Here is a 1153433-nt window from a genome sequence, read left to right on the forward strand (position 1 = left end):
ACATTGTAATGGTCTCTAATGAGACACATTTTGTACGTGTTGAGTTCCACGTGGGCAAGGAGAAAAGTCAGCCACCTCGTACAAATGCAGCAGTACTGCTGTACAAGGTGGCTGATATACATAGAAACACCTGTGGGTGGGGGGCAGGCTCCCCTTCAATTTCAGTTCATGTGCCTGCGTGGCGTTTGCAGGTCACGTTGCAAGCTACACAGCAGGGGAACAGCTGGCGTTGCTGAACCCCACTAACACATTGGCTGGTGTTTTTCTCTGTGCAGCTAGCATGTCCGGGCAGAAACTGGCGTTGTTTGAGCCCAGGGTCAGCAGGAGGAGGAGAGGAGCAAAGTGTAGGCCGAAGCCTGCACTGGTGGCAGCTTTGGTCGGTTGTGCCAGCGTGGCTTGTGCTGGACACGTTGCCGACTACACAGCAGGGGAACAGCTGGCGGTGCTGAACCCCACTAACACATTGGCTGGTGTTTTTCTCTGTGCAGCTAGCATTTCCGGCAAAAACTAGCGGTGTTTGAGCCAGGGTCAGCAGGAGGAGTAGAGGAGCAGAGTGTAGGCCGAAGCCTAGTTGAACCAATTTCAAAGGTTACCTTTAACCCCCCCCTCAGGTGTTGCAAGGTACAAGAGCCACACCTTGTGCAGCATTAATGCTGCACAAGTAAAAGGTTGCTCTATTTGTTTTGCTCCTTGCACACGCTGACTAAAACACGTACACTATTTAGCCCATTATACTGTCAAACAGTTGTGGAGGCGTGACTTGTCTTTTTAACGAGACGCAGCACAGGTGTCAAAATTTGCACCTAGGTACTGGGCGCAGATTCCTGAGCGTTCTTATTTGCTGTACAGGAGTCTGCGCTATTGTGATCCCTTGGCCATGCGCTGTGAGCGCTTCCTGTCTTCTGACCTCATTTCATGTCGGCCGTTGCGGTTAGCGATGGACATTGAATCCCAGACCCACAGTGTGTTTTTAAAAAATCACACTGCGGTGCTGGATTCGTGCCCTGGTGCACTAAATATGTTTGCCGCTCACACATGTCCTTACACCTGCTTCAGACTGGGCGGCCTCATCTGATCCCTTATCGCCTGCCGCGGCCATGAGGACACCCAGTCTGAAGAAGGCGGAAGGAGATGAGTGAACACAGGCAAACATATGCACTGCACATGCCCATCAATCACACCCTCGCTGTCCAAAAAAATAAGACACCGAGGGCCGTTGTTTCGAGCAGGGGAGATGCACAGGCGCAGCCAGCTAACCAATGATGTCAAAAGACGGGCAGCGCTAACAAGGGTGGTGCTGCGTGTCATTACAAAGGAAAGTCACACCTCAGGGACATTGTAATGGTCTCTAATGAGACACATTTTGTACGTGTTGAGTTCCACGTGGGCAAGGAGAAACAGTCAGCCACCTCGTACAAATGCAGCAGTACTGCTGTACAAGGTGGCTGATATACATAGAAACACCTGTGGTGGGGGGGCAGGCTCCCTTCAATTTCAGTTCATGTGCCTGCGTGGCGTTTGCAGGTCACGTTGCAAGCTACACAGCAGGGGAACAGCTGGCGTTGCTGAACCCCACTGACACATTGACTGGTGTTTTTCTCTGTGCAGATTGCATGTCCGGGCAAAAACTAGCGGTGTTAGAGCCCAGGGGTCAGCAGGAGGAGGAGGAGAGGAGCAAAGTGTAGGCCGAAGCCTGCACTGGTGGCAGCTTTTGGTCGGTTGTGCCAGCGTGGCTTGTGCTGGACACGATGCCGGCTACACAGCGGGGAACAGCAGGCGGTGCTGAACCCCACTAACACATTGGCTGGTGTTTTTCTCTGTGCAGCTAGCATGTCCGGGCAGAAACTGGCGTTGTTTGAGCCCAGGGTCAGCAGGAGGAGGAGAGGAGCAAAGTGTAGGCCGAAGCCTGCACTGGTGGCAGCTTTTGGTCGGTTGTGCCAGCGTGGCTTGTGCTGGACACGTTGCCGACTACACAGCAGGGGAACAGCTGGCGGTGCTGAACCCCACTAACACATTGGCTGGTGTTTTTCTCTGTGCAGCTAGCATTTCCGGGCAAAAACTAGCGGTGTTTGAGCCCAGGGTCAGCAGGAGGAGTAGAGGAGCAGAGTGTAGGCCGAAAGCCTAGTTGAACCAATTTCAAAGGTTACCTTTAACCCCCCCCTCAGGTGTTGCAAGGTACAAGAGCCACACCTTGTGCAGCATTAATGCTGCACAAGTAAAAGGTTGCTCTATTTGTTTTGCTCCTTGCACACGCTGACTAAAACACGTACACTATTTAGCCCATTATACTGTCAAACAGTTGTGGAGGCGTGACTTGTCTTTTTAACGAGACGGAGCACAGGTGTCAAAATTTGCACCTAGGTACTGGGCGCAGATTCCTGAGCGTTCTTATTTGCTGTACAGGAGTCTGGCGCTATTGTGATCCCTTGGCCATGCGCTGTGAGCGCTTCCTGTCTTCTGACCTCATTTCATGTCGGCCGTTGCGGTTAGCGATGGACATGAATCCCAGACCCACAGTGTGTTTTTAAAAAATCACACTGCGGTGCTGGGATTCGTGCCCTGGTGCACTAAATATGTTTGCCGCTCACACATGTCCTTACACCTGCTTCAGACTGGGCGGCCTCATCTGATCCCTTATCGCCTGCCGCGGCCATGAGGACACCCAGTCTGAAGAAGGCGGAAGGAGATGAGTGAACACAGGCAAACATATGCACTGCACATGCCCATCAATCACACCCTCGCTGTCCAAAAAAATAAGACACCGAGGGCCGTTGTTTCGAGCAGGGGAGATGCACAGGCGCAGCCAGCTAACCAATGATGTCAAAAGACGGGCAGCGCTAACAAGGGTGGTGCTGCGTGTCATTACAAAGGAAAGTCACACCTCAGGGACATTGTAATGGTCTCTAATGAGACACATTTTGTACGTGTTGAGTTCCACGTGGGCAAGGAGAAACAGTCAGCCACCTCGTACAAATGCAGCAGTACTGCTGTACAAGGTGGCTGATATACATAGAAACACCTGTGGGTGGGGGGCAGGCTCCCTTCAATTTCAGTTCATGTGCCTGCGTGGCGTTTGCAGGTCACGTTGCAAGCTACACAGCAGGGGAACAGCTGGCGTTGCTGAACCCCACTGACACATTGACTGGTGTTTTTCTCTGTGCAGATTGCATGTCCGGGCAAAAACTAGCGGTGTTAGAGCCCAGGGTCAGCAGGAGGAGGAGGAGAGGAGCAAAGTGTAGGCCGAAGCCTGCACTGGTGGCAGCTTTTGGTCGGTTTGTGCCAGCGTGGCTTGTGCTGGACACGATGCCGGCTACACAGCGGGGAACAGCAGGCGGTGCTGAACCCCACTAACACATTGGCTGGTGTTTTTCTCTGTGCAGCTAGCATGTCCGGGCAGAAACTGGCGTTGTTTGAGCCCAGGGTCAGCAGGAGGAGGAGAGGAGCAAAGTGTAGGCCGAAGCCTGCACTGGTGGCAGCTTTTGGTCGGTATGTGCCAGCGTGGCTTGTGCTGGACACGTTGCCGACTACACAGCAGGGGAACAGCTGGCGGTGCTGAACCCCACTAACACATTGGCTGGTGTTTTTCTCTGTGCAGCTAGCATTTCCGGGCAAAAACTAGCGGTGTTTGAGCCAGGGTCAGCAGGAGGAGTAGAGGAGCAGAGTGTAGGCCGAAGCCTAGTTGAACCAATTTCAAAGGTTACCTTTAACCCCCCCCTCAGGTGTTGCAAGGTACAAGAGCCACACCTTGTGCAGCATTAATGCTGCACAAGTAAAAGGTTGCTCTATTTGTTTTGCTCCTTGCACACGCTGACTAAAACACGTACACTATTTAGCCCATTATACTGTCAAACAGTTGTGGAGGCGTGACTTGTCTTTTTAACGAGACGCAGCACAGGTGTCAAAATTTGCACCTAGGTACTGGGCGCAGATTCCTGAGCGTTCTTATTTGCTGTACAGGAGTCTGCGCTATTGTGATCCCTTGGCCATGCGCTGTGAGCGCTTCCTGTCTTCTGACCTCATTTCATGTCGGCCGTTGCGGTTAGCGATGGACATGAATCCCAGACCCCACAGTGTGTTTTTAAAAAATCACACTGCGGTGCTGGGATTCGTGCCCTGGTGCACTAAATATGTTTGCCGCTCACACATGTCCTTACACCTGCTTCAGACTGGGCGGCCCTCATCTGATCCCTTATCGCCTGCCGCGGCCATGAGGACACCCAGTCTGAAGAAGGCGGAAGGAGATGAGTGAACACAGGCAAACATATGCACTGCACATGCCCATCAATCACACCCTCGCTGTCCAAAAAATAAGACACCGAGGGCCGTTGTTTCGAGCAGGGGAGATGCACAGGCGCAGCAGCTAACCAATGATGTCAAAAGACGGGCAGCGCTAACAAGGGTGGTGCTGCGTGTCATTACAAAGGAAAGTCACACCTCAGGGACATTGTAATGGTCTCTAATGAGACACATTTTGTACGTGTTGAGTTCCACGTGGGCAAGGAGAAACAGTCAGCCACCTCGTACAAATGCAGCAGTACTGCTGTACAAGGTGGCTGATATACATAGAAACACTGTGGGTGGGGGGCAGGCTCCCTTCAATTTCAGTTCATGTGCCTGCGTGGCGTTTGCAGTCACGTTGCAAGCTACACAGCAGGGGAACAGCTGGCGTTGCTGAACCCCACTGACACATTGACTGGTGTTTTTCTCTGTGCAGATTGCATGTCCGGGCAAAAACTAGCGGTGTTAGAGCCCAGGGTCAGCAGGAGGAGGAGGAGAGGAGCAAAGTGTAGGCCGAAGCCTGCACTGGGCACTGGTGGCAGCTTTTGGTCGGTTGTGCCAGCGTGGCTTGTGCTGGACACGATGCCGGCTACACAGCGGGGGAACAGCAGGCGGTGCTGAACCCCACTAACACATTGGCTGGTGTTTTTCTCTGTGCAGCTAGCATGTCCGGGCAGAAACTGGCGTTGTTTGAGCCCAGGGTCAGCAGGAGGAGGAGAGGAGCAAAGTGTAGGCCGAAGCCTGCACTGGTGGCAGCTTTTGGTCGGTTGTGCCAGCGTGGCTTGTGCTGGACACGTTGCCGACTACACAGCAGGGGAACAGCTGGCGGTGCTGAACCCCACTAACACATTGGCTGGTGTTTTTCTCTGTGCAGCTAGCATTTCCGGGCAAAAACTAGCGGTGTTTGAGCCCAGGGTCAGCAGGAGGAGTAGAGGAGCAGAGTGTAGGCCGAAGCCTAGTTGAACCAATTTCAAAGGTTACCTTTAACCCCCCCCTCAGGTGTTGCAAGGTACAAGAGCCACACCTTGTGCAGCATTAATGCTGCACAAGTAAAAGGTTGCTCTATTTGTTTTGCTCCTTGCACACGCTGACTAAAACACGTACACTATTTAGCCCATTATACTGTCAAACAGTTGTGGAGGCGTGACTTGTCTTTTTAACGAGACGCAGCACAGGTGTCAAAATTTGCACCTAGGTACTGGGCGCAGATTCCTGAGCGTTCTTATTTGCTGTACAGGAGTCTGCGCTATTGTGATCCCTTGGCCATGCGCTGTGAGCGCTTCCTGTCTTCTGACCTCATTTCATGTCGGCCGTTGCGGTTAGCGATGGACATGAATCCCAGACCCACAGTGTGTTTTTAAAAAATCACACTGCGGTGCTGGGATTCGTGCCCTGGTGCACTAAATATGTTTGCCGCTCACACATGTCCTTACACCTGCTTCAGACTGGGCGGCCTCATCTGATCCCTTATCGCCTGCCGCGGCCATGAGGACACCCAGTCTGAAGAAGGCGGAAGGAGATGAGTGAACACAGGCAAACATATGCACTGCACATGCCCATCAATCACACCCTCGCTGTCCAAAAAAATAAGACACCGAGGGCCGTTGTTTCGAGCAGGGGAGATGCACAGGCGCAGCCAGCTAACCAATGATGTCAAAAGACGGGCAGCGCTAACAAGGGTGGTGCTGCGTGTCATTACAAAGGAAAGTCACACCTCAGGGACATTGTAATGGTCTCTAATGAGACACATTTTGTACGTGTTGAGTTCCACGTGGGCAAGGAGAAACAGTCAGCCACCTCGTACAAATGCAGCAGTACTGCTGTACAAGGTGGCTGATATACATAGAAACACCTGTGGGTGGGGGGCAGGCTCCCTTCAATTTCAGTTCATGTGCCTGCGTGGCGTTTGCAGGTCACGTTGCAAGCTACACAGCAGGGGAACAGCTGGCGTTGCTGAACCCCACTGACACATTGACTGGTGTTTTTCTCTGTGCAGATTGCATGTCCGGGCAAAAACTAGCGGTGTTAGAGCCCAGGGTCAGCAGGAGGAGGAGGAGAGGAGCAAAGTGTAGGCCGAAGCCTGCACTGGTGGCAGCTTTTGGTCGGTTGTGCCAGCGTGGCTTGTGCTGGACACGATGCCGGCTACACAGCGGGGGAACAGCAGGCGGTGCTGAACCCCACTAACACATTGGCTGGTGTTTTTCTCTGTGCAGCTAGCATGTCCGGGCAGAAACTGGCGTTGTTTGAGCCCAGGGTCAGCAGGAGGAGGAGAGGAGCAAAGTGTAGGCCGAAGCCTGCACTGGTGGCAGCTTTTGGTCGGTTGTGCCAGCGTGGCTTGTGCTGGACACGTTGCCGACTACACAGCAGGGGAACAGCTGGCGGTGCTGAACCCCACTAACACATTGGCTGGTGTTTTTCTCTGTGCAGCTAGCATTTCCGGGCAAAAACTAGCGGTGTTTGAGCCCAGGGTCAGCAGGAGGAGTAGAGGAGCAGAGTGTAGGCCGAAGCCTAGTTGAACCAATTTCAAAGGTTACCTTTAACCCCCCCTCAGGTGTTGCAAGGTACAAGAGCCACACCTTGTGCAGCATTAATGCTGCACAAGTAAAAGGTTGCTCTATTTGTTTTGCTCCTTGCACACGCTGACTAAAACACGTACACTATTTAGCCCATTATACTGTCAAACAGTTGTGGAGGCGTGACTTGTCTTTTTAACGAGACGCAGCACAGGTGTCAAAATTTGCACCTAGGTACTGGGCGCAGATTCCTGAGCGTTCTTATTTGCTGTACAGGAGTCTGCGCTATTGTGATCCCTTGGCCATGCGCTGTGAGCGCTTCCTGTCTTCTGACCTCATTTCATGTCGGCCGTTGCGGTTAGCGATGGACATGAATCCCAGACCCACAGTGTGTTTTCAAAAAATCACACTGCGTGGCTGGGATTCGTGGCCTTGTGCAGTAAATAGGTTGGCCGCTTACACATGTCCTTACACCTGCTCCAGACTGGGCGGCCTCAGCTGATCCCTTATCGCCTACCACGGCCAGGAGGCCGCACAGTCTGAAGAAGGCGGAAGGAGATGAGTTAAGACAGGCGAACATATGCACTGCTCGTGCCCATAAACCACACCCTCGCTGACAAAATAAATATGACAACGAGGGGCGTTGTTTCTAGCAGGGCGGATGCACAGGCGCAGCCAGCTAACCATGATGACAAAAGACGGGAAACGCTACCAAGGGGGGTGCTGCGTATCATTACAAAGGAAAGTCACACCTCAGGGACAGTGGAATGGTCTCAATGAGACACATTTTGTACGTGTTGAGTTCCACGTGGGCAAGGAGAAAAAGTCAGCCACCTTGTACAAATGCAGCAGTACTGCTGTACTAGGTGGCTGTTATACATAGAAACACCTGGGGGGGTGGGGCCAGGTTCCCTTTTAATTTCAGTTCCTGTGCCTGCATGGCGTTTGCAGGTCACATTGCCGGCTACACAGCAGGGGAACAGCTGGCGTTGCTGAACCCCACTAACACATTGGCTGGTGTTTTTCTCTGTGCAGCTAGCACTTCCGGGCAAAAACTAGCGGTGTTTGAGCCCAGGGTCAGCAGGAGGAGGAGAGGAGCAGAGTGTAGGCCGAAGCCTGCACTGGTGGCAGCTTTTGTTCTGTTGTGCCAGCGTGGCTTGTGCTGGACACGTTGCCGACTACACAGCAGGGGAACAGCTGGCGGTGCTGAACCCCACTGACACATCACCTAGTGTTTTTTTCTGTGTAGACAACACTTCCAGGTGGCAACTGACAGTGTTGAAACCCAGGGAATCAAAGAGGAGCAGAGTGTAGGCCGAAGCCTGCAGTGGAGCAAGTTGAAAGGGAACCTTTAACCCCCCCCCCCAGGCATTTGTTGCTGAAAGAGCCATCTTGTACAGCAGTAATACTGCACATGGAAAATGGTGGCTCCGAAAATTATGCTCCTTGCAAACGCTGAAGTACACACTCATATAATGTGTCCCCTCACACCGTCAAACCATCCCGGAAGTGGGACTTTCCTTTGTAATGTGACACAGCACAGCCGTCATTCCAACCCCCTTGGTGCCGGGCACCACCTCCTCAACGTTGTTTGGTTCTGTCACGGAGCCCGCACTGTAATGTTATCCCTTGGCCATGCACAGTTAGCGGTGCCCGTCTTCTGACATCATGTAGGTGTCAGGCTGGCAGTGCCTGTGCGTCCAAGCTGCCCGAGATCCAACCTTGCAGTGTCATCTAATGTAGTCCCACTGCAGGCCAGGGATCCATGGGCATGCGCAGTGCATATCATCGCCTCTCACTCACCTCCTTCCTGCTTCTTCAGACTGTGCGGCGTCACGGCCGTGGCATGCTATTAGGGATCAGCTGACGCCGCCTAGTCTGAAGAAGCGTGAAGAAGGGGAGTGAGAGGCTAGTATATGCACTGCGCATGGCCATGGATACCAGGCCCACTGTGGGATCACATTAGACGACACTGCGAGGTGTGATTTCGGGCAGCGTGGACGCACAGGCGCAGCCAGGACGACAACAAATGATGTCAGAGGACGGGCAGCGCAAACTGTGCATGGCCAAGGGATAACATAACAGCGCAGGGTCCATGACGGAATCAAACAACGCTAAGGAGGCAGCGCACGGTGCCAAGGGGGTAGCAATGACGGCTGTGCTGTGTCACATTACAAAGGAAAGTCCCACCTCCGGGACGGTTGGACGGTGTGAGGGGACACATTACATGAGTGTGTAGTTCAGCGTTTGCAAGGAGCATAATTTCAAGAGCGACCTTTCCCTTGTGCAGTATTAGTGCTGCACATGGTGGCTCTTTCAGTAACAAACGCCTAGGGGGGGGGGGGGGACAGGTCCCCTTACATTTTAGTTGTGCCAGCGTGGCGGTCGCATGACACGTTGCCGGATACACAGCTGGGGATCAGCTGACGTTACTGAACCCCAATAACAGAGGAGCGACTGTTGACTGTGCACACAGCACTTCCAGGCACCAACTGGCGGTGTTAGAGCCCAGGGACAGCAGGAGGAGCAGATTGGAGGTATTGCCGCACACACAGCTGGGGATCAGCTGACGTTACTGAACCCCAATAACAGAGGAGCGACTGTTGACTGTGCACACAGCACTTCCAGGCACCAACTGGCGGTGTTAGAGCCCAGGGACAGCAGGAGGAGCAGAGGAACAGAGTGTAGGCCGAAGCCTGATTGGAGCAAGTTGAAAGGAAACCTTTAACCCCCCCCCCCAAGACGTTTGTAGCTGAAAGAGCCATGTTGTGCAGCACTAAGGATGCAAAAGGAAAAGGTTGCTCTTTTAATTATGCTCCTTGCAAACACCGAAGTAAACACTAAAAATGTGTCCCTTTATACCGTTAAACCGTTCCGGAGGTGCGAATTTCCTTCGTAATGGGACACAGCACAGCTGTCATTCCTATCCCCTTGATGCCGTGCGCTGCCTCCTCAGCGTTGTTTTAAGCTGCCACGGAGCCTGCGCTGTTCTGTTAGCCCTTGGCCATGCCCAATTAGCGCTGCCTGTCTTCTGACATAATTTGGTGTCAGGCTGTCAGTGCCTGTGCGTCCACGCTGCTCCAGATCCCACCTCGCAGTCTCATCTAACGTAATCCCACTGCGGGCCTTGGAACCATGGGCATGCACAGTGCATAACCTCGACTCTCACTCCCCTCCTTCCCTCTTCTTCAGACTGTGCGGTGTCACGGCCGTGGCATGCTAGGGATCAGCTGACGGCGCACAGTCTAAAGAAGGCGGAGGGAAATGAGCGAGAGCCCGAGGGGAAGATATGCACTGCGCATGCCCATGGATCCCAGGCCCGCAGTGTGACTCAATCAGAAGACACTGCGAGGCGGGATCTCGGGCAGCGCGGCCGCACAGGCGCAGCCAGCCTGACACCAAATTATGTCAGAAGACAGGCAGCGCAAATAGGGCATGCCCAAGGGATAACAGAACAGCGCAGGCTCCGTGACAGCTTAAAACAACGCTGAGGAGGCAGCGCATGGCACCAAGGGGGTAGGAATGACGGCTGTGCTGCGTCACATTACGAAGGAAAGTCCCAGCTCCGGGACGGTATAACGGTATCAGTGAACACATTTTATAAGTGTTAAGTTCTGCGTGTGCAAAGAGCTAAAAAAAAAGAGCTACCTTTTCCTTGTGCAGCATTACTGCTGCACAAGATGGCTCTTTCAGTAACAAACGACGGGGGGGGGGGGACAGGTTCCCTTACATTTAGGTTGTTGTGCCAGCGTGGCGGTCGCAGGACACATTGCCGGCTACACAGCTGGGGATCAGCTGACGTTACTGAAACCCAATAACACTGGGTCGTATGTTTTTACTGTGCAGCCTGCACTTCTGAGCCGCAACTGGCGGTGTTGGAGCCCAGGAATAGCAGTTCAGGTGGTAGAAAGATGAACACAGCAGGAGACCTGGATGACACCCAATTACTTAATCAGGCAGAGGAGTGGCAAATTCCTGCGAGATCCAGGCCTGGTTCATTTTCAGGAAAGTAAGCCGGTCAACGTTATCGGAGGATAGTCGCATGCGACGGTCTGTTAGTACACCACCTGCGGCACTAAAGACACGTTCCGATAAGACACTAGCCGCAGGGCAAGCCAGCACCTCCAATGCATACTGGCTTAGCTCTGGCCATGTATCCAGCTTAGAGACCCAAAACTTGAACGGGGAAGAGCCGTCTGGGAGTACAGTAAGAGGGCAAGCCATGTAGTCTGTCACCATCTGACGGAACCGTTGCCTCCTGCTGACTGGAGCCGCCGGTGATGGTGTAGACATTTGGGGCGGGCACACAAAAGTGTGCCAGAGTTGTGCCATACTGGGCTTGCCTTGGGCAGAGGCACTGCTTCTGCTCCCTCTTTGGGCAGAGCCTCCCCCACTGCCTCGACGCACTGAGCTGCTTTGTAAAGCACTAGCAGCACTCCTCTCAGTTGGACAGGAGAAGATGATGGAATTCACCAGTGTGTCGTGGTACTCCCGCAATTTACGCTCCCGGGTCAACGCAGGGATGAGGTTTTGGACGTTGTCCCGGTAGCGAGGATCGAGGAGGGTGAACACCCAATAATCAGGCATGTTGAGAATGTGGTCGATGCGGCGGTCGTTTCTCAGGCACTGCAGCATGAAATCCACCATGTGCTGCAGAGTGCCAACCGGCCCAGAAACGCTGTCCCCTGCTTGAGACATGATCTCTGCCCGCTCGTCATCACCCCACCCTCGCTGTACACACTGACCACTGGACAATTGTGTCGCTCCCTCCTCTGGACGGAGCTCTTCCTCCTCCATTGACTCCTCCTCATCCTCCTCACAAATTGGCCCCTGCGTACCCCTTTGTGAGGAACCACGTGGCGCTGACTCTCCAGAAGCTGATGGAAAAGGTGACTCCTCATCCTCCACCTCTTCCACCACATCATCCCTTAACCCTTGCAAAGTTTGCTGAAGCAGGCAGATAAGGGGGACAGTCATGCTGACTAGTGCATCATCTGCACTTGCCATCCGCGTGGAATAATCAAAAGGACGCAAAACCTGGCAGACGTCCTTCATAGTGGCCCACTCTGTGGTTGTGAAGTCTGATCGGCGCTGACTGCGACTTCTTTGCGCCTGATGCAGCTGGTACTCCATAACTGCTTGCTGCTGCTCACACAACCGCTCCAACATATGTAACGTGGAATTCCACCGGGTAGGTAGGTCACATATGATGCGGTGTTCCGGAAGGCGGAATCGGCGCTGCAGAGCAGCAATGCGGGATCTGGCCAAGCTGGAACGCCGCAAGTGAGCACACTCTAGGCGGACCTTGTGCAGCAGGGCATCAAGATCCGGATAGTCCCTCAGAAAACTCTGCACAACCAAATTGAGCACATGTGCCAGACATGGGATGTGAGTGAGGTTGCCAAGGGCCAAAGCTGCCACCAGATTTCGGCCATTGTCACACACTACCATGCCTGGCTGGAGATTCGCTGGCAGTAACCACACATCGCTCTCCTGCTTTATGGCATTCCAGAGCTCCTGCGCTGTGTGGCTTCGATGCCCCAATGAAACTAGTTTCAAGACGGCCTGCTGACGTTTGGCCACGGCTGTGCTCATGTCGGTCATAGGTAAACGTTCACGGGTCCATGTGGGGGTGGACTGTGACGGATCCTGCAGAGAGGAATCAGAGGAACTGGTGTAAGAGGAGGAGTCGATGCGTACAGACTGGATTCCTGCAATCCTTGGAGTGGGCAGGACACGTCCTGCGCCACTCGCACGATCTGTACCTGGCTCAACAACATTAACCCAATGGGCAGTGAGGGAAACATATCGCCCCTGTCCATGCTGACTGGTCCACGCATCGGTGGTGAGGTGGACCTTGCTACTGACGGCGTTCAGTAGCGCATGTTTTATGTTTGCCTCAACATGCCTGTGCAGGGCAGGGACAGCCTGCCTGCTGAAGTAAAAGCGGCTGGGCACCTTGTACTGTGGGACTGCCAATGCCATCAAGTCACGGAAGCTGTCAGTCTCCACCAGCCTGAACGAGAGCATTTCCAGGGACAACAGTTTGGCAATGCCTGCATTCAGAGCCTGTGCTCGGGGGTGGTTGGCCGAGAATGCCCGCCTTTTCTCCCATGCCTGTACTACCGATGGCTGTAGAGTAGACTGGGAGTGTGAGGATGACTGGGAAGGTGGTGCTGTGGGTGGAATTACACAAGGTCTCTGGGAGGAAGCCAAACCAGCTGTGCGTGAGCTGGAGGAAGAGGCAACACGAGCTGAAGAGGTGGTAGCTGCCGCTGTTGGTTGGCCTACATCTTCAGTGTGTTTCTGTAACTCCACCGCGTGCCTGGTCCGCACATGTTTCCACATATTTGTGGTATTGAGGTTGCTGACATTTTTCCCTCTTTTTACTTTATGATGACACAGCTTGCATTTGACAAAACAAATGTCATCTGCAACTGTGTCAAAAAAGGACCAGGCACTGCAAGTCTTGGGAGCGCCCTTTTTGGCTTTGGAAAGAGACAGGCTCCTAACGGGTGCCAAAGTGGAGGCTACAGGCTCCGCAGTCTTCCCCCTCCCTCTCCCTCTTTGGCCCGTAAGAGGAAGCTCTTCCTCTGAGCTGCTCCCACCACCTTCCTGTTCCTCACGCCACGATGGGTCAAGGACCTCATCATCTCCACTACCCTCTGCCACCAACTGCTCCTCCTGGGTAGTCTCAGCAGCACAGTACGCACGAGAAAGCGGCACCTGAGTTTCATCATCAGATGCGTACTGCGCTGTGGTCACCGGAGGCACTGGCCCACCTGCCTCTTCAGAGTCAGAGAGATAAAGCTTTTGGGCATCACTGCACACTGCCTCTTCTTCCATTTCTCCAATGCTGCTTGGCTGGCCCCCTGTTTCCAAGCCAAGAGATTCAGAGAACAGAAGTAGAGACGGCTCCTGTCCTGGGCTCTCTGACTGCCTGGCCAATTTGGCAGGTGGTGAAGAGACAGATGGCTGCTCTCCAGTGCTCTGTGCCTGAGAGGATGTGGCACTAACTGAAGTCGATGCCGAGGCGTTAGCTGCCATCCACCCGACAACGGCTTCAATTTGGTCTTCACGCAGCAGCGGTGCACGGCGCTCTCCGACAAAGCTGCGCATGAAGGACTGTTCCCTGCTGAAACTGAGTGACGACGAGTCACCGGCGCCCGCAGCAGGCACAGAATCACCACGTCCTCTCCCTGCTCCTCTCCCTGCTCCGCGCCCACGCCCACGTGCCTTACTCCCTGCCCTCTTCATCTTGGTTGACAGATAAAGATAAGCAGAAAAGTACTAAGGCCTTAGTGTGCTTATTCCTGTAATGCTCCTCCTAACAGGTGTAAGAAACACTAATGTTGTAAATTGTGGACTAAACTTTATTATTTTTCAAATGTGGCCTACACAAGTGTAAGTTGTGTTTGGTGAACTTAACCTTTTTTTTGGTGCAGATCGGGCTACAGAGCTAGTTTAAATCACACGGAGACCGTGCAGACAGCCGTAAACGGCGCTGCAAGGCCAAGAAACCCTCCTCTAGGTTATCCTATATAGTGTTTTTCCACTATTTAGCTGGATACAAGTGGAAAGACACTAATAGGAATTTTTTTTTTCAAATTTTAAACTGGCTGCACTATTTGAAAAAAAGGAAATTGTTTTTCAAGGTATGAGGCAGTAACGCACCCTGAGCTGAATCCAACCGGCTATGGCTGCACACAGACTACAGGGCGAGCTGGGCTCACACGGAGACCGTGCAGACAGCCGTAAACGGCGCTGCAAGGCCAAAAAACCCTCCTCTAGGTTATCCTATATAGTGTTTTTCCACTATTTAGCTGGATACGAGTGGAAAGACACTAATAGGAATTTTTTTTTTCAAATTTTAAACAGGCTGCACTATTTGAAAAAAAGGAAAATTTTTCTCAAGGTATGAGCCAGTAACGAACCCTGAGCTGAATCCAACCGGCTATGGCTGCACACAGACTACAGGGCGAGCTGGGCTCACACGGAGACCGTGCAGACAGCCGTAAACGGCGCTGCAAGGCCAAAAAACCCTCCTCTAGGTTATCCTATATAGTGTTTTTCCACTATTTAGCTGGATACGAGTGGAAAGACACTAATAGGAATTTTTTTTTTCAAATTTTAAACAGGCTGCACTATTTGAAAAAAAGGAAAATTTTTCTCAAGGTATGAGCCAGTAACGAACCCTGAGCTGAATCCAACCGGCTATGGCTGCACACAGACTACAGGGCGAGCTGGGCTCACACGGAGACCGTGCAGACAGCCGTAAACGGCGCTGCAAGGCCAAAAAACCCTCCTCTAGGTTATCCTATATAGTGTTTTTCCACTATTTAGCTGGATACGAGTGGAAAGACACTAATAGGAATTTTTTTTTTCAAATTTTAAACAGGCTGCACTATTTGAAAAAAAGGAAAATTTTTCTCAAGGTATGAGCCAGTAACGAACCCTGAGCTGAATCCAACCGGCTATGGCTGCACACAGACTACAGGGCGAGCTGGGCTCACACGGAGACCGTGCAGACAGCCGTAAACGGCGCTGCAAGGCCCAAAAACCCCCCTCTAGGTTATCCTATGTAGTGTTTTTCCACAATAGAGCTGGAGACTGGTGGAAAAACACTAATAGGAAATTTGAGAAAAAATGTGCAGCAGGCTGCACTAAGAGCAAAAAAGAACAACTGTGTGAGGCAGTGTGAACCCCCCCTGAGCTGAATACAACCGGGTATATGGCTGCACACAGACTACAGAGTGAGCTGCACACACACACACACACAGAGACCTTGCAGAACGCTGTTAAAACAGCGCTGCAAGGCAAGAGCAAGGTGAACAGTGAAGAACACACAGCGTTTTGCTAAATTAGCCTTTGGAAAGGAAAATAAAGCAATTAGCTAGCTCAACTGGCCCTCAGTTAGAACACAGCGTCCTGTCCCTAACTGAAATCACAGCAGAGTGAGCGCAAAATGGCGGCAGCGCTTTTTTATAGTGCAGAGTGACATCATTTCAGCAGCCAATCCAAGCCTTGCCAGTACTTACATGCCCACCATGCTAAACAGGATGTGCCCACACTTTCATTCATTCCTCATTGGCTGCTGCGTTCAATTTGAATTCTGGGAACTTCCGATTCCGGTATCCGATACGCGGGAAGTATCGGAATTCGGTATCGGAATTCCGATACCGCAAATATCGGCCGATACCCGATACTTGCGGTATCGGAATGCTCAACACTACTTACTACATTATTTATTACGTAAAGACTTTAGTGATGTCCATCAAATTTCCTATAGTGAAGTGTATTATTGCATCGGAAGAGAGGAGATACCTGCAGCAATCCAAGCTACAGGAGGAGGTGCTTTGTTCTATTGTGTCTAATCTGTCATCAGATTCCTGTGACAACACATTTAGCTACTGTACATGATGGCCAAACAGAACCCTATATGTGCAATATGACTGCATATTGTCTACAAGCTGCAGATACAAAAAATAAAAAAGTGTCTGTTGATAAAAACTATCTTAAAAAATTGTAAATGCTGCAAATATCAAGGAAATTGAAAAATGAAACTGCACTCTAATGTTTTACATAAATATGATTATGGTGTCATCACATTTTAATATAGGGTAATTAATTTTATCATTCATAAAACAGAACAAAAGGTGAACTGAAAATGTATCTACTAAGTTAGATAAAAGAAGTATCTCATTATGCTAGACACCGCACCACTCTTACAGGGAAACTGTCAGCCGGTTTTTGCTATCTCATCAGAGAACAGCATAATATAGGAAAAGGGACCCTGATTCCAACGATATATGACTAATTTACAGGGTGCAGCAGTTATGACACAGACTAGGGTTGAGCGACTTTTACTTTTTTCGGATCGAGTCGGGTTCCGCGAAACCCGACTTTGTCAAAAGTCGGGTCAGGTGAAATCGGCCGATTATTGCGAAAAGTTGGGGGCCGACTGAAACACGAAACCCAATGCAAGTCAATGGGGAATCAAAGTCGGCAGTGAGTGGAGGACAGGAAAACACCTACAGTGCCTATTTTCATGCCAAAAACATCAATTCTTATTACTTAAAGGGACACTGTCACCTGAATTTGGAGGGAACAATCTTCAGCCATGGAGGCGGGGTTTCTAGGTGTTTGATTCACCCTTTCCTTACCCGCTGGCTGCATGCTGGCTGCAATATTGGATTGGAGTTCATTCTCTGTCCTCCATAGTACACGCCTGCGCAAGGCAAGATTGCCTGGTGCAGGCGTGTACTACGGAGGACAGAGAATGAACTTCAATCCTATATTGCAGCCAGCATGCAGCCAGCGGGTAAGGAAAGGGTGAATCAAACACCCAAAAACCCCGCCTCCATGGCTGAAGATTGTTCCCTCCAAATTCAGGTGACAGTGTCCCTTTAAGCTTGTCAATCTTAATTTACACTATAATAATAGTTAAGCACTGAAAACAGGGGGTCATTTGGCTAAAGTTGTGGGGAGGTAGGGCTGGCTAAAGTTCTGTGATCCTGAGCAAGCAGGGGGGGCCTACTCGTTGGCACTGGCACAGGGCTCCTCATAATATGGCGGTGTGTTTTACGGCGGGTGGCGTCTCCCACTCTTTTGCGTACTATGAGGGGCCCTGTGCCAGTGACGTCGCCAACGAGTATACCCCCCACCTGATGAAGGAACCTGCTCTTTCATCTGCAGCTTCCTCTTTGTCCCCATGTAAGGTGGTATAGTATGCGGGAAGGGTAGGTTAGTAGGTCCAAATAATAAACTGGGCTAAATGCAGTTCAAAATTGGTAACAGGACTAAACAGGCGGCATTGCTTTGCTCAGTGGAGGACAATTGTAATGAGTGGCAGACACAGTTAGTAGGCCCAAATAATAAAGTAGGCTAAATGCAGTTCAAAATTGGTAACAGGACTAAACAGGCAGCATTGCTTTGTTCAGTGGAGGACAACTGTAATGACACAGTTAGTAGGCCCAAATAATAAAGCAGGCTAAATGCAGTTCAAAATTGGTAACAGGACTAAACAGGTGGCATTGCTAGGTACAGGGGTGGGCTCCTCTGCTGGGTAGCAGACACTGGTTGTAGGCGCAAAGTATTAACTGGTCTAAATGGAGGCCAGGGCCCCTGTATATTTTAACTATCATCTACCATTTCAACAAATTTGTATTGGCAGTGCCATTGAAGGATTTAACAGCACATACTACACAGTAGTGAAGCAGGGAGAGGTAAGTATTGCAAGTGGTAGAGCACTGTTCGAGCTGGGGGTAACACTCTCTCGTGGGCGGCGGTACTGGCACCGGGCCCCTCATATTACGACGGTGTGTCTGACGTTAGTTGTGCACCACCATCATCAGAGACACTTCATTGTACTATGAGGGACCCTGTGCCAGTGCCGTCGCCCAAGAGTGGGCCCACCCACCTGTCCAGGCAAACGGCACTCGCACGGGTGCTTGCTCCAGGTGGTGACCACGGCCCTGTGGGGGGAGTCAGCCCATTTAGGGAGGTATAAAAATGGCCTATGGTGGACATTCAGCAGCTGCAAATGGAGGAATTGGAGAAGTCAGTAAGAGGAGGCCAAAAGCAAGACATTTTTCAGGCAAGCTACGTGTCAGCAGGAGAAGGTGGGGCAAAATAATTTGAAATCCATTTTAATGAAGGTTAGATCATCCGGCTTTAAAAGCTGTTTTCCTACTCCCAGAAAAGGGAGCCTTCTAGGCCTTGTGTAGCCAGACGATGACGCTGGCTCAACACCTCCAGCCTTAGGAGCTATTGTGCTTTTGCCACTACCCCCAGATGTACCACCACCACCACCATCAGTACCAGCTGGCAACCACCGCCCACGGGCTCTTCCACCAGACTTCCTAATTTTTTGGAAAATCTAGCCAAAATAACAACCGTTATATGGTACTGTAAAACAAAGTAGAAGGTGTATATAAACTTGTTGAGAATTTAAATCTCCCTTTTTTTTGGGAGACTGAACCAAAACTCAGGCCCAGTGTATATAACAATGCAATCTAAGTGGCAGAAAGTGGCTGGCTGATATACGACAAACTAACAGGACTGAAGTATATCCACTTTGTGAGAATTTGAATCTCACTTTTTTTGGGTGAGACTGAACCAAAACTCAGGCCCAGTGTATAAAACAACACAAAGTAAGTGGCAGAAAGTGGCTGGAAGATATATGAAAAAATACAAGGGCTGTAGTACAATTTCAATCTCCCTACAATGATCTCAGGAAAAGTATGGCAGCAATAAAAAGGACTGCTGCACACAAAAGTGTGGACAAATAAACAAGATAACTGTGCAGAAAGGATCAACAGGATTTTTGCTTTTAAAAAAGCAGTTGGTTTGCACAGCAGCGTGCAAACAGCAATGCAGCTATCAGGGAGCCTTATAAGGCAGCCTAATAAGCTACAGAGCTGATGCACAAAAATATAAACTCCACTGTCCCTGCAAAGAAAAGGTGGTGTTGGACAGTGGAAATCGCTACGTCAGGACATCAGGTTACATGAGAACATCAGGGTACATCATGTCATCAGGACATCAGGGTACATCAGGTCATCAGGACATCAGGGTACCCGAGGTCATCAGGACATCAGGGAACACGAGGTCTTCAGGATGCAGGCAGGACACCAGTGTACAGACAGGACATCAGGACACAGGGTCACCAGCAGACATCAGACAGGAGTCTTTCGTTTCTGGACATCTGACACGATCTACAGGCACCACCACAGACATCAGGCTCCAAGCTCCAGGCAGCGGTCATCAGGTTCCTAACTATGGCCATCAGGCTCCGGGCATCGGACCTAGGAAGGAATGGGATGGTGCTAGAACCACAGGATTGCTGGGCCCGCCAGGAGCTAGCACCGCTTGGTAGCCAGAGCACAGAGCAGTAGATGCTCAGCAAAAACACCGGTTACAAGAGACACAAAGTCACTGGGTGCGAGGCTCCAGACGCAGAGGGATTCCAGGAACATAAGGCAGCAGACACAGTTCAGACAGGGTCCAGTACAGGACAGGTACATGATCAAGAATTCAGGCCTGGATATACCACCTCCAGGACAGGTGCCAGAACAGGACATAACAGGAATCAAGGTAAGGATTTTGGTATCAAAACAAAGACAGGAGAGGTGAAGGAACACAAAACACACATAGCAAAGCTCAGGAGCTTTGTGAGTAGCTCAGGCCCTGCCCATAGGGCAGGCGAACTTTATATCGGAGCTGCCCGTGAGCCATTGGGGACAGCATTTCAAGTACACACACTAACTCTGATAAAAAAGGGGAGGTGTGGCCGCACACGCCCTTTGCACAAACAGAAACCATTACAGCACAATTAGTGCAGGAACTGAGGCTCAGGGCACATGGCCGTAACTGCATGCCCAGACACACGTGGAAAGTCATGCACCAGCTGCAAATGACCTCACAACCCACGGACAGCTTCCACAGCGGCAACCAGGGACCGCATATGCGGAAGGTAATGCAGCAGAGCAAGACCTAACCACCCATGTACGGCTACGCAGCAGAGCAGGGAACTAAGCAGGCTCCATACAGGTAACAGCCAACAGTATCCCAGCTCATTTAGGGGGAAAGGAGCAAAGGGTTAAAGCAAAGACATGCATTGTCATGCCAAAAACCAGATACAGACAGAACGGCAAGACACTCACCTCCTGGGGTATCCTTGATCATGAGAAAGGTGAGAGATCAGCCTAAAATTACATGGGGGGAAATTTTAATGATCTCAAGGCAGCTGGGACCACAGTCACCAAGAAAACCATTGGTAAGACATTACACCGTAAAGGTTTAAAATCCTGCAGTGCCACAAGGTTCCCTGCTCAAGAAGGCACATGTGCAGGCCCGTCTGAAGTTTGCCAATGAACACCTGGATAATTCTGTGAGTGACTGGGAGAAGGTGCTGTGGTCAGATGGGACAAAAATTTAGGTATTCGGCATTAACTCAACTCGCTGTGTTTGGAGGAAGAGAAATACTGCTTACGACCCAAAAAACACTGTACCCACTGTCAAGCATGGAGGTGGAAACATTATGTTTTCGGGAAGTTTCTCTGCTAAGGGCACAGAACTACTTCACGACATCAATGGGAGAATGGATGAAGCAATGTACCGTAAAATACTGTGTGACAACCTCCATCCCTCCGCTAGGACATTAAAAATGGGTCATGGCTGGATTTTCCAGCAAGACAATGACTGAAAACATACAGCCAAGGCAACAAAGGAGTGGCTCAAAAAGAAGCACATTAAGGTCATTGAGTGACCTAGCCAGTCTCCACACCTTAATCCCATAGAAAACTTATGGAGGGAGTTGAAGCTCTGAGTTGCCAAGAGACAGCCTCAAAATCTTAATTATTTCGAGATGATCTGCAAAGAGGAGTGGACTAAAATACCTCCTGACATGTGTGCAAACCTCATCATCAACTACAAAAAATGTCTGACTGCTGTGCTTGCCAACAAGGTTTTGCCACCAAGTACTAAGTCTTGTTTGCCAGAGGGATCAAATACTTATTTCTCACTGCAAAATGCAAATAAATTCATATAATTTATGCAATGAGATTTCTGGATTTTATTTTTGATATTTTATCTCTCAATGACAAAATTAACCTACCCTTTAAATCATAGACTGTTTTTTTTTTTTTAGTTTTTTTAAGTTGTTCCAATACAACAAAAAGGAAATAAACGTTGTATAACAAAATATGTGTAAATGAAATGATTTTCTGGGAGACATGTTCATGTTCTGGAACAATTTCAAGGGTGCCAACACTTTCGGCCATGACTGTATATACTGGATTTACATTTAGGAAAGAGAGGGAGGCATGTCCCAGGAATGGAAAGGTGCAGTATAAAAAGAAAAACATGGCCATATTCAGGAGAATAATGGCATTTATGACAGGTAACCAAACTATATATTTAAGGCAAGTGACAGGTTCTATTTAAAAATATCTGTAGGCAGCAGAGTCTGTTTTCGACTTCTGCTGGATGCATGGTGAACTAGTCCAATCTCCCCTTCAGACCATGAATTTGCTGGAATAACTAAACTGCAGTGTTTGATCAGGATATTCTTCACTGGCATTTGATAGCGCTGGTTAGGATGCTCAGCGCAGGATTTATATAAATATGAGCCGCTGATTATGTAGATTATGCAGTCATAATATGATTATTTAGACCAGATTACTACAGCTGGAAATAAGAAGGTATAATTAGAGGCAAAAACTAAGCAGAGAATTAAATGATAGCTGTGTGGATGATTGTGTTAGTGAGGGAGAGAGGGATAGACACAATATGTATTATCACACATCAGTAATCGTGTATTCAGAAAGCATCCAATGCATACAGCAAATATGATCATAGGGTTGTGTCTTCTACATTCATCAGTCTGGTAAACAATGTATATTATTTATCTGTGTGTAATAAGCAGAAGTATCCCACATAATGCAGACAGCATGATATAGAGTACTTTTTTTTTTTACATAGGAACATATTGGAATATGCCACTGTATGCCTATGCACAGTATGTGTCATTCTAAAAAAAAGGCTTGAAAAAGTAAATCTGGTACTTTAACACTGATGGTCTTTCCTTAGGATAAGTCATCGATGTCTGATCAGTAAGGGAAAAAATGAAGAAAAAAAAAAAAAGGCATCAAAAACGCGCAAAAAAACGCAAAAAAAAAACTGCGAAAAAAAACGCATGCGGATTTCTGGCAGAAATGTCCGGTTTTTGTCAGGAAAATTTCTACCAGAAATCCTGACGTGTGCACATACCCTAAGGGTGCGACACCCCCCACAAGCATCTTTTCTCGTTCGACAACAAGAACTGGTCAGAGCTTTTCAGTTACAGCACAGCTCTGTCAATGGAAATATGGCCACGGCCAGAAGCTGCATATCTGACCCTTATTCAGTAGGGGCTAGTATGCAGTACCCAGCTGGTGCTCTGCAGCACCACAACTTAGCAGTTTCAGCTGACACCAACACTGTGAAAAGTTGATCGGTGGTATTGCAGCCCCTGGCAATCAGACATTGATGGCCTATCCTAAGGATAGGCCATCAATGTTAAAATCCTGGACAACCCCTTTAAATGGAATTTGTTATGAGATTCATGCTGCTCAAATCACAAACAGCCTGATTCAGAGAATAGCTGCACGATAGCACACAGGTTTATTTTTCTATATACTGATCTGGCATTTCAGAAAAAATATAGCTAGGAGACCTAACATTATAGGAACAGACTATAGAGGTAGATAAGACTTGTCTGGCGCAACCTCCTGGCTGGCTTTTCCCAGCAATGCTCCAGGTGATTGACAGATCTCTCACTATCGTAGAGACTAGTGATGAGCGATTATCTTCAGCGTTCTCTAATACTAATTTCGAGTTGGCATGGCTATTCGCCAGCCGCAACACATCCAGGGATTTCCTTTTTGCTAAGCAATCCCTGCATGTGTTGAGGCTGTCAAGCAGCCACGAGACATGCAGCCACAGCGCCTCTAACATAGTATTAGAGTACACTGAAGATGCTCTATTAGCACTCAAGCATGCTACAAGAGACCTGTCATTTGCTTGGAGTGGTGCATACCATATTTTCTCTGTAACCTCAGAATATTTTAGACAAAAACATAACTGTCTGCAATCGTCCAGCCAGGCTCATTTTACAGATCTAAAAGAATTATGGGTTATATAGGGCTGTAATACAGTACACTTAATAATTTTTTTGGTGATACATACTGTGCCTCTATATGCCTCTGGTTAATGTATACAAAGAGTCCTACAAATAAATATGCATATAAAATCCAATGAAAGAAAAATACTCCATGTTTTATTTGATACAGGGTTTTATAGATGCGGGACATGGAGTACTCATGACTCTAGGACGGAGCTTGTGATTATCAGCCTTGAGGTTGGGGTTACATGCACACTTATCGTAGCCTGACTGGTGCAGAAGCAAAATATCATTAGGAAAGACAGACAATGACTGAAGAAACTGTCTTATGATAAATAATGAATATCGATAGCTGTTCTGACTAATGTTTCTGTTTAAAAAATTCAGAAGTAAATGTAATTTGACAGAACATCCCTGTACCACATAAAATTAATGGCCACTGTGCCTACTGACAAAATATACCTGTCCTGCTATCCAGCTGCATAGAATAGACTGGTTTCCTGCAAGATAAGGCAGACACAGTGTTATGCTGTAAAGGTCTTAGGTAGGGGAGGGGGGCCTCAAATGTCCCTGGAACTGGCACTGTAACTATCCCTGTCCCAGGGATACTCTTGATGGTAGAGAGGCCTGAGTCTCGGACCTCACTAAGCTCCTGTTAACCCCTGGTCTGTCCCCTCACTCACCCCATGGAGCCTGGGACAGAAATGTAATATAAACCAGACACACAAGACAAAACAGGGATACCAGAAACCCTCTAGTATACAAAAGCACTAACCAACAATAAGGAGGATAGGGACAGAGAGGAATAAACTAAATGGGAAACAGGGACCAGGAGATAAACACACACATACTACAGAACACGTCCACAACAACTTCTCTCCAAAACACTTAGCTCAAGCACATCGCACAGGAAGACAAATTTCCAAAAGCAACAACAAACTCCTATTCAGCACAGCGTCGCCTAAGAGCAAGGAAGCAAAGCTTTCACTGGCAAGACAGAGAGGGTCTGGCCAGGCTTTTAAGAAGAGTTAAGGACCAGATCAGAAGAAGCTGAAATGGAGCTGCATGTTTCTGACCAGCATAGAAAGGGTTGTTAACCTCTTCAGCACCTAAGGAAACCAAATTCCTTTAATATGGGATCTAAACACACAGGCTAAACGGAAGATTTGCGATTCACAATATGCAGTGATCTTCTGCTCCCAGATCGCTCGGGTTGGCGTGACATACTGGTGACACACAGATAGGACACTTACACTATTGAGCTACCATGCATCACAGTGAAAGTACTGAATGACTGTAAGGTCAGGGAGCAGTTCATAAAAACCAAGAAGACCCAAAGTAAACCCATCCCAAGGTAGTCCGAAGTGGTAGAAATATCCAGCTACAAATTTTGCTGTTATTTTGAGACAATTTTGAATGCTCTGCTCTGCTTCCTGTCATTGAAAAACAACAATATTGTTTTCATTTAGAGGTTAAAAAATTTTTTCTGTCTATCACGTGCTAATTTAAATCATGAAGATGATCTCTTGAATGAGAAGAAATCGCTTACACACAGATGTAGCAGCAGCCAACATGATGGTAAAACAGAAATGGCTAATAATGTAGAGCACCACAACACTACATTTCGCATTGAGGTGTCATGCTCTCACATCTGTATTCCATAAACTGTATCATTATTTGTGATTTTTTTGCATTTTTTATAGAGTGGGGGAATAAGTATTTGATCCCTTGCTGATTTTGTAAGTTTGCCCACTGACAAAGACATACACAGTCTATAATTTTAAGGGTAGGTTCGTTTTAACATTGAGAAATAGAATATCAAAAATAAAATACAGAAAATCACATTGCATAAATTATATAACTTTATTTTCATTTTGCAGTGAGAAATAAGTATTTGATCCCTCTGGCAAACAAGACTTAATACTTGGTGGCAAAACCTTGATGGCAAGTACAGCAGTCAGACCTTTTTTGTAATTGATGATAAGGTTTGCGCACGTGTCAGGAGAACTTTAGGTCCACTCCTCTTTGCAGGTCATCTCAAAATCATTAAGATTTTGAGGCTGTCGCTAGGCAACTCGGAGCTTCTATTCCCTCCAAGTTTTCTATGGGATTAAGGTATGGATATTTGATCAAAAAGATTCTACCAATCCCAATTATTTTAAATACAGCAGGGTAGAAATGGTACTAAATTAAATAAAATATAACTTTTAATATTAGTAATTAAAAACCAATACAGACAAAAACAGCAAAACAAACAAAAATACCTCACACCACCAAAGGTAGCGAAAAACACCCGAAATTCCAAAATCACCTTTTATGGGTGTAACACAAATATTTACTCAGATAAATTAACAAGTCTCCATCTCTCCGCCAATAGACCCTTACAATCCGAGCAGTAGTAAAGATGCAGTGTCCTTGGGCTTCATATGATTAGTATCAGCAACCTCAGAAACAGAGAGTCTAGCTGTACCATATCAATAATGTATACCATAAAGCTACCATAATGAAAAGAAAAACATCTGCTTAAAATAATGGAACGGTCTCACCCAGGTAGATCGTGCATCTGTTCCTCCTGGTTTGACAGACGGCTCCAGAGAGGTGCTTTGAGTTAATCCCAGAACATGGGGAAGCGGGTATATTTCAGTCCCCATAACATTGGAAACCCACCATTAGGATACCCAAGCCTCAAAGATTAACCCCGTGGCCTCCCGACGCGTTATTCCAAATCATCAGGGGAGGAATAGGTGAATAAATACATTGCCAGTTTGGGGAAGGAAGGGGTTTTCCACGCAAAGAATAAACCACCTTCTTGTTTAAAATCGTCCTGCGGTCTGCCGCCACTCTTATCTCTGCCATTTATAATGACTCACTTGTTAGGTATTCAGAGAATCCACCTCTACTGCTTCCGGAAAGCTTGCATGTGTATCTCCTCCATGTGCACACAAAGAACGCCGGAGGTTACAGGGGGGAGGGGGTCCGCCTCTGTGCTATGACGTCATAGCTCCGCCTATCCAGTCCGTCATCCAAACAACGCTATCAGACCCACTGGAGGGCGGGCTCCATAACTCTGCCCTCCAATCCACCTCTGTACTGTGATGTCGTAGCTAATGTGTCACTCAGAGGACACAATACGATCTCATAGAGGGAGGGCATTATACCTCTGCCTTCCAGACCGCCTCTATACTGCGGCGTCATCGCCCAACCTCCTTGATGCTTCATTCGCAGGACGCTATAGGTTCATATAGCGGATGGGCTGCCTCTACTGCGGCATCATACCCCCCCCTACCTAATGCGTCACCCAAAGGACGCTGTGGGATCTATTGGAAGGCGGGCTCCATACCTCTGCGTTCTAGAATACTAAAAGTCCCTCACTTCCGGTGTGCATCCAACATATCAAATTAGAAATATGTCATATCGCCATTTATATAAATAACAGAACACGCCCACTCCATAGTTTTTGACCTAATCGCGGATCTATTATACTGATGTTAAATAAACATTATGAACACCGTGTCCCCAGTCTAAACCGGTCCGTCACTTCCGGTATATCAAAGATCACTCAAGGAGATTCACTACACCTACTAACAAGAATTTATCCAAAACAAGTCCCAATACAATGAACCTAGATTAAGCTATGGAGACTGGCTAGGCCACTCCATGAACTTAATGTGCTTCTTTTTGAGCCAGTCCTTTGCTGGAAGACCCAGCCACGACCCATTTTTAATGTCCTGTTGGAGGGAAGGAGCTTTTCACTCATGATTTTAGGGAACATTGTTCCACCCATTCTCCCACTGATGCAGTGAAGTAGTCCTGTGCCCTTAGCAGAGAAACACCCCAAAATATGTTTCCACCTCCATGCTTGACAGTGGGGACGGTGTTCTTTGGGTCATAGGCAGCATTTCTCTTCCTCCATACATGGCGAGTTGAGTTAATGCCAAAGACCTCAATTTTTGTCTCATCTAACCACAGCACCTTCTCCCAATCATCCACAGAATCATCCAGGTGTTCATTGGTAAACTTCAGACGAACCTGCACATGTGCCTTCTTGAGCAGGGGGACTTTGCGGGCACTGCAGGATTTTAAACCTTTACGGCGTAATGTGTTACCAATGGTTTTCTTGGTTACTGTGGTCCCATCTGCCTTGAGATCATTAACAAGTTCCGCCTGTGTAATTTTAGGCTGGTCTCTCACCTTCCTCATGATCAAGGATATCACACGAGGTGAGATTTTGCATGGTGCCCCAGATCAATGTCGATTGACAGTAATTTTTTATTTCTTTCATTTTCTTACTATTGTACTAACAGTTGTCTCCTTCTCACCCAGCGTCTTACTTATGGTTTTGTAGCCCAGCTTTAAGCAGGTCTATGATCTTGTCTCTTTTTTTTGGAAAAAATATGTATGTGGTCAATTTTAGGAGCACTATGGCCATAGAGCACACTGCAATGGATTAGTGGTAAACATACCTTTTATTAAACCACTATGCATTTCGGCAGCGGATGGCTACCTTCCTCAGGTAGATTTACAGACAGTGTAGGGAGTGAAACAATAAATACGGGTAGTTACCAATAAGATGGAAGCATTCAATGATGTCGATAAACCCTTTGTATACAAGCAGTCAGCTGTCAGTAATGCAGCAATTAAAACAAAAAAAGCCAAAAAATAATCAAAAAGTAAAGTGATATAAAATATAAAATGTACAACATATAGATGTAAAAATAAGTAAAATATAGCAATATCATGCTAAAATAAAATATATTTGACCTAAAGAAAATATATTTCAAAGTGATTCAAGCACCTAATCACCTACAAGACGTTTTTTTTACCACAATTAACCACATACATATTTTTTTTCCAAAAAACATTGATATTTCCCTTGAGGGATTGTGGATGGAGCAGCTTGGAGCCATACAGATCATCTCCAGTCAACAGGACCTGAAGTGAAGTCACATCCTGTGAAGAGGCATCACGAGACTGGATCTTGGGCCCAAGTGACCAGACCAGGAAGCACAGCATAGGAGCGGTCCCGGAGCAACAGAGCAGGAGTGCACAGAGACGTCCGCTACCGGAGTTGTGCAAGGGTGCACAACCCTTCCAGGTGAGAGGCTAACCCCCCCACCTTTCATTGAAACATCCCAATTAAACCACCTGGTGCTTCTCATGCTGCGCTCTTCCATATTTATGATCTTGTCCCTGACATCTTTATAAAGCTCTTTGGTCTTGCCCATGTTGCAGAGGCACGTCTGACTGTTGTGCTTGCCAACATAGATTTTTGCCATTAAGTATTAAGTCTTGATTGCCAGAGGGATCAAATACTTATTTCTCACTGCAAAATGCAAATAAATTTATATAATTTATACAATGTGATTTTCTGGATTTTATTTTTGATATTCTATCTCTCAATGTTGAAATTAACCTACCCTTAAAATTAGACTGTTCATGTCTTTGCCAGTGGGCAAACTTAGAAAATCAGCAAGGGATCAAAAACTTATTTCCCCCACTGTATATCTTTTTGTAAGTGTTTTCTTTTAGATTTTAATGTAAAGTTCTTAAGTATTTCCTTGTACTAATTTACACAAAAAAGTATTAGAATGGGCTAGGTGATTGGGGTGGCTATGATGACTGTTTAGGTATATGTATTTTTCTTATTTATTTTTATTTATTAAATTATGCTCGAATATTTTTTCACACATTATAAAAGGCTTAAGAGCATTTACAGTTTTTTAAATTTAGTAACTCTACTGACACAGTAGACGCCCCCAACCCACGGTGACATAAGAGTCAATCTGCAGAGACCTGGTAGATCTTCTGCACCTCTTCTTACCACTACAGCATGCTAAAACTCCAGGTATCTTCATGCTAGGCCGGAACTTTCAGCCTTGACTAGTCTCTGTCTAACATGAAGATGCCCTGGGGCTTCAGAGCGTGGCAGCAGTAAGAAGAGGTGCAGAGGCCTAACAGGGGACAGTGAGCAACGGAGGTGTGTGGTGAGCTGAATATTTGTTGTTTTTTCCTACAACTTCAATTACTTTCATTATTATGCCTTATATGCCTCCAGACTACAGAGCATAATATGAGATATTCAATTTGCGGAGAATTAATTAGCTGCGAATTCATATCTCAATATTCGCTCATCTATACTTGCAGTATAGATAAATGTTTGTCTCATCTATACTTGCAGTAATTTACTGTTTGTCCTGTGCAGGTGACAGCAACAAACAAAAGTTAAAACTTAGACATGGACTTATGTCAATCAACTGCTCAGAACTTGCAAGATGATCAAAGTAGTCCCAAAATATTCCCGCCATCTGTGGGCAACAAGCTGCTGTAGAGGTTAATCTCCTGTGTTATGAGAAAGCCGCTGTCAACGTTTCTAGCGGCAGCTTATCTGTGGAATCCTTAACTCCCTCAACATCATCTGTACGGGGTCCCCATACACACTACACTTTCAGCCAAAACTGTCCATCTCGGTGGGTCCAGCTAACTAAGTTTAATGTGTATGGAGGCCTTTAGTCTATGGCCCCTTGCTCAATAAATCATTTGTAAGCCATATGTCATTTCACCCTTTGAATAATATTGATGAAAATGTTTAGTTTGTTGCAGACATGCCTTTACCCTATATATATTTTGCTATAACTATGTTTTATACAAATCTGAATGTATAGTATCATGTGAGCAAAAATATTTAAGTAGCAGTACAAATAGTCTCCTAATAGATGGGTGACAAGTCACCTTGGATGATCAGGTTCTTTAATAGAGAGGGACATAAAGTTACACAAAGACTAGTGTCGCACATCATATATACATTATACAGTATGCGTGTCCATGTAAGGGGTACAAATCGGATTTTGGTGTGCTTGAGAACACTATTTGTTTGAGTTATTGATTGTCTCAGAGTTCCTTCAGGGCTGCCCACAACCTGCAGCCTAACCTGCTCCTCCTCCTAGTATGTCATTATACACCCTCAAGGGCCTCAGCTATTGCTTCTATATATGGCAGCATGATAGATCCATACTATATTCAGTATTTATATGTTTAAGCCACTACACTATTACATATGTGAATAGCACACATAAACCATTACAAAGTATTTTTTACAAAATGTACTGAACTATTTAATTAGATGAGTTTGTTTTGGTAGAAGGTCAATGAGATGAAACATCAATAGACTGAGTGGAGCGTCTTTGCCAAAAGCCAAGTTACAATTATGCTCTTCAAGTTCAAATATATTGTAGAACTTTTAGTAAATAGCCACTTAATATCTGCAATGTAATTACATTTCCACAACCTAAAGTGCATCCATGGGTCCATTAAGATAGTACTACTCTAAGGACACCTTGGAGAACTCTCATTGAAACAATATAAGTAGTAACATTGATTGGACGAACATAGTGACATGAATCATTATCCTCAGGCATTTACCTTATCCAGCTATTCGTACAACAGCAGAAAGTATAATACATGTAAGATAAAATTTATGATAAAAAAGAAAAAGAAAAATAGAATTGTGTGCAAGAAATTACAGTAATATTATCAGAGCAAATTAAAAGAAACGCTTACAGATCCAAACAAGCCCAGTTGTGCACCCATAGAAGTGTACGTGGGATCTATCGTGCACGGTCTTTGATTTCATAATGATGAACATATAGGATGTGTCTGTCAGATTCATGGCCAAGGATTTTATCAAATGCCACATTGCTTCCCGCAAATTCCTTCTCTCTTTATGGCGCACTCCAGAAGCAGGCACAGCACATAAGACTCTGCCAGGGGTCTTAGTAGACATTTATGGTTGTGCATATTTTTATTATGTTTCTATATGGTGATGACCACTCTTTCACAAAAGACTCAGAATGTGTCCCATATTTTCTCTGCTGCTGAGGTCATGTTTTTAGGTTTCAAGTTTTTTTTTTATTTAAAGGAAATCTGTCAGCAGGTTTTCCAACCCCAAACTATTTATATGCACTTATATCTCTTTCACAGACAAGTCCAGCAATACCTTTGCATGACCCATCTGTCCCTCCATTACTGAGAAATCAGTATTTCAATTGATATACAAATGGGGTTGAAGCACTGTAGTAGATCTTAAGCCTTTGTCACTCCAGCTCTATTTCCCACCCAGCTCCGACTGCTCCTGCTTGACTGATCGCTCGTTTGCATCAAGTCGTACAGCACAGAAGATGTAAGTCAAGAAGGAGGCGGTATCTCAGGGTGGGGAAAATAGTTGGAATGACAAAGGCTCATAGTCCTTAAAGGGACACTGTCACCTGAATTTGGAGGGAACAATCTTCAGCCATGGAGGCGGGGTTTTCAGGTGTTTGATTCACCCTTTCCTTACCCGCTGGCTGCATGCTGGCTGCAATATTGGATTGAAGTTCATTCTCTGTCCTCCATAGTACACGCCTGCGCATGGCAAGATTGCCTTGTGCAGGCATGTACTACGGAGGAGAGAGAATGAACTTCAACGCAATATTGCAGCCAGCATGCAGTCAGCGGGTAAGGAAAGGGTGAATCAAAAACCCCAAAACCCCGCCTCCATGGCTGAAGATTGTTCCCTCCAAATTCAGGTGACAGTGTCCCTTTAAGCCTAATTTGAATATCTCTTCAAATGCTGATTTCTCAGTAATGGAGGAACTGAGACTGGCCATATAAATACATTGCTGGCCTTGTTTTTGAAAGAGCTAGTTACACATATACATAGTTTGGGGAGTGAAGTCCTGCTGACAGATTCACTTTAATAGGGTTGTGTGGTGCAGAATAAGAGAGGGACAGCAGAGAGTGAGAGATGCGCTTTGTAACCCCAACCTGTTCTTGCCAACAAACAATGATCCCGAACAGAGAACCTTCTCTAATAACTCAGAATGCAATACAATGTATGGTGTATTATGAAATGTATGCAAAACTGTCTAAGATCAGGAAAGAGTATGATGTTATTATTATGAGTATTATGTTAGCTGTTCCAGGCCAGGGAAAGCTACTGACTCACAGTTGTAACATAGCTAAAGCAGATCAATCCCAGTGAACAATAAAGAATAAAATAACATATCATCATGACAAAACCCCAATATTTAATTCTCCTGATTTTTAAGCTCCTGACTGGTAACTATATACAATATAATTAAGGAAAATCTTAATCCAAAACACTTTTTTCTAACCCTTTTCAAGGTTCTATGACAATGAATACCATAGGACGGAGGCTTTGGAAAACGATGATGACCCTTAACGCTAACCTCTATTGGGTATAAAGTATTTCAAAGTAGACCTTAAGGGCATATTCATTTATTTTAATATTTAATTCCTGGTTCCCATAACAAGAAATAAAGTTAAAACACTTTATGTATTTTATGACAAATCAAAGTCAATCACATCAATGTTGCCAGTCTAACGGGTAGCTATACTTTTATGTTACCTGTATCCTGCATGTTAGCCAGTTTTCCATTGTATTGGCTCTATTTCTAACTTACAGTTGAGCTAGTGAGTGTAGACTAGCTTGTACGATGTCTCTCACACAGAGAGGGATTCGTGTTCTATTCCTTATGTCTTAATTTGGACAAATTTCATCAGTTTTTTCAAAGAGGGTGATGAGTTCAAGAAATAGGGGAGAGGTGGCCAATAAGTGGAGAAGGAAACATATTTTTCTGATAAGATTTATTACTAAGTTTGTTATTTTCATTTCTACTATAGATTTATGCAAAGTTTGTTGAAAGTGTTGTGCCCAGTTAAGCATAAAGACTCTTTACTTAAATGAAAAAAGTAATATAACCAAATGCTACGCTATATTGCCAATATGAATTTGAAACTAGGGCATAAAGGTAAACTTACGCAGCTGCTATGAAGCTCCTGCAGAGATGTGACCCATTCGAGTTTGGTCGTGTCAACGTTTTAGTTGAGATGATAAATTAGAATGTGTCGAATCATGATTTTGGCACAAGGACATCCAAACTTTCTGTTGTGAGTAGTTAAGTGTCTGATGGTATCATAAAGAACATGAAAGTGATCCTACTATCCCCTTGCCCTGGCTCATGCATTCATGTAGTTATATCACATGCCTGTTTTAATTCATTATATTACATATATGTCTTTATTGATGCACTGAAATAGTAGAGGCTTTCATAGGTTATGTTTGACACCCAGGATTGTCCCCAGTGTGGTAGACCAAGATTCAGAAAAGATAACCAGGACTGCATAACACTGACATTTTTATTAGAATTCATCTGTAACAAATGGAACTTGTGTCAGCAAAGGACTGATTTTCAGACAGACTTCTTTCGCCACCGATGTAACGAAGTAAGAAAATAAAAAGCACGCCTTTCATCTTGTAAAACATTTACGCGTACTACTAAGTAGAGGTAATTGTATTTTTAACAAGCCATTTTTACAAGTTTACTTTTAATAACTTTTTCCAGTCTGTGCATCCAGAAATGAGAGCAAAGAACACAGTTTGCTTTATTCTTGTAAAGACACTCCAAATCTTTAATGGCAAAGCCACAGAACATATGTAAAAGGTGGAGTCATCAACATTTTTCAGATTTCGTTTTGGAGCATCAGGGGAAAAAAATGTTTAATAGACGCGTTAGCAAGATCTGCCATCACAGCGGGAGCGAAGGGAGAAAAATATATCTGCATGTGCACTTTTCTCAAGGCAAATATATCCTTCCAATGTATTGTGTTATTTACACAAATGTGAATTTCATCCCAGAATTGATTGTGTTTTTTTTTTTTATTTAAAGATGGGTTCAAGTAATAACATTGGGTGTAGAATCAATAGGGCAGTGCATAGTACAAAGGTTTTCCAAAGTGCATTTCTCCCCAAAAGGGCCATCTTTAAGTCATACTTATGTAATACTCTGTCATGCATAAAAAAAAAAGATTTTAAGACAAAAAGAAAAAAAAAGAAAAAATAAGACAAAAATACAGTGCTAATATGAAGTTCTATACAAATCATGTTTATGGTTTTTTTTCAATGTAACTAATTACAAAATGATACATAACTATACTGATATAGGTAAATAATAGCACCGTACCAATAATGCTTAAGAAATGCATTTTCTGCCTTTGATGAGATTTTTTTTGCAGATAAAGATGCTTCTTTAATAAAGTACCATGTACAATTAATAACAGAAAGTGGAATGCACATCATTGATTGGAACTGGAACTACATTATCTACGAGTGGATAGAAGCAAACAAATACTTGTAACACAACGCTTGAAAACATTTGATGAAGTCTGCGCGCCTATAAAAATATGATATGTCCGATAACACAACTTCTGTTCATAAATGCAAATACTTAACAGACAGATTTAGAACAATTCATGTATAAAGAATACGGTCTACATGAGAAAAATAGTAAAGATACCCCAAGAAAAGCACATTCTTTTTATGTTGTTTTGAGATTTTTTAATCAGAGGTAGCCTTCCATTATTATTATTATTTTTATTATTATTATTATTATTGATACAAAAGTGCTATGACGCAACCGTTCAGAGTCTGAATTTCATAATGGCTGCCAAACAAAAGACACATGTTAAAAAAAAAAAAAAAAACTCACCACAATGCAGATAAGAGTCCAGATTTCTAGACTTTTCTATCTCTGTTGAATAATTTACAATTGTTGATATTACTGGGCAAATGGAGATAAAAGATATCTTTTACAAAAAAAAAAATGGGCAAGTAAGGTAACATGATTATGCATCAATAAAGTGCCCTAGTGTGCTGTATTAATGTCATATATTGGTGTAGATGACCATTTATGACTATCTGTTGGTGTTGTGCAGAGCGGCAGCCATTTAGAGGGCCAGATAAAAGCCTACGTGTATTCTGATTCATTAGCAACACACTGTATACCAATATACTTGTATGTGCAGTCTAAAAATTATTCACCAGCTTGTCTCTCAGTCATTGTGCACATTGTGTTTTTAGCAACACCACTAGGTTTTAGTAATTTCGCACACTGCTCCATAAAAAGCCTGCCTGTGCCTTGCAGTGACGTGTAGATCTGCAATAGATATAAAATATGTATAGACCATTTACTTAAAATAATATGCTTCTTTTAATATTGAAGGGCTTGGAAGAATGCTCCTGCATAATGATATTGGTTAAAAAAATAGCTGTGTATATATATCGCATAAAAGCAGTTTTTCTATTTTTCCGAACATATAGAAATAATATTATCATGGGGAAATAGACTGGCAACGGTGAAACAGAAGGTTGCTTAAAAGCATCAAATATAAGGCACTCTAAATGCAAAAGCAAGGAAAAGAAAAAAAGAAAGTAAGCAGCATTTACAAACTGCTGTGACTCTACATTATTTTCATTAAGCAGGACAGGGGAACATTTTTTTGGCTTTGCCCTTGATTTGATTTTTTTTTTCTTCTATTTATGTTTTTTTTTTTTTACATATTTTACAAATGACATACGTAATCATATACCACGTATAATAAATGATTAAATACAATTTGCTTGAAAACCTGTTCATACATCGTATAATACAATAGTTTCTCTCTGATAAACACTGACATTTCTTGCATGCACATATCCTGTAGAATATACAAGATGGTTCATTATTGCACTAAAGTGTTAAAAATATTGAGCGGCGGAACGAAGTACATAAGTACGTGAGCACATGGAAATGTGAGTGGATAGAGTTGGAGGTGAACCTAGAATATCACTGATGTGCATTCCTCATTTCTTTATGATTAAAAGCAAAAATAAAAATAAAAAATTAACATATACAGGAAATGCTAACCTTCCGATTGATGAAATGGGTCTTAAATATCTTCCCACTGATCAATATCATGAAAATAACGGAAGAACAGATAGATATGTGGGTGTATATCTATATATACTTCTATATACTGTATGTTTGCAGCGGCTTTATACTTTGCAACTCCCTGTTGATTCCAAACAAGATGACAAAATAGCTTGTCTTGATGTAAAAAAAAAAAAAAAGTATATATATATATATATATATATACATATATATATATATATATATATATATATATATATATATGTATATAAGAATGGCAAAAAAAAGTGTAAATGAAATACATGAAAAAAATTATAGTATGGTTAAATGTCAGCGCTGCACAAATTTGTGCAAAATTGTTCAATGTTTGACTATTTCTAATGAGAATTATTACATATAACAGTTCTACCGCATTAAAAAAAATACAATTCTTGATCGAAAAAAAATTAACAGTTATGCAATGTTTTATTCACTTCCTTATAAACTTTTTGTTAAAAAAAAAAAGGAAAAAAGAAAATAAAGTTTACACAGTTAGTAATGAAGCACAGGTCAGCAGTATCTTTACAATACTAAAAAACTAAATAAATGACTTTGATTTTCTTTAGACACTTCCCACTCATTCGTCTCACTAACATGTTTTCGTGATCATTGATGGAGAAAGGTCGATATCGCTGCAAAGATTGCATTTGTCTTAGGAAGCCGAAGCCGACGTAGAAAACATCCTGCTGTGTATTCCTAAGATTCATCGTAGAACACTCATGCAGTCTCAGACAAGATAAAGGTTCTCTGTGGATTTCACATTGTTCCTGCATTGCCAGCTTATTCCGTGAGACAAGTTGGTTGGTGAAATGAATCCTTCAGATGTCTCACCAGTCAGGATTGATATAACTTGCCTACGTTAGATTATTTATCTGTGTATTCTTGGTCCATCCAGAAAAAAAAATTGTTTTTATTAATTTTTGTTTGTATGTTTTTTTTTTTTTATAATTATCCAATTGCTGCGATTGGTCTTTAGCTAGGAGTTAAGAAATACTTCCCAAGCACACCGTATGGCTCAGAAGAGGCTCTCTGGATCTTGAAGGGCCTGCAGGAATTTTCCAGGATGGGCCAAAACTTCTACGTTGCATAGTGATCAAAGCTGCCCAAATATTCAAGCCCTGCTCGGTAACAGAACTGATACTGGTCCTGAAATAGAAATGGAAAATAACTAGAAGTGATCAAATAACCTTTACGCGAAAAGTACAAAGTAAAACCCAAAACCCATGTATTTTTCAGTTACACTCTAAAAAAAACAAAACGATTAATCTAGCTAAATCTTTAAATGGGTTGTCGCTCTATGTGATTGCTGCAGACCCCTGAATTCTGACAGCGTGTGCACCGAACACTGTCAAGAGTGGCAGATATTGCTCGTGAGAACGGGTGGTCATTTGACAACAAGTATGTGATTTGCTCCGGTAATTTGCTGACTATACATACTAGGCTTTTCTCAATTTGCATGTATTGAGAGAAGACAGGCACATTTAATTGGAGTATGACCACAAGGCTGCAAATAATGTAAAAACCTGACAGGGTACAGTGCGCATGCTTCCAGGATTTAGAAATCTGAGGTCACATAGTGGCCTGCATTAAAAAATCAAGTTATTTCTTATCCATAGCAAAGGGGATAACTTGCCAATTGTTGGAGGTCTAGCTGTTGGGACCTCCAGCGATTCCAAGACTGATGATATGAGCCACAACCTATGAATATCTATGGGACTGCCGGAAAAAGCTAAGCGCTGTACTCAGCAGTTTTGTTGGGTACCGATCATGTGCACCTGAGGTCCACTCAGGTCGGATGCTTTCCAATCAGAATGGTATCCCCTATCTTGTAAGTAGGGAATAACTTCATTTAATAGGGATATAATTGAAATTGTGATCCAGCTATATAGTATATGTGTTATCTATATCTTTACGTAAAACATGTGTGGCAACATAATTTCTGGCTAGAAAATATACAAAAAGATAAGCTGTTGGCTATCAAGTTGCCAACACGCAAATATCTATTTTTTTCTAATTAGTGGTTTAATAATGTTCACAAATATATTTAAAGTGAACCTGTCAGGTCCCTCGTGCCCTCCAAACCAGCAGCATTTAAATATGTATTACCAAATTCTCCGCCTAACCAACTGTTTATAATGATATTCACTTACATCCATGCTTAGAAAAAGTATTTATAAACTCAGTTTTTCTGATGCTAATTAGGCCCTCCACTAGTCAATGGAGCTTTAGGTTCCTCAGACTAATCAGCCCTCCTCACATGCTATCATGCCACTAATTTGCAAGAGCCGGTGTCATTGCCAGCTCCCTGTAAATCTTGCAAAAGTGCAGATGACGGCTCACATACATCTTCTGGGCTTTCAGTCATGCGCAATGTGCTTCTGAAGTTTGGAGGCATATACCCAGCTTCAGAAGCTCAATGACGCTGCCAAACAGAGCCGCGCGCATGCATGAGATTTGCAGGGAGCTGGTGATGGCTTGCTCATGGCTTGCTTTCCTAATTTGAGGAAATAAAAGCCCCATCGACTAGTCAAAGGTCTAATTAGCATAAGAGAAGCGGAACTTATACTTTTTTAAACAAGGATTTAAGTGAAAAACATTATACAGGGCTGGTTAGGCGGGGAATTTAGTGGGTTGGAGGGTATGGAACCTGACAGGTTCCATATAAATGCAAACATTTGCCTAAAATAAATATTAGTCAGTCTATATGATTTAGAAGTTATATGCCATTGGAATATAATAGTAGCTCTCAATGCACAAGTCTATACTACAGCTCTGTGCATGAGCCATGTATTAAATGTCAGCGCCAGCAATGGATCCCATCCTATGAGGCAAAGTGAGGTAGGAATTAAATTAGTATATTAAATTACGGTACCTTTGAATGTCCACAATAATAAAGAATAAGCTATGGAATTCCTTGATATACTTTGCAATTATACTTTTCTATTTTACATTCTGTTAACACCACTACTATAACAATTTTAAGAATTAGACACGTACACAAAAATGGCTCCATAAGGACTATTATTATTGAGTACTGGACATCTTGTTAATAATTCTACTCACCTCTGTCTGTACCATAGCAGGTCGTTGTGTTCTCAACATTTTGACAGTCTGGAAGATATCTACAACACCCTCATATCTCATTCTTTCCAATACAATACTTAACGTAATGAATACTCCGGTTCTTCCAACTCCAGCACTATTATAAAATAGAAGATTGATAAGTGGGTTTGATGATGAATGCAAATAAAAGTTAGTTTAATTTTTTTTTATAGGTTTGATAATGTCAAGAATTGTGATTATCATCATATGAGTTGGATAGGCTAACACTGTTCTCGGCAGGTCATGACGATGTACTGATGAGAAAGATGATCTTTTGTGCAAATCTTAGTATACACAGTACAGAAAAAGTGAAAACTTATTAGTTCTGTATCACGGAATATTATTAATTTATATTAGGTTCCATTTCATCATTAGTTTAGAGCTTAGGTAACTATTTCAAAACATCTTCAAATGGGGAAGAAAACTGTGTGAAGCTGGGTACCCCCAATGTGCAAACCGCATGCAATGACTTTAATTTGCGCATATTAATGATGCACCTGTTACTTAGGAGAATATCCAGCATGTTACTGTGCTAATGGATTTAAAATAAAAGCTTTGAAAAAATATCAAGCATGAATATTTATTCTTTTTCTTTTTCTAAACTAAATACCTTCAACTGTAAAATTTTTGCATAATGTGCAAGGCCAATTTGTACAGAGAGGCCAGTGATGAAATACTGGTTGATTAGCAAGCAATGAGCTTACAATTACACATCATAGATGGATTCAAGACTGCCATGATGGGTTAATCTGAAACCAGGATTGCATTCCCGAGTTTCCAAAATTACACAGAGTAAAGCAGAAATGTCGAACTTGTTATCATGGCGAAACATGGAAAGGGACGTACAAAAATCTATGACTGCTCCTGTAAGTTAACGGAGTTCTTTAAGTTGACTGATAGACCATAATCAAGTGCTGCAACTTCAATGGCCCATTCGATTCCTCGTAAGTATATCATTGAAGTGATGGACCACTAAATTGTATATTCTGACCAAACGGACAAAAAGTTGTTGATCTTTTCAATAAATAGAATGACGGTGATCACAATCGTATAAAATTTATGACTTATTGTACTTATAAAACTATGAAACAAACAGATAAATACATAATATGTCATTTCACAAGTATAAAAAAGTCCTTATATCAAAGTAGTATATTCCAGGCTCATATCTGGCCAAATGATTACTACTGAACAAACGGCCTTTTCATCCAAAAAAACAATCTACTCCAATGATTAGCTCTTGACCTTCACTTGATTTTTGACCTCTATGTCACAATGAAAAGATAACATCCTTGAATAGAATGAAGAGGCCTTGATGGATTGCATAGAACCTTTGCAGAAATGTTTTTTTTTTTTAAATGAAAAAATGAAACTAACGTAAAAAATATTAAGTGAAACTGGGAGAATTACCTGCAATGAACAGATATTGGGCCATCCTGTCCAAATTGTTCTTTTGTTTTATGTACTTGTCCTATGAAGTCAATAAATCCTTCTCCAGACTTTGGCACCCCTTGTTCTGGCCAGTCAGTAAACTGAAACTGTCTGACAGTCCGTGATTGGCCATCCTATCAAAAGATACAGTAATGTATTTTATTTTAGATGCAATTCTAAATCTGAACAATTAAAAGTAAAAATTAAAATTAAACCGTACTATACATTGTTCCATATGTATATAGATATAAATATCTATCTATACACAGTTCTGGCAAAAATTAAGAGAACACTGCACAATGTTCACTTTGTCTGATTTTTCTATTTATAGGTATATTTTTGAGTAAAATGTAAATTGTTCTTTTAGTCTATAAATTTCTGACAACATGTCTCCGAAGTTCCAAGCAATAAATTTGGTATTTTTTTCCTGACAAAGAAAAATGGTCAAAATAAAAAAAACCCCCAGTGCTTTAAGACCTCAAATAATGCAAAGAAAACAAGTTCATAATCATTTAGAAACAACAATACCAATGTTTTAACTCAGGAAGAGTTCAGAAATCAATATTTTGTGGAATAACCATGATTTTTAATCACAGCTTTCATGCATCTTGGCATGCTTTCCACCAGTCTTTCACGCTGCTCCTGGCGCAAAAATGTAAGCACTTCTTTGTTTGATGGCTTGTGACTATCCATTATCCTCTTGATTACATTCCAGAGGTTTTCAATGGGATTCAGGTCTGCAGATTGGGCTTCCCATGACAGGGTTTTGATGTGGTGGTCTCTTAATTTTTGCTAGAGTTGTATGTATATATATATATACATGAGTATACCCCATTTGAAACATAGGATTTTAATCATTGAATACAAGAACAATTTCCAAAATCTTGACAAAATGGAGTTTCATAGAATATTTTTAAACTCATAACATGAAAGTAAGGCTGTTTTTAGAGACTGATGTTGGCTAGGCAATATGCCAACATGTATGAATCAATCCACACTTGCGGAATGCAGTACAGTTATGTCATCTTGTGAAAAGGGGTAAAAGAAAATGTGTAATTAGAAAATTACCTATTTAATTAGTTTTTAATGTAAAATATAAAACTGGGCAAGCTCTAATCTTGGCAAAGATCATTGTGAATGGAGAGGGAGGAGGGGATTTGCGACTTCACCTATTGTGAATGGTGTATCCCATTTAATCTAATGTATATAGATTTGATACATTTCATTGCAATCATGTCTGCGATGATAATGAGACTGCTGAAAGGTCATCTGTACAGAACAAGAAGTAGGAGTCTAATATTAGGCATAGTGGAAAGTATGAAAATGTAAAGATTTCTGAACATTTAAAAAAATAAATCAAAGTAATTGACTTGGAAAATTAAAAATAAAAAACATGATCAAAAACGTAAAAAAAATATATAAATAACATAGAAACCTAATTTAAACAATAGGTAATTTTCTGATCAGACATCACACTTAATTTAATAAGAATCTGAACACAGCGGAAATAGGCAAAATCTAATATTTGATCGAGCAAGAGCAAAAGCAATGCCAGAAATTAATATTTTCCTTGAAGAGCAGTATGTTGTGGATGTTTGGAATGGTAAATTAGTCTGAAAATAAAAGAACTAGTACAACGTTGTTGCTCCAATATTTTTCCTGAAGAGCAGATCTTTGATCACTTTGCAGGGTGGTCTGATCTGAACTGATCATGACTCGCTCTTTAGCTGGACTCATAAATAAACCATTCTATCCCAACCATACCAGCCCCATCAGGTATAAGAGGATATATTCATTTATGAATGCGGGGTTGTAAAATCAACACCCAATCTGCCTAATATTAACTGAGATCAGATGAGCGCAAGAAAAATCATCCAGAAAACTGCTTTTTGCTCAAATGTCTTGAAAAAAAAAACATCCTAAAAATGCAGAGTTCTAAACGGGAGGGTTCACATATTTACATAGTATTTTTCACCGTTTAAAGGGAACCTGTCACCTGAATTTGGCGGGACCGGTTTTCGGTAATATGGGCGGAGTTTTCGGTGTTTGATTCACCCTTTCCTTACCCACTGGCTGCATGCTGGCTGCAATATTGGATTGAAGTTCATTCTCTGTCCTTCGTAGTACACGCCTGCGCAAGGCAATCTTGCTAGCGCTAAACGGGTTGCACTAACGCAATGTGACCCTAGCCTTACCTACAGACGTGAATGGATGAGTCTCATCCAATTTTAGAGTTAAATCGCAGCATGCAGTGAGTTATTTCAGATTCTGTCAGTGAAAAAAATCGTTCATCAGCACTGTCTCAATATATAACATGGGTCCAAGTGCTGCTCGATCAAAAAAACTGGATAGCATTTGTCCAATGTATACATTAAGCTCTTAGGGTAGGTTCATACCAGCATGTATAAAATCATTGAGAGTTAGGCTAGTTTCACATTTGCGTTTAAAAATGCAGCGTTTAAAACGCAAACGCAGGTGGTGAAAAAAACGCATGTAAACACGTACAAACTATGCATTTTTTAGACGCATGCGTTTTCGCATGCGGTTAAAAAAACGCTGCGTTTTTACGCATTTACATGCGTTTTTCCTGTGTTTGCGTTTTTGGTACGCATGATGAGAAATTTCACAAGAGAAAAATCAAGATCCAGACACCACCAATGGGACTACAGAGGGCGTGTGACATGACTCTGTGGACCAAAATATGGAAAAATTGTAGCTCTCAAAATGTGGTAACGCAAAAAATATTTTTTGGAATAAAAAGCGTCTTTAGTGTGTGACAGCTGCCAATCATAAAAATCAACTAGAAAACCCACTATAAATAGAATTGGCTAGGGTTAGGGTTTGGATCCCTAGGGTTAGGGTTAGGGTTTGGATCCCTAGGGTTAGGGTTAGGGTTTGAATCCCTAGGGTTAGGGTTTGGATCCCTAGGGTTAGGGTTTGGATCCCTTTATCACCTTGATGGTGGGAGGTGGCTTATCAGTGTGTAGACTTGTTTTTCTATATGGAAACGCATGCGTTAAAAAACGCAACCAAACGCATGTGCTTAAAAACGCATGCGTTTACATAGACTGGAATACGTTTTTTTGCCGCAAAAAAACGCCTCTAGAAATTACTACATGTTGCATTTCCGCAACAAAACGCAAGCATAGAAACGACGCATGCGTCGTCAAATGCGGCAAAACGCATACAAAAAAAATGCATGCGTTTTTAATGTTAAATATAGGGAAAAAAAACGCATGCGTTTATATGCGTTAAAACGCAGCGGCAAAAAACGCAAATGTGAAACCAGCCTTACATTGAGAAAATCTGGACAATTTTTTTCTCTTACTTGCCAACCATGTGACGTCTTTTTTTTTTTTTACAGCAGCAGCTATTAACCATCAGTTTCCTATGTTACAGAATAAAAATGTATCGGTAACACTCCAATGCTTTACTCTGGCTCCGGATGGCATCTGTTGTTTTTTTTGTACACCCATAGACTTGAATGGGTGAGTCTCCTCTAAATCACGGAAGATACTTGTGCAGGCTGCAATTTTTTTTCACACGTAGATTCGGTCCCCGAAAATTTTAACTAATTCACACTGCCCCACTGAATAACATTTGAATGAGTGCATTTTTCCACTGACAGCACTCAGCCTGAAAATACAGTCATGTGAACACAGATAAGAGGCTTGGATGGAAAGAATTACTTTACTTGAATGGGGTAAGCCACAAAATAAGACACAGCCCCATGTACTAGAGAGGGGTTGTGTCTAGAAAATAGGACCCCCTTTTACTACTGTCATACAATTCCATTTATCAGAGGTGCTTTAACACAAAATATATTAGAACGTTATAAAACTTCATTACACAAACAGAAAGATTTATCCACAAAAATGCCATAAATGTAAGAAAAAGCTAAAATAAATAATGGCAACGTTAATCTTCACCACAATGCAGGGAACAGACGATTCAACTTAATAAGGTCATAGGGTATAAAATGTGAAATTTCAGACAAGGAATATTCTTTCCAACTTATGAATGTAATAAATATAACAATTATACGAGTATATATTATTCCCAGTGACTATTAATTAATAGAGATGATTAGCAGCACTTATCTCCATAAAGCAGTATAAAGGGTATCTCACCCGAGCATCTGTTACTTTAAATTCCCGTAGGATATATTGTGGCATGTTATATTCAGCCATTGGATCCACTACAAAATACTGATATCTGGCAGAACGTTCAGCCGGCCAGTATTGATGACATTTTTCCTAATAAAAAAGGGAAAAAATAATTAAACTAGAAAAGCCAAACAAACAATTGGTCACATTTTTCTTTAACCCCAGTCACCATGCCAAACATGTGTATTGTAGTAGTAGAAGCAGACGCCTGTTTCCCATAGAGTCACAATGGTTAGGCTATACTTCTGCTATTCCTACTCAATATTTATGAATAAATCGAAAACTAGGTTTTAGGCTGTGTTCACACTGCATTTCTGGAGTGTGTTCTGTGGTTCCGCCTGAATCTCCCTTAAAAAAGATTCAGATGAACCCCCAAAGTGGTAATCTGCTACATTCCTGTACCCGTCTAAAATAATGGAAACTTTCAGAAAAAAACACATTCACACTCCATTTGTGTCAATAAATTCTATGGCCTCATTGAGGGTTCGTCTGATTTGCAATTTTCTCAAAATTCAAGCAGGAACCCCTGAACGCACTTCAGAAAAAGAATAGCATTTGCCTTGACAAAAGGGTTGTGTCCATACACAGTCTGGCCACTGATTGGACCAAAGCAGATTAAACACTGACACACCCCTAAGTGGTAACACCCAATTGTCAATTTAAGTACACATTTCTGAGGGAGAGGAACAGTACATGCAGAGTCATAAGAGAAGATGCTTTAGAATGTGATAGTGTAGTCAAAATTAATCAGAATCTTTCACGTGTCCATTAATAGCGTACTATGACTAAGTCACTGGTAAAATACTGGAGGGGAGATATGTATTACTGAGGATGTCAGCTTCAGTGATGTGAACCTAGGAAGATGCCCCAGAACACTAAGTGCTGAGAAGTGTTAATCGGCCACATTAAGGGCTGGGCTTTTGTGTGAAGAGTGGGTGGGAGGCTGCTCACCATACCTCCACCCCAGGGTGTGATCCAGCAGGTAAATATGCAGCCTTCTGACTCACTCAATGTGCAGTGTCTCTGGAGATGAGACCTTCAGTGCCATGCTTGTGGTAAAGTGAGATGAACCTTGCTTCCCGAAGACACACAGTGCTACATTATTCCTTTTGTTTTCTAGTTATGCCAAAAAGGCTGTGTTTCTGTTGCTTAACTCTGCACTGGTTGATGCAGTACTTTTCTAACAAACCAGTGGGAGAGCCAAATGGAAAACGTTTCTGTGTCTACCACTCTGAGCAGCCGAGTGAGCCGCTCTACCACATAATGTACAGGTATCCTTTATCAAAAAGACTATTTGTAGAACAGTTATAAGATTATAATTACTATTATACAGTGGGTAGTATAACATACATCATAGAGCTACATATCCTGCATACATGTTCAGTTTTTAAAATTAAAGGGGTTGTCAAGTTCTTAAAGGGGTAAAATTGTTAAGTGCTTATAACACAAGAATAGAAAGATTTTTAATTTTACACAGCACAGCAGCTTGCCAAGCTTACGGGCCACCTTGAGGTCCCAGAGTGGCTGGTTTCCCAAACAAGGAGCGTATCAGAGTGGCTGGTTTCCCAAACAAGGAGCGTATGGTGGAAGCAGGCTCAATACTTCACAGTCTGCTCATGCCACTCTGGAGCTGTCCGGATAACTGGATCTCGCCAGCTTCTCTGATCCTGCAGAGGCAAAACTGCCTTAGCCAGAAACATGAGAGAGTGCTCAATTCGGACTAGTGGCGACGAGGCCATTCTGCTCGTACAAACTGTGAATCTTCATCAGCGCACCAACCACTCCCCCTGGCAATCAGTAATTTCTGAAGTGGGTGAGGTTTGGGCCCTTGAAAAGTACACTCCTTTAAGCAAAGTCCTGTTGAAACAATAGTCAGGGCAGAGTTCCTCAATTTGTCATCTACTTACATCAGTAAGTTTAGACCACTAACAAGCACCCTTTATAGTAACCTATACAACTTTTACTCAAGAAACTATGAATACGTGACACAGTAGCGTAGCTACCGGGGGAGGGGGGGCAGAGGGTGCAGGGCCCAGTGCTCAGAGGGGACCCACCCGGAGCTACGCTACTGTAACCGTATCGGTGTGCGCAGCGTACCGATACAGCTGACCACAATGATGAGGGAAGGAGTGCTGTGATGCGCTCCTTCCCCCATCATCCCCCTGTCAGCGTCTGACGTCGGCGACGCTGACAGGGGATGCGATGAGTCACTGCCCGGTGCCGAGGCGAGCGGAAGCTCAGAGCAGCACAGGAACCAGGAAGAAGAGGTGAGTATTTATTTTTTTAAGGGGTGCTGCCTTATAGTACACAATCTGCCTATGGGGGGGTCTGCCTAATACTATATGGTCTGCCAATGGGGGGGTCTGCCTATGGGGGTCTGCCTAATACTACAGGGTCTGCCTAATACTACAGGGTCTGCCTATGGGGTGGTCTGCCTTATACTACAGGGTCTGCCTATGGGGGGGTCTGCCTAATACTACAGGGTCTGTCTATGGGGGGTCTGCCTAATGCTACAGGGTCTGCCTATAAGGGGGTCTGCCTTATACTACAGGGTCTGTCTATGGGGGTCTGCCTAATACTACAGGGTCTGCCTAAGGGAGGGTCTGCCTATGGGGCGTTTGCCTTATACTACAGGGTCTGCCTATGGGGGTGCTGCCTTATACTACACGGTCTGCCTATAGTGTTGCTGCCTTTATAGTACAGGGTCTGCCTATGGGGGTGCTGTCTTATACTACAGGGTCTGCCTATAGGGGTGCTGCCTTATAGTACAGGATCTGCCTATAGGGGTGCTGTCTTATACTACAGGGTCTGCCTATAGGGGTGCTGCTTTACACTACAGGGTCTGCCTGCGGGTGCTACCTTATACTACAGGGTCTGCCTATTGGGGGTGCATTATACAATATTGAGGACTATCTGGTACATTATAGGGTTGAGCGACCTTTACTTTTATAGGATCGGGTCGGGTTTCACGAAACCCGACTTTTTCAAAAGTTGGGTCGAGTGAAATCGGCCGATCCTATAAAAAAGTTGGGGTCGGGGTCGGCCGAAACTCGAAACCCAATGCAGTGCATTGGGTTTCCAATGGTTCCCAGGGTCTGAAGGAGAGGAAACTCTCCTTCAGGCCCTGCGATCCATATTTAAGTGTAAAATAAAGAATAAAAATAAAAAATATCGCAATACTTACCCTCTGACGTGCCCTGGTACTAACCGGGAACCTTCCTTCCTTCGAATCAGCGCTTTCAGGACCTTGCGGTGACGTCGCGGTGACGTCGCGGCTTGTGATTGGTCGCGCGACCGCCCATGTGACCGCCGCGCGACCAATCAGAAGCCGTGATGTCACCGCGACGTCACCGAAGGTCCTGGAAGCGCTGATTCTTAGGAAGGAAGGCTGCCGGAAAGAAGCAGGGCGCGTCCAAGGGTGAGTATATTCCTATCAGGTATATACTCACCCTCGGACGCGCCCTGCTTCTTTCCGGCAGCCTTCCTTCCTAAGAATCAGCGCTTCCAGGACCTTCGGTGACATCGCGGTGACATCACGGCTTCTGATTGGTCGCGCGGCGGTCACATGAGCGGTCGCACGACCTATCACAAGCCGCGACGTCACCGCAAGGTCCTGGAAGCGCTGATTCGAAGGAAGGAAGGTTCCCGGTTAGTACCAGGGCGCGTCAGAGGGTAAGTATAGCGATATTTTTTATTTTTATTCTTAATTTTACACTTAAATCTGAATTCCGATACCAATTCCCGATATCTTAAACATATCGGGAATCGGTATCGGAATTCCGATTCCAGATTCAGAAGATCGCCGACTTCATGGCTGACCCCACACAGGGGTCGGGTCGGGTTTCATGAAACCCGACTTTGCCAAAAGTCGGCGACTTCTGAAAGTGGCCGACCCGTTTCGCTCAACCCTAGTACATTATACCATATTGAGGACTATCTGATACATTATACTATATTGAGGACTATCTGGTACATTATACTATATTGAGGACTATCTGGTACATTATACTATACTGAGGACTATCTGGTACATTATACTATATTGAGGACTATCTGGTACATTATGCTATATTGAGGACTATCTGGTGCATTATACTATATTGAGGACGATCTGGTGCATTATACTATATGGAGGCTATCTAGAGGGGCATCATACAGTGTGGGGATTACAGTGTTGGAGCCATCAGTTTGGAGGCTACTAAGGGGTCAGTATACTGTGTATAAGAGAGCATCATACTGTGTATAGGGGAGCTGTACAGGGGGAAACTCGGAACATTATTAAATGTAAAGTGGGCACTTATTGTTATAGGGAACTCAAGTTACTGTGACTATCAAAGGGGCATACAGGACAATATTACTTTCTAGGGGGCAAAATATGGGCTGTTTTCTAAGGCACTTGCACCTGGCATTGCTATATTATAGAGCGGTGCCTTAGAATTTAGAGGGCACAGAGAACCACACAGCAGGGGCAATAATAGGGACACATACGGCAGCAGCGGTTCAGTATTGGGGTATCAGGTGCAGTAATAGGGTTACATGCAGCAGCAGCTCAGTACTGGGGTATCAGGTGCAGTAATAGGGACACATATGACAGCAGCGGCTGAGTATTGGGGGTATCAGGGGCAGAAATAAGGTCACATACGGCAGCAGTGGCTCAGTATTGGGGTATCAGGTACAGTAATATGGACACGTATGGCAGCAGCGGCTCAGTATTGGGATATCAGGTGCAGTAATAGGGTCACATACGGCAACAGCGGCTCAGTATTGGGGTATCAGGTGCAGTAACAGGGTCACATACGGCAGCAGCGGCTCAGTATTGAGGTATCAGGTGCAGTAATAGGGACACATACGGCAGCAGCGGCTCAGTATTGAGGTATCAGGTGCAGTAATAGGGACACATACGGCAGCAGCGGCTCAGTATTGAGGTATCAGGTGCAGTAATAAGGACACATACGGCAGCAGCGACTTAGTATTGTGGGGTATCAGGTGCAGTAATAGGGACACATACGGCAGCAGCGGCTCAGTATTGGGGCATCAGGTGCAGTAATAGGGACACATACGGCAGCAGCGGCTCAGTATTGGGACATCAGGTGCAGTAATAGGGACACATACGGCAGCAGCAGCTCAGTATTGGGGCATCAGGTGCAGTAATAGGGACACATATGGGAGCAGCGGCTCAGTATTGGGGTATCAGGTGCAGTAATAGGGACACATACAGCAGTAGCGGCTCAGTATTGAGGTATCAGGTGCAGTAATAGGGACACATACAGCAGTAGCGGCTCAGTATTGGGGTATCAGGTGCAGTAATAGGGACACATACAGCAGTAGCGGCTCAGTATTGAGGTATCAGGTGCAGTAATAGGGACAAATACAGCAGTAGCGGCTCAGTATTGAGGTATCAGGTGCAGTAATAGGGACACATACAGCAGCAGCGGCTCAGTATTGGGGTATCAGGTGCAGTAATAGGGACACATACAGCAGTAGCGGCTCAGTATTGAGGTATCAGGTGCAGTAATAGGGACACATACGGCAGCAGCGGCTCAGTATTGGGGTATCAGGTGCAGTAATAGGGACACATACGGCAGCAGCGGCTCAGTATTGGGGTATCAGGTGCAGCAATAGGGACACATACAGCAGTAGCGGCTCAGTATTGGGGTATCAGGTGCAGTAATAGGGACACATACGGCAGCAGCGGCTCAGTATTGGGGCATCAGGTGCAGTAATAGGGAGACATATGGCAGCAGCGGCTCAGTATTGGGGCATCAGGTGCAGTAATAGGGACACATATGGGAGCAGCGGCTCAGTATTGGGGTATCAGGTGCAGTAATAGGGACACATACGGCAGCAGCGGCTCAGTATTGGGGCATCAGGTGCAGTAATAGGGACACATACGGCAGCAGCGGCTCATTATTGGGGTAACAGGTGCAGTAATAGGGACACATACGGCAGCAGAGGTTCAGTATTGGGGTATCAGGTGCAGTAATAGGGTCACATACGGCAGCAGCGGCTCAGTATTGAGGTATCAGGTGCAGTAATAGGGACACATACGGCAGCAGCGGCTCAGTATTGAGGTATCAGGTGCAGTAATAAGGACACATACGGCAGCAGCGACTTAGTATTGCGGGGTATCAGGTGCAGTAATAGGGACACATACGGCAGCAGCGGCTCAGTATTGGGGCATCAGGTGCAGTAATAGGGACACATACGGCAGCAGCGGCTCAGTATTGGGACATCAGGTGCAGTAATAGGGACACATACGGCAGCAGCGGCTCAGTATTGGGGCATCAGGTGCAGTAATAGGGACACATATGGGAGCAGCGGCTCAGTATTGGGGTGTCAGGTGCAGTAATAGGGACACGTATGGCAGCAGCGGCTGAGTATTGGGGGTATCAGGGGCAGAAATAAGGTCACATACGGCAGCAGTGGCTCAGTATTGGGGTATCAGGTACAGTAATAGGGACACATACAGCAGTAGCGGCTCAGTATTGAGGTATCAGGTGCAGTAATATGGACACACAGCAGTAGCGGCTCAGTATTGAGGTATCAGGTGCAGTAATAGGGACACATACAGCAGCAGCGGCTCAGTATTGGGGTATCAGGTGCAGTAATAGGGACACATACAGCAGTAGCGGCTCAGTATTGAGGTATCAGGTGCAGTAATAGGGACACATACGGCAGCAGCGGCTCAGTATTGGGGTATCAGGTGCAGTAATAGGGACACATACGGCAGCAGCGGCTCAGTATTGGGGTATCAGGTGCAGTAATAGGGACACATACAGCAGTAGCGGCTCAGTATTGGGGTATCAGGTGCAGTAATAGGGACACATACGGCAGCAGCGGCTCAGTATTGGGGCATCAGGTGCAGTAATAGGGAGACATATGGCAGCAGCGGCTCAGTATTGGGGCATCAGGTGCAGTAATAGGGACACATATGGGAGCAGCGGCTCAGTATTGGGGTATCAGGTGCAGTAATAGGGACACATACGGCAGCAGCGGCTCAGTATTGGGGCATCAGGTGCAGTAATAGGGACACATACGGCAGCAGCGGCTCATTATTGGGGTAACAGGTGCAGTAATAGGGACACATACGGCAGCAGGGGCTCAGTTTTGGGATATCAGCAGGATGAAGAGTTTGTGCAGGTTGGGAATAGATGGTGGTGGGGCTGGAATGTGAGAAGTGAAACGTGTCTTTGTTGTATTCTCTGCAGCCGAGTCGTTGCTGGAAGAAGTTGTCATGTCGGTCTGGGCCAGATGGAAAAGACGGGAAAAGTGATGACTCCATCATAAAGATCGTCAGCGGTAAGACATTATCTGTAACTGTGCAGTGATCTATTATATGTTCTGTAGGACTGGTATCTACCACTGACCATATGGCGGTAATATCCATGTTGGTCGTTATATAGAGATTATCTTCAGTAACAGCGCTGTCATCTGCTGAGGTTCTCCTCCAGTATTAGGGCGCGTCACCAAGTTGTAATCAAGGTTACCTAGTTAGGGGCCCACTCAGAAGCTTCGCCCCCCCTGAACCAAAACCCTAGCTACGCCTCTGACGTGACAATAAAACTAGATACTTACTCTGCCCATCTCTCTAAGTTTTGTGAGCATGACCACAATTGTAGAGTTATGTTCCCATAGCATCCTCCAGAAGTCTTCTGTTGTCTCTGCCAAGGGACCTTGAGTTGCAATATAGGCTTTTTGCTGTCTGTTTAATAGAAAAAAAGAGAACATAATGCTGTTACACCTAAGACATATAGCTACACTGTATATTAAATGCTTGCTAATCTGCAGAATGTATGCTACATAGGCCAGGACAAACAGCTAAACATACAGTGGAGGCAAGTGAACCAATTTCACATGGTAGTAAAATGATTGCATGTCAGGATCTCTATGAATGGAGAAACACCCAATAGCCCATCCACAGATCTATGAAATCAATCATAAATCACTATCAGGCTCTATAGCGACTTTAGTTGGAGTAATGCCCAATAGCTCATCCATGGATCTATGATATCAATCATAAATCAGTTTTATAGTGACCTTAGTTGGATTAACACCCAATACCCACCAATGGATCTATGAAATCAATCATAGGCTTTTATAGTGAGTTTACTTGGAATAACTCCCAATACCGATACACGGATCTATGACATCAAACATAGAGTTCTATAGTGACTTTGGTTTTGTAAGACAAAGATAAAATCAGAATTTGTAAATCTTAGTAACAGGACTAAAAGAAGGACATATGGGGGACACATGCAGGAAACATTAATACATAAAAAAAATTATTATTAAAATAACTTAATGCCGTCTTAAACAGAAAATTCTTGATCATAACAATATGTTTCTATTGTAATATTTCTACTTTTCTACATTTAATTTTACATTAAAGTAATATATTCCAGTGTATTTTAACATTAATGAGACTAGACATTCTTTCTTTGAATGCACTCATCCCTTGTGTTTATTCTGGTAACTTTCTTAGCTTTCTGTTACAAATTTGTTAGGCTATTTGCACACACCAGGATTTCTTGCAGAAATTCCCTGAACAAAACCAGACATTTTCTGCAAGAAACCCGCATGCGTTTTTTTTGCGTTTTTTGAGCTTTTTTTTTTGCGGATTTTTCGCGTTTTTTTCCAGAGGTTCCCAAAGCAATAATATAGTGGGAAATCCGCAAAAAATCCACAAAATTAATGAACATGCTGCGTTTTTTACCGTGATGCGTTTTTTTGTGGAAAAAAAAGCAACATATGCACAAAAATTGCGGAATGCATTATAAATGATGGGATGCATATGTATGTGTTTTTAAAGCGTTTTTATAGTGAAAAAACATGAAAAATCCTGAACGTGTGCACACAGCCTTAAACAGGAATCCTATATTGACTTTTCTGGTATTATCACTTAAAGCTTAAATCTTGGGCAAGATTATGAGTGCAATTGTTCGCTAGTCCAGAAAATGAAACTAAGCATTTTATTTACACTATTTGATTAATAAAATCTTTCTGTTTTTTGTATATTATATACAATAAACTGCTTTCCTTCAAGGTAAGCCAGTCATTACTGTGGACATATATAATATGATGTCATGGTGATGGGTGTAAAACAAGAGATGTGTCTGAGTGATAACCACTGGAGCCAGGCTGTGGCTCACTACCCCCTGTGACTGTTTACTTTGATTCTGTTTATTTAAAGGGAATCTGTCACCCCTGGGACGTATATGACATATTCATATGGGCATACAGGCAGCAGAAATCTTACACTAGTCCTACCTTTATGCCTCATATTAATGGTCTTGTTGCTGACAAATGTTATATTCAGTCTTTACGCTAATGATTTCTTCCAGGCTCCGTGGTATGCGGTGCGTGGAAGAAATCCCTGCCTCCTGTCCTCATTGTAATCCTTACCCCCCTCCCATCAGCGTCAGTTACAGCCCCAGCATTCTGTGCCTAAACCCTGCACTCCCTCAGGCACAGGATTCCAGGGCCGTGACTGACGCTGATGGGAGGGGGGTAAGTATTACAATGAGGAGAGGAGGGCAGGGATTCATTAACATAAATAAAGAATATAACATCAGCATCAAGACAATTAATTTGAGGCATACAGGTAGGACTAGTGTACCATTTCTATTACCTGTATGCCCATATTAATAGGTCATATACGTCCCGGGGGTGACAGATTTCCTTTAACTAATCTGCCATGGTCAAAAGTGACATTATCTAAGTCATTACGTAGCAGTAGATGTCTACCTCTGTCATCCTATGAGCTTTCCTGGAACCTAATCTCAAAAGGAGAGAGGGGGCCTAATATGTCAAGGTAGCCAACAGTAGCCATCCCTGCCCCCCTCCCTGTTGCCATTATAGTATACTTTGTTCTCATACAGCTATGGCAAAGGAAAAGTGAAAACCCTATGTAGTTTGAAACAGAAAATGCAAAAAATAAAAATTTCAGTCTCCTGAAGACCAAAAAATTTCAAAATGGTTACCAAACTTGATGAGAAATGAGAGGCCATTATAGAACTTGCAATTGCATATCACATAGTTTTATGCAACATTACGGATTAAAGGTGGAATCTCATGATTGCAAACCAGGAGCACTCCTTTCTAGAATTGTGTCCTCTCCTATGCTGCAAAAAGAAGCACTTTTGCCTCTCCAGAAACAGAGGAGTGCAGAAATCTGGCCAACTTTAGAGCGGTGCTTGCAAGCTCCATAGCAAAGAGCTTGTAAGCGCTGTACTCTTTGCCTAGGAGACCAACCATCATATACACTGGTCACTGATAACCTAGGCAATGTGCAGCAAACAATACATTTAAAAGTCTATTAAAAAAGAGGTCAATCAAAAAGTTTTTTAAAGTGTCCACAAAGTTGACCTAGGACATATCTTTATAGATTGCATTATGATAAAACAAGCACAATGTGATACCAACTGTGGGAGAGGATCTAACTAAAGAGTGCTTGAGATTAAAAAAAAATAGTGTTTAGTACTTGGAGTCAAAACGGTAGTAGACGCTATTATGTCTTATCTAAATATATGCTGTATATTACATAGGGAGCAGTAACACTCCAGTACAAGTCTCACATATACAATGAAGGGCAAGGCCAAAAGCATGTATATGTACAGTAACAAAAAAAACACTAGATATTAGATTCAATATGGCCAAACTTGACGATTTTGGTGGGATTGTTTGACCATCTAATGTATATGTAGGACTTTCAACTTTCCCCCAGACAGATAGTAACATAGTAACATAGTAACATAGTAACATAGTTAGTAAGGCCGAAAAAAGACATTTGTCCATCCAGTTCAGCCTATATTCCATCATAATAAATCCCCAGATCTACGTCCTTCAACAGAACCTAATAATTGTATGATACAATATTGTTCTGCTCCAGGAAGACATCCAGGCCTCTCTTGAACCCCTCGACTGAGTTCGCCATCGCCACCTCCTCAGGCAAGCAATTCCAGATTCTCACTGCCCTAACAGTAAAGAATCCTCTTCTATGTTGGTGGAAAAACCTTCTCTCCTCCAGACGCAAAGAATGCCCCCTTGTGCCCGTCACCTTCCTTGGTATAAACAGATCCTCAGCGAGATATTTGTATTGTCCCCTTATATACTTATACATGGTTATTAGATCGCCCCTCAGTCGTCTTTTTTCTAGACTAAATAATCCTAATTTCGCTAATCTATCTGGGTATTGTAGTTCTCCCATCCCCTTTATTAATTTTGTTGCCCTCCTTTGTACTCTCTCTAGTTCCATTATATCCTTCCTGAGCACCGGTGACCAAAACTGGACACAGTACTCCATGTGCGGTCTAACTAGGGATTTGTACAGAGGCAGTATAATGATTGGAGAAGATAAGGACCGGGTGGTTTGAATATAAATAACCAGTCCTTTTGCTCTCCAGGTTGGTAGTCATCTGCTAAATGACCTTGTCTGCTTGCTTATTCTGTTCTACCCATAGAGAACACATTCATGCTTAGCTGAGCCAGATAGGAGGGCCAGATAGAAGAGAGAGCAGTTATCTCTGGTGCGTGGCATCTTTAGACTTTGACTTGATGGGTCTTCCTTGGTGGTATATATTAAATCATTGGTATAATTCCTAATTATAGTGAGACATTGCAATAATTATGAATTAGGGCAAAATAATCTATTAGTTTTCTATAGGCGAGAATCAGGCTTTCAATCTTTAGGAGATTTTGTTAAAATTCAGACAGAAAAAAGAAGCAAATCAGAAAAAGCTGCTTTGAGTTCAAATACCAAGTGAATGTAGACATTTAAAAAAAAATATTAACACAAAATCTAAGGAAAATATCAAGCAAGATTTATAGACAACTGCACATATAAAATTATTTCCATTTATTACATTGTTAAAACAATGATTTATATGAATGTGCTCATTATCCGTTACTACCTGGAATGGGAGTTCTCTCCAGATTTACTTCATGTGAAATAAAACACTTAATAAACTACTTATTTGAGAAATGTCAGAGGATTAATGGCTGTCACCACAGCAATCATATTAACCAAGTCCGGATCTAAAAAACTATGTTAAGCATCTGTAAATTGTGAGAGGGAATTTTTTTATTCAAGTTATTATTAAAGCCTTATCTTTCAGAAACTCTTAATTACAATTATAGGATGTTTTTTATTCCAAAGGCCAGCAGTGTGAGAAATATCATTAGAAAACTCAGAAAAAAAAGAATTTCACAAATAAATAAAAGGTCACAAAAACGGTAACTCCCCCATATAAAATTCACCATCTAATATACATACAGTGGGGGAAATAAGTATTTGATACCTTGCTGATTTTGTAAGTTTGCCCACTGTCAAAGACATGAACAGTCTATAATTTTAACCCCTTTCTGACATGTGACGTACTATTCTGTCAAGGTGATATGGGCCCATATGACCACCGACGGGATAGTATGTCATCACCGATCAGCTGTGCTCACGGGGGGAGCGCGGCCGATCGGGGCCAGGTATCAGGAGCGGATACGGGCCGCTCCTGGCACACTAACCCCCAGAGCACTGCAATCAAACATGATCACAGTGTTCCGGCGGCACAGGGAAGCATCGCACAGGGAGGAGGTCCCCTGCGTGCTTCCTTGAGACACTCGTAGCAACGCCTCCTCCTCCCTGCAGGCCCAGATCCAAAATGGCCACGGGGGGCCTTCCGGGTCCTGCAGGAAGGTGGCTTGCAAGCGCCTGCTCAGAGCAGGCACCAGCAAGCCTCCTTCAGTGCCTGTGTGATCGATCACTGATTTGACACAGTGCACTGCAAAGTGTGAGATCAGCGATCTGACACTATAGTACGATGTCCCCCAATGGGGCAATGTTACAAAGTAAAAAAAAAAATATTTACACGTGTAAAAAAAAATAAAAATCCTAAATAAAGAAAAAAAAATACATATTGTTCCAATAAATATATTTCTTTGTCTAAATAAAAAAAAAACAATAAAAGCACACATAGTGATCACCATAAAAAAAACAAAAGAGGCAAAAAACAACGCTTTATTATCATACCGCCAAACAAATAGTGGAAAACACGCGATCAAAAAGAGGGATATAAAAAAACATGGTTCCGCTGAAAACGTCTTCTTGTCCCGCAAAAAACGAGCTGCCATACAGCGTCATCAGCAAAAAAATAAAAAAGTTATAGTCCTCAGAATAAAGCGATGCTATTATGTGGTGAGCACTTTAGCAAGCAATTTTTTATTTTCACAAGGGTAACAGGAGAAATTGGACCCCAATAGTTGTTGCCCAGTTTGTCCTGAGTACACTGATACCCCATATGTGGGGGCAAACCACTGTTTGGGCACACGTCGGGGCTCAGAAGGGAAGTAGTGACTTTTGAAATGCAGACTTTGATGGAATGGTCTTCGGGCGTCACGTTGCGTTTGCAGAGTCCCTGATGTGCCTAAACAGTAGAAACCCCCCAAAAGTGACCCCATTTTGGAAACTAGACCCCCCAGGGAACTTATCTAGATATGTGGTGAGCACTTTGAACCCCCAAGTGCAACGCAGAGCCATGAAAATAAAAAATCATTTTTCTTTTCTCAAAAATGATGTTTTAGCAAGAAGCTTTTTATTTTCACAAGGGTAGCAGGAGAAATTGGACACCAATAGTTGTTGCCCAGTTTGTCCTGAGTACACTGATATCCAATATGTGGGGGTAAACCACTGTTTGGGCGCACATCAGGGCTCGGAAGGGAGGGAGCACCATTTGACTTTTTGAATGCAAGATTGGCTGGAATCAATGGTGGCGCCATGTTGCGTTTGGAGACCCCTGATGTACCTAAACAGTGGAAACCCCTCAATTCTAACTCCAACACTAACCCCAACACACCCCTAACCCTAATCCCAACTGTAGCCATAACCCTAATCACAACCCTAACCCCAACACACCCCTAACCCTAATCCCAACCCTAACCACAACCCTAACCCCAACACACCCCTAACCATAACCCTAACCACAAGCCTAACCCCAACACACCCCTAACCATAACCCTTACCACAGTCTAATCTTAACCCTATTTCCAACCCTAGCCCTAATTCCAACCCTAACCCTAAGGCTATGTGCCCACGTTGCGGATTCGTGTGAGATTTTTCCGCACCATTTTTGAAAAATCCGCAGGTAAAAGGCACTGCGTTTTACCTGCGGATTTACCGCGGATTTCCAGTATTTTTTGTGCGGATTTCACTTGTGGATTCCTGTTGAGGAACAGGTGTAAAACGCTGCGGAATCCGCACAAATAATTGACATGCTGTGGAAAATACAGCACACCTTTTTTTTCTGCGTGGTATTTTCCGCACCATGGGTACAGCGGATTTGGTTTTCCATAGGTTTACGTGGTACTGTAAACCTGATGGAAAACTGCTACGAATCTGCAGCGGCTATGTGCACATAGCCTAGGGCTAGGTTCAGATTGCATTAGTTCAATCCGTTTAGCGGATCTGTTACATTGCATTAGTGGCGCTATGTAACGGATTCCGTTAGCAGACTGCCACTAACGCAATGTGAACCCAGCCTAATTCTAACCCTAACCCTAGTTCTATCCCTAATTCTAGCCCTAACCCTAGCCCTAACCCTAGTGGGGAAAAAAAAATATATTTTTTATCCCTACGTATGGGGGTGATAAAGGATGGGGGGTATTTATTATTTTTTTATTTTGATCGCTGTGATAGGTTCTATCACAGCGATCAAAATGTACTTGTAACGAATCTGCCGTCCGGCAGATTCGGCAGGTGCACTGCGCATGTGCCCGCTATTTTGCAAGATGGCGGCGCCCATGGAGCAGACGGACGGACATTGGGAGGGACACGGGAGGTATAGGGGTGGATCGGACAGTGGGGTGTGGATCGGACTGCGGGGGGAGCAGACAGGAGGAAAGAGGGGTGCGGAGGACAGCTAATGACCGGACGGAAGATGGAGGGGGGGAGATCGGTGGCGGTGGGGCAGATCGCAATCTACAGCCATGGCTGATGCTATTGCAGCATCGGCCATGGCTGGATTGTAATATTTCACCAATATTCATTGGTGAAATACTACAATCGCTCTGATTGAAAGTGAAATGTCACTTTCAACAGCCAATCAGAGCGATCGTAGCCACGGGGGTGCAAAGCCACCCCCCCGGGTTAAAGTAACACTCCCCCTATTATTGCAGATGGGGTGAAATTGGAGTTAACCCTTTCACCCAATCTGCAGGGACGCGATCATTCTGTGACACAGCATATGCGTCACAGGTCGGATTGGCACCGACTTTCATGACACATACGCTGTGTCACAGGTCGGGAAGGGGTTAATGGACTAACCCCCGAGACACAGGAATGGCTTCGGGACAGGCAGCCGACGACTCTTGAGGAAGCCGCTCGTCTGGCCGATGAACATCATGATGCCAGGAGGCCTCAGTTGTCCAGATCAAAGATGGTCCCTAGGGGTCCGCCCATGGACCTGGAGGGCCCCAAACCACTGAAGATTGTAGGGGGACCAGCTAGAAACCCGGCCTACCACAATCCCCCTGGGGCGCGATGCCACACCTGCAGTCAGCTGGGCCACCTGCAAAGACAATGTCCCAACCGGACTCAGCATACCCAGTGGCCAAAGGCGGGAAAAGCTACCTTCAGCCAGGCTGCTGTACACTGCTACCAAGGCAAAGCTGACCCTGCATTGGGGGCTACAACTAACCAAGGGGTGGAAGAGATGGAGGAAGTGCTGCATGAAGTAGACCCCATGCAGGCAGCCCGGGCAGATAATCGACAACAGCATCGACAGGTCGTGTGGGTTAATGGGAAACGTATGCAGGGACTAAGAGATTCCGGGGCAACTTTGACCTTTGTGAAGCCTCATCTCGTCCGGGACCAAGAGAAGACGGGCCGGACAGTGGCAGTCCGTGTAGCAGGGGGAGCTATACATCGACTGCCCACTGCCAGGATTCACCTGAACTGGGGAGTCGGGGATGGCCTTGTTGAGGTCGGCTTGATCGAGGATTTGCCTGCAGACGTCTTGCTGGGAAATGACTTGGGGCCCATGTTGTCTGCCTTCTCGGTTGCCCCTCTGGCTCAGACATATCCTGTGACCACCCCGAGACAAGCTCGAGCTGCGGAGGCGGAATCACACTCAGAGGAGGCCCAGGTAAGACATCCCAGCCCTACACGTATTCCCATAGCCAGACACATTTCTTGGGCCACCCCAGATGAATTTAAGAGGGAGTTACTTGAGGATCCTTCATTGGAGGGATATCGTGGGAAGGCACTGGAAAGGGAACAGTTTGCATGGAAGCAGGGACTCCTCTACCGGATCACAGAGCAGCACCACATAGGGACAAGCCCCACTATAAAACAACCGCTGGTAGTTCCCAAGAAGTGTAGGCAGGAGTTACTGCGAATCTCTCATGACATACCCTTGGCCGGGCACTTCAGCATCAGTCGCACCAGGCATCGCCTGACACAAAACTTCTTTTGGTCGGGGGTAACCTATGATGTTCGTCAGTACTGCCAGACCTGTGACAGTTGCCAGCGCATTGGCAAGAGGGGAGATCGATGCAAGGCCAAATTACGCCCCTTCCCCATAGTGGAGGAACCATTTAGTCGAGTAGCGGTCGATCTGATAGGGCCGTTAGCCAAACCCCGTCCGTCAGGGAAAAGGTATATATTGACAGTGGTAGATTATGCCACACAGTATCCAGAGGCTGTTGCGTTACCTAAAATACTGGCAGAGACGGTGTCGGCCGCCCTGCTCAAGGTTTTTCACGGGTTGGATTTCCCCAGGAGATTATCTCGATCTAGGTTACCCAGTTTACAGCAGAGGTGACCAACCAACTGTGGAAGCTGTGTGGCGTAAAGTCCATTAGAAGCGCCCCGTTCCACCCGCAAACCAATGGGTTGTGTGAACACTTTAACGGGACGTTAAAACAACTCATTGAGACTTACCAGGACCTACAGGGACTGGGAGAAATTCTTGCCACACCTCCTGTTTGCCTATCGGGAGGTGCCCCAAGAATCCACGGGGTTCTTCCCGTTCGAGCTGGTATACGGGAAACGGGCAAGGGGACCCCTAGACATAGTGCTAGAACACTGGGAAGGGCCTCATAGAAGGGGTACCTATTGTACCCTATGTGCTGGAATTCCGGGACCGCCTACAGGAGCTGACCCAGGCTGTACGTGAAAACATGCAGGTGACCCAGCGGCGCCAGCACGCATGGTACGATCAGCGGGCCAGAGAGCGCACCTTGGAAATAGGACAGAAGGTCTTAGTGGTAGAGCCCACTAGGCAGAACAAGTTCCAAGCTGCATGGCAGGGGCCCTACCAGGCAGTGGGGAAAATAGCGCTAACATATTCCGCAGTGCTTTACAGTTTTGCACATATTATCATCACTGTCCCCGATGGGGCTCACAATCTGGAATCCCTATCAGTATGCTTTTGGAATGTGGGAGGAAACCGGAGTGCCCGGAGGAAGCCCACACAAACACGGAGAACATACAAACTGTTTGCAGATGTTGTCCTGGGTGGGATTAGAACCCAGGACCCCAGCGCTGCAAGGCTGCAGTGCTAACCACTGCACCACCACTAGTGGCCATCTGTGCAACTGAAGCAGAGGATTTAGCCGGACTTCCCTTGCCGGATGTCTTAGGGGAAAGGACTCAGTCTTAAACATGGGACCAGGTACACTTGGATGAAGACCTAGGCCCCCGGGAGAGACAGCAGGCGGAGGAGTTGTTGAGGCAGCGACAGAGGATGTTTTCGGGGAGACCAGGGTACACTCGCCTGGCACAACACAAGGTTGAGACCCAGAATCAGACCCCCCTGCGACAAAACCCCTTCCGCGTCCCTGAGTCTGTACGAGAGGGGATGCGACAAGAGATACAAGAGATGTTGCGTTTAGGGGTCATTGAAGAGTCAGATAGTCCCTGGGCAACCCCCCGTAGTGTTAGTGCCCAAGAAGGATGGGACTACACGGTTTTGTGTAGACTATCGTACGCTCAATGAGAAAACAGTGACGGATGCATATCCCATGCCGCGTGTGGATGAGTTGTTAGACCGGCTGGCGGGGGCAAAGTATTTGACCACCATTGATCTATTGAAAGGCTACTGGCAGATTCCCCTTAGTCCCGACGCTATTCCCAAGTCGGCATTTGTCACCCCATTCGTCTTATTCCAGTTTCTAGATATGCCATTCGGGATGAAGAATGTCCCGCCGACCTTCCAGAGGCTGGCTGACCGGCTTCTGGATGGTCTCCAGGACTATGCTTGTGCCTACCTGGATGACATCGCCATCTACAGTGCGACATGGGAATAGCATCTAAATCACCTAGAGACAGTATTGGACAGGATCCACAAGGCCGGAATCACCCTGAACCCAAACAAGTGTCACGTGGGCAAAGCAGAGGTTCAGTATTTAGGGCATTGGGTGGGAAGTGGGAAACAGCGAACAGAACCAGCCAAGATTGAGGCCATAGCCAAATGGCCCACCCCACGCACTAAAACCCAGGTCATGGCTTTTCTAGGGACAGCGGGGTATTACAGGAAATTTGTTCCCAATTACAGCAGCATAGCCAAGCGCCTCACTGATCTGACCTGTAAGAACAAACCCCGCCAGGTAACCTGGACTCCAGAGTGTGAGGAAGCCTTCCGCCAACTAAAGGACGCCCTCACCAATACCTCTGTTTTGGCCGCACCCGATCCAACTAAACGTTTCCTTGTTCACACAGACGCTTCTATGTTTGGATTGGGGGCAGTACTGAGCCAAGTCAGGTCGGACGGCCAAGAACACCCGGTAGCTTACCTGAGTCGGAAACTACTGCCCCATGAAGTAAGCTATGCGGCCATCGAGAAGGAGTGCCTGGCGGTAGTATGGGCACTCAAAAAGTTGCAACCATATTTGTATGGATGACAGTTTTCCCTCCTAACGGACCATAATCCCCTAGTCTGGCTTAATCGGGTCTCCGGAGACAACGCCAAATTGCTGCGGTGGAGTTTAGCCCTACAACCTTTGGATTTCACCATCCACTACAGACCCGGCAAACAAAACGGTAACGCCGATGGACTAAGTCGACAAACGGAACTCGTACCAACCCCATAAACTTCGGTCATCCCCAAACCGATCCGTTAAGGATCAGACTGTGTATGCCGATTGCGTCGCTGAAAAGGGGAGCCGTGTTACGTGTTACAGAACCACTCAGCACCCAGAATATGTTGTGCAGTTATATGTATTTATAATAGGTTCCATGTGAGATGCCTGTCCCTAATGCATCAGCCCACAGGCTGTGCCCCTGGGAGAGGGGACACGATATTCCCCTTTTGTCCTCCCCCGACCCTTGTAATTCCCACAGTAAATATCGTCAGGTTCCGGCCACCTGCGGCTATTGTAATGTATGTCTGGCCTGCCGCTTTTCTATTGGCCTGCCCTCTGTATCTGTGTGATATATTCTGTGTTCTGTGAGTAAACTTTTATCAGACTGGAAATACATGGAGAAGCAGTGATCTTTTATATGCGCCCATGTAAACAAGCAATTCCAGCCAGCGTCCTTCATTCAGACTCCAACCAAAGCAGAGTGGACCTCCTGAAACGAGGGGTGGTACTGAGAGAGGTACCCCAGCTTGGTAGACCCCGTTACACCATCTATGTGTCTTAGTGTGCAAATCCATAGCAACTCCTAACTAACATTTGGTATGTATTATGAAAAAGACTACATTTAGAGCCTAGGGTTATATGAGATATCACATCTCAATTCATTATCATCTTTTCATCTTTGCACCTTATTTAATTGCCAATCAGATCAATGGTAGCATGAATGATCAAAAGTTTTGTCGTAGAGTAATAAAGGGACTTTGAAACAACCTGTCCAAAGGATGATAAGTGACAGGTAAAAAAGGGTCTGAATGTCACAGAATATGATGTTGATAATTAAAATCTATCAGGTAGTCATATGCTAAAAGACAGTATAATGAGAACTGTACCAACATATACATATTTAAAAGTAATGCCAATTAAATTTTGATAGTGCCCCGAATATGAGCTAGATCACCTACGCGACTCCTGAAAACTTCTGTTTAATTAACTTAAAGCATTTATCCAGGAATAATTATTTTTTTGTTACTATGGGCCTACATACTAACAGACAGGTAGTTTATACTTGCTTACCTGTTGCCAGTTGGATAAACCCTTTAATAGTGATGTTTAAGGGTTTGACATTAGAGACCTAGTTTTCAGATTATGTTATAGGTTGCAAAAAATGTAAAGATATCTGACACTGTAAAACACATTCACTAAAGGACTGGAAAGAGGGTCTATGCTCATTTTCCGGTCTAATGTTTGGGCTTTACTCCAGTTTTAAAATCAATTTACATAATGTATATCCAGTGAATATTAATAGCTTCTCTGTGACATTTATTAACATTTTTCCCTAGTCAAAATTTAAAGAATTTATTTAAAAAAAATAACACTAACAATAGTATATATTATGCAAGATAAATATACAGCAATTTAATTTTCAATAAGACCTTTCACCAGTTTGAGCATGATAAACTGACCACAACATGGAATAGTGGCTTTAGAGCTGAATAAAACTTTTTTATTCTTTAATTTCTCATTGTCCTTTTTCTTCATGGGTGTGTACTTCTTCCAGTATATTACAGTGGGGCAAAAAAGTATTTAGTCAGTCAGCAATAGTGCAAGTTCCACCACTTAAAAAGATGAGAGGCGTCTGTAATTTACATCATAGGTAGACCTCAACTATGGGAGACAAACTGAGAAAAAAAAATCCAGAAAATCACATTGTCTGTTTTTTTAGCATTTTTTTTTGCATATTATGGTGGAAAATAAGTATTTGGTCAGAAACAAACAATCAAGATTTCTGGCTCTCAAAGACCTGTAACTTCTTCTTTAAGAGTCTCCTCTTTCCTCCACTCATTACCTGTAGTAATGGCACCTGTTTAAACTTGTTATCAGTATAAAAAGACACCTGTGCACACCCTCAAACAGTCTGACTCCAAACTCCACTATGGTGAAGACCAAAGAGCTGTCAAAGGACACCAGAAACAAAATTGTAGCCCTGCACCAGGCTGGGAAGACTGAATCTGCAATAGCCAACCAGCTTTGAGTGAAGAAATCAACAGTGGGAGCAATAATTAGAAAATGGAAGACATACAAGACCACTGATAATCTCCCTCGATCTGGGGCTCCACGCAAAATCCCACCCCGTGGGGTCAGAATGATCACAAGAACGGTGAGCAAAAATCCCAGAACCATGCTGGGGGACGTAGTGAATGAACTGCAGAGAGCTGGGACCAATGTAACAAGGCCTACCATAAGTAACACACTACGCCACCATGGACTCAGATTCTGCAGTGCCAGACGTGTCCCACTGCTTAAGCCAGTACATGTCCGGGCCCGTCTGAAGTTTGCTAGAGAGCATTTGGATGATCCAGAGGAGTTTTGGGAGAATGTCCTATGGTCTGATGAAACCAAACTGGAACTGTTCGGTAGAAACAAAACTTGTCGTGTTTGGAGGAAAAAGAATACTGAGTTGCATCCATCAAACACCATACCTACTGTAAAGCATGGTGGTGGAAACATCATGCTTTGGGGCTGTTTCTCTGCAAAGGGGCCAGGACGACTGATCCGGGTACATGAAAGAATGAATGGGGCCATGTATCGTGAGATTTTGAGTGCAAACCTCCTTCCATCAGCAAGGGCATTGAAGATGAAATGTGGCTGGGTCTTTCAACATGACAATGAGCCAAAGCACACCGCCAGGGCAACAAAGAATTGGCTTCGTAAGAAGCATTTCAAGGTCCTGGAGTGGCCTAGCCAGTATCCAGATCTCAACCCTATAGAAAACCTTTGGAGGGAGTTGAAAGTCCGTGTTGCCAAGGGAAAAGCCCAAAACATCACTGCTCTAGAGGAGATCTGCATGGAGGAATGGGCCAACATGCCAACAACAGTGTGTGGCAACCTTGTGAAGACTTACAGAAAAAGTTTGACCTCTGTCATTGCCAACAAAGGATATATTACAAAGTATTGAGATGAAATTTTGTTTCTGACCAAATAATTATTTTCCACCATAATATGCAAATAAATTGTTAAAAAAAACAGACAATGTGATTTTCTGGATTTTTTTTCTCAGTTTGTCTCCCAAAGTGGAGGTCTACCTATGATGTAAATTACAGACGCCTCTCATCTTTTTGTCTGGCACTGCAGGATCTGAGTCCATGGTGGCGTAGTGTGTTACTTATGGTAGGCCTTGTTACATTGGTCCCAGCTCTCAGCAGTTCATTCACTAGGTCCCCCCGCGTGGTTCTGGGATTTTTGCTCACCGTTCTTGTGATCATTCTGACCCCACGGGGTGGGATTTTGCGTGGAGCCCCAGATCGAGGGAGATTATCAGTGGTCTTGTATGTCTTCCATTTTCTAATTATTGCTCCCACTGTTGATTTCTTCACTCCAAGCTGGTTGGCTATTGCAGATTCAGTCTTCCCAGCCTGGTGCAGGGCTACAATTTTGTTTCTGGTGTCCTTTGACAGCTCTTTGGTCTTCATCATAGTGGAGTTTGGAGTCAGACTGTTTGAGGGTGTGCACAGGTGTCTTTTTATACTGATAACAAGTTTAAACAGGTGCCATTACTACAGGTAATGAGTGGAGGAAAGAGGAGACTCTTAAAGAAGACAGGTCTGTGAGAGCCAGAAATCTTGATTGTTTGTTTCTGACCAAATACTTATTTTCCACAATATGCAAAAAAATTGTTAAAAAAACAGACAATGTGATTTTCTGGATTTTTATTTCTCAGTTTGTCTCCCATAGTTGAGGTCTACCTATGATGTAAATTATAGACGCCTCTCATCTTGTTAAGTGGTTGAACTTGCACTATTGCTGACTGACTAAATACTTTTTTGCCCCACTGTATATATTATATACAGGAGGAGATGACACACTGGTATATACTATATACAGGGGAGATGACATACAGGTACATACTATATACAGGGGAGATGACACACAGGCATATACTATATACAGGAGGAGATGACTTACAGGTATATACTATATACAGGAGATGACACACGTATATACTATATACAGGAGGAGATGACATACAGGTATATACTTTATAAAAGAGGAGAGGACACATAGGTATATGAAGGAGGAGATGACATACAGCAGGTATATACTATATACAGGGGAGATGACATACAGGTATATACTATATACAGGAGATGACATACAGGTATATACTATATATAGGAGGAGATGACACAAAGGTATATACAATATACAGGAGGAGATGATATACAGCAGGTATATACTATTTACAGGGGAGATGACATACAGGTATATACTATATACAGGAGATGACATACAGGTGCATACTATATATAAGGGAGATGACAAACATGTATATACTGAGGGGAAAATGGGTAGTGTGAGGTGAAAATGAGGGGTGTGAGGTGAAAATGAAAAGTTGTGAGTGCAAAATGAGAGGAGTGAGTGAAAATAGTGGAGTGACAGATGTGAGGTCGAAATGTCAAGTGTTAGGGGGGAATGAGAGGAGTGAGGGGGAAAATGAGAGGTGTAAGGGAGAAAATGAGAGATGTGAGGGGGAAAATGAGAGGCGTGATGGGAAAATTAGAGAAGTGAGGTGCTATAACTACAGATATTTATTATGTCCAGGCAACGCCGGGCTCTTCAGCTAGTATAATTTAAGATTTTTCTGTATTTTCATGATTATGAAAATTGTAAATTCACACTGAAGGCATCAAAACTATGAATTAACACATGTGAAATGATATACTTAACAAAAAAAGTGTGAAACAACTGAAAATATGTCTTATATTTTAGGCTCTTCAAAGTAGCCACCTTTTGCTTTGCTGACTGCTTTGCACACTCTTGGCATTTTCTTGATGAGGTTCAAGAGGTAGTCACCAAAATGGTTTTCACTTCACAGGTGTGTCCTGTCAGATTTAATAAGTGGGATTTCTTGCCTTATAAATGGGGTTGGGACCATCAGTTGTGTTGAGCAGAAGTCTGGTGGATACACACCTGATAATCCTACTGAATAGACTGTTAGAATTTGTATTATGGCAAGAAAAAGCAGCTAATTTAAGAAAAACGAGTGGCCATCATTACTTTAAGAAATGAAGGTCAGTCAGTCTGAAAAATTGGGAAAACTTTGAAAGTGTCCCCAAGTGCAGTTGCAAATACCATCAAGCGCTACAAAGAAACTGCCTCACATGAGGACCGTCCCAGGAAAGGAAGACGAAGAGTCACCTCTGCTTCTGAGGATAAGTTTATCCGAGTCACCAGCCTCAGAAATCGCAGGTTAACAGCAGCTCAGATTAGAGACCAGGTCAATGCCACACAGAGTTCTAGCAGCAGACACATCTCTACAACAACTGTTAAATGGAGACTTTGTGCAGCAGGCCTTCATGGTAAAATAGCTGCTAGAAAACCACTGCTAAGGACAGGCAACAAGCAGGAGAGACTTGTTTCGGCTAAAGAACACAAGGAATGGACATTAGACCAGTGGAAATCTGTGCTTTGGTCTGATGAGTCCAAATTTGAGATCTTTGGTTCCAACCACCGTGTCTTTGTGCGATGCAGAAAAGGTGAACGGATGAACTATACATGTCTGGTTCTCACCGTGAAGCATGGAGGAGGAGGAGGAGGTGTGATGGTGTAGTGGTGCTTTGCTGGTGACACTGTTGGGGATTTATTCAACATTGAAGGCATACTGAACCAGCATGGATACCACAGCATCTTGCAGCGGCATGCTATTCCATTCGGTTTGCGTTTAGTTGGACCATCATTGATTTTTCAACAGGACAATGACCCCAAACACACCTTCAGGCTGTGTAAGGGCTATTTGACCAAGAAGGGGAGTGATGATACGTCAGATGACCTGGCCTCCACAGTCACCAGACCTGAACCCAATCGAGATGGTTTGGGGTGAGCTGGACCGCAGAGTTAAGGCAAAAGGGCCAACAAGTGCTAAGCATCTCTGGGAACTCCTTCAAGACTGTTGGAAGACCATTTCTGGTGATTACCTCTTGAAGCTTATCAAGAGAATGCCAAGCGTGTGCAAAGCAGTCATCAAAGCAAAGGGTGGCTACTTTGAAGAACCTAGAATATAAGACATATTTTCAGTTGTTTCACACTTTAAGTATATAATTCTACATGTGTTAATTCATAGCTTTGTTGCCTTCAGTGTGAATTTACAATTTTCAGAGTCATGAAAACACAGAAAAATCTGTAAATGAGGTGTGCCCAAACTTCTGGTCTGTACTGAGATATATATATATATATATATATATATATATATATATATATATATATATATATATATGTTCAATTAACTGAGTACACAGTTTTAAACAAATAGACATAGGAAGAGATTAGTGAAATTCATAGGAGACATCTACAAATATTTCAATTGTATTGGAGCTAATGGATTGTAAAACCAAAATCTTAAAATATGCTTTTGCACAACAAATCAAACAATTTCTATCAGGCCTACAACTGCAAAGCTTAGTTGACTAGTAACACACTTACCTGTATCCATCAATAAAACTGGCGTTGATATAGTCAGAGCCCTCTACGCCACGGATCGGCTGTAGACATACCCTTGTGGACTCATATGGCATAATATTAACAAGGCGGTTTTTGAATTTATTACATGGAAGATTGGCACTGATAAACCGTGACGTGTGAACTTTCGAGCTTGCGAGGCGCTGTAAAAGAGAAGTTGAGTAGAAACTGAGAAAAAAAAAACACTTTAAGCAACTTTTAGAAGACATATAAAGAAAACATTTTTATCACAATTATTTTCATAAGTAATTCAGCTACACACCGTCTACCTGATGATCTAGCTGATTCTCGAACCTAACAGCACCGTATATGCTCATGACGCTGTTAGTTCAGGTAGGGAGCCTCGAAATAGCACGCGGCATTGTGACCGAAACCGGGATGATAAAGTACAGATGCTATATGTTTGTGTGAAGCTAGCCTATAAACTTAATGTATAAATCAATCTGTTCCTCTCTTCAATCTTACGCTTTAACATGTTTCCCATAAATTGCACAGCATTCCCAAGCTTGCAGTTTCCCTTCAACAATTTTCCCTTGAGTGGGGCTGAAGTGCAATACTAGACCTAATGTTTGGACAGAGTGGTGCTATGAAAGGAGAAAAAGAAGCAGACTCTCTCACGTCAGGCAATGCCTCTATTGTTTCATTTCGAGGATAATAGAAACATTTGAATTCAAGCCACATAATAAATAGTACCTTAAATTCTAATTCCATCCCTGTGACATTCTCGCCAGACTCTATCTGTGTCAGCTTTTGAATATAAGCATACAGGTTTCTAGCTGGCACTTCGGTATTTCCACATGTCACTGCCTCCAGCAGGGCATCATGGATAAAGATATACTGGTCCTCTGTTTGAACCATGTAATTCCTCTGAGCTCTCATTAAAGTCACATGACCATAAATATCTACAGTCTTTTCATGCCGTATCCTCTCCAGCATGGCATCTATTACAATAAAGCAGCCTGTTCTGCCCACTCCAGCACTAGAAGAGAAAAGAAGACAAATTGAAAAATTGACAATGGAGTTAATCGAAGCACAATCAATTCAATATTTATATTGCAGTCAAAAATTAGAAAAAAACCCATCAATGAAACAACGGTTTATGGGAACCAGAGACAAGGTGGCTACAATGGTTGCAGTTGTAAACTGGCCCTGGAGTCTAAGGAGGCCCAAAAGGTCTATTAGACCCATATGAAAAGACTACTACTATTAATTACGAAAGTAGGGGGTTCTGTTGGAGATTTTTGCATTGGCTCCCAAAATGTACACCTGTAAGAATCTTTTTAGCACAGCTATCAACTTATTGTCCAAAGTCTGGCTAATTAAAATCTCAGCTTTCAGCTGTCAAGGAAAGTTGTAGCGGTCACACAATTCATCTGCACCTCGGTTACGCCACTGAGTCTACCTTTACAATGCAGTAAGCTCTAAAAGAATATACATAAAGAAGTTGTAGTTACAGGACAAGTACGTTGTGGACTTATGAGGTGTCGATAAAGCATGAATATTAAAAATGACACAAGCAAACAAAGTACTGCAAGGAGGCAACACCAAGAACCGTGATGCACTCCCAAAAGCGCGGTCATAGTGCATGAAAACTATCATATATAGGTAGATCTATTTCTATATATACAGTGTCTAAGTTCTTCAACAGATATTTTTTTGATGCTATGAGCTAGGTATTATTTTCTTTTGTACTGGAAATTAGCTATTGTAAGGACAAACATAGGTAGACATCTATTATAAGAATAGAAAGGATTAGTTATTGGAAAAGCATTTCTTTCTTCACACTATAACTAATACTTATTCAATAGAATGGTGAAGGGGTTGGATGGGTGGGTAATGGGTTGGTAAAATTGGACATTATGCACACAACTGCAGCAACAGAGGCTTCATATCATGGAATATTATATGGCTTCATACTTGGGAGTCAATCTGCTCTGTATACATAGCTCTGCAAACTGAGAAAAATTGTGTAGAAAATTAGTCTAAGCCTGAAGACCGACCCATTGCCGGTACCAGTGACGAGGATTGCAAAGAACCCAGAATGAGGGAGATTCTGGTTGCTGGATTAACACTCCTAAAACTGAATATTTTTATTCCAAAAGTTGATAAAGCCAGAAAGGTGACATTTTATGGTTTGGGCAATATAACCGTTATGACACAAACGAAACATAAAGATGGAAGATTGGGAAAATATCACAAGGTCAGAACATGATTTTTAGGCACATTATATCCTAAAGTAGAATTGCTGAAATATTGGACATGAATACAGTCCTAGCTTCTAGTAATATTAATAATTTGAGCCTGGGCCAAACGTCTTTACAAATAATCCTATGGAGAATGAATGAATGAATGAAAAATGCATCATATTTTAATAAACATTCTCCATTTCCACCTCCAAAGATGCATTGTTATTTCAATGGTAAGTTGACAAAGCTGTGTAGGTAATAGGCCATTATAACACTCCCAGATTTTCTTTGCCATTAATTATGTATTAGATCTCATAAAACATATGGCCAGGAATTTGCTAATCAGAAAAAAAAAACCTCCATAACTAAATGATTTTTACTCTTACTCGAAATTTCAAAGCTGAATACTACTTTGTGTTACGTGGCCAATAAAGAGACTCATCAACCGCTAACAGGAGCTGAAAAGAATAGCATCTTAATTAAGTGCAGATCCTCCGAGTGCTCTAATATGAATTCACGCAAGTCAGTGTCATAATTAAGACTGCTTGGTGCAGCCATGAAAATGCTAACTGATACCTTTGCTAATGGCTTCAAAGAATTCTCATATAATATGATGTGACATACCAGGATGACATTTACACTTTTGCCGCAGTAACCCAGAAATGGCATTAGTCAATGTTATCTGATCATTAAGAGAGAAAACCACAGGGATTGAGGTCTCGAATTACTGTTGTTTCACATAGTAATAATTTTTAACAAGTCGTCTCACCAAAGTCTGGTATGCATAGTAATGATTCATTCTCTAGGAGGAATATCGTATTGTTCACGTGCAGCCCGGGCTTTGTCAAATGTCCAGTGCAGCCGACAGCAACATAAATATCAAAGTTACTCTTACAAATCAATACATAGAGGATTAGTAGTATAGAGATTTCGGCTGTAAATGTTTTTCAATACTGTAGATAAGCACACATGTCTAACAAGATTGTATATAAAGTGCACGTGACGTTATAGCGAATCATCAGCAACAATGCTCATACTTTTCTAATGTACTGAACTCTCACTATCTGTATACAGCTGATGGAACGTAGACATATTGTTCACAACAATGCTCTCAGCTCCGTAAGTTGTGATTCACGGTCTTCAAATAGTTTGCTGGCGTTTAACAATAATCTGTCAGCAAGGAAAAAGTAGCCAATGGTTGCTCTTATTTTATTTCTGAGGCTCCCCGGAATATTCTGTGTTTTGTTTGCTTTTTATCCGTCAAACAGTTATCCATAATTATGAGCCCTTTTATTTAGTGCTAATTTTTATGCTTCTCCACGGGTGCATGGCTCAAAGGATTTTCTAGGGGAGTGTTTTTAGGCGACTCAACATTATTACCCTATGAGCAATGCCCCCTTGGTAAAGACAATTTAGCACTAAAAAAAGGTCCATATCTGTGGAACCGTATGATGGATTTTAAATCTAAAATAAAAAAACAACAAAAACAGACACACACAAAAAAAGAATAATTAAAAGAGCAACAGGAATAAAATCTAAGCAAAAACTGGACACTTTAACCTGGTGACAGGTTCGAGTTGAAATCCCAGTTAGGCCAGTGTCATTTTCAAGCATCTGTTCCCACTGGATACAGTCAATATTTTTTTACATTATTTTTGTGGAAGCCATATAGTTTTTTTAATTTCTAAGGCATGCTAAAAAAGAGGAAGCTCTTACAGCTGCAATGGGGACCACAAAGAAGTGGTTCCAGTAGCACTTGTTCATTTCTCTATCAGGCAGAGGCAAAGCTTGAGCTGGCCCAAATTATCACCTTTACAACCCCATTTGATATTCCACTGCTTGTTTGAAACTAGTAAAGAGTAGCCCTCTTAATAGGCTCCAAAAATGGAGCAGAATACTGGCCCAAGGCTGAAGTAATTTTTTATTACAGGCATGAAAAAAGCACGTAAGTAAGCAAATTCTGTACACTGACAAGCAAAAAGGGTAACAATGTTTTGAGCTTTTCACTTTCAGGCTCCATATCTCACCATCCACTACTGCTTTGAACGTGAGACTACAATCATTTTATAAACAATCATCTTGGCTATCTCATACATAAATATCACTTGAAACTGTTTAGAATATAATTAGTTATGCAGATTGTTGTCATGTCACTGCACTGTTACTGTTTTGCTCTTAAAAATCTATATTTTAATTATTATTATTCTGTTAGTATTTTGTAAATCCACCTTTGGCTTTCAACACTGCCTGAATCCTTCTGGGCATGCTGTCGATCAGATTCAAGCATGTCTCAACTGACATCTGATCACAGGTCTCTTCTACACATTTCCAAAGTTGGTGCATACTGGTTGACTCACTTGGGTATGTATATAGTTTTTTCTTTAATTCTACCCACAAGTGTTCAATTGGTTTAAGATCTTGGGACTGTGGGGGCCAATATAGCACTGCCACTGAGCCATTTCTTTGCCAGTCTCGACGCATGCTTTGGGCCGTTGTTCTGCTGGAATACTATGTTGTCCTTTTCATACCCATAGTGCTTGAGTGTACAAAGTAACTCGTCTTGTAGGATAATCACATATAGCTCAGCAATGAGACCTCCATCCATCCTGGTCAAGCATCCAATGCCTTTGGCTGTGAAACAATCCCATATCATCAGGTTTCCTCCACCGAACTTGACAGTTCCTTCAATTTCTCAATCCGTTGGCCCCCTTTACCTTGTTTCTTCCAGACCCATTTGCATTCATCAAAGCCTAGTCCATTGACTGATCTCATCACTTCAATCACTCGTTTCCAATTTTCTGCTTTCCACTTTTTGCCCTTTTTTGCAAACTAGAGCTGACGCGTCTCATGATATTGAAGTTGAGGCTTTGTCACATTTTTTCAGGCCACCATTTCAGACTTATGATTCCAGTCTTGTGTAACGTGTGTCGCATGACAAAGCATACGAGCCACCTCTACTGCCGAGTTTGTCGCGCCAGAACTGATAGACCTTGTTATGAGTCGAATTGTTGACTTTTTGCGTGGGTGTCCACCTCTTGGCTTTAAAATGGATGGACAGACTTCATTTCATATTATTCTAACTGTCATGGCACTCACATGATGCAGTTTGGCAATTTTCTTGGCTGAGAGACCACTATCGATGAATTGGATGACACTGTTTCTCTTCTCTTGGAAATCTTCTTTATGGCAGCTCCTCAATTTGATCCAGTGACCTTTTACTTGGAAATCAACCTAATAATACATTCAGCTATTAGGGAATGTGAGAACAGGTTGTATTTTGTAGCATACAGGAAGCATAACAGTAACAATGCAGTGACATGACAAGAATCTGTACAACTAATCATATGCTAAATAATTGCAAGTCAAATGTATGTGTGAGATCGCCAAGATGGTTGTATATAAAATGATGATAGTCTCACGTTCGAAGAAGTGAAATAAGTAGCCTGAAATTCAAAATTTCAAAACATTGTTTCCTTTTTTGCTTGTCAGTGTATATCCTAGAACTGAACTGTGGTCATATGCACTTTTATTATTAGGGGGCACATTTGGATTTTTAATATGGAAGTTTATTCTATTTAATGGGCAGACTGAAAAAATATGTCTTATTTTTTTCTGTTTCCACCTCCTCAATAAGATTTGGTTTTGATCAATATACAATATTCATGAAAGTGGTCCAATCAGAAGCCGTGGTGGTATTAGCATAAATCAGCAGTTTTGGTACAGGTCAAAAATAGATCCAAAACAATACACTGAATACAGTTGTAGCTTAAATCTGAACTTTTCCATAAATAATACTGTCTCTGTATGCAGAAAGCTGGTTAATTCTCACTTTATTTATCAAATGAACTCAAACAACTAGCTCTGTAATATTCTGAAGTCCCTGAAGTCATAAATCAGAAATATTTCATTTGAGTCCTACTGTCAATCACAAATGGTCTATATCCTCACTTGCAGTGGCGTTTCCTCAGAGGCGCAGTTACTGCTAACGTTACCTGGGGAGGCAGAGTTTATTCATCACCCTTTAAAGACTGGACTGGGCCAACACTAACATAGATCTCATCTAGGGGCCTCTGTGGGAACGTATTTTACTTTGCTTACTTCCGTGTATATTTTAAGGATTGCTGTATCCACCATCTGTTGCTAACACACTTACCAAATCTTACATAGTGTTGCTTTTACGCAACTTAATACAGTCAAACAATTGCGTGATGATTATTTTTGTTGAAAATAATGACTTGATTTTGGTCTCAGCCCAAATATTTTCAATCCCAGCTGAGCATGACATGTTTCAGGATATTGTATGGACATATAAGTGTAAGGGATATAGGTACAGCTGGGAAAGCTCAGTTATACTCCTGTCCAGATCCCTGTTATTGGGTTATAAAAACATTTTTACATTTCCTGCAGATGGTCAAATTCTTTTCTCCACCAGTAATTTTCATTCAGAATTCACTGAGGACAGCTGCTGGCTTTCATATAACAAAATCGCCAGCACACAAAAGAAGAGCAGCCATAAGATCTCATCTACTTTATACAAACATCTGATGGGTAAACAAAGACTTGCTGATGCCGTGTGTGCCCACAAATATAATAGCCCATTACATGAATTCATGCAGACGACACATCTTAATGTACAGCAATACTGTACAATCAAAGTAAAAACAGATGTTGGAACGAAGCTGAAAGCCAAACTCTCACCAAACTGTGATATTTTTCTTCAGATCATGCTTGCCCTTAATGTAAAACAGCTTCAAATTCCTTCAAAAGAATCTGCAACCTCAAATAAACGTTTCTTACATTGCATGGCATCTTTCTCAGGCTGGTGTTATAGCGGAAGTTTGGGCTGGACACATCTTTGTATTATAGTATACTTTTTAGTTTACATTTTTAAAATTGAACTGTCATCCGTGGGCTCTGACTAGGTACGTAAATAAATGTTCACTATTTAAGATGTCATAAAGGGGTTATTTATGAAAGAGAACCCATTTAATACAAAAGCCCCTACGAGTATTAGCAAACTTCTACAGGTGCAGCAACCAAGATCTCTAGCAAAATCTGGGAACCCAAGGTCAGGCAGTGGAGTTGGTATGAATCGATAAGCAGGGTCTGGTCTATTGGCCACATCAGTAATTTATAACCTCTGGATGGGAGTCCTGTGAACAACTGCATACCTGACGGCATCCGCGGATCTTCTTTTGATTAGCTGGCCTGGCATGACTTCACATGTATGTCACACCACAAAGATAACGCCAGGTTGGCTAATCAAAAGAAAAGCTATGGATAGCGAGAGTTAGGAGGATTTCTCAGGCATCATATCCAGGGTCTACAGATTACTGACGAAATTGATGGCCTGGGTCATGCTTATCAATTCGCACCAACTCTACCAGGTAGACTTTCCCCTCTAGACAGCACTATAGAGGCTCCTCTTTAAGGCTAAAGTCTTCATGTGCTTGAAGACTTTTGAAGACATTATCACACTGCTGCAATGCAGATATAATCTAGCTCCGCTAGTTGGCGATTGAGTGGAGAGAGGTCGGGCACACAGATGAAGCAGACCTACCATGCAGCATACCTACCATGCAGCAGCAAAGCTACCACCAGGTGGCAGCAGGCAAATCAAACAAGCCAGGTCAAATCCAAGACTGTAATGCAGTACCAAAGGAATAAGCAAACTCAGGGTCAGAGACAAGCCAGGGGATCAGTAATGGTCAGGAGCAGATAAGCCAAAGACAAGAGGCAAAATCAGGCCAGGGTCCAAGCAGAGTTCAAGTACCAAGAAGTCCAGACACAAAGGGGACAAACAGAGACAGGACAGAGAGTGGGGTATAACACAAACACGGGTCGAGTCAGGAATAACAGCAGGACAAGTCAGGGTGAAACAGAGTCAGCTACTCACACCGTAGGCAGAACTATAACGGACATGGTCTGCAGGACAGAGCGGAGATAAATAGCAAACCTGAACCCAGACTGAGGCTGAAAGAAGTTAACCCCTGACATGATCAGACCAGGAAAAGGGGACGGCAGGACTCAAAACCCGGTCTGGATCATGACAGGCATTAGATGCATATAAAGAAACAAAAAAAGATGCAATAGATACCAAACGGAAACCAAAGTTTCCATTTTTTAACTTATCAGTTTATTGGATCCATAAAAAAAATGGACACTGGTTTCTGCCTGAATTTGATCATCCCTCATTATATATTAGTGCCACTAAAATTCTCATAACAATACATTGGAAAGAAATAGACCCACCATCTGCATTAGAATGGATTCTATTGATCTACTAGAAAAAAATTAATTTACTAGAAACCAAGGGAATAAACTAGAGCAATGGAATAAATTTTAAAGTTCAAACACTTTTGAATCTATGTTATACAATAGATCACAACTAGTGCAATAATCCTAAACTTGTTTTCATTCTAATCTTAAATACTGTTCTCATTGGAATATACATACCCAAATATATTAATTTTGTATACATCAGTAACGTAGCTACCCGGGGACAAAGGGTGCGACCGCCCGGGCCCCACGCTTTGAGGGGACAACCTGGAGCTACATTACCCTGTACCTTACCTGATCAGCACACATAGCACATGGATTACCTGATCAGCACACATAGTGCATTGATACATTTAAGCCCCGCGGTAGAGCTGGAAGACACAGTCTCCTTGCACCGCCGCTCGCAGGTTGCTGTGGTCTACAGATCAGCCGAGGCGCCGAACAACGTGCAGTGCATTAGAGCCCTGGTGCAGTCATGTTGTGAAGCCCCAGGGTCCAGGTTGTCACAGTGGCATTGCTTTCCTCACGGGGAAAGTGATGTCATGCTTGGAAGCGATGGAAGATTCCTCTTAACAGGTAATTAGAACATACAACACCGTTCTAACTTCAGGCCAGAAGTGGGAGCTCTGCACCCAACTTCAGGGGAGCTGCTCTCTCTGGTCAGGAGTTAGTTGCTAGGCAGTTAGGAAGATTTAGACAGTTGGTGCCAGACAACAGACTGGAGCAGTCTGAGGCAGAAGGACGAGGGAGGGGCCGTACAGCCTGAAGTGCTGTAGCTCCTAGATGGCAAGATCGAGAAGGAAGAACAGCTTTTAGCTAATGTGCTGGAGAGCGAAGCACAGGAGTGTGACAACAAGGGAGAATAGCAGCGACTGGGCTACCTTCCTGACAGAGCACAGATACCAGTAACCGGAAGACCGAGGTTGTGTCCTACTCTAGGAGGCACAGCAGAAACCAGTAGGACAGCTAGACTACATGTAACTTGTCCGCCCTAATACCCAGGAGACACATAGAGCCCGGGTCATGATAGAGACCCTGTAAAAAGGCTCGAGTCACCTGTCATACAGGTTTGAGTCCTACCTAAAGGGGGACAGAGAGAACTGAGAGGACCTTGCCAGAAGCCTTAGGCAGAGAGGGACTACAATACCACTGCGCTAAAAGGAAGGCCGCCTGGTAAAAGGGGACTCTGAACTCGCTTCCAAGCCGGCCAGACCCTGCCTGTATGTGATCTGGTGCCCTGGACTGGGGCTGCCTGCTACCATCAGTAAACCAGGTAAAGAGACTGCAAACCTGTGTCCTCCATTCTTTATCGCATCACTCACCATCTTCATCTACTACACCGGGAGCCCTGGGGACCCAGCTTCACCTGTGGGAAGCCATACCATACCTGCTGCCATAACATCACCCCAGTGGACCCCTTTAAGCAGCGTCGGTCACCCCTGATCAAATACCACAGGTGGCGTCACAAAACTTTATTAGTATACTAACCACTTTAAAGAACATCCCTTTAACATGGACGCTCAGGGCTAAGGACCGTGACACATCCCTTTAACTACCAGTTCATCACGCCGCCAGTGTGAATTCCTGTGCATGTGTCATTAATATGCTAGCAAGTTGGCCCGCCCGAAGGACTCGTCAGGTTTCTGGATTAGGTGAGTATATTTTGTCTTTTATTTTTATTAAAATATGTGGGGGCATCATAAACAATGGGGGACCCTGAAACAGTGAGGGGGCCTCATACATTATAGGGACCACTGTGGTGGCCCTTATAAAGTGTAGGGGGCATTAAATAGTTTGGGGGCTAAAACAGTGGCCATTATACAGTTTGGGAGTTAATGTGGGTGCATTTATACAGTGTAGGAAACAAAGCTAATACAGGGGCCATGGTACAGCTTGGGGGCCAAAGTGGGAGCCATTATACATTTTGTGGGCTAATGTAGGGGTAAATATACAGTTTGGGGCCAAGGGGAGGGACGTTATACAGTTTGGGGGCTAATGCAGGGGCCATTATACAGATTGTGGGCTAATGTGAGGGCCATTATACAGTTTGAGGGCTAATGTAGGGGCAATTATACAGTATGGGGCTAATGCGCTGATACTCATACAGTTTGGGGGATAACGCGAGCGCCATTATACAGTTTTGGGGGCAAATTTGGGGGTCACTATACAGTTTGGAGGCTAATGCAGTTGCCAATATACAGCATGTATGCTAATGTGGAGGCCGTTATACAGTGTGGGGGCTAATGTGGGGACTATTATAAAGTTTGTGGGCTTATGTGGGGACCACTGTGGAGTCCATTCTGCAGTGTAGGGACAATTCTACAGTTTGGGGCCCATTATATAGTGTGGGATCTACTGTGGGGAGCATTATACAGTGTGAGTGTTTCTGTTGAGGGTCATTATATTGTGTTTTGGGGGAGCAGTGGGAACAGCATATGTATAGAGGAGCTGTGGGGGCATCATACTGTGTATAGGGAAACTGTGGGGACATCAAACTCTGTATAAAGGAGCTGTAGACACTCCATATTGTGTATAGAGGATCTGTACATTGGGGGACTCAATGGAAATTATTAAAATGTTAAGTAGACACTTAATAACATTATTGATTTAGTGGCACTAAGAGTATTGTGGCCGTCAAAGGGGCAAAATGTGGACACTGTTTTCTAGGGCATTTGCACAGGGAATTAATATATTCTATGGGCAATATTACCATCTAGAGGGCACAAAGCAGGCATTATTACTATGTAAGGGGCATAGTAGTGAACATTATGTGGGGCAGTAAGTGGAGTGCTGTTATTGTGCCAAACAGCAGGTGCAGTAATAGGGACATATGCAGCAGCAGTAGCTCAGTATGGGGGTATCAGCAGGATGAGTAGTTTGTGCAGGTTGGGAATAGATGGAGATGGTGCAGGAAATGTGAGATGTGAAATGTGTCTTTGTAGTAATCTCTGCAGACGAGTCTTGGCTGGAAGTTGTCATGTCGATCTGGGCAAAACGGAAAAAGATGGGGAAAGTGAACGACTCCATCAGAAAAAAAGTCACCTGTAAGTTACTATATATAATTGTACTGTAGAACTGGTATCTACCACTAAATGATCACAATATGGCGGTAGTAATCCGGGTTACCAATTAGGGGCCCACTCAAATGTTTGACCCCCTGCCTGAGATGAAACCCTAGCTACGCCTCTGGTATACTGTATATACAGTTGAAACTGGAAGTTTACATACACTATATAAAAAGACACGTATGCATGTTTTTCTCAATATCTGACATGAAATCAGAATAAACATTTCACATTTTAGGTCAATTAGGATTACCATAATTATTAATATTTGCCAAATGCCAGAATAATGAGAGAGAGAATGTTTAAGGCATTTTTATTACTTACTGCAAAGTTAAACGTTTAATATGCCTTTAAACAATTCTGGACTGCCCATATAATGATGTCATGTGTTTGGAAGCATCTAATGCTTTTTTGGCAACATCTGAGTTAATTAGAGACACACCTTTGGATGTATTTTAATGCACACATGAAACACACTACTTCTTTGTGTAGCATCATGGGAAAGTCTAAAGAAATCAGCAAAGATATCAGAAATAGAATTGTGGACTTGCACAAGTCTGGCTCAACCTTGGGTACAATTTCAAGATACCTGAAGGTGCCTCACTCATCTGTACAAACAATTATACGCAAGTACAAACAAGATGGGAATGTCCAGCCATCATACCGCTCAGGAAGGAGACAGGTTCTGTGTCCCAGAGATGTACGTGCTTTGGTCCGACATGTGCATACCAATCCAAGGAAAAAAGCAAAAGACCTTGTGAAGATGATGGTGGAAGCTGATAAAACTGTGTAAATATCCACAGTGAAATGAGTAGTGTATTAACATGGGCTGAAAGGCCACCATGCCAGGAAGAAGTCATTACTCCAAAAGAGCAGCATCATGTTGTGGAGTTGTTTTGCTGCACGAGGGACTGGTGCACTTCACAAAATAGATGTCATCATGAGAAAAGAAGATTATGTGGCAAAACTGAAGCAACATCTCAAGACATCAGCCAGGAAGTTAAAGCTTGGGTGGAAATTAGTCTTCCAAATGGACATTGACCAGAAGCATACTGTCAAAATGGTAACAACGTGCCTTAAGGATGACAAAGTCAATGTTCTGGAGTGGCCATCACAAAGCCCTGATCTCAATCCTATTGAAAATCTATGGGCAAAGCTGAAAAGGCAGGTGCGAGCAAGGCGACCTACAAACCTGGATCAGCTACACCAGTTTTGTCAGGAGGAATGGGCCCAAATTCCGACCAACTATTGTGAGAAGCTTGTGGAAGGATATCCCAAACGTTTGACCCAAGTCATTCAATTTAAGGGCAATGGTACAAAATACTAATGAAATGTATGTAACCTTTTGAATTTGAAGTACGTAATAAAAATGCCTTAAAACATTCTCTCTGTCATTTGGCACATATTAATAGTTATGGGGATCCTAGTTGACCTAAAACGGGAAATGTTTATTCTGATTTCATGTCAGATATTGAGATAAACATACATGTTTGTGTTTTTATATAGTGAATGTAAACTTCTGATTTCAACTGTACATACATAATCTTATTACAAATTATGAACACTACAAAAGCAGGGCCACCCATGCCTTTTAACCTCTTTCTCTCCCTTTCCCTTACCTCCTTTCCTAATATTGTTTGATTAATGTTACCGACTTTGCTACTGTAATAATGCATTCTTCATAAAAAAAAACTAAAATGATCAGTTAAAGGAACATAAAGAATGAGCATCTGTTATGATCCGACAACCAGAAACTTTAATGTAAAAAAACAAGTTTCCTTTCTATCTACTATCTGTTTTTTTTTTAACAGAAAAAAATATGTGCAGACTATACATACTTTAGTCCAGAAACCAGATAGCAGACAGAATGGATGCAAACTTATCAGAATTTTGGGCAAAAAAAAACAATCAAATCAATAGAATCTGTGCCTGAGCGTTTTATAAATGTTTGACGGCATTTCAAAAGGATCAGAAAATGGAAGTGAAAAGGGAATGTGAAAGTAACCTAAGGGAGATATGCAGAGAACGCTGGAGCACTGGTTTCATTTGCAGTGGTTGCTCAGGGGTGGAGCTTTCCTGTTTTGGACACCTAGTAAATAGTAAATGATCTGTTTTTTTTTAAATGCTTTAATTTGCTATACCTCACTTTTCATAAATAAGAAAAATATGTAATGTAAATGCTTCAGATATGATCTGTATAGATTTAATGGGTAGAATATACTTTCCATGAAGAGTACTGCATTCCAGTTACATTTTATTCTGCAAACAATTGGCAGAATGTTTGGTGGTCTACCTGCAGGTAAATTATAGAAAATTACATTAACTCCTTTAATGATCAAGCATTATACCTGCAGTGTACAACCATGGGTCCTGCATCTGGAGGATTACATGTTTTCACTCTTCTCAAAAATGCTAGAAAAGGTGTTGGATGTTCTGGAACACCATGATCTGGCCATGCCGTAAACTGGAATTGTCTGACTTCTCGCTTTTCACTTGATCCATTCTGTCAAATAGAGAAAATAGCTTTACTGTAGATAAATAGATTAACAAAAGCATAATGATAAAGTTAAGAACCTTCGACCCAGTATGTGAGAAAGTAAGATGTTATAGAGTAAAGGTTGAAGAGCATCTTTGATTATACATTTCACAAATTTTGGCCATGACAAAACTTGTATCATGCATTGTTTTACCCTGTGTAGGCTTCCAACTTACTCTGAGCTAGAGGGAGAAAAACTAAGTGGTCTCATGTCTACCCTGCAATGCACACAAAGAAAGGGAATCCTGCCCTGTTATTCTTTCTATAAGTAGGACACAGACAGAAACAGCAGAGTCATGGAGGAAATTACACAGCAGTACTATGCAGGGTTGCTATGAATCTAGCTCTGGCATTAGCTAATATACCTGCTAAAAAGCTGCACGACAATGTGTTTCAGTATTTCTATCTGGCTCTGTCACTTGCTTTGCCTACTATTCCTTCATTGGAGTCCAGCTGGGTTTAATTAAACTCATAGGACTTGATTTGGAAAGTCACACACCTGTCCATATAGACCTCACAGATCACAGTGCCTGTCAGACCAAATGAGAATTATGAGGTCAAAGGAACTGGCAAAGGAGCTCAGAGACAGAATTATGGCAAGGCACAGATCTGGCCAAGGTTACAACAGATTTTTTGCAGTATTCAAGATTCCTAAAGGTACCGTCACACTAGACGATATCGCTAGCGATCCGTGACGTTGCAGCGTCCTCACTAGCGATATCGTCCAGTGTGACAGGCAGCAGCGATCAGGCCCCTGCTGTGCTGTCGCTGGTCGGGTAAGAAAGTCCAGAACTTTATTTGGTCGCTGGACTCCCCGCAGACATCGCTGAATCGGTGTGTGTGACACTGATTCAGCGATGTCTTCACTGGTAACCAGGGTAAACATCGGGTAACTAAGCGCAGGGCCGCGCTTAGTAACCCGATGTTTACCCTGGTTACCATCCTAAAAGTAAAAAAACAAACACTACATACTTACCTACCGCTGTCTGTCCTCCAGCGCTGTGCTCTGCTCTCCTCCTGCACTGACTGTGAGCGTCGGTCAGCCGGAAAGCAGAGCGGTGACGTCACCGCTCTGCTTTCCGGCCGCTGTGCTCACACAGACAGTACAGGAGGAGTGCAGAGCACAGCGCTGGAGGACAGACGGCTGTAGGTAAGTATGTACTTTGTTTTTTTTACTTTTAGGATGGTAACCAGGGTAAACATCGGGTTACTAAGCGCGGCCCTGCGCTTAGTTACCCGATGTTTACCCTGGTTACCGGCATCGTTGGTCGCTGGAGAGCGGTCTGTGTGACAGCTCTCCAGCGACCAAACAGCGACGCTGCAGCGATCCGGATCATTGTCGGTATCGCTGCAGCGTCGCTTAGTGTGACGGTACCTTAAGAGCACATTGGCCTCCCTAATCCTTAAATGGAAGAAGACTGGGACCACCAGAAGGCTTCCTGGCCGTCTAGACAAACTGAGCAATCCTGGGAGAAGAGACTTGGTGAGAGATGTAAAGAAGAACAGCAAGATCACTGTGGCTGAGTTCCAGAGATGCAGTAGGGAGATGGGAGAAAGTTCCACAAACTATCACTGCAGCCCTCCACCAGTCGGCTTTTATGGCAGAGTGGCCAGATGGAAGCCTCTCCTCAGTGCAAGACGCATAGAGTTTGCTAAAAAACACATGAAGGATTCCCAAACTATGAGAAATAAGATTCTCTGGTCTGATGAGACGAAGATAGACCTTTTTCATGATAATTCTAAGCGGTATGTGTGGAGAAAACCAGGCACTGATCATCACCTGCCAAATACAATCCCAACAGTGAAACATGGTGGTGGCAGCATCATGCTATGGAAGTGTTTTTCAGCTGCAGGGACAGGACGAATTGTTGTCATTGAAGGAAACATGAATTCGGCCAAGTACAGAGACATCCTGGATGAAAACCTCTTCAAGAGTGCTCTGCACCTCAGACTTGGCCGAAGGTTCACCTTCCAACAAAACAATGACCCTAAGCACTCAGCTAAAATAACAAAGGAGTGGCCTCAGAATAACTCTGTGACCATTCTTGACTAGCCCAGCCAGAGCCCTACCTAAACCCAATTGAGCATCTCTGGAAAGACCTGAAAATGGCTGTCCACCAACGTTCACCATCCAACCTGACGGAACTGGAGAAGATCTGCAGGGAAGAATGGCAGAGGATCCCCATATCCAGGTGTGAAACACTTGTTGCATCATTCCCAAGAAGACTCATGGCTGTACTAGCTCAAAAGGGTGCTTCTACTCAATACTGAGAAAGGGTCTGAATACTTATGACAATTTGATATTTCAGCTTTTCTTTATTAATAAATTTGCAAAAATTACTACACTTCTGTTTTTTTTTTCAGTGAAGATGGGGTGCAGAGTGTACTTTAATGAGAAAAAAAATGAACTTTTTGAATTTACCAAATGGCTGCAATCAAACAGAGTGAAAAATTTAAAGGGGTATGAATGCTTTCCGTACCCACTATATGTACAGTACAGACCAAAAGTTTGGACACACCTTCTCATTTAAAGATTTTTCTGCATTTTCAGGACTATGAAAATTGTACATTCACACTGAAGGCATCAAAACTATGAATTGACACGTGGAATTATATACTTAACAAAAAAGTGTGAAACAACTGAAAATATGTCTTATATTCTAGGTTCTTCAAAGTAGCCACCTTTTGCTTTGATGACTGCTTTGCACACTCTTGGCATTCTCTTGATGAGCTTCAAGAGGTAGTCACCAGAAATGGTCTTCCAACAATCTTGAAGGAGTTCCCAGAGATGCTTAGCACTTGTTGGCCCTTTTGCCTTCACTGTGCGGTACAGCTCACCCGAAACCATCTCGATTGGGTCCAGGTCTGGTGACTGTGGAGCCAGGTCATCTGGCGTAGCACCTGATCACTCTCCTTCTTGGTCAAATAGCCCTTACACAGCCTGGAGGTGTGTTTAGGGTCATTGTCCTGTTGAAAAATAAATGATGGTCCAACTAAATGCAAACTAGATGTAATAGCGTGCCGCTGCAAGATGCTGTGGTAGCCATGCTGGTTCAGTATGCCTTCAATTTTGAATAAATCCCCAACAGTGTCATTAGCAAAGCACCCTCACACCATCACACCTCCTCCATGCTTTACGGTGGGAACCAGGCATGTAGAGTCCATCCATTCACCTTTTCTGAATTGCACAAAGACACGGTGGTTGGAACCAAAGATCTCAAATTTGGACTCATCAGATCAAAGCATAGATTTCCACTGGTCTAATATCCATTCCTTGTGTTCTTTAGCCCAAACAAGTCTGATTCTGATTGTTGCCTGTCCTTAGCATTGGTTTCCTAGCAGCTATTTTACTATGAAGGCCTGCTGCACAAAGTCTCCATTTAACAGTTGTTGTAGAGATGTGTCTACTGCTAGAACTCTGTGTGGCATTGACCTGGTCTCTAATCTGAGCTGCTGTTAACCTGCGATTTCTGAGGCTGATGACTCGGATAAACTTATCCTCAGAAGCAGAGGTGACTCTTGGTCTTCCTTTCCTGGGGCGGCCCTAATGTGAGCCAGTTTCTTTGTAGCGCTTGATGGTCTTTGCCACTGCATTTGGGGACACTTTCAAAGTTTGCCCAATTTTTCGGACTGACTGACCTTCATTTCTTAAAGTAATGATGGTAACTCGTTTTTCTTTACTTAGCTGCTTTTTTCTTGCCATAATACAAATTCTAACAGTCTATTCAGTAGGATTATCAGCTGTGTATCCACCAGACTTCTGCACAACCCAACTGATGGTCCCAACCCCATTTATAAGGCAAGAAATCCCACTTATTAAACCTGATAGGGCACACCTATGAAGTGAAAACCATTCCCGGTGACTACCTCTTCAAGCTCATCAAGAGAATGCCAAGAGTGTGCAAAGCAGTCATCAAAGCAAAAGGTGGCTACTTTGAAGAACCTAGAATATAAGACATAATTTCAGTTGTTTCACACTTTTTTATTAAGTATATAATTCCACATGTGTTAATTCATCGTTTTGATGCCTTCAGTGTGAATGTACAATTTTCATAGTCATGAAAATTCAGAAAAATCTTTAAATGACAACGTGTGCCCAAACTTTTGGTCTGTACTGTATATATATATATATATATATATATATACAGAAAAGAAGACCAAGAGTAACCTCAGCTTCTGAGGATAAAGGGAACCTGTCACCCCGTTTTTTCAAGAAGAGCTAAGAATAGCGTTAAATAGGGGCAGAGCTGGGCTTTACATTAGTGTATTTTGGAGCCTTTATTCCCCACCTATGCTGCCGAAATACCTTTGTAAAGTCGCCGTTTTGGGCTGTCACTCACGCTGGTCAGGTCATATGGGCGTGGTGACAGCGCTGTTTCTCCCCCAGATCTCCGTTGGTGGCGTAGTGGTGTGCGCATGTCCAAGTGGCGAATCCACTGCGCAGCTTCAAGGAAAATAGCGCGATCTGCGCTATTCAGACGTTTATCGGTGGGCACGGCCATCTTTGTGAGGCCGCGCGTGCGCAGATGGTTCTTCTCGGCTTCCCGGGGCTCAGGAAAATGGCCGCGGGATGCCGCGCGTGCGCAGATGGCGATCGTGGCGGCCATTTTCCTGCAGCCGAGATGCGAACTCGGCTTTACAAAGGTATTTCGGCAGCATAGGTGGGGAATAAAGGCTCCAAAATACACTAATGTAAAGCCCAGCTCTGCCCCTATTTAACACTATTTTTAGCTCTTCTTGAAAAAACGGGGTGACAGGTTCCCTATAAGTTTATCTGAGTCACCATCCTCAGAAATCGCAGGTTAACAACAGCTCAGACCAGGTCAATGCCACACAGAGTTCTAGCAGTAGACACATCTCTACCACAACTGTTAAGAGGAGACATTGTGCAGCAGACCTTCATGGTAAAATAGCTGCTAGGAAACCACTGATAAGGACAGGAATCAAGCAGAAGAGACTTGTTTGGGCTAAAGAACACAAGGAATGGACATTAGACCAGTGGAAATCTGTGCATTGGTCTGATGAGTCCAAATTTGAGATCTTTGGTTCCAACCACCGTGTCTTTGTGCGACGCAGAAAAGGTGAACGGATGGACTCTACATGACTGGTTCCCAACGTGAAGCGTGGAGGAGGAGGTGTGATGGTGTGGGGGTGCTTTGCTGTTGACACTGTTGGGGATTTATTCAAAATTGAAGGCATACTGAACCAGCATGGCTACCACAGCATCTTGCAGCGGCATTCTATTCCATCCGGTTTGTGTTTAGTTGGACCATCATTTTTTTTTCAACAGGACAATGACCCTAAACACACCTCCAGGCTGTGTAAGGGCTATTTGACCAAGAAGGAGAAGGAGAGTGATGGGGTGCTACACCAGATGACCTTGCCTCCACAGTCACCTGACCTGAACCCAATCGAGATGGTTTGGGGTGAGCTGGACCGCAGAGTGAATGCAAAAGGGCCAACAAGAGCTAAGCATCTCTGGGAACTCCTTCAAGATTGTTGGAAGACCATTCCCGGTGTGAATGTACAATTTTCATAGTCATGAAAATACAGAAAAATCTTTAAATGAGAAGGTGTGTCCAAACTTTTGGTCTGTACTGATTATATATATATACAGTGGGGCAAAAAAGTATTTAGTCAGTCAGCAATAGTGCAAGTTCCACCACTTAAAAAGATGAGAGGCGTCTGTAATTTACATCATAGGTAGATCTCAACTATGGGAGACAAACTGAGAAAAAAAAATCCAGAAAATCACATTGTCTGTTTTTTTAACATTTTATTTGCATATTATGGTGGAAAATAAGTATTTGGTCAGAAACAAAATTTCATCTCAATACTTTGTAATATATCCTTTGTTGCCAATGACAGAGGTCAAACGTTTTCTGTAAGTCTTCACAAGGTTGCCACACACTGTTGTTGGTATGTTGGCCCATTCCTCCATGCAGATCTCCTCTAGAGCAGTGATGTTTTTGGCTTTTCGCTTGGCAACACAGACTTTCAACTCCCTCCAAAGGTTTTCTATAGGGTTGAGATCTGGAGACTGGCTAGGCCACTCCAGAACCTTGAAATGCTTCTTACGAAGCCACTCCTTCGTTGCCCTGGCGGTGTGCTTTGGATCATTGTCATGTTGAAAGACCCAGCCACGTTTCATCTTCAATGCCCTTGCTGATGGAAGGAGGTTTGCACTCAAAATCTCACGATACATGGCCCCATTCATTCTTTCATGTACCCGGATCAGTCGTCCTGGCCCCTTTGCAGAGAAATAACCCCAAAGCATGATGTTTCCACCACCATGCTTTACAGTAGGTATGGTGTTTGATGGATGCAACTCAGTATTCTTTTTCCGCCAAACACGACAAGTTGTGTTTCTACCAAACAGTTCCAGTTTGGTTTCATCAGACCATAGGACATTCTCCCAAAACTCCTCTGGATCATCCAAATGCTCTCTAGCAAACTTCAGACGGTCCCGGACATGTACTGGTTTAAGCAGTGGGACACGTCTGGCACTGCAGGATCTGAGTCCATGGTGGCGTAGTGTGTTACTTATGGTAGGCCTTGTTACATTGGTCTCAGCTCTCTCCAGTTCATTCACTAGGTCCCCCCGCGTGGTTCTGGGATTTTTGCTCACCGTTCTTGTGATCATTCTGACCCCACGGGGTGGGATTTTGCGTGGAGCCCCAGATCGAGGGAGATTATCAGTGGTCTTGTATGTCTTCCATTTTCTAATTATTGCTCCCACTGTTGATTTCTTCACTCCAAGCTGGTTGGCTATTGCAGATTCAGTCTTCCCAGCCTGGTACAGGGCTACAATTTTGTTTCTGGTGTCCTTTGACAGCTCTTTGGTCTTCACCATAGTGGAGTTTGGAGTCAGACTGTTTGAGGGTGTGCACAGGTGTCTTTTTATACTGATAACAAGTTTAAACAGGTGCCATTACTACAGGTAATGAGTGGAGGAAAGAGGAGACTCTTAAAGAAGAAGTTACAGGTCTGTGAGAGCCAGAAATCTTGATTGTTTGTTTCTGACCAAATACTTATTTTCCACCATAATATGCAAAAAAAATGATAAAAAAAACAGACAATGTGATTTTCTGGATTTTTTTTTCTCAGTTTGTCTCCCATAGTTAAGGTCTACCTATGATGTAAATTACAGACGCCTCTCATCTTTTTAAGTGGTGGAACTTGCACTATTGCTGACTGACTAAATACTTTTTTGCCCCACTGTATATATATATATATATATATATATATACTGCTGAAAAAATAAGGGGAACACTTAAACAACACAATGTAACTACAAGTCAATCACACTTTTGTAAAATCAACCTGTCCAGTTATGAAACAACAACGATTGTGAATCAATTTCTCCTGCTGCTTTGCAAATGGAACACTGAACAGGTGGAGATGATAGGCAATTAGCAAGACAGCCACTATAAAGGAGTGGTTCTGCAGGGGGTGACCACAGACCATTTCTCTGTTCTCATCCTTTTTTGGCTGTTTTTTTTGTCACTTTTGCATTTTGTCATTGCTCTCACCCATAGAGATACTATACAGCAGCATGAGGAGGTGTCTACATCCCACAGAAGTTGCTCAGGTAGTGCAGCAGATGGCACATCAACCCGAGCTGTGCCAAGAAGAATAGCTGTGTCTTTCAGCATAGTGTTCAAAGAATGGAGCAGATAGCAGATAGGCCAGTACACTAGGAGATGTGGGGGATGTCGAAGAGGGCAACAACCCAGCATCAGGACAGCTACCTCCTCCTTTGTGCAAGGAGGAACAGGAGGAGCAGTGACAGAGCCCTGAAAAATGACCTCCAAGAGGCCACAAACATCTATGTGTCTGCTCAAACTATCAGCAACAGACTCTATGATGGTGGTATGAGAGCCTGACGTACACAATTGGGTGTTTTGCTTACAGGCCAACAACGTGCAATGTGATTGACATTTTCCAGAGAACACCAAGAATGGACAATGGCTCACTGTGCTCTTCACGGATGAGAGCAGGTTCGCACTGAGCATATGTGAGACGTCACAGAGTCTGGAGACTCCGTGGAGAACGTTCTGATGCCAGTAACATCCTCCAGCATAACCAGATTGAGAGTGGGTCAGTAATGGTGTGGGGAGACATTTCTTTGGAGGGCCGCACAGCCCTCCATGTGCTAGGTAGAGGTACCCTGACTGCCATTAGGTTTCGGGATGAGATTTTCAGACCCATTGTGAGACCATATACAGGTGCAGTGGGCCCTGAGTTCCTTCTGCTGCATGACAATGCTAGGCCTCATGTGGTTGAAGTGTGTCAGAAGCTCCTGCATGATGAAGGTATTGATGCTATGGACTGGCCTGCCCGTTACCCAGACCTCAATCCTGTGAAGCACATCTGGGACATCATATCATGTTCCATTCACTAATGCCACATTGCACCACAGACTAACCAGGAATTGACTGATGCTTTAATCCAAGACTGGGAGGAGATCCCTCAGGAGAACATCCCCTGCCTCATCAAGCGCATGCCTAGGCATTGTAGGGAAATCGTACAGGCACATGGAGGCCACACATTACTGAGCATCATTTCCTTGTCTTGAGGCATTTCCACTGATGTTGGATTAGCCTGTAATTTGATATTCCACTTTGATTTTGAGCATCATTCCAAATGCAGAACTCCATGGGATATTAATTTTTATTTACATTGAACATTTTTATGTTTTATTGTTCTCAACTAGTGATGAGTGAGTATACTCGTTACTTGAGTTTCCCCGAGCATGCTCGGGTGGTCTTCGAGTATTTCGGCGCGCTCGGAGATTTTGTTTTTGTTGCTGTAGCTGCATGATTTGTGGCTGTAGACAGGCTGAATACATGTGGGAATTCCCTAACAAACAGGCAACCCCCACATGTATTCAGGCTGTTTAGCAGTCATAAATCATGCAGCTGCGGTGAAGAAAACTAAATCTCCGAGCATGCCAAAATATTCAGAGACCACTCGAGCATGCCCGGAGAAACCAGAGTAACGAGTATACTCGCTCATCTCTATTTTCAACTAATTTCAGTATGTAATGAATAAAGATTTGGAACTAGAATATTTAATTCAGTGATTTCTAGGATGTGGTATTTTAGGGTTCACTTTATTTTTTTGTGTATCTATATTTATACATATGTTATTATGCAACAGTTTCCTTAATAAAGGAAAGAAGGTGATTGTTAAATAGTAATATGCCATTTATAGTCTGCTTAAACCAATATAACATTTTGTTGTGTTGATGGTATGGATCATAAAGGTGGTTTTCAAGTTTCAGAAATTTCCTCAGGTGCAGTTTGTTAAAACAAACTGAACTTTACTCACCAACCCCAGTGCCAGTGCTGAGCTTCTGCCACTGCTCCTGGTGTCTGTTATTGTCTGCAGCGTTGACATCACGTCAACAGCGCTGCAGCCAATAACTGAGCTCAGCAGCTCTGCCTGACTTCATGGCATGAGCCTTTCAGAACCGCTGATCTCACTGACCGCTTCTGAAACCAGAATACCCCATTTTAAGATGGTAGACTTAAAACTTATCAATTACAGTACACCCAACTGTTAACAAAACGTAAGCAGCCGTAGTATGCAACATGTTTGCTAATAACTAGAAATAAGTAGATGGTAAGAATATGTTTAAGAGATCATGAACTATCAATCTCATCACAATATTTTATGGGTATAAATCACTGTGTTTTAGACAAAAACAAACCCACAAAGGAAAATTAATTTATAAACTTCATATTATTAAGACTGAAAGACTGTGGAGATATAGTTACATTTATAATTAATGGTATTAATGGTATAGATTCCAGTCCCCCCGTACCTAACACCAATTGTAGGTCTGTAGATATCAGGAGTGCTCTACTGCCAAGCACATACAGCCTCTGAATCCTTAGTCCTTATAAAGGGTAGTATAGAAAGGCAAAGCCTTATGACCAGACTTACCTTGTAAAGAGCAAATGTCCTGACACAGTAAGTGGCAAGCTCCACTGTGTCCAGCAGAGTCACTTGGATAAGGCCATATGTTTCTGTACCTCTGCTTGGCCAGTACTGGTCACATTTTATCTACAATAAATTAGCAATGTATTATTATTATCAATGAATATAATTTCATATTTTAAAATTGTCAAAATATAAATATAAAATGCACCATCAATCCCTTTGGTGCTATACAATATGTATCAGTAAAAAGATATGTATTTATCAATGATGTAGGTGTAATAAAGCAGAGGAAGCTCTATTATATACAGTCATGGTCAAAAGTATTGACACCCCTGCAATTCTGTCAGATAATACTAATTTTCTTCCTGAAAATGATTGAAAACACAAATTATTTGGTATTATTATCTTCATTTGTCTTAAATGAAAAAAAACACAAAAGAGAATGAAGCAAAAAGCAAAACATTGATCATGTCACACAAAACTCCAAAAATGGGCCAGACAAAAATATTGGCACCCTCAGCCTAATACTTGGTTGCACAACCTTTAGCCAAGATAACTGCGACCAACCACTTCCGGTACCCATCATTGAGTTTCTTACAATGCTCTGCTGGAATTTTAGACCATTCTTCTTTGGCAAACTGCTCCAGGTCCCTGATATTTGAAGGGTGCCTTCTCCAAACTGCCATTTTTAGATCTCTCCACAGGTGTTCTATGGGATTCAGGTCTGGACTCATTGCTGGCCACCTTAGAAGTCTCCAGTGCTTTCTCTCAAACCATTTTCTAGTGCTTTTTGAAGTGTGTTTTGGGTCATTGTCCTGCTGGAAGACCCATGACCTCTGAGGGAGACCCAGCTTTCTCACACTGGGCCCTACATTATGCTGCAAAATTTGTTGGTAGTCTTCAGACTTCATAATGCCATGCACACGGTCAAGCAGTCCAGTGCCAGAGGCAGCAAAGCAACCCCAAAACATCAGGGAACCTCCACCATGTTTGACTGTAGGGACCGTGTTCTTTTCTTTGAATGCCTCTTTTTTTCTCCTGTAAACTCTATGTTGATGCCTTTGCCCAAAAAGCTCTACTTTTGTCTCATCTGACCAGAGAACATTCTTCCAAAACGTTTTAGGTTTTTTTAGGTAAGTTTTGGCAAACTCCAGCCTGGCTTTTTTATGTCTCGGGGTAAGAAGTGGGGTCTTCCTAGGTCTCCTACCATACAGTCCCTTTTCATTCAGACGCCGACGGATGGTACGGATTGACACTGTTGTACCCTCGGACTGCAGGGCAGCTTGAACTTGTTTGGATGTTAGTCAAGGTTCTTTATTCAACATCCGCACAATCTTGCATTAAAATCTCTTGTCAATTTTTCTTTTCCGTCCACATCTAGGGAGGTTAGCCACAGTGCCATGGGCTTTAAACTTCTTGATGACACTGCGCACGGTAGACACAGGAACATTAAGGTCTTTGGAGATGGACTTGTAGCCTTGAAATTGCTCATGCTTCCTCACAGTTTGGTTTCTCAAGTCCTCAGAGAGTTCTTTGGTCTTCTTTCTTTTCTCCATGCTCAATGTGGTACACACAAGGACACAGGACAGAGGTTGAGTCAACTTTAATCCATGTTAACTGGCTGCAGTTGTGATTTAGTTATTGCCAACACCTGTTAGGTGCCACAGGTAAGTTACAGGTGCTGTTAATTACACAAATTAGAGAAGCAGCACATGATTTTTCGAACAGTGCCAATACTTTTGTCCACCCCCTTTTTATGTTTGGTGTGGAATCATATCCAGTTTGGCTTTAGGACAATTCTTTTTGTGTTTTTTTCATTTAAGACAAATTAAATGAAGATAATAATACCAAATAATTTGTATTTGCAATCATTTTCAGGAAGAAAATGAGTATTATCTGACAGAATTGCAGGCGTGTCAATACTTTTGGCCACGACTGTAACATACAGCAGGAGTGGACAAACCTTTTTTTTTATAATAGGATCCATTTTCTGTGGAGAGTGATTTAGGAGCTTTAACGGGGCTTTCCCATGAACAAAAGTACATTTTAATCAATAGATCTTGGAATAATAATAACTTCCACAATTGGATGTGTTAAATAAAATGTTCCTGTGCTGAGATAATCTTATAAATGTGCCCCTGCTGTGTACTGTGTAATGGCCGTGTCTGACCGTGCAGGAACATGGTTTGATCATACCACATCTTCTGGGCAGGGGGGAAAAATCAAAAGATAGGATCACAGTTGATTCTATTTGTGAGGTAAAACATTTCCCAGCCTGTTTATAAACAATATTTTACTTTAACCCCTTAGCGACCGCCGATACGCCTTTTAACGGCAGCCGCTAAGGGTACTTAAACCACAGTGGAAAAAGTCAATAGCGCCCCCCACAGGCCGATTTTCTCCGGGGTCTCAGCTGCCGGGGGTAGCCGAGACCCCAGAGAACATGATTCGGGGGGTTTTTAACCCACCCCGCATTTGCGATCGCCGGTAATTAACCGTTTACCGGCGATCGCAAAAAAAAAAAAAGCGATCTCTTTTTAATTTCTCTGTCCTCCGATGTGATCGCACATCGGAGGACAGAGAAAAGGGGTCCCAGGTGGCCCCCCAATACTCACCTAGCTCCCCCGATGCTCCTCGTGTCTCCCGGTGGGCGCCGCCATCTTTAAAATGGCGGGCGCATGCGCAGTGCGCCCGCCGGCCGGCACCGGGAGAATCTTTGGGGTCTCGGCTGCCGGGGAGTTACGGCCACGCATGCGCGGTCAGAAATGGCGGATGCAACGTACAAAAAAACGTTTCATTGAACTTTTTTTGTGCCGACGCTCCACCAAAACACAACTGATCCAGTGCACGACGGATGCGACGTGTGGCCATCCGTCACGATCCGTCGGCAATACAAGTCTATGGGCAAAAAACGCATCCTGCGGGCACATTTGCAGGATCCGTTTCTTGTCCAAAACGATGGATTGCGACGGAATGCCAAACGACGCAAGTGTGAAAGTAGCCTTAGGGCTAGGGTTAGGGTTGGGGTAAAGTTAGGGCTAGGGTTGGGGCTAAAGTTAGAGTTAGAGCTGGGATTAGGGTTAGGGTTTGGATTAGGGTTGGTATTAGGGTTAGGGTTGGCATTAGGGTTACGCTTGGGATTAGGGTTAGGTTTGGGATTAGGGTTAAGATTAGGGTTGTGATTAGGGGTGTGTTGGGATTAGGGTTAGGTTTAGGATTAGGGTTGAGATTAGGATTAGGGGTGTGTTGGATTTAGGGTTTTGATTAGGGTTATGGTTAGGGTTGACATTAGGGTTGTTTTGGGGTAAGGGTTGTGATTACGGTTAGGGTTAGTGATTAGGATTATGGATCAGGTTGGGATTAGGGTTAGGGGTGTGTTGGGGTTAGGGTTGGAGCTAGAATTGGGGGGGTTTCCACTGTTTAGGTACATCAGGGGGTCTCCAAACACGACAGCCAATTTTGCGCTCAAAAAGTCAAATGGTGCTCCCTCCCTTCTGAGCTCTGCCGTGCGCCCAAACAGTGGGTTACCCCCACATATGGGGCATCAGCGTACTCGGGATAAATTGGACAACAACTTCTGGGGTCCAATTTCTCTTGTTACCCTTGTGAAAATAAAAACTTGGGGGCTACAATATCTTTTTTGTGAAAAAAAAATATTTTTTATTTTCACGACTCTGCATTCTAATCTTCTGTGAAGCACTTGGGCATTCAAAGTTCTCACCACACATCTAGATAATTTCCTTGGGGGGTCTAGTTTCCAAAATGGGGTCACTTGTGGGGGGTTACTACAGTTTAGGTACATCAGGGGCTCTGCAATCGCAACATAATGCCCACAGACCATTCTATCAAAGTCTGCATTCCAAAAAGGCGCTCCTTCCCTTCCGAGCTCTGCCGTGCGCCCAAACAGTGGTTTACCCCCACATATGGCACATCAGCGTACTCGGGATAAATTGCATAACAACTATTGCAGTCCAATTTCTCCTGTTACCCTTGTGAAAATAAAAACTTGGGGGCTACAATATCTTTTTTGTGGAAAAAAAAATATTTTTTATTTTCACGACTCTGCATTCTAAACTTCTGTGAAGCACTTGGGCATTCAAAGTTCTCACCACACATCTAGATAAGTTCCTTGGGGGGTCTAGTTTCCAAAATGGGGTCACTTGTGGAGGGTTTCTACTGGTTAGGTACATCAGGGGCTCTGCAAATGCAACATAATACCCGCAGACCATTCTATCAAAGTCTGCATTCCAAAACGGCGCTCCTTCCTTCCGAGCTCTGCCGTGCGCCCAAACAGTTGTTTACCCCCACATATGGGGTACCAGCATACTCAGGACAAATTGGACAACAACTTTTGGGGTCCAATTTCTCTTGTTACCCTTGTGAAAATAAAAACTTGGGGGCTACAATATCTTTTTTGTGGGAAAAAAAATATTTTTTATTTTCACGGCTCTGCATTATAAACTTCTGTGAAGCACTTGGGCATTCAAGGTTCTCACCACACATCTAGATAAGTTCCATGGGGGGTCTAGTTTCCAAAATGGGGTCACTTGTGGGGGATTTCTACTGTTTAGGCACATCAGGGGCTCTCCAAACGCGACATGGCGTCCGATCTCAATTCCAACCAATTCTACATTGAAAAAATAAAACGGCACTCTTTCTCTTCCAAGCTCTGCGGTGCGCCCAAACAATGGTTTACCCCCACATATTGGGTATCGACGTACTCAGGAGAAATTGCACAACAACTTTAGGGGTCTAATTTCTCCTGTTACCCTTGTGAAAATAAAAATTTGTGGGCAAAAAGATAATTTTTGTAGAAAAAATGCAATTTTTTTTTTCACGGCTCTACGTTATAAACTTCTGTGAAGCACATGGGGGTTCAAAGTGCTCGCCACACATCTAGATAAGTTCCTTAAAGGGAACCTGTCACCCCGTTTTTTGAGATTGAGCTTTAAATACTGTTAAATAGGGCCTGCGCTGTGTGTTCCTATAGTGTATGTAGTGTACCCCGATTCCCCACCTATGCTGAGAAATAACTTACCAAAGTCGCCGTTTTCGCCTGTCAATCAGGCTGGTCAGGTCGGGAGGGCATGGTGACATCGCTGGTTCTTCCTCAGCTTTACGTTGGTGGCGTAGTGGCGTAGTGGTGAACAAGCAGCGCGCGATCTGCGCTGCAATCCCTTGCATCGGTGGGGGCGGCCATCTTCCTGGGGCCGCGCGTGCGCAGATCGAGTGCTCTGCTGCACGGGGCTTCAGGAAAATGGCCGCGGGATGCCGCGCGTGCGCATTAGAGATCGCAAACTCGGCTTTGGGAAAATGGCCGCCGCGATCTCTAATGCGCACGCGCGGGGTACACTACATACACTATAGGAACACACAGCGCAGGCCCTATTTAACAGTATTTATAGCTCAATCTCAAAAAACGGGGTGACAGGTTCCCTTTAAGGGGTCTAGTTTCCAAAATGGTGTCACTTGTGGGGGGTTTCCACTGTTTAGGCACATCAGAGGCTCTCCAAACACGACATGGCGTCCAATCTCAATTCCAGCCAATTCTACATTGAAAAAGTAAAACGGCGCTCCTTCACTTCCAAGCTCTGCAGTGCGCCCAAACAGTGGTTTACACTCACATATGGGGTATCGACGTATTCAGGAGAAATCGCACAACAAATTTTGTGGTCTAATTTCTCCTGTTACCCTTGTGAAAATAAGAATTTGTGGGCGAAAAGATCATTTTTGTGTAAACAAAAGCGATTTTTTATTTTCACGGCTCTACGTTATAAACTTCTGTGAAGCACTTGGGGGTTCAAAGTGCTCACCACACATCTAGATAAGTTCCTTAAGGGGTCTAGTTTCCAAAATGTTGTCACTTGTGGGGAGTTTCCACTGTTTAGGCCCATCAGGGGCTCTCTAAACGTGACATGGCGTCCGATCTCAATTCCAGCCAATTCTGCATTGAAAAAGTCAAACGGCGCTCCTTCACTTCTAAGTTCTGCGGTGCGCCCAAAAAGTGGTTTACCCCCACATATGGGGTATTGGCGTATTCAGGAGAAATTGCGTAACAAAATTTATGGTTACATTTCTGTTTTTACACTTGTGAAAATAAAAAAAATGGTACTGAATTAAGAGGTTTGCAAAAAAAAGTTAAATGTTCATTTTTTCCTTCCACATTGTTTCAGTTCCTGTGAAGCACGTAAAGGGTTAATAAACTTCTTGAATGTGGTTTTGAGAACCTTGAGGGGTGTAGTTTTTAGAATGGTGTCACACTTCATTATTTTCTATCATATAGACCCCTCAAAATGACTTCAAATGTGATGTGGTCCCTAAAAAAAAATGGTGTTGTAAAAATGAGAAATTGCTGGTCAACTTTTAACCCTTATAACTCCCTAACAAAAAAAAATTTTGTTTCCAAAATTGTGCTGATGTAAAGTAGACATGTGGGAAATGTTATTTATTAACTATTTTTTGTGACATATCTCTCTGATTTAAGGGCATAAAAATACAAAGTTTGAAAATTGCAAAATTTTAAAAATTTTCGCCATATTTCCGTTTTTTTCATAAATAATCGCAAGTAATATCGAAGAAATGTTACCACTACCATGAAGTACAATATGTCATGAAAAAACAATCTCAGAATCAGCGGGATCCGTTGAAGCGTTCCAGAGTTATAATCTCATAAAGTGACAGTGGTCAGAATTGCAAAAATTGGCCTGGTCATTAAGTACCAAATTGGCTCTGTCACTAAGGGGTTAAAGAAAGGATTATTTGCGATCCCGTGCTGTAATGTCTGTATACTCATTTGCTTCCTCCCCTGCCCAGGAGATGTGGTATGATCAGACCAAGTCCCTGTACGGTCAGACACGGCCATTACACAGTACACACCAATGGTACATTTATAACATTATCTCAGCACAGGAACATTTTATTTAACACATCCAATTGTAGAAATTATTATCGCAAGATTTAACGATTAAAAGGAACTTTTGTTTGTGGGAAAACCATTTTAAACAGTTGTGTGAATCACTACTTACATAACAGAATATTGAATAAGCAGTTACTAATTCTGTTTCCTCTTCTTATTAAACTATTATTGAAATGAAGTCAATGTAATTTGTCAGCAAGATTTCACCCAGAAACAATTTATACTGTATGTGCATGTAGTCCTTTCAAAGAAAAGTCTAGCAATACCTTTAAATGGTAAGTCTGTTCCTTCCTTACTAAGAAATCAGTGTTTGAATTGATATGCAAATGATGGGTAAAGGACTATGGTAGATCTAAAGCCTTTATTACTCCACCTCTGTTCCCTGCCCAGTGCCACCTCCTCTTGACTGATTGACAGCATCTATGTTGTAACCTCAGGCAAAGGAGCCATCAGTCCAACCGGAGTCAGTGGCATTGAGCATGGAATATAGCTGGAATGACACAAGCTTCACATCTACCATAGCACATAGACCTCATTTGCATATCAACTGAAACATGGATTTCTCATTAACGGATAGATGGACTGGCCACATTAAGTATTGCTGGACTTGTCTTTGAAAGAGCTATGCGTGCATATAAAAAGCTTTGGGGGTAAAATCCTGCAGACAGATTCCCTTTAACTCTACGTTTGGCATGTATGGCAGAAAGGTTTTCCTGATCTATACTTCTTACAAGCCCCTATACTCTTATTAGATAAGCAATTGCCAAAAATGTATCCTTTTGGTATTTGGTTGATCAGTATGTGTCTTTGTACATTTATGTAAACTGTATTAGAAGGTAAACCATGCTTAGTTGGTATTCAAACCCGTCTGATCATTATTCTTTTCAATTATCTTTTTTATTAAATGGAATGGACATGCGCCATGCTCAGCCTCGGCTCCATTTATTGTCTAGAGGGCTGCCAAAGAAAGTTGAGTAGAGTGCTTGGCAATTTCCATTAGCCGCATTGAATGACAGTGAATGGAGCTAAGTCTGAGCATGTATACCTGCACTCCATTCATGACAGGGCTCGACAAACTATAAATCTGTTCTTCACTATAAACACGGCACTGAAAACTTACAAGGCATTTTGAACATTCTACCCAATCTACAACAATACTCGGCTGCATAGTACATTACTAAAAAAAAGTCAGCAACTGAATTTTGAAGATATTTCCAGATTTCCACTAAGGTCAGTTAAGGGTCATCTATATGTTTAGCGATCACAAGTTCAGGAAATTCACGATGGATAGTTCAAAAGTTTATTGCCAGGCTGTGTAAGTGCTAGGGCATGCATTTTTTACACCTCTATTAATAAGTAATGAAAAATGAATAAAACACTTTGCAAGAAAAAAAACGGCCACTCTAAACTAAGAGTCAATTCTTTCACATGTGGCGGCGGTCAACCGAGGGACACACTGTGTTGAACATGTATTGATTTCAAGAAATTTAATTTGTTATCTGAAGTAGTCCTTATTCAAATACTGTATGTGATGCATTTGTAGGCCAAGATGTAAAATATTCTCCTTGTAACACAAGGATCTGCACTGCAATGTTGTATAACCCTAATTCACACTAACAGTAAGTAACAAGCTAATGGCCTGTAAGAGCGTGGTGAATTTATTCAAAGGCTGTTGTGTCTTGCTAGCACATATACTACTAGATACGAGACCCGACCCGTTGTCAGATTTGGTGGTGGGCTTTTCCTTTTTTTATTGCGCTGGACACAAATGACAAATTCTAATGTCAGCAATTTTCCTTTCTTTGAGCCAAATCTGTACAAAAGAACGGGGTGTGATGAAAAAATAATAATAAGTGTTCATAATGAATTGATGCTGGTCTTTCAAATCAGTGTGTAATTTGAGTGGACCATACAAGATATTTAGAGGTCCCATTTCAATGGAGCAGTTGAGTGTATTCTCGATCACCACTCAATTCCAACTGTGAGAGAGGTGTGGGGGGTGTCTTTGACATGTGGCAGCCCTCCAATTTATCAAACACCTATTTGGCGAACAAGTTTTAAATGTATGAGGCTGGAACATCATTTTAAGATATAACTTAAAGAGGAAATTCATGTGTTCAGTGTAGATGGCGAGATAGCTTCGGGTTCTTCAGTCCAACAATCGGTCCATAGGCCTCTACACACAAAAGACTAAAATTGGCTGAACTCACTGACAATGGCCGGATTGACAAACAGTGTCATCTGTATGGGGGCATCTTGACTCTCCTTTGACAGATGACAGCTAAGTACAGAATGATCGGGTCTGTAAGACCTGTGATAAGCCAAAGCTAAAGGAGTCTGGCAGCGGCTGTCTCATAGAGAACACAGGAACCCAACTGAGTGAGAGATAGTGGTCTTGTGATTGATCTAATGTATATGGGGGCCTATGCAATGTGTTTATGGGCCCTAAAAAGGTATTCCCATCTTCAAGATCCTATCCCTATATGTAGTACTAGATGGCAGCCCGATTCTAAAGAATCGGGAGTCTAGAATCCATATATACTTTATTTATTCAAATGTAAGAATAAAACAATTAATAAATAATAGTAAGAAAGAACAAAAATAATAGGCAGTATATGGCGAAAACACCAAACAAAAGTTCAAAATTGGTGTGAAAATGTCACTGAACCACTTCACAACTAAATATATATAGTTTTGGTAAATGGTATTATCATTTTTTTGACGAAATTCGGCAGGAGCTTGAAGAGCAACGTCACTGGGCCCGCCTCCACGCAGTAGAAACTTGCTGTGAGGTAAAAATTCAAAAATCACACCAAAATGGCGGGCGGAGTGTGTCACAGTACAGCACGTTTCTGATTGGTCGCTCGCAGCAGGCGGCAACCAATCAGACACTGGACACTGTTGACGTCACTTATCTCCGGACATTAGCTCCGGACATTAGCTCCGGACATTAGCTCCGGACAAAGCCATGGAAGTTGGCACAAATTGCAGGAAGTAGTATTCTAGGCAATTATATATTAGAAGTGTAATAATAATAGTAGCAAACACCTACACTTAGAAATGTGGTATAGTTCTTCTGATTCGCTATGTTGCTTCCCACATACATTGCGGTAGCTTACATAATTTAGATCAAGGAAACTATGTTTGCATCTTGTGGTGAAAAAATCCAGCAGGTGAAAATGTTTTCTAACAAATGTCCTGTTTGTTCAGAAGGGAGAGAAAGGCAAGCAGAGACCAGGCAAGGTTTGTAAAGCGACTGAGAGGGTATCAATAAGGGAGCATATTATTTTTTGGTTTTCTTTAGTCAGTCTACACCCCTCAAATATAATTGTTCTTCCCTGGAAAAAAACATGATTGCCTAGCATATGTATTAATTAATAGTGATGAGCGAACATGCTCAAATATGGCAACTCAGAAGACCTGACTAATGTCAAAGCACTATTAGAAATTTTCCCATGCGCTGATGTCATTTAGGTAAAATGAGTTAATTGGCTGTGAACTCCCAGGACCTTTCTGATGGCACCATGAGAACTTTCTCACACTCACGGTGACCTCAGTCAGGTCATAGGTAGAAATTTTCCCATGCGCTGATGTCATTTAGGTGAAATGAGTTAATTGGCTGTGAACTCCCAGGACCTTTCTGATGGCACCATGAGAACTTTCTCACACTCACGGTGACGTCAGTCAGGTCATAGGAGTTCATAGGGAGACACTGAACAGATGCTGCTCAGTGTCTCTGCTGGATGACAGGCTGTATGGTCGCATCATGCAACCATGCAGCCTGCCATCTAGATGTAGCAGAGCTAGACCTGTCATGGGATAAATGGATTATGATCTTCTCAGCGGAAAGGTGAGGAATATTGTTGCTTGTTATTTTAATTCTCTTGCAGGAGACAATGGCGTCAGTGAAATGGGTGATATCGTAAGTATGGTTTAATTAATGTTTCTTAAAGGAGTCTGTGTCATTCTTTAAATTAAAGGACTTTATTCAGGGTGTGTGTGTGTTATTATACAATATGACTATGGGATTAGTAATGGGGTTGACTTAAAGACGCCTCTCCATTACTAACCTCTGGGCTTGATGTCACCTTACAATACAAAGGTGAATATCAACCCCCCAACTATCACCCTACTTCTCACGGCTACAGGGCAAGTGGGAAGAGTGAGGCTAAGTGCCAGAATTGGCGCATCTTATAGAAGCGCCTTTTTTGGGGTGGCTGAGAGCTGATGTTTTTAACCTGGGAGGTGGAGGAAGCAATATAAATGGCCTCTTCCTAGGCTATTAATATCAGCCCGCAGCTGTTTGCCTAGCCTTTGGTGTTTATTAATTATAGGGGGACCCTACGTCATTTTTTTGGGAGTAGGGGGTCCCCATTTTAATAGCCAGTAAAGGCTAAGTATAAAGCTGTGGTTACGAAAATTACGTGGGAGCCCACACCATTTTTTTCAGAAAAATAATGTTTTAATAATTAAATAATTCTAAGTGTTTATACCTATTCTAGCTATTCCACTGTGATTTTACTGTACGAAGCAGATGAACTGGTAGCTTTTCAAAGGACATCAGTGTTTAAAAATCAGACAGCACTCGCATGTCCGAGTGCTGTCCAATTTTTTTCTCGCACCCATTGACTTCTATTGCAGGATGCGATCTGGTTTCTGATTACAATCGCAGCATGCTGGATTGTCCGATCGTGATCTGATGTGAGCTGGAAAAAAAATTGAAGATGAACACACAATGATAGAATAACATTGGTCCCAATGCAATCCGATTTTTAATTGGATTGCATTCGTCCGATTTCCTCGCAAGTGAGAATGAGCCCTAACTGAGTGACTTTGGCTAGCTGAATGTCTCGCGGCTGTTTGACATGCACATGCATGGATTACCTGTTTGTTAGGCAATCCCTCCATGTGTTGCTGTCGAACAGCCGCGAGACATGCAGGATGCCGAAGTAGCCACAGAGACTTGAACATATTTTTCGAGCACGCCATAGACACTCGGTTAGCACACAAGCATGCTCGGATAACACCGAGCACGTTCGCTCATCACTATTAATTAGTCACATATTATCCCTTACGTCTGAAAAAAATAATAATTACATTAACAATAGCTAAATAAAATTTCTTAAGATAAAACCGGTGTTCACATTTCAGTTTCATTTCTCCGCTCCTTGGCGGCAGTCATCACACACCAACTGTGTGGGTGACCTCCCACATGCCAGAACAATGCACATTTCAGCGACTCTTATAGAATATGAAAATCAATGTCAACATAATTAACCTAAATGAATAGAAACCTTGGGTGCATTTGTAAAGCAACTTTGCAAATATAAGCACTGAAATTCTTCTGTGTAAGCAATACACATTTCTCTGCTAATGGATGCGATGTAACTTGTTTTTGTTTTTCAAAAGACATTTTTCTTCATGTATTTTCAAGGCAATGTCAGCCTTTTCTGTTAACGTCATTTATAATGACATACAAGTCAGTGTATCAGTTAAATAATGCACATCCAACCAATTACAGTATTTGGATGGTAATTTTTGTTTTTGTTTTTTGAGTCTGCTGAAAAGAGTCTCAATTTTTCATTCATAAACTGAACCTTGGATAAAAAACAAAAACTATGAGTTTTTAGTGTAAAAGTTTTCAAAAGCAAGTGACATTTTCAAGGAAATGGAAGAGCATAAAATAGATTATATTGGGAGAGGAAAAGATGCCTTTTTGGCTTGGATAATTATAGTGCTTTTGTAAAAAGCACTATATTGTTATTCCCCCGTAGACAACTTATTATAGTGCTTTTGTAAAAAGCACTATATTGTTATTCCCCCGTAGACAACTTATTATTATTATTATTATTATTATTCAGTCCGCGATTAATGCGGCCCGAACCGCTGCACGCACAGACTCCAGTGAGGTGTCATTTCGAAGCCAGCGTTCCCACGAGGTGTGCTAAGTATTTTTCGTGTCGATCGGATTTGTAGTTTTGGCGCAATTTGCGTTTTTCCCCTGATTGGAATGCAATTTCTCAATGGGTAAATTTTCCAATAAGGGATAATGGCTGATTTCTGAGGCAATTTAAAAATAACTGCCAACTGCCACCTGGCTGATCAGCTCATTGATATGCGAAGTCAGACCCAGTTACTATGCCAACGCCGACGAACTCTACATGACCCCACCAGGACACAGTTTTGCCAGATAATATCAGCTCTTAAAGTGACCCGCGCACCAAATTGGCACCTGAGGTGCGCAGCCCACCAAATCTGACCCAGAGGTGCCCCGCCCCCGAATCGGACCCCGAGTGACCCTGCCCCCAAATCGGACCCCGAGTGACCGGTCCCCCAAATCGGACCCCGAGTGACCCCGCCCCCCCCAAATCGGACCCCGAGTGACCCCACCCACCAAATCGGACCAGAGGTGCCCCGCCCACCAAATCTGACCCAGAGGTGCCCCGCCCACCAAATCTGACCCTGAGGTGCCCCGCCCACCAAATCTGACCCTGAGGTGCCCCGCCCACCTAATCTGACCCAGAGGTGCCCCGCCCACCAAATCTGACCCAGAGGTGCCCCGCCCACCAAATCTGACCCAGAGGTGCCCCGCCCACCAAATCTGACCCAGAGGTGCCCCGCCCACCAAATCTGACCCAGAGGTGCCCCGCCCACCAAATCTGACCCAGAGGGGCCCCGCCCACCAAATCGGACCCAGAGGGGCCCCGCCCACCAAATCGGACCCAGAGGGGCCCCGCCCACCAAATCGGACCTAGAGGGGCCCCGCCCACCAAATCGGACCCAGAGGGGCCCCGCCCACCAAATCGGACCCAGAGGGGCCCCGCCCACCAAATCGGACATAGAGGGTCCCCGCCCACCAAATAGGACCCAGAGCGGCCCCGCCCACCAAATCGGCACCTGAGGGGCCCCGGCCACCAAATCGGCACCTGAGGGGCCCCGGCCACCAAATCAGTCCCTGAGGTGCCCCGCCCAACAAATCGGACCCAGAGTGACCCCGCCCACCAAATCGGACTCAGAGTGACCCCGCCCACCAAATCGGACCCAGAGTGACCCCACCCACCAAATCGGACCCTGAGTGACCCCACCCACCAAATCGGCCCCTAAGGGGCTCCGCCCACCAAATCGGCCCCTGATGTTCCCTGCCCACCAAATCAGACCCAGATTGGCCCCGCCCACCAAATCAAACCCAGAGTGGCCCCGCCCACCAAATTGGCATCTGAGGTTCCCCGCCCACCAAATTGGCACCTGAGGTTCCCCGACCACCAAATCGATCCTGAGGTGCATCCAAGTGTAAAACTCTTGCAGGGGCAGCCCGGGCACCATTCCAAAGCACTATCTGTAGTTCCTTCAGGAAATACCCATCTAGTTATAGTGCTTTTGTAAAAAGCACTATATTGTTATTCCCCCGTAGACAACTTATTATTATTATTATTATTATTATTCAGTCCGCGATTAATGCGGCCCAAACCGCTGCACGCACAGACTCCAGTGAGGTGTCATTTCGAAGCCAGCGTCCCCAAGAGGTGTGCTAAGTATTTTTCGTGTCGATCGGATTTGTAGCTTTGGCGCAATTTGCGTTTTTCCCCTGATTGGAATGCAATTTCTCAATGGGTAAATTTTCCCATAAGGTAAAATGGCTGTTTTCTGAGGCAATTTCAAACTAACTGCCAACTGCCACCTGGCTGATTAGCTCAGTGCTGTGTGCAGTCACACCCAGTTACTATGGCAACGCCTACGAACTCTACATGACCCCACCAGGACACAGTTTTGCCAGATAATATCAGCTCTTAAAGTGACCAACCCACCAAATTGTTAAATTGTTACCTGAGGTGTCCAGCCCACCAAATAGGAGGCAGAGGGGCCCCGACCACCAAATCGGAGGCCGAGGGGCCCCGACCACCAAATCGGACCCTGAGGGGCCCCGACCACCAAATCGGACCCTGAGGGCCCCCACCCCCAAATCGGACCCTGAGGGGCCCCACCACCAAATCGGACCCTGAGGGGGCCCGACCACCAAATCGGACCCTGAGGGGCCCCGACCACCAAATCGGACCCTGAGGGGGCCCGACCACCAAATCGGACCCTGAGGGGCCCCGACCACCAAATCGGACCCTGAGGGGCCACGACCACCAAATCGGACCCTGAGGGGCCCCGACCACCAAATGTGACCCAGAGTGACCCCGCCCACCAAATGTGACCCAGAGTGACCCCGCCCACCAAATCGGACCCAGAGTGACCCCGCCCACCAAATCGGACCCAGAGTGACCCCGCCCGCCAAATCGGACCCAGAGTGACCCCGCCCGCCAAATCGGACCCAGAGTGACCCCGCCCGCCAAATCGGACCCAGAGTGACCCCGCCCGCCAAATCCGACCCAGAGTGACCCCGCCCACCAAATCGGACCCAGAGTGACCCCGCCCACCAAATTGGACCCAGAGTGACCCCGCCCACCAAATGGGACCCAGAGTGACCCCGCCCACCAAATGGGACCCAGAGTGACCCCGCCCACCAAATGGGACCCAGAGTGACCCCGCCCACCAAATGGGACCCAGAGTGACCCCGCCCACCAAATGTGACCCAGAGTGACCCCGCCCACCAAATGTGACCCAGAGTGACCCCGCCCACCAAATGTGACCCAGAGTGACCCCGCCCACCAAATGTGACCCAGAGTGACCCCGCCCACCAAATCGGACCCAGAGTGACCCCGCCCACCAAATCGGACCCAGAGTGACCCCGCCCACCAAATCGGACCCAGAGTGACCCCGCCCACCAAATCCGACCCAGAGTGACCCCGCCCACCAAATCCGACCCAGAGTGACCCCGCCCACCAAATGGGACCCAGAGTGACCCCGCCCACCAAATGGGACCCAGAGTGACCCCGCCCACCAAATGGGACCCAGAGTGACCCCGCCCACCAAATGTGACCCAGAGTGACCCCGCCCACCAAATGTGACCCAGAGTGACCCCGCCCACCAAATGTGACCCAGAGTGACCCCGCCCACCAAATGTGACCCAGAGTGACCCCGCCCACCAAATGTGACCCAGAGTGACCCCGCCCACCAAATGTGACCCAGAGTGACCCCGCCCACCAAATGTGACCCAGAGTGACCCCGCCCACCAAATGTGACCCAGAGTGACCCCGCCCACCAAATGTGACCCAGAGTGACCCCGCCCACCAAATGTGACCCCGCCCACAAAATGTGACCCCGCCCACCAAATGTGACCCAGAGTGACCCCGCCCACCAAATGTGACCCAGAGTGACCCCGCCCACCAAATGTGACCCAGAGTGACCCCGCCCACCAAATGTGACCCAGAGTGACCCCGCCCACCAAATGTGACCCAGAGTGACCCCGCCCACCAAATGTGACCCAGAGTGACCCCGCCCACCAAATGTGACCCAGAGTGACCCCGCCCACCAAATGTGACCCAGAGTGACCCCGCCCACCAAATGTGACCCAGAGTGACCCCGCCCACCAAATGTGACCCAGAGTGACCCCGCCCACCAAATGTGACCCAGAGTGACCCCGCCCACCAAATGTGACCCAGAGTGACCCAGCCCACCAAATGTGACCCAGAGTGACCCCGCCCACCAAATGTGACCCCGCCCACCAAATGTGACCCAGAGTGACCCCGCCCACCAAATGTGACCCAGAGTGACCCCGCCCACCAAATGTGACCCAGAGTGATCCCGCCCACCAAATGTGACCCAGAGTGACCCCGCCCACCAAATGTGACCCAGAGTGACCCCGCCCACCAAATGTGACCCAGAGTGACCCCGCCAACCAAATGTGACCCAGAGTGACCCCGCCCACCAAATGTGACCCAGAGTGACTCCGCCCACCAAATGTGACCCAGAGTGACCCCGCCCACCAAATGTGACCCAGAGTGACCCCGCCCACCAAATGTGACCCAGAGTGTCCCCGCCCACCAAAGGTGACCCAGAGTGACCCCGCCCACCAAATGTGACCCAAAATGACCCCGCCCACCAAATGTGACCCAGAGTGACCCCGCCCACCAAATGTGACCCAGAGTGACCCCGCCCACCAAATGTGACCTCGCCCACCAAATGTGACCCCGAGTGGCCCCGCCCACCAAATCGGACCGCGAGTGGCCCCGCCCACCAAATCGGACCCAGAGGTGCCCCGCCCACCAAATCGGACCCAGAGTGACCCCGCCCACCAAATCGGACCCAGAGTGACCCCGCCCACCAAATCGGACCCAGAGTGACCCCGCCCACCAAATGTGACCCAGAGTGACCCCGCCCACCAAATGTGACTCAGAGTGACCCCGCCCACCAAATGTGACCCAGAGTGACCCCGCCCACCAAATGTGACCCAGAGTGACCCCGCCCACCAAATGTGACCCAGAGTGACCCCGCCCACCAAATGTGACCCAGAGTGACCCCGCCCACCAAATGTGACCCAGAGTGACCCCGCCCACCAAATGTGACCCAGAGTGACCCCGCCCACCAAATGTGACCCAGAGTGACCCCGCCCACCAAATGTGACCCAGAGTGACCCCGCCCACCAAATGTGACCCAGAGTGACCCCGCCCACCAAATGTGACCCAGAGTGACCCCGCCCACCAAATGTGACCCAGAGTGACCCCGCCCACCAAATGTGACCCAGAGGTGCCCCGCCCACCAAATGTGACCCAGAGGTGCCCCGCCCACCAAATCTGACCCAGAGTGACCCCGCCCACCAAATGTGACCCAGAGTGACCCCGCCCACCAAATGTGACCCAGAGTGACCCCGCCCACCAAATGTGACCCAAAGTGACTCCGCCCACCAAATGTGACCCAGAGTGACCCCGCCCACCAAATGTGACCCAGAGTGACCCCGCCCACCAAATGTGACCCAGAGTGACCCCGCCCACCAAATGTGACCCAGAGTGACCCCGCCCACCAAATGTGACCCAGAGTGACCCCGCCCACCAAATGTGACCCAGAGTGACCCCGCCCACCAAATGTGACCCAGAGTGACCCCGCCCACCAAATGTGACCCAGAGGTGCCCCGCCCACTAAATCTGACCCAGAGGTGCCCCGCCCACCAAATCTGACCGAGGTGCCCCGCCCACCAAATCTGACCCAGAGTGACCCCGCCCACCAAATGTGACCCAGAGTGACCACGCCCACCAAATGTGACCTAGAGTGACCCCGCCCACCAAATGTGACCCAGAGTGACCCCGCCCACCACATGTGACCTAGAGTGACCACGCCCACCAAATGTGACCCAGAGTGACCCCGCCCACCACATGTGACTCAGAGTGACCCCGCCCACCAAATGTGACCCAGAGTGACCCCGCCCACCAAATGTGACCCAGAGTGACCCCGCCCACCAAATGTGACCCAGAGTGACCCCGCCCACCAAATGTGACCCAGAGTGACCCCGCCCACCAAATGTGACCCAGAGTGACCCCGCTCACCAAATGTGACCCAGAGTGACCCCGCCCACCAAATGTGACCCAGAGTGACCCCGCCCACCAAATGTGACCCAGAGTGACCCCGCCCACCAAAGGTGACCCAGAGTGACCCCGCCCACCAAATGTGACCCAGAGTGAACCCGCCCACCAAATGTGACAGAGTGACCCCGCCCACCAAATGTGACCCCGCCCACCAAATGTGACCCCGAGTGGCCCCGCCCACCAAATCAGACCGCGAGTAGCCCCGCCCACCAAATCAGACCCAGAGGTGCCCCGCCAACCAAATCGGACCCAGAGTGACCCCGCCCACCAAATCGGACCCAGAGTGACCCCGCCCACCAAATGTGACTCAGAGTGACCCCGCCCACCAAATGTGACCCAGAGTGACCCCGCCCACCAAATGTGACCCCGCCCACCAAATGTGACCCCGAGTGGCCCCGCCCACCAAATCAGACCCAGAGTGGCCCCGCCCACCAAATCAGACCCAGAGTGACCCCGCCCACCAAATCGGACCCAGAGTGACCCCGCCCACCAAATGTGACCCAGAGTGACCCCGCCCACCAAATGTGACCCCGCCCACCAAATGTGACCCCGAGTGGCCCCGCCCACCAAATCGGACCCAGAGGTGACCCGCCCACCAAATGTGACCCAGAGTGACCCCGCCCACCAAATGTGACCCAGAGTGACCCCGCCCACCAATTGTGACCCACAGTGACCCCGCCCACCAAATGTGACCCAGAGTGACCCCGCCCACCAAATGTGACCACGCCCACCAAATGTGACCCAGAGTGACCCCGCCCACCAAATGTGACCCAGAGTGACCCCGCCCACCAAATGTGACCCAGAGTGACCCCGCCCACCAAATCGAACCCAGAGTGACCCCGCCCACCAAATGTGACCCAGAGTGACCCCGCCCACCAAATGTGACCCAGAGTGACCCCGCCCACCAAATGTGACCCAGAGTGACCCCGCCCACCAAATGTGACCCAGAGTGACCCCGCCCACCAAATCGGACCCAGAGTGACCCCGCCCATCAAATGTGACTCATTGACCCCGCCCACCAAATGTGACTCAGTGACCCCGCCCACCAAATGTGACCCAGAGTGACCCCGCCCACCAAATGTGACCCAGAGTGACCCCGCCCACCAAATGTGACCCAGAGTGACCCCGCCCACCAAATGTGACCCAGAGTGACCCCGCCCACCAAATCGGACCCAGAGTGACCCCACCCACCAAATCGGACCCAGAGTGACCCCGCCCACCAAATCGGACCCAGAGGTGCCATGCCCACCAAATCGGACCCAGTGGTGCCCCGCCCACCAAATCGGTCCGAGAGGTGCCCCGCCCACCAAATCGGACCCCGAGTGGCCCCGCCCACCAAATGGGACCCAGAGTGGCCCCGCCTACCAAATCGGCCCCCGAGTGACCCCGCCCACCAAATCGGGCCCAGAGAGGCCCCGCCCACCAAATCGGGCCCCAAAGTGGACCCGCCCACCAAATCGGCTCCCAAGTGGCCCCGCCCACCAAGTCGGCCCCCGAGTAGCCCCGCCCACCAAATCGGCCCCCGAGTTGCCTCCCCACCAAATCGGCCCCCGAGTTGCCCCACCCACCAAATCGGCCCCTGAGTAGCCCCGCCCACCAAACCAGCGCCTGAGGGGTACCCAAGTGTGAAAGTCTTGCAGGGGCAGCCCGGGCACCATTCCAAAGCACTATCTGTAGTTCCTTCAGGAAATACCCATCTAGTTATTATTATTATTATTATTATTCAGTCCGCGATTAATGCGGCCCAAACCGCTGCACGCACAGACTCCAGTGAGGTGTCATTTCGAAGCCAGCGTCCCCAAGAGGTGTGCTAAGTATTTTTCGTGTCGATCGGATTTGTAGCTTTGGCGCAATTTGCGTTTTTCCCCTGATTGGAATGCAATTTCTCAATGGGTAAATTTTCCCATAAGGTAAAATGGCTGTTTTCTGAGGCAATTTCAAACTAACTGCCAACTGCCACCTGGCTGATTAGCTCAGTGCTGTGTGCAGTCACACCCAGTTACTATGGCAACGCCTACGAACTCTACATGACCCCACCAGGACACAGTTTTGCCAGATAATATCAGCTCTTAAAGTGACCAACCCACCAAATTGTTAAATTGTTACCTGAGGTGTCCAGCCCACCAAATAGGAGGCAGAGGGGCCCCGACCACCAAATCGGAGGCCGAGGGGCCCCGACCACCAAATCGGACCCTGAGGGGCCCCGACCACCAAATCGGACCCTGAGGGGCCCCGACCACCAAATCGGACCCTGAGGGGCCCCGACCACCAAATCGGACCCTGAGGGGCCCCGACCACCAAATCGGACCCTGAGGGGCCCCGACCACCAAATCGGACCCTGAGGGGCCACGACCACCAAATCGGACCCTGAGGGGCCCCGACCACCAAATGTGACCCAGAGTGACCCCGCCCACCAAATGTGACCCAGAGTGACCCCGCCCACCAAATCGGACCCAGAGTGACCCCGCCCACCAAATCGGACCCAGAGTGACCCCGCCCGCCAAATCGGACCCAGAGTGACCCCGCCCGCCAAATCGGACCCAGAGTGACCCCGCCCGCCAAATCGGACCCAGAGTGACCCCGCCCGCCAAATCGGACCCAGAGTGACCCCGCCCGCCAAATCCGACCCAGAGTGACCCCGCCCACCAAATCGGACCCAGAGTGACCCCGCCCACCAAATGGGACCCAGAGTGACCCCGCCCACCAAATGGGACCCAGAGTGACCCCGCCCACCAAATGGGACCCAGAGTGACCCCGCCCACCAAATGTGACCCAGAGTGACCCCGCCCACCAAATGTGACCCAGAGTGACCCCGCCCACCAAATGTGACCCAGAGTGACCCCGCCCACCAAATCGGACCCAGAGTGACCCCGCCCACCAAATCGGACCCAGAGTGACCCCGCCCACCAAATCGGACCCAGAGTGACCCCGCCCACCAAATCGGACCCAGAGTGACCCCGCCCACCAAATCCGACCCAGAGTGACCCCGCCCACCAAATCGGACCCAGAGTGACCCCGCCCACCAAATGGGACCCAGAGTGACCCCGCCCACCAAATGGGACCCAGAGTGACCCCGCCCACCAAATGGGACCCAGAGTGACCCCGCCCACCAAATGGGACCCAGAGTGACCCCGCCCACCAAATGTGACCCAGAGTGACCCCGCCCACCAAATGTGACCCAGAGTGACCCCGCCCACCAAATGTGACCCAGAGTGACCCCGCCCACCAAATGTGACCCAGAGTGACCCCGCCCACCAAATGTGACCCAGAGTGACCCCGCCCACCAAATGTGACCCAGAGTGACCCCGCCCACCAAATGTGACCCAGAGTGACCCCGCCCACAAAATGTGACCCAGAGTGACCCCGCCCACCAAATGTGACCCAGAGTGACCCCGCCCACCAAATGTGACCCCGCCCACCAAATGTGACCCCGCCCACCAAATGTGACCCCGCCCACCAAATGTGACCCCGCCCACCAAATGTGACCCAGAGTGACCCCGCCCACCAAATGTGACCCAGAGTGACCCCGCCCACCAAATGTGACCCAGAGTGACCCCGCCCACCAAATGTGACCCAGAGTGACCCCGCCCACCAAATGTGACCCAGAGTGACCCCGCCCACCAAATGTGACCCAGAGTGACCCCGCCCACCAAATGTGACCCAGAGTGACCCCGCCCACCAAATGTGACCCAGAGTGACCCCGCCCACCAAATGTGACCCAGAGTGACCCCGCCCACCAAATGTGACCCAGAGTGACCCCGCCCACCAAATGTGACCCCGCCCACCAAATGTGACCCAGAGTGATCCCGCCCACCAAATGTGACCCAGAGTGACCCCGCCCACCAAATGTGACCCAGAGTGACCCCGCCCACCAAATGTGACCCAGAGTGACCCCGCCAACCAAATGTGACCCAGAGTGACCCCGCCCACCAAATGTGACCCAGAGTGACTCCGCCCACCAAATGTGACCCAGAGTGACCCCGCCCACCAAATGTGACCCAGAGTGACCCCGCCCACCAAATGTGACCCAGAGTGTCCCCGCCCACCAAAGGTGACCCAGAGTGACCCCGCCCACCAAATGTGACCCAAAGTGACCCCGCCCACCAAATGTGACCCAGAGTGACCCCGCCCACCAAATGTGACCCAGAGTGACCCCGCCCACCAAATGTGACCTCGCCCACCAAATGTGACCCCGAGTGGCCCCGCCCACCAAATCGGACCGCGAGTGGCCCCGCCCACCAAATCGGACCCAGAGGTGCCCCGCCCACCAAATCGGACCCAGAGTGACCCCGCCCACCAAATCGGACCCAGAGTGACCCCGCCCACCAAATCGGACCCAGAGTGACCCCGCCCACCAAATGTGACCCAGAGTGACCCCGCCCACCAAATGTGACTCAGAGTGACCCCGCCCACCAAATGTGACCCAGAGTGACCCCGCCCACCAAATGTGACCCAGAGTGACCCCGCCCACCAAATGTGACCCAGAGTGACCCCGCCCACCAAATGTGACCCAGAGTGACCCCGCCCACCAAATGTGACCCAGAGTGACCCCGCCCACCAAATGTGACCCAGAGTGACCCCGCCCACCAAATGTGACCCAGAGTGACCCCGCCCACCAAATGTGACCCAGAGTGACCCCGCCCACCAAATGTGACCCAGAGTGACCCCGCCCACCAAATGTGACCCAGAGTGACCCCGCCCACCAAATGTGACCCAGAGTGACCCCGCCCACCAAATGTGACCCAGAGGTGCCCCGCCCACCAAATGTGACCCAGAGGTGCCCCGCCCACCAAATGTGACCCAGAGTGACCCCGCCCACCAAATGTGACCCAGAGTGACCCCGCCCACCAAATGTGACCCAGAGTGACCCCGCCCACCAAATGTGACCCAAAGTGACTCCGCCCACCAAATGTGACCCAGAGTGACCCCGCCCACCAAATGTGACCCAGAGTGACCCCGCCCACCAAATGTGACCCAGAGTGACCCCGCCCACCAAATGTGACCCAGAGTGACCCCGCCCACCAAATGTGACCCAGAGTGACCCCGCCCACCAAATGTGACCCAGAGTGACCCCGCCCACCAAATGTGACCCAGAGTGACCCCGCCCACCAATTGTGACCCAGAGGTGCCCCGCCCACCAAATCTGACCCAGAGGTGCCCCGCCCACCAAATCTGACCGAGGTGCCCCGCCCACCAAATCTGACCCAGAGTGGCCCCGCCCACCAAATCTGACCCAGAGTGGCCCCGCCCACCAAATCGGACCCAGAGTGGTCCCGTCTACCAAATCGGACACAGAGTGGCCCCCCCCACCAAATCATCCCCTGAGGGGCCCCGCCCACCAAACCAGCGCCTGAAGGGCACCCAAGTGTGAAAGTCTTGCAGGGGCAGCCCGGGCACCTTTACAAAGCACTATCTGTAGTTCCTTCAGGAAATACCCATCTAGTTTTATTTTAAAACTCCATTGACAGAATGCCACATGTGCTCCAACGGTTTCTTCATGAGACAATATATGACAGCGAAATGAGTATTTTCACTACAATCACAGCTTATTGAGAAAAAGATTATTATTGTTATTATTACATCAATAACCATTATTTAAAGGAGATGAAAAAAGCAGGTATGGGCAAAAATGAACTGATTGGCACCTTAAGACAGTTAAAAGCTTGGCCAGGCGATGACTGCAAATACATATAATTCTTCCACTTGAACACTGACAGCTTGTCATATCATCATTGTAGTAATTTTTGTTCATGGGAAAAGTATGTTCTATTTGTAAAGTTAAAAAAGCTCAGAAAATGTCAAATGGTATTATTATGTTTCCTGTTAAGAAAGGCGCCGTCACAAAATGTAATTGTCAAAATGTCACTGGATTTTAATAATGAAAATATGTGTTTGTGTAGGTTTCTTCTACCTGTGTTCCAAAAATCGGAAATTACCCATGTGGATCAGGGAAGATTCAAATGAATACTCAAACCCCTAGATTAGTTGTCATCTGTAGAGAACTTTTTGGCAAATGCTCAATTCTCCTGCAGCACCCCCACTGGGAAGATGAAGCATCTTCAATCAATTGATGATTCATTTAAAGGTGAATGCAGATGTCTGCGTATGGACCATGATATATAAACTGGCCTTGGGTCTACCGACTCGAACTCAACAGCCACACATATGCTTATGAGGTTGTCAAAATCAGGTCAAGAGATGAGTGACCAGTCCAAACATCATGGTCCATACACGGATCATGTTTTATGTATGTCAAAATGAAGCCTTGTTCACAGTAAAAGTAAAGATTCTTCAATACTCTCCAATTTAGCTAAATAATGAAAGTCTCAAATGAAAGATTGATGACTATTTTTTTTTTTTACTGTGCACCTAAAAACTAACATGCAGGTAGTTGAAACAGGGGCAACCACCTGCCAGTTCTAGACGCGCCAACTCAGAGGGGTCACTGACTGCTCCTGACAACGATTCAGCTGCTCCACGTCAACAGAGCAGCTCTTCTTCTTCCAGGCTGCTCTATCGTGCATGCCATCTCCCCACAGTTAAGCAGCGGGAAACCGGCTGTCAATCAGTATGACGTCGGCAGTCAAACCCCATCAATAGAACAGAGCACAAGAGAAGCCACTATTCTGTCGACATAATGTGAGCACAAGCTACTGAACTGCTGGCAGGAGCAATCTGTGACTACTCTGTGTTGGCAAAGAGCGACACTGGGCACAAGAGGCTGATACCTGCCTGTTAGTTCTTACGCCCGTAGTAAAAAAAAAATTAAATAGTCCTGGATAACCCCTTTAAGTGCAAGGTAAGACCTCATTATTTGGGAACGTTACTTAGGTTTTCACAACAAAATGCCTTTTGTGCAACACAGTATAGACTATGGCAGGGAAAAATGTGAGGTCAAGAACAGCAAAATTCTAGTGAAGGACACAAACACACAGTAAGATCACTTGGTTTAGTATATATATGACATCTATTATTCTCTGGAGAGAATAATTACTGAAAGGTACATGCTATGCAGAACTCAGCTCTGTTGTCTGGATTGCATCCGTTTCATATTTTCAAGTAGAAATTACAGTCATCGTCGTGGATGAAACAAATGTGAGTGACTGGTACAAGATAGAAAGGTAAAGGCAAAAGGAAACTGCACACATTTGCTAATCTGAATAATGACAAAGTGACCTTGCATTAGATCTGACCATTGATTGATGTGTGATGGGGTTAATGTATTCTTCAATTTTTTTTTTTGTCCACTTAAAAAAAGAAGCTAAGTGGGTAATTACTGTTTTGATACAATCTCATCTCCCTGTGTACGTTATTTATAAAGTCCGGTTTCAGTACCACATTTCTTGTAAAATAACAACAAGGAGCTGTGACAATATGACATATTACAATCTAACTGAATTTCTTTTCTAATGATTTTCATCTACTAATGCAGTGACTTACAGTACAGACCAAAAGTTTGGACACACCTTCTCATTTAAAGGTTTTTCTGTATTTTCACAACTATGAAAATTGTACATTCACACTGAAGACATCAAAACTATGAATTAACACATGTGGACTTATATACTCAACAAAAAAGTGTGAAACAACTGAAAATATGTCTTATATTCTAGGTTCTTCAAAGTAGCCACCTTTTGCTTTGATGACTGCTTTGCACACTCTTGGCATTCTCTTGATGAGCTTCAAGAGGTAGTCACCGGGAATGGTTTTCACTTCACAGGTGTGCCCTATCAGGTTTAATAAGTGGGATTTCTTGCCTTATAAATGGGGCTGGGATCCACAGTCACCAGTCCTGAACCCAATCGAGATGGTTTGGGGTGAGCTGGACCGCAAAGTGAGGGCAAAAGGGCCAACAAGTGCTAAGCATCTCTCGGAACTCCTTCAAGATTGTTGGAAGACCATTCCCGGTGACTACCACTTGAAGCTCATCAAGAGAATGCCAAGAGTGTGCAAAGCAGTCATGAAAGCAAAAGATGGCTACTTTGAAGAACCTAGAATATAAGACATATTTTCAGTTGTTTCACACTTTTTTGTTAAGTATATAAGTCCACATGTGTTAATTCTTAGTTTTGATGCCTTCAGTGTGAATGTACAATTTTCACAGTCATGAAAATACAGAAAAATCTTTAAATGAGAAGGTGTGTCCAAACTTTTGGTCTGTACTGTATATTGACAGAAAGATGCTAATCAGAGGTAGGGGCGTGGTTGTACTAGGAGCCACGCGGAAGCTTATCATCTAGTAATAATCTGCTGATAAAACATTGATAGTAAGTGACACATGGCTGTAATCAGGATATCTTCCACTACATTGTTTTGCTCTCAGATTACACAGCAACAACCTGCTGACAGATTTCCCTTATATGTAGTGTTCCTACAATATTCCTAAAACATGCAGATTTCACTAGTAGAAACATCACCTAACTATGGCATATCAAAGCAAAATGAATAAGTACTCCTGACTTTTCAGATCCAACTTTGTATACAAATTTAATATAATATTTGGGAGGGGAAAAAAAGTAAAGGTATCTTTGAAAAGAAATTACAGCTATTCATGACTATTATTCTACTCAATACAAACACTATATAGTAATCTGTATTACAATGATATATTGTAAAGCAATATATAAATATATTTACCCTTGACCTCTCCTCCAGTTTGGTCATCATTACAACTGTAGCACTCCGTTGTTCCCACATCATTCTCCAAAAATCTCCAAAGGTTTCTGGAAGAGGTCCTTGTGTTGCTATATAGGCATTTTGCTTTCTGTAACCATCAATGTAATTGGAGTTGATATAGTCACTTCCCGGTATGCCTGGAAGACAAGAAGGGGCACGACTGATTGTAATGATCCATATAACATCAGCTAATGAAAACAGATACTTTCCTATGGCTTTTCAAAGCTATCATTGGAAATTATGAGTTTGGAAAGATTTCCTTGTAACAATATTATTTGCTGGGTTGAAAATAAAAATGCAGGTTCATTTACAAAATAAGATACCAGACATTCGGCTTATAACTATATGAAAGGCACGGTCACCTAACTATGGCATATCAAAGCAAAATGAATAAATACTCCTGACTTTTCAGATCCAACTTTGTATACAAATTTAATATAATATTTGGGAGGGGAAAAAAAAGTAAAGAGACTATAAGGCCATGAGCACACTATCAGTATTTGGTCAGTATTTTACTTCAGTATTTATAAGCCAAAACCAGGAGTGGGTGATAAATCCAGAAGTGGTGACATGTTTCTATTATACTTTTCCTCTGATTGTTCCACTCTTGATTTTACGAAAACTGAGGTAAAAAAACTCACCAAATACTCAACGTATGCATGTGGCCTAAGATATTAAAAGCTGGATTTACACCATGTTCAAGCGATGACAGAAATGTTTAAAGTTCCAGTCAATTAAGGGCACAGAGGTATGCAACTGTTTCTTATTTGTCTGCTATTGTGAAAATTATTAACCTCTCAATACTGCATGTGTCAAGCTACTGTTGGTCCAAATGCCGAGCTCCATTTTTAAAATCTGACATGTGTCACTTTATGCGGCGATAAGTTATTCTGAGAATATTTCTTTGTGACACACTGTACTTTCTCATTGGTAAATTTAGGACAATAAGTTTAGCATTTTCTTAATGAAAATATATGAAATTTGACTAAAATTTAGGTACAAATGGCAATTTTCAAACTCTGAATGCTTATAACCTTAAATTAGTTAAACTAGATTGTCATACTACACAAAACACATAATAAAATTTGCCATATGAAATTTCTAAAACATCCTTTTATTTTGTAAGGGGGTTAGAAGGGTCAAGATTTAGCAGCATTTATTTCAAGGAAACTTACAAATCCAATTTTATTCTGATTCAGTGTTAAGTGCCTTTGAGGGGAAAAAGTATTTGGAACACCCTCTCCCACTCCAAAAAAATAAAATGAAACTAGAGTATTTTAAAAATGGCATCCCTCAATATATTTACTGCTGCTATCAGGAAATTTGTTCAGGTTCTTCACAAGAAATAATAAAGTGGAGCAGAATGAAAAAAAATACAAATTTATTTTTTTTACCACTAAAATATTTCTTCAATCCCAATTTTCACAGTGGTTAATAGGAGAAGAATGACCCACAATTTGTCTTGCAATTTCTCCTGAACATAGCAATATCCTATATATGGTGACAACCTATAGGGTACATGGAGGGCTCAGAAGTGAAGAAGCGCTATTTGATTTTTGGAGCACAAATTTCACTGGAATAGATTGCAAAGATCATGTTGCATCTGCAGATGTTCAGATGTGCCTACACAGTAGCAACCCAAAGTGACCCCATTCTGGAAACTAGACCCTCTCAAAAAATGTAACTAGATGTGTATTGAGAAGTTTCAGTCCACAGGTCCTTCACAGGATTTTATTACATTTGAATGTAAGCAAAATTATCTTTTTCCAGTAAAATTTTGATTAGCTCAAAATCTGTAAAGGAGAAAATGGATCCAAAAATGTTCCACGATTTCTCCTCAATACAGTGATTTCCCATATGTGGTCAAAAACTAATGTTTGGACGCATAGCTTGGAAAGAAAAAAGCTCTAATTTGCTTGGAATAGATTGTGGACAATATGTCCAGAGCTACTGAAGTGCCAAAAAAGCAGAGTCCCCCCACAAGTGACCCCATTTAGCCAGCTAAACCATTGCCATTTGCCTTTTGTGTATTCAGACTCAGCATCGTTAAAGTGAACCTGTCAGCAGGATTTTTCTAAGTAATCTACAGGCATTGTCAGGTTGCTGTTGTTACACTGATTAAAATACCTGGGGTGAAGAAATCAGTCTTGTGGTTCTTGTGTAAAAAGTGTTAGAAGTTATCTGTTACTGATATGCCCGTGCTCTGTGGCAGGATTGTAGGTAGAGTCTTATCTTCCCGCAATAAGCTAGAGAAATCGAGAAAAGTCCTGCCTACAGGCCGCTCCAAAGCAAAAACATGTTCCTCATCATAGAAACAGTGAGCAAGAGAGAGATACACAGAGAGGGAGAAAGAGATACACAGAGAGAAACACACAGAGAGATATATATAGAGAGATACATAGAGAGACAAAGGGAGACACAGAGAGTGAGACACACGGAGAGAGACACATCGAGAGATACATAGAGAGACACAGAGACACATGGAGAGAGACACAGAGAAATACATAGAGAGACACAGAGACATACGGAGAGAGACAAATAGAGAAATACATAGAGAGAGACACAGTGAGACAGAGAGTGAGACACAGAGAGAGAACATAGAAAGACAGACAGAGAGAAACAGACAGAGAGAGAAAGAGATGCTTTGACATTGTTGCTGACATACTCTGTGCTGCTGTGGTAGACTGTTTGGAGGGGCTGTGTATGTATGAGTGGTTGTGCTATAATAGAGAAAGACAGTCTGTGTAATAAATTCAGTTGAGATATAGCTATACCATTGCACAGCGGCCTAATGTACTGTATGTCACATTCATTTAGCAAATATGTGGCCAATGCATGTTTTTGGGTACCTAAAGATTGCATTTATTTTTTAAAGCATTCTTACTTTATAGCATATTTTCTACACCTGCCTGAAACTTTTGCACAGTCCTGCAATGCTTTTTTGCAGGACAAATTATCTTTTATTTATTCATTTGGGGGGGGGGGGGAGGGTGGCGTTAGACACTAAAATTGCATTCCTTTTCAAGCTTAGGTGATAGCCAGACAGGTTAGGGTAAGTGCACACACTGTGGAATGGTGTGTGGATTTTTCTGCACTGATTTTGGTAAATCCGCAGGTAAATCACTGCGGATTTACAGCGGAATTACCGTGGATTTACTGCAGATTTTGTGCAGATTCCACCTGCGGTTTTACACCTGCGGATTCCTATTGAGGAGCAGGTGTAAACCGCTGCGGACTCCACACAAAGAAGTGATATGCTGTGGAATATAAACCGCAGCGTTTTCACGCGTTTTTTTCCACAGCATGTGCACTGCGGATTTTGTTTTCCATAGGTTTACATGGTACTGTAAACTCATGGAAAACTGCTGCAGATCCGCAGCAAAATCCGCAGCGTGTGCACATAGCCTTAGGGTAAACCAGGTGACTTGTTCAATTGATGGTTGTTAAATCATTGCTGGGTATGGATGGGTTGACAGAGGGAGGCTTCTCCCTCTATCAAATACCTTAAATGCCATTATCTATAGTATATAGATTTTATTGGTCTCTGTATTTTTTCATCTGAAATCATGACTGAATGTCACAGACTTCTAGAAGCAGCATAGGTATCATACTTGTACAGCATATTGACCTAGAAACTACTTCTGAATCTCACCAGTGAAATGGTGCCACTTCAGAAAAAAATCCCCCCAACAATTATCATAGAAAAACACAATAGGGCAGTTGCTAAGGGGATAAAATATAAAGCAAATATTTGTTTGTTTGCATATGGTTGCCCTGAAAAGTGTAATAAATTCAGTTGAGATACAGCTATAACATTGCACAGCGGCCTAATGTATGTTATATTAACTTAGCAAATATATGGCCAACGGACGTTTTTGGGCACAAAAACATTGCGTTAATCAAGCCTAAACCCTACAAATGCTTTCCTTTTTGTACTATACCACTTCTTTGAAGTCAGAGATATATTTTTTGCTCTATTGACGGCATGTGTTGGATTTCGTTTTGTCTAACCCATATATAAAGGTGGGAAGGAATTATGTTTCCTAATATAGGGCTTTTAGTGTCTAAGACTTGGGATTTTTGACTTCCTCTTGACCAATACGCTACGTTATAGCGTGAACTCGATGGACTTGTGTTTTCTCTCAACCTTAAAACTATGAACCTCACCCAATGTTACTGGCTGTTCATATTTGGTGCATCCCTCATGTCACAGTAGGAAATGGTAATATATTAACTCATTGTGTCCTTCCTATTACTTAACAACACAAAAATTTGCTATGAAGATAAGACAATAATGATTTGTTGACATGTGGTTTTACACTCTCGAATCGCTTGTTCACAAACAAAACCTCAGATCGGCTCTGTAGCTTGTGTGTTATACAATCAATAGCAGGTTAGTGATTTTAGTCTATATATAATGTATAATTGGTTTGTAATAAAGATCACTACGTGAATTATTGTAGATATAAACAATATACTTATCCCTTAATCAATAGAACGTTAAAGGAAAGTCTGGAGCCGTAAACAACGGTTATTCTCAAGCTGATTATTTGTGGAAATATTCCGGGCATAGGAAGACACTTTACTGGCAAAGCTGGAAATGTATTGAATTACTAAAGAAATGGAATTGAATGTTTTTGTAGCCGGAGGATGCCAGCTAGCAGGGCACTTTATCAATATTATTAGACTTTGAATTCTCTGTCCGAAGAGTTAGGCTGGAGCATCTTGTTACAAGAGCTTCTCAATGCCAGGGGCTGGAAATTCACAAAACTGGGGATTCTCCCACAACTGGTGAAACATCGTAAAAGATGCAGTATGGTATCTGCTATTCAATGCTGAACAGTGGCTCAGTGGTTAGCACTGCAGCCTTGCAGCACTGGGGTCCTGGGTTCAAATCCCACCAATGATAACATCTACCAGGAGTCTGTATGTTCTCTCCGTGTTTGCGTGGGTTTCCTCCGGGTTCTCCACTTTCCTCCCACATTCCAAAGACATACTGATAGGGAATTTAGATTGTGAGCCTCAACGGGGACAGCGATGATAATGTGTGTAAAGCGCTCTGGAAATAATGGCGCTATATAAGTGAGTAAGATAAATTTAGAGTCCCTACTTCAAATGCTACAATTTTCCCAGGTCAAAATAAGTTACTGTCAGTGCTATTCTTACATGTCTTAATTAATTTCGTAAAGGGATTGGTGACGTCAGCTTTATTTTAACATATGTGTTGTGGCCATGATTTTGTGACATTTATGAATATATAAGCATTACAGGTTCTGGTCCTGAGCTGATTTTTGCTTTCCTCACAGAATGCCCAGCTCTCTTTTTTCAAAATGGCTGTTGATGGAGGGGTATGTGATATTTATGCTTCTATAAGTGACCACAGTGGTTATCTTGAAAAGCATTTCCATAGCTATACTAATGCAGGGAGGCCAAATGTCAATGTTGCTTCAATGTATTGAATTTATATTAAAGGGGATGTCCTCTACTAGGACAGCCTTTTCTTAAACTAAATGTTCGGCCCAGATAATAAAGCCTATACTCACTTTCCGTGCTGGCTCCGTTCTATCGGTGTCGGCATTCATGATCCCAGGGATATGATGCGGTTGAATGACATGTGATGCCCAGCGTCCAATCAGTGTTGGCGTCACTGTCCGCGCCTTCAGACAAACTAAACCTGAAGAGGAAATTCGGTCTGCAGTTGATCCCTGGCTTCCTCTTCATGTTTAGTTTGTCTGAAGACAGAGACACTGATGCCAGCACTGATTGGGGACCGGTGTCACATGTCAACACCGCATCACAGCCCAGGGAGAGTGAGTGCTGACACCGCGGGAATGGCGCCAGGTGAGTATAGGCTTTTTTTAATTTTATCAGGGACGAATATTTAGTTTAAGAAGTGTTAGGGGTCGAGTTCCTGCCTCTGCACAGGGGGAATCTCGGGCCATCTCCGCTGCGGTCTCCCATTCTTCTCCTGCCGCAGTGGAGCTTGCTCAGCAGAGACGTCGATCCCAGCGTCTCGCTCAGTCTGACTCTGTGCTTAGCGTTACTGCTGCGTTTCCTGCTTCTCCCATTGAAGTCAGTGCTGGGCAGCGGCGAGCGGACGTTTCTAGGGCTAAGTCCTGCTTTTTACATTCTGAATATGCCCAGAGTAAGATCTCTCAGTGGAGATCGAGGGTCACATGATCAGATACTGCAGCTAAGGTCCTTGTAGCTGCTAGGACTAAATCCTGCTTTGCACTCTGAGCATGCCCAGGGCGAGATCTCTCAGTGGAGATCAAGGGTCACATGCTCAGGTGCTGCAGCACTCCATTGGTCCTTCTTTGGAAGGTCCTAAACATGCTGCAGCTATTTAAGCCTCGCATGGCCGCACGGCCATGCGCTAGTATTGTCTTTTGTAAATGTGTGTGTGTTGTGAGTGAAAGTCGTTCTTTAAAATCCCCTCCCTATTGTATGACTGCTCGCGGAAGGTGGGTGATTGCTACCTAGTGCCCGACTTAGCCATCAGCACAGTACACACATTACAGCGTCTTATTGCTGTGACCGCCAGTGCGGTGCCGTGCGCTTTCTCTGCGCTTTCCTAACCCAAGCCTGGGTGGTTAGTGGCGTCCGCCAGTGCGGCACCGCACGCGCTCTCGTGCCTCTAAATATATTCTCTTGGTGCGGTACCGCGGCCCTGTGACTCAACAGGGTTCGCTTCCTTCACACTGGGTGAAGTTAACACAAGTGTGTATTCATATTGTACCGCCATCTCGTCCGTCTCTACTAGCAGCAGGGTTTTCACCTGCACGGTGGACCTCGGACGGCGAACGCACCTAATACCATTACACCTTATACTTGGTGCGATCCGCCAGTCCTAACATAATACTAGCGCCAAGGTCTGGCTAGTAATGACGGACGATCAGCGTTCACAGCGGTACATCCAGCAGCTGGAGGGAAGGTTGGCGGCTCTTGAGCGTTCAACCTCAGCTGTGGATGTTACTGCTGTCGCTGTTCAGGCTGCAAGTGTGGCTGCAGCTACCTTGTCCACTGCCACCCCTGTACCGACGCTATCTCGCCTCCCGCTACCAGAGAAATTTTCTGGTGACAGTAAGTCCTGTAGGGGTTTCGTGAGTCAGTGCTCAATACATCTCGAGCTTCTGGCCTCTCGTTTCCCTACAGAGCGGGCTAAGGTGGGCTTTATCTTATCTTTATTGTCGGACAGGGCGTTGCAGTGGGCTACGCCGCTGTGGGAGCGTGGCGATCATGTGGTGCAGAGTGCTCCGTTATTCCTGAGCACTCTGAAACAGGTCTTTTTAGGACCTCGTGTCACCCATGATACGGCGCTCCAACTGTTGGCATTGACTCAGGGCTCGTCCTTGGTCAGCCAGTTTGCCGTCCAATTCCGCACGCTAGCATCTGAGCTGGAGTGGTCGGATAAGGCCCTTATTCCTATATTTTGGAGGGGGCTGGCTGACCACGTTAAGGACGCCCTGGCCACTAGGGAGATTCCCGCCACACTGGAGGAATTAATAACAGTATCCACTCGTATTGACCTCCGTTTTCACGAGCGGAGGTTAGAGCGAGCCCAGTGTAGGCAGAGGTTTCGGCTGGCTCCCACCTTCGCCAAACCTTTGGAATCTCCAGTCCAGGCTCCTGAGTCCCATGAGCCTATGGTAGTGTCACGAGCGGGATCTAAGTCCCGGACCGCTCGTGCACTCCAGGTTTGTCATGTTTGCCAACAGTCAGGACATCTTGCCACCAGATGTCTCCAGCGGTCGAGGAAACGTCAGCGTCTAGTGGTAGTAGGTGGAGGTGCACTAGACACGGCGACGTTTGCCTCCAAATTATCCTTTAAGGGGACAATAACATTAGGCTCATACTCCCATTCGGAAGACTTCTGCGTGGATTCTGGGGTGGAGGGCAATTTTATGTCTTCTGCCTTCGCCCAACGTCACGCAATACCCCTGGTTATGCTACCTCAACCAGTAACGGTACGAGTGGTGAATGGGTCGATACTGCCCGCACAGATAACACATCAGACCATCCCTTTTACTCTGTCCATGTCACCATCCCATCAGGAGACTATATCTCTGCTCATCATTCCTGAGGGGATTGATGAGGTCCTGTTGGGGATACCTTGGTTACGGTACCACTCTCCTCACATCGAGTGGTCCTCAGGCAGAATTCTGGGATGGGGTGAATCATGTGGGGGTAGGTGTCACCGAGAGTGCATTCAGGTTGCTACTACAGAGGTACCCGCAGATCTATCCTCTCTCCCCAAGCAATATTGGTCGTATGCAGACGTGTTCTCCAAAAAGGCGGCGGAGACCCTTCCGCCCCATCGCCCCTATGACTGTCCTATTGATCTCTTGCCTGGTGCTGAGCCTCCCCGGGGTCGAGTCTATTCATTATCTCTCCCGGAGACGGAGGCAATGTCTCAGTACATTCAAGAGAATCTGGCAAGAGGGTTCATCAGGAAGTCAGTGTCACCTGCTGGGGCAGGGTTCTTTTTCGTGCAGAAGAAGAATGGGGAACTACGTCCATGCATAGACTACAGGGATCTTAACGCTATCACCGTTAAGAACAAGTATCCTTTGCCCTTGATATCTGAGCTTTTCGATAGGCTTCGGGGAGCAAGGGTGTTTACCAAACTAGATCTGCGGGGTGCTTACAACCTGATTCGCATCCGTGAGGGGGACGAATGGAAAACGGCGTTTAACACCAGAGATGGGCACTATGAGTATCTGGTGATGCCCTTCGGGCTCTGTAATGCCCCAGCCGTTTTCCAAGACTTTGTCAACGACATCTTCCGGGATATGCTTTCCACCTCGGTTGTAGTCTATCTGGATGATATTCTCATCTTTTCTCCAGATATTGACTCCCACCGGAGAGATGTTGGCAGAGTCTTCGACCTCCTACGGGCAAACTCTCTTTATGCAAAGTTGGAGAAGTGTATGTTTGAGCAGGAGTCTTTACCGTTCCTGGGCTATATCATCTCCGCCCAGGGATTGGCTATGGATCCTGCCAAACTACAGGCTGTGATGGACTGGCAAGAGCCCCATTCTCTTAAGGCGGTGCAGCGCTTTATGGGGTTCATTAATTATTACCGCAAGTTCATTCCCCACTTCTCAACTCTGGTAGCTCCCTTGGTAGCCCTCACCAAGAAGGGAGCAAATCCCAAAGTGTGGTCTGAAGAGGTCTCCAGGGCCTTTTCTTCTACTAAGTCTCATTTTGCTGGCGCTCCCATCCTACATCGTCCCGATGTCGATAAGCCGTTTATAATGGAGGTGGATGCCTCTTCCGTTGGTGCTGGAGCAGTCCTCTTCCAAAAGGATGCTCAAGGTCGGAAGCATCCGTGCTTCTTCTTCTCCAAGACCTTCACACCAGAGGAGAGGAATTATTCCATCGGGGACAGGGAGTTGCTAGCGATGAAATTGGCTTTCTCAGAGTGGAGACATCTCTTGGAGGGGGCTCGTTTTCCCTTTCAAGTTTTCACAGACCACAAAAATTTGCTATATTTGCAAACAGCCCAGCGGCTAAATTCTCGCCAGGCCAGATGGTCCTTATTCTTCTCCCGATTCCACTTCACCCTCCATTATCTCGCTGGGGAGAAGAACATTCGAGCTGATGCCCTTTCTCGCTCTGTTGTGTCATCTGAGGAGGAAGGAGAGCCTCGGCTTATTGTTCCTTCTGAGAGCTTGAGAACCGTGGCTCCGGTGTCGCTTGAGTCTGTGCCTCCGGGCAAGACTTTTGTGCCCATAAATTTACGACCGGAGGTAATCTCTTGGGCTCATTCCTCCAGGGTGGGTGGACACTTTGGGACAAAAAGGACATCTGAGCTGCTGGCGAGGACGTACTGGTGGCCGCATATGCTCCGAGATGTCAGAGATTACGTTCTGGCGTGTGTCTCATGCGCCAAAAATAAATCTCCTCGACAACGGCCGTCTGGGTTACTCTATCCCTTGCCGGTGGCAGACAGGCCCTGGGAGATGGTCGGGATGGACTTTGTAGTGGGTTTGCCCAAGTCTCGCGGCTGTACCGTCATTTGGGTTATTACCGATCATTTCTTGAAAATGGTGCATTTGGTGCCGCTCCCACGGTTACCTTCTGCACGGGCCTTGGCAGCATTGTTCATAAGACACATCTTCTGCCTACACGGCATGCCAGACAAAATTGTCAGTGACCGGGGTCCCCAGTTTGCGTCTCGGTTCTGGAGAGAGCTTTGTCGTCTTCTCAGCATTGAGTTAAATCTCAGAGGGCGAATCAGACTCTGGTCACATATCTACGACATTTTGTTTCTGCCAGGCAGGATGACTGGGCATCTTTATTACCATGGGCAGAGTTCGCCCTTAATAACGCTGTAGCCGACTCCACTGGTCAGACACCTTTCCTCCTTAATTACGGCCAGCATCCGCGGGTTCCTGTGCCTATGCCCGTGTCCTCTGCTGACTCCAGGGTGGCAGACTGGGCAGTGGAGGCACGGGACATTTGGGACCGCACTCAGGATGCCATTCGGGCCTCAAAGGAGAGAATGAGGTCCTCCGCCGATGCACATCGGCGCCCTGCCCCGACCTTTGCTCCTGGCGATTTAGTGTGGCTCTCCGCCCGTAACATCAGGCTGCATGTAGAGTCCACTAAGTTTGCACCTCGCTACTTGGGTCCCTTCAAGGTCCTCGAACAGGTTAATCCTGTGGTCTACCATCTGGCCCTTCCTCCACGCCTTGGTATCACCGACACCTTTCATGTGTCCCTCCTTAAGCCCGTATACATGTCCCGGTTTTCTGAGTCATCTGCCGGGACATCGGGTTCGTCTACGGATGATTACGAGGTGAACGCTATTTTGGGGTACAAGGTGGTACGTGGTAAAAAATTCTATTTGGTGGGTTGGAAGGGTTATGGCCCTGAGGACAGGTCCTGGGAGCCTGCTGAGCACATTCGGGCTCCGCAGCTCATTGCTGCCTTCGAACGTAGCGAGGCCCAAGGCAGGGGGGGGGCCCTAGGAGGGGGGGAATGTTAGGGGTCGAGTTCCTACCTCTGCACAGGGGGAATCTCGGGCCATCTCCGCTGCGGTCTCCCATTCTTCTCCTGCCGCAGTGGAGCTTGCTCAGCAGAGACGTCGATCCCAGCGTCTCGCTCAGTCTGACTCTGTGCTTAGAGTTACTGCTGCGTTTCCTGCTTCTCCCATTGAAGTCAGTGCTGGGCAGCGGCGAGCGGACGTTTCTGGGGCTAAGTCCTGCTTTTTACATTCTGAGCATGCCCAGAGTAAGATCTCTCAGTGGAGATCGAGGGTCACATGATCAGATACTGCAGCTAAGGTCCTTGTAGCTGCTAGGACTAAATCCTGCTCTGCACTCTGAGCATGCCCAGGGCGAGATCTCTCAGTGGAGATCCAGGGTCACATGCTCAGGTGCTGCAGCACTCCATTGGTCCTTCTTTGGAAGGTCCTAAACATGCTGCAGCTATTTAAGCCTCGCATGGCCGCACGGCCATGCGCTAGTATTGTCTTTTGTAAATGTGTGTGTGTTGTGAGTGAAAGTCGTTCTTTAAAATCCCCTCCCTATTGTATGACTGCTCGCGGAAGGTGGGTGATTGCTACCTAGCGCCCGACTTAGCCATCAGCACGGTACACACATTACAGCATCTTATTGCTGTGACCGCCAGTGCGGCGCCGTGCGCTTTCTCTGCGCTTTCCTAACCCAAGCCTGGGTGGTTAGTGGCGTCCGCCAGTGCGGCACCGCACGGAATCTCGTGCCTCTAAATATATTCTCTTGGTGCGGTACCGAGGCCCTGTGACTCAACAGGGTTCGCTTCCTTCACACTGGGTGAAGTTAACCCAAGTGTGTATTCATATTGTACCGCCATCTCGTCCATCTCTACTAGCAGCAGGGTTTTCACCTGCACGGTGGACCTCGGACGGCGAACGCACCTAATACCATTACACCTTATACTTGGTGCGTTCCGCCAGTCCTAACAAGAAGGGGTTGTACTAGTAGTGGACTGTTGGCGTCATCAAAATAATTAAGCTCAGAGTGCTATAAAAATGAATTAAAGTGGTTATCAATGCACCAGTACACGATCACTATTAATGGGCTCAAGGAGGTGAATAATTAGAGAAATGGATCCTGGACAAGAAATATCCCTCCTTGCCCAGCACTGTATTTATCCGACAAGGGCGTCACATGAGTTTTGCAGCCAATCATAAGCCACTGATCAGCAACAGCATTAAGATTTCAGTTGAACCACTGATGGACACAGACGGAAGAGGGCCCCTGTGCAAGAACAAAATAAGGGCCCTTTGCAGTCCAATAGGTGATTATAATAAACAATTACAGCTGCTTCGGAGGTGAAAATGGGCCCCCTTACCTCCTGGACCCCTGTATGGCTACACAGGTGGCACCAATGATATGTCCGTCCCTGAGTTGAATGCTGATATGGATGATAACCACATTTCTCTTCCACCAGACTGGATGGATGCACACGTTGTGACTAACTACAATGCTGGAAATCACGCATGCCTTTTACTGCAAATGGCTGCAATTTGCAATGTGGTTATTGTTTGAGGGAAGGTTTTATTTTACAAAAAAAAATAGAAAAAGTGTCAATTCAGCTCACCACTTCTGTGTTAGCGATAAGTATCCCAGGAGACTTCCAGAGTAGACAATCTCTGGTCTGGGTGTTGTGCATGGAGTATGTGCTGGTCTGGGATTCCAGGTCAAATAGCTCTCAATGGTCCAAAAGGGGATGTTCTCCAGTACCAAAGGAAAGTACTTAAAACTTAGCCTTTAGTTATATAGGGTAAAAAAAGTATTACTACTTTCTTTTGATGCTGGAGAACACCCCCTATTAGACCATTGAGAGGTGTGGTTTTCTTTACACAGAAAAACAAATTCAACATGCATTCCCCTTGAAAAACCACCTGGCCAAAACGAAAAATAGTTGAGATTTGCTGTGTAAATGTGTAGTTTTGCCTTTTTTGGCTAAGGCTAGTTTCACATTTAAAAACGCAGCGTTTTAAACGCAAACGCAGGTGGTGAAAAAAACGCATGTAAACGTGTGCAAACGCTGCGTTTTTTAGACGCATGCGTTTTTGCATGTGGTAAAAAAACGCAGCGTTTTGACGCGTTTACATGCGTTTTTTCCTGCGTTTGCGTATTTGAAACGCATGATGAGAAGTGTGTGACAGCTGCCAATCATCAAAATCAACTAGAAAACCCACTATAAACAGAAATAGCTAGGGTTCGGGTTAGGATCCCTAGGGTTAGGGTTAGGATCCTTTTAGGGTTAGGATTCCTTTAGGGTTAGGGTTAGGATCCCTAGGGTTAAGGTTAGGGTTAGGATCCCTAGGGTTAGGGTTAGGATCCCTAGGGTTAGGGTTAGGATCCCTTTAGGGTTAGGATCCCTTTAGGGTTAGGGTTGGGGGGTTGTTGTGATAGGCAATTCAGTATCACAATGGACATAGCGGTCAGAGCACATACAGTTACCGAACTAACGGCACGGAGGTACACCCTTTGCGTCCCAGAGCTTCCAGCAAAACAATTAGACAAGATGGACAGAAAAAATAGCAAACAAATAGCAAAGAAGAACTTAGCTATGCAGAGCAGCAGGCCACAGGAATGATCCAGGGAAAAACAAGTCCAACACTGGAACATTGACAGGAAGCATGGATCAAAGCATTAGGTGGAGTTAAGTAGAGAAGCACCTAACGACCTCACCAGATCACCTGAGGGAGGAAACTCAGAAGCCGCAGTACCACTTGTGACCACAGGAGGGAGCTCTGCCACAGAATTCACATTTTTCTATTGAAACGCATGCGTTTAAAAACGCAAGCAAACGCATGTGCTTAAAAACGCATGCGTTTACATAGATAGCAATACGTTTTTTTGCCGCAAAAAAGCATGCTTTTTTTGTGGCAAAAAAAGCCTCTAGAAATTATTACATGTTGCATTTCCGCAACAAAACGCAAGCATAGAAACGACGCATGCGTCGACAAAACGCATGCAAAAAAATGCATGCGTTTTTAATGTTAAAGGGAGGGTGCCGTGATTTTAGTTTTTGTATTAATAATTATTGATTATATAATCAATTATTTTTAATACAAAAGCAAATGTAGTACTTTAATACTTTTTTATTTATTCATTTTTACTTTTGCCACTGGAGGCCGCCATTTTCATTAGTGTGGGTGTAAGTGTCTGGACACGACACTTGCACACCTCACTTACGGCAGCCATGGGCATAGGAGCCAACAGTCGGGCTCCGACCGCTCCTCCTGCCTCTCAGCTGTGACTTGGGCACGCCCCCTGGGCTGCTACGTCACAGCTGTGAGAGGAGATCGCGGCCATTTTGTTTTTTTCCTCTGTCATCGCACACACAGCTCAGTGTGTGCGATCATAGCAGGAGCTGCGAGGGAGAAGCTGCTCCTGGGAGCGAGGTTCAGGGTGAGTATCTGTAGCCAGGAGCTGTGATTGCAGCCTGTACTTAGTATTACAGCACAGGCTGCAATCACTGCTCACTGCCGTTCAGAGCAGAGCAGGGAGATCGTCACACTGCTCTGCGCCCTGAACATGACTCAGCACTTCCTGGAAGAGGACTGAAGGTAAGTAAAGAGTTTTTATTTTCTTATGCATCTACCACTGCTACCAGCCCCTATATACCACTGCTACCAGCCCCTATATACCACTGCTACTAGCCCCTATATACCACTGCTACTAGCCCCTATATACCACTGCTACCAGCCACTATATACCACTGCTACCTGCCCCTATATACCACTGCTACCAGCCACTATATACCACTGCTACCTGTCCCTATATACCACTGCTACTAGCCCCTATATACCACTGCTACCTGCTCCTATATACCACTGCTACCTGCTCCTATATACCACTGCTACCAGCCCTTATATACCACTGCTACCTGCCCCTATATACCACTGCTACCTGCCACTATATACCACTGCTACTAGCCCCTATATACCACTGCTACTAGCCCCTATATACCACTGCTACCTGCCCCTATATACCACTGCTACCTGCCACTATATACCACTGCTACTAGCCCCTATATACCACTGCTACCTGCCCCTATATACCACTGCTACCTGCCACTATATACCACTGCTACCAGCCCTTATATACCACTGCTACCTGCCCCTATATACCACTGCTACCTGCCACTATATACCACTGCTACTAGCCCCTATATACCACTGCTACCAGCCCCTATATACCACTGCTACCAGCCCCTATATACCACTGCTACTAGCCCCTATATACCACTGCTACCAGCCCCTATATACCACTGCTACCTGCCCCTATATACTACTGCTACCAGCCCCTATATACCACTGCTACCAGCCCCTATATACCACTGCTACCAGCCACTATATACCACTGCTACCAGCCCCTATATACCACTGCTACCAGCCCCTATATACCACTGCTACTAGCCCCTATATACCACTGCTACCAGCCACTATATACCACTGCTACTAGCCCCTATATACCACTGCTACCAGCCACTATATACCACTGCTACCTGCCCCTATATACCACTGCTACCAGCCACTATATACCACTGCTACCAGCCACTATATACCACTGCTACCAGCCACTATATACCACTGCTACCTGCCCCTATATACCACTGCTACCTGCCCCTATATACCACCGCTACCTGCCTATGTATACCACCGCTACCTGCCTCTGTATACCACCTACCACTGCTGCCTGCCTTTATATACCATCTACCACTGCTGCCTGTCTGTATATACCATCTATCACTGCTGCCTGCCTCTATATACCATCTACGACTGCTGCCTGCCTCTATATACCATCTACGACTGCTGCCTGCCTCTATATACCACCTACCACTGCTGCCTGCCTCTATATACCATCTACCACTGCTGCCTGCCTCTATATACCATCTACGACTGCTGCCTGCCTCTATATACCATCCACCACTGCTGCCTGCCTCTATATACCATCTACCACTGCTGCCTGCCTCTATATACCATCTACCACTGCTACCTCTGTCCTGTGTAGCTAATCTAGTCTTGTGTAGCTAATCCTGTCCTGTGTACAGTATCACACAAGATAGGATTAGATACATGGCGCAGCACAGTATCACACAGGACAGGATTAGATACACGGCTCAGCAGTCAGTATCTAATCCTCTCCTATGCACTCCTCTCCCCCCTGCGTGTCTTTCCCCATTGTGGTTTATTATTTTTGTTGTGGGAGATGAGGAAGTCGAGGATTATGCGTTCGGTATGGTATAAAAAAGATTAATAAAGGACTTTATTCTGGCCGAGTCTTTATTTACAATACATGTGAGATCTATGTGGCGGCATTATGGGTGATCTATATGGCGGTATTATGTGAGAAGCATATGGTGGGATGTGAGAACACTGGCGGTATTATGTGTGATCTATATGGTGGTATGTGAGAACACTGGCGGTATTATGTGTGATCTATATGGCGGTATGTGAGAACACTCGCGGTATTATGTGTGATCTATATGGCGGTATGTGAGAACACTGGCGGTATTATGTGTGATCTATATGGTGGTATTATGTGAGAACTGTATGACAGTATTGTGTGATCTATTTGATAGTATTGTGTGTGATCTATATGGCGGTATTATGTGAGAACACTATGGCAGTATTATCTTCAGAAAGCGGACCCATTCTATGGTGGCTCTGGCTGAGCACCTGCACGCGGGTCTGGGGTAATAGAGGGGGCAGCATGACCTCCAGTTAGGTGCAGTCAGGGCTGGTGAGGCAGCTGAAGAGAGGGGTCTCATTTTTATCGTTATTATATGGCTACATTTCCTTCCCAGCGTCACCCCAGACTGCGCCTATCGCCTCGCTTTCACACATCGCCAGGACAGGATGGAGAAGACAGGATCTGAGGAGGGGAATGGGGTCTGCATGCAAAGTCTGGATCAGACCAGGCCATCAATCCGCAGAAATGTTTCCTGGAATTCTGTGGAGCAGACGGTCCATCCATGTGTATAAAAGACAGCACTCTATGTACAATCCCTGGCTGCTCCGCGCACCAAACAGGGGGCCCCTGTAGACCAGCACACTGCTCTCCTGAAATACTCTGTGCTGCTGTCACCCTGCTCCCTCCACCACATATCTCCCAGAATCCTTTTGCTGCCTGCCATCCTTGGTGACTGTCTACTTGTCAGTATAAGGCTGCCTTCACACTATCATTATTTGGTCAGTATTTTACCTCAGTATTTGTAGCCAAAACCAGGAGTGGGTGATAAATGCAGAAGTGGAGCATATGTTTCTATTATACTTTTCCTCTATTTGTTCCACTCCTGGTTTTGGCTACAAATACTGAGGTAAAATACTGACCAAATACTGATAGTGTGACGGCAGCTATACTCTGCAGTCACCAACAAAATGGCTGCTCATTGGGTTCCTGAATATCATCCTCTCTAATCCCTTAGCAAACACCCATAAGGAGAGGAGAGGAGACATCACACACGTCAGCAGACTCCGCCCATAATTACTGCAGTGCAGTAATGTGAGCTAGTTGTACACTAGGTTTTTCTGAAATTTCAGCAGCTGCTCCCCCTAGTGTTGAAAAGTGGAAATTCCAAAACTTTTCAAATTATTTTTCATATTTTACTAAATTATAAACAAATGATAATTTTTTTAAGAAAATGTAATCATTAATTCTTTACATTTTTACAATTTCTGAAAAAAAAATTTTTTTGATGGCACCTTCCCTTTAAGTATAGAAAAAAATCGCATGCGTTTTTTTTGCGCTAAAACGCAGCGGCAAAAGACACAAATTTGAAACCAGCCTAAGTCAGACAGTACCGCATCATATCACCCCATCATTATATATCTGTCCTTGTGTGATTTTAGGGCCTAGCTACATGTTTAATGGCTTTTTTTAAAAACTTATTTCAAAAGGTGGAATAATGTGTTATTATTTTACATATTTTTCTTTTTTTTATAGTGTTTGCCATCTTAGATTGTGAACCCAACCTTGAACATAAAATAGACTTGATTATAAGCAAACTCAACTGAAAAAATGACAGTAAAAATATTAAGGAAACAAATGAAATTACTCAACACAAAATAATCTTCCAATCGCACCAGTAATAAAAAATAAACGATAAGCCGCTTCTAATTTTAAAAAGCAATTAATACAAAGAGGCGATATCACAATGACATTTGAACCATGGCTGGGCTATGAAATGGTCTGATGCGGTAACATCACAACGTTCCCTTCCGACAGGGAGAAAACAACAAGTCTCTGTACCAGCAGTGAACTCTTTTAAAGATGGATTAGCTGGTGGTGTAGGCAGGAACATCTCCAGCCTCGTATATTACTTTAGATTTGTAATATGCATAATTCAGGAGTAAAAAGAATATTCATTTTTCATCCCTGGTAACACAGATCCAGTGATTAGCAGTCAATCACTTACAGAAAGCTATCATGCAAACAATCAAGAGAAACCCAAGTCAAACTAAGATGCTTTTGATTTAAACCGCAGTAGAGATATATCAAACATTATTCTGGCCAGGAATTGTACAGATTAGAAGAATAATGAGCAGATGACCTTGGTCGACTTGGTCCATGGCTGATATATAGGCAGAAAATATGACGGAGCTTTCAAACTATAAGCAATAAAAGACTTGAAATAAATCATTTTTGCATTTACCGTAAAGACGTTGTTATGGTTGGTGCGGGTTTATGTGAAAACTAATAACACACATTTTAAAGAGCAGGCAATATGATAGCTCAGCACATTATTTGTATAAACTTTCAGAGCCATTTAGTATTCACACAGTGTAGCGGGATTGGATGGGGAATGTCAGCGACCGCACAGCACACCGACAGGGTGATTACAGACTAGATTATACTGAACTAGCAGTGACCCCCTGTTTAGCCCATTCAGATTCACGTTTAATGACATTATTGTATTTTAGAAAATGGAGCCACACTGGAGAACGCTGCTGAATTCGATTACAGATGCTAGATTGTGGGAAATACAAATACAGATGTATAGGCAAAGTAATGTGTTTTCAAGTATATATACTTATACTATACACACTAAATGAACAAAGGTATGGGACACCTAAAGATATAACTACAGGAAGGTATATGAAATCCCATATTTAATCCATAGGCATTATTATGCAGTTTCCCCTTCCCACTTCCCCATCTCTGCTGCTATAACAGCTACCACCCTTCTAGAAAGGCTTTCTACAAGATTTTGGAATGTGTGAGTGATAAATTGTGTCCATTCATCTAGAAGAGCATTTGTGAGGTCAATCATTGACCCTGGATGATAAAGCCTAGCTCACAGTTTCTATTCCAGTTTATCCCGTATATGATTCATGAGGTTGAGATCAGGGCTTTGTGAGACCAGACAGGTTCATTCACACTAAACTCAACCAGTTATACTTTTATGGACATTGGGGCACAGTCATGTTGGAGCAGAAAGAGGCGCCATCCAAACTATTCCCACAAACTGTAAGCATACAACTATTCCAAATGAAGCATTAATATTTCCCTTCACTGGAAGGAGCCTAGGCCAACCTGTGAAAAACAATCCTAAAACATAAACCTCCAAACTTTACAATTGGCACAATGCAGTCAGACAGGAAACCTTCATTTCATCAAACCCAGATTCTTACTTTAGATTGCCAGATAGAAAAGTGTGAGATGTCACCCCTCAGAACACGTTTCCACTGCTCCTGAATCCAGTGTTTTAAACTACTCTATTCAAGACTTGGCCTTGTGCTTGGTAATGTAAGGCTTAACATGCAGCTGTTCAGCCATAGAAACCCATGGCATGAAGCTATTAGCTCGCACTTTATAAGCTTTATAAGTTGATGTTAACCCCTTCATGACCTTGGGATTTTCCGTTTTTCCGTGTTCGTTTTTCGCTCCCCTCCTTCCCAGAGCCATACCTTTTTATTTTTCCGTCAATTTGGCCATGTGAGGGCTTATTTTTTGCGGGATGAGTTGTACTTTTGAACGACATCATTGGTTTTACCATGTCGTGTACTAGAAAACGGGGAAAAAATTCCAAGTGCGGTGAAATTGCAAAAAAAGTGCAATCCCACACTTGTTTTTTGCTTGGCTTTTTTGCTAGGTTCACTAAATGCTAAAACTGACCAGCCATTATGATTCTCCAAGTCATTACGAGTTCATAGACATCTAACATGTCTAAGTTATTTTTTATCTAAGTGGTGAAAAAAAAATCCAAACTTTGCTAAAAAAAAATAAAAATAAAAAAAATGGTGCCATTTTCCGATACTCGTAGCGTCTCCATTTTTCGTGATCTGGGGTCGGGTGAGGGTTTATTTTTTGCGTGCCGAGCTGGCGTTTTTAATGATAGAATTTTGGTGCAGATACGTTCTTTTGATCGCCCGTTATTGCATTTTAATTCAATGTCGTGGCGACCTAAAAAAACGTCATTCTTGCTACGCCGTTTAGCGATCAGGTTAATACTTTTTTTTATTGATAGATCGGGCGATTCTGAACGTGGCGATACCAAATATGTGTAGGCTTGATTTTTTTTAATTGATTTATTTTGAATGGGGCGAAAGGGGGGTGATTTAAACTTTTATATTTTTTTTATTTTTTTCACATTTTTTTTTTTTTACTTTTGCCATGCTTCAGTAGCCTTCATGGGAGGCTAGAAGCAGGCACAACGTTAATAGACGCGGGCAGATCGCGATTCTGCCCGCGCCTATTACGAGCACGTCAGCTGTTCAAAACAGCTGACATGTCCCGGCTTTGATGTGGGCTCACCGCCGGAGCCCGCATCAAAGCAGGGCTTCTGACCTCAGACGTACTATCCCGTCCGAGGTCAGAAAGGGGTTAATGTCAGAGGAGGTTTAGACTCCACTTATTGAGTCAGCACAGTAGTTGTGACGTTTTTGTCTGAGATGGGGATATCAGATTATAATAATAATAATCTTTATTTATATAGCGCCAACATATTCCGCAGTGCTTTACAGTTTCAAGCACAACAGTCATAAGTAATAACGCTAACAATACAATAATTAAAGCGAAATAAGACGACCCTGCTCGTGAGAGCTTACAATCTACAATGGGATAGAGAAAGTAGCACAACATGCTGGAGCTACATAAGCCATAGAAATAAATATATTAAAAAGAATGGACCCCATTATAATAATAAATGATGTGTGCAACAAATTGTTGATCACCAGCAACAAATTGTGCAGAAGAAAAACGACATAAAATCCCTGACTGCTGCCACTTGATTTTGCCTCATAAGAGAGTACAAAAACACTGGTCAAAAGAAGAGCTCGGGCACACACCAGAAAAAAGGTAAAACATATGTCCAAAGTAAGCAAAAAGAGGTGGCACTCACCGCCCATATAAAACTTTCTTTTATTGCATGTCCTTAAAATATTGCAGTAAGAGAATGGTTTGGACACTTCATAGAACCATGGTGCCATGAAGTGTCCAAACCATTCTCTCATTGCAATGTTTTAAGGATATGCAATAAAAGAAAGTTTTATATGGGCGGTGACTAGCCACTAGCAGCATGTCACGACTGATTTCTCATTCCAATCCGACATGATAAAATAATTACAGATCTGCACTGCCCCATAGTATAACATTGGGCTGAGTGCTATCTGATAAAACATCACATAGCACTTGCCCGTGTTATATGCCAGTGTGAACATACCCTTAGAGCAGTGTTCCCCAGCTCCAGTCCTCAAGAGCCACCAACAGGTCATGTTTTCAGGATGTCCTTAACATTGCCCAGGTAATAGAATTAATACTTGAGCAGGTGATGCAATTATGACCTATGCAATACTAAGGAAAATCCTGAAAACATGACCTGTTGGTGGCTCTTGAGGACCGGAGTTGGGGAACACTGCCTTAGAGAGTGGTCACATGGGACAATGGAGTGACTGGAATAGAAAGGATAAAATAATAGTAATAAAACAAAATTATTTACCTCATGTACTGTATATTAGCATTGAATGAAATAACAAAATATGGGAATGCTTCCATAAATACCACTTAATGTGCCAAACGAAATGGTCTTGTAATGTAAAAGAAGATTTGGGATTAGAACACTGGTCGTGATGAGGGGTTGTGTTAAGAGTCATACGCTCCTGATTCATAAAGAGGTGCAGGTCTCTTAAATGTATCAGGAGCATCTTAAATTCACCACAAATCTTACTACAGTCCGGACGGGTAACCCGCAGCTCGTCCTGACCTAGATGAGCAGGTGTCGCCGGGCCCGTACCTCCACAGCTGTGCCCCTTTTGGCAGAATCTGGCATAGAAACTCCAGAAGTCAATTTTTTTCTCGAAACGCCATATTGCGCAAATAATTAACAGTATTTCAAAGCAGTTTATATTCAATCTCTGGTGCAATTGCTTTGTTCAATCAGGGCCTTGATGCTTTTGTACGGGTTTAGCCTTTCTGATTACCAGTCACTGTGGGTGTATTTAATGCTGTATATTATATTTATTATTTCAAAATTACATATACGGTATATATATATATATATATATATATATATATATATATATATATATATATATATATATATATATATACATACATACATATTCACACTGTCTATAAATATACTCTTTTTTTAACTGCTCAAAACTGCCCCAAACCACATTATGATGAGAACCAATCCAAATGGATAATATCTTTAGCTCTTTGGAATTTCTTTGCCATACTTTACATACCGAGCAGTTGCAGCCCCCTCTCTGGAGGCTAATGTTCTCAAAGATTACAGAAAGACACTACTGGTCTATTACTAATGACCTGGTACAGCAGAGATCATTTGTTTTAGGATAATGGAGTAAGATAACAGTAATGTTGTCATGTGTGCCTGACGCAAGGAAATGAGAAAATATTTAATACATTTTTATTAGATTTTATATAGCTTTCCTTCCTAAGCATGCATCAACAGAAGTACCACAAATCCAGTGTAGCATCTGTTCTCGGAACTCGAGTTTGCTTCCTCTAAAACATGAGGGCACCATTGCTGACAAGGGACATTTATAACCTAATATCTTGAGGTATGTGTTACAAAAATATATTAGCTAGCCTCTCAACTCTATTATAGCCTGAGAAATAAATGTAAATTTCTTTTGCGAAAAGCATGTCATTTCTTGACTTGTTTTATTATGTGTAACTTAATTTGCACCATTTCCTGCTGGATAAGTTACAATATTTTTCTCCCAAGGTGCTAAACTGTTCTTTATAGCAGCAGCACAGACTGCGCAGTATGGATGTATTAGTGTTCTATTGTGTGAATGGATATTTGGGGCTACCCATTGATAAAGGCAGATTTGATGGTTGCTGGTTATGATGTGTTGTTCTATATAGTAGGGTTACCCGCAGAGAAGAGATGACTATAAACAAGCACAGGCAAATAAATAGGGAAAGTAATTCTACAGCATTGAGAGCATTTGTGGAACAAGCAGGCCACAAACTTACTCAAACACATATCCATGCTATTTCTTCACCTGGCCGAAGATATAACAATTGTTAACAACCTGAGTGTAAAGAACAGTCTTCAATGATGAATGTCACTTTAACGGTACTAAAGTGATTAGGAACAATCAATCAAATTGCATGAAAAGAGCTGTTCTAAAAAGTCTCCAAAGTGGAGATCCTACCATTACATTCCTATGGAAAAGGCATGTCTAAAGCAAGATAATCTCTAGCATTTTATGTTGCCTTCAAAAGTAACTTCTCTCAGGCTGGATTTTCAGTTGGCTACTTTAAAGTGGCTGTGTGGCCTTAGGGTACAAGTTTGCAGTCACTTTATGTGACTGCAGACTTGTGGATCCTCGCAACACGCTCACAGCACACTGTGAAGATTGTCCAGTGCTGACGCTTGGAGTGGCGGGCTCTTGAACACAAGTATGTGATTCGCATACGCAAGGACACATCCCGACTAGACGTGCCTGACCTCTCTGAATACAAGTGTATAGTGTGAGGCATGGCATGTCTAGTCTGAATGTGGCCAAAAGTACCGTATGTAAATCACATACGTGCAGTCACATGGCTGCTCACTCCCAGCACAGTGAGAATTGAGAAGTCTGCAATCACAGAGTAGGCTTGTACTCTAAGGCCGAACAACCCCATTGAATTAAAAAAACCTCTATGAGGATTTAGGCTATTATCACACATTCTGGAAAATCTCTGCTGTAGATTTGGTTACAAATAAGTAACCAAGTAACACATGCAGATTTTGTTGGAAATGTGTCTACAGATTTCTCCCTGCTCCATTTACTAAGCATTGACTAGGGTGAAAACTACAATGTACATAGCAATGAGATTGTTGCACAATTGAAAAGCACACTATGCTTCTAATATACTGTGATTTTTTCTGCAACATGTGATTGGAATTTTGAAAAACCCATATACATCTATTGTACTGTAAATGGCTGCAGAATTATTTGTGAATCTGCACCGAAAATCTACGACAAATCCAACCTGGCCTAAGACTTCCACATCAACAAACTGTAATTCAGTATAGTAGTATGTTGACGTTGAGATCATATACTGTGGATGATGTGGCTCACCACAGAAAGGTATTATAAAGAGCCCAAGCTACCTACTATGGCAAACAGGACATGCACGGTAACACAAGGAATACTGAGCTCTGCATAAGGAGAATAGAGTTGGAGGATGCTCGTTGGCTGAGCGTACTTGGCTTTTCTTCAGTATGGGCTGCATTTTAGCTCTGCCCACTTATTTCACTCCTAGATCAGTGACAGTGTCTAAAGCAGGGGTGTCAAACTGCATTCCTCAAGAGCCGCAAACAAGTCATGTTTTCAGGATTTCCTTGTACTGCACAGGTGATAATTTAATCACTTACACACATAATGATTGCAGCACCTTGTGCAATGATAAGGAAATCTTGAAAATACGCATGGTTTGCGGCCCTCGAGGAATGCAGTTTGAGACCCCTGGTCTAAAGTATATTTTCTTAAGGAAGTTGGGCAGTACGAAATTCTCCTATTTCATTACAAGTTGAGGCTGCAGATCTGCTTTTTCCTATTGGCTGCTGCGTATCAACATAAGCTCACCACAAATGTAGAAGACGGTCAGGGCATGCAGAGCTTGATGTATATTTATCCGAGGAAGGACATTCTGATTAGAAACTACAAGCAACTAATCCACCAATGAGGAAAAGATATACGGTGGGCAAGGAGTCTGAGTAAGGGCGGGGGAGGGGTGCAGATCTAATTTTAGATGTAGTAAGCACTTATACAATCATTTAATATGGACTGATTTCTCACCTCTTAATAATGCCTGCCCACGCAAGTGCACTCTTATCAAGGAATACTTCACGGTAATTCAACTGCCAAGTCAGCCATCGTGAGGAATAACAAAATGTATACTGAGATAACAGATTATAGTTTTTATAATTCTTCACGTGCAGGCCATGAAGTCAAGAACATTAACCACTAGCTCAGTTTGCAGAAACACTTATAAGTTTGGGAAAAGAAGCAGCTGCTCATTACATGTTGACAAATTTACAATGCCATTCATGGAAGAAAGAAGGAACGGCTTACCTTCGATGGCTGAGAGCAGCACACGCGAGTGATCGTATGCAATTACATTTGCATATCTATTCTTTGGTTTATTAACTTCCAGGTTAGAGTGCTCCCATGTGAACTGCTGCCCGGGATCAATAGACTGAATAAAACAAGAGAACATAAAAAAGGTGTGACGTAGAACATAGCACCAAAAACACTAAGTTACGCTTACAGTTACAAATTAAAAAAACAAGAAAGTCACAAAATATTTAGTTTTAACAAATAGTTAGATAACAATATATAACAATTCACAACTGATCTTTGACTTTTAGTTTTTATTTATATTGTTATTACATTTACACTACGCCACAATGGGGAATATTTAGGTTTTTTGCCATTGACAATTAATATCTTTCTGAGCCAGTGTTTTTATCACTCGTGTGGTTGTATACAATGTGAATAGATATCATTTCTTCATATAACCTACTCCGCTAAATTGCAGGCGTGGGTAATATTCCATTTTTACGTTTTGCCATACAACACAGTTTTCATTCATTTCTACAACTGAGAAGCTAAGAATCTATCAGTTGGCTTCCGTAAACGCATCTGCCGGTACGCTAAATGTGTAGATTGACCTTCAATGAACCTACACTTAAGAACTGCATAAACAGCCATACAGCAATATATATTAATGGAATTGCTCCCAGTATAATAACAAATATACATAATCCCACACGGCTGTGGGGAAAACCATCAAGTCCATTATGAGGTATGGCTTTATGAGAGCATGCCTTCTGCTTACGGAGCTGGAGAAACGGTCTAGATCTACTAGAAGGCTGACAGGGAAGATGTGAAAAGATTTATATTGTAAAGCTCTGTTTTGTATATAATAAAATAGATGTAAGTAAACTAACAATAGGATGCCTTGCTACACTTTATGCTGCCCCAGATATTGTAAAAACACGTTACTGTGTGTACAATACATAACCTTCTTCGATTAAAAAGGGTATTCACCACAAACATTTATGGAATGCAGCACCAGGGAATATACTATCAATATATAATCAGATGGATCTCACCACTAGAATAGATTAATTCCAAAAATGAGGACCAGATGTTTCAAATTAGCAGAGATGTGTATGCAGAGATAATCGTCATTTTATTCTAGAGGGTTTCTAAGAAAAGTAGAGTATGTGTGCCCATCCTATGTTGGAAATTGAATTTCCTTTTATTAATAAATTTTTATCTTCCCCTCTCTTGGGTTAAAGCTACACAGAGAGGTCAGACCATGGCTGGATAGCACTGTGGGTATGAGCTGCTGGAGTTTTGTGATTGTTTATCCAGCAACCACTTGAAAAATTCAAATGATTGTTTAACGAGCAATTTAAAAACCACATCAGCTACCCGACCAATCCATTAGCCTTACATTTCACAGTTGTTCTAATGGATGCTGACTTCCAATTTTGCTTTCAGTTTCCACATGTGCTAGCACCCAATGTTGACTAAGAGGTTCTACTCATCTCAAGAAGGAGGTGGGCAAGGAGTTGTAGGGGAGGTGGAGAACCTAATGTCAAACACATTCTCCCCTAGATTCCTCTTGCAGACAGCACTCTTGCATGTTCTCTATTTGGGCAAATGGATAACATAGGGCAGGGTCCCACACTTTAAACCACCTATGCAAGGCGAATTGGGTAGCTGTTTACAAGTTGCTGAACTCAAGGCGATGATCTGAGAATACTTCTTTAAATATAAAGCCTTTTCTTTTCGAATATTTGCTTAAAATAATTACCAAGTTCTAATGTCACTGCCCTAATGATGCCAACCTTGTACCTATTAGAGAGGTTGTCCTGTTTCAAATATTATTAGTCCATAAGCTTCTCAACATATAAAATAAGAAACTGAGCTTTAAAACACCCTCCCTAAATACAAGAGTGCCTAACAGAACTGGTATTTATTGAGTGAAGAGGTGATGTGACTTCTAAAGGGCTGCAGCCAATCACTCAGCTGCTGTTGACATCACAGCACTGCTGCAGCTGATCAACAGAGAATGAATCAGTGGCGGAGAGGAATTGATGGACCCAGGAAGGGTGAGTAAAAGCCCAGTGTGTTTTTTAAGACGCCAAGCCTATGGGTTAACAATTCTTGAAACGGGAAACCCCTTTAATATGTATTGGACATTAATGCACTTTACCAAGCAGGAAATAGTATATTCTAAAGCTGTATACATTTCTTAACTGATACTTTATGGCTGCAATCAAAAATTTACATCTTGATAAAGGTGACTCACCCAATCAGTACTTGATGAGTGAGCAATGTAATCATACAATGAATGAGGTTGGCGAGGATGTGCTTCACATAATCAACATTCTCAGCTCACATCACTTCTCCTATTTTTATTTTTCATTTTTTCAAGGTTGAAATGCAATTTGATCTCTTCTCCCAATAACGATACATGCCATGTCAAGCGTACTCCTAGCTACAATCATCTAAAGCGGCTTAGAAGTATGAAAAGTCAAGCAGATGTCTTTGTCAGCCATTCAGCAGTTCATCGGTGTTCTACGGCATTGCCATCAGCATATTATACAGCACTTTCTGTATACTTCCATAAGATTAAAGTCCAGATGGTCAAATCCACTTATTAACTCTAAAGCCTGTAGGCAAAGGCAGGTGGAATCTACTAGGATTGTTTTTCTTTCTGTCTATGCTGTATCGTCAATTGTGAAATTCTCTAGACTAAAAATAGGCAGTAAACCAAGGAAAACATAAAGCTGTATACATTAGCGCACACACACTGACACATATAGCGACACATATACACACATTCATTCATTCATTCATTGACAGAATGATCTCTGAGCTGTGAAAGCCTAACAACTAATTTGGACTTAGTTTGCATTAAAAGGTTTAATAAGCACATTAAAGGCTTAATGGGCAAATCTTCAGGAGGATTTAGTGCCCAAGCCAAATGGGAATGTAGTACATTAATATGATGCTGGCAACCTAACTTACAAAACTGAGAAATATAAGACAACTGTATACATAGTTTTAAGATCTTCTGGTGCCTGTAAAGAAGCTTTACATAGCACATGGTAAAGAGCACAGAAGTAACTTGGAGGACTCTGTTGGCCAAGTAGAAGTTAAAAAGAATGCCTCTTTCACATAGTTACTTATTGAGCGCATTGGAGGAACTAATGTGCCAGAATTGTGCTGTAATTTATACAAAAAAAACGGTCTTTCATGACTTGTACCATACTGTTAGGTGTCGAGTTGCCGCCTCTGCACAGGGGGAATCTCGAACCATCTCTGCTGCGGTCTCCCATTCTTCTCCAGCCGCAGTGGAGCCTGCTCAGCAGAGACGTCGGTCCCAGCGTCTTGCTCAGTCCCACTCTGTACAAAGAGTTGCTGCTGCTTTTCCGGCTTCTGCCATTGAAGTCAGTGCTGGGCAGCGGCGAGCAGACGCTTCTGGGACTAAGTCCTGCTTTTCTCATTCTGAGCATGCCCTGAGTAAGATCTCTCAGTGGAGATCGAGGGTCACATGGTCAGATACTGCAGCTAAGTCCATTGGTCCTTTCAGGAAGGTCCTTTAAGTGCTAGGACTAAGTCCTGCTTTGCACACACTGAGCATGCCCAGGGCAAGATCTCTCAGTGGAGATTTAGGGTCACATGCTCAGGTATGGCAGTCTCTCATTGGTCCTTCTAAGAAGGTCTTTTACTTGCTGCAGCTATATAAGGCTCGCATGGCCGCACGGCCATGCGCTAGTGTACATTTGTATACATGTGTTTGTTGTGAGTGCAAGTCGTTCATTAAATACCCCTACCCTATTGTATGACTGTTTGCGTAAGGAGTATGGCTGCTAACTAGCGCCTGACTAACCACTCAATGTGTTACACACGAAACAGCATCTACTGCTGTGACCGCCAGTACGGTGCCACGCGCCATTAGAGCGCTTCTTTAACCCTAGTCAGGGTGGTTAGTGGCATCCGCCAGTACGTCACAGTTCGCACTCTCGTGCTATTCAATTATTAGTATTGTTACGTGCGGTACTGCGGCCCTGTGACTCAATAGGGTTCGCTTCCTTCACACAGGGTGAAGTTAACCCGTGTGTGTATTCTTATTGTACCGTCATATAGTCTGTCATTACTAGGCAGCAGGTTCCATCTCTGCACGGTGGACCCCGGGCTGCGAACGCACCTTTCTCTATCTGTCTCATTATTTTGTGTGTTCTGCTAGCCCTAATACATACTGTATTAAATATGGTTTTCAGACCCTTTCTATACCTTGAAACCAGAACACATGAGCTGCGCGCACAGTGAACAAGCCCGTAGAGACATGTTCACACCACCAAGAGACTTGAAAACACAAAAAAGCACAGTAAAACCAAAAACACACTGTTGCAAAAAAGGAGCCGTTCTGTCCAGCGTGTCCACATGGACATTCCTTTTCTGAATCCTGCTCATACAGGTATTGTACATATGACCAGGTTTTAAATACATCAGATAGGGATTACATACATTAGTTAGGACTGCTCTGATATGGGTATACCTTGACGTTTGGTAGAGCGGCTTAATATACATTTTTTTGCGAAAAAGGTATCAACCAAATACCCTGTTTTTTCCATCTTTTTACTAGCACTTGCTGCCCACTGTGATTTTTTTGCAACAGTGTGTTTTTGGTTTTACTGTGCTTTTTTGTGTTTTCAAGTCTCTTGGTGGTGGGAACATGTCTCTACGGGCTTGTTCACTGTGCGCGCAGCTCATGTGTTCTGGTTTCATATAATTGTTTTCTTGTGTCCACAAGACTGGGGAGGCCTCCACCCCTCTTTTTTTGAGCTGTGCGCACAGGAGCCGTTCTGTCCAGCGTGTCCACATGGACATTCCTTTTCTGAATCCTGCTCATACAGGTATTGTACATATGACCAGGTTTTAAATACATCAGATAGGGATTACATACATTAGTTAGGACTGCTCTGATATGGGTATACCTTGACGTTCGGTAGAGCGGCTTAATATACATTTTTTGCAAAAAACGTATCAACCAAATACCCTGTTTTTTCCATCTTTTTACTAGCACTTGCTGTCCACTGTGATTTTTTTGTAACAGTGTGTTTTTGGTTTTACTGTACTTTTTTGTGTTTTCAAGTCTCTTGGTGGTGTGAACATGTCTCTACGGGCTTGTTCACTGTGCGCGCAGCTCATGTGTTCTGGTTTCATATAATTGTTTTCTTGTGTCCACAAGACTGGGGAGGCCTCCACCCCTCTTTTTTTGAGCTGTGCGCACAGCAGCCGTTCTGTCCAGCGTGTCCACATGGACATTCCTTTTCTGAATCCTGCTCATACAGGTATTGTACATATGACCAGGTTTTAAATACATCAGATAGGGATTACATACATTAGTTAGGACTGCTCTGATATGGGTATACCTTGACGTTTGGTAGAGCGGCTTAACCCCTTCATGACCGGGGGATATTTCGTTTTTCCATGTTCGTTTTTCGCTCCCCTCCTTCCCAGAGCCATAACTTTTTTATTTTTCTGTCAATTTGGCCATGTGAGGGCTTATTTTTTGCGGGACGAGTTGTACTTTTGAACGACATCATTGGTTTTAGCATGTCGTGTACTAGAAAACGGGAAAAAAATTCCAAGTGTGGTGAAATTGCAAAAAAAGTGCAATCCCACATTGGTTTTTTGTTTGGCTTTTTTGCTAGGTTCACTAAATGCTAAAACTGACCTGCCATTATGATTCTCCAGGTCATTACGAGTTCATAGACACCAAACATGACTAGGTTATTTTTTTATCTAAGTGGTGAAAAAAAATTCCAAACTTTCCTAAAAAAAAAAAAAAAAAAAAAAAAATTGCGCCATTTTCCGATACTCGTAGCGTCTCCATTTTTCATCATCTGGGGTCGGTTGAGGGCTTATTTTTTGCGTGCCGAGATGACGTTTTTAATGATAGCATTTCGGTGCAGATACGTTCTTTTGATCGCCCGTTATTGCATTTTAATGCAATATCGCGGCGACCAAAAAAAACGTAATTCTGGCGTTTCAAATTTTTTTCCCGCTACGCTGTTTAGCGATCAGGTTAATACTTTTTTTTAATTGATAGATCGGGCGATTCTGAGCGCGGCGATACCAAATATGCGTAGATTTGATATTTTTTTTATTGATTTATTTTGATTGGGGCGAAAGGGGGGTGATTTAAACTTTTATGTTTTTTTTATTTTTTTCACATTTTTTTAAACTTTTTTTTTAAACTTTTGCCATGCTTCAATAGCCTCCATGAGAGGCTAGAAGCAGGCATAGCACGATCGGCTCTGCTACATAGCAGCGATCTGCTGATCGCTGCTATGTAGCAGAATTGCACGTGTGCTGTGAGCGCCGACCACAGGGTGGCGCTCACAGCGACGGGCAATCAGTAACCATAGAGGTCTCAAGGACCTCTATGGTTACCATTCACAAGCATTGCCGACCCCCGATCATGTGACGGGGGTCGGCGATGACGTCATTTCCGGCCGCCCGGCCGGAAGCGGTAGTTAAATGCCGCTGTCTGCGTTTGACAGCGGCATTTAACTAGTTAATAGGTGCGGGCAGATCGCGATTCTGCCCGCGCCTATTACGGGCACATGTCAGCTGTTCAAAACAGCTGACATGTCCCGGCTTTGGTGCGGGCTCACCGCGGAGCCCTGCATCAAAGCAGGGGAGCCGGCATCGGACGGTATAGTACGTCCGATGCCGGTAAGGGGTTAATATACATTTTTTGCAAAAAACGTATCAACCAAATACCCTGCTTTTTCCATCTTTTTACTAGCACTTGCTGTCCACTGTGATTTTTTTGCAACAGTGTGTTTTTGGTTTTACTGTGCTTTTTTGTGTTTTCAAGTCTCTTGGTGGTGGGAACATGTCTCTACGGGCTTGTTCACTGTGCGCGCATCTCATGTGTTCTGGTTTCATATAATTGTTTTCTTGTGTCCACAAGACTGGGGAGGCCTCCACCCCTCTTTTTTTGAGCTGTGCGCACAGGAGCCGTTCTGTCCAGCGTGTCCACATGGACATTCCTTTTCTGAATCCTGCTCATACAGGTATTGTACATATGACCAGGTTTTAAATACATCAGATAGGGATTACATACATTAGTTAGGACTGCTCTGATATGGGTATACCTTGACGTTTGGTAGAGCGGCTTAATATACATTTTTTGCAAAAAACGTATCAACCAAATACCCTGTTTTTTCCATCTTTTTACTAGCACTTGCTGTCCACTGTGATTTTTTTGCAACAGTGTGTTTTTTGTTTTACTGTGCTTTTTTGTGTTTTCATTTTTCCTTTCTATTCCTTGTCTAATGAGGGGGAAAGGCATCGTCGAAAAGAGGAGTGATTTAGCGGGAAAGGTAAGTGGCAGAGAATGCAACATCATGCACCAAAACTGTACTGCAAAATTCTGGCACAAAGTAAGTCAACTAATACGTGATGTAAACCTAGATTTGACAGTCAAAAAATTGGCCAGATTTATCAAACAGCATGAACCATGATGATAAAGTGGGAAAGAACTAATGTATATATAAGCAGACTATAATCTTGTGAGCTCAATCTGGGACCATCTACTTTGGGAATTCTTTATATAGCTGTGTGTACTAAATGGGTATACATCTTCCCATGACTAAGTCTTGGTTCAGATATTATTTTTCAAAATTTAAAAAAGACTGTCACCTCTCCTGACATCTACGTGATTCTAAATAAACACCAAAATGTACGCAAGATGTACTAATAGAATTTTCATCTATCTTTATTGACAATTTACTGAAGAAGATAAAAGTCAAAATCAACTGGTAGAATATATCCCCCATACACATCAGACTAATGGCAGCTATACCTGACAATATCGATGGGATTGAGTGACACTGTAATGTGTATGGGGACAGCGGCCAACTGATTGTAGGGGTAGATGTTGATCAGTATCCTACAGTATCCTCACCCATCTCTTGAAGATTGTGAGCCCTCGCGGGCAGGGTCCTCTCTCCTCCAGTACCAGCTGTGACTTGTATTGTTCAAGATTATTGTACCTGTTTTTATTATGTATACCCCTCCTCACATGTAAAGCGCCATGGAATAAATGGCGTTATAATAATAAATAAAAATAATCAGACATGTGGATTTTGTACTGCTGATCATTTGGTTCTCCTGGAGATAAGCTACCAGCAGAGATGACTATCGGTGGCTTTTTCAAAGAATAAAACAATGAATCATAATGGCGCTACTCTTAATGTACCTAGAAATGTAGCTGCAGGCAATCTGGCAGATATAGTGTGTGAGTCTGCCTGAAAACTGTATATGATTCAGATATGAAGGAGGATTGCCACGCTTACAGCAGGTTACAGCGTGGCTGCTGTAGTGGGACTAATGAGTCTTAGACCTTTTAGGACAGTTTGCCCAATCCGGTGCCCCACTTAGTGACAATTTACAGTGTTATGCTGAACAGATGGATGGACACTCTGAGTGGTCCCTAGTGTGGGCACTTACTTGTTGATCGGCTGGGAGGCGTGCGGTGTGGTCCTGTGAGGGACGATGACACTCGGGTAATCTTTAGCAACTTGATATCCAATAGAGTCAGATGCTGGGGAATGTCCTCCCAATGCGAACAAAGCCCCCGTTGCAACGCTGGAAAGCGCAGCGGTTTGCCTCAGCCAATGGCGCTGCTGTGAATGAGCGTAGTGAGCGGGGGCGTGGCTGAAACGGTGACTTCACCTGTCCGTGAATGACGGACATATGCACGGGCCAACCTGCCATTTTTTAAATGGAGGCAACAGGAGGTGGCAACAGTTTGGACGTGTGGTTTGAAGGACAGGGTAGAGTCGAGAGTTACGCCGCGGCAGCGTATTTCAGGTGCAGGAAAAAGCATGATGCCATTTACCATAATAGATAGATCAGGTAGGGGGGATACACGAGATGGAAGAAAGATAAGTTCGGTTTTGTCTACATTGAGTTTAAGGAAGCGAGAGGAGAAGAAGGATGGATTCTGGACAGCAGAGAGGTGACATCTGGGCCAGAGAGGTAGATCTGAGTGTCGTCTGCATACAAGTGGTACTGGAAGCCATAGGAGTTGTCCTAGGCCAAGGGTATAGATGGAAAAAAGTAGGGGCCCCAGGACAGAGCCTTGAGGGACTACAACAGAGCGCGGGATGAGGTAGTGTGGGAGTGGGAAACGCTAAATGTGCGGTCGGAAAGGTATGAGGAAATCCACGACAGGGCAAGGTCTTTGATGCCAAGGGAAGAAAGATTCTGTAGCAGTAGGCAGTGGTCGACTGTGTCAAAGGCAGTGGACAGGTCGACAAGTAGGAGGAGGATGGAGAACTGTCTGTTAGCTTTGGCTGGGGGTAAGCTATTAGTAATTTTGGTCAGGGCAGTTTCGGTGGAGTGGTGGGGTCGGAAGCCAGATTGGGAGGTTGTCAAGGAGAGAGTTACAGTATATGAGAGGTGGGAAGAAAGTTGAGCATGGACATGCTGCTCAAGGCGTTTTGAAGCAAACAGGAGCAGTGATATGGGGTGATGGCTGGGCATAGCAGTTGGGTCAAGGTTAGTTTTTTGAGGATGGGTGTGATGGTGACATGTTTGAAGGCAGAGGGGAAGGTACCAGAAGATAGCGATAGGTTGAAGAGATGGGTTATGGCTGGAATGAGCATGTTAGTGAGGTCCTATACTGAAATTTAAGTAAGACTGTTTAGCTGGCCAATAATGAAAAAGTCAATATGATAAATATATACTATTTCTAGTGTGCCTTGTATTTTCAGCACTCTGAATAAAGCCGTGTGTTTCTGTATGCACATGTACAATTTATTCTACAGAGCATATAAATACTTGTACAGATAGACTTTAATATATACATAAACTTTAATATGTATAAATATGCTTAGGTACAAAAAAATGATAGAAGAAACCCAAATATAATTGTGATCCTTGATATAACTGAGATCAGGATATAATCATCAAGCGTTCACAAAATGAAAAGGACCCCATAGAAGCTATAACTCTCAGACCCTACTATCAGTTCACAATCCTACTAAATACCAAATCCTGCTATAAAGCAATAAAACTGTGACGTGATGAGGTCATTACCCTCCCAGCTCTCTTCTAATATGTAACACCCATTACAAGAATACTGTAAAATCCATACGTTGTCAAGCAACACAAAGATGATGTATATGTCCGGCCATTACTACTTTACTTCCAAGTCACTAATTAAATGCAAACCTTTCATGCCACGTTCTTTTCAAAGGCAAAGGCCATTTTACACCCATGAAGTTCTGTTCACAGTCATCCCGCTACTCTAGATCTGCCACAGGATGGGGACAATAGCAAAACTTGTTGGATGTTACTGACATAATGTGGTACGTCGGGTTCAGCTAACGTATCCATCGTTTTACAGACTTACTGACCTTGCTTTTGCAAGGCGGAAAGGGTCGTGACCACGGGCTGTACGGTTCCCACACCCTGGTTCCCCACAGATAAAATGTAAAGTCCTTTGTGCTGCATATGCAGCAAGCGCAGTGCTTATTAGTGCACATCAGTGCATACACTGACACACCGCCTGCATTTGTACACAGGCATACACAACAAAGGATGTTCTGAACAGGATTCGGGTTAACCTCTATGTGCATTCTGAGTGGGGTGCTCACCTACCTAATGAGTATTCATATTCAGATTCTGATCATAAACCCTCTTGCGAGGTATCTTTCATTGAATACTTTGGTTTTGTTTGGTGTCAGAATTGGCACGGAATCTGTATAGATACCTGCTGCTGTGGGTACTAGTTAAAGGTCAGCACCAGTGTGTTCCATATTATTTTCAATATAAGGTACTTAGTTAACATGATTTTTATTTAAAAAAAAAAAAACGTAACAACCTTCCCACTACAACATAGTGACCCTATTTTGGGATGGTACTAACCTCTAGTATTAAAACCTTACCATTTGCCATATGACGTGAATGTAAATGAGGGCTGAGAATGGCTGAGACCCCAACTAATGGACACCAAGCCATGGGAAGCTACATAAACAATGTCCAGCTCTAAGAAATGTGACATATGGTAACGTTGAGGTTAAGGATGGGACGGGTCACCTTGATGTGGTGAGATGGCTTTTACATTTTTTTTTAATCAAAATCACATTAACCAAGTAACATATGTTACTTCATGTAGTATTGCTATTGCTATTTACTGTATTTATTTACCACAGTGTATTAGCTAATTTTGTTTTTATCTTAGGGTTTTTATGTGTTTTTACAGTGTCATGTGAATGAGGGGTGATCTCACAATCATAACAATAATAATAATAATAATAATAATAATAATAATAATTTTTAAGAAGAATATGTACTGTTACTGCTTTTCTGTAACTGAACAGTGATCAATTATTATTGCCGGAATAAGCTATGTCTACCTATCCATGCCCCTGAATGGAGACCCATATAATTAAATGCTTATAAAGTGGAACCCCACTATGAGGATATGTGCTCTCACCAGGATATGACAAGGGTAGTCAATATGAGACAACCTCTTGAATTTAATATGCTGTCTGGTTTTATTAAAATGCATTAACAAATCAATTTTATAAAATGGCGTAACATTTTTTTTTAATACAGCATTCCCCAAAAACTTGGTAATTATAACCTGGATTCGGAAAAATCCTCAAGGTCAATCAGTGCAAATACATACTATAGAACATAAATGAGGGCAGTCTACCAACTGGCATGGGAGCTACACAGAGAAGGCTTCATGCCACCACTGTATTTAATCAACTGATTAAAGGGGAGTTTCATACTAAGATACTGATTACCGCACATATCCCAGTATTAGTCAGGGGGCCGAATGTAGACTGTAGTGGAGCAGGACAGCACAGCTCTATCAGCTGTTTAGTGGCTGCCATTACTGCAGATGCTATTCAGATGAACTCTGCAGGACTCAGTAGCAGCCACTCAATACTTGAAGGATCTATGCTGTTCATCTCTGCTATGGTTTACCTCCGGCTGCTGCTGAAAGTGAAAACAGAGGATCGGTGGGGGTGTTAGATCCCATTAATTTCATGTTGATGACCTATCCCATGGTGATCAAATAGGTCATCCCATTGGTAGGTCATCAATATCACAGTTGTAAACACTGTTTTAATGCTGAGCATACAATCACTGAAGCAAAATTGGAGGAAGACAGACGTAGATTAAAAATTACCAGAAGAGCCATGCACAAATTTCAACTCCAGTGACCTTATCATGGCCTAGATGAATAACGGGACTGTGGCCCCTTCTCTACACAACATCACTCTTGAACAGGCAATGTGTCATGACATTCAGCACAACCCTGTTTAAGAGCTGTGGTCGGCAGGACATGGCATGAATTCCTATTAGCCAAAACCCTGTTAACAATTACCCCATAGCGGCTACACAATTTGTGTAAGTGGCTGCTTTCCTGCAAAGTGAATGAGCAGCAACCTAAATAGTGTAGGTCTGCTACGTTATCAGCATAGTGCACCACCCTCGTCAAATTGAAAGCTTAGGCCAGTTTCAATGGATCATGCTAGGATCAGACGGCCTGACCAGTCAACTGGGTCTCCGATATGAGCATAGACCGTGTTTCTTGGATGTGTGAAAACAGCCTTACACTCTCTCCCAATACATACCAGCCCTCAGCAGTGAACCCTCTCTTTTTTATTACACATATAATCATCCTGTTGTGGAACCAAACTTGGTTATATCATTAAAATACTATTCCTGGAAATCAAGTTTGTATAAAAAAACACAGTAGTGTTCTATGCTGCTTCTAATACAATAAAAGCTGATAATGTGCAAGAAACCTGCAATTTAATTTTGCTAGTAGCTACATACTTGTGATTATTAAGATAAATGACAGAATGATACTAGTAAGTTTATATCACATTAGGGACACTAATGTAATTAGCAAATCGAGGGGAATGTAATGAATGAATTAAGCTTAATGGTAATCGCAGTAATGCATTTTGCTCATCACACTGTAATAGCACAAGTGGAAGGAGAAAGGCCTTAAAAATGATAATAAAAGTAAAAGGTTGTCTCATGCACAGAAATAAACATACCATGAGCAATTTACTTTATTTCTATATAACAACATGCAGCCACATTCATTCGTGACTTTATTCTTACTTTTATATGTTTAGTTGGCAATTAAGCAACCTATCTAAAGCTTGTCATATACAGGAGAAGCCAGCAGGGGGGCCAACTCTTCCCTGTTAGCAGATTTTTGGGGTAAGAGGGATCGGGCAATTGGATTTCAATTTGTTTTTCTTCTTTCAGCAGGAAGTGGCATTTTTCTACAAGTCACTTATTCTTCTCTCCACAATGAAATAAACATTTTTTTTTATATATAAATGGGAGGAAATAGCATTTAGAGAAAATTAATGGTCAGTTGACAGTTAATTCAAGTGTATGTTATCCTCCCTGGAACTTAAAGGGGTTGTCGGTGCAAAAGGTGCTCTTTACCTGGGTTTTGTAGAAATAAAAAAAAATAATCATTCACCTGCTGTCACCCTCTATGTCACTCCGTGATCTGGCCTGGCACCAGAAGTGATGACTGTGCCTTTCAACTAGCCACAGGGCCACTGCAGAGGTCAAGTCACCTGACCGCTGCAAGTCCTGTTACAAGCCACAGCAGCCCTGTGGCTGGCTGAACTGTGGGATCATCATTTCATCTACGCTGGATCCAGGGAGGTGATAGCAGGTTCATATGATTGATGTAGGGTTTTTATGCAGGATCCATCAACCAGATAAAGGGTATCTCTTGAAAGGATTGCCTTTTTAAGATATACATGAGAAATTTGAGACATTTTCAGTGCTTACCAGGAAGAATGATTTAGTGTCCAGCTGATCACCCTTATTCAATGGACATCATAATATTTTCGAGAAAAGACACAACGCAAGTTTAGTAAGAACATTTAGTTCCAAATGCATAGGATTCTATTGTATCGTGCTCTTATGTAAAAAAAATTGAGGGATTGAGTTGTGAATTTTCTCCTTCAACCTCTTTAAGTGCTTTACTATACAAACTAAAATGAGGCGCCTGTAGTCAACATTTATCTTACTACAGAAGTATATTATAATTGATCCTCCAATGTTATACATCATGGCAAGAAATAACAAATTAATACCTCATATTCTTGAGAAAACTTCAGGTTGTCATTAGCTTTCAACCTTTCAATGTGATCTGCAAGCTCCAGAATGGGAATAGGTGGGTGGTTGGCCATGCCTGCAAAGGAAGAAGGAAGACAAATGTAGTGGTTGCTGCTCAGATACTCGTATGATGTACAGTTACACAGAGCAGAATGATTATTAATGTGCAAGTAGTAAAGATGCTGTATGTGAGAAGCAAGCAGATAAGTTTGGTTACTCAAAGCTGAACATGCTTTGGAGGGATGAGCTTTGATGCATGAGTAGTCACCAAGCATATTCCCAAAGCCAACTCGCCTAGTGTGAAGGACATTATTGTGCAATGAATCATGATGTTAGCTAGGGAAAGGAAAGTGATCACAGTTAGAGCACAGGTAGAGACATCTACAGTTTCAAACCCTTTGTTCTGTACTGTATGAAATGGAAATAGCATAAGTGATGAGAAAGTAGTGAACTAAATAGAAAATGAAAGGCTCCTAAAAGAAAAAGAAACCACAAATTTAAATAAAAAGGACATAATGAATGCAAACTAACTTGAAGAATGGAGGTTAACAGGGTAACCGGCAACACCTGAACCTGAAAAGGAAATGGGGGGTATAAATAAACAATGAATTATGTCATGAAATTCAATGGGTAGCCCAAATCATTTGACCCCAAAGCACAAGGAAGTAGCGAAGCAAATAGTTTGGGTCACCCATAAAATGACAATCGGATAGCAAGTTAAGAATGTTTTATGGAATGACCAATATGATTTCTGAAAACAGATTATCCACCCAAAATAGAATAAGTAAAGGACATCAACATGCAAAACATTGGAATATATGTAGCATGCACTGTAATTTTGCAGTAATAGTTGCTTTTTTTGGGGGGGGGGTGAGGGGTAGCGGTATGGCAACTGGGGGCATTAAAAATGTTTACACTATCAGTAGATTGCATTTAGAGGGGTTATAGCGCTGTCTGATAGAGCAAAATATTTCTCTTAAAAATGTCCCCTGAAAAAATGCCTACAATCTACCCTACGTGTAAACATCTTTAGCTAATAAAGATACCTGCAACAAATAGAAGGACAAACACAGAAATGGGGTAACTATTTCAACCTGCCAGCTGCAAGCATTTCATGCCTGCCTTAAAATTGCAGTGCATCCTTCCCGAACATAGACACTGAGAGTTGGAAACACTCAACATACGTTTTGCTGACCAAGCATTATGCAACATGTATTCAGAAATATCTAAATTTGTAAATGATTTTCGGGCCTAACAAATTTTGTGATCAAATTGTGTCAAACACACAGCTGGCTTGCAGATCTGAATAAGCATACCCCATACTATTATTCAGGACTGGAAAGGAAACACAATGAACTTAGGGAGCTTAAGCTGGATTTTTCGGTAGATCATTAGTTACATTTAAACTGTTTTGTTCCCATTTGGGGGGTTTATGGCTGTCTTGTTAAAGAGGAGAAATTGTAATCGGAAATAAAGCCTTCAACAAATGTGTAAAGCTGTGCAAGTCTAGAAAAAGAGTTATCACTCGCCAACCTTTAAGTACAGTTGGAAAAAGAGTCCATCAAGATCAACCTAATGACTTTGGGGAGCATTTTGGGTGCTATTGCTAAAATGAATGACAATGTCATGTTTTAGGTCCAGATCAAGCACCCCTGTGAATGGGAGTGAGTAGTCAACAAAAGACAATAAGACTTTAAAAAAATGGTGGTTGATCAATGTGAAGGATAAAAGAGAACTTGTACAGCAAAAGTAAGAGACAAAGACGTTTAGACCTTTTCTAGCGAATCGTGGGAGAGAGTAATTATCATATAAGGACTGAGTGGTGGTTTGACTAGAGAGGGAGGACACAGAGCCAATCAGTGAGGCGTAGGGGACTGAATTACTGTTCACAGCTGTAAAAAGTAAAAGCCAATTGAAGATGGTGAGCCAATTAGTAGTAGCAATAGTAGAAATTCAATACATCTGTACATATACAAGCCAAAAGATGCACATTCATAGACACATGTAAATAATATAGTGACATATTAAGTCCAGGGTCACACTTGCGAGTACAAGGAGAGAAACTCGCATGAGTCTCTTGCATCAATACCCGGCACTGCCGCCGGCACTCGGGATCGAAGTGTGCTGCTGCATGTATGTCTATGCAGCCGCACGCTCTGGTCCAGAGTGCCGGCGGCAGGGCTGGGCATTGATGCAAGAGACTCGTGCGAGTTTCTTGCATTGCACTCGCAAGTGTGACCCCAGCCTAATACCAAAAAGTGCCAAACAGAAAACAAAGAAAACATACAGAATGAGGAAAACTGAAGAACAAAGGATTTGTCTACTAAGTTCATAAGGAAAATGAGACATACTGTACGACCGGTCAAAACAGCTAGGACCACCATATTTATTTCTATCATTTGGGTGTACAGTAATTCTTGGTCACCAACACGCTTCTGGTGGTAGGTTGTCTCATATGAGAACAAAGGAATTTGGGCTTGAAATACAGTGTGCCAGATCCATCTCTCTCCTGATGTCATCTGTCAAGGGAAATCTAGGGAGCCCTCACGAACATTAATTAATTTGTCCTGCCAAAATCAGCTGCCAACTTAAGGTACCGTCACATTAAGCGACGCTGCAGCGATCTGGACAACGATCCCGATCGCTGCAGAGTCGCTGTGTGTTCGCTGGAGAGCTGTCACACAGACAGCTCTCCAGCGACCAACGATGCCGGTCCCCTGGTAACCAGGGTAAACATCGGGTTACTAAGCGCAGGGCCGCGCTTAGTAACCCGATGTTTACCCTGGTTACCAGCGTAGACATAAAAAAAAAAAAAACACTACATACTTACATTCCCGTGTCTGTCCTCCGGCGCTGTGCTTTCCTGCACTGTCAGCGCTGGCCAGCCGTAAAGTAGAGCGGTGACGTCATCGCTGTGCTTTATGGCTGGCCGGCGCTCACAGCCAGTGCAGGAAAGCACAGCGCCGGGGGACAGACACCGGAATGTAAGTATGTAGTGTTTTTTTTTTTTTTTTACGTTTACACTGGTAACCAGGGTAAACATCGGGTTACTAAGCGCGGCCCTGCGCTTAGTAACCCGATGTTTACCCTGGTTACCAGTGAAGACATCGCTGAATCGGCGTCTCACACGCCGATTCAGCGATGTCTGCGGGAGATCCAGCGTCGAAATAAAGTGCTAGACTTTCTGCTCCAACCAACGATGGCACAGCAGGATCCAGATCGCTGCTGCCTGTCAAACTGAACGATATCGCTAGCCAGGACGCTGCAACGTCACGGATCGCTAGCGATATCGTTCAGTGTGACGGTACCTTTACTGCATCTATAACCTAGGCCTAGTAACAGCAGTTTCAATGGTGGCATTTGCAAATGAATAGGATTTTATTGGCGGTCCAGCAGCTTCTCTGTCAAATAAGATTTATCTTAAAAGGGTTTTCCAGTCAAAGTTGATAAATCACTCTGTGTGACTGCATACATATAAATCCCCCCAGTGCAAGCACTGTGCGCTGCGGGGATTCACCAGTTCTTGAGTCAGGACCGGAGGGTATGTATGAGTTATACATACTCCCGACCAGTGGGCGCGGCCTCACTTCTATAAACTTGTATGGTGATATGCTGCACCCTTTAGTAGGCCATGCCCACTGGGAGACCATGTCACTACATGGGACACAGCCTTGCTCAATACAAGTGTATGCAGTGAGGCCATGTCCTCTAGACCAGTGTTCACCAACTCCAGTCCTCAAGGCCCAACAACAGGTCATGTTTTCAGGATTTCCTTAGTATTGCCCAGGGGATAATTGCATCACCTGGGCAATACAAAGGAAATCTTGAAAACTTGATCTGTTGGTGGCCCTTGAGGACTGGAGTCGGGGAACACTGCTCTAGACGGCTTCTGCTCACGTGTATGCATAACGCATGCATATGTATAACGCATACATACCATCTGGTATCAGACTCAGAAATCGGCAAATCCCCATAGCGCACAGTGTGCTTGGGGGTTTCATAAGTCTGCAATCACACAGAGTGAGTGCAGAGTTATTGATTTGAACCAGACAACCCCTTTAATATACACCACCCCACTGACTACTTCTCGGATCTTATAAAATCTACATGTACAAATCAGTGTGTGAACAGTGGACAAACAAGACAGAATATAATTAAAAAAAAGTGTGATTAGTAAATACTATTGTGCACTAAATGAGGGACTACATGGAAACCACTCTGAAATATCTCTGCCGGCCTACAGTTTTATACAATTAGTATCATGTGCAAGACTAAAAATGAAACAATCTTTAGAATAGTAGGGGCTAAATGTATCACTAAAGACGTTCAAGCAAGTATAGCCAAAATGTTAAGAGAATATAGTGGCAAAACACATTAGGTGGGATCACATAGAAAAGCGGTTTTATTAGACTTTAGGAGGCTGTTCGCGATAATGCATACAGCCAGCTCATCCCGTTCACTTACGGCAGAGCCAGGCACAACCACAGCCTTGTGTTAAGTCCCCCATACACAGATTAATGTTGGATGAACCCGCCAATGAAGAAGAGCTCAGCCTGTACTATAATGTGTAAGGCAGCCACGGACAATTTATTGATGTGGGAGATATTGATCTGTTATGTCTGATTTCAGACTGCCGATTCATTTGTTTTCCCGAAAAAAACATATTCTTGCCTTTAATACTTATTATTTAACCGACTTGTCTTAGAGTAATTCTACAACATATGTGTAATTCTATTCCATAATTCTATTTTATTTTTGGCAGTTTAACATAACGCATTATTTCCATAGCACCAGCAACATTCTTTTTGGGGTTACTTTTCTTTGTTAATAAAGTGATTACTTCACTTGGCTGATTGATATATTTTTGAAATGAATAGACATATTACCCTCTGTGTCAGGTCATCCAGTGCCTTTTAATAACCTGCTGTGTCAGTAAAGATGTTTAATGAAAAGACAGACCGTCTCACCTTCTGAAATATTGATGTAGCCTAATTAGTTATTCTCTCCTAATTAATAAACATGGGAAAGTGCTGAATTTATATATACTCATACATATGGGCTGAGTACTTAAGGATTTATACTAGATGTTAATGTTAGAGCAAACATCTCGAAGTTTCATTGATTAACTAAAAGCTTTCCAGCGGTTTGCAATAATCCATGCTGTAAATTCAGGATACTGCTCATATGTGGCTGCCTTGTACAAATAGGAGCAAGACACCAGTACGTTCCAAGTCATAGGGGCCTGATTTATTATTGCATTTGTGCCTATTTTTGTCACTTTTTTTGTGTTTTTTATCCTCTTTTTCCCGTTGATTTGAATGTTTGAAAAATGCTGTAAAAACACTGAAAGAATTGACATGCTGTTCCACAATATGAGCTTTTTATGAGTCTTTGATGTTGCAGATTTTCTGCCTCATTAGCACAACTATTAAATAAGTTAGGTTACTGGCGTTTTTTCATTGCTTCTTTGAGTGTGGTTTTTACATGCTTTTTTATCACATTTTTGACACTGCATTTTTGGTCTCTTCTTAGTGTGTCATGTTTTAAATAAAAGTGCTTTGCTTTTTATACTTCCTGGTATTTGGCTTTGACAAAAATGTATTGATATTGTCATGTGCAGATTACCATACAAAACATGTGTTTTCAATGCGTTTCCACAATGGAAATGCACTAAAAACGGAGGTGCATTTTTACTCGTGGATTTTCCACATCTAATTTAATTCTATGAGGAAAATCAGTGTAAATTGACATGTTGCGAATATGAAACTAGCACCGCAGGTGAGAAAAAAATTAAACTGGGCATGAGATTTTTATAAATCCCATATACTTTGCCAGAACTGTAAGATGCTCTGTTTTTGACACAAAAAAAAAAAAATCACAAAAAAAATCACCAAAAGCTTATCATGGGAATGTAGCCTAAAAGTTCAAATCTGCCAGGAAAAAAATAGTAAAATAGTACCATATGTATTAGGCTTTAACAATCTCATTCCCTTTGCTGGTACTGTAGAGTGTAGTGTAGTAGTAATATTCTTAAAAACATATGGAAAAAAACACGGTTAGTCCACTACTCATACAACTCCTTCTCAATCCCTTTGTTTTCCCCTTGTAAAATAATAACACTTAGACTCACATCTAGTGTCAGCGGCATTCCAGCGATGTTGGCACCGGCTGTCCCGGGGATCTTATGACATTGTTACAGTTGGGTGAAAAAGTGTTTCCCCCTTCCTGATTTCGTACTCTTTTGCATGCTTAAAAGTTTCAGATCACCAAACAAATTGAAATATTAGACAAAGATAACATAAGTAAACACAAAATGCAGTTTTTAAAAGAAAGTCTTTATTAGGGGGAAAAAAAACAAACGGGGCCCTGTGTGAAAAAGCGATTGCCGACTAAACCTAATACTGGTTGGGCCACTCTTAGTAGCAACAACTGCAATCAAGCGTTTGCAATAACTTACAATTAGTCTTTTACAACACTCTGGAGGAATTTTGGCCCAATCATCTTTGAAGAATTGTTGTAATTCAGCCACATTGGAGGGTTTTCGAGCATGAGCCGCCTTTTTACAGTAATGCCACAGCATCTCAATTGGATTAAGGTCAGGACTTTGACTAGGCCACTCCAAAGTCTTAATTTTGTTATTCTTAAGCTATTCAGAGGCGGACTTTCTGATGTGTTTTGGATAATTGTCCTGCTATATAACCCAAGTGAACTTCATCTTGAGGTCACGAACAAATGGCCAGACATTTTCTTACAGAATTCTTTGGTAGACAGCAGAAATCATGGTTTTATTTACCACATCAAGTCTTTCAGGTCCTAAATCAGCAAAACAGCCCCCAGACCATCAAACTACCAGCATCATATTTTACTATTGGTATGATGTTCCTTTTCTAAAATGCTGTGCTGCTTACCAGATATAATGGGACATACACCTTCCAAAAAGTTTTACTTTTGTCTTGTCAGTCCACGGAGTATTCTCCCAAAAGTCTCAAGGATCATCAAGAAGTTTTCAGGCAAAACTGAGACGAGCCTTTATGTTCTTATTGCTCAGCAGTGGTTTTCATCTTGGAACTCTTCCATGAAGGCTATTTTTGCCCAGTCTGTTTCTTATGGTAAAGTCATGAATACAGACATTAATTTAGGCAAGTGAATTCAGTTCTTTGGATGTTGTTGTGGGGTCTTTTGTAACCTCTTGGATGAGTTGTCGCAGCACTCTTGGGGTAATTTTGTTCGGCTGGCCACTCCTGGGAAAGTTTACATCTGTTCCATGTTTTTGCCATTTGTGGATAATGGCTCTCACTGTGGTTCACTGGAGTTCCAAAGCTTGAGAAATGGCTTTTTAACCTTTTCCAGACTGATAGATCTCAATGACTTTGTTTCTCATTTGTTCCAAAATTTCTTTGGATCGCGGCAAGCTGTTAACTTTTGAGGAGCTTTTGGTCTACTTCACTTTGTCAAGCCGATCCAATTTAAGTGATGTCTTGATTGAGAACAGGTGCGGCGGTAATCAGGCCTGCGTGTGGCTAGGTAATTTGAACTCAGTTTCCCAAAGATATGACAAAGCACAGTTAATTTATGTTTTAAAGGGGGGTTGGCAATCACTTTTTCACACTTTAGGTTTAGATTTCTTTTTCCCTAAATAATAAAGACCTTCATTTAAGACTGCTTTTTGTGTTTACTTGTGTTATGTTTGTCTAATATTTACATTTGTTTGGTGATCTAAAACATTTAAGTGTGAGAAACATTCAAAGAATAGGAAATCAGGAAGGGGCAAACACTTTTTCACACAACTGTATGTCACACAGCCTTCAAGCCAATCAGCGGCCACTTTACTCTCCTCACCTTTGAACAAATTACATACATCAGAAGGAAGTAAGAGAGCAGCAGCTCTCACTTCCTCCTGATATATTTGATTAGTCCTAAGGTGGGGAGAGTGAAGACAGCTTTGATTGGCCACGGAGATTGAGTGACATAACAATATCACGCAATTCCTGGGAGAGCCGTTACCAACACTGCTGGAACCACACTGACACTGAAGTGAGATGTTATTATTTAACAAGGGTGAAACATAGGGATTGAAAATGGGCTGTCCGAGTAGTGGACAACCCCTTTAAGGAGGACCTGTACTTGTGCTAGCTATTTTACTGCACTCTAACCTGACTTTTCCTAAAAGTATTAATTTACTATTGGCAGACAACTTATAACCATGTTACTCTTGCATTCTATGCTATATTGTTATCTTTGAAATGCACTGTAGAAAACCTTGCCATACCTGTACAGTGATGAAGATATGAATTCTTTAAAGTAAATTAATATGAAATGACCTGTCACATGCAATTATTTCCTTTTTTTGTATGATGTTTACATGTAATATTACAGGGAACACATGATATATGAACAAATTTTGACAATTTGATAGATTAGTCTTACACATACATGAAAAAATATATATTTTTTTAATATCTCTATTATTAATTGGAGAAAAGGGGGATGATCCAAGTTATTTATTTAAACTTTTTTAAGTCCTTCTAGGAAACCTGCAATTTTCAGATTGCCTGTTCTATATACTGCAAAGCCATGGTTTTGGAGTCTATAGCTAAAATCATGATCTCCTATGCACTTTCTTGCACTTTTTATACGATCATGTGACTTAGTTGAAAGCTGACCCTCCAGCTGTTTTTCATGGAACCAGGTACCTTTCAAGCTTTTTGTTAACTCTGTCCCAACTTTTTTGAGATATGTTACTTCCATCAATTTCTAATGAAATGGAAAAAATATCTAACTTTCATCTTGTGATCTGTGTTCAATGTTGTGTTGTGAATAAACTATGGCTATAAGATTCCCAAATCATTGTAGTCTTGTTTTGTTTACATTTTACACAGCGTCCTCACTTTTTGGGAATTTGGGTTATATTATTTATAATATATAATATGCATCATTTGATACGAGCTACAACTTGCAATAAGTACGGTAACAGAACAGAGCTAATCTAAAGACAAAAAGTAGGGTAACATTTCTAAAAAAACCAAAATTAAAAAAGGTCGTACAATATTCCAGTAGAGGTAATGATGTTTTGCATCGCTGGTACAGTATGTCTCTTCATACACATCACGGATTATGATCTGAGGAGCACATTTCTACAGGTATACTCATAATTACACCTGACGGATTTACAGCATATAGGAATCTCTGTTACATAGTTTATTACGGAGACAATCACACTTCTCACCTGGTGTTTGAAAGTTAAGACGCCTGAGTTCTACGGGATCAGTGGGATGATGCGATGGGATTTCTTTATTGTTAGGCAAGCTGCTCTTTCTGGACTCAGACTCGGTCCTTTTCCTGTAGACGAAAAAGGATGATAATGTCATAGCTGTAGACTATGTTCCACATGCGTACAGGTGTTCTAATGATATCATGCAATGCAATCAAACGTGCAGGATACATGTACTGTTCAAAATGGCAATGTCCTATCTAGAGAAGATGAAATTATTGTACCAAGGTCAAAATTTGTAGAAAATTAGAGTGATTCTCATTTTCGAAAAGTTGATGGATGAAATTTGGCAAAATATTAGTACATCAGAAGTTAGAATGAGAGACACAGTTATTTGTTTTTCTTACAAATTAAATTTTTGGGCTGAATTGGACACTGTTGCAGTGACAACAGGAAGTGCAGCCGTATCGGTTGGAAACTTTGAATGAGTTTGTTCTGTTGTTGTAGATTGACATGCTGAGGCAATGTTCACACGTTGAGTATTTGGTCAGAATTAATAACTCAAAACCAGTAGGGGGTAAAAACGCAGAAGTGGTGACGTGTTTCTATCATACTTTTCTTCTGATTTTGGCTTACAAATGCCAATGTAAAATACTGACCAAACACTGAACAAGTGAATGTGGCCTTAGAGATTTAGTCGAGCTGGAAAAGCCAATTAAAACTATTACGGCTGCACTTCATCTTTTCACTAGCAAAGATGGCCACAACCAAACATAAGGTTCCCATGTCTCTCTATTAAATTTTAGTATAACATGCTAACTTCTAATTTACGGTAATAATATATATGATCATGTTTATGTTAAGGCTTGGAATCCTCATTATAAATTTTTCGATTTCTAGACATATTAAATACAGGAACAAGAAATATGAACAATATCTCAGTGGTTGACCTATCATCAGATCACTACTAAAGTTGATTAAATGTATAGTATATAAAAGTTTTAACATTATTTGCCACTTATGCTAAAAACATGCATTTTTTTGGTTTTATTTATTTTTTTAATGCATTTGTTTGGCAGTGGTGGACAAAAGTGGTAAGGACGGTGGGCTTGGGGCTCTGTTATAATTTGAAATAGGTTGTTGCTCTTTTCCCATGTCTGGAACCAATAAAAATGTTTAAAAACAATGACACAGTTAATTAAGAAAATGTTAATAATATCCAAACATAAGTGCTAAAATGTATGTTGGTCTACTAAAAGTCGTCATCAAAGGTGAAGACTGTGCCACTTAGAATTGTGAATGCCTTTTCGCTACGGACACATCATCCATGCCTTCCCATAACATCAATTTGTTTTTAAAATACACTGAAAAAGACATTTAGTGAATGGAAATGTGAATATCACATCATGACATTTCCCAGCTACTAGTATATGCTCTCGGTGCCACTTTAGTTTAAAATGTATAACGGATGCCAGTGGCAAGAGTGTCAATTTTTGTTAAGAGACCATTGACACAGAGACAGATGGAGCCCTACAAGTGCATATTAGCTCATTTATGTGTTGTCAGCTCGCTGCGGATTCTAGGTTGTGCGGAGGAGCCAACACCACTGCTTTCTGTAAACATATGGCTAATTGTTTTCTGGACAACACTGACTGAATCCATTGCAAATGATCCTCTGCCTCTGCATGAACATCAAATCCGCAACCTTTCAGATGAGGCGCCTTGCAATGAGCTGGATCCATGGCTGAGTTGTTTAATGTGTCACAAAAGAACTCATCAGTTTCCTATCTTAATAAAATCTCGTGCCAGTGCCATTTTCAGTGAGCGCTTTCTGCTCACTTTTAGCATAACAAAGACGAGGAGTTTATTACCTATGTAGAGGTATTGGAAACATTTAATTATTTGTAGGTGGTGATATCAGCAAACTGAATACTAATTACAGAAAGTAAGCCCAGGCAAGACAAGCCACACAAGTGAGCTCACGAAGAGAAAATTAATCAATTCGGAGACTTGCAGGCGAGGTCCTCACTCCGAATAACAAAGCAAAATTATTAAGCCTGGTTTTGCAATAAAATAAGAATTCCTAGAAAAATGATCCAGTCACTCGCACATATGGTGGCCTCATTAACATAATAAAGGCTCCTTCTTGTGGTTTTCAGCTCCAGACATTATGTATCTCACTCTACAAGGTGACAACAAAATGGGTGTTTTTGTCATTATAAGCAAAAATCACTAAGATTGTAATGTACCTACAATTCCAAAAGGTGCAATGTTCAACCCCTACTCTACACACCATATATGCTCAAAGCTCCTGGTTCCCAAATTTATGACTGGCCCCTTTATGCATCTACAAGAATAAGGAACATATCGCTGCTCGTTACGCCCACAACAGGCAAGTTTGTGTCTCTTGTATGATAAGTGCTCTCGATTCCCCACTGGCTCCAAGTCAAATCAAGCATAATTTTCAGAAAATCAGGTACCCCATAAAATCAATTTCTTTATTTGAAAAATTTAAAACCGGTACATGGGATACGCATTTTGAGTGATACCCTCCTTAGTCATTAAAGGGAACATGTCACCCCCAAAATCGAAGGTGAGCTAAGGCCACGGCATCAGGGGCTTATCTACAGCATTCTGGAATGCTGTAGATAAGCCCCCGATGTATCCTGAAAGATGAGAAAAAGAGGTTAGATTATACTCACCCAAGGGCATTCCCGCTACGGTCCGGTCAGATAAGAGTCGTGGTCCGGTCCGGGCCCTTCCATCTTCTTACGATGACGTTCTTTTCTTGTCTTCACACTGCGGCTCCGGCGCAGGCATACTTTGTCTGCCCTGTTGAGGGCAGAGCAAAGTACTGCAGTGCGCAGGCCCCGGGAAAGGTCAGAGAGGCCCGACACCTGCGTATTGCAGTACTTTGCTCTGCCCTCAACAGGGCAGACAAAGTACGCCTGCACCAGAGCCGCAGCATGAAGACAAGAAGAAGACGTCATCCTATGAAGATGGGAGGCCCCGGACTGCGATGCCCATCGGATCGGACCGCCCCTGGGTGAGTATAATCTAACCTCTTTTTCTCATCTTTCAGGATATATAGGGGGCTTATCTACAGCATTACAGAATGCTGTAGATAAGCCCCTGATACCGGTGGGCTTAGCTCACCTTCGATTTTGGGGGTGACAGGTTCCCTTTATGGGCTGTAAAATGCTCAAAACATGAATGACATGTACAAATTTAAAATTGTTCAAATAAAGAAATTGATTTTATGGGGTGCCGGATTTTTTGAGATTTGTGCTTGACTTGGAGCCATAGTTACATAGTTATTAAGGTTGAAGGAAGACTTTAAGTCCATCTAGTTCAACCCATAGCCTAACCTAACTTGCCCTAACATGTTGATCCAGAGGAAGGCAAAAAAAACCCATGTGGCAAAGAGTAAGCTCCACCTTGGGGAAAAAAATTCCTTCCCGACTCCACATACGGCAATCAGACTAGTTCCCTGGATCAACGCCCTATCAAGGAATCTAGTGTATATACCCTGTAACATTATATTTTTCCAGAAATGTATCCAGTCCCCTCTTAAATTTAAGTAATGAATCACTCATTACAACATCATACGGCAGAGAGTTCCATAGTCTCAAGAGGAATCAAGAGCACTTATCATACAAGTGACACAAACGTGCCTATTGTTGGCGCAACTGGCAGCGATATATTCCTTTTTGAAATAAAGAAACTGATTTTATGGAGTGCTGGATTTTCTGAAAACGTTACCCCTATCCATCCACTGCCATACACTGCATACATATGTAATAACTATGTCCATATGTCGGATCTTATTCTCCACATTAATTTGTATACTGGGTTAGCGCCACTAAATGGGATTAATCGCATTGTCATACTTATGACACCGCTACTGAATGTGCAAAAGTGCTGAATGCCTCATTTTTTTTCCAGAGCCTCCAGTAGCAATGTGTGGAGTATAATTGTAAAACTATAGCTAAAAGAGTTTAATTAGGAAGGGAGAAGCATTATATTCTCATTAGCCCATGTGGGAGTAATGGTACAGTTAGACAAGCCAACAATCGGCAAACGAAGAAATACGAGCACTTGTTCCTGATTATCGGCTTGTGAAAAGATGCTGGCGATAGCTTGCCAAACACTCGTTCATTGCCTTATTGTTTTATTTAGCTTGCCATAAAAATCCGATTTTCGCTGACTCATAAGAGCAGGCGGCTGCTTAGGCAAAGATCATCTAAAGCACACACACAAAGGGTGCATTTACACAGCACAATTATTGAAAACGAGTATCCCTAAGAGCGATGGTTGCCCAAAAATCTTGCATGGTAAACAAGCTGCAGACAAAACACTCATGAGTCAGGTGAAAAACGTTTTAAAGGGAACCTGTCACCTGAATTTGGCGGGACCAGTTTTGGGTCATATGGGCGGAGTTTTCGGGTGTTTGATTCACCCTTTCCTTACCAGCTTGCTGCATGCTGGCCGAAATATTGGATTGAAGTTCATTCTCTGTCCTCCATAGTACACGCCTGTGCAAGGTAAGATTACTTTGCGCAGGTGTGTACTACGGAGGACAGAGAATGAACTTCAATCCAATATTGCAGCCAGCATGCAGCCAGCAGGTAAGGAAAGGGTGAATCAAACACCCAAAAACTCCGCCCATATGACCCAAAACCAGTCCCGCCAAATTCAGGTGACAGGTTCCCTTTAAGCTAGGTAAAAATCATTGTTCTGGACAGCACATCATCTTCGGTAAACATGGCACATGCTGCCGAGAACAACAATGCCTATGCACACATGCTGATCGTATTTTCGCATCGTTACTGCAGTTGGCTTCTCTAAACGGGCTACTAAACAACCGCCGGGCAGCAATCGTGCAGCCGATCGGCGGTGTTTAACGTCATCAGAGCAACTGAGCTGCAGAAGTGTACAGTAAGAAGGCTTACTTTTTTGGATGAAAGGAAAGTTATGGAAGCAGAATATAATGCTTGTTTACCGTTTTGCATTTTGCTGCTATACTATTTGTATATCCTGTATGTGTCCTTTGGTTGTCTTTGTATGTAGCTGATAATAGCACGTTTTGATATGTTGTATATCTTTTGACATTGTTTACGTTTTTTGCAATTTTTACATGAGTAAATCTATTTATTCTTGCAATTTTTAATCTCCCGTTAAGCAGTGGGGTACTCAGCTAAATTTCCTGACCCTGTGTTCTCATTGAGTGCCCATAGCCTTCAACCACTAGTAAGGGAAATTATTATTCTTTGGTGAAGAACAATTCATAAACACAAACATTTATTTGAAGACTCTATTTCTTGGCCTTCAATGTGAATTTAAGCAGATATACTCAATATTGTCTCAGTTCTCACCTGTCCGGCTTACTACTCCATTTTAACGCAGCAACAAAAAAAATGTAAAGTTATTTTAAATAGGTCACAATGGTTCTTAATTATGACAAGCATGGTACTGTTCATCCAGACAGGATTTTCCAAAAACCTCTTCCTACCGCATACGTGCTTGTTGAGTAACCCTCCTTTTTTATTTTTCACTAATCAATAGTACACATGAAAATAAGAAACCTTGAAATACATATTATTATAGAAATCCGCTTCCTTCTCCTCCCGGTCTGATCTTTCATTCTGAATATTCTCAATTCACCGGTAAAATATGCATGCGGTGAATACAAACTTCCCCACTGACTGAGATGAGAAGTTGGTGTTCATAAACTTCTATGGAGAACCGTGACTTTCGTTTCAGGAGAACATGCAACAGAATATCTGAATCCAGCTCCTACCTCTACTCCTATTCACAAAATGTTAAAAATGCAAACTTCCATCTTCTAGATTAGTAATGAGAACATTTGTGCTCGCTGAATACAGATTTTACCAATGCACTGAGAGTGAACGATCAGTCCAGAAGGAGAAAGAAGCAGATTTCTATGATAAAATATATTACACGGTGTCTTATTTTCATTTTTACTATTGATTTATGACATAAAAATTAAAACGACGGTTACTCATTAAATACTTGCTATAATATTGTAAGTACAATGCTGAGAAGATCAACTTCTGTTAACTATATAGCCGCAACATGCAATTTATTCACGTTATTCAGATGTAGCAAGGGCGGCTCATTGATGTTGCAGAGTTCAGACCATTCTCCTCTATGTAGTGAGCATTGGGGGATCAGAATCAAAGGGGGTTTCCGGAACTAACTGATATTTTTCCTATGGGCTGAAGAAATAACAGGCAGGTAGTTGCTCTACCTCCCTGTTAGTCCTTAGGCCTTTTGTAAAAAAAAAGTGAATTAGTCCCAGATAACTAATTTAATGCTTGGCATGAACCAATAGAATGGACTGCAGTAGCAAAATAGTGGGATTCAGATTTTTATAGGGAATCTGTCATTAGGTTTATGCTTCCCAATCTGAAGACATCATACAATAGGGACAGAGACTTTGATTCCAGCAGTGTATCACTTACTAGGCTTATTGCTGTATCTTCGATAACATTACCGATTTATTTACTGCAGTTCTACATGTATTCTTGAGCTTAGCTTTACCCAACTGCACCTTTGGTTGACAGCTTTCTGGTCACCAGTTGCCCAGGCAGAAAACTGTAACACAGTTTACGGGAGTGGGTAGACAGAGTTCATGAATATCGAGAACTATTCAAAGATTCCACAGTGGCAGAGGTGGTACAAAGAATATGTGGTACCTGTATTCAAACAGTGGTCAAATGCTAAGCATTGACTCATGGAGGAGCTTAGACCAGGAGATCAGAGCTGTATCATAACATCTCACACACCGAGAAACCTGAGCTAAGCTTTTGTGGGGGTGTTCTCTTTTTCCTATGTTGCTGCCTGATTATTATTGGGAAACTCATGAAGGGAGAAGTACATCCCCCCAAAACATCTAATAACACAAATTGTGAATTAAAAACAGTTAACTTATTAGCTATAAAAATACTTTTATTGCTAATATCTCCGCAAGTCGAAATTTAAAGGGCCTCTGTCACCCCCTCCAGCCGTTATAAACTAAAAGAGCTACCTTGTGCAGCAGTAATGCTGCATTCTAACACGGTGGCTCTTTTAGTTTTTGGTGCATTTATTCCCAAAATAAAGCTTTTTATAAATTCGCCAAAATACCTTTCTTTAGACAGGGAGGCAGGTCTTAACCCCCCTGCTGGAAATGCCACACTGCCGTCACTCAAATCTTCAGGGGCATCGGGCGCCGCCCCCTCCGTGCTGTTTTCCCATGAAATCCGGCGCCTGCGCTGTGTAGTACTGGCTGGTGCAGGCGCAGTGAGCTCTGCCCGTCTGACCTCAGATGCAGGCTTGCTGACTGCGCCTGTGCGGCCGCCCCGTCTGTGAATCCCAGCCCCGCACTGTGCATAATGCATAATACACTGTGGGGCTGGGATTTCCAAGGTGGGCGACCGCACAGGCGCAGTCAGCAAGCCTGCATCTGAGGTCAGACTGGCAGAGCTCACTGCGCCTGCACCAGCCAGTACTACACAGCGCAGGCGCCGGATTTCATGGAAAAACAGCACAGAGGGGGCGGCGCCCGGCGCCCCTGAAGATTTGAGTGACAACAGTGTGGGGTTTCAAGCAGGGGGGGTTAAGACCTGCCTCCCTGTCTAAAGAAAGGTATTTTGGCGAAATTATAAAACGCTTTATTTTGGCAATAACTGCACCAAAAACTAAAAGAACCACCTTGTTAGAATGCAGCATTACTGCTGCACAAGGTGACTCTTTTAGTTTATAACGGCTGGAGGGGGGTGACAGAGGCCCTTTAAGAAAAGAAAAAAGAAAATGCTTTATTCCTCTTCTCTCTACAGCCACTATTACATTGAGTGCCCAGTTCAACATGAAGTAAGGTTTCTCCTTGTGGAGAGTGACATACCAGCTCCGGCTTGCAAGGTAAGGAGGCTTATTCGCTGTGCAATGCTCCTCTGGGAAATTTAATATGCAAATTGCCTCTTCAGAGAAAAAGAGGACTTGAACTCTACAGCGCCACCTATTGGCAGTAGCGATCCTACAAGTCAGCCTGAAATACCATGTCTGCGAATTGAGATACTGATTTGGCTCTTATCCTAAGTCATATTGCAAGACTCATTAAAGGGTTGATTGTGACTTGTAGGATCGCTACTTCCAACAGGTGGCGCTATAGAGTTTAATCCTCTTTTTCTCTGAAGAGGCAATTTGCAGTTCAACATGAAAATTTGGTTTAAGGAAAGTCTGGAAGCCTTTCTAGAAAAGAATCTAATATTACAAGTTGCGGGTAGTCAATTCTATGATGAGATATTGAGCCTGTGAAGTAGTCTGATAGCCATTTTTGGATTCGGGAAGGAATTTTCCCCCCAATTTTGGTAAATAGCATCTGCCTTACGGAATTTTTGCTTTCCTCTGGATCTATATGTTCAGTTATATGTTGAATAGGATGGACTTGTGTCTTCTTTCAACTTTATAGCTATTAAACTGCTTAGCAGAAGCTCATACAGTGTCTGAAAGAGCAGAACTGCAACAGATAAAACAGGATTTATCAAAACTATAGCAAAAAGCCCAATGAGTGACACACCTCTGCAATCAGGATCTCTGATCCTAAGTTATGCTTCTCTCAGAGGGACCAGCAAAAAAAACTGGTCACAGTTTCTTTTTTTTTAGAACGTATGAGAGGTTTGTCTACAGTTCATTTTATTCTCAAAGAGAAGTTACACTTATACATTAATACAGAAGATATACGGTAATGATGTAATCCAAACAGGTGGTGATGTAAACGAGGGACAAGGACAATAGTGATGAGCGAGCGTGCTCAGAAAAGGTGTTATTCGATCATGCTCATGTCGTAATCGAGTATTTTCGGCATGCTCGAAAAAAAAATGTTCAAGTCGCCACTGCTGCATGTCTCTCGGCTGTTTGAGAGCAGCAACACATGCGGAGATTTCCTGTTTGTTATTCAATCCCTGCATGTGATGTGGCTGCTGTCAAACAGCCGCGACACATGCAGTGGTTGCGACTCGAGCATTTTTTCGAGCATGCCGAAAATACTCGATTAGGACACGAGCGTGATCGGATGGAACCATACCCAAGCACACTAGCTCATCACTAAAGGACAAATAAAGTACATGCAATAAAGAAAATACAGAAATAGAGCATGAAATTAGGCTGAAACGGGGTCTGCATAAGTCTATGCTGCCCTATATGATGTCTACATATTGTGCTGTTTGGCTCATTAGCGGTATCAAGGAATACAGTGCACGCATATAGTCAGTCCATTGTATTTACCAAGTAGTGCTCCTCTCACTTCTCAATTCTCCCCTTATCAGTGTTTGACGGCTGACTGCTGTATATTCAGATATACAGTAAATGTCTTAAATTCTTAATTAAAGGGAACCTGTCACCCCCAAAATGGAAGTTCAGCTAAGCCCACCAGCATCAGGGGCTTATCTACAGCATTACAGAATGCTGTAGATAAGCCACAAAATGTTACCTGAAAGATGAGAAAAAGAGGTTAGATTATACTCAACAATGGGTGGTCCCGCTGCGGTCCGGTCCGATGGGCGTCGTGGTCTGGGGCCTCCTATCTTCATAGGATGACGTCCTCTTCTTGTCTTCACGCTGCGGCTCCGATGCAGGTGTACTTTGTCTGCCAAGTTGAGGGCAGAGCAAAGTACTGAAGTGCGCAGGCGCCGGACCTCTCTGACCTTGCCCGGCGCCTGCGCACTGCTGTACTTTGCTCTGCCCTCAACAGGGCAGAAAAAGTAGGCCTGCGCCGGAGCCGCAGTGTGAACATAAGAAGAGGACGTCATCCTATGAAGATGGGAGGCTCCGGACCGCGACGCCCATCGGATCGGACCATACCGGAACCGCCCCTGGGTGAGTATAATATAACCTCTTTTTCTCATCTTTCAGCATACATCGGGGCTTATCTACAGCATTACAGAATGCTATTATTTTATTTGAAATTAAAGGGAATGTGTCAGCAGGATTTCACACCCCAAATCATTTATATGTGTTGCATACACATGTCAGGGGGGTATCATACACATGTCAAGGTCTATACTTGACATTGGCCTTTCTTGCATAGAATGGAATGAATTTCGTAACCTGTCATATATTATAGCACATTAGGTAAACTTTAGCTGTATTTCCATATAACATAATAGGAGTAAGGATATGAATAACATTAATGTGACAAACCATTACCAAAAAGATGTAGATGCTTGACAGGTACTTGGGGTGCTAAACAAAATCAAGCATGTAGTTGGCCACTGTGGTGTCCTATTAATGCTTTCAACTAGAAATCTGTATAATAGTTTCTTGGCAAAATTTACAGATTCTTTAATTATTATAGGACAGCATGATTGTATTTTATCAACGTATCATTCATTATACCAGCATTATGTGTTATGTTTCCAAAGTCCACTTACCTTTTATACAGAAGGATTGCTATTACAATACAGATGATGAACACAACAGCCAGAACCGGGCCAACCACCCAAATCAAGCCTTCTTCTTCATCTGTCATTGGTTGTGGATCAAGCTCCATTGACACCACTGGATCTGAATAAGGGCTTGTGGCATACATTGTCTGTATATAAAGAGAGCTGGGATTAGAAATGTGTGCAAAGCTTATCATGTTAGATCAAGCATTGACGAAACAAGGCATCTGTGCCAAACTTCAACAAGCAACGGGAGAAGGATACGTAAGAATTTACAAGAAAATAAAAATCATCCCATAATAAGAGTGTATCATATTTGCTGGCATGCTTTTAGTAGATGCTTGCATGATGCTGTCCAGCCTACAATGTGTAGGGACAGCCCTTTGATTTAGGGGATGATAAATATCAGTGATAAACAATATAAGATGGAATAACAGATGAACAACTAAATGCAGTGTCCTTTAAACTGTAATAATCTATTATTAATTATTATTACTAAAACAAACAAAATAAAAAAAATATTAATAATTTGCACACGGTGTCGATCTGAGGTGCCAAGAGCCCACCAGTAACGTTGACTTTTGTGTTTTATTGTTTAGCTACATGCAAACACATGTGTTACCCCCATTCCCAAATGTACCTGTTTCTATATAATGTCTTGTTTGTCAAATGAATAATGAAATACGACCTTTATCTGTGCATTATGAATGAAATATGCCCACTGCTGCTCTAATTGAAGGGTGGGTGGGCAATCCTGCAGAGGCCTACTGGAGAATTTACCAAGTCTCCTGTGGCTAGTCTAAACCTGTGTTAGTGACCACATCTTTTTCTCATGGGATTCAGGTTTAGGCTGGTTTTACACTTTCTGCATATTTTCGGCCCGTTTTTGCGGCCCCAATACATTTCTATGGGGCCGCAAAAATGGGCCGCAATAATTGCACGGCATGCCGTGCGCCATATGACCGTGAGGGCCATATTTATGGCCATGAAAAAGTATCGAGCCTGCTCGATATTTTTCACAGCTTACGGACACAGCCCCCATTGTAAATCAATGGGGCCGCAAAAACAACGGAAGGTTGTTTTTGCAGTGTGCCGTCACTTCCAGGTTTGCGGACCGCCGGTTTTTTCACAATACTTTTGCTATAGTATTGGGAAGCTGGAAAACGGCGATCTGCAAGCTTTTTGCGGTCCGATATTGCGGCAGACCTTGAAAATTTGCCAGCAAAAAAGGCCCGCAATAACGGGCTGCAAAAAACCCTGTAAGTGTAAAAGAAGCCCTAGGCTCCATTTTCTAAAAAAAGATTTTATTAAATGGAGGGGAGGTCTTTTTTTATAATGATAAGACAAATTGGGCACGTTCAGCTTAGTAAAAGGGTCCCTAAGGGGAGTGGAGCTCATTTATATGTATGGTCAATACAAGTTGGTACATGATTTGTTCCATCAAAGAACTGAACAACCACCAAATACATCAGACTTACGTTGGGTGAACCAAAAAACATAAGGGAAATCAGTTATTAGTCTTATGTATATGTGTGCCTTTCAACTCTTCCCCAACAGATGATGTCAGGAAGACAAGGATCCAGCATGTAGGAAATCGGACTAATGATCCTTTTGTTCTTGTTGAGATAAGCAGCCGCAAGAGAAGTTTGTAAGCGGCTTTCTACTAAAAACAAAATGATTGCCAGAGCTTGATGCTCCTTTGTATGGATGAGTCATGAGTAATGGTACGGTGTTCATTTTAGGATATGGTCACAAATCAAAGTCAAACATCAGAAATACTCTGTGTGATATCTGATTCTGATACTTGACTCTGATACCTAACTCTGATACCTGACTCTGATACCTGACTCTGATACCTGACTCTGATGCTTGACTCTGATGCTTGACTCTGATACCTAACTCTGATACTTGACTCTGATACCTTACTCTGAAACTTGACTCTGATACCTAACTCTGATACTTGACTCTGATACCTTACTCTGATACTTGACTCTGATACTTGACTCTGATACTTGACTCTGATACCTTACTCTGATACTTGACTCTGATACTTGACTCTGATACTTGACTCTGATACTTGACTCTGATACTTGACTCTGATACATTCAAGAAAAGAGGAGGGGGGAGAGGAAAAGTTAGGAGCTTGACAAGCCGAGATATGCATCTGTAAGCTGTTGCAAATGAATGTAACTGGTGGGTGCAGTACCTGCTGGTGATTTCAGCTGAAGTAGAAGAAAGGAAAAGGGAATATCCAGCACGTCCATCCAGTGTAAATGTCAAGTATCAGAGTTCGGTATCAGAGTCAAGTATCAGAGTAAGGTATCAGAGTAAGGCACCAGAGCCAAGTATCAGAGTTAGGTATCAGAGTCAAGTATCAGAGTAATGCATCAGAGTAAGGTATCAGAGTCAAGAATCAGAGTAAAGTATCAGAGTCAGGTATCAGAGTCAGGTATCAGAGTCAGGTATCAGAGTAAGGTATCAGAGTCAAGTATCAGAGTAAGGTATCTGTCATGATCCCAATGGCAGGGGATCACAAAAGGACAAACACACAAAAAACAGAACAAGCTCTAGGGTGATGGAAACTGAGCTGACCGCGATCCTGAACCTAATTCACAACACTAGCAGTAGCCGGGGAACGTGCCTACGATGATTCTAGACGTCTCGCGCCAGCCGAAGGACTAGCTTCCCCTATTAGAAGAAACAAAGACCTCTCTTGCCTCCAGAGAAACACCCCACAGAAATAGCAGCCCCCCACATGTAATGACGGTGAAATGAGAGGAAAGCACATACGTAGTAATGAAAACAGATTCAGCAAAATGAGGCCCGCTAAAACTAGATAGCAGAGGATACAAAAGTGAACTGCGCGGTCAGCGAAAAACCCTACAAAAAACCATCCTGAAATTACCTGAACTCATGTGCCAACTCATGGAACATGAGGAGTAATATCAGCCCACTAGAGCAACCAGCAACAAGGAATCACATAACTGCAAGCTGGACTAAAACAAAAATAAAGCAAAACATGGAACAGGAAAATCAAAAACTTAGCTTGTCCTGAAGATTACTAAAGCGGAAAGCAGAGGTAACAAGACACACTGATTACATTGATCGCCGGCGAGGAAATGACAAGAAAGCCAGGTTAAATAGGAAACTCCCATATCCTGATAGAACAGGTGGACACCAGAGACCGCAGAGAACACAAGTCACCCAGTACCATCTGTAACCACCAGAGGGAGCCCAAAAACAGAATCCACAACAGTACCCCCCCCTTGAGGAGGGGTCACCGAACCCTCACGAGAACCACCAGGGCGACCAGGATGAGCCCTATGAAATGCACGGACCAAATCAGCAGCATGAACATCAGAGGCAACCACCCAAGAATTATCCTCCTGACCATAACCCTTCCACTTGACCAAATACTGAAGTTTCCGTCTGGAAACACGAGAATCCAAGATCTTCTCCACAACATACTCCAATTCTCCCTCCACCAGCACCGGAGCAGGAGGCTCAAGCGAAGGAACAACAGGTACCTCATACTTCCGCAACAACGACCGATGGAACACATTATGAATAGCAAACGATGCCGGGAGATCCAAACGAAACGACACAGGGTTAAGAATTTCCAAGATCCTATAGGGACCGATGAACCGAGGCTTGAACTTAGGAGAAGAGACCTTCATAGGAACAAAACGAGAAGACAACCACACCAAGTCCCCAACTCGAAGTCGAGGACCCACGCGGCGACGGCGATTAGCAAACTGCTGAGCCCGCTCCTGGGACAACTTCAAATTGTCCACCACATGACTCCAAATCTGATGCAACCTATCCACCACCATGTCCACTCCAGGACAATCAGAAGGCTCCACCTGACCAGAGGAAAAACGAGGATGAAACCCCGAATTACAAAAGAAAGGAGAAACCAAGGTAGCAGAACTAGCCCGATTATTAAGGGCAAATTCGGCAAGCGGCAAAAAGGTAACCCAGTCATCTTGATCAGCAGAAACAAAACACCTTAAATAAGTTTCCAAGGTCTGATTAGTTTGTTCCGTCTGGCCATTCGTCTGAGGATGGAATGCAGACGAAAAGGACAAATCAATGCCCATCTTAGCACAGAACGTCCGCCAAAATCTAGACACAAACTGGGATCCCCTGTCAGAAACAATGTTCTCAGGAATCCCATGCAAACGAACCACGTTCTGAAAAAACAGAGGGACCAACTCAGAGGAGGAAGGTAACTTAGGCAAGGGTACCAGATGAACCATCTTAGAAAAGCGGTCACACACAACCCAGATGACGGACATTTTTTGAGAGACAGGGAGATCCGAAATAAAGTCCATGGAAATGTGCGTCCAAGGCCTCTTCGGGATAGGCAAAGGTGACAACAATCCACTGGCCCGAGAACAGCAAGGCTTAGCCCGAGCGCAAACTTCACAAGACTGCACAAAAGAACGCACATCCCTCGACAAGGAAGGCCACCAAAAAGACCTGGCCACCAAGTCTCTAGTACCAAATATTCCAGGATGACCTGCCAATGCAGAAGAATGGACCTCGGAGATGACTCTACTGGTCCAATTATCCGGAACAAACAGTCTTTCAGGCGGACAACGATCAGGTTTATCCGCCTGAAACTCCTGCAAAGCACGTCGCAAGTCTGGGAAGACAGCCGACAAAATCACCCCATCCCTAAGGATACCAGTGGGCTCAGAATTTCCAGGGGAATCAGGCACAAAACTCCTAGAAAGAGCATCCGCCTTCACATTCTTTGAACCTGGCAGGTATGAAACCACAAAATCGAAACGGGAGAAAAACAGTGACCAACGAGCCTGTCTAGGATTCAGACGCTTGGCAGACTCAAGGTAAATCAGATTTTTGTGATCAGTCAAGACCACCACACGATGTCTAGCACCCTCAAGCCAATGACGCCACTCCTCAAATGCCCACTTCATGGCCAAAAGCTCCCGATTACCAACATCATAATTCCGCTCAGTGGGCGAAAACTTTCTAGAAAAGAACGCACATGGCTTCATCACCGAGCAATCGGAGCTTCTCTGTGACAAAACCGCCCCCGCTCCAATCTCAGAAGCATCAACCTCAACCTGAAAAGGAAGCGAAACATCTGGCTGACGCAACACAGGAGCAGAAGAAAACCGGCGCTTAAGTTCCTGAAAGGCCTCCACAGCCGCAGGAGACCAATCAGCAACATCAGCACCCTTCTTAGTCAGATCTGTCAAAGGCTTAACAACACTAGAAAAATTAGTTATGAAACGACGATAAAAATTAGCAAAGCCCAAGAACTTCTGTAGACTCTTAAGAGATGTAGGCTGCGTCCAGTCACAAATAGCTTGAACCTTGACGGGATCCATCTCAATAGTAGAAGGGGAAAAAATATACCCCAAAAAAGAAATCTTCTGGACTCCAAAGAGACACTTTGAACCTTTTACAAACAAAGAATTGGCCCGCAGGACCTGAAACACCTTCCTGACCTGCTGAACATGGGACTCCCAGTCATCAGAAAAAACCAAAACATCATCCAAATACACAATCATAAATTTATCCAGATATTCACGGAAAATATCGTGCATAAAGGACTGGAAGACAGAAGGAGCATTAGAAAGTCCAAAAGGCATCACCAAATACTCAAAATGGCCCTCAGGCGTATTAAATGCGGTTTTCCACTCATCACCCTGCTTAATCCGCACAAGATTATACGCACCCCGAAGATCAATCTTAGTGAACCATTTAGCCCCCTTAATGCGAGCGAACAAATCAGTCAACAATGGCAAAGGATACTGATATTTGACCGTAATCTTATTCAAAAGACGGTAATCTATACAAGGCCTCAAGGAACCATCTTTTTTGGCCACGAAAAAAAACCCTGCTCCCAAAGGAGACGAAGATGGACGGATATGTCCCTTTTCCAAGGACTCCTTAACATAATCCCGGATAGCAGTATGCTCTGGCACTGACAGATTGAACAAACAACCTTTAGGAAATTTACTGCCAGGAATCAAATCTATAGCACAATCGCAATCCCTGTGAGGAGGAAGCGAATTGAGCTTAGGCTCCTCAAAAACATCCCGATAATCAGACAAAAATACAGGAACCTCAGAAGGAGTAGATGAAGCGATAGAAATCGGAGGTGCATCATCATGAACCCCCCCTGACATCCCCAGCTTAACACAGACATCGTTTTCCAGTCCAAGACTGGGTTATGAGTTTGTAACCATGGCAGACCAAGCACTAAGACATCATGTAAATTATACAGTACCAGGAAGCGAATCACCTCCTGATGAACGGGAGTCATACGCATGGTCACTTGTGTCCAGTACTGAGGTTTATTCATAGCCAAAGGTGTAGAGTCAATTCCTTTCAAAGGAATAGGGACTTCCAGAGGCTCCAGACTAAACCCACAGCGGTTGACAAATGACCAATCCATAAGACTCAGGGCAGCGCCTGAATCCACATAGGCATCGACGGAAATGGCTGATAATGAACAAATCAGAGTCACAGACAGAATGAACTTAGACTGTAAAGTACTAATGGCAACAGACTTATCAACCTTTTTTGTGCGTTTAGAGCATGCTGATATAACATGAGCTGAATCACCACAATAAAAACACAACCCATTTTTCCGCCTATAGTTTTGCCGTTCACTTCTGGACTGAATTCTATCACATTGCATTGTCTCAGGTGCCTGTTCAGAAGACACCGCCAAATGGTGCACAGGTTTGCGCTCCCGTAAACGCCGATCAATCTGAATAGCCATAGTCATAGACTCATTCAGACCTGTAGGCGCAGGGAACCCCACCATAACATCTTTAATGGCCTCAGAAAGGCCATCTCTGAATCTTGCAGCCAGGGCGCACTCATTCCACTGAGTAAGCACCGACCATTTCCGAAATTTCTGACAATATAATTCTGCTTCATCTTGCCCCTGAGAGAGAGCCAATAAAGCTTTTTCAGCCTGAATCTCTAGGTTAGGTTCCTCATAGAGCAAACCCAATGCCAGAAAAAACGCATCCACATTGAGCAACGCAGGATCCCCTGGTGCCAATGCAAATGCCCAATTCTGAGGGTCACCCCGCAGGAAAGATATTACAATCTTGACTTGCTGAGCAGGGTCTCCAGAGGAGCGAGATTTCAAAGAAAGAAACAACTTGCAATTGTTCCTAAAATTCAGAAAACTAGATCTATCTCCGGAAAAAAACTCTGGGATAGGAATTCTAGGTTCAGACATAGGAGCATGTACAACAAAATCTTGTATATTTTGAACCTTAGCAGCAAGATTATTCAGGCTGGAAGCCAAACTCTGGACGTCCATGATAAACAGCTGAGGTCAGAGCCATTCAAGGATTAAGAGGAGGTAAGACGCAGCAAACTCTGAGGGAAGAAAAAAAAAAAAAACTTCCTCAGACTACTTTTCCTCCTACTTCAGCCAATATGATTACCACTTTTTGGCCGGCGATACTGTCATGATCCCAATGGCAGGGGATCACAAAAGGACAAGCACACAAAAAACAACAAGCTCTAGGGTGATGGAAACTGAGCTGACCGCGATCCTGAACCTAATTCACAACACTAGCAGTAGCCGGGGAACGTGCCTACGATGATTCTAGACGTCTCGCGCCAGCCGAAGGACTAGCTTCCCCTATTAGAAGAAACAAAGACCTCTCTTGCCTCCAGAGAAACACCCCACAGAAATAGCAGCCCCCCACATGTAATGACGGTGAAATGAGAGGAAAGCACATACGTAGTAATGAAAACAGATTCAGCAAAATGAGGCCCGCTAAAACTAGATAGCAGAGGATACAAAAGTGAACTGCGCGGTCAGCGAAAAACCCTACAAAAAACCATCCTGAAATTACCTGAACTCATGTGCCAACTCATGGAACATGAGGAGTAATATCAGCCCACTAGAGCAACCAGCAACAAGGAATCACATAACTGCAAGCTGGACTAAAACAAAAATAAAGCAAAACATGGAACAGGAAAATCAAAAACTTAGCTTGTCCTGAAGATTACTAAAGCGGAAAGCAGAGGTAACAAGTCACACTGATTACATTGATCGCCGGCGAGGAAATGACAAGAAAGCCAGGTTAAATAGGAAACTCCCATATCCTGATAGAACAGGTGGACACCAGAGACCGCAGAGAACACAAGTCACCCAGTACCATCTGTAACCACCAGAGGGAGCCCAAAAACAGAATCCACAACAGGTATCAGAGTCAAGTATCAGAGTTAGGTATCAGAGTCAAGTATCAGAGTTAGGTATCAGAGTCAAGTATCAGAGTTAGGTATCAGAGTCAAGTATCAGAGTTAGGTATCAGAGTCAAGTATCAGAATCAGATATCAGACAGAGTATTTCTGATGTTTGACTTTGATTTGTGACCATGTCCTAAAATGAACACCGTACAATAGCTACTGGCTGAAAAATCAGGTGAAACATTGTTTAGCTGAGAGCTATCTATTGTGTATGGGAGGGGCGCTTTACAAAGGATTCGGAACATTAATTAAATGTGGAGGTAAGGTGATTCTGACATTTAAACAGGAAAGAGTTCTTTCTAGTTAGAGCAGTCAGACTGTGATATGCCCTAGTATAAGAGGTAGTAAATCCAAATACTACTTCTGCATTTAACAAAGGTTTGGATGCTTATTTCATACTAGATGGTGGCCCGATTCTAACGTATCGGGTATTCTAGAATATGTATGTAGTTTATTTACAAAGTTTTCACAATAATGCAATTTACACACAGGATTCGGCTGGCCGGCCGTGAGCAATTAGCGAAGCCACATAGTATATTGCCCAGCCACATAGTTTATTGCACAGCCACGTAGTATATAGCACAGCCCACATAGTATATTGCTCAGCCACGTAGTATATTGCCGAGCCACGTAATATATTGCTCAGCCACATAATATATTGCTCAGCCACGTAGTATATTGCCCAGCCACGTAGTATATTGCCCAGCCACATAGTATATTGCTCAGCCACGTAGTATATTGCCGAGCCACGTAGTATATAGCACAGACATGTAGTATATTGCCCAGCCACGTAATATATTGCACAGCCACGTAGTATATAGCACAGAGACGTAGTATATAACACTGCCCATGCAGTATATAACACAGGCCACATAGTATATAACACAGGCCACATAGTATATAGCACAGCGATGTAGTATATTGCCCAGCCACGTAATATATACCACAGCCACGTAGTATATAGCACAGCCACGTAATATATTGCACAGCCACGTAGTATATTGCACAGCCACGTAGTATATAGCACAGAGACGTAGTATATAACACAACCCATGCAGTATACAACACAGGCCACATAGTATATAGCACAGACACGTAGTATATAGCACAGACACACAGTATATGGTCAGCCACGTAATATATTGCACAGCCACGTAGTATATTGCACAGCCACGTAGTATATACCACAGAGACGTAGTATATAACACTGCCCATGCAGTATAGAGCACAGCGATGTAGTATATTGCCCACCCACGTAGTATATAGCACAGCCCACATAGTATACAGCACAGAGATGTAGTATATAGCACAGCCCACGCAGTATCTAACACAGCCCACGTAGTATATAGCAATGTGGGCAACATATCCCTGTTAAAAAAATAATTAAAATAAAAAATAGTTATATACTCACCCTCCGTCGATCCCCGGATCCAGCCGAGGCGTTTACCGATGCTTCTCACGATGCTCCAGTCCCAAGAGTGCATTGCGGTCTCGCAAGATGATGACATAGCGGTCGCTGATTGGTCGCGCCGGCTGGGCATGAGCAATCAGCGAAGCGGGATTTAAATCATGCAGCAATGTCACTGATTGGTCGCGCCGGCTGGGCGCGACCAATCAGCGAAGCGTGATTTAAATCCTGCGCCAATGTCGCCAATTGGTCACGCCGGCTGACCGCGACCAATCAGCGAAGCAGGATTAAAATCCCACGCCAATGTTGCCGATTGGTCCCGCCGGCTGACCGTGAGCAATCAGCAAAACGGGATTTAAATCACGTGGCAATGTTGCTGATTGGACGTGCCGGCTGGGCACGAGCAATCAGCAAAACTGGATTTTAATCCCGCGCCAATGTCACTGATTGGTCGCGCCGGCTGGGCATGAGCAATCAGCGAAGCGGGATTTAAATCATGCAGCAATGTCACTGATTGGTCGCGCCGGCTGGGCGCGACCAATCAGCGAAGCGTGATTTAAATCCTGCGCCAATGTCGCCAATTGGTCACGCCGGCTGACCGCGACCAATCAGCGAAGCAGGATTAAAATCCCACGCCAATGTCGCCGATTGGTCGCGCCGGCTGACCGTGAGCAATCAGCAAAGCAGGATTTAAATCCTGCGGCAATGTCGCCGATTGGTCGCGTCTGTTGACCGCGACCGATCAAGCGAAGCGGGGTTTAAATCCCGCGCCAATGTCGCCGATTGGAGGGAGCGGCCAGTTTGCGGCCGGACTGTGCCCGACACTCCCAAGAGTGCATTGCGGTCTCGCGAGATGATGACGTCATCATCTCACAAGACTGCAATGCATGGACTGGACTGTCGCGAGGAGCGAGAAAGGCCTGCACTGTATCCGGGGGGCCGACAGAAGGTGAGTATATAATGATTTTTAATTTTTTTTTATTATTTTTAACATTAGATCTTTTTACTATTGATGCTGCATAGTGCGAAGTGCGTTAGCCGCGGCAAAAAGCGGTCCGTTAACGCTGTCATTTACCCTGTCTGAGTGCTGACTGGAGGGGAGTATGGAGCGGGTGCCGGGCACTGACTGGACGGAAGTATGGAGGGACTAATTCTCGGCCGGACTGTGCCAGTCACTGATTCAATCAATCAGCGATGCGGGATTTCCGGGACAGACAGACAGACGGAAGTGACCCTTAGACAATTATATAGTAGATGATATGGTAATGTTGATCCTACAAAATCTTGTGATGGATAATGTATACCGTAATTGATCTAGAAAGGTGATGAACCTGTGTCATAACCACATTCTTAGCGATAGGTATCCTGAAGGACATTTTACAACACCCCAACACTTTCAAGATATTACTTATTTTCTGTCATCCTTACTATTCGGTGCTCAATAAGACGCAGCTGTATATACATTGTATTTGCATACATGTCATTAAAGTAACAGCTCATTACAACTGGATATGCTGATGATTTCTAACAGATGAAATTTCGAATAAATGCTGTTTACCGTACATTATATGCTAATAAAAAAAGGTCAAATCAAATATCTGTGTTTTGCTCCAATAAATTAGATTGTAATAAACAGTCATTTTTTTCCCAGAAAGCTGTAATTTGCTTATATATTAGCTATAAATTGGCAGAATATAACGTTCTGTGCATGCCCCTTATCATGGGGCTGTAATGATGTTTGCAGTAAAAGCTATTTATTCATGCAATCCCCAGACAAAGCAGGAACCTTTCATTTTCCACAGGCATTTTAAAATATATAACTGCTGGAAAGTTCATGCCTCAGTACTTTCTGTAATAATCTCCGAGAGGAAGGTCTATCAATTGTGGGGCATCTCTGAACAGGAAATGCAGAAATTGCTACCACTTTTCACTCTAGCAGGAGTCAAGCGGTATCAGATATTATTCAATAAATTGCTAATTATAGTCATGGTACTACAAGGGGGAGAATTAGAAACTTAATGCAAGTCATTTCCCAAGTAATTAGAAATAACACATGCTTTAATCCAGAGAGCATGTGAGGAACTAATGATAGATTATGTACAAGGCACAGAAATGACCAGATACGTACAAATATCACGGTGAATGTAATAACAATGAGATTATTTGGGAAGACACCAATTACCATTTTCTAATATAAAATTTTTATTACCCTATTTTTACTTATTTCTTATTTCATTTTTAAGTTGGTAAAAAAGCAAGGTTGGATGCTTTCCCAACGTCAATTGTCTTGGTATAATGACGTGTGAATACTTATCACAGGTAAACTGTCCCTCGTGCAAGACATGGGCATAAAATAAAGGATATATCACTGAAAGTACACTTAGGGTAGTGAAAAAGGAAGACAGCACACCACTTAAGAAAAAAAATAGAAAATGTGATTTAATAGCCCATTGGGGCCTTTTCCAAGCCTACACTTAGCTATGCAGTTTCCCATGAATAGGGTATTTTTACTACTGAAGGTGCGCAATGTAGGAAGAAAGGGCGGAGTTGCCAGAAGAGATTATCGATGGTCCTCCTGTATGGATCCTCATGTAAGTATCCTCCTGTATGTTTCTGAAACTTTTTGATCACATTTCGCTTTACTGTTTGAGAGCACAAATGATCAAAAACTGCAATGATATACGCTATTACCATATATACTCGAGTACAAGCTGAGATTTTCAGCTCATTTTTTTAGGCTGAAAGTCCTCCTCTCAGCTTATACTCGAGTCATACCCTGGGGTTGGCAGGGGCGGGGGAGCGGCTGGGGGTTGTCTAATTATACTTACCTGTTCCTGGCGCAGTCCCTGGCTCCCCAGCTTCTTCCTGAAGTGAGCGGTCACATGGTACCGGTCATTACAGTAATGAATATGCGGCTCCACCTCCCATAAGGGTGGAGCCGCATATTCATTACTGTAATGAGCGGTAACGGTGACCGCTCAATACAGGAAGTAGCTGCGACGCCGAGGAAGCAGGGACTGCACCGCGCCAGGAGCAGGTGAGTATATGGGGAGGGGGAGCGCTGCGCGATATTTACCTGCTCCTTGTTCCGGGCGCCGGTCTGTCTTCAGCATCTTCTGCAGTGATGCTCAGGTCAGAGGGCGCGATGACGTGGTTAGTGCACGCCCTCTGACTGAACATCAGTGCAGAAGACACTGAAGATGGAGCGGCGCCTGGAACAAAGTCAGGTGAATATTGAAAGTGCCGGAGCGAAAGAGGCGAGTATGTGATTTTTTTATTGCAGCAACAGCAAATGGGGCAAGTGTCTGTATGGAGCATCTTATGGGGCATAATCAACGTTTGTGCAGCACTATATGCACAAATATCTTTATGGAACATCTTATGGGGCCATAATCAACGTTTGTGCAGCACTATATGGCGCAAATATCTTTATGGAGCATCTTATGGGGCTATAATTAACGTTTGTGGAGCATTATATGCGGCAAGTGTCTGTATGGAGCATCTTATGGGGCCATAATCAACATTTGTGCAGCACTATATGGGGCAAATATCTTTATGGAGCATCTTATGGGGCCATAATCAACATTTGTGCAGCACTATATGGCGCAAATATCTTTATGGAGCTTCTTATGGGGCCATAATCAACGTTTGTGCAGCATTATATGGCGCAAATATCTTTATGGAGCATCTTGTGGGGCCATAATCAACATTTGTGCAGCACTATATGGCGCAAATATCTTTATGGAGCTTCTTATGGGGCCATAATCAACGTTTGTGCAGCATTATATGGGGCAAATATCTTTATGGAGCATCTTATGGGGCCATAATCAACATTTGTGCAGCACTATATGGCGCAAATATCTTTATGGAGCTTCTTATGGGGCCATAATCAACGTTTGTGCAGCATTATATGGCGCAAATATCTTTATGGAGCATCTTGTGGGGCCATAATCAGCAGTTGTGCAGCACTATATGAGGCAAATATCTTTATGGAGCATCTTATGGGGCCATAATTAACGTTTGTGGAGCACTATATGGGGCAAGTGTCTGTATGGAGCATCTTAAAGGGCCATAATCAAGGTTTGTGCAGCACTATATTGGGCAAATGTGTCTATGGAGCATCTTATGGGGCCATTATTAACCTTTATGCAGGATTACATGGGGCATATTTTAATATGGAGCATCTTATGGGGCCATCATAAACTTTATGGAGCATTATATGGGGTTCCTGATTCAATATGGATATTCAAAAACACTTAACCTACTGATGTCTCAATTAATTTTACTTTTATTGGTATCTATTTTTACTTTTGACATTTACCGGTAGCTGCTGCATTTTCCACCCTAGGCTTATACCCGAGTCATTAAGTTTTCCCAGTTTTTTGTGGCAAAATTAGGGGACGGCTTATAATCGGGTCAGCTTATACTCAAGTATATATGGTAATTAGATTTTTTAAAAGGAATCTGACACCAGTTTTTGGCTACCACTGATTTCTAATTTTCTGTGTATACTGTCCAGAATGCTGCCAACCAGTAATAATGGGAGCGTGATTGGACTACCTGGCCAAGTAGTCCACTAATGATTAGTGGAACGATTAAACAATTTTCTAAAACCACACAACCCAGTAAGTGATACATGCCTCTGTCTCTACATTATGCAGTCCATCAGATAAGGTGGCAAAGACCTGGTGACAGACACCCTTTAAGCACCACTAAGAGTTAAAGGGAACCGGTCATGTCATTTTTGTGTATTAAACTGCCCCCAATGTGTTGTTAGTGATGCAATATGCACCATTAACATGTTTTTCCCTAAGAAAAGGTCCCAGTATATGTCTTATAAAAACAATTTTTATCCTTAGGTGATTGCATCACATACCGTTTGTTTCAGTAATAGGGGTGGTGCTTTGTAATGTTCCGGATTGGCGCTTTGTAATGGTTCAGTCACGGTCACTGAGGGTCCTGTTTTAATTATTTACACCCACCGCATTGTGATTGTTATGACTGGCTCAACGTCATGGCAACCACCTAACAAATCCCGAGCATGCACGCTGCCCATCGGCTCCCCGGGTACGTGCCCTGACACTGGGTGTACAGCCCCAGATTCATGACAGATGTGCGTATGCTCTGGAGCCGCTGTGAGTCACTGGCTATATGACGTTTTGTGAATGCCAGCTGCTCCGGAGCATGCGTACATCTGATATGATTTAATAAACTAATCAAATGGTTACAGTATCAAAAATTAAGTACATTAGTTACTAAACTATTTCCAGTTTTTCAAAAATTCTAATTCAGACTTGGCTTACTATTTGATGTATCACCCCAAGATTTATTTCATTAACATCAATAATTCAGCATAGCCTTGATCCTACTCACCAGTTCAGTGTGCTCGATTATCGCAAGAACAAAGAACACATATTCTTGTCCATTTTGCAGTTGCTTGTTCTCAAAGCCACCATAATTTTTCTGATCTCCCAGTGTAAACTCCGTTGGAAGAACATCAAAGTGAGCTGCAATGTAAGGTTTGGATTCAACTTCCCTCCTAAATCGAATACTTCTTCGCTTCCTTGAAATATCCTTCAAGAGCTGAAAGGAAAGATAAAATGTTGTTTTTTCTAAACTTGTATTTATATAGTAATCGCTCTATAAATGGTGAAGGTAAAATCTACATTAGCTTCCAGTTAAGAGTGGTCTCTTATTTTACATTAAGGCCTTTACGTTTTACGTGCTTCTGATCTCTTTCTTGGCAATGTATAAATCTATGTCATCAGCAAATCAGATGATTTCCCTTACTATTACAGTGACACAGGTCTTACTATCATCTTACCAGAGTGAGGTCCAAATCTGGTGAGATTCTCTTCTCTGGAGAGGGTTACTAACTGACTATATATAGCATAGTTGCCTGAGCTAGGTTGTTAGTTTGCCTTGCATACTTGCTAGGTGTCACATAGTGTTCCATTGAAGATAGGGCTGAAGTCTCGCGAGACTTCACAAATCTCGCAAGACATCGGCACTATCTTCAATAGAGCACAGTGACCCGCTCCACTGCACAGGCGACAGATTTCCAGCCCCGCAGTGTGAATATGTCATAACACACTGCGGAGTGGGATCTGGGGTCTCCGCTACACGTTAGACAAAGAGAGGTAGTACCCGAAGGCAAGACGGGGGATGATGGACGGCTGCGAGGCGGTTGAGTCAGGGGGTGAAAACATACCTCCCTGACTCAATAGAGGTATGGTGGGAAATTTATAAGTGTCATTATTTCAGCGTTCTTAGGGATAATAAACATAAGAGCCACCTTCACGGAATGCAGCCTTAGTGCCGGGGCAAGGTGCAGGAGCACCGCTGATTCACGCTGCAAACAAGGTCCACAGACACAATAGGCATCCTATACCACCACAACTGATTTTCTGGGATTATTAGCCCCTGGATACTGCAGGGACATCCCTTCCTTAAGTTCTGCTCCCATACTGCACCTAGCTTCAGTGACCTATAAGTGAGACCCGGGAGGGGTCGAATCATTAGAAATCTGTGTCCCATATCATTTTTCCAGTGTATATATGCTATCTGATTGATTTTGTGCATATTGAATAAACTGTTAATGTCTGAAAGATATTCCACTAAGGATGTGCAGTGAATCTTTGTCTACGGATATTGGACCTTTGGTCCGTTACACCAGCACCCCGCATTATTATAGAGTGCAGGCCAATTTTTTGTAACTGAATAACATTGGTCAGAGGGCTGTTTGTGTGGGAAACAACGCCAATAAGCGAGAAAGATACAACGGCGCGGAAGCACACAGCTGCCTTGTCATAGTTGTATATCTTTTACGGGAGGATGGAATACGTGTGGCCCGCTGCAGCAATGGAATATGCACTAAAATTCAATCTACTTGCAAATATTTTAGTGCTTTCTAGAACCCTTCACGCGACCATTTGCAGACATTATCTTTTTAACAATATATTTAAATTAGTTTAATGATTATTCCCCGCCATCATATCAATAATGCATTGAAATGTAAGTGCTGGAGAGGCTAATAGAGGGTCACAGAATTGGTCTCTAGGTAAATCAGCCACAATGAGCGGATTTCCATGATGAAAACAGTGAAATGAAAGGCCACATAACTCAGAACACTATTGAAGACAACGACGGAGGAGCAAAAAAAAAAGAACAGCTTATTTAGAAGCATATTTTCCCCTTTCACAAAACGTTTCATGTGGTGAATGCAGTTCTGGGAGATATATGAAGGTCTTTGGTCCTTTATCAGGAATCATTTTCATTTTCCAGTCAATGCATATCTTATTTCCTCCACCATTAATTCTACAATGAGGCCTCAACTCTTCATTATACTGGTACAAAGTGGGAAGCAAACCCATTCTGACCCAAAAAATTCTGAATTAATAAATGTTCTTTATCAAACTATTACACACATTAACGCACCACAAAGTACAGGATGATTAAAATGGCACTTTGTTATGGCAACCAGCTCCACACAGCCAGGCAATGTAATGTGAAGAAAGTTCAATGTCACCCCTTCTTTTATCCTTTGAAACTTTGCTCTGTGCTACAATATTTCAAGGTTACAGCTAAGTCTTAAGCTTACAATGGTCCTCAATTATATGCATGCTTCTAATTGTTGCTGTGTAAGTATTACAGTCTTATGCATTTCTTTCTTCTTCGTTAAACACTATTTACTATATACACATGTATTATAACTTAATAGGTAGAAATATTCAAGCTGTGTGATGTATTAGCACAACACATGAACTGTGTTACAGTATGGGGTCAATATCAATGAAAACAATGTTGTAGATGACATTTTAGGCCCCTGCTGCTCAAATGCCTCGCTGATGTTACACAACACTATATGTTGTCAACCCAACAGTAGTTATTTGCCGTCATATATTTCTGGCAATGAGAAATTATGTTCTGGTCCAAAAATGTTCCCACTTTCTGAACATTTACATGCCTAGGTGACATTTTTATTTTAAGGTAATCTGTCAGTAAACATCAGATTTCCCAACTGCATGTAAGGGTAGTAGCATGTCTCTGTAAAGCTAATCCATTGACATCTTTAAATCTTCTATCTGTTGCTGCATTCCCAGGAGTTCATAAGAATTCCTGTTTTAATTCATAAGCAAGTGAAGAATTCAGTATTCTGAGCATAACAGAGCAATTCTTGAGCCTCTGCCTGCAGATCTGGATTTTCCACCTATCACCTGCCTCTTTGGCTTCATTGATAGCTCACTGTCTGTGTGAAGTCAGGAGCTAGTCAAGGAAATCAAACAGTGAGCTGATAAGCAACCTAAAGAAGCTTTTCCTGGGTGGGAAAACAAAAGGCAGTGGATCCTTAAGTGTTATATCATGCCCAGATGCTTTAATGCCTCATTTACATATGAGTTAAAAGGCTGATTTTTGGAAATGCAGCAACAGATAGAAGATATTAAGGAGTCCACAGATTTCCATTTCAAAGAGAAGCATGCCCAAATATTTTTTATAGTAAAATGATATATTCCATAATATAACATGGGCAGGCAATAAAAAGGCGTCTGACAAATAATGGCACATTGTCATTTCCAGTTTTCTTCTGCTATGACAGACAGAAAACCAGACATTTGTAGTGAGATGTAACCACAGCTTTATATGTGAATATTAAAGATGGTTCATTCATAGGGTATCTTTTTGTAGGGATATCTGTTAAAAGTGATGATATTTTCATTACTTAGACTCCATATACCATATGCCATGGATGGATCACTATTTCAGTAAGGGAGTGTTTCTATGTTTCCTTTCAATATCCCATTATCTGATTTCATGCTATGGAAACTTGTCCTTTAAAACTCTATTTATTCAGATAAAAAAAATTAAACATGTTATAGGAAAGTTGTTGCCACTTGCACATTTCCCCTGCAATGATTCTACATTTCTAATGAATGGGTGCTGTATAATACGAGACAGTACCAAGTTACAGGATACAGCACATATATGAGTCTTGGTTTGTCTTTCTTGGACCACTTTTTGAAGGTACTACTATCCACGGCATACAGGAAGACACCATAAGGCCTTGTATTATGGAGCGTTGTAGTGACCCAGACCAAGTCAACTAGCCATCACAATTTGATCCTTGTCAAAGATACTCATATGCTTACACTTGCTCTTTTAGTCTGCTTCTAACTTGAAGAACTGACTGTTCACTTGCTGCCTAAAATATCTAGCTCCTGATAGGTTCCATTATCATAAAATAATCAATTAACCACTTGTCAATGGTTTTATTTGTATGGCTGAGTGCGTTATATAGAAGGACATGGATAAATCCTAGACCGATCTTAGTCAAGGACTAAGGCTGCATTGACATTGTGCGATGACCAGTGTTAAACGACCACAAAGTGCCAACATGGTTGGTCATCAGCAGTCGTTTAATAGCCTGCTTTCATCGACAGATTGCACTTCACGTGTGCACTGAACAAACTAGTTCACATTGCGTTAGGGCAGTCCGTTTAGCGCATTGCGCTACGGACTGCGCCAACGCAATGTCCCAAAAGGGATCGCATTTGCCGATCCCGCTAGCGCAGATACCCGATCCGAAACTAACAGGACATCGCTAGCGCGTGCCAAAAATGGCATGTGCTAGCGATGCGCTAGAGATCCGTTAGCACATTGGCATCAATGGGTGCGCTAACGGATCCGTTGCATGGCGTTAATTGCGACAATTTCGTCATGTAACGGAGTCTGCTAGCGTTAACCCATTAACGCAATGTGAACCTAGCCTTATAGATCGTTCTATTCTGTGCGCTTAGACTGCCATTGTTCTCAGCAGCACAGGTCCACTTTCCACAAGACGATGCACTGCCGAGAACTATGATTTCTTGGGTAAAGCAAAAGATCATTTCACCCGACGAACAATCATTTTGTTTGTTAGTCAGATTGTTTGGCAGCCTGTTTAGATCTACGATTATTGTGAAATGAGTCTTCCCAGAAATGCTTGTTCACGAGTGTAAATGGGCCTTAATGCTCCAAGTCTAATGGAGTGAATGCAATGTTATCATGACAGCAGCTCACAAAAGCTTATCAGATAACTGTATGCAGGTGGCTTTTTTTAATGCTGCTTCGCTGATTACTCCAAGGCATCACATTGGATATCAGATGAACTAGAATTGACTTTTGCCATTTACGGAATTGGAGATAAACTGGTGATATAATAATGGTTTGGAATGAGAGCGTAAATGAGCAATAGCCTTAATATTGGCATAAATGTTAATTTTATGTAAATGGAGTAGAATGAATCAAGTCACAATGGAGTATGAGCATTAAAAGGATATAATTGCAGAAGCGCCATGATGGGGCTTTACCATAGAACCTCAGCGGAATAACAGATATTAAATTGTAAACCATGATATGCTGGTACAGCTTCATGCACATAGAAACAAGGCAAATCTATCCAGTTCAACAAAATTACATCTGGATACATAATTATTAAATGATAATCAGAGAAATGACACCACAAACAAATATATTGTATAGGGCTGGGAATATGTCTCCCCCATATGTTCCCCCACAAAAATTTGCAGACATGGCAATGGTGATGTCCTCCTATATACCAATTGTAACACACCAAGGACGAACGGAGTAAGCTAGAAAACCAAAAACGTAGCACAAACATAAAAATAAAATTTCCTTATTAATACCTAAAAATAATAACACTAACAATTTGTCGAAGATCGAAGCCTAATGACATTAGTGAAAAAAGGGGAGTGTAATCTCCACAAGGTATTAGAAAGGTGCTACTGGTTGTAATGAATGACATGTATCAGGTATACACAATTGTGTATGAAACACACAAAAATACTGTTTACAATGCGCAGACCATGCCACAGCCAATGGTAAAAATTTCAGCAAGCATATATACAACCTACATGGCACCATCAGATAAAGACAACCATCTTAAAAAGTGGCATGTGCTACAAAAGTGACAACTTCATATACATTATATAAGATATACATTTAAGGTGAAAATTACAGGAGTTCAATCAAATAATGATGATCTTTGTAAAGTGTTGCCTACTTACCCAGACAGTCTTAATCTCCTCATAAAAGCCAATAGACTAAACGCGCGTCGGAGTCTGGGTGGGTGGTCTCCTCTTCTGCATTATGGGTAAGGGATTCACTGCATTTGGTCATTCCGTTGTACAGGCCACATGTGCACAAGAGACTGAATGTAGACTCTCTGATTAAGTGGGCGACACTTTACAAAGCTCATCATTATTTGATTGAACTTGTATAATTGGCACCTTAAATATATATCAAATACAATGTACATGCACTTGTCACTTTTTGATGATGGTTGTATTTATATAATGATACATTGGTACGGTAGGTTGTATATATGCTTGCAGAAATTCCTGCCATTGGCTGTGGCATTGTCTGCGCATTGTAAACTATTTTTTTGTGTATATGATACAAAATTGTGTATACCTGATACATGCCATTCACTACAACCAGTATCACCTTTCTAATCCTCTTTTTTCACTTGGGTCATTAGGCTTGGACCTTCTACAAATTGTTAGTGTCATTATTAGTGATGAGCGAGTATACTCGGTGCTTGGGTTTTCCAGAGCACGCTCGGGTGACCTCCGAGTATTTGTTAGTGCTCAGAGATTTAGTTTTTATCACGGCAGCTGAATGACTTACAGCTGTTAGCCAGCTTGATTACATGTGGGGATTCCCTAGCAACCAGGCAATCCCCACATGTACTCAGCCTGGCTAATAGCTGTAAATCATTTAGCTGCCGTGATGAAAACGAAATCTCTGAGCATTAACAAATACTCGGAGGTCACTCGCTCATCACTAGTCATTATTTTTAAGTATTAATAAGGGAATTGTATTTTTACATTTGTGCTATGTTTTTGGTGTTTCTAGCTTACTCCGTCCGTGCTGAGATCTATAAAACATTATGGTTCGATATTCAATTCAGATTATAATCTACGAATGCATTGCTGACAATCCACTGCCATTAGTTTAATAAATTCTGAAACCAGAAAGAAGAGAGCAAACTAAGGGCCTTTTGAACACTCAAGCTTTGAGGTAAGCCTAAGGCCATTTTAAGCTTAGAATATCATGAGTGCTTTTATGCGCCTGTCTTATTAATGTAAGTCCCAGCCCTACCATCGGTCCAAAGACTAAACCGAAAACTTAACAGGGATCCATGAAGCTGACAGTTCAGGTCAGATATATTTTTAAATAAATCTAAATTGAAACAGACAGACCATACAGGCTTGGTTCTGGCATTTTTATTCGGAGAGAACAATGTTACAGATTTCATTATTTTTACTATTAAAAATACTGGAATTGCTGGTGGAAAAAACCTCCCTCTACTGTCCCCTAATTTAAAAAGAAATAAAGACTAGTTTGGACATTTTACATGAACATGTCATGTAAAACAATGCTATTAATCTGCAGATATGGGATTAATCTGCAGGTTAATAGCGTTCTACAGCTGCCCGATGCCTGTAATGAGAGCCCCGGGAAGAAACGAACTGTATTCCTTTCGTCATCCTTGGGCTTTCAGTTATAGGGGTGCGCTATGCTCAGTGCATAGTGAGCAGCAGCTATAACCGCACGCGCGCTAGTACTGACTGACAACCGGTTCTAATATGGAGCCGGGGCGTAATTACAGCCACAGCTCACTTTGCACTGAGCGGTGACTGAGACCGTGCCGGCCCACCTCTATTAGAAATCCTGAGGCTGCTGGGAGGAATAAAGTTAATTTCTTCCTGGCAGCGGGGCTCTCAGTGCAGGTCCCAGCCTTGCATTATTTAATAGAAAATGGGAATAACCAGACAAAAACAGAAATTATTCAACTCATAACTAATACAGAGTTATCTGTGTGCTAACCGTTCTGTCTAGTGCCGCTACCCTGTTTTATCTCGGTCTTTAGCAGTACTATAGAACACTCATTAACCCCTTCATGACCCAGCCTATTTTGACCTTAAAGACCTTGCCGTTTTTTGCAATTCTGACCAGTGTCCCTTTATGAGGTAATAACTCAGGAACGCTTCAAAGGATCCTAGCGGTTCTGAGATTGTTTTTTCGTGACATATTGGGCTTCATGTTAGTGGTAAATTTAGGTCAATAAATTATGCGTTTATTTGTGACTAGATGGCAGCCCGATTCTAAAGAATCGGGAGTCTAGAATCCATATATACTTTATTTATTCAAATGTAAGAATAATACAATTAATAAATAATAGTAAGAAAGAACAAAAATAATAGGCAGTATATGGAGAAAACACCAAACAAAAGTTCAAAATTGGTGTGAAAATGTCACTGAACCACTTCACAACTAAATATATATAGTTTTGGTAAATGGTAATATCATTTTTTTGACGAAATTCGGCAGGAGCTTGAAGAGCAACGTCACTGGGCCCGCCTCCACGCAGTAGAAACTTGCTGTGAGGTAAAAATTCAAAAATCACACCAAAATGGCGGGCGGAGTGTGTCACAGTACGGCACGTTTCTGATTGGTCGCTCGCAGCAGGCGGCAACCAATCAGACACTGGACACTGTTGACGTCACTTATCTCCGGACATTAGCTCCGGACATTAGCTCCGGACAGGAAGTTGGCACAAATTGCAGGAAGTAGTATTCTAGGCAATTATATATTAGATAAAAACGGAAATTTGGCGAAAATTTTGAAAATTTCGCAATTTTCACAATTTGAATTTTTATTCTGTTAAACCAGAGAGTTATGTGACACAAAATAGTTAATAAATAACATTACCCACATGTCTACTTTACATCAGCACAATTTTGGAAACAAAATTTTTTTTTGCTAGGAAGTTATAAGGGTTAAAATTTGACCAGCGATTTCTCATTTTTACAACGAAATTTATAAAACCATTTTTTTTAGGGACCACCTCACATTTGAAGTCAGTTCACGGGGTCTATATGGCTGAAAATACCCAAAAGTGACACCATTCTAAAAACTGCACCCCTCAAGGTGCACAAAACCACATTCAAGAAGTTTATTAACCCTTCAGGTGCTTCACAGCAGCAGAAGCAACATGGAAGGAAAAAATGAACATTTAACTTTTTAGTCACAAAAATTATCTTTTAGCAACAATTTTTTTGATTTCACAACGGTAAAAGGAGAAACTGAACCACGAAAGTTGTTGTCTAATTTGTCCTGAGTACGCTGATACCTCATATGTAGGGGTAAACCACTGTTTGGGCGCACGGCAGGGCTTGGAAGGGAAGGAGCGCCATTTGACTTTTTGAATGAAAAATTGGCTCCACTCTTTAGCGGACACCATGTCACATTTGGAGAGCCCCCGTGTGCCTAAAAATTGGAACTCCCCCACAAGTGACCCCATTTTGGAAACTAGACACCCCAAGGAACTTATCTAGATGCATAGTGACCACTTTGAACCCCCAGGTGCTTCACAAATTGATCCGTAAAAATGAAAAAGTACTTTTTTTTCACAAAAAAATTCTTTTAGCCTCATTTTTTTCATTTTCACATGGGCAACAGGATAAAATGGATCCTAAAATTTGTTGGGCAATTTCTCCTGAGTACACCGATACCTCACATGTGGGGGTAAACCACTGTTTGGGCACATGGTAAGGCTCGGAAGGGAAGGAGCGCCATTTGACTTTTTGAATGAAAAATGATCTCCATCGTTAGCGGACACCATGTCGCGTTTGGAGAGCCCCTGTGTGCCTAAACATTGGAGCTCCCCCACAAGTGACCCCATTTTGGAAACTAGACCCCCCAAGGAACTTATCTAGATGCCTAGTGAGCACTTTAAACCCTCAGGTGCTTCACAAATCGATCTGTAAAAATGAAAAAGTACTTTTTTTTCACAAAAAAATTATTTTCGCCACAATTTTTTCATTTTCACATGGGCAATAGGATAAAATGGATCATAAAATTTGTTGGGTAATTTCTCCCGAGTACGCCGATACTTTATATGTGGGGGTAAACCACTGTTTGGGCACACGGCAGGGCTCAGAAGGGAAGGCACGCCATTTGGCTTTTTAAATGGAAAATTAGCTCCAATCATTAGCGGACACCATGTCACGTTTGGAGAGCCCTTGTGTGCCTAAACATTGGAGATCCCCCACAAATGACCCCATTTTGGAAACTAGCCCCCAAAAGGAACTAATCTAGATGTGTGGTGAGGACTTTGAACCCCCAAGTGCTTCACAGAAGTTTATAACGCAGAGCCATGAAAATAAAATAAAAAATTATTTTCTCAAAAATGATCTTTTAGCCTGCAATTTTTTATTTTCCCAAGGGTAACAGGAGAAATTTGACCCCAAAAGTTGTTGTCCAGTTTCTCCTGAGTACGGTGATACCCCATATGTGGGGGTAAACTACTGTTTGGGCACATGCCTGGGCTCGGAAGTGAAGTAGTGACGTTTTGAAATGCAGACTTTAATGGAATGCTCTGCGGGCGTCACGTTGCGTTTGCAGAGCCCTTGATGTGGCTAAACAGTAGAAACCCCCCACAAGTGTCCCCATTTTGGAAACTAGACCCCGTAAGGAACTTATCTAGATGTGTGGTGAGCACTTTGAACCCCCAAGTGCTTCACAGAAGTTTATAGCGCAGAGCCGTGAAAATAATAAATATGTTTTCTTTCTTCAAAAATAATTATTTAGCCCAGAATTTTTTAATTTTCCCAAGGGTTACAGGAGAAATTTGACCCCAATATTTGTTGTCCAGTTTCTCCTGAGTACGCTGATACACCATGTGTGGGGGTAAACCACTGTTTGGGCACACGTCGGGGCTCAGAAGTGAAGTAGTGACTTTTGAAATGCAGACTTTGATGGAATGGTCTGCGGGTGTCACGTTGCGTTTGCAGAGCCCCTGGTGTGCCTAAACAGTAGAAACCCCCCACAAGTGACCCCATTTTAGAAACTAGACCCCACAAGGAACTTATCTAGATATGTGTTGAGCACTTTGAACCCCCAAGTGCTTCACAGACGTTTACAACGCAGAGCCGTGAAAATAAAAAATCATTTTTCTTTCCTCAAAAATGATGTTTTAGCAAGCATTTTTTTATTTTCACAAGGGTAACAGGAGAAATTGGACCCCAATAATTGTTGCGCAGTTTGTCCTGAGTATGCTGGTACCCCATATGTGGGGGTAAACCACTGTTTGGGCACACGTCGGGGCTCGGAAGTGAAGTTGTGACGTTTTGAAATGCAGACTTTAATGGAATGCTCTGCGGGCGTCACGTTGCGTTTGCAGAGCCCTTGATGTTGCTAAACAGTAGAAACCCCCCACAAGTGACCCCATTTTAGAAACTAGACCCCCCAAGGAACTTATCTAGATATGTGGTGAGCACTTTGAACCCCCAAGTGCTTCACAGACGTTTACAACGCAGAGCCGTGAAAATAAAAAATCATTTTTCTTTCCTCAAAAATGATGATTTAGCAAGCATTTTTTTATTTTCACAAGGGTAACAGGAGAAATTTGACCCCAGTAATTGTTGCGCAGTTTGTCCTGAGTATGCTGGTACCCCATATGTGGGGGTAAACCACTGTTTGGGCACACGTCGGGGCTCGGAAGTGAGGGAGCACCATTTGACTTTTTGAATACAAGATTGGCTGGAATCAATGGTGGCGCCATGTTGCGTTTGGAGACCCCTGATGTGCCTAAACAGTGGAAACCCCTCAATTCTACCTCCAACACTAACCCCAACACACCCCTAACCCTTATCCCAACTGTAGCCATAACCCTAATCACAACCCTAACCGCAACACACCCCTAACCACAACCCTAACCCCAACACACCCCTAACCTTAACCACAACCCTAATTCCAACCCTAACCCTAAGGCTATGTGCCCACATTGCGGATTCGTGTGAGATTTTTCAGCATCATTTTTGAAAAATCCGCGGGTAAAAGGCACTGCGTTTTACCTGCGGATTTACCGTGGATTTCCAGCGTTTTTGTGCGGATTTTACCTGCGGATTCCTATTGAGGAACAGGTGTGAAACGCCGCGGAATCCGCACAAAGAATTGACATGCTGCGGAAAATAAAACGCAGCGTTTCCGCGCGGTATTTTCCGCACCATGGGCACAGCGGATTTGGTTTTCCATACGTATACTTGGTACTGTAAACCTGATGGAACACTGCTGCGGATCCGCAGCCAAATCCGCACCGTGTGCACATAGCCTAATTCTAAAGGTATGTGCACACGCTGCGGAAAATGCTGCGGATCCGCAGCAGCTTCCCATGAGTTTACAGTTCAATGTAAACCTATGGAAAACAAAAATCGCTGTACACATGCTGCAGAAAAACTGCACGGAAACGCAGCGGTTTACATTCCGCAGCATGTCGCTTCTTTCTGCGGATTCCACAGCGGTTTTACAACTGCTACAATAGAAAATCGCAGTTGTAAAACTGCAGTGAAATGCGCAGAAAAACCGCGGTAAATCTGCCATAAATCCGCAGTGGTTTAGCACTGCGGATTTATCAAATCCGCAGCGGAAAAATCCGCAGAGGACCAGAATACGTGTGCACATACCGAAACCCTAACCCTACCCCTAACCCTACCCCTACCCCTACCCCTAACCCAACCCCTAACCCTACCCCTAACCCTAATTCTTACCCCAACCTTAGTGGAAGAAAAAAAAAATCTTTATTTTATTATTGTCCCTACCTATGGGGGTGACAAAGGGGGGGGTCATTCAGTATTTTTTTTATTTTGATCACTGCGATAGGTTTTATCGCAGTGATCAAAATGCACTTGAAACGAATCTGCCGGCCGGCAGATTCGGCGGGCGCACTGCGCATGCGCCCGCCATTTTGGAAGATGGCGGCGCCAAGGAAAGAAGACCACGGGAGGCTCGGTAAGTATGATGGGGTGGAGGGGGAGCACGGGGGGGGTGGATCGGAGCATGGGGGGGTAAATCGGAGCACGGGGGGGTGGATCGGGCATGGGGGGGTGCATTGGAGCATCGGAGGGTGGATCGGACTGCAGGGGGGGTGGATCGGACTGCAGGGGGGGTGGATCGGACTGCAGGGGGGGTGGATCGGAGTGCAGGGGGGTGATTGGAGCACGGGGGGGTGATTGGAGCACGGGGGTGAGCGGACAAGAGCACGGGGGGGAGCGGACAGGAGGACGGAGGGGAGCGGAGCAGTGTAAAGGACAGATCGGAGGGCTGGGGGGGGGCGATCGGTGGGGTGCGGTGGGGGCACATCAATGTTTCCAGCCATGGCCGATGATATTGCAGCATCGGCCATGGCTGGATTGTAATATTTCACCAGTTATAATAGGTGAAATATTACAAATCGCTCTGATTGGCAGTTTCACTTTCACAGACGCGATCATTCTGTGACACAGCATATGCGTCACAGGTCGGATTGGCACCGACTTTCATGACGCATACGCTGTGTCACAGGTCGGGAAGGGGGTTAAAGGGCTTATATCAATATAAATTGCAGAAGTGCACCAGTGATTGATTCACATTGATCGAGGTACTCTTGATTGATTGACAATTTGAGCAGTCCAAAATTGTGTGGTGTCTGATGCAGTAAGCAAAGACAGCATCGGAGAAGTGCATGGGCATTGAAGCTGGCCAGATTCACTGATCCAGTCATCTTCAGAGCTGTACCTACAAGCTCAACAGCAAAGAGCTTGTAAGAGTTGTACTCTTTGCTTAGCAGAATAGCTACTACTGATAGACTGCAGAGGTAGCCAGTAATCCAAGGCAACAAGCAGTACGCACGAGAATTTAAACTCCCTCAGTTCTTGAGAACAGAGAGGATTTTTAATAAGCTGTTTGTTTTTACAAGCACATAGCAATTTTAACCATTTGCAATGTCGAGAAAACCACTTTAAATCCACTGCCTTTTTATGGGCAAGAAGAAAAACTGCTAATACTATCCCAGTCTACGCAACAAAGCCAAACAGTCTGCTACAGAAAACACACAACATCTGTTGTCTTTGCTTTTGTGGGCATAGTTTAGTTTTTTTTTGTTATGCTGTTAAAAAAAAAATTGAATAAAAAATAAAATAAAAAAAGTCTAAAATATAAGCTTTCATAAAGCATGTCATTTTCAAATACTTTACTTTTAAACAAATGTAAAGGAATACAAGAATAATACCTAAAATAATGTAGTCCCAGTACCGTACAGCAGAGGTCCCCAACTCCAGTCCTCAAGGCCCACCAACAGGTCATGTTTTCAGGATTTCCTTTGCATTGCACAGGTGATGCAATTATTACCTGGGCAATAGTCCTGAAAACATGACATGTTGGCGGGCCTTGAGGACTGGAGTTGGGGACCCCTGCCGTACAGTGAGCCGGCTCTACCTAAGCAACTTTGCTCAATCACAATGGACAGGCTTGGCCTACAAGGGCTCAGCCATGTTTGTTTCATTCTTTTAACTGGGACGTAGACATAGCAAGAACTATTAGCCGAAGTTAAAAGAACCACGAGGTATAGGTCAAAAGTTAAACAGCATTGCAAATTGCAATTTAGCATTTGTTTCAGATTTAGCAAATGCTACTAATGAACGCGACCTTTAATAGAGTTCATATCCATAGAGATTAAGCCTTTGCTGTATAATCATTTCACCTCTTTGAACTTTCACATCTTTTTTTGCACTGAGCAAAGACTAAAATATTTATTACAAAGAGAAGAGATTTGGCCTTTTTTTTCCAAGTAATTAAACATTCTGTCCCCGCAGGCTGAGAACACGACTGATATGTTCCGTCTACAATTCACACTGACATTATGTAGAAATTGGGGATGGAAAACAGACATTGCCCTCTCTTCATCGTTTCCAACATTTACAGTGATGAAATGCTCAAAAATAAGAGCTAGGTACTGAGTGACAACGTACGAAAATAACAGAATTCCCTTTATTACCTCATCTAATTCCATCTCATCTGGACTCTCCCAGGGCTTAATAAACTTTCCCCGCGACTTCTTCAAAGGGACAATGACAATGTAATAGCCCCTGTAAAAGAAACATGGGTGATTAGAGCTGGTATACTATAGAATAAAACTAAATAAATAGCAAATTTATATTTGGTTATTATTACAAATTTCTATAAAATGCCCAAGCTGCACTCACTTTACGAGTGAGATATGAAAAATTTGCATGCTGCATGCATTATCCTAAGTTAATTTAGTGAATTAATTACAGCATTGGTAATTCTTCCGCTACACTACACCTTTAATGGCATCCTTTTGTATAAGGAACAATATTTCATACTACAGCGCAGGCAGCTACTCATTAATTCTAAGATGAAGTCAACCATCACTGCCGCCAAGAACATGCCTACTAATGTTAAGCAGTCTATTCACCGTTTGCTCATCCAGCCTGCACGCCAATCAGTCTCGAAATATTAAGAGTGCCGTATATCATTTTTGGCTAATCATTCCTTTTTTATTAGAAGATATAGTGGTCAAGGGATTTTAAAACTATATTAAATTCTTACAATATTAATATTATTTCCAAATTGCACAAATATTTGATATATCGGCACTATTCCTGCCATCAAAAAGTCAATGGGTTCTCGTTGAGCACCATCGGTATTATTCATCATATTCACCAAGATACAAGAGTGAGAATAGCCTAGTATGTGAAGTTCATACAACCTGTGGGCTCTATATGGATACTTCATACGGACTCGTATACTCTTGGAATGACTGCACTTAAAAATTCACTTTTCTCCATAACTTAGGCTGGTTTCACATTTGCATTGGGCAGAGCTGTGGAGGGCTGCATAGTTCCTCGTTAAGCCTTGCCCACAGCCGCACCTCTTCCATTCAGCTCCGCTTATGTCAGCATGCATCCTTCGTACCTATCTTTAACATTGGGTATGCAGGCCATGCGATTGTATGCAAATGCCTCCACATGTGTCGTTATGACGCTGCGCCAACCGCAAAAAAAAGTAACATGATGCGTTCGACGCAGTTCGGCGCAGCGTCAAAACGACGCATGCGAAGGCATCTGCATACATTCGCATGGCCTGCGTACCCAATGTTAAAGATAGGTACGCAGGACGCAGGCCGACATAGGCGGAGCTGAATGGAAGAGATTCGGCAGTGGGCGGGGCTTAACGGAGGAACCTATGCAGCCCTCCTCAGCTCTGACCAACGCAAATTTGAAACCAGCCTAAGTCTATAAAAGACACCAATAAACCTAGTACCGTGAATGTTGCTCAGGATCTGCTGGGCCATATACATCATTAGTATTCAGATGGCATGCCCCAATAAAAGCCTCCGATGTATGTCATTGCATAGGAATAAAGTGGCATGTCAGCCATTGACTATGCGGTAATAGATTGGTTTTTTTTTTACTCGGTCTACATATAAAAAAAGAACAGCCAACTATGCTTTTCTATACAGTAAAAAAAAGAATGCCAATGCAAAAAAATTGTGTTTTCCAAATGACACTCTTGCGGCATATGTTCGAAGCCATGTATATATTTGGTGTTAAAAAAATAAGAATTGAACTGGTAACAGTAGTTAACTAGTCTGTTTTGATAAATAAGGCTCATAGATTTAGAAAAAGCAGAAATATAATTGATAGCAAGATATAAGAGAGATGAGACGTACTTTATTTTTTCATTTGCAGGAACTTCAGGTAACTCCACCGTTATCATGCCATCAGTGTTGGTCTTCCCAATAAAAACCGGCTTAGTTCGGAGTACGTCTGGTGCAGTTTTTGCTGCCACTCTGTGCTGCAGTCCCCCTGCACTGTTTCCTCTATTAGTCAGGACAAAGGAGTATAAAGTTTCCGGTTTTAGATTGGTGATGAGCTTCTGTGTGGCCCGACCGTCAACTTCAGCAGCCTTCTTCCCATCATCATACAGAATCTTATAGGGTGAAAAATGAATAAAAAAATTAGACTTAACATTTTGGTCTTATAAAATGGACATATAAAATAAAGGTTGTATATATAGAGAGAGAGAGAGAGAGAGAGAGAGGGAGAGCTATACATATTTATATCTACCGTATATACTCGAGTATAAGTCGACCCAAGTATTTTTGCCACAAAAAACTGGGTATAAGCCACGTATGCATTGTCCCCTCATCCCTATCCTGGTATGCATGGCTCCCCATCACGTCCTTGTATGCATGGCTCCCCATCACGTCCTTGTATGCATGGCTCCCCAGTCCCTGTATGCAAGGCTCATTAACCCTTATCGTTGTGTGCATGGCTCCTAACCACCTATCCTTTTAATCATGGTTCCTATAAAAAAAACAACACATCCTACTTACCTTCCTGCGCGCCCTCGCTGCATCTCGTTCTAGCACCAGCAGCTCTTCCTGCCGAGCGATCATGTGGCCCCGCTGATTAAGGTAATGAATATTTACTCCACACCTATGGGAGTGGAGAGACGTGAATATTCATTACCTTAATGAGTGTGGCCACGTGATCGCTCGGCAGGAAGGGCTGCTGGCGCCGGAAAGAACAAGATGCAATGAGGGCACACAGGGGAGGTAAGTAGGATGTGTGATGGAAGCCAGCGTCTGCAGCCCTAACTGTGCACGCTATAAGAGAAATGAATATTCACTGCCAGCTTGAGAAACGTCCACATCTTGGACCGAAACATCGCACATGGGCCATTAAATCACATTTATTTTTTCTATTGGAGTGCTGCCTTCGTTTTTTTGGACTATAGCAGCGGGCAAAGTTATAGCGGCAGCCACCGGCTCCTGCCTCGGTGACCCACCACTCCCCCTCCCCCTCCATCTTTCTGGAACAATGACTCATGTATAAGCCTGCTTTTTTTAAGCACAAAATAATGTGCTGAAAAACGTTGCTTATACGAGTATATATGGTAATTATCTAAATCATATTTTTATGTCAAAAGAAAATAACATGAAACTATTGTATGAAATACAGTATAACTAAACAGGGGACATGAGAAGGACAAATTCACAGGAACCATCCGTTTCTCCGTGAAAATGCTTTTTATAAAAGTGATGGCTAAAATAAAGGTTTTCATGAGCCAGTAAATAGATAATGTTTAGTGGGAGTTATAGAGTAATATACACAGACACCACCATAGTGGTAGAAAGAAATGCTCAGCCTTGGGTTATAAACCATGGAGCTGTTGTCCTATAGAGTGCATACCGCCATACAAGTATACTATACACATGTTCTGTACTACATATACTGGATCATATCATTTGATATTGAACCACATGTTGTGCAGTGTTCACAAATATTAAGGTCATTCTTTCTTTCCCTGGAAGATATACAAGCTAAAGTGGATTGTATATGTGTATTTCAATCATGAATCCCTTCAACTTACTTTAAAAGGCAATGCGGAATTGTAGTTTTCTGGAATCTCCCATGACAGCAAGACTGATGTCTTCATCACAGCTTTTACATGAAAATTTTTTGCGAACACTGCTGGAAAAGTAAGAAAATTGCATTTGCACTATTCTTTGAATGCTTTTACCTGTCTTTCCTGGCCATATCATGTGAATTTCAACAATTTTGACACGAGATGAAGAAACAGTTGAATTATGAAGACCTTTTGCTCTGCTTTATTGTGCTCCAGATTGTTATCTTACCTGAAAGTGCTATACAGGAACTAGCGAGATTAAACCCAACTGAGTGCTATGAAAACACATTAAGGTCCATGTACATTACCTTATCCTCTAATAAAGTGAGTTGTCCCATCAGGATAGCAACCATTCCTGCACCCTGATTTCCCAAGAAAAGATAATCCTCTAAGGAGAAAGCCTTAAGTAGACAAATCCTACCTTGATCTACTGGGAGCGTTCTGAATTGGACACTTGGACTAAAAGGACCAGGACCCTTGCTGGTATGAGCACGTATTTTAACATCATAAAAGGTATCAGGTTTTAGTGCAGTGATAGTCACGGTTGTGCCAGCAGGAACAATAGGAACTTCGAATGGATTATATGGATTGTTGATATCCCTGTACAGGAGGGTGTATTTTATCATTACACCATTTCTTTCTGCTAGGATGGGAGGTTGCCAAGTTATTTGCACTGATGTTGATGACATGCTGTCACAGTGAAGATTTTGAGGAAATCCAGTTGGAGTCTCCTCTGGAATAGTAATTTCTTGGATGTTTTCTTCCCCAAAGCCCACTTTATTTCTGGCTGATAATTTAAATACATATGAGGCTCCTTTGTGGATTTCCTTGGCAGTAAAGTGGTCTTCTTTTTCTGAGAACTCTAGAGTGGTGAGAATGTCTATATCTTTACGACCATACTTTAGACGATAACCCATGACTGGTCCAAAGGTTTCTACTGGTGGATACCACTGAACGAGAGCAGTGTTCATCTGAGTGTGGTTGATAACAAGGCGAGGTCTACCTGGAACTGAAAAAAAGCCATTTTAATGCACTGACTATAATAATACTCTTATTCCATATATGAAAGAATACATTATAGGACAGATTTAGTCTCTGTAGGAGTTCTGAAAAATCCATTTTATTCAAAAAAATGTAAATAAAAATACTCTTTATCTTTGTTTTGCCCTTTTTTTCTACTTATTAGAACAAAAAATAGCACGTTCTGCTAAAATGTTTAAACATGTGTGCAAAGATTTCAAGCATAAACACAATCACAGGGGGGGACAGGAATAAAAGTCACAATTAATTAATGGCCACCATCATCTGGAAATCTCAAACCTTACCCACAATGATGAACATATATATAAAAAAAAGACAGATACACATAAAATAGACTTTAATAAGGCACAAATTAAAGAAAAACAGTAAAAAAACATCTGCCATTTCACAAAAAAGGCACAAATGTAATAATGAGTCAAGCACTATTGGACAGATTAATCAAACTTTTTATGCCAAATAAGTGGTGCAAAAGCTTTGAAGAGTTACAATAATTTGTGCAAAGCAGAGTTACGCAAAACTATTGTGACTTTTCGCGCTTTCAATCAGGTCTTCTGAAATGGGTGGAGCTGGAACGGGGTGTGGCCAACATCCATGCTGGCATTTTGCCTGAATTCAGAACGTCTTGCACTTCATCAAGACTAGAGCTTGATGATTTGACCTCTATGTATGTGGATAACTGTGCACATTACAAACACTCAAAGGCTGCCACAGCTTGTTAGAACATTTTTAAAGGCTTGTGCATTATATATACGGCATATACTATATATATATATATATATATATATATATATATATATATATATATATAAATATATAAATATATACATATATATATATATACATATATATATATATATACATACATACATATATATATATATATATATATATATACATATATATATATATATATATATATATATATATAAATCTGCATGAAATGAAATATGCTTGAACTGCAATTATCGAATATTTTGTCAGTCAAATGTGACTTAATGTCCTGCTGTCATACTCCATCTCTCCTTGGCACCTCCATTTTCTGACCTCTTTCTATAACATTCTGGCCGAGGACTGGCTGACTGACCTCATTTAAAAAGCTAAGACAGCCCGCTGCTCTGTTTAAATTGGAAAAGACGGAGATGAGGGCTGTCATAAGTATTAAAATACACCAATAAGCCCATATTTGCTTATGACACACTTGGCCTTTAAGGGTCTATTCGGTGCAATACGGAACAGAGACACCCCACCTCCATGACTACTACTTCTTAGAAATTTGGCTGTGTAAAAAACAACCCTAGATATATATGCCCAATATCTTGTACTCCAGTCTGAAGAAAAAAAAAGGGTTAAAAGAACATTTTACTAGAAAAAAAATGTCTGCATTTAATTCCTCTTCCTTAGAGGCAAAATAAATAATTATGTGTAGTCTTGGTGTTATGGTCGTCATAATGATAACGGCGGATTTAAAAACGTAATCTAATCTTGCTGTTTTCATCCCTTTTTTCATCTGTGACCTGTAACAATTCATCTACTTGTTCGATCTCTCGGTTTCTTCATAGCTGGTATTTTGCCCTATGCGAGTATGGTAAAATCTGGGAAGGGGTGAGGTTAGAGAAAATAATTCTAAGCTTATTCTTGTTTTGCGTTCTAACTAATATTAAAGCCAATGGAGCATAAGCAAACTGAGAAAAGTCCAAAGAAATGGAATAATAACTCCTTTAGGTTTCTGGTGAAGAGATTGCTAGAAGCTGTCACTAAATTTTATATGTCATAAATTGCTTTTATTCTAGCGGCAGCCCTCACATTGATGACTATTTTTTTAACCTTGATTGGTGGTGCCTCTAAACGAAATAAGAAATACAGCCAGACTTCCAAAAGAATTGAATCACAAGAAAGCTTGCCTTATTAAAAAGAAATAACCTCCTCTACCTGGAGGCAAAGTGAAGTGTGTATCCTTGATATTTGGAGCCTAGTGTGCAGTAAAGTACATGTAGGTAGACCTTATTAAATTGAAAAAAAAAAAAAGAAAATGGAGATAAGCCACTCGTCTCTGCACGTCTAAAGAATCGAACCATTACTGGTGATACAATAAACTGTGTTACAACATGGGAAATATGACTGGATGTACAGTGTGGTCTATCTTACAAATGATTTCTTTACGGCACATGATGTAATGGTGCATTATAACTGATTTCACGGTTAAAATAGCTATATAAAAAAATCTGATATTCTTCAAAACCCCCCAAAATGACTATTTATTCTAGTGTTCTGGTTACGTTACTCAGACTTATGGTGAACTTTAGGGTATAAAACAATTTTACAGGGAACCGGTCATTAGTTTTATGCAGCTTGAACCAGTATAAGGCAGAGCCTGGCCACGTGATTGCAGCCAGGAATGTTTTGTGCAACATGTCATCATTGGAAAAAAAGGCCGGGGAGTATAGGAAGAGAACTGACTAGTCCAGTATGCCCCGTCCTGCTCCTGTTAATTATCAGATCTCCCCATATGTGCACATAGGGAGAGATCTGTCAATCACTTGGAGTGGGGTGGGGAGAAAACGGACGGAGTCCGAATTAGTCAGGTCTTGCTCTATAGTCCCAGGCCAGATTTTCATATTGTGTTTTCTCTGAGCGCCACAAGTTCTGACCCATGCTTCCATTGTTCAGCCAGCATGAATTTAATGACAGATTTCCATTAAAGAATTTATTAAAAACGGCATATGGACATCATGCAAGCAGGTCCCCTGCTCAGAAGCCAGTGTAGTGAGCTGCCAACGTATAGTGATAATTATGCTAATAAACTTGGGACCTCAATACAATGACTATTTTCATATTAGAGGGGGTTTCCGTAATGAGGAGACAACCCTAACAACACTGAAAAAAACCCTACAACTTATAAGAATACTATATTACTTAAAGTGGTTGTTCAGTCAAAAATGACAAATTTGCATTCACTATGTCACTGCAGACTTGTGAATCCTCACACAGCACGCACTGCATGCAGTGAGGATTCGCAGGTGTCAACATCGGTAATGAAGGTCATGTGAACGCAAGTATGTGACATTCATAATCATGGTCAGAATCCGACTAGACCGTATCTGTCCTCATGCAATACATTTGCACTGAGCGAGTCGAAAACAATTTAGTCTGGTGGTAGCCTGGAATATTAATATTGCATACTTACGGTCACATGACATGATCTCGGCGCTGACACGAGTGAATCGTCACAGCAGGCAGTGCGCGCACTGGGAAGGTTCACAAATCTGCAGTCACATGTAGTGACTGCAGACTTGTCATCTTAGACCAGACAACCTCTAACTGATAATTTTTCTGTGACAGTGTATAAAAATGTAAAGGAGTTAGGTGAGAGATGAAGAGTGAGAGCTGTTCACACTGGTGACATGGATGAATCCGTTGCGGTGATTAAAAACCAGTGGGTGCCATAGTTGCTGGTGATTGTGGCTGACAGAGGAAACAAATTAGGGTAGCTCTCGGCACAAAGAACTGGATAAAATAAACTTCCATTTTTTATCCAGTTGGTTGTGCCGTAAACTACCCTCGTTATTTCCTCTGTATAAAAATGTGTCACTGTAGAAAATTAACAGTTTGCCGTAAAAAATACAATTTGCTGAATTTGATAAAAAGATAACTCCTGACTATTAAATCTTCATTTAACTATTATGACTATCCACCTGAAAATGTTCCTCTAAAAAGTAATTTAATCAAATTATACATAATCATAAAAAGATAGGTAAAAAAAGATTGAGAAGAGGCAGGAAAATAAAGCCTCCCAATTTTAACAGTTCAGGTTGTGATCACATCTCATCTACCAATTTTGGGGTAACCTTTTTGTGAATTAAAGCAGTAATTTAAAAAAAAAAGCTGCCGAAAGATTCAACTCCTTACAGTTCCTGGCTCTTCATGACTCAAAATACAAGCTATGAAATGGATATCCGCATACACTTGTAAAAACATGACTTGATTGAGACAGCAAATTTTGGATTAGGAGAGATCATTTCCTACGCGCAAACGCTCAATGAATTATGGGATGTGTCAGGACGGATTTCCTTTGCACCTTGACACTTTTGGCGTGAGTAACACACGGACGTGAATCACATGAGGATACCGAACACATGCTTCATCAATGAAGCATTTGCAGCTGGAGTGGTAATGCACATGCCTGACATTCCTGCACTCCATTAGTACTGCCGCTCCAGGACCAGGTACACACTTATTCTCTATAGTAGATAAAATCCATGAATCATAAAGACCTCAGATCACATTTCATAGGACTCAGCCATCTGTTCAACAAATTGGGTTCATTTTGTCTGGGATGGTAAACAAGTCCATACTATAGATCAATAAGACGGATGGATGTACTTTTTAGTAGATGGAGAAGGTCTAAATGTGACAGCTGTGTCTGACAAGGATTAAGTATTAAGAGGATCACCTGCACCACTTGTAGTCACAACTTTCGGCTTGCTCCGAGCCCCATCTCCTTTTGTGGTGTAAGCTGTCACAGTGATGGCATATGCTGTTTCAGGCTGCAGTCCAGAGATGATCATTTCCTGAAATTAAGTGCAGAGGAAAGCAAAAGTCATTCTCCGAAGTCAGCGAACCATTATATACGTGATCTCACGTCTGTCTTTCTTTCCTCTTATCGACACGTAAAATATTTCTATTAACCGAATAGTAAATACTAAGAAAGGGGAATGTCTACATCAGCCTAGCATGTCCTTTATTGCTGTGTATTTTATATACGATATACTGTTCATACTGCCTATATTGATGCCCATAGTGGATTTATAGAAAACCTGTTAGCAAATATAGTATGAGAAATACATATTTTTTTTAAATTAAAGGGGCATTTTCTATATTTATACAAATTATATTTGTAGGTAGAATATACTGTCTAAGAGTACAATTGGGCGGATCGATTGGCGGGAGTCCAGTCCATTGGGTCAGTAGTCTCTGTTCACGGGAATGAAGGAAGGCTTGCTCATTTTAGTATTGGCTTTTGATTAGCCAAGCTTAGGTGACATTATCATTGCAGTGTGACGCACATATACTAGCCCAGATAATCATGGGGATACCATGAGGTAAGAGATTCGCAAGCCTATCGCCCAGCATCCAGAGACTACTGACCTGACCGATGGTCCAGACTCCTGTGAATCGATTTGACCAACTCTCGTGGTAAGAGATTAGGTACCTGAAATTGTCATTTATATAATGTATTCATACTATTTTTATAATGGGTGAGGTGATAATTGCTTTTCTTGCCCAAAGTAATATAAATATTTCTGAAGAAACAATAGTCTCTGAAAAACAGAAATCTATTGACTCAATTGAACATTTAAATTTTTATGTAATAAATCAATAGGACTCAAGAAAATAAGCAACTTTGTAATAATTCTTATCAGATAAGTTTGCTTCTTTCTCCTCCTGGACTGATCTTTCATGCTCAATTCATGGGTCATTCTGCTGCAAGTTCCACTGAAATGACAGCTACAGTTCTCCATAGAATTTGATGATCACCAACTGCCATCACTTATCTCGGTAATGGGATGTGTTCATTGAAGATAGATTTTACCAGTGAATTGAGAATTTTGAGAAGGAAAGATCAGTCCAGGAGAACGAAGCAGATTTCTCTGATAAGACATGTTAAAAAGTTTCTTATTTTCATGTGTACTCTCGATTTATGGCTTCCTACTGTTATAAGTATAATTGTAAAGCTTGGTACTATATTTGCATACATTTGATTTAAAGAGTAACTTCCAGCTTTCTTATGTGATGGCTCCATAGAATTAGGGAGACATTGAGTTTTGGCACATAAACATTTCCTAACGGCCACATTGTCAAGGTGGCCATAATTCAAAAAAATTGAGCAGCAGAATATATATATATATATGTATATATGGGGTCAGGAATATATAATTTTATATTTTTTCAAGCAGTATTTTATATAAAAAATTGAAAATCTTGCTAATACTTGAAAACGTCTGCGAGTCCTGCGCTCCGTACCACACACAGTAATCGGCAGCTTTTCCTGAATGAATTTTGAGTCTATTCAATTAAAAGTTAACCTAATTGGGAAATCCACTATAAATTATGATAAACTCGTCTAAAGAAATAGCATAATGGGATTCTTTTTTATGTGTTTTATATGGTTATCTTAATGTTTTTAGAAGTTTTTGCAAATATTTCCCCATGTCTGCTTTGAAAAACAGTACATTTCTGGGCTCGGTGGAGTCATGCAGAACATACGCAGCTAAGCCTCGAGTACATGAATTACAGGTATATTACATAATATAACAAAAATGCAGAAATAATATATACGGTAATATCACAATTGACAGGAATGGAAAGCTCGGTTTGCCCTCTGAAACGTTGGCCAATCCACATTCTAGTTGCAGCACAACCAAAGCAACATTAGTAGCAGCCATTCAAAGGACAGCCATTCCAATAGATTGCCGTTCTTGATGTTGAATATATATATTTTTTTTATTACTTTTTTACAAACATACACAACATGCCAAATGGAAATAGTCAAACATAAAACCAATGTGGATTGTTAGTGCATGCATCTGTGCAAAGAAATAATACACACGGCACGCTAAAAAAAAAATGACATTTTACAGCCAGCAAATCCGCATTACTCACATGTTCAGCAGTATCATCATATTCCCACTGTTTAAGTAAAAAGTTGGAAAGAAAATAAAAAAAAAATTCATGAAGAACCATTTACGCTGGGGGTCCATCTAACTTTTTTTAGGTCCTTCCAAATAATATGAGTGCTAAAATGATTGATGGTTGTATAAAGCCTAAGCGGATTTTATAGATTTGGAGGTATATGGGTGGATATAATATATGTGAGTCCACAAAATACCTCCATTACCATCAGCTATGGTCTGACGACAATGGGAAGGGAAACCAGAGGTAAAATCTAATTCCCTGCAGCTTCCTTGCATCTTCCTATCAGGCTACAGACAACTGTCTTTACAATGCATTTTATACGGAAACTATCCAGCCTGTTGTAAGCTGAATTCTTTAGATTTATACAACTAATCCTCCCCAGCGATCATTCGCAATTCGGCGGCAAATTCAGACGACTCTCTTCACAGCAGAGGCCTTTGCTGCTATACGGAAATGTTAGCCCCCGCAGGTGAGATACTAATGTCTGAGGGTCTAAAACATCATTCAGGTCAGATATTTCTGTATGATCTATCCTCAATGTTTGAGTTTTCAATAAACCTGAACTATCAGCATAATGCTTAGCGGATTATCAGATTTATACTATGTTCTTCCAAGTTCTTCGGCTGAGAATCTTAAAAAAACTATGTTCCAACCACATGTGTGTATTTTCTTGTTTGTTGACCGATATCTAAAGATGACTATGGAGAATGTGATTTCTGCTTTCAGCTAAAGAAAGTACATTAGAGAATGCCACACACTGCTTTCCCTGGGCCTCTATAACTCTTTAATGCTTGTACTCATTCTTATCTTAAATAACCAGGAGCTTTCAGCAACAATAGAAACATTGTGCCGCAAAATTTCCCCTAAAACGTTCCTAGCAACGGTTGGCAAATACTAATCTCACCAAAAGGTAAAGCAGTGTATCAGCCAATTAGGATATAGGACAGGAAGATCTTCTGGAATTATAGTGCGCAAACAACAACGGTGTGTCGTGTTGGCTCGACAGAGGGTCAAAAATATCACTAGGGGTCATAAATGGGTATCTTTTGGTTTTTTAAAAATGTTCTAAACCAATATGTGCTCAGAAGTCCCCATTAAGAAAGCCACATAGTAGATATTAGAATAATTTTGTGTAGTTAGTGATGAGTGAATATACTCGTTACTCGAGATTTCCCGAGCACGCTCGGGGTCCTCCGAGTATTTTTCGTGCTCGGAGATTTAGTTTTTATTGCCGCAGCTGAATGATTTACATCTGTTAGCATAAGTACATGTGGGGGTTGCCTGGCTGCTAGGGAATCCCCACATGTAATCAAGCAGGCTAGTAGCTGTAAATCATCCAGCTGCGGCGATGAAAACTAAATCTCCGAGCACTAAAAAATACTCGGAGGACACCCGAGCGTGCTCGGGAAATCTCGAGTAACGAGTATATTCGCTCATCACTAGTAGTTATGAATCACGATTTTCTTACTATTATACTACAAAAAATACGGTATGTACATATGTTTACAGTACGAGCAAACTAAGGGTATGTGCACGTGCAGGTTTTTCTGCAGTGTTGACAGGAAAAACATTGTGTAAAGCGAGTGTTTTTGTGTGGGTTTTTAATGTTATTTTTTACTTCCCATTCACTTGAACAGGTGAAAACCACTGCAAAAACGCTGGAGGAATTGACAGGTTAAAATTAAAAAAAAAACCTTCATGGGTTAAATCTGCAAGGAGATTCAGAAATCTCATTCAATTTGCTGGTACTGTAAAACACTGAATTTATTCACTAGTAAAAAAAAAAGCACAAAAACCCAGAGTGTGAACAAACCTTAGCATGAGTAGCTGCCAGACATTTCTGAAGTTATTTGACTCCAGGGAACCAATAGTAACCAAAACTGTTATATCATGGCGTGGTGCAACTACAGATTCTAAAAATGGGTATTAAGTGTGTAATGGAAATCATTATACTAATATTAACCTGTCTTCAAAAAAAGCTGTAATCACTGTCAAACGCAATGGAGCATTCAAAAATGTAAAAATGCTAAATATTTGTTTAGAAAAATCAGTATGGTTGTAAAGATAATACTATCAATCCTACAGTACTGGGACTTCATCATATGCAGTATTTCTAAATAAAGAGAACTACACATGCCAGGTTTTGGTTTTGTACATTTTGTTTATGTCACCTGTTATTTGTGCAAATTCATTGAGAAACAAATAAAATATTGTGGTTGCATAAGTGTGAACACCCTCTTATAATTGGGGATGTGGTTGTGTTCAGAATTCTCCATTGACATACTCATGTTAAATAGCTGTCACTACAAATAAAGTTTAGCAGTTCTAGTAAGATTTTCATGATATTTTCTTAGTAGCATTTTACAGCAAAAGCCACAGTCTGTAAACAGCTTACAACACAGCAAAGGGATCTTTTTACTGAAAATTATCAGTCAAGTGACGCATACAAAAAAATTTCCAAGGCACTAGATATGCCATGAACATTGGTGACTTAATTAAATTTGGCACAAGAGTGACACTGCCTAGAACTTGATGTCCCTCAAAATTGATTAAAATACATGAAAAAATAGGTCTAGTAGGCTATCAAGAAAAAGCTTACAGCAACATTTAAGGAACTGCAGGAATTTCTGGCAAGTACTGGTTGTGTGCTGTATGTGACAACAATCTCTTGTATTCATCATGCGTTTGTCCTGTGGGGTACGGTGGCAACATAGAAGACTTTTCTTATAAAGTGAAACAACAAAGCCAGGTTATGTTTTGCCAAAAACCTACATTAGGTCTAACAAAAGCATGTTTGAAAATGTGTTTTCATCTGCTGACACCAAGGCCGAACCAGAAGTCTAAAAGGTATGCTTGGTGCAAAGCCAACACTGCCGATCACCAAAAGAGCACCATACCTAAAGTAAAAGATGGAGGAGGCAGCATTATATTTGTGTTTCTTTTTTGCCAACTGAAACTGGTTCTTTAGTTAAGGTGGGCGGAATTATGAATAGTTCCTAGTATCAATCAGTTTTGCAGCAAACCCTTCAGGCCTCTGCTAAAAAGAAAAGAGATTTCATCTTTTACCATGACAATGCCACTAAGCATACCTCCTAATCAACAAAAGAATAGCTTTGACTGGAGGAAGATTAAGGTTTTGAAGGGCTCAGTCAGAACCCAGGCCTGAATGCAAGTGAAAACTTGTGGGTTGACCTGAGGAAGCTTGTACACAAGAAATGCCCTCACAATATGACAGATTTGGAGCACTATTGCAAGGAAAAATGGGCAAAGATGTGTCATGCTGATAGAACTTCTGCTCAGAAATTCTGAATGCTGTCATAAATTCAAGGGATATTTCACAAAAGTATTAGTTGGAAAGTGTGCATATTTATGCAGCCACAGTATTTTGGGTCTTTACTTTCCTTTTTCCACCTGAAAAGATTTCACTTTGTTTCTAAATTGAATTGTACAGATTATTGGTGACATTAAAGGTGGGTGGAAACATTTCTGAAACACTTTTTATAGATATCATGTTTTTACATGACAAAGGCTAAACTAAAAAATTAAATCGACATTATAATATATACTGTACTGTCGATTTAGGAAGACAACACACCCTTTAAAGTGCAGCATTTTGGAAGTAATTTATATATATATATATATATATATATATATATATATATATATATATATATATCTATAATCTAATTGCCGCATTTTTTGTACCTGGGGGGGTACTATAATGTAACTTTTTATCATAATTACTAAAATACAAAAAATACAACAGACAAACACCAACTGTGATATAAAAAAAAACCTCTGGGGACACAGTTTTGTACCAATTCTCACGCTCACTCTTTCCCCTACCTTACAGCAGAGGTTTGCACCCTTCACCTACGCATATGGCACCCACGCTCGTTGGCGGCTTTCCCTCCTAACTAGAGATTGGCTATCCCAAACAGTAAAGTTTGATGTCCGTACCGAACACCTACTGTTCGGGCATGGACACCGCACATGTACTTTGCCAGGAAGTCACTATTACCATTCTGGTTTGGCCCCCGAATACCAAGTGTTTGTCACATGGCAGTGCGGCAAACACTGCTTCTGATCAGCGGTAAAATCTTTACCGCCGGTTAGACAGCCGTGGTTCCCACGCTGTGAAATGACAGCTTGAGCCTGCAGCTGTGATCGAAGGTAAAAAGTTTACCTCCGGTCACTGGTGTCAGCTGATGGGACTACAGCTCCCATCAGCCAATGCCTGCTGCCGCTAACAACAGTGAGAGCAGATGTCAGCTGATGTGAGTATTGATCAGCCGGTGCTCTAAATAAAAAAATTTAAAAAAAAATGCTGTGAGTTCCTCTGTATTTTTGATTACAACCCTCAGCTGTCAGCGTGAGCAAAGCTGGTTATTAAGATTAGAAGGTCCCCAAGCTGCTTTTTAATTATTTAATGAAATGCGGTGACCTCCCTCCGGTGAGATCACCACTGACACACTTTCTTTAAATGTTTGTCCAAACCCAAGCATCCAGGGGTCCACCCATCTCTACTCCTAACCATTATGTCATATGATATTAAAAAATGGAGAAGGAGTAATAGAGTACATCAGACCATCAATCAGATTGAACAAGTACATGTACAAGGTCAAACAGTCATACGCTCCAAAAAACAAGAGCGGTGATGCTGAACATATGCATGGCAATGAGCTTTGAATTCAATTCTGTAATATGGTGATGAGCTTTTAATCTGTGACACAGTGCTCAGTTGTTTTTGGAGTCAAGCAAGCGGCTTTATTTAAGGCTCTGCATTGGATTGGTATTACTGCTAATATATTTGGAGACTATAGCTGTTTGACCTTTTACATGTACTTTTCTAATTTGATCGATAGTCTAATGTACGCTATCACTCCTTCCCCACTGAAATTCCATAAGGCAAGTTGGCTATTATCTGATAAATATATTTGTGATGGCACTAGCACTTTACTTCTGTTCCCTCTCCCTGATAGGACTTAATGTAATCAGAAGGGAGAGCCATATGCATAGGTCTAGGGTGCCAACTCCGCAGCAAAGTAGGGAAAAGTGTCAGAGCAATTAGGTACAGGGGCTGCACCAGATTCCTGCATGTATTCATCATCACCGCTCTTGTATTTCAGGGGAGTATGACTGACCTTACAAATGTACTTGTTACTTGTTCTATCTGATTGATGGTCTGATGTACTCTACCACTCCTTCCCCATTTTTTAATATCATTTGACATATTGGATATCTGATGTTTGTATCCAGGATGGCACTCGCACTGTCTTATAATTCTGTTCTCTCACCCAGATAGGGACTAACAGTGTTAGGAGGGAATGCCGCAAACAAGGGGGGGCGCCAGATGCGCAGGTGTAGGGTGCAAACCTAAGCTGTAAGGTAGGGGAAACAGTGAGAGTGAAAATAGGTACAAAACTGTGTCCCCAGAGGTTTTCTTTAATATCACAATTGATGTTTGTCTTTTGTATTTGTTGTATTTTAGTAATTATGATTAAAAGTTATATTTTAGTATCCCGAGTTACATACCAAAACAAGTAAAATTACAAGTAGTTGGTACAAAACGAAAAATTGGTACAATACAAAAATTGAAATAAGTTTTAAGAAATACATTTACACTATTCAAACATGCACTAATCAATTCAACTTACGGTATCTAAAGTGGATATACCCCTGTGTTAAAGTAGCACATTTTTGCCAAGTAAAAAAAAAATCATACCAAAAAGAATCATGATTCTTCTTGGTATCATTTTTTTTAACTTGACAAAAATTTGCCATTTTAACAGGGGATACTTTTTATATCTTAAAATTTTATATATCGGTTCATTTCATGTTCTATGTTTACATTTGTAGTTAGTAAATCTTATTAAATAGAATCAATAGAGCATCAATGCCTGTCAGTGTAACACGGTAGGACATTATCAGGCCACTGCAAAGATACAGTCCCATAAGTTATACTTATGGTCTTTGTAGGGCCTCCGCTGGCCATGCTAATAATCAGCATCCTGCGATTAAGGTGCATGGCCCCAATCAACCAACAAAAGTGACCGCTTCTCTTGGTCGATCTCCCTGGATGCTTTGGCTACTATTGACCATGACATCTATGGGGTTAGATTGCCTGGATTGACATTTCTATGTCAACCAATTACCATTAGAGTCCTACTGTTGGTCACCATGATAAACCTATTTGTCATAGTGCTTTTATGTAAGGCAAGAAAAATACAGTATGATGCCTTAAGGGGGTAATACAGATATTTTGTATATACTCCTAATTACTTCACTTTAACAGTAACTGCAAAAAAAATTGTGAAGGGATTTTTTCAGGGATAAACATTGATGGTTTATAGATCATCAATGTTTAGAAGTCGGGTACTCAGTCTGTTTAGTAATTTGACTCCTGCGAGTGTCACATTCCCTTCATTGTTCCACAACAATGGATTATTTCTAAATAACCAGTGAGTCACAGGTTTTATCTATAGGTAAGGCCATCAATGTTAAAAGACCAAGAACCTCTTTAAAAAGGCTTTATTTCTAGGGTTGATCGAATAGCTTCGGATAAGAGCTTATCTGAATAGCTGCCTCGGTAACCTGGATACCTGGAGTGCTCCCGATAATCAGCTGTTCGGCTCCGCAGCTGTATGCATCGTGGCTGTGTGAAAACCACAAAAAATGCATGGAGAGCCTGTTTGTTGTGAATGTCACACAGCTGTCTCACACATGGAGCTATGGCACCACAACACCTGATTATCGGGAGCGCTCCAGGTATCCAGGTTACCGAGGCAGCAATTCGGTAAGTGCTATAGCTATCCGCGCTATTAGCTCTTATGCAAATCTACTTGCTCAAACCTACACATTTCAATTTATGATTTATTTCTACACCTTTTCTACAACTTTAATTAAATATATGGTAGAGGTCCGCCACAAGAGCTAAAAATAATAACTGGTATGTAATTTAGAGCATCAGTAATCACATTGCTTATGTTACACTGTAATAGTACAAATATGTTTGAACATCAATATCATTGTAATTTACCTGTGCATCAGCCAGCATAACATCCTTGAGCATGGGTGGGCCTTTGGGTTCTCCATTTTCCATCCTCACATAATGCACCTGATATCCACGTATTTGACCATGCTGCTTGTTAGACACAGGTGAGCGCCAGAACACTTTAACAGCTGTCGAGTTCACAGCCTCTACCTCGACTTTGCGAGGAGGACCACTAGGAACTGGAACAACATCATTTGATAAAAGAAAATATTATTGCCACCAGTCAGACTCACTGAACAAAAAGATCTTGATTTAAACAGTAAAAATTTGAAAGCAATATTTTATAGCATTTACTGAAAAGATCAAAAACCATGACTGATGCAAAAATGGAAGAAAAAAGGGTATCAGAGAAAGAGAAAAACATGTAAAAATGTAAAAAGCCAAGGAAGATGCTTTGAAAGTTCAAAGCTCTTACATTGAAAGGTTGCACTGATACAAATAATAAGACAAAAACAAAATGCTTTAAAAATGATTGGTTTTACTGTAAAAATTAAACAGATTATCAAGCCTTCATCTTTTGTTCTTATAGTACACTGGTCACAAAACACAAGACAATAAAATGAGGAAACTGAAAGTCAGTTTCTAAAAAAAGTAATAAAGAAATATACAAGAGGAAAGAAAGGAATAAGACATTTCATAGACATTGAAATGCCAAGAATAGAGCAAGAACTGGAAAAAGTTACAAGAATAAGAAAAAAAAAACAAGAAGAAAAAAAAAAACAAGAAGGAAACCAGGAGAAAACAGAAATAAAAGATATTTTCCCAGGTTTACAGAGGAAAGAGTTGCATAAAATCTGTGAAAGTTGGAAAAATGTTGTGTGAAAAAGAAAAATTTAGAACCTTAAAAATGTTCTCATTATTCAATGGCAATATAAAGCCTTGAAGTGAAGGAACAGATATAAACTGATTGAGAGGAGGCAACATACCATCTTCATCTGTCCGAACCAATATTGAAGGACTCTCAGGGCCTGGTCCAACATCAGTGTAAGCAATCATAGAGATTTGGTATTGAGTCCATTTTTCCAGTTGATCCAAAAGGTATTGCCTAGTGTCTGAGGAAATGACTGTAATTTCGTGAGGCTTGTTATCTTCTCCATCAACAGCAGAGTAATTGATGGAATATGCCGTAATAGCTCCATTCTGTTTGTCCTCTGGTGGTGGTAGCCAACTTACCAAGATGCTGGTAGAGCTTTGGCTGTTACATCGTATGTCTTGGGGAGGAGCTGATGGCTCTGGATTTCAGTAAAGCATTATAGGGAGATTGGAGTATAGGGGTAGAAATGATCCAAAAAATAAAAAAAAATGAGGAAGAAAGGAAAGAAAAACAAATAAAAACAAAACCAAAAATAACTAAATAGGGCAACTGAATGAAAACCAAAACTAAAATAGTTCAGGGAACAAAATGTACCTTGGCTTATTAAAATGAATAGACAATGAAAAATAAAACATAATGAACTAAGACAAGGTGTATGGGGACATATGATATATGAATGTGAAGTCTCACTTTACCTACCTGCATTAAAATGGCCTTCAACAATAATTTACCAAATTTAACTGGTTGCAATTAATGCATGTTGCATGTTATTAAAGGAGGACGTACTTATTTGACCACCTAAGTCTAAATGTAGTGTCAGGTATAGCTTTCCAGATCGGTTTCACCTTACTAAAAGTATACTAAAACATGCCTTAAGTGACAACCAGAAGGAAAATAGATATTAAAAAACCAACAAAATAAAAAACTTTTGACATAAAACACCTTGCTCTAAATATGTTCAATTCCAAATAAGAATTTTTTTTAAAGTAAACACTGAAGCTACAATAAGCATGCAAACTGTAAATGAAAATCTGATACAAAGGGTTACCTACCCGAAGCGAGAACAGCATTGTTGGTTTGGACTTTTACTTGTACTTACCAAAAGCCGTCAGTTGCTATAGCAGCTCTCGAGACTATTATAGTTGTCATTGATAATTAATATTACTTTAAGCTTTTGCTACCAAAATTAAAATCCCCGAATCAAAAACAGATACTGACATGACTTTCCTATAGTATAATTATTACATTATAACACTGGAACTAAATATCTATACTCAACAAAAGGACCGATGTAAAATCCACCACCCAACTTTGTAAAAAAATTGGTGAAAAAAAATCACATATCTAGATTTTGTTCTATTTTGCTTTGGTCTAAAGAAAGTACATTCATATTTTGATGTTTGATAACTTAAAGGCAGAAGCAATGAAGCTTGAAACAAAAGTCAAAATGTACTTTGACAGTATAAAAGACCATGGACAAGGCTATGTTACAGATCTGTGTTGTCAGAATTCATACTGGTTTGTCCACAGTCTGCAATGGGCCCTTCGCTCCGTCAAAGAAGAGCATGTTTTTTGTTTTTTTCTAAAGTTCACATTAAGTCACAAAATAGTTGTCCATGTGATATGGCATAAAGTATTACACTGGCATTCTCCCTCATAAAAATTGCATTAATGGAAGGAAAATGTTGCCTTAAAGAAGCAACTTATGGCAGGACACCAAGTGCCTAGAGGTCCACAACAAAGGACCATAGCAATTCTTTATGCCACCATAAAAAGTACACGGACTCAGACAATTAACTACTTTACTCTATTTACTAATTAGAGTTTACAAGAACTTTTGCCATCCTAATTATTTTCTAAATGTGTAAAATATATACAGGTCCTTCTCAAAAAATTAGCATATAGTGTTAAATTTCATTATTTACCATAATGTAATGATTACAATTAAACTTTCATATATTATAGATTCATTATCCACCAACTGAAATTTGTCACGTCTTTTATTGCTTTAATACTGATGATTTTGGCATACAACTCCTGATAACCCAAAAAACCTGTCTCAATAAATTAGCATATCAAGAAAAGGTTCTCTAAACGACCTATTACCCTAATCTTCTGAATCAACTAATTAACTCTAAACACATGCAAAAGATACCTGAGGCTTTTATAAACTCCCTGCCTGGTTCATTACTCAAAACCCCCATCATGGGTAAGACTAGCGACCTGACAGATGTCAAGAAGGCCATCATTGACACCCTCAAGCAAGAGGGTAAGACCCAGAAAGAAATTTCTCAACAAATAGGCTGTTCCCAGAGTGCTGTATCAAGGCACCTCAATGGTAAGTCTGTTGGAAGGAAACAATGTGGCAGAAAACGCTGTACAACGAGAAGAGACCGGACCCTGAGGAAGATTGTGGAGAAGGACCGATTCCAGACCTTGGGGAACCTAAGGAAGCAGTGGACTGAGTCTGGTGTGGAAACATCCAGAGCCACCGTGCACAGGCGTGTGCAGGAAATGGGCTACAGGTGCCGAAATGGGCTACAGAGAAGCAGCACTGGACTGTTGCTAAGTGGTCCCAAGTACTTTTTTCTGATGAAAGCAAATTTTGCATGTCATTCGGAAATCAAGGTGCCAGAGTCTGGAGGAAGACTGGGGAGAAGGAAATGCCAAAATGCCTGAAGTCCAGTGTCAAGTACCCACAGTCAGTGATGGTGTGGGGTGCCATGTCAGCTGCTGGTGTTGGTCCACTGTGTTTCATCAAGGGCAGGGTCAATGCAGCTAGCTATCAGGAGATTTTGGAGCACTTCATGCTTCCATCGGCTGAAATGCTTTATGGAGATGAAGATTTCATTTTTCAGCACGACCTGGCACCTGCTCACAGTGCCAAAACCACTGGTAAATGGTTTACTGACCATGGTATTACTGTGCTCAATTGGCCTGCCAACTCTCCTGACCTGAACCCCATAGAGAATCTGTGGGATATTGTGAAGAGAAAGTTGAGAGACGCAAGACCCAACACTCTGGATGAGCTTAAGGCCGCTATTGAAGCATCCTGGGCCTCCATAACATCTCAGCAGTGTCACAGGCTGATTGCCTCCATGCCACGCCGCATTGAAGCAGTCATTTCTGCCAAAGGATTCCCGACCAAGTATTGAGTGCATAACTGAACATTATTATTTAATGGTTTTTTTGTTTGTTATTAAAAAACACTTTTATTTGATTGGATGGGTGAAATATGCTAATTTATTGAGACAGGTTTTTTGGGTTATCAGGAGTTGTATGCCAAAATCATCAGTATTAAAACAATAAAAGACCTGACAAATTTCAGTTGGTGGATAATGAATCTATAATATATGAAAGTTTAATTGTAATCATTACATTATGGTAAATAATGAAATTTAACACTATATGCTAATTTTTTGAGAAGGACCTGTAGTTGGTTATGGTGATATGTGTGTCATCTTAAATGACTACTAGTCTAACCATATTATCCACATTTCGTTAGCACTATAAATACATAAAATGAGTAAGAATTCTGACAAACAGAAATCAAACCCGGACCTACTCTTTGGTAGAGTTTTATTCCTCTCATGCTACCCTACAACAAAGCCCTTGTAACCTTTTCCTGACCATTGTTTATAGATGATATTAGAAGTCAAGTGTTTTGTGATCAAACTTCAATGCTTCAAAAAAAAAATTAGCAAAACATGTTATGATGTTTGTTTTCAAGAATTAATATTTTCCACTGTACAATTTCAGTACAGTTTGTTCACTTAACAATAGCAAATGCTAAAAGTCGTATCATGAACTATCTAGGTGAAAACTCAGAAAGAGACCTACTTGACTGCAGGGTTTTGGCTGAGATTTCAGTTGTTGAAGCACCAAGGCCTAGCGGAGCCTCAGCAGCTAATCGGAAGTAGTACAAAGTGTTTGGCTTCAGGCCTTGCAGCCGATATGATGTAGTTGGCTCAGTAGTGACAGATTGCTGAATAAAGATAGAATCAAGAATAAAGAAATAAAATCTTTTTAGAATAAATGTGAAGATGAAACCAGACGATATTAATAACTGCTGCTAGATTTCTTTAAAGGCCCCTTCACATTAAGCGACGCTGCAGCGATACCTACAACGATCCGGATCGCTGCAGCGTCGCTGTTTGGTCGCTGGAGAGCTGTCACACAGACCGCTCTCCAGCGACCAACGATGCCGGTAACCAGGGTAAACATCGGGTTACTAAGCGCAGGGCCGCACTTAGTAACCCGATGTTTACCCTGGTTACCATCCTAAAAGTAAAAAAACAAACAGTACATACTTACCTACCGCTGTCTGTCCCCGGCGCTGTGCTCTGCTCTCCTCCTGTACTGTCTGTGTGAGCACAGCGGCCGGAGAGCAGAGCGGTGACGTCACCGCTCTGCTTTCCGGCTGACCGACGCTCACAGCCAGTACAGGAGGAGTGCAGAGCACAGCGCCGGGGACAGACAGCGGTAGGTAAGTATGTACTGTTTGTTTTTTTACTTTTAGGATGGTAACCAGGGTAAACATCGCGTTACTAAGCGCGGCCCTGCGCTTAGTTACCCGATGTTTACCCTGGTTACCAGTGAAGACATCGCTGGATCGGTGTCACACACGCCGATCCAGCGATGTCCGCGGGAGATCCAGCGACGAAATAAAGTTCTGGACTTTGTTCAGCGACCAACGACATCACAGCAGGGGCCTGATCGTTGGTCGCTGTCACACACAACGATTTCATTAACGATATCGTTGCTACATCACAAAATGCAACGATATCGTTAACAATATCGTTATGTGTGAAGGTAACATAGTAACATAGTAACATAGTTAGTAAGGCCGAAAAAAGACATTTGTCCATCCAGTTCAGCCTATATTCCATCATAATAAATACCCAGATCTACGTCCTTCTACAGAACCTAATAATTGTATGATACAATATTGTTCTGCTCCAGGAAGACATCCAGGCCTCTCTTGAACCCCTCGACTGAGTTCGCCATCACCACCTCCTCAGGCAAGCAATTCCAGATTCTCACTGCCCTAACAGTAAAGAATCCTCTTCTATGTTGGTGGAAAAACCTTCTCTCCTCCAGACGCAAAGAATGCCCCCTTGTGCCCGTCACCTTCCTTGGTATAAACAGATCCTCAGCGAGATATTTGTATTGTCCCCTTATATAGTTATACATGGTTATTAGATCGCCCCTCAGTCGTCTTTTTTCTAGACTAAATAATCCTAATTTCGCTAATCTATCTGGGTATTGTAGTTCTACCATCCCCTTTATTAATTTTGTTGCCCTCCTTTGTACTCTCTCTAGTTCCATTATATCCTTCCTGAGCACCGGTGCCCAAAACTGGACACAGTACTCCATGTGCGGTCTAACTAGGGATTTGTACAGAGGCAGTATAATGCTCTCATCATGTGTATCCAGACCTCTTTTAATGCACCCCATGATCCTGTTTGCCTTGGCAGCTGCTGCCTGGCACTGGCTGCTCCAGGTAAGTTTATCATTAACTAGGATCCCCAAGTCCTTCTCCCTGTCAGATTTACCCAGTGGTTTCCCGTTCAGTGTGTAATGGTGATATTGATTCCCTCTTCCCATGTGTATAACCTTACATTTATCATTGTTAAACCTCATCTGCCACCTTTCAGCCCAAGTTTCCAACTTATCCAGATCCATCTGTAGCAGAATACTATCTTCTCTTGTATTAACTGCTTTACATAGTTTTGTATCATCTGCAAATATCGATATTTACCTTAACTCCTAGGCTTTAGCACTAGCCCGCCATACATATTAGCCATATTCCACAAATATTTGCACGCATGTCTATATAGGACTCGGAATATATGTTTAAATGTGTAATAAAAGTCACTGAATATGGAAACCACTATGAAAGTATTCACAGTTTTAACAATCGGAGGTGATCAACAGCATCTGCCACTTAAAATATTGTGCCCAATCACCAGTCATGTACTAAAACTTTTTCGTATCACTTATTAATACAATGTTAACATTTTGCAACTATAATCTCCTTCCATTGAGCTCATACCAATTTTAGTTGATCAAACCCAAGAGTAAAAATGGCCACACGTTAAATAAATGTGATTTTAATAAGCCAATTACGTATTGGGGTGTCCCAAATCTTCCCTGATACTATATATCAGGCGAAAGGAGGGTTGCACATGTTGGAAATCAGTATATTTGATCTTTTAGTTCTCAGGAGAGATAAGATGCTACCAGAGATGTTTGGCATCAGCTAGCTACCATCACCCACAACACACACAGCGGGGTTTCAGGAGTAATAGTGGTTGACCAAACAAGTGTTTTAAGCTAAATCTAGCTATACACCTAAATATCTTTTCTCCATAAAAAAGTGTTTACTGAAATAATGAAGAGATATACAGTATATAAGATGCACTAGAGAAATGTCAGCTTATTTAAACGTTTAACACATGCCTTGTAAAATCTGACCTTTGACTGCACAATATCACCATAATTGTATACAATGTGTCTTTGTTATACTTGAACAAGAGAATACTTAAAGGGTACATTCAAACTTCAATATAAGCTGAACTGTTTGAGTACATGAGGAATAACACTATATAAGGCCACAATATTACTTTCATTCTGCATTTTCACCAGTTTTTCCTTCTACATACTTTATACCTACGGTAATTTCTATTCCACTCTGAGTTAGTGAAAGGAGACTAGAAGCTCTAATGTCAGTCATATACAGCACAACACACAGATGTATTCCTGTACTTTATCCCTTTTTCAGAACACAGGAATAAACATCAGCAGCATGTATATAATTACACAGCATAAGTGATCAATGTATATAAAATCCAAAAATGGAGTGTGGTAAAAGACTTGTTAGAAAGCTCAGAACTATCTCTCTGTGTCTCCCTCTGTTGTTTCCTCCTCTACTCATCTCTCCTCCTCTCCCACCCTTCTCCATACAGTATAGTGGGCCATGTCACATGACACCACAGCCAGCTGTATGTCCGTCTGTCCATAAGACGGATTTGAGCTGTGTTTTTCAGCATGGATGGTGAAGAGAGGAGGCAAGCTCAGAGGAACAAGTGGCTGATAATTGCGGAGGCAAGACAGATAATTCTGATAAAATATATTGCAAAGTTCTCATATATGCTTAGTAGTATTAATTTATGCACAGTTTGTTACATAGTTATATAGGCTGAAAAAAAGACTTATTTCCATCAAGTTCAACCTTCCTCAACCAGTTATAAGTTATACATTCTCTATCACTATAATATTATTAACCCACAATGCCGCTTGTTGTGAGAAAAGCATCCAGCCATTTTCTAAATGCTGTAAAGTTATTAAAAGTACAGTTCCTATTTAACCTAACAATTAAAAATATGTATGTTTCTTTTCAATGTCGCATCTCTTGAACTTTAGTAGGATATGATAAAAGTTAGAAATTTCTGACAATGTTGAATCCTCAATTTACCTCCTCTGCATGATCCCCTTCTTTATAATACAACTTGTAGCTGGAGATTGTGTCAGAACGTGGGGGAGTCCAGGATAGTAGTATACTCGTTTCTGACTCTGCTTCTGCTTTAAAGTTTAGAGGCTGACTGGGAACTGCAGAAATACATTTATTTATTTCCTTTGCATATACAGAGCCAACATATTGAACAGCATTTACAGAGATTGTTATCACTCCCATCAAAATATTTTCCTGATCTTTAATACACACACGCACATTTACTAGTGCCTGTTTTATAAGTAACCAATGAATCTATCAGTATATATTGTCTGGAAGATGAGGGAATAAAGCAGATTATTAGTTCATAAACATGACTAGTTACTTCACAATAATTTATTATGCAAAATGACATTCGTATTTGAAGATCAGCAAGGAACTGTCTTTGTAGTGGCATGTCTCCAAAACATGATACTTCTTCCCATTGGATACACATAACACTTAGACCTTAAAGAGATTGTCCATTCCTTTAACATTTATGACCTATTCTTAAGATAGGTCACTAATGTCTGATCGGTCGGTGTCCAAAGCCCGCTACCCCCGTTGATCAGCTGTCATTGGTGTTGGCTTTCACTGCTCGGAACTACTCGTGGAGCTGGCTGTCTTTTGAAAGTGGCCGCCTCAGGGTACTTCACATCCACCTCCTATTGATTTGTGTAGTAGCCAGCCTTGGCCACTATAAGAAGATGGTCAGCTCTGCAAGTGAATGTTTCCGGCCAGTGGCCACCGCCAACACCAATAACAGCTGATCGGCGGATATTGATCCTGAGGATAGGAAATTAATGCTAAAGTAGTGGACAACCTCTTTAATATAATCTTAATTATGAAGAAAGCAATCCATTACAACTATGCAATTTTTCAGCACTGCTTGAACTTTTAAAAGAGCAAGGACAGCATTAAACTATGCTGTTCATTTTAGTACCAAAGGTTTTCACCAAATTAAAATCTTAGTTAACACTAGGACTACTGGACTCGTGAACCCTGACTAGAACTAATGCAAGTAAGTAGTCAAAATGACTATTCCAGTAGTCCTAATGTTAAAGGGTTAATCCCCCCAAAAAAACAAGTTATTCCCTATCAGGAGGATAGGGGATAAGTTTCTAATTGCTGGGAGTCCGACTGTTGGGTTCCTTTATGATGCCGAGATGGGAGCATTAAACTCCAGAGAATAGGGACTGCAGCCCCTGTACCAAGATCTTGGTATCACTGGGAGTCAGAGCAATTAGCAAGTTATCCAATATTTTATCGAGATAAGGGATAATGGGAATAACCCTTCAAATTATAAAATTAATAAAAATACTTTACCATTGACACTTATATAAAACATATAAATTAAATACATTAAAATAAATAAAACATTTACCAATTACAAAATGCTTAACATACCTCCTGTCTGTGTGATGACTTGAATTTCATTAGATAAAGGTCCATCCCCAACTGAAGTAAAGGCTAGGACCTTCACTGAGTAAGTTTTTTGAGGCACCAAGTTTCCTATAGTGGTAATTTGACTATCAGCTACATTATATTTTGTCCAACTATTAATATGTTGGGTAGGGTCCATAGTATAATAAACTCTATAGCCCTGTATCTGTCCATTGGGCTCTTCGGGTTCTTCCCATTGAACCAATATAGTGGTTGAGCTCAGCATGCGTGCCTGCACATTGCGAGGGGCACTAGAAGGGGCTTGTTCTGAAGTCCTTGTGGTGACTGGCTCACTAGGTGGGCCTCGCCCTATGTTGTTTACAGCGACCACTCTGAACTCGTACTCGGAATATGGACTAAGGCCAGCAACACTATACCGCGTTGTAGCCACACCATCAATTTCTTTATACTGTTCTTCAGAACTCTTCGGTTTGTGCTGGATTATATAATAAGTTACAGGCTCAGGATTTCCAGAATCCCAGGTTAGCGTAATACTTGTAGCAGTGCTTTCTGTCACCACAGGAGTTCCAGGAGGCCTTGGTAAGGCTGTAATAAAAAAAAAAAAAAAGATAATGACTGGGTTAAGCACAATATTTCTTCCAAAAAGGAAATCATGTGGAACCTTTGTTCAATGTTAAATCAGCTCAATTGATCTTTGGAAAAAACAGCAATGTTTCAAAAATAATTTTGTCCTAAATAACACAAGTTTATTGCCTGGGTAAAGAAAATGGTAATGAATTAAAAATTGTCTTTTTTTATATCACAAAGGAAACTTGTCAAATTATATGCAAAAAATAAATAACACGTATGCATAAAAGATTAGAAACGTGGGTGATACTGTACAATAAGGGAAGGCACGGATTTTGTTTTTTTCAAGTGTTTCAAGCTTTTGATATAATTTAAGGGACTACAAGATACGGGTCAAGTAATGGGATCATTATAATTGGCAAATTATATTCTGAAGAAAATCATGCAGATAATGATCATCTGGTCTTCTTGATAAACACTCATTAGGATACTGTGGAATGTTATGGGATTTCATATCATTTCAGTGAAAAACAACATATCACAATAGTAATAGTAAAATTTTACTTTTAACAGTACTTTATATGAAGGCTTAGACTGATCTACCAGAGATATGGTAAATTCATTGATGGGCCCCTGAAACAGGAGTGGACCTGTCATATTTAACTATCCAATTCCCTCTCACGGCTCTGTGGCTTGTTTTCACCGAGCACTATACTTAGTACACTTGCGGCCTCTACATCGTGACCACTTATGAGCCAATATGATATACAAGATAGTTTAAAAAATAGACTACCCCGTTTATTATAAGCTGATTAAGATGGCATCCTTTAGGCACAGGCTGTGTTCCAAGAATCGATGTTCCCCAGGCATTGCCCCCTCAACAGATCTTGCCCTCATATCCTACTGCTCCACTATGGTTCAGAGAGTTGTAAGGACCCTAGTAATCCATTGTTTAGACATCTAGGCTATTAAAAAATAATTATTATTCTTTCTTACTAGTTAAAAAAAAGTAAGTAGTAAACAAATGTTTTTTTTTCCAATTCTTATAATCTCCTTCCTCTCCATTGGGAACAACAATCCCCGGTATGAACAAACAGCTGTATTACTTCAACACTTGATGGACATTATAGTCTTTCCTACAACTTGGGAGCCATAGGTTTAATTCCACAAGCTACCTTCTAAAAGGGTTATTTCCAGTCACAGCAAATGTTATAAACCTGTTACCCTCATCTCTCAGGAGAATGTGGGTCCACTGAACCTGATTCATTTGTCACCGCTTCTCGCATTCTATATACACTTCAGTGAAGTCTTGAGATGCAAGTTCAGCTACCTTTCTATTGAAATATGGAGAAACCAAGATTAAAAATGGACAAACAAGGGTTATCGGGAAACTTGTTCTTCTTTTCGGTGGGTTCCATTTGTGTCCAATTCTGTGCATATGCCATATATACCTAGGATGGTGATAACCGTGTCACCGCCACCAGTACATCTTTTTTATTTAGTGCCATGGTTTGAATTAGTCCTCAGGATCAGTTCAGTATTTATTTGTGGAATAGGTTGCTGTTTTGGATGTCACCATATGTTTAACCATATGATGTACAGTACTATAAAGCAGAAGAAAAAATTCTACACGAGGTGAAAAGGTGGAAAAAAGCAATTCCACCATTGTCACTTGACTTTTGTTTTTACAGTTGTCACTTGTGTGCTAGAAATGATCAATAAATTTAGAGCAAAGCAAGAGAAGCGGCACTCACCACTTTAAAAAAAAAAAGCCCTTTATTTCGGTCAAGGATTGTTGATAGAGACATCAGTGAAATGAGCAACAGCTGTTTTGAGAGAGCACACACTTTTTTCGGCATACATAGGAGGAAGCATTTACTCCAGTGAAACAGCTGTTGCTCATTTCACTGATGTATCTGACACCAATCTGCGACCGAAATAAAGTGAATTGATGAATTTGCTCGTGGTGAGTGCCACGTCTCTTGTTCTCCTCTGAAATTTTATGATCTTTTACAAGTTGAACACTGCAAGGTATGGATATTATCATTTGGATATTTTTGTCTGATCCAATTTTTTCTTTGCAACTGGGTCTGGTGGTAGTGCCAGCATTTTATCTTTGAAAAAAATGACCAAATACATTTTTTTTCTCACACTGTTTATGTTAGACAAATAATGTTAAATTTTTCAAATTTGGGTTTTAACCAAATAAGTTTATTAACATAATGGAGAAAAGGAGATGATTGAAACTTTTTTTTTTTTAAATTTTCAAAGAAATTTCCTAGGCGGCTTGAACTTGTGATCACAAGCACTATGTACCATACCACTTCTGTATTTTAGTTTTTCCACATTTGCGAACTCTTATGAATCACTAGCTGATATGAAAACTCATTGGAAATCCACAATGGCATTACGAGGTGAGTTTGGTGACAGAGGGATTTTCAACCGGTCTAACCAGTAAGATGCAGTGGTCAATATGGACTGCATCTCAGGCGGTAAAGTCTATAGAACAGAGCTAGCTACTGTAGCTCCAAGAGCTGCAGTTAAAAGCAGGATCCAGCTGTAAAACACAGCCATCAATTACTGTGTATTGAGTGGGCTCAGCTCTTGAACCTACTCCATACATCGGCATTTGATATGTCACGTACCGTGTTTTTTTATTTTTATTTGGTAGTACATTCTAATGCTTACAATTATATAAAAAACAAATCATAATGTTAGGAGAATGTAGCCCCATATGAAACTCATTACCTTTAACAGTTATCTGTGCTATTGCTTCTATAACACCAAGAGTAGACATAGCAACACATGTATAATTAGCCGACTGCCGGACATCGGTTAGTTCCAGTACATTTCTGCCAATTGGCATATCATCCTCGGGAGTTAAATCTTCAGCACCCAGCATCCATTTCACATAGGGCATTGGTGACCCTACTGCAACGCAAGTGATGTTGACACTTCCACCAGGCATGATCTCGTGATTTGTGGGAGGGATAGAAAATCTTGGAGCAATTCGCCGAACTGAACAAAATAAGAAAGGATACAATAAATACAACACAACTCCTGGGGAATAGGAGCAATCATTTTTTAAGACATGCACTTTACAAAGACACATTTGAAGAAAACAATTTGCATTACATTGATAATGTATACAGCTAGTGCATACACATTGACTTTTCTAAATGCAACATTTTAAATCAAGACATATAACATACATTTACTTACACCTATCAGGCCCCAACAAGTTACCAACTACTGAACAAAACACAAACACCATGCAAATACATATGTATATATTTTTACATTCTATATACATACATATTCAAGAAAAGAACTGGTGAATTGCCAGCATGCTCATGTTACACAGTCTCAAGTGCCGAGTGCCTCCAGTTGTGATTCTGTGACCAGCCACATTGTCACATCACAGTCCTGGGGAACATCTTCAATGTGCTGAAAGTAACCACTCACTTTCAGACTCCAGAGTCAATGCAACCTACTGTACAAATCTTATGGACTAAAAACAGATACCGAAATATGTAGAGCAACGTATCATCATAGTAAACAAGGCAAAGCCAGTTCGAGTACTGGACTGGGTCATGCATGCAAGCAAATGACTGAGGTCTAGGCAACCATGCTATGGGATTTTATACAAATATGTTACACATATAATCATGTATGTTTTTTTTTCCTGTCTGTCTGTCTGTAGATCCTGTATATCTGCACTGAAACAATAAGAGGGGACATCTGGGGGGTTGCACAACTAAAGAGTTGGGATTTTGAAATAAGGAGGAGAACACAAGGGGGGAAGTATAAGATTAGGCTGAAGTTGTTAAAATGTCACTATGGCTGTGAGTGTGCTGAAAAGAGGAGTATGGCAGGGGAACATTCACCGTTTAGTTACATACAAGTTCTAGGAAAAGCAACAGCTATTCGATTAATAGTAAAGGAGATATCTAATATGTAAATTAGGGGGTCAACTAGGAGGTTAATTGTATTTTCAACAAGCATTAGCAAAATCTACCCATAGTAAGCAAAAAGAAACAAATATTCCTGCTTCAACTATTCAACTCTTCCTTTATTACATCACAGTAGACCATTGTTCAATTTAACTATCATGGCACATGTTTAAAAAATTGAGAATTTAATTGGTTTTTAATTTTTATAGGCTGCGTTTGGTGGACATTTCCCAGAGTGAACAGCACATAGAAATATAGATCAGGCCACAGAACATCTGAGATCCAGTAGGACAACAGAAACAGGATAAATTGGACATTTTAGATTAACATCTGTCATGTAATGCCACTCTATGTGACTGCAGATTTGTGAATTCTAACATCACGCACACTGCAAGGATTCTCCGGAGCCTGAAATGGGTGGTCAAGTGACGGCAATTGTATGATTTGCATACGTCCGGTCACATTCCGACTAGACTGTGTCCAGACTCGCTTAATTCACTTGTATTCAATGAGGTTGTGTCCATGTAGTCAGTACATGACTGTATGTATGTGGTTTGCATACATACGGTCATGTGATGACAACATGGCGCAGCCTCGCTCAATGCAAGTAAATTGAGTGAGTCCGGACACAGTCTAGTTGGATTGTGACCGGACATATGCAAATCATACAATTGCCATCACTTGACCACCCATTTCAGGCACCGGAGAATCCTTGCAGTGTGCGTGATGTTAGGATTCACGAGTCTGCAGTCACATAGAGTGACTGCAGACTTGTAGCTTAAGGAAGCACAACTCCTTTAATGTCAACATGTAGTGTAGAAAAATAAGTTGACAACCTAGAATGATGGAAGCAGTATATAACACCATCAACTGTTATCCAGTCAAAAATTATTTTTTACTAGTTTAATGCTCAGTTTTAGAAACAGCAGAAGTTTTAGAAACAATATTATCCATGTCCCAAAAGACTATATATCATACTAGACAGATTTTCTTTTCTTCCCTTCCCCCCAAGAAGCCATTGTACTTTGTAAAATTAGCTAAATGGGAGATGTATCTGCCATGGGGACAAAGAAATAAAACAACACTATTTTGGAGCATATCAAGCATTTTTCTACTTTGGTGAGAAATAATAATAAGTGCCACAGGAACATTTCCCTATTACAAATAATTAACTTGTTAGTGCCATGTGTTAGGTAGTGTCCACAAAACGCATCAATTGTGATTGTGGCAAAAAACGCATCGCGGCCACAACGTGTAGATGTAGCCTAAGTAATGTGATTGTAATAATAATTACAATTAGTGAATAATCGAAGAGGCAATTGTTTGATGGTCTTGTGGAAGGTATGGCAGGCAGGAGTGTAGGGAAAAAGAGCAAGCACATTATATACATATAAAACAAGCAAAAACTATACATGCAAAGATACAGTTCTAGTATAGCTCGAAATTAGACATCACAATATAATGCATTCCCATGCCCAACCGATCCAGCCGATATGTCATTAGCCATTTATTATGGTAATCACTATGCATCGCAAGTAGTACAGGCAGGCATTTAATATATAAAACAAGAGTATATTTAAGGTTGCCATGCACTCAAGATCATTCTCACATGCATCACAATTAGGTTACAGCAAGCATAAAAAGCCAAACTGGAGCATCAATTGCCAAAACTTTACAATGAACGTAAGAAAAAAATTGTATCAAAAAGCTAAACTAAAAAAAAAAAATCACAATGCAGCTACATTCATTTCATTTGTATTCTTTGTTATTGTTGAAGTAATATTTTTGTAAGGTGGGTAAAAAGTAAAAAACACACCAACCTTCTCGCAGCTCTGAGGGATGTAGGGGTTTGATGCAGAACACAATGAAATGAGGAAAGGAGAAAAACAAGGGAAACACAGAGAGAGTAAAAAGGCCATATCAAGGCTTTCAACTGCTTTTTGAACATCTTTTACATGTGACACCTCCCTAATCTTCAATATATAAGTTAGCATTTCTCCAGCTTAGAAACAATAGCTAGCCATTTTTTTTTCTTATTATTATTATATTTTTTTAATTTAAGGATTTGTTTCGGCAAAAGACCTCTGTGCTACATTAATTCAACTTATTTTTTTTTAAGACATGAAAAAGTAATAGTTTAAGAATATATTTGTTTTAGCTAGGTATGTTCCTAAAACTGTTAACGCTACAGGAATGAGCTGACTGCACAGAATTAAGGTCAACCTTCATCATCCATGGAAAGGTTAGAATTGCGGGTTTTTGATTTCTATACGAAGCTACGTAAGGAAGTTAACACCAGCCATCAGTGAAACCTTAGCCTCAAAATAAAACATACAAATTCATACATTTGTAGAAAAAGAGACTATCTTTGGAGAGCATAGTCAGTTCATTACTGTAGTGGATGGGATAACATTTACAATTAAGTATGTAAAATTAATAAAACAAAAATACGAAGAAAGGAGAGTAGTAAAATAAGTGAGATGAATATACAATTATGCTCGTAATGCTGTTTAAGGTTAGAAGGTTATCCACTACAAACGCTAAAGCAACATCAGTATTTGTATCCATCGTGATGCTTTCACGGTCATCTGCAATTCAGGAGAACATCAAACTATAAATTCAGGATTAATAGTACTAAATACCAAGGAGTAGGCACTTAAAAAAAAAATAGAGCACCCCAAAAATAAATGCAATGCACACAACTAATTGCAGGAAAAAAACGTTAATGTGTAAAAATACTTACAACCCTCTGGTAATGATCTAAATAGTCTTATATTATCCACAATTATTGAGCCAGTTGTTGTCCACTTTTTTATTGTGATAGCAGTAACTTCGAACATCCTGAAAATAATAGCCCCGTTGCCCACAGAATGTAGACATCAGGGGTTTATCATTCCTACCTCTTACATATAGATTTGCCGGAGCCGAATACCGTGTCCCAGCACTGTTGGTTGCAACACACTCATATTTTCCCTGGTCAGCTTCTTCACTCTGCTCAATTTGTAGTGCACCTGTCCAGATATAAAATACACAGCCAAGAAAAAGTCAGATAATGGTCTTTTATGTCTAGATAGCCCCCAATATTCTATTAGTAACACAGAAAACCCTGTATGGGAAGGTCCTTTCAACGTCGATTCTTGTTAAGCGCTACAGATAAAAAGCAATGCAATGGTAAAATAAACATTTCATTTCATTAATCGTTACTATTACATAAGAAAACAAATCACATACAGAACAAGCATTTTTTAATTTACGGAAATACATTTTCAAATTTAATTAAAATGGAAATGAGTGAAACTGCTTCAAGGAAGTATGGCTTTGGAATATAACAAAATATTGTATATTTTGTCATTGTTCAATTTAATATTTTTATCTAAATGATCTTAAGTCATTGTTAAAAAATACAAACTGTAATACAGTTTAGAAAGATTTAAATTTTGGAAAGCCAAAATATTTTACATTTTTGGATAGCCAAATTAAGCAGCCGGAAGAAAAAAGCTGCATGGTTCAAAAAGTAAAAAAAACGAAAAAAAAATGTTTTGTTTTCATTAATTTTCCAAATCAATAAAAATATAGTTTGATTTAATTCAAGAGACGGATCTTCATTTAAGACATGCAGGTTCTAAAGAAAGACAGGTTCATACAACTTACAAGATAAGAAATGTATGCTGGAAAACAAAGAGCAGTTGAATTAGAAAATAAAATGTATAAAACAATGGCTACTGCCAAGACCCGAAGAAGCCAACCAATCACTGCTTGAGGTCCACAGTAGGCCCCTAAGACACCCATCAAAATCCACAGGTGGGATTAGCAGTGTGGTGTCACAAAACCCAAGAAAAAAAAAAAAAGAAAAAAAACAAGAAGAGTAGTAAACATTGAGTCAGTATATTGAAAAACATTACTATAAACATATCACTAAAATAGAAAGTTATAAACCTGATGTTTCCAGCGCCTGGAGAACTGGTGATCCAAAAAGTCAATGAAGAAATTCAAGAATTTTCAGTAAGAGGGAAAACCATTATAGTATGTGAATTTGCAAGAGGAAAATATGAAGTTGGTTTTAAATTTTGCTACAAGAAAAAAAATTGAAAAAAAGAAGAAAAAATAGAAGAACAGTTACAAGACCAAAACCAAAAACATCTCTGAAACACAAGATAAAAAAGTCGCCTCCTGGTTGCCATCTGCATGTCTTCAACTGTTCCCTAGACCAAATGGAATAGGTCCAGAACATGAACAGCTAAGGAAGAAAAAATAATTTTTTTTTTCTCTCCAATCAATCGGACAAAAAAAAAAAAGAAAAAAGAAGAAGAAAAAGAAGAAGAAAAAAAGAGGGACACATGGAAAGCTGTGACTGGGCTTTGGCCAAGAGACCTTGATATGCTTTCTTTGAAGCATATCACAAACTAAAATTGTTGTGTTAAATAAAATAAATAGATGAGTAAGACACATGATCAAATAGTAAAATAATACAAAAAAGATATTTTTTATATGATAAAAAACAGATACAAGTATGATGGAAATACAAAAAGAAAAAGAAAAAAATGAATAAGATACGGTAATTCTGTGACTCTTAGTTCTTAGTCTTACCTCTTATTGGTGTACCACCTGGGTGGATAATATGAATGCAAATAAGATTAAAAAGAAGAATCATTAGTACCAGAAGAAGGAGGCGTAGGATTTGGAAGAAGAGTTAAATCAGATTTACACGATAGAAAAGGATAACAGGAATAAATTGAATAAAGGTGGTAGGTCCTAAGTGCTCTACTGCACATTATGATAAAGAGCCAAGGACCCAAAATGGCACTGAACTCCGCTAACTAGTACAGACATATCAATAAGGAGGGGGGTAGTTATTGTAATATGTATCTTTAAATTTGAGAGGTTGTTTGTACTATTAATAAGAAGTTTAGGGAGTAATGCTCATCTTGACCTAAGAGCTCTGTGAAGGGCATTTGATGACAAACACTGTGGCACAGGTCAAGGTACAACATCTACTTTAGGATCAGTGACGCTAAAGGACATTTCCTTGAGTGAGTATAGGTGTGTACTAGGTTTTCTACAACAACAATTATTTTGTGAGGGTGTGTGCACCACTACGAAGGTCTCGTGACTACACTGGCTGGTAGTAGTAAAATGCATGCCATGCATTTTAGCAGTATTCAGAATACTAGGACTAGTTAAAGAATGGAAACTTGTGGGGGGAAAAAGTGCGCTGGAGATCTAAGCACTTACCAATGGATTCTGTAGATTTAAATACGGAGAGAAGAAAGACAGCATAAATAAAAATGATTATATTCTGTATCTATTGTCACTTTTAAAGATCTATAAATCGGTGAATAAAAATTTTAGACTACGCACTATACACAGGTTTTGCCGACAACAATGAGGTAGGCACTAAACAAGACGGTTAGAACAGCACACAATGCTTCAGAAAGCCAAGAACCAATAATTTATTTGGTTTGTGCTGAATCTTTTAGAAAAAAAATATATATTTGTTGAGACATACATAAAATAAGTTTAAATATTGTTTTCTGTGAAAGTTGCCAGAAAAGTACCGTAATAATGGTACTGCCACCAGTTACACAATAAATATGTTGCCTATAGGCTGGAATTACACACATCCTTTAGAGGTTTTTTTGGTAATTGTTTAAGGGTTTTTTCAAACACTTTGCTGGTAGTCCAGAAGAAAATATTAAGTTCTCTACACATTGCTGTTTTTGTTTGCTGTATTTAATGTTTTCATTCTGGTGGCGCTCTTTTGAAAGCTAGCGTACCTTGCGTTTTTGAGGATTTGATCTTCTCTTAGACATCAATTGTAACAAATACTATACCAAAAGGTTCACTGATTATGTGACTAAAGAGGTATTTTTTGGTGCACTTTCATGGCATTTTTGAATTCATCTGATAAGGGGCCCTTAGTGGTTTGCAAAGAAAGAGGAATGCCATGCACCCAAGAGTCAAAATGGAACCGGGAAAGTACAATTCGGACACAAATGGGAAGCTCGCAATCAGCACAGAATTCCTTACCCTACGTATCAAATCATAATGTTTTATTTTCTTTTCCTATATTTTTAGTTGGGGACCAATGGCCACATTTTATCTTTTTAGTGCATTACTAATTCACCTAACTAATCCAATGGATTTTTATGGTTTGGATATTTTAGTATAAGAAAGATAAATTGGTTGACTGATATATTTTTATGAAATAGCCATCCAGTTTCTGATTTGACTATAATGTCAAAGAAGGGTTGTTGAAATCAAAGAAGAAAGCAAAAAAAAAAATAATATATAGGAATGGATCTTTCGAGTTGCGCATTAAAGCAATAAAATAAATGAAAGGTATTGAGGTACAGTCACAGCAGTGGGGAATGAGAAGTAAACACAAGCTGAGGAACACACACACCAGCACACAAGTAGACTTTGGAATAGGTAATGACTACACCGCAGACATGAAAACACGCCAAATTAGACGAAAGAAAGGAAGTAGGAAGAAAAGTCTTTACCTATAATTAAAGCAAAAAATAAAGTGAGAAAGAAAGAAAAAGCTTTTTGGGTTAGTACCTGTGACACCTTACCTGATCGTAGCTGCTTTATGCGTCCATTACTGTTGCTTGTGTCAACAGGTAGGTAGTCCTTAAACCAAGATATTTCAGGGTCTGGATTTCCACTGGCTGCACATAACATAGTGGCTGTTCGCGTGCGCTCCACCACTTTCAATTGGGGGCCCATGTCAATAGTGGGAAAACCTCGGGGAATCTGATCCTCTAAAAATTATAATAGGATTTAGAAATTAGCATGATTTTGTAACACATGGTATTTCTGATTGCTTGGTATATTATATTATGCAGACTATTACAATAATAAACTGTTTAACCCCTTCAAGACCTTGTCCTTTTCCGTTTTTGCATTCTCGTTTTTTGTTCCCTTCTTTCCCAGAGCCATAACTTTTTTATTTTTCCATCGATATGGCCATGTGAGGGCATTTTTTTGCAGGACAAGTTGCACTTTTGAACAACGTCATTGGTTTTAGCCTGTCGTGTACTAGAAAACGGGGAAAAAATTCCAAGTGTGATGAAATTGCCAAAAAATTGCAATCCCACACTTGTTTTTTGTTTGGCTTTTTTGCTAGGTTCACTTAATGCTCAAACTGACCTGCCATTTTGATTTTTTCGGGTCATTACGAGTTCATAGACACGAAGCATGTCTAGGTTACATTTTATCTAAGTGGTACAAAAAAAAATTCCAAACTTTGCTTAAAAAAAATAAAATTGTGCAATTTTCCAATACCCGTAGCGTCTCCATTTTTCATGATCTGGGGTCAAGTGAGGACTCATTTTTTGCGTGCCGAGCTGGCGTTTTGAACCTCTTTCTGACCTCGGATGGGATAGTACATCCGAGGTCAGATACCGCGCTTTGATGCAGGGTTACTATTCTGACGCATCGCTGACCCCCGATCATGTGACGGGGGTCGGCGATGCACTCATTTCCGGCCCGATGGCCGGAAGCACCAGTAAATGCTGCTGTCAGCGCTAGACAGCAGCATTTAACTAGTTAATAGCGTTGGGTGAATCGCGATTTCACCCACTGCTCTTGCGGGCACATGTCAGCTGTTCAAAACAGCTGACATGTCCCAGATTTGATTCGGGCTCACCTCCGGAGCCCACAGCAAAGAAGGGGATCTAACCTAATACTAATAATACGGCGGAGGTCGGTAAGGGGTTAATATATAGCTGTATATATTCTTTAATGAATCCTTAAGTGCACATTTTCAATAATTACTGTATTTAAAGTTAATATCTTCTATTTTGAATCGCGATTTCACCCACTGCTCTTGCGGGCACATGTCAGCTGTTCAAAACAGCTGACATGTCCCAGATTTGATGTGGGCTCACCTCCGGAGCCCACAGCAAAGCAGGGGATCTAACCTAATACTAATAATACGGCGGAGGTCGGTAAGGGGTTAATATATAGCTGTATATATTCTTTCATGAATCCTTAAGTGCACATTTTCAATAATTACTGTATTTAAAGTTAATATCTTCTATTTCAAATATGGGACAGAGGAAAACAAAGCTGTGTATGCTACTACAACATAATAGTGTACACAGATGTCTTCCTGTCCCCAATTATTGAATAATTTTTGCAATATTGGCATCCCTTCATGTCTACGCTCCTCCATCCCAGCAGGGATGAAGACTTACTCACTGACCAGGCCACCTTGACACTTCCCCTGCTCCAGCTTCTGTGCACCAGGGCCTGCGCACGCCTCACAGGTCTCTGGGCAGTGCGATTAGGGCCCATGCTCTTTCCACTTTTTCCAATCTTTTCAATGCAATTATTAAACCCATGCCACAAAGGATGTAATAAGAAATGCTAGGCAGTTAGGTGTATTTACAGAAAACAAAATGTGGCAGCCAGGTGCAATATAGGTATGGCATCTAGAATTGTCAAACTGAAATAGTAGAACATGAGCAAAAACCAACAAAAATTAAAATGTCTACATTTTTTCCTAAATTTTCAACATACAGTAATCCAAATCCCTCCCCAAAATGACAATGCTAGAAAGGTATATGATCAAAAAGATAGCATCTGCAACAAGGTGCCTATTTGCAGTGTAAAATCTGACTAGTAGGACATGAAAAAAATCAATTTGCGACACAAACTTTGTAAGGTAGACAGCTAAATATCTAGGCTTTAGTGTATATTGTTTTGTGTTAAAAAAAAACTCAGTACAGTCACTGGTTTGAAGCAGTCACTGGCTGACACTGATTTCACTTTTTTTCACCAAAAACTATTGTACAGTCTTGCTTATGCTTTCTAGTGTATTATGAATGAGAAAAATGTGTAATTCTATATCAAATGTGGCAGTACAGATGCCAGCTATACATCAATGATCAATTAAATTGATCAATCTACTCTCCCTCCAACCTCCAAGTGGCTGTCATATACCAACCTGTGGGCCCAGCAACTGCCTTTACTGACCAATTCTTTACCTGGCTTCTTTACTTTGCTTTCACTGACATTCCCACTATCATCATGGGTGACTTCAACATACTACTGATACCTTTCAGTCAGCAGCCTCCAAACTCCTGTTTCTTACTTCATCTTTCGAACTTACTCAGTGGTCCTCCTCAGCCACCCTAACAGACGGACATACATCAGACCTGATCTTCACCCGTCTCTGCTCCCTATCTAACTTTACAGCATCCCCTCTTCCTCTATCTGACCACCATCTACTCACTTTCTCATTTCTGTCATCTTCACTGGTCACACATGTCCAGCAACTAGTGCACCCCTGCAGAAACCTCACACATGTAGACACCCACACACTCTCTGACTATTCTACCAATGGCATACAAATCCTCACTCCACGATACAGAGAGTGCCACTGCTTTCTACAATGCCACTCTCACATCAGCTATTGAAGGGTTCGCCCCTCTCGTGCATTGCAGAGTGCAATGAATCACTAGAGAACCCTTGCACAATAACCTAACTAAAAAGCTTTAGCAAGTGTCCGGGATTGCGGAGCGAAGTTGGAAGAAGACATAATCGCAAGATGATTTCAATCCATTCACACAAGCAACACTCGCATTCAAGTCTGCCTATTCTGCTAAACAGGCCTACTTCACAACAGCCGTATCTTCCTTATCCTACAACCCCAAACAGTTATTCATCACTTTTAACTCCCTCCTATGCCCACCACTGCCCCCTCTGCACTCCTTCATCTCTGCTGAGGACTTTATCAAACACTTCTAAAACAAGATTGTTGAAACAAAATTAGTCTTTTATTGTTTAACCACTACAAAACCTTTGTATACTATACCAATGCCCTTCCTCCATAACCTCCTGTTAGGGCTAGCGGAACGCACCAAATAATTAGAAAGATGGTATAAGGTGCGTTCACAGCCCGGAGTCCACCGTGCAGAGATGGAACCTGCTGCTGAGTAATGACGGACTATATGGTGGTAAAATGTGGATACACACACGGGTTAGCTTCACCCTGTATGAAGGAAGCGAGCCCTGTTGCGTCACAGGGCCGCGGTACCGCACAAAGAGCGCAAGCAAGGAGTCACAGAACTATCTCAAGACTCAGGATTAGAGTTCCTCTACTGGGGTGACTGAGTATAACAGAAATAATAATTTTAATGCACAAGAGTGCGTGCAGTGCCGCTCTGGCGGATTCCACTAACCACCCAGACTTGGGTCAGGAAAGAGCTCTAATAGGGCACAGCGCCACACTGGCGGTCACAGCAATAAGATGCTGTATCGTGTGTTAAGTACTGATAGCTCTGTCGGGCGCTAGACATCCACCATATGCGAGCAGTCAAACACTAGGGAGGGGATGATAAATGAGCGACTTTCACACATCAACACACACGTTTTCAAGTATACACTAGCGCATGGCCGAGCGGCCATGCAAACCTTTTATAGCGGTAGTGCTACAAGACCTTCCAGATGGTCCAATAGGAGCCGCAACAGGACCTGAGCATGTGACCCCCCGACCTCTAATGGGAGGTCATCCCGTGGGCATGCTCAGTATGGGAACAGCAGGACTTAGTCCCAGAAAGACCTGCTCGTTGCTGATCAGTGCTGGCTACAAAGGCAGAGCTTGGAAGGGCAGCAGTAACCAGTTGCACAGTATCAACCTGAGCCAGATGCTGGGACCGACATCTCCGCTGAGCAGGCTCCACTGTGGCTGGAGAAGAATGGGAGACCGCAGATGGAGACCAGAGATGGTTCGAGATTCCCCCTGTGCAGAGGCGGGAACTCAACACCTAACACCTCCCTCTCCAACATCACTGAAGGGGAGCTTAATCGTCTTCTCTCCAAATCACACCTCAACACTTCCATCTCATCTCCTTTCCAACCTCACCACAACACTTATCCCATCCCTAACCCACCTCTTCAACCTATCACTAACTTCTGGTACCCTCCCTTCTGCTTTTAAACATGCCACAATCACGCTTATCCTCAAAAAGCCATCCCTCTACCAGACGGCTATGTCAAGCTATCGCCCCATGTCACTGCTGACATTTGCTTTAAAACTCCTTGAGCAGCATATCAACGTTGAACTTTCCTCACACCACTCATCTTGCTTGCTATTTGATGATCTACAATCTGGTTTCTGTCCCTATCATTCCACTCAAACTGCCCTGATCAAAATAACGACCTACTTACAGCCAAAGCTAACTCTCTATACTCCTAATTCTAGACATGTGCTCTGCCTTTTGACACAGTTGACCACTTCCTTCTACTACAGATCCTCTCTTTCTTTGGCATCAAAGACCTCGCCATAGCCTGGATTTCCTCGTACCTTTCCAAATGCACATTCAGCATCCCACACTTCCACACTACCTCCTCATCCCGCCCTCTCTCTGCTGGAGTCCCTCAAGGCTCTGTCCTAGGACCCTTACTCTTCTCAATCTATACCCACGGCATGGAACAACTCAAAATCTCTAGGCTCCCAGTACCATCTATATGCTGATGACACTCAGATCTACATCTCTGTCCCAGACATCACTTCTATGTTGTCCAGAATCCCAGAGTGTATCAGCCATATTCTCCTTCTTCTCCTTCACTTCCTCAAACTCAATGTGGACAAATCTGAACTCATCATCTTTTCTCCATCTCACGTATCTTCCTTATCTGATCTATGTATCAAAATAAATGACATCACGTTTTCCCCCGTACCAGAAATTCACTGCGTCGGAATAACCCTTGACTCTGCCCTGTCCTTCAAACCGCACATTCAAGCTCTTTCCACCTCCTGTGACCTCCAGATCAAAATATTTCCAGATTCCATCCTTTCCTCAACCCCTAATCTCCTAAAATATATGCCCTCATCTTCTCCTGCCTTCGACTACTGCAACATTCTCTTTTGTGGCCTCTCCTGCTAACACTCTCGCACCTCTCCATTCTGATTTTAAATCTGCTGCCCGAATAATTCATCTCTCTCCTTGCCACTGCTACGCTTCTCTCTTCTGAAAATCTCTTTACTGGCTCCCAATTCCTCATCGTATCCGGTTCAAATTACTAATACTAACCTACAAGGCCATCTATAACTTGTCCCCTCCATATATCTCAGAATTAATCTCCCGATGTCATCCCTCACGCAATCTCATGTCCTATCAAGACCTCCTTCTCTTCTCCACACTTATCTGTTGCTCACCCAATCGCCTCAAAGACTTCTCCCAAATATCCCCCATCCTCTGGAATGTTGTGCTCCAGCACTTCTGGTTACCAAACCACATTCGGATCCTTCAGACAGAATTTGAAAACCAACTTGACCAAGAAGGCTTACAGCCTGCAATGACCCAGCTGCCTCCTCATCACTCCCGGGCTACCGCCTCACCAACACAGGAACAGCTGCAACCCCCCAACCTACTGTATCCCTCCCCACCATTCTGTAGATTGTGAGCCCGCAAGGGCACAGTCGTCTATCCTCTGTACCAGTATATCATTGTTCGTTTACTGTAAGTAATCTGTATTTTGTATGTAACCCCTTCTCATGTACAGCACCATACAATCAATAGTGCGATTTAAATTATAAAAATTATTATTATTAATAATAATAATAAATAATGATAATTATAATAAAATTGACATTGCTATTGGAATTTCTACTTTTTTTTCTCTCTCCATATACAGTGGGTACAGAAAGTATTCAGACCCCTATAAATATTTCACTCTTTGTTTCATTGCAGCCATAAGATAAATTCAAAAAAGTTCATTTTTTTCTCATTAATGTACACACTGCACCCTATCTTGACTGAAAAAAAAAAACAGAAAAGTAGATATTTTGGTCTAAAAAAGAAACTGAAATATCACATGGTCATAAGTATTCAGACCCTTTGCTCAGACACACATATTTAAGTCACATGCTGTCCATTCCTTGTGATCCTCCTTGAGATGGTTCTACTGCTTCATTGGAGTCCAGCTGTGTTTAATTAAACTGATCGGACTTGATTTGGAAAACACACACCTTCTACTATATAATTGTCTAAGGGTCACTTCCATCTTTCTGTCCCGGATAATCAGTGGTCGCGGCCCCTGTCTGTCATGGAATCCAAGTCGCTGATTGGTCGTGGCAAAATGTCCACGACTATTGCCACAACCAATCAGCGACGAGCGCAGTCCGGTGGCAACATGGCCGCTCCTTCCTCCCTGCAGTTAGTGCCCGCTCCATACTCCCCTCCAGTCAGCGCTCACACAGGGTTAATGGCAGCACTAATGGACCGCGTTACACCGTGGTGTAACACACTCCATTAATGCTGCTATTAACCCTGTGTGACCAACTTTTTACTATTGATGCTGCCTGTGCAGCATCAATAGTAAAAAGATCTAATGTTAAAAAAAATAAAATAAATAAAAAATCATCATATTTCTCACTTTCCGGCACCTTTCCGGCTCCTCGAGACGCTCCGGTGACCGGTCCATGCATTCCGATCTCGTGAGATGATGACGTAGCGGTCTCGCAAGACCGCTACGTCATCATCTCGTGAGACCGCAATGCACTCTTGAGACCGGAGCGTGCGAGGAGCGTCGGTAAACGCTTTCTGGATCCAGGGGCCAACGGAAGGTGAGTATATAACTATTTTTTATTTTAATTCTTTTTTTAACAGGGATATGATGCCCACATTGCTATATACTACGAGAGCTGTGCAATATACTGCGTGCACAGGGCAATATACTACGCGGGCTGGGCAATATACTATGCTGGCTATGCAATATACTACGCGCGCTGGGCAATATACTACGCGCGCTGGGCAATATAACACGTGACTGGGCAATATACTACGTGGCTGGGCAATATACTACGTGGCTGGGCAATATACTACGGGGCTGAGCAATATACTATGTGGCTGGGCAACATACTACGTGTTTGGGCAACATACTACGTGGCTGGGCAATATACTACGTGACTGGGCAATATAGTACGTGGCTGGGCAATATATTACGTGGCTGGGCAATATATTACGTGGCTGGGCAATAGAGTACGTGACTGGGCAATATACTACGAGGTTGGGCAATATACTACGTCGCTGGGCAATATACTACGTGGGCTGTGCAATATACAACGTGGACATGCATATTCTAGAATACCCGATGCATTAGAATCGGGCCACAATCTAGTTCTATATAAGACCTCTCAGCTCAAAGTGCAGTTCAGACGAAATGAGAATCATGAGGTCAAAGGAATTGGTCAAAGAGCTCAGAGACAGAATTGTGACAAGGTACACATCTGGTTAAGGTTACCACAGAATTTCTGCAGTACTCAAGGTTCCTAAGAGTACAGTGGCCTCCATAAACCTTAAATGGAAGAAGTTTGGAACCACCAGAAGTCTTCCTAGATCTGGCCGTCCAGCCAAACTAAGCAATCGTAGAAGAAGAGCCTTGGTGAGAGAGGTGAAGAAGAATGTTATGGCTGCCAATCAGGCAACACAGCGTGCAGTAATCAGCGCACATACAGAGATCTGGCAATAACCAAAAACAATAGGACGAGCTCTGAGACGTGGAATCTCTGTAGACTGCAGTACCTGATCTATCCTCACACAACTATAAGCAGCAGTGGATTGCGCCTATCACTACCTATGCAACTCGGCACTGCCTGAGGAGCTGACTAGCCTGAAGATAGAAATACAAGCCTGACTTACCTCAGAGAAATACCCCAAAGGAATAGGCAGCCCCCCACATATAATGACTGTTAGCAAGATGAAAAGACAAACGTAGGAATGAAATAGATTCAGCAAAGTGAGGCCCGATATTCTAGACAGAGCGAGGATAGCAAAGAGAACTATGCAGTCTACAAAAAACCCTAAAACGAAAACCACGCAAAGGGGCAAAAAGACCCACCGTGCCGAACTAACAGCACGGCGGTGCAACCCTTTGCTTCTCAGAGCTTCCAGCAAAAGTTAATAGCAAGCTGGACAGAAAAAACAGAAAACAAACTAGAAGCACTTATCTAGCAGAGCAGCAGGCCCAAGGAAAGATGCAGTAGCTCAGATCCAACACTGGAACATTGACAAGGAGCAAGGAAGACAGACTCAGGTGGAGCTAAATAGCAAGGCAGCCAACGAGCTCACCAAAACACCTGAGGGAGGAAGCCCAGAGACTGCAATACCACTTGTGACCACAGAAGTGAACTCAGCCACAGAATTCACAACAGTACCCCCCCCCTTGAGGAGGGGTCACCGAACCCTCACCAGAACCCCCAGGCCGACCAGGATGAGCCACATGAAAGGCACGAACAAGATCTGGGGCATGGACATCAGAGGCAAAAACCCAGCAATTATCTTCCTGAGCATAACCCTTCCATTTGACAAGATACTGGAGTTTCCGTCTAGAGACACGAGAATCCAAAATCTTCTCCACAATATACTCCAATTCCCCCTCCACCAAAACAGGGGCAGGAGGCTCCACAGATGGAACCATAGGTGCCACGTATCTCCTCAACAACGACCTATGGAATACATTATGTATGGAAAAGGAGTCTGGGAGGGTCAGACGAAAAGACACCGGATTGAGAATCTCAGAAATCCTATACGGACCAATAAAACGAGGTTTAAATTTAGGAGAGGAAACCTTCATAGGAATATGACGAGAAGATAACCAAACCAGATCCCCAACACGAAGTCGGGGTCCCACACGGCGTCTGCGATTAGCGAAAAGCTGAGCCTTCTCCTGGGACAAGGTCAAATTGTCCACTACCTGAGTCCAGATCTGCTGCAACCTGTCCACCACAGAATCCACACCAGGACAGTCCGAAGACTCAACCTGTCCTGAAGAGAAACGAGGATGGAACCCAGAATTGCAGAAAAATGGAGAGACCAAGGTAGCCGAGCTGGCCCGATTATTAAGGGCAAACTCAGCCAACGGCAAAAATGACACCCAATCATCCTGGTCAGCGGAAACAAAACATCTCAGATATGTTTCCAAGGTCTGATTGGTTCATTCGGTCTGGCCATTAGTCTGAGGATGGAAGGCCGAGGAGAAAGATAGGTCAATGCCCATCCTACCACAAAAGGCTCGCCAGAACCTCGAGACAAACTGGGAACCTCTGTCAGAAACAATATTCTCAGGAATGCCATGTAAACGAACCACATGCTGGAAGAACAAAGGCACCAAATCAGAGGAGGAAGGCAATTTAACCAAGGGCACCAGATGGACCATTTTAGAAAAGCGATCACAGACCACCCAAATGACCGACATTTTTTGAGAAACGGGAAGGTCAGAAATGAAATCCATCGAAATATGTGTCCAAGGCCTCTTCGGGACCGGCAAGGGCAAAAGCAACCCACTGGCACGTGAACAGCAGGGCTTAGCCCTAGCACAAATTCCACAGGACTGCACAAAAGCACGCACATCCCGTGACAGAGATGGCCACCAGAAGGATCTAGCAACCAACTCCCTGGTACCAAAGATTCCTGGATGACCGGCCAGCACCGAACAATGAAGTTCAGAGATAACTTTACTAGTCCACCTATCAGGGACGAACAGTTTCTCGGCCGGACAACGATCAGGTTTATTAGCCTGAAATTTCTGCAACACTCTCCGCAAATCAGGGGAGATGGCAGACACAATGACTCCTTCCTTGAGGATACTCGCCGGCTCAGATAACCCCGGAGAGTCGGGCACAAAACTCCTAGACAGAGCATCCGCCTTCACATTTTTAGAGCCCGGAAGGTATGAAATCACAAAATCAAAACGAGCAAAAAATAACGACCAACGGGCCTGTCTAGGATTCAAGCGCTTGGCAGACTCAAGATAAGTAAGGTTCTTATGATCAGTCAATACCACCACGCGATGCTTAGCACCCTCAAGCCAATGACGCCACTCCTCGAATGCCCACTTCATGGCCAGCAACTCTCGGTTGCCCACATCATAATTACGCTCAGCAGCAGAAAATTTCCTGGAAAAGAAAGCACATGGTTTGAACACTGAGCAACCAGAACCTCTCTGTGACAAAACCGCCCCTGCACCAATCTCAGAAGCATCAACCTCGACCTGGAACGGAAGAGAAACATCAGGTTGACACAACACAGGGGCACAGCAAAAACGACGCTTCAACTCCTGAAAAGCTTCCACGGCAGCAGAAGACCAATTAACCAAATCAGCACCCTTCTTGGTCAAATCGGTCAATGGTCTGGCAATGCTAGAAAAATTACAGATGAAGCGACGATAAAAATTAGCAAAGCCCAGGAATTTCTGCAGACTTTTTAGAGATGTCGGCTGAGTCCAATCCTGGATGGCCTGAACCTTAACCGGATCCATCTCGATAGTAGAAGGGGAAAAGATGAACCCCAAAAATGAAACTTTCTGCACACCGAAGAGACACTTTGATCCCTTCACGAACAAGGAATTAGCACGCAGTACCTGGAAAACCATTCTGACTTGCTTCACATGAGACTCCCAATCATCTGAGAAGATCAAAATGTCATCCAAGTAAACAATCAAGAATTTATCCAGATACTCACGGAAAATGTCATGCATAAAAGACTGAAAAACAGATGGAGCATTGGCAAGTCCGAACGGCATCACCAGATACTCAAAATGACCCTCGGGCGTATTAAATGCCGTTTTCCATTCATCTCCCTGCCTGATTCTCACCAGATTATACGCACCACGAAGATCAATCTTAGTAAACCAACTAGCCCCCTTAATCCGAGCAAACAAGTCAGAAATCAATGGCAAGGGATACTGAAACTTAACAGTGATCTTATTAAGAAGGCGGTAATCAATACACGGTCTTAGCGAACCATCCTTCTTGGCTACAAAAAAGAACCCTGCTCCCAATGGTGACGACGATGGGCGAATATGTCCCTTCTCCAGGGACTCCTTCACATAACTGCGCATAGCGGTGTGTTCAGGTACGGACAAATTAAATAAACGACCCTTAGGGAATTTACTACCAGGAATCAAATCGATAGCACAATCACAATTCCTATGCGGAGGTAGGGCATCAGACTTGGACTCTTCAAATACATCCTGAAAGTCCGACAAGAACTCTGGGATGTCAGAAGGAATGGATGACGAAATAGACAAAAATGGAACATCACCATGTACTCCCTGACAACCCCAGCTGGTTACCGACATAGAGTTCCAATCCAATACTGGATTATGGGTTTGTAGCCATGGCAACCCCAACACGACCACATCATGCAAATTATGCAGTACCAGAAAGCGAATAACTTCCTGATGTGCAGGAGCCATGCACATGGTCAGCTGGGCCCAGTACTGAGGCTTATTCTTGGCCAAAGGTGTAGCATCAATTCCTCTCAACGGAATAGGACACCGCAAAGGCTCCAAGAAAAATCCACAACGTTTAGCATAATCCAAATCCATCAGATTCAGGGCAGCGCCTGAATCCACAAACGCCATGACAGAATACGATGACAAAGAGCACATTAAGGTAATGGACAAAAGGAATTTGGACTGTACAGTACCAATAACGGCAGAGCTATCGAACCGCCTAGTGCATTTAGGACAATTAGAAATAGCATGAGTAGAATCACCACAATAGAAACACAGTCTGTTCAGACGTCTGTGTTCTTGCCGTTCTACTTTAGTCATAGTCCTGTCGCACTGCGTAGGCTCAGGTTTACTCTCAGACAATACCGCCAGATGGTGCACAGATTTACGCTCGCGCAAGCGACGACCGATCTGAATGGCCAAGGACATAGACTCATTCAAACCAGCAGGCATAGGAAATCCCACCATTACATCCTTAAGAGCTTCAGAGAGACCCTTTCTGAACAAAGCCGCTAGTGCAGATTCATTCCACAGAGTGAGTACTGACCACTTCCTAAATTTCTGACAATATACTTCTACATCATCCTGACCCTGGCATAAAGCCAGCAGATTTTTCTCAGCCTGATCCACTGAATTAGGCTCATCGTAAAGCAATCCCAGCGCCTGGAAAAATGCATCAACATTACTCAATGCAGAATCTCCTGGTGCAAGAGAAAACGCCCAGTCCTGTGGGTCGCCGCGCAAAAAAGAAATAATAATCAAAACCTGTTGAATAGGATTACCAGAAGAATGAGGTTTCAAGGCCAAAAATAGCTTACAATTATTTCTGAAGCTCAGGAACTTAGTTCTGTCACCAAAAAACAAATCAGGAATCGGAATTCTTGGTTCTAGCATCGATTTCTGATCAATAGTATCTTGAATCTTTTGTACATTTACAACGAGATTATCCATTGAGGAGCACAGAGCCTGAATATCCATGTCCACAGCTGTGTCCTGAAGCACTCTAATGTCTAGGGGAAAAAAAAAGACTGAAGACAGAGCTAAGAAAAAAAAATGATGTCAGGATTTCTTTTTTCCCTCTATTGGGAATCATTGGTGTGGCTCCTTGTACTGTTATGGCTAGCAATCAGGCAACACAGCGTGCAGTAATCAGCTCACATACAGAGATCTGGCAATAACCAAAAACAATAGGACGAGCTCTGAGACGTGGAATCTCTGTAGACTGCAGTACCTGATCTATCCTCACACAACTATAAGCAGCAGTGGATTGCGCCTATCACTACCTATGCAACTCGGCACTGCCTGAGGAGCTGACTAGCCTGAAGATAGAAATACAAGCCTGACTTACCTCAGAGAAATACCCCAAAGGAATAGGCAGCCCCCCACATATAATGACTGTTAGCAAGATGAAAAGACAAACGTAGGAATGAAATAGATTCAGCAAAGTGAGGCCCGATATTCTAGACAGAGCGAGGATAGCAAAGAGAACTATGCAGTCTACAAAAAACCCTAAAACGAAAACCACGCAAAGGGGCAAAAAGACCCACCGTGCCGAACTAACAGCACGGCGGTGCAACCCTTTGCTTCTCAGAGCTTCCAGCAAAAGTTAATAGCAAGCTGGACAGAAAAAACAGAAAACAAACTAGAAGCACTTATCTAGCAGAGCAGCAGGCCCAAGGAAAGATGCAGTAGCTCAGATCCAACACTGGAACATTGACAAGGAGCAAGGAAGACAGACTCAGGTGGAGCTAAATAGCAAGGCAGCCAACGAGCTCACCAAAACACCTGAGGGAGGAAGCCCAGAGACTGCAATACCACTTGTGACCACAGAAGTGAACTCAGCCACAGAATTCACAACAGAAGAACCCCAAGATTATTGTGGCTGGGCTCCAGAGATGCAGTAGGGAGAGTTGAGAAAGTTCCACAAAGTCAACTATCACTGCAGCCCTCCACCAGTCGGGTCTTCATGGCAGAGTGGCCCAACGGAAGCCTCTCCTCAGTGCAAGACATATGAAATCCCACATAGAATTTACTAAAAAAACACATGAAGGACTCCCAGACTATGAAAAATGAGATTCTCTGGTCTGATGAGATGAAGATAGACCTTTTTGGTGATAATTCTAAGCAGTATGTGTGGAGAAAACCAGGCACTGCTCATCCCCGGCCCAATACAATCCCAACAGTAAAACATGGCGGTTGCAGCATCATGCTATGGAGGTGTTTTTTCAGCTGCAGGGACAGGGCAAATGGTTGTCATTGAGGGAAACATGAATGCAGCCAAGTGTAGAGATATCCTGGATGAAAACCTCTTCCAGAGAGCTCTGGACCTCACACTTGGCCGAAGGTTCACCTTCCAACAAGACAATGACCCTAAGCACACAGCTAAAACAACAAAGGAGTGGCTTCAGAACAACTCTGTGACCATTCTTGACTGGCCCAGCCAGTGCCCTGACCTAAACCCAATTGAGCATCTCTGGAGAGACCTGAAAATGGCTGTCCACCATCTTTCACCATTGAACCTGATGGAATGGGAGAGGATCTGCAGGGAAGAATGGCAGAGGATCCCCAAATCCAGGTGTGAAAAACGTGAAAAATCATTCCCAAGAAGACTCATGGCTGTACTAGCTCAAAAGAGTGCTTCTACTCAATACTGAGCAAAGGGTCGAAATACTTATGACCATGTGATATTTCAGTTTTTATTTTTTTAATAAATTTGTAAAAATTACTACATTTCTGTTTTTTTTTTCCAGACAAGATGGGGTGCAGAGTGTACATTAATGATAAAAATGAACTTTTTTGAATTTATGAAATGGCTGCAATGAAACAAAGAGTGAAAAATGTAAAGGGGTTTGAATATTTTCCGTACCCACTGTATATATTGAATCTATGTCATTCAACACTTCCTCTTTCATCTTCTTCAGTGCTGTAATTATACAATGTCAGGAAATTTGAATGGCTTTGTCTTCCTATAGCATCTCTATTGCTGAGCGGCTACCTCTTCCCACTATCCTAAATCACCCTAATAGGCTATTGCATTACCTGCCTCAGATTTTATATAGGCTATGATAGTCCCTACTGAGTGGCTGAGTTATACCAGGTGAATATGATAGCATAGCTGCAAGGCATTATGGAGAAGCTCACGGAGTTGCATCTGAAGTCATGTCAGCCTTCTCCGACTAATGCATTTTTTGCTAAATGCAAAAAAGGAAGTGGGCTTTTTTTTTAATTAATTTGTGTGAATCCAATCACCAATTGACCAAATTAGCTGGGACTTGCGAATTTGTTCAATTTCAGCTTACGGTAAATTTGATTTGCAGCAAATTGATTTGATAAACAGATGTTAACAGAGACCTAGGCCCCATTCCCCAAAGCAGTTTTGACAGAATTGTGGCTAAAAATTGTATTGAAAAGCTGCAAAATTTTGGTGCATCTTGAAATTGCACAATATTTTTTTTTTACTTTTGTCATTTTTACACCAGTTTCTCCAAGCTATGTGGTCAAAGCTTGGTGGGGCTGGGGAATGCCAGGGGCACCGAGGTGCACGCGGTTCGTCAGACACTCATGATTCTTAAAGAGGTGTGCACCTTTTCATGAGTCAGAAGAGTCTTACTCCATCATGCCCCCTAGTCAAGACTAGCGATTTTCCTTGCGACTTCATTCATACAGACATGTAGATACATATGTGCATAAATGTGCGGTGTTATACTGTTTATACATGGTAATACTAAGCATCTGTTTGCTCAGGATACATTGAACTAAAGCAACAAGTGCACTGTTACTTACACAAATATATTTACAACACAAATACATAATAATTTATGGAAAAAAATTCCGAAATATCCGTTATTTTATTTCAAAAGGTAATTAAATTCCATCCTTCCTCTTATGCACAAATAATCTTTGTAAATAGTATTCATTAATTTTTCATGAGAAACATCACAATATAGCAGATTTAAATAGCCGTAGCTGCTTTTGCTTGACAGTTGTGGCGTATTTCCAATGCGGCTGTCAGGTATTTGGCAATAAATCCCAGAATTCAACATAAAAAAGAACAGGTGAACAATACAATTTGTAACTGGGATGATTATCTCATAAACTAGATTTTTTTTTATCTCTGTATGCATTAGCATTTGCCTTGAAATGTAAGAAGCTCAAAATTGTTAAAAGAAAGCAGAGAAAATAGAAGTTTTTTTTTTTTTTTCAAAAATATGACAAGTCCTGTGTCAAAAAGAAACATGGCTGCATTTTTCCAGGAATATTACTCCTGGACCACCCCTTTAAGGCTGGAGTCAGACTAGAGTATGGCATGGGATGCGATATGCTAATGACCCCCGTTTCCTGCTCGAGTGGGAGTTGAGTCTCATGCTACTGTGCTCATCCTCTGGCACAGGTGGGTAGGAGGTGGAGAAAGTAATTTCTCCATCTCCTCTGCTGCCGGCATCGGGGTCTATCGCACTGCACTCGGATGATATCTGAGTGATGTACGTTGTGTCACTCGCACCCGTAGACTTATATGGGCGCGAGTGTGCCGAGTCTCGGCTGAGTGTCGGTGCCAATTGCAGCATGCTGGGATTGTTCTCGCATGCTGATTCGGCATGAGAAAATAATCACAGATATGAACTGCCCCATAGCACTCGGCCATATTGTATGGTAGTGTGACTCCGGCCTAATATCGACAATCATACTGTCCACGCTATAATGACGCCAAGTAACTTGACATAGTAAAACATTGTCTAGTTAAGTAGAAAATAATGAAAGGCTAAGTTGTGAAAAAATGACTGATTTCTGGCTCACAATTTAAATGAAATCTGTCAGCAGGACTTTGCCATGTAATCTGAAGCCAGCAGGAGAAAGGTGCTGAAATACAGAATTCAGCGATGTATCATTTATTAAGCTGTGAGCTGTTGTCAGACTCCGCCCCCCCCTCCTATGATAAGCAGCTCACTGTCTATAGATTATGTACATATAGAGCCTGGTGGGGGCGGGGGAATGTTGAATTTAAATGTCTGGCTCTTTTGCTCACAAGGCAAATATGCTGCCCTATGGAGGAATAGCTTTGGGTTGAAATAGCTTCTGTTCAACAGCTATTGAAAGTGTGTTGCCATGAAACAGTTAAAATATTCAAATATGCCACTTCTCTTATGTAACCAGTTTAGGTGATAACTGTGACCTCTACCATGAACCCAAAACAGTAGCAAGTACAATCGTTTCTATTGCCTAATACTAAAAGGCATAATAAAAAGTTAACCCTAAGCAGAATCTATGGTACAAGGAGGATTTCTTACATTCTGTTCCTATACTGTTGGTGAATTCGCCTTTTCAATATTCCCCAGATATTTCAGTGCATACAGAATATTATAAAATGCAATTCTGAAGACTTCAGGACATATTTCACCATGCACTTATATTCTATTGTCTTTTCCAAGAAACCTCAGCAAACGGTGAATGCCTCTCTATAAAACCCTACTATTATTCTTAGTAGTAGGTTCCATTGGAGAGAGGCAGAGGCAAAACACTATAATTTGGAGTATTACCCTGCCTGTCACTGAGATTACACCATCTTAGCTATCTGAAGTATAGGACAATGTTATTATAAACGAGACTTGATCAATACATTCTGAAGAAGAAAATAACAGCAGTGTGCAATGCGTGCGGATACCAATGAAGGGGCCTTGATTACTGTCATATCTGTATGCCGCAGCGGTAAAATATAGACTACGGCAGATATTACGTGGGTTTCCAGCAGCTGTAGCTGAGGTTTCATAAAAGCCATACATGTGTATGCCCACGCAGGTCAGTTTTCATGATCCAGTCTATGTAGAAAAAGGCGCTGATACTCTACAGTATTGATGATCTCTCCCTGGGTGGGTTTTCGATTGGTTAGGGCACGACATGCATCACCCCACCCATCAGCTGAGATCGGCTCTATCACTAGGAGGATGTGAGAAAGGTACACCGCAGTCTTGTACAGTCCTGCAGATAGACCGCTTTCACACATCCGAAATTTACGGTAGAAGTATGTTAGGACAATGTTAGGACTGTCCTGGGCACATGAGGCCGCTGAGTTTAGGTCAGGAGACCTGTGACCCGGTAGTTGGACCATGAATATCATTCATTTGAAACTGGCCTTAATTTCCCATTCTAGTGGAATTTTTTTCAAGGAAATTGAGCATTTCCTCAACATTATCAGCTAGCAAACATTGAATCTTTAGTTGCCCCTAGCAAAGGTAAAGCCACTATTTATTTATGAAAAGGGGTTGTTTGATATCTATAATACCCTTTAAAAATATCTAACTTTAAAGGGGTTGTCCAGTTTTAGCATGAAAAAAAAATGCGGTGGTATTGAGCAAGGCCACTCTCATCTAGTCGGAATGTGTGCAGGAGCATGCATATCGTATGCTTGCACCCAGTGTCGCCAACAGCAGCGGAGAATCTTGACAGTGCGTGCAATATGCGCTGTGAGAATTCATAAGTCTTCAGTCAGATATAGTGACTACAGACATTCTTGCCCAATCTGGACAACCTTTTTAAGCCCTAACCATGTTTATGATTTGCTTTATTATAACATTTTCTACCATTCTCCTTACACTACTAACCCCTATTTCTGGTTTTTTTTCTCGTTATCTGCAGTTTCAATCATTTTCCGCGATGAAGGAGAAGTGAGAGCATTTTCAGTTTCCACAGTCAAAGTCACTGCTTCTGACAATGCCACCATTTTCTCTGAAATGAGACATTATTAGGGGGCAGTGATAGAAACAAGGTAAGTGAAAGCAGTGCAGCTTCACAGTGTCCTTAACTGCCCTGAAATGAATCATCATCAAGGGGCGGTGTTGGTGCCACTCACCCTGCCTCTATTATTGCCCCATGATGATGATTTGTTTGAGGGCAGTGACAGAAGCTCTGGGGTGGCGCTGCTGTCACTCACCCTGCTTATATCACTGTCCCCTGACGATGTCTCGATTTGGGGAAAATGGCAGTGGTGTCAGAGACAGAGACTAAGATTCTTAGCACAATGTATTCTGGGTAAAGTCTATGTACACCTTTGGACTAATGCTTTAGGCTACGTTCACATTAGCGTTGCGTCGGGCGCAGCCGCGGCGACACATGCGTCCCTATATCTAACATGGGGGCGCATGGACATGCGTTGTCTTGCGTTTTGTGACGCATGCGTCATTTTTGGCGCAAGCGTCAGGGCGCAGAGGACGCTGCATGTTGCATTTTTTTTGCGTCCAAAATCAAGCCAAAAATGGACGCTTGCATCACAAAACAATGCGTTTTTGCATGCGTTTTGCATGCGTTGTGCGTTGCGTCGTCGACGCAACGCCCAACAACGCAAATGTGAACGTAGCCTTAACTACTCATTTAATTACTAAATGCAAAATTAAGCAACTTTCTAAAGAGTCTTCATGAAAAATGTTTCATTTTGTTGCTGTACAGTGTATGTAGGCCCTCAATTCTGTGAAAGGTCGGTTTCTGGCTCTGACTGCCCTGTCCTCATCCTACCTTCCCTCAGTGTTAGAGATAACAGCAGGAAGAGAGAGTGAGTTGTACACAGATAATGAGAAAGGAGAGGGGGAAATAAATCCACATTTTGATGGATGATGAAGAAAACTGTAGATATGGAAGAAAGCACGTGAAGAGGAAATCACTACAGGAATGAAGCTGTGCTGATTCATGAAGGCAAGTGAAGAAAGAACCTTGAACGTACAGACCTCAAATCCAGCATGAATTGCTGGAGGGGACACATCTTTAAGATAAACGCCTGAAACTAGGAGCAGGTTACAAACTAAAAATGAATAAAGAAATGAAGAGTGCAGATTCTAACAAAGTCAAGCTTTCCAACAAAAAGTAACCAGTAACATACAGTCATGGCCAAAAGTATTAACACCCCTGCAATTCTGGCAGATAATACTCAGTTTCTTCCTGAAAATGATTGCAATCACAAATTCTTTGGTATTATAATCTATATTTAATTTGTCTTAAATGAAAAAACACAAAAGAGAATGAAGCAAAAAGCAAAACATTGATCATTTCACACAAAACTCCAAAAATGGGCCGGACAAAAGTATTGGCACCCTCAGCCTAATACTTGGTTACACAACCTTTAGCCAAAATAACTGCGACCCACCGCTTCCAGTAACCATCAATGAGTTTCTTACAATGCTCTGCTGGAATTTTAAACCATTCTTCTTTGGCAAACTGCTCCAGGTCCCTGATATTTGAAGGGTGCCTTCTCCAAACTGCCATTTTTAGATCTCTCCACAAGTGTTCTATGGGATTCAGGTCTGGACTCATTGCGGGCCACCTTAGAAGTCTCCAGTGCTTTCTCTCAAACCATTTTCTAGTGCTTTTTGAAGTGTGTTTTGGGTCATGGTCCTGCTGGAAGAACCATGACCTCTGAGGGAGACCCAGCACACTGGGCCCTACATTATGCTGCAAAATTTGTTTTTTTATGTCTCGGGGTAAGAAGTGGGGTCTTCCTGGGTCTCCTACCATACAGTCCCTTTTCATTCAGACACCGATGGATAGTACGGGTTGACACTGTTGTACCCTCGGACTGCAGGGCAGCTTGAACTTGTTTGGATGTTAGTCGAGGTTCTTTATCCAACATCCGCATAATCTAGCGTTGAAATCTCTTGTCAATTTTTCTTTTCCGTCCACATCTAGGGAGGTTAGCCACAGTGCTATGAGCTTTAAACTTCTTGATGACACTGCGCATGGTAGACACAGGCACATTCAGGTGTTTGGAGATGGACTTGTAGCCTTGAGATTGCTCATGCTTCCTCACAATTTGGTTTCTCAAGTCCTCAGACAGTTCTTTGGTCTTTTTTCTTTTCTCCATGCTCAATGTGGTACACACAAGGACACAGGACAGAGGTTGAGTCAACTTTAATCCATGTCAACTGGCTGCATGTGTGATTTATTTATTGCCAACACCTGTTAGGTGCCACAGGTAAGTTACAGGTGCTGCTAATTACACAAATTAGGGAAGCATCACATGATTTTTCGAACGGTGCCAATACTTTTGTCCACCCCTTTTTTATGTTTGGTGTGGAATTATATCTAATTTGGCTTTAGGACATTTCTTTTTGTGTTTTTTTGTTTCATTTAAGACAAATTAAATGGAGATAATAATACCAAATAACACAAATAATAATTATAATAATAATAATATATAAATAAAATTATTATTATTATAATTATTATTTGTGTTTGCAATCATTTTCAGGAAGAAACTGAGTATTATCTGACAGAATTGCAGGGGTGTTAATACTTTTGGCCATAACTGTATGTAAAAATCTATCTTAAAGATGTTCACAGCCTTGACATTTTTAGAAGCTTCTAGGACATGGGAATTTCTTGTCTACAGTCTAGAATGGCTTCTCCGCTACATCTTCTGGAAGCTGCAGAAGCACTGGCACATGTGACCCACTACAGAACATGTAACGTACATACCCATTCCGCAGCATTATTGATACGATGAGAGGTCTTTTATGAATGCATAGTACTATGAGCTAAGAAGACCTGGTCCTAATGATGGTGGGCATTATCTCCTGCATTGTCTATTCAGGGAGCAGCCATGCACTGAATCACGGATACCAGTCCTCCGCTGCACGCCAGAGCGGTGATGTCAGCCTTTCATTCTCTCGCTTTGTGTTGTACACACACACAACCCAAGTTCAGAAGAACCTGCTAACAATCTAAAGTCTGTGTCTACACTTGGCACATCACCGCAAAACGGCAAATGTTGAAAAAAAAGCTTTTAGCGTGCCGTGACAGACAGAAATAGCTTGAAGCCTACAGGACCAAGTCAGATTGTGTTTCCCAGTTGAATATAGTCAGTTCTCATGGTAAGTTCGGCAATCAGTTGCTTTTGGCAATTGTTCACTGTGCAACTGTTCATTATTTCATCTCTGTAAATTAAAGGGTTGCAAGACATAGTTACTGCTTCACATTAGCTAAAATGTATTAATTGGATGAATATAAGGGCTTGGCAAAGTTAACATAGCAAGTCTTGGCAAGCCTTATTTGTAAGAATTGGCCATTTTAAAGGATACAGTATTTACTAGTCACCATACACAGACTACCTGAATGCACATGGCACACATAATAATGATAATAATAGAAAAGAAAACAAATATAAATACAAGCTCATGTTGGCATAAAACCTGCTTTTGCTACAGTTCATTGTACTTGACTGTACGTTTACTATCGATTTCCTGCAGTTTTAATGAGAATACGAATGCTGCAGTTTACAGAAGAGTATATACTGTAAGAGGGACAACACTGCCCCCTCTGGCCTGCTAATGACTAGCAGGTAAGATTAGAGCAATCGGAATCCTCACAGTATGCAGCACATGTGAACAGGCTTTTTCAATAATCGGTCTACTATATGTTGAGGTAAGACACTTACTAATTTACGTATTTACCGTAAGATAATCTGAATGTAATGTGTTTACTAAACAGCACCATTAAAGAGCACCATGAACATTTCCTCTAGCTGTAACTGTAGATCTACACACTTGTCTATAATTTCATTTTCTAATCCATTTCCTAATAGACCTTTCAGGGATTGGAGCTCATTGATAAAATTGTGTCATCCTGCAGCCACCACTAGAGGGAGCGTATTGCATATTGATGTCATTAAAGGGAATAGGTCAGCAGGTTTTTGCTATGGCATCTAAGAGCAGCATCATCTAAGAACAGACAGTCTGATTCCAGTGATGTGTCACTTATACTGGACTGCTTGGTGCAGGTCTGATAGAATCCCTGCTTTCAGTGCTGTAGATGTAGCAGAAATGTGTACAACTCTGCCCACATCTCTGATTGACAGCTTCCTGAGTACACTGTACATTGTCAACAAACTGCCAATAAGTTGTGTGGGGCAGAGTTACACAGATTAGCTGGACTGGCTTGCACCTGACATCTAGCCTGCAGTGATAATCTCCTGAGGATAAAATACTGATTGTCTTGAAACTACAGCACACAGACCAGTAAATGACATATCCATGAAACTAGGCTCTCTACCCCAAAATTATGGTGCTCTAATTTTAAAAAAATTTGAAAGTGGGCAGTTTTTTATCTTACTTTATTGTCACTGCTTCCGGAGTATTACTATTCTTGAGATACAGTGGGGAAAAACATTTAGTCAGTGACAAATTGTGCGAGTTCTCCCACTTAAAAAGATGAGAGAGGCCTGTAATTGACATAATAGGTAGACCACAACTATGAGAGTCAAAATGAGAAAATAAATCCAGAAAATCACCTTGTCTGATTTGGCAAGATTTATTTTGCAAATTATGGTGGAAAATTTGGTCACCTAAAACATGCAAGACCTGTAACTTCTTCTCTCACAGACCTGTAACTTCCTTTTTAAGAGGCTCCTCTGTCCTCCACTCATTACCTGTATTAATGGCACTTGTTTGAACTTGTTATCAGTATAAAAGACACCTGTCCACAACCTCAAACAGTCACACTCCAAACTCCACTATGGTGAAGACCAAAGAGCTGTCGAGGGACACCAGAAACAAAATTGTAGCCCTGCACCAGGCTGGGAAGACTGAGTCTGCAATAGGCAAGCAGCTTGGTGTGCTGAACTCAATGGTGGGAGCAATAATAAGAAAATGGAAGACATACAAGACCACTGATAATCTCCCTCGATGTGGGGCTCCATACAAGATCTCACCCCGTGGGGTCAAAATGATCACAAGAACGGTGAGCAAAAATCCCAGAACCACACGGGGGACCTAGTGAATGACCTGCAGAGAGCTGAGACCACCGTAACAAAGTCTACCATCAGTAACACACTATGCCACCAGGGACTCAGATCCTGCAGTGCCAGACGTGTCCCCCTGCTTAAGCCAGTACATGTCTCGGCCCGTCTGAAGTTTGCTAGAGAGCATTTGGATTATCCAGAAGAGTATTGGGAGAATGTCATATAGTCTGATAAAAGCAAAGTAGAACTGTTTGGTAGAAACAAAACTGGTCATGTTTGGAGGAGACAGAATGCAGAGTTGCATCCAAAGAACACCATACCTACTGGGAAGCATGGGGGTGGCAACATCGTGCTTTGGGGCTCTTTCTCTGCAAAGGGACCAGGACGACTGATTCGTGTACATGAAAGAATGAATGGGGCCAAGTACCATGAGATTTTGAGTGCAAACATCCTTCCATCAGCAAGGGCATTGACGATGAAACATAGATGGGTCTTTCAGCATGATAATGATCCCAAGCACATAGCCAAGGCATCAAAGGAGTGGCTTTGTAAGAAGCATATGAAGGTCCTGGAGTGGCCTAGCCAGTTTCCTGATCTCAACCCCATAGAAATCCTTTGGAGTGAGTTGAAAGTCTGTAGTCTGTTTTTGAGCTCCCTCCTCATGATGGCCCCAGATATGCAGAATTGTATCATTAAATTATGTGTCTATATAGGAGAAAAGACCAGGGTCCAATGTAAAGGTAAATTTAATAGTAAAGCAGTACAATATGGTAAATCCTAAAGACAATATCATGATAATCCAGACAATCACTTTAATCTTCATTTTTCCCAGTACGATTACTTAAGGTGACACATAAATGGACCATCATTTATTTTTCAACAGGACAATGACACCAAACACACCTCCAGGCTGTGTAAGGGCTATTTCACCAAGAAGGAGAGTGATGGGGTGCTACGCCAGATGACCTGGCCTCCACCGTCACCAGACCTGAACCCAATCGAGATGGTTTGGGGTGAGCTGGACCGCAGAGTGAAGGCAAAAGGGCCAACAAGTGCTAAGCATCTCTGGGAACTCCTTCAAGATTGTTGGAAGACCATCCCCGGTGACTACCTCTTGAAGCTCATCAAGAGACTGCCAAGAGTGTGCAAAGCAGTCATCAAAGCAAAAGGTGGCTACCTTGAAGAACCTAGAATATAAGACATAATTTCAGTTGTTTCACACTTTTTTGTTAAGTATATAATTCCACATGTGTTAATTCATAGTTTTGATGCCTTTAGTGTGAATGTACAATTTTCATAGTCATCAAATCTTAAATGAGAAGGTGTGTCCAAACTTTTGGTCTGTACTGCATATATATATATATATATATATATATATATATATAAAATTGTCTAAGGGGTACTTCCATCTGTCTGTCTGTCTGCAACTTCGTAACGGAAATCCGGCGTCGCTGATTGGTCTCGCTAGCTGCCTGTCATGGCTGCCGTGAACAATCAGCGACGTCCACAGTCCGATTAGTCCCTCCCTACTCCCCTGCAGTCAGTGCCTGGCGCCCGCATACTCCCCTCCAGTCACCGCTCACACAGGGTTAATGCCAGCTTAACAGACCGTAGTGTAACGCAGTCTGTTAACGCTGCTATTAACCCTGTGTGACCAACTTTTTACTATTACATAGTAACATAGTAACATAGTAACATAGTAACATAGTTAGTAAGGCCGAAAAAAGACATTTGTCCATCCAGTTCAGCCTATATTCCATTATAATAAATACCCAGATCTACGTCCTTCTACAGAACCTAATAATTGTATGATACAATATTGTTCTGCTCCAGGAAGACATCCAGGCCTCTCTTGAACCCCTCGACTGAGTTCGCCATCACCACCTCCTCAGGCAAGCAATTCCAGATTCTCACTGCCCTAACAGTAAAGAATCCTCTTCTATGTTGGTGGAAAAACCTTCTCTCCTCCAGACGCAAAGAATGCCCCCTTGTGCCCGTCACCTTCCTTGGTATAAACAGATCCTCAGCGAGATATTTGTATTGTCCCCTTATATACTTATACATGGTTATTAGATCGCCCCTCAGTCGTCTTTTTTCTAGACTAAATAATCCTAATTTCGCTAATCTATCTGGGTATTGTAGTTCTCCCATCCCCTTTATTAATTTTGTTGCCCTCCTTTGTACTCTCTCTAGTTCCATTATATCCTTCCTGAGCACCGGTGCCCAAAACTGGACACAGTACTCCATGTGCGGTCTAACTAGGGATTTGTACAGAGGCAGTATAATGCTCTCATCATGTGTATCCAGACCTCTTTTAATGCACCCCATGATCCTGTTTGCCTTGGCAGCTGCTGCCTGGCACTGGCTGCTCCAGGTAAGTTTATCATTAACTAGGATCCCCAAGTCCTTCTCCCTGTCAGATTTACCCAGTGGTTTCCCGTTCAGTGTGTAATGGTGATATTGATTCCCTCTTCCCATGTGTATAACCTTACATTTATCATTGTTAAACCTCATCTGCCACCTTTCAGCCCAAGTTTCCAACTTATCCAGATCCATCTGTAGCAGAATACTATCTTCTCTTGTATTAACTGCTTTACATAGTTTTGTATCATCTGCAAATATCGATATTTTACTGTGTAAACCTTCTACCAGATCATTAATGAATATGTTGAAGAGAACAGGTCCCAATACTGACCCCTGCGGTACCCCACTGGTCACAGCGACCCAGTTAGAGACTATACCATTTATAACCACCCTCTGCTTTCTATCACTAAGCCAGTTACTAACCCATTTACACACATTTTCCCCCAGACCAAGCATTCTCATTTTGTGTACCAACCTCTTGTGCGGCACGGTATCAAACGCTTTGGAAAAATCGAGATATACCACGTCCAATGACTCACCGTGGTCCAGTCTATAGCTTACCTCTTCATAAAAACTGATTAGATTGGTTTGACAGGAGCGATTTCTCATAAACCCATGCTGATATGGAGTTAAACAGTTATTCTCATTGAGATAATCCAGAATAACATCCCTCAGAAACCCTTCAAATATTTTACCAACAATAGAGGTTAGACTTACTGGCCTATAATTTCCAGGTTCACTTTTAGAGCCCTTTTTGAATATTGGCACCACATTTGCTATGCGCCAGTCCTGCGGAACAGACCCTGTCGCTATAGAGTCACTAAAAATAAGAAATAATGGTTTATCTATTACATTACTTAGTTCTCTTAGTACTCGTGGGTGTATGCCATCCGGACCCGGAGATTTATCTATTTTAATCTTATTTAGCCGGTTTCGCACCTCTTCTTGGGTTAGATTGGTGACCCTTAATATAGGGTTTTCATTGTTTCTTGGGATTTCACCTAGCATTTCATTTTCCACCGTGAATACCGTGGAGAAGAAGGTGTTTAATATGTTAGCTTTTTCCTCGTCATCTACAACCATTCTTTCCTCACTATTTTTTAAGGGGCCTACATTTTCAGTTTTTATTCTCTTACTATTGATATAGTTGAAGAACAGTTTGGGATTAGTTTTACTCTCCTTAGCAATGTGCTTCTCTGTTTCCTTTTTGGCAGCTTTAATTAGTTTTTTAGATAAAGTATTTTTCTCCCTATAGTTTTTTAGAGCTTCAATGGTGCCATCCTGCTTTAGTAGTGCAAATGCTTTCTTTTTACTGTTAATTGCCTGTCTTACTTCTTTGTTTAGCCACATTGGGTTTTTCCTATTTCTAGTCCTTTTATTCCCACAAGGTATAAACCGCTTACACTGCCTATTTAGGATGTTCTTAAACATTTCCCATTTATTATCTGTATTCTCATTTCTGAGGATATTGTCCCAGTCTACCAGATTAAGGGCATCTCTAAGCTGTTCAAACTTTGCCTTCCTAAAGTTCAGTGTTTTTGTGACTCCCTGACAAGTCCCCCTAGTGAAAGACAGGTGAAACTGCACAATATTGTGGTCGCTATTTCCTAAATGCCCAACCACCTGCAGATTTGTTATTCTGTCAGGTCTATTAGATAGTATTAGGTCTAAAAGTGCTGCTCCTCTGGTTGGATTCTGCACCAATTGTGAAAGATAATTTTTCTTGGTTATTAGCAGAAACCTGTTGCCTTTATGGGTTTCACAGGTTTCTGTTTCCCAGTTAATATCCGGGTAGTTAAAGTCCCCCATAACCAGGACCTCATTATGGGTTGCAGCTTCATCTATCTGCTTTAGAAGTAGACTTTCCATGCTTTCTGTTATATTTGGGGGTTTGTAACAGACCCCAATGAGAATTTTGTTACCATTTTTCCCTCCATGAATTTCAACCCATATGGACTCGACATCCTCATTCCCTTCGCTAATATCCTCCCTTAAAGTGGACTTTAGACAAGACTTTACATAGAGACAAACCCCTCCTCCTGTGTATGCAGCATCAATAGTAAAAAGATCTAATGTTACAAATAATAATAATAAAAAAAAGGTTATTCTCACCCTCCGACGTCGCACCCTGTCCCCGGCTGTGCAAGTGACAGGTTCCAGTTCCAAGTATGCTATGCGAGAAGGACCTGCCGTGATGTCACGGTCATGTGACCGCGACGTCATCACAGGTCCTGCGCTCATACCAACCCTGGGACCGGAAGCTGCCGCGTGCACCGCACACAGTCGCCAGGACTTCAAGGGGCTTTCGGAAGGTGAGTATATGTTTATTTTTTATTTTAAGTATTTTTTAACCACGCATATAGTGACCACATTGCTATATACTACGTGGGCTGTGTTACATACTGTGTGGGCTCTGTTATATACTACATCTCTGTGCTATATACGATGTAGCTGGGCAATATACAACATGACTGTGCAATATACAACGTGACTGTCCAATATACTATGTGGCTGTGCAATATACTACGTAGCTATGCAGTATACTACATGCCTCTACAATATACTACGTGGCTATGTTATATACTACGTGGCTCTGCTATATACTACGTCGCTGACCAATATACTACACAGCTGTGCAATACACTACGTGGCTCTACAATATACTACGTGACTGGGCAATATACTACGTGGCTGGGCAATATACTACGTGGCTGGGCAATATACTACGTGGCTGGACAATATACTACGTGGCTGGACAATATACTACGTGGCTATGTTATATACTACGTGGTTCTGCTATATACTACGTGGCACTGCTATATACTATGTGGCTGACCAATATACTACATACCTGTACAATACACTACGTGGCTATGTTATATACTACGTGGCTGTGTTATATACTACGTAGCTTTGCTATATACTACATACGCTGTGTTACATACTACGTAGCTCTGTTATATACTATGTAGCTATGTTATATACTATGTCGGTTGTGTTATATACTACGTCACTGTGCAATATAGTACGCAGCCTGTGCTATATACTACCTACATATTCTAGAATACCCAATACGTTAAAATCGGGCCACCATCTAGTGTATCATAATTATGGTATGTGTGAGGGCTGTACGATATGGTACTGGTTCTGAGAAAATCTAAACACTATTGTGAAAGATCATTGTCACTGGGGGACCAGGAAAATCAAGGACTGGGATGAGAATAAATGAATTTCAGCTTTGGGGGTACTGGATCCTTAGCATTAGTGATTACTTTGATAATTGCTGAGCATACTCTGATGTAATGTAATATTATTCCCTCCCCTCTCATATTTATGGTGTAATATATGGATGATAACTAGCTTTATGTATCTTCCTTTATACATGACTTGCAGCGATTTCTCTCTATTTCTCCTCGGTTATTTTCTAGGAAGAGTAAAGATTTTTCTTTCATCTCTCTGCAGACCTTTTGATTCCAGTACTGAACATATCACCTGCCTAGAAATTGGCAAAATGATTGCCGCAGACGGCTGTGTGAAATGGCTATAAGCACAATGATTTTGAGATGCTGACTCTTGACCTTTGACAAAACAAAACCATGAACCTCGAAAGATAAGGCATTCTCATCCTGATGGAAAAGGTCAATGTAATATTCCTAAAATGAATATTGCAATTTCTAGTTCTATTGTTTTGGTATTGTCATTGTTAGGATTCCGAAGGCTTCGAAGAAACACAGGGAAATACACAGTTATTATGTGAGGATGAAGCAATAGCAAACACTGAACGTACATGGCATATGTGGGAGTAATGGAATGTACGGGATAACCACGACCATTCTACTCTATAATAGATGCTTTACCCCTGATTTCCTAGATTTAAGTGAATCCACAGAACAAATCTCTATGTTAATCTCAGTTCCTATGAGAACATTATCATTTTATAGCGCTAAAATCTGACCTAGATTCCAAGTTGATGCTTCATAAAGCAGATAAAATATGACAAAGTTACCACCAGTTTCTACACTGCTTGTTGATCAAGCTCCAAGCTTTATTACTGTTGTATAGTGAGAAATTCCAACCAATTTAATTTCTTTTCTTTTTTCCTGTCATTTATTTTTCTTTGTGGAACTGTATTTAAAGTGAATCTGTCACCAGGTTTTTACTACCTAATATGGGAGCAGTATATTGTAGAGATAGAGACCCTGATTACAGTGATGTGTCACTTACTGAGCTGCTTAGTGTAGTTTTTTAAAAAATCAATGTTTTATCAGCAGGGGATTATCATTGGAGGACTAGTACACCTACTACGGGTCCAACCCCCTCGCTCACACACCAATAATTGGTAATTTTCTGCCTATGCACAGTACACACAGAAAACTACCAGTCAGTGGTGTGGGCGGGGTTATACAGCGCTCAGCACTCAAAGGAGGGACTGGAGGGCTGGAAAACCTGCTGTGTTTTCTGTCTCTTTCTGATATGTCATGTTTTAAATAGAGATGAGTCAACCCGCGGATGTTCAGGTTTGCCGGACATACTGTAAAAAGTTCAGTTTGGGTCCGAACTTGACCCAGATCCAGTAGAAGTCAATGGTCATAGTCTGAGATAGGGGGCTGCAAAAGTAAGCTAAATGGGTGCAAGAGCAGGACAATTACCCTGCAAACAAATGTGAATAGGGAAATGATTTAAGGAGGTCTGTCACCATAGCAATCATGGCAAAATAGTGAGTAAATGAATAACATAAAAATGCCGTCACAGAGACTGAGGCTAGCATCTTCCAGTCCAGTTAAAAATTTCACCCACAGAGCATGGGATAAAATACCCCCTCAGAAGCAGCTTACAAAGAAGAAGCTTACAAATGTCACCAGCAGAGCATGGGGCAGAGACCCCTCAGAAGTAGCTTACAAATTTCACCCACAGAGCTTGGGGCACAGTACCCTTACATTATCAGCTTCTGAATTTCACCCACAGAGCATGAGGCATAGTACCAACTCAGAAGTAGCTGACAAATATCACCCACAGAGCATGGGGCACAGTACCCCTACATTAGCAGCTTACAAAATTAACCCACAGAGCATGGGGCAGAGTACCCCTACATTAGCAGGTTACAAATTTCACCCACAAAGCCAAACTTTTATCTTTAGCAGCGTTCAGTAGAACAGCCACAGATAACATGCTCGTAGTTTGATTCTGTATACAAATAGCGGTCCACCACGAGGTTTGCTACCGCCAGTTCCAGCTATTTTGCCTTGGAATGGCTCTCCAATTCTGTTGCCTTGAGGTCCTGGTGGCCCGAAGCGTTTTCTTTGAAAAAATTATTGTTCATAGCAGGCAACCACACATGAATACTTCAGCTAGGGATAATGGAATTGTGCTCCGTTCATAATCTTTGGATAGTTCCAACTGGGGCCATGGTTAAGCGGTGACACAAAGTGAAGGAACTGGTGGCACTCTCAGCCATCCAATCTCAAACCACCCATGGGTGGGATTGCAGAGTACACACGTGTAATGGAGAATTAGGTTTCTCTTCCGGAGAGGCAACCTGCTAAATGTGTACCACATCTAAGGAATCGCGGTCAAGCAAATTAGCCATCCATGACAATTTAGAGGATCTGTATTGGAATGAGTAGTTAAATCCTTTAATGAGTATTAGGCCTAACCACAAAGGTAGAGTAAAATGATTTTTTAGGTACACTACTCGTACAGACACGGCTGCAGAGTACACAGAGGTGTTTGGACACAGTAACCGTACAGAAGCGACTAACAAATTTCAACCACAGAGCATGTTTCCACATTTATCCTACAGAAGCTGATAACAAAATTCCCCCACAGAGCATGGGGCACAGTACCTCACAGCTCCAAAATGTCTACTCCAGTAGGGTATGTTCCAAATGCCAAAGGAACAGGAGCCACTCTCAGCCCCATCCAATCAAACGCATGGTCAACATGTTGTCGCCTCAGTATTCATGCAGCATTATTCAGGCTGACGAAGGAATGCATAACATCCTGTTCAAGTTTCACAGGAAAGTGTTGTATTTTGGCATGTATCAGGTACAGTATTACCATGTCCTCTCCCTGTGTGATCTGCAGAGGGGGGTGCAGAGTACACACAGCAGCTTAAAGGACAGTATTCACCAAAATACGGGTGTAGAGAGTACACACAGTGACTTAAAGGACAGTACTCTTACAAGCGGGGGTACAGAGTACACAATTTATTAAAAGGACCATACTACCACAGGTAGGGAGGTGCAGAGTACACAGAGCTTCTTAAAAGGACAATACTCCCACAGGCAGGGTGGTGCAGAGTACACACAGCGGCTTAAAGGATAGTACTCCCACAGATATGGATGCAGAGTGCAATCCAACTCCATCCTATCCCTACATTAACAAGAACATAATGGCGGCGGCACTCGTAATGCTTCCTTTATACAGAAAGGCCCGAGAGTGTCCACTGTCTGAGAGCTTTTTGATTTGCTGCACTAAAGCCTTTCAACAAGGTTTATTAGACTGGCAAACCCGAACAGGAAACTGGACATACGCTAAAAAGTCTGAGTTTGAGGTTCGGTACTGGAAACTAGGTGTCCGGTATGAACGCCAAACTTTCAAAAAAAGTTCGGGTTCACTCATCCCTAGTTTTAAATTAAGCTGCTTTGTTTTTTTTTTATTCCTGGTATTTGGCTTTGACAAAACTTTCTTCATACAGTCATCGGCAGATTACATGCATAAAGATTTTTTTTTTTTTTTTTTTTGCTGCAGATTTAAAAAAAGTACAGTGGGCTTGAGATTATTATAAATCCCATCAATTTGATGGAACTGAACACTGTTTTTTTTTTGTGTAATGGAAATGCGCAGCATCAAAAACTCACCAACTACTCTTTGTGGGACCTTAACCTTACAGGCATACAGGCATCGGGGACAGAAAATTACAGATTAGAAACCTAAGGCTGGGTTCACATTGCGTCCTGGCAGTCCGTTAGATGGACTACGTTACACCGCGGCATAACGCGGTGTAACGCAGTCCGTTAAGGCCGCCATTGACTGCAATGTCGGACGCATCGCTAGCGCATGCCCACAATGGGCGTGCGCTAGGGATGTGCCGTCATTGAGTGACGGACCCTGAGACGCGGGCTGCAGCGTTTCCGAGTCCGTCACTACGAGCACAGATAGAGCTAGCAGATGCTCTATCTGCGCTAGCGCGATGTAAACGTCGGCACTTGCGTTACAGCAGCCCGTTAGCGTATGTGCTCAACGGGCTGCTGGTAGAGCAGTGTGAACCTGGCTAACAGACAAATAATGTTTCATCGTTTCTATAAGGTGGACTGGATAGATGGGAGCAGTTGGCAACAGTAACTGATTCAAGCTCAAATTGGAAATAACAATAGAATAAATTGCTACGGGCACGTGTTCTACTCGTCCAATGCGCTATATGTAATAAGTGCCCCCACTGTGTGTCAAACTAAGTACAGTGTCCATTATATGCATTTAAGAGTATGGGCATCCCAAACTAATGCTCAGTTATCTACAATGAACAACTAAACGCAAATGGAAACATATTAAAATTTGAGAGTCCTCAGTGTTTGATACCTTTTAATGGCTCACTTAAAAGATGGTAACAAATTGCAAGCATTGCAGGAAACTTATCCATTAAAAGGTATCAACCACTGAGGACTCTCAAATTGTAATATTTTTCTATCTTGCGGGTAACACGGTACAAAGATATATAAACGCAAATGTAAATGTCACTTGTATATTTTATTCTCGTGTCTTAGAAACATTGCACATAACGGATACTCCACATTTACTATAAACATATGTACATTTTCCAACTATATAATCATGCGTGGGTGCTTTTACCTATTCTCCAGGTCACAGAGGTCTACAGTATATATTAGTTAAAAATGTATTCTAATGCCATAAAATGCAAATGTTGACTATATGCTGTTAGAATGTATAATTTGACAATCTGGTTTAGCAGAGCTTTCATGGTGAAGTATAACAATGCTCTAGGCAATGGATAAATATATACAAAACTGAGTACAGATCATTATGGCAAGCTGTACCAGGTGTATTTTTAACATTGGCCAGTGAAATATATATATATATATATATATATATATATATATATATATATATATATATATATATATACTGTATATATGCAATTCTATAATTCGCCTCCAAGACTTCTCTTGGATATCCCACATAGTTTGGAATTCTGTGCCTCAACTCATCCAATTCCACCACATTCTGAATTTTCAGATGGAAGTTCAAAACCCATCTCTTCAAGAAACTTTACAGCCTGCAAAGACTCCGCTGCCACCTCACCACCACCGGAGCTGCCACAGCCCCCAACATACTGTCTCCTTCCCCATTAACCTTTAGACTGAAAGCCGCAAGGGCAGGGTCCTCTTCCCTCTGTACCAGTCTGTCATTGACAGGTTGTTCAATGTAATCTATATCTCTATCTTGCATGTAACCCCTCCTTATGTACAGTATCATAGAATCAATGGTGGTCTAAAAATAATAATAATAACAATACAGTACATACTGTATATTCAGAACTAAGAAAGGTTTAATTATCACTTGCACATACAAATTAATTAATTAAATGTAACTAAAATGTAAAGTGTATGTATGTGCATGGCAAAATGAAGCCTCAAACAGTTACAGTTCATCTTGTAAAACACAAGACCTCAAAGAGTGAAGATTGGGCAAAAAATAAAAAAGTTATAGCTGCTATTACTTTGCAGTTATTGCTATGTGGGAGGATGAAAACAAAAGATTTTCGCCATCATAAAAATTTTCATCTGCATATACATGTGCATATGTTAAGTGTATGTGTGCATATTATACATGCTATATACAGTGGGGCAAAAAAGTATTTAGTCAGTCAGCAATAGTGCAAGTTCCACCACTTAAAAAGATGAGAGGCGTCTGTAATTTACATCATAGGTAGACCTCAACTATGGGAGACAAACTGAGAAAAAAAAATCCAGAAAATCACAGTCTGTTTTTTTAACAATTTATTTGCATATTATGGTGGAAAATAAGTATTTGGTCAGAAACAAACAATCAAGATTTCTGGCTCTCACAGACCTGTAACTTCTTCTTTAAGAGTCTCCTCTTACCTCCACTCATTACCTGTAGTAATGGCACCTGCTTAATCTTGTTATCAGTATAAAAAGACACCTGTGCACACCCTCAAACAGTCTGACTCCAAACTCCACTATGGTGAAGACCAAAGAGCTGTCAAAGGACACCAGAAACAAAATTGTAGCCCTGCACCAGGCTGGGAAGACTGAATCTGCAATAGCCAACCAGCTTGGAGTGAAGAAATCAACAGTGGGAGCAATAATTAGAAAATGGAAGACATACAAGACCACTGATAATCTCCCTCGATCTGGGGCTCCACGCAAAATCCCACCCCGTGGGGTCAGAATGATCACAAGAACGGTAAGCAAAAATCCCAGAACCACGCGCGGGGACCTAGTGAATGAACTGCCGAGAGCTGGGACCAATCTAACAAGGCCTACCATAAGTAACACACTACGCCACCATGGACTCAGATCCTGCAGTGCCAGACGTGTCCCACTGCTTAAGCCAGTACATGTCCGGGCCCGTCTGAAGTTTGCTAGAGAGCATTTGGATGATCCAGAGGAGTTTTGGGAGAATGTCCTATGGTCTGATGAAACCAAACTGGAACTGTTTGGTAGAAACACAACTTGTCGTGTTTGGAGGAAAATGAATACTGAGTTGCATCCATCAAACACCATACCTACTGTAAAGCATGGTGGTGGAAACATCATGCTTTGGGGCTGTTTCTCTGCAAAGGGGCCAGGACGACTGATCTGGGTACATGAAAGAATGAATGGGGCCATGTATCGTGAGATTTTGAGTGCAAACCTCCTTCCATCAGCAAGGGCATTGAAGATGAAACGTGGCTGGGTCTTTCAACATGACAATGATCCAAAGCACACCGCCAGGGCAACGAAGGAGTGGCTTCGTAAGAAGCATTTCAAGGTCCTGGAGTGGCCTAGCCAGTCTCCAGATCTCAACCCTATAGAAAACCTTTGGAGGGAGTTGAAAGTCCATGTTGCCAAGCGAAAAGCCAAAAACATCACTGCTCTAGAGGAGATCTGCATGGAGGAATGGGCCAACATACCAACAACAGTGTGTGGCAAGCTTGTGAAGACTTACAGAAAATGTTTGACCTCTGTCATTGCCAACAAAGGATATATTACAAAGTATTGAGATGAAATTTTGTTTCTGACCAAATACTTATTTTCCACCATAATATGCAAATAAATTGTTAAAAAAACAGACAATGTGATTTTCTGGATTTTTTTTTTCTTAGTTTGTCTCCCATAGTTGAGGTCTACCTATGATGTAAATTACAGACGCCTCTCATCTTTTTAAGTGGTGGAACTTGCACTATTGCTGACTGACTAAATACTTTTTTGCCCCACTGTATGCTTGTGTGTAGTATGCACATGCATGCGGAATGTATAAGTGCTTGTGGATTATTTCCGCAGGTGGGGCATGGCGGGAAACCTAAACACAAGCCTTGTACTGTCAGTGTCTGCCTTTGAAGACAACACTATGTCACTTTGATACTGATTGTACTCTCCACAAAAGACTCAGCACTGTGTGCATTATTGAAGAAGATTCATAGCAAAAACATATCCACAAGTTATGGATATTTGTTACTGAGCGCTATAGACTCCCATTCATCTAACTTTTTTGGCTGTATAGAATAATGTAGTAGACAATGTTATTTGTTGTACCACCGATAAGCATTCATTAAAAAAATAAGTATTTCCACATAGGATCCTTCAGAAGATGGGTTCAGCTCCAGTAGTATCTATTCAACATACACGTCTAAGTTCAGTCAGGTAGTCCTACCTCATTCCGGCACTGCAGTAGTCCTTCTCAATGAAATAACTATATGTCAACTGGTTCCTGTCAGTTTTCGAATACATTTTTTAGATAGTGAAAGATCAGAATCATAGCTGGAGGGGCGCCAAATACAAAAGTGCCTTTGGGCATCAATGTTCATAATAGCAATAAGAAGCAGGAAATATACCGTACTTCAAATGCTGGAGAATAAAGTGTATATTCTACCGTCTGAGCACAAATCCTCACACAGATGCAGAAAACAGTATGTAGATTCTGTCTGCATATCTCCATGAATTGGCAAGAGTCAAACAGACTTTCACTTACTTATTTACTGAGATTGTATGAAGTATGGTAAGATTCTGGGTACTGGAGATCCAAGAAGTATCGTTTCTCCTTGCAGAGAGTGACATGTTAAGCATGTCTAGATGAGGAGACTTAAAGCCGCAATGCTCCTCTGGGAAATATGTACAATTGTCTCTTCTGAGAAGAATAGGACTAAATCTCTAGTGCCACCTATTGTAAGTAGCAATCCTAGCAGTCAATGTCGACTCTTTAACGAGCCTTGTTACATGACTTAGGATAAAAGCCAAACCAGAATCTCAATTTGCAGATACTGTGTTTTGGGGTGCTGCTCCTTGATAGTGCAAAGTGGAGATCTGGTTTGGCTGAGTGAGAGGCGTCTGACGGGGATCCAAGAAGTATCTTCAGAGACAATTAGGGTCGAAATTGGCTTTTAGGATTGCTACTTCCAATTGGTGGCACTAGAGTTCTAGTCCTCTTCCTCTCTGAAGAGACAATTTGCATATTTACCAGAGGAGCATTGGGGCTTTAAGTCTCCTCATCTCAACATGCTTAACATGTCACTCTCCACAAGGACAAAAGATACTTCATGGATCCCGGTCAGACTAAAGCATCCGCCAACTACTGGACATTCTGTGGTTCAACGTGACGTTGGTGGATGGTGCGAGACATGATGTCCCAGATGTGTTCAATCGGATTCAGGTCTGGGGAACGAGTGGGTCAGTCCATAGCTTCAATGCCTTCATCTTGCAGGAATTGACACACTCCAGCCACATGAGTTCTGGCATTGTCCTGCATTAGGAGGAACCCAGGGCCAACCGCACCGGCATATGGTCTCACAAGGGGTCTTAGGATCTCATCTAGGTATCTATTGGCAGTCAGGCTACCTCTGGCGAGCACATGGAGGGCTGTGCGGCCCTCCAAAGAAATGTCAACTCACACCATTACTGACCCACTGCCAAACTGGTCATGCTGAAGGATGTTGCAGGCAGCAAATCGCTCTCCACGGCGTCTCCAGTCTCTGTCACGTCTGTCACATGTGCTTAGTGTGAACCTGCTTTCATCTGTGAAGAGCACATGACCCCAGTGGCGAATTTGCCAATCCTGGTGTTATGTGCCAAATGCCAATCATCCTGCATGGTGTTGGGCTGTGAGCACAACCCCAATATGTGGACATCGGACACTCAGATCATCTTCATAGAGTCGGTTTCTAACCATTTGTGCAGACACATGAACATTTGTGACCTGCTGGGGGTCATTTTGCAGGGCTCTGGCAGTGCTCCTCCTGTTCCTTCTTGCACAAAGCCTGAAGTAACGGTCCTGCTGCTGGGTTGTTGCCCTCCTACAGCCCCTCCACTTCTCCTGGTGTACTGGCCTGTCTCCTGGTAGTACCTCCAGCCTCTGGTCACTATGCTGACAGACACAGCAAACCTTCTTGCCACAGCTCGCACTCATGTGCCATCCTGGAAGAGCTGCACTACCTGAGCCACTTGTCTGGGTTGTAGAGTCTGTCTCATGCTACCAGGAGTGTGAAAGCACAAACAACATTCAAAAGTGACCAAAACATCAGACAGAAAGTATTGGTACCGAGATGTGGTCTGTGATCCCCACCGGCAGAGCAACTCCTTTATTGAGTGTGTCTTGATAATTGCCAATAATGTCCATCTGTTGTCTATTCGATTTGCACAACAGCATGTGAAATTGATTGTCAAACAGTGTTTCTTCCTAAGTGGACAGTTTGATTTCACAGAAGTTTGATTTACTCGCAGTTATATTCTGCTGTTTAAGTGTTTCCTTTATTTTTTTGAGATATAGATATATATATATATATATATATATATATATATATATATATACATACACCGTATTTTTCTGACAATAAGATGCACTTATTTTCCTCCAAATTTGGGAGGAAAGTGTGGGTGCATCTTATGGTAGGGAGGGGGCAGCGGCGAGTGGGATTGCACTGGGAGGCAGGAAGCAGAAAAATGTCCCTGCCAGGCTTCAGGAATCTGGGGAAACCACATGGTCCCGATCATTAAAGTGCAGTGAATATTCATTAGCTGCTTCCCTGCCCACCTGTCAGCTGAGCAGTGAGTCAGGAGCAGCAAATGAATACTCCTTCACAGGGACACACATGGCTTAATCAGTGCTGGATTTCTGCAGCAGCTGGGGAGATCTGTGTGTCTGGTGGGGGAGGGGGCAGCAGCAGGGTGGCAGGGGAGACAAGATCGCTGCATACCTGCCTGCGCATACCTGCCTGCCGGGCTGTGCTGGATGCTGAGTGCTCCATCACAAGGACATGTGTGATATCAGGAGTGGGCGGGCTGGAGCATCACATGGCAGCACAGAGCCCTTCCTCTTCTGATGTCATCACAGGTCCTGCAGACACACTACAATCTGCAAGCTTCCTCCTGTGCTGTGGAGAGGCAACAAGAGGGAGCACTCTGTGGTGTCATGGGATGGGATGCTCCAGCATTTTACCTCACCACAGTGGCTGGCTGCCACAATTAAAAGGTTAGTCACTACAACACACAATAAAGCATTCTGCCACTCCTGTGGTGAACTATAACTCCCAGCATGCCATAGGATCTGCAGGACATGCTGAGAGTTATAGTTCTCCCATGGGTTCTTAAAGCAGCACTCCAGTGTTATTTTTCAGTGCTGGAGTGGTGCTTTAAATATAAGCCCTGTGCCCTTATTCTAATACTCACCCTCCAGCGTCTTCATATAGTACTTTACAGCCACCACGCTGGTCCCGTAGCTTCCAACATAATAGCATACTATTATATATAATTACAACACATATAATAGTATGTTATTAAATATTTTACCACCTTTTTTGCTTCAAATATTTTTTTCCCTATTTTCCACCTCTAAAACCTGGGTGCGTCTTTTAGTCCGGTGCGTCTTATAGTCCGAAAAATACGGTGTATATATATATATATATATATATATATATATATATATATATATATATATATATATATATACTAGCTGGAGAGCCCGGCGTTGCCTGGGCATAGTAAATATATGTGGTTAGTTATAGCACCTCACTTCTCTTATTTTTCCATCACGCCTCTCATTTTCCCCCTCACATCTCTCATTTTCTCCCTTACACCTCTCATTTTCCCCTCACTCCTCTTATTTTTCCCCTCACTCCTCTCATTCCCCCCTAACACTTGTCATTTCGACCTCACATCTGTCATTTTCTGATCACTCCTCTCATTTTGCACTCACACCTTTTCATTTTCACCTCACACCCCTCATTTTCACCTCACACCTCTCATTTTCCCCTCAGTATAAAAATGTTTGTCATCTCCCTTAAATATAGTATACACCTGTATGTCATCTCCTGTATATAGTATATACCTGTATGTCATCTCCCCTGTAAATAGTATATACCTGCTGTATGTCATCTCCTCCTGTATATAGTGTATACCTGTATGTCATCTCTTCTGTATATACTATATACCTGTATGTCATCTCCTCCTATATATAGTATATACCTGTATGTCATCTCCTGTATATAGTATTTTCCTGTATGTCATCTCCCCTGTATGTAGTATATACCTGCTGTATGGTATGTACATGTGTGTCATCTCCTCCTGTATATAGTATGTACATGTATGTCATCTCCTCCTGTATATAGTATATACCTGTGTGACATCTCCTCCTGTATATAGTATTTACCTGTGTGTCATCTCCTCCTTTATATAGTATGTACCTGCATGTCATATCCTCCTGTATATAGTATGTACCTGTCTGTCATCTCCTCCTGTATATAGTATATACCTGTCATCTGCTCCTGTATATAGTATATACTTGTATGTCATATCCTCCTGTATATCGTATATACCTGTGTGTCATCTCCCCTGTAAATAGTATATACCTGTGTGTCATCTCCCCTGCATATAGTATATACCTGTGTCATCTCCCCTGTATATAGTATATACCTGTGTGTCATCTCTCCTGTATATAGTATATACCTGTGTCATCTCCCCTGTATATAGTATATACCTGTGTGTCATCTCCCCTGTATATAGTATATACCTGTGTCATCTCCCCTGTATATAGTATATACCTGTGTGCCATCTCTCCTGTATATAGTATATACCTGTGTGTCATCTCCCCTGTTTACAGTATATACCTGCGTCATCTCCCCTGTATATAGTATATACCTGTGTGTCATCTCTCCTGTATATAGTATATACCTGTGTGCCATCTCCCCTGTATATAGTATATACCTGTTTGTCATCTCCCCTGTATATAGTATATACCTGTGTCATTTCCCCTGTATATAGTATATATCTGTGTGTCATCTCTCCTGTATAAAGTATATATCTGTGTGTCATCTTCCCTGTTTATAGTATATACATGTGTCATCTCCCCTGTATATAGTATATACCTGTGTCATCTCCTCTGTATATATATATATATACCTGTGTGTCATCTCTCCTGTATATAGTATATATCTGTATATCATCTCCTCCTGTATTAGACCGCGTTCACACATTATTTGGTCAGTATTTTTACCTCAGTATTTGTAAGCTAAATTGGCAGCCTGATAAATCCATAGCCAACAGGAAGCCGTCCCCCCTGGCAGTATATATTAGCTCACACATACACAATAGACAGGTCATGTGACTGACAGCTGCCGTATTTCCTATATGGTACAGTTGTTGCTCTTGTAGTTTGTCTGCTTATTAATCAGATTTTTATTTTTGAAGGATAATACCAGACTTGTGTGTGTTTTAGGGCGAGTTTCATGTGTCAAGTTGCGTGTGTTGAGTTGCATGTGGCGACTTTTGTGAGATGAGTTTTCTGTGGCGACATGCGTGTAGCAACTTTTTGTGTGTCGAGTTGCATGTGACAGGTTAGTGTAGCAAGTTGTGTGCAGCAAGTTTTGCGCATGGCGAGTTTTGCACGTGGCGAGTTTTTTGTGTGGTGCGTTTTGAGTATGTGCAAGTTTTGTGTGAGGCAACTTTTGCATGTGTTGCAACTTTTGTGCATGTGGCAATTTTTCCGCATGTGCAAGTTTTGCATGTGGCGAGTTTTCCATGAGGTGAGTTTTGCCCGTGTGGCGAGTTTTGCGTGAGCCTAGTTTTGCATGTGGCGAGTTTTGAGCGTGGCGAGTTTTGAGCGGCGACTTTTGTGTTTCGACTTTTATGTGGCGAGGTTGGTGTATGCGTGGTGAAATGTGTGCTGAGGGTGGTATATGTGTTCAAGCACGTGGTAGTGTGTGGCGCATTTTGTGTGTGTGTTCATATCCCCGTGTGTGGTGAGTAGCCCATGTCGGGGCCCCACCTTAGCAACTGTACGGTATATACTCTTTGGCGCCATCGCTCTCACTCTTTAAGTCCCCCTTGTTCACATCTGGCAGCTGTCAATTTGCCTCCAACACATTTCCTTTCACTTTTTCCCCATTATGTAGATAGGGGCAAAATTGTTTGGTGAATTGGAACGCGCGGGGTTAAAATTTCACCTCAAAACATAGCCTATGACACTCTCGGGGTCCAGACGTGTGACTGTGCAAAATTTTGTGGCTGTAGCTGTGACGGTGCAGATGCCAATCCCAGACATATATACATACACACACACACACACACACACACACACACACACACACACACACACACACATTCAGCTTTATATATTAGATAGATCGATATGTACAGAACAGCATATATACAGGTCCTTCTCAAAAAATTAGCATATAGTGTTAAATTTCATTATTTACCATAATGTAATGATTACAATTAAACTTTCATATATTATAGATTCATTATCCACCAACTGAAATTTGTCAGGTCTTTTATTGTTTTAATACTGATGATTTTGGCATACAACTCCTGATAACCCAAAAAACCTGTCTCAATAAATTAGCATATTTCACCCATCCAATCAAATAAAAGTGTTTTTTAATAACAAACAAAAAAAACAACAAATAATAATGTTCAGTTATGCACTCAATACTTGGTCGGGAATCCTTTGGCAGAAATGACTGCTTCAATGCGGCGTGGCATGGAGGCAATCAGCCTGTGACACTGCTGAGATGTTATGGAGGCCCAGGATGCTTCAATAGCGGCCTTAAGCTCATCCAGAGTGTTGGGTCTTGCGTCTCTCAACTTTCTCTTCACAATATCCCACAGATTCTCTATGGGGTTCAGGTCAGGAGAGTTGGCAGGCCAATTGAGCACAGTAATACCATGGTCAGTAAACCATTTACTAGTGGTTTTGGCACTGTGAGCAGGTGCCAGGTCGTGCTGAAAAATGAAATCTTCATCTCCATAAAGCATTTCAGCCGATGGAAGCATGAAGTGCTCCAAAATCTCCTGATAGCTAGCTGCATTGACCCTGCCCTTGATGAAACACAGTGGACCAACACCAGCAGCTGACATGGCACCCCACACCATCACTGACTGTGGGTACTTGACACTGGACTTCAGGCATTTTGGCATTTCCTTCTCCCCAGTCTTCCTCCAGACTCTGGCACCTTGATTTCCGAATTACATGCAAAATTTGCTTTCATCAGAAAAAAGTACTTGGGACCACTTAGCAATAGTCCAGTGCTGCTTCTCTGTAGCCCAGGTCAGGCGCCTCTGCCGCTGTTTATGGTTCAAAAGTGGCTTTACCTGGGGAATGCGGCACCTGTAGCCCATTTCCTGCACACGCCTGTGCACGGTGGCTCTGGATGTTTCCACACCAGACTCAGTCCACTGCTTCCTCAGGTTCCCCAAGGTCTGGAATCGGTCATTCTTCACAATCTTCCTCAGGGTCCGGTCTCCTCTTCTCGTTGTACAGCGTTTTCTGCCACATTGTTTCCTTCCAACAGACTTACCATTGAGGTGCCTTGATACAGCACTCTGGGAACAGCCTATTTGTTGAGAAATTTCTTTCTGGGTCTTACCCTCTTGCTTGAGGGTGTCAATGATGGCCTTCTTGACATCTGTCAGGTCGCTAGTCTTACCCATGATGGGGGTTTTGAGTAATGAACCAGGCAGGGAGTCTATAAAAGCCTCAGGTATCTTTTGCATGTGTTTAGAGTTAATTAGTTGATTCAGAAGATTAGGGTAATAGGTCGTTTAGAGAACCTTTTCTTGATATGCTAATTTATTGAGACAGGTTTTTTGGGTTATCAGGAGTTGTATGCCAAAATCATCAGTATTAAAACAATAAAAGACCTGACAAATTTCAGTTGGTGGATAATGAATCTATAATATATGAAAGTTTAATTGTAATCATTACATTATGGTAAATAATGAAATTTAACACTATATGCTAATTTTTTGAGAAGGACCTGTATATACATATATACATACATACATATATCAGAAATATTGACATTTTAAAATGAAAGTGGTATTTTAAGTGTGGCTTAGCTGGAAAGAGAAGCGTCCTAAGATGTACATGATAAATTGTTTGATGCTAAGCCAAGTAGTCAGTGTAATAAAGTCAGACACAAAGTATCTAAACATGCAAGGAATGTTATCGTCAAGCCTAAGCCTAAGAATTTAGCACATCTTGTCTAAGACAACAGTAATAAATCTGCCGTTATTCGGAAATCTCTTATTGCTGTATTTTATTCACATCGAACATAGAACACAGACCAGAAGATGAAAGTTAGACATTTCTCCATTTCATTTGAAAAAATAATTTGGAAATTGATGACTATGTATGAAAAGAGGATTTTAGAAAGGCAGAGTAAGAAGCAAAGATGATGAGGGTTTCAGCAATCTGTAAAACAACTGCGTCTAAAAATTGTGGAACAATTTCAGAAAATCGTTCAACGTAAAATTGGAAAGATTTTGAATATCCCACTGTCTACAGTACATAATATCATCAAAAGACTCATTTTGTTGTGTAATTCAATTCAGAAATGCAAGAGAAATCTCTGTCAAGCAAAGAAGAAGCCATATATTAACACAATTCAGAAATGCGGCTGTTCTTCTATATTCTCTGGGCCAAAGTGCATTTAAAATGGACTAAAGCAAAATGGAAAACCGTCTTGTGGTCAGATGAATCAAAATTTGAATTTCTTCATATAAATCATGGACACCATGTCGTGCAGACTCAAGAGTAGAAGGTCCATCCAGTTTGTTATCAGTGCACAGCTGACAAGCCTGCATCTCTGATAGTATGGTTTGCATTAGTGCCTATGGCATGGGCAGCTCACATATCATGAAAGGCACTATGAATGCTGAGAATTATAACGAAGGTTTAGAACTACATATGCTCCCATTCAGAGAACATCTACTCCAGGGAAGGCCTTGCATATTTCAGCCAGACAATGATAAACCACATATTGCATCCATCACAATAACATGGTTTCAAAGAAGGAGAGTTTGGGTGATGAAACAGTCGCCTGCCGTCCAGACCTTCCACCAATAGAATATATTTGGTGCATTATGAAAAAAAAATCGTCAAAGAAGACACGGGATTTTTGAGCAGCTAGATTGCTACATCAGACAAAAATGAAACTACTGTCCTCTCCCAAACTCTAACAATTAGTCTCCTCACTTTCCAGACCTTACAGTCTGTTGTAAACATAAGGGAAGATGCTACACAATGGTAAACATGGCTCTTTCAAAACTTTTTTGAGAAGTCTTGCTGCCATCAATTTCCAAAAAAGTCATTTTTTTTTTTTTTAAATAAACTGGAAAATTGTGTAACGTTCATCTTCTGATATGTGTTCTGCTGTGACAAGAAATATGGCTATAAGATTTCCAAATAAATGCATTCTTGTTTTCTTTATATTATAAAAGCGTTCCAAATTTTTGGAACTTAAGAGTTGTAGTTGCGACTAGCGATAAGCAATTCTTCTTTTAGAAATTTGCTTCATGCAGCAAATTCTAACAACTTCTCATCCGCTTAGTATGAATCGTCAAAAATGCCCACTACCATTTAACACTCTGGAACTCTCTACCACAACATATCAGACTCGCACCTACCATCAAAAACCTTCAAAAAGAACCTGAAGACCCACCTCTTCCGACAAGCCTACAACCTGCAGTAACCACCGATAGACCAAACCGCTGCACGACCAGCTCTACCCTCACCTACTGTATCCTCACCCATCCCTTGTAGATTGTGAGCCCTCGAGGGCAGAGTCCTCTCTCCTCCTGTACCAGTTGTGACTTGTATTGTTCAAGATTATTGTACTTGTTTTATTATGTATACCCCTCCTCCTATGTAAAGTGCCATGGAATAAATGGCGCTATAATAATATATAATAATATTTGCCAGAGAAGGCCACAGCCAGGCAGGCCTCAGCATATTGACTCGCATCTTGCAGTTATCACATCACCTGACACACCACAGCCAACCAGGAGACATTATAATAGCCTATATAAAAGCCAAGGCAGGGAATGCAGCAGCCATGATGGGGTAAATCTGGATACAGAGTGGAATAGAAAAACTTGAAAACAGTGAAAAAAATGTACAGATAATGTGTGTAACAACACTGTACTGAATAACAGTTACCATCTATTTAGCCATGAGCATACATGTTGAGGTCACTTTGGCAATCCTAAGGATGTGTTTGCATTAAAGAGCTTGAAAGGGGATGGATAAAGTTCTAGGAGAGTGTTTGAAATGTCTTTCCATGGAAATTGCAGGACTTGCAATTCATATAAAAATTGGATTTTTGTAAAAATTCAGTGGAGCTAGTGAAGTCGTTCATCTCTAGTCGTGACATTAAAGATATAATGTGCTTACAAAATAGCCATTTTGGGTCATAACTGAATTAAAATATAAAATCTAACAATTAATTTTTGTGAAAAAGAATTTCTCGCTAGGATTTCTAGTCTAAAACCATTCAACAAAGTTTTGTCACTTTTTCCCTCTATATAATAAACACGGAGAAGCTTCGATTATTTTTCCCTTGCACGGTTTATTTTGTTTCGAACAGGGTTGATGGATAAGTCTCTGGCATCGCTAGTAGCTTTTCCAGTAGTGCAAAGGTAATTTGTTAACGCTCCCTTCATCATTTATAGCCGCTGAGTCTTTTCCCCTTTAAGCCCAAGACAGTTATAGGATCAATACAAATATGCTTCTAAAATATATATCTCTGACCCATGTTTGTTTTAAGCTGTATCATTCATAATGATGATGGATTAGTTATGCTATCCTTTCCTGCCGCACGAGGCACACAGCATCAAAAGAGCATATATTTTATGCCCAAGGTCAGGAGAAAATTAATGGATAAAGAACTAGATACAAATGAAGTTCAAGTTGAATGGGCTGAGTGCTCTCTACCGGGTATAACCAAGGAACACTGTACAAAGTCCATTATATTAAATGCTCTTCAAGCACTTCAAAAGTGTAATCGTTTCCATGGGCTAATACATAAAAGAAGCAATCTTTAACATCGCTGTAATTCGATAGCCTCCAGGTGTCGGACAGGAGAAACTGTTTTAGCGATTGTTTAGCATATTCCATTTTTCACTTGCCACCGTAAACAGGTTGTAAATATGCAATATGAAGGTAAGCTTTCACTGCTGTGTCTACATTAAGACTGTGTATTGCCAGAGGTAAGGGTCTGGCATCAGAAAGTACATTGCACCCAATATAATATTTATATTACTTTAGCAAAAAAAATTCTAAAATGCCTTTCTCTTGCTCTACAGAAGGGTTTGCTAACTCTAGTCCTCAAGAGCCACCAAGAGATGATGCCTTCAGGATTCCAATAGTATTAGACAAGTGTTAAAGGGAATCTGTCACCTCAATTTTGCCCTATAAACTGAGGCCACCACCATGAGGGGCTTATCTACAGCATTCTGTAATGCTGTAGATAAGCCCCCGATGTATCTTGAAAGATAAATAAAACACGTTAAATTATACTCACCCAGGGGCGGTCCCGGATCTGTTCGGGTCCAATGGGTGTCGCGGTCCGGCGCCTCCCATCTTGATATGATGACGTCTTGCGCAGGCGTACTTTGTCCTGTTGAGGGCAGAGCAAAGTACTGCAGTGCGTAGGCGCCGGGCCTCTCTGACCTTTCCCTGTGCCTACGCACTGCAGTACTTTGCTCAGCCCTCAATAGGTAAGAGAATTAAGCTTGCGCGGGAGCTGCGGCAGGAAGCAAAGAAGAGGACGTCATCGTATGACAATGGGAGGTGCCGGACCCGGACGGCGACATCCATTGGACCCGAACAGAACCGGGACCGCCCCTGGGTGAGTATAATCTAATGTGTTTTTCTTATCTTTCAGGTTACATCGGGGGCTTATCTACAGCATTACAGAATGCTGTAGACATGAACCTAATGGCGGTGGCCTTAGCTTATAGGGCAAAATTGAGGTGACAGATTCCCTTTAATTCTATCACCTGTGCAATACTAAGGAAACTATAAAATCAGTCTTGAGGACTACGGTTGAGGAACACTACTCTACAGTATGTGACAATTTTTAAATAGTAAGCCAGACTACAATCTTGATGGGATAGACACAGGAATCAAAGGGCCAGATTCCTCAAAACTGGCGCTTTACACGATAGACTTGATCCAGGGTGCATTTTAGTAAGATGCTCTAAATTTATTAAGAGCGGTGTGAATTTGGCGCCATCTTTCAGCTGCTGTACACCAGCAGCAGAAATGTACACAAGTCATGGTTGGTGTACAATTAAATTGCTGGATTGTGCTCAGCCATGCCGACTCCAGCTGAGCTCTGCCCGTTTTTCAAAAAGTTGGCAGAACTACCATAAAAAAGGCCAAACGTTGCAATATAGGCGCAACTCATGGTTGAGAAATTACAAACCATTTTCCAGCAGATTAATGGTGAAAACTGATGAATCAGGACCACAGTCTCCATCACTGCCAGTGTACAGGATAGCGCTTGAGAATTTAGTGAAGCGAGCGCACAGAACGTATCAGACATAACTGCAGAATAATATTTCCAGTATGCATATGGGAAATAAGAAGACTAGTTTGCTCATCTAACTATCATTTTGCTATTAAAATTGGGTGGACAGAAAATAAATATGTAGGAATATTAATATCAGAATTTTGTTGGAGTTATGATGGAAAGTATGATGAAAGTTTATTAGACTAGAACACAAACGAAACACTAACCCTAAAGTCAATAGGTCTATTGGTTTAAGAGCAGCTAATAAGATTTAGGTGCATGTCCACATTTTGAGGGTCACACCGACATAAAAATAATCTAGATATAACCAGATTAAAAAAAACAAAAAAAACATGGGAGATGTTTAAACTGTATATTCACCTACTGTAGTGGTTGTAAAGGGAGTTGCTGTTTGTGGAGGGTTTTCCTGGCAAGCTGCAATATTGTATTGAATTTGTTTTGGGGTTTTAAATAAGAAATTAGGGTACTAACTAAGTTCAGGGAAAGGTAACAGTGAACACATTAATGTACTTAAAGCTTAAAGGGATTGTTCATTGGTGGTTTTGAAAATTTGTGCAATGGGATTGGACAAAAGTGGGTAAATGTTGATAGTTTCTGACTACTTGTGTATAGCAACTTACGGTGCGCTAAATTCATGAATTTTAATTCAATTTTTAATTTGAGTTGAGTACCTCCTCCAGTTGTTTGTTTTTTATTCTGTGCTCCTATGTTCCAAATTTATGAACTTCTGATAACAATGGTGCAACTTTTCTTCACGTCCAACTGGGCGTATACCACAAAACCACTCTGTGAGCATTTCCTTTTTCTTCTCTGATGCTGGCTAAGCAAAAAAACACACACACCCATCATGGTATACGCCCAGTTGGCTGGCTGTAGGGAAATTAGAATGAAGGGGAACAGAAGAAGAAAAACTTCCTGAAATCAGTGGAGCAGCACCAACTGGAGGAGGTTTCCACTTTTACCCCTTCATGACCAGAGGTATTTTAATTTTTGCGTTTTTGTTTTTTGCTCCCCTTCTTCCCAGAGCTAGAACTTTTTTATTTTTCGATCAAAATGGCCATCTGAGGGATTGTTTTTTTGCGGGACAAGTTGTACTTTTGAACAACACCAATGGTTTTAACATATTCATATCGTGTATTGGAAAACGGGAAAATATTCCAAGTACGGTGAAATTGCAAAAAAGTGCAATTCCACACTTGTTTTTTTTTTTCTTTAACCATGATCACTAAATGCTAAAACTGACCTGCCACTATGATTCTCCAGGTCATTACAAGTTCATAGACACCAAAGATGTCTAGGTTCTTTTTTATTTCAGTGGTGAAAAAAAACCTCAAACTTTAGGTACAAAAAGGTGCCATTTTCCGAGACCTGTAGCATCTCCATTTTTTGTGATTTGGGACTGAGCAAGAGCTTATTTTTTTTTAGCGCCGAGCTAATGTTTTTATTTATACAATTTTGGTGCAGATACGATGTTTTGATTGCCTGTTATTGTATTTTACTAGATGGTGGCCCGATTCTAACGCATCGGGTATTCTAGAATATGTATGTCCACGTAGTATATTGCCCAGTCACATAGTATATTGCCCAGCCACGTAGTATATTGCCCAGCCACGTAGTGTATTGCCCAGCCACGTAGTTCCCGAAGTATATTGCCCAGTCATATAGTATATTGCCCAGCTACGTAGTATATTGCCCAGCTTGCCCAGTCACATAGTATATTGCCCAGCTTGCCTAGTCACATAGTAAATTGCCCAGCCACGTAGTATATTGCCCAGCCACGTAGTATATTGCCCAGCCACGTAGTTCATGTAGAATATTGCCCAGTCACAAAGTATATTGCCCAGCTACGTAGTATATTGCCCAGCCACGTAGTATATTGCCCAGCTCCGTAGTATATTGCCCAGCCACGTAGTATATTGCCCAGCCACATAGTATATTGCCCAGCCATGTAGTATACAGCAGTCACGAAGTATACAGCACAGAGCCACGCAGTATACAGCACAGAGCAACGTAGTATACTGCCTAGTCACGTAGTATACTGCCCAGTCACGTACTATATTGGCCAATCACGTAGTATGCACCATATCCCTGTTAAAAAATATTTAAAATTAAAATTAAAATAAAAAATAGTTACATACTCCTGGAGCCTCCGGATCGAAGCGGCCGGTTCCCGATGCTTGTCGCGCGCTCCGGTCTGAAGATTGCATTGCGGTCTCGCGAGATGATGACGTAGTGGTCTTGCGAGACCGTACATCATCATCTCGTGAGACCACAATGCATGCAGCGGTCACTGAGTGTCGCGAGGAGCATCGGTAACCGACCAATTCGATCCGGAGGGTCAGTATGTAACTATTTTTTTATTATTTTTAAAATTAGATATTTTTACTATTCATGCTGCATAGGCAGCATGAATAGTAAAAAGTTGGTCACACAGGGTTAATAGTAGCGTTAACCGAGTGTGTTACACCACGGTCAACGCTGCCATTAACCCTGTGTGAGCGCTGACTGGAGGGGAGTATGCGGACGCCGGGCACTGACTGCGGGGAGGAAGGAGCGGCCATTTTCTTCTGGACTGTGCCCGTCACTGATTGGTCGTGGCTGTTTTGCCACGACCAATCAGCGACGTGGATTTCCATGACTGACAGAGGCCGCAACCAATGAATATCCGTGACAGACAGAAAGACAGACAGGATAGACGGAAGTGACCCTTAAACAATTATATAGTAGACTGCAATGTAGCTGCAACCAAAAAAACCTAATTCTGGCGTTTTTAATTTTTTTCTCGTTACACCGCTTAGCGATCTGGTTAATTCTTTTTTTTATATTGATAGATTGGACGATTCTGAAAACGGTGATACCAAATATGTGTATGTTTTATATTTTTATTGTTTTATTTTGAATGGGACGAAAGTGCGGTGATTTAAACTTTTTTTTTTTTTTCTTACTTTTTGCCAGCTTCAATAGTTTCTATGGGAGACTAGAAGCTGCACCTGTCTGATCGGCTCGGCTGCACACAGGTGATGATCAGATTGCATGTGTGCAGCAGAGTGGTGCTCACAGCAATCCGGCTATGACAACCATAGAGGTCTGCTGAAGACCTCTGGTTGTCATGTCAACTTATCGGTGACCCGCGATCACTTGACGGGGTCACTGATGGGCAGGATTTACCAGAAGCGCAATTTAAGTTCCGCTGTCAGAATTTGACAGCAGCATTTAACATGTTATCGTGATTCGACCCATGGCTGTTAGGCCGGCATCACACTTGCGAGTTTTACGGACGTAAGAGCGCAGAAACTACGTCTGTAAAACTCGCAAAAAATACGGTACAATTATTCTCTATGCCCCTGCTCCTATCTGTCGTATTTTACTGATCAGTATTATACGGCTTTCTACGGCCGTAGAAAATAGCAGCATGCTGCGTTTGTCACCGTATTGCGCAAATAAAACGCCAATGAAAGTCTATGGAAGCCCCAAAAATACGGATTACACACGGACCAGCAGTGTGACTTGCGAGAAATACGCAGCGCTGTTACAGAGAAAAGCCGGTAATTCAGTGCGGTGTACAGTAAAATCACACTGACAGCTTACAGTAGAATAGGTAGAATAAATATGTACACATAGAATAGGTATATATATATATATATATACATATATATATATATATATATATGTCAGTGAGACACATATATGTATATATATTCTTAATTCATACAGCCGCGATATAGCAAAAAGCCGGTAATTCAATTACCGGCTTTTGCTTTCTCCTTCCTAAAACCCGACATGATATGAGACATGGTTTACATACAGTAAACCATCTCATATCACCATTTTTTTTGCATAATCCACACTACTAATGTCAGGCAAAATTTGGCCGTTCTAGCTCTTAAAATAAAGGGTTAAATGGCGGAAAAAATTGGCGTGGGCTCCCGCGCAATTTTCTCCACCAGAGTAGTAAAGCCAGTGACTGAGGGCAGATATTAATAGCCTGGAGAGGGTCCATGGTTATTGGTCCCCCCTGGCTAAAAACACCTGCCCCCAGCCACCCCAGAAAAGGCACATCTGGAAGATGCGCCTGTTCTGGCACTTGGCCACTCTCTTCCCATTCCCGTGTAGCGGTGGGATATGGGGTAATGAAGGGTTAATGCCACCTTGCTATTGTAAGGTGACATTAAGCCTAATTAATGTTAAAGCCTGGGAGCTTTCTAGGTAAGTTCCCACGATCTATGAACAGCCAGCAGAGGGCGCCTCACCGCAAATGAAGCTAAATATAGATCAGTGACCTACTTTACCTTCATTCCCTGGGGTTTTGCAGCGAGGAGTAGTGCTGCATTAGCGGAACTCCTTGCTGCAAAATGTTTTAACCCCTTCAGAAGGATTTACATCGTTGGACTTTACAGATCTGCGGAAGGTAAGTATATTGTTGGTTTATTATGTTTTTTCTTTCACAGAACGAGGGTCTTCAGTGATTGGATTGGGCGTTAAATAAAATATTACAACAACCTTTGGTTTTATTTCATTAAAATAATTTTTAATAATGTGTGTGTGTGTTTTTTAACCCTTTCATTCAATTGGATTAATAATGGATAGGTGTCATAATTGACGCCTCTCCATTATTAATTAGGCTTAATGTCACCTTACAATAGCAAGGTGGCATTAACCCTTCATTACCCCATATCCCACCGCTACACAGGAATGGGAAGAGAGTGGCCAAGTGCCAGAATAGGCGCATCTTCCAGATGTGCCTTTTCTGGGGTGGCTGGGGGCAGATGTTTTTAGCCAGGGGGGGGCCAATAACCATGGACCCTCTCCAGGCTATTAATATCTGCCCTCAGTCACTGGCTTTACTACTCTGGCGGAGAAAATTGCGCGGGAGCCCACGCCAATTTTTTCCGCCATTTAACCCTTTATTTTAAGAGCTAGAACGGCCAATTTTTGCAGATACACACTACTAACATTAGTAGTGTGGATTATGCAAAAACAATGGTGATATGAGATGGTTTACTGTATGTAAACCATGTCTCATATCATGTCGGGTTTAGGAAGGAGAAAGCAAAAGCCGGTAATTGAATTACTGGCTTTTTGCTATCTCGCGCTGTATGAAGGAATAATATATATATATATATATATATATATATATATATATATATAGACAGTATATATGTTTTTATTTATTTTTTTAACACATGGATCCCTTGTATAGGCGTATGTCGGTTTGGCAAGCCTGCGATAAAAACACGCAGTACGGCTGCCATACGGATTACATACGGAGGATGCCATGCACAAAAAACGGTGACACACCCTGCCTACGGAGGAGCTACGGACCACTATTTTCGGGACTTTTCAGCGTATTACGGCCGTAATATACGGACCGTATTTGCATACGCTGAATGTGACGCCGGCCTTAGGCTGCCGTCACACTAGCAGTGTTTGGTCAGTATTTTACATCAGTATTTGTAAGCCAAAACCAGGAGTGGAACAATTAGAGGGAAAGTATAAGGGCTCATTTCCACTTGTGATAGACAAATCGGTCCGTAATCTGGACCGAAAAAAGGGATGAAAAGTATGCATTTGTCATGCGTTTGTGATGCGAGTTCAATGCGATTTTTTAATCGCACCATCCGCTTTACATCTGTATGCAATCCGTTTTTTTTCTCTGCAACTATTTTTATACAGTCATTTACAGGACTATTTACAGTGTTCTATGACACAGAATGGTAAGGTATCCTTTAAAAAACGGATGGAATACGGATGTTCCGTATGCCATGCGTTTTTTTATCACACCCATTGACTTGCACTGGCGAGTCTCGTCCGAGACTCGCAGCAAATCGCAGCATGCTGCGATTTTTTTCTCAGTCCGATTTTGGCTGAGAAAAAAATCGCAAATGAAAAGACACCTATTGAATAACATTGGTCCGAGTGCAATCCGATTTTTTATCGGATTGCACTCGTCCGTTTTACTCGCAAGTGGAAATGAGCCCTAATAGAAACATATGCACCACTTCTGCATTTATCACCCACTCCTGGTTTTGGCTTACAAATACTGATGTAAAATACTGACCAAATACTGATAGTGTGACGGCAGCCTTAGAGACACGTCAGCTGTTCAAAATAGCTGACATGTGCCAGGAAAGATGTGGGCTCAGCGCCAGAGCCATGCCAAAGGGAGGGATTCCGAAGTGGGCATAGTAACACGTCCAACATCGGAAAGGGGTTAAATGGAAAAATTCAGTATAAGGTCCTGTTTAAGGCCACGTTTACACGTTCAGTATTTGGTCGGTATTTTACATCAGTATTTGTAAGCCAAAACCAGGAGTGGGTGATAAATGCAGAAGTGGTGCATATGTTTCTATTATACTTTTCCTCCTCTTGTTCCACTCCTGGTTTTGGCTTACAAATACTGATGTCAAAAACTGACCAAATACTGAATGTGTGAATGTAGCCTAAGAGTTGCACTCATACGATCCCTTCAAGACTGACGTGCAAAACGCTAGCCTTGATGAATCGAGGTCTTTGTTTCTGTGCAGTCATGTAACAGTGTCACATTACTTTAATCACAAAAGTTACCAATCAAATTATTAGCTGCTGTATCAAGATTTTACCTTTAAATATTTGCAAAGAGGATTAAAAAAAACTACAGCCGCACTTCTTTTTGCTTGCTCTTACACTTATGAGGATTTTGCTTCTGTTGAGTCAGGTCGTAGGCGTACAGCGCTAACCAAGGTTATTAGAGGACTGGGGGGTCTGCAATACCAAGATAAGTTATTACACTTGGGGCTATTTAGTTTGGAAAAACGAAGACTAAGGGCTCATCTCCACTTGTGAGAAAAACGGACGAGTGCAATCCGATAAAAAATCGGATTGCACTCGGACCAATGTTTTTCAATAGGTGACAATCCATTAGCGATTTTTTTCCCAGCCGAAATCGGACTGAGAAAAATCTGTGTCGGCTGAGAAAAAAATCGCAGCATGCTGCGTATTGCTGGGATTCTCGGACGAGACTCGCCAATGCAAGTCAATGGGTGCGAGAGAAAAATCGCACAGCACTCGCACCATGCGAGTGCTGTCTGATTTTTACGCACCCGTGTCCTTAGAAAAGCCGGCAATTCAGTGCAGAGTACAGTAAAATCACACTGACAGGTTAGATGAGAGTAGATATATACACATAGAATAGGTATATATACATATATATATATATATGTCAGGGAGACACCTATATATATATATTTATATTTAATGCAGCGCGAGACAGCTTAAAAGCTGGTAATTCAATTACCGGCTTTTGCTTCCTCCTTCCTAAACCCGACATGATATGAGACCTGGTTTACATTCAGTAAACCATCTCATATCACCATTTTTTTTGCATATTCCACACTACTAATGTCAGTAGTGTGTATAAGCAAAATTTGGGCGTTCTAGCTATTATATTTAAGGGTTAAATGGCGGAAAAAATTGGCGTGGGCTCCCGCGCAATTTTCTCCGCCAGAGTAGTAAAGCCAGTGACTGGGGGCAGATATTAATAGCCTGGAGAGGGTCCATGGTTATTGGCCCCCCCTGGCTAAAAATATCTGCCCCCAGCCGCCCCAGAAAAGGCACATCTGGAAGATGCGCCTATTCTGGCACTTGGCCACTCTCTTCCCATTCCCGTGTAGCGGTGGGATATGGGGTAATGAAGGGTTAATGCCACCTTGCTATTGTAAGGTGACATTAAGCCTAATTAATAATGGAGAGGCGTCAATTATGACACCTATCCATTATTAATCCAATTGAATGAAAGGGTTAAAAAAAAACACACACATTATTAAAAATTATTTTAATGAAATAAAATCAAAGGTTGTTGTAATATTTTATTTAACGCCCAATCCAATCACTGAAGACCCTCGTTCTGTAAAAGAAAAAACATAATAAACCAACAATATACTTACCTTCCGCAGATCTGTAAAGTCCAACGATGTAAATCCTTCTGAAGGGGTTAAAACATTTTGCAGCCAGGAGTTCTGCTAATGCAACGCTACTCCTCGCTGCAAAACCCCAGGGAATGAAGGTAAAGTAGGTCAATGACCTATATTTACCTGCATTTGCGGTGAGGCGCCCTTTGCTGGCTGTTCATAGATCGTGTGAACTTTCCTAGAAAGCCTGGGAGCTTTCTAGGAAAGTTCCCACGATCTATGAACAGCCAGCAGAGGGCGCCTCACCGCAAATGAAGCTAAATATAGCTCATTGATCTATATTTAGCTTCATTCTCTGGGGTTTTGCAGCGAGGAGTAGCATTGCATTAGCAAAGCTCCTGGCTGCAAAATGTTTTAACCCCTTCAGAAGGATTTACATCGTTGGACTTTACAGATCTGCGGAAGGTAAGTATATTGTTGGTTTATTATGTTTTTTCTTTTACAGAACGAGGGTCTTCAGTGATTGGATTGGGCGTTAGATAAAATATTACAACAACCTTTGATTTTATTTCATTAAAATAATTTTTAATAATGTGTGTGTGTTTTTAACCCTTTCATTCAATTGGATTAATAATGGATAGGTGTCATAATTGACGCCTCTCCATTATTAATTAGGCTTAATGTCACCTTACAATAGCAAGGTGGCATTAACCCTTCATTACCCCATATCCCACCGCTACACGGGAATGGGAAGAGAGTGGCCAAGTGCCAGAATAGGCGCATCTTCCAGATGTGCCTTTTCTGGGGTGGCTGGGGGCAGGAGTTTTTAGCCAGGGGGGGCCAATAACCATGGACCCTCTCCAGGCTATTAATATCTGCCCCCGGTCACTGGCTTTACTACTCTGGCGGAGAAAATTGCTCGGGAGCCCACGCCAATTTTTTCCGCCATTTAACCCTTAAATATAATAGCTAGAACGCCCAAATTTTGCATATACACACTACTGACATTAGTAGTGTGGAATATGTAAAAAAATGGTGATATGAGATGGTTTACTGTATGTAAACCAGGTCTCATATCATGTCGGGTTTAGGAAGGAGAAAGCAAAAGCCGGTATTGAATTACCAGCTTTTAAGCTGTCTCGCGCTGCATTAAATATAAATATATATATATATATATATATATATATATATATATATATATATATATATAGGTGTCTCCCTGACATATATATATATGTATATATACCTATTCTATGTGTATATATCTACTCTCATCTAACCTGTCACTGTGATTTTACTGACCTCTGCGCTGAATTACCGGCTTTTCAAAGGAGACCCGTGCGTAAAAATCGGACAGCAATACGGATGTCATACGGATGTTGCGATAAAAAAATCGCATGACACTCGCATGATACTCGCATGGCACTCGCAGACGTTACATCAGTTTTTTCGGTCCGTAAATCGGACCATTTTTTTCTCACACAAGTGGAGATGAGCCCTAAGGGGTGATCTTATTTTAATGCATAAATATATGAGGGGACAGTACAGAGACGTTTCTGATGATCTTTTTAATCATAGACCTGAGACAGGGACAAGGGGGCATCCTCTACGTCTGGAGGAAAGAAGGTTTAGGCATAATAACAGACGCGGGTTCTTTACTGTAAGAGCAGTGAGACTATGGAACTCTCTGCCGTATGATGTTGTAATGAGTGATTCGTTACTTTAATTTAAGAGGGGACTGGATGCCTTGATATTGTGTTGATTTAGGGAACTAGTCTGATTGCCATATGTGGTGTCGGGAAGGAATTTTTTTCCCCAATGTGGAGCTTACCCTTTGCCACATGGGTTTTTTTTTGCCTTCCTCTGGATCAACATGTTAGGGCATGTTAGGTTAGGCTATGGGTCGAACTAGATGGACTTAAAGTCTTCCTTCAACCTCAATAACTATGTTACTATATCAATTTGTGCTTTACGCTTTTTTTATTCTTTCTATCCTATCAATGTTAAAGGAATTCCCGTCAGTACAACGCGCTGCAAGACCTACCAGCACCGCAGGGATTAACAGACACTTTCTGGCTCAGTCTATTTAAGACAACCACTGCGAGGATGTATGCAATATACTGAGTAGCAAGTTATTTATTTTTCTATTTAAATCCCATGCATTAGGTTTAGACTCGGAGGTTCATTTTCAAGATTATGTATGAGGGATTAGCTACATAATTCCCATTACTCTTAAAGGGAATTGCAAACCTAATCCTTCATTCTCCAGCCCTGCATATCACATTGGGGGAAAAAAATAAGCTTGAAGCACTAGGCTTGGTAAGTAAGCAGCGAATATTTATGTCAGCATTGCATTCTAGCATTTAGGCAGAAGTGACAGCGCGCACCTGTACACATATGGAACACACAAAGCGTTAGATAATTGTGTCTAACCACATCAGGACAATGCATCTAACTGTCATGTAGCATTTACCTCTATGTTATATATCTGTCTGGAAATGACTGGAAAACATGAAGAGGGATGTATCAGAAAAATAATTTTTGAAGTCAGGTTTTTTATGGGCTGAACTGCCATTATTTGCACAAAATGTATCAGAGTGAGAGCATACCAAGTCTATACAGAACTGATTTTTCGTTTTTTAATGTTACCTTTTTTTTGCAACTTATTTGGGCAGCTATCCACATCTAGATGCTGTGAGGAAAATAGAAAACGCTGCAAATTTGACACTAAAAAAAAAACAGAATGTGCTTTTCTTTTTACATAAAAATTGTAAATTCTCCCATATTTCTTTGCTGAATACTTGTAAGAAATGTCTGCAATGCACATATTGGAAATGCAAGGAATGCTGGGTGATTATACCCCTGACCGACATCTGCCATAAATGTATGACGCAAATTGGGAGCAGACTCATATGGGAGCCCACCCCTTACCAAGCAGAGAGTGTCGGTGACAGCGGCTGTGCTGTGATTGGCAGTGTCTGGGAGGTAGGGGTAAAAGCGCCACCAGAGAAGTCTTTGAAGAACCATCCAGTTGGTTTGCAGGCGGAGAATTCACATAGCGCGCTTCAAATACACAAAATGTGAAACTCTCTGCTATGAAGTGAAGCAGTACAAAATGGAAAAGAGCGGCAGAATCCGGGGACCTCAGGCATTTTTGCAAGTCTTTTGACCAAGTGATAAGTTAATTTCCTAACATAAATGGTAGATAATAGAGTAATATAATGCTGCGTTTGTCACCGTATTGCGCAAAAAATACGCCAATGAAAGTCTATGGGGGCGAGAAAAATACGGATTACACACGGACCAACAGTGTGACTTGCGAGAAATACGCAGCAGTGTTCTAGCCTGGAAACTTTTCTGAATATTTTCCCAGGCTCGAGTTCATATGAGGACATCCAGCAGAGGGCGCATCACCGCAACTCGAGGTAACTACAGGTCATTCACCTACATTCCATTCATTCGCTGGGTTTTTACAGGCAGGGGCGGCTGCATTAGCAGGCTTCTGCTTGTAAAATTAGTTAACGCTTTCAGATGGATTCACAGCGTGGGACGAGACTGATTGTCGGAAGGTATGGAATATTGTTGTTTGTTTTGTTTACATTTGTTACAGGTGACGAGGGTCTTCAGGTGGATTACCAGTATAATAAAATATTACAACAACTTGTGCCTTTATTTCATTCAAATACTTTGTAATAATGTGTCTTTTTAACCATTTCATACTATTGGATTAATAATGGATAGGTGTCATAATTGACGCCTCTCCATTATTAATCTGGCTTAATGTTACCTTACAATAGCCCACGTCAATTTTTCCGCGATTTAACCCTTTAATTTAATAGCTAGAGCGCCCAAATTTTGCACATACAAACTACTAACATTAGTAGTGTGGAATATGCAAAAAAAAAAAAAAAGGATATGAGATGGTTTACTGTATGTAAACCATGTCTCATATCATGTCGGGTTTGGGAAGGAGATAGCTTAAAAGCCGGTAATTCAATTGCCGGCTTTTCCTATCTAGCGCTGTATGAAATATTAATATATATACACATGTATGTGTCTCACTGACATAAATATATATATATATATATATATATGTATGTATATATATATATACTGTATATATATATATATATATATATATATATATATATATATATATATATATACACACATATAGACAGTATATATGTTTTTACGATTATTTGAGCCCATGGATCCATTGTATGTCCGTATTGCAAGCCTGCGAGAAAATCTTGCAGTAATGGTGCCATACGGATTACATACGGAGGATGACATGCGCAAAATACGCTGACACACCCTGCCTACGGATGACATACGGATCACTATTTTGGGTACTTTTCTGCATATTACGGCAGTAAATAACGGACCATATTTTTATACGCTGAGTGTGAGTCCGGCCTAAGCAGCATATGGATAATCGCATGCATTAGATTGTAATATAAATCAGCTATAGAGCACAGCATAAGGCCGAGTATTACTTTAATATTTAGCCATAGAGGCACTTCAAGATTTATGTCTTATATTAATTGCACAGAAATAGCCTACATTTACATTACAAAATCAATTCCAACATTAATAAGCAACATTATTTCTGATTACACACATTCATTACCAAGGGATTCACTAAGGTCACATTGTTTTGGTTAGCAAAAAACTGGGAAAAAAATACCGATTCATTATTGAATTTGTGCCTATTTTTGTAGAGTTTTTAGTGTTTTGCGCCTTTTTATTTTGCAGCAACTTCAGCTTCCCATTGTATTCTTCTGTATTTAGTTTGTCGTTGCGGGCTAATTATAGGGTTTCCAGATTCAAAATGTCACAAAATTTGTCACAAACGTACTCCAGTCTTGCCCTGGAGTGATTTTAAGTACGCCAGCTCTTTAAGCGTAATTTATGCGCCATTTTGCAAAACATGATAATTTTTAGGGATAGAAGGTCGCAAAAAAGTTGAAGGATAAAAATAAAGCTCATTTTTTACTCTTCTCAATATTCATGAACTGCATGCTCCATTTTGAAGAAATTGAACACCAACAAATACTACAAGGCGAAAAAATATAAGTGTCTTAAAAAGTGCAAGTGATGAATAGAGGCCAGAATGGTTTTCTGTAGAAAAAGTAACAGGTATACCAAAAAATGAACAACAAAACTTGAACTTGAATTACCCCTTAAACGTAGGCAAAAACTGAAATTTAAAAAAAAAAAAAAAAAAAAAAAAAAAGATTGTGGTACCTTCACAGGGGTTATCATGAGGTCACTTGTTATGAATAGGTAATTCAGAACCACAATGGACCTTGAAGTTCAGAGCACACAAGTGACCTGACTAAAACCACAAAACATAGGACGAGCTCTGAGACGTGGAAACTCTGCTGACTGCAATCCCTAAACCTATCAAACCACACTAGAGGTAGCCGTGGATTGCGCCTAACGCTCCCTATGCAACTCGGCACAGCCTGAGAAACTAGCTAGTCCTGAAGATAGAAAAATAAGCCTACCTTGCCTCAGAGAAATTCCCCAAAGGAAAAGGCAGCCCCCCACATATAATGACTGTGAGTTAAGATGAAAATACAAACACAGAGATGAAATAGATTTAGCAAAGTGAGGCCCGACTTACTGAATAGACCGAGGATAGGAAAGATAGCTTTGCGGTCAACACAAAAACCTACAAACAACCACGCAGAGGGGCAAAAAGACCCTCCGCACCGACTAACGGTACGGAGGTGCTCCCTCTGCGTCTCAGAGCTTCCAGCAAGCAAGCAAAACCAAAAAAGCAAGCTGGACAGAAAATATAGCAACAAAAGTAACACAAGCAGAACTTAGCTTATGCTGAGCAGACAGGCCACAGGAACGATCCAGGAGGAAGCAAGACCAATACTAGAACATTGACTGATGGCCAGGATCAAAGCACTAGGTGGAGTTAAATAGAGCAGCACCTAAAGACTTAACCTCATCACCTGAGGAAGGAAACTCAGAAGCCGCAGTACCACTCGTGACCACAGGAGGGAGCTTGATCACAGAATTCACAACAGTACCCCCCCCCTTGAGGAGGGGTCACCGAACCCTCACCAGAGCCCCCAGGCTGACCAGGATGAGCCATATGAAAGGCATGAACAAGATCGGCAGCATGGACATCAGAGGCAAAGACCCAGGAATTATCTTCCTGGCCATAACCCTTCCACTTAACCAGATACTGGAGTTTACGTCTCGAAACACGAGAATCCAAAATCTTCTCCACTATATACTCCAACTCCCCCTCCACCAAAACCGGGGCAGGAGGATCAACAGATGGAACCACAGGCGCCACGTATCTCCGCAACAATGACCTATGGAATACGTTATGGATGGAAAAAGAATCTGGAAGGGTCAAATGAAAAGACACAGGATTAAGAACTTCAGAAATCCTATATGGGCCAATGAAACGAGGCTTAAACTTAGGAGAGGAAACCTTCATAGGAATATAACGAGATCACAACCAAACCAAATCCCCAACACGAAGTCGGGGACCCTGTTGTGAATTCTGTGGCAGAGCTCCCTCCTGTGGTCACAAGTGGTACTTCGGCTGATTCTCTCTATGAGCTTCCGTTGGTGGAGGAAAGTGGTAGTGCGGCTTCTGAGTTTCCTTCCTCAGGTGATGTGGTGAAGTCGTTAGGTGCTGCTCTATTTAACTCCACCTAGTGCTTTGATCCTGGCTTCCAGTCAATGTTCTAGTATTGGACTTGCTTCCTCCTGGATCGTTCCTGTGGCCTGCTGCTCTGCATAGCTAAGTTCCGCTTTTGTTATTTTTGTTTGCTGTTTTTTCTATCCAGCTTGCTTATTTGGTTTTTTCTTGCTTGCTGGAAGCTCTGGGACGCAGAGGGTGTACCTCCGTACCGTTAGTCGGTACGGAGGGTCTTTTTGCCCCCTTTGTGTGGTTGTTTGTAGGGTTTTGTGTTGACCACAAAGTTACCTTTCCTATCCTCGCTCTGTTCAGAAAGTCGGGCCTCACTTTGCTAAATCTATTTCATCTCTACGTTTGTCTTTTCATCTTACTCACAGTCATTATATGTGGGGGGCTGCCTTTTCCTTTGGGGTATTTCTCTGAGGCAAGGTAGGCTTATTTTCTATCTTCAGGCTAGCTAGTTTCTCAGGCTGTGCCGAGTTGCATAGGGAGCGTTAGGCGCAATCCACGGCTGCCTTTAGTGTGGTTGGAGAGGATTAGGGATTGCGGTCAGCAGAGTTCCCACGTCTCAGAGCTCGTTCTATGTTTTTGGGTTATTGTCAGGTCACTGTATGTGCTCTGACTTCTATGTCCATTGTGGTACTGAATTACCTAACCATAACAGGACCCACACAGCGTCTGCGATTAGCGAAACGTTGAGCCTTCTCCTGGGACAAGGTCAAATTGTCCACTACATGAGTCCAAATCCGCTGCAACCTGTCCACCACAGTATCCACACCAGGACAGTCCGAAGACTCAACCTGCCCTGAAGAGAAACGAGGATGGAACCCAGAATTGCAGAAAAACGGTGATTTAGACAAGGGTACCAAATGGATCATCTTAGAGAAGCGATCACAAACTACCCAAATGACCGACATTTTTTGAGAGACGGGGAGATCCGAAATAAAATCCATAGAGATATGTGTCCAAGGCCTCTTCGGGATCGGCAAGGGCAAAAGCAACCCACTGGCACGAGAACAGCAGGGCTTAGCCCGAGCACAAATCCCACAGGACTGCACAAAAGAACGCACATCCCGCGACAGAGACGGCCACCAAAAGGATCTAGCCACCAAATCTCTGGTACCAAAGATTCCAGGATGACCAGCCAACACCGAACAATGAACCTCAGAGATAACTTTATTTGTCCACCCATCAGGGACAAACAGTTTCTCTGCTGGGCAACGATCAGGTTTATTAGCCTGAAATTTTTGCAGCACCCGCCGCAAATCAGGGGAGATGGCAGACACAATTACTCCCTCTTTGAGAATACCCGCCGGCTCAGGCAAACCCGGAGAGTCGGGCACAAAACTCCTAGACAGGGCATCCGCCTTCACATTTTCAGAGCCCGGAAGGTACGAAACCACAAAGTCAAAACAGGAGAAAAACAGCGACCAACGAGCCTGTCTAGGATTCAACCGTTTGGCAGACTCGAGATAAGTCAAGTTCTTGTGATCAGTCAAGACCACCACGCGATGCATAGCCCCTTCAAGCCAATGACGCCACTCCTCGAATGCCCACTTCATGGCCAGCAACTCTCGATTGCCAACATCATAATTTCGCTCAGCAGGCGAAAACTACCTGGAAAAGAAGGCGCATGGCTTTATCACCGAGCAATCAGCACCTCTTTGCGACAAAACAGCCCCCGCTCCAATTTCAGAAGCATCAACCTCAACCTGGAACGGAAGCGAAACATCTGGTTGACACAACACAGGGGCAGAAGAAAAACGACACTTTAACTCTTGAAAAGCTTCCACAGCAGCAGAAGACCAATTAACCACATCAGCACCCTTCTTGGTCAAATCGGTCAATGGTTTAGCAATACTAGAAAAATTACAGATGAAGCGACGATAAATATTAGCAAAGCCAAGGAACTTTTGCAGACTCTTCAGAGATGTCGGCTGAGTCCAATCATAAATGGCCTGGACCTTAACAGGGTCCATCTCGATGGTAGAAGTGGAAAAAATGAACCCCAAAAATGAAACCTTCTGAACACCAAAGAGACACTTTGATCCCTTCACAAACAAAGAATTAGCACACAGGACCTGGAACACCATTCTGACCTGCTTCACATGAGACTCCCAATCATCCGAGAAGACCAAAATATCATCCAAGTATACAATCAGGAATTTATCCAGGTACTCTCGGAAGATGTCATGCATAAAGGACTGAAATACTGATGGAGCATTGGCAAGTCCGAAAGGCATAACTAGGTACTCAAAATGGCCCTCGGGCATATTAAATGCAGTTTTCCATTCATCGCCCCGTTTAATACGCACAAGATTATATGCACCACGAAGATCTATCTTGGTGAACCAACTAGCCCCCTTAATCTGAGCAAACAAATCAGATAGCAGCGGCAAGGGGTACTGAAATTTGACCGTGATTTTATTTAGAAGGCGGTAATCAATACAAGGTCTCAGCGAACCATCCTTCTTGGCCACAAAAAAGAATCCTGCTCCCAATGGCGATGACGACGGCCGAATATGACCCTTCTCCAAGGATTCTTTCATGTAACTCCGCATAGCGGCGTGCTCAGGTACAGATAAATTAAACAGTCGACCCTTAGGAAACTTACTACCAGGAATCAACTCGATAGCACAATCACAATCCCTATGCGGAGGTAGGGCATTGGACTTGGGCTCATCGAATACATCCGGGTAATCAGACAAGAACTCTGGGACCTCAGAAGGGGTGGATGATGAGATAGACAGAAATGAAACATCACCATGTACCCCCTGACAACCCCAACTGGACACAGACATTGATTTTTAATCTAATACTGGGTTATGGACTTGTAGCCATGGCAACCCCAACACGACCACATCATGCAGATTTTGCAACACCAGAAAGCGAATATCCTCCTGGTGCGCAGGAGCCATGCACATGGTCAGCTGGGTCCAATACTGAGGCTTATTCTTGGCCAAAGGCGTAGCATCAATTCCTCTCAATGGAATAAGACACTGCAAGAGCTCCAAGAAAAACCCACAGCGCCTGAATCCACAAATGCCATGACAGAATAGGAAGACAAAGAGCAGATCAAAGTAACGGACAAAAGAAATTTCGACTGTACCGTACCAATGGTGGCAGACTTAGCGAACCGCTTAGTGCGCTTAGGACAATCGGAGATAGCATGAGTGGAATCACCACAGTAGAAACACAGCCCATTCTGACGTCTGTGTTCTTGCCTTTCAGCTCTGGTCAAAGTCCTATCGCACTGCATAGGCTCAGATTTATGCTCAGATAATACCGCCAAATGGTGCACAGATTTACGCTCACGCAAGCGTCGACCGATCTGAATGGCCAAAGACATAGACTCATTCAGACCAGCAGGCATAGGAAATCCCACCATGACATCCTTAAGGGCTTCAGAGAGACCCTTTCTGAAGATTGCTGCCAAAGCACATTCATTCCATTGAGTGAGCACAGACCACTTTCTAAACTTCTGACAATAAATCTCTATCTCATCCTGACCCTAACACAGAGCCAGCAAATTTTTTCTCTGCATGATCCACTGAATTAGGTTCATCGTACAGTAATCCGAGCGCCAGAAAAAACGCATCAATATTACATAATGCAGGATCTCCTGGCGCAAGGGAAAATGCCCAGTCTTGAGGGTCGCCACGTAATAAAGAAATAATAATCTTAACTTGTTGAACTGGGTCACCAGAGGAGCGAGGTTTCAACGCCAGAAACAGTTTGCAATTATTTTTGAAACTCAGAAATTTAGCTCTATCTCCAGAAAACAAATCAGGAATAGGAATTCTTGGTTCTAACATAGAATTCTGAGCCACAAAGTCTTGAATATTTTGTACTCTTGCAGTGAGAAGATCCACACATGAAGACAGACCTTTAATGTCCATCACCACACCTGTGTCCTGAACCACCCAAATGTCTAGGGGAAAAAAAAGGCAAAACACAGTGCAAAGAAAAAAAAATGGTCTCAGAACTTCTTTTTCCCTCTATTGAGAAGCATAGTACTTTGGGCTTCCAGTACTGTTATGAATAGGTAATTCAGAACCACAATAGACCTTGAAGTTCAGAGCACACAAGTGACCTGACAAAAACCACAAAACATAGGACGAGCTCTGAGACGTGGAAACTCTGCTGACTGCAATCCCTAAACCTATCAAACCACACTAGAGGTAGCCGTGGATTGCGCCTAACGCTCCCTATGCAACTCGGCACAGCCTGAGAAACTAGCTAGTCCTGAAGATAGAAAAATAAGCCTACCTTGCCTCAGAGAAATTCCCCAAAGGAAAAGGCAGCCCCCCACATATAATGACTGTGAGTTAAGATGAAAATACAAACACAGAGATGAAATAGATTTAGCAAAGTGAGGCCCGACTTACTGAATAGACCGAGGATAGGAAAGATAGCTTTGCGGTCAACACAAAAACCTACAAACAACCACGCAGAGGGGCAAAAAGACCCTCCGCACCGACTAACGGTACGGAGGTGCTCCCTCTGCGTCTCAGAGCTTCCAGCAAGCAAGCAAAACCAAAAAATCAAGCTGGACAGAAAATATAGCAACAAAAGTAACACAAGCAGAACTTAGCTTATGCTGAGCAGACAGGCCACAGGAACGATCCAGGAGGAAGCAAGACCAATACTAGAACATTGACTGGAGGCCAGGATCAAAGCACTAGGTGGAGTTAAATAGAGCAGCACCTAACGACTTAACCTCATCACCTGAGGAAGGAAACTCAGAAGCCGCAGTACCACTCGTGACCACAGGAGGGAGCTTGATCACAGAATTCACAACAGTTACTCCTCCTTAGGCCGGTTTCACACGTCAGTGGCCCATAAGGGTGGAGCCGCATATTCATTACTGTAATGGGCGGCCCCACGTGACCGCTCATACAGGAGAAGGTGCGGCGAGGACAGGACGCTGCGAGGGAGGCGGATGAGTATTTTATTAACAGCGGGCGGGCGCACAGGGGGTAGGGACAGGGATCTTTATTTTAAACACGAAAAAAAAAGGATTTTTCATATCTTCTCTACAGCGAACGCTGCTGGAGAGAAGATATGAATGGCGGCTTCAGCACCAGATGCAGGGGACTGTGCTTATCTCTAGCACTGTCTCCTGCACGCTCCATGTGGTACCCAGTCGGCACACGGGCAGCGCCCGTGTGCCACACGGATGGCCTACGTGAGCTCACGGACACACGGACACGGATAATTCCGGTACCGATTTTTCTGGTACCGGAATTATCTGGACGTGTGAGCCTTAGGCCGGTTTCACACGTCAGTGGCTCGGGTATGTGTGGTGAGTTTCCTCACTTACAGGAGACACTGACTCACGTAAACACATTAAAATAAATGTGTCTCTGCACATGTCAGCATGTTTTCACGGACCGTGTGTCCGTTTGCAAAACACGGAGACATGTCAGTGTTCGTGGGAGCGCACGGATCGCACAGACCCATTAAAGTCAATGGGTCTTTGTAAACACGAACCGTACACGGATGCTGTCCGTGTGCCATCCGTGTGCTGTTCGTGTGCGTTATTCCTGTCATAGGGTTAAAATTGTAAAAATTGTTGCAATACACGGACACACGTACAGCAAACGGACAGCACACGGACCCTAAAAACGTACTGATGGACATCACACGGATCCCACACGGATGGCCTACATGAGCACACGGACACGGATAACTCTGGTACCGTTTTCTCCGGTACCGGAATTATCTGGACGTGTGAGACTGGCCTAAAGCAATCCCAGGAAAATAAAAAATTAAGTCCGTGAAGCTAGCAGTTACTGATCGCAGCTCAGTAAAAAGGTAGAAGCTATCTCATCATTGACATCCTACATTGCTGACCTCGGATGACACCTTGCAGAAGGTCTTCCACACACCTGAAATGTTGGAGACTTGTAGGGGCTTGTGGACTTTGGGGCAACAGGGGTTTAATTATTACTATCCCAACACCCAGCTGGATTAAAGTGTTTGTTGAGCTGACATGTTTTGATTAGGAATATAATCACAAGCTCATCCATGGCGAAAGACAAATGCCATGTTCACACATGCAGCTTTTTTTGCAGCATTTTTTAATAAAATAGGAAGCTGTATTTTACAGCACCAAGAAAAACTATGAGATTTCAGTAATCTCAGGCACACATTTGTTTTGTTTTTTTCCAGACTGAATTAAAGTACTGCAGCGTTTCTTAAAACTGCAGCATGTCACTTATTTCAGTGTTTTTGGAGTGTTTTTTCAACCATAGAAAACAAAAAAAAACAGAAAGTGCACAAACACTGCAAAAAAATACAACAAGCAGGTTTTGCTGCTGTTTTGGTGAATAAAACAAACTTTATTAAACATGTACTGTAGAAAAATGAGATCTGTAATCTGCACGAAAAATACACAGCTAAAAAATGCGTTTTAAAAAGCTTTAATTGCTAAGAGAGCATATTTTAGCTGCAGTGAAAAAAAACACTGCTACAATCCTGCTTGAGCCTTCATTATTGCATGGACAGACAGCCATGTATGTGAAGCAAGCAGCTTATTGAAGGCCGTCACTTGGCAGCATTTCTGGTGTGGGAAGTGACTGCTTAGTGCAATTGCAAGCAAGACCTATTCTCTATCTATCCATTGTCTACTACTGAAAAGGATGCAGGCTTAAAGGGAACCTGACAGCAGCATTTTACTAAGTAAAGTACAGACAGAGCCATATTTGCTCTACCAACTGATTAAAAGAAGAAATCCGTTTTGAATATTTTCTTTAATCCATGATTGACATTTCCTTTTATTCATATCTCTGAGCATTGAGGTGAGCCTGTGCTTTGTTACGTCCCCACCGCTGTGTCTGGGCGTTTCTTCTTCATCTTTACCTTTACATTTTGCGCCTGCGCTGTCTTGAGTCGCGTGTGGCTTTTGGAAGCCATTTTACTGAAGCCCATCATTAGTCCTAGCCACAGGCCGGCGCTTGCGCAGATTGAGCTCTTGGAAGTCTTCAGGAAAATGGCGTCAGCAGCTGAGCAAACATAGATTGCCATTTTACTGTAGCCGACTATTAGGTCAATCTGCACAAGTGCTGCCTGCAGCTAGGACTAATGACTGACAAAAGCTCTATCTGCGCCACCTGCGGCTAGGACTAATGATGAGCTTCTGTAAAATGGCAGCAAAAAGCTCTATCTACACCAGGGGTCCCCAACTCCAGTCCTCAAGGCCCACCAACAGGTCATGTTTTCAGGATTTCCTTTGCATTGCACAGGTGATGCAATTATTACCTGTGCAAGACTAAGGAAATCCTGAAAACAAGACATGTTGGTGGGCCTTGAGGACTGGAGTTGGGGACCCCTGATCTACACCACCCACTGCTAGGACTAATGATGAACTTCCGTAAAATGGCTTCCAAAAGCTCAATCAGCTTCACCAATGGCTAGGACGGTGCTAGCGCGAAATTTGAAATAAAGAAGAAAAAGACACCTAGACACAGCGGAAGGGACGGAAAACCTATAAAACGTGTTTCTTCACCTAAGGTATCATTTTAATTAGCATGATAGCGCCAATATGGACATCTGTACTTTGCTTGGTAAAATACTGCTGACAGGTTCTCTTTAACTAATAAAATAAGCAGTCAGCCAGCCATCCTCACACACGGCGTTGTGTTTGCACAGAAAACTCTTTTGTGTCAAACTCAAGTTCAAAGTCAACTTGTTGGGATCATTGACCAGAGTAGATAGTGGAAATAAGGACACCTATGACAATAGAAGCATTAATTGGTTGCATAATTTAAGTTTGAAGGGGTTGTCCACTTTTTGGAAAATCTGTGTTATATAAATGCATATACTTAGGACTAAAAATCATTTTTGACATTAGATTTTATAAAAAAAAAAAAATTGTACCATTTTGCTTTTCGGGGCGCTTTGCTTCCCTGTACACTCATCTTTGTCTGTAGTTATAAATCAGATGAGAGGAGCTCAGAAAAAGACAGATAAAAGAGTTACACATGCCTTGTCAGACCGTCATAGCAGACTAACTGATGGAACCTCAGTTTTCTCATTCTGCTGCCAACAAGAGACAATGCAACACAGAGGCTGCAGAAGGCAAATGATGCAAAACGTTAATAAAATTCAAATGCAAAAACTGATTTTTAGCCCCAAATAAATGCATTTAAGTAAAGGAAGACAACTCTTTTATGGTCATTTAAATATTATTTTCACAACAGATTTTTAGTGAAAATTTTAAGATCATTGCATTAAATTTTAAATAGTTGTGTTAATAATTGCACTGTTACGTATAAGGCAATCAGATGAATTGCCAGGGTACAAGATATAAATTGTATGCTTTTAAAGAATAACGTCTGAACATCAAAAACATACTGTATATAAAATTTAGCAAAAAAAAAAAAATATTTCAAATTTAGCAAAGGGTAAGAGATGAGAAAATACAACCAGAGTGGTTATTTCTAATCCTCACAACTGATGTCTTTTAGATTTCCCATTCTTCCCATTGATGTCTGTGAAACCAGTTTTGACCACAAAGCAAGTCAATGACTGTAGACAGACGCGACAAGAGACCACCATGTGGGAAAGGAGGCGTCATATAGGGTAAGGGAGATGGGCAATTGCCAACTTATGAGGTTTTTACATATAATTTATTAGTAGTGTTGAGTGAACGATAAGGTGTTATCCGGCATGCTCTGGGGCTAACTGAGTCTTTGTTGTGCTCTCGAATACTAAGTTTGAGTAACTGAGTGTCTTCATTGTGCTCTCAAATACTAAGTTTGAGTAACTGAGTGTCTTCGTTGTGCTCTCGAATACTAAGTTTGTGTAACTGAGTGTCTTCGTTGTGCTCTCGAATACTAAGTTTGAGTAACTGAGTGTCTTCAGTGTGCTCTCGAATACTATGTTCGAGTCCCCGCACCTGCATGTCTCGCAGCTGCTCAACAGCCGCAACACATGCAGAGATTACCTAAGAAGCAGGACAGAAGGACATATTAATAGAGCACACTATTAAGACACGAGCATGCCGGATAACACCTTATCAGAGCACGTTTGCTCATCAATATTTATTACACAATTACAGTAATGTCTGTGCATTGTACTTTGACAGCATTTACAGGGTTACCTATAACACATACATATCCAGAGCTCAGGGGTCTACATAGGGGGGCTGCTCCAGGGTGGGCTAAAATCTGATGACATATGACATCAAGTCATTCTGCGAGCCATGTATTAGGAAGATTAGGAGGATCAGAATTTGGAGAATTTATATCACCCTTTAAAAAAGGTGCCATTTAAAAAACGCTGTAAAATATAAATATTTCACAAATATAGCCTTTTTTTCTACATCTAACTATATTTTATGTTTGTCTCTAATGTCTTCTTTTCTTGTGCCCCATATTCTCCCACAATGTAAGTGACCCATTTGGCGGTGGTACTGAAGCTCTGACTTTTGGAGAATCCTCTCAATCTTTTACTCCATATAATGAAGCATTTGTATTCCTATCAACACGTCGGACTAGCTATATACCAGCCTGACATTTTTATGTGAAAGATGCAATTACTATAAATAATCGGCAGCAATTTTAATCAGACTCCGCAATTATTGACGGCACTGTGAAATGCTTAAGGGACAATTCCCAAGATACAATGATGTTCAGACCCGTAGCGCAAAAAAAAGGATGAACCCAAAGGGCACTTACCGTAATAATGGATAGGGGAAGGTCACAAGTTAGTGTCCTGTCCTCCCAGCGCACAAAATCATAATAGAGCAAAGACAAAGGAGAATTTAGAAATGCGACAGTCAATAAAGCAAATGGTCTCCGAATGGCATATGCAAGATTTTGATCCACATCCTATTTTGTTTTATGGGTCTGTGTTCTTGTTGCCAAATTTCATGAAAATGAGCTGAAAACCCATTTAAAATACATCAAATAAACATTCTTTTTATTACAGGAAAATGCAAATATCGCGCCTTAACAAGTAAACCTAAGGTCTGTAATTTGAAAGCAGCAATAACAATAACCTTAAGGGTATGTTTTCATTTTGTAGTGGTGTTTATGAGGAACAACTGTTATTTTTGTCAGTCAGCTAGTTCAGGAAAACGTTTGCGCCGTCTTGATAAGCCAAACTTCAGAGAAATGTGTAGATGCCCTGTCTGGCAGCCATGAACTAGCCTAACATTATTATTATTATCATTTATTATTATAGCGCCATTTGTTCCATGGCGCTTTTCATTTGAGGATGGGTATACATAATAAAAACAGGTACAATAATCTTGAACAATACAAGTCACAACTGGTACAGGAGGAGAGGACTCTGCCCGCGAGGGCTCACGATCTACATTCTTAAATAACAACAAGAGTCCGATGGCACGGTGTCATGGTTGTGTGCGCTACATGGCACTACTAAAAACAAACATTAAGCCTGGCATCATCAATGCAGTTTTTGTTGAAGTTGTTGTCGCATTGTTTTAGGCCAAAACTAGAAATAGATTAAAAATTAATAAGAAATAAAAATTAAGGACTTTGTTCTTGATCCACTTCTTGCTTTGGCTAAAAAAAAGTATCAAAATCTGCACTTCGAACTGGATGAGTGATTCCGCAGGAGAACTATGAGCAAGAGGCAGATCAGGGGCCATGGTAGGCAGTTCACAGTTTACCACCGGTTTCTGCTTTAGAAATGTGTAAGTGAATCTCTGAGTAGAGACAAGAGAATCAATTTGCAGGACTCCAGTCCATTGGTCAGGTTACCAGTGACCACCGAACAGGAGGCCTATGACTCTTCTTACCTCCCAACATTCCTAGCTCTTTAGTTAGCAAAGCTGGTGCGACATACAGTAGTATGTGTGTCATGGTGCAATCATAAGATTATTCCAACCTAGCTAATCGAAAGAAGAGTCGGAAATGCTGGGAGGTTAGGAGATTGGCAAGACTTCTGCTTAGAGATCACAAATATCTATCCTGGCCAATGGTCTGGCATCCTAAACTAATCAATTTTGTCATTTCTAACTCAGGAACTACAAAATATATGTTAATTTTTCCTGCAGCTCAGTTGCTAAAATTATTATGTAACATTGAGCAGTGCCCTGTTTAATCAATGAATATTCACAGGATTATATAGAGCTCCTGTGATCTGCAAAAAGTCACCTCACCTTGACAACGTCTTAAAGATGCAGAATAACGGGGCACAATTAAACACACAAAAATACCCTTTAATGTGTCAATCAGAGGCTAGGATTGACGGATAAAAAAAATCTACACATATTTCCAGAAATTATCTCTGCCACACAACATGTAAGAGGCCGAACCTTACAGTGAAAAAACAATCAAAATGTCGTTAAGGCCAGAAAAATGCTCTAAAATCCAATGCCTCCACCAAAATGTCTATTTTAATTAATTTTTAGAGGAGCAATGATGGATATGATAGATCCATTATGATCAAGTTTTAATGGATCATGATTGACATATTGTAAGTCAGTTGGATCTATTACTGATATTTATTTATTTATTTATTTTTTACTAGGAAGAATTACTTGCAATTTGAACAAAATCTAATTGTGAATATTCAATTAAAATTATACAACTTTAGTTAATTTTAAGCACATAGAATTACAAAGCATCTATCTATCCATCCATCTTCCCAAGAATAGATGAGCACTTGCATTAAACAGTTCTCCTTAAAGACAGTGAAAAAGCAAAAAAATAAAAACGAAAAACTGAATTACATGAAGCTCCCAGGCAGCTGAGCCCAAAACAAATCCATATTTATTGGCAAATGCGCAAAGTAAGCTGTTAGCCTTTTACCTTTACTTCCCATTATCTGAAAACAAAATTTGTATTAACTCCGCCAATCAGATTTGTAGGCTTACATTATTCACACTTCTAGTTAAAGAATCCAATCGAAAAAGATTTCATGCCAATTTGTGCCTTTGCCACCTCTATCCTTCCAGTCAGCGAAAAGCCAACTTATCACAAATGGGGAAATTACAGTAAAATACAAAACAATTGTTTGCCATCATTTCTTGCTTCTTTTGAGATAACTCATTTTCTGAACAATAAAAATGTCCACAATCATTACACAAAGATAGTCAACGACGAATGTAAAAATATGCATTAAAATGGCTCCACAGAAAACAGATTACTTTTGTATTATTGGCTTTTATAGATTTGAGGACCGAAAACAAATAAAAATAGTGAATCTAATACAGTTTACAGAGAAAACAAGCCTGCTTTATTTCAGACATAATGAGGACAAGGCTAAGTAGCAATAATACAGCATAAGTAATCGGAGCCGGGGAAGACAAAATTTAATTAGGATTTCATTTACTAACTAGCAGAGACATGATGAGGGGTAGGTGACCACCTAGGTTGCCCCCTTTCAATTAAAATTGGGGAGGAGACAGTGATTTAGTGCACATCTTATTTTCATTACATTTTTTGCCGTAAAAATTAGGTCAAAAGCAGCAATGTGACTGAAGTTAGCAACGATCCCAAACGTGTACAGAGATTTTTTTAAAGGTTCATGACCACATTTGCGTAGGTCTCCAAGCCCATCGGTAGAGCTGCAAAGATGAGCAGAATTTGAGCAGTTCACTTCAAATTTTTAGAGGTCTTATTTGAAATCTGCATTTATTTAGGGGGTCTACTCAAGAGTGTGTTTTATCCAGGAGTCTACATTTATTTGAGGTCTTGATTGAGTCTGCATTAATTTACAGGTCTAAACTAGGTTTGTAAATTTCGGGACTCTGGGTTCTGCCTTTACTTTCTGGTTTGATCTGTGCTATATAATTACCATACTATTTGGACTATAGGATGCACCCCAGGTTCAGACAGCAGAAAATCAAAAACACATATTTCCTACTGAATAAAACCTCTCTTGCGGTTTACGGCACGTGTGTGTGTGTGGAGGGGGGGTTAATATTACTAATTTTAATGCACCAGAGTACCGTAGTGAGGTAAAAGAAATATTGTTAGTGTTTCTCTGCAGCATGTGTTTTACACACATAGCTTACGGCATGCACATTATGTACACTCTTTGCATCACACACATATACACACTACACTGCTGCATGCACACTCAGCTCTGCGCTATACATTAACACACAGCTCTGCTACATACAAAGCTGTTACATGTGCACACAGCTCTGCTACACACACAGCTTTGTTACACAAACACACAACTCTGCTACATACACACAGCTTAGCTATATCACCACATAAAGCTTAGCTACATCATCAAACACACATAATTAAATAAGTTAAAAAAAACACATTTATCAATTTCAACCTTTCTCCACCAGTTATACATTTTGTATAGCTAGATTATTTATAGCTCACACTGCTTATTTATTGTGATATAAGCATCTAGCCCTTTTTTAAATTGTGATTTAGAGTCTGCCTCTTACCGTAGGTATTCCATAGTCTGATTTATCTAACCATAAAAAAAGTTCCTACTTAGATGTCTAAATTACCTTTCTTTCATCAACAATGAATGTCTCCAAGAATCCCAACTTGTATAACTTCTAATTATAAGAGATACCTTCTATCCCAAGTGATAATCTACTTTTAGCATTTGCATTGACTCTAACTTTCCAATATCCTTTTCTTTTTGAAATGTGGAGCCCAAAACTGGATCCCATATTCAAGATGTGGTCTTACCAGCAATTTACAGAGGGTAACAATACGTATGGATCACAGGATTTTAGCTCTCTTTTCACCACATCCTAAGATCTTGTTTGTAACCAGAATTCCCAAGTCCCAGTCCTCTTGTTCTGCAGTTTCTAATATATTTCCATTTAATGAATATGTAGCAATATGATTTATCGACATTAAACCTAATCTGGCATATTTTACCTATGTAGACGTATCTCTGCACACGGGGAATACACTACTTTATTTTGAAGTTCCTTCCAGTCTTATGACTGATCACATGCCATAAAAAGTCCTTGAGCTAATCAGGACCTCCAGCGTGCACGCAGGTTTAGTGACATGCAGGTCCTGGTAGCTTTCCCTCCTGCCCAGCAGCGATCAGACAGATCAGTGTTGCACAGGGTGAAAGAGAACTGTGCCGCTACACAGTTTTCTGAGTGATCAGACGCACACTTTTGAGCAATATTTTTTCTCACTAAAAAGTGTGTCTTACACGGCAAAAAGTATGGTAAAATATGGTATTTCATGGTCTGGTGCAGATCCGAATTTTGCAGTGTATTCTGTTTTATGTTGGCATCTGTATTTATTTTCGGAACTGAACATTAATTTTGGGTTTGCTTATTCTGGTGTTCCTTCAAGGTGTAAGGAAGGATATATGCACTAATTATGAATGGAACGCAGTAGGTTAGTGGTGTTCCAAAGCAGGCCTATGCAAATGGTTGTCATACACATCTACTTTCGAAATCTCAGTACCTCATGTTACAACTCAGAACTTTCCATCTGTACAGCAAGATCATGCATTAGAATTATGGATTGATTTTGAGTATATTTTGGGAAAATCAATTTACTTTATCTGCCTGGGGTGCCAAAATGCTTTTTTTCCTGTCCTGCTAACTAGTCAATGTTAACTAATGGAACATTAAGCAAAGAAGAAAAAAAAATCTCATTGATTCAACCATTAAAGGTGTTTTTTATATTGCTTTTCAAGAGCTCACAGCTCCCCTGTCTCCCAACGTCTTGAATAATGGGGGTCAGTGCGCTCTTAATTGACATCATTTTGCCTCTGGCCACAACTGTGCACTCCTGATAGCATCAGAGGAGTGCAGGGCCACTGAATGTGAAATGGTTAGCTTCAGAGCTGAGCTTGGGATCAAACTTGTAAATGATGTGCTCTTTGGCTTCTCCTGGCGACCTCTGCAGTCTACCGGGGGTGACCAGTAACCTAAGCAAGAACACTAATAGAATTAAAAATCCCTCAGTTCTTGAGAAAGGAGAAGATTTTTAATAAGAAGAAAATTGCAAAGCTCCTTGTTTTTACAAGCACTATACAATTTACCCATTAATGTACTTGAAAATAATTGATGACGTATCTTTAGGTCTACTAGAAGTGAACTATAGTTGCAGACACAGTGGATTGCTTTGCCTGTGACAATAATGAAGAGGACACAGTGCTTTCGTTTATCGGTTGGCTCTTTGGGATCCTATTCTTTCCAGGTTTCTTGTTTTTCAGAGGTTGAATGAGACAAGAATAAATTTCATATACAGAAGAGCCGTATAATATATGCCCGACATTTCCAAAGTCCCCTAATATCTCTTTTCTGAATTGATATAAGGGACTAGCCTCTGTAGGAAACAATATATATGTATCTAATGTACAGTATCATTAGCTATACAAATTAATTTTATGAAATTAATTTAACCATTTAGGAAGTAAAATAAGAAGACAAGAATGGCAGAAATGGATGGAGCAGATAGGAACTCATACCCTGTTAACACTTTTATCGCTTCCAATAAAATACTGTACAGGAAAGTGGAATATTCATTATTTTAACACTTAATTCACTGCTTATTAAGCAAATATGCAGATCAAATATTTGAGGTTATTACCCCTGTAATGAATACTAGGGAAATCTGTTATATGCAACCACATTACAATAAATGAAACATCCTAATAGGTAGATCTGTTTGATATGGACTTGGTAAAGAGAAATATTGATACTGGTAATTAATTGTAATTAAGCTAGTCAGAGGTAATGCCATTAATGTATTGACTGTTCTCGGGCTAGAAGAATCTGTTGCATAAAGTGAAGAGATTAATGTAACCCTAGCCGGGCACAAAGTGCGAACACTTGACGTTGTGCCACTGATACCTTTACCAGGAGATCAGATCAAACTTAGGGTACCGTCGCACTATACCATTTCGATCGCTACGACGGTACGATTCGTGACGTTCCAGCGATATCGTTACGATATCGCTGTGTCTGACACGCAGCAGCGATCAGGGATCCTGCTGAGAATCGTACGTCGTAGCAGATCGTATGGAACTTTCTTTCATCGCTGGATCTCCCGCTGTCATCGCTAGATCGGTGTGTGTGACACCGATCTAGCGATCTAGCGATGCGATCCAGCGATGCGTTCGCTTGTAACCAGGGTAAACATCGGGTAACTAAGGGCAGGGCCGCGCTTAGTAACCCGATGTTTACCCTGGTTACAAGCGTAAAACTAAAAAAAAAAAACTACTTACATTCTGGTGTCCGTCAGGTCCCTTGCCGTCTGCTTCCCGCACTGTGACTGCCGGCCGTAAAGTGAAAGCAGAGCACAGCGGCTGTGCCTTCACTTTCACTTTACGGCCGGCAGTCAGTCAGTGCAGGAAGCAGACGGCAAGGGACCTGACGGACACCAGAATGTAAGTATGTGCTGTTTGTTTTTTTTTAGTTTTACGCTTGTAACCAGGGTAAACATCGGGTTACTAAGCGCGGTCCTGCGCTTAGTTACCCGATGTTTCCCCTGGTTACCCGGGGACCTCGGCATCGTTGGTCGCTGGAGAGCTGTCTGTGTGACAGCTCCCCAGCGACCACACTACGATTTACCTACGATCACGGCCAGGTCATATCGCTGGTCGTGATCGTAGGTAAATCGTATAGTGTGACGGTACCCTAACTAAGCGCTAATGCCATACTTTACCCCACAGGAGTCACCAGAGGATTCGTACAGGAGACTATTTTAATCCAGCTTGCAATCTTTGCACATTGTTAAATACCTGTCAGTCACAATGAGAGATACAAAATCACCTTCTGTTAAAATGAAACTTTTTGCTAAAACCAGTTTGTATTTTAATTAGGTCACTAAGCGCTCTTGCTAAATGTGTCTCCTGTAGAATTTCTACTTACGTTCTATTACGGCAGTGAAGCAGTTAAGCATTACTTGGTCCCCATGGTGGTCCCTAAACATAGGAGGAGGTAAATGTAGTGGATGTAGGTTGCGGTAATTACCCAACATCTCATGCCTAAGTGACATGGTGTGCGAGCGAATAAATTGGGGATGCTTCAGGAATAATATTCTGCATCCAAATTTGATGGATGGATTTCAAGCAATTACGCAGCATGCTCCCTCTTTTTGTTTAATTGAAACACTAATAAGTTGCACAATGAGCTAATTTAAACCTATTAACAACTTTACTTAAGAAGCCAATAATTTGATGGCCAAAAGGACTGAATTAATCTTTTCCCAGTAGGAAGCAGAGGTTAAGGCGCATTGGCAGAATCTTGCTAGAAGTGCCCATTTTATGGCCTCCATTTATCAGACATTTCAATTCTCCAACGTGACTCTAGCAAAACTACTAATGTGATAAAGTCATAGGATCAACAAAAAGTGCAACAGAAAACAGCTCACCTAACAACTGTGAGCATATTTCTGGGACGAGGACATTATTAGAATGTCTCATTTCATCCACTGCATTTGGTAATACACGTCCTAATTGGGTTTTAGTAGCTAGCGAGATGAATGTATACATATACGTTTAGATGACTCTGTTGTAACAAGTCTATTAGCTTCATATAAATTAATGCATTTACGGGAAATCTCTAGCGGTAGGATACTTGTTCTAAGATATCGTAAAGGGGGTGACCTATAACAAATAGTATTAACAAGATAAGTTATACATGTGTGATCACTCGGGATCTCACTGATCACTAATGAAAGGATCAGTGGTCAAGCACATTTCCGCTCCAGTCATTGTCTATGGAAATGATGGAGGTGATCCAGAAAACTGCTGTCAATTCAATAAAGATACAGGCTCCGAAGGGGATGGTAGTGTGATCACTGCTTTTTCTGAGAAGAAATGTTAGGGACAGTTGTGTAATAATAATAATAATATTAATTTTATTTATATAGCGCCAACATATTCCGCAGCGCTCTACAAATTATAGAAGGGACTTGTACAGACAATAGACATTACAGCAGAACAGAAATCACAGTTCAAAATAGATACCAAGAGGAATGAGGGCCCTGCTCGCAAGCTTACAAACTATGAGGAAAACGGGAGACAGGAGAGGTGGATGGTAACAATTGCTTTAGTTAGTCGGACCAGCCATAGTGTATGGCTCAGGTGTTCATGTAAAGCTGCATGAACCAGTTAACTGCCTAAGTATGTTGCAGTACAGACACAGAGGGCTAATAACTGCATAAAGTGTATGAGAACATGATGCGAGGAACCTGATTATGTCTTTTTTTGAATGGGCCACACAGGGATAGTTAGGTTAATGCGTTGAGGCTGTAGGCCAATCTGAATAAACGAGTTTTTAGGGCACGCTTAAAACTGTGGGGATTGGGGATTAATCGCATTAACCTAGGTAGCGCATTCCAAAGAATCAGTGCAGCACGTATAAAGTCTTGGAGACGGGAGTGGGAGGTTCTGATTATTGAGGATGCTAACCTCAGGTCATTAGCGGAGGGCACGGGTAGGGTGGTAGACTGAGACCAGAGAGGAGATGTAGGGTGGTGCTGAGCCATGGAGTGATTTGTGGATGAGGGTAGTAGTTTTGTACTGGATTCTTGAGTGGATGGGTAACCAGTGTAATGACTGGCACAAGGTAGAAGCATCAGTGTAACGGTTGGTGAGGAATATGATCCTGGCTGCAGCATTCAGGAGAGATTGGAGCGGGGAGAGTTTGGTAAGAGGGAGGCCGATTAGTAGAGAGTTACAATAGTCCAGACGAGAATGCATAAGTGAAACAGTAAAAGTTTTTGCAGTCGAAAGTAAGATAAGGGTGAATTCTAGAAATGTTTTTGAGATGCAGATAAGAAGAGCGAGCCAGTGATCGGATGTGGGGAGTGAATGAAAGCTCGGAATCAAGGATGACCCCAAGGCAGCGGGCATGTTGCTTTGGAGTAATGGTGGAACCGCACACGGAGATAGCGATGTCAGGCAAAGGTAGGTTAGTAGAGGGAGAAAACACGAGTTCAGTTATAAGTCATATGCTAGTCTTTTGTACTGACAACACGTATTTTCATAAATGTAAATGAGATCTCCTCTGAGGAGTCTTTTTTCTTAGGTAAGCAAGCCTAACTTTTCCAACCTCTCCTCATATGAAAAGCCTTCCATCCCTTGTAATAATCTAGTTGTCCAACTTTGAACTGACTCTAATTTCTAAATATGCTTTTTAAGTGTAGAGCCCAAAACTAGATCCCAAATTGGAGATGTGACCTCACCAGTGATTTATAAAGTGCGTTGGGATCGCAGGATTTTCTCTCTCTTTTTATACATACTAAAATATTGTTTGCCTTTGCAGCTGCTGCTTGACATTGAGTACTGCTGCTCAGCTTACTTGTAATCAGAATACACAAGTCCTTCTCTTGATCTGTAGTCCCGAGTATACTCCCATTTAATGTATATGCAGCAATAGGATTACTCCATCCTAGGTGCATTCCTCTACATTTACCTACATTAAATCTAATTTGCCAAGTGTTTGTCCATTCAGTCCTAATATACAGATCATTTTGCAATATTGTAATGTCGAGGTCAGATTTTAATATCCTACATAGTTTGGTGTCATTAGTAATGACTGACACTTTACTCTCAATCCCATCCACTAGGTCATTAACAAAGAAATTAAAAAGAATTGGTACTAGCACAGATCCCTGTGGTACCCCACTGCTGACTATATCCCATTTAGAGAACATGCATTTATGAGGACTCTCTGTTTCCCGTCATTTAGCCAATTCCTTACCCATCTGCATATAGTTTCCCCCAGTCCCTGTGTATGGAGCTTCAGTATAAGGCTGTCATGTGGTACAATATCAAATGCCTTTGCAAAGTTGAGATAAATCCCACCAGCCGTATTACCAATATCCAGGTTTGCACTCACCTCCTCATAGAAACTCAACATGTTAGTTAGACACTTGAATCCATGCATGTTGTCAGCTATTACATTATTCTTTGCAATATAGCTCTGAGGGTCATCTTTTAAGATGCTCCAATTAATATGTATATGTTATATATGTAGGTCCCAGAATGGCTATAAAGACCAAGCTAGACAAGGCTAAGGCCACATGCACAAGTTGCGGAAAGTGGTGTGGATTTTCCAGACTGATTTTGTAAATCCGCAGGGAATCCACACTACGGATTTCCTGCAGAATTACTGCAGATTCACCGCGATTTTTTTGCGGATTTTGTGCGGATTCCACCTGCGGTTTTACACCTGCGGTTTTACACCTGCGGATTCCTATTATGGAGCAGGTGTAAACCGCTGCGGAATGCGCACAAAGAATTGACATGCTGCGGAATAAACAACGCTATTCCACGTGTGCATGTGCACTGCGGATTTCGTTTTCCATAGGTTTACATGGTACTGTAAACTCATGGAAAACTGCTGCGAATCCGCAGCAGTTAATCCGCTGCGGATCGGCAGCAAAATCTGCAAAGTGTGCACATACCCTTACAGTCTAAAGATGCTCCAAAGAAATGAAGCATTACAGCCCAAGATATATTTTGGCCATATGCTAACAAATTTACAATAGGCAAAAATAGACAAATTAGACCATGTATCAGACAGAGGGCGATACGGAGTTCTTGTGATCTATGCTCTACAATGAAAATCATAAAATCTCTTTACAATGAACACTCTTCTTCCCTTTGGCTGCCCTTACTGTAAGCCCATAAGAGAACACAAAATCAAATTAAAGATAAGTGAATATTATTATTGTTTATTTTTTCAAGCATCTTCGGTATCTGCTCTTTTTATTGTGAGGGACAGGAAGAAAGAAGACAATGAAGTTTTGAGCTTGACTGTTGGGTATTATCCTTTCGTGAAATCATGGCAGACACGTACTTTGTGAGGTCCACCATTCATCTCCACAGTACGCCGATCTAGTACCCGTGGAGCACAATTAATCAATAGGTCACAAAGAGGAAGCTAAGTTATAACCAACCTGAAACACAATCAATACACTGAATAACATTTTGTGCAGATAACTATTCATCCCTATGATGATCACAATGATCAGCCCATGCCCTGTTGTGAATTCTGTGGCAGAGTTCACTCCTGTGGTCACAAGTGGTACTTCGGCTGATTCTCTCTGGGATCTTCCGTTTCTGGAGGAAAGTGGTACTGCAGCTTCTGAGTTTTCTCCCTCAGGTGATCTGGTGAGCTCGTTAGCTTCTTCTCTACTTAACTCCACCTGATGCTTTGATCCATGCTTCCTGTCAATGTTCCAGTGTTGGACTGGTTTTTTCCCTGGATCATTCCTGTGGCCTGCTGCTCTGCAAAGCTAAGTTTTGCTTTTGCTATTTTGTTGCTTTTTTTTTTAAGTCCAGCTTGCTTTATTGGTTTTTTCTCGCCTGCTGGAAGCTCTGAGACGCAGAGGGACGACCTCCGTACCGTTAGTCGGTGCGGAGGGTCTTTTTGTCCCCTCTGCGTGGTTATTTATAGGTTTTTGTGCTGACCGCAAAGTTATCTTCCCTATCCTCGTTCTATTCAGCTAGTCAGGCCTCACTTTGCTAAATCTGTTTCATCTCTATGTTTGTGTTTTCATCTTACTCACAGTCATTATATGTGGGGGGCTGCCTTTTCCTTTGGGGAATTTCTCTGAGGCAAGGTAGGCTTATTTTTCTATCTTCAGGAATAGCTAGTTTCTCAGGCTGTGACGAGGCGCCTAGGTTCTGGTCAGGAGCGCTCCACGGCTACCTTTAGTGTGGTTTGATAGGATCAGGGATTGCGGTCTGCAGAGTTCCCACGTCTCAGAGCTCGTTCTTTAATTTTGGGTGTTTGTCAGATCACTGTATGTGTTCTGACCGCTATGTCCATTGTGTTACTGAATTGGTTAACATAACAGTACAGGAAGCCATAAGTGCTAATGATTCTCAATAGAGGGAAAAAAGAAGTTCTGAGATCATTTTTTTTTCTTTGCACTGTGTTTTGTCTTTTTTTCCCCTAGACATTTGGGTGGTTCAGGACACAGGTGTGGACATGGAGATTCAGGGTCTGTGCTCTTCAATGGATAATCTCGTTATAAATGTGCAAAAGATTCAAGATTTGGTGGTTCAGAAGCCTATTTTTGAACCAAGAATTCCTATTCCTGATTTGTTTTATGGTGATAGAGTCAAGTTTGTGAATTTCAAAAATAATTGCAAACTGTTTTTGGCCTTGAAACCTCACTCCTCTGGTGACCCAGCTCAACAAGTGAGAATTATTATTTCTTTTTTGCGTGGCGACCCTCCGGATTGGGCATTTTCTCTTGCGCCAGGAGATCCTGCATTAAATAATATTGATGCGTTTTTCCTGGCGCTCGGATTGCTGTACGATGAGCCTAATTCAGTGGATCAGGCAGAGAAAAATTTGCTGGCTTTGTGTCAGGGTCAGGATGAGATAGAGGTATACTGTCAAAAATTTTGAAAGTGGTCTGTACTCACTCAATGGAATGAAGCTGCGCTTGCAGCGATTTTCAGAAAGGGTCTCTCTGAAGCCCTTAAAGATGTCATGGTGGGATTTCCTATGCCTGATGGTCTGAATGAATCTATGTCTTTGGCCATTCAGATCGGTCGACGCTTGCGTGAGCGTAAATCTGTGCACCATTTGGTGGTATTACCTGAGCTTAAACCTGAGCCTATGCAGTGCGATAGGACTTTGTCCAGAGTTGAACGGCATGAACACAGACGTCTGAATGGTCTGTGTTTCTACTGTGGTGATTCCACTCATGCCATCTCTGATTGTCCTAAGCGCTCTAAGCGGTTCGCTAGGTCTGCCACCATTGGTACGGTACAGTCAAAATTTCTTCTGTCCGTTACCTTGATCTGCTCTTTGTCATCGTATTCTGTCATGGCATTTGTGGATTCAGGCGCTGCCCTGAATTTGATGGACTTGGAGTATGCTAGGCGTTGTGGGTTTTTCTTGGAGCCCTTGCAGTGTCCTATTCCATTGAGAGGAATTGATGCTACACCTTTGGCCAAGAATAAGCCTCAGTACTGGACCCAGCTGACCATGTGCATGGCTCCTGCACATCAGGAGGATATTCGCTTTCTGGTGTTGCATAATCTGCATGATGTGGTCGTTTTGGGGTTGCCATGGCTACAAGTCCATAATCCAGTATTAGATTGGAAATCCATGTCGGTTTCCAGCTGGGGTTGTCAGGGGGTACATGGTGATGTTCCATTTCTGTCAATTTCGTCATCCACCCCTTCTGAGGTCCCAGAGTTCTTGTCTGATAACCGGGATGTATTTGATGAGCCCAAGTCCGATACCCTACCTCCGTATAGGGATTGTGATTGTGCTATCAATTTGATTCCTGGTAGTAAATTCCCAAAAGGTTGATTGTTTAATTTGTCCATGCCAGAGCACACCGCTATGCGCAGTTATGTGAAGGAATCCCTGGAGAAGGGGCATATTCGCCCGTCATCGTCGCCATTAGGAGCAGGGTTCTTTTTTGTAGCCAAGAAGGATGGTTCGCTGAGACCTTGTATAGATTATCGCCTTCTAAATAAGATCACGGTTAAATTTCAGTACCCCTTGCCATTGTTATCTGATCTGTTTGCTCGGATTAAGGGGGCTAGTTGGTTCACAAAGATAGATCGTCGTGGTGCGTATAATCTGGTGCGAATTAAGCAGGGCGATGAATGGAAAACTGCATTTAATACGCCCGAGGGTCATTTTGAGTATCTCGTGATGCCGTTCGGACTTGCCAATGCTCCATCAGTGTTTCAGTCCTTTATGCATGACATCTTCCGAGAGTACCTGGATAAATTCCTGATTGTGTACTTGGATGACATTTTGATCTTCTCGGATGATTGGGAGTCTCATGTGAAGCAGGTCAGAACGGTTTTTCAGGTCCTGCGTGCTAATTCTTTGTTTGTGAAGGGATCAAAGTGTCTCTTTGGTGTGCAGAAGGTTTCATTTTTGGGGTTCATCTTTTCCCCTTCTACTATCGAGATGGATCCTGTTAAGGTCCAGGCCATCCATGATTGGACTCAGCCGACATCTCTGAAAAGTCTGCAAAAGTTCCTGGGCTTTGCTAATTTTTATCGTCGCTTCATCTGCAATTTTTCTAGTATTGCTAAACCATTGACCGATTTGACCAAGAAGGGTGCTGATGTGGTCAATTGGTCTTCTGCTGCTGTGGAGGCTTTTCAAGAGTTGAAGCGTCGTTTTTCTTCTGCCCCTGTGTTGTGTCAACCAGATGTTTCTCTTCCGTTCCAGGTCGACGTTGATGCTTCTGAGATTGGATCAGGGGCTGTTTTGTCACAGAGAGGTTCAGGTTGCTCAGTGATGAAACCATGCGCTTTCTTTTCCAGGAAGTTTTCGCCTGCTGAGCGAAATTATGATGTGGGCAACCGAGAGTTGCTGGCCATGAAGTGGGCATTCGAGGAGTGGCGTCATTGGCTTGAAGGAGCTAAGCATCGCGTGGTGGTATTGACTGATCATAAGAACTTGACTTATCTCGAGTCTGCCAAGCGCTTGAATCCTAGACAAGCTCGTTGGTCGTTGTTTTTTGCCCGTTTTGACTTTGTGATTTCGTACCTTCCGGGCTCTAAAAATGTGAAGGCGGATGCTCTGTCTAGGAGTTTTGTACCCGACTCTCCGGGCTGATCTGAGCCGGCGGGTATCCTCAAGGAAGGAGTAATTGTGTCTGCCATCTCCCCTGATTTGCGGCGGGTGCTGCAAAAATTTCAGGCTAATAAACCTGATCGTTGCCCAGCGGAGAAACTGTTTGTCCCTGATAGGTGGACGAATAGAGTTATCTCTGAACTTCATTGTTCGGTGTTGGCTGGTCATCCTGGAATCTTTGGTACCAGAGAGTTAGTGGCTAGATCCTTTTGGTGGCCCTCTCTGTCGCGGGATGTGCGTACTTTTGTGCAGTCCTGTGGGATTTGTGCTCGGGCTAAGCCCTGCTGTTCTCGTGCCAGTGGGTTGCTTTTGCCCTTGCCGGTCCCGAAGAGGCCTTGGACACATATCTCTATGGATTTTATTTCTGACCTTCCCGTTTCTCAAAAGATGTCAGTCATTTGGGTGGTCTGTGATCGCTTTTCTAAGATGGTCCATCTGGTACCCTTGTCTAAATTGCCTTCCTCCTCTGATTTGGTGCCTTTGTTCTTCCAGCATGTGGTTCGTTTGCATGGCATTCCAGAGAATATTGTTTCTGACAGAGGTTCCCAGTTTGTTTCGAGGTTTTGGCGAGCCTTTTGTGGTAGGATGGGCATTGACTTGTCTTTTTCCTCGGCTTTCCATCCTCAGACTAATGGCCAGACCGAGCGAACCAATCAGACCTTGGAAACATATCTGAGGTGCTTTGTTTCTGCTGATCAGGATGACTGGGTGTCCTTTTTGCCTTTGGCTGAGTTCGCCCTTAATAATCGGGCCAGCTCGGCTACCTTGGTTTCACCGTTTTTCTGCAATTCTGGGTTCCATCCTCGTTTCTCTTCTGGACAGGTTGAGTCTTCGGACTGTCCTGGTGTGGATACTGTGGTGGACAGGTTGCAGCAGATTTGGACTCAGGTAGTGGACAATTTGACCTTGTCCCAGGAGAAGGCTCAACGTTTTGCTAATCGCAGACGCCGTGTGGGTCCCCGACTTCGTGCTGGGGATCTGGTTTGGTTATCTTCTCGTCATATTCCTATGAAGGTTTCCTCTCCTAAGTTTAAACCTCGTTTTATTGGTCCGTATAGGATTTCTGAGGTTCTTAATCCTGTGTCTTTTCATCTGACCCTTCAAGATTCTTTTGCCATACATAACGTATTCCATAGGTCATTGTTGCGGAGATACGTGGCACCTATGGTTCCATCTGTTGAGCCTCCTGCCCCGGTTTTGGTGGAGGGGGAATTGGAGTATATTGTGGAGAAGATTTTGGATTCTCGTGTTTCAAGACGGAAACTCCAGTATCTGGTTAAATGGAAGGGTTATGCTCAGGAAGATAATTCCTGGGTTTTTGCCTCTGATGTCCATGCTCCCGATCTTGTTTGTGCCTTTCATGTGGCTCATCCTGGTTGGCCTGGGGGCTCTGGTGAGGGTTCGGTGACCCATCCTCAAGGGGGGGGTACTGTTGTGAATTCTGTGGCAGAGTTCACTCCTGTGGTCACAAGTGGTACTTCGGCTGATTCTCTGGGATCTTCCGTTTGTGGAGGAAAGTGGTACTGCAGCTTCTGAGTTTTCTCCCTCAGGTGATCTGGTGAGCTCGTTAGCTTCTTCTCTACTTAACTCCACCTGATGCTTTGATCCATGCTTCCTGTCAATGTTCCAGTGTTGGACTGGTTTTTTCCCTGGATCATTCCTGTGGCCTGCTGCTCTGCAAAGCTAAGTTTTGCTTTTGTTATTTTGTTGCTTTTTTTCAGTCCAGCTTGCTTTATTGGTTTTTTCTCGCCTGCTGGAAGCTCTGAGACGCAGAGGGACGACCTCCGTACCGTTAGTCGGTGCGGAGGGTCTTTTTGTCCCCTCTGCGTGGTTATTTATAGGTTTTTGTGCTGACCGCAAAGCTATCTTCCCTATCCTCGTTCTATTCAGCTAGTCGGGCCTCACTTTGCTAAATCTGTTTCATCTCTATGTTTGTGTTTTCATCTTACTCACAGTCATTATATGTGGGGGGCTGCCTTTTCCTTTGGGGAATTTCTCTGAGGCAAGGTAGGCTTATTTTTCTATCTTCAGGAATAGCTAGTTTCTCAGGCTGTGACGAGGCGCCTAGGTTCTGGTCAGGAGCGCTCCATGGCTACCTTTAGTGTGGTTTGATAGGATCAGGGATTGCGGTCTGCAGAGTTCCCACGTCTCAGAGCTCGTTCTTTAATTTTGGGTGTTTGTCAGATCACTGTATGTGTTCTGACCGCTATGTCCATTGTGTTACTGAATTGGTTAACATAACAATGCCCACTCTCAAAATGTCTATGAATGATGACAAAATCTCATTGTCAGGTAGGACACCATATTGATAGAGTAGGATATACCTGAAACAATCTCCTTCTTCTAGTGGAACAAATGTAATTTAGCACAAATTTGCACTACAATATACAAAAAAAAACCTATCACCTGTTAGACCCAATAAGTGTAAGTATAAGTGGCATGAGACCAGCACTGAAAAAAACAATCATCTTGGGAAACTGCGTTAGGAGAGGATTATGCTATATGTGCTTATTTGTGGCCTTCCAGTGATCGTCAAGTGGTTTGCACCCAGTTGAAGGTCCTCATAATGTATTGAATATGAATAGAAAAAGTAAGCACCAATTCATATTTTGAGTCCTGATGGCACATAGCAAGGCGAGTATGGGAACATCTTGATTGGGTACCCCTTGTAGTTGTAGGATGGCTTTTATACTTTTTTTAATTTAAAATAAAATCCACACCTCACACCTGTGCATGTTACATGACCCATTGCATACCCTCATTTGCTTTGGGGGCATTTTCTTCATCCAGGTGCCTCTTCACTGTTTGACTGATCACATTCCTCCTGACTTTATATTTTAGCACTTCAGGCCAGCATATTGACATCTGTCCCTTTAGCCATTTCAGCAGACTCCCGGATCCATTTCATTGCACACACTACAGCTTCATTCCCACTTCACTTTTTTGGCCTCCTTTTTTGATCTTTAGCATTTTCCAGTCACCCATTTGATTGACACCATTCCTGCCCCACAAGGCACACCTTCATTGCACACTTCTGCGCTTTCCCCTTTGACATTTATCTACTGACACTATATAGCCGGTATACCCCATCTTTACTCAGTGGTCTGGGGTCTTCTGGTCTTTGACTAGATAATTATATATTTACTAGATGGTAGCCCGATTCTAACGCATCGGGTATTCTAGAATATGTATGTAGTTTATTTCTGAAGATTTTAGAATAATACATTGAATACAGAGGATTCGGCCAACCGCAACCAATTAGCGAAGCTTGGTTCAAATCCCGCGCCAATTCGCGGCCGGACTGCGCCTGTCACTGATTGTTCGCGGCCGGCCACGTAGTATATAGCACAGCCACGTAGTATATAGCACAGCCATGTAGTACATAGCACAGCCACGTAGTACATAGCACAGCCACATCGATCATCCGTCCTTTTTTGGACCTCAGGTTCAGAACATCCTCTCTTGGTTCTTTTTGCTGGTACTAGGAAAACCTTCAGATGTCAAATATGCATTGAAAAAACGCACCAAAACCGGAGTGTGTGCACAAGGCCTTAAAGATCTTAATATTTGTGGAAACGTAGGGGTCGATGCATCTGTATATAGACGCAGGGAAGGAATTAATAAGAGATAAATCAAGCACAGTTTGATATTTTGACAGCCACTCTAAAAGCAACAGATCAGCTTCAAATGAAGAAACACTGAGGCAAGCTAGCTTTTGTATTTCATCAAAAGGTGTAAAATCAAATACCAGATATTATCAAAACTAATCTGTTCTACAAATGAACACCAACAAAACGCCCTCGGAATTGTAATATTGTATGCAGGCATTATAGGGTAATCTTGTTTGCAGACAGTAGAAAAAGCTGATGGATTTGGCTGCCTGTGTTATGGCGTTACTTTATTAGCTAAGCAAAAGTTTGTTAAATCATTTTGCTTTAATAAACTGTAAACCTGAAATCTTTCTTGGAAAAGCACTTCAGACCTAGCTGGTTTCCAATTTTCAGAATTATTACTCCTTTATTGCAGTAATTTAGAACAGGAAGAAAGAAAACCCCCTTTGTGTTCTCGTCACTCAGCTGCGCTCTGTATTAGAAGCCCGGCCCCCCAGCCGAGATCGCTCTATAGCATACACGGCAAACTGCTATTTTCACAGCAGGCAGAACAGTGTTCATCTTCCAAAAAGCGGCATTAATAAAAATGAGGCCGTAATAAACATGGTAATTTTGGTCAAAAGGTTACAAATTGGTGACACTGCTATTGCTTAGGTCGTTTCATACAATTAATTTTGCGCTACAAAGATGCAAGCAGTGCTTCCAATTGCAACTCTTACCGGGGAACATATGATTTGTTTGGTGTTTCCTTCCTTCAGAATAATGCGTCACTGTACCATGATCATCCTGCCGTTCTACATGCACAATGAGCATTTCACAACAGTTCTGCACGCGAGGCGTCTTCTATATAAATAGTGCAATCTTCAGTACCACGGCATTATGTACTGCTAAGAGCCATACTGATGACTGATCGATGCCTGCTATTAATGTCAATGGGACCCTAAATGCACAGATTAAAGACCTAACACTTAAAATGGCATTACAGAAAGAAAAGGAGCTTCTAAAGCACAGTGCCACAAAGAAGTACATTTAAAGTGCCTGTCAGAAAGTGGTTTTATAAAAGGTGTTACCAAGATAGCCGCAATGTCATATTATGAAGACTCTATAATGCCCACAAATGGCATATTAACTAGAGTGCGGTGCTGAATGACTCCACACTTAACCATTAATCTATACAAAGAAAAAACATAGGTACCTTAGAAAGCTTTCATGGGATCAGAATATTGATGACTCAATATTCAATCAATGGGGGGTCCATCTCTAAACTCTGCATATGATCAGCTGCTCATAGAACCTTTTTCATTCGGCTGGCCCTAAAGACTCTTCTACTTCATTACCTGCATGCCATCTATACTTGCATGCTTGGAATTGCAGTGTTATCCTTTGACGTTAAAGGGTTGCCCAGTTTTATTATTTTTTATTCCATTGGCTTCTTGTGCAAATACAGTTGTACTGTACTTACCCACTTCCGCTCACCCGGTGAGCATGCCCCATACCCGGCAGGTAATGGAGGTGTGTTACAGCCAGGACGTACTTCTAACAATGGCAGATAGTGTGAAGCGCATCCCACGATTGTTAACCTGTTAAAGGGAACATCTCACCCCCAAAATCGACGATGAGCTAAGCCCACCAGCATCAGGGGCTTATCTAGAGCATTCTGGAATTCTGTAGATAAGCCCCCGATGTATCGTGAAAGATGAGAAAAAGAGGTTAGATTATACTCAACCAGGGGCGGTCACGCGGCGGTCCAGTCCAATGGGCGTTGCGGAGGATAGGAGGCGCCGGACCGGACCGCGACCCCCATCGGATCGGACCGCCCACCCAGGTGAGTATAATCTAATCTCTTTTTCTTATCTTTCAGGATACATCGCGGGCTTATCTACAGCATTTCGGAATGCTGTAGATAAGCCCCTGATGCTGGTGGGCTTAGCTCACCATCGATTTTGGGGATGACAGGTTCCCTTTAAATACACTAACAATGCTCTGGCAGAAGGGCACATCATTCAATGCACTCATTCTCATGCCTGTGATGTAATCTCGGGTCGCCGCCAACAGGTTGATATGACAGCAGGAAGGTCTGTTGAAGATCTCCATGCTTGCCATTACAGAGCTCCCTTGAAACTAGAACTTTGCCGGGTTTCATAAGAGACAGCGATTTTTACTATACGCAGCAATTGCTGTGTATAGTATACGCAATACGATGATCATGGGTTATAGTCCCCTAAGGGGACTTAAGGTACCTTCACACTCAGCAACTTTACAACGAGAACGATAGCGATCCGTGACGTTGCAGCGTCCTGGATAGCGATCTCGTTGTGTTTGACACGCAGCAGCGATCTGGATCCCGCTGTGCCATCGCTGGCCGAAGCTAGAAGTCCAGAACTTTATTTCGCCGCCAGGTCGGCGTGTATCGTCATGTTTGACAGCAAAAGCAGCGATGCCAGCAACGTTTTACATGGAGCTAACAACCAGCGAGAACGATAAGTGAGTCGCTGTTACGTCACTGGATCGCTCCTGCATTGTTCAGCTGTTGCCGTGTTTGACGTCTCTACAGCAACCTAAACAGCGACGCTGCAGCGATCGGCTCGTTGTCTATATCGCTGCAGCGTCCCTGAGTGTGACGGTACCTTTACAAATACAGTGAAAAGTAAAACAAAAAGTTATAAAAAATATGAAAAAAATCCATAAAAATTTAATGCTCTCTCCCATTAAAAATAAAAGTAATAACAAAATAAAAAAAATGCACATATGTGGCATCACCACATTCAGAAAAGTTTGATATATCTAAATTTAAAAATAGTTAACCTGATCGGTAAACACCATAAACAGAATAAATTCAGGAAGTACAAAATTATGTTTTTTTCGTCACTGCAATACCACAAAAAAATGCTGTAACAAGATATCAAAAAGTCATATCTATCCTAAAATGGTATAAATAAAAATTGTTTGGCATCGCCATAATTGTACTGATGAGGAGAATCATATTACAAGGTCATTTTAATCACAAATATACGCATTAAAAACAATTCTCAAAAAACAACGTCAGAATTGTGGGATTTTGTTTAACAATTTCACTGCACTTGGAATATTTTCCCAATTTCCAATACATTATGTGGAAAATGAATGGTGTCAATCAAAAGTACAACTTGTCTCACAAAAAAAGCCCTCATACGTCTATGAGGACAGAAAAATAAAAAAAATCATGGCTCTGGGAAGCAGGGGAGGAAAAAAATGAAAATTGGTCACATCGGGAAGGGGTTAACAAAATCGAGTGGGAACTGGAATTACTCGGCCCTTGAGTGGCAGTGGATAAGTACGGTTCTATGCAGAATTAAAAATATTTAAACCAGATAACCCCTTGAACAAGACAATGGCACAATATCAAGCATGGTCACTACTAAGTACGAGTGTAGGCTATCAGACCAAAGCAGCTACAGACCTCACTTCATACAGCTGGTAGTAGGGGTACCACGACCAATTAAACACCAATGGGCTATACTAAGATTCATCCATTAATTTTCTGAATCTGGACAAGTCCTTTAATGACATTTTCTACTCTCCAAATCAAAAGTGACTTCTAGTATTACCAGCTCTCTTGTGAGGCACCCTTGTTTCCATCCTAATGTGGTTATAAAATATAGCAATCCAATTGAAAATCATCCCGATGAGCTATAGCCCATACAAAATTGGAAATGGGAAAGTGGCCCTTGATAGAACAATTTGCCGTACTCTTTCCTTATAGTTATTACATGGAGAAGATATCACAGCCCAACCTACCGATGGATAGCTTCTCTCATCACTGGTTGCTAAGTCATGAGTTGCTATAAATTCTCGTGCAGATTGTAGAGGCCTCTACATAGAGCTTGTAGAGTAACGCAATGAGCCTGTATAATGCCGTTATTCCACCTTTGAATGGCCATGTTTCTAGTGGTAAAACTTCCCATTTATGAAAACTCCAATGGAGCAAGCTAAAAATCTTCAATATACACAACAGTATACAAAAGTACAGTAGATGACACCTCTATGACAGCCCTATTACAAATCGCTACAAGATTATCTCTACGGGTACTATACAACATTGGGGTCCTGGTTCAAATCTCACCAAGGACGTCTAAAAGGAGTTTGTATCTTCTCCCTGTCCTAGTGTGGGTTTCCTCCGGGTTCTGCGATTTCCTTTTACAAGCCCAACAACATACTGATGGGGAACTTAGATTATGGAAAGTAAAGTATATACAGTAAATTATAATAATGCGGGCACTTTCTGATGCAGTTTCTTACCCCGTAATACTATGAGCCTGGTGGTTACACTAACTTCTCCAACACTGTTGGATGCAACACATTCATATATTGCTTCATCTCTTGGTGTTCGTAAAGGTTGTATTCTTAGTACGGAACCAGATCCATCATCGAATTCTATTACCTGTGGAGGGAAAGTAAAGCTGTCACAGTTGTTGTTGGTTCTACCAATCATTCTGACAAGACATGATCACAATATTATCAGTGGATACTTCTTACGTTGAGTTTCCCACAACATTACATTAATTGGGAAGAAAATTGTATGTACTGTAAGAGTATTTATAAGAGATAAGTTGAAAAATCCTTACCTGGATCCTTACCTGAAACATCAATCTTATTTTCTGGAGAGCTATTTTAGTACCCAAAGGTAGATTTATTATTATATACAATATTAATACATTCTTGGTGCATTTTAATTAGAATCCTTGTGATCCACCTTGATTTATTGCAGAATTGTTCTACTCTTTATATACCTTGTCAAGTGTGGTATTCATCTTCACACATTTGCATCAGATGTACTACTTAACTAAAATAATACAAGACTCTGTTCGCACTTGTAAGATTAAAAAAAATGGAAACCCGACAGAGCCATTATAAGCTAAGAGGATGCAATGCAGAAAATGATGGATCCATCATGGCTCCACTAAAGGCATAAGCAGTCATGGTAGTGTAGACAGAGCCTAAAAAGTATTATGAAGCATTATGCCATTCCATTATTCTTTTATTATGAAACCTTCCCAGTAATTTATTCAAGCAATATCTTGTTAGGATCCATTACATCGATTACTATGTGTCTTCATTTAAAGGGAAGCGTTGAGATTAGGAGCAAGAGCCGAGAAGCAGCTGTCATGATATGGTTTGGCTAATATCCTTAGTCATGTTTTGAGGCTTTTAGATGGGTTGGACAATAAATTATAGAACAGCTACCTAAAGGTCTTAAAAAAAAAAAATCTGTTAGCAGGTTTTTGCCATGTCTTCCGAAAGCAGCATTATATAGGCTAATGGAGCATGACTCCAGTGATGTGTCACTTACTGAATTGCTTGATTTCATAGAATATCTGTTTTTTCTGCTGTACATGTAGCAGTGGTCATAATGCTAAACTGTACATAACCCCTCTCACAACCCTGATTGGCAGCTTCCTATGCTGCGCTGATATTAAATAGCAAAAACCTGCTGACGGGTTCCCTTTAAAGGCTTATCTGAACTATGAAAAAAAGAGAAATCATTCAATTTTCACATTGGTTGTCAAGGGATGACACCGGAGAGACCATGTAGATCCCACCGCTGCCACCAATGGTCAAAGATCGCAGCGAGGGGGTCGTAACTGAACCCACCAAGCTGTTATCTTTTTGTCACAAACAGACCTCTGTTGCCCCCTATCGTCAAGACAATTAAGCAATTGACCGACGATTCAGAGGAGGCTACAACTGTTTCCACTAAGGCCGGTTATTGGGAAACTAACAGTGAGTGTATGGTATACACACCTGCGATTCCAATTAATTAAATACATGTATACACACCCAGTACGGTCACTGCTAACACCACGAAAACCATACTCGCTGCCACCACCAGTTGTTTTTATACAGGCTGACTGGACGCCAGGTTCTAGTAGCGTATGGCTTCGGGGAGCGATTTACAGAAGAAAAAGAACAGAACTATTACATTTTTTATTTAATCCAGAACGACAGGCAGTGTTTATAATAATATACTAAAAGAATGTATAAAGTGGAAAAAACAATAAAGCATGTACAGTTACATAAAATAAAAAAGGATTAATAGAGAAGCTTGCTACGCTGGTCACAGTGATGGCTCAGCTAGCGGATAGAAGCAATCCGATTCAAAATTTCTGGTTAACGTGTATCAAGCCTACACTGAGGTTAATCTTCTTTAGCATTTAGCAGCAATCATAATTTGCCTTGACCATTTATCAGCATCTAATTTACACCCACACACACCCCTTGATGACCTCACTCGGGCTGAATTGCGGTATGTTCTCAGCCCTTCAGGATTTTATTAAATTCCCAACATTAACAATATCTTCACTCCTGATGATCGCAGAAGTTCAAGTTTGCCATCATATTTCTTTATCAGGCTTTTACCTTTACATAGATAGTAAACTTGGCATGGCTGGTCTCAGCAATCTGGCCACTATTGTTTTGGGGTTTATAGGCAGAGGTCACAGTTATGAAAAAATATGCATATTCTTCCCAGATTAGTCCTGAAGTTGAAGATGCATGCCCCATCAATATCGGATCTATGCAAAAACCAATATTCATAACTTTCCACTGATGATCCAGTGGCTATTGTAGATGTTTTGATGAAAGGAAGCTCATCCTGGAGAGCACAAAGCTCATCCTGGAGAGCACAATAAGCATCATGCCTTAATTGTTTGTTAGATATTTGCTTCCCTTCCTTTCAAAGCTTAGATTCTATGGCTGTCTCCCCACAACAGATATCCTATTTCAATCACCTGAACACTGCAAGGAGTCTGGGCTTCAAAGGGAACTTGAATGATTAACTATTCCAACCTTAATTGGTTTCCTCACCCCCCACTTTCCTATGCCCATTGAGAAATTCTACGTCAAGGAGGTTTAGAATATAAGCTCCTTTTACTATTGTAAATTCTGTGACTAGAGAGAAGGGTGAGGTGAATGCCCCCTGGAGTTGCTTTATGGATTTTAATGTTTTCTATGACATGGGTCATTGGGGATTTTCTTGATTTATACTTCCTGTTCTTTCAGGAAATAGACTGACTCATATTTTTTTGTATTAAAGCATCTAACGAGTGTGAGCAAAGGTCACCGTGGCTCAGTAGTTAGCACTGCAGCCTTTCAGCGTTGAGGTCCTGGGTTCAAATCTCACTAAGGACAATATCTGCAAGGAGTTTGTATGTTCTCCCCATATTTGCGTGGGTTTCTTTGGGGTACTCAGATTTCCTACCACACTTTAAAGACATACTGATAGGGAATTTAGATTGTGAACCCCATTGGGGACAGCGATGATAATGTCTGTAAAGCACTGTGGAAGAAGATAGCACTGTATAAGCAAAGCATAATAAATAAATAATGGAGCTGTGACATCACCTATTGTGAATGGTTAGATTAATTACTGCACATATTGGATAACTTGTCATTGCAATCCTGCCTGTGATGATAATGAGTATGAGTCTAAAATAGCCCCAGTTGGCAGTGTAAAAATTGCAAGTTTTCTATTTTTTTTTTTTAAACATTTAGTACAAAAACCTAATTTTAACAAGAAGCCGATTTCTGATATTCTCTCACATTCCCTTAAACACAAATGATCACTCACCTAAATTTGCCTACAACTTAAAACCCCAAATTCCTATTGGCTTCATACCACTTTCTAGATTGTTTATAGCTTTCAGCAAAATGTTGCTCCTGTGGTTATAGTTAATGGTATTACTCTGACTTTTCTATCAATCTCTAAACTGTGGGCCTCGCCATTGATTATTTAAAGATGTATCAGATAAATGGCATAATTAGACATAAATCAAACACTGTCAATTTTCATGGAACCTGGTCAATGTGTAGGAGGACTACATGAAGCAGTAGCTCAATAGTAGATGGTATTCCGGATGTTCATGACATTGTAAAGCTTGGTTTTGGAATTTGGTATCAATTTGGGCGAGTGTTTGAATACCTGGAATAAACTGTATATCTGCAAAGTCTGCACACACTTCATGCTGATAAAAGACTTGCGCTCCCCAGGTAATAGATGTACATGGTATACCAAGAGAATACCAGAGTCAATTAGTTGTCTAACAGAAGACGGTGATGGTGATTTATCTTTCTCCACTATGGACTATTTTTGGATCTGTCATGAAGAGCAGGATGGCATTCTTTTCTTTTACTGGCCACCTGTCCCCCCACTTAGTAGACACATCCACCTGTTGGATTGACACCACTTGTTGTGGATAAGTGGTTCTTAAGAGAAGTGTGTTTGATCCACTGCTTGTAAACTATAGATGCCTCACACAGTCAAGTTCATATCAAGAGCTAGCTAAACCAAGGATGTCTACCTACTTGGCCCACACACAGAGATAACATATGCAAATATGAAAACTATGTACAAGCCATTAATATTTTATGTTACACTGACTTCTTTGGAAAATTATACGGACAACCCCCCAAATCACATCATAATTTGTCCATATATTCCTGAAAATAAGGAAAATATTGAAGCTCACATGCAACGACTAAGTAACCGAAGATAAAAAAAATAAAGATCTGTGGCAGCTATATAAATTTACAGATATGCATGAAAAATTGATTTTATTTGGCATCAATTCGTAGAACATATAGAGATTCTATATGTCAAACACTTGATTCCGGTTAAAATTTATCTGATAAAGTCTAAAATTGGAAAATCAGAATGAATTCATATAGTACACTACATTAACCAAAAAGTAAAATCAGGGTTTTCTATGATTACCCCCTTTCCTACATGTGCCGTAATAGTAGGCACATGTCGGATTCTCCCTGTTTGGTGAAGGCTCCGGCGCTGAGCACGCATCTTTCCTGGCACATGACAGCAATCTATACAGCTGACTTGTGCCTGCAACAGCCGCGGGTGGCATCGCGATCCACCCACAGCTGTTAACTAGCTGAATGCCGCTGTCAATCCCTCAGGCTGCCGTCACACTAGCAGTATTTGGTCAGTATTTTACATTAGTATTTGTAAGCCAAAACCAGGAGTGGAACAAATAGAGGAAAAGCATAATAGAAACATATTCACCACTTCTGCATTTATCACCCTCTCCTGGTTTTGGCTTACAAACACTGGTGTGAAATACTGACCAAATACTACTAGTGTGACGGCAGCCTCACAGTGGCATTTAACTCGCGCTTACAGGAAGAACATCACTAATCCCACCCATCAGCTACTCCTTCACATGATCTTGGTCACTGATGTGTTGGCATGACAACCAGAGGTCTGCAGCAGACCTCAGTGGTTGTCATTGCCAGATTGCTATGAGCACCGCCTCGTGGTCGGAGCTCATAGCAAGTGAACATTTCTGCTACACACAGGAGATCTGATCATCACCTGTGTGTAGCAGACTCGATCAAAGTACTGCGGCTTCTAGTCTCCCATGGAGACTATTGAAGCATGCAAAATGTAAAAAAAGTTTTAAAATAATAAGCAATATACAAGCTCAAATCACCCCCCTTTCGCCCCATTCAAAATAAAATTAAAAAAATTAAAAATACACATATTTTGTATCGGCGCATTCAGAATTGCCAGAACTATCAATATAAAAATAATTAACCCGATTGCTTAAACGACGTAACAAGAAAAAAATGAAAAACGCTAATATTACGTTTTATTTTTGGTCACTGCTACATTGAAATAAAATGCAATGACGGGCAATCAAAACATTGCGTCTACACCAAAATTGTATCAGTAAAAACAATAGCTTGAGACGCAAAAAATAAGCCCACGCACAGCCCCAAATCTCAAAAAATGGAGGCGATACAGGTCTCGGAAAATGGCACTATTTTTTTAAAACAAATTTTGGAATTTTTTTTACTACTTAAATAAAAAAGAACATAGACATGTTTGGTGTCTGTGAACTCAGAATGACCTGGAGAATCAGAATGGCAGGTCAGTTATATCACTTAGTGAACATGGTAAAAAAAAAAAGCAAAAAAAAAAAAAAAAACAATTGTGGGATTGCACTTTTTGCGCAATTTCATTGCACTTGTAATTTTTTCCAGTACACAATATGCTAAATCGAATGGTGTCATTCAAAAGTACCACTTGTCCTGCAAAAAACAAGCCCAAATGGCCATATTGACAGAAAAATAAAAAAAGTTATGGAAAATGGCCTGGGGTTTAAGGGTATGTGCACACGTCAGGTTTTTTTCCTGACAAAATCCTGAGAATTCTGCCAGAAATCCGCGTCTTTTTTCGCGCGGATTTCTCGCAGAATTTGCGCGTTTTTTGGGCGGATTTTTTGCGGAATTTTTGCGGATTTTTTTTTTTTTTTTCATGAATGTCCTTTTTGATATGGAATCCGCAAAAAATCCGCAAAAAGAATGAGCATGTCCGTTCTTTTTGCGGAATGCGTTTTTTTTGCGGGAAAAAACGCTAACATATGCACAAAAAATGCGGAATGCATTCTAAAAGATAGGATGCATAATGTTAGCGTTTTATTACCGGATTTATAGCGTTTTTATTGCGAAATTCCGCAAAAAAAAACCTAAAAATCCGGACGTGTGCACATACCCTTAGGGGTAAAAGGGTCCTGGCAGCTTATACAGTACATGCTGCCAGATCTATGTGCAGCGTAAATCAGACATTGGTTATATGGTTTCAGCCAGATATGTTTGGCTTTTGAAAAGCTTTTAAAAGCCGATTGGCACCAAGACTTATGGTTAACTAGTTGAAAAGGTCGATTCCTGGCATCTTCTCCCCGCCCGCCCTTGATGACTGACAGGTCTCTCTCTATACAAACACAGCGAGAAACCCATCAAACATACCTGACTGAGATCATACATCCAGTGTCTGATACATGCTGCCTGGGGATCAAGCAGCATGTATCTGCTGTCAGGTTCCCTTGAAATTATTCATTTTTCTTGTTCTGTGTGTTTGCTTAAACAATCTACAAATGCCTCTAAAGCTGGTCATACACTCCAGACAGATATGGGGCAAACAAGTGTTCATACAACATCTATTCCTTCTATTCCCCCTCACCACTAGGCCGATTTCACACATCCTGATATTTCCGGTATCGGAAAAACGATACCGGAGATATCAGTGTCCGTGTGTGTAATACTTGCGGCACACATGTGGCAACCGTGTGCCGGCTGTGTGCCGCAACAGTACCACACAGACGGGCGCCAGGGAAGAAGCGCTACAGTAAGCGCTGTTCCTCGGTGCCGGTTGCTGAAGATGGTACTCATTCTCTCCTGCTCTGCCGGCGATCAGTTCAATATGGGGAGAATGCTGAGAGTTGTATTCAAGTGAGAACAATGAAAGCATCTTATAGAAACCTCTCCATTACTAAGTCGTGGGTTAGATGTCATCTGACAATACAAAGGTGACATCAATCACACAAATAAGAATCCCACTTGCCACCACTACAGGGCAAGTGGGAAGAGCCAGGCAAAGCAACAGAATTGGTGCAGCTGTAAGATGTGCCTTTTCTGGGTAGCAGCGGGCTGCAATTTTTTGACAGGGGGGGGGCATATACAGTTAGGTCCATATATATTTGGACAGAGACATTTTTCTAATTTTCAAAATTAGAAAAATGTTGTCTCTGTCCAAATATATATGGACCTAACTGTATCAATGGCGCCTTATCAGCCTGAGAATACCAGCCCCCATTTGTCAGCTTTAGAGAGGCTGGTTGTCAAAATTGGGGAAAACTCTACGCCAATTGTTTTGTTTATTTAAATACTTTAAAAAAACAGTGTGGGGATCCCTTTATTCTTGATAACCAACCATGCTGAAGCTGATAAGGGGTTGCAGCCCCCAGCTGTGTTTTGCCTTGCTGTTTATAGAAAATAGAGGGGGACCCAGGCCGGATTATTTATTTACAGCACAGGAGCCAGCTGATGAATACTCCCATCAGCCGCTCCTGCTGTCACTGTTATTAGCGGCAGCAGGTGTCTGATAGGAGTAATGATCCCATCAGCCGCCGCCTGCTTTGATTGTTTTCACTTGAGTACAACTCTCATCATTGTCCCCTGATTGCACTGATCGCCGGTAGAGCAGGGACGAATGAGGAGAGCCGCCTTCAGCACCCAAGGCGGGGGAACAGCGCTTACTGGAGCGCTGCTTCTCATGTGCTGGTACGTATAATACGGATGACATCCCTGTGTGTCATCCATGTGCACGTGTTCGGGACATTTTGCAGTCTGTGCTGATGGTAAAAAATGGATATGTCTACTTGTAGGTCACATTGACACACGGTCCGTGGAAACACACTGACTTGCACAGACCCATTAACGTGAATGGGTCTATGTGTGTAAGTGTCTTCAGTACATGTGAAAATTGTCACCACACGTACCAGAGACACTGATGTGTTAAAGAGCCCTTAAAATGTATGCTCAGCTTAGAATGCATGTGTCCTGAATGGGGAGACTGGATAAAATTAAAGTTTAATGGAAGTACTATGTGACAAAACATCAATGGCTACTATTGCAAGATATTGACTACTGTAGCCATTCTGTACAGCAGAACAAAAGTGCCATAAGGTATGCCCCATTATTTTTTCATTGCCTCAATGTCTCATTATCTAGTACCATTGATGCCAAATTATGCATATATTAACACCATCAGTGAGTTAAATCAGCTACAAAATGGCAAAAGTGTATAATTGCTACATAATAGAGATGAGCAAATTGATTTGATGCAAATCCAATTTGTTCTAAATCTTAGGAAATGTGCAAGTTCTGATGAATTTGAACAATTTGAAATTTATTTGGCACAAATCACCCCAAAAATATCCGCTGCTTCTTTGCACATTTCAGAAAACTACTTCAACCACAGCTCGCATGACCTCCGACACCACTGGGTTTGCTCCCACATCATGCCTTGCAGCTATCAGATCACATGGCTACCGCTGGATTAATATGACTTTATATGCTGAGGTCACTTTAACATTATTATGGCGGCGTTTGTGTTAAAGAGCTTGAAAGGGGTTGAATACAGTTCTAGGGGACCTCAGAGTGTTACATGCATCTTTTCATGGCAATCAACTTTACATTATTGTGAATCGCTGCAAATCAATTGGCTGTATATTGAACTTTTTGGAAAAATTTGGTCAACATGTTGAATTCGAATATCAAAAGATTCATTCGTCTCTACTACAAATGAAGCCCATGATTATAAAGTTTTTAAAGTATTTAATACTGAATAAAGGCATGTATACTCACATAAAGACAACACAACAGCAAACAAAAAGCAACATGCAGGGAGCATATAAAACACTTTGCTAATACTCGTGTTCACAATAAAATCCTTTCAAATGAGAACCAACAGATTGGATTTACTAAATGGTTTCCATACCAGCCTAGTGTGCCAGTAGCTTTCTACTACAAGGATCTGCAGTGCGGAACCACGTGGAAGGCCTTATATCATGAACCGTGTATAAAAAAGGTACCACCACCACAACTCCATGCATGTGTAATCTTTGACGGAGGAACAGAACAATGGACCTAATACCTCAAATCTCTGGTTGCTGACTTTCTTTCCCTTTTTATTCCAAACTATTTTCGGTCGGGGGTCTCCGGTAGCTTGACAAATAAATGATGCAACTCCCCCTGATACTCCTGTTTGATCAACGGGGCTTCTCGTAAACCTTGGTGGAGCTAGAAAAAGAAAGGAGAGATACACGTTAGAAGATAACAAACATGCATAGAAATAGAGGCAAACAATTAAAGACACTTCTACAGCCGACTGCATTCTGGAAACTTTATAAAACGGGTAAAATGATCCTTTAAAAATTTTTATTTGTGGGTTAATTTTCCTGCTTATCCCATTTTACCAAAAACAATAACAAATCACTTTGATTTCCACAGCCAGATGACTCCAGTCACAAGGCAATTAGTCAGGAGATTGTTCTCCTACCGTTTTCATGTCATGGATTGAGGGAAAGAGACTACAGTGTGAAGTATTAACTTGACATGTGTCCCTAGTAATTCACCCAGCATGACATACCGTACATTCACTCAAGTAATGCGGCCACATCACAGTCAAAGGAAAGGCACCACAATAAAATAAAGGATTAGACAAATGCACATGTATAGGTAGGGGCTGGTGTTATTCTTAGCGTGGAGCTGCTGGTTACAGCTACTGAGTAGCAATGTCAATTGTTTCCTGTGATTCTTTCTGTCTTTACTTTCATAAACATAGACCAATTAAAGAATTACCCTCAAAAATCATTCTTCAAAAATTCCAAAATTAATCTACTTTCCAAATGTAGCTATTATTTGCAAAAAGAATGGCATTTTAGTCTTAAGTGGGCCCCTTCTATACAATTAGCATTCTAAATCTAAAATATTTTAGTGTTGGGATAAGCGTAGATAAGGCCAGGAGCGTGATATCTACTGGCAGTGGATTTTGGTGGTGATATTGAGAGAAAACACAAGTTGTCAGGGTTACTCTCATTTTAGCAATTGTAGATATATTGCTCAGATATGGCATGTCACTTACCGTAAGTATGTATTTTTACTCCCGGGTGTAAATGCCACTGTTCAACTTAATCTGGCATTGCTTTAATTTAAAGGGAATCTGTCAGCAGGTTTTTGCTAAGTACTCTGAGAACAGCATGAGCTAAGGGTTACAATTCAGAATTCAAGTATGTGACACATATCTAGCTGTGTGCAGTTCTTTACTAGCTTTTATCACAAGGAGATTATCATTGTTGTGACTAGCTGGTACGCAGGCACTCGTTCGACTCTGCACCCTCCTGTGATAAGCAGCTCACTGTCTATAGACAACGTATAGACAACGTACATATGGAGTCTGGTATGGGCGGGGTTACCTGTGGTGTGGGCGGGATTAGCTTTATCAGCTCTACTGCATTGCTAAATCGAAAAGCTTTGATTGTGTCAGAACTGCTACACCCAGCCATCTAAGTGATACATTGTTGGATTCAGGGTCTCTTTTCCTACATCATGCTGCTCTCAGATGAAGTAGCAAAAACCTGCTGACAAATTATCTTCAATTCCAGAACGTCTCCATTCCAGAGATAAGGCCTCCCTCCCTTGTACATAAATCTAGTCCTGTTAGTCAAAGAGGCATTATCCCTGTGGAGATGCCAAAAGAGAATAGTCGAGGGTCATGCCCATTTTGGTATAAAGACTAATATATATATACAGTGGGGCAAAAAAGTATTTAGTCAGTCAGCAATAGTGCAAGTTCCACCACTTAAAAAGATGAGAGGCGTCTGTAATTTACATCATAGGTAGACCTCAACTATGGGAGACAAACTGAGAAAAAAAATCCAGAAAATCACATTGTCTGTTTTTTTATGATTTTTTTTTTGCATGTTATGGTGGAAAATAAGTATTTGGTCAGAAACAAACAATCAAGATTTCTGGCTCTCACAGACCTGTAACTTCTTCTTTAAGAGTCTCCTCTTTCCTCCACTCATTACCTGTAGTAATGGCACCTGTTTAAACTTGTTATCAGTATAAAAAGACACCTGTGCACACCCTCAAACAGTCTGACTCCAAACTCCACTATGGTGAAGGCCAAAGAGCTGTCAAAGGACACCAGAAACAAAATTGTAGCCCTGCACCAGGCTGGGAAGACTGAATCTGCAATAGCCAACCAGCTTGGAGTGAATAAATCAACAGTGGGAGCAATAATTAGAAAATGGAAGACATACAAGACCACTGATAATCTCCCTCGATCTGGGGCTCCACGCAAAATCCCACCCCGTGGGGTCAGAATGATCACAAGAACGGTGAGCAAAAATCCCAGAACCACGCGGGAGACCTAGTGAATGAACTGCAGAGAGCTGGGACCAATGTAACAAGGCCTACCATAAGTAACACACTACGCCACCATGGACTCAGATCCTGCAGTGCCAGACGTGTCCCACTGCTTAAGCCAGTATATGTCTGGGCCCGTCTGAAGTTTGCTAGAGAGCATTTGGATGATCCAGAGGAGTTTTGGGAGAATGTCCTATGGTCTGATGAAACCAAACTGGAACTGTTTGGTAGAAACACAACCTGTCGTGTTTGGAGGAAAAAGAATACTGAGTTGCATCCATCAAACACCATACCTACTGTAAAGCATGGTGGTGGAAACATCATGCTTTGGGGCTGTTTCTCTGCAAAGGGGCCAGGACGACTGATCCGGGTACATGAAAGAATGAATGGGGCCATGTATCGTGAGATTTTGAGTGCAAACCTCCTTCCATCAGCAAGGGCATTGAAGATGAAACATGGCTGGGTCTTTCAACATGACAATGATCCAAAGCACACCCCCAGGGCAACGAAGGAGTGGCTTCGTAAGAAGCATTTCAAGGTCCTGGAGTGGCCTAGCCAGTCTCCAGATCTCAACCCTATAGAAAACCTTTGGAGGGAGTTGAAAGTCCGTGTTGCCAAGCGAAAAGCCAAAAACATCACTGCTCTAGAGGAGATCTGCATGGAGGAATGGGCCAACATACCAACAACAGTGCGTGGCAACCTTGTGAAGACTTACAGAAAACGTTTGACCTCTGTCATTGCCAACAAAGGATATATTACAAAGTATTGAGATGAAATTTTGTTTCTGACCAAATACTTATTTTCCACCATAATATGCAAATAAAATGTTAAAAAAACAGACAATGTGATTTTCTGGATTTTTTTTTCTCAGTTTGTCTCCCATAGTTGAGGTCTACCTATGATGTAAATTACAGACGCCTCTCATCTTTTTAAGTGGTGGAACTTGCACTATTGCTGACTGACTAAATACTTTTTTGCCCCACTGTATATATATATATATATATATATATATATATAATGAAGAGAAGTACATATCCCCTGAACAGATAGGTGCCTGACAGAAAGAAAAAGCAGTGCCAGATTCAGAAGAACAGCTGCTATTAGAAGAAGTGAAAAAAAAAAATATTTATGGAAAGTGACAAGTTCTCATGAATAATTGGTGGAGGTCGCCACCAGTTCTAAGAATAAAAACACCACAATGCCAGTGAAGAGATTAATGGGAACAGAGCATTCTATATGATAGTAAGGGTTTGTGCACACGTTGCGTTTTTGTCACGTTTTTCTCTCGTTTTTTTCTGCACAGTTTCTTCACAAAGCCTGAAAGATTCCCTAGTCCCAGCAAAGTGAATGAGAATCCTAAAGTCTCTTGTGCACCTTGCTAATTTTTTATCGTCAGATTCGGTGCAAATTTAAATCTGCAAAATGTAAAGTCTTTTAGTGTGTTTGCTACCGATTTCACTCATACTAAAGAGAGGGCAAATATCTGCAACAAAAACCCATGTAAAAGATGCAGTAAAAACAGGTGTATTCTATGCTGTGTTTTTCCTGCCAAGAGATGCAGAAATGGTGCCGCTAGACACTGATAGCAGCTACTGCACGGGAGCGGCAGGTGCCATTTTCAAATTGATTGATTGATTTTTCGTGATGAATAACGTGAAGAAAATGTATCATTTGCACACAAAACATGCAATTATGCTGCAGAGATTTTTTTTTTAAAGTGTGTACATATATTCATTATGCAAACTAGGGGGCAGGTCAGTGAGGGATCAATGACCTGTCAGCAGTCTGCATTATGAATACCTAATCAGAGCACCACATGAAGCACCTCTCCTCCAGCCCCGCCCCAGAGCACGAGCATATCATTAGTATTAAACTGAAAATAAAGATTAAACAACCACAAGACAGATTTCATCAACCAAGGTCTCATTTTAATCAGTATTACGGCGCTGACCTGACACTGTCTGTAGGTTACTGTGCACAATCCTGCCGACAGATTCCCTTTAATGTATGCACATACCCTAAGACTTGCTAATAAATTGTGGACCACTTGGAGGAAAATGTGACAATAATAAAAACAATTATCCCTGAAATGCGTCAGTCTATTTAATACAGGTATGTCTCATTCTATCATTACTGTATACCCTAATCCACAGCATGAAGCATCCACATCTCTCAGGCTATTGACTGTCATCCACAAGTTAGGGTCAGCGTGTTCACATTAGGTCTGTTTTTTATCTAACTTTTCTATCTGCTCTCAAGAGCCAAAATGATATCTCCTGCTCCTCGATGAAATCTTCTTTCCTATACCACTGCTCCAAGAAGCAAACTGATTATTGCTGTAAGTATCATCATCTATCAAAATGTTCTTATCGTAAGTGTCACAATGTATGGAAAGATTGGTTTTAAAATGAGAAATCTCAAAGAGGCGCCACAGATGAAGTGCTTCTGAGGATAGAATTACGCCAGCTTATGTCTGGGTCACTGTTCTGTTTGTTCACAGGAATATTATCATATATATGTTTATAAAATAAGCACATATTTCCATCTAGAGTCACCATTGATGATGGCTTTCAGTCACCGCCTGGAATTTAAGCTCTCCATGCTACCTGTCAATGTATCGTAAAGGGAACCTGTCACCAGGATGTACCCTTTTTAATATTAAAAAAACCTTTGTGATACTTTATTAAGGCTGGTTTCAGACTTGCGTTCATGTGTGCTGCGGATGGCAGCGTCCTTCCTCCCTGCTTCCTCCGTGAAGCTCCGCCGGCTGTGCCAGCGTTTCCCTGCGTACCTATCTTTAACATTGGGTACGACGCAGAGAAATGCGTTGTATGCGGATGTGTCCACATGCGTCGATTTGAGGCGTGCGGCGCCTGCACGGAAACGCTAAATTTTCTGAAACGGTTAAAAGACGATAAAAAGGCTGATCATACAATCAGCAGCAAGTCGTTTTTACACAACAATGCATTTCTTCATTCTTTTTCAGCGTTTAGTGTTGTTTTCGAAAAGATGATTATTATGGCGTCCATCTAGTTTCCATTATTTGTCCATTTTTCTAATGAAAAAACCAAGGTTCTGCATGATGCGCTTTTTCTTCTGTTCTAAAACTTCCATAATAGATCCTAAACAGTGCCTGTAGAACCAATGTTCAGTATGCTTCATATTAATTTTAGACATTAATTCTGTTTGTTCCTCAAAATGGAATGTTTGAAAGGAAATGTGAATGTAGCCTTAAACAAGAGTCCTATAATGAAACAGAGGAGCGACTCTGTTGATGTCTTCCAGAAGAAAGTGGACAGCAACTTCTTAATCAGTGAGTCAAAATCATTGTAAAAGTGTACATTAATGACTATGTCAAGTAATAGCTCTAAGACTAACTTGCGGGAAAAAGCTAAGTGCTCTTCATATTTTTCTCCATTATATGAACCAGCAGAAATTGACACAATTGCCTTTGGTATCTAATCTTGCTGACTCCATAGCTCACGTCCAGACCACAGCTGCTGGGCTCTCTGGTGGCACGCACAATTACTACTGTCATGAGTCTGCCTATTAACATAAGGGCATTCCTGAATGTGAACGACAAGTATTTATAACTTCCCCAGACACAGTGTAGCATGCAAGCCAACAAAAACTTTAAGGCACACTTCGTTAGGCAGTGCCTGACATTAACGTGGGAAACTTCCCAAGGGGTGAATGGCATCAATGAGGAAGCAGAGCTCCTGACAGTCCAACATGACAGCCTCCTAGTGATGGCCACTGTGTCTGCACGTCTATAAAATTATCTATTCTACCAGAGAGTCAAAGGAAAAAGAATATTCGGAAATAGACTGCTGGCGTTAAGCTTCACGGTTCTATATTAGGGAATAAATGGAAATAAATGCAGGACAATCAAATATTATTTCGAGTTCTGTAACATTTTCCTCTGTGGGCGCTCTAACGGGAAGCAAGAACATCTGTGATAATTAGCGAACAAAGTATGGGGAAAAAGAGAGATTTTACAACCGCGTTTATGCTTATTCATAGACTTAGACATGTATAAAGAATATATTCAGATTATGCAATATGAGACATTTCAATTTACTTGGAATTTCAATTAAAAATTTACAAATTGGGAAATTGGGTTTCTGCTGTAAATATTCAGAATAACTATGATTACATTTAATTTATGCTATTACATGAGTTATTTTTATTTAAAAACATCTAATTGTAGTGCCATTTAATTCCCTTTATGACTATTCCCAAATTTTACATTTCAATGACTGTTTTTTATTAGTTTTCATAAAACAAACTTGCTGGGAACCTATATGTTTATTTTGTTGCCTTGTAGTTGCTTTGTGACTACAACAGATCTTCCTAAATATCTGGGGATCAGGCTCGTCAGCAGCCAGTCTGCAGAATCATTGGAAAAGGTGGAGATAGCACTAGGGCAACTTGTGCAGCCACGCAGAGGCCAGAGATTTAATGGGGTCCACTTCCAACTCCAAAGTAGGCGGAAATGTACATTATGATGAGACATTGGACTGTAGAGGGCCCATATATAGGTTCCATAGGTTTCCAACCATGAACACTAATAATATCCAGTAACTGCACTTCAAATGCTAAAATTTTGGAAAGGTGATGTAATAATTTTGAAGTAAAATAAAAATATTTAGAATTGAGAGTCCTCAGTGGTTGATACCTTTTAATGGCTAACTGAAAAGATGGTAACAAATTGCAAGCTCTCGAGACTACACAGGTCTCTTCATCAGGCAAAGACTAAAAGAAATTCTGGAGAATCACATATTACCATATTTTCAGTTAGCCATATTTTTCTATCCACTGGCTAACACGGTACCAAGATATATATGTTTCCTGAAATAAATTAAAGAATTGCCCTGCATTAGCATATAGGTCTGCAGCCACTATGATTCTTCAATGTAAGCTGAGAGTATTCATGTGACCACAAGCATGCAATTGCATAATTCTGGCAACATTACGGCTAGACCTGTCAGGCCTCATTCAATTAACTTGCTTTGAGCGAGGTCGCGCACGTCTAGTCGGCACATGACCACATGTATGCAAATCACATACCGCTCCTCACAGCGCGTAGACTGCAGACTTGTACCCTAAGGTTGGACAACCTCTTTAACTGAAAAAATCATCATTTCTTGGGTAAAATGGCTGGATGCAGGATTTTTGGTTTCAGACAACTTTATTCTTTACCGCCTCAAAGTGTTAAAGCAATGTTCGTATTATAGTCTAGCCACTAACTATCCATTGTACAACATTCATTGCCATCACGCTCTAGTTACCGCCTAGCACCTCAGAATGTAACACTACCATTATCAGTTATGATGGCTTCTGCAAGCCAATGATGCTCGTGTTCCCTAGGAACTAGGAGCCCTGTATGAATCTTATAAAGGAGCACTTCCAGCTCTCTGGTAGTGAGCCTCGAGCTCGCAATGTCTGGATTTAGTGGAAACTGGCCCCTCTCTTTACCATCCAGACCTTACTCAAGGTGTAGCACCCAAGCAATTACAGAGAAATGCCTCGTTCTGAGTAGCCATAGGTCTAACTTTAGTAGGTGGCCTGCTACCGGGGCTAGATTCTGAAATGAAAAGGAAATTATGATTTTTTTTCAATTATTTCATTTTAATGAGGGGAAGTGTTTTTCTATCAACAAAGAATAAATAGTAAGTGTATACATTTTACACTATGCTGTTAAAATACAGAACAGCAGCAGATGACAGAACATCACCATACTATCCCTTGAATGTAGCCCAAAGAAGATTTATTTGCAGAATTCATTGCTAATTCACTTATTAATCATAATTTACCACATCAGCAGCATGGCTCATCAGTGAAAGCCATCATTTCAGCTTAGTCCTAACCTGCACTTACAATGTACCTGAGAATTGTCTGGTGCAGGACTGATAATTAGCTTCTAACATGCAAAGGGAAATGCTACCCACGCATTTCAGAGCACGGTATAATCACATCAAATCAGGAGAGTGTGAACCTATATTGGGAAAGGTTTCATCGCTGTCATAGACTAAAAATGAAAGACAACAAAAGCATCACCAACATCTCATATAAAAAAAAGACAAACATATTTCATGAAGTGAAGAATATAAGAAACCACTATGCTAAATATGTCTATGTGTAATGTACATGAGAAGGACCATAAATATCATTAGAATAGTGAAAGAGATGTACCGGTATATCGTAAAAATAAATTATGCTGATAATAATAGCCAAGTAACAGTCAAGAACAGAACTATTTAGTTGATTTAAATGCGTTGAATACTATTAGACAACCCCTGCCTTATCAATTCAGTACCAAATTAAAATAAAACAATATATACTCACCCTGCAGTAGCGCCATTCAAGTGATGCCGGCTCAGCATTCCTGGCATTAATTTAATATTGTTGAATCACGTGCCAGCTGCAGCCAGTTAACGACTGCCCTAATGATATATTGATGAGCTGCTGTTGATGGTTGACTGCTCATTGGCTGTAGCTGACCTGACACAATTTCATGTCACCTCTGGGAACAACATTTTTAAAACAGAGCCATTAGAAGAGGTAAGTATTGCCTTTAAGTGGGAATTTTACTTTCAGGTAACTTTTCAGAATAAGCTGTCCTATATGTGTACATGAAAAATAATACTATTTCTGGTCATTACATGACTTGTATCCTGCATATTCATCAGTTTTTGCCCACGCATCTCTTAATTTAATATTAAATCTGAGCTGGCAGGAGGAAACTTGCAGTTTTGATGCCTCCTAAACACAACACTGCACACAGGGATAGATGTTTTACTCTTCATTCATTCCTTATTTATCACACAGACAGGAGCAGCAGAATGTAGTAAATTTTACAGCATTCCTGAGCTGTGCAAATATGAATCCAGCTCTAGGCTGATGCAAAAGACTTGTTAGAATGCTCAGCACAATCTTTCTGTGTCTCCCACTGCCTATTTCTTCACTTTCATCAGTGCTCCTCTCAATCCTCCTTCAAAGATAATAAACTGTATAATCTGACACCTCACTGTACTTGCAGGCCTTCTTTTCTTCAACAAGATGGACTTGAGTTGTTTTTCAACATGGATGACAAGTTCAGAAGGCGATCAGGAGGGGTAAACATGTCCCATAAACGGAGGACACAATACAAATCCTCTTTATTAATGCAATATTCTTTGCATCCAGATAATATTTTAATTAATATATATATATTTTTGCCCCTTTCCTTGCATTTACACAGACCAATAATAATTGTGATCGCTCAGATCTAAGTACTCCAGTAGCCAGAGGATTACATTCAGACGATGTCCTGGATGAGACGTACTATTTCCTAGTATGGAGACTGCCAGCTGCTATAGGAAGTTTTATTGATCAGGCAATGCTCTTTAGGAAAAAAGTATTCTGATTCTCAAACGTTATGGCAGGTTTATGTCACCTTTTTATTGCTCTCTTCCAGCATTTACACTAGCAATTATTGTTGAGATTGCTCAGACTAATCATGAAAATAACTGCCCAGTGTAAATGGTCATTAGAGAGGTATCTGGTCCTTCCACCAAGTGCATCACTGCTGGCAAAAAGACGGCAGGCACCCATAACACGTGTCACGCCGGGAGATCAGCACATGATAGATTTTAACAGATATACTATTTTGGATTTCCAAACCATTCGGATCATAGAATTTTCTACATTAGCTCTCTGCAAAAAGAAAGTCCTCTCTAGTACCACCTATTCTTTCTTTTGATGACGATATAGATATATATGTATACACACACTACTCAAAAAAATAAAGGGAACACTAAAATCCCACATCCTAGATATCACTGAATGAAATATTCTAGTTGTAAATCTTTATTCATTACATAGTGGAATGTGTTGAGAACGATAAAACCTAAAAATTATCAACGTAAATCACAACTAAAATCCCACAGAGGTCTGGAGTTGGAGTGATGCTCAAAATCTAAGTGGAAAATGAAGTTACAGGATGATCAAACTTCAGTGGAAATGCCTCAAGACAAGGAAATGATGCTCAGTAGTGTGGAATGGCTTCCATGTGCCTGTATGACCTCCCTACAATGCCTGGGCATGCTCCTGATCAGGCGGCGGATGGTCTCCTGAGGTATCTCCTCCCAGACCTGGATTAAAGCATCCGCCAACTCCTGGACAGTCTGTGGTGCATTTTGGCGTTGGTGGATGGTGTGAGACGTGATGTCCCAGATGTGACCAATCAGATTCAGGTCTGTGGAACGGGTGGGCCAGTCCATAGCTTCAATGCCTTCATCTTGCAGGAACTGCTGACACACTCCAGCCACATGAGGTCTGACATTGTCCTGCATTAGGAGGAACCCAGGGCCAACCGCACCAGCATATGGTCTCACAAAGGTTCTGAGGATCTCATCTCGGTACCTATTGGCAGTCAGGCTACCTCTGGCAAGCACGTGGAGGGCTGTGTAGTACTCCAAAGGAATGCCACCCCACACCATTACAGACCAACTGCCAAACTGTTCATGCTGAAGGATGTTGCTCTTGACGATGTCTCCAGACTCTGTCACATGTGCTCAGTATGAACCTGCTTTCATCTGTGAAGAGCACAGGGCGCCAGTGGCGAATTTGCCAATTCTGGTGTTCCGTGACAAAGGCCAAGCATCCTGCACGGTGTTGGGCCGTGAGCACAACCCCATCTGTGGACGTCGGGCACTCTGACCATCCTCATGGTGTCGGTTTCTTACCGTTTGTGCAGACACATGAACATTTGTGGCCTTCTGGAGGTCATTTTGCAGCTCTGGCAGTGCTCCTCCTATTCCTCCTTGCACAAAGGCTGAGGTAGCAGTCCTGCTGCTAGGCTGTTGCCCTCCTACGGCCCCCTCTACATCTCCTGGTGTACTGGCCTGTCTGCTGATAGCGCCTCCAGCCTCTGCACACTACGCTGACAGACACAGCAAACCTTCTTGCCACATCTTGCATTGATGTGCCACCCTGGATGAGCTGCACTACCTGAGCCACTTGTGTGGGTTGTAGAGTCTGTCTCATGCTACCACGAGTGTGAAAGCACAACCGACATTCAAAAGTGGCCAAAGATCAGCCAGAAAGCATTGGTACTGAGATGTGGTCTGTGGTCCCCACCTGCAGAACCACTCCTTTTTTGAGTGTGTCTTGATAATTGCCAATAATTTTCATCTGTTGTTCATTCCATTTGCACAACAGCATGTGAAATTGATTGTCAAACAGTGTTGCTTCCTAAGTGGACAGTTTGATTTCACAGAAGTTTGATTTTCTTGGAGTTATATTCTGTTGCTTAAGTGTTCCCTTTATTTTTTTGAGCAGTGTATATATAGATATATATATATATATAGATAGATAGATAGATAGACAGATGGATAGATAGATGTATTTATACAGTGTGTATGTATATATATATATATATATACATACATACATACATACATACACACACACATTGTATATATACCGTATATACTCGAGTTTGAGCCGAGATTTTCAGCCCATTTTTTGGGGGCTTAAAGTCCCCCTCTCGGCTCATACTCGAGTCATACACAGGGGTCAGCAGGGGAGGGGGAGCGGGGGCTATCTAATTATACTTACCTGCTCCTGGTGCGGTCCCTGTGCGTCCCTGCTTCTTCCAGCGCTGCAGATTCTTCCTGTACTGAGCGGTCACATGGTACCGCTCATTACAGTAATGAATACGCAGCTCCACCTCCCATAGGGGTGGAGCCGCATATTCATTACTGTAATGAACGGTAATGGTGACGGGCTCAGTACAGGAAGAATATGCGGCGCCGGGAGAAGCAGGGACTGCACCGCACCAGGAGCAGGTAAGTATACGGGGAGGGGGAGCGCAGCGCTGCACGATATTTACCTCTCTTCGTTCGGGTGTGGCTCCGTCATCAGCGTCCTCTGGCTGTGATGCTCAGGTCAGAGGGCGCGGTGACGTTGTCAGTGCGCGCCCTCTGCTGAACGTCAGTGCTGAGGACGGAGCCGCACCCGAACGAGGAGCAGGTAAAAGTGCCGGGGTCCTGAGCTACAGAGAGGTATGTGATTTTTTTTATCACAGCCACAGCATATGGGGCAAGTGACTGTATGGAGCATCTGTATGGGGCCATAACGATTGTGCAGCACTATAAGGGGCAGTGACTGTATGGGGCCATAACGATTGTGCAGTACTATAAGGGGCAGTGTCTGTATGGAGCATCTGTATGGGGCCATAACGATTGTGCAGCACTATAAGGGGCAGTGACTGTATGGAGCATCTGTATGGGGCCATAACGATTGTGCAGCACTATAAGGGGCAGTGATTGTATGGAGCATCTGTATGGGGCCATAACGATTGTGCAGCACTATAAGGGGCAGTGACTGTATGGAGCATCTGTATGGGGCCATAACGATTGTGCAGCACTAGAAGGGGTAGTGTCTGTATGGAGCATCTGTATGGGGCCATAACGATTGTGCAGCACTATAAGGGGCAGTGATTGTATGGAGCATCTGTATGGGGCCATAACGATTGTGCAGCACTATAAGGGGTAGTGACTGTATGGAGCATCTGTATGGGGCCATAACGATTGTGCAGCACTATAAGGGGCAGTGATTGTATGGAGCATCTGTATGGGGCCATAACGATTGTGCAGCACTATAGGGGGCAGTGACTGTAGGGAGCATCATATGGGGCCATAAAGATTGTGCAGCACTATAAGGGGCAGTGACTGTATGGAGCATCTGTATGGGGCCATAACGATTGTGCAGCACTATAAGGGGCAGTGTCTGTATGGAGCATCTGTATGGGGCCATAACGATTGTGCAGCACTATAAGGGGTAGTGTCTGTATGGAGCATCTGTATGGGGCCATAACGATTGTGCAGCACTATAAGGGGCAGTGATTGTATGGAGCATCTGTATGGGGCCATAACGATTTTGCAGCACTATAAGGGGCAGTGTGTTATGCTGTGCTATCAGGCAACACAGTGTGCAGTAATCAGCGCACATACAGTGATATGGCAATAACCCAAAAACAATAGAACAAGCTCTGAGACGTGGAATCTCTGCAGACTGCAATACCTGAACCTATCCTCACACAACTAAAAGCAGCAGTGGATTGCGCCTAACACTACCTATGCAACTCGGCACTGCCTGAGGAGCTGACTAGCCTGAAGATAGAAATACAAGCCTGACTTGCCTCAGAGAAATACCCCAAAGGAATAGGCAGCCCCCCACATATAATGACTGTTAGCAAGATGAAAAGACAAAACGTAGGAATGAAATAGATTCAGCAAAGTGAGGCCCGATATTCTAGACAGAGTGAGGATAGCAAAGAGAACTATGCAGTCTACAAAAAACCCTAAAGCAGAACCACGCAAAGGGGGGCAAAAAGACCCACCGTGCCGAACTAACGGCACGGCGGTGCACCCTTTGCGTCTCAGAGCTTCCAGCAAAAGAGAATAGCACAGCTGGACAGAAAAAACGGAAACAAAAACAAAGTAACACTTATCTAGCAGAGCAGCAGGCCACAGGAAAGATGCAGTAGCTCAGATCCAACACTGGAACATTGACAAGGAGCAAGGAAGACAGACTCAGGTGGAGTTAAATAGCAAGGCAGCCAACGAGCTCACCAAAACACCTGAGGGAGGAAGCCCAGAGGCTGCAATACCACTTGTGACCACAGGAGTGAATTCAGCCACAGAATTCACAACAGTACCCCCCCCTTGAGGAGGGGTCACTGAACCCTCACCAGAACCCCCAGGCTGACCAGGATGAGCCACATGAAAGGCACGAACAAGATCTGGGGCATGGACATCAGAGGCAAAAACCCAGGAATTATCCTCCTGAGCATAACCCTTCCATTTGACCAGATACTGGAGTTTCCGTCTAGAGACACGAGAATCCAAAATTTTCTCCACAATATACTCCAATTCCCCCTCCACCAAAACAGGGGCAGGAGGCTCCACAGATGGAACCATAGGTGCCACGTATCTTCTCAACAACGACCTATGGAATACATTATGTATGGAAAAGGAGTCTGGGAGGGTCAGACGAAAAGACACCGGATTGAGAATCTCAGAAATCCTATACGGACCAATAAAACGAGGTTTAAATTTAGGAGAGGAAACCTTCATAGGAATATGACGAGAAGATAACCAAACCAGATCCCCAACACGAAGTCGGGGACCCACACGGCGTCTACGATTAGCGAAAAGCTGAGCCTTCTCCTGGGACAAGGTCAAATTGTCCACTACCTGAGTCCAGATCTGCTGCAACCTATCCACCACAGAATCCACACCAGGACAGTCCAAAGACTCAACCTGTCCTGAAGAGAAACGAGGATGGAACCCAGAATTGCAGAAAAATGGAGAGACCAAGGTAGCCGAGCTGGCCCGATTATTAAGGGCGAACTCAGCCAACGGCAAAAATGACACCCAATCATCCTGGTCAGCAGAAACAAAACATCTCAGATATGTTTCCAAGGTCTGATTGGTTCGTTCGGTCTGGCCATTAGTCTGAGGATGGAAGGCCGAGGAAAAAGATAGGTCAATGCCCATCCTACCACAAAAGGCTCGCCAGAACCTCGAGACAAACTGGGAACCTCTGTCAGAAACAATATTCTCAGGAATGCCATGCAAACGAACCACATGCTGGAAGAACAAAGGCACTAAATCAGAGGAGGAAGGCAATTTAACCAAGGGCACCAGATGGACCATTTTAGAAAAGCGATCACAGACCACCCAAATGACCGACATCTTTTGAGAAACGGGAAGGTCAGAAATGAAATCCATCGAAATATGTGTCCAAGGCCTCTTCGGGACCGGCAAGGGCAAAAGCAACCCACTGGCACGTGAACAGCAGGGCTTAGCCCTAGCACAAATCCCACAGGACTGCACAAAAGCACGCACATCCCGTGACAGAGATGGCCACCAGAAGGATCTAGCCACTAACTCTCTGGTACCAAAGATTCCTGGATGACCAGCCAGCACCGAACAATGAAGTTCAGAGATAACTTTACTAGTCCACCTATCAGGGACGAACAGTTTCTCGGCCGGACAACGATCAGGTTTATTAGCCTGAAATTTCTGCAACACTCTCCGCAAATCAGGAGAGATGGCAGACACAGTGACTCCTTCCTTGAGGATACTCGCCGGCTCAGATAACCCCGGAGAGTCGGGCACAAAACTCCTAGACAGAGCATCCGCCTTCACATTTTTAGAGCCCGGAAGGTACGAAATCACAAAATCAAAACGAGCAAAAAATAACGACCAACGGGCCTGTCTAGGATTCAAGCGCTTGGCAGACTCGAGATAAGTAAGATTCTTATGATCAGTCAATACCACCACGCGATGCTTAGCTCCCTCAAGCCAATGACGCCACTCCTCGAATGCCCACTTCATGGCCAGCAACTCTCGGTTGCCCACATCATAATTACGCTTAGCAGCAGAAAATTTCCTGGAAAAGAAAGCACATGGTTTCAACACTGAGCAACCAGAACCTCTCTGTGACAAAACCGCCCCTGCTCCAATCTCAGAAGCATCAACCTCGACCTGGAACGGAAGAGAAACATCTGGTTGACACAACACAGGGGCACAGCAAAAACGACGCTTCAACTCCTGAAAAGCTTCCACGGCAGCAGAAGACCAATTAACCAAATCAGCACCCTTCTTGGTCAAATCGGTCAATGGTCTGGCAATGCTAGAAAAATTACAGATGAAGCGACGATAAAAATTAGCAAAGCCCAGGAATTTCTGCAGACTTTTCAGAGATGTCGGCTGAGTCCAATCCTGGATGGCCTGGACCTTAACCGGATCCATCTCGATAGTAGAAGGGGAAAAGATGAACCCCAAAAATGAAACTTTCTGCACACCGAAGAGACACTTTGATCCCTTCACGAACAAGGAATTAGCACGCAGTACCTGGAAAACCATTCTGACTTGCTTCACATGAGACTCCCAATCATCAGAGAAGATCAAAATGTCATCCAAGTAAACAATCAGGAATTTATCCAGATACTCACGGAAAATGTCATGCATAAAAGACTGAAAAACAGATGGAGCATTGGCAAGTCCGAACGGCATCACCAGATACTCAAAATGACCCTCGGGCGTATTGAATGCAGTTTTCCATTCATCTCCTTGCCTGATTCTCACCAGATTATACGCACCACGAAGATCAATCTTAGTAAACCAACTAGCCCCCTTAATCCGAGCAAACAAGTCAGATATCAATGGCAAGGGATACTGAAACTTAACAGTGATCTTATTAAGAAGGCAGTAATCAATACACGGTCTTAGCGAACCATCCTTTTTGGCTACAAAAAAGAACCCTGCTCCCAATGGTGATGACGATGGGCGAATATGTCCCTTCTCCAGGGATTCTTTCACATAACTGCGCATAGCGGTGTGTTCAGGCACGGACAAATTAAATAAACGACCCTTAGGGAATTTACTACCAGGAATCAAATTGATAGCACAATCACAATTCCTATGCGGAGGTAGGGCATCAGACTTGGGCTCTTCAAATACATCCTGAAAGTCAGACAAGAACTCTGGGATGTCAGAAGGAATGGATGACGAAATAGACAAAAATGGAACATCACCATGTACTCCCTGACAACCCCAGCTGGTTACCGACATAGAGTTCCAATCTAATACTGGATTATGGGTTTGTAGCCATGGCAACCCCAACACGACCACATCATGCAGATTATGCAGTACCAGAAAGCGAATAACTTCCTGATGTGCAGGAGCCATGCACATGGTCAGCTGGGCCCAGTACTGAGGCTTATTCTTGGCCAAAGGTGTAGCATCAATTCCTCTCAACGGAATAGGACACCGCAAAGGCTCCAAGAAAAACCCACAACGTTTAGCATAATCCAAATCCATCAGATTCAGGGCAGCGCCCGAATCCACAAACGCCATGACAGAATACGATGACAAAGAGCATATCAAGGTAATGGACAGAAGGAATTTGGACTGTACAGTACCAATGACGGCAGAGCTATCGAACCGCCTAGTGCGCTTAGGACAATTAGAAATAGCATGAGTGGAATCACCACAGTAGAAACACAGCCTGTTCAGACGTCTGTGTTCTTGCCGTTCAACTTTAGTCATAGTCCTGTCGCACTGCATAGGCTCAGGTTTACTCTCAGACAATACCGCCAGATGGTGCACAGATTTACGCTCGCGCAAGCGACGACCGATCTGAATGGCCAAGGACATAGACTCATTCAAACCAGCAGGCATAGGAAATCCCACCATGACATCCTTAAGAGCTTCAGAGAGACCCTTTCTGAACCAAGCCGCCAGTGCAGATTCATTCCACAGAGTGAGTACTGACCACTTCCTAAATTTCTGACAATATACTTCTACATCATCCTGACCCTGGCATAAAGCCAGCAAATTTTTCTCAGCCTGATCCACTGAATTAGGCTCATCGTAAAGCAATCCAAGCGCCTGGAAAAACGCATCAACATTACTCAATGCAGGGTCTCCTGGCGCAAGAGAAAACGCCCAGTCCTGTGGGTCGCCGCGCAAAAAAGAAATAATAATCAAAACCTGTTGAATAGGATTACCAGAAGAATGAGGTTTCAAGGCCAGAAATAGCTTACAATTATTTTTGAAGCTCAGGAACTTAGTTCTGTCACCAAAAAACAAATCAGGAATAGGAATTCTTGGTTCTAGCATAGATTTCTGATCAATTGTATCTTGAATCTTTTGTACATTTATAACGAGATTATCCATTGAGGAGCACAGAGCCTGAATATCCATGTCCACAGCTGTGTCCTGAAGCACTCTAATGTCTAGGGAAAAAAAAAAAAAAAAAAAAACTGAAGACAGAGCTGAGGAAAAAAAAAAATGATGTCAGGACTTCTTTTTTCCCTCTATTGAGAATCATTGGTTATGGCTCCTTGTACTGTTATGCTGTGCTATCAGGCAACACAGTGTGCAGTAATCAGCGCACATACAGTGATATGGCAATAACCCAAAAACAATAGAACAAGCTCTGAGACGTGGAATCTCTGCAGACTGCAATACCTGAACCTATCCTCACACAACTAAAAGCAGCAGTGGATTGCGCCTAACACTACCTATGCAACTCGGCACTGCCTGAGGAGCTGACTAGCCTGAAGATAGAAATACAAGCCTGACTTGCCTCAGAGAAATACCCCAAAGGAATAGGCAGCCCCCCACATATAATGACTGTTAGCAAGATGAAAAGACAAAACGTAGGAATGAAATAGATTCAGCAAAGTGAGGCCCGATATTCTAGACAGAGTGAGGATAGCAAAGAGAACTATGCAGTCTACAAAAAACCCTAAAGCAGAACCACGCAAAGGGGGGCAAAAAGACCCACCGTGCCGAACTAACGGCACGGCGGTGCACCCTTTGCGTCTCAGAGCTTCCAGCAAAAGAGAATAGCACAGCTGGACAGAAAAAACGGAAACAAAAACAAAGTAACACTTATCTAGCAGAGCAGCAGGCCACAGGAAAGATGCAGTAGCTCAGATCCAACACTGGAACATTGACAAGGAGCAAGGAAGACAGACTCAGGTGGAGTTAAATAGCAAGGCAGCCAACGAGCTCACCAAAACACCTGAGGGAGGAAGCCCAGAGGCTGCAATACCACTTGTGACCACAGGAGTGAATTCAGCCACAGAATTCACAACAGCAGTGACTGTATGGAGCATCATATGGGGCCATAACGATTGTGCAGCACTATAAGGGGCAGTGACTGTATGGAGCATCTGTATGGGGCCATAACGATTGTGCAACACTATAAGGGGCAAGTGTCTGTATGGAGCATCTTATGGGGCCCTTATTACCCTTTATGCAGGATTATATGGGGCATATTTTAATATGGCGCATTTAATGGGGCCCATCAAACTTTATGGAGCATTATATGGGGCTCCTGATTTAATATGGATATTCAAAAACAATTTACCTACTGATGTCTCAATTAATTTTACTTTTATTGGTATCTATTTTTACTTTTGACATTTACCAGTAGCTGCTGCACTTCCCATCCTAGGCTTATACTCGAGTCATTAAGTTTTCCCAGTTTTTTGTGGCAAAATTAGGGGGGTCGGCTTATACTCGGGTAGGCTTATACTCGAGTATATACGGTATATATATATTTTTTTGTCCACCAGGTAACATTGCTGTGGCTAATATTGAACTATGAAACCAATGTGAGATGTTATCAGCACTTCTGCAGAATATCTTCACGATTACATTTCATAAAATACAAAAGAAAGAATAGAATAAAGTAAATTATTTGGTGATAACAATACGAGTCCTTTAGGGTGAGGCCAGTGACCAAAACAGGATAGAGTTTGATAGGAAGTTTCATAATTCGTGAACACATCTTTCTAATAAATACCAAAAGAACAGAGTATTAACACACTCAGGTACTGAAACAATATGAGAACTGCTCGAGACCATGATTTCAAGCTTTTCATTTTCCACATGTTTGTAATCTAGATGGGCTAAATCTACCTGAATGAAGATAGAGACTTGCTGGATAATCCAGTCCTAATCCTTTATCTAGTAGCAAATGAAAAACATAAAGCCTCTTGAATGTAAAAGGTTTGTGACGTGCACACCGCTTCATCTCAGTGGAACACTACCTAACCATGTCATATCCAGTCATCTCACAAGAGGATATGCAGCATCAAAGCACCTCACTGCTCCTTCTCAAAGTTTAATGACTTCAGAAAGACTATGAATTATTTGGTATCTTCACATGTAAAGCTGATTCTCAAACTTTATGGCAGGCGCAGAGGGCCTTAAATGAACAGGCAAGTAATCTCATGCGGAATAACTAAGGGGGAGAAAGTAGATCATGTCCATTAACTAAAACCTTTGCGCATCCAATTCTTATCACAAGGCTTGTGTAGTGCACATATTAGTCATACATGCTAAACCTAGGGAGAAACTGGAGAAAAGCATAAAAAGGTCCAATGACATTTATATAGTACAGTAACTGACTGTCATGGGAACCAATAGATGGTATTTTCTACACGCACTAATATTCCGCTAAGGCCTGGTGCTCAAGATGTGGATTAGTTTGCCATTTTAACTACTTACAGAAGACCAGTATCTGATCACAACAAATAAAAGTACATCATTTACAATATTAACAGGTTCTGTGGAGGCAAAAAATGCAAAAGTGCTACAATACTTTCCAATGGATTAAACATCTAATGACTTTTTCCTCTTTGGGGTAGATTAACACAGAGGTGTTTTTAATATGGATGGTGAAGTGGATCCACTATAAATATGCACATTAAAGAGCATCCAGTGAGTATTTGAAGAGGTTTTTTATGTGAATTTTCAAACGGGTCTACTTAAAAAAATCCACATTATAAAACTTAATGTGAACCACCGGTTAAACTCTCAGCCAGTTGTAAACTCGACTTTGCATGGTTATCAAGCCTCCTCACTCCTCATGAATCAACTTGCCAAACAATTCACACAATTTTGACAATAGTTCTTTTTATGACTCGCTCTTCTTTCATTTAGTAAGGTGGAAATTACTTAAATCTATCACCAACCAGTCAATGTAACATCTCACCCTGTATATTAAAGGGGATATCACCCCCTAATCAATTTTGGCCATGATAATTTCTGTACATGAAGAATTAGGCAGTTATGTATAAGTGCCAAGAAATTGCTAACGTATTAAAATAACTAAATCACAACTAAATAACTCAGCCTTCACACTTAGGGCTTGTGCACATGGTCATGTAACTGCTCCATTTTCTAATACTTCTAACATAGAGATCTATGAGTCTTTTACTGCACCTCCAAATGTCTCATATCTTACACAATTTTTACAACATTTTTTTCTAAAGCATTTAAAAAAATGAATAAATAGAAATTCATCACTTGAAACATAATATTTTCTTAATTACACCCTGTAATTAACAAAGCCTGTTAATGCAAAATGCATGCATGGGTAAGGTTGTACAGGCTCTGTGGCGCACAGCTGAACAAGCTCTCCAAATGCTGCTTTGTTGATGCATAGGACAGAAAATAATCCTTTGCCATATGCATCAACAGAGTAGCATTTGCAATTTCATATCACTAGTATGCCATCAGCAGGCAACAAACATCAGTTCTACACTGCCTAGTAATTACAATCTATTTTGTTGTGGAGTGAAGGAAACTGAAAAAACACCAGGGTACTGTACAGGAGCGTAGTACACATAGGAATAAGGAGAATTCCACATTTTGTTTAGTGTGATGATAAGGTGGTTATAGTCAGGAGAAAACAAAAAAAGGGGAAGGGTGAGCAGCATTGAGAAGAAGCAAGTGCTCCTGCAAAATGTAGTTTTACCAGATTAGAAAAGGACCATCCATTTTGCTATGTGAAGTTTGATGCACTAATGGATAGACAGAGATAAAAAGAATCTTTACGGTGGGCTTAGTCTATATAATAAGAAGTATGCATTTACCATGCTTTATGAAAAATAATGTGATTCTTGGAATAACCTTTTAAACCACCTCACATTGTATGGTGAAAACTCTTTGAGACAACCACCCCAAAATTTAATGAAAACCGGCTTTCTGGTAGACTGGTCAGCTTAAATAAGACCAGTATGTGTAATCTATGGTGGAACTGAAAATCTTGTGTGAATAAGGTGCTGGACTTCTCAGCGAAGTGGTTTTTTAGAGAGGTGTCATTTTACCTATATTTTAAATAACAATGTTTAAGAGAACTAAAGGTGAACTTCAGAGACATGTTGTAGGGTATGCTTAGTAAAAGCTTGGAATAAAATATTAAGAACATAACGGCCCGATAATGCTGAATCAATAATGCATTACGCTCTCCTGCCTAAATAACTCCAGCAGTTTTGAAGGAGCTTGTTAACGCAGCACCTATAGTTTCAGTACAATATCTTTATTTTTAATGAGGTTCACTTCCTCATCCACACTGCTTGCTCGGGTCTGCAGATCTGTGCTCCGATAGTTTATTTTAATTGTATCATTGCGGCTCTGAAACTTCCCATGTTTGCACAACTTAATTATCTGATAAGCTAGACTGCAGTTGGCCCTGTCACATCAATGTAAGGATATGTTAAATAATTCAAATACTCGCGTTCAGATAAAGTACACTTAACAATATTTTCACATTAATTACTGAGCATCTATTTTGCCTTTTATCCAAACATACAGCAGAAAATGGTTAAACTGCAATCACCTGGATTTTACTTAACGTGAAGGATTATATGATAATGATCTTGATCTTTACTATGCTGCATTTTTCTGGAAATTGCTGACCTCGAGTACTCTGAGCAGTATGGAAGGCATCTGCTTTATGATGTTCAGAAATATATTTTCTCATATGTATTACATGTGCTTTGGGAACAGTTTTAAAGGGATTTGGTCACCAAGGACAATCATTTACCTAATACTCTGAACCAAAAATGGCAACTGACCTCAATCTGCTTCCTTTGAGGGGTTGTACCACGACCAAAGTACATTCTAATCAAAAATACTTGGAATAATAATAACTTCCACAATTGGATGTGTAAAATAAATGCTCCTCTGCTGAGATAATCTTATAAATGTTCCCCTGCTGTGTGCTGTGTAATGGCCGTGTCTGACTGTACAGGGACATGGTCTGATCATACCACAGCTCCTGGGCAGGAGAAGAAGCAAAAGAGAACACAGGCAGGATACAATGGGAAAGGCGCTAATTCTCCGTGGGGTAAAACAGTTCCCTGCCTGCTTTATCACAATAGCAAGCATTACTGTCCCCAGACCTCCGAACTCATCATAAATCAAGCTCATACCTCACTGAATTGATTTATGAAATGCTTAGGTCACAAATGTCAAACTCTGGAATGCGGGCCAAATTTGGCACACAGGGTGACTATATGTGGCCCAGGACACCAGACCAGACCTGGGACGCTAGGTGGATCGAATTTTGTGCAGAGGATAACAGAAGATGCGCTGCAGAGACCAGAGCAGTGGGGGAATAGGAGAGGTGAGTTTTGGTTTGTTTTTATGTGGAGCCTATTATACTGTATGGAGCACTATGTGGGGCCGTTAAATTTTATGGGGCACTATGTGGGGCCATTGTAATGTACAGAGAACTATGTGAGGCCATTAGCCTGTATAGAGCACTATGCCGTTCCATTATACTGTATGGTGCACTATGTGGGGCCATTAGACTGTATGGCAGGCAATGCAGGGTACATTATGCTGTGTGGAGCACTATTTGAAGCCCATTATACTGTATGGAGGACTGTGTGTGATCTGTTATAGAGTATGGCGGGCTGTGTGGGGATTACAGTTGGAGAATCATACTGTGATGGGGGTCACCATACTTTGCTAGGTGAAGGGTACTGTGAAGTATTCACTGTGGGGGTGTCTTACTGTGTTTGGGGGGTACTTTTGTTGGCATCATTCTTTATTACGTAGCATGTAAGTCCACAAGGACAGGGTCCTCTCCCCTCTGTACTAGTCTGTTATCGTAAATTTGTTTACTGTAAACAATATTTATAACTTTGTATGTAACCCCTTTCTCATGTACAGCGCCATGGAATTAATGGTGCTATAGAAATAATAATAATAATAATAATAATAATAACAATTACTTGCATTATTCAACGTTTTTATCTTTTGTAATAACTTCTTTAAATTAGGCCATTGGCCATATGCTTTTTACTGCTCTTACAAAACACATTTATACTATTCCAACATTTTATTCTAAGATCTATTAATTAAAATGTACTTTGCTTGTAGGAGAACCCCTTTAAGTTTGTTTACATATGAAAAGTTTCTTCGTTATATATCATGATAAGTAAAAACGTATTCAATTGTAGGCCTTTTTTCAATAAATAACAAGGCTGGCCTGCGACTTTGTCCAAGCTCTTAATTTTGTCCCTCTTTGTATTTGAGTTCAACATTCCTAGCTTAGGAGATTGGAGTTGCAGCAGAAATACTCAGGTGATAAAACAGGCAGGGTACTGTATTACCTCACAGAATGCAGCAGTTGCGATCCCATGCTGTTCTGTCTGTATACTCTTTTCCCTTCTTCCCCTGCCCAGGAGATGTATGATCAGACCATGTTCCTGCACGGTCAGACACGGCCATTACACAGCAGGGGCACATTTATAAGATTATCTCAGCACAGGAACATTTTATTTAACACATCCAAATATGGAAATTATTATTATTCCAAAATCTATTGTTTAAGATGAGCTTTATTTGTGGGGAAACCCTTAAGAAGAGTCTAGTAGGAAAAAATGAAAAAACAGCATATCACATATATTATACACTCTCTTAGTATATAGTAGTGTAAAGGCTTTTTAAGGACTAGACAGTTGGCTCTTGTTCTGAAAACTGCAACTAGCTGACAAGAACATGTGAGATTCCCCAATATATGAACATATGAGTATTTTTCGTAGGTTACCTTGTATTGGTAATATATCTCTTTGCCATATGCCTGTGAATAACACATCAGCTGTTTGTGCACCTTTATCATTTCGCTTTACCTAAATGTTAACCATTCACAATCCAGGGATTCTTTTATTAATGATGCATAATTAATTTATAGTGTAAAGAAAAAAGCAGAAAAATGCAATAAATTTCATAAAATGATAAAAATAAATTCAACTTTTTAATCGCTGTGATAAATAGTAAAGCTTTGCAGATAACTGCAGTGCGATTAATGTAACACATTACCACGCCAGAGAAGATAAGTGGCATTAAGAAAAATAATGTGCCTAATTCAAATTAGCAGCAGCCAATTGATGGATCCACCATGCGCAGGATTTGGAGGATTGTCAAGGGCATAATATCACAGCACGATAGAACAGAAAGCCATCTGCATGATTTAGGAACTGCAGTATTACAAAGCACGGGTGGCTTTTTACACAGCACTGCTAGGAGCCAGACAAAACAGGGTGCCAGGCAATGTCACTCGGATATTCCGAGTATTCAACATGGTGTGGTGAAAGATAAATAATGTCTAAATATACTGCACTTTGTATGGATATAACAATTTGCAAAAATGTGTACACTATATTCATGCCTTTTAGCCAAAATTACAAAATAGCAAAGATGTCCAGATCGTAGCAGCAACCCATGCAGCTGCTATGGCATCCTCTTGTTTCCCGTAAAGTCCCAACAACTTGTGGAAGACTGCTCTCTTCATAGAAAGAGAGCGATGGGGGGAAAAAAACAAAGGGAATGCTGTTCTAGGTAGCAAGAGCTATAATGTTGGGCTTAATCTCCTCTATGTACAACAGCTCCAGCCAACTATGATTTATGGTGGCGGTTAATGGTTCCTCAGACTAGAGAAGAAGATCCCAATCCATGGTTTGTGAGCCACATGTGGCATGCAGACCTTTGAAATGTGGTTCTCAGATGCCTGCTCCACTCTCAACTGCATTGGAAATGTATTGGAACTGGGTACCCTGGGCATTACAATTGCTAGGGGAGCACTCATGAGCATTATTAACTTTAGTGGGGCATTCATGCATTATTCATTGGTAAAGAGGCATTATTATTTTTTATTGAGAGACTCACGGGGCATTGACACTTTATAAGGGGAACTCAGGACAATACTACCTGTTAAAGGGGCACTTTAGAGACATTATTTTGAAGGGGGAACTGCAGAGGAATTATTACTTAACCCATTACTTGCCAAATTAGCAATTTTTATTTATTTTTTTAATGACAGATTTTTAATGATTTGGGTCCTAATGAATCAGAAACATAATTTGCAAAATTTTTACAAGTACGGATTTTTCAGAAAAAGGGAGTCCCAATATTCAATTAAAAATGACAATGACATGATTTCCTATTTTGAAAACAATCATTTTACAAACACAACACAAAAAATTGGACCTAATTATAAAAATTATAAAATCTTAGTTGCTAGAAGCTAAAGATTAGGCGTCCCCAAAAAAGGACATTGGTAGATAATGGGTTAACAAGAGATACACAATCCATAACTACATTCTATGGTGACATTTGGAGTATTCTTACTCTATAAGGAGGGACTCAGGGTATTACTTTTTAAAATACCGAGTGAATTAATAGGGACCACTCAGGGCATTGTTAGTTTATAAGAGGGCATTAGTGGCATTTGTACTTTGAAGGTTATAATTTCCTAAGTGGCCCCCTTACAAAACAGCACATGGGGGGCTTCTAAGTTTTATCTGCATAGAATGTAGCTCATCACTAGTTCTCAGAGCAAAATATACCTCTCAAGGTAAAAAAAAAAAATTGGAGATACCCTACACTAGATAGATGTTCACGATGCTGAAATATCATGGAGGTGACGATTGAGAGAAACAAAATAGTGAGTCCAAAGCGATTTTTGATAACCCGCATGGAAGCTACCTCCACGAACCCTAAGTGTTAGAGATGAGCTGAAGGAATGTTAAAGCAGCTATCACTGTGATAACCCCACCAACTCCTCAGCTTTCTAGAGAGCGATGAATAAGATTAAGCCAGACAAACCTAAATATTTCACATTTAGCAGTGATTCTCCTTTTATGTTCCGTACTTCTGAAAAAATAAATGTTTAACTTGGGTTGGATATCCAAAAAAAGAAGTCTTATCCACAAGGGTAATCAAGTTTATCTGAGAATTTCCAGATGGTTCAATAAGTATACATTTTTTAGGTTTAATTAACAACTATAACACCATTAATTGCCCGCAATAATAGCCGCCTGTAAAAAGAAAAATCATACAGATGTTTCATTATTTTTCAGAAATGAAAGTGACATGGTGAGTAGGTGGCTCAAATCGGTAGTAATTTTAGACTTAGTGGGGGCTCTGAAGCTGGTATCCCCAACAAACCCAAGAATAGCGCTCTAAAATGCCCCATCAGAATGGAATGGTAACAGTGATCTGCAAGTTGTAATTTGTGGAAAAACACCTACAATTAATGTATAATACTTTGAACTAGTAAATTTGAGAAACTATCTACTGTCAATTACATTTAAAGAGAACACGTCATCAGGATTTTACACTCCCTGACAGAAGTTATGTCGCTTATCCATGTTATGTAAATAAAAGCTTATAACCTGACGTCAAATGCACCCATTGGTTGTATAAATTATTCTTTTGAAGGCTGAAACCTTCCGAAATGTGGTTTAGGTTAAGAAAATAAATTGGCATCAATATATTGATCAGTTAATAGACACGGAATGGTCAGATTTTATAAAGACAAAAGTTTTGTCGCCTGGTTATATAATGCACCCAATCCTAGTTTACATCCTCACCTGTGCTCAGTAAATGATCCGTTAATTAGTGTGTGTGTATAAAAAGAAAAACAGCACCCCAGACCTTCACTTGAACTGCACCTAGAGCTCTGACAACATGCCAAAAATCCACCCTGCGACCAAAGCCTGGATAATCAAGAGGCTGAAGACTAGATCCACTGCAGAGGTGGCTGGCACCTTTAATGTGTCTCAGCGTCAAGTACAAAGAATTAAAAAAAGGTTTGAATAGACTGGAGATGTGTTTGATAAACCCAGGTCCGGCAGACCCCGCAAGACAACTGCTCACGAGGAACGTTTGTTGGTTAGAAAATCCAAAGCAATCCACTCTTCCACTGCAGCAGAGCTCCAACAGGCCTGGTCACCTTAGGTCCCTGTGTCAACTAGAACAGTTTGTAGAATTCTGTCTTGAAATGGCCTCCATAGTCGAATCAGTGCCTAGAAGCCAGCACTAAACAAAAGGCAAATAAAAAACTGTGGCATTTGCAAAATCCCACAGCCTGCTAAACAGATGGACGCTGGAAGTGGCAGAAGGGGGATTTCTCTGATGAATCTTCAGTAGAATTACACCACAGCCGCCGCAAATACTGCAGGAGACCTACTGGAGCCCGTATGGATCCAAAATACACCCAGAAAACAGTTAAATTTGGTGGTGGAAAGATCATGGTCTGGGGTTACATTCAGTATGGGGGGTGTGAGAAACATTTGCAAGGTGGAAGGCAATATCAATAGCTTAAAATATCAAGAAGTATTAGCTACCTCTTATATTCTAAATCATAAAAGGGATCAAATTCTGCAGCAGGATGGTGCTCCATCTCATACATCCATCTCTACAACAAAGTTCCTCCAGGCAAAAAAGATCAAGGTTCTCAAGGACTGGCCAGCCCAGTCCCCAGACATGAACATCATTGAGCATGTTTGGGATAGGATGAAAGAGGAAGTTTGGAAGACAAAACCAAAGAATCTAGATGAACTCTGGGAGGCATGTAAGACTGCATTCTTTGCTATTCCTGATGGCTTCATTAATAAATTGTATGAATCATTGTTGAACTGCATGGATGCAGTCCTTCAAGCTCATGGAAGTCACACAAAATATTAAATATGATTCTAATAGCACCACAACTTCATTCACCAATGTTATGCAACATATATTTGCATTTTAAGTTAATTATTTGTTTGAATATCACATTACTTTCTGTGGGCAACAAAACTTTTGTCTTGCCAAAATCTGACCATTCTGTGTCCATTAACTGATCAATATTTCTGCATTGATGCCAAATTATTTTCTTAACCTAAACCACATTTCGGAGGGTTTCAGCTTTCAGAAGAATAATTTATACAATCAATGGATGAATTTAACGTCAGGTTATAAGCTTTTATTTACATAATATGGATAAGTGACATAACTTCTGTCAGGGAGTGTATATCCCAAGCTAATGGAATGTATGTAAAGGCTCTTTAATGCAAATTAAACCCTTACCTTTCCTGTAGAAATCCATTTTGCGGTTTTAGGGAAATCCATAGTAGAAATTGTATGCTAATGAGTTGCAAGTGCAGTGGGCGGCACCTGCACTTACAGCTCTACTGGTGCTCTGCCTATTTCACACCCCATCAGCTTCCTGTCTCTGCCTGATATGTCCCTGAAACATGAGTGATCTAGACACAAGAGGCAGAATAAGGGTGGGGAATAGGGAGTGAGAAAGCAGAGCCAACCCACCCACCACTGCACTTATAGCTCATTAGTAACTATTTCTACTATTGACTTCTCTAAAACAGCAAATCAGATTTCTACAAGAAAGGTAAAGATTTACTCAGCACTAAAGCACTTTTACATACATGTCATTAGTTTCGGGAATAAAATCCTGAGGTCATGTCGTCTTTATGCTAATTATTTAAAAGTTAGTGATGAGTAACATTTTCTAATATTAATACACAATTAATGAACAGTGCGAAAAGTACTAGAAATATGTATTTTATATAGTCAATTTAGGTTCACATATCTGTATATATAATAGCCTAAGGGTTTTTCCGTCTGTCTGTCTGTCCTGGAAATCCCGCGTCTCTGATTGGTCGAGGCCGCCAGTCCTCGACCAATCAGCGACGGGCACAGTATTGACGTAGAAATCCCGCGTCTCTGAATGGTCGAGGCCGCCAGGCCTCGACCAATCAGCGACGGGCACAGCGACGATGATGTCATAAAGGACGTAGACATCCCGCGTCTGATTGGTCGAGGCCGCCAGGCCTCGACCAATCAGCAACGGGCACAGTATCAATGTAGATGTCATAATGGTTGCCATGGCGACGATGATGTCATAAAGGTTGCCTCGACCAATCAGCGACGGGCACAGTCTGCCGCGATTTCTGGAATCATCATTGTCTATATACTACGGGGACATGCATATCCTAGAATACCCGATGCGTTAGAATCGGGCCACAATCTAGTCACTGCATAACTAACTAGTTTTGCCATCCAGTACTCTGGAAAATATTGCTCTATAATCAGTTAATGCCGGTAAAAATGGAAATATAGGGATTATTCCCAGAATATACGTGGATACAGTATAACTTACAAATAGCTGGGACCCCAGTGATCCAAAGAACCAGGCTCTGCAGAAGCCAGCCATGAATAGTGCAGATGTGTGCATACTTGACCTACGCTCCATTCATTGTCTATAGGAGGGTCAGTAATAGCCGAATAATGGGTTTGGCTCTCTCTAACAGTCCCACCGGCGCTGAATACGGAGGAGGACCAGCATTGGCACACCTGGAGAGCCAGACTTCCGACAGCCATTTTTGAGACTGCAGAGAGTACCAGTACTCACACCCTCAGCATAAAGTAACCTTTAGTCCTGGAAATAACTCTTTGCAGATACATACAATACACTGAAATGCTATATGCACACTTATAAATAGTGTCTAGTGGATTAATTCAGCAGAATATCCAATTTTAAGTATAAGGCAGGTTCTTTCATAAAACTAATTTGCAGTGATTAGCTCTTTTTTTGTACTTGACGTCGATAGAATACATTGCATATCCCTTAAGCACTGAAGTGACGATTAATTGTAAAATGTTATGTGGATGGTAACACATGTCAATTGCTGATGAAAGTAGTCTGGCTACAAAAACTACACAGCGATACGAGCTGCTCAAAGGATGGTTCCTGCTCATATTGTATTCAATGTACAAATATTACAGTACTGTGATCTTCTGTATGGGAAACCTCAAAGAATTGGAAATAAATGTCAAGTACCCTGTATACTGCAGGGTCTGCCCAACCTGAACCTTTGTCATTCCCAAATAACGTGGCCAACACTTGATGTGCCACCTCTCAGTGGTTACTGGTGCTCTTTGCAGAGAACCATCCTCATGGGGGTCTTTGGGAAAAGAATTAAAGTAGCTCTGCTCCATTAGGTAGAAACGATCAGCACATGGCAATATGACTGCAGGACATGGCTAGACGCGTTTCTTGACTGAATAAAGGATTGACATTTTTACAGCACTTCAATTTACAACCATTGCTCCTTGGTCTAGAAGCTTCTGTACACAAGACAATGTCATCGTAACTCCAAACCACCCAACATACAAGCTGTTAGATTGGTATCGCCACATTGTTTTGTTTATCAATAGAAAACGGTCTCTCCAAAGTCACGCTACCAAAAGGTGGCAGTAGGGAGCCAATTGTCTCCAATTTAGATCAGTGTGTTGCCTACAGAATAATAATAAAAATCTTTATTTTTATATATCGCTAACATATTCTGCAGCGCTTTACAGCTTGCACACATTATCATCGCTGTCCCCAATGGGGCTCACAATCTAAGTTTCCTATCAGTATGTCTTTGGAATGTGGGAGGAAACCGGAGAACCCGGGGGAGAACATGCAGAATCCTTGCAGATGATGTCCTTGATGGGATTAGAACCCAGGACTCCAGAGCTGCAAGGCTGCAGTGCTACCACTGAGCCACCGTGAAAGAATGCGCAATAGATGGAAAGGAGATTTACATGTTTTCTTATTCTGTCTCTTTGGTAGACTTTTATTAATGAGTGACTGGTATTAAGCTCCATAATTGTTCAATTCCTTTGACAGTTGATACATTGACTTGTCATATCTGGTTACGATCATGCTGATGAACATCACTGGGAGGCCACTACAGGTTTCCCAAAAATGAAGGACTCTATACCATATATATATGTGTCTAAGGGGTACTCCAGTCTGTCTGTCTGTCTGTCTGCAACTTCCGTAACGGAAATCCCGCGTCACTGATTGGTCTCGTCAGTTGCCTGTCATGGCTGCCGTGACCAATCAGCGACGGGCACAGTCCGATTAGTCCCTCCCTACTCCCCGCCATCAGTGCCCGCTCCATACTCCCCTCTGGTCACCGCTCACACAGGGTTAATGCCAGCGGTGACGGACCGCGTTATGCCGCGGGTAACGCACTCCGCTACCGCTGCTATTAACCCTGTGTGTCCCCAACTTTTTACTATTGCTGCTGCCTATGCAGCATCAAGAGTAAAAATATGTAATGTTAAAAAAAATAATAAAACAAAAAACCTGCTATACTCACCCTCCGTAGTCCGCCGAGCGTGGCTGCCGCCATCTTCCGTTCCCAGGATGCATTGCAAAATTACCTAGATGACTTAGCGGTCTCGCCAGCGCTTCGCTGGATTGGATCCCGGCGGGTAAGTATATAACTATTTTTTATTTTGATTATTTTTTTTAACAAGGATATGGTGCCCACACTGCTATATACTACGTGGGCTGTGTAATATACTGCGTGGCTGCTATATACGACCTGGCCAGTGTTATAGACTGCGTGGGCTGTGCTATATATTATGTGGGCAGTGTTATATACTGCGTGGTCTGTGTTATATATTACGTGCCCAGTGTTATATACTGCGTGGCCTGTGTTAAGTACTATGTCGCCTGTGTTATATACTGCGTGGTTGCTATATACTGTGTGGTCTGGGTTATATAGTACGTGGGCTGTGTTATATACTGTTTGGGCTGTGTTATATACTGCGTGGCCACTGTTATATATTGCGTGGCCTGTATTAATGCATCGGGTATTCTACAATATGTATGTATGTTTGTATATAGCAGCCACATAGTATATAGCACAGGCCACATAGTATTTGTCTGCTATATACTACATGGCTCCTATATACTACGTGGCCTGTGCTATATACTATGTGGCTGCTATATACACATACATACATATTCTAGAATACCCGATGCGTTAGAATCAGGCCACCATCTAGTATACAATAAAGGGTTAGTCCGGTACCCGGACAACCTCTTCTTAAATACTATTTTCCCTAGTGTTAAAATATATATACATATATATAGATAGATAGATAGATATATCTATAGATATATCTATATATATAGATATATATATATATATATATATCTCTATCTATCTATCTATATATATATATATATATATATTAGTCACCCCCAGCACCTGCACCGCTCTTCTAGGGTTCACGTGACATGGTAATACCACGTGAGCACTGCAGCCAGTCAGCGACTGCTATTAGACTGCAGGTCTCACACCTTCTTCAGATGTTCAATGTTTGCACAATGACAATTTGTACATATCAGCCCTTTTAGCCACCTCTGACTGGCTGCTGTGCTCATGTGACATAACATTATATCTATATTGTATCTGGTATTGCTATTTTACACTAGTGAGTCTAGCATTTAACATGGGGTTGTCGGAGTGGTGAACAACCACTTCAATGTACATATTACAGAGCGAGCAACCGCTATAATTCAAGTTCCCACCACTGCCAGGATAGCCAGCCACAGAGCTTATTGTAAAATAAAATGCCATATTGACACTTTGCCAGCATAATGGCCATAGTACAATGAGGGCAACCATACAAATCATACAATGTTGCCAAGAATTTTATTTTAAGGCTACTCTTCAACAACTAAGCTTGGTCTTATGCATGGTGAGGCATACAAAAAGCAGTATTCATAATCCATTTAGAAAGCAGTCTAGACTGGCATGACATTACTGAGGTTTTTCCTCCAGAATACTATCTGCTATCCACTGCAAATATTTTATAGGGTTAAGTACCGCCTGACAGCTAACTTTAGTATTATTTAATTGCCAATTCTAATTGCATTAACTAAGATCAATATTGTAGGCAGAATACACTTTAAGCAGGCAAACAAAGCAGGTTTATGTTAAAATCTATACCGATATTAGGAAAAGACAATGTAAGTGACTACGGATGCTTGGACTATTATTTTGCCGTTCTTTTGCTTTGCATAAAAGGACTACCAAAACATGTAGGAAACAATGCACAGGGAGGGATATAAGTTGTAGCTGTCCTCCTACTCTGTAAAGCTGGCACAAGGTCAATACGGGGGTCTGTGCTTTAAAAATGGGTGATGGGATAATAACGGAAGTATAGCTTCTGTGCGTCAAGCATGCACGCTGATTCAATGATGTCGCCTGAAGTGACTAAGGGCATTTTACTTACACACTAGAGCTCTAGAAAATAGTCATTAGCTAATATGTAGCATGCGTTGAATACAACACCCAGATCTTCAGTATGTGCACAGAAGAAATCTGACTGCTACTTCATCATCATAATCTCTATAGAGGCCCTAATTCATCAAAATGTTTTCACCAGGTATCATGTCTATTTCACACATACTTTTGAAATAATAAATGTAATATATAACATTAATATATAACATTAAATCCACCCACACCCACAATGACTGGTGTTCAGATAGGCTAAATGCTAGTAATTCATGTAAAACACCAAGTCCCTGATCCATCCAAGCTATCACACACGAAATCTGGCAAAAAGCTCTTTGAAAAAGAAAGTGTGACAGAATAACTCACCTAAATCATGATGAACTGTTGCATTCTTTATGCCAGAACGTTTACTCCAGTCCCTGACTGGAACAAGATTAGTGACTAGGTAAATTAATGTGCATGCCACTAGTTAGACGCTCCCAATTCATTTCTCATCTTTGGGCCAGTTAAAATAAAAACACACCTATACTCAACCCCGGTGTCTGTGTCGCACCAGTGGTGTCGGCACTTGTATTCCTGGGGCTCACGTGAGGTTATTATGTCATGTGAGCACTGTGCACAATTCGAACAAATCGAACATCAAGAGAAAGCCAGAGAGCAGCCGCAGCCCTGACTTTCTGTTGCTGTTCAATATATTCGAAAGGCGGGGACAGTGATGCTAGCGCTGATTGGGTGCAGGGCTCACGTGATGTAACAATCTAAGGTAAGCCCTGGGAACGCAAGTGTCTTCACCACTGGAACGGCGCCAGCACGGGAGGTCAGTATAGGTGTTTTCATTTTAACAGGGCCAAACATGAGGAGTGAGAAGGGTTTTTCTTAGTAGTGGACAATCCCTTGGAGAGGCATACATCTCTTCATGAATCAGGAGTGTCTGGCTCCAGCACGCCACCCATCAAGACCAGCGTGAACAACACCATCTAGATGGCTCAAATAAAGAGTATCTGACCTCTCTCCTGACTAGCACTCCATGACTAGTTTGATAAATACTTATATTCTTCTTGAAATATTACAAATTCTAAAAAACTATTCCACTGATGAGATTGTGATGTCTAGTATACATTTCCAGGAACAAAAACTGCAGAAACGTATAATGAGGTGTTATAAGAAAAGAGGCCCAAGCATTCTATTTTTATATGGGACTCTTATCCTACACTAAACCAGTTGGGGTATGATCATTTTAGTCACCGTGTGACATGATGCTCCGTTTCATTATACAGCTAATATTAATGGGTTTGTCTCATATTCTTAAATTAATTAAACTGCAAAGTGAGTGTAAAAACAAGCAACCTTGTGAGTATCCTCCTATTAAAAATCCTCTGTTTTCAAGAACAGAGAAAATTTTAGTTCTATAGTTTACAGCTCGTTGCCTAAGTTATCGGCCAACTTTGAAGTCCATCAGTGGTGTCTTAACCATGGAGCACAATGCTTGCCAGCTCTGGTACAGAGCTATGAAGCTGGCCAGGTCACTCTGCCTGCAGCATAGTGGTGATTGCAGTTCTGGCCATCGGTGCAGCCACAATGCCGGCTTGATATGACGATCACTATGGATGCGTCAGTCCCACGACAACTATACATGAATGGATCAGGCAAAACTGAATTAGAATAGAGGCAGTGAGGAGTGTCGGGGACAGTGAGGTCAGTATAAGTTTGGGGTTTTAAAAAAAAACACTTTTTTTATGGCCTTTTATAGTTCGGAAAAATGGTGTTCAGTGGCTGCCACTCTGCTACAAAAAAAAAAAAAAATCAGCATTTTGGTGAATGCAAATTTTTGTGAAATTCAAGTACAATTTAGTTCCACCAGAATTTATTTGCTCATCGCTACCTTTGACCCCTTTAGGCTTGACTTACACAAAAATAGTTTCTACCTAGGCTATGTAGGGGCTAATGTCTTGACATATTACGGTATGCTTTATTTTCAAGACATGTTGTACAGTGAAATAATAGACTGAGAAAGTCTAGGGCCATCATTGTCCTTGAGGAGCAAGAGCAAACAATTGTGCTGCACTAATACATGAACCTCAACTGTAACCCCGAACACAATAAAATTCTATTAACCTGGAAACTGATGCTCCAGAATTCCTGGTAATCCCACATCTCCGGGATTACCAGGATATTGACTGTTAATCTCAAATGCAAAAATAGAAATCTTGGGAGCTTTGAGTGTCATTAGAAGGTCATAGTTCAGTCACTTCAAGCTTTAGACACGCTGGGGACAGCCTGTAACATTCTGAGCAAGCAGGAACATTTCTAACAATAAATCGAGTCCATTCATGGTTCTTATTATTGGCATCGTCTATAATTTAGCAGTCGGTCGCTCATGTGGAAGCTGAAAAAATGGACGTATGCCTCCTTCCGTAGCCTATTTAATGCTGTATCGTTACGATGCATTCACCATAGTTTCCACTTACAAGCTGAAGCCAAGATCTTGTAAAACATGTGTGCAGGTTTTTTGTTAAAGCCAGAGTCCCAAAGGTTTTGTTTGTTGCTGAGCAGGTTTTAACATGGTTATTTCCCATGCTGGGCATCATTTCATGCTGAAATGGAGCTTACAGCTGAGATAAGCTCTTTTTATTAGAGCATTAGGCCTTTTTTTTCCCTTTCTTAAATAATCTCTAAGTGTGTTATATATTTCAAAATACTGATACAATGAAACAGTGAAATTATAAAATACCATCATTTAAAGAACATTTCCCTCTCTTTAGAGTCTATTACAAAACAAGTAGAAACAAAGCTCTTTTGTGTACTGAGACTGCCGCGCATTAAACTGGAATTAAATTAAAGCCTGAATTAATATGGAATGATTTGGATTTTTAAGGAGCGACGGGCTAGCTAGCTTTGGCTACACTCTTAGAAATCCTTGTACGCAGTCTTGATTAAATTCATTATCTTAAGGCTCAATGTGGCCACTAAATCTGTCAAGGGATCCACTAATGGGACCTAAAATTGAACACGCCAAGAAAAGAAAAATTTATTGTGATCTTCTGTATTACAGGACTAGAACAGCCATTTCTGATGTTCTTAATGCGACTTACAGTATATGTAATCTATCGGGGTTATAGATAATGTTTTACCAACTATGGAAATGCGCAGAGGAACATGTTGGCACTATTATCACTGTTTTTTTCACTGTTTTGGTGATTTATATTATACTGACAAAAATGTAAAAACTTAACATCAATTATTTATAGGTGTGTAACATCTGTGCCTAGACACGCTCCTGCCATCTCTGCTCCTGACGCTGAACATCACGGCACTGGCACCGCAGCAGCGCAGGTGTGTTTCTGTTAAGGTACCGTCACACTTAGCGACGCTGCAGCGATACCGACAACGATCCGGATCGCTGCAGCGTCGCTGTTTGGTCGCTGGAGAGCTGTTACACAGACCGCTCTCCAGCGACCAACGATGCTGGTAACCAGGGTAAACATTGGGTAACTAAGCGCAGGGCCGCGCTTAGTAACCCGATGTTTACCCTGGTTACCATCCTAAAAGTAAAAAAAAACAAACACTACATACTTACCTACAGCCGTCTGTCCTCCAGCGCCGTGCTCTGCACTCCTCCTGTACTGGCTGTGAGCACAGCGGCCGGAAAGCAGAGCGGTGACGTCACCGCTCTGCTTTCCGGCTGACCGACGCTCACAGCCAGAGCAGGAGGAGTGCAGAGCACAGCGCTGGAGGACAGACGGCTGTAGGTTAGTATGTAGTGTTTGTTTTTTTTTACTTTTAGGATGGTAACCAGGGTAAACATCGGGTTACTAAGCGCGGCCCTGCGCTTAGTTACCCGATGTTTACCCTGGTTACCAGTGAAGACATCGCTGAATCGGTGTCACACACGCCGATTCAGCGATGTCTGCGGGGAGTCCAGCGACCAAATAAAGTTCTGGACTTTCTTCCCCGACCAGCGACAGCACAGCAGGGGCCTGATCGCTGCTGCCTGTCACACTGGACGATATCGCTAGCGAGGACGCTGCAACGTCACGGATCGCTAGCGATATCGTCTAGTGTGACGGTACCTTTAGATCCTAGTTCTGCTCACACTTGTGTCTCTCCAGCCAATTTTTCTGTTTCTCTTCAGTGAGCTTATTAGTGTGATACAATTAGTTCTTTGCTGCAGCCATGGGTGGAGATCATTCCAAGTTAAACCTCTGGCAGTCAATTCCTGGATGCCAGTTATAGATTCTACTAGCTCTGGTTAACTTATGTTCTCAATTGCTCTCAGAACCTATGATCTTACAGGATATTTCTATTTCACTTCTCCAATTACTTTACTGAACATTCTTCTGCCGACGATTATGTTCCTATCAGTACCTCCTGATTCTGAGTCTGCCCCCCAACCCCCTAATGTTGGTCACATGTATGGGACCCTGTAGCATTCAAAATCCTATAAGGACATACGAGTTGCCCCTCCACCCCATTATGCAGTAATGTCCCTTATTCTGGGCTCCTTCATGGCATATACGTTCCCCATCTTGGGCCCATCCTAGTATACAGTTAGGGCCAGAAATATTTGGACAGTGACACAATTTTCGCGAGTTGGGCTCTGCATGCCACCACATTGGATTTGAAATGAAACCTCTACAACAGAATTCAAGTGCAGATTGTAACGTTTAATTTCAAGGGTTGAACAAAAATATCTGATAGAAAATGTAGGAATTGTACACATTTCTTTACAAACACTCCACATTTTAGGAGGTCAAAAGTAATTGGACAAATAAACATAACCCAAACAAAATATTTTTATTTTCAATATTTTGTTGCAAATCCTTTGGAGGCAATCACTGCCTTAAGTCTGGAACCCATGGACATCACCAAACGCTGGGTTTCCTCCTTCTTAATGCTTTGCCAGGCCTTTACAGCCGCAGCCTTCAGGTCTTGCTTGTTTGTGGGTCTTTGCGTCTTAAGTCTGGATTTGAGCAAGTGAAATGCATGCTCAATTGGGTTTAGATCTGGAGATTGACTTGGCCATTGCAGAATGTTCCACTTTTTGGCACTCATGAACTCCTGGGTAGCTTTGGCTGTATGCTTGGGGTCATTGTCCATCTGTACTATGAAGCGCCGTCCAATCAACTTTGCAGCATTTGGCTGAATCTGGGCTGAAAGTATATCCCGGTACACTTCAGAATTCATCCGGCTACTCTTGTCTGCTCTTATGTCATCAATAAACACAAGTGACCCAGTGCCATTGAAAGCCATGCATGCCCATGCCATCACGTTGCCTCCACCATGTTTTACAGAGGATGTGGTGTGCCTTGGATCATGTGCCGTTCCCTTTCTTCTCCAAACTTTTTTCTTCCCATCATTCTGGTACAGGTTGATCTTTGTCTCATCTGTCCATAGAATACTTTTCCAGAACTGAGCTGGCTTCTTGAGGTGTTTTTCTGCAAATTTAACTCTGGCCTGTCTATTTTTGGTATTGATGAATGGTTTGCATCTAGATGTGAACCCTTTGTATTTACTGTCATGGAGTTTTCTCTTTACTGTTGACTTAGAGACAGAAACACCTACTTCACTGAGAGTGTTCTGGACTTCAGTTGATGTTGTGAACGGGTTCTTCTTCACCAAATTAAGTATGCGGCGATCATCCACCACTGTTGTCATCCGTGGACGCCCAGGCCTTTTTGAGTTCCCAAGTTCACCAGTCAATTCCTTTTTTCTCAGAATGTACCCAACTGTTGATTTTGCTACTCCAAGCATGTCTGCTATCTCTCTGATGGATTTTTTCTTTTTTTTCAGCCTCAGGATGTTCTGCTTCACCTCAATTGAGAGTTCCTTTGACCGCATGTTGTCTGCTCACAGCAACAGCTTCCAAATGCAAAACCACACACCTGGAATCCACCCCTGACATTTTAACTACTTCATTGATTACAGGTTAACGAGGGAGACGACTTCAGAGTTAATTGCAGCCCTTAGAGTCCATTGTCCAATTACTTTTGGTCCCTTGAAAAAGAGGACGCTATGCATTACAGAGCTATGATTCCTAAACCCTTTCTCCGATTTGGATGTGGAAACTATCATATTGCAGCTGGGAGTGTGCACTTTCAGCACATATTATATATATAATTGTATTTCTGAACATGTTTTTGTAAACAGCTAAAATAACAAAACTTGTCTCACTGTCCAAATATTTCTGGCCCTAACTGTATATGTCCCCCATCCGGGTATATATGTCCCTCATCCTGACTCCATCTTGACAAATATATCCTCCATCCTTGTATATATTGTGGTGCAGTGACCAATGTGCGTGTGCACTTCAAGATGCACTTGGAGGCATAGTTGTGATGAGACAAAGTCCGGCAGAATTGTAGATGGCCGGTATGTGTGTCGCAGAGGAGGACACTCTGCGCTGTCAGTCTAAAGTTATGTTGTGGTCTGGGACCTGTAGTCCCACATGTAAATGTGTAAGTTCTAATGGGAGATTGGCAGGGCTAGTCATGAGAGATGGGAGGGTCAGACTAGCCACACACACCCACACTCCCACCCAGGGGAGTGGTTACAGGTATGTAATGTGACCAGGGTGTGGGTCACGTGGTTCCTGTGTTTGGATCTGAATGGTGCAAGTGCAAGGCCCTGGAAGCCGGTGTTGGATAATCCTGGGATTTCCTGAATAGCACATGGTGGGACTTTGCTACTGGTGGCCTGGGTATTGGACGGTCCCAGCTGGGGATGGACGTTCTGAATAGTACCCGGACTGGCCACCTGTGTGATCCTGTGTAACCTGGGAGTAGGACCGGATCCCTGAATAGCACGAGGTGAGGACCGGGATCTGCAGAGCCAGTGACAGCTACTCTGTGGGGAAGCTACAGTCCTTCGGTGGCTCTGGACTGACTGATGTGTGCCGGCCAGGCAAGTTGGTGAACCCCGTAAGGCAGCTTTCCCAGAGGACTGACAAGGAGTCAGCAGGTGGAGCAGGAGCTCCTGTCAGGTACCTGTCAGGTGCTTGTTGTATCATGGAATGTATTGCAATGGACTGTACATCATATGGTTTACGCAGTTTAATAAACCAGACTCATGTGAGGTACCGTGCCTGAGTGCTTGAATCTTGTGCCAAGTGAGTGTCCCCCAACACACTAAGGTAGCGTAATCTTACAATATGTTCCCTCTTTGTGCCATTTGGGAAATATGACTTCCATCCATGGAATTATATACTTAACAATAAAATGTGAAACAACTGAAAATATGTCTTATATTCTAGGTTCTTCAAAGTAGCCACCTTTTGCTTTGATGACTGCTTTCACATTCTTGGCATTCTCTTGATGAGCCTCAAGAGGTAGTCACTGGGAATGGTCTTCCAATAATCTTGAAGGAGTTCCCAGAGATGCTTAGCACTTGCTGTCCCTTTTGCATTCACTCTGCGGTCCAGCTCACCCCAAACCATCTCGATAGGGTTCAGGTCTGGTGATTGTGGAGGCCAGGTCAACTGGCGTAGCACCCCATCACTCTCCTTCTTGGTCAAATAGCCCTTACACAGCCTGGAGGTGTGTTTGGGGTCATTGTCCTGTTGAAAAATAAATGATGGTCCAACTAAATGCAAACCAGATGGAATAGCATGCCGCTGCAAGATGCTGTGGTAGCCATGCTGGTTCAGTATGCCTTCAATTTTGAATAAATCCCCAACAGTGTCACCAGCAAAGCACCTCCACATCATCACACCTCTTCCTCCATGCTTCACGGTGGGAACCAGGCATATAGAGAGTCCATCCGTTCACCTTGTCTGCGTCAAACAAAGACACGGTGGTTGGAACCAAAGATCTCAAATTTGGACTCATCAGACCAAAGCACAGATTTCCACTGGTCTAATGCCCATTCCTTGTGTTCTTTTGCCCAAACAAGTCTCTTCTTCTTGTTGCCTGTCCTTAGCAGTGGATTTCTTTAAGCTATTTTACCATGAAGGCCTGCTGCACAAAGTCTCCTCTTAACAGTTGTTGTAGAGATGTGTCCGCTGCTAGAACTCTGTGTGGCATTGACCTGGTCTCTAATATGAGCTGCTGTCAACCTGCGATTTAGGAGGCTGGTGACCCAGATAAACTTATCCTTAGAAGTAGAGGTGACTTTTGGTCTTCCTTTCCTGGGGCGGTCCTCATGTGAGCCAGTTTCTTTGTAGCGCTTGATGGTTTTTGCAACTGCACTTGGGGACACTTTCAAAGTTTTCCCAATTTTTCAGACTGACTGACCTTCATTTCTTAAAGTAATGATGGCCTCTCGTTTTTCTTTCCTTAGCTGCTTTTTTCTTGCCATAATACAAATTCTAACAGTCTATCCAGTAGGACTTTCAGCTGTTTATCCACCAGACTTCTGCTCAACACAACTGATGGTCCCAACCCCATTTATAAGGCAAGAAATCCCACTTATTAAACCTGACAGGGTACACCTGTGAAGTGAAAACCATTTCCGGTGACTACCTCTTGAAGCTCATCAAGAGAATGCCAAGAGTATGCAAAGCAGTCATCAAAGCAAAAGGTGGCTACTTTGAAGAACCTAGAATATAAAACATATTTTCAGCTGTTTCACTCTTTTTTAAGTATATAATTCCACATGTTTTAATTCATAGTTTTGATGCCTTCAGTGTGAATTTACAATTTTCATAGTCATGAAAATACAGAAAAATCTTTAAATGAGAAGGTGTGTCCAAACTTTTGGTCTGTACTGTATATGTTCACCATCCAGGTATATACTGCATGTCCCTTATCCTGGGTCCTATACTGGTTTATAACCTCATCTAGGTATATATGTCCCTTATCCTGGACCTCATCCTGGTATATAAGTCTCTTAACCTGGGCCACATCCTGGTAGATATGTTACTCATACTAATATATGTGTCCCTTATCCCGGGCCCCATCCTGGTATACATATCCCCATTCTCGGTATGTATGTCCCTTATCCTGGGTCCCATCATGGTGTGTATATAAATACCAGTATGGGGCCCAAAATAAGGGACATATATACCATAATGAGATATCTCTCTCTCTCTATATATATATATATACACACACCAGGATGGGGCCCTGGATAAGATACATATATACTAGAATGGGGAATATATATAGTATATATGCCCCTTATCTTGGGCCCCATAATGGTATATATCCACCATCCTGGTATTTCTCCATACTGGTATATTTGTTCCCCATCCTGGGTCCACACTGGTATATGTCCACCATTCTGTGGATCTTTAATGCATAGAAAAAAATGACTCTACTCACCTTCACTTTGCTCCTCTGCCACACCTTTTGAAGCCGGCAGCTGACTTTAGAGTGCAAGTGATGGGAGCGAGTGACATCAATGCCATGTCCAAGGGCGCACTTCCAGTCAAAGTATGCACTGACGTAGGTGTGCCCCCCACCCGTACAGGCCCAGTCGTGGTCACGAACTCTGCGACCACGATTATTACACCCCTGTACCTGACCATTCCTGCCGGACAGCAGTCTCGGAGGACTCATCCCAGGGTCCTGTGCAAGTACACATCCCTGTATAGGAGTTAAAGGGTGAAGCCTATGACTTTCTTGGGACCTGATAGCTAGTGCAGAGTCTGTTAATGGAATTCCAATTTTGAGCTGCCAGGTGACTTTGCACAGAGCCACATTACAAAATGTAACTAAAGGCAGAACAGGCTTTTTTGGAGTCTAAGGCAGTGGTTTCAGAATGCATTATCCTACTAACCTTAGTGTCTTCAAATCGCACATAATGCTAGGTTCAGACGTTTGTTTATTCTCATATGTCACAAAAAATACTGACTTCCATCTGTGCGTTGGAGCAAATTTTCATGAATGTCTGGTCCATGTGTCAGTTTTCACTAACAGTGTTCTTAAAAATAAAACCTAAGTGACATTTCTCAATCTTCTAGCAAACAGTGAAAAGCAGACAGCACTCGGATGCAACTAAAATGGCACCAGTGCGCTGTCTGAATATTTTTAAAGGACCCATTCATTTTAAGGGACAAGATCGATCTTTGACACTAATCAAAATCAGACATGTCTGTATTTTTTGTTGAAATGAAAACTTAGTGCTCCCCCCCAAAAAAAACACTGACACGTGAACAGCCCCATACACAAAAATTGTTACGCATGCACTCTGTGAAAAAAACAGAAATGGAACACGTACGTTAAAGGATAATGTCACACCACTTGTCATCCTTGTAATTCATATACCACTTGATTTTGACATTCTTATGGCATCTTTTATACATCCATAGTTAATTTTACATAGTCAAATACCTAGTATATGCAATTCTTGTAACGGATTTGTGCAAAATGAATGCCTTACGGATGGTGTCTGTATGGCATCCTTTTATATCTTGCACAACCACTGAATGCATTAGGCAACTATTATTTGAAAAACAGATTTTTCTCTCACTGATTGGTTTGTGTGGAAAAATGTTCACATAAACTACCACATTCATTACCACGGATCGGTGTGCTATCGTAGTGCTGAGTATTTTCCATGAACGGAAAAATAATTGTGTGAAGGTACCCAATCATGACCTTAAAGTTGTTGGATGGACAATTACTTCTATTATTTTCCCCTGTAGCACCATTCTCCCCAATATTCTGATTTATACAGGCATACTGCCTAGTATTATACTCAACTGTTCCTAAAGAAGCGGCCTACCCGAGACCTGATGTGCAATCCATTCCAGGGTAGCCCAAACATCATGCGCTATTGACAGAGCTGCAGTTCTGTCGTATAGAGGCTATCGGGCCCCCTCTAACACCAACACCCACAAGGGACTCCAGACAATGACTTATTTTTAGGCTGGGGGTCACACTTGCGAGAGAGCTGTGAGAAACTGGCGTGAGGCTCTCACATCAATACCCGGCACTGCCGCTGGCTCTCGGGACCGGAATGTAACCCTACAGGTCCGAAGTTGAGATAATGGGGAAGTTTGTCAATGCACCCAAGCTAGAGACCAGGTAGTCACCAGAGAAATACACTCCCTGGAAACAAAATTATGGCTCTTCAGGATTTTGTTTTTTTACTCTAATCCTGTTTCCTACAACGGCACATCTGGTCGACAAAGTAAATTACTACACCAGTAAAACTGTGAAGAGAAAAAAAAAAAAAAGATATACTCACGTGCAAACATATACTAACTGCATGTGGCCAATTATGTGGCCATATTGTGGTGATTCTTAAGTATACCATTGAGACATGGAAAGCGTTCAGAGTTTCTTCCTTATTATTGTATTTTAGCTGTAGAATATGCTTCATATTCAGGATAGTGGAATAATACATAAGGTACTGGAGTCTATACTACATCCCAGGGTCACACAATGGTATCTTCTCTCATCCGAGAGAATCGGGTCAATTATGCAAATCACACTCTTATCACAGCGTAATCCGATTTTCTCGGATAAGGACAAGATGAAAATACATTCTCCATATTTTTGTTCTGTCAGTCAGTGAAAATCTCACCACGCGGATGTTAACCCGTATATATGGCACATGTCGGGTCTCCCCCTTTGATGTGGGCTCCGATGCTGAGCCAGTATATTTGATCATCTGACATGTGCTCCTAACAGCCGCTGGTGCAATTGCGATCCACTCATGGCTGTGATCATGTTAAATGCTGCTGTCAATCTCTGACAGTGGCATTTAACATGCACGAGCTGGAAGCGTGTCACAAACCATGCCCATCGGCGCCCATGTCATATGATCACGGGGCGCCAATGGGTTGGCATGACAACCTGGGGTCTGCAGGAGACTCCAGTGGTTGTCATAGCAGGAGACTCCAGTGGTTGTCATAGCTGATCTGCTATGAGGGCCGCCCCAGTGGTCGGCGTTCATAGCAGATGAGAATTTCTGCTACACAGAACAGCCCTATTATGTGTAGCACAAGCAATCAGAAGATCGCAGCTTCAAGTCTCCCAAGGAGACTATTGAAGAATGTAAAAAGTAAAAAAGAGGGTTTTAAAAGTGCTAAAAAAAGCAAATAAGCTGAAATCACCCCCCTTCTGCCCCATTCAAAATAAAACAATAAACACATATTTGATATTCCACCATTCAGAATCGCCAAATCTATGATCAGATCGACAATCTAAGAAGAAAATAATTAAAAACACCAAAATTTAAGTTTTTTTGGTAGCCACAACATTGCAATAAAATGCCATAGCAGGCGATAAAAATATTGTATCTATCCCAAAAAGTGGACCGATAAAAACATCAGCTCGGCACCTAAAAAATAAGCCCTCACACAACCCCAGATCACGAAAAATGGAGACGGGCTTTGGCATCTTTTTGAACAAATTTTTTTTTGGGGGGGGGTTACCACTTATAAAAAACTTATACATGTTTGGTGTCTATGAACTTGTAATGACCTGGAGAATAATACTGGCAGGTCAGTTTTAGCATTTGGTGAAAGTGGTAAAAAAAAATAAAATTATGGAATTGCACTTTTTTTTGCAATTTCACTGCTCATGGAATTTTTTCTTGCTTTCGAGCACATTATATGGTAAAATCAGAAGTGATGTTCCAAAGTACAACTCGTACCGCAAAAAAAAAGCCATCACTCGGCCATAGTGACAGAAAAGTAAAAAAGTTATGGCTCTGGGAAGAAGGGGAGCAAAAACAGAAACGCAAAAATGGAAAATAGCCAAAGGGGTGAAGGGGTTATTCCGAGTGCCGTATCATTTTTTTGACAGAACCATTATCTTGCATGGCTGAGTGGGATCTGATTTACAGATGCAAATTTTGCAAACTGCAATTTTTTTTCTTTGAACAGACTGGGTCCGAGGAAACATCGGACCCCTAGCATTGGTCAGCCTGTGATCCGATGTTTGACAGGGGAAGAATTAGAATCGGGTTCCTTATTTACAGACTTGCAGCAAGTAAGGTTATTGTGTTGGGTCTGGGTTCGGGTAAAGCCTGTACAGAATTATGAGACCTAATGAATATGTGGACATGATCTAGCCTTCTTATCAACCTCCCCCTGACCGTTCCCAAGAAAAAGGCTCATTGTTTGTATTGGAATGAACAATATTTTTTTATTAATGGAGGAACTTACTAAATGATTCCTGCGGCAATATCATTTTATGTTTCTCATAACCATTGAGAATAGAAACTGGAACTGGAGATAACGACTTTGTCACTTCCAAACATCTGAGCACGAATGAAAAGATTCACGGTCCTATCCACATGTCGCGCCAAGCAAAGTCGGATGCCCTGCAGGAGATTGTGCGCTCGCCTCATCATTACTAGATCTGCTGCCTTTTGTCCTTGATAAGTTTCCGTTCACACATCGGACCATATACCCTGACTAGCAATTATAGTAATATTGCTCTATTCATATCATCTGGTATGTCACACAAATGAGCACATGTTCTACACAGGAGCAGAAAAAGCTGCAAATGTGAATCCAGCCAAGTGTAGAAAGATGTCTGTAGTCCTCGGGGTCAGGTTATGGCCATGCCATAAGTCCCGAATAAAGCTGTGTGGCTTCCAGGTATAATGGACCTGAAAACCACTATATTATTAAACATCCCAACGTAGTTTTAGGGTTAGGGGTTATGGCTTTTTCATTTTATAGAGACAAAGGTTTTATGATTCCCCCCCCCCCTTCCCCTTTAAATAGAAAGTATATGGGAAAACATGTTAAAAAAAACACCAACCCAGAACATGCAGTGTTTAGACAAAAAAAAAAGAAAAGACAACAAAAAAAAAAAAAACACTTTGCGATACATTTCATATTTGACTATAAAAATCACAAAACCACTTCATTTTTTTCAGCAGTTTTTCAAAAATTACAATAATTAGGGCAATACCTCAATAAAACGGCTACAAAACTGAAATGTGAACAAACCTACAAATGGGAAGGTAAATTATTATTATTATTATTATACATTTTTATAGTGCCATTTATTCCATGGCGCTATACATGTGAGAAGGGGGCAAATATAGACAAGTACAATAAACATTAGTAAACGTTATATGTACAAGTATGTATTAGCAATGTTTGCCTCTGAATAATGCATTACACATCGGCAGACAGTCTATTAAAGATTGAAGCAGCATCTGTCGCCTTCAGTGACACAAACTGTGGAAATACCTATGTGATCCAGAATTCTACCACCAGGACAATACCGCTTTCCTCCCACACACGGTGCAAGCACAGGCAGTCTGTTTTCTGACACATAAGGCTATCCACCTTATGCCAGCTCCTTCTCCTAGGTGTATCTAAATTTGAGGGCAGATTGGTGCAGTTATCGCGGATGCAGAATTGCACACAAGCACGTCATACCCCATATTTGTGGCAGCTACAGCTCTGCACATTGTACTACATTCTATACCTGTAAATATAAGTAATCATTGTCCTTTAATCATTGTCCTTTAAAAAAAACTTTGCATAACTCTACAGTGCAGGTGAATATAATAAACGTAATATCTCTGAAATCTCTTCAGAAAAAAAATATGCTTCTTTATCCACTTTTAAGCCACTTTTTCACCTTACACTCGACTAATCACCTTCTCTGAAAAACAAACCAGTTCAAATCAGTCAAAGCAAGACAGATTACCGGTTCACTGATATATCAGATTACAGTGCCTATTAACCCCTTCATAACATACGTGTTATATAAACAGCGCAAGTCAAACGCGGCTGTATGGAGCGAGAACGCAGCGAGCCCACCCCATAACCCGGCAGGCGATGGCTGTATATTACAGCCAGAACGTGCCACTGACAATAGCGGATGGAGCGGAGCTCTGCCCACGATTGTTAACCTGTTAAATGACGCTGTCAATCTCCGACAGCATCTTTTAAAACGTAACGTGATTGCAGATCACAGATGGGTTGTCATGACCGGGGGGCGTCAGCTGATGGCCTGTGTGCTTGTCATCATGGAAATCCTTTGAAACACTACCTGTGGCAGAGCTTCAAAGGAGACTGTGATTACTGCTATATCCAGCAATGCTGAGTTATAGAAGGAGAAAGGAGGATTACTTACTGATCAATATTGCTGGCCAGGAGGTGGAGATGGTTGAGAGCTACAAACATTTGGTGTTTCACCTTGACAGTAAACTTGATTGGGCAAGTCATACAGAAAAAGCTTAAAAGAAGGGAATGAGCAGACTCTACTTTCTTCGGAAGCTCAAGTCGTTCAATCTGTGCAGTAAAATGCTGTAAATGTTCTACCAGTCCGTTGTGGCAAGTGCCATCTTTTTTGCTATCATATGCTGGGGCAGTAGTGTGCGAGTAGCTGATGCTAATAAGCTCAACAAACTTATTGAGAAGGCAAGCACGGCTGTTGGCCTCCATCTCGACTCTTTTGAGCAGTTATTGGAGGATAGAAGTCAGAAGAAGTGTAGGGCTATAATGATCAATATTACACACCCACTCAGGGTCGGACTGGCCCACCAGAGAACCGTAGGATTCTCCAGTGGGCCCAGGAACTGACACCTGCTGACATATTGGCCAGCAGTTGCCTAGGGACTCTACTGCTCCAGGGGCACCCCAGCCAGTGGTGTGTCGCTAATAGAGGCACATCTAGCTGCTGTGGGGGCCTCTGAGTCAAGGGGGCCCTCCCGGTGCCGGAGAGTAGCAGCTGGAGACAGGAGCCTGTCCCCGCTGCTAAAGAGAAATCAACATTCACACTTCCCCATGCCCCCATGGGTGTGGAGAGGAGTGAATACTATTTCACTTTAATAGCGGGCTGCGTTAGCCGCATGCTGAGGCTAACACTGCCCGCCGATGCTGCTGAATCGGGGCCCATGAGCTTGGGACTGGAGCGGAGATGCAGTGATCCAGCGCTGTCCTCCTTCCTGTCCGCTGCCCAGCACTTCCTGTCTCAATCAGCGCCGCTGGATGATGTCATCATTCAGCATGGCTGTTTCAGAGAGGAAGCTCAAGCGGCCGGTATGTGCTGTGGCTGTGGGGAACGTGCAGAGAGGTGGGTAGATGCTGTGTGTGTCTGCCTGCCTGTGTGTGTGCGCAGCTGTGTGTATGTGTGATGCAGTGCTTTGTGTGTGTGTGTGTGTGAGTGAGAGACAGTGGTGCGGCGCTGTCTGTGTGTGGTGCTGTATGTGTGATAGTGGTGTTGTGCGTGTACTGGAGATTGGCAATGATGGAGGAGGTGGAGGCAATGATGATGGTGGTGGTGGAGGCAATGATGATGGTAGTGGGGGAGGCAAGGATGGTGGTGGTGGAGGCAATGATGATGGTGGTGGAGGCAATGATGATGGTGGAGAAGGCAATGATGATGATGATGGTGGTGGGGGAGGCAATGATGATGGTGGTGGAGGCAGTGATGATTGTGGTGGAGGCAATGATGATGGTAGTGGTGGGGGAGGCAATGATGATGACCGTGGTGGGGGAGGCAATGATGGGGTGGTAGGGTGAAGGCAATGATGGTGGTGGGGGGAGGCAATGATGGTGGTGGGAGAAGGCAATGATGGTGGTGGAGGCAATGATGGTGGTTGTGGAATGGGCATTGATGGGATGGTGGGGCGAAGGCAATGATGGCTGTGGTGGAAAGGACAATGATGGTGGTGGGGGGGCAATGATGGAGGTGTTGGAATGGGCAATGATGTGGGTGGTGGGGGAGAAAGCAATGATGGTTGTGGTGTAAATGACAAAGATGGTGGTGGTGGGGGGAGGAGGCAATGATGGAGGTGGTGGGTGAAAAGGCAATGATGGAGGTGGTGATGAGTACAATGATGGGGTGGAGGGGGAGAACAATGATGGTGGTGGAGGGGGGCTGCATTATACCCTTTCAGGGGGCTGCATTATACCCTATGAGAGGGCTATATTATAATTCTGTGGGGGGCTGCATTCTCTCAGGGGGCTACATCATACTATATGAGGGGAGCTGCATTATGCCCTACGTGGGGGCTACAGTATATTCTATGGGGAACTGCCTTATGAGGGGGTTGCATTATACTCTGAGGGGGCTAAAATATAATCTGTGGAGGGGCTGTATTATATTATATGTGGGGGCTGCATTATGCCATATGAGGGTTCTACATTATATTCTATGGGGGGGTTGCATTATACCTTATGAGGGGGTTGCATTATATTTGTGGGGTGCTGTATTATACCCTCTGAGGGGGGCTGCATTATATTCCATGAGGGGGCTACATTATATTCTATGAGGGGGGCTACCCCAACCCCTGCTGTATAATTAAGATGTGTACTACCTTATATTATACCCTGATATCAGCGTGTTTTACCACACAATTGATGGTCTTGAATTTATTTCTATGTAGCTGCATAGTGGGCCCCAAGAATGATTTTATCTGGGGGGCCCAAGGTGCTCCAGTCCGACGCTGCACCCAGTATACGAGCTGTTCTTGAAGCAGAAGAGCACATTCAACAGCCATCTAATCCTACTAAGGTGTAAGAAGGAGAAATACAGGAAATTGTTTGTACCTACTGCTATGGGGATGTATAATAATTTCCTAAGGGTGAAAGACGACAATGACCTATGGCTGGTGCACTAATGGCAATGATCAAAGATTTAAGTACCTACATTCACCCAAATTTGTTTGTTACGTAATGTGGTTAGTCATGTGCAAGATCTGTATCTAGTACTTACTTTATGTAATGCTATTTGTAATGTTGTAATGTTTGAAATGCTGTTTGTAACGCTGCTGTAATACCATAATTTCCCAAGGGATCAATAAAGTGTATCGTATCGTATATAGCACAAGTGATCGGATGATCGCATCTTCAAGCCCCTAAGGGGCTAACAAGAACAGTAAAAAAAAAAAAAAAAACATACCAAAAAAGTTCAAATCACCCCCATTCCCCTCATTTAAAATAAAGATATATAAAAAAAAAATACACATACCGTATTTGGTATCACCGAGTTCAGAAAAGTCTTATCAAAATATAAAAATAATTAACCAGATCGGTAAACAAAAAAAAATTCAAGACCTTAAAAATTACATATTTTGGTCACCAAAATTCCACAAAAAATGCTGTAACAAGCTATAAAAAAGTCACATCTATCCCAAAATGGTAGTAATAAAAACTTTATCTCACCCTACAAAAAATAAACTAACGTACAATTCCATCAGACAAAATATAAAAATGTTACGGGCCTCGGAAAAACAGATGGATATGTTTGGTATCGCCATAATCGTACTGATGAGGGGAATCATATTGAATGGTCATTTTTACCACAAAATGCATACCGTAAAAACAATTCCCAAAAAACAATGTCAGAATTGTGCTTTATTTAACAAATTTCACCACACTTGGAATTTTTGTCAAGTTTTTTTAGTACACTGTGTGGTAAAATGAGAGGTGTTGTTCAAAAGTACAGCTCATCCCACAAAAACTCAATCCCTCATATATCTATGTGGACAGAAACTTAAAAGAGTTATGGCTCTGGGAAGAAGGGGAGGAAAAAACAGAAATGAAAAAAAATAAAATGAAAAAACGAAAATGGGCCCTGCCGTGAAGGAGTGAAAATCGATATAAAGGCTGGGCGGAAAAGTAAGGAGCATTTAGAACAGTGATAGATCAGGCAGATAGAAATGCAGCTACAAGAAACCATTTTAATTCACTCCAGTGCTGGATTCACAGCCACATGGCTCAGTTCTGCTGTATAATATCTTTCATACTGCTGCGGCTTCTCTCTGTGTTCTAGAGAGAAAGCAGAACAGGAGTTCATCTCTGTGTCTGCTGTGTATAGGAGACATTATAGCAGCTAGTCTACACCCACTAGCTAAGGCCCCTTTCACACATCAGTTTTTTGCCGAATTTTGAAAAAAACTAATCTGGCGACTGATGCCACTGTATCCATTTTTTCTCATAGACATATATTAGCTACGGATGGCCTCACGTTTCATCTGTCGTTTGCCGGATCCATTGAAAATTGTTTGTCCAGTGGCGGGAGACAACGGACATAGTAAAGTTTTTTGTGCCCGTTGAAAAAACGGACAGTGACGGATCTGTCGCCGTCTGTCATTTGTTAGAATGGAAGCCTATGGCGACAGATTCCGCTTTTTTTTTAAACAGAGCATGCTCCGATTTTTTGGGGATTCAATCAGCCGGATCAGCTAGTCGAATCTGGTGAAAAAACGGATCCGTCGCATCAGTTTTTCACAATCTGCGATGGATCCGTTTTTTTTTTTTCAAAATTTGACGGATTGCGACTGATGGCAAAAAACTGATGTGTGAAAGGGGCCTAAGAGAGCTCTCAAAAGTAGAAATAAAGAAAACTGGTGAAAAATGCAGGATACAAGTCATGTTATGGCCAAAAAGGCGTTACTCCTCATGTGCACAGACATGACAGCCCATCCTGTAAATTTAGCTGACACGACGGGGCCAATAATATAGTAATTCTACAAAGCCTACGAGAGAAGGAAACAAATTGGAAGTAAACCTGCCGCTTACAGAAGAAAGTAGCGACTATTTATCAAGTGCCAAAAATAATCAACAACCGCAAGTTATATAATGTTTTTTCCTGCATAAACCATTATGCTAATAACATGAACTCCGCACTACTTCATCTGACAAAATTGCATTAGCAAATATTCATTATTACTAAGATTATGCTTAAAAGTAGACTAGCACGGGAGGAAAGAAACTGCTGTGGGACAAATCAGAGAACAAAATGATTAATGTTGTATGATTAATTTGCACCTTGATTTTCTGGGACATCTCTTTTAACCACGGCCTCACAACTACTTGCGGATGTGAGCTTTGATTTAGAATGGCGCAGATGCCTCGGGAAAGATTTCAGGCAGGCTAATATTTAAACTTTACTCATTTAATATTCGCATATTCTCCATGCCTTTTGCATGTCCTCAATTTGCATAGTAACAGCTGCTTCGCTCCTAATTTAATAGCATTGCCAGGTAAGTCGTTTTCAGACTGCAGATTCCATGTTTGTCACTTAACATGCTCATGACAGGCAGCGAAACGCGAGGAAACTGCTTGTGGTTGTGTCATTACTGCTAAAGTCAGCACTGCTGTATCCACTGTGCTGATTCTGCCACGGTATTTAGCTTTTGGGAACTTCTGTATGATGGCAGTATATTCCTCTAAGGCAGTGTTCCCCAACTCCGGTCCTCAAGAGCCACCAACAGGTCATGTTTTCAGGATTTCCTTAGTATTGCACAAGTGACTGAATGCCTGCCTGGCCAGGTGATGCAATTATCACCTGTGTAAGGGCCCCTTTCCACTTGTGAGAAAAACGGACGAGTGCAATCCGATAAAAAAATCGGATTGCACTCGGACCAATGATTTTCAATAGGTGACATTCCATTTGCGATTTTTTTCCCAGCCGAAATCGGACTGAGAAAAATCTGTGTCGGCTGAGAAAAAAATCGCAGCGTGCTGCGTATTGCTGAGATTCTCGGACGAGACTCGCCAATGCAAGTCAATGGGTGCGAGAAAAAACACTGTAAATAGTCCTGTAAATGACTGTATAAAAATAGTTGCAGAGAAAAAAAACGGATTGCATACGGATGTAAAAACGGATGATGCGATTAAAAAATCGCATTACACTCGCATGACAATCGCACACGTTACATCCCTTTTTTCGGTCCGTAAATCGGACCATTTTTTTCGCACACAAGTGGAAAGGGGCCCTAATACTAAGGAAATCATGAAAACATGACCTGTTGGTGGCTCTTGAGCACCGGAGTTGGGGAACACTGCTCTAAGGTATTACATGAACACAATAACTATTCTTTCACCTATTCAATGGTTTTCAATTAGGGTGTAGTCAGACAGCCATATAACTTGGACTGAGATTGGAACGCAGTGCACGGACTTGCCGGTGACTCTCCAGACCCAAGTGTGGCAGCTGCATACATGAAGCTACCATGCTCGAGTGGGGAGAGCCGCCAGGCAGTCCGTGCATTGCCTTCTGATCTTGGCCCGATTTATATGATCATCTGATTGTGCCCTTAATGAGGTTATTTCATAGGGAGAACTCATTTTCTAAATCTGGACCAATTGGTCATCAGTTGAGAGTTGTGGGGAGAACAGCTGAAAGTCCCAATGAAATATAGAAATGGCACTCGTTCTACAGTAGTTCTCCAAGACATGAGTGACACGTTGCATGGCATCATAGAGAGGATCCAAGAAACACCTTGTATAAATAGTCGCAAATGGGTTGTTCACGGCAAGAGCCACTGCTTGCACTTCTCTCCAAGCTGGCTCATAGGGCAAGATCCAAGCAGAGGTCCTTCAGGGGATATGTAAGTAAGTTCTATGGAAACAAATGGATATGGACCCTAGGTCATAAAGGGAGTTTCAAGCAAAGACCTTCCTCCAGTATGTCCTCTGATATGACACACGTCATGTAACTATGAAGATTTCCATTGGCAGACTTATACCACTTCTGTTAACTGAAAACATGTTCGTTATAGGAAGTTCACGTTAATTATAGGAGAAAGGCTCCTGCTGTATGGCACATAGATTACGAGATTGCCTGTGAATACTTGGCTCTGGACGACTTGTTAAAATAGGACAATATGGTATAAAATATGAATAGGCATCTGAAATCATTTTTTGGCCATATGCAGTTGTCACAAAATGACAATTTCCATACACATATGAACGCATGCTGATGAAGGCACAGCCGGGAAATGTTCAGTATCAACAATAAAAATATAATAATAATAATTAACAGGAGCAAAATAACAGCAAACTCGCATAAATCAATAAGTGCTGCATTCTTTTTTAGGCATTTAACTAATATAAGAGAAAAAATACAAAATGATTTATCAATCCTTACAAGCATTACATCAAATCTTCAGCTTTCATCTGGCTGTTGGAAATTAAATGAATGAGTTCTACTATTTCTGACACCTCCCAAGTCTTAAGGAAAGAAACTGTGCATGTACTTCATAGGTTCAAGTCAAGAAAGAGGACTAAAAGGCCCTTTTTTTGGCAAAAATGAAGGTTCAACAAGGTAGATCTCCACCTGATTTACTCAGAACTAATCTGTGTTCAAACCTTGTATACAGCACACAAAGAATACAACATGCTGTCAAGGGGCACAACATTCATCGATACTAGGCAAGAATAAGATTGTCAGCTACGGCCCCTTTCACACATCAGTTTTTTGCTATCAGTTTGCCGGATCCGGTTTTTTTTATCATAGACTTGTATTAGCGACGGATGGCCTCACGTTTCATCCGTCGTTCACCGGATCCGTCAAAAATTGTTTGTCCAGCGGCCGGAGACGACGGACAAAGTAACGTTTTTTGTGTACGTCGAAAAATCGGACAGTGACTGATCCGTCGCCATCTGTCGTTTGCTCGAATGGAAGCCTATGGGCGCTGGATCCAACAAATAATGGAATCCGGAGACGGAATCCGTTTTTTTTTTTTTACTTCTCATGCTCCGGTTTATTTAGGATCCAATTAGCCAGATCCGCTAGTCCAGATCAATTTAAAAAATGGATCCGTCGCATCAGTTTTTTTCACAATCTGCGACGGATCCTTCGATCCGTCAAGCCAACGCATTGTGACCGACGGCAAAAAAATTATGTGTGAAAGGGGCCTGAGGAAGGTAGAAACACTGCCTCCCTGCCAGGGATTAGGAAGAAGACCGCAATGGAGTGGTGATTAAGGACGGCTTCACACTCAGCGTATGAAAATACGGTCCGTATATTACGGCCGTAATACGCTGAAAAGTCCCGAAAATAGTGGTCCGTAGCTCCTCCGTAGGCAGGGTGTGTCACCGTTTTTTGCGCATGGCATCCTCCGTATGTAATCCGTATGGCAGCCGTAATGCGTGTTTTTATCGCAGGCTTGCAAAACCGACATACGGCTATACAAGGGATCCATGTGTAAAAAAAAAAAAAAAAACATATCTATTGTCTATATATATATATATATATATATATATATATATATATATATACATATATATATATATATATATATATATATCAGTAGACACATATATGTATATATATTAATATTTCATCCAGCGCGATATAGGAGAAAGCCGGTAATTCGATTACCGGCTTTTGCTATCTCCTTCCTAAACCCGACATGATATGAGACCTGGTTTACATACAGTAAACCATCTCATATCACCATTTTTTTTGCATATTCCACACTACTAATGTTAGTAGTGTATATGCTGAGGGCTATTAATATCTGCCCTCAGTCACTGGCTTTACCACTCTGGCGGAGAAAATTGTGCGGGAGCCCACGCCAATTTTTCCCGCCATTTAACCCCTTAATTTACTAGCTAGAACTGCCAAATTTTGCATATACACACTACTAACATTAGTAGTGTGGAATATGCAAAAAAAATGGGGATATGAGATGGTTTACTGTATGTAAACCAGGTCTCATATCATGTCGGGTTTTAGGAAGGAGAAAGCAAAAGCCGGTAATTGAATTACCGGCTTTCTGCTATATCGCGCTGGATGAAATATTAATATATATACATATATGTGTCTCAATGACATATATATATATATATATATATATATACCCCTATTCTATGTGTACACATTTATTCTACCTATTCTACTGTAAGCTGTCAGTGTGATTTTACTGTACACCGGACTGAATTGCCAGCTTTTCTCTCTGACAGCGCTGCGTATTCCTCGCAAGTCACACTGCTGGTCCATGTGTAATCAGTATTTTTGGGGCTTCCATAGACTTTCATTGACGTTTTATTTGCGCAATACGGTGACAAACTCAGCATGCTGCGATTTTCTACGGCCGTAGAAAGCCGTATAATACTGATCAGTTTAATACGGCAGATAGGAGCAGGGGCATAGAGAATAATTGTGCCGTATTTTTTGCGAGTTTTACGGACGTAGTTTCTGCGCTCTTACGTCCGTAAAACTTGCAAGTGTGACGCCGGCCTAATACTGGCTAAAAACCCCACTGAATAATGCCACCTGATTTATCAATGGATACATTTTGGGTAATTACTGATTTTCATTAAAGGGTTACTCTCATCATCAAAGATAAATATCACTGGATAGTGCTTGAAAAAACAAAAGCTTTTTCAATTTACGGTATATTAAAATTTGTAGCCATTCATGAGATATAAACACATTATTCTTGTTACAGCTCGTTGACTAGGAGAGCAACCACAACTTGCAACACTTGCAGTGTTCACAAACAGTTTTCGATTGAGCTTGTAAGGCCTCTTTTCCACTTGAGAGAAAAAAAACGGTCCGTAATCTGGACCGAAAAAAAGGGATGAAAAATATGCGTTTGTCATGCGATTTTAATGCGATTTTTTTAATCGCACCATCTGTTTTACATCCGTATGCAATCAGTTTTTTTTCTCTGAAATTATTTTTATACAGTCATTTACAGGACTATTTACAGTGTTCTATGCCACAGAATGGTAAGGTATCCGTAAAAAACGGACGGAATACGGATTGTCCGTATGCCATGCGTTATTTTTCTCGCACCCATTGACTTGCATTGGCGAGTCTCGTCCGAGACTCGCAGCAAATCGCAGCATGCTGCGATTTTTTTCTCAGTCCGATTTCAGCTGAGAAAAAAATCGCAAATGGAATGTCACCTATTGAAAAACATTGGTTCGAGTGCAATCCGATTTTTTATCGGATTGCACTCGTCCGTTTTTCTCTCAAGTGAAAAAGAGGCCTAAGTGTAAGGCTGGGGTCACACTAGCGTATTGCATCCGATGCGATATTCTAATGACCCTCGGCTCCTGCTCTGCTGCGAGCAGGAGCCCAGTGTCATGCGGATCAGAGCAGAGCTGTCAGAGCGAGTGTCAGAGCGGATCGGAGCACAGCTGCGGAGGAGGCAGAGAAATTAATTTCTCCATCTCCTCCATTGCCGGGGTCAGCGTATATCGCACATCACTCGGATGATATATGAGTGATGTGCGTTGTCTCACTCGCACCCATAGGTTTATATGTGTGCGAGTGAGCAGAGACTTGGCCGAGTGTCGGTGACTCGCACACTGAAAACGGCTGAGGAAAAAAACGGTTATGTGAGCTGCCCAATAGAAGAATACTGGTCCGAGTGCTATGCGATTTTTTTATCGCATAACACTCGTCCGTATTATGCTCTAGTGTGACTCCGGCCTTAGGGGTATATCAGGACCATGTAATACTCTACTCCTTCCCTCCATTAAATGCTACCTTCATGTAAAATGTTCTATGTAACTATGCTTTGCTTGTGTATAAGGATGAGTATAGGGAAAGCGTAGTACTCTGTTCGGTCCACTAGATGGGACCCATGACACCGCATTATAATAAGTGGTGTAAATAGTTAACCAGAGGAGGAGCAAGCTGGAGTATGGTAGGAACAGTTTCCTAGTTAGAGTTAGTAGTGGCCAGGGTGCCCAGGCAGCGTGGACGGGCGCCAGAGCCCTGTCTACCCAGCAACTCTACAATGATAAAGTGCAGGGCCCACTGGGTCAGAAGAATAGCTAAGCAATGGACTGACAACAGTGTTGAAACAGAGGCTGAAAGCAGGGCCAGGACAGTACGGGGACACAGGTGGCTCCATAACGTGGCAACTCATCACATGGGCTGATGCCCTCAGATCCGTTGCGAAATGGCTGAGGGAACGCCAAAGTTCAGTGAGTTTGGACAGGAAGAACAATGCGTTACCGCAAGAGGTGGTACGACCCGGGCACGTACTGGAGGCCGAAAGAGGAGAAGCAGGGAAATTGAGAAATGTGGATTGTATGGAACCCACTGCTGTAAATGTAATTGAAAAGGATGTGCTGTGAACAGTAACAAGTAAAGTTTTATGTTTGATGTATAAGTTGGACTATGTCTAATTGTGTGAATTCATGTAGAGTCTGAAACAGCTCAGAAGAGATCTGGAAAATACGAATAACAGAGAGGCAAATACCCTCATAGAAGTGCGTTATTTGCATGTGACTGGAGGCCAGGGTGTACAAAGACCATTATCCTCAGCCAAGACTACGGCCCTGGCCCTCCCTCACACTAGCACAGGTTAAAGATGACCAGAATCATTGGAAAGCCCTGTTAGCTCCTAATTCCAGCTAGCTTTAGTACAGTGCTTACAAGCTAAACAGCAAAGGTGGTCGGTCTCCCAGGCAACGAGCTATAAACCAAAGAAAAGTAGAAATGTCCCAAGAAAGTGGTGATCAAAAGAGTCCAATACAGCAATCAAAGTCTTTATGGTTATGAAGAAGAGCAGCGTCATATTGAGCCCTATTAGCAATGCACTATAAGCAAAATAGGGGATAATAGAGAGATATTTTTGTTTCTTCTGGAAGAGTGACAATTTGCGTATAAAAGGGAATCTATCACCAGCTTTTTGTTATGTAATCCGAGAGCAGCATAATGTAGGGGCACAGTCCCTGATTACAGGGATGTGTCACTTGCTAGTTTTGCTGTTTTAATACAATCAGTGGTTTATCAGCAGGAGATTATCACTATAGGACAACTGGCCTGGTGACTCTTAAGGTACCGTCACACTAAGCGACGCTGCAGCGATACCGACAACGATCCGGATCGCTGCAGCGTCGCTGTTTGGTCGCTGGAGAGCTGTCACACAGACAGCTCTCCAGCGACCAACGATGCCGGTAACCAGGGTAAACATCGGGTTACTAAGCGCAGGGCTGCGCTTAGTAACCCGATGTTTACCCTGGTTGCCAGCGAAGACATCGCTGAATCGGCGTCACACACGCCGATTCAGCGATGTCTGCGGGGAGTCCAGCGACGAAACAAAGTTCTGGACTTTCTTCCCCGACCAACGACATCACAGCAGGGGCCTGATCGCTGCTGCCTGTCACACGGGACGATATCGCTAGCCAGGACGCTGCAACGTCACGGATCGCTAGCGATATCGTCTAGTGTGATGGTACTCTAAGTCCAACCAGGCTCCAAGCACTCTCTCACTATACAATGTACTCAGAAAGCTGTGGTGTGACCAGGGTTATACATAGCTCTGCTAAATCTGCAGCAGAGAAAACTGTGATCCTACCATAACTACTGCACCCAGAAAACTGAGTGATGCATTGCTGACTACAGAGCAAAAACCTGTTGACAGATTCCCTTTAATAGCCTGAGTAAATAGCTGAATACAAGTCATGAAGGTTTGGGGGAGGAGGCACTTCTTTGCACAGTGTGGATGGTAAAACGGATTTTCTTTTGAACGCTGTGATAGTTGGCATTCAAGCTCATAATGCAGCTTCTTGAGTGAAGCTTTTCATGAAATATCCTATTGTTAGGAATAACAGTGAGGGAGAGACACAGCGTAGGTACGAGCTAGAAACACTGTGGAAAAAGAAAAAAAATACAAAAAAAAAATCCACTCTTTGCTTGAAGTTCTTCAGAACCAAGAATAAACCTAGATGTGATTTTTCATCTCTGTTAGCTCAAAATACACTAATATGAAGTGATAACCCTTTGAAATCAAAATGCAGAATTCCTAAAGTATTAAGCCCTCCTTAGTTAATAAGCTGCGACCTTGGCGGATGAATTCTCGCCCCCAGAACCACTCTACGTGACATAATCGGTCAGTGACCTCATGGCTTGTAACCAAGGGATGTAATGTGCATGTAAATCGGAACACTAGACAATGAGCGCAGACTTGGGGGGTTTCTAGAAGATATTTCATTCCGGCACACAGTAAATGCCTGGAGTTCTTATTAATGCCGTCTCATTAGTTACTACACCCCGACTCTATCCTTCACTCGCTTCTTACTTTGGCCATCAGGTTTCGCCACCATTGTAGTCGGAATAATGCATCTTGCCTTCAGACATCTCACTAGATCGAAATTCGCAGACTATTTGTGATGCAACTGTGATTAAAATGAAAGATCTTATGACGATTTCAAAGCCTCATTGTTCCCGTCACCACAATCCTTTCTCTTCTATTTGATAGGCTCATAAATTATTTTGGTTTACTGGTCTTGGGTCATCCATAACAAGACAATCCTGCCACTGTTTGTCTATGGAAATAAGAGATGTGAGAAGGCTGAATGAGATAAGTGGAGAAAACGAGAAGAATGGAACGATGCAGTCAGCTCCTTCACCTTCTTCTTTCGGCACATTTCGGGATTCTCAGAAGATCCCTCCGATGAACGATCCGGTTTCTTCTTCATTCCGGCCACTTTATTACTTTAACGGTAACGGGCAATTCAATCGATATTACACTTGGCTCATTGGGAAAAATCTGCATTTTAGGTCAGCCAGAATGAAAAGCTCTGCAAAGTATTTTTGTTTCCTTCCTCGGGGGCTAAACACCACATCGTCTTGTGTGCCGGCATCAGCTGAGATCAAGTGTATGAAAAGGCAAGTGTATGACTAAAATGGCCGGACTCCGGGGACCGCGGAACGTGACGTATCACCACATTGAACTTCCGATGATTGTTGACACAGAGTGGAGTCTCTTTCAATCCTTTCTATTATTGCGGCTTCAAAAGACACTATTAGGGAAAGATGGGCTCACATTCTGTCATCTACACCACATTGTCTCGAGTACAGACTGATGCAAAACGTATGCTGTAGATTACTTTATAGTATCATCACACTGTCATTGATCAGAGCATATTAACTAAAAGTGATGACAGACAGACAGCCGAGGGGCACAGCTGTAGGGGGTGCATAGGCAGCAGTCACACCTGGTCCTGGCACTGCTATTAGAACCAGTTTCAATTTTTACATTGGGCTTTCAAGTTATGCTTCTGCACAGAGCTCAGTTCACATGGTGCAAGGCATAAAGGGAATCTGTCAGCAGGTTTAAGCTATGTAATTTGAAAGCAGCATGAAGTAGGGGCTGACACTCTGATTTCAGTGATATGTCCCTTGTTAGGTTGAATGCTGTTGTTTCAATACATTGAGTGTTTTATCAGCAGGAGATTTTTATTGCCAGCATGCGTGGGACCTAGTTGGACCAGAACCCAGCACTGATTAGCAGCTTTCTGTAAATTAACAATGTACCTAAAAAGCTGTGGGACGTGTGAAGGAGGCCTAAAGGCCCCTTCACATTAAGCGACGCTGCAGGGATACCGACAACGATCTGGATCGCTGCAGCGTCGCTGTTTGGTCGCTGGAGAGCTGTCACACAGACCGCTCTCCAGCGACCAACGATGCCGGTAACCAGGGTAAACATCGGGTAACTAAGCGCAGGGCCGCGCTTAGTAACCCGATGTTTACCCTGGTTACCATGCTAAAAGTAAAAAAAAACAAACACTAGATACTTACCTACAGCCGTCTGTCCTCCAGCGGTGCGCTCTGCTTCTCTGCTCTCCTCCTGTACTGTCTGTGAGCCGGAAAGCAGAGCGGTGACGTCACCGCTCTGCTTTCCGGCTCACAGACAGTACAAGAGGAGAGCAGAGCACAGCGCCGGAGGACAGACAGCGGTAGGTAAGTATCTAGTGTTTGTTTTTTTTTACTTTTAGCATGGTAACCAGGGTAAACATCGGGTTACTAAGCGCGGCCCTGCGCTTAGTTACCCGATGTTTACCCTGGTTACCAGTGAAGACATCGCTGGATCGGTGTCACACACGCCGATCCAGCGATGTCTCCAGGGAGTCCAGCGACTAAATAAAGTTCTGGACTTTGTTCAGCGACCAACGATCTCCCAGCAGGGGCCTGATCGTTGGTCGCTGTCACACAGAACGGTTTCATTAACGATATCGTTGCTACGTCACAAATAGCAACGATATCGTTAACAATATCGTTATGTGTGAAGGTACCTTAAGATGTATGCCATAAGCTCTTTAAAGGGTTATTCTTAGTGATGAGCGAATATACTCGTTACTCAAGATTTCTCGAGCATGCTCGGGTGTCCTCCGAGTATTTTTTAGTATTCGGAGATTTAGTTTTTCTTGCCGCAGCTAAATGATTTACATCTGTTAGCCAGCATGTGGGGGTTGCCTCGTTGCTAGGGAATCCCTGCATGTACTTATGCTGGCTAACAGATGTAAATCATTCAGCTGCAGCAAGATAAACTAAATCTCTGAGCACTAAAAAACACTCGGAGGAGCCCTGAGCGTGCTCGAGAAATCTCGAGTAACGGGTATATTCGCTCATCACTAGTTGTTCTATTTAAACCAGTTATCACATAAATATGTAATAATTTGACCCACTCAATGCAAAAATTGACAGGACGAGGAACTTGCACACCCAATGGGTAACTTTTAATACCGAGACAGCTGCAGCTAGGGAATACCAAGCTGTTGCACAACTGTTTACCCTAACTTTTACCGCTACAACATGGCATGGCAGGTCAGATGCCCATTCATTCTCCATGGGGCAGTAATAAAAATCCAAGCACATTGCTTCGTAGCTCCATAGGAAATGAATGGAGTGCAGGTCAACCATGCGCACGGTTGTGCTTTTCTAATAGGGATCAAAGTTCCCTGTTATGCCGACTAGAGCAGGTCCCATCTGTTGCACCCCCACTGATAAGAAAGTTATCACATATCCATGGATAGCAGATAATAAGTTTTAGTAGGACAACTCCTAGGCCTGACTAGAGGGAATTTTTCTTTCAAATCTTCCATCCCTTCCCCCGTCTCTATAGGAAAACCAGAGTCTTTGCAGAGGAAGGCGATGTGGAGCAGCATCTTCCATGTGCGCCGGCACTTCCGGGGTCAGTGGTGCTCAAATCAGCTCCCTAACTCAACTATGGAAAACGGGGAAGCTTGGGGTGGGATGATAAATGGGGGCAAGGTGAGGTGGGATGACTTTGGAAAAGGGTGCAGTGTGATGTGGGATCATTATGGAATAGAGGGCAGCATGGGTGGGATCACTAAGGAAAATGGGCAGGCCATTTACCATAAGGGTATGTGCACACGATGAGGATTTTGCCGCGGATTTTTCCGCCGCGGATTTGGAAAATCCGCAGTGCAAAACCGCTGCTGTTTTCACTGCGGATTTGTGTGCAGTTTCTTCTGCGGGTTTTCAACTGCACTTTCCTATTGGTGCAAGTTGACATCCGCTGCGGAATCTGACATGCTCCTTTTTTTCCGCAGAGAATCCGCGCGGATTTTTCTGCATCATGTGCACTGCGGATTTTGTTTTCCATAGGGTTACATTGTACTGTACACCGCATGGAAAACTGCTGCGGATCCGCAGCGGTCAAATCCGCTGCGGATCCGCGGCAAAATCCGCATCGTGTGCACAAAGCCTAAGAGGGAAAGTGTGGGGCCATTTTCTGTGCAGGGATCACAGTGAGGGGCAGTTATTTATCTGGAGCACAGCGTAGGGCTTGTTTAAAGGGAATATGTCAGGTGATATTTTTCATAGCATACTAACAGTATCCTGAAATAGGGCTTATGTTCAAATCACCCACCTTTTGCCCCGTTGAAATTAAAACAAACAAAAAAAAAAAATATTGGCATTACTGCCTTCAGAAATGTCCGATCTTTCAAAATTGTAAAATAATTAATCTGATAGGTAAATGTTGTAACGAAAAAGAAAATCAAAACGACAGAATTACATTTTTTGGGCCGACGCAACAGTGATAAATGCAATAAGATCAAAACATTGTATCTTCCCCAAAACAGTAACAATAAAAACGTCAGCTCAGGGTGCAACAAAATAAACTCTCACCCTTCCCCAGATCATGAGAGATGAAAACGTTACGGTCCTCGGAAAATTGCAATATTAAGCAAAATGGGTTTTTTTTATTACAAATTACTGATTTTTTTTTCACCACCTAAATAAAAAAACTCCCTATACATGTTTGGTATCCGTGTACTCGTACTGAGTTGGGGAATCATACATCTTAGACAGTTTTAGCATATAGTGAACATAGTAAACAAAAAACCAATTGTGGAATTGAACTTTTTTTTTTTTTTTTTTTTTGCAATTTTCACCCCAGCTGGAATTTTGTTCCAGTTTTCCAGTACATTGTATGGTAAAATTAATGTTGCCATTCAAAAATACAACTCGACCCACAAAAAACATACCCTCATATGGCCAAATTGCTGGAAAAGTAAAAAAGTAACAGCTCTGGGAAGAAGGGAAGGAAAAAAAATGAAAGCGCAAAAAAAACAGAAAATCGCACGGTCATGATGATGTAGATTATATGGAGCTATGTGTCACAAAAATGGAGCTTCTGAGAATTCTAAGGCTCTATTAAAAAAAAGACGCAATAAAGATTTATTTATTTAGATTTATTTAGTAAAGATACATGCGGCCATTAGCTGTAACACAGACAAGAATGCGAGTTCTCGGAGTTGAAAGCCAGAAAGTGTTTTGTGTGATCCCCGCTAACGTCTACACCAAAACATAAAAGAGTATTTAGGAAAAAAAAAACAATTTATAGCTGGAGAATTCAGGTATGTTCTTTTTTTAAGCCTGCGAAATCTAGTTCTAGTAAACCTCACCTTTTAATAAACTCTCTTTAAGAAGTGCTGGTCCCGATTCCAATACCGGAACCTTACAGATACACTTTTAGATTACCTAAATTTACTCAAATCTCTTTTCATTTACTCCCGGGGCGACTTCAAATTACTTATACTAGAAGTCTTTCGTCTCAACGGATCAAATGCATTTTTTCCATTTGGAAAATGAGTTCACAGACACCGAACAGATGCACTGCGGTTGTGCTGTACTTAAATCCCATTGCCTTTAATCCATTTCACCCCCCTTTAAAAATCAGCAAATTCGGCTTCAGATATCCTCTGCAGAGGGGGTCAGCTGTTAATGGCGCAGAACTCCTAGAGGGGTGCACTTATTTTTGTAAGTAGTCAAAGAGATAATGCACATTCCATAAAGCCTCAATTACTAGCAGCTTAGGAAAACAGATTGTCAATTTAATTTAGCCACAACCACAAAAATAATAATAAAATCATTTTATAGATTGTAATTACAGAGAGCTTTTGATTTCCACCATGCCATATGCTGGGAAAGAAAAGAGAACGAACATGAGAACAACCATTCCTTTTGGAAACATTTGCATTGATTGTCTCGTGTGTTTCTCAAGTACATTTTGGGAATTTGCCTTGCTTTGAAGAACTTGCGGAAAATGCAAAGACAAGGGGAATATAAAGCCAAATTAAAAACATGTGTCAAACATTCGCTTTTTCTGACAGCTGCTTCCATACGCTGTCGTAAAGCAGGAAGGTAAAGGATACAGATCTGCAAACCCCATGAAAACACCGCTCTGTCGTTGAATATTTCGATCATAGAAATGGGAAAATTGGAGTTTAAGCAGTTTAAAAGGGAACGGTGCTATTTCAATGCAGCCTTTTCTTAGGGCTTGTTTACACAAACATTATTAAGCAAATGTGAACAAACCCAGAGTAACTGTACATCCTCAAGCTCTTTTGATTTCTATACCTTAAATGTATAAATGGATTTTCTTCTTGTTCTTAGAATTGATGCCCTATTCCAAAAATAAATTACCAAAATTAAATCGGTGGCAATTTGGGAATTAGCACTCCCACCTTCCAGCAATTTCAAGTAATTACGGCCGTCATCTGAGCGCCATGTCCCCTTAATTGTTTACCAGGAAGCATCACTACCTGGTATAACATTTTGTTTCCTGCAAATCAGTAGCAATACCAAGCACAGCCACTAGTGCGCTGTTCTGTATGCAGGCGATCAATAGGGTCACTGAGCAATCAATGATCACTCTTTCAAAAGTGTAAACTAGCAACTTTTAATAAAACTTAATTTGCGTAGGTCAATATAAACAATTCTGCTGACTCTCTGGCTTTTTTATGTTCTCAGCTATAAACATATGCTGTACAGTGAGGTTAACACATGATGTTCAAGAAGTATGGATTAGTACATAAATTACTGTAGACTTTCTGAACCATTACGTGCGCTACAGGAGCCAATTTGATCTCCATACAACTACTATAACAGATGGACAAACTCACAACTTCCCCATAGACCATAAAGGGGTTTAAGCCCTCCCCAGGTCCAGCGTTGCATCGATGCTGCTGCTGCTCTGGCCCTTGTTAACAGGTTGCAGTGATGATGTCATGACCTGTGAGTGCTGTGGTCAATGGCCGGGCTCAGAAGCTTGTGCTAGCTGCATAAGCAGAGCTGTCAAGCTCAGTGATGGGTTGCAGCGGTCACGTGTGCTGTAGTTGTGATGTCACCACGGCATTCTTTCAACAAAGATGGGACCAGTGGCAAAACTATTGTGCTAGATCTGGGGAGGATGTCTAACATCTAAGATTATTATTTTAACCTAGTGGATGCTAATGGGGAGGAAAAAGTTTTCTTGGGTTTCTGGAAAACTGTCTTATTGTTGGCTCATGAGTTCTCTATAGGGAGAGTGGAGAAAGCCACTACCAGACTCATCTACAGGTGGCTTATCTGCCTGTAGTACAAAACACAAGGTGACTGAATTCAAAGTGTTCATCTTCCCCAACATCATCTGTCAGGATTAGAGACCCCCATATAGATGAGGTGGTCCATGAGTAGGCTGAGAATAGGCAGGCAAGAGTGTACAACGCTACTCCGATGACTGGAAGCAAGTGGCTGCAGGTAGGAGAAGACTTAATTTTCTCCCTGCAGTTGGAAAGTCACATAGCTTCAAACTGCTATTTACAGTGGGGCAAAAAAGTATTTAGTCAGTCAGCAATAGTGCAAGTTCCACCACTTAAAAAGATGAGAGGCGTCTGTAATTTACATCATAGGTAGACCTCAACTATGGGAGACAAACTGAGAAAAAAAAATCCAGAAAATCACATTGTCTGTTTTTTTATCATTTTTTTTGCATATTATGGTGGAAAATAAGTATTTGGTCAGAAACAAACAATCAAGATTTCTGGCTCTCACAGACCTGTAACTTCTTCTTTAAGAGTCTCCTCTTTCCTCCACTCATTACCTGTAGTAATGGCACATGTTTAAACTTGGTATCAGTATAAAAAGACACCTGTGCACACCCTCAAACAGTCTGACTCCAAACTCCACTATGGTGAAGACCAAAGAGCTGTCAAAGGACACCAGAAACAAAATTGTAGCCCTGCACCAGGCTGGGAAGACTGAATCTGCAATAGCCAACCAGCTTGGAGTGAAGAAATCAACAGTGGGAGCAATAGTTAGAAAATGGAAGACATACAAGACCACTGATAATCTCCCTCGATCTGGAGCTCCACGCAAAATCCCACCCCGTGGGGTCAGAATGATCACAAGAACGGTGAGCAAAAATCCCAGAACCACACGGGGGGACCTAGTGAATGAACTGCAGAGAGCTGGGACCAATGTAACAAGGCCTACCATAAGTAACACACTACGCCACCATGGACTCAGATCCTGCAGTGCCAGACGTGTCCCACTGCTTAAGCCAGTACATGTCCGGGCCCGTCTGAAGTTTGCTAGAGAGTATTTGGATGATCCAGAGGAGTTTTGGGAGAATGTCCTATGGTCTGATGAAACCAAACTGGAACTGTTTGGTAGAAACACAACTTGTCGTGTTTGGAGGAAAAAGAATACTGAGTTGCATCCATCAAACACCATACCTACTGTAAAGCATGGTGGTGGAAACATCATGCTTTGGGGCTGTTTCTCTGCAAAGGGGCCAGGACGACTGATCCGGGTACATGAAAGAATGAATGGGGCCATGTATCGTGAGATTTTGAGTGCAAACCTCCTTCCATCAGCAAGGGCATTGAAGATGAAACGTGGCTGGGTCTTTCAACATGACAATGATCCAAAGCACACCGCCAGGGCAACGAAGGAGAGGCTTCGTAAGAAGCATTTCAAGGTCCTGGAGTGGCCTAGCCAGTCTCCAGATCTCAACCCTATAGAAAACCTTTGGAGGGAGTTGAAAGTCCGTGTTGCAAAGCGAAAAGCCAAAAACATCACTGCTCTAGAGGAGATCTGCATGGAGGAATGGGCCAACATCCCAACAACAGTGTGTGGCAACCTTGTGAAGACTTACAGAATACGTTTGACCTCTGTCATTGCCAACAAAGGATATATTAAAAAGTATTGAGATGAAATTTTGTTTCTGACCAAATACTTATTTTCCACCATAATATGCAAATAAAATGTTAAAAAAACAGATAATGTGATTTTCTGGATTTTTTTTTCTCAGTTTGTCTCCCATAATTGAGGTCTACCTATGATGTAAATTACAGACGCCTCTCATCTTTTTAAGTGGTGGAACTTGCACTATTGCTGACTGACTAAATACTTTTTTGCCCCACTGTACCTGCAGACTGGTTCATTTTAATGTAACGTGTATATGTGGCTCCTTAGACATCATTAGACCACAAGCTAAAAAGTGACACACATTGACTAAGAAGCTCCAACCATAGCGTAGATACTCCCTTATTGACTAATGCCAATTATGTGAATGTGAAAACCAAAGACGTAAAAGTAAAATAGGAAGTTGTAGAGGATTTCAAGCCCATAAATTCCATTTTTGAATGTGTTCCAAGTGAGAATATGTGAACACACACATGCTGCCAACTTTATAATGGAACTTGGAAAGCTGATGAGAAACATTCACAGATCTTGATTCCTCGAACATGTACTGGGAAACTCTTACACAGTTAGAGGATGGAAAGTATTTGCCTTTCCCACCATTCCCATCTGCTCCAGTATACCCTGGTCTATGTTGTTATCAGGGCGTGTAACCGCCGGAGGCACATGGAGAAACGATGCACCGGATCACAGTATGAAGCGAGAATGTAGAAACGTCTACTCCTGCAGACCCATTACTCCTGGCAAAAGTGATAGGGTTCTTATAATAGATCTTCACAAATTATGTAGCTACAAAATCAGGAAATGAACAGTTAAACTGCTGAAGTCTAACGATAAAACTCGCATTTCCAGAATGTCTACGAGGCACCAGTCGATAAAATAGCCACTCGCAATTCATGCTAAGCAGTAGTGTTCTACGGTGTCGTTCCTTGCCGTTACTTAACTGTAATCTCATATACAGTACCATTCCCCAGTGGAGATATATTTCAAATCAGATATTTCCCCGGAGAGGATGTAGTAATGTCTGATCTGAAGATGTATGTGAGGCCAACATCCTGGGAAAATAGAAGGGCAAGCTATGACAAAAGCACCTGTCACAGGAGATGCTTAATATTCCCACAAAGGACAATTTCTACTTCCAATTCTATCACTTCAATTTGAATTATGGATCAAACTACATTTACTCAGCTACTTACAGCAAAGAGACACAATCCAGTATTAATGTGAGTGACACAAGTAAGAATGTAGAAGCAAATGTCTTATTGGTAGGTTGTCCCCTACTAGAAACCCCGCTGAGGAAACCGGTCGGTCAGCTTGGAAAACACTATTAACCTGCAGTCATAGGGCTAGTCAGCAATTAAAGATCGCTCCAATGCTGCCTTCTGAAAGCCAGGCTACCAGGAGAAAATTATCTTATTTATTTTCAGCAGTCTTTTGGTGATAAGGATATTCACAGAAAGGCAAAGGTTCTCCTTTTATGTCTGTTTAATGGCTCTGGACACATTTTTTTACATATGCTAGTGGTTACTTTTAGTTAGGAAAATTGTTTAAATCTGAATTGTTTTAATAAGACACAGATTCAGCCTGTGATCGTCAGTCAGTTTCATCCGCCAGATATAGAGTTTGCAGCCTGATCCAAGTTTCAGATCCCCCCCAGTAATATAGGATATGAAGTCTATGTGTGTCCAGGGCACTGCACATTAGCTCACGTATCATTGCAGCTTTATTTCCCTCTCGGCGAATCACCTGTTTTCTGGATTCTCCGAGATACATTCCTCTCTCCACCGCTAATCTGTGAACAACCCTCTCTTGTTACCTGTAAGGGCTCAAGCAGAAGGTCATAGAGTCTCTCTCCTGCCGATTATGCTAATGACACTCTGATCAAACTCTGATCCTTCGTTGCAACCTTTCATCATTTTTTTTCTCTGTCATCCACATCTGGGGAGATTATCTGTAGTGCCACGTTTTGTAAACTTTTTGATCATGTTGTACATCGTAGACAAAAGAACATCAAGAGATGAACTTGCAACCATGAAATTTTTGATATTTTTCGACAATTTTGGTTCTTAAGTGCTCAGACAGTTCTTTTCTCTTTCTGCTCTCCATGCTTAGAGTGGCACACACAGGCACACAATGGAGTCAACTTCTCCACCTTTTATCTGGCTTCAGGAGTGATTTTCATACCCTTCATTTTCTGGAACAATTTGCAAACACTTTTGGCCATTACAGTATATGTGTCTGGGTAGAGAAATAATATTATAACAGATTGCTAAATAGATTGATTTTACTGCAATATTATGGAGTCTCATACCAAATGACAAACTCCTCTGCTACCTCTTTAATTATAAAAAAAAACAGACCAAAAGGTAAAAAAAAAAAAACACGTTATCCTGTGAGCAGTATATGGTAACATTAGTTTTGTGCAGTTGACAATAGAAGGAATAGAATAATAATCACCTGCTGCGGCTTTATTACAGCTGTCTGTTCAGTAATAAAACGAAGCGTGCTACACACAAGGAAAATGAAAGACGAACTCGTCCCACATTTATTTAAAGTTTGCTACCGTACCTCCACTACATCTCATTTCTGTGTGTATGGATTTATATTACTAGCAATTTTCTAGAGTTATACCGCACGTGAAGTGTTTATTTGCCTTGTTTATTCCTCCCATGCCTATGAATTCCTCTAAAACAGATTACAGCATGACATATGACTGCTTTACTTTCATTCATTTGCTGTGCTCACAATGTTGCAAACCGCTAATACATTTTACATTAAGTATTTAACTGCCACATTTAATAGTCGCAAACATGAAACTAATGCAGAATTAATGTGAAGCAATAACTGAAAGGGTAAATCACAAATATGAGAATGTGTCTAGTAGTGTGCCTCTCTTTGCCATAGTTTCTAGCAAACGGCTGCTGACTCCACTGAAATGCAATATACGCAGAACATGTCCTTGATATTGTGCGCTGCCGACAAATACATCAGCCTCCCTTTCTGCACTGTCAGACGGAGTACTGAAACATTTCCCTCATTACTCAAAGTTATATTGCACTAATCGGACTTTCCAGTGATTTCTCTTAATGCACTGGTACCAATCCTTTAGACATGTGGCACTGCATTGTAGTCGCTGTAGGATTGGGCAGAGAAAACGGTGAATTATATAGTTATAGTATATATATATATATATATATATATATATATATATATATATATATATATATATATATCCATGGAAAAAAGTGTCGGCACCCATGAAATTGTTCCAGAAAATGAAGTATTCCTCCCTGCAGATTATTGCAATTACACATGTTTTGCTATACATGTTTATTTCCTTTGTGTGTATTGGACCAACACAGAAAAATAGAGAAAAAAAGGGCAAATTGGACATAATTTCACACAAATCTCCAAAAATGGTCCAGACAAAATAGTTGGCACCCTCAATTAAATATTTGGCTGCACACCCCTTGGAATAACTAACTGCAATCAATCGCTTTCTATACACATCAACAAGCTTCTTATACGTCTCAACTGGAATTTTGGATTGATCTCTTGCAAACTCCTCCAGGTCTCTCATATTTGAAGGGTGATTTCTCTCAATAGCAATTTTAAGATCTCTCCACAGGTATTCAATGGGATTTAGATCCAGGATCATTGCTGGCCACTTCCAAACTCTCCAGTGCATTACTTTCATCCATTTCTGGGAGTTTCTTGAATTAAAGTATGTTTGGGATCATTGTCCTGCTGGAAGAACCATGACTCAGGAAACAAACCCAGCTTTCTGACACCGGGAACTACATTGTGCAGTTGCTATAATTTTGTGGGAAAAACACTTCATTGGAATAAATTTGAAGATGCCACTGTGTACATATACACACAGACACACATATAAAACTTAGAGTTTCCAATCCAAATCCAATAATTACAATGAAGTCATGAATTAGGCCAAGGAAAGACATGCATGGAATATATAATCCAAATGCTATAATATATATATATATATATATATATATATATATATATATATATATATATATATATATATTAAACCAATTAATCCAATACAAAATAATGTTATTCCGCTCCATTTGGGCCTATATAATTGGTGCCTATGTTATTTTACATCATATGGTGTCGCCACTAAGCTAACCCTCTAAACAAATATCCTCATGAAAACGGAAGGTCAAATGCTCATAGGAAACATATGTAGAAAAATGGAAACAAGAGAAGGGAAAATAGGGAGAGCATCTCCAGAGGTTGTAATGTCACTAGTTATTGTCACAGGCCCATGCCCTGGCCACCTACATGATGAAAGTGAGTGATAGTTTGATTAAAGCTGGAGCCCTGAAACCATATAAAGGACTCCATTTCATGTGTCTGTAATTTATCAGAGAAAATAACCTGTTGTGCCTCAGGATTTTGGATGGCAATATTGTATAGCCATATTGTGTACAGAGCCAATGTGAGGAGAAGAGAGCGTAAAACCAACATCATGCCTGTACTACTCAATGGTACAGCACAGCAGATAATGAAAGGAAACATTGCCGCTTACTGGGATACCGGATGTAGCCCATCTTTTATTAACACAAAAGTGATGTAATTTTACAAATTAGTCATTCTTAGGCTCTATTCACATTGGCATCATAGTTAACACCAGTGATGGTGCCAGACCCCATTTCAGGACAAATGGATCTGTGGTAATTTGTGCATCAGGCTTTGCTGTCTTTGACACCCGTGACATAGGCGGTAAATGTCACAGTGATAACGAGGACAGAAGGTTTAGTATGGGGGGCTTTCTAACCACAGGGGCTCTGCTCACATCAGGTATATACACAATGAACCTTAGGAATGTTGACAGTACTACACCAACCATATGTAGAACTTGAGCATCCAGCATTTAACTCCCTATGTGGTGGCAGCTCTAACAACGATTGTGCCCTAATAGCACAATCATTTATCAAGAATGGCATTTCATAAGCCAGTCTTAAGTCTTAGATTAAGGGGCACCAAATATATTTTAAAGACCTTAATAGATATGACGCATCTTTGGGGCTGTCCATTTGCCTGTAAATAAAAATGTCCGGTTTAGATTTCAGCCACACTGCTCAACGGAAGGGTAAAGTATTTATTTTCCAGATATCACTTGTTACAAGTTGTGTAGCTCTTTAACGCCAGAAAACTGGCACAGAGGGGTGATAAATTCCGACCTTAGTGTTTGGTCTTGGTTAGCTACAGGCATATTCACCAGATGGAGACCAAACAAGTGTCTCTTTGTCCCCCATTCACACACCTTTTTTTCTACTGTAAAGAATAATGTTGGCCGTTATGCTATAATAATAATAATAATCTTTATTTTTATATAGCGCTAACATATTACGCAGCGCTTTACAGTTTGCACACATTATCATCGCTGTCCCCGATGGGGCTCACAATCTAAATTCCCTATCAGTATGTCTTTGGAATATGGGAGGAAACCGGAGTGCCCGGAGGAAACCCACGCAAACATGGAGAGAACATACAAACTCTTTGCAGATGTTGTCCAAGGTGGTATTAGAACCCAGGACTCCAGCGCTGCAAGGCTGCTGTGCTAACCACTAAGCCACCGTGCTACCCCATACATTAAGTAAAAACTGTATTCTATGCAACATACTTTTCTTTTTTAAACATAAAAAGCCGAATTGGGGTTCTATACACTTGTATGACTGCACAGTGCGAAACACTGGCGGCATCTACTCGCGCACTGCAAATGTGCATCCTCTAGTGAAAGGGTGTAAAGATGGCTATGTACTGTATGTTATATATTTTTTTATGAAAATTGTTGAAGGAAAGTGTGCAAATAGTGCCTTATCTGAGAAGACTAAAAGGATAATCCATATGATTGCACTCACCAGATGTAGCTGAGTTGAAGCATTAAAAGGATTCGCCGCAGCAGATCCACGAGTCTAGGAAGGACCAGCCGTTAGATACAGATTGGGATATTTGTGGTAAATTTCTGCGCTGCTGAATCACTAAAATTCCATAATTATTAGTACATGTGGCTTTATTATTCTACGCGTTTCAGAGTTCAAGACTCCTTCATCAGGAAACACCACAGTCCGATGTCTCCTGATGAAGGAGTCTTGAACTCTGAAACGCGTAGAATAATAAAGCCACATGTACTAATAATTCTGGAATTTTAGTGATTCAGCAGCGCAGAAATTTACCACAATTATCCCAATCTATATATTTTTTTAACACAGGATGAATTTGAGTCTGTTGGTATTGTGAACACCTATATTACTATACAGGACAAAATGTTGGCAGCATCTATATATCTAATGTAACTGTATCACCTCCACTGAGAGGAGAGAAATTTGGTTATGTAGGTTATGATTATATATATATATATAAACATAGGGAACCCTACTGGTGTTATACACACCTATATGACTACACAGTGCCAGGCGTTGGCGCCATCTATACATAAACTGCAAATGTGTCACCTCCAGTGAGAAGGTATAATGATGATTATGTGTGTTATGCTATATATCATTTTTAACGTAGAAGTCCTTCGGGTGTTGTACACACCTGCAGGACTAGACAGCGCCAGACGTTAGTGGCATCTATATGTATACTGCAAATGTGTCACCTCCAGTGAGAGGGAATAAAGATAGTTAGACGCATATTCATCAAATGTTTGCCAGAAAAGAAAACAGTATTTGTTACCAACGCTACAATGTTATCATGACTCTTAGATGTGACACCCGCCATCAGCCAAACATGCTTCATACGTCTCTACTGTGTGTCCTGAAAATATGAAGACAAAGGATTGCTCATCTCAGCCTAAATACTCTCCTGTCACGGCAGACGAAGGCACACTTTAAATGATCTTGATGTGATGATAGGCTAGGGACCAGCAGTAATGTGCGTCAGGCTAAGGATGTCATCCAAGCGCTCGGTAAACTAATAGATGCTTCAAATGAAAATATGCAGCTTCCCTGTACAGAATGTATCCCATTGAGAAAAACAAAGTATTTTTACCAGCTCGACAATTCTGCCATTCTTGAACTAAAAGCCAGATGTAACTGAGACAATTACACTTTCATGATGAATGTGTCTGATTTGAAGGTACATTTTCTGTATTAATAGAATCGCCGTGTTGGTAACATATGCCTGTCCCTGATGACACTACAGATCTATAAAGGCAAGCAAGCCTATGTCTGCTCCACTGGAGACCTATTAATTCAGAAAATTAAAAGAAAATGCCAGCATCTCAATAATCTCCCATGAAACCCAGTCACACACATATGGTTATGGCTTTTCTGGACTCATTTTGCTTACTCTGTATGCATTATTTTTCCAAACACTTGAATTTCTAAGTTAATGGAAGAATAATATGGAAAACTAGGAATCAATCATCTTTTGCACAAGCTATACCACCCATATAGAGGTTTTCCAGTAGATTCTTACATTGCTGTGAACACATGCTTTACTGCCTGCTAAGGTCATTCACAATAATGGAACATATGCCTCCTGCGGCTCATATGTCATTTGCAATGATGCATAGACTTGAGGATCACAATGTCAGCCCTAGATTCTTGTAATCTCTCAACCAGAACCCTTCCATGATTTGGGCATGTCTCATTGTGCACAGTAGGCATACCTGTAACATCTACTATATTCACATTTTACAACCATTTACACAATATATTAACAATAAAAAAAAAGTTTTATTGGATGATATAAGGAAAATCCACTAATATAATCTTTTGATAAGTCCAAGGAACATTTCAGAAGACCACATTGTCAACTTGGGAAGATAGTTTACTTAACATCTCAGCAAGGGTTCTATCAAATTAATTACCAGAGGAATAACTATAGGTGATAGCAGTCGTCTCTGCACCAAGGTAACAGAGACGACATACACATTAGACCAACAGTGTACTAAATTGGATTTTGATCAAGTTGATCGTTCACTGTTCATTCTTTGGATGACAAGTAGTTATGGGCGAACATGCTCGGATAATGTCTTATCCGAGCATGCTCAGGTGTTGTCCGAGTATCTTGTGCGTACTCGTACCATATTATGTTCGTTTTCCCCTGACGGCATGATTTGCGGTTGTTAAACAGCCTGAAAACATGCAGGGATTGCCTGTTTATTAGGGAATCCCCATATTTGTTGAGGCTGTCTAAAAAGTTGTGCAGCCACAAGGGAAAAGAGCATTCCAGAGATACTCGGATAACACCAAGCATGCTCAGATTAGACGTTCGCCCATCACTATGGAAAGCGATCACGTTTTGGATGGCACACATTCGCAATCGTCCAAAATATCTAATGGTCATGTCTGATATTTTCGAACGACTATCGTCCATGGTAATGTGTATGTGCTGATAATTCAAAAATCAAACAATTTATCATTTCTAGCTCCCTGCTTGGTTGTATCAAGTTAAGTACATAAACATTAAGAGCTCGCTTTATCGGATAGCACTCGGACCAATGTTATTCAATGGGGCAGTGCTGAGGACCGATTTTTTATTTTTCACTGACAAAATCTGTCACTATTAAATCGGATGGGTGCGGGAAAAAAAAATAGGATGCTGTACAGAGCCACAGAATGACATCCGAGTTTTACAGATACATTACAATTCTGTAGCATAGTAAACTATGAATGGTCCTGTAAATGATTAGTAGCTGCTAAGTAAAAGTACGGAATGTATACCGTTGCACATGGATTACATAGTAAGGCAAAAATAGTCTCACATTTCTGGATGAAAATCAGACCGATTTTTTTATGCTTTCGTGTGGCCCTAGTTTCTAACGTTCATCCCAACCATTATCAAACATCTTTTATCACTGTACATCTAAAATATATGGCCTCGTCTTAAAGATATTTGTACTATGTAATCTGACAGGTTTATTATGCGGTTGTGAAAATGAAGTTTCGTACGAATGACGAACAATAATTCTTTGTTCGATGGTCACCTAATGTTTATGGGGTCTTAATATGCTAGTTTTACACTTCATACATTTTTCGTCCATAGTTCAGATTTTGCATCGGGAACAAGGTACTTCAGGCTAGGCCTCAGTTAATAACCCTTTGCCTATAGCGTTCTCCTGTATTTTATTCACAAATATATCTGAGCAGTGCCATAGGGCTTTCAAACATTCTGGAAATAAGAGGTGCAGACCACAGGCTGCTTTAATCTGATCTTCAGCCTTGTATCTACCCATTAATGAAGATTAGTGATACGATCAATCTGTCTAAGGGGCCAAATCATAAGCAATTTAATTGAGAGTCTGAGTACAGTATTAGGGCTCATGCACATGGCAGTGTCTGGATGGCAGTTTATGGATTCGCATGGTGCACTGCCATACAACCTACGCTGTATGATAATTCCTTTTTCGGTGGGATTTGTAATATATTGGAAGCTTGGAGAATTACAGCAGAGACCTTCTGGACCTCAGTGGCAGCCATATTCCAGCTCATTACCAAACGGATCCATAATACGCTTACATGCATGAGCCTTTAGACTGGCACTAAAGCTAAGTAAACTACAGCTAACAACAAAATGGAGAATTAAGCTGGCAAAGGGAAAAAAGTGCCATAAGTCTAGTAGTAACTATGTACGTCCACCATTTGAAAAGTAAAGATGAAACGCTCACCTTTTAGCGATGCGTATCCAAGGGGTACAACTCCTTAAAGGGTATAGCGTGGTTGATAGTCGAATGATAAAGGCTTGCTTTAGCCGAAATGCGTTGTATTTTTTTAACTTTTTTGATAAAATGCTTTCAATGGATGCCAGTTACTGGTTTATTTTATATTGCATCAGTTTGTTATGCATATGACATGTCTGCATTGGAGCGTCATATACTTCTAGTCATTTTTTTTCTATCCTACTGTTATAAATTACAGATAGATATGCACAAAACAATTTTTGTCCAAGTCAATAATACCGATATTTTTTATTAGGCAAAGTACCCGATATATGTCATCACTATAGCTGAGCGAAATTTTGCTCGGGTTCCAAATAAGCGGCAGAGGGAACCCGGATACATGGAGCTTGTCGGCTGATCAGCTGTTCGGCGTCGCAGCTGCATGTGTCACGGGTTGTGTCACAGTCACAACACACAGGCTCTCCATGCATGTGCTGTGACAGTGACCCAGACACGACATATGCTGCTGCGGCACCGGACAGCTGATCAGCCGGCGCGATCCATGTATCAGGGTTCTCTCTGCAGCTTATTCGGCAAGCGCTATAGCTTGCCAAATATGAAGGGACCCGATCAAATTCGGTCAACTCTGGTCATCACTGCAAAAATGGACTTAAAAATTGGAAATTGGAAGAGGTCTAAGTAGTTATAGAGTTACAACAATTATTCACGTTAAAATCTAACAAATAATTTGTTGCATGGTTCATTTATTTCAATTATTTGGCTTTTTAAGGTCAGAAAAGAGAGTCTTATTATATGACTATCCCAATGATCCTGGTGCTCAACATCTCTTTCTATATACATCAAGTAAAGTGGAAAGAATGATGTAATTCAGCCTCAATAAAATGAAACCTAATGCATCTATATTTACTGTAAAGAATTACCGCTCTCTAGCATTGGCGAGATATCATCGTTTCTCGGAGGCCAAGCAGCTGTTACACTGTCTAGGACTTTTATTGGATCCAGTCCTATGTTTTATGAACCCCCTTGTGATGATGCAATCTGTCTAGTATAAAGGATAATATATCATGCAGCTACATAAAATACTCTTACAAAGGTTCAGGAGGGAGGAAGGGTGGGGGAAAAGTATTTTTGTGAAGGAGATTAGACAATTAACCCCAAGTACAGTACAAGAGAAATGGTGAAACAAGTCCTTAGAAAGGGCACGCTTTCAGGACCTTGGAAGACTGCCATGGTGTGTTGCAGTACTTCAATATTGCTCTGAATGCACTTCTCACACCAAAAACAGTGAATTTAGTTGCGACAGCCTGAAACATTTCTCAGGTATTCAGGAAATGCAGATGCATCTAACATATGTTTTATACTGAATGGTAGTACAGTTTAAAACAGCAGAGTAAAACATAGTAAAGCTATGTGTGTCATTAAATTTAAAAGGTAACTGTGCTTTCAAGAAACATGTGCGCGTTATACAATTGTTTCCCTGTATTTCACCAGTTTCCCCTCTGCAGTTTGCTCTCCAATCTCTTAATTTGCAACTGAATCTGAGCTGGTAGGAGGAGATAGCGGCTATGATATCTCATATACACAGCACACAAAAGCAGGAGGGATTTATGCTCTCCCTTCCTTAGCACACATAGAAAAGCAACAGCACAATGGAGGAAATTATACATGAGTACTTAGCTGTGTAAATGTGAATCAAGCTTCCTTAGGCTGTGACGAGTTTCATAGGGAGCGTTAGGAGCAATCCACGGCTATTTCTAGTGTGTGTGATAGGATTAGGGATTGCAGTCAGCAGAGTTCCCACGTCTCAGAGCTTGTTCTGTATTATTAGTATCTATCAGGTCATTCCGTGTGCTCTTAACCACCAGCTCCATTATTGTCCTAACCACCAGGTCATAACAGTACAGGTGGCCCAAAGTATTAATGCATCTCAATAGAGGGATAAGAGAAGTTCTGAGACCATTTTTTTTTCTTTGCAGTGTGTTTTGTCTCTCTTTTCCCCTTTACCTCTGGGTGGTTCAGGATACAGGTGTAGATATGGACATTCAAGGTCTGTCCTCTTGTATGGATAATCTCACTGCAAGGGTACAAAACATTCAAGATTTTGTGGTTCAGAATCCGATGTTAGAGCCTAGGATTCCAATTCCTGATTTGTTTTTTGGGGATAGATCTAAGTTTCTGAATTTCAAAAATAATTGTAAATTGTTTCTTGCTTTGAAACCTCGCTCCTCAGGTGACCCTGTTCAACAAGTGAAAATCATTATTTCTTTGTTACGTGGCGACCCTCAAGACTGGGCATTTTCCCTTGCACCAGGAGATCCGGCATTGCGTGATGTTGATGCGTTTTTTCTGGCGCTTGGATTGCTTTATGATGAACCAAATTCAGTGGATCAGGCAGAGAAAATCTTGCTGGCTTTGTGTCAGGGTCAGGATGAAGCGGAGGTGTACTGTCAGAAGTTTAGGAAGTGGTCTGTACTCACTCAGTGGAATGAATGTGCCCTGGCAGCAATTTTCAGACAGGGTCTCTCTGAAGCCCTTAAGGATGTCATGGTGGGATTTCCCATGCCTGCTGGTCTGAATGAGTCTATGTCTTTGGCCATTCAGATCGATCGACGCTTGCATGGGCGTAAAGCTGTGCACCATTTGGCGGTATTATCTGAGCATAGACCTGAGCCTATGCAATGTGATAGGACTTTGACCAGAGCTGAACGGCAAGAACACAGACGTCGGAATGGGCTGTGTTTTTACTGTGGTGATTCCACTCATGCTATCTCCGATTGTCCTAAGCGCACTAAGCGTTTCGCTAGGTCTGCCACCATTGGTACGGTACAGTCGAAATTTCTTTTGTCCGTTACTCTGATTTGCTCTTTGTCGTCCTATTCTGTTATGGTATTTGTGGATTCAGGCGCTGCCCTGAACTTGATGGACTTGGAGTTTGCTAGGCGCTGTGGTTTTTTCTTGGAGCCCTTGCAGTATCCTATTCCATTGAGAGGAATTGATGCTACGCCTTTGGCCAAGAATAAGCCTCAGTACTGGACCCAATTGACCATGTGCATGGCTCCTGCACATCAGGAGGATATTCGCTTTTTAGTGTTGCATAATCTGCATGATGTGGTCGTTTTGGGGTTGCCATGGCTACAGGTCCATAATCCAGTATTGGATTGGAAATCTATGTCTGTGTCCAGCTGGGGTTGTCAGGGGGTACATGGTGATGTTCAATTTTTGTCTATTTCGTCATCCACCCCTTCTGAAGTCCTGGAGTTTTTGTCGGATTACCGGGATGTATTTGATGAGCCCAAATCCAGTGCCCTACCTCCTCATAGGGATTGCGATTGTGCTATCAATTTGATTCCTGGTAGTAAGTTTCCTAAGGGCCGACTGTTCAATTTATCTGTGCCAGAACACTCCGCTATGCGGAGTTATATAAAGGAATCCTTGGAGAAGGGTCATATTCGCCCGTCGTCGTCACCATTGGGAGCACGGTTCTTTTTTGTGGCCAAGAAGGATGGTTCTTTGAGACCTTGTATTGATTACCGCCTTCTTAATAAGATCACAGTCAAATTTCAGTACCCTTTGCCGCTGCTGTCTGATTTATTTGCTCGGATGAAGGGGGCTAGTTGGTTCACCAAGATAGATCTTCGTGGTGCGTATAATCTTGTGCGTATTAAACAGGGCGATGAATGGAAAACAGCATTTAATACGCCCCGAGGGCCATTTTGAGTACCTGGTTATGCCATTCGGGCTTTCCAATGCTCCATCAGTATTTCAGTCCTTTATGCATGACATCTTCCGAGAGTACCTGGATAAATTCCTGATTGTATATTTGGATGATATTTTGGTCTTCTCGGATGATTGGGAGTCTCACGTGAAGCAGGTCAGAATGGTGTTCCAGGTCCTTCGTGCGAATTCTTTGTGTAGGGGTCAAAGTGTCTCTTTGGAGTTCAGAAGGTTTCATTTTTGGGTTTCATTTTTTCCCCTTCTACTATCGAAATGGACCCTGTTAAAGTCCAGGCCATTTATGATTGGACTCAGCCGACATCTGTGAAGAGTCTGCAAAAGTTCCTGGGCTTTGCTAATTTTTATCGTCGCTTCATCAGTAATTTTTCTAGTGTTGCTAAACCGTTGACTGATTTGACCAAGAAGGGTGCTGATGTGGTCTTCTGCGGCTGTGGAAGCTTTTCAGGAGTTGAAGCGTCGTTTTTCTTCTGCTCCTGTGTTGTGCCAGCCAGATGTTTCGCTCCCTTTTCAAGTCGAGGTTGATGCTTCTGAGATTGGAGCAGGGGCTGTTTTGTCGCAAAGAAGTTCTGATGGCTCGGTGATGAAACCATGTGCCTTCTTTTCTAGAAAGTTTTCGCCTGCTGAGCGCAATTATGATGTTGGCAATCGAGAGTTGTTGGCCATGAAGTGGGCATTCGAGGAGTGGCGTCATTGGCTTGAAGGAGCCAAGCATCGTGTGGTGGTCTTGACGGATCACAAGAATTTGACTTATCTCGAGTCTGCCAAACGGTTGAATCCTAGACAGGCTCGTTGGTCACTATTTTTCTCCCGTTTTGATTTTGTGGTTTCGTACCTTCCGGGCTCTAAGAATGTGAAGGCTGATGCCCTGTCAAGGAGTTTTGTGCCCGACTCTCCGGGTGTTCCTGAGCCGGCGAGTATTCTCAAAGAGGGGGTAATTTTGTCTGCCATCTCCCCTGATTTGCGGCGGGTGCTGCAAAAATTTCAGGCTGATAGACCTGACCGTTGCCCAGCAGAGAAACTGTTTGTCCCTGATGGGTGGACAAATAAAGTTATCTCTGAGGTTCATTGTTCGGTGTTGGCTGGTCATCCTGGAATCTTTGGTACCAGAGATTTGGTGGCTAGATCCTTTTGGTGGCCGTCTCTGTCACGGGATGTGCGTTCTTTTGTGCAGTCCTGTGGGACTTGTGCTCGGGCTAAGCCCTGCAGTTCTCGTGCCAGTGGGTTGCTTTTGCCCTTGCCGGTCCCGAAGAGGCCCTGGACGCATATTTCTATGGATTTTATTTCGGATCTCCCTGTCTCTCAAAAGATGTCGGTCATTTGGGTGGTTTGTGATCGCTTCTCTAAGATAGTCCATTTGGTACCCTTGTCTAAATTGCCTTCCTCCTCTGATTTGGTGCCATTGTTTTTCCAGCATGTGGTTCGTTTACATGGCATTCCGGAGAACATCGTTTCGGACAGAGGTTCCCAGTTCGTTTCGAGGTTTTGGCGATCCTTTTGTGCTAAGATGGGCATTGATTTGTCTTTTCCCTCGGCTTTCCATCCTCAGACAAATGGCCAAACCGAACGAACTAATCAGACTTTGGAAACATATCTGAGATGCTTTGTTTCTGCTGATCAGGATGATTGGGTGTCCTTTTTGCCTTTGGCTGAGTTTGCCCTTAATAATCGGGCCAGCTCGGCTACTTTGGTTTCGCCGTTTTTCTGCAATACTGGTTTCCATCCTCGTTTCTCTTCAGGGCAGGTTGAGTCTTCGGACTGCCTTGGTGTAGATACTGTGGTGGATAGGTTGCAGCAGATTTGGACTCATGTGGTGGACAATTTGACATTGTCCCAGGAGAAGGCTCAACGTTTCGCTAACCGCCGGTGCTGTGTGGGTCCCCGACTTCGTGTTGGGGATTTGGTTTGGTTGTCGTCTCGTTATGTTCCTATGAAGGTTTCCTCTCCTAAGTTTAAGCCTCGTTTCATTGGTCTGTATAAGATTTCTGAGGTTCTCAATCCTGTGTCATTTCGTTTGACCCTTCCAGCTTCTTTTGTCATCCATAATGTATTCCATAGGTCGTTGTTGCAGAGATACGTGGCGCCTGTGGTTCCATCCATTGATCCTCCTGCCCCGGTGTTGGTTGAGGGGGAGTTGGAGTATGTGGTGGAGAAGATTTTGGATTCTCGTATTTCGAGACGGAAACTCCAGTACCTGGTCAAGTGGAAGGGTTATGGTCAGGAAGATAATCCCTGGGTCTTTGCCTCTGATGTTCATGATGCCGATCTGGTTCGTGCCTTTCATTTGGCTCGTCCTGGTCGGCCTGGGGGCTCTGGTGAGGGTTCGGTGACACCTCCTCAAGGGGGGGGGGTACTGTTGTGAATTCTGTTGTCAAGCTCCCTCCTGTGGTCATGAGTGGTACTTCGGCTGGTTCTGTCCGTGGGCTTCCTCTGGTGGTTGTGAGTGGGTCTGCGGCTTCTGAGTTTCCTTCCACAGGTGACGAGGTTAATTCATTGGCTGGCTGCTCTATTTAACTCCACTTAGATCGTTGCTCCATGCCACCTGTCAATGTTCCAGTATTGGTCTAGTTCGCTCCTGGATCGTTCTTGTGACCTGTCTTCCCAGCAGAAGCTAAGTTCCTGCTTGTTTTTCTCTGGTTTTCTATTTTTCTGTCCAGCTTGCTATTTTGATTTTTGTCTTGCTTGCTGGAAGCTCTGGGACGCAGAGGGAGCGCCTCCGCACCGTGAGTCGTGCGGAGGGTCTTTTTGCACCCTCTGCGTGGTCTTTTTGTAGTTTTTGTGCTGACCGCAAAGTTACCTTTCCTATCCTCTGTCTGTTCAGTAAGTCGGGCCTCACTTTGCTAAATCTATTTCATCTCTGTGTTTGTAATTTTCATCTTAACTCACAGTCATTATATGTGGGGGGCTGCCTTTTCCTTTGGGGAATTTCTCTGAGGCAAGGTAGGCTTTATTTTTCTATCTTTAGGGCTAGCTAGTTCCTTAGGCTGTGACGAGTTGCATAGGGAGCGTTAGGAGCAATCCACGGCTATTTCTAGTGTGTGTGATAGGATTAGGGATTGTGGTCAGCAGAGTTCCCACGTCTCAGAGCTTGTTCTGTATTATTAGTATCTCTCAGGTCATTCCGTGTGCTCTTAACCACCAGGTCCATTATTGTCTTAACCACCAGGTCATAACAGAATGGTAGAAGTGGCTCAAAAAGTGGAATGTACAATGTTTTTTATAGTTACATTTAGTATTAATTTAGGCAAAGCTTCTTGAAAGCACAGTTACCTCCTAAAATTTATCTTTGGGTTTAGCATCTAGCATTTTTTAAATCAGTTTTGGTGGAAAATGCATTGACTTTATGTTAAATTTATGAAAGTGTCACATTATCTTTGCTTGTTCATGTGTCTTTCTATACTCACAGATGGCAACACATATGAAATAATTAGAGGTGACCAAAAAAAAGGCAGTTGCCCGGCTAAACCTAAAACCACCCCAGATGAAGATAAAATGGATCTACTCATATGAAATATTGAATATAGTCATCTTGTCCCGAAACGTTACCAACGTTTTATTCTGTACCCAAAATACACAAGGGCATAGACCCACTCAAAAGTCACCCTTTTGTGGCAGGCATTGGGTCGTTTAGTGCAAGTAGTGGGATGTATATCGATACCATCCGAAGGCCCTTTGTGACATCATTACCATCTTATCTTAGAGATATGTTAGTTTTACCGAAGAAACTGAAGGGGGCGACTGCTGGGTTGAACATCTTACAGGCTTCCATTGATGTAGCATACCCCATGATCCTGATATAAGGGTGGCTTAGCATTTTCTCAAGACAACATTACTTAAATGCTGGAGACCAATGCATTTATGACACCAACAAGATCACATTTTTGGATCTGAATATAAGTAAAGATGGTAAGAGATATTTTAGAACAAACACCTACCGGAAGCCTATGTTCACTAATAGTCTTTTAAAATAGGATAGTGATCATCCCTTACCATTTAAGGAATAAAGAAAGGACAGTTTCTTTGGATTAGAAGAAACTGTTCCCATATGTAAGACTTTAGGATGTAGGAACGTAATTTGAAGATAACGTTTGCAGAGAGGGGATATCCTCCCCAAGTCCAGTATACAGCATACTTGAATGCACAGGAACAGGACAGAGAGAGGTTAATCAGGATACGAGAACGAAAAAAGGTGGAGATAGCACAGGAGTCATCAGCACATATGACAACCAGGCCAATAGGATCTATGCCACCCTCAAAAGACGCTGGGGAGTGCTTTTGGCTAATTCAGATCTGCAAGGGGTTATAGCCGTACCTCCCAGTGTTACCTACAGAGGAGGCAAGTCTATTAAAGACAGATTGGTACATAGCCTGTATGAGAAAGTGCCTGTTAAAGGCTGTTGTCTTGATAGAAATACTTTTTAAGGTTTTTTCAGCTGTGGTGATTGCTGCATTTGCAATTGGACCACCCTTTGTAAGTCATTTATTAGTTCTGCATCTGGTAAAACATTTTATATTAGGGATATTTACAATTCCACAATGTCCGGGGCTGTATACAAGGCAACCAGTACCTGCCCACTAAATTATGTGGGAAAAACAACCAGGGAGATTCGACGTAGGGTAGGGGAGCACTTGGGGGATATATGTCATCGACATGATACTCCTATAGCACTGCATATAAACCTGGTTCATGGGGGGATAATTAATAATATCTCCTTGTGTGTTATCAAGGGGACAGAGTGACGACGAGGAAGGGTGACTTAAATCAATTAGTAACAAAATTTAACTGTAGATGTAATGGAATGCACAATCCAAACAACATTTGTAGAAAAATATCAATATTGTGCGATTTGAGAAAGCTGTTGTAGGGCGCATCTGGTGACCTTCAGTTAGTTACTCCAGCTATGACAAATGCATCTGAAATAGAACAAATTACTTAAATTGCTCAATCAATTTATGTCACACGTCTAACATACGGTAAGTAACATATGCTTCTCTGGTAATAAACAAGCTCTGCTCATTTATGAGCGCCTTATATTTAAAGGCTATTGTGCAGACGTAAGCATGCACACCACTTCTATCAAGAATGACTAAAATGTCATAGTACTCCTACAGCCAAAATATATCAGGTATCTCAGATTGACCGCTGTTTGGAGCAGACTACACACTGTTTTCAGGGAGTGTGCAATATTATTATTATACATTTTTTATAGCGCCATTTATTCCATGGCGCTTTACATGTGAATACGAGGCAAATATAGACAAATACATTAACCCCTTCACCCCAAAGCCTGTTTTCACCTAAATGACAGGGCCAATTGTTACAATTCTGACCACTGTCACTTTATGAGGTTATAACTCTGAAACGCTTCAACGGATCCTGGTGATTCTGACATTGTTTTCTCGTGACATATTGTACTTCATGATAGTCGTAAAACTTCTTCGATATGACTTGCATTTATTTGTGAAAAAAACAAAAATTTGTCGGAAATTATGAAAATTTAGCAATTTTCAAACTCTTAGTTTTTATGCCCTTAAATTAAAGAGTTATATCACATAATATAGTTAATAAACAACATTTCCCACATGTCTGCTTTACATCAGCACAATTTTGGAAACATAATTTTTTTTTGTTAGGACGTTATAAGGGTTAAAAGTTGACCAGCGATTTCTCATTTTTGCAACAAAATTTGCAAAACCATTTTTTTACGGACCACCTCACACTTGAAGTGACTTTGAGGGGTCTATATGACAGAAAATGCCCAAAAGTGACACCATTCTAAAAACTGCACCCCTCAAGGTACTCAAAACCACATTCAAAAAGTTTATTAACCCTTCAGGTGCTTCACAGGAATTTTTTGAATGTTTAAAAAAATTGAACATTTAACTTTTTTTTCACAAAATTTTTACTTCAGGTCCAATTTGTTTCATTTTACCAAGGGTAACAGGAGAAATTGGACCACAAAAGTCGTTGTACAATTTGTCCTGAGTACGCCGATACCCCATATGTGGGGGTAAACCACTGTTTGGGCACATGGCAGAGCTCGGAAGGGAAGGAGCGCTATTTGACTTTTCAATGCAAGATTTGCTGGAATTGAGATCGGAGCCCATGTCACGATTGGAGAGCCCCTGAGGTGCCTAAACAGTGGAAACCCCCACAGGTGACACCATTTTGGAAAGTAGACCCCCTAAGGAACTAATCTAGATGTGTGGTGAGCACTTTGAACCTCTAAGTGCTTCACAGAAGTTTATAATGTAGAGCCGTAAAAAAATTTTTTATTAATTTTCACAAAAAATGATCTTTTTGCCCCAAATTTTTTATTTTCCCAAGGGTAAAAGGATAAATTGGACCCCAAAAGTTGTTGTGCAATTTGTCCTGAGTACGTCGATACTTCATATATGGGGATAAACCACTGTTTGAGCGCATGGCAGAGCTCGGAAGGGAAGGAGTGCCATTTGACTTTTCAATGCAAAATTGGCTGGAATTGAGATCGGACGCCATGTCGCATTTGGACAGTGGAAACCCCCCACAAGTGACCCCATTTTGGAAAGAAGACCCCCTAAGGAACTTATCTAGATGTGTGGTGAGCACTTTTAACCCCCAATTGTTTCACTAAAGTTTAGAATGTAGCATTGTGAAAATTAAAAAATCATTTTTTCTTTCCACAAAATGATGTTTTAGCCCGCAATTTATTTCCCAAGGGTAACAGGAGAAATTGGACCACAAATGTTATTGTCCAATTTGTCCTGAGTACGCTGATACCCCACATGTGGGGGGGAACCACCGTTTGAGTGCATGGCAGAGCTCGGAAGGGAAGGAGCACCGTTTGAAATGAAGACTTAGATGGAATGGACTGCAGGTGTCATGTTGCATTTGCAGAGCCCCTGATGTACCTAAACAGTAGAAACCCACCACAAGTGACCCCATATTGGAAACTAGACCCCCCAAGGAACTTATCTAGATGTGTTGTGAGAGCTTTGAACCAACAAGTGTTTCACTACAGTTTATAACGCAGAGCCGTGAAAATAAAAAATATTTTTTTTTCCACGAAAATGACATTTTATTCCCTATGTTTTTATTTTCCCAAGGGTAACAGGACAAATTGGACCCCAAAAGTTGTTGTCCAACTTGTCCTGAGAACGCTGATACCCCATATGTTGGGGGGAACCACTGTTTGGGTGCACGGCAGAGCTCGAAAGGGAAGGAGCGCCATTTGAAATGCAGACTTAGATGGATTGGTCTGCAGGCGTCATGTTGCATTTGCAGAGCCCCTGATGTACCTAAACAGTAGAAACCCCCCACAAGTGACCCCATATTGGAAACTAGACCCCCAAAGGAACTTATCTAGATGTGTTGTGAGAGCTTTGAACCAACAAGTGTTTCACTACAGTTTATAACGCAGAGCCGTGAAAATAAAAAATATTTTTTTTTCCACGAAAATGATATTTTATCCCCTGTGTTTTTATTTTCCCAAGGGTAACAGGACAAATTGGACCCCAAAAGTTGTTGTCCAACTTGTCCTGAGAACGCTGATACCCCATATGTTGGGGGGAACCACTGTTTGGGCACACAGGAGAACTCGGAAGGGAAGGAGCCCTGTTTTACTTTTTCAAAGCAGAATTGGCTGGGATTGAGATCGGACGCCATGTCGCGTTTGGAGAGCCCCTGATGTGCCTAAACAGTGGAAACCCCCAATTATAACTGAAACCCTAACCCTAGCCCTAACCCTAGCCCTAACCCTAGCCCTAATGGGAAAATGGAAATAAATACATTTTTTTACATTTTATTATTTTTCCCTAACTAAGGGGGTGATGAAGGGGGGTTTGATTTACTTTTATAGCGTTTTTTTGGCGGATTTTTATGATTGGCAGCCGTCACACACTAAAAGACGCTTTTTATTGCAAAAAATAGTTTTTGCATCACCACATTTTGAGAGCTATAATTTATCCATATTTTGGTCCACAGAGTCATATGAGGTCTTGTTTTTTGCGGGACGAGTTGACGTTTTTATTGGTAACATTTTCGGGCAGATGACATTTTTTGATCGCTTTTTATTCCGATTTTTGGGAGGTGGAATGAACAAAAACCAGCAATTCCTGAATTTCTTTTAGGGGGGGCGTTTATACCGTTCCACGTGTGGTAAAATGGATAAAGCAGTTTTATTCTTCAGGTCAGTACGATTACAGCGATACCTCATTTATGTAATTTTTTTTATGTTTTGGTGCTTTTACACAATAAAAACTATTTTATATAAAAAAATAATTGTTTTTGCATCGCATTATTCTGAGAGCTATAACTTTTTTATTTTTCTGCTGATGATGCTGTATGGCGGCTTTTTTTTTGCGGGACAAGATTACGTTTTCAGCGGTACCATGGTTATTTATATCCGTCGTTTTGATCGCGTGTTATTCCACTTTTTGTTCGCCTGTATGATAATAAAGCGTTGTTTTTTGCCTTGTTTTTTTTTTTTTTTTTTTTTTTTGCGGTGTTCACTGAAGGGGTTAACTAGTGGGATAGTTTTATAGAGCGGGTCGTTACGGACGCGGTGATACCAAGTATGTGTACATTTATTGTTTTTTTTTTTACATAAATAAATGGATTTATTGGGAAATGTTTGTTTTTTTTATTTGGGGATTTTTTTTTATTTTTTTTTTACACATTCTATTTTTTTTTTTTTTTTACTTTCTAACATTGTCCCAGGGTGGGACATCACTGTATTAGATCAGATCGTTGATCTGACACTGTGCATAGCACACTGTCAGATCAACGATCTGACAGGCAGCTTAGCTGGCTTCCAGCGCCTGCTCTCAGCAGGCGCCGGCTAGCCAGGTCACTTCATGACCCGGAAGGAGTCCGGCGGCCATCTTGGATCCGGGGACTCCTTCCGGGTCACCGGAGCAACGCGATCTCATTGCGTTGCTCCGGTGGGAGAGCGCAGGGAGCCCCCGTCCCTGCGCGATCCCCCTCTATGCCGCTGTCACTACTGACAGCGGCATCAGAGGGGTTAAATGCCCGCGATCGGCGATAGCGCCGATCGTGGGCATTGCTGCGGGGTGTCAGCTGTCATATACAGCTGACACCCGCACCCGATCACCGCGGCGCTCAGCGCGAGACCGCGGTGATCGGTGCGCCCTACTAGTACTGCTGCTGGCACTAATGCAGTGCCGGCAGCGCAGTACTAGTACGGCGCGTGTCGCGAAGGGGTTAAACATGAGCAGATAACAGGCACACGGGTACATAAGGAGGTACATATCTTCACAAACCACAAGCCGCCACAGTCAGAAGTTTGCAAGGAATGTCAAACTTCCTGCACGCGTATCTCCGATTTCGATGATCACATTGATCCAAACAATGGAACTTTACAGTACTTCGTGATCTATGCCATGGGATAGTGATCAATGCTATAGAAGGTAAAGATGGCAATAAGTAAGTATAAAATTACAATCAGGGAAGCTAGACTAGAAGCACCTCTCAAGTGTTGAAATAAAAAATGCTGGGGTGGTGCTTTTATGTTTTTTTTTTTTACTTTTTATTTAAGACGAAGAAGAGAGCCACTTGGAAAACCAGCATGGGCTCCTCATTTATCAACTACCCATGTGTTTGCTTGGGGCTCCAAAGGCAGATAGCTCGCTCCATTCAAGCTGATGCAGTAAGCAAAAAACAAGGGGGTCTGGGACTGTCCTATTAAATCAATGAGATTCTCTATGATCAAATATTTAACACTGATCCAGCAAATAGGCAATTAATGTCCATATTTGGAAAACTCATTTAATGAGAAAATATTTTTTTTTATCTGCTGCAGCTCTGCTAGTCCTCTCAATAATAAGCTCCTGCTATATGGCAACTGATACTTACAGCAAGAAGCCTAGTAAATGAATCTGCAATTGAATCAGTTTCTCTTTACAATGATCCATGGGTCGCATGAATCAGAGTTTGGCTGACTTCTTGCAGATATGAACGTTTTACTATGAAATGCTGTGATAGCTATTTGGTTGTAAAACCTTGATGCCCTCTCCTAGTCTATCCTCACCCATCCCTTGTAGATTGTGAGCCCTCTCAGGCAGGGTCCTCTCTCCTCCTGTACCAGTTGTGACTTGAATTCCTCATGTTTATTGTAGTACTTGTCTATGTATGCCCCTTTTTCACATGTAAAGCGCCATAGAATAAATGGCACTATATAAATGTATGATAATAATAATAATGATGATGGGCTGATCATATGGTCATAATGCGATGCATCCACAGCTCTTCTTGAAAGGCTATTCAGAATGGTTACCATTAATACGAAACACAATGCTATTATTATTACTATTACTAAATGTAAGTGATGTCCTTGACAATCAGAGGGACAAACTCACATATGTTCTCAGAAAGGGGTCCCTTCATTGTCAGATAATAATCCTGACTAGACACATTCCTCTGTAGCTTGTTAATTATTTTGGAGGTGACACTTTTCCTCCATTTTTTTAGACTCCTTTGTACGTAAAGCAAATAAATTTTATGTACCAAGTCAACAAAACCATTCAAACCACACACTAATTATAAAGCTATTATATAACTAAAGTGGGTAAAAGTCATGCAAGCATGTATTAGCTATGTCATCCTTATTTACTGCAGTTTCATCTAATTGAGCCATTCCTATTTACCTTAGAGGAGGTCAGGGATATCTTGTTCTGAGGTAAAAAGGAAACACTGGAGTTTCCCATTACAATAATTCATAAGGCAGTACTAAAAAAAAATCCAACTATATGTCTGGGCAACTGAGTACTATTAGTTGTATGAGGGGGCCCAGTACCAGATCTGGGACTCTTCAGGGTCAAAACAGGACTCTGATAGTGTAACTGAAGTAACTTTATATGATGGCCAGGACTGAATTTTTAGGTGCAATGATATAACCCACCCAAAGGAGTGAAAATGAGCTTAGAAAAGTGATTTATTTTTTTCAGCCGCACATAACTAAAATAAGCTATAGATGTCTTGCTGGATTGGGCTACAGCCACTGGGATTCACAATGACGTGTTTGCTTATACTTATAAAGACGGAACAATGGTTTTCCTTGTACAAGTGGAAGTCACTAAATATACAGATGTGTATTTTCTTTCCTTTCTTCTTAGAGTTCATTAAATGCCGAGATGAGTGGCATAAAATTACTAGCTTTAAAAAAGAACACAATTCCACGGTACTCCGTCAAGAGATGTGTAAATGCTGTAAATGGCCAACAAGTTGTTGCAATGTGATCTGCAGCCTGTCCTGAGTCTTGCTAGCATATCACAAAAATGTAATGAATATCCAAATCCTATCCAAAGGATCAGTGGATACTTGTAATGTTTCGAACAACACTTTAATCAAATTTGCAGAAAGTTAAGATTAAGTACATCTGAAAGTGAGCAAGTAAAGCCAGTATTTTTCCATGAATCCAGAAAGGATTTTCTCAAAAAAATACTGCAATGAATCCTAACCATAACAGGGCAACCTGGATGAACTACAAGGCCAGTTATAAGCGATAAGGGTAGAGATATCCATATGGAAACTTAGAGGGAATATGTCATCCCCAGGGACATATATGACCTATTACTATGGGCATACAGGTAATAGAAATGTTACACTAGTCCTACCTGTATGCCTCATATTAATCGTCTTGTTGGTGAGAAAACTGATTTTATTACTTTATGCTAATGATTTCTTCCAAGCTCCAAGGCATGAGGTGCCTGGAAGAAATTTCTGCCTCCTGTCTTCGTTATAACACTACACCATCTCCCATGCACGTCAGTTGTTGCGCCGGAATCCCGTGCCTGTGCCCTGTAATCCCTCCACAATACGTATCTTTTCCTGCCTTCTTTGGGCAGTGCATTCAGAGATCTTCTGCGCAAGCGCCGGTGAGTCACTCTGACCTCCAGGGTGCGCGATGATAAGGTGCTCTCCCCACTTCCTCCCTGGACAGTCATCGCTAGGAACTATGTGTACATAGCTATGACTATGCAGGGAGGAAGTGGGGAGAGCACCTTATCGCGCACCCTGGAGGTCACTGGAGCAGAAATCACCGGCACCTGCGCAGAAGATCCCTGAATGCAGTGCACATAGGAGGGAGGAAAACATACGAATAGTGGAGGAAGTGCAGGGTGCAGGCGCGAGATTCTGGCGCCACAACTGACGTGCATGGGAGGGGGGTGAAATTATAATGAAGACAGGAGGCAGGGATTTCTTCTAGGCAGGCTTCCGGAGCCTAGAAGGAATCATTAGCATAAGGAAAGAATATAAGATTTATCAACAACAAGACCATTAATATGAGGCATACAGGTAGGACTAGTGTAATATTTCTATTACCTGTATCCCCATATTAATAGGTCATATATGTCCTGGGGGGTAACAAGTTCCTTTTAACTCTTTTTTAATTCATCTTATAGTAAATGCATTTTTAGTGTATCCAACATACGTATAGACATAAAATATAGAAAACCACAATTAAGGCTGACCATAGTAAATCATTGCTTCTCACATAACCCTTAATTAAACACGGAGCATACTTCTAGTGATTACGGTAGTCTGCATGTCCTTACAAGAGGTGATAATTCTGAAAAACGAGAGGGATTACATTGTTTACCTTTTGCCTTCTTTACAGAGTCTATTAGACCTTGGCAGTTGTCAGAAACACCCCAATAGTCAATCTCATAATCTTTATCTCCTTCATATGTTAGCGTGTGCTCAAAAAGAATCTCTTAATGTGTGTGGACTACTCTCGAGCAACTGCTGCGGCAGCTGCCATGGACTGCACAAGGGAGCCGCCTTTAACATAAACTCTGTGTGATGTTGTTTAGTCTACAGCAGCGATCTGCAGCCTACAGCGTTCCAGCTGTTACCCTACAAATCCCGAGGCAAGCTGCGAGTTGTAGTTCCACAACAGCTAGCAATCCAAAGACTGCATGCTACGAATTACAATCCATTAGTAGAGTCCTATATGCAGGAGCAGTATCGACAAGCGTTGCATATGTAGTGTCCCTTTTGTGTGGAGTCCTGGTACACCGAGCCGCATCGAGTCCTCTACGGTTTGCAGTAAAGCTTGGCTTTGTAGTGGCCAGGGACAAGTGAAATACAATTGCTTAGTATGGGGCACACATTTCAGCAGTTAGCCCAGCAGAAATATTGAAGTAGTCACGTAATTAGTCGCTTTCACAGGGTAGCCCAAAGCCAGTGAGAATCCCACAGCGTTTTTTGCATTCTGTCATTAAAAAAAAGCCTGTTCGAAGGCCCCAAGGTCTGCCAACCAAAAACAAAACTGCTCATTATGGTCAAGACCAGAAACAGAACAATGCATTCAACTTACTTTCAGCATCAGCATGGAGTAGGAAGCACAGAAGTACCAGCATTGGCCTGGCAAAGTTCATCATCTGACAGCTTGGCACCTGCATGCTTAGGAAGGCTCGATTTCACCAGCTTTCAAAGCCAACGGGTGTCTATCCACGTTAAGTGTTTCAGAGCAGTGTTTTCACAGCCTGAAAAGACAGAAAAAAGACAAATAAAGCACAGATAAGACTAGGATTCTTTTAGCAAGCGATGCCCATCATGCAACACACTGGGAAATTATTCCCATTTTTACATTACACTAACTGAAGCACATTACACACTTTGTGTTTTTGCCAGCGCACTTGATGCCAAGAAGCAGCTTGGCAGAGCTGGTGATGTATTTCCCCATATTAAAGCAAAGTAAACCTAATCCCAGATGGTTTCTTCCCCTGGTCAGATCATCACCCGAATAATTTATCTTCATAATTAGCTGTCATTTTAGTAATGCTAGTGCTAGGTTAATATATTACACATGTTCTAATGCATGAAAACGTAATACATATTTAGAAAGCAGTTCTCAGGAAAAGATTTCCGGCATGGATTTACAAGGCACGGGCATACACTGCGGTATTACATCACAAGCCATGAAGGACAGATAGGACGATGGCGACCATGAATTAACAACCGGCCATTGTATGTTTGTTACCTGGCATGTAGGAGACGTTTACCTAGCTCCATAATTATCCCGCTATTCTATCAGTGTTTAAACCAAATTTATATTCATAACGTCTTCAACATTTGTTGGCATTGAACATTATCTATGAAGGTTGAAGTCTATAGTAATGAAGTAAAAGGTTTAAATCTACAGAACAGAAAAAAAATGTAAGTAAAAATTTGGGAAAAAGAGGAACCACAATATTTTATGTAAAGAATTCCTGGTACACATGTGTCCAAAAGTAAAACACTTAGTGCCCAATTCATGAAGACTGATGTTTCACACACGAGTCCTAATGAGGGGAGCACAGGAATAAGATGTGACAAATTCAGAGGCACATTACATAATTTGGCGCATCTTCTCAGTGGTGTGCGCCTCCATGCATCCTTGACTGGAGGCACACTTCTGGTGTAAAAAACAGAGCCACTTTGAATTAATTTTTGCCACACCCCATCCCGCCTCCTCCCCAGCTTCGCCCATTTTGGGACAAGTTGCAAAATGTTTGCACAACCCCGTGATGTGCAAAACCGTTGCGAATTTTCAAAGTGTTTTATGCTAACTGGCCTAAACACCTTGCTGAATCAGGGCCATAGTGAAACCATGATTGACTGTATATATTGCTGTTAGGTTATATCCATTAGGCTTACGTCTGTTTATGAGGAAACCTCCTAGATTTGAATGGTCATTCTCAAAAATGGATGAGAATAGGATATGCACAAAATTTAATAGAACTGACACTTGATAAGATGTGCTGAATTCACTCCCTGCACGCACATCATTGACACTGGCATAGGAAATGTGATACGTATAGCTTTCAGGACATCCTCACAGTTATCCCAAAGCACTGACTGCACATCCCTTTGAATGTTTGGCACCTCTAAAGTCTGTTATGGGGATGGGGGGTGTCCCTAAACATCAGTTGCCTTATGAGTCCAGTATATCAACCATTTAAAGACATCTAAACAGCTGTCCTAATGTAGAGTGCTTTAGATCCCTTCAAACCATCTGGGATGTAAATTTGGGATTTTATGTACTTAGCCTTTACATTTCTACAGTTATTTGTCAGTATGGTTTGGTATATTCATTGTGGAATAAGGCAGCAATAAAACACCTATAACTTCAAAGTAACACAACTTGACTTAAGTGATGGATGTAGAGTCCTTTCTCCTATAATTATCATCCCTCTGCTTAATATATCTACTGCACTAACCTAGGGTATAGTAATGGAATTTTTCCATTTTCATGCAGGATGCAGCCAGGCCCTTAATTGTTGTATGGCTGTATTTGGGCGTCTGTCCTTGAGGGGTGCACTTATACAGTGCTGGGGAGCCCACCTGATGTAATAGTATGGGGGTCATCAATAGGCTATAAGCAGACACGCATGTGTGTGACTGGCGCAAGCCTCATCTGTGAGCATATGTATTACTAGGCAGTCACTCCCTCCATGAAATGGAAGGTTTGTCACTGGTTGCTCCATCAGTATTTGTGCTGCCCCTACTTTTATCATGGGGGTCTACTGCATCCTGCTAGTGCATTGGTAATCTGATCTGGTGTTGGTAAGGCTGTTGTCTTTTTTTATATAGTGACAGGTTGCCACTGAAAATGTTGAGTAAAAGTCCTGAGTTTATATTTTCATTATTATTATTTTACATTTTTATTCCATAGCGCTTTACATGTGAAAGGGGCAAATATAGCCAAGAAAAATAAACATGGTTTTGAATTTCTTCACATTTTAGAGTATTTAAATCAGCCATATATTATATTTTATTGTGGGGGGTAGTTCATTGGGCTTTTCTCCTATTGTGTTATATACTTAAGACTGGAACCATTCTTCATTCAATCTTCCTACAGGAATATCCATCGTAGTGTACTACTGTATAACCTTTATATGATAGTAGGAGAAGGTTTACATGTCAGGTAAATAACATGGAGATAGGATCACGTGGGATGTGTCATTGTTGACACCAATAAACCCCGAAACACATGGGATTACGAGAGGCGCATGATATTGGGATGCCAATGATTTTTTTGCCCTATAACAGTTCAAAGCTCTTCAGTATAATCAGTATTCCTATACACGCTGAAAGCTTATGTAATGTAAACTGACAAGATAAAATCAATGTACAGGAAATATTATGCTACTGGGACTCCAAGTCGGCGGTCTTTGAACTCTTAAGCCTAAAATTGACTTCAAATATTCTAAACAGATGATATGCACAGCTCCCATAGCCGACACCTGGGTAAATTCCGCACAAGTTATGTTTCAGCAGCACACATGGACTTCATCTTCTCTTTTGATTGTCCTTTGATAGGATGTACTGTGCCCCTGACATGAATGAAAGCCACAGAAATCATAGCAGGCCATGCGCTGAGGGCACCAGCTCACTCTTATAATCATAACCATCTTCATGCCAGCATTTCAAATAGCAGCAACATCCATAAGACATCAGTCCTGTCGGACTCAATTTGTGTCTGTGCAAGCGTATCCGAGCCAACTGCTACATAATGACTTTGATGCTATCACGGAGATGGAGATATATAGAATGTGCTCTCGGAGGGAGGAAAGGTTGCTTTGTTTTCTTGTGCTGCTCGACTGTTCGACACTAACATGGAAAGGCTGATACATATATATATATATATGTATTTACAATCACACTTCCAAGAACAAACAGGTCTTAAACATCAGTTCAAATTCTTTTTTTTAATTCTGTAATATATATATATATATATATATATATATATATATATATATATATATATAAATGTATACTGTATAAACATATAAATGTATACTGTCTTACATATAAGTGTATACACACATAAAAGGGCGCTATCTCTATATGCTGTAGACAATTACAAGAGCGTCTCCCGTGGCAGAATCTTCCAACTTCATGTGAATATATATTACATAGCTACATAACTGGCATCATTCTAAAGCTGGCCATACACGTACCACAGGTGACGGCCAAATACTGATTCAGCTGTCGCTCCCGTCTGCCCCATATACATGAACATTCAGCTTGGCCGAACATTCGTATGTTTTCAAAGACGCGAGTGGAGAAAGATGGTGCAAAATGGCTCTGGCAGCAGCTTATCTGCTGAAGAACAAAAAGGTTGTGCGCTAAGATACAAACTGCCCGACACTCATCTCTCCTGATATCATCTGTCAGAGAAGAGTCATGAGGCCTCCATACATATTAAACTGTAGGATGGTCCTGCCAATACTGTCAGATGTAGTCAACTTTATTGTGTATAGGAGGGGTCTTAAATGGATTGTCTACTTTCAGTTAATCTTGGTAGATAAAAAAAACAAAGCACTGTGCTCACAATTTCTGGGTTACTGGTGAATCTTTGTCACTGCTCTAGCATTGGCTGGTGCGCCGATGTCGACAGTGTGGCAGCCATCAATGCGCTCTGCAGCTTTGTTGATGTAGACGGTACACCTCTTTCAGAGCTGCTAACCTCACCAATTGACTGCCACTCTCTTGACATGATGTTAGCACCACAGCCAATGCCAGACGCCAGGAGCAGAGACCGAAACTCAGGTGTTACTTTTTTATACCAAATGTAATTGAAAGAAGCAACTAATTAAAGGTGGGCCAGCCCCTCAAATATAAGATCTAAGTAAAATGATAGGACACATGGCCAAATATTGGCATAGGTAACAACGCTAACTATGGACTTTGATGTAGTAAAATGATAATTCTGCTATTTCAACTTCAAAGTAATTTGTATTTAAGGAAGCACTCCCAGTAAAGTTTTTATCCTCTTAATACACTGCAATCATATTATGTTGCACTGTGTACTTATAATTGTTCATTCTACCTTTCTGCACAGCTAATTCTTCTTTTTTCCATTAAGTCTATGACATCTCGTTATTAAAAGCTCTATGTAGAAATAGGAGGTCAATTTTCCCTGCATGAGTCATAAGTCACTGCAAAAGTCCTTGGCAGGGGATGGAGGAGAAGCTGGTTAAGGAGGTGAATAGGTGAAGAGGAGAATGATAAATGCTGGGACAATAGACTTCCAGTTTCTACATAGAGCAGAGAAATTAGAAGAATTAGTTGGGTAGAAAGGCAAAATGATTAATTGTAAGTACACAGTGTTATATAATATGATGGTTGCAATATATTAAGAGGCTAAAAACGATGGGAGGACTGCTTCTTTAAATCGAAAATGTTCCACAGAAAGAGTAACTTTTATTCTAAACTGTAAAACCAGGATGCACTATATATAAATGTCTAGATTTCATAGGATAAGGTCAATACCATCATCACTTCCCAAAGCAATGAATAAAAAGTGCAAGTAACAGACTCAACGTATATGTAGTACACTGTTATGATAAAGTGATTTTATTAGAAAATCAATAATGAGTACTGACCAAATTAAGCAATGCCCAAACTCCTTATTAACCCCTTTACCCCCAAGGGTGGTTTGCACGTTAATGACCAGGCCAATTTTTACAATTCTGACTACTGTCCCTTTATGAAGTTATAACTCTGGAACGCTACAACGGATCCAGATGATTGTGACATTGTTTTCTCGTGATGATAGTTGTAAAATTTATTTAATATTACCTGCGTTTATTTGTGGAAAAAATGGAAAGTTGGCAAAAATTTTGAAAATTTTGCAATTTTCCAACTTTGAATTTTTATGCCCTTAAATCACAGATATATGTCACACAGAATACTTAATAAGTAACATTTCCCACATGTCTACTTTACATCAGCACAATTTTGGAACCAATTTTTTTTGTTTGACTTTTCAATGCAAAATTGACTGGAATTGAGATAGGACACCATGTCACATTGCGATTGCAGAGCCCCTGATGTGCCTAAACATTGAAACCCACCACAAGTGACACCATTTTGGAAAGAAGACCCCCCTAAGGAATTTATCTAGATGTGTTGTGAGAATTTTGAACCCCCAAGTGTTTCACTACAGTTTATAATGCAGAGCCGTGAAAATAAAAATTATTTTTTATTTGTATTTTCCCAAGGATAACAGGAGAAATTGGACCCCAAAAGTTGTTGACCAATTTGTCCTGAGTACGCTGATACCCCATATGTTTGCGTAAACCCCTGTTTGGGCGCACGGGAGAGCTCGGAAGGGAAGGAGCACTGTTTTACTTTTTCAACTCAGAATTGGCTGGAATGGAGATCGGACGCAATGTCGAGTTTGGAGAGCCCCTGATGTGCCTAATCAGTGGAAACCCCCCAATTCTAACTGAAACCCTTACCCAAACACACCCCTAACCCTAATCCCAACCATAACCCTAACCACACCCCTAACCCCAATCTCAAAGGTAAATGTAATCCAAACCCTAACTTTAGCCAAAACCCTAACCCTAACTTGAGCCCCAACCATAACTTGAGCCCCAACCCTATCTTTAGCCCCAACCCTAATTTTAGCCCCAACCCTAACCCTAACTTTAGCCGCAACCCTAACCATAACCCTAATGGGAAAATGGAAATACCTTTTTTAAAATTTTATTATTTTTCCCTAACTAAGAGGGTGATGAAGGGGGGTTTGATTTACTTTTATAGCGGGTTTTTTAGAGTATTTTTATGATTGGCAGCCGTCACACACTAAAAGATGCTTTTTATTGCAAAAAATTGTTTTTGCGCCTCCACATTTTGAGAGCTATAATTTTTCTATATTTTGGTCCAAAGAGTCATGTGAGGTCTTGTTTTTTGCGGGACAAGTTGACGTTTTTATTGGTTCCATTTTTGGGCATGTGACTTTTTTGATCGCTTTTTATTTCGATTTTTGTGAGGTAGAATAAATAAAAACCAGCTATTCATGAATTTGCTTATACCGTTCCGCGTTTGGTAAAATTGATAAAGCAGGTTTATTCTTCAGGTCAGTACGATTACAGCGATACCTCATTTATATCTTTTTTTATGCTTTGGTGTTTTTATACGATAAAAACTTTTGTATAAAAAATAATTATTTTTGCATCGCTTTATTCTGAGGACTATAACTTTTTTCTTTTTTCGTTAATGACGCTGTATGGCGGCTCATTTTTTGCGGGACAAGATAAAGTTTTCAACGGTACGATGTTTATTTATATCCGTCTTTTTGGTCGCGTGTTATTCCACTTTTTTGTTTGGAGGTATGATAATAAAGCGTCTTTTTTTGCCTCGTTTTTTTTTACGGTGTTCACTGAAGAGGTTAACTAGTGGGACAGTTTTACAGGTCGGGTCGTTACGGACGTGGTGATACTAAACATGTGAACTTTTATTGTTTTCTTTTATTTAGATAAAGAAAAGTATTTATTGGAACAATATTTTTTTTTCTTTATTTAGGATTTTTTTTTTTTTTTTTTACACATGTAAATATTTTTTTTTTACCTTTTGACATTGCCCCGGGGGGGGGGGGGGGGGGACATCACAGTAATGTGACAGATCACTGATTTGACACTTTGGAATGCACTGTGTCAGATCAGCGATTACACAGGCATTGCAGGGAGGCTTCCCGGCGCCTGCTCCGAGCAGGCGCTTGAAAGCCACCTCCCTGCAGAACCCGCAAGGCCCCCCACAGCCATTTTGGATCTGGGCCTGCAGGGAGGAGGAGGTAGGAGACCTTCGGAGCAACGCAATCACATCGTGTTGCTCCGAGGGTCTCAGGGAAGCACGCAGGGAACCCCCTCCCTGAGCTATGCTTCCCCATGCCGCTGGAACGCTGCGATCATCCGTGACCGCTCCTGGCACATAGTGCTGGATTCAGCTACGATAGTCAGCTGGCACCCGGCCGCGCTCCCCTGATACGGCTGATCGCATTAGACGTACTATCCCGTTGGTGGTCATAAGGGGCCATGTCACCCGCTGGAACGCTGCGATCATCCGTGACCGCTCCTGGCACATAGTGCTGGATTCAGCTACGATAGTCAGCTGACACTCGGCCGCGCTCCCCTGATACGGCTGATCGCATTAGACGTACTATCCCGTTGGTGGTCATAAGGGGCCATGTCACCTTGACGGGATAGTACGTCTAATGTCAGAAAGGGGTTAAAATGTGTTCATCATAAAGGTGATCTGCTATATTTAAATAGCTCAACTATATTTCACTTTCTCAAGGCATAAAGATTATACTACCATCTTTCTTACTATAAATGCAGTCCTAAATCCCACTTGAAACCTCAGGAGGTGATCAAGTTCTCTGTTTACCGTCATTGAACTCCTAGACATTTTGGCTGAACCATTAAAGCCGCTCTTTTCTCTTACCAGATGTGCCATAAATTTCCAGCATGTGCATCTAGACTTGTTCTCTGATCTTGTTCATTCTATGTTATAGAATATGTCATCGAAAGGACGCTCACCATGATAAAAATCTAAATTCAACATGTTTAATAAATAAGAACCTATTCTAATAAAATACATCTGTTTTATTATGCACTTTAAAATATTTTAGATTTATTGTATTTTTAGTCTATTTGAGCTAAATGGCTTTTATGCGGGTAACTGGCAGGTTTGCTTCATTAATAAATACGAGTAGCAAACACTGGGGATTCCAATACACCAGCATGCAGAAAGCTTACACGTCTGTGGATGTAGAAGAACATATTTCCCATTTCCCAACCACTAAAATAAAGTGGAAGCTTGTGAAGAATAATAAATATTACTAGGATTTTATGTTATGGTTTATGAAATAATTTCATGAAAATAGTCACAGACTAACCACATGATTTGTTTAACTGATTAAAGTTTTGAAATGAGCACATAAAAGAGCATTTTAGTTGCCCATTGTAAGTGACTAGCAATCACACACAGGCAAAACAGGACTTTATAAGGGTTCTCTGTGAAAAAAAATACATTAAAAACTGTCATTATTTCACTCACTTATACAGCGCCATTAATTCTACAGCGCTTTACATACATTATCATCACTGTCCTCAATGGGGCTCACAATCTAAATTCCCTATCAGTATGTCTTTGGAGTGTGGGAGGAAACCGGAGTACCCGGAGGAAACCCACTTAAACACGGGGAGAACATGCAAACTCCTTGCAGATGTTGTCCTTGGAGGGATTTGAACCCAGGATCCCAGCGCTGCAGAGCAATAGTGCTATCCACTGAGCCACCGTGCTGCCCATTATAAATAACTTTGGGAACACCTTTTATTCGTAAATCACACTTGCTTTGTTTAGGGAGGTAATCTTTACAGTACATTTGAGGCTGTCGTTTTCTTATATTTACAGAAACATTTTAAAATGTCAATAGGACAGCTCAGTGATCATGTCAGTAGAAAACTCTACTGTCCTTACCTGAAGATAACCTATACCACGAACTGTAAAGCTATCTTTATTTCACAGCACTCAACCAACATTCAGAAGGACAGGGTGAACAGCAGGGACAGCAGTGTGAGCAGCTTCTTCTTACCTGAGCACTAAGTATCTCCAATGTTAGATCACACAGAAAGAATGGATAACAGTGAGAGCAGCCTCTTCTTATTCCATGTATTTCCAGCACTAGCTCAGAAAGGAAGGGTGAACCGCAACATGGGCAGTCTCTTCTTACTACAGAACTCCAAGTATCACAGTGCTAGATCCCATAGGCAGGGTGGGCATCAGTATAATCAGCTTCTTATCTCAGCATTCCAGGTATTTCCAGCATTAGATCAAAAAGATAGGAATGACCGCAGTGTGAGCAACCTCTTCAAATCTCATCACTCGAGCAATATCCAGTGTTAGACCACATAGGGTGGAAAGCAGTGTGAGCAGTGTCTTCTTACTTGAGCACCTTTGGTATGATCAGGTTTACACAGTGGACAGCAATGTGAGAAGACTCTTCTTACCTCAGCACTCCTGGCATCTCCACTATTAGATAAAAAAGATAGGGTGGACAGCATTGTGAGCAGCTTCTACTTATCTCAGCAATGCTTGTATCTCCAGTATTAGATCAGATAGACAGGGTGGACAGCAGTATAAATAGCCTTTTCTTACTTCAGCCCATCAAGTATCTCCAGTATAAGATCACATAGATAGGATGGAAAACAGTGTGAGCAGCCTCTTCTTATTTGAGCACTCCTGGTATCTCCAGCATTAGATCAGAAAAACATGGTGGTCAACAGTGTGAGCAACTGCTTCTTCCCTTAGCACCCCTGATATCTCCAGTATTAGATCAGATATACAGGGTGGACAGCAGTATGAGCAGCCTCTTCTTACATTAGCACCTCTGGTGTTACCAGTATTAGATCAGATTATTTACTGTAAGCACATCTTCGCATACATGAAGAGGGGGCAGGAGCTTCCTTTTGCACATGATCATAGGAACCTGTCTTATTAACATTCTAATTTAGGTTTCTGTCAGTGTAACAAGCAGAAGCCATTTTGATGTGCTTCAGTTATTACCTCCCTAGACCATATGAGTTTAATTTGCAATTTAAATTGCAAAATATTCAGGAAATTTATTTAGAATAACTTTCTTTTTATACTCCTGGTTTTCCTATTGTATTACTGTTTTCTTCCATGACCTGGACATCCTACAAGTGATTCACTTGGCAATAGTAGCTGCTCACTATAAGTTTCCGAAAAAGTAGTATAAAAGTATTTATTTCATATGTAATAGAGCAAGATTGAATGCAAATATACACAACGGCAAGGTGCATCAAACCACATCTGTGACTCAATGATCTGTGCAGTACAGTTTCTGGGAAAAATGCATGTTCCTAGATGTTCAATAATGACATAGTGCCAGCAAAAATATTGCACTAATATTCTGCATAGAAAAAAAACACATATGAATATATATATACACACACAAAATTAGAATATCATCAAGAAGTTAATTTAACTCAGTTCTTCAATACAAAAAGTGAAACTCACATATTATATATAGTCATTACAAACAGAGTGATCTATTTCAAGTGTTTCTTTCTGTTAATGTTGATTATTATGGCTTACAGCCAATGAAAACACAAAAGTCATTATCTCAGAAAATTAGAGTAATTAACAAAAAACACATGCAAAGTCTTCCTAAGCTAAAGAAGCTGGCTGCTCACAGAGTGCTGTATCCAAGCATATTAATGGAAAGTTGAGTGGAAGGAAAAAGTGTGGTAGAAAAAGGTGCACAAGCAATCGTGATAACCACAGCTTTGAAAGGATTGTTAAGAAAAGACCAGTCCAAAATTTGGGGGGATTCACAAGGAGTGGACTGCTGCTGGAGTCATTGCTTTAAGAGCCACCACGCACAGACGTATCCAGGACATGGACTACAAGTGTTGCATTCCTTGTGTCAAGCCACTCATGACCAATAGAAAACGCCAGAAACCTCTTACCTGGTCCAAGGAGAAAAAACTGGACTTGATCAGTGGTCCAAGGTGTTGTTTTCAGATGAAAATAAATTTTGCATTTCATTTGGAAATCAAGGTCCCGAAGTCTGGAGGAAGAATGGAGAGGTGCACAATCCAAGCTGCCTGAGGTCTAGTGTGAAGTTTCCACAATCAGTGATGGTTTGGGGAGCCATGTCATCTGCTGGTGTATGTCCATTGTGTTTTATCAAGACCAAAGTCAGTGCAGCCATCTACCAGGAAATTTTAGAGCACTTCATGCTTCCTTCTGCCGACAAGCTTTTTGTAGATGGAAAATTCATTCTCCAGCAGGACTTGGAACCTGTCCACACTGCCAAAAGTACCAATACCTGGTTTAAAAGCAACAGTATCGCTGTGCTTGATTGGCCAGCAAACTCGCCTGACCTTAAACCCATAGAAAATCTATGGGGTATTGTCAAGAGGAAGATTAGAGACACCAGACCCAATAATGCAGATGGGCTGATGGCTGCTATCAAAGCAACCTGGGCTTCCATAACACCTCAGCAGTGCTACAGGCTGATCACCTCCATAACACGCTGCACTGGAACAGTAATTGATACAAAAGGAGCCCCAACTAAATATTGAGTGCATTTACTAAACATACATTTCATTAGGCCAACATTTCAGATTTTAAAATCATTTTTCACTTTGGTGTTATAAAGTATTCTAATTTACTGAGATAATGACTTTTGGGTTTTCATTGGCTGTAAGCCATGATCATTAACATAAAGAGCCTGAAGACCCACCTCTTCTGATAAGCCTACAACCTGCAGTAACCACCGATCGACCAAACCGCTGCATGACCAGCTCTATCCTCACCTACTGTTTTCTCACCCATCCCTTGAGGATTGTGAGCCCTCGCAGGCAGGGTCCTCTCTCCTCCTGTACCAGTTATGACTTGTATTGTTTAAGATTATTGTACTTGTTTTTATTATGTATACCCCTCCTCGCATGTAAAGCGCCATGGAATAAATGGCGCTATAACAATAAATAATAACAATAACATTAACAGAAATAAACACTTGAAATAGATCAATCTGTTGTAATGACTCTATATAATATGAGTTTCACTTTTTGTATTGACGAACTGAAATAAATTAACATTGTGATGATATTCTAGTTTTGTGAGAAGCACCTGTATATTTTTTTAAAGTAATTGATTGTTAATAATGAATTTCATATTGAAATGACTGACATACACTATAAAAAAAACAAAGGTCTATATAAATCATCATTTAACTTGCTCAGCAGTACTGAGCTACAGCTTCTCAATTTCCACATTATTATGCCTTATTTTTACTTTTCATGTTCATATTTTCCAACCTATTCCTTCAGGTACAAATAATTTATGACATAGCATCCAGCTACTTAGCAATATGCCTCATAGGGATTGTAGTGCTTATTCTTCCTAATTTTATGCATTTGCAATATTGTACAACATATCTCATTCCCAGATTTTAGAGTTCAAGACTAAGTTTGTATATTTGTCTTTGCCACTGTCTACATTCTATATCAGCAGTATATGAAGCCCTAACCCCTATGTTATCATTTTGCTTTACCTCTTTACCTCTTTCTTGCTGCCAAAACTTCTTCAAGACAAGAATGCCAACATTACATCATTTTAGAGACATTTCACTGTGGACCTTGTGTGTTTAAACCTTCATCGACAAATGTACTAAAGGCCCTCATACACAGTAAACTAAAATCAGCCTAATCGGCTGATATCTCTAGGATCGGCCAACATTCTCATGTATCTGAGGGGCTCCAGACTCTCACCAGATAGATGCTGTATAAAGAGAAGGATTTGGCCAGTTGGATTTACAGTGGTCCATCATTTTGTTCTCCAGGAGATAGGCTGAAGCCAGAAGAATCTGGAAGCTGCTCTCCCATCGAGAACACAGGGTGAGATAGCTGACTGGTGGCTATCTCTATACTGCTTATGGAGAAAAAACTCTGTATATCTAGATCATAAAGGACTGGCATATCAAAACACAGTATAGTTCATACTTGTTCCACTAGGGTGACACCATACACATTACCTATTGTATTTGGTCATTGCCTCAAAGGATCTACATCTTTGAGGCAATGGCCATATACAGGGTTAGGTTTATATGTATTGATAATGATACAGCACACATTTTACACAATTTCAACACCTTCCTGTTCCATAAAGAAACCATTTTGGCCCTTTGGGGTTCCCATCAGCAGCCATATTATTACAGTGCAGTGATGGTGTGCATCCGATTTGCATATATGTGATCACGTGTCGACTAGACGTGCGTAGCCTTGCTCATTGCAAGTGTATTGTGTGAGGCCAGACATGTCTAGTAGAAATGTGGCTGGAAGTATGCAAATTGCCTACTCGCTGTCGCATGACACAGTATGCGCACTGTGAGGAGTCACACACTGGTAGTCTAAAGGTACCTTCACACATAACGATATTGTTAACGATATCGTTGCTACTTGTGACGTAGCAACGATATCGTTAATGAAATCGTTATGTGTGACAGCGACCAACGATCAGGCCCCTGCTGGGAGATCGTTGGTCGCTGAATAAAGTCAAGAACTTTATTTCGTCGCTGGACTCCTGCTGACATCGCTGGATCGGCGTGTGTGACACCGATCCAGCGATGTCTTCACTGGTAACCAGGGTAAACATCGGGTAACTAAGCGCAGGGCCGCGCTTAGTAACCCGATGTTTACCCTGGTTACCATGCTAAAAGTAAAAAAAAAAAAAAACAGTACATACTTACCTACCGCTGTCTGTCCTCCAGCGCTGCACTCTGCACTCCTCCTGTACTGGCTGTGAGCCGGAAAGCAGAGCGGTGACGTCACCGCTCTGCTTTCCGGCTCACAGCCAGTACAGGAGGAGAGCAGAGAAGCAGAGCGCAGCGCTGGAGGACAGACAGCGGTAGGTAAGTATCTAGTGTTTGTTTTTTTTACTTTTAGCATGGTAACCAGGGTAAACATTGGGTTACTAAGTGCGGCCCTGCGCTTAGTTACCCGATGTTTACCCTGGTTACCGGCATCGTTGGTCGCTGGAGAGCGGTCTGTGTGACAGCTCTCCAGCGACCAAACGGCGACGCTGCAGCGATTCGGATCGTTGTCGGTATCGCTGCAGCGTCGCTAAATGTGAAGGGGCCTTAAGGCTGGACAATCCCTTTAAGCTTCCTATTTCCACTGAGTAAAAGATAAGGTATATGGGGTGACAGGTTCCGAAGGCAACATTTTTCTAGTACAGCAATTATCAAATAGGAAAGGTAAGCTCCAGGAATCAAATTGAACATCAAAAGCAGGAACTTGGCCGGGGGGTTCAAAATTCAATTTCCAGACCCAAAAAAAAAAAACCCAAACAGTTTTGTACGACATAAATAAAAGATCATGCTGGCGTATGAGATATGAAATCCTGGATGCATAAAAAAGCCGCTTTCTAAAAGAGTCAATATTGTGCCCTACTTGCGTGTGTTCTGCCGCCGTATTCTGCAATGCAATAGTGTGCGGCAGAAAAAACCATGTGGAAATGCACCATAAAGCGCTGCTAAAGCTGTAATGTATGATGCTTCCAAATCCAGACAGAATTAGGTATTCAGGCAATCTTGTGCATAATTCATTGTGATGCCTCTTAACAGACAGAACTGCAACTAGGGAGCTAGACCACAAAACAGAGAAAGTCTTTGACTCACACAATATAAATTCATTTGGCGATGAGGCTTATATTTCTGGAATCTCTCAGGGCCCTTTCCTTTAACTATTTGCTGCTCAGTGGCACATCTTTCTCCTTTAATGCTGCTGTGGTTCCTCTCCATGAACAAATCCGAGGTAAATAGCGGCAGGGAATGGTGTGTTTGCGTGGAAGTCAGGACAGCAGTACCAGCTCACCCATCATTTGGACAGCTGAATGAGCTCCATCAATGGAAAGCCTCTTTTAAATTAATGACCTGCTATAGCATGATGACTGCTTAGGAAGGAAATATTTATAGTTTTTCTTCCAGCTCCTGACCCTTGAAATTAAAAACACTTTCTCCCACTCCTATCCCTCCAGTTAACCCTGAGGACAAATGTCTTGAATTCACCGAGGAAGTAAAATGTTGAGCAGATTAAAAAATTGCTACCCTTTACAGAGTTTACAGATCGCTTCGTCCGACTGCTAACAAGGATGGATCTGATGCAGATCCTACAGAATACCGCCTATACGTACTTACTGTTTTCAGGAGGAACATAAATAAAAAAATAAATACATTTACAAGAAGTGTCCTATTTTGCTAGATTACCTCTATTCAGGGTGTAGAAGGCATACTCTTCATTGTGCCTGTCTCTCTATTAGGCACTGCAGGATACCGCCACACAATAGAGGCAGCGCATTCGGGATCTCAATACGCAGCCCCCTTTTAACTAAAGGGACATACTAAGAGCTGAAACACAACTCCCTATAACCCTCAAACGCCAACAGCAGTCAAGATTAATACATGCACAGTCATAAGAAAAACTAAGTACATCCTCTGTAAATTTTATTGGTTTGCGTAGTTTTGAGCCGTTTTACCCAGCTAATTCTCCTTTTTCTATTAGGTCTATGACCTCACATGACGCTACAGTACACAGTGCTATATAATATCATGACTGCAATAAATAATCGGACAAAAATGTTGACTGTAAACAAATGCTCTTGATGAACTGATTATCACTCCATCTGACCACCTCTATAAAAGCAGAAGTTTGGGCTCTTTGCTGGTTTGAAATGTATAGGAGTGTAACACAATGCAAAGGAGGAAATGCATCACAATTACCTTAGAGAAACAATAGTTGCAACCAGGGGTGAAACTACCGTGGTGGGGGTGCATGATATATGGAGGACTACAGAAGGTGCATTATATTATATGGAGAACTATGGGAGTGCGTTATACTATGTGAAGGACTATGGGGTGCATTATACTGTATGGAGGACTACAGGGTGCATTATACTATATGAAGGACCATGGGAGTGCATTATTCTATAGGGAGGACAACAGACTATTTATGATACTATATAGAGGATTATGGGAAGTGCATTATACTTCTGCTACAGGGTCCCATGACTTTTATGTATGCCCTTGGTGAGTATAATGGTTAATTTTTTTTCTATACATTAAAGAACAGTTTAACATAAAGGTGCTGTGTACGAATGTTGATCCTACTGCAGAACAGAGGCAGAACGGGGGACATATACCAGGATAAGGGACATATATGCCGGGATGGGGGCTAAATTTGTCAGGATGGTCCCAGAATAAGGGACATGCAGTATATACCAGGATTAGGGACATATATACCAGCATAGAGGGCACATATATATACCAGGATGAGGGACATATAGATATATAATCAGGATGGGAGACACCAGAACTAAATCTTGCACCGGGACCCATTAGACTCTAGTTTTGCCACTGGTTGCTGTCCATTAATCTAGGAAGGGGTAAAAGGCTTGTATTAAGATTCTGTTACTGATGTCTACAAATATTTGGTTGGTGCTATTAGTGTAAGGTAACACATAACCTCTTTGTAACTTTCCAGAGTAATTGGTAGTAGGCCTCCTGTTTGGTTAGGGAAGTGAATGTCTAGCTTGTACTCTGCCGAGCAGCAGTTACCGTATATACTAGAGTATAAGCCAACCTGAGCATAAGCTGAGGCACCTAATTTTGCCACGGAAAACTGGGTAGGCTTATTGACTCGAGTATAAGTATGCATTGTCCCCTAATCCCTGCATTGTCCCCTCATCCCTGTCCTGTTATGTGTGGCTCCCCCCATCCTGTCCTGGTATGTGACTCCCTCAGTTCCTATCCTGCTAAGCATGGTTTTCCCTGTCTTGTCCTGGTATGCATGGCTCCCACGTTTTGTCCTGGTATGTGTGGCTCCCCCGTTTTGTCCTGGTATGTGGCTCCCCCGTTTTGTCCTGGTATGTGGCTCCCTCGTTTTGTCCTGGTATGTGTGGCACCCCCGTTTTGTCCTGGTATGTGGCTCCCCCATTTTTTCCTGGTATGTGGGTCCCTTGTTTTGGCCTGTATGTGGCTCCCTCGTTTTGTCCTGGTATGTGGCTCCCTCGTTTTGTCCTGGTATGTGTGGCACTCCCGTTTTGTCCTGATATGTGGCTCCCCCATTTTGTCCTGGTATGTGGCTCCCTCGTTTTGGCCTGGTATGCATGGCTACACGGTTCCACATGGCTCCCACGGTCCTACATGGCTCGCATGGTCCTGCATGCCTCACACCCCCCCCGTCCTACTCACCCTCCTCGCATGTCCCTGCATCTTTGTCCCGGTGCCGGCAGCTCTTCCTTGTTCCTGTGCTCAGCAGTCATGTGGTACTGCTCATTAAGGTAATGAATATGTGCTCCATGCCTATGGGAGTAGAGACGCATGCATTTTCATTACCTTAATGAGCGGCACCACCTGACCGTTGAGCACAGGAACAGGAAGAGCTGCAGGCGCCGGGACAGAGATGCAGGGACTGAGATGCAGTGACGGAGGGTGAGTATTGATATCTTCTGGAAGCCGGCAGCTGCAGCTGTCACTGTGCTACAGCCGCCGGCTCCCCGCTCCCCCCCCCCCCCGCCAGCTTTCTTTGTGTATAAACGGAGGGAGGCACAAAAAATGTGCTGAAAATCTCAACTTATACATGAGTAGATACGGTAATGCAAGTTTTATGTCTGGATGCAAAGCATGTATATATGTTTGAACAGAACTTTTATGTCACTATTTTGCCTTTGGCTACGCAACTAATCTTCCATAATAATATAATTTCATATTATATATTTTGCATGAGTTGGAGACTGGTTACGTTATATCTGCACCCTCTCTGAACTATTTCTTGTAATGTGCTGAAAAATATGCAGGTTTAATAGCTAACCTCGCTACATCTGACATGTCATAGGTCTATACTAAAAATGTAAACAAACTTACCGGTACTTAGAAAACGCAAGACGAGGAAAAAAAGTATTAAAAGCACCAATTCAGTGTTTTTTCTTTTAGTTTTTGTTCCCTAAAGTCAGAAGTAATGGTCACAAGCGCTCCGCTCAGTGTAAGTCTATTTGAGCAAGAACAAGGCTCTCATAGACTTACATGGAATAGTGACTTACGGAAACACTGGAGTGATCTGGCAAGCCACAACCTGCTGAAGACTGACAGGAGCGGCGCAGAGAACAGATGAAGACGCCAGCTGGTAAGTATGAGGGTATGTGCACACGTTGCGGATTTGGCTGCGGATTTAATGGCGGATTTCCTGCATTTTTTGTGTTGCTTCATCTGCGGTTTTACACCTGCGGATTCCTATTGAGATGCAGGTGTAAGACACTGCTGAATCAGCACAAAGAAATGACATGCTGTGGAAATTAAACTACAGTGTTTCCGCGCTGTATTTTCCGCACCATGGGCACTGCGGATTTGGTTTTCCATAGGTTTACATGGTACTGTACAACACAGAGAAAACTGCTGCGAATCTGCAACGTGTGCACATACCCGAAATCCACGGTATATCCGCAGGTAAAATGCAGTGCGTTTTACCTGTGGATTTTTCAAAAACGGTGTGGAAAAATCCAAACACGAATCCGCAATGTGTGCACATAACCTGAGACTAAGGAGGACTTTAGATTAGGAGCACCACTCCAGCGCTGAAAGAAAAATAATACTGGAGTGGTTCTTTAAGAAAGCAAAAGCTGCACTAATGTAATTCGAAGTTTGGAAAAACACCAATAACTGTTCAACACTGTGTGAAAAACCAACTCTAATATTAGAGATAAGCTATTTTTTTATTTATAAGCTTTAGTATCTCTAAACTAAGGAGACCAAGATCCACAGAGCCCAAAATCCACATGTACATAAAGGATCAGAATAATCAAAATTGGTGCAAATTGATTATCAGGCCACATCAGTGATCTAAAGGTATGAAGTGGGATATAAACTGGTGTGCATGCAGCGTGTATTTAATCGTTATGTTTCTGTCTTTGGTTTTCCCATCAGCAATCTGTAGTTACTGGATTGGGGCCCTAAGAAGCGCCTCCTACCTGACGGAATCTGCATCTCCTCGCTTGATTAGCCGCAGATTCCAGGAGGTAGGAGACAGTTATAATAATAATAATAATAGTAATCTTTATTTTTATATAGCGCTAAGGCTACTTTCACACTAGCGTTTTCTGCAATCCGTCACAATGCGTCGTTTTGCAGAAAAAACGCATCCTGCAAAAGTGCTTGCAGGATGCGTTTTTTCCCCATAGACGACGCATTGACGACGCATTTGCGACGGATTGCCACACGTCGCATCCGTCAAGCGACGGATGCGTCGAGCTTTTGCGGACCGTCAGGAGAAAAAAACGCTACATGTAACGTTTTTTTCTCCTGACGGACCGCTTCTCCTGACGAACTCCGCCCCCACCTCCCCGCACCTTACAATGGGGCAGCGGATGCGCCGGAAAAATGCATCCGCTGCACCCATTGTGCAATGCAGCAAACGCTAGCGTCGGAATCTCTCCCCGACGCATTGCGACGGGGAGATTCCGACGCTAGTGTGAAAGAAGTCTAACATACTCCGCAGCGCTTTACAGTTTGAACACATATCAGTTCTCCTGTACAGTGACCATAGTTATTGACGCTGCTGAAGGAGAGGGTTCTGTGAATAGATGTTCACCAACTCTAGTGAAAATGACTGCACGTATGATCATTAAACCTGGATGAATAAGAAAGGGAAATAAAATGTTAATAAGGGGTAAAAAAAAAGAGTAAAAAATAAAATCTTGTTATGCTACTCATGTTCACTCTTATTAGCATACAACAATTAGAAATCACTATGTTGATGTAAGCACGCAAACATGTCATTAACAAGTCTATGGGGAAATCCTAACTAACGGCAGAATGCACAGACAATATAGTAAGAGTCTCAACACCTCCGAAGCTAGACGATAACCCCCGGTGGCGCTGTACAACATCACAGGCAGAACGTGTCATCCGCACTCACAGACAAAATGTTTTCCAAAGAGGATTCTGTTTTGACTATGTTTAATAACACAATGCGTAAAAAGTCATAGATAATACCGCCAGAAAAAGGTTTCTCTCGCTAATCAGTCGAGAAAAGGGGAAAAAAAGGGATATCTGCTGGGAATCTGGAAACTCACTGTCATGGAAACCAAGTTTCCATCAAAACAAATGGCAGGAAATCAGGGAGCTGCTGTAGTCTGCAACCTACTTTCCTGTAATCTAGGGGAATATCTCATATTCTGAAAGGGATGCCCTCCGCAGAGCGAAAGCACAAAGACGTATGCAAATGACTAAATGCGCGTTCAGCATAGCAATTTACACTTCACAAGTATAATATCTCTGCCTACAGTAACTGCATGGCCAGGATACAAATACTAAGCCTGGCTGCTTATATAACAGGACTTACCCTATATCTGTGCATTCATTCATCATGGAGTTGCTTCAGGAGGACCACCGCTGTCCATATGCCTTAATAAAGGTCCCCAGTAGTGATGAGCGAACATGCTGGGATAAGGTGCTATCAGAGCATGCTCGGGTGCTAACAGAGTATCTTCAACGTGCTCTAAATAACCTGTTTATTAGACAATCCCTACATGTGTTCCAGCTGTCGAACAGCCACGAGACATGCAACCGCGGGGACTCGAACATAGTATTACAGCACGTTGAAGACACTCTGTTAGCACCCGAGCATGCTCTGATAACACCTATCAGAGCACGTTCGCTCATCACTACTCTTGAGTTCTCTAAAGGTACCTTCACACATAACGATATCGTTAACGATATCAATGCTTTTTGTGACGTAGCAACGATATCGTTAAGGATATCGTTCTGTGTGACAGCGACCAACGATCAGGCCCCTGTTGGGAGATCGTTGGTCGCTGAGGAAAGTCCAGAACTTTATTTTGTCGCTGGACTCCCTGCAGACATCGCTGGATCGGCGTGTGTGACACCAATCCAGCGATGTCTTCACTGGTAACCAGGGTAAACATCGGGTAACTAAGCGCAGGGCCGCGCTTAGTAACCCGATGTGTACCCTGGTTACCAGCGTAAAAGTAAAAAAAACAAACAGTACATACTTACCTACCGCTGTCTGTCCCCGGCGCTGTGCTTCTCTGCACTCCTCCTGCACTGGCTGTGAGCGTCGGTCAGCCGGAAAGCACAGCGGTGACGTCACCGCTCTGCTTTCCGGCCGCTGTGCTCACAGTGAGTGCAGAGGAGTGCAGAGAAGCACAGCGCCGGGGACAGACAGCGGTAAGGTAAGTATGTACTGTTTGTTTTTTTACTTTTACGCTGGTAACCAGGGTAAACATCGGGTTACTAAGCGCGGCCCTGCGCTTAGTAACCCGATGTTTACCCTGGTTACCCGGGGACCTCGGGATCGTTGGTCGCTGGAGAGCGGTCTGTGTGACAGCTCTCCAGCGACCAAACAGCGACGCTGCAGCGATCGACATCGTTGTCGGTATCGCTTAGCGTCGCTGTGTGTGAAGGTACCTTTAGGCCTCATTCACACGTCAGTATTTGGTCAGCACTTTGCATCAGTGTTTGTATGCCAAAACCAGGAGTGGAACTTAGAGAGAAAAACGATCATTGAAAGACTGACACCTATTCTGTGTTTTGGAGACATTCCTGATGAAATACTGAATATGTGAATAAAGCCAAAGAGATTGTGAGCCCCAATGGGGACAGTGATGATGACGTCTGTAAAGCGTTGTGGAGTATAAGTGAGTAAAATCAATGAAAAGTACTGGAAATATGGTAAATAAATTGGATCTGCTATGCTACAATACAAGGAAAATATGAACACTATCAACTATAAAAAAAAAAAAAAACATAGATTAAAAGACTAGTTTAACAGCAATCAATTAACACATTAAAGTTTACAAATTAACTTTTAAATCGGGGAAACTGTGACTCTGAATTAGCTCTAGACATTGGGATTGTGTCGGTGACTTGGTGAACGCAGTAACAATTTCGCTGACCCATTCTGGTAGGCTATGGTTCAATGTCACTAGAAGAGCTGGTCATGCCAAGTCTGGCCGGGGGAATGCAGCTGTAAAATTTATGCTGTAACCTGATCTACATTTTAAGTATGCAACACTATCTTATAGCGTCTTTGAGCTATAAAAATAACTCCTAACCACATGTATGTTCTGTTAGTCTTGGCATTTTACATTGGATGAAAAACAAAGAAACAGCAAGTCTGAGCAACAGATGGTGGTGGGACGTTCAGGTTCAACTGTTCATCAGGTTAAATGATTAGAAAAAAATATATATCAACATTTTTTACTGAGACAGATAGTTGGGACTGACCTAAGAGTTATATGACCTGTACCATTGCATAGGGACATCACTTGTGACTGGCCTTGGGTGCCTAGATGTTCAATAGAATACTGATTATGGTGCTACAAGGCTACTTGGCGGATTACTGCAGTATTGGGTGGGCACTGTATGGTGATAGGAATGCCTACCTATGAAGGCCCTGTACACAAAAGATAGATAATATAGATGATAGATAACAAATAGATATAGATGACAAATAGTAGATATATAATGTATAAATACGGTAGATAAATAGATATATAAATAGTTAGATGATAGGTAATATACAGATAATAGATATATAGATAGATGTTTGATAGAAAGATGATAGATAATAGATAGATAGATAGATGATAGATAATAGATAGATGATAGATAGATAGATAATACATAGATGATAGATAGATAGATAGATAATAGATGATTGATAGACAGAAATATAGATATGAAGTAAACAAATAGATACAAGATAATTAGATATGAAATAGATATACTCTCATAATGTATTAGATTTTCCTATTTATTTCTTGTTTGTTTTTTTTAATACAGGTTAAAATAATGACATTAGGAGAATATGAAACCTTCATTCTATTGTAGCGATTTCCAACCAGGTGATTAATATTTGGGGATTGTAAATGCGGCAGTGAAGGATGGCTAGTAATGGCCGGCCAGGGTGGATATATATGAAGCTGGGCTACAGAAACATGTTGCGCAGGATTAATCTTTTCTTGAGCTCACACAATATTTGACAGACCAAATGTTGATGCCAAAAGCAACTGCTATTTTCGGTCAGTGTGCAAACTGTGAAATACCATGAAACCCTATCAAAGACTATCTTCTGTTTATTCCTGGGTCGTATTTATGTGGATCCCAGCTTGGCAGGATAATCACATCAAATAGAAAGGAATGAATAAGCCCACAGCATTTAGACGCCCATTTTTTTATCCCACATTTAAATGGAGCTGTGTGCCGGCATTACATTTATGCTTTTCCCTTTGGGACAGAAAGATTATTTTACAGTCGGCCCATCATTACTTATATGACGATTAAGTACGTGTTGACATACACTTTGCATGTCAGCAATAATTAAATGCAAACCACATGTGTGAGAACCTACACAGGCTGTTAAGAGGGTCCACGAACAGATCACAGCAAAATGGCCATAATAGGTTTAAACTAATATGTGAATCATTCCACGTACAGCATCAGACATGTGTTTTTACTAACAAAATAATGGTATTGGTTGAGGGGAGCCATTACATTGAGCTTTATAATAGCAGCATTCCCTCATTCACTTCCAATAACTCTCTGCAATAAGGGTTAATGCCATTACTAAACAAAGCTGTGGCAATTTTTTTGCAATGAACCAATTATTTAATTTATGTAGAAGCAAAATCTCATGCTACCTTGCAAAGCTCTGCTTTTTTACTTTTATTTGTTTTAAAAACAGCGCCACTCCTGTCTATGGGTCGTGTCTGGTATTGCAGATTATTGAATGAGGCCAAGTCTCGATACCAGATCCATCCTATAGACATGTGCAATGCTGCTTTTGCTTTTCATATCTTAGACAACCCTATTAAAAGGAGCCTGTAAGAGCAAGGGTAGCATGAAATCCAGACAGGTTCCTTGATTACACGGAGCTACTTTATTTTCAAAGCACCACTCCAGCGTGTTTTGTTTTTGTTGCTACCGCTGAGGTGGTGCCACTAATCTCAGTTCCCTGTATTGCTCTAGTTTCATACTCACCAGCCGCTGTTGTCATGTTATCGGCGCTGCTCTGGTCATCTTCTGCAGGATGTAACCAGCCAGGTAGCACCAGTGTTTTCTGAGCGATCCGGAAGTCACAACTCAATGTAAGTCTATGAGAACCAGAAATAGGCCAGAACAAGGTTCTCATAGACTTATTATACTGTTAGCTTGTGACCGTTACCTACAACTTCAGATCAGTCAGAAGTTCCAGTCAAAAAATGATGTCACTGGTCCAGAGCAGCACCGGGAAGAGATGAAGATAGCAGCTGGCAAGTATAATACTAGGGGAAGGAACTTAGATTAGCTCCACCATTCCAGCACTGAAGTAAAAAACAAATGCTGGAGTGGTGCTTTTAATGTCGCAACATTTCAGAAAAAAACATAAGTTTGAAAACAAGCTGTGCACAGGGAGATGAGTCTGTTCAGAATCTCCCTCTCATTTCTCCCTATCTGACAGAACCCTGTGTATTGTGAGAGACCTGTCAATTAAGTAAATGGAAGGAGCCATTCATGTAACATCCGTGTTTGAACAGGCTCCTGCCACTTTGCCCCTGTCAATGGCCAGCGCTGTATAAACACCACCCGTAGAGCTGGGCAAAACAAGCCTGTTTCTGTTAAGTTCTAATACTGCTAGGATGTGTTTCTTCAATTAGCTAATTACTCATGGGCAGGGCTCCTCTCTAGTTAAGCTTCTAGCGGTCAGTCCCTAACAGCCAGTTATAAGTACATGGTACCTGGTACATACCTCTGTGGTCACCTTGTCCTGTTCTAACAGAGGTCAATTTACCAAACAGTCTTCTGACTAATGATTTTGTCCCTTGTCTGTACCTCTTGCTTGTGACCCAGTGACCTGACTATCCTAACTAGATAACCTGACTAGAGTCCCTTCTCCCTCTCACAGACATAGCCTCCCTTCATGACACAGATGCTGCTGCCACTTTTTATAACACCACAATAACAACAACACTCGATTCGGCCACCCCACTCATGCATAGTAAAACTCGTACAATTAACAGGCAGCCCTGGCTGACCAGCCTGACCAAAGAATTGAGACGGGCTTCCAGGATTGCTGAGCGGAGATGGAAGCGATCCCACTCTGCCGACCACTTCACTGCATACAAGCAGTCCCTCGCCAGCTTCAAGTCTGCGCTCACTGCCGCAAAACAAACTTACTTCTCATCCCTCATATCCTCCCTGTCCCACAACCCTAAACAGCTTTTCAACACTTTCAATTCTCTACTCCGTCCCCCCGCACCTCCTCCCTCCCCCCTCATTTCTGCTGATGACTTCGCCTCTTTCTTTAAACAGAAGATCGATACGATCAGAGAAAGCTTTGGCCCACAGCGCCCACTGCCCCTCTTAGCTGCTCAACCCTGCTCCTCCAAAACCAGCTTCTCCACCATGACAGAAGATCAGCTCTCCACCCTCCTGTCAAGATCACACCTCACCACCTGCACGCTTGACCCGCTCCCATCCCACCTCATCCCTAACCTTTCCACGGTCTTCATCCCAACCCTAACACACCTCTTCAACCTCTCACTCACAACAGGTGTCTTTCCCTCATCCTTCAAGCATGCCAAGATCACACCCATCCTCAAAAAGCCCTCCCTCGACCCATCCTCTGTGTCTAGCTATCGCCCAATATCTCTTCTCCCTTATGCCTCCAAATTGCTGGAGCAACACGTCCATCTTGAACTGTCCTCCCACTTCTCCTCCTGCTCCCTCTTTGATCGGTTACAATCAGGCTTCCGTTCCCATCACTCAACTGAAACTGCCCTAACTAAAGTCACCAATGACCTACTAACTGCCAGGAGCAAGCGACACTACTCTGTCCTCCTTCTCCTGGACTTGTCTTCTGCCTTTGACACTGTAGACCACTCCCTTTTGCTACAAATCCTCTCATCCCTTGGCATCACAGACTTGGCCCTTTCCTGGATCTCGTCATATCTGACAGACCGAACATTCAGTGTCTCCCTCCCCCACACCACCTCCTCACTTCGCCCCTTGTCAGTCGGTGTTCCTCAAGGCTCTGTTCTAGGACCCCTACTCTTCTCCATCTACACTTTCGGCCTGGGACAGCTCATAGAATCCCACGGTATGCAGTACCATCTCTACGCTGACGACACGCAGATCTATCTCTCCGGACCTGACCTCTCCTCCTTGCTTACCAAAATCCCGCACTGTCTGTCTGCCATTTCAGCCTTCTTTTCTGCTCGCTTTCTACAACTGAACATGGACAAAACAGAATTCATCATCTTTCCCCCATCTCACTCTACCCCTCCACCAGACCTATCCATCAATGTCAATGGCTGCTCACTATCCCCAGTCCCACACGCCCGGTGCCTCGGGGTGATCCTCGACTCTGCCCTCTCTTTCAAGCCACATATCCAAGCCCTTGCCTCCTCCTGTCGTCTCAAACTCAAAAATATTTCCCGGATCCGTGCTTTCCTTGACCGCAACACTGCAAAAACGCTAGTGCATGCCCTTATCATCTCCCGCCTCGACTACTGCAACCTCCTACTCTCTGGACTCCCCTCTAGCACTCTGGCACCGCTCCAATCCATCCTACACTCTGCTGCCCGACTAATCCACCTGTCCCCCCGCTATTCCCCAGCCTCTCCCCTGTGTCAAGCCCTTCACTGGCTTCCTATCGCCCAGAGACTCCAGTTCAAAACCCTCACACTGACATACAAAGCCATCCACAACCTGTCTCCTCCATACATCTGTGACATGGTCTCCCGGTACCTACCTACACGCGACCTCCGATCCTCCCAAGACCTCCTTCTCTACTCCCCTCTCATCTCTTCTTCCCATAACCGCATCCAAGACTTCTCCCGTGCTTCCCCCATACTCTGGAACTCTCTACCCCAACACATCAGACTTGCGCCTACCATAGAAACCTTCAAAAAGAACCTGAAGACTCATCTCTTCCGACAAGCCTACAGCCTGCAGTGATCCTCAACCTACTGAACAGCCGTACAGCCAGCTCTTCCCTCTCCTAGTGTATCCTCACCCACCCCCTGCAGACTGTGAGCCCTCGCGGGCAGGGTCCTCCCTCCTTATGTACTCGTGTGCCTTGTTATCTGCTCATGTTTAATGTATTTGTCTATATTTGCCCCGTATTCACATGTAAAGCGCCATGGAATAAATGGCGCTATAAAAATGTATAATAATAATAATAAATGGAAGGAGCCATTCATGTAACATCCGTGTTTGAACAGGCTCCTGCCACTTTGCCCCTGTCAATGGCCAGCGCTGTATAAACACCACCCGTAGAGCTGGGCAAAACAAGCCTGTTTCTGTTAAGTTCTAATACTGCTAGGATGTGTTTCTTCAATTAGCTAATTACTCATGGGCAGGGCTCCTCTCTAGTTAAGCTTCTAGCGGTCAGTCCCTAACAGCCAGTTATAAGTACATGGTACCTGGTACATACCTCTGTGGTCACCTTGTCCTGTTCTAACAGAGGTCAATTTACCAAACAGTCTTCTGACTAATGATTTTGTCCCTTGTCTGTACCTCTTGCTTGTGACCCAGTGACCTGACTATCCTTGCCACCCTGCTCCACTCGCCAGCAGCTACTCTGAGGATTCAACCCACGTTCCCTGTGTAAGTCCATATTCCTCTACAGTGGTTAAATGGTGAAGACCAGAGGCGATAGTTGGAGTAGATAGGACTTCCACAGACAAGCTTTGAACTATTTAGAGCTTCCAGACGACCATGGCCAGAGCCATTTTACAGCCTCCCTATGTCCAGACTCCTTCCCTCATACTTGATTCATGGTTCTGAAATATTATGGTGTCTACTTAGCTTTCCGCAATCAGGGATCCTGTCTGGATTTCATTCCGACCTACAATCAGTTGCATTCAATTGGGGGTAATTTTGTATACTAATGCTTGCCTTAAACATTTTTAAGCAACTCAGTTTTCCAATAATTTAGCTGGCCCACTGGTTATGTGCATTACTTCACATGAATCGTCTGGTATGATAACTAATTATATGCTTCAATCAAATGTGAGAAGCAAAAGTATCGCTAACTAATGAAACAAATTAACATGTGGAAATGATTAGTTGAGCCCTGTAGATCTAATACTACTACTAATAATAATAATGGTGGGTCATTTATAAGAACATTAAAAGTATCCAAATTAGGAAAGCAAGCAATTCTTAGAAGACTAAAATGTTTAGAAATTTCCAAATGCCAAAAATACCTCTGTAGTGTAAGTCAGCAATTTTGCTTTGATGAGTATACAAACTAAACCCAAGGCAATTCCACAAACATTTCAGCAAATGAGTGACCTTTCTATGTTACAGGTCATATTTGTATTGCCCAAATAATTACCATTTGTTTGTTTAATTGCAACAATACCGTCAGCTGAGCAGCTTCCCCCAGAATGTACATGGAGGAGATTTCTTACAAGGGTTGTAAAACATTGCATTAATGACAAATCCCCCTTGCGGTGCCCCTCGGCCCTTGGAATTTAACTCCTCTCACATTACAGTATTTATTGAATTTTCAAGCCAAACTCTGTTCTGCTCCATAAAATTCTGACAAGTGGACTCTGCCAAGCTAATAATGGCTTCATTCTGCTGAAATAAACTTATTTCACTGCGGCAAATAGAAAGACGTGACCTCAAAAGGTTATTATTAACAGGGTTAATGAGACCCAACAAAGTGTTCTCACAGGATTCATGTTAGTCACAATTGGTATTAGTAGGATTCATAATGGTAGCTTTAAAGGCAATAAAGTAAAATAGGTGATATTGCTTTGTGTCTACATCTGCATTTCATGACCTTGAATTTTGCACTAATGTGCAGTCCAGTCGTCTGGATTATGTAAAATTCTCTGAAGTGGGTTCAATTCTAGTCCCTTACCGTTCATGTTATGGACCATGGCAGAGTATAGAGAGGTGGCGCAAGTCCATAGATGAGGGACACATGTATAGGGATTCCTGTACTTATCTCATGGGTATTCAAATTTACAAATAGACATGAAGAACAACAGACAGACAGCATGACCAGTATATAGAAAGATGGACATGCAGGCAGATCAATAGATGCCGTATTTCGCAGGTTATGAGACACATGGGTTTCTAAGACGCACCCCGAATTTTGGGCAGGAAAATCGGAAAAAAAGTGGAAGGCTTTTTTTTAGTAAAATGGTAAGTGTTATAATCCGCTTTTGTGGCAATTTATTTGGGGGGGGCAGCGGTGGTGGAGCGGGGTCTCAGGTGTCAGGGTCGCTGCAGGTGGAGGAAAGAGATGCTGTAGACTCCAGGCTGGTAGGAAGGTGTGTTCGGTGGTGGCAGGAGTTGGGCATGGCTGTGGGCCCCACGCTGGTATGACAAGGTGTTTGGCGGTGCAGGGGAACCGCTGCCATTTTGTTAAAGCCCGCAGCCCCAAACATCCACACTTTCTAATGCGGCGGACCAAGGCTGTTGTGGTGTACCACATAACAGCCTTATACTAAGGCTACAGAGGCAAGGACTGGGGGAAACTACATGTACATGGGTAAGGAACTGGCTAAATGATGGGAAACAGAGAGTCCTCATAAATGGCATGTTCTCTAAATGGGATATAGTCAGCAGTGGGGTACCACAGGGATCTGTGCTAGGACCGATTCTTTATAATCTCTTTATTAATGACCTAGTGGATGGGACTGAGAGTAAAGTGTCAGTCTTTGCTGACGACACCAAACTATGCCGGATATTAAAATCTGACCTTGACATTACAATACTGCAAAATGATCTGAATGAGTAAACACTTGGCAAATGAAGTTTAATGTACATAAATGTAGAGTAATGCACCTAGTATGGAGTAATCCTGTTGCTGCATTTACAATAAACGGGAGTATACTCTAGACTACAGACCAGGAGAAGGACTTGTGTATTCTTGTCACAAGTAAGCTGAGCAGCAGTACTCAATGTCAAGCAGCAGCGGCAAAAGCAAACAAGATTTTAGGATGTATAAAAAGAGATAAAATCCCGCTATCCCAACGTATTGATACCCCTTTATAAATCACTGGTGAGGACACATCTAGAATATGGGATCTAGTTTTGGACTCCACATTTTAAATAGAATATTCAGAAGTTAGAGTCAGTTCAAAGTCGGACAACTAGATTATTACAAGGGATGGAAGACCTCTCATTGGAGGAGAGGTTGGAAAAGAATGGCTTGTTTAGCTTAGAAAAAAGACGCCTCAGAGGAGATCTCATTAGACACTACACAGGGACTCCATGCATGTGTTTTGATTGTCACACAGCCGTGACACATGCAGCTGTGGCTCGGAACAGCTGATTATTGGAGCGCTCCAGATAGCCGGGTTCCCGTTGCAGCTTCTTCGATAAGGCTACGTTCACACTAGCGTTGTGCGCCGCTGCGTCGGCGACGCAACGCACAACGCACGCAAAAACGCGGCAAAACGCACTCAAAAACGCTGCGTTTTGCGACGCATGCGTCGTTTTTTGCCGAAATTCGGACGCAAGAAAAATGCAACTTGGTGCGTTTTCTTGGTCCGACGCTTGCGGCAAAAAAGACGCATGCGTCGCACAACGCAACAAAAAAAACGCATGCGTCCCCCATGTTAAATATAGGGGCGCATGACGCATGCGTTGCCGCTGCGTCGCCCGACGCAAATTAGTGTAACGCTAGTGTGAACGTTACCTAAGCGCTATAGCTCGCTGAATAAGGAGAGAGCAGAAGATATTCACTCATCTCTAATGAAAACCCTCTACCACTGATTTGCCAAGTACTACTTTTTTTAGTTTTTGAAAACAATAGGATAGCGTCATGTAATATAACAATGGTTATTTAATCTACATCTACACCAAACTAGATCTCAAACAAAAATTGCACAAAATTGAGAAATTTTAAATAAATTCTTCCCCTTAAATGAATATATATTCTTTCCTAGTAAAAGCAGCTGTTGCTGTAATGTATGCAGAGTCAATACCAAGATGGATTAACAAGATTTGGCCAAATTGTTTTCTTTAAAGCCTAAACCCTGCCTTTAGTATTACTAGCTAATCATAATTTCACATTCTCCCTTATTTTAATTAACTGGGACTTGGTGAAAAGGGCTTACAACAATGTCATCTTTTCCTATCCCACGTGTCCCCGGGGCACATCTTTTAGACGAGAGAGATTATTATTCTTGAGCTATATTATGCAACATTGGAGAACATGTCACGGAATCATCTGTGGAGTACAATGTAGATATTTACAAATGGATCAATTGTGTTGACACACTGCAGTTTTTACCGGAGACATATTCATTGTGCAAAGAGATTAGGAAGACAAAATGTACAGAAAGCAGTGAGAATGAACCTTGGAATTGTAATGATTGAGGATGCGTTCATGGCCACTTCTCAGGTCTGTAATGAATGACTTATACATAGAAACATATACATGAATAGACGTATACATGGCATTACAAATGTATAGATATATATACAGTGGGGAAAGTAAGTATATGATACACTGCGGATTTTGCAAGTTTTCCCACCTACAAAGAATGGAGAGGTCTGTAATTTTTACCGTAGGTACACTTCAACTGTGAGAGACAGAATCTTAATAGAAATCCAGAAAATCACATTGTATGATTTTTACATAATTAAATTGCATTTTATTGCCTGAAATAAGAATTTAATCACCTACCAACCAGCTAGAATTCTGGCGCTCACGGACCTGATAGTTTTTCTATAAGAAGCCTTTCTACTCTGCACTTATTACCTGTATTAATTGCAGCTGTTTGAACTCATTACCTGTATAAAAGACATCTGTCCACACACTCAATCACCCTCCAACCTCTCCACCATGGCCAAGACCAAAGAGCTGTCTAAGGACACCAGGGACAAAATTGCAGACCTGCATAAGGCTGGGATGGGCTACAGGACAATAGATTGACCCAGCTCTGGAACATTGAGGGGTCTAGCACATTCTGGCGGAGCTGATGTGTTTCTTAAACACTTCCACTATTTAGTAATACCAGATGATTGTTGAATATATATATATATATATATATATATATATATATATATATATATATATATAGAATATGAATATGTATATATATATATATATATATATATAGGTAAAACTTATAGGCAGGTGTGGAAAAGAATGCTGTAAAGTAAGTAAATTAAGAATGTTTTCAAAAATAGAAGTGTTAATAGTTTATATTTATCAATTAACAAAATTCAAAGTGGATGGACACAAGAGAAATCTAACCCAATTTAATATTTGTGTGACCATCCTTTTTGCCTTCAGGACAACTTCAATTCTTCTAGGTACACTTGCAAAATCATTGAGCTGGTTTTTTTAAAAAAAAGTGTTTAGTTACAGCCAAGGGAATATTTTAATGAGAAAAAAAAAGTGTTGCCGTAAAGGAAGTCTCTATATGGTTTCTTTCCTTATCATGCGGACATGTTGCCAGGACAAGAACTTAACAGTATTTGACCTTACACACAGCAGATAGACTGCTCCATTCATAAATTTAGCATTTCAGTGCTTCCCTTGCAGAACAAAGGTGGCTTTCTCCCCCTCACAGGCATCCATTCAGGAGCAGTGGTCATGAATGGCTATGATTTCTAGGTGTGAGGCATGCCTTACGTTACTAAACAGCGCTCCATCAACATTTCAGCTGAGTAATCAATCCCATGTGCCCTGCTCTCCTAAATCCTCCATGCTGTGCCCTACTCTTTGTGAACTCCACCAGAACTGAGCTCTCCGAGAACACAACACATATATGGTGAATAAGTCAAACTGGTATCCATATTGGGTATTTGATGACACTTGTGGCAAAATTATTAAAAGGGGTACACGTTTTTGAACGCTCTGATTGGAAGAAATTTATTTTTTGCCCTATGAACAGAAATAGATTTTTGCAAGAAATTTGTGCCATTTTCCCAATTAATACATTCATGTCAAAGAATCAATCTAAGGGGTTTCCAAAGTAAATAAAATGGAAAGCCATAGATACAGTTGACCAGGGCTAAAGTTATCAGGGTACCCTAGATTAGGGGTCATAGTAATGGACTGTTAGCAATACTAAACAATATGTCAAAATGTCAAATATCACTTCATAGAGAGATGTAGTCTATAAGTGTATTTTTAATTCAAGTTTGGGATTTTGATGGCATCTCACCAGATTTTACTCTATGTATTCTGGAGCCATAGTATACAATCGTTTGTCCAGGAAACTCCTTCTTGGATGGTTGGGGAGCCAGTTTCCAGATATTTGACCCTTATGAGGACGGAAAGGTAAGTTGTCAGCCTTTTTTTTCTATCCTTCTAACCCCATGTCTGTTACTGTAGATCAGTGTTAGTTTGTAAGCTCCATATGCCATGTTTTACTAGAATCGCTATTTTTTGGTTCTCAGTAAGGGATGATCAGTTCCTCTAACTCAGCAACAAGCATATGTCAAGGTCAGATCTTAAAATGTGAGTGGATTACAAAATTGCTATCCCAGCATCTTCCCACCGGCCACAGCAGTAGTAATGTATGTTTCTGAGCTTGTGATCATAAACCCAATGAAAGCATGACAGGCTTACTGGTTTACTTTGTATTTAGTGTACATTGTGAGTGCCAGCTTAGTAAAAAGCTGAGGGGCATGTTTATTAGAGTGACAACTTCCAAATAAGACGAGGAACGCAAAAAGAAAACTCTGACCCAAATGCAGCTGTGCAAACGGAGGTTAGCGAGATAAACTGACAGCACGAGATCACACCGAGGCAAAGCTTGATCCTGTGACCACAGGACATACAGCAGAGGCATTTTCTTGTCTCCCTCTGTCTTCATAATATCCAACAACATCACACATAATATTATGTGTAAAGATAATACACTAACCTGTCCTAAACCTGTGAAATCCTACTATATGACCACAAGATTACATCCACTCACATCATCTGTGGATAAAGGGGCAGAGCACACACACAAATCTGCATGTAAAAAGCAAGTTATAACCAGGAGCTGGGGGCACGGGGATTGTAGACCGGTACTTGGCTGCTTCTTGTCCTTGCTACATGTGTATAAGTGCCACATACAAACACCCTGATCAGCATCCAGGGACCAGACCCATGTCCTATTTTCTGGACGGCAGCTGAACAAACACTTCACACAATACCCACAATACTACCTAGGAACAGCAAGCAACATCTACGTAACAGTCCAGACTCCATCAAAACTAGTACCAAATATCAAGACTCAATGGTCATGTTTTTTGTTACTACCGGTATTTTTTACATTTAGTGTGACAACATTTAATTACTAAATCTGTCTATCTTGATCTATAAATATCTTATCATTATCTATGTATTTATCTATGTATCATTATCTATCTATAGATATCTATCAATAATTATCTATGTATGTATCAACATTTATCTATCAATATCTATCCTCTGTCATTTATCCATCCATCTATCTATAGCTCTGTCCATCCAGCCATCATTTATCTATCTATAGGTCTATCTATCTACATCTATCGCTCTATCTATATCAGAGAGGTAGAGGAATTGAATTCTACAGCGCCAACTGTTGCAGAAACACTGTGTCTGCAAATTGAGTTTCTGATTTGGCTTATATCCTAACTCACATTTCAAAGCCCATTAAAAAAGCTGATAGTGACTTGTAGGATCGCTGCTTCCAAAAGGTGGAGCTATAGAGTTCAAGCAGTGTTCCTCTCTGAAGCGGCAATTTGGCTATTACATTTCCCAGAGGAGCATGGCACGGTGAATAAACCTCCTTACCTTGGCATGCCAGAGCCGGTATGTCACTCTCTGCAAGGAGAAACGTTAACCCACAGACATCAGTCCAGAGCCTCTCACCTAGCTAAATCAGTGCTCATACTTTGCACGGGCTAGAATTGCTGCTTCCAACAGGTTGCACTACAGAGTTCAAGTCCTCTTCTTCTCTGAAGAGGCCATTGGGATACTGACTAATGTCACCTAAAGAGTCAAATTACACTTGTTTGTGCCGTGATATCCCAGTGCTGTGTTATCTATGTAAAGGTTAATTTGGTGACATCTGTAAACCCAAATTGTACAACATGATGAAATAAAAAAAAGGAAGCAGCTCTCCAACAGGCCGTCCAAAAATGCGGACCTTTTATTTTCACAAAGTGGCAATGTTTCAGTTCCATTTTGGTACAATATCTACTAGGTGCCAAGTCCCACCAGGCAGTTACCAACTCTTCCAAACAGCTAAAGTTGTTTAGTTTTATTAGCGTATGTGGCATTTTAGAGTGCTGGCTCTGACGTTAATCTATCTGTCAATTTATCACATTAACCATTTTCCTTGCCTACCTATTTTGCTTGTTTTTGTTGTTATTATTAGCATTATTTGTCTACATATATTTAAACTCAGTCCTAAAGTGTGCAGGCGTTTGATGGGTATACAGAAGGAAACATACAGTGGGTACGGAAAGTATTCAGACCCCTTTAAATTTTTCACTCTTTCATTGCAGCCATTTGGTTAATTCATGAAAGTTCTTTTTTCACATTAATGTACACTCTGAACCCCATCTTGACTGAAAAAAAACAGAAATGTAGTAATTTTTGCAAATTTAATAAAGAAAACCTGAAATATCACATGGCCATAAGTATTCAGACCTTTTGCTCAGACACTCATATTTAAGTCGCATGCTGTCCATTTCCTTGTGATCCTCCTTGAGATGGTTCTACTCCTTCATTAGAGTCCAGCTGTGTTTAATTAAACTGATATGACTAGATTTGGAAAGGCACACACCTATCTATGTAAGCCCTCACAGCTAACAGTGCATGTCAGACCAAATGAGAATCATGAGGTCAAAGGAACTGGCCAAGGAGCTCAGAGACAGAATTGTGGCAAGGCACAGATCTGGCCATGGTTACAACAGAATTTCTGCAGTACTCAAGGTTCCTAAGAGCACAGTGGCCTCTATAATTGTTAAAGGGAACCTGTCACCCCGAAATTCGCGGGTGAGGTAAGCCCACCGGCATCAGGGGCTTATCTACAGCATTCTGAAAGGGCAGACAAAGTACTGCAGTGCGCAGGCGCCGGGCCTCTGACCTTTCCGGCGCCTGCGCACTGCAGTACTATCCACTGCCCTCAACAGGGCAGAGCAAAGTACGCCTGCGCCGGAGCCGTGGCTGAAGATCAGAAGAGGACGTCTTGTAATGAAGATGGGAGGCGCCGCAGCGGACCAGAGACGCCCATCCGACCTGACCAGCAGCGGGACCGCCCCTGGGTGAGTATAATATAACGTCTTTTTCTCCTCTTTCAGGTAACATCGGGGGCTTATCTACAGCATTACAGAATGCTGTAGATAAGCCCCTGATGCCGGTGGGCTTACCTCACCCGCGAATTTCGGGGTGACAGGTTCCCTTTAAATGGAAGAAGTTTGGGACCACCAAAAGTGTTCCTAGACCTGGCCATCCAGCCAAACTAAGCAATCGTGGGAGAACAGCCTTGGTGAAAGAGGTAAAGAAGACCCCAAGACACTGTGGCTGAGATCCAGAAATGCAGTAGGAAGATGGGAGAAAATTCCACAAAGTCAACTATCACTGCAGCCCTCCACCAGTCGGTCCTTTTTGGCAGAGTGGCCTGACGGAAGCCTCTCCTCTGTGCAAGACATATGTAAGCCTGCATAGAGTTTGCTAAAAAAAAAAAAAAAAAATACAAGAAGGACTCCCAGAATATGAGAAATAAGATTCTCTGGTATGATGAGACGAATATAGACCTTTTTGATGATAATTCTAAGCAGCATGTGTGGAGAAAAACAGGCACTGCCCATCACCTGCCCGATACAATCCCAACAGTGAAACATGGTGGTGGCAGCATCATGCTATGAGGTGTTTTTTCAGCTGCAGGGACAGGACGACTGGTTGTCATTGAAGGAAACATGAATGTGGCCAAGTACAGTGAGAGGATATCCTGGATGAAAACCTCTTCAAGAGAGCTCTGGACCTCAGAATTGGCAGAAGGTTCACCTTCCAACAAGGCAACGACCCCAAGCACACAGCTAAAATAACAAAGGAGTGACTTCAGAACAACTCTGTGACCATTCTTGACTGGTGTATGCAGAGCCCTGACCTAAACCCAATTGAGAATCTCTGGAGAGACCTGTCCACCAACGTTCACCATCCAACCTGACGGAACTGGAGAGGATCTGCAAGGAAGAATGGCAGAGGATCCCCAAATCCAGGTGTGAAAAAACTTGTTGTATTATTCCCAAGAAGACTTACGGCTGTACTAGCTCAAAAGGGTGCTTCTACTTAATACTGAGCAAAGGGTCTGAATACTTATGACCATGTGATATTTCAGTTATTCTTCTTTAATAAATTTGCAAAAATTACTATATTTCTGGGGTTTTTTCAGTGAAGATGGGGTGCAGAGTGCACATTGAGAAAAAAGGAACTGTTTTGAATTTACCAAATGGCTGCAATGAAAAAACGAGTGAAAAATTTAAAGAAGGGGTATGAATACTTTCCGTACCCACTTTATATGGTTTGTATTTGTGTAGACCCAGAACCGCCCCGTGTAACAATACTGATATTCAAGGGGGTATTGATAAATATTTAGTCCTAAATATTTCTAGAAGACAAATATAAATCCCTTTTGCTATGGAAACAATTAGTAAATTTGACAAGTGCACATACAAAATTTTTGCAGAAAAGGTTATGACATTTTGAAATTGTGATTTTAAAAAGTTAGCCATATCAGGTGATGATTGGAACTTCAGCAAAAACGTTTCAAAGACATCTTGGTTTTGCAGGAAAATTCACTCTCCTACAAATCCTGAAAGGCGATTGTGCTGCATAAAATAATACTACTTGCAACTCAGAGATGTGCAGTTTTTTGCAACTTTTGGCATTTTTTCCAAGGTATGTCAAAATGGGTTGAACTGGGGTGGGACAAAGGTGTGACATTGTAACAGAAGGTGACAATACTCTTGAAAAACACCGGCACTGTGTATCATTGGTGCAAGAATGCAGCCACTTACGATTCAGATGGGACCATGCAGAATTAAATGGAAGAGGAAGAGTTACAGGGGGCGAGTTTGGATGTAACACTTCGTCAGGTGCCCTTGATGATGGAGTTCTTCAATACAAAGTGTCTGCGCCAAACTGGAGTGGATTTTGGAGTCAAAGGAGAGAGCGGTACAGACATTTTCAGGAGGAGACCCATAGTGTGCAAGCAGGCTGCTGTCCGGTTACAAACAGGGCCCCAGCGGCACAAAGTGAGTTCAGACTGTGCCAGTCAAAAACCCAGAGTCGTGACTACACCACTCAAGACCTGAAACCCAGACTTGTGCCAGTCAAGATCCAGAGCCCAGACGGCACCTATAAAGAGCCAGAGCCCAGCCCTCTTTCCTTCAGACGTGGGTTACACCCACCATCGACCAAACATCGAAGATCTGTGAGGAGACCCCGCCAGGAAGAGGACGCTTGCGGTGATAAACGTGAGGCACTAGAGAATTGGGCCTTCGCCCAGCACTGACATACCATACAGGGGTTGGTATGAGCTAGGGCAGAAAATCGGGAGGGGGTCAAGTGAAGCGAAGGAGGCCCAACGTGCTTTGGTAAACTTTGTCAGGAGGACTTGTGGCCTTTCAGGAAGAACTGGAGGCCCCGCTAGGGCCATTGGTATGGGAGTAATCTGCGCAGTAGCTCCCACAGGAACTGGTTATTTTACCCCTGTTAGAGGGACATAAGCATAATCCTGAAGAAGCTACCGTAATGTTTAAATTGAGGTTTCAGACTCATTATATGCTCCCGCTATATATGACGAAATAGCTAATTGATTGCTCCCATCTTGTGTTGCATCTGATCACCTGCATTACAACATCACAGCTCGTCTTATTAATTATGCCAGAAATCATACCCCAGTCTTACTCCACTGTTTATACAAGAAATATTACCACCAATGCATGGAGGCAAACATTAATTGTCAGTTGCTCCTGATTCATTAAGAGGTATTAATGAACAAGAAGCATCTGACTCCAACGTGCCCCTTTATCACAACCTTCATGAAAATCATCAGTCTTGAATAATCGGGACAGTTTTTTCTAGGTTAAGCTAACTGTACACAAATACCCCTTCATATATGTCCAATGTGACTAGTTGAGTCCAAACATCTACCGACATCCCACAGAATTAGCACCTAAGCCTCATTAATCAGGAGAACATGAGGTGGATGTCTAGTCTTCTATTTTTGTAGACTGTATTGTATAGAAGGAGAACGCATACATTTCCAAGGCAGTCATCACAGATTCTGCAAGTAAAGCAGTTTGCTGCTCTTTTCTGCTGTTTCTTTAGTGGTTACTCTATTAGCTCAGGGATCAAGAGCACATTCGGCTATTATTAAAACACGTGTTTTTCCTCAGTCTTAATGCTGACGTGTATATGCAGCTTTACGGACACAATCGGGAATGTATTTCCAATTATTAAGCATGATTCGTTTTCACAAATATGCCTCAAAGGACTCTATGGAGTCTGCTGTCCTTACAGCCATGTTCACACTAAGATTGTACCTTCTATGGCATTTTCAATGTAAAAATTACAGCAGGAGATTTCCATTTCCCTCCCAGTAATCTACTGCAAATAATATCAGCTCATCTTTTATATAATTAACTGATTTATTACAATACTCTTAAAGGAGTGCCCAAGGGTCTATGTGGGGTGATTACACTGGTTGAGTCATCAAGGGCCCCCAAGGAGTGATGTTGCTTTGTTAAATTGGAAGGAATATATGTATAGTTTAAAAAAACTAGGGTGGATACCTACAAGAGTGACTTGACTTCTAACATAGTGGAATGGCTACTGAGCCCAGTATAGAGCTGTAGGTAGCTAATAAGGTAGATGTGTTACAGACAAGGTCGGTGTATCTATCTCCACGCAACAGGAGTCTGAAAAGAGTGGTGAGGAGTCCACCTAACAGTTGCTCATTGTAAGGTCTAGTAGGTTGGAGAGCAGGGTCTCCTTATTTTACAGGAAGTGAGCCCAGGTCGATTGGAGAAGCAGACTCACCCACATGAGAGAAAAATGTCAGATGGATGTATCCAAAGAACCAGAATAAAGATAACAGTGAAGGGGACAGTGACCATCATAGAGATTGGGAGCGTTGCACTTGTTACCAAAGACTCGACGGTCCTTAAACAAGACTGTTCAAGTACAATGTCTCTCTGTGATATCTGTCCATGTATTTGCACCACCTGTGTGCACTGTCACATTGAAATGCAATTATATTTTCAAATTTTCCACAATACATATTAAAAATCTCATTTTTCAAGTTCATGCCAAATTTTGTCTCCTCGCCCTTGCTGTGCCACGTTTTTCGGGTGGTTACTACAGAACCACTTAGGTTTTCCATGTTACAATAGCACATATAAGAGAACAATAGCGAGTAGAAGCAGATGCACAAACATGGAGGTGGTGGACCAGAGTGGAGTAAAGAAAGTTTGTTGTTGTTTTTTTTACATTTTTACACTGAAAATTGTTAGTTTCTGTCATTGGAAATATAGAGAATGAAACTGAATGGCACCTTGTGAATACTCACCTACTCACACAGAGTTCTAGATCAGAGTTTCAGGCTGACATGTTAATGGTAATAACTAGGTAGTAATAAATTGTCTAATCCTCAAACAAGTATCTGAGAGTTTATTTCACACCAGCTACCCAGCGCAGAACTTGTCACAAGATTAAAGCAAATACCAGCTAACATTTACTCTCTCACAGCCAAGAAATGCTTGGCACTGTATCTAAGTTTAGCAGTTGAATTTTAGTCCTTGGGCATTATCTGCCAATTTATCCTGTTTCAAGACGGAGACTAATTCCAAGGCCTGGCTGACACTGTGCCCCTATTTCAATGCATCCGGTGGCCTGTGCCCTTTTCCTATAAACTGTGATGTGGCCCAGTGTACGGCAATCAGCTGAAAGCGGCCTGCCTCTCCCATGATACACTGGCCAGAGAACAACTCCTGTCACCACATTGCTGGCTTGGATAAGAATGAGAAACACAAACCTCTGCCTCTATCTATCTATCTATCCATCCATCCATCCATCCATCCATCCATCTATCTATCTATCTCATATGTATCTAACACTTTGATGTTTCTTAGCCCATTTGTATTGTACATAATCCATGGCCAAAATCAGGACATCTTTCTTTCACTGAGAGATTTGGAGTGAGCAAAACAGAGGCAGAATCAATGAAAACAATACACATATGGCATCTTACATAAGCAGTGTGTTCCTTTTTCTGCTTCTTCTGGCTCAAAGAAGTGACAGTTAACGTCTATGAAATGCTTATAAACTTGTCTGCGACAATCCGCCTACATTCCAGCTTTTGCTATAGGAGACTCTTTATGACACCGTAATTATAAGTGTGTTACCCCCAAAGCTTTCTTCAAATACCTTGCATTTTCAAATGTGCCTGTCTGTGAGTGGCGCTATCACTGTCCACTCATCCCCATCACGTGACCTCCAGCTGAAGCTGCCTCTGATGTCTGGTGATGTCAAGTCAACTTCCTGAACTGGAAGCTGACCCGGCATCACGAGGTGGGACCCAACCTCCCTGAGTGACGGCCGTGGGTGGTGCTTCACCGCACATCACAGCCCAGCATCACGCAGGATCTCTCCTGCACTGCTTTCATTAACAGAGAGCAAGTCTGCGCGATGCCTCGCGGTGCAGCTCCGCCCATAGCCAGTCACTCAGGGAGGCTGGGTCCTGCCTTGGTGATGCAGAGTTAGCTTCCAATTCCAGAAGTTGACGTGACATCACTGGACATCAGAGGCTGTGCCGCTCACAGGCACATTTGGAAATACAAGGTTTTTGAAGACAGCCTTATTTCTAAGGTTTATATCGACCTGCCCACTACATATTGTAGTGGACAACCTCTTTAATTATTCAAGTTTTTCCATATTTGATTGTCTATTAGTATTGATTATAGAAAGTTTATTTTATTCTAATATTCACTTAAACACAATTGTGGTTAGCATTTATGGTCTGTTCTTGCAGGGAGTGTGCCAGCAAAAAATAACTGTACAAGCCAAGCACAGATATCAGTGAGGCCAAACAGTTCAGTCCACTTTCTCACCAACATGTTTTCTATTTGTCATGCCTCCATTTGAGCTTATTGACAGCTCTAGCTTTACATCAGCCACATAATCGCATAGCTAAAACAAATAAGTGGGAAGATGCACTGAACTGCTCAGCCATGCCAAGGATGTACTGAGAACCTGTGCTTGGTTTAACTTTTTCCTTTAATCCACAGGAGATTAATAGAGGTGATTTTTATACATATCCTGGCTACTATATATCTACAGTAAATGTAGAATAAGAAAAGAGGGTAAAAGTAGCAAGGGTGTCTCGGTTTCTACATTGACTGTGGCCAAGTAACGCTGTGTGTGACAGCTCAGCCAGCCTAAGGGAACTGGAGTGTGCTGGACTGTCAGTTTTGTGAGTGACAGTCCCGTTATCCAATCTATTCCTGGGGCGTGCTGGATTGTCAACAGTTTGACAGTCCCACTGCTCTATCTGATTTAGTCTGCAGGCGTTTCCTCAGGTGCCTCCCACGCCCATCAGGCGTTTCCCTAATCAGTTGCAAGGTAATTAGCTGGCCAGCCAGTCTGTGTCAGTTGTAGATTTGCATCAGGTAGGTGTGTTAGCTTGCTCTGTGTCTGACTCTGATCTTGCTGATGATCCTGGATTTTGTTGTGACTACTCTTTTGGATTTCCCCTTTCTGCTTTTGATGTACCCTCCTGTCATTGGACCCCAGACTGTTATCTGACCACGCTTTTGTATCACCCCTTTGTACTACCTCCTGGTATTTGACTGTGCACTGTTACCTGACCATGCTTTTATATCACCCCCTGTACTACGAGACCACCTGGTATCTGACCTCGGACTTCCTGGCTAACCTGTCTCACGGAGGGCCGTGAGTAGTGACTCAGCATCATAAAGGGGTTATCCAACAATGAAAATGTATCATCATAAGTCACCAGTTCCACCTTTGTTCATGGCCACAATGAGGAGAGGCTTCAATCAGTCAGCTGTTCAACAAGTGTGGAACAGCTCCATTTAAAATCATTACACTACCCCATTAAAGCTCCCTGCCCACTGCAGAGGTGCAGGACTATAATTTTAGTGACCATAAGGGCTTCAGCAGTCTCACATTCAACATCCATCTTGTGGACAGGAAAAAACATCCATAAAGGGAACCAAAATCCCTGTAATATGGACTTTAGACTCACATTTTTTTAATTGTTATACAGATGAATTTCCTCTATTCAGAGATCTCAGGGATGCTTCCAGAATTTTCCTCCATTTCATCATACCCTAATGAAGAAGTTGTATATCAATCCCTGTCCTTTGTAGAAAGAAATGCTCTCTTGGGAACATTCAATATCAGCAGTTTTTCCTTATGAACATGGCAAGAAATATGAAGATGACATTTAGACATGTTTTGGAAGGAGCAAATCAGGAGAACCTAAAGATCTCCGAATCGATGGATATCATGTAAGGATGGTATTCAAGGAGGTGGAAGATCTTTTCTAATGCTGAATGCTGAGCACAGATTGTAGCTGTAATGATCAGTGTGAGCTTGATACAAATCTCTGTGGCAGAATTACAGATGACATGTACTAAGCTCAGGGCTACACTCGGAGGAATATAAACTGGTGGACAGCAGAATACTTAGTCAGTTTGGCACTGCTTTTTGTGTCCTTGGTGCAGATGAATATCCCAGATGTTCAAGAGAAGATGTGTGCAGTTCTCAAGAAGATGTATGATATATACGGTAGAAGGCAATTATATAACTTCCCAGCTAGATACTAAGGAGGGTGATTCGCTGATTGATTGCCAATAGAAAGCCAGGAGAAGGGGAAGGAAACTGATAAATTGACCTGGTGGAGGGCTCTGCCAAACTAATGGCAACTCAGGAAACAGAACACATATAAATGATGCATTCCTTCCCAATATATTACTTCTAACGCCACCACACTATTCTAGAGGATATATCTGAACTGTACACAAATGTAATTGGGGTGGTCCATCTATAAATTAGTTGTCTGTGGATAGAAGATGATATCTTTAAAGCACAATGAAAAATGTTACTGAGATTATCGTTAATGAAGCTGGAGAGTTTCCACTGTCTGTGGTTTGTCTGCTGAGACATAATACTTAGCCAGTCTATTTTAATTAATGTTTTAGTCACTATCATCAACCAAGCAAAGAAAACACAGATGACTAAAAGGGCACTATTCTGCAATTAAATGAGATTACCATGGTTTAACAGTCTCTCCAAGTTTCATTGTAACAAAAACTGATCATACAAGGTCTGAATGTCTCGACAGGCTACTCAATGAGCCGCGTATGACATGGTCAGCTATTAAATATCTCTAATAATCACAAGAGCTGAATACAAAAGAAAAAAACTCATAAGAAATATGAAACAGTACACGACTTAAGTTATAGATGAGATAGCACAATGTATATGGCCTCCAATATACACAATATGGACAAAAAATATTGGTATATTCTTTAATCATTGAATTCAGATATTTCATTCAGTCCCATTGCCACAGGTGACTAAAATACAATCTGCTGGCTCAATAACTGAATAATTCAAAATCTTCCCTGGGATTAACATCAGCATAAGCGCCTACTGAGTCAGGCATGGAAACAGGAACACATGGGCTACTTGCACAGTGAACAAGTCTGTATGATCATGTTCACACACCACCAAGAAACCTGAAGACACAAAAGAGAATAGTAAAACCAAAAACACTCAGTTTGAAAAAATGTTGCAGTAATCCGCAAGTGCTAGTAAAAGATGTAAAAAACAGGGTATTTGGTTGATACGTTTTTTGCAAAAAATGTATACTAAGCTGCTCTACCAATCTTCACGGTATACCCTTATCAGAGCAGTCCTAACTAATGTATGCAATCCCTATCTGATGTATATAAACGTATCAACCAAATACCCTGTTTTTTACATCTTTTACTAGCACTTGCGGATTACTGCAACATTTTTTCAAACTGAGTGTTTTTGGTTTTACTATTCTCTTTTGTGTCTTCAGGTTTCTTGGTGGTGTGTGAACATGATCATACAGACTTGTTCACTGTGCAAGTAGCCCATGTGTTCCTGTTTCCATAATTGTTCTCTTGTGTCTACAAGACTGGGGAGTTCCACCACTCCTCTTGGGCTATCGGCACAAAAGCTGTTCTACCCTGTATGCACACATGGATTTTTCCTCTCTGAACCCTGTTCACACAGGTTATATACAGATGATCAGGTTTTTATATACATCAGATAGGGATTGCATACATTAGTTAGGACTGCTCTGATAAGGGTATACCGTGAAGATTGGTAGAACAGCTTAGTATACATTTTTTGCAAAAAACGTATCAACCAAATACCCTGTTTTTTACATCTTTTACTAGCACTTGCGGATTACTGCAACATTTTTTCAAACTGAGTGTTTTTGGTTTTACTATTCTCTTTTGTGTCTTCAGGTTTCTTGGTGGTGTGTGAACATGATCATACAGACTTGTTCACTGTGCAAGTAGCCCATGTGTTTCTGTTTCCATAATTGTTCTCTTGTGTCTACAAGACTGGGGAGTTCCACCACTCCTCTTGGGCTATCTGCACAAAAGCTGTTCTACCCTGTATGCACACATGGATTTTTCCTCTCTGAACCCTGTTCACACAGGTTATATACAGATGATCAGGTTTTTATATACATCAGATAGGGATTGCATACATTAGTTAGGACTGCTCTGATAAGGGTATACCGTGAAGATTGGTAGAGCAGCTTAGTATACATTTTTTGCAAAAAACGTATCAACCAAATACCCTGTTTTTTACATCTTTTACTAGCACTTGCGGATTACTGCAACATTTTTTCAAACTGAGTGTTTTTGGTTTTACTATTCTCTTTTGTGTCTTCAGGTTTCTTGGTGGTGTGTGAACATGATCATACTGACTTGTTCACTGTGCAAGTAGCCCATGTGTTCCTGTTTCCATAATTGTTCTCTTGTGTCTACAAGACTGGGGAGTTCCACCACTCCTCTTGGGCTATCTGCACAAAAGCTGTTCTACCCTGTATGCACACATGGATTTTTCCTCTCTGAACCCTGTTCAAACAGGTTATATACAGATGATCAGGTTTTTAAATACATCAGATAGGGATTGCATACATTAGTTAGGACTGCTCTGATAAGGGTATACCGTGAAGATTGGTAGAGCAGCTTAGTATACATTTTTTGCAAAAAACGTATCAACCAAATACCCTGTTTTTTACATCTTTTACTAGCACTTGCGGATTACTGCAACATTTTTTCAAACTGAGTGTTTTTGGTTTTACTATTCTCTTTTGTGTCTTCAGGTTTCTTGGTGGTGTGTGAACATGATCATACAGACTTGTTCACTGTGCAAGTAGCCCATGTGTTCCTGTTTCCATAATTGTTCTCTTGTGTCTACAAGACTGGGGAGTTCCACCACTCCTCTTGGGCTATCTGCACAAAAGCTGTTCTACCCTGTATGCACACATGGATTTTTCCTCTCTGAACCCTGTTCACACAGGTTATATACAGATGATCAGGTTTTTATATACATCAGATAGGGATTGCATACATTAGTTAGGACTGCTCTGATAAGGGTATACCGTGAAGATTGGTAGAGCAGCTTAGTATACATTTTTTGCAAAAAACGTATCAACCAAATACCCTGTTTTTTACATCTTTTACTAGCACTTGCGGATTACTGCAACATTTTTTCAAACTGAGTGTTTTTGGTTTTACTATTCTCTTTTGTGTCTTGAGTCAGGCATGGGTTTACATGACCGAGAAGCTGCATTCACACCTTAAATCACCAAGCACAATCTCAAGCAATGGATTGAGTGATGTAAAGAACACTGCTACTGGATTCCGGAACAGTGGAAATGTGTTTTGTGGAGTGACGAATAATCTATCTTGCAGACTGATTAAAGAGTCTAAATTTAGCGAATGCCAGGAGAACATTACCCATATGTTAGCAGTGTAACAACTTTAAAGTTTGGTCAAAAAGGAACAATGCTCTGGGGTTGCTTTTCCAGGGTTATCCTAGGTTTATTGGTTCCAGGGAGGGCAAATGTTACATTTTCAGCAAACTAAGACATGTGGACAATTGTACATTTCCATTTTGTGGTAATGATTTGGGGAAGACCCTTTGTGTTCCAACATGACTGCCACAGTGATATAAGCATAGTTCATAAAGCCATAGTAGGGGGAGATTGGATCAACTCGACTATCACGCACAGAGCTCTGACCTCACAGATGCTCATCTGGAGGAACGGTCACAGACTTCCAAATACACACTCCAAAATCTTGCACGAAGTATATGTTTAGCACGGTAGGTGCTAGTGGATAAATAACTGGTAGAAGCAATAATTTTAAGTAGTAAATTTGGTTAACTTGCTGTGAAGACATTGTACAATGTCAGGGCTCTGTAACAAATACTTAATGGGCACCTGTCACTCGACAAAGCTCATGATGTTAGATCATCAAAAGTCAATGATCCACACAGTAGGAACTAACATCTACTAATTGACTAAATGGCATAGAAGCTGTAATTAGCACATGATACAGTAAGTCACAATCGGCACATACAGCCACTCACTTCTGTTGGCTAGGACATCTTATGGATGACCTAACACCAGGGAATTAGAAGCATTTGTCAGGTGACAGATGGCCTTTATAAAGCTGGTGTTAACACAATGCTAAGTGTGACCAATCCAGCCCTTAATGTTGGTCGCATAGACAGATTAGCATTAATAATTATTTTCTATTAATAATATCAATCATTTTAGTATTTTACCATTTCATGTGATGCTTCGGTAAGACTCGGGAAGATGCAGCTCTAGGACGTATTGTGGCATTAGATGGCATTGATTATTATTGACTGCAGCGTCTGTGTGTGATTAGTATGTGTGACACCGCCTTAGCATCAGGCTGATCATCTCCAGCAGATGCATCATGTTGTCTCGTTCTTTCATTATACAGAAGAGCCTTTTATTTGGATTTACTTATAGATTTGACTGATCGTTCCTGCTTGGGAAATAGGTTTTCACAACACAGATCTGGCAGTGCACCTGTAAACGCTCCTGTAATAAGTCAAAGAGGCCAGCTGTTATACACCATCACCAAATTCAATTTAATTAGGTCGCTACTAGCCGTATGATCGGCCATGTTTTGTAATTAGCCATGACAGGTGCTAAGGAACCAACCCATGTTTTTCCTTTAAAAAAAGCATCCGTAGGCTTCTGCAGCTTATAAGAATATCAAGGTCACAGTCTAGATTAAACAGAAAACAGACCTTCCATCAACAGATGTCAAATAAGATAAGTCCAGATTTGACATACACTTTCCAAACTGTAGCCTATTATCAATGCCGCTGTGACAGCTGTGTGCGGCACGGCAATACTGAACAGTCTTGCTGTGCTCTGTGTTCCCAGTGTGTCTCAGCTGTATTAACCTTTGCTTTACTGCCTCACCGTACCTACTAATTGTCCGTAGAAGCCTGGCCAAGGGAATAAGTAGTCTATAAGTGTAAAGCTGTGCCATATTGTTTCCTGTAATCAATAAGCGATAAGGCCCTTTTATGTCTTCGCCTTAGGTCTTGATTTACCGAGATAAATTTGTCTTTCTCTTTTACCTTTCCGTTGTTTTATTACATAGGGATCTCAGTAAACTCCCTTCTTCTAGGGAGATTTGTAGACCTTAAGAAGATTATGAGAGGAGCAGCTGAAGGTATAATCATGACAGACATATGTATTTTCAAACAATAAACTCTACAGACTAGAAAGACTAAAGTCACGACGTGGCATTTCAATCTCTAAGAAACCTATCACAATATTATTTTGGGAACTAAAATTACGGAGGCCTGACTAGTAAGAAGCAACATGGGTCTTTCCACTTCACAGAGATTAGAAGGTCACATTGAAAAGCTCCACACACTGAGGGTAGGGGTAAAATACAACACCTAAACTGTGTTTTTAGGTTTTTGCTCATCAAAAATGGCTAGGCTATGTTCACATTAATAGAGTGTAGAAGACTATGTTAATGTGTCCACATAAAGAAGATAGACACTGCCGAAATAGAGAACTCATTTTGCCGAATTGTACTTAATAGCTCTGTCGGAGTTTTAGTCTTAAATCTGATTCCAGGAGATTCCAGTGGGAACCTAGCCAAAACCTATAGTAAAACTACAAATGATACATTCTACAGTGCTTAAAGAAATTAACTGTAGTACTAAAATATGAAAGTAGAAAGCAGAAAGTTTAATTACTGTTTAGAAGGACATGATTTACAATTTCAATCAATACTCTGTGAAGGTACAAAGCAACATTATGGCTAACGGATACATTCAAGGGAGACACTTTTCATTAGCGGTCTTTATAAAATTGCAGTCATGCACTGACCTTACTGTTTCATCCAGAATAATACTTAATTGTATGGACTTTGGGAACCTCGCAATATTTGTTTGCGATTTCTTGTTCAATGTGAATGTTTTTACCAACTGCTTGATTTTCAGCCCATTTTTTGGGGGCTGAAAGTCCCCCTCTCGGCTTATACTCGAGTCATACCCAGGGGTCGTCAGGGGAGCGGGGGCTACTTATACTCACCTACTCCTGGTGCGGTCCCTGCTCGTCTTTTCCCCGGTGCTGACAGCTTCTTCCTGTACTGAGCAGTCACATGGTACCGCTCATTACAGTACTGAATGAATGAATAATGAGCCGCATATTCATTACTGTAATGAGCGGTAATGGTGACCGCTCAGTACAGGAAGAAGCTGCTGGCGCGGCGAAGCAGGGACTGCACAGCGCCAGGACCAGGTGAGTATAACGGGGAGGGGAGCGCTGCGCGATATTCACCTGCTCCTCGTTCCGGCACAGCTCCGTCTTCAGCTGTGATGCTCAGGTCAGAGGGCGCGATGACGTGGTTACTGCGCACCCTCTGCCTGAACGTCAGTGCAGGAGACTCTGAAGATGGAGCGGCGCCGGAACGAGGAGTAGAAGAAAGCCGCAGGCACTACTATAAATTGTGGTGCACAAGTAGGTGCCCAAACCGTACTTATGTTGTAGATAAACTTGGCACACACGTGGTCAAATGAAAGTGAGATTTAATTGAAAGAGAGTACATACTTTATTGACGTTTCGGTCTCAGGTTAGACCTTCATCAATGTACCTCTCTTAGAGTATTTCATAGATTGACGTTCTAATAGGAGATTAATCCCTCTGCTTGTGGCTGGTACAGCTATAAATAGCAGGCTACACTTGGCGCCGATGCTGTGCTGTGCGGACGCGGCATCCACCGCTCGTCCTGAGAGTCAGGACGAGCGGTGGATGCCGCGTCCGCACAGCACAGCACCGGCGCCAAGTGTAGCCTGCTATTTATAGCTGTACCAGCCACAAGCAGAGGGATTAATCTCCTGAGACCGAAACGTCAATATTGTATGTACGCTCTTTCAATTAAATCTCACTTTCATTGGAACGAGGAGTAGGTGAATATTGAAAGTGCCGGGGGTCTGAGCGACGGAGAGGTGAGTATGTGATTTTTTTATCGCAGCAACAGCAAATGGGGCAAGTGTCTGTATGGAGCATCTATGGGGCCATAACGTTTGTGCAGCACTGTATGGGGCCATAACGTTTGTGCAGCACTGTATGGTGCAAGTGTCTGTATGGGGCCATAACGTTTGTGCAGCACTATATGGGGCAAGTGTCTGTATGGGTCCATAACGTTTGTGCAGCACTATATGGTGCAAGTGTCTGTATGGGGCAAATGTCTGTATGGAGCATCTTATGGGGCCATAATCAACATTTGTGCAGCATTATATGGGGCATATTTTAATATGGAACATGTTATGGGGCCATCATAAACTGTATGGAGCATTATATGGGGCTCCTGATTCAATATGGATATTCAAAAACACTTAACCTACTGACGTCTCAATTAATTTTACTTTTATTGGTATCTATTTTTACTTTTGACATTTTCTGGTAGCTGCTGCATTTCCCACCCTAGGCTTATACTCGAGTCATTAAGTTTTCCCAGTTTTTTGTGGCAAAATTAGGGGGGTCGGCTTATACTCGAGTATATACGGTCTGTACATATATATATATACAGTGGGGCAAAAAAGTATTTAGTCAGTCAGCAATAGTGCAAGTTCCACCACTTAAAAAGATGAGAGGCATCTGTAATTTACATCATAGGTAGACCTCAACTATGGGAGACAAACTGAGAAAAAAAATCCAGAAAATCACATTGTCTGTTTTTTTAACATTTTATTTGCATATTATGGTGGAAAATAAGTATTTGGTCAGAAACAAACAAACAAGATTTCTGGCTCTCACAGACCTGTAACTTCTTCTTTAAGAGTCTCCTCTTTCCTCCACTCATTACCTGTAGTAATGGCACCTGTTTAAACTTGTTATCAGTATAAAAAGACACCTGTGCACACCCTCAAACAGTCTGACTCCAAACTCCACTATGGTGAAGACCAAAGAGCTGTCAAAGGACACCAGAAACAAAATTGTAGCCCTGCACCAGGCTGGGAAGACTGAATCTGCAATAGCCAACCAGCTTGGAGTGAAGAAATCAACAGTGGGAGCAATAATTAGAAAATGGAAGACATACAAGACCACTGATAATCTCCCTCGATCTGGGGCTCCACGCAAAATCCCACCCCGTGGGGTCAGAATGATCACAAGAACGGTGAGCAAAAATCCCAGAACCACGCGGGGGGACCTAGTGAATGAACTGCAGAGAGCTGGGACCAATGTAACAAGGCCTACCATAAGTAACACACTACGCCACCATGGACTCAGATCCTGCAGTGCCAGACGTGTCCCACTGCTTAAGCCAGTACATGTTTGGGCCCGTCTGAAGTTTGCTAGAGAGCATTTGGATGATCCAGAGGAGTTTTGGGAGAATGTCCTATGGTCTGATGAAACCAAACTGGAACTGTTTTGTAGAAACACAACTTGTCGTGTTTGGAGGAAAAAGAATACTGAGTTGCATCTATCAAACACCATACCTATTGTAAAGCATGGTGGTGGAAACATCATGCTTTGGGGCTGTTTCTCTGCAAAGAGGCCAGGACGACTGATCCGGGTACATGAAAGAATGAATGGGGCCATGTATCGTGAGATTTTGAGTGCAAACCTCCTTCCATCAGCAAGGGCATTGAAGATGAAACGTGGCTGGGTCTTTCAACATAACAATGATCCAAAGCACACCGCCAGGGCAACGAAGGAGTGGCTTCGTAAGAAGCATTTCAAGGTCCTGGAGTGGCCTAGCCAGTCTCCAGATCTAAACCCTATAGAAAACCTTTGGAGGGAGTTGAAAGTCCGTGTTGCCAAGCGAAAAGCCAAAAGCATCACTGGTCTAGAGGAGATCTGCATGGAGGAATGGGCCAACATACCAACAACAGTGTGTGGCAACCTTGTGAAGACTTACAGAAAACGTTTGACCTCTGTCATTGCCAACAAAGGATATATTACAAAGTATTGAGATGAAATTTTGTTTCTGACCAAATACTTATTTTCCACCATAATATGCAAATAAAAAGTTAAAAAAACAGACAATGTGATTTTCAGAATTTTTTTTTGTCAGTTTGCCTCCCATAGTTGAGGTCTACCTATGATGTAAATTACAGACGCCTCTCATCTTTTTAAGTGGTGGAACTTGCACTATTGCTGACTGACTAAATACTTTTTTGCCCCACTGTATATATATATATATATATATATATATATATATATATATATATATATATATAATATTATATATTATAGGAACAGAACTGAAACTCCTACAAAGAGCAGATTTCACTTATGGTAGAAACAAAAGTTGTTTTGATCTATGTCTTTTTGGCAACAAAAGAAATAACATGCTGTGGTATTCCTTCCGGTGAAAAATATAAACCTGAGATGGATCCTCCTAAGTGGGCCTAAGTTAAAACTCATTTTAACAACCCCTTCATAATCCAATGCTGATTATTCACGACATTCTGGATACACTTATGTGCCTCTAAATTTATGTCCCCGACAAAGTGACTTTTTGGCAATACAGCGATTGTTTGAGGTACAGGTTTTTGTGTTGTCTTTTTTCTGGATCCATTGTATTACAAAAGTGTTGACTTTTCTTTTCAACACAACTCTCAATGCAATACATTATGCTGTCCAAATGTTTGTTACAAAAACATAAGAATTTTATGTTCCTCTATGATGGAATACATCTTATGTCAAATATGTTAACACTATATAAAGCTTGTACAATGGAAATACATTGCAGACTTAGTGTTGCTGACTGCAGGTTTTTATTCCAACAAGTCTAAGAACATGTATAGAGAGAAGTAGCAACACCTTTACTTGCTCCTACATAATGCACTATGACCTGCTTTAAAATAATTCAACCTGTGAAGTTTTGGACTGACATTAAATTAGTGCTACAGTACATATTCTGACAACTGGCTACCTGCCTTTCAGGATTTATCAACTCTAAAATAATACTGTCTATAAATAGAGTTAAAGGGGTGGTCCCCCTAAAAATGGCCCTCAGGTAAATAAGGTAAAAAAAAATCCTAATTACCTCTTGAGAACACTGCTGTTGCTCTGCTCTTGACCCTGTGTCTCCAACCAGCCTCATGACATATACAATGTCATGTGACAGCTGCAGCCAATTAGAGGTGGTTGACTGGCTGCAGAAGAAACCCGGTAAAGTGACCTCTTATTGGCTGCCAGTCACCTAAGTTATGTAAAAAAAATGCATGAGGAACACAGAGCAGAGGAGAGGTATCCATCCTGGAGGTTAGCATAGCTTTTTTATACTTTGGGGGATTGTCCAGTAATGCACAACACATTTAAAGGATTTTTCAGTCTTTTTGTAGAAAAAGGTGATTTGCAGACATGATATTATCAAAACCTATATAATATCTGGGAAATGTACAGTTAATACAATGTTACCGTATATGCTGATTTAATGGAAAAAAACTTTACTATTCTCCTGAAAATGAATGCAAATGGGAATGTGACCAAGCTAATCTTGTTCAATTTATAAAAATCATTAGATGTAATGGTCCTTAATGATTGTAATAAAGAAAAAGAGGATGATCACAATAAATTGAATAAATTGTGCAAGGACTGAAAAGATTTCTTGTCATAGATAGAGATACATCGGGCACTGAGTTACATTGGGCTGAAGCCCTATAATGCCTCGAATAGATTGTCCAAGAAGCCAAGTTTAACCCCTTAGTGACAGAGCCAATTTGGTACTTAATGACCGAGCCAATTTTTACAATTCTGACCACTGTCACTTTATGAGGTTATAACTCTGGAACCCTTCAACGGATCCCGCTGATTCTGAGATTGTTTTTTCGTGACATATTGTACTTCATGATAGTGGTAACATTTCTTCGATATTACTTGCGATTATTTATGAAAAAAATGGAAATATGGCGAAAATTTTTAAAATTTTGCAATTTTCAAACTTTGTATTTTTATGCCCTTAAATCAGAGAGATATGTCACGAAAAATAGTTAATAAATAACATTTTCCACATGTCTACTTTACATCAGCACAATTCTGGAAACAAAAAATTTTTTTTGTTAAGGAGTTATAAGGGTTAAAAGTTGACCAGCAATTTCTCATTTTTACAACACCATTTTTTTTTAGGGACCACATCACATTTGAAGTCATTTTGAGGGGTCTATATGATAGAAAATAACGAAGTGTGACACCATTCTAAAAACTACACCCCTCAAGGTTCTCAAAACCACATTCAAGAAGTTTATTAACCCTTTAAGTGCTTCACAGGAACTGAAAAATTGTGGAAGGAAAAAATGAACATTTAACTTTTTTTTGCAAACATTTTAATTCAGAACCATTTTTTTTATTTTCACATGTGTAAAAACAGAAATGTAACCATAAATTTTGTTATGCAATTTCTCCTGAATACGCCAATACCCCATATGTGAGGGTAAACCACTGTTTGGGCGCACCGCAGAACTTGGAAGTGAAGGAGCGCCGTTTGACTTTTTCAATGTAAAATTGGCTGGAATTGAGATTGGACGCCATGTCGCGTTTGGAGAGCCTCTGATGTGCCTAAACAGTGGAAACCCCCCACAAGTGACACCATTTTGGAAACTAGACCCCTGAAGGAACTTATCTAGATGTGTGGTGAGCACTTTGAACCCCCATGTGCTTCACAGACGTTTATAACGTAGAGCCGTGAAAAAAAAAATCGTATTATTTCTACAAAAATGATATTTTCACCCCCCAATTTTTATTTTCACAAGGGTAACAGGAGAAATTAGACCACAAAAGTTGTTGTGCGATTTCTCCTGAGTACGTCGATACCCAATATGTGGGGGTAAACCACTGTTTGGGCGCACCGCAGAGCTTGGAAGAGAAGGAGTGCCGTTTTACTTTTTCAATGTAGAATTGTCTGGAATTGAGATCGGACGCCATGTTGCGTTTGGAGAGCCCCTGAAGTGCCTAAACAGTAGAAATCCCCCACAAGTGACCCCATTTTGGAAACTAGACCCCTTAAGGAACATATCTAGATGTGTGGTGAGAACTTTGAATGCCCAAGTGCTTCACAGATGTTTAGAATGCAGAGTCGTGAAAATAAAAAATATTTTTTTTCCACAAAAAAGATATTGTAGCCCCCAAGTTTTTATTTTCACAAGGGTAACAGGAGAAAATTGGACCACTAAAGTTGTTGTTCAATTCATCCTGAGTACGCTGATGCCCCATATGTGGGGTAACCCACTGTTTGGGCGCACGGCAGAGCTCGGAAGGGAAGGAGCGCCGTTTTGGAATGCAGACTTAGATAGAATGGCCTGTGGGCGTTATGTTGCGTTTGCAGAGCCCCTGATGTACCTATACAGTAGTAACCCCCCACAAGTGACCCCGTTTTGGAAACGAGACCCCCCCAAGGAACTTATCTAGATGTGTGGTGAGTACTTTGCATGCCCAAGTGCTTCACAGAAGTTTATCATGCAGAGTCATAAAAATAAAAAATATTTTTTTTTCCACAAAAAAGATTTTGTAGCCCCCAAGTTTTTATTTTCACAAGGGTAACAGGAGAAATTGGACCCCAGAATTTGTTGTCCAATTTATCCTGAGTATGCTGGTACCCCATATGTGGGGGTAAACCACTGTTTGGGAGCACGGCAGAGCTCGGAAGGAAGGAGCGCCGTTTTGGAATGCAGACTTTGATAAAATGGTCTGCGGGCGTTATGTTGCGTTTGCCGAGCCCCTGATGTACGTAGCCAGTAGAAACCCTTCACAAGTGACCCCATTTTGGAAACTAGACCCACCAAGGAACTTATCTAGATGTGTGGTGAGAACTTTGAATGCCCAAGTGCTTCACAGAAGTTTAGAATGCAGAGTCGTGAAAATAAAAAATATTAATTTTCCACAAAAGATATTATAGCCCCCAAGTTTTTATTTTCACAAGGGTAACAGGAGAAATTGGACCCCAGAAGTTGTCCAATTTATCCTGAGTACGATGATGCCCCATATGTGGGGGTAACCCACTGTTTGGGCGCACGGCAGAGCTCGGAAGGGAAGGAGCGCCGTTTTGGAATGCAGACTTAGATAGAATGGCCTTTGGAAACCCCCCAATTCTAGCTCCAACCCTAACCCCAACACACCCCTAACCCTAATCCCAACCTTATCCATAATCCTAATCACTAACCCTAACGATAATCACAACCCTTACCCCAAAACAACCCTAATGTCAACCTAACCATAACCCTAATAAAAACCCTAAATCCAACACACCCCTAATCCTAATCTCATCCCTAATCCCAAACCTAACCCTAATCCCAAACTTAACCCTAATGCCAACCCTAACCCTAATACCAACCCTAATCCAAACCCTAACCCTAATCCCAACTCTAACCCTAACCTTAGCCCCAACCCTAGCCCTAACTTTAGCCCCAACCCTAACCCTAAGGCTACTTTCACACTTGCGTCATTTGGCATCCGTCGCAATCCGTCGTTTTGGACAAGAAATAGATCCTGTAAATGTGCCCGCAGGATGCGTTTTTTGCCCATAGACTTATATTGCCGACGGATCGTGACGGATGGCCACACGTCGCGTCCGTCGTGCACTGGATCAGTGTTTTGACGGACCGTCAGCACAAAAAAAACGTTCAATGTAACATTCTTTTGTACGTCGCATCCGCCATTTCTGACCGCGCATGCGTGGCCGTAACTCCGCCCCCTCCTCCCCAGGACATAGATTGGGCAGCAGATGCGTTGAAAAACTACATCCGCTGCCCACGTTGTGCACAATTTTCACAACGTGCGTCGGTATGTCGGGCCGATGCATTGCGACGGCCCCGTACCGACGTAAGTGTGAAAGAAGCCTAACCCTAAATTTAGCACCATCCCTAACCCTAAATTTAGCCACAAACCTAAACCTAAATTTAGCCCCAACCCTAACCCTAGCCCTAGCCCTAACCCTAGCCCTAACCCTAACTCTAGCTCTAACCCTAACCCTAACCCTAATTTTAGCCCCAACTGCTCTTCTCCTGCCGGCCGGCAGATGGAGACAGATGGCGGGCGCACTGCGCATGCGCCCGCCATTTTCTTTTTCCCAGAAGATGCCGGCGGCCAGGAAGAGCAGCAGGAGGACCCAGGGACACCGGTAAGTATAATAGGGTCCCCGAATCCCCCTATTTCTCTGTCCTCTGATGTGCGATCACATCACAGGACAGAGAATTACACTTTGTTTTTTGTTTTTTTGCGGTCGCCGGTAAACAGTTAATTACCGGCGATCGCAAAACAGGGGTCGGTAAAACCGACCTCGATCATGCTCTTTGGGGTCTCGGCTGCCCCCGGTAGCCGAGACCCCAAAGATTCTCCCGGGGCCGGCCGGCGGGCGCACTGCGCATGAGCCCGCCATTTGGAAGATGGCGGCGCCCATCGGGAGCCACGAGGAGCACCGGGGGAGACAGGTGAGTATCGGGGGGCGATCGGGGACCCCTTTTCTCTGTCCTCTGATGTGCGATCACATCGGAGGACAGAGAAATTAAAAAGAAATCGCATTTTTTTTTTAAATTACCGGCGATCGCAAAAGCAGGGTCGGTAAAAACCCCGAATCATGTTCTCTGGGGTCTCGGGTACCCCCGGCAGCCGAGACCCCGGAGAAAATCCGACTCTGGGGGGCGCTATTTACTTTTTCCACAGCGCCGTTAATTAATGGCGCTGTGGTTTAAGTACCCTTAGCGGCCGCCGTTAAAAGGCGTATCGGCGGTCGCTAAGGGGTTAAAGATAGTAATCATTATTTATGATTTTCAGTAGCAGACGGCTAAACTGATGTAGCTTAATCTACAATCAACCTGCAAATAATAGTGGACATACTCGTCCTCCCATGCTGCCTACTTACCTAGAAGCCCACTGTTTGTAAATGTGCCCCATGGCATGGTCCAATCTACTGTTATAAAATAAGATTGGCTCATTCGGGCTTCGCCCCCCACAAAAAGAGGCGCTGTAAGTTTAAGCTTCCGCTGATATGGTAGTCATAGAGAACCCATTGTGCAATTAGTGGTAACTACAGCTTTGGCTGACGACGCCAGGCTAATCAAGTAAATGAAATGAGGGATGTCACAAGGAGAGGCCTAATTAATATGCATGGTTCTTGCAGAGACATAATATTGCATACTCAACTCCCTTTGAACAGAGAAATAGCACATTTCAGAAGAGGAATCATCATTCCCAATGGAAAACTAAGCAAACAGTCAATGACAGATTTCAGTCTGTTAGAGAATTCTTGTTCATTGAAGGTTTCTTTTTAGCATAATTATCAATATTCTAAGACTTTCATATGATGACTAAATTCTGAAAATTGAGATGTTTTTAACTAGTTGTTAATGTTAATGTTAGTCTTTCTAAACTTAGAAATCAAACTAATCTAGACATAAATTCTGCCATGCTTTAATACTAAATATACATGAAAGCCACCCCAAATCTGTTATATTTTTAGAATTGCTGGTGTTGAAATGTTCCAACAATTATTCTAGAATGTGATACCTTACCCATAGTCTACACATAGGTTTGTTAACAGAGAAGACATTTGTAACTTAACAAAAGAGGTCTGTCTTCCGAGCACTGAGCTTTCCAATGATTCCAAGATCCCAAACAACGGCTACAAAATCTAACAGAGCATTCAACTGTTCCTCTTGTTGTGTGATATTTCACTTGTCCCTAGACAACAGCGCAGCCCTGAATAAATTATTTTTAAGCAGCAGAATAAAAGAAGATGGAAACGGGCAAAATCGTGCCTTGTTCGACATGTAGTTTCCTATTCTATCATGTAGGATAGAAACGTTTTGAAAGTAACTCGCAGGGAAAAATTACCTTACTATTACAAAATATGCCCTTTATTTCATTGAAACATTATGTTGAAATGTCCAGTGTTTTTACATGTTATTTTTGGCAGAATAAAAGATTTGATTTACTGTTCACATATGTGGTACAGAATGTTAATAAAAAGTTCTCACATCTGCCAAGACATGGCTAAATCGAACTCAGGGCCCAATTCATTATTGTATTTCTACCAATTATTTTACATGAATAAATCTCAATTAGTAACTTTTTGATTTGCAGCAAATTCATCAAAGTATTTGCACTTTCTTTTTAAAGTTATCATCTTGCTTAGTTAATTTTCTGTTTTTAACATCAATATAGTTTTTGTAAATGTTTTAGACCGATTCAGCACATGCTAGAACATGCAACTTTTTGTTCTAAAAAGGCACAAAACCAGTTAAAGACAAAAGCAAAGACCATTTTTCACTTCGCGCAATATTCAAGAACCACGTGCACCATTTTGAAAAATTTGGTGAGAAAGAATGCAGCAAATACTACAAGACAAAAAATAAAATTGATTTAAGAAACGCAAATGAAGAATCGGGACCCTGAAGTTTCTCTTCAACTGTAGACAAATGGACTAGAAATTTTTGAGACTATCCAAGTGTATCACATATGAAGCATATGTATCTACTTCTACTGGAAAAAACCCCAAGGAAAGAAAAAAAATCTGATTTACAAAAATATATCTAAATATAGGACATCTCTCACAAGTGTTATAATATTAAAACCTTTTTTCGTTGTTAACAGTGTCAACCACAATGTACGCTCTCTTTACATACAAAAACATGCGCCACTCAGGCCCACAAATTGCTCTGGGTGCAACTTTGTGTGCTCGTTCAGATATCGGACAACTGTGGGAGCTTCTTGCCACTTACAAGCACTATGCTGGATGAAAGTGGACCACAGTAGTTCATGCTGCAATATTTTTCCAAGCAAATCATTGATCCGTGTGAAATGTGCACTGGTAAATTGGCTATAATGGGTGCGTCTGCTCTCTGAGTGTGGCCTGTCACACACATAGCCAGCACATAGTAGTAGTGTGCATCCGTGACCACAATACTTATACAAAGTGAATGCAGAGGTGGTTATGTATATGTACTGAGCATGGGACATTCATCCTCAGGATTGATGAAGGTCCCAGCAGTAGGATTTCCGTCAGTCATACATTTACAAGCTATTTTGTGGTCACGTGACAAGTCATGTTGGTTGCATAACCCCTTAACTTTAATTTGGTCAGGCAGCACCTGAGATAGCACCTCGTATATAGGCCAAGTAACTTGATTCCTCTTGTTTCTCCACTAGATCCAAGTGATGGCTGACATCCATTCCTACTGTAATGACGAATAAATGAAGCACTAGGGATTCAATCTCACTACAACTCTTGTCTTTCTTCTGGGTGAGCAGTAAAACTGAAATACTGTGATTTTGTAGATTTCCAATATTACATATTTATTCTTAAACTAAAGACGATATATTTTCTTTTACAGAGAATCCAAGATACAGCACAGTGAGCCAACTTTGGAATACATAGTGATGTTTGCCACTATGAACGCAGTCTATGACATTTCTCTGCTACCAATAAGCATAAACCATCAGAGCCTGACGGTTTTGTATCTCTGCTAAAACTAAACAGCCGGTGACAGTGAATGCCATTGGAAACAAGGAACAAAGGTAACCCTTGGTTTGATCTCTCTGAAGCAATGCCAACACAGACATATTGTTACTGGGTACTAAATAGTATTAGGAAGCATTCCTATGGAAATTCATTCTCCACTTCACCCCAGTAACCATAGCAACAAACCTAATCATGCTTCTCGACAAAAAGCTTTCAAGTGACCTTCTGTTAGCAAGCTGATAGAGTATGCTTGGCTGTAACTTGACTGGTTGCTTCAGAAGTTGGTATTTGCCTCATTCTATTAAATCTGCTGACTTTATATTAATAATTTATTCCACTGTTCATTACGGGGACTCTTATGGGAGCTTAGAAACATAAATACAATATTACAGTGATCAAAGGCATCTACTGCCCTTCTTTAATTAAATATTGCATGCTTATGGAGCACATAAAATAAATGGCCAGTGAAGGAATGTACAAAAATAGGGCGTAAATGTTAAAGTAATTCCAACCTGGCCACCTCTGCACCTGGATAAAGCAGGCTGTCTATTAGGATGATCATGTAACCCAAATTCTAACATATATGCGGATCCCAGGAGCTGGGACACATCGATCGCTTACTTGCAGCATATCCTGTAGATATGCGATAAATGTCTACCTTGGGGATACTCTTCTAACCTAGTGTTGGGTGTTGAAAACTTAAAAGATTTATACATATGGACTTAAAATAGTATCATACCTATATGGTGTGAGAATAACACAGTTATAATACCGAAAGGCTGTAATGCAGATTAAACTGATACCTTTGATGAAGAAATCTACTTTATGGTTCCTTAATCAGCATTTGAAGTTTTCTGCTAATTAGATTTCAGTGCACAGGGGCCGGACTGTACACGGGGTCTACACGGGGTCTATATTAAACACCTTCTTCTCCACGGTATTCACGGTGGAAAATGAAATGCTAGGTGAAATCCCAAGAAACAATGAAAACCCTATATTAAGGGTCACCAATCTAACCCAAGAAGAGGTGCGAAACCGGCTAAATAAGATTAAAATAGATAAATCTCCGGGTCCGGATGGCATACACCCACGAGTACTAAGAGAACTAAGTAATGTAATAGATAAACCATTATTTCTTATTTTTAGTGACTCTATAGCGACAGGGTCTGTTCCGCAGGACTGGCGCATAGCAAATGTGGTGCCAATATTCAAAAAGGGCTCTAAAAGTGAACCTGGAAATTATAGGCCAGTAAGTCTAACCTCTATTGTTGGTAAAATATTTGAAGGGTTTCTGAGGGATGTTATTCTGGATTATCTCAATGAGAATAACTGTTTAACTCCATATCAGCATGGGTTTATGAGAAATCGCTCCTGTCAAACCAATCTAATCAGTTTTTATGAAGAGGTAAGCTATAGACTGGACCACGGTGAGTCATTGGACGTGGTATATCTCGATTTTTCCAAAGCGTTTGATACCGTGCCGCACAAGAGGTTGGTACACAAAATGAGAATGCTTGGTCTGGGGGAAAATGTGTGTAAATGGGTTAGTAACTGGCTTAGTGATAGAAAGCAGAGGGTGGTTATAAATGGTATAGTCTCTAACTGGGTCGCTGTGACCAGTGGGGTACCGCAGGGGTCAGTATTGGGACCTGTTCTCTTCAACATATTCATTAATGATCTGGTAGAAGGTTTACACAGTAAAATATCGATATTTGCAGATGATACAAAACTATGTAAAGCAGTTAATACAAGAGAAGATAGTATTCTGCTACAGATGGATCTGGATAAGTTGGAAACTTGGGCTGAAAGGTGGCAGATGAGGTTTAACAATGATAAATGTAAGGTTATACACATGGGAAGAGGGAATCAATATCACCATTACACACTGAACGGGAAACCACTGGGTAAATCTGACAGGGAGAAGGACTTGGGGATCCTAGTTAATGATAAACTTACCTGGAGCAGCCAGTGCCAGGCAGCAGCTGCCAAGGCAAACAGGATCATGGGGTGCATTAAAAGAGGTCTGGATACACATGATGAGAGCATTATACTGCCTCTGTACAAATCCCTAGTTAGACCGCACATGGAGTACTGTGTCCAGTTTTGGGCACCGGTGCTCAGGAAGGATATAATGGAACTAGAGAGAGTACAAAGGAGGGCAACAAAATTAATAAAGGGGATGGGAGAACTACAATACCCAGATAGATTAGCGAAATTAGGATTATTTAGTCTAGAAAAAAGACGACTGAGGGGCGATCTAATAACCATGTATAAGTATATAAGGGGACAATACAAATATCTCGCTGAGGATCTGTTTATACCAAGGAAGGTGACGGGCACAAGGGGGCATTCTTTGCGTCTGGAGGAGAGAAGGTTTTTCCACCAACATAGAAGAGGATTCTTTACTGTTAGGGCAGTGAGAATCTGGAATTGCTTGCCTGAGGAGGTGGTGATGGCGAACTCAGTCGAGGGGTTCAAGAGAGGCCTGGATGTCTTCCTGGAGCAGAACAATATTGTATCATACAATTATTAGGTTCTGTAGAAGGACGTAGATCTGGGTATTTATTATGATGGAATATAGGCTGAACTGGATGGACAAATGTCTTTTTTCGGCCTTACTAACTATGTTACTATGTTACTCCCTGCCTGTGACTCCCCAGAATCTCCGCCTGCCTCAGGTCTGGGAATGATGTAAATACAGATGGAGGGGCAGGGAATCACAGACAGGGAGGAGAAGACCCATGTGCAGTCCAACCCCTGTGCACTGAAATCGAATTAGCAGAAAACTTCAAATGGTGATAACAGAAGAACAAAACAGATTTCTTCACCAAAGATGTCAATGTAATCAGTATAGCCATGGCTTTACTTTGGAAAATCATGCTGACAGGTTCTCTTTAAAGGCCTAGTACAATCATACCTAGTTGTGTGTAGCAGTTACGTGCTCCGCTTCATCCATGAGTACTTCTCGATATACATGATTACAGTTTCTCTATTCTTGATGCTAAGTTCTCCTTTATGTCTACTAATTTCCTAACGAATATTAAAGGCCCAAAAATACATTACAATTTTCTGAATCAAAAACACCCAGAACCCAGGTACCTAATGTGCCATTATAATGGCTTTGGGTTGTTTGGTAGATATTAGGATCTTAAGTATGTTTATGATTATGAAGAAATGTTTTTTTATTGAAATTATTCTTCTCTGATTGCAATTAGCTTTTCTTAGTTAACAAGTAAAGGTTTATTTAGACACGCAGATTTCGGGCCATTAGCAAGTGCCGATCAACTGTATACAAGTAGCATGATACGATTGTTCTGTCTGAGTGCATAGAGCATCACGTTGTTGAAAGCACACTACCTACTTACATGGGATGATACCCTGGAAATTCTGATGATTTTTATGCTGGTATAAACAATCTAACCATCAGGCTTGTTCATCAGGTGGTTGCCAACATGTCTATATAGCCCGATAATCAGTTAAGATCTTTTTTACAAACACCCGTTTGGCGATTGTCAGCTTCTCTAAATGCACCTTTATTATATGCTGAGCTGTTGGCAAAACAATAAAAGCTAGGTTTTTCATACTGTATATCTGAAAGAAAAACATGAGCTATATAAATAATAATAATAATAATATGTACAGTATCGCTGTATACACTAAAAAAGGAAGAGAAAGAAAAAGTAAAAAAGGAAAAAGAGAAAGAAAACAAAGAGAAAGACAGAGAGTAAAAAAAATAAAGATAAAGACAAAGAAAGACCAAGAATGAGAAACAAAGACAGAAAATAAAGAATTAAAGAAAGAAAATGAAGAAAGAGAAACAAAAATGGAAAAGAAAAAAGAATCTGACTTTAGATTATTTTTAACTTTATACATTATTAGATTTTTTATATGAAATAATTTTTAGTGCTACACAACCTATAAACTTATTCCCCCCTACAAGGGAAATATATGCTCCCAAAACAGCAGGGTATATATATATATATATATATATATATATATATATAAACCTATAAGAGTATAGTCCGGATCCTCAAAATACCCAAAAGAAAAAATAGAATTCTAAGGACTATATACCAAAATGGAAGCAGAACACCAGAATATACAGATATAACAAATTTTATTAAATATCATGATAATAATCATCACATCACATAAATAGTAACTCTGAGAAAAACCAAAAAAACAGACAAAGAAACAGAAGAAAAATATAATGCCAGGCAGCAAAACGCAGGGAAAAAATCCGCACCACTGTAGATATCCTAATATAAACAGCTCCTATCAGGGATACCATATGTAAACACAGCCATAGTTAATTAAGTCGAAAAAAGACTTAATAGAGAGGGTTCAAAACATGGTGTAAAAAAGCTAGAATAATATAGGCTATAGTGTGCACCAGAATACCTAACTGGTTTAAACCGCTAACATAACAGGTACAGAGGAAGGTAAACATAAGTATCTGGTCCTACTATACCTGTAGCCATGGCTGGTCTCTATAGGGTGGGTAAATCCTGCTGCCTTGCTGCCAAGCGCCTCGACGAGCGTTTCGCCCGATGAGCTTCGTCAGGAGGCGTCTGTGATGTGATGATTATTATCATGATATTTCATAAAATTTGTTATATCTGTATATTCTGGTGTTCTGCTTCCATTTTGGTATATAGTCCTTAGAATTCTATTTTTTCTTTTGGGTATTTTGAGGATCCGGACTATACTCTTATAGGTTTATATAATTTTTAGTGCTGCTGGTTCATTTGTTTTCCTGGGCCTTTACGCAGAGAAAACTTCTATTAGAGCCATGAATCAATGCTGAAGAAAAAAACAGCCCATTCATACCAAGGAAGCTATGAGATCCCATTCCAGTATTACATTTTCAAGAGTTATAGTCTTACCTTTTTATTGTCCGGATTATTTTTATATTTTAGTGTTAGGATCTCATCAATGCTGGGATATTTCTTAATTTTAATATAACTGTTGTCAAAAGTATTTTATTGATATTTAATATTTTTCTGAATTTTTTTTTGTGGAAATAAAGCTGAAAATAAAAATGAAAAGCGTTGTAGAAATACAATATTAGTGCAATGCTTAATGAATGGGGACTTGATGGTTTTTAACTAATGCACCTGACAGGTAGATAGCCATCGCCTTACTTTATTTCAACAAAAACATGTTTCTGCTTTCAGTTAAAGTGCTTTGCCTGCAGCAGATTGAAAAGTGATGTTTCGGAAACGCAAAGTTAAAATTCTCAGCACAGACAGACGTCTTCCAGTCCAGGGCAACATTTACATACTTCCCAACATGACCCATTTCACCTTGAACCTTCGTGAGGCTCTACCTTCAGCTGCGTGTCTAGTTTAGAAGCTCCTTTTCTGTACGTTTCCTGGTATTCAAATGGAAAGCATTCAGGAGCAGAACTCTCCTACTGCTATACAACTGAAATGGAGCTATTGTATTAGCTAGAAAGTCTAAGCACGAAAAATTATTGATGAATACTGTATATGGAAAATGAATCAAACTATAGAAAGTGGTCTATAATCTGTCTTAGCCCATTTATTTTTTCTCCAACCAAAATATGTAAAATAAGAGGTGTCCCTTTAAAATGGGTTGCTCCTCTAAGATAAGTGTTGCTGAGGCTCCTGAGACTGCCATCAGATGCTCCTCATCCAGCCAAATCAAATCATATGCTTTGCACTGGCAAACACCCCAAAACATAGGTCTGCAAATATAGTGTGCAGTTTGGCTTTCCCTTGATTTTTAGGATTGCTACATCCAATAGATGGCACTTGAGTTCATGTCTTCCTTTCTTAAGAAACAACTTGCATATGAGGCTCATGAAGAACCATCTCTTCAACATACATTGCCTCCAATACCGGGATGACACAAGCTCTCTGCTCTACCTCACAGAAGAGCAAGTAGACTGTTGATCCCTCTATGACATCCATATGTCATGATAGGAACATAGTCTAGGCTCTGTGACAAATAAAGTCATGAGCCATTTGGAGTCATGTAATGGATGACTTCTAGTAAACAGAAATGTGAGCTATAGCATGTCCCTGTCATCTAGCGAGAACCTGAAACCGTGATACTTTCATTCCAGTGTAATTATACCTTAAGTGGCATAGGCCGTAATAGCAGGTTATCATCATAGGTGATAGAAGAATATAATGTGTCTAGATATGAGACACTAAGCATCAAAATAACAGTCAGGAGGATTCCCCTGAAGGCATCTATACTAAAGAAATCCTCAAGTCTTTAGATAATCATCTGATGATAAACGCTTAACATCATCTTCTCCTTTTCGCATCCAATTTATATTCCAGATGAGCAAACTCACGTCATACGGAAGACACCTTGAATTTACTGATTGTAAAACGTGATTATAAAATACATATACACAGGGCAGCACGGTGGCGCAGTGGTTAGTACTGCAGCCTTGCAGCGCTGGAGTCATGGGTTCTAATCCCACCCAGGACAACAACTGCAAAGAGTTTGTATGTTCTCTCCGTGCTTGTGTGGGTTTCCTCCGGGTACTCCGGTTTCCTCCCACATTCCAAAGACATACTGTTAGGGAATTTAGATTGTGAGCCCCAACGGGGACAGTGATGAGGTGTGCAAACTGTAAAGCGCTGCGGAATATGTTAGCGCTATATAAAAATAAAGATTTATTTATTTTTATTTACATATATAATACACATTATACAAATCATCGACACTGGCTGCTAGAGAAAAAATAATGTAAGACAAGTAGAGATGGGCGGACACCTGAATGTTTGGGCCGGCGGGTTCGGCCAAACAGTTACAAATAGTTCGGGTTCGGGTACTAGAACAGTACCCGGACCTGAACCCGAACCTGGACCGGGGCCCAAACATCCAGGGCTTGACATGCTGTCATGTGCATGACAGAGCGGAAAACACCGCAAAAACTCTCACGGTGCTAGTGGGGATCTCCCCGAGATCACAGCAGTTCAGCCCAGCTGGGAGTGCAGCATTTGTGAACAGAGGTAGCCTCGATGATGTCACAGCCAGTGACTGAGGCTGCTCACAGCAGTTCATTCACCAGTGGTTCTCAGCCTGGACAGTCGCATCTTGGCACCATCCAAGTTGAAAACTGTTTCTCCTCCAGACATGGATTACGGTGCTGGACAGAAAGATCAACAGATGAAGGATATGATTTTTTTATTTTTTTTTTATTACAGGAGAACGAGTGCTTTGGTGGAATTAGGCATTACATGAGTATAAAAGTGTTTGTTATTTTTAAATAAAAAAGTTAAAGTGTGTTTTGCTTTATTTCTAATAAAGGACTTTATTCTGGCTGTGTCTTTATTTACCATGTAACCATAGGATCAGTAATAGTTAGGTGCCAGGTACTAGGCCAATGGGCTTGATGTCACCTGACAATACAAAGGTGACATCAACCCCACAAATATGAACCCCACTTTACACTGCTACGAGGCAAGTGGGAAGAGCTGGGCAAAGTGCCAGAATTAGCGTATCCAATAGATGTGCTTTTTCTGAGCAGCTGCAGGCTGCTAATTTTAGGCTGGGGGGACCAATATCCATGGCACCTTACCAACCTGAGAATACCAGTCCCTCAGCTGTCTGCTTTAGCAAGGCTGGTTGTCAAAAATGGGGGAACCTCACACCATTTTTTTAAATTGTTTAAATAATTAAAAAATACAGCGTTGGGACTCCTCTATTCTTGATAACCAGCCTTGTTGGAGCCGACAGATGAGATTTGCAGCCCCTAGCTGTGAGTTTTACCTGGCTCTTTATCAAAAATACAGGGGGGACCTACACTTTTTTTTTAGTTAGTTATTTACAGCGCAGGAGCAGGCTAATGAATACACCCATCAGCAGATCCTGCACTCACTGTTATTAGTGGCAGCAGGCATCAGATGATGGGAGCTGCAGTCCCATCAGCTGACACCAGAAACCAAAGGTAAACTTTATACCTCCGATTACAGCTGAGCACTCATGCAGTCTTTTGACAGCATGGGAACCATGGTTCTCTGACCGGCGGGGATGATTTCACCGCTGATCAGAAGCGGTGTTTTTCATGCACCTGACAGCATGACAAACACCCGGTGTTCGGGCAGCTGAACCAGAACAGTAACACTGACTTGATGAAGTCTGTGTTCGGTGTCCATGCCTGAACAGTAGGTGTTCGGCACGAACGTCGAACTTTACTGTTCGGGTTCGTCCATCTCTAAAGCAAAGGCCTTGCACAGTTGGTGGGTTCTTGAAATGTGGTTCTTGTGAAGGGTTAACCTGTAACTGCCTCCTGGACGGAGCATTCATTTATACAAAGGTAGATTTTCATTACAGAGCTTTGCACACTACACTTGAAAAATAATGTTCATACTGTCTACTTATGGTGAAATTATTGGCACAAACTAGTGAGTATGGCTCATTTAGATCACTCTTTAGGGTATGTTCCCACGGTCAGGAACTGGCAGCGCTTTGGATGCAGCACATGTCCGCTGCATCCAAAGCGCTGCTGGCTTTTGAACGCAGGTGATTTCGCATGTGTTCATTGAACCGTGCAGAATCACCAAGCCCAATACATTGCACAGGGACATGCTGCAGTCTGGAAAGACGCGCTGCATTTGCGTCTCCGCAGGAAAGCCGCGGGTACCAGTGTACGCATAGTGGAGATGGAATTTATTCAAATCCCATCCACTATGCTGTAACATCTGGCCGCTGCGGGTTGGACGCTGTGGATGTATGCAGCGCCCAACCCGCAGCGTTTAATGACCATGGGGACATACACTTAGATCACTCTTGTAGAGTGCAGGGTAGATTTAGGAGGATCAGACATTTGGGGAGAAAGTTAACCTTAGGCCAGGTGCACAGAATCCAGAAGTAGCAAAGCTTTGGATGTAGTACATGTTCGCTGCATCCAAAGGGCTGCCTTCTTTTAACCCTGCTGTTCTGTTGGTCAAAAATGACCGACTTTGAACTTCAATATTCTTTAAAATATTCAAGATGCGGCTCTGAAACCCGTGGCCGACCGACCCATCCTCATTTAAGTCAATCAACCACAAGTTTCAGAACCGCATCTTGAACACCCCAAAAAATACCAAAGTTCAAAATAGGTCTCCCCAGACCGAACAGAACAGCAGGGTTAAACGTAGGTGAATCCGCATGTGTTCACTGAACAGTGCAGATTCACTGTGTTCAATACATCCTATGGGTGAAATTTCTGGAAATACGAGCCACATGTCAGTTTCCACAGGTGATCCACGGGTGTCTGTGCATACATAGTAGACATGGGATTTCTTGAAATTCCATCCACTGTGCTGTAACAGCTGGCCACTGTGGGTTTGACGCTGCATAAGTATGCAGCGTCAAACCCGCAGCAATTACTGATTGTGTGCACATACCCTTACAGTAACAGGATGATTGGTGCAGAAAACCTCTGAAAGCATCGTGGTCTACACTTTCTTTAGGATACTGAGGATACCATTAAAAGACATTAGATGAATTTGACTATATTTCCATAAACAAAATCTACATTGTACATATATGGCACACTTACTGTTAGGAATTTACACAATCCTTATATACTCTATTGCATAGACAAAAAACAAACATTTCACACAATACAAAACTAGACATGTATAATGAAAAGTGAACCCAAACAACTCAAAAAATGAAATGAGTGATGTTATTGGATAGAAAACACTCCTATGATAACAGTTTTGAGTCTCTAGTTGGGTGAATCCTCTGTATCCCATGGCATTCTTCGTCTATGAAAACTAATTGACCTTATCACATCTTCTGAAGTAAAATACCACAGCACCAATAATGACGCACAAATGTACTTTTCAGATCTACAGCTACGATTTGTGCTGACACCATGTCTACTAAGTGCATGTGACTTTCTTCTGCCTCACCCGAGAAGACCTTGTGTCTTCTCAGACAAGATATGGTTTCGCCAGAATAAAAACAAACTGATGATTAAAAATGACTTCATCAAGAAGTAATTAAAATTTAAAGTGGATTTCCAGTTTTTTTGAAAATTACCATGAATCCCCAGTGTTCCAGTACTGGCACAAAGTCTTCCGTGTAATGGAGATGTTCCATCCATCTTTCAGGTGCCTGCTGCAGATAATACTGTAGGTGGCCTCACTAGTCATGTGTCCTACATGCAAAAGTTGCTGTTGAGTCCAAGGATTGGATGTAGCAGTCGTGACTAATAGAAAGCCATCACTGCTGGAATAGAGAGGATCACCAGAGATATGGTCCTAGAGCAGCACGGGATTTAACAAGTACTGGCTATTTCTTAACACTAGTTGGCCCATGCGAAATTTTCGCACATTAGTTGTCGCAGGCAATTTCAGGAAAATTAAGCTGGTCAAATGTAAATATATTTAATGAGATGATGAACACAGAGAGGTATGTGTGTCACTGACATATATATATATAAACATTTATTTTCACAAATATTTGAGCCCATGGATCATGTCCATTTTGCAAGACGGCGAGAAAGTCTCGCAATACGTATGTCACACAGATGCTTACGAGCGCAAAAGTCGCGTCTTCGCACTGCACACGGATGACATATGGATCACTGTTCAGGGAACATTTCTGCGATTTTCGTCCATGTAAAACGGACTGATTTTTTATACGTTGTGTGGACTCCAGCCTAAAGGAGGTCCCCTAACATTAAACATAATGGTATTTTACTTACTGATCAGAAGGGGTCTGATTGTCAGGACCTAGAAAAAGAACAGGGGCAGCAGCATTTTTTCCCCTCCACAGCAGCACTGCCATCCATCTGCAGTGTAGGGAAGTGCAAAACAGCCCTATGTATGTGAACGGAGCAGCTCCCTGTACAGCAGTGCCACTTTGACAGTAAAAATGATGGAGAATTGACCCCATAACTGAGCGTATTTACACCATTGTATAATAAATGGGATTATCCCTTTAAAAAAAATTAATATTTTCAAATTATTTTACCTTTTTTTTGCCCTATGATTGGATTTTTTTTTCAATTTTTACAAGGTTGTTTCCACCAATCTCTCCCATCGGGAAACAATGTACAGTCTGAGTTATGTCAACACTGCAGTTTTTTACTTGGAACCCGAGGTGACTCCAGGTCACCAATAAGCTGCATCCTTAGAAGGAAGATAGACTTTTCAATGACTGTCCAATAATACGGAAAATCTGATGGTTCAGAACCTGTCCGGTCCCTTTTAGGCTGCATTCATTTAGATCTTCAGTTTTAAAGCTGAAGTCTTAAACAGGTAAAGTTTTACTTTTATTCTATTTCCAGATATGTAGCAAATATTTTATAGGTACCTGCCTGAAATCGGCTGGGCAATGAGTTCACGCAAATGTCCAAGGCAAATGCTAGGATTTGTTTCAGCTTTACATTAGTATGCTTTGGGGTAGTGTGGTGCCACCTGCAGGCAATTTTTCCTTACTACAGGTTTATGAAAACAAATGTTTAAAATGATTTTTTTTTATCACATCGTGGATGTGTGGTTTGTTTGGCTATTTTCTTACTGAAGGGGGCAAGTTTACCTTTCAAATGGTGTATCACTTGTGCGTGTGGGTGCAGTATGAACGGAGATACAAAGTAATCACCGAAAAAGAGTGTTTTTAAATAATATAGAAGGATTCTCTACTCTAGGGTAGATATTCTAAATTTCTAGGAACCCCTTTAAAACAAGGAATACAAATTGTATTTGCTATATTTTTAAGCAATATTTAAGCAATATTTGTTTCATTAAACTTGGTTTACTAGATATAACCTTTAAGGTACATTTATCGTACATATTTACAGTAGCTAAGGTAATATCTGTATCTGGTTATCAGCTAGCATCCCTTGGTCAGAATACAGTCTTTGGGCACTATGTCTTCCAAATCATCTATAGTGTTATAACATAAAATCAAGTTTGACTTCTATGTAGTCCATAAATTTACCTGCACACTTTCTAACCAAGACAGGTCTTTATTGAACTAATGGCATAAGCTTTAAACTGTACATCAACGAGCCTTAGAGAGCCAGAATGTGTCTTTCCATCTAAACAATGTTTTCCCTGCCTATCGTCTTGTTAGAGTTTCTTCTCAATTCTATTATCCCCCATCAGGGCTTGTAACTTAATACACAGATGGATAAAACTGAGCTATGTTTTTTTTCTCAGACTTTAACCTTGTTAGCCTTGTCAGCTCTTTCAATACATTAAATGGGAGACTCTGATTAGGCAGACTCCACTTTAGAAAAGTAAGATCTGGACAGGATCTCTACAAAGCAGATACATCATAGTGAGGCAAACCTACTGATACACATTCCACCAATGCACACATGAAAAATGATACCACCTAAGCACATATATACAGATTACAATTTTTTGCCATACTTTATAACTGAACATGGTTCCAAAAGTCATAAAAACAATGGAGAAAAGTGGAGAAGAACCTCTGGGATCCCCACTATTAAAGAAAAAGGGTACATGTGGTCTCTGCCATTCAAGTACAAGGGTTCCAGGGCCAGTATTTCAACCAGAGAGGTGACCACTCTCCATAGAAATATACACAAGGCTCCAGGGTGTGGCATGTCTTTGCTCACAAGTGGCTGGCAGGTGAGCATCACGTCTAAGTAAAGACCTCAGCAATCACGGGCTCTACAACTGGCATTACGGCTTCTATCACTCAACAATGATGAGAATAGTATGGCACCTGACTGCAGGGGCCACTGGTTTGCTACAGTGAAAACAGGCCAGTTGCTTACAAAAAAGAGTGGAATAACTGCTAGTTGACTTTGCTATTTTATCACATCTACAGATGTTTGGGGTTTTCTTATGGTTGGATAAGCCTTTTAAAAAGAGTCGTCCACTATGTGGACAAGCCGTTACCGATTACTATATTTCCCCTTTTAATAAAACACCAGCCAATACTCACCTCACCTTGCTGTCACTGGCACTCTCCCGGGGATCATTTGACATTATGTCATATAAGCCCTGCTGTCATTCAGCTTCACTCTCACGTATGACATTTGGTGGAATTCAGAGAGCAGAAGCTCTCAAGTTCTTCTGGATGTCAGTTCCATCCAAAGCAAGCTGATTAGCTGCAATGTTCAAGTGACATAAGCACGTCAAGCAAGTCAAGGGAGAGTGCCCATGCCATCATCACTGGGAAGGCACCAACATCAGTGGTGAGAATAGGCTATTATTTTATAAGGAGGAATATAGCAATTGGCAAGAAGTTGTCTGAGTAGTGCACAACCCCTTTAATGATTGCTTTATGAAAGTACATAAGAGCATATCTGCATACATTTTGGGTATATGTATGTGTCATCCACTAACCTTTCAATCTAGGCTAGCTTAACATTTGTAATCCATTCATAAAATGAGTCTCGGAACCCCCAACAGAGTCTTGGTGAAGCCAAAAATACAATAAAAGACAGTCTGAGTCTCCAAATTTGAAGTTTCTGTCTTTTTTTGGGAGGACAAAAATTATAGTAGTGCTCAGAGAAGAGCACTGTACCTAAGTGCGATGCCAAAGTGTGACACTCGCCTTAAATATAAAGGATTCCTAACATGCTGGCCAAGGAACATCTCTGATAAGTGAAATGGTCAAACTAATCCCTCTTCCATGAGCAGATTAATTCGTAAATGTAAAAAGAGTAAAGCTATACAACATTTTCTGCACAAACCTTGTGGAAAGGTAGACATCATCATGCTGTCCTCCTCTATTCTCCGTACAGAAAGGATGCCTCCATATAAAACGATCAGAGCACTCCTTTTGTTATTTATAGTGATTTCCTTCAACAAAGCCATTTCAACATTTCCTGTCACTATTGTCCTTCTCTATATTTTACTCAATTTAGTCTGCTTTTTGCTGTAACCTTTACTGTGTTTTTTTACAAAATAAACCTGTAATTTTACTACCGATCACCCATCCACCTACAGAGAATCTTGATGTGTTGCTCTGGAGCAAGCCTTGATGTTCCCTTCTCCTTTTATATGTCCTACATCAATTTCCTGAGCGGCACCATCAGAAGACATCTCATCCTGCCTATTCAGAAAGCTTACAAACAATTTATTACTCTGAACAATATGGGAGAGATGATGAATGGATGCCAGCGCTGACTTTTCAAAAGTACTTATAATTCCTTTTTGCAGAAAATGTTATAGTGTATGTGCAAGGCCTAATACAGATTTGTGGACTGACCATAATATCTTCAAATGGAAGCCTGTAAATCTAACTCTACAGCAGTCTGCTTCCCTTCAGAAAGGCACTTGGAATAGAATGATATGGATTGGCTTTACAGATACCAGAGCAACATGCTTACAGACTTCAACCTGCCCATAGACATGTGATATTCATCAGCAAATACCTGCCAAATGCCAATAAAGAAGATAAATTGGAAGGATTAGATTTTTCTATAAAATTATTTAATACCAAAAGGGAAAAACAAAATACTTCTAAAAAATAAACATCTCAAAATGTTAGGAAGGAGCAGTAAATGCTTAAGTGACCTAAACTCAGTATACATCAAATTTGTGCATTAAGGAAGCACTCCAACCTGAGTTTTTATCCTCTTAGAGGGAATGTTTCACATTTGTAGATCATTAATACATGAGTGTAATGTAGCATAACATACTGTTATAACCAAGTTTTGAATGCATTTGAAACATATTTTGTGCATTATAGGAGTTTTAAGAAGGCACTGGGGGCTGACATCTTGCTTTCACAGTAGCAGCACGACACTTTCAGTGTCATAATATGGCACCCCATGGTCATAGGAGATAACAGACGGACTCCGACCCCATCTATTGTAATAGAACTGTCAGTGCTGTGAACTGGGCACACTTCTGTGGGATGCACAATTCATAGTAGCGGGAGTGTTCTGCTGCCATATTCATGGAGCCCTTGGATCTGCTGACATAAGCAGTATTACATTTTAATTACTATTTTAAGCTTAATTTCACAAAAAGAAAACTACAGGAAAACTGGTGGCACATTCCCTTTAATAAAGTATATTGCAGTCATCACATTATATGGAATTGTGCACTTTCAATTGCTCATTTTGCCTTTCTACCCAGTTAATTCTTCTCTTTTTCTTTAGGTCTATAACATCATGAGCAGGAAGTCTCTTTTTCCTGCATGAGTCATCACTGCAAAACAAAAGTCACTGGTAGGAGTGGAGCATCTGGGTCAGGAGTTGAAGAGATGGATGACTTATGCGGTTTCGACATAGAGCTTAGAAGGATTCAGCTAGTCAGTTTTTGATCACATGGTGTCAGAGATAAAAATGTTAATGGGAGTGCTTCTTTAAATATACACCAAGAGCACTTCCCAGGGAATAAGCTTACAAGTCCACAGACTATGAGTAGTCCAAAGTCAAAAGGTGAGTCCTTCTTTCACATGTCTGGCCAATTTACCTTTCTTTTCTTTGGCTATTCCTATAACCTCCATTGAGTTTTATAAATTAGTAGCAAGCATGCTCAACTGCTGCACCTCATTTCATGCCCTTAAAGGGGGACAAAGACTGAGGTGGTAGCAATCATGGGGGTCTTTGTGGTCAATCCTCATAACTCTAGTCTATCCCACAAGCAGTGGATTGGATAAATATATAGGCTGGAATATGCCTTTAAAATAATGTAAACGATGATAGTGTGCAAATAATTGAAAAAGGTCATTTAATGTTCTAAATAAGGAGGAATAGCAAATAGAAGAAAACTTTGAAAGGTGAGCACTAATTTGGAACTTAAAATGTTTTTTTGTGGATCTAGTGATAAAAAAATCAAGATTTTTCTTTTTCTTTTGACTGTGTCCCCCAATAGATCAGTGGTACTGACTTCTGAGACCCCCTGTCCTGGAACCTGAGACTCATGGTGATGCAGTAATCCTATGCAGTGGCCATCAAATGTAGTCGGCGCCATTGGAGTAAATGAGGTTGGCTGCCGATCTTTGTATGTCCGAAGTGCCAAGATAAAAAACTATAGGTGGGAATTAGAAGGGAAAGCAGCACCCCACTAGTGCTGTACCACCCTCCCACACTGAGCATAAAGTAATGGTATAGCCCATTACTTTATGAGATGGACAAACGCCTTTACTAAAGGATGGGGCTGCTAATAAGAGGAAAGGAGTAGACCCCTCCACTCTTTTATCCTTATCTGAATACTTCCATTAGGGTGGCATGATTTTGTAGCACTGATTTCGCACTTAGTACCCTGTCTAAACAATTATTGCTTTATTTAGATTATGAAAGTCAACACGGGCCCGCAGAATAAGCTCCAGTGGTTTTAATGATAAGATTGCTGTCCAAATCAATAAACACTACAAAGCATATTATTTAGTGTATTATTATTTTAAATGGCGATTAAACATGTCTCAGGGAATTGAACTAATCACTGAGAAATGTATAAATTACTCGAAAAATGCACTTGTCTGCAATCTCAGGACTATTATTTTAAATGGAACACATTCGAGTACATTTAGCCATGGCATAATCGGGTTTTACTGTGTGTTCATTGAAATCTAGCTTTTATAAAGTGTAGTCAGGGATAAACCTCAGAGCGAGTCTACAGATAATAAATTAAATGTGTCATGCCCATGAAAATGTTAAAAAAATAAAAACTCTTTATCAATTAAGATGGAGAATGAGACCCAAGGTATGTAGGTGTCACAAGTCCGGCAAACCGTAATGGCAATTAACGATTGAATGTTCACTGATGGCATCTAACCAAAATGAACATTCTCATTTTCTCCTGTTTTTGACTACTGGAGCTGCCACAGAAATCACGGAGATTGGAAATTCTGGAAATGTAGCGCAGACATATGACTGATACATTTAATTTGATACATTTAATTTAATACCATGAATTGTCATATAGTGAAATGTGAGACGGAGGAACACAGACTAGACAGACATGGTGACAGATGACTGGAAGATAAAAGCATTTATAGCATTAACAGAGCTGAAGGAGGATACGATAATCAGCGAAACACGCTCAACGGTTTTCTTTTAGGCATACAACATAAAAATGATATCTAAACAACATAAAAAAATATATTTTAGCTATTTACAGAGGATTAACATTTTATTTTAGCTCTCCAGCAAACAATACTGGAAACAGTGAAGGAACTGGTGATGAATACCATAAGTACGGTAATACTACAGAAGAGAAACCCAACACACAAATGGGGTCAAAGTCTTTCCAATGATCTCAACAATCACAATAAGGCTATGTACATCCTGCGTCAGTGTGCCTATCCTACAGTATATGTCAGGAGCTTTTCCCGACGTACACTGTAACATTGTCATGGTGACCATTCACTAGACGGAGGCCAAAAGTGTGCTTTTGGCCTTTGGTTGGCTGGTATACACCTCCCGAATGCTTAACTGTATAGACAAGTGCAGCAGACTGTGATCTCCTGTACAGAGGACCACTGCAAAGAAACATATACTAATTGAGAAACATTTTTTTACGAGTCCATATGGTGGACGGATGCCTTGGCTTTCATCCCGACTCTGGCCATTATCGGGCTGATGCTTCCTGAGCACATGCAGCTGACAATAGGCACAAACGCAGTCTGGCCTCATCTGTTAGAACGCGGAAACAGAAAAGAAAATAGTGTTTGACACACATAAGCTTTATAAAAAAACATTTTTTAGCAAGTAGCATACGTAAAAGATTGTTTTCTATTTACAGCTCATTCACATAAGTCTAAACTACAGTTCGTACTACTGGCTGAAAAGGCAATTTACTGCATGGTAGAATCAGACTTTTCTGATGGACTTCTTACTGAGCCAAATTGCCACAAGCAGGAATACACATTATACAGATTTTTACAATAGTTTTGGTCCAACTCAGGCAAAAACAATTGGCCAGATATAATATGTGCGAACATATCCAGGGATCTGTACATCTCTTTACTACTACACTCCTCAAATAGAACATCCTGAAAAGACTCATTCTTTTACTAAAGAACAACTGCTGGAAACAGGCATGTCCTTTCACTTTTATTAGCTCTGTTAAATGGTTCAATTGCTCACAAAATGGAAAGGCATGTGTGGAGAGCTCTTTTCTAGTCTGGAGTTGGCACTTCTTGGTGGGTTTACATGTTTCCAATTCTGAGGCATTATTGGGTTATCTCTCAGAAGTAAAAATCTGTCCTTCCTAGCCATTCCTCTTGGCTTGAGGTACCCTGAGATTAGAGCAACAAGCTGACAACAGTGTGGGTTACTCTGTCATGTGTTATGGATAACACAAGTCTATTTTATTTTTATAAAACTGGTCCTTTTGTAAGACTCAACTTGGGATATTGTGGCCAAAAGGAAAACAAAATAATTGAGGCCTACATACACATTTGATAAAAGTTGTCAATTTCGGCAGAATAGGCCAACTATATAATGTCTTGGAAAAAGAGAAAAATACGGAGTAATGGTTTTTAACCCCTTCCCGACCTTTGACGCATACGCTGCGTCATGAAAGTCGGTGCCATTCCGACCCATGACGCAGCATATGCGTCATGGAAAGATCGCGTCCCTGCAGGCCGGGTGAAAGGGTTAACTCCCATTTCACCCGATCTGCAGGGACAGGGGGAGTGGTAGTTTAGCCCAGGGGGGGTGGCTTCACCCCCTCGTGGCTACGATCGCTCTGATTGGCTGTTGAAAGTGAAACTGCCAATCAGAGCGATTTGTAATATTTCACCTAAAAAACTGGTGAAATATTACAATCCAGCCATGGCCGATGCTGCAATATCATCGGCCATGGCTGGAAACACTTATGTGCACCCACCCCACCCCTCCGATCGCCCCCCCAGCCCCCCGATCTGTGGTCCGCTCCCCTCCGTCCTGTGCTCCGCTCCCCCGTCCTCCTGTCCGCTTCCCCGTGCACCAATCACACCCCCTGTGCTGCAATCAAACCCCCCCGCACTCCGATCCCCCCCCCCCGCACACAGCGACCCCCCCCCGTGCTCCGATCCACCCCCCCCGCACAGCGATCCCTCACCCCGTGCTCCAATCCTTCCCCGTGCTCCAATCCTCCCTCCCGTGTTCCGATCCACCCCCCCCATGATCCGATCCACCCCCCCGTGCTCCGACGCCCCCCCCGTGCCCTGATCTCCCCCCCCTTATACTTACCTGGCCGCCCGAGGTCCGTCCGTCTTCTTTCCTGGGCGCCGCCATCTTCCAAAATGGCGGGCGCATGTGCAGTGCGCCCGCCGAATCTGCCGGCCGGCAGATTCGTTCCAGAGTGAATTTTGATCACTGAGATATATCCTATCTCAGTGATCAAAATAAAAAAAATAGTAAATGACCCCCCCCTTTGTCACCCCCATAGATAGGGACAATAAAAAAAATAAAGAATTTTTTTTTTTTTCACTAAGGTTGGGGTAAGAACTAGGGTTAGGGTTAGGGGTAGGGTTAGGGTTAGGGGTAGGGTTAGGGGTAGGGTTAGGGGTAGGGTTAGGGGTAGGGTTAGGGTTAGGGGTAGGGTTAGGGGTAGGGTTAGGGCTAGGGTTAGGGGTAGGGTTAGGGTTAGGGGTAGGGTTAGGGTTTCGGTATGTGCACACGTATTCTGGTCCTATGCGGATTTTTCCGCAGCGGATTTGAAAAATCCACAGTGCTAAACCGCTGCCGATTTATCGTGGATTTACCGCGGTTTTTCTGCGCATTTCACTGCGGTTTTACAACTGCGATTTTCTATTGGAGCAGTTCTAAAACCGCTGCGGAATCCGCAGAAAGAAGTGACATGCTGCGGAATGTAAACCGCTGCGTTTCCGTGCAGTTTTTCCGCAGCATGTGTACAGCGATTTTTGGTTCCCATAGGTTCACATTGAACTGTAAACTCATGGGAAACTGCTGCGGATCCGCAGCGTTTTCCGCAGCGTGTGCACATACCTTTAGAATTAGGCTATGTGCACACGGTGCGGATTGGCCGCTGCGGATCCGCAGCAGTGTTCCATCGGGTTTACAGTACCATGTAAACATATGGAAAACCAAATCCGCTGTGCCCATGGTGCAGAAAATACCGCGCGGGAACGCTGCGTTGTATTTTCCGCAGCATGCCAATTCTTTGTGCGGATTCCGCAGCGTTTTACACCTGTTCCTCAATAGGAATCCACAGGTGAAATCCGCACAAAAACTGCTGGAAATCCGCGGTAAATCCACAGGTAAAACGCAGTGCCTTTTACCCGCAGATTTTTCAAAAATGATGCTGAAAAATCTCATACGAATCCGCAACGTTGGCACATAGCCTTAGAGTTGGGTTGGAATTAGGGTTGTGGTTAGGGTTAGGGGTGTTTTGGGGTTAGGGTTGTGGTTAGGGGTGTGTTGGGGTTAGGGTTGTGATTAGGGTTACGGCTACAGTTGGGATAAGGGTTAGGGGTGTGTTGGAGGTAGAATTGAGGGGTTTCCACTGTTTAGGCACTTCAGGGGGTCTCCAAACGCAACATGGCGCCACCATTGATTCCAGCCAATCTTGTATTCAAAAATTCAAATGGTGCTCCCTCACTTCCGAACCCCGACGTGTGCCCAAACAGTGGTTTACCCCCACATATGGGGTACCAGCATACTCAGGACAAACTGTGCAACAATTACTGGGGTCCAATTTCTCCTGTTACCCTTGAGAAAATAAAAAATTGCTTGCTAAAACATCATTTTTGAGGAAAGAAAAATGATTTTGTATTTTCACGGCTCTGCGTTGTAAACGTCTGTGAAGCACTTGGGGGTTCAAAGTGCTCACCACATATCTAGATAAGTTCCTTGGGGGGTCTAGTTTCCAAAATGGGGTCACTTGTGGGGGGTTTCTACTGTTTAGGCACACCAGGGGCTCTGCAAACGCAACGTGACGCCCGCAGACCATTCCATCAAAGTCTGCATTTCAAAAGTCACTACTTCCCTTCTGAGCCCCCACGTGTGCCCAAACAGTGGTTTACCCCCACACATGGGGCATCAGCGTACTCAGGAGAAACTGGACAACAACTTTTGTGGTCCAATCTCTCCTGTAACCCTTGGGAAAATAAAAAATTCTGGGCTAAAAAATTATTTTTGAGGAAAGAAAACGTATTTATTATTTTCACGGCTCTGCGTTATAAACTTCTGTAAAGCACTTGGGGGTTGAAAGTGCTCACCACACATCTAGATAAGTTCCTTTGGGGGTCTAGTTTCCAAAATGCGGTCACTTGTGGGGGGTTTCTACTGTTTAGGCACACCAGGGGCTCTGCAAACGCAATGTGACGCCCGCAGACCATTCCATCAAAGTCTGCATTTCAAAAGTCACTACTTCCCTTCTGAGCCCCCACGTCTGCCCAAACAGTGGTTTACCCCCACACATGGGGTATCAGCGTACTCAGGAGAAACTGGACAACAACTTTTGTGGTCCAATTTCTCCTGTAACCCTTGGGAAAATAAAAAATTCTGGGCTAAAAAATTATTTTTGAGGAAAGAAAACGTATTTATTATTTTCACTGCTCTGTGTTATGAACTTCTGTGAAGCACTTGGGGGTTCAAAGTGCTCACCTCACATCTAGATAAGTTCCTTTCGGGGTCTAGTTTCCAAAATGGGGTCACTTGTGGGGGGTTTCTACTGTTTAGCCACATCAGGGGCTCTGCAAACGCAACGTGACGCCCGCAGAGCATTCCATCAAAGTCTGCATTTCAAAACGTCACTACTTCACTTCCGAGCCCCAGCATGTGCCTAAACAGTGGTTTACCCCCACATATGGGGTATCAGCGTACTCAGGAGAAACTGGACAACAACTTTTGTGGTCCAATCTCTCCTGTAACCCTTGGGAAAATAAAAAATTCTGGGCTAAAAAATTATTTTTGAGGAAAGAAAACGTATTTATTATTTTCACGGCTCTGCGTTATAAACTTCTGTAAAGCACTTGGGGGTTGAAAGTGCTCACCACACATCTAGATAAGTTCCTTTGGGGGTCTAGTTTCCAAAATGCGGTCACTTGTGGGGGGTTTCTACTGTTTAGGCACACCAGGGGCTCTGCAAACGCAATGTGACGCCCGCAGACCATTCCATCAAAGTCTGCATTTCAAAAGTCACTACTTCCCTTCTGAGCCCCCACGTCTGCCCAAACAGTGGTTTACCCCCACACATGGGGTATCAGCGTACTCAGGAGAAACTGGACAACAACTTTTGTGGTCCAATTTCTCCTGTAACCCTTGGGAAAATAAAAAATTCTGGGCTAAAAAATTATTTTTGAGGAAAGAAAACGTATTTATTATTTTCACTGCTCTGTGTTATGAACTTCTGTGAAGCACTTGGGGGTTCAAAGTGCTCACCTCACATCTAGATAAGTTCCTTTCGGGGTCTAGTTTCCAAAATGGGGTCACTTGTGGGGGGTTTCTACTGTTTAGCCACATCAGGGGCTCTGCAAACGCAACGTGACGCCCGCAGAGCATTCCATCAAAGTCTGCATTTCAAAACGTCACTACTTCACTTCCGAGCCCCAGCATGTGCCTAAACAGTGGTTTACCCCCACATATGGGGTATCAGCGTACTCAGGAGAAACTGGACAACAACTTTTGGGGTCAAATTTCTCCTGTTACCCTTGGGAAAATAAAAAATTGCGGGCTAAAATTCATTTTTGAGAAAATAATTTTTTTTTTTTATTTTCATGGCTCTGCGTTATAAACTTCTGTGAAGCACTTGAGGGTTCAAAGTGCTCACTACACATCTAGATTAGTTCCTTTGGGGGTCTAGTTTCCAAAATGGGGTAATTTGTGGGGGATCTCCAATGTTTAGGCACACAGGGGCTCTCCAAACGCGACATGGTGTCCGCTAATGATTGGAGATAATTTTCCATTTAAAAAGCCAAATGGCGTGCCTTCCCTTCTGAGCCCTGCCGTGCGCCCAAACAGTGGTTTACCCCCACATATGGGGTATCTGCATACTCAGGACAAACTGGACAACAACATTTGTGGTCCAATTTCTCCTATTACCATTGGCAAAATAGGAAATTCCAGGCTAAAACATCATTTTTGAGAAAAGAAAAATTATTTTTTATTTTCATGGCTCTGCATTATAAACTTCTGTGAAGCACCTGGGGGTTTAAAGTGCTCAGTATGCATCTAGATAAGTTCCTTGGGGGGTCAAGTTTCCAAAATGGGGTCACTTGTGGGGGAGCTCCATTGCATAGGCACACAGGGGCTCTCCAAATGCGACATGGTGTCCGCTAACAATTGGAGCTAATTTTCCATTCAAAAAGTTAAAAGGCGCGCCTTCCCTTCCGAGCCCTGCCGTGTGCCCAAACAGTGGTTTACCCCCACATATGAGGTATCGGCGTACTCGGGAGAAATTGTTCAACAAATTTTAGGATCCATTTTATCCTATTGCCCATGTGAAAATGAAAAAATTGAGGCGAAAATAAATTTTTTGTGAAAAAAAAGTACTTTTTCATTTTTACGGATCAATTTGTGAAGCACCTGAGGGTTTAAAGTGCTCACTAGGCATCTAGATAAGTTCCTTGGGGGGTCCAGTTTCCAAAATGGGGTCACTTGTGGGGGAGCTCCAATGTTTAAGCACACAGGGTCTCTCCAAACGCGACATGGTGTCCGCTATCGATGGAGATAATTTTTCATTCAAAAAGTCAAATGGCGCTCCTTCCCTTCCGAGCCTTACCATGTGCCCAAACAGTGGTTTACCCCCACATGTGAAGTATCGGTGTACTCAGGAGAAATTGCCAAACAAATTTTAGGATCCATTTTATCCTGTTGTCCATGTGAAAATGAAAAAATTGAGGCTAAAAGAATTTTTTTGTGAAAAAAAAGTACTTTTTCATTTTTACGGATCAATTTGTGAAGCACCTGGGGGTTTAAAGGGCTCACTATGCATCTAGATAAGTTCCTTGGGGCGTCTAGTTTCCAAAATGGGGTCACTTGTGGGGGAGCTCCAATTTTTAGGCACACGGGGGCTCTCCAAATGTGACATGGTGTCCGCTAAAGAGTGCAGCCAATTTTTCATTCAAAAAGTCAAATGGCGCTCCTTCCCTTCCAAGCCCTGCCGTGCGCCCAAACAGTGGTTTACCCCCACATATGAGGTATCAGCGTACTCAGGACAAATTGGACAACAACGTACATGGTTCAGTTTCTCCTTTTACCATTGGGAAAATAAAAAAATTGTTGCTGAAAAATCATTTTTGTGACTAAAAAGTTAAATGTTCATTTTTTCCTTCCATGTTGCTTCTGCTGCTGTGAAGCACCTGAAGGGTTAATAAACTTCTTGAATGTGGTTTTGTGCACCTTGAGGGGTGCAGTTTTTAGAATGGTGTCACTTTTGGGTATTTTCAGCCATATAGACCCCTCAAACTGACTTCAAATGTGAGGTGGTCCCTAAAAAAAATGGTTTTGTAAATTTCGTTGTAAAAATGAGAAATCGCTGGTCAAATTTTAACCCTTATAACTTCCTAGCAAAAAAAAATTTTGTTTCCAAAATTGTGCTGATGTAAAGTAGACGTGTGGGAAATGTTATTTATTAACTATTTTGTGTCACATAACTCTCTGGTTTAACAGAATAAAAATTCAAAATGTGAAAATTGCGAAATTTTCAAAATTTTCGCCAAATTTCCGTTTTTATCACAAATAAACACAGAATTTATTGACCTAAATTTACCACTAACATGAAGCCCAATATGTCACGAAAAAACAATCTCAGAACCGCTAGGATCCATTGAAGCGTTCCTGAGTTATTACCTCATGAAGGGACACTGGTCAGAATTGCAAAAAACGGCAAGGTCTTTAAGGTCAAAATAGGCTGGGTCATGAAGGGGTTAAAAAAAAACATGAATTTTATTATTAAACAGAAGAAATTCTCACGAAAACATTTTAAAAAGACATTAGAAAAAAGGACAGACAGACAATCCTTTTCTGCAGCCTCCCTGCTAACACTCTTGCACCTCTCCAGTCCATCCTTAACTCTGCTGCCCGACTAATTCATCTCTCTCCTCGCTACTCCTCTGCTTCCCCCCCTCTGCAAATCTCTTCACTGGCTCCCATTCCCTCAGCGTATCCAGTTCAAATTACTAATACTTACCTACAAAGCCATCCGCAACCTGTCTCCTCCATATATCTCTGAACTAATCTCCCAATGTCTTCCCTCACTTAATCTCCGGTCCTCCCAAGACCTCCTTCTCTCCTCCACACTTATTCGCTCCTCATCCAATTACCTCCAAGACTTCTCCAGAATATCCCCCATCCTCTGGAATTCTTTGCCCCAACATGTCCGACTATCAACCACATTCGGATCCTCCAGACGGAATCTGAAAACCCATCTCTTCCGGAAAGCCTACAGCCTGCACTGAGCCCCCTGCCTCCTCATCACTACCGAAGCTACCGCCTCACCAACACCGGAGCTTCTGCAACCCTCAACCTATTGTCTCCATCCCCACCATCCTGTAGAATGTAAGCCCGCAAGGGCAGGGTCCTCGCCCCTCTATATCAGTCTCTGATTGTTAGTTTGCTTACTGTAAGTGATATCTGTAATTTGTATGTAACGCCTTCTCATGTACAGCACCATGGAATCAATGGTGCTATAGAAATAAATAATAATAGCATTACAGTGCAGAACAAGGATCTGCAGAATGTGGGCCATGTAAATGGTCATCGTTGCCCACTGGCATAAATGCAGTTCCTCTAATTGGGAAACAAGACCTTGTAGAAAGAGAGTTTTGGGTGAGAACCTGAGACAGCTGTGTGGAGATGTATGGGATTCTGACTGCAGTAGTACAGCTCATGCTTCACTAGATGCATTTATTTCATATAAAAGACATTTAAGAACAACTAAGGACGTCATCTAACGTAAATGATATATACACTTCTATTATGTATAGACCTCTCTGCTATAGCCTTCTGTTTATTACCTCTGGTCTTTGAATACAAATTTTCTTCATTGCAGATCATCAGGACAATGTTACTAATTGTTCTTTAGTATAAAGGAAAATCTCTACAAGATGCAAACATGTCATGTCAAAACCTGCACGGATTACAACCAAAATTTCAAAACTCTGCTTGTAGAAGGATTGTACAATAATGATGTCAGTGCATATCAATCAATAAGATATTAATTACTCTGCTCATAAGCAATGTCATAAAAACATTACTAAATATAGCTTGTCTAAATAAATTATGAGATATGCCTATGGCATTCCTCTATGATTAGGTATTGCATGCTGAACCCCCAGCCATTATCTGAAAAAATAGAATACGTTTTGTCTTCTGAAGGTTCTACAGCCGGCATGTGACCTCAGCGTCTATCAGAAAACGGTTGCACGAGAACAGCAAAGATTCTAAATGTCATTTTTGGAAGTCCCATGACTTTTTGTCTCATAGAGAAACACTGTGGCTGCTCACGAGTTTAGGTAATGTCATTTTGTTAAGTAATTATAAATTACATCAGCTGCTCTTAGTAACTTTGGGGATATCCCTATACTCCAGTGCCATAACTTTAAAGGGAATCCGTCAATAAGTTTTTGCTGCCTCATCTGGGACCAGCAAAATGTAGGAACAGAAACACTGATTTCAGCGATGTGTCAGTTATATTTTTCTGACTATAAGACGCACCTTACCATAAGACGCACCCCAGGTTTAGACAGCAGAAAATAGGACAAACATTTTTTCCTATTAAGACTCATTATTACTCATTTTAATGTACTAGGGTAGGATTGGGAAGTAATAAATCTATTGTTAGGGTCTCTGCAGTTTTATACACACAGCTCTGCTACATGCACATATAGACACACACATCTGATACATGCACATACAGGCACACACATCTCTGCTACATGCACATATAGACATACATAGCACATATAGACATACATACAGCTCTGCTAAATGCACATACAGACATAAACAGCTCTGCTACATGCATATATGGACACAAACAGTTCTGCTGTATGCACATATAGACACATAGACAGCTCTGCTACATGCACATATGGACACACACAGCAATGCTAAATGCATAGACACAGCTCTGCTACATGCGCATATAGACATACATACAGCTCTGCTAAATGCACATACAGACACAAACAGCTCTGTTACATGCACATATGGACACAAACAGTTGTGCTCTATGCACATATAGACACATACACAGTTCTGCTGCATGCACATATGGACACACACAGCAATGCTAAATGCATAGACACAGCTCTGCTACATGCACATATATACATACAGCTCTGCTAAATGCACATATAGACACATACAGTTCTGCTGCATACACATATCGACACACATCTCTGCTACATGCACAGACACACAGCTCTGCTACATGCACATATAGGCACACAGCGCAATGCTAAATGCACATATAGACACACACTCACTATACATGACATTATCACATCTTGCAGTTCCTGATTAAGACCTGTATGGAGGCTGCAGCAGTAGAGCATTTGCAGGACCTTCCACTTGATTTAAGTCCAGCATCTTACAAGTCATGTGATCGAGTCACATGACATGAAAGCTCCTGGAATTATTGGTGCAGAAGGAGCTGCCCCTGCTCAGTGCCAGCAGCCTCCATTTAGGTTCTGGCAGCTTCTTCTCCTGTTCTATACTGATCACATAGATCGGTGTCAGACAGGAGGAGAGACAGCAGCTCTCTCTGTGATCGGGAAGGATGCGGTGTCCATGTTCTCCTCCATCACAGGAAGCTGCCTCCGGACTATAAGGGTATGGGCACACGTTGCGGATTCTGTGCGGATCCACAGCGTTTTTTGCAGTGCAGAAACGCTGCAGATCTGCAATTGATTTACAAATGTAAATCAATGAGAAAAAAAAATGCTGTGCACACATTGCGGAAAATCCACTGCGGAAACGCTGCGGTTTAAAAGAAGTAGCATGTAACTTCTTTTTTGTGAATCAGCAGCGTTTTTGTACCCATTCCATTATAGAAAACCGCAGCAAATCAGCAAGAAAACCGCAGCAAAAACGCACAAAAAACGCAACAAATTCGCAGGTGCGTTCTCTGCCAGGAGAGGCAGAATCTGCACCAGAAATTCCTAAGCCTAATCTGCAACGTGTGCACATAGCCTAAGACACATATTTTGTAACAAGAGTTTTTCTTGTTAAAAAATATATATCTTATAGCCCAAAAAATGCAGTAGTTTTCTGGCTGCTGCAATTTTGATAAAATCACTGTTTTATATGGTGCAGATCTCTGAATGCTGAGCTCTGTATGACCCCGCCCACACCACTGATTGGCAGCTTTCTGCCTTTGCACAGTGTACACAGAAAGCTGCCAATCATTGGTTTGGACTACCTGGCAGCAGGAATACTAGTTCTCTAGTGATAATATCCTGCTAATAAAACAGTGATTCTATAAAAAATAATAGCAAACAGCCCAGTAAGTGACACATTGCTGGAATCAGGTGCTCTCTTTCTATATTACGCTACTCTTCAATTAGGTTGAAAAGACCTAGTAACAGATTCCCTTTAAAGCATTGTATATTCATGATAGCTAGTCTCAAATAATGGGTCAAGTATTAGCACAAGGTCCACCACTAAACATCAACATAAAATCTTAGATTGCGGACCTCTCTCTCTATGTTCTGATAGTAGCAACATGCTTATTGCTATGGAATACTCAATATGTAAATTTGCTCAGTAGGGGGTCCTCCAGAACTAACCAGGGGTCATTAGTATGGCATCCCGTCTCGTACCTTTGCATAGTTTTTGCTATTCAAAGTAATAAGTTTGCGTTTGTTATTTTTTTGTTTATATTGTTGTTGCATTTTTCTTCTACTTTTACTCCAATTAGAAATATAAAACCTTCAAATGTCTGCAGAAAATAACCTATTTTTTAACAGCCTGTCAGTTTTCCTTCTGTGACATGTATACTGTGTATATTTGCAAATTCCACAAAAATTGCAATTTATGTTCACAAGACAAGACAATTTGTGCACCCTGATTTTGTTAAAATTGCTCTAACCCCCCATCCATTATTAAAAAAAATAGCATCTCAGTCGAGTTCTGTCCCATTTCCTTTTTAATGCATATATAGCAGATACAATTATTTTTATTAGTATATTATAGTTTGTTACATCTATTTCCTTCTTTCCGGCAAAATAATGACCAATAGAAAGCAATGATGAAAATTGCTCCAAATCTACACTGAGTCGTAATGTGCCCCAGATCCAGGCAGTGGTTATACAATATAAACAACCTATGAGCTATGCATAAAAAAGCAGCTTCGAAGCATAACCAAGAATCCATTGATGAAAATGTTATGTAAAGTGATGTGCATTGATCCAGTAATCCCCAAAGTTTCGAGAACCATCTTTAATTTACCTTTACAGAACAGAGTATTGTAAACGAGGAGGAAAATCTCCAAAGACTCTGACAAACACTTACTGTAGGAGGCAGCCTATTCTGTAGTCATATAAGCAGAAGAAAAAGATGTCAAGGCATTGGACCACTGGCAGATGAAGCTGCTGGAAATAGCACAGTGAGAACAATACAAAGGCCTTTCATACAGTGGAACTCGTTCCTTGGTGTCTGCCTGACACAAGAGATTACATTGGAAAAAGGTACTGTATATAAAATGTATATGTTACAAGGCAAGGGCGCACAATCCTTACCAGAAACAATTATTACAATGACTGTAATGACTAGATCACATAAAAAAAAATAATGGCTCATAAAAATCATCATGTAGCGCATAGTTATATTACCACCTACAGCTTCTAAGATGAAAGGAACTTTGTTTTCCTGCAAAGGCTGTTACTGCCAGGTTCAAGATTTATTTTACTCACTTCTATAGCGCCATTAATTCTCCAGAACTTTACAGGTATCATTGCTGTCCCCATTGGGGTTCATAAGCTATAAGTGGAAACCCACGCAAACATGGGGAAAACATGGTGGGATTGCACTCCACACTGCAAGGCTACCTTGCTAATCACGGAGACACCATGCTGCTCCAAGTACCGTGTATACTCGACTATAAGCCGAGAATTTCTGCCCATTTTTTTAGGCTGAAAGTCCCCCTCTCGGCTTATACTCGAGTCATACCCAGGGGTCGGCAGGGGAGGGGGAGCGGCCGGGGGCTGTCTAATTATACTCACCTACTCCTGGCGGCTGGTGCGGTCCCTGCAGGTCCCTGGCTTCCCCGGCGCCGGCAGCTTCTTCCTGCACTGAGCGGTCACATGGTACCGCTCATTACAGTAATGAATATGCGGCTGCACCTCCCATAGAGGTGCAGCCGCATATTCATTACTGTAATGAGCGGTAAAAGTGACCGCTCAGTACAGGATGAAGCTACAGCGCTGGGGAAGCAGGGACTGCACAGCGCCAGGAGCAGGTGAGTATAACGGGGAGGGGAGCGCTGCGCGATATTCACCTGCTCCCCATTCCGGGCGCCGCTCTGTCTTCAGCAGTGACGCTCAGGTCAGAGGGCGCGGTGACGTGGTTAGAGCGCCCTCTGCCTGAACGTCAATGCTGAAGACGCTGAAGATGGAGTGGCGCCGGAAAAAGGAGCAGGTGACTATTGAAAGTGCCGGGGGCTTGAGCGATGGAGAGGTGAGCATGTGATTTATTTATTTTTATCGCAGCAACAGCAAATGGGGGATAATGTGTGGAGCATCTATGGGGCCATAACGTTTGTGCAGCACTATATGGGGCCATAAAGTTTGTGCAGCACTATATGGGGCAAGTGTTTGTATGGAGCATCTTATGGGGCCATAACATTTCTGCAGCACTATATGGGGCAAGTGTCTGTATGGGGCATCTTATGGGGCCATAATCAATGTTTGTGCTGCACTATATGGGGCAAATATCTTTATGGAGCACCTTATGGGGCCATAATCAGCATTTGTGCAGCATTATATTGGGCAAATGTGTCTATGGAGCATCTTATGGGGCCATTATTAACCTTTATGCAGGATTATATGGGGCATATTTTAATATGGAGCATCTTATGGGGCCCATCATGAACTGTATGGAGCATTATATGGGGCTCCTGATTCAATATGGATATTCAAAAACACTTAACCTAAAGATGTCTCAATTAATTTTAATTTTATTGGTATCTATTTTTACTTTTGACATTTACCGGTAGCTGCTGCATTTCCCACCCTAGGCTTATACTCGAGTCATTAAGTTTTCCCAGTTTTTTGTGGCAAAATTAGGGTACTTACGGTATTTAGCTATTGCAGATTCAGTGATATTCCTGACAACTTATTTCCCATTGCAAGAAGCTGAAAGTGGGAAATATATCATTGCTGGCAGTCCTACTGATATCAGCTCCAAATATACATGCTAAACTTTAACATGAGGCTTTTCTACTGGAAGGAGGACAAAAGAGTGTCAACTCTGCCATAGTTTGGCTGGTGAATATCAATATATGGATAAAAACAGGATGGAACATATTTTATCATGGAAACCATCACAGGTATATTTTTAAAAAATATTCCATGAGTTTAATAGTTTTTTTATGTTGCATCTGTAAACAGATACCATTATAGACTATGGGTGACAAATGTGTTACACAAATGTCTAAAGGCCCCATACATTGGAAAAAGGTCAGCCAAACCCACCAATAACGGCAGGCTCAGCCAACAGTTTAGTATGCATAGGAACCTCCTGATTCTCCCCCAGCAGAAGATGTTGGGGGAGACAAGAATCTGGCATGTCTGCTTTTGAATTTCCAATCTGTGTTTTCAGCAAGATAAGCTACTGCCAGATGAGTCTGGCAGTGGCTGACTCATAAAGAACACAAGAACACTTAACTGAGCAAGTGCACTAGTGTATAGAGGAGTAGGGAGACATAACTGCTGCCTGCACGATCGCCCCATCCATTGTTCTGCAAAGAACTATTTTGCGTGGAACCCTAAAAATTGCTTTTTGACACTGTGATGCAGTGACCCCTGTGGCAGCTAGGGGGCGCTGTGTGTGTTCCTCGGGATATGCATGGAGGCGTATCTGTTGTAATGGTGGTGAAACAGTGACTGGCAGAATTGTAAGTGGCCAACATGTGTCCACAGAAGGAGTCTGAGTGGTAAGTCTGATGTAATGTTGTTCTGGGACCTTTAGTCCTTCAAGTGTTTGTATAGTTGTGAAGGAAGTCTTACTAGGCTAGTTAGGAGAGATGGGCGGGTCAAACTAGCCACACATTCATACTCCCACCTAGGGGAGTGGTTAAAGGTATATGTGACCAGGGTGTGGGTCACATGGTTCCTGTATGGTTCCAGTGTTTGGATCTGAGTGGTCCAAGTGCAAGGTCCTGGAAGCCTGTGTTGGAAGTCCTGGGAGTAAGATTCCTGAACAGCACATGGTGGGGCTTTGGACCTGATGGCCTGGGGTGTTGGACTAACGTCCAGAATAGCACCCTGACAGGTCACATGCCTTTGGTGTTGGACTAACATCCTGAATAGCACCTGGACAGGTCACATGCCTGGGGTGTTGGATGAAGTACTGAATAGCACCTGGACAGGCCACATGCCTCTGTGTTGGATAGTCCCAGATGGGATGGATGTCCTGAAGACCACAGTGTGATCATGGTCCTGGACAGTCTGTGTTGGAAGCTCCTGTGAGTGGAGTCTTCCTGGAGCACCTGAGAGACTGTGGACCTGGACGATCTGTGTTGGGGGAAGCTACCGTCCTTCAGTGGGTCTGGACTGACCAAGGTGTGCCGGTCAGGCAAGTTGGTGATCCCCGTGAGGCAGCTTTCCCGGAAGAGAGGACTGACAAGGAGTCAGCAGGTGGAGGGAGCAGGAGCTCCCGTCAGGTACCTATACAGACTGTTGGTGCTTGTGATGTTCTATGAACTGTGTGGTAACCCACGGAAACTGGTCAGGAGAGGACCAGCATGTTTAGTTGCCACAGACTAAGGGTGTGAAACTTGATGTGATGTCCTGGTACAGTGTGTAAATGGCCTGTTCATGTTGTTTATACCTTAATAAATCAAATAGACTGTTTTGTGTGAAAAACCGTGCCCGTGTGACCAAATATCGCGGTCAAGCGAGTGTCCCCCATGACACGTGGTAAGCGCAATCTAACAACAACTATGAAATTTCAGGTTAATACGTCATAAAATAGTTAAAAAAGGGTAGAACTTTTTAACTTTTCAACTTTAGTTGAGCTTGGTGCAGAAATCATAAATTTTCCTTAATTTGCAATGTTTGGCTACTTAATATATGCCCCCAAAAATTGGCACAAAATTGGCAACAAAAGTTTGCCACTGTATCGGTTAAACAGAACCAAGAGTTGCCCCGGGTGAAAGGCAACACCGTTAGATGTCACCGCTTTCCCGGTACGTGGCAAGCCTTTCCCAGTGTATATGTTAAAAGTGGCCCAAAAATGCAGCATCTACCAGATGAATCAGGGATATATAAAGTCCAGGAGTTGGATAGTCGGCGAGCCTAGAAACTTTTTGAATAATGAGTAAGGAAATTCAATTTTCATCTGGACGTGATGTAACTATCTTCTAAAATGTACAATATTTTGCATCCAACAGAACTGCTTGATGCCCTATTATTAAGCATGGACTCCAGTCCTTCACGCTGACCACCTCCTCATGTCATACTTGCTTTACTATATGAGAAATGTTTCACCACTTAGCACCACTTTGGATAAACCCTCCAACTAATATCAATCTCTCTTCTCCAGCAGGATCATGACTCACTTTGCTGGATGAAATTTGAAATATTTTCAACAGTTCCTTTCTTTTTGTCTGTTTTCTCTTGGGCTATGAAGTACTACCATATGTCTGTCATTTGTGTTCTTCCTACTGCTCAAAGTCTGTTCAACAATCATCATCATGTCGTGCGAGCGAAAATTCTCCTTTTGAATAAATACTAAAAGATTACTTTAAATTAAGCCCGTTTAGTCATATAAATGATCATATGTAAGCTGTCGGATACAAGTGCCAACTTTCTCGCAGATATTACTGTAATGCTGAGTAAGCAGGGATTCTATTAAATTACTTTTTTTTTTCCTTCCCTCTAATGAACAGAATGAATTATTTTGACCACACGGTGACATTTTTATCTGGTAATTGAATTTTTGGCAGACTGTCATACCACCTTTTTGTCCCTTTGAAATAAGTGGATGATGTTAAGATGAATTTAGGTGCAGAGATGATTCTCGCTATTGAGAGCCAACAACATTCCTAAATGTGTGCTATAAAATCTATGGCATGACAGGCTGCATGGCCATAACTCATAGGATACGTGGCCCGGAATAGGGGACATTGCACCACACTATTCAGATATATCAGTGCTGTCCCTACTCTGCTTTATGCCTCTGTTCCATTTCCAAGCCGCAGCCCTAGCTATCGTAATTTTTAGCCATGATTATAGTCAGCACTCTCATGTCAGATTGAAGAGGCCCCAGATTACTAGCAATGCCAGACCCTCGTTCTCTCACAATCACCTGCACGTACACGCATTTAAAAGGCCACCCTCGCCAAGTGAGATTTTACTAAATGTGCGATCCAATACTGAAGGAGGAATGCACTGATATTAAAGCACGTCTTCTTATAATATCATTTGACTCGCCCGCATAACCATCTGCTTCTCTTCAGCTTTCCCACACATGGATGTAAGTTTGTAAAACAATTTGGAGACTGGAAAGATGAAATCAGTCGCGAAAGAGTAATAGTCTGAGAGCTACATGTTTTTCCTGTTTCTAACAGGATGAATAAACGTAAAATGTACCCACTATTAACACTACAAAATCGAATGGGGACAATCAAATCACATCGAAGAGGCATGACTAAATAAAGTAGATCCTTAAAAAGGTTGTCCACTACTTTAACACTGTTAAAGGTCATCAATGTCTGATGGGCCGAGGTTCAACATCCGGCACCCCCGCAGACCAGCTGTTATCGGTGTTGGCAGCACAGGAAGTACTCAAGCTGCTCCATCTAATTGCAATGTCTGGGGCTTGGTACTGCACATCCGCCTCCTATTCAAATCAATAGGAGGCGGCTATGTAATATCCCGCGGAGGCCACTGCAAGTAGACGGAGCAGCTCAGCAAGTAAGTACTTCCTGCCGGCAGTCGCCGCCGATAACAGCTGTTTGGCAGGGGTGCCAGGTGTCGGACCTCGACCCATCAGACATTGATGAATTTTCCTTCGGATAAACCATCAATATAAAAGTAGGGGACAACCTCTTTAAACCACTTTTTTGGAAAAACTATAAGCCTCCCATTCCCCCTCCCCGGTTGCAGTTTGTTTTGCAACAAAATAAGCTAATTAAAAATCTCAGAATGAGGAGACTTAGAATCTCCTCTAAAGGTATGTGTAGACGATCAGGAATTGGCAGCGTTTGGACACAGCACATGTCCACTGCGTCTAAAGCACTGCCATCTATGGAATGCAGGTGATTCCGCATGTGTTCACTGAACTGTGTAGATTCACCGCACCCAATGTATGGGTGAGACGCGGGTCTCTTTTAGGCTATGTGCACACGTTCAGGATTTCTTGCAGAAATTTCCTGAGCAAAACCGGACATTTTCTGCAAGAAATCCACATGCGCTTTTCTTGCGGTTTTGATGCGTTTTTTGCGCATTTTTGACGCATTTTTTCTCGTTTTTTTACAGAGCTTCCCAATGCCTTAAATAGCAGGAAAAACTCGAAAAATCCGCAAAATTAATGAACTTTTTTTACCACGTTTCTTTTACCGCAATGCATTTTATTTGGGAAAAAACGCATCATGTGCACAAAAATTGCGGAATGCATTCTAAATGATGGGATGCATAATGTATGCATTTTTTATGCGTTTTTATAGGGAAAAAACGCGAAAAATCCGCAACATGTACTCACAGCCTAAGAGAAATTGACATCCTGCAGTCTGGATAGACGCACCACATGTCCGTCTCCACAGGTCAGCTGCGGGTGTCTCTGGACACATGGTGGAGGCAGGATTTCTTGAAATCCCATCCACTGTGCTGTAACATCTATCTGGCCTCTGCTAGTTGGACTCTGCAGAAGTACGCATCGCCCAACCAGAAGCAGCGTTTACTGATCGCTTGCACACACCCTGATTGTCTGCAGTGCCAATATAAGGTTGATTGTGCTGCAGTCAATCAGTGACCTCAGCGCCCCTGAGCAGCTCATGCCATGAACTCGTGCAGAGTCGGCAAGCTCACTTATTGCCTCCAGCACTGTAGATCTTACATAAGCGCTGCAGACATTAACAGACATCGACAGCAGTGGTGCAAACTCAGTGCCGGACCCAGGGAGCTTGAGTAGGGCAAGGTTTATTTGTTTTTTCAAAACACACTGAAGAGCACTTTTCCCTTTAAATATATAGAAAAAAATCTGAGAATATAGTATAATATCTACATTTTCTGATAGGTGACATGTATGGTACTGTTCTGCTAAAATTACATTAGCACTGCCTGTTACTAAGGGTGAGATGACTGGTGGCACAATTATACACAGAGCCACATTCTTTACACAAGTCTTAACAGGAAAACTCAGCATTTGTGAAGAACTATACTTGTATATTAGGGAACTGTTATGGACATCATACCCTTTGTGTACAAGTTGAAGTGGAGACGTCTCAAAAGACCATATTTTTTTTAAGGGGAATCTGTCAGCAAGTTTTCCTATGTAATGTGAGGACAGCAGGAGGTAGCATCTGAGACACTGAATTCAGTGATATATAATTAATTAGGCTGTGTGCTGTTTGCTTACAATAAAGGTTTTATCACTAGGACATTATCACTGACCTGACTACAGTGTACAACCACTCCCCCCTCCCCTGATAAGCAGCTCACCGTTAATAGACAATGTACCCAGAAAGCTGTGGAGTGGGCGGGGGCAGCTTTCTGAGCTAAGTGATACATCGCTGGAATCAGGGACTCTGTTCCTATGTTATGCTGCTCTCAGATAAGGTAGCAGAAACCTGGCAACAGATTCCCTTTAATTGCTGCACTGCTCTATTGGATTTTTTTTCACCCATAAAATGATCCATTACATAGCAGTACATTATACAGTGTATATGCAATTCCCAAAATATACAAATGTGGGTTCTCAGTTCACCTTGGTCAACAAAAAAGTACTTTGCACCTTTTCTTTATTTTAACTAAAGCTTTCCAGACCTTTTTGCCTCCTCTGATTTATGTAGAAAAGTAGTTAGTGTCATACATGATCAGAGTTAATTTCAGTTCTATATGTAAAAGAAAAAAGACAAAAAAAAAATCATAAATGGAGTAATAAAATGCCGGCAATTAGATAAACATTTCCTAATCAACTTTGCAGCGTAAGTCTCAGTGCGAAAGGGCTCATTGAGAAGGCTGGCTGGAGAGGCAGATGGTTATTGGCGACATGCTGTTTTCTTTACTTATCAATGCACTATGCTTGGAATTCCAGCCCCTACATTCCAACTTCCCTGATAATGTATGCAAGTCATTTAGGAAACAATAGCGTGTGATTGCTGACTTTAGAATTAGAATTACTGAGAAGTTACGATTTCTAACCATATAATTTCATGATATTAGCAGGCATACACAGTAGATTTGCAGAAAATGTAGAAAAACAAAGGCTCGTCTAAAGTGTAAAGAATATGATCAAACTGTTTTTTATTGTTTGCTTTTTTTATTTAGTTTTCTCCTCAGGTGTTAAAGTATGGAGACACCAGGATTTAATTTCAATGAGGCAAAGCTTTAAAGGGAGTCTGTCAGCAGCTTAATAGAAGCTGAATCCAAAGAGGTATCACTTAGATGGCTGGGTGCAGGCGTTCTGACACAATCAGAGCTTTTAGATTTAGAAATGGAGCAGAGCTGAGGAAGCTAACCCCGCCCACACCTGCATGCACAAAGCCCATAGACAGTGAGCTGCTTATCACAGACTAATGTAAAGAAATGTTAATGTTAGGGATAAACCCTGCACAGTTAATAAACAACAGCATACACTTTAGGTACCGTCACATTTAGCGACGCTCCAGCGATATAGACAACGATCCGACCTAAACTAGATCGCTGGAGCGTTGCTGTTAGGTCGCTGTAGAGATGTCAAACACAGCAACTCCAGAACGATGCAGGAGCGATCCAGTGACGTACCTCTCGTTCTCGCTGGTTGTTAGCTCTGTGAAAAAAAAATTGCAGGCATCGTTGCTTTTGCTGTCAAACATGACGAATCACGCCGACCTGACGACCAAATAAAGTTCTGGCCTTCTAGCTCCGACCAGCGATGGCACAGCGGGATCCAGATCGCTGCTGCATGTCAAACACAACGAGATCGCTATCCAGGACACTGCAACGTCACGGATCGTTGTCGTTCTCGTTGTAAAGTTGCTCAGTGTGAAGGTACCTTTACACAAAGGACACATTACTGTAATCTATGTTTGAGCCTCTATCTACTGCTGCCTTCAGATTACATAGCAAAAACCTGCTGACAGATTCCCTATATATTTAGAGTGTGCATATCTCCAGTATTGTTAAAGTCTAAAGTTGGCCATGCATATTAATGTTGGCCTGGCCAGCAATTTTTTACAGGACCAGCCGACCACCTAAATTGTATGGAGCTATCTCAGCTTTGCCCAGACGGCAGTTCTCGGGGGAAGCAGGATCAGATTAATTGACTTCAACATTCCACAAACACTAGGCAGAGTTACTGTAGGTGTGCACGTGTATGTAGGTTTCTGAGGAATAGCTGTACAATCCACAATTATGGCCAGCTTAAATAGTAGATTTTTACAGGAGTGGGCCATTTATATGGATACACCTAAATAAAAAGGGAATGGTTGGTAATATCAACTTCCTGTTTGTCGCACATTAGTATATGGGAGGGGGAAAATTTTTCAAGATGGGTGGTGACCATGGCGGCCATTTGGAAGTCGGCCATTTTGGATGCAACTTTGTTTTTCAATGGGAAGAGGGTCATGTGACACATCAAACTCATTGAGAATTTCACAAGAAAAACAATGGTGTGCTTGGTTTTAACGTAACTTTATTCTTTCATGAGTTATTTACAAGTTTAAGACCACTTATAAAATGTGTTCAAAGTGCTGCCCATTGTGTTAGATTGTCAATCCAACCCTCTTCTCCCACTCTTGACACACTGATAGCAACACCACAGAAGAAATGCTAGCACAGGCTTCCAGTATCCATTGTTTCAGATGCTGCACATCTCGTATCCTCACAGCATAGACAATTGCCTTCAGATGACTCCAAAGATAAAAGTCTAGGGGGGTCAGATCAGGAGACCTTGGTGGCCATTCAATTGGCCCATGACGACCAATCCACTTTACAGGAAACTGTTCATGTAGGAATGCTCGGACCTGACACCCAAGATGGTGCACCACCACATTATGGGTAAGTTTGATGTGTCACATGACCCTTTTCCCATTGAAAAAATAAAGTTGGATCCAAAATGGCCGACTTCAAAATGGCCGCCATGGTCACCACCCATCTTGAAAAGTTTCCCCCTCCCAGATACTAATGTGCCACAAAAATTAAGTTGATATCACCAATCATTCCAATGGTATCCATATAAATGGCCCACCCTGTATTACAATCATAATGACAGGTAACCCCTCTATACACAGCTAATAATGCAGGATCTGCCAATCACAATTGGGGATGTCACAGTTGACCTTGCTCCCCTCCCTTCACAATGACCATTGAATCTGTTCATTGTGTCTAACGTTCAGTTCATATGTTGTTTCCTGAACAAGAAATTTTTTTTTAATCCAGATTGTGATATGTAAAAAACACTGTATTTCATACAAATATCTTATTTATATACCAGTAATAGGAAGTTCGAAGCCACAACACATGCAGGGATTTCCTTACAAAAAGGCAATCCATGCAAATGTTGCTGTCGAACAGCTGCAAGACATACAGGCAAGGTGAGTTGAACATATTATTCAAGCATGCTGAAGACACTCAGTTAGCACCCTAACAAGCGCGGATCACACCTTATCAGAGCACGTTTGCTCATCACTAATTACAGGTTATTTTCTGATGACAAATTCCCTAGAAAGTAACATCTACCTAACCATCAATGCAAACGATAGGAGAATCAGAATCAGTTCATTGTGGCTAATGTTTCAGGAAACAACAAATGTACTGTACAACAGGAAGATATATTTAATTCAGATTCTGATATGAAAAAAAAAATATTTTTAGTACATTTAACACAAAAACCTTATTCATACAATGTTATTTTCTGATGATAGCTTCCCAAGAAAGTAACATCTACCTAACCATCACTTACTTATTATCAGGTAGACAGTATGCAGATAATTAATCAACAGCTACATGATAAATACTATAGGAAATAACCATGTTGTCCATGACTTCAAAGGACTTAAGGCTGATTGAACCATCAAAGATATCATGTCATCAATTCAGAGACTAGCTTGCCCACTTTTCCACTTTAATTTATGTGGCTTATCCTCAATTATGCAATAAATTTGTTTTGGATACAAAAAGTAACATCCACTGGTCTGTCTCCCATCACCCCCACTGGTCTGTCTCCCCCTGGTCTCTGTCACATCATACCCACCTGCTTCCGGCGTGGTCCCTGCTTCTCCGATGGTTTCTGGGCATCGGCAGCTCTTCCTGTGTTCAGCGGTCACGTGGTACCGCTCATTAAAGTAATGAATATGGACGCGACTCCACTCCCTTAGAGGTGGAGCGCATATTCATTACTTTAATGAGCGGTACCAGTGACTGTTGAACACAGGAACAAGCTGCCGGCGCCAGAGAGACCATCGCATCAGAGAAGCAGGGACGTGCAGACCGCGCCAGGAGGGTGATTATGACGGGGGAGGGTGAACATTGCGATATTCACCTGTCCCCGTTCCACCACCGGGCAGTCTTCCGCATCCTCTGCCTGTGACCTTCAGGTCAGAGGGCGCGATGACGTGTTTAGTGCGCGCCCTCTGCCTGAACAGTCACTGCAGAGAGTCGGAAGACGGAGAGGCTCGCGGCGGTGGAATGGGGACAGGTGAATATCGCAAGTGCCGTTGTCCCTGCCTGCTCAGGACAAGAGGCGAGTATGTCGTTTTCTAAATCGCAGCATATGGGGCAAATGTTTCTATGGAGCAACTTATGGTGCCATAATCAGCCTTTGTGCAGCATTATATGGGGTAAATGTTTCAATGGAGCATCTTATGGGGCCATAATCAACCTTTATGGAGCATAATATGGGGCAAATGTTTCTATGGAGCATCTTATGGGGCCATAATCAGCCTTTGTGCAGCATTATATGGGGTAAATGTTTCAATGGAGCAACGTATGGGGCCATAATCAACCTTTATGGAGCACTATATGGGGCAAATGTTTCTATGGAGTGGCGCAGTGGTTAGTACTGCAGCCTTGCAGCGCTGGAGTCCTGGGTTCAAACCCCACCAAGGACAACATCTGCAAAGAGTTTGTATGTTCTCTCCGTGTTTGCGTGGGTTTTCTCCGGGTACTCCGGTTTCCTCCCACATTCCAAAGACATACTGATAGGGAATTTAGATTGTGAGACCCAACGGGAACAGCAATGATAATGTGTGCAACCTGTAAAGCGATGCGGAATATGCTAGTGATATATAAAAATAAAGATTATAAAGATTATGGAGCATCTTATGGGTCATTATCAACCTTGTGCAGCATTATATGGGGTAAATGTTTCTATGGAGCATCTTATGGGGCCATAATCAACCTTTATGCAGCACTGTATGGGGCATATTTTTTATATGGAGCATCTTATGGGGCCCATCATAAACTTTGTGGAGCATTATATGGGGTGTATTTTGTATGGAGCATTATATGGGGCACATCATGAACTGTATGGAGCATTATATAGGGTGTATTTTGTATGGAGCATTACTGTATATGTTTTTTTTTTTCTATGGAGCATCTTATGGGGCTCCTGATTCAATATGGATATTCAAAAACACTTAACCTACTGATGTCTCAATTAATTTTACTTTTATTGATATCTATTTTTATTTTTGAAATTTACCAGTAGCTGCTGCATTTCCCACCCTACGCTAATACTCGAGTCATTAAGTTTTCCCAGAAAACCTTAATCTTATCTATAATTTTAGATTTTGGCTGAGAATTTATTGAGCTCTTTTCTACCCCAATGCCAAGCGTCCATGACCAGGCTGACTTTGCCATGCATACTAAAATAGAGACAGTTCTAGCTAGTATCTTCTGATGAACTCTTGGTAGAATTCTAAGGAAGCCTTAGGGCTTTAGTAGCCCAAATGATGACACGCTTTACTGTTTTTATCACTGTCACAGTCTTCTTCCATTTCAGACGAATCTTCTCCTTTGGACAGGAAACCTGCCATACTACGTCAATAATAAATTCAGCCGTGGTATAAATCTTCTCCTTTATATCAATGGTACAGGACATGATAACCTCACGCGTGCTATTTTATAGATCTTCAGTACACTATATGTTATTCCCAAATATTATTTGTGTGTTGAACTTTACTTTCTCATTGATCTGTCATGACTTGCCCACCACAGAAACCTTACAAACAAAAATTTTAATTGACTAATATCTGGCAACACTCTATGTTACACTGACTGTATGTGTGGGAACCTGCAGCAGAGAGCAGAAATCATCAAGAGAACAACTCAATTTTAATCTACATCTCTTTGCCATTTTTCTAACAAACTGAATTATTTTGTTAGATCAGATAGTTGTGTGCAGCATATCAAATGGAGAAGTTCATTCTCAGGGTTCTGCCATTGGTCCCCAATCAAAAGCAGCCATCTATGAAGAATCCGTTGCATAACAATTTACTTCCATTGCAAGAAAGTTATTGGTCATCATCTTCTTGGAGAATACAGAAAACATTGGATAGCCATTGATGTCAATGGGCAAACATTGCAGACCACCCTTGTTTATGTAAAGTTGTAGCTACACAGACCTTTTTGGGAACACTTTTCTTTATAAATTGTCTGTTCTAGATGGCAAACATGCGGTTGTTACATGATCCCTGTGCCCAAAAAGCGCTGAAGTCACTATCCCTGCCTTCGGACTAACCGTAATCAACAGGAAGTCAGCGCTACGGCTGGCTGCTCATTTCCTCTTGATTACTAATACGTATGAAGGTGGGGACCATGACACCAGCGCTGATTGGGCACAGGGCTCACATGTCATAACGACCACACGTGAGATTTGGAAACGCAAGTGCGACACCACTGGAATGGATACAGGCACGGAAGGTGAGTATAAGTGTTTTTATTTTTACGGAGGTAAATATATGGATCGAGAAAGGGTTGTCCCAGTAGTGAACAACCGCTTTAAGGACAATGTATGCTGAGCATGTCATAAACTTTATGTGACAACGATACATTGATAGCAGATATGGACAAATCTCAGCCCAAGTCGCCAAAGTATCTAGAATGTAGCTTCTGGCATCTAATGCTTTGGATTGTTGGATTATGAAAGTTATTATTTGTGACTACCAGAAATATTAGTCTGACTCCTAAGAAAGTTTTATTTCCAAAGCTCAGGGTATATAGTCCTGACTTCAGTAAGATTTTCCTGTGCTGGATAATCATTATTCTCCATTGTTTCTTTATGCTTCTTGAATGGTACGCCCTTTAGCATTTGGTTGGTTTGAAAGTCATTTTTATTCATTCATATAGTTCCTCTCCTGATTCATTGCAAATTTAATCAAATGGAAAGCTTCCATTTTTTTTCAGCATAGAAGCAATTCTTTTTTTTTTCTTAACAATTCATGGTATTTGAAAAGTAGCCCTCTTTTATTCAGATGAGTATGTTTGTCCCTGGTCCATTAATTAAATACCTTGTGGCTTTGCACAAAAGAGGATCTCCTTAGAAACTGCAGTATCATGTACTTAAGTGGCACACGGGCCCTGCTTAGTTCAATCGTAATGCCATGTAAGGTAATATTTAAGCACACAGGAAGCATGGGTAAAGCAGGTTTAAACAGAAGCCTGCATAAATCACGCCAGCTTAGGGTGAGGGGGATGAGCATGTCTGGACTGGTACTATTTCATTACGATTACACTGCAGTAAGTTTGCATCTTACAGATGCCACTTAGACAAAATATTTTCCGTATCTAGTCTCTAGACTTCTAGTATCTTTACACCATCGAGACCTGGGAGCTGACTCTCAGCATTTATGTCATCAATTCTATAACAAGCAAGATAAAGGAGAAAAAGATGTCTGACCGCTTGTAAATTAGATCACGGAACGTGCGCTCTACTTAATATGCTAGTGGAAGGAACAGCGAGAAAATAATCCACAGATTTTATTTATACACTGGTGAAGGGTGATAATGTATATAGTCTTACATACTTCATGACAGTTTTCTAAATAGAAAAGGGTTGGAGGGCTGCCAGCAAGCTGCACACAGAGATATGTCTCAGATGGGTGTTGTCTGTCAGGAGCTCGTACAATGGGCCTGAACAACTGGACGTCAACTACAGTAAGTAGAGTGCTCCCAGAAGCCACATTCCTACACGAGGCATGACTGAACTGTAGCAAAGACGACTACTCCTCCAGTATGATGCATGCAACATGCAGAATAAGTGGTCATCAATAAAGGGTAATACTGGAAGTTTGGCATATACCAACAGAACTGGTGTGAATCAGATAGTAGAAACTGGCCCATCAGGTGCTGAACGGAAGTTCTGAGAACCACCTCTGACTTTACTGGAATCCACGGCTTTTGTTTGATTAGCCAGCCTCGTGTGATGTTATCGTTATGGTGTGACGCTCAAGAGACATTGTGCTAGGCTGGCTAATCAAAAGAAGAGCTGCACTTGCCAACTGGTAGGCAGCAGTTCTCATGACTCTCATCCAGCAACCACAACGACGTGGCAAATAGACTGAGTCAATCGATTCACATCAACCCTAATCAGCAGCTTTCATTATTCAAATAAATTGCAACCTGTATTGCTGTATTATTCATAAAGTCAGAATGTCCCAGAAGTGACAGACACAGTATGTCAGTTCCTGCACTTATTAAAGAGGCATCAAACATCACCTTGTGTAGTTATTGTTAATCTTTTCTCCAATAGCCAATTACTGTTTTTTGTCTTTTTTTTTTTTTACAACTGTTAGTCAACTGAGATTTTCAACTAAAAGAAAATGAAGTTTTAGCGTCTTCTGGTAACGTTATATTTTCTTATGTTAACCAAAAACCATTGAGAAAGGTCAGTAGGTCCTTCGAACAGGAAAGGCTACTTTAAGTCTTTATACATACTGCTCAGCCATTACACATAACATTAAAATTGGTTGCACAATGTGGCATAACTTCCCATTGTGTAAAAAAACACCTTTCACTTGCTAAGGCATCAACTGCACAAGATCATCGAATATGTACTGTGCAGGAAATCCTTCAAGTCCTATGAGTTACAACTTAGGAGTCTTTCAAGGTTCCAGCATGTTGTTCCACCGATAATTGATCAGATTTAAACCAGAGAAATTTAGAGGCCAACATCTTGAACTATTTGCCATGTTTCATGAAGCAATCCATTTCATGCTTGGTCCTCAACAGTTGTTAGGATATGTTAACATCCACATAAATGGTTGAATAAAAGGTTTTCCAGAAGTCCATTGCTCAGAGCATCACACTACCTCCGCTAGCTTGTCTCCTTCCTATAGTGCATCTTGGCGCTATTGTTTACTCGTTAAATGACACCAAGAACCCAACAGTATACACAATATAAAAGTAAATGTAATTTAGTAGACTAGTCCACCTTCATCCTTTGATCCATGACTTAGTTCTGATAATCACATGCTCATTCTGGGAAGTGAACAAACTCAGTATGGTCTTTTTGACTGGTCAGCAGCTGTGTAGCCCCATACACTATGCGTGATGACACCTTTCTATCATAGTAAGGCATTAACAACTTTAGTAATCTGTGCTACAGTATAGACAGTGCTCGCTTCCCTGAGCAAGCACTGTCTAAATGTTGCTGGAATGTGTGGGGCTGCACATGTACACAGTGGTTGGGCGCATTCTCCTCCCATCCAGACAGTGCTTGCTCTGGGAAGTGCTGGCTCTGTCTATTAGAAGAGAGGGAAGGGTGCCAATATGCAAATGAGGAGGCGTAATGATGCACCAAACTCTTGGCTAAGCCAAGAGGTCACCGAAGATTGCATATGAATTAAAAGTTATTTGCTAAGGCAATGTACTAGTAACAGGTATCATGCTAGTATGGTTTTTATAGGGGCTAGTTCCCCCACAATACTGTAAAGCCCTTTTAAAATGCATTTTGCGAGTGACAGACTCCCTTTAAAGTTAATCATATGCATACAGTTTCCCCTTTCTTCCATCCTGTCAACAAGCTAACCTCAAGAACTCATAATTCATTTGTTGCTTAATACTCAATGTATCACCCCATGCTATTATCATAAGATTATCAATGTTACTGACTTCATCTATCATTGTTTTTAATGTTATGGCACATGGGTGTACACCGTGGCACAAAGTGAACTACTTTTAATAATCATTCTTTATAGACAAAATCGCTTTACAAAACTACACAGCAAGTGGTCTAAAAAAGGGCATAACATCAAACAAAAAGCACGGCATGACAGACATCAAAGAGATATGTCAGAAAATAACAGATGAAATCTAGGCTCTAAATGGCCACCAATCATTTCAAGGGCTACCCTAGCATTCTTTATGAATTGTTAAGACTGTCTACGACTGGAATGAAGTACAGACATTAAATTGATATTCCACATTTTCAGCACTAGAGATTAACCATAGTATATTTAGGAAACATTCTGGTGATAAGAACTAATTTTGAAGTTAGTTTTGGCTAACTATGAGATACAGTGCCATGAGGAAAAGTATTCATACCTTGAGAACATTTCCACATTTTGTTCACGTTACACTCACGAACCTAAAAAAATTTTATTTGGATTTCATGTGACATACCAAGACAAAGTAGCAGCTACTTGTGAGGTTTAAAAGAAATGATACGTGGTTTTCTAATTGTAAATCTGAAAATTGTGACGTGCATTTGTATTCAGCCCCCATGTGGTCTGATACTTTGAATGACCACCTTTTGCTGCAATTACTGCTGTCAATCTTTTGGGGTATGTCTCTATAAGTTTTGCACATCGAGAGACTGACATTTTAGCCCATTCTTCTTTGCAAGCTAGCTCTAGCTCATTGGGATTGGAGAGCAGTGTTTGAACAGCAATTTTCAAATCTTGCCACAAATTATCATTGGCATTTAAGTCTGGACAGTGACTGGACCATTCAAATACATGAATATGCTTTGTTCTAAACCAATCCATTTGAGCTTTTGCAGTATGTTTAGTGTTGTTGTCCTGCTGGTAGGTGAATCTCTAACCCAGTCTAAAGTCTTTTGCAGCCTCTAACAGGCTTTCCTCAAGGATTGCCTTGCATTTAGCTTCATCCGTCTTCCCATCAACTCTGACTTTTTCCCTGTCCCTGCTGAAAAAAAGCATACCCACAGCATGATGCTGCCACCACGTTTGACGGTGGGGGTGTTTTTTTCAAGATGATGTGCAGTGCTAGTTTTCCGCTACACATAGGGTTTTGAATTTAGCCCAAAAAGTTCTACTTTGATCTCATCTGACAATAGCACCTTCTTCCACATGCTAGTTGTGTCCCCTACATGGCTTTTTGCAAACTACAAACAGGACTTCTTAAGGCTAGCTTTAAAAAACGTCTTTCTTCTTGGCACTCTTCCATAAAGGCCAGATTTTTGGAATAAATTGCAAATAGTTATCCTGTGTATATATTCTCTAATATGAGTTGTAGGTTTCTGCAGCTTCTCCAGACTAACCATGGGCCTCTCGGCTGCTTCTTCGATTAGAGCTCTCCTTGCTTGGGATGCCAGTTTAGGTGCACAGCCATTTCTTGATTGGTTTGCAGTTGTGCCTTTAAACTTCATAAATACTTGCTAATTTGTGCTGGTATATCACATAAACATTTAAGTGAACAAATTTGGAAGACTACACAGGGTATGAATACTTTTTCAAGGACCTGTAAATGGTATTTGGCTGTATGCCTTGATACCGTTCCTTATTACTGTATTTCAACAGCAGATTTCAACCTTCCATTAGTATCACTGACCTCCCAGCAAACTCCACAACTGGCTACAGCCACTGAACATCCATCACTACTCCCAAAACATAAGCATTTGGGCAAAGACAGCTGCAGTGAACTTTCTAAGATACACACTTTTTTTTTCTCTCTTGTAAACGATATAAAGGAAACTTTGAAGCTCTTTGTCCTGTGAATTATCCTCTGTGGACTGTGGCTTCAGTTTAATGTGGCTTGGTGTTTCCTTCATTATACAAAGTAAAGCCAAGAGCTGTAATGCATTACATTTTTTCCCCCTACTGCTCATTCTTGAACTTTACATCTTGCCAAAATCATCCATTATGCTTTAACCAGAAACCTAAAATATTTTGTTAACGTTTTTTTCCCCCTGATTTCATAGCAGGTCTTCCGAGGCAGAAGGAAAAGTCAATTTTGAGAAGTTTAGTAGGTAATCTTCACTGAATTAACCAGACACTTAAAGTGATTTAAGCCAGCCACACATGGGCCAAAGTACGCTTCCCAAGCTGGGTCCTGTTCTGTGGCTTCAATGGATTCTTTGAGTTAATATAAACACGACTTAAATATTGTATATCATACTGGACTTATAGGGATTGACTCGTCTTATTAAATAAGAAAAATTACAATTGACAAAACAAGAAACGTTTGAAATATACCTCTTATTAAAAAACCTCTCCATTCCTAGAATTCCATTGTGCATTGTTCGCAGCCTGCTCTATCAGCTATTTATGCAGTCTCAGAAGTGGCCGATTTCATGACTGATTTTCTATGCTGCCCTGAATCTGGCCCGGATTGTTGGATGAAACCAGGGTCAGGCCCTTTCCTCTTCTCCAATGCTGCAAAGTCAAAGTTGCCTCTTCATTTGGATTGGAAAGCGCATAGGTAGTCCGAACTGTCAATCTTCAAGAGCGCTCTTGAAGACCAAGAACGATACTTCCCTTTTAATTGCTAAGACTATATTTGTTCGTGGGTGCTGATCCTAGGGATGGCAACTGAGGATTTCTGTGCAGTCTCTTAGAAGACTCCTAGTCAAGTATATGGAAAGCTCTAAATGAATCTAGTCCTTAGAGATATATACGGTAAATTTTTATCTTAAACAAAGATTTTAAAAATTATTTAGTGATTTTATTTTTACATTTTTCCATATCACCACCTATATTGCAAAAAATCCAGAAATTTGGCACTTTTCCACATTGTCATGAGAACTCAATAATAAACTGGCACTTCCTATAATGTAGAGATCACTTTTCAGGGATCATCTCACCATCATCCCAAGCAGGATTACAATGGCAGGTAAAGATGCCAATACATATTGGATGGAAGATTGAAGAACCTGACTGCTCTGGGAGAGCTAGCAGACATCTAATGATTAAGTGGGTGTATTGACTCTTCCTAATGGGAGATGACCATGAGAAAGAAGGAGAAGGCTTATTGGATTTCAACATGCCTCATCCTTTGATTTCATGGGAAATGAGCTTCCACCAGAGGTGCTTTTCAGCAGATTCTTCATCTCTAGCCATTGATAATACATGTGCAAGTTTATGGGAATAACTGTCAGCAAAACTAGCATTCAACAGGAGTTCACCCTTCTCATCTCTGCACAGAGACATATACACAGGTCATCTCAGGACCACGTGTTCCTATGGTTTGTGTGGTTGGCTTTACCCTTACAACATCTTAGAATGCTGGTAACAGCTTTCGAGGCAAAATGGTCATTCCAAAAATCAAGCAGAGAATACAGAACTAATAATCAACAATCTTAAAAATGGATTAGAAAAAAATATGTATTAGCATTTAGTTAAAAAATATAGGTGATACATTTCTATTTAACAATTCTAATTGACTCAGATGATTAGTTATATATCCCTATTCACATGAAATCTCTTAATGCTATATTTAAGGACGAGGGGCCACCTGGTACCATAGGCCCTGCTTATTTCGAGAAAGTATCAAAAAGTTGGACAGTGAAAATCAATCTCAGCAAATTAAAAAGCCACAATGTGTCAGTATGTCAATCATCTACTGATTTTGCTTCCATTGCAAATAATCTAGAAGCAATAAGATTATTTTGCAAGCACAAATACGATAGGCTTAAGAACATGGTAATTTTTGGTGAAAAAAAAATGGCTGCTGGGCATGACCACAAAAACGCAGCAAAAATACCAACTTCTTACTGATGTCCGTATGTTTGTAGGGAGCAGTATTCTAGCCACAATCTAAACATACAGTACATTGTATGAATGTACGTGAAGGACTGCATTAGCTACTATAAAAGCCACATTGACCATGAAACTGCCAGACAGCAGTGCAAACAGAACAGCATTATATGAATACAGATCAGGTTTGTGAAGAATACATTTGGATAGCTAATTAAGTCAATGGAAGAAAAGATATCAGAATGTATAATTATGCTGCTGAGGTTATTAAGGCTAGCTGATCTTATTCCCAAGATAAACCAAAGGAAAAAAAATGAATGAACTTGGTTTTCCAGTCACCAAGGCTAAATAACTGGCATGGTGCTGAAAGGGGTAGAGGTAAAGTTGTACTGAGACGTGAGCAAAGCAATGTGAATGGGATCAGAACAGGCTGGCAGGCAGAGGGAGAAGAACATTCTCTGCATTCCATTTGTGAGAAGTCTGGCCTACGCCATGCTTGTGTCTCATTCACGTAGGTCTTCCTTCCTTAGTAAAGCTTCCACACTGACAGAAAACCCATGAGTCAACAGCTACAGCAAAGGACGGAAACAAATAAACCTTCCACAAAACTGCTGGTCACGTCACCCAAGCTATCGAAATAGAAGAAAATGCGGACTTGTCAAAAAAAGAATTATATTGGCAATATTTCTACATGTCAGACGCACAAGTCACCCATTACAGTGGCAATTTCAGTGCCATTCCTGCCTACATATCACTGTAATGCGACCCTGAATTATCGCCCGCCTTCTCTCATAAATGGACAACACCCTAAAGTGCAGCATGCCATCGACGTGATATTTTCATTGCTTTTCATGGACCTAATTCAATTTTATGTTAAGATTAAAAGCAATATTTAGCTATTTTTTGGTACTACTAATAAAAATCATTTAAAAGAAATACAAAAGAAAAGAAATTACTCGGATGAAATGTAAGGGCTTACAGCAATCGTTCCCCTCCTGATGGTATTTTCAGGGTTTTCCTTTTTTTTAATTGGTACTAGTGGGACCAATGTATATTACTTTTAATGATACATCCCATGAATGTAAAATAAATAATTATGTATATGTGATGGACTCTTCAGCTTGGATTTAGTAGGGGGTCAAATAATGCGAATAGCAAAAGCAACAGATTTGCATAACAATGTAAAACATATAGGACTAGCCGGTCACTTTTGAAAACAAAATGTCAAAATTAAGTAAAGCATAATATATAGCTGACGCCAACTTAAAAAATAAATGTAGGTCTAAAAAGTCAAAAATTCATCATTACACAAAATAATAACCAGATTCTGGTAGATCATATAGACCGTATACACCCGCAAAGTGCAGAAATTTCCAGCAAGGACAATCCTGTAATAATATGGTAGCAAGGTTGGTACAATGTATAAGAACCTGGTACTATTTCAGGCATTTTTAACATCATCTGTAGTCACGTAAAGCAGATATCTCACAGAAATCGGCGCTTGTCAAATTTTCTCAACCTGAATATAATATAGTATCAGATTTTCTCGACCTTCGGGAAACCCAATTATACAAAAAAGACAATACAAAGCAAATATTATTGTTAAGAGCATGCATCTAGAACACCCGCTCAGTATGTCTTACATTGTAAAAGGATGACTACAGTATGTCGCAGATCTGTGGCTAAAATGACATGATGAAGTGTGACATCCATGCTGGAGGGGGGATCTGGATAAGTGAAAATACTCAACTATAAAATAACGAAAATGGTGAGTGTAATGCAAGTTAAAAGGATGCCAGTATCTCAGTAAAAAATAGGTTTACGGTGGCATCCATAATGCATCCGCTTTCCCTGAAATTCACATTAGCTTCCTATCAAAAGCTGGCAACGCAACTGTCTTCTTGAAGGGAACTCAAAATGGAAATTTTCACATCTACATACTCTTACAAATAGGCATGTAAAAAAAAAATCAACAAAAGGAACCATGTAAGCATAGTTGCCCTCATTGCCTAAGGTCTATCAAAGTCGCCATGCTTGGTCGACTCTGGATTTGTGAAACTGACACTCAAAAAGTGCGCGGTGGATCTTTGATTTGGGTCTTTCCACACTCCTCCTGCAAAAACTGTCTTAAGACAGCTCATTTTCAGTATTGCTTCTATCTGCGTCTTTAGCAATTGTTTTGTTTGCATTATTGTCTGGAGTCGATAAAGCTGATGTCCGTTAACTCTTTCTAGAGAGTAGGTAAAGTAAGAGCTTCTACCAACGGGTGCACCTCAACGAGAGATCTAGGGAGTGGAGAGGGGCAAGGAATGCTGGAATCCTAAACCTCGCCACAAGGACATAGAGAGAAGGGTCTATTGCTCTGGCTTTGTTGTACAACAGCCATGTATGCTAAATGGCTTAGCATATGCTTAACAGTTGTATTTACTGCACAAGTGTAGTTTCTACAGGCCCCTAGTGGCTCACCATACAGCAGCAGGGACAAGGAAATCACACTCCCATCATTAGGTTAAGCAGTCCATAGTATGTTCACGCTCACAAACATGGCTGTGTGTATGGTGTACGCAACAATAAGGATAATGGTGTTCTCTGAAGACGAATATATATATATACATATATTATATATATATATATATATATATATATATATATATATATATATATATATATATATATATATATATATATATATATATATATACACACACACACACACACACTGCATATATACTTAAATAATTTGATGTGTTAATAATTAATTATATATGGAAAATAATGTCGTATAATATGAATTTATTTAATGAGAAAATGTACTATGATATATATATATATATACACACATGCACACAAATACAATACATATAATATTTAGTAAATCATATAATATCAGTTAGATTATCTCTGGTTGAGTGTTTATAAATAAGCAATTAATAACAATAAACAATGGATATTGTCTTTTTTTATAGCAGGACTTTTTTGGTGTTTACTTGAGCGGCTTTCCGATCACATAGAGGAACTTATGACGGAGTATGTTAGGTACTCTCAATGCATAATATGCAGTAAAAAGACAAAAAGTGACTGGTGCCTGCGGGTAAAACTTCAAAAATAGTCCCTGATAATTATTATTTCAAAGTCAAGGATTTATTATTAAAAAAAAAAGCATCTTTATGCAAATCTAGAAACAAGACCCAAAAGAGCAAAGAAAAGGATGAAAGACGTTTAGAAGTTTATGAGAACAAAAAGTACAGCGGTAAATGGAGGCAGGTGTTGCTTACACTCAGAATCTCATTTTCAGGCTGGTCTAAATGTGTCTTCTCACTCCTACTCTCTACACCCCCAATAATATCCCCATCCCCCCGCCAGAGGCAAAACTAAAATTGGAATACTAAGTCGAGAAAAAATAAAGTGGCTAATTAAATCTGCAGGCCCCCTCCTCGCCCGATCAGACTAAATAAAATAAAACTGCACAGGCTTGTTGCTCACAAACCCCTTGCTGGCATATTTACAGCTCTTAGCTATTTTAACTGGGCACAATCTGACAGCTGAATTTATGAAACTGCCCAACCTGTCAATTTCACACTTTAAAAATACAATAATGGCAGTTCCCACGGGAGAGAAATTTCAAGCAAAGTGTCACAAAACCTCTTGCCGTTATAAGTAGCGAGTCCATACAATTTGTGTGCGGAGGGGAAGGGAGACTTGTTACCTTTTCTCCTTTGTTGCTATTTGTACCAAATAGGCAAGAGGGAATAAACTAAGTGATTGCTCTTGTTCAGTCAATCATGATCTGCTGTAACCTCTTCTGTCCTAATATAACACAGGCTGGGCTAGGCTTCCTAGTGGAATCCATCCGCTGGAGGATAGATAGGAAAGAAACTTCCAAACTCCTCATATATGACATGGGATGGCACCATAATAAAACCCATCTATTGTCTGCAGGAGACGGAGCACAGAAGAAATTATTTTCAAAATAAATGATATTGTTTTTGGTGGCTTAATGATACTACAAGAGCTCGGCTATAACATACTTAAGAAATGTAACGTGTCCACAATAAACACGCGACAGTGATCTAAGCACACACAAACATGGGAACATAGCTGAGCTCATGCGCTGTACCAGCCCCGACAACAAAGGAACCAAGCATAAAAAGCCTCATACAGTCATGTTTATTGGGAGACAATGAATATATTAAAAATAACATCCTATGGGAACAATCAGCAGGAAAATAAATGTAAGAACGGAGGCAGGGCTATGATGTGCTTTATTGGTACATACAGCATCATGGGTATGTAGTAGAAATGTGTGTGCGAAATCAGTGTGTAGGTATATATATACATATATAGACACACAAACACACATATATATATACACAACACATGTATATATATATAAATATATACACACTTTATATCTGTATAAATTTAAGTATATGAGTGAGTGTATGCAAGAATGTGCAAGCAGGTGTGTGTGTGTGTTTAGATGTAGTGAGATGAATGTGGTGAGTTTGTGCATAGGTGAGTGTGTATTCATATAAGTGTATGTGAATGTTTATGTATGTAAGTAGGTGTGTGCTTATGTATAGGTCTGTGTGTGTGAATTTGTCAGTGTAGCTGTGTGCATATAGGTAGGTATGTGTGTAGGTAGGTGTATGTGTGTGTAAAATTGCAAGTGTAGGTGTGTGTTTGTAGGTAGCTGTGTGCATGTAGGTAGTTGTGTGCATGTAGGTAGGTGTGTGTGTGAATCTGTGAGTGTAGCTGTGTGCATATAGGTAGGTAGATGTGTGTGTGTGTGCGCATGTAGGTAGTTGTGTGCATGTAGGTAGGTGTGTGTGTGAATCTGTGTGTAGCTGTGTGCATATAGGTAGGTAGGTGTGTGTGTGTAGGTAGTTGTGTGCGTGTAGGTAGGTAGTTGTGTAGGTATGTGCGTGTGCATGTAGGTAGGTGTGTGTGTAGGTAGGTGTGTGCGCATGTAGGTTAGGGGTGTGTGTAGGTTAGGTGTGTGTGTAGGTTAGGTGTGTGTGAATCTGTGAGTGTAGCTGTGTGTATGTAGGTAGTTGTGTGTACATGTAGGTATGTGTGTGTGCATGTAGGTAGGTGTGTATGGTATGTGTGTGTGCATGTAGGTAGGTGTGTGTGTAGGTAGGTGTGTGTATAGGTGAGGTGTGTGTGAATCTGTGAGTGTAGCTGTGTCCATGTAGGTAGGTGTATGTGTGTATAGCTGAATGTGTGTACTTCATGGAAGTGTATGAGTGACAGAATGCATGTAGGTAGACGAGTCTCTATCCATAGAAGTGCACATATATATTTATATACTTCAGTTATATAAAATGTAAGCCTAGCTGCCAACACTTAAAAGTTTCCCACAAAGATGCAGTAAATGCATTAGGAATGTCTCCGGCTTCATAGTGTCTGGGGGTCTGGGGCATGTCACCAGCGAGTGACGGGCCACACAGGGCAGCCGGACCCTCAGATGAGAAAATCTCCAACTTCTAAGCACCACCTATCACCCCAAAGGGCAGAATGCCAGGAGGGCACAGCAGCTGGGGCAGCTCTGCTACATGCTGCACACACTACTACATGTCACACATGGGAGATGATGCTGGGAAAGTAAGGAGTCCTGGCAACAAAAAGAAAGAAGGAAGAGAAAGAGTAGATCTACAGATAAGATAGATGGGTGAGAATTGTGGCATCTCCCTCAGCAGCACAGCCAGCCCCCTTCCTCAGCTCTTCTGGGGTCTGCAGACAGGTGGAGCAGCAGTGACCCCATGACCAGTCCTGCCAGCCATGGTGGTCTCCAGCCCTGTGGGAAGTTCTCCAGCACTCCTGCTCACTTTCCCCACAGCTTTCTCTCCTGATGCTGGCAGTGCCACAGGAGGCTGCCATGCCCCCTCCCGCCCAGCAGCTCCATACCTGCTCATGCTGTGCACAGCTCCTCTCCTGCGGATGGACTCCAGCACACATGTATGCAGCGGGTCTACACCCGGCAGCAGCCCCCCAGTGTGCGCAGCATCCCCGCTAGAGGCACATCCCAACTCCCGGCCACCGGTAATCCAGAGGCGGCTGCTGCTCCCGCCGCGGTATCCTCTATGCGCTCCTGCCACCCTGGCACTCAGGCATTGTGCTCTTCCGCCCGGCTGTTAGGGGGCAGTGGCCATGCTGCCAGCCTGGGTCTCCTTGCTGCTGCGCTGTGTCGGACCTGTGTGTCTCAGGGGCGTGCACACACACACTGTAGGCACCGCAGCCTCTGCCAGACCCCGGGCAGCTCCGCGCCGCCCACCCTCAGGACTGACAGCGGCGGGACCAATCAGCGGCGGGGAGCTGCCCGGTCACCGGCAGGAGGGAGCCCGGCAGCGCCTCCCCCACATTCCCTCCACTCACTCATGTTACACATTCCTCTCATCCTCCCTCACTTCTGCTGCTCCATGTCCCCGCACATTCCTGCCTCACATTCCTCCTCACTGTGGGCTCCCCAGCACTTCCCTCATTATTCATCCTCACACATGGCTCTTCTCTACTCACTACTGTCCGAGGTCATGAGGGATTCCCTGGTCCTCCTCACTGACAGGAAACATGGAGGCTCCAAACCTCCGTGTATAACCCCCACCGTGTATAACCTCCACCGTGTATAACCTCCACCGTGTATAACCTCCACCGTGTATAACCTCCACCATACATAACCTCCACCGTGTATAACCTCCACCATACATAACCTCCGTGTATAACCTCCACCATACAGAAAATCCACCATACATAACCTCCGTTTATAACCTCCACCATACATAACCTCCGTGTATAACCTCCACCGTGTATAACCTCCACCATACATAACCTCCGTGTATAACCTCCACCGTGTATACCCTCCACAATACATAACCTCCACCGTGTATAACCTCCACCATACATAACCTCCGTGTATAACCTCCACCGTGTATAACCTCCACCATACAGGAAATCCATCATACATAACCTCCGTTTATAACCTCCACCATACATAACCTCCGTGTATAACCTCCACCGTGTATAACCTCCACCATACATAACCTCCGTGTATAACCTCCACCGTGTATACCCTCCACAATACATAACCTCCACCGTGTATAACCTCCACCATACATAACCTCCGTGTATAACCTCCACCGTGTATAACCTCCACCATACAGGAAATCCATCATACATAACCTCCGTTTATAACCTCCACCATACATAACCTCCGTGTATAACCTCCACCGTGTATAACCTCCACCATACATAACCTCCGTGTATAACCTCCACCGTGTATAACCTCCACCATACATAACCTCCGTGTATAACCTCCACCGTGTATAACCTCCACCATACATAACCTCCGTGTATAACCTCCACCGTGTATAACCTCCACAATACATAACCTCCACCGTGTATAACCTCCACCATACATAACCTCCGTGTATAACCTCCACCGTGTATAACCTCCACCATACAGGAAATCCATCATACATAACCTCCACCATGTATAACCTTCACCATACATAACCTCCGTGTATAACCTCCACCATACATAACCTCCACCATACATAACCTCCACCATACATAACCTCCACCATACATAACCTCCATGTATAACCTCCACCATACAGAAAATCCACCATACATAACCTCTACCAGAAATAACCTCTGTGTATAACCTCCACCATGTATAACCTCCACCGTGTATAACCTCTACCATATGTAACCTCCGTGTATAACAACCACCATATATAACCTTCATCATACATAACCTCTGTGTATAACCTCCACCATACATAACCACCGTGTATAACCTCCACCATACAGAAAATCCATCATACATAACCTCCACCATACATAACCTCTGTGTATAATCTCCACCATACATAAAATCCACCATACATAACCTCCACCGTGTATAACCTCTACCATACATAACCTTCGTGTATAACCACCATATATAGCTTCCACCATGTACTACCCCTGGCAAAAATGATGGAATCAGCAGCCTTGGAGAATGTTAATTCAGTTGTTTAATTTTGTAGAAAAGAAGCAGATCACAGACATGGCACAAAACTAAAGTCATTTCAAATGGCAACTTTCTGGCTTTAAGAAACATTAAAGGTACTGTCACACTAGACGATATCGCTAGCGATCCGTGACGTTGCAGCGTCCTCGCTAGCGATATCGTCCAGTGTGACAGGCAGCAGCGATCAGGCCCCTGCTGGGAGATCGCTGGTCGGGGAAGAAAGTCCAGAACTTTATTTCATCGCTGGACTCCCCGTAGACATCGCTGAATCGGCGTGTGTGACACCGATTCAGCGATGTCTTCGCTGGTAACCAGGGTAAACATCGGGTAACTAAGCGCAGGGCCGCGCTTAGTAACCCGATGTTTACCCTGGTTACCATCCTAAAAGTAAAAAAACAAACACTACATACTTACCTACCGCTGTCTGTCCTCCAGCGCTGTGCTCTGCTCTCCTCCTGCTCGCTCTGGCTGTGAGCGTCGGTCAGCCGGAAAGCAGAGCGGTGACGTCACCGCTCTGCTTTCTGGCTGCCTGGCGCTCACAGCCAGACCAGAGAAGCAGAGCGACGAGGACAGACAGCGGAAGGTAAGTATGTAGCGTTTGTTTTTTTACTTTTTAGGATGGTAACCAGGGTAAACATCGGGTTACTAAGCGCGGCCCTGCGCTTAGTTACCCGATGTTTACCCTGGTTACCGGGGACCTCGGGATCGTTGGTCGCTGGAGAGCTGTCTGTGTGACAGCTCTCCAGCGACCAAACAGCGACGCTGCAGCGATCCGGATCGTTGTCGGTATCGCTGCAGCGTCGCTATGTGTGACGGTACCTTAAAAGAAATCAGGAACAAAAAATGTGGTAGTCAGTAATGGTTACTTTTTGTAACCACACAAAAAAAAAAATTATGGAATTACTCAATTCTGAGGAAAAAATTATGGAATCACCCTGTAAATTTTCATACCCAAAACTAAAACCTGCATCAGATTAGATCTGCTCGTTAGTCTGCATCTAAAAAGGAATGATCACACCTTGGAGAGCTGTTGCACCAAGTGGACTGACATGAATCATGGCTCCAACAGGAGAGATGTCAATTGAAACAAAGGATAGGATTATCAAACTCCTAAAAGAGGGTAAATCATCACACAATGTTGCAAAAGATGTTAGTTGTTCACAGTCAGATGTGTCTAAAATCTGGACCAAATACAAACAACATGGGAAGGTTGTTAAAGGCTAACATACTGGTAGACCAAGGAAGACATCAAAGCGTCAAGACCGGAAACATAAAGCAATATGTCTCCAAAACAGGAAATGCACAACAAAACAAATGAGGAACGAATGGGTGGAAACTGGAGTCTGTGACCGAACTGTAAGAAACCGCCTAAAGGAAATGGGATTTACGCACAGAAAAGCTAAACGAAAGCCATCATTAACACCTAAACAGAAAAAAACAAGGTTACAATGGGCTAAGGAAAAGCAATTGTGGACTGTGGATGACTGGATGAAAGTCATATTCAGTGATGAATCTGCATTGGGCAAGGTGATGATGCTGGAACTTTTGTTTGGTGCCGTTCCAATGAGATTTATAAAGATGACTGCCTGAAGAGAACATGCAAATTTCCACAGTCATTGATGATATGGGGCTGCATGTCAGGTAAAGGCACTGGGGAGATGGCTGTCATTACATCTTCAATAAATGCACAAGTTTATGTTCATATTTTGGACGCTTTTCTTATCCCATCAATTGAAAGGATGTTTGGGGATGATGAAATCATTTTTCAAGATGATAATGCATCCTGCCATTGAGCAAAAACTGTGAAAACATTCCTTGAAAAAAGACATATAAGGTCAATGTCATGGCCTGCAAATAGTCTGGATATCAATCCAATTGAAAATCTTTGGTGGAAGTTGAAGAAAATGGTCCATGACAAGGTATGCTATCCTCGAATTTTGGATTACAAGAGGGGGAGACCTCAGACTTTAAGGTTGGACTTCAGAAAGGCAAATTTTAATGGACTCAGAAAGAGTGTAGGAAAAGTCCAATGGCTGGATGTTCTAAAGGACAGAAATGTCCAAGAAGGATGGGAGATTCTGAAGAATGATGAAATTCTCACTAGTAATAATTTAGATAAGCTTGAAAAATAGGCAGCAACTAATGGAATGGTATTTAACAGAAAGAAATGCAAGATTCTACAACTGGGCAAGAAAAAAAAATTACATCTACAGAATAGGAGGAGTAGAACTATGCAACAGCACGTGTGAAAAAGAATTGGGTATACTAATAGATCACAGACTGCACAATATGATGCAGCAGTAAAAAAGACAGGTATTAAGAGAAGCATAGAGTCTAAATTACATGAAGTAATTATCACCCTCTACTCCTCCTGTGCGGACTGCAAAGTATGTCCTACAAGAAACGGTTAAGGGATCTAGGAATGTTTAGCTTGGGATAAAAAGGCTAAGAGGAGACTTAATAGCTGTCTACAAATATCTGAAGGGATGTCACAGTGTAGAGGCATGATCCTTATTCTAATTTGCACATGGAAATGCGAGAAGCAATGGAAAATTAGAAAAATCTTTTTGACAGTGAGGGTGATCAATGAGTGGAACAGGCTGCCATGAGAGGTGATGAGTTCTCCTTTAATGGAATGCTTCAAACAGGAGCTGGACAGACATCTGTCTGAGATGGTTTAGTGAATCCTGCATTGAGCAGGGGGTTGGACTAGATGACCCTTGAGTAGTGATGAGCGAGTATACTCGTTGCTCGGGTTTTCCCAAGCACGCTCGGGTGACCTCCGAGTATTTGTTAGTGTTCAGAGATTAAGTTTTCATCACGGCAGCTGAATGATTTACAGCTATTAGACAATTGGATTACATGTGAGGATTTCTGTTATGAAAGGCAATTCAGAACCACAATGGACATAGCGGTCAGAACACATACAGTGATCTGACAATAACCCAAAATCATAGAACGAGCTCTGAGACGTGGGAACTCTGCAGACCACAATCCCTAATCCTCTCCAAAACACAACTAGAGGCAGCCGTGGATTGCGCCTAACGCTCCCTATGCAACTCGGCACAGCCTGAGAAACTAGCTAGCCTGAAGATAGAAAAATAAACCTACCTTGCCTCAGAGAAATACCCCAAAGGAAAAGGCAGCCCCCCACATATAATGACTGTGAGTAAGATGAAAAGACAAACGTAGGGATGAAATAGATTCAGCAAAGTGAGGCCCGACTTTCTAAACAGAGCGAGGATAGGAAAGATAACTTTGCGGTCTACACAAAACCCTAAAGAAAACCACGCAAAGGGGGCAAAAAGACCCTCCGTACCGAACTAACGGCACGGAGGTACACCCTTTGCGTCCCAGAGCTTCCAGCAAAACAAATAGACAAGCTGGACAGAAAAAATAGCAAACAAATAGCAAAGAAGCACTTAGCTATGCAGAGCAGCAGGCCACAGGAATGATCCAGGGAGAAACAAGTCCAACACTGGAACATTGACAGGAAGCATGGATCAAAGCATTAGTTGGAGTTAAGAAGAGAAGCACCTAACGAGCTCACAAGATCACCTGAGGGAGGAAACTCAGAAGCCGCAGTACCACTTTCCTCCACAAACGGAAGCTCCCAGAGAGAATCAGCCGAAGTACCACTTGTGACCACAGGAGGGAGCTCTGCCACAGAATTCACAACAGTACCCCCCCCTTAAGGAGGGGTCACCGAACCCTCACCAGAGCCCCCAGGCCGACCAGGATGAGCCACATGAAAGGCACGAACAAGATCGGGAGCATGGACATCAGAGGCAAAAACCCAGGAATTATCTTCCTGAGCATAACCCTTCCATTTAACCAGATACTGGAGTTTCCTGTTATGGCCGGCAATCAGGCAACACAGTGTGCAGTAATCAGCGCACATACAGAGATCTGGCAATAACCAAAAACAATAGGACGAGCTCTGAGACGTGGAATCTCTGTAGACTGCAGTACCTGATCTATCCTCACACAACTATAAGCAGCAGTGGATTGCGCCTATCACTACCTATGCAACTCGGCACTGCCTGAGGAGCTGACTAGCCTGAAGATAGAAATACAAGCCTGACTTACCTCAGAGAAATACCCCAAAGGAATAGGCAGCCCCCCACATATAATGACTGTTAGCAAGATGAAAAGACAAACGTAGGAATGAAATAGATTCAGCAAAGTGAGGCCCGATATTCTAGACAGAGCGAGGATAGCAAGAGAACTATGCAGTCTACAAAAAACCCTAAAACGAAAACCACGCAAAGGGGCAAAAAGACCCACCGTGCCGAACTAACAGCACGGCGGTGCACCCCTTTGCTTCTCAGAGCTTCCAGCAAAAGTTAATAGCAAGCTGGACAGAAAAAAACAGAAAACAAACTAGAAGCACTTATCTAGCAGAGCAGCAGGCCCAAGGAAAGATGCAGTAGCTCAGATCCAACACTGGAACATTGACAAGGAGCAAGGAAGACAGACTCAGGTGGAGCTAAATAGCAAGGCAGCCAACGAGCTCACCAAAACACCTGAGGGAGGAAGCCCAGAGACTGCAATACCACTTGTGACCACAGAAGTGAACTCAGCCACAGAATTCACAACAGTACCCCCCCCTTGAGGAGGGGTCACCGAACCCTCACCAGAACCCCCAGGCCGACCAGGATGAGCCACATGAAAGGCACGAACAAGATCTGGGGCATGGACATCAGAGGCAAAAACCCAGGAATTATCTTCCTGAGCATAACCCTTCAATTTGACCAGATACTGGAGTTTCCGTCTAGAGACACGAGAATCCAAAATCTTCTCCACAATATACTCCAATTCCCCCTCCACCAAAACAGGGGCAGGAGGCTCCACAGATGGAACCATAGGTGCCACGTATCTCCTCAACAACGACCTATGGAATACATTATGTATGGAAAAGGAGTCTGGGAGGGTCAGACGAAAAGACACCGGATTGAGAATCTCAGAAATCCTATACGGACCAATAAAACGAGGTTTAAATTTAGGAGAGGAAACCTTCATAGGAATATGACGAGAAGATAACCAAACCAGATCCCCAACACGAAGTCGGGGTCCCACACGGCGTCTGCGATTAGCGAAAAGCTGAGCCTTCTCCTGGGACAAGGTCAAATTGTCCACTACCTGAGTCCAGATCTGCTGCAACCTGTCCACCACAGAATCCACACCAGGACAGTCCGAAGACTCAACCTGTCCTGAAGAGAAACGAGGATGGAACCCAGAATTGCAGAAAAATGGAGAGACCAAGGTAGCCGAGCTGGCCCGATTATTAAGGGCGAACTCAGCCAACGGCAAAAATGACACCCAATCATCCTGGTCAGCGGAAACAAAACATCTCAAATATGTTTCCAAGGTCTGATTGGTTCGTTCGGTCTGGCCATTAGTCTGAGGATGGAAGGCCGAGGAGAAAGATAGGTCAATGCCCATCCTACCACAAAAGGCTCGCCAGAACCTCGAGACAAACTGGGAACCTCTGTCAGAAACAATATTCTCAGGAATGCCATGTAAACGAACCACATGCTGAAAGAACAAAGGCACCAAATCAGAGGAGGAAGGCAATTTAACCAAGGGCACCAGATGGACCATTTTAGAAAAGCGATCACAGACCACCCAAATGACCGACATTTTTTGAGAAACGGGAAGGTCAGAAATGAAATCCATCGAAATATGTGTCCAAGGCCTCTTCTGGACCGGCAAGGGCAAAAGCAACCCACTGGCACGTGAACAGCAGGGCTTAGCCCTAGCACAAATTCCACAGGACTGCACAAAAGCACGCACATCCCGTGACAGAGATGGCCACCAGAAGGATCTAGCAACCAACTCCCTGGTACCAAAGATTCCTGGATGACCGGCCAGCACCGAACAATGAAGTTCAGAGATAACTTTACTAGTCCACCTATCAGGGACGAACAGTTTCTCGGCCGGACAACGATCAGGTTTATTAGCCTGAAATTTCTGCAACACTCTCCGCAAATCAGGGGAGATGGCAGACACAATGACTCCTTCCTTGAGAATACTCGCCGGCTCAGATAACCCCGGAGAGTCGGGCACAAAACTCCTAGACAGAGCATCCGCCTTCACATTTTTAGAGCCCGGAAGGTATGAAATCACAAAATCAAAACGAGCAAAAAATAACGACCAACGGGCCTGTCTAGGATTCAAGCGCTTGGCAGACTCAAGATAAGTAAGGTTCTTATGATCAGTCAATACCACCACGCGATGCTTAGCACCCTCAAGCCAATGACGCCACTCCTCGAATGCCCACTTCATGGCCAGCAACTCTCGGTTGCCCACATCATAATTACGCTCAGCAGCAGAAAATTTCCTGGAAAAGAAAGCACATGGTTTGAACACTGAGCAACCAGAACCTCTCTGTGACAAACCGCCCCTGCACCAATCTCAGAAGCATCAACCTCGACCTGGAACGGAAGAGAAACATCAGGTTGACACAACACAGGGGCACAGCAAAAACGACGCTTCAACTCCTGAAAAGCTTCCACGGCAGCAGAAGACCAATTAACCAAATCAGCACCCTTCTTGGTCAAATCGGTCAATGGTCTGGCAATGCTAGAAAAATTACAGATGAAGCGACGATAAAAATTAGCAAAGCCCAGGAATTTCTGCAGACTTTTTAGAGATGTCGGCTGAGTCCAATCCTGGATGGCCTGAACCTTAACCGGATCCATCTCGATAGTAGAAGGGGAAAAGATGAACCCCAAAAATGAAACTTTCTGCACACCGAAGAGACACTTTGATCCCTTCACGAACAAGGAATTAGCACGCAGTACCTGGAAAACCATTCTGACTTGCTTCACATGAGACTCCCAATCATCTGAGAAGATCAAAATGTCATCCAAGTAAACAATCAAGAATTTATCCAGATACTCACGGAAAATGTCATGCATAAAAGACTGAAAAACAGATGGAGCATTGGCAAGTCCGAACGGCATCACCAGATACTCAAAATGACCCTCGGGCGTATTAAATGCCGTTTTCCATTCATCTCCCTGCCTGATTCTCACCAGATTATACGCACCACGAAGATCAATCTTAGTAAACCAACTAGCCCCCTTAATCCGAGCAAACAAGTCAGAAATCAATGGCAAGGGATACTGAAACTTAACAGTGATCTTATTAAGAAGGCGGTAATCAATACACGGTCTTAGCGAACCATCCTTCTTGGCTACAAAAAAGAACCCTGCTCCCAATGGTGACGACGATGGGCGAATATGTCCCTTCTCCAGGGATTCCTTCACATAACTGCGCATAGCGGTGTGTTCAGGTACGGACAAATTAAATAAACGACCCTTAGGGAATTTACTACCAGGAATCAAATCGATAGCACAATCACAATTCCTATGCGGAGGTAGGGCATCAGACTTGGACTCTTCAAATACATCCTGAAAGTCCGACAAGAACTCTGGGATGTCAGAAGGAATGGATGACGAAATAGACAAAAATGGAACATCACCATGTACTCCCTGACAACCCCAGCTGGTTACCGACATAGAGTTCCAATCCAATACTGGATTATGGGTTTGTAGCCATGGCAACCCCAACACGACCACATCATGCAAATTATGCAGTACCAGAAAGCGAATAACTTCCTGATGTGCAGGAGCCATGCACATGGTCAGCTGGGCCCAGTACTGAGGCTTATTCTTGGCCAAAGGTGTAGCATCAATTCCTCTCAACGGAATAGGACACCGCAAAGGCTCCAAGAAAAATCCACAACGTTTAGCATAATCCAAATCCATCAGATTCAGGGCAGCGCCTGAATCCACAAACGCCATGACAGAATACGATGACAAAGAGCACATTAAGGTAATGGACAAAAGGAATTTGGACTGTACAGTACCAATAACGGCAGAGCTATCGAACCGCCTAGTGCGTTTAGAACAATTAGAAATAGCATGAGTAGAATCACCACAATAGAAACACAGTCTGTTCAGACGTCTGTGTTCTTGCCGTTCTACTTTAGTCATAGTCCTGTCGCACTGCATAGGCTCAGGTTTACTCTCAGACAATACCGCCAGATGGTGCACAGATTTACGCTCGCGCAAGCGACGACCGATCTGAATGGCCAAGGACATAGACTCATTCAAACCAGCAGGCATAGGAAATCCCACCATTACATCCTTAAGAGCTTCAGAGAGACCCTTTCTGAACAAAGCCGCTAGTGCAGATTCATTCCACAGAGTGAGTACTGACCACTTCCTAAATTTCTGACAATATACTTCTACATCATCCTGACCCTGGCATAAAGCCAGCAGATTTTTCTCAGCCTGATCCACTGAATTAGGCTCATCGTAAAGCAATCCCAGCGCCTGGAAAAATGCATCAACATTACTCAATGCAGAATCTCCTGGTGCAAGAGAAAACGCCCAGTCCTGTGGGTCGCCGCGCAAAAAAGAAATAATAATCAAAACCTGTTGAATAGGATTACCAGAAGAATGAGGTTTCAAGGCCAAAAATAGCTTACAATTATTTCTGAAGCTCAGGAACTTAGTTCTGTCACCAAAAAACAAATCAGGAATCGGAATTCTTGGTTCTAGCATCGATTTCTGATCAATAGTATCTTGAATCTTTTGTACATTTACAACGAGATTATCCATTGAGGAGCACAGAGCCTGAATATCCATGTCCACAGCTGTGTCCTGAAGCACTCTAATGTCTAGGGGAAAAAAAAGACTGAAGACAGAGCTAAGAAAAAAAAATGATGTCAGGATTTCTTTTTTCCCTCTATTGGGAATCATTGGTGTGGCTCCTTGTACTGTTATGGCCGGCAATCAGGCAACACAGTGTGCAGTAATCAGCGCACATACAGAGATCTGGCAATAACCAAAAACAATAGGACGAGCTCTGAGACGTGGAATCTCTGTAGACTGCAGTACCTGATCTATCCTCACACAACTATAAGCAGCAGTGGATTGCGCCTATCACTACCTATGCAACTCGGCACTGCCTGAGGAGCTGACTAGCCTGAAGATAGAAATACAAGCCTGACTTACCTCAGAGAAATACCCCAAAGGAATAGGCAGCCCCCCACATATAATGACTGTTAGCAAGATGAAAAGACAAACGTAGGAATGAAATAGATTCAGCAAAGTGAGGCCCAATATTCTAGACAGAGCGAGGATAGCAAGAGAACTATGCAGTCTACAAAAAACCCTAAAACGAAAACCACGCAAAGGGGCAAAAAGACCCACCGTGCCGAACTAACAGCACGGCGGTGCACCCCTTTGCTTCTCAGAGCTTCCAGCAAAAGTTAATAGCAAGCTGGACAGAAAAAACAGAAAACAAACTAGAAGCACTTATCTAGCAGAGCAGCAGGCCCAAGGAAAGATGCAGTAGCTCAGATCCAACACTGGAACATTGACAAGGAGCAAGGAAGACAGACTCAGGTGGAGCTAAATAGCAAGGCAGCCAACGAGCTCACCAAAACACCTGAGGGAGGAAGCCCAGAGACTGCAATACCACTTGTGACCACAGAAGTGAACTCAGCCACAGAATTCACAACAGTTTCCGTCTTGAAACACGAGAATCCAAAATCTTCTCCACAATATACTCCAACTCCCCCTCCACCAAAACCGGGGCAGGAGGGTCAACAGATGGAACCACAGGTGCCACGTATCTCCGCAACAATGACCTATGGAATACGTTATGTATGGAAAAAGAATCTGGAAAGGTCAGACGAAAAGACACAGGATTAAGAACCTCAGAAATCCTATACGGACCAATGAAACGAGGTTTAAACTTAGGAGAGGAAACCTTCATAGGAATATGACGAGAAGATAACCAAACCAGATCCCCAACACGAAGTCGGGGACCCGCACAGCGTCTGCGATTAGCAAAACGTTGAGCCCTCTCCTGGGACAAGGTCAAATTATCCACTACATGAGTCCAAATCTGCTGCAACCTGTCCACCACAGTATCCACACAAGTACAGTCCGAAGACTCAACCTGTCTTGAAGAGAAACGAGGATGGAACCCAGAGTTGCAGAAAAATGGTGAAACCAAGGTAGCCGAGCTGGCCCGGTTATTAAGGGCGAACTCAGCCAAAGGCAAAAAGGACACCCACTCATCCACAGCAGAAACCCACTCATCCACAGCAGAAATAAAGCATCTCAGATATGTTTCCAATGTCTGATTGGTTCGTTCGGTCTGGCCATTAGTCTGAGGATGGAAAGCCGAGGAAAAAGACAAGTCAATGCCCATCCTACCACAAAAGGCTCGCCAAAACCTCGAAACAAACTGGGAACCTCTGTCAGAAACGATATTCTCTGGAATGCCATGTAAACGAACCACATGCTGGAAGAACAATGGCACCAAATCAGAGGAGGAAGGCAATTTAGACAAGGGTACGGGTACCAGATGGACCATCTTAGAAAAGCGATCACAGACCACCCAAATGACTGACATCTTTTGAGAAACGGGAAGATCTGACATAAAATCCATAGAGATATGTGTCCAAGGCCTCTTCGGGACCGGCAAGGGCAAAAGCAACCCACTGGCACGAGAACAGCAGGGCTTAACCCGAGCACAAATCCCACAGGACTGCACAAAAGTACGCACATCCCGCGACAGAGATGGCCACCAAAAGGATCTATCCACTAACTCTCTGGTACCAAAGATTCCAGGATGACCAGCCAACACCGAACAATGAACCTCAGAGATAACTTTATTCGTCCACCTATCAGGGACAAACAGTCTCTCCGCTGGACAACGATCAGGTTTATTAGCCTGAAATTTTTGCAACACCTGTCGCAAATCAGGGGAGATGGCAGACACAATTACTCCTTCCTTGAGGATACCCGCCGGCTCAGATAAACCCGGAGAGTCGGGCACAAAACTCCTAGACAGAGCATCCGCCTTCACATTTTTAGAGCCCGGAAGGTACGAAATCACAAAGTCAAAACGGGCAAAAAACAGCGACCAACGAGCCTGTCTAGGATTCAACCGCTTGGCAGACTCGAGATAAGTCAAGTTCTTATGATCAGTCAATACCACCACGCGATGCTTAGCTCCTTCAAGCCAATGACGCCACTCCTCGAATGCCCACTTCATGGCCAGCAACTCTCGGTTGCCCACATCATAATTTCGCTCAGCAGGCGAAAACTTCCTGGAAAAGAAAGCGCATGGTTTCATCACTGAGCAATCAGAACCTCTCTGCGACAAAACAGCCCCTGCTCCAATCTCAGAAGCATCAACCTCGACCTGGAACGGAAGAGAAACATCTGGTTGACACAACACAGGGGCAGAAGAAAAACGACGCTTCAACTCTTGAAAAGCTTCCACAGCAGCAGAAGACCAATTGACCACATCAGCACCCTTCTTGGTCAAATCGGTCAATGGTTTAGCAATACTAGAAAAATTGCAGATGAAGCGACGATAAAAATTAGCAAAGCCCAGGAACTTTTGCAGACTTTTCAGAGATGTCGGCTGAGTCCAATCATGGATGGCTTGGACCTTAACAGGATCCATCTCGATAGTAGAAGGGGAAAAGACGAACCCCAAAAATGAAACCTTCTGCACACCAAAGAGACACTTTGATCCCTTCACAAACAAAGAATTAGCACGCAGGACCTGAAAAACCGTTCTGACCTGCTTCACATGAGACTCCCAATCATCCGAGAAGATCAAAATGTCATCCAAGTACACAATCAGGAATTTATCCAGGTACTCTCGGAAGATGTCATGCATAAAGGACTGAAACACTGATGGAGCATTGGCAAGTCCGAACGGCATCACTAGATATTCAAAATGACCCTCGGGCGTATTAAATGCAGTTTTCCATTCATCGCCTTGCTTAATTCGCACCAGATTATACGCACCACGAAGATCTATCTTTGTGAACCAACTAGCCCCCTTAATCCAAGCAAACAGATCAGATAACAATGGCAAGGGGTACTGAAATTTAACCGTGACCTTATTAAGAAGGCGGTAATCTATACAAGTTCTCAGCGAACCATCCTTCTTGGCTACAAAAAAGTACCCTGCTCCTAATGGCAACGATGACGGGCGAATATGCCCCTTCTCCAGGGATTCCTTCACATAACTGCGCATAGCGGTGTGCTCAGGTACGGATAAATTAAACAATCGACCTTTCGGGAATTTACTACCAGGAATCAAATTGATAGCACAATCACAATCCCTATGCGGAGGTAGGGTATCGGACTTGGGCTCATCAAATACATCCCGGTAATCAGATAAGAACTCTGGGACCTCAGAAGGGGTGGATGACGAAATTGACAGAAATGGAACCTCACCATGTACCCCCTGACAACCCCAGCTGGACACAGACATGGATTTCCAATCTAATACTGGATTATGGACTTGTAGCCATGGCAACCCCAACACGACCACATCATGCAGATTATGCAACACCAGAAAGCGAATATCCTCCTGATGTGCAGGAGCCATGCACATGGTCAGCTGGGTCCAGTACTGAGGCTTATTCTTGGCAAAAAGGTGTAGCATCAATTCCTCTCAATGGAATAGGACACTGCAAGGGCTCCAAGAAAAACCCACAATGCTTAGCATACTCCAAGTCCATCAAATTCAGGGCAGCGCCTGAATCCACAAATGCCATGACAGAATACGATGACAAAGAGCAGATCAAGGTAACGGACAGAAGAAATTTTGACTGTACCGTACCAATGGTGGCAGACCTAGCGAACCGCTTAGAGCGCTTAGGACAATCAGAGATAGCATGAGTGGAATCACCACAGTAGAAACACAGCCCATTCAGACGTCTGTGTTCTTGCCGTTCAACTCTGGTCATAGTCCTATCGCACTGCATAGGCTCAGGTTTAATCTCAGGTAATACCGCCAAATGGTGCACAGCTTTACGCTCACGCAAGCGTCGACCGATCTGAATGGCCAAAGACATAGACTCATTCAAACCAGCGGGCATAGGAAATCCAACCATGACATCATTAAGGGCTTCAGAGAGACCCTTTCTGAATATAGCTGCAAGCGCAGATTCATTCCATTGAGTGAGCACGGACCACTTTCTAAATTTCTGGCAATATACCTCTATCTCATCCTGAGCCTGACAAAGAGCCAGCAAATTTTTTTCTGCCTGATCTACTGAATTAGGCTCATCGTACAGCAATCCAAGCGCCAGGAAAAACGCATCGATATTACTTAATGCAGGATCTCCTGACGCAAGAGAAAATGCCCAGTCCTGAGGGTCGCCACGCAAAAAAGAAATGACGATCCTAACCTGTTGAACTGGGTCACCAGAGGAGCGAGGTTTCAAAGCCAGAAACAGTTTACAATTATTTTTGAAACTCAGAAATTTAGTTCTATCTCCAAAAAACAAATCTGGAATAGGAATTCTCGGTTCTAACAAAGAGTTCTGCACCACAAAATCTTGAATATCTTGAACTCTTGCCGTGAGCTGATCTAATGTCCATTGTTACACCTGTGTCCTGAACCACCCAAATGTCTAGGGGAAAAAAAAGGCAAAACACAGTGCAAAGGAAAAAAAATGGTCTCAGAACTTCTTTTTTCCCTCTATTGAGAATCATTAGCACTTTGGGCTTCCTGTACTGTTATGAAAGGCAATTCAGAACCACAATGGACATAGCGGTCAGAACACATACAGTGATCTGACAATAACCCAAAATCATAGAACGAGCTCTGAGACGTGGGAACTCTGCAGACCGCAATCCCTAATCCTCTCCAAAACAAAACTAGAGGCAGCCGTGGATTGTGCCTAACGCTCCCTATGCAACTCGGCACAGCCTGAGAAACTAACTAGCCTGAAGATAGAAAAATAAGCCTACCTTGCCTCAGAGAAATACCCGAAAGGAAAAGGCAGCCCCCCACATATAATGACTGTGAGTAAGATGAAAAGACAAACGTAGGGATGAAATATTAAGAAAAAAGGAGCGCACTCAGCTATCTTAGGTTGGTGCTGGCTGTACTTGGGAAAAACCCAACAACAAGTCCAATATAGAAAAATCAGCCGCACTCTTATGGTATATCTTTGCAAAAATGTGATGTATTTATTCACATGTGTTGAGACAAAATTTTCATATATATACATATATATATACAGGTCTTCCTGACACACGCCCACAGAAGCAGGAAGACCTGACACCACAACAATAGGAGCCCTTAAAGGGACCACACTTCTTATTTTTCACACTATCTAGAAAACGCAGTTTGAGAAAGACCCGAGGCAGGGTCGAAACGTTACTACTTCGTTTATACTCCCTGCTGTGTGTGTATATATATGAAAATTTTGTCTCAACACATGTGAATAAATACATCACATTTTTGCAAAGATATACCATAAGAGTGCGGCTGATTTTTCTATATTGTAGGGATGAAATAGATTCAGCAAAGTGAGGCCCGACTTTCTAAACAGAGCGAGGATAGGAAAGATAACTTTGCGGTCTACACAAAACCCTAAAGAAAACCACGCAAAGGGGGCAAAAAGACCCTCCGTACCGAACTAACGGCACGGAGGTACACCCTTTGCGTCCCAGAGCTTCCAGCAAAACAAATAGACAAGCTGGACAGAAAAAATAGCAAACAAATAGCAAAGAAGCACTTAGCTATGCAGAGCAGCAGGCCACAGGAATGATCCAGGGAGAAACAAGTCCAACACTGGAACATTGACAGGAAGCATGGATCAAAGCATTAGGTGGAGTTAAGTAGAGAAGCACCTAACGAGCTCACAAGATCACCTGAGGGAGGAAACTCAGAAGCCGCAGTACCACTTTCCTCCACAAACGGAAGCTCCCAGAGAGAATCAGCCGAAGTACCACTTGTGACCACAGGAGGGAGCTCTGCCACAGAATTCACAACAGATTTCCTAGCAACCAGGCAACCCCCACATGTGCTCAGCCTGGCTAATAGCTGTAAATCATTCAGCTGAGGTAATGAAAACTTAATATCCGAACACTAACAAATACTCGGAGGTCACCCAGCGTGCTCGGGAAAACCTGAGCAACGAGTATACTCGCTCATCACTACCCTTGAGGTTCCTTCCAACTCTAACATTTTGTGATTCTACTTTACCTGGAAAAATTGCAGTAACTTCTAAAAGACATGGTTGACTGTACAGAAATTTGGACTGTACATTCTTTGTTTCTTGAGAAGTGAGAGTACAATGAATGTCATTGACAGCGACGAGAAGCATCCTTGCTCCGAGTAGTCTCACCGACTTGTTGCCCTGCCAGTTGTATCCACTACAGCATAGATTTGCTGTACTCCTTTCTGCATATCAGTTGTTTGTGTGTGGTGCTTGCATTACACTCCTGCCAAATTCCTTCTTCATTTGTTAACAATGTACATGAACGTGTTTTAATTGGGAAAACGTATTGGAAAACTAAGGGTACCGTCACACAGTGGCATTTTGATAGCTACAACGGCACGATTTGTGACGTTCCAGCGATATATCCGTGACGTTCCACCGATCTCGCTGTGTCTGACACGCTCCTGCGATCAGGGACCCCACTGAGAATCGTACGTCGTAGCAGATCGTTTGAAACTTTCTTTCGTCGTCTAGTGTCCCGCTGAGGCGGCATGATCGCATGGTGTAACAAAGGTGTGCACGATATTGTATACGATGTGCGCATAGTAACCAACGGCTTCTACATCGCACATACATCATGAAATTATCGCTCCAGCGTCGTACATTGCAAAGTGTGACAGCAGTCTACAACGCTGGAGCGATATTGTTACGATGCTGGAACGTCACAAATCGTGCCGTCGTAGCGATCAAAATGCCACTGTGTGACGGTACCCTAAGTCCTTAAAGAGGTGTCAAAATGAGTTTCTAACGAAGTTTGGAAGTATAAATCTGCTGTTCAAATCGTCTATGTAAGACTTCTTTGATAACAGAGTGATCAAATTAAGATCGCCTGATTTAACACCCCCGTATTTTTTCCTATGTGGCCACATGAAAAGTCAGGTGTAAATTAACAAGACACGAACATTACAGGCACTCCTGACAGAACCTAAAGCGGGAAATTCACTTTATGACACTAAACGTCCTGCAGAATACATTGAACAATATGTAACGGCATGTGCAGGTGTGCTTGGATGTGAACAGTCACCATTTTCAGAATCTGCTTTAAAAAATCATGAACCAAGGCATCTACAGTTCAAATTTCATTATGATAGATCATTTTAGAAGTTACAGGTAACGGGTAAAGTAGTGAGTGAATCACCCTGTATCAACATAATCCACAAAAGCTGCTGTCTTCTCTGGGCAAAAATAAACTTTGCGAAAAATGGAAAAATGTTCTGTATCTTGTGGAGACAAGAGTGAAAGGATCATCAAGCTTGGCATTAGCACCCAGTTCAAAAGCCTGCATCACTGATGGTATGGGGTTGCAATAGTGCCTATGGTATGGGCAGCTCGCATATCATGAAAGGTACTGTATTTTCCAGCGTATAAGACGACTGGGCGTATAAGACGACCCCCCAACTTTTCCAGTTAAAATATAAAATCTTCTTAAAAGTCGGGGGTCTTCTTATATGCCATGTGTCATCTTATAGGGCCGGTGACTAATGTCACTTTTGGGGGGGAGTGGTCCCGATGACAAAGAGGGGGCATCTCACAGGAAAGTGTAAGTGGAGTATCCCCATTACCTCATTGTAGCTGCAGCGTGGGGTCTCTGTGCTGGGGAGCGGCGGCAGCTGCTCCTCTTTGTGCCGCGTGGGTGCTGTGCTGTGGGGCGGCGGCGGCTCCTCTTCATGCAGCGTCGGGGCTCTGTGCTGTGGGGCGGCGGCGTATCTTAGTGCAGAGATGGGGCTCCTCCGGCATTTCCTCAAAGCCCGGAGGCCCCGTCAGCTCCATTGCTGCGATGCGGTGGCCTCCGGGAAAATGGCAGCTGGGGGCGGCGCATTCTCAGTTTCAGATCTCGTCTAGCGAGATCTCGGGACGAGATCTGAATCTGAGCATGCGCCGCCCCAGCAGCCATTTTCCCGGAGGCCACCGCATTGCAGCAATGGAGCTGCCGGGGCCTCCGGGCTTTGAGGAATTGGGAAATGCCGGAGGAGCCCCAACTCTGCACGAAGATACGCCGCCCCACAGCACAGAGCCCCGACGCTGCACGAAGAGGAGCCGCCGCTGCCCTACAGCACAGCACCCACGCGGCACAAAGAGGAGCAGCTGCCGCCGCTCCCCAGCACAGAGACCCCACGCTGCAGCTACAATGAGGTAATGGGGGATTCTCCACTCACACTTTCTTGTGAGACGCCCCCTCTTCGTCATCAGGACCACTCCCCCCACCCACCATATACACATTGGTGTCTGCACCCGGCGTACAAGACGACACCCGGCATATAAGACGACCCCCGACTTTTAAGAAGATTTCCAGGGGTTAAAAAGTCGTCTTATACGCCGGAAAATACGGTACTATTAGAAAACATTTGTCGTATTATGAATTAAAGAAAGAAGTAAAGAAGTTCCAAGGCTATTGATCAGCAAGAATCTCACATCCGACATAAATAGAGCATCATTTTGCTCCCAAAACTCCAGCAATTGGTCTCCTCACTTCCAAGATGTTTACAGACTGTTGGAAAAGAAGAAGGGAGGCTTCACAATGGTAGACAAGGCCCTGATTTGTGTTCTGTGTTCTGCTGTGAATAAAATATGGCCATAATAGATTTCCAGATCCTTGCATTATTGTTTCCTCTACATTTTACACAGTGTTGTACCTTTTGGTTATTGGAAGTGTACGACAACATACCATATTTAGCAGACTATAAGACACACCAAACCATAAGATGCACCCAAAATTGTGGGTTGGAAAACATTTTTTTTTTAAATAAAATGGTGGTGCATCATAAAGTCCGATTTTACTGTAGCTTATCTGGTGGTTGCTGCGGTGGAGGCAGGGTTGCTGCTGCAGGAGGATGGCAGCGTCAACATGTGGAAATGGAAAAATGGCCGCTGGAGGCGACACATGCACAGTTTAAAATCTCCAGAGATCTGGAGATCTCAATCTGCGCATGCTCCACCTCCAGCCCAAAGCCCACTGCAGGCAAATCAATAGGAAGGGGAATTTGCTGACCGCCAACATTTTATGAAAGCCCATGACCTGCAGCCTCACACCAGCGGGGTACCCCCTTCTCTCAGCCTGGTGTCTTCAGCATCGCCCCATTCCTGCCGCTGCAGTCAGCCTCCTGCAACAGCGACCTTGCCTCCACCCTAGTGGCCCCCCTAGTAAGCTACCTTCGCTAATCAGGTGCACCCCCATTTTATAATCCAAGTGTGCATTTTGTAATCTGAGAAATACAGTATACAGCTATACCACTATTTTGATTAGTAAATTGTCCTGGCAGTTCCCCTTTATCAACTAACATTTATTGTGAACTCTAAATAAATACATCAAATATTTTTATTTACAATGAAAAAAATGTTCTGTTGTTACGGATTATCAAGCATTTGTAGATGTTGGCAAACTTGTGCATCAGTTGCATGTCTGACTATGCATCTGGACATAGGATGTGCTAAGCTTCTCCCTACCCCTCCTCTAAATTTTCTCTTTTTAATGCTACCTCCTTTTGCCCTTCCTTCCTCCAATTTTAGTTCATGCATTATTTCATTTTCCTATTTCAATCCTGTCTAGTTCCGTTACTTCTTCCTGTTACTTTCTAGTAAATACAATTTCAGTAATTTTGTCTCATCATTAGGAAGAAGAATTTGGGTCTAGTAGACAAACGTCACATTTAAACTTAATAAAACAGTATTATACTTCATAGTACATCTCTATTTGATATCATGCTGACTATATACGATATAACCAGCACTACTTATAGTATTAAATATATAAGCAGGTGCAAAGACAAAATAAAGCAGAATTCTATTCTTCCCCAATTTAAGTGTGGGCTAAGACAAAAGAGAAGTAGTATTATGAAGTTGGCTGTCAGTTGAGAGATGGGTTCACATACTTTGACAAAATGTGTACAAGGAACCTTACTTGAGCAGCAATAGTGTAATTAATGCATAGAAAATGTGGATAATATTTTAAAGAACTAGCTAGTTTAGAATTGTCAGAGTATTGTTAATACATTAGGCATTATGAGAATGCAGTGGAATAGACCACTGATTGACTCCTATTGTAACAAAAATAAAAAATGGCATACTTTCACAGGTTTTTAGGTAACACTGCTTAGACGGTGGGTACTATATCCAAATACTCGTACATCCACTCTGAGTTTCATTTTTTGAAGATGAAACGTCTAATCACTAAGCTATGCCCAAACAGTTATAAAACTTAACAGTGCATGCCAAAATACTGGAATCAATAATCTGTCAAATTAAAACGGCAATTTATTTCATCTGAAGGTGATCTTGACTTTTTTTAGCCATTCAATTAAACATATTGCGAGATCTGCAAACCTTCATTATATTTAGAGAGCAGGCATAAGGAAACATTTGGCCATCATCCTCCTGCAATTCACCAGATGAAGCGAGGCCAAGAGGCAAATGCATGCCCTGCTCCTATTTCCTGCAAATTTCCACTGATCCCTTTATGTCATCCAGCCTTTCCTTTCAGAATGTAATCTCCAATCCAGGCGTTTCAATCCGCCTGTTAACACACTGCTTCTCTCTACATTTAAGAGTTACAAGCGTGAGACTAAGTTTGGCTTATCACACAATATGTTTTTCCTTGGTTTTATAAACAGCATGGTTCTCTGCTCGCCCCCTTTCTTGCCAGCATCACAGAACAAATCAGAATGAAGTAGACTTCCTCCCCCTTTTCTTCCACAGGGCTGAACAGTGAATTCCTCGTATCAGATTTCAGCCTTTTGCTGCTAGAAGAAAGCAGAAGGGGCCCTAAGAATTGTTACAAAGAGAGATGCCATCATTTTTTCCTCTTTGTACTACTTTTTCAGCGTGTTGTTTCAAGAATAAAGTTTATGCAAAGTTATTTAGAAAGAAAACCATGAGTGGAAACATATTCCATTACTTCATTATAAAGGGGCCAGGGGTCATATATAGACAAAAGCAAATCTGAAGTCCAAATTCTTTACCTAAAAACATATGCTCCTGCTTATCCGTTTAGCACATTTCAAGATGAACATCCACTTCTTGATCCATGAAAGTCCCGTCTGCATTAACCTCTGCAGGTCTGCATAATAATGTGTACATTGTGATATTCCACTAGAAGCCATCTACAGGATTTCTATGATTAATGCCATTGCTTACTATGAATTAACGTTTATGTTCACAATTGGTAAACCTGTACATCAATATGCATCCCACAGAAAAAAAAGGTTGGAGTCATATGCTAGACCTAATAATAAACTGATATGAGTGGGAGAAGCATAAGCATGAAAGTGTAATTGTTTAATTTTTATATGTATTGTTATGCTGTAATGTCTATTGTCTGTACAAATCCCCTCTATAATTTGCAAAGCGCTGCGGAATATGTTGGCGCTATATAAATAAAATTATTATTATTATTATTTCATACAACAATAGTACACATGAAAATAAGGCTTCTTTCACACTAGCGTCGGAATCTCCCCGACGCATTGCGACGGGGAGATTCCGACGCTAGCGTTTGCTGCATTGCACAATGGGTGCAGCGGATGCATTTTTCCGGCGCATCCGCTGCCCCATTGTAAAGTGCGGGGAGGTGGGGGCGGAGTTCCAGCCGCGCATGCGCGGTCGGAAAAAGCGGTCCGTCAGGAGAAAAAAAACGTTACATGTAGCGTTTTTTGCTCCCGACGGTCTGCCAAAGCACGACGCATCCGTCGCAAGACGGATGCGAAGTGTGGCAATCCGTCGCAAATGCGTCATCAATACAAGTCTATGGGGAAAAAACGCATCCTGCAAGCACTTTTGCAGGATGCGTTTTTTCTGCAAAATGACGCATTGTGACGGATTAAAAAAAACGCTAGTGTGAAAGTACCCTAAGCAAATGTCTTATCAGAGCAATCTACTTCTTTCTCTGACACTATTGATCAGTCATTATCAAAATTCTCAAAATTGGGGTAAAATCTGTATTCAATGAAGACAAACCATTTTTGACATTGACACTCTATACTTTGTGTTAGTTAAATTTTGGTTAATATGTTATAAATATTGCTATGAAAATATCTAAAATGTAACAAAAATCTTGAATAATAGGCAATATTCAAACTTTGAATGCTTATAGCCTTAAACCAGTCTTACCACACAAAATAGTTAATAAATAGCATTTCTAATATATCTACTTTATGTCAGCTTCATTTCTCAAACAGCCTTAGGTTAAAATTCAGCAGCAATCATTTTTTTTTTCTTAAGGAAATTTACAAATGCATATTATATTTTTACAAACTTATTCAGTCTTTAACCGACCTATACATTGGAAAAACACCATTTGTATAGGGGCTTTTCCAATTTATAAACTGCGCTCCTCAAATTATACAAAATTGCTGTCAGAAAATGTAGTAATCCTTTAGGTGCAACACAGGTATTTAGGTAAATTGGAATGAAAAATGTAAACTTTTTTTTCCCACTAGAATATTGCTTTAGTTGCACATTTTTCATTTTCACAAGAGGTAATAACAGGATCGGCTCCAGGTTTTTGTGGGCCCCGGGGAAAAGAGTCTCAGTGGGCCCACATACCACGATTCATGATGCACAGATACTTAGGAGAAATATAGATATACTACACAGGGCCTAGCCTTCCCCCTCATCCTTCACATAGGCAGATCTGCACACACAAAATATGCAGACATGCACACACACACACAATACGCAGACATGTACACATACAATACGTAAACATACACATACATACAGTACGCAGACATGCACAAACATACAATAAGCAGACATGCACACACATACAGTACTCAGACATGTGCACACACAAAGTACGCAGACATACACACATATAGTACTCAGACATACACACACAGTAAGTAGACATGCACACACACAGTACGCAGACATGCACACACATACAGTACGTAGACATGCACACACACACAGTACGCAGACATACACAAACATACAATAAGCAGACATGCTCACACATACAGTACGCAGACATGCACACACACAGTACGCAGACATGCACACACACAGTACGCAGACATGCACACACACAGTACGCAGACACGCACACACATACAGTACACAGACATGCACACACACAGTACGCAGACATGCACACACAGTACGCAGACATGCACACACACACAGTACGCAGACATGCACACACACACAGTACGTAGACATACACACACACACACACACAGTACACAGACATGCACACACAGTACGCAGACCTACACACACAGTACGCAGACATGCACACACACAGTACTCAGACATGCACACACACAGTACGCAGACATGCACACACTGTATGCAGACATGCACACACACACAATACGCAGACATGCACAGCACACACATACAGTAAAATACGCAGATATACACATACAATACGCAGACATGCACACACACACAATATGCAGATATGTACATACATATATTTGAAGACAAATACACAAAAATACATAATTATATACAGTCATACACACTGATATACACACAGATATGCCCATCATACATGCATACACAGACAGACACAAGCCTCACTGACCTCCCCCTGGCTTGTCGCTCATCAGGCTGCTCTGGCATGTGGCTATGGAGGGCGCGCTGTTTGATGGCAGTCAGACATGGCCGCACACAGTGCACTCTGCAGCTGTGTCTGCTACTAAATGATGCGGTCGGGCCGGCACTGTGCCTTTAACTTTGCTTGTGTGTCTGCCTGGCTGCATCATTACTACAGCTGCAGAGTGCACTGTGCGCGACCATGTTTGTTTAAGAGACGGCTGAGCTCAAGTAGTGCTGAAGCTGCTGGGGGAGCAGCCAGGGCTCCTTGGTGTCCCGGCCACCAGTGGGCCCCCCATTTGTTCAGGGCCCCGGCAGTTGCCCGGGTACGCCGGGTGCTGACGCCGGCCCTGGGTAATAAGATCACCTTATAGTTTATTATGCAGTTTCTTCCAAATGTGGCAAAATATCATGTGATTAAAAAAAATGTTGTTTGGGCGCATGGCAGGGCTCAGAAGAGAAGAAGCGCTATTTGAGTTTTGGAGTGCAAATTTCGATGGAATAGATTGCAGTTGTCATGTCGCATTTACAGAGCTCTTAGGCTATGTGCACTGTTGTGAATTCTGTTGTCGAACTCCCTCCTGTGGTCGTGAATGGTACTTCGGTGAGTTCTGTCCATGGACTCCCTCTGGTGGCTGTGAGTGGAGCTGCTGCTTCTGAGGTTCCTTACACAGGTGACGTGGTTTATCCTTTGGCTGGCTGCTCTATTTAACTCCACTTAGATCGTTACTCCATGCCAGCTGTCAATGTTTCTGCATCGGTTCAGTTCGCTCTTGGATCTTTCTGGTGACCTGTCTACTCCAGTAGAAGCTAAGTTCCTGATAGAATCTAATTTGTTCATTGTTTTCTTGTCCAGCTGGATATCATGATTTTGTCTTGCTAGCTGGAAGCTCTGGGATGCAGAGTGGCATCTCCGCACCGTTAGTCGGTGTGGAGGTCTTTTTTGCACACTCTGCGTGGTCTTTTGTAGTTTTTTGTGCTGATCGCAAAGCTACCTTTCCTATCCTCTGTCTATTTAGTAAGTCTGGCCTCCCTTTGCTGAAACCTGTTTCATTTCTGCGTTTGTGACTTTCATCTTTACTCACAGTCAATATATGTGGGGGGCTTCCTTTACCTTTGGGGAATTTCTCTGAGGCAAGGTAGGCTTTATTTTCTATCTCTAGGGCTAGCTAGCTCTTAGGCTGTGACGAGGCACCTAGGTAGAGTCAGGAGCGCTCCACGGCTATTTCTAGTGTGTGTGATAGGATTAGGGATTGCGGTCAGCAGAGCTCCCACATCCCAGAGCTTGTCCTGTGTGAGTTTTAACTATCAGGTCATTCCGGGTGCTCCTAACCACCAGGTCATAACAGTGCACACGTTGTGGATTTTGTTATGGATCCGCAGCGTTTTTTCTGCTCGGAATTGCACCAAATCCACAAAGGGTAGCTCAAGCAATGTTAATCAATGGGAATCCAGAATTGGTGTGCATATGCTGCGGAAAATTCCACACTCATTCGCTGCGTTTTATTTTCCTCAGCATGTCAATTCTTTTTGCGGATCTGCAGCATTTCTGCACCCATTGACTTACATTGAGTAAGTCAAATCCGCAACTAAACCGCAGGTGTAAAAAGGTTTGAGGATTTGCTGTGGATTTGCATGCCAAAAACGCTTCAGAAAGGAAGGAAGAGTGTGTGGGCAGAGAATATGTGTGTGGGTGTCTGCGGGTATTTGTGTGTGTGTCTGCATCTGTCTGCGGGTGTCTGTCTGTGGGTGTCTGTGTGTGTGTGTAGCTAGGCATACTACTAGACTACTACTCCCATGCAGCTATGTGCCATCATCTGTGTACAATTACAACTGTGTACAATTGCAAAAAAAACAAAAAAAATTCATGCTCACCAAACACCTAATCCCCGACGCCCGCATCTCCTGCAACAAAAATAAAATAATAAACCAACATATACTTACCTTTCTGCCGTAGTCCATTTAATAACAAGGGAGATGTGACCACTCTACCCGGCGATACACTGACAGGAGGTGATCCACCCCCAGTGTATCATTGCACCGCTGTGAGAGTCCACCAGAGTTCGTGCTGTCACTTGCGGCACCGCTGTGTGAGAAAATTCTCACGCAGTGGTGCCATAAGTGAGAGCACGGACTCCGGTGAACTCTCAGTGATACACTATGGGAGTGATTATCTCCTGTCAGTGTATCACCGGAGGCCTGGTAGAGCGGTCTCATCTCCTGATGTGACTGTTCTACACGTGAGATCATCATGGGACATTAGGTAATGGACTATGGCAGACAGGGAGTATCATATGTTGGTTTATTATTTTATTTTCGTTGCAGGAGATTGACGGCTTTTGTGAAATTAGGCAATGTTGTAAGTATGGTAAATTAAGATCAATAAAGGAGTCTGTGTTATTATTTCAAATAAAGGACTTTATAATGGCTGTGTCTTTATTTACCATATAACTACTGTATAAGATTAGGAATAGATAGGTGTCTTATTTTCGCTTCACTATTACTAATCCGTGGGCTTGATGTCAATACACAGGTGACATCAACCCCACAAATATGAACCCCACTTGGCAACATTACAGGACAAGTGGGAAGAATGAGGCTAAATGCCATCTATAAGATGCGCCTTTTCTGGGGCGGCTGAGAGCTGATGATTTTTGCCTGGTGGGTGCCAAAATACATGGCCCCTTCCCAGGCTATTAACATCAGCCTGCAGGTGTCTGCCTAGCCTTTGCTGGTACGATTTTATAGGAGGACCCCATGTAAATTTTTTCCTGGGGTTCCCCTGTAAACTAGCCAGTAAAGGCTAAGCAAACATCTGTGAGCTTATATTAATAGCCTGGGTACCTTTATGGCTATTGGATCCTTCCCAGAATATTAACATCAGCCCTCAGCCATCAGCTTTCCCTCTCCTGGTTAAGAAAATTACGTGGGAGCTCACGCAATTTTTTTTTATAATTTTTTTGAAAATTAATCAGATATTGCTTTTCACTCAGATTTCGTGTGTGCCTCTTTTATTTAACCCTTTCCCTTTTTGTATCATCTTATTAATGAGGGTATCTGGCTGACACCTTTTCATTACTAAACCTCGTGCTTGGTCTTACATATATATATATATATATATATATATATATATATGTATATATATATATTAGTCACTTATATTTGTTTTGTGTGTGAAAACATATTTGAAAATGGTATGTAATGATATTATGGTCTTCATTGGAGAATGTAAAAGAAAAGGTTGGACAAGGAAATGACATCACAATTCTTTTTTTTGTTAAATAATATATTTGTATTTAGCTTGCAAATCCGCAAACAAATCTGCAGAGAAAACTGCATGAAAATCCGCACGGATTTACAACTGCATTTTTTGCCAAGAGAGGAAAAATCCACACAGAATTTTACAACAGCAAATCTGCACCGTGCACACATAGCCTTAGTGTGCCAAAACAGAAACCTCCACAAGCGACCCAATTTTAGAAACTAGGACCCTCAAGGAATTCATCTAGAAGTGTTTTGGGCATTTTCAATTCATAGGTTCTTCACGGGACTTTATAACATTTTGATTCAAAAATAAAAAATTATCATTTCCACAAACGGCAATAGGAAAAAATACACATTATAATTTGCTATGCAATTTCTCCACGTTTGTGGTCAAAAAATAATATTTGGAGACCTGGTAGGGCTCGGATAGGAAATTTGATGTTTGGAACAGAAATTTGGAAGTTATGTTGCATTTTCAGAGCTGCTGAGGTGGCAAATATGCAGAAAATCCTACAAGTGAATCAGTGGGAAACTAAACCCCAGAAGGATTTCATCTAGCAGTGTGGTGAGCATTTCTAAACCACCAAGTGCATCACAGAATTTTATACGATTGGGTTATGAAAAAGAAAACATTTTCAGTGAAAATGTTACTTTAGCCTCAAAATTTGAATTTATACAATGTCTAACAGGAGAAAATGGATACCACTGTTTATTATACAATTTTTACTTAACACGGCAATCCTCCATGTGGTTGTACTCTCAAGCACACAGTGGGGCTTGAAAGGTATGGAGCTCTTCTTGTAGACTGTGGGTGCCACTAGTGGTGACCTAATTTTGGAAACATCACAGTTCAAGGAATCTAAGTGAGTAGTGAGTATTTTTAACACACATAAACCTTACAGAATTTTACAACTATGTGCCGTGGAAATAAAAAAAAAAAATGTTACCATTAGTATGCTATATTAGCTGTAAATTTTCCATTTTCACGTGTGGCAATAGACTCCACAATTTGTTAGGCAATTTCTCCCAAATGCAGTGATACCCCACATGTTTTCAGAAACTACTGTTGAGTCACATGGCAAGGCTTAGAACAGTAGTTTCCAACCTTTCGTACCTTGGGAGCCACTGATAGAGGGTCGTGAACCACATCCAGAGCCTCCCCGAGTTGTGACATCCAGGATTCTCACAAAAGTCATCATCTGTAAACCTGCTCTTCATAGCTGTTTTCGCGACCTGGTGCTACTGTGCCAAGCTAATAGATAGCTATGAGCCACACCACAGGTTAAGCTTAGAAGGAAGGAGTACTATTTGATTTTTGGAATGCAGATTTTGCTCGAATAGTTTGTGACATTTGCGGAGCCAGGATAGCAGAAACACTCCAAAAGTGAAACTATATTGGAAATTACAGCTCTCGTTGAATTAATCTACGACTGCAGTGACTATTTTGGCTCCACATATATTTCACTCTGCAACATACACTCCATTTTCTGTTCTGGAAAATTAGAACTCTTGTTCTGGACAAATTCATTCTATAAATTGTTAAGTGGGTTCTTCTCACTACAGTAATACTCAAAAAACCTAAAACAAACAAGGATACCTAAAAAATAACCTTTATTAATAGTCTCTAAAAAAGTACTCTTTCCATAAATAACAAAAAATAGAATAGACATATAATTATGTACCTATAGGGCCCTAGGAAGAATCTACAATGAGACCTACCTATCAGTGGAGGTTGGCACCCTAAGTTTCTGCGGTAGGCGCCCCCACTCAGCGTCGACTGACCCTAGGGAATCCCTAGAAGACCCTAGATAGGGAACCCTAAAATAGACCTAAAAAAATCCCTAACGGAAGACCTACCTGACAGTGGGGGTTGGCACCCTAATGTGAAGCGGTAGGCGCCCCCACTCCACGTCGACTGACCCTAGAAGCCCTAAAACGTCCCTAATAGGGATAGAATAAAGAAAATGTCCCACAAACAAACCCCAAACACCCAAAAAGAACTAAATAAAAAAACGAAAAAATATTTGAATAATATAGAATATGCGATGAGTCTAATGCATTGCTTAGATATGCGTATATTTCATGTAGTAGACAATTATGTCTTATAGCAATATCAGCCAGCAAAAAGATTCACAAAAATAGGGTGAATGAGAAAGTACTAGTATTTTCCATATTTAGTACAAACATGCGATCTCATCTGGTTTAAGGAGTGAGAAATACTTGAGGTTTTTAATCAAATGCTAAAGTATGCGAGCATGGTCACCTGCTATACAAAAAGTCAACCATATAGCATACCAACATCAGAAGCCTCAATTAAGTAGCAAGATACAGCAACTAGAAAATCAGATGTATAACTCCTTATACCCAAATAAAGAAAAAATGGACGCTAGATAGAGATTGCCCGTTAGTCACATTGAAACAATACTTTAAGATAAGTAGCACCAAATTTGCTCATACTGCTATTTATAATTTCAATGTATATCTCACAAGAGCAGGTGTTATTATTGTTTCAATATATGTTACAAAGTGACAGGTCCATCAAAGCCCACCACACCAAGACCCCCACAGGTACAAAAAAGTAATGGGGCAGGACACAATGATCCCCCTCACATCACAAAAAGAAATCAGAGAGCATTCAATACTCATCTGTAGGCCCGTGGTGGATATGTAGCGATGTTAGATAAATCCAAATAACCCGGGTCCGTGGTGGGTATGCGGTTTTATCAAATGGATCCGGACATCTAATCAAGCACAAGACAGCAGTCTCCCCGACCAATGCCCGACGCGTTTCCCCCCATGTGGATGGAACGGGGGTTCATCAGGGGTATTGTAGCCGCAAGCAAGAAAAAGGATAAAGGCTGTAGTGTACTCACCGAGTATGCCCATATAAATACACGTGGGTAAGTGTGGAGTACGCCAAATCAAGACTACCTCCGGAAATGACGTCCTTCGGAGGAGCCGGCGCTGGGTGAAGCGCACGGTGCGTTCCATACTAGGAATAGAACTGTGCATGCGTCGTACAGATCCACGCCTCCAAAAACGTCACGAGAGTGTGACATTATGAGACGGACACTCAATAATGGAGCGCAGCAGTGCGTTCCATGTGGCGCAAGCGTAATGGAATAAAGTAGAACGGATACCGCTTAGGTGAGGTGCACAATGCGAACCATAATACAAACTCGGCTTTGGGAAAATGGCCGCCGCGATCTCTAATGCGCACACGCGGCATCCCGCGGCCATTTTCCTGAAGCCCCGTGCAGCAGAGCACTCGATCTGCGCACGCGCGGCCCCAGGAAGATGGCCGCCCCCACCGACGAAAGGGATGACAGCGCAGATCGCGCGCTGCTTGTTCACGTGCCCACAGTGGATTAGTCACCTCAACATGCGGACACCACTACGCCACCAACGTAAAGCTGAGGAAGAACCAGTGCTGTGAACACGCCCTCCCGACCTGACCAGCCTGATTGACAGGCGAAAACGGCGACTTTGGTAAGTTATTTCTCAGCATAGGTGGGGAATCGGGGTACACTACATACACTATTGTAACACCCAGCGCAGGCCCTATTTAACAGTATTTATATCTCAATCTCAAAAAACGGGGTGACAGGTTCCCTTTAAACTAAGACGCAAGAAAAACATCAAGATGTAGTATTTAATTCTTTAGTAAAATAAAAGCCATTGAATTTGTATAGTTAGGTGTTGGTTTACACTTTTTTGGATCAAGATATCTTTCTGCATTGTGGTTTCTTTGTCATTTTAAGAAAGGCTACATCTATATATATTCAGCTGCTCAGTAGACATGCCGTGTAGATGTGACACAAGAGGTCTCTATAGCAAGGGTTCCCCAAATCTGTTTGGGAATGTAAAAGCTGCAGCAATAACATTGCTCAATTGCAAAGCACTGCTGACCAAGGCTTTAATAAAAGAAATGATAATCAAAGTATCAATAGGAAATGAACAGGATTGTACATTATTAGCCCCCTCCCACCATCTCTGCAACAGTCAGTGAAATCTGTTACTGCCAGAATGTAATATCCAGCTTTACTAGAAAACACATGGGTGCACAATCACCATTACAACCTTCTGCTTCACAAATTAAAGTGCGGTAGTGGCTCGGCAATACACTGCCATATGGAGAGCTAGTCTCACTTGAGCATTAGTGTTTTTTTGTGATTGCGCTGAAACAATTAGCTCATTATTAGGCTAAAATAATATGCAGTACAAATTCAAGCTCTGTTTTCCTTTCACGTTCAAATCAACGCAAAATATTGACAATTCAGTAAAATTTCAAATGTAGATTATTTTCTGAAATGGCTTCTTTGTCCCTTATTGCTTTAAGTGTTGCACCTTCTTTTTTAATCGGCTTTACCAAATGTAATCTCTCATATGTGAAAAATAATGTACCAAGAAAAAAAAAAGAGAGTTTACCAACATGGTTAAGTAATATACCGTACATCAATGTAATGGTAGCTCCTAAGTTGCATATTGTGATTCCAGGGGGTAATGGCTACAATAAGGGAGCGGAGAGGAAGCAGATAATCAAAATAATTAGCAATTTGTTGATGTTGATGAGTATTAATGGATATAAAAACATCCCCTTGCCTGGAGAGTTTCTGTAGTATGCATGATTTGGCAAAAGAAATCTCATGCGTGTTGAGCCAATTACCATCTTCTAGCTAATGTGCTAGCACTTATCCAGCGTAGCTTTCAAAACAGCAAGATTCTGTGTAAAACCAACATGTCCACACATACTTGCTTAAAACTAATAGAACCTTCAGTCCTTAAAAAAATAAAAAATAAATATATATACAGGGGCTCTACTCTTCCTCAAACTCCGGGAGCTTGATTTCCAAATGAAATGTAACATTTACATTGATCTGAAAACAACACCTTGGACCACTGAGCAAAAGTTCAGTTCTTTTTTTCCTGCACCCAGGTAAGATGCTTTCAGCGTTGTCTACTGGTCATGCGTGGCTTGACACAAGGAAGGCGAAACTTGTAGCCCATGTCCTAGATACGTCTGTGTGGTGGCTCTTGAAGAAATGACTCCAGCAGCAGTCCACTCCTTGTGAACCTCCCCCAAATTTTTGAATGGCCTTTTCTTAACAATCCATTCGAGGCTGCGGTTATCCCGGTTGCTTGTGCACCTTTTTCTACCACACATTTTCCTTCCACTCAACTTTCCATTAATATGCTTGGATACAGCACTCTGTGGGCAGCGAGCTTCTAGCAATGACCTTTGTGTCTTATCCTCCTTGTGGAGTGTGTCAATAACTGCCTTCTGGACATCTATCAAGTCAGCAGTCTTCCCCATGATGGTGGAGCCTACTGAAACAGACTAAGGGACGTTTTTAAATGCTTATCTTAATTATTATAATTTACTGAGATAATAACTTTTGAGTTTTCATTGGCTGTAAGCCATAATCATCAACATGAACAGAAATAAATGGTTGGAATAACTCACTCTGCTTGGAATGACTTTATATAATACTAGATGGTGGCCCGATTCTAATGCATCGGGTATTCTAGAATATGTATGTATGTATGTATATAGCAGCCACATAGTATATAGCACAGGCCACGTTGTATATAGCAAATATTACGTGGCCTGTGCTATATACTATGCGGCTGCTATATATATATACATACATATTGTAGAATACCCGATGCGTTAATACAGGCCACGCAGTATATAACAGTGGCCACGCAGTATATAACACAGCCCAAACAGTATATAACACAGGCCACGTGGTATATAGCAGCCACGCAGTATATAACACAGGTCACGTAGTATATAACACAGGCCATGCAGTATATCACACAGCCCACGGAGTATATAACACAGCCCACATATTATATAACACAGCTCATGCAGTATATAGCAGCCACACAGTATATAACACAGACCACGCAGTATATAACACAGGCCACGCAGTAAATGACACAGCCCACGGAGTATATAACACAGCCCACGTACTATATAACACAGCCCACGCAGTATATAGCAGCCACGCAGTATATAACACAGGCCACATAGTATATCACACAGCCCACGGAGTATATAACACAGCCCACAGAGTATATAACACAGCCCATGTAGTATATAACACAGCCCATGTAGTATATAACACAGCCCACGTACTATATAACACAGCCCACGCAGTATATAGCAGCCATGCAGTATATAACACAGGCGACGTAGTATATAACACAGCCCATGCAGTATATAACACAACCCACGTACTATATAACACAACCCATGCAGTATATAGCAGCCACGCAGTGTATAACACAGGCGACGTAGTATATAACACAGGCCACGCAGTATATAACACAGGGCACGTAGTATATAGCACAGCCCACGCAGTATATCACACAGCCCACGGAGTATATAACACTGCCCATGTAGTATATAGCAGCCATGCTGTGTATAACACAGCCCACGCAGTATATATCACAGGGCATGTAGTATATAGCACAGCCCGCGCAGTATATCACACAGCCCACGTAGTATATAACACTGCCCATGTAGTATATAGCAGCCATGTAGTATATAACGCAGCCCACGCAGTATTTAGCAGTGTGGGCATCATATCCCTGTTAAAAAAAATTAAAATAACAAATAGTTATATACTCACCCCCTGAGATCCAGCGAAGCTGTGTCGAGAAGCGTGGCTGCCGCCATCTTCCGTTCCCAGGGTGCATTACGAAATTACCCAGATGACCGCTAAGTCTTATGGGTAATTTCGCAATGCATCTCTGGGAATGGCAGATGGTGGTCGGCGTGAGCGCATCGTCGGACTACGGAAGGTGAGAATAGCAGGTTTTTTGTTTTTTTATTATTTTTAACATTACATCTGTTTACTATTGAGGCTGCATAGGCAGCCTCAATAGTAAAAAGTCCCGCGGCAATGTCGCTGATTGGTCACGCCGGCTGGGCGCAACCAATCAGGGAAGCGGGATTTAAATCCCGCGGCAATGTCGCTGATTGGTCGCGTCGGCTGGGCACTACCAGTCAGCGAAGCGGCAATTAAATCCCACGCCAAGGTCGGCTGGGCACTACCAATCAGTGAAGCGGGATTTAAATCCCGCGGCAATGTCGCTGATTGGTCGCACAGTGTATGGCGGTCTCGCGAGATGATGACGTAGTGGTCTCGCGAGACCGTCACGTCATCATCTCGCGAGACCGCAATGCATGGTCACCGGAGCGTCGCAAGGAGCTGTAAAGGCCGGTTCTGGATGCGGGGGCCGACGGACGGTGAGTATATAACGATTTTTTATTTTTTTAATTATTTTTAACATTAGATCTTTTTACTATTGATGCTGCATAGGCAGCCTCAATAGTAAAAAGTTGGTCACACAGGGTTAATAGCAGCATTAAGGGAGTGCATTACACCGCAGCATAACACGGTGTAACGCAGCCATTAACCCTGTGTGAGCGCTGACTGGAGGGGAGTTTGGAGCTGGAACTGACTGCGGGGAGGAAGGAGCGGACATTTTTCCGCCGGACTGTGCCCGTCGCTGATTGGTTGTGGCTGTTTTGCCGCGACCAATCAGCGACTTGTATTCTGTGACAGACAGAGGCTGCGACCAATGAATATCCATGACAGACAGAAGGACAGACAGACAGAAAGACGGAAGTGACCCTTAGACAATTATATAGTAGATTTGAGTTTCACTTTTTGTATTGAAGAACTGTAATAAATTAACTTTTTGATGATATTCTAATTTTGTGAGAAGCACCTGTATGTATAGCAGAAATCACAATCTCCTATGAACTGCGACCACGAGTCAGTGTTCACAGAAGTTTCATAATGACAGGCACAGGGGTCTTCAGCAGACCCCCAGCTGTCATGACAAACCATTGGCGCCCCACGATCATGTGACAAGGATGCTGATGGGTGGGATGAATGACGTGCTTCCATCAGACGTGTTAAATCCTGCTGTCAATGATTGACAGTAGGATATAACTAGTTAAAGGCACATCATGACTGATTTAATCAGTCAAGTGAGAAGAATGATGAGGGCTCAGCGTTCGAGTCTATATCAAAGGTAGGGACATGACCTTTGACGCAAATATACTTTAAAGGTTGTGAGGGGTCTAAAACACCAATTTGGTGAAAGAGATTATGAGCCTATTTCTAGTATGTGTGAATTTTATTATTTTTTTTTGTATGGGGCTAAGAACTAACAGGCAGTTAGTTGCTAACTAGCCACCTGTTCTGCATGGGTACGATTTCTGCAGCTCAGCCAGCGATCTCTTGCTTCACTTGACCTCTTTTTTGCAGAGTAGCTGTTTCTCTTCTGGGATGCTCTGTTTATTGGGCATTACTGCAGATGTCATGCTGAGTGAAAGCTAGGCAGCAGGGAGCTGCCTGTCAATCAGCATAACATCAGCAGAGACCAATCCTTCAAAACAGCAGAAGACAAGATGCTGCATAGTTGACATTACGACAGCAAAAGCCACAGAATCATCGTCAGGAGCAGTCTATGACGGCTTTGAGCTGGCAGAAATCATTGCTGGACAGAACAAGCAGCTACTGTCTGTTAGTTCTAAGCCCCATATGCAAAAATAATAAAATTCCCGGATAAACCCTTTAGGGTATGTGCACACGTCTGGATTTTATGCAGAAATTTCCTGAACAAAACCAGAGATTTTCTGCAGAAAATCCGCACACGTTTTTCTCACGTTTTTTGTGCTGATTTTTCACGTTTTTTTTTCTGGAGCTTCCCAATGCATTAAATAGCGGGAAATCCGTGATAAATCCGCAAAATTAATGAACATGCTGCATATTTTTCCGTGATGTGTTTTTATCGTTGAAAAAAATGCAACATGTGCACAAACATTGCGGAATACTTTAAAAATGATGGGATGCCTTAATGTGTGCGTTTTTTAAACGGTTTTGCGGCAGAAAACCACCAAAAAAAAGCGCAAAAAACGCGAAAAATCCAGAACGTGTGCACATACCCTTAACCTAGGAACAATTAATTATACTGCCATTAATAAAGGAAAGAACTACGGTATGTTAAAATTAATATTGTATTTGTAATATATCAGTTAAGAACACCTCATTTTAGTTTTTCACATTAGAAATCACCAGAAGAACTTAAGGTTATTTATTGGCAGACATCCAAATATTTCTGAAAAAGTTAACAAGATCATACTAATTCATATTGTCTTAAGAAATGCTATAGGCTACATTTTTAAGGAATCTGCTATATTTTTTCTTTCATTCAGCAAAATGTCAGGAAATGTCTAATAAATGCCTGAAACAAGGAATATTTCTAATAAATGTAGAAAAAATTATTTCTATAGTAAAAGCATTTGTCTTTGAGCGTAAAAAGAAATGTAAAATGTTGAAATCGCAGTATAATTTAAGACCACAATAAACAAATGTTAACAATTATAGGAGTAAAAGTAAAATTAATGGTCAGTAATCCATGTCATCTAAACGTATGAGGCCAATTAAATTCAGTGCATAGAACTTTGATCCTACATTCTGGTAGAACTGGCCCCTTGTCATTACTTTTCTATGGTTTAGGCAGCCTCAGAGAATTAAAGGGGTTTTCCCATGAACATAGTATATTTTAATGAAATAAATTAACTTTTTGATGACATTCAATTTTTGTGAGTAGCACCTGTATGCTAATATTCAATAATGTCCCCAGAGAGATCAACAGCATCCAAAATACTGAGCTGTATTGGCTTGTAATGGGAAAGGAAGAAGAGAAATGAGTAGATGAGACATTTTTGAGTTTGGTAAATGCTGCAAGCATGCAAAGTCTTTATAAATTTGGGTAAAAAAAATCCCATCAGTAATTATGGTAGCACACATAAAAAATAAGAAATCTAGATGCAAAACAATGTCTCAAAGCTATTCGAAAATTCTAGCTATAAGTGTGTGCAATCTCACGGCTAAATACACGTATATGTGCCCTGGAGCTCAAAACATGCACAAGCAGCAGCTAAACAAGGTTAGGACAGAGCCAGACACATGTCACGCTACCATGCTTTACTTTACAACTTGACCTAAAAGGTGACAACCACCATGCAGATTAATTTCACCCAATGATACACAGTATAACGTGTATGGAGTCTATAAGCTTAACCTGTCAGGTTAGGCTACTTTCACACTGGCGTTTTTTGCAATACGTCGCAATGCGTCGTTTAAGGGAAAAAACGCATCCTGCAAAGTTGTTTGCAGGATGTGTTTTTGCCCCATAGATTAACAATAGCGACGCATTGCGATGCATTGACACACGTTGCAACCGTCGTGCGACGGTTGCGCCGTGTTGTGGCGGACCGCTGGGAGCAAAAAACGTTACATGTAACGTTTTTTGCTGCCGACGGACCGCTTTTTCCGACCGCAAATGTATGGCCGGAACTCCGCCCCCACCTCCCCGCACCTTACAATGGGGCAGCGGATGCGTAGGAAAAATGCATATGCTGCCTCCGTTGTGCCTCCGTTTCACTGCTAGCGTCGGAACCTCGGCCCGACGCACTGCGACGGGCCGAGTCCGACGCTAGTGTGAAAGTAGCCTAAGTGTAATAATTGGAGGTTCTCTTATCTCGCTTTTTCCAACCTGTGTGGTGCCTTGTGTGATTTTTAAATCTACATTGTTGGACCCTAAAGTCTGCCATACACATTAGACTGACCTGCCAGTGTCAACAAATTCGACTGATGGCCTAATAGGTAAGGGGGAAAACAAGGAAGGGGAGAGGGCGCACTTCTAAATATGGTAGAAAAAGATACAAATATAATAATGGGGTGCAACACCAAGTATGGATAATAACCATGAACAAGATAGAAGAAAGACCAACCAAACATGGTATGCACATCCACATAATAATAACTAAAAATAGAAACCTTTATTTAGACATCTGAGACACAGCAAACGTTAAAACCACTTAAAAACATGTATAAGAACATGGCAAAGAAAGCACACCCCTGAAGGTGGACTAGTGTGGGACATAATAAACAACGAACCAGAAGGACCAAGCAATGAAAAGCACATATGGCTATAACTGAGCCGCAAGATATCCACAATATAACATGCAAAGCGAAACAGACACATTCACAAAATGGGGCATGATGAAAGTGAGAAAACTTGTAAACAACAAGTATAATGAATAAACTGAAACATCATGCTCCCAATAGTATTAAACCCAAAAATAGCAGCACGTGCTCTGGGCATATGGAAGATGTAATGTGAACAGTGGAGTTAGAACCAAACCACAAGGCGTGTGTATCTCTCTAGGTCTGGAAAGCCTGGTTAGATGTAGATGGTAAAGAATCCCCAAACTATATGATGTATACAACCTGTGGTGTATAATCTGAAGGTGCAGCAACAGGGAAAGGTAGCTGTCTGTCTGATGATGTCGGTTCAAGAGAGGCTCATGTATAGAGCCGGAGTAAGCGATACGCGTGGGGCTTTCCCCAAACCACTTTCTTACTGGGACTTTATGCTTACTTACCAAACAATCGGTTAACGCATTTATCAGTTGACAGCCATCCGGTATCTATGGCCACCTTTACAGTTACAATGAAAACAGTGTGCTCAACCTTTTTCAATTAAGACAACTGTTTATAGATCGTAATGTTTTTTTACCAGATAACAAAAGAAATATAACTTAAATATACATAAGGTGTAAAGGAAAGAGAGCACATTCATATTAGAAGGTGGTATCATTAATGTGTAGAAATATGCCTAATTCAGTCCTGACTTCTCCTCTAACTCTGTTTCTTAAAACAGATGATATACAGCGACTGGCTGGCATTACTGAGAAGAGTTAAATTAGCCGAAATGATTGCAATGAGAAGCCCTTTCACATTTTTACCACATCCTACAATTTGTTTCAATATTATTGACACTTCCTTCAAATCATGATTGATTGTGTGTAACGTACATAGGTAAGAAAATCACAAGCACTAGTTAATCAAGGGTGTTTGCAAAGCCTAACTCGCGTTTATGCACAACGATGTTTGCCAGAATCCATTATGTAAATGCTGGATTGATACCTAGAATGTATTGAAACTGCAACAAAGCACTGTCTATGCTTAAACAGCATTAAAACACTCGTGAAAATCTGTAGAGCAGTCAATTATACGATAAGTGACAAGAGAAACTGATGTTGATCTGACCCCCAACGGCATTGCTTTCTTGAAAACTTTGTGTTTTTTTTATTATTTCTTTTTTCTTTTAAGGAGCTCTGATTGCGAAATTTTAGATCATCATTGGAAATCTATGCAACTTTGTGTTTCTCGCGAAAAAGCCAAAAAGATAAGTATTTTTTTTCTCCTCATCTCAGGTATACATAGTGAATTCCTGCAGACCGAAACAGGAAACATCAGCATTATGCTCAAAAGATACTTTGAGATAATCCAATGCAGTGTTATTTGCCTTCTGGCTGTTCTTTTGAAGAAAATGACATGCAGGAAACTGTGACAAATGGCAATACCCAATAGAATCCCCAGCAGACCTGAGATATTCACATGATGGCTTAACATAAAGATGTACAAGACACTATAATGCATGCAAAATTTCACTTTTGGCACAACTCCCTGTGGGTGTTGGCAAAATAGACCATTTCCAAAAGAAAAACATCTCCACCTATTATCTGTGGAAAATACAGCCTAAGTTGATCTTCTCTGACACTCCACCGGTTGTTGGAGGGGTCCCAAGGATAGATAAATTGGTTAAACTATATAATAAACAGCAAGAGGATAAAATCCATTTACCTTCCTCATGTCTTCAGTGTGAACTATCATAGCTGTGTATTGTAATTATTTCTAATTAATATGACAAGCTGTCTTTGGAAATTAAGTAAGTCATTTGTCTAGCAGCTCTAATAATGCATAGGTTAAATAAGGATTAGAAAGTGATTAGAAGACACATTTAGTTCTCTCATTTTATTTTGCCATAAACCTGTCTGTTTCTATTATTGCAGTATGGAAAGGAAAACAGGGCTTTTTAGTGTAGATAAAACTTGCATAAATTTAAATAGCGTTTCTACAGTTTTTTTTTTTTTTAATTTTCAAAGGAGCTTTTAGAATAAAGAAAGCCTTTAAATTTCCCACAAATATACTTACCTTTAAAATTCTGCTCTCGTCCTCCTTTACAATTTCTATGGGTGTATGTATATTATTTATGCAGCCATCATCACTATTAACCCCTTTCCGATGTTGGGTGTAATAGTACACCCATGTCGGACTCCCCCTGTTTGGTGCGGGCTCCAGCGCAGAGCCCGCACCTTTTCGGGCACATGATCTATACAGCTGACATGTGCCCACAACAGCTGCGGGTGGAATCGCAATCCACCCGCGGATGTTAACTAGTTAAATGGCATAACAAAAAAAAATTGAAACCCCAGAATTAGGTTTTTTTGGTCGCCGTTACATTGCAATAAAATGCAATACCGGGCGATCAAAGGAATGTATCTGCACCAAAATGGTATCAATAAAAATGTCAACTTGGTGCGCAAAAAATAAGCTGTCACCCAGCCCCAGATCATGAAAAATGGATACGCTACAGGTCTCTGAAAATAGTGTTTTTTTGTAACAAATTTTGGATTTTTTTTCACCACTTAAATAAAAAACAACCTAGACATGTTTGGTGTCTGTGAACTTGTAATGACCTGGAGAATCATACTGGCAGGTCAGTTTTAGTTTAGTTTATTTTTTTGCAATTTCTCCACACTTGGAATTGTTTTCCCTTTTCCAGTACACAATATGTTAAAACCAATGGTGTTGTTCAAAAGTATAACTTGTCCCACAAAAAACAATCTCTCACACAACCATATTGACTGGAAAATAAACAAGCTATGGCTCTGGGAAGAAGGGGAGCAAAAAACAGAAATTCAAAAACTGAAATACCCCAGGTCGTTTAGAGGTTAAAGGCATTATGGCACTAGGACAGTCCTTGTCCAAATATATTATTGGGTGCACATACTGTTTTTGGATGGAAGAGGTCACTATTTTGAGCCAGACAACTTGGTGTAGCTTTCATATTCATTAGACATATTGATAAGGATGTGTTCTTATGGAGCTGACCATCACCATGACTGTAATATATAATGTGAAACATCTATACATGAATACCTGTACATGAATAAATATGTCTATCCGTGTTTATGAGTGTGGCAAGCGAAAGAATCCAGCTAAAAATGATATACTTTATTAACACATACTGAAAAACATGGTTAAAAACAAGAAACCACTAGGCCTACGCGTTTCAAGCCTGTGGTCATGCAGATGTATAAACTATTGTTCTTGAGCAAATGCAAAAAACAGTTTAATAGCCAGGTTAATAGCTTTTTTCACGTGACAGGTTCCCTTTAAAAAGGTGCAGATGGAATAATGAATTGAGTGCAAACATAGAAAAGGTCCAAAACACACAAAACTAGACAAAAAAACAGGTGCAAATGCAATCATTTATATTTTGATCGTATACACAACTCCTATCCTCGTTTTTTTTTAAATCATACAAATACTTGCATTTCTTAAGGGCAATGAATATATACTCATTTTGACTGATTCATCACCACTAATGAGAGCAATAAGACAGGGCATGCCCACATAAGCATAATTCCTGACATCCCAAATGCTCTAATGACTCGTCTGTCACTCATAACGCCTGTCTAACATTTTCCCACTGATTTGACCGTTTTAGCTGAAAACGTGATTCTATGGCCTTGTGCAATGCTATACTGAGATAAAGTCTGTAGAAATATGTGTGAGTCTGTATAGGAATTAAAAGTAAATAATATAAAATTGTCTTACTTTTAATATCATCAACCATACATAATAAACAGTTTTGACTTTCAGCAGTATTTGAGAATACTAGATTACGAGCACGTCTATACTTTCTGACATTTAGAACTGCTTTCCTTGCACAATTTAAAAGTGCGATTTCTAATACATAAACATTTCCCATCTGAAACTGCTACCTTGCTTGACTCACAAAAAAAAAACTACAAAATAACTGAGGAGCACAGAGCTGTATGTGCAAGAGGCAAAATACTTGAGTCTTTTCAAAAGCAATCATGATAACTGAATGTCAAACATATTACAGGGAACCTGTAAGCAGATTTTTGCTATATAATATGACAGCGCCATGAGGTAGGGTCAAAGCCCCCGATTCCACCAATGGATCACTTAGTATACTGGGTGCGGCAGTTAATATACAGTCACTGTTTTCTACAGGGTGAACAGAACTCAGTTGTTGACCTGTGTATAACACTCTCGAACTTACATAAAATGGCCAATAGAAGAGAACCATATATAATGTTAATAATAAAACATGGATTTTTATTATAAAGTTGATAAAAATACAACTAGAAGAAAAGCACTAAGACATAGATAGCAAAGTGTCCAGTAGGATGGAGAGGCTAATCCTGTCCAGAAAAGTAGTCAGACCAAGGAAATAAACTAATCTATAGATAGGTTAAGTATAGAAAATCTGCAGGGTTAATCAACCATATATCCCATGTGCTGTGTGGTGGATCACAGTAAAACAACCAGGCTATCGTGCAGGTAAGCACAAAAGTACAGATACTGTGCAGAGAGTAGATAGGTCATTGATTCCATATACCATTTAGTAATATAATATAGTGCACGATGAACCACTGGAACAGATGATCTGGAATGGTTAGCCGACCACCCTCACCTCAACGTACGTTTTGCCCGTTGCTTCTTCTTTCGTACGGCAAAATGTACGTCGGGGTGAGGGGGCACGGCTAACCAGTGGACAGGATTAGAATCTCGCTCTACTGGACATTTTGCTATCTATGTCTTAGCACTTTTCTTCTATTTGTATTTTTATCAGCTTTATAATAAAAATTCATGTTTTATGATTAACATTATAAATGGTTCTCTTCTTTTGGCCATTTTATGTAAGTCCGAATTTGTTGGTATATTATGTGAAGTGCCATAGTTTACTCTGTTGTGAATGCTGTGATCAAGCTCCCTCCTGTGGCCACGAGTGGTACTGCGGCTTCTGAGTTTCCTTCCTCAGGTGAGGAGGTTAAGTCGTTAGGTGCTGCTCTATTTAACTCCACCTAGTGCTTTGATCCTGGCCTCCAGTCAATGTTCTAGTATTGGTCTTGCTTCCTCCTGGATCTTTCCTGTGGCCTGTCTGCTCAGCATAAGCTAAGTTCTGCTTGTGTTACTTTTTGTTGCTATATTTTCTGTCCAGCTTGCTTTTTTGGTTCTGCTTGCTTGCTGGAAGCTCTGAGACGCAGAGGGAGCACCTCCGTACCGTTAGTCGGTGCGGAGGGTCTTTTTGCCCCTCTGCGTGGTTGTTTGTAGGTTTTTGTGTTGACCGCAAAGCTATCTTTCCTATCCTCGGTCTATTCAGTAAGTCGGGCCTCACTTTGCTAAATCTATTTAATCTCTGAGTTTGTATTTTCATCTTAACTCACAGTCATTACATGTGGGGGGCTGCCTTTTCCTTTGGGGAATTTCTCTGAGGCAAGGTAGGCTTATTTTTCTATCTTCAGGACTAGCTAGTTTCTCAGGCTGTGCCGAGTTGCATAGGGAGCGTTAGGCGCAATCCACGGCTACCTCTAGTGTGGTTTGATAGGTTTAGGGATTGCGGTCAGCAGAGTTTCCACGTCTCAGAGCTCGTCCTATGTTTTGTGGTTTTTGTCAGGTCGCTTGTGTGCTCTGAACTTCAAGGTCCATTGTGGTTCTGAATTACCTATTCATAACAGTACTGGAGGCCCAAAGTACTATGCTTCTCAATAGAGGGAAAAAAGAAGTTCTGAGACCATTTTTTTTTCTTTGCACTGTGTTTTGCCTTTTTTTCCCCCTAGACATTTGGGTGGTTCAGGACACAGGTGTGATGATGGACATTAAAGGTCTGTCTTCATGTGTGGATCTTCTCACTGCAAGAGTACAAAATATTCAAGACTTTGTGGCTCAGAATTCTATGTTAGAACCAAGAATTCCTATTCCTGATTTGTTTTCTGGAGATAGAGCTAAATTTCTGAGTTTCAAAAATAATTGCAAACTGTTTCTGGCGTTGAAACCTCGCTCCTCTGGTGACCCAGTTCAACAAGTTAAGATTATTATTTCTTTATCACGTGGCGACCCTCAAGACTGGGCATTTTCCCTTGCGCCAGGAGATCCTGCATTATGTAATATTGATGTGTTTTTTCTGGCGCTCGGATTACTGTACGATGAACCTAATTCAGTGGATCAGGCAGAGAAAAATTTGCTGGCTCTGTGTCAGGGTCAGGATGAGATAGAGATTTATTGTCAGAAGTTTAGAAAGTGGTCTGTGCTCACTCAATGGAATGAATGTGCTTTGGCAGCAATCTTCAGAAAGGGTCTCTCTGAAGCCCTTAAGGATGTCATGGTGGGATTTCCTATGCCTGCTGGTCTGAATGAGTCTATGTCTTTGGCCATTCAGATCGGTCGACGCTTGCGTGAGCGTAAATCTGTGCACCATTTGGCAGTATTATCTGAGCATAAACCTGAGCCTATGCAGTGCGATAGGACTTTGACCAGAGCTGAAAGGCAGGAACACAGACGTCAGAATGGGCTGTGTTTCTACTGTGGTGATTCCACTCATGCTATCTCCGATTGTCCTAAGCGCACTAAGCGGTTCGCTAAGTCTGCCACCATTGGTACGGTACAGTCGAAATTTCTTTTGTCCGTTACTTTGATCTGCTCTTTGTCTTCCTATTCTGTCATGGCATTTGTGGATTCAGGCGCTGCCCTGAATTTGATGGAATCAGAGTTTGCTAGGCGCTGTGGGTTTGTCTTGGAGCCCTTGCAGTGTCTTATTCCATTGAGAGGAATTGACGCTACGCCTTTGGCCAAGAATAAGCCTCAGTATTGGACCCAGCTGACCATGTGCATGGCTCCTGTGCACCAGGAGGATATTCGCTTTCTGGTGTTGCAAAATCTGCATGATGTGGTCGTGTTGGGGTTGCCATGGCTACAAGTCCATAACCCAGTATTAGATTGCAAATCAATGTCTGTGTCCAGCTGGGGTTGTCAGGGGGTACATGGTGATGTTCCATTTCTGTCTATCTCATCATCCACCCCTTCTGAGGTCCCAGAGTTCTTGTCTGATTACCGGGATGTATTCGATGAGCCCAAGTCCAATGCCCTACCTCCGCATAGGGATTGTGATTGTGCTATCGAGTTGATTCCTGGTAGTAAGTTTCCTAAGGGTCGACTGTTTAATTTATCTGTACCTGAGCACGCCGCTATGCGGAGTTACGTAAAAGAATCCTTGGAGAAGGGTCATATTCAGCCGTCGTCATCGCCATTGGGAGCAGGGTTCTTTTTGTGGCCAAGAAGGATGGTTCGCTGAGACCTTGTATTGATTACCGCCTTCTAAATAAAATCACGGTCAAATTTCAGTACCCCTTGCCGCTGCTATCTGATTTGTTTGCTCGGATTAAGGGGGCTAGTTGGTTCACCAAGATAGATCTTCGTGGTGCATATAATCTAGTGCGTATTAAACGGGGCGATGAATGGAAAACTGCATTTAATACGCCCGAGGGCCATTTTGAGTACCTAGTTATGCCATTCGGACTTGCCAATGCTCCATCAGTATTTCAGTCCTTTATGCATGACATCTTCCGAGAGTACCTGGATAAATTCCTGATTGTATACTTGGATGATATTTTGGTCTTCTCGGATGATTGGGAGTCTCATGTGAAGCAGGTCAGAATGGTGTTCCAGGTCCTGCGTGCTAATTCTTTGTTTGTGAAGGGATCAAAGTGTCTCTTTGGTGTCCAGAAGGTTTCATTTTTGGGGTTCATTTTTTCCCCTTCTACCATCGAGATGGACCCTGTTAAGGTCCAGGCCATTTATGATTGGACTCATTTGGGTAGTTTGTGATCGCTTCTCTAAGATGATCCATTTGGTACCCTTATCTAAATTACCTTCCTCCTCTGATTTGGTGCCATTGTTCTTCCAGCATGTGGTTCGTTTACATGGCATTCCAGAGAACATCGTTTCTGACAGAGGTTCCCAGATTGTTTCGAGGTTTTGGCGAGCCTTTTGTGCTAGGATGGGCATTGATTTGTCTTTTTCCTCGGCTTTCCATCCTCAGACAAATGGCCAGACTGAACGAACCAATCAGACCTTGGAAACATATCTGAGATGTTTTGTTTCTGCTGATCAGGATGATTGGGTGTCCTTTTTGCCGTTGGCTGAGTTCGCTCTTAATAATCGGGCCAGCTCTGCTACCTTGGTTTCACAGTTTTTCTGCAATTCTGGGTTCCATCCTCGTTTCTCTTCAGGGCAGGTTGAGTCTTCGGACTGTCCTGGTGTGGATACTGTGGTGGACAGGTTGCAGCGGATTTGGACTCATGTAGTGGACAATTTGACCTTGTCCCAGGAGAAGGCTCAACGTTTCGCTAATCGCAGACGCTGTGTGGGTCCCCGACTTCGTGTTGGGGATTTGGTTTGGTTGTCATCTCGTTATATTCCTATGAAGGTTTCCTCTCCTAAGTTTAAGCCTCGTTTCATTGGCCCGTATAGGATTTCTGAGGTTCTTAATCCTGTGTCTTTTCGTTTGACCCTTCCAGATTCTTTTTCCATCCATAACGTATTCCATAGGTCATTGTTGCGGAGATACGTGGCGCCTGTGGTTCCATCTGTTGATCCTCCTGCCCCGGTTTTGGTGGAGGGGGAGTTGGAGTATATAGTGGAGAAGATTTTGGATTCTCGTGTTTCGAGACGGAAACTCCAGTATCTGGTTAAGTGGAAGGGTTATGGTCAGGAAGATAATTCCTGGGTCTTTGCCTCTGATGTCCATGCTGCCGATCTTGTTCGTGCCTTTCATATAGCTCATCCTGGTCGGCCTGGGGGCTCTGGTGAGGGTTCGGTGACCCCTCCTCAAGGGGGGGTACTGCTGTGAATTCTGTGATCAAGCTCCCTCCTGTGGTCACGAGTGGTACTGCGGCTTCTGAGTTTCCTTCCTCAGGTGATGAGGTTAAGTCGTTAGGTGCTGCTCTATTTAACTCCACCTAGTGCTTTGATCCTGGCCTCCAGTCAATGTTCTAGTATTGGTTTTGCTTCCTCCTGGATCTTTCCTGTGGCCTGTCTGCTCAGCATAAGCTAAGTTCTGCTTGTGTTACTTTTTGTTGCTATATTTTCTGTCCAGCTTGCTTTTTTGGTTCCGCTTGCTTGCTGGAAGCTCTGAGACACAGAGGGAGCACCTCCGTACCGTTAGTCGGTGCAGAGGGTCTTTTTGCCCCTCTGCGTGGTTGTTGGTAGGTTTTTGTGTTGACCGCAAAGCTATCTTTCCTATCCTCGGTCTATTCAGTAAGTCGGGCCTCACTTTGCTAAATCTATTTAATCTCTGAGTTTGTATTTTCATCTTAACTCACAGTCATTACATGTGGGGGGCTGCCTTTTCCTTTGGGGAATTTCTCTGAGGCAAGGTAGGCTTATTTTTCTATCTTCAGGACTAGCTATTTTCTCAGGCTGTGCCGAGTTGCATAGGGAGCGTTAGGCGCAATCCACGGCTACCTCTAGTGTGGTTTGATAGGTTTAGGGATTGCGGTCAGCAGAGTTTCCACGTCTCAGAGCTCGTCCTATGTTTTGTGGTTTTTGTCAGGTCACTTGTGTGCTCTGAACTTCAAGGTCCATTGTGGTTCTGAATTACCTATTCATAACATTACTCCACTTTGGGACATTATTATAATTATTATTATTATAGCACTTTACATGTGAGGAGGGGTATACATAATAAAAAACAAGTACAGTAATCTTAATCAATACAAGTCACAACTGGTACAGTAGGAGAGAGGACTCTGCCCACGAGGGCTCACAATCTAGAATATTGATATTACTGTGTATGATACTTCCCACACCACAGTTTTCTGTGTACATTGTATAGTGAGAGCGAGCTGCCAATCAGTGCTGGAGGCGTGGTCGGACTACCCTGCATATACCAAGTTGTCCTGCAATGATAATCTCCTGCTCATAAAATTCTGATTATATAGAAATAGCAAAACAAAGTCTTCCAAGTGACACATCCCTGTAACCAGGGACTCTGCTCCTACATTATGGTGATCTCCGATTATATAGAAAAACGTACTGACATATTTTTTAACCCCTTAATAACCGCCAATACGTCTTTTAGCTCACCTGAGATATAAGAGAATAGCCTCCCCATACAGGTGACAATCCAGCAGCTGTCGGCTGTACACTATAGCTGACAACTTGCTGCATTACCCATGATCAATTGTTGGCACCAACATATCTGTTTAACCCCTTAGATGCTGCTGTCAAAAGTAACTACATCATATAAATGCTTAGCAGAGTGTAGGGGATTCCTATTTAATCCCATCGGCACCCAGAGATCATGATTGTGTGGTAACTGATGTTTGACTTGGCAATTCAGGGCCAAATAGCAACCTGCCGACTGTTTTAACCTGTTCAGAAGTTATCGACATTTAGGTGGTAAAAATACACTCTTTCATTTCTGTCATACCACTTTGCGTTAATTCCTGAAAATCACCTGAAGGGTAAATAAACTACCTGACAGCAGATTTCAATATGTTGAGGAGAGTTGTTTTTAAAATTGTATCACTTTTGGAGGTTTTCCAATATATAGAACCCTCAAAGTCACTTCAAACCTGGATAGATCCCACACAAAAAAAATTTTTTGTACATTTCCTTGAAAAAATGAAAAAAATGCTGCTACATTTTTAAACCTCCTAAAATGAAAACAAAATAAGATAACATTTTACAAATGGTGCTGATGTAAAGTAGACATGAGGGAGATATTATTTATTAAAGCTTTTCTGTGGTATGACTATTTGGATTAAAGCGATAATCATTAAAAGTTTGAAAATCGCACTTTTTTAACATTTTTGTCAAATCTTTGATAGTTTTTATAAATAAACATGCAAATTGTCTCTTCAGAGAGGAAGAGGACTAGAACTCTAGTGCCACCTATTGGAAGTAGCAATCATAACAGTCAATGTCGACCCATTAATGAGCCTTGTCACATGACTTAGGATAAAAACCAAACCAGAACCACAATTTGCAGACCCTGTGTTTTGGGGTACTGCCCCTCGTTAGTACAAAGTGGAGATCTGGTTTGGCTTAGTGGGAGGCTTCTGACTGGGATCCAAGAAGTATCGTTTCTCCTTGCGGAGATTGACATGTTAAGCATGTCGAGGTGAGGAGACTTAAAGCCGCAATGCTCCTCTGGGAAATATGCAAATTGTCTCTTCAGAGAGGAAAAGGACTAGAACTCTACATTGACTGTTAGGATTGCTACTTCCAAAAGGTAGCACTAGAGTTCTAGTCCTCTTCCTCTCTGAAGAGACAATTTGCATATTTCCCAGAGGAGCATTGCGGCTTTAATTCTCCTCATCTCAACATGCTTAACACGTCACTCTCCGCAAGGAGAAATGATACTTCTTGGATCCTGATATAAATAAACACACAACATATTGACCTACATTTACCATTATCAAAAATTACAATGTGCTATGAAAAACCAATCTCAAAATCACTGGAATTTGTTGAAGAATTCCTGAGTTATTACCACATAACTTGACACTGGTCACTTTTCAAAAATTCGGCCTGGTCACTAAGGGGTTAAAGTTCAAGGTTGACCGCTGGTGATACAAAGGTAAAAGCATATTGCGAGGAGCTGGCCACAAACTAAAGACTATTTGACCATTGGATGTAGAGCAGAGTCCACAGCTTTAAGGGATGCAGACTTTTTCCAGCACAGAGCAACAATTATGTCGATCTTATTATTGTGTTTTATTAGAGATTTGCTTGTTCGTAAGTTTAAGGTTCACAAATGTCTCCTGGAAAGTGTTCAGCCTCAGGAATTGATGTTCCCATGCAGTGACAGTAAGCAGAGGAAGATGTGCTCCATTCTGGGCGGTGGATTGGGATTTTTATGACACCGATGAGGGAATGGGAGATTGTTATCTGCTGGAGCTTGATAAATGTGCTACGGTCGTGATATGTATCATCTGGAGGAGCATAGACTATGACTGCAAACTATACTGGTGGGAGGTACAAAAGCTGTGGGCCAACCAAAAGCTGGGAGACAGTGGACTGGGGGCATCTAATTTTGGCCATCTACCTGGAGTTGCTGTAAGACCGTGGACAGAAGAAATAAAATTAATTGCATTGTTAGCCTGTGTAGGTGATTAATACAACCGACAACCTTAGATCTTCACACATATAATGTATATTGTTGACTTGCATAAATAACTGTGAGGATTCCGGACTTCCCTTGTGTCTGTACGCCCTGATCCAAGATGGAGTCTTGGATCTCACTCTGTCATGGAACTTCCTGTCTGTCCTGATTATTAAAGTCTGGGTCAAATGTTCTTCTGTGCCTGAGTATTTTGTGCTGCTGGCTTCTGCCTGTGGTCTGGTGAACTCCCTGCTTCAGCTGCTCACTACTCGGTGGTCTGCCTCACCCCATTCAGCTTCCTCTCGTCTCTGGAACTGCTGTGACGGGGAGCACACCAGAGGAAGGATCTCCTTTGTTTACAAAACTTTTCAGAGTGATGTGCCTCTTTGCACAACCACACCAGGTGAGCAAGATTCAAGCTCTGCTTTCTTCCCCGAGAAAGAGCTACTCATCTACTACGCTTAGATAGCGCTCTCCCTCTTTCTCCCCTCGTCCTCTCTTTTCCAGGATGTCATTCACACAACGCATCATCTATGAATTATTGGACTCCTACTAACAAGTACTGTGCGCACGTGTGAGCAAGTTTTGCTGGACTTCATTTAAGTACTGTGTGCATTTGCACTAATAACCTTATTGGACTTCCTCGTTTAAATGACTTGTTTGCTTCCATGTCATTTCCTTCCTGGACTGGTTCATATTAGCGGTCGCGCCCTGCTACTCAGTTTGTTGTGATTTTCTATATAGAGATGAAGACCTCGTTACTGTTGCAGGAATATCTGTACTATGTTCTGTTCACTATCCTGTTAGCTATTTTCTACATAGAGCTGAGGACCTCCTTACAATTGCAGAAGTATCTGTGTATCTGTGTTAGTTCTGTTTACATTTCTGTTTTGAGTAAATACATATTTTTCCGCAACTTTGCTCTCAGACTGGCTTTATCCCATGCTATCAGATTCCGTAGTACCCATATAATTATTACAATAACTATCTGCGTCTATTGTCCAAACCACTGCCTAGATGATCAGTGGAGATCCAATAACAGAGCAAGAAAGCAACACTGAATTGCAAGGAAACCAGTCACAGCAGGCCAAACACAGTCTATTAGTCGCTGTATGTTACCGCTGCTGCTGCTCGCCGCGGTCGTTCTGCCAGGTGCGGGCGCGTCCGTTCTTCCTCTCCTGCTGGGGTGCCTGCTCGGGCTGCTGCGCGCTCTCGTCGCTCTGTCTCTCCCCCTGCAGCGGCGCGCTCCCAGCGTTCCACTTCCGGGTTTGGGCATCTCACCGGCTCCTCTTCACTTCCGGGGTCTTCTGTCGCTGGAGGCATGCTGACCCTGCGCAAGCGCTCTGGTTTCCTCAATAGGCGCAGGCGCATTGTACCCAATACTATTACCTAGGGTTCAAGGTCAGTGTAGCCTCAACCAATCCCTACCTTTGTCTTTGCTATATAAGGCGGTCTCCTTCTGTGCCTCATTGCCTGTTTGTTATAGCATTGTCTGTGCTTCTGGCTCCTCTCCTGTGCTTGAGTTTTGTTCTCTGTTCCTCTGATTCCGTGTCGGATTTGGTTCCTCTCTGTTTTCGTCCCTTGTTCCTTAGTTTCCCTTTTCTGTTTTGCCTAGTTTCCTTACTCCTTCCTTTTGTTTGTTTCCACAGTCCTTTGCTTGTTCCGGAGTCCTGCCACCAGTGTTTCCAGTTTTCCCGGGTGTTACTTCTGTGCCTTCCGTTTCTTCTCCTTGGAGCCATCCCTCTCGGTACTACTACCGTGGGTAAGTGACCTCTGGGCCTGCCCCTGACGGTCCCTGTATAGGGGTCGGTTCTTCTCTAGGTACGCTCGCCCAGGGGTAGGTCTACCCACGGTCCAGAGGGTCCACTCTCAGTTCTAGTTTAGACCGTTATAGTACTGTTACCGCTGCTGCTGCTCGCCGCGGTCGTTCTGCCAGGTCCGGGCGCATCCGTTCTTCCTCTCCTGCTGGGGTGCCTGCTCGGGCTGCTGCGCGCTCTCGTCGCTCTGTCTCTCCCCCTGCAGCGGCGCGCTCCCAGCGTTCCACTTCCGGGTTTGGGCATCTCACCGGCTCCTCTTCACTTCCGGGGTCTTCTGTCGCTGGAGGCATGCTGACCCTGCGCAAGCGCTCTGGTTTCCTCAATAGGCGCAGGCGCATTGTACCCAATACTATTACCTAGGGTTCAAGGTCAGTGTAGCCTCAACCAATCCCTACCTTTGTCTTTGCTATATAAGGCGGTCTCCTTCTGTGCCTCATTGCCTGTTTGTTATAGCATTGTCTGTGCTTCTGGCTCCTCTCCTGTGCTTGAGTTTTGTTCTATGTTCCTCTGATTCCGTGTCGGATTTGGTTCATCTCTGTTTTCGTCCCTTGTTCCTTAGTTTCCCTTTTCTGTTTTGCCTAGTTTTCTTACTCCTTCCTTTTGTTTGTTTCCACAGTCCTTTGCTTGTTCCGGAGTCCTGCCACCAGTGTTTCCAGTCTTCCCGGGTGTTCCTTCTGTGCCTTCCGTTTATTCTCCTTGGAGCCGTCCCTCTCGGTACTACCACCGTGAGTAAGTGACCTCTGGGCCTGCCCCTGACGGTCCCTGTATAGGGGTCGGTTCTTCTCTAGGTACGCTCGCCCAGGGGTAGGTCTACCCACGGTCCAGAGGGTCCACTCTCAGTTCTAGTTTAGACCGTTATAGTACAAACAGGCCAGATGGTCTCTATTTTTTGCCCGTTTCGAATTTGAGTTACGCTTTCGACCCGGCAACAAGAATCTTAAAGCGGATGCACTGTCCAGGTCCTTTCAGCCGCCGGATACGGAGGAACGGCCAGCATACATAATAGACCCCTCCAAGATCATAACTGTGGCGCTGCTACAGATGTTTTCTCCACCACCTGGTAAAACCCTCGTCTCAGACTGCGACAAGGTGAGAGTGTTGTCCTGGGGTCATTCTTCCAAATTGGCTGGACATGCGGGTTCTAAGAAGACTTTCCTCCTCATCTCGCGGTATTATTGGTGGCCTACTCTACGCCAAGATGTCAAAGAATTTGTCGCATCTTGTCCTTCCTGTGCCAGGAACAAAGTACCCAGACAGTTACCTTTTGGCAATCTCCTTCCTCTACCGGTTCCGTCTGTACCTTGGCAGCATATTGCCATGGATTTCACTACTGACCTACCAAGTTCCTCCGGTTGTACCGTCATCCTTGTCGTAGTAGACTGGTTCTCTAAAATGGCTCAATTCATTTCACTTCCCGGTTTACCTTCTGCTCCTGAGTTGGCAAAGATATTTATCCGGAACATTTTCAGACTCCATGGCTATGGTATCACCTATATAATGTACGTAGACTGCTGTATATACATTATATAAGTGATATGCCAGGATCACATATGCGAGAAACTCAGACGAGTCTCGCATCTTAATACCCGGCACCTCCGCCGGCACTTGGAAGTGGAGTGTGCGGCTGCATAGAAATACATACACTATATAAAAAGACACATATGCATGTTTTTCTCAATATCTGACATGAAATCAAAATAAACCTTTCCTGTTTTAGGTAAATTAGGATTACCAAAATTATTAATATTTGCCAAATGCGGTATAATGAAAGAGAGAGAATGTTTTAAGGCATTTTTATTACTTGCTGCAGAGACAAAAGTTTACATACATTTCATTACTATTTGGTACCTTTTCCATTAAACTGAATGACTTGGGTAAAACATTTAACATATCCTTCCAAAAGCTTCTCACCATAGTTGGTCAGAATTTGGGCCCATTCCTCCTGACAAAACTGGTGTAACTGATCTAGATATGTAGGTCGCCTTGCTCGTATCTGCCTTTTCAGCATTGCCCATAAATTTTCAATAGGATTGAGATCAGGGCTTTGTGATGGCCACTCCAAAACATTGACTTTGTTCTCCTTAAGCCACTTTGTTACCATTTTGGCAGTATGCTTCGGGTCATTGTTCATTTGAAAGACCCAAGCTTTAGCTTCCTGTGTGATGTCTTGAGATGTTGCTTCAGTATTGCCACATAATCTTCTTTTCTCATGATGCCACCTATTTTGCGAAGTGCACCAGTCCCTTCTGCGGCAAAACAACTCAACACATGATGCTGCGGCCCCCGTGTTTCATAATTGGGATGGTGTTCTAGGGTTTCCCAGCTTCTCCCTTTTCCCTAAGGAGCCTAGTTTCCAAAATGTTGTCACTTGTGGGGGGTTTCCACTGTTTAGGCACATCAGGGGCTCTCCAAACATGACATGGCATTCGCTAATTGTGCCAGCAAATGTTGCATTCAAAAAGTCAAATGGCTCCCCTTCCCTTACGAGCTCTTCTGTGCGCCCAAACAGTGGTTTTCCCCCACATGTGGGGTATCAGCATGCTCAGGAGAAATTGCACAACATATTTTGAGGTCCATTTTTCCTGTTACTTTTTTGAAAATAAAAAATGTGTCTAAAGTAAATTTTTTATGAAAATGTTCATTTTTTCCACATTCCAAAAATTGTGAAGCACCTGAAGGGTTAATATACTTCTTGAATGTGGTTTTCTCTGATCTAAGTGCATAATAATTTAACCTCTTTCTGACATTAGACGTACTATCCCGTCGAGGTGGTATAGGCTTGTATGACCACCGACGGGATAGTATGTCATCACCGATCAGCCGCACTCATGGGGAGAGCGCGGCCGATCATGGCCTGGTGTCAGCTGACTATCACAGCTGACATCTGGCACATTAACTCCCAGAACACTCAACATGATCGCAGCGTTCCGGCAGCATAGGGAAGCATCGCGCAGGGAGGGGGCTCCCCTGAGACCCTAAGAGCAACGTGATGTGATCGACTTGCTCCGAGCATCTCCTACATCCTCCTCCCTGCAGGCCCCGGATCCAAGATGGCCGCGGGCCTCCTTCCGGGTCCTGCAGAAGTGGCTTGCAAGCACTGTGGCTTGCAAGCACCTGAACAGAGCAGGCGCTGGCAAGCCTCCTGCAGTGCCTGTCAGATCGATGATCTGACACAGTGCATAGCAAAGTGTCAGATCAGCGATCTGACACTTTACCTTGATGTTCCACACTGGGACAAAGTAAAAAACAATATTTACATGTGTAAAAAAAAATCCAATCCTGTTCCAATAAATACATTTCTTTATGTAAATAATTAAAAAAACAATAAAAGTACACATATTTAGTATCGCCACGTCCGTAACGACCCGACCTATAAAACTGTTCCACTAGTTAACCCTTTCAGTGAACACCGTAAAAAAAAACTAGGGAAAAAACAATGCTTTATCATCATACCGCCAAACAAAAAGTGGAATAAAACGCGATCAAAAAGACGGATATAAATAAAGATTGTACCGCCGAAAATGTCATCTTGTTTCACAAAAAACGAGCCACCATACAGCTCATCAGCGAAAAAATTAAAAAGTTATAGCCCTCAGAATAAAGCAATGCAAAAATTTTTCTATAAAAAAATGTTTTCTTGTATAGAAGCGCCAAAACATAAAAAAATATAAATGAGGTATCGCTGTAATCATACTGACCTGAAGAATAAAACTGCTTTATCAATTTTACCAAACGCGGAACGATATAAACGCCCCCCAAAAGAAATTCACAAATTGGTTTTTGTTCATTCTACCTAACAAAAATCGGAATAAAACGCGATTAAAAAATGTGCCCGAAAATGATACCAATAAAAACGTCAACTCGTCCCGCAAAAAGCAAGACCTCACATGACTCTGTGGAAGAAAATATGGAAAAATTATAGCTCTCAGAATGTGGTAACGCAAAAAATATTTTTTGCAATAAAAAGCGCCTTTTAGTGTGTGACAGCTGCCAAACATAGTGGTTTACATCAGTGGTTTACCCCCACATATCGGGTATCAGCGTACTCAGAACAAATTGGACAACAGCTTTTGGGGTCCAATTTCTCATGTTACTCATGGGAAAATACAAAACTGGGGGCTAAAATATCATTTTTGTGGAAAAAAAAGGATTTTTTATTTTCACGGCTCTGCGTTATAACCTTTAGTGAAACACTTGGGGGTTTAAAGTGCTCACCACACATCTAGATAAGTTCTTTGCAGGGTCTAGTTTCCAAAATGGGGTCACTTGTGGGGGTTTCTACTGTTTAGGTGCATCAGTGGCTCTGCAATCGCAACGTGATGCCCGCAGACCATTCCATCAAAGTCTGCATTCCAAAACGCCACTTCTTCCCTTCCGAGCTCTGCCATGCGCATAAACAGTAGTTTTCTCCCATATGTGGGGTATCAGCATACTCAGGACAAATTGCAAAACAACTTTTGGGGTCCAATTTCTCCAGATACCCTAGGGAAAATACAAAATTTGGGGCTAAAAGATAATTTTTGTGGAAAAAAAAGGATTTTTAAATTTTCACGACTACATTATAAACTTCTGTGAAGCACTTGGGGGTTCAAAGTGCTCACCACACATCTAGTTAAGTTCCTCAGGGGGTCTACTTTCCAAAATGGGGTCACTTATTGGGGGTTTCCACTGTTTAGGCACATCAGGGGCTCTCCAAACGAGATATAGCGTCCCATCTCAATTCCAGCAAATTTTGCATTGAAAAGTCCAATGGCGCTCCTTCCCTTCTGAGCTCTGCCATGCTCCCAAACAGTAGTTTACCCCCACATATGGGGTATCAGCATACTCAGGACAAATTGTACAACAACTTTTGGGGTCCAATTTCTCCTTTTACCCTTGGGAAAATAAAAAATTGGGGGCGAAAAATCATTTTTGTGAAAAAAAAAATATATTTTTTTTACGGCTCTACATTATAAACTTCTGTGAAGTATTTGGAGGTTCAAAGTGCTCACCACACATCTAGATTAGTTCCTTAGGGGTCTACTTTCCAAAACAGTGTCACTTTTGAGGGGTTTCCACTGTTTAGGCACATTAGGGGCTCTCCAAATGCGACATGGCGTCCTATCTCAATTCCAGCTAATTTTGCATTGAAAAGTCAAATGGCGCTCCTTCCCTTCCGAGCTCTGCCATGCGCCCATCCAGTGGTTTACTCCCACATATGGGGTATCAGCATGCGCAGGAAAAATTGTGCAACAACTTTTGGGGTCCAATTTCTCCTGTTACCCTTGGGAAAATAAAAAATTGGGGACGAAAATTCATTTTTGTGAAAAAAATATTGTTTTTATTTTTACGGTTCTACATTATAAACTTCTGTGAAGCATTTGGAGGCTCAAAGTGTTCACCACACATCTAGATTAGTTCCTTAGGGGGTCTACTTTCCAAAATGGTGTGACTTTTGGGGGGTGTCCACTGTTTAGGCACATTAGGGGCTCTCCAAACGCGACATGGCGTCCTATCTCAATTCCAGCTAATTTTGCATTGAAAAGTCAAATGGCACTCCTTCCCTTCCGAGCTCTGCCATGCACCCAACCAGTGTTTTACCCCCACATATGGGGTATCAGCATACTTTGGACAAATTGTACAACAACTTTTGGGGTCCAATTTCTCCTGTTACCCTTGGTAAAATAAAACAAAAAGGATCACAAGTACATTTTTTGAGGGGTGCAGTTTTTAGAATGGTGTCATACTTGGGTATTTTCTATCATATTATAGACCCCTCAAAGTGACTTCAAATGTGATGTTTTCCATAAAAAAAATTGGTGTTGTAAAAATGAGAAATCACTGTTTAACTTTTATCCCTTATAGCTTCCTAACAAAAAAAAAATTGGTTCCAAAATTCTGCTGATGTAAAGTAGACATGTGGGAAATGTTACTTATTAAGTATTTTGTGTGGCATATATCTGTGATTTAAAGGCATAAAAATTCAAAGTTGGAAAATTGCTAAATTTTCAAAATTTTCTCCAAATTTCCATTTTCTTCACAAATAAACGCAAGTCATATCAAAGAAATGTTCACATGATCATGAAGTAAAATATGTCTTGAGAAAACATTGTCAGAATCACCAAGATCCTTGGATGCATTCCAGAGTTATTACCTCATAAAGGGACAGTAGTCAGAATTGTAAAAATTGGTCCGGGCATTAACATACAAGCCACCCTTGGGGGTAAAGGGGTTAAAGAATTCTCAAAATTTCAGTTTTTTTTTCCCAAATAAACGCAAATTATTTCAAAGAAATTTTACCACTGTCTTGAAGTACAATATGCCGCGAAAAAACAGTCTCAGAATCAGTTATTACCTCATAAATTGACAGTTTCAGAATTGTAAAATTTGTCCTTATAATTAACGTGCAACCACCTTAGGTGGTAAAGGGTTAAACATGAGCAAATTTTGCAAAAAGTTATTTTTACAGAATATTGGTTATAAGGTAACATGAGTCCATGTGGGCCTACTATTGTGGGATACATTACAGATGAGGAAAAATAAAAAGATAAAATGCAACATGGCTGTTATGGCATATTTCACCTTTTTTTTATTTATTAGTAATAATGGAAATCATAGACGAACACAAAGTAATCATCATGCTCAAGGTCACTCCATCTTTTTCGTCTCTGCCAAGCTGCGTTCTATAAGGCCATTCCATAGGGTGAAACCTATTGGCTAAAACCATGTTAATATATTTTTAAACAACTGCTGTCTATAAGCTATGGATTCGCAACGGCATTTACAAAGTGCATGAAAAATCACCCAGTGCTTTGTAATTCCCTTCATTTTTTAAACTCTTATGCTTCATCAGTAGTCTGTGAGACCTTGGACACAGATCCAGAAAGCTATCTAGAAACTGGAAACGGTTATTGATCTATCTGTCAGGTGTGGAGGAAGTATCGGGCTTACAAATAGTCTTCATACTGTGGACACATTAGCCCCTGATGCAAAATACTGTTCAGGTACTGCATATATTTTACAAAGGCTGTTTTCGTTAACATTGAGATTAACATTGCTTTTAGAGACACCTCAGCTGCCGTCCGTCTTTATGCCAACGCATGGCTGAAAACAAAGACACTCATTCACTGCTGGCATGAGTGGCGCTTGGTAAATTCTCCAGTCTTCTTATGTCTGGATATCGATAGAATGCATCAATTTAGTTATTGTTAGCAGTCCTTCTAAATATTTAAAAAAAATAAATAAATAATAATAATATATAATCCCAATAAGGATTTTAATTGTTTACATCCAGGAGATAAAAATCTGTTCTAGTCATGCGTTGGACATACACGACATTACAGTAATCAGCTGTGTGCATAGTGGGATCATAAATCACAAATTGCCAAAAGGCGAATAACCCCTAACTAAAGATCATAAATTTTAACTTTTATTCAAACTACTAAAGGAAATGATTAAATGGTAAAACTCGCACTGGTCAATTTAGTGTAAAGGTGACCGTGGTATACTATTAATTGGACTCACGTCCTTTAACGTGCTCATTGATCTAATATTGCTCATTGTCCCAATATTGTATTAAATTTCAGGCACATGGATCAAGGTGCGGCCGCTACCATATGTAGCATATCTATTGCCATAACAAAACTTCACTGACTCGTGCTATCTAAAATTGCCTTAAGCCTTATGTTGAAGATTATTTTTGATTTTATAGATGGATATTTGGTTTTTTGACACGAGTAGTATTTTACATTGGTATACAGTGATTTTGTTGCCAACAATGTCTGAACAGTTTTATATTAAGTTTCTGGTACTGATTAACCACTTTATGCCATCAGACGTACCATGCCGTCCATGTGACCTAGGACTTACTTCCCGTGGACGGAATAGTATGTCATTAGCGATCGGCCGCGTACACGGGTGGTGTGCGGCCGATCGCGTCCGGATCGCGTCCAGGTGTCAGCTGATTGTTACAGCTGACACCCGGCACTAAGTGCCAGGAGTGGTCACGGACCGCAACCGGCACTTTAACCCCTGAAACACTGTGATCTAACACGATCGCATCATTCCGGGAGCAGGCAGAGGGCAGGTAAACCGGAGCTGATAAACTTCCTGTCATGCGCAGTGCATGTCAGGAAGTCTCTCAGGTCAGTGTGCAGGGATTGCTGCTTCATCTGCATGCTATAGAAGCGATCAGCCTGCACAAAATCGGTGTCCCATATTGGGACAAAGTGTAAAATTAAGAATGAAATACATTTTTTTAAATAATTGTAAAAAATATTTTAAAAAATATAATAATAATAAAAAAATCAATATTTATTCTATCAATAAATAAATATTTAAGTTTGAAAAAAATCGAAACAATGAAAGTACACATATTTGGTATCACCGCATTTGTAATGACCCAACCTATAAAACTGTCACACTAGTTAACCCCTTTAGTGAACCCCATAAAAAAAAAAATAACAAACGAGGCACAAAACAATGCTTTACCATCATACTGGCGAACAAAAAGTGGAATAACACGCAATCAAAAAGACAGATATAAATAAGCATGGTATCATTGAAAACATCATCTTGTCCCACAAAATACAAGCCACCATACAGCGTCATAAGCAAAAAAATAAAAAGGTTATAGCTGTCAGAATAAAGCGATCTAAAAATAATTATTTTTTTATGTGAAATAGTTTTTATTGTATAAAAGCACCAAAACATAAAAAAATATAAATGAGGTATCGCTGTAATCATACTAACCCGAAGAATAAAGCTGCCTTATGAATTTTACCACATGCAGAACGGTATAAACGCCACCCAAAAGAAATTCATGAATTGCTGGTTTTTGCTCATTCTGTCTCCCAAAAATCGGAATAAAAAGCGATCAAAAAATGTCAAGTGCCCGAAAATGGTACCAATAAAAACAGCAACTCGCCCCACAAAAAAACAAGACCTTACATGACTTTGTGGGCCAAAATATGGAAAAATTATAGCTCTCAAAATATGGTGATGCAAAAACTATTTTTGCAATAGAAAGCGTCTTTTAGTGTGTGACAGCAGCCAAACATAAAAACCCGCTATAACGCTTCTTTCACACGTCCTGATATTTCCTGAGATGTCAGTGTCCGTGTGTGTAATACTTGCAGCACACTTGTGGCATGCATGTGTCTCACCAGTACCACAAGGACGGGTGCCAGGGAAGAAGTGTTCCAGTAAGCGCAGTTCCCCGTCACCGGGTGCTGAACATGGCTCTCTCCGCATGGCTGCCCAATGGTATAAAATTCTGTGACGCACTCATGGTGTCAATATGATCACTGCACCTATAGATGAATTAATTGAGAGGTGTCATTCATAAAATGGGCTTACATATGGGGGGGTTCTGCTGTTTTGGCACCTCGTGAGCTTTCTCAGCGGATCATGGCTGTAAAATCTGGTGCTCCTTCCCTTCTGAGCTCTGCCATGTGCCCAAACAGTGGTTTACTCATACATATCAGCATACTCAGGACAAATTGCACAATAACTCTTGGGGTCCAATTTCTTCTGAAACACCTGGGGGTTCAAAGTTCTCACCACACATCTAGATAATTTCCTTGAAGGGGGTCTAGTTTCCAATATGGTGTCACTTGTGGGGGGTTTCCACTGTTTAGGCACATCAGTAGCTCTCCAAACGCGACATGGAGTCTGATCTCAATTCCAGCCAATTCTGCGTTGAAAAAGTCAAATGGCGCTCCTTCCCTTCCGAGCTCTGCCATGCACCTAAAGAGTGGTATATGCCCACAAATGGGGTATCAGCCTACTCAGGGCAAATTGCACAATAACTATTGGGGTCTTGGTACCCTTGGGAAAATAAAAATTGGGGTGAAAAGATCATTTTTGTGGAAAAAATATGATTTTTTAATTTTACGGCCCTACATTACAAACTTCTGTGAAGCCCTTGGGGTTCAAAGTTCTCACCACACATCTAGATAAGTTCCTTTGGGGGGTCTAGTTTCCAAAATGGTGTCATTTTGGATTTTTTTCCTGTTTAGGCACATCAGAGGATCTCCAAATGTGACATGGTGTCCGATCATAATTCCAGCCAATTTTTGCATTGAAAAAGTCAAACGGCGCTCCTTCTCTTCCAAGCTCTGCCATGGGCCAAAACAGTGGTTCCCCCCACATATGGGGTATCAGCATACTCAGGACAAATTGCACAATTACTTTTGGGGTCCATTTTCTCCTGTTACCCTTGGGAAAATAAAAAAAAAATTGGATCTGAAGTAAGTTTTTTGAGAAAAAAGTTAAATGTTAATTTTTTTTTAAACATTCCAAAAATTCCTGTGAAGCACTAGAAGGGTTAATAAACTTCTTGAATTTGGTTTTAAGCACCTTGAGGGGTGCTGTTTTTAGAATGGTGTCACTTTTGGGTATTTTCTATCATTTAGACTCCTCAAAGTGACTTCAAATGTGATGCGGTCCCTAAAAAAAATGGTGTTGTAAATATCAGAAATCGCTGTTTAACTTTTAACCCTTATAACTTCCTAACAAAAAATAAATAAATTTGGTTCCAAAATTGTGCAGATGTAAAGTAGACATTTGGGAAATATTACTTATTAAGTATTTTGTGTGGCATTTCTCTGTGATTTAAAGGCATAAAAATTCAAATTTGGAAAATTGTGAAATTTTCTAAATTTTTACCAAATTTCCATTTTTTCACAGATAAGCGCAAGTCATAGCAAAGAAATTTTACCACTATTATGAAGTAAATTATGTCTCGAGAAAACTTTGTCAGAATCACCAGGATCCATGGATGCGTTCCAGAGTTACCTCATAAAGGGACAGTGGTCAGAATTGTAAAAATTGGCCCGTCATTAACGTGCAAACCACCCTCTGGGATAAAGGGGTAAGATTATGACCGGTTTTGCCTGATTGGCTCTAGTTTCTGAAATATTTCATAGGTAATTAATTACGGTAAGCCTACAAATTGAAATGCAAAATATGGAATATTTAATTACCTAAGACAATGTTAAAGACAGACCAAAGGAGCAAAAGCTATTGCATTTGTTATCACACACAAATTGCATTGGGGAATGCATTATTTTCATGGATGAGTTATCTCAAAACCAATTCAGCAACACTATTGGGATTTTTAAATTCGACACCCTCAAAGTCCATTAAAAATCTTGTCACCTGAATTTTTTTTTGTAAACCTGTGTTATATAGCTGAAATTACAATATTATACAATAGGAAGGAGTTGGAACAATTCATCAATAAAGTAGAATATCTGCAGAAATTCAAATTTCCCCTATTTGGTTTTCAATTCATCAGCAGATACGATATCACCAATACAATATGCAATGTGCAAGAAAGCATTTGTGTGTACAGTTAGGTCCAGAAATATTTAGACAGTGACACAAGTTTCGGCTTTTTAGTAGTTTACCAAAACATATTCAATATACAGTTACATAATCAATATGGGCTTAAAGTTAAAACTCTCCGCTTTAATTTGAGAGTATTCACATCATAATTGGAGTAAGGGCTTAGAAATTACAGCTCTTTAATATGTAGCTGCCTCTTTTTAAGAGACCAAGAGTAATTGGACAATCTCAAAAACTCTATAATTGGCTGCTGGGGCTTTACCCTCATTAATTCATCATCAATTAAGCAGGTAGAAGGTCTAGATCTGATTCCAGGTGTGGCATTTACATATGAAAACTTTTGAAAGCTGCTTCCCACAGCATACAGTCAATGGAGCTCTCAATGGAATAGAAACACACCATCATTAGGCTGATATAAAGAAGAAATCCATCATAGAGATAGCAGAAATGTGAACTGGAGGTCGTTATCATGCGGAAATTTGGTATGTGGCTCTTCGCCCTGGACACATTCTGGTATGTGGCTCTCCGCCCTGTTTCACACCCAAATGCATTTGTTAGCAAAAATATACTGTGAACAATACGTCTGCTCAGCATCACCTAAGTGAAGCAGTTAAGTGTACTACAATGAATTAGACCAGAATTGAACCAGAAAGGAACTGAAAGTAACTGGATACATAGTCAAAGTAAAGAATATTTCTGTTTGTTTTCACTCTCACCCCTATAGTTCTCCGCTTTCTACTAACTCCCCTAAACCCTACACCTAGTAGTGAACTGGTCATCTCTCCCTCCAGGCTCCCCATCCATCTCACCTCCTCAGGACTGTTCTTCAACATACTGTCTCTAAAAACAGATGGCCACCTCCTGCCCTCTCCTGATCCCACCTACTAACACTTTCTCTGCTCCTCCTCCTCCCTGCCAGCGATATATCTCTAAATCCTGGACCTCCTCACCACATCCTCAGTCCTTTCTACCTCTCATCCATGATCGATCACAAATTTCCGCAACCTTTCTAACCTTACACCCATTTGTCCAGCTCCCCCTTCCCCAATCCCTCTAACAGGAGCTCTATGGAATGCTCGCTCTGTCTGAAACAAACTTTCATACATCCATGACTTTTCATTACTAAGAAACTTTCCTTGCACGGCATCATCAAAACTTGGCTCATCCCCTCTGATACAGACTCTCCAGGTGCACTTTCTTATGGTGGATTCCCCCTTTTCCACACCTCCTGCACCAGCAGCAAGCATGGTGGAGGAGTTGTTTTTCTCCTGTCAGATAACTGCTCCTTCACTTTCTTTCCAATGACATCCCCACTATCTTCATGGGTGACTTCAACATCCCCATTAACACTTCACACTCAGCTGTCCCTAAGTTTCTATCTCTCATTTCCTCCTTCAACCTTGCTCAATGGTCTTCTGCAGCCACTCAGAGATGACCAGACATTGAATCTCATCTTCACTTGCCTCAAATCCCTATCTAACCTCTCTGTCTCACCTCTCTGTCTTTCTGACCACAACCTACTTACATTCTCTTCCCTCTACTCTCTTTGCCCACAATCCCCACTCCACAAACCTGCATACCCTCACTGAAATCTCAAACACCTTGATCTACACTCACTTTCTGAATCCCTTCTCCCTCTTGCAGACATAAGTTCCTTAGACAATGCAGATGCTGCTGCCGCTTTATGTAATACCACAACAGCTGCAGCTCTCAAATTGGTTGCCCCTCTCACACATACCAAAGCTTGCACAATCAACAGGCAACCCTGGCACACCATCCCGACTAAAGAACTGAGGCGGGCTTCCAGGGTTAATGAGTAGACATAGAAAAGATCCCATTCCAACAAGTACTTCATCACATTCAAACAGTCCCTTGCAAATTTCAATCATTCCTATATGTCCAATAATAAGGGTTAGACACTTCAAAATCAATAATTCAACATAATCTAATGTGGTTTGTTGTCATTAGATAAGAAGCGATTCCAACTCAAAGGGATAAAATCACAATCATTTTTATTCAATATCAGAATTGAAAACAAATAAAATTATTATTAAAAAACACTAGTGCATGCCCTCATCATCTCCCTTCTCAATTACTGCAACCAGTCACTTCATTGGCTCCTCATTACCCAGACACTCCAGTTCAAAACCCAAACCATGGCACACTAAACCATCCACAACCTGTCTCCTCCATACATCTGTGACCTAGACTCCCGGAACTTGCCTACTAATCTCCTCTTCCCATAATTGCCAATCACATGCAAGATTTCTCTTGTGCATACTCCCTACTCTGGAGTTCTCTACCCCAACATATCAGACTCTCGCCTACCGTGGAAACCTTCAAAAAGAACCTAAAGATCTACCTCTTCTGACAAGTGTACAACCCGCAGTAACCCTCGTTCCTCCATACTGCTGCATGACCAGCTCTACCTTTACTTACGGTATCCACACTCATCTCTTGTAGACTGTGTGCCCTTCCCGGCAGGGTCCTCTCTCCTTTTGTACCACTCAGTGACTCGTTTTTTTTTCAACATTACTGTACTTGATTTTTGTTATGCCATGGCACTATTCACATGTAAAGTGCCATGGCACTATAATAATAAATAATGATAATAATAATATTAATAATAATGATGTGACATGTTTGCAGCAGGTCATAAATGCCCATAACAGTCAAAGATGCTCTACCAAGTACTAAAGTCACTTGTCATAAAGGGGTTGAATAATTCTAAGACTGCAGTAGTCAATAAAAGTGGCATTATATGTTATATTAGTTGTGGTGAGCTTCTTAAATCTTTCTTGTAAATTTTGGCAAAAACCTAACTCACAAATGGGTTAAAGAATTTAGTTTGCAACTGTAGTTTTGTATGCAAATTAGTAATTTAAAGGGAACCTGTCACCAGTTTTGTGCAGCTAAAAATATCACCTTATTCAACTTCTGAGCTGCATTCCCTAAATCCTTATATAACTCCTGACTCCCCTTGTATACTCCCGAAAACCTTTTTTAATTTCTTCCGTGATATATGGTAATCTTCTCAGTCCAATCCGGTGGGCGTGGTTTCCGGCCCCTGCATCCCTCCTCCCGGCTTCTGCTCGTCGTCCTCCTGACATGGATAATGATCCACATCGCCATGCGATATATCGCACCTGCTCAGAAATATTCTGTTTTGCGCCTGGGCAGTATGCTTTGCTCAATTGCTGGCAAAGCCGAAAAACAGAAGTGCGCATGCGCTGGCAAACATAGTTTTGGTACATGAGCAGGAAGTACGTGTGTCGGCGCATGACACTTGTTTTTCGGCTTTGCCCGCAGTTGGGCAAAGCATACTGCAGAGGTGTGAAATGCAATAATAATAATAATAATAATTTTTATTTATTTTTATGTATATTCCGCAGCGCTTTACAAATTATAGAGGGGACTTGTACAGACAATAGACATTACAGCATAACAGAAATACAGTTCAAAACAGATACCAGGAGGAATGAGGGCCCTGCTCGCAAGCTTACAAACTATGGGGAAAAGAAATGCAATATTTCTGAGCAGGCGTCAGATGTCGCATGGCGATGTGGATGATGCAAGAGGCATCATCCACGAAGTAGGAGGGCGAGCAACAGCCGATGGGAGGGATTAAGAGGCCCGTAACCACACCCATCGGACCGGACAGAAGATTACCATACAGCACGTGAGAAATTAAAAAGATTTTTCGGGAGTATACAAGGGGAGTCAGGGGGTTATATAAGGTTTTAGGGAATGCAGCGCAGATGCTGAATAAGGTGATATTTTCTAGCTGCTATGTCGAAAAACTGGTGACAGGTTCCATTTAATATAGAAAGAAAACAAATCAAAGAGCAACATCTTATTTGTGATGAAAAAATAACAATAATTCAAGGTATAAGAACATCTTTTCTAAAACATCAAGTCGTAGATATGTAGTCATACAAGTGGAGTGTTAAATATGTATGTATGTTAGTATTGGTTCCATCAGTTCTACTTTCATACCTTTTGTTGATTTCAAGTGACACAACTACAGTATCTCTTATATTAAGTAATGCCATGCTAGAAGGAAAAGAAAATTGAATGCTAATGGATATGTTCAGATGTGGTAGACTTAGCAGAAAGCACAGTTTATTTGTTGGTATAATATGCACAACATTCTGGCTACTGTGTGCATATATTGCTTACACACTGTAATTTAGTGTGAAAAGATTTAGCTATGTTCTGAAGGATGTCCTAGTCTTTATACAGTATATGCACTGTATGGACAGAAGTATTGGAACACACCTCTTAAAGGGAGCTTGATTCATGCTGCACATGGTTTGCAGTGCACAATTGCAGCCAGATATGGTTTTGTCTGAGGCTCTGGCATTTCAGGGAAAACATGGTTTGAAGAGCTGACTTGGGACTATTTGGAGAGGCGAGATTAGTCCGGTCACTGTTCCTGGCAGATTTTTCCCTACATTGTTCTAGTTGAAGGAGAGACCTGGCAATGAATGGGAGTGATGCAGGTAGAATGCTTATTAAATTATGTTCTCTTTGAAACAACAGAACAAATTGGAGAAAAACATACCTGGATGCAATAGTATAGTCAGACTCTGCCTGTTGTCTGGACAGCATGAATCAACTGAATGGTTCCCTTTAATCATTAAATTCAGGCTCTATGAGTGTCATTGCCACAGGTATACACCATGTTCCAAATTATTATGCAAATGATGTTTCTCTCGGATTTTCATAAATGGTTGGTCTAAATGACAGTCACTCTAATAAAAGTCATCACCCGTTAGAGTATACATCGAACTTTATTGAAGAAACCTCCCAATGATAACAGTATAATCTCCAAAATGAATAAAAACTCAAAATTGCACTGTTCCAAATTATTAGGCACAGTAGAATTTCTAAACATTTGATATGTTTTAACACTGGAAGTCCCAGAAATTTCGAGCTCCAAAGGTTCCAAAGGTAGAAATGTTAAATGACCCCTCTCTGGGACTTCTAGTGTTAAAGAACTGAAAATGCGGGTTATGTCCTATCCATCTGGGGGACAGAGAGAGAGAAGTAACAAGAGTGAGGACCTTATGGTAGCTAATGCAAGTAGGGACCTACTACGTTACTGTGCACAAGGGGAAGGCTACTGATTTCCACCTGGATAAGGGGACTCTGGAATTGCCATCAGACCGGCCGGACCCTGCCTACCCTGTCATCCGGCACTCTGGACTGTGGATGCTGAAGCCTTCAGTAAAGGTAAAGAGACTGCACCCATTGTGTCCTCGTTATTTACCGCACCTTGCACCATCCACCATCAACATCTACACTTCTGGGAAGCCCCGGGGATATACTTCACCTTTGGGAAGGTATACCATCTAGCTGTCATTCCATGACCCCAGCGGACCCTAAGCAGCGTCGGTCACCCTGACGGAATACCACAGGTGGCATCACGAACACTACCGTTATCTACGAACTCTGCCTTTTATTGGGCGCCCCTCACAGGGCTACGGTCCGGGTCGGGCCACCGTGACATCCTCGCTGAGGGAACTGAAGACCCGCTACCGAGTACCCCATTGCCCTTATATGGGGGCGATCCACCAGAACAACACAACCCCCCTATATGAGAACTCATTTTACAAACTACACTCCTTAATGAATTCATCTAGGAGTGTAGTGATCATATTGACACCACATGTGCCTCACAGCATTTTATGCCACTGAGCAGTGAAGAAAGAATAAATTACCTTTTTACCACTAAAATGTTGTTTTAGACCCAAGTTTTTAATTTTTCTAAGGGCTAATGGGAAATTTTTTGGAACAGACTCAGGTCCATTTTTTTCCTGAGTGCACCAGTAACCTACATGTAATTGGGAAATAGTTTTCAGGCACAGTGTAAAGCTCAGAAGGCAAGGAGCGCCAGATTTTACTGTTATGGTTTGTAGGTGCCATGACCCACTGGGAGAGCCCATGAGGTGCCAGAACAGCAGAACCCCCCATAAGTGACCCCATTTTACAAACTACCCTCTCAATAAATTCATCTAGGTGTGCAGTGATCATATTGACACAATGTGTCAATACCCATTGATCTATCAAAATAAATGAAATCACACATTCCCCTGGCCCAAAAATCCGCTGCCTAGGAGTAACTCTGGACTCTGCCCTGTCCTTCAAACCGCACATCCAAGCTCTCGCCACCTCCTGTCACCTCCAACTCAAAAATATTTCCAGAATCCGTCCTTTCCTCAACCCTCATTCTACCAAAATGCTTGTGCATGCCCTAATCATCTCCCGCCTCGACTACTGCAACATCCTCCTTATTGGCCTACCTTCTAACACTTTCGCACCCCTCCAGTCCATCCTTAACTCTGCTGCCCGACTAAATAATCTCTCTCCTCGCTACACTCCTGCTTCCTCTCTTTGCAAATCCCTTCACTGGCTCCCAATTTCCCAACGTATCCAGTTTAAACTACTAACACTGACCTACAAAGCCATCCATAACCTTTCTCCTCCGTACATTTCTGAACTAATCTCTCAATATCTTCCCTCACGTAATCTCCGGTCCTCCCAAGACCTCCTTCTCTCCTCCACGCTTATTCACTCCTCACCCATTCGCGTCCAAGACTTCTCACAAATATCCCCCATCCTCTGGAATTCTGTGCCCCAACACGTCCGGTTATCCACCACATTTGGATCCTTGAAAAGAAACCTGAAAGCCCATCTCTTCAAAGAAGCTTACAGCCTGTAATGACCACACGGCCACCTCAACACCATCAGAGCTACTGCAACCCTCGACCTACTGTCTCCTTCCCCATAATCCTGTAGAATGTAAGCTCGCATGGGCAGGGTCCTCTTCCCTCTGTATCAGTCTGTCATTATTAGTTTTGTTTACTGTAAGTGATATTTGTATTTTGATGTAACCCCTTCTCATGTACAGCACCATGGAATTAATGGTGCTATATAAAATAATAATAATAATAATAATAATAATAATAATAATAAATGCTCATTTGTGGAATTTGCAGCAGTAGGAGGTCACATTCACTGAACAAAAAAGCTATTTAACTCCAAAACATCCTAACAGGCCAAGATACATGTTAACATGCGAGCCCTTCTTTGATATCATCTTCACAATTCTTGCATCCATTGAACTTGTGAGTTTTTGGAGAGTTTCTGCTTGTATTTCTTTGCATGAAGTCAGGAGATGACGTCTTCGGTCCTTCGTGCAATTCATCCTTGGGAACGGAGGCCGCCGCTTGCACTGCTGAGAGCCGGGTGCCGTTGGAAAATAAGTATAGCCATATGTTTTTTGTTTTTTTTACATGAATATCGATCCCAGGGCCTGAAGGAGAGTCTCCTCTCCTCCAGACCCTGGGAACCATCCAGGACCGCTCCCTGCACATGCCGTACCCGGCGTATAAGACGACCCCCGACTTTTGAGAAGATTTTCAGGGGAAAATATGATAATTATTACATGTGTTTAAGATTGATTTCAGTGATCCATTGAGCCCTGAGACACAATACCATCCATGAGTTTATTTGAAAAACAAAACAATAAAATCTTTATGACACTTAAATCCAATTTGCATAATAATTTAGAACACGATGTATAAAATCCAGCTGATAGCCGTGCTGTCTGCCTGTACAAACATTTCTGAAAGAATGGGTCTTTCAAAAAGCTATCTTCTACAAAGAAAACTGCTATGAGCTTCATGGCATAGGTTTGCCTGTTAAACAGTTTAATTCAAGCCTTAAATTACCAAGCACAATGCCAAGTGTTGGATGAAGTTGTTTAAAGCATGTCAACACTGGACTTTGTAGCAGTGGAAATGTGTTCACACTTCTCTATCTAGTAGATTGAAACAAGTCTGAGTTTGGGAAAGTAAAAGAAAATGCTACCTACCTGACTGCATTGAGCCAACTGTAAAGCTCAGTGGAGGACTGATATTACTATTGAGTTGTTTTTCATGGATTAGCCTAGGCCCTTAAGTTCCAGTGAAGGAACAATTTAAAGGGGTTATCCATTACTAGAACAATCCTTTCTCAATCTAAATGTTTGCCCCCGTTAACATAAAAATATCTATACTCACCTCTCGTTCCAGCATCGTTCCAGCGGTGTTGCACTAGCATTCCAAGGCTCATGTGAGGTTGTTACAACACTGACGTCACTGTCCCCACCTTCGAACATATATAGGTGCTTCTCACAAAGTTAGGATATCATAAAAAAGTTAATTTATTTCAGCTCTTCAATACAAAAAGTGAAACTCAAATATTATATAGAGTCATTACAAACAGAGTGATCTATTCCAAGTGTGTATTTCTGTTAATGTTGATGATTATGGCTTACAGCCAATGAAAACCCAAAAGTCATTATCTCAGTAACTTAGAATAATTAACAAAAACACCTGGAAAGGCTTCCTAAGCATTTAAAAAGGTCCCTTAGTCTGTTTCAGTAGGCTCCACAATCATGGGGAAGACTGCTGACTTGACAGGTGTCCAGAAGGCAGTCATTGACACACTCCACAAGGAGGGTAAGCCAGAAAAGGTCATTGCTAATGAAGCTGGCTGTTCACAGAGTGCTGTATCCAAGCATATTAATGGAAAGTTGAGTGGAAGGAAAAAGAGTGGTAGAAAAAGGTGCACAAGCAACCGGGATAACCGCAGCCCTGAAAGGATTGTTAAGAAAAGACAATTCAAAAATTTGGGAGCAATTTACAAGGAGTGGACTGTTGCTGGAGTCATTGCTTCAAGAGCCACCACACACAGACGTATCCAGGACATGGGCTACAAGTGTCGTATTCCTTGTGTCAAGCCACTCATGACCAATAGACTACACCAGAAGTGTCTTACCTGGGTCAAGGAGAAAGAGAACTGGACTGTGGCTCAGTGGTCCAATGTGTTGTTTTCAGATGAAAGTAAATTTTGCATTTCATTTGGAAATCAGGGCCCCAGACTCTGGAGTCAGAGTGGAGAAGCCACAATCCAAGCTGCTTGAGATCTATTGTGAAGTTTCCACAATCAGTGATGGGTTGGGAAGCCATGTCATCTGCTGGTGTAGGTCCACTGTGTTTTAACAAGACCAAAGTCAGTGCACCCGTCTACCAGGAAATTTTAGAGCACTTCATGCTTCCCTCTGCCTACAAACTTTTTGGAGATGGAAATTTAGTTCTCCAGCAGGAGTTGGCACCTGTCCACACTGCCAAAAGTACCAATACCTGGCTTAAAAACAACAGTATTAATGTGCTTGATTGGCCAGCAAGTCGCTTGACCTCTGGGGTGTTGTCAAGAGGAAGATGAGAGACACCAGACCCAACAATGCAGATGAGCTGAAGGCTGCTATCAAAGCAACATGAGCTTCCATAACACCTCAGCAGTGCCACAGACTGATCACCTCCATGCCACGCTGCATTGATGCAGTAATTGATGCAAAAGGAGCCCCGACCAAGTATTGAGTGCATTTACTGAACATATATTTCAGTAGGCCAACATTTCAGATTTTAAAATCATTTTTCAAACTGGTGTTATTGTGTGTTCTAATTTATTGAGATAATGACTTTTGAGTTTTCTTCGCTGTTACCCATAATCATCAACATCAACAGAATTAAAAACTTGAAATAGATCACTCTTTTTGTAATGACTCTATATAACATATGAGTTTCACTTTGTGTATTGGAAAATTGAGATAAATTAACTTTTTGATGATATTCTAATTTTGTGAGAAGCACCTGTAAGTAATCAAGAGGAGATGAGAAAACAGAAGCAGCAGCTCTCACTTCCACTTGATTATTAGGTGAGTATAAGTGTTTTTATTTTAATGGCGGGAAACATTCAGATTGAGAAGGAATTGTCCTCTTTAATGTGTCAAAATTTCAAGACATGCTGGACAATTGGATGCTTGCAATTTGTGGAGACAGTTTGCAGAAGGTCCTTTTCCATTGTAGCATCACTATGTCCCAATTCACAAGGCAAGTTCCATAAAGGCATGGTTAGATGAGTTTGGCAATTGAAAAATATGACTGACTGCAAAAGCCACTTTTGGGATGAACAAGAATGGAAACTGCAAACCAGGCCCTCTTGTCCAAAATCAATCCATGACCTCAGAAGTGCTCTTCTGCATGAATGAGCAAATATTCTCTCAGACAAATTTCAAAATCTCATAGCGTGAGTTCTCAGAAGAGTGGAAGCTATTTTAGCAATACCTATGGATTTAGAACGGGATGTGAAAAAAGCTCCTGTAGATGTAATTTGTTGGTGTCCCAATAGTTTTCTCTATATAGTGTGGCTTTTCTGGGCGCATGGATCAATGTGAGTGTGTTTGATTCTTTGTACAGCATTATGGATTATATTAGCTTTATACATAAAGCCATAAATTGTGATCCTGAATATTGGCATAAATATGGTGTGACATAGATTAGTACATACTGAAAAAGCACACTAGGTTTCAGAAACCTAGTAAATTCTGTCAATTGTAGGAAACCCTATTATGGCTTACTAGTAAATAAATCCTATCTTGGAGGCTAAAAGGTAAAATGTATCTTTTTTCCTCACTTATATTATAGACCCCTTCTGACCCCCCTAGCTATAGTCTTCATTTCACCATTTCACTAAGAGGATCAGTTTGCAGTTCTTCTATGGCTCCTCTGTCTGTTCCTGTTGGCTGCATGGGGTTTAACAGAATGTGCGCTATAAACTCCTGCTGGAGGTCGATATCTTTGTGAATGAGCAGTTTCTATAAAATGCTGCAGAAATAGTTAACAGTACATGAACAATAGGATTTTTGTGGTTTGATGCATACAGATGTTTACAGCAGGGTTAAGATTGCTAACCAATGCCTAGTCTAATATAGTGGGGTCCATTGGATTCCAAGCAGGTTTTTTTTCATCATATTTCCCTAAGTATAAGAATGTAGGCAACCGCCAGTTCCGGTAGCTTTCTAATGTGGGCGCTCCTGCCTCGTTGCATTGAGAGACGCAGCGTCAACTACAGCTAGGTGTGCACACGACTAATAGTGTAAGTATTTTGGTGTGACTAAAGGTCAAGCTAGAACTACTCTTAATAGAAAACTTTTTCATATGGAGAATGTATAAATCCAATGAAGTTTTCATCCACATAAGAAACTGCCAGCATAAGAGGTGCCAGCAAATGATCTTATCTGAATGGAGGAGTGCTGATTTTATCCCCTTTGGCAGATTTTGGAGAAAGAGATATCAGTCATATTGGATTCTGAAAAGCACGTTCTTATAGAAGTTAAACTGTTTCCCTAGAGGAGTCTGGCAGAGGCTTCTTACCTCTCTTTTTTCAGAATATGTGAAGTGTGGGGATCTTGGAAAGACTGCTTGTTTGGTAACTGAATAACATGATATTTGATTGCCTTCATACAAAACAAAAAAATGCAAGGTGCTACATGGTGCTGATTCTTTTGTTTACCCCTTAATGACCGCCAATACGTCTTTTTACTGACCTGAGATATAACAGACTAGAATCTCCATACAGGTGACAATCCAGCAGCTGGCGGCTGGACACTATAGCTGACAACTTGCTGTATCAGCCACGGTCATTGTTTGCACCATCCAAATCTGTTTAACCCCTTAGATGCTGCCATCAAAAGTGATTACATGATATAAATAGTTAACACAGTGTGGGGGTTTCCTATTTAACCCCATCGGCACCCAGGGATCATCTTTGTGTGGTCCTGATGGTTGTCATTCATGGCCAAATAGCGGCCTTTGCATCTCCTGGCTACAGCGGCCTGTACAGAAGTTAGTGATATTTAGATGTCAAAAATACACTTTTTAATTTCTGTCATGCCACTTTACATTAATTCCTAAAAATCACCTGAAGGGTTAATAAACTACCCGACAGCAGTTTTCAATATGTCAGGGGGAGTTGTTTTTAAAATGGTATAACTTTTAGGGTTTTTCCAATATAGGACCCTCAAAGTCACTTCAAACCTGGATAAATCCCTAGAAAATAAATTTTGTACATTTCCTTGAAAAAATGAAAATTGGCTGCTACATTTTTAAACCTCCTAAAATGCAAACAAAATAAAATAACATTTTACAGATAGTGCTGATGTAAAGCAGGCATGAGGGAATTGTTATTTAATATTGTTTTTCTGTGGTATGACTATCTGGATTGTAGGGATAATCATTCAAAGTTTGAAAATTGCAAATTTTTTTAAATTTTTGTCACATTTTTGATTTTTTTTATAAATATACACAAAACATATCTACCTAAATTTACCTTTATCACAAATTATAATGTGCCATAGAAAAACAAACTCAAAATCACTGGGATTTGTTGAAGAATTCCACAGTTATTGCCACATAAATTGACACTGGTCAGAATTAAAAAATTTGTCCCGGTCACTAAGGGATTAAAGAGGGAGAAATAGATGCTCAATGTGTAGCATGCTCACCTATAGGAGATATGCTACAGACAGACACAACTGTGTTAGAAAGTTTTGTTACAGAGAAAGTGTAACCAGGTGTTCACTGCCCCATCTGAGAACAACATGATGAAGGGGCAAAGATCCTATTTCCAGCAATGAGTGCCTTGTAATGACCAGGCCGAAGGTTTCCTGCTATCCACCCCCACATGGTGTCCGCAGCCGAAGGAATTATGACACGCACCGATCTCGGGGATAACAGTTGCTTATACTTCAGCAGGAACAGGAATGATAACTTGGAACAAATAAGGAACAGTCTCGTGGGTTGTCCACGGCAAATACAGTTCAAACTTAGATTGGATTCTGACTCAGAATTAAGGTTCTGGAGCTTTAAGTACCTGTATTTGTTCCAAGCAGTACTTGCAGGAAATTATAAGAGGGTTCAAAGTCTTTTCGGGCGTATGAGTACAAGAGGAGATGCATAGCGAGGGTATTCACAGACCTGGCGTCCTGTATCCATTTCACAGCGGCCCATGCAGAAATATACTTGAAGTAAATAACGGATAATTTGCGGTGAGGCAGGAGACCCTCAATTTCCTCAACACGCGGGGCAATAGGTTCTTCTGTGCACTTCAGTGCAACCTAATGCTGCAGAAACACGGGTAAATCCAGACAGCGCAAGACCCAGGGTTAAAAGAAAAATTGAAAGTCTTTAGCCATCTTGGCTGTAGAAGCCAAGGGAAAAATCATAGGCATTAGACCTGGCTGTATGTCTTGAGATGAATAAGATTAAGAAAAGGATGAACCTCCAGTCATGGGGCCAGGAGGGGTTGAGGTCTGCTCTGGGTCACATCTTGTACCAGACTCCACAGGGAACTTTCCAGGTAGCTCCTCTTATTGAATATTGGTGACAGGGTCACTGACCAATAGGATCTATACCCAATTCTGTGTGAGATCGTACGTTGAGAAAAATATAAATCATCCATTTCACCAGGAATTGGTGCTGGAACCCACCAAATGAAAAGTGCACTTAATAGAACACTGAAACCCATACCTGAGGAATATATGAGATTAGTGAGTTTTGGATTCATTTAAACCATATAGCAGTGAAAGGATAACTTAGGAGTGAGTTGCAGTGTAAAGAAGCTATTCACTGTCCAGGGTTACTTAAAGGGACATACACAGTTTAGACCGCGTCATTATACACTTACTAAGCAGTTTTGATAAAATCTGTTTTATGTGCTGCAGATCCGCCAGTCCACCAGTTCTCTAAAAGCTGAGCTCTGTATAACCCCACGTCCACCACAGATTGACATCTTTCTTTCTGCACTCTGCATAGACTCCTACCAAAAAAGAAAACCCTTTAAAAAGATATCTGTATTAAATATGCAGGTAAAAGAAGAAATATATCCTCTTAATTGATGGAAGAGGATGACAGTAGAGGGTAATATAAACATCCAAAATAAATCCTACAAAGACGCACTCCGTCTTATCCCGGATGTTGGCACCCCGCTCAACGGTGAGTATCCCTAAGACACCCTAAAACAACAATAAGGGTCTTATTTCCCATAGTAAACAGGTTGCTGCTGAAAAAAATCTCAATACCTGATAGAAGCTCAATAAGGAAATGGTACTTAGCTCAGTCTTCCTTGGGATCCATTATCCCTCATCCTGATGAATTTTCCCTTTTTTGGGTATAGTTGTCTACTAGTGGATTGTTTCCTACAATGGAGAGGAAGGGAGACCAAGGTGCTCCCGTGGGTCCTCAAACTCCAGTGGCCATAGAAGACTGTGCATAGGCAGAAAGCTACCAATTAGTGGTGTAGGCGGGGTTATACAGACCTTATGAATATGGAAGTCTACATGGCTTAGGAGACCTCTAGTGATAATTTCCTACTGATAAAACAGTGATTTTATCAAAACATTAGCAACCAATCTAGTAAGTAATACAGCCAGGTACAGACTGGAGCTGAAATTCAATCTTGGCATTTGAAATCACACATGCCCATGTTGTCCCCGTCCACATGAATCAGAGAGGATATATATTACTAATATTACCCTGGATGGAGGAAAGGAAGATTTTTTACAAGACCAATATTTCTAATGATACCCATAGCCTGCTGGGGTAAGCGACGGAGTCAGCAACTTTGTGCTCCATCACCACTCTTAATACTATGGCTGTTACCTGTTTTGTTAATAACAGAGCAACAAGGCAGCCCATGACCAGACAGGCCCTTCTAGCATTTGCCAGATGGCCAGTCCGGCCCTGGATCCATCACAAGAATCAATGACTCTGCCTCTTCAATATGCTGCTTTCAGAATAGGAAAGACAAACCTAGCGATAGATTCCCTTTAATAGAATGTCTGCTGCTGATCCCATTCAACTGACTGGGCATATGCACGTCCGTTGTATGAAATTCAAAAAATAATAAAAACAAAAGGGAAAATAATATTGCTGAAGCTCTGTATTCAGATGCATTAATACAGAGATATTCTCCACTAGAGGCAATAGGAACTGTCAAGGAAAGGACAACGAGGGGTCGCACAGATCCCACTGCTGTTACCTTTATATCGAGATGAAACATGACCTGGATAGCTTAATCCATTGGTCCATTATTAAGTTGGAAGGGATAAAATAGTTTTACAGTGATGTGCGTGCATGCTGTAAGGTTTGCGGTAAGTGGAGCGCACCCATGGGGCAGCGGGGTACTTGGTACCGGGTCCTGCGGTTCACAGGGGGATGTCACGGTGGCTGACCCGTTCCGTGGCCCTGGGATGTTCGTGTAAAAAGGGAAAGGTCTTTAAAGGGATAAAGTTTGTGCTCATGACGCCACCTGTGGTAATCGGTCAGGGTGACCGACGCTGCTTTAAAGGGTCCACTGGGGTGATGTTATGGCAACTAGATAGTATACCTTCCCACAGGTGAAGTATGTCTCCAGGGCTTCCCAGTATGTAGATGGTGGATGGTGAGAGGCGCAGAGAAGAACGAGGACACAAGGTTGCAGTCTCTTTACCTTTACTGAAGACTTTAGCATCCACAGTCCAGGGCACCAGATCACAGGGCAGGCAGAGTCCGGCCAGTTTGGAGGCAAGTCCAGAGTCCCCTTTGTCCAGGTGGAAATCAGTAGCCTTCCGTTGCGCTGCAGTGTTGTTGTCCCTTACTGCTAAGCTTCTCATAAGGTCCTCACAACCGTTGTAGATGTTATGTCTCTCTCTCTGTCCCCCGGATAGGATAGGACAAACCCATATGACTGGTGGCTTGAGGTGGTTTATAGGGGCTCTATCATCCCCCAGCCTCTAAGGTTGCCACCGTGCCTCCTGTGTGTAGGGCGGACAGGTAACGTGAAATTAGCTGTCCTAACGGTCTCTGGATCAAGGCATAAAGAACATTACTCCCTCGGTGTTCCGGCTACCGAGCTTCTGCGTAGGGCTGATCCCCTTCTGATATCCACTACTTTGTTGCGACTTCTTTTGCACACTCGCTGCAATACAGTTCTGCCTTCGATGTCTCTTTCCAGGAGCTGCAGCTCTGAGGGCATGCACAGCTCTGTGTCCTTCTCCCTTGCTCTCTGACAGGATCCCACCTCTGCCAGGGACCAACTACCTGAGCGAAGCTCAGAAAGCAACTGACTAACTTTCCCTACAGGTCACCAGTTTTACCAATGTGGGGAGTGACCTAATAAATAGGAGCAAGAGCTCCCCCTGGTGGCCTGGAGTGTGAAATGTGTTGCATGCTTGTGATACCTGGATGCAGTTGTCCTTCTTTGCCTCCAAACCTAACATCACTCTCCCCTAGAGAAAAATGACATTACTGCAATGACCAGTACCCTGGGGCGCTGCATAAGCACAGGAATCGGTTTTCATAAAAATGTCCCTTCAGGGTTATTAGCTCCATAAACCCGCTTAAGTTTAAGCAAGCAAAATATAGCTTTCTGCGGCACAAAGTGAAAACAAACAGAAAGCAAACAATCCATATAGCACTGCCGGACTGCCCACTCAGGTCAGTGTCTTAGCAAACACATACTGGAGGCCTCCACACCTCCAGTCATAGACCATGTGCCAAACAACAGCCTCCATTATATAAGCTGTTAACCACATCCAGAGGTGAGGCATATGGGTAGCTAGACCCGCCCATCTCTCAAAGCTACCCTTAACCCGGTGTCAGGTGCAACAAACAAGCCTCTCATTGCTTACAGAGAAAATAATCCGGGTTACATCACAGAGATCAGCCATGTCTGTGACACCTACCTCCCATTGACTATGCGACCATTAGCCACCCTACATACCTCCCCCTTTGCCTAAAGCCATGGGGCTTGGCACTTTCTACTACCAGAGAAGGGATACTTGAGAGGGCATTGGCATTACCATGTAGCTTCCCTGCTCTATGCTCTACATGGAAGCTGAAATCTTGTAGGGCTAAGAACCAGCAGGTGACCCTAACATTTTTGCCCTTTGTTTCCCGCATCTAACTGAGTGGGGCATGGTCTGATAGCAATATAAACTTGCATCCTACTATATAATATATAAGTATATAAGTATATATAGCATATAATGTGTCCACCTCCCACTTTATGGCCAAAAACTCCTTCTCTATGACTGAATAATTCCTCTCACATCAGGATAGCTTTCTACAGAGATAGAGAACAGTGTGCTCCTCCCTGTGTATTTCCTGGGAAAGTACTGCACCTAAACGGACCTCTGAGGTGTCCGTTTGGAGTATAAACTCTTTCTTAAAGTCGAGGCCACCAGAATCGGTTGCATATACAAGTCCCTTTCATTTTTTGAAATGATGTCTCTGCCTCTTCAGACCATTTGACCATTACCGATATCGTCCCCTTAATGAGGTCACTCAGGTTGGCCATCATGGCAAAGTTCGGGATGAACCTCAAGTAGTATCTCATGATCCCCAGGAAGGCTCTAACTCACTTTTTTGACACTCTAGGCTATATTTGGATTGCCTCCACTTTACTAATTTAAGGTTTTATCTTGCCTCTATCCAATATACAGTGGGGCAAAAAAGTATTTAGTCAGTCAGCAATAGTGCAAGTTCCACCACTTAAAAAGATGAGAGGCGTCTGTAATTTACATCATAGGTAGACCTCAACTATGGGAGACAAACTGAGAAAAAAAAATCCAGAAAATCACATTGTCTGTTTTTTTAACATTTTATTTGCATATTATGGTGGAAAATAAGTATTTGGTCAGAAACAAACAATCAAGATTTCTGGCTCTCACAGACCTGTAACTTCTTCTTTAAGAGTCTCCTCTATCCTCCACTCATTACCTGTAGTAATGGCACCTGTTTAAACTTGTTATCAGTATAAAAAGACACCTGTGCACACCCTCAAACAGTCTGACTCCAAACTCCACTATGGTGAAGACCAAAGAGCTGTCAAAGGACACCAGAAACAAAATTGTAGCCCTGCACCAGGCTGGGAAGACTGAATCTGCAATAGCCAACCAGTTTGGAGTGAAGAAATCAACAGCGGGAGCAATAATTAGAAAATGGAAGACATACAAGACCACTGATAATCTCCCTCGATCTGGGGCTCCACGCAAAATCTCACCCCGTGGGGTCAGAATGATCACAAGAACGGTGAGCAAAAATCCCAGAACCACGCGGGGGAACCTAGTGAACGAACTGCAGAGAGCTGGGACCAATGTAACAAGGCCTACCATAAGTAACACACTACGCCACCATGGACTCAGATCCTGCAGTGCCAGACGTGTCCCACTGCTTAAGCCAGTACATGTCCGGGCCTGTCTGAAGTTTGCTAGAGAGCATTTGGATGATCCAGAGGAGTTTTGGGAGAATGTCCTATGGTCTGATGAAACCAAACTGGAACTGTTTGGTAGAAAAACAACTTGTCGTGTTTGGAGAAAAAGAATACTGAGTTGCATCCATCAAACACCATACCTACTGTAAAGCATGGTGGTGGAAACATCATGCTTTGGGGCTGTTTCTCTGAAAAGGGGCCAGGACGACTGATCCGGGTACATGAAAAAATGAATGGGGCCATGTACCGTGAGATTTTGAGTGCAAACCTCCTTCCATCAGCAAGGGCATTGAAGATGAAACGTGGCTGGGTCTTTCAACATGACAATGATCCAAAGCACACCGCCAGGGCAACGAAGGAGTGGCTTTGTAAGAAACATTTCAAGGTCCTGGAGTGGCCTAGCCAGTCTCCAGATCTCAACCCTATAGAAAACCTTTGGAGGGAGTTGAAAGTCCGTGTTGCCAAGCGAAAAGCCAAAAACATCACTGCTCTAGAGGAGATCTGCATGGAGGAATGGGCCAACATACCAACAACAGTGTGTGGCAACCTTGTGAAGACTTACAGAAAACGTTTGACCTCTGTCATTGCCAACAAAGGATATATTACAAAGTATTGAGATGAAATTTTGTTTCTGACCAAATACTTATTTTCCACCATAATATGCAAATAAAATGTTAAAAAAACAGACAATGTGATTTTCTGGATTTTTTTTTTCTCAGTTTGTCTCCCATAGTTGAGGTCTACCTATGATGTAAATTACAGACGCCTCTCATCTTTTTAAGTGGTGGAACTTGCACTATTGCTGACTGACTAAATACTTTTTTGCCCCACTGTATATCAAAAATATTTGGCTTCTTCTTTCCCCAAGGCACATTTCTTCAGGTTGATTGAAAACTCTGCCTTCCTTAGAGCATCAAACACTACCTGGACCTTTTCCAGATGACTATAGCAGTCCTGGCTGAAGATAACAATATCGTCCAGGTATGCCACCATGTATTGCTTATGGGGTAAAAAGATTCACCCTCTCTGGAAGGTCGCAGGGGCCCCCTGCAGTCCAAATGGCATCCGGACATACTGGAAGCAGCTGTCCGGTGTAAAAAATGGAGTCTTCTCCTTGGCTCCCTCTGCCTTGTTCATCTGCCAATATTCCTTTGTGAAATTCAAGGTGGTTATGTCCCTTGCAGGCCCAAGTCTCCTCAGCTCATTGACGCTTGGCATGGGATATGCGTCGATCTTGGAGATCACATTCAATTTCTGATAGTCGTTGCAAAACCTCCATTCACCATCGGGCTTTGGGACCAGGACAGTCAGACTTGACCAACCACTCTTAAATTCCTCAATGTGTAGTTTCAGCATATGCTCTACCTCCTTGGAGATCACTTCTCGACGGGCCTCCAGAATTCGATAATGCTTCACATTTACGCGAACGTGTGGCTCAGTCAGAACTTTGTGTTCTATGACCTTTGTGCACCCTGGCAATTCTGAGAGCAGGTCCCTGTTCTTTTGGAGCAACTCCCGGCACTGCTGTTTTTGTGCCTTCAACAGCGTCTCCACTATGGCGACACCTCCAACCTCGCCTTCTGGCAGGCCCAGCAAGCACGGAGTTTAAGCCGGCGCTCTGTTTTGCCACACTTGATATAGTTTCCGTCTTCCTGGTTAATGAATTTTATAGTTTACCTCACCAAGCTTCTCCAACACCTCATATGGCCCTTGCCCTTTGACCAAGAACTTCCTCTCCACAGTAGGAATTAGCACAAGGACTACGTCTCTTGGATTGAACTGCCTTACCCCTGGCCTGAGGTTCTTGTGTCTGGAGGAGATGTCTTTTTACGATGGGCATCACCTTCGCAATCCTCTGCTGCATCAATGCTACGTGTTCGATGATGCTTCAGTGGGGCGTAACTTCAGCTTCCCTGATTTCCTTGGCTATATTCAGAAGTGCTCATGGATGTCAGCCATACAGAAGTTTGAAAGGTGAGAACTCTGTAGATGCCTGTGGAAACTCATGGATGGAGAACAACAGATATGCTAAGAGACAGTCCCAGTCTCTACCGTCCTTTTCCATGGCTTTCCTCAGCATGCTCTTCAGCGTTTTATTAACCTTTCGACAAAGCCATCTGTCTGAGGATGCTACACTGAAGTCCTCAACTGGGAGATTTGCAGGACCTTGCATAACTCCCTCATCACCGTACTCATAAAAGGTGTTCCCTGGTCGGTCAGGATCTCCTTTCGTAAACCTGTCCGGGAAAAAGCATGGACCAATTCGTGGGCTATACTCTTTGTGGAGGAGTTTCTTAGGAGAATTTCTTCAGGATAGCATGTGGCATAGTCCAGGATGACCAATAAGTATTGATGCCCACAAGCAGATTTAACCTGGGGATCAACCAAGTCCATAGCAATTCTCTCAAACGGCACTTCAATAATGGGTAATGGCTTGAGGGGATTTTGAAAGTGACAGGTGGGGCAGTTTACTGACATGTAGGGCAGGATCTGCAATTGTTTACAATTTCCCTACATCACCCTGGCCAATAGAACCTCTGCACAAACCAGTCTCGCATTTTTTTCACTCCCAGATGTCCCCCGAGATGTGTGACTGGGCCATGACCAACACCTTTTGTCTATAGGGCCCCAACACTATGAGCTGTTCCACCAGCTTCTCTATCACTTTCGTGACCCGATACAACAACTCCCCATTCATCATGAAACAGGGAAGCCTTGTGTCAGCCCCTGGGTCCTGTTCAACCCCATTTATGAAGGTGACATAAAAGACTTCGCTCAGGGTTAGGTCCCTATGTTGGGCAGACCCAAAATTCTCACTGGTCACACCTAACCCCAGAATGTCAGACTTAAGGTTCAGGGGACACTTCCTCCTTATCCCCCACAGGGACACAAAAGGGAAATCCTTCTGAGTGTGGTGATACCTCAGTATGGTTAACTGGCTCCCTATTCACGCTAACAAACTCAGAACCCTTCCTCTACAGATTCCAAAAAGAAACAAAAGTCCTAACCTCTAATAATAGGGTGCAACAAGTCCCAAACAAAGCCGACCTCATGGCACTCATCAGTACTGTGGGTCATTTCAATGTCCACATAGGGTAGTGGACATTGAAACTCCACCTGGCTTCTTCACTTTCTCTCTGCTAACATCCCCACCATCATCATGGGTGACTTTAATATCCCTTTCGACACCCGCCAGCCAGCAGCCTCCAAACTCCTGTCCCTTACCTCATACTTTGGACTTACTCAGTGGTCCTCCACAGCCACCCACACAGATGGACATACACTAGACCTCATCTTCACCCGCCTCTGTTCCTTATCTAATCTCACAACCTCTCCATTCCCCCTAGCTGACCACATCTACTCACCTCATCCTTGTCCTCCTCACCCGCCCCCCATGTCCAGCCACTAGCACATCCCTGCAGAAACCCTAGACATTCACAGACTCTCTGACTCGCCTCTACCTCTGTCCTCCATATCTTCACTCCACGACATGGACAGCGCCACCGCTTTCTATAACGCCACCCTCACTTCAGCCATAGACTCGGTCGCCCCTCATGCATGGCAAAGTGTGATGAATCAATAGACAACCCTGGCACAACAATCTCACAAAAAACTTTGACAAGCATCCAGGGTCGCGGAGCGGTGTTGGAAGAAAACACGCATTTCAGACCACTTCACTGCTTTCGAACAAGCTACACTTGCCTTCAAATTATCCCTCACCTCTGCTAAACAGACCTATTTCACAAACCTTGTATTTTCATTATCCTACAACTCAAAACAACTGTTCAGCACATTGAACTCTCTCTTCCACCCTCCACTGCCACCTCCAACTCCTCTCATCTCATCTGAGGACTTTCCCACCTTACTTCAAAAACAAGACCGACCAAACAAGGCAAACCTTTACTGTTCTACCACCCCAACCACTCCATATACCAGACCTCTGACTTTCCCAAATAACCTCCCTCTCCAACATCACTGAAGGAGAGGTTACTCACCTCTTTTCCAAATCACACCTCACCACCTGTGCACTTGACCCCATCCCTTCCCACCTGCTTCCCAACCTCACTAACACGCTCATTCCAGCCCTAACCCATCTCTTCAACCTATCGCTATATTCTGCTATCTTCCCCTCTGCCTTCAAACATGCCACCATCACAACCATCTGCCAAAAAAACAAACCTTGACCCAACTGCTATACCCAGCTTTCGCCCCATATCACTGCTCCCGTTTGCTTGAAAACTCCTTGAGCAGCAAGTCCATGCTCAACTTTCCTCCCACCTCTCATCTAACTCTCTCCTTGACAACTTCCAATCTGTCTTCCGCCCTCACCACTCCACCGAAACTGCCCTCACCAAAATTACTAATGACTTACAGCCAAAGCCAACAGACAGTTCTCCATCCTCTTCCTTCTCGACCTGTCCTCTGCCTTTGACACAGTCGACCACTGTCTGCTGCTACAAATTCTTTATTCCCTTGGCATCAAAGACCTTGCCCTGTTCTGGATTGCTTCATACCTTTCCGACCGCACATTTAGTATTTCCCACTCACACACTACCTCCTCATCCCGCCCTCTCTGTGTTGGTGTCCCTCAAGGCTCTGTCCTGGGGCCCCTACTTTTTTCCATCCATACCCTTGGCCTAGGACAACTCATAAAGTCCCATGGCTTCCAGTACCACCTGTATGCGGAAGACACTCAGATCTACCTCTCTGGCCCAGATATTACCTCCCTGCTATCCATAATCCAGGAGTGTCTATCAGCCATATCCTCCTTCTTCACCTCTCGCTTCCTAGAACTCAATGTAGACAAAACCGAACTCTTCATCTGTCCTCCACCTTGCGTATCTCCCCTACCTGATCTATCTATTATGGTAAACGGCATGACGCTCCCTCCCACACCTGTAATCCACTGCTTCGGAGTAACTCCCAACTCTGCCCTTTCCTTCAAACTGCACATCCAAACTCTGCCACCTCCTGTCGCCTCAAACTCAAAAATATTGCCAGAATCCGTCCCTTCGTCACCCCTCAATCTACTAAAACTCTTGTGCATGCCCTCATCATCTCCCGCCTCGACTACTGCAACACCCTCCTCTGTGGCTTCTCCGCTAACTCTCTTGAACCACTCTAGTCTGTCCTCAACTCTGCTGTCCATCTAATCCACCTCTCTCCTCGCTACTCCCCTGTTTCTCCCCTCTGCAAATCCCTCCACTTGCTCCCATTTCCCCATCAAATCCAGTTCAAGCTACTAACACTGATCTACAAAGCTATCCACAACCAGTCCCCTCCCTATATCTCTGAACTAATCTCCCAATATCTTCCCTCACGCAATCTTCGATCCTCCCAAGACCTCCTACTCTCCACCACACTTATTCGTTCCTCACACAACCGCCTCCAAGATTTCTCCCGAATATCCCCATCCTCTGGAATTCCATGCCTCAAGACATCCGATTATCCACCACCCTAGCATCCTTCAGACGGAACCTGAAAACCCATCTCTTCAGGAAAACCTAGAGCCTGCAAATACCATTCTGCTGCCTCACCACTACCCGAGCTGCTGCCTCACCACCACCAGAGCTGCTGCACCCCCGACCTTCTGTCACCATTATCCCGTAGAATGTAAGTCCGGAAGGATAGGATCCTCTCCCCTCTGTACCAGTCTGTCATTGTAAATTCGTTTACTGTAAATGATATCTATAACTCTGTATGTAACCCCTTTCTCATGTACAGCACCATTATTATTATTATAATAATATGTTGTTATTATTATTATTATAATAGTAATTTATACTAGCCAGCAGTTATTTGTCTGCTAGGCTGCTTTGACACATCAATTTTTTGCCATCAGTCACAATCCGTCGAATGTTGAAAAAAACTAGTCCATCGCAGATTGTGAAAAACTGATGTGACGGATTCGTTTTTTCGACAGATCTGACTAGCTGATCCAGCTAATTAGATCCTATGAAAATCGGAGCATGCTCAGTTATAAAAAAAAATGGAATCCGTCACCAGATTCCATCATTTGACGGATCCAGTGCCATAGGATTCCTTTCTAGCAAACGACGAACGGCGACGGATTCGTCGCTGTCTGTTTTTTCGACGGACACAAAAAATATTACTATATCCGTTTTCTCCGTCCACTGGAAAAACAATTTTTGACGGATCCGGCAAAAAACGGATGAAACGTGAGGCCATCAATCGCAATCTGTCGCTAATACAAGTCTATGACAAAAAAACGGATCCGACTGCAACTCTTGCCGGATCTGTTTTTTTCAAAATTCGCCGGATTGTGACTGATGACAAAAAACTGATGTGTGAAAGCAGCCTTACTCTGTGACTCTATTGTTGCATCTCCTCTTGGCTTGAGGCACTTTAACTTACTATTATTAATTTTTGTATCTATTGTATTATTTTGCATGGTAATAAAGAATTATATTTTTGTAAACCCAATATTTTTAAGACACTTGTTGATTCTAAGAGACTTAATGTCTCAGGGGTCATTATATTTCTTTTGATTGTGGAGTGCTGCCCCATTTTTTTCTAGGACATTTATGTTTATCCATTTCTCTGCACTAGGTCTTCTCCATCTAGATTGCTTAGGATGGCTAGCAGGCATTTTGTATGTAGTTTTGCATTACTTGAAGCAAACATTTGGCCCAGAAATCTTGTATCTGGTGTTGTCATTGTCATTTCCGTTTTTCTAGTGGACTGTCCTGTGTAGATAATGCATATCCGATACTTTCCTACATGCTTGGCATAAACCCTGCGCATATCAGACCCTGGATGCTACCACAGCCCCGTTATGATATATTGTGTGCCAGGGATTTTGCATTAGAAGCTGGACAAAGTCTTTGGAAAGATCAGATGGGCTTCTAGAGGAGCGGGGATTAGAAAGAAGCATTCCTAAAACAGCAGATGTAGCCACGTTGCTTAGTAACAGGGTGTTGGTGCACTTTTTATAGTTCACAAATTTTAAATCTGACATTTATTTTGGGCACTCAGATTCACCCGTTACAACAGCCAAACATTTATTTCAACATTTGCAACTCTTTTTTCATCCACTGCTTTAGTGACTTGTAATAATTTATGTTTCAGTAGGGAGCAATATTCCTTAAAACACCAGAGTGATGTAATCCTTGTAATATTCCCTGCTGTGCGTTACTGCCATCATGGAAAACTTCCCAGGCAAGCCATGGAGCATGAAATGTTACTTTCCTAAATGCATGTAATCATCCAGAAGCTCTGCCCTGATATGTGTCGCGGCCCTAAGGCCCTCCATGCCTTATAGAGGACAAGACATCACTGTTATCTAAGCTTTAGCTGGTTACATGCAAAGAACAGGAGAAAGCACAAACACTGTGAAGATATGGAACACAGCATATCCCCAGAATGTCCTCACCGACCCGCTGAAGAACAATGCATTTATGTATCACACTTGAAAAGACAAGCTTTTATTCCTGGAGAAGAAAAGAATATCAGACTGGGAGAATTAAAGGTCTGGCATGCCCAAATAGGTAATATTTCCACTGCTTAACCGTGTTCACAAAGGCTAGTAGCAGATGCAAGTATGCCCCAGAGCAATTTATACAAGTGCAACCTCTAGTGAAACCGTTCACATATATTACTCCACTTCTGCAGTCAGTACATTTCTTACATTAAGTATTGCAAGACGTAATTCATGGGGCACATAGTTTAAATGGATATCAAGCAAGGCACCAAGCATGCATCCACATGTGCGTTCTACAAAGCGCAGAAGTAATAAGAAGATCCTTAAAAATAGAGAAACGATTGTTCAGTCAGTCTATCTATCTATCTATCTATCTATCTATCTATCTATTACCTATCTAATATCTATCTATGTCTTTTTTCGGCCTTACTAACTATGTTACTATTATTGTTTCATACAATTATTAGGTTCTGTAGAAGGACGTAGATCTGGGGATTTATTATGATGGAATATAGGCTGAACTGGATGGACAAATGTCTTTTTTCCGCCTTACTAACTGTGTTACTATGTTACTAGGTTACTATCTATATATCTAATATCTATCTATCTATCTATCTATCTATCTATCTATCTATCTATCTATCTATCTATCTATCTATCTATCTATCTATCCCATATCTATCATCTATCTATCTATTATCTATCTATCTATCTATCTATTACCTATCTAATATCTATCTATATATCTAATATCTATCTATCTATCTATCTATCTAATCTATCTAATCTCTATCTATCTATCTATCACCTATCTAATATCTATCTATCTATATATCTAATATCTATCTATCTATCTATCTATCTATCTATCCCATATCTATCATCTATCTATCTATCTATCTATCTATCTATCTATCTATCCCATATCTATCGTCTATCTATCTATCTATCTATCTATCTATCTATCTATCTATCTATCTATCTATCTATCTATTACCTATCTAATATCTATCTATCTATATATCTAATATCTATCTATCTATCTATCTAATCTATCTAATCTCTATCTATCTATCTATCTATTACCTATCTAATATCTATCTATCTATCTATCTATCTATCTAATCTATCTAATCTCTATCTATCTATCTATCTATTACCTATCTAATATCTATCTGTCTATCTATCTAATATCTATGTATCTATTATCTATCTATCTATAGATCTATCTATCTATCTATCTATCTATCTATCTATCTATCTGTCTATCTAATATATATCTATTATCTATCTATATATAATCGTCTAAGGGGCACTTCCATCTGTTTGTCTATCTGTCTGCCATGGAAATCCCAAGTCGCTGATTGGTCGCGGCCAGCGGCTGCAACTAATCAGCGACGGGCACAGTCCAGCCGCGAAATGGCCGCTCCCTAGTCCCCTGTAGTCAGTTAATAATAATAATAATAATAATTTTTATTTATATAGCACCAACATATTCCACAGCGCTTTACAAATTAAAGTTCCCCCTCCATACTCCCCCCAGTCAGCCCGCTGCCCACATAGCGTTTTAGCAGTCCGTTAAACCGACTGCGTTACACCGCGGCATAACGCGGTGCAACGCAGTCTGTTAACGCTGCTATTAACACTGTGTGACGAACTTTTTACTATTGATGCTGCCTATGCAGCATCAATAGTAAAAAGATATGTTAAAAAAAAAATGGTGCTATTCTCACTTTCCGAAGTCCTCCGATGCATGCGAGCAGCGAGGCTGCCGCCAGCTTCCGTTCCCAGAGATGCATTGCGAAATTACCCAGATGACTTAGCAGTCTCGAGACCGCTAAGTCATCTGGGTAATTTCGCAATGCGTCTCTGGGAACAGAAGCTGGCGGCAGCCTCGCCGCTCGCGCGCATCGGTCGACCCCGGAGGGTGAGTATATAACTATTTTTTATTTTAATTCTTTTTTTTTTTTACAGAGATATGTTGCCCACACTGCTGTATACTGCGTGGGCTGTGTTATATACTGTGTGACTGATATATACTATGTGTGCAGTGTTATGTACTACGTGGGCTATGTTATATACTACGTGGCTGCTATATACTACGTGGCTGCTATATACCACGTGCCTGTGCTATATACTATGTGGCTGCTATATACTATGTGGCTGTGCTATATACTATGTGGCTGTGCTATATACTACGTGGCTGTGTTATATACTACATGGCTGTACTATATCCTGCACCCCAAACCCCCAACATCCTGCGACCAATCAGCAACAGACGCAGTCCAGCCGCGAATTGACGCAAGATTTAAACCACACTTCACTGATTGGTCGCGCCCGGCCTCGACCAATCAGCGATAATGGCACGGTATTTAAACATCACTTCGGTCATTGGTCATGCCTGGCCGGCCGCGACCAATCAGCGATGTTGGTGCGGGATTTAAACACCGCTTCAGTGATTGGTAGCTCACGGCCAGCCGCGACCAATCAGCGATATTGGCGCGGTATTTAACCCCCACTCACAGCGCAACGTACATACATACATATTCTAGAATACAGATGCATAGATGCATTAGAATCGGGCCACCATCTAGTCTATCTAATATCTATCTATCTATCTATCTTTTAGCTATCTAATATCTATCTATTTATCCCATATCTATCTATCTATCTATCTATCTATCTATCTATCTATCTATCTATTTATCTATGTATCTTTCTATCTATTACCTATCTATCAATTATCTATCTATCTATCTATCTATCTATCTATCTATCTATCCTATCTATTATCTATCTATCTATTTATTTAATATCTATCTATCTATCATCTATCTACCTAATTATCTATCTATCTATTATCTATCTCTCTATCTACACTACTGTTCAAAAGTTTTGGGTCACTTAGAAATTTCCTTATTTTTGAAAGAAAAGCACAGTTTTTTTCAATGAAGCTAACATTAAATTAATCAGAAATACACTCTATACATTGTTCAGCTGCAAACGTTTGGTTTGTAATGCAATATCTTCATAGGTGTATAGAGGCCCATTTCCAACAACCATCACTCCAGTGTTCTTATGTTACTTTGTGTTTTCTAACTGTGTAAGAAGGATAACGGATGGTTAGAATACCCTTGAAACCCTTGTGCAAGTATGTTAGCACAGCTGAAAACAGTTTGGCTGATTACAGAACCAATAAACCTGACCTTCCTTTGAGCTAGTTTAGAATCTGGAGCATTACATTTGTTGGTTCCTCTCAAAATGGCCAGAAAAAAAGAACTTTCATGTGAAACTGGACAGTCTATTCTTGTTCTTAGAAATGAAGGCTATTCCATGTGAGAAATTGTCAAGAAACTGAAGATTTCCTACAATGGTGTGTATTACTCCCTTCAGAGGAGAGCACAAACAGGCTCTAATGGGAGTAGAAAGAAGTGTGAGGCCCTGCTGCACAACTGAGCAACAAGACAAGTACATTAGAGTCTGTAGTTTGAGAAATCGACGCCTCACAGGGCCTCAACTGGCAGCTTGATTAAATAGTACACGCAAAACGCCAATGTCAACGACTACAGTGAAGAGGCGACTCCGGGATGCTGGCCTTCAGGGCAGAGTGGCAAAGAAAAAGCCATATCTGATACTGGCTAATAAAAGGAAAAGATTAATATGAGCAAAAGAACACAGATATTAGACAGAAGAAGATTGGAAAAAAGTGTTATGGACAGACGAATCCAAGTTTGAGGGGTTTGGATCACACAGAAGAACATTTGTGAGATGCAGAACAACTGAAAAGATGCTGGAGGAGTGCCTGATGTCATCTGTCAAGGATGGTGGAGGTGATTGTTATGAAAGGCAATTCAATTCAATTCCTCTCAATGGAATAGGACACTGCAAGGGCTCTAAGAGAAACCCACAACGCTTAGCAAACTCCAAGTCCATCAAATTTAGGGCAGCGCCTGAATCCACAAATGCCATGACAGAATACGATGACAAAGAACAGATCAAGGCAACGGACAGAAGAAATTTTGAATGTACCGTACCAATGGTGGCAGACCTAGCGAACCGCTTAGTGCGCTTAGGACAATCAGAGATAGCATGAGTGGAATCACCACAGTAGAAACACAGCCCATTCAGACGTCTGTGTTCTTGCCGTTCAACTCTGGTCAAAGTCCTATCGCACTGCATAGGCTCAGGTCTAAGCTCAGGTAATACCGCCAAATGGTGCACAGATTTACACTCACGCAAGCGTCGACCGATCTGAATGGCCAAAGACATAGACTCATTCAAACCAGCAGGCATAGGAAATCCCACCATGACATCCTTAAGGGCTTCAGAGAGACCTTTTCTGAAGATAGCTGCCAGCGCAGATTCATTCCATTGAGTGAGCACGGACCACTTTCTAAATTTCTGACAATATACCTCTATCTCATCCTGACCCTGACAAAGAGCCAGCAAATTTTTCTCTGCCTGATCCACTGAATTAGGTTCATCGTACAGCAATCCGAGCGCCAGGAAAAACGCATCGATATTACTCAATGCAGGATCTCCTGGCGCAAGAGAAAATGCCCAGTCCTGAAGGTCGCCGCGCAAAAAAGAAATAACAATCAAAACCTGTTGAACTGGATCACCAGAGGAGCGAGGTTTCAAGGCCAGAAATAATTTACAATTATTTTTGAAACTCAGAAACTTAGTTCTATCTCCAAAAAACAAATCAGGAATAGGAATTCTTGGTTCTAACATAGATTTCTGATCAATAGTGTCTTGAATCTTTTGTACTCTTGCCAAGAGCTGATCCACAAATAAAGACAGACTTCTAATGTCCATCGCTACACCTGTGTACTGAACCACCCAAATGTCTAGGGGAAAAAAAAGGCAAAACACAGTGCAAAGAAAAAAAAATGGTCTCAGAACTTCTTTTTTCCCTCTATTGAGAATCATTAGTACTTTTGGCTTCCTGTACTGTTATGAAAGGCAATTCAGTACTACAATGGACATAGCGGTCAGAGCACATACAGTGATCTGACAATAACCCAAAATCATAGAACGAGCTCTGAGACGTGGGAACTCTGCAGACCGCAATCCCTAATCCTCTCCAAACAACACTAGAGGCAGCCGTGGATTGCGCCTACCTCTGCCTATGCAACTCGGCACAGCCTGAGAAACTAACTAGCCTGAAGATAGAAAATAAGCCTACCTTGCCTCAGAGAAATACCCCAAAGAAAAAGGCAGCCCCCCACATATAATGACTGTGAGTTAAGATGAAAAGACAAACGTAGAGATGAAATAGATTCAGCAAAGTGAGGCCCGACTTTCTTAACAGATCGAGGATAGAAAAGGTAACTTTGCGGTCTACATAAAACCCTAAAGAAAACCACGCAAAGGGGGCAAAAAGACCCTCCGTACCGAACTAACGGCACGGAGGTACACCCTTTGCGTCCCAGAGCTTCCAGCAACAAATTAGACAAGCTGGACAGAAAAAATAGCAAACAAATAGCAAAGAAGAACTTAGCTATGCAGAGCAGCAGGCCACAGGAATGATCCAGAGAAAAGCAAGTCCAACACTGGAACATTGACAGGAAGCCAGGATCAAAGCATTAGGTGGAGTTAAGTAGAGAAGCACCTAACGACCTCACCAGATCACCTGAGGGAGGAAACTCAGAAGCCGCAGTACCACTTCCCTCCACCAACAGAAGCTCACAGAGAGAACCAGCCGAAGTACCACTTGTGACCACAGGAGGGAGCTCTGCCACAGAATTCACAACAGGTGATGTGATGGTCTGGGGTTGCTTTGGTGCTGGTAAAGGGGGAGATTTGTACAAGGTAAAAGGGATTTTGAATAAAGAAGGCCATCACTCCATTTTGCAACACCATGCCATACCCTGTGGACAGCGCTTGATTGGAGCCAATTTCATGCTACAACAGGAAAATGACCCAAAGCACACCTGCAAATTATGCAAGAACTATTTAGGGAAGAGGCAGGCAGCTGGTATTCTATCTGTAATGGAGTGGCCAGCGCAGTCACCAGATCTCAACCCCATTGAGCTGCTGTGGGAGCAGCTTGACCAGATGGTACACACAAAGTACCCATCAAGCCAAACCAACTTGTGGGAGGGGCTTCTGGAAGCATGGGGTGAAATTTCTCCAGATTACCTCAGCAAATTAACTGCCAGAATGCCAAAGGTCTGCAATGCTGTAATTGCTGCAAAGGGAGCATTCTTTGATGAAAGCAAAGTTTGAAGGAGAAAATTATTATTTCAAATCTTTCTTAGAAAAAAATGTAGCTTTTATTTCATTTATTAAAAAAAATGCATTTTGTTTCCACCACTTGTGGCCTTATCAAAGAAGAGAGCAGAATAAAGATAAAATTATCTAAGTAAAAAAAGGATCTAGATTCTTTCTTTCTTTCTTTCTTTCTTTCTTTCTTTCTTTCTTTCTTTCTTTCTTTCTTTCTTTCTTTCTTTCTTTCTTTCTTTCTTTCTTTCTTTCTTTCTTTCTTTCTTTCATCTCGGACATGCTCGAGTAATATGTTCGAGTCCCAGCAGCTACATGATTTGCGTCTGTTAAATAGCCGCAACACATGTGGGGACTACCTGTGTATTAGGCAATCCCCAAATGTGTTGCGACTGTCTAATTGTCATTTCTTAATTACATTTCAAACTGAGGAAAGGGAAACTTGAAAGCGCTTTGCTATCTTATTATAGCCTTCTCCTGCTTTGTGGACGTCCACCATTTTCATTTTCAGAGCTCTAGGCAGCTGCTTAGAAGAGCCCATTGCTGCTGGTTTTTGGCACAAGGTTAGAGGAGGCTGGTTTTTATAACGCTGGGAAATTTGCATCACCTGGCCTTTCCTAACAATGGTAGTGAACAAGGCATAACCCTAACAGGCTAATCAAAGTTAAAAACCTTGGTCTAAGTTATCTGAGCACACCAATCTCCAACGGTGCACAAACTTTTGCATTGGCTCAGCTATCTTTTATATATATATAGATAGATAGATAGATAGATAGATAGATTTGCCTAAAATACAAAGGAAATGTGTCATCTTTTAACTTTACCCCCTTTTATTTTTTTAGCCCTTCTATTGATCTCATATTTCTCATAGGTTGTAAAGGGAGTGAATTATGATTGTTATTTTTATGTTAAGAATTATTTATTATATAATCAATTATTGTTAATACAAAACTAAAGGTTGCGTTTTAATATTTTTTTAAGTATTATTATTTATTTTTATTTATTGGAGAGGACGTATCTGAGTATGACACTTACACACCACTCGGTGACACTGCACACATGTCACTATTACTTTGCAGTCATCCACAAAATGTTTCCACGCTGCGATCCTAAACTTCATCCTCCCTTATCCTTTTGCAAACAACAAAACATTGAGGGAATAAGGCTAAGTGCCCACGTTGCAGAATCTAAGCAGAATTTTCCTCATCAAAACCGGACTCCGTTGCCAGGATATCCGCTCAAGTTTTTCTAGCATTTTTCATGCGTTTTTTTTCATGCGTCACAATACAATTCTATAACAGCGAAATCGACGCGATTCCGCAAAATTAATGAACATGCGGCATTTTTTTCCGCCATGCGTTTCCGCCGCGGAAAAAAAGCAGCATGGACACAACAATTGCTGAATGCCGTTAAAATTAATGGGATGTGTTTTGTAAGTGTTTTTTAAGCATTTCCAACAATTAAAAAACGCAATGTGGGCACATAGCCTTAGGCACCAAAGATGCATGTTAGCAGATCCCGATCACTGTTACTACAGTCGTGATATAAGCTAGCAGTACACTAGGTTTTTATTGCAAGTTTCAGCTGCTTCTCCCCCTAGTGTCTAAAATGTGTATAACCAACTTTGGTGTCTTTGTTGGTCGCATTGTGTTCTGTTAACCTCTTCTTTCATAACTGTTATTTTTCACCTGACATATCTTCCATTACCTGTTAGTCTACACCGGACTTTGTCTTTAATTTATTTATACAGAGTCACAAATTGTAAAAAATGTAAAAGAGTAAAAGTATGTATATCTTAACTATAGGATACTGTATTTATATATTCATCTGATTTATGAAATGAGTTGTAGTACTTGACATGAGGCATAGCAGATAGCAGAGACTATATATATATATATATATATATATATATATATATATACACTATGTACTAAACCCATGGGTCTCATTTTGGACAAGCATTCTAGCTGTGCCTGAATTTTGGTTTTATAACTAGCAGCATTAAGGATAATTAACTATTGTTCTTTTCACAAGCATTCCTAGGTTCAGATGTCCAAGTATAAAGGAATTTACTCGATGAGCTGTGATTTATCTTAGTCTGTTGACCATGATGAATGGCATTGCAGAGAAAACTGTTTTTTTGTGGTTGATAAACAGGCTGATTAGAACCACTCATTGTCTACTCAGGTAAAGGTGGAGAAGTTGTCTGAAGACTTCTCTAATGTTGTTGTGTGGATTTGCTGTTTTAACCCCTTTACCCCCCGAAGGTGGTTTGCAAGTTAAAGGGAACCTGTCACCAGTTTTGTGACATAGCAGCTAAAAATATCACATTATTCAGTGTCAGCATTCCCTAAATCCTTATATAACCCTCTGACTACCCTTGTTTATTCCGGAAAAACCTTTATAATTTCTCCAGCGTTGTATGGTATGGTGCTCTTTTCAGTCCGGTCCGATGGGTGTGGTTTCAGGCCTCTGCATCCCTCATCCCGGCTTCTGCTCTCCGCCCTCATGACATGGATAACAATCCACATCACCATGCGACATCTTGCGCCTGTTCAGAAATATCGCGGTTTGCTCCTGCACAGTATTCTTTTCCCAAAGCCGAAAAACAGAAGTGCGCATGCGCTGGCAAACATAGTTCCGGTCATGAGCCGGAAGTACATGTGTTGGCACATGACACTTTTTTTCAGCTTTGCCCACAGTTGGGCAAAGAATACTGTGCAGGTGCAGAACGCAATATTTCTGAGCATGCGCATATGTCGTACAGCGCAAGAGGCGTCATCCATGAAGTAGGACGGCGAGCAACAGCCAATGGGAGTGATGTAGAGGCCCGAAACCACGCCCATCAGACGGGACTGAGAAGATTACCATACAGCGCAGGAGAAATTGAAAAGGTTTTATCGGGAGTATACAAGGGGAGTCTGGGGGTTATATAAGGATTTAGGGAATGCATAGCAGACACTGAATAAGGTGATATTTATAGCTGCTATGCCATAAAACTTGTGACAGGTTCCCTTTAATGACCAGTCCAATTTTTACAATTCTAACCAGTGTCACTTCATGAGGTCATAACTCTGGAACACTTCAATGTATTTCACTGATTTTTTTACATATTGTCCTTCATGATAGTGATAACATTTATTCAATATAACTTGCGTTTAGTTGTGAATAAAAAGAAATTTGGCAAAAATTTTGAAAATTTAGAAATTTTTAAACTTTGAATTCTTATGCCCTTAATTAAATCAGAGAGATATGTCAAACAAAATAGTCAATAAATTACATTTTCCACATGTCTACTTTACATAACCACAATTTTTTAAATACTTTTTTGTTATGAAGTTATAATGGTATAAAGTTGACCAGCGAGTTCTTTTTCCAGCAAAATTTACATTTTGTTAGAGACCACCTCACAGTTGAAGTGACTTTGAGGGGTCTATATGATAGAAAACACCCAAAAGTTACACCATTCTAAAAAGTGCACCCTTCAAGGTGCTCAAAACCACATTCAAGAAGTTTATTAACCCCTCAGGTGCTTCAAAGGAATTTTTGGAATGCGGAACAAAAAATGAACGTTTAATTTTTTTTCACAAAAAAATTACTTTAGATCCCAATTTTGTTTTATTTTCACAAGAGTAACAGGAAAAAAATGGACCCCAAAAAGTGTTGTGCAATTTTTCCTGAACATGCCGATACGCCATATGTGGGGGAAAACCACTTTTTGGGAGCATGCCAGAGCTCGATATGGAAGGAGCGCCATTTGACTTTTTGAATGCAAAATTTGGAGATCTCCTGATGTGTCTAAACAGTGAAAATACCTGACAAATGACACCATGTTGGAAACTAGACCCCTCAGGGAACTGATCTAGATGTGTGGTGAGCACATTGAATCCTCATGTGCTTCACATAAGTTTATAATGTTGAGCCATGTAAATAAAAAAAATGACATTTTCCCCACAAACAAGTTTTCTAGCCCCAAATTTTGCATTTTGAGATGGGAAACAGGTGAAATTGCCCCATTCTGCAGCTCAATTTCTCATGAGTACTCTGATACCTCATATGTGGGAGAAAACTATTGTTTGTGTGCACAGCAGAGCTCGAAAGGGAAGGAGCATTATTTGACTTTGTGAATATAAAATTTATTGGAATGTCCCATTTTGAGAGCCCCTAATGTTCGTAAACAATGGAAATCCCCCATAAATGACCCCATTTTGGAAACTAGATCCTCAAGGAATGTATTTAGATGTGTGGTGAGCACCTTGAACACCCAGGTGCTTCACAGAAGTTTATAACGTTGAGCCGTGAAAATATAAAAAATCACAAAAATTGTATATTAGCTCCAATTTTTTATTTTCACAAGGGTAACAGAAAAAATTACACCATACAATTTGCAATGCAATTTCTTCTGAGTATGCCAATACCCAGAGCTCCCAAGCATCCCTCATACTGCGGGACTGTCCCGATTTTGAGGCTGTGCCCCACACTCCCACACATGTCTCTGCTTTTCCCGCACAGCCAGCAGGAGAAGCAGACAACACGCCTCCTTGTATTAGGCCATGTCCTTCCGTATCTTCTTCTCTGGTGGTTCAGAGTGGAATAGAGGACATTCTGAGGTACATGTGTGTGTGTGTGTCCGTGTGTGTGTGTTACAGTACAAGGCAGTGTGTGTTACAGTACAAGGCAGTGTGTGTGTTGCAGTACAAGGCAGTGTGTGTGTGTTACAGTACAAGGCAGTGTGTGTGGGTTACAGTACAAGGCAGTGCGTGTGTGTTACAGTACAAGGCAGTGTGTGTTACAGTACAAGGCAGTGTGTGTGTTGCTGGTGGTTCATAGAGGAAGAAAGGACATTCTGAGGTATGTGTGTGTGTCCGTGTGTGTGTTACAATACAAGGCAGTGTGTGTTACAGTACAAGGCAGTGTGTGTGTGTTACAGTACAAAGCAGAATGTGTGTGTTGCAGTACAAGGCAGTGTGTGTGTTACAGTACAAGGCAGTGTGTGTGTGTTACAGTACAAGGCAGTGTGTGTGTGTTACAGTACAAGGCAGTGTGTGTGTTACAGTACAAGGCAGTGTGTGTGTGTTACAGTACAACACAGTGTGTTTGTAAGTTGCTGGTGGTTCAGAGAGGGAGAGAGGCCATTCTGAGGTACGTGTGTGTGTATTACAGTACAAGGCAGTGTGTGTGTGTGTGTTACAGTACAAGGCATTGTGTGTATGTTACATAATAATGCAGTGTGTGTTTGTGTTACAGTACAAGGCAATGTGTGTGTGTTACAGTACAAGGCAGTGTGTGTGTGTTGCTAGTGGTTCAGAGAGGGAGAGAGGACATTCTGAGGTATGTGTGCGTGTTGCACAAATACATGCAGCTGGCCCTGCTCTGCTGTGCTCACAGAACAAGGCATTATAACCAAGAGTAGTAGCAGCAATTAGAGCAATCCAGTGCAGCCTGTTAGTCATAGGCACAGTATATATATATATGTACATATATATATATATATATATATATATATATACATAGCTCCTTTATATACTACAGCAGTTATGGAGTGGAGCCAGTAGATTGTGGGGTTGTCTGAGTGTATGAGGAGTTCGCAGAGCTGGGCTACATTGCAATGTGCAGGATCTGTGAGGCAGCAGTGTGGACAGCAACAGGTGGTGAAATATTTGCCTGCATTGTAAGCCGAGATTCTGGGACACATCTACAGCTCCGACTGCACACTGGCATCGTCATGTAGGGCCATTATACAGTACGCAACATCAAGTGGGGTCATTATACAGTATTGAGCATCATGTTGGGCCATTATACAGTATGGAGCATCATGTGAGGCAATAATACAGTATGGAGCATCATATGGGACCATTATACAGTATGGAGCACTGTGTGGCCATTATACAGTATGGAGCACTGTGAGGCCATTATACAGTATTGAGCATCATGTGGGGCCATCATACTGTACGCAGCATCATGTGGGGCCATTATACAGTATGGAGCATCGTATGGGGCAATTATACAGTATTGAGCATCATGTGTGGCCATTATACAGTATGGAGCACTGTGTGGCCCTTATACAGTATGGAGCACTGTGTGGCCAAAATACAGTATTGAGCATCATGTGTGGCCATTATACAGTATGGAGCACTGGGTGGCTATTATACAGTATGGAGCATCATGTGTGGCTATTATACAGTATGGAGAACTGTGTGGCCCTTATACAGTATGGAGCATCATGTGTGGCTATTATACAGTATGGAGCACTGTGTGGCTATTATACAGTATGGAGCATCATGTGTGGTTATTATACAGTATGGAGCACTGTGTGGCTATTATACAGTATGGAGAACTGTGTGGCCCTTATACAGTATTGAGCATCATGTGTGGCCATTATACAGTATGGAGCACTGTGTGGCTATTATACAGTATGGAGCATCATGTATGGCCATTATACAGTATGGAGAACTGTGTGGCCCTTATACAGTATGGAGCATCATGTGTGGCTATTATACAGTATGGAGCACTGTGTGGCCATTATACAGTATGGAGCATGTGTGACCATTATACTGTACACAGCATCATGTGGGGCCATTATAGAGTATGGAGCATCATATAGGGCCATTATACAGTATGGAGCACTGTGTGGCCATATTATTATATATTATATATATATTTTTATAATTATAGTTTATGAAACAGTGTGTTAGGTCTCGAGTTCCCGCTTCTGCACAGGGGGAATCTCGAGCCATCTCCGCTGCGGTCTCCAATTCTTATCCAGCCGCAGTGGAGTCTGCTCAGCAGGGACGTCGGTCCCAGCGTCTTGCTCAGTCTCACTCTGTAAAGAGAGTTACTGCTGCTTCTTCAGCTTCTGCCATTAAAGCCAGTGCTGGTCAGCAGCGAGCAGACTTCTCTGGGACTAAGTCCTTGTCTGCACACACTGAGCATGCCCAGGGCAAGATCTCCCGTTGGAGATTGAGGGTCATGTGCTCAGGCCCTGCAGCACATTCCATTGGTCCTCTTGGCAGGTCTTGGAAGGGCAAAGTTTCTGTGGCCACTTCCTGTGCTGCAACTATATAAACTGCGCATGACCGCACGGCCATGCGCTAGTGTACATTTGCATACGTGTGTTTGTTGTGAGTGCAAGTCGTCCTTGGATACCCCTTCCCTATTGAATGTCTGTTCGCGGAAGGTGTATGGAAGGTAGGAGCCAGCCGAAACCTCTGCCTACACTGGGCTCGCTCTAACCTCCGCTCGTTAAAACGGAGGTCAATTCGAGTGGAGACAGTTATTAACTCCTCCAGAATGGGTTGGTAGAGAGGGCCAACCAGACCTTGGTCACATATTTACGACCTTTTGTTTCTGCCAGGCAGGATGACTGGGCATCCTTGCTACCGTGGGCAGAGTTTGCACTTAACAATGCCATAGCCGACTCCACCGTTCAGACTCCATTCCTCCTAAATTACGGCCAGCATCCGCGTGTTCCTGTGCCCATGCCTGTGTCTTCTGCTGACTCCAGGGTGGCAGACTGGGCTGTGGAGGCACGGGACATTTGGGACCGCACGCAGGATGCCATTCGGGCCTCCAAGGAGAGAATGAGGTCCTCCGCCGATGTTCATCGGCGCCCCGCTCCGACCTTTGCTCCTGGCGACTTGGTGTGGCTCTCCGCCCGTAACATCAGGCTGCGAGTTGAGTCCACTAAGTTTGCTCCTCGCTACTTGGGTCCCTTCAAGGTTCTCGAACAGGTTAATCCTGTGGTCTACCGTTTGGCTCTTCCTCCACGCTTGGGTATCACCGACACCTTTCATGTGTCCCTCTTGAAACCCGTATACATGTCCCGGTTTTCCGAGTCATCTGCCAGGACATCGAGTTTGTCTACGGACGATTACGAGGTGAACGCTATTTTGGGGTGCAAGGTGGTACACGGCAAAAAGTTCTATCTGGTGGATTGGAAGGGTTATGGCCCAGAGGACAGGTCATGGGAGCCTGCTGAAAACATTCGGGCCCCACAGCTCATTGCTGCCTTCGAACGTAGCAAGGCCCAAGGAGGGGGGCCCTAGGAGGGGGGGTAATGTTAGGTCTCGAGTTCCCGCTTCTGTACAGGGGGAATCTCGAGCCATCTCCGCTGCGGTCTCCCATTCTTATCCAGCTGCAGTGCAGTCTGCTCAGCAGGGACGTCGGTCCCAGCGTCTTGCTCAGTCTCACTCTGTACAGAGAGTTACTGCTGCTTCTTCAGCTTCTGCCATTAAAGCCAGTGCTGGTCAGCAGCAAGCAGACTTCTCTGGGACTAAGTCCTTGTCTGCACACACTGAGCATGCCCAGGGCAAGATCTCCCGTTGGAGATCGAGGGTCATGTGCTCAGGCCCTGCAGCACATTCCATTGGTCCTCTTGGCAGGTCTTGGAAGGGCAAAGTTTCTGTGGCCACTTCCTGTGCTGCAACTATATAAACTGCGCATGACCGCACGGCCATGCGCTAGTGTACATTTGCATACGTGTGTTTGTTGTGAGTGCAAGTTGTCCTTGGATACCCCTTCCCTATTGAATGTCTGTTCGCGGAAGGTGTATGGTTGCTTTCTAGCGCCCGACTTATCCTACAGCACAAATCACACATTACAGCGTCCAGTTGCTGTGACCGCCAGTACGGCGCCATGCACTTCCTCTGTGCTTTCCTTACCCAAGCCTGGGTGGTTAGTGGCGTTCGTCAGTGCGGCACCGCATGCACTCTTGTGCCCTAATATTGTTATTTAGCTTCCTTACACACCCAGTTGCGGTGTTGTGCCAGCAAGGGTCTAATCGGACTTCAATCCTAGTTGGGGTTGAGTTTGCTGACTACTTGCTCGCGCTCTATGTGCGGTACCGCGATCCTGTGACGCAACAGGATCGCTTCCTTCACGCTGGGTGAAGTCTAACCCACGTGTGTATACTTATGAGTACCGCCATATAGTCCGTCATTACTTGGCAGCAGGTTCCATCTCTGCACGGTGGACCCCGGGCTGCGAACGCACCATACTCTATCTGTCTCATTATTTGGTGCGTTCCGCTAGCCCTAACACAGTGTGATCAGCAGTGCTAAATTGGTGTGGTTGGGGCATGGATATGGGTGTGACTAGTTGTTAAATGGGTGTAGTCAGGGGCGTGGCCTAAAATTTGCCTTTGTCCCTCTTTGCCTTCTTCAAAGTTGGGAGGTATGCAATACCATATATTTGGGGGAATACTATTTTTGTGGCACAGTGCAAAGCTCAGAAGGCAAGAGGAGCCATATTAGAGTTCAGATTTTGCTGGAATGGTTTGAGGATGCCATGTCACATTGGAAGCCCTTGAGGTGCCAGAACAACAGAAACCCCCTATATGTGAACTCATTTTACAAACTACACTCCCCAAATGAATTCATTTAGGGATGCAGTGATCATATTGACACTACATGTGCCTCACAGAAGTTTATACCATTGAGCCGTGAAGAAAAAAAGAATTTACATTTTTACCACTAAATGTTGCCCAAAGTTTTTTAATTTTTCTAAGGGCTAATAGGAAATTTTTGTTACACCAATACACTACATGTAATCGGTAAATATTGTGTTGAGCATCATGTGGGGCCATCATACTGTACGCAGCATCATGTGGGGCCATTATACAGTATGGAGCATCGTATGGGGCAATTATACAGTATTGAGCATCATGTGTGGCCATTATACAGTATGGAGCACTGTGTGGCCCTTATACAGTATGGAGCACTGTGTGGCCAAAATACAGTATTGAGCATCATGTGTGGCCATTATACAGTATGGAGCACTGGGTGGCTATTATACAGTATGGAGCATCATGTGTGGCTATTATACAGTATGGAGAACTGTGTGGCCCTTATACAGTATGGAGCATCATGTGTGGCTATTATACAGTATGGAGCACTGTGTGGCTATTATACAGTATGGAGCATCATGTGTGGTTATTATACAGTATGGAGCACTGTGTGGCTATTATACAGTATGGAGAACTGTGTGGCCCTTATACAGTATTGAGCATCATGTGTGGCCATTATACAGTATGGAGCACTGTGTGGCTATTATACAGTATGGAGCATCATGTATGGCCATTATACAGTATGGAGAACTGTGTGGCCCTTATACAGTATGGAGCATCATGTGTGGCTATTATACAGTATGGAGCACTGTGTGGCCATTATACAGTATGGAGCATGTGTGACCATTATACTGTACACAGCATCATGTGGGGCCATTATAGAGTATGGAGCATCATATAGGGCCATTATACAGTATGGAGCACTGTGTGGCCATATTATTATATATTATATATATATTTTTATAATTATAGTTTATGAAACAGTGTGTTAGGTCTCGAGTTCCCGCTTCTGCACAGGGGGAATCTCGAGCCATCTCCGCTGCGGTCTCCAATTCTTATCCAGCCGCAGTGGAGTCTGCTCAGCAGGGACGTCGGTCCCAGCGTCTTGCTCAGTCTCACTCTGTAAAGAGAGTTACTGCTGCTTCTTCAGCTTCTGCCATTAAAGCCAGTGCTGGTAAGCAGCGAGCAGACTTCTCTGGGACTAAGTCCTTGTCTGCACACACTGAGCATGCCCAGGGCAAGATCTCCCGTTGGAGATTGAGGGTCATGTGCTCAGGCCCTGCAGCACATTCCATTGGTCCTCTTGGCAGGTCTTGGAAGGGCAAAGTTTCTGTGGCCACTTCCTGTGCTGCAACTATATAAACTGCGCATGACCGCACGGCCATGCGCTAGTGTACATTTGCATACGTGTGTTTGTTGTGAGTGCAAGTCGTCCTTGGATACCCCTTCCCTATTGAATGTCTGTTCGCGGAAGGTGTATGGTTGCTTTCTAGCGCCCGACTTATCCTACAGCACAAATCACACATTACAGCGTCCAGTTGCTGTGACCCCCAGTACGGCGCCGTGCACTTCCTCTGTGCTTTCCTTACCCAAGCCTGGGTGGTTAGTGGCGTTCGTCAGTGCGGCACCGCATGCACTCTTGTGCCCTAATATTGTTATTTAGCTTCCTTACACACCCAGTTGCGGTGTTGTGCCAGCAAGGGTCTAATCGGACTTCAATCCTAGTTGGGGTTGAGTTTGCTGACTACTTGCTCGCGCTCTATGTGCGGTACCGCGATCCTGTGACGCAACAGGATCGCTTCCTTCACGCTGGGTGAAGTCTAACCCACGTGTGTATACTTATGAGTACCGCCATATAGTCCGTCATTACTTGGCAGCAGGTTCCATCTCTGCACGGTGGACCCCGGGCTGCGAACGCACCATACACTATCTGTCTCATTATTTGGTGCGTTCCGCTAGCCCTAACATTACACTAGCGCCAGGGTCTGGCTAGTAATGACGGACAAACAGCAATCCTTGCGGTATATCCAGCAGCTGGAGGGTAGGTTGGCGGCTCTTGAGAGCGCAACCTCAGCTGTGGATGTTACTGCAGTTGCTGTACAGGCTGCTAGCGTGGCTGCAGCAACCCTGTCCATTGCCACCCCTGCTCCGACATTTTCTCCCCTCCCGCTGCCAGAAAAATTTTCTGGTGATAGCAAATTTTGTAGGGGATTTGTGAGTCAGTGCTCTATTCACCTCGAGCTCCTGGCTGCACGTTTTCCCACAGAGCGGGCTAAGGTGGGATTTATAGTGTCTCTCTTGTCGGACAGGGCATTGGAATGGGCTACGCCGCTGTGGGAGCGTGGCGATCATGTGGTGCAGAGTGCTCCGCTGTTTCTGAGCACTCTGAAACAGGTCTTTTTAGGACTGCGCTCCAACTGCTGGCATTAACTCAGGGTGAGTCCTTGGTCAGTCATTTTGCCGTCCAATTCCGCACTTTAGCTTCTGAGCTGGATTGGTCGGATAAAGCTCTTATCCCCATACTTTGGAGGGGCCTGGCTGACCACGTTAAGGACGCTCTGGCCACTAGGGAGATTCCTGCCACACTGGAGGAGTTAATAACTGTCTCCACTCGAATTGACCTCCGTTTTAACGAGCGGAGGTTAGAGCGAGCCCAGTGTAGGCAGAGGTTTCAGTTGGCTCCTACCTTCGCCGGTCCTGGTTCCTGAGTCACATGAGGCCAGGGAAGTGTCACAAGCGGGATCTAAGTCCCGGACCGCTTGTGCACTCAAGGTCTGTCATGTTTGCCAGCAGTCAGGACATCTAGCCACCAGATGTTCTCAGCGGTCGAGGAAACGTCAGCGTCTAGTGGTAGTAGGTGGAGGTACGCTAGACACGGCGACGTTTGCCTCTAAATTGTCCTTTAAGGGGACAATTACTATAGGCTCATTCTCCCACTCGGTAGAGCTCTGCGTGGATTCTGGGGCGGAGGGCAATTTTATGTCCTCTGCCTTCGCCCAACGTCAAGCAATACCCCTGGTTATGCTAGCTCAACCAGTAACGGTACGAGTGGTGAATGGGTCGACACTGCCCTCAAAGATAACACACCAGACCATCCCTTTTACTCTGTCCATGTTGCCATCTCATCAGGAGATTATATCTCTGCTCGTCATTCCTGAGGGAATTGATGAGGTCCTGTTGGGAATACCTTGGCTACGGTACCACTCTCCTCATATCGAGTGGTCCTCTGGCAGAATCCTGGGATGGGGCGAATCTTGTGGGGGTAGGTGTCAGAGGGAGTGCGTTCAGGTTGCTACTAGAGAGGTACCCGCAGATCTTTCCTCTCTCCCCAAGCAGTATTGGTCTTATGCAGACGTGTTCTCCAAAAAGGCGGCGGAGATCCTTCCGCCCCATCGCCCCTATGACTGTCCTATTGATCTCTTGCCTGGTGCTGAGCCTCCCCGGGGTCGAGTCTATCCGCTATCTCTCCCGGAGACGGAGGCAATGTCACAGTACATCCAGGAAAATCTGGCAAGAGGATTCATTAGGAAGTCAGTGTCACCTGCTGGGGCAGGGTTCTTCTTCGTGCAGAAGAAGAATGGGGAATTGCGTCCATGCATAGACTACAGGGGTCTTAACGCCATCACCGTTAAAAATAAGTATCCTTTGCCCTTGATATCTGAGCTCTTCGATAGGCTTCGGGGAGCAAGGGTATTTACTAAACTAGATCTGCGGGGTGCTTACAACCTGATTCGCATCCGTGAGGGGGACGAATGGAAGACGGCTTTTAACACCAGGGATGGGCACTATGAATATCTGGTGATGCCCTTCGGGCTCTGTAATGCCCCAGCCGTTTTCCAAGACTTTGTGAACGATATCTTCCGGGATATGCTTTCCACCTCGGTCGTAGTCTATCTGGATGATATTCTCATCTACTCTCCAGATATTGACTCCCACCGGAGAGATGTTTGCAAAGTCTTCGACCTCCTACGGGCAAACTCCCTCTATGCCAAGTTGGAGAAGTGTATGTTTGAGCAGGAGTCCTTACCTTTCCTAGGCTACATCATCTCTGCCCAGGGATTGGCTATGGATCCTGCCAAACTACAGGCTGTGATGGACTGGCAGGAACCCCATTCTCTTAAAGCGGTGCAGTGCTTTATGGGGTTCATTAATTATTATCGCCAGTTCATTCCGCACTTCTCAACTTTGGTAGCTCCCTTGGTTGCCCTCACCAAGAAGGGGGCGAATCCCAAATTGTGGTCTGAGGAGGTCTCCAAGGCCTTTAACTCTATAAAGTCACACTTCGCTAGCGCTCCCATCCTACATCGCCCCGATGTTGATAAGCCATTTATCATGGAGGTGGATGCCTCTTCTGTTGGTGCTGGAGCAGTCCTCTTCCAAAAGGATGCTCAAGATCGGAAGCATCCTTGCTTCTTTTTCTCCAAGACCTTCTCACCAGCAGAGAGGAATTATTCCATCGGGGACAGGGAGTTGCTAGCCATGAAGTTGGCTTTCTCGGAGTGGAGACATCTCTTGGAGGGAGCACGTTTTCCCTTCCAAGTCTTCACAGACCATAAAAATTTGGTGTACCTGCAGACAGCCCAGCGGTTGAATTCTCGCCAGGCCAGATGGTCCTTATTCTTCTCCCGGTTTCATTTCACCCTCCATTTTCTTTCTGGGGAGACGAACATTCGGGCCGACGCTCTCTCTCGCTCCATTGTGTCATCTGCGGAGGAGGAGGAGCCTCGGCTTATTGTCCCCACCGAGAGCTTGAGAACTGTGGCCCCGGTTTCGCTAGAGTCTGTGCCTCCGGGCAAGACTTTTGTACCATCCAGTTTGCGACCGGAGGTTCTCTCTTGGGCACACTCGTCCAGGGTGGGTGGACATTTTGGTACCAAAAGGACATCTGAGTTACTGGCGAGGACATACTGGTGGCCGCATATGGCTCGTGATGTCGCAGAGTATGTTCGGGCGTGTGTCTCTTGTGCCAAGAACAAGACTCCTCGGCAACGGCCAGCTGGTTTGCTTTATCCTCTGCCGGTGGCGGACAGGCCCTGGGAGATGGTCGGGATGGACTTTGTGGTGGGCTTACCCAAGTCTCGTAACTGCACCATTATCTGGGTGATCACCGACCATTTTTCCAAAATGGTGCACTTGGTGTCTTTTTCACGGCTACCTTCTGCACGGGCGTTGGCTGTCTTGTTCGTCAAGCATATCTTTCGCCTACACGGTATGCCAGACAAAATTGTTAGTGACCGGGGTCCCCAGTTTGCGTCTCGATTCTGGAGAGAGCTTTGTCGTCTACTCAGTATTGAGTTGAATCTCTCTTCGGCATATCATCCCGAGACGAATGGGTTGGTAGAGAGGGCCAACCAGACCTTGGTCACATATTTACGACCTTTTGTTTCTGCCAGGCAGGATGACTGGGCATCCTTGCTACCGTGGGCAGAGTTTGCACTTAACAATGCCATAGCCGACTCCACCGTTCAGACTCCATTCCTCCTAAATTACGGCCAGCATCCGCGTGTTCCTGTGCCCATGCCTGTGTCTTCTGCTGACTCCAGGGTGGCAGACTGGGCTGTGGAGGCACGGGACATTTGGGACCGCACGCAGGATGCCATTCGGGCCTCCAAGGAGAGAATGAGGTCCTCCGCCGATGTTCATCGGCGCCCCGCTCCGACCTTTGCTCCTGGCGACTTGGTGTGGCTCTCCGCCCGTAACATCAGGCTGCGAGTTGAGTCCACTAAGTTTGCTCCTCGCTACTTGGGTCCCTTCAAGGTTCTCGAACAGGTTAATCCTGTGGTCTACCGTTTGGCTCTTCCTCCATGCTTGGGTATCACCGACACCTTTCATGTGTCCCTCTTGAAACCCGTATACATGTCCCGGTTTTCCGAGTCATCTGCCAGGACATCGAGTTTGTCTACGGACGATTACGAGGTGAACGCTATTTTGGGGTGCAAGGTGGTACACGGCAAAAAGTTCTATCTGGTGGATTGGAAGGGTTATGGCCCAGAGGACAGGTCATGGGAGCCTGCTGAAAACATTCGGGCCCCACAGCTCATTGCTGCCTTCGAGCGTAGCAAGGCCCAAGGAGGGGGGCCCTAGGAGGGGGGGTAATGTTAGGTCTTGAGTTCCCGCTTCTGTACAGGGGGAATCTCGAGCCATCTCCGCTGCGGTCTCCCATTCTTATCCAGCTGCAGTGCAGTCTGCTCAGCAGGGACGTCGGTCCCAGCGTCTTGCTCAGTCTCACTCTGTACAGAGAGTTACTGCTGCTTCTTCAGCTTCTGCCATTAAAGCCAGTGCTGGTCAGCAGCAAGCAGACTTCTCTGGGACTAAGTCCTTGTCTGCACACACTGAGCATGCCCAGGGCAAGATCTCCCGTTGGAGATCGAGGGTCATGTGCTCAGGCCCTGCAGCACATTCCATTGGTCCTCTTGGCAGGTCTTGGAAGGGCAAAGTTTCTGTGGCCACTTCCTGTGCTGCAACTATATAAACTGCGCATGACCGCACGGCCATGCGCTAGTGTACATTTGCATACGTGTGTTTGTTGTGAGTGCAAGTTGTCCTTGGATACCCCTTCCCTATTGAATGTCTGTTCGCGGAAGGTGTATGGTTGCTTTCTAGCGCCCGACTTATCCTACAGCACAAATCACACATTACAGCGTCCAGTTGCTGTGACCGCCAGTACGGCGCCATGCACTTCCTCTGTGCTTTCCTTACCCAAGCCTGGGTGGTTAGTGGCGTTCGTCAGTGCGGCACCGCATGCACTCTTGTGCCCTAATATTGTTATTTAGCTTCCTTACACACCCAGTTGCGGTGTTGTGCCAGCAAGGGTCTAATCGGACTTCAATCCTAGTTGGGGTTGAGTTTGCTGACTACTTGCTCGCGCTCTATGTGCGGTACCGCGATCCTGTGACGCAACAGGATCGCTTCCTTCACGCTGGGTGAAGTCTAACCCACGTGTGTATACTTATGAGTACCGCCATATAGTCCGTCATTACTTGGCAGCAGGTTCCATCTCTGCACGGTGGACCCCGGGCTGCGAACGCACCATACTCTATCTGTCTCATTATTTTGGTGCGTTCCGCTAGCCCTAACACAGTGTGATCAGCAGTGCTAAATTGGTGTGGTTGGGGCATGGATATGGGTGTGACTAGTTGTTAAATGGGTGTAGTCAGGGGCGTGGCCTAAAATTTGCCTTTGTCCCTCTTTGCCTTCTTCAAAGTTGGGAGGTATGCAATACCATATATTTGGGGGAATACTATTTTTGTGGCACAGTGCAAAGCTCAGAAGGCAAGAGGAGCCATATTAGAGTTCAGATTTTGCTGGAATGGTTTGAGGATGCCATGTCACATTGGAAGCCCTTGAGGTGCCAGAACAACAGAAACCCCCTATATGTGAACTCATTTTACAAACTACACTCCCCAAATGAATTCATTTAGGGATGCAGTGATCATATTGACACTACATGTGCCTCACAGAAGTTTATACCATTGAGCCGTGAAGAAAAAAAGAATTTACATTTTTACCACTAAATGTTGCCCAAAGTTTTTTAATTTTTCTAAGGGCTAATAGGAAATTTTTGTTACACCAATACACTACATGTAATCGGTAAATATTGTTCAGGCACAATGCAACGCTCAAAAGAGAAGCAGAGCAGAGTTATAGTTTGCAGGTGCCATGACCCACCAGGAGAGCCCCTGAGTTGCCAGAACAGCAGAACCCCCCAATAAGTGACTCATTTTACAAACTACACATCTCAGTTAATTCCTCTAGGGGTGCAGTGATCATATTGACACCACCGGCGTGTCACCGAATTTTATACCATTTGGGAGTGAAGAAAAAATAAAATTTTTACAACTAAAATTTTGTTTTAGCCGCAGATTTTATATTTTCACACAAGAAATGCGTAAAAATGGCACCAAAATTTGTCCCACAATTTCTACTGAATGTGGCAATACCCCATATGTGGCTGTACAGGGATGGAGCGCTATTTGCATCCTGGAGCGCAGATTTTTCTAGAATAGTTTGCAGACTCCATATACAGAGCCCCTAAGCGCTAGAAGAGTAAAATCCCCACCTCAATTGACCCCATTTTGGAAATTATACCCCTTTGGGAATTTATCTACAGGTATAGTGACGATTTTGACTAAATCAGTGTTTTCCAGAATCAAGCAGCAATATATGTTGCGAGTGAAAATTACAAATTGCTGTTGCAGTGACCAGTACGCTGTAGTGACCAGTATGCTGTGTATGTCGTAGTGACCAGTACATTGCAGTCACCAGTACGCTATGCCCAGCCCATGCTTCTGGAGACATGCACCCGTAAGTTAGGACAGCTCTCGCTTCAGAAATGCCAAACATGTGGACGCTATATGTGGTTTAGGTACACTGTGGGGCTCAAAAGAGAGGGTGGACAATTGGATTTGGGAGCACAGAATTTACTGAATTTCTTTTGAGGGGCGAGGAGCAATTTAGCTTATCCAGAGCCTTTGTACTACCAGTGACGTGGAAGCCCCCATGTTTCCATTAACAGATGACAGATCTGAGTGAGGACTTGCTTTTTTTGTGGATTGAGTTGAAGCTTTTATTGGGAACATTTTACATAATGATTGGGATCACATTTATCTGGCGCTTTACTTTTAGCACTTACATTGGGGTTTCCATCTAATCCATCTAATTCCATCTTAATCTCTGTGATTCACTTGAAAACCCAGAGGAATCTATTCTCTATAATGAGGCAGCAGAGTTACTCTGGACTCAGTCTGGCCTCTGTTAAGTGTTGTCCTTCTTTTCAGAAGTGCCCAAAACTATGGCTGAAGGCACTTTTATGCAATCCTAAAAAGATGGTCACTGCCAGATCATAGGTCCCATGGCATCTACAGTGTCTCCATCTGCCTCATTATAGGGAATCTTCAAATGGGGGTTCCAACTGAATAACTTATTTCAGAGATTTACACGGACACCCCAATGTAAGCGCTCAGCACAGAGTGCAGGATAAATGTGCGCCGAGCCTTACTGCGATCTTTTTCAAGCAGAATGAACAAAATAGCAGGTGAAGAATTGGTTTTAGTTATTTTTTACAATGTTACTCCTGTGTGATTACGCAACTTTATTATTCTGGTCAATGGAATTACAGCGATACCAGATTATATTTTTTTTTATCTTTGGCTGCTGTCACACACTAAAAAATGCTTTTTATTGCAAAAACTAGTTTTTGCATCACCATATTTTGAGAGCTATAGTTTTTTCCATGTTTTGGCCCACAGAGTCATGTGACAGCTTGTTTTTTGTGGGACGAGTTGACATTTTTATTGGTACCATTTTCGGGCACATGACATTTTTGATCACTTTCTATTCTAATTTTTGGGAGGCAGAATGAACAAAAACAAGCAATTCAGTAATCTATTTATTTTTTATGTTGTTCCGCATCTGGTAAATTTGATAAGGCAGTTTTATTCTTCTGGTCAATATAATTACAGCAATACCACATTTATATATTTTTTTATGTTGGTGCTTTTACACAATAAAAACTATTTTAGAGACAAAAATATTATTTTTGCATCGCTTTATTCTGAGAGCTATAAGTTTTTCATTTTTCCACTGATGGAGCAGTATGATGGCTTGCTTTTAGCGGGACAAGATGAAGTTTTCAGCGGTATAATTTTTATTTATATTCATCGTTCTGATCACGTTTTATTCCACTTTTTGATGGGGATATGATGATAAAGCATTGTTGTTTTTACCTTGTTTTTCATTTACTTTTTTATGGTGTTCGCTAAAAGGGGTAACTAGTATGACATTTTCATAGGTCAGGTCGTTTTAGATTGTAAGGAGACCAGATACGTGTACTTTTATTGTTTATATATTTTTTTCATACAAATATTTATTTATGGTACAATATATTTTGATTATTTTTTTAATTACTTTTTCATATTTTTTAAATTTTGTAAAAACTTTTTTTGATAGATGCAGGAGGGACCCTATGCTATGCAAACTGTCAGCGCTTCACTGACAGACAAAGTTGCTGATCATGCTCTGAGCATGACCAAGCAAGTTTGCTAGTTACCAGGAAGTCATCATGACAAAATCGGGTCACCATGGCAATGATTGGGACTCAGCAATGACATTGTTGAGTCTCCGATCCAAGGGCAGAGGGGCTGTCTTACTTCTGCCTGCTTCTGAAATGCTGCGATCAAGTTCAATTTAGGGGTTTAAAGTGTCAGGAGTGGTTCAGGACCGAGTTCCAGGTGTCAGCTGTCAGAATCAGCTGACACCCTGTGCCAATCACGCTTGCACAGCCTCTGTGTGCTCAAAATTGCTGGGACATATCCAAACGTCCCAGGTTAATGAGGCACACGACACAGGGACATATGGATACATCTTAGGTGGGAAAGAGCTTAAAAATGATTTTACCTGTGCTGTGCTTTGCAGCAGTTGTTAGCCTAGGAGAGGGTTAACAGTTAATGTCAGCCCAGGTAGGGAGGAGTTACTGGGGCATTTTGTACAGGAAGCTAGTTAGTCAGTTATGATGGAGTTATTGAAGTAGCAAAAAGTATCAGATAGCTACAGGCCACAAGTGTAATGTGATAAGACTGTGATAAGACTCGAAAGGGTTAAACTGCCGAACAGTGTTGCAGAAGCCAAGTACCATTTAATGTCTGGACTACAGAGACAAGGAAGGAAGTCACAGTGACACACATTGACCCATATGACTAATAGATATTGGGATTTTGCACTGACAGTGAGTACCTGCAGTGGCATTAATTAGAGCTGGCGGAAGTGTGATTCCCATAGGCAAGTGAGGAATGGGCTAATTACAATGTGTCCAACTGGTCCTGGAGGACTAAGTGAATCTATATCTGACTAGGAAGTAACACAGGGTACCGTAGCATAGTGTGGGATATTGAGCGGGCAAAGACATTCTCTGTTAATCTGCAATCTGTGCTGAACATCATCGTTGTCGTTTACCACAAAAATAAATTATGTGCCGCTGTCTTATGTGGAAACAATGGTTACAGAAATTCATGCCATTTATCAGGCAAAAGGCGACAAGAGAAAAGTCCTGCCCACTGAGAGGTAATGGAAGATTACAGCAGAAGTGGCTGAGTCACGCAACTAAGATGGCACTTGAAAAGGAATTTGTGATAGTGAGTGGTGTCACAGTAGTAAAAGAAGGTTTCTCCTATCATGGGAGTGGAGGGCACAAAAGAGCATGGAGAGTTGACCAACCCACTAGCAGTCCAGGCCAGAAGAGAGTGTGCACTGAAGCAAGGACCCGGCGCATTGGTGGAGGAGCGCAACGACGGATGGTGCGATGGAAGAGAAAGGCCTGCCCATCGGAGAACATTGGGAGAGTTCAGGAGGAGTGGCCAAAGGTGGAGACACCTGAAGTGGCCCGTGATGCTACAGACCCATCAGAAGTATGACCCCTAACTTGATAAAATGGTTGTTGGCCTCCTTGATTCATCGCATGAAGTTAAGGTCCCCATTCCACCACAACGCTTGTAGCCTGAAAAGGGGTAAGTAACAAGTCCCCACAAAACACACGCACACTCAGTGGCACAGTAGCAGGGTGTTTAGATATGCAGAAAGTGATGTCGGCCAAATAATTCACTTACACTTATACAGATTTAATAATATAGGGGAGAATGGGAGAAACAATATTGGGGGCATGAAGCTGCCCACTTTCATATTGATCACTACTACTGTCTGTACATCAGCAAACATGTGGCCTAAGAAGACTTTATAACCTGCTTATCTAACTTTCCAAAATAACAGCATTAACTTTAACAAATCAATCTATCGTCTTCCTGCAGATTCTGAAAATGCCAAGTGCACATCACCAGCATGTTAGAACTGTGTCAGTTCAAAAAAACAACCACTGCTGATTATACAAACCTCTCAGTGCCTTCATGTAAAAATAACCTTCTGACGCTTGCCACGTAGAAAAAAAGATATTAGAGACGTCAGTTATATTTGTCAGGGGGAGAAAAGTACTTATATTGGCACTAAATATGTCATTTTGTCATTCAATCTTGCTTTGGTTTTCTACATATAAAATATGTGGAAATATTTGCTGAAATCTGAATTTTCTAAAGAATATTGCACTTGTTAGCATTGCCAGAGATCCATTTAGGGGCATCAAACCTAATTATTATTATTATTATTATTATTATTATTATTTATTGTTATAGCACCATTTATTCCATGGAGCTTTACATGTGAGGAGGGGTATACATAATAAAAACAAGTACAATAATCTTAAACAATACAAGTCACAACTGGTACAGGAGGAAAGAGGACCCTGCCTGCGAGGGCTCACAATCTACAAGGGATGGGTGAGGATACAGTAGGCGAAGGAAGACCTAATAAGCATAACCCCCAAAGTTCACTGTACAAGGGTTTTCCAATTATACCAGAGCGGTACCCAAACATCCATATCAGCAGAGGTGCTCAGTGACATGTGATGTTAGCTGTATTGATGACATCTCCGCTGCACAAGAACACAGAGACAGGATCGGTAAAGAACTGCCTCTGATCTGGGAGGATGAGAACTAAATAAGTTTGCTGTTTTACAACTGCAATTTTTTGGACACCACTTTTGTAAAAGTGTAAAAACCCTTTAAGGCCAAATTCAAGAACCTGCAAACCAAATGACCATGCATGTAGACATAGAGACTAGCATCAAACATCTGCCCATAGCATTTTAGCCTTTCTAGCTGACCTCTCAGTAGTTCTGCTTTATTGCTGATTAGTGTTTTTTCTATACATTTTCCCTTTTCCTCTTGAGACTAGCACTTTCAAGCAGAGATATAGAGGTATATTATCAGGAGCAGACACGCAGAGGGACCCTGTGCAAAATTAGCATATGTGCACTTTGCTTAGGAGGTAGTAGTGGGCCGCCTTATGTTTTGGGGCATGTGTGTGGCTCCATAGGTGTTACCAACAGTATGTCCATGCCTATATATTATCATGTAGAAAAGTACTTTATCCTTACCCCGAGGAGGACCTCAGGACTGCGCCTGTGACTGGGCCACAATGACCTTTTCTCCGGCCGCTGGGCAGATTACCGGGGACCACAGTGCTTGGGCTGGCAGCTGTGTTTTGATGGATGGCCACCTGCCTTTCAATTTCTTCTTGCTCTGTGAGCACGCACACACATTGTTCTCCACTGAACGCTGAAGCATGTGCACTGAAAGATCACGTCTTGCCTCTAGTGCCATCATCAAGACGTACTTTTTGGGCGGAGTTAGTGCACAATTTTTAAAGCCCCCAAAGGATGGTCTAAATATCCAAAGGGCCACCCCTGTTGAACACAGAATTTTAATTTCTTGCTGAAATCCTTTTTAAAAACTGCTCCACATTTTTCAGACATGCCTTTGAAAACCACTTCAGTAAGTAACATATTACATGAAGCATCTTCCATGCTGATTATACTGAGAAACCACAGGAGGTAGTCCTACTTGGACCTTTGGCTGTTCATTCTGTGAAGCCTGTGCAGATATCCAAGTATCAGCCTTAAATTTTTGCAAATACGTGTCGGATTTTTTCATAGAAAAAAATATACTGTCACAGCCCCCTTTATGTATTATGAAGCTTTTTTTATATTAGTTACTACTTTTATGGAAGAACAGGTTCCTCAGACCACCGGTTACTAATTGCTTTCCTGGGTCCAGTGTTACCTTTAGGCTTGTTGGCTTACTCTATGGCCTCTCAGCCCGATATCACCATCGAGATTTTACTTATCTCTGAATAATGTAACCTAATACTTTATCAGCAACTGAGAGTCCTGCAGCATTGAAAATGCCTGTCCTGAAGTGGCACAGTCTAAGCATGTCATGTATTCCTGTATACTTATTGATGTCTTTTGCGAGTCATCACTGAAAACAAAATCCATGCTGAGACTTGCCTGAACAGAGTGTTGGTGGTAGTGATAATCTCCAGAGGTCGGGGCTGTTCATTGCAGGTATTAATCATCCAAAATGTTGCAAATCCCTCTTAGAAAGTTGCCATGGTCTCTTGCTTGTGATTGCGTTAGTATGGCCATTTTTACATTGTTCTTTCCCACAAACTGTCCTGTGTATTGGTCTGTTTCCTCCCCACAGCGCTTGTATTACAAATGTAATCGGTTTATGTGAACTACACATTAGTATTGTCTTACTGATTAAAACAATGTATCCTGGTATAAACGTGAACCAAATTCCTTGGGGTTCTCTGTTTTCTGTAAGCGATGAAAGGAGACATTGACCTCTGTGTAAGTTTAATTGGCAGACAATATCCAGAGAATTTCTCTTGGAGTCTTATTTCATTCAATATGTTGCCATGAATTAAAGAAAAACTGCAGCCATGAAACCCACCATCATTACTCATTTTTCATGGTGGAGCACATGAAGGTTGAATTAATGACGTAATTTAGCACCATCTGAATTTTGTACAGTCACACATGAAATATTGTTACTTGGCTTTTTACCAATGAGGAACCCTGACAAAATATTTCCCGTCCTACTGGGGAACAAGTACAACTTCCACTACAGTAAAATTACTTAAGAACTGGAATCATATAGACCAGAAAGGGGACATTGCATACCCTCAACCTGCCAACTGCACCCTCCTAGTGCTATTAACCATGTGACAAAGACCATCATCACACTCCAATATGTTGTCTCAAGAAGCAAAATATGTTATGTGCCTCCGCTCCCAGGTAAATGAGAAAACAGAGTTTATAATAATAATGATATATACCTAAATTGAATGGACTATACTGTATACTGTTATAGCATTTTTATTAGAACATGTAGCATTTTTGAATTTAGCTTCTGGCTAATGAACTAAAGGACTCCTGTGTGACTTGGCCAGATATGACTTTTTACTTGGTTTATTTTGAACGTTGGCAAATAGAATATCATGAAGTTGGTCTATAAATCCTATCCCAGTTACCTCTTTTATCATACATGCAGAGAAGATTATCAATCACCCTAACAGGGAAAGAGAAAAATGTTTTTAGCAACTAAACACTGTCCAAAAACCATGTGGCATTCTATTTTATGTGGTTCACTATTAAGAAATAGCTACAGTATCAACATATATACAGTTTATGCATCAATTTGGGAAATTGGCAATATCTCTTCAATTATATAGTAAGAAGATTAAAGAATAAAATTGCAAAGTTATTGAGAGTATGGCTTTAATTCCTGTTGGCAATTATCCATTACTGTTGACTTATTAGACAAGTACACTGCGTACCCTAAGGTATAAGTTTTGCCATCTATGTTAAGGTAGAAAAGAATGGAACTTTAACCTTTTTCTATTTTTCCATTTCCTCCCACTGTGGTTGATGGGTACAAACAAGTAAAAGTACTTTTATGTATATATTTATGTGGTTTGTCATTGTTCACATTGATTATTAAAATTATGGCTCTTTGTTAATGATGAGATTAAAAGTTATATTTTAATGTCAAAAAACCTCAACCAATTGCTGTAAAAGATATAAACTTGTGAGCTCTCAAATTTGTCAGGTTGGTATATACAACTTCTGTTTAAACTATTTTACACCATGTCTCAAGGCAAAACTGATAAGTGGCTCGATGAACAAAACAGTGATATTTTGGGTCCATAGCAGGTATAGCCAGATCTCAATCCTATTAAGAACTTGTGGTCAAACCTCACAAAGCGAGTGGAAAAATAACAACACAGAAATGGCAGGTACGTATTATCAGTCCAAGTACGATCCAACAAAACATCTAAGCGACTGTGCACATGACCGATTTTTTCCTTCGACAGACTTTGCATGCTTGAGTTTAATCTAATATTCAGATTGCACTTGGTTATGCAAGTCAATGAGTGCGTGTAGAACATTGGACTACACGCAGATAACATGGAGAACATGGAGAATTTTATTTTCTCCATCTTCTTCTCATCTGAGAGAATTAGAGCACACTATTGTCACAGTCTGATCAAACTCTGATCAGAGTTTGATCAGAGTGGGATTAGCATAATTGATCTGATTTTCTTGAATGACAAAAAATACACTGGTCTACACCTAGCCAAACTGTGACAAACTCCAAGCACTGATTAGACAAGAATGCGTTGCCTTCAGTCAGGAATTGGCGCAGAATATCCAGCTATTATAGAAAATTACAGAAGTCTTGAAAAATAAGAGACAACACTGTAAATATTGAGCCTTTACGTAAGCTAGATGTATATGTCAGTAAAAGTATAAAAACTTATGAAATGCTTATAGTTGTACTTCAGGAACCACAGAAACAGCAGACGAAAAGATAAAAAAAACACCAAAGTATCAGTATCAAAACCTCACACAGATGTATATTACTTTGTATTCAGGTGCTTCTCACAAAATTAGAATATCATCAAAAAGTTAATTTATTTCACTTCTTCGATACAAAAAGTGAAACTCATATATTATATAGAGTCATTACAAACAGAGTGATCTATTTCAAGTGTTTATTTCTGTTGATGATTATGGCTAACAAATGTTCTTCTGTGTGATCCAAACCCCTCAAACTTGGATTCGTCTGTCCATAACACTTTTTTTCCAATCTTCCTCTGTCCAATGTCTGTGTTTTTTTTGCCCATATTAATCTTTTCCTTTTATTAGCCAGTCTCAGATATGACTTTTTCTTTGCCACTCTGCCCTGAAGGCCAGCATCCCGGAGTCGCCTCTTCACTGTAGACGTTGACACTGGTGTTTTGCGTGTACTATTTAATGAAGCTGCCAGATGAGGATCTGTGAGGCATCGATTTCTCAAACTACAGACTCTAATGTACTTGTCTTGATGCTCAGTAGTGCAGCGGGGCCTCCCACTTCTCTTTCTACTCTGGTTAGAGCCTGTTTCTTCTCTCTCTGAAAGGAGTAGTACACACCGTTGTAGGAAATCTTCAGTTTCTGACAATATCTCGCATGGAATAGCCTTCATTTCTAAGAACAAGAATAGACTGTCAAGTTTCACATGGAAGTTACTTTTTTCTGGCCATTTTGAGGGTTTGGTGGAACCAACATGTATAATGCTCCAGATTCTCAACTAGCTCAAAGGAAGGTCAGGTTTATAGGTTCTCTAATCAGCCAAACTGTTTTCAGCTGTGCTAACATACTTGCACAAGGGTTTTCAAGGGTATTCTAACCATCCATTAGCCTTCTTACACAGTTAGCAAACACAAAGTACCATAAGAACACCGGAGTGATGGTTGTTAGAAATGGACCTCTATACACCTATGAAAGCACAATATATACTAACGACGAAGCTACGAGTGAAACGTACGTTGGAGTGTGAGGTGGCAGGATCAGTATACCGAACATGAGCACTGGTTAGTATATATTGTGCTTTTTTTTTTTAGAAACAAGGGTGGAGGAGGCTTTCTGAGGAATTGTGCCACTTATTTGCAATTATTGGCAACAGAGTATTATGTGGTGTTTGGAAATAGAACTGTGAAGTAGTCTTTTAAGGACACATGTTATTTATGTAAGTTAATGGATTAAAGGGCCATATGTTTATCCTCTCTCCTTTTCAATTATTGATGAAAATTTTCTAAGTAACCAGTGCTGTGGATTTATAAAATGTTGAGACTTGTTGTACTAAAAAATCTTATATACTGACCTGCCCCTCTTGTTTTTATATACTGTATTTTCTGGCGTATAAGACTACCTTTTAACCCCTGAAAATCTTCTGAAAAGTCGGGTGTCGTCTTATACGCCAGGTGTCGTCTTATAGGGCAGATGCGAAGTAATCTGCGGTCGCCGCATATTGTGGGGGGAGCGGACCCAATGACGAGGTGAGGGGGCGCCTCACCGGGAAGGTGTAAGTAAAGCAGACTGTGGCAGAGAAGGAGATAATAGGATACAAGGGCGAGCCAGATTGGTGAAAGAGGGGTGTTTTTCTAGGCACAGCACCGCTCTCTCTCTTTTTTGCATAACCCTGGCATCCCAGACGCTGACAGTTTGCTTCACTTACACCTTCCTGGTGAGGCACTCCCTCACCTCGTCATCGGGACCACTCCCCCCCACTATATACGTCGACCGCAGATTGCTTTGCACCCACCCTATAAGTCGACACCCGGCATATAAGACAACCCCCGACTTTTGAGAAGATTTTATATTTTAACTGGAAAAGTTGGGGGTCGTCTTATACACACAGTCGTCTTATATGCCGGAAAATACGGTATTTTTTCTTTTTTGTGTACTGTTCTTGTTGGTGTTTAAATAAAAGATTTAATGGATTTTAATATATTATTGGAGTGAGAATTTCTTCAAGTAGTTACTTTTTTTCTTTTGCACAAATGTGCATGTGTCTGCACAAACGGTTAGAAACCGACTCCATGAGAATGGTCTGAGTGCCTGACGTCCACAGATGGGAGTTGTGCTCACAGCCTAACACCATGCAGGACGCTTGGCATTTGCCACAGAACACAAGGATTGGCAAATTCGCCTCAGGCACCCTGTTCTCTTCACAGTTGAAAGCAGGTTCAAACTGAGCACATGTGACAGACGTGACAGTATGGAGATGCCATGGAGAGCAATCTGCTGCCTGCAGCATCCTTCAGCATGACCGGTTTGGCAGTGGGTCAGTAATGGTGTGTGGTGACATTTCTTTGGAGGGCTGCACAGCCCTCCATGTGCTCGCCAGAGGTAGCCTGACTGCCATTATATACCGAGATGAGATCCTCAGACCCCTTGTGAGACCATATGCTGGTGCGGTTGGCCCTGGGTTCCTCCTAATGCATGACAATACCAGACCTCATGTGGCTGGAGTGTGTCAGGAGTTCCTGCAAGATGAAGGCATTGAAGCTATGGACTGGCCCGCCTGTTCCACAGACCCGAATCCGATTGAACACATCTGGGACATCATGTCTTGCTCCATCCACCAACATCACGTTGCAGTACAGACTGTCCAGGAGTTGGAGGATGCTTTAGTCCAGGTCTGGAAGGAGATCCCTCAGGAGACCATCAGGAGCATGTCAGGCGTTGTAGGGAGATCATACAGGCAGGTGGAGGCCACACACACATCATTTCCTTGTTTTGAGGCATTTCTACTGAAGTTGGATCAGCTTGTAATTTGATTTTCCACTTTGATTTTGAGTATCGTTCTAAATCCAGGCCTCCATTGGTTAATAAATTTGATTTCCATTGATGATTTTTGTGTGGTTTTGTTGTCAGCACATTCAACTTTGTACAGAACAAAGTATTCAATCAGAATATCTCATTCATTCAGATGTAGGATGTGTTATTTGAGTATTCCCTTTATTTTTTTGAGCAGTGTATATACATATGTTATATCATAGTGATAATATGCATCATAGGAACAAATATATGAATAAGGAAACACCTTAATAGTTAAAGATGAGTATGTAGATGTATTTTTTGTATTTTTCCATGTAATCTGCCTCATTGTTTAAAACTGACATACAGGAAATGTTTACGTTTGTCTTTAACAGATGGAAAAAGACCCAGGAAGCTATTTTAGAAGAATAATAAGCTGAATGGAACCTATTTTTGTGTATGAAAATCCTTTTATTATGGTCCTGTAAAGTAATTTTACAGAATAATAACTGTACTGCAACATCTATTAAATGGTGAAACTTTTGAGATCTCTGCCTGGGTTAAAAGTTCCATTATTCATGTGTAGAAAAGATTTCCTTACTTATTATGCATTGATTTATCATTCTGAACTAATACCCTGTATATTTGTAAATCAGAGGGGTGTGTTTGCTACTCTTAGCCAAATATATTTAGTGCTTATGATGTTTTATTTATTTATTGCAACATGATCATTATACTCAGTCAGACTAGTTGTATCAGTTATAAAAGAGCTGAAGATAAAAGGAGAAAACGAGCTTTTTTAAGCATAATTATGGTCATTTACTGAGCAGAAAATAAGCACATTAGAGAACAGTATACGCATGTAGCATAGAATTTCCATAATTACTCTTGAAAGGGGCTTTCTTCTTAGTGTCCCCACTTACAGAACAGTAACAATGCCATTTGTGGCTTTCGCAACATGCAATATTAGGTCAACCACATGCAAATCTAGTGAATACGTATACGCTGATCATCTCCTATTGCATACACGTAACCCTGTATATTCTTATACTCTTTGACCCTAAGTCTCACATCCAGGCTTTGCTGGTTGGTAGTGTACTAATATCAGCAGTGGCAATGGCACATTAATTTAAACTTGCAACGTGCCACAATTTGCTTCTTAAGCGATTTGCAATCTCTTATGGTGCACATTCCGCCTGAACATCTGAAAATCCAGGATGTTTTATGCATTTCAATATTAAGTCTGAGGTATAAAGTGATGGCCATATTAAGAAATACTTTGAACAGGTTAGCTGTGAATAATTTAATATTCAGAAGGGTAAATAACGAATTTTATGGGTTTTATTTACTAAACTGTCTGATTACATTATGCTCTGCACATCTTATATAGGAGATAAGCCAAATAGGTTTCATGGATGTATTAACATACACTGTTCTGTGATTAATATTAAGAATAAATAGGCTAACGTGCACTTTGGGATAGCAATGAAACCACTTGCACAATGGAAGATGGCTGGTGTCCATGAAAATCAATCATATATCTTAAAATATATAGTTAACTCTTTTAACAAATTTTTTAGCGATTGCATTCGTCTGATTTTATCACAAGTGGGAATGAGCCCTATTGCTGTATCTCACAAGGCCACCATACCCTGGGGTCATCACATGACCTCAAGGTACCATGGCAACCATCGAGGCCCGCAATTCTCATTGCGGGATCAGATGGTTACTAAGCGGGTCTTGTGACCCCTGTGTAAGAATTTAAATACCGCTAATGCGATTGACAGTGGTATATAAGGGGTTAATCAACCCCGATCGGTTGCAATGAATTCTTCTAGGGGTGCAGTGATCATATTGACATCACAGGTGTGTCACAGAACTTTATTTCATTGAGCAGTAAAGAAAAAATCATTACATTTTTACCATCAAAATTTTGCTTTAGCCCCAGACTTTACATTTTCACAAGGGGAATTGGGTAAAAAAGGCACCACAATTTGTCCCACAATTTCTTCTGAATGTAGAAATACCCCATATGTGGCTGTACAGTACTGTTTAGCAACACAGCAAGATTCGAGAGGGATGGCATGCTATTTGCCTCCTGGAATGCAGATTTTCCTAGAATAGTTTGTGGACTCCATATACAGAGCCCCTGGGTGCTAGAAGAGCAGAATTCCCCCTCAAATGGCCCGATTTTGGAAATTATACCCCTTTGGGAATTTATCTAGAGGTGTAGTGACGTGTTTTTCTCCATGGATGTTTTCCAGAAACAAGCAGCAGTGGATGTTACTGAGTGAAAATTGAAAACTGCCATTGTAGTTCTCAGTATGTTGTACTCTCCCGTATATTGTAGTGACAAGTACATTATGCCCAGCTCATGCATCTGGAGACATGCACCTGTAAATTAGGCGGGCTCTCTTCTCTACAGAAATGCCAAACATGTGGAGGCTAAGGGTATGTGCACACATGGCGGATTCTGTGCGGATCCGCGGCGTTTTTTGCAGTGCAGAAACGCTGCAGATCTGCAATTGATTTACAGTACAATGTAAATCAATGAGAAAAAAAAATGCTGTGCACACTTTGCGGAAAATCCACTGCGGAAACGCTGCGGTTTAAAAGAAGTAGCATGTCACTTCTTTTTTGTGAATCTGCAGTGTTTTTGTACCCATTCCATTATAGAAAATCGCAGGGATAAAAAACGCAGCAAATCCGCAAGAAAACCACAGCGAAAATGCACAAAAAACGCTGCGGAACCGCACAAAAAACATGACAAATCCGCAGGTGCGTTTTCTGCCAGGAGAGGCAGAATCCGCACCAGAAATTCCTAAGCCTAATCCGCAATGTGTGCACATAGCCTAAATGTGGTTTAGGCACACTGGGGTTCAGAAAGGAGGGTGGAATTGGGTTTTGGGAGAACAGAATTAGCAAAATTTCTTGTGTCGGAGAGGAGCCATTTTTCTTTTCAATAGCCTTTATACTACCAGTAACTTGGAAGCCCCATATATTTCCGTTAACATGTGATGAATCAGAGTGGGGAGTTGCTTTTTTGTTTGGATTGATTTGAAGCATTTTTTGGGAACATTTTGCATAACATTTTGGATTACATTTATCCAGCGCTCTACGCTGAGCACTTACTTTGGGGTTTCCATCTAAATCTCTGAAGGACGTGATTCAGATAAAACACTGAGGGCTCCATTCACTATAATGAGGCAGTAGAGTTACTCTGGACTCCATCTGTACAGTGATCAGCGGTAGGTGATTGTAGGTGAACAAAACTGTGGTTGACTGCACTTTTATGCACTCCTAAAAAGACAGACACTGCCGAATCATAGGCTAGATGACATCCAGTGTCCCAATCTGCATCATTATAATGAATCTTTTGCTGGGAGTTCACATATTTCAGAGATTTACCTGGAAAGACTGGTGTAAGCGCTCAGCATAGAGCGCAGGCTAAAGGTGAACCCAGATTTACTGTGATCTTTAACCCCTTTCTGACCTCGGACGGGATAGTACGTCCGAGGTCAGATACCCTGCTTTGATGCAGGGCTCCGCGGTGAGCCCGCATCAAAGCCTGGACATGTCAGCTGTTTTGAACAGCTGACATGTGCCCATAATAGGCGCGGGCAGAATCGCGATCTGCCCGCACCAATTAACTAGTTAAATGCCGCTGTCAATCGCAGACAGCGGCATTTAACTACCATTTCCGGTCGGGCGGCCGGAAATGACGTCATCGCCGACCCCGTCACATGATCGGGGGTCGGCGATGCTTCAGAATAGTAACCATAGAGGTCCTTGAGACCTCTATGGTTACTGATCCTCGGCAGCTGTGAGCGCCACCTTGTGGTCAGCGCTCACAGCACACCTGCAATTCTGCTACATAGCAGCGATCAGCAGATCGCTGCTATGTAGCAGAGCCGATCGCGTTGTGCCTGCTTCTAGCCACCCATGGAGGCTATTGAAGCATGGCAAAAGTAAAAAAAAAAGTTAAAAAAAAGTGAAAAAAATAAAAAAAATATAAAAGTTTAAATCACCCCCCTTTCGCCCCAATCAAAATAAATGAATAAAAAAAATATCAAATCTACACATATTTGGTATCACCGCGCTCAGAATCGCCCAATCTATCAATTTAAAAAAAGCGTTAACCTGATCGCTAAACGGCGTAGCGAGAAAAAAATGCGAAACGCCAGAATTACGTTTTTTTGGTCGCCGCTACATTGCATTAAAATGCAATAACGGGCGATCAAAAGAACGTATCAGCACCAAAATGCTATCATTAAAAACGTCATCTTGGCACGCAAAAAATAAGGCCTCAACCGACCCCAGATCATGAAAAATGGAGACGCTACGGGTATCGGAAAATGGCACAATTTTTTTTTTTTTTTTTTAGCAAAATTTGGAATTTTTTTTCACCACTTAGATAAAAAATAACCTAGTCATGTTAGCTGTCTATGAACTCGTACTGACCTGGAGAATCATAATGTCAGGTCAGTTTTAGCATTTAGTGAACCTAGCAAAAAAGCCAAACAAAAAACAAGTGTGGGAATGCACTTTTTTTGCAATTTCACCGCACTTGGAATTTTTTTCCCGTTTTCTAGTACACGACATGCTAAAACCAATGATGTCATTCAAAAGTACAACTCGTCCCGCAAAAAATAAGCCCTCACATGGCCAAATTGACGGAAAAATAAAAAAGTTATGGCTCTGGGAAGGAGGGGAGTGAAAAATGAACACGGAAAAACGAAAAATCCCAAGGTCATGAAGGGGTTAAGAGGCAAAATGAACAAATCAACAGCAGGTGAAGAATTGGTGTTTTTTATTTTTTACGCCGTTCCTCATGTGGTATAAGGGATTAGGCAACTTTATTCTTCAGGTTTTTCTGCTTGTCTGCTGTCACACACTAAAAAACGCTTATATTTTGATAGCTATAATTTTTCTAGATTTCTGCAGACGGTCATGTGAGAGCTTATTTTTTACGGGATGAGTTGAGGTTTTTATTGGTACCATTTTCAGTCACATAATGTTTTTTGATCGCTTAATATTCCAATTTTCGGGAGGCAGAATGAACAAACCAGCAATTCAAGAATTGATTTTGAGCTTTTTTTTTTGTGCTGAATCGCGTGTGGTAAAATTGATAAGGCAGCTTTATTCTTTGGTTCAGTACAATTACATTGATACCACATTTACATCATTATTTAATTTTTGCATTATTATAATATGAGAACTATAACTTTTTTATTTTTCAGCTGATGGAGCTGTATGGCAGCCTGTTTTTTTTCAGGACAAGATGACGATTTCAGCCAGAGCATTTCTATTTACATTTGTAATTTTTGTCATGTTTTATTCCACTTTCTGTTCAGTGAAATGATGAAAAAGATAGCAGCTTGTCCCTTTTTTACAGTGTTCACAGAAGGGGTTAACTAGTGTGACCATTTTATGCGGCGGGTTGTTACGGACATGGCAATACTAAACGTGTACTTTTTGTTTAATTTTTTTTACCTAAAAATACAAATTTATGGGTACAATATATATTTTTATTATTTTGTGATTTAAAAAAATATTGGTACAATTTTCTTTTCTTTTTTTACTTTTTTTTACACTTTGACTTAATACATTTATGGGACTTTCATATTCAGCAGTCTGATCAGTGTTATAATACATTGCATTGCAATACACCAGCATTGCAATGCATTCTATCCCATAAAATGTAAGTCCGGAAGGACCGGGTCCTCTCCAGTCTGTCACTGTAAATTTGTTTACTGTAAACGATATCTATAACTCTGTATGTAACCTCTTCTCATGTACAGCACAATGGAATTAATGGTGCTGTATAAATAAATAATAATAACTGTCAGTTCTGCTCTCACAAAAGCTTCTTAGACCATGCTCATCATGATGACATCAGGCCACCATGGCAACGATCAGATCCCCGCGATAACATCGTAGGGTGCCAATTGGAGGACAGAGGGGGGCCCCTCCCTCTCCCTGCCTTCTAAGGCATCTCGATCTCAGCATTTAGAGGGTTAAACTGGCAGTGAGAGGCAGGTGTCAACTATGATAGTAGCTGAACATTGCCACATCCGATCATGCATGAAAGTGCAAAATCACCAGGACGTACACAGCAGAAGCACTTCCCAACCATTGCGTACTGGGTGCGTCTAAGGTCGTGAAGGGGTTAATAGATGGAAAGAGCAGGTATAATTATTAGGTACTAGATGGTGGCCCGATTCTAACGCATCGGGTATTCTAGAATATGTATTTATGTATGTATATAGCAGCCACATAGTATATAGCACAGGCCACGTAGTATATAGGAGCCATGTAGTATATAGCAGATAAATACTACAATATATAACAGTGCCAACACAGTATATAACACAGCCACGTACTATATAACACAGCCCACGCAGTATATAGCAGCCATGCAGTATATAACACAGGCAACGTAGTATATAACACTGCCCACGCAGTATATAACACTGGCCATGTAATATATAGCACAGACCAGGCAGTATATAGCAGCCACGCAGTATATAACACAGGCGACGTAGTATATAACACAGGCCATGCAGTATATAACACTGGCCACGTAATATATAGCACAGCCCATGCAGTATATAGCAGCCACATAGTATATAACACTACCCACGCAGTATATAGCAGCCATGTAGTATATAACACTGCCCACGCAGTATATGACAGTGGCCACGTAATATAAAGCACAGCCCACGCAGTACATAACACAGCCCGCATAGTATATAACACTGCTTGTGTAGTATATAGCAGCCACGCAGCATCTAACACAGCCCATAAAGTATACAGCAGTGTGGGCACCATATCCCTGTTAAAAAAATAATTAAAATAAAAAATAGTTATATACTCACCCCTGGGATCCAGCGGAGCTCCGGCGATATGCGCGCGGCTGCCGCCATCTTCCGTTCCCAGGATGCACTGCGAAATTACCCAGATGACTTAGCGGTCTCGCGAGACCGCTAAGTGTTCTGGGTAATTTCGCAATGCATCGCCGGGAATGGAAGATGGCGGCAGCCGCGTGTGGCTTGGCGTACTACGGAGGGTGAGAATAGCAGGTTTTTTTGTTTTTTTATTATTTCTAACATTACATTTTTTTACTATTGATGCCGCATAGGCAGCATCAAAGGTAAAAAGTTGGGGACACACAGGGTTAATAGCAGCGGTTACGGAGTGCGTTACCCACAGCATAACGCGGTTCATTACCGCCGGCATTAACCCTGTGTGAGCGGTGACTGGAGGGGAGTATGCGGGCGCCGGACACTGACTGCGGGGAGTAAGGAGCGGCCATTTTCTTCTGGACTGTGCCCGTCGCTGATTGGTTGTGGCTGTTTTGCCGTGACCAATCAGCGACTTGGATTTCCATGACAGACAGAGACCGCGACCAATGAATATCCGTGACAGACAGACAGACAGACGGACGGAAGTGACCCTTAGACAATTATATAGTAGATTTTCTTTCCCCATTCATAGGCAGGTATTCCTTTGTCTTTAAGATAAAATCAGCAACATATTTGAAATAGTGATTTCCAAAATTCATTTTATATTAATAGTTATTATTGTTGCAGAACTTCACTCAATATATACATAAAGAAAAATAGCACAATCCTTATACAAAAAAGCTACTTGACTATAAGAACTAATCTGGTGGAGCTGGCTAATTATTAAAGATTCTTTTTTTTTTCTTTCTGGAAATTTTATACTTTCAGTCTGCCAAGGATTCATATTGAAATATACGTTTAGATGTTGGACAACAGCCATCTCCTTATAGGAAACGATACTCTGCCTGTTTTTGAGCTGCAAAAAAATTTAACACAACCATATGCCCTGCCATATTTAAAACCAATAACGTCAAACAATAATTATTACACAGGGAAAGCTATAGAAAGTGACAGAATACACAATATGTGTAAATAAAGGTGAATAACAGCCTGAGTTGAGGTTATTACATGATATACAGTGTTTAAAATGCTTAGATCTCATTCAGACCTCAGTGATAAAACTGGTAGGCAAAAATGTTCCGATTTTTATTAGTGGTTTGGATCCCTTTTTTGGTCAATGTTTTTACCATCAGTGTTTTCTCATATGAAAAAATGAATAGTGCTGTACATTGTAAGCAATTGAGGGCAGGCTTTGAGTCTCAGAGGTGTGCCGATGCAGCCACAGTCACAGCTCCCAACACAAAGCATGGTGGCCATAAGCACGTCCTGGCTTTTTGACTGACAGTTGGCTCCACAGTGCATCATCAGTACAGTGTATCAATAAAGAACCGGCTTTCAGTCAGTGCCATGAAATGCTAACAGGTACTGCTCATTGTGCTCATTGTGCTGTGGTCTGTGACTGTGGCCATGCCGACACGCTTTTAGGACTGAATGCCAGTGGCTCTTGAGAGGAATAAAGTTAATTTTCTCCCGAATGTCGCACTTTCAGTTTAGTGGCTAGGCATCTTCATAACGCTATTAACCTGCAGATTAACCCTATATCTACAGGTTAATAGTGTTATCCCACCTGACAGATTCCCTTTAAATAACAAAAAACATACATATTAATATGTATCTACACAACCATAACACCCTGAAGGTATCTCTATTAAGACTCTTCTCTCTGACCTTAGTCCAGGGCACAATGTGATAAAGTTGCCTTGGTTTGAGGGCAGAAAAGAACACTGAGGTGACAGCTTGAGGGCAGAAAGAAGCATCAAGGAGATGGCCTGATGACAGAGAAGAACATTGAAGAGACAGATTGAGGGCAGAAATAAGCATCAAGAAGATGCCCTGAGAGCAGAGAGGAGTGCCAAGGGGGCAGATTGAGGGCAGAAAGAAGCATCAAGGAGATGGCCTGAGAGCAGAGAGGAGTGCCAAGGGGGCAGATTGAGGGCAGAAAGAAGCATCAAGGAGATGGCCTGATGGAAGAGAAGAACATTGAAGAGACAGATTGAGGGCAGAAATAAGCATCAAGAAGATGCCCTGAGAGCAGAGAGGAATGCCAAGGGGGCAGATTGAGGGCAGAAAGAAGCATCTAGGAGATGGCCTGATGGCAGAGAAGAACATTGAAGAGACAGATTGAGGGCAGAAATAAGCATCAAGAAGATGCCCTGAGAGCAGAGAGGAGTGCCAAGGGGGCAGATTGAGGGCAGAAAGAAGCATCAAGGAGATGGCCTGATGGCAGAGAAGAACATTGAAGAGACAGATTGAGGGCAGAAATAAGCACCAAGAAGATGCCCTGAGAGCAGAGAGGAGTGCCAAGGGGGCAGATTGAGGGCAGAAATAAGCATCAAGAAGATGCCCTGAGAGCAGAGAGGAATGCCAAGGGGGCAGATTGAGGGCAGAAAGAAGCATCAAGGAGATGGCCTGATGGCAGAGAAGAACATTGAAGAGACAGATTGAGGGCAGAAATAAGCATCAAGAAGATGCCCTGAGAGCAGAGAGGAATGCCAAGGGGGCAGATTGAGGGCAGAAAGAAGCATCAAGGAAATGACGTGAGTTCAGAGAGGAGCACTAAGGATATGGTCTCAGGACAGAGAGATTCACTGAGGAGATGGCCTGAAGGCAGAGAAGAACACTGAGGAGATAGCTCTAGGGCAGAAAGAAGCACCAAGGAGACGACCTGAGAGTGGAGAGGAGAGCTGAGGAGACGACTTGAGTGTAGATGGATATGTTAAGGGATTATGTTTGAAATGTGACAGATACCTCGACAGAAAGTTGATGGAGCACAACATTTTCCAGGTTCATTTTTTATTTCAAAGTATAGACATCTGCTAAAAGTCTGATATAAAGCAAAACGATTGCTTAGTACAATCAAAAGGTATAATAGAAAAACGTGACCCATAAAGGTGAAACAGATGTTGTAAGGCTCTACGCAGCATAGACAATTGCAATACATTATTCCATATAGAAATGTTGCGATTACCATCCGTATAAAAATATATTTATTAATTCACCATTAAAAGTAGGCTGCTGGTGAACTAGCAGTATGGGTATGGATGATGACCTTTTCATGTTGACAAATGCTTCTATGGATCACATGGGACAGTACGATTCTTCAGATCAGTACAGTGATGCTGATAACTAATTTAATAAGGTTTTTTTTTAAATATGTTAGAGGTTTAAAAAATTCAGAATATTGTAAAAAATTGGGGTACATATGACATTTTGATTGCTTTTTATTGCATTTTTTTAGAGTAGTGCAGTGACGAAAAAGACTGCAATTCTGGCCTTTTAATTTCTTTCTTCTTTCAAGTTGGATTACTGTACTGTTTAAATGACTTTATAATTTGATAAACTGGAATTTTTACAGACATGGCAATGCTAAATATGTCCTTTTTATTTTTTAAATGTATTTGTTTTTTAAAAGATGCTACAATATTACAATGCATAGTGTAGAGTAGCTGTCGTTTTCCTATGAAGCCAAGCCCCCCGCTGTCATTTGATCCCTTGCTGATTTTGTACGTTTTCCCACTGACAAAGACAAGAACAGTCTATAATTTTAAAGATAGGTTAATTTTAACATTGAGAGATAGAGTATCAAAAAAAGAAATCCCGAACGTCACATTGTATAAATTATATAAATGTATTTGCATTTTGCAGTGAGAAATAAGTATTTGATCCCTCTGGCAAACAAGACTTAAAGGGAACCTGTGACCTGAATTTGGCGGGACAGGTTTGCGGTCATATGAGCGGAGTTTTCGGGTGTTTGATTCACCCTTTCCTTACCCGCTGGCTGCATGCTGGCCGCAATATTGGATTGAAATTCACTCTCTGTCCTCCGTAGTACACGCCTGTGCAAGGCAAGATTGCCTTGCGCAGGTGTGTACTATAGATGACACAGCATGAACTTCAACCCAATATTGTGGCCAGCATGCAGCCAGTGGGTAAGGAAAGGGTGAATCAAACACCCGAAAACCCCGCTCATATGACCGCAAACCTGTCCCACCAAATTCAGGTGACAGGTTCCCTTTAATACTTGGTGGCAAAACCCTTGTTGGCAAGCACAACAGTCAGACATTTTTTGTAGTTGATGATGAGGTTTGCGCACATGACAGGAGGCATTTTGGTCCACTCTTGCAGATCATCTCTAAATCATTAAGATTTTGAGGTTGTCACTTGCTGTGAATTCCTCTCTTGGGCTCCCTCCAGTGGTTGTAAGTGGCACTTTTGTGAGTTCTGCTCTTGGGCTCCCTCTTGTGGTTTCTAGTGGTATGGCTGCTCCTTGGAGTTAGCTGTCATCAGCTGCATCCACTTATTGTCCGCTATTTAAGTCTGGCTCTTTCTTCAGCCTGTGCCACTTGTCAATGTTCCTGGCTGGATTCACATCTCTGCTTGGATTCTCCTGGTTTCCTGACGAGTTCTGCAAAGATAAGTTCTGGCTTTGCTCATTTCAGTCCACATGTTGTGGACTTATTGTTTTGTGCATTCTATATTTGTCCAGCTTGTCAGTATGGATTTTTTCTGTTAGCTGGAAGCTCTGGAAGCAGATTTACCCTCCACACCTTTAGTCAGGTGTGGAGATTTTGTAAACTCTGTGTGGATTGTTTTGTAGTTTTTATACTGACCGCACAGTATCCTTTCCTGTCCTATCTATCAAGCTAGACTGGCCTCCTATGCTAAAATCTGATTTCATTTCTGCGTATGTTATTTTCCCCTCCTCTCACCGTCAATATTTGTGGGGGGCTATCTTTCCTTTGGGGATTTTCTCTGAGGCAAGATAGGTTTCCTGTTTCCATCTTTAGGGGAAGTTAGATCTTAGGCTGTGCCGAGGGGTCTAGGGAGCGTCAGGTACCCCCCACGGCTATTTTTAGTTGCGCTGCTCGGTTCAGGGTTTGCGGTCAGTACAGATACCACCTCCTTCAGAGCTTGTCTCATGTTGTTCCTAAACCACCAGATCATAACTGTCACTTCGCAACTCGGAGCTTCAACTCCCTCCATAAGTTTTATATTGGATTAAAGTCTGGAGACTAGTTAGGCCACTCCATGACCTTAATGTGCTTCTTTTTGAGCCACTCCTTTGTTGCCTTGGCTGTATGTTTTGGGTCATTGTCTTGCTGGAAGACCCAGCCACAACCCATTTCTAATGTCCTGGTGGAGGGAAGGAGGTTGTCATTCAGGATTTTATGGTACATGGCTCCATCCATTCTCTCATTGATGCTGTGAAGTAGTCTGGTGCCCTTAGCAAAGAAACTCCCCCAAAACATAATGTTTACACCTCCATGCTTGACAGTGGGGACAGTGTTCTTTGGGTCATAGGCAGCATTTCTCTTCCTCCAAACATGGCGAGTTGAGTTAATGCCAAAGACCTCAATTTTTGTCTCATCTGGGCCTGCACATGTGCCTTCTTGAGCAGGAGGACCTTGCGGGCACTGCAGGATTTTAAACCTTCATGGCGTAATGTATTACCAGTGGTTTTCTTGGTGACTGTGGTCCCAGCTGCCTTCAGATCATTAACAATTTCCCCCATGTAGTTTTAGGTAGATCTCTCACCTTCTTCATGATCAAGGATACCCCACAAGTTGAGATTTTGCATGGTGCCCCAGATCGATGTCACTTGACAGTCATTTTGTATTTCTTCCATTCTCTTACTATTGCACCAACAGTTGTCTCCTTCTCACCCAGCATCTTACTTATGGTGTTGTAGCCCATTCCAGCTTTGTGCAGGTCTATAATCTTGTCCCTGACATCCTTAGAAAGATCTTTGGTCTTGCCCATGTTGTAGAGGTTAGAGTCTGACTGATTAATTGAGTCTGTGGACAGGAGTCTTTTATAAAGGTAACTTTATAAGACTGCTGTCTTTAATGCAGATAACAAGTTGATTAGGAGCGTATAACTGGTCTGTATGAGACAGAATTCTTAATGGTTGGTAGGGGATCAAAAACTTATTTCTCACTGCCAAATGCAAATAAATTTATATAATTCATATAATGTGATTTTCTGGGTTTTATTTTTGACATTCTATCTCTCAATATTAAAATTAACCTACCCTTAAGTCATACTGTTCTTGTCTTTGTCAGTGGGCAAACTTAAAAAATCAGCAAGGGATCAAATACTTATTTCCCCCACTGTAAATGCTGCGGTCTGTGATTGAGCTCAGTTTGGTCACTGCTGGTATACAGCCAGCATTTGCCCGGTGTGGAACAGGCTCAGCTCCTTACATCCCGAATATAGCCTAGGAAATGAATGTATGTCACAGGTTGTTAAGGGGTTATTTTTTTAAAAGCGCTAAACAATTTGCAACATACAAGAAAATATCAAATGAATACATGTATAAAAGGGGTTTTCCAGGCTTATCATATTGATGACCTATCATTAGGATAAGTCATAAATGTCACATGGGGTTCAGAAACCTTGCATTATTTGGATGTAAAGGTGAATAGAGCCAACAGCGCAGCTCCGTTCATTGTGTAGTGGGCACTCCCAGGTGCTGCAGTTCAGATTGTGTTCACTTCATAGAGAGCTGAGCTACAGTACCTGAGAAAAGCCAGTAAATGGAGCTGTGCTGTTATGCTGTATTTAATGTTTACATCACCACCAAACCTGAAGTGATCTGCTGGGTTAGGGTCATCCTTGTTAAGGCTAGGTTCACATTGCATTTGGGCTATCCGTTTAACGGATCCGTTACTTAGTGGCATTAACGCTATGTAAGGGATCCGTTAACGCGCCCATAGACTTCCATTATCGTAACGCATCCTAATGCATGTCAAAATTGGCATGCAATAGCGATAATGTGGTACTTTTTGATGCACCCTTGATCACGGTCTACCGCGTTTTCGGGTACGTGAGGTCTAACACACAGTGAATGGACAGGTTTGTGGTGCATAGGCCTCTATTGCTAAGACATGCCAACACAATGGTACCATACGTTAGCACATGCGTTAGCGCGATTGTAGGAAAAAAGAGATTTTGTGCATTAGCGTTAGCGCATCCTTTTAACTGATCTGTAAAACGTATGGCACTAACGTGATGTGAACCTTGCCTAATCCCCCACTGATCTGGCATTGATAAATAAACCAAAGATAAATTCATCAGGTCAAAGACATCTTTCTAATCATATATTATTTAACTACTGATGAAATCCATTATTATAGATTACAACATTGTTGACAAGCAGCTGGGATGGTGAAGGTGGTCTAACCGGGAGGGTTCTGGCGCCTTGGATACTGGTGGGCATGAGGGCGAATATGCGGGCGGGGCTCTCTTGTGTCTCTGCATGCAAGCGTGCCTCTCATGCTTCCAGGTGTAGTCTGGCTCCATGGTGGGTTGCCTCTCACCGCTCTCTGGGTGCGATGGGTGGGGTGTCACCTCTGGGAGTAGAGCCTTGTGAGGCCCCCCTTGCCAGTGTACTCCACTCCAAGGGACCCGTCTCAGGGCATGGTGTAATTGGAAGGCAGGGTGCCATCGCTCCCAACACTGATGCTATTCAGAGGTCCTTGAAACACAGGGCTCCCCAGCATCAGCTGTTGCCAGGAGACATGGAATGCTATGTCTCCTGGTTCAGGTATGTGGTGGGAGGTTCCTTTCTTTTTGCCCTCCTTGCCCTCTTCCTCTGTCTATCTGGGCAGAGGGTGGAGATTGGGCGTTACCTCAGCAGTGTCAGGTGATTCATGAGAGGGATGATTAAACCTGCCATATCCTCTTGTTCACCACTGATTATTCAGTTGCCCTTCAGTGGTACGGTTGGTAGTGCTTTGGTGAGTGATCCTTTAGTTTGTCTCTGGCTCTGGTGTATGGTGCCCTCTGGTTCCTACGTCCCTGTTTTATGCTCCCTGACTTTCCAAGTTTGTTTTTTAGGTTTGTTTCTGTCTTACCAGTATAGTTTTTTTATGTGTTTGACCCAACTGTGGCCAATGTACCCAGCCACCCTGCTATTAGCACCTGGAAAGGGCTCTGCCAAAGTCCCCTCTCTTTAGTGGGATCGGGTGAAAATTACCCCTGCCCTCAAGTGTGTGCACAAGTATGACGGCTTGCACCAAATGTGTCTGGCATACTGCTGTTGCTGGCCCTATATTTGGTTATCTCATCACTACTAAAATATCACAATTTTGGTGCCATACACATATCTCTAAAAACTTGGTGACAAACCTCATAACTTGATGACGACCCATCATGAGTTGGTGACTACGGGTGGTAGTCACTCAACTGCTGTATTTTGAATTTCAGGATAGCATATGCTGTAATGATGCTATGATTGGATAAACACTGACCCCTCCAAGTGGGAGGACAGGGGTCTCATGTCCACCACTGGATATGCCATAATGTTTTTAGATGGAGCACAACTTTAATTCAGATTGAACAAAGACAAGCAATCGGTTGTCTGGAATTTCTATGCTTGATTTATAAGTAGGGATAATAGCACTTGTATAAATATTCCTTGGTGGTCGAAACCATAACCTTGTAAATGCAGACCAAGATTTACATTAGCTTTACAACCTGGAAATCTGGAATCACTGTCTTTGTGCTATATGCACTCAGAATATGAATCAAGTGACTGTGCTGCCAATAACTAACATTTTGTAATAGGAAAGAATTAAGAAATGTATCAGCTGTTGCTCATTCTCCTGTAAGTGTAATATTAGAAGAGATCTCCTCCTCCCTTATGAGTTAGTACTAGCACTCTATTTATCAATGTATAGAAATAATGTATACTGTGATTTGTTCTTTATTTCCCTCAAAGGACTGTATGTTCTTAAGGCATAAGAAGTCAAATGAGTATGGGTTAGACACATAAATCTGGCCCTGACTTCAATTATAATAGACAGGCTGTTTTTGGTCTTTAGCTTTTTAATATTTAATTAATTCCTTGGTATTAAGATAAGAATGTAACTTCATCAGATATAGTGTGATTAATGTTCTGAGCTCCATAATGAGAACCACTGAAATCTGTACGAGTCAGCAAAAATGTTCCCATATTTTTACTGTATGACTGTTGATCATATTGTATGACACCCTGAATATAAATATGACACGGTTTATAGAGTTACATGCTAGACCATATTGATTTGTGGTTTTAGGGAGAGAAACCATAGTTGTTACTTGTTGGAGCATTTCTACTCTGCCTTCCAAAGCCTTTTTTGGGTGCCATCAAAAGTAAATATCTCTACTGTGAATGTTCATTTAAAAATAGTTATAAATACATAGTTGGTAATATATTGGTTTTAGTTACATGGACTTGGAGGTATCAAAATGCAGCAAAACATACTTACAGCTTGGTTGGATATATAAACCTAATAAAAACTGAATTGGGTTGAGTAGGGCATAAATAATTAAATGACTAAATTGTTTTCTCTTTTGGAATATACTAATCAAGATCCGGTAAGACTGACTTATTGGCTCTTAAACTAATAAATATAGCCTTTTATACAATGATAACTCCATACAAGATGTGTGAAGTTGAAAACAGTAAAATCAATATGACTTCACCCCCACCTGGCCATGACAAATTCAAGCAAATTCAAGCAAATCTGCTGAACACACAATTGAATGCTCCAGGCCAGCAAACTACCAAAACTTCTGCTTTTATAGAGGTAGTCATACTTGCTTATGGTCAATTAACAAAAAGCATTTGATTAGCAGTAGTTGGGTAGTTGGCAACTACTTACCCTCTTAACACTTATAGAAGTGGTAAGAATGTGCTTAAAGGGAGCCTGTTACCATAAAAAATGCTATTATAGTTATATTTTATATTAGTTTCTCTTAGCTGTGTTATATATTTAAGGAGAGAGATATTGGGCTTTGACCCCATTTTGCTGGTTATTATACTAGTGTATTGGTATGGCAGGTTTCTTGTCAACAGGCTTAAATACGGATCAGTGGCTTGTTGAGGCTAGGGAAGTGTTCTCGGAGCAAAATTTTACACAAAAAAAGTATCTTCCAACATATAATTCAGCATTTAAAGAACTTACTAAAATATATAGAGATCAAATAACATCATGGTGGGAGGTGCAGAGCCTGGAAAATTACCTTAGAGCAGGCATAGTCCCACGAGGGTTGAGGATTAACATCTCTACAGGTACCAGACATAAAAATCCTAACTTTATAGCTAAATGGGAAAAGGAGGCAACGAGTAGCTCCTTACGACTGATGCAACTCCTTCTTGAGGAGGAGAAAAAGACCTTAAATGTACTCAATGACCAGTTAAAAGAACAGATCGAAGTGACAAAGAAATTTTCAAGTGAAACCGATTTTTCAGTAAAAGAGACAAAATTACAGGGTAACCTTGAACGTTTTCAGTATCATCTGAAAGAGCGTAAACATCGCCAATATTTGAGAGATACGCAGGATTTCAAGGATAACAAAGCATATATGGTCATTGGGTCAAGGACCAATAATATAGAATTGGAAACAGATTTGTCATCTACTGATACGGAAGTATCCGATACAGAGGGACGAAATAGATCATCAAGAGGGAGAGGCAGAGGAAGGGGGAGGGGTCGTGGTAATCGAGGAGGATTCGATAGAACAGAGAATTCCCAAGGTGGGGGTTTTTTAGATCAAAGTTATCCCCTAAGGAATCGGTTACAAAATCGAAAGTAACTCACCCTCGTACATTAAAATCTCCCATTCAAAAAACTTTGGCTATTACTGGTATTTCGAGTTTTGATGGTTCAGCCCAGGGCAATATACAAGTGGTTAATCTCTCCTCTAAAGAACTCAGTGAAGAAGCAATAGGTGTTCTCAAGAAGGGCCTTTCTTTTGTCCCAAGTAGTAATTTTGATGTGTTTTGGGCAGTTAAAGATTTGAATTTATTCCTTCGTAAATTACGGTGGAAGAAATTCTTCTACAAACAGGATATGCACACCTGTAGTGATATGGGTATACCAGTTGATCTCTTATTGGACGTGAGATTGTTACAGAGTATTGGAGAAGTTCATCCCAATACTATGGGGAAGGGTCCATATACGGACCTTAAGAGTAAGAGTACTAAGATGCCCCCGCAGATAAGTGATATTTCTGCAATTGACGTCTTTGAGAACTTGGTAATACAGGATCTTAAACAGTTGCATGAAGGAAACATATTCAAGAAATATAACTGTACTAGGGCAGAGATGACTGTTATTCAACAACTTGAATAGGACAACCACATTGTCATAAAGCCCTCAGATAAGGGCGGCAATGTGGTTGTCCTGGATACAGCACATTATCGTAACATGTGTGAGTCTCTTCTAAGTGATCGTGGGAGTTATGAGGTCTTGAGCAGTAACCCAACGGCGGAGTACACTATGGAGCTGAAGACTATCCTGGATGAGGGTATTGCTGTTGGAGTTATTGATAAAGTGGAGTATGACTTCTTGTTGCCTAAAAATACAGTTATGGCCACGTTCTATTGCCTGCCAAAAATACACAAAGGGGTTTCCCCTTTGAAAGGGAGACCGATTGTGGCAGGCATAGACAATGTTACTCAAAATGTGGGAGTGTATCTCGATCGAGTGCTAAAACCATTTGTAGCATCTTTACAAGCTTTCGTACAAGATACGCCTGATCTGCTTCGTAGATTGGAGGGGTTGTCTGTGGATCCTGGGGTACATTTGGGTAGCGTAGATGTAGAGGCTCTCTACAGCTCGATACCCCATGATAAGGGCCTTGAGGCAATTAAATACTTCCTGAGTACAAGGGGGTGTCAGTTCCGCGAGCATAATGAATTTGTACTGAGATTAATGCGGTTCTGTTTAACGCGCAATTTTTTCCTCTTTGACCAGAAGATCTACCACCAGCTCAGGGGCACTGCGATGGGGTGCCCTTGTGCCCCCACGTACGCAAATTTGTTCCTGGGCTGGTGGGAGGAGACGTGTGTGTTTAGAAGCGAGATGGACTTTAGTGGGTCCATTGAATTATGGACCCGCTATATTGATGATGTGCTGGTAATTTGGGGTGACTCTGCAGCAAATTTTTCATTATTTGTGGATCATCTTAATCGCAATGACTTAGGTCTTTACTTCACATCTGTGATAGACTCGTCAACACTACCGTTTCTGGACATCTTGATCAAGAAATGTGATAGTGGTATCTTGACCACACGTACGTCTAAAAAGACAACCGCAACGAACGCATTATTGAAATGGGAAAGTAGTCACCCGACCCATCTAAAAAGAGGAATACCCAAAAGCCAGTACCTCAGGATCCGTAGGAACTGCTCCACAGAAGACGATTTCGAAGCACAGGCTAAGGAACTCCGTAGTAAATTCCTAGAAAGGGGGTATCCCCCTGATGTTCTAAAGCGGGCCTATAAGGAGGTTAAACAAAAGAATAGGTCTGAACTGCTAAGACCGGCCCATAGAGAAGAGGACGGAGGTCAAATGAGGCTTATTACCACGTTTGACAACGGTGCATCAGAAGTACGAAAAGTCCTCACCAAACACTGGTCCATACTGCTGATGGATCCATATATTGGAAATCAGCTTACGGAGCGACCATTAATCACCTACAGAAGGGGTCGGTCATTAAGAGATAGACTTGTCAAGAGCCACTTTAAAAGCCCTGTGCTTAAAACATGGTTAACGAGCGATACAAAAGGGTGTTTTAAATGTGGACATTGTGTGGCCTGCTCACATATTGTCACAGGTGACAAGTTCGCCAGTAATGTCACTGGGAAACAATATATGATTAGAGAGTTCATTAACTGCAGCACAAAGGGGATAGTGTATAAGGCCTCATGTGTGTGTGGGAAGTGTGACAAAACACTCTGGGATCGCCTTTGCTGGGGTCAAAGGACACGTGGTTTGTGCATTGAATCTGAGGCGTACAGCAGGTTTCTGAGCAGGCTGACCTCAGGTCAGATTTATTAACGTGAAAGCAACACAAAAAACAAAACATAAAAATAAATCCTAGCCTGTCCGGCACTAACTAAACAAATACGTTGCTATCTCAACAACTGGGGGGCTTCTCCCACCCAGCTAACATCCTACAGATCTTGAGCAGAGCTCTTCACTCACGTTTGTCTCACACAGGCAGGCAATCTGTGTGCCCCAGGCAGACACTGGAAACACCCAGCTGGTCATCTTTTATTCCTGCAATCATTAACCCATTAGCACCCTGAAGATACTGAGTGGCCTAATTCACATAGGACAAACACCTGGGCGAGATATACCTGCCTCCATCTACCACACCAGCATGAGTCTTACATATCCCCCCCCCTTGCTCAGACCACTCCGGTCGAGCAAGAACACTTTTGAAACAGTGCACTCGGGATAGGGCATCGGCGTTCCCCATCTGCACCCCAGGTCGGTGCTCCACCGTAAAAGAGTAAGCCTGCAGGGCAAGGAACCACCGGGTTACCCGACTATTACGGTCCTTGTGGAGGTGCATCCACTTGAGAGGGGCATGGTCTGTGACCAGCCTAAACTTCCTACCAGCCAGGTAATACTTGAGGGAGTCGAGAGCCCATTTAATGGCTAGGCACTCTTTTTCAACCACCGCATACCTCTGCTCATGTACATTCAGTTTCCGACTGAGATAGAGGACCGGGTGTTCGACTCCGTCCCTCACCTGGGAAAGTACAGCTCCGACACCAGTATCAGAGGCATCAGTTTGTACCACAAACTCGCTGCTGAAATCAGGAGTCACTAGTACGGGCTGAGAGCACAAAGCCCGTTTCAGGCTGTGGAAGGCCTCTTCAGCAGCTGAGGTCCATTTTACCATGACGGAACCCTTCCCCTTGGTAAGATCCGTCAAGGGAGTAGCCATGGCTGCAAAATTGGGTATGAACCGGCGATAATAGCCGGCAATCCCCAGGAAAGCCTGCACTTGTTTCTTGTTCACTGGTTGTGACCAGCCCTGAATTGCCTGTATTTTGTCGATCTGGGGTTTAACCACTCCTCGGCCAATCACGTAGCCCAAGTATCGGGCTTCTTCAAGCCCGATGTGGCATTTCTTGGGGTTTGCCGTTAAACCTGCATCTCGCAGGTCATCAATCACGGCTTGTACCTTCTGGAGATGAGTTTCCCAGTAGGGTTGAGTGAAACGGGTCGAACATTTTCAAAAGTCACCGACTTTTGACAAAGTCGGGTTTCATGAAACCCGATCCGACCCCTGTGCGGTGTCGGCCATGCGGTACGCGACTTTCGCGCCAAAGTCGCGTTTCAATGACGCGAAAAGCGCCATTTCTCAGCCAATGAAGGTAAACGCAGAGTGTGGGCAGCGTGATGACATAGGTCCTGGTCCCCACCATCTTAGAGAAGGGCATTGCAGTGATTGGCTTGCTGTCCGCGGCGTCACAGGGGCTATAAAGGGGCGTTCCCGCCGACAGCCATGTTACTGCTGCTGATCTGAGCTTAGGGAGAGGTTGCTGCCGCTTCGTCAGAAGCAGGGATAGCGTTAGGCAGGGTCCATTAACCACCAAACCGCTTGTGCTGTAGCGATTTGCACTGTCCAACACCACCTTCGGTGTGCAGGGACAGTGGAAGCTACATTTTTTTTTTTCCCCCTCAGCGCTGTAGCTCATTGGGCTGCCCTAGAAGGCTCCCTGATAGCTGCATTGCTGTGTGTACGCCGCTGTGCAAACCAACTGCTTTTTTCAAAGCACAAATCCTCTTGTTCCTTCCTTTCTGCACAGCTATCTTGTTTGTTTGTCCACACTTTTTATTTAATTTGTGCATCAGTCCACTCCTTATTGCTGCCTGCCATACCTGGCTGAGATTACTGCAGGGAGATAGCAATTGAAGGACAGTTCCTTTTTTTTTTTTTTTTTGTGGGAGATTAAGATTGGCATTTCTGCTAGAGTGCCATCCCTGTCTGTGTCATCTCTCACTCAGTGGGCCATAGAAAGCCTATTTATTTTTTTGCTTGATTTGGGTTCCAAAATCTACCTGAAAAAATCAATAAATCAGTGGGAGAAAAATATTGGCCTTTGGGCTTGTGTGCCAGTCCTAAGCGTGCCATCTCTCTCTCTCAGATAGTGGGCCATAGAAAGCCTATTTATTATTTTTTTTATTGGGTTTATAAATTTTCCCTGGAAAAAAAAAAAAAAAAAGTGGGAGATTTATATTGGCCTCTGGGCTTGTGTGCCAGTCCTGAGCGTGCCATCTCTCTCACAAATAGTGGGCCATAGAAAGCCTATTTATTTTTTTGCTTGATTTGGGTTCCAAAATCTACCTGAAAAAATCAATAAATCAATCAGTGGGAGAAAAATATTGGCCTTTGGGCTTGTGTGCCAGTCCTAAGCGTGCCATCTCTCTCTCTCAGATAGTGGGCCATAGAAAGCCTATTTATTATTTTTTTTATTGGGTTTATAAATTTTCCCTGGAAAAAAAAAAAAAAAAAGTGGGAGATTAATATTGGCCTCTGGGCTTGTGTGCCAGTCCTGAGCATGCCATCTCTCTCACAAATAGTGGGCCATAGAAAGCTTTTTTATTTTTTTGGTTGATTTGGGTTCTAAATTCTACCTGAAAAAATCACTTAATCAATCAGTGGGAGATAAGTATTGGCCTCTGGGCTTGTGTGCCACTCCTGACTCCTGTGTGCGTCCTCTCTCACTCAGTGGGCCCTAAAAAGCCTATTTTTTTTTTTTTTTCTAAATTCTCCCTGAAAAAATCATTTTATTTTATTTGGTTTCTAAATTATTCCTGAAAAAACCATTTTTTTTTTCTAAAGTCTCCCTGAAAAAAAAAAAAAAAACAAATCAGTGGGAGATTAATATTGCCCTTTCTGCTTGTGTGCCAGTCTTGACTCCTGGGTGTGCCATCTCTCTCTCTCCAATTGTGGGCCATAGAAAGCCTATTAATTTTTTTGCTTGATTTGGGTTCCAAAATCTACCTGAAAAAATCACTTAATCAATCAGTGGGAGATAAATATTGGCCTCTGGGCTTGTGTGCCACTCCTGACTCCTGTGTGTGTCCTCTCTCACTCAGTGTGCCCTAGAAAGCCTATTTTTTGTTTTCTTTGTTTTCTAAATTCTCCCTGAAAAAATCATTTTATTTTATTTGGTTTCTAAATTATTCCTGAAAAAAATCATTTTTTTTGTATTTTTTTTTCTAAAGTCTCCCTGAAAAACAAAACAAAAACAAATCAGTGGGAGATTAATATTGCCCTTTCTGCTTGTGTGCCAGTCTTGACTCCTGGGTGTGCCATCTCTCTCTCTCCAATTGTGGGCCATAGAAAGCCTATTAATTTTTTTGCTTGATTTGGGTTCCAAAATCTACCTGAAAAAATCACTTAATCAATCAGTGGGAGATAAATATTGGCCTCTGGGCTTGTGTGCCACTCCTGACTCCTGTGTGCGTCCTCTCTCACTCAGTGTGCCCTAGAAAGCCTATTTTTTGTTTTCTTTGTTTTCTAAATTCTCCCTGAAAAAATCATTTTATTTTATTTGGTTTCTAAATTATTCCTGAAAAAAATCATTTTTTTTGTATTTTTTTTTTCTAAAGTCTCCCTGAAAAAAAAAACAAAACAAATCAGTGGGAGATTAATATTGCCCTTTCTGCTTGTGTGCCAGTCTTGACTCCTGTGTGTGCCATCTCTCTCTCTCCAATTGTGGGCCATAGAAAGCCTATTAATTTTTTTGCTTGATTTGGGTTCCAAAATCCACCTGAAAAAATCACTTAATCAATCAGTGGAAGATAAATATTGGCCTCTGGGCTTGTGTGCCACTCCTGACTCCTGTGTGCGTCCTCTCTCACTCAGTGGGCCCTAGAAAGCCTATTTTTTGTTTTATTTGTTTTCTAAATTCTCCCTGAAAAAATCATTTTATTTTATTTGGTTTCTAAATTATTCCTGAAAAAAATCATTTTTTTTGTATTTTTTTTTTCTAAAGTCTCCCTGAAAAAAAAAAAAAAACAAATCAGTGGGAGATTAATATTGCCCTTTCTGCTTGTGTGCCAGTCTTCACTCCTGGGTGTGCCATCTCTCTCTCTCCAATTGTGGGCCATAGAAAGCCTATTAATTTTTTTGCTTGATTTGGGTTCCAAAATCTACCTGAAAAAATCACTTAATCAATCAGTGGGAGATAAATATTGGCCTCTGGGCTTGTGTGCCACTCCTGACTCCTGTGTGCGTCCTCTCTCACTCAGTGGGCCCTAGAAAGCCTATTTTTTGTTTTATTTGTTTTCTAAATTCTCCCTGAAAAAATCATTTTATTTTATTTGGTTTCAAAATTATTCCTGAAAAAAATCATTATTTTTTTTTTCTAAAGTCTCCTTTTTAAAAAAAAAAAAAATCAGTGGGAGATTAATATTAACATTTGCGCTTCAGTGACAGTCCTGCGTGTGTGGCATCTCTCTCATTTGTTGCCACCAACAACAGAGTGTGTAACATTGTGCCTGATTTTCGTTGTGGTCTCACCCACCTGTAAAGGGGTAGCTAAATCATACTGAAGTTATAGCTCACCGTGTAAGTTGTGTGACAGCAACAAATACCGTTAGTTTGGTAACGTTTTTAAAACAATGAGGAAGTCTGGTGGAAGAGGTCGTGGCCGGGGGCGTTCATTGTCAGCTGGTAATGAGGGTAGTGGTAGTGGTGGAGCATCAGGTGGTCGTGGGAAAAAAAATATTGCACCTAAGTCTGGAGCTGTGGAGCCAGGTTCGTCGTCTGGCTACACAAGGCCTCGAACGCTCCCTTTTCTGGGAGTAGGAAAACCGCTTTTAAAGCCGGAGCAGCAAGAGCAAGTTTTGGCTTATCTTGCTGACTCAGCCTCTAGCTCTTTTGCCTCCTCTCGTGAAACTGGTAAAAGTAAAAGCAGCGCGTCGTTACTGGATGTTCACGGTCAGGGACAAGTCGCTTCCTTGTCCTCTTCAGCAAAAACGACAACAGAGAAGAATGCAGCAGGCGACCCAACGGGTTACTCCATGGAGCTCTTTACACATACCGTCCCTGGCTTAGAAAGTGAAGCAGTTAACAGTCCATGCCCATTACAAGTTGAATCTGACATGGAGTGCACTGATGCACAGCCACAGCCAGACTACTATGCTGGTCCTTTGACTCAGACCACAACATTGCCCTCGCAGGGTGCTGATCAAGAATCAGACCCTGATGAGACTATGTTGCCCCATCACGAACGCTATACCACCGACCGACAAGGTGACACAGACGAAGTTGCACACGAGCTACAAGAAGAGGTAATAGATGACCCAGTTTTTGACCCCGATTGGCAGCCATTGGGGGAACAGGGTGCAGGCGGCAGCAGTTCTGAAGCGGAGGAGGAGGGGTCGCAGCAGGCATCAACATCGCAACAGGTTCCATCTGCCGGGCCCGTATCTTGCCCAAAACGCGTAGCAAAGTCAAAACCTGTTGGAGGACAGCGTGGCCATCCGGTTAAAGCTCAGTCTGCAATGCCTGAAAAGGTATCCGATGCTAGAAAGAGTGCAGTCTGGCATTTTTTTAAACAACATCCATTTGATCAGCGCAAAGTCATCTGTCAAAAATGTTCAACTACCTTAAGCAGAGGGCAGAATCTGAAAAGTCTCAATACAAGTTGCATGCATAGACATTTAACCACCATGCATTTGCAAGCTTGGACTAACTACCAAACGTCCCTTAAGGTTGTAGCACCCTCGGCCAATGAAGCTAGTCATCAACGCAACATCCCTTCCGGCAGTGTAGGGCCAACATTTTCTGCACCACCTGCAGTATCTGTGCAGGTTTCTTTGCCAGGCCAAAGCAGTCAGGGTCAGGGAATCACCAGTTTCGTAGTAGGAAACACTGCATCTAGGGCACCGGCGGCAACAATACCATCTCCCACCGTCTCTCAGTCTGCCATGTCCACCGGCACCCCCGCTAGTTCCACGATCTCCAGCTCTCCAGTCCAGCTCACCCTACATGAGACTATGGTTAGAAAAAGGAAGTACTTAGCCTCGCATCCGCGTACACAGGGTTTGAACGCCCACATAGCTAGACTAATCTCGTTAGAGATGATGCCCTACCAGTTAGTTGAAAGCGAAGCTTTCAAAGCCCTGATGGACTACGCTGTACCACGCTACGAGCTACCCAGTCGACACTTTTTTCCAGAAAAGCCATCCCAGCCCTCCACCAGCATGTTAAAGAGCGCATCGTCCATGCACTCAGGCAATCTGTGAGCACAAAGGTGCACCTGACAACAGATGCATGGACTAGTAGGCATGGCCAGGGACGTTACGTGTCCATCACGGCACACTGGGTAAATGTGGTGGATGCAGGGTCCACAGGGGACAGCAAGTTTGGGACAGTTCTGCCTAGCCCACGGTCTAGGAAACAGTTGGCTGTAGCCGTTCGCACCCCCTCCTCCTCCTCCTCGTCCTCTTGCAGAAGCGAGACCTCGTCCACAGACCGCAGTCGCACAACCACTCCATCCGCAGCTGCCACTGTTGCACACCAGGTCTCCCATTATGGGGCAGCTACTGGCAAACGTCAGCAGGCTGTATTGGCTATGAAGTGTTTGGGCGACAACAGACACACCGCTGAAGTTCTGTCCGAGTTCTTGCAGAAAGAAACGCAGTCGTGGCTGGGCACTGTAGATCTTGAGGCAGGCAAGGTAGTGAGTGATAACGGAAGGAATTTCATGGCTGCCATCTCCATTTCCCAACTGAAACACATTCCTTGCCTCGCTCACACCTTAAACCTGGTGGTGCAGTGCTTCCTGAAAAGTTTTCCGGGGTTATCCGACCTGCTCCTCAAAGTGCGTGGACTTTGCTCACATATCCGCCGTTCGCCCGTACACTCCAGCCGTATGCAGACCTATCATAGACGTTGCAACAAGGTGGAACTCAACACTGCACATGCTTCAGAGACTGTGTGAACAGAGGCGGGCTGTTATGTTTTTGTGGGAGGATACACATACACGGGCAGGCAGTAGGATGGCAGACATGGAGTTGTTAGGTGTGCAGTGGTCGAAGATTCAAGACATGTGTCAAGTCCTTCAGTGTTTTGAGGAATGCACACGGCTGGTTAGTGCAGACAATGCCATAATAAGCATGAGCATCCCCCTAATGCGTCTGCTGATGCAAAGTTTGACGCACATAAAGGATCAGGCGTCTGCAGCTGAGGAAGAGGAAAGCCTTGATGACAGTCAGCCATTGTCTGGCCAGGGCAGTGTACAGGACGAGGTAGCGGGCGAAGAGGAGGAGGAGGACGAGGAGGATGATGGGGATGATTATATTTTTAATGAGGAAGCTTTTCCGGGGCCACTGGAAATTGGTGGCGCGGCAAGGCCGGGTTCTGGTTATTTGAGGGACACAAGTGACGTGGATTTGCCTGAAACTGCCCCTCAGCCAAGCACAACCGCAGATTTGAGAACTGGAACTTTGGCCCACATGGCGGATTATGCCTTACGTATCCTCAAAAGGGACACAGGCATAACTAAAATGATGAATGATGACGATTACTGGTTGGCCTGCCTCCTTGATCCTCGCTATAAAGGCAAATTGCAAAATATAATGCCACATGAGAACTTGGAACTAATATTAGCAACCAAACAATCAACTCTTGTTGACCGTTTGCTTCTGGCATTCCCTGCACACAGCGCCCGTGATCGTTCTCACACGAGCTGCAGGGGCCAGCAGACCAGAGGAGTTAGAGGGGCAGAAATCAGAAGTGGCGTTGGCCAGAGGGGTTTTCTGACCAGGTTGTGGAGTGATTTTGCTATGACCGCAGACAGGACAGGTACTGCAGCATCAATTCAAAGTGACAGGAGACAACATTTGTCCAGTATGGTTACAAACTATTTTTCATCCCTTATCGATGTTCTCCCTCAACCGTCATTCCCATTTGATTACTGGGCATCAAAATTAGACACCTGGCCAGAATTGGCAGAATATGCATTGCAGGAGCTTGCTTGCCCGGCAGCTAGTGTCCTATCAGAAAGAGTATTCAGTGCTGCAGGTTCAATACTAACAGAAAAAAGGACTCGTCTGGCTACCCAAAATGTAGATGATCTAACCTTCATTAAAATGAACCACAACTGGATTTCGAAATCTTTTGCCCCACCTTGCCCGGCTGACACCTAGCTTTCCTATGAAAAGGTCTTGCCTGTGGACTATTCTGAATGCCTTTTCCAATCTCGTAATTTTCTGCACCTGATTGTCCAGCATACGACATGTTTACACCTCACTAAATGGCCAAACTCCCCACACGGGGCTGTGGTATCGACACTTGGCGGCAGCACCCGTGAGAGTGCACTTTGTCTGAAGAGGTGGGTGAGCCCGCTTTTGGTCGACGGCACTGCCACTGGGTCCCTCCTAGTACAATAAAGTGTCTCTGGCGGTGGTGGTGCGCACCCAACGTCAGACACACCGTTGTAATATGAGGGGCCCTGGGCCTGTACCGCCGGCCACAAGACAGTTCCCCCCCTCAGCTCAAACAGTGCTCTACCACTTGCAAAATTATCTCACAGCTCCACCAATGTTTAGTCTATGCGCTGACATCCTTCAATGCCTGCCACTGACAATACCATTGTATTGACATTTTTGTTATGTTAGGCCTTCGATGCCTGTCTGTGGTCACTCCTTCCACTAGGCCTCCACTGACCACACCACTGCTGCCCGTGTACCCCTGGAACCAATTTAAAATTGCCTACAGCCATGTGTTATTATTTTAGGCCTTCGATGCCTGTCTGCGGTCACTCCTTCCACTAGGCCTCCACTGACCACACCACTGCTGCCCGTGTACCCCTGGAACCAATTTAAAATTGCCTACAGCCATGTGTTATTATTTTAGGCCTTCGATGCCTGTCTGCGGTCACTCCTTCCACTAGGCCTCCACTGACCACACCACTGCTGCCCGTGTACCCCTGGAACCAATTTAAAATTGCCTACAGCCATGTGTTATTATTTTAGGCCTTCGATGCCTGTCTGCGGTCACTCCTTGCACTAGGCCTCCACTGACCACACCACTGCTGCCCGTGTACCCCTGGAACCAATTTAAAATTGCCTACAGCCATGTGTTATTATTTTAGGCCTTCGATGCCTGTCTGCGGTCACTCCTTCCACTAGGCCTCCACTGACCACACCACTGCTGCCCGTGTACCCCTGGAACCAATTTAAAATTGCCTACAGCCATGTGTTATTATTTTAGGCCTTCGATGCCTGTCTGCGGTCACTCCTTCCACTAGGCCTCCACTGACCACACCACTGCTGCCCGTGTACCCCTGGAACCAATTTAAAATTGCCTACAGCCATGTGTTATTATTTTAGGCCTTCGATGCCTGTCTGTGGTCACTCCTTCCACTAGGCCTCCACTGACCACACCACTGCTGCCCGTGTACCCCTGGAACCAACATCAGAAAATATAAAAATAAGTATTTTGCTTATAAAAAAGAAAATACTGGAGAGATATCAAATGCAGACATTTTAACATTAAAAACAAACACATACAACAAAAATCTGGTACAGTACTAAAAATGGCCACCAGCTACAATAACTTTCTCCTGCAAGTAGTTAACTGAAAGGTTTTTTCAATTTTAAACACAGATATGGCATCCACCGAGTGTTGTCCTGTCGCGTCTTCTTTATATTATTGCCAAGAAGATGCAAAACAATGAAAATAATAAAATCATTATTTACCAAAAAAATAGAGTAAGTCAAAACCACATTGCAAATAAACATTCATTACAAATAAAGAAGCAGGGCGCGTCCGAGGGTGAGTATATACCTAATAAGAATATAGTCACCCTCGGACGCGCCCTGCTTCTTTCCGACAGCCTTCCTTCCTAAGAATCAGCCCTTCCGTGGTGTAGAGAGAGGGTTTGTTACACTCCAAGGTGTTCCTCAGGTTGCCTTTCCTGAGCTTCGATCTTCCGGCTCTCGTTTAGTAGTTGTTGGAAACTACGCTGCATTAGGCCTACAAATTGGGTATGGGGTGTAGAGAGATGGTGTGTTCCACTCCAAGGTGTTCTCCAGGTTGCCTTTCCTGAGCTTCGATCTTCCGGCTCTCGTTTAGTAGTTGTTGGAAACTACGCTGCATTAGGCCTACAAATTGGGTATGGGGTGTAGAGAGATGGTGTGTTCCACTCCAAGGTGTTCCCCAGGTTTCCTCGCCAATGCTTCGATCATCATGCTCTCGTTTAGTAGTTGTTGGAAACTCCGCTGCATTAGGCCTACAAATTGGGTATGGGGTGTAGAGAGATGGTGTGTTCCACTCCAAGGTGTTCTCCAGGTTGCCTTTCCTGAGCTTCGATCTTCCGGCTCTCGTTTAGTAGTTGTTGGAAACTACGCTGCATTAGGCCTACAAATTGGGTATGGGATGTAGAGAGATGGTGTGTTCCACTGTAGAGAGATGGTGTGTTCCACTCCAAGGTGTTCCCCAGGTTTCCTCGCCAATGCTTCGATCATCATGCTCTCGTTTAGTAGTTGTTGGAAACTACGCTGCATTAGGCCTACAAATTGGGTATGGGGTGTAGAGAGATGGTGTGTTCCACTCCAAGGTGTTCCCCAGGTTTCCTCGCCAATGCTTCGATCATCATGCTCTCGTTTAGTGTTGTGTTCCACTCCAAGGTGTTCTCCAGGTTGCCTTTCCTGAATTTCTATCTTCAGGCTCTCATTAAATTGTGGTTAAACGGAACAACTGCATTTGGCGTACTAGTTCGTTTGGGGCCTACTATCGGTGTCTGCCGCTCCTTGCTGTTCTCCTGGTTTCCTGTCCTGAAATTCCGCTTTCAGGCGCTCGTTAAGTAGTTGTTAATGTTAGACTGCATTTGGCCTACTAGTTGGGTTGGGGCCTACTATCGGTGTCTGCCACTCCTTGCTGTTCTCCTCCACTGAACAAAGCTGTGCCGCCTGTTTACTACTGTTGCCAATTTTGAACTGCATTTCGACTACTTACTGATTTGGGCCTACTCTCTGTGTCAGCCTCTCATTCCAGTTGTCCTCCACTGCAATGCCCCCTGGTTATTCCTGTGTTACCAATTTTGAACTGCATTTAGCCCACTTTATTCTTTGGGCCTATATCTGTGTTTCCTCCTCATCCTGCCCATTGCCCAGCCAGTGATAGATGAGTCTGCTGGTATATTGACCCATAACGCAACATTCCCCGTGCACGCTACACAACAACATTGTGACCCTGCTGAAAGTCAGGTTGCTCTTCCCGCATACCATACCACCTTACACGGGGACAAAGAGGAAGGTGCAGATGAAAGTGCAGGTTCCTTCATCAGGTGGGGGGAGGAATACTAGTTGGCGACGTCACTGGCACAGGGCCTCTCATAGTACGCAAAAGTGTTGCTGCTGGTGGGAGGCGCCCCCGCCGTGCAAACACACCGCTGTACTTTGAGGGGCCCTGTGCCAGTGCCAATGCCAACGAGTGGGCCCCCCCTGCTTGCTCAGGATCACAGCACTTGCAAAGTTGAAATACTTACCTCTCCCTGCTCCACTGCCGTGACGTGGTCCAGATTTCCTGGGCCCACTAATTACTTGAACCAGCCCTACCCACCATAACTTTAGCCAAGTGACCCCCAATTTCAAATGCCTTCCAATTATTATAAGGTAAATTACGCTTGACAAGCTTCATTAAGAAGAATGGATGGTTTTGACATTAAAATGGGCACTCTAGGTGTTTTCCTGGCCCCCACTCACTGCCGACTATGCTGCCCCATTGACTTGCATTGGGTTTCGTGTTTCGGTCGATCCCGACTTTACGTCATAATCGGCCGATTTCACTCGACCCGACTTTTGAGATAGTCGGGTTTCGCGAAACCCGGCTCGACTCTAAAAAGGTCAAGGTCGCTCAACTCTATTTCCCAGTCCATGCTGTAAATTACGATGTCATCCAGGTAGGCAGAAGCGTATTGTCTGTGAGGCCTCAAGACTCGATCCATCAATCTCTGGAACGTTGCGGGAGCTCCGTGAAGTCCAAACGGCATATAGACATACTGGAACAGACCTTCCGGTGTAGCAAATGCCATCTTCTCTCTGGCCGCCTCGGCCAGAGGAATCTGCCAGTACCCCTTTGTTAAATCCAGGGTCGTAATGTATCGGGCTTTACCAAGCCGGTCGATCAACTCATCGACCCGGGGCATAGGGTACGCATCAAATTTAGAAACTGCATTCAGTTTCCTAAAGTCATTACAAAACCGGATGGAGCCATCCGGTTTAGGTATCAACACAATTGGACTGGACCAGGCGCTGTGTGACTCCTCAATGACTCCTAAGTCCAACATTGCCATTACTTCCCGGGAGACGGCTTCACGGCGGGCTTCCGGAATCCGGTAGGGCTTCACATGAACAGTGACGCCAGGCTCTGTGACAATCTCATGTTTCACCAACTTCGTCCGGCCAGGTTTTTCGGAGAAAAACTGTCGGTTCTGTAACAAAAATTGCTTAACCTCAGATTTTTGTCGTTCTGAGAGAGTCTCAGCAACCTGCACCTCTGGTACAGTAGGTGAACAAACCGGACGGGGCAGATCCGCCGTTAGGGCAGAGCGGTCTTTCCAGGATTTTATCAGATTCACATGATAAATCTGTTCCGGTTTTCTCTTACCCGGCTGGTACACTTTATAGTTCACTTCACCAACTCTTTCTCGGACCTCAAATGGGCCCTGCCATTTCGCCAGGAATTTACTATCCACCGTAGGGATTAGGACCAACACCCTATCGCCGGGTGCAAATGTACGGACCTTAGCGCCTCTATCATAACTTTGCCTCTGGGCTCCCTGGGCCTGTAACATATGGTCCCTAACAATGGGCATGACAGCGGCAATACGATCCTGCATTTGTGTTACATGGTCGATCACCGTTTTAAAGGGAGTGACTTGACCTTCCCAGGTTTCTTTTGCGACGTCCAGCAGTCCCCGGGGACGACGGGCGTACAACAGTTCGAAAGGCGAAAATCCTGTGGAAGACTGGGGAACTTCCCTAATGGCAAACAGCAAATAGGGTAACAAGTAATCCCAGTTCTTCCCATCTTTGTCTATCGCCTTCCGGAGCATCTGTTTTAAGGTTTTGTTGAAGCGCTCAACCAGGCCATCTGTTTGAGGGTGATAGACAGACGTACGCAACGGGTCTATTTGTAAGAGCCTGCAGAGCTCCTTCATTACCCTCGACATAAAGGGAGTCCCCTGGTCGGTGAGTATCTGTTTTGGAATTCCCACCCGACTAAACACTTGTACCAATTCCTTGGCGATCGTCTTGGTAGCTGTGTTACGCAAAGGGACGGCTTCCGGGTAACGAGTGGCATAGTCCACGATGACGAGGATATGTTGGTGCCCACGTGCGGATCGGGGAAGGGGCCCAACCAAATCCATCCCAATTCTCTCAAAAGGGACCCCGATGATAGGAAGGGGTACCAAAGGGCTACGGAACTGAGATTTAGGGGCCGCGATTTGGCACTCTGGACAGGACTCACAATAGTTACGCACATCACAATGTATTCCAGGCCACACAAAACAATGCAATATCCTTTCTGTGGTTTTCTGTACCCCCAGATGTCCCCCCATTATATGTCCGTGGGCCAAATCCAGTACCTTCCGCCGATAAGGTTTGGGTACAACTAACCGTTGCACTGTGTCTTCCCCTTTTTTTTCTACCTGATAGAGCAAATCATTTTCAAGAACCATATACGGGTACGCTAGCCTAGTGTCAGGTTCTACGGGTACCCCATCTATCATTTTTACATTTTTCCTAGCCGGAGTCTGGGTAGGATCTTTCATTTGCTCGCTGTGGAAGTCATCCACCTGGACTCCCAAATCTGGCAGGCAGGGTGCCGGATGGCTGTCTGCCTCCGCCTCTCGCTGAGGTTCCTCAGTTTCCTCTGTTTCCCCCGCCATGACGGAGAAGGGGTACTGAAGGTTAGATTCACTAACCTCCCCAGCAACATCTTCCTGTGGGGTCTCCTCTAGGGACTCGGGACCTCCAGATGGCATGGGAGAAGATTCACGGGTACAGCTACCGTGAAGGAGCAACTGATTCTCCCACAACTGCCAGAAATAGGGAAAATCCCTGCCCAGGATTACATCATGTAACAATGCGGGAACGAGTCCCACTTTGTGCTGCACTGACCCATAGGGAGTAGAAATCCATATGACCGCTGTTAAGTACGAGCGGGTGTCACCATGCACACACGTCACAGAAAACTTGTCAGACGGACCAGACGGAAGTGCCACCAGACTAGCTTTCACCAGAGTCACCACACTTCCAGAGTCTAGTAATGCCACAACATTTTTCCCATCAACAGATAATTCACACAGGTGTTTCACTGTATCATTTTGACCCGCATTCACACTCACTAGCTGTGTAACCAAAGACATGCGTTTTCTAGAGTCTATAACGTCGCACTGCATGGGTTCAGCGGTAACAGGACAGTTCGCAGAAACATGACCCTTCTCATGGCAGCGGAAACACCTAACAGGTCCCCTACTGAGACCACCGTCCAATACTCTTGGTCTCGGAGTGCGAGCAGTCCCGGACTCCTCCCCCACAGTTTTAAGCGATTTTCCTTCACCCGTGGTCCCTGGAACAGTCTTACCGGTTCCACGAGGAGGAGGCACAGTCCAGGGTTTGGCAGTGTCGTCGGGAAGTCCTTCTGCCACGGAATAACGCTCGACCAACTCCACAAGTTGATCCGCTGTCGTGGGATTTCCTTGGCTTACCCACCTTTTCAGCGCTGGTGGTAGTACTCTCAGGTACTTGTCCAGGACAACCCGCTGGATTATTTCGGGTATTGTCAGTACCTCGGGTTGCAGCCATTTCTTTGTCAAGTAGATCAGGTCGAACATCTGAGACCGCGCTGGTTTATCTTGCTGGTATGTCCACTGATGTACCCTCTGTGCACGGACAGCCGTCGTCACACCCAGCCGGGCCAGGATCTCAGCTTTCAGCTTCTCAAAGTCCTGAGCGACCTCCGGGTCCAAATCATGGTAAGCTTTTTGGGCCTCGCCGGAGAGAAACGGGGCAATCAAATCGGCCCATCGTGCCTTCGGCCACTTCTCTCTCAATGCCGTCCGCTCAAACGTTGTCAAATATGCCTCGACGTCATCTTCTGCAGTCAGCTTTTGCCAGTATCGACTCACATGGATCCTTCTGGACTCTGCTTCCGGGTCAGCGTCAGGCATGCTCACCAGGCGCTGCGCCACCTGTTGGAGAAGTTGGCGGTCTGCTACCGTCATGTCCAGTAACTCCTTCAGCTGTGCGGCCATCAAGCGATTAGCTTCGTGCTGTGCGGCAGTGGCCTGCTGCTGTACGGCAGTGGACTGTACTAAGGCTTTCACCAAGTCTTCCATGCTGTCGCCTGTGCCACGGTATGCCCGCGTTCTCCACCACAATGTGACAAAACACTCTGGGATCGCCTTTGCTGGGGTCAAAGGACACGTGGTTTGTGCATTGAATCTGAGGCGTACAGCAGGTTTCTGAGCAGGCTGACCTCAGGTCAGATTTATTAACGTGAAAGCAACACAAAAAACAAAACATAACAATAAATCCTAGCCTGTCCGGCACTAACTAAACAAATACGTTGCTATCTCAACAACTGGGGGGCTTCTCCCACCCAGCTAACATCCTACAGATCTTGAGCAGAGCTCTTCACTCACGTTTGTCTCACACAGGCAGGCAATCTGTGTGCCCCAGGCAGACACTGGAAACACCCAGCTGGTCATCTTTTATTCCTGCAATCATTAACCCATTAGCACCCTGAAGATACTGAGTGGCCTAATTCACATAGGACAAACACCTGGGCGAGATATACCTGCCTCCATCTACCACACCAGCATGAGTCTTACAGAAGGAATATGTGGGCAAAACCATTAGAGAATTTAAACGGAGAATAGGAGAACATATTGGAGATGTGAACCATAAGAGAGAAACTCCAATTGCACGACATATTAATAGTTGTCAGGGAGGTAATACAGACTCCTTAAAATTTATGGGTATTGAAAAAGTGGCGAAGCCCATAAGAGGAGGCAATTGGGACAAGGCCATTTTACAGAAAGAGACAAGATGGATATTCCACTTGAATACTGTAGCCCCAAGAGGGCTCAATGAGCAAATTAATTATAGCTGTTTTATTTAAGATCCTTGAATTGTGATCTGCTCTGAGGACTCATCTTTAGCTTTTGAACTGCCAATACTGTATTTTGAGATCTTAACTACCTAATTATACCATTTCTGAGGTTATTACCTATTATTTTGGGAGAAATGCTACCGGTTTCGTACCATCTATAATTTTCTGATGTGGTGAGATAGGGATAATCTGGCGGAATAATGAGATGAATCTGTAGATGTGATATCATTGTAGCCATCTCGTCTTTGCTGTATCATAATTATGATGTGTTATACGGTTAGCAATTACATATCCAAGATTTTTTCTAATATATCCTCCGCTTTGTGTCATAGATTTTTTGTACCCCTATATAGGGGAAATATGATGAAATATGCCGTTAGAATTAGAGTTGAGCGACCTTGACCTTTTTAGAGTCGAGCCGGGTTTTGCGAAACCCGACTATGTCCAAAGTCGGGTCGAGTGAAATCGGCCGATTATGACGTAAAGTCGGGATCGACCGAAACACGAAACCCAATGCAAGTCAATGGGGCAGCATAGTCGGCAGTGAGTGGGGGCCAGGAAAACACCTAGAGTGGCCATTTTAATGTCAAAACCATCCATTCTTCTTAATGAAGCTTGTCAAGCGTAATTTACCTTATAATAATTGGAAGGCATTTGAAATTGGGGGTCATTTGGCTAAAGTTGTGGGGGGTAGGGCTGGTTCAAGTAATTAGTGGGCCCAGGAAATCTGGACCACGTCACGGCAGTGGAGCAGGGAGAGGTAAGTATTTCAACTTTGCAAGTGCTGTGAACCTGAGCAAGCAGGGGGGGCCCACTCGTTGGCATTGGCACTGGCACAGGGCCCCTCAAAGTACAGCGGTGTGTTTGCACGGCGGGGGCGCCTCCCACCGGCAGCAACACTTTTGCGTACTATGAGAGGCCCTGTGCCAGTGACGTCGCCAACTAGTATTCCTCCCCCCACCTGATGAAGGAACCTGCACTTTCATCTGCACCTTCCTCTTTGTCCCCGTGTAAGGTGGTATGGTATGCGGGAAGAGCAACCTGACTTTCAGCAGGGTCACAATGTTGTTGTGTAGCGTGCACGGGGAATGTTGCGTTATGGGTCAATGTACCAGCAGACTCATCTATCACTGGCTGGGCAATGGGCACGATGAAGTGGAAACACAGATATAGGCCCAAAGAAGAAAGTGGGCTAAATGCAGTTCAAAATTGGTAACACAGGAATAACCAGGGGGCATTGCAGTGGAGGACAACTGGAATGAGAGGCTGACACAGAGAGTAGGGCCAAATCAGTAAGTAGTCGAAATGCAGTTCAAAATTGGCAACCGTAGTAAACAGGCGGCACAGCTTTGTTCAGTGGAGGAGAACAGCAAGGAGTGGCAGACACCGATAGTAGGCCCCAAACCAACTAGTACGCCAAATGCAGTTGTTCCATTTAACCACAATTTAATGAGAGCCTGAAGATAGAAGCTCAGGAAAGGCAACCTGGGGAACACCTTGGAGTGTAACACACCATCTCTCTCCACCCCATACCCATTTTGTATGGCCTAATGCAGTGTACTTTTCTACAACTACTAAACGAGAGTCGGAAGACCGAAGCAATGGCAAGGAAACCTGGGGAACACCTTAGAGTGTAACACACCCTCTCTCTACACCCCATACCCAATTTGAAGGCCTAATGCAGTGTAGTTTCCAAGAACTACTAAACGAGAGCCGGAAGATCGAAGCTCAGGAAAGGCAACCTGGGGAACACCTTGGAGTGTAACACACCCTCTCGCTACACCCCATACCCAATTTGAAGGCCTAATGCAGCGTAGTTTCCAACAACTACTAAACGAGAGCCGGAAGATCGAAGCTCAGGAAAGGCAACCTGGGGAACACCTTGGAGTGTAACAAACCCTCTCTCTACACCCCATACCCAATTTGTAGGCCTAATGCAGCGTAGTTTCCGACAACTACTAAACGAGAGCATGAAGATCGAAGCTCAGGAAAGGCAACCTGGGGAACACCTTGGAGTGTAACACACCCTCTCTCTACACCCCATACCCAATTTGTAGGCCTAATGCAGCGTAGTTTCCGACAACTACTAAACGAGAGCCGGAATATCGAAGCTCAGGAAAGGCAACCTGGGGAACACCTTGGAGTGTAACACACCCTCTCTCTACGCCCCATACCCAATTTGTAGGCCTAATGCAGCGTAGTTTCCGACAACTACTAAACGAGAGCCGGAATATCGAAGCTCAGGAAAGGCAACCTGGGGAACACCTTGGAGTGTAACACACCCTCTCTCTACACCCCATACCCAATTTGAAGGCCTAATGCAGTGTAGTTTCCAAGAACTACTAAACGAGAGCCGGAAGATCGAAGCTCAGGAAAGGCAACCTGGGGAACACCTTGGAGTGTAACACACCCTCTCGCTACACCCCATACCCAATTTGAAGGCCTAATGCAGCGTAGTTTCCAACAACTACTAAACGAGAGCCGGAAGATCGAAGCTCAGGAAAGGCAACCTGGGGAACACCTTGGAGTGGAACACACCATCTCTCTACACCCCATACCCAATTTGAAGGCCTAATGCAGAGTAGTTTCCAAGAACTACTAAACGAGAGCCGGAAGATCGAAGCTCAGGAAAGGCAACCTGGGGAACACCTTGGAGTGTAACACAACGTCTCTCTACACGACGGAAGGGCTGATTCTTAGGAAGGAAGGCTGTTGGAAATAAGCATTGCGCGTCCGAGGGTGATTATATTCTTATTAGGTATATACTCACCCTCGGACGCGCCCTGCTTCTTTATTTGGAATGAATGTTTATTTGCAATGTGGTGTTGACTTTCTCTATTATTTTGGTAATTAATGATTTTATTATTTTCATTATTTTGCATCTTCTCGGCAATAATATAAAGAAGACGCGACAGGACAACACTCGGTGGATGCCATATGTGTGTTTTCAATTTAAAAAAACTTTCAGTTAACTACTTGCAGGAGAAAGTAATTGTAGCTGGTGGCCATTTTTAGTACTGTACCAGATTAGAGTTGTGTGTTTGTTTTTAATGTTAAAATGTCTGCATTTGATATCTCACCAGTATTTTCTTTTTTATAAGCAAAATACTTATTTTTATATTTTCTGATGTTGGTTCCAGGGGTACACGGCCAGCAGTGCCCTGGTCAGTGTAGTAGTAGTTGAAAGAATGGACCGCAGACAGGCATCGAAGGCCTAAAATAATAACACATGGCTGTAGGCAATTTTAAATTGGTTCCAGGGGTACACGGACAGCAGTGGTGTGGTCAGTGGAGGCCTAGTGGAAGGAGTGACCGCAGACAGGCATCGAAGGCCTAAAATAATAACACATGGCTGTAGGCAATTTTAAATTGGTTCCAGGGGTACACGGGCAGCAGTGACCTGGTCAGTGTAGTAGTAGTTGAAAGAATGGACCGCAGACAGGCATCGAAGGCCTAAAATAAAAAAATTGGGCTGGCTGTAGGCAATTTTAAATTGGTTCCAGGGGTACACGGGCAGCAGTGGTGTGGTCAGTGGAGGCCTAGTGGAAGGAGTGACCGCAGACAGGCATCGAAGGCCTAAAATAATAACACATGGCTGTAGGCAATTTTAAATTGGTTCCAGGGGTACACGGGCAGCAGTGACCTGGTCAGTGTAGTAGTAGTTGAAAAAATGGACCGCAGACAGGCATCGAATGCCTAAAATAATAACACATGGCTGTAGGCAATTTTAAATTGGTTACAGGGGTACACGGACAGCAGTGACCTGGTCAGTGTAGTAGTAGTTGAAAGAATGGACCGCAGACAGGCATCGAAGGCCTAAAATAAAAAAATTGGGCTGGCTGTAGGCAATTTTAAATTGGTTCCAGGGGTACACGGACAGCAGTGGTGTGGTCAGTGGAGGCCTAGTGGAAGGAGTGACCGCAGACAGGCATCGAAGGCCTAAAATAATAACACATGGCTGTAGGCAATTTTAAATTGGTTCCAGGGGTACACGGACAGCAGTGGTGTGGTCAGTGGAGGCCTAGTGGAAGGAGTGACCGCAGACAGGCATCGAAGGCCTAAAATAATAACACATGGCTGTAGGCAATTTTAAATTGGTTCCAGGGGTACACGGACAGCAGTGACCTGGTCAGTGTAGTAGTAGTTGAAAGAATGGACCGCAGACAGGCATCGAAGGCCTAAAATAAAAAAATTGGGCTGGCTGTAGGCAATTTTAAATTGGTTCCAGGGGTACACGGGCAGCAGTGGTGTGGTCAGTGGAGGCCTAGTGGAAGGAGTGACCGCAGACAGGCATCGAAGGCCTAAAATAATAACACATGGCTGTAGGCAATTTTAAATTGGTTCCAGGGGTACACGGACAGCAGTGACCTGGTCAGTGTAGTAGTAGTTGAAAGAATGGACCGCAGACAGGCATCGAAGGCCTAAAATAAAAAAATTGGGCTGGCTGTAGGCAATTTTAAATTGGTTCCAGGGGTACACGGGCAGCAGTGACCTGGTCAGTGTAGTAGTAGTTGAAAGAATGGACCGCAGACAGGCTTAGAAGGCCTAACATAACAAACTTGGGCTGGCTGTAGGCACTTTTAAATTGGTTCCAGGGGTACACGGGCAGCAGTGGTCTGGTCAGTGGAAGTCTAGTGGAAGGAGTGACCGCAGACAGGCTTCCAAGGCCTAACATAACAAACTTGGGCTGGCTGTAGGCACTTTTAAATTGGTTCCAGGGGTACACGGGCAGCAGTGGTCTGGTCAGTGGAAGTCTAGTGGAAGGAGTGACCGCAGACAGGCTTCCAAGGCCTAACATAACAAACTTGGGCTGGCTGTAGGCACTTTTAAATTGGTTCCAGGGGTACACGGGCAGCAGTGGTCTGGTCAGTGGAAGTCTAGTGGAAGGAGTGACCGCAGACAGGCTTCCAAGGCCTAACATAACAAACTTGGGCTGGCTGTAGGCACTTTTAAATTGGTTCCAGGGGTACACGGGCAGCAGTGGTCTGGTCAGTGGAAGTCTAGTGGAAGGAGTGACCGCAGACAGGCTTCCAAGGCCTAACATAACAAACTTGGGCTGGCTGTAGGCACTTTTAAATTGGTTCCAGGGGTACACGGGCAGCAGTGGTCTGGTCAGTGGAAGTCTAGTGGAAGGAGTGACCGCAGACAGGCTTCGAAGGCCTAACATAACAAAATTGGGCTGGCTGTAGGCACTTTAAATTGGTTCCAGGGGTACATGGGCAGCAGTGTATGGTCAGTGGAAGTCTAGTGGAAGGAGTGACGGCAGACAGTCTTCGAAGGCCTAACATAACAAAATTGGGCTGACTGTAGGCACTTTTAAATTGGTTCCAGGGTAACACGGCCAGCAGTGGCCTGGTCAGTGTAGTAGTTGTAGAAAGAAGGGACCGCAGACAGGCTTCGAAGGCCTAACATAACAAAAATGTCAAAACAATGGTATTGTCAGTGCCAGGCATTGAAGGATGTCAGCGGCTAGACTACACATTGGTGAAGCTGTGAGAGATAATTTTGCTAGTGGTAGAGCACTGTTTGAGCTGGGGGGGGGAACTGTCTTGTGGCCGGCGGTACAGGCACAGGGCCCCTCATATTACAACGGTGTGTCTGACGTTGGGTGCGCACCACCACCGCCAGAGACACTTTATTGTACTATGAGGGACCCAGTGGCAGTGCCGTCGACCAAAAGCGGCCACACCCACCTCTTCAGACAAACAGCACTCTCAAGGGTCCAAGCGCAAAGTGGCGATAGCACGGCCCCGTGTGGGGAGTTTGGCCATTTCGTGAGGTGGAAACATGTCGTATGCTGGACAATCAGGTGAAGAAAATTACGAGATTGGAAAAGTCATTCAGAATAGTCCACAGGCAAGACCTTTTCATAGGAAAGCTAGGTGTCAGCCGGGCAGGGTGGGGCAAAAGATTTTGAAATCCAGTTGTGGTTCATTTTAATGAAGGTTAGATCATCTACATTTTGGGTAGCCAGACGAGTCCTTTTTTCTGTTAGTATTGAACCTGCAGCACTGAATACTCTTTCTGATAGGACACTAGCTGCCGGGCAAGCAAGCTCCTGCAATGCATATTCTGCCAATTCTGGCCAGGTGTCTAATTTGGATGCCCAGTAATCAAATGGGAATGACGGTTGAGGGAGAACGTCGATAAGGGATGAAAAATAGTTTGTAACCATACTGGACAAATGTTGTCTCCTGTCACTTTGAATTGATGCTGCAGTACCTGTCCTGTCTGCGGTCATAGAAAAATCACTCCACAACCTGGTCAGAAAACCCCTCTGTCCAACGCCACTTCTGATTTCTGCCCCTCTAACACCTCTGGTCTGCTGGCCCCTGGAGCTCGTGTGAGAACGATCACGGGCGCTGTGTGCAGGGAATGCCAGAAGCAAACGGTCAACAAGAGTTGATTGTTTTGTTGCTAATATTAGTTCCAAGTTCTCATGTGGCATAATATTTTGCAATTTGCCTTTATAGCGAGGATCAAGGAGGCAGGCCAACCAGTAATCGTCATCGTTCATCATTTTTGTAATGCGTGTGTCCCTTTTGAGGATACGCAAGGCATAATCCGCCATGTGGGCCAAAGTTCCCGTTGTCAAATCTGCGGTTGTGCTTGGTTGAGGGGCAGTTGCAGGCAAATCTACGTCACTTGTGTCCCTCAAAAAACCAGAACCCGGCCTTGCCACGCCACCAATTTCCCGTGCCCCCGGGAAAGCTTCCTCATTAAAAATATACTCATCCCCATCATCCTCCTCATCCTCCACCTCCTCTTCGCCCGGTACCTCGTCATGTACACTGCCCTGACCAGACAATCGCTGACTGTCATCAAGGCTTTCCTCTTCCTCTGGTGCAGACGCCTGATCCTTTATGTGCGTCAAACTTTGCATCAGCAGACGCATTAGGGGGATGCTCATGCTTATTATGGCGTTGTCTGCACTAACCAGCCGTGTGCATTCCTCAAAACACTGAAGGACTTGACACATGTCTTGAATCTTCGACCACTGCACACCTGACAACTCCATGTCTGCCATCCTACTGCCTGCCCGTGTATGTGTATCCTCCCACAAAAACATAACAGCCCGCCTCTGTTCGCACAGTCTCTGAAGCATGTGCAGTGTTGAGTTCCACCTTGTTGCAACGTCTATGATTAGGCGATGCTGGGGAAGGTTCAAAGAACGCTGATAGGTCTGCATACGGCTGGAGTGTACAGGCGAACGGCGGATATGTGCGCAAAGTCCACGCACTTTGAGGAGCAGGTCGGATAACCCCGGATAACTTTTCAGGAAGCACTGCACCACCAGGTTTAAGGTGTGAGCCAGGCAAGGAATGTGTTTCAGTTGGGAAAGGGAGATGGCAGCCATGAAATTCCTTCCGTTATCACTCACTACCTTGCCTGCCTCAAGATCTACAGTGCCCAGCCACGACTGCGTTTCTTGCTGCAAGAACTCGGACAGAACTTCCGCGGTGTGTCTATTGTCGCCCAAACACTTCATAGCCAATACAGCCTGCTGACGTATGCCAGTCGCTGCCCCATAATGGGAGACCTGGTGTGCAACAGTGGCAGGTGCGGATGGAGTGTTTGTGCGACTGCGGTCTGTGGACGAGCTCTTGCTTCTGCAGGAGGACGAGGAGGAGGAGGAGGAGGGGGTGCGAACGGCTACAGACAACTGTTTACTAGACCGTGGGCTAGGCAGAACTGTCCCAAACTTGCTGTCCCCTGTGGACCCTGAATCCACCACATTTACCCAGTGTGCCGTGATGGACACGTAACGTCCCTGGCCATGCCTACTGGTCCATGCATCTGTTGTCAGGTGCACCTTTGTGCTCACAGATTGCCAGAGTGCATGGACGATGCGCTCTTTAACATGCTGGTGGAGGGCTGGGATGGCTTTTCTGGAAAAAAAGTGTCGACTGGGTAGCTCGTAGCGTGGTACAGCGTAGTCCATCAGGTCTTTGAAAGCTTCGCTTTCAACTAACCGGTAGGGCATCATCTCTAACGAGATTAGTCTAGCTATGTGGGCGTTCAAACCCTGTGTACGCGGATGCGAGGCTAAGTATTTCCTTTTTCTAACCATAGTCTCATGTAGGGTGAGCTGGACTGGAGAGCTGGAGATCGTGGAACTAGCGGAGGTGCCGGTGGACATGGCAGACTGAGAGACGGTGGGAGATGGTATTGTTGCCGCCGGTGCCCTAGATGCAGTGTTTCCTACTACGAAACTGGTGATTCCCTGACCCTGACTGCTTTGGCCTGGCAAAGATACCTGCACAGATACAGCAGGTGGTGCGCTAAATGGTGGTCCTACACTGCCGGAAGGGATGTTGCGTTGATGACTAGCTTCATTGGCCGAGGGTGCAACAACCTTAAGGGACGTTTGGTAGTTAGTCCAAGCTTTCAAATGCATGGTGGTTAAATGTCTATGCATGCAACTAGTATTGAGACTTTTCAGATTCTGACCTCTGCTTAAGGAAGTAGAACATTTTTGACAGATGACTTTGCGCTGATCAATTGGATGTTGTTTAAAAAAATGCCAGACTGCACTCTTTCTAGCATCGGATACCTTTTCAGGCATTGCAGACTGAGCTTTAACCGGATGGCCACGCTGTCCTCCACCAGGTTTTGGCTTTGCCACGCGTTTTGGGCAAGATACGGGCCCGGCAGATGGAACCTGTGGCGATGTTGATGCCTGCTGCGGCCCCTCCTCCTCCTCTGCTTCAGAACTGCTGCCGCCTGCACCCTGTTCCCCCAATGGCTGCCAATCGGGGTCAAGAACTGGGTCATCTAATAACTCTTCTTGTACCTCCTGCGCAACTTCGTCTGTGTCACCGTGTCGTTCGGTGGTATAGCGTTCGTGATGGGGCAACATAGTCTCATCAGGGTCTGATTCTTGATCAGCACCCTGCGAGGGCAATGTTGTGGTCTGAGTCAAAGGACCAGCATAGTAGTCTGGCTGTGGCTGTGCGTCAGTGCACTCCATGTCAGATTCAATTTGTAATGGGCATGGACTGTTAACTGCTTCACTTTCTAAGCCAGGGACGGTATGTGTAAAGAGCTCCATGGAGTAACCCGTTGTGTCGCCTGCTGCATTCTTCTCTGTTGTTGTTTTTGCTGAAGAGGACAAGGAAGTGACTTGTCCCTGACCGTGAACATCCACTAACGACGCGCTGCTTTTACTTTTACCAGTTTCACGAGATGAGGCAAAAGAGCTAGAGGCTGAGTCAGCAAGATAAGCCAAAACTTGCTCTTGCTGCTCCGGCTTTAAAAGCGGTTTTCCTAATCCCAGAAAAGGGAGCGTTCGAGGCCTTGTGTAGCCGGACGACGAACCTGGCTCCACAGCTCCAGACTTAGGTGCAATATTTTTTCCCCCACGACCACCTGATGCTCCACCACTACCACTACCCTCATTACCAGCTGACAATGAACGCCCCCGGCCACGACCTCTTCCACTAGACTTCCTCATTGTTTTAAAAACGTAACCAAACTAACGTTATTTGTTGCAGTCACACAACTTACACGGTGAGCTATAACTTCAGTATGATTTAGCTACCCCTTTACAGGTTGGTGAGACCACAGCGAAAATCAGGCCCAATGTTACACACTCTTTTTTTGGTGGCTGCAAATTAGAGAGATGCCCCACACGCAGGACTGTCACTGAAGCACAAATGTTAATATTAATGTCACACTATTATTTTTTTTTTATTTTTATTTTTTTCAGGAACACTTTAGAAACCCCCCCAAAAAAAAAAAATAGATTTTTGCAGGGAGAATTTAGAAAACAAATGTAACAAACTATATGCTTTCTATGGGCCACTGAGTGAGAGATGACGCACACAGGAATCAGGAGTGGCACACAAGCCCAGAGGCCAATATTTTTCTACCAATGATTGATGGAGTTATTTTCTCTGGTAGATTTTGGAACCCAAATCAAGGAAAAAAAATGTAGGCTTTCTATGGACCACAATTGGAGAGAGAGAGAGAGAGAGAGAGATGGCACACCCAGGAGTCAAGACTGGCACACAAGCAGAAAGGCCAATATTAATCTCCCACTGTTTTTTTTTTTTTTTTTTTTTTTTTTTTTTTTTTCAGGGAGACTTTAGAAAAAAAAATAATAAAAAAAATATGATTTTATCAGGAAGAATTTAGAAACCAAATAAAATAAAATGATTTTTTCAGGGAGAATTTATAAAACAAATAAAAACAAAAATAGGCGTTCTATGGCCCACTGACTGAGAGATGACGCACACAGGAGTCAGGAGTGGCACACAAACCCAGAGGCCAATATTTTTCTACCAATGATTGATGTAGTTATTTTCTCTGGTAGATTTTAGAACCCAAATCAAGGAAAAAAAATATAGGCTTTCTATGGACCACAATTGGAGAGAGAGAGAGAGAGAGAGAGAGAGAGAGAGAGAGAGAGAGAGATGGCACACCCAGGAGTCAAGACTGGCACACAAGCAGAAAGGCCAATATTAATCTCCCACTGTTTTTTTTGGTTGTTTTTTTTTTTTTTTTTTTCAGGGAGACTTTAGAAAAAAAAATAATAAAAAAAATATGATTTTATCAGGAAGAATTTAGAAACCAAATAAAATAAAATGATTTTTTCAGGGAGAATTTATAAAACAAATAAAACCAAAAATAGGCGTTCTATGGCCCACTGACTGAGAGATGACGCACCCAGGAGTCAAGACTGGCACACAAGCAGAAAGGCCAATATTAATCTCCCACTGTTTTTTTTGGTTGTTTTTTTTTTTTTTTTTTCAGGGAGACTTTAGAAAAAAAAATAATAAAAAAAATATGATTTTATCAGGAAGAATTTAGAAACCAAATAAAATAAAATGATTTTTTCAGGGAGAATTTATAAAACAAATAAAACCAAAAATAGGCGTTCTATGGCCCACTGACTGAGAGATGACGCACCCAGGAGTCAAGACTGGCACACAAGCAGAAAGGCCAATATTAATCTCCCACTGTTTTTTTTTTTTTTTTTCAGGGAGACTTTAGAAAAAAAAATAATAAAAAAAATATGATTTTATCAGGAAGAATTTAGAAACCAAATAAAATAAAATGATTTTTTCAGGGAGAATTTAGAAAACAAATAAAACCAAAAATAGGCGTTCTATGGCCCACTGACTGAGAGATGACGCACACAGGAGTCAGGAGTGGCACACAAACCCAGAGGCCAATATTTTTCTACCAATGATTGATGTAGTTATTTTCTCTGGTAGATTTTAGAACCCAAATCAAGGAAAAAAAATATAGGCTTTCTATGGACCACAATTGGAGAGAGAGAGAGAGAGAGAGAGAGAGAGAGAGATGGCACACCCAGGAGTCAAGACTGGCACACAAGCAGAAAGGCCAATATTAATCTCCCACTGTTTTTTTGGTTGTTTTTTTTTTTTTTTTTTCAGGGAGACTTTAGAAATAAAAATAATAAAAAAAATATGATTTTATCAGGAAGAATTTAGAAACCAAATAAAATAAAATGATTTTTTCAGGGAGAATTTAGAAAACAAATAAAACCAAAAATATGCGTTCTATGGCCCACTGACTGAGAGAGAGAGAGAGATGGAACGCTTAGTACTGGCACACAAGCCCAAAGGGCAATATTAATCTCCCTTTTTTTTTCCAGGGAGAATTTCTGAAACCCAAAAAAAAAATAAAATAGGCTTTCTATGGCCCACTATTTGTGAGAGAGATGGGACGCTCAGGACTGGCACAGATGGCACGCTCAGGACTGGCACAGAAGCCCAGAGGCCAATATTAATCTCCCTTTTTTTCTGGGAGAATTTATAAAACCAAAAAAATATTTAAATAGGCTTTCTATGGCCCACTATTTGTGAGAGAGATGGCACGCTCAGGACTGGCACAGATGGCACGCTCACAACTGGCACACAAGCCCAGAGGCCAATATTAATCTCCCTTTTTTCAGGGAGAATTTCTAAAACCCAAAAAAAAAATAAAATAGGCTTTCTATGGCCCACTATTTGTGAGAGAGATGGGACGCTCAGGACTGGCACAGATGGCACGCTCAGGACTGGCACAGAAGCCCAGAGGCCAATATTAATCTCCCTTTTTTTCTGGGAGAATTTATAAAACCAAAAAAATATTTAAATAGGCTTTCTATGGCCCACTATTTGTGAGAGAGATGGCACGCTCAGGACTGGCACAGATGGCACGCTCACAACTGGCACACAAGCCCAGAGGCCAATATTAATCTCCCTTTTTTCAGGGAAAATTGATAAAACAAAAAAAAAAATTAAATAGGCTTTCTATGGCCCACTATTTGTGAGAGAGATGGCACGCTCAGGGCTGGCTGGCACAGATGGCACGCTCAGGACTGGCACACAAGCCCAGAGGCCAATATTAATCTCCCTTTTTTTCTGGGAGAATTTATAAAACCAAAAAAATATTTAAATAGGCTTTCTATGGCCCACTATTTGTGAGAGAGATGGCACGCTCAGGACTGGCACAGATGGCACGCTCACAACTGGCACACAAGCCCAGAGGCCAATATTAATCTCCCTTTTTTCAGGGAAAATTGATAAAACAAAAAAAAAAATTAAATAGGCTTTCTATGGCCCACTATTTGTGAGAGAGATGGCACGCTCAGGGCTGGCTGGCACAGATGGCACGCTCAGGACTGGCACACAAGCCCAGAGGCCAATATTAATCTCCCTTTTTTTCTGGGAGAATTTATAAAACCAAAAAAATATTTAAATAGGCTTTCTATGGCCCACTATTTGTGAGAGAGATGGCACGCTCAGGACTGGCACAGATGGCACGCTCACAACTGGCACACAAGCCCAGAGGCCAATATTAATCTCCCTTTTTTCAGGGAAAATTTATAAAACAAAAAAAAAAATTAAATAGGCTTTCTATGGCCCACTATTTGTGAGAGAGATGGCACGCTCAGGGCTGGCACAGATGGCACGCTCAGGACTGGCACACAAGCCCAGAGGCCAATATTAATCTCCCTTTTTTTCAGGGAGAATTTATAAAACCAAAAAAAAAAATAAATAGGCTTTCTATGGCCCACTATTTGTGAGAGAGATGGCACACTCAGGACTGGCACACAAGCCCAAAGGCCAATATTAATCTCCCACTGTATTTTTATCAGGGAGAATTTATACACCCCACAAAAAAAAATACAGAAAAATGAAAAGGCTTTCTATGGCCCACTATGTGAGAGAGATGGCACACACAGGGATGGCACTCTAGCAGAAATGCCAAATTGCCAATCTTAATCTCCCACCAAAAAAAAAAAAAAAAAAAAAACAGGGAATGTCCTACAATTACTATCTCCCTGCCTGCAGTAATCTCAGCCAGGTATGGCAGGCAGCTACTATCTCCCTGCCTGCAGTAATCTCAGCCAGGTATGGCAGGCAGCAATAAGGAGTGGACTGATGCACAAATGAAATAAAAAGTGTGGACAAACAAAAAAGATAGCTGTGCAGAAAGGAAGGAACAAGAGGATTTGTGCTTTGAAAAAAGCAGTTGGTTTGCACAGCGGCGTACACACAGCAATGCAGCTATCAGGGAGCCTTCTAGGGCAGCCCAATGAGCTACAGCGCTGAGGGGAAAAAAAAAAAAAAAAAAACTTCCACTGTCCCTGCACACCGAGGGTGGTGTTGGACAGTGCAAATCGCTGCAGCACAAGCGGTTTTGTGGTTAATGGACCCTGCCTAACGCTATCCCTGCTTCTGACAAAGCGGCAGCAACCTCTCCCTAAGCTCAGATCAGCAGCAGTAAGATGGCGGTCGGCGGGAACGCCTCTTTATAGCCCCTGTGACGTCGCAGACAGCAAGCCAATCACTGCAATGCCCTTCTCTAAGATGGTGGGGACCAGGACCTATGTCATCACGCTGCCCACACTCTGCGTTTACCTTCATTGGCTGAGAAATGGCGCTTTTCGCGTCATTGAAACGCGACTTTGGCGCGAAAGTCGCGTACCGCATGGCCGACCCCGCTCAGGGGTCGGATCGGGTTTCATGAAACCCCGACTTAGCCAAAAGTCGGCGACTTTTGAAAATGTTCGACCCGTTTCGCTCAACCCTAGTTAGAATTAGTGGCCGTTTGAGAGGTGAGGACGTTACGCACAAGCGTCCAAACAGTGACTCCCGGCCGTATTGGATATTGGGCGGTCTGTTTTCAGCTATGCGTCGTTTTACATGAGCGGTTACCATGGTGACCGCTGTGTGCGGCGAGCGGCCGCTTTGAGAGACATAGGTGTAACGCTGATGCGTCTTGAATGTAACTTCCGGGTTGTGAACCGGATGTTATGCGGCCATTGCAAACACACACGCTTGGTAAGCTTAAGCGGTCACTATGGTGATGGTGACGTATTGTGACCTCCAGTAAGTGAACCGGAAGTGTAGCTGCCATTTTGTGAGGCATGTGCAGCGGAGCTATGGCGTGTGATAGCGGCGGAATTTTGAATGGGTGAGTCACCATGATTGGACACCTTGTCATAATGTTCTGTGTAGTCTATATAAGTGATTAAAAGGGGCGTGGCGATATACCATCGCAAGCCCTAGCATTACCAGGACAGAACCCTAGTCCCCTTGAGAGAGCTTTGTTCCCTATTTGAGTGTATAGGTCCCCTGAGGAGTCGTGGAGAAGATGAAACGCGTCGGGATGCACAGGGACAAATAGGGCTATATGTTTAAGGGTCAGATGTGGACTGCCCTTGTAAGGGCGGGAGTTTTGGGACCAGGGCCATACTAGCCTTTACAGGGCATATTAGGTCTGTATGTCATCCACTCCCTCTATGGAACCTGGTTGTCTGGAAATTAGGAGGAGATGATCGGTACCTGTACAGTCGATGGGTGAGATCCTTCCTTTTATTCTGTTTTTTTGTTTTAATTGATAACATATGCAATCAGGTTAAGAAGTCCACAGAGAGACAGTGTTTTGTATCCCTCTAATAAGAGCATCGTGTATGATGCCGGGATTGATAAATTCACGGTCTACTTACTATTTTCTTGATTAGGCATCCTATCTAATCAGAAGTGGTTATTGTGTATTTTCAGGGACTCTTGTGTGTAAGAGGTACTATATCCCTATGATATGCTAGTCCGGATGGACGCTTTAGTTGATAAAGTGAGATTTTAATTTGCACTATATCACGTCTTTATTGTTTTTTTTGGGGTAGTTTTTTTAGAAATATATTAATAAAAGTTATATTTTATATTAGTTTCTCTTAGCTGTGTTATATCCATAAAAAATGCTATTAACCTCTAGATACGGTGTTAATTTGCAGGTTAATAGCATTATTATCCTCCCCACACCCACCCTTACCTGAGCGCTGTGATTATAAAATGAACTTTATTTCCCCTGGCAGCATACTGGATTCAGTCATGGGGCAGCACCAGCACCGGTTCAGTCACCGCTATGTGTATAGAGAGCGGTGGCTGTAACTGTGCCCCCATCCCTGACTGATACTGGCTCTGCATTAGGGCCGGCTGTCAGTCAGGGCTAGGAGCACGGTTACAGCCGCCGCTCTGTATAGTCATAGTGGTGACTTAACCATTGCCAGCGCTACCAATGTGACAAACTGGAACACTCCAGGGGGAAATAAAGTTCATTTTCTTCTCGCAGCATTCGCATAATTGTGGGCATTAGGGAGGTTAATAATGCTATTAACTTGCAGATTAACTGCATATTTGCAGGTTAATACTGTTTTTTTCTGGTGACAGGATCGCTTTAATTTTTCCACTCACAAATTCTGCATTTTGGCCCAGGTTTTGTTAAATAATTAATGACAGTGTAATTTTATCATGTGTTGTTCTTCTGAGGTTCTATTTACCTAATTTTAACACCTTCTAAAGACCAGATGTTTTTCATTACATCCAGATACTTATAACCATAGATTTCAAACATGGTGTATTTAGTTTTTTGCATGATTGTATCTTATAATGTGGATGATTGTATGTTATAATGTACAGATTCTCAAACAATATGCCATATAATGAAACTATATATACAGCAGTGCTCAAAAGTTTACATACCCAAGCAGAATTTTTGCTTTCTTGGCCTTTTTTCAGAGAATATGAATGATAACACCAAAACTTTTTCTCCACTCATAGTTAGTTGTTGGGTGAAGCTGTAGCCAATCACAGGTCGACTTGGCCTTTGTTACCGCTCCTGCTCCTGTCGTCCCTGCGTGCCGCCGTCGCTCCTCCTCCAGGCTTCAGCATGCTGGTCCTTCTCTTAGCGCAGCGTCTCCTCCTCCTCCCGCTGCGCGTCCCCGCCGCTCCTCTTCCTGGTCACGGCGCGCTCGTGTCCGGATAGGAGTTCCTTCACTTCCGGTTCCTCGCTCTGCCAAGGGCGTCCGGTGCTGGCGCAGGCGCCCTGGAATCATCAAGGGACGCATGCGTTCCTCTGCTGCTCCTCCTTCCCCGTGACAGCCAATCTGTATAGGACTTCCTGTATTTAAGGTCGGTCTTCCTGCTTAGCTGTGCCTGATTGTCATTTGGCTTTTGCTAAGTGCTTCCGGCCCGTTCGCTCTGCCAGTGCTCGCTGTTTCTCGCGTTCCTTGTAGTCTGTGCCCGTTATCGTCTCCCTGCCTGCCTTCTCCTGTGTCGTTTGTCTTTCCGTGATTTAGTTCCTCACTGTGTCCTTCTCTCCTGCAGGTATTTCCTGTCCTGGCTCTTCGTTCTGACCTCCGTCTCCCTGTTCCAGTGCTTCGCTCCAGTCCTCCCGGTTTGTCCTTTGGCTCTTCTCTCACCTTTCCCCCTTGCTCTTTTAGTTCTTGTTTTTCTCCGCTCTTGAGCCGCCCCTCTTGGTACGGCCATTGAGGGTTTGTCTCCTCTGGGTCTGCGCCTGACGGTCCCTGTATAGGGGTCGGTTCCATTTGGTTAGCTCGCCCGGAGGTTCGTCTCTCCCACGGTCCAGAGGGTCCACTCATCTCGCTTCTTAGCGTATCACAACAGTACAATCAGGCCATGGACCCCGCTGGTACCCCATTCTCGGCCCAGAAGGAGTTAGCTATCTTGCGCGAGAATCAGCAGCGCATTATGTCCTTTTTGAAGACTATGGAGTCTCGCTTGTCTTCGTTACAGGCCGCTGATCCGGTTAACGCCGCTCAATTAGCTAACCTTCAGCAGGAGCTTACTCAACAGCGAGATACTCAGGCTCGCATTCTGAGTTATATGGCCTCCATCGATGATCGCCTATTTAGTTTGCAGTCCTCAGCTTCCGTTCAGGTCCCTTCTCTCGATTCTAGTCCATCTTCCTTCCCTCACCCTCCTCCTCACCTTGGAAAGCCTCCCAGGTTTAGTGGGGATCCCAAACTCTGTAGAGGCTTCTTAAATCAGTGCCGTCTCCACTTTGAGCTTCTTCCTCAACAGTACCCCACTGATCGGGCTAAGGTGGCTTTTCTTGTGTCTCATCTCGAGGGGGAGGCTTTGGCTTGGATTAATCCCTTGTGGGAGTGTGACGATCCTTTAATCTCCCACTTAGAGGACTTTCTTGGGACTTTTCGTAAGATCTTTGACGAACCTGGACGTCTGGCCTCTACAACAGAGTCCCTCTTTAACCTTCATCAGGGGTCTCTGTCGGTAGGCCAATACGCCATTCGGTTCCGTACTTTAGCCTCTGAACTAGGGTGGAACAACGAGGCTCTGGTTTGGCGCTTTCTGGCGAGGTCTGTCGAGTCGAATCAAGGATGAGCTTGCAGGTCGTGATACCCCCTCTATCTTGGAGGATCTTATTTCCTTAGCCACATGCATCGACCTTCGCTTTCAAGAGCGATCTCGTGAAGCTACTAGGGAGAAGAGATCTAATATTTCTATGCATCCTTTTCGTCAGTCTAGTAGTCCTCGACTTCCTGCCCCTCCTACTCCTCCACCACCTGAACCCATGCAAGTAGATCGCGTTAAGATGGCGGAGCAGCGTCGTAAGGAGAGACGTACCCAGGGTCTCTGCTTCTACTGCGGTAGTGCTTCCCATTTGCTGCGTGCTTGCCCTGAGAGGCCGGAAAACTCCTCAGCCTAGGACAGGTAAGAGAGGCCTCCCTAGGTCTTCCTGTTTCCTCTCTACCTTTAACCCTTTCTGTTTTATTAGTTCTCAATCACAAACGTTTTTCCGAGGTCGCGTATGTGGATTCGGGCGCGGCAGGTAATTTTGTCAGTCTTGAAGCGGTTCAGAGGCTTCGCATTCCAGTTCTCACTCTGGCTACTCCTCGTCTTATTGCATCAGTGGACGGCAGACCATTGCAAGAGCCCATCACCTTGGTTACAGAAGAGATTGAGTTACAAGTCAGAGCTCTTCATCATGAGAAGATTGCGTTCTATGTTCTACCTCATCTTTCCCATGCTCTATTACTCGGGTTGCCGTGGCTCCGTACACATGAGCCTACTCTAGATTGGCGTTCAGGTGATGTTCTTCGCTGGGGATCTACTTGCCAGGAACAGTGTTTAATTTCCGTTTGTCCAGTCGTTTTTTCTCTGCCAGCCACTGTTCCCGCAGGATTACCTCCTCCTTATTGGTCTTTTACTGACGTCTCCAACAAACAAGAGGCAGAAAACCTTCCTCCTCATCGTCCTTATGACTGCCCGATTGAGCTTCTCCCTGGCAGTACACCACCTAGAGGTAGAATTTACCCACTTTCTCCTGTTGAGACACAGGCGATGTCTGACTACATCCAAGAAAATCTTGCCAAGGGATTCATTCGGAAATCTTCTCCTGCTGGAGCAGGGTTTTTCTTTGTAAAGAAAAAAGACGGTACCCTTCGCCCTTGTATTGCTTACCGTGGGTTGAATAACATTACTGTCAAGAACAAATATCCTCTTCCTCTCATCCCGGAGCTTTTTGATCGACTTAGAGGAGCTCGTATTTTCACCAAACTTGACCTGCGTGGTGCCTACAACTTGGTTCGTATCCGCCCGGGTGACGAGTGGAAGACCGCTTTCAATACCCGGGATGGTCATTATGAGTACTTGGTCATGCCTTTCGGCCTCTGCAATGCCCCTGCAGTATTCCAGGAATTCGTTAACGATATCTTTCGAGACCTCCTCTACTCCTGCGTAGTGGTATACCTGGATGATATCCTAGTATTCTCGACTGATCTACCGTCCCATCGAAGAAGTGTCCGCATGGTTCTACAACGTCTAAGAGAGAATCACCTCTACACCAAATATGAAAAATGTCTTTTTGAGCAGACCTCTTTGCCTTTTCTCGGATACATTGTCTCTGATTCTGGTCTCAAGATGGATCCCGAGAAGGTGAATGCTATCGTTAATTGGCCACGACCTTGCGGGGTGAAGGCCATCCAACGATTTCTTGGATTCGCCAATTATTATAGGCAATTTATATCTCATTTTTCCTCCATGATCCAGCCTCTGTCCTCTCTCACCCGAAAAGGTTCCGACTCGAAGAATTGGACTCCAGAGGCGGAGAGAGCCTTCGAATCTCTTAAGCAGTCCTTTTTCCTCCGCTCCAGTCTTGCATCATCCAGAGATTAACAAACCTTTCATTTTGGAGGTGGACACATCCTCTACGGGGGCAGGAGCTGTGCTCTCTCAACGATCGGCTGTTGGTCGAATGGTTCCCTGTGGCTTCTTCTCCAAAGCGTTTTCTACATCTGAACGTAATTACACTATCGGAGATCGAGAATTGCTAGCCATTAAATTTGCTTTAGAGGAATGGAGGTATCTGCTAGAGGGTTCTGTACATCCGTTTGTTATATACTCCGACCATAAGAACCTAGCCTATCTTCAAACTGCACAAAGACTTAATCCTCGGCAAGCCAGATGGTCTCTGTTTTTTGCCCGTTTTGAGTTTGAGTTACGTTTCCGACCGGGTAAGAAGAATGTCAAAGCTGACGCGCTGTCAAGGTCTTTTCAGCTGTTGGATTCAGAGGAGGAATCAGCATACATCCTGGATCCTTCCAAAGTTATTGCTGTGGCTCCCGTAAGGATGATTTGTCCCCCACCAGGTAAAACCCTTGTACCGGAGTGTAACAGAGAGAGGGTGTTACGTTGGGGCCATTCTTCCAAGTTGGCTGGTCTCGCGGGATTCAATAAGACTTTTCTTCTCATCTCTCGCTTTTATTGGTGGCCTAAGTTATGTCTGGACGTCAAAGACTTTGTTGCATCTTGTCCTTCCTGCGCGAAGAACAAAGTTCCTAGACAGTTTCCTTTTGGACCTCTGCTTCCTCTTCCAGTTCCCTCCACGCCGTGGCAGCATATTGCCATGGATTTCATTACCGACCTACCAAGTTCTTCTGGATGTACAGTCGTCCTTGTGGTGGTTGACCGGTTCTCCAAAATGGCTCATTTCATACCTCTACCCGGCTTACCTTCTGCATTTGAGTTGGCTTCAGTTTTTATCTCTAACATCTTCAAGCTCCATGGCTTCCCTCAGCACATCGTATCCGACAGAGGAGTCCAGTTTACATCCCGTTTTTGGAGAGCTTTATGCAAACTCTTGAAGGTCTCTTTGGATTTTTCTTCCGCGTATCATCCGCAAACTAATGGGCAAGCTGAGAGGACTAATCAAATTTTGGCTGCTTATCTACGACACTTCATCAATGCCCATCAGGACGACTGGGTCTCTCTGCTTCCATGGGCGGAGATCGCTTATAATAATCACTCCAGTGAGGCATCTACAAGATCTCCATTCTTCATTGTCTTTGGACAACACCCAGGTATCCCTCTTCCGGTCTCTCCCGCCTCTGGCGTGCCAGCAGCCGACTCGTTGTCTTTGAGTTTTTCCACAATTTGGGCGGAAGTAAGAGAAGCACTCAATAAGGCAGCTTTGAAGATGAAGAGCCACGCTGACAAGAGGCGTTTGGATTCTCCTCCTTTTAAGCCTGGTGACATAGTCTGGCTTTCATCGAGATTCATCAGACTCAAAATACCGTCCTACAAGCTTGGTCCTCGCTACATTGGTCCCTTTGAGATTCTGAGTCGGGTCAACGAAGTTGCGTACAAGCTGAAGGTGCCTGCCGCGCCCCGTATTCCCAATACCTTCCATGTGTCTCTACTTAAACCCGCTGTTTTCAACCGCTTTCATCCTTCCTCTTGTACCTCTTCTCCACCCGTCAGTGTTGATAACAACGTCTTTGAGGTTAAGGATATTATTGCTCAAAAAAGGATTCGTGGTAGAGATTTTTTCCTGATTGATTGGAAGGGTTTTGGTCCAGAGGAGAGGTCCTGGGAACCTATCGAGAATATCAATGCTCCTCGTATTTTAAACAAATTCCTTTCTAGTCAGGGTAAGGGGAGTAGTAAGGGAGGGGGTACTGTTACCGCTCCTGCTCCTGTCGTCCCTGCACGCCGCCGTCGCTCCTCCTCCAGGCTTCAGCGTGCTGGTCCTTCTCTTAGCGCAGCGTCTCCTCCTCCTCCCGCTGCGCGTCCCCGCCGCTCCTCTTCCTGGTCACGGCGCGCTCGTGTCCGGATAGGAGTTCCTTCACTTCCGGTTCCTCGCTCTGCCAAGGGCGTCCGGTGCTGGCGCAGGCGCCCTGGAATCATCAAGGGACGCATGCGTTCCTCTGCTGCTCCTCCTTCCCCGTGACAGCCAATCTGTATAGGACTTCCTGTATTTAAGGTCGGTCTTCCTGCTTAGCTGTGCCTGATTGTCATTTGGCTTTTGCTAAGTGCTTCCGGCCCGTTCGCTCTGCCAGTGCTCGCTGTTTCTCGCGTTCCTTGTAGTCTGTGCCTGTTATCGTCTCCCTGCCTGCCTTCTCCTGTGTCGTTTCTCTTTCCGTGATATAGTTCCTCACTGTGTCCTTCTCTCCTGCAGGTATTTCCTGTCCTGGCTCTTCGTTCTGACCTCCGTCTCCCTGGTCCAGTGCTTCGCTCCAGTCCTCCCGGTTTGTCCTTTGGCTCTCCTCTCACCTTTCCCCCTTGCTCTTTTAGTTCTTATTTTTCTCCGCTCTTGAGCCGCCCCTCTTGGTACGGCCACTGAGGGTTTGACTCCTCTGGGTCTGCGCCTGACAGTCCCTGTATAGGGGTCGGTTCCATTTGGTTAGCTCGCCCGGAGGTTCGTCTCTCCCACGGTCCAGAGGGTCCACTCATCTCGCTTCTTAGCGTATCACAACAGCCTTGTCTTTTGAATTGTTGCCATGTTGGAACATCCAAGTACGTCCCATGCGCAGCTTCCGGGCTGATGAGTGCAAATTTGCCTCCAGTATTTGCTGATAACGTGCTGCATTCACCTTTCCTTCAGCTTTGACCAAGTTTTCTGTATCTTTGTTGCTCATACATCCCCAAAACATCAGTAATCCACCTTCGTGCTTTAGAGTAGGAATGGTATTCTTTTCATTATAGGCCTTGTTGACCTCTCTCCAAATGTAACATATTACATTTGTTGTTACATTTGTGGTCAAAAAGTTAAATTTTGGTCTCATCACTCCAAATTACCTTGTTCCAGAAGCTTTGAGGCTTGTTTCTGTGTGGTTTTGTGAGATACTTTGTGGCATTTGCGCAGTAATGGCTTTCTTCTGACGACTCTGACCATGCAGCCCATTTTTCTTCTTGTGCCTCCTTATTGTGCATCTTGAAACAGCCACATTGCTAGTTTTCAGAGAGTCCTGATTTTCCATTTGTTAATCACAGTTTGAACGCTGCTGACATGCATTACCAATTCCTTGAATATCTTTTTTTATCCTGTTCCTGTTTTATACAGTTAAACTACCTTTTCCCATAGATCCATTGACTATTGTTTTGCTTTCCCCATGACTCACAATCCAGAAACGTCAGTGGCTGGTTGAAAGATGCAAGAGTCTGTCTGGATCCCAGAAACTCACTCAGCTTTTATGCACACAAACTGATTACAAGCAAATGGGTCACAGGTGAGGATGTTACCTTTAGTAGCCAGTCAAACCCATTTGTGTCAACTTGTGTGCATGTTATCAGGCCAAAATCACCAGGTTATGTGAACTTTTGATCAAGGCCATTTGGATGTTTTAGGTTGCCATTATGATTTAAAAAGAGAAAACATAGTAGTTTGACAATAAATTGCTTCACCCAACCACTACCATGAGTGGAGAAAATTTTTTGGTGTTATCATTTATGTTCTCTGAAAAAGGGCCAAGAAAGCAAAAAATCTGCCGGGGTATGTAAACTTTTGAGTATAACTGGACATATACAGTATATATTTAGTTTGGTGTCGTTGCAGGTCTAGATAGCCCCCAATTGCTCAAAACATTGGGCTTGATTAATCAAGAACAGCATTGTTCACACCAGTCATGATGAGGGGCATGCTGGTGTCAGAGGCTCCTGATTCATGAAGAGGTGCACAAGTAGGAGCCCAATCCGTAGTATAGTATCTATGAAGAAGTTGACAATTGATGTAGAAAAAGATGATTTAGAAGTTAGAATGCTGACTTCTATAGGTGCCATACCTTTAGTGGTATTTCCATTTCCTAGATGCACTGTATCCTGCATAGTTTCAGCATTGAGTCCTATAGTCTCCTAGGGCAATCCATATATCTGAAGAAGGTCTAAACTGAGACTGAAACTCCAAGTTGCACCTAAATGTTGCAACTTTTCTAACCTTTAAAGCCAGGATTCTGACATGAAAGCTTTGATGAATCGGACCCATTATGTTGAAAGGCTCAGCTAAGAAGCCACAAGCACTGAGATCCTGAAGGAGCGTGTGCACAGCAGTGTATGGGCTGATAGACTTTGATCCTATTGACTGCTGTTTATGCGCTCATCCCAGAGCTCAGTGCTAACACTGCTGTCAAACAACTATTTGATCAGTGCCAAAAGCATGAACCCAAGTGTCTAACGCTAGACTCCTCTGGTAGCATCTTATTTCCAGCAACAATAAATATGACATGTTAAAATCTGACATGCCAGATCCTTTTTTCTCATATTTTGAATGAGTAAGACTTGGGGTCACCCATGCATATTGCGGCCTTTAAACATTACGTGTTATATACAGTATATAGAGACGTTTCCCAAATTAAACAATACCCATTGTATTTTAGAAACAGTCATCTGAAAACTGAAAAGTTATCATTAATGGAAAACTCCAACCAACACCGTCAACATCTGCTTGGTGTGTATTAAACTTAATTAATAGGGTAAGTAGTTCCGATCTTGATTTATGCCATGTGAAAACCTAACCTTTTGCTGGAAGTTTTTGTTGTTTTTTTTAACTACTTTATTTTTATCAGGAAAGAAGGTTGTACATCCGTCAAGCTCAATGGCTTTTTTCAAAAGCTGCAAATTAAAATAAACGCTTATCAGCTCTTTGCATTTTTTTATCATTGAAATTATTATCTCATTATACTGCACACTCTTTAGTAAGCTAATATAATATTATAAAGCATAAAACAGCTATTTATTATATTTCCAAAACTGTCATGCCTTATGCTATACACTGAGCCATTTAATTAACTATTATTTATCTCTTGAATAAATTAAATACTTGGTTGCTCTGACTTTTGGAGAATGTATGTATTTTGAGAAAAAAAAAGCAAAACTATAGTGAAGCAATATGCCACCACTTATTTATGTTCACTCATTCATGCATTACAGATTCAAATTTTAAATGGGACTGAGATCAACATTAATCTCAACAGGCATTAAATCATTATTATAATATTGGTCCCTGAGACCATAAAAGGTATTCAAAATTATTTAAATATATTTTAACTAGGAAATACACTGATGGTATAAGGGCAGACCTGGTCAAACTGCAGCCTGCAGATCACATCTGCCATATGGCTGTTCCTATTAGACCTGTGGACAGGTGCAGCCAAAGAGTTGGAAACAGTAGCATACCACACCACGTAGTCGCCACTCCCTACCCAGCATCTTGATTTCAATGGTTTTTGTATCCTCAAGATGCAGATACAATTGAATACAATGGTCATTGGCTTCCTCTTCCACTATTCAGCCTCTCACTGCAGCAGGCACAATGAAGTCATTAGACCATGCCTGCTGTAGTCCCAACACTGCACAGAGCTTTGCATCCGGGGAACAGTTATTATTTTGGAAGGCACAGTGGGGCATCAAACTGTGTAGGAGTCGTGGGAGGCTGTGTAGCATTTATACTATGCAGGAGACTGTCAGAGCATAATATTGCGTGTAGGGGAGACTGTGAGGACATCATACTGTGTGGGGGCTGTGGGGGACCATACTGTGTGTGAGTCTGTAGTGGATCATTCTCTGTGTGTGGGAAACTCTGGAATATCGTACTGTAGAAGGATGTCATGGTATGATACTCTGTGAGAGATCACATCATGCTGCATAAGATCATCATATTGTGTGTGGAGACTGTGGGGAATCATACTGTGTGTGGGGCTATACAACTATGTGTGGTGTCTACTGAAACATCATACTATTTGTGGGGTCTGTGGATGTTATCATACTGTTTGTGGGGAATTATGGTAACATCATACCGTGTGGGAAGCTGTGGGGAAATCATACTGTGTATGAGGGCCATCATACTGTGTTGTAGGAATTGTGGGGGGCATCTTATTGTGTGAAGAACTGTGGGAGCATCATGCTCTGTGTGATAAACTGTCAGGACATCACATTGTGTGTGGGCCTGTGGAGGTCATCATACTATGCGAGGGAGCATCATACTTTGTGTGTGGGGGCTGTGGGGATAGCATACTATGTGGGGGCAACGTACTATGTATTGGTTTGTATGGTAAGGCCTGAGCACTATCTTGGGATGTATGATGGGGCTGAAGTAGAAAAAGTCTGAGAAGTTTAGAGTAGTAAAGAAATGTAAGTGTCACAATCAAGAGATTTAATTCATTTCCTGGATCACAAATTATTTACTTATTATTGACCCTTTTTTAGGTACATTTTAAAGGGAACCTGTCAGGTGATACATGCTGTCCAAGGGCAGCTTGTATCAGTCACTGTCTGGACTAAATGGAGCATCTGCACTGTCGGCCACACAGACAGAAGAGGGAGCTTGTGCAAGAACAATATATTGGCCCTTTGCAGTCAAATAGCTCATCATAATGCTCATTTCCACATGCTTTGGCAGTGGAAGTGCTCTCCTTTACTTCTTGGGACCCTGTAGTACTGCACATGTTGCACTAATGACATGTCCCCTGGGTAACAGCATTTGTACCCTTAGCGGTCCAATAGTTAATTGTAATGCACCCCTGTATGTGTCTGTGACAGAAGCTGCTCTCAGCTTTGGAAGTAGAAGTGGACACCTTTCCTTTACCTGTTGGGCCCTGTACAACTGTACAGGTTGCCCTGGGCTTTAATGCACTTTGTTACAGATCTGCAACACAGGACTAAGGTAGAAGGGGGAAAACTGACCTGCACTATGACTAGGCTGATACCCTATGATGGAGTGGGCGACCCATTCCTTGTGAATAGACCCACCGACGATCTTAGGTTAATCTCAAGCGAAGACCTATAGATAAGGGGAAGGGGTACTCTAAAAGAACTAAGGACTGGGAACAAAAATGGGGCACCTCCTAGTAGAAAACACAGAGAAGGCTGCAGAAACCAATAGAACACAGAAATTAATTCTAGCAGAACCAGAGGTACCAACACTGCACAAATAACACACACAGAACACTAAGCAAAGCAACAAGCTAGAGCTCAAGCAGATTAACAATGATGTCCAGCAAGGACTGGGAGGCAGGTGCTGGTTAACAAAGAGTGAAACAAACACCTAACCCAAGACAAACCCAGCACCAGAGGAAAAAGACCGGCAACCAGAACACCACAAGAAAATGGCGGATAGTAACAAACTAAACAGATTCTAACACAATTTTCTAGATGTAGACAAGCTGCCATACACAAAAGGATGCACCTATTGAATATTATAACATTGGTTGTGTAAATCTGTGAGCAGTGATTGTCCTTTTGTGACAGATGTAGATAGCCTCTGTGTAACACTGTGGTTGTCCTGGGTTCAAATCTGTCCAAGGTCAACCTCTGCCTAGAGTTTGTAACTTATTTATGTTTTTCCATGGGTTCCCTCTAGGCACTCCAGTTTCGTCACACACAAAGGCATACTGATTGTTTAAAGTGTAAGCCCCTATGGGGACAGGGATGATAATGTCTGTAAAGTGCTGTGGAATATGTTGGCGCTATATAATCAAACATTCTAAATGTATTTTGGAGTAAGCCATAATTTAAATTGTAGTCAGATTGACTTAGCCTATATGTCCCATGGAAGCTGATATACAGTGGGTAGTGAAAGTATTCAGACCCCTTTACATTTTTCACTCTTTGTTTCATTGCAGCCATTTGGTAAATTCAAAAAAGTTCATTTTTTCACATTAATGTACACTCTGCACCCCATCTTGGCTGAAAAAAGCAGAAATGTAGACATTTTTGCAAATGTAATAAAAAAGAAAAACTGAAATATCACATGGTCATAAGTATTCAAACCCTTTGCTCAGACACTCATATTTAAGTCACATGCTGTCCATTTCCTTATGATCCTCCTTGAGATGGTTCTACTCCTTCATTGGAGTCCAGTGTTTAATTCAACTGATAGGACTTGATTTGGAAAGGCACACACCTGTCTATATAAGACCTCGCAGCTCACAGTGCATGTCAGACCAAATGAGAATCATGAGTTCAAAGGAACTGGCCAAGGAGCTCAGACAGAATTGTGGCAAGGCACAGATCTGGCCAAGGTTACAACAGAATTTCTTCAGTACTCAAGGTTCCTAAGAGCACAGTGGCCTCCATAATCCTTAAATGGAAGAAGTTTGGGACCACTAGAAGTCTTCCTAGACCTGGACATCCAGCCAAACTGAGCAATCATGGGAGATGAGCCTTGATGAGAAAGGTAAAGAAGAACCCCAAGATCACTGTGGCTGAGCTTCAGAGATGCAGTAGGGAGAGATGGAAGAAAGTTTCACAAAGTCAACTATCACTTCAGCCCTCCACCAGTCAGCCCTTTATGACGGAAGCCTCTCCTCAGTGCAAGACATATGAAAGCCCACACAGAGTTTGCTAAAAAACACATGAAGGACTCTCAGACCATGAGAAATAAGATTCTCTGGTCTGATGAGACGAAGATAGACCTTTTTGGTGATAATTCTAAGCGGTATGTGTGGAGAAAACCAGGCACTACTCATCATCTGCCCAATACAATCCCAACAGTGAAACATGGTTGTGGCAGCATCATGCTATGAGGGTGGTTTTTAGCTGCAGGGGCAGGACGACTGGTTGCCATTGAAGGAAACATGAATGCGGTCAAGTACTGAGATATCCTGGATGAAAACCTCTTCCAGAGTACTCTGGACCTCAGAATTGGCCAAAGGTTCACCTTCCAACAAGACAATGACCCTAAGTACACAGCTAAAATAACAAAGGAGTGGCTTCAGAACAACTCTATGACCATTCTTGCCCTGACCTAAACCAAATTGAACATCTCTGGAGAGACCTGAAAATTGCTGTCCACCAACGTTCACCATACTTTCCGTACCCACTGTGCAAACAAAATGGATTTTTTTGGGGAAAGGAGTGCTACATTAAATTTTCTCCAAGACCTAAAAATATGTTAATGCAGTTTGCACTACATTCTAAAAGTAATGCCTATAGAGCAAAATGAAAAAAACATATTTGACTGAGTAATTTATTAAGCTTAAAGGTACCTTCACACATAACGATATTGTTAACGATATCGTTGCTATTTGTGACGTAGCAACGATATCGTTAATGAAATCGTTCTGTGTGACAGCGACCAACGATCAGGCCCCTGCTGGGAGATCGTTGGTCGCTGAATATAGTCCAGAACTTTATTTCGTCGCTGGACTCCCTGGAGACATCGCTGGATCGGCGTGTGTGACACCGATCCAGCGATGTCTTCACTGGTAACCAGGGTAAACATCGGGTAACTAAGCGCAGGGCCGCGCTTAGTAACCCGATGTTTACCCTGGTTACCATGCTAAAAGTAAAAAAAACAAACACTAGATACTTACCTACCACTGTCTGTCCTCCAGCGCTGCGCTCTGCACTCCTCCTGTGCTGGCTGTGAGCCGGAAAGCAGAGCGGTGACGTCACCGCTCTGTTTTCCGGCTCCCAGACAGTACAGGAGGAGAGCAGAGAAGCAGAGCGCAGTGCTGGAGGACAGACGGCTGTAGGTAAGTATCTAGTGTTTTTTTTTTTTTTACTTTTAGCATGGTAACCAGGGTAAACATCGGGTTACTAAGCGCGGCCCTGCGCTTAGTTACCCGATGTTTACCCTGGTTACCAGCATCGTTGGTCGCTGGAGAGCGGTCTGTGTGACAGCTCTCCAGCGACCAAACAGCGACGCTGCAGCGATTCGGATCGTTGTCGGTATCGCTGCAGCGTCGCTAAATGTGAAGGGGCCTTTAGACTACTACTACTACTAATAATAATTATTATTATTAATAAGAGGAGTAATGTGTCATTAATTTAAATAAAGCTATTGAAGAAAATTGTAGCTGTTAATAAATAACGTGAATTTGGTAGTATTGCACAAAACAATATTATTACAGGTTACTATTTGCTGCCCCCTATAGATAACTTTTTTGTATTTCTAAATGAGTCAATGTCAATAAGAAACAAACAGATTTTATTTTCATGCCGTAAAGAAGTTATTGTGATTACTTTTGTTTTACAAGATGTGATGTGCTGTATATCAACATTTTTATTTGTTGTTTATTTGTAATTATTCCGGCTTTGTTTCATTTGGGTATAAGGCTGTAAAGTTTGTCCCTGTTTGTATTAATATGCCATACATTTATTGTACATCATTATTGGCATTTTATGTATTGATCAATTATGATTAATTATTATAACGCAACTAAAACTATACTTAAACGTGATTGATTGTGGCGCCATTTCCTTAGTTAAACACGAACCCATGAATAATTGTGTCTTAGAGAGTAATCAATTAATTGAAAATGGTGTTTGAAAAGATTATGAAAAAGGTGATGGCAGCATTTTTGTTTTTATAGAAAATTCAATAGATTTTTTTTTTTAAACTTGAAGGATGTGAAACAGCCCCATCAACAACAAGCAATACATCACTCTTCAGTGCAAGTATCTGAGAACCTCAAATTATATCAGTCATTCTCGATCTATATTGACATATTGCGAGTTCCAATATTAGATGTGAAAAAGTAAGCACACAGCAATTTTCCTTGCGTTTGTTTGTTCATACAGTAACTGTTTCCATGACGGTTATGATTTTACTAGTTCATATGGATTCATTAATTCCTTGATCATCGTTCACTAAGCAATGTAAGAAGTCGACTCAGGAGCTGAGCCTGCATTATAACAGGCAGATGTCAGCTGCATTACACGTGGGCATCTTCCTGTAAATCCAGCAACCAGACCTTGTTCCAATCGCTGAAGATTAACCATTTAAATTACCCCTTAGACCCCAGTCCAGAGCCTCTTACGTAGCCAAATTAGTTCTCATGCTTCGCACTGACGAGGGCCAACAGCCCGAAACACCGTGTCTGTGAATTGAGATACTGATTTGGCTTTTATCCTAAGTCATATTGCACGAATCGTTAAAGGGTTGATTGTGACTTGTAGGATCGCTACTTCCAACAGGTGGTGCTATAGAATTTAAGTCCTCTTTTTCTCTGAAGAGGAAATTTGCATATTAAATTTCCCAGAGGAGCATTACACGGCGAATAAGCCTCCTTACCTTGACAAGCCAGAGCTGGTATGTCACTCTCCACAAGGAGAAACCTTACCCCTTAGACCCCAGTCCAGAGCCTCTCACCTAGCCAAATCAGTTCTCATGCTTCGCACTGACGAGGCCAACAGCCCGAAACACCATGCCTGCAAATTGAGATACTGATTTGGCTTTTATCCTAAGTCATATTAGAAGACTCGTTAAAGGGTTGATTGTGACTTGTAGGATCGCTACTTCCAACAGGTGGCACTATAGAGTTTAGGTCCTCTTTTTTATCTGAAGAGGCAATTTGCATCTCTCAATCTTTGACAGGGGCAGTTAAACAATGTCATATCAACACAATGGTAGGGAATAGAGGGGCTATCATAGTACTGGGGTACCTGCTGAAGGTCCTCGTAGCTGCCACCTTAGTTCTCCAATTAGCTCAGTTATAGGCTGATCCTCATAGATCAATTGGGAACTGCAATTTTATAATACATTGCAACGCTACTGATTTGCAGTATATACCAGGTATGGACTGGGGCTGAAATTCAGCCTTGGCATTTTGAAATCACACAGGCCCATGTTGTCCCCTTCCCCATGAACCAGATGAGTTATATTACTAATTTTACCCTGGATAGAGGAAAGGAAGATTTTCTACAAGACCAATATGTCTAATGATACCCTTGGCCTGCTGGGGTAAGTGACGGAGTCAGCGACTTTGTGCTCCATCACAACTCTTAACAGTATGGGTATCTTGAGAACACGGATTCTGCTAACAATGTATCAGACAAGACAACCCATGACCAGACAGGCCCTTCTGGCATTTACCAAAATTACCAGATGGCCTGACACTATTAGTGACCTGCTTATGCTTGTCATGACACCTGTGAAGTCCAGTGTAAAGCTGGGATTGATAGGAGACCTTGATTTTTACTATTTAGTGCAACACTATTGTATTGCAGTGTATAGTACAAGCGCTCAGACGATCACAGGTCTAATTCTCCCTGTGTGTATTAAAAAATAAAAATGAATAAAATATAAAGAATATAAAAGTTTAAATCACTTCCCTTTTTCCATTCAAAAATTAAGAATTTCAAAAGTTAAAAAAAAACGTATTTGGTAATGTCATATCGAAAAAAGTATGATCTATCTATCTAAATAAATATCATATACTGTATGCTTGTGTATAAAATCATTTTTTCAGCACTTTTTTGTGCTGAAAAAGCCCCCCTTGGCTTATACACAAGTCAATTGTCCCAGAAAGCTGGCAGGGGAGGGGGAGCGGCGGAACAGCGGGTCACAGAGGCAGGAGTCGGCGGCTATAGCTAAAGCTTGTGCCGCTGTTAACCCCTTAAGCCCCGAGGGTGGTTTGCACGTTAATGACCGGGCCAATTTTTACAATTCTGACCACTGTCCCTTTATGAGGTTATAACTCTGGAACGCTTCAACGGATCTTGGCGATTCTGACATTGTTTTCTCGTGACATATTGTACTTCATTTTAGTAGTAACATTTATTCGATATAACTTGCGTTTATTTGTGAAAAAAACGGAAATTTGGCGAAAATTTAGAAAGTTTCGCAATTTTCCAACTTTAAATTTTTATGCCCTTAAATCACAGAGATATCTCACGCAAAATACTTAATAAGTAACATTTCCCACATGTCTACTTTACATCAGCACAATTTTGGAACCAAAATTTTTTTTTGTTAGGGAGTTATAAGGGTTAAAAGTTGACCAGCAATTTCTCATTTTTACAACACCATTTTTTTTTAGGGACCACATCTCATTTGATGTCATTTTGAGGGGTCTATATGATAGAAAATACCCAAGTGTGAGACCATTCTAAAAACTGCACCCCTCAAGGTGCTCAAAACCACATTCAAGAAGTTTATTAACCCTTCAGGGGTTTCACAGGAATTTTTGGAATGTTTAAATAAGAATGAATATTTAACTTTTTTTCACACAAAATTTATTTCAGCTCCAATTTGTTTTATTTTACCAAGGGTAACAGGATAAAATGGATGCCAAACATTGTTGTACAATCTGTACTGAGTACGCTGATAGCCCATATGTGGGAGTAAACCACTGTTTGGGCGCATGGCAGAGCTCGGAAGGGAAGGAGCGCCATTTGACTTTTAAATGCAAAATTGACAGGAATTGAGATGGGACGCCATGTTGCGTTTGGAGAGCCACTGATGTGCCTAAACATTGAAACCCCCCACAAGTGACACCATTTTGGAAAGTAGACACCCTAAGGAACTTATCTAGATGTGTGGTGACCACATTGACCCACCAATTGCTTCACAGAAGTTTATAATGCAGAGCCGTAAAAATAAAAAATCATATTTTTTCACAAAAATGATCTTTTCGCCCCCAATTTTTTATTTTCCCAAGAGTAAGAGAAGAAATTGGACCTCAAAAATTGTTGGCCAATTTGTCCTGAGTACGCTGATACCCCATATATGGGTGTAAACCATTGTTTGGGCGTATGGCAGAGCTCGGAAGGGAAGGAGCGCCATTTGACTTTTCAATGCAAAATTGACTGGAATTGAGATGGGACGCCATGTTGCGTTTGGAGAGCCCCTGATGTGCCTAAACATTGGAACCCCTCACAAGTGACACCATTTTGAAAAGTAGACCCCTTAAGGAACTTATCTAGATGTGTGGTGAGCACTTTGACCCAACAAGTGCTTCACAGAAGTTTATAATGCAGAGCCGTAAAAATAAAAAATCTTATTTTTTCACAAAAATGATCTTTTCGCCCCCAATTTTTTATTTTCCCAAGGGTAAGAGAAGAAATTAGACCACAAAAGTTGTTGTGCAATTTGTCCTGAGTGCGACGATACCCCATATGTGGGGGGTAAACCACTTTTTGGGTGCATAGCAGAGCTCGGAAGGGAAGGAGCGCCATTTGACTTTTCAATGCAAAATTGACTGGAATTAAGTTGGGACGCCATGTTGGTTTGGAGAGCCCCTGATGTGCCTAAACATTAAAACCCCCCACAAGTGACACCATTTTGGAAACTAGACCCCATAAGGAACTTATCTAGATGTGTTTTGAGAGCTTTGAACCCCCAAATGTTTCACTACAGTTTATAACGCAGAGCCGTTAAAATAATTTTTTTTTTTTTTTCGCAAAAATTATTTTTTAGCCCCCAGTTTTGTATTTTCACAAGGGTAACATAATAAATTGGACCCCAAAAGTTGTTGTCCAATTTGTCCTGAGTACGCTGATACCCCATATGTGGGGGGGAACCACTGTTTGGGCACATGGCAGAGCTCGGAAGGGAAGGAGCGCCATTTGGAATGCAGACTTAGATGGATTGGTCTGCAGGAGTCACGTTGCATTTGCAGAGCCCCTGATGTACCCAAACAGTACAAACCCCCCACAAGTGACCCCATATTAGAAACTAGACCTCCCAAGGAACTTATCTAGATGTGTTGTGAGAACTTTGAACCCCTAAGTGTTTCACTACAGTTTATAACGCAGAGCCGTGAAAATAAAAATTATTTTTTTTTTTCACAAAAATGATTTTTTAGCCCCCAGCTTTGTATTTTTACAAGGGTAACAGAATAAATTGGACCCCAAAAGTTGTTGTTCAATTTGTCCTGAGTACGCTGATACCCCGTATGTGGGGGGGAACCACTGTTTGGGCGCATGGCAGAGCTCGGAAGGGAAGGAGCGCCATTTGGAATGCAGACTTAGATGGATTGGTCTGCAGGCGTCACGTTGCATTTGCAGAGCCCCTGATGTACCCAAACAGTAGAAACCACCCACAAGTGACCCCATATTGAAACTAGACCTCCCATGGAACTTATCTAGATGTGTTGTGAAAACTTTGAACCCCCAAGTGTTTCACTACAGTTTACAACGCAGAGCCGTGAAAATAAAAAATCCTTTTTTTTCCCACAAAAATGATTTTTAGCCCCCCAAATTTTTATTTTCCCAAGGATAACAAGAGAACTTGGACCCAAAAAGTTGTTGTCCAATTTGTCTCGAGTACGATGATACCCCATATGTTGGGGTAAACCCCTGTTTGGGCACACGGGAGAGCTCGGAAGTGAAGGAGCACTGTTTTACTTTTTCAATGCAGAATTGGCTGGAATTGAGATCGGACGCCATGTCGCGTTTGGAGAGCCCCTGATGTGCCTAAACAGTGGAAACCCCCCAATTATAACTGAAACCCTAATCCAAACGCACCCCTAACCCTAATCCCAACTGTAACCCTAACCACACACCTAACCCTGACACACCCCTAATTCTAATCCCAACCCTAATCCCAACCGTAAATGTAATACAAACCCTAACCCTAGCCCTAACCCTAGCCCTAACCCTAACCCTAATGGGAAAATGGAAATAAATACATTTTTTTTAATTTTATTATTTTTCCCTAAGGCTAGGTTCACATTGCATTAGGGAAATCCGTTTAGCACTAGCGGATTGCGCTAACGCAATGTCTTTTTAGGTGTCGTGTTTAGTGGTCGCGTTAACGTCCCCGCTCTGGAAGATCGGGGATCGGACCTCGGGCGCGCCGCGGACGCTGCAAGCAGCGTCTGAGGCGCGCCACAAAAGAACGGCACCTTGCTAGCGCGAGCCGAAAATGGCACGCTCTAGCGATGCGCTACACCCGAAAATCACATTGCTGTCAATGGTTGTGCTAACGGACCCGTTGCACGGCGTTAATTGTGACATTTTCGCCGTGCAACGCTGTCCGTTAGCGTTAACCCATTAACGCAATGTGAACCTAGCCTAACTAAGGGGGTGATGAAGGGGGGTTTGATTTACTTTTATAGCGAGTTTTTTATATCGGATTTTTATGATTGGCAGCCGTCACACACTAAAAGACGCTTTTTATAGCAAAAAAGTTTTTGCGTCTCCACATTTTGAGACCTATAATTTTTCCATATTTTGGTCCACAGAGTCATGTGAGGTCTTGTTTTTTGCGGGACGAGTTGACGTTTTTATCGGTTACATTTTCGGACATGTGACAGTTTTTGATCGCTTTTTATTCCGATTTTTTGTGAGGCAGAATGACCAAAAACCAGCTATTCATGAATTTCTTTTGGGGGAGGCTTTTATACCGTTCCGCGTTTGGTAAAATTGATGAAGCAGTTTTATTCTTCGGGTCAGTACGATTACAGCGATACCTCATTTATATCATTTTTTTTATGTTTTGGCGCTTTTATACGATAAAAGCTATTTTATAGAAAAAATAATTATTTTGGCATCGCTTTATTCTCAGGACTATAACTTTTTTATTTTTTTGGTTATGATGCTATATGGCGGGTCGTTTTTTGCGGGACAAGATGACGTTTTCAGAGGTACCATGGTTATTTATATCCGTCTTTTTGATCGCGTGTTATTCCACTTTTTGTTCAGCGTTATGATAATAAAGCGTTGTTTTTTGGCTCGTTTTTTTTTTTTTTTCTTACGGTGTTCACTGAAGGGGTTAACTAGTGGGCCAGTTTTATAGGTCGGGTCGTTACGGACGCGGCGATACTAAATATGTGTACTTTTATTGTTTTTTTTGTTTTTTTTTTATGTAAAGAAATGTATTTATGGGAATAATATTTTTTTTTTTCTGCTTTATTTAGGAATTTTTTTTTTATTTTTTTTTACAAGTGTGGAAATTTTTTTTTTTACTTTTTCACTTTGTCCCAGGGGGGGACATCACAGATCACCGATCTGACAGTGTGCACAGCACTCTGTTAGATCGGTGATCTAACATACAGCCGGGCAGGATTAGAGCTGCAGCTGCAGCCTGATCCTGACCCGGAAGTGCTCCCTGCAGGACCCGGATGCAGCCCGGCGGCCATTTTGGATCCGGGGACTGCAGGGAGAAGACGCTCGGTACACGGTGAGCACATCACCGTGTACCGATCGTCTCAGGGAAGCCCGCAGGGAGCCCTCTCCCTGCGCGATGCTTCCCTGCACCGCCGGCACACCGCGATCATCTTTGATCGCGGTGTGCCGGGGGTTAATGTGCCGGGAGCGGTCCGTGACCGCTCCTGGCACATAGTGCCGGATGTCAGCTGCGATAGGCAGCTGACACCCGGCCGCGATCGGCCGCGCTCCCCCCGTGAGCGCGGCCGATCGCATATGACGTACTATCCCGTCCATGGGAATTAAGTCCCAGGTCACCTGGACGGGATAGTACGTCATATGGGATTAAGGGGTTAAAGAGAAATAAATATTAATTTCTCTTATAGCGCGCACAGTGACAGCTGCAGCTGCAGCTGCCAGCTTCCAGAAGACATCCTACTCACACTCCAGTGCGCCCTCGGAGCATCTAGTTAGTTCCAGCGCCCTCGCAGCATCTCACTGATTCCGGCTTCCAGCTCTTCCTGTGCTGACTCCTGAGCAATCATGTGGCACCGCTCATTAAGGTAATGAATATGCACTAGTCTCCACTCCCATAGGTGTGGAGGGAATATTCATTACCTTAATGAGTGACGCCTTGTGATCGCTCAGCACAGGAAGAGCTGTTGGTGCCGGAACGAGGTGCTGTGAGGGTGCGGAGAAGGGTGAGTAGGATGTTTGTTTTTTGTAACAGGAAGCATGTATACCAGGACAGCTACGGGGGAGCCACGCATTCCAGGACAGGTACGGGGTGAGCAATGCATACCAGGACAGGATGGGGGGAGCCACGCATACCTGGACAGCGACGTGGAGAGCCATGCATTCCAGGACAGGACAGGGGGAGCCATGCATACCAGGAAAGCAACAGGGTGACAATACAGACCCAGCTTATACTCAAGTCAATAAGCTTACCCTGTTTTCCGAGGCAAAATTAGGTGCCTCAGCTTATACTCGGGTAGGTTTATACTTGAGTATATACAGTAAATAAATAAATCACTTTCCAAAAAGCTATACAAGAAGTGATCAAAAATTCATATGTTCACTGTTGTGAATTCTGTGGCAGAGCTCCCTCCTGTGGTCACAAGTGGTACTTCGGCTGATTCTCTCTGGGAGCTTCCGTTTGTGGAGGAAAGTGGTACTGCGGCTTCTGAGTTTCCCCTCAGGTGATCTGGTGAGGTCGTTAGGTGCTTCTCTACTTAACTCCACCTAATGCTTTGATCCATGCTTCCTGTCAATGTTCCAGTGTTGGACTTGTTTTTCCCTGGATCATTCCTGTGGCCTGCTGCTCTGCATAGCTAAGTTCTTCTTTGCTATTTGTTTGCTATTTTTTCTGTCCAGCTTGTCTAATTGTTTTGCTGGAAGCTCTGGGACGCAAAGGGTGTACCTCCGTGCCGTTAGTTCGGTACGGATGGTCTTTTTGCCCCCTTTGCGTGGTTTTCTTTAGGGTTATGTGTAGACCGCAAAGTTATCTTTCCTATCCTTGCTCTGTTAAGAAAGTCGGGCCTCACTTTGCTGAATCTATTTCATCCCTACGTTTGTCATTTCATCTTAACTCACAGTCATTATATGTGGGGGGCTGCCTTTTCCTTTGGGGTGTTTCTCTGAGGCAAGGTAGGCTTATTTTCTATCTTCAGGCTAGTTAGTTTCTCAGGCTGTGCCGAGTTGCATAGGCAGAGTTAGGCGCAATCCACGGCTGCCTCTAGTGTTGTTTGGAGAGGATTAGGGATTGCGGTCTGCAGAGTTCCCACGTCTCAGAGCTCGTTCTATGATTTTGGGTTATTGTCAGATCACTGTATGTGCTCTGACCGCTATGTCCATTGTGCTACTGAATTGCCTATCATAACAGTACAGGAAGCCAAAAGTACTAATGATTGTCAATAGAGGGAAAAAAGAAGTTCTGAGACCATTTTTTTTTCTTTGCACTGTGTTTTGCCTTTTTTTTCCCCTAGACATTTGGGTGGTTCAGGACACAGGTGTAGCAATGGACATTAAAGGTCTGTCTTCATGTGTGGATCAGCTCACGGCAAGAGTTCAAAATATTCAAGATTTTGTGGTTCAGAATTCTTTGCTAGAACCAAGAATTCCTATTCCAGATTTGTTTTTTGGAGATAGAACTAAATTTCTGAGTTTCAAAAATAATTGTAAACTATTTCTGGCTTTGAAACCTCGCTCCTCTGGTGACCCAGTTCAACAGGTTAGGATCGTCATTTCTTTTTTGCGTGGCGACCCTCAGGACTGGGCGTTTTCTCTTGCGTCAGGATTTCCTGCATTGAGTAATATCGATGCATTTTTCCTGGCGCTAGGGTTGCTGTACGATGAGCCTAATTCAGTGGATCAGGCAGAAAAAAATTTGCTGGCTCTGTGTCAGGGTCAGGATGAAATAGAGGTATATTGTCAGAAATTTAGAAAGTGGTCCGTACTCACTCAGTGGAATGAAGGTGCGCTCGCAGCTATTTTCAGAAAAGGTCTCTCTGAAGCCCTTAAGGATGTCATGGTGGGATTTCCTATGCCTGCTGGTCTGAATGAGTCTATGTCTTTGGCCATTCAGATCTGTCGACGCTTGCGTGAGCGTAAATCTGTGCACCATTTGGCGGTATTACCTGAGCTTAAACCTGAGCCTATGCAGTGCGATAGGACTTTGACCAGAGTTGAACGGCAAGAACACAGACGTCTGAATGGGCTGTGTTTCTACTGTGGTGATTCCACTCATGCTATCTCTGATTGTCCTAAGCGCACTAAGCGGTTCGCTAGGTCTGCCACCATTGGTACAGTACAGTCAAAATTTCTTCTGTCCGTTACCTTGATCTGCTCTTTGTCATCGTATTCTGTCATGGCATTTGTGGATTCAGGCGCTGCCCTGAATTTGATGGACTTGGAATATGCTAAGCGTTGTGGGTTTTTCTTGGAGCCCTTGCAGTGTCCTATTCCCTTGAGAGGAATTGATGCTACGCCTTTGGCCAAGAATAAGCCTCAATACTGGACCCAGCTGACCATGTGCATGGCTCCTGAACATCAGGAGGTTATTCGCTTTCTGGTATTGCATAATCTGCATGATGTGGTCGTGTTGGGGTTGCCATGGCTACAAGCCCATAATCCAGTACTAGATTGGAAATCCATGTCGGTGTCCAGCTGGGGTTGTCAGGGGGTACATGGTGATGTTCCATTTCTGTCAATTTCGTCATCCACCCCTTCTGAGGTTCCAGAGTTCTTGTCTGATTACCGGGATGTATTTGATGAGCCCAAGTCCGATACCCTACCTCCGCATAGGGATTGTGATTGTGCTATCAATTTGATTCCTGGTAGTAAATTCCCAAAAGGTCGACTGTTTAATTTATCCGTGCCTGAGCACGCCGCTATGCGCAGTTATGTGAAGGAATCCCTGGAGAAGGGGCATATTCGCCCGTCATCGTCACCATTAGGAGCAGGGTTCTTTTTTGTAGCCAAGAAGGATGGTTCACTGAGACCTTGTATAGATTACCGCCTTCTAAATAAGATCACGGTTAAATTTCAGTACCCCTTGCCATTGTTATCTGATTTGTTTGCTCGGATTAAGGGGGCTAGTTGGTTCACCAAGATAGATCTTCGTGGTGCGTATAATCTGGTGCGTATCAGGCGAGGCGATGAATGGAAAACTGCATTTAATACGCCCGAGGGTCATTTTGAGTATCTAGTGATGCCATTCGGACTTGCCAATGCTCCATCAGTGTTTCAGTCCTTTATGCATGACATCTTCCGAGAGTACCTGGATAAATTCCTGATTGTGTACTTGGATGACATTTTGATCTTCTCGGATGATTGGGAGTCTCATGTGAAGCAGGTCAGAACGGTTTTTCAGGTCCTGCGTGCTAATTCTTTGTTTGTGAAGGGATCAAAGTGTCTCTTTGGTGTGCAGAAGGTTTCATTTTTGGGGTTCATCTTTTCCCCTTCTACTATCGAGATGGATCCTGTTAAGGTCCAAGCCATCCATGATTGGACTCAGCCGATATCTCTGAAAAGTCTGCAAAAGTTCCTGGGCTTTGCTAATTTTTATCGTCGCTTCATCTGCAATTTTTCTAGTATTGCCAAACCATTGACCGATTTGACCAAGAAGGGTGCTGATGTGGTCAATTGGTCTGCTGCTGTGGAGGCTTTTCAGGAGTTGAAGCGTCGTTTTTCTTCTGCCCCTGTGTTGTGTCAGCCAGATGTTTCTCTTCCGTTCCAGGTCGAGGTTGATGCTTCTGAGATTGGAGCAGGGGCTGTTTTGTCCCAGAGAGGTTCTGATTGCTCAGTGATGAAACCATGCGCTTTTTTTTCCAGGAAGTTTTCGCCTGCTGAGCGAAATTATGATGTGGGCAACCGAGAGTTGCTGGCCATGAAGTGGGCATTTGAGGAGTGGCGTCATTGGCTTGAAGGAGCTAAGCATCGCGTGGTGGTATTGACTGATCATAAGAACTTGACTTATCTCGAGTCTGCTAAGCGTTTAAATCCTAGACAGGCTCGTTGGTCGCTGTTTTTTGCCCGTTTTGACTTTGTGATTTCGTACCTTCCGGGCTCTAAAAATGTGAAGGCGGATGCTCTGTCTAGGAGTTTTGTGCCCGACTCTCCGGGTTTGTCTGAGCCGGCGGGTATCCTCAAGGAAGGAGTAATTGTGTCTGCCATCTCCCCTGATTTGCGGCGGGTGCTGCAAAAATTTGAGGCTAATAAACCTGATCGTTGTCCAGCGGAGAGACTGTTTGTCCCTGATAGGTGGACGAATAAAGTTATCTGTGAGGTTCATTGTTCGGTGTTGGCTGGTCATCCTGGAATCTTTGGTACCAGAGAGTTAGTGGCTAGATCCTTTTGGTGGCCATCTCTGTCGCGGGATGTGCGTACTTTTGTGCAGTCCTGTGGGATTTGTGCTCGGGCTAAGCCATGCTGTTCTCGTGCCAGTGGGTTGCTTTTGCCCTTGCCGGTCCCGAAGAGGCCTTGGACACATATCTCTATGGATTTTATTTCTGATCTTCCCGTTTCTCAAAAGATGTCAGTCATTTGGGTGGTCTGTGATCGCTTTTCTAAGATGGTCCATCTGGTACCCTTGTATAAATTGCCTTCCTCCTCTGATTTGGTGCCATTGTTCTTCCAGCATGTGGTTCGTTTACATGGCATTCCAGAGAATATCGTTTCTGACAGAGGTTCCCAGTTTGTTTCGAGGTTTTGGCGAGCCTTTTGTGGTAGGATGGGCATTGACTTGTCTTTTTCCTCGGCTTTCCATCCTCAGACTAATGGCCAGACCGAACGAACCAATCAGACCTTGGAAACTTATCTGAGATGCTTTGTTTCTGCCGATCAGGATGACTGGGTGTCCTTTTTGCCTTTGGCTGAGTTCGCTCTTAATAATCGGGCCAGCTCGGCTACCTTGGTTTCGCCATTTTTCTGCAATTCTGGGTTCCATCCTCGTTTCTCTTCAGGACAGGTTGAGTCTTCGGACTGTCCTGGTGTGGATACTGTGGTGGACAGGTTGCAGCAGATTTGGACTCATGTAGTGGACAATTTGACCTTGTCCCAGGAGAAGGCTCAATGTTTCGCTAATCGCAGACGCCGTGTGGGTCCCCGACTTCGTGTTGGGGATCTGGTTTGGTTATCTTCTCGTCATATTCCTATGAAGGTTTCCTCTCCTAAGTTTAAACCTTGTTTCATTGGTCCGTATAGGATTTCTGAGGTTCTTAATCCTGTGTCTTTTCGTCTGACCCTCCCAGATTCTTTTTCCATACATAACGTATTCCATAGGTCATTGTTGCGGAGATACGTGGCACCTATGGTTCCATCTGTTGACCCTCCTGCCCCAGTTTTGGTGGAGGGGGAATTGGAGTATATTGTGGAGAAGATTTTGGGATTCTCGTGTTTCTAGACGGAAACTCCAGTATCTGGTTAAATGGAAGGGTTATGCTCAGGAAGATAATTCCTGGGTTTTTGCCTCTGATGTCCATGCTCCCGATCTTGTTCGTGCCTTTCATGTGGCTCATCCTGGTCGGCCTGGGGGCTCTGGTGAGGGTTCGGTGACCCCTCCTCAAGGGGGGGGGTACTGTTGTGAATTCTGTGGCAGAGCTCCCTCCTGTGGTCACAAGTGGTACTTCGGCTGATTCTCTCTGGGAGCTTCCGTTTGTGGAGGAAAGTGGTACTGCGGCTTCTGAGTTTCCCCTCAGGTGATCTGGTGAGGTCGTTAGGTGCTTCTCTACTTAACTCCACCTAATGCTTTGATCCATGCTTCCTGTCAATGTTCCAGTGTTGGACTTGTTTTTCCCTGGATCATTCCTGTGGCCTGCTGCTCTGCATAGCTAAGTTCTTCTTTGCTATTTGTTTGCTATTTTTTCTGTCCAGCTTGTCTAATTGTTTTGCTGGAAGCTCTGGGACGCAAAGGGTGTACCTCCATGCCGTTAGTTCGGTACGGAGGGTCTTTTTGCCCCCTTTGCGTGGTTTTCTTTAGGGTTTTGTGTAGACCGCAAAGTTATCTTTCCTATCCTCGCTCTGTTAAGAAAGTCGGGCCTCACTTTGCTGAATCTATTTCATCCCTACGTTTGTCTTTTCATCTTAACTCACAGTCATTATATGTGGGGGGCTGCCTTTTCCTTTGGGGTGTTTCTCTGAGGCAAGGTAGGCTTATTTTCTATCTTCAGGCTAGTTAGTTTCTCAGGCTGTGTCGAGTTGCATAGGCAGAGTTAGGCGCAATCCACGGCTGCCTCTAGTGTTGTTTGGAGAGGATTAGGGATTGCGGTCTGCAGAGTTCCCACGTCTCAGAGCTCGTTCTATGATTTTGGGTTATTGTCAGATCACTGTATGTGCTCTGACCGCTATGTCCATTGTGGTACTGAATTGCCTATCATAACAGTTCACTAAATTGTCCTCAAATCTCTCCACACACATTAAATACCCCATCCCCACTCCAAATCTCCCCACACACATTAAATTCCCTCATCCCCACTCCAAGACTCCCCCCACACATTAAACACCCCCATCCTCCTCCAAATCTCCCCACTCACATTAAATCCACCATTCCCCTCCAAATCTCCACACACACAATAAATCCCCCATGCCCACTCCAATTTCCCCCCCAAATCCCCCCCCTCACACATTAAATCTCCCCTCATGCACTTAATCTTCGGTGTCTTCAGCTCCACTGGAGTAGTTACCACCAATCTGCATCTCTGCAGCTCTGGCAAGTGACATCAGCAGCGTGATCACATTACATGATCACACTGCTGGCATCGCTCTGACCCAGCGGTCATAGCTTCAATTGTACTCGCGTCTGTAAGATGTGAGTACAATTGATCACTGAGAGCTGGGCGCTGCAGCTTCTCTGTGCCGGCTGTCAGTTTGACAGCTGTAACAGAGAACGGCCAATTCCTAGTCCAGGGAGCGGCAGAATGCAGCAGCCGGGGAGACACTGGACTGCCGCATTAGGTGGCCTGACTGCGCCCCCCTGCTGGCTGCGCCTGGGGCACATTCCCTGGCTTCCCCCTTTGATACGCCTCTGGCTGGACAGACGCCTAAGTACTCCAGGCCCCGTCACAGCTGTGACCCCTGCGACCTCGGTAGTTATGCCCCTGCTGGCATAGAGTATACTGTGACTACAGCCATCTGGAGTTATATGAATATATTCAAAGGTAACAGTGCGGTCCCCCGGCAGCCCTGAGCAGCTGCTTGTGAACTGGTCCGGGGCATTTCTCCCCCTGTCCCCTAGTCCAGCTTGCCCCTGGCTGTGAGCACACATGCCACCCACCTCCCATCACTTCGCATCTGGAAACTCCCTCTCCGCTGTCGGCAGAAGGGAGAGCCAATAAGACACCGGGCGAGTGGGGAATCGCCATGTTGTCAATTTGCAATTTAGTGAAACTGAAAGCAGCTCGCTCTTGTCTAACATCCATAGACAGGAGCCGGCTGCCTCTTTGTTGGACTGGGCAGGTCCCTAAGCACTCCAGGCCCCATTGCAGCTGCGACCCCTGTGACCTCGGTAGTAACGCCCCTGCCCGTTAGCACACAGAGTGACATCTATCCTGTTTTAGTGTTAAATAAAACTATATTACCTAATATTCCTTTAATGACCCAGCCTGAAAGAGTCTTAATGATTGGCCATTTTTTTTTGAGCAAAGAAAAGAAAAAAGAATGGACTAAACAAGGCCTGCACAACCGTATAATATAGAAGATAAACAACACATTTTATTTAAATGTGTCGTCAGGGGACGAAGCCGCAGCGGCGGCGATACGCGTGGGGTCTTCTCTCCACACCCTTTCCCTGCCATTTGCCGTCCATTTATGGGATCTGCAGCATTACTCTAGCCTTTGTGGCCTCTTGGCTCCCAGGGATTTTATCCCATATTCAGCTGAGTATACTTTTGGCACATGCCACTTTTCATCTCTTGCTGGGGAGCTTTGTTTGGATCTCTCTATGCCCTTTCTTGGACATTGTATATATTACTAGCTGAGAGATAGGTTTTTCTTTACACCACACTCCGGGGTATTTGATCGCCTACAGGGGATTTGGGGCTTTTATACATACCCCCCCTGATATTGAGTATCATTTTGATCTCCCAGTGTTGTGTGGTATGTATATCACTGTTATTTTGTGACATTATATACATAGGCCTGGCTACATATATGTATATTTGCTGCAGTTCTATCAGGATGTATTAGGGTGTTATATACATTTTGTATTTTTAAGTGTTTTTATTTGCTGTTTTTGTGGTGTTTAAATAAAATGTGTTGTTTATCTTCTATATTATACGGTTGTGCAGGCCTTGTTTAGTCCATTCTTTTTTCTTTTCTTTGGTTATATATACTATTGGACTTGGCACTGCACCCGATTTACCTTATGATACGCAGCAAGGGTGCACCCTTAATTTACAATTTGTATTTTTTTTTGAGCAGTCATAACTTTTTTATTTTTTCTCTGGTGTGGCTGAATAAGGCTTTGCTTTATGTGGGAATAATTGTGTTATTTTAGCTTTGTTTGGGATACATTTAAATTATTGAGTAATTTAAATACATTTTTAGTCTGACACAAAGGTAGAAAAATTGCTATTTTTGTTGTAATTTTTTTTAAAATTTTGTTTATACTTGTCACACCAGAAATCTCAAGTGAAATCTCCATTTTATTGTGGATACTTAAAAACATGGAGAAGATAGTAGTAGATACTTAAAGTAGATACTGTATAGCAGTAGATACCTACTACTGCATAAGTAAGTTTTTATCTTACATGTACGTAATAAAATGTATTTCATGAGAAAAAAAAATCTATTTTTTTGCATTTTTGTGGCATGGACGGTTAATTTGTAATTTTTTTTTTACATATCTTTTATATCTCTGGGTATTTTTTCTGCTTTATTAATCTTTTTTCCACTGTAAATGGGGCATCAGTGGGAGTCCCAGTTACAGGGAAACACAGTTCACTACAATAATATAAGCCACTGTCAGAGCTAATCTGGGCCTCCTGGGATGCAACAGCTCTTCTATGCGGCCAGATACGTGGTCCTACAGAAGCTTTTGTACACTAGAGATTAGAGTTGAGCGACCTTGACCTTTTTAGAGTCGAGCCGGGTTTTGCGAAACCCGACTATGTCCAAAGTCGGGTCGAGTGAAATCGGCCGATTATGACGTAAAGTCGGGATCGACCGAAACACGAAACCCAATGCAAGTCAATGGGGCAGCATAGTCGGCAGTGAGTGGGGGCCAGGAAAACACCTAGAGTACCCATTTTAATGTCAAAACCATCCATTCTTCTTAATGAAGCTTGTCAAGCGTAATTTACCTTATAATAATTGGAAGGCATTTGAAATTGGGGGTCATTTGGCTAAAGTTGTGGGGGGTAGGGCTGGTTCAAGTAATTAGTGGGCCCAGGAAATCTGGACCACGTCACGGCAGTGGAGCAGGGAGAGGTAAGTATTTCAACTTTGCAAGTGCTGTGAACCTGAGCAAGCAGGGGGGGCCCACTCGTTGGCATTGGCACTGGCACAGGGCCCCTCAAAGTACAGCGGTGTGTTTGCACGGCGGGGGCGCCTCCCACCGGCAGCAACACTTTTGCGTACTATGAGAGGCCCTGTGCCAGTGACGTCGCCAACTAGTATTCCTCCCCCCACCTGATGAAGGAACCTGCACTTTCATCTGCACCTTCCTCTTTGTCCCCGTGTAAGGTGGTATGGTATGCGGGAAGAGCAACCTGACTTTCAGCAGGGTCACAATGTTGTTGTGTAGCGTGCACGGGGAATGTTGCGTTATGGGTCAATGTACCAGCAGACTCATCTATCACTGGCTGGGCAATGGGCACGATGAAGTGGAAACACAGATATAGGCCCAAAGAAGAAAGTGGGCTAAATGCAGTTCAAAATTGGTAACACAGGAATAACCAGGGGGCATTGCAGTGGAGGACAACTGGAATGAGAGGCTGACACAGAGAGTAGGGCCAAATCAGTAAGTAGTCGAAATGCAGTTCAAAATTGGCAACCGTAGTAAACAGGCGGCACAGCTTTGTTCAGTGGAGGAGAACAGCAAGGAGTGGCAGACACCGATAGTAGGCCCCAAACCAACTAGTACGCCAAATGCAGTTGTTCCATTTAACCACAATTTAATGAGAGCCTGAAGATAGAAGCTCAGGAAAGGCAACCTGGGGAACACCTTGGAGTGTAACACACCATCTCTCTCCACCCCATACCCATTTTGTATGGCCTAATGCAGTGTACTTTTCTACAACTACTAAACGAGAGTCGGAAGACCGAAGCAATGGCAAGGAAACCTGGGGAACACCTTAGAGTGTAACACACCCTCTCTCTACACCCCATACCCAATTTGAAGGCCTAATGCAGTGTAGTTTCCAAGAACTACTAAACGAGAGCCGGAAGATCGAAGCTCAGGAAAGGCAACCTGGGGAACACCTTGGAGTGTAACACACCCTCTCGCTACACCCCATACCCAATTTGAAGGCCTAATGCAGCGTAGTTTCCAACAACTACTAAACGAGAGCCGGAAGATCGAAGCTCAGGAAAGGCAACCTGGGGAACACCTTGGAGTGTAACAAACCCTCTCTCTACACCCCATACCCAATTTGTAGGCCTAATGCAGCGTAGTTTCCGACAACTACTAAACGAGAGCATGAAGATCGAAGCTCAGGAAAGGCAACCTGGGGAACACCTTGGAGTGTAACACACCCTCTCTCTACACCCCATACCCAATTTGTAGGCCTAATGCAGCGTAGTTTCCGACAACTACTAAACGAGAGCCGGAATATCGAAGCTCAGGAAAGGCAACCTGGGGAACACCTTGGAGTGTAACACACCCTCTCTCTACGCCCCATACCCAATTTGTAGGCCTAATGCAGCGTAGTTTCCGACAACTACTAAACGAGAGCCGGAATATCGAAGCTCAGGAAAGGCAACCTGGGGAACACCTTGGAGTGTAACACACCCTCTCTCTACACCCCATACCCAATTTGAAGGCCTAATGCAGTGTAGTTTCCAAGAACTACTAAACGAGAGCCGGAAGATCGAAGCTCAGGAAAGGCAACCTGGGGAACACCTTGGAGTGTAACACACCCTCTCGCTACACCCCATACCCAATTTGAAGGCCTAATGCAGCGTAGTTTCCAACAACTACTAAACGAGAGCCGGAAGATCGAAGCTCAGGAAAGGCAACCTGGGGAACACCTTGGAGTGGAACACACCATCTCTCTACACCCCATACCCAATTTGAAGGCCTAATGCAGAGTAGTTTCCAAGAACTACTAAACGAGAGCCGGAAGATCGAAGCTCAGGAAAGGCAACCTGGGGAACACCTTGGAGTGTAACACAACGTCTCTCTACACGACGGAAGGGCTGATTCTTAGGAAGGAAGGCTGTTGGAAATAAGCATTGCGCGTCCGAGGGTGATTATATTCTTATTAGGTATATACTCACCCTCGGACGCGCCCTGCTTCTTTATTTGGAATGAATGTTTATTTGCAATGTGGTGTTGACTTTCTCTATTATTTTGGTAATTAATGATTTTATTATTTTCATTATTTTGCATCTTCTCGGCAATAATATAAAGAAGACGCGACAGGACAACACTCGGTGGATGCCATATGTGTGTTTTCAATTTAAAAAAACTTTCAGTTAACTACTTGCAGGAGAAAGTAATTGTAGCTGGTGGCCATTTTTAGTACTGTACCAGATTAGAGTTGTGTGTTTGTTTTTAATGTTAAAATGTCTGCATTTGATATCTCACCAGTATTTTCTTTTTTATAAGCAAAATACTTATTTTTATATTTTCTGATGTTGGTTCCAGGGGTACACGGCCAGCAGTGCCCTGGTCAGTGTAGTAGTAGTTGAAAGAATGGACCGCAGACAGGCATCGAAGGCCTAAAATAATAACACATGGCTGTAGGCAATTTTAAATTGGTTCCAGGGGTACACGGACAGCAGTGGTGTGGTCAGTGGAGGCCTAGTGGAAGGAGTGACCGCAGACAGGCATCGAAGGCCTAAAATAATAACACATGGCTGTAGGCAATTTTAAATTGGTTCCAGGGGTACACGGGCAGCAGTGACCTGGTCAGTGTAGTAGTAGTTGAAAGAATGGACCGCAGACAGGCATCGAAGGCCTAAAATAAAAAAATTGGGCTGGCTGTAGGCAATTTTAAATTGGTTCCAGGGGTACACGGGCAGCAGTGGTGTGGTCAGTGGAGGCCTAGTGGAAGGAGTGACCGCAGACAGGCATCGAAGGCCTAAAATAATAACACATGGCTGTAGGCAATTTTAAATTGGTTCCAGGGGTACACGGACAGCAGTGGTGTGGTCAGTGGAGGCCTAGTGGAAGGAGTGACCGCAGACAGGCATCGAAGGCCTAAAATAATAACACATGGCTGTAGGCAATTTTAAATTGGTTCCAGGGGTACACGGGCAGCAGTGACCTGGTCAGTGTAGTAGTAGTTGAAAGAATGGACCGCAGACAGGCTTAGAAGGCCTAACATAACAAACTTGGGCTGGCTGTAGGCACTTTTAAATTGGTTCCAGGGGTACACGGGCAGCAGTGGTCTGGTCAGTGGAAGTCTAGTGGAAGGAGTGACCGCAGACAGGCTTCCAAGGCCTAACATAACAAACTTGGGCTGGCTGTAGGCACTTTTAAATTGGTTCCAGGGGTACACGGGCAGCAGTGGTCTGGTCAGTGGAAGTCTAGTGGAAGGAGTGACCGCAGACAGGCTTCCAAGGCCTAACATAACAAACTTGGGCTGGCTGTAGGCACTTTTAAATTGGTTCCAGGGGTACACGGGCAGCAGTGGTCTGGTCAGTGGAAGTCTAGTGGAAGGAGTGACCGCAGACAGGCTTCCAAGGCCTAACATAACAAACTTGGGCTGGCTGTAGGCACTTTTAAATTGGTTCCAGGGGTACACGGGCAGCAGTGGTCTGGTCAGTGGAAGTCTAGTGGAAGGAGTGACCGCAGACAGGCTTCCAAGGCCTAACATAACAAACTTGGGCTGGCTGTAGGCACTTTTAAATTGGTTCCAGGGGTACACGGGCAGCAGTGGTCTGGTCAGTGGAAGTCTAGTGGAAGGAGTGACCGCAGACAGGCTTCCAAGGCCTAACATAACAAACTTGGGCTGGCTGTAGGCACTTTTAAATTGGTTCCAGGGGTACACGGGCAGCAGTGGTCTGGTCAGTGGAAGTCTAGTGGAAGGAGTGACCGCAGACAGGCTTCGAAGGCCTAACATAACAAAATTGGGCTGGCTGTAGGCACTTTAAATTGGTTCCAGGGGTACATGGGCAGCAGTGTATGGTCAGTGGAAGTCTAGTGGAAGGAGTGACGGCAGACAGTCTTCGAAGGCCTAACATAACAAAATTGGGCTGACTGTAGGCACTTTTAAATTGGTTCCAGGGTAACACGGCCAGCAGTGGCCTGGTCAGTGTAGTAGTTGTAGAAAGAAGGGACCGCAGACAGGCTTCGAAGGCCTAACATAACAAAAATGTCAAAACAATGGTATTGTCAGTGCCAGGCATTGAAGGATGTCAGCGGCTAGACTACACATTGGTGAAGCTGTGAGAGATAATTTTGCTAGTGGTAGAGCACTGTTTGAGCTGGGGGGGGGAACTGTCTTGTGGCCGGCGGTACAGGCACAGGGCCCCTCATATTACAACGGTGTGTCTGACGTTGGGTGCGCACCACCACCGCCAGAGACACTTTATTGTACTATGAGGGACCCAGTGGCAGTGCCGTCGACCAAAAGCGGCCACACCCACCTCTTCAGACAAACAGCACTCTCAAGGGTCCAAGCGCAAAGTGGCGATAGCACGGCCCCGTGTGGGGAGTTTGGCCATTTCGTGAGGTGGAAACATGTCGTATGCTGGACAATCAGGTGAAGAAAATTACGAGATTGGAAAAGTCATTCAGAATAGTCCACAGGCAAGACCTTTTCATAGGAAAGCTAGGTGTCAGCCGGGCAGGGTGGGGCAAAAGATTTTGAAATCCAGTTGTGGTTCATTTTAATGAAGGTTAGATCATCTACATTTTGGGTAGCCAGACGAGTCCTTTTTTCTGTTAGTATTGAACCTGCAGCACTGAATACTCTTTCTGATAGGACACTAGCTGCCGGGCAAGCAAGCTCCTGCAATGCATATTCTGCCAATTCTGGCCAGGTGTCTAATTTGGATGCCCAGTAATCAAATGGGAATGACGGTTGAGGGAGAACGTCGATAAGGGATGAAAAATAGTTTGTAACCATACTGGACAAATGTTGTCTCCTGTCACTTTGAATTGATGCTGCAGTACCTGTCCTGTCTGCGGTCATAGAAAAATCACTCCACAACCTGGTCAGAAAACCCCTCTGTCCAACGCCACTTCTGATTTCTGCCCCTCTAACACCTCTGGTCTGCTGGCCCCTGGAGCTCGTGTGAGAACGATCACGGGCGCTGTGTGCAGGGAATGCCAGAAGCAAACGGTCAACAAGAGTTGATTGTTTTGTTGCTAATATTAGTTCCAAGTTCTCATGTGGCATAATATTTTGCAATTTGCCTTTATAGCGAGGATCAAGGAGGCAGGCCAACCAGTAATCGTCATCGTTCATCATTTTTGTAATGCGTGTGTCCCTTTTGAGGATACGCAAGGCATAATCCGCCATGTGGGCCAAAGTTCCCGTTGTCAAATCTGCGGTTGTGCTTGGTTGAGGGGCAGTTGCAGGCAAATCTACGTCACTTGTGTCCCTCAAAAAACCAGAACCCGGCCTTGCCACGCCACCAATTTCCCGTGCCCCCGGGAAAGCTTCCTCATTAAAAATATACTCATCCCCATCATCCTCCTCATCCTCCACCTCCTCTTCGCCCGGTACCTCGTCATGTACACTGCCCTGACCAGACAATCGCTGACTGTCATCAAGGCTTTCCTCTTCCTCTGGTGCAGACGCCTGATCCTTTATGTGCGTCAAACTTTGCATCAGCAGACGCATTAGGGGGATGCTCATGCTTATTATGGCGTTGTCTGCACTAACCAGCCGTGTGCATTCCTCAAAACACTGAAGGACTTGACACATGTCTTGAATCTTCGACCACTGCACACCTGACAACTCCATGTCTGCCATCCTACTGCCTGCCCGTGTATGTGTATCCTCCCACAAAAACATAACAGCCCGCCTCTGTTCGCACAGTCTCTGAAGCATGTGCAGTGTTGAGTTCCACCTTGTTGCAACGTCTATGATTAGGCGATGCTGGGGAAGGTTCAAAGAACGCTGATAGGTCTGCATACGGCTGGAGTGTACAGGCGAACGGCGGATATGTGCGCAAAGTCCACGCACTTTGAGGAGCAGGTCGGATAACCCCGGATAACTTTTCAGGAAGCACTGCACCACCAGGTTTAAGGTGTGAGCCAGGCAAGGAATGTGTTTCAGTTGGGAAAGGGAGATGGCAGCCATGAAATTCCTTCCGTTATCACTCACTACCTTGCCTGCCTCAAGATCTACAGTGCCCAGCCACGACTGCGTTTCTTGCTGCAAGAACTCGGACAGAACTTCCGCGGTGTGTCTATTGTCGCCCAAACACTTCATAGCCAATACAGCCTGCTGACGTATGCCAGTAGCTGCCCCATAATGGGAGACCTGGTGTGCAACAGTGGCAGGTGCGGATGGAGTGTTTGTGCGACTGCGGTCTGTGGACGAGCTCTTGCTTCTGCAGGAGGACGAGGAGGAGGAGGAGGAGGGGGTGCGAACGGCTACAGACAACTGTTTACTAGACCGTGGGCTAGGCAGAACTGTCCCAAACTTGCTGTCCCCTGTGGACCCTGAATCCACCACATTTACCCAGTGTGCCGTGATGGACACGTAACGTCCCTGGCCATGCCTACTGGTCCATGCATCTGTTGTCAGGTGCACCTTTGTGCTCACAGATTGCCTGAGTGCATGGACGATGCGCTCTTTAACATGCTGGTGGAGGGCTGGGATGGCTTTTCTGGAAAAAAAGTGTCGACTGGGTAGCTCGTAGCGTGGTACAGCGTAGTCCATCAGGTCTTTGAAAGCTTCGCTTTCAACTAACCGGTAGGGCATCATCTCTAACGAGATTAGTCTAGCTATGTGGGCGTTCAAACCCTGTGTACGCGGATGCGAGGCTAAGTATTTCCTTTTTCTAACCATAGTCTCATGTAGGGTGAGCTGGACTGGAGAGCTGGAGATCGTGGAACTAGCGGGGGTGCCGGTGGACATGGCAGACTGAGAGACGGTGGGAGATGGTATTGTTGCCGCCGGTGCCCTAGATGCAGTGTTTCCTACTACGAAACTGGTGATTCCCTGACCCTGACTGCTTTGGCCTGGCAAAGATACCTGCACAGATACAGCAGGTGGTGCGCTAAATGGTGGTCCTACACTGCCGGAAGGGATGTTGCGTTGATGACTAGCTTCATTGGCCGAGGGTGCAACAACCTTAAGGGACGTTTGGTAGTTAGTCCAAGCTTTCAAATGCATGGTGGTTAAATGTCTATGCATGCAACTAGTATTGAGACTTTTCAGATTCTGACCTCTGCTTAAGGAAGTAGAACATTTTTGACAGATGACTTTGCGCTGATCAATTGGATGTTGTTTAAAAAAATGCCAGACTGCACTCTTTCTAGCATCGGATACCTTTTCAGGCATTGCAGACTGAGCTTTAACCGGATGGCCACGCTGTCCTCCACCAGGTTTTGGCTTTGCCACGCGTTTTGGGCAAGATACGGGCCCGGCAGATGGAACCTGTGGCGATGTTGATGCCTGCTGCGGCCCCTCCTCCTCCTCTGCTTCAGAACTGCTGCCGCCTGCACCCTGTTCCCCCAATGGCTGCCAATCGGGGTCAAGAACTGGGTCATCTAATAACTCTTCTTGTACCTCCTGCGCAACTTCGTCTGTGTCACCGTGTCGTTCGGTGGTATAGCGTTCGTGATGGGGCAACATAGTCTCATCAGGGTCTGATTCTTGATCAGCACCCTGCGAGGGCAATGTTGTGGTCTGAGTCAAAGGACCAGCATAGTAGTCTGGCTGTGGCTGTGCGTCAGTGCACTCCATGTCAGATTCAATTTGTAATGGGCATGGACTGTTAACTGCTTCACTTTCTAAGCCAGGGACGGTATGTGTAAAGAGCTCCATGGAGTAACCCGTTGTGTCGCCTGCTGCATTCTTCTCTGTTGTTGTTTTTGCTGAAGAGGACAAGGAAGTGACTTGTCCCTGACCGTGAACATCCACTAACGACGCGCTGCTTTTACTTTTACCAGTTTCACGAGATGAGGCAAAAGAGCTAGAGGCTGAGTCAGCAAGATAAGCCAAAACTTGCTCTTGCTGCTCCGGCTTTAAAAGCGGTTTTCCTAATCCCAGAAAAGGGAGCGTTCGAGGCCTTGTGTAGCCGGACGACGAACCTGGCTCCACAGCTCCAGACTTAGGTGCAATATTTTTTCCCCCACGACCACCTGATGCTCCACCACTACCACTACCCTCATTACCAGCTGACAATGAACGCCCCCGGCCACGACCTCTTCCACTAGACTTCCTCATTGTTTTAAAAACGTAACCAAACTAACGTTATTTGTTGCAGTCACACAACTTACACGGTGAGCTATAACTTCAGTATGATTTAGCTACCCCTTTACAGGTTGGTGAGACCACAGCGAAAATCAGGCCCAATGTTACACACTCTTTTTTTGGTGGCTGCAAATTAGAGAGATGCCCCACACGCAGGACTGTCACTGAAGCACAAATGTTAATATTAATGTCACACTATTATTTTTTTTTTATTTTTATTTTTTTCAGGAACACTTTAGAAACCCCCCAAAAAAAAAAAAATAGATTTTTGCAGGGAGAATTTAGAAAACAAATGTAACAAACTATATGCTTTCTATGGGCCACTGAGTGAGAGATGACGCACACAGGAATCAGGAGTGGCACACAAGCCCAGAGGCCAATATTTTTCTACCAATGATTGATGGAGTTATTTTCTCTGGTAGATTTTGGAACCCAAATCAAGGAAAAAAAATGTAGGCTTTCTATGGACCACAATTGGAGAGAGAGAGAGAGAGAGATGGCACACCCAGGAGTCAAGACTGGCACACAAGCAGAAAGGCCAATATTAATCTCCCACTGTTTTTTTTTTTTTTTTTTTTTTTTTCAGGGAGACTTTAGAAAAAAAAATAATAAAAAAAATATGATTTTATCAGGAAGAATTTAGAAACCAAATAAAATAAAATGATTTTTTCAGGGAGAATTTATAAAACAAATAAAAACAAAAATAGGCGTTCTATGGCCCACTGACTGAGAGATGACGCACACAGGAGTCAGGAGTGGCACACAAACCCAGAGGCCAATATTTTTCTACCAATGATTGATGTAGTTATTTTCTCTGGTAGATTTTAGAACCCAAATCAAGGAAAAAAAATATAGGCTTTCTATGGACCACAATTGGAGAGAGAGAGAGAGAGAGAGAGAGAGAGAGAGAGAGAGAGAGATGGCACACCCAGGAGTCAAGACTGGCACACAAGCAGAAAGGCCAATATTAATCTCCCACTGTTTTTTTTGGTTGTTTTTTTTTTTTTTTTTTTCAGGGAGACTTTAGAAAAAAAAATAATAAAAAAAATATGATTTTATCAGGAAGAATTTAGAAACCAAATAAAATAAAATGATTTTTTCAGGGAGAATTTATAAAACAAATAAAACCAAAAATAGGCGTTCTATGGCCCACTGACTGAGAGATGACGCACCCAGGAGTCAAGACTGGCACACAAGCAGAAAGGCCAATATTAATCTCCCACTGTTTTTTTTGGTTGTTTTTTTTTTTTTTTTTTCAGGGAGACTTTAGAAAAAAAAATAATAAAAAAAATATGATTTTATCAGGAAGAATTTAGAAACCAAATAAAATAAAATGATTTTTTCAGGGAGAATTTATAAAACAAATAAAACCAAAAATAGGCGTTCTATGGCCCACTGACTGAGAGATGACGCACCCAGGAGTCAAGACTGGCACACAAGCAGAAAGGCCAATATTAATCTCCCACTGTTTTTTTTTTTTTTTTTCAGGGAGACTTTAGAAAAAAAAATAATAAAAAAAATATGATTTTATCAGGAAGAATTTAGAAACCAAATAAAATAAAATGATTTTTTCAGGGAGAATTTAGAAAACAAATAAAACCAAAAATAGGCGTTCTATGGCCCACTGACTGAGAGATGACGCACACAGGAGTCAGGAGTGGCACACAAACCCAGAGGCCAATATTTTTCTACCAATGATTGATGTAGTTATTTTCTCTGGTAGATTTTAGAACCCAAATCAAGGAAAAAAAATATAGGCTTTCTATGGACCACAATTGGAGAGAGAGAGAGAGAGAGAGAGAGAGAGAGAGAGATGGCACACCCAGGAGTCAAGACTGGCACACAAGCAGAAAGGCCAATATTAATCTCCCACTGTTTTTTTGGTTGTTTTTTTTTTTTTTTTTTCAGGGAGACTTTAGAAATAAAAATAATAAAAAAAATATGATTTTATCAGGAAGAATTTAGAAACCAAATAAAATAAAATGATTTTTTCAGGGAGAATTTAGAAAACAAATAAAACCAAAAATATGCGTTCTATGGCCCACTGACTGAGAGAGAGAGAGAGATGGAACGCTTAGTACTGGCACACAAGCCCAAAGGGCAATATTAATCTCCCTTTTTTTTTCCAGGGAGAATTTCTGAAACCCAAAAAAAAAATAAAATAGGCTTTCTATGGCCCACTATTTGTGAGAGAGATGGGACGCTCAGGACTGGCACAGATGGCACGCTCAGGACTGGCACAGAAGCCCAGAGGCCAATATTAATCTCCCTTTTTTTCTGGGAGAATTTATAAAACCAAAAAAATATTTAAATAGGCTTTCTATGGCCCACTATTTGTGAGAGAGATGGCACGCTCAGGACTGGCACAGATGGCACGCTCACAACTGGCACACAAGCCCAGAGGCCAATATTAATCTCCCTTTTTTCAGGGAGAATTTCTAAAACCCAAAAAAAAATAAAATAGGCTTTCTATGGCCCACTATTTGTGAGAGAGATGGGACGCTCAGGACTGGCACAGATGGCACGCTCAGGACTGGCACAGAAGCCCAGAGGCCAATATTAATCTCCCTTTTTTTCTGGGAGAATTTATAAAACCAAAAAAATATTTAAATAGGCTTTCTATGGCCCACTATTTGTGAGAGAGATGGCACGCTCAGGACTGGCACAGATGGCACGCTCACAACTGGCACACAAGCCCAGAGGCCAATATTAATCTCCCTTTTTTCAGGGAAAATTGATAAAACAAAAAAAAAAATTAAATAGGCTTTCTATGGCCCACTATTTGTGAGAGAGATGGCACGCTCAGGGCTGGCTGGCACAGATGGCACGCTCAGGACTGGCACACAAGCCCAGAGGCCAATATTAATCTCCCTTTTTTTCTGGGAGAATTTATAAAACCAAAAAAATATTTAAATAGGCTTTCTATGGCCCACTATTTGTGAGAGAGATGGCACGCTCAGGACTGGCACAGATGGCACGCTCACAACTGGCACACAAGCCCAGAGGCCAATATTAATCTCCCTTTTTTCAGGGAAAATTGATAAAACAAAAAAAAAAATTAAATAGGCTTTCTATGGCCCACTATTTGTGAGAGAGATGGCACGCTCAGGGCTGGCTGGCACAGATGGCACGCTCAGGACTGGCACACAAGCCCAGAGGCCAATATTAATCTCCCTTTTTTTCTGGGAGAATTTATAAAACCAAAAAAATATTTAAATAGGCTTTCTATGGCCCACTATTTGTGAGAGAGATGGCACGCTCAGGACTGGCACAGATGGCACGCTCACAACTGGCACACAAGCCCAGAGGCCAATATTAATCTCCCTTTTTTCAGGGAAAATTTATAAAACAAAAAAAAAAATTAAATAGGCTTTCTATGGCCCACTATTTGTGAGAGAGATGGCACGCTCAGGGCTGGCACAGATGGCACGCTCAGGACTGGCACACAAGCCCAGAGGCCAATATTAATCTCCCTTTTTTTCAGGGAGAATTTATAAAACCAAAAAAAAAAATAAATAGGCTTTCTATGGCCCACTATTTGTGAGAGAGATGGCACACTCAGGACTGGCACACAAGCCCAAAGGCCAATATTAATCTCCCACTGTATTTTTATCAGGGAGAATTTATACACCCCACAAAAAAAAATACAGAAAAATGAAAAGGCTTTCTATGGCCCACTATGTGAGAGAGATGGCACACACAGGGATGGCACTCTAGCAGAAATGCCAAATTGCCAATCTTAATCTCCCACCAAAAAAAAAAAAAAAAAAAAAACAGGGAATGTCCTACAATTACTATCTCCCTGCCTGCAGTAATCTCAGCCAGGTATGGCAGGCAGCTACTATCTCCCTGCCTGCAGTAATCTCAGCCAGGTATGGCAGGCAGCAATAAGGAGTGGACTGATGCACAAATGAAATAAAAAGTGTGGACAAACAAAAAAGATAGCTGTGCAGAAAGGAAGGAACAAGAGGATTTGTGCTTTGAAAAAAGCAGTTGGTTTGCACAGCGGCGTACACACAGCAATGCAGCTATCAGGGAGCCTTCTAGGGCAGCCCAATGAGCTACAGCGCTGAGGGGAAAAAAAAAAAAAAAAAAACTTCCACTGTCCCTGCACACCGAGGGTGGTGTTGGACAGTGCAAATCGCTGCAGCACAAGCGGTTTTGTGGTTAATGGACCCTGCCTAACGCTATCCCTGCTTCTGACAAAGCGGCAGCAACCTCTCCCTAAGCTCAGATCAGCAGCAGTAAGATGGCGGTCGGCGGGAACGCCTCTTTATAGCCCCTGTGACGTCGCAGACAGCAAGCCAATCACTGCAATGCCCTTCTCTAAGATGGTGGGGACCAGGACCTATGTCATCACGCTGCCCACACTCTGCGTTTACCTTCATTGGCTGAGAAATGGCGCTTTTCGCGTCATTGAAACGCGACTTTGGCGCGAAAGTCGCGTACCGCATGGCCGACCCCGCACAGGGGTCGGATCGGGTTTCATGAAACCCCGACTTAGCCAAAAGTCGGCGACTTTTGAAAATGTTCGACCCGTTTCGCTCAACCCTACTAGAGATCGCTCATTTAGGGCTATGTAACCGATGAAGTAGAAGACAGAAGCATTTTATTACTGCTTCTGTCTTCTCCCCATGGTCCACCAGCTGTATCTGACATCCCATGACTGGAATCGTTCCTGCTTGAATGCATGAGTCTTTACCCATAAATTTAAAATAGTACAAAGGTCAAAGTCAGAAACCAAGCACCATAAAACTGTGGAGAATTTGTCAAGTATCACAAATCCATAGTGATTTACAGTACAATACATATGGATAGAGTTTCCAAAATCATATCCACAGCTGAATATCGTGTGCAAAACTTGCTGATTTCCCCCTTTTCATTTATGGGGTAAAAGCAACGCCAAATGAGGCAGACATGAGTGGAAGCGTCTGTGCATAAAGAGTCACGTCCTCTTAGTAAGTTTGTCTGCCTTCACCCTGCCTGGATTTGGCTTGATTGACTATTCTGTACTGCTTTCTTATAGGGAAAGACTGCTCATTCATGCCAAGCCAGGTGATAAGAAATCAGAGAAAGACGCTCAGCGGTCTCCCCATGCCTTGCTTGTCTTCAAGCTACAGTATTTCACAAAAGTTAGTACACCTCTCACATTTTTGTAAATATTTAATTGTATGTTTTTATTGGAAAAGACTCAAGACACTTTGATATAATGCAAAGAAGTCAGTGTACAGCTTGTATAACAGTGTAAATTTGGTGTACGCTTTAACTCAACACACAGCTATTAATGTATAAACCGCAAGTGAAAATGGCCAAATTGTGTCCAAATTATCACTATATTGTGTGGCCAGCATTATTTTAAGCACTGCCATAACTCTCTTGGGCATGGAGTTCACTAGCGCTTCACAGGTTGCCTGTGGAATCCTCTTCCACTCCTCCACAATGACATGACGGAGATGGTGGATGTTGGAAAACTTGTTCTCCTCCATCATCCATTTGAGGATGCCCCACAAATAAATAGGGTTCATGTCTGGAGACATGCTTAGCCAGTTCAGCACCTTTACACTCAGTCTATTTAGCAAGGCAGTGGTTGTCTTGGAGATGTATCATGTTGGAATACTGCTCTGCGGCCCTGTTTCTGAAGGGAGGAGATCAAGTCCTGCTTCAGTATGTCACAGTACGTGTTGGCATTCATGGTTCCCTCAATGAATTGTAGCTCCACATAGCCGGCAGCACCCAAGTAGCCCCAAACCATGATACCTCCACCATCATACTTGACTGTAGCCAAGACACACTTGTCTTTGTACTCCTCATCTTGTTGCTGCTACACATGTTTGACACCATCTGACCAAATACCGTATATACTCGTATAAGGCGACCAGAATATAAGCTAAGGCACCTAATTTTGCTACAAAAAACTTGGAAAATGTATTGACTCCAGTATGCATTGTCCCCTAATCAACATCCTGGTATGCATGGTTCCTCATCTCCATCCTTGTCTGCATGGCTCCTCATTCCCATCCTTGTCTGCATGGCTCCTTATTTCTATCCTTTTCTGCATGGTTCCCTATTCCCATCCTTGTCTACATGGCTCCTTATTCCCATCCTTGTCTGCATGGCTCCTTATTCCCATCCTTGTCTGCATGGCTCCTTATTCCCATCCTTGTCTGCATGTCTCCTTATCCCCATCCTTCTATACATGGTTCCTCATCCCTATCCTTGCATGTGTGGCTCCCAAGAGAAAAGCAAAAAAACAACAAACATTTTACTTACCTTCCATGCGCGCCCTCGCAGAATCTCGTTCCGATGCCAGCAGCTCCTGCGGCCGAGCGATCACGTGTCCCTGCTCATTAAGGTAATGAATATTCACCTCTCTCCATGCGTATGGGCATAGAGAGAGGTGAATACTCATTCCCTTAATGCGCGGGCACCAGTGATAGGTCGGCAGCTGCCGAAAGCCGGCGGCTGCAGCTGTAACTGTGCACTTTATAAGAGAAATTAATATTCATTGCCAGTGCAGTGAATATTCATTTCTCTTTAGCAGCGGGCACAGGCTTTAGCTGCAGCTGCCGACTTCTGCCTCCTGTGACCTGCCGCTCCCCCTTCCACGCCGTCTTCTGGGACAATGACTCGTGAATAACTGAGGGGGGCATTTTCAGCACAAAAAAAGTGCTGAAAAACTCGGCTTATACATGAGTATATATGGCAAGTTTATCTTGGTCTCATCAGACCACAGGACATGGTTTCAGTAAGCCATGTCCTTAGTTTGCTTGTCTTCATCAAACAATTTGCAGGCTTTTTTGTGCATTATTTTTAGAACAGGCTTTCTCCTGGCACGCACCACAGCCTTGCAGACCAATTTGATGCAGTGTGCGGCATATCGTCTGAGCACTGACAGGTTGGACCCCAACCCTTTATCCTCTGCAGCAATGCTGGCAGTATTCATACGCCTACTTTGAAATAACAAACCTCTGGACATGATGCTGAGCACGTCCACTCAGGACTGCCCTGACTGGCATATGGGGCCCGATGACCAGAGGGGGCACGCATCGGGCCCCCTCTCTTCCGGTCATCGGTCCCCAGCGGCAGGGCCCTGATGCTTCAGTAACTGAACCTGCGTCTGAGACGCAGGTTCAGTTAAACTCTATAGATGTATGGGCACCGGGTCCGCATGGCAATAGTTAAAAGCTGCCAGCCAATTGGAGGCTGGCAGCTGACATCAGCGCGCACATCGCTGGCATATGACATCATTGTCATTCGCCGGCAAGTGAGTGCTGGAACTGCAAGGACGGAACTTCGCCGCAGGAGCGCGGCAAGGCAAAGAGAAAGTTTTTTTTTAGTTTTATAGAAAGCGGTTCGGAGGGCAGGATGGGAGACACAGGTGGAAGAATGGAGACAAAAGGGGGAAGAATAGAGACACGGGGCAAGAATGGAGACATGGGGGGAAGAATATAGACACACGGGGCAAGAATGTAGACATAGTGGGCAAGAATGGAGACACTTGGGGTAAGAATGGAGACACTGGCAAGAATGGAGACACAGGGGGAAGAATGGAGACACAGGGGGCAAGAATGGAGACACAGGAAGCAAGAATGGAGACACAGTGGGCAAAAATGGAGACAAAGTGGGAAGAATAGAGACACAGGAGGTAAGAAAGGAGACACAGAGGGCAGAATGGAGACACAGGGGCAAGAATGGAGACACAGGGGCAAGAATGGAGACACAGAGGGCAAGAATGAAGACACAGGAAGCAAGAATGGAGACACAGGGGGCAAGAATGGAGACACGGGCAAGAATGGAGACACAGGGGCAAGAATGGAAACACGGGCAAGAATGGAGACACGGGAAAAAATAGAGACACAGGGGCAAGAATAGCGACACAGGGGCAAGAGACACAGAGCAAGAATAGAGGCACAGGGGCTAGAATGGAGACACAGGGGGCAAGAATGGAGACATGGGGAAGAATAGAGACACAGGGGCAAGAATGGAGGCACAGGGGGCAAGAATAGAGATAGGGGGAAGAATGGAGACATGGGGCAAGAATAGAGACACAGGGGGCAAGAATGGAGACACAGGAGGCAATAATGGGACACAGGGTGTAAGAATGAAGACCCAGGGGCAAGAATGGAGATGCAGGGGGAAAGAATGGAGACCCAGTGGGAAATAATGGAAACACAGGGGCAAGAATGGACACACAGGGGCAAGAATGGAAACACAGGGGGCAAGAATCAGACACAGGTGCAAGAATGGAGACACAGGGCAATAATGGAGACTGATGGGGCAGGATCATGGGGCAGGATGGAGACAGATGGGGCAGGATCATGGAGCAGGATGGAGACAGATGGTACAGAATTGTGGGTCAGGATGGATACAATGAGGCAGATGGGGCAGGATCATGGGACAGATGGGGCAGGATCATGGGCCAGATGGAGCAGAATCATGCGACAGATGGTCTGAACATGGTGTGGTGGTATTTGTTCCTTGCATATGATATTATTCGGTCAGTGTGGTGGTAATATGTGGTCTGGATCATGGTATTGATCATGGTATTTGTTCCTTGTATGTGGTATTATAGGTCACTATGTGGTGGTAATATGGCGTCTGGTCATGGTGCGGTGGTATTTGTCTCTTATATATGATATTATTGGTCATTTTAAAAATTGAAAAATAAATAAAAAATATGCCAAAATTGTATTGAATATTATAGCAAATGATTAATAGGTTAGAGTAGAGTAGAGCTGGGCCAAAAGAGTCTACCTTGTCATGGTGGCTTAAAAAATCTTTCGGCGAAAACAAAAGCTGATGGCTATATGTGTGTGATCTGGTGATAGGAACTGTTAGGCTGAGGTCACACTTACGAATTCAATGTGAGAAACTTGCATCACTCTGGACCAGAGCTTGTGGCTGCATGTATTTCTATGCAGCCGCACGCTCCGATCCCGAGTACCGGTGGCAGTGCCCGGACTTGATGTGAGAGACTCGTGCGAGTTTCCCGCATTGAACTTGCAAGTGTGACACCGGCCTTAATGTGTGATTGGTGAGAAGTGGAGTTTTTCCAAAAGAGAGCGGTGGGGCTGTGGACAGTTCTAGAGGTGGAGCTTGGGCAGAGTCTCAAGGGGGCCCCAAAAAATTTTGCCAGTATGGGGTGCCAAAATTCCTAGTGGCAGCCCTGTGTGCACTCAACTTCTTTGGTCGATCATGGCTAGGCCAGTTCTGTGTAGAACCTGCCCTGTTAAACCACTATATGGTCTTGGCCACCGTGCTGCAGCTCAGTTTCAGGGTGTTGGTGAGCTTCTTATAGCCTAAGCAATCTTTATGTAGAGCAACAATTCTTTTTTTCAGATCTTCAGAGAGTTCTTTGAAATGAGGTGCCATGTTGAAATTCCAGTGACCAGTATAAGAGAGTGTGAGAGCGATAGCACCAAATATTACATACCTGCTCCCCATTCACACCTGAGACCTTGTCACACTAATGAGTACCATCACACTAGGGAGATAAAATGGCTGGGCACAATTTGGCTGTTTTCACTTACGGGTCTACTCACGTTTGTTGCTAGCGGTTTAGACATTAATGGTTGTGTGCTGAGTTATATAGAGGGCACACCAATTTTACACTGTTATACAAGCTGTACACTGACTACTTTTCATTGTATCAAAATGTCAGGTCAAAAGTGTTGTACCATGAAATGATATAATAAAATATTTACAAAAATGTGAGGGGTGCACTCACTTTTGTGATATACTGGTAGGATCAGCCTCTCCAGTCATCATTGTGGGTCCCAACATTTCAGTCCTGGTGATCAGGTAAGTGGAAACACAGCTGCCGAAAAAAAGGTGGTTATGCAAGTCGGAGAATCCCTTTAAAATAAATCGCTGTTGTTTGTACTTGTGGTGTTTCCTAATAAGTATTTCTGTATTCCGCTTCACAATATCTTTGTGCGGAGTAATATATATTTAGCGATATTCGCATCCATAGCTCTTTGATTCAGTTATGCCTCATTTATTTCTCAATATATGAAGTCTGCGCAGTTCTTTCAACCTAATACATGTTTGCCAGTTTCAATGTAATGTTTAAAAAGCAATAACATATATAAAGCAATAAATGAATCATTAAAATGTAAAATACATGAAAATAATACAAGCTTGGGATAAAACTCCGGGCACATAGAAAGGGAAATATAATTTTCTTTCATCCATTATATAAATATAGGCTGATAAACATTTTTATTACAAACTTGACTGCATTATTAGGTAAGATGAAAAGTGAATCTGACAGTCACATTAAGTTTTCCCTTAAATAATGTCTGGTTTATAGACCTTTACGTTGGCCTTGTGCCTTCAGCTCTGCTGGTGTCACATCTCTCTGTCTGTATGCATCTGTGAATAAATTGTGCAGTGCATTTACATCTGAAGCAGTATGAAGGATGGAATGAAAACAGAACATTATGTTATATGCTAGAACATCATCAGCTTGTCTTATATTAATGTAGTCAACTAATATTTAATATAAAATGATGTCATACTTACCAATAAAGTTGGAACAGTTCCTTGCACCTGGCATGGATTCACACTAAAGTAAAATCATATTGCGACTTTGGCAGAATCAAACTAGGAGCCAACAAAGTAATACAAATTATACAGCAACTTCTGCTTATAGAATGTATCTTCTGCATTTTAGAGACTTGAACTGACCAAAGTGACCATGTACCCTTGTCTGTGATCACATGTTTTCCATGCCTTATAGCTGGAAAGGGAGATACGACCTTCATTTAGGTTCCTCTCCTTTTTTTTTTATAACGTTTCCATCAAGAGAAGGAGTCCTACAAAAAGTAATGTCTGCCATAGTGAAAGCTTGGAGGCCTACATATGCTGGTATGCACTACACGTATCTATACTGGTTGCATCTATGGTGTGAATCCTTGGTCTAAATTATTCCTAATTCAGCTCACTGCCATAGCCATATACACCTTTATGCCATATCCAAAGCAATATAGCTTATTGGTGACCTTTCTGAAACCTGGAGCCAGGAACTGCATTACATACCCCACCACCCTTGTCCTAGCTTTATCCCTACAATGAAATCTCTAATAGAGAAAACTACATGTTAAGTATCTTACAAATTTAGTATTGAGTATTGCTTCATTAAAGGATTATTCTCATGTTATGAAATAAGTAAGTTTGCAGTTGACTAGGTTTTTCTCTCTGATATGCGTCTCCAGGTATGAAAGCTTTTATTTTACCTAGTTTACAATTTGCTGCCAATGAGATCGACCAGGATGAATACCACCAGTAGCCGCATTCTAAGGTGTGGAGTTAACTTCTGAGATCCCAGTCACCTCTCTCCAACCCATTCATTTCTATATAGCATTTAGCTGCTCACCTCCCTCTTCCTATTAGCCTCTTATCTGAAGCTGATGTTATCAGTCTGAAAAATCACCTCACCAGCAGTTCTCCTAATCACTGCTCTCACTTTCTCAAGCCTTAAGGTACCGTCACACTAAACGATATCGCTAGCGATCCGTGACGTTGCAGCGTCCTGGCTAGCGATATCGTTCAGTTTGACACACAGCAGCGATCAGGATCCTGCTGTGATGTCGTTGGTCGCTGCAGAAAGTCCAGCACTTTATTTCGTCGCTGGACTTCCTGCTGACATTGCTGATTCGGTGTGTGTGATGCCGATTCAGCGATGTCTTCGCTGGTAACCAGGGTAAACATCGGGTTACTAAGCGCAGGGCCGCGCTTAGTAACCCGATGTTTACCCTGGTTACCAGCGTAAAAGTAAAAAACAAACAAACACTACATACTTACCTTCCGCTGTCTGTCCCTCGGCGCTCTGCTTCTCTGCCCTGTGTAAGCACAGCAGCCGGAAAGCAGAGCGGTGTCGGTATTGCTGCAGCGTCGCTTAGTGTGACGGTACCTATATGCTTGTCCAAATGCACTTTTCTCTATAAATAATAATAATAATAATAATAATCTTTATTTATATAGCGCCAACATATTCCGCAGCGCTTTACAGTTTAACAGTTTCAAACACAAAAGTCATAAGTAACAACATTAACAATACAATAATTAAAGCAAAATAAGACGACCCTGCTCGTGAGAGCTTACAATCTACAATGAGGTGGGGGAGATCCAAAGCACAGGTGTGTATTTACAATGATGTATTTACAGTCATGGTCCAGCCATCTTCAGGGGGTGGGGAATAGATGGGGATAGTGAATGGGCTACACACACACAAACATAACTTTGATTAGTGAACGTGATAGGCCGCTCTGAACAAATGTGTTTTGAGCGAGCGCCTAAAACTATGCAAATTATGGATGGTCCTAATATCTTGGGGATATAAACAAATATAGTGATAACATTGTAGACTTCAGAACAAGCCAAGGACAGACTTGTGTCACAGTAGCAGGATAATCTCAGCAGAAAAATGCTGTTAAAACAAATCACAATGGCATTGCTTTTTTTCCACAATTTCACCACACTTAAGGTACCGTCACATTAAGCGACGCTGCAGCGATATAGACAACGATGCCGATCACTGCAGCGTCGCTGTTTAGGTCGCTAGGAGACGTCAAACACTGTAACAGCAGAACAATGCAGGAGCGATCCAGTGACATACTTATCATTCTCGCTGGTTGTTCGCTCCATGGAAATACATTGCAGGCATCCTTGCTTTTGCTGTCAAACAGGACGAATCACACCGACCTGATGACCAAATAAAGTTCCGGACTTTCAGCGACGACCAGCGATGTCACAGCGGGATCCTGATCGCTGCTGCGTGTCAAACACAACGAGATCGCTATCCAGGACACTGCAACGTCATGGATCATTGTCGTTCTCGTTGGTAAGTTGCTTAATGTGACGGTACCTTTACAGTCATGGCCAAAAGTATTGACACCCCTGCAATTCTATCAGATAAAACTCATTTTCTTCCTGAAAATGATTGCAAACACAAATTGTTTGGTATTATTATCTTCATTTAATTTGTCTTAAATGAAAAAACACAAAAAGAATTGTCCTAAAGCCAAATGGGATATAATTCCACACCAAACATAAAAAGGGGGTGGACAAAAGTATTGGCACTGTTTGAAAAATCATGTGATGCTTCTCTAATTTGTGTAATTAACAGCACCTGTAACTTACCTGTGGCACCTAACAGGTGTTGGCAATAACTAAATCACACTTGCAGCCAGTTGACATGGATTAAAGTTGACTCAACCTCTGTCCTGTGTCCTTGTGTGTACCACATTGAGCATAGAGAAAAGAAAGAAGGCCAAAGAACTGTCTGAGGACTTGAGAAACCAAATTGTGAGGAAGCATGAGCAATCTCAAGGCTACAAGTCCATCTCCAAAGACCTGAATGTTCCTGTGTCTACCGTGCGCAGTGTCATCAAGAAGGTTAAAGCCCATGGCACTGTGGCTAACCTCCCTAGATGTGGACGGAAAAGAAAAATTGACAAAAGATTTCAACACAAGATTGTGCGGATGTTGGATAAAGAACCTCGACTAACATCTAAACAAGTTCAAGCTGCCCTGCAGTCCAAGGGTACAACAGTGTCAACCCGTACTATCCATCGGCGTCTGAATGAAAAGGGACTGTATGGTAGGAGACCGAGGAAGACTCGACTTCTTACCCCGAGACATAAAAAAGCCAGGCTGGAGTTTGCCAAAACTTACCTGAAAAAGCCTAAAACGTTTTGGAAGATTGTTCTCTGGTCAGATGAGGCAAAAGTAGAGCTTTTTGGGCAAAGGCATCAACATAGAGTTTACAGGAGAAAAAAGAGGCATTCAAAGAAAAGAACATGGTCCTTACAGTCAAACATGGCGGAGGTTCCCTGATGTTTTGGGGTTGCTATGCTGCCTCTGGCACTGGACTGCTTGACCATGTGCATGGCATTATGAAGTCTAAAGACTACCAACAAATTTTGCAGCATAATGTAAGGCCCAGTGTGAGAAAGCTGGGTCTCCCTCAGAGGTCATGGGTCTTCCAGCAGGACAATGACCCAAAACACACTTCAAAAAGCACTAGAAAATGGTTTGAGAGAAAGCACTGGAGACTTTGAAGGGGGCCTGTAATGAGTCCAGACCTGAATCCCATAGAACACCCGTGGAGAGATCTAAAAATGGCAGTTTGGAGAAGGCACCCTTCAAATATCAGGGACCTGGAGCAGTTTGCCAAAGAAGAATGGTCTAAAATTCCAGCAGAGCATTGTAAGAAACTCATTGAAGGTTGGTCGCAGATATTTTGGCTAAGGGTTGTGCAACCAAGTATTAGGCTGAGGGTGCCAATACTTTTGTCTGGCCCATTTTTGGAGTTTTGTGTGAAATGATCAATGTTTTGTTTTTTGCTTCATTCTCTTTTGTGTTTTTTCATTTAAGACAAATTAAATGAAGATAATAATACCAAAGAATTTGTGTTTGCAATCATTTTCAGGAAGAAACTGAGTATTATCTGACAGAATTGCAGGGGTGTCAATACTTTTGGCCATGACTGTAGAATTTTTTTCTTTTTTTTCAGTACATTGAATGGTAAAATGATTGTTGTCATTCAAAACTACTCCTCGTCCTGCAAAAACAAACAAACTGGGATATGGCTATGTAGACAGAAAAGTACAAAAAGGTTATGGCTCTTGACAGCAGGGGAGGGAAAAAGAAAGCGCAAGAGCAAAAATTTGCTGCAAAGGGAAGGGGTTAAAGATCAGAAACCACTTAGTGTGAAAAATATGTATTTAAATTAGCATCTGAAAAGGTGCAAATACTTTTCTATCATGTTTATCATAGACATACAGCTCTAGCAAAAATTAAGAGACCACCGCATCAAAACCCTGTCATGGGCAGCCCAATCTCCAGACCTGAACCCCATTGAAAACCTCTGGAATGTAATCAAGAGAATGATGTATAGTCACAAGCCATCAAACAAAGAAGAACTGGATAAATTTTTGCACCAGAAGCAGTGTGAAAGACTGGTAGAAAGCATGCCAAGACACATGAAAGCTGTGATTAAAAATCATGGTTATTCCACAAAATATTGATTTCAGAACCCTCCCTGAGTTAAAACATTAGAATTTCTGTTTCTAAATGATTATGAACTTGTTTTCTTTGCATTAATGCCCCCGAAGAAGCCAACAACGCGAAATGCGCGTCGGGGAATTTGTTGCACATGGCTAGACACATCACTCTCCCACATGGGTAAGAAAAAAGTCTACTACCATACTTTTGCACTATCATTGGCTTTTTACTTATGGATGGTGTGGACATTTGATCACATGTATATAGGGTATTATCCGCTTTTGGGTCACATAGACAATTAGCATCTGGCCAAATTAGATTCATCTGTAATTAATGCCATTTTTCTGATACGTTTTTTGAGTGGCATGTCAACCTGTAGTGCATCTGTATGTGGTTTCCTCCCCTTATACATAAGCGTCCCTTGTAAAGTATTTAGGGTTATTGTAACACGATTTTTTACATTCGTGTGAGCTAATAAAATTTATATTTGATTACTTATAATATGTTGTCTCACTATATTTATTCTTTGAGTATAGAGCTCAATTTTGTGTAGGATTATATGATATTTAGGAGCTACTCCTTCTGCTGTTTGCAGACTGTAGTTGTTGGTTATGTGCATCTGTTACATGTTACGGAACCACTCAGCACCCAGAATATGTTGTGCAGTTATATGTATGTATAATAGGTTCCATGTGAGATGCATTTCCCTAATGCATCAGCCCATAGGCAGAGGGGACACGATATTCCCCTTTTGTCCGCCCCCCACCTTTGTAATTCCCACAGTAAATATCGGCAGGCTCCGGCCACCTGCGGCTATGGTAATGTATGTCTGGCCTGCCGCTTTTCTATTGGCCTGCCCTCTCTATCTGTGTGATATATTCTGTGTCCTGTGAGCAAAGTGTTGTCAGACTGGAAATACGTGGAGAAGCAGTGATCTTTTATATGCGCCCATGTAACCAAGCAATTCCAGCCAGCGTCCTTCATTCAGACTCCAGCCAAAGCAGAGTGGACCTCCTGAAACACGGGGTGGTACTGAAAGAGGTACCCCAGCTTGGTAGACCCCGTTACAGCATCCATAATGTCAGTTTGTGTTAACAAACTTAAAATTTAGCAGTGGTCTCTTAATTTTAGCCAGAGCTGTATTTAACTGTTGGGTGGGTAATGCTTCTCCATGGAAGGGTGTAGTAGTTGACACCACGGAATAAGCTCACAATTCTCTTAATAGCAGGGAATATTTCTCGGAGTGTTTCTATGTATGCATGCCATGACCTCCTAATTTTCATGTAATATGTATGTGCTACACCAGTATACCTTTTATTCCAGATGCCAAAAACCTCATGTTGGCAAATCCAGCTAGTTTATGTTGGAAGGAGAAAAGAACATTTCCGAAAGCACTGGCAAAAAAGGGCATTTTATCAAACAATAACAAATTGTTCTATTGAGCTGTTTAATGAACTATACCACGAGCAGAAGCATTGCTTTTATTGCACTCCATAAAGAAATAGGTCTTATGTGACTGAACGAGAACTGTTTTCTCATTGCTACTTTTTACAATATGTATGTTCAGGACATTAATCTTCAGCAAGGCATCATTATAATGCAATAAAATGAAGTGTCAGTCTCAGTTGTTCAAAATTTCGGATTGCTACGGAAGCACGAATGTTCTTCAGCAAGAATATTTAATAACGAAAAAGTTAGATCTGTTCATACGCTGTGCAGGAGATGAAAAATTGCCAACTTGCAAAGGTTGTCATTTTTATTTTATTTCAAGAAAAAAAAAAAGGAATGTGGCTAAAAGTCGCTCACGATTCATTTCGGATCAATAAAGGTACATCCTTGGAGGAACCATCACTAATTTAAAAAAAAAAACTCAAATACTATATCTACAATGTAAAAAAAAATATAGTAAAATAGAAAAAAGTGCCAAATGCCTATTCATTTGATAATAATTGTTAGGGCTCGCTCGCACCACCTTACAAATCCAATCAGTGCTATCTAATTTTTTATCGGACAGCGCTCGGATCAATGTTATGTTATGGGGCAGTGCTGATGACCGATTTAACAGAATCTGTTAAAAAATCACTGCATGCTGCGATAATGTCCTGCTGATAAAACTGTGATTTTATAAAAAGTAAAGCAAACTACCCAGTAAGAGATACATCGTTGGAATCAGGGTCTTTGACCCTACATCATGCTGCTCTCAGAATAGGTGGAAGAACTTGGTGACTGACTCCCCTTAAGGAAAGGTATGCCTCTTGTTCAGTTTTGTAAATTTTTGCCTAGCAGCATTAGATTAACTTATGATTTTTGGGTGTACGGTCCATGTTCTTATTTTACATTTCAGCATATTTCATGGTCTGTTCTCTCTTTTTTTACTTGGGCTAGCACTCCTCCCATTTGGTACATGCAAGAGGGGTTTCACCTATGTTTTGCTCTCAGTGTGGCACCATTGGTGCTGTGGTTTTGTGCCTATGAGGCGGTGTGGCCTGGAGTCATGTGGACACAGCTTTGCAGTATGGGTGCTTTGGGGCACCAGGTCCCCACCCCACTGGTGCACTATCATTGAGGTGATCACTGGCACACGGCACCGCACCTTTAAGGCTAAAAATAATTAGGCACCCACTGTGACCGGTTAGTGGGCTTCATACAGTTTGATCAGAATGTTAAACTTAGAACCTCATGTCCGGTTTTGTAACGTATGATTTTTGGATATGTAGTCCATGTCTTTTTTTCTACACTTCTAGCCCGTTGGTATACACTATGTAAAAGATGAACTAAGCCGTACGATCAAAGAGTTGAACGCAGAGAGATGCCGCAATATAAAGCCAAAATAGGAACCATGTTGCTATTTTAATGAATGAAAAAGGAAGGAATTTAATAATAATTTCCGCCCATAAGGAAATCAAAGGTTGTAAGATGGGTTAGATTAATGGAAAGTGCGTAACATAAAGACCTTTCTCTCCTCATGTTGACAGCCCGACTGTGGGTTCATACAAAACACAGGTTTAGAACATATGGTGGAGAGGTTTGTTTTTCTTTTGATTTTGAACTTTCGTGCACCTGCCTTTTAATCTATTCACAAGGCTTTACGAGCCAGTGCAGCTTTTGTGATGGCGGACAGGATTGCCCTACTTAGAAGAAGGATCTGGTCTTGTCTAATTGCACACTTTTGTCCAGACACAATGCCTTCTAAAAAGATTTGATCTTCATTTTATGTGTTCCTGTGATAGATATGAGGTATGAAAAGACGTGAATTGGCACATCATGGTAGAGAATGAGCAGTATATTCTTTAACCAGTTCCTTCACTTTACATGATAGAATCAAGTACCGGCACAGACTAGTGGGAGGACAACATCGCGCACTTCCATTGCACCTGCTGGGGTCGGGGAGCACTCTGATTCCAGCAGATATCTCTGTCAATTTTGAAATCAGTCCTGATGCTGTGAAAAGATTGTTTATATTGAAATCCTCCGATCCCCTGATTTGTCATTTCTCCATTTATTAGGAGTCATCTCCACCTGTTGCTATCAACTCTTATGCCACATGAATTTTGGCAAGGAATAAATTCAATAATCTAAGTGAAGATACCACCTGGTGAACATCAATAAAAAATAGTTAAATGGATTTTTTTTCTTGTCCCTACAAAATAGCATAAAAAAAGAATACTAACCAAAATGGTATACTAACCCCCACGATGGTAATTATAGAAGCTAGCTCTAACTTGTTATGCAATAAAATAGATCCTATATTGCTGCATTGAAATAGTAAATAGGTTATTAATTCTGGAATAACAAGTTTAAAAGTTAATGATTTTCCTTTTCCAAAGGAAAAAAATGGCCTTATATATATATATGAGTTTTAATAGGTGCGTTCGCAAACCCGGGGTCCATCGTGCAGGAGAGAACCTGCTGCTAGCAATTGGCGGCACTATGTGGCGGTATAAGCGAACTCTGTTACTTCACAGAATCGCTAAGATAGGAAAACGCTGTGCCCTGTTAACCTCACAGAGGATCACAGCTACCTAACAGAGCAGAAAGCAAACAGTGGTCATGTAGTCAGCTTAGCACACGAACAACTCCTCTCCGGTGGAGCCGGAATTCTAGTGGCTATACGCCTGCCCTGAATTCACACACACAAAACTCCTCACCGGAGGTGCCGGTATTCTAGGGGCTTATTTTAGCCAACCCTGACCACATGCAGACATGACCACAAAGTAGCAAAGCTCATGACATAGGTTGATACTAGCGCATGGCCGTGTGGCCATGTAAACCTTTTAGAGCCGCTACAGGACCTGAGCGTGTGACCCCAGACCTCCAATGGAAGGTCGACCCTTAGGCATGCTCAGTAGAGGAAAAGCAGGACTTAGTCCCAGGAGCATCTGCTCGCTGCAGAACAGTGCTAGTTACAGTGGCTGATCCTGGAAGATCAGTAGTGACCAAGTGCACATTATCTGCCTGAGCCAGACGCTGAGACCGACGTCTCCACTGAGCAGGCTCCACTGTGGCTGGAGGAGAATGGGAGACCGCAGCAGACATGGTTCGAGATTCCCCCTGTACAGCGGCGGGAACTCGACACCTAACACACATTTTAAAAGTCCGGGCACCCCTGGTCAAAATGACTGTTATTGTGAATAGTTAAGCAAGTTGAAGACAAAATGATCTCTAGAAGGCCTAAAAATAAAGATGACACATTTCCTTTGTGTTTTAGGCAAAAAAAAATTTTTTTGTAATTTTTTACATTTTAAAAATTCCAAAGAGGGAAATGTGCCTCTACAAACATTTGGGCACCTTGGAGATTTAACCAAGGTGTCAGAGCCAAATTAGCCTGTTAGGGATATGGCTTGTTCACTACCATCGTTAGGAAAGGCCAGGTGATGCAAATTTCCCAGCTTTATTAAAACTCAGCCTCCTCTAACCTTGTGCCAAAAAACAGCAGCCATGAGCTCTTCTAAGCAGCTGCGTAGCACTCTGAATATGAAAATGGTGGAAGCCCACAAAGCAGGAGAAGACTATAAGAAGATAGCAAAGCGCTTTCAAGTTGCTCTTTCCTCAGTCCGAAATGTAATTATACAGGTGATAACGACCAGAAGTAAATACTATTTATTAGTTCTAAGGATTCCATGTAGCAGGGAGAAAAATGACTGTAGATTTTCAATGCTTTTAACGGATTGAGGAATTTATTTTCTGGAATGGCCAGTCATCTATTTCTCTTTGCCATTCCGCTCCATGCACGGCTAATGTTCATACTCTAATCCACTGAATAATCTCCTGTCAGTTTGTGTGACAAGGTATTAGCTCTGTGCCATCAAATTCTACTCTTCCACTACAAGCAACAACAAATTGTTTCTAATTTACACTCCAGGAGACACAATATATAAGAATCGTACAGCTCTTGAGCATATGTTAAAATATACATCAATTTGTGGGAGAAATCAAAAACATGGCGAATGTGGTCATATCAGAGCAGGGAAATAATGTCTGCTGCCAGCAGTGCAAGCTGATTTGTGTTTTCGCGTTCTTCTACATCATCAGCTTGAGAGAATCAGATAAAGGCTGAAATGCACTGACAAACGTGTAGAAGACTGTAGGTCAAGGAAGGCGCACAGCCACTTAGCAATGTGTTCGGAGATGGAAGTGGGATGGAAGTTATTCAGACCTTTAACACGATAATTGTCAGCTGTAGCAAAAAATATGAATTGCTAGTATCAAACGCGTTGGGAAAAAAGCTAGAATTCTGTGATTTCTCATTAAATATAAACACTCCTCGGTACTTTGATTGACAGCTCTCTGTGTAAAGAGGTACTGCAGAGCGACCAGTCAGTCACAGTGCCAGGGCGTGCTTATAGTCACTGATCTCAGTGCTGTAAGCTGTGACTGTAGCCAGGCCGGCACGCCTGTATAACTGAAAGTCAGCGGCTCCCAGGAGGAAAAAAGTTAACTTCCTCCCTGGAGCTGCGCTTTCATTATGGCATCCAGTCACCTTTCTAATATTATTTAACTGGTGAATAGAAATATCAAACGGTAGTAAACTAGAAGAGCACAGCTGACCGCATCACCGCTGCAGTTGACTGGGTCCGCTTCAGGCCAATTAACCACAGCTGGCCCACAGATCTCGGGTGTTCCAGCCGGAAAAACAGATATCGTAGATGTATGAAAAAGAAAATGGCAGCACTCACCGATCTTCTTTGCAGGTTCCTTTATTAGTTAAAAATCTTCACGGCACGGGGGTGTATATACAAGAGAATGTGGGAGCAGAACGACGGCCGTTTCGTGCTGGTCTGGCGCTTTAACGGGCCAGACCGGCGTAAAACGGCCGTCGTTCTGCTCACACATTCTCTTGTATATACACCCCCATGCCGTGAAAATTTTTAACTAATAAAGGAACCTGCAAAGAAGATCGGTGAGTGCTGCCGTTTTCTTTTTCATACATCTAAGAAATATCAAACGCTTTATGGAATGTTCCATTTATAATCACGCAAAGGGTGCATCGAGACCCCATATTTGGTTGGAACAGTTGTTCTGTGCTGACAGACTTCCTTTAAAGGGACCCTGTCAGCAGGATTGTGCACAGTAACTACAGAGTGACAGGTCGGCATTGTTATACTGATTAAAATGATACTTTGTTTGATGAAATCTGTCTTGTGGTTGTTGTGTAATCCTTATTTTCAGTTTTGAGTTAATGACATGCTCGTGCTCCGGGACGGCCTGTGGGGTCTTCATGTGGTGCTCTGAATAGGTATTCACCAGTATCAGTACCTGCCCCCTATTTTACATAATGAATATTATATATTGAAGAAAAAAAAATCACCTTCTGCAGATGCCTTTCACCAGTATAAAGGCACGAACCTGACACTGTAGGTCACTCAGCACAATCCTGCTGACAGGTTCCCTTTAAGTATTCTACTAAGCTTTTGACATTGTAAATAATGTTAAGCACCTTTATAGCAGTAATAACTTTAGCAAATTTAATGAGTACTACTGCACTTTTAATTGATTTTTAACTTCAGCTTACCCTAGATCAGGGATGTCTAACTCAAATACACAATTGTGAAGAATTTTCAATATATGGCATACTGGCCTGATGAAAAAATAGCATCACCCTTGGAAAGAGACTTTTCATTTGAGTTAGAACTGTGATAAACTGTGAGAAATGGACTCCTAAAAGGGTTTCAAATGAACTGCAGAAAGCAGAGCCAGGCAGTTATTAAAAACATGTGATTATACAGCACGGCTAGAAATCGTAAAAAACCATAGTTTGATCTCTATCACGTGTCAGAACGCACTGTGAATATCATGTAACACAATAGGAACTTATGTATAGCAAGGTAAGGAAAGTTTAACATCACTTACTGGGGTGGTATGCCAACTTTTTGTACATGTCTGTTTTATTAAATCTTGTATTCTCCAATAAAAAACAATTCTGATATTTTCTTAGAATTAATTTTTGGTGCTTTCCCTCATTTATTCCAATTAGAAATGTATAAATTGGCAACTGGGTGGGGCTTGTCACTATACATTGTGACATTGTCCAATCAGTGCTGACATTGCCCGATTGAGGAGAAACAAGTCCTTTTAACGAGTAGTATTTTAGCGGTGTTATTGTTGTCTTTTTATTTAGCCTTTTAGTATTGCTGCTAGATGCTTCCTAACGCATTATTACATTCAATACATGTAAAGAAAGACATTTTTTTTGTCTTGTGGTTTTTCTATGCGTTTTTGTGCACCATATTCGGCACAAAATAAAAATCGCTTTTTTGTGTCTCCATGTCCATACCTGTGCTTGACCCATTTTGTCTCTCGTAAAAAAATAGGCAAAAATTTTAACAAAATCAGTGCAAGGGAGAGTGGAGTACATTTGCGTCATGTGTAGTCCCTTTTTTTTTAAAAAAAAGTCACATTCGATGATTCAGCCTAAAACATCTGGAAAAGCCACATTGTCACAAAAATAAAAACTGTAAAGTTTAAGAGAGGTGCAAATACAGTTTTTTGGCGAATTTTTTCGTAAATCAAAAAGTCACTAATTGAGAGTTATGCACTTCAAAAATCTGGCTAAAAATGCAATGATGAATGTTTTCTTTTATGAAGTTTTGAAAACACTTTTGTTACCAGCTTTGTCCTCATTTACTTGGTCACCTACATGAATAAGATTTGTCGTCAGTATTTTACAGATTGATTCATCATTAACTAGAAAAATAAGATTAGAAAATAGGTCCGCTAATTTTCCCCCAGAAACATTGTTTTCCTTGTTTGTTGTCCACTAGTTCATTAGTATAAAGTTGATCGAAATGGAAAATTTTAGTAAATATTAGCCAAAATAATAGTTAGCAAAATATTTTTTACAAAGAAAAATCTTTTCAGGACCGACTGACTATAAAATTAACATTTGGAAAGAAGTCAACCTGATATTCAATAGACCATGAAGAATCTTCTGTAACAGAACATGCAGAGGACTTTCCCAGAAAGGTGATTCATCCTTCATTTTTGAACTTTTATATCTGGTCTTTGCAACTTTTAGCAAGGTTTTATTCCAATATTGACTAAAATATATATATCTGCATCAACATGACCATCATTCATCAGATGAACATTCACTCAACAGTAGTGTTGAGCATTCCGATACCGCAAGTATCGGGTATCGGCCGATATTTGCGGTATCGGAATTCCGATACCGAGTTCCGATATTTTTGTGATATCGGGAATAGGTATCGGGATTAAGATTCATGTGTAAAATAAAGAATAAAAATAAAAAATATTGATATACTTACCCTCGGACGCGCCCTGGTTGTCACCGCTGCAACCGCCATGCTTCCGTTCCTAAGAATGAGCGCGTTAAGGACTTTCGATGATGTCGCGGCTTGTGATTGGTCGCTGAGCGGTCACATGACCGCTCAGCGACCAATCACAAGCCGCGACGTCATCGAAGGTCATTAACGCGCTCATTCTTAGAAAGAGAAGCATGGCGGTTGCAGCGGTGATGTCCAGGGCCCGTCAGAGGGTAAGTATATCAATATTTTTTATTTGTATTCTTTATTTTACACATGAATATGGATCCCAGGGCCTGAAGGAGAGTTTCCTCTCCTTCAGACCCTGGGAACCATAGAGGATACCTTCCGATATTTGTGTCCCATTGACTTGTAATGGTATCGGATATCGGTATCGGCGATATCCGATATTTTTCGGATATCGGCCGATACCATCCGATACCGATACTTTCAAATATCGGACGGTATCGCTTAACACTACTCAACAGTTATTTAACCATCAAACGACTTTTGTCTAATGTCTATAGTCACCTTTTGGTTTTGCATACAAGCCACATTCACTTAAACAGGTGTGACTTGCATCATTGTACAAAGACAATGGACAGGATTGGTGATGTTTCTTGAAATGCAGACCTTTTTTGTCTAGACTTGGACAACCCCTTTTAATAGGCTTCACTATAACTCTTGGCTGTTGCAAACATTTTATAATTTAGAACATTTTGCCATAAAAATCATCCAGAGCATTCTACATTTTAAAAAAATGCCACTAAAAAGCGTCAAGACCAAAATTCTTTGCATGGTTGCATTTCACTCTAGCTGTTAGTGTAACATTTGGTCACACTATATTTGACCAATGCTGAAAGAAAACCAACCATCAGCTCACCAGATTGAGAAATGGATGGAATGAAGGCATGGTGCATGGAGACTTTAGGCTGGTTTCCTGAGTATGAAAGCCATAGAAAGGGAAACTCCAGTAACCGCAAGAAAAAATCTAAAACATCACATTTATTGTAGAAATATAAAAAATGAAGAAAAAAAGAGCACATTGAAAATGCATATTTGCGCAAACATTGACGTGTTTCGAGCTATGCAAGCTCTTAATCATTATCATGATCATGATTAAGAGCTTGCATAGCTCGAAACGCGTTAACGTTAGCGCAAATATGCATTTTTAATTCTCTCTTTTTTCTTCGTCTTTTATTTTTCTACAATAAATGTGATGTTTTAGATTTTTTTTATGGTTTCTGCATTTTCCCTTTCCCCTTTCTATATTTGAACGATCACAATAAGATAGATGACAGAAAAAATGGATTTCACTCTTAATGAAATAAGTTGACTCTGATCATAATGTGTTTTTCGTCTTACTTTGACATATCGACCCGGCATAGTCACTATAAAGCACTATTAAGGCATCTACAAATTCTTTACAGTAAGAGGTGTCAGTACATACGGAGCTCATAAACTGTTAAACACTTCCACTAAGGAAATAAATACCAAAGGTGCATTAGTTGTTATTGATAGATACCATCACCCTGCTCTTACATGCGCTCATTTGACTTAGTAAAATCTATGCCGTAAGTATGTGCTACAGTTAGAATCTGTTTTCTTCTCTTGAGTAAAGCAATTAATGTGAAATATTCAGAATATTAAACTTATTTATTATTTGTGCCACCATGGTGCTATATTTCAGTTTTCTACCATGGCAATTTACTCATAAAAGATATAATAACCACAATCGTTACCCATTCCTATTGAGATACTGTATATCACATTATTACATTTTTGGACTAAAGTTTGGTCAGGTACCAGAACCCTAACTTCCACGGGTCTGCTTATCTTTAATAGCAAGCTCACTACATACACAAAGAATGATCCTGTGGAATGGTAAGTTATTATAAGGGTCTGTATAATTGCCTGTTGTCCTCAATGTTCTAATATCAAATCTGTCCATGTTCATTTAAGTGTTCTCATTTCCATAAGAATGTTAAGACATTAGTATTTAATATAATTTTTGCAATCATCTAGTAAAAACAATGACTTGGTGACAACTAACGTAAATTCCTAAGACTTACACTTATAGAAAAACTAAAATTGGTCATTCTGGATTTGCAATCATGCCTATTAAAACAGATTATTCATGATAATGTTTATACTGAACTCTTTTAACAATTGCTTACCCATTAGCAGGTCTTTCCATATGAAAGTATTGGTATTACTGCATAGGGGATCCTCTCAGAATAAACATGATGGCCCCTATTCATCAAGACCGTTGAATTTCACGTCAGTCTTCATACGGGGATGTGATGGACTGAGACACTCCTGATTCATGAATCCGAAGCCCCCTGATGGGTGGCATGCACCTCTGTGTACCACACCACAAATCTTACTTCAGTTCTTGATTGGAGTAAGGTTTCTGACAGAAACCCCACAGCTCATCATAAATAAGGCGAGCTGTTGTCAAGCACAGTGTGGGAAGACTAAGTGCAACACGAGCTGATGAGGACAAGGAAGCCTAAACTCTAGGGAAAGGGGGAGTGGAGACAACTAGTCTGATCTAATAGCACCCTGCCTACCCTACTGTCCCTATATTGGTTCCACACCAATTGCCGAATAGGAAACCTAAGCCTTGTATATCCCTAGAGTTAGGCCCTGAATAGGAAAGAGGTGATGAGCACTATTCAATCACTACTGTACACTAAAGACAAGAAGGGAGACAAACAAGGGGGAGAAACTTAACTTGAGTCGACTCCAGAGAGGTAACACCAAATGTCCTCTAAGAACACCAGAGAGGAAGTAAGCAGACTGCTATAGCTCCAAGCCTTCACATGGAAAAATGTGAATATCGCCGGCAGCTCCCTGAAGCAGACTGAGAGTCTATAAACACCCAGGTCCAGGTGTGTCAATTAGAGCCGGAGGGAGGTTGCCACTGGGTCCAAAAGTCAGAAGGATCAAGAAGGCGTCTGCAATGCCAAGCACAGAGACCTTCTGCAGTCAGATGCAGAGCGACTGTCTGTTTCATCTGACACACCCGTGATAGCTATGCAGTGAGTCCTCTGCCACACCTTGTTCTACCACAGTTTCACCCATTTTGACAGAGCTGGAGAAACTGGCGTGAAAACATCAAAAGACATAACATTTTTGATCAACTCCGAGTTTCAAAGCTATTCTGATGAATTAAGGACAAACTCGTTTTTGTAGTCATCTGATGTGCCAGTCATGGGAAATCTAACATACCAGTAAGGCTAGAAGTGAACTGAGGGTTTATCAAAGAACTTTGACTACTTCATTCAAGGGCATTGACATGCGAGTTGTGTTAATACAAGACTTTCCTCTTTGTGCTGGGCTAATTCATTTCTGCAAATCTAAAGGTAAATTCACCTAAGAACTCCAAAGAAATGTTACTCATCATGATGGTAAAGGAGTTCTCCAGTTCCAACAATTAAAGTTAATTTATCCCCATAGTAAAAGTGTATAATCTTTGTAGTATGTTCTGTTTCAAACTTGCCCTGTAGATAGGATGTTAGAATATGCTATACTGTAAAATCGATATGACAGGAAGTCAAAAATTGCTGAAAATCTAGAAAAATATTTAGAATTGAGAGTCCTCAGTGGTTGATACCTTTCAATGACTGACTGAAAAGATGGTAACAAATTGCAAGCTTTCGAGACTACACAGGTCTCTTCATCGGGCAAAGACTAAAAGAAGATTCACATATTTATGCACAACATAGCACAGAAAAAAAAGGAAAAACCATGGATAAGACAGGTGACATGAAGCAGAATTACCATTAGTGAACAGTTATGTCCATAAATATTGGGCCAGTTCTTAGATAAGGAATGTTTTATTGACAACTGGCCCAATATTTATGGACATAACTGTTTATCACTCATGGTAATTCTGCTTTATGTCACCTGTCTTATCCATGGTTTTTCCTTTTTTTTCTGTGCTATGTTGTGCATAAATATGTGAATCTTCAGAATTTCTTTTAGTCTTTGCCTGATGAAGAGACCTGTGTAGTCTCGAAAGCTTGCAATTTGTTACCATCTTTTCAGTTAGCCATTAAAAGATATTAACCACTGAGGACTCTCAATTCTAAATATTTTTCTATCTACTGGCTAACACGGTACCAAGATATATATCTTTCCTGTAAATCTAGATGCATTCTTTTATTCACATACACAGATTAGCAATGGGGTCTCTTTGAGGTTCCTGGGTAAAGTTTTGGCACAAATGATAATCTGATTATATATGAATTCAGTGTACAGAAAAGTGCAAGCAGATATAGCTACATACTATTAATATTTAAGAGTTTTAGCCATATAATCAAATGTAAACTGTACTCGGTAGGATCATTATTCAGATAGTATACTATATTTGTATTTTTTCAGGCTTTGTTTTCTTTTTTCTCACTTTACAAAATAACTGCATGACGAATCAGGCTGAAGCTTTGATTTCACATGCGGCTCACTGTAGGAAGGAAGAGAGAATTAAAGCTACATTGACCAAGTCTTAGTGTAATAATCTGTAGCCATCTGGTCAGCTCATAGTAGCAGAAGAAAACAGTGCTGACATTGCCATCTTTCCTAAACATTAGATTAACATCTAGATAGACACCACGGTTTAAGCATTATTCCATCCACATAACAAATGTTAATACGGAAGCAGTTGCTTTTTCTTATTGTTTTTATTACATGGATATACTATATATGGGATATAACGAGTATTAAAGGCAATGACTGTTATTGTATCTGTTCATGTGGTATAGGCAGAAGCATGCTCATCCCTTTCACTGATCAATAGCAAGTGAAAAAAAGGTCAAGACTGCAGTCAATAATACATAATCTTCTTGGCTGACTGGCTAAATAAGATATACAAACAAAGGTTGCACTCTATCGTGCCAAAGCATGTCGAATATTTTGCAAATTCATATTTCATGTATTTCATATTTGACATGCTTTGGCACGATAGAGTGCAACCTTATTTTGTATATTATATATGGAGGTAGCTGCTCCTGGTATGCACCTATTCACACTAGTTTGGATGTGCCAGTCGTTTTTCTGTCATGGCTAAATAAAATATCTAGATTTTAGTGCTTTTGCTCATCACTGTATCTTTCAGTACCTATTCAATCTAATGAGTCCTTACCGTAACTCTGTTTTCCTCAGGTTTCATACTGAGGACCTTGCAAAGGACTATGGGACATTCATTACGCGTGTAAGAAAGGTGATTTCAGAAGCTAACTAGGAAAGGATTCTTTAGAGTTAGAGTATTTGCATATTTGGGGGCAGTGTTCTGGATCACTGCGTTGAGAAACATGTGATGGTGTCTCCGCGGTGTTGGATGTTTTGGTCTCCACGAGGTCAATCATCCGTGCCTTTTTAGAGTTAGAGTAGTCAGACTGTGAAATGCCCTACCACTAGAGTAAGCAATTGCAGGTGCATTTCTCACAACAAATGGCAGTGTAGGTTACAAAAAATCTTTGATAGAGAATGTATAACTGGTGGATAAAAGGTTGAATTTGATGGACTGAGGTCTTTTCAACCTATATAACTATGACTAAAAGGACCCAAAAACGATAACTCCCCAAACCTGTGTCTATATTGTCCTGGGTGCACAGCAACTTGAGCAAGCATGGCATTAAATCCAAATAAAAGAAATGTTGGCACTCCATCTACTTAGGATCAATACTTTATTGGAAATCCATTTGCAAAAATAACATTAAAATCATCAAACCATTGGAAGCTTTTCAGAATACAATTCCTTAGTCTTAGATCTATGACTAAGAAATTGTATTCCGAAACGCGCCAGATGCTTTGATGATTTTACCGTCATTTTTTGCACAAGGATTTCCAATAAAGTATTGATCCTAGGAAGATGGAGTACCAATGTTTCTTTTGTTATGATTAGATTACCCCTTAGAAACATAGATTTAAGTGACAAACACAGTGTCAGATGAAGGCAGCATGCAGAGGCATGAGGAGGGCTTACAGATCCATTATACCAAACCATAGAGACTCCAAGTTCCACCATGAATGTGGATGAAATGAATAAAGGATCTAGATTACTTTTTTATGGTGGCCCAGTGCTAAGCTTATCCATGTGTGCTCATTGTGTTTATGTATAAATTCATTTTTATGGAAAAAATGAGCAAATAGCTTTCTATACATTGTGTATTCTATACAGTATGTTTACTCTTCCTCCAGAAACCTAATTGGCTAAATCTTGCATCCAAACATGCACAAAATTGATTGACCCTCTTTTGCATCTACAAACACATTTTTCACAATAATGAGTCGTTGCCTTCTTCTGGCTCTTATACACGTAAAGAAAGAACAATGGAAAGATGTGGTAGAACAATTCCAATGTTCCAACTTGAAGCAAGAGGCGGTTAATGAAATTACAGAACGTCTGGAATACGTGGCTTTCTGAAAGGGATGACAGTCCTAATTTTTTAAAGTCCTTGAGATGTTTCATGCTCTCTGCACAAAAGTGAAATGGAAAGAACAGTGAAAGCAAGTGGCTTTTGATAATAATTTGTACTTGTCATTTCTAAGATTTATTTCTTGGACAAAAGCTAGATCCAGGTTTTGTTGCCCTCTTGCTAAATGACCCTTTTAAGGAAAATACTCTTGTAATCAAGTGTCCCCAGTCATTTTGGTCACAGACTCTGTCCTTTGAAGATCACTAAGGGCATCTGTATAATAATGTTCATATTTTCAGACAAAAAAAAGTTATTACATTTAGCAAAAAGGAGATAAGAACTTTCAAGTGTCTTGTCTGTTGTGACTGGAATACATATCGTGTTCTGACTGTTCTCCTGGTCTTTATGGTCATGTACTGCACATCAAATCTGCATTTTTCTTTATTCTGATTCTATTTTCAGTGCTCGTAATAATGACGTCCTTGTAATAATTGCATTTTTCCATTTTCTCATGACATTTTGCAGCATTTTGTTTTATCTCTTTGACTTTTTTTCTATGCTATACAATGATTTCTTGATATCATCCTATCATGATATGAGTTTTGCCTGTGTATTATCCAGCTTTATATTCTATCGGGTAAACCAAACATGTAAGGCCATGTTCACACGTTCCTGATTTCCCTGCTGTTTATTCTGCACTAAAAACCGCAGCTCTTGGCAGAAAACGCAGGTGCGTTTTTTGGTGCGTTTTTGGTGCGTTTTTTGATGCGGTTTTTGATGCGGTTTTTAGTGCGTTTTTTATGCAGTTTTCTCTGCAGAGTCTGTGTGTTTTCTAGGAAGTTTTTTTAGGGTTAAAATGGCTGAAAATACCCTAACCCTACCCCTAACCCTAACCATACCCCTAACCCTACCCCTACCCCTACCCCTAACCCTACCCCTAACCCTACCCCTAACCCTAACCCTACCCCTAACCCTACCCCTAACCCTAACTCTAGTTCTAACTGTAGTGGGGGAAAAAAAAATTCTTTATTTTATTATTGTTACTACCTATGGGGGTGATAAAGGGGGGGGGTCATTTACTTTTTTTTTTATCTTGATCACTGTGAGGTTATCACAGTGATTAAAATGTGCCTGTAACGAATCTGCCGGCCGGCAGATTCGGCGGGCGCACTGCGCATGCGCCTGCCATTTTGGAAGATGGCGGCGCCCAGGGAGAAGACGGACGGACGGACACCGGGAGGCCCGGTAAGTATAAGGGGGAGATGAGGGCATGGGGGAGCGTCGGAGCACGGGGGGTGGCATCGGAGCATGGGGGGGTGGGATTGGGGCACAGGGGGACAGCCACACTCCGCCCACGCACTTCCTGCTGCAGCGGTTCTGCACCACAAACCGCAGAAAACCCGCAGATATTTTTTTCGTCTGCGGGTTTTACTGCGGGTTTGACCTCACAATGGAGGTCTATGGGTGCAGAACCGCTGCAGTTCCGCACAAAGAAGTGACATGGTCCTTCTTTTTTACCGCAGCTATTCAGCGCGGCTTTTTTAGTGAATTTCCGCATCATGTGCACAGCGGTTCCTGTTTTCCATAGGGTACATTGTACTGTACCCTGCATGGAAAACAGCTGCGGACCCGCAGCGGCAAAATCGCGGCGGTTCCGCAGTAAAAAACGCATTGTGTGAACATGACCTAATAGTAGGACTTATAGGCGAGTGAAAGTCACTGACAGCATGGAAATATATTTGTCATTTCGTTATTCCCAGACTACATTTTATCAGTGAAATAGAATATTTTTGCACAAATGATAAGTTTTGGTTAGATATTAGTTGACCTACAATGAATCTGAAGTTTGCTGTCACTTTAACCCCTTCCCACAAAGGGTTATTGTATTCACGTAATATGAAGTAGCCCTCAGGCATGGAGAGGGCTCAAGAGTTGAGCTGCCTCCACACACGGCAGATTATATTGTATTATATAGCCAAGATATGTCTCTGGCTGGGGCCGAGTACTGGATATGGCTGTGACCATTTAAGTTCTGCTGTTAATCTCTGGCAGCGGTATTTAAATGGAAATCATGATTATGGGGAAGGGATGGATTGTTACTAGCAATATGAGAACGTGCTCGGACAAGGTGTAATCCGAGCACGCTCAGGTGCTAACCGAGTGTCTTTGGCGTGCTCAAATAATATGTTTGAGTCCCCGTGGCTGTATGTCTTGTCACTGTATGACAGCCACAACACATGCAGGGATTGCCTGACAAACAGACAATCCCTGCATGTGTTGTGGCTGTCTAACAGCAGCGAGACATGCAGCCACAGGGACATATTTTTCGAGCATGACGAAGACTTTCGGTTAGCACTCGAGCATGCTTGGATAACACCTTATCCGAGCATGTTTTCTCATCACTAATTACAATCATAGCTGGGGGTCACTGTCATCTCAGTCTTACTGTGACGCTCAGCCTTAAGCTGAGCTCTATAAAAAAAGACCAAGATTTTCACTATATACTGCAATACTACCATGTTACAAGTGATCTAACCATCGCAGGTTCAAGTCCCCTAAGTGTATGCTTCCACGATCAGTATTGGCAGAGCTTTGGATGCAGCATATGTCCGCTCCGCCAAAAGCGCTGACAGCTTTTGTACGCGCAGTGATTCATGTGTTCATTGAACCATGGGGAATCACCGCATCCTATACATTGGACTGCTATATTTATCTTGCGGAGACTGAGCTTCTCCGCAAGATAAATTGACATGCTGCAGTCTGGAAAGACGTGCCGCATGTCCGGTTACGCAGGGTTGCCGGAGGCAAATCCCCTCCACTATGCTGTAACAACTGGTCGCTGCGGATTGGATGATGCCGTGGAAACATACCCTAAGGGAAATAAAAAAAAAACACGTAAAAAAATAAATAAAATAGTTTTAGAAATTGAAAAAAATAAAATAAAAGTTTTTTTTTACCCTGTTAAAAATTAAAGAAAGGGAAAAAGCATTTGGTATTGTCGCATTCATGAAAGTCTGATCTATTGACACGTGTAATTAATTAATTAACTTTTTTAATTCTGCAAAAAGAAAACATGACAAAATACCTGAAGACAAAAGTCTTCTCACTTCCGTAAACAAAAAGGAATATTAATCAATAAAAGCAAAAAATGTTTTGCAATATTCAGATATTTTTTCATCACTCAAATAGAAAAAAAATGATGCATACTTGCTATCGCCATAATTAGACTGACATTGACAATAATATTTCCTGGTCATAACTAGCACACAATGAACACCATAAAGCCAAAACCCGAAAAAGGGTGGTAAAATAGCATTTTTTTCACTATTTTGTCGCACTTGGAAGATTTCTTTTCCTATGTTTCAGTACATTAATTGGTAAAATGAAAATAGTGCCATTTAAATCTACAATTTTTGTTAAAAACAAGCCCTCACACGTCTGTGCTGAAGGGAAAATGAAAAAGTTGCAACTCTTGAAAGAAGGCAAGGAAAAAGCAGAAGTGCAAAAATAAAAATTACCTGGTCCTTAAAGGGTTTAAGACTAATGATATAAGTTTTGATTATACATGACATCAGTTTGAGAAAGTGCAATTCAACTTCATTCAAGTCATCAGGGCTATGTTGATTTTTTTTTTTTTTTATGCATTTTAACCACTTAGTGACAGAGCCAATTTTGACATTAATGACAATAATTAAAATCCCATATTTCAAATCTGACATGTGTTACATTATGTGGTAATAACTCTGGAGTGCATCTACATTTTCCGATGATTCTGAGATTGTTTTTGTTTTGTGGTACATTGTTCTTTAAGTTAGAGGTAAATGTAGGTCAATATATTTTGCATTTTTTAATCAAAATAGCTGAAAGTTAACAAAAATGTAGAAAAATTAGCAGATATCAAAACCTGAATGCTTGTACACTTTAAGCAGATAGTCATACCTCACAAACTGGTTAATAAACAAGATATTTTATTTTGTAAGGATTCTAGAAGGGTTAAAATGAAGCATTTTTTTTCAAGAAAATGTAAAAATCCTATTTTTTGTAAGGACATATTCAGATTTGAATTAACTGTAAGGGGTCTAAATATTAAAAACTTTACAAAAGTGATATAATTTTAAAAACTTCACCTCTCAAATTATTCAATACTACTTTCACAAAATTTGTTAACAATTCAGGTACATCTCAGTAATTAATGCAGAGGGGAATTAAAAAAAAGCAAAATTATAAATTTTTCTACTAAAATATTGAATTAGACTTTAGAGTTCTAATTTTTCCCCATAATATTACACAACTTGTCCTGAACATGGCAATATTCCATATGTAGTAAAAAACTGTTGTTTGGGCGCTAGTCAGATCTCCGAATTGAAGAAGCATGATTTGATTTTTGAAGTGCATTGGGAATATATTGTAGAAGCGGTGCCATGTCATATTTGTAGAGTACCTGAGGTTCCAAACCATCAAATATCCCCACAAGGGTCCCTATTTTGGAAACTATATATCGTATATCGTGGCACTACTCAAGGTAGAGTATGAGTACTCCACCAGACAAGAGGTGGACACCATGTTTAAACTGATACTTGACCCACTGACCACCACTGCTATATACTGACACAAGGTTACATGAACTGCGACTGCCTAGATTGTGCAATCTCTATAAATCCTACACATTACTGCACTAGCACACCACGTAATTCAGATCCAGACAGGCTCTTGGCCACATAGCAATATCCTCGTACTCTCCTTCCTCTATAGCAGTCGGCAGACTGAAGCAGGTCTATGTTGGACCGAAAGGTTTCATGTTATACGGACTACAATAAAATTTCAACAAAGATTCTTTCAAGTTGAGTGCCAAGCCCTATTTTGAAAACTAGACCTCTCAAGTAATTCAGAGGTGTAGTGAACATTTTAATCCCATATACACTTTTAGAAGTATATAACATTGGAACATGAAACCGAGCTGGAATAGATTTCAGATGCCATGTCGTATGTGCCAATGTCCTGACATGCTAAAACAGTAACTCCCGTTCTGACAAGTGACCTCATTTTGGAAACTAATACCCTCAAGGAATTCATCTAGGGGTGTAGTGAATATTTATAACCTACATGTGCTTCAGAGAATTTTATAACTTTACGCAGGGAAAATTTTTTATTCTCACAAGCAGTAATAAAACATGGCAATACCTCATATGTGGTTGTTTACTATTGTTTGGGCACACAACAGGACTTGGAAGGGAAGAATGGCTATTTGTCTTTTAAACACAGATTTGGATTCAATGGATCGGCGCCATTTGCAGAGCCCCTGAATTGCCAGATCACCTGAAAAAATCTATGTGAACCCATTTTGAAATGGGTTCTCAAGGACTTCATCTAGGGGTGTAGTAAGTATTTTGAACCCACAGGTGCCACACAAGATTTTAGAACATTGAGAAGTGAAAATAAAAGATTACAATTTAAAATGTTTTGCTAGCTGCAAATATTTCATTTTGAAGGAGCTAATAGGTGAAATTGGACCCTTCAGTTTGTTATGCAATTTTTCTGAAATGTGGTTATACTGTATATGGAAAGCCTACAGCCTGCACTGACACCGCTGCTGCCTCATCACTATCGAAGCTACCGCCTCACCAACACCGGAGCTACCGCCTCACCAACACCAGAGCTACTGCCTCACCAACACCGGAGCTCCTGCAACCCTCAACCTACTGTCTCCTTCCCCATAATCCTGTAGAATGTAAGCCCGCAAGGGCAGGGTCCTCGCCCCTCCGTATCAGCCCGTCATTGTTAGTTTGTTTACTGTATGTGATATTTGTAACTTGTATGTAACCCCTTCTCATGTACAGCACCATGGAATCAATGGTGCTATATAAATAAATAATAATAATATGTCAATGGGAAGTACTGTATGGCTATATGGCAGAGCTTAAAAGGAAAGAGCGCCATTTGACTTTTACAATACAGATTTACTGTAATAGTGTCCGGGCACCATATGCAGATGTCACACAAGGTGTAAGACAGACTAAGTGCAACACAAAGGGATAAGGGGAAGTGGAGCCCAATGCTAGGGAAGTGGAGACCCCTAGGCAGAACTAACATCACCCTGTCTGCCCTAAAACCCTAAATAGGTTTCACACCAATCGCCGTGCAGGATACCTAAGCCCTGCCAGACACTAGCTGTAAGCCCTGCATAGGAAGGACAGGATAGCGCTAGTCAATCCCCACTACACCACAGACAACTGGGATAGACAAACAGTTGGAAACACTAATCTTTGAGCAGACTCAGAGAGGAAACACCAAATGTCCTCCCAACACCAGAAAGGAAGTCAGCCGACTGCTGTAGCTCCAAGCCTTCACAAGGTAGGAATGGAAATAATACCAGCACTTCAGGAATTAGGGAGTTAAAAACACCCAGATCCAGGTGACACCATTAGCCACGGGAGGTGGCTACTCATTTGCAAAGCAAACTGTTGAGACCTTCTGCAGCAAGATACAATGCAGTGGTCTGTAACCTCTGACACATCCGTGACAGTATCCCCCTCACTCAGGACCAGGTTTTTCAGGATAAGAGGTGTGGAACAAACAAACCAGCCTGGGGGCGTTCACCTCTGATACAGAAACCTACATCCTTTCCTCTGGACTATAACCCTTCCAATGTACTAAGGATTGTAGGGAACGACGGAGTTGAGAATCTACAATCCTCGAAATTTGAAACTCTAGGTTTTTATCAACCATTGTTGCAGGAGGCGGTAGGGGTGAGGGCTCAAGGGGTGCCACGTATCTCTTGAGCAAAGACCTGTGAAAAACGTTGTAGACCTTAAGAGCTTGAGGTAGCTCAAGACAAAACAATGCTGGACAAATGACTGTGGTTATCTTATAGGGAATAATGAATCTAGGTCCCAACTTCCAGGAAGGAACCGTCAACCTGAAATTCCTGGTAGACAACCACACAAAGTCATTCACATTCAGGTCCGGACTTGGTATGTATTTACTGACAGTCATATGTATATACCTGTCTTCCCTGACCCTGTTAGTAACAGGTAGTGGTGAAACAGGACCAGATGGAGGGGAATATGGTACTTTAGAATGTGCGCAAACATTTCAGGTAGACAATTGTTCAACCACATCCGGGTGCAACCCCGGCCATCAAAAATGATGAGAATGGAGGTCCGCGGTTGCCTTATCACTTGGGTGGCCAACAAGTGCAGAGTTCTGAAATTCTTTAGCTACATTGTGATGCAATTTAGACTGCACAAATAACCTCCCCAAAGGGCAGGAGGCAAGGGCATCCCCATGAGCCTCCAACACCTCACCCTCCAGGTCAGTGTACAAGGATGAGATGCTTTTCCCCTTCTGCAAAATTGGGGCAGGGTCCTCAAAGGCAGACAAAAATGTCTTTAAGGTCCTTGTAGATACAACAAAAGGGGAATCGTTTAGGCAGTTACCATGACAGTAATCTGCCCACTTCAAAATCTTTCTGAATTGCCAATCCACAGTTGGATTATGCTTCACCAACCAGGGCAAACCCAGAACCATAGGAGTGTGGAAACCTTCAGGACATAACAAGGGATTACTTCATAATGAAAATACCCCACCTTCAGTCTTATATTATGAATAATTTGTGTCAGTGTTCTCTGTGCAAGTGCTGCTGACTCTATAGCTCTATAGCACAAATAGGAATAGGATTAGACAGGTTAGAACACACAAAACCATGGGTTCTAGCAAACTCAGCATCCACCATTCTGACTCTAGCTCAACCGTCTACAAACACAATTTTTTTCAGACCTGCTCTCCAGCACCACCTTTGCTGTCAGGTTGAAGATGAAGACACCGCTTAATTATCAAACTCAAGGCTCCAAAGGATTAATCGAGTCTCTTTTTGCTTTGGGATTGCAGGACATGCCCCAATATAATGTCACTTCTTCCCACAAAAAACATACACCCTTTTTCTTGCAAATGTCATGGGAAACATGTGATGTGAATGCACCTCCCAGCTGCATGAGTTTCTCTAACTCCACGAGTATAGGTTCACCCTCGGACCTTTCCTCCAACACCGGGATCTTGCCCTGGAAAGAGGGTTCAGAAGCAGGTGGTCTTACCCATCAGTCCCTCAGGCGTCTATCCACCCGAATAGCCAAGTACATGACAGCCTCCAGTGACACAGGAGTTTCATACACTGCTAATTCATCCTTTAACCTTTTAGTGAGGCCTTGAAGGAATTGGCTTCTGAGAGCAGGGTCATTCCATTTGGTGTCAATTGACCACCTTAGGAATTCGGAGCTATACGTCTCTACTGAACGATTCCCTTGTTGAATGTGATGCAGCCTGGATTCAGCTGAGGAAATACGGTCAGGATCATCATAGGGCCCTGAAAAACTCTTCCACGGACTGCAGATACATAAAATCCTGTGGTAGAGAAAAAGCCCTGGACTGAGGTTCCCCCTGAAGCAGTGAAATAACAATTCCTACTCACTCTTATCTCCAGAGGAGTAAGGATGCAGTTTAAAGTACAATTTATATACCTCTTTAAACACAAAAAACTAGTCCCAACTAGTGTTGAGCGATACCGTCCGATATTTGAAAGTATCGGTATCGGATGGTATCGGCCGATATCCGAAAAATATCAGATATCGCCGATACCGATATCCGATACCAATACAAGTCAATGGGACACAAATATCGGAAGGTATCCTCTATGGTTCCCAGGGTCTGAAGGAGAGGAAACTCTCCTTCACGCCCTGGGATCCATATTCATGTGTAAAATAAAGAATAAAAATAAAAAATATTGATATACTTACCCTCGGACGCGCCCTGGTTGTCACCGCTGCAACCGCCATGCTTCCCTTTCTAAGAATGAGCGCGTTTAGGACCTTCGATGACGTCGCAGCTTGTGATTGGTCGCTGAGCGGTCATGTGACCGCTCACACGACCAATCACAAGCCGCGACGTCATCGAAGGTCATTAACGCGCTCATTCTTAGGAAGCAGGGAAAGAGAAAGCCCACAACTGAGGTCCTTTACGCAGTAAGGAACTGATTATCCCCACCCACTGACTCTCATCTCCAGAAGATCGGGGTCTAAGAGAAAAAAAAGCTTGCATCTCTCCTTAAAAGTATGTAATCTCTCCCTCTCCTCAGAGAAGGTTTCTGGGAGCTTGACTGTAGGTTCAGGAGAGTGCAATGAGACATCAACAGTATTAGAGTGCTTACAGTCAGTCTGCAACAATTTACCTGTGTCATAAAGCTCACTTTGCAGGTGGTTATGAGACGAGGACAAGACCCTCTGTTCCAAAAACAGGTGTTGTATCATCACTGTCAAACTGTCCATTTGATCCGCCAAGGTATGGAGCGGATCCATAGCAAACAGAGCAGGGGAAAAAATGCAGAAATCCCTTTAAATGTATAGGGTCAGCTATAATGTCATGCTGCTGCAGTGTAGTATAATGCAACCTCTACCAGAGAAAGCTTGAGAGGGAAGTGAGACTGTGTACACAGAGAAGCACCCCAGAGACTCAGCACAGGCACCACCAAGTGGCGAGAGAGTGGTAAGACAAGCCAAGTTGAAATACAATCAGAGACAGAAGTATCAAAAGGGATAAGCAAAAAACGTGGTCAGAAACAAGCCAGGAGGTTCAGCAGCGGTCAGAAGCGGATAAGACATAGTCAGAAGGCAGAAGCGAGTCCGAATACAAGCCAAGTCAGGAACCAGAGAATCAAACATACAAACAGAGAAATGCAGGGAAAAGGGCAGAGGACGTCAACAGACACGGGAAAAGTCAGGGATCACAGCAGGACAAATCAAGAGTTACCAGAGTCAGGTTCACACGTCGAAGGCAGAACTATAGCAGACACCACCAGCAGGATGCCTGGGAGCTAAATAGCAAACCTGAACCTATAATGAGGCAGATCAAAGTTAATCCTTGAAATGATCCACCCGGAAAAAGAGCAGACAGGACTAAACCCTGGAACATATCATGACAGGGGCTCTTTCACCAACGATCAGAAGTGGTGTTAGCCGCGCTGTCATGCACAAGATAGCGTGACAAACATCCGGTGCTTGGGCAGCCAAACTTGAACAGTAACAAGGACTTCCAGGTGAAGTCCGTGTTCGGTGTCCATGCCCGAACAGTAGGTGTTCGATACGGATGTCAAACTTTACTGTTTGCCCATCTCTAATTACTAATAATAATGATTATATTTCTTGCAATTTAATTTATTTTTGTTCTTGTAATTCTGAAGAATAAATAAATATTAATAGACTATATCAAATGCTAACCTCAGATATGAAGATTTTTTCAGCTGAACTGATGGCGAATGTTGCTTTTCTATGCTCATAATTTAGTTAACTGAAGTAACTATGGTACAATTAAAGTGATTGACAAAATAGCAATATATTATTTAATCTGCCAATCTTTAATTACGAGATCTCAGAAGCTTCTAGAAAATACAATAGTGCAGAGATTAACTTGAGTGGAATGGATTCTACCATCATTCACTGCCATTTACTATATTAAACCAAGTTCTATTATTATGGGAATGATATAATTACTCCAAGTATCCAGCTTCTTAGGGTATGTACACATAGAGGTTTTTTGAAGTGGTCAAAAATGAAGACTTTTCTAAAACAGGAAAGATATATATATCTTGGTACCATTTTTTCCGTTTTTTCTCAATTCTAAAGACTTTTCTAAAAGAAATTGATTCAAGAAACATTCCTTTTTTGGGGAAGTTTTAGGTATACTTTTTCATTTCCTGAAGCAGTTTTGAAGCATTTTGGAAGAGTTTTTGTTAACTATGAACTTTTCTTTTGACTGCACCTTACAGTTTTTATGTCACTCATATGTTTGGAACAATCCACTACCTAGTATCTCTTCATTTAGTGACAGACAATAAGGGTTATGCATTCATTTGTTTAGGTGTCCTTCTGTATTGTTTTGATCCTGAGGTTCTTTTTCTCCATTTGGCTCACCCTCCATCCTTGTCTATGTTTGCTATATTGGACTTTTATTCCCCGTTTTTAAAAAATGTTTAATAAAGATTTTTTAGCACTATTTATCCATTTTGTCCTTGCAGATCCCTTTTTTGATCTTGCATTTAATAAGTGCTTTTGGGACGTTTATTTCAGTCTGAGTTACAACCTATATCTATAAATATATATATATTTATACATGGTAACATATAAATTTCAGCTTGGTAAGCCAACTCATGGTTCTGAAAAGATGCAGAAAACCAGTCTAGTACCGGTGCTTCCGAAAATTATATTGTGCTATAATAGCTTATTGAAAAAAAGTTTTTTATTCTACTCGTATACCAAGTAAAAACAACACGTTTTGGCTTGAAAAGACCAAAAGCCTTCATCAGGTCAATAATACAATTGCTGTTGTAATTGCTGATATTCAGAACAAAGCTGAGTTGAAACACATCCAAGTAGATTATAGAATCATAGAATGTTAGAGTTGGAAGGGACCTCAAGGGATATTTTGATATTTTTTTGTCAAGAAAAAAGATGGTGGTTTATGCTCATGCCTCAATTTCCAGGAACTAAATAAAATTACGGTGAGAAATAACTACCCTCTCCCACTCATTCCTGATCTCTATAACCAATTGGGGCTAAGTGGTTTTCCAAACTTGATCTCAGGGGAGCATATAACATTAACCGTATTCAGGAAGGAGATGAGTGGAAAATGCCATTTCTCACCTCCGAGAGTCTGTTTGAAAATTTGGTCATGCCCTTCGGTTTCACGAACGCGCCCGCGGTGTTTCAGAACTTCATGAATCATGTTTCTTCTGATTTTATCCGGCGCTTTATGGTTGTATACCTGGATGACATCCTTGTTTTCTCGCCTGATAAGGAATCCCACATTGGTCATTTACATACTGTTCTTCACAGGTTACGAGGAAATTCTCTGTTCGCTAAACCCAAGAAATGTTTGTTTTGTGTCCAGGAGCTTTCTTTTCTGGGGATCATCCTTTCTGCCAATGGGTTTCAGTTGGATCCCACAAAGGTACAGGCCATTGTTGATTGGGTGCAACCCAGAGACCTCAAGGGGTTGCAGCATTTTCTGGGTTTTGCCAATTATTTTTGAAAATTCATCAAGGGGTTTTCTCAGGTGGTCAAGCCACTCACCGATCTCACTCGCAATGGGCCTGAGCTCAAAGTTTGGTCACCCTTGGCAGTTGAAGTATTTGTTACAATAAAAAATAGTTTTATGTCTGCTCCTGTATTGGTTCAGCCCGATCCATCTGAACCGTTCATTGTAGAGGTAGATGCATCAGAGGTGGGAATGGGGGCGGTGTGGTCTCAGGGACCCATTACTTTGACCAATTTAAGACCATGTGCCTTTTTCTCCAGGAAGTTTTTCTCTGCAGAGAGGAACTATGATGTTGGTAACCAGGAGTTATTGACCATAAAATTGGTTTTGAAGAATGGAGGCATTTTGTTCATCGGATCACGGTGATTTTGGACCACAAGAACTTGTCATATATTTAATCTGCCAAACGGTTAACTCCTAGACAGGCTAGTTGGTCGCTTTTTTTCCGGGCGGATCATTGCAAGGGTTAACTTTGCTCTGTCTCATTCTGGGTTCAGGTTTGCTATCAAGGCATCCTGCTGGTGGTGTCAGCTATAGTTCTGCCTTTGGCGTGTGAACCTGACTCTAGTAACTCTTGATTTGTCCTGCTGTGATCCCTGACTTGTCCCGTGTCTGTTGACTCCCTCTGTCTGCCCTTTACCCAGTCTTTCTCTGTTTGTCTGTTTGATTCTCTGGTTCCTGGTTTCTGACTTGGCTCGTATTCGACTGGCTTCTGCTTTCTGACTTTGTCTTATCTGCTTCTGACCACTGCTGAACCTCCTGGCTTGTCTCTGACCACGTTTACTGCTTATCCCTTTTGGTACTTCTGCCTCTTATTGTATTTTGACTTGGCTTGTCTGACCAATCCCTCGCCACTTGGTTGCACCTGTGCTGCTGCTCTGTGGTGCTTCTCTGTGTACGCAGTCTCATTTCTCTCTCAAGTTCCCTATGGTGGAGGTTGCGTTATACTGCACTACAGCAGCATGACAGCCGCAGATCCCACGCTGTCAAAAGACTGATGGACAAAAAAATGGACTGATTTACCTACATACCGGGTCAGTGCTGACATTCCATTTCCTCCTTGAAAGCTTAACTTCATGTTTCTTGCTTCCTTAGTATAACGCATCTTCAGATTACCACCCATTAGTCCTGGACTATCCTTGAACCCACTGACTCCTCAAGAATTTCCTGTCCATTTCAGCAGTGCAGTGGGCATTCACCATTTTCCGTCTATACGAGTCCATCTTTCACTTTACCCCAGAGAACTTGATGTGCCTGGCAGCCCCTATGCTTGACCTTGGACTCCGGACGCGACAGGGGCATCAGTTTGAGATTTCAGTTGGGCATACCACTGCTTTGGATGACCGGTACATGCTTGCCCTAGCAAGCCACTGCACCTGAACTTGACCATATCGTGGTACTTCCCTATCTGAGCCACTACGAGGAAATGCCCACTTTTCACTAATAAATTTTCCCCACCCACTGGGCTAGATCTATCCATTAGCAATATTCTATACTATAGACTAACCTATTATCCTTATCTTATGTCCTTTTCCTTTGCTAAGCCTCTTAACTATTTGAACCATACTTCACAAATCTAATCCTGCACTTACCCTGCACTATGCACTACTCACAATATACATTAACACTTTACATTACTTATATGCTATTCATCACACAATATAAGAGATGCACATCACTACTCAAATTACAAAGAAAACCGCGCGACACTGTACACTACACATAGCACACCTGTTGCCTTCAGGGATAGGAATGCAGCAGAATAATCCACCACTATTAAATATACACATGCACATATTTGTGCAAAATGAAGTTATAAACCACCGGATACCATATGCGAGTGATTCTGGACTAGTCTGGTGAGGAGTTTACACTCCGGTACTAGACCTAACTCAGTAGTTATGCTCCTGCCTTGAGCGTGATTGATATTCCCTGCACTGCCAAGTCTTTTTAGCCTCCCACCAGTTCTCACTATTATTCCGGCAGTTCATGAACCTTCTAACATCTGTGTTCCCATGTCAAATTTTTGTGATGAGAAAACAGGCGTCAAGAGGAGCACGGTCTTCACTCTTAGCCCAGACAGTGTGCGCTCCTCCCACAATCTCAGTTTCCCTATCTTAGCTCTATGACAGGAGAATAGAGATATCAGTAGGAGAGCGAACTACTGGGGCAATAGTGATATGGTTTGAGAAGATGTGATATAGTAGGCAATGTCAATCATGCCTAAAAGGTGTGACTGGAGTACATCTTAATTTGCATATGGTGAGCAGTGGTTTCCAACTTCATGCATATACACGAATATGTAAATATATATTAAACAATATGCACATTATTGATGTGTCTGAAAACACAATGGGGCCAGCAGGTGTTAGGGGACCTGAAAGGTTTCCTTTACTAAGTTATTGTTATTATTATTATAATCATCAGTATTGTAGAAAAAATTTACATGTGCATATATTTAGATAACTTTATGTTTAACGTATGATACAGCTAGATAATAACACCATCTTATCGTTTCCAACATTTATGAAATAGTATATCCACGTTTTATTATTTTTGGTACAGGTTATATAAATATATACATCAATGCAATTCCAAATTCTAAATGGTGAAAAAAAATGTTGATATAAACTATAAAGTTGTTTCCTTCTACATAAATGTGTTTTATATTGCTCCAATACATATACTGTAATCTGGAATGAAAAAAATAAATAAGCAAGTTTGAAATTTCCCACTAATTTTATTTCAACAGCTTCTATGCAAACGCGTGTGTCTCTATGGTATAATAGCAAGCAGCAAATACCTCTGAGTCTGTCCCTTTACTTATATTTTCTTCCATGATATGATTTCAGGAACAATATTTGTTGTCTGCTACCATTGAGACATATAGGTCAGCACTGGAGCTGCAAAAATCAGATTTTGGTTACATTTTTAATCTAGCCTTTTTTCAAAGTTCATTTTTCCTTTTAGATACATTTGGCACCTCAAAAAAGTGGGCATATAATTTGAAGGTGTATTGAAGGCTGATAGCTGTTTCAGGAAAAGCTAAGCCCCAACAATATTATATCCATAAAAGCTGTTACTTCCATTTTCAGATTTCTTAAATGGAATCTGTCAGCAGGATTTTCCCCCTGAAACTATTTAAATGCCCATGTAGGCCTTTCAAAGACTCATCCAGCAATACCTTTACATGGCCAGTCTGTTTCTCTGAGAAGTGAGAAATCAGCTTTTGAATTGATATGCAAATTAAGCTGAAGAACTATTGCATATCTGAAGCCTCAGTTACTCCAGCTCTACTAGCTCCCAGGTGCTATTGCTTCCTCTTGCTTCACTGTAGGCTCATTTATCTGAAGTCATGCAACATAGAGACTGTCAATCATGCAAGAGGAAGTGGCGCTGGGTGCGGAATAGAGCTGGAGTGACCAAGACTTCAGAAAAATGGAGACATGGATTGGTCATGTAAAGATATTGCTGGACTTGGCTTCGAAATAACTACATGTACAAATAGTTTGAGGTGGGACATCCTGCTGACATTGCCTTCAATAATAATTGTGGCTAATTATGTTGGACTATATTTTCTGCTACAATATTACTATCTAACTAAACGTATTTGTTAGAGTGTTCCAATGTATATAAAAATGTAAGAAACAGAACTATTCCGTAACGTGAAATAAAGATTGATAGCCCTTGGGCATCTGCTTATTTTCTCAATATTTTTGAGAAATATTTATGACATTGTAGCATAGATTGAGTGCAAATAGGTACAGTAGCTCTTCTTTTTTCTATCACTGGATATACATCTAGAGAACGGCTATATACTGTAGGAGATACAAACAACTGTAAAATGTAGAGAGGTCAGCTGTAACCTTTAATCTCTCAAGCACACAAGTGCTGATCACTCCAAGACCTCGACCTCCCAAAGGGAAATCGGCATTGCAGGACTTTGTTAAACCTTTTCTCAAATTGTACTGCAATGTGTATATGAACGACGTGTAAGGGGAAAAAAAAAACAGAACAAACAAGAAATGCAATAATGATGTGACCCAGCGACTACGGCACATCGAGTCATTTAGTGCTCGCCTCGTGAAAACTGCTGGGTCAGAATGTTTACAACCTGCAGGTTGGTTGATGGTTGTTTGATAAGCTCTTCCCCGGTGTAATCTCCCCATTGCCACTGGTTCTTATTTGTATTAAAATCCCGTTCTAATCAAACATGTCCTTCCTTTAGCTTGCTGTCTGATTTTCTTCTATATCTCAGCTGCGCTTGAACCCCATAGCGGCAGCAGACAACAATAAGTATGACATTATCAAAGGCGACTATTTATTGAGAGTAATCATTTGTCTGATTTCCCCGGAGATGCTCGGGAAGAAGAATATGCACTGGTACATTATAAATTGCAGAGGGGACCTAACGCAAGGAATGTACTGACCATATTTCTGAACATGTCTCTCTCTTCTCCTGATGGGGATAATCATTAAGTAGGTCTGCAAGGTGTCCATTAATCATTGTCAGCGCTGGCTGAGCCGAAGTTCTCATTGGCTGCTCTGAACCAGTCAGCCGCTACAGTAGCGTACAAACCCTGTGGAAATGGCATTTCATTTTCTGTTAGGAATTGACTTAAATGGATTTTTTTTTCTTTTTCCAAACTAAAGCGAAATATATTTAAAGAGGAACTAAGTCAAGTTATGTCTGAGAACGTTTTTCTATTGTGCTTGGCCAGCTCCTATCTACTCCATCTATACATCACGCACCTTTTATCATGATAAGCAGGTGTTTGCTCTGCTGGAAAGTACAATCCAGACACTTGGTGAAAGTTTAGAGTAACTTAATGCCTATGATTAGAGCAATTCATACAGAATATAGTAATACCATTCAGGGACACAATGGACTCTTGTATGGTGCTAATGCAAAATACAGTCCAGCAGATGTAAACAAAACAGTGGGCGACTTAGGAATTAAATTCAGCTCTAGTGTCTTCTTTTTCTGCGAAAAAAAAAACAAAAACTAAACAACTCCTGTTCTGCTGCAATCTGTAGTTTTACTATGATTTTATGGATACCTGGTTTATTATCCAGCCGTGTTCAAAGCCTCCATACTTGAAACGGAAATTTCTGTTTTTGTGGTTTCCCACACATTTATGCATACAGTGAAGGGAATAATTATTTGATCCCCTGCTGATTTTGTAAGTTTTCCCACTGACAAAGACATTTCCCAACATATATCCTAAATGTTGGAAAAATGATGTTTACTCATACTCATCCATTTTCTATACATACTGTAAGCATGTATACTGCCCCATGCATTTCTCCAGTTTGCCTGTTTACGCTAATGAACGCTTTACATTTTTATTCAATAATTCAACCTATTCAGATAATATATTCCTTCATATAGTAAGTAAACAACATATCTGCATATTTCTTATTCGTTCTAATTTGTTGGATGGGGTGATCTCCTAGGAAAGAAGTAAAATGAACTCATCCCCCCTTCTCTGCCATATTTGCTTAAAGCAACTGAAACGTGCTCTAAGTAACCTTCTTTGTAAACATTTTATGGCTTTAAATATACATGTCCCACTTTTGCTGCACACTGGACGGAAATCAATGTTTCATTTTTAATTGCAGAAAATCTGTATTGTGTCCTGAGAACTGCAGCCACTCCATCACAAATAATCTTACATAAAGCCAGCAAAGCACAAAGCTGAGCAAGAACAAAGGCAGCTAATTAAAGAAAGCATAGAATTGTCTTTAGATGCAATTTAACAGTTCAGTTGCTAGGGTTGCACATGCCATATTTATGTGTCAACATTTCCAGCGCCAAACACTTTGTCAATCATGCTTGATGGTTGCTCTCCTCTAAACTGGATTGTCATGGTAAGTTGGAACACTACGAACACTACTAGCTCAGACACTGGCGGCCTTTTATTTTAAGATGAAATTCTATCCTGAAACCATGAATGAATTTTTACTTTTCAATTTCATTTAAGGGGTTCTCTCTTTCAATGTTCTTTTTATTGAAAAGATAATGTTTATACAATCAACTTCAATGAAGTAACAATAACATAGTTCAATTTTAGAAAATAGCGACTAATACAAGAGTACCGTTTGTTTCCATTAACTCGAGCGCTATTTATCAAACATAAACTCTACTCTTGATATAAATTTAGGAAGTTAAGCCTAGAAAAGAGAGAGAGAACATGTATGTTGGGGAAAACGAGGGGGGGGGGGGTTGAAGAGTAACAGAAAGGAGTTAAAGAGTAGGGAAGTCCGGGGAGGAAGGTGGAGGGGGGTGTAGTGGCACCCTGGGAGGATAGGATATCAGTTTAAGACGTTATTTCTGAAAGAAATGTTTGTTGTGTTCTGTAGCGGGTCCAAGGTTTCCAAATGCGGTTAAAGTTGTCCAGGTTGTGATTAACTCTTGCAGCTAATTCTTCAATACGATATAGTTGTTCGATTTTAAGATGTAGCTGGCTGGTTGTGGGTATTGTCTTGGAGTTCCAGTGTAATGGGATCAAGGATTTCCCTGCTGCTATAATAAATTGAGCCAATTTGTCGGCAGCTCTATCATTTGTCCAGATTGGAATGTGCAGGAATATATTTTCGGGTTTTAATGTAATGTGTTTATTTAATAGCTTATATATCACTGAATTAACCTCTTTCCAGAGGGGGGCGAGTGCCGAGCATGACCACCATGTGTGCATGTAGCTACCTTCTTCGATGCCATATCTCCAACAGTCTGTAGACGTAGCATGGTGCCATCTTTGGATCTGTTTGGGCGTAATATTAAGGGGTTCTCTCATCCAAGCAAGTGATTGCATATCACTAGGATATCACTTAATTAATGGCTGAGACAATAATATACATCTCCATGTCCCAACCAAGGCAGGTCAGTACTCCAGAAGCAGCAGAATAGGTAGTTCAGCAACGCCGATGCAGGTGACTAGAAGGTACAGAGACTGCAACCATTTAATGATTGGTAGAGGTCTGATCTCTAGGCACTTTGCTGCTTATGAGAATGACAGAGCTGAAGATCTCATTTCTCTGGACAAAGTTTGTCTCTGAAAACTGTGAAGGGGACTCAGGCCTGAAGCACCAGTCACTCTCTCCATTCTCAGAATCTTGAAGGTCAACGACCTTTACAGAGGGTGCAATGGTCACTAGCAGAGATGAGCGAATATTTCAATATTTGGTTTGGATTACGATCACTGTATTTGCAATATTCGCTGCATGGGCGGACTTACCGCATGTGCAGCCTGTGTGGCTGCACCGGGGCCCAGAGGTGAGGTGAGCCCGGATGGTGGCTAATAATGAGGGCAATCAGGCCTGTCCTGCTTCCTGCCTGTGTTTCCTCTCACACAGGCAGCAACACCGCTGGTTGACATAATCATTCAGCAGCCGGCTGTGCCAGAGAGAGGAAGCTGCCGATGGTGATACTTCAGTTGTGGGAAAGAGTGCGGATGGGTGAGAGGTGCTGTATGTGTTTTATTGTATGTATGTGTGTTGTGTGTGTGTGTAGAGATGAGTGGTGGTGTGTGTGTGCGTGCATGCGTAGCGCTGCGGGGGATTATGCAGAGGGGTGAATGGTGCTGTCTGTGTGTGTAGGGGGAGGAGAGGGCAATGATGGGGATGGTGGGGGAGGAGGAAATGATGGAGGTGGTGGAAAGGGCAATGATGAGAGTGCTGGAGAGGGCAATGATGGGGTGGTAGGGGAGAAAGCAATGATGGAAATGGTTGAAAGGGCAATGATGGGGTGCTGGCGGAAAAAGCAATGATGGAGGTAGTTGAAAGGGCGATGATGGTGGTGGTAAAAAGGGCAAAAATGGGGGTGGTGGGGAGGAGGAAATGATGGAGGTGGTGGAAAGGGCAATGATGGGGAAGGGGGAGAAGGCAATGATGAAGGTGGGGAGAAGGCAATGATGGTGGTGGTGGAAAGGGCAAAAATGAGGGTGGTGGGTGAGGAGGAAATGATGGAAGTGGTGGAATGGGCAATGATGGGGTGGGGGAGAGGACAATAATGAGATGCGGGGGGAGGAGGACAATGAGGTTTGTGGAGGATTGGGATGGGGAAGGGAAACTGATAATGGACTTAACAGGGGGAGGTAGATGAAGACATTATTATCGTTTATTATGTCTAACACAGTCCCTTGGTATATAGTGTATTCACTTATTATTTCCAACACAGTCCCTTAGTATATAGTGTACTCACTTATTATATATAACACCATCCTTAGTTACATAGTTGCCTCTTTTATTATGTATAACACTGTCCTTTATTATGTACCATCCTCTCTAGTTATATATGGTGCCTTCCCTTATTATATAGCTTCCTCTGCTGTTATGTACAGTGCTGTCTCTTACATAGTGTATTCTTCTTTATTTTGTTAATCACAGCGCCCTCTTTTATTACATAGTCCCCTCTCTTTTTAGATATAAAATGACTGCGGATGAAGGAGCCGGTGACCAGACGACCAGTCCATCAGCTCCTCCATTAGAAAAGAAGCTTTTCCGTGCTCCATGAGCCATCATTGCATTATACATCTAACAAGACAGGACGGTATGTAATAAAAAACAGGGCTCTATATAATCCAATATGTAAGGGACGGTGCTGTACATAGCAAGAAAGAAGAAATGGCACTGTATAATAAGGGACGGCAATATACATAATAAATGAGACTATGTAATATATATACATGTATGTGTGTGGTTATATATATATATATATATATATATATAGCTTTGTCGCCATAAAAGGAAGGGGACCCAGACACGATTCTTGCACAGGGGCCCCAAGCTGTCAGTGTCTGCCCCTGATTCGCTGAACATAGCAGACTACCATTGAAGTCAATGGGAGTAAAGATGAGTGCATATGTTTGGAAATGATCGTCAAACATAAATTTTGCATAATTATGGTACAAATATGTTCTAGATAAATGGTGTGTACTCTGTTGACTGTGGACAGGTGCTGGCTGAACCCGGAAGTAATCCGGTCAAAGTCATATAATTAAAGAAACAGCCGCACTCAAAATGTGGATTTTCAAATGCATAACATGAATTAGGTTTATTCAAGTCACCACAGTGATATTAAAGTGTAAAGGTAGGTAACGTTTCGACCCCGTAATGGGTCTTTATCAAACCACACTTTAGTAGAGGTAAAATTAGAAAAGAATGAAGCCGCAGTGGAAAAATGTAGAGCTCCCAGTACGGGCTATAGGTAATAAATGGAGGGGTCCGGTATGGAACGGAGGGGGGACAGGGGTCCGAGAAGGAGCTGCAGAAACGAGAGCGATGCCTGTGGTGTGGGAGCTCTTACATTTTTCCACTGCAGCTTGGTTTTTTTCTAATTTTACCTCTACTAAAGTGTGGTTTGATAAAGACCCATTACGGGGTCGAAACGTTACCTACCTTTACACTTTAATAACACTGTGGTGACTTGAATAAACTTGGTTCATGTTATGCATTTGGAAATCCACATTTTGAATTACTTGCCAAATTTAAATTTTTACAAGTACGGATTTTTCACAAAAGAGCGTCCCAATATTCAATTAAAAATGACAATGGCATGATTTCCTATTTTTAAAACATTCAATTTACAAACAACACCAAAAATTGGACCTAATTATAAAAATTATAAAATCTTAGTTGCTAGAAGCTAAAGATTAGGCATCCCCAAAAAAAGGACATTGGTAGATAATGTGTTAATTGTATGGTACAAATATTGCACGAATATGGCAAATTCGGAATCGGTGATCATTTTCCGAACATATTTTCTCATCTCTAGGTAATTATACCAAGCTGCCTAAACATACACCATGCGTGCAACACAGAAAAGAATCATTATAGATGGATAATTTTTTGCATATAATTATAACGCAAATGACCTTGGAAAAGTCATGGCATAAGACATTGGATTGATCATTCCAGAATTTATCAGAAAGGTGAAGCAGGGCATAGCTTTAATGATTTTTCATTCATTTACTAATGATTCTTTTCATTTTGATCAGCACATGATGCTTGTGAATTAACGGAGTGGCCAATAAATAAAATAATGATGTAAATAACACCAGACATCTTTGACTGTGTACTGAGAATCCAGGATGAATACATATGAACAGGACTGATTTCTTGCCCATTCATACAGATATTTTTACCTTGCGCGAATGTTGTCTTTGAACATTACGTCTTTGTGTAGCAGCTAATGTAGGCTGTAACTGGTAGCTTGCCTGTTCTTGATAATGATCATTAAGTGTAACTGTTAAACTAGAGTTGTCTTTATTCTGTAATTTCTTTGAATGATCTATGGGGAAATATTTCAAAAAGTAAATGAGTGTGTGGGATAAAAGTGCTGTGTGAATTCAACACTTCAAAGGGGCTGCTCCCATAGTTTTAATCACAACTGCAATTAATGACAGTCAGTGATGATTACTGTAATTGGAATCCAACAGGAGAGTAAATGAAGTGTATACTAAATATTCTTTTTTCTAATACTGTTACAAAAAATGTCGAACAATTACTTTGGACCTTGATGTGTAAACCATAATGAGCAATGTGAATGAGACGAGTCATTTCTACAAAAAACAAAAGGGAGGTAGAGACCTTAGCCATCCACTCATTGTATAGGACATAAGATGATACAATGTCAGTGAAGATAATACATTTTCTATGTCAATATGTATGACCGTTCTGTCTTGTATATGTATGTGTGTGTCCGGACACACCATTGGTGCAACCTGTTCAGCCACACAGGAGCCCTAGATGTAAAGGGCACCCACTACCTCCAAAGCAAGAGCTATTGTTCTTGTTCTTTCTGTGTCGGCTCCTGTATCTGTGTTCATGACATCTGTTACCAATTTGCCTTACATCAGTTTCTATGTCTAGGATCTGCATGACTGATGTGTTTTACATAGGCTTCTAAGTGAAGGTTCCAGTTGATAAAGTGGTTGTTCACTTCAACCTTATTTTAACAAATGTGGTGTAGACACTTTCACTAATATACAGCTCTGGCAAAAATTAAGAGACCACTGCAAAATGTTCAGTTTGTCTGAATTTTCTCTTTATAGGTATATTATTGAGTAAAATGTAAATTGTTCTTTTATTCTATAAACTTCTGGAAACATATCTCTGAATTTCCAAGCAATAATTTTTGTATTTTTTTTCTGACAAAGAAAAATGGTAAAACTTAAGAAAGAAAAAACAGTGCTTTCAGACCTCAAATAATGCAAAGAAAACAAGTTCATAATCATTTAGAAACAACTATACTAATGTTTTAACTCAGGAAGGGGTCAGAAATCAATATTTTGTGGAATAACCATGATTGTTAATCACAGCCTTCATGCGTCTTGGCATGCTTTCCACCAGTCTTTCACAATGCTTCTAGTGCAAAAATGTAAGCAGTTCTTTTTAGTTTGGTGGCTTGTGACTATCCAACATCCTCTTGATTATATTCCAGAGGTTTTCAATGGGGTTCAGGTCTGGAGATTGGGTTTTGATATGGTGGTCTCTTAATTTTTGCCAGAGCTGTCTAAGTATTACAGGTCTCCCCCTGCACTTGTTAGTACAGCCTTCCTCGCAGATTATACAGCTCTCTTGTTCACAAAATGGCTGTTCATGGAGTAGCATGTGACCAAATCTGTCCATTAGCTTCCTCTAATTGGAAATCAGCTTTTCCATGTGAAGTGTTTTACAATTGGAGGGTGCTAATTACAGGTCTGGTCACACGTGTCTTCATAACTGGTCAGTTTGAGAATAGCAGATTTGTGTAGATTGTGAAGAAGACTGCAACAACAAATGACGAAGGATATATGTTAGAAATTACAACAAAATAATGCTCCCAATACAGGTGTAAAAATTTTAAATAAAGTGAACAACTCCTTTAATTTTGAAAAAAGAAACAGGTCCATCAAGTTCAGCGTATAATACTAACGTGTTGATCCAGAGGAAGGCACAAACCCCATGAGGAAGATGGTAATTGCCCTAAGTTAGGGGACAAATTCCTTTCTGACTCCACTTATAGCAATCAGAATAAATCCATGGATCAATTCTGTGTTTGACTGTTATGTCTTCCTCTGGTTTCTATGTACAAGATCCGTAGAAGAGATATGTCTTACAAAGGTTTCTGTGTACAGAATCTGCATGAGAGATATGTTTTGCATAGGTTTCTTTGTGCAGGATCCGTATAACCGAAATGTCTTGCAAAATGTTTTGACATGCAGAGCTGATCCCTGCGTAATTTGTATGGAAGCCACTAGGTCATCTCTTTTTGACATGTTAAGCTGATTCGCATGGTTGACAGCAATCATAATAGAAGGATGCAGCTCACCCCTCAACTGTGGCCCGCATATTCTATGTAGTCTGATGATAAGCAGGTGACACACTGCCGCGGTTTTAGCAAATATTCTACGCAGCAGCATAAAAAAATTAAGATAATAAAATGGCATTAATGTCAACAGTGTTTTACATTTTAATATAGATATTAGGAAGTTGTAGAAACATACAACTGAACAATTAATATTTGCTATACCTGCATGTCCGTACATACGGCATTCAAAGGAACATGCCCCAAAAATCTATATAAAACTGATGGGATACAGATGTACATCAAATACCTCATACAAGTCAATGGCAGCCCCATAATGGCTCTGTATAATCCAGAACTGTATGTTACCTAAGAATTTAAGGAAAGGTCCACCATTGATCATGCTCTGGTATGTCAATAAATGGGGTTTCCCACTAATTGCATTCACCACCTATGCCCAGTTTAGGAATGCTAATATTTCAGTGAATTGCACAAACAGCAACTTCCCAATAAATAGTTATGACAATCCCTTTATTATAAATAAGCATTAAATCCTAAAGTGTTTGGGGAGCAGCTATATTTTTCAGTTTTAGGAAAACATCTTTTCTGAAGGAAATTCTTCTATCCCTGCTCCCTGATGATGATTTTTTTTTCAGAGGAAGGGGTTGTGGTGTCAGAAGCAATGACTGTGGATGACATCCTGTTCAAAAGGGGAAAGGATGAGGTTGGGGGTGATACAAGCTGCAGAAAAGTGACTTCAGTGCTCAATCGAAAGAGAATCCCCTCAAATGAAATATCATAGGAAGTAAAAAAAGCACATATAGGGAGAGTGGTAGGGAATTTAATAATAAAGCTATTTACAAAGTGGGTAGGACTTAAAGGACTATTCCAATCTCCAAGATCCTATACCAATATGTAGTAGGTGTAATAATAATAGTTAGAAATGTAGTTAGTTATAGTTAGTAACCATGGATACCTGTGGTCCTGCAATGCCTGCACATGAGGAAAGAGACAGCACGAATCAGAAAAACTATACTACATTTCGGTTTTGAGGTATTTGCTAATACTATCATTATTACATCTACTACATATTAGAATAGGATCTAAGAGATGGGAAATACCCCTTTAAAGATAAATATTTATAAAGGGCATTATAGGTATCTGACAACCCCTTTAAGAGGACCTATTTTTGTTATTTTTGAGCGAAGGGTTATTTCACAATTGTTGCAGCAAGACTAAGATAGATAGAAAAATAGATAGATATGGGACAGATAGATAGACAGATAATAGATAGGTAGATAGATAGATAGATAGATAGATAGATAGGTAGATAGATAGATAGATAGATAGATAGATAGATAGATAGATAGATAGATAGATAGATAGGTAGATAGATAGATATAGAAAAAAAAATGCAGGCAGCACTCCATAGCTTAAAGGTGAAAAAATATGTGGTTTTATTTCAAACCCACATGCTGTGGCGACGTTTTCGGCTCAATTGAGCCTTTCTCATGGATAGATACAAACCGTATATACTTGAGTATAAGCCTACCCAAGTATAAGCCGAGGCATCTAATTTTGCCACGAAAAACTGGGTAAATTTATTGACTTGAGTATAAGCCGGGTATGCATTGTCCCCTCATCCCTATCCTGGTATGCATGGCTCCCTGGGTCCCTTTCCTTTTATGCATGACTTCCCCATCCCTGTCCTTGTATGCATTGCTCCCCGATTCCTGTCCTTGTATGCACGTCTCCCCTGTCCCTGTCCATGTATGCATGGCTCCCCGGTCCCTGTCCTTGTATGCATGGCTCCCCAGTCCCTGTCCTTGTATACATGGCTCCCCGGTCCCTGTCCTTGTATGCATAGCTCTCCCATCGCTGTCCTTGTATGCATGGCTCCCCGTCCATGTATGCATGGCTCCTTATCCTCTATCCTTGTATGCATGGCTCCTTATCCCTTATCCTGGTATGCACGGTTCCTATAAAAAAAACACATCCTACATACCTTCCCTGCGTGTCATCAGTGCATCTCATTCGCTCCGGCACCAGCAGCTCTTCCTGCTGAGCGATCACGTGGCCCCGCTCATTAAGGTAATGAATATTCACTCCATGCCTATGGGATTGGAGAGGTATGAATATTCATTACCTTAATGAGCAGGGTCACATGATCGCTCGGTCAGAAGAACTGCTGGCGCCGGAACGAATGAGATGCATTGATTACATGCAGGGAAGGTATGTAGGATGTGTGCTGGAAGCTAGCGGCTTTCACTGTGTGCTATTACAGAGAAGTGAATATTCACTGCCAGTGCAGTGAATATTCATTTCTCTTTAGCAGCAGCATAGGCTTTAGCCACAGCCACCGGCTCCTGCCTCTGTGACCCGCTGCTCCACATCTCCCCCTCCCCCACCATCTTTCTGGGACAATAGACTCGTGTATGTCGAGGGGGCGTTTTCAGCCTAAAAAAAAGTGCTGAAAAACTCGGCTTATACACATATACAGTATATACAGTAGATATATATGAGATAGATAGATAAGAAAAATCAAAGAAGCAGCACACCATCATTTTAGAGCAAAAAAAGCTATTTTAATAGTCCATTTGTGCATGACATTTCGGCTCTGTATGTGAGCCTAGATAGATAGATAGATAGATAGATTGACTATACTGTATGTGAACACCTTTCCTCTACACCTCATCAGAAGTCCTCTGCATGTTCGTCTGTGTCTTCTTCCCATCACCCATCCACCCATGATATGATTAAAGAGATTATTTCAGATTTTTGCTGAGATATTGTAAAATGCCAATACCTTCAACTATGCTATCTTTGCATCTAATCGTCGTGCAAGTTTATGTTATCTTGATTAAGGGTTCCCAGCTGATACCATCTAGAGTGAATAAATCTTTCAATCACAATGGGTCACTTTGAGAATACTCAGAAAAATTGATTCCGACCCTCATCTTGCTGCAGTTGACACAAACAGATTAAGAAATAGAGGCTGGCAACTTTTGATGATTTGAGACTCCCAGTAAGATGTAGCTCCGCCATCTGTCCTCATGATCAAATTCTGCTGAAGTGGTTCCTTGTGACAAAATGGTTATCAAGGAAAAGAAATCCATATTATCTGAGCCAACACATGGCAACTTCTTAGGAAGATTAACCTATAATAATGAGAGCAGAGTTTGTGTGAAGCGACCTTCAGTGAAATGTTATTATTGGATCCATTCCCACAATGCAAGCATATGAAAGAATAATATTACCATGTGCCGTTTATTCACCCAATGACATAATTAAACCAAAAAGGAAGTAACTGGTTCAAAAGCACTCCCAGATCAGAGAAGTCCCACAACATACATTTGGACATTGTTTATGTCACTGGAAGTAAATATATGCAGCATCCGTCATTGTGTGCCTTCCCCTGTTTGGTATGGGCTCCGGCAATGAGCCTGCACCTTTTTCGGCACATGACAGCTTATCTGATGTGCCCCTAACAGCCGCGAGTAGAACAGTCCACCCGGGACTGTTAGAATGTTAAATGTCGTTGACAGTCTCTGACAGCGGCATTTAACATTCATTCGCCAGAAACGTGTTGCATACCACGCCCATCGGCTCCCATGTCACATGGCCGCAGGCCGCCGATAGGTTGGCATGACAACCCGTTGTGAGCCTTGTTTGATTAGCGTTAGATGTTTAGCGTTAGGACTGGCAAAATGTAAGGACCCTTGACGTGGGTTGCCAGCTTATATATTGGGCCCCAATATTAACCAATACCTTGCATACATTGAGTCTGCAGGAGACCCCTGTGGTTGTCATTAATGGATAGCTATGAGCGTCTCCCAGTTGTCGGCGCTCATAGCAAGTTAGCATTTCTTCTACACAGAGCAGGGTTGAAGCCCTGCTATGTGTAGGACAAGTGATCTGGTGATCGCAGCTTCAAGTCTCCAATGGAGACTACTGAAGCAAGTAAAAAGTGAAAAAAAAATGTTTATCTATCAATATGTAAAAAGAATAAATCTGATCGATAAACGGTGTAATGCAAATAAAAAGCAAAATGCCAGAATTACGTTTTTTTGGTCTCTGCAACATTGCATTAAAATGCAATAATGGGAGATCAAAACATTGTATCTACTAATAATAATTGTATCTAATAAAAAATGTCAGCTCAGCTTGAAAAAAAAAGCTGTCACCTAGATCCCGAAAAATGGAGACTAGGGTTGAGCGAAACGGGTCGTTCATTTTCAAAAGTCGCCGACTTTTGGCACAGTCGGGTTTCATGAAACCCGATCCGACCCCTGTGCGGGGTCGGCCATGCGGTACGCGACTTTCGCGCCAAAGTCGCGTTTCAATGACGCGAAAAGCGCCATTTCTCAGCCAATGAAGGTAAACGCAGAGTGTGGGCAGCGTGATGACATAGGTCCTGGTCCCCACCATCTTAGAGAAGGGCATTGCAGTGATTGGCTTGCTGTCTGCGGCATCACAGGGGCTATAAAGGGGCATTCCCGCCGACCGCCATCTTACTGCTGCTGATCTGAGCTTAGGGAGAGGTTGCTGCCGCTTCGTCAGAAGCAGGGATAGCGTTAGGCAGGGTCCATTAACCACCAAACCGCTTGTGCTGTAGCGATTTGCACTGTCCAACACCACCTTCGGTGTGCAGGGATAGTGGAAGCTACATTTTTTTTTTCTCAGCGCTGTAGCTCATTGGGCTGCCCTAGAAGGCTCCCTGATAGCTGCATTGCTGTGTGTACGCCGCTGTGCAAACCAACTGCTTTTTTCAAAGCACAAATCCTCTTGTTCCTTCCTTTCTGCACAGCTATCTTGTTTGTTTGTCCACACTTTTTAATTAATTTGTGCATCAGTCCACTCCTTATTGCTGCCTGCCATACCTGGCTGAGATTACTGCAGGGAGATAGTAATTGAAGGACAGTTCCTTTTTTTTTTTTTTTTTTGTGGGAGATTAAGATTGTCATTTCTGCTAGAGTGCCATCCCTGTCTGTGCCATCTCTCACTCAGTGGGCCATAGAAAGCCTATTTATTTTTTTGCTTGATTTGGGTTCTAAAATCTACCTGAAAAAATCACTACATCAATCAGTGGGAGAAAAATATTGGCCTCAGGGCTTTTGTGCCACTCCTGACTCCTGTGTGTGCCATCTCTCAGTCAGTGGGCCATAGAAAGCCTATTTATTTTTTTGCTTGATTTGGGTTCTAAAATCTACCTGAAAAAATCACAACATCAATCAGTGGGAGAAAAATATTGGCCTCAGGGCTTGTGTGCCACTCCTTACTCCTGTGTGTGTCATCTCTCACTCAGTGGGCCATAGGAAGCCTATTTATTTTTTTGCTTGATTTGGGTTCCAAAATCTACCTGAAAAAATCACTACATCAATCAGTGGGAGAAAAATATTGGCCTCAGGGCTTGTGTGCCACTCCTGACTCCTGTGTGCATCATCACTCACTCAGTGGGCCATAGAAAGCCTTTTTTTTTTTTTGCTTTATTTGGGTTCTAAATTCTACCTGAAAAAATCAATAAATCAATCAGTGGGAGATTAATATTGGCCTTTGGGCTTGTGTGCCAGTCCTAAGCGTGCCATCTCTCTCACAAATAGTGGGCCATAGAAAGCCTATTTATTTATTTTTTTTTTTTTGGTTTTATAAATTCTCCCTGAAAAAAAAAAGGGAGATTAATATTGGCCTCTGGGCTTGTGTGCCAGTCCTAAGCGTGCCATCTCTCTCTCTCAGATAGTGGGCCATAGAAAGCCTATTTATTATTTTTTTTATTGGGTTTATAAATTTTCCCTGAAAAAAAAAAAAAAAAAAAAAAGGAGATTAATATTGGCCTTTGGGCTTGTGTGCCAGTCCTAAGCGTGCCATCTCTCTCTCTCAGATAGTGGGCCATAGAAAGCCTATTTATTATTTTTTTTATTGGGTTTATAAATTTTCCCTGAAAAAAAAAAAAAAAAAAGGGAGATTAATATTGGCCTTTGGGCTTGTGTGCCAGTCCTAACCGTGCCATCTCTCTCTCTCAGATAGTGAGCCATAGAAAGCCTATTTATTTTTTTGGTTGATTTGGGTTCTAAATTCTACCTGAAAAAATCAATAAATCAATCAGTGGGAGATAAATATTGGCCTCTGGGCTTGTGTGCCACTCCTGACTCCTGTGTGCGTCATCTCTCGCTCAGTGGGCCATAGAAAGCCTATTTTTTGTTTTATTTGTTTTCTAAATTCTCCCTGAAAAAATCATTTTATTTTATTTGGTTTCTAAATTCTTCCTGAAAAAATCATTTTATTCTATTATTTTTTTTTCTAAAGTCTCCCTGAAAAAAAAAAAAATCAGTGGGAGATTAATATTGCCCTTTCTGCTTGTGTGCCAGTCTTGACTCCTGGGTGTGCCATCTCTCTCTCTCTCTCTCCAATTGTGGGCCATAGAAAGCCTATTATTTTTTTTGCTTGATTTGGGTTCCAAAATCTACCTGAAAAAATCACTACATCAATCATTGGGAGAAAAATATTGGCCTCTGGGCTTGTGTGCCACTCCTGACTCCTGTGTGCGTCATCTCTCACTCAGTGGGCCATAGAAAGCCTATTTTTTGTTTTATTTGTTTTCTAAATTCTCCCTGAAAAAATCATTTTATTTTATTTGGTTTCTAAATTCTTCCTGAAAAAATCATTTTATTCTATTATTTTTTTTTCTAAAGTCTCCCTGAAAAAAAAAAAAAAATCAGTGGGAGATTAATATTGCCCTTTCTGCTTGTGTGCCAGTCTTGACTCCTGGGTGTGCCATCTCTCTCTCTCTCTCCAATTGTGGGCCATAGAAAGCCTATTATTTTTGTAGCTTGATTTGGGTTCCAAAATCTACCTGAAAAAATCACTACATCAATCATTGGGAGAAAAATATTGGCCTCTGGGCTTGTATGCCACTTCTGACTCCTGTGTGCGTCATCTCTCACTCAGTGGGCCATAGAAAGCCTATTTTTTGTTTTATTTGTTTTCTAAATTCTCCCTGAAAAAATCATTTTATTTTATTTGGTTTCTAAATTCTTCCTGAAAAAATCATTTTATTCTATTTTTTTTTTCTAAAGTCTCCCTGAAAAAAAAAAAAAATCAGTGGGAGATTAATATTGCCCTTTCTGCTTGTGTGCCAGTCTTGACTCCTGGGTGTGCCATCTCTCTCTCTCTCTCCAATTGTGGGCCATAGAAAGCCTATTATTTCTTTTGCTTGATTTGGGTTCCAAAATCTACCTGAAAAAATCACTACATCAATCATTGGGAGAAAAATATTGGCCTCTGGGCTTATGTGCCACTCCTGACTCCTGTGTGCGTCATCTCTCACTCAGTGGGCCATAGAAAGCCTATTTTTTGTTTTATTTGTTTTCTAAATTCTCCCTGAAAAAATCATTTTATTTTATTTGGTTTCTAAATTCTTCCTGAAAAAATCATTTTTTTTTATTATTTTTTTTTTCTAAAGTCTCCCTGAAAAAAAAAAAAAATCAGTGGGAGATTAATATTGCCCTTTCTGCTTGTGTGCCAGTCTTGACTCCTGGGTGTGCCATCTCTCTCTTTCTCTCCAATTGTGGGCCATAGAAAGCCTATTATTTTTGTAGCTTGATTTGGGTTCCAAAATCAACCTGAAAAAATCACTACATCAATCATTGGGAGAAAAATATTGGCCTCTGGGCTTGTGTGCCACTCCTGACTCCTGTGCGCGTCATCTCTCACTCAGTGGGCCATAGAAAGCCTATTTTTTGTTTTATTTGTTTTCTAAATTCTCCCTGAAGAAATCATTTTATTTTATTTGGTTTCTAAATTCTTCCTGAAAAAATCATTTTATTTTATTTTCTTTCTAAAGGCTCCCTGAAAAAAATAAAATAAAATAAAAAAAAAACAGTGGGAGATTAATATTTACATTTGTGCTTCAGTGACAGTCCTGCGTGTGTGGCATCTCTCTCATTTGGTGCCACCAAAAACAGAGTGTGTAACATTGTGCCTGATTTTCGTTGTGGTCTCACCCACCTGTAAAGGGGTAGCTAAATCATACTGAAGTTATAGCTCACTGTGTAAGTTGTGTGACAGCAACAAATACCGTTAGTTTGGTTACGTTTTTAAAACAATGAGGAAGTCTGGTGGAAGAGGTCGTGGCCGGGGGCGTTCATTGTCAGCTGGTAATGAGGGTAGTGGTAGTGGTGGAGCATCAGGTGGTCGTGGGAAAAAAAATATTGCACCTAAGTCTGGAGCTGTGGAGCCAGGTTCGTCGTCTGGCTACACAAGGCCTCGAACGCTCCCTTTTCTGGGAGTAGGAAAACTGCTTTTAAAGCCGGAGGAGCAAGAGCAAGTTTTGGCTTATCTTGCTGACTCAGCCTCTAGCTCTTTTGCCTCCTCTCGTGAAACTGGTAAATGTAAAAGCAGCGCGTCGTTAGTGGATGTTCACGGTCAGGGACAAGTCGCTTCCTTGTCCTCTTCAGCAAAAACAACAACAGAGAAGAATGCAGCAGGCGACACAACGGGTTACTCCATGGAGCTCTTTACACGTACCGTCCCTGGCTTAGAAAGTGAAGCAGTTAACAGTCCATGCCCATTACAAGTTGAATCTGACATGGAGTGCACTGATGCACAGCCACAGCCAGACTACTATGCTGGTCCTTTGACTCAGACCACAACATTGCCCTCGCAGGGTAATGATCAAGAATCAGACCCTGATGAGACTATGTTGCCCCATCACGAACGCTATACCACCAACCGACACGGTGACACAGACGAAGTTGCACACGAGCTACAAGAAGAGGTAATAGATGACCCAGTTCTTGACCCCGATTGGCAGCCATTGGGGTAAACAGGGTTTGAACGCCCACATAGCTAGACTAATCTCGTTAGAGATGATGCCCTACCGGTTAGTTGAAAGCGAAGCTTTCAAAGCCCTGATGGACTAAGCTGTACCACGCTACGAGCTACCCAGTCGACACTTTTTTTTCCAGAAAAGCCATCCCAGCCCTCCACCAGCATGTTAAAGAGCGCATCGTCCATACACTCAGGCAATCTGTGAGCACAAAGGTGCACCTGACAACAGATGCATGGACCAGTAGGCATGGTCAGGGACGTTACGTGTCCATCACGGCACACTGGGTGAATGTTGTGGATGCAGGGTCCACAGGGGACAGTTCTGCCTAGCCCACGGTCTAGGAAACAGTTGGCTGTAGCCGTTTGCACCCCCTCCTCCTCCTCCTCGTCCTCCTGCAGAAGCGAGAGCTCGTCCACAGACCGCAGTCGCACAACCACTCCATCCGCAGCTGCCACTGTTGCACACCAGGTCTCCCATTATGGGGCAGCTACTGGCAAACGTCAGCAGGCTGTATTGGCTATGAAGTGTTTGGGCGACAACAGACACACCGCGGAAGTTCTGTCCGAGATCTTGCAGAAAGAAACGCAGTCGTGGCTGGGCACTGTAGATCTTGAGGCAGGCAAGCTAGTGAGTGATAACGGAGGGAATTTCATGGCTGCCATCTCCCTTTCCCAACTGAAACACATTCCTTGCCTGGCTCACACCTTAAACCTGGTGGTGCAGTGCTTCCTGAAAAGTTATCCGGGGTTATCCGACCTGCTCCTCAAAGTGCGTGGACTTTGCTCACATATCCGCCGTTCGCCCGTACACTGCAGACCTATCATCGTTCTTTGAACCTTCCCCAGCATCGCCTAATCATAGACGTTGCAACAAGGTGGAACTCAACACTGCACATGCTTCAGAGACTGTGTGAACAGAGGCGGGCTGTTATGTTTTTGTGGGAGGATACACATACACGGGCAGGCAGTAGGATGGCAGACATGGAGTTGTCAGGTGTGCAGTGGTCGAAGATTCAAGACATGTGTCAAGGCCTTCAGTGTTTTGAGGAATGCACACAGATGGTTAGTGCAGACAACGCCATATTAAGCATGAGCATCCCCCTAATGCGTCTGCTGATGCAAAGTTTGACACACATAAAGGATCAGGCGTCTGCAGCTGAGGAAGAGGAAAGCCTTGATGACAGTCAGCCATTGTCTGGCCAGGGCAGTGTACAGGACGAGGTAGCGGGCGAAGAGGAGGAGGAGGACGAGGAGGATGATGGGGATGATTATATTTTTAATGAGGAAGCTTTTCTGGGGCCACTGGAAATTGTTGGCACGGCAAGGACGGGTTCTGGTTTTTTGAGGGACACAAGTGACGTGGATTTGCCTGAAACTGCCCCTCAACCAAGCACAACCGCAGATTTGAGAACTGGAACTTTGGCCCACATGGCGGATTATGCCTTACGTATCCTCAAAAGGGACACACGCATTACTAAAATGATGAACGATGACGATTACTGGTTGGCCTGCCTCCTTGATCCTCGCTATAAAGGCAAATTGCAAAATATAATGCCACATGACAACTTGGAACTAATTTTAGCAACCAAACAATCAACTCTTGTTGACCGTTTGCTTCTGGCATTCCCTGCACACAGCGCCCGTGATCGTTCTCACACGAGCTGCAGGGGCCAGAGGTGTTAGAGGGGCAGAAATCAGAAGTGGCGTTGGCCAGAGGGGTTTTCTGACCAGGTTGTGGAGTGATTTTGCTATGACCGCAGACAGGACAGGTACTGCAGCATCAATTCAAAGTGACAGGAGACAACATTTGTCCAGTATGGTTACAAACTATTTTTCATCCCTTATCGACGTTCTCCCTCAACCGTCATTCCCATTTGATTACTGGGCATCCAAATTAGACACCTGGCCAGAATTGGCAGAATATGCATTGCAGGAGCTTGCTTGCCCGGCAGCTAGTGTCCTATCAGAAAGAGTATTCAGTGCTGCAGGTTCAATACTAACAGAAAAAAGGACTCGTCTGGCTACCCAAAATGTAGATGATCTAACCTTCATTAAAATGAACCACAACTGGATTTCGAAATCTTTTGCCCCACCTTGCTCGGCTGACACCTAGCTTTCCTATGAAAAAGTCTTGCCTGTGGACTATTATGAATGACTTTTCCAATATCGTAATTTGCTGCACCTGATTGTCCAGCATACGACATGTTTACACCTCCCTAAATGGCCAAACTCCCCACACGGGGCCGTGGTATCGCCACTTGGCGCCAGCACCCGTGAGAGTGCTGTTTTTTTTCTGAAGAGGTGGGTGTGCCCGCTTTTGGTCGACGGCACTGCCACTGGGTCCCTCATAGTACAATAAAGTGTCTCTGGCGGTGGTGGTGCGCACCCAACGTCAGACACACCGTTGTAATATGAGGGGCCCTGGGCCTGTACCGCCGGCCACAAGACAGTTCCCCCCCAGCTCAAACAGTGCTCTACCACTTGCAAAATTATCTCTCACAGCTCCACCAATGTTTAGTCTATGCGCTGACATCCTTCAATGCCTGGCACTGACAATACCATTGTATTGACATTTTTGTTATGTTAGGCCTTCGAAGCCTGTCTGCGGTCCCTCCTTCCACTAGGCCTCCACTGACCATTGTACTGCTGCCCGTGTACCCCTGGAACCAATTTTAAATTGCCAACAGCCCAATTTTGTTATGTTAGGCCTTCGAAGCCTGTCTGCAGTCCCTTCTTTCTACTACTACACTGACCAGACCACTGCTGCCCGTGTACCCCTGGAACCAATGTTAAATTGCCTGCACCCCTATTTTTGTTATGTTAGGCCTTCGAAGCCTGTCTGCGGTCCCTCCTTCCACTAGGCCTCCACTGACCATTGTACTGCTGCCCGTGTACCCCTGGAACCAATTTTAAAGGGACACTGTCACCTGAATTTGGAGGGAACAATCTTCAGCCATGGAGGCGGGGTTTTGGGGTTTTTGATTCACCCCTTCCTTACCCGCTGGCTGCATGCTGGCTGCAATATTGGATTGAAGTTCATTCTCTATCCTCCGTAGTACATGCCTGCACAAGGTAATCTTGCCTTGCCCAGGCGTGTACTACGGAGGACAGAGAATGAACTTCAATCCAATATTGCTGCCAGCATGCAGCCAGCGGGTAAGGAAAGGGTGAATCAAAAACCCCAAAACCCCGCCTCCATGGCTGAAGATTGTTCCCTCCAAATTCAGGTGACAGTGTCCCTTTAAATTGCCAACAGCCAAATTTTGTTATGTTAGGCCTTCGAAGCCTGTCTGCAGTCCCTTCTTTCTACTACTACTACACTGACCAGACCACTGCTGCCCGTGTACCCCTGGAACCAATGTTAAATTGCCTGCACCCCTATTTTTGTTATGTTAGGCCTTCAAAGCCTGTCTGCGGTCCCTCCTTCCACTAGGCCTCCACTGACCATTGTACTGCTGCCCGTGTACCCCTGGAACCAATTGTAAATTGCCAACAGCCCTATTTTTTTATGTTAGGCCTTCGAAGCCTGTCTGCGGTCCCTCCTTCCACTTGGCCTCCACTGACCATTGTACTGCTGCCCGTGTACCCCTGGAACCAATGTAAAAGTGCCTACAGCCTGTCCAATTTGTTATGTTAGGCCTTCGAAGCCTGTCTGCGGTCCCTCCTTCCACTAGGCCTCCACTGACCATTGTACTGCTGCCCGTGTACCCCTGGAACCAATTTTAAATTGCCAACAGCCCAATTTTGTTATGTTAGGCCTTTGAAGCCTGTCTGCAGTCCCTTCTTTCTACTACTACTACACTGACCAGACCACTGCTGCCCGTGTACCCCTGGAACCAATGTTAAATTGCCTGCACCCCTATTTTTGTTATGTTAGGCCTTCGAAGCCTGTCTGCGGTCCCTCCTTCCACTAGGCCTCCACTGACCATTGTACTGCTGCCCGTGTACCCCTGGAACCAATTTTAAATTGCCAACAGCCCAATTTTGTTATGTTAGGCCTTCGAAGCCTGTCTGCAGTCCCTTCTTTCTACTACTACTACACTGACCAGACCACTGCTGCCCGTGTACCCCTGGAACCAATGTTAAATTGCCTGCACCCCTATTTTTGTTATGTTAGGCCTTCGAAGCCTGTCTGCGGTCCCTGCTTCCACTAGGCCTCCACTGACCATTGTACTGCTGCCCGTGTACCCCTGGAACCAATTGTAAATTGCCAACAGCCCTATTTTTTTATGTTAGGCCTTCGAAGCCTGTCTGCGGTCCCTCCTTCCACTTGGCCTCCACTGACCATTGTACTGCTGCCCGTGTACCCCTGGAACCAATGTAAAAGTGCCTACAGCCTGTCCAATTTGTTATGTTAGGCCTTCGAAGCCTGTCTGCGGTCCCTCCTTCCACTAGGCCTCCACTGACCATTGTACTGCTGCCCGTGTACCCCTGGAACCAATTTTAAATTGCCAACAGCCCAATTTTGTTATGTTAGGCCTTTGAAGCCTGTCTGCAGTCCCTTCTTTCTACTACTACTACACTGACCAGACCACTGCTGCCCGTGTACCCCTGGAACCAATGTTAAATTGCCTGCACCCCTATTTTTGTTATGTTAGGCCTTCGAAGCCTGTCTGCGGTCCCTCCTTCCACTAGGCCTCCACTGACCATTGTACTGCTGCCCGTGTACCCCTGGAACCAATTTTAAATTGCCAACAGCCCAATTTTGTTATGTTAGGCCTTCGAAGCCTGTCTGCAGTCCCTTCTTTCTACTACTACTACACTGACCAGACCACTGCTGCCCGTGTACCCCTGGAACCAATGTTAAATTGCCTGCACCCCTATTTTTGTTATGTTAGGCCTTCGAAGCCTGTCTGCGGTCCCTGCTTCCACTAGGCCTCCACTGACCATTGTACTGCTGCCCGTGTACCCCTGGAACCAATTGTAAATTGCCAACAGCCCTATTTTTTTATGTTAGGCCTTCGAAGCCTGTCTGCGGTCCCTCCTTCCACTTGGCCTCCACTGACCATTGTACTGCTGCCCGTGTACCCCTGGAACCAATGTAAAAGTGCCTACAGCCTGTCCAATTTGTTATGTTAGGCCTTCGAAGCCTGTCTGCGGTCCCTTCTTTCTACTACAACTACACTGACCAGACCACTGCCGCCCGTGTACCCCTGTAACCTATTTTAAAGTGCATACAGCCAATTTTTATTCTCTATTTTACAATTATAAAGCCCAGATGGACTACGCTGTACCACGGTAAGAGCTACCCAGTCGTCACTTCTTTTGCGAGAAAAGCCGTCCCAGCACTACAGCATCATGTAAAAATCTGCATTGTCCATGCTGTCTGGCTATCTAATAGTAGAAAGGTGCACCTGACAACAGATGCATGGACCAGTAGGCATGTCCACGAAAGGTTAGATGTCCATTACGGCGCACTGGGTTAATGTTGTGGATGCATGGTCCACAGGGGACAGCCTACAAAGTCTGTCTGCAGTCCCAAATATAAATTGTCCTCCGCTTACCACACCAATGCTGCCTGTGTACCCCTGGAACATTTCATAAACTCCATTGACCAAAATTTGGGGTTTACAGCCTACTACCAGTGTCTGCCGCTCCAAGGTGTTCCCCGGGTTGCCTTTTCTGAGCTTTGATCTTCAGGCTCTTCTTAAGTAGTTGTTGAAAACAACACTGCATTCGGCCTACAAGTTGGGTCTGGGGTGTAGAGATGGTGTGTTCCACTCCAAGGTGTTCCCCAGGTTTCCTCGTCATTGCTGCGATCTTAATGCTGTCGTTTAGTAGTTGTTGGAAACTACAGTGCATTAGGCCTACAAATTGGGTATGGGGTGTAGAGAGATGGTGTGTTCCACTACAAGGTGTTCCCCAGGTTTCCTCGCCATTGCTGCAATCTTAATGCTCTCGTTTAGTAGTTGTTGGAAACTACAGTGCATTAGGCCTACAAATTGGGTATGGGGTGTAGAGAGATGGTGTGTTCCACTCCAAGGTGTTCCCCAGGTTTCCTCGCCATTGCTTCGATCTTCCTGCTCTCGTTTAGTAGTTGTTGGAAACTACACTGCATTAGGCCTACAAATTGGGTATGGGGTGTAGAGAGACAGTGTGTTACACTCCAAGGTGTTCCCCAGGTTTCCTCTCCATTGCTTCGATCTTCCTGCTCTCGTTTAGTAGTTGTTGGAAACTACAGTGCATTAGGCCTACAAATTGGGTATGGGGTGTAGAGAGATGGTGTGTTCCACTCCAAGGTGTTCCCCAGGTTTCCTCGCCATTGCTGCAATCTTAATGCTCTCGTTTAGTAGTTGTTGGAAACTACACTGCATTAGGCCTACAAATTGGGTATGGGGTGTAGAGAGATGGTGTGTTACACTCCAAGGTGTTCCCCAGGTTTCATCCACATTGCTTCGGTCTTCCGACTCTCGTTTAGTAGTTGTTGGAAACTACACTGCATTAGGCCTACAAATTGGGTATGGGGTGTAGAGAGATGGTGTGTTCCACTCTAAGGTGTTCCCCAGGTTTCCTCGCCATTGCTGCGATCTTAATGCTCTCGTTTAGTAGTTGTTGGAAACTACAGTGCATTAGGCCTACAAATTGGGTATGGGGTGTAGAGAGATGGTGTGTTCCACTCCAAGGTGTTCCCCAGGTTTCCTCGCCATTGCTTCGATCTTCCTGCTCTCGCTTAGTAGTTGTTGTAAACTACACTGCATTAGGCCTACAAATTGGGTATGGGGTGTAGAGAGATGGTGTGTTACACTACAAGGTGTTCTCCAGGTTGCCTTTCCTGAGCTTCTATGTTCAGGCTCTCATTAAATTGTGGTTAAATGGAACAACTGCATTTGGCGTACTAGTTGGGTTGGGGCCTACTATCGGTGTCTGCCACTCCTTGCTGTTCTCCTGGTTTCCTGTCCTGAAATTCCATTTTCAGGCTCTCGTTAAGTAGTTGTTAATGTTAGACTGCATTTGGCCTACTAGTTGGGTTGGGGCCTACTATCGGTGTCTGCCACTCCTTGCTGTTCTCCTCCACTGAACAAAGCTGTGCCGCCTGTTTACTACGGTTGCCAATTTTGAACTGCATTTCGACTACTTACTGATTTGGGCCTACTCTCTGTGTCAGCCTCTCATTCCAGTTGTCCTCCACTGCAATGCCCCCTGGTTAGTCCTGTGTTACCAATTTTGAACTGCATTTAGCCCACTTTATTCTTTGGGCATATATCTGTGTTTCCTCCTCATCCTGCCCATTGCCCAGCCAGTGATAGATGAGTCTGCTGGTACATTGACCCATAACGCTAAATTCCCCGTGCACGCTACACAGCAAGATTGTGACCCTGCTGAAAGTCAGGTTCCTCTTCCCGCATACCATACCACCTTACACGGGGACAAAGAGGAAGGTGCAGATGAAAGAGCAGGTTCCTTCATCAGGTGGGGGGAGGAATACTAGTTGGCGACGTCACTGGCACAGGGCCTCTCATAGTACGCAAAAGTGTTGCTGCCGGTGGGAGGCGCCCCCGCCGTGCAAACACACCGCTGTACTTTGAGGGGCCCTGTGCCAGTGCCAGTGCCAACGAGTGGGCCCCCCCTGCTTGCTCAGGATCACAGCACTTGCAAAGTTGAAATACTTTCCTCTCCCTGCTCCACTGCCGTGACGCATTCCAGATTTCCTGGGCCCACTAATTACTTGAACCAGCCCTACCCCCCAAAACTTTAGCCAAATGACCCCCAATTTCAAATGCCTTCCAATTATTATAAGCTAAATTACGATTGACAAGCTTCAGTAAAAAGAATGGATGTTTTTGCCATTAAAATGGGCAGTGTAGGTGTTTTCCTGGCCTCCACTCACTGCCGACTATGCTCCCCCATTGACTTGCATTGGGTTTCGTGTTTCGGGCGATACCCGACGTTTCGCGATAATCGGCGGATTCCACTCGACTCGACTTCTAAGATAGCCGGGTTTCGCGAAACACGACTCGACTCTAAAAAGGTCAAGGTCGCTCAACCCTAATGGAGACTCTACAGGTCTCGGAAAATGGCAACTTTTTTTTTCTTTTGACAAACTTTAGATTTTTCTTTTCACCACTTAAATATGAAAGAACCTAGACATGTTTGGTATCTACAAATTCATAATGACCTGGAGAATCATAATGGCAGGTCAGTTTTAGCATTTAGTGAACATGAGAACCCCCCCCAAGAAAAAAATGGCAGAATTGCACTTTTTTTTTTTTGCAATTTTAACGCACTTTGAATTTTTTCCCCATTTTACAATACACTCTTTGGTAAAACCAATTGTGTCGTTCAAAAGTACAACTTCTGCATAAAGCAAGCCCTCACATGGCAATATCGACAGAAAAGTAAAAAAGTTATGGCTCTGGGAAGACGGGGAGCACAAACAATGATGCAAAACCAGAAGTACCCCTGATCCTTAAGGGGTTAATGTACTTTTATATGAAGTTTTATTTTTACTGGAGAGTACAAAAGTAAACAAATCACATACAGACTACTTTCATAATATAATATAAATGAATGCATTTCTCTGCTATAATTTGTCTATCAGTTCCTTGCTATTTTCAGAGTCCCCCTTGTGTCAGTGAATGGGAGGCGCTCATGTAAACACCTAGACACACAGGGAATGGCTCTTGATGAACGTTCGTGCAGCAGATAGGTATCTCTCCTGACTCCCCCTTACACAGGAACGCTCGGCTGAGAGGTCTTACGTTTTCAACAGCAACAAGGGAAAAAACTGCTGCCAGACCCCTTTCTGCCCAATGATTTTCTCCTTCCACATCATCTGTCTTGGAAGAGTCTTGAGTCCCTCACACTCTTTAACCCCTTCCCGACCTGTGACACAGCGTATGCGTCATGAAAGTCGGTGCCAATCCGACCTGTGACGCATATGCTGTGTCACAGAAAGATCGCGTCCCTGCAGGCCGGGTGAAAGGGTTAACTCCCATTTCACCCGATCTGCAGGGACAGGGGGAGTGGTAGTTTAGCCCAGGGGGGGTGGCTTCACCCCCTCGTGGCTACGATCGCTCTGATTGGCTGTTGAAAGTGAAACTGCCAATCAGAGCGATTTGTAATATTTCACCTAAAAAAATGGTGAAATATTACAATCCAGCCATGGCCGATGCTGCAATATCATCGGCCATGGCTGGAAATACTAATGTGCCCCCACCCCACCCCACCGATCACCCCCCCAGCCCCCCGATCTGTGGCCCGCTCCCCTCCGTCCTGTGCTCCGCTCCCCCGTCCTCCTGCCCGCTCCCCCCGTGCTCCAATCACACCCCCCCGTGCTCCAATCAAACCCCCCCGCACTCCGATCCCCCCCGTGCTCCGAACCACCCCCCCTGCACACCGATCCACCCCCCCTGCACACCGATCCACCCGCCCGCACACCAATCCACCCGCCCGCACACCGATCACTCTCCCCCATGCTCCGATCCCTCCCCCCCCGTGCTCCGACGCCCCCCCGTGCCCTGATCTCCCCCCCCTGTGCCCTGATCTCCCCCCCTTATACTTACCGATCCTGGCGGGGTCCCGTCCGTCTTCTTCCCCGAGCGCCGCCATGTTCCAAAATGGCGGGCGCATGCGCAGTGCGCCCGCCGAATCTGCCGGCCGGCAGATTCGTTCCAATGTGAATTTTGATCACTGTGATATAATCTATCTCAGTGATCAAAATAAAAAAAAAGTAAATGACCCCCCCCCATTTGTCCCCCATAGATAGGGACAATAATAAAATAAAGAATTTTTTTTTTTTTTCACTAAGGTTGGAGTTAGAACTAGGGTTAGGGTTAGGGGTAGGGTTAGGGGTAGGGTTAGGGGTAGGGGTAGGGTTAGGGGTAGGGTTAGGGGTAGGGTTAGGGGTAGGGGTAGGGTTAGGGGTAGGGTTAGGGTTAGGGGTAGGGTTAGGGTTTCGGTATGTGCACACGTATTCTGGTCCTCTGCGGATTTTTCCGCAGCGGATTTGATAAATCCGCAGTGCTAAACCGCTGCGGATTTATGGCAGATTTACCGCGGTTTTTCTGCGCATTTCACTGCGGTTTTACAACTGCGATTTTCTATTGGAGCAGTTGTAAAACCGCTGTGGAATCCGCAGAAAGAAGTGACATGCTGCGGAATGTAAACCGCTGCGTTTCCGTGCAGTTTTTCCGCAGCATGTGTACAGCGATTTTTGTTTCCCATAGGTTTACATTGAACTGTACACTCATGGGAAACTGCTGCGGATCCGCAGCGTTTTCCGAAGCGTGTGCACATACCTTTAGAATTAGGCTATGTGCACACGGTGCAGATTTGGCTGCGGATCCGCAGCGGATTGGCCGCTGCGGATCCGCAGCAGTGTTCCATCAGGTTTACAGTACCATGTAAACCTATGGAAAACCAAATCCGCTGTGCCCATGGTGCGGAAAATACCGCACGGAAACGCTGCGTTGTATTTTCCGCAGCATGTCAATTCTTTGTGCGGATTCCGCAGCGTTTTACACCTATTCCTCAATAGGAATCCGCAGGTGAAATCCGCAGTAAATCCGCAGGTAAAACGCAGTGCCTTTTACCCGCGGATTTTTCAAAAATGGTGCGGAAAAATCTCACACGAATCCGCAACGTGGGTACATAGCCTTAGGGTTAGGGTTGGGTTGGAATTAGGGTTGTGGTTAGGGTTAGGGGTGTGTTGGGGTTAGGGTTGTGGTTAGGGGTGTGTTGCGGTTAGGGTTGTGGTTAGGGTTACGGCTACAGTTGGGATAAGGGTTAGGGGTGTGTTGGCGTTAGAATTGAGGGGTTTCCACTGTTTAGGCACATCAGGGGGTCTCCAAACGCAACATGGCGCCACCATTGATTCCAGCCAATCTTTTATTCAAAAAGTCAAATGGTGCTCCTTCCCTTCCGAGCCCCGACGTGTGCCCAAACAGTGGTTTACCCCCACATATGGGGTATCAGTGTACTCAGGACAAACTGGGCAACAATTACTGGGGTCCAATTTCTCCTGTTACCCTTGAGAAAATAAAAAATTGCTTGCTAAAACATCATTTTTGAGGAAAGTAAAATGATTTTTTATTTTCACGGCTCTGCGTTGTAAACGTCTGTGAAGCACTTGGGGGTTCAAAGTGCTCACCACATATCTAGATAAGTTCCTTGGGGGGTCTAGTTTCCAAAATGGGGTCACTTGTGGGGGGTTTCTACTGTTTAGGCACACCAGGGGCTCTGCAAACGCAACGTTACGCCCGCAGACCATTCCATCAAAGTCTGCATTTCAAAACGTCACTACTTGACTTCCGAGCCCCGACATGTGCCCAAACAGTGGTTTACCCCCACATATGGGGTATCAGCGTACTCAGGACAAACTGGGCAACAATTACTGGGGTCCAATTTCTCCTGTTACCCTTGAGAAAATAAAAAATTGCTTGCTAAAACATCATTTTTGAGGAAAGAAAAATGATTTTTTATTTTCACGGCTCTGCGTTGTAAACGTCTGTGAAGCACTTGGGGGTTCAAAGTGCTCACCACATATCTAGATAAGTTCCTTGGGGGGTCTAGTTTCCAAAATGGGGTCACTTGTGGGGGGTTTCTACTGTTTAGGCACACCAGGGGCTCTGCAAACGCAACGTGACGCCCGCAGACCATTCCATCAAAGTCTGCATTTCAAAACGTCACTACTTGACTTCCGAGCCCCGACATGTGCCCAAACAGTGGTTTACCCCCACATATGGGGTATCAGCGTACTCAGGACAAACTGGGCAACAATTACTGGGGTCCAATTTCTCCTGTTACCCTTGAGAAAATAAAAAATTGCTTGCTAAAACATCATTTTTGAGGAAAGAAAAATGATTTTTTATTTTCACGGCTCTGCGTTGTAAACGTCTGTGAAGCACTTGGGGGTTCAAAGTGCTCACCACATATCTAGATAAGTTCCTTGGGGGGTCTAGTTTCCAAAATGGGGTCACTTGTGGGGGGTTTCTACTGTTTAGGCACACCAGGGGCTCTGCAAACGCAACGTGACGCCCGCAGACCATTCCATCAAAGTCTGCATTTCAAAAGTCACTACTTCCCTTCTGAGCCCCGACGTGTGCCCAAACAGTGGTTTACCCCCACATATGGGGTATCAGCGTACTCAGGAGAAACTGGACAACAACTTTTGGGGTCCAATTTCTCCTGTAACCCTTGGGAAAATAAAAAATTCTGGGCTAAAAAATTATTTTTGAGGAAAGAAAACGTATTTATTATTTTCACTGCTCTGTGTTATAAACTTCTGTGAAGCACTTGGGGGTTCAAAGTGCTCACCTCACATCTAGATAAGTTCCTTTCGGGGTCTAGTTTCTAAAATGGGGTCACTTGTGGGGGGTTTCTACTGTTTAGCCACATCAGGGGCTCTGCAAACGCAACGTAACGCCCGCAGAGCATTCCATCAAAGTCTGCATTTCAAAATGTCACTACTTGACTTCCGAGCCCCGACATGTGCCCAAACTGTGGTTTACCCCCACATATGGGGTATCAGCGTACTCAGGAGAAACTGTACAACAACTTTTGGGGTCAAATTTCTCCTTTTACCCTTGGGAAAATAATAAATTGCAGGCTAAAAAATCATTTTAGAGAAAATAAAATTTTTATTTTATTTTCATGGCTCTGCGTTATAAACTTCTGTGAAGCACTTGGAAGTTCAAAGTCCTCACCACACATCTAGATTAGTTCCTTTAGGGGTCTAGTTTCCAAAATGGGGTCATATGTGGGGGATCTCCAATGTTTAGGCACACAGGGGCTCTCCAAACGTGACATGGTGTCCGCTAATGATTGGAGCTAATTTTCCATTTAAAAAGCCAATTGGCGTGCCTTCCCTTCCGAGCCCTGCCGTGCGCCCAAACAGTGGTTTACCCCCACATATGGGGTATCAGCGTACTCAGGACAAACTGGACAACAACATTTGCGGTCCAATTTCTCCTATTACCCTTGGCAAAATAGGAAATTCCAGGCTAAAAATCATTTTTGAGGAAAGAAAAATTATTTTTTATTTTCATGGCTCTGCATTATAAACTTCTGTGAAGCACCTGGGGGTTTAAAGTGCTCAATATGCATCTAGATAAGTTCCTTGGGGGGTCTAGTTTCCAAAATGGGGTCACTTGTGGGGGAGCTCCAATGCATAGGCACACAGGGGCTCTCTAAACGCGACATGGTGTCCGCTAACAATTGGAGCTAATTTTCCATTCAAAAAGTCAAATGGCGCGCCTTCCCTTCCGAGCCCTGCCGTGTGCCCAAACAGTGGTTTACCCCCACATATGAGGTATCGGCGTACTCGGGAGAAATTGCCCAACAAATTTTAGGATTCATTTTATCCTATTGCCCATGTGAAAATTAAAAACTGAGGCGAAAAGAATTTTTTTGTGAAAAAAAAAGTACTTTTTCATTTTTACAGATCAATTTGTGAAGCACCTGAGGGTTTAAAGTGCTCAATATGCATCTAGATAAGTTCCTTGGGGGGTCTAGTTTCCAAAATGGGGTCATTTGTGGGGGAGCTCCAATGTTTAGGCACACGGGGGCTCTCCAAACACGACATGGTGTCCGCTAACGATGGAGATAATTTTTCATTCAAAAAGTCAAATGGCGCTCCTTCCCTTCCGAACCTTACCATGTGCCCAAACAGTGGTTTACCCCCACATGTGAGGTATCGGCGTACTCATGAGAAATTGCCCAACAAATTTTAGGATCCATTTTATCCTGTTACCCATGTGAAAATGAAAAAAATTGAGGCTAAAAGAATTTTTTTGTGAAAAAAAAGTACTTTTTCATTTTTACGGATCAATTTGTGAAGCCCCCGGGGGTTCAAAGTTCTCACTATGCATCTAGATAAGTTCCTTGGGGCGTCTAGTTTCCAAAATGGGGTCACGTGTGGGGGAGCTCCAATTTTTAGGCACACGGGGGCTCTCCAAACGTGACATGGTGTCCGCTAAAGAGTGGAGCCAATTTTTCATTCAAAAAGTCAAATGGCGCTCCTTCCCTTCCAAGCCCTGCCGTGCGCCCAAACAGTGGTTTACCACCACATATGAGGTATCAGCGTACTCAGGACAAATTGGACAACAACTTTCGTGGTTCAGTTTCTCCTTGTACCATTGGGAAAATAAAAAAAATGTTGCTAAAAGATAATTTTTGTGACTAAAAAGTTAAATGTTCATTTTTTCCTTCCATGTTGCTTCTGCTGCTGTGAAGCACCTGAAGGGTTAAAAAACTTCTTGAATGTGGTTTTGAGCACCTTGAGGGGTGCATTTTTTAGAATGGTGTCACTTTTGGGTATTTTCAGCCATATAGACCCCTCAAACTGACTTCAAATGTGAGGTGGTCCCTAAAAAAAATGGTTTTGTAAATTTCGTTGTAAAAATGAGAAATCGCTGGTCAAATTTTAACTCTTATAACTTCCTAGCAAAAAAAAATTTTGTTTCCAAAATTGTGCTGGTGTAAAGTAGACATGTGGGAAATGTTATTTATTAACTATTTTGTGTCACATAACTCTCTGGTTTAACAGAATAAAAATTCAAAATGTGAAAATTGCGAAATTTTCAAAATTTTCGCCAAATTTCCGTTTTTATCACAAATAAACGCAGAATTTATTGACCTAAATTTACCACTAACATGAAGCCCAATATGTCACGAAAAAACAATCTCAGAACCGCTAGGATCCGTTGAAGCGTTCCTGAGTTATTACCTCATAAAGGGACACTGGTCAGAATTGCAAAAAACGGCCAGGTCATTAAGGTCAAAATAGGCTGGGTCATGAAGGGGTTAAATTGTCAGACAATCCAACCAAATTTGATGACTTAGAAAGACTTTCGTTTAATGTGTATCGGGGTCTTTTGGCACTGTGAGTTTGAGTCTCTACACGCTCCTATCCACACCATTATCCAGGTGTTTGAGGCTTAAAACCAAATTTGGAACTTTTTGATAGAGTGCATATTCTCGTTATAGTCCGTATTTTACATTTTACACAGTTTTTGTTCTACACTGCTTTTCATTAATACAAGTAGCTCATGGAAGTAAGTGGATAATTAGGGGAATGTGTAAAAACCTGCAATGTAATGTAACAGAAACTGCCACTATTATAATGGAATAAATCGGCTCAGTTGATGACATCATAAGAGCGTAACGATGAAAAGGGAAGGAAAAGAGACGATCATAGAGCCCCATGTAGAGTAAAATGTAGCAAATCTTTATTGAAATTTAGTAAAAAACAGGCTAGAGAGAAATGTGGATACAAGACATATACACAGAACGTGCATGGACACACAGACCAATGAGCTATACCGCAATAAGATAGTGTAATAAATAGAACACATCTAGCAAAAATGTGCAAAATTAGAATTCTAGTTAACCCTGCATGGAAAACCAAGTGGCGTGGTGTCAGACCATACATATAGGCATGAGTTAGGGTTACCAATAAAAGGCATATTATAAGTAACGAGATGGTGGCCCAATTCTAACGCATCGGGTATTCTAGAATATGTATTTATGTATGTATATAGCAGTCACATAGTATATAGCACAGGTCACGTAGTATATAGGAGCCATGTCGTATATAGCAGACAAATACTATGTGGCCTGTGCTATATACTATGTGGCGCTATATGCATACATATTGTAGAATATCCGATGCGTTTATACAGGCCACGCAATATATAACAGTGGCCACGCAGTATATAACACAGCTACGTACTATATAACACAGCCCACACAGTATATAGCAGCCACACAGTATATAACACAAGCGACATAGTATATAACACAGGCCACGCAGTATATAACACTGGCCACGTAATATATAGCACAGCACACGCAGTATATAGCAGCCACATAGTATATAACACTGCCCACGCAGTATATAGCAGCCACGTAGTATATAACACTGCCCACGCAGTATATAACAGTGGCCATGTAATATATAGCACAGCCCACGCAGTATAGAACACAGCCCACATAGTATATAACACTGCCTATGTAGTATATAGCAGCCACGCGGTATCTAACACAGCCCACGTATTATACAGCAGTGTGAGCACCATATCCCTGTTAAAAAAATAATTAAAATAAAAAATAGTTATATACTCACCCGCGGGGATCCAGCGTAGATCCAGCAAACCTCTGGCGATGCGCGCGCGGCTCCTTCCAGCCTCCGTTCCCAGGATGCATTGCAAAATTACCCAGATGACTTAGCAGTCTTGCGAGACTGCTAAGTCTTCTGGGTAATTTCGCAATGCATCGCCGGGAACGGAAGATGGCGGCAGGCGCGAGTGCATCATCGGACGACGGAGGGTGAGAATAGCAGGTTTTTTGTTTTTTTATTACTTTTAACATTAGATCTTTTTACTATTGATGCTGCATAGGCAGCATCAATAGTAAAAAGTTGGGGACACATAGGGTTAATAGCAGCGGTTACGGAGTGCGTTAACCGCGGCATAATGTGATCCGTTACCGCCGACATTAACCCTGTGTGAGTGGTGACTGGAGGGGAGTATAGAGCGGGCGCTGACTGCAGGGAGTAAGGAGTGGCCATTTTCTTCCGGACTGTGCCCATCGCTGATTGGTCGTGGCTGTTCTACCGCGACCAATCAGCGACTTGGATTTCCATGACAGACAGAGGCCACGACCAATGAATATCCGCAACAGAAAGAAGGAAAGACAGAAAGATGGAAGTGACCCTTAGACAATTCTATAGTAGATTAACCTTAGATTAGCAGTATAAGCATTGTAGCCAAGGTAACACCATGATCTCCGGAAGAAATGTAAGAAAATGTTATACCTGCTGGCTCATACGAATAGAGCAGGGGCTCATTCTGCCTGTGTGTCCACCCCAACTCGCGTTTCGGAAACCAACCATTGTCCGAGGACATGTAGTGTGGTGCCGAACTGGGGTTTAAAAGTCGACACGCATCGGAAATACATGTTGCCGAAGACCGGAAGTGACACATACATTGACATGGCAGCCGCGATGTCGACTGGCGTCCGCATCATGGGGGGTGATGTTGTGGTCACATTGGAATATATGACCTGCTGTCAGCCGCTCCATACTGACACAGAGAGCCGGCGGGGATAGCGGGAACAGGGCATGGATGTGTGCTAGTCCACGGTGCTGAATTGACTGGGCATGACAAATGGTAGCTTATATGTGCTGAAAACTGGTGAGAATGGTAAAACAGCTTTAGAAGATTGACAAAAGGTGTTCAGTTACTAATAAGACAATAGAATATAGTTTAATACACAATAAATTTCATAGGGACAATGTATGGATAATAAAATGGAATATATCACAACTGCATGCAAATCAGCATTGTGTCACAAATGAATGCAACAATACAATAACCAACATACGACCATTGTAGCAGAAGCAGTAAAAAGGTCATATATATCTCAAACACTTGAAAGTACTGACAATGAATATGTAATTATAATATTGCAAGCATATAGCCGGTGTATATAGTCCACTGAAGCAAACATAGCAGCATCTACATAGAGAAATATTCATAAATATACAATGTATCCAAAATAGAAAAATACCATTGACGAGAATTGTGTAAGTATATGAAGGTATTTCCCAGTATGACTAGGCAGGCAACATCAAGATGGCATGGAGAGGTGTGAGGTCATCACAAGGATATACGGTGCAAAAAAGGAACTATATTCTGTTTATAGTCTGTATTTTACATTTTTGCAGTTTTTGTTCTACTCTGTATTTTATTATATGGTTTTTCTGGTTAGGGTAGAAATGCATTAAAGTAGCAGTACTATTATGTACATAAGCTCTAGCACTGACATATCATTGGTACAACATGTGCAGCTGCACAGGGGCCCGTAGAGTCAGGGGCCCCACTCTCACCTGTGAATCGGCAAGCAGGTCCTAACACAGACACAAAGAGGGGCCCATATACTGTTCTTGCACAGGAACCCTCTTCCGTCTGTGTCTGGCACTGACTGCACAGTACCATATTTATTCCATATTATAGAAAGAGATAATAATAATTATTATTATTATTATTATTGCTATTATTATATTTCTGTAGGTTATTTCTCTGAAATTAATGATTGGAATGGTTGTTATAAAAATAAAAAAATAAAAGAAAGGACCATGTCTTGTAGAATTTTTTAGAGTCCCATCGACCGCAATAATTCTGTAGTTTGTATTCTTGTGATGCTGTTCGGCTATTACAATGATTAGTCTATTGATTACATTATATATATGAGTTTGAGTGTGCAATGGAGATGATAAGCATACAGTGGCAAGCAGATGCCTTGGTATCCGCTGCTGTTTCCCGTTTCTACAAGGATCAGAGTGTTTCTTTTTTCCTTTATTCATCACCGCTGTTTATCTTGTCTCTCCGTTCTAGAGCCTGAATATCTTTGACATATCATCAGAAGCATATTTCCACCACTGACCAAGCCAAACGCTGGGCTCCCAAATCCTGTACATATCTTCAGTGAAACATATGGATAATCCTGCTGACCATACGCTTCTACGTTGTAAGCATTTCTCAATGTGAAATCTGATTTGGCAAAACTCCCACTCTAATATAATGGCAGTTTATTCATCTGAGGTACTGGAGAGGCAGATACATGTATATAAATGGAAGTACACATAGACTACATATCAGAATCGAGTATGTGTGACATAGGATTATTTATATATTTAGCCCCAATAAATTCTACAACCTTTTACAGAAATTTTTCATCACTGCGGCCAGTGGGGCTCAGTAAATTCCCTACCAGTATGTATTTGGAGTGTGCTAAGAAACCCACGCAAACACAGAGAGAACATGCAAACTCTTTGCAGACAGGATTGGACTGGCCCACGGGGGAACAGGAGAATCCTCTGGTGGGCCCCTGTGCAAGAGTGGGCCACAACCCTTTTACAATGGGAAAAATAAATTTTTGATGCACTGCCAATTTTGCAAGTTTTCCCACCTGCAAAGAATGGAGAGGTCTAATTTTTATCGTAGGTACACTTCAACTGTGACAAACAGAATCTAAAAATAAAAAACAGAACATCACATTGTATGATTTTCAAATAATTAAATTGCATTTTACGGCATGAAATAAGTATTTGATCATGTACCAACCAGCAAGAATTCTGGCTCTCACAGACCTGTTAGCCTTTCTTTAAGAAGCCCTCCTACTCTGCACTCATTACCTGTATTAATTGCACCTGTTTCAATTTGTTACCTGTATAAAAGATGGCTGTTCACACACTTAATCAATCACACTCCAACCTCTCCACCCTCTCCACCATGACCAAAGAGCTGTCTAAGGACACCAGGAACAAAATTGTAGACCTGCACAAAGCTGGGATGGGCTACAGGACAATAGCCTAGCAGTTTGGTGAGAAGGCAACAACTGTTGGCACAATTATTAGAAAATGGAAGAAGCACAAGATGACTGTCAATCTTTCTCGGTCTGGGGCTCCATGCAAAATCTCGCCTCGTCAGTTAAGGATGATTCTGGGAAAGGTCATAAATCAGCCCAGAATTACACAGGAAGTCCTGGTCAGTGATCTGAAGAGAGCTGCGACCACAGTCTCAAACATTACCGTTATTAACACACTACTGCTTTGTGGATTAAAATTCTGCAGGGCACGTAAGGCCCCCCTACTCACACCAGCACATGTCCAGACCAGATTGAAGTTCCCTAATGACCATCTAGATGATCCATAGGAGGCATGGGAAAAGGTTATATTGTCAGATGAGACCAAAATAGAACTTTTTGGTATCAACTCCACTCGCCATGTTTGGAGGAAGAAGAAGGATGAGTACAGCCCCAAGAACAGCGTCCCAAACATGAAGCTATCTATATATATAATTGTCTAAGGGTTTTTCCGTCTGTCTGTCTGTCTGTCTGTCTGTCCTGGAAATCCCGGCTCTCTGATTGGTCGAGGCCGCCAGGCCTCGACCAATCAGAGACCGACACAGCATCGACGTAGAAATCCCGCGTCTCTGATTGGTCGAGGCCGCCAGTCTGATTGACACTTCTATATTGATCAGTCCTCCTGACACTTCTATATTGATCAGTCCTCCTGACACTTCAATATTGATCAGTCCTCCTGACACTTCTATATTGATGAGTTCTCCTGACACCTCTATATTGATCAGTCCTCCTGACACTTCTATATTGATCAGTCCTCCTGACACTTCTATATTGATCAGTCCTCCTGACACCTCTATATTGATCAGTCCTCCTGACACCTCTATATTGATCAGTCCTCCTGACACTTCAATATTGATCAGTCCTCCTGATACCTCTATATTGATCAGTCCTCCTGACACTTCAATATTGATCAGTCCTCCTGACACTTCAATATTGATCAGTCCTCCTGACACTTCTATATTGATCAGTCCTCCTGACACTTCTATATTGATCAGTCCTCCTGACACTTCTATATTGATCAGTCCTCCTGACACTTCTATATTGATCAGTCTTCCTGACACTTCTATATTGATCAGTCCTCCTGACACTTCTATATTGATCAGTCCTCCTGACACTTCTGTATTGATCAGTCCTCCTGATTCCTCTATATTGATCAGTCCTCCTGACACTTCTATATTGATCAGTCCTCCTGACACTTCTATATTGATCAGTCCTCCTGACACCTCTATATTGATCAGTCCTCCTGACACTTCTATATTGATCAGTCCTCCTGACACCTCTATATTGATCAGTCCTCCTAACACTTCTATATTGATCAGTCCTCCTGACACTTCAATATTGATAAGTCCTCCTGACACTTCTATATTGATCAGTCCTCCTGACACTTCTATATTGATCAGTCCTCCTGACACTTCTATATTGATCAGTCCTCCTGACACTTCTATATTGATCAGTCCTCCTGACACTTCTGTATTGATCAGTCCTCCTGATTCCTCTATATTGATCAGTCCTCCTGACACTTCTATATTGATCAGTCCTCCTGACACTTCTATATTGATCAGTCCTCCTGACACTTCTATATTGATCAGTCCTCCTGACACTTCTATATTGATCAGTCCTCCTGACACCTCTATATTGATCAGTCCTCCTGACACTTCTATATTGATCAGTCCTCCTGACACTTCTATATTGATCAGTCCTCCTGACACTTCTATATTGATCAGTCCTCCTGACACTTCTATATTGATCAGTCCTCCTGACACTTCTATATTGATCAGTCCTCCTGACACTTTTATATTGATCAGTCCTCCTGATACCTCTATATTGATCAGTCCTCCTGACACTTCTATATTGATCAGTCCTCCTGACACTTCTATATTGATCAGTCCTCCTGACACTTCTGTATTAATCAGTCCTCCTGATTCCTCTATATTGATCAGTCCTCCTGACACTTCTATATTGATCAGTCCTCCTGACACTTCTATATTGATCATTCCTCCTGACACCTCTATATTGATCAGTCCTCCTGACACCTCTATATTGATCAGTCCTCCTGACACTTCTATATTGATCATTCCTCCTGACACCTCTATATTGATCAGTCCTCCTGACACTTCTATATTGATCAGTCCTCCTGACACTTCTATATTGATCAGTCCTCCTGACACCTCTATATTGATCAGTCCTCCTGACACTTCTATATTGATCAGTCCTCCTGACACCTCTATATTGATCAGTCCTCCTGACACTTCTATATTGATCAGTCCTCCTGACACTTCTATATTGATCAGTCCTCCTGACACTTCTATATTGATCAGTCCTCCTGACACTTCTATATTGATCAGTCCTCCTGACACTTCTATATTGATCAGTCCTCCTGACACTTTTATATTGATCAGTCCTCCTGATACCTCTATATTGATCAGTCCTCCTGACACTTCTATATTGATCAGTCCTCCTGACACTTCTATATTGATCAGTCCTCCTGACACTTCTGTATTAATCAGTCCTCCTGATTCCTCTATATTGATCAGTCCTCCTGACACTTCTATATTGATCAGTCCTCCTGACACTTCTATATTGATCATTCCTCCTGACACCTCTATATTGATCAGTCCTCCTGACTCTTCTATATTGATCAGTCCTCCTGACACTTCTATATTGATCAGTCCTCCTGACACCTCTATATTGATCAGTCCTCCTGACACTTCTATATTGATCAGTCCTCCTGACACTTCTATATTGATCAGTCCTCCTGACACTTCTATATTGATCAGTCCTCCTGACACTTCTATATTGATCAGTCCTCCTGACACTTCTATATTGATCAGTCCTCCTGACACTTTTATATTGATCAGTCCTCCTGATACCTCTATATTGATCAGTCCTCCTGACACTTCTATATTGATCAGTCCTCCTGATACCTCTATATTGATCAGTCCTCCTGACACTTCTATATTGATCAGTCCTCCTGACACTTCTATATTGATCAGTCCTCCTGACACTTCTATATTGATCAGTCCTCCTGATACCTCTATATTGATCAGTCCTCCTGACACTTCTATATTGATCAGTCCTCCTGACACTTCTATATTGATCAGTCCTCCTGACACTTCTATATTGATCAGTCCTCCTGACACTTCAATATTGATCAGTCCTCCTGACACTTCTATATTGATCAGTCCTCCTGACACTTCTATATTGATCAGTCCTCCTGACACTTCTATATTGATCAGTCCTCCTGACACTTCTATATTGATCAGTCCTCCTGATACCTCTATATTGATCAGTCCTCCTGATAACTCTATATTGATCAGTCCTCCTGACACTTCTATATTGATCAGTCCTCCTGACACTTCTATATTGATCAGTCCTCCTGACACTTGTATATTGATCAGTCCTCCTGACACTTCTATATTGATCAGTCCTCCTGACACTTCAATATTGATCAGTCCTCCTGACACTTCTATAATGATCAGTCCTCCTGACACTTCTATATTGATCAGTCCTCCTGACACTTCTATATTGATCAGTCCTCCTGACACTTCTATATTGATCAGTCCTCCTGACACTTCTATATTGATCAGTCCTCCTGACACTTCTATATTGATCAGTCCTCCTGACACTTCTGTATTGATCAGTCCTCCTGATTCCTCTATATTGATCAGTCCTCCTGACACTTCTATATTGATCAGTCCTCCTGACACTTCTTTATTGATCAGTCCTCCTGACACCTCTATATTGATCAGTCCTCCTGACACCTCTATATTGATCAGTCCTCCTGACACTTCTATATTGATCAGTCCTCCTGACACTTCTATATTGATCAGTCCTCCTGACACTTCTATATTGATCAGTCCTCCTGACACTTCTATATTGATCAGTCCTCCTGACACTTCTATATTGATCAGTCCTCCTGACACTTCTATATTGATCAGTCCTCCTGACACTTCTATATTGATCAGTCCTTCTGACACCTCTTTATTGATAAATCCTCCTGACACTTCTGTATTGATCAGTCCTCCTGATACGTCTATATTGATAAATCCTCCTGACACTTGATCAGTCCTCCTGACACTTCTATATTGATCAGTCCTCCTGACACTTCTATATTGATCAGTCCTCCTGACACTTCTATATTGATCAGTCCTCCTGACACTTCTATATTGATCAGTCCTCCTGACACCTCTATATTGATCAGTCCTCCTGACACTTCTATATTGATCAGTCCTCCTGACACTTCTATATTGATCAGTCCTCCTGACACTTCTATATTGATCAGTCCTCCTGATACCTCTATATTGATCAGTCCTCCTGATACTTCTATATTGATCAATCCTCCTGACACTTCTAAATTGATCAGTCCTCCTGATACCTCTATATTGATCAGTCCTCCTGATACTTCTATATTGATCAGTCCTCCTGACACTTCTATATTGATCAGTCCTCCTGACACTTCTATATTGATCAGTCCTCCTGACACTTCTATATTGATCAGTCCTCCTGACACTTCTATATTGATCAGTCCTCCTGACACTTCTATATTGATCAATCCTCCTGACACTTTTATATTGATCAGTCCTCCTGATACCTCTATATTGATCAGTCCTCCTGACACTTCTATATTGATCAGTCCTCCTGATACCTCTATATTGATCAGTCCTCCTGACACTTCTATATTGATCAGTCCTCTGACACTTCTATATTGATCAGTCCTCCTGACACTTCTATATTGATCAGTCCTCCTGATACCTCTATATTGATCAGTCCTCCTGACACTTCTATATTGATCAGTCCTCCTGACACTTCTATATTGATCAGTCCTCCTGACACTTCTATATTGATCAGTCCTCCTGACACTTCAATATTGATCAGTCCTCCTGACACTTCTATATTGATCAGTCCTCCTGACACTTCTATATTGATCAGTCCTCCTGACACTTCTATATTGATCAGTCCTCCTGACACTTCTATATTGATCAGTCCTCCTGACACTTCTATATTGATCAGTCCTCCTGATACCTCTATATTGATCAGTCCTCCTGATACCTCTATATTGATCAGTCCTCCTGACACTTCTATATTGATCAGTCCTCCTGACACTTCTATATTGATCAGTCCTCCTGACACTTCTATATTGATCAGTCCTCCTGACACTTCTATATTGATCAGTCCTCCTGACACTTCAATATTGATCAGTCCTCCTGACACTTCTATATTGATCAGTCCTCCTGACACTTCTATATTGATCAGTCCTCCTGACACTTCTATATTGATCAGTCCTCCTGACACTTCTATATTGATCAGTCCTCCTGACACTTCTATATTGATCAGTCCTCCTGACACTTCTATATTGATCAGTCCTCCTGACACTTCTGTATTGATCAGTCCTCCTGATTCCTCTATATTGATCAGTCCTCCTGACACTTCTATATTGATCAGTCCTCCTGACACTTCTATATTGATCAGTCCTCCTGACACCTCTATATTGATCAGTCCTCCTGACACCTCTATATTGATCAGTCCTCCTGACACTTCTATATTGATCAGTCCTCCTGACACTTCTATATTGATCAGTCCTCCTGACACTTCTATATTGATCAGTCCTCCTGACACTTCTATATTGATCAGTCCTCCTGACACTTCTATATTGATCAGTCCTCCTGACACTTCTATATTGATCAGTCCTCCTGACACTTCTATATTGATCAGTCCTTCTGACACCTCTTTATTGATAAATCCTCCTGACACTTCTGTATTGATCAGTCCTCCTGATACGTCTATATTGATAAATCCTCCTGACACTTCTATATTGATCAGTCCTCCTGACACTTCTATATTGATCAGTCCTCCTGATACCTCTATATTGATCAGTCCTCCTGATACTTCTATATTGATCAATCCTCCTGACACTTCTAAATTGATCAGTCCTCCTGATACCTCTATATTGATCAGTCCTCCTGATACTTCTATATTGATCAGTCCTCCTGACACTTCTATATTGATCAGTCCTCCTGACACTTCTATATTGATCAGTCCTCCTGACACTTCTATATTGATCATTCCTCCTGACACCTCCATATTGATCAGTCCTCCTGACTCTTCTATATTGATCAGTCCTCCTGACATTCTATATTGATCAGTCCTCCTGATACCTCTATATTGATCAGTCCTCCTGATACTTCTATATTGATCAATCCTCCTGACACTTCTAAATTGATCAGTCCTCCTGATACCTCTATATTGATCAGTCCTCCTGATACTTCTATATTGATCAGTCCTCCTGATTCCTCTATATTGATCAGTCCTCCTGACACTTCTATATTGATCAGTCCTCCTGACACTTCTATATTGATCATTCCTCCTGACACCTCTATATTGATCAGTCCTCCTGACTCTTCTATATTGATCAGTCCTCCTGACACTTCTATATTGATCAGTCCTCCTGATTCCTCTATATTGATCAGTCCTCCTGACACTTCTATATTGATCAGTCCTCCTGACACTTCTATATTGATCATTCCTCCTGACACCTCTATATTGATCAGTCCTCCTGACTCTTCTATATTGATCAGTCCTCCTGACACTTCTATATTGATCAGTCCTCCTGACACCTCTATATTGATCAGTCCTCCTGACACTTCTATATTGATCAGTCCTCCTGACACTTCTATATTGATCAGTCCTCCTGACACTTCTATATTGATCAGTCCTCCTGACACTTCTATATTGATCAGTCCTCCTGACACTTCTATATTGATCAGTCCTCCTGACACTTTTATATTGATCAGTCCTCCTGATACCTCTATATTGATCAGTCCTCCTGACACTTCTATATTGATCAGTCCTCCTGATACCTCTATATTGATCAGTCCTCCTGACACTTCTATATTGATCAGTCCTCCTGACACTTCTATATTGATCAGTCCTCCTGACACTTCTATATTGATCAGTCCTCCTGATACCTCTATATTGATCAGTCCTCCTGACACTTCTATATTGATCAGTCCTCCTGACACTTCTATATTGATCAGTCCTCCTGACACTTCTATATTGATCAGTCCTCCTGACACTTCAATATTGATCAGTCCTCCTGACACTTCTATATTGATCAGTCCTCCTGACACTTCTATATTGATCAGTCCTCCTGACACTTCTATATTGATCAGTCCTCCTGACACTTCTATATTGATCAGTCCTCCTGATACCTCTATATTGATCAGTCCTCCTGATAACTCTATATTGATCAGTCCTCCTGACACTTCTATATTGATCAGTCCTCCTGACACTTCTATATTGATCAGTCCTCCTGACACTTGTATATTGATCAGTCCTCCTGACACTTCTATATTGATCAGTCCTCCTGACACTTCAATATTGATCAGTCCTCCTGACACTTCTATAATGATCAGTCCTCCTGACACTTCTATATTGATCAGTCCTCCTGACACTTCTATATTGATCAGTCCTCCTGACACTTCTATATTGATCAGTCCTCCTGACACTTCTATATTGATCAGTCCTCCTGACACTTCTATATTGATCAGTCCTCCTGACACTTCTGTATTGATCAGTCCTCCTGATTCCTCTATATTGATCAGTCCTCCTGACACTTCTATATTGATCAGTCCTCCTGACACTTCTTTATTGATCAGTCCTCCTGACACCTCTATATTGATCAGTCCTCCTGACACCTCTATATTGATCAGTCCTCCTGACACTTCTATATTGATCAGTCCTCCTGACACTTCTATATTGATCAGTCCTCCTGACACTTCTATATTGATCAGTCCTCCTGACACTTCTATATTGATCAGTCCTCCTGACACTTCTATATTGATCAGTCCTCCTGACACTTCTATATTGATCAGTCCTCCTGACACTTCTATATTGATCAGTCCTTCTGACACCTCTTTATTGATAAATCCTCCTGACACTTCTGTATTGATCAGTCCTCCTGATACGTCTATATTGATAAATCCTCCTGACACTTGATCAGTCCTCCTGACACTTCTATATTGATCAGTCCTCCTGACACTTCTATATTGATCAGTCCTCCTGACACTTCTATATTGATCAGTCCTCCTGACACTTCTATATTGATCAGTCCTCCTGACACCTCTATATTGATCAGTCCTCCTGACACTTCTATATTGATCAGTCCTCCTGACACTTCTATATTGATCAGTCCTCCTGACACTTCTATATTGATCAGTCCTCCTGATACCTCTATATTGATCAGTCCTCCTGATACTTCTATATTGATCAATCCTCCTGACACTTCTAAATTGATCAGTCCTCCTGATACCTCTATATTGATCAGTCCTCCTGATACTTCTATATTGATCAGTCCTCCTGACACTTCTATATTGATCAGTCCTCCTGACACTTCTATATTGATCAGTCCTCCTGACACTTCTATATTGATCAGTCCTCCTGACACTTCTATATTGATCAGTCCTCCTGACACTTCTATATTGATCAATCCTCCTGACACTTTTATATTGATCAGTCCTCCTGATACCTCTATATTGATCAGTCCTCCTGACACTTCTATATTGATCAGTCCTCCTGATACCTCTATATTGATCAGTCCTCCTGACACTTCTATATTGATCAGTCCTCTGACACTTCTATATTGATCAGTCCTCCTGACACTTCTATATTGATCAGTCCTCCTGATACCTCTATATTGATCAGTCCTCCTGACACTTCTATATTGATCAGTCCTCCTGACACTTCTATATTGATCAGTCCTCCTGACACTTCTATATTGATCAGTCCTCCTGACACTTCAATATTGATCAGTCCTCCTGACACTTCTATATTGATCAGTCCTCCTGACACTTCTATATTGATCAGTCCTCCTGACACTTCTATATTGATCAGTCCTCCTGACACTTCTATATTGATCAGTCCTCCTGACACTTCTATATTGATCAGTCCTCCTGATACCTCTATATTGATCAGTCCTCCTGATACCTCTATATTGATCAGTCCTCCTGACACTTCTATATTGATCAGTCCTCCTGACACTTCTATATTGATCAGTCCTCCTGACACTTCTATATTGATCAGTCCTCCTGACACTTCTATATTGATCAGTCCTCCTGACACTTCAATATTGATCAGTCCTCCTGACACTTCTATATTGATCAGTCCTCCTGACACTTCTATATTGATCAGTCCTCCTGACACTTCTATATTGATCAGTCCTCCTGACACTTCTATATTGATCAGTCCTCCTGACACTTCTATATTGATCAGTCCTCCTGACACTTCTATATTGATCAGTCCTCCTGACACTTCTGTATTGATCAGTCCTCCTGATTCCTCTATATTGATCAGTCCTCCTGACACTTCTATATTGATCAGTCCTCCTGACACTTCTATATTGATCAGTCCTCCTGACACCTCTATATTGATCAGTCCTCCTGACACCTCTATATTGATCAGTCCTCCTGACACTTCTATATTGATCAGTCCTCCTGACACTTCTATATTGATCAGTCCTCCTGACACTTCTATATTGATCAGTCCTCCTGACACTTCTATATTGATCAGTCCTCCTGACACTTCTATATTGATCAGTCCTCCTGACACTTCTATATTGATCAGTCCTCCTGACACTTCTATATTGATCAGTCCTTCTGACACCTCTTTATTGATAAATCCTCCTGACACTTCTGTATTGATCAGTCCTCCTGATACGTCTATATTGATAAATCCTCCTGACACTTCTATATTGATCAGTCCTCCTGACACTTCTATATTGATCAGTCCTCCTGATACCTCTATATTGATCAGTCCTCCTGATACTTCTATATTGATCAATCCTCCTGACACTTCTAAATTGATCAGTCCTCCTGATACCTCTATATTGATCAGTCCTCCTGATACTTCTATATTGATCAGTCCTCCTGACACTTCTATATTGATCAGTCCTCCTGACACTTCTATATTGATCAGTCCTCCTGACACTTCTATATTGATCATTCCTCCTGACACCTCCATATTGATCAGTCCTCCTGACTCTTCTATATTGATCAGTCCTCCTGACATTCTATATTGATCAGTCCTCCTGATACCTCTATATTGATCAGTCCTCCTGATACTTCTATATTGATCAATCCTCCTGACACTTCTAAATTGATCAGTCCTCCTGATACCTCTATATTGATCAGTCCTCCTGATACTTCTATATTGATCAGTCCTCCTGACACTTCTATATTGATCAGTCCTCCTGACACTTCTATATTGATCAGTCCTCCTGACACTTCTATATTGATCATTCCTCCTGACACCTCTATATTGATCAGTCCTCCTGACTCTTCTATATTGATCAGTCCTCCTGACACTTCTGTATTGATCAGTCCTCCTGACACCTCTATATTGATCAGTCCTCCTGACACTTCTATATTGATCAGTCCTCCTGACACTTCTATATTGATCAGTCCTCCTGACACTTCTATATTGATCAGTCCTCCTGACACCTCTATATTGATCAGTCCTCCTGACACTTCTATATTGATCAGTCCTCCTGACACTTCTATATTGATCAGTCCTCCTGACACTTCTATATTGATCAGTCCTCCTGATACCTCTATATTGATCAGTCCTCCTGATACTTCTATATTGATCAATCCTCCTGACACTTCTAAATTGATCAGTCCTCCTGATACCTCTATATTGATCAGTCCTCCTGATACTTCTATATTGATCAGTCCTCCTGACACTTCTATATTGATCAGTCCTCCTGACACTTCTATATTGATCAGTCCTCCTGACACTTCTATATTGATCAGTCCTCCTGACACTTCTATATTGATCAGTCCTCCTGACACTTCTATATTGATCAATCCTCCTGACACTTTTATATTGATCAGTCCTCCTGATACCTCTATATTGATCAGTCCTCCTGACACTTCTATATTGATCAGTCCTCCTGATACCTCTATATTGATCAGTCCTCCTGACACTTCTATATTGATCAGTCCTCTGACACTTCTATATTGATCAGTCCTCCTGACACTTCTATATTGATCAGTCCTCCTGATACCTCTATATTGATCAGTCCTCCTGACACTTCTATATTGATCAGTCCTCCTGACACTTCTATATTGATCAGTCCTCCTGACACTTCTATATTGATCAGTCCTCCTGACACTTCAATATTGATCAGTCCTCCTGACATTTCTATATTGATCAGTCCTCCTGACACTTCTATATTGATCAGTCCTCCTGACACTTCTATATTGATCAGTCCTCCTGACACTTCTATATTGATCAGTCCTCCTGACACTTCTATATTGATCAGTCCTCCTGATACCTCTATATTGATCAGTCCTCCTGATACCTCTATATTGATCAGTCCTCCTGACACTTCTATATTGATCAGTCCTCCTGACACTTCTATATTGATCAGTCCTCCTGACACTTCTATATTGATCAGTCCTCCTGACACTTCTATATTGATCAGTCCTCCTGACACTTCAATATTGATCAGTCCTCCTGACACTTCTATATTGATCAGTCCTCCTGACACTTCTATATTGATCAGTCCTCCTGACACTTCTATATTGATCAGTCCTCCTGACACTTCTATATTGATCAGTCCTCCTGACACTTCTATATTGATCAGTCCTCCTGACACTTCTATATTGATCAGTCCTCCTGACACTTCTGTATTGATCAGTCCTCCTGATTCCTCTATATTGATCAGTCCTCCTGACACTTCTATATTGATCAGTCCTCCTGACACTTCTATATTGATCAGTCCTCCTGACACCTCTATATTGATCAGTCCTCCTGACACCTCTATATTGATCAGTCCTCCTGACACTTCTATATTGATCAGTCCTCCTGACACTTCTATATTGATCAGTCCTCCTGACACTTCTATATTGATCAGTCCTCCTGACACTTCTATATTGATCAGTCCTCCTGACACTTCTATATTGATCAGTCCTCCTGACACTTCTATATTGATCAGTCCTCCTGACACTTCTATATTGATCAGTCCTTCTGACACCTCTTTATTGATAAATCCTCCTGACACTTCTGTATTGATCAGTCCTCCTGATACGTCTATATTGATAAATCCTCCTGACACTTCTATATTGATCAGTCCTCCTGACACTTCTATATTGATCAGTCCTCCTGATACCTCTATATTGATCAGTCCTCCTGATACTTCTATATTGATCAATCCTCCTGACACTTCTAAATTGATCAGTCCTCCTGATACCTCTATATTGATCAGTCCTCCTGATACTTCTATATTGATCAGTCCTCCTGACACTTCTATATTGATCAGTCCTCCTGACACTTCTATATTGATCAGTCCTCCTGACACTTCTATATTGATCATTCCTCCTGACACCTCTATATTGATCAGTCCTCCTGACTCTTCTATATTGATCAGTCCTCCTGACATTCTATATTGATCAGTCCTCCTGATACCTCTATATTGATCAGTCCTCCTGATACTTCTATATTGATCAATCCTCCTGACACTTCTAAATTGATCAGTCCTCCTGATACCTCTATATTGATCAGTCCTCCTGATACTTCTATATTGATCAGTCCTCCTGACACTTCTATATTGATCAGTCCTCCTGACACTTCTATATTGATCAGTCCTCCTGACACTTCTATATTGATCATTCCTCCTGACACCTCTATATTGATCAGTCCTCCTGACTCTTCTATATTGATCAGTCCTCCTGACACTTCTGTATTGATCAGTCCTCCTGACACCTCTATATTGATCAGTCCTCCTGACACTTCTATATTGATCAGTCCTCCTGACACTTCTATATTGATCAGTCCTCCTGACACTTCTATATTGATCAGTCCTCCTGACACCTCTATATTGATCAGTCCTCCTGACACTTCTATATTGATCAGTCCTCCTGACACTTCTATATTGATCAGTCCTCCTGACACTTCTATATTGATCAGTCCTCCTGATACCTCTATATTGATCAGTCCTCCTGATACTTCTATATTGATCAATCCTCCTGACACTTCTAAATTGATCAGTCCTCCTGATACCTCTATATTGATCAGTCCTCCTGATACTTCTATATTGATCAGTCCTCCTGACACTTCTATATTGATCAGTCCTCCTGACACTTCTATATTGATCAGTCCTCCTGACACTTCTATATTGATCAGTCCTCCTGACACTTCTATATTGATCAGTCCTCCTGACACTTCTATATTGATCAATCCTCCTGACACTTTTATATTGATCAGTCCTCCTGATACCTCTATATTGATCAGTCCTCCTGACACTTCTATATTGATCAGTCCTCCTGATACCTCTATATTGATCAGTCCTCCTGACACTTCTATATTGATCAGTCCTCTGACACTTCTATATTGATCAGTCCTCCTGACACTTCTATATTGATCAGTCCTCCTGATACCTCTATATTGATCAGTCCTCCTGACACTTCTATATTGATCAGTCCTCCTGACACTTCTATATTGATCAGTCCTCCTGACACTTCTATATTGATCAGTCCTCCTGACACTTCAATATTGATCAGTCCTCCTGACACTTCTATATTGATCAGTCCTCCTGACACTTCTATATTGATCAGTCCTCCTGACACTTCTATATTGATCAGTCCTCCTGACACTTCTATATTGATCAGTCCTCCTGACACTTCTATATTGATCAGTCCTCCTGATACCTCTATATTGATCAGTCCTCCTGATACCTCTATATTGATCAGTCCTCCTGACACTTCTATATTGATCAGTCCTCCTGACACTTCTATATTGATCAGTCCTCCTGACACTTCTATATTGATCAGTCCTCCTGACACTTCTATATTGATCAGTCCTCCTGACACTTCAATATTGATCAGTCCTCCTGACACTTCTATATTGATCAGTCCTCCTGACACTTCTATATTGATCAGTCCTCCTGACACTTCTATATTGATCAGTCCTCCTGACACTTCTATATTGATCAGTCCTCCTGACACTTCTATATTGATCAGTCCTCCTGACACTTCTATATTGATCAGTCCTCCTGACACTTCTGTATTGATCAGTCCTCCTGATTCCTCTATATTGATCAGTCCTCCTGACACTTCCATATTGATCAGTCCTCCTGACACTTCTATATTGATCAGTCCTCCTGACACCTCTATATTGATCAGTCCTCCTGACACCTCTATATTGATCAGTCCTCCTGACACTTCTATATTGATCAGTCCTCCTGACACTTCTATATTGATCAGTCCTCCTGACACTTCTATATTGATCAGTCCTCCTGACACTTCTATATTGATCAGTCCTCCTGACACTTCTATATTGATCAGTCCTCCTGACACTTCTATATTGATCAGTCCTCCTGACACTTCTATATTGATCAGTCCTTCTGACACCTCTTTATTGATAAATCCTCCTGACACTTCTGTATTGATCAGTCCTCCTGATACGTCTATATTGATAAATCCTCCTGACACTTCTATATTGATCAGTCCTCCTGACACTTCTATATTGATCAGTCCTCCTGATACCTCTATATTGATCAGTCCTCCTGATACTTCTATATTGATCAATCCTCCTGACACTTCTAAATTGATCAGTCCTCCTGATACCTCTATATTGATCAGTCCTCCTGATACTTCTATATTGATCAGTCCTCCTGACACTTCTATATTGATCAGTCCTCCTGACACTTCTATATTGATCAGTCCTCCTGACACTTCTATATTGATCATTCCTCCTGACACCTCTATATTGATCAGTCCTCCTGACTCTTCTATATTGATCAGTCCTCCTGACATTCTATATTGATCAGTCCTCCTCATACCTCTATATTGATCAGTCCTCCTGATACTTCTATATTGATCAATCCTCCTGACACTTCTAAATTGATCAGTCCTCCTGATACCTCTATATTGATCAGTCCTCCTGATACTTCTATATTGATCAGTCCTCCTGACACTTCTATATTGATCAGTCCTCCTGACACTTCTATATTGATCAGTCCTCCTGACACTTCTATATTGATCATTCCTCCTGACACCTCTATATTGATCAGTCCTCCTGACTCTTCTATATTGATCAGTCCTCCTGACACTTCTGTATTGATCAGTCCTCCTGACACCTCTATATTGATCAGTCCTCCTGACACTTCTATATTGATCAGTCCTCCTGACACTTCTATATTGATCAGTCCTCCTGACACTTCTTCTGTCTGTCTGTCTGTCTGTCTGTCTGTCTGTCCTGGAAATCCCGGCTCTCTGATTGGTCGAGGCCGCCACGCCTCGACCAATCAGAGACCGGCACAGCATCGACGTAGAAATCCCGCGTCTCTGATTGGTCGAGGCCGCCAGTCTGATTGACACTTCTATATTGATCAGTCCTCCTGACACTTCTGTATTGATCAGTCCTCCTGACACTTCTATATCCTCCTGAAGTGTCAATCCTCCTGACACTTGATCAGTCCTCCTGACACTTCTATATTGATCAGTCCTCCTGACACTTCTATATTGATCAGTCCTCCTGACACTTCTATATTGATCAGTCCTCCTGACACTTCTATATTGATCATTCCTCCTGACACCTCTATATTGATCAGTCCTCCTGACTCTTCTATATTGATCAGTCCTCCTGACACTTCTGTATTGATCAGTCCTCCTGACACCTCTATATTGATCAGTCCTCCTGACACTTCTATATTGATCAGTCCTCCTGACACTTCTATATTGATCAGTCCTCCTGACACTTCTTCCGTCTGTCTGTCTGTCTGTCTGTCTGTCCTGGAAATCCCGGCTCTCTGATTGGTCGAGGCCGCCAGGCCTCGACCAATCAGAGACCGGCACAGCATCGACGTAGAAATCCCGCGTCTCTGATTGGTCGAGGCCCCCAGTCTGATTGACACTTCTATATTGATCAGTCCTCCTGACACTTCTGTATTGATCAGTCCTCCTGACACTTCTATATTGATCAGTCCTCCTGACACTTCTATATTGATCAGTCCTCCTGACACTTCTATATTGATCAGTCCTCCTGACACTTCTATATTGATCAGTCCTCCTGACATTCTATATTGATCAGTCCTCCTGACACTTCTATATTGATCAGTCCTCCTGATACCTCTATATTGATCAGTCCTCCTGACACTTCTATATTGATCAGTCCTCCTGACACTTCTATATTGATCAGTCCTCCTGACACTTCTATATTGATCAGTCCTCCTGACACTTCAATATTGATCAGTCCTCCTGACACTTCAATATTGATCAGTCCTCCTGACACTTCTATATTGATCAGTCCTCCTGACACTTCTATATTGATCAGTCCTCCTGACACTTCAATATTGATCAGTCCTCCTGATACCTCTATATTGATCAGTCCTCCTGACACTTCTACATTGATCAGTCCTCCTGACACTTCTATATTGATCAGTCCTCCTGACACCTCTATATTGATCAGTCCTCCTGACACTTCTATATTGATCAGTCCTCCTGACACCTCTATATTGATCAGTCCTCCTGACATTCTATATTGATCAGTCCTCCTGACACCTCTATATTGATCAGTCCTCCTGACACTTCTATATTGATCAGTCCTCCTGACACTTCTATATTGATCAGTCCTCCTGACACCTCTATATTGATCAGTCCTCCTGACACTTCTATATTGATCAGTCCTCCTGACACCTCTATATTGATCAGTCCTCCTGACACTTCTATATTGATCAGTCCTCCTGACACTTCTATATTGATCAGTCCTCCTGACACTTCTATATTGATCAGTCCTCCTGACACCTCTATATTGATCAGTCCTCCTGACACTTCTATATTGAACAGTCCTCCTGACACTTCAATATTGATCAGTCCTCCTGACACTTCTATATTGATCAGTCCTCCTGACACTTCTATATTGATCAGTCCTCCTGACACTTCTATATTGATCAGTCCTCCTGACACTTCTGTATTGATCAGTCCTCCTGATTCCTCTATATTGATCAGTCCTCCTGACACTTCTATATTGATCAGTCCTCCTGACACTTCTATATTGATCATTCCTCCTGACACCTCTATATTGATCAGTCCTCCTGACTCTTCTATATTGATCAGTCCTCCTGACACTTCTATATTGATCAGTCCTCCTGACACCGCTATATTGATCAGTCCTCCTGACACTTCTATATTGATCAGTCCTCCTGACACTTCTATATTGATCAGTCCTCCTGACACTTCTATATTGATCAGTCCTCCTGACACTTCTATATTGATCAGTCCTCCTGACACTTCTATATTGATCAGTCCTCCTGACACTTCTATATTGATAAATCCTCCTGACACTTCTATATTGATCAGTCCTTCTGACACCTCTTTATTGATAAATACTCCTGACACTCCTGATTGATCAGTCCTCCTGATACCTCTATATTGATAAATCCTCCTGACACTTCTATATTGATCAGTCCTCCTGACACTTCTATATTGATCAGTCCTCCTGACACTTCTATATTGATCAGTCCTCCTGACACTTCTATATTGATCAGTCCTCCTGACACCTCTATATTGATCAGTCCTCCTGACACTTCTATATTGATCAGTCCTCCTGACACTTCTATATTGATCAGTCCTCCTGACACTTCTATATTGATCAGTCCTCCTGATACCTCTATATTGATCAGTCCTCCTGATACTTCTATATTGATCAGTCCTCCTGACACTTCTATATTGATCAGTCCTCCTGATACCTCTATATTGATCAGTCCTCCTGATACCTCTATATTGATCAGTCCTCCTGATACTTTTATATTGATCAGTCCTCCTGACACTTCTATATTGATCAGTCCTCCTGATACCTCTATATTGATCAGTCCTCCTGACACTTCTATATTGATCAGTCCTCCTGTCACTTCTATATTGATCAGTCCTCCTGACACTTCAATATTGATCTGTCCTCCTGATACCTCTATATTGATCAGTCCTCCTGACACTTCTATATTGATCAGTCCTCCTGACACTTCTATATTGATCAGTCCTCCTGACACTTCTATATTGATCAGTCCTCCTGACATTCTATATTGATCAGTCCTCCTGACACTTCTATATTGATCAGTCCTCCTGACATTCTGTATTGATCAGTCCTCCTGACACTTCTATATTGATCAGTCCTCCTGACACTTCTATATTGATCAGTCCTCCTGACACTTCTATATTGATCAGTCCTCCTGACACTTCTATATTAATCAGTCCTCCTGACACCTCTATATTGATCAGTCCTCCTGACATTCTATATTGATCAGTCCTCCTGACACTTCTATATTGATCAGTCCTCCTGACACCTCTATATTGATCAGTCCTCCTGACATTCTATATTGATCAGTCCTCCTGACACTTCTATATTGATCAGTCCTCCTGACACTTCAATATTGATCAGTCCTCCTGACACTTCTATATTGATCAATCCTCCTGACACTTCTATATTGATCAGTCCCCCTGACACTTCTATATTGATCAGTCCTCCTGACACTTCTATATTGATCAGTCCTCCTGACACTTCTATATTGATCAGTCCTCCTGACACTTCTATATTGATCAGTCCTCCTGACACTTCTATATTGATCAGTCCTCCTGACACTTCTATATTGATCAGTCTTCCTGACACTTCTATATTGATCAGTCCTCCTGACACTTGACGATGATGGCATAAAGGACGTAGATATCCCGCGTCTCTGATTCAGCGACGGGCACAGTATCGACGTAGATGTCATAATGGTTGCCATGGCGACGATGATGTCATAAAGGTTGCCTCGACCAATCAGCGACGGGCACAGTCTGCCGCGAATTCTGGAATCATCATTGTCCATATACTACGGGGACATGCATATTCTAGAATACCCGATGCGTTAGAATCGGGCCACAATCTAGTATATATATAATTGTCTAAGGGTTTTTCCATCTGTCTGCCTGTCTGTCTGTCTGTCTGACAGAATCTGTTAGAATCGGGCCACAATCTAGTATATATATATATATATACAGTCATGGCCAAATATATTAATACCCCTGCCATTCTGTCAGATAATACTTAGTTTCTTCCTGAAAATGATTGCAATGACAAATTCTTTGGTATTATTATCTTCATTTAATTTGTCTTAAATGAAAAAACACAAAAGAGAATGAAGCAAAAAAGCAAAACATTGATCATTTCACACAAAACTCCAAAAATGGGCCAGACAAAAGTATTGGCACCCTCAGCCTAATACTTGGTTGCACAACCTTTAGCCAAAATAACTGCGACCAACCCCTTCCAGTAGCCATCCATGAGTTTCTTACAATGCTCTGCTGGAATTTTAGACCATTCTTCTTTGGCAAACTGCTCCAGGTCCCTGATATTTGAAGGGTGCCTTCTCCAAACTGCCATTTTTAGATCTCTCCACAGGTGTTTTATGAGATTCAGGTCTGAACTCATTGCTGGCCACCTTAGAATTCTCCAGTGCTTTCTTTCAAACCATTTTCTAGTGCTTTTTGAAGTGTGTTTTGGGTCATTGTCCTGCTGGAAGACCCATGACCTCTGAGGGAGACCCAGCTTTCTCACACTGGACCCTACATTATGCAGCAAAATTTGTTGGTAGTCTTCAGACTTCATAATGCCATGCACACGGTCAAACAGTCCAGTGCCAGAGGCAGCAAAGCAACCCCAAAACATCAGGGAACCTCCGCCATGTTTGACTGTAGGGACCGTGTTCTTTTCTTTGAATGCCTCTTTTTTTCTCCTGTAAACTCTATGTTGATGCCTTTGCCCAAAAAGCTCTACTTTTGTCTCATCTGACCAGAGAACTTTCTTCCAAAACGTTTTAGGCTTTTTCAGGCAAGTTTTGGCAAACTTCAGCCTGGCTTTTTTATGTCTTGGGGTAAGAAGTGGGGTCTTCCTGGGTCTCCTACCATACAGTCCCTTTTCATTCAGATGCCGACAGATAGTACAGGTTGACACTGTTGTATCCTCGGACTGCAGGGCAGCTTGAACTTGTTTGGATGTTAGTCTAGGTTCTTTATCCAACATCCGCACAATCTTGTGCTGAAATCTCTTGTCAATTTTACTTTTCCATTAACATCTAGGGAGGTTAGCCATAGTGCCATGGGCTTTAAACTTCTTGATGACACTGCACACAGTAGACACATGAACATTCAGGTCTTTGGAGATGGACTTGTAGCCTTGAGATTGCTCATGCGTCCTCACAATTTGGTTTCCCAAGTCCTCAGACAGTTCTTTGGTCTTCTTTCTTTTCTCCATGCTCAACGTGGTACACACAAGGACACAGGACAGAGGTTGAGTCAACTTTAATCCATGTCAACTGGCTGCAAGTGTGATTTAGTTATTGCCAACACCTGTTAGGTGCCACAGGTAAGTTACAGGTGCTGTTGATTACACAAATTAGAGAAGCATCACATGATTTTTCGAATGGTACTAATACTTTTGTCCACCCCTTTTTTATGTTTGGTGTGGAATTATATCCAATTTGGCTTTAGGACAATTCTTTTTGTGTTTTTTTATTTAAGACAAATTAAATGAAGATAATAATACCAAAGAATTTGTCATTGCAATCATTTTCAGGAAGAAACTGAGTATTATCTGACAGAATTGCAGGGGTGTTAATACTTTTGGCCATGACTGTATATATATATATATATATATATATATATATATATATATATATATATATATATATATATGTGTATATATATATACATATATATATATTTATTCATTTATTTATTGTTGTCATTTCTGTGTTCATCTTTGCACATGTGTCAGTCTCAGGGGAAATGGTTCTCTTTTTGGCTCCCTCCTGAACTGTCTCGGGTGTGTATGTGTGGCCATCATGTTCTGCACCCTCTTGCAACTCCTGGTTGTCCTCACTTGGGAGGAGAGTTGAACCTGTATCTTTCTGTGGCCTTCTGCTCTGGAGGGAAAGGGTTATTGTGATAGACAACATCCTTGTGCACTTCTCTTTCTGTAGCACACTACATGTTTTCTATGCATTTGAAAACAGAAGTACAACCTCAGGCTCTTAATATATTACAGTCATCATATTAAATTATACTTTGTACTTACAATTGCTCATTTTGCCTTTCTACCCGACTAATTCTTCTGTTTTCCATTAGATCTATGACATCACATAACTAACTAGATGAATCCTTCTAAGCTCTATGTAGAAACAAGAGGAACATTTTCCCTGTATGAGTCATTAGTGACTGCAAAAGTCCCTGGCAGGCGGAGGAGTGGAGCAGTTGGGTCAGGAGTTGAAGAGGGGAATGATTCATACATGAAAAAAGACTTCCTGTTTCTACATAGACCAGAGGAAAGAGAAGAATTAGGTGGGTAGAAAGGCAAAATGAGCAATTGTAAGTACGCATTGCTATATAATATGATGATTGCAATATATTAAGAGGATAAAAACTTTGATGTGATTTTTTTCATAAGGATCTGACACCTGATACATGCTGCACAATGCATACTTTTAATATCTGTCGAGGACCAAGCCACACTGTTGAATAGTCAGTCAGGCAGTTCCCTGTTGGCTTCTCACCACCTACTACCCTGGACTGCCAGGTCTCTGCCTAAATATTTACAAAGGCCCGATCCCTGGAAGATACGAAAAGTATGTTTTTCACTAAAATGCCATAGCATTTCCCAGGCAACAATCCAGACTGAGATCATACAGTCATTGCCCGATACATGCTGCCCATGGATTGGGCAGCATGTATCAGATGTCAGGTTCTCTCAAAGCGAGTAGAATCTGAGCTTTAGGACCTGGGAACAGCGACTACAGATGTGAATTTGTCACGGATTTCACCCTAAGCAACACAAAGAAAAGTAATAAAAATACTAAACCCAGTAGTGAGCAGAAGTCTACATTTTTCCTGAGAATAGCAGGGCATTTTCCAAGTTAAAATATCCACTGTCTTCAAAGGAGAACAAAAGGCAAGACTTATGTACAAAATGTTAAAAGAGCAAGGGCGGTTTTTGTTGGCTTTGCAGTACACTTATGCAGTTTCTTGAATATAGGAAACTTTAGGTTTTATTAGTGCAACCATATGCCAGTCTTTAGCATGCTACATATATAAATCTGGATATATGAAGCAGGTGTGGGGAGTGCCCATATTGCCCAGCATGCGTGAGACACAACACCTCTAAGTACACAGACAGAAAAAAAAGAGAAAAAAAAATCTGGACTTGACTTAGGTTACATGTTAACAGCTGCCAGTAATAGCGCTTGGCCATTAAACACCCCCTATGTTAATGATATGTAATGTACGGATCTGTTGGTCATGTAGCAAACTATGTACTATACATTCAAGCCAAGACAAACAGTAACCAACACAGCATTTATGGAAAATCAATTAATAATTTCTCACCTCTTTTACATTCCCACCTATTAAATTGCTCATTATATGACAGCATGGTACGGTTGTAACATTTTATGGGGTCTATGAAATTTTATACATCTGGTTTTAGGAAACATGTAAAGAACCCTGAAATTATCTGTAATATCATTTTTCAGAAACGCCTAGTATCCAAATAGTATATAAAAAGGTCAACACTATTTTCCAGCTTATTCAGTATGTTGAAACAATGACGCTATAAATTGAATTTAGTTCATAAAGATTTACAGGAGAATGTTGTTCCCGTGCATCATATGAAAGTTTAATGTTCATTGAACTGATTTGACCATAAATAATGATAGAAAGATTAAAGTTTTCCTTCCCTGCAATAAAGCCCAAAAAATTACTTGATTTACTTTTTTTAAATTAAGAATTTAATAATTTAAAAGTTGGTCCCTTATTAGAAAGCAACCATGGTAGTCAGCCGTTTGTTAAAAAATGAAGCATGGTCTACAGAACGCTAGGTAATAAGTTTAACCTCCATTGCCACTGTGAGAGCTGGTATTACTTTTTTTTTAAGAGGCTAATAGGAATGCTTCTTACAGTGAGAGCTGAGCTACAGTACTTGAGTGTGGCCACTACCTACTGAACGGAGCAGTGATTGTAGGCTCTTTTCCCTGTGTACATCAGGACTCCATTACAACTGATAGCAGCTGGGTATCAGACCCCCATCGTTCTAAGCATAGATCATCAATATAGTATAGTGATGTGAAAATGTTCCTACAACATGTTGCATAGACAACCACTTTGCAGTGCAGTAGATCACATTAACATACCGTATATACTCGAGTATAAGCCGACCCGAGTATAAGCCGACCCCCCTAATTTTGCCACAAAAAACTGGGAAAACTTATTGACTCGAGTATAAGCCTAGGGTGGAAATGTAGCATTTAGCGGTGAATTTCAAAAATAAAAATAGATCATTATTTCCCCATAGCTGTGCCATATAGTGCTCTGCACCGTTCATATTGCCCCATAGATGCTGCACAGATGCCCCATATAGTGCTGTGTGCCGTTGATACTGCCCCATAGATGCTGCACAGATACCCCATATAGTGCTGTGTGCCGTTCATACTGCCCCATAGATGCTGCACAGATGCCCCATATAGTGCTGTGTGCCGTTCATACTGCCCCCATAGATGCTGCACAGATGCCCCATATAGTGCTGTGTGCCGTTCATACTGCCCCCATATAGTGCTGTGTGCCGTTCATACTGCCCCCATATAGTGCTGTGTGCCGTTCATACTGCCCCCATATAGTGCTGTGTGCCGTTTATACTGCCCCCATATAGTGCTGTGTGCCGTTCATACTGCCCCCATATAGTGCTGTGTGCCGTTCATACTGCCCCCATATAGTGCTGTGTGCCGTTCATACTGCCCCCATAGATGCTGCACATAAATCTGTGCTGCCGCTGCTGCTGCTGCTGCAATAAAAAAAAAAAAACACATACTCACCTCCCTTGATTGCAGCTCCCGGCGCCTCCATCTTCCCGGCGTCTCTGCTCTGACTGATCAGGCAGAGGGCGCCGCGCACACTATATGCGTCATCGCGCCCTCTGCCTGAACAGTCAGAGCGCAGACGCCGGGAAGATGGAGGCGCCGGGAAGATGGAGCGACGCCCGGCGGCTGGAACGCGGACAGGTGAATATAACATACTTACCTAGTCCCAGCGATCCTCGCGCTGTCCCTGCCTTCCTCCCCGTCTTCTGTGCTGCAGCATCTTCCTGTCAGCGGTCACCGGCACCGCTGATTAGAGAAATGAATAGGCGGCTCCGCCCCTATGGGAGGTGGAGCCGCTTATTCATATCTCTAATGAGCGGTCCCACGTGACCGCTGAAGAGGGGAAGACGCTGCAGCACAGAAGACGGGGAGGAAGGCAGGGACAGCGCGAGGATCGCCAGGACTAGGTAAGTATACCTCAGCGCCCTCTCCCCCTCACCCGCCGACCCCACCACTACCGTGACTCGAGTATAAGCCGAGGGGGGCACTTTCAGCCCAAAAATTTGGGCTGAAAATCTCGGCTTATACTCGAGTATATACGGTATATATTTTTTATTGCTGTGTGACTTCATTTATCCTATTCACTACAATAGCACATATGGCCATTGTGGTTAATTAACCAAAGACGAGAAAAAGCCAGCAATAATGGCACGTATGAACGTACGCATAACCTGAATGAATGCCTTGTGCTTTCTTGTAATAGTACCTTTAAAACAATGCAAGGATAAGATAGCACCCATCAATGTGAGTAGGCATTAAATATAATTCAAGTATGACGGAAGCTTAATTGTAGGGAATGATGTTACGCCAAGACAGTGAAGTACAACAGAACTTTTCATAGATTTTTTTTCTAGGTCAGTGTATTTAAATTAAAACAATATCCACTTAATGCACTATTCGAGTGGTGACAAATGATACTGCCAATTAAATAAATGTACATATTACCAGCTTTAAACTCATGAATGGTAAATGAATGGTACTTCTAACCTATTAATCAAAGCAATGAATCGTTCCTTTGAAAGCTCAGTGAGCGCTACTATTGTTTAACAGAAAAACAGTGATATTTAATAGAACCATGACAGTCCTAGATAAGAAAAGACATTTAAGTAATCCCATTAATTGTGTAGTTGACAGAAATAATGCAAGCTAACTTTACTTAAAAAATTGCTGAAGATGACAGTGGAAGATGATACATGGATATTATTATTGTGCTTTATAGGAATTATAAAAGCCAATATCAGGTCATAGGCTGAATGTCTGTTATGTGTGCACAACCTCATCATTCCCATTGATATAGCAAACTATGTAACCACAATTTACAAAATAAAGGTATAGAAATGATTTATTTGATTAAAACTTTGTTCTAGAGTATTAAAAAAAACTCTTGACCCTTCCCCCCAAAACTAATTAGTATGTATGTGATAGGCGTAGGTGAAAAATATAAGAGCTCCTAGTATTAGTAGACTAAATTTACATAATTCATGAAACACAGAATTTACTATTATTACTATAAGACCTCTTAACCATGTACTTTATTTTTAAACCCATGGTCCTTTTTACATGTGCACATACCTTAAATCCAAAATTGTAAAAATCAGGTAGATGCTGGTTGTGTTACATAGCTGGCATCTGAATGTAACAGCAGCAACTGGAGCTAGCTCCTATTGCTGCAATTTAAACACTTAAATGCAGCTAAAGCAGAATTTAAAGGAAGACAATGCAGGCGTGCGCTCACTTGCTCCCATTGGCCACCCACAATGTGATCATGGGAAACCGATGGGTTACCATGGCAGTCTAGGGCATTCTGGAGGCTCCCACAACCATATATATATATATATATATATATATATATATATATATATATATATATATATACACTGGGGAAATAAGTATTTGATCCCGTGCTGATTTTGTAAGTTTGCCCACTGACACGTTCTGTTGAGGGAGGATCTGAAGTGACCCTTCACGGTTGACTCAGTGATTTTCAAATTGATCCACAGGGCGTTGCCGGCAATTGAAAATGACCAGATGGAGACGTGTGTCTCTGTTTGGGGAGATCGAGCAGATCTCTAAGCCCCGTTTATTGTATCGCACTTTTCATAATCTTAACAAGTTACACTTCAACCAATCAACATAAGAACACGCTCTCAGTTCTTAACCTATAAGATGCAGGAACAGCCTGTACATCAAGGTCTTTGTAGAACAATACACCCTCAGTCTCATGCCTTGTTCAGGTTGAAACAATCAAGGTCTCATAACAACTATGAACTTTTACCTAGTAACAAAATGTATCTCAAAACAGCAAGATGGAGTTGAAAAGCACAAAATGAAGCCTTCTTTAATTTTGCCTAGTTTAACCATTCACAGTTCCAGTTTAATGGCCCAATTGGAAAGAAAACACAGTCCAGTACAAAAAAATAAAACAGCATCCCATCCAGGTGATGAAAAATTAAAAGAGCTTTATTCTGCCATGATGCAACATTTCGACCATTATATGTCTTTATCAAGCATGCTGCAGTGCTAGCCACTGAGCCACAATGCTGCCCTACAATGCCTGGGAATGCTCCTAATGATGCATCAGATGTTCTCTTTAGGGATGTCCTCCCAGACCTGAATTAAAGCTTCAGCCAACTCCTGGAGAGTCTGTGGTGCAGGAGGATGGAACGAGACATGATGTCCCAGATGTGCTCTATTGGATTCAGGTCTGGGGAATGGGCAGGCCAGTCCATAGCATCAATGCCTTTATCATGCAGAAACTGCTGACACACTTCAGCCACATGAGGTCTAGCATTGCTATGCATGAGAAGGAACCCAAGACCCACTGCACCTGCATATTGTCTCACAATGGATCTGAGGATCTCATTCAGGGAGCTAATGGCAGTCAGGGTACCTCAGCTAGGACATGGAGGGCTGTATGGCAATCGAAAGAAATGCCTCCCCACACTATTACTGACCCACTGCCAAACTAATCATAATGGAAGATGTTGCAGGTAGCAGAACGTTCTCCATGGTACCACGTCTGTTACATGTGTCACGTCTGTCACATGTGTTCAGTGTGAACCTGCTCTCATCCATGAAGAGCACAGGGCACCAATGTCAAATCTGCCAACCTTAGTGTTCTCTGGCAAATGCCAATCAAACTGAACAATGTTGGGCTGTAAGCACAATACCCACTTGTGGGCATCGGACCCTCATGGAGTCTGTTTCTGACAGTTTGTGAAGACACATGGTTGTAAGTGTCCAGCTGGAGGTCATCTTGCAGGGCTCTGACACTGCTTCTCCATTTCCTCTTTGCATAAAGGAGGAGGTAGTGGTCCTACTGCTGGGTTTCTGCCCTCCTATGACCCCCTCATTGTCCCCTAGTATACTGGCCTTTCTCCTGGAATCTGCTCTATGCTCTGGACACTGTGGTGACAGACACAGCTACCCTTCTTGCCACAGCTCACATTGATGTGCCATCAGGGATGAGTTGCACTACCTGAGCAACTTCTGTAGGTTGTAGATGCCACCTCATTCTACTGTACAGTACATCTAGGGGTGAGAGTGTAAGGGGTTGCAAAGATTGAAAAGACCCCTACCCTTCTCTCGGTTAAATGCTGCTATGTATATGGTTATGTACCTAATCGCTGTTGTGTATATATTGTATTCTAGGGAGAGCGTAGTAACTTGATTGGGCCACCAGAGGGGGCACATTAGCACATTTAGGATAAGTAAGAGTTAACATAAGAGGAGCCAACTGGGTTAAGCCAGGAAGATGTCCGGTTAGGAGTCACTCAAGCCAGGGAGCTCAGGCAAGTCAGATGGGCCAAGGAACCCAGGCAGGTCAGCTGGGCCTTGGAGCCCCCAGCTATGCAGTAGGCCACGCAATGTTCAAGTGCTAGCCCAGTCATCCAGGAACAGAAGTGACAGCATAAGGGACAGCATAAGTGACAGCAGAAGTGAGAGCAGAAATGACAGCAGAAGTGACCGCAGAACAGAAATGCAGGTTGCTCCAAGATTTGGTGGCTTACTACAATGGGAGATGCCCTTATGTCTGGTGCGACATGGACTAGGGAGCTCCTGAAATTAGTTGAGCCAGACAGTGAGGATGCTGCAGTACCGAATGAGATGGTACCACCCGGGAGCATACCGGGAGATGAGAGGAGAAGCATAGGGAAAGTGAAGGATGCACACTGTGTGAATTCCCATGTTAATGCTGTGACTTATCTGGGCATGCTGAGAATGGAACCAAGTAAAATCATCTATGTTAAGTTGGAATTGTCTCTTTTTGTATAACAACATCAGCAGCAGAACTTCAGCCACCCAGATGGGACCCTGACAGTGCAGACGGTGTAGCTGAAGGTACGCTGCAAAGAGGACTTTGTTTTCATGTGGCGGGAGACCAGGGCACAGGTAAGCAGATATGCTCAGCCACGACTACAGCCCTGGCACTCCCTCACAAGAGCAATGACAAAATGCAAAAGAGACAAACACAACAGCCAAAAAGCATGAAAACAGAAAAATGGTCTGTGGTAACCCTCTGGAGAACCACTCCTTTATAGGGGATGTCTTGCTAATTGTCTGTCATTTCTACCTGTTGTCTTTTCTATTTACAGGAAAAATTGATTCACAATCAATGTTGCTTCATAACTGTAAAAGCTGATTTCACCGACGTGTTATTGACTTGGAATAACATTGTGTTGTTTAAGTGTTCCCTTTATTTTTTGAGCAGTGTATAGATAGATAGATAGATAGATAGATAGATAGATAGATAGATAGATAGATAGATAGATAGATATGTGTAAAGTTCAAATAATCTATAAAAAAAAAGTTAAAAAATTAGAGGAAAACATATTTGGTATTGTCATGTCCCAAAACGTCTATCAAAGTATAAAGTTATATAAACTGTATGTTAAATGCCAAAAACATTAGAAGCAATGAAAATATCATATTTACTCCCAAATGGTATAAAAAAAAACATCAGCTCAGGTTGCAAAAAATAAACCTTCACACAGGTCTATCGACGCAAAAGTAAAAAAATTACGGGTTTCAGAAAATGAAAAAATAGCCCAGATTTTCCATAATTGTACTGACCTGGAAAATCAAGTCACCAGGTCAGTTTTACTACTCCATAACTCTTTAAATATAAACCCAAATATTAATGGCAAGTTTGCATTTTTTTCACAATTTCACCGCAATTGGAATTTTTTCCTGTTTTACTGTGCATGATATGAGAAAGCTAACTGTCATTCAAAACGACAACTCGTCCTGCAAAAAACAAGCCCTCATATGGGTATTCTGCTTCATTTGCCTGCATAACCTGCACTTGTTTTACCCGTAATACCTTGTCCATGATCTTTATTATGCAATAAAGGACTAAGGTTGTTTTTTCACCAATAAGTGGAGTGTTGCTGCTTTTTTCTTGTTTTATTGGACCTCATATGGGTATGTCAATGGAAAATTTAAAAACGTATGACTGTGGGAACAAGGGGAAGAGGAACAAATGTGCCAAATTGAAAAACATCTGGTTTCTTAAGTTATGGGAGTTCAGTTTGCCATAGATCGACTACCCTGACTTTCATTAAAACACGAGTTACGCCTTGATACTGCGAAACTCCTAAATTTTCCCTCACAAATGAGGAGCATATCACTCAATCCACTTACAACTTGTTGAACATTTCTGTTATAAGTTATCATTAGCTGCCTCCTACCTGTCAGATGGTAGAAAAATGAGGCCATTAGTGACATCCACAGTTAATGTTTAATTATTAATCAGTATATTGAATACATATTATTTACAAGGTCTGCTACTACTAATTAAATGGAACTTGTAATCAAGCAAAAGCCCCCCACCTGTAACTAATCCTTTATCAAAGTCCACAAACCTGTATATTATCTACTAACTCCCTCTGTACAGTCCAAAAAATACCATTTGTATTTCTCCCACTCCGTATGCAATGGTCTGATCTGATGGGCATCATTGCATTAAAGGGGGACATTTTTTTTCTACAATAGAAAAACAGTATAGCATGTGAGGTTTTCAATTGGACAAGACTGATGGGGAGGTCTGGTCACTGTTCCTCCACCAGCAGCCATTGTATGGACTGGAGATCTGTTCAGTCAGTGAGGAAAGCTAACATGAGCATGAGGCGATCATGTCATACCAATATAATAGTAAGTTCCCCAAAATCATGTCCCCAACACATCTGTAAAAATAAAGATAATGCAGCCGACCCCGGTAACACATTCTGCAGCCAGCAATGGACAGTGTAACAGCGGCTGTAGGAGGCAAATGGTGCAAAATTTGTAATTAAACCCAAGTGCAAAAATAATTTGTAGACCCATTTGCATGCATTCAAGTAAGAAAAAAATGTCCACAAAGGTGGACAACTGTTATGATCAGGTAATTCAGAACCACAATGGACCTTGAAGTTCAGAGCACACAAAGTGACCTGACATTTACCAAAAATATATGACGAGCTCTCAGACGTGGAAACTCTGCTGACCGCAATCCCTAATCCTATCACACCACACTAGAGGTAGCCGTGGATTGCTCCTAACGCTCCCTATGCAACTCGGCACAGCCTGAGAAACTAACTAGCCCTGAAGATAGAAAAATAAGCCTACCTTGCCTCAGAGAAATTCCCCAAAGGAAAAGGCAGCCCCCCACATATAATGACTGTGAGTAAAGATGAAATACAAACACAGAGATGAAATAGATTTAGCAAAGTGAGGCCCGACTTACTGAATAGACCGAGGATAGGAAAGATAGCTTTGCGGTCAACACAAAAACCTACAAACAACCACGCAGAGGGGCAAAAAGACCCTCCGCACCGACTAACGGTACGGAGGTGCTCCCTCTGCGTCTCAGAGCTTCCAGCAAGCAAGAAAAACCAATATAGCAAGCTGGACAGAAAATATAGCAAACAAAAATAACATAAGCAGAACTTAGCTTATGCAGGATAGACAGGCCACAGGAACGATCCAGGAGGAAGCAAGACCAATACTAGAACATTGACTGGAGGCCAGGATCAAAGCACCAGGTGGAGTTAAATAGAGCAGCACCTAACGACTTAACCTCATCACCTGAGGAAGGAAACTCAGAAGCCGCAGTACCACTCTCATCCACCAAAGGAAGCTTATAGACAGAACCAGCCGCAGTACCACTCACGACCACAGGAGGGAGCTTGGCCACAGAATTCACAACAGTACCCCCCCTTGAGGAGGGGTCACCGAACCCTCACCAGTGCCCCCAGGCCGACCAGGATGAGCCACATGAAAGGCACGAACCTGATCGGCAGCATGGACATCAGAGGCAAAGACCCAGGAATTATCTTCCTGACCATAACCCTTCCACTTAACCAAATACTGGAGTTTCCGTCTCGAAACACGAGAATCCAAAATATTCTCCACAATATACTCCAATTCCCCTTCAACCAAAACCGGAGCAGGAGGATCAATAGATGGAACCACAGGTGCCACGTATCTCCGCAACAATGACCTATGGAACACGTTATGGATGGAAAAAGAAGCTGGAAGAGTCAAATGAAAAGACACAGGATTAAGAACCTCAGAAATCCTATATGGACCAATGAAACGAGGCTTAAATTTAGGAGAGGAAACCTTCATAGGAACATAACGAGATGACAACCAAACCAAATCCCCAACACGAAGTCGGGGTCCCACACAACGCCTGCGGTTAGCGAAACGTTGAGCCTTCTCCTGGGACAAAGTCAGATTGTCCACTACATGAGTCCAAATCTGCTGCAACCTATCCACCACAGTATCCACACCAGGACAGTCCGAAGACTCAACCTGCCCTGAAGAGAAACGAGGGTGGAACCCAGAAGTGCAGAAAAACGGCGAAACCAAAGTAGCCGAGCTGGCCCGATTATTAAGGGCGAACTCAGCCAAAGGCAAAAAGGACACCCAATCATCCTGATCAGCAGAAACAAAACATCTCAGATATGTTTCCAAGGTCTGATTGGTTCGTTCAGTCTGGCCATTTGTCTGAGGATGGAAAGCCGAGGAAAAAGACAAATCAATGCCCATCCTAGCACAAAAGGCTCGCCGAAACCTCGAAACAAACTGGGAACCTCTGTCAGAAACGATGTTCTCTGGAATGCCATGTAAACTAACCACATGCTGGAAAAACAACGGCACCAAATCAGAGGAGGAAGGCAATTTAGACAAGGGCACCAAATGGACCATCTTAGAGAAGCGATCACAAACTACCCAAATGACCGACATTCTTTGAGAGACGGGGAGATCCGAAATAAAATCCATAGAGATATGTGTCCAAGGCCTCTTCGGGACCGGCAAGGGCAAAAGCAACCCACTGGCACGAGAACAGCAGGGCTTAGCCCGAGCACAAGTCCCACAGGACTGCACAAAAGAACGCACATCCCGCGACAGAGATGGCCACCAAAAGGATCTAGCCACTAACTCTCTGGTACCAAAGATTCCAGGATGACCAGCCAACACCGAACAATGAACCTCAGAGATAACTTTATTCGTCCACCTATCAGGGACAAACAGTTTCTCCGCTGGGCAACGGTCAGGTCTATTAGCCTGAAATTTTTGCAGCACCCGCCGCAAATCAGGGGAGATGGCAGACAAAATTACCCCCTCTTTGAGAATACCCGCCGGCTCAGACAAACCCGGAGAATCGGGCACAAAACTCCTAGACAGGGCATCCGCCTTCACATTTTTAGAGCCCGGAAGGTACGAAACCACAAAGTCAAAACGGGAGAAAAACAGCGACCAACGAGCCTGTCTAGGATTCAACCGTTTGGCAGACTCGAGATAAGTCAAGTTTTTGTGATCAGTCAAGACCACCACGCGATGCTTAGCTCCTTCAAGCCAATGACGCCACTCCTCGAATGCCCACTTCATGGCTAGCAACTCTCGATTGCCAAAATCATAATTTCGCTCAGCAGGCGAAAATTTCCTGGAAAAGAAGGCGCATGGTTTCATCACCGAGCAATCAGAACTTCTCTGCGACAAAACAGCCCCTGCTCCAATTTCGGAAGCATCAACCTCGACCTGGAATGGAAGCGAAACATCTGGTTGGCACAACACAGGGGCAGAAGAAAAATGACGCTTCAACTCCTGAAAAGCTTCCACAGCAGCAGAAGACCAATTGACCACATCAGCACCCTTCTTGGTTAAATCAGTCAACGGTTTAGCAATGCTAGAAAAATTAGCGATGAAGCGACGATAAAAATTAGGAAAGCCCAGGAACTTCTGCAGACTCTTCAGAGATGTTGGCTGAGTCCAATCATAAATGGCCTGAACTTTAACAGGGTCCATCTCGATAGTAGAAGGAGAAAAAATGAACCCCAAAAATGAAATCTTCTGAACACCAAAGAGACACTTTGACCCCTTCACAAACAAAGAATTAGCACGCAGGACCTGGAACACCATTCTGACCTGCTTTGTTGTGAATTCTGTGGCAGAGCTCCCTCCTGTGGTCACAAGTGGTAATTCGGCTGGTTCTCTCTGTGAGCTTCCGTTGGTGGAGGAAAGTGGTATTGCGGCTTCTGAGTTTCCTCCCTCAGGTGATGTGGTGAAGTCGTTAGGTGCTGCTCTATTTAACTCCACCTAGTGCTTTGATCCCGGCCTCCAGTCAATGTTCTAGTATTGGACCTGTTTCCTCCTGGATCGTTCCTGTGGCCTGCTGCTCTGCATAGCTAAGTTCCTCTTTGCTATTTGTTTGCTGTTTTTTTTCTGTCCAGCTTGTTAATTTGTTTTTTTCTGCTTGCTGGAAGCTCTGGGACGCAGAGGGTGTACCTCCGTGCCGTTAGTTCGGTACGGAGGGTCTTTTTGCCCCCTTTGCGTGGTTTTTGTAGGGTTTTGTGTTGACCGCAAAGTTACCTTTCCTATCCTCGCTCTGTTCAGAAAGTTGGGCCTCACTTTGCTAAATCTATTTCATCTCTACGTTTGTCTTTTCATCTTAACTCACAGTCATTATATGTGGGGGCTGCCTTTTCCTTTGGGGTATTTCTCTGAGGCAAGGTAGGCTTATTTTCTATCTTCAGGCTAGCTAGTTTCTCAGGCCGTGCCGAGTTTCATAGGGAGCGTTAGGCGCAATCCACGGCTGCCTTTAGTGTGGTTGGAGAGGATTAGGGATTGCGGTCAACAGAGTTCCCACGTCTCAGAGCTCGTTCTTGTTTTTTGGGTTATTGCCAGGTCACTGTATGTGCGCTGACCTCTATGTCCATTGTGGTACTGAATTACCTTTCATAACACTGCTTCACATGAGACTCCCAATCATCCGAGAAGACCAAAATATCATCCAAGTATACAATCAAGAATTTATCCAGGTACTCTCGGAAGATGTCATGCATAAAGGACTGAAACACTGATGGAGCATTAGAAAGTCCGAATGGCATAACCAGGTACTCAAAATGGCCTTCGGGCGTATTAAATGCTGTTTTCCATTCATCGCCCCGTTTAATACGCACAAGATTATACGCACCACGAAGATCTATCTTGGTGAACCAACTAGCCCCCTTAATCCGAGCAAACAAATCAGACAGCAGCGGCAAGGGGTACTGAAATTTGACCGTAATTTTATTTAGAAGGCGGTAATCAATACAAGGTCTCAGCGAACCATCCTTCTTGGCCACAAAAAAGAACCCCGCTCCCAATAGCGACGATGACAGGCGAATATGACCCTTCTCCAAAGACTCCTTCACGTAACTCCGCATAGCGGCGTGCTCAGGTACAGATAAATTAAACAGTCGACCCTTAGGAAACTTACTACCAGGAATCAAATCGATAGCACAATCACAATCCCTATGCGGAGGTAGGGCATTGGACTTGGGCTCATCGAATACATCCCGGTAATCAGATAAGAACTCTGGGACCTCAGAAGGGGTGGATGATGAGATAGACAGAAATGGAACATCACCATGTACCCCCTGACAACCCCAGCTGGTCACAGACATTGATTTCCAATCTAATACTGGGTTATGGACTTGTAGCCATGGCAACCCTAACACGACCACATCATGCAGATTATGCAACACCAGAAAGCGAATATCCTCCTGGTGCGCAGGAGCCATGCACATGGTCAGCTGGGTCCAATACTGAGGCTTATTCTTGGCCAAAGGCGTAGCATCAATTCCTCTCAATGGAATAGGACACTGCAAGGGCTCCAAGACAAACCCACAGCGCCTAGCAAACTCCAAGTCCATCAAATTCAGGGCAGCGCCTGAATCCACAAATGCCATGACAGAATAGGAAGACAAAGAGCAGATCAAAGTAACGGACAAAAGAAATTTCAACTGTACCGTACCAATGGCGGCAGACCTAGCGAACCGCTTAGTGCGCTTAGGACAATCGGAGATAGCATGAGTGGAATCACCACAGTAGAAACACAGCCCATTCTGACGTCTGTGTTCTTGCCTTTCAGCTCTGGTTAAAGTCCTATCGCACTGCATAGGCTCAGGTTTATGCTCAGATAATACCGCCAAATGGTGCACAGATTTACGCTCGCGCAAGCGTCGACCTATCTGAATGGCCAAAGACATAGACTCATTCAGACCAGCAGGCATAGGAAATCCCACCATAACATCCTTAAGGGCTTCAGAGAGACCCTTTCTGAAAATAGCTGCCAGCGCACATTCATTCCATTGAGTGAGCACGGACCACTTTCTAAACTTCTGACAATAAATCTCTATCTCATCCTGACCCTGACACAGAGCCAGCAAATTTTTCTCTGCCTGATCCACTGAATTAGGTTCGTCGTACAGCAATCCGAGCGCCAGAAAAAACGCATCAATATTACATAATGCAGGATCTCCTGGCGCAAGGGAAAATGCCCAGTCTTGAGGGTCGCCACGTAATAAAGAAATAATGATTTTAACTTGTTGAACTGGGTCACCAGAGGAGCGAGGTTTCAAAGCCAGAAATAGTTTACAATTATTTTTAAAATTCAAAAACTTAGCTCTATCTCCAGAAAATAACTCAGGAATAGGAATTTTAGGTTCTAACATAGGATTCTGAACCACTAAATCTTGAATGTTCTGTAGTCTTATAGTGAGATTATCCATCAAAGAGGACAGACCCTGAATGTCCATGTCCACACCTGTGTTCTGAACCACCCTGATGTAAAGGGGAAAAGAAAGACAGAACACAGTGCAAAGAAAAAAAAATGGTCTCAGAACTTCTCTTTTCCCTCTATTGAGAAGCATTAGTACTTTGGGCCTCCAGTACTGTTATGATCAGGTAATTCAGAACCACAATGGACCTTGAAGTTCAGAGCACACAAAGTGACCTGACATTTACCAAAAACATATGACGAGCTCTGAGACGTGGAAACTCTGCTGACCGCAATCCCTAATCCTATCACACCACACTAGAGGTAGCCGTGGATTGCGCCTAACGCTCCCTATGCAACTCGGCACAGCCTGAGAAACTAACTAGCCCTGAAGATAGAAAAATAAGCCTACCTTGCCTCAGAGAAATTCCCCAAAGGAAAAGGCAGCCCCCCACATATAATGACTGTGAGTAAAGATGAAATACAAACACAGAGATAAAATAGATTTAGCAAAGTGAGGCCCGACTTACTGAATAGACCGAGGATAGGAAAGATAGCTTTGCGGTCAACACAAAAACCTACAAACAAAAAAGAAAAAGACCCTCCGCACCGACTAACGGTACGGAGGTGCTCCCTCTGCGTCTCAGAGCTTCCAGCAAGCAAGAAAAACCAATATAGCAAGCTGGACAGAAAATATAGCAAACAAAAATAACATAAGCAGAACTTAGCTTACGCAGGATAGACAGGCCACAGGAACGATCCAGGAGGAAGCAAGACCAATACTAGAACATTGACTGGAGGCCAGGATCAAAGCACCAGGTGGAGTTAAATAGAGCAGCACCTAACGACTTATGTTGTGAATTCTGTGGCTGAGTTCACTTCTGTGGTCACAAGTGGTATTGCTGTCTCTGGGCTTCCTCCCTCAGGTGTTTTGGTGAGCTCGTTGGCTGCCTTGCTATTTAGCTCCACCTGAGTCTGTCTTCCTTGCTCCTTGTCAATGTTCCAGTGTTGGATCTGAGCTACTGCATCTTTCCTTGGGCCTGCTGCTCTGCTAGATAAGTGCTTCTAGTTTGTTTTCTGTTTTTTCTGTCCAGCTTGCTATTAACTTTTGCTGGAAGCTCTGAGAAGCTAGGGGGTGCACCGCCGTGCTGTTAGTTCGGCACGGTGGGTCTTTTTGCCCCTTTGCGTGGTTTTCGTTTTAGGGTTTTTTTGTAGACTGCATAGTTCTCTTTGCTATCCTCGCTCTGTCTAGAATATCGGGCCTCACTTTGCTGAATCTATTTCATTCCTACGTTTGTCTTTTCATCTTGCTAACAGTCATTATATGTGGGGGGCTGCCTATTCCTTTGGGGTATTTCTCTGAGGTAAGTCAGGCTTGTATTTCTATCTTCAGGCTAGTCAGCTCCTCAGGCAGTGCTGAGTTGCATAGGTAGTGATAGGCGCAATCCACTGCTGCTTATAGTTGTGTGAGGATAGATCAGGTACTGCAGTCTACAGAGATTCCACGTCTCAGAGCTCGTCCTATTGTTTTTGGTTATTGCCAGATCTCTGTATGTGCGCTGATTACTGCACGCTGTGTTGCCTGATTGCCAGCCATAACAGTACAAGGAGCCAAACCAATGATTCCCAATAGAGGGAAAAAAGAAATCCTGACAGCATTTTTTTTTTCTTAGCTCTGTCTTCAGTCTTTTTTTTCCCCTAGACATTAGAGTGCTTCAGGACACAGCTGTGGACATGGATATTCAGGCTCTGTGCTCCTCAATGGATAATCTCGTTGTAAATGTACAAAAGATTCAAGATACTATTGATCAGAAATCGATGCTAGAACCAAGAATTCCGATTCCTGATTTGTTTTTTGGTGACAGAACTAAGTTCCTGAGCTTCAGAAATAATTGTAAGCTATTTTTGGCCTTGAAACCTCATTCTTCTGGTAATCCTATTCAACAGGTTTTGATTATTATTTCTTTTTTGCGCGGCGACCCACAGGACTGGGCGTTTTCTCTTGCACCAGGAGATTCTGCATTGAGTAATGTTGATGCATTTTTCCAGTCGCTGGGATTGCTTTACGATGAGCCTAATTCAGTGGATCAGGCTGAGAAAAATCTGCTGGCTTTATGCCAGGGTCAGGATGATGTAGAAGTATATTGTCAGAAATTTAGGAAGTGGTCAGTACTCACTCTGTGGAATGAATCTGCACTAGCGGCTTTGTTCAGAAAGGGTCTCTCTGAAGCTCTTAAGGATGTAATGGTGGGATTTCCTATGCCTGCTGGTTTGAATGAGTCTATGTCTTTGGCCATTCAGATCGGTCGTCGCTTGCGCGAGCGTAAATCTGTGCACCATCTGGCGGTATTGTCTGAGAGTAAACCTGAGCCTATGCAGTGCGACAGGACTATGACTAAAGTAGAACGGCAAGAACACAGACGTCTGAACAGACTGTGTTTCTATTGTGGTGATTCTACTCATGCTATTTCTAATTGTCCTAAACGCACTAGGCGGTTCGATAGCTCTGCCGTTATTGGTACTGTGCAGTCCAAATTCCTTTTGTCCATTACCTTAATGTGCTCTTTGTCATCGTATTCTGTCATGGCGTTTGTGGATTCAGGCGCTGCCCTGAATCTGATGGATTTGGATTATGCTAGGCGTTGTGGATTTTTCTTGGAGCCTTTGCGGTGTCCTATTCCGTTGAGAGGAATTGATGCTACACCTTTGGCCAAGAATAAGCCTCAGTACTGGGCCCAGCTGACCATGTGCATGGCTCCTGCACATCAGGAAGTTATTCGCTTTCTGGTACTGCATAATTTGCATGATGTGGTCGTGTTGGGGTTGCCATGGCTACAAACCCATAATCCAGTATTGGATTGGAACTCTATGTCGGTAACCAGCTGGGGTTGTCAGGGAGTACATGGTGATGTTCCATTTTTGTCTATTTCGTCATCTATTCCTTCTGACATCCCAGAGTTCTTGTCGGACTTTCAGGATGTATTTGAAGAGTCCAAGTCTGATGCCCTACCTCCGCATAGGAATTGTGATTGTGCTATTGATTTGATTCCTGGTAGTAAATTCCCTAAGGGTCGTTTATTTAATTTGTCCGTACCTGAACACACCGCTATGCGCAGTTATGTGAAGGAATCCCTGGAGAAGGGACATATTCGCCCATCGTCGTCACCATTGGGAGCAGGGTTCTTTTTTGTAGCCAAGAAGGATGGTTCGCTAAGACCGTGTATTGATTACCGCCTTCTTAATAAGATCACTGTTAAGTTTCAGTATCCCTTACCATTGATTTCTGACTTGTTTGCTCGGATTAAGGGGGCTAGTTGGTTTACTAAGATTGATCTTCGTGGTGCGTATAATCTGGTGAGAATCAGGCAGGGAGATGAATGGAAAACGGCATTTAATACGCCCGAGGGTCATTTTGAGTATCTAGTGATGCCGTTCGGACTTGCCAATGCTCCATCTGTTTTTCAGTCTTTTATGCATGACATTTTCCGTGAGTATCTGGATAAATTCTTGATTGTTTACTTGGATGACATTTTGATCTTCTCAGATGATTGGGAGTCTCATGTGAAGCAAGTCAGAATGGTTTTCCAGGTACTGCGTGCTAATTCCTTGTTCGTGAAGGGATCAAAGTGTCTCTTCGGTGTGCAGAAAGTTTCATTTTTGGGGTTCATCTTTTCCCCTTCTACTATCGAGATGGATCCGGTTAAGGTTCAGGCCATCCAGGATTGGACTCAGCCGACATCTCTAAAAAGTCTGCAGAAATTCCTGGGCTTTGCTAATTTTTATCGTCGCTTCATCTGTAATTTTTCTAGCATTGCCAGACCATTGACCGATTTGACCAAGAAGGGTGCTGATTTGGTTAATTGGTCTTCTGCTGCCGTGGAAGCTTTTCAGGAGTTGAAGCGTCGTTTTTGCTGTGCCCCTGTGTTGTGTCAACCTGATGTTTCTCTTCCGTTCCAGGTCGAGGTTGATGCTTCTGAGATTGGTGCAGGGGCGGTTTTGTCACAGAGAGGTTCTGGTTGCTCAGTGTTCAAACCATGTGCTTTCTTTTCCAGGAAATTTTCTGCTGCTGAGCGTAATTATGATGTGGGCAACCGAGAGTTGCTGGCCATGAAGTGGGCATTCGAGGAGTGGCGTCATTGGCTTGAGGGTGCTAAGCATCGCGTGGTGGTTTTGACTGATCATAAGAACCTTACTTATCTTGAGTCTGCCAAGCGCTTGAATCCTAGACAGGCCCGTTGGTCGTTATTTTTTGCTCGTTTTGATTTTGTGATTTCATACCTTCCGGGCTCTAAAAATGTGAAGGCGGATGCTCTGTCTAGGAGTTTTGTGCCCGACTCTCCGGGGTTATCTGAGCCGGCGAGTATCCTCAAGGAAGGAGTCATTGTGTCTGCCATCTCCCCTGATTTGCGGAGAGTGTTGCAGAAATTTCAGGCTAATAAACCTGATCGTTGTCCGGCCGAGAAACTGTTCGTCCCTGATAGGTGGACTAGTAAAGTTATCTCTGAACTTCATTGTTCGGTGCTGGCCGGTCATCCAGGAATCTTTGGTACCAGGGAGTTGGTTGCTAGATCCTTCTGGTGGCCATCTCTGTCACGGGATGTGCGTGCTTTTGTGCAGTCCTGTGGAATTTGTGCTAGGGCTAAGCCCTGCTGTTCACGTGCAAGTGGGTTGCTTTTGCCCTTGCCGGTCCCGAAGAGGCCTTGGACACATATTTCGATGGATTTCATTTCTGACCTTCCCGTTTCTCAAAAAATGTCGGTCATTTGGGTGGTCTGTGATCGCTTTTCTAAAATGGTCCATCTGGTGCCCTTGGTTAAATTGCCTTCCTCCTCTGATTTGGTGCCTTTGTTCTTCCAGCATGTGGTTCGTTTACATGGCATTCCTGAGAATATTGTTTCTGACAGAGGTTCCCAGTTTGTCTCGAGGTTCTGGCGAGCCTTTTGTGGTAGGATGGGCATTGACCTATCTTTCTCCTCGGCCTTCCATCCTCAGACTAATGGCCAGACCGAACGAACCAATCAGACCTTGGAAACATATCTGAGATGTTTTGTTTCCGCTGACCAGGATGATTGGGTGTCATTTTTGCCGTTGGCTGAGTTCGCCCTTAATAATCGGGCCAGCTCGGCTACCTTGATCTCTCCATTTTTCTGCAATTCTGGGTTCCATCCTCGTTTCTCTTCAGGACAGGTTGAGTCTTCGGACTGTCCTGGTGTGGATTCTGTGGTGGACAGGTTGCAGCAGATCTGGACTCAGGTAGTGGACAATTTGACCTTGTCCCAGGAGAAGGCTCAGCTTTTCGCTAATCGCAGACGCCGTGTGGGACCCCGACTTCGTGTTGGGGATCTGGTTTGGTTATCTTCTCGTCATATTCCTATGAAGGTTTCCTCTCCTAAATTTAAACCTCGTTTTATTGGTCCGTATAGGATTTCTGAGATTCTCAATCCGGTGTCTTTTCGTCTGACCCTCCCAGACTCCTTTTCCATACATAATGTATTCCATAGGTCGTTGTTGAGGAGATACGTGGCACCTATGGTTCCATCTGTGGAGCCTCCTGCCCCTGTTTTGGTGGAGGGGGAATTGGAGTATATTGTGGAGAAGATTTTGGATTCTCGTGTCTCTAGACGGAAACTCCAGTATCTGGTCAAATGGAAGGGTTATGCTCAGGAAGATAATTCCTGGGTTTTTGCCTCTGATGTCCATGCCCCAGATCTTGTTCGTGCCTTTCATGTGGCTCATCCTGGTCGGCCTGGGGGTTCTGGTGAGGGTTCGGTGACCCCTCCTCAAGGGGGGGGTACTGTTGTGAATTCTGTGGCTGAGTTCACTTCTGTGGTCACAAGTGGTATTGCAGTCTCTGGGCTTCCTCCCTCAGGTGTTTTGGTGAGCTCGTTGGCTGCCTTGCTATTTAGCTCCACCTGAGTCTGTCTTCCTTGCTCCTTGTCAATGTTCCAGTGTTGGATCTGAGCTACTGCATCTTTCCTTGGGCCTGCTGCTCTGCTAGATAAGTGCTTCTAGTTTGTTTTCTGTTTTTTCTGTCCAGCTTGCTATTAACTTTTGCTGGAAGCTCTGAGAAGCTAGGGGGTGCACCGCCGTGCTGTTAGTTCGGCACGGTGGGTCTTTTTGCCCCTTTGCGTGGTTTTCGTTTTAGGGTTTTTTTGTAGACTGCATAGTTCTCTTTGCTATCCTCGCTCTGTCTAGAATATCGGGCCTCACTTTGCTGAATCTATTTCATTCCTTCGTTTGTCTTTTCATCTTGCTAACAGTCATTATATGTGGGGGGCTGCCTATTCCTTTGGGGTATTTCTCTGAGGTAAGTCAGGCTTGTATTTCTATCTTCAGGCTAGTCAGCTCCTCAGGCAGTGCTGAGTTGCATAGGTAGTGATAGGCGCAATCCACTGCTGCTTATAGTTGTGTGAGGATAGATCAGGTACTGCAGTCTACAGAGATTCCACGTCTCAGAGCTCGTCCTATTGTTTTTGGTTATTGCCAGATCTCTGTATGTGCGCTGATTACTGCACGCTGTGTTGCCTGATTGCCAGCCATAACAGACTTAACCTCATCACCTGAGGAAGGAAACTCAGAAGCCGCAGTACCACTCTCATCCACCAAAGGAAGCTTATAGACAGAACCAGCCGCAGTACCACTCACGACCACAGGAGGGAGCTTGGCCACAGAATTCACAACAGACAACCCCTTTAAATCATGTTGGGTCTGTTTAATAATCTTAGAGATACAGTATATCCATGAGGAAGATACCATAGCTTACAGGGCTGAGCAGTAACGTATTACAGTTACCTGGAGATTTGGTTCAGTGCTTTTCTTTATGAAATGTAAAACTGCATTAGATAATAAAAAGTATATTAAAAAATATGAGAACACTGTATAAGGTCCTGATTCATCAAAGATGGTCTTATTCACGCCGGTCCTGATGAAGGGGCTGCCTGGATGCTTCTAATCATGAAGAGGTGTATGCTTTAATGAATCAGGAACACTGGACGAGCGGCGCACACTGCTGCACCACAAATCCTACTCGAGTCCCTGATGGGGTACGATTCATAGCATAGTGAACGCTGCTACTCCTCTTAAATTTGATGAGTAGCAGTCACCATGCCCCTGTCCTGCCTCAGCTGCCCATTTTGCCAGTTGGGAGAAACTAGTATGAAAACTTCAATATTTGTGACTTTTCAGAGTTTTTATGCCAGAATTCTGGTGAAAGCTTTGATGAATAGGGGCCATAGTTAAAAACAAGAGCTGAGTTAAACCAGAGATATTAGTAACATCTATTGGAAATACCCACTCAGCTTTGAACTGCTAGGTCCACAAGCGGGCATAGCGCAGAAAGCATAACAGAAGAACCAATGCGCAAGTCAACAAACAATGTAGTATAAATGGACCTATTGAATTATGTTTGGTGGTATAGAAATATTCTTAAGGAGACAATAAACAAAAATTCATTTCTTCCTTGGCTACGTCACATTGTTTCATAGAGGTTTTAAAGAAGCATTCACAAATAGCCGAAAATATCCACAGTAATGATTTCCGCATTCAATTTGTATATGAGATCGTGACTAAAGACTAACCCAATACTGCGTTGTGATGACAGCTGTACAAACATTCAACCAAATATATAATTTATTCTGCTCAATTGTAAAATGGTACATGGGTATCTGATGACTGCACAGCAGCTGATGTGAACTTTGGATGATGTCCTCAGCTTACTCTTCTCAAAAAAATACAAAAAACAAATGTCTTCAATCATGGACTTTTAGAAACAGTTTCCGAAATTCTACATTGAAGTCTTTTTTTTTCATTTACTTTCAGGTGAAAAAACACACCGCTAAAATAAATCATCCTTTGAAAAATTCAATTTGTTCGTAGTTTTCAGTACATTTATTTTCCAGCCTCAACACATGACCTCCCAAAGACAGGAATACATTGTTTCAGACTGTGCCCATCACAAAGAGTTAATATCTACCGATACTGAAGTTAACAATCTCTTCTCTGCACCAGCATAACTTGCCTGAACAAATCATATTATAAATCATACTAGTATTGTTTTAGCCAGAAACAACCTCTTTAAATAATACATGACAATCAGTGTAAGTACTACTTGTAATAAAAAAAACTATTATAAAATATTCCAAGCAAATTGCATCATGTACTGGATGCTAGAAAACTATGTCTTACTATCTATCTATCTATCTATCTATCTATCTATCTATCTATCTATCCATCCATCTATCTATCAATCATTTATTTGCCCATTATCTCTCTCTCTATCTATCTATCTATCTTTCTTCCCAATATCTATCTACCTATCTATATATCTATCCATCATCTATTTACCCATAATCTATCTATCGTTCGATCGATCGATCGATCGATCGATCGATCGATCTATCTATCTATCTATCTATCTATCTATCTATCTATCTATCTATCTATCTATCTCTGTATATACTCGAGCGAAGGTCACAGGAGATGGAGGGGGAGCGCCAGCGGCAAAGCAGCAGTTCACAGGAGGCAGAAGACAGTTGCTCCGGCTAAAGCCTGTGCCCAGCTGCTGCAGGAAGTCGGCGGCTGCAGCTGACACTGTGTGCGCTACTAAATAGCAATGAATACTCTCTGTCCTCCACGCACATAGTCCCGGCATGGAGAGCAGTGAGTATTCCGGCAGCTGTGCTCTGCTTGTAAGCAGTGCATGATGTCACAGCCATGCACTGTTTACAAGCATAAATCAGCTGCTGGCACCGAAGGAGGATGCTGCAAGGGAAGGTAAGTAGGATGGGTTGTTGGGTTTTGATCAGGGCCATGCATACCAGGGTAGGAATGAAGAGCCATGAAGACCAGGATAGGGATGAGGAGCCATACATACAAGTATGGGGATGAGTAGCCACACAGACCAGGATAGGGATGAGGGGACAATGCATACCCGGCTTATACTCGAGTAAGTTTTCCCAGTTTTTTGTGATAAAATCAGGTGCCTCGGGTCAGCCTATATTCGAGTATATACAGCAATTATCTATCATCTATCTATCTATCTATCTATCTATCTATCTATCATCTATCTATTATCCATTATCTATCTATCTATCTAATATCTATCAATTATCTATCTATCTATTATCTATCTATTTATTTATTTATAATAATTAAAGAAAATTTGGCAGCACAACCAAAAAAAGGGGTGCAATAAAACCTGTAAAGGTGAGATTCAAACTTTAAAATAGATAAATAAATAGAAAACCAGAAAAAACAGGCAGCACTCGAAAAATCAAAGTGAAAAACCGTGGCTTTACTGATCCATTAGCAGCAACGTTTCGGCAGATTTCTCTGCCTGCTTGAGAAAGGCAGAGAAATCTGCCTAAACGTTGCTGCTAATGGATCAGTAAAGCCACGGTTTTTCACTTTGATTTTTCGAGTGCTGCCTGTTTTTTCTGGTTTTCTATTTATTTTTCTTTCTATTTATTATCTATCTACCTATCTATTATCTATCTATCTATCTATCGATCATATATCTATCTATCATCTATCATCTAGCTATCTATTTATTATCTATTTATTATCTATATATTATCTATCTCTCTATCTATCATCTATATACTAACCCCTGGCAAAAATTATGGAATCACTGGCCTTGGAGGATGTTCATTCAGTTGTTTAATTTTGTACAAAAAATAGCAGATCACAGACATGGCACAAAACTAAAGTCATTTCAAATAGCAACTTTCTGGCTTTAAGAAACATTTAAAGAAATCAAGAACAAAAAATGTGCTAGTCTGTAATGGTAACTTTTTTTTAACCAAGCATAGGGAAAAAATTATGGAATCACTCAATTCTGAGGAAAAAATTATGGAGTCACCATGTAAATTTTCATACCCAAAAATAACACCTGCATCAAATTAGAAAGGAGTGATCACACTTTGGACAGCTGTTGCACCAAGTGGACTGACTAGAATCATGGATGGCTCCAACAGGAGAGGTGTCAATTGAGACAAAGGAGAGGATTAGCAAACTCTTAAAAGAGGGTAAATCATCACTCAATGTTGCAAAAGATGTTGGTTGTTCACAGTCAGCTGTGTCTAAAATCTGGAACAAATACAAACAACATGAGAAGGTTGTTAAAGGCAAACATACTGGTAGACCAAGGAAGACATCAAAGCGTCAAGACCAGAAACTTAAATCAATATGTCTCCAAAACAGGAAATGCACAACAAAACAAATGAGGAACGAATGGGTGGAAACTGGAGTCAATATCTGTGACCGAACTGTAAGAAACTGCCTAAAGGAAATGGGATTTACATACAGAAAAGCTAAACGAAAGCCACCATTAACAACTAAACAGAAAAAAGCAAGGTTACAATGGGCTAAGGAAAAGCAATCGTGGACTGTGGATGACTGGATGAAATTCATATTCAGTGATGAATCGAGAATCTGCATTGGGCAAGGTGATGATGCTGGAACTTTTATTTGGTTCCGCTCCAATGAGATTTATAAAGATGACTGCCTGAAGAGAACATGCAAATTTCCAGTCATTGATGATATGGGGTTGCATGTCAGGCAAAAATTACATCTTCAATAAATGCACAAGTTTATGTTGATATTTTGGACACTTTTATCTCATCAATTGAAAGGATGTTTGGGGATGATGAAATCATTTTTCAAGATGATAATGCATCCTGCCCTAGAGTAAAAATTGTTAAAACATTCCTTGAAAAAAGACACATAAGGTCAATGACATAGCCTGCAAATAGTCCGGATATCAATCCAATTGAAAATCTTTGGTGGAAGTTGAAGAAAATGGTCCATGACAAGGCTCCAATCTGCAACTGCAAAGCTGATCTGGCAACAGCAATCAGAGAAAGTTGGAGCCAGATTGATGAAGAGTACTGTTTGACACTCATTAAGTCCATGCCTCAGAGACTGCAAGCTGTTATAAATGCCAGAGGCGGTGCAACAAAATACTAGTGATGTTTTGGAGTGTTTTTTTTGTTTGTTTGTTTTTCATGATTCCATAATTTTTTTCCTCAGAATTGAGTGATTCCATAATTTTTTCCCTATGCTTGGATAAAAACAGTAACCATTACTGACCACCATATTTTTTGTTCTTGATTTCTTTTAGTGTTTCTTAAAGCCAGAAAGTTGCCATTTGAAATGACTTTAGTTTTGTGCCATCTGCTTTTTTCTACAAAATTAAACAACTGAATGAACATCCTCCAAGGCCGGAGATTCCTTAATCAATCCATCTATCTATCTATCTATCTATCTATCTATCTATCTATCTATCTATCTATCTATCTATCTATCTATCTATCTATCTATATATCTATACAGTTGTTCTCAAAAGTTTACATACCCCGGCAGAATTTTTGCTTTCTTGCCCTTCTTCAGAGAATATGAATGATAACACCAAAACTTTTTCTCCACTCAGGGTTAGTGGTTGGATGAAGCCATTTATTGTCAAACTACTGTATTTTCTCTTTTTAAATCATAATGACAACCCAAAACCTCCAAATGACCCTGATCAAAAGTTCACATACCCTGGTGATTTTGGCCTGATAACATGCACAGAAGTTGACACAAATGGGTTTGAATGGCTACTAAAGATAACATCTTCACCTGGGACCTGTTTGCTTGTAATCAGTGTGTGTGCATAAAAGCTGAGTGAGTTTCTGGGATACAGACTGACTCTTGCATCTTTCATCCAGACACTGATGTTTCTGAATTGTGAGTCAAGGAAAAAGCAAAAGAATTGTCAATGGATCTACGGGAAAAGGTAGTTGAACTGTATAAAACAGGAAAGGGATACAAAAAGATATCCAAGAAATTGATAATGCCAGTCAGCAGTGTTCAAATTATGATTAACAAATGGAAAATCAGGGGCTCTGTAAAAACAAATCCACGGTCATGTAGACCAACAAAAATGTCATCCACAACTGCCAGGAAAGTTGTTTGGGATGCAAAGAAAAAAACACAAATAACATCAGCTGAAAAATAGAACTCTCTGAAAACTATTGGTGGGGCTGTTTCAAGATGCACAATAAGGAGGCACTTGAAGAAAAATGGGCTGCATGGTCAAGTCATCATAAGAAAGCCATTAGTACACAAATGCCACAAAGTATCTTGCCTGCATTATGCAAAACAACACAGAGACAAGCCTCAAAACTTCTGTTGCAAGGTAATTTGGAGTGATGAGACCAAAATTGAACTTTTGGGCCACAACCATAAATGTTACATTTGGAGAGCGGTCAACAAGGCTATGATGAAAGAAACACCATTCCTACTGTAAAGCATGGAGGTGGATCGCTGATGTTTTGAGGATATGTGAGCTACAAAGGCATAGGAAACTTGGTCAAAGTAGAAGGAAAGATGAATGCAGCACGTTATCAGCAAATACTGGAGGAAAATTCACACTCATCAGTCCGGAACCTGCGCATGGGACGTACTTGGACGCTCCAACATGACATTGATCCAAAACACAAGGCCAAGTCGACCTGTCATTGGCTACAGCAGAACAAAGTGAAGGTTCTGGAGTGGCCATCTCAGTCTCCTGACCTCAATATCATTGAGCCACTAAGGGTAGATCTCAAGGGCATGCTAGACAGCCCAGGAATTTACAGGAACTGGAGGATTTTTGCCAATAAGAGTGGACAGCTTTACCATCTGAGAAAATAAAGAACCTCATCCACAACTACCACAAAAGACTGTCATTGATGTTAGAAGCAGCAATACATGGTATTAAGAAATGGGGTATGTGAACTTTTGATCAGGGTCCTTTGGATGTTTTGGGTAGTCAATATGATTTAAAAAAGAGAAAACACAGTAGTTTGACAATAAATGGCTTCAACCAGCCACTAACTATGAGTGGAGAAAAAGTTTTGGTGCTATCATTCATATTCTCTGAAAAAAGGTCAAGAAAGTAAAAATTGAGACTGGGTATGTAAACTTTTGAGCACAACTGTATATCTATGCAACTATTAACTATCTATCTATCTATCTATCTATCTATCTATGTATTATCTATCTATCTATCTATCATCTATCTATCTATCTATTTATCTATCATCTATCTATCTATGTATTATCTATCTATCTATCTATCTATCATCTATCTATCTATCTATCTATCTATCTATCTATCTATCTATCCCATATCTATCTATCTATCTATCTATCTATCTATCTATCTATCTATCTATGTATTATCTATCTATCTATCTATCTATGTATTATCTATCTATCTATCTATCTATCTATCTATCTGTCTATATATCTATCTACCTATCCCATATCTATCTATCTATCTATCTATCTATCTATCTATCTATCTATCCCATATCTATCTATCTATCTATCTATCTATCTATCTATCTATCTATCTATCTACCTGTCTATCTATCTATCTGTATATTATCTATCTATCTATCTATCTATCTATCTATCTATCTATCTATCTATCTATCTATCATCTATCTATCTATCTATCTATCTATCTATCTATCTATCTATGTATTATCTATCTATCATCTATCATCTATCTATCTATCTATCTATCTATCTATCTATCTATCTATCTATCTATCTATCTATGTATTATCTATCTATCTGTCTATCTATCTGTATATTATCTATCTATCTATCTATCATCTATCTATGTATTATCTATCTATCTATCTATCTATCTATGTATTATCTATCTATGTATTATCTATCTATCTATCTGTCTATTATCTGAGTGTCTACCTATCTATCTATCTATCTATCTATCTATCTATCTATCTATCTATCTATCTATCTATCTCATATCTATCTATCTCATATCTATCTATCTATCTATCTATCTATCTATCTATCTATCTATCTATCTATCTATCTATCTATGTATTATCTATCTATCTATCTATGTATTATCTATCTATCTATCTATCTGTCTATTATCTGTCTACCTATCTATCTATCTCTCTCTCTCTCTATATATATATATAATAGAAATAACTGGTTAGGATTCCCATATGGAGCAATTCATTGTAAAGAAAAAAAGATATCCAGTACAGTATTACATTTATCAATAAGTTAAGCGTCCTACCTTGTATCCTTTGTCTGTGTGTGGTTTTCCAGTCCTGCAACCTGTAGAAATACAAAGTGCATATTAGATTTGTCTGTGTTTGATAGGATTCCATCATTGCTACAGGAATTGTTCTTTTTTTTTTTGTTCTTTTTTTTTTTTACTGGATATGGCAAAGCAATCAAAAAAGGTACTTAGTCTAGGTAATCCATAGATTTAGGGTATGTGCACACGTTGCGGATTTTGCTGCGGATCCGCAGCGGTTTTGACGCTGTGGATTGGCAGCAGTTTTCCCATGAGTTTACAGTACTATGTAAACCTATGGAAAACAAAATCCGCAGTGCACATGCTGCGGAAAAAAAACGCGCGGAAATGTAGCGTTGTTTATTCCGCAGCATGTCAATTCTTTGTGTGGAGTCCGCAGCGGTTTACACCTGCTCCATAATAGGAATCCGCAGGTGTAAAACCGCAGGTGGAATCCACACAAAATCCGCAAAAAAAATCACGGTAAATCCGCGGTAATTCTGCAGGAAACCTGCAGTGCGGTTTACCTGCAGATTTACCAAAATCAGTCCGGAAACATCCGCAGAGTAATCCGCAGCTTGTGCACGTACCCTAAGCCTACTATCTAGTCCATTCCTTAAATATGTCCAGGTCAGCAAACAATATGGAACAATATAAAACTAATATTTTGAAGGCTTTGATACTTCTGATAAAGTTTTAAATGTTGTTTCTGAAAAAAAAAACTGTTGATGTGAGTACTATACAACTTTTTATCTCTTGCTTTGAAGTGACTGATGCACAAGAAATGCTCTATTTTTTATCATAGTGGTACTGTAGAGGGTGTGATGTACCACCTAGTGTATTGAGAGACAGGTACAGTGGGGCAAAAAAGTGTTTAGTCAGTCAGCAATAGTGCAAGTTCCACCACTTAAAAAGATGAGAGGCGTCTGTAATTTACATCATAGGTAGACCTCAACTATGGGAGACAAACTGAGAAAAAAAAATCCAGAAAATCACATTGTCTGTTTTTTTTAACATTTTATTTGCATATTATGGTGGAAAATAAGTATTTGGTCAGAAACAAAAGTTCATCTCAATACTTTGTAATATATCCTTTGTTGGCAATTACAGAGGTCAAACGTTTTCTGTAAGTCTTCACAAGGTTGCCACACACTGTTGTTGGTATGTTGGCCCATTCCTCCATGCAGATCTCCTCTAGAGCAGTGATGTTTTTGGCTTTTCGCTTGGCAACACGGACTTTCAACTCCCTCCAAAGGTTTTCTATAGGGTTGAGATCTGGAGACTGGCTAGGCCACTCCAGGACCTTGAAATGCTTCTTACAAAGCCACTCCTTCATTGCCCTGGCGGTGTGCTTTGGATCATTGTCATGTTGAAAGACCCAGCCACGTTTCATCTTCAATGCCCTTGCTGATGGAAGGAGGTTTGCACTCAAAATCTCACGATACATGGCCCCATTCATTCTTTCATGTACCCGGATCAGTCGTCCTGGCCCCTTTGCAGAGAAACAGCCCCAAAGCATGATGTTTCCACCACCATGCTTTACAGTAGGTATGGTGTTTGATGGATGCAACTCAGTATTCTTTTTCCTCCAAACACGACAAGTTGTGTTTCTACCAAACAGTTCCAGTTTGGTTTCATCAGACCATAGGACATTCTCCCAAAACTCCTCTGGATCATCCAAATGCTCTCTAGCAAACTTCAGACGGGCCCGGACATGTACTGGCTTAAGCAGTGGGACACGTCTGGCACTGCAGGATCTGAGTCCATGGTGGCGTAGTGTGTTACTTATGGTAGGCCTTGTTACATTGGTCCCAGCTCTCTGCAGTTCATTCACTAGGTCCCCCCGCGTGGTTCTGGGATTTTTGCTCACCGTTCTTGTGATCATTCTGACCCCACGGGGTGGGATTTTGCGTGGAGCCCCAGATCGAGGGAGATTATCAGTGGTCTTGTATGTCTTCCATTTTCTAATTATTGCTCCCACTGTTGATTTCTTCACTCCAAGCTGGTTGGCTATTGCAGATTCAGTCTTCCCAGCCTGGTGCAGGGCTACAATTTTGTTTCTGGTGTCCTTTGACAGCTCTTTGGTCTTCACCATAGTGGAGTTTGGAGTCAGACTGTTTGAGGGTGTGCACAGGTGTCTTTTTATACTGATAACAAGTTTAAACAGGTGCCATTACTACAGGTAATGAGTGGAGGAAAGAGGAGACTCTTAAAGAAGAAGTTACAGGTCTGTGAGAGCCAGAAATCTTGATTGTTTGTTTCTGACCAAATACTTATTTTCCACCATAATATGCAAAAAAAATGATAAAAAAACAGACAATGTGATTTTCTGGATTTTTTTTCTCAGTTTGTCTCCCATAGTTGAGGTCTACCTATGATGTAAATTACAGACGCCTCTCATCTTTTTAAGTGGTGGAACTTGCACTATTGCTGACTGACTAAACACTTTTTTGCCCCACTGTATGTATCACACAGACAGAGGTCTGCTGCGATCTGAATCCAGGACAGGTTGCTGGGTCTTTTTTACCCACAAACCTGTATATTTCATGGTTAACCAGAAAGTGATGGGCGGGACTGGTTAACCACAGACCTCCCAGGGGGTATGTTCCTGTGATGTCAGAAAGGTCCTATATGCTTCCTGGTTGCACGACACATGGGAAGAGGAAAAGGCCATGTGGGAGTCTGAAGCTGGCTGGAGCCCCTGAAAGTCCAGGAAGATACTAAGGGTCTGGACTAGGGACAGGACCCATGTAAAGCCAGTTTGTGAAGCCTGGAAAAATGTTAAACAGGTAACCCTGAGCATGGGGAATTGTGTCCACTGGTTAGTGTCAGTTACTGACCTGTGTGGACACAGCCGCAGCTGAAAATGGACTAATATGGCAGATACATTTCTGTCAAACATAGAGAGATGTATCTGTAACATATATTCGCTTAAAAAGCTAGATTTTACTAAAAATGAAAAAAAAATCACCAACTCAATGTGTGAAACAAAAACATTTGTGTTAAAAATACATATTTTGTCCCCTGTGAGTGTCCATCAATACGGACATTACTGCTAAACTAAACCCCAAGCTCGTTACGCTACTGCACGGTGGCGCCATCGGCCGAGGATGCCCACCGACTATTCCAGTCACAAGCGTGCAGGGGATTTTTTCATCCATGGGAGGACGCTCCCTCTGTTCTTGGACTGTCAGCGCCTCCCTCACCCTTACCAGCGCGGACGGTACCATTGCAGCAGAAGCAACTACATCTGTGTCTGGATACATCAGCCACAACAATAGAGGCATCTAACACTCACTTTTCAGCTCCATTTTTTCAACCTAAGATCTAGCACGGCATCCTTATTGGGACTATTTGTGTCTTTTTAAAACTATGTTTTCCCACCTGCATTAGTACAGGGTCTAGTAAGGACAGATTGGGACAGACGCCGCCGAGTGGGGGCACCAAACAATCGTTTCTTTCTAGGGTGCCAACCTCCACACCCAGGCAGGATTCATATAGGGTTTGACCAGGGTTACTCAGGATACTTTATCTTAGGGTATCTGTCTATGTATTTTGTATTTTTTGAACACGTATTTTTTGTTTCACACATTGGGTTGGTGTTTTTTTCTGTAAATTATTAATAAAATCTAGCTTTTTAAGGGAATATACAATATGTTACACATAAATTTGCTTTTCCCTAGTCCAAAGACGTTTTTTGTTTACTAAGTATAGAGATGTATCGCTGAAGAGAATGGGCTGACTGTCAGTTATGTGAGAGTTACATAACATATAGTGGTTTATGCTTGTATAATAAACCAGAAATGGACTAGTTTAAAGGAAGACACTGTTGCTGTATATTTTCGCGCTGCCAAGTGAGTGTACCCCAACCCACTTAGTGATTGCTACGTCACAAGGGATAGACCAGTTCTTGCTCTTTTCCGCTACAAAGTATTGCTCATCACTGGGGTTTAAGCAACAGGCCATTCTGTGATCAGCTTAGTGTCATCATGACTAATCTGATGAAACAGTAAACCACTTTAATTATGAAATATATTGTGCCAAACTTCTTGACCATTCATGTCCACTCATCTGCACCCCCAAATCTCTCTTAATTGGAGATGAGCCAACCTGAACTAGAAAGTTTGGGGTTCATACTGAAGAGTCAGTGTCCGGAGCTAAACCCCAAACACAGACTTCTCACAGAAGTACTCTGCAACGTTCGGAGTTTTGGGGAAGATCCTTTTGCAGAGAGAGAGAGAATTTTTTTCCGGATCCAAAGATCGAATCTTCAATGTTTTCAAATGGGGTTCAGGTTCCGGTTCAAGTTTGGGAACAGGATTGATACTCATCGTATGTGCTGATTATTGCGCCTCAACGCGTTTCACCTCTACGGATCATCTGGAGGCAATGTTCGATCCTCACTCTCTGTTATCATTTATATGTATGTAATATCAGCCAATAACTAGGGCTGACTATTGCTATTGATTTTTCCTGTCTTACATTTATGATGTGGCCATCAAATGTGAGCTTATCATTTAAACATTTTTGAGCAAATTAATATCTATAGGGTCTCCTAGGGTCAGCCACCGTGGAGTGAGGGCGCCACATCCGCTGACAAGTAGGGCACCAACCCCCACAGTTAGGCAGGTTTTGATATCAGCAGGGAACAGATTTAGTGAGGGTGTTTTTATTCACGAGCACTTCTTGCGCTTTGTTTTTGTCCGTGTCTTTCACCTTGCCACAATCTAATCTTCAGTCAATATCGGCTTTTATAATTCCCTATCTAACTTTCCGGTCATGCATATTTGATGGTCCAAATGAGACACTAAATTACAACGCATGTAGGAGATATATGGTCAGCCGAGGGTGAGCGGGGGCGCCAATCTCGCATATATATATATATATATAGGGTGCCAACCTCCGCTGGTAGGTAGCATTTATTAGGTTGTTGTGGTAGGGATCATCTAGATTGCACGGCTGTGTGTTTTTGTTGTTTGTGTAATATTGTTTGTGATTGTTACATGATTTTAAAATAATTAATTAAAGGTGGATTGTTATCCTAGTTACTAGGGTTGAGCGACCTTGACCTTTTTAGAGTCGAGCCGTGTTTCGCGAAACCCGACTATCTTAGAAGTCGAGTCGAGTGGAATCGGCCGATTATCGCGAAAAGTCGGGTATCGACCAAAACACGAAACCCAATGCAAGTCAATGGGGGAGCATAGTCGGCAGTGAGTGGAGGCCAGGAAAACACCTACACTGCCCATTTTAATGGCAAAAACATCCATTCTTGTTACAGAAGCTTGTCAATCATAATTTAGCTTATAATAATTGGAAGTCATTTGAAATTGGGGGTCATTTGGCTAAAGTTGTGGGGGGTAGGGCTGGTTCAAGTAATTAGTGGGCCCATTAAATCTGGACGACGTCACGGCAGTGGAGCAGGGAGAGGTAAGTATTTCAACTTTGCAAGTGCTGTGATCCTGAGCAAGCAGGGGGGGGGCACTCGTTGGCATTGGCACTGGCACAGGGCCCCTCAAAGTACAGCGGTGTGTTTGCATGGCGGGGGCGCCTCCCACCGGCAGCAACACTTTTGCATACTATGAGAGGCCCTGTGCCAGTGACGTCGCCAACTAGTATTCCTCCCCCCACCTGATGAAGGAACCTGCACTTTCATCTGCACCTTCCTCTTTGTCCCCGTGTAAGGTGGTATGGTATGCGGGAAGAGGAACCTGACTTTCAGCAGGGTCACAATCTTGCTGTGTAGCGTGCACGGGGAATGTTGCGTTATGGGTCAATGTACCAGCAGACTCATATATCACTGGCTGGGCAATGGGCAGGATGAGGAGGAAACACAGATATAGGCCCAAAGAATAAAGTTGGCTAAATGCAGTTCAAAATTGGAAACACAGGACTAACCAGGGGGCATTGCAGTGGAGGACAACTGGAATGAGAGGCTGACACAGAGAGTAGGCCAAAATCAGTAAGTAGTCGAAATGCAGTTCAAAATTGGCAACCGTAGTAAACAGGCGGCACAGCTTTGTTCAGTGGAGGAGAACAGCAAGGAGTGGCAGACACCGATAGTAGGCCCCAACCCAACTAGTAGGCCAAATGCAGTCTAACATTAACAACTACTTAACGAGAGCCTGAAAATGGAATTTCAGGACAGGAAACCAGGAGAACAGCAAGGAGCGGCAGACACTGTTAGTAGGCCCCAAACCAACTAGTACGCCAAATGCAGTTGTTCCATTTAACCACTATTTAACAAGAGCCTGAAGATAGAAGCTCAGGAAAGGCAACCTGGAGAACACCTTGGAGTGGAAGACACCGTCTCTACACCCCATACCCAATTTGTAGGCCTAATGCAGTGTAGTTTCCAACATCTACTAAACGAGAGTCGGAAGACCGAAGCAATGGCGAGGAAACCTGGGGAACACCTTGGAGTGGAACACACCGTCTCTACACCCCATACCCAATTTGTAGGCCTAATGCAGTGTAGTTTTCACCAACTACTAAACGAGAGTAGGAAGATCGAAGCAATGTGGACGAAACCTGGGGAACACCTTGGAGTGTAACACGCCGTCTCTCTACACCCCATACCAAATTTGTAGGCCTAATGCAGTGTAGTTTGCAACAACTACTAAACGAGAGTAGGAAGATCGAAGCAATGTGGACAAAACCTGGGGCACACCTTGGGGTGGCAGACACCGTTAGTAGGCCCTACCAAAGTTGTAGCCCCAATCCAGTTTTAAAATTCCTCGAGGCTGAAAACAAGACTATTGAAGCTCAGCTTTTTTCAAAGGAACACAGCTGTATTGAGTGGCACAGACAGACACAGGTAGTAGGCCTTAAACGAAAAATGTGGCTCACTGCAGCTTAAAAAAGGTTACAGGGGTACACAGGCAGCATTGCTCTGGGCAGTGGAGGACAATTTCAATAGTGGACCGCAGACAGACTTTGTACGCCTACTATTAAAAAAAGGATGCTCTATGCAATTAAAAATAGGTTCCAGGGGTACACGGGCAGCAGTGGTCTGGTCAGTGGAGGAGTAGTAGAAAGAACGGGCCGCAGACAGGCTTCGAAGGCCTAACATAAAAAAATATTGGGCTGTAGGCACTTTTAAATAGGTTCCAGGGGTACACGGGCAGCAGTGGTCTGGTCAGTGTAGGAGTAGTAGAAAGAACGGGCCGCAGACAGGCTTCGAAGGCCTAACATAAAAAAATATTGGGCTGTAGGCACTTTTAAATAGGTTCCAGGGGTACACAGGCAGCAGTGGTCTGGTCAGTGTAGGAGTAGTTGAAAGAACGGGCCGCAGACAGGCTTCGAAGGCCTAACATAATAAATTGGGCTGGCTGTAGGCAATTTAAAATTGGTTCCAGGGGTACACGGGCAGCAGTGGTATGGTCAGTGGAGGCCTAGTGTAAGGAGGGACCGCAGACAGACTTCGAAGGCCTAACATAATAAAATTGGACAGGCTGTAGGCAATTTAAAATTGGTTCCAAGGGGTACACGGGCAGCAGTGGTCTGGTCAGCGGAGGCCGATTGTAATGAGTGTCTGCCAGTTAGTAGTCCAAAACAATAAATAAATGTGAATGTCTTGCATTAAAACAAAACGAAAACACTAAAGGGTGCAATCATTAGGTACAGGGGTGGGATCCTCTGCGTAGTTTCAGACCTACTAATTTGGCGCAAAGTATTTACTTTGGTAAATAGAGGACACTGCCCCTGACTATGTTAAGTACCATCATACATGTCAACACAATGGTATTGTCAGTGGCAGGAATGGAAGGATGTCAGCGCATAGACTAAACATTGGTGGAAGTGTGAGAGATAACTGTGGTAGTGGTAGAGCAATGTTTGACCTGGGGGTGGGTGAACTCTCTTGCGGCCGGCGGTACAGGCCCAGGGCCCCTCATGTTACAACAGTGTGTCTGACGTTGGGTGCGCACCACCACCGCCAGAGACACTTTATTGTACTATGAGGGACCCAGTGGCAGTGCTGTCGACCAAAAGCGGGCACACCCACCTCTTCAGACAAACAGCACTCTCACGGGTGCTTGCGCCAAGTCGCGATACCACGGCCCCGTGTGGGGAGTTTGGCCATTTAGGGAGGTGTAAACATGTCGTGTGCTGGACAATCAGCTGCAGCAAATAAAGACATTAGAAAAGTAATTCACAGTAGTCCACAGGCAAGAGCTTTTCATAGGAAAGCTAGGTGTCGGCCGGGCAAGGTGGGGCAAAAGAATTCGAAATCCAGTTGTGGTTCATTTTAATGAATGTTAGATCATCAACATTTTGGGTAGCCAGACGAGTCCTTTTTTTGGTTAATATTGAACCTGCAGCACTGAATACTCTTTCTGATAGGACACTAGCTGCCGGGCAAGCAAGCTCCTGCAATGCATATTCTGCCAATTCTGGCCAGGTGTCTAATTTGGATGCCCAGTAATCAAATGGGAATGACGGTTGAGGGAGAACATCGATAAGGGATGAAAAATAGTTTGTAACCATACTGGACAAATGTTGACTCCTGTCACTTTCAATTGATGCAGCAGTACCTGTCCTGTCTGCGGTCATAGCAAAATCACTCCACAACCTGGTCAGAAAACCCCTCTGTCCAACACCAATTCTGATGTGTGCACCCCTGACACTCCTAGTCTGCTGCCCCCTGGAGCTCGTGTGAGAACGATCATGGGCGCTGTGTGCTGGGAATGCCTGAAGCAAACGGTCAACAAGAGTTGATTGTTTGGTTGCTAATATTAGTTCCAAGTTCTCATGTGGCATAATATTTTGCAATTTGCCTTTATAGTGAGGATCAAGGAGGCAGGCCAACCAGAAATCGTCATCGTTCATCATTTTTGTAATGCGTGTGTCCCTTTTGAGGATACGTAAGGCATAATCCGCCATGTGGGCCAAAGTTCCAGTTGTCAAATCTGCATTTGTGATTGGTTGAGGGGCAGTTTCAGGCAAATCTATGTCACTTGTGTCCGTCAAAAAACCAGAACCAGGAATTGCCACGCCACCAATTTCCAGTGCCCCCGGGAAAGCTTCCTCATTAAAAATATACTCATCCCCATCATCCTCCTCATCCTCCACCTCCTCTTCGCCCGCTACCTCGTCCTGTACACTGCCCTGACCAGACAATGGCTGACTGTCATCAAGGCTTTCCTCTTCCTCTGGTGCAGACGCCTGATCCTTTATGTGCGTCAAACTTTGCATCAGCAGACACATTAGGGGGATGCTCATGCTTATTATGGCGTTGTCTGCACTAACCAGCCGTGTGCATTCCTCAAAACACTGAAGGACTTGGCACATGTCTTGTATCTTCGACCACTGCACACCTGACAACTCCATGTCTGCCATTCTACTGCCTGCCCGTGTATGTGTATCCTCCCACAAAAACATAACAGCCCGCCTCTGTTCGCACAGTCTCTGAAGCATGTGCAGTGTTGAGTTCCACCTTGTTGCAACGTCTATGATTAGGCGATGCTGGGGAAGGTTCAAAGACCGCTGATAGGTCTGCATACGGCTGGAGTGTACAGGCGAACGGCGGATATGTGAGCAAAGTCCACGCACTTTGAGGAGCAGGTCGGAGAACCCAGGATAAGTTTTCAATAAGCACTGTACCACCAGGTTTAAGGTGTGAGCCAGGCAAGGAATGTGTTTCAGTTGGGAAAGGGAGATGGCAGCCATGAAATTCCTTCCGTTATCACTCACTACCTTGCCTGCCTCAAGATCTACTGTGACCAGCCACGATTGCGTTTCTTGCTGCAAGAACTCGGACAGAACTTCCGCAGTGTGTCTGTTGTCGCCCAAACACTTCATAGCCAATACAGCCTGCTGACGCTTGCCAGTAGCTGGCCCATAATGGGACAACTGGTGTGCAACAGTGACAGCTGCCGATGGAGTGGTTGGGTGACTGCGGTCTGTGGAAGAGCTCTCGCTTCTGCAGGAGGACGAGCAGGAGGAGGAGGGGGTGCGAACGCCTACAGCCAACTGTTTCCTAGACCGTGGGCTAGGCACAACTGTCCCGAAATTGATGTCCCCTATGGACCCTGCATCCACCACATTCACCCAGTGTGCCGTGATGGACACGTAACGTCCCTGGCCATGCCTACTGGTCCATGCATCTGTAGTCAGGTGCACCTTTGTACTCACAGATTGCCTGAGTGCATGGACGATGCGCTGTTTAACATGCTGGTGCAGGGCTGGGATGGTTTTTCTGGAAAAAAAGTGTCGACTGGGTAGCTTGTAGTGTGGTTCAGCGTACTCCGTCAGGGCTTTGAAAGCTTCGCTTTCAACTAACCGGTAGGGCATCATCTCTAACGAGATTAGTCTACCTATGTGGGCGTTAAAACCCTGTGTACGCAGATGCGAGGATAAGTACTTCCTTTTTCTAACCAGAGTCTCATGTAGGGTGAGCTGGACTGGAGAGCTGGAGATCGTGGAACTAGCGGGTGTGCCGGTGGACATGGCAGACTGAGAGACGGTTGGAGACGGTATTCTTTCCGCCGTTGCCCTAGATGCAGTATTTCCTCCTACAAAACTGGTGATTCCCTGACCCTGACTGCTTTGGGCTGGCAAAGAAACCTGCACAGATACTGCCGGTGGTGCGGAAAATGGTGGCCTTACAGTGACGGAAGGGATGTTGCGTTGCTGACTAGCTTCATTGGCCGAAGGTGCTACAACCTTAAGGGACGTTTGGTAGTTAGTCCAGGCTTGCAAATGCATGGTGGTTAAATGTCTATGCATGCAACTTGTATTGAGACTTTTCAGATTCTGACCTCTGCTTAAGCTAGTTGAACATTTTTGACAGATGACTTTGCGCTGATCAATTGGATGTTGTTTAAAAAAATGCCAGACTGCACTCTTCCTAGCATCGGATCCCTTTTCAGGAATTGCAGACTGAGCTTTAACCGGATGGCCACGCTGTCCTCCAACAGGTTTTGGCTTTGCCACGCGTTTTGGGCCAGATACGGGCCTGGCAGATGGAACCTGTTGCGATGTTGATGCCTGCTGCGGCCCCTCCTCCACCTCCGCTTCAGAACTACTGCCGCCTGCACCCTGTTCCCCCAATGGCTGCCAATCGGGGTCAACAACTGGGTCATCTATAACCTCCTCTTCTAGCTCATGTGCAACTTCGTCTGTGTCACCGTGTCAGTCGGTGGTATAGCGTTCGTGACGGGGCAACATAGTCTCATCAGGGTCTGATTGTGGATCAGTACCCTGAGAGGGCAATGTTGTGGTCTGAGTCAAAGGACCAGCATAGTAGTCTGGCTGTGGCTGTGCATCAGTGCACTCCATGTCAGAATCTACTTGTAATGGGCATGGCCTGTTAACTGTTTCACTTTCTAAGCCAGGGACGGTATGTGTAAAGAGCTCCATGGAGTAACCCGTTGTGTCGCCTGCTGCATCCTTCTCTCTTGTTGTTGTTTTTGCTGAAGAGGACAAGGAAGCGACTTGTCCCTGACCGTGAACATCCACAAACGACGCGCTGCTTTTACATTTACCAGTTTCAGAAGAGGAGGCAAAAGAGCTAGAGGCTGAGTCAGCAAGGTAAGCCAAAACTTGCTGTTGCTGCTCCAGCTTTAAAAGCGGTTTTCCTACTCCCAGAAAAGAGAGCGTTCGAGGCCTTGTGTAGCCAGACGACGAACCTGGCTCCACAGCTCCAGACTTAGGTGGAATATTTTTTTTCCCACGACCACCTGATGCTCCACTACCACTACCATCATTACCAGCTGACAATGAACGCCCATGGCCACGACCTCTTGCACCAGACTTCCTCATTGTTTTAAAAACTTAACCAAAGTAACTTTATTTGTTGCTGTCAAACAACTTACACGGTGAGCTATAACTTCAGTATGATTTCGATATCCCTTTACAGGTTGGTGAGACCACAAGGAAAATCAGGCACAATGTTACACACTCTGTTTTCTGTGGCACCAAATCACAGAGATGCCACACACGCAGGACTGTCACTCAAGCACAAATGTCAATATTAATCTCCCATTTTTTTTTTTCAGGGAGAATTTAGAAACAAAATAAAATAAAATGATTTTTTCAGGAAGAATTTAGAAACCAAATAAAATAAAATGATTTTTTCAGGGAGAATTTAGAAACCAAATAAAAAAAAAATAGGCTTTCTATGGCCCACTGAGTGAGAGATGGCACACACAGGAGTCAGGAGTGGCACACAAGCCCAGAGGCCAATATTTATCTCCCACTGATTGATTTATTGATTTTTTCAGGTAGAATTTAGAACCCAAATCAACCAAAAAAATAAATAGGCTTTCTATGGCCCACTGAGTGAGAGATGGCACACACAGGAGTCAGGAATGGCACACAAGCCCAGAGGCCAATATTTATCTCCCACTGATTGATTTAGTGATTTTTTCAGGTAGAATTTAGAACCCAAATCAAACAAAAAAATAAATAGGCTTTCTATGGCCCACTGAGTGAGAGATGGCACACACAGGAGTCAGGAGTGGCACACAAGCCCAGAGGCCAATATTTATCTCCCACTGATTGATTTAGTGATTTTTTCAGGTAGAATTTAGAACCCAAATCAACCAAAAAAATAAATTGGCTTTCTATGGCCCACTGAGTGAGAGATGGCATACTCAGGGATGGCACTCTAGCAGAAATGCCAATCTTAATCTCCCACAAAAAAAAAAAAAAACAGGGACTGTCCTACAATTACTATCTCCCTGCAGTAATCTCAGCCAGGTATGGCAGGCAGCAATAAGGAGTGGACTGATGCACAAATTAAATAAAAAGTGTGGACAAACAAAAATGATAGCTGTGCAGAAAGGAAGGAACAAGAGGATTTGTGCTTTGAAAAAAGCAGTTGGTTTGCACAGCGGCGTACAAACAGCAATGCAGCTATCAGGGAGCCTTCTAGGGCAGCCCAATGAGCTACAGCGCTGAGAAAAAAATAAAAAGTAGCTTCCACTATCCCTGCACACCGAAGGTGGTGTTGGACAGTGGAAATCGCTACAGCACAAGCGGTTTGGTGGTTAATGGACCCTGCCTAACGCTATCCCTGCTTCTGACGAAGCGGAAGCAACCTCTCCCTAAGCTCAGATCAGCAGCAGTAAGATGGCGGTCGGCGGGAACGCCCCTTTATAGCCCCTGTGACGCCACAGACAGCAAGCCAATCACTGCAATGCCCTTCTCTAAGATGGTGGGGACCAGGACCTATGTCATCACGCTGCCCACACTCTGCGTCCACCTTCATTGGCTGAGAAATGGCGCTTTTCGCGGCATTGAAACGTGACTTTGGCGCGAAAGTCGCGTACCGCATGGCCGACCCCACACAGGGGTCGGGTCGGGTTTCATGAAACCCGACTTTGCCAAAAGTCGGCGACTTTTGAAAATGAACGATCCGTTTCGCTCAACCCTACTAGTTACCAATGGTTTACAAGGTTATTTGTTTTCTCTGATTGATTTTTTGACCTTGAATTTAGCTTTCTTGTATTTGCCTCATCTGAGAGCAGCGTAATGTAGGAAAAGAGAAACTGAATCCTATGATGTATCACTTAATTTACTATGTGCAGCAATTGTGATGCAATCAGAATTTTTAGTAGTAGTATGTAGCAGAGCTCAGAAAGCTAACCCTTCCCACACCCCAGCTTTCTGTACACATTGACAGTAATTAGTGCTGGAGGCAGACTTGGACCTGGAAGCACGCGAGCTGTTGTCCGGGCAGTGATAATTTCCCAGTGATAAAACCTTCATTGCAAGGAAACCAACAGCACACAGCCTAATAAGTGACACATCCCAGAAATCAGTGTCTCAGAACCTATCTTGTGCATCACTTATCAAAAACCTGACTACCTTTAAGAAAGAAAGTGAGATTTATATATTTCTGAGAGAAATAACAGAGGAGCAGCACAAGAAAAAAAAGTTCTATAGAAAAATGTTTCATCATTTTTTATTTCATGGGCAATAGAATATTCCCTGACATTTCAGTAGAGTAGACAGGACCTCTCTAACTGTTGTTGACAGCCTTATTATACATATTGGCACTGAGATACCAGTAAAGGCCACATTTCATCGTGCTGTATGTACTGTACATGGAAGACAGAGATAGAAGGCAGGATACTATTTATATCATGTCAAACCTGATATTTATACAGAAAATGGATCTTCATTTATATTCTACTTTATCTACTGTTTGCTGCCGAGCTTGATTAATAATGTGATATTTACACATGTAATGAATTTGGTTCTAGATGCATTACAAACACTATACGGACGCTAGTTCATTAGCATATTTGGTATATAGTTTCTTATGGCATTATGGATGAACGTGCTGCCTCCTTTAAAATCCCTTTAACCTATCTTATTTTTTTCCAAGGGCGTATGGGCATTCCCTTTAAAGTCAGCAATTCGAGAGAGATAACATGACGGTTTTGAAAATTAGTTGGAGCATTAATCCTTTCCCACTTTATGAGATATTCTCGAAACCAATTATACAGTATGTAAAATGAGAATGCAAAACAGTTTTAATTAAATATGTTTTATATATTTATGCGTACATATTGCATTACATAAATGTATTCATGATATTATATGCAAATGTATCTATATATTAGTTACCAAGTTATTAAACTGTTGAGGATATGCTACCTGATAGCAGAACGCGCTCAAGTTATTGGACTTTATTTGTAAATTGGGTCATGTATGCCGAAAGTATTGGTAAAACCAGACTGCAGCTGAATCTCTCAGGATGTGTCCCATCGTCACACAGTAAATTTGAAATACGTGATTTTGATTAAAAAGGTTTTTCTATCCCTATAAATTGATAACATATCATTATAATTTTAATAATTTCATATTTTACTTGATTTCTTTCCTATCGACTTATAATGATTTTCCATTGAAACAGCAAGACTATTTTAGGCTATGCTCACATGATTTTTTTTTCTTAAAGGGAATCTGTCAGTAGGATCAATCCTACTATGTGGGTGTGAGCCATCGGAAGTTGAATAAAATGGTACCTTGATATCTGAGCTTCGATGTCATATTCCAAAGAAATTCACATTTTTCTTAATATATTGTAGCGTCGGCGTCTCTGCCTGCAGTCCCTCCCTCCCTGCAGAGACGCAAGCATGCTCACCGCCATGGCCCCCATCCTGCTCCTTCCTGGTCTGCTGTTACCCGGGGTGCTTGCAGGACACATTGGTCCCTGGACTGTGCTTTGGGCACAAACGCACACTTCCCATTTCTTAAAGGGGCCGTGAGCATTCCTAAAAAGTGTCCCCAGGCAATAGCTGAAGGAACCTTACTATTTAAAGCACCTTTTCCAACATGGAGGTGCCTGTGCAATGTTGTGATTTTCTTTCCAAACACTCTTGTGAGTTCTCCAGTCCCAGTATCCCAGTATGCTGCACCTGCCAATGCTTATCTCTACAGCATTCAGTCCCACTGCACCTGCCAGTGCGCATCACAATGTCAGCCGATCCAGTTGCACCTACCAGAACTCATCACAATGTCAGCCGGCCCAGTTGCATCTGTCAGTTCTCATCTCAACGTTAGCCGGTCCTGCTGCACCTGCCAGTGCTCATCTCAACATCAGACGGTCATGCAGCCCCTAACTTTGCCTATTTCTACATCACCTGGTCCAGTTTCACTTGCCAGTGCTCATCTCTTCATCAGCTAGTCGCTTCTGCAACTGTGGTACTTGTCATCTAACTCCACCTGCCTGCATCTGTTGGACATTCCTTTGGTCCACCCCTGCTACCCGTTCCTAAGGGGTCAACTGCCATCTAACAAAGATCAGTCCTAGTGTAGCACCTGGACCACCTCCCTTGTCTCTCCTCGGATCTCGGTTTTGTACACTGCTGCATATTCATTGTGAGATTGGGTGAGGCTCCTAGTCACACCCTTCCAGGTCTTTCTTGGACTCCGCACAGTGGCTCCACCACCAAGCCCATTACATATATAAATGAGCTGTTACGTTCCATGGGCCGAACATAGATCTGCATGAAAATCTGCCTCCAAAGATTATTTTAAAATAAAGGGGGTGTTACAAGTGTGAGGCATGTAATGACTGACAGCCTGCTCTCCCGAGATCCATGTCTCACACAGGCAACAGACCCTTTCATATTTAATAAGCTCTAGAGGCAAAATATCATGCCGATCCATGTCCGGCCCATAGATCTTAACAGCTCATTGAAATATAAAAAGAAAAACATGGATATCTCAGGAATAAAATATCGGATCATAGATATTCAGATATATTCAGATATTTTATTCAGCTCCCTATAACCTACATATCTATATTGACCCTACTGACAGATTCACTAAAAATTATTTTCCTAAATTGCTTCGTAAATTTTTGGAAAACTCTTCCAATTAATTTCTATGGGAAATACACTTTGTTGTTCCTAAGAGAAGTTTTTTTCAGAATCTCCAAGTTTTGGAGATTTTGAGATTTGGAGGAGGATATGGAGAATTTTAAGTGCCTTTGGAAATTCAATGTGACCATAGCCTTAGTAGTGCTTTGATCTTATCAAAATTCCAGAAAAGCCAAATGTACAGTGCTAAGATGCAATTTTTTCATGATTTCAGTGTAAATGTGGTTTTTGCATCAGTTTTACATCTGAAGCATATTAATATATCTGTCCTGGTAAGTCTGAAATTATTCTGTACTTGTAAAGGTGTGGTATAAGATTATAAAAGAGTTACTGTTTTTTTGTTTCTAGACACAGCAGAACTCCTGTGCATGTCTGTCTATGGCTGGGGTCACACTTGCGAGTGTGATGCGAGAAACTCACGCGAGTCTCTCGCATCAATACCCGGTGGCATAGAAATACATGCAGCTGCCCACTCCAGTTCCAAGTGCCGGCGGCAGCGCCAGGTATTGATGCAAAAGACTCGGGCAAGTTTTTCGCATCACACTCACAAGTGTGACCCCAGCTTACTAATGTAACTCAACTTTAATTAAGATTGAGTTGCAATAATAGACATATTTTACAAACAGGAGCGATTCTGCTTCTGGATAGCCAAGAATGAGTGCCATTAAAATGAAAATTCACCGTTGAATACCATATTGCCATTTTTAAAATAAATATGTATAAAATATTGTGCTAATTAACATCTTTTTTTTTAAATAAACTTTTATAATGGTTAGAACTTGGCTCTATGAGAGTTCAAAAACCCCTAAGTAAGCATAAATTAAAAACTACAATTCTGGTTACTTGCCGCTGCCACTGAGCTAACTACATACTGTCATACATTGAGCTGAGTAATAATACAGTACACCGCAAGCTTCTACCCCCCATAGTGATGTCTGCATCTTGTCAGCATGTTATGTTTTAAATCCATGTACAGTGTATGGAGGGGATAATAAAAAATTAATTAACACCAAATTGTGGACTTGAAAACTACATGATAATAAAAATCAGAGATTCACTTTAAATGGGAACTAAACATTCAACACACTTTACATAAATCAATAGTTCAGACGAATATAAGAAACTTTGTAATATATCTTATCGGACAAATCAGCTTCTATCCTCAAATATAAGCCACCTTTTCCTCTCCACCTCTGCCTGCTGAACTTATCATCCACTCTGGAGATATGGCTCAGATCTGTCTGGCTCAGCCAAGACAGACGGCCAGATCACTGTGAGGTCATATGAAACAATTATACTTTATAAAGAATAGCGGTGAGAAGAAGAGTAATAGAGGCCAGAGTGAGGAAACAGACAGAAGGAGACACAGAAAGATCATGCTGAGATCGCTAACAAGTCTTTTACCTCACCCCAGAGCTGGATTCAGATATATGCTGACTACTGCTGTGTAATTTTCTCCACTCTTATACTGCTTGTTTTTCTGTGCTCATTTAGGAATGAAGTGCAGGAATATATTCCAGTTTGTTGTGCTGTATATAGAAGGCATCATGACAGCTAGTCTCCTCCCACCAGCTCAGAGTCAATTGCATATTGGAGGAAGGGCCTGCACATTGGAAAACTGCTAAAATATAGTGTTATTACTGATGTACACAGATAGGACAGACTATTCTGAAAAGTTACTCTTTAAGACTAACTAGTCGCTGATCTAGACTACTGTATATACTTTTTGGTCAACTATACGCCGCCTATGTACAAGGTTTTTTTATTAATAAGAAATCTATCAGATAACTTTTATGCTTAACCCTAACTTTATCCCTGAGTGTGCTAATTGATAAATGACTGCAATCATTTACTTTTAGCAGAAGAAATGCACATTACAATACAATATGTTAATGCAACCACTGAAATGCTAAATCCTATGACACTGTGAAGCGTACCTCTGAACGTTTTTATGCAAGACATCGTTTGGAGCTAGAGCAGAAAATAATTGGCTCTGCTGAGAAAGTTGATAAGGAATAAAATGAGATGACTGCCAAAGCAAAACTCAGTCTGAAATGACACTGTCACCAAAGGTTTCTCTAACCTGATCTTCATTTTGGCTTATCATTTTCAGAAACTGTAAAATGGCTTTAGTGGTCAGAAAGCGAAGCCTGCATTGCAAGGGATTGATTTGGTTGCCAAGTGAAAATGGCCTACATTAACCTGCCACAGATATCTAAATATGTTGATAGAAGTATGCTGTGGAGAAAATTGTCTTAGAAAATTGTCTGATCTCTTATTTGTAAGGCGCCTTTTCTCAGTAATGTGTCTGCTCAAGTTTCCGCTTATGCCTGTTGGGTACATAAGCTGGCCCAGTTGATTTCTATGCTCAATAAACAACTAAATACAAATCAAGAGACAATACCGAACTGATTGCAATTTCACTCTGCAGCAAAGAAAACCTAAGAAGGTGGCAAAATGAAGAATAAAATACATCTTAAAGGGCAATTTATCTTTTTTTATTTCTACTGTATTACTATTATTGTAAAGAGTAGAATAATAAATACCAGACGTAATTGGTTCATTACCCAATCATAATTTCATTCATATTATTTCAATAATAGCTATAATATATACTGTCTACACAAACTGAAATAACACAATCACAAACTGCAGCCGGGAGACCAAATTATACTATATATGGTAGAAAGTTGTTTCTGTATAAAATAACTATTTAATCTCCATTTTTGCTGTTAGAAAAGAACGTTAACTTTTAGTATATATTTAACTTGTAGAATATATAGTGCTACAACAAAACTGCTAAAATCTATGTCAACCACGAGAGGTGGTGAGTTCTCCTTCAATGGAAGTCTTCAAACATAGGCTGGACAGACATCTGTCTGAGATGGTTTAGTGAATCCTGCGTTGAGCAGGGTGTTGGACTAGATGACCCAGGAGGTCTCTTCCGCCTCTACCATTCTAGGATGCTATGATTCTCTTGGCGTCACAGCACTTTTGGGCTGAATTTCTTTTATATTTTTTAATCTTGTCTTCTTAGAGCATAATGTTTTTTCTTTTATTTCTTACATAGTTATATGAAGGCTTTCTTTGTAGTATGTTGAAATCATTATTTGGATACCGTGGTCAAGCATCGGCCAAGCCAGGAAAAAACTTGACTGTGTGACGGAAGAGGATGAGGCAGGGAATGTGTGGTTATCTGCTAATAATTGTTTTTATTGAACACTAAGGCCACAAATAAAAGAGGTAGAAAACTCTTTAAATTTAAAGACTCATTTGTAGGCTTGGTCTTCCTTTAATATACAGCAAAGCCAGAGCATTAGGGTTAACTAAAAAACTAAAACTAACTTTTAGTAGTTATTGACACTCAAATAAGGAAAAAAGGAAATTGCAGTTTGGAATTAAATTTGTGAAACTTGGCTATTTGTATACACAAATGTTAAGAACCTCTGGACAAAGGCGCTCACAAAATTGAGCAATGCCGTCTGGTAAAGGACAGGTATAAGCAATGGTCGGACTCATTGGATGGTGTTGAGTGCAGGCATAACATTTATAAAAGCGTGGACAGCCACTGCTGCTGCCTCGTGGCTGGTTGAAATGCTTCTTCAAGATGTTTAATGGCAGAAATGGAAACTGTCGATTTTCGAAGAGCTGTGCTGTGGAATAAAGAGCCTTGGAATTACAAATCATTTTCTATTAACCCCTTTCTGACATCAGATGTAATATTCCATCCATGTGACCTGGGCCAATTTGACCATGGATGGAATGTTACGTCTGAGCAGTCGGCCGTGCTCACGGAGGGAGCGCGGGTGATGGCCTTTGGGTGTCAGCTGATTTTGACAGCTGACACCTGGCACTGGGTGCCAGGAGCGGTCACAGACCACTCCTGGCACTTTAACCCACGAAATACTGCGATCGAACATGAACGCAGCATTCCGGAGGCTGGTGCAGGGCTGACAGCTCCCCAGCCTTTGGAACGGAGACCCTGCGGCATGACATGGGGTCCCGATCGTTGCCATGGTGAGCGGATGTTATCATGACATGCCCCTTCATATGTATGCTATAGAAGCGATCAGCCTTCAAAAAATGATTGTCCCATAGTGGGAAAAAGTAAAATAGTTAGAAAAAAGTAAAAAAAAATTTTTTTAAATCATTGTAAAAATATTTTTAAAAAAATCAAATATAATTATAAAAAATCAGTATATATATCACTAAATAAACATTTGAATTAAAAAAAAATCTAACTGTCCCACTAGTTAACCCCTTTAGTGAACACCATAAAAAATAAAAACATGGCAAAAACAATGCTTTATCATCATACCATGAAACAAAAAGTGGAATAACACGCAATCAAAAAGATGGATATAAATAAACATAGTACCACTGAAAACATCATCTTGTCCCACAAAAAACAAGCCACCACACAGCTCCATCAGCAGAAAAGTTATAGCTCTCAGAATAAAGTGATGTAAAAATATTTTTTTTTCTATAAAATAGTTTTTATTGCATAAAAAGTGCAAAAACATAAAAAAATATAAATCAGGTATCTCTGTAATTGTGGCTCTGCCAATGTGACATGGCACCCTCACACCATTCCAGCAAAAACTGAACTCCAATATGGCACCTGTTCCCTTCTGAACTTTTGGGGTCTAATTTATCCTGTTATACATGGAAAAATAATAAACTGGGGGCAAAAAAATAATTTTTGTGGAAAAAAAAATATTTTTTTATTTTTAGGGCTCTACGTTATAAACTTCTGTGAAGCACCTGGGGGCTCAAAGTGCTCACCAAACATCTAGATAAATTCCTTGGGTGGTCTAGTTTCCAAAATGGTGTCACTTTGGGGGGTTTCCACTGTTTAGGCACATCAGGGGCTCTCCAAACGCGACATGGCCTCCAATCTCAATTCCTGTCAATTTTGCATTGAAAAAGTAAAATGGCGCTCCTTCCCTTCTGAGCTTTGCCATGCACCCAAACAGTGGTTTACCCCCACATATGGGGTTTCAGTGTTCTAAGAAAAAATTGCACCATAACTTTTGGGATCCAATTTCTCCTCTTACCCTTGGAAAATAAAAAATTGGGGGCGAAAAACCGTTTTTGTGGAAAATTATTTTTTTTATTTTTATGGCTCTATGTTATAAACTTCTGTGTAGCACATGGGGGTTCAAAGTGCTCACCACATATTTAGATAAGTACCTTGGGGGTCTAGTTTCTAAAATGGTGTCACTTGTGGGGGCTTTCCATTGTTTAGGCACATCAGAGGCTCTCCAAACATGACATGGTGTCCGATCTTAATTCCAGCGAATTTTGTATTGAAAAAGTAAAATGGCGCTCCTTCCCTTCTGAGCTCTGCCATGCGCCCAAATAGTGGTTTACCCCCATATATGGGGTATCAGTGTACTCATGACAAATTATACAACAACTTTTGGGGTCCAATTTCTCCTCTTACCCTTGGGAAAATAAAAAAAATGTGAGTGAAAAAGTCATTTTTGTGGAAAAAAATATGATTTTTTATTTTTATGGCTCTATGTTTTAAACTTCTGTGAAGCACATGGGGGTTCAAAATGCTCACTACACATCTAGATAAGTTCATTGTGGGGTTTAGTTTCCAAAATGGTGTCATTTGTGGGGGGTTTCCACTGTTTAAGCACATCAGGAGCTCTCCAAATGCGACAGGGTGTCCGATCTCAATTCCAGCCAATTTTGTAGTGAAAAAGTAAAATGGCGCTCCTTCTCTTCCGAGCTGTGCCATGCGATGAAACAGTGATTTACCCCCACATACTGGGCATCAGCGTACTCAGGACAAATTGTACTACACCTTTTGGTATCCAGTGTCTCCTGTTACTCTTGGGAAAATGAAAAATTGGGGGTGAAAATATTATTTTGGAAAAATTATGATTTTTTTATTTTCACGGCTCTACATTATAAACTTCTGTGAAGCACTTGGAAGTTCAAAGTTCTCACCATGAATCTAGAAAAGTTCCTTGGGGGGCCTAGTTTCCAAAATGGTGTCACTTGTGTGTGGGGGGGGGGGTTCTACTGTTTAGGCACATCAGGGGCTCTCCAAATGCAACATGGTGTCCTATCTCAATTCCAGCCAATTTTGCATTGAAAAGTCAAATGGCGCTCCTTCCCTTCTGAGCTCTGCCATGCACCCAAACAGTGGTTTACCTGCACATTTGTGGTATCAGCGTACTCAGGACAAATTGCACAACAACTTTTGGGGTCCAATTTCTCCTAACAAAAAAAAAATTTGGTTCCAAAATTGTGCTGATGTAAAGTAGACTTGTGGAAGTGTTTTGTATGGCCTATCTCTGTGATTTAAGGGCATGAAAATTCAAAGTAGGAAAATTGCGAAATTTTCGCCAAATTTCCATTTTTTCACAAATAATCACAAGTCATATCAAAGAAATTTTTATCACTATCTTGAAGTACAATATGTCACAAAAAACTGTCAGATTCTCTGGGATCCATTGAAGCGTTCCACAGTTATTACCTCATAAAGGGACAGTGATCAAAATTGTAAAAAATCGGCTTGGTCATTAACATGCAAACCCCCCTGGAGCATAAAGGGGTTAATATTAATGCGTTTCTGCATCAGAACAGTGTCTTTCTCAAAAAATGTAAAGGTTTTCACACTTTGAAAAACACATTTTTATTAATAAAAACCAATTTGGAATCACAAGGCGCTCCCTTCCCGCAGTGCAGCCCACCTAAACATGCCAGTTTCCATTTTTGCCATTATACAAATGCTTAGCAATTTTCATATAAATCTAATTGGTGCAGTTTGCATGTATCACCCATCATCACTTTCTATGTCGATAACTCATAATGGGCCAACAGTTTGTGAAATTCATTGTGATAGCATATTTCTGTCAGTCTATATATATATATATATATATATATATATATATATATATATATATATATATAATACAAATCAGTCTATTACCCTCTTAAGGACGAGGGGTATTTCAGTTTTTGCATATCCATTTTTTGCTCCCCTTTTTCCCTCGGCCATAACTTTAATATTTTTCCGTCAGTATGGCCATGTGAGGGCTTGATTTTGCGGGACGAGTTGTACTTTTGAACGGCACCATTGATTTTACCATATGATATACTGGAAAATTGGGAAAAAAATTCAAAATGCGGTGAAATTGCAAAAAAAATGCAGTTCCACAATTGTTTTTTGGATTTTTTTTACCATGTTCAGTAAATGCTAAAACTGACCAACCGTTGTGATTCCAGGTCATTATGAGTTCACAGACACCAAACATGTCTAGGTTCAAGATTGCCTTGCGCAGGCGTGTACTACGGAGGACAGAGAATGAACTTCAATCCAATATTGCGGCCAGCATGCAGCCAGCGGGTAAGGAAAGGGTGAATCAAACAACTGAAAACTCCGCCCATATGACCGAAAAACGATCCCGCCAAATTCAGGTGACAGGTTCACTTTAAGTGGTGAAAAAAAATTCCAAAGTTTGTAAAAAGAAACAAAACAATGTGCCATTTTCCGAGACCTGTAGCGTCTCCATTTTCCAGGCTCTGGGGCTGGGTGATGGTTTATTGTTTGTGGGCTGATCTGACGTTTTTATTGATGCCATTTTGGTGTGCATGATCTTTTGATCGGCTGTTATCCCATTTTAATACAATTTTGCAGCAACAGAAAAACCTTAATTCTGGTGCTTCAATTTTTTTTCTTGCTTCTCCCTTTACCTATTGCATTAATTCTATTTTATATTGATAGATCGAGCGATTCTGAACTTGGTGATACCAAATATGTGTATATTTGATTTTTTTATTGTTTTATGTTTTGAATGGGGCAAAAGGGGTGTTGATTTGAACTTTTATATTATTTATTTTTTTAATAACTTTTTTTTACCTTCTTTTTTACTTTCTTCAATAATCCACATGGGAGACTAGAAGCTGCGATCATCCGATTGCTTGTACTACATAGAGCAGGGCTGCAGCCCTGTTGTGTGTAGCAGAAATGCTCACTTGCTATGAGCTGGGCGGGGCTCATAGCTATCCCAGCTATGCCAACCCATGAGCAACCCGCGGTCATGTGAAACGGGCATCGATGGAAGGAAGTAATGACGTGCTTCCTGCGCATGCATGTTAATTGCCGCTGTCAGAGTTTGACAGTGGCATTTAACATGTTAACAGCCGTGGGTGAATCGCGATTCCACCCGCATCTGTTCCGGGCACATGTCAGCTGATCAGATCAGCTGTCATGTGCTGGAAAAGGTGTGGGCTCATCCCCGAATCCCGCACCAAACAGTAAGAGGCGTCCGATGAAGGAGTCAGCCCATCATTGGACGTTAAGGGGTAAAATGATGTGCATTGACATGGGTTGTAAAAGAAGTGGCCACTTGATAGACAAGGTATGTTCATCAGACATAAGCAGCACAATGTAAATCATAATACATATGTGTTTCTGGAGGAAAAAGACATAACAGAGTTATCTTGTTATTTCTACGTCTTGGAAAAGGAAGCAGTTGAAAGAGCTGCACACTCACCATGTATCGCTGTAGCTTTAGCCTTCACGCTTTGCATTGACTGACATATTATTTTCTCTGCACCCCTATCTATTTTCTGCCTTGCTAAGCTTATAACTCGCTGCATAAATTCTTTCTCTTCTGTTGCTCTGTTAGCCTACAGTTTTGCTCTTAATTTTTTTGCTCATTCACTCCAGTTGTTTTGTCTCAGAAACTCCTGATTTTTACAGTCTTTCTCATCAGTGAAAACTCAACGGCAGACTAATTTTGAGAACCTTTCTTTTAAGGTTCAAGCTGGACAGTAGAGTCAGGAAACATATGAAGAAGGGCTATTCTAGCATCTGTGGGTATACCATCTGTGCATTTATCTTTCTGAGTTCAGTTCAAGAGTGGTTGAAATTTTGTGCAGTTTCTTATTCTACTCGGGGTTCATTCACTAATATTGAGCATTGATGAATATTGAGTCAAAATATGAAACAAAAATCTGCAATAAATGTGCTATACAAGCTATACAAACTGCACCTTGTAACTAAGTTCTAAAATACATAAAACTTAAAATGGTAATTATTCCACCTTGGTAATGTTTGCAAGGCATTTGTAAAGGTACCGTCACATTTAGCGACGCTGCAGCGATCTAGACAACGATGCCGATCGCTGCAGCGTCGCTGTGTGGTCGCTGGAGAGCTGTCACACAGACAGCTCTCCAGCGACCAACTATGCGAAGTCCCCTGGTAACAAGGGTAAACATCGGGTTACTAAGCGCAGGGCCGCGCTTAGTAACCTGATGTTTACCCTGGTTACCAGTGTAAATGTAAAAAAAACCAAACACTACATACTTACATTCCGGTGTCTGTCGCGTCCCCCGGCGCTGTGCTTTCCTGCACTGACTGTGAGCGCCGGCTGGCCGTAAAGCACAGCGGTGACGTCAATGCTGTAATCTGCTTTACGGCTAGCCGGCGCTGACAGTGCAGGAAAGCACAGCGCCGGGGGACGCGACAGACACCGGAATGTAAGTATGTATTGTTTGTTTTTTTTTACATTTACACTGGTAATCAGGGTAAACATCGGGTTACTAAGCGTGGCCCTGCGCTTAGTAACCCGATGTTTACCCTGGTTACCAGTGAAGACATCGCTGAATCGGCGTCACACATGCTGATTCAGCGATGTCTGCAGGAGATCCAGCAATGAAATAAAGTTATGGACTTTCTGCTTCAACCAACGATATCACAGCAGGATGCAGATCGCTGCTGCGTGTCAAACACAATGATATCGCTATCCAGGACGCTGCAACATCACGGATCGCTAGCGATATCGTTGTGAAGTTGGTCAGTGTGAAGGTACCTTAAGAGCAGTTATAATGGATGCTTTGTTCAAGGATTAGGTCTATACATGGGCATATACATGAACAGGTATTAACTCTAATGCTAATAATTTAAAGATTTTTTTTTGTATATTTTTTTAAAATATGCTGCTATCTAATGATTTGGATTTGAATTATACAAGTCCAATTCAATATGTAACATTTTTGACCCCCCCTCACTTCTGGAACACTAGTTTCTGTCTGGGATAGACTGAGCTCCTTTAAATCACAATAGGAAAGTGCAGCTGGCATAAGCAATGAGAAGATTGGAGGAGAATTCGGGTGCAGCTGAAGCTCTTAGTGAAAACTCTCCTCTGGGTTGTTCCTGAAGGTAGGAAGATAAGGTTAGTGAGAGATACAGGAAGGGAGGCACACACACAGAGATGCTGACACTTTCTAATACATGTTTTATAGTTTCTCCCCAGAGCTGGATTTACAGCTACACAGCTTAGGACTGTTGTATGATGTCCTTAAAACTGCTGCTGCTTCTAATGGTGTGTTACAGAAAGATAGTGAACACACCATATTGGCCGGGAATAGCATTATTTCTCATGTACACACAACAGCTTACTCTGAAAAGTCACTTCAAATGTTGGTAGCACTTTAATTTATAAAGGGTTGCCAATTGGTAGGTAAGTCACTTGCCCAGCTGATACAGTATTCACATCAAGAGGATAGTGAAGGTAAAGTATTTCACCAGTAATAATTCCCAGTATGTAATGTGGCACCCCTAGGGGTATTTGCCACAAAAATAGTTACTGACACTAGACACAAATAATAAAATAGCAAAACTGCACTACCACCTCCGGCCAGAAGGGGGAGCTCCAGAGACTCCCCTTAATCCATTCTGGTCTGAGAGAAGAAATGGCAGTTGGGCTATGGAGCTGATAGTGAGAGGTCATACAGCTGAATTTCTAGCAGCCCTATGACGGTTTCCAGGCCCAAATCACCGGCCTGAGGAGAAAAGGGACAGAGAAAAAGGACATTGTGAGAACCGGGTAGCATTAATCACTACCCAGAACAGGCGCAAAGACGGATACCGGATCCGTGGCTGTATTCATGATATATAATACAGCAACCGGAAAAACGTGAGGTGATATCAGCTTCACTAGGGCCGGACGCAGCAACAGACACAGAGTTCAGCGGTACTCCTGGAGGGGGTAAGCCGATAAAAGGACTCGGGTTGCCCGTCGAACCAGGACCCGGAGGGGACAGATTGGGCCGGCAGCCAGTTCACATACAGCAGCAGGGCCACACAGAAACTGCGTACAATAAGAGGCGAAGACCCCGGCAGGGTCACAGTAACTCAGAGTTCCCATACAGACTCCGGTGACAGGACTGGTTGTAAATCCCTTTATGTGAAAGTAAACTGGTTAAACGTTTCAGTGCCTCAGTCTTTCATTTGGACAATAGCCAATATCCAGGATCGGGATCATCGCCGCTGGGAGAACCTGCTGCTGATCAAGTAAGTGCCTGCTCCCTCACGATACCCCTTACACTGTGCATCGCCTGAGGCTACAGCACCGGGTCAAGCCACCCGTGACATCCCCCTTAAGAGACAGACCCCATTGGACCGGTGCTGGGTATCCCGGTCTCCTGGGTGTCACAATTGGCGTCACGAACAGGATCTAGCCAGCCCGTATACCGGGTATTGTGTGCCGTGATTGGAGCCCAAAACCGTGAAAACTTGGATGAAAAATCTTGAAAATTGACTTTATTAAAGAAACATCCATTCCCCATTGAAAACTATTGAAAGTGACTTTTCCCCATTGGTTATAATGGAGTAAAGATGGCTGCCAACCCCTGAGGTAATCACCTCATAACCGTTAGGCACGAGACTGTTAATTGAGCTACGCCATCACCTGAACCCCAGTCTGACTGAAAAACTTCAGAATCCGCCATTACAGAGCGTGCGGCGGGCGGGAGCAGCAGGGGGCGTGTCATTGTGGGCGGCACCAAGCTGAGCGCTCTGACGTCAGAGCAAGGGGAAAACCGATCCTGCTGCACAGCGGAACGAATCTACACTATCCCGACGGAAGCGGAGGACCGGAAGGGTCCGGATTAACTAAGGGGGCACAGTATGTCGCAGCACGGAGACGCCGCAGCACCCGGCGACGCTAATGCAGCTGAAAGACAGAGTGTCGATAGAGAGTCCGGTAGCGCAGCGGTGCAAGGAGTGGCGCCCATCATGCCGGTGCTGATGCCATATACCCCGGGTGGCCCATGTCTTCCAATGTATGAAGGTGAGCCTAATACCCTTGACGATTTCAGAGAAAAGATGCTGGCCCATTTTGACATGTTCCCCGTGGGTGAAGTTCAGCGTGTTAGTCTCCTGATGATGCAGTTAAGTGGCCATGCTAAGCGAGAAGTCACAGCATGGGCAGCTGATCTAAAAGGCACTGTTGAACGCATATTTGCTGGATTAAAAGCTACATTTGAAACCACTGCCAGCAGCAAAGCTAAAGTACGATTCTTTAATTGCAAACAAAAAGTTAATGAGGGCGTGAGAGACTTTGCCTTAAACCTGCAGGAAGCCCTTAAATCACTTACACTGGCTGAACCCATTTTTAACACCGGAGCGGATAAACTGCTAAGAGATCAATTTATTGAGGGACTCTACACCCCTTCTCACCGGGGGCATGTGAGCATGCTTGTTTTTAAGAACCCTGAATTGACATTTGCCCAATTAAAGGAGAGCGCTATACGTCTCCAGCTGGCAGAGGCACCTCGGGATCAGGAGCCTGCGCAACCCATGGCAGAGGCTCCTCAACAACAGGGAGTGCCAGTGACATCAGCTATGTCCGGGGCCATTGCTAAGCCCCTGGGGCCCAGTACTAATGAGGCTCTTCAACAAAAGCTTGACTCTTTAACTGATGTTGTTGCTTCAATGGCTAAAACCATGCAGGAGATGAGAGGACCCAAGATGGAGTTGGCAAACCGTAGAGAGGATGTTCCATGGATGAGACCCCGGAGATACCCGACATGGAGAGGACGACCCCGCGACCGCTACCAACCGGATGGACAGCCCATTTGCCGCCGTTGCCAGCAGCCAGGCCACTTTGCACGAGATTGTGATTTAAACGGGAATCCCCTGGGAATGCGGGCCGCTTCGCAGGAATGAACTTTCAAGGCCCAACACCCTGGCACGACAGGTACATCGGAGGACGACCCATTATCCCTATCGTGCTGGACGGAATTCCCCTCAACGCTTTGCTGGACACAGGTTCCCAGATTTCATCTATACCGTATATCCTTTAGAAGAGGTACTGGGCTGATGCAGATATTGATAAAGGGCCCTCTGATGTTGAACTAGATATATGGGCCAGTAATGGTAAGTTGGTACCGAAACTAGGTTTCAGGGAGATGACCATAAAGATTGGTAAAGTAGAATTGAAGAAACAGGGTATAATTGTTGTTGATGTTGACCGGCGGAACTGTGAACCCACTGTATTGATAGGAATGAATGTGTTAGAGAACTGCTTTTCCGAAGTTATTTCTGTCTTACAGCAAATTGCTGAAACTGCCCAATCCTGCCAGCAGAGAGTTCTCCGAAGGGAAATAAAAGTATTGATGTTAAGGCAACAGGTAGAAGTTGCAGGTGGAGAAATCGGCAGTGTGAGGGTAAGTGATCCAACATCTATTGTAATCCCACCAAAAACAGAAATGCTGGTATGGTGTAGAGCAGCCATTGGTACTAAGGGACGAGATTATCAAGCCTTAATAGAACCAGTGTACACCGACAGCAGGCCCACTATACTCACAGCACGAGGGGTAGTCGAGGTACACCGGGGACGAGTGCCGGTACGACTTTTGAACTGTGGAGAGGAAGAGGTCACTTTGCCAAGGTATGCTACAGTGGCAAAGCTATATACTGTTGACAACAATGCCATCACAACCATTGAGCCCTTAGAACCAACCTGTCAGGTGGAAGGCAACGGCTCAGACGGAGAATTGGAGGATTGGTGCCAACAGCTACACGTGGGCATAAATTCAACACCTACTCATCAAAAACAAGGGGTGTATAGGCTAGTGACGGAATATGAACAAGTCTTCAGTAAACACCCATTGGACTTCAGACGGATAGAAGGGGTAGAACACACAATCCCCACCGGTGACCATCCCCCAATAAAAGAAAGATATAGACCCATACCGCCCGCTCACTATCAGTGTGCAAAAGATATGCTGAGGGAGATGAAACAGGCCGGGGTAATAAGAGACAGCTGTAGCCCCTGGGCGGCCCCTATAGTGATTGTCAAAAAAAAAGGACGGAACCATGAGAATGTGCGTAGACTACCGGAAGATTAATAACATCACCCATAAAGACGCCTATCCCTTGCCTAGGATAGAAGAGTCCTTAACTGCTTTGAAATCTGCTAATTATTTTTCCACCTTAGACTTAACAAGCGGGTATTGGCAAGTCCCTGTGGCTGAGAGAGATAAGGAAAAGACAGCATTCACCACACCAATGGGTCTATGTGAATTTAATCGCATGCCGTTCGGACTCTGCAACGCATCCGGTACCTTCCAGCGGCTGATGGAATGCTGCCTCGGACACAAGAACTTCGAGACCGTCCTCCTGTACCTAGATGATGTGATCGTCTACTCAAAGACTTACGAACAACACTTAATAGACCTGGCAGAAGTGTTCGAAGCCTTATCCAGGTATGGCATGAAAGTCAAGCCATCCAAATGTCACCTTCTCAAGCCAAAGGTACAGTACCTGGGACACATCGTGAGTTCGGAGGGAGTAGCACCAGATCCCGAGAAAATAAGCGCCATAAGGGATTGGCCAAGACCTACCAGCGCAAAAGAAGTGAGACAATTCCTGGGATTAGTGGGTTACTATCGCAGATTTATAAAAGGATTTACCAAGTTGGCAGCACTCTTGCAAGACACCTTGGTAGGGCAGACGAAGAAACCTTCAAACCAAAACCCTCCTTTTCAGTGGAACGACGAAAGGGAAGACTCCTTTGAACAACTAAAGAAGGCACTAACCGGAGAAGAGGTTCTGGCATACCCAGATTACCATCAACCTTTCATTCTCTACACCGATGCCAGTAATGTGGGACTAGGAGCGGTGCTGTCACAAAAGCAAGAAGGTCGGGAGAAAGTCATCGCCTTTGCAAGTAGAAAGCTCCGGCCTACTGAAAGAAATTCAGAAAATTACAGCTCCTTCAAATTGGAACTACTGGCAGTAGTTTGGGCTGTGACTGAACGTTTCAAACACTATCTGGCCGCTGCAGAATTTATTGTCTATACTGACAACAATCCGTTGACCCACCTGGACACAGCCAAATTAGGTGCGTTAGAACAGCGATGGATAGCCCGGTTATCTAATTACAACTTCATAATCAAGTATCGAGCAGGTCGCAAGAATGGAAATGCCGATGCCCTATCCCGGATGCCACACTTGAGAGATGTAGAAGAAGAAACGGGGGAGCTTGAAGAAATTGAACTACCAGCCTTCCATCATCCGAAGGCGAAACATCATCAGTCAAGTACCTATCAGAAACAACAAGAGGTGAATTTTAATCCGTTAGCACACCATAGATGGGCTGACACCCAAGACAGCAATCCGGCTGTGAAGTTGGTGAAGGAACTGTTAACTGAGCAAAGTGCATATCCCGATGAGGATGCCCCAGAAGAGACGCATCAACTCTGGAAAGAGAGAGGCAAAATGTTCCTGTATCAAGGGAAGCTCTGTAGAAAGTACACCAATCCGAAAACACATGAATTGGTTTGGCAGATTATCGTGCCTAAACAAGATGTGAAGATGGTCCTCGAAGCTTACCATAATGGTGCTGGTCACTTCAGTTGGATAAAGTTAGAAGTACTTCTAAGAGAAAGATTTTATTGGGTCGGGATGAGAAAATCAATCGAACAGTGGTGCAGAAATTGTGGCCCGTGCAACCTCAGAAGAAACGATCAAAAGAACCAAAGAGCACCACTGCAGCCCATAATCACCAAACAACCACTTGAACTTGTAGCCATAGACCACGTGAAGTTAATACCAAGCCGGTCCGGCTATGTCTATGCCTTGACCATCGTGGACCATTATTCACGCTTCTTGGTAGTAGTACCCGTAAAAGATCTGACAGCAAAAACAGCAGCCAAAGCGTTCCAAACGCACTTTTGTAGACCCCATGGATATCCGGAACAGGTTCTCACTGACCAAGGTACAGCCTTTGAATCAGAGATCTTCAGAGAATTCTGTAATATGTATGGTTGCAAAAAGATCCGGACGACGGCCTATCATCCACAAACAAACGGCTTATGCGAGAAGATGAACCATATTGTAATAGACCTACTAAAGACTTTACCTGAGACAGAAAGGAATCAATGGCCAGAGAAATTGCCTGACTTGGTGGATCTGTATAATCATGTCCCGGTGAGCTCCACCAACTGCACCCCAGCTTACCTTATGCGTGCAAGACCCGGCCAATTACCAATCGATCTAGAAATGGGAATTCTGAAACCAGACGCAGAAGTTCAAGACTCCAATTGGGATATCATATGGCAAAAGCAGTATCGCCAAGTGCAAGAGAGTGTGGAAAGAAGCCTTCAGCAAACTAGAGAAAGACAAGAGCGAACTTTCAACCAGAATGCTCTAGCGACCCCATTAAGACTGGGTGATCAAGTGCTCAGGAGAAACCGTCGAACCAATAAACTGGACAATCAGTGGGAAGCCGTACCCTACACAGTTTTACCAACAAGAGTGGATAATCCTAAAATGTGTCTCATTAGCAAAAACGGAGGCTTAACATCTGTACTAGTGTCAAGAGACAATCTTAAATTATGTCCGGAAGCATTGAAAGAGCCAGACGTTGTCCAGCCAGAACCAGAAGTTATTCAACCCATACAGGTTCAACCAGTAAAGGAAAAAGAAGAGGAAGTGTATCACACCTGTATAGGAGACTTTCCCAAAACCCTACTAACATACCATGGTGCAGTAGTGGTTCCCATGGTGGCCTTTTATCCAACACCGAACCCAATACCAGAAGTCCCAAGACAGGAAGAGGCTGACCCCGTACTACAGGAGGTTCCAGGCCAGGAAGAACAGATTCCTGAAAAGAGTAATCCCATTCACGGTGGACTTGCCAACTCCATAGTTATGGAATTATCTTTAGCAGAGCGGGCAGATACTACATCCGCAGTAGACAGTAGTACTCCACATGAAGAGATACCGCTATTACGTAGATCACAGCGTAGTACCCAGGGTCAATTACCGGCCAGGTATGCAGATTACCAACTATAAAGCTCATAATGTGAATTGTATATGTTATGCCGTATATAGTTAAACAGAAAATGTAGTATAGTCATTGTTATCAGTCTGCAACGTTTAAGCCCAGTACCTACAGAGACTTGTCTGTATGAACTTCTTGCATATTCTTGAACTTGTTATCAGCCCGGAGGCACTAAATCAAAGCTCTGGAAAGACTGCTTTTTGAACTTAGCTTTTTGCTCTTTTTGAACTTTCTTTAGACTTTATATTGAGTACCTTCAAGGGTAGAACTGTATTAATGGACGCTATTTGAAGTGACTTTTTACAGAACTCTATTTTTGTTTCCTTGAGTCGTTTTTGTAACTTTTCATTTTTAAGACTCTGTACATATTAATTGTTATTTCAAAATGTTATCGTCCCACAGTCCCGGAGTACTGTTCTTAACTAAGGGGGAATGTGGCACCCCTAGGGGTATTTGCCACAAAAATAGTTACTGACACTAGACACAAATACTAAAATAGCAAAACTGCACTACCACCTCCGGCCAGAAGGGGGAGCTCCAGAGACTCCCCTTAATCCATTCTGGTCTGAGAGAAGAAATGGCAGTTGGGCTAAGGAGCTGATAGTGAGAGGTCATACAGCTGAATTTCTAACAGCCCTATGACGGTTTCCAGGCCCAAATCACCGGCCTGAGGAGAAAAGGGACAGAGAAAAAGGACATTGTGAGAACCGGGTAGCATTAATCACTACCCAGAACAGGCGCAAAGACGGATACCGGATCCGTGGCTGTATTCATGATATATAATACAGCAACCGGAAAAACGTGAGGTGATATCAGCTTCACTAGGGCCGGACGCAGCAACAGACACAGAGTTCAGCGGTACTCCTGGAGGGGGTAAGCCGATAAAAGGACTCGGGTTGCCCGTCGAACCAGGACCCGGAGGGGACAGATTGGGCCGGCAGCCAGTTCACATACAGCAGCAGGGCCACACAGAAACTGCGTACAATAAGAGGCGAAGACCCCGGCAGGGTCACAGTAACTCAGAGTTCCCATACAGACTCCGGTGACAGGACTGGTTGTAAATCCCTTTATGTTAAAGTAAACTGGTTAAACGTTTCAGTGCCTCAGTCTTTCATTTGGACAATAGCCAATATCCAGGATCGGGATCATCGCCGCTGGGAGAACCTGCTGCTGATCAAGTAAGTGCCTGCTCCCTCACGATACCCCTTACACTGTGCATCGCCTGAGGCTACAGCACCGGGTCAAGCCACCCGTGACATCCCCCTTAAGAGACAGACCCCATTGGCCCGGTGCTGGGTATCCCGGTCTCCTGGGCGTCACAGTAACATACATATTAACCATGTCTGAAGCAAATAATGTGTACCAGTAAAACCACTGACATTGCTAAGGTATAGAGATCCAGCTGTGACACCTGTCCAATTGAAAAGAAAATAATATTCCAGATGGATACTGAGGGACTTTGATAATATATACAAAGTTGACCTTATAATGACAAAATTATCTTGTTTTAAAATGGAAGAGATGGTCTAATTTCCCCAGGATACTAAATTACAAGTTACAAAACGATACTGGAGTTCATAGGGAGACATACTCGAACAGTTTGAGAAAGTCTTACTTCTCACCTAAAATACCTAGAAAAGAGAAACACACTAATAATAAAAATCTCTAACAACTAAATAAAATGGGATGATGGAAAAATGATGTTAAAGGTTGCTTTTTGATCTTGTTATAATGCTAGGATACTTAGTCGTGCCTCTCACTAAATTAGAATATTATCAAAAAGTAAATTTATTTCAGTTTTTCAATACAAAAAGTAAAACCCATATATTATATAGAGTCATTACAAACAGAGTGATTTATTTCGTCTTTATTTTTGTTTATGTTGATGATTACGGCTTGCAGCCAGGTATGGACTAGGGCAGAAATTCAGCCTTGGACTTTGAAATCACACAGGCGCATGTTGTCCCCATCCTGAAGCGCCAGATGGAGATACATTACTAATATTACCCTGGATGGAGGAAAGCAAGATTTACTACAAGACAATATTTATAATGATACCTGTGGCCTCCTGAGGTAAGTTATGGAGTTATCAACTTTGTGCTCCATCACAACTCCTAACAGTATGGGTGTCTTGAGAACACCAATCTCACATCACATTTATTAATAAATATTGGTTTTAAATGTTATTTGGGATCTCTTTTTCTTCTCGCGTATAATTATGTGAGATTAGTTGTGATATTGCTGTGAAGTGCCCTGGGATTGCAGGAGACATATGTAGAATTGCCAGATAGCCAGTCCTGTCCTGTTTACAGCCAATGAAAACTCAAACGTCACTATCTCAGTAAATTAGGATAAGTACTGTAACAAAAAACACCTGCAAAGGCTTCCAAAGTGTTTAAAAAGGTCCATTAGTCTGTTTCAGTAGGCTCCACAATCATGGGTAAGACTGACAACTTGAGAGATGTCCAGAAGGCAGTCATTGACACACTCCACAAGGAGGGTAAGCCTCAAAAGTTCATTGTTAAAGAAGATGGATGTTCACAGAGTGCAGTATCCAAGCATATTAATGGAAAGTTGAGTGGAAGGGAAAAGTGTGGTACAAAACGATGCACCACAGTCTTCCTAAGGATTGCTAAGAAAAGGCCATGCAAAAATTTTGGGGAAATTCAAAATGAGTGGACTGCTGCTGGAATCATTGCTTCAATAGCCACCACACACAGACATATCCAGGACATGGACTACAATTGTTGCATTCCTTGTGTCAAGCCACTCATGACCAATAGAACACTTTATGCTTCCCTCTGCTGACAAGCTTTTTGGAGATGGAAATTTCATTCTCCAACAGGACTTGGCATCTGTCCACACTGTCAAAAGTACCAATACCTGGTTTAATAACAACAGTATTGCTTGATTGACCAGTAAACTCGCGTGATCTTAACCCCCATAGAAAATGTATGGGGTATTGTCAAGAGGAAGATGAGAGACACCAGACCCAACAATGCAGATGAGCTGAAGGCTGCTATCAAAGCAACCTGGGCTTCCATAGCACCTCATAAGTGGCACAGGCTGATTGCCTCCATGCCACGCCACATTGATGCAAAGGAGCCCTGACCAAGTATTGAGTGCATTTAATGAACATACATTTCAGTAGTCCAACATTTCCAATTTTAAAATCCATTTTCAAGCTGCTGTTATAAAGTATTCTAATTTACTGAGATAATGACTTTTGGGTTTTCATTGGCTATAAGCCATAATCATCAACATTAACAGAAATAAACACTTGAAATAGATCAATCTGTTTGTAATGACTCTATATAATATATGAGTTTCACTTTTTGGATTGAAGAACTGAAATAAATGAACTTTATAATGATATTCTAATTTGGTGAGAAGCATTTGTATTTTGCTATGTTCTGTACATTGATTCCTACAAGCACAGACTACAGGATGTTTTGTACTAAATTATTGTAAGTTTCTCATAGGGAATTGATTGGTTGTGATTAACAAAAAGATTTGCTCGGCCGGACATGATACTTTGTATTCATTAACACATTAATATTATGCTTTGGTTTTTGGTTTTGCCTTTGTTTGTCTCTGGCCCCTTAATCCAACATTTTCTACTAATGGGGTTGGTAGTGTTTTTCATTTCTCGGAGCTACAAGGTCAACTGCAGAGAGGCAACTAGTCATCAGTACCTTAAGAGCAGAAGTGTATACCAACACAATCCAAGATAATTCAAAAATAATGAGTTATTGACATTGGTGCTGAGCTCTCCTACCGACCACTAGAGTTGAGCAAATTTGATTGGGTCCCTGCTTATTCAGCAAGCAATATCGCTTGCCAAATAAGCTGCAGAGGGAACCCGAATACATGGAGCACGCCGGCTGATCAGCTGTTCGACTCTGTATCTGCAGGTGTCTCGGCTGTGTCACTGTCACAGCATATTCATGGGGTCTAAGGGGTATCATTTCTCCTTATGGAGAGTGACATACCATCTCTGGCTTGTCAAGGTAAGGAGGCTTATTCACCGTGCAATGCTCCTCTGGGAAATATAATATGCAAATTGCCTCTTCTGAGAAAAAGAGGACTTAAACTCTATAGCGCCACCTGTTGGAAGTAGCGATCCTACAAGTCACAATCAACCCTTTAACGAGTCATGCAATATGACTTAGGATAAAAGTCAAATCAATATCTTAATTAGCGCTATAGAGTTTAAGTCCTCTTTTTCTCAGAAGAGGCAATTTGCATATTATATTTTCCAGAGGAGCATTGCACGGCGAATAAGCCTCCTTACCTTGACAAGCCAGAGATGGTATGTCACTCTCCTTAAGGAGAAACGATACCCCTTAGACCCCAGTCCAGAGCCTCTCACCTAGCCAAATCAGTTCTCATGCTTCGCACTGACGAGGGCCAACAGCCCGAAACACCGTGTCTGCGAATTGAGATATTGATTTGGCTTTTATCCTAAGTCATATTGCATGACTCGTTAAAGGGTTGATTGTGACTTGTAGGATCGCTACTTCGAACAGGTGGCGCTATAGAGTTTAAGTCCTCTTTTTCTCACAAGAGGCAATTTGCATAGCATATTCATGGAGAGCCCAACACAGAGGCTCTCCATGCATGTGCTATGACAGTTACACAGCCGTGACACATGGGGCTGTGGTGATAGTGAGCTAGGTGGTGCATGAAAAATGTGTGGAAGACCAAATGCATTCTATACTGATAAAATAAACAGCACTCACCATTGCCTCTTAAAAAGGTTAATGTCCTTTATTCCATATGGTGGGACAATCCTTAAACATGCAGGGGGAGCAGGGAAGTGAAGGAGGACAACAACCACTTCGCCCCTATTTCATCGCTTCTGCGAGTCCAAGCATCATTGTATATAGTGTTTTATGTGTCTGGCACTTTTTATGGCAGGATATGTGGGTAGTAATTTGTCTGTTTTTTTACATAGCTGGCACATTGGATGTTGTTACCTCTCCTTCTTTCCCGGGCTCCCTGCCTGCTGCCACCGGGTCCGCTGCCGCCCACACCACCTCGTCCTCTTTGCCCCGGTCTCACGCCCACGCTCCTTGCCTGGACTCTGCGCTGGTGTCCCAGCGCGCTCCTTCCCTGCCATCGGGTGCGCTGTAGTTTGCGCAGGTGCTTTAGGTCCTGACCGTGCTTACTCCCCTCAGTCTTCTCTCCCTGAATGACCTGACCCGGCAGTGTTTCCTGTCCAATCGAGGACAGGCGTCAGGTACTTCAGGCCGTCCTTCCTTAGTGGAGGCGCCTGATTATCAAGTTCCCTTACCATAGTTAGGCCGCCTTGCTGTCTCTTGCTTCGTTTGCCTTATTTGCTATCAACCCCTGTTTGTCCTCCCTTTCTTCCAGAGTCCGCTCCTGTCCTGTGTTCTTTGGTCCCTGTCTTCTTCCCTTCAGTCCGGTTTTATCTCCTTGTCTGCTCATCTCAGTCAGTTACCAGTTCCAGTTTCCTTCTCCTCTGCTCCATTACCCCTTCTCCAGGTTCTCCTCAGCCTCCCTTCTCCCTGGCTCCTTCTTACTCTGTTCTCCTCCATTCCTTCCATTGTAGTTTCCTCTCAGTTTCTCTCACTGGTTTTCCCTGAGCCGATCCTGGTCCTGGCATCCGTGGCTCTAGAGGTTCCTGAGCTTGCTCCCAAACGATCCCTGTATAGGGGTTGGTTTATTCTGGTGCGCTTGCTTGGGGAAGGGTCGGTTCCATGGTCCAATGTGTCCACTCTTGGAACTCACCACCTTCGGCGTAACAGATGTCATAATGTGTTTCTCAAATTTTGTTGTATGGTGATTGTGAATCTATTAATTTTGAGTCACTATATACATCATATGAGAGAGACTGTGAAAGTTAATCATTATGAGTACACCAAAAATACAATGCCACAATGCCATTATTCTTCTGTGCATCAGGGGCTTATCTACAGGGCATACAAAGTACATCTGCGCCAGAGCCGCAGCATGAAGACAAGAAGAGGACATCATCCTATGAAGATGCCCCGGACCGGACCACGACGCCCACTGGATCGGACCGCCCGCCCAGGTGAGTATAATCTAACCTCTTTTTCTCATCTTTTAGGATACATTGGGGGCTTATCTACAGCATTACCGAATGCTGTAGATAAGCCCCTGATGCCGGTGGGCTTAGCTCACCCTTGATTTTGGGGGTGACAGATTCCCTTTAATGACTATAATGGAAGTCAATGGGAAATGCGAGTATTTTTCTGGCAGACTCTCCCAGCAGGTCTGGGGGCAGTACAATTGCTGAAATGAATAGAAAAAGTGCTCATATAGAATTGGAACAGCAATGAGAAGATGCCTGGATGCATCTCTGACTCCCAAGTCACTGCTAGGAGCGATGTTGACAGAGTATTCCGCCACTTGAAAACATAAGATAGATGAAAAATAAGAAAAACAGCGGCACTCACCAGTTTGAAAGCAAATATTCAGTCCTTTATTACACCCTTCACACTGTGTTCAAGCGACATGTGGACGTGCAGGCTCAAAGAGGCATGCAGGGGGAGGAAAAGTGGATGGCGGCAGTTTCATGACTAAACGATTTAATGAAGAAATTACTTTTTCACGGGTAGGCATGGCAGACGTGATATGCAGGGCAGTTATACTGGGATATGCGCACTGGTGATCTGACTACTAGCAAGCATGTAAGAAAAACTAAGGCTAGGTTCACACTGCGTTATGGTGGTCTGTTAAACGGACTACGTTACACCGCGGCATAACGCGGTGTAACGCAGTCCATTAACGCCATCATTGAGTGATTGAGTGATGGACCCTGAGACGCAGGCTGCAGAATTTCCGGGTCTATCACTGCTAGCGCAGATAGAGCTAGCAGATGCTCTATCTGCGCTAGCACGATGCAAACGTCGGCACTTGCGTTACAGCAGCCCGTTAGCGTATGTGCTGAACGGGTTGCTGCTAATGCAGTGTGAACCCGGCCTAAGCTAACACATTGCTCATGCACTTCCCATCAAGTGGAGATGCCTTAAATAATAAATGTCTCCCAGCTATTCCTTGGGACACGTTAGGACAGTGCACACTGGCCCTTTATGAGGGCCAGACCATGCACACCATAATCACAGGGCAGCAGGAGACGGAGGAGAGAGTGCAGGGCCACAGAGGTGAATGAGTAGAATAGAATAGATGTCTCTGCTAGCACTGGAGCAAATGGGTGACCAGACAAATGAGTGAAATGAACCATCTTTGTGAAATGATCTACAACCACCCAAATAACGGTACACGGGTTCGATAAAATGATCTACAACCACCCAAATAATGGTACACGGGTCTGATTCTGGAAGACCAGTGATTAAATCCATTTCAATATGCTGCCAGGGAGCATATGTTATAGGCAGCCACAAGAGGGACAGCCAGAGAAGAAATCCGCATTATCCCTGCAGAGACGTTTTCTTCTGTCCGGCATGGCCAGCCAACTTAGAGGAGTGGCCCCAAAGGAAAATCTGCTTCCCATCTGGTTCAGAAACATAACTCTTTCTGGAAGAAGCCCAAACAGATCCAATGAAGTGACCATAATAATTTTGGAGGGCTCACTGATGTGTAAAGGCTCCTCCTCCTAGCCAGAAGGCAGGAAATATCTAGAGAGTGTTTCTGCCTTGATGTTCTTACCAGCCGGATGGAAATGGAGAGTAAAGTTGAAGCGGAAGACTTCAGAGACTATCTGGATTATCAGGGATTAAGTCAATGTGCGGAACGCAGATAAGCTAGATTCTTGTGATCACCACTGGTTACATCACCTATCGATTAGTTGCGTTCTGAAGCAGAGAAGATTTTGTAAAAGAAACTGCAGGTTACCATGCGACCACAATACGACTTTTGGGTAAGAACGGCTTCGACTACAGAAGAAGCATCCACCTCTAGAAATAACTGCTTGTTACTCTCCAGACGATGCAGTACAAGAGCAGAGGCGAATGTCTGTTTTAGAGACACAAAGGCGTTCTTTGCTGCTGGAGTTCATATCTTAAGATTGGCCCCCTTGCGGGTCAGGGCAGAAATGGGAGCGGTCTGGAAGGGGAAATGCGGTATGAACTGGTGGTAATAATTTGCGAACCTGAGAAACTGCTGGATAGCCTTTGCAGTCTAGACGGAGCCACTTCTCGGGGTCTATTTTCAGGACAGTCTCAGAGATGATGTACCCCAGAGACTAAAGAGAGGATCTGTCCGAAGACACACTTTTCATACTTGCCATACTGATGGTTCTTCACTAGGACTACTGGACTCGTGACCCTGACTAGACCTACTGCAAGTAAGTAGTCAAAATGACTATACCAGTAGTCCTAGTGTTATCCCCTTTCTGACATTGGACATAATATTCTGTCCATGTGCCCTGGGCCTATTTGACCGTGGACAGAATATTACGTCTGTGCTACTTGGTGTAAGCTGATTCACAGACCGCTTCCTGCACTTTAACCCCCGAAATGCTACGATCGAACACGACCGCAGAATTCCAGTAGCCCACGGAGGGCTGACAGCCCCTCTGCCTTTGGACCGGAGACCCCGCGACTTAATGTGTGGTCCCGATCATTGCCATGGTGACCAAATGTCATCATGAAAACAACCGGGTCACCAGACCTAGCAAACTTGCTGATCATGCCCAGTGCATGATGAGCAAGTTTGTCTGTCAGTGCAGAGCTGACAGTTTCTGCAGCATGGGGATGCTGCTTCATCTCTATGCTGTAGAAGTGATCAGCCAGCAAAAAATGATTATCCCATAGTGAGACAAAGTAAAAAGTTAGAAAAAAGTAAAAACTTTTTAAAATAATTCTAAAAATATAAACATAATAATAATAATAATAAAAAAAAAATCTAAAGATATTGTATTTCTAAATAAATATTTGAACGAAAAAAACTAAACAAAAAAACAATGAATGTACACATATTTGGTATCACCACATCTGCAACGACCACAACCAGCCTATAAAACTGACCCTCTAGTTAACCCCTTTGGTGAACACCACAAAAAATAAATAAAAACAAGGCGAAAAACAATGCGTTACCATCATACTGCCAAGCAAAAAGTGGAATAAAACGCAATAAAAAAACGGATATGAATAAACATGGTACCACTGAAAACATCATTTTGTCCCTGCAAAAAACAAGCCATCAAACAGGTCCATCAGAGAAAAAAGTTATAGCTCTCACAATAAAGCGATGCAAAAATAATTATTTTTCCATAAAATACCATGTATACTTGAGTATAAGCCAACCCGAGTATAAACCGAGACCCCTAATTTTGCCACAAAAAAACTGGGAAAACTTAATGACTCGAGTATAAGCCTAAGGTTGGAAATTCAGCAGCTACTGGTAAATTTGAAAAATAAAAATAGATACCAATAAAAGTAAAATAATTGAGAGATCAGTAGGTTGCGTTTTTGAATATCCATATTGAATCAGGAGCCCCATATAATGCTCCATACAAAATACACCCCATATAATGCTTCATAAAGTTTATGATGGGGCCCATAAAATGCTCCATACAAAATACGCCCCATATAATGTTTCATAAAGTTTATGATGGGCCCCATAAGATGCTTCATACAAAAATGTACTCCATATAATACTGCACAAGGCTTGAGTATGGCCCCATAAGATGCTCCATAGAAACATTTGCCCCATACAATGCTGGACAAAGGTTGATTATGGCCCCATAAGATGCTCCATGGAAGCATTTACCCCATATAATGCTTCACAAAGGTTGATTATGGCCCCATAGGATGCTCTATAGAAAGATTTGCTCCATATAATGCTGCACAAGGGTTGATTATGGCCCCACAAAATGCTCTATAGAATATTATGCCCCATATGCTGCTGCTGCGATTACAAAAAATGACATGCTCACCTCTTTTCCTGAGCAGGCGGGGACACCGTCACTTGGGATATTCACCTGTCCCCGTTCCACCACCTCGCACTCCTGTGTCTTCCGGCTCTCTGCAGTGACTGTTCAGGCAGGGGGCGCACACTAACCACGTCATCGTGCCCTCTGACCTGAACATCACAGCCAGAGGACGTGGAAGACAGAGCCCGGCGGTGGAACGGGGACAGGTGAATATCGCAATGCTCACCCTCCCCTGTCATACTCATCCTCCTGGTGCGGTCCCTGGCAGCTTCGCCGATGCGATGGTCTCCGGGCGCTGGCAGCTCTTCCTATGTTCAGCCGTCACTGGTACCGCTCATGAAAGTAATTAATATGCGCTCCACCCCTATGAGAGTGGAGTCGTGTCCATATTCATTACTTTAATGAGTGGTGCCACTGAACACAGGAAATGCTGCCGGCGCCCAGAGACCATCGAATCAGGGAAGCTGCGAGGGACCGCACCAGTAGGGTGAGTATGATGCAGCTGCCGCTCCCCCTCCCCCACCAACCCCCCTGGGACAATGACTCGAGTATAAGCTGAGAGGGACACTTTCAACCTAAAAAAGTAGCTAAAAATCTCGGCTTATACTCAAATATATATGGTAGTTTTTTTATATAAAAGCATCAAAACATAAAAAAATATAAATAAGGTATCGCTGTAATCGTACTGACCCGAAAAATAAAACTGCTTTATCAATTTTACCACACACGGAATGGCATAAACCCACCCCCAAAAGAAATTCCTGAATTGCTGTTTTTTGTTCATTCTGCCTCACAAAAATCATAATAGAAAGTGATCAAAAAATGTCATGTGCCCAATAATGGTACCAATAAAAATGTCAACTCGTCCTGCGAAAAACAAGCCATAACATGACTCTGTGGGCCAAAATATGGAAAAATTATAGCTCTCAAAATGTGGTGATGCAAAAACTATTTTTTGCTGTAAAAAGCATCTTTTAGTGTGTGACAGCCGCCAAACATAAAAGCCTGATATAAATGATAGTCACCTAATCACTTACTGTATACCGCACGAGGAAAGGCGTAAAAAATAAATGAAACCAATTCTTCATCTACTGTTCATTTTCTCATTGTGTCTCCCAAAGATCGCAGTAAGGCTTGGTGCACATTTATCCTGCGCTCTGCGTTGAGCGCTTACACCAGGGTTTCCATGTAAATCTCTGAAATATTTTATTCAGATGGAACCTCTGGTGGAAGATTCCCTATAATGAGACAGATGGAGGCACTGTGGGCACCATAGGACCTGCGATCCGGCGGTGTTCATCTTTTTAGGCCTGTATAAAGTGCCATTGGCCACAGTTTTGTGCACTTTTGAAAAGAAGAACACTGCAGAACAGAGGTCAGATGGAGTCCAGAGTAACCCTGCTGCCTCATTATAGTGAATGGATCCCTCTGGGGTTTCATCTGAATCACGTCACTCAGAGATTTACCAGTAGATCAAAACCGCCAAATTAAGTTCTCAGGGTAGAGCACCAGGTAAATGTGATCTCAAACGTTATGCAAAATGTTCGCAACAAAAGCTTCAACTCAATCCCAAATCCAAATGCCCCCCTCCCTTCTGAGCCCCACAGTGAACCTAAACCACATATAAGTCCATGTTTGCATTTCTGAAGTGATGAGAGCCTACCTATCTTACAGAGCATGAATACAGAAGCACAGGGTGGGCATAACGTACTGATGACTGCAACATACTTGTCACTGCAGTGACAGTTTGCAATTTTCACTTGGCAACATTCATTGCTGCTTGTTTCTGGAAAATACTCATGGAGTCAAAATCAGCACTACGCAATGAGGCAGTTCAGCGCGATAGCCTGACACTGGGAGGAGCAGAGCGGTGAACGCAATGAGTATGACTGCGCTGAGAAGGCGTGCGAATTAACGGCGTGACAGTAGGAATGCTAATAACAATATTATAACCTTTTGTCAATACAAATGTAAACCTAAACTTTTTAAGATCACTTTCCCTATTCATAGTATAACTACTAGAGGATTGAGCTTGACAAATAACTGAAAATGTTGTGAGAGATTATGCATTAATTGAAGAGATCGGGTGATCTAAAAACAGTAATCTTCATACATCCATTTTAGTAACAATTTTACCACATCACTACAACATATTATAAGACTGCCTTTAGTTCTCTGCATGCATTGTATCTCAAATTTAAAATAATTATCATTTTCATAGATTGTGTTTTATAGACTTTAATTTCCATAAACAGTTATTCCATTACAAAACATCTAATTAATTTACATTAAAACTCTTTCTAGAACAATAATTTCTGAATGCATGGTATATTAATAAACTAGCCTGTGGAGTTATTGGGGAGACTACAGGAGATAGGACACAGATTAAAATGCAATGCAAGATGAATGGCTTTTTCTCACCAACTGTGACTTAGTTTATGAAGAACAAAGGACATCCTTTATTACAATGTATAAATTATATGTGATATCCATAGTCTTTATTATAGCTTTGTAATATTACTTCATTATAAGTTTTATTGAAAAATCATATATATTGTTTATGCCAGAACTTCTGTATCTGGTAATCTTAAAGATTATGTCCACCTTTGCAGATTCTTTTATTACTCCAATGTATCCAGTTTTAAAAATGAAGCAGCTTTTCTTACAAGTTTGATTTTTAATCCTACCATTTTTATGTGGGCGCTGGCTGCAACAGTCATGTCCTACAGTGCCCAGGAAAAAATAAAATCAGCATAGATGGTTAATGTATGTCTCACTATGTAACTGTGTGTCAGAATGTGTAAATGTTTGTGAATGTGTAAATTTGTGTGTCAATGCATACTGTTATTAAATTAATTGTACAATATTATGCTTAGCTTATACACTGTGTACCAAATTATTATGCAAATTATATTTAAGTGTCATAAAGATTTAATTGTTTTGTTTTTCAAATAAACTCGTGGATAGTATTGTGTCTCAGGGCTCAATTGATCACTTAAATCATTCTTAAACACATGTGATTCACCCTTTCCTTACCCGATGGCTGCATGCTGGCCGCAATATTGGATTGAAGTTCATTCTGTGTCCACCGTAGTACACGCTTGCGCAAGGCAAGATTGCCTTGCGCAGGCATGTACTACGGAGGACAGATAATGAACTTCAATCCAATATTGCGTCCAACATGCAGCCAGCGGGTAAGGAAAGGGTGAATGAAACACCCGAAAACTCCGCCCATATGATCGAAAACCGGTCCCGCCAAATTCAGGTGACAGGTTCCCTTTAAAAATGATGTTCCACATTATTAAGCAGGACACAGTTTTCAAGTAACATGGGAAAGAAAAAGGATCTCTCTGCTGCCGAAAAGCATCAAATAGTGCAATGTCTTGATCAAGAGATGAAAACCTTAGATAGTTAATGAAAACTTAAGCATGATCATTGTACTGTTAGGAGATTTGTGGCTGAATCTGAGCACAGACGTGTTCATGCTGATAAAGGCATAATGAGGAAGGTTTCTGCCAGGCAAGTTCATCGGATTAAGAGAGCAGCTGCTAAAAAGCCATTACAAACCAGCAAACAGATATTTGAAGCTGCTGGTGCCTCTGGAGTCCCTCGAACCTCAAGGTGTAGGATCCTTCAAAGGCTTGCTTTGGTTCATAAACCTACTATAAACGGTTGCAGAGGGCCCAGACATACATGAAAACTAATTTTCAAACAGTCTTGTTTACAGATGAGTGTCGAGCAACCCTGGATGGTCCAGATGGATGGAGAAGTGGAAGGTTGGTGGATGGCCACCATGTCCCAACAAGGCTGCGACGTCAGCAAGGAGGTGGAGGAGTCATATTTTGGGCCGGAATCATGGGGAAACAGCTGGTGGGGCCCTTTAAGGTTCCTGAAGGTGTGAAAATGATCTCTGCAAAGAATATAGAGTTTCTGACTGACAACTTTCTTCCATGGTATAAAAAGCAGAAACGTGCCTTCAGGAGCAAAATCATCTTCATGCATGACAATGCACCATCTCATGCTGCAAAGAATACCTCTGAGTCATTGGCTGCTATGGGCATAAAAGGAGATAAACTCATGGTGTGGCCACCATCTTCACCTGACCTCAACCCTATAGAGAACCTTTGGAGTATCATCAAGCAAAAGATCTAGGAGGGTGGGAGGCAGTCACATCAAAACAGCAGCTCTGGGAGGCTATTCTGACTTCATGCAAAGAAATACAAGCAGAAACTCTCCAAAAACTCACAAGTTTAATGGATGCAAGAACTGTGAAGGTGATATAAAAGAAGGGTTCCTGTGTTAACATGTAACTTGGCCTGTTAGGATGTTTTGTGACCTCCTAGTGCTGCAAATTCAACAAATGAGCATTTTCAGTTCTTTAAAACATATCAAATGTTTAGAAATTCTACTGTGCCTAATAATTTGGAACAGTGCATTTTGAGTTTTTATTCATTTTGGAGATTATACTGTTATCATTGGGAGGTTTCTTCATTAAAATTCAATGTATACTCTAACGGGTGATTACTTTTATTAGACTGACTGTCATTTGCATCGACCATTTTGGAAAAGCTGGGAAAAATGTAATTTGCATAATAATTTGGAACATGGTGTATAGCACCATTAATTCCACAGCACTTTACAAACATTATCATCACTGCCCCATTGGGGCTCACCATCTAAATTAACTATCAATTTGTCTTTAGGGTGTGAGAGGAAACCTGAGAACCCAGAGGAAACCCACACAATCACAAAGAGCACATACAAACTCCATCCATTGTCTTGGTGGGTTTGAACCCAGGATGCCAGCACTTCAAAACAACAGTGGTAATCATTATTCCACTGTGCTGCATACTGTTACATACATGTGTTTTTGTGCTAATGTGTTAATGTATATATAATAGTTTGCTAAAGTATTCACACCCTTGGCATGTTACCTATTTTGTTACATTACAACCTGTGCTTAAATATTTTTGTAATTCAATTTGTGTGCGATGCACGAGGACTAAATAGTATAAATTGGTGAAATGAAGTGAGAAAAATTTAAGCATACATTAAATTTATGGGATCAAATAATAAAACTTGGCATGTGCATATGTATTCACCCCATTTGCAATGACGCTTCTAAAGATTTCTGGTGCAAGCAATTACCTTCTTAAGTCATGTGCTTAATGAAAGGAAGTCCACCTGTGTGCAATCTAAGTGTCACATGGTCAGTCAGTATTTACTCACCCTTTCTGAAAGGCCAAAGAGGCTGCAACACCATGAAGGAAGCAAGAGGCACCAGTAACCAAACAACACCATGAAGACCATTGAGAACTCCAAATAAGTTAGGGACAAAGTTGTTGAGAAGTACAAGTCCGCATTGGGTTATAAAAAATATACAATTCTCTAACTCTGAAAGAGCTGCAGAGTTCCCATGCAGAGATTGAAGTAGCTGTAGATACACCCACAATATACCGTACACTCAATAGAGGTGGCCTTTATGGTAGAGAGAGCATTAAAAATCCTTTACTTGCACACAACAAATGTAAGGCATGTTTTGAGATTGCCAAAAGAAATGTGGGAGACTCCCTTTATGTATGGAGGAAGGTGCTGTGGTCAAATGAGACCAAAATTTAACCAACCAACACAGCTCATCATCCCCAAAACACAATCCCCACAGTGAAACATGGTGGTGACAACATCATGCTGTGGGGATGTTTTTTGACAGCAGTGACATTGAAAATGGACTGAGTTAAGTGTAAGATGAATTATGTGAAATGCAGGGATATTTTTTAAGCAAAACCTGTTTAAGTCTATCAGTGATTTGAAACTGGGACAGAGGTTCACCTCACAACAAGTGGTTTAAGGGAAAAGGTACAAATGTTTTGGAGGGGCGTAGTCCAACCCAAGACCTTAATCCAATTGAGAATCTGTGATCAGACTTGAAGATTGCTGCAGTGTTCACCAAAGGAAGCCATCTTACTTGAAGGAGCTAGAGCAGTTTTGCCTTGAGGAATGGGCAAAAATCTGGGTGGCAAGATGTGGAAATCTCATAGAGACTTATCCAAAGCGACTTTCTGCTGTAATTGCTGCAAAAGGAGGCTCTGCAAGGTACTGATTTTAGGGGGTGAATAGTTATAAACACTGAAGTTTTCAGTTATTTTGTCCTATTTGTTGTGTATTTCACAGAAAAAGGAAAGCCACAGACGTAGGCATGTTCTTTACGTGAACTGATGCAAACCCTGAAAAAAATGAAATTCCAGGTTATGAGGTAGCAAAACACAAAAAATGCCAAGTGGGTGTGTGAATACTTTCGCAAGACACTTTACATCTGTCACACTACCTAAAATGTACCTCGTAGGACATTCTCTTGTCTTTAGCATACAGCAATCATAGCCTGGCTCCTTCATCAGTTTGCTGCACAAATGGGATAATTTTTACATTGACTTTTAATCATAGAACTCACAATGCAAAAAAGGAAACCACACACTGACCATGCTCAAAATAAAGGGTCAAGATGAAGAAGAGAGACAGAATCTGGAGGGGTATAAAAGAGTGCTCCAAAAAATGAACACAACAAGGCCAAGCCACATGCTGCTCCTGTTACTGCAAGAAGCCTAAAATGCTGCCATGGCCTGCAGTATCTCTAGACTTATCATTGTTGTAAGTTGTAATGGGAGCAGTCAGCAGCGGATCTCATGCATTCAGCATAGCAGAACATTGCTCAGACAAGCATTAATATTCTCACTGAAAACATGGCAAGCTGCATAAGTGTCTTATACTTGATATTGAATAAATCAAGATATTTTGAAAATGTTATTTCCATTTTTTAAATATTTGCATATCATTAATGTGGAGCCACAGGGTGGTCAGCGGGTTCCCTGGTCTGCTAGCCGAAACCACGTTGACCAGGCATCATCCCGTCGAATGCCCACTGTCCTTTTACCGTGGGCTTAATACTACTCAGACAACACAGAGTGAGTGTAAAACAGTGTGGCAATACAATATTGAATCATAAAACAGGCACATAACACATAGCGACAAGTTTAGGAAGATGACCATTTATTGAGGTACAAAGCCAGATGACCAGAGAGTCACAACCTGGCTTCTCTGAACATCTCCATGGAGCAGGTGTCAAGTGTGTCCAAATCCTGGCTTTCCCAAATGTATTCATAGCGCTCAGATGACCAATGGGTCCAAATCCTGACTATCCCAAGCATATCCATGGTTCAGTGATGGTCAGTGGAGAAGATCTGTATTCTTCCAGCCAAGGCCGTGGTCCCCTAAGCTAGCGTCCTGTAGAAAGACAAATCTGTGTCCCTCATGATGGAGCCATGATGTCTTGGCTGTTGTCCTGTTAAAAGCCTGTAGTTCTTTGGATCTCTGGATCTCTTGGCTGTCTGGATGTCTGGCGGTATATATCCTTTTTACAGCTAGCAAATGTCCTTCAAACTAGCATTCCCAGGTAAATGTGAAGAATGGTGGCTAGATCAACTCGCATTATTTTATTATTTTATTTATTAGCATAGTTTTTCCTCCTCTGTTTTTCAAGTCAACAAACTTGCTTGCCTGGACAATGTGTAATCAACATATCAGCAAACATCATTGTTGAATGACCTTGTGTCACTAGTCATCCAGGATAACAGCACAATATGTTACATCAAATGTCAACTTACAACATTACAGGCTCATAAGGACAAAAGTCTGTGTTTTCTTGACCAACAAGAAATAAACATATAAATTCAAAAGTCAACATATAGAGAACAGTATATTCCTCCTGGCTTGTAAAAATAGATGTCTGGTTAATTAAGGTAAAATACTGTCACTATTAACATGACTATTAATCCTGTGATTTCCATAATTCCACGACTTTTCTTTCCAGGTGTTGCAAATTCATTGCTGTAGAGTGTAGTTTCTAGTTGTTTCTTCTGTCTCCTATATGTAAAAGCTTCTTTATTGGTATGAATTCTGTTCTTTTTTCCCCTTAGTCCTCTTTTTTCTTATTTTGGAAGCATATTAAATACCTACCGGCTTTCCATGAGATATGGTTTCAACAGTAAAAAGTTACCAAAAAATATTATAGAGCAGGGCTTCTTTTTTATTTTACTGGGGCCTTAACAAACTGACTAAAGTAAGAAGCCGGTGTAGACAGACCAAAGTAACAGCCGACACAAGATAAACGGCAGTGATGTCTGTGCCTCAGCATATGTATTGGAAGGCCATGCTATATCAAAAAATATCTCTCACGTTACCTTTCATTTTTCTCCTAAACTCTCTATAACATTAATATAAGTACAAAATTAGTCAATCATCTTGCAAACTCGTTGTTTGAAAAACATTGTTCTTCAGTACAGTGATGGTTTAACATACAAATTGTACTATAAATTCTCCGACTTGAGTAGTAAAAGAATGTTCCACTTCCCTAATACCTTATTTAATCCCTATAAGAGAGGATATTTACATTGGCTTAACCTGAGCTGTGCTCTTGGTTTTATGTGACACTATCAGACTGTTCTCTTAATATAATGTAATTACCAAAGGGCAGTGAAAATAATTTGATAAACCCATGACACTTTGAATGATTCATCACAACCAGTGGATTAGGAAAAAGAGTTTAGAACTTTAGTGAAGTGTCTTAAAATATAACAGGGCAAATCATATTATATTCTGCTAGTTACTGTCATTTATGTGTAGGTACTGTACAATACAGAGAGAATAAAAATAGAATGCAGCTCTGCAAAGCATATGTGTGGGCTCTGTTCTTCAATGTCTACCCCATGACAAATCAAGGAAAATGCTGTTGCCGATTGTTTACTCAGCAGTATGTGAAGATTTGCATTTATAAATAAAAATCGACCTATACATTAAGTGTTTATGGTATAAACATTGTAATTGAGCACCATGATAACTGGGACTGGTAATGTAGCCTTTACACAAATCTATATTAAAATTGTCTAATTCTGGTGCTTTGCCTACAAAACATGGTATAGTATGTCTAGTTAAGGTCATAGGCACAGAAAAATAAAAAAGCTGTCGCTATTATTATTTAACCCCTTCAAGACCTTGCCCTTCTCCGTTTTTGCGTATTCATTTTTCACATTTTTTTTTTAGAAAATGGGAAATAAATTCCAAGTGTGGTGAAATTGTAAACAAAAAGTGCAATCCCACACTTGTTTTTTGTTTGGCTTTCTTGCTAGGTTTAGTAAATGCTAAAACTGACCTGCAATTATGATTCTCCGTGTCATTATGAGTTCATAGACACCAAACATGTCTATATTACGTTTTATCTAAGTGCTAAAAAAAAATTCCAAACTTTGCTAAAAAAAAGCAAAAGTGCAATTTTCCAATACCTGTAGCGTCTCCATTTTTCATGATCTCGGGTTGGGTGAGGGCTTATTTTTTTGCATGCTGAAACATAAAAAGTAATTCTGGCATTTCAAATATTTTTCTCGCTACGCTGTTTAGCGATCAGGTTAATGCTTTTTTATTGATAGATCGGGCGATTCTGAACGCGGCGATACCAAATGTGTAGGTTTGATTTTTTTATTGATTTATTTTGAATGTGGTGAAAGGGGGGTGATTTAAACTTTTATCGAAGAGAGTAATACCAAATAGGATCTCAACTGTAATATCATATAAAAAGACTCCCTCAATAGCACGTCATTGCCTGTTTGCCTTCTGTGTTCTTTACATTTGTTTTTATACATGGGGATCTAGTATTCCTTTAGTGCAGGAGTATCTTTGTCTAGCCTGCAGTGGGTCCTAGGCTGTGGGTAGTGGGTGTCCCGTGGTTATCATAGGGTACATCAGGACATCTAGGGACAGCCGCCGCGGAGTGGGGGCGCCATAACGTTTCCCTGTAGGGTGCCAACCCCCACAGCCAGGCAGGTTGTGAGTGTAGTGCTCACTAAGGATACACAGTATACCCCATTTTTAAACTTAGTGTTTGTTTTTTGAGCACAGTATTTTTTGTTTTTTCTATTTTTGTCTGTTCTATGGTGTGAACCAACGTATAGTTTCAATTAATAAAGATTTACAATTTTAGGATAGTTTATATGATATTATGATTTAAACTTTTATTTATTTTTTTCATATTTTTTTTAACCTTTTTTTTTTACTTTTGCCATACTTCTATAGCCTCCATGGGAGGCTAGAAGCTGGCATAGCCTAATTGGCTCTGCTACATAGCAGCGATCATTAGATCGCTCCTATGTAGCTGAATTACAGGCTTGCTATGAGCGCCGACCACAGGGTGGTGCTCACAGCAAGCCAGCATCAGTAACCACAGAGGTCTCAAGAAGACCTCTGGTTACTATGCTGATGCATTGCTGACCCCTGATCATGTGACGGGGGTCGGCGATGAGAGCATTTCCGGCTGCGCGGCCAGAAGCACCGGTTAAATGCCGCTGTCAGCATTTGACAGCGCCATTTAACTAGTTAATAGCGGTGGGTGAATCGCGATTTCACCCACCGCTATTGCGGGCACATGTCAGCTGTTCAAAACAGCTGACATGTCCCGGCTTTGACGCAGGCTCACCGCCGGAGCCCACATCAAAGCAGGGGATCCGACCTCCGCAGTAATAGTACGGCGGAGGTGGGTAAGGGGTTAATATTAGTTATCAAACATTTTAAAACATAAATAATATATTCAATACATTTTTATTGCCATAATTGTGCTGATCAATCTGCAGTAATAAAGATCAAATATTATTTACAGTGTAGCATAATGTTAAAAAATAATTTCTATTCCCCATCCAAATTTTTTTGTAAATAAATGATTATTTGTACCCCAATATGGTGTCAACAAAAACTACAATTTATTAGTGTTAGGTGCATAGAGGCTCCTGGTTAACATGTGAAACCAAGAAGCTAGCCTCCTTTTCATCTACACCTGTTATGAAAGTCATGTATAGTCATAACTAGGGATGGGTAGAAGTTCGCGTGCTGTTACCTGATCCAAACTTTTTAGGAACTTCAGTTCAGGTACCACAACAATACCCAAACTACCACCAGAACACGAACCCCATTGAAAATAATGTTTTCCCGAACTGCTAAGAAAAGAAAAAAAAATGCTTTCTCTCCCACGGCCTTCCCTCACTCTCTCTCTGACCATGGAGTAAGCCCGAACACTGCACCCCTGCAAAAGTATCAGGCTTCCCATCATGGAGGGCGCTCATAGATGCAAATTTCTCTTCTATTTCCTGTTCCACAAAGATCTGTATCATCAGAAGTAGAAGCTTAAAGTGTTGTGTACTTTGCATTCCACTCCTGGTAAGGGGGGCCTGAGAATCAATGTCACTGGTGGGTCTCATGTACCCCAGTCCAACATTGAACATAATGGCAGAACAGGGAGCCGTCAGATCTTTTCTCCACAATTCAGATGTCTATGTGAGTCTCCTGCAGTACGGAGCCACAGTCCACAAGCTGCACAGAGCGGATCAGTGCAAGAGGGGGACGTGTCTAGACAAGTAGTATTTTCTTTGATCAGTATTTATAGGGGGCCATCATACTCTCTGGTGGTGAGGATCATTGTGGGAGCATTCATATTATGTGTGGGGGAATTGTTCTGGTGGGGCCATTTTACTGTGATTTAGGGGTCTCAAATTGTGTGGGGCTTTCATATTGTGTGGACATATTTACTCTGGGGACATCATACTGTTTTAAGGACACTGGGGTCAACATACTGTCCGTGTGGTGGTACCATACAATGTGTTAGATGCATATTTGGAGGCATCATACTCTTTGGGGCCTTAAAAGGGATACTGTAATGGGAGAGAACAGTAAGGGGCTTCAATTGGATCACAATGGCTCTATATGTGTTGCAATACATGTCCCCCTTTGTTTTTAAATTTATGAGGCTTGTCATTGTGTGACTCCTCTTTTGCTCTGTGACCCTTCCTACTCCACTGAGAGTGAACCCAATTAGTACTTTTGCTACTTTTACATCGTTTCTATGTATGCCCCCGAAAGCATGCCAGATCACCTATAAAGGAGCATCAATGACTTTATACTATATTTCAGGATATGGCCCTAGCTACTCTAAACATATAGATTTAGAGATGAGCGGATCTAACAAAATTTAAAACTCATGAATTTGCTCTGATTTTTCCAGGAAATTCAACTCCCAGGTCTTGAATACTGCAAAGTAAAAATTATTGTCATCATTATCATCCTTGACTCAGCTGACAGTTGTCTCAGTTTCTGAAATTTCCTGAATTCCATGCCCGTACCTTGCCACACCTCATTCTCACCTCGAGATTTGCTCTGACTCAAAGTCACGCAACCACTGCCTATGCCAATTATACCCCAGCAGGCAGAGCAGCAACATTGCTAAGCATTTGGGTAGTGTCCTCCACCTCTTTTAGCCCCATAACATCTGGGTAAGAACCTTGACTGTTCATCTCATCCAATATAATTAACCTGGAAATTGTTGATGCAAAATTTCTTCCTTTTTTTAACCAAACATTTGCATACAAGTTTAACTAACGTTTCCAAAAAATTCCAATTACTCCTATTCAACCCTTGGGAAAAAGGACTGAACAAGAAATGTTAAAGGGAACCTGTCAGCAGGATTGTGCACAGCAACCTACAGTGTCGGGTTCGCGTCGTTATCCTGATTAAAATTATACCTTGGTTGATCAAACCTGTCTTGTGGCTTGTTGTTTAATCTCTACTTTCAGTTAATGATGTGCTCCTGCTCTGGGACAGCCTGTGTGCGGGGGTCTTTATGTGGTACTCTGCTTACATATTCACTGATCCCTCATATACTACGGTGCAAGCGCAGCCGGCTCCATCTTGGTGGAGATACATTTTTTTCCTCTAGCAAAATGGCATCTGTGCAGCAGCATCTATCACGTTCCGAATTATGCTACTGTGCAGACGTAGCCGGCGCCATTTTGATTAAGACATTTTTTTTCTCAAGCAATTTATATCACTAAATAAAATAAAAATATGGGTTTTATAGATCCGATCACGCTACAGCGCAGGCGCCGGCATGATGAATGTAATTTTTTTTCGAACCATAACATATACAATATGCAAAATAGGGGGCAGGTGACTGAGGAATCAGTGACCTGTCATAAGCCATACAGATGAAAATGTAAGCAGAGCACCACATAAAGGCTCCCCCACAGGCCACCCCGGGGCATGAGCATATCATTAACTGATAACTGCAAATAAAGATTAAACAAAAGCCATAAGACAGATTTCATCAACCAAGGTATCATTTTAATCAATATAGCGGTGCCGACCTGACACTGTCTATAGGTTACTGTGTGCAATCCTTCTGACAGGGTCCCTGTAACCCCTTTCTACCATTGGACGTCCAGAGCGATCAGCCACGCTCACGGGGGAAGCGCGGCCGATCGTGGCTGGGTGTCAGCTGACTATCGCAGCTGACATCCGGCACTATGTGCCAGGAGCAGTCACTGACTGCCCCCGGCACATTAACCCCCGGCACACTGCGATCAAACATGATCGCAGTGTTCCAGCAGTATAGGGAAGCATCGCACAGGGAGGGGGCTCCCTGCGTGCTTCCCTGAGACCCTCGGAGCAATGCGATGTGATCGCATTGCTCAGAGGGTCTCTTACCTTCTGCTCCCTGCAGGCCCGGATTCAAAATGGCCACGGGGCTGCATCCGGGTCCTGCAGGGAGGTGGCTTAACAGCGCCTGCTCGGAGCAGGCATTGGGAAGCCTCCAGGAGTGCACAGCAAAGTGTCAGATCAGCGATCTTACACTATAACATGATGCCCCCCGGGGCAATGTTATAGTGCAAAAAAAAATATTCAGATGTGTAAAAAAAAATTTAAAAAAAATCCTAAAAAAAATAAAATAAACAAAGTATTGTTCCCATAAATACATTTCTTTATCTAAATAAAAAAAACAATAAAAGTACACATATTTAGTATCGCCGCGTCAGTAACAACCTGACCTATAAAATTGTCGCACTAGTTAAGTCCTTCACTGAACACCGTAAAAAAACAAAAAAAACAATGCTTCATTATCATACTGCCGAACAAAAAGTGGAATAACACGCGATCAAAAAGACGGATATAAATAACCATGACACCGCTGAAAAAGACATCTTGTCCCACAAAAAACGAGCCGCCAAACAGCATCATGAGCAAAAAAATAAAAAAGTTATAGTCCTGAGAATAAAGCGATGCAAAAATAATTTTTTTTTCTATAAAAGTTTTTATCGTATAAAAGCGCCAAAACATAAAAAAGGATATATATGAGGTATCGCTGTAATCGTACTGATCCGAAGAATAAAACTGCTTTATCAATTTTACCAAAAGCGGAACGGTATAAACGCCCCCCCCAAAAGAAATTCATGAATAGCTGGTTTTTGGTCATTCTGCCTCACAAAAATCTGAATAAAAAGCAATCAAAAAATGTCCTGTGCCCGAAAATGTTACCAATAAAATGTCAACTTGTCACGCAAAAAACAAGACCTCACATGACTCTGTGGACCAAAATATGGAAAAATTATAGCTCTCAAAATGTGGTAACGCAAAAAATATTTTTTGCAATAAAAAGCGTCTTTTAGTGTGTGATGGCAGCCAATCTTAAAAATCCGCTTGAAAACCTGCTATAAATAGTAAATCAACCCCCCCTTCATCACTCCACTAGTTGGGGAAAAATTAAAAAAATGTATTTATTTCCATTTTCCCATTAGGGTTAGGGATAGGGTTAGGGTTAGGGATAGGGTTAGGGTTAGGGCTAGGGTTAGGGTTAGGGCCAGGGTTAGGGCTAGGGTTAGGGTTAGGGTTACAGTTATGGTTGGGGCTAAAGTTAGGGTTAGGGTTGGGGCTAAAGTTAGGGTTAGCATTGGGGCTAAAGTTAGGGTTAGGGTTTGGATAACATTTACGGTTAGGAATAGGGTTGGGATTAGGGTTAGGGGTGTGTCAGGGTTAGGGGTGTGGTTAGGGTTACCATTGGGATTAGGGTTAGGGGTGTGTTTGGATTAGGGTTTCAGTTATAATTGTGGGGTTTCCACTGTTTAGGCACATCAGGGGCTCTCCAAACACGACATGGCGTTCGATCTCAATTCCAGCCAATTCTGCGTTGAAAAAGTAAAACAGTGCTCCTTCCTGAGCTCTCCCGTACGCCCAAACAGGGGTTTACCCAATGTGACACCATTTCATCTAAGTCTGCATTCCAAATGGCGCTCCTTCCCTTCCGAGCTCTCCCATGTGCCCAACCGGTGCTTCCCCCACATATCGGGTATCAGCGTATTCAGGACAAATTGTACAACAACTTTTGGGGTCCAATTTCTCCTGTTACCCTTGGTAAAATACAAAACTGGGGGCTAAAAAATAATTTTTGTGGGGAAAAAAATAATTTTTATTTTCACGGCTCTGCGTTATAAACTGTAGTGAAACACTTGGGGGTTCAAAGCTCTCACAGCACATCTAGATGAGTTCCTTAGGAGGTTTACTTTCCAAAATGGTGTCACTTGTCGGGGGTTTCAATGTTTAGGCACATTAGTGGCTCTCCAAATGCAACATGGCGTCCCATCTCAATTCCTGTCAATTTTGCATTGAAAAGTCAAACGACGCTGCTTCCCTTCCGAGCTCTCCCATGCGCTTAAACAGTGATTTACCCCCACAAATAGGGTATCGCGTACTCAGGACAAATTGTACAACCACTTTTGGGGTCCAATTTCATCTCTTACCCATGGGAAAATAAAAAATTGGGGGCGAAAAGATCATTTTTGTGAAAAAATATGATTTCTTATTTTTATGGCTCTGCATTATAAACTTCTGTGAAGTACTTGGTGGGTCAAAGTGCTCACCACACATCTAGATAAGTTTCTTAGGGGGTCTACTTTCCAAAATGGTGTCACTTGTAGGGGGTTTCAATGCTTAGGCTTGTCAGTGGCTCTCCAAACGCAACATGGCGTCCCATCTCAATTCCTGTCAATTTTGCATTGAAAAGTCAAACGGCGCTCCTTCCCTTCCGAGGACTCCCATGCGCCCAAACAGTGGTTTACCCCCACAAATGGAGTATCAGCGTACTCAGGACAAATTATAAAACAACTTTTGGGGTCCAATTTCTTCTCTTACCCTTGGGAAAATAAACAAATTGGGGCTGAAGTAAATGTTTTGTGAAAAAAAGTTTATTTTTATTTAAACATTCCAAAAGTTCCTGTGAAACACCTGAATGGTTAATAAACTTCTTGAATGTGGTTTTGAGCACTTTTAGGGGTGCAGTTTTTAGAATGGTGTCACACTTGGGTATTTTCTATCATATAGACCCCTCAAAATGACTTCAAATGAGAGGTGGTCCCTAAAATAAAATGGTGTTGTAAAAATGAGAAATTGCTGGTCAACTTTTAACCCTTATAAATCCCTAATAAAAAAAATTGTGGTTCCAAAATTGTGCTCATGTAAAGTAGACATGTGGGAAATGTTACTTATTAAGCATTTTGTGTGACATATCTCTGTGATTTAATTGCATAAAAATTAAAACTTGGAAAATTGTGAAATTTTCAAAATTTTCACCAAATTTCCATTTTTTTCCCAAATAAACACAGGTAATATCAAAGAAATTTTACCAAAATTATGAAGTACAATATGTCACAAGAAAACAGTGTCAGAATCATCGGGATTCGTTTAAGCGTTCCAGAGTAAACCTCATAAAGGGACAGTGGTCAGAATTGTAAAAATTGGCCCGGTCATTAACATGCAAACCACCCTTGGGTGTAAAGGGGTTAAGTGGGTACACATTATGTCCAAAAACTTAATGCAACAACATCCTTCAGTATCAATGTTCATGTACTGCACTTAAATTTGACTACTTAGGCAAGTGTCTAAAAACACTGAAAGTTAGATGTAATTTTCTTTTCTATTTTGTAATAACATTAAATTGGTCTTCCCTATAAGGACGTAACAAAAATTGCCAGATTGGTACACATCCCGAAAGCAAATTCGGTGAAAGGTCACAACATTGTTTTGGCATGTATGTTTGTCAAGTTGGACTAGTAAAACAGGTTTATAAAAAATTAAACAATTAAATTAATTTTTCTTTTTTTTTCTATTTTTTAAACATTAATCATTCCCCCTTGTCAAAAAGGCTATAACAAAAAAAATATTACATTGGTATTAGGTACTTGCCTGGAAACCAAAATGTGACAGCAGCCCTCAATACTGTGAAGATTTAAAAAAATAAAATAAAAGACTAATATAACTATAATACATTTATATATATTTGTTAACACTATTCAAACCCACTCATTTAACTTTGTGGCAGTTATCTTTTGTCTTAAAAAAAAAACACTTATTCATCCACTTCACTAATAGGGTTGCATTGCTTTAATTTTTTTCTCTTCAGCAGAAAAATGTGTGCCAAGGCACTTGAACTGGCTTTGTGCTTTTTAGTGCTTGAAGAATGAAGAAACAAATGCATAATTCACAGACAGCAGTACAAGGTGCCAACAGTCTTTGAGCATATCATTCTCAATCAAATTTGCTGCTGTTTCCACCTCTCCTACCTCTCCTTTCTTTCCCTTCCCCTATCAATTGAATTTTTGTATTACTCACAGACTACTACTCCCATGTTCTATCTTAAGCTGCAGTCATACACCACACTTTGTCTAATAGTTTAGCTCTTTCTCTCCCTATCTATAATGCTAAGATGTTTGCTCAATACTATAACACCCTAAAAATGGGTGCTACCTTCCCTGCCTCAGCTTTTATAGGGTCTCTGATAGGCTCTCTCTTTAGAATGTGTTGTGATAGCTGCATGGGATTATAAGGAAGCACTTGGGGCTGCATCTGAGTGGATCATCTGTCGCTGATGCAATCTGTGGCAATGTGGTGCCGGACAGTTTGTCCTAAACAAATCAGAAATAGTGATGTGCGAGTGTGCTCGTTACTTGAGTTTTCCGAGCATGCTCAGGTGTTCTCCGAGTATCTTGGGGTGCTCGTATATTATGTTTGAGTCCCTGCAGCTGCATGATTTGAGGCTGCTAGATAGCCTGAATACATGTTCGGTTTCCCTAGCAAACAGGCAATCCCTGCATGTGTTCAGGTTGTCTAACAGCCGCAAATCCTGCAGCTGCGGGGACACAAATATAATCTACGAGCACGCCCAAGATACTTGGAGAACACCTGCGCATGCTCGGAAAACTCAAGTAACGAGCACACTCACTCATCACTAACCAGAAAATGTTCAAATTTACAAAGATCGGCAAATTTCATGAAACTCGAGTAGCATTTAACAGATTTGCCCAACTCTACTATATTTCTATCTATCTATCTAAAATCTATCTATCTATCTAATATCTATCTATCTATTATCTACGATCTAATATCAATCTATCTCAGTACCTATTACCTATTTACCCGTCTAATGTAATATTCTAGCTATCATCTATGTATTCATCTACTGTAACAGATATGTACATTTATCTATTTCTCCTTGTTTTTCTACTGTACTATACTGTCATTTGCATTTGCCTTATTTTACACACATTCAGTAAGTGTGGGACTGGATACGTTATTACCATAATTCACATCCCAATGACTCTAGTTAGCTTAATACAAAAGCAATGCTGGCTCTTAACATTTATTCTGTGTGAAACTTTGACTTGAATTGGAAAGATTTTACCATAGCTGTGGTTGATTAGCCAGGCTTATACAAGGATTGCAGGCAATTTTCACAATTCGTAGACAAGTTGTCAAATACCAAATTGACAGAGTATTTTTAAAACAAGTCTTGCAACAGGGAGTCTTGCATGTAAGAGGAAGTCATGCTGGTATTTTCTTTCCTCTTCTACAGAGGAAGAGTAACGTCACTGGGATATTTTCTCCATTTTCTTGACGAGCTCCTACCTATATTTTGTGTGCCTTTCCAGCCTGTTTGAGATTTTTCTAACAATATGTGGGACTTAGCTGGAAATGCACTCCATATTTTATTAGGAGAATATTGTGTGCAATTTAAAAGATTTTATACAACTAAATCAACAGCATATTACTAAAGTGAATGCATTCTTGCCAAGCTGGGTAATTCATTCCTTGATACACTATACACCTTGTTATAATATGACTTAACCCCTTCAAGTCGTGGCCCTTTTTCGTTTTTGCATTTTTCTTTTTCACTTCCCTCCTTCCCAGAGCCATAACTTTTTTATTTTTCCGTCAATATGGTCATTTGAGGGCTTATTTTTTGCGGGATGAGTTGTACTTTTGAGCGACACCATTGGTTTTACCATGTCTTTTACTAGAAAACGGGAAAAAAATTCCAAATGCGGTGAAATTGCATAAAAAGTGCAATCCCACACTTGTTTTTTGTTTGGCTTTTTTGCTAGGTTCATTAAATGCTAAAACTAACCTGCCATTGTGATTCTCTAGGTCATTTCGAGTTCATAGACACCTAACATGTCTAGGTTGTTTTTTATCCAAGTGGTGAAAAAGAATTAAAATACTTGCTTAAAAAAAAAAAAAGTGCCATTTTCCGATACTCGAGGCGTCTCCATTTTTCGTGATCTGGGGTCATGTGAGGGCTTATTTTTTGTGGGCCGAGCTGACGTTTTTAATGATACCATTTTGGTGCAGATACGTTATTTTGATCGCCCGTTATTGCATTTTAATGCAATGTTGCGGCGACCAAAAAAACGTAATTCTGGCGTTTCGGATTTTTTTCTCGCTACGCTGTTTAGCGATCAGGTTATTGCTTTTTTTTATTGATAGATTGGGCGATTCTGAACGCGGCGATACCAAATACATGTAGGTTTGTTTTTTTTAATTGTTTTATTTAGGATGGGGCGAAAGGAGCGTGATTTAAACTTTTATATTTTTTATATTTTTTTCATATTTTTAAAAACATTTTTTTTTACTTGTGCCATGCTTCAATAGCCTCCATGGGAGGCTAGAAGCTGGCATAGCCTGATCGGCTCTGCTACATAGCAGCGATCACCAGATCGCTGCTATGTAGCTGAAATGCAGGTGTGCTGTGAGTGCCGACCACAGGGGGGCGCTCACAGCAGGCCGGCATCAGTAACCATAGAGGTCTCAAGGACCTCTATGGTTACCATCCTGATGCATCGCCGACCCCTGATCATGTGACGGGGTCGGCGATGACATCATTTCCGGCTGCCCGGCCGGAAGCGCCGGTTAAATGCCGCTGTCTGTGTTTGACAGCGGCATTGAACAAGTTAATAGCGGTGGGTGAATAGCGATTTCACCCGCCGCTATTGCGCGCACATGTCAGCTGTACAAAACAGCTGACATGTCGTGACTTTGATGTGGGCTCACCGCCGGTGACACCGCCGGTGAGCCCGGAACACCTGCTTCTTCTACTGATCACTCTAGTAAATTCTACAAGATTTTCAGCTCAAAATTCTAAAGTGGTTTTCCACTTCAATGTATTATTAAAAATAGATGGAACGGCGTATCCCCTTAGAGATGGCTACCATACATGTATGACGGCTGCACACCATTACTAGATAGAGCGGTCGCAGGAGCTGATCCTGCTCTATACAGCCCAGGTTTCCACTGTGTTACATGACCTACATCCAAAGAGTTAGCTCTAATTGCAACAGTATAACCTCCTAACCCTTTTCTGACCTAGGACGGGATAGTACGTCCGAGGTCAGATACCCTGCTTTGATGCAGGGCTTGTCGGTGAGCCTGCATCAAAGCCAGGACATGTCAGCTGTTTTGAACAGCTGACATGTGCCCGCAATAGCGGCGGGTGAAATCGCAATTCACCTGCCGCTATTAACTAGTTAAATGCCGCTGTCAAACGCAGACAGCGGCATTTAACCGGCCCTTTCGGCCATCCGGCCGGAAATGAGCGCATCGCCGACCCCCGTCATATGATCGGGGGTCAGCGATGCATCAGAATGGTAACCATAGAGGTCCTTGAGACCTCTATGGTTACTCATCCCGGCTAGCTGTGAGCGCCACCCTGTGGTCGGCGCTCATAGAACATCTGCAATTCAGCTGCATAGCAGTGATCTGATGATCGCTGCTATGTAGCAGAGGCAAACGAGTTGTGCCAGCTTCTAGCCTCCTATGGAGGCTATTGAAGCATGGCAAAAGTTAAAAAAAAGTTAAAAAAATGTGAAAAAAAAAAAAAGTTTAAATCACCCCCTTTCGCCCCATTCAAAATTAATCAATAAAAAAATCAAAGCTACACATATTTGTTATCGCCGCATTCAGAATCGCCTGATCTATCAATTCAAAAAAGTATTAACCTGATCGTTAAACGGCGTAGCGAGAAAAAAATTTGAAACGCCAGAATTACGTTTTTTTGGTTGTCGCGACATTGCATTGAAATGCAATAACGGGCGATCAAAAGAACGTATCTGCACCAAAATGGTATCATTAAAAATGCCAACTCAGCACTCAAAAAATAAGCCCCAACCGACCACAGATCATGAAAAATGGAGACGCTACGTGTATCGGAAAATGGCACAATTTTTATTTTTTTATTTTAGCAAAGTTTGGAATTTGTTTTCACATGTTACATAAGCAAATTTTTGAATTCTTTTTCACCACTTGGATAAAAAACAACCTAGACATGTTAGGTGTCTATGAACTTGTAATGACCTGGAGAATCATAATGTCAGGTCAGTTTTAGCATTTAGTGAACCTAGCAAAAAAGCCAAACAAAAAACAAGTGTGAGATTGCACTTTTTTTGCAATTTTACCGCACTTGGAATTTTTTTCCCGTTTTCTAGTACATGACATTCTAAAACCAATGGTGTCGTTCAAAAGTACAACTTGACCCACAAAAAATAAGCCCTCACATTGCCATATTGATGGAAAAATAAAAAAGTTATGACTCTGGGAAGGGGAGCAAAAAAACGAACACGGAAAAACGGAAAATCCCAAGGTCATGAAGGGGTTAAATGCCACTGTCAGGTAAGATGGCAGCATCGATTATGCAGTAAAAAAATATGAAGGCTGCCACTTTGACCACTATCAGCCCCCCAAATGATGAGATTTTGGGGTGCCAACTGCTGAGTCTTATTAATTGCCACAAGTCTGCCATGCTAGAACTCCAATGAACTTTAGCATGTTGCTGAACTTTGTAGGAGATTATCAATTTCACAATGCACTGCGATACAAAAGTATTGATGTAACGGGACAAATAAAAAAGTAAACATCATCAAAAAATATTGAAAAAAACCCCAAAATATTAACGTTTAAATCACCCAACTTTTTTTGCAATGTAAATAGCAAAAGGTATAAACAAAAATGAACCTATGTAGTGTTGTTGGATGTGTAATTGCCAAAAATAATAAAGCTTAAAATTATTTATCCCAGAAAATGAATGCTGAAATGAGAAAAAAATCCAAATGCCAGAATTTCCCTTTTTTTCCATTTGCCATACTTCCACTTAGAAAAGGAAATAAAAACAATCAAAATATTGTATGTACCCAAAAGGGATATCAATAAAAACTACTGCCCAGATAATTGTGACACAAGCCAGTAATTTTTCAAAAAGTTGGCATTTTTTTTATTTACTAAAACAGGAAAATTACATGTTTTTGCATTGCTATAAATATACTAACCTGAATAATAATAATAATAATATTGCCAGGTCATATTTACTGTACAGTGAATGGCATAAAAATAAAATTCCAAAACAATGGAGCAATTGTATTTTTCCCACATAATTACACTGCGTTTGGAATATTTTTCCACTTTTTCTGGACATTTTATGGTAAGTAAAAAAAACGTCATTCAAAACTACAACTTGTCATGCAAAATATACAAACCCTCATATTGCTATGTAAATGGTAAAATAAAAAATGTTATGGTTCTTGAAAACAAAAAATACACCAAGTTATCATTGTCCTTTATTGTGCTGGAAAGTGAAAACATGTAGAGGAATCTGCAATATGGTGATTGGTAACAAATGTAATGTAGAATAAAGTCTGGGCATTGATACATATAGTAGTCACCAAAGAGATATTCAAAGTGCACTGAACACACTGTGATGGCCCAGACATACTGTCCAAGGATGATGCCAAAAGTATAAATGTACCTGAAAGATAACACTAGCAGGAGCTCGTGAACCCTGACGAAGGTATTCATCCGAAACGCGCGTTGGGGCGAATGCACAGACCCTATATGTATCAATGCCTAGAGTATATTCTATATTACATTTGCTACCTTACACCACATTGCAGGGTTCCCTGTTTTCACTTTCCAGCACATACTTCACCAATAATACAGTAGCATTGTGGGATCTGTTAGCTCCCTGTTCTCCTGTGTGTCCTCTGCACATTTCCTGTGTATGTTTGGTATGAGTCATCCGTCCATGTTTTCCAATGCCTGTTCAATTATTCAATAAAGATGATATTTTTTTATTGTATATGGGACATTTTGATTGTTTCTTTTCCTCTCATCCCCTTCTTCATGCTACACGTGACGAACAGTCCTGATTTAGTCTGGTACTTATATTAGCAGTTCTATGACATAAGAATATACTACTATTTACGATACGATACAATACGATATGATACGGTACACTTTATTGATCCCAGGGGAAATTACGGTATTCCAGCAGCAATACAAACAGCAGTACATAAAATATTAGGACACAAATCTTGCACAGGTATACCAACATTACATAACAAATAAATGTGGGTAGTTCAGGTATATAAGTCACTGTTAATTGACATTAGTACACCTGCAACCAGTCATTGTTGTCTACAACCCGTAGGAAATTATTATACATCCCCATAGCAGTAGGTACAAATGATTTCCTGAATTTCTCCTTCTTTCATCTTAGTAGGATTAGATGGCTGCTGAATATGCTCTTCTGCTTCAAGAACAGCTCGTATAGTGGGTGTGTATTATTGATCATTATAGCCATACACTTCTTCTGAATCATATCCTCCAATACCTCCTCAAAAGAGTCCAGACGGAGGCCAACAGCCGCGCTTGCCTTCTTGATAAGTTTGTTGAGCTTATTAGCGTCAGATACTCGCACACTACTGCCCCAGCATATGATCGCAAAAAAATGGCGCTTGCCACAACAGACTTGTAGAACATTTCCAGCATTTTACTGCACACATTGAAAGACCTGAGCTTCCGAAGAAAGTAGAGTCTGCTCATTCTCTTCTTGTAAACCTTTTCTGTATGACACCTCCAATTGAGTTTACTGTCAAGGTAACATAGTTATTATTAAGGTTGAAGGAAGACTTTAAAGGGAAGGTGCCACCAGTTTTCTTGTATTTTGTTTTTGTGTGAAATTAAGCTTAAAATAGTAATTAAAATGTATTAATGCAATGTTTGCACTGTTTGCAAACATTTCTATATGAAAAATATTATAGATTTTTCTACAAATATACATATTTACCACTAGGGGGAGCATTTTCCGTTTTAGACCTCAAGCAGCTATAGTAAGATTTAGCAGCTCTGCCCCAGGGATATTAGACCACCCAAAAGGGGAGGGAAATGGTGATGTCAGCAGTTACTGCCCCAACAGTAAGAATGAAGAGCAGCATCACAGGGCAGCACCATTTTGTGTGTGACTGCCCTGTGACCTGCTATCACCAGCAGTTACTGCATCAGAGTGACAGCTCGTATATGTGACAGCTCGTATATATATGCAGCATGTATGTAGCATGTATGTAGCATGCATGTATGTAGCATGTATGTAGCATGTATGTAGCATGCATGTATGTAGCATGTATGTAGCATGTATGTAGCATGCATGTAGCATGCATGTGCAGTAGCATGCATGTATGTAGCATGTATGTAGCATGCATGTATGTAGCATGTATGCAGCATGTATGTAGCATGCATGTAGCATGCATGTATGTAGCATGTATGTATGTATGTAGCATGCATGTATGTAGCATGCATGTATGTAGCATGCATGTATGTAGCACGTATGTATGGAGTATGGAGTATGTATGGAGTATTTTTTTTTTTCATTCAACACATTAGCCGGATGATGGGACTATTACTGTCCCATAATTGGCTAATGTGTCAATCACTGTCATTGTAGCAGGCATCGTCCGATGGGACTTGTAGTCCCATCGGACGATGCTTGCACACACGCATAGAGACCCCCCCACGTCGCACAGAGACCCCCCACGCCACACAGAGACCCCCCCACGCCGCACAGAGACCCCCCCACGCCGCACAGAGACCCCCCACGCCGCACAGAGAGGGAGAGCGACACAGGGGGAGAGTGCAGTTTACCGGAAATCACTGGGACTGTGTGCAAGTGGGGAGGCGGAGACACAGCAGAGGGAAGCACACACGGCAGCGTGTGAGAGCAGAGGATGTCTGCCCAGAACCTGCAGTGCCTGGAGTACAGAGGAGCAGTCAGTGCTTCTGTCCTGCGATAGAGAGTAAGTGGAGCTCAACAAATAGCACTGGACTATAATAAAATGGCAGCTAGTCACACCTACAGCAGTGAATTGTGCAGCCCACAGAGGCGTGCCCAGCTCACTGCTAATGCTGCTGCAATGTTACAGATAGGGTCCGAGCCGGTCTATTATCTCCTATGTCCATGGGGTGCCGTAATCTGACACTGATAGTGCCCTGCTACTGCTGCAAAACCAAGATGTCAGCCCCCAGTGCATTCTTTCTATTCATATAACACACGGAATCTGTTTTACATGCATTCAAATCTGGGTTATAACAGCATGTTATGCTACATTACATTGATTAATTAATGATCTACAAACGCGGTACCTTCCCTTTAAGTCCATCTAGTTCAGCCCATAGCCTAACCTAACATGCCCTAACATGTTGATCCACAGGAAGGCCAAAAAAAAAACATGTGGCAAAGAGTAAGCTCCACACTGGGGAAAAAATTCCTTCCTGACTCCACATATGGCAATCAGACTAGTTCCCTGGATCAACGCCCTATCAAGGAATCTAGTGTATATATCCTGTAACATTATACTTTTCCAAAAAGGAATCCAGTCCCATCTTAAATTTATCTCATTATCACTCATAACATCATACGGCAGAGAGTTCCATAGTCTCACTGCTCTTACAGTAAAGAACCCGCGTCTGTTATTATGCCTAAACCTTCTTTCCTCCAGACGTAGAGGATGCCCCCTTATCCCTGTCTCAGGTCTATGATTAAAAAGATCGTCGGAAAGGTGTTTGTACTGTCCCCTCATCTGTCCCCTCATATATTTATACATTAAAATAAGATCACCCTTTAGTCTTTGTTTTTCCAAACTAAATAGCCCCAAGTGTAATAAGTGTAATAACATATCTTGGTATTGCAGACCCCCCAGTCCTCTAATAACCTTGGTCGCTCTTCTCTGCACCCGCTCCAGTTCAGCTATGTCTTTCTTATACACCGGAGACCAGAACTGTGCACAGTATTCTAAGTGTGGTCAAACTAGTGACTTGTATAGAGGTAAAATTATGTTCTCCTCATGAACCCCCAAATATTTGTAGCTCTCAATAATCTCAACCTCCTGGCAAGAAATATTAATCGGTAAGTAATCCTCCTTTTTCCTTCTATAACTCCCCACCAACGCCTTGGTTTTCTTTACATTTAGTTCTAGACAGTTAAGGTACCTTCACACATAACAATATCGTTAACGATATCGTTGCTTTTGGTGACGTTGCAACGATATCGTTAAGGAAATCGCTATGTGTGACAGCGACCAACGATCAGGCCCCTGCTGTGCCATCGTTGGTCGCTGAACAAAGTCCAGAACTTTATTTCGTCGCTGGATCTCCCGTGGACATCGCTGGATCGGCGTGTGTGACACCGATCCAGTGATGTCTTCACTGGTAACCAGGGTAAACATCGGGTAACTATCCTAAAAGTAAAAAAAAACAGTACATACTTACCTACCGCTGTCTGTCCCCGGCACTGTGCTCTGCACTCCTCCTGTACTGGCTGTGAGCGTCGGTCAGACGGAAAGCAGAGCGGTGACGTCACCGCTCTGCTTTCCGGCCGCTGTGCTCACAGCCAGTACAGGAGGAGTGCAGAGAAGCAGAGCGCCGGGGACAGACAGTGTTAGGTAAGTATGTACTGTTTTTTTTTTTTACTTTTAGGATGGTAACCAGGGTAAACATCGGGTTACTAAGCGCGGCCCTGCGCTTAGTTACCCGATGTTTACCCTGGTTACCGGCATCGTTGGTCGCTGGAGAGCTGTCTGTGTGACAGCTCTCCAGCGACCAAACAGCGACGCTGCAGCGATCCGGATCATTGTCGGTATCGCTGCAGCGTCGCTTAATGTGAAGGGGCCTTTAGTCCTGCACAAATCCACAAAGTCAGAGACCACCATTCTTTATTTCTCCTTCCCCCGGCCCCGCACAATGCCCCCTACAATCACTGAGTCATCTGAGATTTTTTGGAGGTGACAAAAATCTGATTTATACTGAAAGTCAACTGTATACAATGTGAGGAGGAAGGGCGACAGCACTGTACCCTGAAGGGCTCCAACACTGCTCCATATACTGCCAGATACCACCTCCTCAATCCTTACAAACTGCAGCCTGTTGTCAGGTAGTCGCTTATCCAATTCATCATCCCCTCATCTAGGACCATATCTGTCAACTTATTATTTAGTAAGAGCAGCTGTAAGGTATTGAAAGCACGTGAGAAGTCAAAGAACATAGCGCACATTGCAGATCCATCATTGTCCAAGAATGAATGTACTTATGTAGCAGAGACACAACAGCATCATCCACCCCTCATCTTTGCTGGTATGCAAACTGTAGGGGGTCAGTAAAAGCCCTCACCCTCGGACACAAGTATTATTCTCTCCAAGGACTTCATAGCATGTGATGTTAAGGCCACTGGATGATAGCCTTGTAGGGAAGTCAGAAAATTGGTCTTAGGAACCAGCACCATTCAGGTGGTTTTTCACAGTTCTGGTACACCCTGTGATTGAAGGCTCCAGCTAAACAGGTGCTGGAAGGCAGTACACAGTTGGTTTGCTCATGCTCTGAGGACACGTGGGCTGAAGCCATCAGGCCCAGCTGCTTTGCCAATAACAAGTCTATTAAACTTAGCAAAAGGATTTGGAGTGTCAGTGTAATTTATATTTTTTAAGTTTACTAAACTGTTTTCTCACGTCGCTTTGGGAGACGGTGAAAGCAGGCAGTTTATCTCCCAATGTCAATGCTGCCGATTGTTTCCCAGCTCTATCCCCCATTCCTGATGATGCTGTGCTTGTGTTGGTGAATCTGTTGAAAAACTCATTCATTTCATTAGCCAAGAGCAGATCCACTTCCCCATGCTTCGGCTTTGCCTTAAACCCAGTTAGCTGTTTCATGCTAGACCACACCTCCATGGAATTGTTGTGTGACAACTCTGATTCTTTGTTTCCTGTAGTCTGGACACCATTTTACTTATGGAAAGTACCATCCAAAGTTGATAGGACACACAGACACAGGATTGTCACAAGAAATTTAAAGCTTTCATCAAGCCCAGGACCAACGTGCATCATTTAAAAAATGCATGATAAATCAGGTTTGGTGTAGATAACAGGACTGGGCAAGTGAATACTGAGTTGGCCCTTGTGCAGAAAATTTCAGTCATTTTGCATGGAGTTACAGGACATGACAGAATGGTATGTCTCATTACCAAAGTAAAACGGATAATTTTTGGACAGTCTTATTATTTTAAATAGCATGAAAAGTCTGTCTGTGCTGTGCTTTATTAAACAGGTTGTTAGTCCCCACTGATTACCAATCATTTAACCATAGCCAGATATGTTGAGGTCATTTTGACTTTTCTAAGTCTGTGTTTGGAATGAAGAGCTCAAAAAGGGTTCGAAACATTCCTAGGAGACTTTAGAGTGTTCTGCCAGCTCTACAAACTGACATGTCATGCCTGATTGAACAAGTAAAATAATTGCCATTATATTGCCAGCTTTAGTAAAAATATTATAGGGCACATCTTTTCCATAATTAATGTAACTTACTGGTATACTGACAGATCATTTTTATTGTGAGAATTTGATTCTAGGTCAGCTTCATTTCTAATGTGATGTTCAATAGCTTTACCAAATAGAATCTAAATGGAAAAAGTGGAAAAAAGCTGAACATTTCCTTCTTAGAGCTCAGGATGCAGCCGTCTCTTAAATGCGATCTCATTTATGATAAGATGTATGAGGGAAGGAAAAGAACTTCTAGATTGCTGAACTTTGTGACTTCTGTCTTACAGTACAAACAACTCAACAGTCAGAAGATTGAAATTAGTTTTTTATAGGTTATTTCTTTTCTTAACGACATAGAATCCAAAAGAACATAACTATAAAACATATAAGAAACGTCTAAGGCTGGTTTCAGATTTGCGTTTTTGCGCAAAAAAACTCAATAAAAGCATGCGTTTTTTTTCCCTATACTTAACATTAAAAATGCATGCTTTTTTTGCATGCGTTTTGACGTGTTTTTGCAACACATGCGTTTTTTCTCTGCATGTGTTGTGTTGCAGAAATGCAACATGTAGTAATTTTAGCGGCGTTTTTTTGCTGCAAAAAAACGCACGCGTTTTTTTGCGGCAAAAAAAAACCTATTGATGTCTATGTAAATGCATGCGTTTTTAAGCACATGCGTTTGCATGCGTTTTTATAGAAAAACACAAGAATACACACTGAAAGCCACCCCCCAACCCTAACCCTAAGGGATCCTAACCCTAACCCTAGGGGTTAGGGTTAGGATCCCTAGGGTTAGAGTTAGGGTTAGGATCCCTAGGGTTAGGGTTAGGGTCCCTAGGGTTAGGGTTAGGTTCCCTAGGGTTAGGGTTAGGGTTAGGGTTTGGATCCCTAGGGTTAGGGTTAGAGTTTGTGTTTTAGGGTTAGAGTTTGTGTTTTAGGGTTAGGGTTAGAGTTTGTGTTTTAGGTTTAGGGTTAGGGTTAGAGTTTGTGTTTTAGGTTTAGGGTTAGGGTTAGAGTTTGTGTTTTAGGGTTAGGGTTAGAGTTTGTGTTTTAGGGTTAGGGTTAGAGTTTGTGTTTTAGGTTTAGGGTTAGGGTTAGGATCCCTAGGGTTTCTGTTTATAGTGGGTTTTCTAGTTGATTTTGATGATTGGCAGCTGTCACACACTTCTCATCATGCGTTTCAAAAACGCAAATGCAGGAAAAAAACGCATGTAAACGCGTCAAAACGGCGCGTTTGTGTTAAAACTTGCAAAAACGCATGCGCCTAAAAAATGCAGCGTTTAAACGCGTTTAAACACGTTTTTTCACCAAATGCGTTTGCGTTTAAAACGCTGCGTTTTAAAACGCAAATGTGAAACCAGCCTTAAATATCTACATGCTAAAATATACATAATATCAATGTGGACAGTGTATTTTGTTATATTATATAGGATCACTATAATATTTTACTGAATTCTTATACTATTTTTACTTACTTATAAGGAAACAATATGGTATGCAAATATCATATAAACTGACTCCCTCAGGCAAGAAATACTATTTCTTAGAGTCTATATAAAATTGTTCTTGGCCTTATGTAAATTCATCAATATTTACTTTTTCTTCTACCATGCTATTTAAAACTTGTTGCCAAGGTCTATAATTGCTAAAGGCAGCGAATGTGTTAAAATAAAATATAACATACTCAACTAGTTAGGTGTCACTACACATTTACAACTTATCAGGATCTGTGCACACATTGCAGATTTGTCATTTTTTTTGTCTCATTTTTTCTGCTCAAATTAGTGACAAATCCAGAAGGATTTCCTAGTACCAGCAAAGGGAATGAGATTTCTGAAGTCTCATTTACATGTTGTTTCTCCTTTCCTTGCAGATTTGATTCAGATTTATATCTGCTGCAAGTTAATTCTTTCAATTTTTTTGCTGCAGATTTCACCCATAATATTAATAATGAATGGTAAAAATGCATAAGAACCACATCAAAAATGCGTAATAAATGCATGTATTTTATGCTTTTTTCCAGCCAACAAATCAGTATCTACAGCAGAGTTGCAGCAGATTTTTAAAATATTTTTTATTTGCCTGAATGTCACAATTCTTTCTTTAAAGTGTTTTCTGCTTCTTATATAATGCCCAAGTTTTAAAGGATTTACCTCTGAGTTTGGAAATTTTTTAAATGGTGCTAATAAACAGAAATGGTATTTAGTGATGGACGAGCACTGAAATGCTTTGGTGCTCACAGCTCAGGTCAAGCAAATTGAAATACTTGTGCTCCCCGACGGTATGCAGAGGGACTAGAAATTGTGGAAATCGATGGTAACAGTGCTCAAATGACATGGGAACAGCATGGGGAAGACCCCTGGAAGCATTTCTGACTCCCCGGTCACTGCTGTGAACAATGTTGTCAGAGTCTTACGCAACTTTTACAGACTCACACTAAAACATACAAAAACAAAATGGATTTTCCTTGGAAATATGTTAAGGAACATCCTTTCCAGGGCAATGACTTGTATATAAGGTAAAATAAATAACCAAAAACAAAAATGTTCCTCCACCACTTGGGCTATGTTCACACGTGGTGTTTTTGATGATTTTTGAACTTTAGCATTGCTTTCAACCAAGACAAATGCATTCACTGGGAAATGTAATTTTAACATTTTACAACCTTATCTGACCATGTGGTGTGTGACATCATCAGACACATCCTGTTTCATTTATGAAAGAGGAATGCTGAAAGTCACAGAGCCTATTTTGATAGGGCCATCAGGTGGTCTTTACTATTCTTAAAGGGCCAGCAGTCGGCCCTGACTATTCCTAGAGAGCCATCAACCGGCTATGCTTTGATGTTGCTGTTATTGCGTATGTAGTGAGTGGCAGGGCTGCCTAAACTTTGGATGCACCCCAATACCCCTTCGAAGAAATGTACAGGAGGGCCTCCAGAAAACAATGTTCCCATTATTATGAAGTGGGTCTCCCATAGTGTTTGCCTATGCAGTGAATGCAAGGGCTGCTGAAAATTTGGAGGTACTCCAAAGCTCCTTGGAAGAGACGTAGATGAGGGCCTCATAAAAAAGTTCCCATTTACCCCTGGGGGTATACATGAACATACTGTATAACAAATAAACACCCTTTAAAAAAATTATGTGGTTGTTGCATCAGGGACCACGGTCACCCTGGTGATATGGTGGTGGAGGATGAGGAGAATGAGGAGGACAGCAGGAAATAGCCAAAAGCAGGAAGCGTATACCCATGTGTGGGTGTGAAGAGGTGCATGGGAATAGACCTCCCAAAAAAAGACACTGGATTTGAGTTTATGTTACTCTGCTGTCATTTGCTGGTGTTGAGAAGTCTGGTCCAATCCAGCCCTTGTTTATTTTTATAAGAGTCAGCCTGTCAGCATTTTCAGTTGACAGGCAGATGCGCTTATTAGTTATAGTTCCACTATCGGCACTAAAAAGCCACTCTGACCAAATGCTAGCAACAGGGCAGGCTAGGTGTAGAGAGCCAGTTCATTCCACGTGTCCAGCATGGATACCCAATAATTATAAATCAAAGAAGAATCACGGAGGAAGTTGGTACGGTCAGCAAGGTACTCCCTCAGCAGCTTCCTAAACTTTGCGCTCCTTGTGAGAGTACCCCACGTCTATGGGCCTGTGTGATGGGAGGGTCTGAGAAAACTCTCCAAGAACTTTGACAGTGTTCCCCTGCCTCTGCTGGATTGGAGTTGTGTCTCTCTTGCCTGCACTCCTTGGTTGTCCATTGAACTGTGACCTCTGCCACCAGAGTTTTCAGCTGGGAATTTTTTTAATAATTCCACAACAAGGGCCTTCTGGTACTGCCTCATTTTAATAGACCTGTCTGCCTCGGGAATAAGAGATAGAAAGTTCTCCTGTAACGTGGGTATAGAAGTGTCACCAACCAATTAATTATGGCATCAGCGCCGCTCACCATCTTGGTGGATTCCTCAAAGTTTTGGAGGATGGTACATATGTCTGACAACCATGTCCACTCCCGAGGTCTTAGGTGTGGTGTCTGAACTGAATAATGGCAGCCTTGTTAATGCTGGTTGTCAACAACTGCCCTCTTCTGCTCACAAATCCTTCCTAACATCTGCAGTGTAAAGATCCAAAGCATGGGGACATCACACACTGGTCAGTGAGCCGGAAGCTGCAATCTCTGCTGAAGCAAGTCAAGGGTGGCAGAAGCTGTAACTGACTTTCTAAAATGGACACACTGGTGGCGTACTTTGACGACAAGCAGATCTAGCAGTTCTGTGTAGGTTTTGAGAAACCGCTGAACCATAAGGTTAAGCACATGGGCCAGGCATTGTACATGTGTGAGCTTGCCTCACCTAAAATCCACCACCAGGTTCCAGCCATTGTCACACAGGACCATACCTGGCCATAGGTTCAGCGGTGTCAGCCACAGATCTGCCTACTCTTTCAGAGCTGTCCACAACTTATCAGCATTGTGCAGTTTGTCACCTAAGCACATTAGCTTCAGCACAGTTTGTTGCTGAGGCAGTGCTGCAGTGCTTCCAACTTGTAACTGATGTGGTCATTTCAGAGATGGAGGCTGAAGAGGAGGAGGAGGAGTTGCAGGAGCTGTAGACTGTAAACTGTGGGGGCAACACTGATTGACGTAGGGTCTGCTATCCTTGGTGTCAGGAGGATGTGTTCCATCCCAAGGTCCAACTGAGTCCCGGCTTCCACTATGCTGACCCAGTGTGCCGTCCGTGAGATGTACCGTCCCTGCCCACAAGCACTTCTCCACGTGTCCATGGTTAGGTGAACTTTCCCAGTAACAGCATTGTTGAGGGCACGGCTAATGTTGTGGCACTCATGCTTGTGTAGTGCGGGGACAGTACACCAGGAGAAATAGTGGCGGCTGGGGACCGAGTTCCGAGGGATGGCCACCACCATCAGATTGCGGAAAGCTTCCATATCCACAAGCCTAAAAGGCAACATTTTGAGCACAAGCAGTTGCAAGTTGCAAAATGTGGGAATTTAGCAGTGTGGCCTGGGGGGCATTGACTGCGTATTTGTGCTTGCATTCCAAGGACTGTGGTATGGACAACTGAATGCTGTGCTGGGACAAGGATGTGGACATGCTTGCTGATGGTACTAGTTGAGTGTTTGCAATGACAGTTGCAGGGAAGGAGGCATTTTAATATGCACCATGAACAGGGGATTGGCTTGCACGCACAACAGCGAAAGAAGCAGTGGTGTTACCCACAGACTGTTCCTGGAGCCTGGGGTTCAGCCCACAAAGTCGGGTGCTTTGCTGCCATGTGCCTGATCATGCTGGTGGTGGTCAGGCTGGTAGTTTTGCTACCCCAGCTGATGGTGGCCTGGCAGGTGGTGCAAATGGCCTTCTTGGGGTTATCAGCAAAGTCTTTAAAAAACAACCAGACTCGGGAAGACCTAACAGTTGGACTGGCAGCTTCCGTCATGTTGGTGTTACGGGGAACAGTTGTCCGCCTTCTGTCTGCGGCCACCACACTGCTTCTTCCTGCCTGTTGGGGTGCTACGCCGCCCTTCCCATGTGTGCTGCTGTCATCGCTCTGCATGTCCTCCTGCCAGGTTGGGTCAGTTACTATCTCATCCATCACCTTGTCTTCCACTTCTGCACCCTGGTCCCCCTCCTGACTTTCTGGCAATTGTGTCTCATCATCATCCACTTCTTGTGACACTTTCCCACTGTTGCCTTCATGTAGCTGTGGCTGCTCAAATATTTGGGCATCGCTACATGCGATCTCCTCTTGCGAGAGGCCCAAATCTGTAAATTGAAAAGTGAACAGCTCTTTGGAGTGTGTAAGTGTGGTATCAGTTGTCTCCAGCCACTTCGCATGGTGGGAGGAAGGGGAATAAGAGTGAGTAATATACAGTCCAGATGCACGGCTACTGAGTCTTGACTGTGTGGAAGACAGGGTGGTAGTGGTGGTGGTAAAGTGACTGGAAGCATTATCTGCTATCCAAGCAACAACCTTTTGACACTGGTCTGGGTTCAATAGTGGTGTGCTGTGGTCCCCTAGTAATTGGGACAGGAAGGTCAGGTGAGAAGATGTGGGTGTTTCTTGTAGCACAATTTCAGCTTGCCCAGTACCTCGGCCTCTGCATGCACCATCACCATCACGTTCAGTTCCCCGTCCCTTGCCACGCACCTTGCTTATATTAAATGGAGAACTATATTTTCCACGTTCACTACAAATGGCTGAATTTGGATTGAACTTATATGTGATCCGTGTGATGGACAAACCACAGTTTTAAATAGCTGACCTGTAGGTAACTATTTTTAACAGCAAACCAGTGTCAATAACTTTGCTAACACACTGAAACAAAATTGAAATTGAGGCCAGAAATGGCAGAATTCTGAGTGCACTTATATGTGATCCATGTGATGGACAAACCATAGTTTTAAATAGCTGGTCTGTGGGTAACTATTTTTAACAGCAAACTGATGTCAATAACTTCGCTAACACACTGAAACAACATTTAAATGGAGGCCAGAAATGGCAGAATTTGGAGCAAAATTATTTGTGATCCGTGTGACGGACAAACCACAGTTTTAAACAGATGGCATGTAAGTAACTATTTTTAATAGCAAAGTGGTGTCAATAACATCACCAACACACTGCAACAAAATTTAAATGGAGGCCAGACATGGCAAGACTTTGAGCGCAATTATATGTGATCTGTGTGACGGACTAACCACAGTTTTAAATAGATAGATTTTTAGCGCTGTAATATGGAAATGATCTGGCTGCACTCTGCAGTGCTAACAAGCAACAACGATGTTCTCTTGATTGCTTTTTAAGCAAATGATCAGGATTAAGATAAAAAAAAATTTTCCTGGCCCCTAATACCTGGGGCTGTGTCTAGAAATATCTATCAAAGCAGCAGCAGCAGCAGCAGACAGAACTGGAATGGACCCTGTTGCTATATGCACTGCAGTCTGCCACATACACTACCTGCCTGCCTAGCACTGATATCTATGCAGCTGGATTAGTCCTCAGAAGGACTGTTGTTGAGATGGATATGTTTCTAATATGTTGTGATATACCTACACTAGCAAAGATGCAAGCAAATATCTCCCTAGCTCAGCAGTAACTCTCCCTACACTGCCTGATTCCAGAGTAGAATGTGACGAGCATGGCGGTGCCTGGTCTGATATAGACTTGGTGATGTTGTGCGGCCAGCCAATGCCACAACCAACATGATTGCGGCATTACAGTGTCTGGCAGACAATTCCTGCATGTTCATTGGCTCTCTAAAGAGCGCCAAACATGCAGGACGGGACCCGAGCTCCCGGTGATCAACCCCGGAAATACTTGGCGAGCGCCGAGCATCTCGAGCAGTGACGAGTACCGAGTAGTGACGAGCATGCTTGCTCATCACTAATGGTATTACGTTCTGAGGACAAGAGAAGGTAAATGTGTATGCTTGCAGTATACGCTTGGAACTACTTCTGGCATACGTGACTTGTATAGTATATACAGTACAAAGCCTTAAACAGATTACAAAGAGTGTCTTGAAACCCATTAAGGACTTGACAATTTTTCATTTTGTGCTTTTGTTTTTTTATCCTCTTATTCCAAGAGCCATAACTTTTTTATTTTTTCATCGATATAGTGTTAGGGTTTGTTTTTTAGCGGGATGGAGTTGTGTTTTCGAATAACACCATTCATTTTAAAATTTGATGTAGTCAAAAACAAGAAAAAAATTACAAATGAGATGAAATGGGTGGGTGGAGCTGCACTCCACAGACAGCTGTTAGAGGCAGGTGATGGCTGATTAAATCAACCATTATCTGGAGCACAGATGCATCAAAATCAGGGAGATGACTTATGATGGACATAGTATGTCGTAATTCATTAAGGGGTTAAATAGATATTTGGCAAGTATATGTGTTGGTTGTAAAAAAATGCAGTATATCATATGTGTTAGAAATTTTCTTGTAATTTATATGATGGGTGCAGTAATCTAAATTTGGTGTTGGCAAAAGCTAAATGAACATGGACATTTTTTAAAACTATTTTTTTATTTTATTAAATCTAGAGAAAACATTGTTTTTTTATTGTGACACATCATATAAATACATTATATACTAATCTAAAGCTAAACCTAACTTCATTAAGTATATACTGTACACAAAACATGTTGCATGCCCCATGGGGCTGTGGGGTACTCGGTACCGGGTCCGACATGGCAGTTCTTAAAGGGGAAGGTCACGGCAGCAGTAACCCAGTCCGTGGCCATGGGTGTCCAATAATAAAGCAATGTTTTTGTGGTAAATGGAAAATGGGAAATGGGAATAAAGTTTATGGGGAGAAAGAGAAATGTTCGTGACGCCACCCGTGGTGTTCGGCAATGAGGTGGTGGCCGACGCTGCAGTTTAGATCCTCTGGGGCAGATGGTGATGCAGCAGAGTTGGTGCAGCTCTCCAAGGGTAGAGCTAACCCCAAGGCAGATGTAGTGTAGAGATATAAGGTGGCAGTGGTGGCTATGTCAGGCAGGTGTGATTGGAATAATGCAAAGGACACAGCAAGGTGGTTTCCAGACTTTTACTTACAGTTCTTTATGGCACCCAGCCAGGTGTGCTGTGTCCTCCGGGTCTGTGGTCCAGCAAACTCCCAGGTAGATTGGGATGCACCTTTCTAGGACTCATTTTATATGCCTTTCTCTAGCCGTCTCTCTATGCTAGCTTCCACTTCTCCTGCCCAGTGCTTTACCCACAGTGTCCCAAGCCAGCAGCTATGAACCTGGTCGGGCGACGTCTCCTGCATCCCCTGAATTCTCTCCGGCAGCCTTTTTGGCGAACTATGGGTGGATGTGACTGTGACTCTTGCAGATGCCACAGCCTTCGGTTTCTTAGCTAGAATTTTAGTTTCTCAACTAAGTTGGGGCCAGTCCCCTTACTGCGACTTGGTCTCTCCACGTCTGGATATGGGCCCCACAGGTGGCTTCTGCACTTCCCATGCTCCTAGGACCCCTTCTGTCCTTCTGGGAGCTTCATTCTGTCTCTATTTCACTCTACTTCCGTTCTGTCTGTAATGAGCTGCAGAACTGCAGATCTGCTCAGCTCCCTTTCCTCCCTCCTTCTCCTCACTTTCCCTCCTAATTACCTCCTCCCCTACTCTACCTACCCCACCCTCTCCCAACACCCATTCCTATCCAGCCTGGGATGAGGCCTTCCTCCCTAAGGGTACGCCCAGGTGCCCCGACTGAACTGGCGTTTGTTGGATGTGAGTGTTAGAGTCCTAGGTAATGCTCCCTCCTTACCTGAGAGGTGCAGTACCTCTGTGGCGACTGGACCCCAGGGGCGCCACACATAATCCCCACCCAAAAAATGCTGCAAAAAAAAAGCCTCAAAGATGTCACTAAAACAATGAAAAATAGGTATTTTGAAAACAGCCATTTTACTGCAGAAACAAACGCAGTAAAAAAATCTGTGTAATCAAAGTCTTAGGCCAAAAGCCAAAACCAGGAGTGGAACGGTCAGAGGAAAAGCATAATAGAAACATTTGCACCACTTCTGCATTTTTCACCCACTCTTGGTTTTGGCTTACAAATACTGCGGTAAAAAACTCACAAAATACTAAATGTGTGCATGTGGCCTTAAAATGGAAAATCAGTTATGAGCCAATCGCTTGATGTTAAAGGCAATTCCTATCAGATGAATCACAAACTAACCTTTTACAAATACACCACAATTCAGCTCTGATCTCCAGCAACACTCTCTGACTTTATTCGGTGCGCTGGCACTGACCCCTGCAGCCAATGATTGGCTCTTGTAGTCATGTGGTCCCATCTCCTAGCAGGGAAGCCAGCACTGTGGCATGAGACCTCTGTGAAGACATTTTGTGAGTTGAGCTAGGCAGAAAATTGGTAGAAATAAAGCCTAGACTTTAATATTTCTGCCTGATAATATCACAGTATTGGAAGTACACTTCAAGCTACATCACACTGAATTAATTTAACTATTGCGGTCTTCTTGTAAAAGTTCTAAAGGTGGTTAAAAATGCAAACCTGGCTGTAGCAGTGCCTCAGGCATAACCAAAAGCTGCACAGAAAGACTAAAAATGTGCGGAATTAGAAAGTTCATTAAAAGTACTTAGAGTTGTTTTATAAATCATTAATGCTCCACGGACACAATATTGACATTGCAGTCTCACAATGTACTGAAGCCTCATACACATAAGTCACGTAAAGTAAAACTCTACCTATGGACAGCAGGGTCAAAACATTTTAGTTCTTAAATATATAAAACACTTTGCACATACAATTCTTTACTTTTCTGCAAATAATTTTGGGTGGCTGTTCAACTTAAAGCACCACTTCAGTGTTTTTTTTATTGCAGTACAGGAGCCGTGCTACTAATGTAAGGCTGCTGCACATAGAGTTATGCCAATCCTGGCAGTTTCTGGCCTGCTGGATCGCTCCAGTATTTCATGCAGTGAGCTGGAGGTCACTTTTTAATGTAAGTATATGAGAGCCTCATCCTGGCTCTTATAGAGTTGTATTGAGCGCTTGTAATGTAACTTGTGACTTCTGGCCAGTCAGAAGTTGGGGTTACAAGATGTCAGCGTGGGATCGGAGTGGCGCTGGAAAAAGGAGAAGATGTTGGAGAGAAAGTAGAAGATTGGGGCCCTTGTATTAAAAGCACCACTCCAGCTTTAAAAAAACAAAAGCTAGCATGGTGCTTTAAATCATGATTTAAAGCAAACCTGTAAACTACAGGCATTGTCAGGTTGGCATTGTTACACTGATTAAAATGATACCCAGGCGGAAGAAAACCATCTTGAGGTTGTTATTTATTCTGTATTTGCAGTTTTCAGTTAATGAGATTCTCAGGGAGGGTCTGTGGGGGGTGTCTTTTTATAGTGCTCTGTTCTCTTATTTATACTTATGGGCTTAAATGATAGGTCACTGAACCTTCATTTTCCTATTATACCAGGGGAATTACAGCATTTTAGAGCGGATTATCCAATTAGTATAGAACCATTTTAAGGTATACAGAGAGCAGATGCAACAGAACTTTAGTAGTTTTTTCGGCATAAGTGTTTAAAGAGGTTGTCCACTACGATGTGTAGTGGGTAGAGTGATATAAACTTTGGAAATAAGGCTTTCCTCAAATACTTTGCGATTCCAAATGTGCCTGTGAGCGGCGCTATCACTGTCCGCTCATCCCCATCACATGACCTCCAGCTGCAGCTGCCTCTGATGTCTGGTGGTGTCACGTCAACTTCCTGAACAGGAAGCTGACCCGGCATCACCAAGGTGGGACCCAGCCTCCCTGAGTGAAGGGCCATGGGTGGAACTTCACTGCACATCACAGCCCAGCATCATGCGGGATCTCTCCTGCACTGCTTTCCTTAACCCCTTCCCGACCCATGACGCCACGTAGGCGTCATGAAAGTCGGTGCCATTCCGACCCATGACGCCTATGCGGCGTCATGGAAAGATCGCGTCCCTGCAGATCGGGTGAAAGGGTTAACTCCCATTTCACCCGATCTGCAGGGACAGGGGGAGTGGTAGTTTAGCCCAGGGGGGGTGGCTTCACCCCCTCGTGGCTACGATCGCTCTGATTGGCTGTTGAAAGTGAAACTGCCAATCAGAGCGATTTGTAATATTTCACCCATTATAACGGGTGAAATATTACAATCCAGCCATGGCCGATGCTGAAATATCGGCCATGGCTGGAAATACTAGTGTGCCCCCACCCCACCCCTCCGATCGCCCCCCCACCCCCCCGATCTGGCCGGTACACTGCTCCGGCTCCCCTCCGCCCTGTGCTCCGCTCCCCCCCGTGCTCGTGTCCGCTCCCCCCGTGCTCTAATCACCCCCCCGTGCTCCAATCACCCCCCCTGCACTCCGATCCACCCCCCGTGCTCCGTTCCACCCCCCCGTGCTCCATTCCAGCCCCCCCGTGCTCCATTCCACGCCCCCCGCGCTCCGTTCCACCCCTCCCGCGCTCCGATTCCCCCCCCCCGTGCGCCGATCCCCCCCCCCGTGGTCCCCCCCACCCTATCATACTTACCGATCCAGCCGTGGTCCCGTCCGTCTTCTCCCGGGCGCCGCCATCTTCCAAAATGGCGGGCGCATGCGCAGTGCGCCCGCCGAATCTGCCGGCCGGCAGATTCGTTCCAAAGTGCATTTTGATCACTGAGATATAATCTATCTCAGTGATCAAAATAAAAAAAATAATAAATGACCCCCCCCCTTTGTCACCCCCATAGGTAGGGACAATAAAAAAATAAAGAAAATTTTTTTTTTCCACTAATGTTAGAATAGGGTTAGGGTTAGGGGTAGGGTTAGGGGTAGGGTTAGGGGTAGGGCTAGGGGTAGGGTTAGGGGTAGGGGTAGGGGTAGGGTTAGGGTTAGGGGTAGGGTTAGGGGTAGGGCTAGGGGTAGGGTTAGGGGTAGGGGTAGGGTTAGGGGTAGGGGTAGGGGTAGGGTTAGGGTTAGGGCTAGGGTTAGGGCTAGGGTTAGGGTTAGGAATGTGCACACGTATTCTGGTCCTCTGCGGATTTTTCCGCTGCGGATTTGATAAATCCGCAGTGCTAAACCGCTGCGGATTTATGGCGGATTTACCGCGTTTTTTTCTGCGCATTTCACTGCGGTTTTACAATTGCGATTTTCTATTGGAGCAGTTGTAAAACCGCTGCGGAATCCGCACAAAGAAGTGACATGCTGCGGAATGTAAACCGCTGCGTTTCCGTGCAGTTTTTCCGCAGCATGTGTACAGCGATTTTTGTTTCCCATAGGTTCACATTGAACTGTACACTCATGGGAAACTGCTGCGGATCCGCAGCGTTTTCTGCAGCATGTGCACATACCTTTAGAATTAGGCTATGTGCACACGGTGCGGATTTGGCTGCGGATTCGCAGCAGTGTTCCATCAGGTTTACAGTACAATGTAAACATATGAAAAACCAAATCCGCTGTGCCCATGGTGCGGAAAATACCGCGCGGGAACGCTGCGTTGTATTTTCCGCAGCATGTCAATTCTTTGTGCGGATTCCGCAGCGTTTTACACCTGTTCCTCAATAGGAATCCGCAGGTGAAATCCGCACAAAAAAACACTGGAAATCCGCGGAAAATCCGCAGGTAAAACACAGTGCCTTTTACCCGCAGATTTTTCAAAAATGGTGCGGAAATATCTCACACGAATCCGCAACGTGGGCACATAGCCTTAGGGTTGGGGTTGGAATTAGGGTTGTGGTTAGGGTTAGGGGTGTGTTGGGGTTAGTGTTGTGGTTAGGGGTGTGTTGGGGTTAGGGTTGTGATTAGGATTATGGCTACAGTTGGGATTAGGGTTAGGGGTGTGTTGGGGTTAGTGTTGGAGTTAGAATTGAGGGGTTACCACTGTTTAGGCACATCAGGGGTCTCCAAACGCAACATGGCGCCACCATTGATTCCAGCCAATCTCGTATTCAAAAAGTCAAATGGTGCTCCCTCACTTCCGAGCCCTGACGTGTGCCCAAACAGTGGTTTACCCCCACATATGGGGTACCAGCATACTCAGGACAAACTGCGCAACAATTACTGGGGTCCAATTTCTCCTGTTACCCTTGTGAATCTAAAAAAATGCTTGCTAAAACATAATTTTTGAGGAAAGAAAAATGATTTTTTATTTTCACGGCTCTGCGTTGTAAACGTCTGTGAAGCACTTGGGGGTTCAAAGTGCTCACCACATATCTAGATAAGTTCCTTGGGGGGTCTAGTTTCTAAAATGTGGTCACTTGTGGGGGGTTTCTACTGTTTAGGCACACCAGGGGCTCTGCAAACGCAACGTGACACCCGCAGACCATTCCATCAAAGTCTGCATTTCAAAAGTCACTACTTCCCTTCTGAGCCCCGACGTGTGCCCAAACAGTGGTTTACCCCCACATATGGGGTATCAGCGTACTCAGGAGAAACTGGACAACAACTTTTGGGGTCCAATTTCTCCTGTAACCCTTGGGAAAATAAAAAATTCTGGGCTAAATAATTATTTTTGAGGAAAGAAAACGTATTTATTATTTTCACGGCTCTGCATTATAAACTTCTATGAAGCACTTGGGGGTTCAAAGTGCTCACCACACATCTAGATAGGTTCCTTTCAGGGTCTAGTTTCCAAAATGGGGTCACTTGTGGGGGGTTTCTACTGTTTAGGCACATCAGGGGCTCTGCAAACGCAACGTGACGCCCGCAGAGCATTCCATCAAAGTCTGCATTTCAAAATGTCACTACTTCAATTCCAAGCCCCGGCATGTGCCCAAACAGTAGTTTACCCCCACATATGGGGTATCACCGTACTCAGGAGAAACTGGACAACAAATATTGGGGTCAAATTTCTCCTGTTACCCTTGGGAAAATTAAAAAATTCTGGGCTAAATAATTATTTTTGAGGAAAGAAAACGTATTTATTATTTTCACGGCTCTGCATTATAAACTTCTATGAAGCACTTGGGGGTTCAAAGTGCTCACCACACATCTAGATAAGTTCCTTTGGGGGTCTAGTTTCCAAAATGGGGTCACTTGTGGGGGGTTTCTACTGTTAAGCCACATCAGGGGCTCTGCAAACGCAACGTGACGCCCACAGAGCATTCCATCAAAGTCTGCATTTCAAAACGTCACTACTTCACTTCCGAGCCCCGGCATGTGCCCAAACAGTGATTTACCCCCACATATGGGGTATCAGCGTACTCAGGAGAAACTGGACAACAACTTTTGGGGTCAAATTTCTCCTGTTACCCTTGGGAAAATAAAAAATTGCAGGCTAAAAGATCATTTTTGAGAAAATAATTTTTTTTTTTTATTTTCATGGCTCTGCGTTATAAATTTCTGTGAAGCACTTGGGGGTTCAAAGTCCTCACCACACATCTAGATTAGTTCCTTTGGGGGTCTAATTTCTAAAATGGTGTCATTTCTGGGGGATCTCCAATGTTTAGGCACACAGGGGCTCTCCAAACGTGACATGGTGTCCGCTAATGATTGGAGCTAATTTTCCATTTAAAAAGCCAAATGGCGTGCCATCCCTTCCGAGCCCTGCCGTGCGCCCAAACAGTGGTTTACCCCCACATATGGGGTATCAGCGTACTCAGGACAAACTGGACAACAATATTTGGGGTCCAATTTCTCCTATTATCCTTGGCAAAATAGGAAATTCCAGGCTAAAAAATCATTTTTGAGGAAAGAAAAATTATTTTTTATTTTCATGGCTCTGCGTTATAAACTTCTGTGAAGCACCTGGGGGTTTAAAGTGCTCAATATGCATCTAGATAAGTTCCTTGGGGGGTCTAGTTTCCAAAATGGGGTCACTTGTGGGGGAGCTCCAATGTTTAGGCACACAGGGGCTCTCCAAACGCGACATGGTGTCCGCTAACAATTGGAGCTAATTTTCCATTCAAAAAGTCAAATGGCGCGCCTTCTCTTCCGAGCCCTGCCGAGTGCCCAAACAGTGGTTTACCCCCACATATGAGGTATCGGCGTACTCGGGAGAAATTGCCCAACAAATTTTATGATCCATTTTATCCTACTGCCCATGTGAAAATGAAAAAATTGAGGCGAAAAGAATTTTTTTGTGAAAAAAAATTACTTTTTCATTTTTACAGATCAATTTGTGAAGCACCTGAGGGTTTAAAGTGCTCACTAGGCATCTAAATTAGTTCCTTGGGGGGTCTAGTTTCCAAAATGGGGTCACTTGTGGGGGAGCGCCAATGTTTAGGCACACAGGAGCTATCCAAACGCGACATGGTGTCCGCTAACGATGGAAATAATTTTTCATTCAAAAAGTCAAATGGCGCTCCTTCCCTTCCGAGCCTTACCATGTGCCCAAACAGTGGTTTACCTCCACATGTGAGGTATTGGTGTACTCAGGAGAAATTGCCCAACACATTTTAGGATCCATTTTATCCTGTTGCCCATGTGAAAATGAAAAAATTGAGGCTAAAAGAATTTTTTTGTGAAAAAAAAGTACTTTTTCATTTTTACGGATCAATTTGTGAAGCACCTGGGGGTTCAAAGTGCTCACTATGCATCTAGATAAGTTCCTTGGGGCGTCTTGTTTCCAAAATGGGGTCACTTGTGGGGGAGCTCCAATTTTTAGGCACACGGGGGCTCTCCAAACGTGACATGGTGTCCGCTAAAGAGTGGAGCCAATTTTTGATTCAAAAAGTCAAATGGCGCTCCTTCCCTTCCAAGCCCTGCCGTGCGCCAAAACAGTGGTTTACCCCCACATATGAGGTATCAGCGTACTCAGGACAAATTGGACAACAACTTTCGTGGTTCAGTTTCTCCTTTTACCATTGGGAAAATAAAAAAATTGTTGCTAAAAGATAATTTTTGTGACTAAAAAGTTAAATGTTCATTTTTTCCTTCCATGTTGCTTCTGCTGCTGTGAAGCACCTGAAGGGTTAATAAACTTCTTGAATGTGGTTTTGAGCACCTTGAGGGGTGCAGTTTTTAGAATGGTGTCACTTTTGGGTATTTTCAGCCATATAGACCCCTCAAACTGACTTCAAATGTGAGGTGGTCCCTAAAAAAAATGGTTTTGTAAATTTCGTTGTAAAAATGACAAATCGCTGGTCGAATTTTAACCCTTATAACTTCCTAACAAAAAAAAATTTTGTTTCCAAAATTGTGCTGATGTAAAGTAAACATGTGGGAAATGTTATTTATTAACTATTTTGTGTCACATATCTCTCTGGTTTAACAGAATAAAAATTCAAAATGTGAAAATTGTGAAATTTTCAAAATTTTCGCCAAATTTCCGTGTTTATCACAAATAAATGCAGAATTTATTGACCTAAATTTACCACTAACATGAAGCCCAATATGTCACGAAAAAACAATCTCAGAACCGCTAGGATCCGTTGAAGCGTTCCTGAGTTATTACCTCATAAAGGGACACTGGTCAGAATTGCAAAAAACGGCAAGGTCTTTAAGGTCAAAATAGGCTGGGTCTTGAAGGGGTTAACAGAGAGCAGCAAGCCTGCGCGATGCCTCGTGGTGCAGCTCCACCCACAGCCAGTCATTCAGGGAGGCTGGGTCCTGCCTCTGTCACCACATTGTAGTGGGCAACCTCTTTAACTACATGTTGGATATGTCTGAAAAAATACACTGATGGTTATTTGATTGAGCAGCATGATATAGAATGGTAGCTAATGTAAATAAAATAATTTCATGTACCATTTACAGAATATGGGATACTCTTGACCACATAACTGCCTTTAATTTGGTTTGCACGATGCTAGCTATGTGCAATTCAGATTTTCTGAAATAACTGCAAAAGTGCCGAATCTTTTGCTGCCATTTGTGAATATTATGGCAAAAAAGCACACCTCAGTTTGTACGTGTGAATACAGCCTTTGACTTTTTTTAGACTTCATCATTTGTGACAGACAGAAGAGGGCTCCTGAGCAAAAACAATAAATGGTCCCTTTTCAGTACAATAGTTCATCATGATGCACAATTCCACCTGCGTTAAAGATGAAAGTGAGGCTCCCTACCTCTTGGACCCCAGGTTGGACCAATGGTATGACCCCCCTCTTTGTGAATGAATATGCCTTGCCCTATGAAAAATTCTGCCAAAGGTTTATTTGCAGTTACATCTCGAAAAATGTAATTCTGCTATCAGTCTATAAGCTGTCAGGTCCAATTCTTGAATGCAAAACGTCTGTTCCAATAGGCAAAATTTGGGAGCAACAATGAATAAATGAGTTAAATAATAAAATTGGAATAAAAAAAAAGTAAAAAATGGAAGTCCAAAATAAAATAAGTAAGATGTTGGAAGATTACTCGGCATTTGTATTATGGAGATTTGTTGAAATGCGATTAAATGCTTTAAAAGAAGCCTTTGTATTCCCATGGAGCAGTTAGCTCCAACAGGTGAACCCTGTGCTGAAGGTGAATTGGGAACCTGGTGATTTTCTCTGTTGGTGTCACCATTAGATGAAAATAGCTCACATGTAGGAAGAATCATTCTGAGAAGCATTTAGAAAAATCTAACATGCAAAACAAAAGGATATAGCAGCCAGGGTGCTGAGTCTTATTGATATCACCAGTTTTACACTTTTTTGTAGAATTATAATAACATTTGTGACTAGATACTGTATATTAAAGAATATTATATTGTAGAATGCTGTGTGGTACTCAAATGTGAATAAATTATTCCCACTTAGAACTAAAAGGAAATTAGATAATATTAGGTGCATCTATCTATCTATCTATCTATCTATCTATCTATCTATCTATCTATCTATCTACAGTGTTTGGGCAGCCCTGGAAAAAATTACTGTTATTGTGAACAGTTAAGCAAGTTGAAGATGAAAAGATCTCTAAAAGACCTAAAGTTAAAGGTGACACATTTCCATTGTATTCTAGCTATATATATATATGTAATTTTTTGCATTTTAATTAGCCTGTTAGGGTTATGGTTTGTTTACTATCATTGTTAGGAAAGGCCAGGTGATAGAAATTTCCCAGCTTTATAAAACCCAGCCTTCCATAACCTTGTGCCAAAGAACAACAGCCATGGGTTCTTCTAAGCAGTTGCCTAGCACCCTGAAAATGAAAATGGTGGACGTCCACAAAGCAGGAGAAGGCTATAAGAAGATAGCAAAGCATTTTTAAGTTGCCCTTTCCTCAGTTCAAAATGTTATTAGGAAATGGCAATTAACAAAAACAGGTCAAGAGATCTGGAAGACCAAGCAACATTCCAATGAGATCTGCTTGTAGGATTGCTAAAGAGGCAAATGAGAACCCACTTTAGACTGAAAAAGACCTTCAGAAAAACCTAACAGGCTCTAGAATTGTGGTACATTGTTCTAGAAATAACTGCACAAATATGGCCTTTATGGAATAGTCATCAGAAGAAAGCCTCTCCTGCATTCTCACCATAAAATTCAGCATGAGAAGTTATGCAAAAGAACATATAAACAAGCCAGGTGCATTTTAGCAACAAGTCTTGTGCACCGATGAGGTTAAAGTAGAACTCTGGCTACATTGATGAAAGGCATGTGTGGTGAAAAAAGGTCAGAAAATTACAGGAAAAAAAACATTTCGCCAACCATTAGCATTGGGATGGATCAATCATGCTTTGGGGTTGTGTTGCAACCAATGGCATGGGAAACATTTCACGGGTAGAGGTAAGAATACATTCAATGAAATTTCAACACATTTTTTATGTAAACATAACACTGGAGATGAGTGAATATTTCAATGTTCGGTTCGGCTCACGATTGCCGAATTTGCAATATTTGCCGATTTAATCATCGATTAAATTGCCAAATATAGCCGAACATGCATAGTGCAAAAGCCAGTGTTTCCCAAGCTTTGTGACAGTGTGGGAAACACTGGCGTAGCACTTCTGATTGGCAATGAAATCATCCCCGCCGGTCAGAGAGCCGCAGTTCCCACGCTGTCAGAAGACAGAGTGAGTGCTCAGCTTTGACTAAACATAAAAAGTTTACCTCCAGTCACTGGTGTCAGCTGATGGCACTACAGCTCCCATCAGCTGCCACTTGCTGCCACTAATAACAGTGAGAGCAGGAGTATTCATCAGCTGCTGCTGTGCTGTCAATAAATAATTTTAAAAAACCTGAGTGGGTTCCCCTGTATTTTTGATAACCAGCCAGGCAAAACTCACAGTTAGGGGCTGCAACCGTCAGCTTCAGCAAGGTGGGTGTTAGGGGTCGAGTTCCTGCCTCTGCACAGGGGAAATCTTGAGCCATCTCCGCTGCGGTCTCCTATTCTTCTGCCGCAGTGGAGCCTGTTCAGCGGAGGCGTCGGTCCCAGGGTCATGCTCGGTCTGACACTGTGCGAAGGGTTACTGCTGTCCATCCAGCTTCTGCCATTGTAGTCAGTACTGGTCAGTAGCGAGCAGACGTCTTTGGGACTAAGTCCTACTTTTCCCCTTCTGAGCATGCCCAGGGTAAGATCTCTCATTGGAGATCAAGGGTCACATGCTTAGGTACTGCAGCAAATCCTATTGGTCCTCTAGGAAGGTCCTGAAGGTGTTCAACATCTGTGGCAGCCTCTCATTGGTCCTTCTAGGAAGGTCCTGTACTTGCTGCAGCTATAAGAGGTGCGCATGACCGCACGGCCATGTGCTAGTATCAATTTATGTATGAGCTCAGCGCCAGTGTGGTCATGTTTGTATGCAGTCAGGGACCCCGCTGAAATAAGCCCCTACAATGCTGGCACCTCCGGCGAGGAGTTTTGTGTGTGTGTATTCAGGGACCCGGCTGAAATAAGCCCCTAGAATGCTGGCACCTCCAGCGAGGAGTTTTATGTTTGCATTTGACTGCATGACCACCATCTGCTCTACTAAGTAGCTGTGTTCCTCTGTGAGCCAAACACGGCACAGCATTATCTTTGCTTACAGACTCTGTGAAGTAACAGAGTCTGTTTATACTACTATATTGTACCACCATATCTAGCTGCAGGTGCTTTCCTGCACGGTGGACCCGGGTTGCGAACGCACCAACTCCTTCTAATAAATATATACTGTATTTGGTGCGTTCAGCCAACCCTAACAGAATACTAGCGTCAGGGACTGGCTAGTCATGGCGGACACACAGCAATCCATGCAGTACATCCAGCAGCTGGAGGGTAGGTTGGCGGCTCTCGAGCGCACAACCTCAGCTGTGGATGTAACCGCAGTTGCTGTTCAGGCTGCTAGCGTGGCTGCAGCAACCATGTCCACTGCCACCTCTGTTCCGACTTTATCTCGCCTCCCGCTGCCAGAAAAATTTTCTGGTGATAGTAAATCTTGTAGGGGTTTCGTGAGCCAGTGCTCTATACATCTCAAGCGTCTAGTTTCCCCACAGAGTGGGCTAAGGTGGCATTTATTGTGTCTCTCCTGTCGGACAGGGCGTTGGAGTGGGCTACGCCGCTGTGGGAGCGTGGCGATCATGTGGTGCAGAGTGCTCCATTGTTCCTGAGCACTCTGAAACAGGTCTTTTTAGGACCTCGTGTCACCCATGATACTGCGCTCCAGCTGTTGGCAGTGACTCAGGGCTCATCCTTGGTCAGCCATTTTGCCGTCCGCTTTCGCACCCTGGCATCTGAGCTGGAGTGGGCGGATAAAGCCCTTATTCCGATATTTTGGAGGGGGCTGACTGACCACGTGAAGGATGCTCTGGCTACTAGGGAGATTTCCACCACACTGGAGGAGTTAATAGCTGTATCCACTCGTATTGACCTCCGTTTTCACGAGCGGAGGTTAGAGCGAGCCCAGTGTAGGCAGAGGTTTCGGCTGGCTCCCACCTTTGCCAAACCTTTGGAATCTCTAGTTCAGGTCCCTGAGTCACATGAGGCCATGGTAGGGTCACGAGCGGGATCTAAGTCTCGGACCGCTCGTGCACTCCAGGTTTGTCATGTTTGCCAGCAGTCAGGACATCTTGCCATCAGATGTCTTCAGCGGTCGAGGGAATGTCAGCGTCTAGTGGTAGATGGTGGAGGTACACTAGACACGGCAACGTTTGCCTCCAAATTGTTCTTTAAGGGGACAATACTATAGGCTCATTTACCCACTCGGTAGAGCTCAGCATGGATTCTGGGGCGGAGGGCAATTTCATGTCTTCTGCCTTCGCCCAACGTCACGCAATTCCCCTGGTAATGTTAGCTCAACCAGTAACCGTGCGAGTGGTAAATGGGTCGACACTGCCCTCACAGATAACACACCAGACCATCCCTTTTTCTCTGTCCATGTCGCCATCTCATCAGGAAATTATATCTTTGCTCGTCATTCCTGAGGGAATTGATGAGGTCCTGTTAGGGATACCTTGGCTACGGTACCACTCTCCTCATATTGACCTTAGACATGTGATAAGATAAAATTATGGGTGGCTTGTATTGGTGATAAGTTAACAAACCATGCGATCGTGGAGATTTTGTCCTGGGATGTCGCCAAGTGTCGTTATGCCTTATCATAGCTTCTTCACCCAAGTCCTCATAATGATGCAAGACTCTACACTCACAATTACATGTAAATAAAGGGAAGCAATTTACATGAGACTTTTTCTTCCATGCATTTATTTTAAATCTCCTGTTTCCAGAAATGAGTTTCCACAGATAACATTTGAGAGATTTTTAAGATGTTTTCTTAACACAGAGTAAATCTAAAGTTTCATATCCAAACGAAGAACAAATGTAGAAGTATTTTTGGTAGTCTGTATTATGATGTGAGCCAGTTACTGAAAATTCATATTGTGTAATACATTTGGTATCATAGCGTACATTCCAATTGTTAATGGAAGCAATATGCAATGTATATTCTTCAACAATAAAACATTGGCATTGCTTGTTCCTTGAGGAAATGAACAGATCAGTAATTATAAGCTTGTTATTGTACAGAGGAAAGGCATGTGCAGTTGCATTGTTTCCAAGATGCACACATCTGTAAGACATTATTTTTGGTCTGCCTAGAAGCAACAAGTACTTCTCACAATAGGAGAATGGAAGCCAACTGAATCTACTGAGACCAAGAAATCTAAAATGTATTTAAAGAGCTAGTACACTGATAGTCACATTGGGACAATGAAATCTAAAATGCCTTTTTTGTATAGCACATATATTAGAGCTGTTGTAAAGTAAGATTATGATTAAAGGGTTATTCTCATTTTTTTGGAATTGGTGGGATATGTGATAACTTGCTCGTTAGTATGGGTCTGATTTCTCTTAGTTTTAGCTGTTTGACATAAGCAATAATAAAAAAAAAGATTTTACAACAAACCACTCTCTTTAGTAATAAAAGGTTACTGCCTTTTTTAACGAAAATGCATCTTTGAAATATAATTGTTAGGAACACATTTGGTGACTGGGCTAACAACAGAAAGTGGACACTCTCTTTAACCTTTGCATTAGCAAATGAACAAAATAAATAAATAGTTATCTCATCCCTCATCTGTTCTGCAGCCTACTGTCTGGTCTTCTGGGTCTCTTTTTCTCCATGTCCCCTGGGATCGTGAATCTTAAGGCCCCTTCACATTAAGCGACGCTGCAGCGATACCGACAATGATCCGGATCGCTGCAGCGTCGCTGTTTGGTCGCTGGAGAGCTGTCACACAGACCGCTCTCCAGCGACCAACGATGTCGGTAACCAGGGTAAACATCAGGTAACTAAGCGCAGGGCCTCGCTTAGTAACCCGATGTTTACCCTGGTTACCATCCTAAAAGTTAAAAAAAACAAACAGTACATACTTACCTACAGCCATCTGTCCTCCAGCGCTGTGCTCTGCTCTCCTCCTGTACTGTCTGTGTGAGCACAGCGGCCGGAAAGCAGAGCGGTGACGTCACCGCTCTGCTTTCCGGCTGACCGACGCTCACAGCCAGTACAGGAGGAGTGCAGAGCACAGCGCTGGAGGACAGACGGCTGTAGGTAAGTATGTACTGTTTGTTTTTTTTTACTTTTAGGATGGTAACCAGGGTAAACATCGGGTTACTAAGCGCGGCCCTGCGCTTAGTTACCCGATGTTTACCCTGGTTACCAGTAAAGACATCGCTGGATCGGTGTCACACACGCCGATCCAGCGATGTCAGCAGGAATCCAGCGACGAAATAAAGTTCTGGACTTTATTCAGCGACCAACGATCTCCCAGCAGGGGCCTGATCGTTGGTCGCTGTCACACATAACGATTTCATTAACGATATCGTTGCTACGTCACAAAAAGCAACGATATCGTTAACAATATCGTTATGTGTGAAGGTACCTTAAGCTCTGCTTCACTCCATGCTGAGACTCCCATTGTTAATTAGTCCTCTGAAGTCACTGTGTGCTGTGGAATTACAGCACGTGTTGTGACAACATGATGTTAGAATGTGCGTCGCCCAAGGCACAGTCAACACAATGATGTCAGAGGCCTAGTCGACCATAGAAGCCACAGCTTGGTGGGAACCAGCTGAAGAGGATGGTTGCAATAGGGGAAGGAGAATAGATGAGGCATGGAGGACAAGATCGGGGGCTGTGGACAGGAGTCAATGAGGCAAATATTATTATTTGTTTTAGATCCTAAGTTATTTAGGATCCGGGCTCTGGATAGCTTTACTGCAAATCACATTTTCCTGTAAAATCTGTGTGATTTGCTGAATTTGAATCTTTCCAGATTCAATCATTTCTAACCCATTCCCAACATATGACATACTTGTACATCTTGTGTCATGGCCCTGTCTTTGATGAGGGCTGAGGAGATGAGCCTGCATCTTTCCTGGGAGATGATGACTGTATTATTTAGCCCTCATACCTCTAACAGGGTGTAGCTCAGCTTTGCCCACTGCATTAAACCTGTTAAAAACCACTATCAATTTCTGACAGTGGCTTTTGCAGCGTTTGAAGCAGGAGACATATAATTCTATTTTCCATCAGCCCCTCATGACAGGATAGTGAGGTGCCAATGAGTTGCCATGACATACCCTGTGCCTGTCATAATGGTACGCCAATGAAGACCAGCATCTGGCTGGCATTTATATGAGACCATGATTTTTTATACATTTTGCAGTACTGTTATAGTTCAGTATATAGTACAAATGATCAGACGATCAAAAGTTCAAGTCCCTAACAAATATAATTAAAATAAAGAATAATTTTAAAAAATCTGAAAAAAAGATATGAAAGCTAGAATCGGTCTCTAACAGTATTCAGTTAAGAATAGCTCTGCCCATTGCTGCTAACCCCCTGAATGCAATGCCAAACTCTGACAACACGGGGGCCCACCGTCCCTCTGCAACACAATTGTTGGGTACTGTTGGGTTGCCATTGAAGTTTGGGGCCTGCTGAAAGCCTTTTTACCTGTCAAGACAGAGATCCTGTGAAGACGAGCACACCACTTAAAGGGAAGGTGCCATCAAATTTTTTTTCCAGCGATTGAAAAAATGTAAAGAATTAATGTTTAAATTTTCTTAAAAAATATTATCATTTGTTTATAATTTACTAAAATCTGAAAAATAATTTTAAAAGGTTTGGCATTTCCACTTTTAAACCCTAGGGGGAGCAGCTAATGAAATTTGACAAAAACCTAGTATGCACTGCAGTAATTAATGGGCGAAGTCTGCTGACATGTGTGTGATATCTCCTCTCCTCCCCTCCTGGGAGTTTGCTAAGGAATAAGAGAGGATGATATTCAGGAACCCAGTGAGCAGCCATTTTGTTGGTGACTGCAGAGTAAGGCTGGGATCACACATACGTGAGATATGGCCGAGTCTCGCAGGTGAAAACCGAGCTCTGGCGCCGGCACTCCGAAGCGGAGCGTGCAGCCGCACAGCAATACATGGAGCTGCACGCTCCGCTCCGGAGAGCCAGAGCTGGGTTTTCACCTGTGAGACTCGGCCGTATCTCGCGTATGTGTGATCCCAGCCTTATACCTAGCAGAAAGGACAGATTGTTTCGGAGCCGCGCCTGCACTACCTTGCGGCAGCATCTTAAGGAAGGACACAAAGCGAAGGATATTGTGGAGAAGTGAGAAGCGGGATCATAGTACGAAGGAGATAGAACCAGAAGGAGTTGTGCCCCTAAGACTGCGGCAACATCCTTCTGAGGCACGTAGCCGGTGGCCGGAGCACCGAGGAAGTAGCAGACTCTACGCATTACTTCCAACAGCGGCAGCACCTTTCATTGGACGTCCCTTAGCAGGGTTACGGACCGGGTCTAGCCACCGTGACAACCCCAGACTGAGTACCCCATGGCCCTGCATCTGGGGGCGCTCCAGAGGCACCCTGTTCAGTGCGCGGAGCAGCCAGGGATTGAATATAGAGCGCTGTCTTTTATATACATGGATGGACAGTCTGCTTGTCTGCTCCACTGAAATCCAGGAAACATTTCTGTGGTTTGACGGTCTGTTCTGATCCAGACTTTGCATGCAGACCCCATTCCCCTCCTCAGCTCCTGTCCTGGCGATTTGTGAAAGTGAGGAGACAGGCACAGGCACAGAGCCTCCCCCTCCCCCCCTCTGTTACCTCTGCAGCTCATAATGACATCAGCCAGCAGCACTTCATCCTCTAGAGATTACAGCCAGTGCAGCAGGCAGCATAGAAGAGACAGGTAATGCCCGCTGGTGTGAAGGGGGAGACAGATAGAGCTGCCCCTCCAATAGTGCAGCTCTCACATGGAGCTCACAGATACACAGCAATCACAGCTCAAGAAAGATGGTGCCAATCTGCCTCTGCTGTGATGTGTGGACACCCAGGGGGCGTGGCCAGATCACAGCAGGGAGCAGCTCAATGATAGGTATGGGGTTGGCATCCGACCACAGTCTCCTATGCCCAGGGCTGCTGTATTTGCAGAGTGTAAGAGTCGTGCAGCTACACTTACATTCCTGCAAAGCAAAATGGCGGGCCCAGTGGCTGAAAAAAAATTAGTAATAAAAAAGATATTAAAGTTAAAAAAATTAATTTTGTATTATAGATAATTGTTTATATAAACAATCATTTTTAATGCAAAAAAATTGCGGCACCTTCCCTTTAAGGCTCTTAGAAGAGGAAGAATCGAAGTAGATAGACTCAAAATCAATGTTAACAAGATAACATAACTTTGTCCTGGGACTACTAAAAAGTATTATATGTAGAAATCGAGGAAACAAAATAAAAGGTTTACTCACCTTGGGTTGTTGTGTGTAGGCACAACCGATATAAAGGTTTGTATAGCCGGCTGCTGCTGGCCTGTGGTTGGGCGAAAATCAGCCAGATATAAATTACCAAAACAGGATAAAAACATGATTAGGAATTGGCTGAGCTGCTGGAAATAAGCTTCTTGCTGCAATATTCTTAGAAGGTTCTTTATTGTCTACTACGCGTTTCAATCCCATACTGGTATTTTTATCAAGTGTAAACAACAACAGGCAGCGCAGCCAATTTTTAAACATGTTTTCATCTTATTTTGGTATATATTGAAAATGAAATACTGCTTTGATTTCAATTGGGCTAAAATTAAAAGGCACAGACTAGTGATTGGGTAAAGCTAAAGAGTGCCACACTGGTTCCCGCTGATAGAATGAGTGCAATTCAATTGTGAAAACATTTTAGGAAAAGTGTGAGCTTAGCCAAAATAAAGTTAGATGTAAGATTAATAAAGATAATTTTGAGCGTAGTTCGCACACATGTCATTCACTGGGAATAGACAGTATGGTTTCCATGAGATGACTACAGGAAGAGGACAGCTAGTGACAATGGGTGGATGTAGGTACTAAAAGTTATAAGATCACCATCACGAAAGCTTGTCAGGGCACTTGTCACAAATGTTGGTGTGTTAGATAGTACACATGGGTCATCTCTGCTAGGATGTTTGGGACAGATTGAGCATGTCTGTCCTTACCCTGACAATCTCTTTAGGCGATGACATTGTTATCTTTCATTGTATCATAGTGCGGAGCCGGGGACAGGTAGCGAAGTATTTCAAGGACATAAATATATTTGAAAGTCTTATGCTTTTTGGAGACTAGATGTCTGCTACTCTGACGGTTATTAAAGGTTTTGCACATTGCATTCAGTCATAGACAGACCTGTACACTGGGATTACATGCATATATAGTTATGTCTGAAAGCCGGTAGATTCAGGGTCTATTTTTGCTTTCATGTTTCCACTGCTGTTGATGTAATTGTACAAACTGCCATCTTCTTACTGTACTTGTTCTTTTATGCTCCTCACCCTTTGTCACCCTGTGTCTTACATGCTCAAACAAAAGAGGGAGACTTACAGGATATCAGCCTCTGATTTTACTCTAAATCAAAATGAAGAAAAAAGAAGGAGTCTAGAACCTGCTGTGCCTGGAATACCATAAACTAATACTTAGGAAATGTGTTTGGGAACTTTTCGAATATGTTTCTTTCAGGTCTCGTAGATTCATTTGTCAGTATCTAAACACACACTGGCATTAACTATAGAAAATACCTTCCTGCTGGGTCCTTTTCTGCAATGTACTTTGTGTGCATCCATTGTTAAAATGAGAATAAAAGGCTAGATAAAAAGCATTATAACTCCAAGTCTGCTGTCCAAGTCATAAGAACCTGCTCATAATGAAAATCGTCTTCTGATGGAAGAGAATGGTTTGTGTCCCTGTTTCTTCATCACAAAGCTGCAAGCATTTGCTTGCATCACATTTTTGCACTAGGCAGCTTGTTATTCCCCATAGCTAACCTTTTTCTTCCTTTTACTTTACCATTCTAGTTTCAACCTGACTAATATTTGTAGAATCTTTATAGGAAACATATTTCTTTATATTTATGTGTAAGGATCAGCTGGATAACTGTTCAATGCTAACTTTACTCACATTCTTTTCTCAAGCAGTGGTATGAACTGAGTCTTTAAAAAAAAGCAGCAGTTAAAGAAGACCTGTCACATGCTTAAGAAAATTAAGTTAAATACCTAATAAAAATCCCTAAACTCCCCTGATTGTGCCACTTTTTTTCCATTTTGCAATGTGTCACTCCAGTGCAGAGACATTCATATTTCTTTAGTCTGGAACATACTATGTGAAATCTCTGCTTATTGTTCAACTGGGCATTTCTTAAGAGTCTTCTCGGGGGGGGAATGGACTTTTTCTCCTCCCTTCCAAATATTGCCAATCGCAGCTCGACAGCTGAGCTAGAAGTCTTAAAGCAGTGACTAGAAGGAAAGAAAGTGCTCGCTCCAGAGGAGACTCTGAAGAAACGCCCAATTAAACTACAAACAGAATGTTCACATATTGCACTTTGTCAAAGGGACAATGAGGGGATCTCACAGAAATCACACAGCTGCCCCCTTTTTTCATGAACCAGCACTCTGATGCCTCCAATCATCAGAATTATGCAACTGACTGATTGAAGATAAATGGACAAGGCCTCGGCTATTTTCACTACTACCATTAAGCTCTGAAATAACCCAAGGAAAACTATCTGCCTTCATCATTTATACCAGATGACTGGACACCCGTTACTGGTAACATACAACCTCACAAGGTTTAAAGGATGCGGTTCATAGAGCAAAAGGAACAAAGCTGTTAAATTTTGCATATGAATTAAGAAAAGTAGGCAGCATTTCTAAAATATGCAAAAGATATTACGAAAGGGGACATCGCAACACAATATATACAATTACATAGAATCAAAAGGATCAACAGAAGAAAATGACTAGACATAATGTCAGGGAAATGATGCAGATCTTATCAGAGAACAGCACTCCTATTGGAAAATAGCGCAGTCCTACAGCAAGCTGTATCTCACAGCCCTGAGCAATGGTTATAAATCAGAATCTGTATTTATTAACTAATAGTCACTCCCACATACCACTCTTTGGTGAGCTCAGAGGGGGCTGGTCAATGGTATGTGGCTCCGGTCCTAAAAATTATGGGATCCCCAACTTTCAGAATATCTGGAAATTCCAGGCAGGAGATAATATTGCCATATTTTCTATCATAATTTTAGATTTCTGTAGATAGAAAACATGGCATATACATATACAGTCATCTGTGTGGCCAATTACTGTGATGTAACTAAATGCATTACGTTCGTCACTTTGCCATGATGCCGAAAATATGTCTCCCATAATTATAGGACCTATGCTTGTCTGCATATAATTCCCTTTGAAGACAGGAAGAGTTACCCACTCAGGGGTAAAAAGTGTGTTGCATACACGGAGCCTAGACTTGGTGTCTGCTCTCCAGCAGATAACCCACTTCAATTACCTGCTCACAGCAGGGGGTTATAGCTGGATAGGAATTGGAATGAGATGTTAGCTTTTTTTTCCTTCCCAAGCTATAATTAAGTCATGCTTCAAAGTTAAATATAATGGTGACACGTCCCCTCTCAAGAGAAGATTTAGAGATTGGTCCCATTTAACTATTCCATCTATGACACTCTCCAATGCAATTATTGTGAATATCTCTGCAATGGATCGATGCTGCACAAAATGTAAAAAAGTGGCAGAATCAGGGGAGCTCAGGGATTTTTTAAAAATATTTAACTCACTTTTTTCAGCAAGTGAAAGGTCCTGTTTATACCTATGTGAGGTTTGAATTTCTGGATTTTAGCTCTAATGCATTTTAGACATTGACATTTTTATATTTATTTTTGGAGAGTAGAAAATAACCATTACATGAAACAAGTTATTTCTATGGATGTCTTATTAATATTATGTGTCTCCATTTATTGCAGTAAAATTTCTTATATGCTGCATGCAATATATCTATTACTTTTTTATTTATTTTGTAAAAATATACATTTTATTATCTCTTTATATGAATGTATTGTTCACTCATTTCTTCTCAGCGGGGGAGAATAGGGAAGGGTTTGTAATGATAATTTTTTTGTAACGACAAATGGTAATTTAATTATGCAAAAATAAATATCAGCTACACACTGTATTCTAAAATACATCTGTGCCTTTAAATAAATCAACGCTTTCACATTTAAAAAAAAAAGGTGCTGTGTATACCCCAGTACCATAAGTCATTAAAAAGAAAGTAATTGTTTCATGTCTCTGACTTTGAATGACTGCATTTTCCACAGGCTACCACATAAATTGCAATTACGGTATATTCAATTGTACTTTGGGGAAGATTACTAGTGAAGAAAAACATCATCAACAAAAATCAAGGATACGGTATCTCATAGCAGAAAAATAAACACTTTCCATAATGATGGATAGAAAAAGAATACATTTGCTGAAGAATTTTAAAGCATTACTGGTTGATGTTTCAAGGATTTTCTTTTGTGTTCAAAGAATGTAAATATTACTAATTAAGAGCCAGGTAATGAGTTTTTAACCCCTTCACACCGCAGCCCATTTTTGTTTTTCGATACTGTTATCTCCTACCCTTCTTCCCAGAGCCGAAACTCTGTAATTTTTCATCATCATCGCTGCATATAGCAGAAATCACAGTCTCTTTGGAAGCTTTGCCATAGGCAGGGATTCAAAGGAGTTCCATAATGACAGTCAGCTGACCCCCGGCTTTCATGAAAACCCATTGGCGAGCCACGATCACCTCACTGGTGCGTCAAAGGGCATAAGTAAGGACACTCATGCTTGACACAACACTAGTTAAATGCAGCTGTCAGAGATTGACATTGAAATTTAACACCGGCAATTGTTAGAGGCAGGTCCTAACTGTAATACACGGCCATCACCTTCTGGGTATGGCGGGCTTGCTGCATGAGCCCATTCCATACACCCGTTTCTGAGTTGCACCGTATATATAGGGGGAATGTTGTGAAAGGGTAAAAGACAACTTTATCATAATTTTCTTACTTTTTTGGATTACCATATTTTCCAAGCAGAACAGATAATTTGAAATAAGAAAAAACAGAATACAGGAAAAAAAACACATTTTCCTAGTGGTCTAATAAACTTGGAAAGTTACAGACAGAGTGATCTATTTCAAGTGTTTATTTCTGTTAATGTTGATTATTATGGCTTACAGCCAATGAAAACCCAAAAGTCATTATTTCAGTAAATTAGAATACTTTATAACACCAGCTTGAAAAATGATGCTAAAATCCAAATGTTGGCCTACTTAAATGTATGTTCAGTAAATGCACTCAATACTTGGTCGGGGCTCTTTTGCATCCATTACTGCATCAATGTGGTGTGGCATGGAGGGGATCAGCCTATGGCACTGTTGAGGCTTTACAGAAGCCCAGGTTGCTTTGATAGCAGCGTTTAGCTTACCTGCATTGTTGGGTCTGGTGTCTCTCATTTTCCTCTTGACAATATTCCATAGATTCTCTATGGGGATAAGGTCAGGTGAGTTTGCTGGCCAATCAGGCACAGTGATAATGTTGTTTTTAAATCAGGTATTGGTACTTATTGCAGTGTGGACGTGTGCCAAGTCCTTCTGGAGAATGAAATTTCCAGTTCCAAAAAGCTTGTTGGCAGAGGAAAGCATGAAGTGCTCTGAAATTTCTTGGTAGATGGCTGCACTGACTTTGGTCTTGATAAAACACAGTGGACCTACACCAGCAGATGTCATGGCTCCCCAAGCCATCACTGATTGTGGAAACTTTACACTAGACCCCAAGCAACTTGGATTGTGTGCCTCTCCACTCTTCCTTCAGACTCTGGGACCTTGATTTCCAAATGAAATGCAAAATTTTCTTTCATCTGAAAACAACACCTTGGACCACTGAGCAGCAGTCTAGTTCTTTTTCTCCTTGGCTCAGGTAAGACGCTTCTGGAGTTGTCTATTGGTCATGAGTGGCTTGACACAAGGAATTTGACACTTGTAATCCATGTCCTGGATATGTCTGTGTGTGGTGGCTCTTGAAGCAATGATTCCAGCAGCAGTCCACTCATTCTGAATCTCCCCCCAATTTTTTTGAATGGCCTTTTCTTAATCCTTTCAAGGCTGCAGTTATCCCGGTTGCTTGTGCACCTTTTTCTACCAGGCTTTTTCCTTCCACTCAACTTTCCATTAAAATGCTTGGATACAGCACTCTGTGAACAGCCAGCTTCTTTAGCAATGAGCTTTTGTGGCTTACCCTCCTTGTGGAGTGTGTCAATGACTGCCTTCTGGACATCTGTCAAGTTAGCAGTGTTACGCTCTCGCCCAGACTGGGAGGCACGAGCAAGGGGATTGTGGCCCCAATGTGCCACAAACCGGACTACCCTGGAAAGGGCGTGACTAAGCAGCTACTTTGGTGTTCACTGGAGCCTCTGATGATGAGGTCAGGCTTGTGCAGCAGGTAGGTCAGGGCAGTGTCTGGCTGTGGCTGCTGATACCACTGAGGGACTGAACATTATTAACCGGTATGTTAGGTGTCGAGTTCCCGCCGCAGCACAGGGGGAATCTTGAACCATGTCCACTGTGGTCTGCTCAGCAGAGACGTCGATCCCAGCATCTGGCTCAAGCTGATGCTGTGTGCTTGGGTACTGCTAGCTTTGCAGGCTCTGCCTTTGTAGCCAGCACTGTTCAGTAGCGAGCAGGCAACAAAGTCCTGCTTTTCCAACACTGAGCATGCCCACAGGGCGACCTCCCATTGGAAGTCAGGGGTCACATGCTCAGGTCCTGTTGCGGCTCCTATTGGACCATCAGGAAGGTCCCGGAGCGCTACTGCTATAAAAGGTTTCCATGGCCGCTTGGCCATGCACTAGTGTAAACCTTGACAATGTGTGTGTGTAGATGAAAGACTCGCTGCCATTTCACACAGGGTGAAGCCTAACCCACATGTGAGCTAAGTGTCCATCCGCCATTACATAGCAGCAGGTACCATCTCTGCACGGTGGACCCCGGGCTGCGAACGCACCTTGTATCAATCTCTTTATTATTTTGTGCATTCTGCTAATCCTAGCAAGGTGTGAGCAAGTACAGATGAGCACAACTGGTACTCTGGCGGGCATGGCTGGCACTCTGTCAGGCAGGCGGGCACTCTGTCAGGCAGGTGGGCACGGCTGGCACTTTCCCAGGCAGGCGGGCATGGCTAGCACTCTGGCAGGCAGGCGGGAATGACTGTCAGGACTGGAACTGTTTCGGGTAGGACAGGAACAAAGGCAGGTACATGTGGGATAAGGGAACAGGTAGGGACCAGTTCAGACTAGAGGCATAAAGGAACAGGAAAGAACCAGTTCAGACTGGTGTGACAAGGACACACAAGGCACGGAGCAGGGCAGAGCCACAAGAGGCAAGACGGTAGTAGAGCAGAGCTGCAGAATGCAGCGAGCAGAGCTGAACCGCAGGTTGCAGTGAGCAGAGCAGTGCTGCAAGTAGTGGCGAGCAGAGCAGAGCCATAGGTAGCGGCAAGCAGAGCGGAGCCATAGGTATCGGCGAGCAGAGCAGAACCGCAAGGTGCACAGCAGAGCAGAACCACAAGGTCCATAGCAGAGCAGTGCCTAGGTTGCAGAGCAAAGAACACAGCTGCAGGTTGGGGAGCAAAGAACAGAACCACAGGTTGCAGAGCAAAGAGCAGAGCCACAGGTTGCAGAGCAAAGAGCAGAATGGCAGGTTGCGGAGCAAAGAGAAGAACCGCAGGTTGCGGAGCAAAGAGGAGAACCGCAGGATTCAGAGCAAAGAGCAGGAGTAAACACAAGGAAGCACACAGCAGAATAGGAAAGGCTACAGATAGGGATACAAGCGGACACAGGCATAGGACTTAGTTCAGACAGAGTCAGGTATGGGATAAGGTACAGAAACAAGGATTCAGACCAGGGTATGCTGCACCTGGGAAGGCTAAAACGAGAGACTCCAAAAGACAGGACCTGGCAACTCAGCAGTAAGACACTGAGAAACTATATTACTCAGGCTTCCCCCTAAGGGTGGGAATGCCTTAAGTATCTGATGCCTCTTGGCAATTAGCAGGAGACACCTTAGGAAGGTGCACACGGTCACTATAAGAAGCAGGAAGTGCTGGGGCCACCCTAAGCATGCAACCAGGAGGTATGCAACAAGCAAAGACATGAGGCCCAGAACATGGAGCCGGCAGAGGACAGAACTCACAGCATGGCCCAGAGTGGTGAGTAATGCAGCTATTCTGGCATGGATGTTACAAACAGTCTTTCCCATGATTGCTGAGCCTACTGAAACAGACTAATGGACCTTTTTAAAGGTTTAGGAAGCCTTTGCAGGTGCTTTTTATTAATTATTCTAATTAACTGAGATAATGACTTTTGGGTTTGCATTGGCTGTAAGTCATAATTATCAACATTAACAGAAATGAACACTTGAAATAAATCACTCTGTTTGTTATGACTCTATATAATATTCGAGTTTCACTTCTTATAATGAAAAAGTGAAATATATTAACTTTTTGATGATATTCTAATTTTGTGAGAAGCACTTGTATGTTATGGTTTAATGTGAAGAGGATGAAATTTCTTAAATACATTTAGAGGGTTCCTTTTCATTATCGAAGTACCACAGCACTGTAAGACTCTATTTTGCTTTTATTACTTCTATTTTAAAGCACTACTCCAGCAGTTTTTTTTTATTACAGCACTGCAGTGGGGCTTCTAATACATGGCCCCTGACTAAAAGTCTTCTACTTACCAACAGCCATCTTTATCTTTTATCAGTGCTGCTCTAATCCCACTTTTCCATCTTGTGACCGCAACTTCTGACTGACCGGAAGTCAGAAGTAATGATCACATGCTCTCAATGTAAGTCTATGAAAGCCAGAACCAGGCTTTCATTGACTTACATTGAAAAGTGCTCTTTGGCTCGCCCAGCAATCACTGGAGTGATCCAGGAGAGCACAACCTGCTGAAGACTGAGTCGTGCTGATAGAAGGTGGGTTTGCGGTGGGTTTGTATAAGAGTAGGGGCAGAGCAGCACTGCAATAAAAAATGATGTTATGGTGCTTTAACTAAGAGTATTTGTAGAAAATAGAAAAATATCCAGCGTGCTAAATAACATTCAGAAGTCTAATGCTCATGTGGCCGAATGGATGTGAAAACTATTAGGATTTTTTCCCAGAAGAGTGCTGGATGTTACAGCATAGACTAGGGGACCAACTCAATGTCAATGGACATGGAACAAATTGATCAGCAATGATATGTACTAGTCTTGTTCTTAGACATATTAGCCTTAGATGGATCATGTGTTATTGAATTATTGGCAGGAATTTAGTTATAACTATTAACATTTATTTACAAGGCTTATATATACAATGAAGAAGAGGAATAAGTCACAAGGAAAAAAACAATATTTGTCACTGTTAAATGATGCACAGTCTATCTGAGTAAATCAAGGCATGATCAATTTGACAAGCTCATTGCATACGTTGCATAAAAACGTTGCTGAAAATACCGTCAGCTTATGTGTCAAGTCAAAAACATTTTATGGTCCGACAGGCAGATCTATTACTGTACACTACACGTAATTATATATGCAAATGCATTAAGTAAAGTATAATTCATACAGTATTATTATTTGCCTGAAAAAAATTGAGTTTTATATTTCTTCCATACAGATGGTAATTACTTTTAACATGGAGGAATGGTGACTGGACTTGAGTTTACTTAATTGATCAAGGAGGTGCAAATAAATGTCAACGCAAGCCAAACAGCCGGAATTATTGAAATGTGTTATGCCACAGCTGCAACCAATAAGGTGCCATCTTAATATAACTGGTCTTGCTTAGCATGATCTGTGATTTCGATTTTTCTTACTTTAATAGCCTCTGCTTGCTGTCTCTGGCTAGGAAAATTTTTATCCATAGATGGGACAAACCTTATCAGGAATACGAATATGGATGAGGCCACAGATTATTATTTATTATTACTATAACAATAAATAATAATAATAATAAATAATAATCTGTGGCCTCATCCATATCCGTATGAAAGTCGGTGCCAATCTGCTGTGTCACAGAAAGATCGCGTCCCTGCAGATCGGGTGAAAGGGTTAACTCCCATTTCACCCGATCTGCAGGGACAGGGAGAGTGATAGTTTAGCCGAGGGGGGGTGGCTTCACCCCCCCGTGGCTACGATCACTCTGATTGGCTGTTGAAAGTGAAACTGCCAATCAGAGCGATTTGTAATATTTCACCTAAATAACTGGTGAAATATTACAATCCAGCCATGGCCGATGCTGCAATATCATCGGCCATGGCTGGAAACACTAGTGTGCACCCACCCCACCCCACCGATCGCCCCCCAGCCCTCCCGATCTGTGGTCCGCTCCCCTCCGTCCTGTGCTCCGCTCCCCCGTCCTCCTGTCCGCTCCCCCCGTGCTCCAATCACACCCCCCGTGCTCCAATGAAACCCCCTCGTGCTCCGATCCCCCCCCGCACAGCGATCCCCCAACCCCGTGCTCCAATCCACCCGCACGCACACCGATCCTCATCCATGCTCCGACGCCCCCCCCCGTGCTCCGACGCCCCCCCATGCCCTGATCTCCACCCCTTATACTTACCGAGCATGCCGGTGTCCGTCTTCTTTCCTGGGCGCCGCCATCTTCCAAAATGGTGGGCGCATGTGCAGTGCGCCCGCCGAATCTGCCGGCCGGCAGATTCGTTCCAGATTGAATTTTGATCACTGAGATATAACCTATCTCAGTGATCAAAATAAAAAAAATAGTAAATGACCCCCCCATTTGTCACCCCCATAGGTAGGGACAATAAAAAAAAAATAATTTTTTTTTTCCACTAAGGTTGGGGTAAGAACTAGGGTTAGGGTTAGGGGTAGGGTTAGGGTTAGGGTTAGGGGTAGGGTTAGGGGTAGGGTTAGGGTTAGGGTTAGGGTTAGGGGTAGGGTTAGGGGTAGGGTTAGGGGTAGGGGTAGGGTTAGGGGTAGGGTTAGGGGTAGGGTTAGGGTTAGGGGTAGGGTTAGGGGTAGGGTTAGGGGTAGGGGTAGGGTTAGGGGTAGGGTTAGGGGTAGGGGTAGGGTTAGGGTTAGGGTTCGGGATGTGCACATGTATTCTGGTCCTCTGCGGATTTTTCCGCAGAGGATTTGATAAATCCACAGTGCTAATCCGCTGTGGATTTACCGCGGTTTTTCTGCGCATTTCACTGCGGTTTTACAACTGCGATTTTCTATTGGAGCAGTTGTAAAACCGCTGTGGAATCCGCAGAAAGAAGCGACATGCTGCGGAATGTAAGCCGCTGCGTTTCCGTGCTGTTTTTCTGCAGCATGTGTACAGCGATTTTTGTTTCCCATAGGTTTACATTGAACTGTAAACTCATGGGAAGCTGCTGCGGATCCGCAGCGTTTTCCGCAGCGTGTGCACATACCTTTAGAATTAGGCTTTATGCACACGGTGCGGATTTGGCTGAGGATTCACAGCAGAGTTCCATCAGGTTTACAGTACCATGTAAACATATGGAAAACCAAATCCGCTGTGCCCATGGTGCGGAAAATACCGCGCGGGAACGCTGTGTTGTATTTTCCGCAGCATGTCAATTCTTTGTGCGGATTCCGCAGCGTTTTACACCTGTTACTCAATAGGAATCCACAGGTGAAATCCGCACAAAAAACACTGGCAATCCGCGGTAAATCCGCAGGTAAAACGCAGTGCCTTTTACCCGCGGATTTTTCAAAAATGATGCTGAAAAATCTCACACGAATCCGCAACGTTGGCACATAGCCTTAGGGTTAGGGTTGGGTTGGAATTAGGGTTGTGGTTAGGGGTGTGTTGGGGTTAAGGTTGTGATTAGGGTTACGGCTACAGTTTAGATAAGGTTTAGGGGTGTGTTGGAGTTAGAATTGAGGGGTTTCCACTGTTTAGGCACATCAGGGGGTCTCCAAACGCAACATGGCGCCACCATTGATTCCAGCCAATCTTGTATTCAAAAAGTCAAATGGTGCTCCCTCACTTCCGAGCCCCGACGTGTGCCCAAACAGTGGTTTACCCCCACATATGGGGTACCAGCATACTCAGGACAAACTGCGCAACAATTACTGGGGTCCAATTTCTCCTGTTACTCTTGAGAAAATAAAAAATTGCTTGCTAAAACATCATTTTTGAGGAAAGAAAAATGATTTTTTATTTTCACGGCTCTGCGTTGTAAACGTCTGTGAAGCACTTGGGGGTTCAAAGTGCTCAGCACATATCTAGATAAGTTCCATGGGGGGTCTAGTTTCCAAAATGGGGTCACTTGTGGGGGGTTTCTACTGTTTAGGCACACCAGGGGCTCTGCAAACGCAACGTGACGCCCGCAGACCATTCCATCAAAGTCTGCATTTCAAAAGTCACTACTTCCCTTCTGAGCCCCGACGTGTGCCCAAACATTGGTTTACCCCCACACAAGGGGTATCAGCTTACTCAGGAGAAACTGGACAACAACTTTTGTGGTCCAATTTCTCCTGTAACCCTTGGGAAAATAAAAAATTCTGGGCTAAAAAATTATTTTTGAGGAAAGAAAACGTATTTATTATTTTCACGGCTCTGCGTTATAAACTTCTGTGAAGCACTTTGGGGTTGAAAGTGCTCACCACATATCTAGATAATTTCATTTCGGGGTCTAGTTTCCGAAATGGGGTGACTTGTGGGGGGTTTCTACTGTTTAGTCACATCAGGGGCTCTGCAAACGCAACGTGACGCCCGTAGAGCATTCCATCAAAGTCTGTATTTCAAAACGTCACTACTTCACTTCCGAGCCCCGGCAAGTGCCCAAATAGTAGTTTACCCCCACATATGGGGTATCACCGTACTCAGGAGAAACTGGACAACAAATATTGTGGTCAAATTTCTCCTGTTACCCTTGGTAAAATTAAAAAATTCTGGGCTAAAAAATTATTTTTGAGGAAAGAAAACGTATTTATTATTTTTACTGTTCTGTGTTATGAACTTCTGTGAAGCACTTGGGGGTTCAAAGTGCTCACCTCATATCTAGATAAGTTCCTTTCGGGGTCTAGTTTCCAAAATGGGGTCACTTGTGGGGGGTTTCTACTGTTTAGCCACATCAGGGGCTCTGCAAACGCAACGTGACGCCCGCAGAGCATTCCATCAAAGTCTGCATTTCAAAACGTCACTACTTCACTTCCGAGCCTCGGCATGTGCCCAAACATTGGTTTACCCCCACATATGGGGTATCAGCATACTCAGGAGAAACTGGACAACAACTTTTGGGGTCCAATTTCTCCTATTACCATTGGCAAAATAGGAAATTCCAGGCTAAAAAATTATTTTTGAGAAAAGAAAAATTATTTTTTATTTTCATGGCTCTGCATTATAAACTTCTGTGAAGCACCTGGGGGTTTAAAGTGCTCAGTATGCATCTAGATAAGTTCCTTGGGGGGTCTAGTTTCCAAAATGGGGTCACTTGTGGGGGAGCTCCAATGTTTAGGCACACAGGGGCTCTCCAAATGCGACATGGTGTCCGCTAACAATTGGAGCTAATTTTCCATTCAAAAAGTCAAAAGGCACGCCTTCCCTTCCGAGCCCTGCCGTGTGCCCAGTGGTTTACCCCACATATGAGGTATCGGCGTACTCGGGAGAAATTGCTCAACAAATTTTAGGATCCATTTTATCCTATTGCCCATGTGAAAATGAAAAAATTGAGGCGAAAAGAAATTTTTTGTGAAAAAAAGTACTTTTTCATTTTTACGGATCAATTTGTGAAGCACCTGAGGGTTTAAAGTGCTCACTAGGCATCTAGATAAGTCCCTTGGGGGTCCAGTTTCCAAAATGGGGTCACTTGTGGGGGAGCTCCAATGTTTAGGCACACAGGGTCTCTCCAAACGCGACATGGTGTCCGCTAACGATGGAGATAATTTTTCATTCAAAAAGTCAAATGGCGCTCCTTCCCTTCCGAGCCTTACCATGTGCCCAAACAGTGGTTTACCCCCACATGTGAGGTATCGGTGTACTCAGGAGAAATTGCCCAACAATTTTTAGGATCCATTTTATCCTGTTGTCCATGTGAAAATGAAAAAATTGAGGCGAAAATAATTTTTTTGTGAAAAAAAAGTACTTTTTCATTTTTACAGATCAATTTGTGAAGCACCTGGGGGTTTAAAGGGCTCACTATGCACCTAGATAAGTTCCTTGGGGCGTCTAGTTTCCAAAATGGGGTCAATTGTGGGGGAGCTCCAATTTTTAGGCACACGGGGGCTCTCCAAACGTGACATGGTGTCCGCTAAAGAGTGCAGCCAATTTTTTATTCAAAAAGTCAAATGGCGCTCCTTCCCTTCCAAGCCCTGCCGTGCGCCCAAACAGTGGTTTACCCCCACATACAGTTAGGGCCAGAAATATTTGGACAGTGACACAAGTTTTGTTATTTTAGCTGTTTACAAAAACATGTTCAGAAATACAATTATATATATAATATGGGCTGAAAGTGCACACTCCCAGCTGCAATATGATAGTTTCCACATCCAAATCGGAGAAAGGGTTTAGGAATCATAGCTCTGTAATGCATAGCGTCCTCTTTTTCAAGGGACCAAAAGTAATTGGACAATGGACTCTAAGGGCTGCAATTAACTCTGAAGGCGTCTCCCTCGTTAACCTGTAATCAATGAAGTAGTTAAAAGGTCAGGGGTGGATTCCAGGTGTGTGGTTTTGCATTTGGAAGCTGTTGCTGTGAGCAGACAACATGCGGTCAAAGGAACTCTCAATTGAGGTGAAGCAGAACATCCTGAGGCTGAAAAAAAAGAAAAAATCCATCAGAGAGATAGCAGACATGCTTGGAGTAGCAAAATCAACAGTTGGGTACATTCTGAGAAAAAAGGAATTGACTGGTGAGCTTGGGAACTCAAAAAGGCCTGGGCGTCCACGGATGACAACAGTGGTGGATGATCGCCGCATACTTAATTTGGTGAAGAGGAACCCTTTCACAACATCAACTGAAGTCCAGAACACTCTCAGTGAAGTAGGTGTATCTGTCTCTAAGTCAACAGTAAAGAGAAAACTCCATGACAGTAAATACAAAGGGTTCACATCTAGATGCAAACCATTCATCAATAACAAAAATAGACAGGCCAGAGTTAAATTTGCAGAAAAACACCTCAAGAAGCCAGCTCAGTTCTGGAAAAGTATTCTATGGACAGATGAGACAAAGATCAACCTGTACCAGAATGATGGGAAGAAAAAAGTTTGGAGATCCAAGGCACACCACATCCTCTGTAAACACATGGTGGAGGCAACGTGATGGCATGGGCATGCATGGCTTTCAATGGCACTGGGTCACTTGTGTTTATTGATGACATAAGAGCAGACAAGAGTAGCCGGATGAATTCTGAAGTGTACCGGGATATACGTTCAGCCCAGATTCAGCCAAATGCTGCAAAGTTGATTGGACGGCGCCTCATAGTACAGATGGACAATGACCCCAAGCATACAGCCAAAGTTACCCAGGAGTTCATGAGTGCCAAAAAGTGGAACATTCTGCAATGGCCAAGTCAATCTCCAGATCTAAACCCAATTGAGCATGCATTTCATTTGCTCAAATCCAGACTTAAGACAGAAAGACCCACAAACAAGCAAGACCTGAAGGCTGCGGCTGTAAAGGCCTGACAAAGCATTAAGAAGGAGGAAACCCAGCGTTTGGTGATGTCCATGGGTTCCAGACTTAAGGCAGTGATTGCCTCCAAAGGATTTGCAACAAAATATTGAAAATAAAAATATTTTGTTTGGGTTATGTTTATTTGTCCAATTACTTTTGACCTCCTAAAATGTGGAGTGTTTGTAAAGAAATGTGTACAATTCCTACATTTTCTATCAGATATTTTTGTTCAACCCTTCAAATTAAACGTTACAATCTGCACTTGAATTCTGTTGTAGAGGTTTCATTTCAAATCCAATGTGGTGGCATGCAGAGCCCAACTCGCAAAAATTGTGTCACTGTCCAAATATTTCTGGCCCTAACTGTATGAGGTATCAGCGTACTCAGGACAAATTGGACAACAACTTTCGTTGTTCAGTTTCTCCTTTTACCATTGGGAAAATAAAAAAATTGTTGCTGAAAAATAATTTTTGTGACTAAAAAGTTAAATGTTCATTTTTTCCTTCCATGTTGCTTCTGCGGCTGTGAAGCACCTGAAGGGTTAATAAACTTCTTGAATGTGGTTTTGTGCACCTTGAGGGGTGCAGTTTTTAGAATGGTGTCACTTTTGGGTATTTTCAGCCATATAGACCCCTCAAACTGACTTCAAATGTGAGGTGGTCCCTAAAATAAATGGTTTTGTAAATTTCGTTGTAAAAATGAGAAATCACTGGTCAAATTTTAACCCTTATAACTTCCTAGCAAAAAAAAATTTTGTTTCCAAAATTGTGCTGATGTAAAGTAGACGTGTGGGAAATGTAATTTATTAACTATTTTGTGTCATATACCTCTCTGGTTTAACAGAATAAAATTTCAAAATGTGAAAATTGCGAAATTTTCAAAATTTTCGCCAAATTTCCGTTTTTATCACAAACAAACACAGAATTTATTGATCTAAATTTACCACTAACATGAAGCACAATATGTCACGAAAAAACAATCTCAGAACCGCTAGGATCCATTGAAGCGTTCCTGAGTTATTACCTCATAAAGGGACACTGGTCAGAATTGCAAAAAAACGGCAAGGTCTTTAAGGTCAAAATAGGCTGGGTCATGAAGGGGTTAATCAGGATTCTACTTATTTTTTTCCCATAGGATTGTTTCTTTTCTTTAAATTTCTAAATTATTTTTAACTTGCTTCTATTTCATATGAAGCTCAGTTATGGGAGTGGATATAGTACTGTTAAATATGTATGACATGATGGATGTTCCTTAGTACTACATATATGAACCCTATGGGCAATAACGATTGTATTATAGCTGGCTGGTGTTTTGGTAACCATGTGCAGTTCATACCCAATTCATCAGCCACTCATCTTTTAGTTCATCAGATAAGAGCAGATAATGGGCCTCATACATCATAACTGTCTATGAGAAAATATATTTTGAGTCCTAGAATAGCCAGTCAGAATATGTTAGTGGAAGTAAATATGAAGATAAAGTTCAACACTGGTTGCTTGCAATGGTCTTTAAAAGCGTTGTCTTCAGGATAGGCTATCATAGAATCATAGAATCATAGAATGATAGAGTTGGAAGGGACCTCCTGGGTCATCTGGTCCAACCCCCTGCTCAAAGCAGGATTCACTAAATCATCCCAGACAGATGTCTGTCCAGCCTCTGTTTGAAAACTTACATGGAAGGAGAACTCACCACCACTAGGGTTGAGTGAAACAGATCGGACAAATTCAAAATTCGCCGACTTTCGGCAAAGTCGGGTTTCATGAAATCCGACCCGATCCTAGTGTGGGATCGGCCATGAGGTTGGCGATCTGCGCGCGATAGTCGCGTTTCGTATGACGCTTTCAGCACCATTTTTCAGCCAATGAAGGAGGACGCAGAGTGTGGGCAGCGTGATGACATAGGTCTCGGTCCCCACCATCTTAGAGAAGGGCATGACAGTGATTGGCTTGCTTTCTGCAGCATCACAGGGGCTATAAAGGGGCATGCACGCCGACCGCCATCTTACCTCTGCCGATCTTAGCATAGGGAGAGGTTGCTGCAGCTTCATCAGAAGAAGGGATATAGTTAGGGAGGGAAGATTAACCCCCAAACTGCTTGTGCTGTAGCGATTTCCACTGTCCAACACCACCATTTTTTTGCAGGGACAGTGGAGGCTATATTTTTGTGCATCAGCTCTGTAGCTTATTAGGCTGCCTTATAAGACTACCTGATAGCTGCATTGCTGTGTGCATGCTGCTGTGCAAACCAACTGCTTTTTTAAAAGCAAAAATCCTGTTGCTCCTTTCTGCACAGTTATCTTGCTTATTTGTCCACACTTTTGTGTGCAGCAGTCCTTTTAATTGCTGCCATACTTTCCTGAGATCATTGTAGGGAGATTGAAATTGTACTACAGTCCTTGTATTTTTTCATATATCTTCCAGCCACTTTCTGCCACTTACATTGTGTTGTTTTATGCACTGGGCCTGAGTTTTGGTTCAGTCTCCCCCCAAAAAAGTGAGATTCAAATTCTCACAAAGTGGATATACTGCAGTCCTGTTAGTTTTGTGTATGTCAGCCAGCCACTTTCTGCCACTTAGATTGCGTTGTTTTATACACTGGGCCTGAGTTTTGGGTCAGTCTCCCCCCAAAAAAGGGAGTTTCAAATTCTCACACAGTGGATCTACTGCAGTCCTGTTAGTTTGCTGTTTGTCAGCCAGCCACTTTCTGCCACTTACATTGCGTTGTTTTATACTCTGGGCCTAAGTTTTGGGTCTGTCTCCCCCCAAAAAAGGGAGTTTCAAATTCTCACAAAGTGGATCTACAGCAGTCCTGTTAGTTTGGTGTATGTCAGCCAGGGACTTTCTGCCACTTACATTGCGTTGTTTTATACTCTGGGCCTGAGTTTTGGGTCAGTCTCCCCCCAAAAAAGGGAGTTTCAAATTTTCACAAAGTGGATATACTGCAGTCCTGTTAGTTTGTCGTATGTCAGCCAGCCACTTTCTGCCACTTAGATTGCGTTGTTATATACACTGGGCCTGAGTTTTGGTTCAGTCTCCCCCCAAAAAAGGGAGATTCAAATTCTCACAAAGTGGATATACTGCAGTTCTGTTAGTTTGTCGTATATCAGCCAGCCACTTTCTGCCACTTAGATTGCGTTGTTCTATACACTGGGCCTGAGTTTTGGTTCAGTCTCCCCCCCAAAAAAGTGAGATTCAAATTCTCACAAAGTGGATATACTGCAGTTCTGTTAGTTTGTCGTATATCAGCCAGCCACTTTCTGCCACTTAGATTGCATTGTTCTATACACTGGGCCTGAGTTTTGGTTCAGTCTCCCCCCAAAAAAGTGAGATTCAAATTCTCACAAAGTGGATATACTGCAGTCCTGTTTGTTTGTCGTATGTCAGCCAGCCACTTTTGCCACTTAGATTGCGTTGTTATATACACTGGGCCTGAGTTTTGGTTCAGTTTCCCCCCAAAAAAGTGAGATTCAAATTCTCACAAAGTGGATATACTGCAGTCCTGTTTGTTTGTCGTATGTCAACCAGCCACTTTCTGCCACTTAGATTGCGTTGTTATATACACTGGGCCTGAGCTTTGTTTCAGTCTCCCCCCAAAAAAGTGAGATTCAAATTCTCACAAAGTGGATATACTGCAGTCCTGTTTGTTTGTCGAATGTCAACCAGCCACTTTCTGCCACTTAGACTGCGTTGTTATATACACTGGGCCTGAGCTTTAGTTCAGTCTCCCTAAAAAAAAGGGAGATTCAAATTCTCACAAAGTGGATATACTTCAGTCCTGTTAGTTTGTTGTATGTCAGCCAGCCACTTTCTGCCACTTAGATTGCGTTGTTATATACACTGGGCCAGAGTTTTGGTTCAGTCTCCCAAAAAAAAGGAGATTCTAATTCTCACAAAGTGGATATACTTCAGTCCTGTTAGTTTGTTGTATATCAGCCAGCCACTTTCTGTCACTTACATTGTGTTGTTTTATGCACAGGGCCTGAGTTTTGGTTCAGTCGCAAAAAAAAAGGGAGATTTAAATTCTTAACAAGTTTATATACACCTTCTACCTTGTTTTACAGTACCATATAACGGTTGTTATTTTGGTTAGATTTTCCAAAAAATGAGGAAGTCTGGTGGAAGAGCCCGTGGGCGGTGGTTGCCAGCTGGTACTGATGGTGGTGGTGGTGCATCTGGTGGTAGTGGCAAAAGCACAATAGCACCTAAGGCTGGAGGTGTTGAGCCAGCGTCATCGTCTGGCTACACAAGGCCTCGAAGGCTCCCTTATCTGGGAGTAGGAAAACAGCTTTTAAAGCCGGATGATCTAACCTTCATTAAAATGAACCAACCATGGATTTCAAATTATTTGGCCCCACCTTCCCCTGCTGACATGTAGCTTGCCTGAAAAATGTCTTGCTTTTGGCCTTCTCTTACTGACTGTTAGGGCTAGCGGAACGCACCAAGTAAATAGAGATGTTTATTAATATTGGTGCGTTCGCAGCCCGGGGTCCACCGTGCAGGAGTACCTGCTGCTAGCAAACGGCGGAGCTATATGGCGGTATAGACTAACTCAGTTAATTCACTGAGTAGCCGTGAAAGGAAAACACTGTGCCCTGTTAGACTCCACAGAGGCACAGGCTAACTGCCCAAACAGAGAGCAGTCAGTGGTCACGCAAATACACAAAACTCCTCGCCGGAGGAGCCAGCATTCTAGGGGCTTATTTCAGCCGGGTCCCTGAATACACGCAGACTCAATCTCCTCGCCGGAGGAGCCAGCATTCTAGGGGCTTATTTCAGCCGGGTCCCTGAACACACACACATGTGACCACACTGGCGCAAAGCACATAACTTTAGACAATACTAGCGCATGGCCGTGCGGTCAGGCGCAGCTTATATAGTTGCAGCACAGGAAGCTGCTACCGAAGTTTTGCCCTTTCAGGACCTTCCTGGAGGACCAATGGGATGCGCTGCAGTACCTGAGCATGTGACCCTCGACCTCCAATGGGAGACCTTGCCCTGGGCATGCTCAGTGTGTGTAAATAAGGACTTAGTCCCAGAGAGGCCTGCTCGCCGCAGATCAGTGCAGGGTACCATAGGAAAGCCAGAAAAGGCAGTAGTGACCCTATGCACAGAATCAGCCTCAGCGAGATGCTGGGAGCGACATCTCCGCTGAGCAGACCCCACTGCGGCCGATGCTGAATGGGAGACCGCAGCAGACACGGATCGAGATTCCCCCTGTGCAGCAGAGGAAACTCGACTCCTAACATTACCCCCCCTCCTAGGGCCCCCCCCCTCCTTGAGCCTCACTGCGCTCAAGAGCTGCAATAAGCAGCGGAGCCCGAATGTGCTCCACAGGCTCCCAGGTTCTATCCTCTGGGCCGTGACCCTTCCAGTCCACCAGATAAAATTTCTTGCCACGTACCACCTTGCACCCCACAATAGCATTCACCTCAAACTCATCCGTGGATGAACCCGATGTCCCAGCAGATGACTCAGAAAACTGGGACAAACGAACGGGCTTTAAGAGGGAAACGTGAAAAGTATCGGTGATACCAAGGCGTGGAGGAATAGCCAAATGGTAGACCACAGGGTTGACCTGTTCCAGAACCTTAAACAGGCCAATGTAGCGAGGAGCAAACTTAGTGGACTCAACTCGCAGCCTGATGTTACGGGCGGAGAGCCACACTAAGTCGCCAGGAGCAAAGACCAGAGCGGGGCGCCGATGTGTATCAGCCGAAACCCTCATTCTCTCCTTGGAGGCCCGGATGGCATCCTGTGTGCGGTCCCAGATGTCACGTGCCTCCACCGCCCAGTCTGTGGATGACACGGGCATGTACACAGGGACACGCGGATGCTGGCCGTAATTAAGGAGAAAAGGAGTCTGACCAGTGGAATCGGCTACGGCGTTGTTCAAGGCAAATTCCGCCCAAGGTAGCAAAGATGCCCAGTCATCCTGCCTAGCAGATGCGAAATGTCGCAAATATGTCACCAGAGTCCGGTTGATTCTCTCCACCAACCCATTCGTCTCAGGATGATATGCAGAGGAGAGGTTCAATTCTATGCTGAGTAAACGGCAGAGCTCTCTCCAAAACCGAGACGCGAACTGGGGACCCCGATCGCTGACAATCTTATCAGGCATACCATGTAATCGGAAAATGTGCTTAATGAACAACACCGCCAAGGCCCGTGCAGAAGGTAACCGAGGGAGCGGCACCAAATGCACCATCTTAGAGAAATGGTCGGTGACAACCCAAATAACGGAGCAGCCACGCGACTTGGGTAAGCCCACCACAAAGTCCATCCCGACCATCTCCCAGGGCCTATCTGCCACCGGTAGAGGGCAAAGCAACCCAGCAGGCCATTGCCGAGGAGACCGATTCTGGGCGCAAGAAACGCACGCCTGAATATAGTCCCTGACATCTCAGGCCATATGCGGCCACCAGTATGTTCTCGACAAAAGCTCAGATGTCCTCTTGGTCCCAAAATGCCCACCCACTCTGGAGGAGTGAGCCCAAGAGAGAACCTCCGGTCGCAAGTTAGCTGGCACGAAAGTCTTGCCCGGGGGCACAGACTCTAGCGAAACCGGAGCTACAGTTCTCAGGCTCTCAGAAGGGACAATAAGCCAAGGCTCCTCCTCCTCCTCCTCAGATGACACTACGGAGCGGGAGAGAGCGTCGGCACGAACGTTCTTCTCCCCGGAGAGAAAATGGAGAGTAAAATGGAACCGGGAGAAGAACAGGGACCATCTAGCCTGGCGAGAATTCAGCCGCTGGGCTGTCTGTATATACAGCAAGTTCTTGTGGTCAGTGAAGACTTGGAAGGGAAAGCGAGCTCCCTCCAAGAGGTGTCTCCACTCTGAAAAAGCCAACTTCATGACTAGCAACTCCCTGTCCCCGATGGAATAATTCCTCTCCGCTGGTGTGAAGGTCTTGGAGAAGAAGAAGCAAGGATGCTTCCGACCTTGAGCATCCTTTTGGAAAAGGACTGCTCCAGCACCAACGGATGAGGCATCCACCTCCAAGATAAATGGTTTATCTACATCGGGGCGATGTAGGATGGGAGCGCTAGCGAAGTGTGACTTAATCGAGAGAAAGGCCTTGGAGACCTCCTCTGACCACAACTTGGGATTTGCTCCCTTCTTGGTGAGGGCAACCAAGGGAGCTACCAAAGTTGAGAAGTGTGGAATGAACTGGCGATAGTAATTAATGAACCCCATAAAGCGCTGCACTGCTTTAAGAGAATGGGGTTCCTGCCAGTCCATTACAGCCTGTAGCTTGGCAGGATCCATAGTCAAACCCTGGGCAGAGATGATATAACCAAGGAAAGGCAAGGACTCCTGCTCTAACACACACTTCTCCAACTTGGCGTAGAGGGAGTTTGCCCGTAAGAGGTCGAAGACTTTGCGAACATCTCTCCGATGGGAGTCAATATCTGGAGAGAAGATGAGAATATCATCCAGATAGACTATGACCGAGGTGGTGAGCATATCTCGGAAGATGTCGTTCACAAAGTCTTGGAAAACGGCTGGGGCATTACAGAGCCCGAAGGGCATCACCAGATATTCATAGTGCCCATCCCTGGTGTTAAAAGCCGTCTTCCATTCATCCCCCTCACGGATGCGAATCAGGTTGTAAGCATCCAGCAGATCTAACTTTGTAAATACCCTTGCTCCCCGTAGCCTATCAAAAAGCTCAGATATCAGGGGTAATGGGTACTTGTTCTTAACGGTGATGGCGTTAAGACCCCTGTAGTCTATGCATGGACGTAAGTCTCCAGTCTTCTTCTGTATGAAGAAGAACCCAGCCCCTGCCGGTGACACTGACTTCCTAATGAATCCTCTTGCAAGATTCTCTTGGATGTACTGGGACATTGCCTCCATCTCCGGGAGAGATAACGGATAGACTCGACCCCGGGGAGGCTCAGCACCAGGCAAGAGGTCAATAGGACAGTCATAGGGGCGGTGAGGCAGAAGGGTCTCCGCAGCTCTTTTGGAGAACACGTCTGCATAGGGCCAATAGTGCTTGGGGAGAGAGGAAAGATCTGCGGGAACCTGTATAGTAGCAACCTGAGCGCACTCCCTCTGACATCCACCCTTGCAGGATTTACTACATCCCAAAATTCTCCCAGAGGACCACTCAATATGAGGAGAATGGTAGCGAAGCCATGGTATCCCCAACAGGACCTCATCAATTCCCTCAGGAATGACTAATAGGGAGATTATCTCCTGATGTGATGGAGACACAGATAGCGTGAAAGGAATGGTTTGGTGGGTAATCTGTGAAGGTAGTGTTGACCCATTTACCACTCGAACGGTTACTGGCTTGGCGAGCATCACCAAGGGTATTGCGTGACGCTGGGCAAAAGTGGAAGACATAAAGTTACCCTCTGCCCCAGAATCCACGCATAGCTCGACCATAAGAGTGGATGGGCCTATGGTAATTGTCCCCTTGAAGGACAACTTTGAGGCAAACATCGCCGTGTCTAGTGTACCTCCTCCAACTGACACTAGACGCTGACGTTTCCCCGACCGCTGAGGACCCTTGGAGGCAAGGTGACCTGACTGCTGGCAAACATGACGGACCTTATGTGCACGGGCGGACTGAGACTTGGATCCCGCTCGTGTCACCTCTAAGGCCTCATGTGACTCGAATGCTTGGACTGGAGATTCCAAAGGTTTGGCGAAGGTGGGAGCCAGCCGAAACTTCTGCCTACACTGGGCTCGCTCCAACCTCCGCTCGTTAAAACGGAGGTCAGTACGAGTAGAGACAGTTATTAACTCCTCCAGTGTGGCAGAAATCTCCCTAGTGGCCAGAGCGTCCTTAACGTGGTCAGCCAGGCCCCTCCAAAATATGGGGATAAGGGCTTTATCCGACCACTCCAGCTCGGAAGCTAAAGTACGGCAGCGGACGGAAAAATGGCTGACCAAGGACTCACCCTGAGTTAATGCCAGTAGTTGGAGCGCTGTGTCATGGGTGACTTGAGGTCCTAAAAAGACCTTTTTCAGAGTGCTCAGGAACAACGGAGCACTCTGCACCACATGATCACCACGCTCCCACAGCGGCGTAGCCCACTCCAACGCCCTGTCTGACAAGAGAGACACAATAAATCCCACCTTAGCCCGCTCTGTAGGAAAACGTGCAGCCAGGAGCTCGAGGTGAATAGAGCACTGACTCACGAATCCCCTACAAGTTTTGCTATTTCCAGAAAATTTTTCTGGCAGCGGGAGGCGAGATAATGTTGGAACAGGGGTGGCAGTGGACAAGGTTGCTGCAGCCACGCTAGCAGCCTGTACAGCAACTGCGGTAACATCCACAGCTGAGGTTGAGCTCTCGAGAGCTGCCAACCTACCCTCCAGCTGCTGGATATACCGCAAAGATTGCTGAATGTCCGCCATTTACTAGCCAGACCCTGGCGCTAGTATTCTGTTAGGGCTAGCGGAACGCACCGAGTAAATAGAGATGTTTATTGATATTGGTGCGTTCGCAGCCCGGGGTCCACCGTGCAGGAGTACCTGCTGCTAGCAAACGGCGAAGCTATATGGCGGTATAGACTAACTCAGTTAATTCACTGAGTAGCCATGAAAGGAAAGCACTGTGCCCTGTTAGACTCCACAGAGGCACAGGCTAACTGCCCAAACAGAGAGCAGTCAGTGGTCACGCAAATACACAAAACTCCTCGCCGGAGGAGCCAGCATTCTAGGGGCTTATTTCAGCCGGGTCCCTGAATACACGCAGACTCAATCTCCTCGCCGGAGGAGCCAGCATTCTAGGGGCTTATTTCAGCCGGGTCCCTGAACACACACACATGTGACCACACTGGCGCAAAGCACATAACTTTAGACAATACTAGCGCATGGCCGTGCGGTCATGCGCAGCTTATATAGTTGCAGCACAGGAAGCTGCTACCGAAGTTTTGCCCTTTCAGGACCTTCCTGGAGGACCAATGGGATGCGCTGCAGTACCTGAGCATGTGACCCTCGACCTCCAATGGGAGACCTTGCCCTGGGCATGCTCAGTGTGTGTAAATAAGGACTTAGTCCCAGAGAGGCCTGCTCGCCGCAGATCAGTGCAGGGTACCATAGGAAAGCCAGAAAAGGCAGTAGTGACCCTATGCACAGAATCAGCCTCAGTGAGACGCTGGGAGCGACGTCTCCGCTGAGCAGACCCCACTGCGGCCGATGCTGAATGGGAGACCGCAGCAGACATGGATCAAGATTCCCTCTGTGCAGCAGAGGAAACTCGACTCCTAACACTGACTTCTCCAATTCCTCCACTTGCAGCTGCTGAATGTCCACCATAGGCCATTTTTATACCTGCCTAAATGGGCTGACTCCCCCCACAGGGCTGTGGTCACCACCTGGTGCAAGCACCCGTGCGAGTGCCATTTGCCTAGACAGGTGGGTGGGCCCACACTTGGGCGATGGCACTAGCACAGAGTCCCTCATAGTACAATGAAGTGTCTCTGACGGTGGTGGCGCACAACCAATGTCAGACACACTGTCGTAATATGAGGGGCCCTGTGCCAGTACCGCTGCCCACGAGAGAGTTTTCCCCCCAGCTCGAACAGTGCTCTACCACTTGCAATAATTACCACTCCCTGCTCCACCACTGTGTAGTCTGTGCTGTTAAATCCTTCAATGGCACTGCCAATACAAATTTGTTGAAATGATAGATGATAGTTAAAATATACAGGGGCCCTGGCCTCCATTTAGACCAGTTAATACTTTACGCCTACTACCACTGTCTGCTACTCAGCAGAGGAGCCCACCACTGTACCTAGCTATGCCACCTGTTAAGTCCTGTTACCAATTTGGAACTGTATTTAGCCTCCTTTATTATTTGGGCCTAGTAACTGTGGCTGCCACTCATTACAGTTGTCCTCCACTGAACAAAGCAATGCCGCCTGTTTAGTCCTGTTACCAATTTTATACTGCATTTAGCCTACTTTATTATTTGGGCCTAATTACTGTGTCTGCCAATTATTACAGTTGTCCTCCACTGAACAAAGCAATGCCGCCTGTTTAGTCCTGTTACCAATTTTATACTGCATTTAGCCTACTTTATTATTTGGGCCTACTAACTGTGTCTGCCAATCATTACAGTTGTCCTCCACTGAACAAAGCAATGCCGCCTGTTTAGTCCTGTTACCAATTTTGAACTGCATTTAGCCTACTTTATTATTTGGGCCTATTTATGTGTTTCCTCCTCATCCTGCCCATTGTCCAGCCACTGCTAGATGAGTCTGCTGGTACATTGACCCAGACCACTCCATTCCGCTTGCACTCTACACAGCCAGAATCTGACCCTGCTGAAAGTCAGGTTCCCCTTCCCGCATACTATACCACCTTACAAGGGGGCAAAGAGGAAGGTGCAGATGAAAGTGCAGGTTCCTTCATCAGGTGGGGGGCATACTCGTTGGCGACGTCACTGGCACAGGGCCCCTCATAGTATGCAAAAGTGTCTCTGCCAGTGGGAGGCGGCACCCGCTGTTAAACACACCGCCGTACTTTGAGAGGCACTGTGCCAGTGCCAACGAGTGGGCCCCCCCCTGCTTGCTCTGGATCACAGCACTTGCAAACTTGAAATACTTACCTCTCCCTGCCCCACCTCCATGATGTATTCTGCGTTTCCTGGGCCCACGAAAATCTTGAGCCAGCCCTACTCCCCCACAACTTTAGCCAAATGACCCCCAGTTTTCAATGCCTAACTATTATTATAAAGTAAATTAAGATTGACAAGCTTAAGTATTAAGAATTGATGTTTTTGGCATTAAAATGGGCACTGTAGGTGTTTTCCTGTCCTCTACTCACTGCTGACTTTGATTCCCCATTGACTTGCATTGGGTTTCGTGTTTCAGTCTGTCCTTGACTTTTTGCAATAATCGGCCGATTTCACCCGACCTGACTTTTGACAAAGTCGGGTTTCGCGAAACCCAACTCTATCCGAAAAAAGTAAAAGTCGCTCAACTCTACTCACAACCTCTCATGGCAGCCTGTTCCACTCATTGATCTGTCAAAATGTTTTTTCTAATATCTAATCTCTGTCTCCTCCCATTCAGTTTCATCCCATTGCTTCTAGTCTTTTCTTGTGCAAATGAAAATAAAGATTATCCCCCTACAATGTAACAGCCCTTGAGACATTTGTAGACAGCTATTAAGTCTCCCCTTTTTTTTTTGCAAGCTAAACATTCCCAGATCCTGTAACTGTTCCTCATAGGACATGGTTTGCAGACCAGTCACCATTCTGGCTGCTCTTCTTTGAACTTGCTCCAGTTTGTTGATGTCTTTTTTAAAATGTGGTGCCCAAAACTGGACGCAGTATTCCAGGTGAGATCACACCAAAGAAGAGTAGAGGGCAATAATGACTTTGCGTGATCTAGACTGTATGATTCTGTTAAAACATCCCAGAATTGCATTTGCCTTTTTTGCTGCTGCATCATACTGTTGACTCATGTTCAGTTTATGATCTATTAGTATACCCAAGTCTTTTTCACATGTGCTGTTGCTTAGCCCTATTCCTCTCATTCTGTATATGCTTTTTTCATTTTTATTGCCCAGATGTTGTACTTAGGCATTTGTCCTTGTTAAAAACCATTCTGTTAGTTGCTGCCCACTGCTCCAGCTTATTTATATCTTTTTGAATCCTCTCTCTCTCTTCTCTAGTATTAGCTATCCCTCCTAGCTTTGTGTCATCAGCAATTATAATTAGTGTACCCTCAATTTCTTCATATAAATCATTGATAAAGATGTTGAACAATACAGGGCCCAGGACAGAGCCCTGTGGTACCCCACATGAGACATTCTTCCAACTGGATGTGCAGCCATTTACAACTACCCTTTGGGTCCGATCACTAAGCCAGTTATGAATCCACCTAACAGTTGCCTTGTACATTCCATACTTAGTCATTTTTTCAATAAGGATGACGTGAAATACTTTGTCAAATGCTTTGCTGAAGTCAAGATATACTATATCTACAGCATTTCCCTCATCAACACAGTCAGTGATTCTGTCATAGAAGGAAATTAAGTTAGTCTGACATGACTTTTAAGTTACAAACCCATGCTGACTCTGGTTAATCACTTCATTCTTATCCAGGTACTTGCATACATGTTGTTTAATAATTTGTTCAAAGATCTTTCCTGGTATGGAAGTCAGACTCACCAGCCTATAGTTCCCTGGGACCACCTTCTTCCCCTTTTTGAAGATAGGAGCAACATTTGCTCTTCTCCAGTCTTCTGAGACTTCTCCTGTTCTCCAAGAATTTTCAAAGATTATAGAGGGCGGTTCAAAAATGTATTCTGCTATCTCCGTCAGCACTCTGGGGTGTAATTTTTCTGGAACTGCAGACTTAAATTCATTTATGTTAGCTAAGTGCTTCCTCACTATCTTTCTGTTTATAGATATCCTGGATTCTTCTACTCCTTTAATAGGACAGTGAAGATCAGTTGATGATACATTTCCTTTCTGAGAGAAAACAAATGCAAAATAGGAATTTGAAAGTTCATCCTTCTCAACATCCTTTTTTACCATTTCATCATTTTCATCCTGTAAAAATCCTATAGCATCTTTGACTTTTCTTTTACTTTTGACATATCCCCAAAATCCTTTTTTACTGCTTTTAATATCTCTTGCAAGCCTTAATTCATTGTCAGCTTTAGATAATCTGATTCGTGCTCTGCATGTTCTGCAGACAGCATTATATTCTTCTTTAGATATGGCTCCCTCTTTCCATTTGATAAACATTTCGTTCTTCATTTTTAGCATGTGTTTAAGTTATGTATTCATCCATCCTGGTTTCCTTAAATGCTTTGTATTCTTCCCTTGTTAACAATTGTGCTTTGAGAATCTAATTTTTTAAGATTTCCCAACCTTCCTGGACATTTTTGTCCTTAAAGATATCCAGCCATTGGATCCCTCTGATTCTCTTTCTGAGTCCCTTCAGATCTGCCTTTCTGAAATCTAACCTTGAAGTCTGAGTCTTCACAGGTATTCCTTCAGATTTGTGGGGGTTCAAGACCCAGTACCCCCGCTGATCAGCTGGCTGATACGCTGTTGACAGCCAGAAATCAGAAGTGGAACAGCATAGATTTGTCAACTGTATAGTGGGGGTACTATACATTCACTCCTATTTGAATGAATAGGGTTATATCTGCATTACAAGCTTTGGCCAATATACAGTAAACTGAACTGCGTAGTTCTTCTCCGCAACTGATAACTTCTGGGCCATACCTGTACAGAAAACAGCTGATCGATGGGGTGCCAGGTGTCATATGCACACCGATCTGATATTGATGGCCTATCCTCAGGATAGGCCATTAATATAACTCCCAGAAAACCCCTTTAAGACAGACTTTAGATGAAAACACATGTGCAATAGTCTATCCTCAACTGCAGTGCATGCAAAATTCATGAACAAGTACATAGCCTGTATTGTTTGATGCTGGACACAACCCTAAAGCCCTAGAAATATTTTGTTGTGTATTTATAAAGGTTCAAAAAAGATAAAGGTCCATTGAGTTTAATTTATAATCCTAGAGTGTATGTAGAATAAATATGAAGAATACAAATGGAAATGACTGTCGGATAAATCATAGAAGCGTATTCAGTGTCTGTTCACTTCTATTTTTTTATGGACCTTGAAATAAGGACCAAACTTATCTACAGCAAGATTCCTTGGAAGTCAAAGCCATACGAGATCAAGGGTAGAATGGATAAATAACCAAAAATGTGTGAAAGTTGTAGTGTGCTTTGTTCTACCAGCAAACATTTTTATATAACCTAGGCCTAACCCAGCAGGTATATCTGCTATATATGATTACTGGATATAAAAATGTCTATATTCTTGTTTGCATATTCAGCTGTTACAATAGTGTTTACAATGTCACTGTGCTTTATGAGATTGTATAACCTTTCCACCCTTTCTAATATTAGGTAGTTATTGCCTTCTCTTAAGCAGACCTATTGAATTACAACATCATATAAAGACTGAACCTTCCCATCACATAAAGAGAAATCCTCCCCAAACTTGACATTAAAAATTAAATTGAATCAGTAAATTATCAAACCTCTCCCGTCCGCGTTATTTCACACCCCATCTACTAATTTCTATGGCTCCATTTATTTGATACAGGTCATCCACTGTTACTTACCAAAAATGTTTTCTGCAATGCAGAACAATGAAATCATTGACAAACAGCCAATTGTTGGTTAATATACAGTAAAATTACAAAGGTTATGTTCACTATATATTTAAATTACCTAAACAGAATATGGGAAATCTAAGCTATACTTTGAATTTTATGTTCGGAATGGTGTAGTACGTTATGATTGTTTATTCCTATTTTAAATTTCATTCCTTAATGGAATCTTCAAATCTTATTACAGATCTTCAGACTTTATTGTTTGTGGAAAATCATTTTGTGCTTTGTCTTGATGATGTGTGTGTGCTGTACTCTAATAGGGATCAGTTTTGAGTTATAAAACCCCTGTGTCATTATTTTTAAGCTTCTGCAGGTGACTAAAGACATGCAGGTATATTGCAGTCTATCATGAAAAATCTTATGTACCATATTTTCCGGCGTATAAGACAACTTTTTAACCCCTGAAAATCTTCTTAAAAGTCGGGGGTCGTCTTATATGCTGGGTGTCGTCTTGTACGCCGGGTGCAGACCAATGTGTATATTGTGGGTGGGTGGGAGTGGTCCCGATGACGAAGAGAGGGGGCGTGTCACAGGAAAGTGTGAGTGGAGTATCCCCCTATTACCTAATTGTGGCAGCGTGGGGTTTCTGTGCTGGTGAGCGGCGGCGGCTCCTCTTTGTGCAGCGTCAAGGCTCTGTGCTGTGGAGCAACGGCGGCGTATCTTCGAACAGAGTCGGGGCTCCTCAGGCATTTCCTTAAAGCTCGGAGGCACCAGCAGCTTCATTGCTGCAATGTGGTGGCCTCTGGGAAAAGCCGCTGGGGGCGGCACATGCTCAGATTCAGATCTTGTCCCGAGATCTCAGGAGACGAGATCTGAATCTGAGCATGCGCCGCCCCCAGCGGCCATTTTCCCGGAGGCCACCGCATCACAGCAATGGAGTTGCCGGTGCCTCCGGGCTTTGGAGAAATGCAGGAGGAGCCCCGACTCTGCACTAAGATACGCCACTGCCTCACAGCACAGAGGCCTGACGCTGCACGAAGATACGCTGCCCCACAGCACAGCACCCACACGGCACAAAGAGAAGCAGCCGCTGCCGTTCCTCAGCATAGAGACCCCACACTGCTACAATGAGGTAATAGGGGATACTCCACTCACACTTTCCTGTGAGACGCCCCCTCTTTTCTTCTTCGGGACCACTCTCCCCCCAAAAGGCACATTAGTCACCGGCCCTATAAGATGATACATGGCATATAAGAAGACCCCCGACTTTTAAGAAGATTTTATATTTTAACTGGAAAAGTTGAGGGGTCATCTTATACGCCCAGTCGTCTTAATACACCGAAAAATACGGTAGGTTTGGGTATGGTGTTTGATTTTTAAGCATGAAGAATACAATAATAAACCATAGCATTAAAACCACTAAATGAGTGAATTACATTGATTTTGTTCTGACAATTGTACCTTTCAAGAGGAGCTGTTCCTCTAGGTTGTGTCTAGAATTCAGTGGTAAAATTCTACTAAAAGTGCCCAAGGAAAAACAACTGCTGAACCAGGCTTATGGGCCTGCAGAAGAACTACTGCAGCACACATTGCTAAAAGATGGTAGGATTAATGCTAGATATGATAGAAAGGTGACAGGACCCAATGCATCACAGCTGGCTGTATACAATGCTACATCACAGCACACCAGTCAGATTGACAATGCTGATTTCTGTCCACTATTGAAGGCATCGATAATAAGTATTGATATGAAATCATACAGCAAGAAAGTGAACTGGTTTGATGAATCACATTTTATTTTACATCATGTGGACAACCATCACCTACCTGGGAAAGAGAGGGCACTAAGATGTGCTAAGGGAAAAAGGCAAGCCGGTGGAGGCAATGTGAGGCTCAGGGGATGGCTCTACTAGGAAACCTTGGCTTTAGTGATGAATGAACAAGCTCAATGATACTCAGATATCACTCGAGCCAGGATAGTGGCTGAATACAGCCACTAGGCAGGACCCAGGGCTTTGCAGTCTATTGCTAAATATAGAGCTGCTGAAGGTGACCAGACAAAATTGTCTATTGTCCACTGTACAGTTTAACATGCTTTGTGTAAAATTGTTGTGATTTAACATTTTAAAAAATGCTTGGCCTGCTACAGTTCACAACATTTTTTTGTTCAAAAAATTGACTATTGTCATCCATACAGTTTAACGTGCTTTGTGTAAAATTACGGTGGTTTAAAATTTTTAAAAACCGCTTGGGCTGCTTCAGTTCACAAATTTTGTTTTGTTCCAAAAATTGACAATTGTCATCCATACAGTTTAACGTGGTTTGTGTGAAATTAGGGGGGTTTGGCATTTTTACAAACTACTTGGGATGCTATAGGTGACCAAATTTTTTTTTTATTAAAAAAATTGTTTTAATTAATCTAGGAAACTTGATTTCCAGAGTCCTAGCAATTAGGAAATGCATAAGGCATGCAGAAAGGGATGGGGAAGTGGAAGTGCTGATGATGGTGTATGCAGACAGAGAGGACATGGGGCAAGTGCGACTGCATCTGTTGTTGGAGCACAAGCAACATGCCCATCCATGACACATAGTTTCCTGTCCCATATTTCAGGGAGGCTTGGGACACCTCTTCTGAAGCCACATCAGTACAAACAAGTGGTTGGATGGATAGGAGATAATGTTTCCAGTAAAGCAGCACAAAGCCCAAACTTCCAGTCTCGATCACTTCATCCTCACCCTGATCCTCCTTCCTCCCACCAAGTCAAGTCCCAGAAGACCAGTGATCCCACACAAGGACACTCCGAGGAACTCTTTACATCATCATTTTTTGATTGTGGCCTCTCACCCTGCATGTTCCATGAGGGACAGGAGGACATCCTGTTTAGTGATGCACAAAACTTAGAGCAGCCACAGTCACAAGAAGATGATGGTGGGGAATGGCAAATTTTGTCAAAGCAGGTAGATGATGAAACACAGTTGCCAACAAGTCAGGTTGTTGTTAAGTCATCAAGTCAGGAGGACCAGGGTGTGGAGGTGGAAGACGAGGCGATTGATGATGAAGTCACTGTCCCAACCTTGGAAGCTGGCATGCACAGTGAAGGCAGCAGTGCTGAGAGGGAGAGATCAGAAGCACCAAAACAGGCTGGAAAAAGCAGTGGAGTGACAAAAGTGAGAAGGAGGGCAACTGTTCTGCAGAGCACCAAGACTTGTGAAGGTGTGAACACTTGTTTGGTGTTCCCCAGTCTGGGATCAGCATGATCAGGTACATGTTATCTAAGCACTTGACTCGGTGGGTCAAATTCCTGGGTCCACAATTGGTGCCAGCTGGTGACACCACTCCTTTTTCCTCTTTGCTAGGTGCTTACCAATTTCCTGTCCATGGCAATGGCGCAGATGCCTCCCACCATGCACCTGTCCTTGTACATACTGAGGCGCCATCATCAAGCACTTAGAAAACCTTGTCCAAACATAGCATTCAGCTGTCCCTACCCCAGATTTGGGCAATGTAGTGCTGCAGCAGCACATGCAAGTGTCAGTGTGACATGACCTTGAGCTTGAACTCCACACTGCACATGCTGGCACGGCTTTGTGAGCAGCAGAGGCCAGTTGTGGAGTACCAACTCTAAAACACCCCGTCGGTATTCTGGTCAGCCTCCGCACATAACAACTGAAGAGTGGGCATGGATGACTGACATTTGTGTGGTTTTTCAATACTTTGAGTACTCCACAAAGATGGAGAGTGGCGATGATGCCATAATCAGCGCAATGATCTTTGCCTATTTAAACAAACACTGCTGTCAATTAAACATGAAGCTTTCCATGCGGACCTGGTGAAGATGGAGGAAGACTTGAGACAAGGAGATACTACCCAGCCCAGACTCATCTCATCTACTCAGCGCAGATTGGGTAACTATGAGGAGGTGGAGGTTGAAAAGGAGGTCGAGGAGCAGCAGCTGGCTGCTAGCACAACAGAAGCTAGCACCCACACAATCTTTGTCCCGTCTCTCCAAAAATGGGTGGGCTAAGCAAGGGTATGAGGAGGAAAAGAGGGAGGAGGAGAAGATGGAGAGTAATCATCATGGAAGACACAGGGAAGTGTTGGCTGTAGGAACTTTGATGCATATGGATGACCTTATGTACTGCTACATTTCCCCTGACCCTCACGTTATATTCATCTTAACCAAAAGAGAGTACTGGTTGCTCACCCTTCTAGACCCACACAACAAGGAGAACCTTACATCTATCCTTCCTAAGGCAGAGATGTCTACTAAAATGGTGCTATACCTGAAGGCCATTATGGAAAATATGTTAAAAAAATTCCCATCAGACAACTGTCACACACAGTGTAGACTAAGTGTAACACAAATAGATGAGGGGAAGGGAGCCCAACACTAAGGATGGGGGGAGTGGAGACCCCTAGAAAGATCTAAAGTTACCATGTCTGCCCTAAAGTCTCTATATAGGTTCTGAACCTATCGCCGAGCAGGAACCTAATCCCTGCCTGACCCTGGCGATAAGCCCTACTTAGGGAATGACGAGGTGTGCATTAATCGATCCCCACTACAACTAAAGATAGCTGTGATAGACGAACAAGAAGAACTCTTAACTCCAATAGACTCAGAGATGTAACAAAAGCGTCCTCCAGCATCACCAAATAGGAAGATAGTCGTCTGTTATAGCTCCGAGCCTCAACAGGGGAAATGGAAATATCACCGGCAACTCCCAGAAGCAGGCTGAGAGTCTATAAACACCCAGGTCCAGGTGTTTCAATTAAAGCTGGAGAAAGATTGCCACTGGGCCAAAGAGTCAGAAGGATTAAGAACGTGTCTGCAAAGCCAAATGCAGAGACCTTCTGCAGCTAGATGCAATGCAACTGTCTGCAACTTCTGACACACCCGGGACAACAACAATAGCAGCAGGGAGCAACCTTCCTTGCCCAACCAAATAGGAGAGGCAAGGGATACACTCACAAGGTACAGCAAAGGCAGAGGTACTCTGTCAAATGCCTGGGCCAATTTTGTGACACACTCCTAGTGTACAGGCTCTGATAACCGGATATTTTTGACAAGGATGGAAAAGTTTTTAAAGATGGTCAAACTGGCTGACAAAGCAAGTGACCTCCCTAATTCCACTGCGACCTTCAACTATTGGATCTTAAAGCTGGGACCAGACATGAGCTGTCCCTGTGTGCCTTTGAGGTGTTGTGCTGCCCTACCACTAGTATCTTGTCTTAGTACCATGGGGAATTATAACAGATAGGCGTTTCAGCCTGCAACAGAAAATGCTGACAGGCTCGCTCTAATTAAAATGAACAAAGCCTAGATTAGCCCTGACTTTTCCACACCACCAGATGACAGCAGCACATAAAGAATTTTTAATCTTCACTATTTGAATGAGCCCTGCAGTTGTTGCCTTCAAGGCTGTTTGGATGACCCTCCTTATATTTTTTCTGGCTTTACACTGTTTGCAGAGTACGAGTGTAGAAGTACCACAACTGCACTTTCTTTATATTTTAATGAGGCCCTCCAGTTGGTGCCTTCAAGGGTTTATGGATTACCTTCCTTATAATCCATAGACCCTGTGTGCAGAGTCTTTCTGAGTGTAGAAGTACCACAACGACACTTTCTAAATATTTGAATGATTCACTCCAGGTGGTGCCTTCAGAAGTGTATGGATGACCCTACTTCTAATTTCTGGCAGGCTTTGCACCGTGTGCAGGGCTTTTATGAGTGTAGGAGTACCACAACTATACTTTGTTCACAATATTTGAATTATACACTACAGTTGGTGTCTTCAAGGGTGTCTGGATGCATAGCTTTGCATAGCCTTTATAAGATTAAGAGTACCACTACATGAGAGTTTGAACAGGCCCTCCTTTATGTCTAATATAGGGTGTATCCAAGCCCCTCTTCCATCTAATTTTTGGCAGTTCTTGTTTTCTTCATAATGTACAATGACATTTCCAATGTTTTTAATACAAATTTCAATTTCAGTTTACATGAATTATTATTTTTTAATCCTTTTTAAATTTTGCTTTATTTCGAGGAAACAATGTTTCTTAACCTTTTTTTCCTGTAAACTACAATTTCTCTTCGATATTGAATGTTTTATCATCAGTCCTTAAAGTGGAATAAAAGTGTGACGCCAATGTTCTCAGCAGCGAACTTGGAGTCAGAGATGCTTCTAAGGGTCTTCCCTAAGCTGTTCTTTCATTCAGCACTTTTTCCATCCATTTCATCATTTTCACTGCCCATCCCAGACCTCCTTGTATGGTCTGCTGGAAAAATGCTCGAATTTCCAATTGACTCCCATTATACTCGATACTCGAAATAAGCTTCTGGATTTTAGGAATTGCTTGGTTTGAGTAATGAGCATTCATGCATTTTAGTGCTTGCTCATTCCTACTTGGCTTCTAACATGCATGTGGATGTTACTTTGACACATGCCACATGCCTGAATATCCTCCAGACGAATTTCACCTCTTAAAAGCATTTGTATGAGAAAGAGTGTGTTAGGAGTCGAGTTCCCGCCGCGGCACAGGGGGAATCTCGAACCATGTCCGCTGCGGTATCCCATTCTCCTCCAGCTGCAGTGGAGCCTGCTCAGCAGAGACATCGGTCCCAGTGACTGGCTCAAGCTGATACTGTGCGCTTGGTTACTGCTGCCTTTCCAGGCTCTGCCTTTGTAGCCAGTACTGATCAGCAGCGAGCAGGCATTTCAGGGACTAAGTCCTGCTTTTCCCATACTGAGCATTACCACAGGATGACCTCCCATTGGAGGTCGGGGGTCACACGCTTAGGTCCTGTAGCAGCTCCTATTGAACCACTAGGAAGGTCCTTGAGCGCTACAGCTATAATAGGCTAGTATAGACTTGATATGTGTGTAGATGAATGTCTGTGTCTGTCGATGGATGAAAGCTCCTTAATCATTCCCATTCCTTGTCTGCTCGTGAATGGTGGAAGCTACCTAGTGGCCGACAGTGCTACCTGCAAACTAAGCAAACGTTTCAGTATGTACAGCACAGACCAAAAGTTTGGACACACCTCATTTAAAAATGTTTCTGAATTTTCATGACTATGAAAATTGTACATTCACACTGAAGGCATCAAATCCATGAATTAACAAATGTGGAATTATATACTTAACAAAAAAGTGTGAAACAACTGAAATCATGTCTTATATTCTAGGTTCTTCCATGTAGCCACCCTTTGCTTTGATGACTGCTTTGCACATTCTTGGCATTCTCTTGATGAGCTTCAAGAGGTAGTCACCGGGAATGGTTTTCACTTCACAGGTGTGCCCTGTCAAATTTAATAAGTGGGATTTTTTGTCTTATAAATGGCGTTGGGACCATCAGTTGTGTTGTGCAGAAGTCTGGTGGATACACAGCTGATAGTCCTACTGAAAAGACTGAGTGGCCATCATTACTTTAAGAAATGAAGGTCAGTCAGTCCAAAAATTGGGCAAACTTTGAAAGTGTCAAAAGTGCAGTGAAAGTGCAGTGAAAGAGCAGTGGCAAAAACCATCAAGCGCTACAAAGAAACTGGCTCACATGAGGACTGCCCCAGGAAAGGAAGACCAAGAGTCACCTCTGCTTCTGAGGATACAGTATGTTTATCCAAGTCACCGGCCTCAGAAACTGCAGGTTAACAGCAGCTCATATTAGAGACCAGGTCAATGCCTCAAAGAGTTCTAGCAGCAGACACATCTCTACAATAACTGTTAAAAGGAGACTTTGTGCAGCAGGCCTTCATGGCAAAATAGCTGCTAGGAAACCACTGCTAAGGACAGGCAAAAAGCAGAAGAGACTTGTTTGTGCTAAAGAACACAAGGAATGGACATTAGACCAGTGGAAATCTGTGCTTTGGTCTGATGAGTCCAAATTTGAGATCTTTGGTTTCAACCACCGTGTCTTTGTGCGATGCAAAAAAGGTGAACAGGTGGACTCTACATGCCTGGTTGGTGTGGGGGTGCTTTGCTGGTAACACTGTTGGGGATTTATTCAAAATTGAAGGCATACTAAACCAGCATGGCTACCACAGCATCTTGCAGTGGCATGCTATTACATCCAGTTTGCATTTAGTTGGACCATCATTTATTTTTCATCAGGACAATAACCCTAAGCACACCTCCAGGCTGTGTAAGGGCTATTTTACCAAGGACGAGAGTGATGGGGTGCTACATCAGATGACCTGGCCTCCACAGTCACCAGACCTAAACCCAATCGAGATGGTTTGGGGTGAGCTGGACCACTGAGTGAAGGCAAAAGGGCCAAAAAGTGCTAAGCATCTCTGGGAACTCCTTCAAGATTGTTGGAAGACCATTCCCGGTGACTACCTCTTGCAGCTCATCAAGAGAGTGCCAAGAGTGTGCAAAGCAGTCATCAAAGCAAAAGGTGGCTGCTTTGAAGAACCTAGAATATAAAATATAATTTCAGTTGTTTCACACTTTTTTGTTAAGTATATAATTCCACATGTGTTAATTTATAGTTTTGATGCCTTCAGTGTGAATGTACAATTTTCATAGTCATGAAAATACAGCAAAATCTTTAAATGAGAAGGTGTGTCCAAACTTTTGGCCTGTACTGTATTTGTAGTGCCCGTATTTACGGCACCGTGCAGTGCACTTTCCTGACAGGTGGTCAGAGTAGGGTGGGAATTTCCGCTTGGACTCAGCATCTGAATCAGGGCATCCTCAGGCGCGGGCTCAAATGCCACCGAGGGTCAGAGCGAGTCCAATCACCAGTGTAGTGGGGGTGATTCATAGGGATCCCACTAGTGTCTTTCAGCTGCATCCTGTGACATACTTCCATTCACACTGGGTGAGGTCTAACCCACGTTTGAGGAAGCCTCCAGCCGCCATTATTCAGCAGCCTGTGCCATCTCTGCACGGTGGACCCCGGACTGCGAACGCACCTCATATTCTTAATATTATTATTTGGTGCGTTCCGCCAGTCCTAACACAGTGTTGACTTGACGCACAAATTCCCCAGAACGTATTCTGATTAACCAGCTGTGGGATGTGCTGGTATGTAATTTTAATCACAAAACAGAAGGAAATCCAGATGAAAGAACTTTGTGTACAAACTTCTTTCTTTATTCACCAAAAAGTGCTCAGCAGAAAGTAAAACAGCATCAGCATTGTAAGTTACATGATATGCAACATCAATGCTGATGCTGTTTTACCCTATGCTGAGCACTTTATGTTGAATAAAGAAAGAATTTTGTTCACAGAGTTCATTGAGCTGGATTTTCTTCTGTTTTGTGATTGCCCCATGCCTTGACACAGCATTTCCTGTGCTCCGAACACCTAAGAATGTCTATCACGGTGGGCTGGACTCATTTCTATGTAATTTTAATGTCTACTCTGTAGAATATTTGCAATCTTTTTGAAGATGAAATAAACACATTTTTGAAAGAAATTATACCTGAAAATTATCAGTCTGGACTGGGTAAGAAAAGTAAGATCTTGATACTCTACTGTGCCTATTGAGAACCATTATCTACCAAGGGAGATTACAGTAACAGTAACCAAATACTTTCGATAATCAATATGCTTCATATTACTGCTGAGGAATTCTAGCTCACTTGGCTTTTATGAACTCTTTTTATGCAGGCACACTGGTACTGTTTGCTTAGGTCTCAAGGTGACACTAGACCCTCAGTAAGCTAATCCAAAATTAACTTTTCGTATGTCCTCAGGTATTAGATTATTTTTTTTAAATATTGTAAAACTACAGATTGGTGACCAGACTGGTTGATTAACAATTTTCTTTAAATTATGCTGAGTTGCTTAGGCTCTGGGGTAGGAAAAAAATTACCCAGACCATTACACTGCAGTACTGACACTATCTTTTACTGTTGTTAGAATAATCCTGGAATAAGTCATGTGGAATACTGTATTTTTGCTAAACACGATACAGTAGGAATGTGCTGTATAAACAATTTCACTTTTGACTCACCAAATCTAATGCCTTATGTGTCATTAACCTGTGTCTTAAAGATAACCATTAATATAATTCTTAAATAACAGAATTTTCCATATTGCTATTTCCCCAGTCTTTCCCTTATTGTACAGTGAAGAACAATGTTTCTCAAAAGCTGGAGAACACTTTGCTTTTTAGATGCATGGTATTGTGATTGCTTATCTTGACTGTGGTTAAGACTAATATTGTAAGGGCAGCCATTCTGGAAAAATTCAGCACTGTTCCATATCTGATAAATGTAAATGTTATGGCTTTCATGGGGGTTATGTAGTTCCTTAACATTAAGTAGTTTTTGTAACCTTTTACAGAATGATGTATTTTGAATTTTTTTTTGCATTGTACTGAGTCGCAAACTTGAATTAGACAATGTCATACCATTCTTGTATTAGCTATGCATTGATTACTTTACACTTTTTACCGGAGATGAGCGATCCTGAACTGTAAAGTTCGGAGTTCCTAGGTGTCCGGTAATGAACTCCAAATACGGACTTCTACCGGAAGTCTGTTTTAGTGTTCAGATTTTCAGAATAAGAGAAAGAAAGACCCCTAGTGCTTACTATGACCATTTTACAGCACCAAAGTTCAGGTCTCCATTGACTTCTATGGGGTTCGGGCTCAAGTTCGGATAGAGTTCGGGTACCAGAATCTAACTTTGGACTAAAGGTCATTCGAACTGGATGAACCCGAACATCCATGGGTCCACTCATCCCTCCTTGTTACGCTTCCATTTAAAGAGGATTTTTCATCCATCTCCCTGGACACATCTTCTTTAAATAATACTTGTATATGTGTATACTGTGTTGTTCCATCCCTCTGTTTTTCTTTCTAAAAGCTTTTAATAAATTGACAACTTTATAGTACCATTTAGGGGAGTGTTCCTTTATAGTTTGGCCATAGCTCCAGTACTTCTGAAGATGCCGAATTGTGGCGAAACATGTTAGGTCAACTTTTTATTAGATTTTTAATGAAACCTTAAAATAAATCTGCTGAGATGTATTGCAAACAACTCAACAATCTAACACTGTGATAAGAGTAGCGCATGTCCTGATGGGCAATATATGACACCGATATTCAAGGCACTTAGTAAACAGAATCCTTATGATAAGCCTTTTCTGTTGTGTGTATTTAGCTTATGGTCTGTAGAGTTGCTTATGAGAATTTTACTTATTTTGCCTTAGGAAGAAGTAAGACATTGGTTGGGCTCAGTTTTCTATAATTGGATGCTTATAGCATTCATATTTTTCCTAGCAAACTGAATCTTTCTGCTTTTGGAAACATTTTCAAAGACACATGTTTTAATTTTTAACACCAGACACATATTCACTATTGTTACTTCAAGTAACAATCACACAGAGAAAGCTATCACTCCAAAAACCATTTAGTATTAAAGATAGAAGCATAAACTAAAGTAACCTGTCATGAAAACAGTTCACCACTATAAATGAGAAATCAATTTATTGATGGATCCTTGGACGCATCTGCTTGAAATGAAGACCACCATGGTATTTAATAAGTCACGTATGGGTGACTTCCCATACATTTTTTTCATTAGTGAATACGGAAAAATACAAATGACACACACATGTTGCACATATTTTTGGGCTCCATTGCCTTACTTCATTGTAATGATTATGTACATTAAAAAGAACACTTAAATAATCAGATGCATCCAAATCATGAGCAAAAGGCCACCAATTCAGTATTTTAGTAACTGACATAATGTCTGTTGTAAAAAGAGCTAATCAATATGCTACAGATCATTTGTCTGTAAAGAATTCTAAAGATTTCTTGTAATCCAAGAACGATCCTTCTTTATATTTGGAATCTTGATTTAGATTAGATATGCAAACTGTAAATGTAAGTGAAGAAATACCAAAGATGTCATTTAAAATTGCATTACATCATTATTTATGTCCATAAACATTGTGATTGAAACCAATTTTTACTTCTCTCATTATATGAAGATAATTCAGAGGCGGATCTAGGTTTTCCGGTATTTAGCGCAACAATTCAGTTTGGTGTCCCTCCTATGCATATCTCAAGCAGTTTGAGCAGCATGCCGACAGTGAGCATATTACACGCTGTTAGGTTGGGCATACTACAGTGCTTAATGTTATTATTAAAGGGGTTGTCCAGGTTAGCATTGTCATATTGAATTTGTTTTTTACAGATACTTCACTAAACTCTAAATTACAATCTTTGCACTACAAATTAAATTCTGAGACTTATTATAATTATTTTTCTATTTCTGTTTTGTTTAGTGAATTCTTTATTTATGTGGAAAATATATGAATTTGTAAATGAGACTGCTGAACAACAAAACAGGAAACAATTCGGAACATGTGCTATCCAGGCACTTCCGCCCTTTCTGTACTTGGACCTACTTAACATTAGCAGAAATTAATTATTATGACAATTTTTTTGCACAAACAAAATGCTGCAAAAGTATGTTACTCATTGTTGTCAACCGCAAAGTTAATGAAAAGAAAATGTTTATTTCTTGAAGTTTTTGTTGAGAATGTGAGTCTTTATAGACAGCACATGGAAATTGTAAATGTTTCTGTAGTAGAAGAATGTCATCTCCCTCCTTCAGTGTGCATTTTGTCATTATGTTACTAGGCTTATTTTTAAGTTCAGTACAGAACAGAGTTTTTCTTTTTTCATTTTTTTTTTAAGGATTGGAAATTTTTATGTTACCTTTTGCATATGTTTTTGAAAACGTTAAATACGACTACTATTATAATATAATATTACTACTGCCTTCTGAACTTAGCCTAAGGTATATGTATAAGTATTGAAATTAAAGAATTATAATAATTTGTAATGGTATCTATAATATAACGCTGGGAGCGTCACTCTGTCCGAAGCCTTTATAGACTGCGCAGGCGCAAGCGCCGGCGCAGTCTGGGCCTCACAGAGTGACGCTCCCGGGAGATCGCGGTGTGCGTTCACACTGAACGCACACCGCGATCTCCAACAGAGAAGCAGGGACCGCCAGGAGGGTGAGTATCAGCCATATTCACCTGTCCCCGTTCCACCGCTGAGCGCCGCCATCTTCCCGGTCTTCGGCCTGTGACCTTCAGTTCAGAGGGCGCGATGACGCGCTTAATGCGCGCAGGCGCTGCCCTCTGACTGAACAGTCACGGCCAGGAGACCGGGAAGATGGTGGCGCCCAGCGCTGGAACGCAAGACAGGTGAATATAGTAAGTGTTAAGGGGCCTGAGCTGGCGGCGATACCGGCACCTGACCCCCACCGCGTGCCGGTGTCCCCGCCTGCTCAGGCCCCCCAGCACTCGGCGCCGAGCGGGTCAGAGGCAGTATGGGGACGCAGGATGGAGCAGCACATAAGGATGGGGACGCAGGATGGAGCAGCACATAAGGATGGGGATGCAGGATGCAGCAGCACATAAGGGTGGGGACGCAGGATGGAGCAGCACATAAGGATGGGGACGCAGGATGGAGCAGCACATAAGGATGGGGACGCAGGATGGAGCAGCACATAAGGATGGGGACGCAGGATGGAGCAGCACATAAGGATGGGGACGCAGGATGGTTGCAGCACATGACAGGATGGGGACGCAGGATGGAGCAGCACATGACAGGATGGGGACGCAGGATGGAGCAGCACATGACAGGATGGGGACGCAGGATAGAGCAGCACATGACAGGATGGGGATGCAGGATGGGAGCAGCACATGACTGGATGGGGACGCAGGATGGAGCAGCACATGACAGGATGGGGACGCAGGATCGGAGCAGCGCATCACAGGATGGGAGCAGCGCATCACAGAATGGGGACGCAGGATGGGAGCAGCGCATGACAGGATGGGGACGCAGGATGGAGCAGCGCATGACAGGATGGGGACGCAAGATGGGAGCAGCACATGACAGAATGGAGGCGCAGGATGGAGCAGCACATGACAGGATGGGGACGCAGGATGGGAGCAGCGCATGACAGGATGGGGATGCAGGATGGAGCAGCGCATGACAGGATGGGGATGCAGGATGGGAGCAGCACATGACAGGATGGGGACGCAGGATGGAGCAGCACATGACAGGATGGGAGCAACGCATCACAGGATGGGGACGCAGGATGGGAGCAGCGCATGACAGGATGGGGACGCAGGATGGGAGCAGCGCATGACAGGATGGGGACGCAGGATGGAACAGCACATGACAGGATGGGGACGCAGGATGGAGCAGCGCATGACAGGATGGGGATGCAGGATGGAGCAGCACATGACAGGATGGGGACACAGGATGGAGCAGCGCATGACAGGATGGGGACGCAGGATGGAGCAGCACATGACAGGATGGGGACGCAGGATGGAGCAGCACATACCAGGATGGAGACCATATACCAATATAAATGCTCGCCACCCGGGCGTAGGACGGGTTCAATAGCTAGTGAAAATAATATAAGTGTTTTGCAGATATATAATACCCTATAACTAATGTGCTCATAATCCACTAAATATCCACTGAAACAAATGTAATTGGAGAACAATACATCCTCATATTTTATAACGCCTTTCTTTCTCTTCTTTCTACTATTTTTTACCGTCTTTTGTTTTCCTGACTAGTATCATAGCGCTCAACCTGTGTGTTTAATGAAATACAGAATCCATAGGTAACTTATAATATCCTCAAAAACATGGATGAAAAATGACTTTGTTTTACTATGATCCTAAAAGGACAAAATGTTGAAGAAAAGTTAAGAATTTTATAAAGACTAACATATAAGATCTAATAAGGAAACCTAAGAATTTTTTAATCATGTAGATCTATAGAATGAAGGCATGTCACAACATTTTCTAATATAATTCTAGGCTTTTATTTGTGTTATGAAGTATGATCCCTGGCATTTCAAGGGAGACATAAAATGTACTAATTGTTATACTGTATTATCATAGCATAGTTTTTACTTACAATATTTGATCTTGGACAGTGCAAAGCAGTAATGCGTGTCAGACAAGTATTAACAATCTGGGGTTAGAATTGCTGAAACAAAAACAATTCAAATACTCTATAAGTGTATAATTGTCATATTTCACGTTAGACATGCAGAAGCCCGTATGAAAGGACTATATAATGTGTTTGGCAGCTCCAAATGTCAGACACACAGTGTAAAGCTAACGCTCTTTAATACAAAGCCAGGATGATAATGCCTACCTTGTCAAGTATCCTTCATCATATACTTTAAAATGTTTTATCTAGGTCTGATGTACACTACATTCATGTGCAGAAGACTATGATGGCACTCGTGTTAAGTATTGGATACTGTAGGTTGCAGATCTTCTCCACTAGAAGCACTAGTAATCCATAATACAGCATGCAATGCAATATAATGCTGCCATGTGTTGAGGCATTATATCAGCTCAAACCTATGTACTTTATACAGGTGCAGAAAAGAGTTAAAGGGGTCATCCAAGATTTTTTAAAAGTTGACACAATTCAGTGAATGCAATAAAATTGTAAAATAAATTCCACCCACTTGCTAATTCACCCATCCATCCATCACCTCTGCTTCAGCAGTCTTAGAGGTTTTTGTGAACTGTCCTTCAGTTAAGACATTTTGATAACAAGTTTCTGTCCCCTGCAGACAATCACTGACCTTTCTATTCATATACCAACTAAGCTACCATAACTTTTGGGATCAGTGTTTGTTATATGTGGTCAGAACATCATAACTAAGAATGAGCCAATCTGCCAAAACTGTAATTTGGAAGACTCCCTCGATTTCACTTTGGAATTTTGTTTTTACATGAATGACATGTTCTGAGTTTTCCTCACACCCCAGAACATAAAAATGTAGGGATTAAAGGTGAATATATATATATATATATATATATATATATATATATATATATCTGTGAGTAATAGTGAGATGCTTCGAAGAGATGGAGAGGGCAAGGGAGAGGTGAGCATAATTTTTAGATTCAATTTGCTTCCTCGGTTCTGGACATTTCTCAGAGGCCAGTGGGATTACTGGAGTGGGGAAATCAGCAGGTGAGAATAAGATATTTTTTATTATATTTAATGCATTCCATGTTTTGTGGCCACTAAAAACCCTGGACAACCTGTTAAAATATAGAAAGAAAATATAGACCTAACTTAACGAAATAAGAATAAAAATCATGGCTTGATAAATTTATTAATATTGTGCATGGCCTTTACTGGAAAGTATCCAACATAGCAAAAATACAATGCCACTCTATGTCAAAGAGCAAACAAATTGCATGTGAATAAATAATTTGTGGATTAAGGTCTTTTTTGAGTTTTCACAGTATTTTGATTCCTTTAATCTGTGTTTTCGATTTTTCCAACCCAGTAACATTATATTGTTATGAAGCCTTCTTAGGTATGCTCAGTCATTTTGAGATAACATTGTCAGTCAAGCCTATTGGAAAGACCTGATGCATTCCAAAGTGTTGACTTTCATTGCATGCCAAAGGAGCAGTGATATGTAGAGACGTTCTACTTCTCCTGAATTTCATGCCTGGTTTAATAAAATTTCAATTTCTGGAAAAGCTTGTGTGAAAAATGTAAAATATGAGTATTTTCTATATGAATGCACTGAATGAGAGTGCAGTACACTAATATACTTAGCATACAGCATTGAGCCAACCTTTTTGGCAAGTGTGTAAAAAATGCTGCAAAGTAAGAATACTTTAAAAAATAGAAGTGTTAACAGTTTTTTTTATCAATTATCAAAATGCAAAATGAATGAACAAAAGAAAAATGTCAATCATATCAATATTTCCCATGACTACCCTTTTCCTGTAAAACCACATCAAAGCATCAATTCTTCTAGGTACGAGTGCACAGAGTTTTTGAAGGAATTCGGCAGGAAGACTGAGGGTCGCACCAAATATTGATTTGGAGTCACATTTGTTGATTCACTTTGCATTTTGTTAATTGATAAAATAAACTATTAATCTTTCTGTTCTTGAAAACACTGCAACATTTTTTCCGCACCAAACTAAAATGTTTGCATAATGTTTTACATACACACATATTTAAGTGGATTCATAAATTTAGACATTTTCTGGACATACATACAATATATTAAGTCTATGTCATATCAACAATGTCCTGTCTATATTTCAAAGATCAGCGTTTGCAATAGAGCACATGACAGAAGTCACAATTAAACATTTATCTTTTCCTATTAAAGGGGAAACATGTCAACTGAACCACTTATCATAACTAATATTTTTTCTTGCCATTGAACCCATAGCAATTAAATCTCCATCTTAAATTGAATGTCTGAGGAGTTGAGATCACTTAATCTTTTACAGTCTCATTTTATGTTTGGCTTTGTGTCCTGTCTGGAGGTAACCCAAACTATAATACAGACCTAAAGTTTGGACACACCTTCTCATTCAAAGATTTTTCTGTATTTTCATGACTATGAAAATTGTGCATTCACACTGAAGGCATCAAAACTATTAATTAACACATCTGGAATTATATACTTAACAAAAAAGTGTGAAACAACTGAAATTATGTCTTATATTCTAGGTTCTTCAAAGTAGCCACCTTTTGCTTTGATTACTGCTTTGCACACTCTTGGAATTCTCTTGATGAGCTTCAAGAGGTAGTCACCGGGAATGGTTTTCACTTCACAGGTGTGCCCTGTCAAGTTTAATAAGTGGGATTTCTTGCATTATAAATGGGTATGGGACCATCAGTTGTGTTGTACAGAAGTCTGGTGGATACACAGCTGATAGTCCTACTGAATAGACTGTTAGAATTTGTGTTATGGCATGAAAAAAGCAGCTAAGTAAAGAAAAACGAGTGGCCATCATTACTTTAAGAAATGAAGGTCAGATAGTCTCAAAAATTGGGAAAACTTTGAAAGTGTCGCCAAGTGCAGGGGCAAAAACAATCAAGCACTACAAAGAAACTGGCTCACATGAGGACCGCCCCAGGAAAGGAAGACCAAGAGTCACCTCTGCTTCTGAGGATAAGTTTATCCGAGACACCAGCCTCAGAAATCGCAGGTTAAAAGCAGCTCAGATTAGAGATGAAGCCAATGCCACACAGAGTTCTAGCAGCAGACAGATCTCTACAACAACTGTTAGGAGGAGACTTTATGCAGCAGGCCTTCATGGTAAAATAGCTGCTAGGAACCACTGCTAAGGACAGGCAACAAGTAGAAGAGACTTGTTTGGGCTAAAGAACACAAGGAATGGACATTAGACCAGTGGAAACCTGTGCTTTGGTCTGATGAGTCCAAATTTGAGATCTTTGGTTCCAACCACCATGTCTGTGTGCGATGCAAAAAAGATGAATGGATGGACTCCCACCGTGAAGCATGAAGGAGAAGGTGAAATGGTGGGGGTGCTTTGCTAGTGACACTGGGGATTTATTCAAAATTGAAGGCATACTGAACCAGCATGGATACCACAGTATCTTGCAGAGGCATGCTATTCCATCCGGTTTGTGTTTAGTTGAACCATCATTTATTTTTCAACAGGACAATTATTGTTATTATTATTATTTATTGTTATAGCGCCATTTATTCCATGGCACTTTACATGTGAGGAGGGGTATACATAGTAAAAAAAAGTACAATAAACTTAAACAGTACAAGTCATAACTGGTACAAGAGGAGTGAGGACCCTGCCCGCAAAGGCTCACAATCTACAAGGGATGGGTAAGAATACAGTAGGTGAGGATAGAGCTGGTCATGCAGCAGTTTGGTCGATCGGTGGTTACTGCAGGTTGTAGGCTTGTCTGAAGAGGTGGGTCTTCAGGTTCTTTTTGAAGGTTTCGATGGTAGGCGAGAGTCTGATGTGTGGTGGTAGAGGGTTCCAGAGTAGGGGTGATACCCGAGAGAAATCTTGTATACGATTGTGGGAAGAGGAGATAAGAGGGGAGTAGAGAAGGCGATCTTGTGAGGATTGGAGGTTGCGTGTAGGTAAGTACCGGGAGACGAGGTCACAGATGTATGGAGGAGACAGGTTGTGGATGGCTTTGCACGTCATGGTTAGGGTTTTGTACTGGAGTCTCTGGGCAATGGGGAGACAGTGAAGGGATTGACAGAGGGGAGAGGCCGGGGAATAGTGGGGGGACAGGTGGATTAGTCGGGCAGCAGAGTTTAGAATAGATTGGAGGGGTGTGAGAGTGTTAGAGGGGAGGCCACAGAGCAGGAGGTTGCAGTAGTCAAGGCGAGAGATGATGAGGGCATGGACTAGGGTTTTTGCAGATTCTTGGTTGAGGAATGGAACGGATTCGTGAAATATTTTTGAGTTGAAGTCGGCAGGAAGTGGAAAGGGCTTGAATATGTGGTTTGAAAGAGAGATCAGCATCAAGGATTACCCCGAGGCAGCGAGCTTGTGGACTGGGGAGAGTGGGCAGCCATTTACTGTAATAGATAGGTTCGTTGGGGGGGGTGTGAGATGGGGAAAGATGATGAATTCTGTTTTGTCCATGTTAAGTTTCAGAAATCTAGCGGAGAAGAAGGATGAAATAGTGGACAGACATTGAGGGATCCTGGTCAGTAGGGAGGTGATATCTGGTCCAGAGATGTAGATCTGTGTGTCATTAGCATAGAGGTGATAATGAAAGCCATGAGATTCTGTGAGCTGTCCCAGGCCAAAGGTGTAAATGGAGAAGAGCAGGGGCCCAAGAACTGAACCTTGTAGGACTCCGACAGATAGGGGGCGAGGTGAGGAGGTGGTGTGTGAGTGGGAGATGCTGAATGTCCAGTCTGTTAGGTATGATGAGATCCAGGATAGGGCCAAGTCTGTGATGCCAAGGGATGAGGGGGTCTGTAATAATAGGGAATGGTCAACTGTGTCAAAGGCAGCCGACAGGTCGAGGAGGAGGAGGACAGAGTAGTGTTGCTTGCTCTTGGCGGTTAAGAGGTCATTGGTGACCTTAGTTAGGGCAGTTTCAGTGGAATGGTGTGACCGGAATCCAGATTGTAAGTGGTCAAAGAGGGAGCAAGAAGAGAGATGGGAGGGCAGTTCAAGGTAAACGTGTTGTTCCAGTAGTTTGGAGGCATAAGGGAGAAGTAATATAGGGTGATAGCTAGATACAGAGGATGGGTCAAGAGAGGGCTTTTTGAGGATATTTGTGATGGAGGCATGTTTAAAGCTTGAGGGGAAAAGACCAGTTGTTAGTGATAGGTTGAAGGGATGGGTTAGGGTTGGGATGAACATTGCAGTGAGGTTTGGTATGAGGTGGAATGGGAGCGGGTCAAGTGCACAGTTGGTGAGATGCGATCTTGAGAGTAGAGTGGAGAGTTGATCTTCTGTAATGGTGAAGAAGTTGGTTTTGGAGATGGAAGGCTGGGAAGTCGGGAGGAAGGGCTCTGGGGGTTGTTGACCAAAACTGTCTGTGATGCTATCAATCTTCTGCTTGAAAAATGAGGCAAGGTCTTCAGCAGAGATAAGTGGGGAGGGAGGAGGTGCTGGGGATGGAGGAGAGAAATGAAGGTGTTGAATAACTGTTTAGGGTTGTGAGACAGAGAGGATATGAGAGATGAGAAGTAGGTTTGTTTTGCTGTGGCGAGTGTGGTCTTGAAAGTACTGAGGGACTGTTTGAATGCGATGAATTGCTCGTTGGAGTGGGATCTTTTCCATCTGCGCTCAGCAGCCCTGGAAGCTTGCCTCAGTTCTTTGGTCAGGCTGTTGTGCCAGGGCTGTCTGTTGATTTTGCGAGCTGTGGTATGTGTAAGTGGGGCAGCAGATTCCAAAGCTACAGCTATTGTGGTGTTATATAGACCGGGAGGAGGGATTCAGAGAATGATTGTAGGTCAAGATGTTTAAGATTTCTGCGAGGGTGTGAAAGTTTGTGGGGTGGGGATTGTAGACATGGAGTGGAGAGAGATGAGAATGTGAGAAGGTTATGGTCAGAGAGTGGAAGAGGTGAGTTAGAGAGGTTAGATAGGGAGCAGAGGTGGGTGAAGATGAGGTCCAGTGTGTGACCATCTTTGTGAGTGGCTGCAGAAGATCATTGAATGAGGCCTAAGGAGGAAGTGAGAGATAGAAGTTTAGTGGCAGCTGAGAGGGAAGTGTCAATGGGGATGTTGAAGTCACCCATGATGATAGTGGGGATGTCCGCAGAAAGGAAATGAAGTAGCCAGGTGGTGTAGTGGTCAAAGAAGGTGGTGGCTGGCCCTGGGGGGAGGTAAATGACAGCCAGTTGGAGGTTGGAGGGGGAGTAGATGTGCACAGAGTGCACCTCAAAGGAAGGGTGGCAGTGGGATTAGGGTGAAGGAGCAGGTATCTGACAGGAGAAAACCAACTCCTCCACCATGCTTGCTGCTGGGGCGGGGTGTGTGAGAAAGGTGGAAGCCACCGTAAGAGAGTGCAGCAGGGGAGGCTGTGTCAGAAGGGGTGAGCCACGTTTCATTGATGGCGAGTAAGGAAAGTTTGGTAGTAACAAAAAGATCATGGATGTAGGAAAGCTTGTTGCAGACAGAGCGAGCGTTCCACAGAGCTCCTGTTAGTGGGACTGGGGAAGCGGGGGCTGGGCGAATGGGTATAAGGTTGGAGAGGTTACAGAAGTTTGTGATAGAGCGTGGATGGGAGGTAGAAATCACTGTGGGAATATGGTGAGGAGGACCAGGATTTGAAGAGATATCACCAGCAATGAGAAGGAGCAGAGAAAGTGTTAGCAGGTGGGAGCAGGAGAGGGCATGAGGGGGCTGCCTGTGCTTTGAGACAGAGGATTGTATGTTAAGGAACAGTTCTGAGGAGGAGGTGAGGTGGATGGGGAGGATTGAAGAGATGAACGGTTCCTTACTTGGTGTGGGGATTGGGGGAGATAGCAGAAAGTGAAGGATTATAGGGGTGAAAGTGAAAACAAACAGAAACATTGTTGACAGTGACTGGCCAGTTACCTTCAGTTCCCTTCAGGTTCAATTCAGGTTTTAATTCTAATGTAATCCACACTTTTAGGACACACTTCTAGAAATCACACAGTAGACTAAAGTCATTGCAGACTTTTGCTATGACAATGACCCAAACACACCTCTAAGGCTGTCTAAGGGCTATTTGAACAAGTAGGAGAGTGATGGGGTGCTAAGCCAGAAAACCTGGCCTCCACATTCACCAGACCTGAACCCAATCGAGATGGTTTTGGGTGAGCTGGACCGCAGAGTGAAGGCAAAAGGGCAGAAGGCAGAAGGGAACTCCTTCAAGATTGTTGGAAGACCATTCCCGGTGACTACCTCTTGAAGCTCAGCAAGAGAATGCCAAGAGTGTGCAAAGCAGTCATCAAAGCAAAAGGTGACTACTTTGATGAACCTAGAATATAAGACATAATTTCAGTTGTTTCACACTTTTTTGTTAAGTATACAATCCCAGATGTGTTAATTCATAGTTTTGATGCCTTCAGTGTGAATGTACAATTTTCATAGTCATGAAAATACAGAAAAATCTTTAAATGAAAAGGTGTGTCCAAACTTTTGGTGTGTACTGTATATCTCATGAACTGAACATTTTTTCTTCTCAAAACTATTGTCAATCTCAGTCATCTTAATTTTCTTTTACAACAAACTGCTGACTGTTTAGATTATTTTTGGAATTAGATTAATCTAATATTCTAACTTTTTTGTTAATTTTTGACATTCAAATGACTGAGAAGGCTTACCAAAGCCATCATTGGCAGTGCTTAATGATCTTAGTGTCCTACTGGAAGGAGATTCTCACTACAGCTAGATGTACCAAGTATGCAGTATATTAGTAAGAAGGAGGTTTGAAATTTGAATGAAACCCTTTGACGCAAAGAAAATATTCCTTTTTATATATTTCTGAGTTTTAATTAGAATGTTAGACAAAATGTAATAAAAGCAAAAAAAGATGATTAAGGAAGGAATTCTGGACTACTTTTTGGGATTGTTTATGTTTACACCAACACCCCTTAAAATTAAAAAGTGAAAGAACTGTAACAGATGTTGATGACGACCAGGTTTACATCTGCAGTTGAAATTCAGATTTAAAAATTTTTGGAAGAAAACAAAGATCTTTATTTTTCCTGTCAAAACACCACTTACATTAGGAGCTGGATAGACCTCACTGTAAGTTAACCCCTTTACCCCCAACGGTGGTTTGCACGTTAATGACCGGGCCAATTTTTACAATTCTGACCACTGTCCCTTTGTGAGGTTATAACTCTGGAACGCTTCAACGGATCCCAGTGATTCTGACATTGTTTTCTCGTGACATATTGTACTTCATGACAATGGTAAAAATTCTTTGATAGTACCTGCGTTTATTTGTGAAAAAAACGGAAATTTGGCGAAAATTATGAAAATTTCGCAATTTTCCAACTTTGAATTTTTATGCAATTAAATCACAGAGATATGTCACACAAAATACTTAATAAGTAACATTTCCCACATGTCTACTTTACATCAGCACAATTTTGGAACCAAAATTTTTTTTTGTTAGGGAGTTAAAAGGGGGTTAAAAGGGGGTTAAAAGTTGACCAGCAATTTCTCATTTCTACAACACCATTTTATTTTAGGGACCACATCTCATTTGAAGTCACTTTGAGGGGTCTATATGATAGAAAATACCCAAGTGTGACACCATTCTAAAAACTACACCCCTCAAGGTGCTCAAAACCACATTCAAGAAGTTTATTAACCCTTCTGGTGCTTCACAGGAATTTTTTGAATGTTTAAATAAAAATGAACATTTAACTTTTTTTCACAAAAAAATTAATTCAGCTCCAATTTGTTTTATTTTACCAAGGGTAACAGGAGAAAATGGACCCCAAACATTGTTGTACAATTTGTCCTGAGTATGCCAATACCCCACATGTGGGGGTAAACCACTGTTTGGGCGCATGGCAGAGCTCAGAAGCGAAGGAGTGCCTTTTGACTTTTCAATGCAAAATTGACTGGAATTGAGATGGGACGCCATGTGTCGTTTGGAGAGCCCCTGATGTGGCTAAACATTGAAACCCCCCACAAGTGACACCATTTTGGAAAGTAGACCCCCTAAGGAACTTATCTAGAGGTGTGGTGAGCACTTTGACCCACCAAGGGCTTCACAGAAATTTATAATGTAGAACCGTAAAAATAAAAAATCATATTTTTTCACAAAAATTATCTTTTCGCCCCCAATTTTTTATTTTCCCAAGGGTAAGAGAAGAAATTGGACCCCAAAAGTTGTTGTACAATTTGTCCTGAGTACGCTGATACCCCATATATGGGGGTAAACCACTGTTTGGGCGGATGGGAGAGCTTGGAAGGGAAGGAGCGCCGTTTGACTTTTCAAAGCAAAATTGACAGGAATTGAGATAGAACGCCATGTTGCGTTTCAAGAGCCACTGATGTGCCTAAACATTGAAACCCCCCACAAATGACACCATTTTGGAAAGTAGACCCCCTAAGGAACTTATCTAGAGGTGTGGTGAGCACTTTGACCCACCAAGTGCTTCACAGAAGTTTATAATGCAGAGCCGTAAAAATAAAACAAAATTTTTTTCCCACAAAATTATTTTTTTAGCCCCCAGTTTTGTATTTTCCTGAGGGTAACAGGAGAAATTGGACCCCAAAATTTGTTGCCCAATTTGTCCTGAGTGCGATGATACACCATATGTGGGGGGAACCACTGTTTGGGCACATGGGAGGGCTCAGAAGGGAAGGAGTGCCATTTGAATGCAGACTTAGATGGAATGGTCTGCAGGTGTCACATTGCGTTTGCAGAGCCCTTAATGTACCTAAACAGTAGAAACCCCCCACAAGTGACACCATTTTGGAAAGTAGACCCCCTTAGGAACTTATTTAGATGTGTGCTGAGCGCTTTGACCCACCAAGGGCTTCACAGAAGTTTATAATGGAGAGCCGTAAAAATAAAACAAAAATTTTTTCCCACAAAAATTATTTTTTAGCCCCCAGTTTTGTATTTTCCCGAGGGTAACAGGAGAAATTCGACCCCACAATTTGTTGTCCAATTTGTCCTGAGTGCGCTGATACCCCATATGTGGGGGGAACCACTGTTTGGGCGCATGGGAGGGCTCGGAAGGGAAGGAGCTCCATTTGGAATGAGGACTTAGATGGAATGGTCTGCAGGTGTCACATTGCGTTTGCAGAGCCCTTAATGTACCTAAACAGTAGAAACCCCCCACAAGTGACACCATTTTGGAAAGTAGACCCCCTTAGGAACTTATTTAGATGTGTGCTGAGCGCTTTGACCCACCAAGGGCTTCACAGAAGTTTATAATGGAGAGCCGTAAAAATAAAACAAAAATTTTTTCCCACAAAAATTATTTTTTAGCCCCCAGTTTTGTATTTTCCCGAGGGTAACAGGAGAAATTCGACCCCACAATTTGTTGTCCAATTTGTCCTGAGTGCGCTGATACCCCATATGTGGGGGGGAACCACTGTTTGGGCGCATGGGAGGGCTCGGAAGGGAAGGAGCTCCATTTGGAATGAGGACTTAGATGGAATGGTCTGCAGGTGTCACATTGCATTTGCAGAGCCCCTAATGTACCTAAACAGTAGAAACCTCCCACAAGTGACACCATTTTGGAAACTAGACCCCCTAAGGAACTCATCTAGATGTGTTGTGATAGCTTTGAACCCCCAAGTGTTTCACTACAGTTTGTAACGCAGAGCCGTGAAAATTAAAAAAAAAAATCTTTCCCCCCAAAATTATTTTTTAGCCCCCAGTTTTGTATTTTCCCGAGGGTGAGAGGGGAAATTCGACCCCAAAAGTTGTTGTCCAATTTGTCCTGAGTACGCTGATGCCCCGTATGTTGGGGGAAACCACCGTTTGAGCGCATGGCAGAGCTCGGAAGGGAAGGAGCGCCATTTGGAATGCAGACTTAGATGGAATGGTCTGCAGACGTCACATTGCGTTTGCAGAACCCCTAATGTACCTAAACAGTAGAAACCCCCCACAAGTGACACCATTTTGGAAAGTAGACCCCCTTAGGAACTTATTTAGATGTGTGCTGAGCGCTTTGACCCACCAAGGGCTTCACAGAAGTTTATAATGGAGAGCCGTAAAAATAAAACAAAAATTTTTTCCCACAAAAATTATGTTTTAGCCCCCAGTTTTGTATTTTCCCGAGGGTAACAGGAGAAATTCGACCCCACAATTTGTTGTCCAATTTGTCCTGAGTGCGCTGATACCCCATATGTGGGGGGAACCACTGTTTGGGCGCATGGGAGGGCTCGGAAGGGAAGGAGCTCCATTTGGAATGAGGACTTAGATGGAATGGTCTGCAGGTGTCACATTGCATTTGCAGAGCCCCTAATGTACCTAAACAGTAGAAACCTCCCACAAGTGACACCATTTTGGAAACTAGACCCCCTAAGGAACTCATCTAGATGTGTTGTGATAGCTTTGAACCCCCAAGTGTTTCACTACAGTTTGTAACGCAGAGCCGTGAAAATTAAAAAAAAAAATCTTTCCCCCCAAAATTATTTTTTAGCCCCCAGTTTTGTATTTTCCCGAGGGTGAGAGGGGAAATTCGACCCCAAAAGTTGTTGTCCAATTTGTCCTGAGTACGCTGATACCCCGTATGTTGGGGGAAACCACCGTTTGAGCGCATGGCAGAGCTCGGAAGGGAAGGAGCGCCATTTGGAATGCAGACTTAGATGGAATGGTCTGCAGAAGTCACATTGCGTTTGCAGAACCCCTAATGTACCTAAACAGTAGAAACCCCCCACAAGTGACCCCATATTGGAAACTAGACCCCCCAGGGAACTAATCTAGATGTGTTGTGAGAACTTTGAACCCCCAAGTGTTTCACTACAGTTTATAACGCAGAGCCGTGAAAATAAAAAATCTTTTTTTTCCCACAAAAAATATGTTTTAGCCCCGAGTTTTGTATTTTCCCAAGGGTAACAGGAGAAATTGGACCCCAAAAGTTGTTGTCCTATTTGTTCTGAGTACGCTGATACCCCATATGTTGGGGTAAACCCCTGTTTGGGCACACGGGAGAGCTCGGAAGGGGAGAAGCACTGTTTTACTTTTTCAACGCAGAATTGGCTGAAATTGAGATCGGACGCCATGTCGCATTTGGAGAGCCCCTGATGTGCCTAAACAGTGGAAATCCCCCAATTATAACTGAAACCCTAATCCAAACACACCCCTAACCCTAATCCCAACAGTAACCCTAACCACACCTCTAACTCAGACACACCCCTAACCCTAATCCCAACCCTATTGCCAACCGTAAATGTAATCTAAACCCTAACCGTAACTTTAGCCCCAACCCTAACTGTAGCCTTAACCCTAACTGTAGCCTTAACCCTAACTGTAGCCTTTACCCTAACTGTAGCCTTAACCCTAGCCCTAACCCTAGCCCTAACCCTAGCCCTAACCCTAACCCTAGCCCTAGCCCTAACTCTAACCCTAGCCCTAATGGGAAAATGGAAATAAATACATTTTTTTAATTTTTCCCTAACTAAGGGGGTGATGAAGGGGGGTTTGATTTACTTTTATAGTGGGTTTCTTAGCGGATTTTTATGATTGGCAGCCGTCACACACTGAAAGACGCTTTTTATTGCAAAAAATATTTTTTGCGTTACCACATTTTGAGAGCTATAATTTTTCTATATTTTGGTCCACAGAGTCATGTGAGGTCTTGTTTTTTGCGGGACGAGTTGACGTTTTTATTGGTAACATTTTCGGGCACGTGACATTTTTTGATCGCTTTTTATTCCGATTTTTGTGAGGCAGAATGACCAAAAACCAGCTATTCATGAAATTCTTTTGGGGGAGGCGTTTATACCGTTCCGCGTTTGGTAAAATTGATAAAGCAGTTTTATTCTTCGGGTCAGTACAATTACAGCGACACCTCATTTATATCTTTTTTTATGTTTTGGCGCTTTTATACGATAAAAACTATTTTATAGAAAAAATAATTATTTTGGCATCGCTTTATTCTCAGGACTATAACTTTTTTATTTTTTTGCTGATGATGCTGTATGGCAGCTCGTTTTTTGCGGGACAAGATGACGTTTTCAGCGGTACCATGGTTATTTATATCTGTCTTTTTGATCGCGTGTTATTCCACTTTTTGTTCGGCGGTATGATAATAAAGCGTTGTTTTTTGCCTCGGTTTTTTTTTTTTCTTACGGTGTTTACTGAAGGGGTTAACTAGTGGGCCAGTTTTATAGGTCGGGCCGTTACAGACGCGGCGATACTAAATATGTGTACTTTTATTGTTTTGTTTTTTTTATTTAGATAAAGAAATGTATTTATGGGAATAATATTTTTTTTTTTCATTATTTTGGAATATTTTTTTTAATTTTTTTTTACACATTTGAATTTTTTTTTTTTACTTTTTTACTTTGCCCCAGGGGGGGACATCACAGATCAGTGATCTGACAGTTTGCACAGCACTCTGTCAGATCACTGATCTGACATGCAGCGCTGCAGCCTTCACAGTGCCTGCTCTGAGCAGGCTCTGTGAAGCCACCTCCCACCCTGCAGGACCCGGATCCGCGGCCATCTTGGATCCGGGGCTCGAGCAGGGAGGGAGGGAGGTAAGACCCTCGCAGCAACGCGATCACATCGCGTTGCTGCGGGGGGCTCAGGGAAGCCCGCAGGGAGCCCCCTCCCTGCGCGGTGCTTCCCTGCACCGCCGGCACATCGCGATCATCTTTGATCGCGGTGTGCCAGGGGTTAATGTGCCGGGGGCGGTCCGTGACCGCTCCTGGCACATAGTGCCAGATGTCAGCTGCGATAGGCAGCTGACACCCGGCCGCGATCGGCGGCGCTCCCCCCGTGAGCGCCGCCGATCGCGCTGGACGTACTATCCCGTCCATGGTCATAGGGGCCCACCCCACATGGACGGGATAGTACGTCCGATGTCAGAAAGGGGTTAATGGATTCTTAAGGTATGGCTTGTGTATACCATGCAATTGATCCAACATAAGGTTGTGGTTTATGTTTCAAGCCACAAGGCAATTATGAACAAATGTCTAATGCTTTTTAAAATAAGCTTTATTTACAAACTGAAGAGGACCAATTTTATTACATATTGATAACTGATTTACCACTAGCCTAAATCTAATCCTTTTTATATGAACAGTAGGCGTAGGGGTCAAGAAAACATGATTTTTAATGTCAATATTTTAGTTTTTTGTGTTTTTTTTACTGCTAGAAGTTATAGAGAATTTTGTAATTATTTATTTTTTTGTAAATATTTGACATGGACATGACAATATGGGCTATGTTTACTTCAGTTAAATTTAAATTGATTATTCTATGACTAAAGGCACGACTTTTGGGCCAGAAATGCATCAGATTTTTTTTAATATGTTTTGGTTTGAATAAGTAAAGTATCCACATATTTTACCAGAATGGGTGTGCAGCGTTAAGTCCTTCATTTCCTGTGCTGTGGCTGTCTTCACCATCTGGATCGGCACCCTCTGAAGTGATTTCCACAACTCCAGCAGGAATTTTCAACACTTCTGCAGCTCCCAGTCACCCCTCTAAGCTTAAATTGGTAGACCTTGGTAATTGACCAAAGGATTCATTTTGATAGTTCTAAATTAAAGAAGTACTGTACGTTAAAATACTCACATACCGCCGGTCTCTCCGGTGTCCAGCACTGGTTTCTTCCTCTTCTCAGTGACGTCACCATTCTGTATATTTTCCAGGTCTTGCTGCCCTCCATGTGACCGGGAAATGACTTTTATATGTAAGCCTATGGGGCATCAGAACAAGGCCTCACAGACTTACACTGTAAAAGAGACATCTGGCTCACACATTGAGTATAGAATAAGCCTGCTAGTCACTATTGCAGTGATGTCACTGAGAAGAGCAGAAGATCAGTGCTGGACACCTGGAGAGAGTAGATTTACACACTCACACAATCCCGTATGCATACACTCACATTTAATTAATAAAGATAAAGATGGGATTGCTTCTTTAATTTGTCTTCACAAAGGAATTTTCATGTTATATGCAGACAACTGACAACCACCTAACACTACACGATAATTGCTTGGGCTAGTTGTATTTTTATATTTTTAACCTAAGGCTGCCATCACACTAGCAGTATTTGGTCAGTATTTTACATCAGTATTTGTAAGCCAAAACCAGGAGTGGGTGATAAATGCAGAAGTGGTGACGTGTTTCTATTATACTTTTCATCTGATTGTTCCACTCCTGGTTTTGGCTAAAGGTACCATCACACTCAGCAACTTTGCAACGAGAACGACAACAATCTGTGACGTTGCAGCTTCCTGGATAGCGATCTCGTTGTGTTTGACACGCAGCAGCGATCTGGATCCCGCTGTTATATCGCTGGTCGGAGCTAGAAGTCCAGAACTTTATTTCGTCGCTAGATCGGCGTGTATTGTCATGTTTGACATCAAAAGAAACAACACCAGCAACGTTTTACATGGAGCAAAAACGATAAGTGAGTCGCCGTTACGTCACTGGATGGCTCCTGCATCGTTCTGGAGTTGCTGTGTTTGACATCTCTACAGCGACCTAAACAGCGACGCTCCAGCGATCTAGTTTAGGTCGGATTGTTGTCTATATCGCTGCAGCGTCACTGAGTGTGACGGTACGTTTACAGATACTGAGGTAAAATACTAACGAAATACTGCTAGTGTGACAGCAGCCTTACTAGGTAAATATTCATGTGTGGCTTGTGAACTAGATAATTCTACAGCTTGTTCAAAGCAAAAAGCAGCAAGCTATTCTTCTGCAAGTAAACCTGACAAAAAAGTTCAAAAATGTATCCAGCCAAAAGGTTCTTCACCTGTGGGTAATGCATACAAAAAAATAATAGGTGCTTAAACTGAGAGCTTTACAGGAGTTTGCATAACAAATCTGTTATGCATAGAGTAAAATATCATGGAAATGCAACACATTTCCTAACTGGGATCAAAGTAACTTGTCGGCAGTAAAACACTTTTTTTCGGTTCAGGTAATGTTAGAAGGAGAACGTGATATGGCTCTAATGGTACAACTTCTCTTGTGCCTTTTTTAAAATGTCAAGTACATCTATTCTATCTGCTAAAAGTCTGCTGTTACCAACAGCTGTAATCAAGTGTAACAGATCAAACAACAGCAACACTAATCAAAATTGAAATTGAAATTACTTAAAAAAAGAAAAAGACAAGCAAAAATACAGGTCTGCTGGGAATTGGAAAATGTCAAGAATAGAAAATGTTTCTTTTCAAATGACAAAAAGTTTGTTCTTTCGAAAGGTAAAAAGAGACAGCATTTCTACATTATTTTTCTAAACCTAAACTAGGTTATAATGTGCAGAGGCTCCACATGAGGTTAGCTCTTACTTCTTCTCTGAGACCTACAGTTGACATATAAAGATGCAGCATTTCAAGTTTAGACATCAAAAAAGCATAACATCTTTCCAGACAGTCAAAAATATATCAAGTAAAAAACCCAACTCGCTGACCTATATATTATTTTGCTAAATAAATCTTAAAAGACAAGCTTGATTTGTGCAGTAAAAAGAAATTAATAGAACTAATTAGTTGAAGTGTCACATTTTTCTAACTGCCTTTTTATTAACCATCAATTTTCTATACTTTCATTTTAGTTCACATTTACAAGTATTAGGAAATCATTAAAGAGGACCAAACATGAAAACTACTCACTTGTTGTAATTTTATCTCCAATGGTTACCCAAAATGTAAGAGATAAGTAAAATGGATGTTTTTAATGGAGTTAGTTTTTCTCTAACTATTGTCTGTAACTTGATATAAGTATATTTTGATCATATTCATTTATGGGGATGTCTCATATTATTATTTGGGTAAAATTAAAAAGTGCTCGTAAAAACAATTACCTTGCTATTTATCGCTAAATAAAATTCTCTCTAATTTCAAGAACAGAAGGATTTTTAATTCTAATATTTGATGCTTGTTGACTAATCGAACTTCTTCCTGACTGGGCAATTTTCTGTTTTTGCTGTTTCGTTTGTTCCTCCCTTTCTTTCAAGAGCTAGACCTCTTTTATTGTTCTATCCACGTAGCCATGTGAGGGATTCGTTTTTGCTAAATAAGTTGTACTTTTGAATGACACCATTCAATTTATCATATGATGTACTGGAAAGTGAGATAAAAATTCCAAGTCATTTTCAGAGACCGTTTTCAATTTTTGATTGATGTGGCTGTATGGGGGCTCATTTTTTTGCACCCTAAACTGTCATTTTATTGTTACCATTTATACATAGATATGACATTTTGATAGCCCCTGTTAGGGTCGGCAGAACGCAGTACATAAGATATGATAATAAAGTGTATTCGCCACCCGGGGCCCACCGTGCAGAGATGGTATACTGCAGCTAAGAGGGCAATGACGAAACAAGCAGCGAACGTAACTGACCCGCACTGAGTTTGATGTCACTTAGTGGAGAAGCACGTGGTTGTGCCAATTGCACACAGTGACAGGAAAGAATCACACAGCCGCAAAGTCATAATGGCGCTAAACGCAAACCCTGTTTGATTCACAGGCGTACGCAAGCCCACTGGGGCAGGGGAACTGGTAGTGGACTCCAAGCCTACATAGAAATCCTCTCCGGAGAAGCCAGAATTCTAAAGGCCTAACGCCAGTCCTGAATTCGTACACACAATCTCCCTCTAGAAGCCAGAATTCTAAAGGCTCTAGGCCTGTCCTGAGCACATACAACCAAGTCCACAGTACCGTTAGTTTCCGCACACACAGAACATAAATGATCTTCGCACACCGACGGCTGCGCCAAAGATCCTTTTATAGATTTTGTCAATCAGACAAAGTCCGAGTGTGCTCCATTAATAACCACCCTTTGTTTCCTATCCCTGAGCCAGCTCTTAGCCCACCTACACATATGTTCCCCTATCCCCATTATTGTCATTTTATGTATCAACTTTTTGTGTGGCACTGTATCAAAAGCTTTTGAAAAGTCCATATACACTACGTTCACTGGGTTCCCTTGGTCCAGTCCGGAACTTACCTCTTCATAGAAATTGATCAGATTAGTGAATGTCTTCTACTAAAATGTGATATTGGTTGACCAGTGACGGTATAATATGTTTTAAAAATTATATCCACCTCATATTTTGGGGCTTCTTAGTCCCTTACCGGTCTCCTGGCATCATCATCAGGCAGGAGGAGGGAGTTCATGTGACCACTGAAGCCAATCAGTGGCCGCTGATTAACTGCAGTCTTCATATTCTATCCAAACAACTTCTTCTACTCAGATAGAAAGTGAATGCACAATTCTTAACATTCCTGATGGCTCAGTTTTGGAGAAGGACTTTCTACTCGACCTCCAATGAGTCTCATAATTTACTTGGGTTGAACAGAACTTTGAGTATCCCTTTGTTTTCTAGTCCCTGTACATTGATCTATCTCCCAACCAGACAGTCTACCCTTCCATGATTCATATAATATTCTTACTAAGTGAGTATGCCCGTTACTTAGAATTTCAATCTACATTCTATAGACTTTTGTAGTCTTTGGCAAAATATAATATGTGAAACAAAGGCTTTAAATGTAGATCAAGCTGTTTTCCACAGATGCATTGTAATACGCTACCTTTCAACTAGTGCCTGCAATTCACAGAAACCACTCAAGATAAATAACCTGTCAAACTGTACAAAGTGTGCCCGTATGTGCACGAGCGTAATCAGATCAATGTGTATACTGTATTTTCCATCCTTATAAGCTCGTACAATACAGCACAGATGATGTTATATGATGAGGGCTTACGTGATATCATGACTTTCAAATGTTGCCAAACAGTGTTATGTTCTGTGAATGGAATGCAATCTGCGAAGTCCACATATACAAGGTAGAATAATTGCTTAATGGCACCAGGAAAAGTATTGAAAGTAGCTACGCTGATTACGAGCAGATTATTTTAGTAAATTATGGTCTTTGTTTTACAGGAAAGTCTAGTGTCAGCTTTGATTATGTTCAGCAAGGAATTTAAGACAAGTGATGAATACTAGCCAACCCAAGGGGCTTTCCTGCTTCTTGTACGTTATCTCTCGACAGATACTGACTGAATTATTTATTTTCTGGCAGAATCCCCTGATTGCCTGTACTGTGCCCACCTAAGATTCATAAACTAGACATGTGTTCGGCTGACCTGAAAACAGCTGTGGCTTATATTCCTGCAGAAAATTTCATCTTATTCCTTCTATTCCTACCACATGTTTGACTCAATCAAGTTGCATTTCAAAAACTGTTTAGATCTAAAAGGAAATATGTAAAATTTATAGCCGTAATATGTTATTTCATGCAGTGCATTAATGTATCACACATTGCTTCCTAAGGCTTGTAGAAATTCATTTCTATGGTCTCTTTCTTTTCTGTAACCACAAGTAAATATGATGGATTGTTCATTATTCGGTATTTGATTTTTCTAGAACAATAACTGAACTGGATATGAAGTAATTCTGGGAAAAGACATGGGATGGAAAGTGGCATGCTGGGATTTTTAAGGAACCAAATTACTGAAACAGGTATTATTTGCCACATTGCCAACTTGATGATGCAATGTAATCTGTTACACGGTCACACTTGGTGTATAGACCATTGTATTATACTGAATCTATTATTAACAAGAAGACTTCAGATAAAAATAATTTTAAAATGCTCACTTATATTTTCCTTTCCATGACAACAGACACATTCGAATATTCAGCAAATCCTTCCATTTTATGCATTTTTACTTTTATGGCTCTTGTATTCTATAATTGTAATGGTGCATCATTTTAAGATTGTTTCTTAAAGTGACTCTCCACCCTGGAACTGAAAAGTCACTAGACATTTACCATGTATATGGCCCCTTCAGCAAGGAGTTTGTATGTTCTCCCCATGTTTGTGTGAGTTTCCTACAGATTCCTCCTATAATCCATTGGTTCACTGCCAGCACCCCTTGCTGTGAAGAGGCAATTGAAGCAGGTTATCTAATGAAAAGCAGACATGGAGTGTGTACACAGAGTATTTAACAGGTAGCTGTTGGATACCAATTTGGGCCACCAGATATGTCCTTGTATGCCGCCAATATCACATAGCTACTAAATAGTGATGAGCGAATATACTCGGTATTCGGGATTTCCCAAGCACGCTCGGGTGTCCTCCGAGTATTTGTAAGTACTAGGAGATTAAGTTTTCATCGCCTCAGCTGAATGATTTACAGCTACTAGCCAGCACAAATACATGTGGGGGTTGCCTGGTTGCTAGGGAATCCCCACATGTAATCAAGCTGGCGAGGAGATGTAAATCATTCAGCTGCGGTGCTGAAAATGAAATCTCCGAGTACTCACAAATACTCGGAGGACACTCGAACGTGCTCGGGAAATCTCGAGTACCGAGTATATGCGCTCATCACTACTACTAAACGCTGGGGTGTCAATGCCTTCACCTTGTGGAGTCTTTATGTCTGTACTCCATAGAACAAGGTAAAACAATATTTTAAATTATAATTCTACTTTTACAGAATCCATGCATATATCCATGATCAGTGAGCCAATTTCTCATGTACCCCTTTCTCATGTACAGCACCATGGAATTAATGGTGCTATATAAATAAATAAATAATAATAATAATAATAATTTGCATCTGAGGGTCAAATTGCTAAATTTGTGTAAGCTGGCAACTCACAGGAATGCAATGTCTCCCTGAAATTTGGGATATACCATATTTATATGTGGTAAGCATAGAATGCTTGAAAGGTGTAAGATGACAGTCATATTGTTTCTCTAGAAGGTTTCTGGTGGAAAATATGACTGGTGGGAGAAATAAGGACTAAAACAGTTTTTGCCTATATGTATGTCCTTTTATTATTCCATCTTTTCTAACTGTTTTTAAGCATTGTACTTATTTTTGTATATTAAATAAATCTAATCTGATTAGGATCTTACCTTATCTTACCTTCCTCCTTTTATCTTAGCTGAGGGAGGAGTGAGGTGACTGGTATAACATATGATCTAAGCAATATCTGTGTCAGCGAGTATTGCAGATCTGCCCATATTTCTTGCAGCGTTCTCCACCAGAAATGTTTTCCTTTTTGTTTTATACTATTTTTGCCTGTGTATGTATTTTCATTATTCCATCATTCTTAGCCTTTTTAACCTTTAATGGCAGTCGTTTCTGGGCCTTATTCTCCAGCCTCAACCAGATTTAGAACTGATTGGAACCAATAAACCTCTTAAATACAGCTGTCAATTGCTACAGTGTCATTTTAGTAGTTAAAAGGGGATTAAAAGATGCCGTTTGTCAGGATTGACCCCCGCCATTGTAATTGCTGGTGCCAATTGAGATCATCGTACACTGAGGTCATCTTGGGACCCCAGGGTATGGTGGTCTGTTAGAATCCGCTATGAGCAGGGTCTAGTAGGCAAGTTCAGTGACACACTGACAGGTGTCAGGCACTGTAGTAGACGATTACTGCATTGCATGAGACCAGTGATCAAAGTAAAAGTTATTCATGTCATACAGTGAGACTAAGTTAAAAATTAAAGACAGTGCAATAAAATGTGTAGAAAGGTAAAAAAACACACAGAAACATTCATACATCATGAAAACCTGTTGTGCCACTGAAACTGCAGCATTTGCATTAAAACAAAAATAAATGATAAAAGGACACATTACTGGTATTTACAGGACCAGAATGGCCCAAACTATAAAACTGTCAAGTTATTAATTGCGTACAGTGAATAACATAAAAAAAAATCTAAAATGTTGCTTGTTCATCATACTGACACACAAAAAATTGAATAAAAAACAATCAAAAAGCCATATGTAGAGACAAAAATCACATAAATGAAAACACCAAACTATCCTGCAAAAAACAAACCCTAGCATGTCTCATTCCAGAAAAAAAATAAAAAAGTTATAACTCTCAGAATATGGCAATGCTAAAACAAATGAATTTTTATAAAATATTGTTTATAGTGTGTAAAAGTAGCAAAGCTTAAAAAAATTATATAAATCTGGTATCGCTATAATCGTACTTATCATTTTTACCGCACAGAGAACCCGAGCAAAAACATAAAATAAAAACAATAACTGAATTTCTGTTTTTGGTTCATTCTGTCAGAAAAATCTGAATAAAAAGCGATCAAAATGTGACATGTAGCAGAAAATGGTACCAAAAAAGTAGTTTTGCAATAAACAAGCACTCAAACAGCTCTTTTTGCCAAAAATTAATAAGTTACAGCTATCAGAGTATAGAAATGAAAAAACATTTTTTTTTAAATAGGAAAGCATTTTTACTGTGAGATAGCAGCAATGAATAAAAACAAGATACATAAATCTGATATCGCTGTAATTGAACTGACCTGAAGAATAAAGTCATCTTATCACTTATACTGCATGATGAACTTCGCAGAAATAAAAATAAGAGCTATGTTTGTACTGCTGTCTTTTTGATCATTCTAACTCCCAAAAATTATAATAAGGCTTGGCTCACATTTATCACGTGCTCTGTGCTGAGAGCTTACTCCCCACAGAACCACCCACTTCTGATGCACTTTGGCCTTCGTCTGGTCTCTGTTCTGTCAGTGTCCCATAATTCCAGATGTCTTTTTAGCTCACGAGTGTGGTTGTTCACAGATCTGTGCAAACATTGAAAGATCGATGCCACCAGAACAGAAGTCAAACGGAGTTCAAAGTGACCGCATCTGCTTCATTACAGTATGTGGTTCTGTTGTGGGTTTCATCAGAATTGCATTTTTGTGGCAGTTACCGTATTTTGGGGATTATAAGATGCACCCCAAATTTTGAGGAGGGAAATAGGAAGAAAAGTATTTTAATAAAATGATGACGCTTTTTATAATTCTCTTTTACGGTAGCTTACCGAAAGTGGCAACCTGAGGTCTGTTGTTGCTGTTGCATTACTAATGGTTACAGATATGTCATGTCCAGAGACAGAGTCTGCAATTGTTTTGCAAGAGCCACAACCATATCCATGTTGGGATCTTGCGGAAAAAATGGGTCCGTTATTAATGTCACACCAGGACAGGGAGATGCCCGGCATGTAACGCAAAAGGGAGGGGGTGAGAGATCTGGTAAAGGGGAGCCCTGATGGTAGGGAGAGGGGTAAAATGGTGACCCCGCAACACTCACCTTACGCTGACACCTGCACTCCCTATCGCCCTAGACAGGTGCTTCCCCCTGTGTGCCATTACATGCCTAAGTCCTGGCTGACCCTGGGTGTTTAGCCCCAGATATTGAGCTGGACAGCAAGCCACTAGTCTTACTACTACCATAGGACAACACAGGGAAAGGGACAGACAGGAGAAACACACGAACAAATGGAAACCCACAGGAACACAAACAACTTCTCCAAGAACCCTTCAGCTTCTCCAAAAACACAACTGCTACTCCAGGTGAGTAAGGCACATGATAGAAAAGCTTATTGCTGGCATGGGAGGAGCCCAGAAGTGAGTTTAAATAGTGAAGGGGAGTGTACCAATATGAAGAAGCTGAGACCACAGCCAAAAGAAGCAATAAACCTGCACTACTTATGTGAATGGTCGCGTAGACTCCGAAGAGTAACTGTGATCAGGATACCTCTGTGATTTTCTGATCCCAGGAACACCACAGTTGCCAGCCACGTGCAACACTCTGGTGACAATTTCATCCAAATTTAAATTCTAAATACCAAATGTCACTTCTTCTCTTCTGAGCCCTGCCCTGTAACCAAGCAGTACTTTGTGATTACAAGTGGGGTATCACCGCACTCAGAGGAAAAGTGGATACAAGTCTATGGGTTCCACTTTTTAATGTTTCATCTTGCAAGTTAAACATTTGTAGCTAAAGCAACATTTTCATGAAAAAAATTAAAATTTTCAATATGATGACCTAATATTATCAAACTCTGTGTAGTAACTGTTTGTTCAAAATGTTCACTATGCTCCTGGGTAAAATCATTGAGGGGTGTAGCTTCCAAAATGGGTTCACTTGTTGGGAGTTTCTGCTATTTGGGCTCCTTAGGGGCTTGTAAATGTCACATGGTGCCCACAATTAATATCAAATAAATTTGCGTTACGAAGTTCAAATGGTGCTCCTTCCCTTCCAAACCCTACCATTTGTCCAAATAGAAGTTTTTGATCACGGCATGCCTGACAAAATTGTCAGTGACCGGGGTCTCCAGTTTGCATCTCGGTTCTGGAGAGAGCTTTGTCGCTTACTCAGCATTGAGTTCAATCTCTCTTCAGCTTACCATCCCGAGATGAATGGGTTGGTAGAGAGGGTCAACCAGACCCTGTTCGCATACCTGTGACATTTTGTTTTGGCTAGGCAGGATGAGTGGGCATCCTTGCTACCACGAGCAGAGTTTGCACTGAACAATGCCATGGCAGACTTCACTGGGCAGACCCCATTCCTCCTTAACTACAGCCAGCATCCGTGGGTTCCTGTGCCCATGCCCGAGTCTTCCACTGACTCTAGGGTGGCAGACTGGGTGGTGGGGGTATGTGACATTTGGGATGGCACATAGGATGCCATCCGAGCCTCCAAGGAGAGAATGAGCGTAGCGAGGCCCAAGGAGGAGGGGGCCATGTTAGGTGTCGAGTTCCCATCGCTGCACAGGGGGAATCTCAAACCATGTCCTCTGTGGTCTCCCATTTTTCCCCAGCCACAGAGGAGCCTGCTCAGCAGAGACTTCGGTCCCAGCATCTTGCCCAGGCTGATGCTGTGCATCTGGTTACCACTGATAATCCTGGTTCTGCTATTAGAACCAACAGTGGTCAGCGACGAGCAGACGTTCCTGGGACTAAGTTCTGCTTTTTCTCAACTGAGCATGCCTGTGGGATGACCTCCCATTGGAGGTCGGGGGTCACATGCCCAGGTCCTGAAGCGGCCCTGATTGGACCACTAGGAAGGTCCTGGATGGATGCCACTATAAAAGGTTTGCATGGCTGCTCGGCCATGCACTAGTATAAATCTAAAATCGTGTATGTGTGGATGTGTGTATGCAATCTGGTGAAAGCTCCTAATGATCCCCTTCTCTTGTGTTCTTGTATGTGGTTGGGTGTTTGGAACTGACTAGCACAAGTCTATGCCATCCTACACAAGGCACGATAATACTGCGTCATCACAGCAGCATCCATCAGTGCAGTCCCGTGTGCAACTAGTGCGTTTTCCAGGCCCTAGTTAGGATGGTTAGTGGCGTCTGCCAGAGCGGCGCTGTACACACATAGTGCGGTAAATCTTTATTTAGTTTTTTCCCTGGTATCGCAGGTGCGGCGCTGAACGCTAATGGGTCTAGAGAGACTCTAACCACGTGTCCTTGGAGCAGGGTCCTGTGACCAAAACACTAGCATTCATGCTGCAGTATTGCGGCCCTGTGACGCAACAGGGTCCTTCACACCGGGTGAAGTTAACCCGTGTGTGTTCACATTATACCGCCATATAGTCTGCCATTACTGAGCAGCAGGTGTCATCTCTGCACAGTGGACCCCGGTCTGTGAACGCACCATATTTCTTCCTTAATATTATTTGGTGCATTCTGCCAGCCCTAACTTAAGGATATAAAAATTGAAAGTTCTAAACTTGCACATTTTTCACAATTTTCACCAGATTTCAGATATTTTCACAAATAAATGCAAGTCATATCAACCTAAATTTACTGCTAACATAAAGTACAATGTGTTATGAAAAAACAATCTCAGAATCACTGGGATGGTTTGAAGCGTTATTACCACATGCAGTGACACTGGTCAGATGTTAAAAAACTCGGTTTGGTCATTAAGGTCAAAATTGGCTTTGTTACTAAGAGGTTAAACACTGTACTTATTTTTGTATATTAAATAAAACATTTAATAAGTTTATTCCTTTTTGATCTAATGTACCCACGATCTCTAGGAGAGAAAATAGTTTGGTCGTGTCACCTTGTAGCCAGAGTGCAAGTAGTCAATCGTTCAGTAGCTTTACAATGCTTGGTGTGCATGTGTATCAGTATGTTGCCCAGTGTAGGCATCTTGCTGGCTTGGTAAAATGGTGAGTTGTGGCAGGGTTTTGTGTGGTGTAGATGTGTGAACTAGCTGTGGGGTGTGAGTGGGAAATGAAGCCCTCCATTATGGTTGCATACATAGTATGCGAGTGATGTTCATGACAAATTGGTGTCAGCTGTGGCATGTTCTTGACAGGGCCCATAATCTTTGCCCAAATCTATAGTAGAGGAAATCCAACAACAGTACACCATTCACTGTAATAAAGCAGTCTATTGACTATCTAAAAATATTTTGGTCTTCTTTCTTCATTTTTGATCATAAATCTGCAAGATACCCATTCCCATCTTTCAGGGTATGCCGAGAGTCGTAGTTTCACAACTAGACGGCAACATGTACCTGACCCCTGCAAGTCTCACATTTCTCCTCATTGCTGCTAGAGAGCTCATGAGCAGGTAATGTAATTGTTTGGTGTATATCTTACACACACTAGATTAAAAGAAAAATTTGAAGAGACCTCTCTCTTGAATCATTACCCTTTGCTGAAGACTCATTGAACAGCTGGAGAACAACTGCATCATCATGCGTAAGTCATGCATCTGCCATGTATTTCCTAAACTACACGCATGCTATTAAAGGGGCCAATTTCACACTGACAATAAATCAATGTTTATGTTAAAATGTATTTATAACTCAATGTGCTTTCCTCAACGTGCACACTGACACTGTAGAAGCCCAGCGATGTGCACACAGTGTCAGTGCACAGTTACATAGTTATATAGTTACATAGTTTGGAAAAAGACCCAGGTCCATCAAGTTCAACCTTTCCCCACCATCTGTACATATCGTCACTAGTTTAACTTTAACTCGCAATGTTATGTGCATCTACAGTATGTAGACACACACACACACAATATGATTTCTCTCTGCCACTAAAACACTAACATCTATACTGCTGGTATGATTTTTATAGGGTTTAAGTCCCTTATATAGTTTACTGTGCATATCGGGAGTGACAGAATCTCTTTATATCTGTGTCTGTGTACAGTAAGTCTATGCACTTAAGGCTCAAATATATTGTATAATGTTCTGATATTAATTGCATTGCCATTGATTATGTTTACATGATATTATTAGTTAACATGATATCAACAGATCAATCTACGTAATGTTTTCTATGGTAGAGAGAGAAATCATCCCCTCTTCAATTTGCAGGCAATGGTAAAATAATCTTTTATTTGTGATACTGGTAATCTGACGAACTGTCTGGCATTTTAATGAAAAATTAATATTAATCTCCTGGTGCTCCGGAGCCCAGAGGCACAATTTCAGCCTTCACTATTTCATTTAGTGTTATAGTGTAAGTAATTGACTGAGTCAAGAAGTCAGTGCTCGTGTAGCAGAAAGAGACAGATACATCACTCCGTGCTTATGCCTTCAGCCTCATTAAGAAATCTGATAACAAAACACTGCAATGAGGAAATTATATAACTAATTTAGAAACTGTGCTGCTTCCACCTCTGTAAATCTATTCCGATATATAGCATCTGATGGAACATTTGTGCCCTGAATAACAGTCCATTATACTTCTTTTCCGTTATGAAACAACATGTAATAATAAATTGCAAAATACTCATTATGAAGCCGGACAGAGCATGGAAATTCCAATACACTGGGTCATGCGGAATGAGCTACTGTACAGATAGGAAAATGAATAAACTATCAACACATTTATGGTTTGTTAGCACAGGTTTATTGCAAGGTAATTATGGGTAAAACAATAGATAACAGTAACATAGATAACAATAGGTAAAACAATAGAAGATCTTTTGGGGTGTGGAAGAAGAAAATTAGGTCAGGTTGACCCCATCCTCGTCTCACATGTGTTAAAAGTGGCGGCTGCACATTGCTCATCCTCTGCAAGGAAACAATTACAAAGAAAGAAAAACAGAACCCTTAGTGGGCATGTCCCTGTTTTATCTTATTGTTTGGCCACATTCACACGGGACTTATAGAGAAAAACTATAAATTAAAGATTCATACTTGTTCAGCGTTTTGGAGACATACCCGGTTTCAGCATACAAATACTGATGAAATATTGATCAAAAATACTTTACTAGTAGCACATGTGCATGGGGTCACATACATCATGACACCATGACATACTATTTACACTGCATATAATAAGTGGAGTGACAATGTTAGGAGTCGAGTTCCCACCGCTGCACAGGGGGAATCTCAAACCTTGTCTTCTGCAGTCTCTCATTCTGCATCAGCCACAGTGGAGCCTGCTCAGCGGAGACGTCGGTCCCAGCATCTTGCTCAGTCTGATTCTGTGCAAAGGTTTACTGCTGGCTTTCCAGGCTCTGCTGTTGTAGCCTGCACTGGTCAGCGGCGAGCAGACGTCTCTGTGGCTAAGTCCTGCTTGTCCCCTTCTGAGCATGCACAAAGGAAGACCTCTCAGTGGAGGTCTGGGGTCACATGCTCAGGTACTGCAGCAGCTCCTATTGGTCCTCTAAGAAGGTCCTGAATTTGCTCAGTTACTGTATCAGTTCTCATTGGTCCTCTAGGAAGATCTTGAACTTGCTGCAGATATAAAAGGTTCGCATGGCCTCATGGCCATGTGCTAGTATACACTTGTTTACTTGTGTGTGTTGTGAGTGAAAGTTGCTCTTTAATCATCCCCTTCCTTGTGTTTGAATGCTGGTGTAAGGAGGATGATTGTAATCTAGCGCCCGACTTGTTGCCAACACTTGTACACAAACAGCGCCTATTGCTGTGACCGCCAGTGCGGCGCCGTGCGTTATCATGGCACTTTCCAAACCCAAGTCCAGGTGGTTAGTGGTGTCAGTCAGTGCGGCACCACATGCACTTTCGTGCTACTTTATTATTATTATTTCTGTTACGTGCGGTACTGCGGCCCTGTGACACAACAGGGTTCGCTTCTTTCATACAGGGTCAAGCTAACCCATGTGTGTATCTTCATTGTACCGCCATATAGTCCGTCATTGCTTAGCAGCAGGTTCCATCTCTGCACGGTGGACCCCAGGCTGCGAACGCACCTTATTCCTTTTCTCTAATTATAATTATAATAATTATTTGGTGCGTTCCACTAGCCCTAACACAATGTATATAATAAGGTATTAGACGGTATCCAAATATAAGTTATGCCACTATATATGAAAATTAGATATAACACTGGCCCTGCTATGGCTCCTAAAGATAGACTGATTCCGGTTCACTGACTCTGTGTCATTATCTTTTTTTTCTTCTTCTCTAACCTCTAAGATGAGGAAGTGCTAATTATTTAAGTGGCTGGGATAGGCACAGAATAGTAACAGCATTGAAGCCTGCACACGATTGATGTCTTCTTACATCAGTATTAATGGCAGTCAGAACAGTGATCAATAGTCGTAAAAATACTACAAAAAATGTGTTGGCTAATCACTTCCTAATTTGGTGGATACTGAAGCCAAAGGACAGGGGTGAGCAGATTAAGAAATTGCCAAGGCCCATCATATTCTTCCTTACCAGTCGAGGGGTAACTCTTAATGGAAGCCGTTAGTGTTGAATATGAGTGTGTCCAACTCAATGTATTTGATTCACCAATCGTGAATCGTGAGAGTGGAGACATACAGTATGTCCAGTGGGGGAAATAAGTATTTGATCCCTTGCTGATTTTATAAGTTTGACAACTGACAAAGGCATGAACAGTCTATAATTTTAAGGGTAGGTTAATTTTAACTTTGAGAGATAGAATATCAAAAATAAAATCCAGAAAATCACATTGTCTAAATTATATCAATTTATTTGCATTTTGCAGTGAGAGCTAAGTAATTAATCCCTCTGGTAAACAAGACTTAATACTTGGTGGCAAAACCCTTGTTGGCAAGCACAGCACTCAGTCTTTCATGCAGTATATCATGAGGTTTGCGCATATGTCAGGAGGAATTTTGGTCCACTCCTCCTTGCAGATCATCTTTAAATCATTAAGATTTTGAAGCTGTCGCTTGGCAACTCGGAGCTTCAACTCCCTCCATAAGTTTTCTATGGGATTAAGATCTGGAGACTGGCTAGGCCACTCCATGACCTTAATTTGCATCTTTTTGAGCCACTCGTTTGTTGCCGGGGCTGTATATTTTGGGTCATCCAACCACGAGTTCAGACACCCAACATTGTTGCTGACAATTCAAGGACTATTCAAAGCCCAATTCAATCAAAATAACATTTATCCAAGCAGTTGCAATCGGCACATGTACTGGAGTATCTTCATTTGAAGTCATATCGGGTGTTGGATGTGCAAAAGTTAAAGGAAAGGGATAAATAGAAATGTATAGTGTATTTTGATTAACTACAGAATATGGCCATGCAACCCATTAGCATCAACGCATCTTGCCTGAAAATGTAAAGTTCCATCTAACTTGATGTGTTACTTTACAGAACAGTAGGTTTGAGCACACAAAGAAATCACATAAACTGCTTCCGCAGTCATTTCATGATCCAAAAAACAATCTTTTTGTGCTCGGCTGTGGGTATGCGGGTTTTGGGCCCAATATTTTAATGAACATGTGAATACTTTAGAACAATTCTATACACAGTTAAAGGGACTTTTCAGTGCAAGTACAGGCACTCAGTTCATCATGGTGTGGCCAGACATTTAAGTACACTTTCCTACTGGTTTGCTTTCCATCCATCTCCACCCTTCTTTTGCTCTATCAAGCCAAAGGTGGGAATCAAAGAAGAGAGGGGTGAGGGTGGGATGGAGATAGAGTGGAAAACATACAAGGTGTAGGAAAGTGTAGTTATAATTTTGGCCCTGCCATGATCCACCGAACGCCTGAGCTTAGTTTGAACAGCCATTCCGTGCAGAGTCCCTTTAACCGATCACAAGAGTGAATATTGTTTATTCCAGTAAGAAACTTTTTTTGCAGCTTTATATGAAGAAAAATACATTTTATTAAAGTATTGAAAACATTGAGGTTGTATAAGGCCAAATTTGATTTTAGAATATTTATTTCATGTTCAGACTCTTATTTGGATTCCCCTTTTTTGCAAGTCACGTCAGAGGGAAATGTGCGTGCATTTGCCAGATTGATGATCATTTATGATTTGTTATTATGTTTCTAGATGTTTCCACTGCTGTTATGATCTTGTAAAGCTTTCTATATTTCATTGCTGTTCCCTCATCAATTTGGACTGTTTTGAATCTGAAAACAATCTGATTATCATCCTCCATATGAAAATACAGATGTGCAAACTGCTGTCTGTCAAGTGTTTTATTTTGCTGGCAGGCTGGGCTGCTTCAGGACAGCCATCAAATATTTATAGTGTGTGTTCTATCGTACACTGTAAAATTGTAGTGTAAAATGTACAAGGGACACAGTAACTTATATAAAGTGTCAAAATCCAGGTTGAATTAACAGTAAAGTGAATTAATCCAATTCTACATTATAAAAGATTAGAGGATAAAATGGGATAATCCCGAAAATCTAATTAAAATGGCCTCTTTAACTAAACCCTCAGACAGAAACATCCTTTTTTTAAAGTATTACGGCATAATTCTCAATTTATTTGTACAGTGTCTAATATAGCCAACTTTTCAATGAATCCTGAATCAAGATATTTTTCTGTAGCTCTGCTATATAACTACTTATAGTGTACCTCTAGGTTAGTAATGTATATATGCAGACAAAGGCCAAGCTCGCAAATCGCGGATTTCTTCCTGATTTGATCTGCATAAAATACACAATTCAAATCCATATTTTGCAGTTTTTAATTGTGGAGTAACAAAAGCATTGACATTAATGGTCAAAATTTGCTAAAAATAGGCATTTTGACCTCAAGATAATGGACATGCAATTGATTGAAAATCTGTCAAACATACCCAAATTTGCAACAAAACAGATTATCAAATTGAGAAAGCTGTTCTGTTTAACTCATTTGTTTGCTGTGCCATAGTTGGCGCTTGCGCAATGCAATCTTCAGTGGCGCACACGCAGTATGTTTTGCCTAACTGCAGGTAAAGCTAAAAAGCATTACTGCGCCTGAAGTATTTTGCTGTGTTGCAGGACATAGGGCGCATGCGCAGTAATGCTTTTTGGCTTTGCCCTCAGTTGGGCAAAGCATACTGCATGTGCGCCACTGAAGATTGCATTGCGCACACGCCAACTATGGCGCTCACATGCTCTAATTCACTAACATATTGCGGACAACAAGGACAGACAGGGTGGAGAAATAAAAGAACGTAATAGCAACAGTTTATGAGGTGAAATAGCGATATTCTATAAAAAATCAATATAAAAGCTGAATATTATAAATAATAGACCGAAATCCCGTTGCTAAAAGGAGAAAGAAAAAGTGGCAGACCACTCGGAACTTGTATAAAAATCAAAAGGCCGTCACCTGGACTCACAAGACTAGCAGATAAATATATAGAAATAAAAAATATATACATATATATTTTAAAAAGCCAAAAACAAAATGGGTCTAATATAAAATAAGCCTTTATTATATCAATATGGCAACAGCAGCACAACAGTGCACATACTTGGGGAATACATACGCGTTAAAATATATAGTGGATAGACAGGATAAAATATGATATAGGCAAAAAAATGGACAATCCCACAATCTTATAGCAAAAAACATATATAATGGTGTGCATAAAAAAAGGGTATACAACTAGTGAGTAGGAAGAGTGCAAATGTTAAATTGGAAATAACTAAAGTGCATATGCGTGTACTATTTAACAATATACAAAATAGAAAGTGCCAAGCAATATGTGCAAAACTACGCAAAAAACAAGGGAATGAGAACTCCACAGTGCACAAATGTGTCCTCTCATGCACCGCAATATTGCATATGCACACCAATGATTACAAAGATGTATGGGAATTACACAAATAGATCGTATATATACCTGTCAGTCCTGCGTGCCCAAGTACAGAGCACCCTATTGTAATCATTGGTGTGCATATGCAATATTGCGGTGCATGAGAGGAAACATTTGTGCACTGTGGAGTTCTCCCTCCCTTGTTTTTTGCGTAGTTTTGCACATATTGCTTGGCACTTTCTATTTTGTATATTGTTAAATAGTACACGCATATACACTTTAGTTATTTCCAATTTAACATTTGCACTCTTCCTACTCACTAGTTGTATACCCCTTTTTTATGCACACCATTATATATGTTTTTTGCTATAAGATTGTGTGATTGTCCATTTTTTTGCCTATATCATATCTTATCCTGTCTATCCACTATATATGTTAACGCGTATGTATTCCCCAAGTACGTGCACTGTTGTGCCGCTGTTGCCATATTGATATAATAAAGGCTTATTTTATATTAGACCCATTTTGTTTTTGGCTTTTTATAATATACATGTACATATTTTTTATTTCTATATATTTATTTGCTAGTCTTGTGAGTCCAGGTGACGGCCTTTTGATTTTTATATAGGGTGGAGAAATGAAGAGGAAACACCGCCCATCGGACCGGTAAAAACTTATTTAAATATCCCGCCAATTTGAGGTGACAGGTTCCCTTTAAAGTGGAGTTTGCCATTCACCCATTTACGCAAGTCTTTTCAGTTACAGTTTAACCCAATTTTCAATTATATAGCACATAATTGTACATTCTAATTCCTTGGCTGAAGTGCATGACCTTATCATTTTATACATTAATCATCATTTGCTATTTCTCAGCACTATCCTCTAGCTGAAACAAATTCTTCTGTAGTATTAAACTATCCTCCTCTGTGTTTATTACCTTGCAAAGTTTAGTATCTTCCGTAAATGTTGCCATCAACAAGGTCATTAATAGGTATGTTAAAAAGATGATGGCCCAATACAGACCTTTGGGTTAAACCACTGAGAAAAGTGATTCATTCATAGTGTGTGCCATTAAAAACTACCCTCTATTTCCTATCACTGAGCCATTTGTTAACCCAATTACACATATTTTACCCTAGTCACGTTGTTCTAATTTTATGTGCTGCATCAAACGCTTTTGAAAATTACAGATTCAAAACATCCACAGTTATACCGTGGGCCAGTCTGGTGCTTATTTCTTCACAGAAGCTGATCAGATTAGTCTAACATCTCTCTTAAACCCATGTTCATGTTGAGTCATGAGTAGTGTTGAGCATTCCGATACCGCAAGTATCGGGTATCGGCCGATATTTGCGGTATCGGAATTCCGATACCGAGTTCCGATATTTTTGTGATATCGGGAATCGGTATTGGGATTAAGATTAATGTGTAAAATAAAGAATAAAAATAAAAAATATTGATTTACTTACCCTCTGACGCGCCCTGGTCGTCACCGCTGCAACCGCCTTGCTTTCGTTCCGAAGAATGAGCGCGTAAAGGGCCTTCGATGACGTCGCGGCTTGTGATTGGTTGCTGAGCAGTCATTTCTTAAGAATGAGCGCGTTAAGGACCTTCGATGACGTCGCGGCTTGTGATTGGTCACGTGAGCGGTCACATGACCGCTCAGCGACCAATCACAAGCCCTGACGTCATCGAAGGCCCTTTACGCGCTCATTCTTCGGAACGAAAGCAAGGCGGTTGCAGCGGTGACGACCAGGGCGCGTCAGAGGGTAAGTAAGTTAATATTTTTAATTTTTATTCTTTATTTTACACATGAATATGGATCCCAGGGCCTGAAGGAGAGTTTTCTCTCCTTCAGGCCCTGGGATCCATTACAGGATACCTTCCGATATTTGTGTCCCATTGACTTGTATTGGTATCAGATATCGGTATCGGTGATATCCGATATTTTTCGGATATCGGCCGATACCATCCGATACCGATACTTTCAAATATCGGACGGTATCGCTCAACACTAGTCATGAGGTTATTCTTATTGAGATTCTGCCCAGTAGCATCTGTTGAAAACTCCTACTGTAAATATATTCCCCACAGTAGAGGTTAAACTTACATGCCTATAATAATCAGGCTAAGTTTATGTCCCCATTTTGAATATTGGCACCACGTTTGCTATAGGCTAGTCTTATGGTACTGATCCTATTATTAAAGAATCCTTGAATGTTAGAAATAATAACTTGTCTATCATGGTACTTCATTCCCCCAGAACTCAAGGGTGTATGCCATCCCAGCCTGGTGATGAGTCCACATAAGTGATTTTGAGGCAGCATCTCATTTCCTGCTGATATTTAATGGAGAATTTATGGTGTCCCCGATCATGTCATCTGTCATACGACTTACTTGTGCAAATTCTGTAACAAAGAAGGTATTTAACCCCTTCCCGACCCATGACGCCATGTAGGCGTCATGAAAGTCGGTGCCAATCCGACCCATGGCGCCTATGCGGCGTCATGGAAAGATCGCGTCCCTGCAGGCCGGGTGAAAGGGTTAACTCCCATTTCACCCGATCTGCAGGGACAGGGGGAGTGGTAGTTTAGCCCAGGGGGGGTGGCTTCACCCCCTCGTGGCTACGATCGCTCTGATTGGCTGTTGAAAGTGAAACTGCCAATCAGAGCGATTTGTAATATTTCACCTATTATAACGGGTGAAATATTACAATCCAGCCATGTCCGATGCTGAAATATCATCGGCCATGGCTGGAAATACTAATGTGCCCCCACCCCACCCCACCGATCGCCCCCGCAGCCCCCCGATCTGGCCGGTACACTGCTCCGGCTCCCCTCCGTCCAGTGCTCCGCTCCCCCCCGTGCTCTTGTCCGCTCCCCCGTGCTCCAATCACCCCCCCGTGCTCCATTCCAGCCCCCCCGTGCTCCGTTCCACCCCTCCCGCGCTCCGATTCCCCCCCCGTGCTCCGATCCCCCCCCGTGCTCCGATCCCCCCCCTGTGGTCCCCCCCCACCCCATCATACTTACCGATCCAGCCGGGGTCCCGTCCGTCTTCTCCCTGGGCGCCGCCATCTTCCAAAATGGCGGGCGCATGTGCAGTGCGCCCGCCGAATCTGCCGGCCGGCAGATTCGTTCCAAAGTGCATTTTGATCACTGAGATATAATCTATCTCAGTGATCAAAATAAAAAAAATAATAAATGACCCCCCCCTTTGTCACCCCCATAGGTAGGGACAATAAAAAAATAAAGAAATTTTTTTTTCCCACTAATGTTAGAATAAGGTTAGGGTTAGGGGTAGGGTTAGGGTTAGGGGTAGGGTTAGGGGTAGGGTTAGGGGTAGGGTTAGGGGTAGGGTTAGGGCTAGGGTTAGGGCTAGGGGTAGGGTTAGGGGTAGGGTTAGGGGTAGGGTTAGGGGTAGGGTTAGGGCTAGGGGTAGGGTTAGGGTTAGGGCTAGGGTTAGGGTTTCGGTATGTGCACACGTATTCTGGTCCTCTGCGGATTTTTCCGCTGCGGATTTGATAAATCGTGATCGTTGGTAAGACATTGTGTGGTCGCTGGGGAGCTGTCACACAGACAGCTCTCTCCAGCGACCAACGATCAGGGGAAAGACTTCGGCATCGTTGAAACTGTCTTCAACGATGCCGAAGTCCCCCTGCAGCACCCGGGTAACCAGGGTAAACATCGGGTTACTAAGTGCAGGGCCGCGCTTAGTAACCCAATATTTACCCTGGTTACCATTGTAAAAGTAAAAAAAAAACACTACATACTCACATTCTGATGTCTGTCATGTCCCCCGCCGGCGTCCACAGGGTTAAAACTGCTTTCGACAAGAGCACTGCTAATGCACGTGCTGCTGCCGAGAGCTTCCCAGCACTGTGTCAGCGCCGACAGTAACAGTGGTGACATCACCGCTGTGCTCTGCTTTACGGCCGGCGCTGACACATTAGCAACGCTCCTGCCGAAAGCAGTTTTAACCCTCTGGACGCCGGGGGACGTGACAGACATCAGAATGTGAGTATGTACTTTTTTTTTTTTACTTTTACGATGGTAACCAGGGTAAATATCAGGTTACTAAGCGCGGCCCTGCGCTTAGTAACCCAAAATTTACCCTGGTTACAAGTGAACACATCGCTGGATCGGCGTCACACATACCGATCCAGCGATGACAGCGGGTGATCAGCGACCAAAAAATGGTCCTGATCATTCCCCAACGATCTCCCAGCAGGGGCCTGATCATTGGTCGCTGTCACACATAACGAGATCGTTAACGGGATCGTTGCTACGTCACCAAAAGCATGACGTTGCAACTATATCATTAACGATATCGTTATGTGTGACACCAGCTTAAGAAAACTTTTTGTTTTTCAACCAATTGTTATTTTTGGCAGTATAAACATCTATTTAAACAGTAGATATCACTTATTGTATTAAAGATACAGTGGGGCAAAAAAGTATTTAGTCAGTCAGCAATAGTGCAAGTTCCACCACTTAAAAAGATGAGAGGCGTCTGTAATTTACATCATAGGTAGACCTCAACTATGGGAGACAAACTGAGAAAAAAAAATCCAGAAAATCACATTGTCTGTTTTTTTAACATTTTATTTGCATATTATGGTGGAAAATAAGTATTTGGTCAGAAACAAAATTTCATCTCAATACTTTGTAATATATCCTTTGTTGACAATGACAGAGGTCAAACGTTTTCTGTAAGTCTTCACAAGGTTGCCACACACTGTTGTTGGTATGTTGGCCCATTCCTCCATGCAGATCTCCTCTAGAGCAGTGATGTTTATGGCTTTTCGCTTGGCAACACGGACTTTCAACTCCCTCCAAAGGTTTTCTATAGGGTTGAGATCTGGAGACTGGCTAGGCCACTCCAGGACCTTGAAATGCTTCTTACGAAGCCACTCCTTCGTTGCCCTGGCGGTGTGCTTTGGATCATTGTCAAGTTGAAAGACCCAGCCACGTTTCATCTTCAATGCCCTTGCTGATGGAAGGAGGTTTGCACTCAAAATCTCACGATACATGGCCCCATTCATTCTTTCATGTACCCGGATCAGTCGTCCTGGCCCCTTTGCAGAGAAACAGCCCCAAAGCATGATGTTTCCACCACCATGCTTTACAGTAGGTATGGTGTTTGATGGATGCAACTCAGTATTCTTTTTCCTCCAAACACGACAAGTTGTGTTTCTACCAAACAGTTCCAGTTTGGTTTCATCAGACCATAGGACATTCTCCCAAAACTCCTCTGGATCATCCAAATGCTCTCTAGCAAATTTCAGACGGGCCCGGACATGTACTGGCTTAAGCAGTGGGACACGTCTGGCACTGCAGGATCTGAGTCCATGGTGGCGTAGTGTGTTACTTATGGTAGGCCTTGTTACATTGGTCCCAGCTCTCTGCAGTTCATTCACTAGGTCCCCCCGCGTGGTTCTGGGATTTTTGCTCACCGTTCTTGTGATCATTCTGACCCCACGGGGTGGGATTTTGCGTGGAGCCCCAGATTGAGGGAGATTATCAGTGGTCTTGTATTTCTTCCATTTTCTAATTATTGCTCCCACTGTTGATTTCTTCACTCCAAGCTGGTTGGCTATTGCAGATTCAGTCTTCCCAGCCTGGTGCAGGGCTACAATTTTGTTTCTGGTGTCCTTTGACAGCTCTTTGGTCTTCACCATAGTGGAGTTTGGAGTCAGACTGTTTGAGGGTGTGCACAGGTGTCTTTTTATACTGATAACAAGTTTAAACAGGTGCCATTACTACAGGTATTGAGTGGATGGAAGAGGAGACTCTTAAAGAAGAAGTTACTGGTCTGTGAGAGCCAGAAATCTTGATTGTTTGTTTCTGACCAAATACTTATTTTCCACCATAAAATGCAAAAAAAATGATAAAAAAACAGACAATGTGATTTTCTGGATTTTTTTTCTCAGTTTGTCTCCCATAGTTGAGGTCTACCTATGATGTAAATTACAGACGCCTCTCATCTTTTTAAGTGATGGAACCTGCACTATTGCTGACTGACTAAATACTTTTTTGCCCCACTGTATATGAGTCATTATTCCAATGTGTGTTTCACTTTATATACATGCATTTGGTCAGCTGTATCCTAAACAAGCTGCTATTTTCTCAATACATTTATCTTGAAATTATTAATAAAATCTAACACACATGTATGCAATTTAACTAACCATGCTATTTGTTAAAGCCCTTTAACAGGACCAGGCCTTCGTGGAATAGATCCATGGACACAATGATATAAGGGCCTGTCTGCTTGGTTAGTTGGGAGGGACTGTATGGTTTTATGTATTTAATTAGTAAGAGCTATGCGTGTGTTTGAGTGTGTGAAACTAGTTTTTAAACAATGTGTTGAATTAGTTGATCAGCCCACATATAAGGCAGACACATTGGAGCCATCTATGTATGTGAAGAAGACTTGCAGTGACAATATTAAATTTTATGAATATTTTGTTATTTATTACTTACATTTTTCCTTAATCCCAATGGCATTTTATGTAAGTGTTATGTTCCTAGATGGGTACATCTATTTTACTTTCTCACAAAAGATGTCTTATGATAGCAAACTACAGTATTTTTTTCATGAAGTGAATAAAGTTTGTAAGAATGAATATTATTTCAGGATGTTTTCCATCCTTATTTTTTACGTTCTACTATCAACCTCTGGTGGTCTTCAGATCTAGATCTATCCACACTATTGGTACTGTAAATTAATGATGGTCTTCTATACTAAACAGGGAACCAAATTTTATGTATGTTTACTTTCATAGAGATTACTAGAACACTTAACTGTGTTTTCAGGAAAAAGCACTGATTGCTTAGGTGATCAATTTGTGACCAGTGGAAATCCTATCTCTGAGACTCTACCCATCTTCAGAATAAAATGGCAACTGTGCTCAAGTGAGCGTTGCAGACACTTCAGTGAGGTGTCTGCATATATGACTGTGCTTGTCAAACTAAGACGGGCCATCTGGAGAACCTGGAAATCCTCTGGAGGGTCACAGAGACAACTCCCTATTTAGAAGCTCAACCAACACTGTTTTTACCAGCAAGCATTGAAAGCAGTAGTATTCAGAATTCGCAGGTCCCCTTTGTAGAATTATCTTTAGGATGAAATATGGTGGAAAACAGCAAGCCAATAGTACTTACTTATTCTTGATTTCAGCCAATCAGATGAAGTGTGCTGATGGAAAAGTGTAAAAGAATAAAGCAGCTACATTCATTAACTGAAGCAGTTAATGTAGAGATGAATAGGGCGTGGAGTAGCACTACAGGGTGTTGGCTAGTGGGGCAGGGAAAACTAGTATATTTTTAATAAATCATAATGGTCAGAAGCACTCACTATGTCCATACAGCCTTTGGCCTGCCCTGTACAGTGTTATATTGAGAGACGAGATTGTATCAACCTGTGACCTCACTGCAACTTGCATATTTCTAAGCTAATCCTAGATTGATGCAGGCAGTGCAGGAACTTCAAATCTATGAGTGGAGCCTTAGCACTGAAGTACAGAGGGTACAGAGGAGCCCAGGACATAATTCTGGATCTTACTGAGAGGGTGCTTTTCATATTTGTGAAGATAGTGTGTGCACATATATAGTAGATATAGGCTCTTACTGGTCCATAGGGAAACAGGAGCGGTCCCAACCTCCCCTATATGAACACTGATTGGCACAATTATCTTGATTCACCATGGCCAGACGAAGGCAGCATCTAATAATTCCTTAAATAAACCCAGTTTATTATTATTATCTAGAAGCTGAAGTAAATTAATGAATATGGGAAAAATAATATTTACAGTATATATATATATATATATATATATATATATATGTGTGTGTGTGTATAAGTATAATAAATCTGCTTTTCAAATAGCTTGCATATGAGGTGAAGTAAATGTGTATATATGGTATCAAATGTATGGACTTTGGGTATAAAAATATATGATATATTCTTAGTAATTGTATATTTGGTGTACTGTGAGATTTGTGTACTGTGTATATAGTATTTTATTCAAACAGATAAGTTTTATTTATAAAAATATTATGTCAGTATATTGCTGTAAGGGGGTGTGCAGGCCACTGGTTTGAGCCCTGCATTCCTGTGCAGGCCTGCCTAATGAAACTGGGTTTGTTTTGTGTTTGCTGTGTGCCCTGTGTAGTTAATGATAGTTGACACTGTTTAATATGATAATGGCTGACACTGTTCTGATATCTGTGTGTTAGGGACAGGAATAGGGACAGTCAGTGGCAGTGGTAGGTCAGCATTGGTGAGGGTTATGGCAGTGCAGTTGTGGGTTAGTGTTAAGGGGGCACTGTAGAGTAGGAGATTAGATTGTGTTGAGAACTGGTTTCTGTCAGAGTAGTGACAGTTGAGAAAGGGGCGGAGCCAGTGTAGTGGCAAGGAGAGCACCTTTCTGAGGTAATTTTCAGCTAGTGGGAGGAGCTAGAGCAGAGTGAGAGGAATTGTTCTAGAAGGAGTGGTAGTAGTTGTGTGGTGAGTTACAGAGATACAGTTGAAAGAGGCAGAAGAAGCACTGAGGGAAGCAGGTCTGGAGATGTTAGATCTTGAAGCACGTGAAAAGTGAGGCAGTCTGGAAGGGTCTGTGGCTTGTCTGTAGGTTACCTCCCGTGACATCCTGGACTCTTGGTCTGAACAGGAATTGCAGAGGCATCCTGATTTTTCATCCAGGATGGGGAAAGTGGACGGGGAGCACCTAGTAGCTGGAATTCCCAGGGGACTGCAGGTCTGGAAGCCACAGTGCTAGAAGATAAGCTGAAGGAAAAGACCAGGGAAAGTGCAGGAGAAGTTCTTATGTCTTTTGAAGATTGTTGGATTAAGTCTGTTATGAAGATGCACGAATTGAGCAAAGTTATATTGAAAATGAATCGGGACTTTGATAACATTTGTGTGTGTCTGCGACAGATTGGAGCCCTGTATGCTGTGAAGGATTCTGACTCACAGGCGGGTGAACTACTTGACACACACAGCACACCACAAAATGGACATGATATTTCTGTAGCGGAGCTTCGGGGTGTGATGAGGAAGCAGTAGCAATCCCTCGGTACGGCTACCACCCTGGCCCCTGTTACATTGCCCTGAATATAGTTATTGGCACAACTATTTGTTAAGTCTTTCACAGCTTTTTGTTTATGTGTGAAGGGATTTTTATGTGAAGCTGCATTAGGGCGTATTTATGAAGGTTATACAGCAATTTTTGTTCAGAGAAGTGATTATAAATGGTGTCAGGTGTATTGTAGGATTTGTGCTACATTCTCCATAACAACAACCAGTGTTACTGCTTCTTCACACCTTGAGAATTCGCTGCACATTTTCCATCTCGATTTGATGATGAAAAATCGGCAGCACAGCAAATGAGCAAAATCTACCACAGATGTTTTTTTTGCTATGTGTGAATGTACCCATAAAGAGGCTTGTCCCCTTTTGGAAAACTTTTTTTCCCGCAAGGACAAATAGCTTTAAAGCAAACCTGTCAGCAGGATTTTGCTAAGTATACTACAGGCATTGTCATATTACTGCTGTTATACTGATTAAAATGATACCTGGGTTGAAGAAATCTGTCTTGTGGTTCTTGTGTAATCAGTGTTAGAAGTTTTTGTTAATGAGATGCCCATGCTGTGGGCCAGAGAAATCAAGGAAAGACCTGCCACAGGCTGCCTTGAAGCACAAACAGTCTGTTTCTATGATAAGAAATTGCCTTTAGTCCCTCCCCAGAGCACGGGTATATCATTAACTGAAAACTTCTAACACTGATTACATAAAAAACACAAGGTGGATCTCTTTAATCAGTATAACAGTGGCAACATAACAATGCATGAAGTTTACTGAGTCTTGCGGCTTTGCTGCTTCCCCAGTCTCTCTAGTTTTACTGCTGGGGTGATATTATGATGACAGCGCCTCAGCCAAACGTTGAGCTCAACCACTCAGCTGATGTTGATGGCACAGAGCTCAGTGGGCAGCTATAGGACTGTCACTTTAGCTAAACCAGGGCAGTAGTAGAGACACAGACCTGACTATCAGTTATGCTTGCAGGAAAAAACTCCTTTAATAAATGCTACACATTTTCCTCCAATATTTAGTGAGACAGAAAACATTCTGTGTTTTATACCAGCATTGTGCATGATATTTTAAGAAATGATATGTACTTGCTGCAAAAAATAAATACAATATAAATTAACCGATGCTGCAGATTTCAAATTCACATGTTAATTAATTCTGCGGATGTCCTTACAGGAGGTGAAATGTGCGTACTTACTGCCAATTTTCACAATAACATCTTTACTTACGTTGCATAAAGTCAGCAATAGAACCTACTTATGGGAACGCACCCTTACACGTGAGATGATCCGTCGTGTCTAGAATCGAGTTGCTCCTGTGAGGCATGATGTCAAGGGTAAGGGACAAGCCTCATGGATTGTTAGGGTTGACGGAACGCACCAAATATATAATTTATTAAATGGAATTGGTGCGTTCGCAACCCGGGATCCACCGTGCAGGAAAGCACCTGCTGCTAAATAATGGCGGCTCTATATGGCGGTATATACCAACTCTGTTAGCTTCACATAGTAACCGCGAGAGGAAAGCTCTGTGCCCTGTTAGACTTTCACAGAGGCACAGGCCAACTACCCAGATGTGAGCAGTGAGTGGTCATGCATGCATACAAAACTCCTCGCCGGAGATGCCAGCATTCTAGGGGCTTATTTCAGCCAGGTCCCTGAACACACTTAAACACAATCTCCTCGCCGGAGGTGCCAGCATTCTAGGGGCTTATTTCAGCCGGGTCCCTGAACACATTCAAACACATGACCACATTGGCGCAAAGCATATAGCATAAGACGATACTAGCGCATGGCCGTGCGGTCATGCGCAGTTTATATAGTTGCAGCACAGGAAGCTGCTACTGAAGTTTTTGCCCTTTCAGGACCTTCCAGCAGGACCAATGGAAAGTGCTGCAGTACCTGAGCATGTTTTGCCCTTTCAGGACCTTCCAGAAGGACCAATGGAATGTACTGCAGCACCTGAGCATGTGACCGAACATGTGGCCCTCGACCTCCAATGGGAGACCCTGCCCTGGGCATGCTCAGTGTGAGTAAACAAGGACTTAGTCCCAGAGAGGCTCGCTCGCCGCAGATCAGTGCAGGGTACCATAGGAAAGCCAGAAAAGGCAGTAGTGACCCTATGCACCGAATCAGCCCCAGCGAGACGCTGGGAGCGACGTCTCCGCTGAGCAGAGCCCACTGCGGCCGATACCGAATGGGAGACCGCAGCAGACACGGATCGAGATTCCCCCTGTGCAGCAGAGGAAATTTGACTCCTAACATTACCCCCCCTCCTAGGCCCCCCCCTCCTTGAGCCTCACTACGCTCAAAAGCTGCGATAAGCAGCAGAGCCCGAATGTGCTCCACAGGCTCCCAGGTTCTATCCTCTGGGCCGTGACCCTTCCAGTCCACCAGATAAAATTTCTTGCCACGTACCACCTTGCACCCCACAATAGCATTCACCTCAAACTCATCCGTGGATGAACCCGATGTCCCAGCAGATGACTCGGAAAACCGGGACAAATGAACGGGCTTTAAGAGGGAAACGTGGAAAGTATCGGTGATACCAAGGCGGTAGACCACAGGGTTGACCTGTTCCAGAACCTTAAACGGGCCAATGTAGCGAGGAGCAAACTTAGTGGACTCAACTCGCAGCCCGATGTTACGGGCGGAGAGCCACACTAAGTCGCCAGGAGCAAAGACCGGAGCGGGGCGCCGGTGTGTATCAGCCGAAACCCTCATTCTCTCCTTGGAGGCCCGGATGGCATCCTGTGTGCGGTCCCAGATGTCACGTGCCTCCACCGCCCAGTCTGCCACCCTAGAATCGGTGGATGACACGGGCATGGGCACAGGAACACGCAGATGCTGGCCGTAATTAAGGAGAAAAGGAGTTTGACCAGTGGAATCGGCTACGGCGTTGTTCAGGGCAAATTCCGCCCAAGGTAGCAAAGATGCCCAGTCATCCTGCCTAGCAGAGACAAAATGTCGCAAATATGTCACCAGAGTCTGGTTGGTTCTCTCCACCAACCCATTCGTCTCGGGATGGTATGCAGAGGAGAGGTTTAACTCTATGCTGAGTAAACGGCAGAGCTCTCTCCAAAACTAAGATGCGAACTGGGGACCCCGATCGCTGACAATTTTATCAGGCATACCATGAACAACACCGCCAATGCCCGTGCTGAGGGTAACCGAGGAAGCGGCACCAAATGCACCATCTTGGAGAAATGGTCAGTGACAACCCAAATAATGGAGCAGCCACGCGACTTGGGTAGACCCACCACAAAGTCCATCCCGACCATCTCCCAGGGCCTGTCTGCCACCGGTAGAGGGTAAAGCAACCCAGCAGGCCATTGCCGAGGGGACCGATTCTGGGCGCAAGAAACGCACGCCTGAATATAGTCCTTGACATCTCGGGCCATATGCGGCCACCAGTATGTTCTCGCCAGAAGCTCAGATGTCCTCTTGGTCCCAAAATGCACACCCACTCTGGAGGAGTGAGCCCAAGAGAGAACCTCCGGTCGCAAGTTAGCTGGTTCGAAAGTCTTGCCCGGGGGCACAGACTCTAGCGAAACCGGAGCTACAGTTCTCAGGCTCTCAGAAGGGACAATAAGCCGAGGCTCCTCCTCCTCCTCCTCCGATGACACCACGGAGCGGGAGAGAGCGTCAGCACGAACGTTCTTCTCCCCGGAGAAGAAATGGAGAGTAAAATGGAACCGGGAGAAGAACAGGGACCATCTAGCCTGGCGAGAATTCAGCCGCTGGGCCGTTTGCAGATACACCAAGTTCTTGTGGTCAGTGAAGACTTGGAAGGGAAAGCGAGCTCCCTCCAAGAGATGTCTCCACTCCGAAAAAGCCAACTTCATGGCCAGCAACTCCCTGTCCCCGATGGAATAATTCCTCTCCGCTGGTGTGAAGGTCTTGGAGAAGAAGAAGCAAGGATGCTTCCGACCTTGAGCATCCTTTTGGAAAAGGACTGCTCCAGCACCAACGGATGAGGCATCCACCTCCAAGATAAATGGCTTATCAACATCGGGGCGATGTAAGATGGGAGCGCTAGCGAAGTGTGACTTGATCGAGAGAAAGGCTTTGGAGACCTCCTCTGACCACAACTTGGGATTTGCTCCCTTCTTGGTGAGGGCAACCAAGGGAGCTACCAAAGTTGAGAAGTGTGGAATGAACTGACGATAGTAATTAATGAACCCCATAAAGCGCTGCACCGCTTTAAGAGAATGGGGTTCCTGCCAGTCCATTACAGCCTGTAGCTTGGCAGGATCCATAGCCAAACCCTGGGAAGAGATGATATAACCAAGGAAAGGCAAGGACTCCTGCTCAAACACACACTTCTCCAACTTGGCGTAGAGGGAGTTTGCCCGTAAGAGGTCGAAGACTTTGCGAACATCTCTCCGATGGGAGTCAATATCTGGAGAGAAGATGAGAATATCATCCAGATAGACTACGACCGAGGTGGTGAGCATATCCCGGAAGATGTCATTCACAAAGTCTTGGAAAACGGCTGGGGCATTACAGAGCCCGAAGGGCATCACCAGATATTCATAGTGCCCATCCCTGGTGTTAAAAGCCGTCTTCCATTCATCCCCCTCACGGATGCGAATCAGGTTGTAGGCACCCCGCAGATCTAACTTTGTAAATACCCTCGCTCCCCGTAGCCTATCAAACAGCTCAGATATCAGGGGTAGTGGGTACTTGTTCTTAACGGTGATGGCGTTAAGACCCCTGTAGTCTATGCATGGACGTAAGTCTCCAGTCTTCTTCTGTACGAAGAAGAACCCTGCCCCTGCCGGTGACACTGACTTCCTAATGAATCCTCTTGCCAGATTCTCCTGGATGTACTGGGACATTGCCTCCGTCTCCGGGAGAGATAACGGATAGACTCGACCCCGGGGAGGCTCAGCACCAGGCAAGAGGTCAATAGGACAGTCATAGGGGCGGTGAGGCGGAAGGGTCTCCGCAGCTCTTTTGGAGAACACGTCTGCATAGGGCCAATAGTGCTTGGGGAGAGAGGAAAGATCTGCGGGTACCTGTGTAGTAGCAACCTGAACGCACTCCCTCACACATCTACCCTCGCAAGATTTACTCCAACCCAAAATTCTCCCAGAGGACCACTCAATATGAGGAGAATGGTAGCGAAGCCATGGTATCCCCAACAGGACCTCATCAATTCCCTCAGGAATGACTAATAGGGAGATTATCTCCTGATGTGAACCTGAAGACTCATCTCTTCCGACAAGCCTACAGCCTGCAGTGATCCTCAACCTACTGAACAGCCGCACAGCCAACTCTTCCCTCTCCTAGTGTATCCTCACCCACCCCCTGCAGACTGTGAGCCCTCGCGGGCAGGGTCCTCCCTCCTTATGTACTCGTGTGCCTTGTTATCTGCTCATGTTTAATGTATTTGTCTATATTTGCCCCGTATTCACATGTAAAGCGCCATGGAATAAATGGCGCTATAAAAATGTATAATAATAATAATAATAATGTGATGGAGACACAGATAGCATGAAAGGAATGGTTTGGTGGGTAATCTGTGAAGGTAGTGTTGACCCATTTACCACTCGAACGGTTACCGGCTTGGCGAGCATCACCAAGGGTATTGCATGACGCTGGGCAAAAGCGGAAGACATAAAGTTACCCTCTGCCCCAGAATCCACGCATAGCTCGACCATAAGAGTAGATGGGCCTATGGTAATTGTCCCCTTGAAGGACGACTTTGAGGCAAACGTCGCCGTGTCTAGTGTACCTCCTCCAACTGCCACTAGACGCTGACGTTTCCCCGACCGCTGAGGACCCTTGGAGGCAAGGTGTCCTGACTGCTGGCAAACATGACGGACCTTATGTGCACGGGCAGACTGAGACTTGGATCCCGCTCGTGTCACCTCTAAGGCCTCATGTGACTCGGATGCCTGGACTGGAGATTCCAAAGGTTTGGCGAAGGTGGGAGCCAGCCAAATCCTCTGCCTACACTGGGCTCGCTCCAACCTCCGCTCGTTAAAACGGAGATCAATACGAGTAGATACGGCTATGAGCTCCTCCAGTGTGGCGGGAAACTCCCTAGTGGCCAAAGCTTCCTTCACATGGTCAGCCAGCCCCCTCCAAAATACGGGAATGAGGGTTTTCTCTGGCCATTCCAACTCAGACGCTAATGTCTGGAAGTGAACAGCAAAATGGCTGACCATGGTTGAACCCTGAGTCAAAGCCAGCAGTTGGAGCGCTGTATCATGGGTGACTTGAGGTCCTAAAAAGACCTGTTTCAGAGTGTCCAGAAACCTAGGAACACTCCGCACCACATGATCGTTGCGCTCCCACAGCGGCGTAGCCCACTCCAACGCTCTGTCCGACAGGAGAGAGATTATGAATCCCACCTTTGCCCGCTCAGTAGGGAAACGTGCAGCCAGAAGCTCGAGGTGTATACCACATTGGCTCACGAAACCCCTACAGGACTTACTGTCCCCAGAGTATCTCTCAGGCAAAGGAAGGTGAGATAGGGTCGGAACAGAGGTGGCAGTGGGTAAAGCTGCTGCAGCCACGCTAGCAGCCTGAACAGCTATTGCGGTAACATCCACCGCCGAGGTTGCACGCTCAAGAGACGCCAACCGGCCCTCCAGCAGCTGGATGTACCCCTGCAATCGCTGTTCATCCGCCATTACTTAGCCAGATCCTGGTGCTAGTATACTGTTAGGGTTGGCGGAACGCACCAAATACATAATTTATTAAATGGAATTGGTGCGTTCGCAACCCGGGATCCACCGTGCAGGAAAGCACCTGCTGCTAAATAATGGCGGCTCTATATGGCGGTATATACCAACTCTGTTAGCTTCACAGAGTAACCGCGAGAGGAAAGCTCTGTGCCCTGTTAGAATTTCACAGAGGCACAGGCCAACTACCCAGATGTGAGCAGTGAGTGGTCATGCATGCATACAAAACTCCTCGCCGGAGATGCCAGCATTCTAGGGGCTTATTTCAGCCAGGTCCCTGAACACACTTAAACACAATCTCCTCGCCGGAGGTGCCAGCATTCTAGGGGCTTATTTCAGCCGGGTCCCTGAACACATTCAAACACATGACCACATTGGCGCAAAGCATATAGCATAAGACGATACTAGCGCATGGCCGTGCGGTCATGCGCAGTTTATATAGTTGCAGCACAGGAAGCTGCTACTGAAGTTTTTGCCCTTTCAGGACCTTCCAGCAGGACCAATGGAAAGTGCTGCAGTACCTGAGCATGTTTTGCCCTTTCAGGACCTTCCAGAAGGACCAATGGAATGTACTGCAGCACCTGAGCATGTGACCGAACATGTGGCCCTCGACCTCCAATGGGAGACCCTGCCCTGGGCATGCTCAGTGTGAGTAAACAAGGACTTAGTCCCAGAGAGGCTCGCTCGCCGCAGATCAGTGCAGGGTACCATAGGAAAGCCAGAAAAGGCAGTAGTGACCCTATGCACCGAATCAGCCCCAGCGAGATGCTGGGAGCGACGTCTCCGCTGAGCAGAGCCCACTGCGGCCGATACCGAATGGGAGACCGCAGCAGACACGGATCGAGATTCCCCCTATGCAGCAGAGGAAACTCGACTCCTAACATGGATTACACCTCTGTGCTCATAACAGGAAGTTGCTGTGCACGTGTGAAAAGAGAGGAGTGAGGTGAAAATGAGAGTAGTGAGAAAAAAATAAGAGGAGTGAGGGGAAAATAGTAGACTGAGGGGAAAATGAGAGGTGTGGGGTGAAAATGAAGAGATGTGAGAGGAGAATGAGAGGAGTGAGGGGAAAATAGTGGAGGATCGGAAAATGACAGGTGTGAGGTCAAAATGACAGGTGTGAGGGGAAAATGAGAGGAGTGAGGGGAAAATGAGAGGAGTGAAAGGAAAATGAGAGATGTGCGGGGGAAAATGACAGATGTGAGGGGAAAATGAGAGGAGTGAGGGGGAAAATGAGAGGAGTGAAGGGAAAATGAGAGATGTGAGGAGAAAAATGAGAGATGTGAGGGGAAAATGAGAGGCATGATGAGAACATGGGAGAAGTGAGGTGCTTCTGCAGTATGAGGCTGTGTATAGAGAAGAGTAAGGCGCTTCTGCTGCATAATCTCTTCATAAAACCTGGAGCACCTATTCTGCTGTTGAGCAATTTAGATCCACCAAAGCTGTTTAGTGGAACAAGGCTCTTGATTAAGAACATGCTTAAACATTGAAGCAACCATTTTGACATAATGTGCCAAATGAGAGGACATTTTCATTCCAAGAATTCCACTCATTCCATCTGATTTGCCTTTTAATTTTAAACGCCTCCAGTTTCCAGTTTGACTGGAATTTCCAATGTCCATTAAAAAGGCTCAGGGACAGTCTTTGAAAGTAGTAGGCAATCTCCATGTTTTTTTCATGGCCATCTTTACGTGGCCTGTTCAAGAATTGGAGCTACCAAAAATCTGCTCATCTTTGCCCCGGAAGGAATAACCAAAAATGTTGTTTATCAAAACGCTCTTGAATGAGTTGAAAATAAAATACTATCAATACTTGGATAGTCATTTAGTTAATTTGTGTTGCAAATCTGTAGTGTTGAATATATGATGTGAAATGTTTTTATGTGAAATACAATCATTATAATTTGTTATAACTAAGGACAGTTAGTTACTATGCCCGGGCAACGCCAGGCTCTTCAGCTAGTTATTAATATTCTATGCAAATTGAGTTTCCTGTTAAAATCCACATGAATAGGAAAAATCATACTTTGCTTGGTGCAATCAGCTCTAGTTTTCAGTTATTGGTGAGTAACAAGGGAACTTAATATCTCTGTTATCAATAAGGAGAAGATTATTTTCAGTCATTTAATACTTACATTTTCCCCTATCCACACAAAAAACATAAAACTATGTGGTGGCTTTGTGCTCAATGTGCACAACACTAACAGTCATTGCAGGAGCCAGCTATATTGTACAGCTGACATCATGCTCTCATGATTGGGACTGTAATTAATTGCAAAGAGGTGATGTGTGCATATAGTTGTAATGTTGGCCCCTAGAGTTAATTCCACTGATGGGCCCTAGGAACCACAGTTTGACACAGGTTCCTGGTATTTGATCTCATCCAAATTCAGGTGTCATACCTTCAGATAGGATAGGCCATCAATATATTTTCTTTGGTTTCTTTAAAGCACCACTTCAGCTGTTTTTTTATTTTTTATTTCAGCACTGGAGTGGTGCTTCAAATCTAAGATCCCTGACTTTAGTGTTATGCTCACCCTCCGACAACATACACGTTCTATCAGTGCGGCTTCCGTTCCAAGGCGCCATCTTGTGACCACAACTTCTGAATGTCCAGAAGTCATAGTTACATCACAAACACTCAATGCAAGTTCATGAGAGCCAGAACGAGGCTCTCATAGACTTACATAGACAAGTAACCTCCGGCTCACTCCAGCAAACCTGTTTAACCTCTTGTCTGGCACACATGGCAGTGTTTGTATGTATGGATTGGGCTAAGGACCTGACTTTGCTCAACACAGTTCAGGAGCCGGCTGTGTTATACTTCCAGCACCTGAGAGTAACTTCTGCAATTGTATCTAACCATTAGGATGCCATTGTAAATAGTGATTATGGCAACAACAACAAGAAAGGTTAAGAAGGAGTGGGCATCATTTCCAATCTTGAAAACTCCAAGTCTCAACATGGTGATGCTGTGTTGTCATAGCAGTCAGCAGCCTACAGAAGGCCTCCATGTCTGATTGGAATGCAAATAGCAAAGTCTAAATAAAAAATGTTGAAATATAATTTATAAAAATATTTTTTCCATATGGTGAATGCTAAAAAAGCAAGAAAATTGCAGAATTGCTGTTTTTTGGTTAACATCACCTTCCCCAGAAAATGATTTAAGAGCATGTCCAAAAAGGAACACAAAAAGGGTGCCAAGAAAAACTAGAGCTCACCTAGCAAAAAAAATCGAACATGCCTCATACAATTCTAATGACCAAAATAAAGGTATAGCTTTCTATGAATATGTGAGACTACATTTAGTATTACTCTAACCATGGTAGAGCAAAGTTTCCAGGAACTTTTTACTCCAACATGAACAACGTGAAAACAAAACCCAAGCAAGCATTGCTGTTATTTTCTATTCCACCCCATTTGGAATTTTTCTTTTCTAATATTTTAGTAAATTATATGGCAAAATGAATTATGTCATTCAAAACTGAAATGCATCCCATAAAAAAAGCTCTTATATGGCTATATTGATATATTGATGGAAAAAAATGATGACTCTTGAAAACAGAGGAGGAAAAAATGAAAGCAAAAATACTAAATATTGCAATCATTGAGATGAAACAACATTAATGTCTCATACAGAATCATCAAACTTTATCAGAAACCTTATTATTTATGAAAATGCCACATTGTAAGTATTCCATGGGCAGTATTATGGGTAATGGTTGTCTCTGTGTCTTAAGCATCTTGTGGTGTTACTGGAACACAAATGTCAGACGCCGATTAGCAGCAATTTGTCACCTTTTGTAAATGTTCCAAAGCAATCTGCTGACATTTATGTAAGAGCTGCAAATAAATTTCAAAATGCTTCATTTGTTATGTCAACTGGAAGGCATTAAGTGGTATCTAAAATCATTTAAAGATTTATCGATGTGAATTAAAATACTCTTTCAAAGTAATTTGGCATGCCACATAAGTAATATTGTCATCAACCATTACAAGAAAAACACTTCAAATTAAAAATATAAAGAGAAAGCCTTTCATAATGTTTCATGATCAAGTAAAAGAAGTAAAAGTTTTCCTTTCAGAATTATTTTTTACTGTTTTCTAATATTGTGCTAGTAGGAAATGGTAGAGTTTTGCTGGTTACTCATCACATTCTTGAAATTGATGAACAGTATCAACTACATTTATTTTACTAATGAAAACAAGATATGTATTCTTTTCTTGTAATGTTTTTATTTTCTGATTATGGAAATGCCTCAGCTCCATCTTCTATCATTGGGCCTGTTCTTGTGAGAGCAGCAGGTATGATAACATCACTACATTGTGGCAGCTGTGCATCAGTACACAGCGCAGACCGGAGCAGCAGAGGGACACTGTTTTTTTTACATAATTCTGCGTAGAAGAGGGGCTTAGTGAGGACATAATACTGTTTAAGGGAGCTGTGTGGGGACATCATTCTGCATGTGGGCTGTGTGGGTACATAATACTGTTTAAGGGGTCTAAGTGATGACATTCTCAGAGGGGGACTGTGTGGGTACATAATAGTGTGTAAAGGGGCTGTGTGAAGACATCATTCTGAGTTGGGGACTTGGTGGGGATAAAATACTGTGCTAGGAAGCTGTGTATGTACATCATTATGAGCTGTGAATGTACATCATTATGAGTGGGGGCCAATGTGGGGACTTAATACTGAGTATGTTTGCTGTGTGGGGACATCATTCTGAATGAAGACTGTGTAAATAATATTATGTAATGGGGTTGTGTGGGGACAGAATGCTATGTAAGGGAGCTTTGTCTGCATAAAAGGTTTTGTGGGGGACATAATACAGTATAGGGAGACTGTGTGGGGATGTCCTACTCTATGAAGGGCTTTGTGGTGACATATTGTGTTGGGTGCTTTTATGGGACATTGTATTGTGTGGAAGGCTTTGAGGGGAGATGATACTGTTTGAGGGACTGTGTGGGGACATTAAACTGTGTGTGGGAACCTTGGAAGCATATTGAGTTGGTTGCTGTTGATCAGGTACAAGAACTGAATAACAGTGCCATATGATGTATTGCTTTATAAAAAGCAGTACGTTTTGGGATTTTGATTAACTGCTACTGATAATAATGCATATTACAATAAGCCCTATTGTAACGTGTACTAGCAGTAGCAGCTAGTCAGCATTAGAGATGAGCGGTGTTCCAGTCGAACTGTTCGGCAATTTCAAATTCGAGCTGTTCTGGGCGGTGTTCGAGTCGGTCGACGAACCCGAACAATTTGCTTAAAATTCGGCTGTTCAAGTTTCTGTTCGATAACCGTTCGTTCACCAAAAGCCTCGCTTTATTTGCACATTAAAACTTTTTATTATTGTTAATAGACTGTTTCAGTGTATAGCAGGCAGGGGATAGATCTGAGCTGAAATAACGCAGATCTCCATTTTTTTATTTCTTTCCCGCATTTACAGTGGGGCAGGAGTCTCTCAGCCTATCAGCATTGCGCACACACACAGCAATGTGCATGTGATGCACACAAGCAAGGGCTTGTGTCATTGGCTGTTTATGTCACGTGTCCTTGCCCTTTAAGAACCAGCCATTTGCCCCATCACCACCATTTCCTCACTGCTGCAGCTTAGTGTTAGACGGCACCGCTCCGCTGCTGCTGTGGGCGCTATACATTCTAAGGGTGTTTTTTTGCGAGCAAATTTTCTGTTAGATAGAGAGAGATAGGTTTAGTGAGTCGGGAGTCAGGACTAGTTGTAATATCAGCCCTTTTCAGGGTAGGTTACAGCAGTTCATAGCACTGTTTGCCAGGCAGGTCTGTGCCAGTGCTGTGCAAGGGCTTAGGAGCAGTGTCTGCACGTCAACAGAGTAGACCACCTCTGAAGCAAACTACACCGCCTGTGTATCTCTATTTTCACTGCATCTAATCCAGTTATTAGTTTTGGGCCTAAGAGCAGTGTCTGCATGTCAGTAGAGTAGCCCGCCTCTGAAACAAACTACACCGCCTGTGTATCTCTATTTTCACTGCATCTAATCCAGTTATTAGTTTTGGGCCTAGGAGCAGTGTCTGCACGTCAGCAGAGTAGCCCGCCTGTGAAACTATCTACCCTGCCTGTGTAACTCTATTTTCACTGCATCTAATCCATTTATTAGTTTTGGGCCTCGGAGCAGTGTCTGCACGTCAGCAGAGTAGCCCGCCTCTGAAACAAACTACACAGCCTGTGTATCTCTATTTTCACTGCATCTAATCAAGTTATTAGTTTTGGGCCTAGTACCACAGTTTGGCCACTCAGTTCTGCTCGGTTTTCATCCATCGGTTGTTGTGCCAACAACTACAGATACATAGTTGCCAATTAGTTAAGCACTAAAATGAGTGGCAAAAGGCCTGCTGATGGTGGAAAGGGAAATCGGCGTGTTGGAAAGGGAAAAAAAGATTGTCTCCGTGGGGTAGGTGGTAAAGCAACAGTAACATCTGCAGAAGAAAGACCATCTTCCAGCCAAAGTAAGAAGTCTACTTCTTTTCATGGACAATCTGATATGATCCCTTTCTTACGACCATCGCTACAAGCATTGCCAAAAATTCCAGATGAGTCACAAAAACAGCAGGTGCTTGAATGGATATCAAGTGCTCGTTCAAGTGGGCTCTCCTCCATGTCAACTTCAGCATCACAACTACTCCAGTCCTCAGAGTTGTCACCCCAATCACACTTGCTTCCTCACAGCTCCCAAGTCTCCAGCTGCCCGTCTGAGCCTGGGGTAACACACATGGTTGAGTCTGTAGAGCTGTTTATGCATACTATTGCTGAGGAATCAGATGTCTGCTCCAGAGCTTCTGTGAATCCAGACAAGGATCTGCACTGATGCCCAGAATCTTTGTGAGTCGGATCCAGGCCCAGATGAAGAAGGTTCTGAGCATAATGTAGACCCTCGTTCCCAAACTGTAACTCCTGTTGGTGGAGACAATGAGGAAGATGATGATGAGACTGAGATATCTGATTGGAACGAAAACTTGACTTTTCGGTCGGGGGAGGAAGAGGTTGTCTCTGAGGACAACGGGTGTGAGAAATCACAGGATGATGATAACGAGGTTGTAGACACCACTTACTGTCAACCCCCAGTCCGCTAGTCCATGAGGTCAGCAGAGGAGGTGGAGGAGGAGGCTAGTGACGAGTCTGACGATGAGGTAATGGTGCGCCTTCCTGGACAGAGACGGAGTACTGGAAGCATGTCAATGACTGCATCCTCAACCCCAACTGTGCCTCAGACCAGAAGTAGTGGTGGCTCTTCAGATCGCATGGGCTCTTAGCCTTGCATAGCCTGGGCATTTTTTGACATTGCAAAGGATGACCCAACTCATGTTGTCTGTAAGATTTGTCAACAAAATCTCAGCAGAGGCCAAAAAATCACTAGCCTGAGTACTTCATGCATGAACCGTCACATGGATATGAGGCATAACTTGCAGTGGGAAGCTCACTGTGCTACAATGCGGCCTAGTGGGCCGGGTCAACCACCGTCTCCCCCATCAAGTGCATCCGCGTCCTCTTCATCCTCTGTGACTGTGGGGACAGCAGTCGCACATGCTTTTGGATGCAGACCTTCCACCTCTTTACCCGCAACAGCCAGTGTGAGTGGCAGGTCGTCAGGACATTTGCACGTGGAAACACCTGCTGGTGTTGAGCACTCTCCGACATCGACACCACATTTTGATCAAGGCAACATAACATCTCTGCCTGCACCTTCCTCACAGACCTGCAGTTTGCCGGGGACACCCTACTCAACTCCGTCTAGGCACGGCAGCCAGCCCTCAGTCCCTCAGATGTGGACAAGTAAAAGACCATTTCCTCCTAGCCATGACAAAGCCAAGAGGTTGAATTTCTCCATCTGCAAGCTGTTGGCTACAGAAATGCTGCGTTTCTGCCTAATGGACACAGAGGATTTTTGAGACCTTATGTCCGTCGCAGTGCCCCAGTACCTTATGCCCAGTCGCCACTACTTCTCAAAGAAAGCTGTGCCTGCGCTACACCAGCATGTCGCACACAACATCACCGCTTCCTTGAGAAACTCTGTGTGTGACAGGGTGCATTTCACCACAGACACTTGGACGAGTAGACAGGGACAGGGGCGTTACATGTCGGTGACTGGGCACTGGGTAACTACGGCGACATCAGGAGAAGGGGCTGCTGTCCAAGTCTTGCCGTCGCCACAAGTTGCTCGTCGATCCCCTGTATCTAGAAGTTCCTCCACTGTTTCAGCCTCTCCAACCTCCTCTCGGTCCTCCACCTGCACCCAAAGCCTGTCTGGTAATGCCACCCGCATTGTAACTGTGCAGAAGGAATCCTGCACACCTCCTCACTATGCTGGCACCAGAGCTCAACAGCATCAGGCAGTGTTTACATTGAAATGTCTGGGAAATGTGAGTCACACATCTGAGGAGTTGTGGTCAGCTCTGGAGACCGAGTTCCATCAATGGTTGTCTCCACTCAACCTGCAGCCAGGGAAGGCTGTGTGCGACAATGCTGCAAACCTGGGTGCGGCCCTTCACCGGGGGAATGTCACACACGTGCCTTGTATGGCTCACGTTTTGAACCTGGTTGTCCAGGAATTTTTATCCCACTATCCCGGACTAGATGGGCTTCTGCAGAGGGCACGGTCGCGGTGTGCTCACTTCCGCCGTTCGCATCCCGCAGCTCGACGACTTGCATCTCTACAGAAGTCGTTGGGCCTGCCAGTTCACCGGCTGAAATGCGATGTGCCCACATGGTGGAATTCAACTCTGCACATGTTGCAGCGACTGTGGCAGCACCGACGAGCCCTGGTCCAATATGTTATGACGTATAGCCTGGGCCATCGAGATCAAGTGGTGGGGCAAATCACACTGCAGGAGTGGTCTCAGATCAGGGACCTATGCACTGCACAGTTTTGAAATAGCAACGAAGATGTTTAGTGCTGACGATGCCATTATCAGCATGACCATTCCGGTGATTTACATGCTGGAGCACACTTTACACAGTGTTCGGAGTCAGGTGGTGGAACAAGAGGAGGAGGAGGAGGAAAAGGAGGAGTCGTATGCAGAAGGGATCATATCTCCAAGGTCAAGAAGGTTGGCAGCACCAAGGCAGCTGGCATTGGAGGCTAGGGGAGAGGGATTAACGAGGGTGCATGGTAGCAGCCAAACTGTTGAGGAAGGTGCAGGAGGCGAGGAAGAAGTGGAGGACGAACTGGCGCTGGGCATGGAAGACTCATCAGATGAGGGAGACCTTGATCAAATTTCTGTTGTGCGAGGTTGGGGGAGAGGGCAGAGGAAGGAAGCATGATTCTCACCTCACCACCACCAAGACAACAAGGACTTTGTCCTCCTGGATGCGCAAGACACATGAGTGCCTTCTTGCTGCACTACCTGCAACATGACCCTCGGATTGTCAGAATCCAAAGTACTACTACTGACTACTGACTACTGGGTTGCCACACTCTTAGATCCCTGGTACAAAAGCAAATTTGGCGAAATAATTCCTGCCATAGAAAGGGATTCACGCATGCAGGAGTATCAGCAGAGACTGTTACAGAATCTAACATCTGCTTTTCCACAAAACACCAGTGGTGCACGTAGTGAGTTCTTACTTGCCAACCGTGGGACTATCGAGTCAACACTCAAACCGTAACAGTAACATCGTATCTGGTGGTAACAGCAATTTTTTCCAATCCTTTCAAGATTTTTTTAGACCATCCTTTGCAAGGCCACAGGAGACAAGAAGTCTGATGCACAGCCAACGCCTAGAGAGGATGGTGCAAGTGTATCTCCAAGTTACATCAATGCCATGACTGTGGAACTGGACCCTTGCTCATTTTGGGCTTCCAATCTTGAAAAATGGCCTGAGCTCGCCACTCATGCCTTGGAGATCTTGTTGTGCCCCACAGCCAGCGTTCTCTCTGAACGTGTGTTCAGCGCTGCTGGTGGTGTGCTGACAGATAAGCACACGCGGCTGTCCAGTGACAATGTAGACAGACTAACGTTCATCAAGATGAACAAATCCTGGATCCACAAGGACTTTTCTACCCCTGTGTCATCTTGGGGAGACTAAAAACTTGATGATTTTTGAAAATCACCTCACCAACCGTTTTACAAAAACTCTGGCGAAATTGATGCCACTTAAGTGGTGTCTGTGGCAGAATTTGGGGAAAAAATGGAGACTCTTTTATTTAGTCCCCTTGCTGAGTTTTACATGACGTTGCCATTGTCAATTCCAGGTGGGTGGGGTCGTCTGCATACTATGGCCTGAGATTCAGAGGTCTGCTCCAATGCTTCAGTGTCTGCTAGTCAGCAGAGTAGCCCAGCCACCCACCGCCTGTTTACCGAAATACTATTTTTTAATGGCATCTAGCCTAGGAAATCCTTTTGGGCCTAGTAGAATTTGGTGCTACTCAGCAGCGTACCCCACCCATGAAGCAAGCTACACCACCTGTTTACCTAAGTACTATATTTTAACGGCATCTAGCCCAGGAAATCCTTTAGGGCCTAGTAGAATTTGGTGCAACTCAACAGCGTACCCCACCCATGCAGCAAGCTACACCACCTGTTTACCTAAGTACTATTTTGTAATGGCATCTAGCCCAGGAAATCATTTTGGGCCTAGTAGAATTTGGTGCAACTCAGCAGTGTACCCCACCCATGAAGCAAACTACACCGCCTGTTTACCTAAGTACTATTTTGTAACGGCATCTAGCCCAGGAAATCATTTTGGGCCTTGTAGAATTTGGTGCTACTCAGCAGCGTACCCCTCCCATGAAGCAAGCTACACTGCCTGTTTACCTAACTACTATTTTGTAATGGCATCTAGCCCAGGAAATCCTTTTGGGCCTAATAGACTTTGGTGCTACTCAGCAGCGTACTTCACCCATGAAGCAAGCTACACCACCTGTTTACCTAAGTACTATTTTGTAACGGCATCTAGCCCAGGAAATTCTTTTGGGCCTAATAGAATTTGGTGCTACTCAGCAGCGTACTTCACCCATGAAGCAAGCTACACCGCCTGTTTACCTAAGTACTATTTTTTAACGGCATCTAGCCCAGGAAATCATTTTGGGCCTAGTAGAATTTGGTGCAACTCAGCAGCATACCCCACCCATGAAGCAAGCTACACCGCCTGTTTACCTAAGTACTATTTTTTAACGGCATTTGGCCCAGGAAATCCTTTTGGGCCTAGTAGCAATTTCTGCTATTCAGCATAGTACCCCACCCATGAAGCAAGCTACACCGCCTGTTTTCTTTCTCAATCTAACCCCTCGGCTCTGGGGTATCCACTCTCCCTCCAGCTCTCTCCTTCTCACAGGTGGACTACTGCGTGTTTTCACACTGTGGCGAATCTTTTGGGCCCAAGCATAAGACATCGTCGAGGTAATGGATAATATGTGCCGCCTTACAAATGTCCATGACGACACATTTGAGGAAGCAACTAAACGCCTCAAATAGTGAGCAGAATATGTAGCACCCCATGGGCAAACAGCGATCTATGTAGTATGCTCCTTCACAGAAGCAGCCCAATGGGAGGACACTATTTGCAGGCACAGGTAGTAACCGGAACGCCCCCTCAATGTCTATTTTGGCCATTAGAGTGCCCCTTACCAACTTCTTGACCCACCTGATTGCCTCGTCAAAGGAGGTACAGTACATAGTACTGTACTTGGTTCCGCATTGATGTTGTCGTTTACTGACCTGCCCCTTGGATATGACAAATGGTGGATTAGTCTAAATGTATTGGGTTCATTTTTTTATGCAACTCGCAACGGGGGTACCACTACATCTTCTAAGGAAAGTGTTCTGAATGGACCCGCCGCCATTCTACCTAAAGATATTTCTTTTTTTCTATTTTTTGTCAAGACGTCTGGGTGTTGGTAGAGTGAGTTTAGATTTTTACTCCAGCCTTTCTTGATTTAGACGGGCATGACATGCCTATATCTGTATCTCCTCCTCCTTTTAATCCTCCACCTCTTTTCTTTTCGCATGACTATATGTCATTGTGACTTTTCCATGTGTTTGTTGTGTCTTCTGAGCAGTTTGTCAGCTTTTGGACACCTTTTAAGGTGTTTTCTATGTGTTTTCCATGTGTTTGTATGCGTTTGTGTTTGTCTGCCATTGGTTTCAATGTGGTTCGATGGTGTTCGTTGAACACGTTCCTGTTCGACGAACCGAACTGAACACGAACACTAGGGAAGTGGGTCAACTCTAGTCAGCATATATAGTTCTGCTCAACATTAAGTGATACAAATTATTATAAAACAATAATAATAAGCAAAATTAAATTTGTCTGGTTGGTTTGGCCTCCCGCAACAGTCACAGTATCTCTTGTCCACCACTCAGACAGCCCTTTCTCAATCACTAGTTTTAGGGGCTGTAGAATAGCCGTCTCCTTACAATGATATAACATGCAATGTACAGTATACCAAGTCCTATTTACCGTATATACTCGAGTATAAGCCGACCCGAGTATAAGCCGACCCCCTAATTTTGCCACAAAAAACTGGGAAAACTTATTGACTCGAGTATAAGCCTAGGGTGGAAAATGGAGCAGCTACCGGTTAATGTCAAAAATAAAAATAGATACCAATAAAAGTAAAATTAATTGAGACATCAGTAGGTTAAGTGTTTTTGAATATCCATATTGAATCAGGAGCCCCATATAATGCTCCATACAGTTCATTATTGCCCCATAGATGCTCCATATAAAGCTGTGCCCCATATACAATGCTCTGCACCGTTCATTATTGCCCCATAGCTGTGCCATATAGTGCTCTGCACCGTTCATTATTGCCCCATAGCTGTGCCATATAGTGCTCTGCACCGTTGATTATTGCCCCATAGCTGTGCCATATAGTGCTCTGCACCGTTCATTATTGCCCCATAGCTGTGCCATATAGTGCTCTGCACCGTTCATTATTGCCCCATAGCTGTGCCATATAGTGCTCTGCACCGTTCATTATTGCCCCATAGCTGTGCCATATAGTGCTCTGCACCATTCATTATTGCCCAATAGCTGTGCCATATAGTGCTCTGCACCGTTCATTATTTCCCCATAGCTGTGCCATATACTGCTCTGCACCGTTCATTATTGCCCCATAGCTGTGCCATATAGTGCTCTGCACCATTCATTTTTGCCCCATAGCTGTGCCATATAGTGCTCTGCACCATTCATTATTGTCCCATAGCTGTGCCATATAGTGCTCTGCACCGTTCATTATTGCCCCACATACAATGCTCTGCACCATTCATTATTGCCCCATTGATGTACCATAGAAAGCTGTGCCATTGCTGCTGCTGCTGCAATAAAAAAAAAAAAACACATACTCACCTCTCTTGCTTGCAGCTCCCAGCATCCGATCCCGACGTCTCTCCACACTGACTGATCAAACAGAGGGCGGCGCACACACTAAATGCGTCATCGCGCCCTCTGACCTGCACAGTCAGAGCAGAAAGACGCCTGGAAGATGGAGTGGCGCCGGGAAGATGGAGCGATGCCCGGCGTGTGGAACGGGGATAGGTGACTATGTGATACTTACCTGCTCCCGGCGTCCCGCTCCTTCCCCCGGACAGCTGGTCTTCGGTGCCACAGCCTCTTCCTCTATCAGCGGTCACCATTACCGCTGATTAGAGAAATGAATATGCGGCTCCACCCCTATGGGAGTGGAGTCCATATTCATTTTTCTAATGAGCGGTCCCAGGTGACCGCTGAAGAGGGGAAGAGCTGCAGCACACGAAGACTGTGGGACGGCAGGGGGAGCGCCCTCTCCCCCTCACCCGCCGACCCCACCGCCGACCGTGACTCGATTATAAGCCGAGAGGGGCACTTTCAGACCAAAAATTTGGGCTGAAAATCTCGGCTTATACTCGAGTATATACGGTAATTGTGCACTCTGCATGAAAATGTTAGCATTCATAGTTTATTCACAGGAACATCTTTTGGGGTTTCTTGTATGTGCCTTGTATATGTGTTTGATATTCCATATTCTCTGATACTATTGGTTTGTAGATTATCAGTCTGGTAGCACGAGGTGTAGGTCAGTGACACAGAAAGGTATCTTCAGAGCTCTTTTCTGGTACAGATGTCTTAAAGCCTTTTCTAGCAATCCAAAAATAGAAATATGCTGTAGCTGGAGAAAATATGGCATAAAAATGATGCTTTGACAGCATAAAGGTAAGAAACCCTTTGTCTAAATTGGCAGCAAGGCTGCATTTTTCATCAGAGAGAAGCAGGCATTTCATTTCAAAACAGGTGCCTCGGAGACAGAGGAACGACGCAGTTATTCATGGTTGGGAAACATAAAATATCTATTCTAACTTGAATATATTTCATCTTTTAATATTTCTGGGCATTCTTAATGAATAAACCTGTAACCCAGAATTTCAATTTATTGTACAGTCTTTTATTTTTTTCTAATAAAATATAGGATATAAATTATTTAAACATATATTTTTTACAGTTTGCTGTTTACAGCAAATATATCTTTTTTTATTCTTTCCTGTGTGAGGCAACATAGAAGGGTAGATGATAAGCTTCATTTTTTTATTTTCATGTCAAATGCTGTGTATATGATGGAATGAGGGCAAATAGACATGCAATTTCAAAATAAATTATAAGCAATAGATCCAGACAATGTCCATATAATCTACTATATAATTGTCTAAGCGTCACTTATGTCATTATGTCTGTCTGTCCTTCTGTCTGTTATGGATATTCATTGGTCGCGGCCTCTGTCTGTCATGGAATCCAAGTCGCTGATTGGTCTCGCCAGCTGCCTGTCATGGCTGCCGCGACCAATCACGGTCCGATAGTCCCTCCCCTGCAGTCAGCGCCCGGCGCCCACTCCACACTCTCCACAGTCACCACTCACACAGGGTTAATGCCAGCGGTAACGGACCGCGTTATGCCGCGGGTAACTCACTCCGTTACCGCCGCTATTAACCCTGTGTGACCAAGTTTTTACTATTGATGCTGCCTATGCAGCGTCTATAGTAAAAACATCTACTGTTAAAAATAATAATAAAAAAAATCATTATATACTCACCTTTCGCGATGCTCCGGTGACCGCTCCATGCAAGCGGCAGGTTCTGGTGCCAAGGATGGTATGGGAGAAGGAACTGCCATGATGTCACGGTCGTGTGACCGAACTACAAGGGGCGTATATGTTTATTTTTTAACCTGTGACATACGTGGCTGGGCAATATACTACGTAGCTGGGCTATATACTACGTGACTGGCCAATATACTACGTGGCTGGGCAATATAATACGTGGCTCTGTGCTGTATACTATGTTGCTGTGCAATATACTACGTGGCTCTGTGCTGTATACTATGTCACTGTGCAATATTCTACGTGGCTCTGTGCTGTATACTACGTCACTGGGCAATATGCTATGTGACTGGGCAATATACTACATGACTGGGCAATATACTACGTGCCTGGGCAATATACTACGTCACTGGGCAACATACTACGTGGCTGGGCAATATACTACGTGGCTGGGCAATATACTATGTGGCTGGGCAATATACTATGTGACTGGGCAATATACTATGTGACTGGGCAATATACTACGTGGTTGGGCAATATACTACGTGGCTGGGCAATATACTACGTGGCTGGGCAATATACTACATCACTGGGCAATATACTACGTTACTGGGCAATATACTACGTGGCTGGACAATATACTATGTGGCTGGGCAATATACTACGTGGCTGGGCAATATACTACGTCACTGGGCAATATACTATGTGGCTGGGCAATATACTACGTGGCTGGGCAATATACTACATGACTGTGCAATATACTACGTGACTGGGCAATATACTACGTGGTTGGGCAATATACTACGTGGTTGGGCAATATACTACATGGCTGGGCAATATACTACATCACTGGGCAATATACTACATAACTGGGCAATATACTACGTGGCTGGGCAATATACTATGTCACTGGGCAATATACTACGTGGCTGGGCAATATACTACGTGGCAGGGCAATATACTACGTGGCTGGGCAATATACTACATCACTGGGCAATATACTACGTCACTGGGCAATATACTACATAGCTGGGCATTATACTACGTGGCTGGGCAATATACTACATGGTTGGGCAATATACTACGTGGCTGGGCAATATACTACATGACAGGGCAATATACTACGTGGCTGGGCAATATACTACGTGGCTGGGCAATATACTACGTGGGCTGTGCAATATACTGTGTCACACCTGCACATACTTACCCATCTTCTTCCATCCCGCGGCGCACTCACGATCCTGTCCCTCGCCGCTCTGCATCTTCTTTCACTGGCTCTCGGCGTCCAGCGTCTTTGCGCATGCGCGGTCGCGTCTCCTCCGGCGCTGAGCCCTCTGGGAGGTTGCGACCCGATAGCTCCGTCCCAACATGGCGGCGCCCGTCGGCTATTTCTTCTCGGCGTCTTCCTAGGTAAGACGCCTTTGCTTTATAGGTGCACTGTCTTCCGTCAGTGTTCCTATGCCCTAGGCTCCCTGTATCTGTGTCTTTTCCCAGCTTAGTTCTCGCTTTGTCTCAGTGTTCCTGCTGTGTCCTGCCAAAGTTCCGTGTTCCTGCTGTGTCCTGCCAAAGTTCCGTGTTCCTGCTGTGTCCTGCCAAAGTCCGTGTTCCTGCTGTGTCCTGCCAAAGTTCTGTGTTCCTGCTGTATCCTGCCAAAGTTCCGTGTTCCTGCTGTGTCCTGCCTAGTTCCGTGTTCCTGCTGTGTCCTGCCAAGTTCCGTGTTCCTGCTGTGTCTTGCCAAGTTCCGTGTTCCTGCTGTGTCCTGCCAAGTTCCGTGTTCCTGCTGTGTCCTGCCAAGTTCCGTGTTCTCGCTGTGTCCTGTCAAGTTCCGTGTTCCTGCCGTGTCCTGCCAAGTTCCGTGTTCCTGTCATTATCAGTTAAGTCTTGTTTTCCTATATTCCCCGCCATTCTAATAGCTCTGTGGTCTCCTTCTATATCTTGGGTCGCCCCTTTGGCTCTAGCTGTTGTGTCTCCAATCCTCCAAGGTCCTGCTCCTAACACTCCCTGTATAGGGGGTGATTCCATCTGGTCCGCTCGACCCCGGGGGCTCTAGAGTCACGACCCAGAGGGTCCACTCTCGGATTTCTGTCCGAATCCCTACAGTAAGCAAAGGCCATGGACCCCGCTGGGGCCTCTGCTGCGCAAAAAGAGCTACTCTTTTTGCGGGAGAATCAGTCCCGTATAATGTCCTTTATGAAAGCTATGGATTCTCGCCTGTCTACACTCCTGCCCTCTGATCCTGGCAATGCCGCTCTACTCGTTGGCTTACAGCAAGAGTTAGCTCAGCAGCGTGACACCCAGGCCCATATTCTTAGTTATATGTCTTCAATAGACGATCGGCTGCTTTCTATCCAGACAGCCGCTTCTACATCTGCTCCGGCTTCCCACCCTCCACCCCGCTTGGCTAAACCGCCTCGGTACAATGGGGATCCTAAATCCTGCCGAGGATTTTTAAACCAATGCCGTCTTCACTTTGAGCTTCTGCCCCAGCATTACCCAACGGATCGGTCCAAGGTTGCTTTTTTGATTTCCCATCTGGAGGGTGACGCCTTGGCATGGGTTAATCCACTCTGGGAGCGAGACGATCCCCTAGTCTCCCGGTTGTCTGAATTTTTGGAGACTTTCCGTCTTGTCTTTGACGAACCTGGACGTCTGGCCTCTACTACTGAAGCTCTACTGTCTCTCCATCAGGGATCGTTATCCGTAGGCCAGCATGCTATTCAATTCCGCACCCTCTCCTCTGACTTAGGCTGGAACAATGAGGCGTTAGTGGGTGCTTTCTGGTGGGGTCTCTCTGGGCGCATAAAAGATGAGTTAGCGGGTCGGGACACCCCTACAGTTTTGGAGGAATTAATTTCCTTAGCTACCCGCATTGACCTTCGGTTCCAAGAACGCGCCCGAGAGCGGAGATCTCTTCGTCCTTCTCCTGCCACCCGTAAGCCACTCAGCCCACAGCCTAGAACTTCCTCTCAGGCGTCCGCACCGGAACCTATGCAAGTAGACCGTCTTAAGATGTCCGAACAACGACGTAAAGAGTGCTGCTCATTTATTGCGGTCTTGCCCTGAACGTCCGGAAAACTTTTCCGCCTAGGTCAGGTAAGAGAGGCCTCCCTAGGTGTGTGTGATCCCTCTCAACCCCTCACTTTGTCCGTTCTTTTGCATATTGCTGGCAAGGGCATTTCTTTGGATGCTTATGTGGATTCAGGCGCAGCAGGGAATTTTATCAGGTTGGAAGAGGTTTTGAAATTCTCCGTTCCAGTCAAAACCTTAGAGGCTCCTGTGATTCTTGCATCTGTGGATGGTAAACCTTTACAGGAGACCATTACTCAAGTAACTCTTGAGGTGGAACTTCAAGTTGGGGCTCTGCATAAGGAGAGAATTGCATTTTATGTTTTAGCGGGTCTGTCTCATCCTATGCTTTTAGGTCTTCCTTGGTTACGGAATCACGAGCCCATTTTAGATTGGCACAATGGCAATATCTTGCGCTGGGGAGAGCTTTGTCGGGAACGTTGTCTGCTGCCGGTGCGTCCTGTGGGGTCTTCCTCTAATTCTTCTCCTTCCTCTTCTTTTCCCGCCTTACCCTGTGTCTACAGCGCTTTTTCTGATGTCTTCAACAAGAAGGAGGCTGAGGGTCTCCCGCCTCACCGTCCCTATGATTGTCCCATAGATCTCGTGCCTGGAACTAAGGGTACCGTCACACAGTGGCATTTTGATCGCTACGACGGCACGATTTGTGACGTTCCAGCGATATATCCGTGACGTTCCAGCGATCTCGCTGTGTCTGACACGCTCCTGCGATCAGGGACCCCGCTGAGAATCGTACGTCGTAGCAGATCGTTTGAAACTTTCTTTTGTCGTCTAGTGTCCTGCTGTGGCGGCATGATCGCATGGTGTAACAAAGGTGTGAACGATATTGTATACGATGTGCGCATAGTAACCAACGGCTTCTACATCGCACATACGTCATGAAATTATCGCTCCAGCGTCGTACATTGCAAAGTGTGACAGCAGTCTACGACGCTGGAGCGATATTGTTACGATGCTGGAGCGTCACGGATTGTGCCGTCGTAGCGATCAAAATGCCACTGTGTGACGGGACCCTAACCCGCCCAGGGGAAGAATCTATCCTCTCTCTCCTGCTGAGACTCAAGCTATGTCTGAGTACATTCAAGAAAATCTTGCTAAAGGATTTATTCGCAAGTCTTCTTCTCCCGCCGGAGCAGGGTTTTTTTTTGTGAAGAAGAAAGACCGTTCTCTTCATCCCTGCATTGATTATCGAGGCCTAAACAACATCACGGTGAAGAACAAATATCCTCTGCCACTCATTCCGGAACTCTTCGACCGTCTTCGGGGTGCGCAAATTTTTACCAAATTTGATCTACGTGGCGCATACAATCTGGTTCGAATTCGTGCAGGCGATGAGTGGAAGACTGCCTTCAATACTCGTGACGGTCACTACGAATACTTAGTTATGCCGTTTGGTCTCTGCAACGCCCCCGCGGTTTTCCAGGAATTTGTGAACGATGTATTTCGGGATCTTCTCTACTCCTCAGTCGTAGTTTACCTTGACGACATTCTCATCTTTTCTCCGGATCTCTCCACTCATAGGCGAGATGTCCGCCGTGTTCTGCAACGGCTAAGAGAGAATCATCTGTTCGCTAAGATTGAGAAGTGCGTCTTTGAGCAATCTTCACTTCCCTTCCTTGGATATATTGTCTCAAGATCTAGCTTAGAGATGGATCCAGAGAAGGTTTCTGCTGTCCTGAATTGGCCTCGTCCTCTTGGAACAAAAGCAATCCGTTTCCTTGGCTTTGCCAACTACTATAGACAATTTATTCCTCATTTTTCTTCCATGACCAAGCCTATCTCTGCCCTAGTTCACAAGGAAGTCAACTCCAGTCTTTGGACCCCTGAGGCTGAAGAATCCTTTCAGTCCCTTAAACAAAGTTTCGCTACGGCCCCTGTGCTTCATCGTCCTGATGCTAATAGACCGTTTGTCCTTGAGGTCGACGCATCCTCTGTTGGAGCTGGAGCAGTACTTTTGCAAAGATCTTCGTCCGGACGTTTGGTGACCTGTGGTTTTTTTTCTAAAACCTTTTCTGCTCCTGAGCGTAACTACTCTATTGGGGATAAAGAACTATTGGCTATCAAGCTAGCCTTGGAAGAGTGGCGTTATCTCCTTGAGGGGTCTCTTCATCCATTCACCATTTACACAGACCACAAGAATCTGGCCTATATTCAGTCTGCCCAAAGATTAAATCCACGACAAGCCAGATGGTCTTTATTCTTCGGACGATTTGAATTTGAACTTCATTTCCGACCCGGAAATAAGAATGTCAAAGCGGATGCTCTTTCAAGATCCTTTCAGCCTCAGGACATTGAGGATTCTCCGGCTCACATCATTAACCCAGCGAAGATCGTCACTCTTGCTCCTCTAAGAGTGATTTCTGCTCCTCCTGATAAGACTCTTGTGGCTAATCAAGACAAGGAGAGAGTTTTACGTTGGGGTCACTCCTCCAAAATTGCGGGTCATGTAGGAGTCAAGAAGACACTTTCTCTAATCTCTCGGCACTACTGGTGGCCATCTCTCCGACAAGACGTCACCGAATTCATCGCTTCTTGTTCTTTTTGTGCCAAAAATAAAGTTCCTAGGCAGCTTCCTTCCGGTCTCCTGCATCCTCTGCCTGTACCTTCCGTCCCTTGGAGCCATATCGCTATGGACTTCATCACTGATCTACCTTGTTCCTCGAATTGCTCTGTCATCTTGGTTGTTGTAGATCGGTTCTCTAAGATGGCTCACTTCATCGCATTGCCTGGTCTGCCTTCCGCTCCTGAGTTGGCAAAGATCTTTTTACACCAAGTCTTCCGTCTTCATGGTTTTCCACATCATATAGTCTCAGACCGTGGAGTACAATTTACCTCACATTTTTGGAGAGCTCTCTGCAGTCTATTGAAGGTTAACTTAGACTTCTCTTCCGCCTATCACCCTCAGTCCAACGGTCAAGTGGAGCGAGTTAACCAAGTTCTGACTAGATATCTGCGACATTTTTCCAATGCACACCAAGATGACTGAGTCTCCCTTCTCCCCTGGGCTGAATTCTCATATAACAATCTTCCCAGTGAGTCTTCCTCCAAATCTCCCTTTTTTGTAGTCTATGGTCAACATCCGAACATTCCTCTTCCTGTTTCTCTTTCCTCGGGGGTACCGGCAGCGGATTTCTTGTCCCGGGAATTCTCTAAGATTTGGAATGAGACCAAAGTGGCTCTTGAGAGAGCTAGCCTTAATAAAAAAAAAAAAAAAAAAGTTTGCTGATAAGAAGCGTTTGGATGCTCCTCCATGTACTCCGGGTGATAGAGTTTGGCTCTCCTCTCGCTATATCAAACTTAAAATTCCCTCTTACAAACTGGGTCCTTGCTATATTGGTCCTTTTCCTATCTTGGGTGGCATTAATGATGTCTCTTATAAATTGAAGCTACCTGCCTCTTTACGCATTCCCAATGCCTTCCATGTGTCTCTTCTCAAGCCTGCAGTGTTTAATCGTTTTCACTCCGCTACCTCTCTCTCTCCTCAGCCCTGTACTTCTGATGGAATCTTTAATGTTAAAGATATTCTTGCTAAAAAGGTAGTTAGGGGTAAAACCTATTTTTTGATTGATTGGGAGGGATTTGGTCCTGAGGAGAGGTCCTGGGAGCCCCAAGAGAACATCAATGCTCCCCTTATCATGAAAAGATTCCTTTATAGCCTTAAAAAGAGGGGGACTAAGGAGGGGGGTACTGTCACGCCCGCACATACTTACCCATCTTCTTCCATCCCGCGGCGCACTCACGATCCTGTCCCTCGCCGCTCTGCATCTTCTTTCACTGGCTCTCGGCGTCCAGCGTCTTTGCGCATGCGCGGTCGCGTCTCCTCCGGCGCTGAGCCCTCTGGGAGGTTGCGACCCGATAGCTCCGTCCCAACATGGCGGCGCCCGTCGGCTATTTCTTCTCGGCGTCTTCCTAGGTAAGACGCCTTTGCTTTGTAGGTGCACTGTCTTCCGTCAGTGTTCCTATGCCCTAGGCTCCCTGTATCTGTGTCTTTTCCCAGCTTAGTTCTCGCTTTGTCTCAGTGTTCCTGCTGTGTCCTGCCAAAGTTCTGTGTTCCTGCTGTGTCCTGCCAAAGTTCCGTGTTCCTGCTGTGTCCTGCCAAAGTCCGTGTTCCTGCTGTGTCCTGCCTAGTTCCGTGTTCCTGCTGTGTCCTGCCAAGTTCCGTGTTCCTGCTGTGTCTTGCCAAGTTCCGTGTTCCTGCTGTGTCCTGCCAAGTTCCGTGTTCCTGCTGTGTCCTGCCAAGTTCCGTGTTCTCGCTGTGTCCTGTCAAGTTCCGTGTTCCTGCCGTGTCCTGCCAAGTTCCGTGTTCCTGTCATTATCAGTTAAGTCTTGTTTTCCTATATTCCCCGCCATTCTAATAGCTCTGTGGTCTCCTTCTATATTTTGGGTCGCCCCTTTGGCTCTAGCTGTTGTGTCTCCAATCCTCCGAGGTCCTGCTCCTAACACTCCCTGTATAGGGGGTGATTCCATCTGGTCCGCTCGACCCCGGGGGCTCTAGAGTCACGACCCAGAGGGTCCACTCTCGGATTTCTGTCCGAATCCCTACATACTGCGTGTACATGCATATTCTAGAATACACGATGCGTTAGAATTGGGCCACCATCTAGTACAGTCAATAAGTGGCTCCAGAATTATAACAATATAGCGTCCACATTAATTAATTGAATATTGCATTGGTGAGAAGTTGTCTCTTTCTGCTTCCTTTTTCCATTTTCAGGAGTTTGAGAAAGAGGACATAGTTGATCATAAGAGCTTACATTCTACAAGAGAGAGAGGACCCCCCAGACCATAAGAGCTTACACTTCCCAGGAGAGAGAGGACCCCACTGACCATAAGAGCTTACACTCTACCGGAGAGAGAAGATCCAACTGACCATAAGAGCTTACACTCCACAGGAGAGAGAGGATCCTACTGACCATAAGAGCTTACACTCCACAGGAGAATGAGAGGACCCTACTGACCATAAGAGATTACACTCCACAGGAGAGAGATGATCCAACTGACCATAAGAGCTTACAATCCACAGGAGAAAGAGAGGACTCTACTGACCATAAGAGCTTACACTCCACTGGAGAGAGAGGACCCTACTGACCATAAGAGCTTACACTCTACTGGAGAGAGAAGATTGAACTGACCATAAGGGCTTGCACTCTACAGGAGAGAGGATCCTACTGATCATAAGAGATTACACTCTACCGGAGAGAGAAGATCCAACTGATCAAAAGAGTTTACACTCTACAGGAGAGATAGAGGACCCTGGTGACCTTAACAGCTTACACTCTACAGGAGTTAGAAGAGCCAACTGACCATTATTATTATTATTATTATTATTATTTATTTATATAGCACCATTAATTCCATGGTGCTGTACATGAGAAGGGGTTACATCAAAATACAAATCACTTACAGTAAACAAAACTAACAATGACAAACTGGTACAGAGGGAAGAGGACCCTGCCCTTGCGGGCTTACATTTTACAGGAGAGAGAGGACCCCACTGACCATAAGAGTTTACATTCTACAAGAGAGAACTATAGAACCCCACTGACCGTAAGAGCTTACACTCTACAGGAGAGAGAGGACTCCACTGACCATAATAACTTATACTCTACATGAGAGAAAAGCGTGGACCCCATTAATCATAATAGCTTACACTCTACAGGAGAGAGTTACCCAGTGACTTTGGAGATTGAAAACAACTCTGCTTACAAACTGCGCTCCACTGGAAACCGCTGATCTGTGATGGCCCCTGTACTGACCCCCACTGTACAAGATGTTTATAAGTTGTCATGGCTGCATGGCATTATGGGTAACCCCGTGCAGCAACACAAAGTGATGTTTGCCTGCTATCTGATGCTTCAGAAGTGTGGGAAATGAAGCCAGGAAAGTTTTCTTTTTGTGAAATGCAAATTGATTCTCAAAATATTTGAATTTGCATGAGACCACAAATTTCAGTAAATTTGAGTCAAATACAATCCTCTGCAGATCAGTCTACTCATCACTAGTCTGTTATTTTAGCAGCATACATTCTTATATTCTGAAACATGTTATGCTTCTATTGAGGTTCAACTTAAATTAGCAGAAGTTGAAAATAAAATTAGGTTGCTGCAAATAAGCAAGATTCTAACCAGATTTTTCCATTGCATGTGAATGGTATTTTGAACAAAGGATACAACAAATAAAAAAAGATGACTTTTATTGAGATGGCAGTACGCCACCATGTATTGGACCTGTCAGATGCTTTTATCAATTACGCAGACTGAAAATGTCCAATCAATATGTCACATGTGAATATGACCAAAACGTCCTCTGCAGTCATTGCCTTTTAAGAGTCAACACCATCTTAAATACTGTATCCCCATTATAAAAAAAAGAAGCTCCTCCCACACCAGCGAATGTGAACATGGGTCTCCTAGGGCTTGCATGACATTGTTATGCCATGTGAGCACTGCAGCCAATCAGAGGTAACTAATAGGCTGCTTCCCTCACAATGGCTTTAGTTAATCTCAGATGTCAGAAGAAATGCAGCCCATTAGCTACCTCTGAATGGCTGCAGTGATCAGGAAGGCATAACAATGTTACACGAACCATGTGAGACCCGGCGCTGACATTGCTGGAGTGCCGCCATTATGGGAGGTGAATATGTTTCTGTTTTCTTTTTCATTTACACTGGTGAATTTAGTATTTAACAATAGGTTGTTTCCAAGTAGGAGACAATTCTTTTAGGTAACAGTATATTTTGGCACTTGTAATAAAGCAGTAAACTTAGGGGATTCTTTCTCATTATACAATCTACTGTATATTTACTGGGCTACAAATTCATATTACTATTTATTTAATGTTGAAAAAATATTATTAAGAATATACATAACTGAGAGGATTAATAAAAGCATATTGTATTGATGGCATTTTCTCCTTTTACTGTACATTTTTGTTTAATACAAAAGCATCAGAAGCGTTTCCTGCTTTGTTCATCTAGTTAGGCTCCAATAATTGTACTGTAGGGGAACACGCAACTATGTTCCATTCCGTCGTTGGGTCACCGGCAGACTGTATGACTTATCGGCAGGCCGTTTGCTTATTATGAGCTCCAGTGATTCCTGACAGTAGTAAAGCCTACCTTTTTGAACTTTTTAAAAATTATTTATAAATAGTGCTTGCTCAGGTTGAATGCCTACAAATCTCATTTTTTGTCCATGAACCAGAACCGTTATGTCACATACAATGATCATCAGGTGACTAAGAGGAACATCTACTGTAAGTTTCTCATCTTCCAGATATTTGATTTACAGCCACAATGTGCTCTTATAAAGTATCTGCAGTTTTTCTTAATAATAAAAGAACATAAAATAACATGATCTGGGAGATGGTAGAACAGAAAATGCCATATTCTAAAATATGCATTCACAAGTGGCTCCAAAAGCATATCTTAATTGAATCTCTGCAGTAAATATATTTCAATGAAATATATCTCTGTAGTATACACATTTTATGTTATTTTTATATTTTTTTGTACACATCCCTACACACCTAAAGCAGTGACAATGAAAACAGCAAGTTTAATACTCAGTGCAATATTCTTGTTGCCTAAAGCCGGGGGCAGGACAAGCTCTCTTGATGTCTAAGTCAATGGTCTCTCAATGTATTTCCTCAATCACTCTGATATATAATGCATACTGCCCACCTCATTCATAAACGGAAAGTTGTAGCATGGATTGTTAGTTTTCGAATCCATAAATTGTAACTCCTCTCTTTAGTAGGCAACTAACTAATTTGCCAACACCTCTTCCCGGTCCTGCCCACAATAACAAATTAAAGCTTGCTTCCTTTTTTTAAACTGATATGAAATTAGTAAACTTCAATTCATTGCTATGAGCTACAACTCTGGTTTTTATTTTCGACAGTCGTGATAAATTATCATTCTACTGACACTGTTAAACTGGAAACAAATATTTCAACAGTCCCTTGTTGTAGCTTATACCGAAAGCCAGGCAAAAGCAGGGAATATCAACTTTTAATCATGTGCTGTATGGTAATTGACATCAAGTGTCCACTGGGTGATGATCTGCGAGGGAAGAGTTCTCAGCTGTCAGCTGTAAACCCTTGACAACCCCACCTTTGTGCTCTTGACTGATATTATGATACAGTCATGTAAAAAAAGACACACAAACTTTGGTTTTCACAAACTTTGCTGTTTGAGTATGGATTGTTCTGGAGACTCATCAGATGAATTGCAAAAATTGTAAAGTTGTTCCATAACATGAAAATTAACGTAAGCACAAAATACCATTTCCACTGAATTTCAGCCCTGCCATAAAATGGCCTGTTTACATCAGTCATCAATGATTGCTTTGTTAGCTCAGGAGAAAATGTTAACAAGGACAAGGCAGCTGATATCATTCAGTCATGCTGATTGAATTATAGGAGCAGACTGGTTGCTTTAAAAGGGGGCTAGTAATGAAATTATTGCCTTCTGTTAACCAGGGCTACCTCCAAGGAAACACATGCAGTCATCATTGCTTTGCATTAAAAGAGCTTTACAAGCAAAGACTTTGCTGTGTGTAAGATTGCCCTTATAGCATTCATACAGTGAGGAAAATAAGTATTTGATACAATGTGGATTTTGCAAGTTTTCCCACCTACAAATAAGGAAGGTCTGTAATTTTTACCGTAGGTACACTTCAACTGTGAGAGACAGAATCTTAAAAGAAATCCAGAAAATCACATTGTGTGATTTTTACATAAATAAATTGCATTGTATAGCAATAAATAAGTATTTGGTACAGTAGAAAAACAGAACTTAATATTTGGTACAGAAACCTTTGTTTGCAATTACAGAGGTCAGACATTGTTCTTGGGTTTGTACTCATCCTTTTTCTTCCTCCAAACACGGCGAGTGGAGTTGATACTATTTTGGTCTCGTTTGACCAATGACCTTCTCTCATGCCTCCTCTGGATCATCTAGATGGCCATTGGGAAACTTCAAACCAGCCTGGATATGTGCTGGCTTGAGCAGGGGGACCTTGTGTGCCCTGCAGGATTTTAATTCTTGAAGGCATAGTGTGTTCCTAACGGTAATGTTTGAGACTGTGGTTCCAGCTCTCTTCAGGTCATTGACCAAGTCCTCCCGTGTATTTCTGGGCTGATTCCTGATCTTTCTCAGAATCATCCTTACCCCAAGATCTTGCATGGAGCTCCAGATTTAGGGAGATTGAAAGTTGTCTTGTGTTTCTTCCATTTTCTAATAATTGTGCCAACAGTTGTTGCCTTCTCACTAAGCTGTTTGCCTATAATCCTGTAGCCCATCCCAGCCTTATGCAGGTCTACAATTTTGTCCCTGGTGTCCTTAGACAGCTCTTTGGTCTTGACCATGGTGGAGAGATTAGAGTGTTATTGGATTGAGTGTGTGGACTGGTTTCTTTTTTATAGGTAACAAGTTCAAACAGGTGCAGGTAATACAAAGTGCAGAGTAGGAGAACTACTTAAAGAAAAACAGGTCTGTGATAGTCAGACTTTTTGCTGGTTGGTAGGTGATCAAATACTTATGTCGTGCAATAAAATGCAACATATTTATTTAAAAATCACACTATATGGTTTTCTGCTTATAATTTTTAAATTCTGTATCTCACAATTGAAGTGTACCTACAACAAAAATTACAGACCTCTCCCACTGTTTATCATCAAGAACTTAAAAGAGAGGTTCTATTCCTGTGAAGAAGGCTTCAGGGTGTAAAAGAGCCAAGTGCCAGGATTGTCTCCTAAAGACGATTCAGTTATGGAATCAGTAAAATACCAGTGCAGAGCTTGCTTAGGAATAGCAGCAGGCAGGTGCCAGTTTCCATGCACAATTAGGTGAAGGGTGTTGGAGGCTGGCATTGTGTGAAAAAGGGCAGCAGAATGCCACTATTCTCCAAGAAAAACATCAAGGACAGACTGACTGCAATACATGGATTGGACTGCAGAGGACTGGGGTAAAGATATTTTCTCTAATGAATGGGTGGCCATCAGTCAGGCTTTCGCCCAGATGTGGATATTCTACATGTCAGGGCAAATTGCAGAATTCTTGAATAATACAGCACAACACTGTAAATATTTAAACTTTACATAAACTTTGCGTTTATCAAGAAAAGTATAAAATCATATGAAATGCATAGAAACATCTAACAAATCTAAAAACACTGATTCAGCAAACTTTGTGAAAACCCATATTTTTTTCTCACAGATTTTAACCATTTCATCTTACAACTTCTTATCCCTTACCTAATGTATAATAGAGACCTGGGATAGAATGTCAGATGGTGACAAACTGATAAAGATTTCAATCAAGAAAAGAAAGGTTATGTAGGGTTTACTTCAAAGAGCACAGGTCTTTATTATTCTTATTAATGAATGTCCGGTAACTATTGAGTCATTAAAGCAGATATGGCAACAAACTTCACAAAGCAAACTGCATGCATTACTAAATAGATCTCTTAGAACTAACGAGGCTGATGTTCCTATGCTGAAAATCCAACTTAGCACGGCTATATAATTCTTACATATTAATATTAAAATTAGCATTTAATAAGCCCATTTCATATTATTATTTAAATTTGAGGCTGATACATCCATTATGACACATATTTTCAAAGTAAGTACACCAGCCTCATCAGGTATAATATATAATAATGTTTGCAGTATGTATTATGTAAAAGATACCCTTTAGAATTTGCATATGGAGCTATGGAGTTGCTTAAAAACAACTTGTCATGTCCAGAAATGCTACAGTTATATGAAAAAGTTTGGGCACCCCTATTAATCTTAAGCTTAATGTTCTGTTAAGCACATTTTTTTGCACATTTTCTGTTAGTACAATAAACCTCATTTCGAGGCAGAAACATTACTGTGTCCAACAGTTATTAGATATATGAAACTGAAATAGCTGTTGCAAAAAAAACAATTTTTATAAAACATTAAGCTTAAGATTAATAGGGGTGCCCAAACTTTTTCATATAACTGTATTTACCTGCAGCTGTAAGGTTAATCGGCAGTTAAATAGTGTTTTAACATCCTGCCTGCCTTACTGGAGCAGCAGATACAGGTGGAAATTGATGTTTTATTATCCCTGCACTCTCTCCCTTCCAGCCACAGTGACGGTGCAGGGAGAATGGCTGTATTCACTTTGATTGACAGCCTGCTCTGCAGTGTGTGCAGCATTTGTGCAAAGCAGACTGTCAGTGTGCCCGGGAGTGACTATGTATAGTGAGCATAATGAGCAGTGACTGTAACCACTCCCTGCACTGCCCCTATGACTAGAAGTAAGCGACTGCATGGAGGAAATAACTTTATTTTCTCCCTGTAGCTGTTGTTCCAGTAGGACATGAGTAGGAAATGAGGATGAAAAATCTGGCAATTTTTCTGCTAGCCACTTGGGCTATTTTAGTCCCATAGTTCGTGTTCTTTTACAAAACCCATATGTACTGTATATTATCAGCAAAAGACTGACTGGGACCCTATCATTTGCATTGAAGTATCAAATGTTCATGTGCAAAGGTTATTTGTAGGGAGAGGAAGCTGGTCAACTGTGACATTGCCTAATATGAATGGTAAATCCTATGTCATCAGCTGGGAACAGAGGTTTCACCTATCAATGCAATCATGTCATTGATGATAATGAGTCTACTGAAAACTCTTACTGAAAGGAAGTATGACTCCAAAAAAAAGTCCAGTGGCCAATGTGAAAATTGTAATTCTGCTTTTAATAAATAACATAAAGAAAAATAAAATCTTGACATTTTTTAAAAAAAAAAATACACGTAACACAAAAATCAAATTTAAACAATGAGTAATTTTCTGATGACACATTCCCTTTAAAAGCTGGCATCACTTCACTGTTGCCTAAATAATAGACAGAGATGCAGCTGATTTAATCAGAAAAGTGTAGGTGTAGCCTTTCTGCTTCCAAGGGAAAATAATCAATCCTGACGTAACCCCTGATACAGTGAGTACTGTATGTATGCTTCCATTCCTGGTAAAGGTAGCAATCACTCAGAATGCCTCTTGACATCAATAATAACGCCTGCTTCTGACTGCCACTACAGTTAATAATATAGCACATTACCTACCACTACATCTTGATCCAAATTGAAAACAGAAGCATGTCAGCCATTAATAAGAATATGGATAGTGTGAAAAAGGTCTGAGCAAAAAAGGCTTCACTCTCTGCTGGAACGAGAAAGCTAGTGCTGCATTTCCACGTGAAATGAATAGCTCCCAGGGCAGACCCGCATGCCACGGATATTACTACTGTCTCATAATCAATATCTCATTTTGTTTACTTCAAGGAAGGCTCATATTTATTAAAGTGAAATGATTAGCAGAGATTATTGCTTATCTATTAACTAGTCAAAGCCGTTGATTTACTGAGAGCTCAATATTCTCTTCACTTTTGCTCTTTTGTTTTAGTACTTTGGATTTAAAGAAAATGCACCTGTGATGTGTGTTAATAAATCACTAAAGTGACATTTACAAGTAAACACTGTAACACAGCTTCAGCATTGCTGGCTAATAGAGGTCAAAATCAGGATCTTTAAAACATAACAAAGTTATAGTGAAATTCTACACAAAGTTGACCTCAGATTTATTCTTAGCAAATATAAAGTTTACTATTAATATAGTACTTATCTACTACCAATCTTTCTATTCTCACTTAAGGACCATAACGACTTTTCAAGTGCATGTACATCTTAAGTCATGTCCCTGACTTTGATACGGGCTCACAACTAATCAGAAGTTAATCGTTTAATCAGCTATCGTATGCCTTTAGGCCAGTCTCACACGTCCAGATAATTCCGGTACCGGAAAAATCGGTACCGGAATTATCCGTGTCCGTGTGCTTACCGTGAACATCAGTGTGGCACACGTGCGGCAGCCGTGTGCCGCCCGTGTGCCAACTGGGTACTACACGGACCGTGCAGGAGACAGCGCTACAAGTAAGCGCTGTCCCCTGCATCTGGTGCTGAAGCCGCCATTCATATCTTCTCTCCAGCAGCGTTCGCTAGAGAGAAGATATGAAAAATCTTCCTCATCTCACGTACCGGAGCCACTGACATGTGAAACCGGCCTTAGCGGAGGAGCAAAGCACGCCTATGATGTGATCGCAGGCACCAATGGGTTAACATGACAGTCAGAAGTGCTGATGACCCCCGAGTCTGTCATTACGATTCTCCTGTGAAAGCTAGCAATTAGCTGGTGCTCATAAGAGATCGAGATAAGACGATCTAGGGGGAATAATATTAAATACAGTAGGAAGTGAAAAAAAAGTGTTTCAAAATATGAAAAAAAAAAATTAAAAAATGTCAAATTCCCTCCTTTTGCACCATTAAAATAAAACAATCAAAAAATAATTTAAAAAAATTTCATTTGTAACAGCCGTTCTATCAAATATAATTTAAATGAATCGGATTGGTAAACGGCGTAATGAAAAAGAAAAAAAAGCCAGAATTACATTTGTTTGACTTCCACACAACAATAAGAGGAGATAAAAGCATCATATCTACACCACCATGGAATCTGTATAAATGGCAGCTCGAGGAAGAAGAAATAAACCCTCACACAGCCCGATATTCCAAAAAACGAAAATGTTATGCGTCTCAGAAAATGGCGACAAAAGCTATTTTTTTTCCTTGCAAATTTTCAAATTTTTCTTCACCACTTAAAAAATTATTAGACATGTTTGGTATCAGAATGCTTATACTGACCAGGAGATTAATATTGCCAGGTTAGTTTTACCATATAGTGAACATAGTAAGTAAAAACAAAACAAAAATCAATTGTTGAATTGTATTTTTTCTAGCAATTTCAACGCACTTGGAATTTGTTTCCCATTTTCCAGAACATCACATGATAAAATGAACAATGCCATTCAAAAGTACAACTTGTCCCATAAACAACAAGCCCTCTTATGGCTATGTGGATGGAAAAATATGAAAGTTATGGCTCTTGGAAGGAAGGGAGGAATAAACAAAAAACAAAAAAAAATTGGAAAAATGCCGGCGGTTAAGAGGTTAAGCATATTCCTGTGTTAAGACAGTACAATGGACTAGCATTTTCTAACCTTATGAATTCATAAAAGGGCATGCATAGTAGTCTATAAAAAGGATAATGGCATGCTCCATCGGATGCCGCTATACAAATATTTTCTTCTAGAAACATTGCTTACAGATATTAAAGAGAACCTGACAGCTGATACATTCATGCATAAGCCTGAAACCCTGAGGAGTTTCAGAGAAAGACAAAGTTTAATAGCTACTGGGGACTAGTTGTGCAGGTCGGCCTCTGGCGGCTTCTCCCAGTCAACTCTCTTGAATTGAAAGGTCTCTGCCTATGTGCAGGGTCCTGTCTCCTGTGAGGTTCGGTCCCCGGCAGCTGTTAAGCCATGATTTTCTTTGAAACACCACAGTGTCTCAAAATGCAGCATAAGTGGCTGAAATCATAGAGCCAATGCCTGATCCATGCTCCATATGTGGATCGGGCACACGTACCGAGTATACGCTCATCTGAAGGAGCCCTAGTTATAATAGATTAAACTTTGGGCCTGAGTTGTGCTCCATAAATTAAATATCTTAACCTTTGTTAAAGACTCCAATTCCTCATGAGATAAAACCAATACATTTGCAAGCCACCAAGTAAAAAAATTGTGTTACACATGCATATATTTCATTTTTGGGGGGCAGCACGGTGGCTCAGTGGTTAGTACTTGCAGCCTTGCAGCGCTGGGGTCCTGAGTTCAAATCCCACCAAGGACAACATTTGCAAGGAGTTTGTATGTTCTCTCCGTGTTTGTATGGGTTGCCTCCGGGTTCTCCGGTTTCCTCCCACACTCCAAAGACATACCGATAGGGAATTTAGATCGTGAGCCCCATCAGGGACAGTGATGATAATGTGTGCAAACTGTAAAGCGCTGCGGAATATGTTAGCGCTATATAAAAATAAGAATTTTTTTTTGAAAGGTAAAAACATATATGCCAAATGCATTGCATATATTGCATATGAGTCGATAGGTGACAATTGGCCAAAAAATAGAATCTGCTGGTGGCCATTCAGTGAAAGAAGTATAAATTGAATGTATCACTAAATAAATAAATAAATTGAATTTATTAATTACTAAAATTTAAGAGGGGACTGGATACCTTTCTTGAAAAGTATAATGTTACAGGGTATATACACTAGATTCCTTGATCCAAAGAATTAGTCTGATTGATGAAGCTGCTCCTCCTATACATAAAACAACTCGGCACAGACGGCAACAACCGTGGCACACGCTGCAAACACGTTTCCTGCAGCGGTGCTCCAGGTGCGCAGAACGTCTGTGGAGAAAATGTAATCTACCCGAAGATTTAATCCACTATAAGTTCATGCTAAAGACATACAATTCTGCCCTTCACCTCTCCAAACAAACCTACTTCAACACCCTCATCACCTCCCTGTCCAATAACCCTAAACGTCTCTTTGACACGTTCCAGTCCCTACTCAACCCAAGAGAGCAGGCCTCAACCACGGATCTCCGTGCTGACGATCTGGCCAATTACTTCAAAGAAAAAATTGACCACATTCGACAGGAAATCATCTCCCAATCTCTTCATACCATGCACTGTCCTCCCTCCCCCACTGCATCTAGTTCACTCTCTGACTTTGAAGCAGTTACAGAAGAAGAAGTAAGCAGGCTCCTTGCATCTTCTCGCCCGACCACTTGCACCAGTGACCCCATTCCATCACATCTCCTCCAGTCCCTTTCCCCGGCTGTCACCTCTCACCTAACAAAAATATTCAACCTTTCCCTCACTTCCGGTATTTTTCCCTCCTCATTTAAGCATGCCATCATACATCCATTACTTAAAAAACCATCCCTCGATCAAAACTGTGCCGCTAATTATAGACCTGTCTCTAATCTTCCCTTCATCTCTAAACTCCTCGAACGCCTGGTCCACTCCCGTCTTACCCGCTATCTCTCAGATAACTCTCTTCTCAACCCTCTTCAATCTGGCTTCCGCTCTTTACACTCTACTGAAACTGCCCTCACTAAAGTCTCTAATGACCTACTAACAGCTAAATCTAATGGTCACTACTCCATGCTAATTCTCTTGGATCTCTCCGCAGCTTTCGATACTGTGGATCATCAGCTCCTCCTCACTATGCTCCGCTCCATCGGCCTCAAGGACACCGTTCTCTCCTGGTTCTCCTCCTATCTCTCTGACCGATCCTTCACTGTATGTTTTGCTGGTTCCTCCTCCTCTCACCTTCCACTTACTGTTGGGGTTCCTCAAGGATCAGTCCTAGGCCCCCTCCTCTTCTCGTTGTATACTGCCCCTATTGGACAAACAATCAGTAGATTTGGTTTCCAGTACCATCTCTATGCTGACGACACCCAATTATACACTTCTTCTCCTGATATCACACCGACCTTTTTAGAAAACACCAGTGATTGTCTTACCGCTGTCTCTAACATCATGTCCTCCCTCTATCTGAAACTTAACCTGTCAAAAATTGAACTCCTCGTGTTCTCTCCCTCTACTAACCTACCTTTGCCTGACATTGCCATCTCCGTGTGCGGTTCCACCATTACTCCAAAGCAACATGCCCGCTGCCTTGGGGTCATCCTTGATTCTGAGCTTTCATTCACCCCCCACATCCGATCACTGGCTCGCTCTTCTTACCTGCATCTCAAAAACATTTCTAGAATTCGCCCTTTTCTTACTTTCGACTCTGCAAAAACTCTTACTGTTTCACTTATTCATTCTCGTCTGGACTATTGTAACTCTCTACTAATCGGCCTCCCTCTTACCAAACTTTTCCCGCTCCAATCTGTCCTGAATGCTGCTGCCAGGATCATATTCCTCACCAACCGTTACACCGATGCCTCTACCTTGTGCCAGTCATTACACTGGCTACCCATCCACTCCAGAATCCAGTACAAAACTACTACCCTCATCCACAAAGCACTCCATGGCTCAGCACCACCCTACATCTCCTCCCTGGTATCAGTCTACCACCCTACCCGTGCCCTCCGCTCCGCTAATGACCTCAGGTTAGCATCCTCAATAATCAGAACCTCCCACTCCCGTCTCCAAGACTTTACACGTGCTGCGCCGATTCTTTGGAATGCACTACCTAGGTTAATACGATTAATCCCCAATCCCCACAGTTTTAAGCGTACCCTAAAAACTCATTTGTTCAGACTGGCCTACCGCCTAAATGCATTAACCTAACTATCCCTGTGTGGCCTATTTATAAAAAAAAAAAAAAAAACTATCAGGTTCCTCGCATCATGTTCTCATTCACTTTATGCAGTTAATAGCCCACTGTGTCTGTACTGCTACATACTTAGGCAGTTAACTGGTTCATGCAGCTTTACATGAACACCCGAGCCTTACACTATGGCCGGTCCGAATATCTAAAGCAATTGTTACCATCCACCTCTCGTGTCTCCCCTTTTCCTCATAGTTTGCAAGCTTGCGAGCAGGGCCCTCATTCCTCCTGGTATCTGTTTTGAACTGTATTTCTGTTATGCTGTAATGTCTATTGTCTGTACAAGTCCCCTCTATAATTTGTAAAGCGCTGCGGAATATGTTGGCGCTATATAAATAAAAATTATTATTATTATTATTGCTGTATGTGGAGTCTGGAAGGAATTTTTTTCCCCAGTGTGAAGCTTACTATTTGCCACATGGTTTTTTTTTGCCTTCCTCTGGATCAACATGTTAGGGCAAGTTAGGTTAGGCTATGGGTTGAACTAGATGGACTTAAAGTTTTCCTTCAACCTCAATAACTATGTTACTATGTATATTTTTTTAACATAAGAAACCCTGGGTCATAGATGTCTGACTGATCGCATCCATCAAAAACATTAGTCGTAGGTATAATTATTTAACTGTGTCATCTTGTGACATATCGAGATATTTCGAGCCAAGAAGAAAGCACAGTGAGGAGGACACGTCTGTACGTTATTTTACATAAGACAAATGTTCTCCCAGCTGTGGGTTTACTTTATTTGTGTTTTTCAATCCCTCTCAATTCGCTTCCATACAATCCTCACTGTCTTTAGCGAGTGTGCTCTGAAAAAGATGTAAATATGGAGCCGAAGAACATTTTATAATATCAAATCCATCTCTGTAAAATCCAATAATTAAAATGCAGGCTCTTGTAAGGAACATACAATATATATTCCATTATTTCGATTCACCCAATTTCTTCTCAGCCTAAGGCAAACACATATTGAAGAAAGCCATTTTTATTGTAAAAAGCCCCAAAACTTAAAGGTGATAACAACATGAACATTCTGTAGCAGAATTGTGAATCTCAAGATTTCCTGTACATTTCTCTAAAATGTTATGTTTTGATGAACTACTATAGATTGATTTGACTAACGATGATTAAACAATATGTAGAAAAACCATATTGAATTAATACTATAGTTTGTGTTTTAGTACTTGGAAAACTTGTGCTTGCATTCAATGACTAAAAATAATGGGTGAAATTATCAATGTTCTCGGAAGTTTCAGGAGTTTACGTGATTTTAAGATGTCCAATTGGAAAAAACCCTTCAGTTACATATTTTTGTCTTTTAACCAGGAAAACAAGTTCACACGACTTCTCCTGTATTTTATAATAATTGCCCCCACTGGGCTCTTCAACAGATTTTTGCCACCTAATTGGGGAGCCACATTATGAGGAGACAGAGCACATGATTTTGCCATAGGTTTGATAAAATTACCATCAGCAGGAAATTATCGCTAGAGGACTAGTAAACCTGCTGTCATGTAGTCCTCCATATTCATGACCTCTGTATAACTCAACTGCAGAAAGCTTTCAGAGTACACTGTGCATAGGCAGAAATCTACCAATCAGTGGTGTGGGGGCGGGGCTATACGGAGCTCTGTATTTAGAGAACTGCTAGATCTGAAGATAAAACAATTTTTTTTTTCATAATGACAGGAGCCCTGCCCAGTAAGTGAAACAGGGTTTCTTCTCCTACATCATGTTGCTCTCAGATGGGGTAGCAAAAACCTAGTGATAGATTCCCTTTAAAAAAGTGAGTAATGGTGAATTCTTTACCTTATAACATTTTAACATCACAGAAAGTTTTCTTTAAAATACCGTAAAACCTCTTTAAGAAAGACTTTAGAAATAGCTAGATCTCAAAATAAGCTTACTCTAAATTCCACCTCCTTGCCTATAGAAAGTTGAACGAAATGTCTTCGTTTTTATCCGTATCTGAAATATACATTCATGGAAATAAACAAGAATGTTAAAGAGCAAGGCTAATGGGAAATCCTCTACATCAACAGTTCAAGTCTCTTCCGTGAACACAGTGTTTCAGTATCTGCAGAAATTTCTAGTCCATGCACTGATTTAGTTTTTTGCTTTGTTTCACTCATTAGCAACAGTAGTTTTGCTTCCAGAAGCACCAAAATAAAGGATGTGGCTGAGACAGCGGCCCAAGGCTAATAAATTTCATAACAGCAGTAGCAGCTAAATTCAGTCAACCTTGAGACCTATAGGCATCTGCTTCCTCGATGGAAAGCTTTAACTCTTCAGCTGTTTCATCTTTAGTTTTTTTCTACATTTATCTCATTATGTCTTTATGGGAAGTTCATGGTCGAATTACAGATTTTTTAGTAAAGCCTAACAGTGGATTACACATTCCGTCTTGCTTTAGAAGGCATGGCAAATCTATCTAATTGTACAATCTTACTTACACATATTGTGGCTGTGATTTACGGGACAAAGGCAGATCTCCCGCTAAATGTTCTTTCTGAGCAGTGTTCACATTTTATATTTATTTTCCAAATCAATATATGTGGGAAAACTAGCAGTTTTGAATTCTAATTATCAAAAATGCATGCGGCATAATATCGTCATTTTTTTTTTCTAAGCTCTTTAAAGCGCAGTGCAATTATTTGTATTACAAAGTCAATAATCACAATCAAAAGTATAGTCTTCTTCACCGAATTTTTATGAGTCAGAAGTAAACTCTTGTAGCTACAGGAGAAATTTATATTGATAAATATTTGTATTGTTAAATAATAACTTGATTTGACGAACATGGAACCAAACTTGAGAATAGGAATTTATTATAGAGCTTTGATAGCCAAATATAACAGAAAGGTCTGTGTGTGACTGCATGAAATTCTTTTTTGAATCTAAAAGGTTATTTCTATTACTTAGACCTGATTGGTGGGAGGTCCAACACAGTACATAAATCAGTTGTCTGTAGCAATAGCAGAGGCCTGATGTAATCAGTGTATAGGGCAGAACAGTAAGAATCCTTCACAATGGTTAATGGCCTCTATTGGTTGCTGCAGATCTGCTTCTGCCAATGCTGCAAACAGCTGATTAGGGGTGCCGGCTGTTGGATCCCCATGATCTCATATTGAGAAAATATGATGGTTCATCACCTGCATCAAAATTGTTGAAGACCCCTTCAAAGGGGTTGATCACAACATGTTGATTTTGATCTAAAATGTTGGCGGAGTAGGGAATTATAGCAATAGCATAATATCAACACAAATTGCACAGTCTTTCAGCCAAGATAAAGCGAACAGCTGAGGTCTGCACCTGCAGGTGTCAGCTTTACCTGTGCTGGTTATTAAGAATAGAGGGAACCTCATGCCATTTTTTAATTTTATTTATTTATTGCACAGACGCCGGCTTGTGAATACTCTCCTTATCATACACCTGCTCTTGCTGCTATCAGTGAGGGCAGGCATATGATGATAAGAGTAGTACTCTCATCAGCCGACACCTGTTACTGCTGCTGACTCACACGCTGTTATCTGTGTGACAGCATGGGAACTAATGCAAATAGATACAGAGAAGACAGGCTAACAGAGCTCCAGGCTGGCGATCTGGGGAGATGTTGATTGAGAAAGGTCCGATGCAGCTCCTGCCGGGTGCCTCAGGAGAGGAATAAACAGTGAGTTGCAGGATACTCCGGTCATATAGGAGTGCTCAGGACACAGATGAAAGGATTAAAAGTTACTTTGTTTATTGAAATCCACAACACATTTCAACGGAACAGCTCCGTCTTCATCAGGTGGCAGTGTACAGAGAGTGGGCCAGAGTAAGTAACTCTGGCACACTCTCTGTATACTGCCACCTGATGAAGACGGAGCTGTTCCGTCGAAACGCTTTGTGGATTTCAATAAACAAAGAAACTTTTAATCCTTTCATCTGTGTCCTGAGCACTCCCATATGACCGGAGTATCCTGCAACTCAGCATGGGAACTACAACACTCTAAATAGTTTGATCAATCACATTGTGGGAAATGCCAGATTTTCTGACCCCCACATTCGTTTGAATGGGGTCTGGGTTTGGGTATGAGTTGTCGGTACCCAAACTAAACTTTTTTTTAATGTTCAGCCAAACCTGATGGACTCGAAGATCCATGGGTCTGCCCATCACTAATTGGGACCAATTGATAACTGTTAGATTTGACTTCTAACTAGAAAGGGGTGCAGAATCATTACTCTTTTTGTCTGAACCTACTAAATAGGTATTGACTTTATAATAGGAAGTCCCCAAGCTGCACTTAAAAGGGGTTTCTTCAATCAAGTTTTATGTGCTCAAATGCTCACAAACCTCTAAGACAAGAAACGCATGGGATACTAACCCTCCCATTCTTCCTGAGTCCAGCTTCGGATCTCCACCACTATTATAATCTTTGATTACTGGCTGGAGTGGTAATATCATGACTACAAAGCACATAACCACTTCAGTCAATCACTGAACTCTGTAGTTTTGCTGAGGTAGGCTACTTTCACACTAGCGTCAGTACTGGGCCGTCGCCATGCGTCGGCCCAACATACCAACGCACGTTGTGAAAGAAATGAACAACGGGGGCAGCGAATGCAGTTTTTCAGCGCATCCGCTGCCCCATTGTAATGTCCGGGGAGGAGGGGGCGGAGTTTTGGCTGCGGACTCGACGCATAAAAAAGTTACATGTAATGCTGAGGGTCTGCCAAAACATGACGGATGCGACGTGTGGCCATACGTCGCAATGCGTTGCTAATCGGGCACATTTGCAGGATACATTTTTTCTCCAAAACGACACATTGCGACATACGCCAAACAACGCTAGTGTGAAAGTAGCCGTAGATGGCAAAATCCACTGAGCTTAATGGCTGCCCTGTAGACATGATGTCACTGTTGCAGCCAGTAAACAAAGACAAGAGTAGTGGTAGAAAGGCAGAGCTGGACTCAGGCAGTTTAAGTACCTTTTGTGTTTGTTGTTTCAGAGTTATACAAACATTTGGGGACATAAAACTTGATAATTACAGCTCTTTTAATAGTCACCAATAGCAACAGCTGTCAGCAATCCAGAAGCACAATACATAACCCAGATGATGATCACTGTAGAGGTAGAGGCATCAAAAGTATCTTAAGGTGCCTTGTTGGGCATTTATGGAAACATACAAAGCATTGAGAAATTCTCAAAACCTGTACTATGATAACAGGTATCAACCTTGTGTATGAGCTGCTTTACTCTGATATGTCATCAGTTTCCAAATGTGAGTCCATTATGTAAAGCACTGTCAGATAAATAATGACATAGTAAATGGCAGCACTCTATTAAATATTACTTAAAGGGAGTTGTTTGGCCTTATGCTACAAGTCTGCAGTCAATCTATGTAACTGCAACTTGTGAATCCTCACATCGCAAGCACTGTCCACTGTGAGGATTATTCCAGGAACGGGCGGTCATGTGACCACAAGTACATGGTTTGGATACTTCTGACTAGACTGTGTCCGACCTTGCTCAATACACTTATATTGAGCGAGGCTGCACCCATCTAGCCAACACATGAATGCAAATCACATACTTGCAGTCACATGACCACTGCTTTCAGTGTTGGCCCCAGAAAATCCTCACAGAACGCAGTGTTCGTGAAGTGAGGATTCCCAAGTCTGCATTCATATAGAGTGACTGCAGACTTGTAACCTAAGGCCAGACAATCCCTTTAAATAAAACTGAAACTTCACTCTTACAACCATTATCTTTTTGTGATAGAAAGAATCATATTCTATCACTGTTTTCCATCACTATCCCTTGTTTCTTATGTATTCTATTTCCATGCACCGTTTCCTTCCAGTATGTTAGCTCTTTCTTGCAATCATGTAAACTATTAGAAACTGCCATATAGTGCACATCACATTTGTAAACACTCCTTACAAATAGAATTCATTATACAGTTTTTCTTACCCGTCGTATAACCAAAGGCTGTCCTAAGACTATTTTATTTTTAAAGCTTCTTTCAACTTATTTCGTCTTCCACAGAATTGGTTTTCAAATAGTACAACCGATAACATCTCAATTTCTTCCCCTCAGGATGCAGACTTGAAAGGATCTTAAATCTGTATTTCTTGTGATTTCCAAAGGTCTATTAGATTGACAATCTCTGTGCCAGACACAACCAATGTAAGGGAGATAACATGTTCTCCACTCCAAAACAATGGTCAATAGTACACTATCATGCCATCTGCACGTTGTATTAGCATTCCATTATTGGCTACAATCCTTGGGTAAAGGAAGTAATAGTTATCCTTTATTTTAAGCCAGGGAAAATATTTTGTCAGCCTGTTTTGATGGAGAGCTATCGTCCTGATAAGATTATGTCAGAAAAATAGAAAACGGCAATATACTTGACTCTTACGTACTTTTCTATTGCAGACTGCCCCTTAAAGTTCTTTTGACTCTTCAATTTGATGCCGTATATGGGACATTAAAGAATAACTAAACTAATTTTATTCCATTTTTAGCCAGAACATATATTTTCCAAAAATATTGTGATAGGGTTAATTTCCCAAATTTACTTCCATTTGTTAGAAAAGTGAATCAGAAGTGCTGTCCAAACTGTGGAATGCTGTAGACGAATCATGCACCAAATCTAAGTAATCAGTATATAGATCTCCCATGTTTGCGTGGGGGAGCAGGCTAAGCTTCTAGAGCTTCAGTGGTCTCATGGTGTCAAAGGAGGGAGCACGCACACTGTACAGACTGGACCTCCCTCACCTAAGGCTTGTGTACAGCTTACATTTGGTGTACCTATCTCCCACAGAAGTGCACAGCTTGACAGCATATCACCAGTACTTTTATTGCATTGTAATTACCCTATTGTGATTAACCTTATCACAGTATTCCATGAAATGACATTTGCAGCACAAATATGAAAAAAAATTAACTGAAAGGGAACCTGTAATGTAAAAAGACACTATTAACCTCAGCATTAGAGCCGGCTGTCAGTCAGTGGCAGTGACTGAACATGCGCCGGCTATGCCTCTATAACTGAAAGCCAGTTGCTGCCGGGAGCAATAATGTTTATTTCCCCCTGGCAGCGGAGCTCTCAGTGTGACAGCCATACAGCTTCAGATTGCTATTAACCTGCAGATTAACCCCATATCTGCAGGTTAATTGAGTTTTTTTAACATGGCAGGTTCTTTTAAATGAGTTTTCCAATCCCCGAAATAGGTTATTAATACCAGATTGATGGGGGTCTGACACCCGAAATCCTCACCGATCAGCAGCTTGCAGCATCAGTATTATGTCAGGTGCAGACAGCTATAGATTCTCTCTTCTGGGAGAATCGGGTTGATTATGCAAATGACACTGATTAAACTCTGATCAGAGTGTTGAGTAGAGTGTGATCATAGTGCGATCTGATTCTTTTGGATGAAAAGAAGATGGAGAAAAAGAATTTTCTGTCTTCTCCATTCTATCGATCTATGGAAATCGTACTGCACTGAGATGTCATCCGTGTGCAGTCCGATGTTTCCCACGCACTCACTGACTTGCTTGACCAAGTGCGATGCTAATATCGGACAAGTGCATGGCCCCATAGAATTACATTAGTCTGAGTGTGATCCGTTGTTTTGTTGGATAGCACTTGGACCACAAATACACTCATCTACCCCTGCCCTTATTCCGGGAGGTAATCTGCAGTTCCCAGCTGTGGCCACTATGATGCTGCCTTTCTGTTCTTCTCTGTACACTACCCACATCTTGCCATTGATGGCACTGCAAACAGCTGATTGGTGGAGGAGTCACTGGGAAATGGACTCCCACTGATCTGATATTGATGACTTAAGGTACCGTCACATTAAGCGACGCTGCAGCGATATAGACGAGCCGATCGCTGCAGCATCGCTGTTTAGGTCGCTAGGAGACGTCAAACACAGGAGCTCCAGAACGATGCAGGAGCGATCCAGTGACATAACAGCGACTCACTTATCGTTGTAGCTGGTCGTTAGCTCCATGTAAAACATTGCTGGCATCGTTGCTTTTGCTGTCAAACACGACGATACATGCCGACCTGATGACCAAATAAAGTTCTGGACTTCTAGCTTCGACCAGCGATATCACAGCGGGATTCAGATCGCTGCTGCATGTCAAACACAACGAGATCGCTATCCAGGACGCTGCAACGTCACGGATCGTTGTCGTTCTCGTTGGAAAGTTGTTTAGTGTGAAGGTACCTTAACCCCTTCAAGACCCAGCCTATTTTGACCTTAAAGACCTTGCCGTTTTTTGCAATTCTGACCAGTGTCCCTTTATGAGGTAATAACTCAGGAACGCTTCAACGGATCCTAGCGGTTCTGAGATTGTTTTTTCGTGACATATTGGGCTTCATGTTAGTGGTAAATTTAGGTCAATAAATTCTGCATTTATTTGTGATAAAAACGGAAATTTGGCGAAAATTTTGAAAATTTCGCAATTTTCACATTTTGAATTTTTATTCTGTTAAACCAGAGAGATATGTGACACAAAATAGTTAATAAATAACATTTCCCACATGTTTACTTTACATCAGCACAATTTTGGAAACAAAATTTTTTTTTGTTAGGAAGTTATAAGGGTTAAAATTCGACCAGCGATTTGTCATTTTTACAACGAAATTTACAAAACCATTTTTTTTAGGGACCACCTCACATTTGAAGTCAGTTTGAGGGGTCTATATGGCTGAAAATACCCAAAAGTGACACCATTCTAAAAACTGCACCCCTCAAGGTACTCAAAACCACATTCAAGAAGTTTATTAACCCTTCAGGTGCTTCACAGCAGCAGAAGCAACATGGAAGGAAAAAATGAACATTTAACTTTTTAGTCACAAAAATTATCTTTTAGCAACAATTTTTTTATTTTCCCAATGGTAAAAGGAGAAACTGAACCACGAAAGTTGTTGTCCAATTTGTCCTGAGTATGCTGATACCTCATATGTGGGGGTAAACTACTGTTTGGGCGCACGGCAGGGCTTGGAAGGGAAGGAGCGCCATTTGACTTTTTGAATCAAAAATTGGCTCCACTCTTTAGCGGACACCATGTCACGTTTGGAGAGCCCCCGTTTGCCTAAAAATTGGAGCTCCCCCACAAGTGACCCCATTTTGGAAACTAGACGCCCCAAGGAACTTATCTAGATGCATAGTGAGCACTTTGAACCTCCAGGTGCTTCACAAATTGATCCGTAAAAATGAAAAAGTACTTTTTTTTCACAAAAAAATTCTTTTAGCCTCAATTTTTTCATTTTCACATGGGCAACAGGATAAAATGGATCCTAAAATTTGTTGGGCAATTTCTCCTGAGTACACCAATACCTCACATGTGGGGGTAAACCACTGTTTGGGCACATGGTAAGGCTCGGAAGGAAAGGAGCGCCATTTGACTTTTTGAATGAAAAATTATTTCCATCGTTAGCGGACACCATGTCGCGTTTGGATAGCTCCTGTGTGCCTAAACATTGGCGCTCCCCCACAAGTGACCCCATTTTGGAAACTAGACCCCCAAGGAACTAATTTAGATGCCTAGTGAGCACTTTAAACCCTCAGGTGCTTCACAAATTGATCTGTAAAAATGAAAAAGTAATTTTTTTTCACAAAAAAATTCTTTTCGCCTCAATTTTTTCATTTTCACATGGGCAGTAGGATAAAATGGATCATAAAATTTGTTGGGCAATTTCTCCCGAGTACGCCGATACCTCATATGTGGGGGTAAACCACTGTTTGGGCACTCGGCAGGGCTCGGAAGAGAAGGCGCGCCATTTGACTTTTTGAATGGAAAATTAGCTCCAATTGTTAGCG

The 1153433-nt window shown here is 42.6% G+C and overlaps 1 protein-coding gene across 36 annotated transcripts; it reads right to left on the reverse strand.

The window, feature by feature from the left end:
• Positions 1–37192: 37192 nt before the first annotated feature.
• PTPRD (protein tyrosine phosphatase receptor type D) lies at positions 37193–915706 on the reverse strand. 36 transcript variants are annotated; one of them, XM_069764541.1, is made up of 36 exons: positions 915660–915706; positions 451033–451201; positions 354473–354618; positions 345265–345406; positions 249502–249690; positions 247514–247531; positions 245827–245937; positions 241722–241991; positions 238410–238991; positions 236988–237121; positions 233351–233495; positions 229623–229928; positions 228682–228875; positions 221610–221636; positions 219400–219517; positions 214330–214917; positions 213873–213973; positions 212167–212426; positions 210469–210559; positions 195966–196175; positions 180914–181074; positions 175856–175870; positions 170496–170608; positions 161801–161842; positions 161248–161345; positions 147125–147248; positions 121543–121718; positions 94531–94650; positions 84392–84546; positions 71207–71492; positions 70478–70656; positions 52511–52637; positions 44900–45025; positions 40749–40903; positions 39300–39435; positions 37193–37382 (listed from the first exon to the last, which is right to left on the reverse strand). In XM_069764541.1, exons 2-36 carry the CDS (start codon positions 451115–451117, stop codon positions 37314–37316), a joined length of 5799 nt encoding a protein of 1932 aa, XP_069620642.1. In that variant the 5' UTR covers positions 451118–451201; positions 915660–915706; the 3' UTR covers positions 37193–37313. The 36 variants fall into 36 exon arrangements, with proteins under 36 accessions (XP_069620642.1, XP_069620672.1, XP_069620651.1 ...); XM_069764571.1 differs by lacking the exon at positions 915660–915706 and adding an exon at positions 568119–568468 and having other exon boundaries at positions 175856–175867; positions 213873–213970; XM_069764550.1 differs by lacking the exon at positions 915660–915706 and adding an exon at positions 568119–568468 and having other exon boundaries at positions 213873–213970.
• Positions 915707–1153433: the final 237727 nt, after the last annotated feature.

Source organism: Ranitomeya imitator, chromosome 1 (genome assembly GCF_032444005.1).
Source record: "Ranitomeya imitator isolate aRanImi1 chromosome 1, aRanImi1.pri, whole genome shotgun sequence".
Taxonomy (NCBI): Eukaryota; Metazoa; Chordata; class Amphibia; order Anura; family Dendrobatidae; genus Ranitomeya; species Ranitomeya imitator.

Excerpts from the sequence above, each read along its gene's own strand:
- PTPRD (XM_069764541.1), bottom strand. The coding sequence starts at position 451,117 with ATGCAGGTGCCAAGCTGTCAGATGATGAACTTTGCCAGGCCAATGCTG. Across the intron at positions 345,407-354,472 it reads TCAGCAACCAGAGATTTGAG|GTAATAGAATTCGATGATGG; the intron begins GTATTAGGTCCA and ends TTCCCTCCACAG. Across the intron at positions 210,560-212,166 it reads CCTGCAAATGAAAAAATAAA|GGGCTATTACATTGTCATTG; the intron begins GTACGTCTCATC and ends TTTCTTTTACAG.